Raw genomic sequence first — 1153433 nt, forward strand, 5'->3', positions numbered from 1 at the left:
GTGTTTCCCTATTAGTTATTACCTAGCAGGTAGGCCACATAAATGTGTTTCATACTTACATATCCGATGACTTTTAGCACAATAACCTGTACCATAAGCACATTCATATTGTGTTTACTTATCATTAAGCTGTGCATTAGTTCACAACACAATAACAATAAAAATTAGTTAATTATTTTGCTCATGCATGCAAATTAATATTCCCTAAATGTTCATGTACTGTGCATCTTATGCTATGGTTGATTATTTTTCAACAACACACCATTAGTAAATATTAACGTTATGGAACATTGATTTCACAAGGGGTACACAAAAGTTTGTTTTGCCACCTTGCTCCATCAACATCAGGAGCAAGAGTGTCTACAGTCTCGAATGTAGTGAGAACAGGAAACACCTCACCAGCTTCTCCACACGATGGGCCACAGCAGCTTTCCATTGTATCCAGTTCAGGTCTCCCTTGACCAATATGAAATACGTCTCACTCGCCCTGTTTTGGCAAACTTCACAAAGACACTGATGCGTGAGCCTTTGATTTTCTTATTAAGGAGTAATGGCGACAAATAGCCACTAGATGGCACTGCAGAATTACTCCTTACTCCGAATAAGAACACGACATGTCAAAATTCTTCCAAAACAGGACATCGGAAAACACAGCTGACTGTAAAGAAGGAAGACCATGTGGAACATAGAACAACGAAGATCCAGGTGGTGCTGCAAATGAGGATGAGGATGTGCCAATAAACTTTTAAGCAGACAAGAACACAACGTGGTTGGCACGGCTGGATTCTGCCAGTGTACATGAAGATCTTAATAAACTTAAAATGGCGGCACGCAGCACGACGTAGAACCGAGTGGCTCCAGGCACGTCCATGCTGCACAGCGTGGAATCAGCAGGACACATCACGAGCTGCCAATGACCGGGCTCGTGCTGACATCACCAGGATCGGCGGTTAAGCAGGTAAGCCAACGGTTTCCAACTGAATATTTCAACAGTCGCAGAGGTAAAAAGTGAAGTAAAAGAAATTTGCAATTACCTCAGGAGTGCCAAACGACTTACTTTAAGTCCCTCAGGCAGCTCACATAAATAAATGAAGGAGATAAAATACCCCTCTTCAGTTCCTATTCTCCATACAGGCTGTACTTCCCAAGCAGGTACTTCACTAACAGGCAAAGGAAAATCGTTCTATCCAAAATCACCTTTATCACTGCTACATTTGTATGTTGAACGGGTATTAGCGAGTCAAAATATTTGCCGAGACTGTTAGCATGTGTAAAAATGTCGAAATAATAAAGTTTCAGGAAAGATACCGCATTACGCTGCAGCCTTTTTCTTGTTGCATAATTTAGTTAACACCAGCATAATTTTGTCCTCAATTGCTGCATAATTCCAGCGACTTCAAAGCACGCAGTACATGTTAAACGTGCTTGTGCATGAAGCAAAGAGACTGTTAAGTTTGAAGAAACAATGAAGGGTCGAGGCAAACTACTGCACCTGTTAATAAGGTGGCTTACTAGTCTTCTGATGGTGCTCAGGAAACCAGGGATTACAACCCTATTTACTCCCAATTGGGCAGAGACCCAAACCACAAATGCAAGAATTTTTGGAATCAGCACCCATCAAAAATAACATAACATTCTTTTCACATTGAATCAGTCCAAGAGCAAAATGATATAAGAAGCAGGTCCAGAATCCACTGATGGTCCGAATAAATTCTTTATTAGTTGATCCAAATATTAAAATCCAAGTACATAAGTGAAATTCTTTTGGCTTCCGCCTTCACTGAGGTTCTAGTTGACAGCAATGCCCGTGCCGGTTACCTTCACTTTGGCTTTAAGCTGGACTGGAGCTGACGCTGACTCCCCAGGCTGAATCTGATGTCCGGGCCCCTCTGGCAATGGTTGTAAGGTAGCAAATATCAATTGGTGGACAGAACAAAAGGTCTTTAGACAAGGCACAGAAACAGTCTATCAACAGAGAAGATAGTGTCAGAATACTTCTTACTCTTGGGACGCCCCATATATTAGCAAGGCACGCAAGAACCACTTTCATCTATCTATGAGAGAGTAAAAAAAAAAACAGCCTGGACCTATTGGCAAGTATAAAATGAACTCTTTGGTGAACAAGAGTAATACATCACCCAATCCCAAGCATCCAAGGAAGTGTGTGTTCATTTTCTAAATTGTGAGGAAAAGAGAAAAACAACACAGACATACCCGAAATCCTTACATTGGTGTATTCCTGTGTACTAATCTGAAAACCCTCCAAAAAGGAAATGTTCTACACTTTTGCTCATCAATTTTACATCACTTGTACAGGACTGCAGACACTTCTAAAATGATTCTTCTTAATAAAAGCATCTACATTGTACGCTTAGGACCATGCTCTCATGTTATAGGAGCAGCAGAAAAATCTAAAACTGCTAATTTAACAGGGTTTCTTATCTATAAAACAACATTTCCTTGAAAACATTTTTTGCTAAGGATCACATGGGCATCTTCCCTGCGTTCTACTTTTCATGATCCAGACTATGCAACATCAGCTCTAGTAAGGTCTGTCAATTTATTTACACAGACTAGCTAATAAAAAACTAGCAATGCCCTTGCAAAACTATGTAGCATGGAATAACATACAATAATGGTGTTATCACCTAAATCTTTTAGAACAAAAACTACCGACATCTAGCTCCCCTTAAAGGTCAAATAAGGGAACAACAATCTAGACTACGGATGCTGTCATAATTCATCAAACAGGATGGGCAGTAACATAACATATATTTCTATTCATTTTATTAATGCTAACAAAGTTTAACACAGTATTACTGAATAGCCAATTAAGTGTCTCATTGCTATTTCACAGACAATTTAGACAGGCTAAAAAAAAATTGAGAAAAGGAGAGAGCAACTTACATATTACCTAGCCTTAATTTGTAGAGGAGCAAGCCTACTTCCCCCATTTTGACAGTTAGAAACCTGAAACAGGTTTCACTTCTGTCAACACTATCAACCCCTATGTGTAGCAACTGGGCATAAACAAAGTTATAGGAGGTACATAGCACTTTTGAGAGGGCTAAAAAAACATGAATACCCAAACCCTTTTAGCAAATGTACAAATGTAACATGAGGGCACATGAAGTCAAATACATTTCATTGCCTCAGCTTTTAAGCATTAGTGCTATATATAAATATGGCAAAGCTTATCTGTTAATCAAAGTTCACATATACCATTGTTTTCTATCACATGAGAGCATAAAGTGCTTGTTTTTTGCCAAAAAAAGGTAAAACGTCTCCTTTTTCCCCTGTCCTCCTTCAAAAAGTTTCAGAGGTCAAAATGTCAATGCAGACCTTGCTCTGGTAGCCCTGCCAGGCTTCTAAATATAGAAATGACTTTTAACTCTTCCCAGCTGTCCTATTCTTTCTGCAAATTTTCCATGCAGCTTTCCCTATTCAAAGTCACCCTGAAAACAGAAAGCTGACCCATTCCCCTGTTTGTCAGTTTAATAACTTCTGCTCATTTTTGATACATATTTTCAATTATAAGCAGTGTGCAGTAGACCTGTCTAACAATATAGAAGTCAGCTATTTGTATTATACCTAAATGTATGCATATACTGAAACCTAAGGCACTTTAAAAGCTGCTCTAAATGGCAAAAATGCTGTTTAAATTGTGAATTTTGCCCAATTTCGACTTTGATATTTGGGGCACTTAAAAATAAATATCCTATAATTTTTTTGCATAATATTCATCCTCAAAATGTTCACTACATAGCCCAGGAGTGAGAAATCAAAAATATTCATATATACCCTTATTTAAATGAGTTTTTACGCCTGCGCAGAGCGATATTTCATTTGCAAATATCCTCATTATGCGGTACAACACAACTTAAATTTAATTTTAATGCTAGGAGGTTGCAGTATAAGTATTAAGCTTCATAAATATTAAAATTTAACATTTAAATTTCACAGAATGAACTTACTACTTTTGATATTCACAGATGTTAGGATTTTGTCTTAAGTTTGTCTTAAGACAAACTTAAGATAGACTTAAGAGAGACTTAAGAAAGACTTAAGAGAGACTTAAGAAAGACTTAAGACAGACTTAAGAAAAATCCTAACTTAAGTCTGTCTTAAGTCTGTCTTAAGTCTGTCTTACGTTTATCTTAAGAGAAACTTAAGACAAAATCCGAACTTCTGTGAATACCGAAAGTAGTAAGTTCATTCTGTGAATACCAAAAGTTGTAAGTGCATTCTGTGAATGCCAAAAGTAGTTAGTGCATTCTGTGAATACCAAAATAGTTGTAAGTTTAGGATTAAGTCTTAAGTTCATTATGTGAATCGGGCCCGTTGTGTGCAGCAGGGGATGTGCACTCGCAGCGAGTTGAAGGCAGGGTCTAGCCATTACAGAACACCTGATTTGACAAGTCTCTCACTAAGTAAGCAAAAACAAAATTCATATTCAATTCACAACATTTTCTGACAGTATTTTATATTAACTGTATTATGCCAATGCTTTATATAAATAAAAAAGATAAACGGTGACCGCAAAGAAATATGCATACAACAAAAATAATATTGCTATCATCGCATTGTAACAAAGTCCAAAATTATCAGATTGCATCTGGTACTTAAAATGAGTGTGTTTTATAGAAAAATATATTAACTATAGGGATTTTTCGTAAGAGTATAGCTGAGTGTAGCGTGCAAAGAAAGAGAACGTTGTATCTATTAGCAGGTAAATTAAGGACACGGACATTCGTTTTAAGGCATAGTTTATTAACTAAAATACCGTAGCATCAGGAAAAAAATCAAATAGCACTTAAGCATGCATTACAACGTGAAACCCTCCAGTTGTACTAATGTGAGATCCGAGGGAAGCTGCTGGCATTTCTTCAGAGCTTCCACCATTGGCGTATCCTTAGTGATAAAGTAGGTAAAGTTGTAAAGACAGGGGCTCCAGCCAGGAAGCGCTCACAATCTCCCATCAGCGAGATCATAGTATTCTGAGAAAAAGAGAAAGATACAATGGATGAAAACACGTGAGTGAATCCATCACAAGCACTTTACACATTCCCAGCTTCTCTCTTGACGTGATTTAAATACACCGAATAATCCTCAACAACGCTCTCATTGTTTATTCATTAGAGTACCTATCCCTTTTCTTAAGATCCGTACACAGTTAAACAAGCATTTGCAAATGCAATTTGTTTCGCCTTAGGGGCCTTAAAAGTATTTAGCCATGCAGCATATTATGTGCAGCTGGTCGGCCACCTCTGTTTTCTATATATTTACTTATGTAGCATTTACGGCACTGCACACTTTAATTTCACATGTTTGAAGCAAAAGAGTGGCGTGCCATGAATGGTATAAAAGTAAATAAATATGATAGAATGGCAGGGGCCGCTAAAGGCAATGTTGAAGCTCCAAAGGAGGCAATGTTTGCAGCCTGAACGATGGCTTTTGCACTAATCAGGGCGTGACGCAAAGGGTACAAAAGTAAATAAATAGAAAAGAAAGGCAGGCAGACACCATATTTAAAGCTAACGTTGATGTAGAAGCTCCAAACCCGGCAATGTTTGCAGCTTATATGTTGGTTTTTGCTTTAATCATGTTGGCCCCCTCACCTTTCTTTTATATTTAACTTCTTTTGTAGCATTTTAGGCACGCCGCACCATGCTTTAACCTTTATAGGTACATGGTACAACAGTAAATAAATAGAAAAGAATGGCAGGCGGCTGGCATGTTTTAAGCTAAGGTTGAAGGTACAAACCTCCAAGTCGGCTATAATGTAAAGGCAGCTGCACGCCTTTCTTTTCTATTTATTTACTTTTTTTGCATTTGCGGCACGCCACACTTTAGCTTTAAACATGAGAAGCTAAAGCACAGCATGCTGCGAATGCTACAAAAGTAATAAATAGAAAAGAAAGGCTTGCAGCCTCTGTGTTCGAAAAGCCAACGTACAAGCTGCAAAGAGTGCGCAAACATAAAGCATAAAGCCATCAGAGAAAGGATTCTGAACAAGGCCAGTACACCAGGAGAGGAGTAATACCCAAGAAGGTGGGACGTAGACCCACAAATCTATACAGAAGAAAGCATTTCAGAAGGAAACATATTTTAACCAATGGGCAGCGAGGGCTTGGCCAAAGTCCGTAGAAGTGGATACAGTATGACTCGCAGATCAACGCATGCGCGCTGGCTAGGCTCGACCTAAAAAATGGTAAGGGGTTTTATTTTTCAACATTTTGGCTCCCCTAAAAAACTTTGCTCACTCATAGAACCTGAACGGCTAAATGAATTTACGCCAAATTTTGCATGAAAGTCTAACTTTATCCCAAGAGTGGGCTTTTATTGGCTTGGTGTATTTCTGTTTAGTAGTTTTAGAGGCTCTCATTGATTAAAATAGTTTCAAAGGGGGTTTTAAACAAGTAACACTATTGTGTATCTCTGCCATTTTAACTTCTCTAAATCACATTTTCAGTTTTTTGACAAATCTGATTATCTGGAGACGGAATCTATAAAATAAATTTCGTCCATCTTGACATTGCCATCTTGTAAGTTTTGTGCTGTGAAAAAACATTTTCTACATCCATTGAAGCCATCCTCAGGTGCCTTACCCTACCAGAGTGCTGGGGTCGGGCACCTGACCAGAATTTCCTTTTAAAAATAATTGCTAATCATTATTTATTTTAAAGTCAATCAAAATTTCAATAAATAATACTTCTTATCAAATATTTAAAAAAGTAGGTTAATAGCACTTAGCATTTATGGGGTGACAGTTTCATTTTATTACTTGTGTCTTGAGCTAAGCATTATTACTATGACTCAACTCAATGGTATTGACTCTTCTGACTTCAGAAGGATGAAAAGTAGATTCGAACCTGCTGAGATGACCACTTATTACTTGAAAGATGCACACAAGTAATGCTTTATCACACCAGTCTTTCTTCTCGGAATACTATATGTCGTATCGTATTAGGATCACGCTACCAAAAATGTAATTACACCATATGGTATTAAGCTTTCCAAGTAAAAGCACTGATAAAATACACCAAATCTGTAAAGCTTCATGTGTTTTGCTTACAGGTTTAGGTGAACCCCATTTATTTGGTATACAAGAGTGCAAGGGAGTAGGTTTGGTGGTACTGAAAGCAAATTTGCCTACGTGAAGCACCATTTATTTGCATTATTTTTAATAGCTTGAAAGTATCGAGCATTGGTTTCTTGTCAGCACAATTTTGACAGATTAAACCTAATACAGACTTAAACCAGGTCCGTTACAGAACCTAGAACACAGATTAGACCTATTATTTATTTACTACTTGAATTTATGAATGTAGTTTTCCATAGAATGAGCTTGGACCAGGGAGCTTAGAATGTTTTTACAAGTCACCGAACATTAAGTAAAAAAGCCACGGAACTAAACCAAATAAATATGAAAATTAATCCATATAGTTTCAAGTGCAATCAAAGTGTCATTAGAACAAGAGGAATTAAAAGTTGTGAAACATGGAGTGGAGCATAGAATTGGACATAGGGTATTCAAGATTCCTGTGGCACTGCCAGAAAAAGGTTGTTTCAGACAACTTTCTTGATCGAATTTGTAGACTTGTGAGGAAGTAATTAAACATGTATTTCTTTGCGTTCCGACAGCTAGTAATTTAATTTAAATAGAAAATCAGAAGGATCTAAATTTTAATATGGGTTATATATCTTTGATACAGCACCAAACCTACTCAAAGATACTCTGGTCCTCCTCGAGAAATATTTGGAACCACTAAACCATAAGCAACAGAACGGGTATTGCACAAATGATTCTCAACTGGTTCAGGTCCTATCAGACAATCACAATGTGACAACGGCAGTATATTCTCTCTAAACCTCTCAATAATGCTCAGGGGGCAATACCTGGCCCGTCATATTTAAGTCTTTGGGTTTTATCACAAAAGGTGAGCATTTAAGACAAGTGCTAAATTAAGACGTTGGACGATTAAGAATGGTGGCCTCTGGAGTATGTCCCTCCCCTAAATCTGTAGTTCGGAACTCAGGAATAACAATTGACTGTACCTTGTCCATGAAAAATCATATCGCCAAAGTGACAGGGACTTGCTATGGATTAATGCGCAGTCTTAGGAAGATCTTCAGGTGGCTTCCTATAGAAACCAGGAAACCCTTGGTACAGGGCCTGATCATCAGCCAACTTGATTATGGCAATGCCCTGCACGCTGGACTGAAGAAGGATCTGCTGGCAAAACTGCAGACCCTCCAGAATGCAGCAGCCAGACTAGTCCTGGACCTGCCTCCTAGAACAGCCTCCGCACCCTGTCTGAAAAAGCTCCATTGGCTCCCCATCCGTCAGAGAAGCCACTTCAAGATCTTGAGCATAACGCATAACTCTTTGTACAACAATGGGCCCAAATACCTCCAAAAAAAAATTAATTGGTATGTTCCCAAAAGATCCTTAAGATCCAGTAATAAATCACTCTTGACCCAACTGCATGTCCAGACCTCCAGATACGGTCACCGTTCTTTTTCTTATCTTGCCCCTTTGCTTTGGAACAAACTGCCTCCCCACCTCCTATCCATTGTTGAACCTAAACAATTCCGTAAATCCCTAAAAACCTGGCTTTTTCCCAAGTAAGTCCTGCCACACTGTATCTAGCCTCACTTATGGTCAATCATTTTTTTGCTGCAAGCGCCTTGAGACCTTGCGGTGATAAGCTGCGCTATATAAAAACGTTTGACATGACATGACATGACATGACGTGATTTGTAGTGGGGAGGATGGGCTATTCCATCACAAATGTCACGGGTATACCTTATGTCGTATTACAAGTGATATCCGTCAAGTTTGCGATGAAGTAACCCGTTTGCCGAACTCTAAATCAGGCGCTTTTTCTCTGCCACTCTTTTGGGCTGATTGGTCTCTAAAAGAATGTTCAAGAATGTGATCAGAGGCACTTTAAAACCTTAAATGTTTGTTATTTCAACTTAAAAAAAATCCTGCCTTTGGCTTAAAATCTAGCAGAATTCGCTAAAGTAATCAAAACACAGGAGTATAATAAGGCAAAACAATAAGCATAAAAGTAACAGGGCGCAATATAATAAGAATGTCAAATCAAAACATGACAGGACTACAGTACACTACAACTACAGAATGCCATAATTCTGCACAAAAATGGCAGCACAAGAAACAACGCAACACATCACCATCACAACTAAATACAACATAAGAAATATATATCTAATAATCTTGACACATATTACCATCTGCCCAAAACCACCTTTGTGATATGGTGTCAAAGGTGTGGCTACCAAACACTATTTTTCCACCAAGGACATGTAACAGCTAAACTTACAAATGTTTTGTTATCTGGTCCTTTATGGGAAACCACTAGGTGACGTTTAACTAAGCAGAAATTCCCCTTTCTCCAATATTCTGATGATACTCAGCTGTATATTAGGAATGTGCTATGTTATGAGTCTGGAACAAATACACAATCCTCCAAAGCCGTTGTCAATGTGTATTCAAGTCGGGAACAACAGGACCAAACAACCACTAGCAAGGCACGAGGTCTGGCTGTCCCCATTGGAATATGAAGCTCCACATACTGATGCAACATAGTTCCAAATTCTACCCACACTTTGATAAGGCCCTGGTATAACCAGTGCCTTAAAGATCCTAACCATAACCTTCCACAAACCAATCCGTCACAAATAGGAAAAGAAAAAAGGCAAATGTAATTAAATGGAAACATGGAATGCAGGTTATCTACACAAACTAAACTAACCATAACTAATAACTAGCGCTATGAGAACTCCCAAGAAGTACTCACACAGCTGCATACAAATCATAATCTTTCCACCATGCTGGCCTCACAATCCCTCTTTCTGCTTGACAACGGCTAACTACTGGAGATTACAGTGTCGAACTGGATAAACCTATTACAACGCCCTCATCATACACCTTTGCTTCCACTCTGACCAGATGGCACATAATACACACATCTCCAGATTCCACCAAAACAACATTCTTCCTCACTTGCGATATTTTGAAATGCCCAACAAACCTGAATTTTCCTTTCTTAAAACCTGGTCTACACCAAAACCAAATCACCCGCTCTCCACTCAGCCCTTATAACATAAATCCTCTTGTCATACCATACCTTGTACTTACGCTGTTACCCTCACTTCTAACATGAACGCTATTTTCTTTCAAATTCCCTTCCCCGGGTCCATTCAATCTTTGCACCCCCAACCATTCCGGATTGAGTTCTGAACTTTGGATTTTACCCTTCAACATATGAAAAAGGGACTTTAAGGTGACCAGAATAGGAGTTTTGTGATGCGCCCAACATGTCTCTATCAAGACCTCCTTGAAGGATTTACCCGTGTCCAGCGCCATCAGAACACAAGACTTAACTACCCTGTTTGTTTTTTCAGCAAGACTGTTAGAAACTGTGTTCCTGGTTCAGTGGGGTGTGAGCACTGGTCAAGCAGAAACCACAACCTAGTCAGAGTAATTCACAAGCAAACCCTAAATTCACCTGTGCTCACCCTCTGGTAACCTGGCACATAGCAGTCATGCTTAACTTAGAGGCAATGTGTTAAAGTATTTGTGCAACATGTCAAACAGTAAAACTGTAAAAACACTGATCAAATAGATTGTACACAAGGTTATAAAAATAGATCTGAATTAACTAAATAAAACAAGATCAAAACAATAAAAATCCAGTTAGTAGAATTAGAGATATTGAAGTTCAAAGCCTTTAAGTAAACTTGCACCAAAAGGCATAAACTGCCGACCATGGAAATCTGGTCGCGTCAGGGAGACTGTAAAGGTGTATGAGCCATCTACAGGAACCCAGTTAGGCCCACTGAACAAAAGTACCTTTAATCTTAATTTGCAGAGCATTGTGCGGATCTGGTTCAAGGATTTTTTGTGCAGTGAAACGATGCGCTGGTGCTGAGATGCAGTTTGTCGTTGTCGAGGATCCCGTTGACAGGGCTTGTGTTATGAAGTTCGGTGTTAGGGATGCGATGCGCAGTCGAGACAATGCATCGATTCCAATAAGTAAGGAATGTGTGATACGGATTTTCATCGTTGAGGCTGCTGTTGATGAGAGATGCACCGGAGAAAGCTTGATGCCGCGGTGATTCTGATGGTAATGCATCGGCCCCAAGATGTGGGTTGTGGCAGTGTTACAGGTCTTTTGCAATGGGTCCAATCCACGTAGCGGTGTTGAAGTGTCGGTTCTGGACTACGTGGCAGAGGTGATGTGTCAGTTCCATTGATTCCACAATAGTGCTGAGCACCGTTAAGCCCACTTCCAGGGGTCCAGGACTGGGGTGGAACCACTTGGCAGGGCAGATTTACAGATGGCGGAGTCCAGGTGCAGAAGCAGGGCTGTTGGAATTCGGGTATGTCCCTGAGACTTCATATCAGGAGGCCCGCCAACCAGCCAGTGGAGTCACTCTGGCTTTCATGGTTCAAGAGAGGCAGATCTACTCCTTCTCACCCCGGCTAGAAGACAGAAGGCAGCAGATCAGCACAGAAAAGCAGAAATCCAGCAGAATACAGTTGCAGTCCAGCAGAGTGGTAATCCTTCAGCAGCACATCATTCCTTCTTACGGGCAGAGTATCTGCAAGTCCAGATATGTACTAAAGGGGTAGTGTCTGAGGTCCAGCATGTATACCCCGTGGTGCCTTTGAAGTGGGGTGGACTTCTAGATACATCCCTTTGAAGTACACTTGTGTCATGCCTTCCCTACTCTGGCTACAGACTAACTACAGGGTGTATGTGTCCTTTTGTGTGCAGACTGGACACAGCCTATTTAGGTGTAAGTGAGGCTGGGTCCAGCTCCTCCCTCCCATCCTTCCGATGATGGCCCATCGAGACATCCCTATGCTCCCATTGTGTGTGGCGGTCTAGGTGAAATACACAGAGCCCAACTGCCAGCTACACCTGGTCATGGGACAAACGACTGGCTGCACAGTCATCAAATGGCTAAGGCAAGAAAATGACAACTAAAATTGGATTTTTCAGAATCACAATTTAGAATCCGAATTCACCATAAATTAGGATTTTAAATTAGGATTCCAGAGACACCAAATTTTATAACTTACCATTTGGAAATTACACTTCTAAAATATAATAAGGTATTCACAATGTTATTCTATGAGTAATATAAGCCTTGCAGTAGTGAACATGAATGTAAGAATTTTTTACTACCAGGACATATAAAACTTACAAGTACATGTCCTGCTTTATAAATACATTGCACCCTGCCCTCTCGGGTGTCCAGGGTCTACCCTAAGGGTGAGTAATATGTATTAAAAAGGAAGCTGTGGGCCTGACAAGAGGTTTATTTAACCAGGCAGAAATGGCAGTTTAAACTGCACACTTATGCTCTGCAATGGCAGGCCTGAGACATGTTGAAAGGGCTACTTAAGTGGGTGGCAGAACCAGTACTGTATGCCAACTAGTAGCATTTCACTTAGAGGCCCTGGGGACATGTAGTGCCACTTTACTAGGTACTTATAAATAAATTAAATTGGGATAAGCTGATGTTATCATGTTTGGAGAAGAGAGCAGAGCCCTAATACCAGCAAAAATAATGTCAGAAAAAGTGGAGGAGGAAGGCAAAAAGTCAGGGAGAAGAGCACCCTATGGTTAGTGAGTCTAACAAAGACTGTTCAACTGAGGCGAAAAGAGGTGAGAGAGTGATATAGATTTGACAGATTGCTCAAAAACTCTCTCACCACAGTAAAGGCGAACTGCACCCTATTGTATGCGATGATCATACCAGGGATACGTTCACATGGAAACTCATTCCTGAGAAAATCACCCATGAAATATAAACTAAACCTGCAACAAATATTATATATAAAAAAAAAACTATATAGCTTTCAGAGTTTTTTTGCCCTAAAAAATAATTATGGAGTGGCTGAATGATAACTGGCCACCAAACACTAACAGCCTGATTCATCATTCTCCCGTTTTGCGAACCCCTAATAGCGATTCATAAGGAACCGCTATTAAGGACTTGCAAAACGGGATTCATGTAGGAATTGCAAAAAATATTGCGATTCCTACATGTTCCTTATTTGCGATTAGCAAATTGCTAATCGCAAATAAGGAATAACTCCCCATGCATTCCTATGGGCCTACAGGCCCATAGGAATGCATGGGGAGTTATTCCTTATTTGCGATTAGCAATTAGCTAATCGCAAATAAGGATGCGATTTCAAGGGTGCAGGGGTGTCCAAAGGACACCCTGTAGCACCCCTGAAATGTAATCTACATTGGTGTTGCGCACACACATGTCCAAAGGACATGTGTGTGTGTAACATGCAACTTAGAAAAATGCATTTAAATGCATTTTTCTAAGTTTTTGCTGTTTACCACGAGGTCTGACCTCTCGGTAAATAGCGGCCCAAAATTGCAATTTCGCAATTTTAAAATGATTCATGAATTGCATTTAAGGAATCTCAAATAGAGATTCCTTAAATGCAATTCTTCGCAAATGTGCGAATTCTTTAATAGCGAATTTTGCATTTTCGATGATGAATCCCAAATGCAAAAATTGCACTTGCAAAAGGCAAGATTCTGAAAATCTTGCCCTTTGCAAGTGCAATTTAGCTTGATGAATCAGGCTGTAAATGACACCCAACATCTTTATGTTTAGATACAGTGGAAGAAATGGATTCATTTAAATCATCTGAGGCAGGGGGCATTATTAAGCACCAGCCAAGATGGCTGCAGCTTAGTGTAACCCCTGCTTTCCTTACCGAAGATCCATAATAAGGGCCATTTCAAGGGTACATCTGGCTGTATGAAAACAGCATTGTCTTTGCCTGACTTGGTACCACAGATCATTGATCATGAGATATTGGGTGCATGTGCTACTTATGGCAGGCAGCTCATGACACAATGGCCTCACAATGGCATGTGGGAAGGCCACATTCTGGTTGCATTCTACTCCTTTTGATCCAGCTGCTGACTTAGAGCCTCATTGCAATAGTGCTCTCCCCTTTCTGGTCCGACTGATGTGGTGCTGTGACAGTGCAGGAGATGGTCTTGGGGTGGAGGAACTCACACATCCTGGAGTTGGCAGGCCCAGTTGGGGCTGGTGAGTATGGCTGAGGTCAAGAGCAGGGTTCTTCCATGTGCCTGGGGGGCCATGGGAGGCCCCCCAGCCTGGTTTCAGATGGGGCCCAGACCCACGGATTGAGTCTGGTAGGCCGGCTCTGCGAGTGCTACCAATGTGCTCCATCAGTTGCCCTATCTAGCAAAGAAGATGCCCTGATTCCTGCTGTTGCGAATGGGACGCAGGAGGGCCTGGCTTTAGAGGACACCCTTGCACAGGGGCCCCCATTGCAGGCATCATCAGTCCCCTCTGACAGTCTGTTTGATTCTGATTGAGGTAGACCAGATCTCTCCACTTTTGCGGGCTTTACTACTGCATCCTTTACCTGCAGCGCATGCTGGGACTGTTGTCCTGTTGAACTGTGCCATCCCATGGAACCCCTAAACATTCATCTTGCAATGGGGAAGTGAGACCACAAACAATCAAGGCTGATGTTTGAGTCCCAAAAAACTGGGAGGGAGACAATTTTGGGGGGGTGAGCCTGCATGCAGATCAGACACTGAGGAATTGACTCCAAATGCCTCAGATATTCATTTACTTCTTTTGGCCATGCAGAGTAGTGTACAGACCATGACAAAAAATAGACCTCTCAGCTTCAGGGTGAACCTCATGCAAAACATACTAGGTTAATTCGCAGAACCCATTGATGGAGCAGAGAAAAAAATCTTGGAGATGGATTATTGAGCAACGGTGCACACATAGACACTAGAGAAGATGGAGAAATGACACTGCAATACAAGCAAAATATTAGGATTGAGAGGTGCGCTTGAGGCACAATAATCTGTATATTTAAGTTGTACCAGAATCCTCTATAACTGGAAATATAGCACTATGGGGTCGATTAGGATGGCGGACGGAAACGGGTACTGTCCGCCATGTTCGGGGAAATTTTACTCCCGGCCGCGCCGCGGAGAATCCGCGGTTGCGATTAGGATATTCATGTCGCGAAACTCCGACCGCGGCGGACGGATCATAACAAACACCGTCCGCGGTGGACGGAACACATCTAACTCCGTCCGCGGCGGACGGAGCCTAATGAACAGCCACCGCCGCGGACGGCAATGACCGCAGAAAAAGACACAATTACCGCCATACCTGTGAAAACTCCGTGTCCGCAATTAGGATAAATCCGCCTGTACCACGGTACGCACAACCATCCACGTCCGCGGCGGAAAGAATGCAACGATAAACAGTGCATCACTGCGGAAGGCCAACACGCACAACATCCCTAACATCAAACAAATGTCAGAAAGTGTACCGCAAGTAATTAGCAAACACACGAAAATTCATTTGGATGTGGCCCCAGCACTCAGCTGATGCCAGAACTGTTATAAAAGATTTGCGAGTCTTTATCGGCACATATGCAATTGGCATGCTACATTCTGACCAGGGTCCTGCGTTTAGCTCTAGGGCTTACAAGGAGGCCATGGCCAGCTTGGGCATTGCATTGCGGTACTCTAGTCCATTCCATCCCGAGGGAAATGCGGTAGTGGAGAAAAAAAACGTGACATAAAGCAATATATAACAGCGAGGGTATTGGGTTCGGGTGATGGGTGGGTCAAACATCTAACAAGTGTCCAACTTAGTCTTAATAATCTGCCAAGAAATTCTCGGGGTGGAATCACTCCATATGAACTTTTGTTTCGGACAAGAATGATAATCGAAGACCTCGATAGTAAGACTTCAGTGGTGGAACAAAAAACCTTTGATATCAAAGATCGTTTGGCTGTTTTACAGGACTTAAATGAAACAAGAAGAAGTCTAAGTAACACAAAGCTGAAGTCGAAGGCCACTGAAGAATAACCACCTGTCCCAGCAAGACCTGTCTGGATTCCAAAGATTGGGGATCTGGTCAGAGAAAAGATTGCGGTGAAGAAGGAATTTGGGTCTTCTTACAGGAAAGCAGTACCTATTTTGGCAATCAGCGGAACAAGATCAGTAGTACTACCGCCCCTTGTTGGTAAAAAGGAGAACAGAGTTGTATCAATCGACCTGGTAAAACCACAATCATGTGGCCAATAATAAGTAGTAGGCCCAGTGGACTCCCATGATGTAGCAGAAGACTAAACCTTCCTACAATTCAAGAGGTTCAAACTGAAAGACTAATCACATTTGATAAACCTGCAGTGAATAATGAAGGACTATGCAACAAAGACATGGAACTTGTGCTTCTTGAAACCCAAATTGCAACAGCTCATCGTGAAACACCTATCTACAATGATGTAGCCTCTGACTATACTAAGATTGTGGAAAAGTAAATTTTGCCATGTTCTGTGTCCCTACGTGTTCCCCATGTTATGTTGTATGTGCATGATTAATATGCATATGTATTCCCCATGATCGATTAAAGACGCAATTACAGTTTTGTCCATCTCCAGTATGTCAGTTTCCAGTCCTCGTGAATACAACGAATATTAGGCCTATGTAAACCTACGTTGCCACGTTTTACAGTGTGCACGTTAATTCATTGAATTGTCCCCGTTTCTAGGCCTCAAAAGGGCCCGGACTCAGATTCAGCTCCTGTCTCCTGAACCCTCTCCGAGGAGCGATACAGCCCCCACCTGTGTCCCTGACCCTTCACTTACTTCCTGCCTCACAGTGCTCGGCCAGGCCTGGCTCTGCCTGCCAGTCTGCCAAGAGTATGTTATGATTATAGTTATCAGTCCAGCTCTCCTTCTCTGCATTCCTAAGCTACTGCATCGCATCAATAGTTTCCGTCATGGTCTAGCCTTTACGTCTCCATGCAAGAGAAATACTGTATTAATGGTCATTTAATATTCCTCAGCACGCACTACATATAGGATTATGCATGCACCAGTCTTAGTGTCTGTTAGCCTTTACCCTGATAACTTTTGGATTCTATCAACATGTTCTCTAAACATCAGATACTAGATAGTGTTTAGGTACATGTCGCTCTGACTCTCCAGACTTCAGTCTCTCCTTCTAGCGCAGAAGTCATAGCCCCCAGCTTCTCCCTAGTAACACGTCATTGTCAGTTTGCGCGCACCACTAGGTTAGAGGTCCCGGCTCCTTAGGTAGCCCCCTCCATGTTTCCGCCCCGTTTATGACACATTCTGTTACGTTTACATCACATGTCTATGTATACGCCCTGTTCACGCCTCTTGTTACACCTACTTTCAGCCTTATCTTTCGCGACTGCTACAGGCCCTGCCCACTGCTACGCCCATTGTATTGAACATCATGTATTTTGTTTAACTATATATGCTTGTGCACTGTTATTAAAAGTTGCTAGCCATCCCAGATCTTGCCCGTGCAGGTTGTCCTGTTCCTGTCCTTTATGCTGTATTAAACCTGCAAACTCCTACTACCTCGAATCTTGACTCTTATTTATTGAGCTATCTGTTATTGTATATCCAGTCAAAAATAGAGGTATTATTTATTTATTTACCACATAATGGCACCCGAATAGGGACTTGCCCTTTCCCCACGCGCCGGTGAAGCCACGCAAGCCCCCTGATCCTCTGCAGCCGTGACGGAACCATACCGTGCACGTGCAGATATTTCTGCTTCAAGTATCCCTCAGGCCCACGGAGGAGACGGAGGTTGCGGTCCAGCATCCAGACGAGGCGGTGGAGGAACGCGGCGAGTCCCGACCAGAGCCCAAGCCGAGAGTCCAAGGTCCGAGGTACCCGGAGGCCCACCCGTAACAGAAGTCCGAAGTTCGTCCGTCCGGCGTCGTAGCAGTCCAGTCCAGTCTGAGGCCTTCCGTTCTTGCTGCCCGGTGAGTAGCGTTGCTGGGGTAGTATCTAGACAGGGTCAATTAATTTGTCTCTGGTCCGTGGGTTTGGGTACGCAAATCCAACACGAAGTGTCCACTTAGGTGGATGCGGGTCCTGACGTGTCTCTTTATGAGACCGGTAAGTTTCGTACTGTTTTAGCAGTGCATCTAGTTTCTGTTCTAGTCCGTTCTGTTCTCGAGAAATTCATGTATTCTGTTTTCAGTATTCCAGGTAGTATTTTGTCCGAACTGCTATTTTAAATGTCATTCATGTATTTCAATGTCGTGGTATGAAAGTGGTGTAATTATCGTGTTCATTGTGTATTGTATTATGTCTAGACTCCAGCCCAGTCATGCCTTTGTTTTCCAAGTTACGTCAGTTAAAAACTAGGAAAGGTCTGTTAGAAGAAGCAGTTCCTGTCCCGCCTAGGGACAGTCCAGGTCATTTTATGTATCAAAAACATGGCATAAGTGCCATATTATATCTAGATTTATGGGTGGAGTACACCAAACAGTTAGAAGAAAAGTACAGATGGCCCGTATCGGGTACATGGGATGCCGAGTGCATCATGCGAGTAGAGGAAGTATTATGGAAAAAGAAAGCCAGACAGTCACAGAAAGAGGCCATCGAGTTATGGCGCAAAGAATCTCATAAAAGAACCGAAAAAGAAATCAGAAAGTCAGAATTAAGTAGGAAATCCTTAGAAAGAGCCCAAGAAAGGGAACTAATCGAAATAGGTGAACGAGTTAAAACCGAACAGTCAGACAGACAGAGGAATGCCCTTATTAAGGGTATGTATCCTCTTCTTGCCGAGGGCTTGCCAAAAGCAACCCCGGAGGCATCCAGTAATTTCCTGCCACCTTTAGTTCCGACCAAGCTGCGTCACAAACCGACCGCAGCTGATATTTTTCTCTCGTCCTATTTGGACGACACAGTCCCAGAATATGCAAATCCTGCTCCACCAGCTCCTGTAAATAATGTAATTCATGGTCCTCCAGCCACCGGGGCACCTGTAGCAGGACCTGTTACGGTACCCCCGGTCCAGCCCGTAGTACAAATTCCCGCCACATCAGTCACTCTGCCAGCACGAAGAGTATCAGTCGACGATTCCAGTTCAGGGGCCGCGGGAGGAGGTCCTCCTGGTACCCCGCCGCCAAGTAGACGTTTAGGAGCAGTCGAGTTACATGAACGTGCGTTACAGCGTACGCCCAAATACAAGTCTATTGCAGAAATCAGACGACTTCTTACGGAATGCTGTTATGACCCAGTCCCAGGCGAGGATAGCATGGTTATATATTCCGTACGTATAAGACAGGTGTCCGAGTATTTGGTCACCCTACCGAATATGAAAGAAGATCTAGACAGAATGTATCGTTTCATTCGTACAGGACAAGATCCAGAAAGTATTGCTGAAGTCATGTCTCTCAGAAAAGCTGAGATCCAGTTCATGTTATTAAAGTTTCTGATAAATTGTTTAATACGGGAACAAGATTCCCCGACTAAAGATCCGACCGAAATGAAAGTTCTGACAAGGTGGAGTGATAATATAGCCGAGGGTAAGCACAAGACACTCAATAGTATAGAGAATATGTACAAGAAAATACGTAAAGAAATAATAAGGTTACACGAACAACGCAAAGAAGCACAAGTAAGCGAGAAAGAAAATGACTCTTCTACTGAAGAGGTAGAGGACGAGAATACCGCCAGAATAGCGTATGTAGGTAAATCTAGATTTCCAGACCGACACTTACGCCTAGAACACAAGAAAGTATTTCATCTTCCAGCACCGGAACAAGGCTCTCTAGAACAAGTATTTCAAGCTACCGATCAAATTCTAAAATCACGAATCGGTTATAGTGAATTAAGTACCATGCATGAACAAGAACTAGCCCGATCAGCAGTCCGATGGATTACTGATTCTACCACTTTTCCAGACGAAATAGGGGCACAAATGTTTCTGAAATTGCCCCCAGCCGAGCAGCGACTGGTGGGTATGTATATGATCCAGCACCTCATTACACTGTATGAGGGTCAACATTCTGATCCAGGTCCGTTACATGATATCCTGAACGAGCTACTCCAGTATAGATGGAAAGGTTTAGGTACCGATTTAATTAGTATCATTCTAGAACAGCGCCACAAATATAGAACGTTTCTGAACCCGCATTTTGTTCATGTCTCACCTCCAGAAAGTAAACCGTTTTACATAGATAGACAGCATCCGTTACGAGAAGTACACCCAGTTAGGACAGCGGATGGTGAAATGCAACGAGTATTTGTTTACACCCCAGTTACCAAGATGGAACTCTTAGAGATGAAGAAATTAATTCCCTGTCACGACAAAGATCCAGCAGGGTTCCACCGAGAATTAAAAGACATGCTCCGTATGGGAGAATACACGTATCCAGATATTATTAAAATGTTAAAGGTCCTGTTGCCCGCAGGGGTATATGAAAAACTCAAGGAAAAAGATTGGGAGGTGGGAGAGAAAAAGATAGATTGGGCAGTTTTAGAAGCTGAAGATAAGATACGAGTACCAGGTACCGGTCTTGGAGACAAATGTAAAGAATTACCTGAACTGTTAATACAAGTTTTGCCTAGATTATTAGCCACTAAAAAGGAAGACTGGGATGCAATCTCAGCCTGTAAACAGAAACAAGACGAAGACACTAGTGATTTTTATTCTAGATTTGAGAAATGTTTTATCATAAACAGTGGTTTGAAGACTAGTAGCGAGTCATACCCTCATCTTTTTGTTACTAAATTAGTCGAGAATTCAAGTCCACAAGTTAAAAATCGAGTTTTGAAAGTCGAAAGTACATGGCAAGCTAGTACCCCGTCCCAGATGTTACAGATGCTCCAGTATCACCAGAATAGAATCAGAGAAGAGCAAGAACACGAGAGAAGACGTATGAAAGACACGAAAATGAAAGTACTAGTTGCACAATCTGTTCCTCAAGACAGTCAGAAGAGGGGTCCGAATCAAGCCAGTCATCCTGCAGCTCCCGTTAAAGGGACATGCAATTATTGTAAACAGCCAGGTCATTTTATAAACGAGTGTGCAGTTCTGAAACACAATATAGCCACTGGTAAAACTAAAGAAAGACCACGTCCGCCTAGACAAGAACAAGTTTCACAGACTTCTCAGCCACAGAATGCACAACAGATAGTTCCAGCACCGCAGCCTATTGCTGCAACACAGCATGTTACACAGCAAATGTACCAGTATGCTCAGTCAGAGTATCCAGAGTATCAAGCGTATTCATGAAACAGCCTAGAGAGGGAGGTAGGCTTGCCTCTCATCGAGATTCCTGTAGATCAAGAAGGTCCCTATGTTCATAGTCAAGTATTAGGGAAAGACAGAAAGTTTCTGATTGATACAGGGGCAAGTAGGACGACTATTAGTCACGACGAGGTTCCAGGGGCTCCGCTCTCAGGCTCTAGAAATGTTTCCCTTGGATTTTCAGGAAAGCCTATTGTAAACGAGATTTCAAAACCAGTTTCTCTAGAAGTTGGTCCATTGTCCCGAACTACTGATCTATTACTTACGAAGTCATGTCCAGAAAATTTGTTAGGTATTAAAACATTGAAAGAATTAGGTGCAGTTATTTGCTGTTCCCCAGAGGGAATACGTTTGTTTTTACGTGACTTCAAGGGTCACTATGTATTACGAGATTTTGACCCGAGATTGTCTAATGTTCCGCAGCATCTATGGGCGCAAGGTCCAACTGATGTTGGTTTTATGCAGATCACACCCCATCGTGTGACTCTCAAGCAAGGTATAGTCTTGCCACGAATCAGACAGTACAGATTGCCACCTGAGGCTGTAGCAGCCTTATCCAAAATTATTGACGAGCTCATTGCTCAAGGAGTAGTTGTAGAAACTGACTCCAATGTATGTAATTCTCCTATCGTTCCAGTCATGAAGCGTACTGATCCAAATGCACCCCCAGTATATCGATTAGTGATTGACCTTCGAGAACTTAATAAATGTATCATTCCCCAGTATCCAGTAGTTCCAGATATCTCATCCCTGTTGACAGCTATTGATTCTGAGGCAATATTTTTCACAGTGATAGACCTCAAGAACGCATTTTTCAGTGTCCCGATTCACCCAGATAGCCAGTACCTTTTCGGTTTTTGTTTAAATGGAAGGAGCTATAAATTCACACGAGCTCCTCAAGGTTTCACAGAAAGTCCTAGTATTTACAGTCAAGCACTTAAGAGACAACTAGACAACATTCACATGCCAACTGACACTGCCCTGCTCCAGTATGTCGATGATCTACTGATCACAGCCCGTTCTGAACGTGCTTGCGAGCGAGCATCACTTACAGTCTTGTATTTCCTAGCCGAGATGGGGCACAAGGTGTCTCCTTCAAAGCTTCAATTCTGTGTCCAGCAAGTGATCTACTTAGGCCACTTACTGTCCAAGTGGGGTAGGCAGTTGACACCCGATCGCATCCAGTTAATAGCGAGTCTTCCTCAGCCCAAGACACAGAAGGAGGTACGTGCTTTTATCGGCCTCACTTCTTATTGTAGACAATGGATTCCTCAGTATGCATTTCTAGCCAAGCCACTGATACAGTTAACGACACAGGAGGCAGCCGTATCGACTGTCCTCCCTTGGACATCTGAACATACACTTAGTTTTAATGAATTAAAGAAAGCTTTATGCCAAGCTCCTGTTCTAGCCACACCGAACTACAGTAAGCTTTTCACACTTTTTGTCACAGAACGTGATGGTACTGCATTATCTGTTCTCACCCAAGATCAAGCAGGACAGTACAAGCCCTGTGCAATCCAGGTAAAAGTGTCCCGGTGGAACAAGGTGGATTCCAGCCTCCTGACCACCCTTTTGAAGTCCTCCAGATGGATTATATTCAGATGGAGCGATGTCGAGGTTTCAAGTATGTCCTTGTAGTTGTATGCGCTTTGTCCAGGTGGACAGAAGCATATCCAGTCCCAGATTACACAGCCGCGACCACTGCCAAGCAGTTGGTTCGTGAATATTTCCCCCGCTATGGACTCCCAAGGGTCGTGTATTCTGATAACGGCCAGCCATTCTCATCTGAACTTATGAAGCACGTTTCCCTGTTGTTAGGGTACCAGTGGAAGTTCCATTGTGTACGCCATCCAGAAGCAGCCGGTCTCGTAGAGAGACATAATCAAACCTTGAAAATCCGCATTGCTAAAATCTGTCAAGAAAAAGGTGTAGACTGGTTAGTTGCCCTGCCAGTCGCTCTGTTTTATATGCGCATGGTCGCACATTCCAGATCAGGTCTGTCCCCTTATGAGGTCGTATTCGGCCGCCCCCCAAATATGTGGGGTACACCTAGACCCCGAAGTATTACAGATGTTTCCAGTAATATGCTGACAGATTACCTAGCTTCCTTGATGTCTGCCCTACACTCTTGTCGTTCACAGGTTGCCGCCGCATTTCCAGACAATACCGAGGTGAAACCGCATGAAATCGTTCCAGGAAGCTTGGTTCTCGTCCGGAATTTTGATCGTTCAAGTCCGCTGGAGCCTCGCTGGAAGGAGCCGAAGTTAGTCCTTTTGGCCACCCGTACTGCCGTCAAGTTGGAAGGCAGGAAGGGGTGGGTGCATCTGTCACACGTCAAGAAATTTCACGGACTCCGACTACAAACTGTTTCCAAGAACTTTTCCAAGGATTGTCAAGATTTTAAAGACTGCCAAGATACTATTTTTAAGGACTGTCCCGCAAATGACATTGATTCAAAGCCTCCCCTATTAGAGGAAACTCCGCAGCAGGAGTATAAAAAGAAGTTACGGTCTAGTAAAATAAGTCAGCCAGTTTAATTGTCTAAGTCCTCCCCTAGGTGAAACGGTTAGACAGGTATCTGACATGTATGAAATAGACCCCCATAGTGAGAGAGTTAGTCAAAACTCAATCCGATGTATCGTTTTTCTAAGTTTTATATTATTTCTCAGCTTGATGATTACCTGCACGAGTTATGCATTTCATTTATGTTTTCCAATTTCTCATGTAAATAAGTCTTCTAATGCTACAGTAGAGCACACGTTTAGTGATCTGCCTCCTCATGAACTATCTTATCGTCTTGCTATGCGCAACAATTCATTTATCCGTATGCTACACTATTCACACCAGACCAGCAATGCCACTAATTGTTGGGTGTGTGGTCGACTCCCCCCTTTCCAGACACCGAAGGGAGTTCTGCCACTCTTTCCTTATCCGTTTTCACATAATGGTTCGTGTGGAGCATGGTCCACGTTAACGTCATCCTCAACTGATATGTCCTTTCTGAACAGTACATGTTTTCCAGACAAGCAAGGTCTTCCCCACAGAACAGGGTTAGATCTAGAAAATGAAGTTTATAATTTGGGTAATTATTCTTCGAATTTCATGGTCCTGAATGTTCAGTCTGATCCTACTCCAGACTTACCTGCTATTTCAGTACTACCAGTCAAAGGCGAATTATGTGTCAGAAATAATGGTTCCGCACATGTAGGACATAGTGATTGTACTACTACTGTCGAGTATAGTGACAGTGGGAAATCTATTTTCAAAGTCTCACGTCATTCCTATTTTGTTTGTGGCCAGACCGCATATGTTCGTCTGCCCCTCGATTGGGATGGAACATGTTACATTGCCTTCCTACTGCCACCAGTTTTCCTAGCCCCATCTGATTATCATAGAAACACACATCTAGTACATATTAGACATAGAAGGGAGATTGAGTCCCCAATTGTCGATCAAACTGAAACTACTCTAGAACAATATCAAGATTTTAATAAAGGTTTCTTCTTCTTTATAGGACCTGTCCAGAATAGTAAGCTAATCCGTAGGTTAACCAGAACCCTTGAAGCAGTAGTGAATGAGACTGCCTCTGCCCTAGGTAACTTAACCGAAGAGCAATCTGCTATGAGATTTGTCGTGCTCCAGAATCGTCTCGTTCTTGACGTCATACTGGCCGATAGAGGAGGAGCATGTAGAGTCATCGGATCTAGTTGCTGCATTTTCATTCCTAATAACGCGCCGTCTGTTTATTCAGCTATAACCAGACTTCATAAAATTGCCCATCAGTTACACCAGAATCCAGGCACCTGGACATGGTCCAGTTGGCTCTGGAGTATTATATCTGCTTGGGGATGGAAAGTATTGTCATTTCTAGGTATTGCAGTAGCGATCATATTTAGTTGCTGCCTCTGCATACAATGTGGCCCTGCGATTTGCGGCATTTGCGCTACCTCTTGTATTCCTAGTCCCAAGTCCCGTCCTAAATCCCGTTCCAAGACAATTCGAGACGAGCAAATGATGCTATATGAAATGATAGATGGTATCATGAATATTGATGTTTCCTGATGGAAACGTAGTGACAAGGAGGGAATGTGGAAAAGTAAATTTTGCCATGTTCTGTGTCCCTACGTGTTTCCCATGTTATGTTGTATGTGCATGATTAATATGCATATGTATTCCCCATGATCGATTAAAGACGCAATTACAGTTTTGTCCATCTCCAGTATGTCAGTTTCCAGTCCTCGTGAATACAACGAATATTAGGCCTATGTAAACCTACGTTGCCACGTTTTACAGTGTGCACGTTAATTCATTGAATTGTCCCCGTTTCTAGGCCTCAAAAGGGCCCGGACTCAGATTCAGCTCCTGTCTCCTGAACCCTCTCCGAGGAGCGATACAGCCCCCACCTGTGTCCCTGACCCTTCACTTACTTCCTGCCTCACAGTGCTCGGCCAGGCCTGGCTCTGCCTGCCAGTCTGCCAAGAGTATGTTATGATTCTAGTTATCAGTCCAGCTCTCCTTCTCTGCATTCCTAAGCTACTGCATCGCATCAATAGTTTCCGTCATGGTCTAGCCTTTACGTCTCCATGCAAGAGAAATACTGTATTAATGGTCATTTAATATTCCTCAGCACGCACTACATATAGGATTATGCATGCACCAGTCTTAGTGTCTGTTAGCCTTTACCCTGATAACTTTTGGATTCTATCAACATGTTCTCTAAACATCAGATACTAGATAGTGTTTAGGTACATGTCGCTCTGACTCTCCAGACTTCAGTCTCTCCTTCTAGCGCAGAAGTCATAGCCCCCAGCTTCTCCCTAGTAACACGTCATTGTCAGTTTGCGCGCACCACTAGGTTAGAGGTCCCGGCTCCTTAGGTAGCCCCCTCCATGTTTCCGCCCCGTTTATGACACATTCTGTTACGTTTACATCACATGTCTATGTATACGCCCTGTTCACGCCTCTTGTTACACCTACTTTCAGCCTTATCTTTCGCGACTGCTACAGGCCCTGCCCACTGCTACGCCCATTGTATTGAACATCATGTATTTTGTTTAACTATATATGCTTGTGCACTGTTATTAAAAGTTGCTAGCCATCCCAGATCTTGCCCGTGCAGGTTGTCCTGTTCCTGTCCTTTATGCTGTATTAAACCTGCAAACTCCTACTACCTCGAATCTTGACTCTTATTTATTGAGCTATCTGTTATTGTATATCCAGTCAAAAATAGAGGTATTATTTATTTATTTACCACAAGATGACAAAAGATGAAGCAACTGCAAAGATTAATAAAAATCCAGAAGCAATTCCAACAATTGATAGAACTGCATCTGGCTACTTCATCAATTTCGATGACTTTTCTGAGGATCCAAATGAACATGAAGAAAAGCCAGCAAATAAACCTTTCAAAGACAAGATAACTGAACTCTTTCATCAACTTGGAGAAACATATCTGATTTCACCATGGATTGAATTGTGGATTGTGTTAGGTGTACTTTTCCTCCTACTATGGCTCATTTTGGTTTTAAGCTTAGGAAAAATGATGGATGGAAAATACAGTACAATGGACACAGCAAGTCAGAACATCAACTTGGTTCTAAAACCTCACGGATCTTCTCACATTGAAAAAAGAGAACTATCATCATTAAACCTCACAGCCATCCCTATACTTGGTGGTGTAGCATGGGACGCTACTGAATACGACATCTATGGCCCGGTTGAACTATTGAAATATCCACATCAGTTCATGGTTTCTTTAAGTGACTTTGTATCACCTAGTACTTTCTCTGATGATTGGGACTTTGAAAGTATTAATAATATGATGTCAGACTTAGAAATGTCAGCACAATTTACAGAACATGATTATTTAGAAGGTTCATCAGATTATGAAGAAATGTATTGCTTTAATCATTATGTACATCACTATTTCCATAAATCTGCTAATCCTAGAAATGTTTTTACTTATAATCAATGGGAACATTGTCCAACACCTCCAAAAGGCAGCTCGAAAACATTTTATGAGAAATTCCCATATTTCTCAGGGTTTAATAACACTGATCCAGAAACTTTTAATTTTAAAATTGTAAATAAGACAGGAATGAAAAACATGTTGACAAATACTAAACTGATATATTCCCCAAAATTTTATGAAAAATTGTCTACATTTGATTTTAAATTTTGGAAAAACAACATTGAGATAAAAACTGTCTGGGGTACAAAAGAATGGCAGGCACAAGGAATATAATCATTATTTAGAGCCTGCATGATCCCAAAAGAAATAATCTTTCTGAATGACACCATTCAACAAACAACCTGTCTTGGCTTAACCAGGATAAAGGACTTAAACAAACTGTCTATACCAAAGCCCATACCTGATAGTAATAGCACTACAGATATGGAGATAGACGGATCCCATATTTTACACCAAAACAGAACTAATCCTGATTGAAGAAAATGGTTGATCTGGCCCATAGACACTAATAACTGTCAAGATAGATTCCTGAACACAACACAGGCATTCACACAGAACAGGCCAGACCCAAGATATTCCCAGAGACAACATCCAGGGATAATAACAACATACAGTGTAGGAAAACTATGTCTCGAATGGCTACAGAAATCCACACTACCCGAAATTAAGCAACACTTGGTGCTGACTTGCGAGATTTCTTATTGAGACCTCGCAAACAGCGTCAAAAACGTTTCATATTCGCCGGTATTTATGCTGCTTACAACGAAGCTTGGAAAGAAACGCAAATTAAAACTGCTGTAAAAATACGAGAAATCGATCGTATTTATTTGGAAAAATCACTTTCTGTGGTGGACAATGGGTTAATGACTCTGTCCTCCTGAATGTATTCACTGAATAGCATTGTATCATCTGCTATTGATATAATAGAACAGGACATGCTAATGTTACAACATGGCCAGTCCCAATTACGTTCTATTGTACAGTTAGGCTGGACGTTACAAAATCTCCGTTCAGGCTACGTGCCATGGCGTCTAATCAACACAACGTCATTGTTTTCTGTTTTTATCCTTACAGATAAACAAATCTCTTTGGCACAAAGAGGGGCAGACTATACGGTGCTAAGCATTGAAAAAATCGAGAGATTACCATTAACAATCTCCGAAAGACCTGTCATTGAATGGATAATACATGGCACCATCACAATTCCGATAACGACTTTTCAGTTTCAATATTGCCAAAAGCTCATACCAGCGGGTCTGTATGAACGGTTGGGTAAAGGGTACATCAATTCAACCTGGATTTTACCTTACACACATAGATGTTGGAGTGGGGGGAAAAAAAGAGGTATTTCTTAGTGGTAACAACTGTAAAAATTCACTGAGCGGTACACTTCTGTGTAAAGGTATTAACTTGCATGGAGCCGGCGAAGGTTCGTCAAATAACCTTTCATGCCACCTGCAGGGCACCCCTGCTACACAAATAGAGCCTTTTTTCAGACCACCTTCCAACGGCAGTTACGTTATTTTAAGTGACTGCAGGATGCCAGGAAGGGCCTATCTCGTCAGTGTTACATCCAAGGTTACTTGCTGTATGCAAGTATTGTATCCAAACAGCAAACCAGACAAGGAGGCAACAATATGGCCTTCTCTGAATATCTCTTCTATTCGAATTGATACTTTAAGCAGAATGAAGTCATTCTTTTACAAACAACTGTGCCTTTAACCTCGTCCAGAGAAACGTATGATCTGCAAGTCGCAAGGACAGCAGCAGAGATACATACATTATTATCAATAAATTGCCCCTTGCATTTCGTAGAAATGTTAAGTCAAATCTTAAACATTTCTGATAGCAGTGGCATCGCACATGTATTTAAGACAATTTTTTCGGGACTGTTAGCACCCTTTGAAGCAGTCCTGAGCATCTTCCCGAATTTCATGCACTCTGTGTTCGGCGGCCTGCCTCTCATCTTGGGACTCGTAGCAGGAATCTTATTTTTGTTCCTTCTGCTCCGATATGGCAAGACCAGTCACAGACAAAACTCAGGCTACAATGGAAGAAACTCTCCTGGCAATACGATACCGAGACCGGATTACTAAAGTCCTCGGCTTGGCTCGGCTAAGAGATCTGAATACTACATGGTTTCTTTCGTTCAGACCAATCTGGCAAGATTGCATCCTACCTGTTCTACGACGCCTGCTCTGTGGAGATGAATGCGTGTTAGACGTCTGTCTCACACTCCCATCAGCAGTACCTATGGATGTTGATACTTTGCTTGGTTCGGTAACAGCTCATGCAACGTGTTGTCCCCAGCGGCTACCTATTCTGATGACAGCATTCGTTGAGACCTCACCATTACGACTAGGTGGCGGTGAGGTACGAGATGAAAGCGGCACACAGGTACAATCTTCTGTGACCATTGCTGATCTAGAAACCGATGATGGCAATGCATCTCACATATGCACTATTTCTACTTTTTCGAACATGGTCCAACTTTCCCCTACTGTTGTAGACACATTCTTTGCCAGCCTATCTGAGTTAATGTTCTCTCCTAACAACGAGAATAACTTTTGAAACACGAGCACACAGCGTTCCCTGAACTCTGAATTTGGCCTTCAGTTTTTATAAACAGAACTTCCCAAAAAAAAAACGTTTTGGAACTATTTTTTCCCTAAAAGCGAAATTAATTTTTCCGTGCTCCCAAAACATTGACCTTTTTGGCACATGATACTCTGCTTAAAGTAGAACTATTCTTAGAGAACAAGATTTCTATTTTGAAAAACTCTAGAGACAATATTATGACTTAGCCTCCAGCACATGTACAGTCTTGTATAAATATGTGATGAAATGGTCTCGACCTTCTCTTCTGTATTAAGAGCCATTTCATAAATGTAAATATTCGTGATTCATTCAGTCAACATTCCAATGTACCATATATGCATTATCTGAATGATACCGCTGCTTGAAAAACGTACAGTATAATACTGGAGTGGGTGTTTTAGACGAATCTAGGACTCTAGTTGAATATTCCCGATTTATGGCCTCATGTGGTTATATCAAATAGTATCCTTATATAGGCATAAGAATCATACCTATATCAAGACATAGCCAATGCAGTCCATATACAGCAAGGCTACTCCATTAGACTCCTAGAAAGCACAACGTGAAACCCCCCTGCTTCTGTATTGATTTGTCCTAGAACTCCTGGAGTCTTGAAAGAACTGCGAGTTCTTAGTGACGTCTTATGTCCAACCTTACGTCAAACTCGGCACCTTCCAGGTATAAATTTACCAGCATCTGCCCTAGCAAAACACACAGTGGTTTGGAGCAGATCGACTATCTACCTGCCCGATGGCCTGCTGTAGCAAGTGCCGAAGGAAGCCGACCCTCCCACTGACGCACTGAGAGAGACGCTGTCTTTTCTCCTGCCGAGAAATCCAGCTCCAGTGTTTCCCTGTCACCCTTGAGGGTTGCTGGGATATCGAGTGCTGAGAAAGAGATACAAGACCTCCTTCATTCTATAACCAAGGTACGGAGCTGATTAGACCCTTGGAGAATTCTTGATTAGATTCTTGGCCGAAACTACCTTAACTAAAAACGATATCTCACTTACTCCTTCCCACGTACTAGGCTTAGGTTAGGTACACCGGGGTAGGCGTATCTTAGAAGCACCAGTTGAGTATGTTTAGTACTTATTTTATCATTGTATGTATTGTACCCATTTTAAACACATTATGGCTTAGAACCCATACCATGCTTTTACAGTATTACTTTGTAATACTCTTTTTACTGTACGCACTTTACGTTACGACAAGTATTGCAATTGTAGCAATTCACTTCTCTTGCTTGAGAAAGTAGACTGTTCAATAAATAACCTCTTTCATTGAAAACGCCCGTCTCTCTGTTTCTCTGCTCTTCTGGTGAAACTAAGTATGCACGATTGACTGAGTAAAATAGCTATCTATTGTTTCCGCGACTCTGGAGGTATACTCCTTATTCTGGAGGGAGCAAAGTTGTCATGTTTATGCGGTTATCAGAAACTAATCCCTTCTTGTGTACTCGAGAAAGTTTCTAGTGACCTCTGAGCTAGCTGGCATTTCATAATTAAGTGTAACATATTCAATAGAGACCTAGTCAACCTCAGTCCTACGTCTAAACTATCGTTTATGTTATTCCAATGCACAGAGCCTATTGTGAATATAGGAACTACACTAGAGTGCAGAGCAATTAGGTTTATCCTAAGGGTCAAAGTTAAAATTATTGGCACCACACTGCCCTTACAAAACACTGATTACACTACAAAAAGACTCCACACCATATGTATAAAACACTGGTCTTTGTATAACACATACATGCTTTACAGTTATCTGCAATTGTTGCAACAGATTGACATGAACATATATGAAATAGTCATAGGTAATCACTTAGTCTGTTATGCCCTCAGTTTCAACCCATGAGCATACTTTTCTGAGGTAGTCAAGATCCAAGCTATCCCTCCCACATTAAAATGACAGACCATATATGCAGGCTTGTTAACAGGTATTCCACTTTCCAAGCTTTCATATTAGCATAAAACATATATCCCAATCTGGCATACCCCTCACAGCTTGTAATAGTCAATAAGTCACAGTTCTCCCCTATGCCTTGTGACATAGTCCCACTGTCACTCAAAATACACCAACCAACGATACACTTGTACCCACTAGAGACACTTTGATTAGATTGTCAGGATCACCTAAGCGGAAGGATATGGTTATTTGAGTTTGTCCGTCCGGATTGGGTTAGCAAAGCACTCCACGGCACCTTCACAAGTGTGGGATCACTATACCCCGCCATGGGCAAAAGAATGTGATACCGGAAGCTGTTGCGCTTCCAATCTGGAGAGATGATTACCTCATGCGGAGGTGCACCACAGTTGCTCTAGGCAGCCAGTCATGAATGTGCACACAAGGCACAACAAAACCACTCAGGTCCAGTCTTAATGTTACCAACAACAGAGTACCTTGTGGCATTGGTCTGGGGGGAGGGAGCTGGCAACTTCAGACTGAGATTACTTTGTCAGGCACTGTTGTCCTCCGAATCTAGAGGTTAGAGATAGTCCAGGCTTTTGGCTCGGGTCCCATGGACTCGGCAAACATCACCCCGAACATCCTCCAATACCGTCAGACACCACACGCTACGACGTGCAGACTAGCACAGGTATCCAGTTGCAAGCTCTGGTCTCTCAGCTAACTCAAATCAGCCAATCATGTATACACCAATTACCAGTATGTAAACGACAAGCACAATGCTTTGGCACTGAATAACAGTGTCAAAGCCCTCAAAGTCCTAAGGCTAGCATGTAGATCTGCAGAAAACCAGGAGCAGCAAAAGCAAAAAGACGAGGGAAGCACCCTAAAAAGGGTAATTTCCAACACCTACAAATATAAACTGCCTTCATACTCTATTGAATGTGATATGGTGGGTTTTATTTCATTAACCTTGATCATTGGGCAGATTTTTACATGTCTCGACCACAATCTAATGTGGTGGCATATGCGTTTTAAGCCTTCCTAAATTAGCTTAGGTCACAGACACTTTTTCTCCGTGGTTCCCCTTAAACAATAACCCTATTATTCCTCTCACTATCGAACCAAAAGGTCAGGCCCTTTTGCGCTTGTTGAACCTTAAAACATTGAGATATTTAATTCCTGAAGGTGGTATTCTGTCTTTAAATGCCTTTACACAGTAAGTAGGTACATCATGCTTGGATGTCTTTATTTATTGGTGGGTTAGGAAGGCGCTACAGCACGATAAACCAAGTTCCCCTCAATTCCACTTATGGTGCCAGCCACAATCTCCCGGCTACTTAATCACTAGGCTGTAAAATGCAGTTGTTGAAAGAGTAGGATACCCTACCATGCAGGCGAGAGAACACTGGGAGAGGGAGCAGGAGAAAAGTTTTTCTTTTTTTCTCCTAATCTTTGTTGACTCTCTCAGCATGACCATAGGAATCTGGGCATATTCCCTATGTAATGCAGAGGGAAGGTGCGCGCAGTGTTCTAAAACATGGGTCAGTCTGCCAACTCAGTCCTGCGAGTGGGGTAGTAACTATGCGCAGAGCCTACCAGTACAGGCCTGGGTGCATGCACCGGCCTTTATGCTGTTTTGAATACGTGTCCAACCTGCTGTTCCAGGCTGGAGAATGAGCCCTGGCACCTGTGGATTTTGAATAGGTGCCCATCCTACCACTGTGGGCCGGTGAGTGCATACCTGCATCCCCTATGTTCTAAAATCCGGGTCAGACCAGCCATTGCAGGCCTGTGGCTACGCTCTTGCACCCATGGTGCTAGAGGCAAGGTAACCGGTCCTCCGTCTTTGACCGGGTCTGTGCGTCAAGGGATCAACCTGTGTCCGGCTGACCCGGACATGGGTGTGTGCTCAAGCTCACACCTAAAGTGAGCCCATAGGTCCAGTTTGCCATTGCAGACCAGTGTGTGCACACTGACATCTATAAAAATGATTAAAGTCATGAGCAGCCTGTCATTGCAGTCTGCTGAGTGTGCACAAACACACCCACGGCGCCATTGATCGCGTGTGCAGACTGCCGTCGCAGGCCTTTGCGTGTGCACTGACTCGGGTATTAGTTAAACCAGTACCCAATCTACCTCTGCATACTTAGGTGGGCACACTTGCACCCCAGAGGCTGGGAACTGTGTCCAACCTGCCACTGCAGGCTGGTGTGCGCCCAGGTAGTGAGAAATACCTGCGTGTGTTTTCACCACCTATGAGGCTGCTTCTTCCAATAGGTTAATATGCGGAAGTGGTTGACAGCAGTTCGGGCTGCAAAAGTGGATTGCAGTGGAGCAGCCTCATGAAGTTTCCTATCAATGGTAAAGGTGGTTTTGGCATAACTCACTTAGGAATCCCACTCATAGAATATTGGCATTTCTATGCTCTAAGGACCTCTTCAACAGGAAAATGATGCAGCACAGCAGCTCAAGCCATTCTGCTGAAGCCATGCTGCATCGCTTTCAAAGCACAGGCATGGCGCACAATTTGCTGCCATGTGCCAGCGCAGACACCCTTGCGTCATTTTTCAAGGGTCCATTAGCTGCCCTCAAGAATGGCAATTTCCTTTTTCTATGCATGCTGCAGAATGCAGCATGCATAGAAAGAGGAAAAAACAAGGAGAACTAAAAGTATTACTCCTTTTTGCACCATTCCTATGCCTCCCATGGGGAGGCGTAGGATTCTGGCACATTACCAGTTTTACAAAATGTTGTAAATCTGGGAATGCATCAGGTTCAATGGATGTTGTGTGGGAACACCCACAGCAACACCCATGGATCCCCCCTTTCACACAGAATAATGTGTGAAAGGGGCCCATATTTACAAGGCCATGAAAAGTCACGCAGGGTGACTTTACGTGGCCTTCTAAACATGAGCAAGCCCATTGTACCGCCTGTGCGTCAAAACATTGATGCACTGGTGTCACAATGGGCTTTCAAATAAACCCCTAAGTGTCTTGTGTGCTGTGGTGCCTGGCGCCAGTTGACACCAGAGGTCGTAAGAATACATCTGTGCATTCCTCAGTAATAGCCATAAACCATGGGCATACAAAGGAAATGACAAACCTCTGCTATTTGAGGGTCAGATGGATAAGATAGGAGGTAGAGGTTTTGACACTTGGCCTCTTGGGGCCGGATCATGTCCCCACTAAAGAATAAGATCTACATTCCATGGCCCCATGGCAGTCAGGCCTACAATTTAGGGGAGACATGAGTGGCTCAAAGGAAAATCCCTTAAGATGTTCCTAACTTCAAGGACACACAATAGTATAACTACGGGTGCCATCTTTCAGCAAGGGGTGAGATACACTTGTGGAGGCACAGGACTGGAGAACCCGGACAGGCGTGGTGAACAGCCATAGGACATTTTTGTGCATATGGAGCATTACTGCCATCAAAGGGGACTGTGCGCCCTCCCTGAATAGTGTCTGGCCTGGGATGAAGACCTGCTGAAGTGTGGTGCCCTGAACTGTGGTCTATAAGGGCCTGTCTGCGAGCCTCCTGTTCTCTTGGAAATCTCAGGGACATCAAAGATCTCCCGCAAGGGACCTACATCATCTACATAAGATCTGAAGAGCGGTGCCCTCTCAAATGCCTACTTCGGCTACTGAATCCCAATGGGTAGCACGGTGTGAGCGTGAAACTAAGAGTTGTTCCTAGAGACCAAATTGTCCAGTGCTGAGCCCCAGAAATGTTGTCCGCATCTAAGGTGTCTGGTTACCGTATCACAGGGACCCTGACACTCATAAGCATCTTGTTGGTGGTGAGCAGACTTACCAGTTGCGGTACCTGGTGTGGGCCGCTACGTTGATCAGGCTGCATCTCTATCATATGTAACGCCGACTGCAAGCATGGTGCACTCCCGAAGGTGGGGCTGTACCCGTAGTAGTGCCTCGTTCTACCTCGTGTGGCCGTGCTGAACCTGCGCCTGTGTGTGTGACCAGACTGGTATGGTGCAACCAGTATCATCATGCACTGGACGGGGTACCTTCTATCCAAGGAGGTACAGAATTTACAACTCTTTGTGTTTGTGACCTGAAGTGACTGATGCAACTCAACAATGCACACCAGGCGCTGTGCCTGGATTGCCTGAGCATGACCCTGTTCAACGTGTACTGGTCACAGCGGCTTCTCCTACTGAAAGGCTTCCCTGTGTTACTCCCCATTCATCAGTTTTTCACTTATGACCCTCATTGCAGCAAATCAACTGCCCTCTCCACAACTGGCCCCGCCCCCTAAGTGTGTCTCAGGCCGCATGCGGCCTAGTATCTTGGAGGAGAGGCTGGTTATTTTCCATCGAGGGGTATAGGACCATCATGGTGAACTAGAGGGTGGAGGGAAGCTGGGGCCACAGAATCTACAGGCAGTTATCCATTGACCTGCTGGGTACCAGTGGCACCACATTAGGGTACGGAAAGCATATGTTTGTAACAGCATTCCGTGTGGACTGGGATTATACCTGTTGCATCATGTAGTGGTGCAGAGTGAGTGAGTGTGAGTCAGAGTGAGAGTCTGCGGATCACCTGTGATTCATGATACTGGCAGGCGGTACTGCTTTGTACATTGATTTCATGCCAAAAGCACAATACATTTGACATTAGGTTGTCCCGTGTGTCTCCAGATTGCTGCTAAAAAGTTTTCTAATTGCATGTATGCACATATTTTTTATATCATTGTGACCCGGGATGTACCCTATAACTGTGTGGGACTGTATTGTCAGGATTGCTAGTGTGGGCCTGGAGTGGACAGCATGTCACACCCCATAAGGGTGCTCTCACAGTGAGTGGGACGCGGAGGGTTAGATCAGGAATTGCCCCTAATGTGCATACTGTTGATATAATAATATTGTGATTAGACCTAGTAATGCTAATAACATTTCCCAATGGGATTTATGTCCAAAATTACCTGATGTTCACGTCATAATGATTGAATATGTGTGTTTAATGAATGTATGACATTACAACACGGTCTTTGTACTGCGATACGTTTACAATACAGTCATTACAACGCAAGTCGCTGTGTGCAACAGTAGGGAAGGTGTTGGAATAGTAAATCATACTATTTCTTGTGTCGCTGCGTGGTAAAGGATATCTGCCGTGTTTAATACAAATATTTTTACATACATCCTGTGTGAAGTCTCTATTGCAACGCTCAGTGAATTTATCGTGAGTGACTGCTGTGCCTTTGCTACACATTGCCTCTGAATTATGCATGACTGCTGAATGCCAAGTTACACAAGGGTGAGCACGTGTTATATAGTGAGTGGAATCACCTGCCCTTGATAGGAGTGGTAGGATCAGCCTGGCTAGGGACATCCCTTAAGCCAACCAGAAAGTGTTGATTCCAACAACAGACTAAACTGTTCTCACTCCCTTGAGCCAGCTAGCTGAAAAGCTTTGGAGATGCACCTGTGTGCCAGTGAGTGGTACTGTTACCTGAGAGGAATTTGGTAGCATTTCCATCAACCCCATATGAATTTTCGTTTGCTTTCTACAACTGCTGCTCTCTACTGATGAAGGGCTGAACCAAGAAACACGTGTCTAGAGATATACAGCAATGTCTGCACCAACTTTGGTGAAAAATTACAGCTACAATTCAAGTAAGCAATAATTTGCACTGCATTTACCAGGATGAAAAGGGGCAAACTGTGCTAGGATGTGAGGCAGTGTGCTTCCAACCCCCTTTCTGTTAAAAAGGCTCCATTGAGCCAGTAAGCAGACGAGCTTTGGAGATGCACCTGTGTGCCAGTGGTGGTACTCTTACCTGAGAGGAATTTGGCAGCATATCCCGCAACCTCAGATGACTTTTCTTTTGCTTTCTACAACTGCTGCTCTGTTCTGATGTAGGGCTAAACCCACAAACACGTGTCTAGAGATATACAGTAATGTCTGAACCAACTTTGGTTAAAAAGTACAGCTAAATTTCAAGTGAGCAATAATTTTGTACTGCATTTACCAGGTTGCAAAAGGGCAAACTATACTGAGATGTTAGGCAGTGTGCTATCAACCCCCTTTCTGTTCAACAGGCTCCCTTGAGCCAGCAAGCTGACGAGCTTTGGAGATGCACCTGTGTGCCAGTGAGTGGTATTTTACCTGAGAGGAATTTGGCAGCATTTACAGCAACCCCATATGACTTTTCTTTGACTTTTTACAACTGCTGCTCTCTACTGATGAAGGGCTCAACCTAGAAACACATGTCTATAGATATATAGCAATGTCTGCACCAACTTTGGTTAAAAAGTGCAGCTAAATTTCCAGTGAGCACTAATTTTGTACTGCATTTACCAGGATGCAAAGGGGCAAACTGTGCTGGGATGATATGAGGCAGTGTGCTCCCAACCCCATCTCTGTTCAAAAGGCTCCCTTGATCCAGCAAGCTGACGAGCTTTGGAGATGCACCTGTGTGCCAGTGAGTGGTACTGTTACCTGAAAGGAATTTGGCAGCATTTCCAGCAACCCCAGATGACTTTTCTTTTGCTGTCTACAACTGCTGCTCTCTACTAATGAAGGGCTGAAACTAAAAGCACATGTCTAGAGATATACAACAATGAATAATCCAGACTCCAGAGCAATCCTTGAAGATAATGAAAAATCCTTGAAGATAATGAAAAATCTAAAATCCGTCTCCCCTTCTGACCCATGCCCTGCAAAAACACTTGCCGTCATAGCTAAGACTATCAATCAGGAGGTCAATGCAGTTCTGAACCTTTCACAGAGCAGCGGCCAGGTCCCCTCTATTTGAAAGAGTGCCAAAATTCTTACATTGTTAAAAAAAGCTATCTGCTGACCTTACAATAACATCTAATTACAGACCCATTTCCCTCCTGCCTTTCCTTGCCAAAACCATAGAAAAACACGTGAACCCTGTGACCACTGAGTTCGTAGATACCAACAATCTCCTCCATACGAGTCAATATGGATTCTGTGCACATTTTAGCACTGAGACAGTCTTACTCGAGAACTCAGAATCCATGAAAGAGACCCTCTACGCAGGTGGGATGGCAGCTTTGATCCTATTGGATTTATCTGTAGCCTTCGACATCATGCCCCACGGCCGACTCCTACATAGATTGTGTGAGTGTGGCCTTGGGGGAACGGTTGTAAAGTTGTTCTCCTCCTTTTTGAAGGACAGAAGCCAGGCGGTCTGGTCACCCCCTTTTGCGGCCCGCATTCCCCCCTTGAAATTCGGAGTCCCACAGGGCTCTATCTTGAGCCTCTTGCTGGTTAATTTGTATTTGGCCCCTCTTGCCGCTCTGGTGGAAGCTTGTGGTGCAACAATTATATCCTACACTGATGACACTCAGCTGTTGTTCACTTGTAAGAAGGGTGAAGATCTTGACTGAGAGAAGATCAATAACTGCCTAAGGTAAGTCTTTGCCTGGTTCAGACTCAACCTGCTACAATGCAACCCAGAGAAATCCAAAGTTATTCTTATGGGATCTTTCATCCAAGATACATGGAAACAATGGAGAGCATCCGACATGTCGCCCCCTCAGGCCTCAGCTGGAGTTGTGAAAAATCTACAGCTAAAAATGGATGATTCTCTTACCATGAAAACCCAAGTTCAGACAGTAGCAGGTACGTGCTACAGAATTTTGAAAATGCTCCAGAGATTTCTCCCCCTCCTGCCGCTCCCCTACAGTGGTCCAGGCTCTTATTACTTCAAACCTGGATTATGTAAATGTCTTGTACCTCGGCCTCCCTGAGTGTTTATTAAATAACTCCAGGTTGTCCAAAATGTGGCAGCTAGGGCCATTCTTATGCTGGGCCGCAGAGTATGGATTTCGTCCCACCTGAAGAACCTACATTGGTAACCCATCCTCAGAAAAGTTAATTTCAAGGCTCTTGTATTGGCTTTCAAAGCGCTACATGGTACAGGGGCCCACTACATCAGGAAACGGGTGACCTATTATACCCCTGGCAGAAACTTAAGATCGTCACACCAACATCTGATCACTGTGCCCAAATTCGCTTGTTCCCGTAGAAGGGGCTGCACCTTTCAGGTGCAGGTGGCCGGCATTTGGAATGGGCTACCGATTACACCCAGACAGACTACTGACCTAATGACCTCTAGGAAACAACTTAAAACTTGGCTGTTCCAGCAATAATTTACTGGCTGAGCTGGCCCTGGAATCCATCTCACTCACATACAGCCTTTAGCACTCTGTTGAGTAGCTTTGAACTCTACAAGTATTAAATACCATAACAAAACATAACAATCTCTGCCCCTACTTTCATGAAAAACTACAGATACATTTCAAGTAAGCACTAATTTTGACCTGCATTTACCAGAATGCAAAGGGGCAAAATGTGCTGGGATGTGAGGCAGTGTGCTCCCAACCCCCTTTCTGTTCAAGAGGCTCCCTTGAGCCAGCAAGCTGACAAGCTTTGGAGATGCACCTGTGTGCTGGTGAATGGTACTGTTACCTGAGAGGAATTTGGCAGCATTTCCAGCAACCCCAGATGACCTTAATTGTGCTTTCTACAACTGCTGCTCTCTACTGATGAATGGTTGAACCAAGAAACACGTGTCTATAGACAAACAGCAATGTCTGCACCAACTTTGGTGAGAATCTACAGCTAAATTTCAAGTGAGCACTAATTTTGTACTGCATTTACCAGGATGCAATGGGGCAAACTGTGCTGGGAGGTGAGGCAGTGTGCTCCCTACAACTGCTGCTCTGTACTGATGAAGGGCTGAACCCAGAAACGCGTGTTTAGAGATATACGGCAATGTCGGCACCAACTTTGATAAACAACTACAGCTAAATTTCAAGTAAGCAATAATTTTGTACTGCATTTACCAGGATGCAAAGGGGCAAACTGTGCTGGGATGTGAGGCAGTGTGCTCCCAAACCCCTTTCTGTTCAAGAGGCTCCCTTGAACCAGTAGGCTGATGAGCTTTGGAGATGCGCCTGTGTGCCAGTGAATGGTAATGTTATCTGAGAGGAATTTGGCAGCATTTTCAGAAACCCCAGATGACTTTTCTTTTGTTTTCCACAACTGCTGCTCTTTACTGACGAAGGGATCTACCAAGAAACACATGTCTAGAGAGATACAGCAATGTCTGCACCAAATTTGGTATAAAACTACAGATAATTTCAAGTAAGCACTAATTTGGACTGCATTTACCAGGATGCAAAGGGTCACGCTGGGATGTGAGGCAGTGTGCTCCCATCCCCCTTTCTGTTCAAAAGGCTCCCTTGAGCCAGCAAGCTGAGGAGCTTTGGAAATGCACCTGTGATCCAGTGAGTAGTACTGTGACCTGAGCGGAATTTGGCAGCATTTCCAGAAACCCCGGATGACTTTTCTTTTGATTTCTACAACTGCTGCTCTCTACTGATGAAGGGCTGAACCCAGAATTACGTGTCTAGAGATATAGAGCAATGTCTGCACCAACTTTGGTGAAAAAATACGGCTTAATTTCAAGTAAGCACTAATTTTGTACTGCATTTACCAGGATGCAAAGGGGCAAACTGTGATTGGGTGCGAGGCAGTGTGCTCCCAACCACCTTTCTGTTCAAAAGACTCCCTTGAGCCAGCAAGCTGACGAGCTTTGGAGATGCACCTGTGTGCCAGTGAGTGGTGCTGTTACCTGAGAGGAATTTGGCAGCATTTTCAGTAACCGAAGATGACTTTTCTTTTGTTTTCTATAACTGCTGCTCTCTACTGATGGAGGGCTGAACCCTGAAACACGTGTCTAGAGATATACAGAAATGTCTGCACCAACTTTGGTCAAAAATTACTACTAAATTTCAAGTGAGCACTAATTTTGTACTGCATTTACTAGGATGCAAAGGGGCAAACAGTGCTGGGATGTGAGGCAGTGTGCTTTCAACACTCTTTCTGTTCACGGGCTCGCTTGAGCCAGCAAGCTGACAAGCTTTGGAGATGCACCTTTGTGCCAGTGAGTGGTACTGTTACATTAAGAGGAATTTGGCATAATTTCCAGAAACCCCAGATGACTTTTCTTTTGTTTTCTATAACTGCTGCTCTCTACTGATGGAGGGATGAACCCTGAAACACGTGTCTAGAGATATACAGTAATATCAGAACCAACTTTGTTTAAAAATTACAACTAAATTTCAAGTGAGCACTAATTTTGTACTGCATTTACTAGGATGCAAAGGGGAAAACTGTGCTGGGATGTGAGGCAGTGTGCTTCCAACACACTTTCTGTTCAACGGGCACGCTTGAGCCAGCAAGCTGACGAGCTTTGGAGATGCACCTTTGTGCCAGTGAGTGGTACTGTTACATTGAGAGGAATTTGGCATAATTTCCAGAAACCCCAGATGACTTTTCTTTTGTTTTCTAGAACTGCTGCTATCTATTGATGGAGGGCTGAACCCTGAAACACGTGTCTAGAGATATACAGAAATGTCTGCACCAACTTTGGTTAAAAATTACAACTAAATTTCAAGTGAGCACTAATTTTGTACTGCATTTACTAGGATGCAAAGGGGCAAACTGTGCTTGGATGTGAGGCAGTGTGCTCCCAACCACCTTTCTGTTTAAAAGGCTCCCTTGAGCCAGCAAGCTGACGCGCTTTGGAGGTGCACCTGTGTGCCAGTGAGTGGTGCTGTTACCGAAGAGGAATTTGGCAGCATTTTCAGCAACCAAAGATGACTTTTCTTTTGTTTTCTATAACTGCTGCTCTCTACTGATGGAGGGCTGAACCCTGAAACACGTGTCTAGAGATATACAGTAATATCAGAACCAACTTTGGTTAAAAATTACAACTAAATTTCAAGTGAGCACTAATTTTGTACTGCACTTACTAGGATGCAAAGGGGCACCCTGTGCTTGGGTGTGAGGCAGTGTGCTCCCAACCACCTTTCTGTTCAAAAGGCTCCCTTGAGCCAGCAAGCTGACGAGCTTTGGAGATGCACCTTTGTACCAGTGAATGGTACTGTTACATTAAGAGGAATTTGGCATAATTTCCAGAAACCCCAGATGACTTTTCTTTTGTTTTCTAGAACTGCTGCTCACTACTGATGGAGGACTGAACCCTGAAACACGTGTCTAGAGATATACAGAAATGTCTGCACCAACTTTGTTGACAAACTACTGCTAAATTTCAAATAAGCACTACTTTTGTACTGCATTTACCAGGATGCAAAGGGGCAAACTGTGCTTGGATGTGAGGCAGTGTGCTTTCAACCACATTTCTGTTCAAAAGGCTCCCTTGAGCCAGCAAGCCGATGTACTTTGGAAATGCACCTGAGTGCCAGTGAGTGGTACTGTTACCTGACAGGAATTTGGCAGCATTTCCAGCAACCCCAGATGACTTTTCTTTTGCTTTCTATAAATGCTGCTCTCTACTGATGAAGATCTGAACCCAGAAACACGTGTCTAGAGATATACACCAATGTCTGCCCCAACTTTGGTGAAAAACTACAGCAAAATTTCAAGTAAGCACTAATTTTGTACTTCATTTACCAGGATGCGTAGGGGCAAACTGTGCTGGGATGTGAGGCAGTATGCGCCCAACCCTCTTTCTGTTCAAAAAGCTCCCTTGAGCCAGCAAGGTGACGAGCTTTGGAGATGCACCTGTGTGGCAGTGAGTGGTACTGTTACATGAGAGGAATTTGGCAGCATTTCCAGCAACCCCAGATGACTTTTCTTTTGCTGTCTACAACTGCTGCCCTCTACTGATGTAGGGCTGAACCAAGAAACACGTGTCTAGAGATATACAGCAATGTCTGCACCAACGTTGATGAAAAACGACAGCAACATTTCAATAATGCACTAATTTTGTACTGCATTTACCAGAATGCAAAGGAGCAAACTATGCTAGGATGTGAGACAGTGTGCTCCCAACCACCTTTCTGTTCAAAAGGCTCCCTTGAGCCAGCAAACTCACAAGCTTTGAAGATGGAAATGTGTACCAGTCAGTGGTTCTGTTACATGAGAGGAATGTGGCAGCATTCTGAGCAACTCAAGATGACTTTTCCTCTGCTTTCTACAACTTCTGCTCTCTACTGATGGCGGGCTGAACCCAGAACCACATATCTAGAGATACACAGCAATGTCTGCACCAACTTTGGTGAAACACTACAGCTACAGTTCAGGTAAGCACTAATTAGGACTGCATTTACCAGGATGCAAAGGGGCAATCTAAGCTGGGATGTGAGGCAGTGTGCACCCAACCCCGTTTCTGTTCAAAAGGCTCCCTTGAGCCAGCAAGCCAACAAGCTTTGGAAATGCACATGTGTGCAATTGAGTGGTGCTGTGACCTGAAAGGAATTGGGTAGCATTTCCAGAAACCCCAGAGGACTTATCTTTTGCTGTCTACAACTGCTGCTTCCTACTGATGAAGGGCTGAACCCAGAAACCTGTGTCTAGAGATATACATTTATCTAAAGCAGCTGATGCCTTTATTGATTTCATAGTCAAGTCTAGCATGCTTGTAGCTATATCTGTGGAACAAATTATTGATGTTCTATTGAGATATGCTTGCCCTCAAAGATATTATTACATCAATCCTGGAGGAAACATACATGTCCTCTAAGGTATGACTTATAATATCAAAAGTCTAAAAATGTGAGAGAGGCACTTTCTGTTACTCAAGACGGAAAAAAGTAAGATATATGAGAATTGTCATTCCAGAGAGTTTGAGACAAAAAGTAATTGAACTATCCCACACGGGTCTACGTAGCATTGTTGCCACTAAAACAGTTCTCCCAGACTGTGTGTGGTCACAAGCCTGTCATTTTTGTAACTGCTTATCTCCCAAAACAGCACAGCATCCACAAGTTTTTTCTGATCTTCTGAATCAAGTGTGGGAGAGATTGCAGTTGATTTCTTTGGACCCCTCAAAAATGGACATCATCTCATGGTAGTAATTGATGACTACTCATAATTTCCCCGTGTAAGGCCCGTCATTAACTGGGCCTGGGCAGAAAATTCTGTTCCGCTCGCGGAATTTGTGGAATTTGGGTTATTTCGCTTTCTGCGGAGAACGCGAAATTGCCTAAAATTCTGCGTTCCACGACATCGCAAAATGTTTTGCTTGTTCGCGTCCTCAAAATGCGCGTTCGCGAGATATTTTCCCTGAGCACGCAAACAGCAATTGAGAACAGTAAAAAAGCATTGCGAACAAGCAATTCTGCGTTTTCGCGGAATTTCTGCATGTTCGCTTAGATTTTTTACAGTTTCATGGAGATTTGCATAATGGGATTATGCAAATTCCGCCCACCCCTATCATTAACCACACATGACAATATCTGTGGGACATTAAATGACATCTTTGCAAAAAGTTTGGCTTGCTCCATTCTTAAATCTGACAATGGCCTACCTTTCTTTCTAACATGAATGTTAAACATCAGAAAAGTACACCTCTATGGCCACAGGTAAATGGTGTTGTTGAATGATTCATGGGTACCCTAAAGAGAGTAGTTCAGCATGCTGCACTAGAAGGACCTTAAGTCTGTTCAGTCCTTTGTGCCTACAGGCCAACTTCCCATCCCACGACAGGTGAAACACCACCATCTTGTTGTTTGGGAGAGCCATGGAAACAAAATTGCCACAATGGACTACGAATAAGTTGATCAATGCAGACGAGATCACGTACAACAGATTCTTTTCACAAGTCCAGAATGAAAACCTATGCTGACACACGCCAATGGGCTCGGGACACAGTTTTCAAGAAAGAGACCGGGTCCTGGACAAAGGGAAACGCAAGTCTGATACTCCGTTTGATGCTGACCCACTGATGGCTGTGATAGACGAAGAACATATGGGGACTGCTCAGCATCTCAGAAAGTCCATCATGAGAGACTTGTCACATTTCCTGCCTCAATGTCCGTCAGTTCAAGATGTTAGAAGTGAGACATATCCACCTGCCTCTGCATCACCTGTACCTGAGATGGGCCCCTCGTCTAGACATCATCAAACTCACACAAGGAGATCTGAGAGATTGTTTCATGCACCTCGATTACCCATTAAGGATATTTAATATTTATATGTAATATCTGTACTCATTTTGTTTAACAAAGGGGGAAATGTAGTGTCTTGTAAATATGAATAGCAGAACCCTTCTGTGAGAAGATGGCCTGGCATATGCTGTCCACTATTCTAGTGGGAACCTTGCGTCAGTCCAAACAACCCTTAGTGACGGTAGGTTAAAGAAAACCTAGTGGTAGCTGTGGAGAACAGCCTTCAGGCTAAGTCTTGGAGGAATGTAAAGCAGCTTGTTTTAGCAGTCTATAATCTTGTGATTGACCAAATGAAAGGAGAACCACACCAGGTATATATATAGAATATATATGTATTTATTCTAAAAACATCCCACTAGTCTCTTTTTGAGGCTACAGGCAAAAGAACATTCAGTAAACTTAATATCACACACTAAATTAGCACAATATATGTTGAGCCCTAGGGACATACCAAATCACATATTAAGAAAGTGTTATATGAACCACGACTTGCATAGACACAAGGCCTAGAGCCTTTAGAACTGCTGGGGCACCAGGAACCACCGAAGGTAGTGACACAGGGGACCCACGGGGGACGCGTGCAGTGTGTGAACACAGCCGCGAACCACCATTAACTTCTATGAGGAAAATCCCTGTTGGAATTTTAAAGATAAAGGACATTTAGGAGAGGACTTTAAGCAAACCCCTTTAGACTTAAGGTGTTCTAGGGCCAACACCCATGGGAGCACATGAGTACTCAAGTTACCTCACCCAGGGAAGCCAGGTGCATAGGTGTCTTTAGACGTCGGGTTTCGTGGTCGTTTTCAATGGTGAACTGCTGCAAAGTGGTGCTGCCATCGTAGAGGAAAGTGTCCGGTGTGATCCAAGCCTGGATCAATGATGAGAAGAACCTGAAAGCAGAGGGGTCAGAGTCTGTGTTACTTGCCAGTGACCAGGGGCACAATAGTCGAATGCCCACCGGTGTTGGGTGATTTCAGGTGAAGAAGGTGAAGCTTGACTCTTCAGCCACGAGGACCAGGAGGCGTTTGACGATGACCAGGTTCTGGAATCAAGCTTCCCACAAAGGATGTCGAGTGCTGCTGTGTCGATTTCTGGATTGGACCCAACAAACCTTGGCAACAGCAACCCATGCAGGAATCAAAGAAATGCTTTGGTGTGGACCAGAAAGGTCTGAGAGACTCACCACTTGGTAGGGAGTCAGGGCTTGTCTGGAACAACCAGGGGAGCCCAAGGAAAATCAGAATGGCCTTTGTAGGGACCCACCAGTTGTTGGACCAGGGATCGCAAAGGAGCCTCAAGTGGAAACGCAAGAAGCAGGCTCACTGAACACTCGTGGAGTGTAGGCCAACAATATTAGAGGCAGATAGTGCTCGGGGCTTGGGGTACAAGGAACCCAAAGTACAACTTCAGGAAACCTCGGGAAATCAATGCACTAGCAAATGTGCACTGTGTCCAGGTGTTCTGGTTCCACGTCACTCATGAGAGCTGTGGGTCTCAGCTTTGCTGGAGACTCGGGTCGGCCTAGGAGAAGTCTGGAAATCCTCTTCCTCGGCTGCAATTACTTCAGAGTCCAGCGGGAGCCTCGGGGATGCAGACCAGCAAATGCTTCTTTGGTACCTGCTTGAGCAGGGGAGTCACTCCTTGACCCCAAGGGAGATTCTTCCGTCCTCTAGTCTTTAGTAGATCGTCGAAGTTCCAGGATTCAGTTTCAGAGTTTCGTCCAGGTGTAATCTGAAAAGGGTTTGGACATACTCTGGGGTCCCACCTATGGGATGGTCGGGAAAGAGGGGTGGTTACACCCATTTCCTTTGTCCAGTTTCACATCAGAGCAGGGGCTGGGCTATGCACAGGGACACCAGTGCTGGCTTCAAAGCACTCTCAGAGTGCACCCACCCAGCCCCAATACACAAAAGCTTGTCTGGGAAGTTGTTACACCTCCCTGTGACAGGAAACCTATTGTCCAGGCCTCCCCTGCTGGAGTTTCATCCAGCAGCAGGAGGCCAAATTTGTGTATGTGGCCGCAGCATCCTTTTTGTGATGCCAGGGCTCTTTTAAACTCTTACCTGTTAGACCAGTGTGTATATGTCTCTCCCTCTAGAAGGGTGGGATTCTACCCCCGCTGCCAGGACTGCCGGGGGGGTAGGATTCCAAAGTGTTTGACACCAAACACAACATGTTTCCGTGCAGCCATTCCAAAGTTAGCATCTACGGCAAGGTTATAATGCACTTAAGAGTATATGGGCTGGCTGCATCACAGAACAACCTCAGAGAATAGGCTCCGAACGCTGCAGAGGGGTCCTGCTCATGCATGGGTACCCTCTCACACAAAACCAAGCACTCTGCCTTCAGGATTGATAAGGCCTGCCATAGGAGTGACTGATAGGTTTATATATGTCAGCGATTAAAGGTAGATATAGGTAACCTATATATTAGTAAGGGTGCATGCACCACCTTACCCAGGCTGCAGTAGCAGTCCTGTGGTGTCATTTTGGAAGGCTTCCCAGGGTGGCATAATACATGCTGCAGCCCCTGGTAGGCCTCTGTGGGACCTAAGGTACCTTATACTAGAGATTCACAAGGGTACCCCAGTAACCAAACTGGAGGGTACCCCAAGTACATGCAATCATTTTAGAGAGGAAGCAGCTAGGGTGGGGTCCTGAATAGCAGGGCCCCAGCCAGACTAAAGTCGGAAAACAGTGAAACACCAGCAAAAAGTGGGGGTAACCATAGTAAGCAGATCCTACTATCCTACACCTTCTGGTTGCTAATGGACTCCATAAGAGAATAACGTAAGTCGTTGGGTGTGTCTGGGAATGGATAATAAAGTTCATGATGAAACGTGTGCACTTAACGGTTGCACTCTGAAGAATAAAGACATGCTCTACAAAGCTCAGTGTGGAGCTTGGTCATTTCTATACTACCGGGCTGGGGAGGACGCTACAGCTACTAGCCTGTCCACAGTAAAAATTACAATTTGAGGGGGTTTATTGTTAGGACAAATAAAAATGCATGTCGAACTATTTAATATACAACACCCAACTCAATATGCCTGCTAGAGGGTGACCTATATATATTCAAAAGGAATGTTCTGCATTTGCCATTAGGATAAATGGCAGAGTTGAGTTTGCAGTAGACAACTGCTCTACAAGTGTGCAGTGGCAAGGTGGGAGATATGATTTACTCGGTCACATTCAAGGTGGCACAATAACTGCTGCAGCCATGGGGAAACACTTTAACTTACATGCCCTGGAAACCCCTTGTACCATATACTAGGGACATATCAGTTAGTAAAGGTATACCAATTGGCTATAAGCCAATCAAACATATATTTGTTATGGGTCAGGGCACTGGCCCTGAGTTCTGGTTAGCAGGCCTCAGTGAATAACCAGCAGCATCAGTCTAAAACATTGGGCGTTATCATGCAAATATATGCATTTTCTTACAGACTCATGTCTGCAATAACAGTTGTGAGTGTTTACCTTTTCTAAAGAATGGCATAGCAAGAAGACCATGGGCACGTCACCCATGTACTAAGTGGAACCTTTAATGAAGCTATTGGAACCATCATGGAGTCCCTGTTAGTAGTTGTTACTCATGTTTCCAGCTTTGTCTGGTGTTTGGGAAGCATTGTAAAAGTTCAAGACAGCATCATTCGACAGCATCATTCTTTTTGGGTTTGCCATTGGATATCTCAATGATGCAGTGCATTGCATGAAGTACATTACCTCATGATCACTTGCCAGTTTTAACTCCGTGAAGGCTTTTTTAGCATTTTGCACCACCACTGTGTAGTCAGAATACAGAACTATTAGTTACTGTGATACTGTTGTTGAAGCTAATTTAGAATTAACTTTAATGCTCTTAAGCAACAGATAAATAGGTCTCAAACAGAGCAAATGCATTGTGATTTTCATAATGAGGTTTTTAAGTTGACATTGAAAGGCCTTAAATCCATTTTGCTGTGTTGTATCATGCACAGTGCTAATGTGTTTTTTCAATTCTTTATGTGCAGATAAGTTAAAAAATCTCCTTCAGTGTTTTGTAATATCATACATAATTTAGCAGCTTAACAGTCTTGTGGTAATGATTATTTTAGCTGTAATAATTTATCAGCTCTCTGCCTACTGCCGGAGGAACTTTAATACAATGTGTAAACATTCAAGTTTGATATCTTCCCTAGTAGAACTGTGGCTTATTCACATTTTCAAGCAGCTATTTCTTAGCAATGCAATATTGCTTCCCACTTGCTGTCGACTAAAATTTTTGATTGCATTAAGTTTAGGAGGGTTTTTAGAGTGATCATTTGTTATGTAATTTAAAGTATAAATGATGATCAGTTTCCAAAATGCAACCCAAAATTTTAACAATTAAAATATAATGCAGATTTCTACTTCAACCCTAATAATGTGTTGAAGCTGGAACCTGCATTGCATTGTAATTGTTGAAAATGTTCTACATTCGTGTTTTATGAAAATATTGTGATTTAAACTGTTTTTTGGTTTAGGGGAGTCAAAGAAATCCATGATCTCAAATAAATATTTAAGTTGTCTGCTGAAGGCGTATGGTTATAGTGCTATAAGTCCTTAAAGGTGTAGTTGTGTTTGAGTTAATCAGGGCTGTGCCATTTCTTTCTCACTAGAAATAAACACACTGTCTCAAAGTTAGATTACCGATAGTAGGACATTTATATATGTATTGGTGTTATTGAACACCTTCATTCACAAGGTGAATTGAGTGTTTTTCCCTAATTTGATTTCCTTTCCTAAATTCTGGTTGAGAGAAAATTATTTTGTTTGTGTGGTGCATTTCAAGACTTGTTTTAAAATGTTATTAAGATTGTTTTATTGCTTGTGTTGATGATACATGTAAGCTCAATCTAATTTGATAATAAGGTGATAATATTCTATGAAAAGGCTCACTTACCCATTTTATAATATTAAGCTCAGGGCATCACACTTACTTATGGCTCGTATAAGATTTCTGCTGATGACAAAACATGCAATTTCCATTGACTAGTGATTTTAATGTGAGATAGATTGAGTACTTGAGGAGTGCTATTGTGAAACAAAGCCACAGCCTAGACATGCATAGTTTGAGGGATTTAATGAGTAGGATCATGTGGCAAATGAAAATGATAAATGACCATGCTAGAAATGTAGCAGCAATTGATTGGATTGGAAATGGTGTAGTCAAAAAAAGGAGTGAAGAAAAGACATGGTAGATGGTGTGCATGATTTTCCTGCAATTAATTAAGGAGCAGAGAAAATGAAAATGAGTGTTAAACATGAAATCCAAAGTGTAAAAAAGGAAACTAAAAAAGGAAAATACATTTCTTTCTAGCAGTTCTGATGAAGGGGATGTGCTTTTAGATGTGGGTTGCTTTATATAATGGTGAAACAAGACCACAGGAGCAGGAAAGATGATCTGGAAAGCCAAGTCCTGCTTCTCCAAGACCTAGTTTATCAGTACTAATACTGAAAAAGCTGGTAGCAAAAGACGTTGACATTTACAGACTTAAATTTGAATTTAGAGAAATTGACATTTGTACTGTTGATGCAGATATCATATAATGAGAAGGAAATGAGATTCATGAGTAAGGAAGCAGCAGGGTGTTTGTGGGCGGTGCATACCACAAGCCTGGAGAGTTGATGGGTGAATAGAATATGGATTTCTATAAACTGTGACGATGAAGATATTGAAGAATGACATGAGTGAAGACGAAATCCCGGGAATGAGACGTGAGGTTGAGAACACACATTAGAGATTTAAAATAGGAATATAAAAAAGTGGGATGATTTGAAAAGATTTATAGCTAATTGGTCAAAGGAATGGGAAACACAAAAACAGCAGGAAATCTGAAAAATAAACTAGCATGAGGGATTATGAGAATGCAGTGGTTGCAGTATATCTAATGAGAGAAGTTGATGGAGGAACATATGTGTATGTACCATGTAAGAGATTCAACCTTCTAACGTAATAAAAATTTTCTAAAGCTTAAAGAACGGCCAGAAAAAGTGGTATACAGAGGTTGAAATGTGTGTAACAATTTCAAATGTACTTTGGATAGATTTAAATACAATGTTTGACATTATCACTTCTAAAGATGTGTGTGCTGAATACAGAAGCATTGTAGGATGGCCAGCTACAGAGCCTCCTTGACTAACATACTAGAATATTCAGAAATATAGTTTACTGATTGAACATTTGCCGAATTAGCCATTGGTGCGGTTCAACCGCCATCCGGCATAGTGGTCCATCCGCCACATTAGGATGCTATCAGTCCAACCGCTGTGGTCGGAGGAACGCACCAATGAGTCCGACAGGCTCAAGGAGCTCGTAAGGCTGTCGGTCAGATAATAATCTCTACAATACTGGCAGTACCTGCGCATGCACGGCCATAACCATTACAATGTCCCATTCCGACAGCCTTTCCATGGCAGTCCGAGGCCATGGAAAGACTGTCAGAAAGGGTCTTTGGGGCCCCGTAGCAGGGCCCCCATCTCCTGTGGGCCTCCACTATATGGCCCCAGGGGAGCCAGTGGTGTTCCCCCAAACATCCATGCCCCTTGTTCCACAGTACTTTGGATAGATTTGAATATAAAGTTTGACATTATCACTCTAAAGATGTGTGGGTTGATTACAGAAGCATTGTAGGATGGCCAGCTACAGAGCCTCCTTGAGTAACACACTAGAATATTCAGAAATATAATTTAGTGATTGAACATTTGGAGACTTAGCCAGTCCGATGCCATGGAAAGGCTGTTTGAAAGGGACTTCGGGGGCCCCTATCAGGACCCCCATCTCCCGTGGGCTCCGCTATATGGCCCCGGGGGCATCTGTTGTGTTCCCCCAAACATCCATGTCCGTGTACTAGGCCCCATATGGTGCGTATCACATGATGCATGGATGTCTCAAAACATCCCTTTTTACATTGCAGCTTGTGCTGCGGCCCTTTCACCAGACCACAGCACATGCCGCCATGGAAAAGGGGATGTTTCCGACTGCCTACACATTGATTGCATCTTAATTGGGTGGGTGGAACTGCTGACAACATGTCAGAAGGTTTCCAGCCCGTTGTGATGGTGGTCGGATGCTCTTCTGACCACCGCTGTAATTGGGCCCTAAGATTCGACAGAGAGAAATTAGTTGGTCACCAACTAGGATGGCAACGCAAGAGCCTAAGGAGTCAGTACAGACATGTTATGAGAGACTGATGTAAATTTATAGACAGTACAAAGGAGTTCAAGACACCTCAAAAGAGTATGCTAGAGGATTCCCTCATCTCTTGTTTACTTTGCTTGCAGAAAGTATTTCTCATATTCAGCGGTAGGATACGTTTCTCCTAAATCTGAAATTGAATTGCATGATATTCATAATGCTTATTCTTGGGATGAGAAATTGTATAAACAAGTTTGTCAAATTGCTATCTTGGCTTTATGAGTATTACAAACTGTGCCTGAACATATTTGGCAACTTATGTCTCAGAGGGGGAAATTTCCACTTTCTTAACATGTAGTGTCTTTGTATATACTACTAGCAGACCGTCCCGACGTTGTCCGGGGCTGAAATAGAATGTGTGCAAAGGATTGTAGTAGTGAAGCAAAATTTATTGTAAGATCTCACGGTATACCACAGTTTTAGTTTCAGTTGAATCGGGACGGAGAATAAATTGGTTTTCGATATTGCCAGACCTAGAGAGTGCTACATATGTCTGTGTAGTAAGTTGCTTATAGAATCCCTAAGAGCGTTGTGTCCGACGTTGTGTGGCTGTTGTAAAAGTGTGTACGCTGAGACTGCAGTGCGTCACAGCGTGCCTGCAAGGCCTGCGCGTGTGTGAACAATTATTTTGTGAAAGCTTTGTAATGGTAGCCGGTACGTTGATTGGCCTTAATCCCCACTTGAGGGCCATAGCAATTTGGGCAGTGGTAAATACGAAGGCTGCCTGTTGTAAATCTGTGTACGCTGAGACTGCAGTGTGTGACAGCGTGCTTGCGAGGCCTGCGCGTGCAATAAGCGAAGATTGTGCTCACCGCTGTTAGTGTGAGTGGCTTGAGCCCCGGCCTGAGCACCGGCGCAGTATGCAAAGCTTTGTGATCCCCGCTTTTAGGCTGAGTGGCTTGAGCCCCCGCGTGGGCACCGTAGCAATACCGCGGCCCGTGAAGCCTTGCCCGTTGGTGTTTGGCCACGCCCCTCTTACAACGTCCACGAGGCACGCCCCGTGAATGCGGCGCCCATTCAGGTTTTGCCACCCCCCTCTGACAACGGCCAGGCCCACAACGGAGTAATGTGAAGGTTTTTGTTTACAATGCCGTTTTCGCTTTTACCAGTAATGACGGGGAATGGCGTGCCCCGTGCCCCGTGAATGCTGCGCCTATTGGTGTTTGCTGTTTGTCCACACCCTTCTCACAACACCCACGCCCACAAGGGAGTCTGTGAAGGCTTCTTTGGCGTGCCCATCGCTGACAGCACAACGCCCACGCCCACAAGGGACTACTTTACCCCTAAGGTTTATTTTTACCTTTGTAATGTATATGGTGGCCAATTGTATAGCCTATGTCAATCTGCTGCAACTGTCCTTTCCAATGTTGTATTGGGTGTTGTGATTGGTGCTGTACTTCTTGAGCTTACCAGCCTCAAAGGTTAGGGCTCTCTCTTTATAATAGTAGTATATATTTGAGGTCAAGACGTCTTCAAAATAAATAATCCTCTTTCAAAAATTCCATTAGAGAAACTTTAACAATTTGGGGAGTTAGGTTCTGTTTCAAACTGTGTAAGATTAATTAAGCATTTTAACATAACTAACATTAAAATTGAGAAGGTGTGTGCAGATTGAGTTATTTTGAACCGAACTTTATTAGAGAATTTAATGAGAGAAGAGACCAAATCAGCAGATATATGAATGAAATTCAGAGATGCATCCTAGACTTAGAATTGAACAGTAGTTAAACCTTATGTGTATGAGGTGAAGAAGTCTGACAATCCTGAAATACTTAAAATGACTAGAGAAAGTGAATGTAGTTATACTTTTATGGTGACTGATGAATTTCTGAAAGGGGAAGAGCCTATGCATGGAGAGAGTACCAAGTTCTTATCACCGCCCTTGGAGACGGACTCCATGACAGACTGTTTGACTTTTATCTTGGAATATTTTTCATGATTCTCTCCTGTCTCTAAAACTGCAGAGTCCCTATTTCTATCTGCTTTTTTATTTATTAATTGTTTTTTGCTAGACCATATTTGGTTCTGGCTATTGACTATATACTATATGAGCTTAGATTGCCTTCGCTGATTCCACCTTTATTTGCATTTTGAATATTTTTAATTGAAAAGACGAACCTGGGCCTTTTGCCTTCTGTAATGATTGCTAAATTTTAAATAAACCTTTATGGTTTGCCCTTGAAACATGTGCTGTGTGCATTTTCCAGTGTGCATTTCCTCTGTGGATTGCCCTATGTGGGTTCTCTGGGTTGCCTTGTAGTTTATAGCTAGGGCTCTCATCCTTAGTGACTTACACATAATCCTGAATCATCTTATCTCCCCTTTTAATGGTGTAAAGCACAAATACTGTTGAGGTTTTTTCCCTTGTCATCCTGAGGGCATACTAATGTATCAGCCTAAGGAAGATCTACGTGGAGGGGCCACATGGAGCATCCTGCCATCAATGATTCATGCACTATGGACAAAGCCAAGAAACTGGACCATCCCAAAAAAATGAGGCAGTCATGTCTCAACGGATAGTTTGCACTCCCCCCATAGCCATGGATGCTGTCACATCCACTGTTCTTCTGACATTTCACTGGAGGCAAGCGTCAAGATCTTCGTTTTAGGGCTTGATGAGGTATAGACCTATTTCTGTTTGAGATAATTGTTTGCCAGCAATATCGGCTCATCTTACCATCTCATATACAGCACTCAATCAGATGTGTTGCTTTCATCTGGTCCATCTGTGCGTGTGTTGTAGTTTATTTTGTCATCAATTGAATTAGGACGGCATCACATTGCACTAAAAGTCTTCTAGTTATAACCTGGGAGCCAGCAGAGCTTGTTCCACCGTATAGTACCTGTGAGATGTGTCAACCACTGCTGCCGACAATTTCCTCACTGCATTTCTAGTCAAATATAGTACTCAGAATTGTCCCTGCTATCTCCTCAAGGATTCCGTAGATCTGTAATGACTCCCCGGACTCCTTCATTTGCAATAGCTGCAATATTTTGCCATGGAGGTGATCTGAACATCTCTCACATTTATAACAATGACTAACTCAGGGTTGCTTACATATTAACAAGTCCCTGTTGCCCCTCAATTCCAGGTTTGCTTACATATTAACATGTCCCCGTTGCTTCACATTATCTACTGCCTATGTCACAGTGGCCATGGGGATGCCTGCATCAGCCAGGATTGCCTTAGGTGCTTTGTATGTATCAGGGTTTATCCCGATCACCCTCAAGGTTTTATTTTAAATTCTTGTGCCTCCTATAGCCAATAAACTAATTTGTGCAGAGATCACTTACTTCGATGTGCCAGGTCAGCTGCCATGCATCTTAATAAGCCGGGCACTCTGTTGTTTTTCGCTGGTTGGCTTTTCTCTGATATTTTGCCGTTAGTATCAATGTCGGTGTAAAGCGATAGGCCACCCCAGCCACAGCAAGCCATCACCATGCATCATCTCCCAGGACCTTCAGTATCCACCGGCCCCGGGCCTTTGGTTATTGTTCGCTGCAGGGCCACCAGCTCCAAACATTCACTCACGTTGTTGGTGGACGACTCATGGACCTACTGCTTGCTACCTGATCTTTGTCTGTGTCAGTAGCACATCTCCAAGATTCCTGGCTCTTCCCGCTAATACTAGGTAGGTAGGACTTGCACTGGCTGTTTATAAAGACCGTCATCACCTGATCTTGTACTCTGTGCTACGTTCTGTTTAAGTTCTGTGCCCCCTGCTGGAAGCAGTATGTAGACTCAGCTTTTAGCCAGATTGGTATGATTATTTTATCGAATTTTGGAGTGGCACCACGCAGCACTGTGTCAAATCATCCATTAAAGTCAGCAGGCAGGCCATGAAACCTTGTGCAATTTCAGCAGTAATGTGGAAATAAGGTGCAAGCCACAATTAAATGTAAAACCAGCCTTGTTGCAACATCAACAAGAGTATAGATACATTTAGGTGGGAAAATGCCACCGGTGTAAAGTCAGCAGGACTGTAGTATTACATTTAGGTCAACATCACCATACATAGAAAATGTAGTAGCACAATATAACGTTTGATATTAAAGGAAAGCATTAGTATTTTACCATAACTGGTTAGCAGCACATTCAAGTGCAAACTCACTGTTGGAGTAACATCATGCTTCGGTTTTTATGTCCTAAACAGCAGCAATGAAATTCACTTTCTTGAACATTCACCATTTTCTCTTTTGTTTTAATTACTACATCGTCATTATTTAACGGTGCATTTTTCACTGTTGACCATTTTAGCTCTGCTGTTTACTTTATCTATTTGACATTTGTTAAGTGAAGCATGTATTAAAAATAAAGAACATTAAAAAAATAATAATAACCCAATTTAAAAGGCATATTATAATTGCAAGGGTGATGAAGAGTTATTCAGAATTCCATTAAAAAAGAAAACAGTACATTGCTACTTGAAATACAAATCCTACCGGAAGCAGGTGGGACGTCAGCTCCTACTGTCCCCGTGGCACTCGGAGGGGGAGGTGGAGGCACTGCTCTTCTGTGGAAGCAAATAGAGGTCTGTGAGTGAATCACAGGACCTTATGTACAGAGGTACTTTGTGGGGGCATATATATATATATATATATTAAATGTATCAAAGCCCTTTTATGAACCAGACTTGTTTTCTCACTTGAAAGTAGATTTGTGATCCTTTATGACTCACAGATAGGAAGAGTAAAAACATAAGTATTATTTTCTCCAACTCCAGTTTTAAACAACTGAACAGTTACCAACCCCGCCTTTTGGGTAGTAACTGACTGAGAGTTTGCCATTCTGCTTCTACCTCTACTTCATGAAGAATTGCTTTTTATTGTCTGCAAGTATGGGTAAAGTACATAATAACAGCTATTTTGTTTGGGGCACAAATTTACCTAGGGCTCAAACATTTCATGAATAATCTTTTTTACTGACCTATTTTTAAACGCTGCAACTGCAATTTCCAATTCGAATAACTTATCTGTGGTTCTTAAGAGGGTCAGATGATTCCTGCCTGTGTCAACGCTCACCGCTTACTAATTGCCGCTCTTAGACTTTCCTTAATCTCAATGGATTAGTGAACATCTTGAGAGGTCTTTTAGCCTTGGATCCTTTACACCCTAGACATTGAATACTCATGTGTGGTAAGACCAATTTGAATGACAATATTGAGAGTCCATGGCACACCAAAGTCACTACTTCTAAATTATCTCAGCTTCGGTATGTTTTAGATATTGCTTGCAATACTCGGCAAGAGATCCTAATAAACTTGAAGTTCAGCTCCACATCCAGCGGTGAAATGTGGCACATCTTCTCCAAGACTTTGGCCCAGATGCATCAAGGTTAAATCCGCTCGCAAAGGGGCAGATTCTCAGAATCTGACCCTTTACTTGCATTTAAGGAATCTCAAATTGAGATTCCTTAAATGCAATGCATCAAAGTTAAAAAAATTGCGATTTCGCTAATAGGAGTAGAAAATTACCATGAAGTTCAACTTCATGGTAACTTGCAAAAACTTTGAAAAAAAATGCACTTTTGTGCATTTTTCAAAGTTTCATGTTGCGCACACACATGCCCTAAGGGCATGTGTGTACGCAACATGTGCACAGATCAATTTTAGGGGTGCAACAGGGTGTCCTTTGAACACCCCTGCACCCTTGAAATTGCATTCTCAATTTGCGATTCACTAATTGCAATTCGCAAATTTAGAATACCTCCCCATTCATTCCTATGGGCCTTTAGGCCCATAGGAATGAATGGGGAGGTATTCCTTAATTGCGACTCGCAATTTGCGAGTCGCAATTAAGGAATTTTATGAAATCGCTATTTTTGAGTGAGTTCTTCTTGCATAGCATTTTGCTACTCCTTATTAGCGATTCCTTATTTTTCGCTAATAAGGAATCACAAAATGGATGCTTGATGCATCTGGGGGTTAGAGACGCTTTATACTGCCGTCATGTTTCCTTTCTTTGAGTCTAAACAACATATGCCACCAAATACAAACTTTTCAGTCACTCTTGTTAATCCTAAAATGTATCCATGTGGGTAATGAAATTAAGCATGCTCTTTCAAGGTACTATTCATAACAGGAGCATGGCTATTAGAGGGCTGAGAATTCAAAATCTTATGTTATGTTCCAAAGTAGTTCTCATTCATTCATGAATGGGTGGTATGTGGTGATCATTTTTAATAATCAATTGGAAAATTCATACACAGGATTATTTCTGATTGATAATGCTGAAGCCTTAACCCTATTGATTAAAATTTCTACAAAGTCTAGCTGTTAGACCTGACATCATTGGCGTGAGTCTCCCTTCCATTTTTGACAGATTGCCTCCTCTGTTTTGATATGTTTTTGCTGGTTTTGTGCTTTGGGCACTGTGCCATTGCTATTCAGTGCCACACTGCAAGTGCTCCCTATGTTAAATTGATGTATTGATTAGTGATTCCATGATTGGGTTATTAGATTTACTTGTCAGACCCTAGTACAGTGCACCATGTGGACCCAGGGCTTGTAAATCAAATGCTGCTGGTGGGCTTGCAGCACTGGCTGTGCCACCCACAAAAGCAGCTTGGAAAGTGTGTCTCAGGTCTGCCATTGCAAGGCATGTGTACAGTCTAGTACTGCCATGTCGACTTGGCCAGTGCACCCACTTGCCAGTCCCTAAACCTTTCCTTTGCTTCATATCAGACACCCCTATGGTAGGCCCAAGGGCAGGGTGCATTGTAAGTATAAGGTAGGACATGCCCTGGTGTGTGTAGCATGTCCTAATAGTGAATTACAGCCATTTTCGTTTTTCACTGTTGCAAGGCTAACTGTTCCCCATAGGCCAGAATGGGCAGTTAGATTATTACATTCTTATAATCCTAACTGACTCAGGGAACATGGTAGAAATTCTAATTTAGAATGCCTGAACTCTGCTAGGTTGTGTATCTTGTCTTGGTTTGTGAGTGACAGGGCTGGGGGATTCCAAGAGACAGGCTGGGGCAGCCCAGTAGTGAATAGAGAGATCTGCATCTAGATAGGAGGGAGGAGTTGCACCTGGGGCCTGAATAGGGCTGCGCCTTCCCTCCACAATGCTGGCTCCACCTCCCGGGGTGCAGCTGATGTCTCTGCCCTGCACTGTGAAAGAAGAGAAGGAATCATGTCAACAAAGTGCTCCAGAGATGAGCCTTCCCTCCCCTGTGCAGGCTCCACCTCCTGTGGGGCATCTGATGTCTCTGTCCTGCACAGTGAAAGGAAGGAAAGAATCATGTAAACAGAGGGCCCAGGAACTGGTTTGGACTAGGCAGAGGCCTCTCTGCCTTCAGAGAACAAAGGATTTTGGGGTATTAATATTGGGACTCTGACCCAAGAACTTTAGATCACTTCTGGGAACAAGAAACCTTTTGCCAAGGAGAAGAACCAAAGGAATCTGCAGGAGTTGGACTGCTCCTCTGCCAGTGTGCTGTTTGCTGGTTTGGCCTGCAGTGGATTCTTCATTGCCAAGGAAAGGAGAAGGAACTTTTTAAAGACTTTCATCATCTACAGAATATTCTCCAAGGGCTTGAACTTGTGCTTGCCTCCTGCTGAAGTCTTGGGGGACAAAAGACTTCACCACCAGCTCCCCCTGTGAATTTCCTTGCTGGGAATTCTATCTACAGACATTTGCGTGTCGCTGGGAGCTGGAAGTGCGATGCATCGAGAGGAAGCGTGTCGCCGCCGCAGCTGAAATCGTCGCATCACCGGAGAAGCGTGCCGCCGCCGCATCTCCCTGGAAGTGTGTCTTTTTCAAAGATGCCTGCTGATGCATCCCGAGGAGAAGCGTGACGCCATCGAGAGAGTCACCACCGCATCACTGGAGAAGAGTTTCGCAGGGCCTGTCCTGGCTCCAAAGTACAGAGTCTTCGCAAGGCAGCCAGGGCGTCTATGCATCGTCATCGCATCGTCGCATCAAGGGCGCAATCTTCTCGCATCGCAACCGGATCATCGCATCGCATCACGGCGCCATCTTGCGCACCGCAACGGGCCCGCAGGCCGAGAATCTACGCATCACCTCTGCACCGTTAAGGATCACGACGCATTCCCTACTCTGCGCAAGCATTGAGGCAGGACGCATCCTTTCCCCCGGATCACAGAAGCGATGCATCTCCCCTTTTGCGAGCCTTTTGTTCACTTTGCGTTACGCATCCAGGTACTTTGTCGAGAACTTTGTCGCATTTATCATCAACTTGAACTAAGCAACTTTAATCATCTTTAAGTATAGTATTGTGGATTTTTGTCGTTTGTGGTCTTGTGTTAAGTCTATATAAAGAAAACTTATTTTTATAAAACCTGTTTTGTGTCCATCTGTAGTGTATTCACTGTATTATTGTGTATATTCACAAATGCTTAACACACTGCCTCTGAGATAAGCCTGTCTGCTCGTGCCAAGCTACCAAGGGGGTGAGCAGGGGTTATTTAGGAGTGTAATCCCCTTATCCTGACTTCAAAGTAAGGGTCCCTATTTGGACAAAGGTTAATACCATTACCAACTAGAGAACCCCAGATCTAACATTGGTGGTCAGCGGTGAGGATTTGGACTTTGCATTTGTGTTTCATATACAGTGATTGGTGTACACTACTAATGCGTGCAGACCAAACACTACCACATACTTTTTTTTAGAATTTATTTCCTTGGAACTGTTATTTTTCCTGAAAACTCCCAATTCATACTACCATGAGTAGACCAGCATCTGTTGCACCTATGGATCTTAATTTTGAGGAAGAGAGGTTGGAAACCTACACTTTGAATCAGCTCAAGCATCTATGCAAGAATTTGAAAGTTGCCACAGCTGGCATTTCTAAAAAGGATGACTACCAAAAGGCACTAAGGGCCTGGGTAGAAGCAAGAAATGCCCCTAATGTTGTGGTGGAGCCAGTTGGGGATTCAGATGGGCAAATGGATAGGCCAGTGTTTCCAGCCAGGAGAGGGGTACTATCCCCACCTGGCAGCAGTATCTCTTCCAAAGACCTATCCCTCAGAGAGCTGGAAGACAGAGATAAAAATAGGGCACACAAGCTGGAGATGGCTAAGCTTAAGATGGAGACTCAGAGGGAAACAGAGAATAACAGATTGTCCTTGGAGAGAGAGAATGGTAATGGAACATGAGAGGATGTTGGGGGTGTTAGAGATGAAGGCCAAGGGCTAGAAATCAATCCCTCTGGTGTTAGCGCACCATCTGTGCCTTCAGAAGGCAAGGTACATTTTCCCAAGGATGTCATCAAAGATTTCCACAAAAGTGAAGATATTGGGCAGCGGTTTGCCGCCTATGAGATAGCAATGTTGGCCCACCGGGTCCCTGAAAAGGATTTGGATGCTGGGTTGTGGGACCGCTTTTTGACTGAGGAGAGGGATAATTTGTTAGACCTAGCCAGTGAGAATAGGATGTCTTATGCCCACATGAAAGAAGCACTCATGACAAGATACGGTTTGACTCCAGAACTCTATAGACAGAGGTTCAGGAATTGTAAGAAGTTGCAGGGAACTGCTTGGGAGGCATATGTGTCTTTCTTTTGCAGAGCTATGAATGGTTGGGTGAGGGGTAGCAATGTGGATAATTCCCAAGCGCTCTATGATTTGAATGCCAGGAAGCACTTGTCTGCTAATTCATTCAAATTCAAATTGACTTTATTTCGGATATATTGCAATCCATAAAAGTACACACAATAGACAATTCATAATAAAACATCACAGTGATCACAAAGTCAATCTTAAATTACATACAACTCAAATGTATCATAAAAAGGAGTGCATTGACAGAATCAGAATAAAAAATGCAAGTAAGGTCCATATACAGAATATACGAAATAAAGTGCGATAGTGCCATAAACTGCAGTTAATGCACATTTACTCATCCAAACAATTTCTTAGTCTCATGGTCATTTTTAAAAATTCTAACACCTGGAGGACACTGTCAGGATGCAGCAACTGTAAGTACATAAGGGCGGGTCTAATTTGGTTAAAATTTAATTTCTTTAAAAGAGTAACCAGATACCGCTTTCGGGGATATTCATAAAATGTACATAAAAATATAAAATGCAGCATATCCTGTGGAGACTTCCCGTCGCAGCCACAGGGAGCTGCTGGTTTCTTAAAAATGTCCGACTTGGGTCTAATTAAAAGCTGATGAAAGATGTTAAACCTGAAACGGGTCAGCAAAGATTTTTCATGGGTGGTGAAGGAGCATGTTAGATACAATTCCATTGAATTACAAGTACTCAACATAATATACATTCTAACATTAGGTTTCAAGAGCTCTACTTCATCTCTTACAGCATTACGGTTCAGGAAAAAAGCTCTCTTAATTGCAGCAACATCACCCTTAACTATATCCCCCGGGTTATCAAACAGGTTCAGGCGGCCAAGCTTCAAAAATTGGGACTTCAAATATTTAAGCCAGGGTACACGCATTGCGTGGTCAAGCGATAAGAGATCCTCCACTATCAGGTGGGTCAGAGGGATTGCATCACTTAACCATAGTTTTACCCAGCACAACAACGGTTTCAGTCCAACAATGTCCGATAAATGCAAACAGCCAAGTTCTTCATGAGCAGCTAAATTCGGTGTGCTCCCAGGGACACACAACAGACGCTTTAAAAATTAATTTTCAACTATTTGAAGTTGGTCATCGTTTGTGTAGCCCCATATCTCGCTTCCGTATACTGCAGTGGCTATGGATTTAGCGTTATATAGTTTCATCATAGCCACATTTGGCTTTTTCCCCAATTTAGAGGCAAAATTGAAGATAGAAGCATTTACCCTAGACATTTCCCCCTTCTTCTCGGCCAAATGTGGGGCCCAACACATCTTCGTATCAAATAAAACACCCAGGTAGGAAAACGACTCGGTGATGGGTATCGGAACATCATTCAGTTTAAAATTGAACTTCTTCTTAGGTTGACGGCCAACATGCATTATAAAGGATTTTGAATTATTGACCGTGAGGTCCCTATCAGACATAAATTTATTAAAACCATTCAAAAGTGCCTGAAGACCTAATTCTGTTCGTGAAATTAAGACCGCATCATCGGCATATAAAAGCAGAGGAATACCCCTCGCACCCGCCCTAGGACAATCAGATTTTATCTCCTGTAATTCAGCCTCCAGGTCATTTATATAAAAATTAAAAAGGTAAGGGGCCATAATGCACCCCTGACGTACACCTTTATTAATTGGAAAACAACCCGTGGTTTCCCCAGTCGAAGAATACCTCACGTTGGCTCTTGTTTCATTGTGCAGATCCGCAAGGAACTCCACAATACCCCCATCTACTCTTTTGTCCTTCATGGTCCTCCCCATCCTCCCCCTGTTAACGCAGTCAAAGGCTGAGGAGAGATCCATGAAGGCAAGATGAATTGCTCCCTTCTGAACGACAGTATATTTATTCAGAATAAGGAACAGATTGAGACACTGCGTTATGGTTGAGCGCCCCTCACAGAAGCCATATTGAGAGATTGTCAAAATGTGGTTCTCATTCGACCAACTTATTAGGCGTTGAAGTATAACTCTCCCCATGATCTTAACCATTGAATCAATTAGGGATATGGGTCGATAGCAAAGTGCACTTCCCCTATCTCCCTTCTTGAATACAGGGACTATAGTTGATAGTCCCCAAGATTCTGGACAACCCACAGTGGCCGCAGCATTAAATACGGCGACCAGAATGGGAGCCCAAAAAGCTGGATCAGACTTGTAAAGATCGGGGGGTATTCCATCAGGCCCTGGCGCTTTATTAGCAGTGAGGCCCATTATGGCTGCCAAAACCTCACTTTCGTAAAAGATAATAGGGCTAACCCTGTCACAGGGGGCATCAGTCATAGATCCAGCATTTTCAGAATAATATAAACTTTTAAAGTGGCCTTCCCATTCCTCTTTGGTTATACAGCAAGCAATTCCGTCACCAGGGTCCTCGGTCAAGAAAGGTTTCTTAACCAAGGCCCAGAATTTGGTGCTGCTATTCAAAGTAGAGGGGTCAAGCAATTCCTCCCACGCCTCTTTCTTCAGTAGCTCCTTACGGGAGATAGTAATAGCCTTATATTCCTTTCTGCAAAGTTTTACAACCTCCCGATCCCTCGGGGAAGCTGACAAAGCAAGCCTCAGCTTGCGAGCAGCTACAGTGCAATCATGGCTAAACCATCTCGGTCCTACTTTTGTGTGGGTTTTATTAGGAACAGATAGGAACGCTGACACCTTCTCCGCTATATTTTGATAAGCCTCTAGAACCGATTTAGGTTCACCTCACCCGTTAATACAAACGTCAATGTCCTCTGCACACCCTTCAGAGATGTTTTTATAGAGTGCATCCGCGGAGTCAATTGACCATTTTAACCGCCTCCTCCCATCTGTTGTGCCCAGACTTCCTTGGACAGTATTTTTAGGACGAATTTTCCCCCATGGACAGTTCAGACAGATTGTGACAGGATTATGGTCACTAAATTCACTAGGGAGGATACAAAAAGAATCTAAAAAAGTTTGCATAGTCCTCGAGACAAGTATATGGTCAATGAAGGTACCCCTACCATGTCCCTTAAAAGTAGGGATATCAAAACAGTATGAAGGGTCCTTTAAAGACATAGCCAAAGAGAGGTCAAGGTCATTCATTAAGTCATTACACATTTCCCCCTCTAAGGTGTGCTCCATATGCAGACAATCTGCACGCGCACAGATCATTTCTGGTAAACACTTGTGCAATGGATCGACACATGGATGCAGATTAAAATCCCCCAAAATCATGAGGTTATGGCCCACTTTTTCCATAAAATTAGAGACAAAGGAATTAAGAACATGGATATGTTTCGGACCTGCACTATCAAGAGCAGCATTGTAAAAATTCACCAGTCCCACAAGAACATTACCACCAGATAGAATTAGTCCCATGACCCCTGTGTGCTGAGCTTCCAATCTCCGTACTTCACACGGTATCAGTATGGAGACAAAGACTACAAGACCCCCCTTGGGCCTTCCCCGCACTGAAGGCAAGGCCGGCACAAAGAAGGCCCTATACCCTTCTAAAAACAGATTACAGCCCAGCTCCCAGGTCTCTTGGAGACAAATGATAGAAAACTGCTTGATGTAAGTAACCCAGTTTACATCAGACATTTTGCCCGCAAGACCAGCAATATTCCAGGAGACAACAAGGATTCCTGAAGTTCTACCCACCGGATTCAAAGAATTTGTAGTTTCACCTGAAGCCCTAGTAATCTGAGCCGCAGGTGCCCCCAGTCAGTCACACTGCTCAAGACCCGATAACATTTCGAATCTATTCTGTGTATTTACATTCGACCCATAATGATAATGGCCGTTACTTAGACTCCTGTTATGAGTTCTAATGGGCCCACCTGACCCACAAGGATTAGTAACATTATAGAAAAACTGAGACTCCTGCACAGGAGTATAAGGTTCAAGCCCCCGCCTGGTTAAATTCTGTTGTGATGTAGGTTTACACAGATGCGCATAAAAATAACCCAAGGGACGTACACAAATACTATTCGTGTTATATACCAATGCAGAAGCTCTCAAAAGGATAGTTGCCACATGCTGGGGGTGTTTAAAATTTACGACTATACAGTCCCCTATCCCAGTCTTTTTAGATGGCCCTACCCAATTTACACGTCTTACTGTCATAATTTGTTCCGAGTATGACACAGGGAACCCACAATTTTTGTTAAGCCAAGACACAGTCTTATTTTTCAAAGAGGATTGGGATTCATCAAAAGGAGATGCTGGATGTGTACCGCAGGGGGGCACATTAGTTAATACAGCCACAAACGGAGCACAATCTGGTGGTAAATTAAGATATCGATTGTACCTCGGGGGTCTGGGCGCTCTACTGTTTATTTGCTTTGTAGATGGTATCAAAGGAGCCGCTGCCACAGGGATGTCTGGACGAATAGGGGTTTCAGAACCAGTGGCTACTGCAACAGCAGCATTCCCCCTTGCCTTATTACATATATCGTTGATATCGGCAGGTTCTTTACCTTTCCTCCCAGAGTGTACACTTCCACTAGATGTAACACTATTCTTTGCTGATAGCAGACCACCCAGCCTTGTCACTTCCTTTGCTAGGTTATCTATCTTACTCGTTAATGGTTTAATAAGCTCCTCCAATTTAGTTGTCAAAGAAGCTTCTAGATTTTTTATAAGCGAAGCTAAAAAATCAGGGGTTATGCTTACACCATTATCATTACCATCATTATTAGTGCCCGTAAAAACAAAAGGGGTTGGTATTACAGGGCTAAAAATAGAATTACCATCCCTTTTTTTTTTACTTATCTTGCTTCCCATTTACCTTTTGAGACAGTGTTCTACAAGTTCTTATGGCCCTGGTTTCTGGTTGGGGCTCATGTAACACAATAGTATCAGGACTAGTATCAGGACATGACAGCACCTGAGGGTCAGAATGAGCCTCCACATTAACTAAGATGGACACTGGAGGGTCAATGGAAATGACATCAGTCGAGTTAATTGCACATCCTTGTAACAAACTGATAGGGGAGTTTTCCAATGACATTTCCCCTACCACAGTGCTTTTCCCCAATGATGCACGTCTGTTGTTATTTATCTGGCTTACTTTCCTAACCAGGAAATTATCAAGAGTAGCAGGGCCCACCGGCACCTTGTCATTTTTGGGTTTTGACATTGTAAATATGAATGGAACTAGTACTTGCAGACAGGTACCCTTCAATCTAAGCACTCTATACTAAAACAACCTATAAAACACAAAATTAAAAGTTAATCAGATATCTTACACGCTCCAGGCGCGAGATTGGTCCGAAAGGGAAATATAAGGGTCCAGGCCCAGTCCAGTCTCCTTCAGTCCCCTGAGGGCCACAGAGGGCCCGCCCTTTGCCCGGGCTTAGCCCGGCACACGCCCGCGCGCGTCCCGCGGGACGAGGAGGCGTGTTCTCCTTTATGCGCCTTCCGGCGCTCCCTGGTTGTGAGGGCGGCGGCGTCCTTGCCGCGATGGAGCTGCTGGGGGTTGTAGTTTGTCAAAACCCCCGGCGGAGCCAAGCCCGGCCGGGAGCACCCACCGCAAGGAAAAGAGGAATGGCGGAGCCAAGCCCGGCCAACAGCGCTCAGCGGAGCCAAGCCCGGCCACACGCAGCTGCAGGTAAAAGTTTCTGCGCCCCCCACAAAAAGTCAGAGGCGTGCTCTCCTTTATGCGCCTTCCGGCGCTCCCTGGTTGTGAGGGCGGCGGCGTCCTTGCCGCGATGGAGCTGCTGGGGGTTGTAGTTTGTCAAAACCCCCGGCGGAGCCAAGCCCGGCCGGGAGCACCCACCGCAAGGAAAAGAGGAATGGCGGAGCCAAGCCCGGCCAACAGCGCTCAGCGGAGCCAAGCCCGGCCACACGCAGCTGCAGGTAAAAGTTTCTGCTAATTGTTTTCCAGAGCTACACCAGCACCTTATTGATAGCAAGTTGACTAACCCTAGAAAGCACGCTGAGGAGGCGGACCGCTGAGTCAGTACTAGGGTCCACAAGGGTCTTCTGGGAGACTCCTCTAAAGGTGGGCAGGGTCTTCAGCAGACAGGGGGGACAAGGGTAAACAGAGGGAGTTCCAAAAAGGGCCCCAAAGTAATTCCAAAGGGAACCAAGGTAAGGGTTCCTAGCCTACCCCTGAGTAGAATCAGGATCCCCGACAGGTAAACCTGCTCATAGGGGGCCTGTTACCTGCTTTCAGTGTAAGCAGTTGGGACACCGTTAGTATGATCCCCAGTGTCCCCAAAAGGGTCAGTATGTGCCATCCCATGCACCTCCCTGTCAGATGGCCAGTGTAGCCCTGGGTGGGGAGGAGAAGGGTGCCCAAGGTGGATGGGGTCCCTCAGAAATGACCCTTGTCTCATTAGGAGACTTTGAAAGGGCCCCAAAAACTCAGCTATCTGATAACACTAAAAAGTACAGGCAGTGGGTGACTATTAATGGCCATAGAGTGGAGGCTCTTAGAGACACCGGAGCAAGCATGGCAGCTGTCAAGTGTCACTTGGTGTCTAAAGAGCAGGTGGTCCCCAATGCATTCTTCCCAGTTGTTGCCGCTGATAACACAGAGAGCCATTGCAAAGTGGCTCAAGTTCCCTTTGAGGGGGGGTGGTCTTTGGTACTCTTCAAGTAGCTGTGAGGCCAGCCATGCTTGCTGATTGTCTGTTAGGCAATGATTTGGAAAGCTCCCCTTGGGCTAAGGTAGAGAGGAAGGCTCATTTAGAGATGTTGGGTCTGCCTGAGTGGGCCTGTGTGACCACTCGGTCTATGGCAGCTAAGGGTGTTCAATAGATCCTGGAGCCTGAAAATATGGCCCAGGAACCTGCTTTAAAGAAAAGAGGTAGGGGGTGCGGGAAACCAGCCTCCATTTTTCCTACGGTCCAGGAAGAGGCAGACTTTGAGGGGGATGCCCTGGAACCTACAGCGGAGCAGATTGCTGAACTGTGGGACCTACCTGAGTTGACCCATTGGCAGCAAGAAGGAGGACCCTCCAGGGAGGAATTTTGTGCAAAGCAGAAGAAGTGCCCTTCTCTTGTGGGTTTGAGGCAACAGGCCACAAACCAGGCAGCAGGTGATCAGTCTGGATCACATTAGATCTACTGGGAGAATGACCTCCTGTATAGCGAGCCTAAGGTTGCTGAGCCTGGGTCAGGCCGTGTGCTGGTGGTACCCCAGCGCTTCAGAGCCTTCCTACTGGGTTTGGCTCATGATGTTCCTTTAGCTGGTCATCTGGGGTAGACCAAGACCTTTGAAAGGCTTGTCTCCCACTTTTTTTGGCCCCAGATGCGAAAGAGTTCAGATACTCATTGTAGAACTTGTCAAACTTGCCAGACAAGTGGGAAAAGTGGAAGGAAGCACAAGGCTCCTCTCCAACCTTTCCCTGTAGTCAGTACCCCCTTTGAACGGGTGGGCATTGACATTGTGGGGCCACTGGACCCCAAGACAGCCATGGGCAACAGGTTTATCCTGGTCTTGGTGGACCATGCTATCCGGTACCCGGAAGCTATTCCGCTCAGGACAGTAACGGCCCCCGTGGTGGGACGTGCACTGATGGGGATTTTCTCCCGTGAGGGGTTCCCCAGAGAGGTGGTGTCTGACCGAGATACAAATTTCTTTTCCACGTATAAGAAGTCTCTGTGGAAGGAGTGTGGTGTTACCTACATGTTCACCACTCCTTATCACCCACAAGGCAATGGGCTGGTTGAGAGATTCAACCGGAACCTTAAAGGCATGATCATTGGTCTTGAAGAACCAATGAGGCGTAAGTGGGACGTTCTCTAGCCATGCCTTCTGTTTGCTTACCATGAGGTGCCACAAAAGTCCCTAGGTTACAGCCCCTTTGAACTGTTGGATGGACACCCAGTAAGAGGACCTTTGAGCCTGGTCAATGAAGGCTGGGAGCAATCTCCCAGGAAACCTCCCCAGGATGTATATAGTTACATGCTGGCCTTCAGGAATCAGACTCAACGATTCAGAGATCTCGCTCAGGCAAATCTGGAAGCCAGCCAGGTGGTACGATCAGAATGCCACTCTGATTGAGCTTCAGCCTGGACAGAAAGTTTGGGTCATGGCCCCTGTAGAGCCTTGTGTGCTCCAGGACAGGTGGACTGGTCCATTTATGGTGATGGAGCGCAAGAGTGATGTCACCTACTTGGCGAACTTGCAGTCTCCAAGTAACCCTTTGCGGGTCCTACATGTTAACCGCCTGAAGCCCCACTTAGAAAGGTCCGAAGTGGGCATGCTCCCAGCAACGGATGATTGAATGGAGGAGGAGACTGAGCCTCTTCCTGACCTCCTGTCTGTAACAGAGCAAGATGGGTCAGTGGATGGAGTCAGCCTCTCTGCCACCCTGACCCCTGATCAGCAGCAAGATTGTCGCCAGCTGTTGGGGCAATTTTCTGATCTATTTTCCTTGATTCCTGGTGTCACTGAGTGGTGCGTCCATGATGTGGACATCGGCGACAGTCCTCCTGTGAAGCACAAGGCTTACAGAGTGCCTGACAAGGTCAGGGCTTACATCAAGGAGGAAGCATCCAAGATGTTTGCTTTAGGGGTGATTGAGTCCTACAACAGTCCTTGGGCCAGCCCAGTGGTTTTGGTTCCAAAGGCTGCCGCACCTGGTGCCACACCCGAACTCCGGTTCTGTGTGGACTACTGAGGTCTCAATTCAGTCACCAGGACTGATGCGTACCCCATCCCCAGAGCTGATGAGCTCATTGATCGGTTAGGGGCTGCACGGTACCTCAGCACGTTTGATTTGACGTCTGGGTACTGGCAGATCGCCTTGACTGATGGGGCCAAAGAGACACAGCAGATGGGCACTACCAATTCCTGGCTATGCCCTTTGGGATGAAGAATGCCCCTGCCAGGTCACCAGGTAGGGAGCGGCCAGGTGGCACCGCAGCAACCCAAGATTGCTACCATCCTGGCATGGGAACCCCCAAAGACTCAGGTACAGGTGAGAGCCTTTTTAGGACTCACGGGGTACTACAGGAGGTTTGTCAAGGGGTATGCAACATTGTTGCACCCTGGAAAGGCTGGCGAGGATTTGCTTTGGGGGTCCGTTGCTGGCCCCTGGGGGTTGGGGGTGTACCTGGGGGGTACCCATGGTCGCCCCCTCCATTTCCATGCACAAGATGGCAGGCACCGTGCAGTGCCTGCCACGTTGTGCATGGAAATGCACAAAATGGCAGCACCTGCCGCAATGTTAAACCGTGGAATGCGACTGCCAGGGTGGCGGTCGCATCCTAATTTGCGGTGCAGGACCGCCGCATGCCTGGCGGCCAGTCCCAAAACCGCGGGGATGGCAGGCGGACTCAGGTCCGCCCGCCATCCTAATTGACCCAAAAATGTTTTACGATTGAATGCAAATGTAGTTTGAATCTCATTTTCACTACATCCTTTAGGAATTAGGCAGAGTGCCCTTGCATCCAGGATGTACATAGTTGCATGGGGCAGAGATGGATTAATCATGCAGGCATCATGGCACAGATATGATTTGTGCACGATTCATATCACTTAGCACAGTATAACTTAGATTAAATGATTACTGCCACACTTTTTGTTTGTGCCAAGGTCTTTGGAACCCCGTAAATCCGCCTGGCCCTGATTGCAATTTGGATTGCACTTTGTATTTGCTCCAACATTCACCCCCACCCCCTTATCCTTCCGATTCCCGAATTTAGCACATTCAAGAGACCACTGTGTTTTTTTTGGTTCTGTAGATGACTTGATGGTTAACTGCTTAACAGGTCTAGTTCTTAGGATTCTGACAGATGATGAATTGAGCGAGTGCTACAAGTGGACATGTTGTGGGAAACATGTCATAAGATGGTAAAATTGAAAAGGCCATGTCTTTTAATTGATGTTGGTACTAAGACAGATTTCAAAACAATACACTAAAATGTTTATGACATTTAAGATGGATTATATATTTGTTATTGAGGGATCATACCTGTGAATTATTGTATCTCAAGCCATCTTACCTCCCTAGCAAAACCAGTAACACGTTAAAGTGGCAAGGACCAGAGTCAAGACCGATGACCAAGGAGCCAAATGATCTCTTCCCATGTAAGCAGCTATCACTGAATCACAGAAGCATGGAGGCAAAGTTTGTAGTCTGAAAACGCATTCAATCACTATTGCTTATTCCCCAGCATTTTAAGTACCTGTTGTCAAGAATGAGACAGCATTAAGTAGGCTAAATGCACTACTATCACACAACTGAAAAATTTAGGAAAGCTGAGTAATTGGAGTGCTACCACAGTCCCAAAGATGGCTAAACTGCTGAATCATTGCATACATGTCTCTCTTTATTAAAAATATTATTTAAATATTCAATTTTAATCTCATTGTTCAACATAGATGACTCCGTTTGGAGCCTATTAAGGAGATGAACATTCCTACAACACAGACAACAGAGCAGAACACTGCATTAAGAGAAAGAGGGCATCTATGGAATTCTGATGCTTCAATACTTGCAATCCCTAATCTAAGTTAGCATAACAAACCCAGATTCAAGAAACACAAGAAACCTAAGAATCAAGGATATCAGAGACAGATGGAACACCCACAGCAAAGGTGCACTTTCCATAGCCACTAAAAACCCATGCACAAACAGGTGACATTTGAAAACTCACTGAACCTGGGAGTAAAGATGCTGAAGGAATGCCCATTTGGACATAGACTCCATCTGACTCCACTGCAAGGATGGACTAAAAGACTTTTACTTCAACTGGCATCCACTGAATAGGAGTGTTTCTCAGGAGCCAATGGCGATGGTCCCCTTATACTATTTGGAGGAGAGTAGAGATATGGACCTGTTGGTTGAACCCTGAAGGAAGGAACGTCTATTCACAGGCACTTGGTGGTGCTCATCTTCTTCTGTGGACTGGTTCTATAAGTTTTTGACCTCCATTAGGATGGGACCACTGACTACATTGCTAAGACACAGGTGCCCTTCAAGGCAGTAAAAGGCATGGGAGATGAAGAGTGTGACAGCGAAGGTACTCTGCTGTTGGGCTGTAGAGGGGCTCCATAGGAAGCCTCAGAGAGAAGGTAGGTGCCATAGTCATGACAGTGGGCAAATCCAGTAACCAGTCAAACCCAACTCTAGGAAGAAAACTATATCTTAGAGACCAGGAGGCTTGAAGAAACTATACCTGAAAGGCCTATGAAAATGACTGGAAACTATCAATTGTAATATTTTCATATTTTTTAAATTATATAAAAATTCACAATATATATACATATATGTACATTTTTATATCATTCCAAAGTTATAAAATAATTTAAAATTAATAGTTTATTAATTGATTTAAAGTTAATTATTTTTTTATAAATGCATTAACATGAATAGTTTATTAATTGTTTTAAAGTAAATATATATGAATTATTATGTATGTGTGTATAACTTTTTTATTTGTGTATTTATTATATTTTTAAAAATTGATGTTAAATCTTCTTTGAATTATTTTATTATTTAACATATTTAATATTTTTTTTAATATATCATTTTTGATATTTTGGACAACTATAATTTTTTACTTCAATATTTCTTTCGATATTTTGGTACTTACCTGTTCAAGTATAGGGAGTCGATATGTTTGCATTATATATTTTGTACATCGGTATTTTGTCAGTGAACTGAAAAAGCAAGCTGTTCACACTTTTAAAAATAATCAGGAGTGGTGTGGCTCACTGGTTAGAGGCGGCAGACCTGGAAGCAGAGGACGGCCCAGGACCAGGGTTCTATCCCCGACGCGGCAGGGTCGTGGACCAGGGTCAGCGGACTCGATAATTCACGCCTCGGTGCCTACTCTAACCAGGGATCAAACTCGGCAACTCTGGGCATTAGCTTGCCTCATCTCCACAACGGCCCCCCACATATGCCGGGGATGCCTGGTTTCACCTTGGAGATACCCAGTAGGGACCATCTCACAGGGAAAGCCAGGACGGGTTCCCCAGTGGTCTACAGCGCAGAGATACTCCTTCGGGAGTCGATTCTAGCGCTCTAGAAACCCACAATTAATAGATAGATATTGTGAATACACAGAGAGAAAACACATTTGCCATTTAGTCTGAGTGCCTGCACCCCAACACCCAACCGATCTCACAGAGCAAGTATTGCCTGAAGATCTCAGGTCACTAGCTCTTATAAGAAGTGTCTTTTGTGTGAAATCGATAGAAATAAAAGAACTTCTATACAAATGTGGGTTACTAGTGGTAAAGGATGTTAGTCATCTACAAGTAATTAAAAACAAACAAAATGTTAACAAAAAAATATTTAAAAAACAAAAATATATATAAATATGTTACCATTTGAAATACAAATATATTTAATACGAGCTGTACCCAGCCACGCGTTGCTGTGGCTCAGTCTGGTTAAATGGAAGAGGAAAGTAAAGAGTAAGCGCACATTTCTAATATGTTTAATTTCACAATGCATGTGGGTATGCAATATGTTTTTGTGACTATTGTCTGTATGCGTCCCTTGTATTTGTTGCGCAGCAACCAAATCGATAGGGTCTGTTCGGCCTTTTGATTAAAAACAAGCGTGTATTGGACATGCGTGTATTGGAATCCAACGTTGTGTATATATAAACATGCGTTAATGTTACAAAGTGAACCAACTCCTCCCCCCTCCCTCCAACCACTTCCCGGTCTGCCATCCTGACACCAACTGTCCATCCTAATCTATGTAGACTATTGTCTCGATGCGTCCCTTCTTAATGTTGCAAAGTGAACCAACTCCTCCCCCCTCCCTCCACCCACTTCCTGCTCTGCCATCCTGACACCAACTGTCCATCCTAACATATGCAGACTATTGTCTCTATGCGTCTATTATAGTTGTTACGCAGCAACCCAATCAATAGGGTCTGTTCGTCCTTTAGATTAAAAGCACGCTCGTATTTGACACCCAAGTATTCGAATCCAACGTTTTGTATATATAAACACGTGCTTATTTGAATTCAACGTTGTGTCAAAATTTCAAATCAATCAGTGATGAACTTTCATAGATTTAAGATTTTTATCAAACGCACATTGACATTTGTATGTGTCTTTTTGGGTTTTCGATTAAAAACACACTTAGATTAAAAACACGCGCGCATTTGACACGCGCCAATTCGAATCCAACGTTGTGTATATATAAACACGCGCTTATTCAAATTCAACTTTGTGTCAAAATTGCAAATCAATCGGTGATGAACTTTCGTAGATTTAAGACATTTATCAAACACACATTGTGAATGTAAATGTGTGTATACTTGTAAAGCGCACTGCCGCTCCATCTCGGGGCATCCTGGCGCTGTATACCGCTGTGGAACCCATCCTGGCTTTCCCTGTGAGATGCCCCCTCCAGGGCACCCCCAAGGTGAAGCCAGGCATCCCAGCGCTGTTGGGGACGTTGTGTAGATTAAGCAAGCTATTGCCCAGAGTTGCAGAGTGGGACCCATGATTAGAGTAGGCACAGAGGCGAGAATTATCGAGTCCGTAGACATTGAGCCCAAGACCCTGCCGCGTCGGGAATCGAACCCTGGTCCCGGGCCTGACCTCAATTTCAGGGTATGCCGCTTCTAACCAGTGAGCCACACTTCTCCACTGACATTGACATTTTTATGTGTCTGTTTGGGCTATCGATTAAAACACGCGCGTATTTGACAGGCATGTATTCAAATTCAACGTTGTGTAGATAAAAACATGTGCGTATTCAAATGCAACTTTGTCTCAAAATTTCAAAGCAATCGGTGAAGAACTTTCAGAGATTTGAAATTTTGAACAAATGAGCAGTTACACTTTTATGTATATAGATTCATTTAAAAAAAACATTATCATGTTAAATACATATAACAAATACTTACAAATATTATATTAAATAAAAGAACAAATAATTTCGAAATAAAGAAATAGTTTTAATTAGAAAAATATTTAGAAACAAAAAAAAACTATTACATAAATGTACTTTTTTCCCCAACCTACAACACCACACAATTCACAACCCTCATCTAAATTTAAAAAGAAAATACTTCCTTATTAACATAATTAATTACAAATTAAAAAAATATTATAAATTAAAAAACAAATTAAAACTCATAAAATGATTTAACTTCCCACACTTTACCCCTATAATCCCCACAACCCACAGCTAAAATGTAAACAGTAAAAAAGTTAATTACACAATTACAACTTATTTTCAATTAAAAAGTAAGCAAAATTTATTTACTCCCCACACTGTACCCCAATAACAATAAAACCCATGCACCAAAAATATAAACAAATACCCTAATCACATATAAATTAATTATTTATTATTAGTTACCAACTAATTATTAATTAATTACATATAAATTACTTCCCACACTTACCCCCACAATCCACACCTAAATAAATCACAGAATTACCATAATAAATTATTAATTAATTAGTTAATATAAATTACCAACTAATTAAGAATGAATTAAACATAAATTGCTTCCCATCCTTTACCCCAATAAACCCCACAACCCACACCTAAAATTAATTACACAATTTTCAGAATTCGTTTTCAATCAAATATTCAATATTAATTAAAACCAAATTAATATTTAATTAAAAATAAATACCCCTCATTGACCCCATAAACCCCACAATCCACAATTAAACTACACAATTACCTTAATTCTTTATCAATTAATTAGTTAATATAAATTGACAATTATTTATTAATTAATTAGACATTAATTACTTCCCACCCCTTACCCATATAAACCCTACAACCAGCACATAAAACAAATTACACAATTACCATAATTAAATATTAATTACTTAATAATTGATTAACAGTCAATTAATAATCAATTACAAATAAAATACTTCCCACAATTAACAGTATAAAATCTAAATTAAATGAATAAAGAAATAGTCATTAATTTATTATAATTAAGGGCCATATGTAGGTAGTGTTTATCAAGAATTAATACGAAGTTCCTCTGAATTGAAGGTAGTGAATTCCGTTAGTGGTGTACGGTGTGTTGTAAGGAGGGGAGTTCTCCTTGTGGGAAGTAGGGCTCTCATACACCTAGCAAGCTAGGTGTCATGCTTCATCATTTGAGCCTGCCCCTCGCCAGGTCGGCGCTGCAATACCTGGCGGGCACCCAAAACCGGGGCTCTTTGTCGGGGATCTTTTGTTCCCGCCGGTGGGTGCAGTGAGGGTGAGGGGGCCTATTGTGTGTAGATGCAAGGAGGGCGGTGAGTTAAAATAGCTCAGTTAGTCCTAAACACACTTTAATTCAGAAGGTAAACTGCCTAATTAAAAGGTGGAGAGGGTAAAAAACTAGTATTTAAGGGATCTAGTAGTACGTGCTCTACTCTCAGATGATCAACATGTTTCGTGTCTTAGTAGTCAGTATGATCAGGACACTTCTTCAGGATCAGGGTGAAGCTATCTACATAAAGGTAAGACTACATACCCTTTAATGTCATTGTAGACCTGTCTGTGAAAATAAATATGAAAGTGAGAGAACAGGTAAAAGTGCACACCAATGATTGTTATATACATTGTGCAATTAGTAATTGCAATGATGTCCTAGTTATGCAGTCGTGGCAGAAGTTAAAAAGGTGAATTGTAGGTCAAAAACACAATTTAGGAGACATTGCACAAGGGTTACAGATTAACCAACTACTTATAATGAGAAGCCCCTCTGGGGTGTTGGTATCGGTTAAATCATGAAGTGGGTACTATCAATCTATTGCATGGTGCAAATAAGGAGATAAGTGGTCAACAAGTGAATATTAACGTGAGGCTAATCACTATCAGAATGGCACATAACTCATCTATACTTGTTACAAGGATTACTTGCTACAGTTGCCGGTGGTAATGAGGACACCAATCGGGTCATCGTTTTTGGAAAAGTGGAAAATAGGAGCCGTGGACAAGCTCAAAATTAAAACACAGAGAAAACAATGGTGCAAGTTGCCCTGCGTGTAACTTTCACTTTCATCCCACGTTGAGTTGCCCAGAATGAGTAAGCACCGACCCTATGCTGATTAGAGTGGGGTTAATTAATGCTATGTCGCTGGTGAAGCATGCCGCCGACATTTTCGAAATTTTGGCGGAGAACCAATTTGATCTCTTCTTTATCACTGAGACCTGGTTAAACAATTTGTGTGCCCCGGTGGTGGAGCTAGCTATTCCGCGTGGCTTCAAGATCACGAGGGTGGACCGCTCGCTCGGCAGAGAGGGTGGCGTCGTCGTGATCTACATGGACCAATGGGTCTTCTCCTGTGAGCCCCAAGACGAGCTGGGGGATGTGGAGCTGCTCCATTTTTCTCTTGTGCTTAACCCACACTTTACCTTAGGAGGTACACTGGTGTATCGGCCTCTGGGTAATGTTGAGAATTTTATTGGGGCATTGGAGGAGGTTATAGTGCCGCGTGCCTTAAGATTTTCAAGGTTTCTCCTTTTGGCGGATTTCAACATTCACGTTGATGTTTTGAACTCTACTGAGGCCATTCGCCTAGGTGAAGCCTTAACTATGGCCCACCTCAAACAATGGGTCAATGCTCCAACCCATGTGGGTGGCCACCATTTAGATCTGGTCTGTTCCAATTTTCATATTTTCATGACCTGCCCTGAGAGCGTGATATGGTCGGACCATGAGTTGATCAGGTTCTCCTGGTCCTTGGATAGAGTTATGGGGGTTGGGAGTATTCCCCCACTTGCACATTCACAGAGGATCAACTTAGTCACCCTGACTGAATCTTTGTCCCGAAACCGTCCGACATTGACCTCGGAGATTGATGTGGCGGTTAGTACTTTCAACACATGGGTGGAACAGGGGTCTGCTGCCTCCATTAACAAGGGATGTAGGATGCGGTCTACCCCCTCCAAACCATGGTTTCCCACACCCTACGGGAATTGAAACTTAGATGTAAGAAACTCGAACGGGTGTGGAGACAAGCCTACCTGCCTGAGGCAAAGAGCAATCTGCGCGCGGCTCAAAAGGACTACTATGCTGCTATTAGAACTGCTAAGAGTAGCTATTATGCAGGGAGAATTGAAAAAGCAAACAATAACAGCAAGGAAATGTTTTCAATTGTTCAGAGCTTTTTATCACCAGGTGCTGCGCAACCTTTGCTGCCCTCATCCGATCACTGGTGCGATGAGCTTTCCTCTTTCTTCGTAGACAAAATTGCCAAGATCCAAGAGGACTTGCGAGTCGTCTGCGACGGTTTCAAGTCCTCTCCAGCACTACCCCCTTTCTCTGTGCCTAAGTCAGTTGAGCAGTTTGTTGTCTTCTCTCCTTCCACTGAGTTCGACATCCTAGCAGTACTTGAGGCCTTGAAGTCAGGGTCCCCCTCTGACCCGTGTCCAGCAAGGGTTCTTGGGGGGGTGGCTGATGCAGTATGTAAAGAGGCTACCCAGATTGTTAATCTTTCCTTCTCCTTGCAACTGTCCCGTTATGCTGGAAGCAAGCCAAACTTTTGCTGCTTTTAAAAAAGGCCGGGTTGGATCCGGCTGCTCCTTCCAACTACCGGCCTATTTCATTGTTGCCAGCCTTGGCGAATGTCTGTGGGAAGATCGCTTTTAGACAATTAGACAACTTTAGTGAGTCATCTCAGGCTTTGCACCCAGCTCAATCAGGGTTCCGGGCTGCTTATAGCACTGAAACGGCGCTGGTTGAGATGTCTGAGGCGATTCGGGAGTGCCTTGATCGAGGAGGCAGAGCGGTTCTGATTTTACTAGACCTCTCTGCCACCTTCGATACGGTGCCCCATGCCCTACTTCTTACCAGACTAGCTGCCGTTGGCATCTCCGTATCAGCACTTGACTGGCTGACGTCATTTCTGGATAATAGGACGCAACAGGTCTGGATGCCACCACACGCCTCCTTATCTAAGAAACTCACTACAGGAGATCCACAGGGGTCTACTTTGAGCCCCCTGCTTTTTAATGTTTATCTGACTCCTTTGATTTATTTGGCAGAACAATTGGGGGCTAAAATAATGGCCTACGCCGATGATACCCAACTTTTGTTCACCTGGTCAAAGGACAATTTGGATACGTCGGCTGTCCGACTTTGCCTATCATCTGTCTTTCGCTGGTTAGCACTTGCCCAGCTCAAGTGTAATGAAGATAAGTCCGAGGTTCTTTTCTATGGTTCCTTTCCCGATAATTCCCGAGACCTCCTATGGCCACGAGACCTGCCCTGTCCCAACTCCATGGGTGGCCCAGCCAAGAACCTGGATGTCTGGTTTGGGAATGATCTTAAGTTTGAGGACCATATTAAAAAACTTACGGGAGTGTGTTCTGCCACTCTCAAAGCCTTACGCAGGTTTTTCCCACTCCTTCCGCGAGAGGTCAAAGAGACGGTGTCATGTGCTCTAATACTTTCCAGGCTTGATTACGCGAATGGCCGGTTTAGCGGCTTATCTGCCTATCTGATCCAATGGTTTCAGGTTATCCAAAAGGCGGTCGCGTGACTTTTGCTCAGGTTGCCCAGGAGATCTAGCGTCCGCCCTCACCTACGCAGCCTCCATTGGCTTCCGGTTGCCCACCGGATTATGTTTAAAACACTGGTTCTCTCTTTCCGTGCGATCCATCAGCTCGTACCTGTGTACTTGAGGAAAAGGTTTGCCTTGTATGTTCCGAATCGCTGCCTCCGCTCGGCTAATCAGTGCCAAATGATTGTGCCTAGATTTAAGTACTCCAGACTAGGAGGTCAGTCTATCTCTATCAGGGCCTCCAGGGCCTGGAACGCTCTTCCTTTGCATCTTAGGGCTGCCCCGACCATCACTGCCTTTAAGAAAGGGCTGAAAACTCATCTGTTTAATACGATCCTATAACTGGTAGCTATCTGTGCAACCTCACTTTTCGGGCCAGGATACTTGTTAGTAATAGAGCGCGTTATAAAAGTTTTTATAACATAATATTTATAACCAAAGTAATGGTACCAATCGTGGCCAAGTAAAATCATCAACCCGGCGCCCAAGGCGAGGACCGAATGGCATAACCGCCGCCCCTGGCAACTAGCCGTAGACGGAGCATCCCCAACATGCTGGAGGACGTCCCAGTCGTAACCGGAGCCAGGGACGCGGAGAGCCCGCGAGTACAGGATCGGGGGAGCGTTCGTGAGATCAACGGAGGTCTGTACCTCTGACATGTATAGGGGCGCGTTAGTACTTACCCGCGTTCCAAACGCTCGTGCTGCATTGACCTACCCCTCCGCCGGCATCCGGGATGGTAAAGGTGTATCGGCGGTGGGCGCTCAAGTACAGGTTCGTGTGTAGCACGTGACGCGACCCGTGTCTGTGGAGCTTAGAAATAAAGGAAGTCTGCAAGATCGCGTATTACACGTCAATGTTGTAACGGCCATATTGTAGTGGCTGTAGGAGATCGTATTTAAGGCTAAGCAATGGCTTCAACTATGTTTGATGTAGATGCAAAATCAAACAATGCAATATATTGAGACCATTTGTGTTATGGCTATATTGGATAAGGCGATGGGGATGCTGCTTTGAGTTAGCAATACATGGTATCGCCAATTTGCATATACAAAACTTTACTCATCAAAGCAATTAATTAAATCGCAGAGTGGTAGTGTGGTCGCTAATAACCTCAGACTTAAAAATGTTGTTGGAGGGAACACAATAAGGAAATAAGGACCTGTTTAAGCATAGTATTTGTATACTGCATCTTGTAGGTCATTGTGTATGTATTAGCAGAGGACTTGCAGAATCCGTTGGCTTCAGTTTAGTGATCCACAAGGGATATCGTCATTAAGGCCTCTGACATGTGTTGCCAGTCTATGCACCCATCTCTGTTCAGCTTTGAATAGTGCACTTGTGGTAATTGTTGGGAAAGATTCAAGTATGGTCCAACAGAGGTTGTCTGCAGTGTGCGCCGGTGTCTCTCTGTAGTGTGTGTAGAGTTTTGTTGACACTTTCTGGCAGCGGATTTGACTCCGCTGTTCAGCGATCCTATTTTTTATGGGTCGCATGGTCATACCTATGTATCGCATGCCACAAGGGCATGTTAGCATGTAGATGCATTGTTTGGTATTGCAGTTTGTGTGTCTCTTTTGCGTCCATGTAAAGTTAGCCTGTAGTGACAACTCTTTTGTAGCAAATCCCTTCTGTGCAGGGTATACAGACATATCTTATAATGACAAGAAATGCCCAACACAGATTCGATTTAACACGGTTAAGATTTTACTGCTTTTCGTGACAAGAAAATGGGTTCGTGTAATTTACCAAATTGAACATGTAATGGAAAAAAAAAACAGTCCACACTACACTTTATATTGTTCTGTACTTTGTACAATGAAATTCGGAAGTCAGTTTTAAAACCTCTTTTTTTAACAAATAGGTTGTATAATTATAATAAGGCTTTTAATTTTCTATGTAGTCTGGACAATATGAAGATTATTTGCACTGTTGTTCATTTTATATTAAGGGCAGTAATGCGTAGGAAGGAATTAGCACACTTGCGACCCCTGATATATTTTGATTAATGATCCCCTGGAATCTCTATGAAAAAATAATTGTAAATGAATTGAAATTTTAAAAGTGTATATTTGTACCCATGATCAATTTTACACCTAATAAAGCTGTTTTGACTTGAGTTGAATGTCTCAGGATTCTTAACCCATGTGTTTCTTGGAATTTTCAGTTTGCACTGTTACTTTTTATTTACACAAAGATGATTTAAGATATCAAAGAATTTTGAGAAATAAACTTTCAAACAGTCTCATGGGTATTTTCGTATGGAATAATCTAAAACCATTCTTAAATTACCACATCCTGCATATTTCTTGGCAATGTTGGTGTAATCAGAAACATGATTGGTTATTGCACAACCTGGTCCAATTATCGCTATGATAATAGAGCATAGATATTACCCGGCTTCTATAATTATCACAATTTCGCAAGTTTGAACATAGTGATAAAATCGGTTCAGCTTTACAGCCATTCACACATGAAAATATCACTAGCTAACTTATTATGGAAGTATATTATTCTTTTGAGGAGAGGGGCACTGTCAACCACGAGATCACAGAGACATTTGCTTTATGTTATCACCAGTTCTATAGTACACAAGATAGGGAAGGTTTACATCTCCCCATTGTTCAAAAAGGCTTAGATGTGTTACTGTATCTACTCTTTCTATGAAGCAAGTTAATAGATTAATTGCTTCAGTGAATATTGGAGAACTCTCGGAAACAACCTCTGTAAATACCAGGGCCAACGTTGCTGGTACTGATACTCTGTCAAATGAACTCCATGTGGCATTTAAAGAAGCCTTATTTCCAGGATGTTTCTCTTATACAAGATATCTTGTTGAAAACAGCTGTTTCTCAACCCTGTGAAGTGGCATAAATTGTGTTTTTAAAAATGATAAACTTAACTTAATATTGAGTTCCTGACTCTGGGTGGGTGGCTCGCGTTTCTGCTATTTCCCATCTTATTCGGCAAATTAATCAATTCTCCCCCTCTGGCAATATCTTTGCATGAAGTTGAATCGGCTATACTTGAGAGTGTAGGTGGTAAGGATCCCAGCCCAGTTGGGACCCCAACTGATTTAATAAGAACAACGTTGCTCTATGGGGTTCCTTGATCACTTATGTTTTTAACTGGTTTACGGTTCATTAAATACTCATATCCCACAATCATGAAAATTGGCAACAATTGTACTTATTGTCAAGAAAACTGATCTGTGTCCCCAAGGTGCTACAGGCTTATTTACATATAAGATATCACTGTTAAAATCATTAGTAGGGTTATTTACAACCTCTTTGCTGCATGGGCTCAGTAACAGCACATGCTGTCCCCATTCCAAATTGGGGTTCATGCAGGATTGGGGACAACTGAACAATGTTTAAATTCGGGCCTAATAATTAATAAGTACATCTCAGTCAAACGGTACCCTCTCTATATGGCTTTTATGTACCTTTCAACAACATTTGACTCTGTTACAAGGTCCAAGTTGGCTCTAAGGCTTCTGGATATGGGTGTTGCAGCATCTCTTGTGAAGTTTTTGCATATTTTGCATATTGATCTGGTGGAAAAAGTGTGTTTAAGCCCAGAAGTTGAAATGTCCCCAGTATTCAGCCACAACCACTGTGTGCGCCTAGGATGGATTTTGACCCCGATACTTCTCATTTTATACATTATTAACCTTTGTCCTCACTTGACCTCTGTTCAGGTTGACACCCTTAGAGTCACTGACACCCAGGTGGCTGCAGTCCTGTACGCAGATGATGCGGTCCTACTAGATTGGACAGGAAAAGCACTGCATGAACTAGTGGAAGGCTTTGTCCAGTTGATGGATTCTCTCAATCTGGCCACTAACTATGGCAAACCCCACATCATGGCCTGTGGACCAGGTAGAATTGACTCTCGTAAAATTATGATAAAGCCGCAGCCCTCGCATAGCATAAAAGATTTCTGTTATCAAGGAGTCATATTTAATTCCTCAGATTTATTGCAGTCCCAATTCCCTAGTACATGCCTCAAACTTAGCAAGACAGCTGGAGCCATCCTCAATTTAGATAAATCGGGATGAAAGGGAACTATCACCCCACTTCTTACAATTTACAATGCCCAATGCTGTTACGTATGGGCGAGGATATGGGGATTTCCTAAATGTTCCCTCCTTCAGCTTGAGGAAAATCACATATGCAGAAGTTTTTTACAACTTTCCCTGCCACGCCTAGCTTTATCTTGCACGCAGAGTTAAATTAGGACTACAATGAGAATAGTGTCGAATTGGCCACTTTGTTCCTCTGGGTCAATGTATGGACAAACTTTCTAGCGCAGTTCTGTCGGGACATCATCACAGATTGTCTCAGTCGTAATATGGATGGCGGTGCCTGCTAGGCACCACCACCACGACAATCGTGCCGACTGGTGGTAAAGCGTCAGATGCACTTGGTGTCCACTGCAATACCCCCCGCCATTATAATATGGCGGGGGTAAATCAGGTTACGATGGCGGGAAGATCACCACTGCCGGGCCGGCAGTGGCAATCCTTCCGCCATCGTAATCAGCCCCTTTGTTTCCAATAATTGATGGCATGCTGCAAACGTTTCTCATCACACTTTTTGTTACGCTAATAACATTGCACCTCCCTGAGCAAGCCATCTGAAGACAACCCATAATTTCCTGATTTCAATATCAAACCTGGACCATTTAGTTGAGGTTCTGCAAAGGGATTATGCACATGTCCTATCTAAATAAAGCATACCACAGTGTGCTACAGAAAATGCACACCTTTGGAGGGATGTTTAATTAGAAAGTGAATATCACGAAAATAAAAGCGATGCTGCGGTATTTGGAAATGGTCCTGGTTATCAAAATAGACAGGGATTTATCCCTGTGATACGATTGGCGCTTGCTGTAATAAAAGATTCTGATTCATACATCGACAATATCATTAATATGTAGGGCAGCTGTAAGTAAAAGAGGCATCCTTTCCAAATATATGATTACTTCAATGTACTGACAATGTATGCCATGGAAGGCCATTTCAAAAATATTCAAAGTATGATAAATAGGTTTCTCTGAGTATGAGGATAGCATGTCAGCTTGGGTGAGACCGGGATGATGTTTGTGTTTGATGTCTTTTTGTAGCACTCGATGACTTCGCAATTACAGATGCTACATGAATAAGGGGCAAGCGACGCCAGGACTGTTCTACATATAGGCTGAAGTACATTTTACATTAAAAAACACCTTTAAGAGTATTTAGACAATGCGTCAATGATGAGGCCAAGAGAATATGTTCCTATGAATAACTTTTTCAGAAAACTAGCCTCCTATATCTCAACAGTGGAGCAGGTTTTGCAAGAAATGTTGAGCATCCATCTGAAGTAAACAGATGTATCGGTCCTGGTCAACATCATAAAGTGTTTAAAAGTTATTACTAGTTGTAATTTTCGCACATATCTACACATCTTCTACATCTAGTGTATCTTAAATGAACACGCCCAATGCTGAGATAACCCGAGTTCACTGTTACTACAGCACAGCGTCCATGTCGATGACAGGCTTACCACAATAACGAAAAATAAAACTCACAACCAATTAGAAAGTAAAGGCTAGATATTATAAGGCACTAGGGAGAGTTGTGGGTTTAGCAGACCATTAGGACAGCCAGCATGATGAATATTGCTTGCGCTGTAACTCACAAGAGCTTGAAGATAAATAGCAAGCTTTAAGTGTTGCACTGGTTTTATCTACTACATGTCTGTTGAAGAGTTAATATGTCATCGGCTGGAGCAGCAGTGACCAGATCACAGAATAACCCCTCCTCACCCCAACCCATCTGGAATCCCAGGTTCCTAGCGGTTTGACAAGTGTTGGTATTCCTGAAGGTGGCACACCTGTGAAGCCCTAAAGGCGGGCTTTACTTTCAAGAGTTAAATCTTCTGCTCCCTCCGCTCCTCTGTCTCATCCTCGCATGAAGCACAATGCTGTACCTCCAATGACCTTGCAAGGTCTCCAGTGGGACACATTCTCTGCCAAGTATATGGATTAAATTGTGGATAGGGTCACAACGACGATAAAGTTACTCTTGATGCCAATGCGCGATCACTTAGGGGCTATAGAATAGAGGTTTTCCTCCTACACTGAAGGTACTTACCCTTCAATGGCGCCACATTAAGACTACTCCCCTGGACACTCATTCGCTGCCAGCATTCCGGCAGAAGAGCCAGGTGGTGCAAGAGCCTCTAACCCTTTAGCCACGTCAACAATAATAGTCGTGAGGAATGAGGGTTGCACCCCATTGTCGAATCAAGCCACCCATGAATCATAGAGCGACCATGTGGGGTGAGCAGCAGGACTTGTACTTCTTATTCTGGCATGCCAGTTTCCTCTAGGGCAGAGGTATTACAACTTTTTGATGCCGAGACCCCCTTGTCAAACGCTTTTAGGCGTAAGGACCCCCTTCTGATGAAAATTTCTAGAACTTGGTACTCCTCATCATAGACAACTAATTGACAACCATAAATGTCCTGGATTCCCACAGCAAATAATTTTTATGATGGAGAAATAATATTAAACAGTATTTAGCAAAGCAAAGGACAGTGAAAGTGGGGGTGTAGTCAAAGGTGTTGCTAAAAACAAAGGGCCTCATTTATGAGGAATTGGCAATGGGGACGCGTTGCAGGGCTTCTTGCTGCGCTGCCCTATACCAATGTGAAAGGGCAGGAATGCACAGTATTTATGAAATACGGTGCATTCCTATCCTTTCCCTTTGCGTTGGTGCATAAATTACTGCCTAGCACCAATGTAGACTGGATTGTTTTTGTACAGGAAGGGGCACCTTTCTTAAAAAAATAATAATCCAGAGAGGCGTTTTCCTCTTTCAATGTGAGCTGCAGAATGCAACACACATGGAAAGAAGAAAAAACGAGGAGAAATTAAAACATTTCTCCTCGTTAGGCCTCCGCTGGGTAAGCGTCCATATTCGGAGCTTCCCCAGGTTTACATGATTTTGTAAATATGGGGCAACATCAAAGTACATGGGTGTTGCGTAAGAACCCCACGCAAAGTCATACAAGCAAAAAAACGCGCTGACTTCAAGATGTGAGGGGCGCCTCCAACTAGCACTCAAATAAAGAACAATCAATTAATCCTTTCTTGATGAGTTCTTCAATAGTTTATTCAATTAATTTTATCATTTGAAAACTCGTAGGTTACTCAATTACAACTGACATTTCATTTTCCGTGAATAACGATAGATAGATATGCCTTTTACATCTGCCCAATGCATTTCGGGCAATAGCCCTTCATCAGGGGCTCAATATCTGTAATGTAGATTTAAATTAGTACGAGGTGTGGTTCCATGCAGGAAGGTAAAGTGTGAGAGTCACCGAATATAGATGAGGTGGAAAAAATAGTTGTGAAAGGTGTGGGTGATTTTTCCACATCGTCTATATGATGACGAGGCTCAGAGAATTCCGCCTGCTCAATCAATCCTACCAAGAATGAACAGAGAAGCCCCTTTGGTGGCAAGGTCGACATAGGCCTTGCTCCACAATCCACAAATGTTTTGGAGGATGCAGTTTCATTGTTACAGGCTCAAGATTTGCCTCTAGTTCTCCTATCCTCACAGGTCCAAGTGAATCTCCAGGTTGGCCTGATCCTCCCTTGCCTGTTACCTCCAATCAACATTACAAGTCTTCAGCTTCTTCTTGTCATAATGGCCTCAAAGCAGGCAATATCAGCGCCATGGTCTGTGACAATCACCCTTTTATGGCTAATCATATACAAATTATTTCACGGAATGCGGCTGGTTAAATAATCTACAAGCAAGAAATGTGGCCTATGGAAGAAATTCACATTGAGTGTCTGTTTCAGAGGCCACCACAGCGACACCTTCTATCGCTGATATCTGCTCATTTCTGTTGAAAGTGATTGTCCTCTGCTTATTGTTAATTTTTATAACAACATCTCCGAGTCTACATATTGTATTGTAATCACAAAACTGGAAAAAGGCTTGATTTTATTTATCTTATCTAAGGTATCGCTATACACACTCCTTTGGGTTGGAAATTGTAATATTTCTACGAGGAAATGTTTGCATTAAAGATGTTGTTGGGTTGTGCCAGCTACATTTTCCTCACAATACATATTGGCGTGTCTTGAATAGCTTCTTATTAAAATATAATTTATCTCTTTTAGAAGACAAAGGTAACGCTAAGTCTGGTCTTTATCATGCGTTTATTGGCAGGGGAGCAAATACTATTATAGATCATATTATACTGTCAACAAATGGAATCCCAAATCTGGTTAATCTTGCAATCAAGCCTAATTCTGTTAGTGATCATATCTCGCTGGTCCTCAAAATACAGTTTCGAAGTGGTGAGCAAGTCAAACACAATACGATAAATAGCATTGGAATAGTAAGACCTAATGGGCCTCATCTTAAAGGGACCGGTATAGAAACAAGTCAGCTTATCAAAAGCATTATTTATTCCAATAAGCATAAAGTGTAGCCCTGTTTATGTGAAGTAGTCAACTACAGGGACATACAGTTGGCATTTGAGGGGATAACTTACTCTGTTAATGACTGTCTTACATTGAATGCTCGGAATCCTAAGACAGGCCAGAGGGTTGGTTTGACCATTCTTGCTCACTCAGCTCAAAAATGCTAGAACATGCCCTAACTGCTTCTCCAAGAGATAGTTCCATGGTTTCAATATGTAGGAGGCAATACAAGGAAACATTGTCCACAAGGAAGGAGTTACAAGAGGAGGCCTGGTCAAACCTCGAAGAAGCTGAGACCACAAATAGTTGTCTCTTATTCTGGCAAACAATGAACTCCCCCTCCCTGAAAGAGAACACAGCACCTGATTTAACCTATTATGTATTGATGCAAACATGGGTAGATAACTTTCACTTTTCTAGTATACTCAGTCCATCAGTAATACCTGCCTACTAAGACATGGCCCTAAACCAAATATGTAAAACCCACACTGGGAACCGGTCACTAATGATCTATCTAGATGAATGCACAAGGGCTATAGAGAAAAGTGCCAGTGGGAAAGCAGCAGGACCAGATGGAGTCTGTACACATACCTACTGGACCTATGGGCTCCTATATTGACCCAAGTATTGAACACTGCTGCCAACTACTATATCGAGACAACCTGGGCAGAATCACTGGTAATTTCAATCTTTACAAAGGCTCTAAGTCCTAAATATTTGGTTAGGCGTCTTTCCTAAATATTTGGTTAGGCGTCTACAAATTGCTCAGAATTCTGCGGCCCGAGCTATTTTCGGCCTTCCAAGAAGAGCCAGAGCCACTGCTCTTCTTTCAACCTTACACTGGCTACCTATTGCCAAGAGGATTCTTTTTAAAACTCTGACCACGACTTTTAAGGCCTTACATGGTATTGGCCCTAAATATATCTCAAAACGACTGTCTTGGTATCAGCCCCCTAGATCTCTCAGATCCTCCTCGCTATCTAAAATGAAGGTTCCCATCATCAAGCGCGCCAGAGCAGGAGGACGGTCCTTTCGTTATTTGGCTCCTCGTGCTTGGAATGACCTTCCAATTTCTTTAAGACAGGCTTCCAGCCTATTGTCCTTCCGAAAGGCCCTTAAAACATGGCTTTTCCCTTAAACTGGTGCTGCTTTTGTTCTGTTTTTTACATGTCCCTTCAGTGTTATGTTTCTCCCTTACTTGGTAGGTACCTTCGATAAAGCGCCGGGATACTCCGAGGAGTGGCCGTGCGCTATAGAAGCATAATAAATAACATAACATAACATAACATAAGTTCCTGTGTAGAGTGATCCAAGAAAGATTGGAGCAATGGGCTGAGGATAACAGAGTCACAATATGTGTTTAGGATGGGGCTGGGTATAGTAGAACAGTGTATTTCGATCTTCTCATAGGGAAATACAAACATGCCAAGACCAGCCACTTGCTCTCATGTTTTGACCTAGCCAATGCTTTTGTTTTAGTAAACCACTCAATCCTATGGAAAACCTTGTCCTTGATGAGCGCTCCATCAGAAATGTTGCTGTTGCTATCATAGTTACATAGGAATTTGGCTGCTAGGGTACGCTATGGGCCTAATGGGGAGTGCTCTCCTCCATTTAGTATTCAGAGGGGAGTCAGGTCAGTGGGTGTCCCTGGAGAGGACATGGTCTCGGCTATAAATTCATCTCCAGTTACCCCTGACCCCCCCTGTAGGAAAGGCGGATCTACTTTTATGGTTACCCCCACTCTTTTCCTGATGCTCTGCTTTTTCTGACCAGTCTGACTTCGATCCTGCTAATCTGAAGCATGTATTATGACACCCATGAGAGACCATTCAAACTGTCACTACATGCCTGCCATTGCAGCCTGTGTAAGCCGGGGTTAACATCACTTACGAAAGAGGTTCCCTATATCTAGGGCCACTGCACCTAAAACCTATGTCACCCCAAGAGCAGGCCTTTTTAATCCTGAAGGCAGGGTGCTCAGTTCTAAGTGTGAGGGTGCCTCTGCATGAGCAGGACACCCCTACAGCCTATGGAGTCCATTCTCCCTGGTTGTAAGTGCAACCACTAGATAACATATAAAGGGGCATTGCATCATTACGCGATGACCATCTAGAAACTGGCTGGTATGAACCCTATCATGTTTGGTATCAAACATATTCCAACCATGCACCTACACCATGAACAGTGTGGGAGGTATGATTCCAATTACTGTAAAGGCCCTCTGTTAGGCTTTCAGTGCTCGCGGTACCAGTCTTTTAGACCTAGACAGGACAACGTGGCTGCTGTCAACCAGAGAAATGATTTTGCCCTCCTGCTCCTGAGCCATGCTCGAGCAGAGAAAGGCAGCACAATAGGTTTCCTGTCACAGGGAGGTTTGATCCCCTCCCAGACAGGATTTGGTGTATTGGGGCCAGGTGGGAGTGCTAGCCAGCTCCACTCAGTTTTCTTGAAGGGGTACATTTGGTGCCCTCCTTGCTTAGTCCAGTTCAAACCAGCTCAGGGAGCTCAGGGAGCCGTTGGCTACTGCTCTGGTGCAAAACTGGAAAAAGGACATGGGAGTATCCTCCTCACTGTCTGACCCTCCCTTTCCTAAGGGTATTTTAGGAGGTTACCTGAGGGTGGGTCCCTAGATACGTTGTGGAATTCATTTGAGATCAAGCTCCATGCCTTCTTCAACCATCTGGACATCATGACTGAGTCGGACTTCGCCTTCAAACCGAGACTGCAACAGGGAAGACTTTGTCTTCTCCTGATCTCTCCATTCTGCAAGTCTGCTGCCCCGTCAGTGTCCGTGCCCATAGAGGACCTTTCTAGGTCCTGTGGATATCCAAAAACACCCAGTGTAACCTCCCTTGGAGTGAAGGAGTCACTCCCCTGCATCCACAGGCAGCACAACACACTGACCGATTGCTGATCCTGGTCTTCAACTGGGTCGGTAACACAGGTGACAGTTCTACAGCTTCCTCGAGGCCTGCACTGTCTTCAGACCGAGTCTGCAGCCAGTATCCCTAGTTGACACGACCGGAACCACATCCTTGTGCACCACGTCGGCTGGCTGTTGCTAAGGCTGGGCAACTCTTGTCTCCCGAGATCTTTGGGCCCTGTCAAAGGGTCTTATTCTACTTCAGTGGGCTCCCCTGGTTGCTCCGGGACTACTATGATTCACGTACATGTAGTGAGTGTCCAGGACCTTGCTGGACCCGACACGTACCTTGTCATCTTCTGGAACACATTGCCATCGCAAAGGCTTGTTGGTGCTCCTGCCAGACACCGACCCTCTGGATATTGACATCTGAGGTGGGACAGCTCGTTCATCATTCCAAAAACAAGGGCACCGTCAAATTCCCTGCAACAGCCGACATTGGTGGGCACAATACTACCGTGGCCCTGGTCACTACTTAGTGACCTAGACTCTGTCCCCTCTGCTTGCAGGGTCTACTCTTCTTGAATCCAGGCCTGGACTCCACCGAACACTTTCCACTACTTTGCAAGCGGCATCTTCCTGTATTCCTCCATTGAGTTCGATGGCGGTTTTTGACACCACTTTGCACCTATGCACTCGGCTTCCCTGGTGTAGGTATCCTGGTTCCTAGGGTATCCATGGATGAGGTGACTCTCCAACCTTCTGTCTTTCATGGGGTTCCTTCAGGGTCCACTGGGAAGGGTCCATCTTCTTTATAATTGCAACCTCTACATACCCATTTACTTGAATTGAGCATACAGTCATGTTCTCGCACTGCATATGGCTTCCATAGGGTTCCTGATTACTTTCCTCAGGTGGTTCTTTGGGTCCCCAGCACTTCTTTGTCTTCTGGGTATAGTGTTGACCTGGGTCGTGGTTCTCATACCACTGTTTTAGTATATGGTTTGGTCCCCCCTTGGTGACCACTGTGTGTTCCGTCATTCTTATCTGTTTTCTTTATAAAGCATTGTGTGCATTTTGTATATCTCCAGGTAGAAGATATTTGTGTGTGTTAGTGTCTTGTAATAAATACATATTTTTATGAATACAATGTGTGAATCTTTTTCACTTAATCTGTGCCAATAAGATTACGTTCTGGTAAAACATGCTGCTTTACACTCCTTCTTGACTAAGCCTGAAAGCTGCTCTGCACAGCTACCACTAAGAGATCTTTCTAAGGTTATTTAAGACCACTAAAATCATCATAAGGGTTGTCTGGATTAGTGCAAGGTGTCCAGGTACATAAGTGTACATCATATACTAATCCAGCTTATCACACATCCATCCCTGGTCCCGCTCAACTCCTTTAAAAAGGAGAAGGCACAACAAACAGCTGCCACCAAAGCATCTAGTAAAGAGTAAGCTTCACCATCAGCCAATTATTGTCAATCAAATCAAGGGCCCCAAGGTGAAATACTGGATCAACTGGGCACTCTGGTTACATATTATAATGATGATTTACTCCTAAAACGGAAGGCACTAAAATGCACTTTAAAAGAATATCTGATGGCAAAGTTTGAGCAGGTCTTCACACAAAACAAAAAGGGGGGACAGGGAGCTAAATTTAGAAAAAGCGAGGTCCATTACCCATGCTCCCACAGATTAAATTGACTACACACAGGGGGTAAAAGTTCCTCTTTTACCCCCTGTGTGTAGTCAAAGTATCAGCAGGGGCTGAAAAAAAATGTAGCCTCCTATGTGCAAGCATAGTGCAACTACCTGGGGGAACCACATATGGTGAACAATTCTTCAGGTCCGGCACTCTCCTCATTAAAGGTACTTGGTGCTCCCCGACCCACTCATGCCACAGGGCAGCTCACTGAGATGGTCAATAATCGCTCTGTAACTGGAGCCCCTATTAACAAATATGAAGGGCCACAGCTAAAATTAGCTCCACCTAGAAGTTCAGAGAGTTACCCGCCACCACAGTCACACTTACATCTCTCCCTGATTCAACACCCTGTGTTAATATTCTGGACTGTTTCCAACTTTTTCAAAGGGGGGTGAATGAATCAGAAAGTCTTGCACTGGTTCAGTTCCATAGTTGGAAAAAAGATGGGTCTTTCACATGAGATTTTAACAGTGAGAGCAGTGTCAGGGTTTGGTTATCGCTCAATTTAATCTAAAAGTGATTACGTGGTTGTCATCTTTAGATCTCCAGGAATGGTAAGGAATCTTCTAACTGCATTAAGTCATCTTGCTGACTCACCTTTTTGAGTAATAGCATTATCCCTGGGTTATTTCTCCACTCCCTCAATGGTTATGCATGAAGGAGCACCTGCCAACCATAGACCTCTCTGCCCACTACTCGCCCCTTGGCTTCCACTTAATAATGACTTTTCCGTTTTAACCTTGGAAAAGAATGATTGACTACCATTGGTTCATGTGCAAAAAGGTTCCCCTTTAAATAACATAATATTGAAATCTGACATCGCTTTGGGGGGAGCCCTGGCCCCCAAAAAGATCCCTGAGAACCCAAAGGCTTTAGGATCATGTGGCAGCAGTGCCCCATTGAGGTGCAATCTAGATTTTGCCTTCACCATGTTGCCCTAGAACATGGCAGGAATAAAGGAATGAAACTTGGGAATAAGGATTGGTTGGGCTTTGTTTCAGGGTTCAAGCTGATTTGTCTCCAGGAGACCTGGCCCTTAAAAAACTTTCAAATAAATGAGTGTCACTTTTATTACAACTCTGCAAACTCTGCATCTTCAGGGAGGGCGGTGGGTGGTTTGACCGTCTTAATTTCCCTTAAATTGAGAAAGGGGAAAGTCAAGCCCCTAAGCTCCTCCCTTGGGTATCGATTGCGATTGCTCTATGGAGTGGCCACTGTGGACATTGTGATTGGGAATTTTTACCACACCATATTCGATCATACAAATACAGAAGTCACTGACAAGTTAAATCAGGGAATCACAAAGGCAAATGCCTAAAAGTACCCACTGGGTACACCATGGGAAGGGGATTTTTATTGTTTGGTTTGTGATTATAGTAATACATGAGTATGTGGTGTGGAAAGCACAGCAGGGCAGCCACTAACTCATTTCATACACTCCCATTATGAGGATGTTTTAAATAACATTGTAACTTCAAAAGACTTTCTTGTCCGATTGTGAAAAAGATACTTCCACTCACTACCCTACCTTTTCGGGAGGGGCTAAGAAAAGCACAATTGATTTTATGTTAATAACGAGTATTTATAGCAGTCTGAATATTAATTTCAGGGTATCCCTGATCTGTGCTAATGATCACAACCCCCTAGTAGCCCACTTAAACATCAAATGTGGTTCAGGGGGCTTGCAATTTCCTGTTTTTCCCATCGAGCATAATTCAAACAAAAGTCTCAAGTTAAAATGGTTGTGGGTCAACTCACAGGCCTTCAAAGCGAAAATTATAATGGGAAATATTGATCTTATCAATAGATGTTTGTCAGTTGAGGGTACCCCTGTTGCACTAGTCAAGGACTTTGAGACACTGTGCCTAGCTATATCATCTGGGCTAACAGCCAAATGCCCTACCCCCACTGCTGTTTCCTTCCAATGGTTTGATAGTGCATGGACAAAAAGCCATAAAGAGCTAAAGATACCTCTCCATGCCATCCTGAAAAAATAGGATACAGTTATTGCAGCAAAGGAAAACTATAAAGCTGCATTTTGATTCCAGAAAGGAGCGATTATACCTGGCTTTTTCAGCAGGTTTATCCCTAGACTTTTTGCTTTTTGGCCTTCTGTTTCTGACCTGATTTTGTTAGTTTTAGGACTCTGGGCACTTTACCACTGCTATTCGGTGCTAAAGGTCATATGCTCTCCCTGTAAATTATTGTTATGGATTTGTGATTCCATGATTGGCATATTTGATTTACTACTCAGTCCCTAGTACAGTACACCATAGGTGTCCAGGGCCTTTAAATACAAATGCTGCGCGGGGGCGTGGCCAAGATGGCGGAGTGAACGGACGTGTTCTTCCCGAGCTCCCGCGCCAGCCTAGGCCCTGAGCCCTGAATTCACGCTTTTCTTCCCCCCAAGCGGCCCGGAGGACCGGGTGTGGTCGGGAGAGCATAGGGACGCAGCTGAGTGGAGCTCCGGTTTCCCCGTCGGTCGCAGTGTCGGGTGCGGTGGACCTGGCTGCTGAAACCCCGAGCGGTGGTGGTGGAGCAAAGCCGACTGGAGGCCCGGCTGACGATAGCGCGGACCCTGGGGGCTGCGAGGGGAGATCTGCTGGGCCGCAGCCACTTGTAGATGAACCAGCGGTGCCGACGGTCTAGGACCGGAGTGAGCTGGTCGGACCGTGAATAGTGCGGTGAGCCCCAAGCCCGCCCCCGAGACTAATCGAGGCCGCGGCTGCGGCCGGGCCGGGAGAGGACGCAGGCCGGGACCGCTGACGAGGCCGCACTGGTGCAGTTGCGGGTACTGGCGGAAGGTCCGGAGGGGTGCGGAGGAGCATTAGCGACCCGCCGGCACAGTGAGCCTGGACTGGAAGACCGCTGACCGGTTTCCCGGAGGAGAGGGGGGCTCGGTCCCGGCCCAGGGACTACGCGAGGCCGCGGCTGCGGCCTAGCTGGAAAAGGCTGACGGCTGAGTGCGCCAGAGGGGCAGCGCCAGTGGGGTGGCGAGTTCTGTCGGGAAGATCGCCGACGATCGGCGGCCTGCACCCAGGGGCTGAAGCGGTACTGGTCTGGGATATCGAGGCCGGAGTGTGACGGAACCGGGTCCTGGGCATAATTCCCCCCCACGATCCGGCAGACGCGGTGAGGAGCGCCTCAGGGTGCCGAGGAGAGAGTGGAGCGCCCAGGGGCATTGCGGATTGACCTCGGGAAGAGCCGGAGTTTGTGGAGCGCAACACCAGAGTGGAACTGGCACCGCGGCGGCACCGGGCCTACAAAGCAGGGCCAGATGGGGGACGCTGCCCCAGAGAGCGGAGAAGGGACCGGGAGGGGCTCCCCTTGAGTGGTCAGTCGCACAAGTGAGGATCCTTGGCGCCCTGTGGATCGCACTTGAGGGACGGAGTGGTGCAGGCCGGCACGTCGGAGACGGACGGTTTGGAGCCGAGCCCCGGACAGCGCCTTCCCCCACGACTTCAGCAGAGGAGGTGAGGTGCGGGCTGGGTGAGTGGATTTGGATGCGGAGCCCCCAGAGGGGTTACGATTTGCCCTGAGCGGAGCGATAGCTTGCGACATATTGCACCGGGGTGGATTGGAAAACGCAGCGGCACCTGGTAACTTGAGCGCAACCGGGAAGGAGAAGCACCCTGGGGACAGTGACTGAGTGGCGCAGAGCTCCCCCTGGGTGCGCAAACATTAGAGGTGAGGGGGGATCCCTCGAATGGTGTGGCACATATTGAGACAGTGGAGCGCTGGTCCTGAGCGGCTGAGGCCTTGCGGCGCCTGCGACAGGGGTGACCCGCCTAATCTGGGTAGAGGAAACGCTCGCAGAGCAGGGTGAAGCAGTGGTGGCGGCTGACACGGCGGTGCTCCCACACTGCGATCAGGCCGGGCGGTCTGTGGGCCCGGGCCTGGCTACTACGCGCATCTGAAGCCATCAAAGAACATACAGCTGAGACCGAATCACACCTGACACATGGCCAGTCTGGGCCTTTCGAGGGCTCGGCCTTGTGTCACGGTAGCCGTCTGGGGCAGGGCTACGTACCGGAGGCTCCCGAAGACTCACGCCAGAGGTACGGGCCTGGTCGGGTGACGAATTGGCTGGGGCCTGCTGCAGGTAGCACACGAGCTACGGAGCAGTAAGAAAGATGGCCGGGCAGAAGGGCGGCAAAGGAAGTAACCGCACGCTCACCGAAATGCTCAATAAACCACCTGGTAAAGGAGACAAGACCTCATCACAGTCGGGTGGCGCGAGCGGATCTCAAGGGGGTAGCAGCGGAGAGCCCCCAGTCACCAGATCCTTTTTGGAATCACTTTTCGGGACATTGCGGGAAGACTTTCAAGAGTTAAAAAAGGAAGTGGCCGGTGAAGTACGGGAACTACGCAGAGAGGTGGATAGACTCGGGGAGAGGGTGGATGCAGTTGAGAGCTCCACGCAAAGACAGGACGAAGAGATTACGCACTTACAGCAGGAGGTACTCCGCCTCAGAGACCAACACATAGATCTTCAACAGCATAATGAGGATCTGGAAAACAGATCAAGACGGAACAACATTAGGGTCCGGGGAGTGCCGTCCGCAGAAGAGACCTCCGGCATAGTGGCCTATCTGCAGGAACTGTTCCGCACCGTCATTGGCGAACCTACAGATTTCCCCATTAGGATAGATAGGGCTCACAGAGTAGGCCCGCAACGGCGTACAACAGGGCCCCCACCGGATGTATTGGCTTTCCTTCCCGATTTTCCACTAAAGGAGCGGATTATGTACGAAGCAAGGAAGCAACAGACAATAACATTTAGAGGTCACCAAGTGGCGCTGTATCAAGACCTGGCTGCGACCACGCTCCAAAAGCGCAGAGCATTTAAGATTGCAACAGACTTCCTGAGACAACATGATACGCCCTACTCGTGGGGGCACCCTTTTCGCCTCATATTCCGATGGAATGGAGGGTCGCACCAGCTGCGGTCTCTTCAAGACGTCTGTGAAGTATTACGGATCACAGCAGGGGAGGAGGACTCGTCCACGCCACGGAGGAGGAACTCAACTAATGGAGGTTGGCGGAGGGTCTCGAGACGCAGGACACAGAGTGCCTCACAGAGACCGAGTTCGCCCACGATCAGAGCTGAGATGGCAGAAGCAGTTCGAACAGCGACCGAGACCTCGGTGGTTGGGGAAGGAGTGGCGCTAACCGCATAATGTGGCTCCGGGGGGAGAATGACAATGCATTACTGATGGAGCTGGCTTTGGGGGGGGGGCGGGCGCCGGACGGCGAGGGAGGAGTGCTTGTGGCAAGTCGCCCACGAAGGTAATTCACCACAGACTTGTCCGGTGAGGGCAGGCCTGGGACTATTTGGACTACAGAAGGTTGAGAGGGATGGGTTGGAAGGGTCCGTTTGGGGTTCGAGTTGGGGTAAGGGCGAAGGGAGGGAGGGGGTCGGGGAGTTGGGGGTTGGGGGCCTTGGGATCCGGGAGGGGGGAGTTCGGGGAAGCTCTGTCCGGTGCTTCTGTCATGTTCACTCAGATTAGCCAGAACTCACAGACCAATCCGGGAGTAGGCTTGGCGCTTCCTGCTCTTGATCGACAGATGCTGGTAGGTTACATTATTCTGGTATGGCAGGATTGAAAGTAGTGACTTTGAATGTGAAAGGGCTAAACAATCCCACAAAACGTAGGGCAATTCTTTCCTTGTTGGAGGCCTCACAGGCAGACATCTGTCTGCTACAAGAAACGCACCTGCTGGCTGGTGACTGTCATAGGTTACGGTCCCGCTCCTTCCCTACACAGTTCTTTTCCTCCAATACCACTAAAACGGCGGGAGTAGCGATCTTGGTATCTAAATCCTTTAAAGGTGAAGTGCTACACAAATTGGCAGAGCAAAAAGGGAGGATGCTGGCATACAGATTTAAGTTGGGGCCTCTGCAATTCACGGTAGGGTCGGTTTACTGCCCAAACGAGCGTCAGGACCACTTCCTTCATGCTACACTGATAGATGTCACAGCATCTCCCGACAGGCATCTCATTTTGGGGGGGGACCTGAACCTGGTGTTTGATTCCTCACTAGACAGATCAGCGCAGCGCTTTCCACAGACCGGGGAACTGTCACACACTCTGAAAACACAACTGGCTGAATTCGATATGCACGATCTTTGGAGGGGATTTCACCCCACAGATAGGGACTACTCCTATTTCTCGCACGCACACAAAACATATGCTCGGCTGGACTATCTGCGGGACATGGCCACCGCCTCCGAAGTAGGTGTCATCTCCCTATCAGATCATGCACCAGTCTCGGGGACCTTCCTACCCCCGTCGACCCCAGTTTGGCGTGGAGTCTGGCGTCTTCGAGACACTCTTTTACACAAAAAGGTTGTGGTGCAACGTATCACCGAGGCGGTGACTGACTTTCAACTACATAACTCTAACCCCGACACTACATTGGCGACTCAATGGGGAGCGCTTAAGGCGGTTCTACGGGGAGAATTCATGAAGATATCGGCGACCGAAAATAAAGAGAGGAAAGTTAAACGGGAAGAACTCACGCAAAAGGTCAGGGAATTAGAACAGGTGCATCGGCGAACGGGGGCTCCTAGAATTTGGAAACAACTGAAGGCAGCGAGAAAACTCTTGTCGTCTCTGGACCTAGACAGAGCTGAATATGCGGCTCTCCGTCTGAAACACGCATATTATACGGGAGGGGATCGTTGTGGCCGGTTACTAGCGGCTAAGCTCAGAATAGCACACCAATGCCGTCGAGTCAAAGAACTTACGGTGACAGGAGGGCGCACAGTTACAGAAGACGTCGAAATAGCCGAGGTTTTTCGACAGTTCTACTCTGAGCTCTATGCGGAGGACGGCACAACGACTGGGGACCCTGATGAATACCTTGACTCAGTGACTCTCCCATCCCTAGCTCAAATACAAACCGACTACCTGGACCGAGAGATTAGGATAGAAGAGGTTATTGCAGCGATCGCTAGGCTAAAACTGGGGAAAGCCCCGGGACCGGATGGATACACCACCCTTTTCTATAGGACTTTTTGCACTACTTTAGCTCCTATTTTGACCAAGCTGTTTAACTCTTTCGACTGTCCCGGTGCTATCCCACCGGATCTCCTGCAAGCCACAGTGTCAGTAATACCCAAACCAGGGAAGGACAGGGCCCAGTGTGGCTCGTACAGACCGATTTCCCTCCTGAACGTCGACACGGGGATCCTAGCTGCGAGATTGGCGCAGTATCTCCCCGGACTGATTGAACCGGACCAGTCCGGCTTTGTACCCGGCAGGCAAACGGTGGATAATACCAAGAGGTTGGTACACATACTGGAAAAAGCTTCGCGGATCCCTGGGGAAAGGATGCTCCTTTCGGTCGACGCCGAAAAAGCGTTTGACCGGGTGCACTGGCCGTATCTTGAGCAGGTGATGACTCGAATGGGCATAGGGGAGAAATTCAGATGCATGGTCTTTAATTGTTATAAGTTCCCGTCGGCAACGGTGCGTGTCAATGGCTGTGGATCGAAGCGCTTCTATATTGAACGCGGCACGAGACAGGGATGCCCACTATCCCCTCTCCTTTTCGCCCTCTATATGGAGCCCTTTGCCCAGAGAGTGAGACAAAACCCAGATGCCACTGGGGTGCGGATGGGAGGTTATACCCACACGGTCAGCTTATATGCGGACGATGTTATTTTTACACTAGAGGATCCGCAGCGGGCTTTACCCGCGTGTATGGCAGAGCTTGAGGCTTTCGCGGGAGCGGCTGGGTTTAAGATGAATATGGGGAAATCCACGGCGTTGGATGTCTCCCTGACGCCTGGGACGAGACGAGAGTTGCAGAGGCGGTTCCCGCTAAGGTGTTCGCGGAACCACGTGCCTTATTTAGGTATCCTGCTGGCTCCCACGCTGTCGGCGATGGTGGCGGTTAATTACGAGACGCTAGGCAAGAAAGTGAAAGAGGAACTGGGGAGGTGGAGCAAGGGGACGATATCGTGGCTAGGCAGGATAGCGGCGCTGAAGATGACGGTACTACCACAGATCCTGTATCTCTTCCGGGCACTTCCGCTGCAGCCCCCCAAAGGCTGGATACGGATGATGCAGACTGCACTATCCCAATTCGTCTGGCAGGGCCGTAAACCCCGAATGAAGAGAGCATTGACGACTTTAGCGCCGGAGGCGGGGGGACTGGGAGTCCCTGACCTTCACAAATATTTCCAGGCGTCACAGTTGAGGTACCTGGTGGAATGGAGCAGGTGGGAGTCAGATAAGCATTGGCTCTTCCAGGACCAGGCAGTGGCGGGTCGGCCCTTGCAGGAAATACCATTCCTGCGCAGACAACACAGACCCCCGAATCTCTACGCCTCCTATGTTACAAGGGTGCCGCTGAGGGTATGGGATGCCGCTAGTGACCTCTTCGAGCTCACCTCGTTCCCCTCGCCGTTCACACCTATTGTGGACAACCCAGACTTCACACCTGGGACAGAACCGGGAGCCTTTACGCACTGGCGAGAGAAGGGATGCAGGGCACTTTTTCATGTGTACGGTGAGGATGGGATCCTCTCCTTTGAGGCCCTTAAAGAGAGTTACCAGCTGGTCGAGGCAGATAGGATGAGATACTGGCAAGTCAGACATTGGGCGCTACAACCACAGGTGCGGGAGGCTGCGGACAGGAACTTGCTCCCTTATGAGAGATGGATGGCGACGCGTACATCGGATGCAAAACTCATATCTGATCTGTATAAGATGCTACAGCCGCCGCCCACACACATCTATAATCCTGGTAGGGAGAGATGGAACAGGGAACTGGGGAGAACGCTTAGCCACAAGGAATGGGAGCAAATCTCATACCGAGCGCGACATTCTGCATATTATGTGGGGCTAACTGAAACCTTCACCAAGGTGTCAACGTACTGGTACCACACTCCCGAGCGCTTGCATGAAATGAACAGGCTCATAGACACTGCATGTTGGCGCACTTGTGGGCACACTGGGACACTGACGCACATTTTATGGGACTGCCCACTGATACAGGACTACTGGAAGGAGCTGATCGATGAAATAGATAAATGTTTTGACATAGAGTTACCCCGCTCCCCGGCCTATACCCTGCTGGGCCTCCCCAACGCCTTAATGTACCCGTTGAAATCCCGGAGAGGGAGACACATTGCCATCGCTTTGGGCTCAGCTGTGCAGAACATTCTAATACACTGGCGCACCTCCACCATTCCTTCCATCACGGGTTGGCTACACAGGCTGTGGCACGTACTGGGTATGGAAAAAATTTCGCTTACACTGGCTGGGGAGGTCGATCAATTCACGGAACTGTGGCAACCATTCCATACATTACTAGCTACTGAATTCAGGGAGCTTACGTGCCCCAGATACCTGAGGCTCCTTAGGCTTACACCACCGATACTTGAATAACCAGTAGGAAGAGGGAGGAACCCTATACGCATTAGGGGTAGAGAGAGCAGGATGGGACCTGTGCGTATCTGAGATCTTCCTTGCGCAACACCGGACAGAGGGCGGGGGGGTGGGAAGGGGGGTGGGTATGGGTGGCTGTTGGGGTAGTTTGTTAAGTTAAATGTGAAGTACAGAGGGGTTGTTCTTTGCTCTCTGATCCACAATCGGACTCACTGCTCAAGGAAGCCACCCACGGCGGTTCTCACCTAGCTGGGACTGTTGGACTTTGCAGATGGCGGTGTGCTCTGGAGAAAGCATCAATTTCTCACGCTATACACTGTCTTTTATTGCCTGGTTTCTTTCCGATTTTTCACTGCTGTACCACTGTGCTTCATTGATTAATAAAATACTTTAAACCTAAATACAAATGCTGCTAGTGGGCCAGCAGCAATGATTGAGCCACCCACATAAGCAGCCTGTAAATGTAAATCAAGCCTGCCATTGTAGTGCGTGTGTGCAGTCTAGTACTGCCATGTCGACTGGGCACTTTACCACTGCTATTCGGTGCTAAAGTGCATATGCTCTCCCTGTAAATTATTGTTATCAATTAGTGATTCCATGATTGGCATATTTGATTTACTAGTCAGTCCCTAGTACAGTACACCATAGGTGGCCAGGGCCTTTAAATCAAATGCTGCTAGTGGGCCAGCAGCAATGATTGAGCCACCCACATAAGCTGCCTGTAAATGTAAATCAAGCCTGCCATTGTAGTGCTTGTGTGCAGTCTAGTACTGCCATGTCGACTGGGCAAGTGCACCGACTGGCCAAGCCCTAACCTTCCCTTTTCTTACATGTTAGTCCCACCTAAGGTAGGCCCAAGGTATCCCTGTGGGCTGGGTGCAATATATGTAAAAGGTGGGACATGCCCTGATGTGTTTGGCATGTCCTGGTAGTGACTGCCAATGTCGTATTTCACTATTGCACGGCTACCTATTCCCATAGGACAGAATGGGGAGTTTGCTTATAACATCTTATAAGCATAACTGCCCCTGGGAATCAGAAAAAAAAGGTTTAGTTTGTCTGAACTCAGAATGTTAAAATGCATCTTTTAGTGAGCGTGATTTTCACATTCTGTGTTTGAATATTCCACTTTTAGAAAGTACGTCTTTTCTTGCTTAGCCATCCAGTGTGCCTCTGCTGGGATGTGGATTGACTGTCTAGGTTTGTAGTGTCAAGGGCTAGAGAGGAGCAGTGGCTCCAGAGAGTCGGATGAGTCAGGGCTGGGCTGAATAGACCAGGGCTGCATTTAGAGTAGGGGGAGGAGATTTAATTTTGCCTGAATGGGCCTAGTCTGCCTTCCACAATGCTGTCTCCGCCTCCTAAAAGGAAGCTGCACCACAGGGGACAGAACTGGTTTTGACCGAGCACAGGGCTTCTCTGCCACCAGAGAACAAAGATTTTTTAGTATAAATACTGGGGCCCGGCCCCCAGAACTTTATATCATTTCTGGGAATCAACAGGGACATTTGCCAAGGAGAAGAACCAAAGAAGCTTAGGAGGAATACTGCCCCTGTTGTAGTTGCTGTCTGGGGTTGGCTTACACTGGCTACTTTCTGCCAAGTTATGTAGTACTGAGATTTTTGTTCTCAGGGAATACTTACTAATATAACAAAGAACTTGGCACAGAAACTGTAATATGAAAAAGACATCTTTATTATACTTAACATAGTGAGGCCACGTCACACAGAAGCCGTAGCAACTGAATGAGGTAGTCTGAGGAACACAGAGGACAGAGGCCTTTTATATGTTTTTAGTGTTACATGGCTCAGTACAAAAAGTAAGGGGCAGTCCTAGCTTTTGCAAGCATGCAAAACCCAACATTCCTTCTTACACAAGCTGCACAAACCCATAATAAAAACCCGGCACATCCCCATCGTAAACAGGCCATAAAGAAAGGAGCAGAGACAGGTGTGAGTAAGATAAGACATAGTTGTGTGTAATAAAGGTTTATGATCTCCTGTGCCTTGATGCTTAATCTTGATCAGCTATTGGGAAAGGAACTGGTCGAACAGGTTTGGCTTCGGGCAGTGGAGTCAGCTTGCCCAGGTCACAGAGAAGTCAGCTGAAGGTGTACGTGTCCTTAAGACTCGCTTGGCCTTAATCATCAGCCTATGTGAGGGCAACTCTAAAATGGCTGCCATGTACAAAATGGAAGCCGAACATGATACACATTAAGAAACACAAAAATAAATTTCCATTACTTAACTGTTACCATCTTGTCAGTCACCTTGCAACATGAAGCCCTTTTAACTTTCCAAAAATAACTTAATTGGCAAATCGTTCTTACTTATTCATGTAGGCTTCAAAATGTTAGTAAAAGGCTGCATCTTATTTTTGTCTAAGACGTAATGCAACACTTCGTTTTCTGTCAAATAAAAGTGACTAGCAGACATTATTTTTTAGAGCAGAAATACAAATGTCATGATGTTGGGACTTTTAAAGAAACCTTTTTTATATTTCCTTTTGGAATTAAGTTCTGTAATTGTATTGATGTTCTTATGGAGAAACCAGAAATTCCACCTTTAAGGGGCCTGTTTAGCAAGCTTATTCTGTATTTCACAGAGACAAGGCTCGAATTTAAAAGGTCACAAATGTCAACATGACAGCCTCCTCCATTGTTTACAGGAAAACTAAAGATAGCATCTTAGCGCAATTTGAGCAGCCTGTTCTCCTAGCCCACAGTTTCTGCTCATTCCGAGGCCTAATACATTTACTGTGAATGATTCACACATACCAGTTTTTAGAACAAATGTTTGCTACCACCCTATACAATGATACTCATTTTAACAACCTAACATGGATGAACACCTAAATGGGCCCCGCTAAAGTTAGAACCTTAACCCTGATATTAAACACAAACGTCTGTACCGGGCGCATTGGGTCACTGAGCTATGAAAAACAACCTTAATAACAACTCGCAAGTTTGTATTATACACAAATGTATGCATTTACTGAAGCCAGGGACACTTTCAAGCTATGGTAAATGAAAAGAATGCTGTGTTAAAAATCCATTTAACTCAATTTCGACTTTTATCTTTGGGGCACTTAAAAATAAAAATCCTACAATTATATTACTTATTAATCATCCTCAGAATGTGCTTTACAGATTGCAAAGATTGGACATTAGCATATCACATCTAATTCCTTTGAAAAATGAGTTTTTACGCCTGCACCAAGTGAAAAACCAACATGCAAATTACCTAATTAAACAGTAACACATAACTTAAATCAATTTTTAATACTAGGAGGTCATAGTATGAGTATTAAGCTTTATAAATATCAAAAAACGATTTTAAAAAAAACATTTTTTTCAAATAATTTTTCCGTAATTAATAGTTTTTCGTTTGATGAAACCAATTATCTGTTTTTATGATAATTCCACATATAAAGGTAAGCTGCATCCCTTGCCTATCATTTTTAGATGCATTCATTTATGCGCCTAAGCACAAAAGCCTAATATAAAACGTGACATTTTTCGCGTCATTTTTTAAGGACAATCAGTATTTAGCAACAGAACCAAAAATATACTTTGAAAAAAATGTTTAAAGAGAGGAAAACCGCAATTGGAATATCTTCCAGTGATACAAAGTGATGAACCTTATTTTTGTAACCCTCTAAAACACTATTCTGAAATGAAAAAGGCCAACTGTGATTAACTAACGGCTAAGTCCTGGGCTAAATAAACATTCCGACGCTATTCATGGCCTTAAAAAAACAACATCTGCTGCCTTAACGGCAGGAAAAGCCCTGCACAGTGCTGAAACCTGAGCACGCTTTCAGTCTTACTGAAAACAGACATTTCAATTTTTTTTTTTTTTTAAATGCGCGTGCAGTAACATGCATTTAAATCTAGCAAGAATTCACTTTAGCTGAAGTGTTTGCCTTTTACATGTACTACAATGCATGTAAGTAAAAAATGCTGTAAATTCGTTTTGCTACAAAACACACAATTATTTTTGAGGCCCTTCATAATCTTAGTGAATGTGGATTTTAACTTTATCTATTTTAAGCATTTAACAGTTTGCACATATGCGTTTTTGCTTAGTCTGTAAATTAAATAGCAACATATAGCGATTTTAGCATGTGACATAGTAAATTGCTGGAGTGTTATTTAATTCTTACTTAATATTAATTAATCTGACATTTTACTTAACAGACTGAAAACATCAAGAAACCTACAAACACATATTGAGCTCATTGCAGACATAAAGAGAAAAGATTCAAACACTCAGGACACACAATACAGCGCTGTAGCTATTACTGAAGTTACACTAATGAGAAAAACCACATAGACATTGAAACACACATTGAACCCACAAATCAACACTCAGGACGAAAACAAAGCCATTTGTAAATGCTAGCTTTAAGTCATATTTACAAGAAACACGTCTCAATAGGGTTCCAAAAGATTGCAAAAACACAGCCCAACAGACGTGCACGAAGCCACAATACACTTAATTCACTAGCTTTGGTTGGCAGAACACCAAAAATTGTTCTGCATATCTCCATTCATAAAATTGCACAGAACAAAGGATCCTTGTTTTGTATTATGTCATATTTTAATTCCCTGGGGATACAAAATCACCAAGGAAGAAATATGTTTTTAAATCTAAACCTATTTAGATATTCCCTTTAGGGGAAGCCGGCTAATCCAAACGTATACAAAGTTGGCCAATACAAAGCTCCAAATCTGCTAAGATCAGGCATCTTATAGCTCACTAACCTAGCTTCAAATTTCAAGGGGCTATCTCTATCGATACACTCGTAAATATACAAGACCCTCGGTTTTTGAAAATTGCAATATTCAAATAAAACTAAGGACAAAACCAAACTAAGAACCAAACTAAGGAACCAAAGAACAAAGGACTGGGAGCGACCCACTTATACTTAACTCTTACTTTTACTAATCAAAAGGTTATACAAATTCTAACTGTCAAGTTCTACATGACCTAATGGTCTTTTTAAGAATACTCACGCCAAAAAGGTTCTCAGTCAGGTGTGACATCATGCGGAGGATCAAAATCAGGAAGATCAGAAATATACTGGGCTGCAGATTTAAAGAATCTCCAGAATCCCCGTGCACAGAGTACCTTCTTAGTAGAATCCTGTTCTGTCCTCCTCAGTAGATTTCAGTCTCCTGACACCATCACTCCCACAGAAAGTCATTTCTCTGATGAGGCCCGCGTTGGCTGCGCCATTTGTAGTACTGAGATTTTTGTTCTCAGGGAATACTTACTAATATAACAAAGAACTTGGCACAGAAGCTGTAATATGAAAAAGACATCTTTATTATACTTAACATAGTGAGGCCACGTCCCACAGAAGCTGTAGCAACTGAATGAGGTAGTCTGAGGAACACAGAGGACAGAGGCCTTTTATATGTTTTTAGTGTTACATGGCTCAGTACAAAAAGTAAGGGGCAGTCCTAGCTTTTGCAAGCATGCAAAACCCAACATTCCTTCTTACACAAGCTGCACAAACCCAAAAAAAAACCCGGCACATCCCCATCGTAAACAGGCCATAAAGAAAGGAGCAGAGACAGGTGTGAGTAAGATAAGACATAGTTGTGTGCAATAAAGGTTTATGATCTCCTGTGCCTTGATGCTTAATCTTGATCAGCTACTGGGAAAGGAACTGGTCGAACAGGTTTGGCTTCGGGCAGTGGAGTCAGCTTGCCCAGGTCACAGAGAAGTCAGCTGAAGGTGTACGTGTCCTTAAGACTCGCTTGGCCTTAATCATCAGCCTATGTGAGGGCAACTCTAAAATGGCTGCCATGTACAAAATGGAACCCGAGGGTTCAGGACGGAATCCCTGATTTAATGGTGATCTCGCCACTCAAACGTGACGAAAATACATGCACACCTTACTTTCGTTATTTTCGGTCTGATGTTACCAAAATCGTCATAATTCGACGATTTAAATAACATGGATGCAGAATTTTCAGTACCACAGTTAAGCAGAAAAAGACTTTGCTGTTTGCTGTGTCCCTTGAATGAAGAAGATCTCCAAGGGCTTGAATTGAGCTTGCCGTCTGTTCTGAAGTCTCAGGGGCACAAACACTTCACCACCAGCTCCCTGAACTTCCATGCTGGGAGTTCTGACCTGCTAAGAGGTGCCTGCCTTTGTTTTGGACCACTGGCGGCTGTTTGCCACTGAGAGCTGGGAAAAGTATTGCAACTTCGAGAAGAGAGGAGCATTCACATCTGTTTCCGATGCATCGCTGAAGATATCGTCGCATCACCTGCCCACATCTCGAGGAATCGCCACATGTCGCATCGAGTGCACTGATCTCCGAAGTCCAAGATCACTGCACTGATTTCAATGTAAGGCCTGCTGTGCAGCTGCAAGAATTCCCGCATCATTCCGGATGGTCACATCACATCAAGGTGACAAGTTTGGTCATGTTTTAGTTTAGATAAAGATTACTTATTTTTCTAAACCAGTGTGGTGTCCATTTGTAGTGTTTTCACTGTAGTACTGTATGTGTTCACAAATGCTTTACACTCTGCCTCTGACAAAAGCCTGTCTGCTCATGCCAAGCTACCAATGGGGTGAGCAGGGGTCATTGTAGAAGTGTACCCCACTTACCATGACTAGAATCAAGGGTCCCTATTTGGACAAAGGTTCCTACCCCTGCCAACTAGAGAACCCTATTTCTAACGTCGGTGGTCAGCAGTGAGGATCTGGACATGCATTTGTGTCTTACATATAGTGATTGATGTACACTACTAGTATAGTGCAGACCATTATGCAACCACATACTGTTTTTTTCTGTTTTTTGCTGTCCTCCGGAAGGTATTTTTGATACTGAGACTCTGGTTAGTTGTTGCATCTGTGAAGTCTTGACAAGATGGAACATGTTCATGTGTACGATGAGGGAGCTACATGTGTTCAGCAAGGAAAGGGGGCTGTCTGTGAAGAGAAGGTCCAGGAAGGATCTAGAGACAGCTCTATTTCAGTATGAACTACCACACTCAAGGCTAACATTACCCAATGAGTCTGAGGAGGAGAAATTCTCTGAAAGTGCGGGAGAAAAAGAGAAAGCTGAAGGGCATCTGGCTTGTGGCAGATGCTGAGGAGCTCAAGAGGACGAGACCAAGAGGACTTTAACCCGAAAAAATTAAATGTGTGTAGCTCAGGAAGTAAGCTTTGCTGGGCTGGATGTAGAGTCCAGCTCAGATGGTGGCAGCCAAAATGTGTTATCTAGTGCTGAGGGAGCAATATACACACCCAGAGATGTTGCGCTTGACTTGAAGGAGTGGGTTAACATGCACCAGGGGGTTCAAGGATATGCAGTAGCTCCAGTGGTGCGCAGTGTCCCTGATGTGGATTGGGGATCTGGCACAGGGGTTCATAGTCCTAGTGGTGGGCGCGACACTCTACTGACTCTAGATGAGAGGTGCAGGGAGAGGGGTTCCCTCATGTGAGTGTGGAGACCGCCCAGAAGAGTTTGGGTTGAGTGACGGAGACAGTCAAACACCGTCTTGTCAATCTCAGGAGAGTGGTGTGGGGTACATTTGCAAAGCACTGAATGGTGCGGCAAAGGGTAGCTTGGTTAACAGCTGTATGAGGCTGTATGATTTAATTGGTGGAGAGCATATTTTAAGTACCTGGTTTCCAGAGCTATGCCAACACCTGGTGGAGTGTGAGTTCTCTGACCCCAGGGAGTTCACGCTGGAGGCAGACCTTTTGGTGGATTCCAGAGGGTCTGAAAAAGTATCAGGGGGTGATCTTGAAGGAAGTGGCTCAGGTTTTCCCCAATCGAGTGTGGTAGGGGAAGGTTGTGGTGGCCCAGATAGGTCCCAGAGTAATGGGATGGGTGTAGGGTCCCATGTCCTGCCTCAGAGGAGAAGAAGTGGGAGGGGCCTGTGTCCTGAGGTACCCGAAACCCAGTCTCAAGGCCTGGTTGGTTCCATAAGGGAACACCAGGAGGAGGGCCTGGTCTCTACCAGCAGGCCATTCCCTGAAGGTGATCCAAAGGTGTCAGCTGAGCTGGGGGAGAATAGCTCTGGTGTCTGGCAGCACCTATCCACTTGGTAGAGGGCATGAGCCAGAGAGAGTGGTGAGGGGGGACACATTCACAAGTGGAAGGACCAGTGGGTCTGGAGTTGCAAGCTCTGAGGTCAGAGCACCCCAGGACTGTGGAGTCTTCATGCTCTGTCAGGTGGAAAGGAGGTTGGATACCTTGCACCAGGCAGGCTCTTACACAACTCCAGGGGAGTGTGTTTCCCATGGGAGGGGGTTGGTGTACTCCCCCAGATGTCTTGGGTTGCCAGGTACAGTTCCAGGCTAATGGTACAGAACCTGGCTTGGAGGACCAGGTTCAGGGTGTCCCCCCTACCTGGAGGAAGGGGCGACTGCTAACAGTGCCCCTACCATTTTGTCTTCTGGGTGTACCACTTGAGATGGGAGGGTCCAAGGCCCCAGTAGGGGAGGTGGGGAGAGGGCAGCCTCAACTCTGACCCCTGCCCAGTCTAAGGGTACAGACCCTAGGTTGGGATCCCAGTTGCAGGATAGAACCCCTGAACTGTTGGCAGAATTGTGCACGACACCTGCCACAGGTGCCATGACTATTTGGGAAGGGGCACTGCTCCAGGTGGGAGGGTACAGTTCCCCATGGAGAAGGACTGGGTGTGGGAGAGCCCACCCCAGTACCCTGTCCAGTCTCAGGGTACATGCCTGGAGCTGGAGGGTAAGTGTCAGGATGTCATCCCTGAACTGACAGGAGGGAGAGTAGACAAAGGGTACCAGGTGCCTGTGGCTACTGCCCCCCACTCTCTGACACTACAGAAGTTAGAGAAGCATGAATGGCCTGGCTCTCATCACTGACAGCTGTCAGTGGCCACTGTGACTTGCTGTCCTGGTGGACTGCGTTGCCCCTGGGAGGGGGACAGGGGTCACACCCCGGGTGGACTAAGCCACACCACTGTGATGGCTATGTGGGTACTGTCTGCCTGTTGACACACACCTGTGAGCAAGCAGCTAAGGTTAGGTGCTGCACAGATCGTGTCCACAGTGAAGGAGAGGGGTTCCCCATGGGTTTGCTTAGTGGGCCCGAGAGTATGGACAGAGGGATCCAACTGGGTCCAGAAAGGCATAGAACCAGAACGTGCCCCCACTGTTGTGGGCCAGGTGTAGGTTCTATCACCTCAACCAGGGAAGCCCATCAATGAATTGATTAGTCTACCCTGGATTTGGGCTGGAAGGGGGTTTATTAGAGCTGGCTATTTAAGCGGGTTTATCCTTACACTTTTTGCTTTTTCGCCTTTTGTTTCAGACATGGTTTTTGTTGGTATTAGGACTCTGGGCACTTTGCCACTGCTATTCAGTGTTAAAGTGCATATGCTCTCCCTTTAAATTGCTGTTATGCATTGGTGATTCCATGATTGGCATATTTGATTTAGTAGTCAGTCCCTAGTACAGTGCACCATGGGTGTCCAGGGCCTTTAAATCAAATGCTGATAGTGGACACACACCACTGATTGTGCCACCCACATATGCAGCCTGTAAATGTACTACTGCCTTGTCGACGTGGCAAGTGCACCCACTTGCCAGGCCCTAACCTTCACTTTTCTTACATGTTCTGATGAGTCGGGGCTGGGCTGAACAAACCTCAGATGCATTTTGAGTAGGGGAGGAGATTTAATTTCACCTGAATGGGCCTAGTCTGCCTTCCACAATGCTGTCTCCGCGTCCTATCAGGAAGCTGCACCACAGAGGACAGAACTGGTTTTGACCGAGCACAGGGCTTCTCTGCCACCAGAGAACAAAGGATTTTTTTGTATGAATACTGGAGCCCAGACCCCAGAACTTTAGATCATTTCTGGGAATTAAGAGGAACCTTTGCCAAGGAGAAGAACCAGAGTAGCTGAGGAGGAATATTGTCCCTGTTGTGTCGCCGCTGTCTGGGGTTGGCCTGCAGTGGCTTCTTGCTGCCAGGGAAAGGAGAAAAGGACTTTGCTCTTTGCTGTGTCCCCTGAATGAAGAAGATCTCCAAGGGCTTGAGTTGAGCTTGCCTCCTGTTCTGAAGTCTAAGGGACACAAACACTTCACCACCTGCTCCCCTGAACTTCCTTTCTGGGAGTTCTAACCTGTAAAGAGGTGCCTGCTGTTGTTTTGGACCTCTGGAAGCTGTCTGCTGCTGGAAGCTAGAGAAATCGCTGTTGCGCCTGCCCGTGGCTCGAGGAATCGCCGCCCACTGCCACACATTGCATTGAGTGCACTGATCTATGATGTCCAAGATCACTGATCCGATTTTGACGCAAGGCCTGCTGTGTGGCTGCAAGAATCCACACATCATTCCGGATCGTTACATTGCAGCGAGGCGCCAAGTTTGTTGCATTGTTGGGGGACTCTGTAAGAAACCGACGCATCACCACCACACGCTGTGAGAAACTGATGCATCACCTGCCCTTTGGTAAGGAACCAACGCATCACCTCGTCTGCGCTGCACTATGGAACCAACACATCACCTTCCCTGCGGCCCATTTTGTTTGTTTGCATGACGCATCCAAGGAACTTTGTAAGGAAAGTGTTGCATCTGCAATTTGCTTTGAACTGAACTATTTCTACCACCTGAAAGTCATATTTGTATAACTGTATTGTTTATTTTTGTTGTTTAGTCTTGTTTTGGTTTAGATAGAGATTACTTATTTTTCCAAACAGGTGTGGTATCCACTTGTAATGTTTTCACTGTAGTACTGTATGTGTTCACAAATGCTTTACACACTGGCTCTGAGATAAGTCTGTCTGCTCGTGCCGAGCTACCAAGGGGGTGAGCAAGCATTATTTTGGAAGTGCATCCCCCTTACCCTCCCTATTTGGACAAAGGTGCCTACCTCTGCTAACTAGAGACCCCCATTTCTAACAGAAGCCATTTACTCATTGCCTGTTGTTTGAGAGACACAGGGAAATGTTGGGATATTGTCAATCGCCCATTGTTTCCTGATGGTTCTTCATCTAAAATTGACTTCTTGATGCCAGGGGAGGGACAGTCTGGGCCTCACATTTTTCACACATCTTCAACAAGGTGATTTACTTAGAGAAAAGGGACATCGACTCGATTAAAGACATGGAACAGGCCCCCCAGTTCATTCCTTCCATCTCAGTGAAGGAGGTGGACGTAGCTATTAAGCAGAGCATATGTGGCAAAGCGCCTGGGCCGGACGGAGTCCCTCTTGATCTTTTTAAAATGAATCATGCTGTATGGGCACCAATGCTCACTAACATTTTTCGGCCATTGTTTTCGGCCCATTTCCCACATCCTGGGAAGAGGATACCATGTTCTCAATCTTCAAAAAAACTGACAGAAATTACCTGGTATGCTATAGGGCGATGTCTTTAGTCGATGCAACAGCCAAGGTCCTGAGCTGGGTGCTCCTAGCATGGTTGGAAGGGTGAGCCTGTGAAAACAATGCACTCTTGAATACCCAATACGGCTTCAGTCAAGCAATGCGGACGGTTGAGCAGTGCCTCAATCTCGCGTTAAAGTTTACTAAGTACACCAAGTCCATGAAGTGCTCATAACATCTGCCCTTCATTGAATTGTCGAGTGATTTTGACACTTATAATTGTGACAAATTATGGAACGTGATGGGGATATGGTTTTGGAGGAACTCCTGGTTATTCACCTCTGAAAACTACATTGCAATACCATTGTCAGAATACGTTATGGCCCCGAAGTGGACAGCACACACTCAATAGCTTCAACTGAGAGAGTCTGCCCGGGATACATCTTGGCTCCTTTCCTGCTTCTTGGCTTTACAAATGGACTGGAGGCATACTTGCTGCAAAAAAAATAGATTACCTGAGAATGGGCAACAATTTTATTCCCAAACTTCATGCCGAAAATGCTGTCCTTCGCGCAAGGACTGCCAACAGTCTGCCGAAAGCTCTCAATGCCTTTGCTGAATTTATGTCTTCTTTGGACCTGAAAGTAAACTACAAGAAATTCTATATATTGGTCTGCGGCCTCAAAACAACTAGATCGAAACGCTTGTGTATGCAAGGTAATCTTGCTGAGAAAGTACAAAGCTATTGCTACTTGGTGATCCTTTTTAACACTAAATTAACGTGTGACCCTCTTCTAACATAAAGGGCAGGACAAACAAATAGTGCAGTCAAAGCAGTCAAGTGCAGTCAAAGCACTCTTTGGTTTTTCAGCCAAATTAGGCCAGAAGCCTTTCAGGGAAATGATAACCCTGTAAAAAGTAAATGTCTCTAAATTACTACTTATGGGGCTGAAGGCTGGGGCTACAATTGTTCCAAACCCCAGTTCGTTGCGAACAGTTTTTTTTAGATGGCTCCAGATGGCTCCCAAACGCACCCCAACCTCCTTCTGTCATTCTGAAGTGGGTTTAAAATATATTGAAAATTACCCCCCCCCCCTCCAATATGGACAACATCCAAATTTGAATTTTAGAAATCCATCCCTTTGGACTGGCTGACTCTGTGTAATGCTGAAAAAATCCCCTGGCTCTATGTTAAATGCACTTTTGGTGAGCTGAGCCTCATTTAGTTTTTTGACAACCAGCCAATAACGCGCCTTTAGCTAAAGATCAAAATAATGTAGCATACACAGAAAGGGTGTAAGCACCAGAGCCCACCCACTCAGCAATATTCCGTGGGTACTTTTAATGATACTTCCTTCTAGCCAAGAGACACAATTTTACTTATCTTTTATCCAAAACTCACAGTATAGATTAAATTTGACCAAGTTTTGCTTGGGCACCATACATTTTCCGGTGGCTTGTCCAACTCAAGGGGGATAGATGGAAATCCTTCCATTATGCCATTGTAATACTACTTCGAATCAATCCACGTTGCACTTTTTACTTTTCTGTGCACTTTATAGAACCCTAAGAATAAAGGGGCATATTAGCAACAAATAGCAATAAATATCGCTAGATGTGCTTAGCGCTTTTTTTTTTATCGCCGGATATTATCGCAGAGATAACGTGCTATTTGCAACGTTTATCTCCAAAACGATCAAATATCTGGCGATAGCGGCTCAATGCGTGAATATTGCTGGAAATCCAGCAATATTCAGGCATCATCGCTAATGGGGATTCACTTGCGTTTGCCAGTTGCTGCTGGGAGCCGGATTTTAAACTCTCATACTTTTACCTTCAAACTTTGAAAAACCACGCCTTGCCGGACCCGCTCCGCGGGTCCCGCTGCGCCTTCCTGGACTCTGGGGCAGAGAGGTCAGAGTGACTAACACCGTCTTGAGGCACTGGCAGGGCTGCGAGCAGTACTGCAGGGACTCAATATCCCAGGAGTCCCTGCCTGTCACACCTGTGGCTGCTCTCCCTGCCGGCAACGCCCCCGCCCCTTTATCATCGCGTTGGAGGAATTGTGCCGTGGGATTCACTTGCGTTTGCCAGTTGCTGCTGGGAGCCGGATTTTAAACTCTCATACTTTTACCTTCAAACTTTGAAAACCCACGCCTTGCCGGACCCGCTCCGCGGGTCCCGCTGCGCCTTCCTGGACTCTGGGGCACAGAGGTCAGAGTGACTAACACCGTCTTGAAGCACCGGCAGGGCTGCGAGCAGTACTGCAGGGACTCAATATCCCAGGAGTCCCTGCCTGTCACACCTGTGGCTGCTCTCCCTGCCGGCAACGCCCCCGCCCCTTTATCATCGCGTTGGAGGAATTGTGCCGTGGGATTCACTTGCGTTTGCCAGTTGCTGCTGGGAGCCGGATTTTAAACTCTCATACTTTTACCTTCAAACTTTGAAAACCCACGCCTTGCCGGACACGCTCCGCGGGTCCCGCTGCGCCTTCCTGGACTCTGGGGCAGAGAAGTCAGAGTGACTAACACCGTCTTGAGGCACCGGCAGGGCTGCGAGCAGTACTGCAGGGACTCAATACTCAATATCCCAGGAGTCCCTGCCTGTCACACCTGTGGCTGCTCTCCCTGCCGGCAACGCCCCCGCCCCTAGCTCTATATCAGAGCTGGTGGTTTACGCTGCGCGGTAGCGCGCGGGGCTAAGCCCGGGCAAAGGGCGGGCCCTCTGTGGCCCTCCGAGGCCTGGAGAGTCTGGTCTGGGCCACACCCTTTGGCAGTGCTAATTTCGTCCGGGGGGTGTCATTAGCGGGACAATTATTACCGTAAGCTCCCTTTTTATATTTTGTCGTGGGTAATCTGCATATGGTAACAATTGATTTTAGTATTTATTAACCAGATATGTCTAACCCACCAGCGGAAATATGTACTCGGGAAACTCGCAGCAAGTCAAAACTTACTGGTTCTTTAGATAATTTTATTGTACGCACTAATCAATTAATTGATCAAGGTATCGTCCTTATGGAAAGGAGGGTATCCCAGGACCTCGCTAATGTGAGAAGGTCCTCTCTGGGAATTATCTCATTAGCACGTACCCCCTCCAAAAACTTTTCCAATCAGAATTCTAATTCCATTCTCCCTCCACCCATCTGCCCTCCTACTAACGATAATCAGGCAGTTTTATCTACTCCTCATATTCTGACCCCCTTGATGGGTGTTCCCCCTGCCAAGTCTCCGGAGGTAGGCATTGCCCATCAGGATGTCTCATTATTTCTGAGGGGTGTAAGGGAGGGTGCTGTTCCCAAAAATTCTAATCCTCTTAGTATGAATACAGGGGTTACCCCATTGGGTGCTGATGTTGCAGGAGGTCCTATAGAAATTGTCAATATCATTACTGACACTCAGGATGGATGTGATAGCGTGGCTACTCCAGCCCAGGGTATTGTTAGTCAAGAGGTTCCACCTGGTCCCCACTTTTTTCCATTGGGTATTCCCGATAATTCAGATCCTAACATTAGTCTAGCAAGCCTTTTAGAGTCTAGTTCCTTGGATGAGACCGCAGAAGGCTTAGAAGATACAAAAGGTATATTTATGAGTGCCTTGGAAAAGTTAATCAAATCTCTACTTGCCCCCTTGGAATCTAGACTACAAGGGATCGAATTACATTTAAAGGCCATATATGAAGAAGGGAAAACCATACCCTGTTTACCTGACCACGCAGTCACGAATACTCCGGTACCTTCTAGCATTAAACCAGCAGTACCAAAGCAAATAACAGGGGGGGCTGTAATCTCCAAAACCCTACCAACTTTAACATCAATTGCTAAGAGTAGTAACAGAAACTCGCACACTCTAACGCCCAACGCTCCAAAAAAAACCAGAGCTCTGACAAACCCCTAATCCCTGTATCTAAACCACCGCTTCACAACCCAGCAAAATCCAAGTCTCGCCACAACATCAATTTACCACCTGATGTTTGCCCTTATGTAATAGTGTTAACAGGCGTTCCTGAACTAGCCCCTTCAACACCTGAATCCTTTTGGGCTCTCAAGAACAAAGTCTGTCACTGGTTAGATCAAAATTACCCTCCACCTCTAGATATTAATAGCAAAATACTTATGGTTGAGAGGGCACCGTGGGTAGGCGAGAACAAAAAAAACATATAGGGGGATTGTGTTGTTGTGTCCTTTGAGGACTCGGATGTGGTGGAATTTATCTCTGCAGGACCCCCGCGTACTAGTAACTCTTCAATCTCAGTCAAACCCGTATCCTATTTCTACATGATCTCAGACTATCGTGGTAATAGGTGGAGTTGGCTGAGAGGTCCTAAACACACTAGAAGAGGAACAAAAGGAGATTACCTGCAAGAACATAATCCAATCCAGGGGTACGGGAGAAATCCAACATATCCTACTAGGGAAAGCCATTTCCATGATACCAACCAGCCAACTGGGACCTGGGCTGGAAATCACAAACACAACACCATGAGCCAGTGGGACAATGGTATCAATGAGGGGTGGAGTGTGGTTTCAAGAAGTTCAGGTAGACCTCCGTACATTCCCAAGCCCGCAAATAGAGCTTGGTCAGGCCCCCAATTCAATCCCTGGTCTATACCGTGTTATAACCGCTATAGCGGGCTGGAAAACGTAGATTGACTTTTAGCTACTTCTGTTAGAGAAGAAACAAAGGATAATATAGATGTACCCAGACTGGAAGTCTCTTTGACAGGAGTGACTCAAGTCCACTTAAAATCCCATAATCCTGGGCCTATATCCAAGTTTCCCGTATCTCATAACTCAAATAAAATCGGAGAAATAACAAGGGTGGAAAAGACAGAATATTTGGCGACTAAAGTAGGTAGTGTTGGGCAGGATGAGTTATCTCTTGAAGTAGGTGGTCTTAGTAGCACTGAAACGGAATTAGCTCCTTCTCATTTATTAACGGTCCCGACCATAGACAGCCCCCCTATAAATATCCTGTCCTGGAACATAGCAGGGCTAAAAAAAAAACTTGAAATCCCAGATTGGAACAACTTTATTGATCCATTCGATATATGCATGTTCCAGGAAACGTGGTGTCTGTCTCCTCAGTACAAAAATGGGTACTCCACGTATTATGTCCCGGCTGTCTCCTCAGGGAAAGGTCGCCCATCTGGTGGACTTCATATATGGGTGAAAGTCAATCTCAACTTAGCTGTTAATGTGTATAGTGTTCCCTCAGATGACTTACTGCACATCTCTTTGAAAAGTCCAAAAGGGGGCAAAATACATATTTTCTGCATCTATGCTAGGGGATCGCAGGGCTGCCAAACTTCGCCAACAATTGAGTTGTTGGATTCTAAGTTATTAGAATTAGCCCCGGGATCAAAAATCCTGGTGGGTGGCGACTTTAATTGTACTTTCGAACCTCTGGATGATGAGGATATTATGGGCTGGACAGCGGAGGATTGGAAGTACTCCGTTCCCACCTTAGATCTAGCACCCATCAAGAAATGGTATCCTAGAGTAATACAGCTGAACGCCCTAGCCTTGGCCCACAAACTAAGAGCCCTAAACGGCCGGACCATCTCTGATCGCAATGGGGCAATGACATATAACAGGATAGTCTCCCCATCGCGAATTGATTTTATCTTCTTAGACCTTTATTCCTGGTCCAACCTTGTAGACATGGAGATTAGACAAACTGTGGACAGTGATCACAATCCGCTATGTATGTCAATTAAATGGCCCAACGAACGAAGCGAGTCTCCAGACTCGAAATTAATTACTAAGGAGGCCATTCCAACCAATTGTAATAGGAAATTGAGATGGGAGGTGATCAAGCTTGAAGATGAGGTGCTCCTACATATTAGGGACTTAGTTAAAATGGTATCTTCCACTATGTTAGATTTAAAGATGGATCTGGCTACCTTTAACACTTATGGCCCACTATTTTTAACTCACTATCACAACCTTGTAGTCAAAATAGGCAAGGTCTTTCTAAAAACCACCAAGGGAGATCCACCTGCAGAGAAGCATTTAAAAACAAACCTTTGGTACACCGCTGACTGCAAGGAAAAGAGAAAGGCAATCACACGGGCATTAAAGCTAAATGATTCCAGAGCTGTAAGAATGGCTAGTGGAGACTATAGGAAAACTTTGATACTTTCAAAAAAAAACTGGGAGGAAGATCATTGGCAGAAACTTAAAATAGCAGCATGGGATAAAAATTCTGTCTCCTTTTGGAAACTGATTAATATTTTAGATCGAAGAGGAGCTGACCCAATTTTAAATCACATAAGTTCCCAGCAATGGCACGCTCACTTTTTAAAGCTATATTGCGTAGATGAGACTCAAGCTCATCTAGCTCCAGAAATACTTCCGGCCTTAAGAATAGAATCACCGACAGAGATAGTCCCTTTTGAGGTAACAGAGGTTAAAGATGCTATCTCTAAAATCCGGCCTGGTAAAGCACCCGGCCCAGACGGTCTGCCGGGTGACTTGTTAGCTCATGACCCTTTGGTCTGGGCGACTTTTATAGCTAGCTTAATGAATTTAATTCAACAGGGCTTTCCCGTCCCAGACTCCTGGAAAGGGGCTGAGGTAATCACAATTTACAAAAAAGGCGATAGAGAGGACCCTGCCAACTATAGACCAATTAGTTTAATCGATACCATACAAAAGGTGGTTGGCAGGGTCATTGTAAATAGAATTGAGACCTGGCTTATGGAAGAAGAGGTATTAACCCATTTCCAGGCAGGGTTTAGACAGAATGTGGGCGCAATAGACCAGGTGTTTCGGTTTTGCGCGGTCTATTGGAAGTCAGTATCCATTTACAAAGGCAGCCTGTATCTGGCTTTTATTGATCTTAAAACCGCATTCGATGTCATTCCCCGCCCCAAACTGTGGGAAGTTTTATTGGAAATGGGCTTTCCTAACTATCTTCTGCAATTTATTATCAAGCTCCATGAGGACAATTTTGCGAAGATACGTTGGGGAAGCCAAGGGCAACTGACAGAGAGGGTACCAGTCAATAGAGGAGTGCGGCAGGGATGTGTGATGGCACCAACGCTGTTCTCCCTCTTTATAAATGGGGTGGTAGACCATTTGAGGGAGGACCCCGCGGATGTGCCCATCCTTGCCGGTGGGAAGACCCCCACACTCCTCTTTGCTGACGATACCCTCCTGATGTCCAAGACCCCGTCAGGCCTCCAGAAACTGTTAGACCGCTTTTCGTTTTTTTGTAGTAAGCGGGGCTTAACAATAAACACCACGAAAACAAAGCTAATGGTCTTCTCGTTAAAAAAGAAGTCCAGGAATGTAAATGTTTCACTCTTCGGGTCCCCGCTTGAGGTGGTAAATGAATTTGACTACCTGGGTGTTAGACTGTCTAATAATATGTCCTGGGGTCCGCACATATCCAAAATGATACTTAATCTTAAAAGGGTCTCTGGTGCTATAATTAAAAATCAGCGCCAATCCATTAGTAGACCAATCGCTCCAGCCATTTCAGTCTATGAGGGGAAGGCGGTAGCATCGGCAGTCTATGGCTCGGAAATTTGGGGCGCAGAAAGCACTAGAGCCCTGACAGTCATAGAGAACAAGTTTATCCGAGAACTGGTCTCACTTCCCATGTCAACTCCTTTGCTGCCACTATTTTTTGACATGGGTATGAAATGTATAGCTGACAAAGTCTATCTTAGACCCCTATTATTCTGGGTGTGACTCCGAAGGACGGAAGAATTGAAAGACTATGCCCGAGTCCTGGACGAGCTAATCATTCTTAATGTGAATAATAAAATAAAGTGGCTTAATAACCTCAAGCTTTTGGTACACTCATTAGGTCTGGGGGCATCCTGGGCCTCACAATGCCCTCCCACTAAACAAGAAGTAAAAAAGTTATATTGGGAATGGGTAGACTCCAAGATACATGCTAACCCAAATCTTGGCTCCCTGACCATCAAGTTCCTAGAACACAAAGTAGGGCGCAAAATCGAACCCTTCTTGGATTTCATCCAATCACCTAGAGATAGGACTTTGTTCTTGAAATTTAGACATGGAACTCTACCTGTCAAAGAAATAACGGCAGGATGGAAAAGCATGGTGGGGAAAGATCCAAACTGCCCAGGCTGTAGCTGCCCGAAAGAATCCTTGGGGCATTTTTTATTTGCATGTTCAGCCTATAAGCATGTTAGGAATAAATGGCTAAAACCAATATGTAGATCCATGGGCGTGAATGATCATAAATCTGCCTTGCGTATTATGTTAACCAACACAGCTTCATTGTATATTGTCTGTGGGGTCTCAAAATACCTTGCGGGTGCTTGGTTTATTCGCTCAAAATTGCTAAGTGACACGGTAAACCCGCTCGAATCGAATAGCTAGTTATATCTACTTACTTTTTAAGTTCTAAATTTATCCATCTTGTTGTAACATTTGGGACGGACTGCTTTTATGTATTTTATGTATGTCTATGAGTTTGTATGTCTGTTCTTTTATGACGATTTTTTGTCGAATAAAGTATTACAACAACAAAGCTAATGGGGACTTAACCTGAATATCCACCTCCCATTGGATATACAGGTTAAGAAGTGGTCTGAGCAGGCATTAGGTTTTGATGATAATCGCGCTTAGCGCGAGTTTTTTTATCGCTTCGCCTGACTTGCTAATATGCGATAGCTGTGTTAGTGACTGCTTTCAGTCGCTAACAGGTTGGGTACGCCCACTTTAGATGTCATTAGCGATAAATATCGCTGACATCCAAAGCGGGCCCCAAACCTATAGCTATCGCCTACAAGCAGTGGTCGAAGTGGGGAAAAAAAAGTAGGGAAACTGTGGGCGGAGAATCAGAGGGCGGGAATAACCTGAGCATTGGATCAGTGGGCGGAGTTAGAGGTGTGGCCTGGATGCGCAAAACATCCCAATCTTTAGTATTTGTGTGGCATTTCACTGACCAGTTACAGCTTATTATGTTATGTAATTCAACCAATGGATACACATGATTATTTAACGATTAATATGAGCTATTGACATTAGAAACATATTCCACTTTGTGAATTTATTTTCATCACAGAATGTCGCAAAAATTCTTAAAAGCGGAAGCACGAGCCATTTGTTTCCGAGCCATGGAGTTGCTGTCGTCAGCAATACACACAGAGACAATCAATTTTACGTGTGTAAATGAGTGTATAGGAAATGTTACATAAGACAAAGGACTACAAGGTGTAGGAGTCACATGATGACCATACTGGTAGACAGTATAGTTTAATAGTGATTGGCCTGGAGAAACACAAACTCAGAATTTAAAACTTAATACCATGATTGGGGGTTCTCTTTAAAAATCATTATTGATTTGTATAAAAAATAACACTTTTTGCAACATTAGGATAATCAAAGGCTTAGGGAAAAAACCATAACGCTCTAGTCTATACCTTGCAGTTTGTATGCAGCTCTTAGATGAAAGTTAATAGCTCACTGTTCTTTGTTAGGATTTTAACTTATAAACTGCAAGTAGCAAAAGGATCTCACTGACAAAAGCAGTAACCCACTGACCTATTTACAATATATGCACTTTGTGATGGGCCTGGTACATTTTCTTTGCAGCAGGCACATTAACCCTCTTTTATCTTTCCATGAGTCAAAACTTCTACTAGACAAATCTCCGATCTCGCTCTAGGAAGAAGTTTATTCATCAGAGTTATCATGACATTTTTATTATTTCCGAAAATAGCTGGCGGCCAGGAAGGAGGCAGCAAGTGCTTTTAAAACCATAATATATGACGCCCCCACTCAAAGTCAGCACCTGCTGCGGTCACACCAGGTGCACCGCCCTAGAGCCAGCTCTTCTCAGGGGCCCTGTGACCTCAGTGACAGAGTCACTGTTGCTCTAGGGTCCGCTACTTCGTAGGCCTGCCCGCAAGACTGGAGGTGAACTTCAGTATGGATTGTGGTGGGCAAGCCTTCAAGGTGAACCCAAACTTGCCACTGCTAGGGTCCACCTGCTGGTGCTAACACACCAGGGATTTTCTGGTGCCTTCTAAGGTCTTACATGGGAATGTGCTCCCTCAGGAGAGTGGTCTGGGGGACTGTTCATGAAGGCTGAACCTGGTTCCCCAGTTCTAAATTTAGCAGCTCTGCCCCCAGTGCTACATCTGCTCCCTCACTGAACACCATACTGCCCCACTGAGAGAAACTCATACTGTCTTCAGCTACAATCCAATTTGACCTGCTATAAATAACTGGATGCGACTCAATTCAAATTACACACTAGGCAAGAGCAATATGCTGCCTAAAAAAAAGGTAACAACATCCTGGAAAAAGCAAACACTCATAAGTAATGAAAGATTTAATAAAGCATGTAAAATGTAAGCAGAAACATGGTGAACTTAACGCTTTTACAGTCATTATTCAGAAATCAACAAGTATTTTTGCCTGAAAAGTTAATGGCATAACTACAGGGCCCAGACAGGACCCGTTTCAATGTCCACTGCTTATATGCTTACACAACATAAGCAGTATGGTTCCAAAGGACCACATTTGTGAACACAAATCCGCCATTTCGTTTTCCAATCCACCCATCAACCAGGTATTGCAGTACCTCCAGGCAGGGCCGGTCCTAGGATTTTCGGGGCCCTGGGAAAAAGGGAATGTGGGAGGCCCCTGAAATCTACATAAGTGACAACTTCTGATCTCAGGGAAGCTGCTTTGTGCAGACTCCACTTGGGCTGCAGCTCCTCTTCTCAGCCACCCCAAGCAACTCTTGTACAGTCCATTTTAAACTGAAGGTGTGAGAATTGCTTGGGGGCTGAGTTAAACCTGTGTGGGCTAAAGTGCTGATAATGGGTGCCCTGCTGAGTCTCTGAACTGGCTGCCTGAGAGCTGTACCCTCCCTAGGCCTTCCCACACAATCCCTTAGTGGCCCCAGGAGGGGGGGGCCCTCCCATGAGCCCGTTTGTGAAGCATTTCTTTCACTCTGATCGGCAGACATACATGAGGACTAGTGGGGTGTTAATTGCCATTGTGGGGGGCCCCATCCTGGCAGGCAGAGTGCCAGGCCCTGGGCAGCTGCCCACACTGCCCAAGCCTAGCGCCGGCCCTGTCTCCAGGTAGGAGGTACTGGAGGAAAACAATGCTGTTCAAAGAAACACAAGAAAACAAAAGTAGCGCTTTACTGGCAAACTCTGTAAAGTGGCGCTAATGTGTTGGGGTTTGAAAAAAATTATCTGGCCACTTTAAGAACACTCCATCTTGCTTTATTGAATTATTTTTCATAGTTTGAACATTTTATTTCCGAGGCTGCACTTTGAAATAGAAAAATGTCAAAACGGCATTTCCAGCAAAAGTGGTTTTCTTTTTTGCATCCATTTCACAGGGCTACAAATGGACGACAGGAAGAGACGGTGAGAACCATTTCTTGATTCATGATTTTCTGTAAGTGAGAAGGAGTTAGACAGAACGAGAGAGAATAGAAGTAAGAAAGAGGGGGCAGCTGCCAGCGGCAGAGCAGAAGCGGACACCTTCCTTGTCTTGTCTGGGTAGGAAGTAAGAGACAGAGACCTTTTCCTTCTCTGCTCCCTGCCCGTCCACGAACAGAATATTTCTGACTTCCAGGGACGCATGTTCATAATAAAAAAGTAAGGGAACGGAATCTACAGAATTAAAGAAGTAGGGGCACGCCGTGCCCTGCCGTTCCCGCCCACTTCGACCACTGCCTACAAGCTGTCGCTAACTGCTGTTAGCGACAGCTTGCTAATAGGGCGATAAAAATATCGCCGCTTTTGCGGGGAAAAGTCCAGCTAAAGCGGCGATATCGCCCTTGCTAATATGCCCCAAAGTCTTTCCACCCTCTCTCTTCAGATTACATTGCCCTTGCTCACATCGAGAAGGTTTTAGATTTTTACATTCTCTTAACTCCCCTGAAATCTGTTATGCTGTTGTTAATTTTATAAGACGGGCACTTTCTATAAGTAGGTGTTATGGTTAAGTGTTCTTCATTGAGTATTGAGGAAACTGTTGTTTTATCGATGTAACGTTTTATATCACATATCAAATTATCATGATAACATCTTGTACTAATGCACTTTTACCCAATTTCCCTCTTCCTTTTTTATAAAAATCTTAAACCTTAATTTTATTTTACCCCTGTAGATCTTGATCAATTTGTTGTTCATTCGAAAAAAGCATCAGGTTGTTATATGCATCTGAGCCCCTTTAAATTTGTTACGTTTCTGTGAGCACTAAGATAAGAGGCATTGTCGGCTACGACAAGATAATTTCTAAACTGCAGTTTATGAGATGATGCTGAAATTGCTGATCCATTGATGTAGTTTTTTTCTTATATAATGTACAAAATTGTATATTTTACTTTGTGCTTTCACAAATCAAATAAAGCTTTTGTGACTGACTGACTGATTTAGTAAATCACATGGGGCCAGATGTAGGTAATTCTATTTTACCGACTCATAAATACCGAATTTTACCGATTCGGTATTTATGAATCTGTAAAATAGAAGTACCGAGATGTAGGTAAATCCAGATGTGGATTTACCGAATCTTTAAAAGTCGGTATTTACCGATTCGGTAAATACCGACCGGTAATGCTCCATTCATTCCTATGGGCTTTGAAGCCCATAGGAATGAATGGGGCATTACCGGTCGGTATTTACCGAATCGGTAAATACCGATTTTGACAAGGGTGCAGGGGGTGTCACTTTGACACCCTCTAGCACCCCCAAAAAAGGTACGGGGGCCATGTGGCAGGCATACCTGCCCTAAGGGCAGGTCTGCCTGTCATATGGCACAGGTGTGCATGCACACATGTGCATGCACACCTCAGTCGGTATTTCACCATCAAATTGAATTTGATGGTAAAATACCGATTTCTTAGGCCTTGTGGGACTCATAAGAGTCCCACCTACATATCAATTTGACCGATTCTGTAAAAATACCGGTCGGTAAATTTGCCGACCGGTATATTTACAGAATCGGTAAAATTACCGATTTGCCCAGTTTCTGTCCTCCTACATCTCGGTAGCCAAATACCGGTCGGTAACGGCCGAATTCGGCCGTTACCGACCGGTATTTGGCTACCTACATCTGGCCCTTAATCCTGTGGGAAACTTTGTTCTTGACAGGTGCTCCATCAGAAATTGGCACTACTATCATCCGTTAGGGTGCGTTATGGGCTTTATGGGGGGTGCTCTCCTCGGCTTAGTATTCGGAGGAGAGTCAGGCAAGGGTGCGCACTGGCACCCTTCATGTTCTCTTTTTATGACCGATATGGATGACTTATTCCAGGAAATGATTGCTGATTCTCCACGAGTTGAAGGAAGAGCAGTCCTTGTTCTTCTCTATGCTGATGATGCTGTCCTACAGTCAGGGACCACCAATGACCAGCAAAGGCTGATGGACCGCATTGTAGCCTTCATGGAGGGCAGGGACCTCCAAATTAATTTGAAGAAAACCCACATAATGAGCTGCGGAAAGGGAGCATGTCAATCACATACTCACCAAATCATTGGCACACCAATCAAAACGGTCACTTCCTTCTCTTCCCTGGGCCCCAACTGTATAGCACGGATGGAACTGGGCATGCACCATCTGAAAGATATCTTAGCGATTAGGCCCTTCAGCTGTGGAATTCTATTTGGAGTATCGTAGAGGCTAAGCTCACCGAAGCTATTATAAGGGATTGTCTAAGCGCACAGAGAATTCCATAGCTCGCCAGACCAACTATCATTGAGTGAACCTGATACCATAACATCCTATAGTAGTAGGGAATTAAAACATTAATTACACAAAAAAGTCTGATGCGAAGCGTGCCAATGCTAATATCAAACCATCAGTTGTCAGATACCTTGCTGTGGAACAAACAGATGGCCTCCAGAAGTACCTAACATATACATCTAACACCCAAAATTGATTTGGCTTGACACGACTAAGAACGGGTATAGTTCGTGCTTTTCGTGTGATGGAAGATCCACCCAAATAACAATGCATTTTATCTTTTTTTTTTTTGCAGAGTTTTATATAGCGCGAACTTGACCCGAACTGAATCAGGTACCAGAGGGCTTTACATACCACAAGTTACGTTACATGAGGACACGCATTCATTTTTGTTAGGCAAGGGGAGATTAAGTGCTTTGCTCAGAATCACAGGATGTTTGGCGTCGTTACCAAGACTCGAACCCAGATCCCCAGGTCCGAGGTCGAGCGCTTAGCCGTTAGGAAAACACCTCTCCCCTTTTTTTATACTAGATTCAGAAACTCCCTTTAAACCTTTGTTTTTAAAGATAAGGGTATCAGGAATCATAAATATGTTTTCATACCCATGTTCTCTGGGGGACCTTTTGATTCGTTTTAATGTGCATTCCTTTACATAGGAAGTCATATCCCTTAGAAAACATCTTCATTACCAGCATCAACCCATCTTCTGATATATTTATGGACAAACCTTTATCTACTTCCACAGGTGGTTTAATGCCTCATTGTGGGGCAACAGCTTGGTATATTAGCTATATTGGTCTATTCCCAAGAAGGCACCAACGTGATATAATGGGACTCTAGACTCATAGTGCCGTAGTGATGGCCTGAGAGAGATGTTTAGGGGGTTTGCAAATTTCTTCTATATTACCATAGTGGACCCTAGAGAGAGGCTTTTGTTTTCATAGACCTAGTGGCAAACTAGGGTTCACCTCAATATAACACCTTACTACCTCCTGTCAGGTTTTAATCAGCCCGACCTCAATGCATGAAGCTGTGCAGGCACTTTGTGATCCTCTACAGCCCTGATCCAAACGCACTGAACTGCATTTGCACTCTACAACGAACTGGCTGGCTCCATGTTTTACATATGCTAGTCTGTGCTGTCGTTTTGTTATGGCTGAAGAGCATAGGAATATATTAGGATCTGTATAATATTCAGTTTTTATTTATTTTGACTGTTTGCAGTTTGCTACCCTAGCTTACAGTCTGCCTCTTACAATTTGTATTATAGATTGACATCTTTTGCCCAAGAGTTAAAAAAAATTCTCAATGCACTGTGTCATATTTTACACTCCCTATGTCAGACGTAACACTCACATGACAAGGGCCCTTCTTATGTGGCTTGTGAACTGTTATTTGCACTTATATGATTTGATTTTAATCCGAATAAAGATCTTAAATCGAATCAAGTTAATATGTTTAAATGATGTCACCAGGAAAGATTTAGCTGAAAGATTGAACAAGCACAAATGAAGCGCTGATTAGCAGCTACTCCATTAGTGAACACACTTGCTTGTTATGGTGATTCTGCTAGAATGTGTACACTCCCTTGCACCTAATGACGTAAAAAGTAAATTTTGGTACGGGATGCATAAATATTGACATGGGATGCACAGGCATAGAGAGAGAATGTTTACCAATATGACATCTATGTTAATACTTTGAAAGTCAAGGTAGTAGAATAAGATCGACCAAAAGAGGCTACTCACTGTACTGCATTTCTTGCCGGTGATGGAGGATGAGGATCCATGTTTAGATGGCGCACTGCTGGCACTTGGTGTGGCTGGTGTGGTTGCCACGGTGGCAGAAACTGATAGTGGCCAGGATAAGGCTCGTAGTGATGATGGTACACTACATCCGTCTCCTCTTCTTCGATTTCCAAAGGCACAACATTTATCTACAAAAGGGGATCGGAAGGTGGTGATTGTGAGTAACCTTTTGTATGGTTGGTAAGCACACATTTATATTCATTTTAAATAATTTATAGCTCCTAAAAACAATAAAATGCATTAAAAGGTCTTCATTGGCAATATTGTATAGGACCAGGACACTGGCTGAGAAAAAGCTTTTGCTAGAGTAGGGCCTGATTTATTTACAGGTGGTAAATCATAATGTTAAAAAAGGCAGTGGTGAAGTAATTTTCTTCACATGCACTACAATAGGAGTACATTTCTGATGTTTATGGGGATTTCGAAAATTCTCTGCGCTTTTGGAAATCTATGCCTGTCGGTCACTTCCCGGACGTCTGTCACACTTCTGGATTAAGACACATTGCACACAAAGCAGATGATCTACCTGCTGAAGTATTATGATAATGTGCACTTGCATATTCAATTTGTTTGTAACACAGGGAAAAATATCACTTTCTGTGTGTTATATTCTTGAACATTTTAAATGTCCCTTTCCTATTGCTACTCTGGAAACCCAGCTTTTTCATTTTAGTTTGGGATTACTTTTACATGTGTTTATGGGATCACAGTTCCCTGACAAAACCTTAATGAATAGCCACAAACCTACAGAATTTTGAAAACCGTCATGAATATTTCATTTCTATAAGAGCATATTATCCAGGTGTGTGTGTGTCAGATGTAAAATTTGAATTGTGAAAGTTTTTTTGTATACAAATTTTACTCTCAGATTCTCACAAACGTTGGCTACCAGTTTAATGTTCATTAGGCTAGATGTGGGCTAAATTAAAATTTCAGGAACAAAGTCAAGAAACAGCTCTCTTTGTGACAATATGTAAAGCTTTTCCAGATCACCCACCTTTGTGGAGGCAAAATTAATTTCCCACGAAATTGATACCCTGCAGATATATGTCCTTTCCGTGATGGGTAAGGCTTCAGCCTGAAAGGCAGTAGCTGATGAAGGGAGGTGTTCTCCCCTGTAATACAGATCTGCCATTTACACCTGAGTTTCAGTGAGGGAAAAGCTATAGTCACAGCACAGAAGCCATATGAGTTTCTTTCTGAACAGATGGATTACTCAGACTGGTGCTTCCAACACTCAAAGTGTGTGAACAGTAGTGTCTGGTCTCGTGACAGAGTGGTGGGGTATGGAGTGGTGGTGACATAAGAAACAAAAAAAAATAATAACTTAACTGCTCCTCTCCGATTGTCGCTCTGCCACTCTTCTCCATCCTGCTGTGTAGATGCTGAGGTTCCCGGACTACCCAGGGTCAATCCCAGTGCTTCTCTCTCTCATTCTGGTAACAGCCTGAGAGAAGCGATGGGATTGGCCTGAGCGGGCTTGTTTCCCGCCCCAAAGGGGGCTGGGAGCCTATGCCTGCTGTTCTCTCAACCCGGAAATCAGCTGGAGTTCGTGAGATGTCAATGCACATTACGGTTTGGGCGCTCTGAAACGGCCAACCATATCGTCATCCACACCGACAGCAGTGCTGCCCACCACTCCACTTCCGTGCCTGTCATAAAATGGCCCTGCACTCAAAAACTTGGCTCTGTCCATAGGAAAACTAAAATGATAATAATACTGTTTTCCTTTCCCTCAGCTGGTCAGCAGGAGGGCAATGCTCCTCAGCCATAGCAGAGGAGCAGCCACTGCGTCTGAAGCAAAATGGTGTGGTACTCCATGAGCAGCAGATGGTAAGCGTTTGCCACTTGTAGCAGCGAGAACGTGTTTGCGCTGTCACGCTGAACGCCTTTTCTAGACTATCCTTTTTTCTGTGAGGATGACATAGTTTAAAACAGTTACATGAAGTTGCACAGTGTTTGGCTTCCAAATTTAGCACACTTCTTCAAGTAGAGTCATATCATGTCATCTAGCTAAGCTAGTCTCAAACTCATGAAATTCAGATTGTAATGAATGGTGCCTTCCTGTAAAGAGCAGGCATAAAGAAACTCTTTTGTCTTCTCTACATTCATCCAGACTACCAACATCTACTGGTTTTTCACTATGACTACACATTTTAATTTAGTGTGCATGCCCTCTGGTCTGCAGCCATTTATTCTTGCTTGCTGCAAAAACTTTAGGACTAGGCATTCCAAGAAGCGATAGGCCATTTGGGCTGCTGACTATAACTCATGAGCAATTTAGTTGTTACTCTGTGGTAAGACAGATCAACACTCTCAAAATTCGTATGGGTCTGCTTACATTGTGCTATATTTATTGAGCTAGGGAAAATGATGGAATGACAATACTGAAGTCTTTTCTATGGAGGTCAAACGTGATCTTTCTCAAGAAAGAACAGTGTGTGGCAAGCTTATGGGTTTTCAAAGCGATATGCAACGTGAATCTCAGTAGTTTAGCAATGAGGCATTGAAGGAACTGTTTTATACTGGAGGGGTGACTCTACAAAGGTTGTTTGCTGTGCGCATTCTTGTGCTAAATCCTGTCTGCTCTCATTTGCAATCCGGATAAACTGAGCTTTTAAGAGCACTCAGCTTGAATTCGATTTTTGACATCTAAGTTTGAATGATGGAGAGACAGGGCTTTAGGTGGCCACTGTCACTATAAGGCGAGTCCTTCAAGTAGGGCTCTCGGTCATCTGCATATCAATGGATTAATACATTCTTACTAGCAAAGAGTGACAACATGGTTTCTTGTAGAGGATACATTTGAGGAAGTAGTTTATTAGTTTGGGTGGCTGCGAATCGAACAAATAAAGTCACTAAAGACAATAAAGTCACTAACTAGTAAAGTGGGATACCTTTCTTCAAGCTCAGAAGTTGACATGGTTTTTATAATGTGACAGGTGGCAACGCCACACAAGTTCCTCCCAAGAAGTGATTTCACTTCGGCCCATATGACCAGAAAATGATTTCCATTGAGACATCTGGCCAGGAAGTCCTGCCCCAGCAATGATATCATTAATAGTCCCAGAGCCGGGAATGATATTAATCCTTGCACCATTGTGGCCCATCCCTGTACAGATGTCTTGGCCTGGTCAAACGTTTTATTATGCTGATGTCGTTGGCTTAATTTTCACATAACAATACGTATATGTAATTACAATGAGCCCGATTCACAGAACTCACTTAAGACAAAATCCTAAACTTACTACTTTTGGTATTCACAGAATGCACTTACTACTTTTGGTATTCACAGAATGGATTTATGACTACTAACTTTACGTCCGCACTCGGGCCAGAAATTGCGGGCCGGAGGCGGTGCTTCTAGCTTGGGGGCGGAGCTTGCGGCCTGGAGGCAGAGCTTCTGGCCCAGAGGTGGAGATTTCAGCCGTGGCTAAATCCCCACCTCCGAGCCGGAAGCTCCGCCTCTGTGCTGCAAGCTCCGCCTCCGGCCCTCAAGCTCCTCCCCCAAGCCGGAAGCTCATAATCATGTGGCAAAGAGAACCTTAAAAACACAGCTGCTGGTTGTGAGACAAAATAAGCAGCTAAAGTGATAGAAACAGGCAGCAACAAGGAAGAAGGAGATGCCAGCAGCAGTACGCAAAGCAACCCTGCGAGTCACTACCATAGTGTACATTGTTTACCTGCAGCAACCGCTGCATGGCGCAGGGGACAGGGGGATACAGTTACTGTCACCCGAAAACATGCAGGCAGCTTACAGGCTGTTGGCACTCATAGCTCACTTGTGCCAGTAGTTGCACAACAAAAATAGCCTACTATTAAAGCTATGTTTACTAACTAATCACTGTGCGTTGAAAACCAACAGTAATGTTGGTTTATAAAATGTAAAGCTGACTACAATGTTTGCATTTCACCTCATCCCTTTTCCTTTTGTGGAAGGAGACTGCTTTCTACAATTTGTGAAGGAAGGCCTTTTACCCAAAATAGAAGGTTCATAGTTAGACCTTTTCTCCACACTTGCTGTGCTAGTGCTGCTTAATGAAGTGCTGTAACAGGGTATGTCTGCAACAATAAGGTGATGGCTTGGAATGCTTAAATTGATCGCAGCCACGAGCAATCGCTCGGTCGGCATTACAATTCATCTTGTTTTTTGCCACCTCAGTTTGGATCCAGCAATATGCAAATATCCCTTGACCCTGCTCCAATCAGAACAGTCAAGCCTAAACTGCCAGACCAGGTCCTCCCTGATCCAGAAAACAAGCAACCAAGGACCGGTTTCACCTTAATTTTGGGCTCATCAGCCAGGTATAGCTTGATTCCAATGGCATAGTAAGCAGAGGACCCATGTCTGGGCATACCCATCGAAATTAGGGCGGCAACTGCGACAACAAGATGATAGATGGAATGCTTCAATTAATCTCAGCCATTGGCAATCGCTAACTTGGTAAAATAACATCCATTCCAACCTGGAATTAATAAAACACCTAACACTAGTTTAGCTGTAGTTATAGATCATCAAAGAGGTACAGCTTTGTCCAGACACAAGGGGGCACCAAGTATACGTCAAGGCAATACCCTTTCAGGCATTCATTTCAGGTTGGTTTGGCTAGTAGTTTACCAATCCAAAGCATAATACTGTGCCTGGACTGGTAAAAGGCTTTTGTCTTTTTCAGCTTGCCATGGTTGTCACTGTGCAACCCCTATGTTTAAGGACTTAGCTATAAAAATGGCAAAAAGCTTTGTTCCTTTTTAACTTGTTCTGGATGACACTGCTAATGCTAAGCTTATAACGCTGCCATTATGACAACATTCTCTTTTAAGAAGTCACCAGTGATGTCTTTAATTATGTCCTTTAACATTTCATGAGTGATGTAAAACATAAGATCATCAGCAAATTACATTAAACGTTGTTTTTTAGCCAACGTGTGGGCATACCAATCTCACATAGGGTGGAAACTGCAACACCAACAAGGTTGATGGATGGAATGCTTGAATTAGTCTCAGACACTGGCAATCATTCGGACCCAGTAACATGCAAATCAGCCTTGACTCTGCTCTGATATGATCAGTCCATCCCAAGCTTCCAGTCCAGGTCCTCCCTTAACTGAAAACTAGCAACCCAGGATCGGATTCACCCTCATTTTGAGCTCATCAGCCAGGAATAGCTTGATTCCACAGGCACAGTAAGGGACGCACATCTGGGCATACCCATCACACATAGGAAGGCAACTGCAACATCAACAAGGTGATGAATAAAATGCTTAAATTAATCTTAGTCACTAGCAATCACTCGGGCTGCATCCCAATCCATCATTTTCCTCCCACCATGCAACCTCAGTTTGGACCTAGCCATATGCAAATCATCATTGATCCTGCTCCAATTTGATCAATCCATGCAAACTGACAGGCAAGACCCTTCCTGAACTGGAAAACAAGCAACCCAAGATCCATTTCACCCTCGTTATGAGCTCATCAGCCAGGAACAGCTTGATTTTAGTGGCACAGTGTGTATAGGATCCATGTCTGGGCTTACCCGTCACACTTAAGGAGGCAAATGCAACAAGTAGGTGATGAATGGAATGTTTGAATGTATCTCCGGCACTAGCAATCACTCAAGCTGCATCTCAATCCATCATTTTCTTCCCGCCATGCCACCTAAGTTTGGACCTAGCCATTTGCAAATAAACCTAAACCCTGCTCCAAGGGTCTGCTTACATTGTGCTATATTTATTGAGCTAGGGAAAATGATGGAATGACAATACTGAAGTCTTTTCTATGGAGGTCAAACGTGATCTTTCTCAAGAAAGAACAGTGTGTGGCAAGCTTATGGGTTTTCAAAGCGATATGCAACGTGAATCTCAGTAGTTTAGCAATGAGGCATTGAAGGAACTGTTTTATACTGGAGGGGTGACTCTACAAAGGTTGTTTGCTGTGCGCATTCTTGTGCTAAATCCTGTCTGCTCTCATTTGCAATCCGGATAAACTGAGCTTTTAAGAGCACTCAGCTTGAATTCGATTTTTGACATCTAAGTTTGAATGATGGAGAGACAGGGCTTTAGGTGGCCACTGTCACTATAAGGCGAGTCCTTCAAGTAGGGCTCTCGGTCATCTGCATATCAATGGATTAATACATTCTTACTAGCAAAGAGTGACAACATGGTTTCTTGTAGAGGATACATTTGAGGAAGTAGTTTATTAGTTTGGGTGGCTGCGAATCGAACAAATAAAGTCACTAAAGACAATAAAGTCACTAACTAGTAAAGTGGGATACCTTTCTTCAAGCTCAGAAGTTGACATGGTTTTTATAATGTGACAGGTGGCAACGCCACACAAGTTCCTCCCAAGAAGTGATTTCACTTCGGCCCATATGACCAGAAAATGATTTCCATTGAGACATCTGGCCAGGAAGTCCTGCCCCAGCAATGATATCATTAATAGTCCCAGAGCCGGGAATGATATTAATCCTTGCACCATTGTGGCCCATCCCTGTACAGATGTCTTGGCCTGGTCAAACGTTTTATTATGCTGATGTCGTTGGCTTAATTTTCACATAACAATACGTATATGTAATTACAATGAGCCCGATTCACAGAACTCACTTAAGACAAAATCCTAAACTTACTACTTTTGGTATTCACAGAATGCACTTACTACTTTTGGTATTCACAGAATGGATTTATGACTACTAACTTTACGTCCGCACTCGGGCCAGAAATTGCGGGCCGGAGGCGGTGCTTCTAGCTTGGGGGCGGAGCTTGCGGCCTGGAGGCAGAGCTTCTGGCCCAGAGGTGGAGATTTCAGCCGTGGCTAAATCCCCACCTCCGAGCCGGAAGCTCCGCCTCTGTGCTGCAAGCTCCGCCTCCGGCCCTCAAGCTCCTCCCCCAAGCCGGAAGCTCATAATCATGTGGCAAAGAGAACCTTAAAAACACAGCTGCTGGTTGTGAGACAAAATAAGCAGCTAAAGTGATAGAAACAGGCAGCAACAAGGAAGAAGGAGATGCCAGCAGCAGTACGCAAAGCAACCCTGCGAGTCACTACCATAGTGTACATTGTTTACCTGCAGCAACCGCTGCATGGCGCAGGGGACAGGGGGATACAGTTACTGTCACCCGAAAACATGCAGGCAGCTTACAGGCTGTTGGCACTCATAGCTCACTTGTGCCAGTAGTTGCACAACAAAAATAGCCTACTATTAAAGCTATGTTTACTAACTAATCACTGTGCGTTGAAAACCAACAGTAATGTTGGTTTATAAAATGTAAAGCTGACTACAATGTTTGCATTTCACCTCATCCCTTTTCCTTTTGTGGAAGGAGACTGCTTTCTACAATTTGTGAAGGAAGGCCTTTTACCCAAAATAGAAGGTTCATAGTTAGACCTTTTCTCCACACTTGCTGTGCTAGTGCTGCTTAATGAAGTGCTGTAACAGGGTATGTCTGCAACAATAAGGTGATGGCTTGGAATGCTTAAATTGATCGCAGCCACGAGCAATCGCTCGGTCGGCATTACAATTCATCTTGTTTTTTGCCACCTCAGTTTGGATCCAGCAATATGCAAATATCCCTTGACCCTGCTCCAATCAGAACAGTCAAGCCTAAACTGCCAGACCAGGTCCTCCCTGATCCAGAAAACAAGCAACCAAGGACCGGTTTCACCTTAATTTTGGGCTCATCAGCCAGGTATAGCTTGATTCCAATGGCATAGTAAGCAGAGGACCCATGTCTGGGCATACCCATCGAAATTAGGGCGGCAACTGCGACAACAAGATGATAGATGGAATGCTTCAATTAATCTCAGCCATTGGCAATCGCTAACTTGGTAAAATAACATCCATTCCAACCTGGAATTAATAAAACACCTAACACTAGTTTAGCTGTAGTTATAGATCATCAAAGAGGTACAGCTTTGTCCAGACACAAGGGGGCACCAAGTATACGTCAAGGCAATACCCTTTCAGGCATTCATTTCAGGTTGGTTTGGCTAGTAGTTTACCAATCCAAAGCATAATACTGTGCCTGGACTGGTAAAAGGCTTTTGTCTTTTTCAGCTTGCCATGGTTGTCACTGTGCAACCCCTATGTTTAAGGACTTAGCTATAAAAATGGCAAAAAGCTTTGTTCCTTTTTAACTTGTTCTGGATGACACTGCTAATGCTAAGCTTATAACGCTGCCATTATGACAACATTCTCTTTTAAGAAGTCACCAGTGATGTCTTTAATTATGTCCTTTAACATTTCATGAGTGATGTAAAACATAAGATCATCAGCAAATTACATTAAACGTTGTTTTTTAGCCAACGTGTGGGCATACCAATCTCACATAGGGTGGAAACTGCAACACCAACAAGGTTGATGGATGGAATGCTTGAATTAGTCTCAGACACTGGCAATCATTCGGACCCAGTAACATGCAAATCAGCCTTGACTCTGCTCTGATATGATCAGTCCATCCCAAGCTTCCAGTCCAGGTCCTCCCTTAACTGAAAACTAGCAACCCAGGATCGGATTCACCCTCATTTTGAGCTCATCAGCCAGGAATAGCTTGATTCCACAGGCACAGTAAGGGACGCACATCTGGGCATACCCATCACACATAGGAAGGCAACTGCAACATCAACAAGGTGATGAATAAAATGCTTAAATTAATCTTAGTCACTAGCAATCACTCGGGCTGCATCCCAATCCATCATTTTCCTCCCACCATGCAACCTCAGTTTGGACCTAGCCATATGCAAATCATCATTGATCCTGCTCCAATTTGATCAATCCATGCAAACTGACAGGCAAGACCCTTCCTGAACTGGAAAACAAGCAACCCAAGATCCATTTCACCCTCGTTATGAGCTCATCAGCCAGGAACAGCTTGATTTTAGTGGCACAGTGTGTATAGGATCCATGTCTGGGCTTACCCGTCACACTTAAGGAGGCAAATGCAACAAGTAGGTGATGAATGGAATGTTTGAATGTATCTCCGGCACTAGCAATCACTCAAGCTGCATCTCAATCCATCATTTTCTTCCCGCCATGCCACCTAAGTTTGGACCTAGCCATTTGCAAATAAACCTAAACCCTGCTCCAAGTGGAACAGTCAAGCCCGAACTGCCAGGCCAGGTGTACCCTGAACCGGAAAATATGCAGTCCAGGACTGGTTTCGCCCTTATTCTAGGCTTATCAGCCAGATATAGCTTGATTCCGGATGCATAGTGAGCATGGGACCCACGTCTGGGTATACTTATTGCAATTAGGACGTCAACTGCAACAATAGCAAGGTGATAGATGGAATGCTTGAAATAATCCCAGCCACTGGCTAACACTAAATTGGTAAAATAACATCCAAGCCAACCTGTAATTAATAAAAGCAACACCTGACACGTGTTTCGCCCTAATTAGAGCTCATCAGAGAGGGACAGCTTTATCCAGACACAAGTGAGCAGACAGTATAAGTCAAGACAATACCCTTACAGGTTCCAGGTTGGCTTGAACGGTACTTTACCAATACAAAACTGTAGTACTCTACCTGGACTGGTAAAATACTTTTTTCATTTTTCCTTTGGATTTTTCTTGAATTTCTAGTTTTTTTTTAACATATTCAGCCAACACCTCCACAGTGTAGATCCTACTGCCATTCACAATCAAGAGCTGGCACAGGCGGACTCCTGTGTACCTTTACCCTAGACCGCAAAAGCATTGCTTTGAAATAATATTGTCCGTGGACGATACACAGCTTTTAATCTCCTTTGATAAAGATCAGACTAAAGCAAAAAAAAAACTTTTACCTGGAATGACAGTAATTGCTACTTGGTTGATGGAGAAAGGTCACCAGCTGAACAACAAAGATTATGCTGATTGACAAGGCTCAACAGTTATGAACCCCTGATCGGTTGCCTACCGAAACTCAACACAGGGCCTATGCCGAAACGTAAGGTCAAGAATCTGGGAGTCTGGTTTGGCAAACCCCTTTCTTTGAAACATCAGGTTTTATCCATCACAGGCTCTTGCTTTCAAACGATGTGCTTTTTGAAAAGAACCTTCCTACTTCTTCCATTTACAGCCCGGAAAACAGTAGTTAAGGCCCTTGTTGGTAGCCGATTAGACTTAGGCAACTCCCAATTGGCCTCAGCTAAGGAGACACTGCTTTCAAAACTACAAGCCATGGAGAATACTACAGCTCCTCAAATCTGTAATCTTCCATAAAGAGCTGCCTCTGCCCCCTTTTGCGTTCACTTCACTGTTTACCAGTCTAGAGGAGAATTGTTTTTAAAATATGTTGCCTTACCCATAATGTTAGGACAGGAAAGGGTCCAAGCTATTTAGCCTTAACGCTAATTTACAATCTTCCTTCCAAGATAATATTAGGAGGTATGTGCATTAATGGGATACCGTTAATTCACCAGATCGCACTTTGCGGAAGAAACATATTAGGAAGAAGACTTGTTGGACACACGCTGGGATCTTGACATAGACGTGGTAACTTAAAAGATACAATTCCAGTGCGTCTCTAATTAGCCAGAGACGGGTAATATTTGGCCATAGCATTTGTGTTGAATTGTTGGACTCATAGATAATACAGATTTCATAATCCATTGTCATTGTCCATATATAAAAATATTGGACAGTTCATTAACATACCAAGGGACCAGCACGGAAGACAAACCGATGGTAAAGTAGGCGACTCATTATGTTTTTGGATGAATCAATGTTTGGCTCCTAATACATAATAGATGAGGTGACTTTTTTCAAATTTGGTGATTGCAGGATTGATAGAACAGGTAGTGAGAACCTATACAGGTATGTCTTAACATAAGCAGAGTTACGATATTGGGGTGATACACTGGTGTATAAAATCACACATGACAAATGGAATTTGGTGCCACATCCTATCCGATCAAGTACAGTGAGATTACCGAAATAGTTCATCAGTAATGTTGGTATAATTGTTCAATATGTCAGCATGGAGTCACGCAATTGTGCATGTATACCACAGAAATGTCTAATCTTATAAAAATAGGAAGGTTTAAACAACAATGACTTTATGATCATATATGTATCTCAGCATGGGATTCCACATGCATGCACTATGAAACATGATATAGTAGAACACAATGTTTTACTGGTGCAACCAGGCTGTACTATATAAGCACACTGCAACAGGAATTGGTGGTATTTAGTATGTCTTTTAGCCCTGAAGAAACCGTGGGTTGATACCAACATGACAAAACACATGTTGGCTGGCTAAAAGAAGGCAGAAATAAAGAAAAACAAGAAATACTGATTGTGTTTTATAATTACCCACAATTGCATGGGTTTTGGATTAGAGTGTGTGCTCAGGGACCTGGTTTCAACATAGGGCTACCAATATTCCGCCTGCCTGTTAATGTGGTCTGTTGTACTGCCTCTAGCCCTCCCACGTGACCTACTGGCCAGCTTGCTGCCCCTGCATCAGACCCCCTCCCACATTCCCCTTTGTCCGTGTGCTTACCCCTATCCCCTCCTTCTTGACCACAATGGTGCACTGTACTTCAAGTGCTCCACCTGCTTGCTCTGCAAGATCAGCTTGTTATTCCTCCCCCTTCCTTCTCCCACCGGCACTCTGTTGTCCATGTGCAGGCCTATGTTTCCCTTTTCTTGTTCTCCATGGTCCTTTGCTCTTTTACAGCCATTCCTGCCTGCCCTGCATGGTCTGTTGTGCCGACATTTCCCTTTCTGCCTGCCTTGTGTGGTCAGCTTGCTGCCCTTGTCCCCTTCTACCTGAAAGTCCATGCCCCTAAAGCCTCCCTCCTGACCTCCAAGGTCAGTTGTGTTGTCAATGCTCCCTCCCTTCTGTCCTCCATGGTCTGTTGTGTTACCACCCCCTCTGCTTGCTCTGAATGATCTGTTTATCCTCACACTCTGTGGCCTGAGCTTGTGGTCAGCTTATTTCCCAGCCTGTGCCACTGTACCTGCCCCATCCCTCTTGCCCTCCGCTGTCCAAGTTGGTGCTCCCATCTCCTCAGTCATGCCCTTCATTTTCCGTTGACATACTCCTACTCTCTTGCCTGCCCAGGATGGACAATTTCCTGCCTTTGCTTTCTCCCTCCTGCCCTTTGTTATACATGTGCATGCCCATGCTCCCTCCCTCTTGTCCTTCATGGTCCATTGTGCTGCTACTACCATTCTGGCGGCTGCCCAATGTGGCCTATTGTGCTACCACTACACTTGCTGCCTAGCCTTTTTGTTGCCTCTGCCACCTACCTCCTGCCCTCCACTGGCCGTGCCTCTACCCCATCTCTCTATGGTCGGTAGTGCTGCTACTACCCATACCTCCTTCTCTTATTTTTATTTGTGCTGTCACAGTCTCTCTCGCCTATACTACATGGTTAGTTATCTGCCCTTAGCCCCCTCCCTCTGCCCTGCATGCTTGTCATGCATCCATGGTCTTTTGTGCTATCACTGCCCCTGACACCTGCCCAGAGTAGTCAGTTTGCTGCCTTCACCCCTGCTCCATCTCCCTACATTCCGTTGTCTGAGTCTTTTCCTCTGCCCCTTGCTTTCCGACAGTGTTCTAATAAACAACTAGAGTGTCAATTCAATTCAAAAAGCTTTTATTCGATTTGTGCTTACAAATCATACAAGCAAAAATACATAATTGAAATATTAAAAAACGCCATATAATCATTCCTAAAAGGAAAAAAACGGCTAAAGTGCAAAATGCAAACATTCTTACATTGATTCACTGGGGATCAGTAGGAGTTACTCGCTAGACTTTCCATGTGGAACTGTACATTAAAATTATTAAATAATCATTCAATACTGTGGACCTCTTCATGTTTAGTAATACCTTAATTACAGAAATTGATATGAAATTTAAAAATGAAAGCATATATATACAGACAGGAGTGTTAAACAGTAATATCATCATAAACAAATCCTGGCAGCTGTATAGCATAAGTACAGACAGGTAAGTAGACAACATTATAATACCATACTTTTCCTGGCAGCTGTACATTTTAAAATAAAAGTAGCCAAAAAGAAACAAGTCTCCTCGTTCTCTAATGAAGATAAAAATATCAATGCTGTTTGTGTGGTACAAATGTTATATTTTATAAAAATAGGTTTAAGGTATTTTAACCTAAAAAACTGATAAAATTTACAGAAAAGCAAGAAATGGCAACTACTCTGCCTGGAGGTGCTATCGCATGGACAAGGTATGTTTGAACTAGTTTTTATGTTTGGAAAAGCAACCAAGTGGTGTACAATGCCCAATCTAACCCGTGTTAGGACATACTGGTGAGAAGGGCGAGTCACAAATACAAGATAGGGTTGTAGTCCGGAAGCTAAATTTAAGTCTTTATAAAATTTCATAGTAACAAGATTGCCAACGGCTTTGTCTCGTTCGGCCTTACGAAAATTAAGGAACGCTATCTTAATTTCTTTTTTTGAAATGGAGACAACCTTTTCAGGCTCACGGAACACATCAATGTTAAAAAGAAGTAGATACCAACGATGAATGTATCTTAACCATGATACACGTGAGGAGTGATCCAAGCCTATACAATCAAGGATAATATCCTTGGTGAATCGAGTCTCTGACTTAGCCCAAATCGAACGCCACAATAGGAGTGGCCGAACTGCTGCTAAGTCAGAAATATACTCGATCCCGACTTCTTCGTGGATCAACTGGATGGAGGCAGAAGGGGGAACACATAACAACCTTCTTAAGAATTTGTTTTCCTCCTTCTGTAGGGAGATACCCTCACAGTGACCCCACACCCCTGCCCCAACTAGAGTGTCAAAATTCTCCATTTGTAACAAAAGTGTGGCACACCTGAAGTCCTCTTATCTTAATGGACTCAAAACTGTAAAACCAAAAGCATTTCCTTTAGAAATGAACTTAGGGTATTTTGTTTCTCTTTTTTTCTTTCAAAAAATGCCCACGAGAATGAAGGAAACACAGAAGACATCTACCAAATCCAAATACAAGAAACAGAAAACAAATCATGTAGTATTTCCGCAAAAGGAAATACATTGACGTGATGAATTTCCTCCTCAATGGCCAAAGCAAATCTGTTTCCCAGGTGGTAACTCTCATTGGAATATTACTTTTGAAGATGGTAACAGCAAGAAATAATGAAATAGTTCTGTTTTTTATTCTTTTTAATTTATTTTTTATTAAATACTTGGTGCAGTCAACAATCATTACAGTATATAAATACTTCATTTAGAAACACATTATCCACAAATTGATTATCACAATAAGAATCAGTCAATATGTCAATATGTAAACAATAATCAGGCTTTTGCTACTAGGAGGCTTAAAAATATATACACAGCGTTACTACACAGGTGAGGCTCAGAGTCAGGGAGCAAATAGTTTTAAAAAAACGCAGGGGCAGATTTACAATTACTGGCGCATCCCTGCATATCAGCAGGGATGTGCTAGTAATTGTGCGCCGCAGCTCCGCCACCCATGATGCGACGCATTTACAATGCGGCGCACCATGGGGCAAAAATGGCACATATGCGTGATGCATCTGTGCCGTAAAGGTGACGCATTGCTGGAGTTGCGTCGCAAGCGCGACGCAGCTCCAGCAATGCTCGGGGGTGCCCTATTCTTCCAATGCTGCGTCAAGCCTTACGCCTGCTTCAGGCAGGCGCAGGGTTTTGACGCAGCATTGGCCTAAAAGTGACTAAGTGAAATCTTGTAGATTTCACTCAGCCACTTTTAGGAGGCGTTCCTGCGCCGGAACGCCCCTCCCTGCTCAGGAACGCCTATATGTGGCACAGGGCTTTACAACGTGACGCAGCGGCGGCGCAAATCCGTCAAAACCCTGGGACGATTTATAGACGAGACGATTTATAGACGATTTATAGACGAGACGATTTATAGACAAGATTTATAGACGAGAATCCCTCCAACACTTGAGGGGGGCCCAAATGTTCTGCCCCATCTCCCTCATTCTCCTGCTCCTCTTGGTATAGAGGGAGGATTCGATGATATGAATCCCCAAGAGTCTAGAAAGCCACATCTGAAAGGAGGGGACCGTAGTATCCTTCCAGCCCGCAGCCAACAGTATCGGGAGAACCGCCACACAAATAAAAACAAAAGCTTCCTCATCCTTATTCAGACTCAGGTTACAATTGGTTCCTATTATCATTAGGGTAGGGGATAGGTTGATCTTAACACCTAGCAGCCCCTCCCAAAATGTTTCGATCTGAGCACGAATCTCACATAAATTATTACACTGGTAAAACATATGCACCAAATTAGCAGGCCCCTCGTGACACCTTGGGCATTTAGCATGTTCCCTCTTACCCCAATCAAATAGCTTGGCTGGTGTAAAGTATAAGTTAAACACTGTTTTGTGGTGTTGAGCTCTCAAATTGGTAGAGCGGAACAGTTTCCCAGCCAATTGTAGCGCCTTATCTACGTCCACATCCGAATCCCCTAATTTCAACATCCAAGAGGCCTCAACCTTATCTAAATCATCTTGCATTGTTGAAATTAGTGCTTTATATATCATATTGATTTTAATGCCCCCTCCCAACACATACTCTAGCATATTGATTTTACCTTCTGTGGCAATCCGTGGCCCAATACTCAATAACGTTTGATAGATTTGTAAGAACTTAAAGCCTTGATTGGCTGTGATTTCAAATTTCCGATGAACATCATCAAAACTCATCAAGTTATTCAGTTCAAATAGTTTCCCTAATCTTCTAATTCCTTGATACTCCCACGATCTCCACAACATATTGTTGCTAAGGTGTGGAAATATACTGGAATTCCAGAGGGGAGTATAATAATTAAGTTTTGGGATTGCCAGCGATTTCTGAATGACTTTCCAGACCCTTCAGACGCTGTCCAGTACTTTATACCGCTTTTTATTATAATAGCGTCTGTCAGTCTTGCGCAGTAAGAACCCCATGGCTTCCCTACCTAAAACCAATTCAAAGATGGATGGAGGATTTACATTCCCAAATGGACAGTCAGACAAATTTGTGGCACAATCTAATAGTATTGCCATCTGACTAAAAAGACAAGCCACAAGATAAAATCTAATATTGGGGACAGCTAGCCCTCCCTTATCCTGCGGCAGAGACAGATATTTCGAGAACGTCTAGTTTTCCAATACTGCCAGATACAATTAATAAAAACTGCCTCAACAGAATTTAACACGGCCTCCCCCACCATAAGTGGGATAGAGCGAAAAAGATACAGTAATTTGGGGAGCATGGTCATCTTGAAAACATTGGCTCTCCCTACTATAGACGGGAAACATCCTTTACCATGCAACTTTTACCACGCAGTGCCTTAACAACGCAGGTTTTACAACGAAAACCATTACAACGCATTGCACTGGGGGGCGCTCTAGGATAGGGAATAGTTTTAATTTACTATCCAACACCTTCCCTAATATCCACGGGGACTGGAGTTGGAATAGTAAATTAAACTATTCACTATCCAGCCCCCCCCAAAGCAATGCATTGTAAAGGCTTGCGTTGTAAAACTTGCATTGTAACAGCATGCGTGGTAAAAGCATACGTTGTAACAACGTACATCCATTATAGACAGGTGTATAGAGTCTATTCTTTTTAACTCTGCCGCCATTGAGTTAACAAGTGGGAAAAAATTCTCTTTAATAATTGTATCCATTACGGGACTAATCCTAACCCCAAGATAAACTGCTGAATCCGTGTATCTTCCATCCTGCTTTATAATATTATTCGAACAAATTATCTGGGTCTTACTTTCATTAAGAAGATACCCTGAACACCGACCAAACTCTGCAGCTGTCTCTATAAGGGCAGTCATAGCCATATCTGGTTCTATAGTTGTTATAGCCAAATCATCAGCATAAGCCAGCAGCTTGGTTTCAAACCCATTACAAACCACTGGCTTAATACCCTCACACCCTAATATCCTTCGTACCAGTGGATCGATGTACAGGGCAAATAGGACTGGCGAGCAGGGGCACCCTTCTCGAGTCTCCCAAGAAATATATATTTCATCTGAGCTGCCTCCCATTAATTGAATTCTGGCTATAGGATCAACATACATAGCTTTTATAGCACTCATTATATTAGGGCCAAAGCCCCTCCGTTCCAATATCCCCCAAAAATAGTTCCACGTGACGCGATCAAAGGCCTTTTCCGCGTCCAGAAGGATCATGGCAATCCGTCCCCCCGTGACAGCCTGCACATCAAACAACGTGATGGCCCGCCTGATATGGTCCGTTGTCCCTCGACCCGGGATAAATCCATGCTGCTACGGGGAGACCAGACCGCCAATGACCCCTCCCAGCCTTTTAGCCAAGACCTTAGCACAAATTTTAGTGTCCGTATTTATGAGGGATATTGGACGATACGAGCCTGGATCTTCCTTAGGCTTGCCCTTTTTGTGGAAGACAATAATATTAGTTTCTTTCCAGGAGTCTGGAACTTTCCTGGAGCAGAATATGCCATTGAATAAATCCAGCAACAGGGGAGCTATCACAGCCTGTAAGCATTTGTATAATTCAAGTGGGATGCTGTCTGGGGCCTGTAGCCTTCCCTGCTGATAACTCCTGCAGTGCTTCTACCACTTCACTTAGTGCCAGATCGTTATCCAATGCCACTGTATTCTGCTCGGCCAAATTGTGGCTGAAATCTTCAAACGCCAAACTAGCAAACTCTGCCCTGTCCTCTTCCTTATAAAGTTTTTGATAGAAATTCTTAAAAACCTTACGGATATTCTCTGGTTCGGCATACTCCTCGTTACCTTCATTCATTTTCATTATTATATTTCTACTATAGCCCTGCCTGATCCTTAATACAAGAAGTTTACCCGCCTGCTCTCCCGTCTAGTACATTCTACCCCTGTGTGTCTGGTAGTCATCGGCGTTTTTCTGAGCTATACACTTATGTAATTCCGCCTTGATAGCCAGTATCTTTTGCTGACTACCATTGGCCTTATTTCCACGTGTAATATCCCTCAAATGTTGCTCTTCTGCCTCTGCCAGCTGACCCATCAATTTCTATTGCTCCTCTCGAACCTCTTTCCTCAGCCTAGCAGAGAAGCTGACCGTTTCCCCTCTCAACGCAGCCTTAAAAGAGTCCCACACACTATTACGGGATGCACTATACCTATTTATATAAAAAAAATTGAGCCCAATTGTGGGACTTGGCCCTTTTTGCAGGGTCATCCCTGAGCTTTTTTCCTTCCTCCTATATTTTTTCAAACCTGTTGTTGGCTATTTTATGACTCTGGGCACTTTACCACTGCTGATTAGTGCTAAAGTGCATATGCTCTCCCTATTGTAAAATGAATATGTTGATTGGTGATTTCATGAATGACTATTTGGTTTACTTCGCCAAATCAAAATAGAGAGAGAGGACTAGATAAGCCAGTCCGGATCCCCTAAGTTATATATAGTTTATCAAGAAGGACTAGCTAAGTTGTGTGAAGGGACTCAATGGGTTCGCATGTTGACAAACCATTTGGTTTGGTCATGAAGCCCTCACCCACCAACCTAGTTGGTGGCATGCTTCATCATCGGGCCCACCACAGTGACACCGAATGTGTCCCGGGTGTGCTGCGACTCCAGATTACTGAGGAGCTGGTATACTCGCTGAGTGTGCAGTGTTGGTGGATGTGTAAGTGAAAATTTAAAAGCTATACAGTGGGTCCCAGTACCCAAGGGTATATGGATAGATTTTAATTACTGGGCCCCTGTTAGCAACTAAAAAGGCAATCGGACGTGTTGGAGTAAATTATGACCTCCTACGTCCTGTGTGGTCTACATGTTTCAGCCAGGCCTTTTGAATAAAACTGGCTTTCCTCAGAAGAGTAATTCTGTGTTAAGCACTATTTCTTAATACAAAATGCCCCCTCACATCCAAAATGGGTGCAAAATTAGCATTTTGTGCTCAGAAATAATGCTAAATGCAACATAATGTGGATAGTAAGTGTAAGCAGGCCTTTGCACTCATTAAATGTAGTCTTGGATAGGATTCCCCCTGAGTCCCCCTGATTTAGCGGTATTTTCTTAGAGCAAAATGCACCTTTCATCCAAAATGGACACATTGATACATTTTGCACTATGAAATAGGTCTAAATGCAGCGGAACATGAACAGCAAGCACAAATGGCTGCTAACCGTCCCTAAATGTGCTCTTGCGGTAGGAATGTTTTCCTTAAATTTACGGCGTCAAAGAGTAGCACAGAATTACTGAAATCACTCAGATTACTCAAAGGTAATTAAATTGCCAGGCCTAGTAATAATGCCATTATTCTTGTTAGGACCAGTAAAGCGTTCAGTAATTGAAACCTGACCTCAACTCCTGGAAGCTGTGGCTCGGAAGAGACAGTCTTCACTTAAGAAGATGTGTAAATTATTTAGAAATAAAGCAGTTAAAAGTCTAAAGCACAACACAATAAGAGATCCCACTCCAAGTTGTAAAAATAGTAATTTCAAGAACAAAATGACACCAAAAGAAGAAAAAAACCAAGAGGAGAACATGAGACATTAATTGAAACAGCGCCAATGAGCCTTGAGCGACAACTGCGGCCATCTGGTTGACCTTGTCTGTGAAACTGGTGTGATTTAAGGCCTACTGCAATGGGGCATAAGTCGGATTCAGAAATCAAGTCCATCCTGATCTCAAGTGTTGGAAAGTTGATTATTAGAAAGGTCAAATGTATATCAGCACTGGCAATAGGTCAAATAAGACAGTATAGGGCTCAGAGAAGGTCTTAGAAAATTATTCCTATCCGCAACCCTTGGTAGCTTGGCTGTGATCAGGCATGCTTAACTTCAAAGACAGGTATGTAAAGCATTTAAAAACACTAATTCAGTAAATACCTTAGACACAATGCATAGTAAAAGCCAACACCATTTTATAAAGATAGGACATATTTTTTCTTTTAAATGACACCAAAACAACAAAAATCCAAGAGATATGAATTATCAAAGATTTAGCATTATAAAGAACTTAGAAACTTAAAGCACCTTATTGGAATAGCTGGTCTTGATCGATCTGGTCAAAGTTTCAGGCCAGCGGCGACGGAGCCCTGAGCCAAAACCCCTCGCAGCAGGTCTCAGTCAAGGTTTTTACCTTCTGACTTAGAAACTTTTCTGGAGCTTTTTCTCGCGGGTCCCTTGATGTTCTTCACCAGGCTGGATTCGGTGAGGGTTTGCTGGCCTCAGATTTCACCTACTCCCGGACAAACTCTGGATGTGGGACCTTCGGAGCTTCTCAGCAGGATGAACTTGGAAGCCAGTCCAGCTCACGGTTAAAGACTCGGCTGGCCAGGTTGAGTCGGTCCCCTTGTGAAGCTTTTTTCCAAATTTGCTCAAAAGTTCTCCAAACTCCTGGAACTTCTTCCTGAAGTTTCCCAAAGGGTCACAAAGTGTCTCAAACTCACTCAAACGGTCTAGAAGCTCAAAGAAGGTCCTTGAAAGTTGAGGACTTCAGTCCCCACAATCCACTTGGACAAAACCCTTACAAATCCAATGGTCATGCTGCAGGTTGAGGATTGTTGTTGGTGATGTTCCAGGTGAGCTCTGTTAACCTGCAGCTTGCATGGAGTCCACTCATGGGTCCTTTTACAGCAAGGTAGTCAACAGGGCTGTAGCTCCAGATGGTGCAGAAGGTGCAATCTTGAGAGTGCAGGCCTTAGGAAATGCACATCAAACTTCTGAGCATGGCCTGTCTTGCTTTCTTAAGTTTCAAGCAACAGATCTGAGGGGTTCTGCCCTTCTCAGATACGTTTTCCAATTTCTCTAGGTCAAGCAGGAGGTCACTCCTGTCCAATAGGATGCAGGGTACCACCCAAAGGTCTAACTATTTCCTGCAGAGTGTGGCACTATTTTCTCCCAGAGTGCACCAATTCTTCCAAATAAATTCATAAAGGCTGATTTGTCAGCAGGCAGAGAAGAGCTGGCTAAACACACCCCTAGGATGGCTAATCTCCATAGTCACTCCCCCTTGCATCTGCTCATTCCTTCCTTAAGCCTAGAATCTGCTGGGTTCAAAAGACACTGATGTCTTCCCCTTCCATTGAAGTTCATTGTTACCGACTCCTCCCCCCTGCTCAGGTATTCCTGTGTAACAGAACACTACCCTACCAGCAGAGCTGGTTAACCACAGGGGCTCTTTATCACCTCTTTAAAGAAGCCTGGCTAACACACTTAACTCTAACCAATCAGGACAGTCCACTGGAAGCATACATCTGGGCTTACAAACAAGTTGGCTTCTTGTCTGTACATTTTAGGTGGAATTCCACAATTTCATATTGTTGGATTTATTAATACCATTCTAGGAAGTCTTTGAAAGGGATTTTTAGCATTCCCCTATCAACAGTTAGCAGATAATAACGTCTTGCTATATTAACCTATGTGGCTTGGGATTTGCAATAAGAAAAATTACTTTGGCCATTTTTCCAGCACCAGGGCTTATTAAAACATATTTTATAAGTACTCTACATATATATATATATATATATATATATATATATATATATTACCTACTGGCGGTCGCCAGTAGGTATATATAGTTAGGATTTTTTCTCTATGGGATTTTTGAAAATTCTATGTCTAATAACTTTGGCGTTTGTGGACGGAATTGGCTGAAATTTTCAGGAAAATGGAACATTTTGTTTCTGAGCAGCCCCTGAAAATTGGGGGGGGGTTCGTCCAGGGGGGGTCGAGAAAAAAGGGGGGTCCCAAAACGTGTTTTTAACATTGAGTTTTCCATAGGGCGGTTGGCCTCACTTTTAGCCCGAACGGCTGAATGGATTTGCACGAAACTTGGCAAAATTGTAGGGACTGTTAGCCCGATGTGCCTTTTGTAGGTCTCAATATATGTGCTCCAGTGGATTTTGAGTAATTTAGGTTCAAAAAAAGATATATATCTGGGCGGAGCCTAACCACACATCTGATCTGATTGGCTGTCAGCACTTCATCCAAGAAGTGTTGGCAGCCATCTTGGGACCAATATACATGATAGGACCTCATTAAAAAGCATTGTAGTTAATAGAGGGTTTTAGGACTTTAGTTACATTATAAATCATTTGTTGATGGTACCATACTCGTTTTAGGAATTGTGGTGGGTTCTAAGGTGATTTTACCATGTGAAAAAACCTTCTGCTGTGATATCATGAATATTGTTTGAAAGAAAACTAATATCTCATGATTTTCCCACAGTGGTTTGGAAGGGGATCTATAAGCTAAACTGAAAGCATATTTTCTGTAAATTCACATTATCTTTCTCAGTCATGTGAAAATGAAGTCTGACATTCTCAGTAAAACATGTACATCCAACAAGGACAGAGACTGTCAGTTGATTCCTTTGTGTTCTACTGCAGCCTCCTAGAGTGTTCTAAAGAACAACTAGAGCGCTAACAGTCCTACTTATTACAAAGGTATGGCACACCTGAAGCCATCTTGATTGGAATAAAGTGGTAACTCTTAAAACATTTAATTTAAAAAGAAACAACATGAGGGGGTATATTTTGCCATAGAAAGTATGATTAGTGCTGCAGAATGAAAAATTAGGGCACATTTTGAGTGACTTCTCAAATCCTTTTCTATTTCATTAAAATATTCTGACATGCAGTCTCCCAAAATGGCCACCAGAGACAAAAGAGCCCAAATGTAGCCCAAATATCACCCAGATGTAGCCCAAGTATAGCCCAATGACAGAATGTCCCAGAGTGTTCTAAAGAACAACTAGAGCGCTAACAGTCCTACTTATTACAAAGGTATAGCACACCTGGAGCCATCGTGATGGGAATAAAGTGGTAACTCTTAAAACATTTAATTTAAAAAGGAACAAAATGAGGGGGTATATTATGCAATAGAAGGTATTATTAGTGCTGCAGAAAGAAAAATTAGGGCACATTTTGAGTGACTTTTCAAATCCTCTTCTATTTCATTAAAAAATTCTGACATGCAGTCTCCCAAAATGGCCACCAGAGACAAAAGAGCCCAAATGTAGCCCAAATATCACCCAGATGTAGCCCAAGTATAGCCCAATGACAGAATGTCCCAGAGAGTTCTAAAGAACAACTAGAGCGCTAACAGTCCTACTTATTACAAAGGTATGGCACACCTGAAGCCATCTTGATTGGAATAAAGTGGTAAGTCTTAAAACATTTAATTTAAAAAGGAACAAAATGAGGGGGTATATTTTGCCATATGAATTATGATTAGTGCTGCAGAAAGAAAAATTAGGGCACATTTTGAGTGACTTCTCAAACCCTCTTCAATTTCATTAAAAAAATTCTGACATGCAGACTGAAACATGCACTTTGAATACCAGCAGCAGACGTCCCTGGTGAGCAGTAGCTTTACTACAGTGATCTAATGTGCAACTAGAGTGCTAACATTCAGAATTTATGGCAAATGTGTGACACATCTGAATGCCTTCTTGATGGAACCAAAGTAAACAAGCATTGAAAATGCAATAGATCTCGCCCTTGTTTAAGTTAAAGCCATTCTGTTTGTAATGAGGTGGCTTTTTAGCTTTGCTTTTATTAGTGTTTTTTCAACTTTCATGTAAATAACATGCATCTGTATGCATATAAGTATATGTATGCATGCATTTATGTTTGTATTTATATAGATATACAGATGATATATGTTTATATATGTATGTATATATATATATTCACTGAAAAAACCATAGGTTATAGACCATATATAGTTAGGAATTAGCATTTACAAAACCTTGAAAATTCACTGAAAAAACCATAGGTTATAGACCATATATAGTTAGGAATTAGCATTTACAAAACCTTGAAAATTCACTGAAAAAACCATAGGTTATAGACCATATATAGTTAGGAATTCGCATTTACAAAACCTTATTTTACTCACACAAAACCATTGAAATTCCATATATAGTTAGTTGCACTAACTATATATCGCGCACCCGCAATCCACTGCTGATGATGTCACATATTACATCATTCATGACATGGTCAGTGACATCACTGATGACATCACTGATGACATCTCAAATGACATCACTGATGACATCACTGATGACAACATCCAGTGACTGTATGTTTCTGTAAAGTTAAAATATGTCTTACATATTGAAGAATGAGTGGATGTATAAGTGTCTGGATGAAGGATTTAGTAGGTGCATGACTGACTGTATGAGTGAGTGATTAAATGTGTCTCACTGAGTGCATGAGTTAGTGACTAAACTGTCTTAATTTGTGCATCATTATGTCTGTTGTTCTGTAAACTGTTGCATGTGTTGATAAGTAGCTATATGAGTAACTATATGGGTTATTGATTGGTTGCCCAAGTATTTGTATGGGAGACTGAGTGTGTGTGTGGGTGGCTGGGAGGTGTATGACTCTGTGCATAGATGTGTGAGCAGTTGATTCACTAGATGTATGGTTTCAAAAGTGCATGTGGAAACAGCTGTATGGGCGGTTGACTGTGTGCATGAGTGTATTGGTGAGTGAATGGATATCTCAGTGCTACATGTCAAAGTAAGTACATATGTAAAACACAGTACATGTGAGAGTTGACATATATAAATAACTGTGCATAAGAGCCAGTGAATGTGTGAGTGGCGGTATGGATCATTGTGAACTTGTATCAGGGATTGTATAAGAGAGTAAATATGTGTTAGTATATGTTTGAATAAGTAAAGTTTGTATAACTGTATAGTTGAGGAAATGGAGGTGTGATTGATTCTTTGCATGACTGACTAGGTGTGTGAGTAACTCCATGGATGAGTGACAGTCTGTGAGTGTCTGTTTACACTGATTGTATCTAAGGTTATATTAGAGTCTGAAGAGGTTCATCGTATTATCACATGAATGATATCATCAGTGATGTGATCAGTAATGTCAAATGAGATGTCATCAGTGATGTCATTTGAGATGTCATCAGTGATGTCATTTGAGATGTCATCAGTGATGTCATCAGTGATGTCACTGACCATGTCATGAATGATGTAATATGTGACATCATCAGCAGTGGATTGCGGGTGCGCGATATATAGTTAGTGCAACTAACTATATATGGAATTTCAATGGTTTTGTGTGAGTAAAATAAGGTTTTGTAAATGCGAATTCCTAACTATATATGGTCTATAACCTATGGTTTTTTCAGTGAATATATATATATATATATATATATATATATATATATATATATATTTCCTACTGGCGGTCGCCAGAAGGTATATATAGTTAGGACCTGGTTACCATAGGAAATTGCGAACATTCTATTGGGAATAACTTTGGTGCCGATTGAGGGATCTGCGTGGAATTTTCCTTAAATTTGCCTCGCTCCTTCCCTGAAAGTTTCGGGGGGATTCGCCAAGCGGGGCCGAGAAAAAAGGGGGCTCCCAAAACGTGTTTTCCCCATGTTAATTTCCATAGGGACAATCTGACAAGGCTACAGCTCGAACGGCTGAACGGAATTACACCAGATTTGGCAAAATTGTAGGGACTGGTATGCAGCAGTGCCTTGTGTATGTTTGGTGTAAATCCCTCCAGTAGTTTATGAGAAAATTGAATGTGAAATTGAGTCCAATGCAATGTTCCATAGGACCTTTAGACACAGCTACAGCCTGAACGGCTGAATGGAATTACTGCAAACTTGGCAAAATGGTAGAGCCTGGTATGCAGAAGTGCCTTTTGTATATTTGGTGAAAATCCCTTCAGTAAATGTTGAGAAAATCGACTTTTTTCAAATTATATATCTATAGGCGGGACACGGTGCGCTCACGGGCTTGCACCGTCCTTGCACTGTCATTGCACGTGCGCGGACCTTAGCGTGTGCACGCGGTATTCTGATTGGCTGTTGGACGTCTGTCAACATTCCATTCAGTCGAAATGGAGAAGTGTTGTCCGCCATCTTGTTTTTGTGGCAGATGATAGTGGTTGTAAACAGAAGTGTAATAGTTGACAAGGAGGCAGGGTAGAGATTCCTGAGCCCCCTAGGTTTTGTCATGGTGTCTGTAAAGGACCCCGAAGGTTGAAAAAATAAAAAATAAAAATTAAAAAAATCGCGGGGTCCGCACACCGTGCTCGGACCGCGGCTCAAAAAGACAAAAAAGGAATACATTAAAATAACAAGTTTCAGTGTTTAGATGTTGGTTGAGTGCAACATTGAGTGATGACTCTTTCACCTTTGGGTTTAGGTTGGTGTTTTGTGGAGAGTTAGTATTGGTAATTGGTAGAGAGCATTGGGGGTAGGTTGAAGATTATGTGAGTTTGAATGTGTTGATAATTTGAACCAATTAAAATGTTACTTTGGTTTTGATTTTGTGTGTGATGAAATGTGATTGGCTGGGTATTTGAATATGTATGAAAAATGAGAGGAAAACACAGCCATTTGGAGATTTTAGTGTTTGAGGTATATTTATGAGGTGTGAGATTGAGACAGAATTTACTGTACAACAGTTTTCTAGAAGGTGAGTTGTTAATTCGTAAGGAGAACTCTGTTGTTCACTTTAAGTTAATAGGAAAAATGTTTTCTGTTAGTTATTTAATGTTTTTCTGTTATACTTATGGATTGAGTAGGGCAACATCAGATGCAGTGCTTTATATTTCTAATTCTTGCTTGATACTATACATTGTCCAGGGAAACACGGCCATTTAGTGACTATTGTGTCTGAGGTACTTTTGTGTGGACATTTTGGTGTTCAATTTCTGGTGTGAGATTTACACAGTAGTAACTCTTCTTATAGAATTTAATAGTTTTTCTCTGCCCTATCTCACTCTTACCCTGCAACATTTCACTGTCTTTCTCTTTCTTTTAATAGTACACTTACATCAATAATGGTTGAAAATGAAGAGTCATTTGACATCGTTATAGACATTTTTGTGACTGTTATTGAGGATGTTCCTGTTGATGAGAGTAATCCTGAAGGAGAGCTTTATGATGGAGGAGATGGCATGGACGATTTCTATGATGAATCCTTGGATTCAGATTTAATGGAAGCTTTGGAGTTCATTGAGTTTGAGGATTCTTTTGGGGAGATTTTCAATATTGACATTGCTGATGATGCAATCTTAGATGATCATTTAAATTTTGGAAATTCCCAACAATAAATTTAAATTTAGTAAATAAATATTGTATGAGAATTTATACTTAACTAAATGTAATTTATGAGGTAGTAGCAAACTGATAATTTTTTGTGTTACATAGTAAGTTTACTCATAAATACTTCTGTTCTTCCCCAAAATTTTCTTAAATGTGTTTGACATCTCTTCTTCATGTCCTTTATCCTTTCTCTCACTGTCTGTCTCTGATGCAGAAGATTGCAACATAAGTAAGTTTAAAGAACAGCAAGTGTGTCTCACCAGAGCAGGAAATTATGCAGTAAGCGCTGTTTCTCTTTCTTTTAATAGTACACTAACATAAAATAATGAATGAAAATGAGGAGCCTACCAAAATTTTCTTTGAAATAACAGCAACGTTTATTGAGGCAACTTATTCTGAGGTGTATATTGATCCTATAGATGAAACAAATCATGAAGGACATGAAGGAGATACCATGGCAGATTTTTTTTGATGAAACACTAGATATGGAATTAATGGAATGTGCAGACGTTGTCGAGTTTGACGAATCATTTTCAGACACTTTGATGGATGAAATTTCTGATGAAGAAATGCTACAAGTTCTTTTAGATTTTGAAAATTCTGATAAATAAATTTTAATTTAGTAAAGAAAAATTGTTTTGAAAATTATACCTATTTACATGTAATTTATGAGGTAGTAGCAAAGTGATACAACTTTGTGTTCTTCATGTCCTGTATCCTTTCTGTCACTAACTGTCTCTGATGCACTAGTTTACAACATAAGTAAGTATATAGAACAGCAAGTGTGTTTCACCAGAGTAGGAACTCATGACCCCCTACGCCAATTCTGACCACACATTGAGAAAGGAAGGAATCATGTGAACAAATCTGTCTCTGCTTTCCTGAAAGACTATAGTATGGATTCAATATACCACAATAACTTGCATTACAATATACAAGGTATCTACAGAGGAGACGATGTCCATTTCCATTTAGTTTTATTTATTTTTTTTAAATTCCAATAGGTCCGCCCACCGTGAGTGCTCGGTAAATGCACGGTGCGCGAACCCTATCACCGCCATTTTGTGGTTTCAGAAGAGAGTGAAAAATATAACTTAAAAACGTGGGAAGGGGGTAGGGTAGAGTGTCCCTGACCCCTTATGCCTTCTCAGGGGGTCGTTCAAGGACTCCTAAGGTTAAAAATAATGTGTTTTTTTAAAAAATAACAGAAAACACGATAGGTCCGTGCACGGGGAGTGCTCGGTGAGTGCTCGGTGCGTGGACCTCGGTAAAAATTATTACAAAAAATAAAGTTAAAAATTATAATTGAGTGTTTACATGTTAGTTGGTTCTAAAAAGAGCCGTTGTGTTCATTGTGTTTTTTTTGGTACCTACAAGTAAGTACCAATGCAGAGTCTGATATTACAGAGATAGACTCTGTTCCCTTCATCAGTGAAATGTACACCATCTGTGCTATAGATGCCTTGCATGTTGTAACGCAAGTTGTTGTGGTATATACAACCCATTCCATAGTCTCTCATGTATGCAGAAACAGATTTATTTACATGTTTCCTTGCTTTCTCAATCTGTGGACAAAATTGATTGGACCAATTCCATTTTTTTCTTTGGCATATATTGGAATAGACAAAGGCAGTTTGAGGAAAAAGTGACATCAATTGTCCAAAGATGTCATTCAATAGCATTTCCAGACCAACCCCAGTCAAAGTGCATAAGTCATTTCCACCACAGTGCACAATTATAAGGTCAGGATGTGGGAGATGCATGAAGGATTTCACCAATGGTATCAATTGGTGACATCTCAATCCTCTCTGGCCAATCCATAAAATATCCACATTTGGTAAATCAAGGTTTAAAATTCCTCTGTTTGTTGCATACCTTTTAGACCAGAATACAAAACTGTGTCCTACAAACCATACTGAAGGCATCTTCAAGGCAGGTCTGGTTGTACTCAGATGAGGGCTGTAAATGAAATGGCAGTTGGAAAGCTTGCATTGTAGAAAAAAAGAGGAGGACATTCACTGCACTTGAAGCTTAAGAAATGATTGGTGCTTTCTGAAAATGGAAAAGAGCATATTAGGGTGCATAGTTTTGTTTTTTAAAAGAAGCAATTCTATTGGTTCAGAAAAGGTCATTGAAAGGAACATTGCACATGATTAGCTGTTATTTTGAAAGCTCTAACAACCTTGGTGGATTCATTTGCAACAAAGTATAATGAACTTTTAAACTCTGTTCTTCCTTAGGTGGGAGTTACCATGGTGACAGGTTGAATGAGCACTAGGGGGATGGGTGAATATTATGTGAGTTTGAAATTGTGGGAATGTAGAACCAATTGAAATGTTAGTTTAGTTTTGAAATAGTGTGGGAGGAGATTTCATTGGATAAGACCTGAAATATGTGTGAAGAATGAGTGGGAAAGTGTGCCATTTCTGGTTTCAGTGTCTGAGGTGCATTTCAGAGATTCTGCTTAAGAAAATCTGCTGTGTGTTTGACACTGTTCTATATTTTCAAAAGCGATTTTAAAGGTGAGTAGGCATGGGCGTAAAATCCGTTCCGCTCGCGGATTTCGCGGATTTTCCGAAAATCCGCAATCCGCGAACTCCCGCGAATTTGCCGCAAATCCGCGAATCCGCGAGCGGCGGATTTGGGGGGCAAAAGTTCAAGCCTGGCCTGTTGTAACTATTTTACGATGGCGCCGGCAAGCTGCCAGCGCCATCCTAAAATAGTTACTAAGTTAGCTTCAACAGGAAGCTCTAATAGATAAAATAAAGCAGGTGCTCGGTGCTCGAGCACCTGCTTTATTTTATCTATTAGAGCTTCCTGTTGAAGCTAACTTAGTAACTATTTTAGGATGGCGCTGGCAGCTTGCCGGCGCCATCGTAAAATAGTTACACCATGCCCTTAGATGTGCCTTCTTCCTAAATCAACCGTCGAAAATCAGCTGTGATGCTGGATAGAGGCCTTTGCATCCTTGACTTTCACGAGCGCAATCCTTGTGCTGTTCCTGTGACCAGGAGCTTCTGTCTCTTCATCTACTGCTCTGATCGGTCTCATACCTTTTATACACACAAGAGGCCCTAATGTGCACTCGCATGGAAGCCAGGTCTGGAGACACTTTGTCACATTTCTTCTAATTTCCCTGCTACAATATTGCACCTGTGCACTGTTGCAGCGCTTCCACCGCATCCCCTGTTTTCCACTAGTCACAAATTGCCGCTCACCTGCTTCTATCAGTAGGCTATTACAACACTGCCACCTTGCCTCCTCCTCTCCTTGACATGGAAATGGCAGCTGTTTTCTGGATCACTCTGTGCTCCATTAAACAATCGCTCCGTGCAAACCCTGGCGTGGGCGCCCAGCATTCAGTGACCGGGATCCCGCCTTTCACTGCACTGCTTCTCCAAAGATTCAACAGACGTCATCAACATCTAATGGCCGCTTCCCCAAGATTTACTGAGCTTCCTCTTTTTTTTCGGGAGTCCAAACTCGCCAAGAAGAATTATACCCCACACCAGCGGGATGCTTTAATTGTCTGCTCGCATTCACGCGAGGAAGCTCAGGGTACGCATTCTCAGCGCTCAACTCTCCTGATCGATCTCATACCTTTTATACACACAAGAGGCATGTGCACTCGCATGGAAGCCCCGCCCACACACTCGTGGTGTGCACCGTCTCCCCGCCATTGACCCACTACGATGGACAGCTCACCCTAGGGATCCCTGCGCCCAATAAAATCCGAATAAATCCGCAAATCCGCAAAATCCGCGGATTTTGCGGATCCACGATCCGCAAATTCGCAAAATCCGCGGATCGTGGATCCGCAAAATCCGCCCATCTCTAAAGGTGAGTAATATAGAGAGAGTGCTGTTTGCAGTATTGGGAAGCATAACAAGCATATTGGGCTTCATTCCTGTTGTATTTTGAAAATGAGTCAGGTTTCTGCATTGTAGTGTAGTGTTCATTTAAATGGGTTGTGCTCTGTGTGTAAAATGATTTACCATGCTAAATGTTTTTTGATAACATGTGTGGCTTAAAGATTTTTGACAAGGATCACAGTGAGTGTCTGTGTGAATTAAGGAATTATATTTTTACCTTTTTCCATAATGTTAGCTGTGTGTGCTTACAGTTTGTATTTTTTAGTTTATAAGGTAGACTTCTTTTTAAATTGTTTTTTAGGCTTGGATTCAATGCTGGTATAGAGATAGTGTAATGGTTTCATTGGGCTTGTAAATATGCTCCTTTTTTAGAAGTGCCTTGTGCAACCTTTAACATTGGTGGAAGCAGTGAATGTATGGAGAGGGATAGGAATGGCAGATAGAAAACCATATGAAATGGTGTGCGAGATGCATAAAGGATTTCACTAATGGCATCAATTGAGATGGAATATAAGATAAAGAGCGGCATATTTGCAAGCCCCTTGCGCAATGTTTGACATGGGTGCAAGCAGAAAATGCATGCACAGTAATAAAATTGGCACACAGACAAGAATATGAAATGCCGTCAGAGATGCTTAAAGGGTTTTTCTAATAGCATAAATTGAGATAGAATATACAAAAAAAGAGATAGAGTAATGGTTTCATTGGCATATTTACAAGCCGTTTGCGCAATGTTTGACATTAATGCTGGTACAGAGATAGTGTAATGGTTTCATTGGCATATTTACAAGCCGCTTACGCAATGTTTGACATTAATGCTGGCACAGAGATAGTGTAATGGTTTCATTGGCATATTTACAAGCCGCTTGCGCAATGTTTGACATTAATGCTGGTATAGAGATAGTGTAATGGTTACAAGCCCCTTGTGCAATGTTTGACATTAATGCTGGTACAGAGATAGTGTAATGGTTTCATTGGAATATTTACAAGCCGCTTGCGCAACGTTCGACATTAATGCTGGTACAGAGATAGTGTAATGGTTTCATTGGCATATTTACAAGCCGCTTGCGCAACGTTCGACATTAATGCTGGTACAGGGATAGTGGAATGGTTTCATTGGCATATTTACAAGCCGCTTGCGCAACGTTTGACATTAATGCTGGTACAGAGATAGTGTAATGGTTTCATTGGCATATTTACAAGCTGCTTGCGCAACGTTTGACATTAATGCTGGTATAGAGATAGTGTAATGGTTTCATTGGCATATTTACAAGCCGCTTGTGCAATGTTTGACATTAATGCTGGTATAGAGATAGTGTAATGGTTTCATTGGCATATTTACAAGCCCCTTGCGCAATGTTTGACATTAATGCTGGTATAGAGATAGTGTAATGGTTTCATTGGCATATTTACAAGCCGCTTGCGCAATGTTTGACATTAATGCTGGTACAGAGATAGAGTAATGGTTTCATTGGTATATTTACAAGCCGCTTGCGCAATGTTTGAAATTAATGCTGGTACAGAGATAGCGTAATGGTTTCATTGGCATATTTACAAGACGCTTGCGCAATGTTTGACATTAATGCTGGTACAAGCCCCTTGCACAATGTTTGACATTAATGCTGGTACAGAGATAGTGTAATGGTTTCATTGGCATATTTACAAGCCGCTTGCCCAATGTTTGACATTAATGCTGGTACAGAGATAGAGTAATGGTTTCATTGGCATATTTACATGCCCCTTGCGCAATGTTTGACATTATTGCTGGTACAGAGATAGTGTAATGGTTTCATTGGCATATATACAAGCCCCTTGTGCAATGTTTGACATTAATGCTGGTACAGAGATAGTGTAATGGTTTCATTGGCATATTTACAAGCCCCTTGCGCAATGTTTGACATTAATGCTGGTTTAGAGATAGTGTAATGGTTTCATTGGCATATTTACAAGCCCTTGCGCAATGTTTGACATTAATGCTGGTTTAGAGATAGTGTAATGGTTTCATTGGCATATTTACAAGCCCCTTGCGCAATGTTTGACATTAATGCTGGTACAGAGATAGTGTAATGGTTTCATTGGCATATTTACAAGCCGCTTGTGCAATGTTTGACATTAATGCTGGTACAGAGATAGTGTAATGGTTTCATTGGCATATTTACAAGCCGCTTGTGCAATGTTTGACATTATTGCTGGTATAGAGATAGTGTAATGGTTTCATTGGCATATTTACAAGCCGCTTGTGCAATGTTTGACATTAATGCTGGTACAGAGATAGCGTAATGGTTTCATTTGCATATTTACAAGCCGCTTGCGCAATGTTTGACATTAATGCTGGTACAGAGATAGCGTAATGGTTTCATTGGCATATTTACACGCCCCTTACGCAATGTTTGACATTAATGCTGGTACAGAGATAGCGTAATGGTTTCATTGGCGTATTTAAAAGCCGCTTGAGCAATGTTTGACATTAATGCTGGTACAGAGATAGTGTAATGGTTTCATTGGCATATTTACAAGCCGCTTGCGCAATGTTTGACATTAATGCTGGTACAGAGATAGTGTAATGGTTTCATTGGCATATTTACAAGCCCCTTGCGCAATGTTTGACATTATTGCTGGTACAGAGATAGTGTAATGGTTTCATTGGCATTTTTACAAGCTGCTTGCGCAATGTTTGACATTAATGCTGGTAAAGAGATAGTGTAATGGTTTCATTGGCATATTTACAAGCCCCTTGCGCAATGTTTAACATAAATGCTGGTACAGAGATAGTGTAATGGTTTCATTGGCATATTTACAAGCCCCTTGCGCAATGTTTGACATTAATGCTGGTACAGATATAGTGTAATGGTTTCATTGGCATATTTACAAGCCCCTTGCACAATGTTTAACATTAATGCTGGTACAGAGATAGTGTAATGGTTTCATTGGCATATTTACAAGCCCCTTGCGCAATGTTTGACATTAATGCTGTTATAGAGATAGTGTAATGGTTTCATTGGCATATTTACAAGCCCTTTGCGCAATGTTTGATATGGGTGCCAGCAGAAAATGCATGCAGAGTAATAAAATTGGTACACAGACAAGAATGTGAAATGCTTTGAGAAATCTGTAAAGGATTTTACTAATGGCATAAATTGAGATGGAATATACAAAAAAGAGAGGCATATTTACAAGCCTCTTGCGCAATGTTTGACATGGGTGCAAGCAGAAAATGCATGCAGAGTAATACAATTGGCACACAGACATGAATATGAAATGCCGTGAGAGATGAATAAAGGGTTTTACTAATAGCATAAATTGAGATAGAATATACAAAAAAGAGAGGCATATTTACAAGCCCCGTGTGCAATGTTTGGCATGGGTGCAAGCGAAAAATGCATGCAGAGTAATAAAATTGGCACACAGACAAGAATATGAAATCTCTGAGAGATGTGTAAAGGATTTTACTCATGGCATGAATTGAGATAGAATATACAAAAAAGAGAGGCATATCTACAAGCATATCTTGCGCAATGTTTAACATTATTGCTGGTATAGAGATAGTGTAATGGTTTCATTGGCATATTTACAAGCCCCTTCTGCAATTTCTAACATTAATGCTGGTATAGAGATAGTGTAATGCCAATTTTATTACTCTGTATGCATTTTCTGATTGCATCCATGTTAAACATTGCACAAGGGGCTTCTAATATGCCCCTCTTTTTGTATATTCTATCTCAAATGATGCCATTAGTAAAATCCTTTATGCCTCTCTCACAGCATTTCATATTGTTTTCTATCTGCTATGCCTATCCCTCTCCATATATTCACTGCTTGCACCCATGTTAAAGGTTGCGCAAGGCGCTTGTAAAAAGGAGCATATTTACAAGCCAAATTAAACTATTAGCACTATCTCTGTACCAGCATTGAATTCAAGCATGAGAAACACTTTAAAAAGAAGTCTACCCTGTAAGCTAAAAGATACAAATTGTGAGCACACACAGCTAACATTATGGAAAAAGATGAAAATATAATTCCTTAATTCATACACACTCAGTGTGTTCCTTGTCAAAAAACCTAAAGCCAGACATTTCAACAAAAAACATTTAGTATGGTAAATCATTTTAGACACAGAAAGTGAGATGAGACACACGCACAAACAGACAGATGGTGTAGGCAGAGATTGAGATGACACACACATACAAACAGAGAGATGGTGGAAGGAGAGAGTGGGATGAGGCATGCAAAGAGAGAGATGGTACAGGCAGAGAGTGATATGAGACACACAAAGAGAGATGTGAACTAGTGTTTATATTGTTTAGTTAATGTAATTGCTATGTGCTATGTTGGTAGTGGTCTATAATATGTCATATTTTTCGTTTCAACAGATTGTAAATATCTACAGAGTCATAATAGATCATGCCTACCAAGAACCACAAATAAAGACTCTATAAGCAAGCTTTATCAATCAAGAGTACTCAATTAGAAGATTCATCCAGAAGACAATCTTCAGAGAAAAGAAAAAATGCTCCTGGTAATGCACCTGTGCTTCCTGTTGCTTCAGAAGAAGTGCTGGGAGTAGAGCCCTGCTCCTCTGATGATCTTTTTATTACAGCTTTACTCCAATTGTTTGGGTGTATATTCCAGACATGGCATTCCATGCTATAAGTTCCAAAGCTGTACTGTTTCTGTGGATTCCCTCCTGAAAGTACTGTGTGACAGATTTTACATGTGACAAAAGGCGCATTTACCTTTTTCTCTCTTTCTGTTTTTTCTTAAAAATTTCCATACTATGGACTCTCTCTGTGTTCTAGGGGTTTTAGGAACAAACTCTTCTGAAGGTGAAGTAGAAGAATCCTCAAGTTCCATGTGTTCAGAATGCTCTTGTCCAAAGGCTATTAGTTTCTGGCAACAAATGCATTGCATCATCAAATTGTTAAGTTCAGGTTGGATATTTGCAACCATTGATGCTTGCATTGGTGGTGCTGTTGCTTCAGAAGAAGTGCTGGGAGCAGAGCCCTGCTCCTCTGATCTTTTCATTACAGCTTTACTCCAATTGTTTGGTTGTATATTCGGACATGGTGTTCCATGCTATAAGTTCCAAAGCTGTACTTCTTCTGTGGATCCCCTCTTGAAAGTACTGTGTCACAGATTTTACATGTGACAAAAGGCACATTTACCTTTTTCTATTTTTCTGGGTATTTAAAAAATTTCAGTACTATGGACTCTCTCTCTGTTCTATGGGTTTCTCAGGTTCCTGCTGTTCAGTCATTTCAGAAGATTTTTCAAGAGCAAAGTGCTGATGAAAAAAGGTGTTGCTTCCTCGAAAGCCAAAGAAGAATGATGAAGATGGGAGGGGTCTTTCAAGAATTAGAGTAGGAAGTATTATAAACCAATAAAATCTTTTGTTATAAGGTCACATGGTTGGACGTAAGCTTATGGAGTGTTTACGGAGCATTTACGGAGTGCTCACGTAAGCTTATGTTGCGTTGACATTTTATTTACGGAGCGCTCACATCATCTTATGATGTGCTTACGTGGTACGCACCCTTGTGACATTTATAATTGTTTAAATAAAGTTATATGTGTTGTTTAAAAGTTTAAAATAAACATGTTCTTTATTATCTCAGTTAATATGTTCCTTTATATTGTATAATGAATATGTAGATATAATGATTTAGCACCCTTGTGATATTTATAATTATTTAAATAAAGTTATATATGTTATTTAAAAGTTTAAAATAAACATGTTCTTTATTATCTCAGTTAATATATTCCTTTATATTGTATAATGAATATGTAGATATAATGATTTAGCACCCTCGTGATATTTATAATTGTTTAAATAAAGTTATATATGTTGTTTAAAAGTATAAAATAAACATGTTCTTTATTATCCTAGGTAATGTGTTCCTTTATATTGTTCAATGAACACGTAGATATAACGATTTAAAGTTTATAAAAATTTCGGAGGTAAATAATGAATTCCTGTGTACATGCATATCTGTGCATGTACATTTGTGCCATGTGGCACACATACATGTCGTAAGACCATGTATGTGTGTGACATGGCACACAAGTCAGAATCAGGGGTGCAACAGGCTGTCAAAGTGACAACCTGTCCCCCTTGACAATTCGGTAATTTTACCGAATCGGTATTTACTGATTCAGTAATTGTCATTGATTCCTATTGGCCTCAAGGCCCATAGGAATCAATGGCAATTACCGAATCGGTAAATACCGATTCGGTAAAATGACTGAATTAAACAGATTCAGTAATTTCAAAAGAGAAATTACCTACATCCCATCTACCTACTCTTAAATATTGAAGTGGTATGATTTGGGACGCGATGTAGGTAAGCATTTACTGGTCGGTAACGGCTGAATTTGGCCGTTACCGACTGGTAAATGCCTTTTCCTATGTAGGAGGCATTTATTTACAGATTTGGTATTTTTCCCGATTCTGTATTTACCGAATCGGTAAAATTACCGAATCGGTAAATACAGACTCAGTAAAAATACCAAATCGGTACATTCTAATGTAGGTAGCACTGTTGATCATGCTAGAGGCGTCTAAGAATTCGTTATTTACCACTCAATACAATTGGGTGGTAAATAAGGAATTCCTGTGTACATGCACATCTGTGCATGTACACCTGTGCCATGTGGCACACATACATTCCTTAAGGGCATGTATGTGTGTCACATTGCACACAAGCCAAAAACAGGGGTGCTACAGGCTGTCAAAGTGACACCCTGTTCCCCCTGGCAGGATTCGGTATTTACCGATTCGGTAATTACCGAATCGGTATTTGCCATTGATTCCTATGGGCTTCAAGGCCCATAGGAATCAATGGCAAATACAGATTCGGTAATTATTGAATTGGTAATTACCGAATTTCACCGAATCGGTAATTAATTCGGTAAAAATACCTACATCCCCATTGCCAGTTCTTAAATACCGAATTGGTATGATTCGGTATTTAAGAAGTGGTATTCTGGGATTACCTACATCGGGCCCTTGGTATTTCTGAGTAGGTAAATCGAGATTACGTACATCTGGCCCATTGAGTTGTAACATATTTATATACATATGTTACATTTCAGTGCTTTGGAAGTAGTACAGTATACTATAGGTAAACACCTTATAGGTTTATGCTGTACCACATTCTTATAGTTTTGCACTTTGACATTCACTATGACAAACTTTTACATACAAACATAGAAATGTAGTTCTTTCTTTAACCAGTAGAGGTAGTTCTAAAAAGAACAGTTTTTTTTGTTTTTGTTTTTGTTTTTCTTGAAAAACGATGTAAAGAAATAAACTTTTTAAGGCAGATCATTGTTCAACCGGAACAAACTATGAAAAATAAAGAAAAAAATTATGGGATGCACCTGTGCCTCCTGTTTTTTTGCAGGATAACTTGAATGTACTCTTGTCCAAAGGCTATTAGTTTCTGGCAACGAATGCATTGCATCATCAAATTCTTAAGTTCTGGTTGGATAATTGCAATCGTTGATGCTTGCATTGGTGGTGCTGTTGATTGAGAAGAAGTGCTGGGAGCAGAGCCCTGCTCCTCTGATGATCTTTTCATTACAGCTTTACACCAATTGTTTGGGTGTATATTCTTGACATGGCGTTCCATGCTATAAGTTCCAAAGCTGTAAGCCAACCGCGGCGGAAAAGCTGCGGACGGAAACCAGGACCCACCAGCCATCCTAATGTGGTGGTGGGTCTTTGGTGGGTCCGCTGTGGTTTTTCCGCATCCTCTGGGCCGGCGGTGGCTTCCGCCGGCCTGGAGGATGCGGAAAAACCGCAATCATAATAGGCCCCATAGTTAGGTATTAGCAATTAAAAAACCTTTCAAATTCACTGAAAAAAACATAGGTTTCAGGTCATATATAGTTAGGTATTAGCATTTAAAAAACCTTGCAAATTCACTTAAAAAACCATAGGTTTCAGGTCATATATAGTTAGGAATTAGCATTTAAAAAACCTTGCAAATTCACTGAAAAAACCATAGGTTTCAGGTCAGATATAGTTAGGTATTAGCATTTAAAAAACCGTGCAAATTCACTGAAAAAACCATAGGTTTCAGGTCATATATAGTGAGGAATTAGCATTTAAAAAACCATTGAAATTGCTCCTATATAGTTAGTTGTAATAACTATATTTCGCGCACCCGCAATCCACTGCTGATGATGTCACATATTACATCATTCATGACATGGTCAGTGACATCACTGATGACATCACTGATGACATCTCAAATGACATCGCTGATGACATCACTGATGACATCTCAATTGACATCACTGATGATATCATTCATGTGATAATACGATGCACTTCTTCACACTCTAATATAACCTTTGATACACCCAGTGTTAAACACAGACTACCATTCTTGAAACCATTGACACACCAATACCAGTTACTACATACGCACACACTGATTGCTAGGTCTATACACACATCCAATCATTTACTCATACATACAGTCACTCATCAATACAACACTATCATCTGCACTCAAACACCTATACAGACACTCAAACTCTGCCACTCATCCATGGAGTTACTCACACATCTAGTCAGTCATGCAAAGAATCAATCACACTTTCATTTCCTCAACTATACAGTTATACACACAACACCTTACTTATTCAAACATATACTAACACATACTTACTTTGTTATACAATTACTGATACAAGTACACAATGATCCATACATCCTCTCGCACAATCAGTGGCTCTTATGTATAGTCATTTATATATGCCAGCTACCCACAGACACACTCAGTCTCCCATACAAATACTCGGGCAACCAATCAATAACACATATAGCCACTCATATAGCTACTGATCAACACATGCAGTTGCTTACACAACAACAAACATGCTGATGCACACATTCTGACAGTTTAGTCACTAACCCATGCATTCAGTAAGACACATTTAATCACTCACTCATACATTCAGTCATGTACCTACTAAATCTTTTATCCAGATACTTATACGTCCAGTCATTCTTCAATATGTAAAACATATTTAAACTTTACAGAAACACACAGTCACTGGATGATGTCATCAGTGATGTCATCAGTGATGTCATTTGAGATGTCATCATTGATGTCATCAGTGATGTCACTGACCATGTCATGAATGATGTAATATGTGACATCATCAGCAGTGGATTGCGGGTGTGCGAAATATAGTTAGTACAACTAACTATATAGGAGCAATTTCAATGTTTTTTTAAATGCTAATTCCTAACTATATATGACCTGAAACCGATGGTTTTTTCAGTGAATATATATATATATATATATATATATATATATATATTGCCGCTCCTGGTACACCAGAACAGCGAGTCACTCAACAGACAGGTGCTGCCACGCGTTGGTGTGCCGCGTAATATTCATGCTCCAAAGTTTCTCCCACTTCACAGGAAAAAGAGGCACCACTCACAGGAATATTCAACAAAGCGGTGTTCTTTATTACACTGACAGACGCGTTTCGGTAATTCCCTTCTTCTGCGACACAGAAGAAGGGAGTTACAGAAACGTGTCTGTCAGTGTAATAAAGAACACCGCTTTGTTGAATATTGGGAGAAACTTTGGAGCATTAATATATATATATATATATATATATATATATATATATCGGCTCCAAAAAAGGTCCTACCCCGCAATCAAGCGGGAATCAGGAAGCAGCACTCCAGGGTAATTTCACGGTTCAGTTTTATTAAATCAAAACGCGCTTTCGGCACTCGGCCTTCGTCAGTAATGAAACAAAGTAACGCAAAGTCGCATTGCATTTTAAACCGTCACGTGTGAGTTTCAGCTCGACATAGACATAGGACACACTGATGAAAACGTAGTCGCCATCTTGGAATGGGTCCATCGGGTGCACCCCCGACTAGCAGGCACCAGCCAAGGAGTGCGACAGGCAGGTGCAAGTGGAGCTTGTATATGAATTCCAGTCGCACCGCAACTTCGACGAAAACTTTGGATTTTGCAACGTAGTCTCTCATGGTGCCCATCGCCTACCGGAAGGATTGGTACAGTGTGGCGTTTGTAGGCAATACCGGGTAAGGAGACTTCCTTTGATCACCAAGCCATATATGTCGATTTGCTGCTGGCATCAGGGTACACGAGACGGATTTAATGGTCACGGCTGTGACCAGAAGCAGCAATGTTTTGTGAAACGGAGCGGCGCAAAGCCGAACAAGGCATGTTTAAAAATAGAAACAAAACTGCTGGGGCTAAGCAGGACGAAGCACCGGAAAGCTTGAATAAAAATACAGCGGATTTAATTGCGAAATTAACAACGTTAGAGCGTTTATATGAGAGAGAATGTAGAAAATGGTGGGACGCCACCTCTCTCCAGAATTACATCGACGTGGATCGTGTGCCGAGAGGACTTAGAATATACACTATCCCGGCATATGAAAATCCCGATCCCCTATTACTGGATGCATGGGCGGAACACACTGCCCAATCCTGCAAGGGGAGCCTAGTGATACTGGTACGCTTCGCCTGGAGTGACAGAGATAAAGCTCTGACACAAATTAAAGACATTGAACATGACCTAGCTAAGGAAGAAGATCAACAGAAATTGGAAGAAAAGCGGGAAGCAATGAAAAAACGTCTAAAAAAATACGAAGAAAAAATTAAACAAAGAAAGGAAGAAAAATTTGAAAGAGATGAGAAAGACTATAGCAATGGCACAGTTCTGACCTTTTCGAAAAAATATGACAAACTGAGAAAGGAAATAAAAAAGAAACAACCAACAATAACGGTAAATGTGCCTGAGACCTCAGAATCATCAGTCACGGGTGATGAGGTATCCAGTGAGGATGGACAAGATGGTCTACCTACTCCACCTGAGTCGTCGGATTTTCACAAGGAATATGTTGTGATGCGAAAACAACAACTCCAAGGGGGAAGGGGCAAACCCCCGGAAAGAAGAGGAGCAAGAGGAAGACGAGGAGGGGGGGCTGGAGCCGTAAACACCGTAGGCTCGCCACCCTTAACCAGGAGCAGGAAGAACTTCTACAAGAAGTAGGAGAAGAAGATGCTGACAATTTAACGATTGTGAATTTGACACCCAAGATCCTAACGGATGAAGAACGAAGCATCCTCAAACTTGGACTCACGTTTTGCCCACAGAAAAACCTTGAGTTCACTCAGACACGGATAGATCTCTTTAAGTTCACATTCCACATTATTTGCGACCAGCAGTCACCCAAAGAGCTTAATAAACAGCATACCGTATGGTGAACTATTACGGATAAAGAGGACCAACACTAAAGAACAGGATTTTCGGAAAGCGGCGAGTAGCAGTATACAAAGATTCAAAACTAGAGGGTATAAAGATGGGGTATTGAGGCAGGCTTTGAGTAAGGTTTGCACCCTAGAGAGAACAGGACTGCTCCGAAAAGATAATAACACTGAAAACAAAAAAACTGCTGGGGGTACATTTAGATTGATAACAACCTATTCCAGCAATGCCATTGACCTTAAACGCATCATGCGTAAACATAGGAACATTCTGATGACAGATACTGTCATCAAACAAGATCTACCCTCCTACCCTCTAGTGACTTTTAGAAAGGCCAGAGCACTAAAAGACTATTTAGTCCACAGCCATCATGAAGAAACTACACCTAAATCCAAGTCCGAACCCTTGAAAGGCTTCTTTCCTTGTGGCAGATGCAAGGCGTGTAAGGGGAGTAGACGCACTGCACAATACATGATACCAGGGGTGAAACACCCTAGAAAAATATTAAAGTTTCTCACATGTACCACACCCTACGTTGTGTACTGTCTAACATGTCCTTGTGGCAGAAGGTATGTTGGCAGCACAACGAATCCGGTAAAACTGAGAGTTTTGGAACACCAAAGAGCGATCCAAAATGCAGATGTAAATTATCCGGTGGCTAGACAGTTTGAGAAGGAACATGCACGTAACAGGGACCTGTTAACGTACTTTTGTCTAGATTCTGTCCCTTTTAGTGTGAGAGGGGGGGACAGGTTACACAAACTCAGGCGACTTGAGTCGCGCTACATAATTGATCTGCAGAGTAAGACGCCGATGGGACTAAACATGCATGAAGACTTGGCTGTCCACTTGATATAACATAATGAAATTCAGATATGTATGGTGGATGACTAATCTTTGCTTCCTTTCTTCCATCTCCATGAACTATTGCCTGTATTACTTTACCATCATGTATTCTCTACTGGAATGAATAGTTGCCCTTATAGAACTATATCACAGGTGTGAAGCCATTGATAATCTAGTGCATATTTGATAAGCCCATCCGTGGGCATAATGTAAATACGTATGCATCTTGACATTGTATGATCGAATATGCTCTACAGACATTTATATTTTATATTATATATTATATAGTGTTTGGACTCTATTGTATTTATCGCACTTAACATTTTATTAGTTATGGACCCATTCCAAGATGGCGACTACGTTTTCATCAGTGTGTCCTATGTCTATGTCGAGCTGAAACTCACACGTGATGGTTTAAAATGCAATGCCACTTTGCGTTACTTTGTTTCATTACTGACGAAGGCCGAGTGCTGAAAGCGCGTTTTGATTTAATAAAACTGAACCGTGAAATTACCCTGGAGTGCTGCTTCCTGATTCCCGCTTGATTGCGGGGTAGGACCTTTTTTGGAGCCGATATTGTCGTCGGGTGCACCCCCGACTAGCAGGCACCAGCCAAGGAGTGCGACAGGCAGGTGCAAGTGGAGCTTGTATATATATATATATATATATATATATAGATATATAGATATATATATATTGTATATATATATATATATAGATATATATATATATATATATATATCTATATATATATATATATATTTAACCTTGCTGCTTGCTGCTTAGTATTTTCTTCTTGGCAGTATATCTACTATGTCTATGATTGCACTTTAGAAAAAACACACACAGCTGTAAATGGTGTGTAATTAACCGTTTTAACATATATACCCTCTTCTATGTCTGTGACACATCATGTGATCAAGCCTCTGTGAGAGGTGAAACACGTCATGGCATTTTGCTGGCTGAATCATATGCACGGAATAAAGCACTGAAAATACTGCACGTATCTGTGGTTTCGTTCCGACGTTGTTTGCCCATGAGGTAATGGAGCGTGATGGATGGCGTCTGTTGAGCATCTAACCAGCACCTAGCAGTTTCCGCGGTGCGAACGAAACCCCTCTCTGACTGGGCGAAAGCGGCAGGAAGCTGTGGATCTGTTGACCCGGAACCGATACTTTGACTCCGGTAGGAGGAAGCCGCGATAGCCCCTGCGCGACAGGCACACACCGCTTGAGAGTGAAGGAGCCGGCATCACATCGAGGATTTGTTTATTCTCTTTGGACTGGCGGGCAGCCTGGCTCAGGTAGGAGAAGCCTACGAAAAACGCAGTAGAGAGTGTGCCCGGTAAACGTTATTTCACATTGTGAACTCGCACGATTACCGGATTTTCGGTGCGGTGCACCTTTCATTAGGAAGCCATTATATGCGAATATGTCCAGCGATGTGTTAAGACGAAGGGAGGAAGCATCAGAATTGGTTTTTGTGCCCCCGGCTGGGGGTGGGGAACCGAGCACTCAGCATGCAGACAGTCCCAGTTTAAATCCCACAGCCAGAGAGCTATTTCGCAAACTTGAAAAGTTGTCCAAGAAAGAACAAGCGAAATGGTGGGAGAATAAGTCCCTGACTCGATATTTACAAGTTGGCCGTGTCCCGAGGGGGCTGCGAATAACTCTGGCACCAAGCTATGACAACCCCGACCCAGACCTGCTTGAGCGCTGGGCAACAGCAAATTTGGAACACTTGGCCAGGCTAATGGGATTCCTTGTAGAAGCAGCAGAAAAGGACCGTCTGAACCTACAGACTGAGATTGAAATGATTGAGGTGGAACTCAAAACACTAAATAGTGACGACATTACCAAAAAAATGAGAGAGGATATGCTGAAGCGCCTAGAAAAAGAAGAGGACATTATAAAGAAACGCAAGGCGTTCAAGTTCGAACGAGATAGACTGGACTATCTTAATGGCCGTGTCTTTACGTTTGCCCGCAGGTATGACAACATCAAAGTAAGAGGTGGCAAAGTAATCCAAAGTGTACAATGGACAGCGTCCACGTCAGCCTCATCAATAGATTTGAGCTCAGCAGCTGAGAGTGACGCAGAAGGTCACCCAACAAGAACAGAGCAGTTGGGGTTTACCAAATTATCTCTCGCCCAGGAAGTAAATTGCTTGTGCGAGGATCGGAGGGATACCCTGAGACCCCGAAAGAAACCACATGCCAATGCCACTCAAGGCGCCAAAGAGCCAACCGCAAGTGGCTTGAACGGCGCAAATGCCGCAGGAACAAAAATGGGCAGCTTGAGAAGGAACAAACGCGGCAATTGGAAGAAAACTTAGTGAGCAACTCCGGGTCCAAATCCGTTATAAATCTAACCAACATGGTGTTATCTGAGAAGGAGGTAGCTATTCTTTGATTAGGGCTGTCATACTGTCCTCCCAGGAATTTTGACTATGCGACTACCCGCTTGGATGCCTTTAGGTTTATAAGGAAGCTCAAGCTGAGCAAATACCACCGGCTACAACCGTATAAAAAGACAAAGAACGCGCAACAACAAAGTCCATCTCCTCTCACGGTAGGAGATACATCCTCCTTTAACGAAATATGGTCACTGCAACAAGAGGGAGCAGAGGTCAGTCTTATGGAAACCCCATTGTCGGGGGCAGGAACAGAGATTGGCACTACTCCATTTAAGGTAAAGTCTACTTTTCTTCCAATCATGCCCCATGACAATTTGGATGTCTATCATGACTTTATCATAGAGGACCTTAAAAAATTGTATACCACCACAAACAAAAAGCATGTTGCAATCTATAGACAAAACCAAAACTATGAAAATCTAGTAAGGAAACTGAACAAGGATAAGAACATTGAGGTCAAACAAGCCGATAAAGGCGGCAACATTGTGCTGTGGGAGCGAGACCTCTATGTAAAGAAAGCTGAAAGCCAGCTGGGGGACCAATCGTGCTACAAAAAAAGTAATTTTGGGGCAATTAAAGTGGCCTGGAATGATCAAAACTCTAAACTAATAGCATGGAAGAGTGGTGGTTTGATCTCCAAAGACGAATTCAAGTTTTTGAAAAAAGACTACCCAATTATTCCTACCTTTTATATGCTGCCAAAAGTGCACAAAGACACTTCTGTCCCACCCGGGAGGCCTATCATATCTGCGATTGGTAGTTCCACTGAAAACATCTCTAGATATATCGACTATTTCCTGCAGGAGTGGGTGACACAACTCAAATCGTATGTCAGAGACACAACCGATTTTTTAACTAAATTGGAGAATGTGGTTTGGAGTGAAGAGTACTGCTTGATGACTCTGGATGTGAAGTCCCTTTATACTTCCATCAGGTATAATGATGGGATTAAAGCAGTTGAACATTATTTAAATAAAAGACCCATGAACTATGTACACCACAACAGGATGATCATCAGCATGTTGAGACTTTGTTTAGAACAGAATTTCTTTTTGTTCTATGGCCAAATATACCAACAGATAAGGGGGGTGGCCATGGGGGCCTGCTTTTCCCCCAGTTTCGCGTGTCTACACATGGGACTGTGGGAGGAGCAGGTCCTCATGGGTGACCATGAAGCCATCATGAGAGATAACATAGTCCTATATTGCAGGTACATAGATGACTTATTCTTTATATGGAGGGGAGATGTGAAAGAAGCAACTGACTTTGTGTGCAAACTAAACAGTAACAACTTTAATTTGGAGTTCACATCCGTAATACACAAGGAAAGAATAAACTTCCTAGATGTAGAAGTGTACATCGAGAATAATGCATTGGAGACAAGGGCTTATAGAAAAGAGACCTCAGGTAACACTCTCTTACACGCTACCAGCCAACACCCTGGACACCTCATACGCAGCATTCCCTATGGGGAAATGTTGCGCATGAGACGGCTCTGCAGTACTGAGAAGGAGTGTGATAAAGCACAGAAAGACAGCAGGAGCCGCTTTTTAGAGAGAGGATACAGAGCGGATGTGGTGGACAGTGCTATAGAGCGTACGAAAAATATCCCAAGGGCACAGGCCCTGAAAGGTAAGGGGCTGGTAACTAAAACCAATTCGGAAACCATACAATCAAGGGCAATAGTCACCTATAGTGTCCAACATGCTGAAATTCGCAAGATTTTCAGCAGAAATTGGAATTTGGTTAAGAGAGATCCAATCATCGGCAACCTTGTACCTATCAAGCCACAATTGACGTTTCGAAGGTCTCCGTCTATGGCAAAAGCTTTAGTGAGCAGTACCCTGGACAAGCCCCTCTCGGGAACCTGGATGGACCTCAGCAGAGGTTTCAAAAGGTGTCCTTTTTGTAAAGCTTGCAGGCATGGATTAAGTAAAACCCATTATTCTATCCCATTCCATGATAAGCCTATAGCTATCAAGCATAGACTCACGTGCAAAACTGAATACGTAGTATATGTGCTGCAATGTCCGTGTGGGCTATGCTATGTGGGCAGCACACGACTGCCCGCCCACAAACGGATCTTGCAGCATCTTCGAGCCATTTTAGGTAAAGATCCAGCTTACCCTGTTGCGCGACATTTTGAGCAGATCCATAACAGTAATCCAGATGGATTGGTCTACTTTTTAGTGGACACGATCCCGTCCCTCAAAAGAGGGGGGAATAGGGATGCTCAATTGAGGCTATTAGAGACGAGATACATTCTGGAGTTTAATAGCAAGGCCCCGGGAGGCCTTAACGCCACCGAGGATATGTATACTTGTCTATGATAATACTGGCTCGTATTCTTTGCACATCATTCTACATGAAGGGATTAGGTATACAATTTTCTTTTTTTTGGCTGTACTACGTGGGATTGGATAATATTATGATTGACAACTTGAGTGCTCGAATCCCCGATTATAACCAGACTATTATTATGTAGTTTTTAAACAGTTTTCACATTTATTCACTTTGGGTGATCTTTCCCCAGTACGATTATGTTGGGTATTTATATATGTTACAGCTAAGTAGCTAAACATTTAACTTAGACATTTTAGGCAGTTGGTAGACCATTGGAGTGGGATTGGGGATTGCGAGGTGGGGGATCAATTGATTTTTGAATCTTCTACTCCTCCCCATTTCCTCACTATGTCCTATACCAGTTCAGCAAGACCAATGCTAATATTTGAGGTTACATGAAATGCGTTTTTATATGTGAATATGACTTCCTTTTAATTGGTTTTTCTTAGTAATATGTAAATATGAGTGTAAATAGATGGTCTATTTTTCTACATATTTATTTATTTTGTATATAGTATATATTTTTCTAAACATTTGGAAGATATATTTCTGTATAATGTTGGGCACTTGCCCTTTAACCTTGCTGCTTGCTGCTTAGTATTTTCTTCTTGGCAGTATATCTACTATGTCTATGATTGCACTTTAGAAAAAACACACACAGCTGTAAATGGTGTGTAATTAACAGTTGTAACATATATACCCTCTTCTATGTCTGTGACACATCATGTGATCAAGCCTCTGTGAGAGGTGAAACGCGTCATGGCATTTTGCTGGCTGAATCATATGCACGGAATAAAGCACTGAAAATACTGCACGTATCTGTGGTTTCGTTCCGACGTTGTTTGCCCATGAGGTAATGGAGCGTGATGGATGGCGTCTGTTGAGCATATATATATATATATATATATACAGGACCCCCCACCCCAGGAACACCTAGGGGAAACTTTAGGGGTTCTGAATATGTAAAAATATTGCAGCTCCTAGCATCAACGTCGATTTTGGGCAGCACTTTATCACAATATGTGGAGTTAAATGTGCAATTTCCTTTAACCCAGGGCATATAAAACTCATTTTATTAGGGTTCTCCTTATAGATACCTGATACCCCACCCCTGGAAACACCTTAGGGAGGCTCTCGGGGTACCTAATATGCCCACACATTGTAGGTTATCCATTTTTAAGTGCCTTGTGACACCAAAGTCGAGTTTGGGCACCATTATTTTTGTTAAAGCAGTCCTGCAGCACAGAGCCACTTTTAAACTGACCTCAGGCTTCAGCAGCGCACACATGCAAGTGCAGAGAGGGCTGCTGACCTCTAAACTGCCATGCCCTATAATATACTAGGGAATGATAGGTAGTTTTAATACCCCTGCCCTTTATGTACTAGGGCCTTATATGGTAGGTCATGCCAATTACAGTGGGCCACCAACCCATAGTGTACCCTAATGTATGTAGGTGTTTTCACTGTATTCTAAATGTGTCTCTTTTAGCATAGCACTGGACCTGGGCCTGGTTAGGCAGAGCCCAGGGTCGGTCAGAGTCAGTTATAACCAGTACCAGTCATCAAAAATTTGGGGGGTGCCTAGGGCACAGGATGACTTTCCAACAGTAAGTTTCACATTCTGACTAGACCTAGGTGGACAAATTCACTCCACTCGTGGAGTTGGTGGAATTCAGGAACTCTGTGTTCCATGTGCAAGGTGGAGTTCCCGATAAATTCCGTCTTCTGCCACGTAGCAGAGTTTTTTTCTTTGGAAGCATGCAAGACATGTTTTGGCGCACACCGGTTAGCACGAAGAGACTTGTGCACTGCTAGGAAGGGTGCACATGATTATTGACGACTGCAAGCACATCTTTTGGTGCTTTTTTCATGTAAATTGTAAAGTGATACTTGTATAGCGCACTACTCACCCGCAAGGGTCTCAAGGCGCTTGAATACCGCTGTGGAACCCATCCTGGCTTTCCCTGGGCACCCCCAAGGTGGAGGCCAGGCATCCTTAGCGTTGTGGGGGCTGTTGTGGAGATTAAGCAAGCTATTGCCCAGAGTTGCAGAGTGGGACTCCATGACTGGAATAGGCACCGAGGCGAGAATTATCAGGTCCGTGGAATTTTGAGCCCATGACCCGCCGAGGCGGGGAATTGAACCCTGGTCCCGGGCTAGACCTCTGCATCAGGGTCTGCCGCTCTAACAATTGAGCCACACTTCTCCACGACATTGTTGCGATTGTGTGACCGTGGCTGCACCTCAAGCCGATTTTCTGCTTCGCCAATTTTCAATTTCTGAGGAAATAGTACTTTGCACTGCCGCTTTTTAGTGCAGCCTGTTTTTTTTTAATCTGCTTAAAAATGTAGTATACATTACCCTTGTCCTAATACCCTCTGAAACTATATTGACCTCTAGGACTGGATTGCCACTTGCTTGCATGTGTTCTTTGTTGTGGTACTGCCTCCTTGCTTGCTATTATTGTTTGCCCATGTGGTTAGTGGCCATTTTGTGTAACCAGCCAGTGTGCTCTCGCCATAGGCTTGCATGTGTTCTTTGTTGTTGCCATGCCTCTTTGTTTGCTGTTGTTGTTTTACCATGTGGTTGGCTACCATTTTGTGCAGCCACCCTGTTTTTCAAGTTTTCTAAGGAAGATTGATAGGAGAGGGCTATGCCTTTCTGCATTTGTTCCATTGTTAAACGTTTCCCTGATATCAGTTTAATGTTGTCCTTGAGGATCATTGTAGTATGTGTATATTAACAGTGTTTCATACCATATGCATTTTTTTGCATTTTTCACCTGCACCCACATGCATCCCAATGGGTTTCTCATAGTCCCCTAGTACATCAACAATTAACAAAATCTTTTGTTTACACACTTTTACACAATCCATTCACCACCTGCCTGGCATGGGTGCACAGCCACCCAACAGCATTCCTGTGTTGAGTATTAATATTCCAATTTCCCCCGGACCCCCATCTTGTCATGGGTGCACAACGCACACCAGCATTAATTTTTTAAGGTGTTTCCATTTCCCTCTTGACCCCATTGCCTGCCATAAGCACACATCTGCATTCACATCTGTATAGTAACAGAGTGGAATGTATGGTAGTTATATATGCACTAACTATAGCCATATATTTATCTACCTCATAGCTATTTGTTGTTTGATGGTTAACATCATGTTAGTACTTATCATACTTCTATGTGAAGTGCTCTGATACCCACGGGTCTTGTTTGCGCTATACAAAACTTTCAATAAATAAATAAATAAATAAATAAAATGTTGCTACCTGGTTGGAAATTAAATATAATTTTCTGGTGCTGTGGTCTGACTTTGAAATACACTGATGTTGTTAATTATTTAGGATAATAATGGTAATTTAAGTAACCACACTAAATAATATTGACTGCATTAATTCAAACTGCAACAATGCCATGTTTCACTGAATGTTTTTCTTGCTTGTCTGCTTTTAGGTGTGCAAGAGACATCACCCACAGTACTGCCAGACAGTCATGTGAGTCCTTCAGTCTTTTCCGCTTGTGCAGCTCAGTGTCACTGCCAACTGACAGCTTCAAGATGGACCCAAAAAAAATGCTGTCAAGAAAATGGCCATTAGGGAGGAGACGAAAAAGCAGATTTTCACCACTAGCATATCAGCCCAAACATTTTTCATGGTTTGTGTGCCTTCCGCCGCACTGGCCTCCAATGAGCAAGCTAAGAGCAGCACGCCTACATCAGCTGAGGCACCCGAACCTAAGCCAAGGGCCATATCTCTTAGCGAGGCAGCCACTGCAATCATGTCTTCAACAACAAGCAGTGACATTGAATTGGGTTTGTCTCTTTTGCAAAGTAGTGCCTAATCACTACAGGAAAGTATACAACAGCTGCATCCAGAAATATATCTCCCTGACATAGGAGCAGGAAAGGAGGTTGAGCTGCCTGCTGAGCAAAAACTTCGTCTTTTCCAAACACTTGCTTCCAGATCTCCAGCAAGAAAAAGGAAGGGTATTTCACTACCTTCTCAAAAGCTCCCTTCTGATGATCTGGATGCGGATTGGCATCTGAGTCCGAGGCACACCAGGAGAGGCCTAGGAAAAAGAAGGTTCCTGAATGCCTTACAGTTATGGAAGGGGGTGACGATGACTAGCCACCCATTGTGGAAGCTGGAACATAGGAGACCGACATTACCCCTCCTAATGAAACTGATCCGAGGTATGTGACACTGGTGCCGGTTTCAGGTATGTGATACCACCACCACCTCCAGTGTCGGTTTCCATATTTGTAAGGCCCATACTGAGACCTGCATCCCCTACTAGCTCAGTTGAAGAGCACATTGCAGAGAGTCAATCGTCGACACACTAGCCTACCTCCGGTTCTTTGGACATTTGCAAAGCCACCAGTGGCCTGCATAAAAAGTACAGCTTCCTAGTTTTTGACTTCTTTACAGTTAGCAAGCAGGTTGGCAACATTGCGATATGCTCCATTTGCAATGGTAGTGTTCATCGAAGTAAGCATGGTAAACACTATGGTACTTGAGGCCGAGCAACCCATTTGAAAAAACATCACACGTTCCGCTTGGAGGTGCACATTAATTAACTTTCCCGCAAGTGTTGGTGGTCAAGGTAATGTGGGAGGGTAATCGGCTCTGGAACCTCCCATCACAGTGGTCGGTATAGGTGATGCGGAATAACAAGGTGACATCTTTATGCAAAGCAGCCCTGTCCCCAGTAGTGTGCAAGTATGACCCGCCTCACAACCTCCCAATGACACAAGAATCAGATAAAGACACAACACCAACAACATACATGATTGCCCAAGACTCAAATTGAGCTTCCACCTCTTGGTTTTCTCAAGAAGTTGCCTTGTCAGTGGCACCACAAAAGAACAAAAATCCAGGCTACTATTATGAGCATTTAAAGACATGAGGAGCCCTATGAACGCAATCACCCAATAGCACATTGATACAATGGCAAGCTGGCTAAAATGTTAGTGCTGGACCTCTTCCCTTTTTTGTGTGGAAGAAGTGTTTTTTTAAGTTTGTGGCGGGCATCTGCCTGAAATGTAAGGTTCCCAGCTGGACCTACTTTGCCAGGGGGCTGTTCCAGTGCTCCATCACGATTTGCTGGAATTGGTTGGAAAAGCTATGCAGCAGAGAGCTGTTCAGACTGTCCACCTTACACCAGACCTGTGGACCAGTTGTCAAGCCACTGATTACATGTGTATTACTGTGCACTGGTTCTCTTTTGTGGGGGTTAAGCGGCATGCAACAGTAGACATGTTCACCATGGAGAATTCCCACTCAGCTGCAAATATCTTGGAAGACTTTTATAGCAAAGTGTTTGAATGGCTGTGACCCAGATGTCTCATAATTGGGGTTTTTGCCCCAGACAATGGCAGAAATATAGTTAAGGCCATGGTAGACAGCGCCCATTTCATGGTCCTGTGGTTGGTGCATTGTATCAACATCATTATGTAGGACTTTCTCAAAAAGATGTAGTCAGCATCTTACTGAACATCAATGGAAGAATCTGCACTCTTTTCAGTCATTCTCTTAAGGCCAGGAAGCAGGTGAGGGTCACTGTCAGATACCCCACAAGTTACCTGTGTCTTGCGGAGAGACCTCGCAGAGACTACATGAGCTATCGCCCCCACGCCCATCTTACCCCACTCTAGCTCAGACAACAAACTAGGATGAAGATGGGTGTGGGGAAAGTTGTTAAAAAATGGCAGGATGACGTCAGGAAGGCAGTAGGGGACGTCCCTCTGTTTGGATGAACCGTGGGCTCCAGCTGGACAGGGAAACAAGGGAAATCTGTTACAATCATCTCAAACAAACCTGCTACCAATCGCTAACACCCACTCATGCGGAAGTCAGCGGTTACCTCATCTGGGGACATCATAGGATCTGCTGCCATCATTGCGAAAGGAAAAGAATAGCTGCCACAGTAATTAGTGATCCTGCGCAATGTACAAATGAAAAGAATTGCTGCCACAGTAATTAGCGCTCCTGCGCAATGTACCGCTGCAAAGAATAGCTGTCACAGTAATTAGCACTCCTGCGCAATGTACAAATGAAAAGAATAGCTGCCACAGTATTTAGTGCTCCTGCGCAATGTACAGCAAATCCACTAGCGCTCCTGCGCTATATAACAAGAACCCAATAACAATAAGTGCTCCAGCGTGGTGGCAAGGTCAAGGAAAAACACAACAAAGAGCGCTCCTGCGCAAAGTGGCAAGGTTTAAAAGCAGAGGCAAAACAAGCACCCCAGCACATCAGAGCAAGGAAACCAGAACAGTCGCTCCAGCGTGAAAATGCGGGTGACCATACAAGCGCTCCAGCGCGGACAGGCAGAGTCACGGGCAGGCACACGCAACAAGTGCTCCAGCGGGGAAATGCGGGTGCAATAATGAGCGCTCCAACGCGGGCAGGAAAAGTCTCGGGCAGATACACGCACAAGCACTCCAGGGCACTCCAGGGCGGCAATGCGGTATACAATCTATGCGCTCCAAGGCAGGCAATTACCTGAATTAGCGCCCTGGAACTTGGGCAGGCATCCGGCAAGGACTGGCGTCAATACGAAGCGTGGAATCGGGGGATCACCGCTGCTGATATGCGGATTCCCCCGGAAGTGCCTGTGACGTCAAAGCGGTTCCGGCAAGTAAGGGTGGACCGCTAACTGGCAGATAACCGGAAGTGAGGGATCGCTTTCCGCATGAGGAAATGTTCAAGCGCACACAGGCACCCAGGTGGCAGGTGTTTATGCATGCTCTGGGCAAAAGGTTATGATAACAGTTGTTAGCCTAATCAGCCTGGTAGTACATGCAGCCACTTGTCTGGGAATGGTTAAAATATGATCTCAGTTCTCAGTTAATCAATCACACGTGAGTCATCAAATGAGTGATTGCAGCAGACTATGCCCTTGCTCTGCCTGCGAGTCTTTCTGGTACACTCCTCATGAAGCTTAACTTTTGTCCTTCTCCTTGACTCTACAATGTTGATTCTGTCTTACAATCCATAACACAAAAAGTCAAAATCTCCATAACACGTCTGCTTACCTAACTCGACTGCTTCATTTAGGTACCCAAGATTAACAGGCAATCAGAGAAGAATATAGATGCACCATCCAATTTGGCAATACAGTATCATTTTTCTTTTAAGAATAATTTTTTAGAACTGTGTGGGTTCACTTCAATTCTCCATAATTTGTATTTTTCAAACCGAGATATTTATTTATTTTTATTTATTTAACTTATATAGCGCAACAGCTACCCAACAAAGGGCTTCCCGGCGCAATGATTCAGTAATAGCTGGCAGGACTGGCAGGACTTAGATGTTAAATAGCTAGGTTTTTAAGGCTTTCCTGAATTTCATGTAGTTCACCTCAGAGCACAGCGCTTGTGGCATGGCATTCCACAGAGAAGGTCCAAGGAAAGCAAAAGATTTGCCACCCATGCGTGATAGTTTTATTTTGGGGATAACAAAATTGTTAGCTGTTGCAGATCGTAGGGTTCGAGAAGGATGGTAACGGCAGACTAGATTTGTAGGAACTTAGGGGCTTTTTTGGTAGAAATCTTGTGCATACAGCATAGTGATTTGAATTTGATCCTGTTCTCTATTCTCAACCAATGCAGCTCACGGATAAATTTGGCGGTGGATGAGAAAATGGAAATTTTACCTAATAGTCTCGCCGCCGCGTTCTGCACAGTTTGCAGTCTGCGGATCGTAGCCTTTTTTGCCCCCAGATATAGCACATTGCCGTAGTCAAGCCTGGATGTTATTAAGGCATTGATGACTGTTTTTCTTGTGTGTTCTGGTAGCATCCAGCATATTTTTTTTAGCCATTTGAGAATAGCAAAACAAGTGGCCGATGTTTTCACAGCTTGCTGGTGCATATTCAGCGAGTCGTCCACAATGAAACCTAGATTACGGGCCTGTGTAGATGGAGTCAGGGGAGTACCCATTTCTGATGGCCAATGTTGGGGTCCCCAAAGTTCTTTATTTTTCCGTGGGTGGGTAAATGGGGCAATGTAGGCTATTGCTCATGTAATAGAAGGTCCTGCAGTGATCTGGTGTCGCTTTCACCACATCTACCCCACCAAGAGATGATAGAACACTTTGATATATAATAATTACTTGGGTCTTTGGGGCTGTAGGACTCTTTGCAATGCATTTAACTGAACTGTGTCAAAGTAATTCCTTTATTTCCTTCCACAGCAGATTGATAATGATGTACTGCTCATCACCCAGAAGAGTATTGACGTTGTGTAGGGTTTGTCTTTGTCACACTTTTTTCCAAATCTCCCTTTCCCATCCAATCATCAAAGCCTTAACCCCCCCTCCCCGGATGTGTTATTTTTTGAGGTGTAACTTAATTTACAACATAAATAAATCACACACTTGGTGGGGTAGATGTGGTGAAAGCGACACCAGATCACTGCAGGACCTTCTATTACATGAGCAATAGCCTACATTGCCCCATTTACCCACCCACGGATAAAAGTGATCAATATTTTAGAAATAGAAGAACAACATTCACCAACATCATCATTCAGGCTTTGTGTTGTGTTGAGTTGTGTAAATGTTAACCTTGTCTACGCCTCACTCTGACTCTACTCCTTCTGGCTCAAGGATTTTTTATGTTTATTTTTAATTAAATACTAGCTCCCCATTGCTCAGAAGAAATTACTATTGCTGGTTTTTGTTATCATATTAGGTGGTCTTCTTTGTTGTGTTACGGTGGTATTCTGGTCTCAGTTTATTTATTTATTCAGTACTTCTAAACTTATGATAAAAGTAATATAATGCACTAACTCTGTATTTGTTTTCAATCTATCTGCCTGTGAGGGATAATACATTGATTAATCCTACAGTTGGAGATTACCTAAATGGAAATGGGACCTTGCTTGTAATTAGTTCCCTATTGACGTGGTAGCCTGCTACTACTACCACCACCACCATAATATACTAATTTGGGAAACCCTGCAGAAAGGACTTAGGGGGTGCTGTTGTAGGCAATATAGGCAAAGGCAATCCAGTCCTAGAGGTCAATATAGTTTCAGAGGGTAGTAGGACAAGGGTAATGTATACTACCTTTTTAAGCAGATTTAAAAAAAACAGGCTGCACTAAAAAGCGGCAGTGCAAAGTACTATTTCCTCAGAAAATTATTTGAGGCATAAATAAAGTAAAATACTTATTTATAAGTTTTTTTGAACAGTAAACCTCACCCTTTCCACCCACAACAGGCCCAGCCCCCTCTCCAAACAAAACTTCCCATCTCCAACCAATGTCCAAAAGTCCAACAGAAAGTCAAAAGAAACAGTCTCAACTCCCATGCTGATTCCCACTCTCTCCACTCACAAGTTTGACTTCCTGAACGTGCCAGCCTCTGCAGGACTTGGCTCTAAAAAAGGCAGCTTGAACACAAAGGGAGGGGAAACAGTGGTGGTGTGATGAAGGGCTTCCATAGGTGCTAGTGTTGCTCTTGCCAGGAGGCTGAAGGCACTGCCAGCTGGGGGCTGGCTGGAGCCCTAGGCAGCGGCAGCTGCATCTTCCTCCTCCACCTTCTCCTCCTGCAGGACAACCAGCCACTGAAATTCAGCCTGTATGGCCTCCAGCCTCTGCTGCAGCAGCCGGACAGCTATCTCCTGCCTAGTAGGTGGTCGACCAGCAGGAGTAGCTATATCAAGAAAGAAAAAAGACAAATGGTAAACAATGCTCTGTGCAAAGCACTTGTTTAAAGTTATATAGTGGCACAGTAGCAGTACATTGCTGGTCCCCTGGAGCGATTTTAATTTGATGTGATAAAAGACACAGCCATTTTTTACCCATACATGCCTCACAAAAAAAGCAAATGCACTAACTGGCTCGAAGGAATTTGGAAAGAATAAACAGCAAACTAGTTTAAAAAAAAATCTAAATTACTGGAGGCATGCTAGCTAGCGTGTTGGTAGTCAGTACTTTGCTACTCTCTGAAGTCTGCGGATGTGGTAGCATAAGGGATAATTATCTTGCTTTAATTCCAATGGTCCTGCTTTTTTTTAAAATGCCTTTCAATTTTACGCTGACTCCATCACTGGGAGATTGCTTGGAACTGTATGAGCTACAGAAAGAAAGGGACAGAGAATGCTAATTTACTTATATTACTACTAATACCACTACCTTAATGACAGGACAAAGGAGCCTTCATGACTTCTTAAATAATCAGCGCGAGCGAGCACCAACTGGTACGATTAGTAGCACCAAGCACCTGGCTAGATCACAGAATATTTGTAACATAAACTTAACCCCTTCGATACTCATGACGGAGCGGTTCCGTCATGAGCATGGGTTGGGTTGTGCTGATGACAGAACCGCTCCGTCATGAGCACAACCCCTGGGGGAAGCGCTGGCACTCCCCCCCGGGGCATCGATCGTATCCACACACAGGGGGATGGCAGCGGAAGAGTTACCGCTGCCACCCCTGACCCCCCCACACTTTCCCATGATGTCAGCGTGCACTGCGCGCGCCAACGTCATCAGGAAGTGCTGGGATGCCTGGAAGCCATTTGCTTCCAGACGTACCAAGCAGGAGGAGGTAGGTTTTGGTCTCCGGTGGGGCTGGGGGGGGATTTTTTAAAGTATTGAGGCATTGGGGGAGAGGAAAGAGTATTTCCTCTTCCCTGATGTCTCAATACAGGGCATTCCTGCAGCACGATCGCGCAAAGCATCGCAATTGTGCTGCAGGAATGCCCCCACTCGGCACCAGGGATGCTTTTTTGTTGAAAAGGAAGCGACCCCTTGGACAAGGGTTGCTTCCTAAAGGGGGCAAATAATTTATAGACTTTTCTGACTGCCCCCCCCCCCGGCCAGATCGCCTTGTTTTTTTGGCATTTCTGGCCCCGGGGGGAGGCAGAAAAGCCCACTAGAGCAAGGGATTTTTTATTTTAAAAAACGGAAGCAACACCTTGGGAAAGGGTCGCTTCCAGGCCACACATTTTTTTTATATGAGCAGATCGGCCCTTGTATTTGGCCTTTCTGCCCCCAGGGGGTGCAGAATACCCCACTAGACACCAGGGAGTCCTTTTATTATCTAAAGGAAGCGACCCCTTGGGCAAGGGTCGCTTCCTTAGGGGGCACATTTTTTTTAAAGTCTTTTCTCCCTCCCCTGGGGACTGTTTGCCTTTGTTTTTTGGTGTTTCTGGCCCCAGGGGGTGCAGAAAAGCCCACTAGAGCCAAGGATCTTTTTAAAAAGAAATGGAAGTGACCCCTTGCGGAAGGGTCAATTCCAGGGGCCTCGTTTTTTTAATGTGTATTCTGCCCCACCTGGGGGCAGATCGGCCTGTGTATTTGGCATACCCCACTAGATACCAGGGACTTATTTGAATTTAAATTGGAAGCGACCCCTTGAGCAAGGGTCACTCTCAGGTGGGCATGTATGACTGCCACATGGCACTGTTAAAAAAGCACAAAATTGCTTTTTTAATGGTTTTCGTTATTTACCACCAACTTGGAGTTGGTGGTAAATAACAAATCCTTACAGCTGAAAAGCATTCACTTGAGTGCTTCCTACATTTCAGATTCGGTAATTTACCGAATCGGTATTTAAAAAATCGGTAATTTACCGAATTCTTAAATACCGATTCGGAATCTGAAATGTAGCCACCTACATCCCAAATGCCTAATACCGGTTGGTAATAGTGTGTTATAATGTTAATTCTTTTATTTTTTGTGAATTGCAATTGTAATGCTTTTTTTCTTCCTTTTTGTTCTATTTGAACACTTTTGCTCTTTAAACTTTTTTTGTACAATGTAAATTTTTTTCATTTCTCTGCATGAATGTGTTTTTTGCAAATGATGCAGTATGTTTGGCTTCTGTTTTTTAAGTGTCAAAAACTTTTTGCATTGGTGCTTGATGTGTATTTTGTTGTTTTGTGAGTGATTGGTTTTGTTTTTTTTTCTTTCTAGTTAGATATAATTTTTGCTGTCTCCCTGCAGAGTAGGTGCTGGTGAGTGTAGCAGTCTCTTGCAAGTGAATTGTATAGTTTTTGAGTATATTGATCTTTGTTATAAAGGCACACATTTTTTTACTTACTTATTTTGCACAGTGTTGGTTATTGTTGACTTGTTTGTGCAGTCTCCTTTCTTAGTAAGGATAATGGCTAGCCACAGGATTACTGCTCAGTAGGTTGTTTGTATGCTTTTTGAGTCTTCCTCTGACCATGGTTCAGTGTCTGACTCTGCATCTGAGGCAGAGGAGGCAGGGGAAGATTCAGGCAGTGAGTTTTCTCTCCACATGGCTTCATCAGATGATGAAGCTACTCTCAGTGTGAATGAAGCTACTCATAGTGCGGATGAAGTGCCTGTGTTAGAGGAGGACATTGATGTGCCGATAGTGAGGCATCTGGGCTGCAGCCTGCGGCTGCAAGACTTCCCGCTGGGATAGTGTGGCAAGTGGCATCTGGGCTGCAGCCTGGGGCTGAAAGGCTTCCCATTGTTATAGTGCGGCAGAGGCATCTGAGCTGCAACCTGGGGCTGCAAGGCTTTCCGTTGAAAGTGCTGACCTCTGGGTTGCTCCAGGCATGGTGGAGCCGGCATTGCCAGACTTTACTGGTGTTCCAAGGTGTAGAGTGAATACTGAAAACTTTTTCCCGCTAAATGTTTTTCAGTTGTTTATGGACAATGTGTTTTTGGCAGAGATTGTAGAGCAGATTAATTTGTATGCCAAACAGTTTTTGAGGGACAACAGTGCCAGCCTTAAGCCCTACTCTAGAGCTACCCGGTGGACTCCCACAAATCTGGAAGAGATGAAGAAGTTCTTGGGTTTCACTTTTTTGAGGGGCTTGCTAAGAAAGCCAACAATGTCTTCATATTGGTATACTAGTCCCTTGATGGCAACCACTATAGTTCCGGCAGTCATGAGTCGTGATAGGTATTTGCTTCTGCTTCGGATGATGCATTTTATTAATAATGGTTTAGCGTTGCCACAAGATCACCCTGATTGTGACCGCCTTTTGATGAGATTCGGCCTGTCATTGATCACTTTGTTGATCGATTTTCTGAGATCTATGCTCCAGTGAAAGAAATTGCAGTAGATGAGTCTTTGGTGTTGTTCAAGGGCCGCTTGGTTTTTAGGCAATACATTCCTAGTAAGAGGGCACGCTATGGAATTAAGCCATATATGCTGTGTGACAGTAGGACTGGATGTGTCTTTAATTTCAGGGTGTACACCAGTAAGGAATCCAGTATTAACCGCCCTGGTTGTCCGTCCACCTTTGGAGTGACTGAGAATATTGTGGGAACTTAATAGAGGATTTTTGAACAAAGGCCACCATTATTATGTAGATAACTTCTGCGCTGGTGTGCAGTTGTTCAGGGAATTGGCCAAGGTGGACACTGTTGTTTGTGGCACAATCCGCTCTAACCGTAAAGGTTTCCCAAAATAACTTGTTTGTCAAAAGCTTGTGCGGGAACAGTGCAGTACGTTGCGTTGCAAGGAGCTTCTACCTGTAAAGTTTTCAGGCAGGAGAGATGTCTACATGCTGACTACCATCCATGATGAAAGCACTGCACCTGTGACTGCCTGGTTAGGTTGCTGAAGCTGTGTGCATTTTAGACTATAATAGACACATGGGTGCTGTTGACAGATTAGATCAGGGGTTGGAACCTTACGCTGCTCTTCATAAGGCTTATATTTGGTACAAGAAGTTGGCTATCCCATCTTTTCCACTTGGCAACCTTTAATGCTTTTGGTGTGGCCCAGGATTTTTGTCCTGAGTCAAAGATGACTTTTGCTAAGTTTCAGGAGCCTGTAATAGGCAGCCTTGTTTTAGTGGAACAGGCAAGTGTTCCTGGAGTTGGAGTGCTGGAGGATGTTGCTAGATTGAAAGATCGTGACTTTCCTGATCACAATCCTCCCACACCCTCAAAAGACTTTCCCAGTAGGAGATGTAGAGTCTGTTGGCAAAGAGGTATGTGGATGGAGACTCGTATGTACTGCCCTAAGTGTCCTTCTAAACCTGGGCTGTGTGTGCCTGCTTGTTTTAGAATGTACCACACGCAAACACATTTTTGGAAGCATCCATGAGTGGTAAAGTGGACTGCCTGGCCTCTATTGTTTAATATGTTTTGTTAAGTTTCAAGGTTGGCATTTGAGTAGTGTATTTAGTTTCAGATTTTGTGTTAGTAGATTTGTATCTATTTGCAATTTGTTTGGTTTTCTTATTTATATAAAAAAAATCCTAAATGTGATGGCAGTGTGCGTGGAGTGGCGCTTGTCTGGCGGTGTGCATGGTCTGGTGCTTGGCTGGCGGTGTGTTTGGATTGACGCTTGACTGGCGGTGTGGATGGACTGGCGCTTGGCTGGTGGTGTGTTTGTACTAGCCCTTGACTGGCGAGTGTTTGGACTGGCGCTTGGCTGGCGGTGTGCGTGGACTGGCGCTTGGCTGGCGGTGTGCATGGACTGTCGCTTGGCTGGTGGTGTGTTTTGATTGGCTGGCGGTGTGTTTTGATTGGCGGTGTGTTTGTACTGGCGCTTGGCTGGCAGTGTGTTTGTACTGGTGCTTGGCTGGCGGTGAGTTTGCACCGGCGCTTGGCTGGCGGTGTGCCTGGACTGGCGCTTGGCTGGCGGTGTGCCTGGACTGGCGCTTGGCTGGCAGTGTATGTGGACTGGTGCTTGGCTGGCGGTGTGTGAGTAGTGACTAGCTGCTGGTCACTACACACACTGCTAGCCAAACACCACTCAACGCAATCCGTGAGCTGATGTGGTTGCTGTGTCAGTAATGTGGGCGTGTGAAAGCGATGGGCCCTTGAATGGCGCTGTCTGCTGGTGTGAGTGTTGTAATGTGCTGGGCCCCCGGCTGGTGTTGTGAATGGTTTTGTATGTGTCACATGTATGAAAGGTGTATGAATGGCCTGTAAAGAGGTTGGTGCAGTTTCTCGTCCTTTCAATTAACAGTGCATTTAATTTTTGTGAATCTCTGGTTAATACAACTGTATATACTGAACCATCACTCACCCTCATGCCAAATCCAATCAGTATGTGTGTGTGCTTGAGGAATAGGTGGTTGTGCATGAAAATGTGTCTTTTCTGCTTTTGTCAAGTGAGGTGTACCTTGTCCTTTTTTGTGAATGTTGGCTTTTTTGCCTGGTTGTGTGAACGGTCTTGCGTGTATCATGTATGAAAGGTGTGTGAATGGCCTGCAAAGCGGTTGGTGCCTTGAAGTGGCTTTACAGCTCGTGAGATGCGAGTCACTGGTTCAGTTTTTTGTCCATTCATTCAATTATTGACAGTGCATTTCATTATTGTGAAATCTCTTGTTAATACAATTTTATATACTGAACCATCGCTCATGGCATGGCATTCTGGGTAGGAAAACGTTGGGGGATTCACACAAGCCAAACCTCATTGGACTCCCCCTGGTGTCTAGTTTTCAGAAAGTTTTGGGTTTAGTACTTTCTCAAGATGGCCGCCGAGCCCGGGGCCAAATTCTCAGGTGCCCCCCAAAACCAGGTAGTTTTGCTATAGGTAATTTTGAAGTCTCCACAGTACGATTTGGGCCATTTCCTGTTGCAGCCACTATGCCTACTCACACAAGTGAGGTACCCTTTTTATCAGGAGACCTGGGTGAACGCTATGTGGGATGAAATGTGTGGATCCATTCAGATGCCAGAACTTTCCACACAGAAATTTAATAAAAAAGTGCATTTTTCGGCAAAATTTGAGGTTTGCACGGGATTCTGGGTAGGAGAATGATGGGGGACCCATGCAAGCTATACCTCGCTGGACTGGTCTAGTTTCCAGAAATGTGTGGGTTAGGTAGGTTTCCTAGATGGCTGACGAGCCCCGGGCCAAAAACTCATGGGACCCCCCATGCAAAGTCAAAAAAGAAACCCCTTTGGATAACTGCACACTTCACAACACATTCATACACAAACCCGCCTCTCAACAGTGGTATAGCTATGGCTACGAGGGGTGCAGTAAAGCAAGAAGAAATGATCTAGAAGAGTACAGATTTAGAAAAGTTAACACATTTATTGATAGTTAAAAATTATTAAAAACACTGTGCATATCACAATACATATCAAATTTGTTAGACCTGACATCATTGGCGTGAGTCTCCCTTCCATTTTTCATGGATTGCCTCCTCTGTTTTGATATGTTTTTGGTGGTTATATGTTTAGGGCACTGTGCCACTGCTAATCAGTGCCAAGTGCAAGTGCTCCCTATGTTAAATTGATGTCTTGATTGGTTATTCCATGACTGGGTTATTTGATTTACTGTCAGCCCCTAGTACAGTGCACCATGTGTGCCCAGGGCTTGTAAATAAAATGCTGCTGTTGGGCTTGCAGCACTGGTTGTGCCACCGACAGAAGCAGCTTGTAAAGTGTTTCTCAGCCTGCCATTGCAAGACCTGTGTGAAGTCGAGCACTGCCATGTCGACTTGGCCAAGTGCACATGCTTGCCAGTCGCTAAACCTTCCCTTTACTTCATATTAGACACCCTTATGGTAGGCCCAAGGGCAGGGTGCATTGTAAGTATAAGGTGGGACATGTTCTGATGTGTGTAGTATGTCCTAATAGTGAATTACAGCCATTTTCGTTTTTCACTATTGAAGGCTACCTGTTCTCCATAGACCAGAATGAGCAGCTAGATTATTACATTCTTATAATCCTAACTGACTCAGGGAGCATGGTAGAAATTCGTATTTTGTATGCCTGAACTCAGAATAATAAAATAATTTTTTTAGTAACATTGGTTTTATTATTCTGTGTTTGAAAATACCACTTTTAGAAAGTAGGTATTTTCGTGCCTAACTGTCCAGGCCTGCCTCTGCTAGGTTGTGTATTCCTTGTCTAGGTTTATGAGTGACAGGGCTGGGGGATTCCAGGAGACAGGCTGGGGCAGCCCGGTGGTGAATAGAGAGCTCTGCATCTAGATGGGAGGGAGGAGTTGCACCTGGAAACTGAATAGGGTGGGCCTTCCCTCTACAATGCTGGCTCCATCCCCTGTGGCTTGTCTGAAGTCTCTGCCCTGTTCTGTGAAAGGAGAGAAAGAATCTTGTCAACAAAGTGCTCCAGAGCTGTATCTTCCCGTCCCTGTGCTGGCTCCACCTCCTCTGGGGTGGCTGATGTCTCTGCCCTGCACAGTGAAAGGAAGAAGAGAGTCATGTAAACAAAGTGCTCAGGAACTGGTTTGGACTAGGCAGAGGCCTCTCTGCCTTCAGAGTACAAAGGGTTCTGGGGTATTAATATTGGGACCCTGTACCAAAGGAATTAGATCACTCCTGGAACAAGAAACATTTCTGCCATGGAGAAGAACCAAGGAAGATGCAGGAGTTTGGACTGCCCCTCTGCCAGTGTGCTGGTTGCTGGGTTGGCCTGCAGTGGTTGCTTCATAGCCAAAGGAAAGGAGAAGGAGCTTTGTAAATGACTCCCATCTACAGAATATTCTCCGAGGGCTTGAACTGTGCTTGCCTCCTGCTGAATTCTCAGGGACAAAGGAGTTCACTGCCAGCTCCCCCTGAATTTCCTTGCTGGGAATTCTGACTCCAGACACTTGCGTGCCGCTAGGAGCTGGAAGCGCGACGCATCGAGAAGAAGCGTGTCACCGCCGCAGCTGAAATCGTCGCATCGCCGGAGAAGCGAGCCTTCGCCGCATCTCCCTGGAACTGTGTGTTCATCAAAGCTGCCTGCTGTCGCATCACCGGCGAAGCGTGATGCCATCGAGTGAGTCTCAATCGCATCACCCGAGAAGCACATCGCAGGGCCTGTCGCGGCTCTAACGTACAGAGTTGTCGCTAGGCTGCCAGGGCGCCATCGCATCGCCATCTCATCGCCGCATCAAGGGCGCCATCTTCTCGCATCACAACCGGATCATCACATCGCATCAAGGCGCCATCTTGCGCACCGCAACAGGCCCGCAGGCCGAGAATCCACGCATCACCTCTGGACTGGTAAGGCTCATGATGAGTCCCCTACTCTGCGCAAGCATTGAGGCAGGAGGCAACCGTTCCCCCGGGTCACGCAACTGACACATCTCTCCTTTTGCGAGCTTTTTTGTTCACTTTGCGTTACGCATCCAGGTACTTTGTTGAGAATTTATCATCAACTTGAGCTAGGCAACTTTAATCATCCTTAAGTCAAGTTTTAGTATAGTATTGTGGATTTTTGGTGTTTGTGGTCTTGTGTTAAGTCTATATAGAGGATACTTATTTTTATAAAACTTGTGCTGTGTCCATTTGTAATGTTTCCCCTGTATTACTGTGTATATTCACAAATGCTTAACACACTGCCTCTGAGATAAGCTTGTCTGCTCGTGCCAAGCTACCAAGGGGGTGAGCAGGGATTATTAAGGAGTGTTATCCCCTTATCCTGACTTAGAAGTAAGAATCCCTATTTGGCCAAAGGTGAATACCATTGCCAACTAGAGACCCCCAGATGTAACAAAATTCGTAACACTTCCAGTTATAGGCTGAAAGGAAAATATGTCTTTCTCTTCTCTTGAAACCATGGTGTAAGCCCAATTAAAATCACATGTATATATACACAACACATTAATATACAAAAAACTTAATATACAAAAAGATTTGCAATTGAGAACATACAAGGAAAAACTAATTCCTATTACAGAAGAAAGACAGTAAATCATACAAGGATCAATTGTAACAGCTGTAGTTGATTTATGAAAATAATGTGATTAGAGACAATCGTCACCATAGATTTTACACGGTTTTCTTCCTAAAAGCATCAACGCATTTCGGTGGGCGCTAATTTGTTGGCCAACACCTTTTTCAGGAAAATGTATATAAAAAACTCCAAATCAAAGTAAACATCTGAAAAACATGAATGATACAATAAATATATGCAATCCAGTCATTTAGTAAACAAGACCTTGTTTTAATACAACATCCCTCCGTCCATACCACAACCCACTGATAGAAAAGATGAGCCCAACTCATACACACTCAAAATGCCACACACTTCTGCCTGTAAACAGGCTGGCAGCGATCCAGTTTGCCACTAGTAATTCTCCATCTTTAATACCTATTTTTGGGGGGTTTCCCTATATATTTATTTAATTATAACCCCACCCATAACTAGGTCTCTCCACATATATTTGGCATAATCCTAGTGGTATGTGCAGGATAATTCCTTCACATCTTCTTGATGTCGGACATTTCCCTCGTGTTTTGGCACTTTTATTAATAACATCGATAACAGTAGTAAATCATTGTGATACCTGTTACTTCTGAGAGTTTAACAATCTCCAGAATGCAATGCCAACTGGAACTCAGAAACAGTACTGCCAACAGGCTCTGTGTATCATCAATACCTGTGCAGAAAGATCAGTAGATTACCTACACTGACTCCATAGCATATGCATCACTCCTAACCATTCATCTGGCCACATTTGCCTTTAAGCAAGTTCAAGTCTCAGTGTAATATTCCTTGTTGGGTGATTGTCCACCATCCACAATTCAACAAACTTCTCACATCTTTAAGTAGTTGAATATATTCTAAAGGGGAGATGAAAGATAAAGACCAAGATGGTGTCGATGCACATTCCCATCTTATGGTCTTTAATCGGTCGTTGTAAATATTATCACTATTTACTCCATTTGCCACTATTTTGTTCGTTCAATAGCCTGTGCCCTTTGGTTATTGGCATAATAGAATATAAACAAACTCACTATTGCATAGTATGCTTCCTTCCATGAATTAGGACAGCGTCCCTTCCATTTTTGCGTTTTAGACCCCAGCTACTCTCATAGTGAGCCCGCGATTTTTCTCAACTCCCATCACCTCTTATGCTATTTTCCTGGGCAAGTGTTAACAAGCCTACCCACTCTCTGACCCACATACAGTATCACGTTTTCTCAATACAGTAACGTTACCTGTTATGCTATTGATGTTAGCCACCATACACTCCTTAATAGCTTAACAGGTGAGAGTTAACGACAATCCCTCACATAGTTTCCTGCCTGTACAAGTACTTGCCAGTGCACATCAAGCCTGAAATTACACAAGTGCATCTATGTTAACGCTCACCTCTAGAGCATTGATATCGCATGATTGTTCGACACTGGCGGGATTAAACTAACCCAAGCATAATCATTTTTAACTATCAATAAATGTGTTTATTTTTCTAAATCTGTACTCTTCTAGATAATTTCTTCTTGCTTTACTGCATCCCTCGTAGCCATAGCTATACCACTGTTGAGAGGCGGGTTTGTGTATGAATGTGGTGTGAAGTGTGCATTTATCCAAAGGGGTTTCTTTTTTTACTTTGGTCTTTGTGGTAACCCTCCCTTTGGATGGTGGGTCCCTCTCTCTTATTCTGAGACCCCCCCCATGCAAAACCAGGTTGGTTTGTGATAGGTAATTTTGATGTCGCCTCAAAAGGTTTTGGGCCCTTGCCTGTCGCGGGTCGTTGGCCTACCCACGCAAGTGAGGTACCATTTTTATCGGGAGACCTAGGGGAACCTTGCATGGGAGGATATTTGTGGATCCACGCAGATTCCAGAACTTTCCCACACAGAAATGTGAGAAAAAGGTGAATTTTTCGGGCAACTTTGAAGTTTGCAGGGGATTCTGGGTAGGAGAATGATGGGGGACCCACACAAGCCATACCTCGCTATTTTCTAGAAATGTGTGGGTTAGGTAGGTTTCCCTAGATGGCTGCTGACCCATGGGCCAAAAACTCATGGGACCTCTCATGCAAAACCAGGTTGGTTTGTGATAGGTAATTTTGATTTCGCCGCAATAGGTCTTGGGCCCTTGCCTGTCGCGGGTCCTTGACCCACCCATGCAAGTGAGGTACCATATTTATCAGGAGACCTGGTGGAACGCTGGGTGGGAAGAAATTTGTGGATCCACGCAGATTTCAGAACTTTCCATCACAGAAATGTGGGGAAAATGTGTTTTTTTTTACAATTTTTTAGGTTTCCAAGGGATTCTGGGTAACAGAACCTGGTGGGAGGCAGTCAAGTCATCCATCATAGATTCCCCTGGGTGTCTAGTTTTCACAAATGTATAGGTTTGCTAGGTTTCCCTAGGTGCCAGCAGAGCTATGGTTAAAAAACTACAGCTAAAAAAAGGGTCATTTTTCAGTGTGAAATTGAGGTGTGTCCACGTTGCATTTTGCGCCGTTTCCTGTCACGGGAACTAGGCTGACCCACACAAGTGAGGTACCATTTTTCTTGGAAGACTTTGGGGAACAAGGGTGGGTGGAAATTTGTGGATCCCCGCAGATTCCAGACCTTGCCACCACAGAAATGTGGGGAAAATGTGGGTTTTTGACAGGTTTTTAGGTTTGAAAGGGATTCTGGGTAACAGACCCTGTTGGGAGGCTGTCAAGTCACCCCACCCTGGATTCCCCTGGGTATCTAGTTTGATAAAATGTATAGGTTTGCTAAGTTTCCCTAGGTGCTGGCAGAGCTAGGGTTCAAAAACTACAGCAAGGCACTTTGCAAAAAAAGGGAATTTTTCATTGTGAAAATGTGGTGTGTTCACATTGGGTTTTGAGCCATTTCCTGCCGTGGGCACTATGCCTATCCACACAAGTGAGATACCATTTTTGTTGAGAGACTTAGGGTAATTCATATTTGTTAAGCAACTGTCAATACCTATTGACTTTTGATGCATTTCTGCCTCCCAAATGAAAGACATTGTGTAAAAAAGAAGTCATTTTGAAAAATAACCGATTATTCTCATGCTAGTATGAGCCTTCCCAATTTCGAAAAGGTTCAAATATCTATTGTTAATACACTCTATCATTTGTTCCCATTTCATAAATACATTGGTCTCTTTCATACCGATTTTTCCATGTATACATTTTCCCACAATAATTGCTATATACCCGGTACATAATAAAAAACCATTGCAAATTGCTGCTCAGTTTTTGACTCTGGGTTTGTTGGGTTCTTGGTGGTCCTACAAGTCCTATATATCCCCACAACCAGTAAGATCCAGCAGATGTAACGGTATATTGCTTTCATATAGCTTTCATAATTAGAAGAATTTACAGGTGAAAACATTGACATAAAAGGCTGTTTTTTTCAACTAATTTTCAATTTTTCCTATATTTAACTGTTAGTTTCTATAAAGAAACCTTGATGAATCTTCACAAATGACCCCCTGCTGAGTTCAGTCTATTTTTCTCAAATGTATAGCTTTCCAGGATCCATTATTGCTTTCACACCCATTTCTACCATTAACTGGAAGGAGGTTGAAAGCACCAAAAATAGGCTATGTCCCAGGAAAATGCCAAAACTGTGTACAAAATGATGATTTTCTGACAAAAGTGTATCATTTCCTAAAAGCTGGGAAAATGGTGATTTCAGTCCCACAAACCCTTTTTTGATACCATTTGCAGCGGAAACCCCAGACGCTTTCATTTGCAGCCCTTTTTTCCCCATTTTCCCCCCAAAAAAACAAATTTAGCTGTATTTTGGCTAAATTCTGGGACCCCTCCAGGGGAATCCACAAACGCTTGGTACTTTTAGAATTCCCATGATGTTGGAAGAAAAGGAAGCAAATTTGGCGTGGATACCTTATGTGGTCAAAATGTTACAGGGCCCTAAGCACGAACTACCCCAAATAGCCAAAAAAAAGGCTTAGCACAGGGGGGGGGAAGGCCTAGCTGTGAAGGGGTTAACTTACGTTGGAATGTTGGCAGCCCCTGCTCAAGCTCATGTTTGAATTGAAGTCTAGACAACAAACTACTATGCCGCATGGGCTTTCATCCCTGTACATACAATCGCGATCAAATGTATATGTTATCTGTCGTATGTTGTATATGTTAAAAATACTCAATAAAAATATTATTTAAAAAAATAATAATAATAATTACTCATTGTGCCTCCGAGCCTCCAACAAGTCCTGCTCCCTGTCCAGTATAGCAGCCCAGAGGTGCATCAACTGCTGTTCGGTGCACTGCATCCCAGAGCTCCATTGCAAACACTAGCACACCCGCGAGCACAGCAGCGGATGCTCCTGCAAGCTGAACACGCTGCCAGGCCTGCGGCCCACTGCCAGTATAGGGGGAGGTGGTGCCGCACATACAAAAACAAATGAAGCCACCACCACCCCTGAGAACCACCGATGACTGCAAGGTGTGCAGCTAGCAGCCTCACTGAGGTCGCCACTCACTCTCTCATTTTGCTGTTGTGGCACTGGGTGGTCAAAAAAAAAGAGAAGAAATGGGAATAACTAAATATTTAGAGGGAAAACCAAAAAAGAATGAGAAGTCATGAAGGACACAAACAAATTACAAACTCATACTCTACAGAAACACAGAAAACAAAATGGCCACCCCCATGCGAGCAGCATGGTGCTGTTCGCACGCAGATTTCAGCATGAGCACGCCTGTCACACTACTGAATGTCAAAAAAGCGGAGCATAAAAGCACATTGAGCAGCTCTACCCATCCATGGAATTTCGCAGAATCTCACAGAGTTTTGGGGCATCTCCATGGAATTCCATGTGGTAACACTCCCTAACCTCTGCCCAGGCCTATTTCTGACATAGGACCTGATCTAGTACTCGGCAGACTGGTTACTCTGTCACAACGGTGATGGATATCCTGTCCATCAAAATATAAATACCTTAGGATATAATGGGATTTATAGATAGATAGATAGATAGATAGATAGATAGATAGATAGATAGATAGATAGATAGATAGATAGATAGATAGATAGATAGATAGATAGATATATCAATGAAGGTTTATCTAGATGCTGTCCTCATTGTAAAGGGAGTATAAGTCAAGTACAAACAATCCCAGGTTCCATTGAAACCGCACAGAGCCGCCCATAATCAGTTCGGGAGCCTGAACTAGGTAAAGCCCAGACTATACAGGGCATGGACACAACTGTCAATTGTTTTTATATCAATGCAAGGTCCATACCTAAACATGCTTCAGAAATCTGGGACCTCCTTGATGTCCATAAGCCCGATATATGTTTATTTACCGAAACCTGGCTTCAGTCACACTCTGCGCCCTCCCTGGCAATCGCATTTCCCTCAGAATATGCGGTAGTAAGGTCGGATAGAGCAGAGACGACAGGAGGAGGATTGGCGATAGCCACCCGCTCCACTATGGACTTAAAAGTTCTGGACACTATTTCCTCACCTATTCTGGAGTTGGTGATCTTTTCTTTGTAATTTGCACATTGTCAGAAGGTCACAGGTGCAGCTGTGTACCACCCGCCGGGGGAAAACAAAAAGATTTTCTGTACCACATCATTAGAAACCCTTGCCCCCTATGTACTATATGCTGATTATTTCTTTATTGTGGGGGATTTTAATTTTCCCTTTGATACCATCACGGACCGTAACACAGAAGATCTCTTGGCATCCATGAACATGCTAGATCTTTCACCCAAAATTAGTGAGCCAACCCATATAGCAGGCCATACTTTGGATAATATTTTCACCAATATGTTTACTCTTATAACTGAACATCCTCTGACAGTAAGCTGGTCGGATCATATGGGGTTAAGTTTCTCTTTCCTTGCCTACAGAAGCCAGTCCCAGGCCCAGGGACGTAAGGTCACTCATAGACAATGGAGGAAAATTACCCCCACTACATTTGGGTCAAGATTTTCCCCTCCATCTTTTCAGGAGTGCAATGACATAAAAAAAAGCTATAACTATTCTTGAGACAGAGATGAGCAGGGTCTTTGACACCATTTCTCCCTTAAAAACAACAACTATATATGTAAGATCCTCCCCCGCACCCTGGTACTCTGACAGTTTGAAATCCGAGAAAGCGGCCTGCAGAGTTAAAGAACGCAAATGGAAGAAAACAAAATCAATTGAAGATAGACTGACTTACAATGTATTACACAGGCACTATCTCAGGAATTGTAACCTGGCCAGACGTTCACATTTAGCCACTCGAATAGTAGAAGCCAAGGGCTCCTCTAAAGACCTTTTTAGAATTCTTAAGGAATTCACTACCCCTTTGTGAGCAATCCCGCAAGTCATATGTCACAAGACTTTTGTGAGGAGCTGGCTCTACATTTCACTAGCAAAATAGATAACATCTATAATTCCTTGTCCTCAAATCCGGAGCAAACGTTAGAAACCTGGCTCTCAAAACTGGAGCATTTCGATCCCGTAACGTTAGAGCAAGTCCTGGTGTTATTAAGACATAGTAAATCAGGTTCTCCGGCTGATGTGGCTCCGCCCCACATCATGTCCGCCTTGGGGATGGAGTTGGCAAATCCTATTAAAGAAATTTGTAATCTATTTCTATCAACTGCCTCTTTTCCTTTGAAATGGAAAAAGGCTTTTATAAAACCTTTGCCAAAAAAACCCTCGGCTGACCAGGGGGATCTTCAAAATTATAGGCCCATTTCTCTTTTGCCCCTATGCTCAAAAATCATGGAGTCTATGGTTAACCATCAACTGTCAAACTATCTTGAACAGCATAACCTCCTGGACCCATCACAGTCGGGCTTCCGTGCAGGTTTTAGTACGGAGTCCGCTCTAACTGAAGTGTCAGATACGATCAGGCTGCTGTTGGATGAAGGGACACCTACTGTGCTGGTTCTTCTGGATCTGTCAGCAGCTTTTGACACCATCTCTCACAGGATCCTTTTAGCGAAACTGTGGGGGATTGGTGTCAAGGGGAGGGCGCTGGACTGGGTACAGAGCTTCCTGTCGGAAAAATCTCAATGTGTTCAACTGGACACCTTTGTGTCCAGGGCCACAATGGTGGACAAAGGAGTCCCCCAGGGCTCTGTGCTAAGTCCTACACTGTTCAATATCTACGCGTCGTCTTTGGCTTCCGCTATTAGATCATGCGGATTTCATACCATCTCGTACGCCGACGAAACGCAGATTATTGTCCCGATAGAGAAGGACATAGGTGGAACCAGAGACAGATTCAAGGCTTGCATGTCCAAGATCGCAGCATGGATGAAAAAGAACTACCTGCAATTGAACTCAAATAAAACCGAGATCCTACTGTTCGGCAAAGCCTAGCAGATATGGACCAAGGATTGGTGGCCGGAAGAACATGGAGAAGCTCCCCCTCCCAAAAACTGGTTAAAAAATCTGGGTTTCTAATGGATTCTAAACTATCCATGAAGGAGCATGTTAAGACATTATCGGGTAAATGTTTCGGATTAATCCGCATGCAAAAAAAGATCTTTCCCTGGATTCCTCTCTCTGACCGAAAGGTTCTGCTACAGGCGATCCTGGTGAGCAGGCTAGACTACGGAAATGCCCTGCTGGTAGGGATGAGGGAAGATTTATTTTCCAAACTTCAAGTCGTGCAAAATACGGCGGCCCACCTAGTTCTCAATAAACCTGCACGCACCCCCTCTGCCCCATTATTGAATGAGCTGCACTGGCTACCAGTGAGGAAAAGAGCAGTTTTTAAGCTCCTGTGTCTGGTCTTTAAAGCCTTGGTTGGGCCAGGACCAGAATATTTAAGGAAAAAATTAATATGGTACACTCCATCCCGTCAGTTAAGATCTAGTGGCCAGAAGCTTCTCCAAATACCGAGAATCAAAAAAGCCAGGATGGGTGGTCGTGCCTTCTCTCATGTTGCCCCTAAGTATTGGAACACACTACCAGAAGATCTGCGGATCTGCCCCACATTTATGGCCTTTAAGAAAAAACTAAAAACATGGCTATATTAGGGTATTGATGTCTATATAAGGTAGTCTGCTTCTTGAGGGCCGAGAGATCCCTTTGGGGATGATTTGTGCGCCATACATATAATAAATATAAATATATATATATCCATATAAAGATGTAGGGCCTTATTATGAGTCTGACGTCCGCGGATCGCCAGGCTCATGGTGGCTGTCTCGTGATGGCCCTATTACAACTAGGCCGGTTAGGATGCCCTTGAACCACTGCTAACACCACAACCATCAGGGAACCACCATTCCCTGGTGGTTGAAAGGTGGTCCTGAGGCCACAATATGCTTTTTGGAACCACTGCGGTCCCGCCAAGAATATTACGAGTTTCCTCTCCACCATGGTTTACATTGCCGTGAGCCCACCATGAAAACCGCAGTGGAGGGGAATCAAAGGGGACCCTACAGTGACCCCTGGTGGCTCACACCATGTGGATGCACACAGAGGGGCACAAAATGTGACCCCTTGTGTGCATGCGCCCCACTACCTGCATGGCATGGACTTCAGCAGTCCATGCCATTTAGGTACTGCCTCTGTTGTTCCCATTGTAGTGCCTATTGCATAGGTACCGCCCTGGGAACCCCTCAGAACCACCCAACAGACCAGGAGAAAACTCTTGATCATACAGGCAATTTGTATACATGTTTGGTGCTGTGGGAGCAGGGTGGTCCTGCTTCAACACTGCCAAACTCATACTAAGGCCCATCTAGTTAGCATGATGGGTTTGATATACATACCCATCATGCTCATTTCGCACCATTGATCCTTCATGGGTAAAGCATCCGAATCGAGGAGTACACCAGACAATTTAATAAGCATTTCTATATTATTTTTACAAATGGTGCCCACTCAAGGCAAATCAAAGTTTCTAACTGTTTATTCCGTACTAACAACACATGAGGCTTGTTGGCCAGTTGTTAGCACGGAATAAAGATGTTTGAACTGTAAATGCCATTGTACATCTCGTCTTCTGGGACAGGAAGAACAACATTAAGAAAGACATTTTAGGTGCCATCCAAAATTTGGTTCCCACGTTGATGCCAGTCAGACCTTTGTACACTTTTCTGCAGGTATTTTCTCAATAGCTGGGCTGGAGATGACTCCAGGGTAATGAAAGCTCTGAAATTCCTAGCACGCCTGCAAAAGGTTGTATCAAATTGCACTCTGTTGTGAATCTGGTATTAAGTAAGTCAGCTCTGAGGGAACGCTGACGATCCCTGACATTTTTGAAAACTGAAACCGCATGGGACTTAAGGGTGGTGTGACTTGCTTGGATACCACTATGTTTTCTTAGTCATAGCGCCCTGAAACCTTAAAATCAAGCCATTTGAGCCTGAGTGGCAGCCAAACTTGGACCCAAATACTGCAGCTACCCTCATCTCAATACATTTTGGGGTTTTTAAGACACATTTTTGATGTGTCCATTTGTGGTTTGGGACTTAACGTCTTGCAGGCACTAGGCCGAGCCATGCAAACTTGGTACCATTTTTACCAGAAGTGTGGCAATGCAGGGTGGTTGAAAACTCGTGAATTCCCACAGATGCTGTAACGATCCCACACAAAAATGTGAGGAAATGCATGATTATAGCCAACATTTGAGGTTTTGTAGGGCATTCTAGACCCCTAGGATGTTTAGGTTTCAGAAAATTTCCGGGTTTATAAGATCATCCAGGGAGGCAGCCAATCCAAGGCCAAAATACCATTGATACACAAATTGCCAAAATGGGTCATATTTTATGGTGAAAATGTAATCTCTGTACATGGCATTTGGGGCGTAAAGTATTGCCCTAGGACCAGTCATAAATGGGGCATTGTTTTCATCTGGAGAAATGTAGGAGCACAGAACATACGTCATTTATGCATTTCAATCTGCTCTTTCTTTGGCTTCTGAACACGATGTGCAATATGCCCTTTGAATGACTGAGTCAAAGCTGCACAAAACTAACACTATTCCTACGCTCCGTATATTGGAAACAGAATATAGACCGGAAGCGGGGTAGTTCAGTGTTAAACATGTTATCAACATCTGTGAGGACCTCGGATCAGTAGCGGTTTATTTTAGATCAGTGCCACAATTGATGGGATAGTGTGCCGGTATGATTGCAGTGACGCCAACACCTGTCGTCACTTCCCTTCTTCCACTTGACCAGACAGGAGGGTGTATACTACTAGTAATTGGCAATTTTAAGAAGGGTCTCCCTGTCTGAGGTGCAAAAAGCTTTGGTGCGAGCGATGCCGCAGAATGTCAGACCATTCCTGGTCCAAGAATGGGCACTCGCACTCCAGCTCCCACTGTGTCCTAGCCGGGGAAATCAGAGATTTTGTAGGGTTGTTCAAGAGGGCATAAATATCCCACAGCAGATGCCGATAATCCTGCTTAGATAGGATCCAGCGTTCAAATCGGGTGAACGACCTGCTAGCATGTGGTTGTGTGCGGATGGGTTACCCAATGGCGAATGCCAGCATAATGCCACTGTGTACGTAGTCCCACAGTCCAAAGTCCTGCTGCACCTGCGGAAACTCTAGCATACCACGTACATCAAACAGAACCCCTATGCACTTGCAGTTCACCTCCTGTGACTGAGAATGTGCCGTGCCATTGATTGCAGGAGGGAAATCTGAATTCCCTATGAGGTTGCTCAGAGACACAAAGTGTATCCCAAGCACCAACGATGGCCTGCAGGAGAAATGGATTCTTTCATATATGAATCCCCACCACCGCCTAATCAAAGAATCACCAATGTTTCTCTGTATATGGACATTGCCATTCCACTAAAAACTGCAGTTGAGTTTTGTTAGAAGCGGCTGTCTCTAGTTGGCAGAGGTATATACTTCTGACAAATAGGGACACACCTTTTCTAGTCAGGGCAAGGAGATCACACACTTAGATAACCCCTGCTCACCCCCTTGGTAGCTTGGCAAAGCAGACAGGCTTATCTCAGAGGCAGTGCGTTAAGCATTTATGACCACATACAGTAATAAAGTGAATACACTACAAATGGACACGACACAGTAGTATTATAAAAATAAGTATTTTTATATAAGGTTTAGCACAAGACCAAATAACGACAAAAATATACCACAGTCTCAATAAATACTCTTGGAAGGAAAAATAATAGTTCAAGCACGGTTTCTTCTTAGCACAAAGTCTTTAGTATCAAAAGCAACTCTTCTTCTCTAAAACACAGTTCTTGGCAACAATGTAACCCACACGGGAGTCACACGACGTCGAGGCAAAGTTAATCCAAAGGTTCGGCGTCGACCGCGAGGAGCGCTACGTCGAGCCCGGAGTCGCACAGACCCCAACAACACAGTACCTTGGAAAAGTGAAGCACCCGATGATCAGCGGCGTCGAGATGTCCGGCGTCGCGTCTTCGGCGTCGATCGGGCCTCGGAGTCGGGGCGATCTGCAGCGGCGTCGACCGAAGTCAGGCGGGAGCAGCGCTCACGGGATGAAGCAGGATACGACGTCGTCGATGTCGATGTTGCAAGAGTGAGCAGCGCTCACGGCGTCGAGAGGGCTCGAAGTCGATGCGATCAGCAGCGGTGCAGACACGGGGTCACTTGGAGCTGGAGCCGAACTCACTACTCACTGGCGTTGCTGCTGGCGTCGATCGGGCCCGGCGGCCGGCGTCGAGGAAGCGGGACACTGGAGCCGTTACTCACTACAAATGGACACGACACAGTAGTATTATAAAAATAAGTATTTTTATATAAGGTTTAGCACAAGACCAAATAACGACAAAAATATACCACAGTCTCAATAAATACTCTTGGAAGGAAAAATAATAGTTCAAGCACGGTTTCTTCTTAGCACAAAGTCTTTAGTATCAAAAGCAACTCTTCTTCTCTAAAACACAGTTCTTGGCAACAATGTAACCCACACGGGAGTCACACGACGTCGAGGCAAAGTTAATCCAAAGGTTCGGCGTCGACCGCGAGGAGCGCTACGTCGAGCCCGGAGTCGCACAGACCCCAACAACACAGTACCTTGGAAAAGTGAAGCACCCGATGATCAGCGGCGTCGAGATGTCCGGCGTCGTGTCTTCGGCGTCGATCGGGCCTCGGAGTCGGGGCGATCTGCAGCGGCGTCGACCGAAGTCAGGCGGGAGCAGCGCTCACGGGATGAAGCAGGATACGACGTCGTCGATGTCGATGTTGCAAGAGTGAGCAGCGCTCACGGCGTCGAGAGGGCTCGAAGTCGATGCGATCAGCAGCGGTGCAGACACGGGGTCACTTGGAGCTGGAGCCGAACTCACTACTCACTGGCGTTGCTGCTGGCGTCGATCGGGCCCGGCGGCCGGCGTCGAGGAAGCGGGACACTGGAGCCGTTACTCACGATGTCGAGCTGGATTCGGCGGCGTCCGTCGGCGTCGAGATTGCTGGATTCTTTCAGAGGTGCTGGATTCACAAATCCCAGCAAATAGCACTTTAAGCAGATGAAGTCCTTTAGCCCTGTGACTTCAACAGGAGACTGGCACTCTTCCAGCCCTTGGAGATTTTCTCAGCAAAGAGTGAGAGTACACACAAAGTTCCTCTCTCCTGGTTCCTTGGCAAAAATAAAGAAGCAATGCAGGATTCCCCCAACAAACAGCACTCTGGCAGAAGGGGTAGGCAGTCCTTAGATCAGCAGGCTTCTTGTCCTTGGTACAGGTTTCCGTGTCAGAAGTGATCTGAATTCTTGGTTCAGGGGTCCTTCTCTTATACCCCTTTTTGGCTTTGATCCCTTTGTCCATGCAGGGGAATTTCCCCCCATCCTGGGTTTGTTGTGGGTGTTGCCAGGCCAGAGCACCTGGCCTATTCACTGGGCAGGGCAGAGTCCTCAGCCGCTCAGCAGGAGCGGAGCCAGCATTGTCACTGGCAGGGGCAGGGCCATCAGCTGCCCGGCAGGAGGCGGGCCAGGAAAGTCCCAGGCAAGCACAGAGTCATCAGTCGCCTGGCAGGGGGGCGGAGCCAACATTGTATCAGGCAGGGCAGGCTATCAGGAGCTACTCTCCCCTACTCTCAATGCAAATGCCCCACTCATCCCACACTGACTCATTCAGACTCTCTGGAGCCACCCAGCTCCTGTCACACGCACACCAGAACCAGCAGAGACCGGTAGACAGTTAGACAAGAAAATAGCTACTTTCTAAAAGTGCTATTTTCAAACACAGAGTCCAAAAACCATCCATACAAACGGATGCGTTATTAAACCCTGAGTTCAGGGATACCAAACTCGACATTGCACCATGCTCCCCGAGCCCGCTAGGATTATAGCATTAATAATCCTGGCAGCCCATTCTAACTGATGGAGAGCAGGCTACCTTACAACAGTGAAAAACGACTATGGATGTAATTCACTATTAGGACATGCCAACCTTGTCAGGCCTGTCCTACCTTATGCTTACAATGCACCCTGCCCGTGGGCCTACTATAGGGGTGACTAACAGGAAGTTAAGGGAAGGTTTAGGGACTGGCAAGTAGGTGTACTTGCGCAGTCCTCGTGACAGTCAGACTGCACGTGGTCTGGCAATGGCAGACCTTCAGACATACTTTTACTAGGCCGCTCTTGTGGGTGGCACAACATGTGCTGCAGGCCCACTAGCAGCATCTGTATTTACAAGCCCTGGCACTCCTGGTGCACTCTACTAGGGACTGATAGTAAACCAAATAAGCCAAACATGGAAGTAAATCAATACAGCAATTTCACATAGGGAGCACTTGCACTGTGACACTGATCAGCAGTGGCACAGTGCCCAAAGCATATACCAGCAAAAACATCGTAAACAGAGGAGGCAAACAGAAAAAATGGAGGAGAGACTCATGCCAATGATGCCAGGTCTAACACGTGTCCCCTCCAGCTGAAATGTGGGGAGAACTACCCTTACCCTAGGGAGTCCTCATCACTAAGGCGGAAAAATCTGGACAGACCATCAGCATTGGCGTGATCTGTGCCAGGGCGGTGTTCCACCGTGAAGTCCATCCCCTGTAGGGAAATGGACCACCTCAACAGCTTTGGATTCTCACCCCTCATCTGCATCAACCATCTGAGGGGCCTGTGGTCCGTCTGCACCCGGAAGTGAGTCCCAAACAGGTAGGGTCTCAGCTTTTTCAGTGCCCAGACCACAGCAAATGCTTCTCTTTCTATCGCACTCCACCTCTGTTCCCTGGGAAGTAACCTCCTGCTGATGAAGGCTACAGGTAAGTCTCGGCCCTCTTCATTCACCTGAGCTAGAACAGCCCCCACGCCATGCTCTGAAGCGTCCGTCTGGACAACAAATTCTTTCGAAAAGTCGGGTGCCTGGAGTATGGGTGCTGTGCACATTGCAGTTTTCAGGGTGTCAAAGGCTGTCTGACAGGCGTCAGTCCAGTTCACAAGTCGTGGCTGCTTCCTGGAAGTCAGCGAAGTCAAGGGGTGCACAATGTTACCATAATCCTTGACAAACCTCCTGTAGTAACCCGTGAGACCCAAGAAGGCTCTCACCTGAGTCTGGGTTTTGGGCGGTGCCCATGCCAGGATGGTATCAATCTTGGGTTGCAGGGGGGCCACCTTGCCGCTCCCTACTTGGTGCCCCAAGTACACCACTGAACCCTGCCCAATCTGGCACTTACTGGCTTTGATTGTGAGGCCTGCTCTGCGCAGGGCCAACAACACTTCCTGGAGGTGGCACAAGTGTTCCTCCCAGCTGGCGCTGAACACTGCGATGTCGTCCAGGTAGGCGGCACTGAAATCCTCCAGTCCAGCCAAGACCTGGTTGACCAACCTCTGGAAGGTGGCAGGGGCATTCTTCATCCCAAAGGGCATAACCCGGAACTGGTAGTGCCCATCTGGTGTGGAGAATGCTGACCTCTCTTTTGCCCCATCGGTCAAGGCGATCTGCCAGTACCCAGACGTTAGATCAAACGTACTAAGGTACCGGGCAGCCCCCAACCGATCGATGAGCTCATCAGCTCTGGGGATGGGGTGCGCGTCAGTCTTGGTGACTGAATTGAGTCCTCGGTAATCCACACAGAACCGAAGTTCCGGTGAAGCACCAGGCGCTGCAGCCTTTGGAACCAAGACCACAGGGCTGGCCCAAGGACTGCTAGAGGACTCAACCACCCCTAGGGCAAACATCTTGGAGACCTCCTCCTTGATGTATGCTCTGACCTTGTCAGTCACTCTGTAAGCCTTGTGCTTGACAGGAGTGCTGTCCCCGGTGTCTACATCATGGACACACCACTGAGTAACACCAGGAATCAAGGAAAACAGATCAGGGAATTGTCCCAACAAATGGCGACAATCCTGCTGCTGTTCAGGGGTCAGTGTGTCAGAGAGGACAACACCATCCACTGACCCATCTTGCTCTTTTGCATACAGGAGGTCAGGAAGAGGCTCACTCTCCTCCTCTATTCCAGCATCTGTAGCTAGGAGCATGCCCACTTCGGACCTTTCTAAGTGGGGCTTCAAACGGTTGACATGCAGGACCCGCAAGGGGTTCCTGGGAGACTTTAAATCCACCAGGTAGGTGACATCGCTCTTCTTCTCCACAACCTCAAATGGTCCAGTCCACCTGTCCTTGAGCGCACAAGGTTCCACAGGGGACATGACCCAAACTTTCTGTCCAGGCTGAAGCTCTACCAGAGTGGCCTTCTGGTCGTACCACCGCTTCATCTCCTCCTGGCTGGCCTCCAGATTTGCCTGAGCAAGATCCCTGAAGCGCCTAGTCTGGTTCCTAAAGGCCAGCATGTAACTGTATACATCCTGGGGAGGTTTCCTGGGAGATTGCTCCCAGCCTTCTTTGACCAGACTTAAAGGTCCTCTTACCGGGTGACCATACAAAAGCTCAAAGGGGCTGAACCCTAGAGACTTCTGTGGCACCTCACGGTAAGCAAACAACAGGCATGGCAAGAGGACGTCCCATTTACGCCTCATTGGTTCTTCAAGACCCATGATCATGCCTTTAAGGGTACGGTTGAATCTTTCAACCAACCCATTACCTTGAGGGTGGTAAGGAGTGGTGAACTTATAAGTTACCCCACACTCCTTCCACAGAGACTTCATATAGTTGGAAATGAAGTTGGTGCCCCGGTCTGACACCACCTCTCTGGGGAACCCCATTCGGGAGAAAACACCCATCAGTGCCCGTCCCACCACGGGGGCAGTCACTGTTCTGAGAGGGATGGCTTCCGGGTACCGTGTGGCATGGTCCACCAAGACCAGGATGAACCTGTTGCCCAGGGCTGTCTTGGGGTCCAGGGGCCCAACAATGTCAATCCCCACCCGGTCAAAGGGGGTACTGACCACGGGAAAAGGTTGGAGGGGAGCCTTCTGCTTCCGCCCGCTTTTCCCACTTGCCTGGCAAGTCTGACAGGTCTTGCAATGGACATCTGTGTCCCTTCGCATCTGAGGCCAATAGAAATGGGTGACAAGCCTGTCATAGGTCTTGTCCTGCCCCAGATGTCCAGCTAAAGGAACGTCGTGAGCCAAACCCAGTAGGAAGGCTCTGAAGCGCTGGGGTACCACCAGCACACGGGCTGACCCAGGCTCAGCAGCCCTAGGCTCGCTATACAGGAGGTCGTTCTCCCAGTAAACAAAATGTGACCCTGGCTGATCACCTGAGGTCTGGGCTGAGGCCTGCTGCCTCATACCCACAAGAGAAGGGCACACTTTCTGTTCTGCACAGAATTCCTCCCTGGAGGGACCACCATCCTGCTGCCAATGGGTCAGCTCGGGCAGGTCTCCCAGTTCAGCAACTTGTTCCCCTGTGGGTTCCAGGGCATACCCCTCAAGGTCTGCCTCCTCCTGGACCACGGGAACTACGGGGGACGGTTTCCCGCGCCCCCTGCCTCTTCTCTTCACAGCTGGGTCCTGGGCCATACTTTCAGGCTCCAGAACCCCATCAACACCCTTACTTGCTGTCATGGATCGAGTGGTTGCACACACCCACTCTGGCACACCCAACATTTTCAAATGTGTCTCCCTCTCCACCTTAGCCCAAGGGGAGTCTTCTAAATCATTGCCCAGGAGACAATCAACAGGCATGGCGGGCCTTACAGCAACTTGAAGAGTACCTGAAACTCCCCCCCATTCAAAGGAAACTTGAGCTACCTCACACTCTTTCTGGGAGTTGTCAGCAGCTATCACAGGGTAGAATGCGTGGGGAACAACCTGCTCTCTGGACACCAAGTGACACTTGACAGCTGTCACACTCGCTCCGGTGTCTCTGAGAGCTTCCACTCTATGGCCATTAATGGTCACCCACTGCCTATATTTCTTAGTGTTACTAGGCAGAGGGGGTGGAGGGACCAATTCCATGTCTCCTAGAGAGACCAGGGACATCTCTGCGGGACCCTCCCCACCATGGGCAACCATCTCCTCCCCTCCCAGAGCTACACTAGCCAACTGACGGGGTGGTGCACTGGGTAGTGCACCAGACTTCTTCAAGGGACACTGAGGGTCATAAAAACGGTGTCCTACCTGCTTACAAACGAAGCAGGTCAGTGGGCCCCTATGACCAGGTTTACCTGGCGGGGCCTCTGATTTCTTCACAGGGGGAGGCTGGGAACCTTTCCCTTGGTTCCCTTGGGGATTACTTTGGGGCCCTTTCTGGGACTCCTTCTGTTTACCCTTGTCCCCCCCACTCTTCTGCTGGGGACCCTGCCCACCTTTGGCTGAGTCTCCCACTGGACCCTTGTGGACCCTGGTACTGACCCAGCGGTCCGCCTCTTCAGCAAGTTTTCTAGGGTTAGATATCTTGCTATCAATAAGGTGCTGGCGCAGCTCTGGAAAACAGTTATTAGACAAGTGCTCCCAAGCAAACAAATCATAAAGAGCATCATAACTTTCCACTTTGCTGCCCTTTACCCAACCATCCATGGCTCTGCAAAAATATGACACATACTCCACCCACGTGGTACCAGGCAACTTCTTACATTTTCTAAAGGCCTGTCTGTACTTTTCTGGGGTTAGGCCATACCTTAACATTAAAGCATCTTTCATATGAGCATAAGACGTCCTATTCTCAACAGGCATGTCTAACAGGGTATCTCTTCCCTCATTCACAAAGCGACCCCACAACCCCGCTCCCCAATCCTTCTCAGGGACCCGGTGGGCCAACAATGCTAACTCATATGCTTTAAACCACTGACCAATATCCTCATTCTTCTGAAAATCTTTGATCACATCTTTGGGAAAATAAAACCTACTTTCTGCAGGCACAGATGGGACGCTGCCACCAGAGGGATTCAATTCTAACTTTTTAGCTTGGAGCTCCAACTCCCTCAACTTGGTATCACGCTCAAAAGCTAACTTCTCTCTTTCAAACTCTAATCTTTTGATCTCCAAATCAGCTTCTCTCCTGCCTCTTGCATTCTCTAATTCCAACTGCCCATTTATCTTAAGTTTTGCCATTTCCACGTTGTAGGCTCGCTCCTTCGCCCTTTCTTCTCTTTCTTCAGGGGAAAGACCTTTGGAGGAAACACTGCTGCCAGGAGGGGATACAGGCCCAGTCACGGGCACTTCCTCCTCCCCTTCCTCTGTCGGTACCACCACCGGGGCAGAGGGATTCCTGGCCTCTAACCAGGCTTCCAATGCTTTGCGAAATTCTGGTTTGTTTTTGCAGCCTGTGGTAGGAACTTTAAATTGCTTGCAAAGGGATTTCAGCTCCCTTAAGGAATAATCACTTATCTTACTCCTATCAAATTCCTCCTCAACAACAACAAGGGGAGTGACTCCGGCGTCACTCATGGTCAAAACTGGCAGTGTTCAAAAAAATCAAGCTTCAGGAAAAGCGGAGAACAAAAATAGAATATCCAACCAAAACAGAATGTGGCTGCGCTATGGTCTGCTTTCACTATGTAGCGCACACTAATCACTGCACATGGGTCATAAATGCAAAGTTCAAAATCCCACCGCTGACCCACCAATGTTAGAAGCGGCTGTCTCTAGTTGGCAGAGGTATATACTTCTGACAAATAGGGACACACCTTTTCTAGTCAGGGCAAGGAGATCACACACTTAGATAACCCCTGCTCACCCCCTTGGTAGCTTGGCAAAGCAGACAGGCTTATCTCAGAGGCAGTGCGTTAAGCATTTATGACCACATACAGTAATAAAGTGAATACACTACAAATGGACACGACACAGTAGTATTATAAAAATAAGTATTTTTATATAAGGTTTAGCACAAGACCAAATAACGACAAAAATATACCACAGTCTCAATAAATACTCTTGGAAGGAAAAATAATAGTTCAAGCACGGTTTCTTCTTAGCACAAAGTCTTTAGTATCAAAAGCAACTCTTCTTCTCTAAAACACAGTTCTTGGCAACAATGTAACCCACACGGGAGTCACACGACGTCGAGGCAAAGTTAATCCAAAGGTTCGGCGTCGACCGCGAGGAGCGCTACGTCGAGCCCGGAGTCGCACAGACCCCAACAACACAGTACCTTGGAAAAGTGAAGCACCCGATGATCAGCGGCGTCGAGATGTCCGGCGTCGCGTCTTCGGCGTCGATCGGGCCTCGGAGTCGGGGCGATCTGCAGCGGCGTCGACCGAAGTCAGGCGGGAGCAGCGCTCACGGGATGAAGCAGGATACGACGTCGTCGATGTCGATGTTGCAAGAGTGAGCAGCGCTCACGGCGTCGAGAGGGCTCGAAGTCGATGCGATCAGCAGCGGTGCAGACACGGGGTCACTTGGAGCTGGAGCCGAACTCACTACTCACTGGCGTTGCTGCTGGCGTCGATCGGGCCCGGCGGCCGGCGTCGAGGAAGCGGGACACTGGAGCCGTTACTCACGATGTCGAGCTGGATTCGGCGGCGTCCGTCGGCGTCGAGATTGCTGGATTCTTTCAGAGGTGCTGGATTCACAAATCCCAGCAAATAGCACTTTAAGCAGATGAAGTCCTTTAGCCCTGTGACTTCAACAGGAGACTGGCACTCTTCCAGCCCTTGGAGATTTTCTCAGCAAAGAGTGAGAGTACACACAAAGTTCCTCTCTCCTGGTTCCTTGGCAAAAATAAAGAAGCAATGCAGGATTCCCCCAACAAACAGCACTCTGGCAGAAGGGGTAGGCAGTCCTTAGATCAGCAGGCTTCTTGTCCTTGGTACAGGTTTCCGTGTCAGAAGTGATCTGAATTCTTGGTTCAGGGGTCCTTCTCTTATACCCCTTTTTGGCTTTGATCCCTTTGTCCATGCAGGGGAATTTCCCCCCATCCTGGGTTTGTTGTGGGTGTTGCCAGGCCAGAGCACCTGGCCTATTCACTGGGCAGGGCAGAGTCCTCAGCCGCTCAGCAGGAGCGGAGCCAGCATTGTCACTGGCAGGGGCAGGGCCATCAGCTGCCCGGCAGGAGGCGGGCCAGGAAAGTCCCAGGCAAGCACAGAGTCATCAGTCGCCTGGCAGGGGGGCGGAGCCAACATTGTATCAGGCAGGGCAGGCTATCAGGAGCTACTCTCCCCTACTCTCAATGCAAATGCCCCACTCATCCCACACTGACTCATTCAGACTCTCTGGAGCCACCCAGCTCCTGTCACACGCACACCAGAACCAGCAGAGACCGGTAGACAGTTAGACAAGAAAATAGCTACTTTCTAAAAGTGCTATTTTCAAACACAGAGTCCAAAAACCATCCATACAAACGGATGCGTTATTAAACCCTGAGTTCAGGGATACCAAACTCGACATTGCACCATGCTCCCCGAGCCCGCTAGGATTATAGCATTAATAATCCTGGCAGCCCATTCTAACTGATGGAGAGCAGGCTACCTTACAACAGTGAAAAACGACTATGGATGTAATTCACTATTAGGACATGCCAACCTTGTCAGGCCTGTCCTACCTTATGCTTACAATGCACCCTGCCCGTGGGCCTACTATAGGGGTGACTAACAGGAAGTTAAGGGAAGGTTTAGGGACTGGCAAGTAGGTGTACTTGCGCAGTCCTCGTGACAGTCAGACTGCACGTGGTCTGGCAATGGCAGACCTTCAGACATACTTTTACTAGGCCGCTCTTGTGGGTGGCACAACATGTGCTGCAGGCCCACTAGCAGCATCTGTATTTACAAGCCCTGGCACTCCTGGTGCACTCTACTAGGGACTGATAGTAAACCAAATAAGCCAAACATGGAAGTAAATCAATACAGCAATTTCACATAGGGAGCACTTGCACTGTGACACTGATCAGCAGTGGCACAGTGCCCAAAGCATATACCAGCAAAAACATCGTAAACAGAGGGGGCAAACAGAAAAAATGGAGGAGAGACTCATGCCAATGATGCCAGGTCTAACAAGTTTCTTGATGGTAGCGCAAGAGATGAGGTATTTCTGAGTCCATCATTGGCCAGTGGGAGATATGCGTGGTTTTGGGCCATTCTAGGGCCTAGCCGCCCCAAATGAAGGACTCCAGAGAGTGCTGGAGTTTGTTCAACATGGAGGGAGGCAGTGGTAGTGGCATTGCCTTCATGCAGTACTAGCAGCCCGCCCCAGCGTTGCCTGGGGCAGAAGGGGGCTGGGGGCTGCATGTGGTGGAGCGAGCAGAGGTAGGTGTGATGTACCTCACGACCCCCGTAGCCCCGACCCCCTGCGCTGGCAGATTGCTCCTCCACCCTGCTCCGCTCCGTTCTCGGCCGCCCTCAGCCCTCAGCCGGTCAGCTCTGCTCCGCTCCCCTACGCTCGAAGTGCTGCAGCTGACGGGACTCCTCCTTCTCCTTCTTGCCGTCAGAACACGGACACGTTCACGGACACGGACCACCTCCCGCCCCCGCTCCGGCCCCGACATTTTCCGTGTTTGTAAATGCCTTACCTGATCCGCTGCTCCTCACATCACCGCCGCTCCATGTCCCGTCATCACGCACGTCGCGAGCAGCGCGTCGCGGCCAGCGCTGCGTCGCGGCCGGCGCTTCTTTCAGGGGACTACTTTGTTTTGAAAGTTAATTTTTAAATTTACGTTTTTTTTTAATTTTATGTAGCCTATGTCCATCTACACACCCTGACATTTTCAAGGATGTATCGGGTGTGTAGATTTGCGCTGTGGTTCCCGAGTTTACCTGTCTCAAAGTTGAGAGTTCTCTCTTTATAATAGTAGTATAGATAACATCTTAGGTAAGAGGAACATTATGATAGCTGCTATTCTCTCCAACCAAGAAAGCGGGCCCCGATGCCAGGAATGTATTAGGGAGTAGGCTGTATCCAACAAGACAGAGTCGTTGTGTATCACAGATCTCTCTATGGTTACGAACAATTGAATGCCCAGATAGGAGATTCCCCAATCAGCCCATAAGAATGGGAAGATCGTGGTCAGGGTTGCCCGATCGGCCTGCGGTATGGTGAGGTTAAAAGTCTGAGATTTGGTGCATTCACCTTAAAACCTGATGCCCTCCCAAACGATTTGAGTTCCTCTAGCAGAGGGTGCAACGATTGGCGGGGTTTAGTAATATTCATCAAAACAACAATGACTGGGTCCTCATAGGCAATTATATATAGATTCAAACGTATAACTCGTACCATAATTTACATATAATCAAAATGTGTAATGTGTAATTAAAATGCATAGGTATGCACGTGATTATTTGCATTTTAATTACACATTTTGATTATTTTTTCACGTGTTTTTCACTGCACTCACATTTTGTTTTGTTTTGAATACATTTACTTTTGGCTTGATGACCGCCGATGATGATAACAGGCCTTATCTGGTGAGTACCTATCAGGTATCCCAATGGTGGTTCGCCCGTGAGAGGTTATCTTGCCTTTGCACACTTTTTTCACAGTAGCACACATTACTGTTTGGTGCTTCTATATAGACTGTCGCAATTGGGATGGAGGCGTTTTTTATTTGGCAATAAACTTTGTACTCTCTACCCCTAGTGCAACTAAGAAAAAGGGGAGATAATTGTAAAATTACGGTACAAGTTATACGTTTGAATCTATATATAATTGCCTATGAGGACCCAGTCATTGTTGTTTTGATGACTATATGAGTGGAGGGCGACTTGGGTTCTAATTTTACCCTCTGTGCTCCTTGTTGGATATATGGGGTTTAGTAATAGCCAACAGCATGTCATCTGCGTACAACTCTATCTTGTGAGACTGGTCCCCCATCCGAAACACCTCAGTGAGGGGTGTCCCCAGATGCACTTCGCTAGCGGCTACATATAAAGCACAAACAGGAGTGCCGAGAGGGGACAGCCCTGGTGCGTTCCCCTAGAGAAAGGTAAAGGATGAGACAACAAGCCATTAAGGCATATGAGAGCCACCCGGTCCAAATAGCTGGCCCATATTCACTTATAGAACCGGGATCACAAGCCAACAGCCTCCAGGACCAGTCACAAGAAAGTCCAGTGCACTCAATCAAAAACGTTCTCAGCGTTGATTGAGAGAAGGATTGTAGGAACCTAGGTTTGTGTTGTTTTATCCATTAGGTGAAATATGCGCTTAGTGTTCTCAGCAAGTGAGTCGGGGGATAAAGCCACCCCAATCTTTTAGCTAGAATTCTGGTAAATATCTCCACATCCACATTTGGTAAGAATGTGGGCCGAAAGGAGGCGCAAAGTTGGAGGTCCTTCCCGGGTTTAGGTAAAACCGTGATAATTACTTCATGGTCTCTGTAAGCGCACTCTGTGTGAGTTGTACAGTAGGGCCAGCATGGGAGACAGCTGCACAGGGAATATCTTGTAAAATGCAGCTGTAAACCCATCCTGGCTGGGAGCCTTGTCCAGTTTCAGCTTTCCTATTGCTTTGAGGACCTCCTGCGCTGTGATATCTGATTCTAAGAGTGCTGCTGTAGGTTTAGAGAGTTTTGCTGTTGGAGCCTGTTCCAGGTACACAGAACAGTTTGTATGAAGGAGGGGCTCTGTGCTGTCAAGCTGGGCATAAAACAGACCAAATGTTGCCATAATGTCTGTGTCTTGTGTTAGGGAGTTCTGGGCATAACCTAATATATGAGCGATACACTGAGTGTGAATCTGCGCTCAGAGCAGATGCGCTAGGAGTCTTCCGGCTTTCTTGCCCCCTGCAAAGCAGTTTTGTTTAGTGCAGAGCATGGTGTGTTCCGCTGGATCCATATTTCTGGCCTCAGGCTTTTTTCTAGATATGGTAAGTTGGTGCCGTATCCCATGAGAGTCCAACTGCCTGTGTGAGTCTTCCAACTCCCTCACTGGTGTCTTTAATTCTAAACGTTTGGCTCTCCTCTTCCTATTAAGCTGTGCCGAAACAGATATATATGTCCTCACCACCACCTTAGGGGCATTCCAGAGAGTTGCTATCTCAGTGTGGGGCGTATCACTGATCTCCAAGTATTCCATGATCGTCCTCACCACCTCTTTAATTGAAGGGACGTAGGATAGTTCTTTAGGATTGAGGTTCTACACCCTAGGTCTCGGCCAGTTATTGGGAAGGTGTAGTGCAATCAGAGTAGGGGAGTTGTTCGATATGGAGGGCACCTCTATGTCTGCATGGGTCGACTCCGGCAGGAAGTGAGTGGATGCTTAAAAAATGTTGATTCTTGCATAAGGCTGATGTGCTGCCTAGAAGAAGGAATAGGCCCTTGTGGTGGGTGTCAATGACCTCCATGCATCAGACAGCCCTGGATCTGACAGCCATTGAAGTCCCTGCGGAGAGAATGCTCATCTTTGTCCGGCTCGGTGGAGGGATCGATCTACGTGCTCCATCCCTGCCTTCTTTCCAGGCCCGAAGACCAGTATTGATGGTCAAACCAATTGGAAGGCATACGGCTGCAGTCCTTTTTTAACTGGTGCATCTCTTGTAGAAGACATATATCGCACTGGGCAGTCTTCAGTTGAGACAAAAGTGCTATTCTCTTCGCTGGAGCATTCAATCCCCTGACATTAAGGCTAACTCTCTTCACTGTGGGCCAAGGGGTTAAGTGACGGCCATAGAATCTCGCTGGGAGAGGGGATGCACCTGTGTTGCTGATAAATGTGTTGAGAGGAAACAGTGCCACATATTATTAGAGCACGGAAACATATGTAGAAGAAATAAAACAAGGGGACATAAACAACCAAGACACCAACTGGTGTAAAACAGTTAATCATGTGGTATGGGTCCATGACGTTGATTATCCGAGTCAGGCAGCATAGGGGTGTAGAGGTTGCGGGTTCTCTCTGCAGCACCCTTTCAGACGTACTGCAAAACAGGGCAAATCTGAAGTTCAAGCAGAAGTACCATTGTTGGCAGGGACATCCGGAGGGCCATTGTATGCAGACACTAAGGATCCACCATCATCTGCATCTGAGGAGGTCACTGGGAGGCTCTCAACCCCGACCCGATCACTCCTCTTTTTGCTCCGGAGGCTGATCCCTCCAAACAAGGTGCTGAAAATGGGCCAATCTCTCTCTAAGACTCTCCATTGTGGTCGGCTCGCTCAACCTTTTTCGGGATGGGATATAGATTGCTTCCAGGGATCTCACCACTGGGAGTCGCTCAAGGTAATCTTGCTCCAGGTCCAGTCCTAGAATCACCACCGCCTCCAACGGGGTGCAAACCATATCTTTCTCTCCCTCCCAAACAAAGATGAGATGGAAGGGGTGTCCCCACCTGTAGTGGGCCCCTTTATCTCTAAAGAATGCGGTCACCGGCTTCATGGTTCAACAGCACTGTAACATGATAAAGGAGAGAGCTTGGTAATGGAGCACCTTGATCCCCCCCCAAAGAGGGCATGGGATTGATTGCATACCTTAATACCTTATCCATAATGAGTTCATTCTGGTGGACATTGTTGGGACACGTCAGGATGTCCAGCGGGGTTTCCGGAACCCCAAAGGGGCATCCCTCTCTGTGCGTGCAATCCAGGAGAATTTCCTTTCCTGCCAACTTCGGAACAATATGGTGGAAGAGCCAGAGAACATAATCTTCCAGACTGCCTGAATCTGCCTACGGCAGAACACCCTTAATTCTAATGTTAAATCTGGGAGATCTGTTTTCTAAGTCCACCAGATAATAATTGAGATCAGCGTTGCAGTCTTCAAGCTCAATGATCTCAGTGTGCATACATCCAACTCGTCCTCCCTCGTATCACTGCTCTTTTCCATGGTATCCACTCGCTGCTCCAGATCCCCCATGTTGCGCCAAAAGTCCTTTACTTCCTTAGTCATAATACCAACAAAAAACAACAGAAGAGCTGGTCTCTTGGTAGTATAAAAATTGAGCCAGCTTGTGTGTACAAATATCTGGGAGTCATCTTCGACAAAGAAGGCGCTTTCGAGCACCAGAAGCAGGAAATAAGAAGGAGAGGTTAATTGATTGCCTTGACGATGAAAAATCTGGCAACCCAACTGAGCCCGTTCTTGAAAGTAATCCAGGCGAAGCTGCTTCCATCGATTACCTATGACAGCAAGGCTATGCGGGGGAGAGATTCCAAAGACCTGGATAGCACACAGGTTAAAGCTTACAGAACAATGTTCTCGCTCCCGACTTACACATATACGGCTCAAATAAGACTGGAGTTCGGCCTGCAAAAGCATGATCTAGCCAGGTACGGGGCATACATCATTTGCTGGCATAAGCGCCATTACTTGTACACTAAACTCTCTCTGCTATGGCAGGATATACAAAGCAGGGATGCTTCTGAGGCAAGAATTTACCTTCAAGCAGCATTGAAAGCCACTAAACTCTCAGTGCTCTGGGACACACAACTTGGGCATAGCACTTTCAAAAAACTAGTCTGGAAAAATGTTAAATCACTCTCCTTATTGGAGGATAAGGCTCTATTCTCAAAAAGCTCGCATGCAGGGATGACCCTAAATTCTTATAAATGGCTAGTACAATACAGACTAGGGATTCTGTCAAGTACAGAGCACCTACCACCATGGCTCAGGAAAGACGGGAATGAAGCATGCAGGCTATGTAATTCCAAGAATGGTGACATTCTTCACGTAATCTGCTCATGAGCTGAACTGCAACAAGCACGCCAACTGCTTCTTAAAGACCAACGTAAGCAAAAAAGGATCAGCGCCAGAAGGCAAGCGGTGCTCGCCTGCCTGAATCCGTTAAACACTGAACTAAACTGTAGATTTGTGAAATTTCTGGCAACGGCCGAGCAAAGAATGCCAAGACTGCCAAGATCGGTGGACACATTCACTTCACATGTCCGTCTAGCACCAGAGGGTCATCCTTGTGAAAAGCAAAACTCTTGTGGCAAAAATAGTACATGGCTGAACAAGACGGGATCAATCTAATACGGGGATCAGTATTGCTCACCACTCACACAAAATAACTCAATAAAACTGGTCAAAACACACAAAGTGTGTTTTGACCAGTTTTATTGAGTTATTTTGTGTAAACTGTAACGAATTTCCAATTTTAGGATCTATTTTAATGGTTTCAAATAATGATGTTTTAAGAATTTTGTAATAAGCATTGCAATGGTTTTAATTAACTATGCATAATAAATTAAACTTAAACTTAAACATCTTCAGAGTCACCATGTCATCTCTCAAGGTGCTGAGCAGGGATTCCATGAAGCTTCATGTGACCGAGGCCTCTTCATTTGCATCCGGGCTCTTGCCTGACTTCGGCGGGGAGTGAGTAGGTGAGTCCGGCTCCCTGGTTGACTCCGCCCACTTGGAGAAGTTCTTAGCGAATAAGTCACTAGCAGTGGGGTCCTTCTTGGTTCTGGTGGATGTTATTTTGCTCGCCCCCAATAGCTCTGGTGAAATACGCAAGAGATGGGTGGTGCGCCTCCCTCACTGGCAAGCAGTCATGATACTCCCACTGGTCAAAGCTGCCTCCTATCAGCAAAGTATCCTGCTCCTGACCCGGTTCCACCAGGAAAAAAACCCAGCAAGGCTATACCTCCAGTGGCCCCCACAGGTGGCAAGTCAAAAGCTAATATCCCCTGGGTGGCTTTTACCAGGGAGCAGCCTCGCCATTGCTCTGTGTCACCTGGGCACATGCATGCAGGGAAAGGCCGTCGCAACCACGAGTACAAGTAGGCCGCACTCCCTTCTCCTTCTGGTGATACCCTCGATCAGGGGGCCCAATCCCCACACTAGCATGACATAGTGGGGAGGGGGAGGGGAGAAAGGGGTGCTCACACTCCCTCCGTGAGACCCAGCTAGCATCAAGACAAACGCCTGGGATCTCAGTATAAGGAAGGTGCTCCAGCAACCACTCTACCTCCCCAGGGTTCACTGCATTTAGGATAAGGCCAACACCAGGCCCATGATTCCAATTAAATGTAACCAGGCACCCAGCTTGCAGCATGGACCTCTACTTAACATACTCCATATGAATATCTCGTCTTAGAATGTATAGAAGGACAGCCCTAAATAGTTATAAAAATTCACAACTTCCACCTTCCGGGCATTTAAATACCATTTAAATGTATTCCCTTATATCCCAAATATCACCACCTTGGTTTTCTCTAGATTAATTTAAAGCAACTTTTGCATACTTTATGTTGCTAAGCTATCTCATTTTCTTTGCAAAACAATAGGGGTGTAGTTTAGCAGAACGAAGTCATCTGCATATAGTAAACATGGAATGCGCTGTTTCCCAACATTGTGGGTAGAATGAACGTCATCATTCTATGGCTACTGGAAAGTCCACCAAAAACAAACTAAATAGAAAGGGAGCTAATACCCATCCTTGGTGAAGATGATTCTGAATTGGAATTTTTTGTGATGCTCTGCCAGATTTATTCAGCTCAACCTGTGCCCCATTGTCAGTATGTAGTGCTTGTCATACACCGAGAAGGTAATTTGGGAGCTTCCATGTCACTAGTTTCCCCCATAGAAGTCCCCTGTCTACTATGTCGAAGGTTGTTTGAAAATTGATAAAGGAACAGCACAGCCTTTGTTTTACTTCAGGGCCTTCCGCATAATGGCGCAGAGAGCAAAACAATCCTTGCTCAGTCTATATAATTTTTGCTCGTGAGTCTATGCATCCACCCGCGAGAGTAAGATCTTTGAGAATACCTTCACAGAGATGTCCAAAAGGCTAATTAATCTATAATGTGAAGGGTCCGAACAATTCCCCTTTTTCAGGATGAGTTTCGCTATTGAGCCTTTCCAAAACAGGGGATAATTACCCATTAAAGCTACCCAGCTGAGCAGAAGGGAAAACACCCTTGCCTACTAGGTGCTATTGGACTTAAATAGCACTGCCGGGGTATTATTGGGACCTATGGCTCTTGATCGTTTAATCCACTCAATTACCACCTTTACTTCTTTCATTGAAAAGAGGAGAGTGGCAACTTCGTAGAGGTGGTGCAATTAACACTAGATAAAATTGGAGGGGTACCATATAGACTATCTAAGTATGCTGCCCAGGTATCTTCAGTGATCATACATGTAAGGGTTCCCCCATGGGGGTAATGAAAATGTGTGTGCTTTCGACTAGAACTCCCGTTAGTCCCTCATTTGTATAACCTTAAGCAAATCGTCCCAGTTATTATGATAAAAAGAGCCCTTTTTCTCTGTAACCAGCTCCTTATACAGACTCTTTAACCCATACATCTCTTGATTTAAATCACCTTCTGGAGACTGCCTAACTTGTTTGGATTATTTTCTCACCCGACTTTTCATTTGCTGACGAGCAAGATCAAACAAACCTTTCCTCTTAAAATGACAAGATGTCTGTGCCCCATGTTTATTTATGTTGACACATATACGATCCAGCACATTGGCCAAGATTTCATTGAACCACACAATTCTATTCTCTTGGTTCAAGGAAAACCCCTTACCCTCCCGGCGTGAGCTACTAAAGTATTTTGAGCTTCAAAAAAAGAGATTCAGGGGGAAATTTAGACTCTGACAGATGGATACTCGGTCACAAATATGACAGAAATGCTGTCCACTGTATTAGTTGTGCATTGTATCCTTATGCAATTGTACTAAGGTGGATGGACTATCTGTTACATCTGTGATGGAGTGCATGTAGGCCAAACTCTAAATCAGGTCCTTAATCCAGATGCAGAACTCTTGACCTGATGAAGGCTTAAAAAGGAATCTACAAGGCAAGAGGACTTTGATGGTCTGCTAAATTGGAATTTTCCTGCAGTTCATTTTTCCCACCAAATCCAATGGCTCCAGCTGGGTCTCATCCAATGGCTATCGACTTCAAGAGAAATTCTCTAGATACAGTCTAAACCCTTGCTCTGCTGGAGATTTTCGACTTTCATAATAAAGACTAAACTAGAAGGCAAAAGCTTTTACTGTGATGACCTGCTTCGGGTATCTGACCATCTCTTTATCATGGTCAGCCTACAATGGCTGACACTGCTCCTAAGTGTGGTCAACAGTCAACAGTGGCTTCTGATTAAATTTACTTTTTCTGGTGCTTTTTGCGCAAAATATTTAAGAAAACATATCTCCAGTTCTTTAATTGGGTTTTGTTTATTCTGTCGAATTTTTCTTATTAAACTTTTCTCTATTTTTATTAAATGGGTGGTATTTTGACTGTTTGGCGTTGCTAACATTATCCTTAGGTTAAGTCTGTCTGCTCTGTAACAAAGCTACCAAGGTCTGAGCCCACGCATACTTGTTGAACTTGTAAATTTCACCTGACAAGTATTTCATCTTTCTGCATAAGATTGGACACCGTTTTTTTAAACTGACTTGGATTAATGTAGTCCTTCACAGTCTTGATTTGTTTCGAAGGGTTAGCTCAATGGCTTGTCCCTTTTCACTTTTCTGAGCAAGTAGACAGCCCCTTGGCACCCTCATTACATACCAGAGGTGGCCATTACTATTGTGAGCTTGGCCGTCCATCTCCTCTGCACATTTAGAACTCACATAGCTCTGCTGCATACTACTTCTTTTTGGTCCTTTCCTATGTGCAATATATGCTTTAAGAGGTTCCATTTGAGCATCTAGTGTTGTCGTGATTGACGTTGCTGATGTTGCCAGCTGTGGTGTGTTTCCTAGTTGTTTCGACAGAAGAAATAGGATAACAGTGGGCAAAAATGTAAGCAGATGCCCACCTCAAGACTCTACAATGCAGTGCAGTTTTTCATCTTTTGCTGGGACCCACCGTGCAGTATCATCCGATTTGTATCTACTCGCTTCCTACAAGAGACTCAAACCAGGAGGTACTTCACTCGATAGAGGAGTGCAGCTCTTTGATAGTATTCATCCTCACAGACCTAACATTGTTCAGTGGGACCAACAATCTGCACAGAAAAGGGTTTCCAGTGCAAACGTTCACATGGATGCATAGAGCAGATACAACTACCATATTGTAGTAGCTTCATGAATGAAAGTGTTGTTTGAATGAGATGGTAGCTGGTTGTGGTTTCATAGAGTTAAGAAGGTTAATTTTGGAAAATATAGGGTAAGGATTCTCGCCCACACATCCGTGCCTTTAGGATTCTTCTGACACTGTATCCTCCTTTGAATGGTAACAGGAGGGTTAAGTGGCTAACAAGTGTTTTATCGTGATGAAGCAGTCTCAATTGTTTTGAAGAAACGAATAAAATAGCACCCTCAAAGGTAGAAAGGAGTCTGGTACGTTGACAGTTTTAGAGAGTTTCACTTTGTTTCTGTACCAAAGTTACCGCTCTGTGGAACGACTCAAACCAGCTGGTTAAATACCTTCTTCCGCGAAATGTTGAAAACATACTTAATAACTTTTCGTATATTGAACCTTTTCAATGTGATTTTACAGATGATAGAAAAAAAACTATATTGTATTTTACATAATAAATTATGCATCAGAGAAACACTCCAAGAGAATCTATGGAATATTGTGCCTTGCCATAATCAGCACTTAGTAGCTGTAATGGACTGCCCCTGGTGATTTGTAACTCTGCTTGGTCATGTAATTTGGCGTCCACTATCAACACTTGGGCATGTAGGTGTTTGCTCTGCGTATGGATCTGGCCATATTAGCGTATAACTATCATTGTGATGGTTTAAAAACTTCCATGTGTCTGAAACTGGTGTAAGATCCTAGCAATAGCAGAACCTGTCCATGTGAAGCTGTGTCTTGGCACAAGAGGCTCTCTTCGGTCACCACATGTTTCCTGGAAATTCATGTTATTTGCTTCATTCACTAGCCAATCTCACCCCATGACTTTTCCAACTCTGTATGTTTTCTCAATGTGTTAACTTCCGTTCTTAACTCTTCTCCAAGCATATCAGCCTAAGAGAATTTAATGGACTGTTCCAAAGAGCTCTTCTGTCTAGCGTGGCACAGAGGGTGAAAAGCGATGGGTTGAGATGCTAGCTAGATTACTTGCAACATTTCTCCTATCATCTTCACTTAGTTTAAGTAGCCATGTTTACTCATCCTCTGGGGAGGCTGGTAAAAGGAGATATCACTTATATCTTGACCAATGAACACTAGTGATCATGTTACATAAATTGTAATGCTGTGTGACAATTGTGCGCCAGTACAGTGCAAGTCTGCACTTTTGTTTGAACGTGTTAATCAGTCTAAGAATAACATTTACAATGACCAATCAAAGAAAAATCCCACTGGTTGGTGAGAAATGTGTTGAAATCGATGGTAAAAATGTTTACCTCCACTGGTTCATTCAATCTATCTGAAAATTCTTCAAATGTGTTGCAAGCAAGGGTTAGTTATATTTTTTTTAACCACAGATACGGCATATTTATCAAGACTGGGTGCCCATGCAAAGTGACACAAACCAGTGCAAAGTCATAATAGCTTTTTAAATTCCAGTGCAAAATAGTTTTACGCTGCAAAGTTGCCCTAAAAGTAACACAAACAGCTGTTTGAGCTGCTTTGCATTACTTTGTACTGAAGGGGTATCCTATGACTGCTACGTTGGCATTCCCACGCAAACAATAATGGTTTTTCATGCAAAAGCCATATCTATTAAAATTGTTAGGCGGCACATTTAAATATATATAATAACTCCTCCTTGAGGCAGGCATTAACAAGGATAAATGTTCTAATTGCTCCCAACTTTTCACAAGTTGCACTGTACAGTACACAAGTACACATCCGATGGGTGAAGAGTTTAAAAGTTTCTCTGGCCATAATATTTTGTGCGCTACACTGCCTGTGCCAGTTATCACATAAAACAGATTTGTATTCAGGTGCATATGTCATTTTTCATCCTCTTCACTGGACTTTTATTTATGCTCCATTATCACTCATATCTCCTGCTTTGCTCTCAGAATCCCGTATCTTTCAAGAAAAGCGCCTCAAATCATAACTTTTAGAAGTGCGTGAAGCCTCACTGACCCCCTGCTGGCATCATCAGCTGTATGCTGGGTAGCAGAGCCATTCCATTAGCAATCACTGTCCTTTAAATTTGGATTTGAAAAACAAATCCAGGCATGGATTTTTTAATCTCGAGATAATCAAAATGCTGTCAGCAAGTTCAATACCAGCACGTGTAAAAACCCGAACACCTTTGCAGATTGGATCTTTGAAGTAAACCATCCTTGGCACCTTAAACTACAACAGAAAGTGAGGTATACAGTAAACACACAAATACAATTTGTGACTGCGGGCATTTGTCTTTATTTTAGCAGTGGTATGGTGCACATTCTGCAGTCTCAGTTTTGGGAGCAGTTGACCCAGTAAATATTGCACCTGCGTAAAGATTTATTAAAAGTGTATTCAAAATCGGTCAAGGGGTATGAGCATTGAATGCAGGTATATGGAATACATCAGCTGTTATTGTAAACTGTTTCGCTTTCTGCAGTTTAATTAATATTGTAGCACACACTATTTGTCGGTCTGTGTGAGGTTTTAAAACGTTCACGTGACAGATTCTTGTATTACTTAATCTATTTTAAGCCCCAACTCAATAATCAAAAACCACCATGCCATTATATACATGAGAGGAGTGCAGCTTGATCGTCGTTTGAAGAAAGTATGATTTTACAGCACATGCAATTACCACATGTGCCTTCCCGTGCAGTCTTTATCACACAGATGTTTTAGCATGCGTTAAGTATGTTTAAGGTAAGTATATATAATTTGTATTTTCTCTTTTTTTAGGGGAACCCCCTTTTTTATTTACTACTACCTACCCAACCCTAAAATGTCCGTTACCTCCCCTTTGCACTACCCACCCCTAAACCCTAAAATTACCCTTCCCTCCCTTTACCACTGTCAAAACCTAAACCCTATAATTACAATACCTCCCTTTACCACTACAACCCCTAAACCTTGAAATTACCTTTACAATCCATTTATTTCTACGCGGACCTAAACCCTTTTTTTTTTTTTTTTTTTAAAGATAATTAAAGGTATCATTTTGAGTTTGATGAACAGGTTACGTCATCACAAACGTGACAGCTATCCTGACTTCCAGCCTTCATGCCAAGAATCGATGCAGAGTACTCACTGTACTGTTAGCAAGAATTTTAAGGATGCTATCTGATTTCATGAAGGCTGGTAGTTGATCGGAGAAAGCCAAGTATTATTTCCTTGACACTGCTATAACTGGATATCCTTTGATCGTTGAACCCTATGAAGGTTGATTTCGGCAGAGGCCATCAATGCCATTATTTGTATAGATGTTGCAGTTCACGCCCTGATGAAGTCTTTAGCTATAACCAATAGACGAAACACGTGTTGGCTCAATCTGTGGCTATATGTTGTGTTGATGAAGAACTGAAGCGCAATTCGATGTAGACAAGACCCAGAATAAAGAACATCTGTGAAAACTACTACGTGAATTAATTATTGCTGAAAATTACATGACTGTGGCTCAGGAAATTTACTTTGTATTCAGTTATAAGTGTGTGGACATTTGTTTACACTAATTGACAACGTCGGGTGGTCGTTGTACAGTTTCCTTTGAGCACTGTCTGATAACCTATGGTCTCTAATTACGCTTTCACATAACTGTGCTCAGTCTATACCCCACTACCCTCCTATCACGAATCTAAATTAGGCCCAATGTATTATTTATTTTTATAAATCCACATCTGCATGGCAAAGGAATGCATTAAAGGTGCAACTAATTGCTTGTGTGGTACTGATCTGCCTGGCACTTATCTGCATGACAAAGGCAGCATGGTAAAGGGTATTGCGTGAGAAAGACTGCATTGTAAAGGCGGTTTACCCTCGTTTGAGTTACTTGGAAGGTGGAAGTGGTATTTCAGTCGGTGGCGAGGGGTCGTCAGCAAATTTCATAGAACGGCAGAACAGCACATCCTTATCGCCAAACCCAAGCTTGTACTGCCAGACAAACATTTTTTTGTGAGCCTCTAACGATACACTAATAGATTCTTCCATCTCCGTCGCCTCATTCCAGTTTTCCGATTCCGTATCGACATTTGTCCCCCCGTAACTGGCACTCATTGAAAACTGCTGTTTGGCAAATGCTGCCGTGAGATCTCCCGCACTGTAGGTGTAAGACATTGATACATTCCAGTTTTTCTCCACACTCGTCATCTTCTCACGTGTATACCCCACTTTACGGGTAATTTTCTTATTCCACTGTATTGTTGAGTTGGAATCATTGGATATGGTTTTAATGCACTCCCAGGTGCCGTACGCCGGCCCCTTAGTGATAGCCAGCCCTCCGGGCATGAAGCTGACGACGTCACCATGAAATGAGAATGCCTCACCGTCTTCGTTTGTGTTGAAATTGGTGCACCTGTAGTACTGCACTCCCCATTCGTCATGAGGCTTCACATAGTAATAATATCCCTTTACCCCCCAGTAGTACAGTCCATTTTTGCAGTTTGGGTGTAGGCTATACTCAACGGCGTCTTCATCTGTGTTCATGTTTTTCACTCGCCGGTAAGTGCCTTTACTCTGGAAGATGATGTAGAATTTTCCGAAGGCCGACAGGTAATGGTCGCCCCCTTGGCAGTTTGGGTGCAGACTGTACACCACGGCTCCACTATCTGTGTTCATGTTGGACACTCGTCGATAGTTGCTTCCCTTGATGATGTAAAAGAGGTCATCTTCGTGGGCCAGATAGTGGTCGCCGCCCCTGCATGACTGATGGATGCTGTACACGTTGAGGTCTAGTCCCTCGTTGAAGTTGGTGGACCTCATGTAGCAGTTCATGTCCGAACGGACAATGTAGTAGTATTTGTCTACGCCACAGAAATCCACCCCTGGAGCATCTTTCTTGGGAACTATTGCAACCATGTTGTTCGGCGCTGGAAAATAAAACACCCAGTGAGCATCATTCATAATTTTCAAACTGAATATGCAAATCCTTTTTACATCTGTAGCACATTTACTGTTAAAAAAAGGCAAAACGATTTCCCTTACACAAGGCTTCTATACGATCATGAACTATGGCTCTTTTTTGACTGAGCCTATAATATGGCAAAATATGATGGACAGAGCTGTTGTCTCTTTTGTGTCTAACATTTGAGATTGCTGAGTTGTAACAAGTGCAGCAGCATCAGCGCCCAGGTGTTTTGGGGGGCCCACTGCTCCCCAATAGGGTTGTCTTTTACTAGACTGCTGATAACTCTTTCTTTGCCTGCGTTTGATTCTGTACAATTACAATACCACTGTGTGTCTTCTTTCAACACCAATGAAAGATTATAATATGTCACAGGTTTGCACTCAAAAGCTCAGTGCTTTGGGCTTTCCATGACTACAGCTTTGAAAAAATATGTAGGGCTATTTCAGCTATGACAAAATAGCCCTGCTTATTGCTACACTGTGTAATAGGGATACTTAATATGCAGTAATTGTGCTAAGCGACCTGTCTTTCACCCAGACTGCTGACACTGGAAGCAGGCATTCCGGCGTCAGTACTCAACTGCAGTAACTCATTACAGGTAAGCAGCTCCATTTTGCCTTTATTGCCAGTGTGTAGAGATGGTATTTGGCAGAAATGTTGATTTTTAAATATCATGGCACATAAATATAATTAATAAATATATTCGCTGATGACTCACCACTCATTTCCGGAACCCCAGTGGGACTCCAGAGGCTAATTGACAAATTCTTGGCATTCTGTGAGATTAGGAGCCTGGAATAAAACATGGAGAAAACCAAATACATGTGGTATTTGGTAAGAGCTAGGGCAAAACTAGACCAGTGAAGATAGTGGAAAAACCTCTCGAGAAGGTAGTTTGATTACCTAGGAGTAAGACTAACCGAAACCCTGGGCTGGAAACTCCAACTCGTGAAAAGCTATCTAACATTAAGTCATAAATTCAAACCCATACGGTGATTTAATAACAGGCTTGGTCCCGGACGATTACCCCTGCCTGGACATTTATCGGATGAAAGCCCAAAATGCTGCACTTTATGGTGCAGAGCTATGGAGTCACGTTGATTAGCATAAATTGGTGGTAATTGGAAACATATTTGCCAGATCCCTGGTCGCTGTCCCAGTTAGCACTCAGCTGACTGCTGTTTTTTTATATAGGGCTAAAGAGAATTGGAGGTTTTGCCGCAATAAAACAATTGATTTACTGGCTATGTATAGTGTCCACTCCGAAGTTAGGAGAATATTGTGAATCTTTGAAAGAAGTTTTATTTTTAATTGGTGCTAAACGGATTTCCTGGCTAATCCATGTCAAATTATGGTGCAGATCATTGGGGTTAAGCCATTTGTGGGACTGCCCGGAATCCATTAGTAAAAAAGATATAGCCACTGTGAAAGCGGAGTCTTGGGCCTTTGTGGAAGAAAGGTACGTCACAAGCAGAACTGCAGGGCACCTTACCAATGAGTTTGCAAGTTTTAAACCTTTTCCTAAGTTTGAGCTCCTTTATGATCTGGTTTTACCACCTGTGGCGAAAAGTCTCTATGTGAAATTTAGATCGTTTACCCCTAAGGTCATCCTACACATGGGTTACAAATGCAGATAAAGCCACATGCCCAGCCTGTGGTTATAGACTGAAGACAGTTGAACATATTTTATTTTCTGGTACAGAATATCATCTTCTCCGTAAAAAAATGGATTTGCCCGGTTTGTTGTAATTTGGGAATCAGCCGTTATTGGGTGGCACTGAGTGTATTAAAATCTGGTACGACAACATCTATTGTTTTTGCTGTAAGTAGGTTTTTGATGAGTATCTGGTTCAGGCAACAGAAGTTTTTGTCCCAGGTTAGCCGAGAGGTTCTAGTCCAACCTGAGATTACAATTTTTATTTAAATGTTTTCTAGAACAGAAACTATCTTTTGGTGTGAAAGTTAATATAGATGAAGGATATATTGGCAATTGGAGACATATATCAGGTGACTATAATAATCAGATGTTACAATACATATAGACTTGAGTATAAGATAATGACTTAATCATCGCTCTGAGGTCTTTCAGTACTTTGGAGACACAACACATCCCTTTGGTGGGGGTTTATCGATGGACTTCTCTTTTCCTATCTGAGACTACTTGGTGTTGGTTGCGTTGGAACTATCTCTTTACTTTATCTGCTACAAGGTCTAAACATAGACTATGATGTATTACTCTGACCAAATTTTAACAACTAAAAGGGTATATTGGATTGGCAACTCAAAAAAATCCTGTTGGGGTGATTGTGTCATCGTTAATTTCAAATATCCACAGCATGTCGCAACTGTCTTGCTTAGAGCAGCCTCTCTAACTCCAAATGAGAATGAGGTACTGGTACGGCCATTGGGGTATTTTTATAATCATCTCAGTAAGATACCTACTGTTACTCAAAGAGGTATGCCCCTTACCCCCAATTACTGCCCAGCTTTTGAGGTACCAACGCAGAACAGATACCAAGCTCTGAGTTCCCTGGACCAGAACGATTGACATCTAAAGGATACTGGGCCTTTGTTGTGCAAAACTCATAATGCCCAAGAAAAGAATTCAGGTGGGACAAGCACAAACTCAGAGCAAAGCTGGGATAAATCCACTAAAGTGATTATTGAAAGTGGTCTACTTTCTGCCTCTGTTAAAGAGAGGTGGGTGAATAACCAGCGTTTATTGTGCGTTGAGGACCATAATGCTGGTGCAATTAAGGTTGACCAACTTGTACACGGTGCTAATCATAATGGTGTCCAGGAGAACCTCAAAAACTTTATCACAGGGGGTACCTCTATTGTTAGATGGAACACTGATCCTGAGGTCGAGAAGAACCCACACAATAAGCATACCACTGCAGATAGTGGGCCCTCAGGTGAGCCCATGACATCTTTACCTGCTAGCAATAAAGCAAGAGTAGCTATGACCATAGAACGGTCCAACTTTGAGGGAGCTAATAGCCATGCAGCAAGCACATCAAGTATAAGCTACGATGAGGTGGTTGAGTACCATTTAATTACAATTCTAGACACAACCCCTTATCAAGAAATTGTATCTGTGATGCTATAAATAAGGGGTTGCTACCAGTAGAGGAAACCCTAATCAGCCATCCTAACCTTATAGTGATATCCTGGAACATCGCGGGTCTGGCTAAAAATCTCTCAGATCCCGATTGGTCTAATTATATAGACTCCAGTGATATTTGCCTGCTACAGGAAACTTGGGCCCTTGATGTACCACACAGAGTAGGGTACAAAACCTTTAATATAGAGGCGGTAGCTTCAACCCGAGGGAGACCCTCGGGGGGACTTACAGTGTGGATTAAAGTGTCTCTCAAGGTAAATATTAAGCAATTAGAGACAGATTCAGCTGACATACTGGGGCTGGAAGTTAACGTAAGGGATGGTAGGCGCATTACTGTCTTTAATGTATACAACCGACCGTGTGGGCTGTCAAAAGAGTCAACAATCCTGAAAAAAACTGGACAGCCTCCTTGTTAATAATGTAGACTCGCCAAGCATTCTGATCGGAGGGGATTTTAATTGTAATTTCGAACCAATCAAGGGGTTTGGTGATGTCTTTGGAGATGAGGACAGTGCTAACAATATCCCCTCTCTATCCTACACGGAGGGAGTGCGCTGCACGACCCTAGCTGTGCAAATGACAAAACTAGTTGCAGTACATGGAATGAGGGCTTGTAATGGCCGCTTCTAATCTGATTCCCCAAGGCCCCCACCTTTGTTAAAACTAATTCCCATAGTTGTATAGATTATATGCTGGTATCCCTTGATATTTGGTCTTATCTGATCGACTTTGAAATTGTCCCAAAGTATGAAAGTGACCATCGGCCGTTGCAGTTGTCAATAAACCACCGATTACTCCCTAGTAGTAGCCCAATGTCAGATGTTCTCCCCTTGGAGAAGAAATACCATGATGCCCCAGTAATGAGTAATAATAAGCGTTCCCTTAAATGGTCTAGCATATTGGGAAAAGGGGAGGCATTGTCTAGCATCTATCAACTCTTTGCAGATACAGTTTCCAATCATTCATCCCATCCAGTAGAGGACAATGATTTTATAGATACACATACCAAGTTTTTTACATCTCTTGTACCCCACGTGTCGAAAATGCCAAAAAAAGGTTGATGCACAAAATTAGTGCTGTAGGGTCCAAACCTTGGTACAACAAGGAGTGTCGCTTATCAAAGAGTTCACTTATAGATGCTATTAAGAACAAGACACCAGATGTGATTAGGGCCCTTAGGAGCGAATTTAAGAAGACCCAGCTCAACGCCAGAGCCCTTTGGGACGAGGAATGTTGGGAGAATATGTTATTAGCTGCTAAGGCTAAGGATAGTGTGGGGTTTTGAAAACTTGTTACCAATGAGAAAAACAGAGATAAAACAACCGAGGATGTGTTTATTGACGAGCAAACCTGGGTCAATCATTTCACCCAATTATATGAAGCCCCCGGAAACAAGGAGTCATCTGTTGATAATTGCTCTAGAACTGCATATAGCACAAACCCCCTAGTGTTTAGTCTAGAAGAAACTGAGCAAGCTATTAGCTCAGTTAAAAATGGCAAAGCGCCTGGTCTAGACAAAATACCTGGGGACTTGTATAAGCATGAGATTGGAGTGTGGGCACCCTACATTAAACATGTTTTTAACATATTTGCTACCGGTGGTAATCTACCTGATAGTTGGAGGGGCGCTGAAATCATTTTAATTTTTAAAAAGGGAGATAGAGGTGTCCCTTCTAACTATCGTCCCATTAGTCTTTTAGACATTTTGCAAAAGATTTTTGCGAGGCACCTTTTAATTCGTACAAATCAGTGGATTGATGAGAATGATGTCTTTACCAAATTTCAAGCAGGTTTTAGACGTAACACCATTACAATCAATCAAGTGTTCAGATTTTGCTGCATTTGTTGAAAATATGTTTTTTTATTAAAGGGACATATTTATGTAGCTTTTGTTGACCTTAGGGCAGCTTTTGATTTAGTTTTGCGGGATCGTTTATGGGATTGTTTGTTTGAAATGGGACTACCAGTCTGCTTACTCGAGCAGATTAGAAGACTGCACAATAACAACTTTGCAAGGATACGCTGGGGTCCGAATGGGGAACTATCTAATCCTGTTCCAATTAGGCGGGGAGTCCGCCAAGGGTGCGTGTTGGCCCCTACTCTCTTTTCCTTATTTGTCAATGACATTCCGGCACACTTAGATGAGAGTCAAAATGACTCACCTAAGTTGAATGGAGAGAGGGTTCCCGCACTCTTATTTGCGGACGATACCATTCTGATCTCGCAAACCCCGAGTGGTCTGCAAAACCTTTTAAACTCCTTCAAATTGTACTGTGATAAGAAGGCCTAGAAATCAATACAAATAAGACCAAATGTATGGCCCTTAATACCCACAAATTCTTCAAGGGCCATTTCCTTCTTAACAATCAAAAACTGGAACTTGTATCAGAGTTTTCCTACTTGGGCGTCTCTCTTGACTCCAAAAACTCCTGGAAGACACAACTAGAAAAAAGTAAAACTATTTTTAATCAGAACACTTTACCCATCATAAGACGACATGGGGCCAGCATAAACAAATCTATTACACCAGCCCTGGAAGTGTTTAAATTCAAGGCACAGGCCGGTGCCCTATATGGTGCCGAAGTTTGGGGTATGAATGCGGGGAAACTTTTTAAGAAAAGCGAGAATAACTTTTATAGGAGTATTTTGAGATTGCCCACTCTTACCCCTTTTTTTAGACCTTAACATGAAGCGTACGGACGATCTTGCAGTACTCCGTCCACTCCGAGTACTCCAGATCTTGCAGATTACAAAAGTGGTATTCTAGAAGTGAAGAACCTTGATGCTTATAATACTAACCCTTGGTTAAAGCATGTAAAAACGTGGCTTATTCAAATTGGTCTTACCCACTTCTGGGAAAACCCTGCACTTTTGACACAAAGTTGCAAGAAGCTTGTAAAGGCAAGATTCTGGTTTTATATCTCTTATAACTCCCTAAATGATAATTCCTGTGGTTCCATTACCAGTAGTTTTCTTAACTTCAAAAATGTACCACACTTTGAGGAGTTTTTAGATGAGATACAACCCCAGCTTGCAAAAAGTCCGTACCTAAAATTTAGATACGAAATACTTAAAACGAATGTAGTCCTAGCTAGGTGGGAAAAGCACACCGAGACAACAAAAAGCTTGAACTGTACATGTTGTCAGTCCAACTCAAAAGAGGATGGGAAACACATGTTGTTGTTCTGCACCACATACGATAGAGCAAGGAGACGATGGATAAAGCCCTTGTGTAATGCCCTAGGTATTCGTTCGCATGTGGAAGCATTTAGGATCATCAAAACTGATACTAGTCGTCTTACTGTGTTTTGTGTCAGTAGATTCCTATTGCTTGTAAGTTATTCACGCAAGAAGCGGGGGTTGGAGCTATAGTTGCTTAGCTGGCCGTTCGCTATGCAGAGGTTATGTTGTCCTGATTGTCCGAGGAATATTGTTGAGTCAATCTCTAGGATCATTCTCTATTGTGCCACCTTAAAAAGTTTTTTATCTTGTATTATAACAAAATTTTATACTTTATGTGCCTTTTTAAACTCATGAATCAACACTAAACTTGATGTATTGTATTCCAGCTCCCCAACAGCATATCATGTATGCACTTTTGTACCCACTGTGTAAAATGTACTGTTGTTTTTATGTGTCTTTTATGGCCAGATTGGGCCGAAATAAGGATTAATGAATGAATGAATGACTATGATGTATTATGATTTTATGATTTTTGCTTACATATTGTTAATTTGGGTTTGCAGCCCTGAAGAAGTCTAAGTGCTTGATTAGAGCACGACGAAACACGTGTTGGCTGCTGCTGCTTTCAAATTGTGTTATGCTGGATGAATATTACAAACTTTGGCTTCATGGATTATATGAACTGTACCAATTGAAGATTATTTAGGGATTGGAAGAAGAATAAACATATGGACTAAGCTCACTCTTTGATATTTGAGTGCTCGGGAGAGTGCTTTGTTGAGATCCATTTGAAGGTCTTATGTAGGGGGCAGAGGGTGTGGAAGCAGGAGGATGAGACTGAGTTGATATGGTGGTCCATTTTGAGCTCTGAGTCCAGAATGATTCCCAGGTTGCGTGCGTGGTCGGTGGGGGTTGGCGGGCTTCCGAGGGCGGGGGCCACCAGGTGTCATTCCAGGCATCGGGGTTTGGACCCATGATGAGTACTTCCGTTTTGTTGGTGTTTAGATGTAGGCAGCTGTTTTTCATCCATTTGGCGACGGCTTCCATGTCTTTTCGAAAGTTCTGTCTGGTGGTGTTGGATTCGTTGGATAGGGAGAGGATGAGTTGGGTGTCATCTGCGTATGACACAATGTTGAGTTCGCAGGTTCTGACGATGGGGGCGAGCAGAGCCATGTAGACGTTAAATAGTGTAGGGCTGAGGGAGGATCCCCGGGGGACTCCACAGGTGGTTGGTGTAGGGTAGGAGAGGAAAGGGGGAGTCTGACCCGCTGCGTTCTGCCAGAGAGGAAGGGGCGGATCCAGTCAAGGGCCTTGTCTTGGATCCCTGCGTCATGGAGTCTGCATATTAGGGTAAGGTGAGAGACTGTGTCGAGAGCCGCTGAGAGGTCGAGGAGGATGAGGGCTGCTGTTTCGCCTTTGTCCAGTAGGGTGCGGATGTCGTCTGTTGCGGCGAGGAGGGCAGTTTCCTGACTGTTTTGGGGTCAATGTAAATGACCATTCAGTAATTCCACTGAATCTGGTAGTATGTATTTATGTGGGCCGCTATATACTTATGTACTGTACGCATTTATTGGTATGCATTGGACCTACCCAGCGCCAAAACCCTAGGTATACCAGAACAGTTGCAGCAACCGAGGTTTGTTGGTGGTCCAGTTTCGACTCCAACAGCTCAATACCAAAAGAAACTGTTCGCACCTAGATGCCCCATAGCTGACCAAGGGGACCTGTTGGTGCTGCTTTGGTCCTTGCCCCAAATTTACCTTAAGACCAGAAGAACAGTCCTGTAAGTCATTGCCAAGTGACCATGTGCAGTATATGTTTTACTCCACAGGACAATATTACCACTTTAAAGATACAGATACAGAGCATTTTCGGTGTCTTGAAAAATCACTATCTCGAAAAGTACTTACTTGATTATGATGATCTTGTATCTAAATTCATATAAAAATCTGTATTCTTTTATTAATTGGTGTTGGATGTCTTTATTGAGTGTCTCTCTTACTTTCTCTGTGTGTGTAATAGGTGCTTAACACTATCCTCTGATAAGCCTAAACTTCTCGCCCATACTACCACAAAAGAGAGCATATGGGATTATCATTATAACCCCTCTAAATAAGTAAAGGTCAACTGGACTCTCTGCACAGTGTACCTTATGTTAGTGCACTATATAAAGAGAAGGTTTCTACATTGGTGGTTCAGTGCTGGGATACAAAGCTTGGCATTTATTCTACCGACTTTATTTGCCCCAAAAAACTTTTCGATTTTCCAATTTTTGTTTTGTTCCAAATTTCTAATTTTAACAGTTAGGGCCTTTGATAATCCCCCAGCCATTGTTGTTTTGAAATTTAAAAAGTATCCTAGAGAGTTATTCCTTAAATTGACAGAATTTTGTATTGAATTCCTGAAAAGGCCTCAACTGATTTAATTTTATGTCTGAGACAGGGGGTACTAACCAGCTGTTCAATCAGGGTACCTACAAGAAACTTGTTGGCCCAACCTAAGGGCCTCTGTAAAGCATGGAACCTTCCCACGGGGTCTAACCCCACTAAGGAACTTCTCCAAAAGTTGCTTGTTGAAATTGATAGAGCAAAGGCAATGGAATAAATCCCTAATGGGACAGATGATGGAGATGCCACTGAGGATCATGATGAGTCCTCAGATCTGCCGAATGACAGCAACCCTAATGGAAGTACTTCTCGCAGTAGCCCTGAAGAAACAGAAGAGGAAGATCCTTATCTTCAAAGACCAGCTAGAGGAATAGCCCTTGAGGCTGCAATCTTAGCCATAGAAAAATAAAGAGCTTACATCGCCTTGCCATCTCTGATGGCAGCAAAATCTTAAATAGGGGGAAAGATTAAGCTTTGGACCCTACAATCCTCAAAGGGATTGTCTCTAAATATGTGGAAGATGATGACATAACCAATTGGTTCTCTACTTTGGAGAGAGCTTGAAGAATGAAAAGGTTACACCAGAAACAATGAGTGTTTCTCTCTGAGAGCTGTTCTCAGGCAAGTGCAAGGATAGACTCCTGATACTTAGGGAGACAGATGCGGAGTCCTCTAAACTCATAAAGGAGACCCTGATTGAAGGCTTTGGACTCACCACGGAAGATTAGAGGATTAACTTCAGGCAGATCCACAAAACCTCAAGTCAGACCTGTGTTAATTTTGTTGACTTCTCAGTCAAGATACTAGGTGACTGGTCAAAAGGTAACAAGGTGCTGGATTATGTAGGTCTCTCCAATTTGATTTTGCAGGAGCACATTTTAGCAAACTGTACATCAGAAATGTTACATCAGCATCTAGTAGATACATCACATTCTAGTCCCAGCGAGCTGGCTGAGAAGGCTGATGAATAGGTTAGGACTAGGGTTCCCAAAAAGCATCAAGGGTGAGAGTCTAAGAAAGGGGGGTTAGGCCCATAGAAGGGTAAAGGTGGTAAGTTCTCCAAAAAATTCCTTCAGATACCCAGACCCTCACAAAAGAGGATAGTGCATCCTACCCCAACTCTAGTGGGAAACAGAGTAGTGGGGAACCTAGGCTTTAATAGTTTATAGACAGTAAGCCCTGCTTTGATTGACAGCAGGTTGGGCACTACAGAGGGGACTTAGCTTGTCCCAAGAAAAAAAGTAGGCCCTGAGGTTGTCAGTGTAGACTGTGAGAATTGCTCCTTGGATAAGGACAAGTCTGTAAAGTAGAACCAGAAAGTGAATTGAGGATTCCAGAGGGAAGCAGACACTTCCATCACATCGAGGTGAATGGAATCTCAATCACTGCCCTGAGGGCTACTTGTGCCAGTCACATCATTTTACAAGATAGGTTGATATCTCCAGACTCCTGGCACTCAGTGAGACAGATGCTGAGTTCTATGACCTCATGAAGGAGACCCTGATTGAGGGTTTTGGACTCACCACTGAATAGTACAGGATTACATTCAGGGAGTCTTACAAAACCTCGAGTGAGACCAGGGTTAATTTTGTTGACTACTCAGTCAAGATAATAGGTGGCTGGTTAAAAGGTAACACTGTGCAGGACTATGAAGGGCTCTATAGAAGGGATATCAGTATTTCTAATGTAAGAAACTCAATGAATTACACTTAGGGATTCCTTGTGGGTTGCAAATTAAGTTATCTCATGAATAATATTGAGGTAGGTCACAGTTTGTGACCCATTAGGAATTACAGCCATAATAGGGATGGTTGCCTCCTGAGGTCAGCAGACCACCATTTCTGTGATTGTTTTTAACTAAAGCAATCTTGTTTTTAAAATGCAGTCTGTTTCGTTAAAGAAAACAGGATGTGAAAAATGAAACCTTAAAGCCTAATTTCTTAATAGTAGGCAGTGGTCAATTGAACCACTGCCTTTTTGTAAACAATATCTTTTGGGACCACTTCCCCTGGCCCATTTTGTCCTGGGGACCTTATCCCCTGGGGCCCGGGCCATTTCTAATAGGGGAGGGGAGGGTAGCTGTACGGCATCTCTCCCTAGACTGCTTTTGGCTGCGGGGACCTCACCCCTCGATGGCCTTTAAAAAAAACATTTTACTAGTGGAGGAGATGGGCCATGTGGCCCATGGAACCCAATCCCACAGGGCCTGGCAATGTACAGATAGAGGAGTTGGCTCATGCAGCCGCCATCCACGGGTCGATGTTGGACCAGAGGACCCCATCCCCAGCCTCCAGTCTGGGTGCCCTGGTCCCACTTAGGGCACTCAGTGACTTTTGTTGAGGGCCGCAGGGGGCTCATAAAGGCCGCTGGGGTCCCTGCCGGCTCCCCACCTCCTGCGGGAGCCAACATTTATTTCAGACATAAGGAGCTGGGGCAAGGCATTTCTCTATGTCTAAAAGCAACTCTGCTCCACTTCCAGCAAGGAAGATCATTTGTATTGCTCTTGCTTGCTGGAAGCGGAAAGTATGCTGTGGCTTGGCGGGAGCAGCACCCCGGGGCATAGTAGGAGCCAGCCTGGGGGGACAGCAGTCAAAAGGGTCATCTATGGTACCAGGATGGGGGCCAAGCACCCCCCTCCATTGCACTACAGAGCCCCTAGGAGGTGCCGGTCCCCCACATTTAATTTAAGTAAATGCCCTGGGAGGTGGCATTCTCCAGGGCTTCTGGGTGTCAGATCACCCCCACATTTAATTTCAATATTGCCCCATGAATGTGGCTGTCCCAGGGCTTTGGGCCTGTGCATCCCCCCCGCCCCCCACTTCCTCTATTTGGCCCCGGGAGGTGGCTAATAGAGGCTACCCTGCATTCAATTTAAATAAAGCCCTGGGAAGTGGCAGTCCCCAGGGTCATCTATGTCTCCAGGAGAGGGGCACACCCCCTTCCATTGCACTACACAGCCCCAGGGAGATAGCAGTCCCCCATATTTAATTTAGGTAAAGCCCTAGGGAGGTGGTTGTCCCCAGGGCTGCTGGGGGTCAGCGCGCCCCCGCATTTAATTTCAAGGTGGCAGTTCTGGGGCTTCGGAGACTGCGCAGCCCCCTTCTTTTAGTATTTGGCCCGAGAGGTGGCAGTCCCCAGGGCTGCGGGGGAGTCAGCTCAGCCTCCCTGCATTTCAATAAGGCACCAGGCAGTTGGCGTTGCAGTGCGCACAATGTAAATTGTTTTATTTATTTATGTACTTAGCTACGTAACACTTTATGCTGGAGTTTACTACCCACCACCCTGCCCCTCCCCTGCCTCACCCCACCGCAGCACTCCCTCAGCGAGCCTCCTCTGCTAGTCAGGGTAAGGGGGATACACTTCTAAAATAACCCCTGCTCACCCCCTTGGTAGCTTGAAACAAGCAAACATGCATATCTCAGAGGCATTTTATAAAGCATTTGTGCACACATACAGTAATACAGGGAAAACACTGCAAATGGACACCACACCAGTTTAGAAAAATAAGTAATTTTATCTAAACCAAACATGACCAAAAAAACAGAAATCCACAATGCAGTTATCAATATATGAGTTTTAAAAGGTAAAAACAGTTCGATGCGACACTTTCAACACAAAGTATCTTGGATCCATCAAATTCATAAACAAAAAGAGATGCAGGGAAGGTGATGCATGGTTTCCTTAGGCCTAGGCAAGGTGATGCCTCAGTGCCTTACTCCAGTGGAGGTGATGCGGCAGTTCCTTACTGCCACACAGGGAAGGCGATGCATTGGTTTCTTATTGAAGAGGAGGTGATGCGTTGTTTTCTTACTGGACGGGAAGTGATGCATTACTTTCTTACTGCGGCCTGACAAACTTGGTGCCCCGGTGTGATACGTGGCGATTCAGGGATGTTTTGATTCTCGATACAGTGGCACTGGCGCTGCGTTGATCTCTCCGGCCACGAACCCACATGCGTCGGTTCTTGCAGTCGCACAACAGCCCCTGCGTCCAAATTGGTAGGGTGATCTCGGAATTCAGGGATTGGTGCACAAGATTCAGCGTGCAGTGATTTCTCCAGTTGCTGGAAGGCGCAGCGTTAGTTTTTTCAGCTGTACAATGGCAATCTGTCGGAAACGGGTGCAGATGCATCACACTTCTTAAGTTGATTCTCTTTTCCCAGCTCCCAGCAGCAGTAACAACCTCCTGAGGCCCAACACAGGCACAGGCACCTCTTGGCAGGTCCGAACTCCCAGCAAGAGAGTTCAGGGGAGCTCGTGGTGAAGTATTTGTGTCCCTGAGACTTCAGAACAGGAGACAAGCTCTCTTTCAAGCCCTTGGAGATATTCTTCAAGCAGGATACACAGCACAAAGCAAAATCATTGTCCTCTCCTTGCCTGAAACAGCCAATGCAGGCCAAACGCCTTTAGCTTTCCCAGCTCTTTTCCTTGGCAGAGGTTCCTCTTGAGACTAGAAGTAATCTAAAAGTTCTGAGGTCTGGGCCCTAATATTTATACAGCATTTCTCTTTTTTATCTTGTGGTTGAGAGGCTCTGTGCTCAGTCAAAACCAGGTCTGTCCTCTATGTTCCAGCTTCGCGGCAGGAGGTGGGTACAGCATTGTGTAAGGCAGACCAGGCCAATTCAGGTGAAAGGCAATCTCCTCCCTCTACTCTAAATGCGGCCCAGGTCTTTTCAGCCCCGCCCTGGCTCATCCAGGAATGGCAGGACACACCTCAAACCCCCCCCCCCCAGTGGCTGTCCACAGTGAATGCACATCCCCAGCCCCTGTCACTTCAAAGCCAGACAGTCAATCCACAAACCAGTAGAGGCACACAGGTTGGCTAAGCAATCTGATTGGTATGTTTGCCTTACTAGCAAGATCCTTAATTGATGTGCAGTGTGTGTGCCAGAGCTAGTACTAAAGAAATGCGCAGAGAGGGAACACAGGTCTTCAGTGTAGGGCCTGCGCGCATTATGCTAAATTAGCATGTTATCCTGACCAGTGCTACCACTTGTCAGGCCTTACTTTCCCTTTTGCATACACATGGGGCTCCCCTGTAGGACGTCCTGGGTAACCCCTAGGCAAGGTGCAGTGTCGGTAAAAGGCAGGACCTGTGCCAGTGTGGGTGCTAGGCCCTGGCGGTGGAAAATACTCCATTTCATGTTCCCGGGTGAAAGGCCATCCTGCCCATAGAACAGAATGGGGGAGGCTGGGTGTAGTATTGTTAGCCTAGTTTCCCAAGAATTGGAAATGGAGCAGTGAAGTATGGTATGTCTGAAATCACAGCGTCATAACACCTCTTTTTGGATAGATGGTTTTGTCACTGTGTGTCCAGAAACCGCTGTTTGAAGAAATGGCTGAGTCTGAGCTTTAGACCTTTTTTGTGTGTCTCAGCAGAATATGAATTGCCTGCCTGGATCTGGGAGATGTGAGAAAGGCCGAGGGAGGTCGTGCCCAGGGGAGGGGTGGAGACGGCGCCAGGCCGCCCTGCACCTGGAGTGGGGAGAAGGAGAGGCTTTGCGAGGTGAAGAGGCCTGGTTCAGAGCCATAAAACAATAGACCCATCTCCCTCTGAGTGATTAAAGATCCAGGCCCACATTATCAAAGAGACGATGGTAACACTGGGGGGGAGGGAGATATGCAAGACTGATTTAGGGAGGGGTCAGGGACCCCTGACTACAAGCAAACTTGAAAGACAATGAAGGGTATAACTGGAAGAACTGTAACCCCAAGACTTTGGTTATGTTGATGATGTCGTCGAGAATGGTCTTGGTATCATTCAGAGTAGTGCTGGGAGCGCTTTGAAGACGCCGCAGACTGGTCGAGTCTCTGGCGGCTTTGACCTGTCTGCGATCGGGAAGAAAACCTCTGCCTCAGGAAGAGTTGCTGAATAGGCTGCGGGAGACACTTTACCCTTGCTCCGTGATCTGGGGCTTGTGGGCAGATTGTAGCTCTTGAGCGAGGAGAGACTGAAAGGGCACAGCACTGGGTCCTGACTCCCCTTCTTCCTGAGCAGGACTTTGCTGTGTGCTGCGTCCTGTACCCCAAGGGTCCAGGATGAGCGGGCTCCCTGTTCGGAAACACAGGAACATAAAAGATTCCGGGAAGTCTCAAGTGGTGAGGTGGTGGGACCATGTCGTTGCGGCCTGAGACCTCCGAAGGGGTGCCTAAGGTTATTGTGGGCACCCGGAGCGAATTAAGACTCTGGCTCGCAGGTTGCGTGTCTTGGTGCGGCTGCAAGTGTTGGAGCACCTGTTGATTGTGGGCATCGTGGAAGAGAGCCGAGATTCGGGACGCGCATGTGGTGTGTGTCGCAGTGCTGTCCAGGCACTAGTGAAGAGTGCCGGGACATCGTGGGCACTAAGAAGGAGCGAGTCTCCGACACGTGGGTCGGCATGTGGTGGTGCAGCCAGGGCGCTAGTGGAGAACATCTGGTACCTCCTGTGCACCAGGAGGAGAGTTGAGATTCAGACACGCAGTGTGTGTGTCATGGTGCGGCAGTGGAGAGTGCCCGAAGACCGTGTGCAGCAGTAGACAGAGTGAGTCTCAGACGCGCCAAGTGGGGGGCGTGTGGAAGGTGCCACCAGAGGAGCTGGTGAGGAGTACCGAGGAGCGGTGAGCACCAGGGAGCGAAGAAGTCCTAACAGTGCTGGAGAGGAGGGTCAAGTGATCGGGCCCTCGAAAGCAATGTGAGGTAGCACTAGCGTCGTGTGGAAGGCTTTGTGGAAGGAGTTTGTGCTGAACATTGGAGGCCCGGACCGGAATCCCCGCAGTAGCTGAACAGCCAGGCCGAGCACGCCTTGCACATGGTTACTAGGTTCTGGAGTGAGGCCAAGCCACTGCGGCAGCAGAGGAGAGTGGGGTAGTGCACTCCCAAGTAAAGTGGATTATAGCTTGGAGCGGGTTGCAGGCCCGGAGTGACACTCTCTCGGCCTCTCGCTGTTGGCAGCTGTGTGGGCCTGTTGCTTGAGCCCAGATCTTGGTCCATGCTGGTCCCGGACGGGGCAGTACAGGGGCCAGGGCCCGGAGTGGAAATTGTGTGTCATCGTTGATCCGTGTTCGGGGGCAACCAGTCGCACAACTTCTAAAAACTGTTGTATAACACTTTGCATATTTGCTGCTAACGAACTATCGAACTATTGGACAACATCTGACACTAGAATCATAGTGTAGGATACTGCATTGGTTGTTTACTGCACTGTACTGAATTGCAATGTGACGCATTACCTTATTCCTTCCTTGCACAGGGAATGCTGGTGGGGATATGCATTGCATTGGTTTTCTATTGCACTGTACGTAATTGCAGTGTGACGCATTGCTGTATTCCTTCCTTGAACAGGGCATGCTGGTAGCGAACCGAGTTGCAATACCTTGTGTTGACTCAGTACATGATCTTGACGCTACGCATTGCATTGTTTCACTGTGGCACTGTACAGGAACCCATTGTTAAGTAGTGCAGTATTCCTTGTATTTTGCAACGTGTGTGAATCTAGTGATAAGATGTACCTAACCTGTTGAAAACGGTTAAAAGTCAGCGTAACTGTTGGTTAGAAGTGGTGGTTGGGGATTAGGACCGCCCAACCCACCGGAAACAATATTACCCAGTGTATATATGTGGGAGTCGTATGTGTGGTCAATTCATAAAACTTTTTATATAAAGTATACTTGTTTTGTACAAACTCGTGTGGAGTCCATTTTATACTCATTTTGTACAAACTCGTGTGGAGTTCATTTGTGGTGACATCATTGGGATTGCTGTGGGAGTGGTTGCACATACTGAACACTCGTGCCTTGGAGATAAGCCTGGCTGCTCATGTCAAGCTACCAAGGGGGGTGAGCAAGGCTGTCTCGGACGGGCTCCTTTCTTGGCCTAACGTGGGAGCGGGGCTCCGGGTCGCGCACTTGACAACAACGGTGACCGCGGGAACGCAGGGTTCTAACAGTTATAATAAATACACTTTCCTTCTAATCTATGGGAGAAGTAGCCTTTCAATAGTGAAAAACAAAATATAATGTATTTCACTAACAGGACATGTCACACACATCAGTATATGTCCTACCTTTCACATATACGGCACCCTGCCCACAGGAGTACCTTGACGATTCAGAAAAGGGGGTGGTGATGAACAGAGTGTCTGAATTAAGCAGACCACTCTTACCCAGTCCAAAGATCAGGGCTTGATCCATCACCGTTATTTATCTCACTGCCCCATCCCAGCTCAGAACCTGGCTATATGCAAATTAGTCTGTCCCTGGCCCAGTGCATCATGGGAACAGGGCAGACCAAACTACCAAGCCAATTCTTCACCAGAAAGGAGACAAGATACCGGGGACCGGTTTCTGGCATTTCAGCCTCTTCGGCCCGGCTTGCTTGAATCCTGATGGAGCAGTGAGAAAGGGACTCATGTCTGAGTATACCCTGCCACACCTATAGTGGCCAAAAACGATTCAGAAAAGGGGGTGGTGATGAACAGAGTGTCTGAATTAAGCAGACCACTCTTACCCAGTCCAAAGATCAGGGCTTGATCCATCACCGTTATTTATCTCACTGCCCCATCCCAGCTCAGAACCTGGCTATATGCAAATTAGTCTGTCCCTGGCCCAGTGCATTGGGAACAGGGCAGACCAAACTACCAAGCCAATTCTTCACCAGAAAGGAGACAAGCTACCGGGGACCGGTTTCTGGCATTTCAGCCTCTTAGGCCCGGCTTGCTTGAATCCTGATGGAGCAGTGAGAAAGGGACTCATGTCTGAGTATACCCTGCCACACCTATAGTGGCCAAAAACGATTCAGAAAAGGGGGTGGTGATGAACAGAGTGTCTGAATTAAGCAGACCACTCTTACCCAGTCCAAAGATCAGGGCTTAATCCATCACCGTTATTTATCTCACTGCCCCATCCCAGCTCAGAACCTGGCTATATGCAAATTAGTCTGTCCCTGGCCCAGTGCATCATGGGAACAGGGCAGACCAAACTACCAAGCCAATTCTTCACCAGAAAGGAGACAAGCTACCGGGGACTGGTTTCTGGCATTTCAGACTCTTCGGCCCGGCTTGCTTGAATCCTGATGGAGCAGTGAGAAAGGGACTCATGTCTGAGTATACCCTGCCACACCTATAGTGGCCAAAAACGATTCAGAAAAGGGGGTGGTGATGAACAGAGTGTCTGAATTAAGCAGACCACTCTTACCCAGTCCAAAGATCAGGGCTTGATCCATCACCGTTATTTATCTCACTGCCCCATCCCAGCTCAGAACCTGGCTATATGCAAATTAGTCTGTCCCTGGCCCAGTGCATCATGGGAACAGGGCAGACCAAACTACCAAGCCAATTCTTCACCAGAAAGGAGACAAGCTACCGGGGACCGGTTTCTGGCATTTCAGCCTCTTCGGCCCGGCTTGCTTGAATCCTGATGGAGCAGTGAGAAAGGGACTCATGTCTGAGTATACCCTGCCACACCTATAGTGGCCAAAAACGATTCAGAAAAGGGGGTGGTGATGAACAGAGTGTCTGAATTAAGCAGACCACTCTTACCCAGTCCAAAGATCAGGGCTTGATCCATCACCGTTATTTATCTCACTGCCCCATCCCAGCTCAGAACCTGGCTATATGCAAATTAGTCTGTCCCTGGCCCAGTGCATCATGGGAACAGGGCAGACCAAACTACCAAGCCAATTCTTCACCAGAAAGGAGACAAGCTACCGGGGACCGGTTTCTGGCATTTCAGCCTCTTCGGCCCGGCTTGCTTGAATCCTGATGGAGCAGTGAGAAAGGGACTCATGTCTGAGTATACCCTGCCACACCTATAGTGGCCAAAAACGATTCAGAAAAGGGGGTCCGGGTCGCGCACTTGACAACAACGGTGACCGCGGGAACGCAGGGTTCTAACAGTTATAATAAATACACTTTCCTTCTAATCTATGGGAGAAGTAGCCTTTCAATAGTGAAAAACAAAATATAATGTATTTCACTAACAGGACATGTCACACACATCAGTATATGTCCTACCTTTCACATATACGGCACCCTGCCCACAGGAGTACCTTGGGCCTACCTTAGGGGTGGCTTACATGTGAAAAATGGGAATATTAGGGCCTGGCAAGTGGGTGCACTTGCCAGGTTGACATTGCAACAGATACTGCGCGCAGCCACTTAGTGGCAGGTCTGGGACCCCTTTGAAAGGCTGCTTGTTTGGGTGGCACAATCAGAGATGCAAACCCACTAGCAGCATTTAATTTACAGGCCCTCAGCACATACAGTGTACTGTACTAGGGCCCTGGTAGTAAATCAAATAACCCAATCATGGAAACACCAATCCATAAACAGTTTACACTGAGAGCAAATAGATGTTAGCACTGATTAACAGTGGTAAAGTGCCCAGAGTCCTAAAACCAATAAAAACAGGGTCAAAAAAAGGAGGACCAAAAGAAAAAAGTCTGAGGGTAAACCTGCTGAAAAACATAGGTCTAACAATATAAATACCATGTGTTGTGCTCTGATTGGAGTTGCTGAAATGGGATGCTCACCTGCTATGTGAGGGCAAGTGTGCTGTCTTTTTAAAGGAAGGTGTAATGCTGTGGAAAATGTTCTGTCAATTCTGAGTGCTGCTTCGCCACCTCACAATAGAGACATGCCCACTGCTAACTGTCCCTTTAACTCTGCAGTATCTGGGCCACTTCTCCAATCGGCCTGTGCCTGCGCCTTCAAATCCTCGCTTCAGCACTCCACTCACTTTCCATGCAGCCCTTTTACCCGACCAGAGCTGCACTGAGCGGGGGTGATCCATGTCAAATTTTTGTATAGCCTAACATCCACTATTCGGAGTGTTCTTTGGTGCTGTAGGTGGAAGGCCCAGGAGCAGTATATTCTCATGGGAATAAAGCTGTGTGATACCAAGCAGCAACTCTTGTCCGTTAACCATTTTTGAGTGTGGTGTATTTACGCATGATAATATACCAAAATGCTCTAAGGCCAGGACTCTCATTCCATTTTTAGATCACACCCATGGGCATATTTACAGTGCTGCTGCAGCACTTTTACTCCACAGGAGAGTCACTTTTGTGACATTCTGGAGTCACAGTGTGCCAGTCCATATTTACAAGGGCACGCAAAGCCACCTTGCGTGGCTTTTCATGGCTTTGTAAATATGGAGTAAGCCAATGCCTTGCTCTGCGTGGAAGGGGTGTTCCATGAGTGTTGCTGTTGGTGTTCCTATGCAACAGACATGGCTTTTTGCACTGCCCAAGATTTACAACATAGCATTAATCTGGGGCAGTGCAAAACTAATGTCTTCCCAAAGCAGGCGTTAACAAGAAATTATTTTTACATTTCTCCTTTTTTTTCTTCTTTTTTCACGTGTGCTTCATTCGACAGTACCCATAGAACAAGGAAAATGCCTCCTTCGATTGTTTTTGTGCTGGATGATGTCCCTTCCAAAAAGAACAATTGATGGACAGAATGCAGAACAATGTCGTACAGTTGCACCAGTACAGAGATCTGGGCTAGAATCCATCGTTGTTTTGCTCCCTATACCATTCCAGTTTGAACACAGCTATATGCAAATCAGACTTAACCCTCCGCCCAATGGGAACAGTCCAGCTCGAACTGTCAGACCAGGTCCTCCCTTGACTGGAAACAAGCATCCTAGTGTTGGTTTCAGGGTTTCTCCCCTCATCAGCCAGGATAGCTTGACTCCAGTGGTGGGCATACCTGTCCCACTCGGGTGACACATGCAAAACGAACAATTGATGGACAGAATGCAAAACAATGTCTCACATTAACCCTAGTATAGAGATCTCGGCCTAAATTCATTGTTGTATTGCTCCGCATGCCATTCCAGTTTTAACACAGCCATATGCAAATCAGTCTTGACCCTGCGCCCAATGTGAACAGTCCAGTCCGAACTGCCAGGTCAGGTCCTCCTTGGACAAGTTGTATTCATACCAGGTAAAGCATTCTACCTAAACACCACTGCTGCTGTAAAACATTTTTAGGTCTCCCCTGCGACAGCACATGTGCTCTCGCTTGTGAGAGATATTTTAAACAAAAAGAGACTTGCACCCCACCCATTGCTCAACATATTTTGGATTCATTATCATTCTATTCTGCTGCTTTCTAATTGGCCAGCAAACTGGCTACACTTCCTCTTCTTCGGGTGGAGCATATATATGGTCAGACTTGCAAATCCTCAAGTAGTTAACAGTAGTCACTCTCAAGTCAAATGATAAGGGGCTTATTTGCAAGCACATTACGCCGCTGCAGCAACACTTTTATTGAGGCACTGACAGCGCAATGGGCTTCCCATATTTACAAGGCCATGTAATCTCACCCTGCGTGACTTTTCATGGCCTTGCAATGTTTCCTTTTCACACATAACTCTGAGTGAAAGGGGCGTTCCATGGGTGTGGCTGTGGGTGTTGCCACACAACATCCATGGAACTTGACGCATTTCCAGATTTACAACATTTTGTAAACCGGGGAATGCATCGTAATCCTACGACTCCCCAGGGGAGGCGTAAGAAGGTGCAACAAGGAGAAATACTTTTATTTCTCCTAATTCTTCTTTTTATGTATGCTGCATTCTGCAGCACGCAGCGCACGCAGGCACCCTTGCAAAAATGACGCAAGGGTGTCTGCGCTGGCACATGGCTGCTGTTTGCGCGCCGGTGTAGGGTAGAAGGGCAGGAATGCACCGTATCTTGTAGATTCACCACATTCCTGCCCTTTTATTTTGACACACAGCAGAGCAGCAGGAATGCTTGCTGCGCTGCCATGCATCAAAATATTGTAAATGAGGCCCTACATTTTCAAAATTCTTTCAGAGAGCTGCAGTTTCTTAATGAGTTAGATGCAAACGCATTGAATCCATTTCATGTAGATGCAGTTACCCTAGTTACTGTGGGGAAGATTTACTATTTTTGCAAGCAACACAGGACAGCAAGCAAAGTTCCTGCACGGTGTTGCATGAAAAGGAGACAGCCGAAATGCACTGTGTGCAGCCTAGCACCATCCCAGACACCCTTGCACCATGGGTACAGCCAGGATAGTTTTTGTGCCGAAAGGAACAACTTCCTGCGCAAAATAATCCTTGAATGGTTTATCCCTTTTTCTCTGCATGTTTTTCAATGCGGCACATCTAGAAAGAGAAATTATTAAGAAAAAAGAACGCGATTTCTTCTCATTACACCTATTTGAGGGAGACACAGGTTTTTGAAGCATTCCCAGGTTGACAAGCCTTTGTAAATCTGATAATGTGCCAAAATACATCGGTGGGTGCATTGGAACAACCATGCTACACACATGTAATGCCGTCCTAACCGAAGGCAACACAAGGCATCGATATGCACCGCATTGCATTACTTTGTATTTAGTAAAGCATGCAGAACCATGCAAGGTTACTGCGTGGCTCAGTAAATACCAAAATGGATTTTGCATCAGATTTGCACCATAAACGGGACGCAACCCTACACAGAACATTAGGAAATATTGCCCTATGTATCCCTCCCAAGTCAAATGCAAAAGCTTTGATGTTCTTTCATGAAGGCGCCTTTCCTCAAGTTGTTACTATATGCCCCTCGTAAGTCAAATGCAAACACATTTAAAATATTTTGTGAAGGTGCAGCTTAACAAGTTCCTACTATGTGTCCCTCACAAGTAAAATGCTAAAGTTTTGAAAATTTCACACATAGGTGCAGCTCCACTGGTCACTACTAGGTTTCCCTATCGAGTCAAAGGCGAAAGCATTACAATTCTTACATGAAGCTTCAGTTCCACTAGTGGTTACTAGGTGTCCCTCATAAGTTAAATGTAAAAGAACTGCCATTGTATCACAAAGCTGCGGCTCCACAGGTCATTACTAAGTGTTTCTCAGAAGTCACATGCAAATGAATTGATATTCTTTTATGAAGTTGCTTTTCCACAAGTCAATTATTGGGTGTCTTCACAAGTTAAATGCAAAGCATTACAACTCTTTCAGCAAGCTGCAGTTCCACTAGTAGTTACTTGGTGTATCTCACAAATCAAATGCAAAAGCAGTGATCTATTTTCATGAAGCTGCAGTTCCACTTGCTGCTAATAGAGATTCAACTCAAGTCAGAAGCAACTGCTTCAAATGACTTTTACGAAGCTAGGAGGGTGTGGCTTTAGTATATGCATTACTATACATGCTTTTGCTATTTTAATCATTTGTGCTTCTTTTCTATAGGATTCGTTTTTGCCATAGCTGTTCCATAATAACGAGTTGAAGTTACACCTTTAAATACAGTTCTGTTTTTTGAGTTTGTGATTACATCCCACTATTTATAGGAGCGTTCATGCACTGGTAAGCATAATGAGATGATATACTTTGACGATGTATATTTAGGTAGGTGTAAGTGTTATATTTGATTTGAAAGGGGTGATTACTTTATATTGACAGTGCTTGAACAACACTCCAATCGGGGAGATGCGATTTCACAAGTAGTTACTACAGGACTCTTTCTAGTCATTTGGAAATTGTTGCAATTTAGAGAGTGTGGCTACAACCTCAAATCTCCATATATACCTTAGCTACTCTAATTACTTGTGCTCATTATCAGTAGGATAAATATGTATGCCAAACCTCGTTTATAGTAAGGAATGAACATTGTAGTTTACAATAAATCTTTGAAATGTGTTAAAATAATTGTTGTAACCATACTATACAGAGGGACCATTAGTCATTGGGAAGTGCAAGTGTTTAACAATTTCTATTTTTAGCAAACTAATTTTTAGGTGCTGTGTACATTGGCAAAATGTGGTCACTCAAAGTAAAGGCATCCAATGGCAGAAGAGGGCTGGTATGTTGATCTATATGTTTTGCTGCTGTGGGAGGTAATATAATATGAGTAACATGTCAACAGACCAATGAGGAAAAAAGCTTGATTGTGTGCGCCTATATATGTATATATTTACTTGCATGATATTGTTCGGAAAACATAAGGCTGGCCAGACATAGGACAGACCTTAAAAGGAAAGAGGTGTACACAACACTAATTCACTTTAAAAAAAAAACCTCATAGTGGAGACTTATTGACTTTGCCAATGCGTGTTATCTCTGCTTGATTACTGTACTGCAATGCAAAATGTGCTGGTAAGTGCTGGTCAACTGTGATCTTACTGGTGGTATTCTATTCTGCACATTCCTTCAATTGTACAGTGCATAAAGCAGTTTTTACCAGTTCGATCCCATAAATTGTGTGCGGCAAAGCAATGAGTTATGCAGAAATCAACCCTAGATTTGCACTATTACATGGCGTTTTAAACATCCATCCCAAAGTATTAATTGAAACTGTTCCAAAGGAGCTTCTTACTAACAATGCCTACCATGACTCAGAAATGGTCTGAAATCCGGAGTCATTGTTTTCCTACTAATTCGCCAATCAATACAAAAAAGAAACATTAATAATACCAGTAAAAACCCTTTTAGCGTTTCATAATACAGATTTTAGAGCAATGCCTTGATACTTACAAAGAAAGTTTCAGCACGATGCTTTTGGGTCAGACGCTTTCTTCTGGGAAATTACACCTGCGAACAGTCTTTAAGATTCTGCTGTTGGGATCCGAGTATAAATAGAGACGATTTCTCCAAGCCTTGCCCACTCATTAGGTGACGGGACTCACCCATTGGCAGGCCATCAGAAGCCATTGTGAAAGTTTTGACAGCTTCTGCCTCCTGGCAGTGTCTCGCTGGAGCATACTGTGCTCAGCAGCGGCACGTAACCTGCCTCAGTAATTGCCTTCGCTTCGCAACCGGGCTCTTAGATACATTTTTTGAGTTTTTGTAAAGCAGTGCTATATAAAAGCCTTAACGTTATTCCTCATTCTTTAATAAATGAACGATTGAATGAGCATGCCCATCCTGCCTCTTGGTACATATGGTACCACTGCTGACTATTTTCTTGTTTTATAAGAAAATGTCTCCTTACCAACCCCTTGACATTTCTGAAACAAGCATTTGCAATGCAATCGGTCTCGCATTTGTCTAAGTTAAAGCTATTGGTGATGTAAAGGACAACATATTTTACTTATGTTAATGCAGTGGATGTATGTGATGTGAAGCAGAATTATGTGGGTTGGACTGACACTGTCAGATGTGGAATTGTGCGGCGTGGAAAAGTGTGGTGTGGAGTAGATTCGTGAAGTGGAATTATGTTGCATGGTGCACATTGAATTATAGGGATAGTAATTATGTGGTATTGAGGGTACTGGAAATGTGTTGTCGAATTATGTAGTGTGGAATAGAAATATATGGAGCTGAATTGTGTGGCGTGTAACTGTGTGGGTTTAAGTGATAGTTTATGCTGATGGGAATTATGTGGCATGGTGTGGAGTGTTTTTACATGGATTGTGGCTATGAGGTATAGAGTGGTTTTATGTGGGGTGTATTTATGTGGTATTGAAAAATAGGGTTCAGCAAAAGGGCATGCACTCCAGGGTGATCTTGCAGAAAGGGCAAATTCCAACAGGAAGGTTTATCTTGTACTTGTTTCTGAAACACCTGTAGAAATAACCTGTTTTCCCCACATTCATTACATGTAACAAGGTTGTCTAGGGAGTCTATGGTTTTAGTTTTATACCCAGCATGCTCCATTGAACTCTTTCACATACCTCTGGTTTAAGGTTTAGCATAAGCACTAACTCTTACGTTAAAATATCATGCACACTCAGACTTCCTTTGCCACTGCTCAACTTATTAACAGATTTAGCAAGTGCTTTAACCTTTTTTTGCTACCACAATCACCTCTTTGAATGAAGGCTCATCTTTTACCCTCAATTCTACTCACTTTTACATTTGATTGTAAACCGGCCTCATGTCATCAGTAGATACATTACTCTAACATGTAAAGGCCAACTTTCTCAAACTAGTTATGCATTCGTCCACTGATTCCTCTTTTATCTGAGACCTCAACCCAAAATGATATTGCTCTAAAATTGTGCTTATGCTTGCTAAATAATGCAAATCGTACATTTGTAGACACATCTCTGCGCATTTAAAGTTCTCATTTCCTCTTGCTGGGCACATTATCAACCGCATCATTGTAGGCACAGTCAGTACCGAGAATGTTATTAGTAAAAAACATTGGCTCAGATTTACTAAATCATCACGCATTGCAGAGCAGCAGTTGCAAATGCTGTGCTGCGCTGCGTGAGAAGGATAGAGCAGGAGAGAGCCATATTTACAGAAATTTGGCAAGTTCCTCCCCTCTCCCTAGCGCTGGCCCAAAAATGTGCTACTTTGCACCACGGACACACCTTTGCACCATTGTGCAAGGGTGTCTCCATGAGTCTAGCATAGGTTTTGTACTGGAAGGTAAGCCTTCCAGTACAAAATACTATGCTTAGAGTAACATTAAACTTTTTCCCACTTTGTATGTGTGCTGTAGAGTTTCCACACATACAAAAGCATTTCTTCTTCATTGCACCTTTTTGAAATGGGCGCTATTTTCTGACGTTAAACCCTGTCTACTTTTTCAAGTAAATGGGCTCTGCATCAGAAACACTGGGTGGTTGCATGGGCATGCCCATGCAGCATCCATGGTACGCCGTCTTGGTTCAAAGTAATACAAAACAGCGCTATGTGCTGCTTTGTGTTACTTTAGAGTGATTTTCTAGCGCTAAGCAGGTTTAACCCCAGGAAAGTAAATAGGTAAAAAAAGATTTTGCAGCGATTTGTGTCACTTTTGTAACGCAAACAGAGCAAAAAATCTTAGTAAATATACCTCATTGTATTTTTTAGTAGGTTACATTTTGAAAAAGGCTGGATGACACAGAAGACAATCCAAAGCAATGAGAAAAGTTAATGGAAGGAGAAAAGGGTGACTGAAACCAACATTATGTGAAGTCCCAAGGTTACATGTAGAACATACAAAATCTAGCCCTTGTTTAGCCGTCTGTTCTAAAAATGTTCATTTCATGTATATAGAGTAAGGTCTTGCAACATAACTGCTGCGCGCGTACAATGTGTTCTGGTAAAAGGGAAGCACAGTAAATCACAGAGAAGCAGGAACGTCTGGAGGGCAGTCATGTTCACCAGGTGCAGCCACATTCAAATAGATCAACCCTAACTGAGGTGTTAATTATAGAGGCGCCCTGCCAAGGCCCATTATGTTACAGGCCATTTCAAGCTTACATGTCAGATTAAAGGACGCCGCCGGAGATGAATTGTAGATAAGGCAATGATCTGTACTCCAGATCAAACTAATGGTTTTGGCATCATTGCACAGATTTCAAAGACGCGTGCATATCTTAATGCATATTGCTCAGGCATGTTTGCGTTCCTACCTGCTTACCAACTTATTGAAAAGTATTCACACAAGTTTTGGCCTTAAAAAAAAATAAAGTGTTAGCAATAAGGGGTCGATTTGTAGAAATTCGATTATTCTGTGATTCCATATCGCCCTGAAGTGGACAGGAAATGTTTCTTGCAATGCTTGAATCAATCTCAGCTCCTGGAAATTACTAGGGCCACATTCCCCCTTTAATTTGACAGACATGTTACCTCAGTTTGGACACATCCATATGCTAATTATTGTTAGCCCTGCTCCAATGGGAACAGTCCAAAACGAACTGCCAGGCTAGGTCCTCCACGAACAGGTGCACAAGCAACCCAAGACTAGTTTCGTACTGAGCTAGATTCCATATTGCGAAACTGTTTATACAGCTCAAACCTCCTTATGCACTTCTAGATCGTTGTTCGTTCTTGTGGTTGTCTCCATAGGAAATGCTGTTTGGACGGAGTGGTTGGGGGGGGGGGGGTGAACTCTTCTCAAGCAACAGTGAAAATCAATGTAAGAGTGAACCATGAATGTCACTAAATTAACTTGTGCAGGACCCTCCAGTAGCTCGGCACAAAGGCAGTCAGGCTTAACTTAGAGGCAAGGTGTAAAGTATTAATGGAGCCCACAAAGAGTTATTTATGATGGACATTTGAAACTGTGTACGGTGCCACCCCCAGCATCAGAGGGAAAGCTTCTCTGTGGCCATTCTCACTCGGGCAACCTTTGTGTGATGGATGTTTAGCGGCCTGCCCGGTTGCGAGGACGACCCGCCACAGGCAGATCTGCAGTGCCAAGATGGCTGGGTGCCGGTTCAGGATTGTAAGGCTCGTCCTGCAGGATTTGCTAAAGGCAGCGCACTCCAGACTTCTATGTTGCATAAACCCACTGGGGTTACAGTTTGGACATTACTGGGGCATGCAAATGCATCCACTTGGACCTATATTTATGTAGAGCACTACCAGTACCAGAGTTGATTGGGCCTGAAAAAGGCATGTGATACGCCCACTGGAGAGGGACTGTAAATAAAGGTGAATTGGTGCTCCACTCAGCTGCTGCTATGTTTTTTGTCTTTTAGGCTCGTGAACAAGAATGTCAGTTCGAAACGCGTAGAGCCACCAGATTTAGGATGGACATTTGAAACGGTTTGCGCTGCCATCCCCAGCATCAGAGGGAAACCTTCTCTGTGGCCGTTCTCACTCGGGCACATTTTGTGGGATGGATGTTTTGCGTCCTGCCCGGTCGCGAGGACGGTCCGCTGCCGGAGGCGGATCTGCGGTGCCCAGATGGCTGGGTGCCAGTTCAGGATTGTAAGGCTTGTGCTGCAGGATTTACTAAAGGCAGCGCACTCCAGACTTCTATGTTGCATCAACCCACTGGATTTACAGTTTGGAAGTTATTGGGGCATGCAACAGCATGCATTTGGACTTATATTTATGTAGAGCACTACCAGTATCAGAGTTCATTGCGCCTGAAAAAGGCATGTGATACGCCCACTGGGGCGGGACTGTAAATAAAGGTGAATTGGTGCTCCACTCAGCTGCTGCTATGTTCTTTGGCTTTTAGGCTCGTGAACAAGAAGGTCAGTTTGAAGCGCGTAGAGCCAGCAGATTTGTGATGGACATTTGAAACGGTTTGCGCTGCCATCCCCAGCATCAAAGGGAAATTTTCTCTGTGGCCGTTCTCACTGGGGCAACCTTTGTGCTGTGATGGATATATATATATTATTATTATTACCTACTGGCGGTCGCCAGTAGGTATATATAGTTAGGATTTTTTCTCTATGGGTTTTTTGAAAATTCTATGTCTAATAACTTTGGCGTTTGTGGACGGAATCGGCTGAAATTTTCAGGAAAATGGCACATTTTGTTTCTGAGCAGCCCTTGAAAATTTGGGGGGGGTTCGTCCAGTGGGGGCCGAGAAAAAAGGGGGGTCCCAAAACGTGTTTTTAACATTGAGTTTTCCATAGGGCGGTTGGCCTCACTTTTAGCCCGAACGGCTGAATGGATTTGCACGAAACTTGGCAAAATTGTAGGGACTGGTAGCCCGATGTGCCTTTTGTAGGTCTCAATATATGTGCTCCAGTGGATTTTGAGAAATTAACGTTTAAAAAAAGATATATATCTGTAACAGCGGACCGGTTAGCGCTCTGGTTCGCGGACTTTTCGCGCAACGGAGCTTTGTGAAGCGAAGCTGATTGGTTCTCCGGCGTCTGTCAACATTCCAAACAGTCCGTAGCGGCCGCCATCTTGTCTCTCGGTAGGATCGAGAGACAAGAGGAGGTCAAAACAAAGGGGGAAATAACTATAAGGGGGCATAGTAGATCCTCGCTGACCCCCTAGGTTTGATGTGGAGGTTTTAAAAGGGCCCCGCGGGGCAAAAAAAAAACAAAATAATAATAATCGAACGGCTGAATGGATTTGCACGAAACTTGGCAAAATATTAGGGACTGGTAGCCCGATGTGCCTTTGCTAGGTCTCAATATATGTGCTCCAGTGGATTTTGAGAAATTAACGTTGAAAAAAAGATATATATCTGTAACAGCGCTCCGCTTCGCGTACTTTTCGCGTTACGGAGCTTTGCGAAGCTGATTGGTTCTCCGGCGTCTGTCAACATTCCAAACAGTCCGTAGCGGCCGCCATCTTGTCCCTCGGTAGGATTGAGAGACAAGAGGAGGCCAAAGCGAAGGGGGAAATGACCATAAGGGGGCATAGTAGATCATTCCTGACCTCTTAGGTTTGATGTACCATTTTGCCAAGTTTGGTGTAATTCCGTTCAGCCATTCAGGCTGTAGACGTATGTAAATGTCCTATGGAAAATTGCATGGGGAAAACACATTTGAAAGTGTTGAAATTTAGAACCAATTAAAATGTTACTTTGGTTTTGTATTTGTGTGTGATGAAAGTTAATTGGTTATGTATATATGTCAAATGAGAGGAAACCACAGCCATTTTGTGATACTACTGTCTGAGGTACATTTGTGAGGAATTTTTGGTGGTGAATTTCTGGTGTTTGATTTACACAGTACTAACACTTCTGCTACTTTTAAAAAGGTGAGTTGTTAATTTGTAAGGGGAACTATGTTGTACACTTGAAGATAATTTGAAAAATGTTTTCTGTTATTTATTTGCAGTCCTTCTGTTATACTAAATACTTGATGAAGTTAGTTTTATATTATGTATTACTAAAAACGATAAATGAAAGTGATTATTTTTTTCTGCAATTTACAGCAAGCAATTTCAAAATAAAATGGCTCACAATGAAGAGACCGTGGCAATTTCTTTTGAATTGTCCACTACATTGATTGAAATTGAGAGCACCAATAATGAAATATTGTCACAAGGAGGACATGACTTGTATGATTCCATTAGATTGATTGAAATGGACAGCACCAAGAATGAAATATTGTCACAAGGAGATGACTTGAATGATTCCACTACATTGATTGAAATTGAGAGCACCAATAATGAAATATTGTCACAAGGAGGAGATGGCTTGTATGATTCCATTAGATTGATTGAAATGGACAGCACCAATAATGAAATATTGTCACAAGGAGGAGATGACTTGAATGATTCCACTACATTGATTGAAATTGAGAGCACCAATAATGAAATATTGTCACGAGGAGATGACTTGAATGATTCCACTACATTGATTGAAATGGACAGCACCAATAATGAAATATTGTCAGAAGGAGGAGATGACTTGAATGATTTTTTTGATCAATCTCTTGATGGCGAATTTATCGAGTGTTTGGAGACCATAGAGTTACAAGAATCATCATTGCAGACTTTTAATGAGGAGATTCCAGATGAGATGATTGAAGAGGAAATTACTGATGAGGACATGTTACTAGTTGTTTCAAATTTAGAAAATTCTGAAGAATAAATTTATATTTAGAAATCAAAAATTGTTTGAGACATTATTTATTTTTATTTTTAATTTATGAGGTTGTAGCGAAGTGATTGTAGTATAAAATGAGACTTATAGTATAGAGTGCAACATTTTTATGTTACATGGTAAGTTTACTCATATTTACTTCCCTTCTGCCACTATATTATCTCCAATGTGTATTTGACATGTCTTCTTCATCTCCGGCCTCCTTTCTCTCACTGTGTGTCTCCGATGCATCTTATCGCTGGTATTTTGTGTAATTACAGAAGAGAGTAAAATAAAATAGTTCGGAACGTGAAAAGGGGGCAAAGTAGAGTACTCCTCACCCCCTAGGCCTTTTTAGGCGGTCCCAAAAGGATCAGTTTCTGCTTTCCTGAGAGATTATGGTATGAGTTCCATATACCACAATAACTTGCATTACAACATGCAAGATATCTATCTCCTATTACCAACTTTTGGAGATATTCGCGCTAAGCGCGAATATCTCCAAAAAGTAACACCTGCCCTGAGCAGTTCTTAGCCATGTTATCCAATGGGAGGTGGATAACATGGCTAAGAGTATTAGCTCGGTAATGCATGAATATCGCTGACTTTTTAGCGATATTCATGCATTGCGGCCGTTTATTATCGCATTTGCGATAAACCTTGATAATAGTAAGGTTTATCTTCGATAATTTCTGACGATGCTTAGTGGTAAAAAATTGGTTGGTAAGCATCGTTAGCGATAAATATCGCTTAACTTTGGTAATATGCCCCAACGTCTGTTAACGTTCGATTCGAAGGAAATGAGGAAGTGTTGAAAAACATTGTCTGCGCCATCTTGCCTTTTTTGAAATGCCACACTTTTGTCGTGCACGGCAGCCATTTTAGATGTCTTGACCAGACCCACTCTCTGCACGCTGTCGATTCGTAGCATGGCTCCTCACCCTCGTAAGCATCTCCCCCAGGCACTGGTCACCACCGCTCTCTGTCTTATGCATGGGCAATAAACCTTCCCCCATCTGCGCTGCTCTTCCCTGAGAATCACACTCTGTGCCCGCCCGACACCTCCCTTTCGCCCTATTCACTACCGCACCCTCTGACACTCCTCTTCCTCTGTGTCCGAATGTCCAGGCCGGTCCTAGGCTATCAGCTAGCCCTGCAGATGTAGTTTATGGCCCCAGCTGTAAAGAATCACCCCTCTTCAAAGGAGTTATAGTAGATCAAGGCCCACACCCGATGTGATCCGTCACAGCACACGCGTTCCTACTATCTGAAAACCATCCTGTATTGTGATTGGGGAGGGGACCGAGCCTGAAGCGGAAGATTCCAGGAATGACTCTTTGTACATCAAAGTTTTTACAATTATGTGTCACATTAAAAATATATAGCACTCCAACAAAGTAGTAGGAATATAAAACTTTAATAACATATAAATATATACAACAAAACAAAAACAGTAAAAACATTTAAACAACGAAGAGACCGTGGCAATTTCTTTTTAATTATCCAATAGATTTATTGAAATTGACAGCACCAATAATGAAATATTCTTGTCAGTAGCGGTCTGTTGTGCGAATAGTTCCAAGGCAGCAGAACGCGCTGAAATCTAGATGGCACGAAAGTGATGTCTAGTAAGTTGCCGCCCAGCAAAAAACGGCGTGGGGCGCCGCGGGGGTGAGTGAGTCCAGTAGGCACCACAGCTATTCTTACCGGCATTGCAGAATTACTGCTGGGGACAATGCCTGTGCTGTAGCAGGGTCACAGCAGAAACAAAAAGGATTCTGTTGAAGATGTTGTTGGTTTTCAATTTGAAAACAGTTCTGGTGTCAACTGCTATGCTAATGTAGTGGTTAATGTTTTGTTTTCTCTAGAAAATGTAAAAGAGGGGGAGGCAGTCCAAAGTTCCGTTAAAAGGGCAAAGGAAAGGATCGGTGGTTTGAACTATCAGTCAAAAAGGGGAGGGGGTGCAATAATTTTTCCTACCGGGTCACACTGTGCTTTCACCGGAAGTAAGGTCTGCAGGATTGTAGTAATTCAAAGTGAGGCTGGCGCCAGCATGGGAGCGCCGACGTCCCGCGGATACAGTTTCGTCACTCCACGGGCGATCATGGCAGTCATTCCCCATCGGGGGTCGGAGACTCCCGCGGCTCCTCTAGAATCTTCAAGGTCGTGGAGGACTACGGTGGTGGAGTCAACCAGTGACCGGGCCATTTCTTTATGTTGGGCCCGCTCTTGCCAGGTCGACCGCCATTTTGAGAGTTCGGCAGCTACCGGCGATCGCGGGGTCACATGAGCGGACGGGCTCCACCCTGCCGGGCGAGACGTTGCAGCATGGCCACAGTGGAAGAACCGTTATCTAGGTCGTTCCGAAACTGTGCAGCACTGTAGTTGTTAGGATGCCACCGCCTGGAGCGCTGAGGGTGCAGCTGGGAAGCCTCCACCTGGGGAGGCGGGAGAGGCCTGTTCGCACCGTCTCTCCCTCCCAGTGCACCCCACGGCGTCTCGCTTGAGATTTGTTATGGCCGGACCAGGCGATGAGGACGAGGGGGGGGTCGGAGGCATGTGCAAGACATCCCCCTCCAGTGTTGTCGCAGCCATTATAAAAGAAAGAAGTGTCCCGTCCGTCTTCGGGCCGGGCTTCCGGTGGATGTCGGCCGGACGCCCCTGGCTCTGGCCCCATGAACGGGTTTCTTGGTTTATCGGCTGCAGCCGGATCCCGTCGGCCTCGGCCCCCCGACCGTTGGTGGTCGGACCGGAAGAGCATGTGGCGGGACTACCTGCAACTCTCAAGGGCCACCGCGGCCGGACTGGGAGAGAGAGGGGAGGGTCGAGGAGACATTCCCCCCCCCTGCAACTGTTCAGCGTTGTAAAGGCAATCCCCTGGCCGGGTCCCGCTGGTCTCGGCCTCTCCTCCGGCTACACCCTACGTTAGGATCTCCTGGCCGAGGCGTGGCAGCAGGACCTGCCTTATATGGGCTGCTCCCGGCTGGGCGTAGCCGGAACCCTGCCCCACCTTGGAAGTTTCCAGAGTGGGGGTGGATGTTCTACTGACTTGCATTTTCCCTAGTCTATCGATTTTTTTGGCGTGGCAGGCGGTGGGACAGCGAGGGGTGATTTGGTTTCTCTTACTGTTTTTCTGGTCTCTCACCACTGGCATATTTTAACGTTTTCTTGTTTCTAGGACATTAATAGGTTTTATCATTACGTTATGTTATCGTTTCTTTGTTCGTTGTTTAATAAAAGTTCATGTTCATCAGTGGCCTACTGATTTTCGTTTTCCTATTTTTTTCTTTCCAGGTTGTTTCATGGTAAAGTTTCTGTTAACAGGATACAGTGATCACTTCGTTATTATTGCATATGTCCTTTTCACTAGGGGTGCTCTCTGGTCGGGCCAGATGACGTATCTCTAGTAAATGGTCCGGGTGAAAAAGGTGCATCAATCAGTGGGGAGTAGATAGGCATGACAGATTACAACGGGGGAGAACGGTCCGCATTACGTACCCTTTCACTACTTGCAAAGATTTTCCTACGTTTATTTGCAAACAGGGAATACCTCCAAAAAGAACTAATTCCCAAACAGTCAATGTTCGGACAATCAATCAATCAATGAGGAATGAAATAGGTACGACGTGTTAAAGGCTTGCGTTACCTACCCTTCACTATCTGCAAAGGGAGATAGAATATTCCTATTCTTCCTCGTTTGCAGGTAGAGAAGATCGTTAAGAGAATTAACTTCGAACAATTCAATGCTCGATTGAAACAATCAACAAGGGGTACTGTGAACACAAATGAACGCCGCTTATATACATACGCATTGCTATTTTCAACAGGTTGTTCCTAATGTTTCTATTTTAGCGAGGTCAAAAGAGATCCCATTAGTGGCCTACTGATTTTGCTCGATTCCTTTTGTTTTTTTACACGATTTTTCGCTATCTGCAAAGACTAAACAGAGTATTGCGACTCTGTGCTTGTTTGTAAATAGAGAATGAACCAAAGAGAACAATCAATCAAATGGAGAGAGAAGCAGGCACGACGGATTACAAAGGGGGAAAGGGCTGCGTTAACTACCCTTCACTATCTGCAAAGAGAGAGTACTCCTAATAGAAATGAGGGGTGGGGGGCAGCAATCAAAGCAGATCAGTGTGCATAAACACGAAAAAAAAAATTCTTACCACGTACTTGACATTCGACAGCTTATGATATTTGCTATTAAAAAACCATTGAAATTCACTGAAAAAACCATAGGTTATAGACCATATATAGTTAGGAATTAGCATTTACAAAACCTTGAAAATTCACTGAAAAAACCATAGGTTATAGACCATATATAGTTAGGAATTAGCATTTAAAAAACCTTATTTTACTCACACAAAACCATTGAAATTCCATATATAGTTAGTTGCACTAACTATATATTGCGCACCCGCAATCCACTGCTGATGATGTCACATATTACATCATTCATGACATGGTCAGTGACATCACTGATGACATCACTGATGACATCTCAAATGACATCACTGATGACATCTCACTTGACATCAATGATCACATCACTGATGATATCATTCATGTGACAATACAATGCATCTCCTCACATTTTAATATAACCTCTGTTTCACCCAGTGTTAAAAACAGAGTATAATTTTTGAAACCATTGACACACCAATACTAGTTACTACATACGTACTCACTGATTCCTACGTCTACACACACATTCACTCATTCACCCATACAATCATTCATACATACAATCACTCATGTTTACAACACAATCATATGCACTCATACACCTATACAGACACTCACACTCTGCCACTCATCCATGGAGTTACTCACACACCTAGTCAGTCCTGTAAAGAATCAATCACACTTCCATTTTCTACTCTATACAGTTAAACATAGAGCACCTTACGTTTTCAACCATATACTAACACATACTTACTCTCTTATACAATCATTGATACAAGTACACATTGATCTGTACAGAGTCACACACCTCCCATCCAGCCACACACACACTCAGTCTCCCATGCAAATACTTGGGCAATCAATCAATAACCCATATAGTTACTCATATAGCTACTGATCAACACATGCAGCAGTTTACAGAACAACAGACATAATGATGCACAAATTAAGACAGTTTAGTCACTAACCCATGCACTCAGTGAGACACATTTAATCACTCACTCATACATTCAGTCATGCACCTACTAAATCCTTCGTCCAGACACTTATACATCCACTCATTCTTCAATATGTAAGACATATTTTAACTTTACAGAAACATAGTCACTGGATGTTGTCATCAGTGATGTCATCAGTGATGTCATTTGAGATGTCATCAGTGATGTCATCAGTGATGTCACTGACCATGTCATGAATGATGTAATATGTGACATCATCAGCAGTGGATTGCGGGTGCGCAATATATAGTTAGTGCAACTAACTATATATGGAATTTCAATGGTTTTGTGTGAGTAAAATAAGGTTTTTTAAATGCTAATTCCTAACTATATATGGTCTATAACCTATGGTTTTTTCAGTGAATATATATATATATATATATATATATATATATATATATATATATTCACTGAAAAAACCATAGGTTATAGACCATATATAGTTAGGAATTTGCATTTACAAAACTTTGAAAATTCACTGAAAAAACCATAGGTTAGAGACCATATATAGTTAGCTGGACATTTTATTGACATAAAACCAATGAAATTCCATATATAGTTAGTTGCACTAACTATATATCGCGCACCCGCAATCCACTGCTGATGATGTCACATATTACATCAGTCATGACATGGTCAGTGACATCACTGATGACATCACTGATGACATCTCAAATGACATCACTGATGACATCTCAAATGACATCACTGATGACATCATCTAGTGTCTGTGTGTTTTTGTAAAGTTTAAATATGTTTTACATATTGAAGAATGAGTGGATGTATGGAAGACTGAGTGTGTGTGTGGCTGGCTGGGAGGTGTGTGACTCTGTGCATATCAATGTGTACTTGTATCAGTGATTGTATAAGAGAGTAAGTATGTGTTAGTATATGTGTGAAAAGTATGGTGTTCTGTGTTTAACTGTATAGATGAGGAAATCGAAGTGTGATTGATTCTTCACAGGACTGACTAGGTGTATGAGTGCATATGATAGTGTTGTAATAATGAGTGACTGTATGTATGAGTGATTGTATGGGTGAAGGAGTGAATGTGTGTGTAGACGTAGGAATCAGTGAGTGCGTATGCAGTAACTGGTATTGGTGTGTCATGATGTCATCAGTGATGTCATTTGAGATGTCATCAGTGATGTCATTTGAGATGTCATCAGTGATGTCATCAGTGATGTCACTGAAGTATGGTGTTCTGTGTTTAACTGTATAGATGAGGAAATGGAAGTGTGATTGATTCTTTACAGGACTGACTAGGTGTGTGAGTAATTCCATGGATAAGTGGCAGTGTGTGAGTGTCTGCATAGGTGTATGAGTGCATATGATAGTGTTGTAATAATGAGTGACTGTATGTATGAGTGATTGTATGGGTGAATGAGTGAATGTGTGTGTAGACGTAGGAATCAGTGAGTGCGTATGTAGTAACTGGTATTGGTGTGTCATGATGTCATCAGTGATGTCATTTGAGATGTCATTTGAGATGTCATCAGTGATGTCATCAGTGATGTCACTGACCATGTCATGAATGATGTAATATGTGACATCATCAGCAGTGTATTGCGGGTGCGCGATATATAGTTAGTGCAACTAACTATATATGGAATTTCATTGGTTTTATGTCAATAAAATGTCCAGCTAACTATATATGGTCTCTAACCTATGGTTTTTTCAGTGAATTTTCAAGGTTTTGTAAATGCAAATTCCTAACTATATATGGTCTATAACCTATGGTTTTTTCAGTGAATTTCACTGGTTTTTTAAAAGCTAATATCTACAGCTGTAAAATATATTCTTTATTACGTGACGTATCACGTAGCCACGTGAGACGCCTCATGACGCGTCGCATAACCGTGACGTATCGGCTCTGCAGCGCAAACAAAACCCGTAACGTAAGCGTGCCGGAGCACGCTTACAGATATATATATTTTTTTTAACCTTAATTAGACAAAATCCACACGTGCACATATCTTGAGGCCTTGCAAAGGCACATCAAACAAACAGTCCCTACAATTTTGGCAAGTTTGCTGGAAATCTATTCCCTTAATTTTTTTTTTACTGTTTCTCTTGGTTTTCCCCTTGTTACGCTTACCGGGACGCTACCCGGTACGCGAACCGGACGCTCCAAAAACACAAGATGGCGGACTCCCGTTACGCTGCCGGTTAGCTGCCCGGTTCGCGTACCGGGAAGCGCCTCTACCGCGAAAAATCGCGGGGGACTTTAATATCCCCCTCATCAATCCTAGGGGGTCAGGAGGGGTTACCTTGCCCCCTTTCCTTCATTTCCCCTTCTTTTTTCACCACATCTTGTCTCTCGAACCTACCGAGAGACAAGATGGCGGCCGCTCCGGACTGTTTACAATGTTGACAGCTACGCTGCCTGTTAGCTGCCCGGTTAGCTGCCCGGTGAGCTGCCCGGTTCGCGTACCGGGACGCGCCTCTACGGCGTAAAATCGCAAAAAAAAATTTTTTTTTTTTTTTGCCCCGCGGGGCACTTTAATATCCCCCTCATCAATCCTAGGGGGTCAGGAGTGGTCTACCTTGCCCCCTTTCCTTCATTTCCCCCTTCGTTTTTCACCATATCTCGTCTCTCGATCGTACCGAGAGACAAGATGGCGGCCGCTCCGGACTGTTTAGAATGTTGACAGACACCGGAGAGCCAATCAGCTTCGCTTCGCGAAGTTCCGTTACGCGTCAGGTACGCGAACCGGGGCGCTAACCGGAGCGCTGTCACAGATATATATATTTTTTTAAACGTTAATTTCTCAAAATCCACTGGAGCACATATATTGAGACATAGCAAAGGCACGTCGGGCAAACCATATCTACAATTTTGCCAAGTTTCATGTAAATCTATTCAGCCGTTCGAGCTAAAAGTGAGTCCAACCGCCCTATGGAAAAATGAATGGGAAAAACGCGTTTTGGGACCCCCTTTTTTCTCGGCCCCCCCTTGACGAAACCCCCCCAAATTTTCAGGGGCTGCTCAGAAACAAAATGTGCCATTTTCCTGACAATTTCAGCCAATTCCGTCCACAAACGCCAAAGTTATTAGACATAGAATTTTCAGAAATCCCATAGATAAAAAATCCTAACTATATATACCCACTGGCTATCGCCAGTAGGTAATATACATATATAAACATATATAATCTGCATATCTATATAAATATAAATGCATGCATACATATACATATATGCATACATATGCATGTTATTTACATGAAAGTTTTAAAAACACTAAAAAAAGCAAAGCTAAAAAGCCACCTCATTACAAACAGAATGGCTTTAACTTAAACGAGGGCGAGATCTATTGCATTTTCAATGCTTGTTTACTTTGGTTCTATCAAGAAGGCATTCAGATGTGTCACACATTTGCCATAAATTCTGAATGTTAGCACTCTAGTTGCTCATTAGATCACTGTAGTAAAGCTAGTGCTCACCAGGGAAGTCTGCTGCTAATCATGGTTTGCAGCCATTTTCCCGCATTTTTTATCCCGCAGACTTTCAGTCCGCATACCATTATCCCGCAAGGTCATTGACCTCGCATACCATTATCCCGCATTTTTTCAAAACGCATGTGCATTTATCGCGCATGCCTTTACAAAGAATTACGTTTTAAAGGCATGTATGGTAAATGCATTTGCGTTGTGAAAACCACGATGACAAGAGAGGTAAGTGGGTTTGTGTTAATTTTTTCATGGGTTAGTGATTGTGTAGTGTAGTGTAGTGTTGTGTAGTGTAGTGTTGTGTTAGTGTAGTGTAGAGTTGTGGTGGTTGTTTAGTGTAGGGTCATGCTGGGGGTAGTGTTTTAGGGTTTAGGGTAGTGTTGTAGTGTTTGCGTAGTGTAGGGTCATGCTGGGGGTAGTGTTTTAGGGTTTAGGGTAGTGTTGTAGTGTTTGCGTAGTGTAGGGTCATGCTGGGGGTAGTGTTTTAGGGTTTAGGGTAGTGTTGTAGTGTTTGCGTAGTGTAGGGTCATGCTGGGCGTAGTGTTTTAGGGTTTAGGATAGTGTTGTAGTGTTTGCGTAGTGTAGGGTCATGCTGGGGGTAGTGTTTTAGGGTTTTGGGTAGTGTTGTAGTGTTTGCGTAGTGTAGGGTCATGCTGGGGTGTAGTATTTTAGGGTTTAGGGTAGTGTTGTAGTGTTTGCGTAGTGTAGGGTCATGCTGGGGGTAGTGTTTTAGGGTTTTGGGTAGTGTTGTAGTGTTTGCGTAGTGTAGGGTCATGCTGGGGGTAGTGTTTTAGGGTTTTGGGTAGTGTTGTAGTGTTTGCGTAGTGTAGGGTCATGCTGGGGTGTAGTGTTTTAGGGTTTTGGGTAGTGTTGTAGTGTTTGCGTAGTGTAGGGTCATGCTGGGGGTAGTGTTTTAGGGTTTTGGGTAGTGTTGTAGGGTTTGCGTAGTGTAGGGTCATGCTGGGGGTAGTGTTTTAGGGTTTTGGGTAGTGTTGTAGTGTTTGCGTAGTGTAGGGTCATGCTGGGGGGTAGTGTTTTAGGGTTTTGGGTAGTGTTGTAGTGTTTGCGTAGTGTAGGGTCATGCTGGGGGGTAGGGTTTTAGGGTTTTGGGTAGTGTTGTAGTGTTTGCGTAGTGTAGGGTCATGCTGGGGGTAGTGTTTTAGGGTTTTGGGTAGTGTTGTAGTGTTTGCGTAGTGTAGGGTCATGCTGGGGGTAGTGTTTTAGGGTTTAGGGTAGTGTTGTAGTGTTTGTGTAGTGTAGGGTCATGCTGGGGGTAGTGTTTTAGGGTTTAGGGTAGTGTTGTATTGTTTGCGTAGTGTAGGGTCATGCTGGGGGTAGTGTTTTAGGGTTTAGGGTAGTGTTGTAGTGTTTGCGTAGTGTAGGGTCATGCTGGGGTGTAGTGTTTCAGGGTTTTGAGTAGTGTTGTAGTGTTTGCGTAGTGTAGGGTCATGCTGGGGGTAGTGTTTTAGGGTTTAGGGTAGTGTTGTAGTGTTTGCGTAGTGTAGGGTCATGCTGGGGTGTAGTGTTTTAGGGTTTTGGGTAGTGTTGTAGTGTAGGGTCATGCTGGGGGTAGTGTTTTAGGGTTTAGGGTAGTGTTGTAGTGTTTGCGTAGTGTAGGGTCATGCTGGGGGTAGTGTTTTAGGGTTTAGGGTTGTGTTGTAGTGTTTGCGTAGTGTAGGGTCATGCTGGGGGTAGTGTTTTAGGGTTTAGGGTTGTGTTGTAGTGTTTGTGTAGTGTAGGGTCATGCTGGGGGTAGTGTTTTAGGGTTTAGGGAAGTGTTGTAGTGTTTGCGTAGTGTAGGGTCATGCTGGGGTGTAGTGTTTTAGGGTTTTGGGTAGTGTTGTAGTGTTTGCGTAGTGTAGGGTCATGCTGGGGGTAGTGTTTTAGGGTTTAGGGTAGTGTTGTAGTGTTTGTGTAGTGTAGGGTCATGCTGGGGGTAGTGTTTTAGGGTTTAGGGTAGTGTTGTACTGTTTGTGTAGTGTAGGGTCATGCTGGGGGTAGTGTTTTAGGGTTTAGGGTAGTTTAGTTGTTTAGTGTATGCTAAAGGCATATTCGTTCTAAAAGTTTTCGTTATTTTAATTTGCGGCCTAATAGTACATGCGGGATTTTTTTTGCGGACTGATGGTATGCGGGATTTCGTCATATATTCGCTAATCATACTTTCTATGGCAAAATGAACCCCCTCATTTTGTTCCTTTTTAAATTAAATGTTTTAAGAGTTACCACTTTATTCCAATCAAGATGGCTTCAGGTGTGCCATACCTTTGTAATAAGTAGGACTGTTAGCACTCTAGTTGTTCTTTAGAACACTCTGGGACATTCTGTCATTGGGCTATAGTTGGGCTACATCTGGCTGATATTTGGGCTACATTTGTTTTTTTTGTCTCTGGTGGCCATCTTTGGGCTACATTGGGCTACATTGGGCTACATTTGGGCTCCAACATATATATAGCCCAATGTAGCCCAATATATATTTTTCAAAGTTAATTTTCGTAAAAACCACTGGAGCCTATATCTTGAGACATAGCAAAGGCACATCGGGCTACCAGTCCCTACAATTTTGCCAAGTTTGGTGTAAATCCATTCAGCCGTTCAGGCTAAAAGTGAGGCCAACCGCCCTATGGAAAATTGCATGGGAAAAACACGTTTTGGGACCCCCCTTTTTTCTCGGCCCCCCCTTGACGAAACCCCCCCAAATTTTCAGGGGCTGCTCAGAAACAAAATGTTCCATTTTCCTGAAAATTTCAGCCAATTCTGTCCTCAAACGCCAAAGTTATTCGACATAGAATTTTCAAAAATCCCATAGGAAAAAAATCCTAACTATATATACCTACTGGCTATCGCCAGTAGGTAATATATATATATATATATAGGCGATAGCCAGTAGGTATATATAGTTAGGATTTTTTTCCTATGGGATTTTTGAAAATTCTATGTCGAATAACCTTGGCGTTTGAGGACAGAATTGGCTGACATTTTCAGGAAAATGGAACATTTTGTTTCTAAGCAGCCCCTGAAAATTTGGGGGGGTTTCGTCAAGGGGGGGCCGAGAAAAAAGGGGGGTCCCAAAACGTGTTTTTCCCATGCAATTTTCCATAGGGCGGTTGGCCTCACTTTTAGCCTGAACGGCTCAATGGATTTACACCAAACTTGGCAAAATTGTAGGGACTGGTAGCCCGATGTGCCTTTGCTATGTCTCAAGATATAGGCTCCAGTGGTTTTTACGAAAATTAACTTTGAAAAATATATATTGGGCTACATTGGGCTATATATATGTTGGAGCCCAAATGTAGCCCAATGTAGCCCAATGTAGCCCAATGTAGCCCAAAGATGGCCACCAGAGACAAAAAAAACAAATGTAGCCCAAATATCTGCCAGATGTAGCCCAACTATAGCCCAATGACAGAATGTCCCAGAGTGTTCTAAAGAACAACTAGAGTGCTAACAGTCCTACTTATTACAAAGGTATGGCACACCTGAAGCCATCTTGATTGGAATAAAGTGGTAACTCTTAAAACATTTAATTTAAAAAGGAACAAAATGAGGGGGTTCATTTTGCCATAGAAAGTATGATTAGGGAATATATGACGAAATCCCGCATACCATCAGTCCGCAAAAAAAATCCCGCATGTACTATTAGGCCGCAAATTAAAATAACGAAAACTTTTAGAACGAATATGCCTTTAGCATACACTAAACAACTAAACAACTAAACTACCCTAAACCCTAAAACACTACCCCCAGCATGACCCTACACTACACAAACAGTACAACACTACCCTAAACCCTAAAACACTACCCCCAGCATGACCCTACACTACACAAACACTACAACACTACCCTAAACCCTAAAACACTACCCCCAGCATGACCCTACACTACGCAAACACTACAACACTACCCAAAACCCTAAAACACTACACCCCAGCATGACCCTACACTACGCAAACACTACAACACTACCCTAAACCCTAAAACACTACCCCCAGCATGACCCTACACTACACAAACACTACAACACAACCCTAAACCCTAAAACACTACCCCCAGCATGACCCTACACTACGCAAACACTACAACACAACCCTAAACCCTAAAACACTACCCCCAGCATGACCCTACACTACGCAAACACTACAACACTACCCTAAACCCTAAAACACTACCCCCAGCATGACCCTACACTACGCAAACACTACAACACTACCCAAAACCCTAAAACACTACACCCCAGCATTACCCTACACTACGCAAACACTACAACACTACCCTAAAACACTACCCCCAGCATGACCCTACACTACGCAAACACTACAACACTACTCAAAACCCTAAAACACTACACCCCAGCATGACCCTACACTACGCAAACACTACAACACTACCCTAAACCCTAAAACACTACCCCCAGCATGACCCTACACTACGCAAACACTACAACACTACCCTAAACCCTAAAACACTACCCCCAGCATGACCCTACACTACGCAAACAATACAACACTACCCTAAACCCTAAAACACTACCCCCAGCATGACCCTACACTACGCAAACACTACAACACTACCCTAAACCCTAAAACACTACCCCCAGCATGACCCTACACTACGCAAACACTACAACACTACCCAAAACCCTAAAACACTACCCCCAGCATGACCCTACACTACGCAAACACTACAACACTACCCAAAACCCTAAAACACTACCCCCCAGCATGACCCTACACTACGCAAACACTACAACACTACCCAAAACCCTAAAACACTACCCCCCAGCATGACCCTACACTACGCAAACACTACAACACTACCCAAAACCCTAAAACACTACCCCCAGCATGACCCTACACTACGCAAACCCTACAACACTACCCAAAACCCTAAAACACTACCCCCAGCATGACCCTACACTACGCAAACACTACAACACTACCCAAAACCCTAAAACACTACACCCCAGCATGACCCTACACTACGCAAACACTACAACACTACCCAAAACCCTAAAACACTACACCCCAGCATGACCCTACACTACGCAAACACTACAACACTACCCAAAACCCTAAAACACTACCCCCAGCATGACCCTACACTACGCAAACACTACAACACTACCCAAAACCCTAAAACACTACCCCCAGCATGGCCCTACACTACGCAAACACTACAACACTACCCTAAACCCTAAAATACTACACCCCAGCATGACCCTACACTACGCAAACACTACAACACTACCCAAAACCCTAAAACAATACCCCCAGCATGACCCTACACTACGCAAACACTACAACACTATCCTAAACCCTAAAACACTACGCCCAGCATGACCCTACACTACGCAAACACTACAACACTACCCTAAACCCTAAAACACTACCCCCAGCATGACCCTACACTACGCAAACACTACAACACTACCCTAAACCCTAAAACACTACCCCCAGCATGACCCTACACTACGCAAACACTACAACACTACCCTAAACCCTAAAACACTACCCCCAGCATGACCCTACACTAAACAACCACCACAACTCTACACTACACTAACACAACACTACACTACACAACACTACACTACACTACACAATCACTAACCCATGAAAAAATTAACACAAACCCACTTACCTCTCTCGTCATCGTGGTTTTCACAACGCAAATGCATTTACCATACATGCCTTTAAAACGTAATTCTTTGTAAAGGCATGCGCGATAAATGCACATGCGTTTTGAAAAAATGCGGGATAATGGTATGCGAGGTCAATGACCTTGCGGGATAATGGTATGCGGACTGAAAGTCTGCGGGATAAAAAATGCGGGAAAATGGCTGCAAACCATGATTAGCAGCAGACTTCCCTGGTGAGCACTAGCTTTACTACAGTGATCTAATGAGCAACTAGAGTGCTAACATTCAGAATTTATGGCAAATGTGTGACACATCTGAATGCCTTCTTGATAGAACCAAAGTAAACAAGCATTGAAAATGCAATAGATCTCGCCCTCGTTTAAGTTAAAGCCATTCTGTTTGTAATGAGGTGGCTTTTTAGCTTTGCTTTTATTAGTGTTTTTAAAACTTTCATGTAAATACCATGCATATGTATGCATATATGTATATGTATGCATGCATTTATATTTATATAGATATGCAGATTATATATGTTTATATATGTATATTACCTACTGGCGATAGCCAGTGGGTATATATAGTTAGGATTTTTTCTCTATGGGATTTCTGAAAATTCTATGTCTAATAACTTTGGCGTTTGTGGACGGAATTGGCTGAAATTTTCAGGAAAATGGCACATTTTGGTTCTGAGCAGCCCCTGAAAATTTGGGGGGGTTTCGTCAAGGGGGGGCCGAGAAAAAAGGGGGTCCCAAAACGCGTTTTTCCCATTCATTTTTCCATAGGGCGGTTGGACTCACTTTTAGCTCGAACGGCTGAATAGATTTACATGAAACTTGGCAAAATTGTAGATATGGTTTGCCCGACGTGCCTTTGCTATGTCTCAATATATGTGCTCCAGTGGATTTTGAGAAATTAACGTTTAAAAAAATATATATATCTGTGACAGCGCTCCGGTTAGAGCCCGGTTCGCGTACCTGACGCGTAACGGAACTTCGCGAAGCGAAGCTGATTGGCTCTCCGGTGTCTGTCAACATTCTAAACAGTCCGGAGCGGCCGCCATCTTGTCTCTCGGTACGATCGAGAGACAAGATGTGGTGAAAAACGAAGGGGGAAATGAAGGAAAGGGGGCAAAGTAGACCACTCCTGACCCCCTAGGATTGATGAGGGGGATATTAAAGTCCCCCGCGATTTTTCGCGGTAGAGGCGCTTCCCGGTACGCGAACCGGGCAGCTAACCGGCAGCGTAACGGGAGTCCGCCATCTTGTGTTTTTGGAGCGTCCGGTTCGCGTACCGGGTAGCGTCCCGGTAAGCGTAACAAGGGGAAAACCAAGAGAAACAGTAAAAAAAAAATTAAGGGAATAGATTTCCAGCAAACTTGCCAAAATTGTAGGGACTGTTTGTTTGATGTGCCTTTGCAAGGCCTCAAGATATGTGCACGTGTGGATTTTGTCTAATTAAGGTTAAAAAAAATATATATATCTGTAAGCGTGCTCCGGCACGCTTACGTTACGGGTTTTGTTTGCGCTGCAGAGCCGATACGTCACGGTTATGCGACGCGTCATGAGGCGTCTCACGTGGCTACGTGATACGTCACGTAATAAAGAATATATTTTACAGCTATAGATATTAGCTTTTAAAAAACCAATGAAATTCACTGAAAAAACCATAGGTTATAGACCATATATAGTTAGGAATTTGCATTTACAAAACCTTGAAAATTCACTGAAAAAACCATAGGTTAGAGACCATATATAGTTAGCTGGACATTTTATTGACATAAAACCAATGAAATTCCATATATAGTTAGTTGCACTAACTATATATCGCGCACCCGCAATCCACTGCTGATGATGTCACATATTACATCATTCATGACATGGTCAGTGACATCACTGATGACATCACTGATGACATCTCAAATGACATCTCAAATGACATCACTGATGACATCATGACACACCAATACCAGTTACTACATACGCACTCACTGATTCCTACGTCTACACACACATTCACTCATTCACCCATACAATCACTCATACATACAGTCACTCATTATTACAACACTATCATATGCACTCATACACCTATGCAGACACTCACACACTGCCACTCATCCATGGAGTTACTCACACACCTAGTCAGTCCTGTAAAGAATCAATCACACTTCCATTTCCTCATCTATACAGTTAAACACAGAACACCATACTTCAGTGACATCACTGATGACATCACTGATGACATCTCAAATGACATCACTGATGACATCTCAAATGACATCACTGATGACATCATGACACACCAATACCAGTTACTGCATACGCACTCACTGATTCCTACGTCTACACACACATTCACTCCTTCACCCATACAATCACTCATACATACAGTCACTCATTATTACAACACTATCATATGCACTCATACACCTAGTCAGTCCTGTGAAGAATCAATCACACTTCGATTTCCTCATCTATACAGTTAAACACAGAACACCATGCTTTTCACACATATACTAACACATACTTACTCTCTTATACAATCACTGATACAAGTACACATTGATATGCACAGAGTCACACACCTCCCAGCCAGCCACACACACACTCAGTCTTCCATACATCCACTCATTCTTCAATATGTAAAACATATTTAAACTTTACAAAAACACACAGACACTAGATGATGTCATCAGTGATGTCATTTGAGATGTCATCAGTGATGTCATTTGAGATGTCATCAGTGATGTCATCAGTGATGTCACTGACCATGTCATGAATGATGTAATATGTGACATCATCAGCAGTGGATTGCGGGTGCGCGATATATAGTTAGTGCAACTAACTATATATGGAATTTCATTGGTTTTATGTCAATAAAATGTCCAGCTAACTATATATGGTCTCTAACCTATGGTTTTTTCAGTGAATTTTCAAGGTTTTGTAAATGCAAATTCCTAACTATATATTGTCTATAACCTATGGTTTTTTCAGTGAATATATATATATATATATATATATATATATATATATATATATATATATATATATATATATATATTATGTATATGTGTTTAATTTTTTTTTAATTAAGCTTGTTTATTATATTTGTTAATATGTATACTAAATCTACTTTTTTAAATACATCTTAGTGTTTAATATTTATTATTTTATTGTGTGTGTGTGTATATATATATCCATCAATCTAATACCTCTCACTAAGATTTTTTGCGGTGGAACAAATAAATATCGGGAGGAGAGGGGGCAATCGAGAATTGCATTGAGAAAAATAGAATCTAGATGGATTATGGAACTCGAGACAAGATTTCCGGGGGCCATAATCTTGATGAGGAACTAGCAACCCACCTACATGAGTAAAACGTAGCTTGTTAATAAACTAGGGTTTTATTAAGAGACCTGTTAATGATCAAGATCTGTATATAAGTGACTGTAGCTTGTTCACCTTCTCCATTTTCTGCCATTTTTCTGCCATTTTTTTGCCATTGTTTACCATGTGTATGGTTAAACTACTGCAACTATGTATATACTGTTCTATATATTTTAAGCAAAATGGATTTTTAACATGTGTTTAATTGTTTCTTATAGGGGAAAAGGAAGGGAAACTTCACTTTTTGTTCACTTCACCGTTCCCTACCCTTTTCTTCATTTGGATGGAAGAAGTCACCTCACTATAGTAAGATAAGACATTCACTTTTTTGCACTAGTCTCCGTAAGTTTCTGGCATGTATATGAACATTATGAACTGCTATCATGGAGTATATCGATACTATTGACTTCTTTGCGACATAGTCCCTCAGGTTGTTGTGAGCAATATCTCTAGACGGTGGGAGCAATATCTAAATTGTTTAATTATTCACTTTTTATAATTTACTAACCTGCCCCCCCTCTTCCCCCCTATTTTTACTATTTTTTCTTGTGCCAGGAGTCCAGGTGCAGGACTATGTTATTCCTTGTAAGGGTAAATCAGGCACTAGACCGAGTGGATGTACCACAGATGGTACAATCAAATTGACCACCCTTTTCTTACATCATATACAGGATGTAGGCCCATCATATCCTCTTCATAAGGAATGGCTTTTACTTACAGCATATGCATTTTTCCTATGGTATGTAACATGCATCCTTGGACGAAACGAGCAAAGCATTAGATAAACGTTGTTTTGTTTAGTTTTACTCAAATGTAAACACAAACAGTCTTTACACGTATTGGTATGCCGCATACTAGAACTAAAGGCTCAATATGTTATAAACCACATGCACTTTCTACCTCTTAGGAATGACTGACAATTCCCGTAAGAGGTAGTTGTGGAGACAATGGGTGGCACAAAATAACAGGAAACTGATTCAGGTTCTCTGGTAAATAGGGGGCATTCATATTTCTATGTTTCAATCATGCAGGAATATGCCGCAATACTCGAAGTGTATGTAGAATTTGATTTTACTGCAATCGTTTAACTTGTTTTTTCACCACTTAGTAATGGCGGATTACTGCATGTATGTAATCATGTGACCTGTAAACTATGAAAAACCAAAGGTGGTGATGGACGGAGCGTTGACAATACAAACACTCACCCCCAGTCAACTGATCTGGGTTTAATCCATCACCGTTCTTTAGCTCACTCCGCCACCCCAGTTCAGACATGGCTATATGCAAATCGGTCTGACCCTATGCCTCATGGGAACAGTCCAGCCCGAACTGCCAAGCCATGTCTTCCCTGGACCGGAATCAAGCTTCCCAGGACCTGTAAACTATCCCAGCCTGCATTCAATTGCTTGTTTATTTAATATGCCAGCATTGTCGGATTAGATACCGTGTGATCAAGATACAAGTTAGTGTCGAAACGCGTAGCGTGACCTGGGAATAAAAATTACCAGCATAACCAGCTTCCGAGTGCGCATTTGCTTACGAGCGGTTTTGGAATTGGAATTTAATTTATCGGCATCAGGGTTCGCTGAGAATTGCACCACCTGACAAGGGAGATGATCCCGGAAGGACCCTTCTTGTGATGAAAATATATATAACGTAACGTTACAGTCATGCAGAGTCCGCTCCTGGCTCCAGCGACACAGATTCAACGATCAGCAGCCTATATTCAGATGATGGTAGCTCGGTAGGGGCAAGTTCAGGGGGGCCCCAAATGGTACTAGACCTAGGTGAGGAGGTAGATAGATTTTTTTGTGAATGCACGCCTTCAAACTCTGCGCCCACGAAATCGGCGGCGGCCGCAGCAACAAAAAGGGCCAGAATCAACCGACGACGCAAAGAACGCCGGAAAAACACAAATGTAAACAACAAAAAAAAGAAACAACATTGGCGCAACAGAAAGTAAAAGACAACACTATTGTCAATTTATCTACCACAACATTAACATCAGTGGAAAATCAGCTATTAAGTCTAGGACTGTCATATTGCCCCCTTACTGACTTTAACTATACCTCTACCAGGATCGAAATTTTTCGCTATATACGCAAACTCAAATTGCGGAAATTCTTTAACATCAAAGATGGACTGAACAACACTGATGTGACCAACACAGAACCATCCGTTTCAACACTTGAGGCCCGGGATGTAAGAGCACTACTGACTTTGCAACAAATGGGCAATATAAACACTAGCACAGATCCAATTGTGTACACACAACAAGAACTAGTGGAAGCGGAAATTTAACAAGCAGGCGCGGGTATGAGCCCGTTCAAACCCGCATCTTGCTTTATGCCGACCATGCCCAGAGATGCCATAGACTCCTTTCATGAGGTGGTGACATAGGATTTGAAGAAATTGTATCACCAGGTGAAACATCGCAAAAGAATCAAAATGGACAAAGAAATACAATATTGGGCACTCGTGTCTAAACTTAAAAATGACTATAAGAACATTGTTTGCAGCTCAGACAAGGGAGGCAACATTGTGGTTTGGCCTCAGCAACAATATATCGCCAAAGCCAACAGGCAACTCTCAGATACCACATGTTATCAGAAAACAAACATGTCCCAAACAGTATGATCATGCCAGGGACACTCTAAAAAAATTACTCCACAAATATAGAAGAGAAGGCCTAATATCTATCCAAGAGTTCAAGTTTCTGAATGTTGACCAACCGGTTATGCCCAGGTTCTACCTAATACCTAAGATACATAAGGGAACCTTACCGGTTCCGGGCAGACCAATCATATCTGCCATTGGCACTGTAGCAGAACATTTGGCGCAATATATAGATTATTTTTTGCAAAACCTGGTGACAAATCTACCTACCTTTATAAAAGACACAGGAGATTTTTAAAAAAAAATCAAAGACATTCCATGGACAGAAAATTCCTTGTTTATAACTTTGGACATCGAAGCTCTATATACGAGCATAGAACATCACACGGGTCTGAAGGCATTAGAATACTTTCTGAGCACCAGACCGTTCCAATGTTATAACCATTATAAGATGCTGTTGGATTTTGTGACATGGAGTTTACATCATAATTATTTTGTCTTTGGGAAGGACGTCTATTTACAAAAGAGGGGTGTTGCCATGAGGGCCTGCTTTTCCCCCAGCTATGCGTGCTTGCACGTTGGCTGGTGGGAGAAGTGGGTCCTCATGGGGGAACACCACCAGACATTTTCGGAGCATATAGCACTGTGGGTTCGTTATATTGACGATGTGTTTTTAATCTGGAGGGGGGATGAAGACAGCGCTAGAAATTTCGTTACAAACCTCAACACCAATCTAGAAAATTTGAAGTTTACATGCAACATCAACAAACACACTGTAGACTTTTTGGATGTGAGGGTCTTTTTAAAGGGAGACAAAATAACTACTACCCTATACAGAAAAAATACAGCGGGAAATTCCACCCTCCATGCGAGCAGTGCTCACCCACGCCATGTTATTGACAATATACCCTATGGGGAATTGCTCGGTTTGAAACGGATCTGTAGCAGTGAAGAGGAATTAATCACATGCACCACTGAAGCACTTGCTAGATTTAAAGCTAGAGGTTATAGTGAGAGAATACTCAGCAAGGCAGTCAGCAAGATGAAGGAAAGGACTAGAGAGTCGCTTTTCACATCTAAGGCCCCCACTGGTGAGACGTTAGAAGATCCTGAAAAATCCAATATCAGGTATATCACGTCTTTCAGTTGTCAGGAAAGAAGGATTCGGGCAATTCTGACTAAGAGCTGGCCCATATTAATGGCAGATGGGGTCCTCGCACCCCAACTTCCTAGTAATCCTAACATCACTTTTCGCAGTGGCCCCTCCATGCGTACCCATGTATCTAATTCCTTCCCAGAATTACTTAAAAGTCAGTCCTGGTTTAAACCTGGCTGGGGTTTTTCAAATGCTCTAGTTGTAGGGCGTGTAAGTTTGGCATCAATACCATCAAGTACAACACTCCATTCAGTCCTGTCCCATTGCCCATCAGAGGGAGTTACAATTGCAAGACAGAATATGCTGTTTATGTTCTGGCGTGCACCTGTGGCATGTTGGCAGCACCAGGCTACAGGTGCATGCCAGAATATTGCAGCATCTTCGCGCGATTGTCAACAATGACAGCTCCTACCCTGTCGCGAGACACTTTAAAAGTGTACACAATAATGACTTACAGTGTCTCAGCTACTTTGTACTCACCTCTGTCCCCAAACCTCGCTGAGGAGGAGACAGGGACAAAATGCTTCGGCAATTAGAATCTAAAATGATTCTTGAATTGGACAGTAAAGTTCCAAATGGACTGAACAAGACAGAGGACCTCTATCACTTTTTATAGCGTCCCAGCTGGATGAGCTTTGCCGGCTTACACCATTTAATATCTGATAAAATAACAATCCGTCTAAGGCCGCCTCCACCCCTTTCAGTACTGTTCCGCAATTTACTAATTTGAAATGCTTTTACCTCTGTTGATCTAATTAAAATAAAAATAAAATTTAGTCACGATTTATGACACTTGGGATGCAGACATGGCTTATTAAATTCGGCTGCATTAGGATCATGCACTACACCATGGAGGTTGTTTCCTTTTTTAGCACATTTAGCCAAACATCTCAGAGGTTAGCCTATAGGTTTACAACACAGAGGGGTTGCCATCTATGCTTGATGACCCCGATTCAGGCTATGTTGTTTTACCATATTTCAGCGATAGTTATAACAGTACTTAAATTATTTGCGTATGTTGCACCAATTACCATGTTTACATTGCTAAGATTTGCACATCCCAATGGATAGTTTTTATATGCAAATATTCTGTTTCCAGTATGGTTTTAAGTATATAGATTATTACTTTTAACATGCGAAAATTTGCACAAATCTTAATGTTTACAATTGCGGTATTTTACACATTTGTATTAGCTTACAATACGCATTCTTTCATCAGTACTGTACAAACTATGTTTGGTATTTCTCATATGCATACATGCAGGGACTTGCTTTCATTTATGAATTTATTCAGCATAAGAATTGATTTTCACTTTGATTGTCTGTTTGGCAACACTGTACCCCTTGTGACAGAGCGAAAAAAAGAGATCAAATATCTCTCTATGGACTTTGGCTCACTTTATAGTATGTTGTTTATGTTTATATGACACATGGTGTGCACAACAGCATATAAAAATTAGGCATTTCGAATTGCATTTTTACTGTGATCAAGGGCATCCGCCCGAAACGCGTCAGTCCGCGGCGCTGTTGAACTTGGTGCAATAAAACTTCTTTGCCTTATCTTTGGGATTCGTTTGGTCTCTGTTCGCCAGAGCTGGAGGTTCGGGACTATTTGTTTTAATTTATATATATATATATATATATATATATATATATATATATATATATATATATATATATATATATATATATATATATATATATATATATATATATATATATATATATATATATATATATATATATATATATATATATATATAAATATATATATATATATATATAAACATATATATATATATATATATATATATATATATATATATATATATATATATATATATATATATATATATATATATATATATAGGAAAACAAATACTTGATGGTCTGCTTAGATGTTGAAAGTCTCTATACGAGCAGTAGACACACAGACGGCCTTAAAGCATGTCAACACTTTCTGAGAGCTAGGAACATCGAACTTTTAGAGCACACATGTATGTTCCTACAAATGATTGAAATCTGTCTGACTCAAAATGTCTTCATGTTTAATGGGAGGTGGTACAAGCAACTATAGGGCACTCCATGGGTACCTGCTTCGTCCCCAGCTACGCCAATCTCTTGGTCGGCTGGTGGGAGGAGCAGGTACTCTGGAGCGAGGAGTTAGAGCTATGGTCCAATAACATCGGACTATGGCTCAGAAATATTGATGATGTGTTCTTTGTGTTAGAGGGAAATGAATGCAACCTTCTTGATTTTGTGGCCCACCTGAATTGCAATGCCATACATTTGAAATTTACAATGCAATATAGTCAACACAAAATTGATTTTTTGGACATCAGATTGACCATAGACGAGGGCAAACTGACCACAGATCTCTACAAAAAAAAGACAGCAGGCAATTCTATTCTTCATTCAGCTAGCTGCCACCCACCTAACTTCAGATGGAGTGTCCCTTACAGTGAGTTCCTACGAGCCAAAAGGAACTGTAGCACAGAAGTCGTGTACCAAAAAAACAAACAGTATATGGTGATGTGATTCGAAAATAGGGGCTACCCTGTGAAGATGCTACGTATAGGTACCATGAAAGCTGATTCTATCAGCTATAATGATGCCCTCTATTCGCCTCCCAAATCGCTCAACAAAACTAACAAAACTGAGACACCAGTTAGATTCATTAACACCTATAGCACGTAGGCAGACAAACTCAGAAACATCCTGAAAAAAAGAAGGTACATCCTCACACAAGATCCTTTACTTGAAGTCAAGCTAGGACATTCACCTGCAGTGACATATAGAAAAACCACATCACTTAAGGACATCTTAGAGTAGTCACCTACAAACCACCAATAAGAAAACTTGGTTGGAACAAAGGGGAGGCTTCCATAAATGCAGCAAATGCAAAGCCTGCAGCCATAGTGAAAATGTGAAAGAACTTACCCTGAGGAGGTCTAGTAAGAAATGGAGGAACACTAAGCCAATCACCTGTGGCACTGACTTTGTGGTGTATGCAATCACCTGTCCGTGCAATAAGTGGTATGTAGGGTCAACCACATTTCCAAAAAGATTCTGGAACAGTGGAGGGTGGTGACCAACCGTGACTTCAGTTACAGTACCTCGAGACACTTTACCGATGTACATGAGGGCGACTGGACCAAGGCCAAATACTTTGGTCTAGCGACGGTCCCTAGAAATATGAGAGGAGGCAATTGAGTTCAGGCCTTGCGCCGACTCGAATGAAGACTGATTTTGCTGGCCAGTAGTATGTTCTAGACTGGCATGAATAATGACGAAGAGTTATACGTACATTTATAAACCTTCTAGACCCTTCCCGGTAACCAGTTCATGAATTCCTAGTTTTTATACCCAACAGAGCTCTAATTGTTATTTTAACTCACTTTTCTTACTTTTGTGTTAATCTTATGTACCGTTCAGTTAGAAACATTGTATACTGCAGATTGATGGTATTCACTACTGTTTAGGCAGAGGAAAGTTCTTGCCAGGATATCTCACAGGATTAGATGTTGACAATTTAAAATGATGCATAACGGCCGAGCCTATTGACTTTTGAAGATACATGTTGCAATTCAGTATGTATAGGTGAGGTGTGTAATACAGATTGAGTTTGTATTTACCTGTACTTTTGTATTTTTGACAGATTGATACGCGCACATCGAAAGAAGAATAGCCACTGATTTAAGATTAAGTGCACATGAGAACCAGCATGTTCCTACAAACTGCCGTCTCTACAATACCTTCTTTTTCATTTAATTTTTCTTTAGTATTTTGCCTATTAACATCACGGTCCCTTAACCTGGTCAACACCAGTAGGGATATCACTTCACCTATACCTTGGTTTTAATCAATACCGCAGATCCTGCTAGGGGAAGGAGACTAGGGTACTACACCCTGACTCTCCACCATTTCTTCTTAAGATGATTGGCTCTAAGCAACTCCCATATTTCAGCCCTGTCTGCACTATGACAATAGTGCAAATGTACTATACATTAATTCCTGTGTCTCCATGTAGTATCAATTTCACCTGTTTATACCAGCACAATTGTGCATGATTTAATTTAATCAACTGAACATAAGATGACTAACACTATCTAGTACTTCTTTTATGTCTGTGCACGCTGCGTACACTGTACCTTTAAATATGTGGGGATTTCATGGAAGGTCATGTGACCAAGATCTCGCTAGAGATCGAAACGCATCATTTGTTTGCAGAATAAACCCGCAAATTTTCCAATTGCAACCTGGAGTGGCTTGTTTCTTCTTTGTGTGTGTGTGTTTATATATATATATATAACATCAGTGTGGGAGGAGCTGCGGTCTTTGAACGAGGAGAGGGCAGGACATTTAAACCTTGACTCACGCCCGTATGCATAAGCACTTGCACCTGGCGCTGAAGAGGCAGACCACGCCGAAATGCATCCGCCATAGAAGGTGACAGAAATCAACTCTGTTTTGTGCAGTACATTAAAGCGCTTCTGAAGTTTTCCCCAGTTGTGACCTTTCTCTTTCTTTGAAGGAGTTTCGTTGGATACAATTCAGCGCGTATTCCAGTGTCGCGCTTTAAAGGCCCCCGCTTTATCAAGAGGCCCTGTCTACGCTGGATTCCGCTTTTGTGGTTTTCTTTTCTCCGGGGTACCGGAATCAACAGGGCCCACCACGCAGCAGAGGTAGAAGCATGATGGTTCTGATGTCATTGTACACCACGTCGGGCAGGTAGGACTTCCATGCCTTGCCCCCGCCAGAAAGGATTCCGATGCTGAGGAGGTTGAAGCGGTTGGGGACCGGAGGAAACGCCACTGCTCAAGAGTGCTCTAGGACATTGGGGCAGTTCATAGACTTTGGAGCATAATTCTTCTTTCCCCACCTCACTCCCGCAATACCTACCAGAGTTTGCCACTGCATGCTGGGACTTGTAGGCGCAGACTACCAGGCGAGCTACAGTAGGCATACACGTTGGGACAACATCAGTGTGGGAGGAGCTGCGGTCTTTGAACGAGGAGAGGGCAGGACATTTAAACCTTGACTCACGCCCCTATGCATAAGCACTTGCACCTGGTGCTGAAGAGGCAGACCACGCCGAAATGCATCCGCCATAGAAGGTGACAGAAATCAACTCTGTTTTGTGCAGCACATTAAAGCGCTTCTGAAGTTTTCCCCAGTTGTAGCCTTTCTCTTTCTTTGAAGGACTTTCGTTGGATATATATATATATATATATATATATATATATATATATATATATATATATATATATATATATATTCACTTAAAAAACCATAGATTTCAGGCCTTATATAGTTAGGAATTAGCATTAAAAAAACATTGAAATTGCTCCTATATAGTTAGTTGGACTAACTATATTTCGCGCACCCGCAATCCACTGCTGATGATGTCACATATTACATCATTCATGACATGGTCAGTGACATCACTGATGACATCACTTATGACATCTCAAATGACATCACTGATGACATCACTGATGACATCATCCAGTGACTGTGTGTTTCTGTAAAGTTTAAATATGTTTTACATATTGAAGAATGAGTGGGTGTATAAGTATCTGGATGAAGGATTTAGTAGGTGCGTGACTGACTGTATGAGTGAGTGATTAAATGTGTCTTCCTAAATGCATGGGTTAGTGACTAAACTGTCTGAATGTGTGCATCAGTATGTATGTTGTTGTTTAAGCTGCTGCATGTGTTGATCAGTAGCTATATGAGTGGCTATATGGGTTATTGATTGGTTGCCCAAGTATTTGTATGGGAGACTGAGAGTGTGTGTGGGTGGCTGGGAGGTGTGTGACTCTGTGCATAGATGTCTGAGCAATTGATTCACTAGGTGTATGAGTTCAAGAGTGCATGTGGAAACAGCTGTATGGGCGGTTGACTGTGTGCAGTGCTACATGTCCAAGTAAGTACATATGTAAAACACAGTGCATGTGAGAGTTGGCATATATAAATGACTATACATGAGGGCCAGTGATTGTGCGAATGGCTGTATGGATCATTGTGTACTTGTATCAGTGGTTGTATAAGAGAGTAAGTATGTGTTAGTATATGTTTAAATAAGTACGGTGTTGTGTGTATAACTATAGTTGAGGAAATGGAAGTGTGATTGATTCTTTGCATGACTGACTAGGTGTGTGAGTAACTCCATGGATGAGTGGCAGTGTGTGAGTGTCTGTATAGGTGTATGAGTGCATATGTTAGTGTTGTATTGATGAGTGACTGTATGTATGAGTGATTCAATGGGTGAATGAGTGGATGTGTGTGTAGACCTAGGAATCAGTGAGTGCGTATGTAGTAACTGGTATTGGTGTGTCAATGGTTTCAAGAATGGTAGTCTGCATTTAACACTGGGTGTATCAAAGATTATATTAGAGTGTGAGGAGGTGCATCGTATTATCACATGAATGATATCATCAGTGGGATGTATGACATTACAACGCATGCTTTTACTACGCATGCCTTTACATCGCAGGTTTTACAACGCATGCTGTTAAAACGCATGGCGTTGAGGGGTGCTGGATAGTGAATAGTTTAATTTACTATTCCAACTCCAGTCCCCGTGGATAGTAGGGAAGGTGTTGGATAGTAAATTAAATCCATTCCCTATCCTAAAGCGCCCCCCAGCGCTATGTGTTGTAATGACATGCGTTGTAATAGTTGTGTCGTAAAGGCACTGCGTGGTAAAAGTTGCGTTGTAAAGGATGTTTCCCCATCAGTGATGTGATCAGTGATGTCAATTGAGATGCCATCAGTGATGTCATCAGTGATGTCATTTGAGATGTCATCAGTGATGTCATCAGTGATATCACTGACCATGTCATGAATGATGTAATATGTGACATCATCAGCAGTGGATTGCGGGTGCGCGAAATATAGTTAGTCCAACTAACTAAATAGGAGCAGGTTCAATGCTTTTTTTAATGCTAATTCCTAACTATATAAGGTCTGAAACCTATGGTTTTTTAAGTGAATTTGCAAGGTTTTTAAAATGCTAATTCCTAACTATATAAGGCCTGAAACCTATGGTTTTTTAAGTGAATTTGCAAGGTTTTTTAAATGCTAATTCCTAACTATATAAGGCCTGAAACCTATGGTTTTGTTAGTGAATTTGCAAGGTTTTTTAAATGCTAATTCATAACTATATAAGGCATGAATCCCATAGTTTTTTTCAATACATTTCAAAGGTTTTCTAAATGCTAATTCTATTAGCGGATAACGTTTAAATATGTTATTATCCTTCTGGGACCACCTGAGCAGCCATCTTGTTTCTCAGGAGAAGTGAGGCATAAGAGAGCACAAACCAAGAGTGGAAAACGCGAAAAGGGAGCAGGGTAGAGACCCCCTGACCCCCTAGCCCTTCTCAGGGGGTCCCAGAAGGACCACCAAGTGCAAAAACATTTTTTTATTTTTTTTATTTAAATCGCGTACGGTGCGCGTACCCCACGATTTTTTCGAATTTTTTGGTTATTTATTTGCCCTTGGGGATACTTCTGGGACCCCCTGAGAAGGGCTAGAGGGTTGGGGGTCTGTACCCTGCCCACTTTTTGTGTTTTCCACTCTTGTTTTGGGCTCTCTTGTGCCTCAGTTCTCCTAAAAAACAAGATGGTGGCCAACACTTCCTGGTTTGGACAGCTTGGAATGTTGACAGTCGACTGCCAGCCAATCAGAAACTCGCTCGCGCACGTAAGGGTATAATTTAATTTATATATCTATATGCGCTCACCGTACGCACACCGTACGCGTACGGTACGCGTTCCGTACGCGTACGGTGTGCGTACGGTGAGCGCATATAGATATATAATTTGCTCGAATTCAATTTTCTCAACAACTACTGGAGGGATTTTCACCAAATATAGAAAAGACACTACTGCATACCTGTCCCTACCATTTCGCCAAGTTTGGTGTAATTCCGTTCAGCTGTTCGGGCTGTAGCCGTGTCTAAAGGTCCCATAGAAAATGCCATTTGAAAAATTTCAAATTCAATTTTCTCAAGAACTACTGGAGGGATTTTCACAAAACATAGGAAAGGCACATCTGCATACCAGGCCGTACCATTTTGCCAAGTTTGGTGTAATTCCATTCAGCCGTTCGGGCTGTAGCCGTGTCTAAAGGTCCCTATGGAAATTAACATGGGGAAAACACGTTTTGGGACCCCCCTTTCGGCCCCCGCTTGATGAATCCCCCCAAAACTTTCAGGGAAGGAGCGGAGCGGAGCTGGCCAAAATTCTGGAATATTACACGCAGATTCCTCAATCGGCGCCAAAGTTATTCCCAATAGAATGTTGAGTGCATATAGATATATAATTTGCTCAAATTCAATTTTCTCAAAAACTACTGGAGGGATTTTCACCAAATATAGGAAAGGCACTACTGCATACCTTCCCTACCGTTTTGCCAAGTTTGGTGTAATTCCGTTCAGCCATTCGGGCTGTAGCCGTGTCTAAAGGTCCCATAGAAAATGCCATTTGAAAAATTTCAAATTCAATTTTCTCAAGAACTACTGGAGGGATTTACACCAAACATACAAAAGGCACTGCTGCATACCAGTCCCTACCATATTGCCAAATCTGGTGTAATTCCGTTCAGCCGTTCGAGCTGTAGCCGTGTCAGAATGTCCCTATGGAAATTTACATGGGAAAAACATGTTTTGGGACCCCCTTTTTTCCCGGCCCCCACTTGACGAATCCCCCTGAAACTTTCAGGGAAGGAGCGGAGCGGAGCGAGGCAAACTTAAGGAAAATTACAGGCACTCGGTACATCAATTGACAAGTTTATTGACAAGACCAGAAGTGCTAACAGCAACATCCAAAACCCTTAGTCCAATGAGAGACCTGACAGGCGTTCAACATGGAACGTTGACAGGTGGGTTAATCCAATAAGGGAGGGAAAGGAGGGGTGTAAGTGTGTGGGTTATACCAACTGTAAATGGAGATACAACAGTGACGCTTTTAGAGTTTCCCCCTGACAAGAAGTGCCTGAAACTTCCTGCCTATCTCCCCTGGTCCCTGTCTGTATGCAATCATGATAGGCCAGTATGAAATTATTTGTGTGTGAGCTGAGGCAATTTCTTTGAAGTGGAAGTGTGACAGGTAACAGCTCCGCCCCTCTCATCAAGTCAGGATTGCTCATCCTGACAACATACAAACTCTATATCGTGTGGCTGTCTGGGAGGAATACAGAATGGCTAACTGCCAACTACACCAAGGCGTGTGATCCAGGATACAGACAGCAGGCACCAAGTGGTTGTGACAAGAAAATTACAACTTTCTAAAGAAGACAGTTTTAGAACTGAGATTTAAAATCTAACATTTCCATTAAAGAGGTTTCTAAATTACAATTCTACAGACACCAAACAGAATATTTCTACCTGCTCCAAAACAAAAGTTATCACTCAATAAATGTAATAAAGTAACCAAATGTTATCTTCTGGGAAATGTACCCCTCACAAAAGTGATAAACAAATTTAGGATTTTTCCCAATCAGAACAAACAAAATCAGAAAGATACTTGTCCAACTTTTTAAATAGACTGCACCCTGCCCTATGGGCTTTTTACGGCCTACAATAGGGATGAGATATGTGTATTAAAAATGGAGATTTAGACCTGGCAAAAAGCCTTTTTTTGCCAGGTCAAAATGGCAGTTTATAACTGGACACACGGGCTGCCATGGCAAACCTGAGTCATGTTAGAAAGGGTTATTGAAGTAGGTAACACAATAAGTGCTGCAGGTCCACTAGAAGCATTTAATTTAAAAGCCCTGGGTATACTTAGTACCACTTAACTGGGGGCTTACATGTACATAAAATGTGCTAATTGGTTGTAATTCAATTTTACCATGTTTAAAGGAGTGAGCCGCCGGCAAACGGTCTGGGCCGCTCCGGATTCCGCCGTGATGCCGCCTCTGGGAGTCGGGGTCCCTCAGGGCTCTATTTTGAGCCCGACCCTCTTTAATATCTTTATGACCCCTTTGGCGGCTTTGGCGGAGTCTTTCGGGGCCCGGATCGTATCGTACGCCGACGATACCCAGCTCCTCTTCTCGTGTAAGAGAGGAGTGGACTTTGAGGGGGAAAGTATCCGGGATTGCCTTGAGGCTGTGTTTCAATGGTTCCATCTACACAGCCTCAAGTGCAACCCCGATAAGTCTGAGGTACTTTTCTTCGGGTGTGATGTGGAACCAGAGTGGCAGGCCTGGTGGCCTATCAACATGGCCCCCCCTTCGTGCTCTTCCCAATGGGCTAAGAACCTGGGAGTGAAGATGGACACGGGGCTAACAATGAAGGCCCAGATCCTCGGAGTGTCGGGTATGTGCTTCGGCCTCCTGAAGATGCTACGGAGGTTTCTTCCCCTACTATCGGAGGAGCACAGGAGGCTGACTGTGCAGGCCCTGATAGGGTCCAGGTTGGATTATTCCAACGTTCTATACCTGGGCCTGCCAGAATACCTGCTACAGCGGCTGCAAGTTGTGCAGAACGCTGCGGCGCGGGCAATCTATGGATTGAACAGACGGGCCAGTGCTACGGTTCTGTTACAGACCTTGCACTGGCTGCCAATCCGTAAGCGGATCGCCTTTAAGACCTTGACTCTGACGTACAAAGCGCTCCATGCGACGGGGGCTAAGTACCTCCAGAGGAGACTCACCTTTTACCAACCGGCGCGCTCCCTGAGGTCAGAATCTTTACTTTTGGCGACCGTTCCTCGAGTAAAGCGTGCACGCCTGGGAGGCCGCTCATTTGGTTTACTGGCGCCCCAACTGTGGAACTCTTTGCCCCTGTCTCTTCGGGGAGCATCTAGTTTATTAGCCTTCAGAAAGGACCTTAAAACGTGGCTATTCTCCCAGTAGGTCCTCGGTGTTTTATTTTTTCTGTTGTTGACTGTGTAGCTGTTACTCTCTTTTTAATGTGTTATGTTAGTTTCACTGCAGCCTGTTAATTAAAAGCGCCGGGACACTCTTTTTGAGTAGCCGTGCGCTCTATAAAAGCCACTATAACATAACATAACATAACATAACATAACATAACTTTAGCACTGGTTAGCAGTGATACATTGCATAGAGTCCTAAAAGACAACAACAACGAGTTCAGAGAACAGGAAGAGTGAAGCTAAAAGGTTTGGGTGAAACCCACATCAAGGCTGTAAGGTTTAATATGTTCCCCTGCCCCAGCTGAAAGTGGGGAGCACCACCCACCCTAATGGAAGTCATCATCACCAAGACAGACAAACCTGAAAAGACCATCAGCTTTGGTGTGATCAGTTCTAGGGTGACATTTTGCCTTAAAGCCTATTCCCTGTAGGAAGAGGGACCACCTCAACAATGTATTATTCTCACTCCTCATCTGCATAAACCATTTGAGGGGCCTGTGGTCTATCTGAGCCCAGAAGTGAGTCCCAAACTGGTATGAGCTCAGCTTCATCAGTGCCCAGACCACAGCAAAAGGCCTCTCACTCTACACCACTTCACCTCTGTTCCCGGGGGAATAAGCTTCTGATGGTAAAGACTACAGGTTGGTATATGCCCTCATTTAACTGTACTAGTAGAGTCCTATGCCATGTTCGGAAGCATCTGTCTGCAATATGAACACCTGGGAGAAGTTCAGGGCATTGCGCACAGGTGGCATGCACATGGCATACTTGAAGATGGCAAAGGCTGTCTGGCAGGGCTCTGTCCATATCACCTTCTTGGGATGCTCCTTGAAAGTCAACTCAGTTAAAGGGGTAGCTATGGTAAATTGCCCAGAACAAATCTATAATTTCCATTGAGAGACAGAAAGGACCTACATAAGGTCTGAGGATTTGGGGGGGCTAACAATGACAAATGTTTTTAGGGCAAATGCACAGCTCTGTTTCACTGATTTATCGAGTTGGTTAACTGTATTGTTGGTGCTCCAAAGGTGGCGTCGAGAGTCCCACGACGTCAAGAATACATAAATTGCATGTGATGCTAGTGGATCACTAGCTTCATCCCTTTAGGCACACATTCATGTCTTTTTACTAGAGAAAGACTTCCACTCTTGTTTTTCGAATTTAGTTCATTCTTGTATTTTTATTCATTTATGCTTTTTTTCTTATTTTTCACTCGTTATTGGTTGTTTTTATACACATATTTCACCTCAGGCGATGTCTTATAAACATATCCAATGCATTTCGGGCATTAATGGGTGCCCTTCGTCAGGGAACAGACACTACAAAAATATGCATAAACAGAACATTAGAAATCTATTGCGTTTTTTCATATAAACAAAGTGCCTGAAAAACTGGGATTGTGAAATACGGTGCTGTGGTGTATCGATGTTACTGTGACACCTTATATAACCCATGGACCCGTGGGGTTCGAGGGGAAACATGATTACGTTTAGAGCGTTGTGTCACTTACAAGCCTGTTTTCTTGATGTTGCTACGGTCTCAGAAAAATCAGAAAAACGAACGGAGAAAGCCGTTGTCAGAATATCAGTGCGTTATTCCTCCTGGTTTCTAACACTCGGGTGTTTAAAGTGGCTAGAATTCTGTTAACTGACCTTAACGTGGAATCAAAGCGTTTTCCGATCAGCTGGCTCCCTTGCGAACGCCGGCATAGAACAAGTCTTGCCGCGTTTTAGAAATTTGAACGGAGTTGTGATCACGTGACCGTGGAGCTAGACGACAGACTATAGAGTAGGGTGGAATTGGTGGTCGAGCACCGTTGACGTGGGAGTTTATCGGTGGCGGGTTATAGATGTAGATGCAAAAGCATCCTTCTGCCATAAAATTGAAAATAATAGAAATGAAGGTGATGAACAAAAAAAAAAAAAAAAAGTTGACGGCAACATGCATTATAAGGCTACGAACTCGTGTATACAGTATGACGTATACTCTCACATTTCATCTGAGCTACAGGGCTACTCAGTGTTCATCGAGATATTGATGTGTATGAGCAGGTGGCTTGAACGAGGTCGGCTTAGATGCATGTCAGCATGTGGTGGATGTAAACAGAAAGTGTCATATTGAAGTGGGTCTGTGTGAATAATCACAGTAATTACAATATAGTCCATAGAGCATTCCTATAGATAACATGACAATTCAATCCTATCATTTAGGCCAAAAGGCTTCTGGGGGGGCTCCCATGTCAGGAAAGTCTCTATCTGGGATTCGAAGTGCTGCACCTTGCCCACAAGGTTTCCCTGATACACAACAGTACCCTGCCCAATGTGGCACTTTCTGACCTTGATATTCAGCCTGCCTGCTGCAGAGCGCTGAAACACCTTATGGAGGTGAAACAGCTGTTCTTCCCCAATAGAGCTGAAGAGAGTTGTGCCTTCTATGTAGGCAGCAAAGAATGACTTCTTCCCAGCCAGGACCATGTTGATCAACCTCTGGAAGGTTACAGGGGAATTTTTCAACGCAGAGGGTAGCACCCTCAATTAGAAGTGGCTCTGTGGGATAGGAAATGTAGACCTTTTTCTAGCCCCCTCAGTCAGGGCAATCTGCCAGTACTCTGATGATCGTCAAAGCTACTCAAGAACCTGACCGCTCCAGGCCTGTCAATGAGCTCATCAGCACAGGAGAACTAGGATTTTGTAGCTGAATTGAGCCCCCTGCAGTCAACACAGAGCCTAAGATCTGGACTGATGCCCAGTGGGGCAGCATTGCATTCCAGCGCCACTGGGCTGGACCTGGGACTATTGGAGAGCTGAATCATCCCCAATTTAAGCATTTTGGAAACTTAATCCCTAATGCATGTCTTCACATTGTCATCCAATCTGTAAATGTAGTTCTTTACAGGCATGCTGTCTCATGTATCAATATTGTGGGTACACAAATGTGTAAGCCCAGAGATAAAGGGAGGCAAACTGTCCCACCATTGGAGGCAGTCCCTCTACTGTTCTGGAGTCACACTATCCACTAACAAATTACGCTTCTTGGAAGATAGGAGTTCAGGCAGAGCTTTGCTTTACTCTTCGACCCCATCATCCACCATTACATGCATTATGACTTCAGAACTCTCATAGTGTTGCTTGAGGAGATTGACATGGAGTACCCTTAAAGGGTTCCTGAGGGTCTTGAATTCCACAAAGTATGTTGGCTCCCCTTCCTCTCCTTCACCTAATAAGGCTCTGACCAACAGACTTGGAGGGCCCTGGGCTCACCCGGCTCCATTATCCACACATTTTGTCTAGGCTGAAACTCTACCACAGTCGTCTTCTGGTCATACACGAGTTTCATTCCTTCCTGGCTGGCCTCCAGATTCTCTGTGTTCTTTTTCCAGAAGAATCTGCATTTAGCTGACTACATCATGGTGGGGACTTCCTCGGAAATTGTGCCCACACCTTCTTTAACAAAATGAGAAATCCCCTAACATAGTGGCCATATAGGATCCCAAAGCTGCTAACCCAAACTCCTTTCTGTGGCAGCTCAATGTAGGAAAACATTAGGCATGGCAGTAGGACACCTCACTTCCGCCTTATGGGCTCAGGTAGGCCCACAATCATGTCTATCAGGGACTTGCTGAATATCTCCACAATTCCTTTTCTCTGAAGGTGATAAAGTGTGGAGAACCAGAAGGTTAGCCCACACTTATCCCACATGAACATCATGTACGAAGACATGAGGATGAGGACCATGTCAGACACCTCTACTTGGGCAACACCACTCAGTTAAAAATCCTCATCAAATCCCTAGCCACTGCAGTTGCAGGTATAGATCTCACAGATATGGCCTCTAGGTATATAGTAGCATAGTCTATCAAAACCAGGATAAACCTATTGCCTAAGGCAGTTTTGGGGTCCAGGGGCCCAACAATGTTGAAAAGCAGTGGCAATGAAGGGTAAATGAACCCACTGACCTGGCAGGTGGGATATGACGTACAGAATGTATCTAAGGCTGTCTTCATTCCGGTCATTAGACAGTAGGTGACAAGCCCGGCAAAGGTCTTGGCATGCTCCGGTTGCCCTGTCTGTAGTATATTAGGAGTCACCATCAGTGAGAAGGCTCTGTATAACTGGGGGACCACAACAGGTGGGTTGCTTCTGGCGAAGACACCTTAGGCTCACTGTATAGGAGGTCATTCTAACAATATATGAGGTGATATCCAGAGCTGTAACCAGCTACCTGGGCCTCAGTTTGTCGCCTCGAGCACCCTACATTTAGGCAGCCCTTCTGCACTTTTCATAATTCCCCACTTTGCGCACGCTCTCAATTTGCCATTCAGCAAGCTCAGGCAAGTGTCTCAGGGTGGAAATTTTTTCCCTGATAGGCTCTAGTTCGGCCTCCTCAGGTGCCCCTTCAAACTGGACCATGGAAGTTCAATTTGGTTTTATTGGAGAATACAAAATTATGAAGCGCATCATACATCAGAATTAAACTATAGTTAGTGAAAAAGAATCCCAAAGCAATACTGTAGAATATTTACATTTTCTAAGCTGACAGCCATTAGTATAACTACATAACAGTAATCTAGAAGCAGCATTAGTAACCCATGACCTACAGACACAGTCAATGACCCCTATGAAGCATTATAACCCTACATTTAAGAATCGTATCCAAAAAGCAGCTTATACTACAAGGCTTGACCTGGATCTCCAGATACGAAGAAAGTTTACCCTATGCATATCGTATTGGAGAATCAAATTTCTAGACCACAACGGATGACAAACTCTGACCACCATACCAAAGAATTCAGTGGCTATTTCTGAAGCCAGATAACATGCCAGACCAAATCTGTCCCTAATTAATACCATAATTAGTTTAGAATATTTAAAATCCCAAGCGATGTGTCCCCTCAATAATCTGTTTATCTTCTTAAAGACAACATTCCAATATTTTTTTCATCATTGACCCTGTTGCAAAAATGTGAGTAACATCGGCTCCCTCCATGGTACACAGAAATCAATGAGGATCCTGTCTTCAACCCGATATATATAATTGTACAGCAGTATTAAATAAATCCTTAAAAAATGTCAACTGGTGCACCTTAATGTGCGAAGTATTAAGGTGCACCATTTTAAAATGTGTATATGTCAACATATTACACTTGTATTGTATTGTTAATTGTGACTGGCTTGCCTAAATGCTGACTTTTTTAGAGCTAGAAAATGTATATAAAAATTCTTTATGCCACCCATATTGAACCTGGACTAGCTTTCTTCATAATGAACTCCAAAAATTCATTATGCCACAGATCTATTTCTTTTAAGTGAATAGTTGCTAAAGAAAAACACGAAGTTGAAATGTCGAAAAACTCCTTGCTAAGGTAATACGTACTCATAACACAGTTGTACAATGGGGCTTTGGGGGGGGCGGCCGACCAGCGGGAGGCCTGCCACCCCCGGGGGATTTTGGGGCCGGGGGAGGGGGGGATAGAGCCAGCACCATACGTGGGCTGGTTTTGGGCTATTTAGTAGCATTGGGCTGGGGTTGGGCTAGTTTTGGGCGGCTTTTGGGCTGGCCCCCTTTAAAACCGGACATTTTATGTTACAGGTCACCATTTGGTGGCTGGTGACACAGCAGCCGGGCGGGGGCTGTCGGAGGTATTTATTTTAGTTGAGGACCATTCTGTTAGAATTGTGTATTGTGTAGAAGCGATGCGCGGGCATGACGGTACCGCATTAATAGGGGCATCTCTTGAGGATGGCTGCGTGGGTGTATTTATGCCGCTTCACGGTGTTAATTTTCTTATTGTCCTTCGTGTGTGCAATAATCGAGATTGACGCGCGGGTAGGTCCATGGTGGTGCCTTGTGATGCGGTTTTCATACTTACGGGGGCGCACGAGAGGTTTGGATCTTTCGGCGGTGTTCGGGCGGGGAGATGCGAGGTAGAGGTTTGTGGCCGGGGTGTGCGGCCATTGGGGCCTACGAGGGAGGCTGGGTTTCTGGTGCCCTCCCCCCTTTTCCGTAGATGTCGACGGCGCAGGTCGGCAGCCGCGGACTGGTTCGGCTGGGGGCTCGGCCTCGGTTACCTCTTCCGGGAGTGTCTGGGCTCCGGAGCTTGCTTGGGGGCTCGGCCTCGGTTCCCTCTTCCGGGAGTGTCTGGGCTCTGGTGCTTGCTTCCGCGGCGCGGCCTCACCGCATGTCCTAACCCCATGGCCATTTGGTATGTGTAGCAACCTCCCCATAGGTGGCAATGACAACAGCGGTGTCTTCCCTTTATTGCAACTCTGGTAGCTATTGGGTAAGTTCTAAAAATATTGCATAGACAGCGTAACACTTTTTAGTCAGTGGTGGTTTGTATTTGTTGACCAATCTCATAAGCCTTCTTCATATACTCCCAAACGACTTCTATTTTCTCTTGCAACGTGAGAAACATGAGCAAATATGAAGCTCTTTGTCATTTATAAATAAAAATGTTACTTAAGAAAAGTACTACATTTGTTAAACCAGAACGTTGTGCATTGATGACGAGCATTTCTAAGCATGTCACTTTAAGGTCAAGCTTCTAATGGGGGGGGGAGTGGCGTGGGGGTGGGGGGGGTGGGCATGGTGGGGGCCTCGCAGGTCTCTGTTCCGCCGGCGGGGGGGGTCGGTGGGCTGGGGGAGGGAGCTGTTCTGCGACGAGTGTGCGACGGGGGGAGTGCGGGGAGGGGTGCGGGGCGAGTGGGGGGGGGGCAGGAGGTCCTGTTCGGGGGGAGGTCTTCGAGTGGGGGGGATGTCCTGCGGGGAACGGGGTTTTGGGCAGGTGCGGGGGGGTTTGGAGGCGCGATGTGCGCGGAGGGGGGTTCGGCAGGGGGGGAGTTTTTTCGGGGGCGGGAGGGAAGGGGGGGGTTTCTTTCCCGGTATGCTGGACCACACCTCTTGTTCGGGACAGGGACGCGGAAATAGGCGCTCGGGAGAGCAGCATGCGGCTCCACTCGACCGAGGGGATGGGCCGGCTCTGCCTGGTACGGGCGGTCGTGCTCCCACGTGGGACCATTCTTTGAAAGCGCCAGTGGAAGCGGGGCTGTGCGCCCCCCGCCGCTCCCACCCCGAAGGGTCAGGACGGCCGCCGGGGGTTGGGGAGGAAGGCAAGAGACTGTTGATCTGCTTTATTTTATTAATTAATTATTTATGCATGTTCTAATAAGAATAGACCGGATACAGGGGCATTACCAGTGAGTGAATTGCTTACGCAAGGTTACAGGATATGAGGCATAAGTGACAAGCGTGTGTAAACGGAATACAGGAGGTTGCAATCTGGCGTCACAGGAGGGTGAGTGGTATTTGCGCGGGTTGCAAAAGAGATGGGCTAGTAGGGGTAATACTGTAGTGAATGGAGGACGCTCGACCACAAGAGTGGGAGTTACGTGGGCATGGTGGCCCCCGGGACGGGCCTGGAAACGTTCAACGGTAGGAGTGAAAAACGGAGTGTTACACTGGACCCGTGTCGTGTGCATGTGAACAAGAGTCCCAATCACGGGTGCTGAGTAGTGCTGCTATAATGGCGGTCTCACGGACCACGCGTTCCCACTGGAACGGCACTTCCTTAGTGGAGGGTCAAGGAATTTTATAAACCGGGGCCTGCCTGCAGGCAATAGGGGGCAGGAGTTAACTTTGGGAAGGCTTTGCGGGAGGGGAACTTTGAGGTCAGTTTGGAAAGCCGGGGAGGAGTGGTTGGGAATTGCAGTAGTCCAGTTTTGGTGAAGATCGGCGATGGGGCGGAGGTTGTTGAGGTCATGCTTACCTGGCGTCAAGGCCGGCGTCGCAACTGGATCCCGCCGGAAGGAGCATGCCTCCCACTAAGAGGGCGCAGTTGGTGTAGGGCAGGATTGGCATTTGGAGTACTAGGGTGTGATGGTGTTGTGTGACGATTAGGACCCCTGGGGTTTTGTGCAGCGACGATGATGGGTGTGTCGTTCATAGATTCAGCTGGTCCATCCATGAGTGCACCAGTGGAGGAGATAGTAAGGAGGAGGGGAGGAGGACTTGGATCGGGGGATTGGAGGGGGTTTGTGTCGGCAGGTGGCAGGGTGGGGTAGGATGGAGCCATGAAAGGGGGCTTGGGGGACGATTTTAGTTCTTTATTTATGCGAATTTATATAGGCGGACTTTAGCGAAGGTGCCAGGGCGCTTCACAATGGGACCAGTGACGATACAAGAGGAAAACAATTGCAAGTGAACAAATTACAAAAGCAAACGTGGGGTTCCATGGGTCAAAGGTGACAATAGGGCAACCAAAATACATGAGGTGGCATCCGGTGCATTACAGGAGGAAAAATTGATTTGTGTGCAGGTTACAAAAACGTACAAGTACCAGGGAGGTTTAATACTGCAATACATGGCTGACACTCCGACAAGAACGAGCGTTACGTAGGCGAATGGTGGCACTTGTGCAAGTATCTGAAGCAAACAAAATGTGAGGGGTGGCAAACAGTGTGTTACAAGAGAAAGGTGGAAGGATGGGCCCAGTGCTGGGCAGGAGGCCATGGGCCGTTGGAACTTGTGGGGGGTTCTGAGAAGGAGGGGGAGATGCGGTACGGGGGTGAGGCCATGGGGGCAATTGAACTATGTGGAGGATCCGGAGGGGGAGATGTGAAAGGGGGGGGAGCAATGTAACGGTGTTGGTAGTGTGTTTCAGGTATGCCCACGGCAAGGAGCGCCGAGGTGACGCCCCGCCGCCTCTGCTGGTTAGGCGGCGGGATCCAGTTGCGATGCCGGCCCTGATGCCAGGTAAGGATGGTGGCGGAGTAGGGGAGTGGTTTGAGTAATCCTCGGCTGTCGGTTGGTGCGGATACCGAGGATCCTGTGAGGGCGCCGGGGAATGGCGCCGCATGGAGGGGGTGCCAGGGGGGGAAGGGGAGGGGGGAAGGGGAGCAAGGTTCTGGGCATAGGCTCGCGCCAAGGAGGGTGGAGGAGTTGATCCGGCAATGCGAAAACAGGGCCGGCGCGGGGCAGGGATGGGGCCCCCCCCTCTTTTGGTGTGGAGCCGCGCGGTCGGGTTTGAGTGTTCCCCCTTTCGGGGTTGGGCTCAGGAAAGAGACCGGCCAGTCTCAGCTGTCCCGGCAGCGTGCGGGGTCGGGGAGTCGGTCGGTGAGTTGGGCGGTGTCGTATAATATCAGGGACGTGGCGCAGAGGAGCCCGGAGGCGGTGGGTGACTGTTTCTGGGCAAAGTGCGAGGTTGGGTTGGCGTCCTGGTGTTTTGGAGGCATCCGGGGGATCAACGGTCGGTGGGGACCCGGTTTGAACGGGGGGCACTGGTGGGGGACCATAGCAGGGGAGTTTTCGATTTCACGGGCGCGTTTGGGCGTTTCACTTCCATGTTGCAGTGGGCTTTTTCCTGGCGGACAGGCTCTGAGACAGACGCACGATCTGGAGGACTTCTTGCTGGTGGGACGGCCGGGTTCAGCGGACTGCTGGAGGTTGCTGGTCAGTTATGGGCCTCGTGGTTTGCCTGAGGGCGCCCCTGGCGCAAGAGAAGAGGTACGGTCCCAGCACGGTGCTGTCTTTGTTTGGTATAGAGCTCGACTCCGGGCCATGGAAGCACGCCTGCCAGAGGACGAGGGACGGCGAGGTTGGCATGGGGGGCAACAGCACTGCCCATGGGATGTCAAAGTGGTGTGCAGTGGGTGCGCCATTAGGTGCTCTTGCAGTGGGTTTTTTCCTGGCAGACAGGCTCTAGGCGGTGACGCACTATCTGGTTGACTTCTTGCTGGTGGGACGGCCGGGTTTCGATCGACTGCCAGCGGAGCTGAACGGTTTTCCGGGCCTTGTAGCTTACCTGGGGGTGCCCCGGGCGCTAGAGAAGACGCATGGTCCCAGTTCGGTGCTGTCATTTCTTGGTAGAGAGCTCGACTCCGTGGCCATGGAAGCACGCCTGCCGGTGGACAAAGGGGGGCGGCAACGTTGTGGTTTGGGTCTGACGCTGTCCGTTCAGCCTGGAGTTCGGTTGTCGGGGGGAGTGAAGGGGACTTGCGTGGGACAGGCGTTCGTGAGGCATTTCCATGATGGCATATGAGCGGGCATGGGAGGTTTGCGGCGGTAGGGAAACAGTGGGGCAGGGCGATAGGTGGTTTCCGCAGGGTGGGTGTTGCAGTTCAGGCTGAATTTGATGGACCGGGGCTTTCGGGCGTGACAATTCACCATCGGCGGGGGAAAGGAGGACACAGCTGTGGGAAGGTGGGGCGGGGGGTTCGGTCGAGAAGTAGGTGGCACGATGCATGCGGCACAGGTGTTTGGGGTCCTGCGGCACGCACTTTGGTGTATGGGTGAGGACCCGAAGGCGTTTCTCGGGCTCATGTTTTGTTTCCTTTCTGTTTCTCGTTACGGAGGCATTCCACCTGAGTGGGGGGCAGCGACGGAGGCTGCGCGGCAGTGTTGGGGAGGGCCTCGGGCCCTGGAGGTCGGACTGTTAGGGGCATCTGTCAGGCTGCGGGGGGTGGGAAGTGAACGTATGACAAAAGGACATTTCTCGCCTCTACATGTGTGTCTTTTCAGGTGCAGGGGCGGGGCCAACTGCAGCGGCGATGGAGAATTATGTTGGTGAACGCATTGATAAAGCAGGCAAAAAGGGGGACGGGGTCATGCACTGGAATCAGTGGTTGGAAGCGGACAACAGGTTTTTCATTGGCAGCGGCAAGAAAAAGGGCAGGAGCTAACATGCGATGTTGCAGGCTTTGTGTGCAGTGGTAAAGGGGAGAGTGTGCTTGGCGTGGGCTTGGTACCGTGCAAAGGGTTATCGTGGGTTAAACAAGTGAAGAGGGGTCAGTTAGGGATACGGCGCGGGTAGGCAGGGTGTCAGGTCATTTGGTCGGAATTTTCGGTCCCAGGTGGGTTGAGGGGGGGGCTGAGAGGCCAGCGGCCCTTGATAGGACCCGGAGGAAATTTACCAGAAAATGAGGGTTTGAGGTGCTAGGCGGTTGAAAGGATGGAGCACCCGGAGCTTAGGTACGGGGCAGTGGAATTTCAGGGAGGATGGGGTTTTCACCTGTAGTACAGGATGGAGTTAGGGAGGCTCTGGGGCAGGGCATTGGTGCCCAGAAACACGGAAGTGCAGGATTCCTAGGGGGGGTCGAAAGCCGTTAACACGCCTTTCGAGTGGCGGTTCTGAGGTACCGGGTTTTTAAGAACCGGCACAGAACCGGTAACCCAGCGGTGTCAGGGTACACCCAGAGACCTCGGGTTCTTCCTGATCCAGACCACAGAAACTCAGAGTCTTCTAGGTGAAGTCAAAAATCGTTTTATTGGCTGCAACCAAGGTAACAAGTGTCCTAGAAGTACAACACACGGGAAGTATATTCTCAGGAGACTGCTCGCATTTACAAAGTCAGGCTTCTCTTCTTATACAGAATATTCAGCTTCAGGCACACATTCTTTGAATTTGTAGTATGTCATTTACAGTTATTGGTTACAAAAGGAAAAAAGAGTCATGATGACATGTACATATTTCACGTCGTGCTGCCCACAACAAATCACTCGGCAAGGCCCAACATTTCATCAGATATCGCTGGACCCCCATTAAAAACGGGCACCTCCCCATCATAAAGCAAGTGAAGGAAAAGAGTGGAGACAGATGTGAGCGAGATACGGCAGGTATGCGCGCTGAAATGGTTTTATGGCTTATCGAGCCTTGATGCTATCTTGTTCGGCCACTGGGAGGGGAACTGACCTAACGAGTTTGGCCTGGGGCAATGGTTCCAACTTGCATAGGTCATAGGAAAGTCGATTAAGGTGTACGTGTCCTTGTGGAATCGAATTCAGCTGGATTAAGGCCTATGTAAAGGGCAACACACAAAATGGCTGCCGAATACAAAATGGAAGCCAAAGGTTCGAGGTACAAGTGATGAATTCGAGGTGAAATCATTGCTCGAACGCGACGAAAATGCTTGAACATAATGTACTCGTCATTCTCGGTCTTTTGACACCAAATTCGTCATGATACGACGAAGTTTTATTCTCGAGTCCAGAATGGTTACACGAGTTCGGATTTTCAGTACTACAAACCCTCCTTTTGCCCTTACATAGGCAATTAATCTATCCTCATGTTAGTCTGAGTCCAGATCTATATTCCTAAAGTCATTGAGATGTTGCTGTAACATCATTCTAATACTTAGTTCATCTCTTGACACAGGCTTCCTTACACATGATGTAACACAGAGGCCACATATTGCAGGAGCACACTGTATGCACAGACAGAACAAGAAAAGAATGGCTAAGACCATCCCAATGACCATCAGAATTTTCCATCCCCAGGCAGATATCAGTTCCCAGAACCATCCCATTAACGACCAATCTCCTTTATCCACATGAATAGATTCGGAAATCTTATGTAGTTTGGAGATGGCCTGGTACACGGTTGGAGCGTTATCCGGGATGAAAATGCAGCAACTAGATTGGATCAATCTACATACCCCACCTCGGTCTGCAAGTATGACATCTAAAGCGACCCTGTTCTGAAGGGTCATAAGTCGATCCGACTGGAGCTCAGCAGTCAAGTTACTAAGGGCACCGGCCGTTTCAATCACGGTGGACTCACCTACCCTCGTCAGTTGCCTTATGTTCCTACTGTTAGCCATGGATCCCCAGAACGGCAGAAAACCCTTTGCAAAGTCCCCAAATTCTTGACCTGCAGTGTCTTCTTCACTCAAGACACCTCTAACTATCCTTCTCCTGTGGTAGTCTGCCGCTGCTGTGTAGGTGGGAGGCAACAGAAAGGAAACAAAACATGAGCCCGAGAATTCAGGGGGCAACCATGTAAAGGCTCTATCGTGGCAGATGAAATGTAGTAAATGTAAATGTAGTATACTTGTAAAGCGCACAGCTGCCCCAGCAACGGGGCGTCCCGGCGCTGTATAACTCTGGGGAACCCGTCCTGGCTTTCCCTGTGGGATGGTCCCTTGGTGGGAGTCCCCAAGGTGGAGCCAGGCATCCCCGGAATTGGTGGGGCCGTTGTGGAGATTAGGCAAGCTAATGCCCAGAGTTGCCGAGTGGAACCCCTGATTAGAGTAAGCACTGAAGCGAGAATTATCGAGTCCGCTGACCAAGGTCCACGACCCTGCCGCGTCGGGAATTGAACCCTGGTCCCAGGCTGACTTCTGCTCTCAGGCCTGCCGCCTCTAACCAGTGAGCCACACTACTCCTACTCCAATAAGTACCCTTAGCTGCTAAAAACGCAGGGGAAGTCTGAGATCCAAAAACATATGTTTCAGTACAGACACTCTTCCCTAACTGAGCCCTGGGATTCGTGCCATTGCCTTGCAGACAAAGATGACCCTGATGGGGTACAATCCAAATCGGGGACGATCTCTTAGCTTGCTGTTTCTCACTCAGAGTAGCTCCATATCCAGTCATGTTCCATCCTATGTATAATAGTGTCTCATCTCTAGGGATAGTCTCATAAGAAATACCTTCCTTAATCATGTCTACTATACCCTTGACTAGAGCACTCTTTCTAGGATTGTCTGTTACAGAACGCAGGGGGTAGATTTCGTGTGCATATATGAACATTGTCCTATATGCCCATACAGAACCATTGTGACTAAATGGCAGGACCAAATAAGGGATACCTTTATCCGTTGTGTGAGGCATAAGACCGCACACCCAACAGTTAGTTGTGTTCATTACAAGTTGGTGTTGGTGTAATAATTGAACAAAGGAGTTATTAATGAACTCCAATCTCCTATTTGATTCGTGATCAGGCAAAGGGTGGAAAGAATGAGAGAAAACAGTGGAAGGAGGTATGGGTGATGCAGTGGGTGCAAATGTTACACGAAAAGAGAATAAAACATAACTTATTAAAAATACCATGACACTGAATAGCATGGAAATACACACCATTATAAAGCTTTTCCTTGTTATCACGTTGCACAGTTTGTGCTTTAAGTTCGTTCGTCTGGCAGGTCTCTCCACATCGGGAAACTCCATCCTCTCTAAAGTGCTGCCCGCGATGGGAGGTTGCCTCTGCTAAGGGATGCTTCTGTCAGTCTAGGGCAACTCCCTTGGACCAACCAGAACTACCGACCTAACGTCGTCAGCTGCACCCCAAAGACTTTAATCAACCGCGGCCCTAGCAGCGGAACCCGGATGGCGGTTCGAAAAACAAAAATAAGCAAGTTTCCTAGATGGGAGAGCTGCGCTTTCCAAAAATAGTACTTTGGAGGGGAAAAAATGCATTTATTTGTCCATAGGTTTTGGTCTCAAATTGCAAAAGAAATTGTTTTATTAGTTCGTTTTTCTTGGTCTCAAATGATATCGTTGTTTCCCAGGTATTGTCTGATCCGGAAACAAAAGGTCAGGCTCTGCAGTGTTCAATAGCTTGGATGGTGGCACAGCCTTGTGCGAAATGTTCTCATTTTCTGGTTCAGAGTCAGTTCTTTTTATGTGCAAATCATTAAAAGGGATGGCATGTGACACGGTATCAGGTTCTGGGTCAGTGACACCCTTCCGGACCCACTGGTCATAAGGCAGAGGGAAAGGGATTTTTTTACAATGGGTCCCGTGGACCCAGTTGGCCTTCCCCTCCACCCGAACGGCTGATCTTGTAGAAAGAAGGACGAGATGAGGCCCGGTCCACCTGGGCTGGTTGTTTTTCGTTCTTTGGAAATTCCTGACAAGGATCCAGGAACCTGGGTCAACGGCGTGACCTGGAGTCTCAGAGACCGGAGGCAGGGTGTTGTGGACCTGTTGATGCAAAACACGCAATTTAGCCGTCAATTCATACAGATAATCGAGCAAAACAGGGTGTTCAAGCTCAGTAAATTTGGTGGGTCTAGGCACTCCCCATATGTTGGCTGGCCGGCCAAAAACGATCTCGTAGGGGCTGAGTTTCACTCGTGAATGCACAGTCATTCTGGTGGACAGGAGTGCTAAGGGTAGAGCGTCAGGCCATTTAAGACCTGTGCTCGCTTGGATTTTGGCCAGTTTAAGTTTTAAAGTGCCATTGTAACATTCTACTAATCCAGCTGATTGGGGGTGATTTGCAGCGTGAAACTTCTGCCGGATACCTAGCCCTTCACACACTCTTTTCATCACACGACCCACAAATTCACTTCCATTGTCAGACCAGACCATTCTAGGCATTTCGAACCTGGGGAAGTACTCTTTCACAAGGGCTTTTGCTGTGGACAAGGCAGTATTGTCTTTTAGGGGATAGGCTTCTACCCATCTTGAGAAAGCACAAACAACAACGAGTACGTATTTTAAATTGTTGCACCTCTCCATGTGGATGAAATCTAGCTGCAAAACCTCGAACGGATACGTAGGAGGCGTAAAATGACCAGCTGGAGTTGGGGTTCCCCTACCAGGATTGTGCTTCAGACATACCATGCAATTCTTGACAACATTCTCTGCACACTTGGGAATCTCTGAATTCTTCCATACTGGGGCCAACAATTCGCAAATCCCTTTCACGCTGATATGAGCCATTCCATGAGCCATTGTAACCACTGCAAGCACATATGCATCGGGTAACAACCATCTCTGATGCTCTGATAGTTCAATCCAGCAACCATTTGCATCCATTCTACCCGTACTTTCTCTCCACGTACTCAACTCTTTCTCTGTGGCCTCAGCTTGAATGGACTTCACACTCTCTATCGTGTCTTCACACATTCCAACATCACCAGTCCATCCCGCAGGGCCTGCAACATACATTCGGCTCATTACATTCTTTGCCGTTTCCTTCGCGATCTCATCAGCAAATGCATTTCCACGACCAACATCATCAGTCACCTTCTTGTGAGCACTACATTTCACAATCGCCATTTGCAGGGGCAGGGTAAGCGATTCAAGAAGCTCATTCACCAACTGCCCATGCTGAATTTTAGCTCCATGCGAAGTCAGGAATCCACGTTCTCTCCACAATCGCCCAAAACTGTGAGCCACTCCAAATGCATACTGGCTGTCGGTATAGACAGTCACTTTCATTCCTTTAGACAACACACATGCTCTCGTAAGTGCAATTAATTCTGCTGCTTGAGCTGAATTATGTGGGACACGTGCAGCCTCAACAATTGTATGCAAAGTCGTGACAGCATATGCTGCAGTCGTGTCACCATTCGGGAGTTTGAAGCATGAACCATCCACCCATAATGTACCATCACACTCAGCAAGAGGAGTATCGAATAAATCTATTCTCCCTTTCGTCTCTTCCTCTGTTCTGAGAAAACAATTGTGTTGTTCTGAACCATCTGATTCCTCTGCAATTGGTAACAACGTAGCTAGGTTTAAGGTACTGCATCTTTTTATGTGCACATGATTCGCTAGCAGTGTCAGTTCGTAACTGGACAGACGAGCACTAGTTAAGTGCTGTGTCTTGGTTCTATTTAACAACGTGTCTACTGCATGTGGGACCATCACGACTAGTGTATTATTCATTACTAGACCAGCAGACTGTCGAATAGAAACAGCTGCTGCTGCTGTGGCTCTTAAACAACTTGGCAATGCTTTAGCTACCAGATCCAAAGTCGCCGAAAAATAGGCACATGGACGCTGCCTACCTCCAAACAACTGAGTCAACACTGACAATGCACAGCCCTCTTTCTCGTGGACATATAATGTGAAAGGCTTATTGTAGTCGGGGGTACCTAACACAGGAGCCGAACACAATGCTGCGCGCAATTCGATAAAACTTTTCTGACACTCTTCAGACCAAGGAATGGGATTGGGTGTGCCTTTACATGTTAATGCCACCAAAGGTTTGGCTAATAACGAAAAATTTGGGATCCACTGTCTACAGTACGATGTAATGCCCAAGAAAGCACGCACTTCTCTCTGTGTTCTTGGCACACTCAATTTCGCTATTGCCTGAATTCTTTCTGGGGTCAGTTTCCTTCCCTCCTTCGATAAGAGGTGACCTAAGTAGGTCACTTCTTGTCGGCAATATTGAAGCTTGGAAAGTGACACCTTGTGATGTAAATCACATAGATGGCGCAATAATGACAGCGTTGCCTTTTTACAGATTTTCTCAGTATCTGCAGCAATGAGCAAATCATCAACATACTGTACAAGAGTAGCACCTTTGGGCAGAACAATCGTATCAAGTTGTGCTTTTAGAGCTTGACTGTATATTGATGGATTTTCACAGTAGCCCTGAGGAGCGCGTTTAAAGCGGAAGCTGCGACCTCCTAAACTGAAGGAAAAAATATCCCTGCTCTCCTCAGAAATTGGGATGCTGAAGAAAAGCATTCTTCAGGTCAATCACCGAAAACCAAGAGGCAGAAGCTGGAATCATAGTCAATAATGTGGTAATGTCGGGGACAACTGGGAATTGTGGCACAACTATTTTATTGACCTCTCTAAGATCAATCACGAATCTGTACACGGGTGGCTGAGAAGGGTCAGTTTGTTTTAAAACAGGCAGAACAGGACTATTGCAAACGTTGCCTCATGTTTCTTCAATCACATCCTTTTCAATCAATTCATAAACGATCGCTAGCAACGCTTTTTCACCTTCACTAGAAATTCGGTATTGGGGAATTCGTGGCATTTTCACATTGGCTTTCAATGTTACAACATATGGTGGAATTTCTAAAAGGCCTACATCATTAGGACCAGCGGCCCAAAGAATGTCTGGAAGAGACGACAATTCTGCTGGAAGTTTATCTCTCGACAGGTACATGGGAGAAACCACTTTCTTACCTAAAGTAAGTTGTACTCCTGAAGGAGAACAGTACAAAGTCGCATACAATCTTTTTAACAAATCCAATCCTAGCAAGTTTTCACCACAACCTGTTGTCAGAATGAGGGGTGCTTCGAATTCGCAAGGACCAACAGAAAGGGACAAAGGGTCAGAAATCGGATTTCTAACTGGGGCGCCAGAAAAACCTATGGAAATGTTCGTTTCGCCAGACAAAGGTGCGCCAGGGAGTTTGGAGTGCATAATAGAACTCTTCATAGCACCAGTATCCAAAAGAAAAGGTTCCGACACACCTGATGTAATCACCTCAACGTATGGTCCACTCTGATCTACTGGAACTGAAACAACTCCCTCTCTTTGTCTATGGCTGTCCTAGCAATCATAAGTTTCCCAATTCTCACTTTCTGTATAGTAATCATCAACATAGTATTGAGCTGTTCTGTCAGATGTGTTGTTCTGCTGATCAAACCTATTCATAGAATTTTGTGGTGGAAGTGGACGCGTGTTTTGGGGGACGTTTCCACGTCCTCTACCTCTAGAGGCTTGCTGAACACCTCGACTTCTTGTGTTTGAACCACCATTTGCACGCTGTAACAGAATTGGACAATTATTCTTAAAATGACCTTCTTCCTTGCAATATGAACACTGATTGGGGCCTACAGTGACACGTGGCTGAGTATACTCGACTCTTTGCGAGTTTCTCTGATACTGTTGAGGCTGCTGAAAATTATTCTGATAGTTATTCTGGCCACTATTATTCCGATTACCACCACCACGTGGCGGATATGCTTGTTGTAACAGAACCTTCGTTTTCAACTCCTTAGTTTTCTTTTCTGCTCTGTCTTTTTCGTCCTTGTCTCTATTTTCATAATATTGTGCAGTAGCCAATATCTGTGCTGAAGATGACCCTGCCCACGAACTTTCTGAATCCTTTAATTTTTTACACAATTCTGGAAGTAGATTGTGCATGAATTTATCGACGAATAATCTCTGACCACCTTCGGTGGTCATATCCTGACTACTGTGATCGACAAATGTTTCTTTAAACCTGGTGAAGAAATCTGAGACTGTTTCTTCTTTCTTCTGCTTGCATGCAGACAACTTATCCCAATTTACGCGTATTGCAGGCATTATCGTTTTCATATAATCAACTATTTTACCAGGGAGTTCTGCTATCAAAGGCTCAGGCTTGGCACCACCAATTTGTCGGGCATCTGTAGCAGCAATATTAGCCCATGAGTCACCTAATTCCTGGTCATGATCTACATGATGAATTTTACCCCATATAGGTTGTGAAACCACATTCCCAAATAACATATCGATATCGGCTAGATTCATGATACATGAACCAGCAGTTTGTGACAACTCTTTGTAATACCCTGCAGGATTTTTACGCAGATAAGGTAATGTCTGTTTGAGTGCTAGAACTTCAGCCCGTTTCCATGGGACATGTACCCATACACGCTAAAAGTGTGGCAAAATAGGTGGGTTAGCGGTTGTGTCACCCTCTCTCCACTGTGGGGGAACTTCTCTCATCGGGTATTGTCGTGCCTTTTTCCTACTAGATGCACTAGGCTCACATTGTGACCCAGAACTGCTTCCCTTACTCCGATATGATAACAACATTTCAACTGCTTTCTCCACATCAGGACCTACAATCATGCCCTCTCCGAACTTATACCGCACACGACACAATTCTTGCGGGTTGCATTCTAGATCATTGTCTTCCAAATCCTCACAAAGAAAGACGCACATTTGTTCGAAGACATATCTCTGCGTCGGTGCTTCCCATTGATGGAAGACTTCCATGACAGACTGTACATCACATTTTACCGTGTCCATAACCCATTTCCGTGCTAAACGATTCAGTGAGTCTCTCTCTTGATAGTCAGGCAGTCGACTTCGCAACTGTCTGCGTTCCATGTTAGGGGTCATGGTAGGCGACCCGAAAAGAGGCGAGAAAAGGTTAGTGACAGTGCTGGCCATTTTCTGCCGAATGGAAGGTGAAACTGAAGGAAGGACGGATGGAAGAACTGGGTGAGACAAGGCAGGGTCAGAAACAATAGCAGAGGGATCTTTAGGAGAAACAGAAGGTGCACTAGGCGAAGTGGTAGAAAGCATAGGTAAAACAGAGGTGATTGGTGTGCTTTGAGAAGGCTGCACAAAAGGAGCAGAAGCCAGCTGAAGAGTAGCTGGTGGGTGCTGTGGAGGAATAGGAGGCAATTCAATTATAGGTTGCGCAACTAAAGGTTGCGGCGGTGCCGTAGCATTTTGTGCATAGGGGGTGGCGAACTTAATAAATGCAACATTAATGGATCTTTTTCACGTTCTTTTGCAGCATCTTGCTTAGGAGTCGGCAAAACTGGATAACATTTATCTATTGCCATTTTACATTGCCTGTGCAACTGCTCACTCATCTGTTCTTCTTCATTGTCTTTATACTGCATAGCAGCTTGCATTACTGAAAGTCCTCCTTCTCTCTTATTTTTCTTAGCTAATTTGATTTCCTTTTGTTTGGCTTCTTTACGCCATAGGCGGAAAGAGTCAAACATCGCCGGCCGGGCTTTCTTTTTGAACAGTTTAACTTCAAGGTTATCTAAGATTTCGGTATCAAAACTGCCATATTGGGGCCATTTTAAAACACCATCTTTCCTGGTGTATTTGATCCATACTTCATTGTATGTGATGGGGCCTACCCCATGTTTCACATATAACTCGTAAGTTGGAGTTCCAACCGGAGGAACCGGACATGAGTCCTCCAATCGGGAGTCCCTATTATTACCACCAAGACAAAACAAGTTTCCAAGTCTAAGACCAGGCATTTTCGCTCTCTAGTCTAGTTCCAAACTTCAAAGAATTATCGATTACGATATTTCTCGTGAATACACAAGTCCCTCGGTTTTGGTGCTTGCAAGTACCAAATCAAAACCCAAAGATACCCAAAACTAAGAACCAACTAAGGACTGGGAGACGCTCCACTTATACTTAACTGAAATATCGATGACGTCACCAGAAGACTCGTCTTAGTGTTTCGCTCTACCAAACTTCAAGGGTCCAAATCAGGGCGATAGCCAAGGCAGCAGTCCTTGTAGCCGTCGGGAAGCGGGGAACCTCGCAGCAAAGACCTTCGGACCACGTCGACATGCAGGGGTCGATGAGGTGGTTGGCCGTCCTCCGGAATTTTCACACGAAGCTCCTCACGAACCTCTGGCTGACTGGTACCACTGGAATTGCCCCACGTTGGGCGCCAACTGAGGTACCGGGTTTTTAAGAACCGGCACAGAACCGGTAACCCAGCGGTGTCAGGGTACACCCAGAGACCTCGGGTTCTTCCTGATCCAGACCACAGAAACTCAGAGTTTTCTAGGTGAAGTCAAAGATCGTTTTATTGGCTGCAACCAAGGTAACAAGTGTCCTAGAAGTACAACACACGGGAAGTATATTCTGAGGAGACTGCTCGCATTTACAAAGTCAGGCTTCTCTTCTTATACAGAATATTCAGCTTCAGGCACACATTCTTTGAATTTGTAGTATGTCATTTACAGTTATTGGTTACAAAAGGAAAAAAGAGTCATGATGACATGTACATATTTCACGTCGTGCTGCCCACAACAAATCACTCGGCAAGGCCCAACATTTCATCAGATATCGCTGGACCCCCAATAAAAACGGGCACCTCCCCATCATAAAGCAAGTGAAGGAAAAGAGTGGAGACAGATGTGAGCGAGATACGGCAGGTGTGCGCGCTGAAATGGTTTTATGGCTTATTGAGCCTTGATGCTATCATGTTCGGCCACTGGGAGGGGAACTGACCTAACGAGTTTGGCCTGGGGCAATGGTTCCAACTTGTATAGGTCATAGCAAAGTCGATTAAGGTGTACGTGTCCTTGTGGAATCGAATTCAGCTGGATTAAGGCCTATGTAAAGGGCAACACACAAAATGGCTGCCGAATACAAAATGGAAGCCAAGGGTTCGAGGTACAAGTGATGAATTCGAGGTGAAATCATTGCTCAAACGCGACGAAAATGCTTGAACATAATGTACTCGCCATTCTCGGTCTTTTGACACCAAATTCGTCATGATATGACGAAGTTTTATTCTCGAGTCCAGAATGGTTACACGAGTTCGGATTTTCAGTACTACAGTTCTTCCTAATATATGGGGGAAGTGTAGGAGATCTGTTGTTGGATTATCGGGGGGTAGGTCAAGCATAATAAAGGATTTAGCCAGGTGGAGAGGCAAATTGATGTTTCTGCTAATTGTTTACTGTATTTGGATTGGGGGAACCAGTTAGGGGAGGGGGTGGGGGGTTTGTCAGGAAATTGCATATTTAGTGAGGTATAGGTTTGTACGGCGCAGGCCAAGGGTTTTCATTGTTCTAGATGCACATGCTTCCAATAAAGCGGCCTTTATCACACCTAATTTTGAGTCTCTGGTCGGTGCTGTTTTCCTCCCCCACCCCTCCCCAGTTTGGCACCAAAGGTGCGAGGGGGTGGGAGAGATGTACCTAAACTATTGAATGCCAAAACTTCGTAAAGATTGACAAGCTGCCATTAAAATAATAAACTAGAATGTAGTGATCTTGAGAGATTGGGATTTGAAGCTAATAAGAGTAAACTGATGATATCTTGAATGTCCTTATATTTTCCAATTTTGTATCCAGAATCATTGATAGACGCAAGGAGTTTTGAATCAAGTGCCCTGAAAATATGCAATACTCAGAGGTCATTACATAGATTGCCCCTATAGCCCCTTTAAGCCACTCTAGACCACCCATGATAGTAAATATTCAAAAAGCGAAGGCTGCCAAAAAAATATAGCCATAAGGCGTGATAACTGTAAGGTATGGATACAACATTGGGCTTTTGACATTCCCAGATACATATTTGCCAGTTACCTTACACTTTATGATAGAAAACCTTGGTGAGATATAAGGGTATAGTTCTAATATAATACATATAGCAGGGAAGAATAACAATGTTCATAATGTCTTCAATCACCGTCAGTGAGTTGGAGGATGAAGATGTATGTATGTAATGTTGTCAGCCTAAGGCTAAGCCAAAACACTTACCTCGAATTTCTGAATTCAAAAAAGCTTTGATCAGTTCACTTAAAATCAAAGCCTGTATGAATAGGTCTAAATGTGCGGCAGGTGAAAGAGGGCAACCCTGCCTAGTTCGCCAGAAATGTAAATATTATCGGTCAGTCCCCTGGCACAAACAATCTGCAAAGTGAATGGTCCATACAGAGCCCTCATCCAGTCAAAAAAAGGGGGGGGAGCTACATATACTGCAAAACAAGTCACAAGAATCACCAGCAGACCCTGTTTAATGCCTTCTCAAGGTTGATCAGAATTAAATCGACCAATGCATGTTGTACACACACCACATCTAATGCATGAATAACTGTATTAATGTGCGAGGAGGTGATTCAGCCAGAATTAAAATCATGCTGCATAGGATTGCCAAGTGAAGAGATGATTACTGGTTAGAGAGTATATATCAATAGGTCTTTGAACCAGAGGTTTTTTTTTCATATTAATCAACACATTTTTTTGAAAGTTGCAATATTGACACATCATAAACTAACATTTGCATATTATTATTTTTTTAAACCTACTTTATTGGTTTTTTACATTTTTAAACCATATCATCATTTCACAACTTAATAATATCAGCAGTCATTCCTGTATAATAGTACATATAATCACAATATAATCCTTCTGCAATTTATATGCCTATAATCAGTCTATATAGGAAGTATAATAGTTCGCATATCCTCCTGAACAGCGATTCTCAGTGATGATAATGCACCAACATATTAATACAATAAACAGTCCCCAACTCTCCCCTCCCTTCCCTCTCCAGTCTCACGCGTATGTCTTAATCTTGCGCAATTACAACATCCAATATGTGTATTTGATGGCTCACTGTGTGCTTGCATCCCATCTCCTTAATTTTACGCTGTGTATAAGGTACAGATCTTCCTTCATGTATTCAGTGGCATACTCCTCAAAGGGTCTTAATCGTCAGTCTTTGAACCAGAGGTGATTAGAGAAATCGGAGGTAAGAGCCACATTTGGTCGGACCCTTCTCTTTCTTGAGATATACTGCATTATGCCTTTCCCCCCAGGAGACAGGCACCTGTTCAGAGCCAATAAATTAATCAAATACTTCAGCCATAGAGTTGATGAGGACATTGAAAAAGGTTATATAAAACTCAAGCTGATCGTGGCCTGCGGTTTCCCCCGAGGCCAGCTGAAGCAGTGTTGTTTCTATGTCTTCTGCCATTATTATAGCATCAAGAGTTTCCTAATGTATTGGCGTCACCACGCGTGGGAGAAACTCTCATAAGAAGGCTATAATCTTCTCTAGTGATGAATTACAGCTTTCTGAGTAGAGATTGGAATGATATATCTGAAAGACTTCTCTAATTTCGTCCTCCCCCTACTATTTTTTATTTTAATCCTAAAATTGTAATTTTTCTTTTCTTGATCTGAAGCCCTAATGTGCTTCTGATGTTTACACTATTTTCGAAATGGGCGAGTGATATGCCTGGATCTTCTTATTGACCCTATGTCATAGCCTCTTTTTAAATGAAGCTGCGACAGTAATGATTTGTTCATGAAGCATTAAAGAGCTGAGTGCTGGGTATTGAACAATATGGTTAGCATGCTCAATTTCAAATGTAGACAACTGCTGGGGCATCTCGATCTCTTCCTGTCTTTCCCAATAGTAAAATTCATTGTTTGCCCCCAAATGCCTTAATTGCATCCCACAACACTCAGAGCCCTTTTAATCGAGGGAAGCCTTCTGAAATTCAATCTCCGGGATCCTTAATTCAGATTTTTTAAACAGGTGATAGTTCTATGATCAGTGATAGAACTGCGGGGCCTGATAGCATCCTGGCAGATGTATTTAATCATGACAAGGGCAATTGGACCAAGTATGTATGTGCTATGGCAAACTTCATCACAATTGGTGCTCACATCCCCAAGTCTTGGAAGAGGACAACAGTTATTCCTATTCCTATTCTCCATTTGCAAGAGTTAGAGCTATTGGCATTGCAAATAATAATGTCTTTAACCTATGTGTTTTGGTTTGTAGTAAAGTGGATGTATATGGTGTGGAGTGCAATTATTTGGGATAGACTAATTGTTAATTGTGTAATTGTGTGTGGTGGAATTGTGTGCCGTGGAGTGGATATATGTAGTGGAATTATGTGGCATAGGGGAACAATTGGAGTTAGAGCTGTACATAATGGATCGCCCATATCAGAATGTGTAGACATCAATATATACTGTTCAAGATATGCTGACATCAAGATAAAACCAACATTTAGGTATGCCAATGTCAAGATAGGCTTACGTCAAAATATGCAGATGTCAAGATATTCCGTTGTCAAGATATGCGTGCTGTGAGAAGAATTAAATTCCTGGCCAGTACCTGCCATTGTTCACTTTAGGGCCCTCCTATTTCATTAGAGTGTAAGCGAGAGCAAAGTTGTTCACAAACATAAGCAGCTACAAGTGTAACAGGCCACTCACTCCCACACAAAATAGTTACTATTTAGAGTAGAAAGAGGAGAACCTAAATATAGGCAGCTGTAAATAGTTTAGTACCGAATACCATGATTATAGTGCTTTGAAAAAAAATGTACAAATACCAGCACTAACTATGCAAGAGTACCGGTTTGTCCCTGGGAAGAAACCATAGTTTCTCGCTAACAGTATTGCATCACTGCTAAGAAGTGCAGACACGCTTCCCTTCAAAATAAAGTTAAATGCAGATACTCAGTACCTGCCAATTTAAAGCTCTTCCTAAACCATGTATGGCCTTTCAAATTGGGATAAGTAGATGTAAAGAGTTGCTCAAATTCCTAGTACACAGCCCAGTGTCATATCATGTCAGGATGTAATGGGAACAGGATATCAGGGTTTCACATAAATGCAAAACATATCCTGAGCTTACAAACATTAAAGAGTATATATAAACAAATGACAAATCATGTGTTTCTTCTCTTCTTCTTATATTCTGCAGTGATCTTTCTTAGTACAGTCTAGCCGTCGCCAACACGTGTTTCGTCTCTAGTGGTTGTAAACCACAGACTTCTTCAGAGCTAAGATTAGGCTCTCTGATCCTGTTCATATGACCCAGCTACTAATAATTGGATAGTGCGACCCTTGTAATTCTAGAACTCGTGTTTCCCAGCTTCGTGTTACCGCAATTCAATAATCAACTCCAGATGTAGGGAGAGGCCATATGTTTCACCCAAGACGGAGTAACGTCTTGTTTGGAGAAGGAAAACCGGCAGAATAAAAGAAGAAGAGAAGAAACACATGATTTGTCATTTGTTTATGTATACTCTTTAATGTTTGTTAGCTCAGGATATATTTTGTATTTATGTTTATAAGGTATTGATTTGTTCATACCTGTTTGGTTATAGATGGATGGTCTAAACCTTATCCTTTGAGCTTTTTTCTTATTGTTCACATCACACTTGCTATCACCACAACCCAGCGCAATTATCACCCAGCCATCCAATTCTGTTCTTGCTATCAGGGTTTCACGTTGACAATTACGATGTAACATTTTCAACGTGGATGTTTTATTGGTAATAAGATATTTACTGTCCAGAAATGCTAATACTAATGTGTTCTGGGCACAGTACAAATCCCAAATAGAAACATTTAGCATGAATACGTTATGTTTTTCCGAACCAAATCTATGTATGTGAGGCAAAGCATATAATTACTTTTAGAAGCATAAATAGAAACAGTTGGATTTCCAAATTGAAGGTTGTACTTTCACCTTCATGTCTAGTTGATTCCAAAGACCTTAAAGAGGTGCCCTTGGCAGTAAACCCCGAAATCTCGCCTCCACCTTCCTAGCAGACTTAAAAATCACAAGCATCCAACATCAACCCCAAACTGTCGGGTTTAGCCATGGGAAGGCGAGTTGGAAGGCTGCAGAAAAGCTCTGTAACAAACTAAACAAGTATGCACAGCGCGAGATGAGGGGCTTAGTTATGACTACTGTAACAAGTGCAGTGGCACCAGGGAATCTTATGCCCCATGTGAACTCCAATTACAAATGAATTGTCTTACCCAGTCAGAGTATGAGGATTGGGAGAGGTAGGTGATCAATATCCTTAATTACACTAAACCCTTTGGAAACCTTCCTCATAGCTGCCAAGGTTTCAGATTCTAATGAGTGACATTTTCATAATTTCAGTGTAATTATGAGTGACATTTCAATAGCAATGAGTGACACTTTCTGGCCAGCAAAATCAAGCAACGAAGCTAAGGGAAACGTATAAATATCACACATTGCACCCATTTGTGCAACAAGACTGTCTGAATCATCCTGTGTGTGGACCCCCCGACCATTCATTAAAGGGCCATCTAGTGAATGAAGTCACAATAGGTATCAATATCCAAGCAAACATCACAGTCATCAAAGAAAGAACATTCTGGAATGTTTACTGGTGGTGTCTGTTAGTGGTGCAGAAGAGGCCTGTTCATTTTTCTTCAGATGATGCCCCTTTAAGAGAGAAGAATCTCTGCCAGGCAGCAGCTCTACGAAAGCGATTTATGATATGATAAAATTAATAAATGATAATTTCACTGTGGGAGGAAGGCGGTTCCATCCTCAGCTCATTTATCACTGGTAGTTGGGACAGAGCTGGCATCAAAGTTTGAAAACTAGAATGAAACACTGGCTTCCATCAAGCCTCTCTCCTTTGTCTATTTTATCTTTTTCATCTTCTTCCCCTCTTCTCCCTAATCATTTTTACATCTGGTATTTTAGGGTCACACGTCTGCTTTCTCTCTAATTTCTTTTTCTTGCCTCAGCCTGTTTCCTTTTACCACTTCCTTCTCTTTCCTTTCTCCCTCTTCTCTTCCCTCTCCTACCTCTTGCCTTTTTCTCCTCTTTCCATACCTTTCTTTCTGCTCACAACTCTCCTTACTATGCCAGTGTTTCACTCTTCTTCCATCTCTCTGCAACTTATGTAGCAGAATTATAAATTCAGCTGACACAAAACTCCTGTGTCTGAATCGCTTTTGACTCATTTTTTGTTTTTTTAAATGGAATAAAACATTTTTATCCATGAACATGCCAACCCAGTGCATTCCAGTGGCAAGGTCACCCGGGCTCCCAATTTAATGGCTGAGGATGCTTGTCACGGACATGACCCCTTAAGTACTGGAAATAAGAAACTTGCTGAACCTCAGCTTTAATGTGCCCGTGAAAAAAAAATGCTTTTAATTTGCAGAAATGCAAAGAGGCGTCGTCGCGTCAGCAGGCACATTCCAAAACACTTGAAAGGCAGCTGACTCTATTCCATTTCCAGTGGTCTTAAAGAGCACGAGACCGAAGAGTTACCTGGGGGCCTTAATGGTGATCAATCAGGTCTGATATTGCAGAGAGTAAGCAGTGGCTCTTCGAAAACAGAGTCCTGAGTTTCCCAACCAGTTCCTCTCTCAGCAATTAAATTCGCGGCGGCGGCCGGGGGTCGGATTTACAGTAGTTGTTCAGCTCCTCACATAGAGACAGCTCTGAGCCCCACGGTGACAAAGGAGGCAGCGGCCGGCGGTGAGAGCAGGCAGCGCTGCTGGCCACGATGATTTGCAGTAACCCCTCTGCTTAGTTCCTGCCACAAACTACCCGTCCACAAACTACCCGCCTTCGGTAGCAGGACGTAACCTCACGTCACCCGGTGGCGCCTGGTATGGCTTTATCGGACAGTGGTCCCAGGGCTGTGATGATAGTCGCCTTTGCGCTGCTCCACTACTGTGCAAGAGCTGAGAACTGCGCAGATGCGATACATTGCAGTAGCCAGTGAGCTGCCTAGGAGCAGCCTTAGCTCAACTACTGCACCAAGCAGGCAGGAGCAGCGCCGCACTGCTAGCTGCCACACTCATTATATTACAGTTTTAGACATCGCTTCACTGACGCTCAGACACTATGCAAATGCGTGACACAATGCATTTCAGTGCGGTGATGCAGATCCCCACACTGAAATGCGGTAGAGTCACGCCTTGTCCATGCTACTTGGCAGAACTGGTTCCTGTCTGCGGTAGAGGTACCTCGTCATTTCAAGTGCGGTACAGTACAGAAGCCTGCTTCAAAGTAAAGAGCTTCTCCGAATCGGACTTTGGGGAAGATTTACAAGCCCCAAGCGCACCGGTGGCGCAGCCTGCTAAGGGATATTTACAATCACAGGTAAAGTCACCCTGCGTGACAACCTGTGCCTGTAAATATCGCCCCTGTTCACGCAGCTCTTTGCGTGTTAGGGGCGGGACTTGGGTGTTGCTGTGGGTGTTCCCACGCAACACCCATGAACACTGAGGCATTTCTAGATTTACGAGAAATCGTAAACCTGGAAATGCGTCAGTTTGCTGCGACACCATAGGGGTGGCATAGCCAAGCGGAATGAGGAGAAATGTTTTATTTCTCCTGGTTTTTTCCTATTTCAATGCGTGCTGCATTCTACAGCACGCATTGAAAGAGGAAAATGCCTGCAGTGATTGCTTTTGTGCAGGAAGCGCTCCTTCCTTCACAAAAGCAATCTCCCCATGGCGCAGGCATCCTTGCACCATGGTGCAAGGGTTCCTGTGCCGGCGCATGGCAGCTATTTCTGTACCAGCGCAGGGGAGAGCACAGGAATGCAACATATCATTGTAGATATGTTGCATTCCTGTGCTCTGAAAGTGCCGCAGCGTGGCACAGCCAAAGGGCTTGCGGTGCCGCGCTGCGGCACTTTCTTGTAGATCTGCCTCATAGTGTTTTGTGGAGCTTAAGACAGGAACAGAGCAGCATGTCCGGGAAATGCAGCATTACACTGCACAATATTCTTTGCTTAGGCCTTAACATTACAGAGGATAAATTAGAGATTACCTCATTTTCTCCGAGTGTTATAGACACAAATGCGATGTACGGTCTCCAGCTTTACCCGTGCAAACCAGGCACCTTAGCTTCCCAGAGAGCCTTTGTCATGTACACACCGTCAGTTATGGCCCGCGGTTTTGCAAATGCTGCTTTGCATCTTGGTACTTTCAAACCCCTGATAAAGTCCCAGAGCGCAAGGCTTTTTTTTGCTGAAAAACCAAGGCTGCTGAAGGGGTGGGCATAGCACCCTTGGCAGCTATAGAGTTAATGAATAAGGAGAACATTACCCACTTCCATAGACTAATTTCTCTCCCATTGTGCTGTTCTGGGGTGCAGGGGCGACCAAGGTCTAGTGGCGCCCGATACTGAAAAAATGTGCAGACACACATTGCTTGCTGGTTGGCAGGAAGACCCCGAGCGGTCTTTCTGGGGTATATTTATCTCCTCGGGACGAGCCCGCCCGAGGAGTGCATGCATTGAATACAATGCATTGGAGAGCCCAGGTGGCTCTCTACATCCCTCCTTTTCAAAACACCATTACAAACTCTGAGGTAGTGTGGAACGCACAAAAAGTGTTTGGACCGCTGACTAGGGGTAGGTTTCGGCCGGATACCATACCTCTGGCCCCGGGAGCTGGAACTGGCCCCTGCCTTGTCCAAGTCATGTGTCATCATCTTGCTTGGCAGATGCGGATGGTGATGGTGATGGTAATCCTTTTGGGCTCGCGCAGCCATGCCAGCCTGGGTCTCTTCAGAGTCTCGATCAGGAGTGGAGGGCATTGGTGACATTTCATGCATTTGATTTCCTGCTTCTCAGAGGATGGCAAGGTCCATGGCACTTACTGAACCATGATACATTTCTCGTGACCACTTGCTGTCCTCTTCTTGCGGAGATCATAGTCCTTCAGACATGGGTGACTCTTCACATCTCCAGTTTATAGGGTGTCTGAAACTTCCAGTCAGGATGTCTGTGTGTGACTACCACGTAGTCTTCCATGCGTATGGACGGCGTTTTAGCACCTCTGGTGAGGCTTGCCTTCTTGTTTGTTGTTTCTCTCCAGGCCTGCACTGCCACATCGTCTCCCTCAGCGGGCTTCCAGGCAGGGTCTGTTGGGATACTATCTCGCTGGGATTTCCTGAAGAGAAGGTGAGACAGTGTGCAGTGGGTGGTACTGTGAGGTGTCTGCCGATAGGCATCTAGAAAGTGGTGTAAAGCTCTTTCAGTATCCTCTCACTGTTTCATGGCAATTTGTAGTATCCGATTGAGCGCTGGCATGAAGCGCTCAACCTCCCCATTCGCTTGGGGCCACAAGGGTGTGATGTTCCTGTCCCGAATAGCTTTTCGTTCCAGATATTTTGAAACCCTTGTCCTTGAAAGGGAGGTCTGTTATCTGATCTTATTTCCTCCGGGAGGCCCAAAAGCGCAAATGTCCACTCAAGGGCCATTTGGACTTGAGTGAATGCAGTGGATGCAACACATTCTACCACTGGAAATTTCAAGTAGAAGTCCATATGCACCAGAGTGTTGCATCCGTCCGGAAAGCTGCCAAAGTCAATGCTGACCTTGGACCAGGGTCCTTCATTAGATTCTTCTGTAATTACCAGCACCGGGGCAGGGTCACTTCAAGTGATGGCACGCGAGTGGCAGCCTCTGATCTTCTCTTCCACAGCAGTGTGCATGCCAGAGAACCACACAATGCACTGCAGGCATGCCTTGGTCTCCACCATTCCTTGGTGCCCAACTTGTGCTAGATTGATGACTCGGTCTTGTAGCTTCTTCAGGACCACAATCACATGGCCTCAGAGCCCGACACCATGCTCTCCTTCGCTGAGTTCGCTGTGGATTGTCTATAGCTGCCTTTGTGCTAGCTGGTCATCTGCATTGAGTGCCGGCACACCGTCCAAGAAATGGGCCCAACCTCTGGTAAGTAAGGTTTCCTTGACCCTTGCTAGCGTTTCGTCCATGGTATTGGCTTGCCCAAACTCTTCAAGTGTCACAGCCTTGGGGCACGCTTCCCGAGTGATCATCCAGACCAGAGCTTCTGTGTTCTCTTCATCTTCTAGTTGGTGCTGTGCGACTGTTGCTTCTGGGTGCCTCAGGAGGTATTCCGCTGGGTTGTGTACTCCTGGGCGGAATAGGACCTTGAATCTGTACACCTGCAGCTGTACTGCCCATCTCTCGATCCTGGGGGGAGCCAGTCTCAACATCCCCACAAACAGGGAGATCAGTGGCTTGTGATCAATCAACACCTGAAATTCCTGTCCGTAGAGATATAGGTGAAAATGCTGGCATGCCCACTTTATAGCCAGGGTTTCCTCTCGATCTTGACGTATCTCGTCTCAGTGTCTGATAGCGCACAGCTGGCGTATGCGACTGACACCCATGTTTTTTGATCAGGCTCTTGGAGGAGAACTGCTTCTAGCCCCAAGGGGCTGGCATCTACCACCAATTCAGTGCGTCTTCCTGAAAGTAGGCCATGACCGTTTCATCTATTAGGGCCGTCTTGATGGAGTCGAATACAGTGTTGGCTTCAGCCGGCCATTCCCTCTGGTGGTCGCTGCGTGTTAAGACTCATAGCGGTTTGGATAGTAAGGCCAGATTCAGTATGAACCTGCCACAGTAGGTGGCCATTCCCAGGAAACTGTGAACTTCCATGGGCGAGCTGAGAGGCTGAGCCAACCAGATGGCAGATGCTTTCTTGGGGTCCACCTTTAAACCTTCTCTGGAGAACGTGTAGCCAGAGAAGTCTACGGACTCCTGGTAAAAGGAAGATTTGGCCTTGTGGAGTGTTAAGCCACAGTCCGCCAGGCATTGCAGGGTGGCACGTAGGCGTGTATGGTGGTCTTCCAGTGTGAGTGAAAATACCATGATGTTATCGCACAGATTGATGACACCTTGTAGGCCGGACAAGGTCTCCCGGATGGCGTTTTGGAAGACCTCTGCCACCATGGACACCCCAAAACTCAGCTTCTTGTACCGTCAGAGTCTCACGTGGGTAGAGAATGTGGTGATGAAACGGCTCTTCAGTTCGAGTTCTAGCTGATGGTATCCAGCATTCAAGTTGAGCTTTAAGAAACACATGGACCGTTGAGGTCTGCCACAATGTCATCCATTGATTTATTTATTTCATTTATTTTCAGAGTTTTGTATAGCGCGAACAGGATCCTTAACAGATATCAGAGCACTTTACATACATATTAAAAGAGGACAATAGGAAAAAAAACTTCATAAGGCAATTTGTGCAAACTTAGCGTACAGTGCAAGGTAATAAAATGTGATTGCGTGGTTGATTCAGGCACAGTAATACCAGGGAGAGACAAACAGGCAAACAGAATTTGCAGCATTTATGTTCAAGTGAATTTAGCCAGGAGGATCGATTTGACTTCTTTTTTGAAGGATGAAGTGGATGAGATAAGTCGAGCTTCTGGAGGGAGAGCATTCCAGATCCTGGGAGCCATCCCTGAGAAGGAGCACTTGTTTTTTTCTTGTGGAATTTTTGCGGTTTCAAAAGGAGAGTTTCTGTGGTTCTTGTGGTTCTTGAGCCTCCTGAGATTGTCAATTTCTGCGCAATGTAACTGGGTGAAATGTGGTGTAAGGCCTTGTGAGTAATGCAAGCGATTTTCAGATGTATTCTGGCTTCGAACGGTAGCCAATTCAGAGATTTTAAGTCAGGAGAGATGTGTGAGTGTTTCTTTGATCCAGTTATGAGCCTTGCAGCAGCATTGGTGGAATAGTGTGGCTCACTGGTTAGAGGCGGCAGACCCGAGAGCAGAGGACGGCCTGGGACCAGGGTTCGATTCCCGACGCGGCAGGTTTCTGGACCAGGGTCAGCGGACTCGATAATTCTCTCGCCTCGGTGCCCACTCTGATCAGCGATCACACTCGGCAACTCTGGGCACTAGCTTGCCTCATCTTCACTAACGGCCCCACCAGACCGCCGGGGATGCCTGGTCTCACCCTGGAGATACCCATTAAGGGACCATCTCTCAGGGAAGCCAGGAAGGGTTTCGCAGCGGTCGAAGCGCGGAGGTACCCCTTCGGGAGTGATTCCAGCGCTATATAAGCACATAATTAATTAATTAATTAATTGATAGCTCTTAATGGAGCAGTTGTTGATAGGGGGAGGCCGCAGAGGGCGGCACTTCCATAGTCAATCCGAGGGATAACTAGCGCTTGGACTGCAGTCGTTGGCTGGGAGGAAGGGTTTCAACTTCCTCAAGGTACTAATTTGGAAATTAGCTCCCTTGGTTGCATTGCTGATATGTCGTTGCATATTGAGATTGGAGTAGAGGGTGATACCTAAGGATTTTGCTGAGTCTACGATGATAGGTTGGATGTTGAATGCAGTGAGGTGTTTCAGCCAGTCCTTGGCGATGGGGATTTTGGAGGGGGATGCTATTAGGAGGAATTTTGTTTTTAGAGCATTAAGTTTGAGATGGTTCTCTGCCAGCCATGTCTGTGTGTCCTTAAGTGTTGAATTGAGGAGTTTGAGGTCTTCAGGGGATTGTAGTTTGAGGTAGAGTTGGGTATCATCCGCATACATGTGGAATTGCACATTAGAGGCATGAAGCAATGTGGTGAGTGGCTCCATGACTAGGTTGAACAGGGTTGGTGATAAGGAGGATCCTTGCGGGACACCAAGTGTTACTGGCACGGGTGTGGACATAGTATGGTTAGTTTTGAATTTCTGAGACCGGTTATGAAGGAAGGAGGTGAACCATTTGAGTACTGTCCCAGAGATACCCATTCTGATATTCAACAGATCGAGTAAGTTCTCGTGTTTGACCATGTCGAATGCAGATGAGAGGTAGAGTAGGATGAGGAGGCAGGTACCGTTTTGGTCTAGAATTTGGAGTGCGTCATCGATTATGTGTGTCGTGGCTGATTCTGTGCTGTGGCCTGCACGGAAGCCGGATTGGTTGGTTAAGGAGGTCAAAATGATCGATGTGTTTTGTCAGTTGGAGGTGAACACATTTTTCTAACAGTTTGGCTAAGGTAGGGATATTGGAGATGGGGCGATAGTTATTGAGGTCAGTAGGGTCAGCTGTGGGTTTCTTTAGTATGGGCGATACCTGTCCCACTTTGAGGGAGTCCGGGATAGATCCTTGTTGAAGAGAACTATTATTGATTTTGGTCCAGAGCGGGAGAAGCCATGGGATAAAGTCCTTTACTGCGTTTGCAGGTAGAGGGTCCGAGAGGTGATTGGAGGGCTTCAGGGTACTAAGGATCTTGCCTATAGATTCTTCCGTGTAGGTATCAAACGATGCCCATGTAGCATTGTTTTTTAGTTGGATGGGTGTTTTGCTGAGGGGGTTGGAGTATAGGTTTAGATCAGTGAGGAGATCCTTCTTGATGTTATCTGTTTTTAGATTGAAGAAGGTAGAGAATTCTTCACAGGATAGTAGCGTGCTGGTTGTGTTATGTATTCGCTGTGGTTCATCTTTGGATTGGGTTTTGATTAGTTCAAATAGTTTTTTTGGTTGGTTTTTTGTTTGGTTTAGTTGATGGCTGAAGAAGTCTGCTTTCGATCTTTTTGATTTTTCCTGAAGTAAGCATTTCTTTTTTTCTTTAGAGTATTGAGGTGCATAGCTGATGGGGTGGATCTCCAGTTACATTCTGCTACTCTCATGTCTCGTCTATAATTGTTAAGCAGACCGTTGTACCAAGGTTTTGAGCTTTTGGAGGAGACTCTCTTTAGCTGAAGGGGGGCAACTGCGTGAACTATCGTAGTCATTGAGTTGAGGTAGTGATCGGTGAGAGCCTGGATGTCGTTGTTGCCGATGGGGGGTATGAGTAGGTTGTAGCTGGGAGAGGGTGCAGAGATGGGATTGAGATTCTTCAAGTCTCTTTTCCAAACCTTGGGTTTAGTGGATTGGGCTGGGTAAAGTTTCACATGTTCATTGATGAAGAATGTGATAATGTGGTGGTCGGACTAGTCACAAGGCTGGCTGGATTGATTCTAGTTGGGTGGTGTCAACTTTGGAAATAATGAGGTCCAGGATAGAGCCTTTGTTGTGGGTGGGGTCGTTGCAAATTTGGGTGAGGTCTAAGGTGTTGAGGAAATTTTTGAGACTGTTAACCACCGAGCCGTTGTGATCATTCCAATTAAGGTTGAAATCTCCAAGGAATATTTGTGTGTTTTGTCGACCCGAGTTAGTTGCTCTCTCTTGACTGCTTGGTTAGGGAGGCACAGAGACTGAGAGTGCTGGGATGTTTGGGCTTCGGTGCAATTACTAGCGGTAACACCCACGGAGTTGGTCCTGATACCTTCTCAATGACATTGTGATATTCCATTTTCTAGTTCTACTTCCACCTGTGGACGCAAGTGGAAAGCCACTCTCTGATGCCTCAGAGCGGTCGGTCTGATGGATGGGTCGATGTGCAGCTTAAACTGTTTTCATGTGAGTTTCCCTAGACCTTCGAACAAATCTGGGAATTCGTGCAGTATGGCGTCAGCATGCGAGTCATGCACCTGATTTGAGAAAAAGACCAGGCCATGATCTTCTGCAGTGTGGCAGCTAAGTGAAGTTCCTTTGTTCCCTTCGGTGATGTGGAACGGGGCTTTCACTGTGTGTTTGTCTCAGCTTCAATTACCCCTCTTAGGGGAAGGGGGTAGCTCCTCCATACATGTAAATTCTTGCTTTCGTGGGGGTGAGTGGGGGCCGTGGAGAGAGACGCTCATATTGCTCTTCGGTGTTCAAGGACGCTCCAGTGTCAATCAGCGCTTGGGCGGTTGATCCTGCCTCTTTGACGGTGCACATGGAAGGAGGTCTCTGTGTTTATCCGAACGACTCACAAAGGATATGATGAACACCTCATCATCCTCTTCATACAGGGTGAATTGACGCCCTTCTGAGGCACTCTCCTCCTGGGCATGAGGGTCCTCAATTGACAGTTGACCTATTTGTGGCATGGCCCCATGTTGCTTTGTGAAAACCGTCCGAGACCTGCTGCTCTGGCTTACTTTTGCAAATGGTTTGGCTTACTGCACCGCAAATAGGTCTTTCCTTTGGCGAAGCACTGCCTAGTTGTGGGATGGTCTACTCTTCAGTTGCCCTTTGCATCTTTGTGGCAGTACGAATGTGGTGCGGCGCCGCTAGATTGCCTCAACTCTTTCCTCTTTGATGTGAGATTACTTGGGAGCATGGGATGCTGTGGCACCTCTGTTCAGGGCAACTTCCATTTCTTCTTCTCAGGCGTCCGACAGTTCATGGGACCAGGCGACACCCAGTATCTCGCCCAGTGATATACCTGGTTGCCGAAGAATCAGCTTTCGGAGCAGCACTAAGTGACACCCTTGAATCAACTGAGCCTAGATTTCTTCCCTCTGATCGGCGAATGTGCAGGTACTTGCCAGCTGCCTCAGCTGTGCGTAAAACATGTCTATAGATCCGGTGTTAGACTGTTTTGCCTTCTGCAGCTTGAATCACTCCAAGTCGTGATTGAGATGGGGAATCGAAGTACCGATTAAGTGGCACAACTGCAGCCTCGTAATAGTCGTTGTCTCCTGTGTTTGGGAGCATCTGAAACAGGTCATGTATTTTCCACCTCCATAATATATTAGCAGTGATCTCTTCACTGTCCCATCTGTCTCCCTTGTGCCTATGAAGTAATGGTTAAGGCTTCCGATCCTCGACTTCCACATGGGGCTGCAGTGGCAGGGTCAGCGGTTTCTCTGACCGGGGGTAGTGGGATACATAGGTGTGGTTGTGCACTTGGGGTTGCAGTGGCACTTCAGCTCCAGCTTGGTTGCCAGCTAAGCTGCTCCTGGGAGTTGAATTGCTGTTTTGACCACTGCAGGGTTGAAGCTTTGCATTATTACCTTTTTTTGTGTGTCCAGCTTTCCCTGTCCTCCAGTTCTTTTTTTATCTTGTGCAGCGCTGGAGCCACTTGTTTTGCCACTGTGATATTCTGTCTGTCTTGTTTCCTCCCCAGTTAGTAGGAGTTGTTTTGAAGGGCCCGAGTCCTGTTGGGAGTTCCCTTTTGTCTGGTGACGATTTACACGATGCACACTACGTGGCTGGAGCGTTGTGGCCTCTTTAGTCCATGCAAGGTTCCTCTATGGCTACTAGGGGCGCTTCAGGCCTCAGTCACTCACTCGCAACGCTGCCAGCTCCCCACCGCATCCTGGCGTGCTCACCTGCGGTGCTGGAGGGCGTGTATCCTGCATTGAGGTCTCGACTTGCCTGGGAGTATGTAAGGATGGGGGCGGGGCCTCGTCGACGGCCCTGCTGGTGACTGCGGAGAGAGCACACTTGGGCAGTGGAGCCCAGGATGCCGGGTGCAGTCGGAGTGCCGATGTGTGCATGCAGGATGGCACGAGGAGTCTCCGTTCCGAAGACAGGTACTGTCGAGGCGCGTGTCTACAACTGCCCTCGTTGCCAATGTGCTGTTCTGGGGTGCAGTGGTGCCCCGTACTGAATTAATGTGCAGTCACACACGTTACTTGCTGGTTGCCAAGAAGACCTCAGGCGTTCTTTCTGAGGTTTATTTATGTCCTCGGGACTAGCCAGCCCAAGGAGTCCATGCATTGAATACAATGTATTGAAAAGCCTGGATGGCTCTTTAATCCCAGCATTTCCCCTTCTGGTGCCACCATATTTCATGTCACTTCTGACCAGCTTTAATAGTCTTGAGTCATAGGTCAGACGTCTTGTTCTAGGAGCTGGCTTGGGGTGCAGCTATTATTTTGGACATTCTCTTTTGGACGTATATGCATGTTTAAAACCGAGATTCATTCAAGAAGTGAGTGGAGACCAATAATGGTAACTTAGTAAACAGTTCTAGTGTTTTTCCAGAGCTTCAATTATTAACAAAAAACAGCCAGGGAACTGTCAAGAGTGAATGGCCTTGGAGTGATGCATCTTCAATGTCATAATTTGAATTCCTACAGCACTTCATACCAACTTCCACCAACTCAAGGATCTTTAATGACAAATGTTATTGTTACTAAATATATGGTATTAGAAAGAGAGAAGGGCGAGTCTTCAGCAGTTAATCATTCAACATTTTCTGCACAAACTGAATATCTGGTATTTTGTAGATTACAGGTAAAAGGTGTAAAATAAATCTGGCTGACACTTTTCCAACTTTACCAGCCTTACAAAAGCATTGGCCTGCCTGAAAGTCTTCAAATTTGACAAAAGACTCGGTCGCCCCAAGTGAAGGAGCGGTACTCAAAGACCACGGGATGCATCCTGTGTGACGACATCCATCATTCAGCTTGTGTTCAAGCTGAAGTCCTGCTTTTTGTGGCAACGGAGGTGCAATTTGGTATGCAACTCAGCCCATCAAGCAAGAAGGAAAAAACACAATGGTGAAACCACGGAAAATAATGATTGTTTTGGCAAGAGGATGTGGTATAACATCCAGAGCTGCTGAGTTTAGAACCTGGGATCCGGGTTTGATTATCAGAGTCAGCTCTCCCCGTTCCTACAAAAAAAAGCAAGCAGTGACATGTGTCAAAGCTAAAGACATGAGCAGGAAACAAATAATAAAAAGGGTTTCCCAAAATGAACTCATTAACATTAAAGCATAACAAGACCCGTATTTGAGCTGTGCTCCTGGGAGTAAACAAAGCCAGGACTACGAAGGAGGATTATCTGGTGGTAAGGAAGATATGTAAAACGATATTCAACGCAACCAATTATAGGCGGGCTCTGAGCCCACAGTGTAGATATAGCATGTCCCGCAGCGCATACGCAGCGTGGGCTTGACTTAAAAGAAGAACGAGGTGTACCAGCTAATTATAATCAGATAAATATACTGAAGCACACACAGAAGTCGAAAAAGTAAAAAATGCTATCAAATAGAACACACTTTTCTTTCTAGGATGTAGAAGCCATGTTGCCTATGATTTATTTTCTTCACAGTTATTCATATTCCTTGATCCGGGTGTGTTATTCAGTGCAAACAGGCAGCGGACATGTTTCATCATATAGACTTTTTCAAGGCTGATAACGATATTTGGATCAGCAATATTACTGCTAAGCAAGTGAGTAGAAAACGCATTATTGAAATTACTAGCATGCTGGCCAACACATGATGCAAGCAATGTAAAGTGTATAGGAGCAAGCGGCCTAAATAAGCCTTTTAATAATGTCCATGCAGTATATATAAGCATGTTAAGATTTGAAGTTACAAGCGCAGCGTAGGACCTCGATAAACCTGCAAGCTTGCGAAGTCTCCCAAATAAGTGGCCGGAAATAAAGTTCTTTGCAGAAAGAAACGTGTGAGCTATTTGATTGCATTTTTCTCTGATATATGTATGCCAACCAGACCTTCCTTGGTTTTGGCTATTACACCCTAGGCGGCGGGGTATATATACCTTCAAAGCACCAATTTTCAAACTTTGCTGATTGTATACATTGTTGTCCCTTAACTTGTGTGCAGCCTATGATGTGAGAAGATCTTAGCGTAGCCACCTCCGTTATTTGTACAAGCTAATTATTGACTGATTGAATTACTTAGCCACCTTTTGCTGAACAAAATTCAAGACTGGATCACTGACAATAACATACTGTCACCCTTGCATAAGAAAACCAGCATTAATGATCGGTCTTCAGATTTGTTCTTATTTATTGGAAGAGAGTAGTTATCGGCAGGTGCAATTTATATGTTGCCTTTGTCGAACTTAAATCAGCGCTTGACCTAATCTCCCAGTGTAAGCTTTGGCAGGTTCTCTGTGACATGGGTAATCCTCATAATATCCACATCCTAGTTGTTTATTTGCATTATTTGCATGAAGACAATAACAAAAGAAGTTGATGAGGCAGTCAGGGCCAGTTTGTGATCCGATTCCCAGAAACAAAGGGGGCAGTCAGGGTTTCGTCCTGGATCCCACGTTTTTTTCTCTATACTTTAATGATATTGTCCACACCCTCTCCCAATTTCGTACTGATGCCCCCAAACTGACTTCAATAAATAAAAACATACTGCTTTTTTGCGGACAAAACCTTATTAATTTCCAAAACCTCTAGCGGGCTTCAACATTGCTGTGCTCGTGGTTGGAAATGAATGTGGATAACACCAAATTTCTGTTGTTTAATAAGCATAGAATTTTTAAATGGAACATAGAATTAGGGGGCACAACATTAGAGAGGGTGGACACTTAGCTACTTAGGAAATAACCTATCTGCAGCTATTTCATGGAAGAAACATGTGGATAACAGGACCTTAAAACATTGGCAGATCACCAGTGCAATTGGTAAAGAGCATTGTGCATCTTTCAATAAACCAAAAGCCCCAGCTCTAAAGATATATGAGGCCAAAGCTGTAGGATCTGCCCTTTATGGCTCAGAACTTTGGGGGCCTAACACTTACCAGTAGCAGCCGGCATGGCTCCCAGGAAGGGGGGGAGGGCGGGCGGCCACAGGGTCCATGGGGAAGGTGGGTTAAAAAATAATTTAAACCTACCTTTCCGCTGGCCCAGGTCCCGCATCTTCTCTGCTCCTGGTCTCCTGCCTCCAAAAAGGAACAGGAAACAGGCAGCCTCCCTCCCCTCTCCTAAGCCAATCACAATGCTCCAGTGGATGCCACCCACCCAGGGGCTGTAGGGGATGGCATGTTCTCCATGTAGGCTGCAATGCAGCCTACATGGTGAAAGACAGAGTGTGCATGACTGGTTTGGGTGGCCTGAGAGGGTTGACCAAACAGTCTTTGTGCACTCAGGAGAGGGCAAACCACTCCTGCTGGGCAGCTCCATCCACAGGCCCGCCCACAATGCGCAAAGTAACATAAAATGGTAATAACCAAAAGTTATTACTATTTTATGTTTTGGCTTTCTCGCACTTCAAGAAAGCAGTCGGACGTTGCTCGTCCACCCTAGTGGAGGAGCCGACCCTACCAATAGAGAATATGTTCTTTAAAAAACCTGGCATACCTTCCTCCCAGCAACCCTTTATATCCTTTACTGCTTGATATTGGGATGGGGCTCTAATCAATAAGCCATGATTGTGCGCTTATCTATTCTGGAGGAAGATATGGTCCACTTTGGGACTTAATCATTATGCGATTGCCCTGCTAGAAGTTATTCAGGTAGACAGATTTAACATAATTAGTTGGCTAACACACATTAGGAAGATCCTGTCTTCTGTGTGTTTGAAGGAACTTTGAGAGTCTCCATCTTGCCATACCATGCCATTAAAAGCTGAAAAAAGCAATACTGGGCTTGGGTGTTGCAGATCGATGCTCACGCAGCTGCAAGATCTAGGTTGTCAGGGGAGTTCCTTGAATTCAAATGAACTGATCTTTAGGAACCCCATTTAGACATTATATCTGTCCTAATGGACAGGAAATTATATTTCCACTTATTGTGGATATGCTCCCCAATGAGATCCTTTACCTGCAAATGGGGACCTAGTGATTCTTTTCGGTGCCCAGTCTGTAACAACGCAGATTAAACTATTGCACACATATTTTTGGGGGCTGCCCAGCATATGCAGGTCCATGTCATGCATGGATCAAGTCATTGTGTAAACAACTAGGCATACGTAATCATCATATTGCTCTTAGAATCTTAAGATCTGATGCCCACCCATTGTAGGCATGTTCCGTTGCTAAATTCTTGGGGCAAATTTGGAATATGAGAAAAACAGCCATATTTAGCCAGGAAAAATGTTGACTAAATCACATGCTTTTTGCACTGATATTTATTATATTTTTACGATGGCTAAGAATGGAGTACAGTGTTACATTTTAATTTTTACTGATTTTAATGAATTTCACAGATTATTTTTAAAGAATCATTTTAATGTATTTATTTTGATAAATAATTATATACTTTTATGGCAGTGTTGCCAAAATAAAGTTACTTCAATAACAATAAATGAAGTTTCATATCAAAAGCCAAATAGAGTGGATCGCTAGAAGAGCAGAAAAACTTCCACGTTATATATAGAGATAGCAAATTATGTTCTGTTCCCACCCATGGATTAAGATGAATAGATTAATTTGAGGTTAAAAGTAAAAACTACCAGAATCATTTCAACCCACGAGACTTCTTTATCTGAAGACGCACTCTTATGGGTGGCAGTAACGCCATATATCCGCTAAGTCATATGTTTTCCAAATGTGGAGAAGTGTATGCTTTTGTTTTATACAGTGGATTTCTTTTTGTGACTCTGCCAGAAAAGTATCTACTCCAGGCTGCAAAATTACAATAAAATAGAAGTGTAAGTGGCTCAGGCCATTGATGAAGATCTCCTTGCAGTGAATTGTAGAGAGTGGGTCATCTAAATTAGGGCCATTATCAATACATATAGTGAGCTGCACTTTACTTTTCTAATCTAGGCTATCAATCAGCTGACCCCACAACCAGAGACCAAGAGAGCAATGCCTCGCTGTAAGCCTTCAATTCCTGCCACTATCAGAACTAAATAACACATTTTCTTTGAGGATTTCAAACTTTAACATTCCAGTTTACAAGGTGTATTTCCTGGGTGCCAGCTTTAAGGGAATTATTTGCCATATTCAGCATAGTCTTTAATTCTAATGCGGTTATCCTTCTCACCAAAATATCCCATTCTCTAACTGCCTTCCATGCCTTTTTTTATTTTAATGCTCTTGTTTCCCCACAAATCCAATGCCCAAAAGTTGCTCCTGAAAGATGAGACTGAACCTCATCCTTTATACCCTTCCCTGTACTCCTCCACCCCTGTAACACAGCCAGTCCCACCCACCAGCCAAAATCAAATCCCAAACAATTCCACCTATCCAAATACTGTCCACACGGATGAGAGTATGAAACCAACCACTCATCCACCTTTTAACATCTGCTAACTGCAGAGGAAAACCAAGACAAAGCAAACAATTGAAACTTGAAGAAAAAATAAAGAAGAGAAAAACCAAAAATGAATAATGCTTAAAAATCACACTAGAGACTTGGAGAAATGTGGAAATAGTGCATGCTCATTACATCATGATACCTTGTCAAATTCCCTTTCCCAACTTGGAGTAACAGCCTTCGTCCATTGACTTATCAGTTCCTTAGGATGGACTGAGTCATTGCAAAAATAGTTTTTGCCATTATAACTGATTTTTAAAGTAGCAGTTTCAGCTAGAAACACAGTTGCCCCAACCCTTTGAAGCTCAGGAATTTTCCTTTGTAAAGTCCTTTCACTTTACCAGGGTGTCTTGGCAAAAATTTAGTCTCACCAAAAACTCCATTGCACACGCTCTGTCTGGTGACCTAGAGCGGATGGCCAGCCGGATGACTGAGCTGTCGCAAAATAAAGATGCCTGCTTAAATCAGAATGGCCAGTGGATATTGGCCATAATCTGCAGAGCCCTTGCTTGGTTTATGAAAAGGGGATCTGTGCACCCTTTACAAAGCACTGTCCATATACCAATCATCGAACTGGGGAAAGGTTTCCTTAAATCAGAGGGACAACAAAAGTCCTGATGTCATCACCTTACTTCCCCTCTGGAATACCTAATACTCTTAAGTTATCCCAGCATGCAATTAGTTTTCATGTCCTCCATTCAGGAAAATACCTTCTCTAAATGAATGCCCTTTGCTCCATTTGAGGTTGATTGCTATGGGCAAGTTTCCATTTCTTTTATCCCAATATGTAGGATGCCCATATTTTGCAAATAATTTACGCAACACAACTTGTGTTTTGAGGTGGGCAGTTTTTAATGCTAGATTGCCCTTCCGATTTTCCTCTCTGTGAGTCTCAATGATAGATGATAAAGTTGGTACAGGCTCACCTAAGCACGCTGTCTCATTAACTCAACTCTCACCCCCTACCCCTCCTCCTAACGACCTCACCCCCCCCAGCCACAGCCTCCGACCACCTCCTACGACAATCACCTCCCTGCCAACAGGCAGTCCACAGCCAACGAGCCTCCCCTCAAGTCTCCCCCCAACTCTCAAACCTCCCCTGTCTAATCCTCCTCCTGTCCCTCTCCCTATCTCTCCCATGCCTAAACCTCCCCCTAGCCCTCTCCCAACACCTCCCCCTCCCTCTACCCTGATCCCTATCTCCCAACCCACCCTCTCGAACCATAAGACGCTCGGCCCCACTACAGTTGCCCACTACCCCCCTATTGACTCCATAACAAAGCGGCTCACAGCCCTTGAAAACCAGGTCGACACTATCACCCAAGGCTTAATAGAAATCCTCTTTAACCTCGGTATAGCCTGTAATCCCCACAAAACCCCTCTCCGAACCCCCCTCCTCACCAACACCAACATCATCCAGGGGCCCACAGTAGCCCTCAATGCCCATCCGATCGATCCCTATCCCAAGGGCCTGGTTTCCAGTCCCAAAAAAGCCGAATCCACCAGAGCCCCATGCACAAGGCCCCTGACCGCAATCTCATCTCCCACCCTAGCAGGCTCAAAACACCTGACCTCCAGACCGCTCAGATCAGAAGCTCCTATGTCAGACAGAGAAGCAGCCTTACTAGCCGCTACCTACGACTCTCCCATCTCAGTTTCACCTAAATCTAAAATCCAAGTAATCACGGGCTACCGGAAAGATCTACCCACTCTCAAAAGACAGAGATTACCAGTCCTCACCGCTATACCTAGAGAGGCTAAAGACAAAACCACCAGAAATCAGGAGAAAATGACCAACTGCCTCCTAATCAACTGCAGATCGGCCTCACTACATGCAACGGACTTAGCCGAAGCTATCCTCACACACGACATTGACGTTGCGTTCCTCACTGAGACCTGGCTAAACAAGACATCTCCTCCCTGCCTAGACATGCTGGTACAACCTGGTTTCTCCCTCATCTCCAAAGACAGGATAGAACAACGAGGAGGTGGGGTTGCTATCATCCACAAGGACAGCTGGAGCATCACGGAAACCTCCTCCTTTGAGTACAACTCATTTGAATGTCTATCCGCTGTCATCAAAACCAAAGACAATGACTCTCTAATGTGCCATCTACTCTATCACCTCCGGGCAGAAACAACGAGTTTGGAGATCAACTATCCAACCTGATTGCACAAGACGCTCTCGGCGATTCCAAAAACCTAATTCTTGGTGACCTGAATCTCCGATGGAACGAAACTCATAACCCTCTAATCAGATCGCTATCCAGCCTCCTCGCCGACAACAACCTTACTCAACACTGCACTGAGGAGACACATTACAAAGGAGCCATACTGGACGCCATCATTGCACAAAAGAATTCAATCACGGTCAACCACATACTTCCCGTTGACTGGTCAGATCATCATATGATCCTATTTCACATCAATCACCCCATCATCCCGCTTAAACCTCCCCAAGACCCCCCCAAATGGTCGAGAAACCTCTCCCAAGTACCCCAAGACATTCTAGAAGGTCAGCTAAGTTCACTTCTTCCAGACAACTCTCTGCACCTTTCGACCAATGATCTCATTGACCACTACAACTCCGAGCTAGTCTCCATTCTCGATAACCTAGCTCCTCTAAAGCTCAAAAGTAGCCGTGCCACCCCATCTAGAACCTGGTTCAATGCGGACCTCAACGCAGAAAGAAGAACCTTGAGAGCCAAAGAAAGAAAGTGGAGAAACAACCCATTAGCCATCCTTCGCTTACAACTAAAAACAGCCCGCAGGAAGTATAACAACCATATCAAAAACAAGAAATCCAGCTTCTTCCGAGAGGCACTAGCCGATTCCAAAAACAGACCTAAGGAGCTCTACAACATATTCAGACATCAAACATCCAAGCCTCTGCCCTCACCCCTGCAGGCGTCCAAAGAACTATGCGATAACTTCGCCAGCTTCTTCAACGATAAGGTCTTAAAAATCGAATTATCTCTAGACATCAACAACATACACCTCCCGAAGAGCAACGCGGCCATCCCACAGGCCCTCCCATCCGGCCCCTCTCCCCTCCTTTGGCTAAGCTTTCGCCACATGCAGGAAACTGAGATAATCTCGTTGATCTCGACCTCCAAACCATCAGCTCACATCTCAGACCCCATTCCTCCCTCACTAATCAAAAAAATGAAGCTCACCTTAGCACCTATCTGGGGCAAAATCATAAACAGCTCCCTACAAAGCGGAGTGGTCCCCGACTGTCTACAAATGGACCAAGTCACCCCTTTGCTGAAAAAACCCGGTCTTGACTCTACTGACTTGAACAATTTCAGACCGATATCTAACCTCCCTCTACTCGCTAAAACACTGGAACGCTGCGTACTCCTGCAATTAACTCATCATCTGGACAACATCAATCTCCTGGACCCCCTCCAATCCGGCTTCAGACAAGGCCGCAGCACAGAAACCTCGATGCTGAACATCATAGATGACATTCACGGTTCTCTTGACGCTGACAACTGCTGCCTCCTCATACTCCTTGATCTATCCGCAGCTTTCGACACGGTGGACCATAAGCTCCTCATCAAGACTCTGCAAGTAAGAGCCGGCCTCGAGTGGTTTTCCTCCTTTCTACATAACCGCTCGCAAATAATAAAAATGAAGAACTTCACCTCCGAAACCCAGCAAGTCAACAAGGGTGTCCCCCAAGGATCAGTACTTTCTCCTCAGCTCTTCAACATCTATATGGAACTGCTCGCCAAACTGCTCAGGAATGCCAATATCCACTTCCACCTCTAAGCTGATGACACGCAGATCTACCTGGAAACCTCTTCTCTTAACGACATCCACAGACTAAATGCTGTCTTAAACGATGTTCAGGCTGACAAAGAATCACCTGAAACTGAATCCCAACAAGACCGAAACTCTTCTCATCTCAAACAAAGAAGACAACCCTCAAATCATCGAGTGGCTGAAGTCGATCGATGCTCTTAAAGGTACTCTCACGCTAGCTGATTCCGTAAAATCTCTGGGTTTCACCCTAGACCCAAAACTAAGCTTGACAAACCACATTAAGAACTCGGCAAAAAGTGCATTCTTTAACCTCAGACTTCTGAACAAAATCAAACCTTTCAATCCCAACAAGGACCTTAAACTAGCCACGCAATCTCTAGTTCTATCTAGACTGGAATATGGGAACTCAATCCTAACAGGCATCCCCAAATCGCACCTGGCTCCATTAAAAACAACATTGCATGCGGCAGCAAGAATGATCACAGGATGCAAAAAATCTGACCACATCTCCCCAGCACTCAAAGAACTCGAATGGCTCCTGGTGGAAATGCGTAGCACCTTCAGAACGGCCTGCCTAACCCACAAGGCCCTCCATGCCAAAAAACCAGAATACTTGGCAAACAAGCTCACAAAAGATGGCCAAACTAGAAATTTGAGAAGCTCTAATTCCCTGCTGCTCATCCTACCAAAAACCATAAAGAAGAAAACTGCGGACTGCTCCTTCACAGGAAATGCCCCCAAAATATGGAACTCTATCCCTCCGCATATCAGAACCATACCATCCTATGCGGAATTCAAGAGCCAACTCAAATCCTTGTTCCTCATCCGTTCCGTAGGTCCTGGGTAACTAGGATCAATAACCATCCCCAGAACCATGTGTTATCTCTGTATCCTATTACCAAGAAGTCCTACTGTACAAACTTTTCCTCCTCCCAAATTGTCTTTCGTTGATCGCCTTTATTTGTTACGTGTCCTGTTGTTCACCTTTTCATTCCTTTTACTGTAAAGCGCTCTGCTACTCTCGGGTCTTGTTAGCGCTATAGAAAACTTCTAAATAAAATAAATAATAATAAATAATAATAATAAATAAGTGCCTTATTGCCCATAGTGGCCAACACCAATGCACCATCTGCATAGTCTTTAAAGGGTCTGAGCATTATTTCCAGGGATTGTGATTGTACTTGCTGGTAGAAGTAAGCTCAACACCCTGAGGATCCAATATTAGTTATTTCTCACCAGACTGGGCCCAAAGTCCTGCCTTCAGTACCCACATCACTTTTTCTCCTCTTGTTCCATTGACAGTGAGGTAGATTTATCTTCTCTATCTTCCTTACAGAGTCCTTCCTGCAAAATAGGAATTAGTGATGATACCACCTTAGACAGATCTCTAGTATACATGTCCCCACATCCTCAGTTTCATCCTGCAGTTCAGACTGACTAACTGCCTCAGAGACTAAAAAAAGCACCCAGAGCCTCCTGTGTATAAAAGATACCCAGTGGAGAGTTGCGTATTAACTGCTGCTCATTTTGGTCGGAAAGAGTGCAGGCATGGCACCACTCACTGAAGCCAACAGATACCATGGCATTTCCATCATTCCCTATGCCAAAACACACAGCTCATCCTCTCACTGTCCCACATGTCCTACACCATATCCAACTTCATCAAATGCATGATATGCATAGTAGAATAGATTTTCAGGAACAAGAACTCCCCTTGAACTCTAGCTGGTAGTCATCAGAGCTAGGTCCCACATCTTTTCTCTCTAACCACGCAAGAAACCGAGATTCATCCTTCATTTTAGACAACAAACTTAACATGGCCTCACAGGTAAACACAGTCTGCTCCTCCTACTTCCACATTCTATGCATCCTCAGGGAAATCTTCAATTGGATCCCCATGGACAGCAGGCATATGGTCACTCAAGCCCTAGTCACAAGCAGACTAGATTAATGCAATCCACTCAATGCCGAAATCTCCAGGCACCTCCTCCACTGACTTTAGACCATCCAGAATACCGCAGCTAGACTTGCCCTGGATCTCCCAAATTGCACACACATCACACCACACGTCATAGAACTCAACTCGCTGCTGATACACAAATGCTGCCAATTCAAACTCCTCACACATGTATACAAGGCACTGCACAGCATAGAACCAGTGTGACCTTAACTGCTGCCTTCACTTTCATCAACCCTCCAGACTCCTACGCTCAGCCTCATTGTCCCTTAAAAACACCCCTATATCCACAAAAGCACAATGGGCGGGCTAGCCTTTTCCAGCATGACACCAAAGTCACTCAGCAGGGCCTGCTCCTTCCTTCTTGAATTCCACAAAAGGCAGAACACCTGGCTTTTCACTAATTTCCCACAGACAATCTTCACACCTGCACCAGTGCCTGGATATCCTTCTGGTGATAAGTTGTGCTGCACAAATCCAAATGGCACAGCATAGGAAAGTATAACATAACATAAAACAACACAACATGACATGTCATAACATAACATATCGTAGAATACCATAATATAACATCCCTCCCCTGGGTTGGTCAGATAAAGCATGTGTCATTGTTCAGACAGCTTCCCTCTCTCATATTGCCTCTGGTGACAAAGGGCCAGATGTAGGAAGGCTATCACCGTTTGGTAACTGCCGAAATTAACACATTTTGTCCGTTACCGACCAGTAATAGGCTTTTCTGACGTAGGGGCCAAAAATAAGGATTCGGTAATTTACCGAATCGGTAATTTAAGGAATCAGTAAATTACCAATTTCTTAAATACCGATTCGGTAAATTACAGAATTCCTAATGTAGGGAGCACTTAAATGAGTGATTATCCCATGTTAGGATTCGTTATTTACAACCAACTACAAGTTGGTGGTAAATAACGAAAAAAAGCAAAAAGCAATTTTATGCAAATTGCTTCAGTGCCATGTTTCAGACATACATGCCCTTAGGGCATGTATGTCTGCAATATGTGCACTCATACACAATTGAGGGGTGCAACAGGGTGTCAAAGTGACACCGTACCACCCTTCAATGTTTTCCCCCTTTTACCAAATCGGTATTTACAAATTCGGTAATTGAAATTCATTCCTATGGGCCTCCAGGCCCATAGGAATGAATAGCAATTACCGAATTGGTAAATACCGATTCGGTAAATACTGAATTTTACAGATTCAGTAAAATTTTCCGAAAAATTACCTACATACTATTTACCTATTCTTATATACCGACTCGGTATAATTCGGTATTTAAGAATAGGTAAATAGTATTTACCTACATCTGGCCCAAAGTCCTTAACTTCTGATTTCCCAGGGCAGGGAGTGCACGAAATTGACTGGGTTAGGCTGGCTTGTTATTTTTAGAAGAGATAGATCCACTGCTTTTATACTCCGGCGATGCTCCTTTTTGCTGTCTATGGAATGATCTCCCACCATCTCAAGGTTTCTTGCCAACATCTTCTACTTTGGGAGTCCGCAAACCTCTTGATGCAACACCCACTTAGCAAGGGATGGATCCTCCAGTGAGACACCCTGCCGTCTGGCTGCTGCCTTGGGAGGTCATGGTCTTTGCCAAGCCTGCAACAGCTAGAACTTTGGCTTCCTTTAGCCAACAACACAGCCATCAAGATAGCCCAAACAGCCAAAAACACCTTAAGAGCCGAAACTGCCAGATCTAGACTCCACAGCTGTCCAGCCTCCAAACGTGCTGTAGGAGGTCCCCTAGCCCACTGCTCTTTCCCAGCAAGTAAGTGCATACCTTGACTTCCTAACAGCACCTTACCACCATCACTGACATGCATCTGTGCGGCTATTCTGAATCACATGGGGCACACAATAAATGCTTCTTTACTTTGTTCTGGTACAGCTCTGTTGCGTACGTATACATGAGCAGTGCTCCCTTCACCTTGTCGCTACACTGTCTTTGATACATAGTTAAACTAATTATTTTGTAGTTGCCTTCCATGACTGTATTATGTATTTTTGTGTAACTCTGCATCCTCCTCCACATGCCATACTAATTTCCAGCTATATTGTGAGGGTCCCTTGAAGAGAGCCGGATGCAGCTAGCTTAGTGCCACCATTGTATTCAGTTCCCGCCCAATCCAATTCACTTTGCCATTGTTGATGGACCGTTGGAGTTTCAGGGGCTGGTTTACCATACCCCTTTCCCTTCATCTTCTTCGCAGTGACTAGGGACATTCCCCCCTTGGACAGTCACATACTGGGTAGTCATGCAGACGCACTCAGGCAGACATCTTCAGGGGTGACCTGAGCTCTACTTCTTTCCAGAGCAGATCGTTGACTAACAATCTACAGGCATGGCAGAACTCACCACTGCATTTACAGATTTTGATACCCTCTCCCACTCAAAGGGAATCAGCGCCATCGGCTAGTGACTCTCACGGTTGGCGGCGACTACAGACTGGTGGGTTGTATTGTATTGGGTATAACCTGCTTTGAGGACAGTAAATAACACCTTACAATAGTCCTTCTGGCTTCTCTGTCCCTCAGAGTCTTGGAGTCTCCGCCTTTTGCTAATTGATGGTGACTCACTGCTTTACTTGGCAGCATTAAAAGACGTTACCATTGGGCACCATCTCCTTATTACCCAAGGTAGCAGAGAGGTACCTCGTCCTGTTCCCCTTTCATAGGGCCAGTAGCACTTCCCTCCCTTCACTAGGTATGTGTCTCCAGTGAAAGCCTCCCAATCATCTTCAGAACACTGTGCATCTCTCATAGGCTTCAAACCACATATGCATGCCTTCCGGTACAAAAATATTTGGCAATTTAGTCCTTGGAGATGTGGATCTTCTAGTCTGCAGTGGACCCTGGGGTTTTATAGCCACCATTATTTCTGAACTCTGTTTTCTTAGCTTTGATGTCTAGCTCTCTGTGACTTAGCTCAGGGGCCATTATCATTTCCTCCATGACCAAATTCCTTCCCTCAAGGGCCCTCTGGGTAGCAGCCTCCTCTGTCACCCTCTATTCAGCAGTGTCCTTCTAGGTCACTTTCCTCTTCAGCTTGAGTTTGGCCAGTTGCAGTTTGAACTCCCTCTTGGCCCTCCTGTGCTATAGGTCCTCTGGGAATAGATTGCGGAAAGAGATGCTGCTGCTTGCCCTGGATCTGGCAGGAAATCTTACTCTTGTGTGTCTTCTTTTCTACAACTCACTCTATGGGAAGGATATGTGCTCAGGGGTAATGAATTAAAGATTATATTACCCACTAGGAAGTGGACCACGTGGTTCCACACTCGTTAAAAAAAACAGGAAAGAGAAAAGCGCAAGCAATCACCAAACCCTAAGAAGTTGGCAAGAAATTATAGTGTCAGAGTTTCCTCTAGAGGTGAAAAAAACAATTTGGGAATCTCAAAGGGTTGTAAATACTGCCCTCACCCACTCAATGAGTGGCATGTTTCATTATGAGCGAGGGCCATTGCGACTCCCTCTCACAGACCAATGTCCAGGGAGGAGTGCAAAGAAAAAATAGGATTTAGAAAAGAAATAATTTGATAGATAGGGATCCCTAATGCAGAGAACAATTCTAACACTGTCTAAGTGGGTATCCGAACACTTTATTGTGGTTCCCACTTGGCAGGATTAAAAGAAAATCAGAGGAACTGGTATATGGGTAAATGTTATGTTATGTTATGTTATGTTATGTTATGTTATTTATGTATTTAATATAGCGCAACGGCTACTCAAAAAGAGTGTCCCGGCGCTTTGGGTAAGGGGAACAGATTCAGAATAACATAACGCAATTAAAAAGAACAAAAAAAAGACACCACACATGACATCATTACCCTATCTGCTGTATCAACATGTTTCTGCCCTAGATTGCTGTCCGGTAGAGTTGATGGAATTCATCAGGATACAGATTCCTAAAGAAAGTGCTAGTAATGTTCCCTTCTAGTCTTGTCACTATCTGGTAGGGGACTCACAAATGGCTATACTTGCCTTTTTTTTTGTAGACACACACCGTCTGCACACCCGAGTTTCATCAACGATGATCCTAACTTGGGGATAGAGTGGGGACATTGTCCTATAATCACACTTACTCCAATGTACGCGTGTCTCAAGGTGAGCCACTCTGATCCCTCTGATGGTCCTCTTTTTTAATCTGGAGCCATGATAAGGGGCTGCTAATATTCTCTCTTCATCTCCTACTCCTACTCCTTCTCACCATCCTCCAGCTCCTCCTCAATGTCCAGCTCCTCACCCTTTTTATACTGTAACTGTCAAGCCTCCCACCAGGCCCTGAGGGACTTCTGGAGCTCCAGCTTCTAGCAGCCCTTGCTTGTACACGACTTGTTGTTCCTTGCAGTATACCCTTGAGCTCTGCCACAGTGTAGCTATCCACATTATTGAGCTCAAACTCCATGTTTGCAGATAGGTCACAGAGGCACAAAGACAGAAGAAAATAAGTGGATTTGGAACAAACAAAAGGAGGCCAATCAAGGAGAAGTTGTTTTTTTTGAAGAAAGTTGCATAGGCATAAAATTATTTATAATTAATTTGTTGAGTTACACAAATTACTGTATGTCACTGCACAAACACAAGTAGTGTATCCCACAACTGAGCACCAATGTGAGAAATTGGGTTGTTGGTCGAAGAGGATGTGAGTTCTCTCAAGCACCAACCACAATTCTTGTCAGGGTAAACAAAAAAAGTCACTGAATTAACCTGTGCTAAACATGCTGGTAGGTTGCCATTATATCAAGTGAAAACACAACACAAGAAAAATCCCACATCAATTTAGAAAAATAGAGTAAGGTATTACATTATTTGGCACCAAAATGACAAAACTCCTATCAGTAGAACTGGAGATATGTAATTTGAAAGATTAAAGATAATATAGCCACTAAAATCAGAAAGAGCCATTCATGGTAATCTGGTCTTGTGAGACCGGGTGAAAATCATAAGTTCAGGCTGACTGCAATGGTGCACGGGCTGCTTACGGGGACCAGGCTAGTGCAGCGGAAAAAGTTACCTTCCAAAGTCCAGCAAAAGTGTCCAGTTCATGGTGGAGGAGGCCTTGAGGAGCACAGAGAGTCACAACTGTAAGAGAAGGCCAGACATCGCGGACAATCATCTCTGTAGCACCAAAGATCCTGTTGGGCCTTGAGAACAGGCATTGCTAGAGCTTTGCATTGGCTACTGATATTCTACACTGTTGAGTGTATACTGAATTGTCAGCTTAATAACCACCAGATCAATGCACTAATGTGGTCTCTCTTAATGTCTGCTTACAGCTACTTTCTTGCTAGTGTCTGTCAACTTGCCTTTGTTAAAGTGGCCATTGCCCCAATTTGCCTACTCCCCTTTTTGAGGAAGATAATAAAAAAACTAAAAAAACGATTGAATGAAAACTTACATGAAATTTTAATTCCAGTAGTTAATATATGTATCCAATCTCATGATATGTCATACACTATCCATTCAATCAATCAGTCGATTTTAAGAGCACTACTTTTCACCCCTAAGGGTATCCCAGATGCTGACAAGGTCCAGTTGATTAGCCGAAAAGGAAGTACTTCGGGGACTTTGAAAAGTCTGAAAGAGAGGGGAGGTCTGTGGATGAAAGGGTAGCTTAGTCCATGTCTTTGCCACTAGGTGGGAGACAAGACCTTTGCATCTGCTACATCGGATGCTGGGTGTGAGGGTTAGAGAAAGGGACGCAGAGCTGAGGTGTCTGGTGGGCAAATGAAAGTTCAGGCGGTTGTTCAAGTATGCGGATCCGCAGTTATGTAGGTCCTTGTATACATGGATCAGGAGCTTGAACAAGCATCTTTTCTGTATGAGAAGCCAGTGAAATTCCTTGAGGTAGGGATGTGATATGAGTTTGACTAGGGAGATCCTGAACAAGTGTGGCTGCTGAGTTCTGTATTGTCTTTAGTTGAGGAGGAGAGCTGCAATCCTTGCATAGACAAAGTTGCTGTAGTCCAGTCGACTGGAGAGGTGGGCCATGGGTGATGGTACGTCTTGAATTTGGGATAGCCAAAGATGTATGGGATAGTAACACGAGAACCAACATTTGTTAATTGATGAATGTAATCAGCTAGATGTTGTCTGCTATCATTTTGCTGGATTGAACAAAAGCTTGGTACGACTTGTAAATGCTAAAAAAGTTATATTAAAAAGACCCTCCTAAAAACAAATGAAAAACTATTTGTTTATGCTCAACTTTGACAAACAGTTAAAAGGCATTCATGTTTGTCTCCCAGCTCATTCTAAGATTACATTAATCAAAATAAATTGACCAATAAAATGCTTTAAGACTGAACTAATTCGGGGAGGAGCCAAGCTCGCGTCCGAGATGGCCGCGTTTTAGCTCGGCTCCGTTCGCTTTCCTGTTTGGAACGTCTATCCTGTCTTTTATCCTGCCCCGGGAAGTATTCTTTGATAGACTATGGAACTACGACATTTCACAGGCACTTACCGTTTGATCCGTTTGTTCCTGGGTGCCGCGGATCCTGAGCTTCACCCTTGTCTGCTTCGGGGCCTCCGGAGCGAGCGGGCCTGACACTCCTTGGCGGCGCCCGGGCGGGACGGAGCGCTGTGGCCGGCCCTTGGTGGCGGTGTGGGTTCGGTCGGAGAGGCCGATGTGCAATTAGACCGGTTACGGCTATCCGGGCCTGATCCGGCGGTCCTGCGGCCTGGTGTTGGGGCGCTGCCTTCCATGGACGGGGTTGACCGTGTATGTGGCTCGTCTCCCCTTTGTTCTCCGGTCCGGCCATTTTGAGTCCCTCCGCCCGGACTCGGAGAACGGAGCCGGTAGCGTGTGGGGAGCCGGCGACCCGCCTTCTTCTGGTGGCCCCCCTTCCTGCTCTGGTGGTGCCTCTGTTGGTGGTCGGCTGTATCCTGTTTGCCCCGCTGGTGTCCGGACGGGGGTCGGAGTTTGCCGCGGCCCCGCCGGGCTTCTAAGATGGCGGCCGACCCCATGTCTCTCGGCCTGGCCGAGACTGGCGACGCTGGTCCGCCGCATGGCTCGTTTGCTGAATACCGTAAAGGTGAGCCTACGCTTGGCGACATCCTCGCCGCCTTGCGCTCCTGGAGTGCTCCCATGGCCGCACCTATCATTGACCTGGAGGAGGATCATTTTGCCGGGCCTGCTGGGCCCCCCCCCCGGTGTGTGCGGATTCATCTCTGTTGTGTGCTGCTGGAACTTTCCTGGAGGTCGTGGGCCCGGCGGCTGCCGTTGGTGTGGGTGTACGGATGCCAGCTGCCCTCCTTCATCCTGTGCTCCCCCCTGTGCGGGGGGTCTGCCGGCCGGGTCCCGTCCGGACCGGCCTTGTTGGATCTCCCTTTCCTTTTTTGCCTCGAATGGCCGAACGAAGATCCTGTGATTGCTCCGCCGGATCGGCTTCCCTCATATTGCCGTCGGAACTGTGCCTGCATTGCCTGAGGTGGTTGCCGTCCTTTCCTGCTCATCCGGGTCGCAATCGATATGACTTGTGTGGATTGCCGATTGGACTCCCTGTTATTCACCTCCTGTTCCACATGATCTGGTTCCTTGTGCGTTGGACGACTATAGCTTGTGATAAACAAGGACAGGGTTGAGATGAACTTGCCTCGGTGGACTGTTATCTTGCGGTATGGTCGGATGATCCGTTTGTAACTGTATGACTATGTTCGATACTCCTTCATGTTCCTGGAGTTTATCCTTGTGCTTATTATCTTCCCATGGGCTCTGAGTATTTTCGGACGGGAGGGTGGGAGCTGATGGGGTTTTGATTATATGGCTCCTCTCCCGTTGTTACTTCCCTGTTTTCCCTTCTTCTTTTTGTCTTTTGTTTCTTCCTTACTTTTATCTCTTCTATATTTCGGGTTCTGATTAGGGCGACAGGCACGCTGCCGGGGGGTAGGCCATAGCCTTCTGCAGGGGTGCAGGGTGGGATGTGCGGGGTGGGGGGGGGTCTGTCATATTGTGTTTTCCCCTCATTCTTTTTTGGTTCTATGGCTCTTATGTATCCCCTTTTTTCGAGACGCGGTGTCGGCATGTGGCCCCCTGGGGTGTTTTTGCTAGCATGAGCCTTCTGGTATTCCTGCCGTCACGGTTTACTACGCATTCATTCCTCCTGTTACCACTGGTTCCATGTGCTGGTTTATTCTTGAGTGCTTCGTTAGCCATGGGGCGCGTGCAATGATGCTGCGTTCTTACTTCTCCCCCCCTTTTTTTTTCCTATGTCCTTTCCCCCCTTTTTTTTCCCCTCTCCCCTCTTTTTCTTTCTTCCCCTGGGTTGTTGTGGCAGAGGGCTCTTTGTTTTGCAAGCCTAATTTTAGTCTTGTGTATTATTGTGTGTTTTCGTAGTGGTGGGAAGGCGCGGGGCAGCGGTTGCAATTGCCTAGTACTGTGGGACTCACGTTCTGCCTTTGCCAAAATGTACCTGTTCTTTTTTAATTTTCCTGTGTTCGATACTTCTGCTTGTTCGCGGCCCACCACGGCCCTCTGGACTTAACGGATTGCCCTTATTCTGAGACACCCTTTCTTCTATTATAAAATCAACCTTCTCTCATCCTGTACGTGGTGGTTGCTCGGTGGCTTTTTGCCTTTGCTTCTCGTAAGGATTGCTGTGAGGTCCTGGGGGAGCTTCTGTACTACCTGATATGTTTCTTTTATTGTGGTGGCCGGCCCGATGGGTTGTAGGCCCGTATCTGTGAGCACTTTCTGTACAATAAAGGTTTAAAACAAAACAAAAAAAAGACTGAACTAATTCAACCAAACCCTCAGGTAAATGGTTCTCACTGACACCATTTTACCAAAACACTCAAAGTCAGAGGACAATTATTGCAAATTAATAACATTCAAAACTAATGGCAGTGTGGGCATTACATTTGAAGTAATTTCATAATGAAACAACCATTTGCAATGCTAATAGGTCTGATTATACAGGAAAAAGCTCCTCTCTAGTCGCTGGTGAACTTAGGCACTCAGTAAGTCCTCAAAAGGGAACTTTGTCACTCATCCTTGCAATCATTTATCCCTCATTCACTCATTCTTGAATTCACCTGCTTCCCCATTTACAATAAAACAGAAGCACAAACTTAAGAAGTATATGCAAGATACATTAAAAAATAAAAGCAGACAAAGGACAACTTTCAGCTGCCTAAACATTGCAGGTGAACACTTTGAATGAAAGTTAAACATAGCATGGGATGTTCATCTTTGAATTGTATTGCACATGTCAAAATCATTATTTTAAAGTTATGATATGGCCACCACATTTAAAAGCAACATGTTTGCCATCTTGGATTGTTATAAAATACTATGCGCATGACCCTTACAAGATGGATGCTACATAAACATCATACTGGATAGCCATTTTGCAATGGAATTGTGCTTAGTGTAAGATGGCTGGCAACATGCTTCTGAGTGTGGAGAACATCTTGGGATGGTAAACCGTGATTCACTATGCCATTTCATGTTGCTGCTTAGTTAGAAACATTGGCTGCATTGATTGTGGCACACTGCAGATGAAAAAAACAGCAATCTGCTTTATCATATGCAGTGCATCCCCTTAGTATGTAACCTACTCAATGCACTATGCTGGTAAAAAAGCCGGCGCACTTTGATGTCTCCCTGCTTTTCCTGGGAAATGTGATCAGTGCTCAGGGACCAGGCTCCCAGTCCCCACGGAAAATTAAACTGGCCGGCTCCGCCCAATCCCAGTGCTTAGATAATGCTGGGTGAAGCGCTGGAATTGGGCGGGGTCTTGGAGCCTGTGCTCCTGGGGATTGTAGTGCCAAGGAGCAGCGAGGCGCTGCAGGACGAGGGAGCAGAAGAGTGTGGGCCGGTGAGGGTACAGAAGATGGAGGGATGGCAGAAAAATGTAACTGTTTAAATTGTTTTCTTTTTTCCCTGCCCTGCCCCCACAGACCCCCACCCCCATGCGGATTGGCAGCAGCCGCTGCTGAGCAATATTTATAAATGCACACAATAGTGATAACAAAGCACTAATTACAAATATTTGCCACAGGTGGATAGAAGCATCTATGGTGATACATTCACAGCATTTTACACCTGAAGCCTATAGTCCAAATACTCCCATCTACACTGGGCACAATGTAAGGGGTATTCGTTAGCAAGAAGGCAGGCCTACTGGCGTTGTCAAGGTAGGACTACATGGAAAAAAGTAGCAATATAGAATAATAAGCCAATATAACACCATTGAAATGGTGATATTAACTTTGACCCTGGACACCCCCCCCCCCCGCCCCCCGAAGGAGTCCGGCTCCTCCAGAAAGGTGCCCAAGGCCGTTGCAGGTTCCGTCACAGTCACCAGTACGTCATCTGCGAACAAACTAATGGTGTGGGTATTGTTGCCAAAGCGTATTCCTGGAATCCTTGGGTGCTCACGGACTCTTTGCACAGGGGCTCTATATATAAGGCAAAGAGCAGGGGCGACAGAGGGCACCCGTGCCTAGTGAGACTATGGATATGAAAGGGGGTTGACGCATGTTCGTTCACTCGCACTACAGCCGCAGGGCCACAATCACAATTGAGGATATGGGTCCTCATCTTCTCCCTCAGGTCAAACCGGCTCAGCACCTGCTCCAAGTAGGGCCAGTGCACGCAATCGAATGCCTTTTCAGCATCGATGGCCAAGAGAATATAGTCTCTGGGGATTCAAGAAGCTTTTTTGATAAGGTGGAGCACTCGCTTCGTATTGTTGCTGGTCTGCCTGTGGGGTATAAACCCTGCCTGGTCAGGGTCAATTAACCCAGGCTTATAGGGAGCTAGGCGAGCCACAAGTATACTAGTATAGAGCTTTAGGTCAATGTTTAAAAGAGAGATAGGCCAGTGTGCCTTATCCTTGCTGGTCTTGTGAATGACCACTACATCCGCCTCAAGCATGGAAGGAGGGATCGCCCACAAAGAAGTGAAGGAATTAAAGAGGCGCGTGAGAAGAGGAGTAAGCGTGGGGCAGAACTACTTATAAAAAACTGCAGTGTAGCCGTCTGGGCCACGCGACTTAGCCACTATTAGGCGCAAGATGGCGGAGATTACTTCTTCTGGACAAATCTCTCTCTCTATGTGGTCGGCTTGTGCTTGGGATAGGCTATGGAGAGTAACCTGATTCAGATATGCATCTATGTCTGTTGACTCTAGATGCTGTGCATCATCTAGCTGTGCGTAGAAGTCATGGAAGTCTCAGCTATGTCAGAGTGTTCTATGTGCGTGTGGCCTGCCTGATCTATGATCTCCTGTACCCTGTCGCGCAGTCGGGACTACCGCAGATTGTGTGCTAGTAGCCGGCTTGCCTTGTAACCACCAACATAAAATGAGTGGCGTAGACGTAGTGCCATGTATTCAGCTTTATCGCGATCAATGGCAGCTAACTGCGACCTAGCTTCCCTCAACTGACGCCAGATGCACGGCACCCCAGTCCATTGATGGGTATGTTGCAAATCACACACTCTCTGGGTGAGGTCCTACCTCTTGTGTATACGTTCTGCCATGTTCGCAGAGGAGAGAGTGATAATTGCTCCCCTAAACACCGTTTGCAGGGCTTCCCATCTAGTGGAGATAGGTGTAGTGGCGTTGACTTTGTAACATAGATAGACATTGATCGCACGCTGAATCTGGGAAACAGTGGGAAGCCGGACAGGGGCCAAAGTCAAGGTGATTACTACCGGAGCGTGGTCCGATAAGGCAGCCACAAGGATGACGGAGGAGATGTGATGTCCCTAGTCGTCTTGGGGCCTATAAAGTAGTCCAACCTAGCATAGGTCTTGTGAGCACCTGAGTAGTAAGAGTATTTTCTAGAGTTTGGATAGAGGGCCCTCCACAGGTCTATCAAGCCCAGGTCTCCCAGCCTAGCACTTCCAGCGTGGGAATGGGCACCCACTTTGTCAAAGCATTGCACCGACCTATCTAGCTCATTGTTAAGGACTTAGTTAAGGTCTCCCCCCAAGAGTAACCTGCGCTCAGGAGTGGCCGTAGCCTAGGTCAACGCTTCATGGAGAAACCGTAGGGGCGTAGATGGACCCTCAGATCAGCGTGTGACCCCCAATCAAGAGTTTGTAGGTGAGAAGTCTACATTTGATTTTGGCCTCCTTCTGCACCACTCTCCCCTTAAAAGCCCTAGATATCAGAATTGCCACCCCCACAGATTTAGAGGATCCCGGGGAGAAGAACTGGGTCAGAAAAGCCGTGACCGAAGTCTGTGCCAATCTTTGGCCAGCAAATGTGTTTCTTGTACTAGGCAGACATCAGCCCTGGAGTCCCCCAAGTAAGCCAGAATCGCTCAGCGCTTGATAGGGTTGTTAAGTCCCCTCATGTTGAGTGTGAGGACTTTAAGACTATGGGGAGGCATCTACAGTGGGGGATATTGTGCATTGGAAAGTATGCGCAACCTAGGGCAGGAATGAGTGCGCAGCTGCCACAGCATAGGGAGGTCAGGGGGTGCATGTCCCCAGCTCGGGGAACATTCCCAGCAATACTGGGAGATCAAGAGGAAGCGCAGAAGAAAAGAGAGGAGAAATACCAAGCAGAGAAAAAAAAGAGAAGAAGACCTAATAAGAATAGAAACCATAATGTCCTAAATAGAGACAATGTTCCATCGGTCCCAAGAGGGGGGCCGAGGGATAAACACTCCCAGTGGGAGAAGGGAGGATCACCAACAACCAACATCTGGAACTTAGAAGTCAGTCATCCCGAGATGAATAGAAAGGGTCCGATAAGGGGTCCATAGAGTGGCTTAGGGTACCCCCTTCCCGCTTCCCGTTGCAGTAGAATAAGAAAAAACAGACCCATCTAAAGTCATGAGGAGTGAGTTTTTGCTAGTTCCTCAGGGAGCTACTCCAAGGCAGTCTTCAGATTCATTGCTATTTCAGTGGGGTCCGGCCGCTTGGGGCATCTTTGGCGATACTGTCACTGCCAACCCAATGGCGAAGCATCTGTAGCAGAGCTCAGGCCATGGTTCCCCCCTTCCTCGTTCAGAATAGCAACTCAGAGAACCCTGCTGGCCTCCGTCAGGAAGCGGAACTGGTATTGTTTCCCGTCCTTGAGAAAAATCAGTCGGAATGGGTGCCCCCAGGAGTAAGGAATGTCTCGTGGGCGGAGATGGGACGTAATGGGGCAGAAGAGCTTGCGTTTCTGCAATGTCTTGGAAGAGGGTGGGACGTTGGTCCTGGTAGGAGATTTGATGCATAGACCTAGCCTTGCGGAGAATCTCCTCTTTTCTGCGGAAGTCTTGAATGCAGGCCAGGATGTTGGCCGGGGCAGCCCAGTCAGCTCTGGGCAGCCCCACCCAGAGGGCCCTGTCAATCTTGATGTCAAAGTCAGGTACGTTTCCCAACACATGGTTGAACAGTCCCCTCACATAGGCGAAGATGTCTCCTGCCTCCGCATTCGTTCCAACTCCTTGGATCCTTATTTTGTGCCGCTGGGACCGGGTTTCCAGGTCCTCGAGGAGCATCTGGAGGTCTACCTGCAGGTTCATGGATGTGGATGACGTCCTGCTGGAGAGCAGATAGTTCTGTGTCCCTGTTGTCTCCTCTGTCCTCGAGTGCTGCAACTCGTTCCCCAATGTTATCGACATTCCTGCGGATGTTCTTGATCTCGGAGGTGTGATTGCATTTCACGGTTTGCAGATCCTCCCGGAGCGTCGTGAACAGGGACTTGAGGAAGGCCTGTGTAACGGTTCCTCCTGGGCATCTAATGGTGTGAGGGAGGACTCTGCCTCTTGAGATGAATGAGCCAACCTGAGGGGGCCCCGCTGGGCATGAGAGAAGAGAATCTTCACTGTGAGGTTGTGCTTGGAGTCCTTCTGGGTTTTGTCCCTCTTAGCACGGTTGGAGGTCATATCCCAGACCTGCGCCTCCAGGAGTGAGCAGTGTGGGCCCGTACCCACGCCCCGCCGGAGCAAAGTGGTGTAGATCAAGTAAGTATGCAGGGAACCGGCCCAACAGCGCTTCGAGGCACAGATCAGAGTCTTTGGGTGCGGACACCAAAGGAGGGAGCAGCCGGAATGTCGCAGCAGCCAGCACGCTCCGTCTCCCCAGGGCAGTGCACTCCAGACCTTGAGGACCCTTTGCTTTGTGCTCTCGGAGTCAGGCCTATCCTGGGCCCGGGGCAGCGCACACCAGGGAGACCCAGCTGTAGTGCTGAACTGCAAAGTCCGCTGTCCTCTGTTCCCCCAGGCAGGAGCTACTGCCCCGCAGATCCTGCGCAACTCAGGCCGCTGGCAAGGGCCCACCCCGTCCCCTCATGTCCAGGGGCCGACAGTCGTAGTGGGTCTTCGTGTAGGTCAGGCCGGCGCAGCTGGCTCCAGCCCATCTGTCGGTACTGCCGCACCCCCAGGGGCCAGGCTGAAGGGCTGTGCATGAGGTCAGGGTTCCAGGGCTCTCCACAGTGCCCCCCACTGACTTGCTGGCACCAGGCAGCCCCACCACTCCCTGTCACTGCAGGCACGACCCAGGCTTCGGACCCCCAGTTCTTCCTCCTCACCTCTGCAAGTCCCTCCGGCGCTGCTGCAAGCCACACCGCTGGAACTTTGCAGGAGCGGATGAGTCTCAGCAGCAAGGGCGGGCGGTGGCGGTCGTCCCCCTCAGCCCCTCTGGACGGGGTCCTCTGGCCCACAGGCCCCACGCCAGTACAGGCCAAAGAGCAGGCCCACAGCTCTTCCTCCACGCCCAGGGCAATGGGCACCACAGGCCTCGGTGCAGGGCAGGTCAGATTCGGCCAGGGATCTCGCCGCAGAGTCTCACAGGGGTATCAGGCCTCAAGGGCATAGCCGGGGTAAGCGCCAGGTGCGTGGGCTCACCTCGTGTGGTAGGCACTGTCGTGGGTCGGGCATCGGGCTCTCATCCGCGTCGCCTCCTCCGCCAGGGATTTTCATGTCACTGCGGTGATTTAATCGCAAGTTGCCGGGCCCCAGTCGCCACGGAGCAAACTGCTCCGGGTCAGTGGCGAGTAGCAGAGTTCCGCTGTCAACAAAGCGGGCTCCTACCCACCAATACAGGGTGGCTGGGTGAAAGGCCGTTGGTTCAATGCGGCGCAGCCGCCGTTGGATAGTAGGCCGCACCGCCGCCGACAATGTGCGCTTCCCGGCCACTAGGCTCGCCGGCCCCGGTGCTGGAGACGAGGTGCCGGGCAGCAGGCAATTCACAGCCCCGGTCTGTGGGTCACGCTAGTCAACCCCCGGCCGGCCGCGGGTTCGCTGTGTCTCTAGAGGCCAGACATCAGGGTCTCGCAGGGGACCTCTGGCCTCAAGGGCTCAACCGGTTGCCACACCAGGTACACAGGCTCACCCTGTGTTACAGACTCCGTCTTGGGCCGGGTACTAAGCTCTCCTCTACGTTGCCCCCTCTGCCAGAAATGTTCACTGTGCTGTGGTGAGTTCTGTTTCTGTTGCTGGTCCCCTGTCACCACACCACAAATTACACCAGGCCGATGTCCAGTAACAGGTCTCTGTCGCCACCGGTGCGGGCCACCGCCAGAAAGGAAAGGGTGGTTGGGCTGGAAGGAGAGCCGATGATCTAATGCGGCATGACCGTCATTGGAGAGTAGACCGCACTGCTGCTGAAAATGTGCACTTCACGGCCTCCGGGCTGGCTGGCCCTGACACTGGAGAGTAAGACCGGGTGGCCGGCGATTCACAGCCCCAGTCAGCAGATCGCACTAGGCGGCCCCAGGAGGGCCACGGGGGTCGATGAAGTCAGGTACCAAGGTAGCACAGCCACCACTGTGTTGGGGGCCATGTCGCCATTTACAGGCACCAATTCCGGGTGTCAGATCTCACCAGTGATGGCATGCAGGGTGGTCAGATGTCACCTTACAGTGGGCCTCGATGCTGTGGCGTAGGTGGAGATCGTCACCTCCACCAGCACCGCTCCTGAAGGCTGCGGGTCGGTGCAGAGGCTGCAAATCACGTCTTACTTCGCTGCCATCTTGCCCACACCCCCCTCCTAATATTTTAGTGATACTGTGTCCCTCCTGGGACAACAGTATAGCCAATATTCAAATGGTAGGCGCTTCCCTGGAGGCTTGAGGTGTGCTCATAAGCTTGATGCCATGAATAAGAAATATGCTATGTAAACTAATGATGGATGGTTTAATGTATGACATTGTCCTGTATTCTGTCCATCAATTGTTATTTGTGCATTTGTCACCCCGAGTGGGACGGGTATTCTCAGACGTGGGTTCCATGCTCTCCATGCCACTAGAGGCAAGCTGTCCTGGCTGATGAGGGATGAAATCCCGAAACCAGTCCTAGGACGCTTGTTTCCAGTCCAGGGAGGACATGGCCTGGCAGTTTGGGCTGAACTGTTCCCATTGGGCACAGGGTCAAGACACGTTTTGCATATGGCTGGGTTCAAACTGGAATGGGATGGTGAACAAAAATCCGATGGATTTAGGCATAGATCTCTGTACTGGGGTGAATTTATGACATTGTTCTGCATTCTGTCCATCAATTGTTGTTTTTGCATTTGTCACCTCGTGTGGGACAGGTATGCTATGACGTGGGTCCCGTGCTCTCCATGTCACTGCAGTCAAGCTATCCTGGCTGATGAGGGATGAATTCCTGAAACCAGTCCTAGTATTCTTGTTTCCAGTCCAGGGAGGACCTGGCCTGGCAGTTCGGGCTGGACTGTTCCCATTGGGCACAGGGTCAAGACTGATTAGTATATGGCTGGGTTCAAACTGGAATGGCATGGTGAGCAAAAAAACTATGGATTTAGGCCCAGATCTCTGTAATGGGGTGAATGTATGACATTGTTCTGCATTCTGTCCATCAACTGTTGTTTTTGCATTTGTCACCCCGAGTGGGCCAGGTATGCTCAGACATGGGTCCTGTGCTCTCCATGCCACTGGAGTCAAGCAATCCTGGATTATGAGGGGTAAAACCCCAAAGCCTATCCTAGAATGCTTGTTTCCAGTCCAGGGAGGATCTGGCCTGGCATTTCGGGCTGGACTGTTCCCATTGGGCCCAGGGTCAAGACAGCTTTGCATATGCCTGGGTTCAACCTGGAATGGCATGGTGACAAAGAAACAATAGATTTAGGCCCAGATTTCTGTACTGGGGTGAATTTATGACATTGTTCTGCATTCTGTCCATCAATTGTTGATTACCCGAGTGAGAGGGGTATGCTCAGACGTGGGTCCTCTGCTCTCCATGCCACTGGAGTCAAGCTATCCTATCTGATGAGGGGTGAAACCCTGAAACCAGTCCTAGGATGCTTGTTTCCAGTCCAGGGAGGACCTGGGCTGGCAGTTCCTGCTGGACTGTTACCATTGCGCACAGAGTCAGGACTGATTTGCATATGGCTGGGTTCATACTGGAATGGCATGGTGAGCAAAAAACGATGTATTTAAGCCCAGACCTCTGTACTGGAGTGAATGTATGACATTGTTCTGCATTCTGTCCATCAATTGTTGTTTTTGCATTTGTCACCCTGAGTGTGACTGGCATGCTCAGACGTGGGTCTCGTGCTCTCATTGCCACTGGAGTCAAGCTATCCTGGCTGATGAGGAGTGAAACCCCGAAACCGGTCCTACGCTGCTCGTTTCTAGTCCAGGGAGGACCTGACCTGGCAGTTTGGATTGGACTGTTCCCATTGGGCAAATGGTAAAGACTGATTTGCATATGGCTGGGTTTACCTGGAATGACACGGAGAGTAAAAAAACTATGGATTTAGGCCCAGATCTCTGTACTGAGGTGAATGTATGACATTGTTCTGCATTCTGTCCATCAATTGTTTTTGCATGAATAAGAAATGAGTGGCTCCACATGCAGAAAGGCTTCCCTGTGTTTAAACGAAAGAGCCTTGTGCTGCACTTTCCAGTTTTGAAATAGTCAAGTGCCCTAGTCCGGAAGCCTGGGGTACTAGCCAACTTTGATTGCCAGCACTGGGATCAGTATTGTCCAGTTCGAGGGAGCACTAATAACATTTGGTAAGTTCAGTTTTTCCTCACAATACCCATGCATCCATAGCAAATATCACCGAGCAAATTTCAGAGAGGGTTCAAGGATTTGATTGCGTGAACTCAAAACATTTGGGAAAGGAAAGCCCCTGCTCCTATATATTGAACACATTGTTGATGAATATGTTAACTGTGTTTATTTTGACCAGTTTTCATTTTGAAGTGATGTAAAAGCTGGGTGGAATTTCATAGAACTGTTTCTACTAGGGTGAGCAAAGGCAATAGTGTCCTTTGAAACCCAACAATGCACAATAGGCCTTGATGAGGAGGTTGTTTCTCTATAGGACTAAGTCCGGCAACATGATCTAATCATAGACTGGGAGCAAGGCACAGATCCTGCTTCTTAGGTTGTCGAAGATGATTGAGGGGCTGCTGGACATTTCTGGACATTTCATGGGCAATGCAAATGTCTATATTGAGGAGCCTGTTTCTGCCATTAATGCATTAGCACAGAGAGGCAGAAGAGTACCAGGAAGTTAGTGGTAACACTAAGGGTTACCGCCGGCATTGTGGCTGGTCTTCAACACATTTTACCATGATGAGGGCACAAGAAACATGTGTGGTTCCCAAGATCCCAAAAGGTTATCTGCTGTGCAAGCGAGCTGCCCAACAGTGACCCATTGTGGAGATGACCCACTAAAGGGATGGATATAGTGATAGCACCTGAGGAGCTAAGGATAGGTAGTAAGTGTTCTCGTTTCCCAAGCTGTACTAGTGATTGGCCTAGAGGAGATCTCAAGTTGGAGGTGCAGGAGACGGGTGTGTATGGAAAGCAAAGCCAAGCAGTTGGGATATGCCTACTTCAGAGGGAAGGGAGCCTAAGCATCAGTCTAGGTTGTTGCTAGATTGTTGTTTATGATTGTTGGTAGGAGCTATCGGAAGGCAGGCTGCAGATGACTTTTTCTTGACAGACTACTACCTGGTATACTGAATGTATACTAGCCTCGGGGCAGAGGCCCATTTGAATGAGGTGGTACAGAAGATAGGTGAGACCGTAGTGGCACAAACAGGTGGCCAGGTGGTACTTACTCCAGAGGAAGTGGACCCAAAGCGTCAGACTGTGGTGGTGCAAGGCACTTCTGTTAGGGATTGTTGCTCTGAGCTGTTGGCAGGACAGGCTTCACGGGGTCTACATTAGCAGATTTTTTGCCTGGTACACTTTAGGTGTACCAGCCTCGGGTTGCAACTCTAAGGGTCCTCTGAATTACTGGCTTTGTAGGCATGGGCTTAGCAGGGCTTGGAAGTGAACGGTGACAGCGTGTGCCTACAGGCTGACAGTTAAACTTCACTGGGGGACATGTAGGGCATATGTAGATCCCCACCTTGCAGACCAGGAAGTGGCCCGAGGTGCTCTTCGGTGAGAAGTGGCGTAAACGGTGCCCAGTGGCACTTACAATTGACCCGGTGAGGCTTAAGAGAACACAGACGCAAAGGGATTCCCTCATTTGCATGGTTCCAACCCCCCATGCAAATGAGGGAACGCCCTCTGGTGATAGCGATGGCGCTATATGTGCGCCAGCTCTATCTGTATTGCAGAAGGGGGCCACACAAACGTCTGCGCCCCCTTCTGTAACACCAAAGTGCCCAGGCGCAAAATGCTGGCTCTAACACCTGTTGCGCCCCCGAGCACTTCTGTAATATGACTCCAAATTGCCTAAAACCAAAACATTTATGGCTAAAAAGTGCTCTGGCAACTGACAGGAAACTGGGACCAGTCCACTTGTTTATCCACCCAAGGTGCATCGCCACTCGGGCTGACTTTGTCGCAGCTCTCAGTAAATTTTTCTTAGCAGCAGCAAATCCTATTCAGCAGTCCTTCATAGAAGGGATATCTGAACCAGTGGAGCCCTTATCAACTAAAGCTTTCCAATTCATCCTTCCAAAAGTTTCGACTTTCAAAAAAGAGAGGGAGTCCGAACATGGAAATCTTTTCTCCAAGTTCATCCAGCAGCTCCCCGACGATGACACCTCCTCATTGTACACCACCTGCCCTGCTGAACCTCTGCCTTTTAAGAGATTTTTTTGCTTCTAAGTCCGAAGGAAAGCGCAGACTGGGCCCAATCCACTATTTTTTTCCAACTCATGCTCCATCACAGTCTGCCATGACTTACGATTTTGGCCTAGTCTCTGTGACCAGATGTCTTCAGTTGGCGCATTGATCTTTTAAGTGCTATTTTTCACCTTAAACTTACAAATTTCAGAGCTTAGTTCCACAACTTGGAATTTTGTTGTTTTGGTGTAAACTATTTATTAAAATGTACCCTAATTTTTTAAATAGGGATGGGCTTTTTCTTGGGTTGATTTTTTCACCTTATTAATGTTGTGCGCTTTATAAATACTATACACATTGCCTTCAAGATAAGCCTGACTGATATCATGCCAAGCTACCAATGGGTCAAGCATAGGTTCATTTTGTGACTTTTGTGGTTTACCCTGACAGGGATTGTGACTGTTGCTGGAGCATGGTTAACATCCCACTCAACCAACAACCCAATTTCTCACACATGTGAAACAGAACAGATTGGAAGTGCAAAATACAAAAAATTGTATTGTACTATGCACTCGGAAAGGAACATAGTCGCTATTATTTATAGAAGTTCGAGGGCTGGAAAGTGCTGCTCCAGACTACTTGTTCCCTTTCTTGATGCAGATCAGTTTATTTGCTTTCCAGGAACCAAAGCACATAATGTGTCTTGTGGTTCCAGCTCATACCCGTTCAACTCCCCGTACCTCCCCACCCTCCCTCTAAAAGCAACAGCACAATACTTCGGTCGCGGAGGGTGATAGCAAAGGAACGAAACGCTGTCACTCAAAACAAAGGAAGCCAGGGGCATATTAGCAAGAACCTCGTTAAAATTATAGCTGTTTTAGTGGCAGGAAACTGCCGCTAAAACGGCGATAATGGTTGTGCTATCATGCGTTATAGAATTATAATAGAAGCCCAGGTTAGATGTGCAGGACGTCTAACCTGGGCTTCTTTTGGAAATCTATAACGCATATTAGCAAGCCCATTATCGTCGTTTTAGCGGCAGATTCCTGTTGCTAAAACAGCGATACTTTTAACTAGGTTCTTGCTAATATGCCCCCCAGTGTGTGGCACCACTGCCCAATAATGTATGCTGTGGTAGCAAGAAGCAAAATGTGAGTGACGCAACAACAAACCAATGGGTGAAGAGGGTTTGCAGAAAGCCTATATAGGTATGTATGAATTAATTTTTTTAAATTAAAAAAAAAAAAGGCCTTGGCTAATGCCAGACCCAAAATGGTTTATAAATGTTAGTTCTGTCATGGTCATGGTGCACTGAGGTCATATGATGAATCCAGAAAGCAGGGGCAAATGTAATGCCATTGATCAGCATCCACAAAAAGAAAGGGATCACTCATTGGATGGACATGTTTCTGGGACAATTTAAAAGACGTTATTATAAGCAATAATTGACAAATCGTCGTTAAAGTTTTGACAACAGTTTTGCCAATATCTATTCTCTGGTGGTGCAGATCATATACAATACCTTAGGAGTTGGTGGCGTGGCACTGTACCCAAATGATGACAGTGCTGATATTGTCATATTGTTCATGATAACTTGATGCATTTGAGCGTTCTGAATCATCATCAGTTCAATCAAATCTGTCACAAAGGAAAAGAAAACAAATCTTTAAAAATAGTATCTGGAAATACATTAATCGGGTCGATTCACTTAGCCATTTCTGATTATAAAGAGTACCACAGTATCTCTAGCGTATGATAGATGAGTGGCAAACGAGAAAGGGGCAAAAGAAAACTAAGGCACGGGATACAAGTTTTTCTTATGTAAACAACATCCTCTAGTGTGCAGAATAGCCCACCTATGAAATCCTTCTGCTAAGTATGACGTGTGGGGATTTGCAGAAGGGAGGATAAAACAAGGGAAAATCATGACGCGTCGGGTCATTGATTTAGTCAGTTTTAAGACACATATAATTCTCACCCACATCTACTCAAACAGTACCTTAGCCAAACCAGGATTAATTTTACTCCTGACCAACCTTGAAGTGAATCATACACCACACCAGGTCACTATTTGGATCAGCAATGGGTTCACACAGAGGTCATTAGTTGCAGGGGGCAACAGTACCTGAATGTAAGAACTTCTTTTACATCCAGAGCTAGCACCATTACGATATCCACAGACACAAGAGGGTAACAATACGGTCACTAAAACATATCACATGCATCATGAACCACAAATCAGTACTCCACGCTGGCCATATGAATGCAAAAAAAAGCGATCACACACACCCACAAGCATCATGACCCTCCTAAATGTATACATACTGGATTAAATTTCATCTAAAATACATCTCACGGTTAATACAGATCTGGCAATGCAAGGGAAGCACCCATCACTGGCTGAATATTATCTAACCATCACCAGATTATAACCGTCAAAAGGCAGCCTTAGATTAAACTTCCTTTCCACATTTTCGGTGTCAGTGTATGTTGTAGTGCCTCACATCACGAGGAATAACTATTTGAGGAGGAAAAAGTGGACCTACAGAAAATAAGCCATGGGAGACTGTAGGGATGTCCCACTTCCCTCTGGAAATTGTCCTGAATGTACATGTATTTGCAGCATTACAGCAAGAGCTAACTTCAATAACTGTTAGCTTCTGTGCCATTTTTGCCTGCCAAGGTACTGGTTGCAATCGATTTCCTGGCCATTGGATTGTTCCTGAGGAGCAGCCATCATAGAGACCAGTCCTTGTGTATGCTCCAGGAACGTAGACATTTAATTGTTCAGCAGCAGAACATCACCATCCACAATCGCTGCACAGTATGATAGTGTGAGAAATAATTTCCCCCGTGTACTTTGAGGCAGAAACTGCACACCTACCCTAATAGGGTGCACACGGTTACCACAACCAGCACTGTTAACACTAAATGGATATGCACACTGTATTTCTTGCCAGGCGCCCCAACTTGCACATTTAAGATGTCTACCTTGGTGTGACACGACTGCTAAATCTTCCATTACTCATCAAGGGCACATCATTTTCTTGCCAGGGATTATGGTGACAAGCTGCTTTAAAGCAGATACCCATAGGAATGCATGTGCACTCGAGACATAATATCAAACTGACACGCCTCAGCACCACAAAAGATAAATAGAAACAAAGCAACTGTTATCTTGTCTTCTTGTCAAGTGATGGTAGGCATGACTGCCCTCCAAATCTCCTCGCACCTTTAAAATTGTCAACTGCTGTGCAACATGAGAAGTAATTTTAAGAAAAAACAGAGGCCAAAGGTGTCTGAAAGTGGCATTCTCAAGTCATGCTGCAGATATCTTGAACGTACATGGGGTGCTATTGTAGATTGCTAGGTGAACTTGCCTGTTACATGTTTCATAAATGACCTTGCTAGGCAGCATACCTATGGACCAGCACTATATTCTTATCCAGGTCAAGAAACTCTTGTGGGCAACCAAACTGTGGCTTGACACTTCACTTCGGATGCATGTCCGATTGTTGTAAATCAGTAGTAAGGCAGTGCTGAGACATGGAGAATCTTTTCTCTGGCCACACTTAATATTCCTACCATGTGTAAGAAAATGGATTAATAGTTGGTGAAGATGTGCAGTTTCTAGAAAGTAATATGTCCAAAATCGTGTCAGGTCCAACACACACGTTTAATAAATAAACCTGGGTACAACTCCTGGTATTTAAGGCATAGTGCAGACATTTAACAGAACCAAAACTATTGAAAATTGAAACATAGCCCACTACAAATCTCACAACCAATTCCTGCAAGTAGAGTAACATTTTATAAGAAAGATAAAACAAAAGCAACTAAACTCCATTAAAGTAAACTCACAATATGATTTTTTTAAAGTTCCAAGACAAAAAGTGTCAAGAAAAAACAAAGCAGCAATCAAATGTGACAGTGGTTAAGGTGGACCTAGGGGCAATGTAAGACTGGCTGTGCTGTGGAGGAAGTCAGATACACCGAGCAGGTCATTCTGTTCACCATTTTTAGGTCTCGGGCCTAGCGAAATACTGCGCAGCAGTGTTCGCCCAGCGAGAGTCCTTTTGTCCGGGTTTTCGAAATGGACCCAGGAATTGAACATGCTTGTGCGTGTTATTTTAGTTTTGCGGCCTGCTATTGGCCTTTGCCAGCATGGTTGTTTTAAAGATAACACACAATAGGCCAGAGGCGGGCGCATAGCTCCGCCCCTGGCCTATTGGTGTCTATTACGCACATTTCTGCCATATGCTTTCAATTATCGTGCCCAGACACGGGCGCGATAATTCAAAGCATATGGAGCGCGCGTGCACCACTTCTGGCTTTGTTTTGTAAAAGTGATCGCTTTCGGTTTCGCGATCGCCTTTCTCCTCCCTCCCCACTACCTTTTGGTCTCCTCACCTCCAGCCCCTCCTCGCACCCCTCCAATATCCGGGCGCGCACCCCTGCTGGAAGTGAGAAGGATGCCCGGGGAGATGTTCAGACTAAGTGTGCCCTTTACAGCAGGGCACCATTGGATGGGTGCAGTGAAGATGGCATGGGTCTCAGTGCTATGTAGTGGAGGCTCAAAAGAAGTTCTGCATTGACGCGCCTAGACGCCCAATTTGAGGATTTATATGCAATAGATAAGGGCACTGCATTGGTCGGTTATTGAATAGTGCGCGCTGGTATGCCCACGCTCAGTCTGGCATTCATAATAGATCTTCAGAGCCGATGCCCACACTGAATATTGATCACAGGCCCATGCTGACAGCAAAGGTGGCATTGACAATAGAGCTGCGGAGGGGGAGCGTGCAGTAATGCTGGCATTAATAATAAAGCTCCGGGTTTAATGCCCACACTAAGGCTTGCATTGCTATCGGGACCAACTCTAGCGTGTGTAGCTGGATTCGTGGGATATATGACCACCTTGTTCGCTCACCACTCTGGAGGGCAGCTACATGAGCTAGGAATCCGCAACCAGGCCTTGCCCTGGGGTAATATCCATGTCCCTCAGGCGAGCGCCTGTTCACCAGAGCAGCAGGCGCTAAGATGGGTGACTCAAAACACGCGTGGATGTGTCACACTGACCTCTTCCACACATCCTTGCTGTGGACAGCGCCCCCTGCAGATCTGCACCACTGTGCCAGGCCCAGTGACCGCAGCAAGGGCCTGCGCAGGGTATCTGGGCTCCTCGAACCACCCCTGCAGGTGCCAGATCCACGGAGACAGGTGGCACCTGAGAAACCCCCTAGTGTGCCAGGCGCTGGCCTCCTCTCCTAAGGCTGGCAGATGTCACATTTGGAATAACACAAACAACACGCCCGAAAACAGGTAATCTGAGATCCCCCACCCAGTAGGGCAGTTCCATACCTCAGGCTCAACCCATATGCACTCCCAGTGGGAGCAGCCGGTGGACCTTGTTTCACAGTGCTGGCCTCCATGACTCACGCCTAATTGTGTGGGGGAGGGTGGGCGTGTGCTTTGGGAGCTGCACAGTCTGTACAGGGAATGGGCAGGCTGCACTAGGAATGGACAGGCTGCACAGGGAATGGACAGTACATGTTTCTCTAGGACATAATGGACAGTCTGCACAGGGAATGGACAGGCTGCACTGGGAATGGACAATCCACGCTTCTCTAGGATATAATGGACAGTCTGTACTGGGAATGGACAGTCTGCACAGGGAATGGAAAGTCCATGCTTCTCTGATACATAATGGACAGTCTGCACAGGGAATGGACAGTCCACGCTTCTCTAGGACATAATGGACAGTCTCCACAGGGAATGGACAGGCTGCAATGGGAATGGACATTCTACACAGGGAATAGACAGTCCATGCGTTTCTAGGACATAATGGACAGTCTGAAAAGGGAATGGACAAACTGCACTGGGAATGGACAGGCTGCACTGGAAATGGACAGGCTGCACTAGGAATGGACAGGCCATGCTTCTCTAGGACATAGGGGTCAGTCTGTACTGGGAATGGACAGTCTGCACAGGGAATGGGCAGTCCATGCTTTTCTAGGACATAATGGACAGTCTGTACAGGGAATGGACGGCCCATGCTTCTGTTGGAAATAATGGACAGTCTGCACAGGGTATGGACAGGCTGCACAGAGAATGGACAGTTTGCATGGGAATGGACAGTCCATGCTTCTCTAGGACATAATGGACAGTCTGAACAGGGAATGGACAGGCTGCACTGGGAATGGACATTCTACACATGGAATGGACAGTCTGCACAGCCAATGACAGTCTGCACAGGGAATGGACAGTCCATGCTTCTCTAGGACATAATGGACAGTCTGCACAGGGAATGGACAGGCTGCACTGGGAATGGACAGTCTGCACAGGGAACTGACAGTCTGCACAGCCAATGGACAGTCTGCACAGGGAATGGACAAACCATGCTTCTCTAGGACGTAATGGACAGAGCACAGAGAGTGAACAGGCTGCACTAGGAATGGACATTCTACACAGGGAATGGACAGTCTGCACAGCCAATGGACAGTGTGCACAGGGGATGAACAGCCCATGCTTCTCTAGGACATAATGGACAGTCTGCACAGGGAATGGACAGGCTGCACTGGGAATGGACATTCTGCACAGGGATTGGACAGTCCATGTTTCTCTAGGACATAATGGACAGTCTGCACAGGGAATGGACAGGCTGCACTGGGAATGGACATTCTGCACAGGGATTGGACAGTCCATGCTTCTCTAGGACATAATAGACAGTCTGCACAGGGAATGGACAAACCATGCTTCTCTAGGACGTAATGGACAGAGCACAGAGAGTGAACAGGCTGCACTAGGAATGGACATTCTACACAGGGAATGGACAGTCTGCACAGCCAATGGACAGTCTGCACAGGGGATGAACAGCCCATGCTTCTCTAGGACATAATGGACAGTCTGCACAGGGAATGGACAGGCTGCACTGGGAATGGACATTCTGCACAGGGATTGGACAGTCCATGTTTCTCTAGGACATAATGGACAGTCTGTACAGGGAATGGACAGGCTGCACTGGGAATGGACAGTCTGCACTGGGAATGGACAGTCTGCACAGGGAATGGACAATCAATGTTTCTCAAGGACATAATGGACCGTCTGCACGGGGAATGGACAGGCTGCACTTGTAATGGACATTCTACACAGGGAGTGGACAGCCTGCACTGTAAATGGACATTCTACACAGGAAATGGACAGGCCATGCGTCCCTAGGACATAATGGACAGTCTGTACAGGGAATGGATAGGCTGCACTGGGAATAGACAGTCTACAGAGGGAATGGACAGTCTGCACAGTGAATGGACAGTCCATGCTTCTCTAGGACATAATGGACAGTCTGCACAGGGAATGGAGAGGCTGCAATGAGAATGGACATTCTACACTGGGAATGGACAGGCTGCACTGTAAATGGACATTCTACACAGGGAATGGACAGTCCATGCTTCTATAGGACATAATGGACAGTCTGTACAGGGAATGGACAGGCAGCACTAGGAATGGACATTCTACAAAGGGAATGGACACGCTGCACTGGGAATGGACAGTCTGCACAGGGAATGGACAGTCTACACAGGGAATGAACAGTCCATGCTTCTCTAGACATAATGGACAGTCTGCACAGGGAATGGACAGGCTGCACTGGGAATGGACATTCTACACAGGGAGTGGACAGTCTGCACAGCCAATGGACAGTCCAGGATTCTCTAGGACATGCAGGAGGTTTGTCTCCAAATGCACATGACCCAATAGTCAAACAGAAATATCAGCGTCAGTTCGTGAGAAGTAAGCATGGGCGGATTTTGCGGATCCACGATTCACGGATTTGCGTATTCACGGATCGTGGATCCGCAAAATCCGCGTATTTGCTGATTTGCGTATTTGCGTATTTGGGGCGGGGCTTCCATGCGAGTGCACATGCCTCTTGTGTGTATAAAAGGTCAGATACCGATCAGAGACAGCTGCCCAGCCTTGACAGAACACACACGCAAATCATAAAACATAAAATGATTGCGTGCTTGTTTGCTAAGCTGTGAAAGTAGCTCGAGACCCTGAAAAAGTTTGGATTGTATAATTAAATTTGTTCTTTAACCGAACTCTGGGAGTTTAGTTTCTGTTTAGCAGAGCAAATATTTATCCAATGGCTGTTGTATTTTATTTTATGCTGTGGTAACACATTATGTGCAAAGTTTGGCGTGTGTTGCTATTCCAAAATTCAAGCTTTTAAAGTGATGGAAACTGCTGCCTGCCATCAAATGCACCATGTGAGACAGTTTACAGTGCATTCCTGCAGACTAATGAACAGAGCGTGCTGAGTGAAAGGGCATGGCGCTATGCTCGTGTGCTGATGACTGTGACGTGGAAATCACCAGCAAAGGCAGCTCGAGTTGCGCATTAAAATAAAGTGGGCATGTCATCTGAGATCAAGAGATATTACGATCATATGCAGAGAAAAATAATGTGCAGGTCTGCCAACTCCCATGGTGCTACTTTGTGTCACACCACAAGGGTTATGGCTGTTGCAGTCACCTTGTGAATAGTGATGCACATATGGTTGTAAGCATGTCTCTTTAATACACGCTCGAGGGGTAGGGTAATGTTGTTTTTGATGTTGGAGACGTCAGCCAAGTTGTTGTACAATGCACATAACATAAGCAAGCTAAATAGGTCAGGACACACTACGAAACTCGAAAAACAGGATGGCAAAAGCTAACAGAGCTACTGTTCCGAGAGCTAATGATTCCCTCCAAGCACTGTTGTGGAACGTGAGAGACCTGAAAGACCACCGTAAACTACGTAAAGTGCTGTACTATCCAACTAGACATAATATAGATGTTGCCTTACTTCAAGAGCCTCACCTCCCACTACATAGTCCAATGATGCGCAACAGGGACCTTTTGGGCAATGTCAATGCCTCGGGCTTCACAACTCACGCTAGAGGGGTAATGACCTGGGTCAACCCCGGATCTGACTACGTGATAAAACAGTTGATAGCTGATGATGATGATCTTCAAATACCAAGGTAGGGGATTGGACCTGCTTATGGTGAACGTCTATGGCCCCAACTATGACTGCCCGGAGTTCTTCGCAACATTGGCTAACACGATAAGTTGTTGTACGATGACACAAATACTCTGGGGAGGCGACTTCAATCTGGTTAGAAACCCCGAACTAGACAGATCAGGGGGCCCGACGAGGAGGCCGGAGATGGCGGCCAGAACTATAGAAAGCGTTATGATCAGCAAGGATCTTACTGATGTATGGAGGGAGATGCATCCACACGATGGAGGTTTCACACATTATTCAGCTTACTATAACCTACATGCACGCATAGACTACTGGCTGGCATCGACGTCCCTCATGTCACAGATCCGCACTTGCAGGTTTTGTCGCGGACTTTGTCCGATCACCCACCACTTTTACTGGTCCTGTCCACACCTAAGAAAATAAATACCACCATTTGCATTGCGCTTCCCCCCTTATTCTCTGCTGGACCCTATCTTCAAGGAAGAGATGGCAGAAGCTATAAATGTATTTTTCGCTATTAATACTGGATCTGTGGATAGTTTTCAGACGGTATGGGAAGCTTTCAAAGTGTACATTTGGGGGGTGGCCATGACTAAACACTCGGGGTTCTCCGCTCTATATGACAGAGGTTGTCGGTCTTGGAGCAGAAACTAGGGGATCTGGAGACTCGTCAGTTGGCTGGGGACGGTGAGGATGCTGCAGGAGCAATGACGGACTTATTAGCAGAATACCAGGAAGCGGCGGACAGTGAATTAAAACACCTGGGCAAATATGCCACCGCGCGCGCTCATGGTGAGGGAGATAGGCCTGGATCTGTGCTGGCTCACATGTTGAAAGCCAAATGCAGCAAAACTCAGATTACTGAATACCAATCGGAAGGGGGCGAGCTGCTAACGGAAGAAGAGGACATCGCAAACAGGTTCAAACAATACTATTCGGAACTGTATGCTTCCCACTCGTCGGACAGGGATGATGAATTTCTAGACTATTTGGAGCACATCAAGCTGCCCTTTCTATCTGACATGCACAGAGAGTTCCTCATGCTCCTCATTGAAAAAGACGAGATTGTTGAGGCGCTGGCAGGAATGAGGGCGGCCAGTGCCCCAGGGACGGATGGCCTCACATTAGGCTTCTTCAAGGCCTTTATAGAACTACGGCTCCCTCACATCTCAGTGATTTTTGATAATCTATGCGTAACGAGCAAAATGCCACAAACTATGGGGGAGGCCATTTTAGTGTCTATCCCCAAACCAGGTAAGGCCCCTGAGTAATGCGGCTCTTACTTGCTGCTTTCTTTGCTAAATGTGTACGCCAAGTTTTTCACAAAAATGTTGGCCAATCCCTGGCCCTGTTGACCGCGGAACTTGTTGCCCCGGAACAGGCAGGGTTTGTACCAGATAGAAACCTCACTTACAATTTGTGAACGATATTCGGAACAATGCAGCATGTCCGACGAGACACGAGTGCTATTGCAGTATTCCTGGATATGGAGAAGGCTTTCGACTCGGTAGAGTGGCCTTTCATGCATCATGTGTTGACCAGAAAGGGACTTGGCCCTGTCTTCTTGCAAATGATAGGGGTGTTGTACAATGCCCCTCAGCGCTCATTAGGCTGGGGAATCTAGTTACTGACGCCATTGCTATCTGAGGGGGACCTGGCAGGGATGCCCTTGTCACCGACACTATACGCTTTAATTGCTGAACCCATGGCATGTGCCCTAAGAGAGTATCACGGACACGGAGGCGTCAGATTCCCTACCTATGAAATCGTGGTATCTACATATGAGGATGACACATTGTTATACGTGAGGGACCCAGAAAACAACCTCTCTCCGGTCCTCAGAGAGGTGGTGCACTTTGGAGCGCTATCCGGGTTAAGGGTCAACTGGACAAAATCCATAGCCTTCCCGCTCACCCCGGCTACTACACAATTCGAGATGGAGTACCCTCTGCAATGGTCCACCGATTCAGTTAGGTACCTTGGCATCAGATTGCACACAGACTCAGATATTGTGTTCCATGAGAACTATTGTACAGCTGTAGCTAAACTAGAGGATGACATTGACACCTGGTGTAGCAGGGTTTCCGTTCTCCCACAGAACTGTGCATAGAGATTTGGAACCTAGGTGAATTAGGGTGACCCAAAACACACCTCAGTACCCAAAACCCCTTACCAGGCTAGCTATAGTATCTCATTGGTCATAACAAACTCCCAATGTTTAGACAAACCAGAACATGAATTTACGATACCTCAGGTTACGTGGAACACATGAACACTCTTTCGTTATACAATCATTTCAAACCAGAACGTGGAGTAAATGAGGACACGTGCACATTTGAAATATTTATTTACTAATGCCGTTTTCTCAAACGCAGTATCTTAGATAATACAAGGAAACATATTATCAGAAGCAAAGTTATCAGCATAGTTACTAGTCCATAAAAAGCAAATGGTGACAGCATACTAGTATGCTGTAATGAATAAGGGTTAACACCACCTATTTCTCACCCTCCCTAACTAGCATATTATATTAATATCTAAGAATGTCTCTTTGGGTTTTAGCAGGGCGGGCCCATACCTCAAGATCCTAGAATGAAGAGATCACATCAGCATACACCAGCTCTCTCTGCATGCGAACAGCATCAAGTGTGTATACGTGCTTTAAGCAAAGCAATATAAAACCCGCCTAAATCCAGGATTTGGCAGGAGCTGCACTTATGTTATGTCTATAAAGGTGCGGAGATCAGACTTCACAACAATTGTGTTGAGTTATCTTCTAGGCTTCAGCACTCACTGTACAGACATAGTTTACTAAGCAAAGCTGATATCAGAGCAATAACATATTATTCTCACGTAAATCACAACGCTCTTGTAGGTTGAAAGCTAAATCAACAAGTAAGTGTCATGTGCAGAAGCAGCAAAAGGAAAAATGGCGTTTAAACATTTAATAAGCTCACGCTAACTTAACACAATATATAGATAAGCAGTAACTATATGACACCCCCCCATGATCCGAGCATGGATAAGATAAGATAAGATAAGGGCCTCTTCATGAAAACAGAGTTCAAGAACGATGAGCAATGTTATAATTTAAAAAGCAACGGAAAAAATTCCATGAACCAATTCAAAATGTCAATACTGTGTTCATCAGCACTCAAGTCAATAGATCTGGAAGGTGAAAAAATGCAAAGAAAAAAGGCGTCATGATCAGAAACCAAGAAAGTTTTTATGGTAAGACTGAATATGCAAAATAAGCAGCAACAGCCTCCAACATGAAATCACCGTCTTCATCCGAAAACAGTTCAGCCATCCAATTTAAAAGTGGGAAAGAACATACGTGCTCTTCTAGGACCGGAGCCTCTATCACCATCAGAGGACAACTCGGTGGGTTCTCAATAAAGCTTTGTGCCAAGAAATCCTGCGCTGCTGCAAGTATGTTCCAGGGACCCATTAGTCCATGCATCAATGCCAAGGCCATAATCCTATCGCCGGAACAAACCAACTCGTGAGCCACGACGGGACACATCAGCTGATTAAAATCGACATCAGGAGAAACCGTCCTGCAGAGACACAAATCAATGGCCCAGTCAAAGTCACAGCTCAGGCAATGAAATACAGGCTGGACACAGGTAAAATAGGAAAATCGAAACGATAATCCAAACGCCGTGCTTAAAGTCGCAAGCGGCAGTGTGCCATAATATTCAAGCATTCTGTTGCGAAACAGTGCTAGGAGGGGCTGTGCGGCTTCTTGCACACGAAGGGCATCCATATTTAATGAAACAAAAAATTACCAGGACGCCTGCCGCTAGTGCCAGTAAAACCGGGAATCCACCAAACAGGCTTGAAAAAATGGAATGGAAGAAAGCAGGAATGACTCCAAATATTTTCTCAAATGAAGTCACGAGACGACTGCTAACTATTTTAAAAAAGTGCGCCAGCCCCGTCATCGAGGAAGCGTTAAAGATAGAATGAACCAGTTCGCTGAAATGCAATGGTAACTCAGTATTTAAAAGGGCTGGAACCTCTGTACGGGTGTTAGCTATGTGTAGCACGAAAGTTTCTCGAGCCGAACTCAAGGCCACTTCTTTTTGGGACTATAGAGCTCTTATTCTGCTCATGCCATTGAACTCCGCTTTCAAGGTTGGGATGCGCGGTCAGATGGAAACATCCCCGTTCCCATGCGTGGGTGGGTACAGCACATTTTTGCAGCAAACGACACGCTCAGTTACCGTTACCACATAAGCCACACCTTTAATTAACCCGCAACAATCTTCATTATTTAAAAGTAAATAACTTCCGTTTCCCAGCAAGGTAAAAGTCGGGGTGATTGCAGGAACTGTGGTATATAAATAAATAATACCGGATCTATTTTTGACTGGACATAGTAATAACAGATAGCTCAATAAAATAAGAGTCAAGATTCGAGGTAGTAGGAGTTTGCAGGTTTAATACAGCATAAAGGACAGGAACAGGACAACCTGCACAGGAATAGGATGGCAGCGCTGCCGGGGGCAGGATCGGAATCGGGGATCGGCGTAAGGGATAACATTTAATAACAGTGCACAAGCATATATACTAAAACAGTTGCATTACAATACATATGATAGGCGGAGCAGTGGGTGTGGTCAATAGCAGTCGCGAAAGATAAGGGTGAAAGTAGGTGTAACAGGAGGCGTATACATAGACATGTGATGTAAACGTAACAGAATATGTCATAAATGGGGCGGAAACATGGAGGGGGCTACCTAAGGAGCCGGGACCTCTAACCTAATGGTGCGCGCAAACTAGCAATGACGTGTCACTAGGAGAAGCTGGGGGCTACGACCTCTGCGCTAGGAGCAGAGACTGAAGTCTGGAGAGTCAGGGCGACATGTACCTAAACACTATCTAGTATCTGATGTTTAGAGAACATGTTGATATAAACTAAAAGTCAGGAGGGGAAAGGCTAACAGACTCTAAGACTGGTGCATGCATTATTCTACATGTAGTGCGTGTTGAAGAATATTAAATGACCATTAATACAGTATTTCTCTTACATGGAGACGTAAAGGCTAGACGATGACTGAAACTATTGATGCGATTCAGTAGCTTAGGAATGCAGAGAAGGAGGGCTGGACTGATAACTAGAATCATAACATACTCTTGGCAGACTCGTGGGCAGAGCCAGGCCGAGCCGGGCACTGTGAGGCAGGAAGTAAGTGAAGGGTCAGGAATACAGGTGGGGGCTGTATCGCTCCTCAGCGAGGGTTCAGGAGACAGGAGCTGAATCTGGTGTCCGGGCCCTTTTGAGGCCTAGAAACGGGGACTTTTACTGGAATAACGTGCACACTGTGAAACGTGGCAACGTGACTTTACATAGGCCTAATATTCGTAGTATTCACGAGAACTGGGGACCGGCATACTAGAGATGGACACAACTGTAATTGCGTCTTTAATCGATCATGGGGAATACATATGCATATTGATCATGCACATATGACATAAGATGGGGAACACGTAGGGACACAGAACATGGCAAAATTTACTTTTCCACATTCCCTCCTTGTCACTACGTTTCCATCAGGAAACATCAATATTCATGATACCATCTATCATTTCATACAGTATCATCTGCTCGTCTCGAATGGTCTTGGAACGGGATTTAGAACGGGACTTGGGACTAGGAATACAAGAGGTAGCGCAAATGCCGCAAATCGCAGGGCCACATTGTATACAGAGGCAGCAACTGAATATGATAGCTACTGCAATACCTAGAAATGACAATACTTTCCATCCCCAGGCAGAAATTATATTCCAGAACCAACCGGACCATGTCCAGGTACCTGGATTTTGGTGTAACAGATGGGCAATTTTATGGAGTCTGGTTATAGCTGAATAAACAGACGGCGCGTTATTAGGAATGAAAATGCAGCAACTAGATCCGATGGCTCTACATGCCCCGCCCCTATCGGCCAGTATGACGTCAAGGACGAGACGATTCTGGAGCACGACAATTCTCATAAAGGATTGCTCTTCGGTTAAGTTACCTAGAGCAGAAGTAGTCTCAATCACTACTGCTTCAAGGGTTCTGGTTAATCTACGTATCAGTTTACTATTCACGACAGTACCTAAATAGGGAAAGACACCTTTATTGATATCTATGTATTGTTCTAGAGCAGTTTCAGTATAATCGACAATCGGAAGGTCTCTCTTGTGTCTAGTATGTACTAGGTGGGAGTTCCTATGATAGTCAGGTGGGGCTAGAAAAACTGGTGGCAGTAGGAATGCAATGTAACAGGTACCATCCCAATCAAGGGGCAGACGAACATATGCGGTCTGACCACAAACAAAATAAGAATGACGTGAAGCTTTGAAAATAGATTTCCTACTGTCACTATACTTGATAATAGTAGTACAATCACTATGGCCTACATGTTCGGAACCATTCTTTCGGACACATAATTCACCTTTGACTGGTAATACTGAAATAGCAGGCAAGTCTGGAGTAGTATCAGACTGAACATTCAGGACCATAAAATTCGAAGAATAATTACCAAAATTATAAACTTCATTTTCTAGATCTAACCCGGTTCTATGGGAAAGACCTTGCTTGTCTGGAAAACATGTACTGTTTAGAAAAGACATATCAGTTGAAGATGACGTTAACGTGGACCATGCTCCACACGAACCATTATGTGAAAATGGATAAGGAAAGAGTGGCAGAACTCCCTTCGGTGTCTGGAAAGGGGGGAGTCGACCACACACCCAACAATTAGTGGCATTGCTGGTCTGGTGTGAATAGTGTAACATGCGGATAAAGGAATTATTTCGCATAGCAAGACGATAAGAGAGTTCATGAGGAGGTAGATCACTAAACGTGTGCTCTACTGTAGCATTAGAAGACTTATTTACATGAGAAATTGGAAAGCATAGATACAGCGCATAGCTTGTGCAGGTAATCATAAGGCTGAGATATAGCAGAAAACATAAAATAATAATGCAACTTTTAGAGTCCTCACTAACTCTCTCTCTGTGGGGGTCTATTTTATACATGTCAGAAACCGGTCTAACCGTTTCACCTAGGGGAGGACTTAGACAATCAAACTGGCTGACTTATTTTACTAGACCTTAATTTCTTCTTATACTCCTGCTGCGGAGTTGTCTCTAACAGGAAGGGATTTGTATCAATGTCTTTTGCGGGACAGTCCTTGAGAATAGTACTTTGGCAGTCTTTAAAATCCTCGGAAATGTTCTTGGAAACAGTCTTTAGTCCATAAAATTTCTTTACGTGAGACAGATGGACCCAGCCCTTCCTGCCTTCCAGCTTGACGGCAGTACGGGTGGCCAGGAGGACTTGCTTGGGCTCCTTCCAGCGGGGCTCCAGCGGACTTGAACGATCAAAGTTCCTTACAAGAACCAAACTTCCGGGAACGATTTCATGCGGTGCCACCTCGGTATTGTCTGGAAATGCGGCGGCAACCTGTGAACGACAAGAGTGTAGGGCAGACATCAAGGAAGCTAGGTAATCTGTCAGCATATTACTTGAAACATCTGTAATACTTCGAGGTCTAGGTATACCCCACATATTTGGGGGGCGGCCGAAAACGACCTCGTACGGGGACAGACCTGATCTGGAATGTGCGACCATGCGCATATAGAATAGGGCGACTGGCAGAGCTACTAGCCAATCCACACCTTTCTCTTTACAGACTTTTGCAATTCGGATTTTCAGGGTCTGGTTATGTCTCTCTACTAGACCAGCTGCTTCAGGATGGCGTACACAATGGAACTTCCACTGGTACCCTAACAAAAGGGAAACGTGTTTCATGAGCTCAGATGAGAATGGCTGGCCGTTATCAGAATATACGACCTTAGGGAGTCCGTAACGGGGGAAAAATTCACGAACCAACTGCTTGGCAGTGGTCGTGGCTGTGTAATCTGGAACTGGATATGCTTCTGTCCATCTGGACAAAGCGCATACAACTACGAGGACATACTTGAAACCTCGACATCGCTCCATCTGAATATAATCCATCTGGAGGACTTCAAAAGGGTGGTCAGGGGGCTGGAATCCATCTTGTTCCACCGGGACACTTTTACCTGGATTAAACTGGCAACATATCATACAGGTACGGACTTTCTGTTTGGCTGCAGCTCGTAAATGCTTGTTGAACCAAATGTTCTGGATACTGTCTAACATGGCTTTTTCTCCTAAATGTGCTGGACTATGTGCGGTATTGATAATGACTTGAACCATAGAGTCGGGGAGAAACCATGTGGCTTTTCCCTTCGTCACCCATCCCTGATCTGTCTGGACCCCTCCTTGTTCGGACCATTTCTTGATTTCATCGGGAGTAGCATGCAACTGGATATCTATGACATCTTGAGTGGGGTCCTTAACTGTCATTCATGTAGTCGGATCTGGAGTATGTGCCTGTGTCGGATTAACTGAAATGTCTAGAGTCTGAGCTGTAAGCTTGGCTGTGCGATCTGCTAGATCATTACCTTGGGAAATAGTGTCAGTAACTTTCGTGTGTGCTTTGCATTTCATGATAGCGATAGATGTCGGTAAATGTATAGCATCTAACAGAGCCTGAATAAGGAGACCATGCTGAATCTTGGTTCCATGAGAAGTCATGAAACCTCTCTCCTGCCAGAGCACTCCGAAGTCGTGTACAACTCCGAATGCGTAGCGGGAATCTGTGTATATGTTAACCTTCTGGTTCTTGGCGTGTATGCAGGCTTGTGTCAGAGCAACTAGCTCTGCTGCTTGAGCGGACAGAGTGTCAATACGGTGTGTTTCAATAACTTCAGTGTCAGTAGTTACTGCATACGCGGCTACTAGTTCTCCTGTACTTGTTCTCATACATGAACCGTCCACATAAAGTGTCAGGTCAGGGTCTGGTAATGGAATATCTGTCAGATCTTGTCTTGGCTTAGTCATAGTGTTAACTACTTCCACACAGTCGTGTGTGGCAGGATTCGAATTAACTGACGGTAACAGTGTAGCAGGATTTAGAACGTTGCAGCGTCTGATTTCTATGTGTGGCTGGAACAGTGTCAGTTCATAACCTGTCAAACGTGCAATTGTCAAGTGCTGAGTCTGTGTTCGGTTTAAAAGAACTTCCACGGAGTGTGGAACTTGTACTGTCAAGGAGTGACCTAATACTATGGAATCACTTTGTCTGATAGCTAGTGCTGTGGCTGCAACTGACTTGAGGCACGCAGGCAGAGCCTGGGCTACAGGATCTAGTGTGCTCGAAAAATAAGCACAAGGTTTGTATTGTCCTGCTTGATCTTGTGTGAGAACAGATAATGCTGTACCATCACGTTCTGTGACGAAAAGTGTAAAAGGCTTACTGTAGTTCGGTGTAGCTAGAACTGGAGCTTGACATAAGGCTTTCTTTAATTCATTAAAAGCAAGTGTATGTTCAGATGTCCAAGGGAGGACAGTCGATACGGCTGCCTCCTGTGTCGTTAACTGTATCAGTGGCTTGGCTAGATATGCATACTGAGGAATCCATTGTCTGCAGTAAGAAGTGAGGCCGATAAAAGCACGTACCTCCTTCTGGGTCTTGGGCTGAGGAAGACTCGCTATTAACTGGATACGGTCTGGTGTCAACTGCCTACCCCACTTGGACAGTAAGTGGCCTAAGTAGATCACTTGCTGGACACAGAATTGAAGCTTCGAAGGGGACACCTTGTGCCCCATCTCGGCAAGGAAATACAGAACTGTAAGTGATGCTCGCTCGCAAGCACGTTCAGAACGGGCTGTGATTAGTAGATCATCGACATACTGGAGCAGGGCAGTGTCAGTTGGCATGTGAATGTTGTCTAGTTGTCTCTTAAGTGCTTGACTGTAAATACTAGGACTTTCTGTGAAACCTTGAGGAGCTCGTGTGAACTTATAGCTCCTTCCATTTAAACAAAATCCGAAAAGAAACTGGCTGTCTGGATGAATGGGGACACTGAAAAATGCGTTCTTGAGGTCTATGACTGTGAAAAATGAGGCTTCGGAATCAATGGCTGTCAATAGGGAAGAAATATCTGGGACAACTGGGTACTGGGGAATAATACATTTATTGAGTTCTCGAAGGTCAATCACTAATCGATATACTGGGGGTGCATTTGGATCAGTACGTTTCATGACTGGAATGATCGGAGAATTACATACATTGGAGTCAGTTTCTACAACTACTCCTTGAGCCGTGAGCTCGTCAATAATTTTAGATAAGGCTGCTACAGCCTCAGGTGGCAGTCTGTACTGTTTGATTCGTGGTAACACTACACCTGGCTTGAGAGTCACACGATGGGGTGTGATTTGCATATAACCTACATCAGTTGGACCTTGCGCCCATAGATGCTGCGGAACATTAGACAATCTCGGATCAAAATCTCGTAGTACATAGTGACCCTTAAAGTCACGTAAAAACAAACGTATTCCCTCTGGGGAGCAGCAAATGACTGCACCTAATTCTTTCAGTGTCTTAATGCCTAACAGATTTTCTGGACATGATTTCGTAAGTAATAGATCAGTAGTGCGGGACAATGGACCTACTTCTAAAGTAACTGGCTTAGAAATCTCGTTTACAATAGGCTTTCCTGAAAATCCAAGGGAAACATTTCTAGAGCCTGAGAGCGGAGCCCCTGGAACTTCGGCGTGACTTATGGTCGTCCTACTTGCCCCTGTATCAATCAGAAACTTTCTGTCTTTCCCTAGTACTTGACTATGAACATAGGGACCTTCTTGATCTACAGGAATCTCGATGAGAGGCAAGCCTACCTCCCTCTCTAGGCTGTTTCATGAATACTGTTGATACTCTGGATACTCAGACTGTGCATACTGGTACATCTGCTGTGTAACATGCTGTGTTGCAGCAATAGGCTGCGGTGCTGGAACTGTCTGTTGTGCATTCTGTGGCTGAGAAGTCTGTGAAACTTGTTCTTGTCTAGGCGGACGTGGTCTTTCTTTAGTCTTACCAGTAGCTATATTATGTTTCAGAACTGCACATTCGTTTATATAATGACCTGGCTGTTTACAATAATTACATGTCCCTTTAACGGGAGCTGCAGGATGACTGGCTTGATTCGGACCCCTCTTCTGACTGTCTTGTGGAACAGATTGTGCAACTAGTACTTTCATTTTCGTGTCTTTCATATGTTTTCTCTCGTGTTCTTGCTCTTCTCTGATTCTATTCTGGTGATATTGGAGCATCTGTAACATCTGGGACGGGGTACTAGCTTGCCATGTACTTTCGACTTTCAAAACTCGATTCTTAACTTGTGGACTTGAATTCTCGACTAGTTTAGTAACAAAAAGATGAGGGTATGACTCGCTACTCGTCTTCAATCCACTGTTTATAATGAAACATTTTTCAAATCTCGAATAAAAATCACTAGTGTCTTCATCTTGTTTCTGTTTACAGGCTGAGATTGCATCCCAGTCTTCCTTTTTAGTTGCTAACAATCTAGGCAAAACTTGTATCAATAATTCAGGTAATTCTTTACATTTCTCTCCAAGACCGGTACCTGGTACTCGTATCTTATCTTCAGCTTCTAAAACTGTCCAATCGATCTTTTTCTCTCCCACCTCCCATTCTTTTTCCTTGAGTTTCTCGTATACCCCTGCGGGCAACAGGACCTTTAGCATTTTAATAATATCTGGATACGTATATTCTCCCATACGGAGCATGTCCTTTAATTCTCGGTGGAACCCTGCTGGATCTTTGTCATGGCAGGGAATTAACTTCTTCATCTCTAAGAGTTCCATCTTGGTAACTGGGGTGTAAACAAATACTCGTTGCATTTCACCATCTGCTGTCCTGACTGGGTGTACTTCTCGTAACGGATTCTGTCTGTCTATGTAAAAGGCTTTACTTTCTGGAGGTGGGATATGGACAAAATGCGGGTTCAAGAACATACTATATTTATGACGCTGTTCTAGAATAACACTAATTAAATCGGTACCTAAACCTTTCCATCTATACTGGAGTAACTCGTTCAGGACATCATGTAACGGACCTGGATCAGAATGTTGACCCTCATACAATGTAATGAGGTGCTGGATCATATACATACCCACCAGTCGTTGCTCGGCTGGGGGCAATTTCAGAAACATTTGTGCCACTATTTCGTCTGGAAAAGTGGTAGAATCAGTAGTCCACCGGACTGCTGATCGGGCTAGTTCTTGTTCATGCATAGTACTTAACTCACTATAACCAATTCGTGATTTCAGGATATGATCGGTAGCTTGAAACACTTGTTCTAGAGAACCTTGTTCCGGTGCTGGATGATGAAAGATTTTCTTGTGTTCCAGACGTGAATGTCGGTCTGGAAATCTAGATCTACCTACATACGCTATTCTGGTGGGATTCTCGTCGTCTACCTCTTCAATAGAAGAGTCATTTTCTTTCTCGCTGACTAGTGCTTCTTTGCGTTGTTCGTGTAACCTTATTATTTCCTTACGAATTTTCTTGTACATACTCTCTATACTACTGATGGTTCTGTGCTTACCCTCGGCTATATTATCACTCCACCTTGTCAGGATTCACATTTCGGCCGGATCTTTGGACGGGTAATCTTGTTCCCTTATCAAACAATTAATCAGAAACTTTAATATCATGAGCTGGATCTCAGCTTTCCTTTGAGACATGGCTTCGCCAATACTTTCTGGATCATCCCCTGTACGGATGAAACGATATATTCTGTCTAGATCTTCTTTCATATCCGGTAGGGTGTCCAAATACCCGGTCACCCGTCTTACACGTATGGAATATATAACCGTACTATCATCACCTGGGACTGGATCATAGCGGCATTCAGTAAGGGCTCGTCGGATTTCTGCAACGGACTTATATTTGGGCGTACGCTGTAACGCACGTTCATGTAACTCGACTAACGTTACACGTTGGTGTGGCGGCGGGGTATCAGGAGGACCTCCTCCTGCGGCCCCTATACTGGAATCGTCGACTGATACTCTTCGTGCTGGCGCGGCGGGAAATTGTAATGTGGGCTGGACCGGGGGTACCGTAACAGGTACTCCGGTGACTGGAGGAGCAGGATTTACATTATTTACAGGAGCTGGCGGAACAGGATTTGCATATTCTGGGACTGTGTCGTCCAAATAGGACGAAATAAAAATATCAGCTGCGGTCGGTTTGTGACGTAGCTTGGTCGGAACTAATGGTGGCGGAAAATTACTGGATGCCTCCGGGGTTGCTTTTGGCAAGCCCTCGGCAAGAAGAGGATACAGACCCTTAATGAGGGCATTCCTCTGTCTGTCTGACTGTTCGGTTTTAACTCGTTCACCTATCTCGATTAGTTCCCTTTCTTGGGCTCTTTCTATGGATTCTCTACTTAATTCTGACTTTCTGATTTCTTTTTCGGTTCTTTTATGAGATTCTTTGCGCCATAACTCGATGGCATCTTTCTGTGACTGTCAGGCTTTCTTTTTCCATAATGCTTCTTCTACTCGCATGATGCACTCGGCATCCCACGTACCTGATACGGGCCATCTATACTTTTCTTCTAATTCCTTGGTGTACTCTACCCATAAATCTAGATACAATATGGCACTTATGCCATGCTTTTGATACATAAAGTGACCTGGACTGTCCCTAGGCGGGACAGGAACTGCTGCTTCTAACAGACCTTTTCTGGTTTTTAACTGACGTAATTTGGAAAACAAAGGCATGACTGAACTGTAATCCAGACACAATACAATACACAATGAACACGATAATTACACCACTTTCATACCACGACATTAAAATACATGAAGAACATTTAAAATAACAGTTCGAACAGAATACTACCTGGAATACTGAAAACAGAATACATGAATTTTCTCGAGAACAGAACGGACTAGAACAGAAATTAGATGCACTGCTAAAACAGTACGAACTTACCGGTCTCATAAAGAGACACGTCAGGACCCGCATCCACCGGAGTGGACACTTCGTGTTGGGTCTGTGTACCACCAAAACCCACGGACCAGAGTCAATTTGATTGACCCTGTCTAGATACTACCCCAGCAACGGTACTCACCGGGCAGCAAGAACGGAAGGCCTCGGACTGGACTGGACTGCTACGACGACGGACGGACGAACTTCGGACTTCAGTTACGGGTGGGCCTCCGGATACCTCGGACCTTAGACTCTCGGCTTGGGCTCTGGTCGGGACTCGCCGCGTTCCTCCACCGCCTCGTCTGGATGCTGGACCGCAACCTCCGTCTCCTCCGTGGGCCTGAGGGATACTTGAAGCAGAAATATCTGCCGGTGCGCAGAAGAGTTCCGTCACGGCTGCAGAGGGTCAGGGGGCACACGTGGCTTCACCGGCGCGTGGGGAAAGGGCAAGTCCCTATTCGGGCGCCATTATGTGGTATATAAATAAATAATACCGGATCTATTTTTGACTGGACATAGTAATAACAGATAGCTCAATAAAATAAGAGTCAAGATTCGAGGTAGTAGGAGTTTGCAGGTTTAATACAGCATAAAGGACAGGAACAGGACAACCTGCACAGGAATAGGATGGCAGCGCTGCCGGGGGCAGGATCGGAATCGGGGATCGGCGTAAGGGATAACATTTAATAACAGTGCACAAGCATATATACTAAAACAGTTGCATTACAATACATATGATAGGCGGAGCAGTGGGTGTGGTCAATAGCAGTCGCGAAAGATAAGGGTGAAAGTAGGTGTAACAGGAGGCGTATACATAGACATGTGATGTAAACGTAACAGAATATGTCATAAATGGGGCGGAAACATGGAGGGGGCTACCTAAGGAGCCGGGACCTCTAACCTAATGGTGCGCGCAAACTAGCAATGACGTGTTACTAGGAGAAGCTGGGGGCTACGACCTCTGCGCTAGGAGCAGAGACTGAAGTCTGGAGAGTCAGGGCGACATGTACCTAAACACTATCTAGTATCTGATGTTTAGAGAACATGTTGATATAAACTAAAAGTCAGGAGGGGAAAGGCTAACAGACTCTAAGACTGGTGCATGCATTATTCTACATGTAGTGCGTGTTGAAGAATATTAAATGACCATTAATACAGTATTTCTCTTACATGGAGACGTAAAGGCTAGACGATGACTGAAACTATTGATGCGATTCAGTAGCTTAGGAATGCAGAGAAGGAGGGCTGGACTGATAACTAGAATCATAACATACTCTTGGCAGACTCGTGGGCAGAGCCAGGCCGAGCCGGGCACTGTGAGGCAGGAAGTAAGTGAAGGGTCAGGAATACAGGTGGGGGCTGTATCGCTCCTCAGCGAGGGTTCAGGAGACAGGAGCTGAATCTGGTGTCCGGGCCCTTTTGAGGCCTAGAAACGGGGACTTTTACTGGAATAACGTGTACACTGTGAAACGTGGCAACGTGACTTTACATAGGCCTAATATTCGTAGTATTCACGAGAACTGGGGACCGGCATACTAGAGATGGACACAACTGTAATTGCGTCTTTAATCGATCATGGGGAATACATATGCATATTGATCATGCACATATGACATAAGATGGGGAACACGTAGGGACACAGAACATGGCAAAATTTACTTTTCCACAGAACTGGAGTCCCTTTTAAAACACAGGCTAAGTTTGGGCGGTCCTGGTTACAAGAACCGTGTAACTGTATGTGCCTACACATTAATGAGTGATCTGGTGTTTCTGTACACTCCTCCCCATTCAGATAAACTTCCTGTCCGTCTTTCAAACATCTATAAGTGAAAGGAAGGGACCAGACTTCATGGAGAAACGCACTACCTAAGGGCTCATAGCGACCTATGGCAACATAACGCATACAATTTGTAAATTTATACAAAGCAAAAGGCAATGTTATCAAACCGTGGATAAGCCACGTTGCAGCGGTGGCCTCTGCCACAGAAAAAGGCAAGGACTCTAACCTCTCAATATGTAACATAGAAAAGGAAGCATCTCGCATGGAAAGCAAGCGCTGCTTGTAAGTTAAATTAAAGGGGGCAAAGAGAGAGGAAACATTCATGTAGGTCCATGGCACCTTGCCAGATTTAAGTGTTTGAAGGGTCCATGCAAATTGCATGATAGAACGCAATTGATTTTAACCATGGTACAATACAGACACTTCATCATGCACAATATCCACTACAGAAGACACAATATTATCTAACGTGTAGATGCGGGAAGAAAGCATGTTAATACTATTGTCTACTACTGCAAGCACTTTTTCCAGACTAGCCTGATCTATAGCTCTAAGGCGTGTCGCCGCCTCAATCTGTGATGTTTTCCAGATTTCATTGTAAACAGCATATATCCACCTTTTTGATCTACCACTAGCCGGGCCTTTAATGAAATCATTCAAATCTACATCATCATTCAGCTTGGCAAGATTTAATTTAACTGCAGACAATATAGAATTCTTTAGCCAATTCTGACCTAACTTGCCCACTGAGTAAGTCGTGACAGAATGTTCAGATTCAAAACGTGGATCAGGCCCTATTCCAAATATAAGAAACTTGAAAATAAGCCATAAAATATTCCAGACGTGGATTTCTATAAAATGGAGCATGAAGAATTCAGCAAAAATGGAGAAATTAATAATGGTCGAATATTAAGATTTGGAGTAAATGGTTAAAGTTTTTAATGCCGCAAGGGCGGCGTTATGCTGTGCATTTGGCTGGGGCATGAATGTGTCCCATTTGTAATTGTCTAGGTCGTACCTGGTGGCATTTGGGCATGCCACATACCAATCTGCACGCTATCACAAACCTAATGGCAAGGAAGTTGGAAGAAAAAAAGAAAAATTGTTGAAAATTAGGTGTGCATCCCTTATCCTTGATAAAATGTCGTAACTTAGCCCGCCAAGTGTTTGCACCCACCCATGAGATGAATGGAGAATCAAGAAGAAAACAAGAAGGAATGAACCTACGTGACTGGTGAAACATCAGGGCTCATCACAAGCATTCGAGAAAGATAGCATCCAGGAACAATGTTTCCAGCGGATTCATAAGTGTATTGGTTGAAGGATAATCAGGAACTCGAAAAGTGACACTGGAAAATCGTGACACAGAATAACCGGGACATTGCATTGTGGGGAATGTAGTTTATTTTTTATTTATTTTTGGTGTCAAGAAAGGTGGTGGCGGGAAATGGATAGCTTGGAGCCTATCGAGAGTTAAAAAAAATGGCCAATAGGAAGCAAGGAGGGCGGGTTCGCAGATAGATGAGTATGCAGGTGATGGAGTTTACTAGCTGAGACGTAAACGTTGGTGAAAGGGAGAGGCTTTTTAACCCACACGGCAGGTATGTGAACCCAGAGGACTTTTTGATATAAAAAGCAGTTTAAAATGCGGGTGACTCTGAGTTGAGGTTGCGATCGAGTGCACAGAAATACATAGAATAAAAGTAGTTTGAAAGTTAACAGCTAGACAGGGAAGGAAGGTGCGCTATGAGGCTGGCGTTCATTTGTGTAAACATTTCTGTGGAAAATAAGATCGAAGGCTTAAGGGGCCAGACGCAGATGCAGCAATCTAAATGTCAAGACACCACGTGGGTTTGAGAAGTGAGTGGATGTAGAGGGTTGCGGGTAATGGTGGAGATACTTATGCAGACAGCCCAGTGCTCAGGTCGGAATAACATAGGGAGGGGTGACTTTTGAATTAATTTGATAATGCTCCAAGAGTTTCAGTTAAGTTTACCATGAGCCACAAGTGCAGAAATAACAGATGACTATTAGATTACATTTCTGTAGAAACCAGTGTGTTGATTTCATTTGATGTAAAATGCACTACCGTGAATGGATGACTAATTGGTAAATGTTTCATCATTTTTCAGTGACCCCCGAAGAAGGGCGCTGTGTCGCCCGAAATGCATTGGGTTTTTATGAAATAAACACTGCCTAAGATGAGCCTGGCATTAATCGTATTTATTGAAGAGGTCCGGATGGGCACTGAATAAATATAAGAAACTTGAAAATAAGCCATAAAATATTCCAGACGTGGATTTCTATAAAATGGAGCATGAAGAACTCAGCAAAAATGGAGAAATTAATAATGGTCGAATATTAAGTTTTGGAGTAAATGGTTTTAAAGTTTTGAATGCCGCAAGGGCGGCGTAATGCTGTGCATTTGGCTGGGGCATGAATGTGTCCCATTTGTAATTGTCCTGACCTGTGTAAAGCCATCAGACAGACCCAGAAAATGGTGCTGGCATGAATCAGCACTTCTGTGCCACATCCGCCAACCTTTTGGGTCCATACTGGATATGTTAAAGGATGAATTCAGCAATAGTGTCTGTAAGTCCCTAATCGAAAACTGAGTATAATTACTCCAGCCAGGATATTCCTCTAATTCTGGGATGGTTGGAGAATTTAATTTTTTAGAAGTAGCCAATCCAAAGCACGTTGTCTGTGAAATAGAGGAATTCAAAAACAACATTTGATTCGGGATGAGACAAGCACGGTGCAAAGCCTCAGTGCCTTGTACCTGCCAGCTTTTAGAACCCCAAACAGATTTTAAGTCAATAGTTTCCCTCCATAATTCATAGCCGCCAACAGCCAGCTGATCAAGAAAGGACTTCGAGTACAATAATTTGGTGTCGGTAAGTCTAACCTTGGACATAGGCTTCTGTGTCATTTTTAAATAAAAAGACTCGGGATTAGACTGATTGAAGTCAGTAAAATAAGTGTACTTTTTCAAAAAAGTACTTGAACTGCCTTGTTTAGGTGCTGGGCAATGCTCCCATTGTGTATAATTTACAGTATTTCTTCTGGAAGTCCTTTTATGTAAGAAGTGATTACCAAAATGTTGAAAGCAAAATAAATCACCATAATTAGCAGATTCTAAGTACAAATCCTCCGCATCAAAGGCAGCATAGTATTTCAAATCAGAAAACAAAGACTCTACGGCCTGAACATCCCAATCATCAGAACGTATGTTTTGTTTCACCACGTCCCCCATATTAACTCTAAGTACATTTGGGACATTAACAACCTCAGTAGGGCCATGAATTTGAAATCTAACGGCATCCCACACTATCCCATCAAGGACAGGCCAAGCAGTGATGCTAACAAAAGTCAAGTCTCTTTTCAGTCTGTGTGCAGAATGTGATAAGGGAAAGGGGGGCCAAAGTTCCATTGAGATGTCGAATGCATGTTCTTTCCTCAACATAGTGTCCATTTATAATCCGGAAAAAATAAAACACAAACCCAATTGACATAAAAAGGTAAATTGAAAAAAGCACCAGCCAAATATATGTCCAAGGGGGAATCAAAAAATGTTTTTTAAATAAGCTGGCATAAACTGCAAAACGTGAGGGTCTTTTCAAAGCATTGGAAACAGTGTCAAATGAAAATCTGGATTCGGTGGCCAAACGTGCTTGCAGGTCAGGCATGGATAAATCAGTGGGGTAAGTACAGTCTATTTCATCATGGTCTGTACCGGGCAAAGTACTTAATAAAGGACTGGAAAGTGCAGGTAATTCGATGGCCACTTCAGTTTCAGGATTAGAAGCAGTGGCCACAACTGAATTTCTCACAATGGAAGGACAGGAAACTGCCGGTGTCATGCTAAGAAGAATCGGCCACTCTGTGTATCTTGACATTGTCAATTGAGATAAACCTGTTTTCCTTACGACCAGGAAGTGGTGGTAAAATTACTGTTCTTGTGCCCTTCACGCCAAGCACTGGAACCGGAGCTCGATAGGAAGGACCAAATTCTTTATTGTTATCGATCTTCTCTCGAACCAGTTCTCCAACTTGGGGTAGCCAGCCGACTACCGGGATCTGCAACTCAACATCCGATGTGGAGGGCAAATGTTCCTTTGCAAGACTGTCTCTGGTGTTTTGTAGATCCTGTAAAACATTGCAATGTTCATCTATGTCAAAGGGTGTGGCGCGAGCCACGCAGTCTAGACCGTCAAGGTCAGGGTCGTACATCTTGATGCCAAAGAGCATTTCGTATGGGGTCCGCCCACCCAGAGACCTTCTAGGGAGATTATTAAGAGCACGCTGCACGCCATTGAGGTGGGCCAGCCAGTTTCTGCCAGTGCCTATAACTCGAGCTGTCAAAGATTGCTTTAAATCATGGTTCATTCGCACCACTACGCTATTACCCTCAGGCCTGTATGGAGACGAAAACTTGACTTGGACCCTCATCGAAGTCATGGCATCCTTATACGCCTTAGAGGCGAAAGCCAGACCCTGATCCGAATGGAAGGTACCACAGGCAAAAATCCCTACAAAGACACGCAAATCTCTAATGACAGTCCGTGAATCAGCGCTGCGATGGGGCCAGACCCACACAAAGCGTGTGCATGAATCAACTGCTACTAAGATGTACTTATACGCAGTATCAGAGGAAAAAGGACCGCAGTGATCTAAATAAACACAACCTAGTGGTTTATTAGAAATGTACAACTGTCTGTGGCGGACGCGCAGCAGTAGAAGGCTTAATCTGCTGGCAAATGTCGCATTGAAGGACATAATCTCGCGTCTGTTTGTACAGCCCCCGCCACCAGAAACGTTGTTGTAAGTGAGTTACAGTGGCCGAGACGCCCGCATGCGCAGACGCCACACCTTCATGTGCCGCTGTAATCAAGTCAGCCCTGCGATCCGAGTTGGGAATCAAACGTTCTCCAACATCTGGAATTTTCACAAAAGGAACCTTTTCGGGACTTAAGTGGTATGTGTACTTCGAAGGGAACCCCGTAGGATGTTTACCTCCCTTCTCAGGGGCAGCAACAGCCGCCAAGATGTCACCATCAATCTTACTTTTGGACTGAGTAACTGCTGCAACTAAGTATGTAGACACCGCTGATTTCGCCGCTTCATCAGCAAGCAAGTTACCAACAGCGTGGACTCCTACACGCTGATGGCCCAGAGTATGAATTACAAAAACGAGTGGCAATGTAGCTTTAAGCTCTGCCACTCGAACCCAGATCATCTTGTGTTTTATTGTGCTACCCTTGGAATCACGAAAATCATTCTGAATCCAAAAGAACAAGTTTTCATTGTAAGACTGTACACAGTAGTAAGAATCACCCACAATAAGAGTAGCCACACTAGGATCAGCGTACTCCAACGCTAGTAAGAGAGCACGAAGCTCTGCCAATTGTGCGGTACAGTCCCCAAGAGGCTGCGTGTGTACTGCCTTGGACTGGAACTCATTGTTCACCATGGCACCGACCACAATGGAGCATGCGGAAACGTAGGCGTGTTTAGAACCATGCGCAACCTGCGCCAAACCGTCCGTGTAAATGATGCAATGTAAGTCCTCCAAAGGTCGCATAGCTAGAGGAGCAGGATGAACGAATTCATACTGCAAGTACTCCTGCGATCGTAGCGAGGCGTCAAAAATAAACGTGACATCCGTGGACGTCAAGGACGCAGCCCATTGAATCCACCGAGGGTGCAAAGCTTTAGAATTTGGTACACTGGCTTTCGTGACTGCCTCCAAATGAGGACAGGGTGTAACAACCAACATGCGTTTCCCCTGTGACAGAGCTCGTTCCTTAAGAATCGCCTTCTGCACAGCTGTTAAAACCTTTTCCACAGTGGGAAACCGCATTTCAGCCGAAGTGTACAAGTGTGACTTGTAAGCAATAGGTACTGTGTCTCCTTCATTAAAAGTGAGGTACGTGAAACCCACTGTCCCTGGAATTATTCGTATCACCAGGTTGGTGTGGTTATCACGAGTCAGTAAGACTTTAGAAGCGAGCAGATCAGCCTGCAAGGATTGCAAGATGGCTGAGTGCTCAGGCAGCCAGCATGATTTGGAAAAAGTTGGTTGTATCAAAGCATACAAAGGCTTGATACGCTGGGCGTATTCCGGAATGTATGTCCTCCCGAAATTTAAAAAGCCCAGTAAAGACTGTAATTTTTTCAGGGTTGTAGGAGCGCGCAACTGAGCGCATTTCTCCAAGAAGTGAGGAGCCAAACCTCTACCTTCATTGTTGAGCTCATAGCCCACGAACAACACTGTGTACTCAGCAATGTGCGATTTTGCAAAGTTAAATTTGTAACCCATGTCTGCAAAGTTACAAATAATCAAATTTACACGACACAGATGCTCCCAAATTTCGTCGTCTGTGAGATAGATGTCATCCACATACGGGCAAGCATCCGGGTCGATCCTCTCTAAAAGAGAGACTATGCGGGCGGTAAAGATACCAGGACTATTCTTATAGCCCATTGGGAGACGCCGGAATTGTTCTGGACCCCAGCGCATGTAAAACTGGTCCATTGGGAGCTAAAGCTATCCAATCTGTGGGCATAAAAACCGTTGGAAATGTCAAGCGTTGTTTTAAAACGCTTACGCACTAGACTATCCACTAGGGCAGAGCTGTGAGTATTCTGTACTGCACAGTTACGGCAATGCGAGTTCAAATGCCGGTAATCCAATACCAAACGATACGATCCGTCAGGCTTGGTCACAGTAAAAAGAGGATTATTCATCGGTGACACACATGTTTCAATAACACCCTGATATTCCAATTGTTCAAGGATTTCCGCAGCGGAAGCCTTGGCTTCACGTCGTATGTGATATTGAGGTTGAGGCTGCGGCTGAGACCGCAAAGGAATCTCGTGGCATGGGGACAATTTATCCCATACACATTGGTTGCGGTACAGAGCCGGCGCCAGAGCCCTAGCCCACTCTTCTGCAAAAAGCTGCGCATGCTTTTTCGAGACAGTGTTCGCGAAACTCGGGAGGATTACCTCCTCCCCTCGCGGCGCCGCGAGCACAAAAGGTGGGGGCCAGTCAGCCTCCGAAAGCAAAATATCATAGGTAGACGAAAGATTTTCCCAAAATACCCCTTTGATGGTACGTTGTATGTCACCTTCTATTAACAGGACAATTTCATAAAGTCTATCAGGGGGAGCAAGTCTTGTATCGGCTGTTTCTATTACAACGTAGACATCAGTCGCTGTCACCCTCAGTAGTGGACGCAGGGCCTCTCTCACTATGGTATTCTCCGTCGCGCTGTCCAGCAAGGTCAGTGCCCACGTCAGATTCCGCAGCCGCGTTCTCACTATCTGTGGCATATCGATGCGCTGTTAATGCTGCGACTTTCTTTTTCGCAAACTGCGGTCTCTTTGGCATAGAGTCCTCCTGCTTCCCTGCGCCGTCAGTCTGGCGGGACTGGCCACGTCCTTGTTGGCCACCATGTCCCCTTCCGCCTCCTCCTCCACAGGTCTTCGGGGCCGATGAGTCCTGAAAGGAACGAGGAGAGCGTTGATCAGAAACCTGAAATCGATCAGGTGATTTAATCATCGCACGATCGCGCAAGTCATAAACTCTCTCTGTCGGCGCAGTAACTTGTGGCGCAGGATAAGAATCCTGAGTCTGCTGTTGTTGCTTCCCCTGTTTCTGTTTTTAGGCCAATTTTGTTTTTTGGACTTGGGCTGGACATCTGCCTCAGCGGATTGCCCTTGCGGCTGTTTTTTCTCCTTGACAGCAAAATATTTCAGACCTTTACTTGTGCGACCTATAGTTTTATATGCGGCCACAACTATCTTCGCCAACTGTCGGGGCCTTTCGGCATCGGGTAGAGCCGCTAAAGCATTAGACACCTGAAAGTTCACCGCATCCCCCTTAATATTTGAGAGAATGAGATCGCTAACAATCTCAAAAGAACCACACAGGCGCATACCCAATTCAACCGCCGCCTCCGGTCCGTGATCATCCTGAACCCGTTTAACGATCGTAGGCAGTACAGACATAGACGGGGTGCCGAAACACCTCGCATAAACAGCCGCAAAAGTTTTCCCCCAACTTTCACAGTCAATGAGTTCGGGAGTTAAATCCTTAGGTAAAGTAATTGTCAACATTCTATGTTTGTCAGCAGGAGTTGAATTCGGAAACACAGCTTCCAGTTGGTCAAACTTCTCGGCAAACCAGAAAGGAAACTCATCCTTGTCATCTGGGCGCTTACCAAAAACTGCATTGACCATAACCGGATTGAGCTTTAAGCCGCCATGTTCCGTCTGAACAGCCGGACCCCCCGGGGGACCACCCGGGAGATGACGACCAATGTATTGCACTAATGCACGAATCACGGCAATCAAAACAACATGTAGTCTGTGAATATCCGCTAGGGGACATGCGCCGTGATTCGGGTGCGGGGTAAATCCAGCCAATGCAGGCCAATTTGTGGCTGGAATGGACAAAGGACCTAACCTCGCAGCGGACAAAGAATGGGGTAGGGCGCCACCAAACCAAACGTGATGCTGCCAATTATCAATAGGTATTTCCAGTGCCCTGTACGGTGTATATTCAGCCGGTACAGGCGAGGGGGTGCAGGTGTGGAACACACCAGAATTAGCGTCCACTGCCGGAAACGTCACCCACGAATAAAACAGTTCGTAAGGGTACGCCAGATCTGCACACACCACCAAAATCACCGCCAAGCCATCCACTGGGACTTGAAAAGTCTGTAAATGGCTGCGCACCGCAATGCGACTATGCTGCGGGATGTCCACAGGCTGGGCCATGATTACACCGGATCTTAGAAAAACAAAGCGAACTTTGTAGCACAACTGGGTCATAACTCAAGAAAACCGTTTTAGAAAGATTCAAGCTTGAAAAGACCTATTTCACAAATAGGTAGGTTTTTCCGACACCACCGTTTTCCAGAAACGACAGTGAAGGGGTTAAGGTTTGAATGATATACTACTCGAGTGTCATGATATAAGACCACCAACGGTTGGGCGCCATGTAGCAGGGTTTCCGTTCTCCCACAGAACTGTGCATAGAGATTTGGAACCTCGGTGAATTAGGGTGACCCAAAACACACCTCAGTACCCAAAACCCCTTACCAGGCTAGCTACAGTGTCTCATTGGTCATAACAAACTCCCAATGTTTAGACAAACCAGAACATGAACTTACGATACCTCAGGTTACGTGGAACACATGAACACTCTTTCGTTATACAATCATTTCAAACCAGAACGTGGAGTAAATGAGGACACGTGCACATTTGAAATATTTATTTACTAATGCCGTTTTCTCAAACGCAGTATCTTAGATAATACAAGGAAACATATTATCAGAAGCAAAGTTATCAGCATAGTCACTAGTCCATAAAAAGCCAATGGTGACAGCATACTAATATGCTGTAATGAATAAGGTTGAACACCACCTATTTCTCACCCTCCCTAACTAGCATATTATATTAATATCTAAGAAGGTCTCTTTGGGTTTTAGCAGGGCGGGCCCATACCTCAAGGTCCTAGAATGAAGAGATCACATCAGCATACACCAGCTCGCTCTGCATGCAAACAGCATCAAGTGTGTATGCGTGCTTTAAGCAAAGCAATATAAAACCCGCCTAAATCCAGGATTTGGCAGGAGCTGCACTTATGTTCTGTCTATGAAGGTGCAGAGATCAGACTTCACAACAATTGTGTCGAGTTATCTTCTAGGCTTCGGCACTCACTGTACAGACATAGTTTACTAAGCAAAACTGATATCAGAGCAATAACATATTATTGTCACGTAAATCACAACGCTCTTGTAGGTTGAAAGCTAAATCAACAAGTAAGTGTCGTGTGCAGAAGCAGCAAAAGGAAAAATGGCGTTTAAACATTTAATAAGCTCACGCTAACTTAACACAATATATAGATAAGCAGTAACTATATGACACTGGATCGGACTGCCACTGTCTCTAATTGGAAGGGTCTCCATCATGAGGATGGTGGTGCTACCCATGTTCCTTTTCTTGTTTGTAAATATTCCGATAGTGTTGCCACGCTCCTTCTTTGCCAGAATTAATAAATCGTTAATAAGATGGGATTGAGGGGGCAAGAAGGCATGGCTACAATGGCGAGTGCTCACCCTGCCATATCACCTGGGAGGACCAAGTGCACCCGACCTTGAGTTATATTATAGAGCAGTGCTGGAAGCGCAGGAAGCGCAGGCACATAGTTGGGTCCATGGCACGGATAACAACCCGTACCTTTGGCTTGAAAATATTTTTGCCGATCCTCTTCTCCTCCCAGCCGTTATTCTCGAGCTGATCCCAAAGCGATATACTGGAAGCAAGGAAGGCCTACAGTAGATCCCTTAAAATTGCAAGGATGGAGTGGGAAGAGAAATTTTGGGAGGACCTACTCCTTGCTAGCAAAAGTAAAGATTCAAGGGGCTTTTGGAACCTTGTAGGCTCCCGGAACAGGCCCGAGGAAACTATGAGACCCTGTAATATTCCCCCACAAAGCTGGGTAAAACACTTTGGGGCTTTATACCTCCCGTCGGTTGGGGAACTAAATGTCAGGGTGACCTCCCCACTGGTATCCGAACCCCATACCTATAATCTCTTTACACCTTTAGAGATCGAAAAGGTAATTGGGTGGGTAGCCCCCCACAAGGCAGCAGGTCCAGATGGTCTACCGGGGGACCTCATGCGGGCACATCCAGTGGTGTGGGGAAGGGTTATTGCAGCTCTCCTTAATGACATTATGACGGGAGGGCCAGTGCCCGATTCCTGGAAGGGGGCGGTGGTGGTCCCAATCTATAAAAAAGGATGCAGAGAAACCCCGGGGAACTACCGCCCCATAAGCCTGATAGACTCCACCCAAAAGATAGCAGGAAAAGCTATACTTGGTAGGATTCTCCATTGGGTGGAGGAAAATAAAATATTATCCGACTTCCAGGCAGGCTTTCGAGCAGGAATGGGGACGATAGAGCAGGTGTTTAGGTTGGCACTTCTTGGGTGGAAGGTGGTGGAGCTAGGCAAGGGCAGTCTATATCTGGCCTTTATAGACCTGAGAACTGCCTTTGACCTAGTTCCCCGGGAGGAGTTATGGAGGGTGCTTTATGGGTTGGGACTGCCTCCTTACATTTTGTCCCTCCTTATTAGCCTTCACGCCCACACCTTTGCCCAGGTCCGCTGGGGAAGAAATGGAGAGCTAACAGAGAAAATACCAGTGTCCAGGGGTGTGAGACAGGGATGCGTTCTGGCACCCACCCTTTTTTCATTATATGTAAATGGGGTGGTGGAATATGTCCAGCAAGAACCAGCCGACGCCCCCTGTCTCGGAGGAGTGCGGATCCCCACCCTGCTTTTTGCGGACGACACGCTCTTGATTTCTAAGACCCCGCAAGGCCTCCAGAAACTGCTAACCCATTTCCAGAACTTCTGTGTTGCAAAGGGCCTAGTAATCAATGTGGACAAAACTAAGTTTCTAGTCCTAAATCCTACAAAGAAACTGGGCCGCCCCCCTATTCTCAATTCTGTCGCCTTGGAGAAAGTATCCGAATTTGACTACCTCGGAATTCGGATCACGGACAGCAAGAACTGGTCACACCACATTGCTAAAATGGCCCTGAATCATAAGAGAGTCGGAGGTGCCCTCTTGAGGGAATTCTGGGCATCACCGAGGAGGTCGCTTGACATCTACAAGGCTAAGGTAGTAACATCAGCCTTGTATGGGGCTGAACTGTGGGGGCATTGCTGTCTGGACTCCTTGGCATCAGCAGAGAGCAAACTCCTGAAATCCTTAATTGCCATCCCTCCGAGCACTCCAACAGTTCCTATGCTGCTGGACACAGGTTGTAGGAACATTAAAGACCAAGCCCGGCTTCGCCCACTCCTCTTATGGACACGTATCTGGAGGGGTGAAGAGTTAAAATCATATGCTGAAGGGTTGGCGGAGATAATGAGCTTGGGTGGTTGGGCAAAAATAAGGTGGCTGAGAGATACTAAAAAACTTTTGGAGGAAATTGGAATGGGGGACTCTTGGTTATCAAGATCGGCCCCACCAAAAGAGGTTCTGAAGAGACTATATTGGAACTGGGTTGCGGAACAGCTAGCTACATATTCCGAACATTGTAAATCTACAGCTGCCTTTTTAACAGTAAAAGATGCAGTAGTCTACGAGCCTTATCTGGACCTTATTACTCTTCCGGTTGATCGAGCTCTGTATTTTAAATTTAGAGTGGGCTCCCTTCCAGTTGGGGCTCTGGTGTCAAAGTGGAAATCAGGTGCTCACACGTCCCCTTTTTGTGCATGTTGTCCCACTAGGATAGAGTCCATTACGCATATCCTATTTGAATGTCCGGACTATGCAAAGCCCAGGAGTTTTTGGCTTAAACCCCTCTGCCGCAATATGGGCACACGTAGTTATTTAGTAGCCCTGCGTATTTTAATGACGGACACTTCCCCCCCTATTGTTTGTGGTATTGCCAAATTTTTAAAACAGTTTTGGTTGATTCGATGCAAGAGATTGTCAATAGCAGTTTAATCCCTTTTTAGCTAATTTATTTTGGCATTATATGTCTTTTTATCTTTTTAAATGTGCATTCAATATTGCTTTTTAAATAATGTTTTTTTAGTTTTGTAAATGGCTGTATTCCGTGTACGCTTACAAGATATCTTGCATATCGAATAAAAGCTCAATGAATGAATGTATTCTCGAGCTGGTAGATTGTAGGACAGGGATGCTGGACTCTCTAAACTCAACGCGACACGCATGGCACAGCCTGTTACAGCAGCAAGCGGGGTCATTACTATATTCCCTGGAAATGCCAATAGACTGGATGGTCTGAATAACCCCCTGTAGAGACGGCGGGGTCACACGAGCATTGCAAGCTCTAGATGTACACAAAGCGGGAGACCTGTTCTCAGGCGGTGTTGCAAAAACGTGGGACGAGGCGACGGTTACTACAGAAGCTCCCACTTTACTGCAACACTTTCAGTTCCACAAAGTGCGCAGGGCACCACATCAACAATTGGGGGATGACTCGAATGAACCGGCTGAGGTACAAGAATTGTTGTATCTTCTAAAAATTAAGTCTCCCCACAAACTCGTCTCTAACATATACAAGTTGGCAGTGTCACACAGAGCAGACCAGTATACAAAGGCCAGGCTGACCTGGCAACGTGATCTGGACATGACAATAGACAATGCCATGAGGTCTTATTGCTACAACAATACCAAACGCATACTGTTACACGGCAAACACAGACATACACATTTTAAATACATTAATAGAGTGTATTATACACCAGAGAGATTGCAAAGATACGGTCTGAGAGGACGCAACCTGTGATAGATTTCATGCGTTGAGCGTGGGGTTGCCTGGAGGTTTTCCAATATTGGGAAAAGGTGTTCCGCGAGCTAAGCACCATAGTTGGCTTGGAGATCATTCCCAACCCAGCCTTAGCACTGCTGGGCTAATCTAAAATATTGCCGAAGGTGACCCGCAGACTAGTGGACATGGGCTTGCTGATGGCAAAATGTAGAGTAGCAATGTGCTGGATGAGGGGCCCACTGCCTACAGTGCCACAGTGGTCACACAATGTACTTTATTGTTGCACGCAATCGGAGTACTTCAGCGAACTGCTCCTTCCTCGGAGCAGGCCTAAGAACTTCTGGGGGCTATACACAACATACCTGAATAGTAAAGGAGAGTCTTCTACTGATGGGACAACGACAGAGGCCGAAGTAGGTTCTAACATCCCCGCTTCATAGAGGATAATGCAGTTTCACGAATTCGGACACACATAACCCGCAAATAGTTGAGCCCAGATTCATTGACGACATAGATGGCATGGGTGGGAAATCTGATGGCACTGGAGATAATCAGCTGGAGGGAACAGGTACAGATTGGCAACCGGACATGTGCTCCATGGTTAAACATTGATGCAAGATGTAGGTGTCCTGATTGTGGCAGGTTGTGTTGACATCTCTCTGTTTGTTATACATTTTGTGAACTATTTATGATTGCTGATGCGCAGCAGACACGCTCTACACATTAACAAGTGCCGCAACCCTTAAATGTGATGCTGCCCTACCTCCGGGATGTGGTCTATGAAGCTGTGTATAATGCCTTACATTTACAAGCTGCCGGCCCCAGGGTTGTAGGTGTACAGCTGTGTATTTCAGTGACAACTTTTACAATAAAACTGTTAAAATAAAAATATTAAAACAAGTTTTGAATATGTTCTCCAAATGCCTCTTCAAACATTGCTGGGTAGATGTAATAAATTGGGTTGATGGTTGACTGGAATATGAACCATAGGCAAGCAACAACCACAATCCTAGCCAGGGTAAGAGGCAGACAAACCTTAAATTAATCTCTGCTCACCCTCTGGTAGCTTTGCACAGGACAGTAAGGCTTAATGTTAGAGGGAATGTGTAAAGTATTTGTACAACACTTTAAACAATAACACTGTGAAAATAACATACAAAATATTTACACACCAGGTTAGTAAAATAGATCTTAGTTTCTTAAATAAAACAAGACCAAAATTACAAAAATCTAATTGGTAGAATTTGAGATATTGAATTTTAATTGAAATTCAGTGAAAAATAGCACTAAGAACAAAAAGCAATATCTGGCCATGCTTGACTGGAACAAAGTCAAAAGATCAGGCTGACAGCAATGGAGCACGGACCGGTTATAGGGACCCAGTTAGTCTCGCTGAACCAAAGTATCCCATTCTGGTTTCAGCACCCCTGTGTGGATATATGTCAAGGAAGCGTTTTGCAGCAGAAGCAATGCATCGGTTCCGAGAGGCAACAAGGCTGGGGAGCAAGGTCTTGAAGCATCGGCATTGAGAATCCTGTTGATGGGTTTGCAATGCAAAGGCTGGTGTTGAGGATGTGAGGCGTGGTGGAGATGATGCATCGGTTCCGATGAGTGGTGAAGCTGCTATGCAGTTGAGGCTGCCATCGACAGGATATGTGAGCAGCTGGCACCGGGAAAAGCATCGTGCAGTGGCAGCTCCGAAGGCGATGTGTCACTCCCACGATGCAGGATGCGGTGGGGATCGATTAAAATGGGTCCAATCCATACAACATAGACGATGCTTCAGTTTTGCGCTAAGATGCGCCGCTCAGCCGAGGAGATGCTGTGGTTCTGCTCAGGCATGTATCGCTGAGCAGAGAATGCATTGGTTTTGCTGGAGAAACACCTACTTCCAAGGATTCAGTACTAGATGGCACCACTTGGGATGGTAGACTCACAGAGTTTAGGTTCATAAGCAGGTTAGCTGGAAGTATTTTAAGCCCCTGAGACTTTGGATCAGGAGGCCAGCTGGCTAGCCCTTGAAGTCACTCTGGGTTCCATGTTCTCCCTCCTGCATCAGGCAGGAGGGAGAACATGGCGTCTGCACGCTAAGCAGCCGCTGGCTCCCGGAGCACCCGTTCCCGCCACCTGCTTCTGATAAACCCTTTTCAACCTCCCGAGCCCCTGTTTTACTGTATTTTTCTGGGCCTCTTCCTGAGCTGCCATCGTGGATTCCATCACCGTCACAGCCACCGTCATCAACGTTTAGTCGGGAATGTGTTGGGGAGAGGTGGATAGGGGCTTCGACGTCTTGCCCCATTGGTTGGAGTCTGTCCTGGAGCTCCGCAGGGGCCACAGAGCGGTTTCTCGCAGACACCTCCGGGTGAGCAGCAGCAGTGACAGTATCAGCAGCTTTTTCCTGAAGGGAGACCCGAAAGGGCAGCAGGAGCTCCCCCGCAAAAGTTTGGTGGATTCCGCCTCAACATTTGAGTCAGGGATAGCCGCAGTCTTGGAGAAGGATCTCGACAACCAATAAGTACAGGTGGCGTCCGTCTCTGAGTTCCAAGTCCCACAGGAGGATCAGGTTCCCTTTCAGGTGAGGTCGAAACTTACTATCGCTTCTAAGGGGGGTTCTAAGAGGCATAAAAAGGGCTCAGGGGCTTGTTTGGGACCCGCCATGTCAATATTAAAAAACAGCTCTAACAAGTGCTTTTGGGTGGATCAAAGCAATGATAAAGGCATACCTGAGCCATTTTATACTTCTTTTTCTCCTGCCCCGTCTAGTAGCTCAGCCTTTCAGACGTATCAATTTAATGGTAGATGTATTAAAGCTAGGAGGTCTAATACTTCAGGGTTCAACCGGAGGTCCTGGATATCGTAACTCAGGGCGAAGCACTCAGAAAAAGTTCAGCCACTTTAACAGCACATTTGCCATCATGAGCTGCAGTAGCTGATAAAATCATGGAGCCTCAAACAAATCAGATCTCTCAGCAGGGTAATCCTAATACAACTTCGAAACCTGTTTTGGCCGCAACCAGCTCTATCACTAGCCCCTGGATCAAATCCAGACCCAGATCCAGACACAGACAGGAGTGGCTTCCTGTAGCGATCCTCATAAGGAACAGGGGTTGGTGGGGTCTTCATTCACAGCCTTGGAAGCTCTTTTTGTCACACTGTCTGATGATATAAAGAAGGGTTTGCTGTATCTGCGGTAAATTAGGGAGAGATGATTGAGTCGGAAATATAGGAAACCACATATAGTAGGTGGCAGCAGGTTGGATAATTTCAGTAAAAGGAGGAACTCTAAGAAAAAAAAAAAATTAAAATATATATATATATAATATAAAACATCCAGGTTCACTTACTCCATACACACCGGGACTCCATGACTGCGGTGCAAGCCAGGGATAGAGGTACCCTGTATCACGTATAGTTTTCCCCAAGCACAACATACGCTGTGCCAATGCACTCCAATCCAGTTCTGTAAAATACTGCTTCAAACGCAGGCGTGTACTCAAGAAAAGTATTTATTCAATCATTCCAGCATGATGGTTCGAAATATGGAACAAACCCAACGCGTTTCGGCGACACACTCGCCTTGGTCACCGGTGGTTTTGCGCTCCAACTGGATGTTTAAATAAAGTTACATTCACATAACATAACCATGTGACTTTCATAGTGAAAAACATAAACAAAGGACATGGCACATCCGCATGGCGGCCATTTTGAAGTGGTGTGAAATCTACAGATAAGTAGATAAATACTCATCTTAACGCTAAGAGGAAGGAAAACACATTGCGTCTATCTTATTGTTTCATCCACAGAATGGGGTCTATTCTGACAAATACCTAGTGCATCTCATTAAGAAGTACAAATGTGGATGTTCCATGTCCTTTATTTATGTTTTTCACTATGGAAGTCACATGGTTATGTTATGTGAATGTAACTTTATTTAAACATCCAGTTGGATCGGATTGGAGTGCATTGGCACAGCGTATGTTGTGCTTGGTGAAAACTATACGTGATACAGGGTACCTCTATCCCTGGCTTGCACCGCAGTCATAGAGTCCCGGTGTGTATGGAGGAAGTGAACCTGGAAATCGAATTTTGCATACACCGGTTGACCGCACTGGAGAACAAGAAGTGTGGACGCTTTACATTGCGACTGTTTTTTGAGGATTGTGGCGTGGCATAGCGAGACAGAGACTGCTCACGTGTAGGCGAGCATATTCGGGACGTAAAGGTGTCTGCTGTACCCGACGTCGCCATGCTCTGGGGGTGAGTCTCTATTTAAATTTGCCCCCTATGCCACACGATGCACAAGTGACAGAGTTTAGACTGTAACGTTCGGCGAACGACGTTGTAATCAGCAACTGTGTCCATACAAGTAAAGCAAACCACTGTGAACAAACACTTATTGCTCTATGTTCTGAATATCAGCGTGACTGCCCCGTGCCCGATTATCAGCGTATAATAAGACTGGAAACCTGGGAGTACGGGCGTCCAGCCCAATATCGAAAGACTTACGGCAGCGTGTACCAAGTAACTAGGATATCCACTTATATAAGCATGCACAGAGGCTTCTAAAACCTCTGTTACAGAAATATGGATGAGGATACAGAGTCTCGCAGGAGGCTCAGGGCACAAACCATGTTGTAATATAAAACATCTACAGAAAAATAAGCACACACATGTTATTATATGGATTTTACCTAATTTAGCCCTTTCCCTTTTTCTCCTTAGTGGTTTTGAGGGGTTTTTCGGGTGGGTTGGGTTGCTCCGGGATCCAATCTCTGGACTCCATCTGTCCAGATAATTGGGGCAAGGGTTATCCAGGGGGTGGGGGTATAGGGTTTAGGGTGGGGAACAGTGGGTTAAAAAAAAACGTCCTCATTCGCCTTATGTTATTATTATCAATCTCAATCTCAGGAGTTACAACATTGGAATTTCAATGGATCCGGAGTTGGCTTTTTCAATCTACTCTCTGGGCAACAGGTCGTCGATTTGACCCGCCATGAGGTCTATACAGTTCTTGTCCTAGAACGTCAATAGTCTGCGCATAAGACCAAGAAGAGACAAGATCCTGCCATATCTTGGGGACTCCCCCACGCTGGTCATTGTTCTCCAGGAAACACACCTGCTTATAGAGGAGATCGATAGCCTTTTTAAGAATAAAAGATGGGTTGGTTCCTATGTCAGCACAAATCAGTCAGCAAATATTGGAGGGGTTTTAATCCTATTTAAACAATATGCCAAGGCTCGGATCTTATTACAGTTAGCTGACCCATGTGGCAGATGGGTTATAGTGAAAGTTATTATTTTGGGGTTTCAGTTTACCTTGGTCGGCTAATATGGACCCAACCAAGATGATCCAACTTTCCTAAAAACTATTTTTTCTCATTTTCTGGATTTTCCTGATCCGGTAGTCTTAGCGGGAGATTTTTACATAGTATTAATTCCTTCATTAGATAAGTCACCAAATAATAGAGCCGTTGTCCCTTCCAAGTCTCTGGATTTCTTATTAGAGATGATGAAGCAAGCCACCCTCTCTGATATTTGGAGAGAAAGATCAGGCCAGCAGTTGGGAGTTTCTTACAGAAACTACAAGTACCGGCATAAATCAAGAATAGATTATGTTTTGATTAGCCAATCCCTAAGACGTAGTACTAAAAATATCTCCTATTTGGCATCTCATCTCTCAGACCATTCTGGCATTTTATTAGATTTAGAGTGGCCACAATCTAGCCAAGCCAGGTCATGGTCTTTTTACCAAGCCTTACTTTTGGAGGAAGAGGAGATTTTCTTTTTATCTCAGGAAATCGAATACTTTTTGAGAATTAATTTAGACTCGCCTTCAACAGCAGTCGTATGGGATTCTTTAAAGGCTTTCATGAGGGCTCAAATTACAAGCAGGACGAGTTACAGAAATAAAAAATATAAAGAGGAGATTGCATTAATTGAAGCAAAGCTGAAGGCAGTGGAGGCTGATTTAAATAGTCAGGCTTCACCTGAAATTCAGCAAGAACCTCAGACTAACTTTATTAAATTGAAAGGAGAGTTAGAGAGCATTCTGCACACTAGGCTCATCCGAAGATGGGAGGCAAGCAAGATTGCCCATTTTGAATATGGAGAAGGGACAGGAAAGCTCCTTGTGTGGAAAACCAAATATGACCGGGTAAGAAACCAGATCAAAGAAATCACTAGTGAAGGTGGGGATGTCACTCTCTCTTCGGATGAGAAAATCCGAGATGCTTTCTGGGATTTTTTTTAAGATATCTACAGAGAGGATAAAATGGTAGATAAATCTAATATCAAGGGCTGGCTGGATAAAATCTCACTCCCCTCCCTGAAATTCGAACAGCGGGATCACTTAAATCAGGAATCACCCAAGAAGAGGTTAGGAGGTTAGCTATATCACTCTGTAAGAACGGAAAGGCTGCGGGACCTTATGGGCTTCCAGCCGAGCTCTATAAACTAACGAGTGATATGATCGTTCCTACCTTAACAAAGCTCTTTAACCAGATACTACAGGAAGGCTTAAAGCCTCCAGCTTCATGGAATGACCCACAATCATGTTAATCTTGAAACCTGGGAAAAGTCCATCAAGCTGTGGGTCAGATGGGCCCTTTTCGCTTCTGAATAAGGACTATAACATCTTTGCTTCAATTTTGGAGGCCAGGTTGGGACTTGTGGTGGGTGATATTCTCCATCCCAATCAGAAGGGCTTTGTCAAGGGTAAACAACTATCTGACCTTACGTACAATCTTATAGGGGTGATCGATTTGTCCTCTACTTATTCACTTCCCTTAGCGGCCATGATCTTAGACGCTACCAAGGCCTTCGTCAGGGTTAACTGGATCTACCGGGAAGTAATCTTGGGGAAATTTAATCTAGGGAAAAAGTTTTGTCAAACAGTTCAGTTGATATATCAGGAACCAACAGCCAGACTTTTTGTTAATGGTAATACCACTGATTCCTTTAAGATCTCTAGGGGGACCCTGCAGGGCTGTCCACTCTCCCCTCTCATCTTTGACCTATATATTGAGCCATATGCCCAACTGCTCAGGGAAGATCCTAACATCCAGCCTTTCAAGAATGGGGAGTATGGATAAAGTCCTAGATAGGTATCCAGTGAGACCGCTGACGTCCGGAGTCTCGTGCCTACACAGCTTTGTCGAGGCACTAGGGCTCACTGACGTCGGGAGGCACCGTTATCCCACGACACGGCAGTATACCTTCCACTCAGGAGCACACAACAGTTTATCCAGAATAGATTACTTCCTGACACCAATGGGCAGTCTCCAGAGAATTGATGAGATACTGATAAAGTCTAGGGGAATCTCAGATCACTCTCCAATATTGTTAACCTGCTCATATCGTCATGAGACCCGCACGCGGGTCTATCCTATTTACCCCGGTTACTTGCAGGTACCAAAAGTCCGGAAAGATATTCTCAAAGCGACAAAACACTACTTTGAAGAAAATGCATTATCGGTAGACTGTCCTTCAGTTTCATGGGAGGCTTATAAGACCGTCCTTAGAGGGCAAGCGATAGCCTCCATTATTGGGCATAAGCGAGAGAAACAAAAGGAAATACATGATCTTGAGCTAGAATCGCACCCAACTGAGACACGACACTCTACTGACCCCACACCAACATCGTCCCACACACTTCGTCTTAAGCAACAGGAATACAGAGAACTACTGAGGGAAGAGACGAAATCGAAACTTACAGCCACTAGACATAAACTATATGATATAGGAGACAAAGCTGGAAAGCTTCTGGCATGGTTAGACAAGAGGCAGCAGGGCTCTAAGGGTATAGTACAGATACAAACGGAGGAGGGGCAGTTGACATCAGATCCACGGGTAATGGTCCGGACATTGGCGGGACATTTTCAGAAGGTATGAGCCTCAACATTTGTGATGACAGAGGAGGAGGTGTTGGCCTCCATCAAAGACATAGCAATGCCCAAACTCACCCCAGAGAAAGCTCTCGAGCTTGAGGCGGATATTACGGTTGAAGAAGTGCAAACCGCGATCCGGTCACTACAATCTGGGAAGGTAATGGGGCCGAACGGAGTTCCGATAGAGCTATACAAAAAAACGGCGGGAATTATCAGTCCGCATTTACTGGAAATGTAGACTGATAGGCTGGGGAAGGGAGAATTACCGCTTAACCAACGGCTGGCTACCTTGATAGCTATCCCTAAACCCGGGAAACCCACAATGGACTGTAACTCATTCCGTCCAATATCGCTGACCAACGCAGAAGCTAAAATATTAGCGAAAGTTCTAGCGATTAGGTTGGGACTGCACCTCACGACTCTAATCCATCCAGATCAATCTGGCTTTATGCCGGGCAGAAGTACGGCGCTAAATCTCAGGCACCTACACGGAGTAATGGCGAGGATTTCGTCCCTACAGGAGCCAGCAGTCGTGATCTCCTTAGACGCGTGGATGGCGTTTGATATGGTAGAGTGGAACTTCCTGTTCGCAGTCCTTAGGCACCTGGGTTTTGGCCCCAAGTTTTGTGTGTGGGTTCGCCTTCTGTACACCAAGCCTCTGTTGTACGTCACAGCTGACGGGCACATCTCGGACACTATCTCACTGGCAAAGGGGACGCGCCAGGGCTGTCCCCTATCACCGCTACTTTTCGCACTGGCATTAGAGCCCTTGGCGGCTTGGGTTAGATGGGAACCAATGATACAGGGACTTCAGTGGACGAACGAGTGGGAGGACCGAATCTCCCTCTATGCAGAGGATATTTTGGTATACTTGACTAACCCGAGACGCTCCATAATAGTCCTCCTTAATGTTTGTGAAAACTTTGGAAAGATTTCTGGGTACACCATCAACTGGTCCAAATCGGTTCTGTATATACTACATGGCCGCTCCCCTCACCACCATCGGATCCCTGGCATGTCGGGATCGCCTTGCGTTTTTGATTATTTTGATTTATTGGCACAGATACCTCATTAAGGTGCTGATTTCCCCCCCCCCATTCTCTGCAAGTGTCTTTTATCCAGCCTTGGTCATCCTTAATGCACTAATTCAGATTATCGCTATTTTCTCATCATACATCCTTCTGGTCATTTATACTGTTGAGTTTCTACCTTCAAGCGAATCAGACACTTGTGATAAGGATACCCTGTCATTTCCCCAGGATCTGTTCTAATTTATTATTTGTCAATTTCTTCACCCTTCATCATTTTTCGGAGCATCTATGATTGATGGTCAGTTTTTCATACTTGGTTATCAGACTTGTGTGTCTTATCTTGGTCTGTGTGTTGCAATAGACGGTTACCTGTTGAAGGCCCAGAAGCCGAAACGCGCGTAGTTCTTATCTACCGCTTTGCCTCCATCGTTTTCTTGTCTAAATGCTCTGTCTATGTTCGTTATGTTTTTTATGAGCTTTTATGATGTTGTTCTGTAAATAGTTTATCGCTCCTCTACAGTCAAAGAATAATGTGTATGGATTTCATCAAAGATATTTTCGCACAAAATCAAAATTTGATTAATAAAATTTATAAATATTTTCTACCCATGTGGTAATTAGTTTTTTCTACGTGGGTTTTCTTTATTTCATTTGGTTAGTCACCTAGCTTTATCATTTTTATTACTCTTATTTCCATTGTATATTTTGCTGCTGTTCTACTTTGCTATAGACCTTTTTCAAAATTGTTATACTACATGGCCCCCCACCGCGACTCCCCACCGGTTGCCCGCTTCAAATCGCACATGACTCATTTAAGTACCTGGGCATACACGTCACACCTAACCCGGAGGTTTTTTTTCTAAAAACCTGGCGCCTCCAATGGAACGTTTGAAAAGAGATGTGATCCACTGGGAATCGCTCCCATTGACCTTGTTGGGGAAGGCGGCGCTGTATAAGATGATGGCGCTGCCCAGGTTCCTTTATGCTCTGGAGAACACGCCATTCACTGTACCTCTGAAATACTTTAAACAGATTGCGGCCCAGGTGTCCACACTGCTATGGGGCGCCAAGTCGGCAGGTATAACGCAGGTAAAACTGAACCGAGGATGGTATGATGGCGGAATAGCACTCCCTAACGTCCAGCTGTACTACTGGGCAGCACACCTTAAAGTCATCAATCAGTGGATACACGCCTCACAAGGCGGACAGGTTTCAGCTAGTAACAGGAAATATGCTGTCCGCACTTTATAATAAAAGTCAAACTCCAAAACTGATAGGTCCCACGAAACACACAATAGTGATATGGCCTACAGCGCAGGCACGGTTGGGATGGCAGGGAGTCATCACCCAGCTCACCCCACTCTGGGACACTAAATGATTGGGAAACCTTAGAAACAGCAAGGGCTTTGAACAGTGGGATGCTATCGGTATCTCCACAGTGGGGGATCTATGGGACAAAGGGAAGGTGCTCCCGTTTGAATGGCTTCAACAGCAGTATGAGCTAGCACCGACTGAAATTTTCCGATACACACAGATTCGACACGCGTTGCTTGCAGCTTTGCCAGAAGGCACGGAAGTACCTGAGGCCTCCCCAATGGAGGATAGGCTGCTAACAAACTATATGCAAAAACGAGCCACATCGTTCACATACCGTAAACTCATTAATAATCTGCCAGACCCCACAGTCTCTCTCAAAGACTAGTGGGCGCGCCAGGTGGGGGACCTTGATGAAACGGAGTGGCCGGAGGCGTTGGCCAAGCTGAAGGAGGTGGGAATACCCTCTAGACTCAGACTAGTGCAGCTCAAAGTACTACACCGCATATACCACACCAGGTACACCCTATACAAGATGGGCAAAGCACACCATCACTATTGTCTAAGAGGATGTGGGGAAGAAGGGACATTCTATCATACAGTGTGGCAGTGCCCCAAGATAGCTGACTACTGGAACATCTCAGCCATCAGATTCCGGGGCTGTTTGCATGGAATGCTGTGCCTGAAGAGAGAAATCCAGGTTGGAAGGTGAGACTCCGAGCCCCTTATATTCCAACAAGATGGAGGAGATGTGCATCGAGGAGTAGATGACACCGAAAGTATGGCACCAACATCGTAAGCTCCCTCTGCTATGGTGTTATATCTACAGACGATTGGCGAATCTGTAAGACGCTTTGAGCCATGTCTGTGTGTGTGATGGTGTGTGTGTGTGTGTGCATGTATTTGAACGTCCTTGGGTATTTTTGTTCTGGAGCCTGTGTTTCTATGTGTACGTGTGTTTATGATAGTTGCTGTATGTGTGCTTGTATTTTTGTGCGTGTCTGCGTGTATGAGAGTGAGCGCATTTGTGTGTGCTTGTGCATGTCTGTGCATGTGATGGTGTTTACGTGTGCATGTATCTGGGTGTTTTTGTATTTGAGCATGGGATTTTATGTGTGCTTGTGTTCCTTGATGTATCTGGCTATGTGCGTGTCCGTGTGTGCCAGTGTGCATATGAGAGTGTGTGCTCACATTGGTGTGTGCTTGTGCATGTCTGTGCGTGTGATGGTGTGTGTGTACGCTGGATTTCTTTTTTTTTGGCGGACGCTGTCCTGGATATTGACTTTTACTGCCTGATGCCTGACCTTAGGATGGCCACCAGTGTACCAGTGTACAGCCCAGTCTCCTGCCTGACTCCAAGATGGCTTCCATAGTGGTCCCCTGCACGTTGTTTTACTTCCCTGGGACAACAATTGGACATTGACCAGACAATGAACCGATCCCCTAACCTGCCTACATATCAGGACTTGGATCCCACGGAACTTACCCCAGACTGTGGAGACCTAGCGATTTGGCTGATGCCCGGTGGAGCTACCATATAGCTAAAGAGGAGATGAGTTGTGGACTCCCCCTCCCTGCCGTCACCAACCCAGTCGGACCTTGGGCAGATTTTCCCCTCGTCTCTACGTCCTATCTTCCTCCTACATCTTTACCATATCTTGCTCCATTCACCTTGTCCCCTATGTTCTTTAAATGTTTTTCTTGATACTATGTAACTTTTAACTGATATAAATTGCAACATTATTGTCCCTCATGTAAAGCGCTCTGATTTCATCGGGTCTAGCCAGCGCTATATAATAACTCATTAATTAAATTTGTTCCCATTTAGTACTCTTTCTCTCTTTGTCTACCTCCCTAGCTCCTATCCACTCTCCCCTGAATCTCGCAGCTTGCCTGCTAGTCTGCCTAGCCCGGTGTCCTTTGTGCTCTTTGACTAAACACTCCTTCTCCCCTTGTTGGGAAAAGATCCAATATTTATACTCTGGAGTCTCAGCGTACCCGCAGAGAGCGTCCACTGCGCCAAGGGAGCCACTCACATCTAAGGTATGGTATGGCACCCCTTACCAAAGCACTCCCACATCCCATTTTGGCGAAGGATCCAGTATGTAGGCCTTGGAGTCTCATAGACCCTCTGAGAGGGTCCACTGCGTAAAGGGATTCTCCCTCAACAGAGATAGGGAAGTGATGCCACTTCCCCTGGAATCACAGTTTACTGGACTTTGGACGGTGCTTTGACTCGTCTACCAGTTTGTGTCCCAGTCGCCCTTCCCCTCCTCTTTCCATGCAGTGTCCTTGACCCTCCCCTTCTCTTTCCCGCCTTCATTACATGGCTACTTCCCCAGCTCCTCCCCGCTACCCTGAATCTTTCCCCTTGCCTGCTTTTCCCCTTACGTATTTGTGCTTATTGTTTATCTTGACCTTACAAGTAACTATGCTGCCATGCTCTAATAACTGTGTAACCTTTGTAACAATGTAACCTGTAACTATGATCTGATGCTCATGTAAAGCGCTCTGATACCTCCGGGTCTAGCCAGCGCTATATCCAGCGCTATATAAAACATTTAAAATAAAATAAAATAAAATAAAAATAAACTGGAAAAAAATAATGAGAACGGTGTCACAGACGGAGGGGCTGTCCCTAATCCCAGAACCACGAAGGTGCCTGCTAAATATCTGGGAGCCGAATGACCTCTTGCATCAGGCGCAAGCATGGGTAACGATCAGGCTAATGGTAGCTATGTGGAGTAAAGACATGGACATGGCCATGATGGCGGAGATGACAGTGTTTATTAATCGGGCTGCCCCAGAAATGGAGCAAGGTATGGGGTGCCTGGAATAAATTCCGGTATATGTGAGCCACCGCCAGACCGTGATGAAGAAAGTTCGGAGGGGGAGCAATAAAGTAGGTGTCTGAATGAACCTAGAAGACCTGTGTGGAGAAATGCATAATATCAGAAAGATATGTAACGACGACAGACTTAATTTGTTAATATAGGAATGTATATTGATAGTGCTATGTGAATATGTACAACCTGTAATTCATGCCGCAGTTTGCTTTGAAAACATTAAAACAGATTTAAAAAAAAAAAAAAAGAATGGGGAGTGGGAGAGGAAGATCGCCCTGTACGCAGACAATGTTTTAGTCTTTTCGGCCAACCTGTCAACAGCACTCCCAGCAGTGATCAGCCTGGCACAAGATTTTGGACTTGTCTCAGGTTACGAGATCAATGCTGCGAAGACAGAAATCATGGTTTGGAATCCTTGGGGGACCCAGCATCAGTACCAGACCAGTTCTAATATAAGATACTTGGGGATTGAAATTGTGCAAGATATAGCAAAGATAGTTGAGACAAACCTAACTACAGTGGCTAGGGAGTGTCAGAAGCCGATTACATCCTGGGCTCAACTCCCTCTATCCATTTTTGGGAGGGTCAATCTAGTTAAGATGTCGATACTCCCTAAGGTCACCTTTTTCTTTAATTGCATTCCTCTCCACTTCGAAAGATCAGCTATAGACAAGCTACAGAGGGATATAAATTCCTTTGTCTGGGCGTATAAATCAACAAGAATAGCTTGGAACAAGTTGAGGTGTAGGAGAGAAAAAGGGTGCCTTGCTTTGCCAGATCTCAGGTTTTATGCTTGGGCCTTTCAGCTTATACATTCACGTATGCTTCTTAAAATGCCGGTTAACACTGGGTCAGGGAGGATGTTTCTTGTCATGCTTAGGGGAGTCCCTTTACCTGAGGAGGGATATCTGTTCAAATTTGGAGACCCAACGTTTTTTTTAAAGGTTAAGTTGAAGGTCCTTCAGGGTTTTTCTAAAACTTGGGCTATCCTTAAAGCACTGTTGGGCTTAGTTATTTTCAAGCTTGGCCCCACTCTGGGACTCTCCTGGCATCCCGGAGTGCCTGAGAGACAGACTGGCAGTACCCCTAAGAGAAGCCGGGCTGACAGTCTGGGGGACCTGGCCTTTGATGTCACTCTTATTTCATGGGAACAACTTAAGGATAAAATTGGAGGCGGCCTGTCCAAGTTTAAATACCTTCCATTGAAAAGCTGGGCCCAATCCCAATGAAACCATAAGAACGCTAGAGGGAGTGGCAATTTTTTTAGAAGATCAGCTAGTGGCTAAGCCACCTGGGAGGAAGGAGGCTTCCTTTTGGTATCAAGCCATAGCAAATTTAAACTGGCAGAGAAACTGTGGGGGGAATCATTACCTGACCAACACTGCAACTATCTATGGCAGAACACTTGTAAGATCCTCTACGATGTAGTCAAACCAGCATGGTTGAAAATGAACCACCTGTTTACTATCCACAGGGCTTATTTCTCCTCTCAAAAGCTTTCTAAAATTGTCAAAGGCCCACCAGTTAGCTGTGAGAAATGCGGTCTGGTCCAAGCTTCAAATACACATATGTTCAAAGAATGGCCTACCTTGACTACCTTCTGGGATAGCGTTGGTTTGGCGAACACCTTGGGTCGTCCAATTCAGATAGACCTATCTTTGATTATTTTTAGCTTCACACATCAAGTCACGGGTCCATTCAGATCATTGCTTTTTTACGCTATCCTGTTTGCCAGGAGAAAAATATGCAAATGATGGACAGAATCCGCTCCTCCCTCTTTCTCAGATTGGCTGACTTCAGTGGTGGGTACCTCTAAGCTGGACCTAGCCAGCTCTTGCAGCGGAAAGAAGACAGCATTTTGGGACTTGTTGCAGTCAAGACTGGGTTCAGATTTAATAAACCAGTTTTTTGGGGGTTTTTTATGAGTCCCATGATTATGCTGCCTCAATACTCTTCAGACTATGTCGGTTACTCTCAGTCTTTTTTTGGAAGTACTACGACAAATGTCATCAAGCTCATTAGAGCTTTGCTGAAGAGTTATCTCATCTGGTCTCATTAGCACCCAAGTCCGTCATGATACCTGTAGGTGGGTCTTCCTTGAGGTTTCCACTTCCAATTGCCTACTTTTCTCAGCATGCTGAGTATGGGTATAGACAGTTTAAGTGCGAAGTGAAGTGAGGTTGGTGGCAAATGAGGATTATAAGAAAAAAAAGAGTGCAGCAGGTAACTGGTCAGCACAACAAGGCAGGTGTACAGCAAAATAGCAGTCTAGCAGAGTGGCAGCCCTTTCAGCAGCACAGCAGTACTTCTTCCTGCCAGAGTCTTCACAGGTCCAGAAGTGTACTGAAATGGTGGTGCCAGAGGTCCAGTGTTTATACCCAGTTGGGCCATTGAAGTAGAAGAGACTTTCAAGACATGCCTTGGAAGGACACAGATGTCCTGCCCTTCTTGCTCTGGCTACACATTCACTCTGGGAGGGTATGCAGCCTGTTTTATATGGATATGACAAAGTCTATTCAAGTGTAAGTGAAGCTGGGTACAGCCCTACCTCCCATCCTGCCAGGATGACCTATCAAGTCACCACTAAGTTCCCATTGTGTGTTTGTCTGGGAGGAATACATAAGGCCCAGCTGTGACCCACCCCAGACATGTGATCAGAGACAGGCAGCAGACACCAAATGGCTGGAGTAAGAAAGTGACAACTTTCTATAAAGAATTGTAATGTAAAATCTGGCTTCACCATAAGATGGGATTTTAAATTAGGATTCCAGAGACAACAGACTTGATGGTCTTATCTCTTCTCAATTGGAAATTACACTTCTTAAATGTAATAAGGGAATCCCAATGTAATTGTATGGGAGAGATGGGTCTTGCAATAGTGAAAATGACTTTGGGAGTTTTTCACTACCAGTACATGTAAAACTTAAAAGTACATATCCTGCCTTTTTAAAACATTGCACCCTTCACTCTGGGTTGCCCAAGGTCTATCTTAAGGGTGACATGTGTATATATATATTCACTGAAAAAACCATAGGTTATAGACCATATATAGTTAGGAATTAGCATTTAAAAAACCTTATTTTACTCACACAAAACCATTGAAATTCCATATATAGTTAGTTGCACTAACTATATATCGCGCACCCGCAATCCACTGCTGATCATGTCACATATTACATCATTCATGACATGGTCAGTGACATCACTGATGACATCACTGATGACATCTCAAACGCTCCGTCCATCATCACCTTTGGTTTTTCTTTGTTCGCCCTAAGTTGGCAGGGTATGCTCAGACGTGAGTCCCTTGCTCACTTTGCCACTGGAGTCAAGCAAGCCCGGCTGAAGACGGCTGTGATGCCAGAAACCGGTCCTGGGAAGCTTGATTCCGGTCCAGGGAAGACATGGCTTGGCAGTTCGGGCTGGACTGTTCCCAGAAGGCACAGGGTCAGACTGATTTGCATATAGCCATGTCTGAACTGGGGTGGCGGAGTGAGCTAAAGAACGGTGATGGATTAAACCCAGATCAGTTGACTGGGGGTGAGTGTTTGTATTGTCAACGCTCCGTCCATCATCACCTTTGGTTTTTCTTTGTTCGCCCTAAGTTGGCAGGGTATGCTCAGACGTGAGTCCCTTGCTCACTTTGCCACTGGAGTCAAGCAAGCCCGGCTGAAGACGGCTGTGATGCCAGAAACCGGTCCTGGGAAGCTTGATTCCGGTCCAGGGAAGACATGGCTTGGCAGTTCGGGCTGGACTGTTCCCAGAAGGCACAGGGTCAGACTGATTTGCATATAGCCATGTCTGAACTGGGGTGGCGGAGTGAGCTAAAGAACGGTGATGGATTAAACCCAGATCAGTTGACTGGGGGTGAGTGTTTGTATTGTCAACGCTCCGTCCATCATCACCTTTGGTTTTTCTTTGTTCGCCCTAAGTTGGCAGGGTATGCTCAGACGTGAGTCCCTTGCTCACTTTGCCACTGGAGTCAAGCAAGCCCGGCTGAAGACGGCTGTGATGCCAGAAACCGGTCCTGGGAAGCTTGATTCCGGTCCAGGGAAGACATGGCTTGGCAGTTCGGGCTGGACTGTTCCCAGAAGGCACAGGGTCAGACTGATTTGCATATAGCCATGTCTGAACTGGGGTGGCGGAGTGAGCTAAAGAACGGTGATGGATTAAACCCAGATCAGTTGACTGGGGGTGAGTGTTTGTATTGTCAACGCTCCGTCCATCATCACCTTTGGTTTTTCTTTGTTCGCCCTAAGTTGGCAGGGTATGCTCAGACGTGAGTCCCTTGCTCACTTTGCCACTGGAGTCAAGCAAGCCCGGCTGAAGACGGCTGTGATGCCAGAAACCGGTCCTGGGAAGCTTGATTCCGGTCCAGGGAAGACATGGCTTGGCAGTTCGGGCTGGACTGTTCCCAGAAGGCACAGGGTCAGACTGATTTGCATATAGCCATGTCTGAACTGGGGTGGCGGAGTGAGCTAAAGAACGGTGATGGATTAAACCCAGATCAGTTGACTGGGGGTGAGTGTTTGTATTGTCAACGCTCCGTCCATCATCACCTTTGGTTTTTCTTTGTTCGCCCTAAGTTGGCAGGGTATGCTCAGACGTGAGTCCCTTGCTCACTTTGCCACTGGAGTCAAGCAAGCCCGGCTGAAGACGGCTGTGATGCCAGAAACCGGTCCTGGGAAGCTTGATTCCGGTCCAGGGAAGACATGGCTTGGCAGTTCGGGCTGGACTGTTCCCAGAAGGCACAGGGTCAGACTGATTTGCATATAGCCATGTCTGAACTGGGGTGGCGGAGTGAGCTAAAGAACGGTGATGGATTAAACCCAGATCAGTTGACTGGGGGTGAGTGTTTGTATTGTCAACGCTCCGTCCATCATCACCTTTGGTTTTCCTTTTTTTTTTTTTTTCTTTGTTCGCCCTAAGTTGGCAGGGTATGCTCAGACGTGAGTCCCTTGCTCACTTTGCCACTGGAGTCAAGCAAGCCCGGCTGAAGACGGCTGTGATGCCGTAAACCGGTCCTGGGAAGCTTGATTCCGGTCCAGGGAAGACATGGCTTGGCAGTTTGGGCTGGACTGTTCCCAGAAGGCACAGGGTCAGACTGATTTGCATATAGCCATGTCTGAACTGGGGTGGCGGAGTGAGCTAAAGAACGGTGATGGATTAAACCCAGATCAGTTGACTGGGGGTGAGTGTTTGTATTGTCAACGCTCCGTCCATCATCACCTTTGGTTTTTCTTTGTTCGCCCTAAGTTGGCAGGGTATGCTCAGACGTGAGTCCCTTGCTCACTTTGCCACTGGAGTCAAGCAAGCCCGGCTGAAGACGGCTGTGATGCCAGAAACCGGTCCTGGGAAGCTTGATTCCGGTCCAGGGAAGACATGGCTTGGCAGTTCGGGCTGGACTGTTCCCAGAAGGCACAGGGTCAGACTGATTTGCATATAGCCATGTCTGAACTGGGGTGGCGGAGTGAGCTAAAGAACGGTGATGGATTAAACCCAGATCAGTTGACTGGGGGTGAGTGTTTGTATTGTCAACGCTCCGTCCATCATCACCTTTGGTTTTTCTTTGTTCGCCCTAAGTTGGCAGGGTATGCTCAGACGTGAGTCCCTTGCTCACTTTGCCACTGGAGTCAAGCAAGCCCGGCTGAAGACGGCTGTGATGCCAGAAACCGGTCCTGGGAAGCTTGATTCCGGTCCAGGGAAGACATGGCTTGGCAGTTCGGGCTGGACTGTTCCCAGAAGGCACAGGGTCAGACTGATTTGCATATAGCCATGTCTGAACTGGGGTGGCGGAGTGAGCTAAAGAACGGTGATGGATTAAACCCAGATCAGTTGACTGGGGGTGAGTGTTTGTATTGTCAACGCTCCGTCCATCATCACCTTTGGTTTTTCTTTGTTCGCCCTAAGTTGGCAGGGTATGCTCAGACGTGAGTCCCTTGCTCACTTTGCCACTGGAGTCAAGCAAGCCCGGCTGAAGACGGCTGTGATGCCAGAAACCGGTCCTGGGAAGCTTGATTCCGGTCCAGGGAAGACATGGCTTGGCAGTTCGGGCTGGACTGTTCCCAGAAGGCACAGGGTCAGACTGATTTGCATATAGCCATGTCTGAACTGGGGTGGCGGAGTGAGCTAAAGAACGGTGATGGATTAAACCCAGATCAGTTGACTGGGGGTGAGTGTTTGTATTGTCAACGCTCCGTCCATCATCACCTTTGGTTTTCCTTTTTTTTTTTTTTTCTTTGTTCGCCCTAAGTTGGCAGGGTATGCTCAGACGTGAGTCCCTTGCTCACTTTGCCACTGGAGTCAAGCAAGCCCGGCTGAAGACGGCTGTGATGCCGTAAACCGGTCCTGGGAAGCTTGATTCCGGTCCAGGGAAGACATGGCTTGGCAGTTCGGGCTGGACTGTTCCCAGAAGGCACAGGGTCAGACTGATTTGCATATAGCCATGTCTGAACTGGGGTGGCGGAGTGAGCTAAAGAACGGTGATGGATTAAACCCAGATCAGTTGACTGGGGGTGAGTGTTTGTATTGTCAACGCTCCGTCCATCATCACCTTTGGTTTTTCTTTGTTCGCCCTAAGTTGGCAGGGTATGCTCAGACGTGAGTCCCTTGCTCACTTTGCCACTGGAGTCAAGCAAGCCCGGCTGAAGACGGCTGTGATGCCAGAAACCGGTCCTGGGAAGCTTGATTCCGGTCCAGGGAAGACATGGCTTGGCAGTTCGGGCTGGACTGTTCCCAGAAGGCACAGGGTCAGACTGATTTGCATATAGCCATGTCTGAACTGGGGTGGCGGAGTGAGCTAAAGAACGGTGATGGATTAAACCCAGATCAGTTGACTGGGGGTGAGTGTTTGTATTGTCAACGCTCCGTCCATCATCACCTTTGGTTTTTCTTTGTTCGCCCTAAGTTGGCAGGGTATGCTCAGACGTGAGTCCCTTGCTCACTTTGCCACTGGAGTCAAGCAAGCCCGGCTGAAGACGGCTGTGATGCCAGAAACCGGTCCTGGGAAGCTTGATTCCGGTCCAGGGAAGACATGGCTTGGCAGTTCGGGCTGGACTGTTCCCAGAAGGCATAGGGTCAGACTGATTTGCATATAGCCATGTCTGAACTGGGGTGGCGGAGTGAGCTAAAGAACGGTGATGGATTAAACCCAGATCAGTTGACTGGGGGTGAGTGTTTGTATTGTCAACGCTCCGTCCATCATCACCTTTGGTTTTTCTTTGTTCGCCCTAAGTTGGCAGGGTATGCTCAGACGTGAGTCCCTTGCTCACTTTGCCACTGGAGTCAAGCAAGCCCGGCTGAAGACGGCTGTGATGCCAGAAACCGGTCCTGGGAAGCTTGATTCCGGTCCAGGGAAGACATGGCTTGGCAGTTCGGGCTGGACTGTTCCCAGAAGGCACAGGGTCAGACTGATTTGCATATAGCCATGTCTGAACTGGGGTGGCGGAGTGAGCTAAAGAACGGTGATGGATTAAACCCAGATCAGTTGACTGGGGGTGAGTGTTTGTATTGTCAACGCTCCGTCCATCATCACCTTTGGTTTTTCTTTGTTCGCCCTAAGTTGGCAGGGTATGCTCAGACGTGAGTCCCTTGCTCACTTTGCCACTGGAGTCAAGCAAGCCCGGCTGAAGACGGCTGTGATGCCAGAAACCGGTCCTGGGAAGCTTGATTCCGGTCCAGGGAAGACATGGCTTGGCAGTTCGGGCTGGACTGTTCCCAGAAGGCACAGGGTCAGACTGATTTGCATATAGCCATGTCTGAACTGGGGTGGCGGAGTGAGCTAAAGAACGGTGATGGATTAAACCCAGATCAGTTGACTGGGGGTGAGTGTTTGTATTGTCAACGCTCCGTCCATCATCACCTTTGGTTTTTCTTTGTTCGCCCTAAGTTGGCAGGGTATGCTCAGACGTGAGTCCCTTGCTCACTTTGCCACTGGAGTCAAGCAAGCCCGGCTGAAGACGGCTGTGATGCCAGAAACCGGTCCTGGGAAGCTTGATTCCGGTCCAGGGAAGACATGGCTTGGCAGTTCGGGCTGGACTGTTCCCAGAAGGCACAGGGTCAGACTGATTTGCATATAGCCATGTCTGAACTGGGGTGGCGGAGTGAGCTAAAGAACGGTGATGGATTAAACCCAGATCAGTTGACTGGGGGTGAGTGTTTGTATTGTCAACGCTCCGTCCATCATCACCTTTGGTTTTCCTTTTTTTTTTTTTTTCTTTGTTCGCCCTAAGTTGGCAGGGTATGCTCAGACGTGAGTCCCTTGCTCACTTTGCCACTGGAGTCAAGCAAGCCCGGCTGAAGACGGCTGTGATGCCAGAAACCGGTCCTGGGAAGCTTGATTCCGGTCCAGGGAAGACATGGCTTGGCAGTTCGGGCTGGACTGTTCCCAGAAGGCACAGGGTCAGACTGATTTGCATATAGCCATGTCTGAACTGGGGTGGCGGAGTGAGCTAAAGAACGGTGATGGATTAAACCCAGATCAGTTGACTGGGGGTGAGTGTTTGTATTGTCAACGCTCCGTCCATCATCACCTTTGGTTTTTCTTTGTTCGCCCTAAGTTGGCAGGGTATGCTCAGACGTGAGTCCCTTGCTCACTTTGCCACTGGAGTCAAGCAAGCCCGGCTGAAGACGGCTGTGATGCCAGAAACCGGTCCTGGGAAGCTTGATTCCGGTCCAGGGAAGACATGGCTTGGCAGTTCGGGCTGGACTGTTCCCAGAAGGCACAGGGTCAGACTGATTTGCATATAGCCATGTCTGAACTGGGGTGGCGGAGTGAGCTAAAGAACGGTGATGGATTAAACCCAGATCAGTTGACTGGGGGTGAGTGTTTGTATTGTCAACGCTCCGTCCATCATCACCTTTGGTTTTTCTTTGTTCGCCCTAAGTTGGCAGGGTATGCTCAGACGTGAGTCCCTTGCTCACTTTGCCACTGGAGTCAAGCAAGCCCGGCTGAAGACGGCTGTGATGCCAGACACCGGTCCTGGGAAGCTTGATTCCGGTCCAGGGAAGACATGGCTTGGCAGTTCGGGCTGGACTGTTCCCAGAAGGCACAGGGTCAGACTGATTTGCATATAGCCATGTCTGAACTGGGGTGGCGGAGTGAGCTAAAGAACGGTGATGGATTAAACCCAGATCAGTTGACTGGGGGTGAGTGTTTGTATTGTCAACGCTCCGTCCATCATCACCTTTGGTTTTTCTTTGTTCGCCCTAAGTTGGCAGGGTATGCTCAGACGTGAGTCCCTTGCTCACTTTGCCACTGGAGTCAAGCAAGCCCGGCTGAAGACGGCTGTGATGCCAGAAACCGGTCCTGGGAAGCTTGATTCCGGTCCAGGGAAGACATGGCTTGGCAGTTCGGGCTGGACTGTTCCCAGAAGGCACAGGGTCAGACTGATTTGCATATAGCCATGTCTGAACTGGGGTGGCGGAGTGAGCTAAAGAACGGTGATGGATTAAACCCAGATCAGTTGACTGGGGGTGAGTGTTTGTATTGTCAACGCTCCGTCCATCATCACCTTTGGTTTTTCTTTGTTCGCCCTAAGTTGGCAGGGTATGCTCAGACGTGAGTCCCTTGCTCACTTTGCCACTGGAGTCAAGCAAGCCCGGCTGAAGACGGCTGTGATGCCAGAAACCGGTCCTGGGAAGCTTGATTCCGGTCCAGGGAAGACATGGCTTGGCAGTTCGGGCTGGACTGTTCCCAGAAGGCACAGGGTCAGACTGATTTGCATATAGCCATGTCTGAACTGGGGTGGCGGAGTGAGCTAAAGAACGGTGATGGATTAAACCCAGATCAGTTGACTGGGGGTGAGTGTTTGTATTGTCAACGCTCCGTCCATCATCACCTTTGGTTTTTCTTTGTTCGCCCTAAGTTGGCAGGGTATGCTCAGACGTGAGTCCCTTGCTCACTTTGCCACTGGAGTCAAGCAAGCCCGGCTGAAGACGGCTGTGATGCCAGAAACCGGTCCTGGGAAGCTTGATTCCGGTCCAGGGAAGACATGGCTTGGCAGTTCGGGCTGGACTGTTCCCAGAAGGCACAGGGTCAGACTGATTTGCATATAGCCATGTCTGAACTGGGGTGGCGGAGTGAGCTAAAGAACGGTGATGGATTAAACCCAGATCAGTTGACTGGGGGTGAGTGTTTGTATTGTCAAAGCTCCGTCCATCATCACCTTTGGTTTTTCTATATATGGTCTATAACCTATGGTTTTTTCAGTGAATTTTCAAGGTTTTGTAAATGCTAATTCCTAACTATATATGGTCTATAACCTATGGTTTTTTCAGTGAATTTCAATGGTTTTTTAATAGCAAATATCATAAGCTGTCGAATGTCAAGTACGTGGTAAGTGAAAACATTTTCGTGTTTATGCACACTGATCTGCTTTGAATGGTGCCCCCCCCCCCCTCATTTCTATTAGGAGTACTCTCTCTTTGCAGATAGTGAAAGGTAGTTAACGCAGGCCTTTGCCCCCGTTGTAATCCGTCGTGCCTGCTTCTCTCTCCATTTGATTGATTGTTATCCAAGTATTTACTGTTTTAGAATTAGTTCTCTTTGGTTCATTCTCTATTTACAAACAAACACAGAGTCGCAATACTCTGTTTAGTCTTTGCAGATAACGAAAAATCGTGTAAAAAAAAAGAAAAGGAATCGAGCAAAATCAGTAGGCCACTAATGGGATCTCTTTTTGACCTCGCTAAAATAGAAACATTAGGAACAACCCCTCATGACAAATACAAAACTAGTGAGATGAACTGAACTCCACACAATGATGGCTGCAAAACAGCTCGGCTCCGCCACCCACCCCGCCCAAAATAACGATAAAGAGCGGCTGCCATGATTGGTTGCGGAATGGCCACAACGGAGCTACGAAATGGTGCTGCTCTCATGCTAACCCCAGCTTCGGTCTGAAACATCCAGAAACACTGTAGACTACCAATTCGATCAGTTCCGGTAGCGCCCCAATGTAACCCGGTAGAGAAGAACTAGCCCTCCCCTCTTTGACTGATGGTTCTTGTTGCCTGTCCCTTCTGTTGTCATTTAACAGAACTATTTAGCCTGCTGAAAGGGGTTGTGTTTCGACCGCTGGTTGGTGGAGACATTTTGACTATATTCTGGACCTGCGTTGTCGCGTAATGCGTCATATGACGCGCCGCGTTAGCGCATCCGGAAGTCATCCGGGGCGCGCAGCGCGTAACGTAAGCATAACAAGTCATGTGACTTGTTAATAAAACTTTTCATTGGTTCATTTTACTTTTCTTATTCTAATGATGAAAGCCTTGGTCATATCACCTAAAAATTACGCTTTTAATTACTTCCGAACATTATTTTCTCTTAAATATATGTTATAATGTTCCAGGCTAATGTACTTTCCCGGAAATTTTACAACTGTCCTGCAAGTAAAATATATTCTTTTTTCGAGAAAAAGAGCGTTTCTTCGTCCCATGACGGAGCCGTTGAGCAAAAGAGGGTCGACCTGCTGTCTTAGTCGCCGATACGCCTGAATATGAGATTCTTATCGATCACTTTATGTTGCAGGAATAGAAAACACAACAGCCCTTGACCATTTATCTTTACTGCGTTCCTTCGTATTATACCTTTTACCCTTCATGTAATTGGTCTGCTTTATTTCACTTGCCTTTTAATGATTCTAAAACAGTGACTATTATTAAAAACTTTACCAATGTATACACTACTACCATGTTTTCTTTTAAAAACCTTTATTGTGAAAATTTCATTATACAAATACGAGCCTATAACCACGTGGGCCTGCCACGGAGCAAACTGTAATCGTATATGATGAATAGACATTTACACTGTAGAGGAACGTAACGGGCGGGCCATTAGGTTGCAAAAACTAAGGTGTCTAACAGTTACGGAATCGGTGGACGTACATTTTATAATTAAAATACGACAGGGCCAGTTACAATAAAATTATCTAGATATACATTTGCGGGCAAGTACCATGGGTGACGTTAATTCGAATTTTCAACAGTACAGTAATCAATAACACATCAGAACTTAATATCAATAGAGATGTCGAAATATTCAATCAATTCTCGTCCCCGCCCGCCATGTGCTTCAAAACTGCATACGTATCTCGTGATTTCAAGGTTCTGCAACCAGTACACAACAAGGAGTTACGAGTCCCATTTATTCCGGCGCCATTTTGGGCGAGGACGGGCAGGTCCAGGATATAGTCAAAATGTCTCTACCAACCATCGACTATGATGATGTTCATATGCTGTATTTATTAGAGTAACACTCATCTGCCCACATGAAATTAATTTACCACAATCTAAACATGTCATTTTAATCTTTCCAAAGTTCTTCTAAATATTTGGGACCGTTTCCCTTGCCTCTGAAGCTCTCAGTGCCACTTCTTTGATGAATGTACTAGCAGGTATGGGGTTCTCCTCCAAATCTCTCTTTTATGCAGCACTATAATTAATTGGTGCCACCTCTCCATATGACGATGCATGGTATAGTTACCACAACTATATTTTTTTTCGGTTCCTCTGGAGAGTTCATCGTGGCAGATGAAGCGTGTAACATACCGGGCATTTACCTTTTTTTGCATGTACAGGAAAGGAAAAAAAAATCGAGCGTCCGAGTTCTAAGGTGTCCCAGGGCCATTTTAGTGGACCAGGCCCAAATCCAAAGAACAGGCCGCCATTTTGAGAGTCCTCTTGCAGCCGCCTGTCGCTGTAGCATCAAGAGCAGCCGAAACTCAGCTGAATGGCAACTGAAACGGTAAATGGGCGCCCCACTACATTTCAGCATTGTAGGATGACCACACCAGTACAGCAACTTGCTAGACATCACCTCGGTGCCATCCGGATCTCGGCGCCCCACTGCAGATGAAGTGCCTCTCAACTATGAAACCACCACGGTGACATCCGGATCTTGGCGCGTTGTGCTGCCTTCGGCCTATTCGCACATCGGTCCGCTACTGACGCCATCTCACAGGCTAATGGGGTGACCCACGCCGAGTTTCAGCATTGTAGGATGACCACACCAACTTGCTAGACATCACCTCGGTGCCATCCGAATCTTGGCATCTCAACGCCTAGTGGTATCTTCCATACAGAAAATATTGTTACGCTGCCTTTGGCCCCATTCGCACATCAGTCCGCAACTTAGACATCACCTCGATGCCATCCGGATCTTGGCATCTCAGCGCCTTGTGGTGTCAGTCAGAAAATATTGTTGCGCTGCCTTTGGCCCCATTCGCACATCAGTCCGCTACTGACACCATCTCACAGGCTAATGGGGTGACCCACGCCGAGTTTCAGCATTGTAGGATGACCACACCAACTTGCTAGACATCACCTCGGTGCCATCCGAATCTTGGCATCTCAACGCCTAGTGGTATCTTCCATACAGAAAATATTGTTACGCTGCCTTTGGCCCCATTCGCACATCAGTCCGCAACTTAGACATCACCTCGATGCCATCCGGATCTTGGCATCTCAGCGCCTTGTGGTGTCAGTCAGAAAATATTGTTGCGCTGCCTTTGGCCCCATTCGCACATCGGTCCGCAACTTACACATCACCTCGGTGCCATCCGGATCTTGGCATCTCAGCGCCTTGTGGTGTCTTCTACTCCGAAAATATAGTAGAAAATATTGTTGCGCTGCCTTTGGCCCCATTCACACATCAGTCCGCTACTGACACCATCTCACAGGCCAACAGGGCGCCCCACGCCGACTTTTACCATTGTACGATGGCCACACCAGTGCCACAACTTGCTAGACACCACCTCGGTGCCATCCGGATCTTGGCATCTCAGCGCCTTGTGGTGTCTTCAAATCAGAAAATATTGTTGCGCTGCCTTTGGCCCCATTCGCACATCGGTCCGCTACTGACGCCATCTCACAGGCCAACGGGGCGCCCCACGCCGACTTTCAGCATTGTAGGATGGCCACACCAGTGCGGCAACTTACTAGACACCACCTCGGTGCCATCCGGATCTTGGCGCGTTGTGCTGCCTTCGGCCTATTCGCACATCGGTCCGCTACTGACGCAAACTCACAGGCCAACGGGGCGCCCCACGCCGACTTTCAGCATTGTAGGATGGCCACACCAGTGCGGCAACTTACTAGACACCACCTCGGTGCCATCCGGATCTTGGCGCGTTGTGCTGCCTTCGGCCTATTCGCACATCGGTCCGCTACTGACGCAAACTCACAGGCCAACGGGGCGCCCCACGCCGACTTTCAGCATTGTAGGATGGCCACACCAGTGCGGCAACTTACTAGACACCACCTCGGTGCCATCCGGATCTTGGCGCGTTGTGCTGCCTTCGGCCTATTCGCACATCGGTCCGCTACTGACGCAAACTCACAGGCCAACGGGGCGCCCCACGCCGACTTTCAGCATTGTTGGATAGCCACACCAGTGCGGCAACTTACTAGACACCACCTCGGTGCCATCCGGATCTTGGCGCGTTGTGCTGCCTTCGGCCTATTCGCACATCGGTCCGCTACTGACGCAAACTCACAGGCCAACGGGGCGCCCCACGCCGACTTTCAGCATTGTAGGATGGCCACACCAGTGCTGCAACTTGCTGGACACCACCTCGGTGCCATCCGGATCTTGGCGCGTTGTGTTGCCTTCGGCCTATTCGCACATCGGTCCGCTACTGACGCCGCCTCACGTGCCAACGTATTTTCTCCGCATTTTACACCCTATGCCGCATAACAGGTCATGTGACTTGTTTATAAAACTTTTCATTGGTTCATTTTACTTTTGGTTTCCTAATGATGGAAGGCTTGATCATGTGACCTAAAAACAACACTTTTCATAGGATGAAAACTTTTTTTTTTTCCCAAACGATGAAAGCCCCACCTTGTTTCTGGATGTTTCAGACTGAAGCTGGCGTCAGCATGAAAGCACCACCATCTCGTAGCTCAGTCGTGGTCATTCCGCGAGCAATCATGGCAGCCGCTCCCCACCAGAAGCCTGCAGGAGTCGGAGCCCCCAAAACTTTTGATGAATTCTCAAGGCGGAGGGGACGCTTTCGAGAATGGGGTCCAAGACCTAGCAGACAAGCGTCCGATTTCCAAGGTGTCCCAGGGCCATTTCAGTGGACCAGGCCCAAAAAGGAAACAGCCTGCCGCCATTTTGAGAGTCCTGTGACAGCCGCCTATCGCTGCACCGCAAGAGTGGGCGCAACTCAGCTGAATTGCGGCTTTTGACACAGTGGACCAAAAACGGACGGAATGGCAACTGAAACGGTAAAGGGGCGCCCCACTACAACAGATGACACTCCACCTGGAGAGGCCCGTTCACGCCGCCTCCCCCGGGGCGCTCCATGCCGTTATTCGGAGCAGCATTGTAGGATACCAAAACCAGTGCGGCAACTTACTGGACATCACCTTGGTGCCATCGTTCTGCTGCCTTGGAACTATTCGCGCAACAGTTTGCTACTGATGACCCACCCCCCGCGACACCCCATGCCGTTATTTGCTGGGTGGCAACTTACTAGACATCACTTTCGTGTCATCTAGATTTCGGCGCGTTCTGCTGCCTTGGAACTATTCGCACAACAGTTTGCTACTGATGACCCACCCCCCGCCGGAAATCTGGACGTTGTGCTGCGTTGGGACTATTCGCACAGCCGACCGCTACTTCGTTGTTTTTCCCTAAAAATGTTTATATGTTATTACTATTTTTGTTTTCTTGTATATATTTATAAATTATTAAAGTTTTATAATCTTACTACTTTGTCGGAGTGCTATATATTTTTAATGTGACACATAATTGTAAAAACTTTGATGTACAAACAGTCATCCCTGGAATCTTCCGCTTCAGGCTCGGTCCCCTCCCCAATCACAATACAGGATGGTTTTCAGATAATAGCAACGCTTCTGCTGTGACGGATCTCATCGAGTGTGGGCCTTGATCTACTATAACTCCTTTGAAGAGGGGTGATTCTTTACAGCTGTGGCCATAAACTACATCTGCAGGGCTAGCTGATACCCTAGGACCAGCCTGGACAATCGGACACAGAGGAAAAGGAGTGTCAGAGGGTGCGTTAGTGAATAGGGCGAAAGGGAGGTGTCGGGCGGGCACAGGGTGTGATTCTCAGGGAACAGCAGCGCAGATGGGGGAGGTTTATTACCCATGCATAAGACAGAGAGCGGGGGTGACCACTGCCTGGGGGAGATGCTTGCGAGGGTGGGGAGCCATGCTAAGGATCGACAGCGTGCACAGAGTGGGTCTGGTCAAGGCATCTAAAATGGCTGCCGTGCACGACAAAAGTGTGGCATTTGAAAAAAGACAAGATGGCGCAGACAATGTTTTTCAACACTTCCTGATTTCCTTCGAATCGAACGTTAACAGACGTTGGGGCATATTACCAAAGTTAAGCGATATTTATCCCTAACGATGCTTAGCAACGATTTTTTTACCGTCAGAAATTATCGCAGATAAACCTTGCTATTATCAAGGTTTATCGGAAATACGATAAAAAACGACCGCAATGCATTAATATCGCTGAAAACTCAGCGATATTCATGCATTACCGAGCTAATGCTCTTAGCCATGTTATCCACCTCCCATTGGATAACATGGCTAAGAACTGCTCAGGGCAGGTGGTAGCTTTTGGAGATATTCGCCCTTATCTCGAATATTTCCAAAAGTTGATAATAGGAGATAGCGATGTTAGCGACTGTTTCCAGTCGCTAACATCTTGGCATGCCCACTTTGCATGTCATTAGTGATAAATATCACTCACATGCAAAGTGGGGCCCAAGATGGTCGCTATCTTCTACTAGCCGTCGCTAACTGGTGTTAGCAACAGCTAGGTAATACACATATAATTTTATCTCCGCGAAGCGGAGCGCTGTTACAGATATATATCTTGTTTCTGAACGTTAATTTCTCAAAATGCACTGAAGCACATATATTGAGACCTAACAAAGGCACATCGGGCTACCAGTCCCTACAATTTTGCCAAGTTTCGTGCAAATCCATTCAGCTGTTCGATCCTACCGAGAGACAAGATGGCGGCCGCTACGGACTGTTTGGAATGTTTACAGACACCGGAGAGCCAATCAGCTTCGCTTCGCAAAGCTCCGTAACGCGAAAAGTACGCGAAGCGGTGCGCTGTTACAGATATATACCTTTTTTTGAACGTTAATTTCTCAAAATCCACTGGAGCACATATATTGAGATCTAGCAAAGGCACATCGGGCTACCAGTCCCTACAATTTTGCCAAGTTTCGTGCAAATCCATTCAGCTGTTCGATTATTATTATTATTTTTTTTTTTTGCCCCGCGGGGCCCTTTTAAAACCTCCACATCAAACCTAGGGGGTGAGCGACAATGTACTATGCCCCCTTATGGTCATTTGCCCCTTCGCTTTGGCCTCCTCTTGTCTCTCGATCCTACCGAGAGACAAGATGGCAGCCGCTACGGACTGTTTGGAATGTTGACAGACGCCGGAGAACCAATCAGCTTCGCTTCACAAAGCTCCGTTGCGCGAAAAGTACGCGCAGCGGAGCGCTGCCCAGTCCGCTGTTACAGATATATATCTTTTTTTGAACATTAATTTCTCAAAATCCACTGAAGCACATATATTGAGACCTACAAAAGGCACATCGGGCTACCAGTCCCTACAATTTTGCCAAGTTTCGTGCAAATCCATTCAGCCGTTCGGGCTAAAAGTGAGGCCAACTGCCCTATGGAAATTAACATGGGAAAAACGCGTTTTGGGACCCCCCTTTTTTCTCGGCCCCCCCTTGACGAACCCCCCCAAAATTTTCAGGGGCTGCTCAGAAACAAAATGTGCCATTTTCCTGAAAATTTCAGCCACTTCCGTCCACAAACGCCAAAGTTATTAGACATAGAATTTTCAAAAAACCCATAGAGAAAAAATCCTAACTATCTATACCTACTGGCGACCGCCAGTAGGTAATATATATCCACCCGAAATTTCCGAAGAAGCTGGGATGGCCACTGACAGCGGCGGGCCGGGACGGGATCGCCACTCCCCTGTATTCCACAAACAGTTGTTCTCCTCACTCTCACAAGAACGATGTCCAGGCCACAGCTCGGTTCAGAAATTGTGTTTATTCACAATGCACTCGACACGTTTCGGGAACTGGGTCCCCTTGTTCACGAGTGTTGGTGCTTGTTTACAATGCAGTTTAAATGCACATCATGTGACTTTCCTTTTTTTTTTTGTACGAAACCAGAAGATTTTGGGCAGGAGAAAATGGCCATGTGTGAAAGATTTAAAACTAGAGGGTACAGTAAGAAATGTATTTCAGCAGCTGTCAAGAAAGTGTATGCAAAAGAGCTAACTCCGGAAGATACTGAGAAAAATGGGGAAAACCAGGAAACAGTCAGGTTTATCACAGACTATAATTCACAATCTAAAGAGGTTAGAGAGACTATTCACACATTCTGGAATGCCCTGCAAACTGCCTAAGATATAAAAGCAAGCATCCGAGAATTCCCACAAATAACCTACAGAAGACCCATGTCACTAAAAGACAAAGTATGTCAGAAGTTGGTTGCTAACAAAAAGAAAAATAACCCTGTTCAGGGATTTTTTGTCTGTGGCCGTTGCAAAGCTTGCAAGTATAGTCATAACACCAAAGAAATTAAGCTGTCTGAGCACTGTGCCCCGTTTAAAATCATGAAACATGTTTCCTGCCACACTGATTTAGCTGTTTATGCACTTAGGTGCCCATGCAATAAATTCTATGTGGGCAGTACCATCAAACCGGCTAAGGAGAGGGTACTACAGCATCTCAGGGCTTTAAAAAACCTGGACAAGGAATACCCAGTTGCCAGGCATTTTGCAACCCACCACCAGAGCAATAACAGTCTGTTATCCTATACAGTACTGGATCAGATTCCGGTAAGAGAGAGAGGGGGTAACAGACTACAAGAACTGAGACACCTTGAATCAAGGTTCATTATCAAATACCAGACCATGCAACCCCTTGGCCATAATGGTGATGAGTCACTGGGGGTACACCTGGGATGACAATGTGAATGAAATGTAATATATTTTGTTTGTCTAGCTTATCAAACATGCCTCAGTAACCTGAAACTTTTTAGATGTATGAATGTGCACAAATCACGGTTGAATGTGAGATATATTCACGCTTCTATTTTATTTTATTTTGTCACTGCAGGAACCTGTTGAAGTAATTTGGGAGAATGTGAGACACAGCACGTGAAAGACAGAGAGGCTGGAGCAAAGCTTTTATGATATCACGTATAATATTTGAATATTTGAAGTGATTTACCTGATGGTACTGCTTGAAGGAAGGCAGTCAAACCGGCATGTATAGACAAAGTATGTTATGCAAAGGCAAGGCGCCACAAAGAAAATAAGATTATGTGTGATACGATGCACAATGGTTAATACACAAGCCCACTGGGGCTAAATTGTAATGTTGTGCTAAGACCAAACAGCCCACTGGGGCTGAATTTAAGACTAAGTTTAAAGTGGCGCGCCATGTTACTGCACGAGGCTGAAGGATGACGGTTGTTTTGAGGTTGCAAGTTCGAATCATGGTTTTTGTGACAGAAAAGTAAAATTACGGTTATTAATTTATCAAATATTCTGTGGCAACAAGAGTATTACCGGATGAAATGTATATTGATGTATGTATTATTTGAAATGTTTTAGCCTGCTGACTTAGACTGTGAGTCTGTCTTCATAGCTCCAGACATTTCCTAATACGGGTAGTCTGCTTTCTATATTCATGAAAAAGAAAGTCACATGATGTGCATTTAAACTGCATTGTAAACAAGCACCAACACTCGTGAACAAGGGGACCCAGTTCCCGAAACGCGTCAAGTGCATTGTGAATAAACACAATTCCTGAACCGAGCTGTGGCCTGGACATCGTTCTTGTGAGAGTGAGGAGAACGACTGTTTGTGGAATATATATATATATATATATATATATATATATATATATATATATATATTACCTACTGGCGGTCGCCAGTAGGTAGTTATAGTGAGGATTGATTTCCATAGGGAAATCGTAACATTCTATTGGGAATAACTTTGGCGCCGGTGGACGAATCTGCCTGAAATCTTCCTCAACTTTGCCTCGCGGCGCTCCGCTCCTTCCCTGAAAGTTTGGGGGGCATTTGTCAAGCAGGGGCCGAGATAAAAGGGGGTCCCAAAACGTGTTTTCCCCATGTTAATTTCCATAGGGCGGTCGAACTCACTTTCAGCTCGAACGGCTGAATGGATTTTCACCAAACTTGGCAAAATTGTAGGTACTGGTAGCCCGATGTGCCTTTGCTATGTCTCAAGATATGTGCTCCAGTGGATTTTGAGTAATTTAGGTTAAAAAATATATATATATCTATAAGCGCGCCCCGGAACGCGTACCGGGGAGCGCACCGGGCACGCTATGCGCGCTATGCGCGCTATGCGAGCTCGCGCGCAGAAAGCTGATTGGCTCTCGGGTGTCTGTCAACATTCCAAACAGTCCTGAGCGGCCGCCATCTTGTGTCTCGGTAGGATCGAGACACTAGAGGTGGCAAAAACAAAGGGGGAAATATCCAAAAGGGGGCAGGGTAGACCCCCCCTGACCTCCTAGGTTTGATGTGGGGTTCATATAAGGGCCCCGCCGCATACATTTTTTTTTTTTTTAAATACGATTTTTCACGAGGGGAACGCCAGGTATGCGCCCCGGTGCGCGTACCGGGTAGCGTACCCTGGAGAAAAAACAATGACAGACTTCTTTACAAATGTAGCATTTTTTAATACATTGGAGGGAGTTCTTTTTCATTTTTTAAGAACACAGCTCTTTGATGAGAATTGGAGGTAGCTCTGAAAAGAACTTTTGTTTTTCTACTTTTTTTTTAACAAAAACAAAAACAGGGAACTGGAAACAGCTCAACAGGAGCCAAAAAAAAATAAAAAATTAGGCCTGGGGATGGCAGCGGTGGTTCTCGAGAGCTCGAACCATGAGTGTGACACTTTGCTCCCCATAGCAAAGAAGATGGTCACATTTTCGGCATTTTAATATAGCCTGATTAAAAGCAGGCTGAATATTTGGTATCATCTCCTGCTCACGCCGACGCACAGAAGGTGTTGCTCCACCGGTAGAAGTAGAGCCACCATCCCTGGGAGCCTCTCGTGCCAGAGCCCTGACACTGCATAGTTCTGGGGATGTTTCCTTGACACGTGGCGTGTCATCGTCCAGTTCCCAAAGCTGTATTTTCTTCTGGGATTTCCTCTCGATAAGATGGTGTGGCATATTTTACACTCCACCTTTGGGGCATTTACCTTCTTCTCCCCCTCTGGAATTTTGAAAAATTTCCAAATGAAATGTTCCTTCACAGTTCGTTCAGGAACCTCCTCATCAATGAAATCCTCAGTCTCATCACTGCTGCTGGATGCTCTTGCAGCCATGATAATAGAAGTAAATATGACGCAGGTGCCAAAAGCAGGTCTTGCACTCACAAAAGTGAAACAAGAAGTGAAGGAAATGGGTGGGGATTTCAGTCTTTGTAAAAAAAAAGTTAGGAACCAATGAAAAGTGTTATTTTCAAGTCACATGATCTGGGCTTTCATCATTTGGAAACCAAAACTGATCTGCACCAATGAAAAGTGTTATTTTCAGATCACATGACCCGATGCGCTTACGCTACGCGCCCCGGGGCGTGCCCATAGTCGCGCCCCGGGGCGCGCCCATAGTCGTGCCTCTGGGCGCGCAGCGTAAAGAGCGTCAGGACGTTGCGTGATCGTATGCGCTCGCGTGCTTCCAGGTGCGCTTACGCAGTGTGTCATATGACGCATCACGCAGCTACGCGAAACGTCACTATGTTGTTTTCGTTCACGGGAATAGCGCTAATGGGACGCTCCCCGGTACGCGCCCCGGGGCACGCCGTAACATTGCGCTTACCCGTGCGTTCACCGGTACGCGCACCGGGAGCGCCACAGGGCAAAAATATTTTTTTTTACATAATTATACAATATAAAATTTGTTATAAAAAATATTACTTTTCATACCTATAGAGATTTGCTATTAAAAAACCATTGAAATTCACTGAAAAAAACATAGGTTTCACACCAGTTATAGTTAGGAATTAGCATTTAAAAAACCTATTAAATTCACTGAAAAAACCATAGGTTACACACCAGTTATAGTTAGCTGGAAATTTTACTGGCATAAAACCAATGAAATTCCCACGTTATAGTTAGTTGGACCCACTATAACTTGCGCGTGCAATGCACTGCTGATGACGTCACATATTACATCATTCATGACATGGTCCGTGACATCACTCATGACATCACTGATGACACCATCCAGTGAATGTGTGCCTTTCTGAAAAATAAATATTAGTGAGTAATGTTTAAATATTTAAATATATGTATTAGTGTTTCACTTTGTGTATAAGTGGCTGCATGGGTTGGTGAGTAGGTACATGTGTATGTATATTGGTTATTACTTAGCACATAGATGCATGAATGACTGACTCTCGGGGGCATCACTTACCTGTGCTGGGGGGACGAGGGGAGTCCTCTTCCGCTGCCGCCACCGCCAGGAGTCACTTCAGTCTTGAGACAGCGCCGCCGCCCCGGGACTGCAACTCCCGGCTGCCTTAGCGGCGGCGCCGATTGGCCACGCACCGCAAGCGCCAGGAGGCGCCTACAAACAGCGCTCTGCTTGGCGGAGCAGGGGGGGCATCACTTACCTGTGCTGGGGGGACGAGGGGAGTCCTCTTCCGCTGCCGCCACCGCCAGGAGTCACTTCAGTCTTGAGACAGCGCCGCCGCCCCGGGACTGCAACTCCCGGCTGCCTTAGCGGTGGCGCTGATTGGCCACGCACCGCAAGCGCCAGGAGGCGCCTACAAACAGTGCTCTGCTTGGCGGAGCAGGGGGGGCATCACTTACCTGTGCTTGGGGGACGAGGGGAGTCCTCTTCCGCTGCCGCCACCGCCAGGAGTCACTTCAGTCTTGAGACAGCGCCGCCGCCCTGGGACTGCAACTCCCGGCTGCCTTAGCGGCGGCGCTGATTGGCCACGCACCGCAAGCGCCAGGAGGCGCCTACAAACAGCGCTCTGCTTCGCTTCGCGGGACGCGAGCGGGATGCCGAGCGAAGACCGGGCAAAGGGCGGGCCCTCTGTGGCCCTCAGAGGACCCGAGGAGGACGGGACGGGCCACCCCACATGGCCCCTTCAAAGCATGAGGTATAGAGACACATTACCCTTTTTTCTTTTCGCGTTGTTATTTGTCTAGTGACGTTTGGGGGGCCTTTCTGTAACCCAACTACTATGTCTGTCTGGGAAGAACTGAATGCCTTGTGTGGCACAAACTATGAACCTGATATTTCTACTTCCCCTACAGTGGACAGAGATACGGATCTTATAAATTGGACTCCCCAGGCCTGTGAAATAATTCTGCCTAAATCTGATACACTGTTTCGGGAACCACCCAGCAAAAGGAACAATGAGGTTACCCCACCAAATGCCGACCGAATGTGCTGTAGCCCCTCTTCTTCCTCGCTTTCCTCTGTCAACTCAAGCGTATCAATGCCACTTAAGACGGTGATTACATCAAATGACCCTGTTTCCCCCTTCCAATTGACCCTACTGGCCCATATAGAGCAATTGTTGAATGCGGATTTATCACCTCTGCTCTCAAAAATTAAGGATCTGGGAAATAGGTTGTCTGAGGTTGAAAAAATGGTACAAAGGAGTTTACCATCACTTGTAAATACTGTCATTCCCTCTTTTCCTACGCTCTCTACTAAGCTTGTGAACCCCAAGTCAATCGAACACAGGAAAGAAGAAACAACTGATCCCTCTCTCAGCACACCTATCCTAAGCGGTAGTAAAGTTACCTCTAAGCCCACTCGCCTCCCTCTCAAAGCCCCTAGGCTTCCTCAAGAAAAAAGACACCGAATGAACTTACCCCCTGAAGCCGCCCCCTATGTGGCTGTACTCTCCGGGGTCCCTGAACTTAGTCAGGACAAATATGAAACAAGCCAGGATTTGCTGAATAAAGCCATATTTTGGCTCAATACCAACAGACCGCTGCCACCTGACCTAGATGGCGGAATCCTGAGCGTCAGGAGGGTGGGATGGCTAGGGAGGTTACCTAAAGACATTCCGGGAGACCTGATACTAATCAAATTTAAGCACAGGAACATTGTTCCATTCTTAAGATTTTCCCAGCCCAAAATTGGAGATGGCCCTATTTCTATTTGGGACTTGTTTGATTTTTATCCTGGCCCCAGAGCATTGAACAATAACACTTGGTGAAAGGGGACTCTGTCTACCATGTGTTCTTATTTTTGCACTAGATTGGTTTTAGTTTCCTTTGAAACTGTTGATTTTTATATATATGTCTGTATTTCTTTTTTGCTGCTTTTATGGTTTTAATTTCAAAAACCGAAATAAAGCTTATATTTGATTTGATTTGATTTGACTGACTCTCTCTTTGTATGTGTTTTGAAGACAGCATATGTGCGGGACTGTATGGGTGGATGACTGTGTATATGTGTGTGTTACTGAGTGAATGAGTGTCTCACTAGTTTCTTTATCAGTAACTACATATGTGAATATTGATGTATATAAGTGAGTATATCTGAGAGTAAGAGATTGTAAGAGTTCCTATTTAAATTAGTATGTGTTTCTATAAGTGATTGTTTAAAAGAGTAAGTATGTGTAAGTTTCCTTAGAAGTACAGTGGTAGTGTGTGTATAGCTGTATATGCATATAAATGGATGTTCAATAGTTTATTTGAATGTGTGAGTATGTGTGTGAGTAATTTTTGGATGACTGTCGGTGTGTAACAGGATGTATAGGTGTATCACTACATATGATGAGTGAGTATATGTATGAGTGACTATATAGAACTGTTGGTGAATGAGTGGATGTGTTTATAGATGGTAGAATTATTGAATGGGTTGTTGTAACTGGTATGGGTTTCTCCATTTTTTTGAAAATTTTAGTTTCTATTTTTGAATATGTGTTTCAAGGGTTACATTACAGTGAAAGGAGGTCTGTCACTCTGTCACAAGGATGGTGTCATCAGTGATGTCATGCGTGATGTCACTGACCATGTCATGAGTGATGTAATATGTGACGTCATCAGCAGTGCATTGCACGCGCAAGTTATAGTGAGTCCAACTAACTATAATGTGGGAATTTCATTGGTTTTATGCCAGTAAAATTTCCAGCTAACTATAACTGTTGTGAAACCTATGGTTTTTTCAGTGAATATATATATATATATATATATATATATATATATATATATATATATATATATATATATATATGTATATGTATATATATATATATTTAATTGCATCAGTCATGGTGGCCCAGTGGTTTTGGGAAGGCATCATGGCAGTATTTCAAGTCATCTCGCCGCTTGGTCACTTTTGAGGGTTTGGAGGTCATGATAGTCTGGGCATCAAATGTACTCAGTTTTCAATATTCTTTTACAGATTTTGGATTAATCAGATACAACATTGCAGGTGCTGTCTTTTATGGCTCAGTGTTATTATTAGAGTCAGTTTATAACAATTTTGCACAGGCATTTGCCCTTTGTTTATGCAACAACCACATTGTAGTTTCCATCGCAGGTATTACACATTTCAGGAATTTTAACATGGGTTTCACACTCATATGAGTTTTTATTTCAGGTCACATGCATTTATATTGATATTTGTGGTCATTGTTCAAAATATGCAATATTTTACAATTCCATTCATGAGGTTGAAGCCTCAGATTTTTGTTACAATTGTAGTGTGGTGATGTTTTTTATGCAGTGGGCACATGTTATTTTGAGATCATTTTTATTGAATACATGATCATTGAGGTAGTGACCTCTCTATACCAACCCTGCAAAAGTCTTCTGGGATACTGGGGGCATGTGGTGCAAATCTCAGCATTGTTTGTCAACACAAAGCTTTTTCCATAAAGCGTATTGGTCACCATTCAAGCGCTGTAACTCATGTGCTCTCATTTTGTGATTCCTCAATACACTGCTCAAATCTGACCTTTTGCTACTCTCAATTTTCATTTATAGTTACTCCTGATAAAGGGTTTCTTGCCCGAAATGCATTGGGTTATGTCGTCAATCACAGTATAAGAAGATTGTTTCTATGGCTCACTTCATCTTTGTACTACGAGCGTTGAGCAACATTTGTATTGGCATCATGTCAACTGAAAATTGAGAATGTCATTTATTTGGTAAACTGACTACTACAGTTAAAATGTGTTGCCTTGTTTTGAAGAAGGATTCATCCAGGGACATCTTGAGGATTTTGAGGGCCTGGGCTCAACATATTTTGGAAGCCCCTATTTGGAAAAGCTTTGAATTTATGATCCAATGTCAGCTCTTTCGTGCCATCTTTGGCGAGGTCACTGTCAGTACACCAGCACACTGGCCCAATTTCTAAATGTGTTTACATCTACTATTCAGGAATAGTGAAGTTTGTTTTCAATATTGTATAACAGCAGCAGCTCAATATTATTACTGCAACTAATCTCCCTTTTCACACATGTGAGGTACTGTTTTGATCTGAAAGAAACATTTTTTATGTTGCATGAAACATAAACACCATTTTTTTCAGAAAAACGTCTGTAACAGACCCTCACACATCACCTGCATTAAAAATAAATTAAAGGAAAATTATACGTAAAACTATCTGTTTTATAAGTATTCATGGTCATCAGGGCAAGACTCTGCAGAACGGAGCTGGCTCTATCAGGAGGCCCCTGAAAGGTGAAAGGCTGAGGTCTTGGGGCAGAGCCCAGTGTGCCTATGTCTCAACCCCTTCCGCGCTAATGACAAAGCCAGCTCGTCATGGGCGTTACCTGCGCTACGCGGATGACGAGCTGGCTTTGTCATAAACAAGCCATTTTTGAAATTCCCGCACACAGCGGGAAAACGCGGTAGCGCGGAAGCGGTTAAAACGTCTCTGGATTCATCTCATCAAAGAAAACTACATGAAGCCAGATTTCCACTTCACCTTAGCAAAGTAGTCCGTAATGTGTCTATATCTCCTTATGTTATGGATGACCATTGCCCTCATCAGCATAAAATTTTTCCCGTGAGCAAAAACCATAGGCCTGCAGTGAAACGACTGTCCGGAAGAGATTCAGACAAAAGTCTATTTTTTCACCAACTTGCCTCAAGTCCCTGTTCCTTCATGTTCCAAAGTGGGGGGTGATTGCGCATGGGAGACAAATAGCTCTTGTTTATCCCAATAAAATCAGATATGACGTTTCTCTCTATTAACTTCTTTTTTTCTTCCAACTTCTCCTGCATGCATTTCAAGTATCCTTATCAACTCTGCAATTTAGTTCTCAAGCTCACTTCTCATGTTACTAGTTCTTGCCACTCTGAAGACAATACTTTAATTTCTTTCATTTTCAGGAAGTGAAGCTGTTTGTACACTATCTTGCTGTTTCACACATTTAATGATTGTTCCTCTCTTTGTGCTGAGCTACCAAAGTGTGCTGTTCTTAAAAATTGCATTCTGAATATCTTCACTATAAATTTCCTCAATGCAGACTCGATCTTCCCTCTTTCTGTGGTCAGTGAATAGGGTAAAAGGAATATCCGCAATACATATTTATTTATTTATTTATTTATTTATTTTATATTCTTATAAAGCGCCAGACTAGACTCCCGAAGGGGTATCTCCGCGCTATTGCTGTATCACGAGAGTGTGCTAATTCCGAGAGTGTGTCTAATGTAGGGTGCAGAAGCAGGAAAGCAATTATTTGTTAGGATACAAATACGTTTTTAAAGTCTTCCGGAAACTCAGATGACTGGGAATTGATCTGAGTTCTGGAGGCAAAGAATTCCAGAGTGCTGGTCCGGCATAAGCTAATGCACGGCCACCTAGTCTGGCCTTTTTTACTCTTGGTATCTGCAAGAGCTGCTGATGACTGGAGCGCAGAAGTCGCCCAGGGATGTAGGACTGAAAGATCTTAGTCATGTATTTCGGGCCCTCCCCTATCATGCTCTTGTGAATAGTGCATAAAGTTTTGAATTGGACTTGCTTCCTCACTGGAAGCCAATGGAGTCTCATCAGCAGGGGACTGGAAGGAGTCCTTGCTGGAACATTCAGGACAATCCTTGCTGCTGTATTTTGGATTACTTGCAATTTACTGAGCTGCTCCTCGTTAGCTCCGAGGAGCAGCCCATTGCAGTAATCCACCCTACTGATGACCAAAGCCTGCACGAGCGTTTTTCTGTGATGGTCTGGTATAGCGCTTAGAAACGGCTGGTGTAGTATTTGGCACTATGTAAAACATGTAAAGTGCAATAGGTCTTCTTGCCCTTCACGCTGTACAATAACCCCTGCATTCGTTGCTATGTTTTGCAGAAGTGAGTATGGTTTCAGACTGTACACAACGACTCTTCATGACTGGAGTTTGTTTGCTGTTCAACTGAAATCAGCTGCTACCCTTACTTTCAGTTCAACATTTTCCAGGCATGTTGATGTATTTACACGTTGTTAATTGATATATCAGGGTGCATTTTCTTTGTGTCTACAAGAATCCAGCAGCAGAAAAACACAACTCTGTTGTTATGCACTGCACTGAGTCATTCTATCTGTAATGAACCTAGCAGAACTACCTACTTAAAAAGAGTACTTTAAAATATAAAATGAAAAGCTGTACAATATAATTCTTCACACCAGAAAAGTAATGAAAGTGGGTACTAATCACAGAAAATGCAGCACTAAAGGAGCACAGGTGCTACACTGATATATTTTCTAATAACTTGGATTGTGTTTCCTAGTTTTCAATATTGCTCCCTTTAACTAGCAGCTATTATTGTGAAATAAAAGCAAATTGATGGCTGCGCAGACGTTTTATGTCGGCTATTATTCTTCATGAAATCAGCTCACTTCATCTCCAAGGGTGTTCACGGCATTAAATAAAGCAATGAACATGTCAATGAAAGAAGCAGGCCCCGACATGAAATTCGTTTCAGCAATGCGACCAATTTGCTTAAGCCAATGCACTTCAGCAAATATCAGATAAATGTGTTAATTTCCATTTGTTATTTCGAATCCAAATCAGTGGAATCTGGAACATTCTCTGGTATTCATCGCCATTTTGATTTCTCCTGCACCGGGCAAGTTGGTGCATATACAGATATATTTCAGACACACATTTCTAATACTGATATGCAAGCGTCCTGCCGCAATAAGCAAGTAGCTACCTTTAGCGAATATAGGAAATTTCGTGCTTGATGTACGAAGTCGTTTTGCATTCTCAAATGGTCCAAATCGCAAATATTTGCGCGTTCAAAAAGGCATTTTCATATGTGTTAATGCAAGTTGCGATTCCGTATCAAGTTACTGGATTGCAATTTAGGTTTGTGAATACACACCGATGTGGTATTTGGAAGGGGTGTGCTTGAGGCATCTCTTCCGAATACCGAATCGGAAGGGATGTATTAATGTTTTATGGCTGAAATCTGTTTGCAAAACATCAATACTTTACCGACTACAAACATACAGCAGAACCCCATTTGCCACGGGGAAGGGGTCTCCAAGAGACCTCTTCCCCCTTGAAGTGTTAGTTTAAGAGGAGACCGCATTCCACTTTACCACTGCCTCCACTTAAATAAACAAACAAAACAAAGAAGAAACCTTTCTTTTTAAAACCTATTCCATTTCTTTTAATGGAAACATGCTGCATTAAAAAAAATCAGTCTGCTTTATTAACAAGCATTGGTAAACGCAATATGTTTTGCCTATGAGATTATTAATAAGCTGTTTCTTTTATAAGTTGTAGCTTGGTGAGCAGTTGTGCAATATAAGTTACTAGAGCCCCTTTTAAGATTTATATTAAATAAACAGATTTCACAAGCACAGGCAAACCACTGTGCAAGTGAAATCTAAAAATAGGGTACTGTGATTAAAGTAATATCATGTCTTTTGGGTGTAGAACCTGTTTAAGTGTCCTCCTGTGAAATCTGGGCAAAAAGACAATAGCAAGTACAGAGAGAGAGAGTGGATTCTGGGGAAGCCACGTTCAATGACTTTCACATGTTTTCTATAGTTAGTGATTGCTTTAATTGGCAAGTGCCTAACAAAAAAACAAGCATTGGCATAGCCAATAGGTATCGCCTTTGGGACCTTATAAGTGTTTAGCCAGAGCTATTGGCTTTGCCAATGTTTTTAGGCTATGTTGTAGAGCATTGTGGACGCCGTGCAGCAAGTTGAAAAGTTATGATTAAAAAGTGTTATAAGCCTTTTTGTTACCATATATTTATATAACTGAGAAGCCATTATGTACAACTGAACGACCCGATTAAAAAATAATTAACATAAAAATGTCTTGTAGTTTTTTGGCCTTGCAGTGCTGGCAAATTCTTCCTGCCTGTTCTAATGCGTGTTTATTTATTGTTGATTTATTTATTATGGTTTTCTTTGTTTTGTTATGCGAGGGGGACATAAACAACGGAATGGTGGACGTTGGGAAACAGTACCTGCATTACAACACAAGCAGCGGACAGACTTTGGCAGAGAATCTACAGATGCCAGATTTCGAGGGTAGACTGAGGTTGTGCTGGGTGGTACTGAGTTGTGGTTTGCTGATGCGGAGGTGATGCTCAGCTGATGCTGAATGATACTCAGGTGGTGCTGAATTATGGTGAGGTGGTGCTGAAGTGGTGGTGTGCTGGTGCAGAGATGATGCTCAGGTGATGCTGAGTGATACTGAGGTGATGCTGAGTGATAATGAGGTGTTGCTGAGTGATGCTGTGGTGCTGAGTTATGTGGAGATGGTGGTGCTGAGTAAAACTGAGTAAATACTGTGTTGATGCTGAAGTAGTACTGCGTTAGTGCTGAGTTGCTGCTGAGGTGCGGCTGAGCTTGTGGTGGTGCTGTGCTAATGCAGAGGTGGTGCTGTGCTGATGCTAAGATGGTGCTGTGCTGATGTTGAGGTGGTGCTGCGTAGGTAGTGAGGTGGTTCTGCATTGGTGGTGTACTGATGCTGAGTTGGTGCTGAGTTGCAGGTGAGAGTCTTGTGTATTTCGTTTTTTTAGGGGTGAAGAGTTGGGAAAGACTGCTTGGGTTCTGAATGTGTTCTGATCGACTTATATGATATTGTGCATGCAGGAGTATGCCTCGGCTGCTGGACATCTGTGTTTTTAAGGCAATCACGATATATCCGAGGAGAGATTCTATATTTGTTTCAGCAGCTGAAGTGTGTACTGCTTAGGGAGGAAGACAAACAGTTAAATAAGCAGGGACAGATGGGAGGTGGTGTGGGGTGGGGAGGGCACAGTAGATAAAGTGAAATTCAGGCCTGCTCGATATTTATTTCTGCAGCTGCAAACAGCAGCTGAAGTGTGGGAAACTTATTTAAAGCTGGTAATGTAATCTTTCATTTGATTCTGATCCCCTCACTATAGACTCCTGCTTCAACACTTGGCTTGCTACTGCCCATGTAATATTTGTCAACAGAGGAAGGGGTGTGCGCACTGCAATGGGCCACCATATGTGATGCCACTAATTTTGAAATGTAGGCTCCGAGGATTTTTAAAACTTACATCCTACAACTATGGTGGCCACTCTTGTTAGTTTAATTAGGTCCATTGGCACTAAGACTACATTACCCAGAATGCATTACGTTGTAACACACAAACCCAGTCCTGGAAAGTGATAGCAAGGAGACGGAGTGAGGTTTTGATCTTGCATGTGAACTAAGTCCCAAAGCATAAAGTAGCCTGCGACCTAAACTGGAACAACTTGGTGATCCCTGAAGATCCTAGATTGGGTGTGAGTACTTACTGTAATCATTTTTCTTCCTGTGAGTTCTGGTACTTGCGATGCTCACAGTGCTAAGCGCTGATGATCCTTGGTTCCAAAAATAAAACAAGAATTAAACTTTATGCTCTGCACCACTTATCTTTTTTAGCTGCTTGTGACTGAGTGTCCCTTAAGGTGTCACACATGAGACATGCAAATGTCACATGCATGCACACTGAAAACTTGAAAGCTATATTTTGTGATGTGTGTGATATTTGAGTGACGGCCGGAGAGAGGGGGCAGCCTTTATTCCAATTTAAGAAGGGAGTGCAGGAAAAAAATGGTCCTCTCCCACTAACGGAAGCAGTTCCCAAGCGATAGGCTGCTAATAAAAAACTTACCAATAAATAAATAACCAAAGTGGCAAGGCAACATAGGATGCATGAATGATTGAAAGGCCATTCAAAAGGCGATGGGGTTAGAGGGTACCGAAAAGACTAGCCCAACATTTAATGGAGGCTGAGACCAGAGAGGGTACAGGTAGGACTGGCTACCATCCCAGAGGGCTGGGTTTAGGGGAGGCAGTAAGGACTGGGCCCTAACATATGGTGGCGGGGGTCTGACGCTGGAAGAGAGACTGGCCACAATTATAATGGAGCTGAGGTCAGGGGGCGCAGGTGGCATTAAAAAACAACACTCCCACAGAAAGCATGCGGGACGTTCTGCCTACCATATGACAAAATGTACTTCTTGTTGTTCAAAAGCAGTATCGGGCCATCCAGGGTTGCACCTATGACTTGCAGCATACAGACAAACTCTATCTGCATCTCCTTTACACTCTCCGTAGTCAGCGCATTAACCTGGTGTGTGTCGATTTAGATACCGTATGACATTTCCCAATTTATGCCCTTATACAGGTACAATTCACATTGCCCTTATTTAGACACAGAAATCCAGCCCTTATTTAGGCATTGCTCATGCTAACCAAATACAGGCATGGCCACCTACATCCTTTCATCTATGTCACAACGAGTTCTTGGAAAACCAGACTCTTAATCCTTTTGGACTTCCCCTTGCTTGGATTTTGATTTCTCCAAGAACCCATTTATTATGCATGAAGATCTATTTCTTAGGGATTCATTCATGATGTTCTTATGCCCTATTTTTACGTCAATACTGGCATTCCTAAACACCTTCAAGGTATAAATATGCCTCTACTTGCCATGGCAAAACACGGTTCGGTCCACGGTTTGACTGCTACTTGCACGACGTTGTTCGCAAGTTTGGAAGGAAGTCCAGTCCCCAATTGACGCACTGACCAGACGCTGCCATCTTCCTTGCCAAGTATCCAGCTCCAGTGTTTCTGACTCCTCTTGCAGGGTGTTGGAGATCGAGACCCGGGAAAGAGATTCCAACCTCTCTCATTCTAAGGTATAGAGCAGACTAGAACCTAGAGGGACTCTTGGCAACTATAGTTAAACTAAACTGCACCTACCTCTTCCCTCGTACTACACTTAGGTAAGGTACACTGGGGTAGGATTATTTTAGAAGCACCATATGAGTATTTTAGCCTGTGTTATTTATGTATGTATTTTTATGAATATATGTCATAGCTACAGACCATGCTATTGTAGTATTATTTAATCCTACTGCTAACGCTGTACGTATTATACTTTGCATTCTGTCTTACGATTGTAGCAGTTCATATCTCTTGCATGAGAAATAAGACTGTTCAATAAACCCTTTTCATTGAAACGCCCGTCTATCTTTTTCTGCGCAACTCTGTAGAAACGGAGCATGCACGAATGACTGAGTGAAATGGTTATCTATTGTTTCCACGATTCCAAGATTGTTCAGACTCTAAGGGAAACAAAGTTTTCATGTTTATGCGGTTGTCAGAAACGAATCCCTTCTTGTTCATTCAAGAAGTTTCTAGTGACCTCTGAGTTAGCTGGCATAAAAGTAACTAACTTTAGTGTACTCAATAGAAACATACTGACCTCATTCCTTTATCAAAACTATAGTGTATAGTATTTCAATGCGCAGAGCCTATCAGGGATATAAGAACTACACTACACTACACTCATTTAACACTACATACTGAAGTAACTCAGTCTTGCTTTGTTATGTTACGTTATGTTAATTTGCATTTGTAAAGCGCCTATCACCCAGAGGTCTCTAAGCGTTGTACGAATACCGCTGAGGAACCCGTCCGGTCTTGTTCCTGTGAGGTGCCCACTCCTGTGCGCCCCAAGGTGAAGCCAGGCATCCTAGCGTTGTTTGGGCCGGTGTGGAGATTAAGCAAGCTATTGCCCAGAGTTGCAGAGTGAGACCCATGATTAGAGTAGGCACCGAGGCGAGAATTATCGGGTCCGAGGAAATTGAACCCAAAACCCTGCCGCGACAGGAATTGAACCCTGGTCTCAGGCCAGACCTCTGCATCAGGGTCTGCCGCTCTAACCAGTGAGCCACACTTCTCCACATTCTCATTCATGTTTAGGAAGCTGCACTTATGGTTATTTGGGCAGTTCAGAGGTTTAGAGCACTCTGGTTGTGAGCACATCTGTTTATGTTTGAGCTGTTTATAGAATATGTGAAACGCATTTGAGCTGGTGAAACCAATTCATGAGAAATAATGTGTAAATAATGTATATAGAATCATAATTAACCAATGTAAATGTTGACAAATGTCTACAGCAATTTACAAAAATTTGTTTTGTAATGTGTTTTTGGAAAACATCAGTTATATATGTGATTATAACTCTTGCAGTGTTCCCCTGATGAAGGTGGACGCACTGAAATGCATTGGGAAGAGTTGGACGCATTACTGAAATATTGACATTTGTGGAAGTTCAAAACTGTAAAATTGTAAACTTAAAAACTCTACTCGTATGAAATTTGAATACAGAACACAAACTTTTATTTTATTTTGTAATTGTTTTCTTGTGTTCTCTCTACTTGTCCTTTAATGTAATTTGTTTTCAAGCTGATAAACCCATACATTTTGTTAAAAATGAGCATAACTAGTGATACTTCACAATGTTTTTCCTTTCCTTGATGAGTGAATGTCATGTAAATGATCAAATTTATGAAGAATTTGTATCACTATAAACAGAAATGAGTTTGCAATAGATTAAATTACTGCATGTAGCAGCATATATTTATGTTAAAGAAAGATAGCACCTAATTGGGCAATTTCTTGAACAGTGCACCCTGGTATTTAAACACATTTGTGTTTGAAATTCAGAATCATATTACGCACCTGGCAGGGGCTAGTCAGGGATCTCCGGGGTCGCACCTATGTCATAAACATTGGTGTACATTGAATCAGTAAATTAAAACACTTGCAGCAACCTTTTTTGAAAATTAGCAAAATTGAAGGTGTACAGGTTATTATTGATAAGCAGTAGGGATAATATCCGCCATAGCTGAGTAGGACGAAAATCTCATGTATTAGCTGTTTGATTTGTTCAACGTTGAAGGATACATTGTTCTAAAATATTGTGCACCTTATCTTTGTTTTCCTGAAACTTGCTCTGCATTTTTGATTTAGTATTAAATCATTTTTATTAAATGATTGTCATACAGATAATCACACGATACTGATACAGCCAACACCTACATAGGCGCAATAAGAGCAAGGGATCAGAAAGCCGATGAGACCATCAGTACCGGTGTAAATTTAAACTAACGAAATTTAAACTAAGGCTAATATGCTCAATCCTACAATTGGGAGGAAACGGAGAATAACATATAACCAGAGAAGAAACCCCCCCTACCACCACCCTAGCCCTGTCCACCCACCACCCATGTTCAATGTCCACCGCCTATTCTCAACCAAATCTACACTGTCCCGTCTGTGCTTCAGCTACTCTGAGTCCGAGAGGAGCAATAATAGGAGATATCTAGGGCAGGTAACCTCATGAAATTCCGAGTCCAAAAAGGACAAGAAGGGTTGCCATAGCTCTGAGTATTTGGTTCCCTCCCCGGCCATCGTCAGCGAGTGTTTTTCCATACCAAGCACTAGCCAGAGGCGTTGGCGCCACCCATGAAATGTGGGAATGTGTGCGGATCGCCAGTGTGCGAGTATATTCTGCATCACTGAGCCCACTGATAAAAAAAAGATGGATAGAGAGAGAACAGGAGAAAGAAGAATGGGTGATAAGAAAGTAGTAAAGGTAGGATGGAAAAACAAAAGAGAAGAAGGGTGAAAGAACATGAATAGAAGGATCAAAGCATGAATGAAAGACTGAAAGGATCAACAGGTGAGAGAATTAATAGGTGGAATTATGGAATAAAAGACAGATGGATGGAAGAGTGAATCGATAGATACATGGCTATAACATAACATGATGTGTATTTGAAAAGCGCACATTTAAACCAGAAGGGCAGTTTGGCACGGGATAACAAATGTTTATTGTTACCCAACTCAATGGTGCTCATTTTATTGACCTCAGTACGATGAAAGGCGGAGTGAACATGGGATGTGAACCTGTGACCATGAAGTCAAACAGAGGCCCCTACAATGGACGCATTAGTCCACTAAACCTCCAGACCAGGCTTATAGATGGATGGATGGATAGATGGGTAATTGAAAGGTGAAGACATGAAAAGATGGGTGTAGGAATAGATGGAAGGGTGGCATTAGAGATAGATGGAAGGAGAATAAAAGGTTGATGGGAACTATTCTAAGCAAAGCCTTAATTGCTTGCTTTTTGTGTTCAGAGGTATGATTCAAATGGGGGCTGGTATTTTGATGTTCTGGCTACTCTCTTGCCCAGGGCAATATGAATGGCCCTGATAAGGTGAAATCTAGAGCCTCCGCTGGGATGGATACGGACACAGAGTCATGATTAGCTATTTTAGTTTGGCTGAAGCACCTTAGGTTTAACAAAGTCCTCAGGTGGGAATGCTATCGACCAGGAGAGTGGTGATGTGGACTCTGAAGATAAAGGGGGTTTTGTACTGACTAGACATTAATGGACTTCTGAAACACCTAGCTTGAACAAACCTGTTAACTAAAACTTTTGAAATAAATCTATTCCTGCTCATGATCAAAAAATAGGTTATGTGGGCGCTCGTTCTTTTACTCACTGTGTTAATAAAATTCGGACAGCTCCACAAAAAGAAGCCCTCAAAGCAGCTGCAAGAATAATCATTGACAGTATGAACGTTGATCACATTGCCTGTGTACTAAGTAAATTTGAATGGATTCTGCCACCTCTCTGTGTACCTGAAATACTTCCCGTAGTCTATTCCTATCATAATCAACCACATTCTTAATTTGTAAATAAATGTGAATTTGTATTATACTCCTCAAGCAAACTATGTGATTTTAACTTTTAGCACATGTCTCTGTAAAGCGCTTAAACAACGCTTGTTAAGTTAACCATGCTATAAAAATTGAGCATATAAAATAAATAAAAGTAAACGTTATTCGTTGTAAGAATGTCACGATCAACAATGTATAAATATTATCTCACAAGCAGATACAATGAACACCTGACCACGGTAAACAGTGTCCCAGTGTGTACAGCAATGTACCAATCAGCACTATATACCCTTATGCGTAGTCAATAACTACAAAAATAATCAGGTGTGTGTACACTGTACAAACAAGCATTGCGGCACCAGCGCTCTACTTTTAAAATTCAAAGAAAAGAGCGGGTGCCGCGATTATAGTAAAAGTAAAGAAATAGATGTTTCTTTCTACTTCTTTACTTTTGCGAAAGTGAAAGTGATCGCGATCATGAGGGTCAAAAGCAGACATGGCAGAAGCCACAAGACGTGTGGCCGAGTGGTGCTAATGACCCATGAAAGATAGATGGCGGCTGCGCGCATGCACGCTCGCGTGACCGCAAGCGTAGGTCAGCCAGTAGCACTTTGAAAACTCCCCTACTAAATGTCTCGCAGAGCAGCGCTTGCATTGACTCAGCGAGACCTAAAAAAAAGTGATTGCGATCGCGAGGGTCAAAAGCAGACGTGGCAGGAGTCACAAGACGTGCGGCCAAGTGGAGCTAATGACCCGTGAAAGACAGATGGCGGCTGCGCGTGTGTACGCTTGCGTGAACGCAAGCGCTAGGCCAGCCAGTAGCACTTTGAAAACTCACCTACTAAATGTCTCGCAGATCAGCGCATACGCTGGCTCAGCAAGACCTAAAAAATAAAGGGAAACATTATATCCTGAAAAAAGGCCAGAAACAATATAAAACATGGAAAGACAATACATCTATTCGAATCTACCTAACTTGTGGGAAACTGGGGCCAAAGCAGAAAGGGTCCATTAGAGGATATTATCAAAAACAGAATGGCAGATGGAAAGCTACTCACATGTACTGCAAATAACCCCAAAAACAATCGAATTGTGGAAGATATATTCTGGGGCAAGAGAACAGTGGTGGTAGAATGCTCTGTCTTGGGTAGAAACGATCCTGAGAAGAGGAACCGGAAGAGCGCAGGCATGTTTTGAGTGATTTCAAGCATTTCGTGTACTGTGCCCTCAGATCTTAAGCGACCCCTTTATCAGCTAAAGAGAGCAGTTGACGAGGATGAAGGATACAGTTCACCATAAAATTCAGACACACAAATGCAGAAAAGATCCATCAGCGGCTGCAAAATCCAATGTTTTGGTGAAGGTGGCACAATAGAACTCTTGGTAATCTGAGCAGACTGTTCCCGTGAGAACACACTGCATGCAGGAGGGAAAGAAGAGTGGTCAAACCTGAGTGCTTGGACCTAGCCCTGAGCTCCAAAATCTTCCAGCTGAGATCTGCCATGTCCTGCTACCTCCTAATGCTGTCCTGACACTAAAGGCCACAGTTAACATCGACAGTGATCAAGGACTACATACACTGTAAATGTCCGCAGTGTATCAGCATGATGGTCATCATGCAATGGGCTGCAAGAGGGCTATTTTCGAAGGTTGTGCGCTTACCATGGTGGATAGCGTTGGGCAGTGCTCCAGCCACCGTGAGCCTTGGAGACCCTGCTTTACCACTGCCTTTGCCCAGCTAGATCAATGAAAAAGGATAGGAGATGTGCTGCAATGGGCAGATACTAAAATGTTTATCCTATCTTTAGATAGCCAGTGCGACCCACAGACTTTAATGTCCAGCAAAGTGGCAAATTGAAGTGACTATATGCAGATCTAATGATAGAAACTGTGTGTGCAGTTACTTGTGGCTGTGGCGAAGTGTGGTAGGGAACATGAGCCCTCCTAGTGGATACACACTATAGGGCTTGTGCTTTTGATAAATGTGTTACACATATGATTTTAATATGTTAAAATTTGATCTGCCTGTAATTTAGAACAGTAACTAATTCCATCTAAACAAATATGCCCTAAATTTGTTTCTGCAATTAGCTATTTGATAAGGTGTGAAATACAGAGAGATCAAAAGGCTTGGCCTGCATGCAGAAAAACAGGGAAGAATGAATTGCAGGCCAATCACCAAGTGACATCACAAAGACTAAGATGTTACCTGGCCATCAGGCATGCTGATAGTAAACAGGGTCCTAGAATAAGGACGTTCTTTGATGGTTATATGTTTCCATCCAACTTGGCTCTGCTTCGACCTCAAGCCAGGGTTGATTTCCTAAAGAAGTTCTCTCCTTTCTACTTGGTGTGAATTCAAAACGTAATGTACTGACACTGAGAGTCGATCACTTTGAAAGACCCCCAAAAGCAAAATTTCCTGGGATTGTTTACAGTGAAATATAATATATTAAAGAATTCTGGTTTAGCTGTGAGAACCTTCTTAGGAATATATTAGCAAAGATCCACCTTAAGAACACAAATGCTCTTGGATGAAACAAAAGACACACCTTCCTCTGTGTCTGCATGTAGAAGAGGTCCACCTTGAATTGCCAAGCTAGCCTACATTTGAATAAGAACCAAGGCAACCTGTTGCCAAGGGAAGTCTGTCACGGAATCCAGGGTACAGCTCATTGGCAAGGCTAAACCTTCCAAAATTAGTCCTTTATAGAGGGGTTCTCACTTGGCAGCTTGTGGTGGACTGTTCACATGAGGAGCATAAGGTGGGCTTCTGTCTAGAGTAGAACAAAGCGCAACATATGATGAGTTAGAATTCTAACTAGGGTTATAGACTACTTGCAGGCATTCTTCCCACACCTTATGTGTTTTTGATGTAAGTGCCCATGTAGTCAATCAATGACTTTATACAATCAGACCAGCTGTACTCCTGTAGCGTCAGGATCTAAGAGGTTAAATAATGTTATCTTAGACTGCCGGGACTTGTGCCAGATGACAGTGAATTGGAACCCTAAAAGTCTCCCCTAGCTGTCTGAGAGCTTTCTGAGTCCTTTAGGAATGATTAAGAGGAAGCTATTCAGCATCTGAAAAACAGACTCTTATAGGTTACAGGAAGTGGAGGTAGAGAGAGCAACCTTCCTTTATGATCTGTGGCTAAAGTCCCCCCCACCCAAAAGAGAGATGAAAAGATTGGAATAATTAAGAAATTCCTGTAACTAATGTAACTAATCCTGTCCCTGCCCTTCCATCCTTTGAGGGGTAGATGAGTTTGGTGGTAACTGCTAGGGCATGAATCACTTCCAGTGGCTGATTTTAGTATTGCATCTGGACTAACATTGACTTTCACTCACTAAATGTCACTTACGGGGTTTCTAAATATTGTATTAAAAATGCTTAACCAATCTCTTCTACCAGCTTATGTTCTTATAGTCCTGTTTTGTTCGATAGATTTTCCTTCTTATGCTAAAAATTGTTTAGGCATTTTATTGATTGGTTTATTAAATATAAAGTTTTTTTGGTGCTGCTTACATTTGTAACACACATTTCCAGAGAAAGCAGTACTGATTTGTGCCATCGCTTCTAGATATTTAACTCAAGTGTTCTCTTTGAAACTGTGCATTACCAAGCAACTTACTGCATGACTTCTTTTGTAGGAGTACATCTGTGTTCTTCCCTCAGTTAGCGATCAGGAATACCACAAGTAGTATGCCTTTAGACCAACAATGTATTACATATTTCACCATGTTCAGCTGTGGGTGTTCAAAGTTATGAAGCATAATGTCTTAGAACACTGGCAAGGACTCAAAGTCTGTGGTTTAAAAAAAGTGTTGCATCAATGACACTTTGAAGCAGTGGGGAATTGTTCTCTGTGCCATGAGGGATTGATCAGAACGGGAGGGAGGGGGCAGACACTCCTTGTCAGTAGCTTCTGTATAGTCAGTTAAAACAACGTGTTACCATTTCGGCCTAACTGGCCTGCACCCTGTCTGTGCAGGCACTTAATGCCCACCTGTGCCATTTATAGGCCACCTACACCGCACTGTCCCAGCTACTACCAATCCCCAGGTAACTGTTGGTGGTTGTGCTAGGGTGCAGTCTTCATGCCTGCCCACTTCCCAAATAATTTAAAAGTGTGAGGACGGGGCAGGCCTTTGTGGGGTTGGGGCATTGCAGGGGGCAGGGTCTGGTGCCAAGAGATAACTACGAGGCACTCTGCCCCTCACCAAGCCCTCCCACACCCTTGCAAAAAAACAAGAAACAAAGGGTCATCAAGGCCATCACTGATGTCCTGGGGTGTTTTCACATCTTTTATGGACATCAGCTGCGTACAGACTCCAAAATCTAGCTGGAAATCCGGTGTTTACAAATAATTATGTAAAACGAGCCATAATCATGTGATATACAGTGGCACCATGTGAGTTGGCGGGTCTGACCCTTCTTGTCCAACATTTCCTGCTCAAATTGGTAATGGTGTAGGCCAGTCAACATTTGTTTACTCTTTGTGACATAGTCATGAAACATCAAGAAACTTTCTCTACTACCTGCCTGGCAGAATTTCCCAGTTTTTAAAAGAATAATTCAAAATGCAAGCACCCCTGTTTTCAGCAAGCCATATGAGGTGGTTCATTTCTATTAACATACTTAAAAGCCGAAGATGATGAATATTCCTTACTTTTCTCCAGCCACGTCAGGTAACCACAATTTTCATTGAAATAATGGTACACAGAACATTTATCAACTTTCTTACAGTCCTTGTTTTTACTATCATGATCAGGAGTACCGTGGAGGTTTCTGTTTCATTATAAAAATGGGTCTTACGGTACCTGCTTGCTTGGCAGCTCAGAGGTATAGTATGTGTTTCTACTTATAATCATTAATATATACAATGGTTTCATGGTGTCTCTCAGCAGTGTAAACACTTTCAGTAGTAAGACACGATAATCACTAAAAACCATATAAACACACTATGTTGTGGTTGCACATTGAAACTCTGGGTATGAGACTATGGGGCGGTTGCTCACTGAGGACATGGGAATTGGAACACATCTTACAAGTTGCAAAATTCTGATTAGTGCAGAAAACATGGAGACGTGCTACAGGATACCATAGGTCTAGCTTTCCTTTTTAAGGGATCACTGAAATAATATCGACTGCCAAAATATCGACTACCCAAAATATCGAGGAAAAAATATCTACAACCAAAATATCGAGTTTGTATGTACAAACAGGTAAGTACAAAAATATCGAGTACAAAATATCGTTTACAAAAATATAGTTGTAAAAAATATCGACTTTAATAAAAACAATGTTTAATTACATTAATATAAAAAATGTATTACTAAAATATAATTAACAATACTTAAAATAACTTTTAATAATTAAATAATTAATGAAAGTAAAAAAAATAATTTTTTTAAATCATATTTCTTAAAACATATATATATATAGTAACAAAATGTAATTAAATAATAGCCAATATTATTAACGTACAAATACAAAAGAGTAAAAATTACTATTCCCACTGCAAAGAGTGCAACAGTGGATATATGACGTTACAACGCAACTTTTACAACGCACTACCATTAAAACGTAAGTATTGGTAAGTATATAATAATTTTTTTAATTTAAATTATTTAAAATTATTTAAATATAATTTAATTTCATTTCATTTCATTAAATTAAATTAATGTAAATTTCATTTTACTTTATTTTTACACTGTACCCCTGTACCCCAAAAACCCAAAACTGACCCTGAACCCTAAAAAAAACCTTTACCCAAAAACCCAAACCTGACCCTGAACCCTAAAAATACCCCTTTACCCAAAAACTAAAAACTGACTCTGAACCCTAAAAATCCCCCTTTACCCAAAAACTAAAAACTGACCCTGAACCCGAAAAATACCCCTTTACCCAAAAACCAAAAACTGACCCTGAACCCTAAAAATACCCCTTTACCCAAAAACCCAAAACTGACCCTGAACCCTAAAAATACCCCTTTACCCAAAAACTAAAAACTGACCCTGAACCCTAAAAATACCCCTTTACCCAAAAACTAAAAACTGACCCTGAATCTTAAAAATACCCCTTTACCCAAAAACTAAAAACTGACCCTGAACCCTAAAAATTCCCCTTTACCCAAAAACTAAAAACTGACCCTGAACCCTAAAAATACCCCTTTACCCAAAAACTAAAAACTGACCCTGAACCCTAAAAATACTCCTTTACCCAAAAACTAAAAACTGACCCTGAACCCTAAAAATACCCCTCTACCCAAAAACTAAAAACTGACCCTGAACCCTAAAAATACCCCTTTAATTTAACATAATTAGCAATGAATCAATTAAATTAAATTAATTACCAATTACATTTTAAATATTTAACAAATATTATTTAATTACCAATTAATTAAATATTACTACCAATTAATACATTTACATATTTAATAAATAATAATTAAATTAATTCCCACCCAATTCCCCTATAAACCCACAACCCGCTACAGGAAATACATTATTTTAATTTACATAATTAGCAATTAATAAATTAAATTAATTACCAATTAAATTTTAAATAATTACCAAATATTATTTAATTACCAATTAATAAATATTACTACCAATTAATACATTTACATATTTTATAAATAATAATTAAATTACTTCCCACCCTATTCCCCTATAAACCCACAACCCGCTACAGGAAATACATTATTTTAATTTACATAATTAGCAATTAATAAATTAAATTAATTACCAATAAAATTTGAAATAATTAACATATATTATTAAATTACCAATTAATTAATTATTACTACCAATTAATAAATTTACATATTTAATTAATTATAATTAAATTACTTCCCACCCTATTCCCCTATAAACCCACAACCCGCTACAGAAGAAAATTACACAATAATTTAAAAAAAATCATTAATTAAAAATAATTATAACATAAAATGACACTTTTCACACATATTATAACATAAAAACACTATAAATAATTACATATTATTTAAAAAACGATATTTTTTACTATCTAGATTATATACTTGGATATTTTCACTTTCGATATTATTTACAGTCGATATTACTTCACTTACCTTAAAAACTATATTTTGGCTGTCGATATTCTGTCCTGTCGATATTTTCTCCAAACGATATTTAAAACTCGATATTCTGTCCAAACGATATTTTGGAGTCGATATTATGTCTGTGCACCTGTTCTTCTATATCTTCCCCTCATTTTGCTAGAAATGTTTATTAAATTAATTGCTTGATAACTCTTGGAGATGTGCCTTAAAAACTGAAACTTGCCACCAACATCGCTCTTATCAATAAAAGGAGCGTAACCTGAAGTTGCAGTCCTAATTTTTAGTCGTCATTTTATCTGTCACCAAAAATGATCTATATACTTTGAGGAAAGTGCCTTATTTGGTTAATCTGTCTCTCAAGCTCAATTTGGCACGGAAATCAGCAAGCTAAACAGAGAAATACTCCTAAACACAGGAAACATTGGTCATGCCTGTGTTTTAATACGAGTGAACGTGTTGACATCTTTGATTGAGTGACTAGTTAAAAATATACTTCAAAGATGTAACTTTCCAAGTAAAACTGAGCACATTCTCTTACATTACCAGCATCTCTTGTGAAATCCAGCCAGGATCTGCCACCTCACGGAGCCCCTCCAATATTTATATGGTCCACCATCCCTTATACTTGGTGCATGGAATATTGGATACCAGGGGCTATATCATGAATAGCTGCTCTAACTCTGTGCTGAGCAGAACATTTTTTTTTGCATTTGAGGTGTCTAAAGTTCAAACATATAACAAAGTATCAACTCATGAATCACCGAAATTTCACTAAAAAAGCTTTAACCAAAATATTGCCACCCTATATAAAAACAATAAAAAGCAAAAATATTGCTGTTAAAAATATTTAATATACCATAATAGCAAACACAAAATATAAAGACTAAAAGGATTGTTAACACATAAATATACATAAAACAACAAAAGTATTGATTACAAGAGCTATCAAGAATATGGTTCAACACTCTATATATAGTATATTAATAAAATCCAAGTTTAATGTGAAACCAGCATAAGAACATATAGGCACTTTTAGAAGTCCTTTATCAATCATACAATGATCCAATGTGTAATATAAAAAAGTGGGGCCCGATTCACAGAACTAACTTAAAACAATATCCTAAACTTACTACCATTTTGGTATTCGCAGAAGGCACTTACTCATTTTGGTATTCACAGAAGGCACTTACTCATTTGGGTATTCACAGAAGTTAGCTTACTTTAGGACTCCTAAATGCCTTCTGTGAATACCGAAATTCTTAAAGTTAGGATTTTTCTCAGTTTAGGAGTAGTAAAGGTAGGACTCCTAACTTTAGACTCCTAAACTGAGAAAAATCCTAACTTTAAGACTTTTGGTATTCACAGAAGGCATTTAGGAGTCCTAAAGTTAGGAGTCCTAACTTTACTACTCCTAAACTGAGAAAAATCCTAACTTCTGTGAATACCGAAACGAGTAAGTGCCTTCTGTGAATACCAAAATGAGTAAGTGCCTTCTGTGAATACCAAAATGGTAGTAAGTTTAGGATTTTGTCGTAAGTTAGTTCTGTGGATCGGGCCTGTAGTCTTTATTTAATTAACTTCTTCGCATTCATTAAAACATGATTTAATTTTTTACTGTAGCCAACATGTTCCGTTCATAAGAACTTCTTCAGGGTCATGTATATAATTCAGTATTAGCCGGAAACATGTATCACCACCAATCGTTCAATTCTGGGTGAACAGTCATGTAAACTCCTATGATAATGAGTGCAGTCCACGCATATCGTGAGAACATATGTATACAAGCATTTAAAACTGTTAACTTTAAATTTACAAACATTTTAATTGTTAAGTTATATATATATATATATATATATTGTGCAAAAAGCCTCAGACCAACAGTCGATTCCCCTAGACCATGTCGGAATCCATCCACCAGACTCAGTAGGAAGCATTTCCGGCTGGCCGATTACGATGCTCGCAGTCAGAAGGCAGACCGTTCGGTTATTCCGAACCGGTTCCGCCCGACTGATTACGATTTTGGATTCTGACAACCTTTCCGACCTTGTCTATCCAACATAAAAAGGCTGTCAGAAACAGACTTTGGGGGCCTCTTGCAGGTCCCTTTCATCCTGAGGCCTCCGGTTTGCAGCCGAGGGAGTATCCAAGGGACACCCCTTTAAAATGGGAAACAACAGTAACAACGACCGCAATATAACCACGCTGTGCCATTACAGCGCAAGTCTTTACATTGACTTGCGCTAGATGGTGTGCTAACAATAAAAATAGTGTTGTTCACTATTCCCCACACCTTCCCTACTGATAAGTGGAATGGAGTTGGAATAGTAAATTACACTTTTCTAATGTTAGCACGCCATCTAGTGCAAGTCGAAGTAAAGACTTGCGTTGTCATGGCATAGCAAGGTAACTACGCAATCGTAACGACCGCAATGTAACAGCACGCGTAGTACTAACACTCATTGTAACATCATACATTCCTTTAAAACCATGCAGTGTCTGGCATGCACCATAGGGTGCCTGCAACAGAGTGCAAGGTTTTCCACAGACACCCATTTGCCCATAGGAGTCTGTGCTTTAAATGATAACCAAATTAGTTTTCTTTAAAGAAAAACACACCACCCAAACAGGAGGAAAGATTTCCACTCTGCCCAAAAAAAGTGTAAAAAAACAACTTACAACCCTGCATATAACATGCTACAGACACATGACAAACAATACAAAACTCATGTATACTCAAAACAACTACACTACACATACTACACTATGAACCAATACAGTATTCTGTAGTAACTACCCCTACCAATATTATCCCCACCCCAAAATGCCAAATAATGCCTTAGAGGTACTCTTACTTTATCAGTAGACCAGTAACAGTTAATTGCAGCCAACAGTAACTGAAATTGCCCAACAATGATTTACAATAGGCCAAAAAATATAGCTAACAATAAATAAAAAATATATACAATGTATGTGTTAACAAATTATTGTATACATGTATACAAAAATAAGAAACATAATAAATATACATAAAATATATTAAACAGGAGTATAATATGATTATAATCAATAAATATTATTAGTTATTATATATGCTAAAAATTCGAAAAAATATATAGTTGTTGTACAGGTAGGGCGGGTAAGGCAAGTTAGACTCGATTAAGCATCAGATGCTGAGGTCAATTGGGCCTCAGCTCGATGTTCACAATTCACAGCAGATTTCATATAGGGGTTTTAGCAGCCGCGGTCTGTGCAGGTAGCATCGGTGGGGCAGTGGATTTCAAGGGACGATGCAAGGGAAAATTAATTATTTATTTAATTTTCCCTTGACATCCTCCCTCAAAATCCCCCTGACCCGGCCCCACCGCCCCACCGCGGATGTATGACGTTACAACTCATACTTTTACAACGCATACCATTACAACAAAATTTTTACAACGCAAAAACTATTACAACGCATGTATTTACAACGCAGGTACCTTTACAACGCATACCATTACAACGTAAGTATTGGTAAGTTTATATTAATTTTTTTAATTTAAAATAATTAAAAATAATCTAATATAATTTAATGTAATGTAATGTTATTGAATTTAATTTAATTTCATTTAATTGATTTAATTTAAATGTAATTTTATTTTATTTTTACCCTGTACCCCAAAAACCTAAAACTGACCCTGAACCCTAAAAATACCCCTGTACCCCAAAAACCCAAAACTGACCCTGAACCCTAAAAATACCCCTTTACCCAAAAACCCAAAACTGACCCTGAACCATAAAAATACCCCTTTACCCAAAAACCCAAAACTGACCCTGAACCCTAAAAATACCCCTTAATCCAAAAACCCAAAACTTACCCTGAACCCTAAAAATATCCTTTTACCCAAAAAACCCAAAACTGACCCTGAACCCTAAAAATACCCATTTACCCAAAAACACAAAACTGACCCTGAACCCTAAAAATACCCCTTTTCCCAAAAACTGAAAACTGACCCTGAACCCTAAAAATACCAAAAACCCAAAACTGACCCTGAACCCTAAAAATACCCCTTTACCCAAAAACTGAAAACTGACCCTGAACCCTAAAAATACCCTTTTACCCACAAACTGAAAACTGACCCTGAACCCTAAAAATACCCCTTTACCCAAAAAACTGAAAACTGACCCTGAACCCTAAAAATACCCCTTTACCCAAAAACTGAAAACTGACCCTGAACCCTAAAAATACCCTTTTACCCAAAAACTGAAAACTGACCCTGAACCCTAAAAATACACCTTTACCCAAAAACTGAAAACTGACCCTGAACCCTAAAAATACCCCTTTACCCAAAAACTGAAAACTGACCCTGAACCCTAAAAATACCCTTTTACCCAAAAACTGAAAACTGACCCTGAACCCTAAAAATACCCCTTAAAAACCCAAACATATAAAATTTAAAATATAATTAAATACTTACCAATACTTACGTTGTAATGGTATGCGTTGTAAAGGTACCTGCGTTGTAAAAAAATGTGTTGTAAATACATGCGTTGTAATGTTTTTTGCGTTGTAAGAATTTTGTTTTAATGGTAGTGCGTTGTAAAAGTTGCGTTGTAAAGGTTGTTATAACCGCAGGGACCGCGGCTGGGTTTTAGTGTTTCATGTGGCCAAAAGACTTTATATGGCATTGTACCGCTAAACTGTTGGCCAGAGACTAGACTCTAGGAGATCTTTTCATTTGTCACAGATGGCATTTAAGTCAATGATTGCAGGATCATGTAAGGTCTTCTCCACAATGTTTTGGATTCTTAGCTGCTGAACCCAACATAGAGTGGGGTGAAGAAGTAGGAACAGAGCTACCTTCAGCGGTCCAAAGAGGATTGCAAGAGGCAAGGTATGACTCTTGGGCGAGCTGTAAGCATGGGCGTAAAATCCGCTCCGATCGCGGATTTTTCGGATTTTCGGCAAATTCGCAATCCGCGAACTCTCGCGAATTTGTCGAAAATCCGTGAATCCGCTCGCGGCGGATTTTTTGCTTGGTTGCGGCGCGCGGCGTGGTGCACGGCGTTCACTTTCCGTCATTAAGCGTTTGCCGAGTTGTTTTTCTCGATCATATTTAGCGAGTGCCGCGCCATTTTGGATCTTGCTGCGTGATCCCACGGGAGTTTGGCGCCCGCGAATACGTAATCGCGGCTTGCCACCTTGCACAGCATACCTCGCGAGAGTTCGCAATTGCGAACACGTAGTTGCGGCGGAAAGGAACAATCACGCACTCGCGAAATAGAGATTTTGCAATTCTGCACAAGAAAATCACTAGCAAACAGGATAAACCTTCAGAAAATTATGATTTTTATCAGAATCACTCCTCAGGTTGACATTTGCATGGCCTTTTTTTTTGCAAGGAGTCCATTTTGGGGGGGGGGAGGAAGGAAGTGCCCCACAGTCTCTAACTTCCTGTTCCTGTCCAGCAGGCTCCTCCCAGTGCTTTGTCCATCTCCTGGTCACTTTCATTTGGATCTGGAGCTGGAAGGATTACTTTTTGTGGGTGCTGCTGGATATTTGGATTTGAGGCCTTTTTGACTGTCTTTGGATCACTTTTGGATTAGAAATCAACTTTCACAAGTAAGTTTGTTTGGGGCATTACAGTTGCTGCAAGTACAATTTTGGAACTTTTTCAGAACATTAAATAAATTATATTGTTGGTAGCCACAGTATCCAGTAGGACCAGGGTTGGTTAGGGGTGCATGATACAACTGTTTTGTTGAATTTAAACACCATTGAGGCCATGGATGGGCTGGGATTGTGCTGATTTTATTGTTTTTTGTCGTTTTTTTGGGGCTGCTGGTGGGGCCTTTTGCCAAGGGGTAGTGGTGCATGGACTGAGTGTGCCTGTAGTGTGGTCTCACTCTCTTTAATGTAAACATCATGGATGGCATTGGATTGTGGTGATTTCTGGCTTGTTTTCTGTTTTTTGGGGGTGTACTGTTGATGTGGACTGTGGCCATGTGGGTGGTGGTGGTGGCCATCTTGAGTCCTGGCTGGTACAGGCAACATGTGCTTGGGGTGTAAGGGGCCATTTTGAAGGAAGGCAGTGTCTGAGGCCTGCACTTATTTTGCCTACTTTTCATCCATTATGCCCAGGGGTAGTGAGTGTTGCATGGGCCTAGTGTTTCTGAGGGGTGTCCTCTTGAATTTAAACACCATTGAGGCCATGGATGGGCTGGGATTGTGCTGATTTTATTGTTTGTTGTCGTTTGTTTGGGGCTGCTGGTGGGGCCTTTTGCCAAGGGGTAGTGGTGCATGGACTGAGTGTGCCTGTAGTGTGGTCTCACTCTCTTTAATGTAAACATCATGGATGGCATTGGATTGTGGTGATTTCTGGCTTGTTTTCTGTTTTTTGGGGGTGTACTGTTGATGTGGACTGTGGCCATGCGGGTGGTGGTGGTGGCCATCTTGAGTCCTGGCTGGTACAGGCAACATGTGCTTGGGGTGTAAGGGGCCATTTTGAAGAGAGGCAGTGTCTGAGGCCTGCACTTATTTTGCCTACTTTTCATCCATTATGCCCAGAGGTAGTGAGTGTTGCATGGGCCTAGTGTTTCTGAGGGGTGTCTTCTTGAATTTAAACACCATTGAGGCCATGGATGGGCTGGGATTGTGCTGATTTTATTGTTTTTTGTCGTTTTTTTGGGGCTGCTGGTGGGGCCTTTTGCCAAGGGGTAGTGGTGCATGGACTGAGTGTGCCTGTAGTGTGGTCTCACTCTCTTTAATGTAAACATCATGGATGGCATTGGATTGTGGTGATTTCTGGCTTGTTTTCTGTTTTTTGGGGGTGTACTGTTGATGTGGACTGTGGCCATGTGGGTGGTGGTGGTGGCCATCTTGAGTCCTGGCTGGTACAGGCAACATGTGCTTGGGGTGTAAGGGGCCATTTTGAAGAGAGGCAGTGTCTGAGGCCTGCACTTATTTTGCCTACTTTTCATCCATTATGCCCAGGGGTAGTGAGTGTTGCATGGGCCTAGTGTTTCTGAGGGGTGTCTTCTTGAATTTAAACACCATTGAGGCCATGGATGGGCTGGGATTGTGCTGATTTTATTGTTTTTGTCGGTTTTTTGGGGCTGCTGGTGGGGCCTTTTGCCAAGGGGTAGTGGTGCATGGACTGAGTGTGCCTGTAGTGTGGTCTCACTCTCTTTAATGTAAACATCATGGATGGCATTGGATTGTGGTGATTTCTGGCTGGTTTTCTGTTTTTTGGGGGTGTACTGTTGATGTGGACTGTGGCCATGTGGGTGGTGGTGGTGGCCATCTTGAGTCCTGGCTGGTACAGGCAACATGTGCTTGGGGTGTAAGGGGCCATTTTGAAGAGAGGCAGTGTCTGAGGCCTGCACTTATTTTGCCTACTTTTCATCCATTATGCCCAGGGGTAGTGAGTGTTGATTGGGCCTAGTGTTTCTGAGAGGTGTCTTCTTGAATTTAAACACCATTGAGGCCATGGATGGGCTGGGATTGTGCTGATTTTATTGTTTTTTGTCGTTTTTTTGGGGCTGCTGGTGGGGCCTTTTGCCAAGGGGTAGTGGTGCATGGACTGAGTGTGCCTGTAGTGTGGTCTCACTCTCTTTAATGTAAACATCATGGATGGCATTGGATTGTGGTGATTTCTGGCTTGTTTTCTGTTTTTTGGGGGTGTACTGTTGATGTGGACTGTGGCCATGTGGGTGGTGGTGGTGGCCATCTTGAGTCCTGGCGGTACAGGCAACATGTGCTTGGGGTGTAAGGGGCTATTTTAAAGAGAGGCAGTGTCTGAGGCCTGCACTTATTTTGCCTACTTTTCATCCATTATGCCCAGGGGTAGTGAGTGTTGCATGGGCCTAGTGTTTCTGAGGGGTGTCTTCTTGAATTTAAACACCATTGAGGCCATGGATGGGCTGGGATTGTGCTGATTTTATTGTTTGTTGTCGTTTTTTTGGGGCTGCTGGTGGGGCCTTTTGCCAAGGGGTAGTGGTGCATGGACTGAGTGTGCCTGTAGTGTGGTCTCACTCTCTTTAATGTAAACATCATGGATGGCATTGGATTGTGGTGATTTCTGGCTGGTTTTCTGTTTTTTGGGGGTGTACTGTTGATGTGGACTGTGGCCATGTGGGTGGTGGTGGTGGCCATCTTGAGTCCTGGCTGGTACAGGCAACATGTGCTTGGGGTGTAAGGGGCCATTTTGAAGAGAGGCAGTGTCTGAGGCCTGCACTTATTTTGCCTACTTTTCATCCATTATGCCCAGGGGTAGTGAGTGTTGCATACTTGCATGGCCCTAGTCTTTCTGTGGGGTGTCCTCAATATAAACATCATGGATGGCATGGGATTGTGCTAATTTTTCTGTGTTTTGTCGATTTTTTGGGGTGCATAACTGAACTGATGTTCCTCTGTCTTCCATTGCTTTTAGGTGCACAAGACTCAAGAGAACCACCAGTGCCAGGAAGACGTCCTGCAGCGGTGTGTGTGTGCAGCATAACGTCACGCGACGTCACGTCTGGACACAGACAACTCTGCAACTCGTGCATCTGCTGCCTGCTGTTCTGACCTGCTCTGAAGAAGATGGCCCCAAAAAAAGTAACCCGTAGCTCCTCTAGCAAGAAAGGTGCCAGTAAGGAGCAGAAGAAGCAAGTTACCAAGGAGACTGGTGTGCCACCCGCCCCTTTTTTTGGGAGTAAAAAAAAAAAAGTATGCCGGCAGCAGCAGCGGGATCTGCTGGGGACCAAGCTGGCAGCAGCACCCCCGCTCCATTGGGCTCAGTGCCACAACCACCACCACGCCAACTTAAGTCCAAGCCCTTGAGTGCTGCAGAGGCAGCCAGTATAGTTCTTCAATCACCATCGACCAGTGATGTTGGCTCATCGCAAGAAAGCAGCAGCAATGTCCCTCAATCAACACAGGTTGTTGTAGCTCATCTGACGAGTGTTGAACAACCACAGCCGCAACAACAATCACATGTGCAAGTACAAGCCCAAGTACATGTGGAAGGAGAGCCAGCGCAAGGAGATGCACAAGCAGAGGTGCATGGAGGGTCACAAGTGCCCACAATAGTTGTTCCTCCCGAAGTAGGGGCACATCAGGAAATCAACAATCAAGGCGAGGTATCATTTGAGGAAGCCACTCCTCCTGATGATCCTTCATTGTCTTCCACACCCCTAGCAAGGAAGAGATCAAGGGTGGTGTCTACATCTTCTTCAAGCACACCTCCTTCTGATGATACGGATCAAACTTGGGAACCAGCACCACTGCCGTCTGAGAGTGAGGCACACCATGATCCGACAAAGGTAGTTAAGCGTAAAAGGAAGCTCGTCCAAAGTCTCAGAGTTATGGAGTGTGATGAGGCTCAACAAGAAGTGGCGGATACTGCTGCTGATGAAGACTCTGCCAACGACGACCCAGTCATCATAAAGGTCACTGCAGCCCCAGCGGGCATGCAGCAAACAGACATTTTGACCCTAGCCCGAAGAGCTGCTGAGCGTGATGATGATGATGTTGTCGATGAGGAGGCAGTGGAAACACCACAATCATTGGAGTTAAGTAGTACACCAACTCGTCCCGCTTCCATATTTCTTTCTGGCAAGAAGAGACCTCCATCCACCTCGACGCTTAATTAGTGGCGGTGAAAGTGCACAACGTACAAAATCCAAATCCTCCACTTCATCTGGCATTAGCTTCATGACCACCACGACCAGTATCGCCGCCTCCTCCAGGTCCCACAGACACTTCAAGTCCCCAGTTTGGGACTTCTTTACTGTTTGTCCAAAAAATCCAAAGTTTGCCATTTGTACCCTTTGTAAGCTTGCAGTTAGTCGTGGTAAGCCAGGTACCAACTATGGTACCGGAGGCCAGAGAGGTCATCTTAGGAGACAGCACACTGTCCAATGGTTTGCGCACCTAGATGCGATCAAGAAAGGCCGAATTCAAGGAAACGTTGATGTTGCATCTGATGATGACGAGGAGGAAGAAGACGTGTCAAACACTTCCCTTACACCCAGTACCCCTGTCAGCAGCACACCCAATGTGAGGCACACTAAGAGTGTTGGAGCGAGTGAGACACCAACGCACAAAAGTTCACCAGCGAGCAAAATTGGGTCAACGAAGTCATTATCAGCCCGTAAATGCTTGGTCCAGGGCAACATTAGAACAATGCTTACTTCAGACGTGCCATATGAACGCAACCACCCACTGACGCATCTGTATAACACTAAGCTGGCTAAAATGCTAGCTGTGGACCTTCTCCCTTTTTCTTTTGTAGAAGCGGTAGGTTTTCTAGAATTAGTGGCAACGCTCTGCCCTAAATGGAAGGTTCCTAGCCGGTTCTATTTTGCCAGAGTTGCGGTTCCAGCACTACATGAAGATGTGCTGGAGGCGATTGGGGCAGCTTTGCAGAAGAGTGCTGTTCACACAATACATCTGACAACAGACATGTGGACCAGTGGCGCAGGCGCTGATTACATGTGCATCACTGCACACTGGATCTCTTTTTCAGGTGTTAAAGCAAAGCTAAACGCAGGTGTTGACCCGGACAAAGTTTTCAAAGCTGCTCGGAAACATGCAACACTAGCCATGTTTGGCTTGGAGAAAAGTCACACATCCCAAAACATTTTGGACGAGTTTGACAAAAAGGTTTTGAAAATGCTATCCCCAAAAAAACGCCAGATTGGTTATGTTTCCACGGATAATGGCGCCAATGTAGTTAAGGCCATGTCGCTGGGTCGCTATTTTAGAGTGCCGTGTTTGGCGCACTGTATCAACCTGGTAGTTCAAAAATTCTTGAGTGATAGAGACAGTGCAGCGTTCGCGGTAATGGCCACCTGCCGCAAAATGTGCAACCATTTCAGTCATTCTTTTAAGGCCCGGGAGCATCTGAGGAGGCTGCTACTTCAAAGTCGAATACCAGTGAAAGCACTCATCCAGGAGGTGGCAACACGTTGGAACTCAACCTTCTACATGCTTGAGCGTCTGTATGAGCAGTATACGGTACTCGATCACTATTTCTTCACAGAGGGTACATCTCAGAAGGAGGACATGCGGATGGGTGCGGCGCAATGGGACATAGTTAAAAGCCTGACAGACATGCTTCGTCCTTTTGAGTTCTTCACGCGTGCAGTCAGCCAGGAGGACTGTAATTTGGGAAAAGCTATCCCATTGTTGTGCATGCTGGAGCACCAACTGATGGCGGTGTCTTCTGAGTTTGAAAAAGATGAAAAAAAAAATACCATTTTATTTTGTCTGAGAAATTATTAGAGCGCCTACGTGGTGATGAACGTCTTCAAAAGATCAAGTCAGAACAGCATTACATTTGTGCTACTATTCTGGATCCACGCTACAAAAAGGCGCTGGCAGGCGAAGCATTCTTTCCTTTTTTCTGATGCAGATGTTCAAAAGTACAAACATTGGTTAGCCTGGTCAGCCAAGAGGTTTGAAAAAGAACGGCAGGTTATTGAAGGAGAAGACAGTACATCAGCATCAGCATCAGCAGGCCATCCCCAGTCACAAGAATCCACTTCTGCACCTGTGGCTGGGGCACAAGTGACCTCTCAGCCGTTAAAGACACCGGCAAGTGGATCATCTGCACCACACACAATGACAACACTAACAGTGGCTGCGGAGGAGGATTGGCTAAGTTTGATGGGGTATGGTTCTCGAAAAAATGTCACAGGCACAGCAAAAAGTAAGCAAAGTGGAGGAACCGTTGATGACCTTGAGTCGATGGTGCAGGACTATCTGAATGACTCAACAGAGGTCTTTCTTAATGATGAGCCATTGCAGTATTGGCATGGGAAAAAACAATTGTGGCCAGAGCTCTCCAACCTGGCTATAAACTATTTGTCTTGCCCACTCGCAAGTGTGTCTTCTGAACGTGTTTTCAGTGCTGCTGGTGGCATTGTAACTCCCAAACGGAGCCGCCTCTCGCCCAAAAATGTGGAGCGGCTGACAATGATCAAGATGAATCAGCACCTCATACCACCAGATTACAAAGTACGAGAAAGCACGCCGCATGAAGACGAGGAGGACGGCAACGTAGATGAGGGGATTTGTTCTCTGTTCGGTGGCACTGACCTCATCCTGCCTGAATTCGCAGAGTATGATGACAAAATCTTCTTCTTATTCCCTGACACTGAGCCCTGAAAATTAGACAATGAATCAATAACTTTCTTTTTCATCCTTATTCACTTTTATTCCTGTGTGTCTCTCTTTCTTTGTTTTGCACAGTTAATTTAATTCAAACTTTAATCACCTAATCCCAAAAACAAGACCATCAGCAGAACTGTCTTCACTTGTTTGGTTATTGATTTGAAGGTGCCGCAGTCTACATTCCTCAGGTTCACAAGTTCTGAAGAACATGCTCCTCTATCCTCCTCCTCCAGACTGCGATTTCCCTCAAAGCAGAGTGCTGGATTACGCCCAATGAAGAAAGACTCAGCACTTGTGGGGGTGTTCTACTTCTTTGCGGGTGAGTTGACGGATTTGGGCCCATTGCTGTGAAGCTCTAATAATGGATAAAAGTGTTTTGGACCAAATATGAGGTGGAAATTTCTTGCAGTTTTTGCTGACTTGCTTGCCTTTGAGGTGCTCTTTGGCGGGGTTCCGGGTGTTTGTGGGTGAGTTTTGGGGTCTGGGAGCACTGCTGCGACAGTCTAATCTTGATTGCATTTGCTTTTCAGGAAATCCGTGGTGGAAAACAGGAGTTATGATGATTGATGATGACCTAGCTGCACAGCGCGTTTGGACCGAAGGCCGAGAGATATTGTAAGTATGAGATTTAGCTTTTTCGCTGTTTGGGGGTGTTGTCGCGTGGTTTTTTGCGGGTGGGTTGGCGGGTCTTGGCTGGGGCATTCCTGGGGCATTCCTGGGAAGGTCTAATGCCGGATAGAAGTGTTTTGGACAAAATCTTTAAGGAAAAGCCTTTCTTTTGCTATTTCTTCTGACATCTTGCTCAATGTAGCGTTTTGGGGGGCTTCCTGCTGTTTGTGGGTGGATTGCGGCCGGGGTCTCTGTCGAAGCACTGCTGCGACAGTCTAATCTTGATTGCTTTTGCTTTTCAGGAAATCCGTGGTGGAAAACAGGAGTTATGATGATTGATGATGACCTAGCTGCACAGCGCGTTTGGACCGAAGGCCGAGAGATATTGTAAGTATGAGATTTAGCTTTTTCGCTGTTTGGGGGTGTTGTCGCGTGGTTTTTTGCGGGTGGGTTGGCGGGTCTTGCCTGGGGCATTCCTGGGAAGGTCTAATACCGGATAGAAGTGTTTTGGACAAAATCCATAAGGAAACACCAGTTTTGGCACTTTTTGTAAGTTAGGGTTCGTTAGGGTTAGCCCTAGCAGCAGGATTGCATGTCTTTCGGGGTGTTCTATTGCAACGCAGTTCTGGGGTTTTAGAGCACTGTTGGACCGATGCTGGCTATGGATACTTTTGCTTGCTTGCAAGTGGTTTGAATACAATCCACGGTCTGTATTTGGGCCTACTATTACTTTCAAAGTACGTTTTGTCTCCATTTTTCTGCTAGGCATCGTTTTTGGAGATCTGATTGGGGTCTTCTACATTTTTGCGACTGGCTTTAGTAAGGGTCTTGGTGGGAGCATTGCTGGGAAGGTCAAATTTTGTTCTAAAACACAGTTTACAGTACACCTACCTTGAGGGGAAAGATCCGCTATAATATTTTGGCCATACTTATTTATCCTTAAAAAGGTGACTCAGACAGAGCACGCAATTTCAAAAATATTCTACTGTCTATTAGGGAAATCAAAGTGTGACTTTTTGCACCACACAGCGTGCATACCTTTTATTTATTTATCAGTGGTATTGTAATAGCACTTCCTGTTTTCCGTTCAATAATTACAGGCCGGGTTTCAGTCAACATCCGCCAGGCAGGCAGTGGACAGGGTGTCTTCTGTCAGTGGTCACCAACATTGATGGATGAAGCGTCAGCTGGAATGGAGGAGTGCCGCTAATAAGAGGAATTGTTTGCTGCATGCAACTTACTTACCAAATTCAACAGGACAACTCCAACAACATACAGAATACAGATACAGTATCCATTGTTTTCTTCTATGAGTGTGACTGCATGTGCTTAGCTTTAGTTTGTACCCAAAGATTTCTTTATCTTCAATTATTGTTTGTCCAGGCTGTGCTTTTTTTTCTTCTCTCAACAAAACCTACCCAAAAAGAAACCCCCATTCCCATCCATTTTCCAAACTCTAACCCTCTTCCCCCGGGCTGTGTTGTTTTGCTTGATGTCTGACTAAAATGACATCAATAATTCTACACACTTGCTGGGGAGGATAAGGTCATAGCAACAGGCTGGTGAAGGAATACGAGGATATCTTCTAGACTTACTCAGCTTCAGTACTATATCTTCTAGTAGTAGGAGCCAATGTCAAATAAATTCAACGCAAGTACTAGTTAATTTATACTTGGAAGCAAATACTTTACAATTTGTTAGGCTACATTATGGCACTGTTCTAGTGTACTGTCACCTGCTATATTCTCGATCGTACCGTACCCGTTGTAATGCTACAGTAAGGACAAACCAGGTTTCGTTTTCTTTTTTTCCATAGGCATGCAACTGCCACTGTGTCACACCACTAGTACCACCGCAATGAGGAAATTTCACCCGCCCAGGATTGCCAACGTTAATCCCCATTTCACGTGGAGCCAGCCCTGGGCCTAGCCCTAATTTCGAACACAAATTACAGGTAAGATAAGCGTTTGGTGGGAGGTAGTATAATGGAGTATTATTTAGGACTAGACGAGAGATTGACGGTAGTACTACTAAAGTCCTACGACTGTTCAGGAAAACAAACTTACTGTTACACCCCCGTCCCCCACCCACCAGACTGAAAAGCAGTAAAAAACAGGTATGGTCAGATAAAGTTTAAAAATGTATATTTATGTAGCCCTAACAAAATAATCTCTCTCAAGACCCACCCTAACCCCAACGATTGTCTTTGAAAAGTCCCAAAAAGAACCCAACTCCCAAATCCCACCCCCCAAAAGTCTCAAAAAAAAGGGCAAGGGACACTCCACTACTGGAGGGTGCTGGTGCATTTTGCGGCATGGGCATCATACTCCTTGCGGAGGGTGGCAAGCTCGAAGCCGAGGCCCTCCACCAAGTTCTTATAGTTCTGGACCTCCTGCTCCAGGTACGACATTCGGACTCCTAGGCGGCGTTGGCGTGCCTTGCAGCTCCTGTGGGGGGCAGCTGGTCTTTCTGTTGCTTGGCGGTGGCGGTTGGCTTTGTTAGCCCGGCTCGGTCCCGCTGGAGCACTGCGCATGCTGGCGTCCCGTGGGGTCACGGAGGAGGATGCAGCTGTCCCAGTCGAGGATGTTGTTGTTGCACCGGTCGACTGCGTGTCCTCCTCCTCCTCCAGGGCCACCAGCCGCCGATATTCGGCGACAGTGGCATCCAGCCTCCGTTGCCGGGCCATTCGAGCCTGCTCCCTCCGTGATGTTGATTTGGAAGGAGCAACTATATGAAGAAAGAAAGACATAGTCTGTAACCAATGCTCCTTAGCATTAATAACACAAAGTGATTGAGCCGAAAGTTGGGTCACACAGTACAAGTAGCAAATTGAAAGCACAGTACATAACTATTGAGGACAGTATCTATGTAACCTCCCACTTCTGCATCCTTGCTCTAACATTAGTGGTAGTTTAATGAACAAATTCTACGACCACTATGGACTTCCATTACAGTCGACTATGACAGTACACCAGTCTTATTCTTCTTCTTCTCTCTTGTTTAGGAAAATTGGTACGTTATCTTATGCAAGCCGGCAGAATGGCAGCACAGTGAACTTGCACCTGAGAAAAACAGTTGCACACCATGATGAGTGAGACAGACTTGCGTTACTGTACCGGTCCAGTACATGCAGGTGGTGAAGCTATTACTTTTCTATTACGGGTGGCACTGAGAATACTCTGTTACAAGGGCTACTGCTTAATTAATTTACCTTTCACCCTACAGTGCAAATGAGTACTAGAAAAGGAAAATGAAGAAGCTAAATAATTTGATTATCTATCACTTCACATGGGACGTATTTGATGACATATGGGATGACTTTAGGTGCTTTGCTTAATATTGAGTGAACAGTGATACACCCACACATGAATGACGTACTACAACTAAACTAAAGTTATTAAGAGAGGTACGGAGTGTCCACCGTAATAACCAGATATATGCTGTGCTTGCAGTTGCAATGCAAAGTACTGCTACTATTCATGGTAGTATTGGACACATTTACAATTTCTTTTCCTTGCCTTCCCTACACTGGAACGGACGTGCGGGTGCGGTGGTACATGCTCTTCAAGGTAACACTTAGTTCATCCAGCGACCATCTACTCTCTCTAGATACACATGTGCTATCTAAGAGTCAGAGAATACCATGCTCCAGGCATCCATTCATTCAAAGTATACGCACACATACAGTTTCTGTTTCACCCACCCAGGCTGCTGTCCTTCCATCCATCCTTGCTTCATCATTGACCCAGCCATGCACCATACCATATTCTTTCCTTCCCAGCCACCTCGGGGGCCAAGCAAACACATATCGTTCTTCTTTGCCAGCCATCATACAATTTCGCGTCCCACTTACTTACACCCTTCTTTCGCTTTTCGTTCATCCCATCCATCACGTTCATCTAAGAACTTATTGGGATTCTTCTCACCAAAAACTTCACAGCTAAGTCGAAGTACATTTCGAGGAGGCTACTACCTGGTTGATTTGTAATACACCCGTGCAGAAAGCACACTATGCAGTCTTCAATCTCAATAAGTAAGGAATATATAGCTTACCTGTTCCCGCCACCACCGTGCGAACCCCCACAGGACCGTCCGCCGGCTCTTGCACCGCCTCCTCCCCAGAGTCCTCCGAGTCCTCGCCCAACACCGCCACCTCCGCGCTGGCCCCGTCACCAGATGTTCCACCTACAAAGTACATTTAAGAATGTTAGAATACACCACTCACTACTATATAATATTTGGTCTAGGAGTAATAAAGAAATGTTAAAAAAACAGAATACAATGTAATAATTTGTGACTGTCTACTCTAAAGTAAAAATGTCCCTTTTTCCAGGGAAGGCTGTTGTCTTGCTGCACTTTTATGCACAACTGATGAATGCTTGCTTTTTATTTTTAACACGCACCACTTTTTCTCCTAACAGACAGAAGCTTGACTCCTAAGAACACGACCAGGATCAAGTTCAAACCAGGTGAGAGCTCGGCTCGACCACAAGAAATGTGTCCAATTAATCGTCAGCACTAAGCACTTTTCCGTTTTCAGTTAAATAGTTTTATGACAAAGTAGATTTTAATAAATGTGTTTACTTTTAATAAAGCTTTTAAACTTAAATAGACTCTGTGGTTTTTGGTCCTCCAGACTAGAGTGGATGAGCTAAAGGTTTTGGAATTTTTGCAAGCATGAGTGCCTCTGACACTTCTTGACTGTGACTCCGCACTCTTGTCCTGCGTACGATAATCTAGAGATCATTGGGGATCAATCATCGGTGACTTCGGGAGCTAAATGACTCTGCCACACTATCTAGTCAGTAAGGAGACAGTGCATAGAGCTATTGCTGAATAGAATGGGAGTCCAATGGAATTGCCAAATGTCCAATCTTAGTTAGCTACACAGACAGACTAATAAGAATAATCTAGTAATACCACAGGGAGTCATATTCGAGGCAGGATAAGAATTTATATCCAGTCTACAAGAAGATCAAAGACGATTTAGAAAAAATCGAATAAGGAACGCTAGGAAAAAATAGGTACTCTTTATTACAATTAAAACTTACTGGGGCCAGCAAAGGAGCCCTCGCCTGCCCGATCCTGGCCTGCATCCTCCTGAACAGCACCCTCCTCCTCCTGTGTCCTCTTGCCCTTGGGGGGAGCTGATGTACAACATGAAAGAAAGAAAGACCAGAAAACATGGATGAGATTTGTCAACCAAATCAACCATTTCAAAAGAACAATAACAAAATATTTTGGAGAAATGGCAAATAGATAGACAACTATTCCACGGGATCTATCTCATGTGGTATACTACGTTATTCGTATTGCCTGATTTGCGGACCGTTGACTTAGAAAGTTCCTATGTAACTCAATAAACAGACTACTAAAGAGGTTTGCCTAGGCCTGGCAGGCAGCAGTCCGCAGCACGCGAAGTGACAGACAAAGTCCATCCTGCTTGCAGATCAGTGAATACTCAAACTATCAATCCACCCACCACCACCACTATTTCTTCTTATAGCCATGTGTCTAAAGGAAGGACTGGACTTCAGTCTGTTGGGGCTGATTTAGAAGTCCCTTGCGGCTCATTTTCCTCCATTGTTGCGTGACTTTTGTGACGCAGCAGCAGAACAAAAGACTCGCCATGGTGTTGGTGCGGCGTATATATTAAAAAAAAAAAATTATGGGCGATACATCACGTTGTAAAGCCCTGCGCCATCAGGGGGCGTTCCAGCGCAAGGGAGGGCGTACCTGCGCAGGAACGAATCCTAAAAGTGGCTGAGGGAAATCTACAAGATGTCAATCAGTCACTTTTAAGACAATGATGCATGACTCAAACCCTGCGCGCTTGAAGCCGACGTACGGCTTGATGCAGCATTGGGGAGATAGGGTACCCCAGAGCATTGCTGGAGCTGTGCCATCGTTGGCACGCAACTCCAGCAATGCGCCGCCTTTACGGCACAGATGCGTAAGGCTTCTGTGACGTTTTGGGCCAATGGGTGGTGGTGGCATGGCACACAATTACTGCCGCATCCCTGCTACTTTGCAGGGATGCGCCGGTAATTGAAAATATGACCCTTAGTGTCTAGCATTACGCAGTTCTTATCTTTACACTACACTCATACATAATTTCTCAGGCCAATGAAATGAACACAATTTACAAAACAAATAAGCATAGTAGCAAGTAAGGCTACTGAGAAGGAGAGCAGTGCACCTGAAATGCATAGAAGATTTTGAAATATAATGTACCTACAATGTAATCGGCAGCATTATTGCTCTTGGTAAAGAACAAAGATTTGCAAATAACAGAGCCGGATAAAACAGAGTAGTGATGAATAGCTACTACTACTCACCAAGCCCGGGGACCTCTACGCCGAGCGCGTCCAGCAAGTCCCGTTGCCGGTCCATGACATCTGTCCAGCGGTGGGTGGCCTGGTTATATGTGCGCCGGACCCAAGAGAGCTTATACATGGCCCGGCACACCTTCTCCCACCGCTTCCGGCGCTCCCGGATGCCATAGCCGGTTGCGATCTTGCCGCCTCCCAGGATCGTCTTGGGGAGGTGGCGCTGGACATGGAAGATGAGTGCGGCCATCTCCTCCGCGCTAAAGATCTCCCGTGGCACCACTTGCTCCCCCCTCAAACGCCCGCACGGGAGCCGGGCACGGGGTGCGGGACCCTTCCCCTTCTCAGGGTGCTTCCCGGCTCCCTTTACCATGGTCTGGGCAGAAATAAAGTTAAATGATAAAGAAGAAATAGAATAGTGAAGAAGAAAAGAAAAGAGTTTAAGAAAGTAGTTTAAAAGTAACAGAAAACACAAAAATATACAGCTAGAAAAATAGAGGGATAGATAATAAGTAAAATAGATTAAATAAACTTCAAACAAGCAAAGGATGGCAGAGATTCAGAGAGGATACAGAAAGCATGCCCAGAACCATAGCAATGAATGAGAAACAAGATGGCCGCCCCCGTTCACGACCGCGTGGGTAAGTTCGCGCGAGATTTTCCTCGCGAGCACGCGCGAAATTGTACTAGCGAGCAGCACACTTTGCGAGATTACACGTAGCGGCCGGAAACGGAATTACGTCACGCAAACAAGATGGCCGCGCCCGTGTACGACCGCTAGGGTAACTTGCCAAACGTATAGCTACAAGCGCCTCGCGAACACGCACAAAATCACGCGAACATACACGTCGCAAAAAAAAAATAGTGTATTCGCAAGCATTCGCGGCTTCCGAAATCGATCTCGCACGGATTCGCGCCCCAAAAAACGCGCGAAATTGCAGAAAAAACGATTTTTGCTAAACTGAAAGCAATGAGCAGGTGCAAAAGTTCAAACTTAACATTTGTAACATTCACTGTAGTGCTTCCTGAGGGGCCCCTCCAGAGTTTGCAACTATTCTATGACCCTGCTATGACCCAAACAGCAGGCTCATAGAATAGCTACAAGTAGACCATAAAGGTCCTGTGAAAAAAAATGTCACTGCAACAGAAAGCAAATTACAGATAAGGAAGGAAGCAGGTGCCAGCCAGACTGGAACTTTCTAAATAACTGACACATTAATCAACCCCAAATTAATTCATGGCAGTTGAAGTAGGGGAGGTGTGCTTGCCTTTTTCACCCCCCATAAACTACAGTGATAATCAAACCTAATGGGTGGCAGTGAGGATGTACCAGAGGGTGGCATGGGTGTCCCAGAGGGTGGCAGTGGTGAAACAGAGGGTGCTGTGAACCTGTGATGATAAACCAGACGTAGAAACAACATAGTCGCGGCCGTTGCGAGCCGAAAAGTAAGTTCGCAATTGCGAAATTGTCCCAAAATCGGCGCGAACGCTCGGCAACACAAAAAATGGGAAAATCCGCGAAAGTTCGCGTATCTTCGCGGATTGCGAATCCGTAAATCCGCAAATTCGCGTACGTGAGATCCGCTAGATCCGCCCATGCTTAGCGAGCGGTGTACCTGGGCATTTGTGAGCTTCACCCATGGCAATACCTCTATTTAGGTATTAATAGATAATCACCGCTCAGCCAGTACAAGTGTAGTGTTTTTCTGGGAGCTAATAGGCCTTTCTTCTGCTTTTCTCTTACATATGGTGTATGTTCCTAGATATAAGAGGGATGGCCCAGCCCTGCCTCCTCTGGCCACTGACAGATGCCGATGGAACTGCTCTTGGCCCGCTTTTTGTCTGGCAGTACCCGGGTACATCCTTCGCTGAAGAAAGTGAGAACACTCTATGTAGCACTGAGGCCCCTTCTTCTTCTTCTTCATCAGGGCAGAAGGGCTTGTGGGCCTCATAGACCAATCAATCAATGAATCAATCAGAATTTTTAAAGTATGGCTAATCACCCGAGGTGCCAACAGGTTTCGAAGGCTTAGTCGAACGGTCAGGTCGTGAGGGCCATTATGAACTCCAGAAGTGAGGTGATGGTCTAGAGATGCGTGGGGAGGATGTTCCAGGTCTTTGCTGCAATGTGGGAGAAGTAGCATCCTCCACTGCTGCTTCAGGAGATGCGGGTTTTATGGGAAAATAAAAGGAGTCAGAGCGTTAGTCTTCTCGATGGTTGGTGGAAGTTAATTTAAGCAGGTCCTTGGTTGTGCAGAGCTTTGTGTGGGCAGCTTGAATAAGAATCTCTTCTGTACAGTTAGCCAGTGGAGTTTCCTGAGGTAGGGTGTGATCTAGGTTCATCGGAGAAGACCAACAATAAGTCTGGCTGGGGCGTTCTGTATGGTCTGAAGTCTTTGTAGGAGGTGTGTGATGACTCCTATGTAAAGAGCATTGCATTAGGTGATGAGGGTATGTCTCATGGTGCATCTCGTGTGTAGGGGTAGCCACTTGAAGATCTTACATAGCATGCGCAGATTGAGGAGGCAGGCGGAGGAGACAGTGTTGATCTGTGGTTTCATGGTGAGCTTGTTGTCAATGATGATTCTGAGGTTTCTGGCATGACTGCGCCAGTGGGTGTGGGTCCTAAGAGGATGAGTTGCTTGTCTTCTGTGTAGTAAATTATGTTGAGACCATGGGATCTGACTATGTTGGCTAGCAGGGTCATATGGGCGTTGATGAGTGTGTGGCTGAGGGATGAGCCCTTGGGGACACCACAGGTGATCTTCTTGGGTTTAGAGGAGAAAGGTGGGAGGTGGATCCTCTGGGTTCTTCTGGTGAGGAAGGAGGTGATCCATCTGAGCCCGTCCCCTTGGATGCCGATGCAGTGAAGTTTTTCGATTAGTGTGTATTGTGGGATATGGTGTTGAAGGCTGTCGAGAGGTCGAGGAGGATCCCAGCTGCTGTTTCTCCTGGGTCAAGGAGGGTTCAGATGTTGTCAGACCACTGCCGCCCAAAAGCCAAAGGCAGCGTTCCCAGTCATACATAGTTAGGCTGACCCTTCCTCCTTCAGCATGGCAGCAGGGCTTGTGGGCCTCCTAACGTAATATAAAAATGTAATTTAAACTCTATTCTGTTAACATATTTAGTGATACATACAATTATAGATAAATAAAAAACAATAAATATTCTTTACTACAGTGTCGAGAAGCCCTTCAATTCTGCGCCATTACTGGGTGCCATCACAATCATGCCCACAGCCACAGCGCTATTTTAAGTCTTGTGGCCCCCGCTTCGTGGGACGCGCGCCGGCAAGGGCGGGCCTGTTTGAGCCCGTTCGAGAACAGACGAGGACGGGACAGGTCCCCCCTCTAACATCTACAGCTAAAGGTCAGTGCGTGCATGTGTAACCGTCTTACAAGTTGATATTGAATCGTAATCACTTGTCATACCAAAGAGGAGGTGGTTCCATCTTTTCCAACATTATGACCACCATCAAGGGCGGGAACGCCAGGAAATCCACCACTGGAGGGTCAATAGTAGGAACTTTGGACCAATTTCTCACAAGAGCATCTTCTGTTTTAGCTCACAAAATCGAGCTGACAGAAAAGAGATTATCGCTGGATATTGCATTTGACAAACGATCATCTATTGGAAGCCTGGCCAAGGTTCGGTCACCAACCACTCAGCATGTTACTGTCATCAATATACCAGGCAGAATTGGGGAGGGCGAGGGGAACCAGGCACTGCAAACTGCTGGTCGCTTGCCATGTCTCCCTGTACGTGAAGATGCTTCACTGGGCACTAGGAATGCCACCAACTCTAATAATATGCATTCCAGATCGCCGACATCTAGTGTCAAGACTCGATCTGCCTATAGTTCCAAATCGGGAGTATCTCAATCAATGGTAGGCACAACGTCAAAAAGGAAGCGTGGTGGTGTCCACACCAAAGGAATAAAAGCGAAAATCCTGAAAGCTAATATAGCCGATGAGAGTGTGACCCCAATAACTTCCCATAGTCCTGCTACATGTCAACTTACTAGCAAAGTGATCACTTTGTCACCGAGCCCTGGTGATGCTGGCGATGTGTCACCTGTTGAGTTGGGAGCGGACTTCTGGACTAAGCTGGAACTCATCTTTAAAAAGACATGTCTCCCCATTTATAATAGACTGGACATTATTGAAAATAGACTTGTGTGTCTAGAATTATCGCTCGTATCGGCCCAGGCGCGGGGTGGAAACCAGGCCAATGGGGCCATTGATAAACAAATGAGCTTGTCTGGGCATAATAATGTAGCTGTTGACCCCACAGTCCCACAGAATGCGAATAAAATAGTCAATGCCACTATTCGTGCTGAGACACCGCATCCCTCCCCCTTACTTGCTCTCAGTAATATAGCAGTGTCTAATCAAACCTTGCAGAGTGGTAGGGCAGAGATAGTGGAAGCCAGCAGGTCTGTAACCCAACAACCACAAGTGAACAATATCCCTCGTGTTCCACCCTTTAAAAGTCTACCTTGTTTTAGATCTTCCCCCTGAATCTATCCCGTATGTGGTGGTCCTTGCGGGGGGTTCCTTCTTTGAGCCAGGATAAAAGGGAGGCGTATATGGAACTTAAGAATAAATGTATCCATTGGCGTAATTTTAACCGGCCACTCCCCACCCTGGTTTCTGCAGAAATTTTGTTCGCTAGACGAGTAGATTGGGTGGGGCCACGGAAAAAGTCTATCGAGGGAGACTATGTAATTATAAACTTTAGAGATAGAAGGGCCGCTGAACACACTTGTAAATGGGCCCAGGTAGGCTCAGCGACGCTAATCCAGTCGTTACCTTTGACCTCTTTCTACCCATCAACACATACTGTCCCCAGGAAAATGGTATTAGAAGGGTGGTTACAGAATTGGAGTAACATAGGGGGAATAAGGTTGTCCAATAGATATGACATGTTGTCTGGGTTGGAAGACTGCGATTGACGATTACCCGTACGCAGATTGAGGGCTAATGCAGTGGCCCCTAAGGACGACAAATTAGCTAAGAGATTAAATGCATTTGTTGACAAAGATAGTCCCCAGGTTGGGGTATTGGGTATTAAGCCTAATGGAACCCAATCAAACGTAGAGTGTTTAGTTTCGAATTGTTTGGGTTGTGAGGTAACACTTAATCAACCACAGGGAGAGATAAATCTACTCTTATCTCCAGGGCCTAGCACAGAAAATCGGCGCCATCTTTTAACTGGCTGGGTCGATAACGTTGGTGGCTCTCCTAGCAAAAACTGTCCTATGACAATGGTATCATGGAACATAGCGGGCTTGGGATCGAAATTAGCCTCGCCCGATTGGTCTGATTTCATCGAAAAATTAGATCCAAGAGACATGGTCAGTGGACCCTGTTTTTCGGCAGGGTTATCTTAATTACCATGTCCCCGCAGTAAAGAAGGCTAAATTTCGCCCAACAGGAGGACTAGTGATCTGGGCTAGAGAGGTTTTAAGCTGCAATATTCAACGACTACCTGTATTGAATAATGACATCCTTGCAGTGAGACTCAGCTTTCCCTCTGGTAAAAACATCGACATTTTTAATATTTATGCAAGAGGCCTTCCGGGAGGGAAAAGGTCAGAGATAATATCAGCCTTAGATGACCTGATTGAGGCCATGCCTAGCAATTCCCTGCCACTTGTAACCGGGGACTTTAATATGACTTTTGAGCCGCTAGGGCATGAAGATCAGAGCTTAACGGAGGAGGAAGACTCCAGATGGAGTTTCCCCCAACTTAAGCTGGCACCCATAAGAAAATGGACTGAGGCGGCAATCCAATTGAAGGGTCTATGTATGGGGAAACAATTGAGGGCTGCCAGCGGCCGAACGCCATCTGATAGGCAGGGCGCTAGAACATACGATAATGGCCATAGGTCTAGCTAGATAGACTACTTGCTTGTCCACTTAAAATTGTGGCATTGCCTTATGGACATGGCTGTAATGTGTCGTATTGAGAGCGATCACAACCCCCTTACTTCTTCAGTCAAGATGTATATAGATGGAGCTGTAGCAGTAACCCAGGATAGAATAGTCCCAGACCTTGCTTTAGCCAATGATATGCGCCACCTTAAGTGGAGCAAAGTTATTGAACAACCTGATACCCTTATCACTATAAAAAACGATGTAACTAAGGTATTAGTGGAACTGGGGTCTCGTACCACCAATAGGGACTTCCATTCTTTTATGATTGATGCCCATATTAACCTCTTTGCTCGACTAAAAACTCAATTCTGTAAGCCGGGCTCAGGCAAAAGCAAATTAACTATGAAACCAGAGGGCTGGTATAATGAGGCTTGTCGACAAGCACGGACCAAGTTGGCGTTAGCCCTACAAATGAGGGATCCAAGTAAGGTTAGAGCGGCACGGGGGTGTTATAGGAAAACACAGATGGAGGCAAAAAAGATATGGGATGAGTGTAAGTGGCAGGAACTCAAAGACGCTTGTGCGGCTAAGAACCCAAAATTATTTTGGGACACATATAAATGGGATAGGGGAGGGTGTCCGGATCGCCCCCACAATAATGTTGCCCAGCATCTGTGGGTGGATTTCAAGCCACAGTATGCCTGTAGCGGTGGCGATGAGAACTATGGAACATTCTCATGTACATTTTATGAAGGGGTGGTCTTTACTCCAGAAGATGTTGATAAGGCGTTAGACACAGTAATTGAGGGGAGAGCACCGGGTATGGATTGTATCCCTGCCTATGTTTTTTTAAAGGATAAAAAACTTGGCGATTATATATTGCCTATTTGGCAAATGTGATTGCCCAAGGAGCTGCTGTCCCTCATTCTTGGGTGGGGGCAGAAATTATCCCGGTGTATAAAAAAGGAGACAAGTCTGTCGCAGGCAATTACAGGCCTATTAGCCTAATCGACTCGATGCAGAAGATTATGGGTAGATTAGTTTTGTGTAAGGCGCAGCTTAGGATGGACGAAAATAATATTCTGAGTCCACTGCAGGCTGGTTTTCACCCCCTAACAAGCACAATTGATCAAGTTTTTCGCTTCATCACCCTCTATTGGCGGACAGTGGTGTTGGGAAAAGGGGCTTTGTACGCTGTGTTCGTTGATTTGAGGGCAGCTTTTGATCTAGTACCGCGCAGTAAACTGTGGTGAGTCTTGGAGGAGTTTGGGATGGCCCCAGAGTTGCTGACGTTGGTCGTGCGCTTGCATGAGGATAATTTTTCCCAGGTTCGGTGGGGGTTGCAGGGTGAGGTAACGGAAACCTTCCGTGTTGAGCGAGGAGTGCGACAGGGATGTGTCATGGCACCTACCCAGTTCTCACTCTTCTTCAATGGGGTGGCGGACTACCTTTCCTTGGCTCCCACGGATGCCCCGGTGCTGGCAGGTATCCGTATCCCAATCCTCATGTTTGCGGATGATACCTTGATTATCTCGAAAACCCCGAGCGGCCTCTAGAGGGCCCTCCAGCGGTTCGAAGACTTTTGCCTTCTGCGCGGTCTAGAAATAAATACTGCCAAGACTAAATTCATGTCTTTCAACGAACATAAATCCTTTAGAGGTAGCGTGTATATGAATAAACTTCCACTGGAGCAGGTTAACGCTTTTACCTATTTGGGTGTTACCCTGCAGAAGGATATGCGTTGGAATAGCCAACTTGATTTGGCTGTTTTAAAGCATAAACAGCAATCAGGGATTCTCCTAAATGAATGTAAAACATCAGTAACTAAACCGATTAGTCCAGTACTTGATATTTATGGGATGAAGGTAATGAGTTTGGCCCTATATGGAGCCGAACTGTGGGGGCTTCGAAAACCTAAAGCGCCTGACCTTGGTGGAGAATGAGTTTTTACGCAAAGTCACTAGTGTCCCACAAAGTACTCCACTGACACCACTCTTATTGGACCTAGCTAGGAAAGCAGTTGTAGATCTGGCCAAACTTCGCCCTTTATTGTACTGGTGTAGAGTATGGAGTACTGAGGAACTTGCACATTATGCCCAGGGCCTTATGGATATCATTAAAATCGACTCCTTCCACAAAATTAGCTGGCTGAATGAGATCAGATCCTTGCTAGGGAGTTTGGGCATGACCGAACTTTGGGATGATCCATTAAATGCAGTCTTTCCGTCAAAAAAAATCTTGAAGGGAAGATATTGGGTAATGGTCTTCACAGCAATATGTTCCAAAGGATTTTCTACCCACCTCACTGGTCGATTTCTCGAATGTAAGTCCTGGCCAGTGTTAGAGAAGTACTGGGATTTTATTGAAAAGCCCTATGATCGCAAACTGTATTTCCAATTCAGGGTGGGTACCCTCCCAACAAGGTTAATTACCGGTAAATGGGTGGGATCAACTAATGACAGATGTTTTAGGTGCTTGGACCAGCAAGAATCTGTAAGCCACATCTTGTTCTTCTGTCCGTTATATACTGTCCCACGTTGTAAATGGATAAAACCAATATGTAGATTAATGGGTATCCGAGGATATGCTGAGGCCTTGAGAATCTTAAATTCAGACCCTATACCACCTATAGCTATAGCTGTGGCGAAGTTCTTGAATTGGGCTTGGGCAATTCGATCGAAAATGTTGCTTCTGGCTAGCCAGTAGTTGGCCCATTTTGCTACCTTCTAGCTCCAAGTTTCATATCTTTGATAGTAATCCCTTGTATAGTAAGGGCGTATGTGTTCCCCATGCAAGTGTTAGATTCTGTGTTTTATTGAATCACTCCCTATCTTATATAAGGAATTTCTGGGATATGATAATAATGTTTTTTTCTCTTTAAATTCGAAAATAATTTTAATTGCATCTTAATTATTTATATAAAATGTTTTATCATGGTTGTTTTTAGAATGTACTGAAGGTTGATGAATGTCTTTTAATGTTGTGCTTTTATGACTTAACTGTCGAATAAAGTTTATGAATGATACAAACTATAGACACAAAAAAAATCAATCCCCCCCAAAAAATTAAAAACGAAAAATAAAATTATAATTTAAACCTTTTTGTAAAATATATACAATATGAACTTAAATATAAAAGGGTTTTGTGAAATTAAATTTAATACAAAAAACAAAATGAATATATATGTCGGCAAAAATATCCCCGCCCTTTTCCCCTGTACACCCTATACACCATTACTAAAAAATTTCATTTTTAAATGAGTTAATTAAAATATTTTAATAAAAATATAAATTACATAAAAGGAAATTACAATGCATTACAAATATAAGTAGATGAAAACAAACACTACCATTACAAAAAGATTGAAGAGACTAACATTAATTACAAAAATATTTTTAACAATATTAATAACGACACTAAAAAACGATATTCTTACCAGCTGTAGTCTTGTTAACAATATTTTCCACATCACAACATTCTTGAAACAACTTTCTGGTATTACAATAGTAAAAACTTGGTATAAAAATACCAATGCAGATATTTCTTATATTGCATGCACAGCTTGTTATATCTCTCTTTTTTGCTGTCATCAAAATTCATAGTAACTTTACAATTTGTCAGTCATTCAAATCACATAATTATTTTGTTATTTCCTATCCTCCAGGGCCAGTTCCAGCAAGGTAATTAATGCGATCATTAAGATATTTTATATAGTGTCTTCGCTTGAGGAACCACATCCATGTTGTGATCACTGGCATGAAGGGCTTGTTAGTGGGTGAAAGTTGTGCTTACAGTTATCTGTCCTTTAACCATCAACGGAATACTGTCACTAAGGATATTTTTCGTTACCATTGCCTTCTTCATGGAACTCTGACTCCGGCACTTGTCTCTCAAAAGTACCGAAATGGTAGGTGTAGTCTTAACCTAAGCCACTGGAATTATATGATTCTGTGACTTTTTTCGGATAATTATGGATTTCTCACAATTGCCACATAATTCTGCATATTTTAACAAAAAAGGCCCTTTAAAAATATAAATTGCCCAGCTTTCAGTTGCTTATTTATGTACTTGGTTGATAAGCTGGTACTAGTGAGATCAAATCTTTGCCTGGAAGTTATTACCATGTGTAAAAATCACAAAATTATTACGCAATACTATAAAAAATATGATGCAGAATTTGCCTTTTGTTGATGCATTATGTAGCCAACTTTGCTGCATAAATTGGTGCTCCCTCCTGCATAATTTAAGTGCCTCTGGTCTTAGCCTACCAGTATTAGTGCAACATCCTTTCTTTGATTAGCTTTATTCGATTTCAATATAAAACCATAAAAGCAACAGCAACACATATATATACATCAACACATCAAAAACTTTTCATTTCACAGGAAATTAACGAACGTTTAAAAAAAAAAAAAAATGATTAAATCAATAGAGGAATTCAGCTAATCACTGGACAACAGAAAAAAATGGACAAATCAAATAAAAATAAGGAGAAAGGGGGCCATTCAGTACAGGACCACATCTAGCCATCCAGAAGTTACTCTGAGTTACTTAGCGGTGCGACGGGACATATAAAGATCTAGGGTAAAAATCGCTTAGACTCCAAGTCGAAATTGGACCATCGCCTATTTGCGGCTGCCAAGATTTGAGGTATGGGACGACATATTTATTGCTGAATTTTACGAGGACCAAATCGCCCACAGTATTTTTTACAAGAGGTCCTAGCCAGCCCACCCTTCTGACGCTTAGTATAGTGCCATCTATATTGGGGGGCAATGGCCTAATTTTTAGTTAGCCAGAACACTACCTTGTTCCTTAGATCCTGCTGTTTTTCATGTTTCCCCTTTGGGAGTTCTGGTATACCTGCGAGGACGGACACAATAGGAGCTGCTTCTGGAGGCAAATGAAGGTGATTTGTTTTGCGTGGGATGGTGTCGTGACTAGCCACTAATCTATTTTGAGATGGCATTTCTTTATTGTGCCCAACCCTGAGGTAAGAGCGCTGTGGTATCGTGGCTGCTTTAGAATTTTTTAAAGTGTTCATAAGTGGGGCAGCTATTTGTTTACTGGTGTTTGTGTTTTGTATAGTAGAATCAGGTGATTCTATAGGGGGTGGGCGCTGTAGTTGTACTGGTTCTCCCAAGGGTTTTGTAGGTAGCGAATTAGCCTTTATTGCTTCTTCAAGTCCCGTGAGCCTATCCCCTAGGCTAGTTATTTTATCAAGCAATGGGGATAAAATAGATTTCATAATATTTTCAAGCGCGGGCAATAGGGAATCCTGTACAGGTACTTTCGGAGAATCAGTGCTTGGGGTATTGTGTACTGGTCGGCGTAGGTTTAATTTTTGTTTCTTGACCTGACTGCCCGTTTGGTTAACTTTATCTCTCTTCCTTTTGACCGAGGACGCATGGGTAGAGACGGTGGGTAGGGAATATGATATTGGGTGAATTGTTTCCTGTAAGGTCTGAGTTGGTTGGGAAGAACGACTGGGACCAGGACTAGTCATAGCTATGGGGGAGGTTGAAACAGGAGTTAGCACATTTTCTATATTCACAGGGGCATACGAGGCTTTACACATTAGATTGAGTTCTTCCAATAGTGATATCGCTGGGGCTAAATCAGCAGACTGTGAGGGAGAACCCTTAATAAGTGAACTGTCCAAGACTGGAGATCGTTCTAGTCTCTCCAATTCACTAGCAATGGGCAATACAGCACTCTTAAGATAATAGTCCATTCTTCCCCTGAGCAAGTCACCCTCAAAGGAGTGTTTTCTAGAGACCCCCTTGCAAGACATAGTGTGACAGCTTGTAACAATCAGAACACAAACAATATCGGGAGTCGAGCAACAGTGACCCTTGGCGAGACCCCGTGGAATAAACCAAATATAGTCAGTTGGTAAAGTACCTTGAGTCAGTGTTCCTCATAGCACGTAATCTGACCAAAAGCAAGGGGGATGACCCGGCCCGGCCTCCTCTGGCCTATGATGGCCTTAGATGGACCCGCCCTTGTCCCGGGCTTCTCCCGGCGCTACCCGCGACGCGGAGGGCAGTCCTTCCTTTAAAGCGCCTTCAGGCGCACCCTGGTTGCTGGAGGCGGCGTCCAGCCGCTGAGGTTCCTGGGAGGTGTAGTTCCCTGTCCCGGCTGCCGCGCTGCGGTGTCCTGGCAGCGGCGGCGATGGCGGGGACAGAGAAGCGCTAGGGTATGGGGCGCAAGTCAGAAGGTGGCCCCACGGAGCACATACAAGAGCCTCCCCTTCGGAGGCATAGAATTCCTTTTTAAACGCTTTAGAAACGCCTTAGAAGCTTAATTACTTTTATCTCGGTGTGTCTTAGAAAGTTTTAATAATAAGTCTAAATGTGAAGTTCAAATGTTAATTCAGCAACAACACGAGCAAATATAGTTCAGCCTCAAATGCCTCCAAAAAGAGCCAGGGCGCCTCAAAGCCAAATTCACCACTGCTTCGAATTGGGAGATCCAAAGCAGACCCAGGGCAGTAAAGTTTCACTCCCCAGTTTGCCTGAAGCAGAGCCTGCCTCCCCGTTACCACGCAACTCCACTGCTAAGAAAGAAAAAAGAGAAAAGTTTGTTTTTCCCACCTGGGGAGCTTGCCGCTAGGACACAATCCGTTCCGCTATCGCCCTCGCATTATCGCTCCTTTGACAGAAAAAAAAAACACCACCAAAACGGTAGCAGAAACGGTAATTCCTACCACGTTCAAGTTTGCATGCTCTGCAGGATTATCTGACACTCCTCAATCGGCTCAGCAAACTCCTGTACTCCTGCTCCAGTGAGCCGTAACCCCCAGCTGCTCACACTCAAACGAGCACAACGAAGGGGGTGGAATGACTTTTCTCTCATGGAGCTCCAAGCTCCGTGCTCCGTGTTCTTCTATGCAGGATGTTTTTCACCCTCAAGGGAGACCCAGCACTAAAACCATCTGCAGGAGGGCTCCAAATGCTCCAACCGCCTTAACCTCGAGGGAAATCCACAACAGCAACACGCCCACTGCACATAGAGTAGCTCCCAGACACCGCGGCAGGTAAAGACCGAAGGTGAAGGAGGCAGCTGCGTTCGACCAACATCCTTTTTTTTTACTGGCCTCCCCAAGAAGTGTTTCACTAATCAACGAATCCCCATTGGTTTCGGAGGACAAATTATCTGGGTTATCTTCGAATAAATTGCCTGAGGAAAATAGTTTGCAATCACTAAATACCATGCATAAATTGGTGCAGCTGTGGCATGTCTGTGATTTTCCTAATTCATTTCTTTAAAATGGACTTCCTAAGATTCTGAAAAATCATGAATGTCATCTATTCACTCTCCCTATGGCCTGTTGGACTACACTGGGAATTAAACGTTCCATGTTGCCTCATGTCGACCTTTAGAGATTGGACAATGGACTATTTTCATTCATTACCTATGGACATAAAAGACATTTTAATGTTTGCTTTCATGACCTTGTTTCGTTCAAGCCCCTTTCCGATGCTGTGAGGTGGTATCTAGACAGTATGGAGCACCATAGAAAAAAGCCTAACTAAATAAACAAATGTCTTCGCACGGATATTGTGTGTCATTTCCTCATAGACCATTGTATGCACAGTAACATCCGAATACTGATTGCATCTGCCCTGCATTACAATCATGTTTTGAGGTTTTGAACCCAACCATTCCAAAAAATCTGGGGGTTTTGACTGATGTAAACCAGTCCATTTAAGAACAATTTCTGAAACATGTTTTGGCCTAATTTGTAAGCTAAGAAAAGTATTTCAGCGGCTACCTTTGCAGAACAGGAACCAGGCACGTATTGTGGGCCACCTGGACTATGGAAATTCTCTAATGGTTGCAATGAATGAGGGTCTCTTCTTCAAGCTCCAGGTGATACAGAACACCGCAGGTTTGCAACCTACCCTCTCATTCTCCTTCTGAACCCACATAGAGGTCTCTGCACTGGTTGCCTTTAAGAAAGAGTGCCCCTTTTAAGCTTTCATGTCGAGTGCATAGGTCTCTTCATGGAAATGGCCTGGTTACCTACAAAATAGGTTGCAACCTTACATTCCTAATCGCAACCTTAGATCCAGTGATCAACTGCTATTACACCCCCGGTACATCCGTACGGTCAGGTAAGAGGGACGCACTTTTTCCTTCTTGGCCCCCAACCAAGGGAATCAGCTGCCACTAAACCTACGCTCCTGCGTTAATCTAGCTGTATTTTTTTTTTTAAACTCCTGAAAACACGGCTATTCAATCTGTAAATTTCAACTAAACTGGATCTGTGTGGTCTGCTGGAGCACCAAGAGACCCTTTGGGAGGGCGTTTTGACCACTTTAGAAATATGTATAATAATAATGTTTGTTGCCTCATCCAGAGTACTCTCTTATTGTTATGCAAGATATTCAGAGTGCTGCTGTAAGCGATCTAGAACCCAACTCTATGAATCAGGAATTGGGCCCTCATTTACTAAAGCTTTGCATGGGCACTCATGTAGCACTACCGACAGAAACCATTATAAAGGTGTTAGATGCTATGCATCCTCAAGCAACTGGACACACTTTAATAAAGGAGTTCCTAAGTGTTTTAAAGATTTGCCAGTTATCATGTATTGGATGTAGTGTTTTCTTACGTGGGCGCATAAAGTCATCTGCATACCCAAGACTGGTAATAAACTACTGTACTATACCTCAAACTAATTCTGAACCGTGAATGTGAAGACCGCTTTTCTTAAGCCTTAATATTGACTGGATGCACAGTGTAGATATTGAATGTGCAAATTAGAGAGCCCATCTTTAAACCGAAACTATTCGAGCACTCTCAATGGCCTTGAGAAACCGATCAGGAAATAGTGAAACTTGATGGATGAAAGCCAGATTTATTATTTTAGGAAATTTGAAAGGAATGTTAACTGTAGAACCATTTTAACATAATAAGCGTACCTGTTTTATAAGTGATAACTATCATACATCCGTGATATGTGCCAGGGAGCAGTGGTTGCATAGGTTAATGCACCCTTAAGCTACAGGGCAGTTTGCCTATTACTCCAGTTCTCTACTGCAATCCATATCTATTCTATGAGTGGGATAACAATTGGAAGAGCAATCAGATTTGGAACATGGACATAAGCATCTGCAATATGCAACCTTGAAAGAAGGGCAGCGGAGGATTGTTTGGTTTACCCAAAGTTAATATAATCACAGAACACTGAATACTTCAGATGGAATCATTCACAATGCCCAATGCCAGTGTGCCCTCGTTGCTCACGAGTGTGCCCTCGTTGCTACCACCATCAACGTGAATTTCCTCTGTCTACAAGCGCTACAGATAAGGGGTTCGAGTCTCACCAAGCATCCAATCCATCTGCTGGTATTAAACTGCTATATCAACCCTGCACAGACCCTAATGAAAGACCAGATGGAGGCACTGGCATCAAACCTGGAGCACTTGTTAAATGAATACAAAACACACCAGGTGATTTTAGCAGGGGACTTCAATCTAAAAGACTTAGACAAACCGGAAACCCTCCCCCGGGGATCGGGAAGGGCGGCTCCCCTGCACGACCCTTTCTTCAGCTATAAACTGACATCAACCCATGCACTGAAAACATCTCGCTCGAGCGCCTGGCAGGCACAACCCACTTTCCGGAACGTGTCCAGAATTGACTATATCTTGATAAGTGGAGTACTGGCGGATAGAGTGACTGATTTTGAAGTTGTGAACCTTCAGGATAGCGACCATAGGCCACTAAGAGCAATATTCCAGCTGGTCATACCAGCCGCCACCCTCTACCAATCCATCGGGGAGTCAAATGGGGAGGAGACACACAGTGTCCTGCGGAGAATCAAGTGGACAGACAAGACAGAGGGGAGACTTCAATCATGGCTGGGCCAGACACAGGAAGGGAGTCTGCTTGCAGTGGAACCTCCCATAATAGGATGGGAGCAAATCATCGTGGATTTACAAAACAAACTCGGAAATTTCAAACAACAAAACTCAATGATAAAAGTGCATCTCAAGACTCGGAACACCTGCCCTCAGGTTGTACGTGAACTTAAAAAACTCCTGCGCAAGGCTCTTGTAGCAAAGAAAAGAGGGGGAAGCCAAACAGTAGGGCCATCGATATCAGCACTGAGGGCTTCCCTAAGGAAGAAGCTATGGGAACTTAAAAAAACAGACATGGAAAGCAAATGGCTAAAAGTTTTCTTCCTCCTCAAACAAAAGAACCTTGCACGACTCTGGAGATTCATCAGCTACCTAAGCAACCGAGGACCGATGAGAGAAAACGGGGTGGCTGAAAAAGATTGGATTCAACACGTAAAACAGCTATATGAAACAGTTTCCAGTAACGAACTCCCGTCATTGGACAAGACGGAGCTAACCGAGGATGTCCAACAGACCTGCATCCAGCCAGAAGTCGCAATCTCAAGCCCAGGCAACAACTCAAGGGGTAGTAGCTCCCCGGCTGACGCTGATGATACCACACTGACCTGGACAAACTCCGGACAGGTCATTAATATCATCAAGCGGATGAGGAATGACGGTGCGCTGGGGCTCAACGGAATTCCAGCGCAGGTCTTTAAACAGGCAATAGAGTTCTGGGTGACACTCCTAACTCCGCTCTTCAACTACACCTATCTGACCGCCACAACCCCTGACTCTTGGAGGGGCTCCATATTGTTTCCAATCTTTAAACAAGCATTGGAAATGCAATAGGTCTCGCAGTAGTAAAGTTTGAGCTATAGGTGTTATTTTTTTTTTTGTTTTTTATTTATGTGTTGTTTTTTCTAAATAGCTAAATTAATAGCTTTCTTCTTTACAAAGCCAATAGTTATAATTTTTGTAAATGTGACACCTCTAGCATTTGTAAAGCAACATGTTTTGTATTAACGGGACTTATATGTGACTTATATGTATTGATATAAAAAAAATCAATGGCTTAAAAAAACAATTAATAATTAATACGTAAATAAAATGGATTTTATTTTATATTGCCAATAGCTTAAAGTTTATTAAATATATTTAGTGAAGATGCTGTGGTTGCGCTGAGTGAGGGTGAGTGAGGGTGAGGGTGAGTGAGGGTGAGGGAGGGGTTGAGGGTGAGTGAGGGTGAGGGGTTGAGGGTGAGTGAGGGTGGGTGAGTGAGGGTGAGTGAGGGTGAGTGAGGGTGAGTGAGGGTGAGTGAGGGTGAGTGAGGGTGAGTGAGGGTGAGTGAGGGTGAGGGGTTGAGGGTGAGTGAGGGTGAGGGTTGGTGAGGGTGAGGCTTTAATTGATGGAGCCCTTTGAAACCTTGTGATGACATAGATCTATGCTACTTGAGAGGCACTGTAAGGGTGTCAGCTGCTGAGCTGTGGAGTGCGTGATTGTAATGGAAACGTATAAAAATGTTTGCACGAGTTACAGTCTGATGGTGTATTACAAAAAATCTATAATTTGAAAGCGCTTTTTTCTTAAACCTATTTTTTTTTTACACATTTTGTGACAGCCTACCGTATTCTGGTATAATGTGAGTTTAAAACAACTTCATTTTCACAATGCTTTCTGTCACATTCTGGGCCCTCAAAACACTAAAAATACACAAGTCATTCTTCCCCACAATTGCCTAAGAGGTACGTCCAAAGGAATGAGTGGTGTCAACAGAGATGCATTTATTTGTAACGAGCTGTAGTGTAAGTTCACATGCAGCTTGCAAAATGCATTATTTTTAAGGCATGGCGATCAGACTTTGAAAACCAAACACCGAGACATTGCTGAAACACAGAAGCAAGACCACAAGTTTGCATCAATTGAGGGCCACAGAACACCAATGTAGAAAACAAACATAAGGAGTAAATAAATGCAAACTTTTACACATCAGATCTTCTCAGTTAATTATTTTCCGTAGAGGGCTTCTAACTCATTCTGCACTGGAGCGCATGACAAATCACCTTTGTTCACTCGTTTGTCTACTTGCTAAATGTACTGGCTAGAATGATGTTGAAACCCGGGACAGTCCCTACACATTCGGGTCACCCGGATACCCTGTGGTGTGGATCCTAATTAAGGAAATGCACTGCAGTACATGCTAAACAGGTAGATTTCTGTATTATTTGCGCTTGCTTGCCAAGAAATAAAGTTGGGACGGTGTCATGATGTGTGTACATTCTGTCAAGAGGTGGGGCTGATAGAAGTATATCTCATTTCAACAGCGCGACTACCATAAATCAAAGATAAGAGCTTTATTTCACGATTTTTGCCGTGGGAAATTGTTTATTCAACTCGTCGGTGACACACCACAGCGCCCACTCGTTTGTTTACTTCTTTGCAGCCCTCGCACGCATCTGCGCTCTAGAACCACATGACCGGGCTTGGTAAGAGGCCAGAAAGGCAGACAAAATACACAATTCGCTCACTGATCCAGCGGCCACGTTAAAGTCAGGCAGGAAATTACATGTCCCATCCTTCAACAAAGGAAACAAGCATTTGCACCGGAGGCCAGTACTTACCAGCATAGTCCTAGGTCTGTACCGCATTGATGCTGGCTGCGGGTCGGCGGCTCTTTTGCCGAGGATGATCTTCAGAGCTGGGAAGAGAGCAGTGGGCTAACTCGGGAGGGGGCGGAGCGGGTAAAATAAACAAACGAGACGGAGGGAAGAGAGGGGAGGGGGGAGGAGAAATGCGACACGGCGGGAAGGGGAGGGGGCGGAGCGGGTTAAATTAAACAAACGAGACTGAGGGAAGAGAGGGGAGGGGGGAGGAGAAATGCGACACGGCGGGAAGGGGAGGGGGCGGAGCGGGTTAAATTAAACAAACAAGACGGACGGAGGAGAGGGGAGGGGGGAGGAGAAATGGTACACAGCGGGAAGGGGAGGGGGCGGAGCGGGTAAAACAAGACGGACGTGCACGCGCTTTTAAGCTCAATGCGCATGCGCATTGAGCTTAAAAGTCACGGGCACTGCAAGGAATCGCCACGATTCCTTGCAGTGGATCAAGAGTGGATAAGCCCCCATAGTCTCGCTTGCTCGATGCGCATGCGCATCGACAGGCGAGACCTAAAAAGGTGACCGCTTAGAGCCATCGAACTACAGGCTCATAGCCCTGCTCGACTTGGAGACTAAGGCATACGCACACCTATTACTCAATGACCTAGAAAAATGGTCTGAAGAGGAAAACATAATACCCACGTACCAGACTGGTTTCAGGTCCAAGGCATCTACAATGGATAACGTCCTGGCGCTAGCACATCTTTCAGCCAAGGCAACCTCGAAGAACCACCCCCCACTATTCTGCTGCTTTGTGGACTACAGTACAGCATTTGACAAAGTGGACAGAAAACGCCTATGGTGGAAATTAGAAAAGTGGGGGATAACACCGAAACTTCGGAAGGCAATAATGTCACTATATGAGGCCACCTGGGTGCGGGTTAAAAAAAGCACTCGAACAGTCTCTCCCAAAATAGCCACAGTAAACGGACTGAAGCAAGGGTGCGTGCTGGCCCCCAACCTATTAAATTATACACCGCGGATATGGGGGAGGGCCTAAAAGGTGCCAGTCTAGTAGCCCCCAGATTAGGAAGAATGAGGCTACCAGTTTTACAGTACGCTGATGATACGGCTATAATGGATCACGCGAAGATAGGCTTACAAAGAGCTCTAACGGCCCTAAACAGCTTTAACATCGCCAATAGCCTGACAGTCAACAAAGGGAAAACTAAGGTCATCATCTTCGGATCCTACCATCAGAAAAGGCTCGTACAATGGCAGTTGGTAAACGCTCAAATACCCTCTGTGGCCTCATACAACTACCTGGGGGTCTGGTTCTCGGAACGGGCCAAAGCAAATGTCCACCTAAATCAGCTGGCTTTGAAAGCCAACAAGGTAACACATCTGTTAAGACAATTAAGTCAGAACCTGATCAGCCCTTCCGCTAGCCCAATTTTGAGAGCCCTAAGAGCAAAGCTTCTTCCAGCAATCTCCTATGGTCATCTGGCCTTCTCTGGGAAGCTGGACGCCCTTCTCAACTCTGCCCAAGTCACAGCTTACAAGTCAGTGTTACATATACCAAGGTCAGCAAGAAGAACCAGGTTGAGACTGGAGCTTGGCCTAGCAAGGCCAGATGTGATCGGCCAGGGGGAGCTTATTAAGTTGTACCTAAGGATATTAAAGATCCCCAGCTAACTCCCCCACTTGGGATCCATCTATGAAGACCCAGCATCGACATGGCATACTAGGCTGGGAAATGCAATCAAAGCTCTTAAGATAGAGTAAGAAAAGCTCGCGCGGCAGGATATCCCACTGAATGCTTGGAAGAAAGCCATTAATAAACAAGTGCACGAAATCTCCTTTGAACTTGATTATAAAACCCTTCGCCGAAGTTCCAATTTGGAACCACTAAACAACTCATACACGGTGGGCATAGCACAACCATATCTAAGCGAGGCCATCACAACACAGGCCCGAAGCAAAATTTTATCCATGAGGCTGATTATGCTCGGGATAGCAGACTTTAACCCCGCTTGGGTCCAAAGAGGGGATTCCATATCCTGCAGGCTATGCACGTATAAAAGGGAATCCTGGCTGCACCTTCTCTGCTGCTGTCCCCATTTCAAGAATGAACGCCGGCGATTGTTGCGCCCGATCTGCCTCAATCGGAGTATAACAACATGCTCGGAAGCCTCAGCCTTGTGTTTGTCTACCACCAACACAATGACCCTAGCGAGATCGGCGAAATTCGTTCACCAAATTGGGCTAGCAATAAAAACCCATAACAAGAGTATTTCAACACTCAGGAAGCCCACCGCAAAAGCAACGGATCAAAATTGAAGTGAACTCGTCACGTAATATCATTGACAGTGCCACTTGTACGCCCCCCTATGATAGAAAGTAAAGACTTATTTTTACGCATATAAGGCTGGGAAAGGCCAATCAAATGGGACTAAGACAAGGGGCACTGTATCCTTTTACATCGTTCTGTTTTATTTAATACTGTTCTTTTAATTAGTACAGGCGTACACATTTTTTATTTTTACAATTACTGCTCTCTGTACCTTCTCCTTTTTACTGTAAAGATTTTAATTAATTGTACAGTTAATAAACAACCTCAAACCTCAAACCTCATTCACAATGCACGAATGCTGTGAACTGAATTAAATAATGGATAATCACTGAAAGCCTTTAGAACAGCAATCAAAATTGGTTACACGAGGAGAAGCCATGAAAACTTTTAAAGCCTATTGTCATATAAATGAGATAAAAGCTGGCAGAACAATCATAGTTGGCAATCTCATCAGAAACTACACATTTGACAAACCCTCTTTTTATCTATTTTCTTCAGGCTGAAATAGTAGGGGTTTATGTCCTTCAGTAGACTCTCGAATGTGGACGGTATTGTAAGGCTCAACCCTTGCACCCTATACATTAGAGAGTGAGACCCGAAGCTCTAAGCAAGTTTGCATCCTGTATGATCCAGCCTTAGCTTCCTTTCCTCACCCATCTATGGAAGCCTAACTCTTTCTATTACATCACAGAGACCCTTGTTTATAGTTTACATAAGGTGGCATGATCCTGCCCTTTAAAGGTTTCCTCACAAGATGGTGGTAGCATGAATCATGACTTCTGATGTGGCCACCGCTGCACTGCCACTTACCATCCTGAATCAATGTTCCCAATCTAAATGGGTAGGTGGGAGTTACAGGAGAAGGTGGAGGGGTTGTTACAGGTTTAAGCACCACCCATGCTGAGAGGAGATGTGAGGGCTTGAGCAGGGCGAACACTGCTCCAAGATTCCTGTACTGGCTTGCTGAAGCCTGCAGGCAGTCGCTCCCCTGGACTCAATCAAGCGACATCCGGGTACGCCGGTGCCTAGGGTGCAGATATGGAAGGCAGGAAACATTGCTAGTCAAAGAGCAGCACATAGACTTCCACATCAAAAGTCAGGGCATACCATGAAAAATAGATGGAGGGTTCAACCAATAAGCGCAAACTTAACCCGAATCGGGTATCAGAGCACTTTACATACCACCAGTTACGTCACATGAGGACACCCATTCATTTTTGTTAGGAACAGGGAGATTAAGTGATTTGCCCAGAATCACAAGATGTTTTTAGTAAATGACTTTTCCACTGTCCTCCATTAGATAGACTTTACCATGACATCTGTGACATCATAGAATGCTAGGTGCCTCTCTGGCTCACAGTTCCTCTTTCTACCTCACTGTGGCAGTTGGTCAACTCAGGCTGAGCTGCTAACAGCTGGCTCCTGGTGGCGTCATATTTGTACTACATATCTTGTCTTATCCATCTAACCTAGAAGGGATCTACAATAAAGGATTTACCTACTTACAGAGTTGGACTCTGCATCTACCTTTACCTCAATTTGGCGATGATATTAACTGGATGAACCCACGTGTGAACTATGGACAAAGGCCAACTAAGGGATTAAGCAACTATAAGAAAAGATACCTAAGACATCAACAACTTACAACACGTCAAGTGAAAATAGAAGGTAATGCCCAGCTGACCCCACCAGTGTCTTGTTCCACCTGGACAGCCTGCAACCTGGGCGTGTATTTTTACTTTGATGTCTGCTTGTGTATGGACAACATGCAAACTGGGCGCTTCGTTTTCTAAGAGACTTTGCAGCAGCCTCTGTCTACTTTGCCTGTCTCTGCCCTGTGTATAGAAACTGGAGTTTTCTTGAGAAGCGCCCCGTGTGGACTCAAGGTATTGTCTGTACCTTTGTTAAGGATGTGTCTTGTGAGAGGCGTACCATATTTACAGCGACATGGATTTCATTGGGGAACGGTCTCTCTGGTGAGTTTTTGCACTTTCAAAGTGATTTGCAGCGGCGGAACTCGCTACTTTTTGCGCATAAGTCCTGTGCGTCGCCGTCTGGTGTTGTGTTACATGGCAGACCCAGTGTGAGGGATCGTCGGAAAGTCGGAGGTTCCTGGCAGCATGTGGATGCAGGGTGGCCGTGTTTTGCTAAGATCGTTTACTCACCGTCCTGGATGCCGATGACGGTTGGTCGACGGTTGGTCAGCAGTGATCTTCTCTCTTTCCCTGCTACCGTCCAACTGATGACGAGTTTAGAATACTTCTGGGAGCTAGCAAAGGTCTTCTCCCGTAGCGAAGTTCTACTCACATTCTAATTCTTTGCTCCTGTGACGTCAAGCATAGTCTCACGCTGCCACTGTCAGGTCGACCTTGTTCAGCACGCCTTTGCCGTGAACCATCCGGCAGAGGCGTAACAGCGTGCCTCCATCTTGGTCTGATTCAGTGCGCTGTTCCAGGTTATGACTGTAAGCGTGTCTGGTGCTCCGAATTGCGACATCGAGCTCGAAGCATCATTGTGGAGTTTCTGCTCTGGCGTAACGATGGTGACAATCTTATGTATACGCTTCTGTGCCGCCGAGCCGATCAATTGTGGGACACGAGCTAAGTCACTACTAGACCAGCACCATGAACAATTTAGTGAAATCTATGCCTGCAATCACCGTCTCAGTGTTATTTGCGGGACGGCATTTGGGACAAGGATAACCTACCCACAACTGAACGGGTCTCTGAATCATGATCCTATTGCGCTAAAGACCTCGGGTTAGAGATCGCTCACCGGAGCTGATGTCTTTCATTATTTGCAGTAGTAGTTGACATTTCGCTGCATGTTTCGTACTGGTTAACACATCTCTGCATGTTATACCCTATCTTGGGAAGTTAACCCTTTGTGTAGCCTTCTTTGGGGAGGTTGTAGGGTGTATTGTTGTACCTTATTGGATACTCTACTTAGGAGATGTTGTGGTCTTGGTTTTCCAAGGTGTTGGTGGGAGTCAGTGGTAGTGGTGTTTGCGGGTAGTCAGTGCCCCATTTTGGTTCCCAGGCTTATTGTCCTGTGGTGTACCCTACATAGGTGAGGTTGTATGTTTGTGGGTAATATTGTTGTGTGATAGTGGTGTTTGCAGGTAGTCCATGCCCTATTTTGGTTCCCAGGCTTATCGTCCTGCGGTGTACCCTACATAGGGGAGGTTGTACCTTCTGGGTAGTCAATTCCCTATTTCTAATATTTTTGTGAGATAGCGGTGTGTGCGGGTAGTCCATGCCCCATTTTGGTTCCCAGGCTTATCGTCCTGCGGTGTACCCTAGAAAGGGGAGGTTGTACCTTCTGGGTAGGCAATTCCCTATTTCTTGTATCTTTGTGAGATACAGGTGTTTGCGAGTAGTCCATGCCCCATTTTGGTTCCCAGGCTTATCGTCCTGTGGTGTACCCTACTCAGGGGAGGTTGTGTGTTTGTGGGTAGTCAATGCCTTATTTTAGTTCCCAGAATTGTTGTCTTGTGGTGTACCCTACTTAGGGGAGGTTGTTGTATTTTACAAAGTTAGTTCCCTCTGTTGTTTCGTGTGGAGATTGTTTGGGCACTATGTTCTGCTCAAAGTCTACCTTCTTGGAACTCGTGGTCAAGGGTTTCATGTTGGTAGGACTTTGAGTTAGGAGCTTTACATTCAGTGTCAGCATACCTTCATCAGGGGAACTCTTAGTTTTTTTTTGGTTTCCAGGGCGTTCACCCTGTGGTGTACCCATGTATGGGGAGGTTGTGAGTGTGACCATCTTTCTTTGCTGTTTTGGTCTTGTTTCATTTTAACCATGCTGTTTTACTAAGGGAGGGGGATGTGGCATGTTATTGTATTTTTGCTCTTCTAATGTTTAGCATTTTATTGTAATTCTGCTCATGATAATGTTACCTCACATCGTACATTATTAGTTTGGTTATCTCATTTTGTACTTTCCTTCCAATGTTATATTTGAGGTATTTTGGCTATCTTTTCCTATTTTCTGTTGCAATTCCCTAAGGAGAGAGGATGTGTAGTAAATGACTTTTCCACTGTCCTCCATTAGATAGACTGTACCATGACATCTGTGACATCATAGAATGCCTGGGTGCCTCACTGGCTCACAGTTCCTCTTTCTACCTCACTGTGGCAGTTGGTCAACTCAGGCTGAGCTGCTAACAGCTGGCTCCTGGTGGGGTCATATTTGTACTACTTATCTTGTCTTATCCATCTAACCTAGAAGGGATCTACAATAAAGGATTTACCTACTTACAGAGTTGGACTCTGCATCTTCCTTTACCACAATGTTCAGCATAATTGCCGAGACTCGAAGCCAGTTCCCCAGATTCAAGGTTGACCACCCTAGCCGTTAGGCCAATTCCTCTCCCCAGTAGGTAACTGATCTATTCAGGTTTCTACTAAAGAACCCCGGAGAACAGGAAATCCACATCAACTGTGCTCACAGACTCAACCAATAGAAAAGTCCCATTTGATGTTGTGGTTAAGATCCACTACTGTATATAAACTACAATATCCACGGGTCTTGCTCAAACACACCACTAAATTGATGTGTGTTGGAGCCTAAAAAGGACCTAAAGAAACCGCAACCTATTCATCTCTTGACGGGCTATAGAGAAATAACTTTAAAAAAGATGGATTCCCATCACTCACCATTTGTGACATGTTTCATCATCTGGGTCTCCTCCTAGTGACACGCTAATGTCACTAAGCGCTACAACATTTTCAAAAGGAAAGGGGAGCTCACAGATGTTTTTATGTTGTTCAGCTATGTATGATCCTACAGATGTGAGCAAACAGTTCGTGTAGGAGTGATAAGTGCAGGTGAGAAGCCACAATGGACTTTGCACAAGCAGAGGCAGGGAGGGCATGTGTATGGGAGCATTCATTGCACAGACACAGGGAGGGAGCATTCATTACACAAGAAGAGACAGGGAGCGTGCACAGTTGGTTGTCAGAGTGGCTGTAATGAAGATTGGGCTATATGCTACAGCATCTTATAGTTACCTGCCGATTAACTCTTCATCTATACAGGAGAATCACGCAATAGGCCTGGGATCACACAATGTATCAAGTGGCTGAGCTGGGACTTTAGTTCATGACCTCAAACTTAATTTTGCTTTTGGTAGAGGTCATGGAAGCTGCCAACTGTATGCTTTTTTTCCTCTCGACGAAAACCAGCTTGCATTGTTGAAATAAAGCATCTGCAGGCAGAGTATTATCGCCAAGGGAAATGCGAAACAAAACAGCTGCAGGCAGAGTTAGTATCTTCACGAGAGGATGTATTGTACTGTTATTGAATTTACCTAGTACATATTACTCCTGATGAGGTGTTAAAGAGACTTATGTTGAGTAGTATGCCACTCCATAACATAAGGTTAGTGGTTTTTCAGTGGTAATTGCTCATACATTTTGACTAGAGTTAAATCCGACTGACCAGTTGCACAAAAAAACACTTTAATAGATACTTCTCAAATCAGTACTATAATGTGCCTATTTAGTGTCAAAGCTTTGTTAAAGAAATACACTTTTGAAGATACTATCATATTTTCACTAAATAGCATAGTAGCCTATCCTTGGGTGTGTTTGGCCATTTGCCAATTGCACATGAAGTAACAGTTAATGTTGTAGCGCCAAGGGTAATGTGCTGCATGGCTAAACGCTTATAAGGTCCCAAAGGCAAGACTTATTGGCTATGCTGATGCTTGTTTATATTTCTTTTCTCCCTCTTTTTCTCCTCAGCTACCATTTTCTTTCTAGCTTTTGGCCAAAATTCAGTGAGTAAAACAAAATTCTGGTTCCTAAAATAAGAGTACTTGGGGGCCTCACATGCAACCACCGGGTCAAATTAATAATTAGCCTCAAATCAGAAGAAAACAGAAGGTGTGGGGATACTGATAGGACTAAAGCACACCTTTAGGGAAGTGTAAGTGTAAAAAAAAGAGTGGAGATGGCTGATGAGAAATCGGGTTTGGAATGATTGCTTAAAATCATTTGCTCACAGAAAGTAAGAGAGGGATCCTCCTTGACCAAAGGGACAGGACACCAACACAACAATAAGTCAAAGCAACAATTTCCCTTTGGAGTGCTTTGAAGCACACTATGCATAACTCATACTACATATATGCCAAACACACTTCTAACACCAGAGAGTGTTACAAAAGCTCCAAAGCTAATATATAAATGTTTTATTCAAATACATTCTATTAAAAAACCCATTAAAATACATTGAAACAGGTCAAATATTGCACCATAAACAGGAACAACTTTCATGACGAGATGAATGCTGTCACCACCTGAGAAGAACGAAGTCCACATCATGGGCTCTACCCTCTCCGCCTGGAACGACTACTGGTGGCCAGCAGCACTTGGAACCTCTCTCACACCCATAGACCACACACAGACTCCTCACTCACTATGAGCCACGAGATCAACGCCATATCATCATCCTGCTTCCAAATTCCACGCCTGCTCCAAAACAGAGCATCCAGAATGCGTCCGCCAGACTCATCCTCCACATTCCCCACCACAGCACCTCACCAGCCACCTAAAAGACTTTCACTGACTCCAAGTCAATAAAAGAATCACCTTCAAGCTCCTCACAGATACCTTCAAACAGGCCGGCCTTTGTACCTCAACCACTGCCTTGCATTCCACATACCCACAAGAGATCTCTGCTCTGCCCATCTGGCCTTGGCTACCACACCACATATCCAGAAGACCACAGCCGGAGGAAGATCCTTCTCCTACCTCGCAGCAAAGACCTGTAACACCCTCCCTCTCCACCTCAGGCAATCACGTCACTATCTCAATTCAGGAAGGACCTCATGACCTGGCTCTTCGACTGAACCACAGCACCTTGACAGAGCTGCAGTTCTAGCCACCCTCAGCACCTTGAGTCCCTTACGGGTGTGTAGACGTGCTTTACAAGCTTTTGATTGATTGATTGATTGACTGATTGCACAGAGAATAAGGACCATTCAAAGTGGAAGGAAAACAATAGAGTTAATGGTTAACAGTAATAAGCAGTAAAGTTCAAATGGAGCTTGAACCAAAGCAAAAAACAAAATCAGCTTGTGTGAGACAAGCAAGACTACAGCAGTGAGAGGGAGCTGGCACGAGGACCTGAAAAAGTATTGGGCTCTTGATGACCACTAAAAGACCTAATATATTTAATCTATGCCCTCCGGCAGTAAATCCAGAGGTGACTGCAGTCTAGAAGAAATTGAGCTGAAATTATGAGTTGTGTCTCTTGTTCTTTAGTGGTGAAGTGTTCTCGGATAGTTCAGGTGTTGGATGCCTTGGATGCCTGAACTATGGATTAAATGAGAGTAGACTCAGCAATGGGAAGCCTGAACATATCATTCACGTCTAACAAGAGGCATGTCTATCTCTTCCACCAAAATCAAACAGCTCAATAATCTACATTTTAAGAAATGATGAATTTGCTTTATGTATGCTTTGTGTGTCTTATTTGTCTGGGATGGTGTCCATGCAGAGGCAGCACACTTGCACTCCCCATGTGTAGGCATTGCATTGCTATTTCTTACCGGTTCAAACCAGTGATATTTGGCAGCAGAATGCTTGGGAAAACTTAGTCCACTGTCAACTAAAGCCTGGGCCTCTCAACAGTAGCGTTACCCTGATATTGGGTGTAATAGGTTAGAAATGCAAAAGCTTTGTGCAATAAAAACAAACACTCCTGTGTGCACTACTGGATCCAGTGTTAAAATAACAAACCTATAACCATGTAGCATGATTGGTGTCTCTCTTGTGTCTGATTCAAATGCGTCTGTCTATGCCCGGGCCAGGCTGATTGCCATAATTAGTGTAGACATTTAGGTACAACTGTTACAGAGAATATGGTCATTCATCTCAAAAGAATTTAAAATAAATGTGTAACACAAGCTACTTTTTAGAATTCTCATTGGCCCTGGAGAATGTAAAAATAAAATGTATAATTTAGTGGATTAGCACTTTATGTAGAAGGGCTTCTGATAAGGATTAAAAGCAGGGAGGTTTTTAATCATGATCTTTGCTATTCCGATGCGTTATTTCATAACCTCAGTCACACATTCAATGTAATCTGGAGTCTGCACCAATACTTGCATACTAGAACACAATTTGTTTCAAAGTAATTTCAAGGCAATTGTATTTTTTGGCAATTACTTGCCTGGTTGTTTCATGCATGGTTGTACCTTAGTCGTTTCACATTAGAACGGTTCAATGTAGGGTGCTAATAACAAATATTTTATTATGATTTATAAAAGCACAGATTCCCGACAGAGTAATTAACAGGCAGTGAAACTGCCACTTGTTCAATCTCAGGAGGAGCAGCTATGCATTGAGATGTAAACTGAGACTTGGCAGCCACACATCCAAAAATCAGTTGTGTCAACCTAGTAATCTTAATATTCTCAGAGAAGTGTAGTTCTGTAGCTTTAAACAAGCATATGTTACGATGAGCAGACTGCAAATAATACTTCTGGTGAACCGCCAGACAGAAGTGGCTTTCTGAAAATTAAATTAAAATATTTTAAGAGATCTTTGTCATTTCATAGAAATAATTTTTGGAGAATAGCCATAAAGGGTAGTAGTCTTGACCTGACTCTTAAGTGTTTTTAATCGAATTCCGGAGAAGCTGCATCTTAATTATCAAATCACTCATTACTCTTTTAATGGACTGGCTTGATAGTGAAGCTCTCACCACTCAATTATTTGAGAATCAAAAGGAAAGGGGCTTTGGTTCCACCCACATGTTGGGTACCAGGCGTACATGTTGTGATTGGGTAGTGTGTGCTTCCACAAACAAAATTCTTGCCCTTCCAACAGCTGTAATCATTTTGTTTATTTATCCAGCTGCTTAAAGGTAAATGTTCAGGGACACACACATGACATTGAAATGCTATGAAAGTGTCTGGGATAACTAGATAATTTATGGTGTTTTCACTAGCAGCAGCACCGAGGGGAGGAGGGCAGTCATTACCCTGAAGCAAGTTGTGAGGGGTGGGATAAGGTCTAGCTGCAATTGCAGCCAAATCTTAAATTGTGTTTAACATACATATACTCCACCCAGTAAATTTGGATCTGGTTTGGTGCACCCAAGAAAACTGATGTAGAAACGCCATACCATTCATGATCAAGCAAGCAGAACTCCACGCATCAATTCCACTCCACCCCATTTGCAATCAGTGCCTATATCTCGATTTCGGCCTCTAAAGTAGCTGGGAGACGGGGGGCGCTAGAGGGCGCACTGCGGAATGGTTGTCTGAACAGACAGCTCCGCCGGACGGACTGAACAACGTGCTATTCCAGTCATACAATGCTCCTGAAAATGTAATTGCTACACATCCAGGGGTAGCTAAACTGGTGAAGAACGCTCGTGGCGACTTTGAAGTCCCAAGCTGCAGGTCATCTCATCGAAATATGTGAAAGTTTACAGCTCCGGTGGTCGGCGGGAGCGGTGCAAGATGGCGGTTGATGTGCCCCGGACCTGACAGACCCTGCAACGGATGCGTGCACTTTCATGGAGGCTCCATGTGACACCGGAGCGTTATGACTGCAGACTAACACACGCTAGCGGTAAGGCGCATGGACCCTATAATTGCTCGCACAACTGGAGGGCTCTAAATCTGCACTAAGCGTGGGTGAGCTGCCTAAGAACTGTGAGGCTGGGACACCCGCTGCCTTATGGCGCACAACAGAGGCTGGGCTTCATATCCTACATAATCAGCTTTCATGCACCCGCGTAGGCGGCGCACAAATCACATAACCCCCTAACGGCGTTAACAGCTTTCAATATCGGCAAAGCGGCAACTCAGGCTTTGGCGCGAAGACGGTCCGCAAGATGGCGGCGCCCATTGCCAGAAGCAGTGTCATGTTCGAGCACCGCACCGCATCGGAGGACATCGGGCTAGCTATGCTGCTGCGGTGTTAACCGCACACGGGGGTCACATCACAGCGCCACAGTGTGGACCTCAGCCTCAGCGAAATCTCGTGACCTGCCAACCTGCATGCGTCCTGATTACTTTGCGTTCCTCAACGGCTTTCCTTACCCTCCCTATCACAAACAGCCGCCTGGAGCACGGTGGCCAACAGCGTGGATGCAATCAGTGCAGAGCGGGGTTTATGTCGCTGGACGAGGGGTCTACAAGCGGGGTGGCGCGAAGCGCCGCATCAACACGACGGTGGTCATGGGCCACAGGATCTCCTCAACCTGTTATCAGTAAAGCTTGGAGGCTAGGGGTGACTCGCGCCCGCGGCGCCTATGGTCACAACAAAGAGCGTCACGTAAACACAGATACTGCGGCACTGCCAGTTTAATGCGCGAAACGAGGGTGAGGTGCTGGGATGCGACGACCAACGCTATCTCCATGGTGTGAGCCCTGTTAACGATCTGTGGCTTATGTAGCACAATCGGAGCACGTGGTAGCTGCACAATGCCTGAACTGTTAACGCAAGGGGACGGACTGTTGGCAAACTGAAGCGGCGCTCAGCCCTGGGAGTGCGTAACCGCGCAAGGAACGCTTTGCAGCGCGAGCTATGTATTAGAGGCCACGCAGGGATATACAGCCGTCAGCTCGGGCGTGTGGGGCTTGAGGTTAGGTCTGGGTGGCTGTGGTACACCGGACAAGATCTGCAAATTGCGTGTACAAGAGGGAGACCCTACCACACCGACGCGTGCTTGGAGGCCACTATGGACCAGGAGCAGTGGTTGGGTGCTTGCCCCGGAGCACCCGCAGGCTATCTGCGACACTGGGAGCGACAGATCCAGTTACGAGCGTTGACCCACAGGACATCGCGATCACCTGCCGCGATACCTCCAGTTCGCTGTGATTGACGATCTCGAATTACTATTGTTAGCCCGCTGTACTGTCCCGCGCTCTACTGCGACACTGCAAAGCTAGAAGCAAGATGGGCAAGCCAGACAAACAGCAGCCAAAAATTAGCTTTGAAACCCGCAGGACCGCCAGGACATCCTCATCACAATCAGATACCGAGGCGGAAACACCGGGAACGACAGCAAGCAACATGGAAGCTATCCTGAAGTCTATCCAATCCACACTACATGACATAAATGGCAAATTGGATCATGTTACGTCCAGGGTAGACAACATGGCAGCAAAAATGGACAAGCACGGCGAGCGATTGGACGAGCCGGAAACACGAATCTCTGCTGTGGAGGATGAAGCACGAACAAGCACGTCCAAATGCACGGGATTCGAGAAGATATTGGATATCATAAAAATCCAAGTCAGAAGAGTTGGAAGCGAGATTGAGACGCAACAATATTCGCATAGCGGGGGTACCGGAATCCACAAACACCGGGAAGATGGAACTGTATGTGGAGGAGCTATGTACGACGCTTTTCGGAAAAGACGCACTGTCCCAGGTGTTCATCGTGGAACGGGCCCACTGCACATTGGCACCACGTCCGCCACCAGGTACACCACCCAGGCCGATTGTCGCACGAATATTGAACTACCGAGACAGAGACGTGATTCTGCGACTGGCTCGTGATCATAAGGACCTCACGTTTCAAAACAACAAGTTAGAATTCTACCCAGACTTTACCATAGCGGTCCAACAGGCCCGTAAAGAATTTAACACGGCGAAAGCTAAGCTGCGCGACCTGAAGGTAGAATACGCTATGCTGTACCCTGCACGGCTGAAAGTGTCTTGGAGGGAACATCAACATTGCTCAACTCACCCAAAGCAGCCAACGACTTTATCAAGAAGATCATTTCCTCGTGTAAAAATGAAAGGAGCGACGACCAGGAGGAAGATATTGAGTGAAATGTCACACCTAGCGATTGCCACAAAAGTTCTCATAATGAAACGGAGAACCAGCTGTGCCCAGTAAGCTACGCCGACTTCACCCCGCGGGAACTCACGGGGCGACTGCAACTCACTGCCAGCGACAAGCCCAACACTGCGAACTTTTGCCTATGCTGCTCTTCTGATGTATGCAGTGGGGTGACTAATACTTAGGTAGTGATCGACACGAGACTATACATTACAGACAGGTACGGCGAACCACTGGCCACAGCACACTGCAGGCAATTTCATGCACGTGGTAATGTCCACTAGTCAGCTGCGGAATATGCACACAGGTTACTGCGGGGGGGTTTATTCCTCACACTCAGGTTCAGCTTCCGCCCGCCCTCAGAACTGGACGTCGTCGAGCTCCATGATCCGTGGTGGCAACGGCCGGGTATGGTTGGAACTAGACTACAATGTAGGTGCAGTGTTATAACACCCTAACCTAACGAACCTAGACAATGTGCATACACCCGTGATCAATTTCGAATGTGCCACCTACTGCACATTACCTATTCCTCCAGCGCAGAGAGGGTGGCGGGTTAAGTCGCACTTATTTGTGTCCATGCTGCTTTGCTGATGCGGCTCTGCTCCCCATCTCACGTGCTGATCCTATATGCGGGACATCGGTCCTTGGTCACTTGATATTAAATTGCCCTTCTTTGTGACGCAGTTTTGCATGCTGGATTACCCCCCCCCCAACGTGCTTATCTGGTACGTAGCTCGTAAAGGACACTTGCAACTAGGGGTGCTGACACAATGTTGATTGTACTGCAACTACATGCTAGGTAATCACCTACTGTTCATTCACAGATACAAGAAGAGAGATATTACTGTAGTCCGTCCACGTCCGTCAAATCGGATGAAGACGTGTTGCTCAGGCGGACCCCCACATGGGAGTTCCCCAACACAGTTCTATGCAATGGGTTTGTTTATGCGGGGTATGGCCTCAGCAGGATTGGGCTGCTGTTGTGGGTGGGGGGTGGTTGGGGGATCTGAAGTTCTTAGTTATGGATCAAACTGCTTGAGATGCACTGCCTACTTCCGATTATGTTGTATACATTGTTTTTATCGTGATGCTAACGCCCAGTTGTTCCATTGTACTTTGCAAGCATACAGCTGGGTCACACACGGCTACAACCATGGAACGCACTACAACCTCACATGGCGGTGACAGACACAGGTGCCAAACCCCTTAATCTTTTTACATGGAACATTAGAGGATACACCAATCCCAAGAAAATTCGCCAAATCTTTGCTTCACTTGACAGATGGCATATAGACATAGTTATGTTTCAGGAGACACACGATGCCCCACACACACACACCCAGGTCGGGAGGAGATGGGCGGAATCGATACACTCCTCCAAATATTCTTCCTATGCTAGAGGGGTTTCCATCCTGGTGCGAAAAGGCACACATTTTACTGTAGACACGGTCAAGGTGGACACGAATGGTCGCTATGTCATACTAAAAGGCAGGGTGAGAGGCAGACAGATGACGTTAGTCAACACATATGGTCCCAACACGGACGACCCGGAGTTCTTTAATGAGATCTGGCAACAACTCTGTCCCGAAGACACGCATACTCTGTTGTGGGGAGGGGATTTTAACATAGCACTTAAGGACACCATGGACAGGTCGGGTGCCACGATCGAACATCATACAAGGGCCCGCGACAAGCTCCACGACATAATAGCTGAATTAAACATCAAAGACTTATGGAGAGCGCTACACCCATTAGCGAAAGAGGCCACACACACATCAATAGCGCATGGCAGTTGGTCGCGAATAGACTATTGGTTGGGGTCTGTAGATACGCTATTGTGGACCAGCGCGATAACACACTTGCCTAAAACGCTATCAGATCACAACCCGGTTAAACTGTCCCTGAGCATCCCCAATTACACACCCCCTCCATACAGCTGGAAATGTAATGCCGCAGCGCTCACAGATTTAATCTATGCAGACACAATCGAGAAAGCAATCCGGGAATACTTTCTTCTCAATGAGGGATCAACAGACGACGCAGGCCTCTTGTGGGAAGCTTTCAAGGCCACTATTCGTGGTGTGTGCATCGGTGCGACTGCAGGGATACTGCGTGATATAAGAACGCAAATAGCCAGATGTGAAACTAAACTACTAGCACTGGAGAATCAGTATGAGGCCTCGCACCAACAATCAACTCTTAGTGAAATAAGAGACACCCTAACAGAACACGGCCAATTTGCGGCGGATGAAATCAAATACCTCAGTAAAAAGCACATTGCAAGATCATACGGGGAGGGAGGACGCCCGGGGAAGGTATTGGCGGCTAAAATTTGCACAGGGCGTAAGTCATCCATCATCACGCAGGTAAAGGGGAATGATGGTGTATCCTATACAGATCCACAGGGCATACTGCAATGGTTTGTTCAAAACTACGGTGATCTGTACAAGTCATGCCCGGTGGCCACAAAACAGGAAACTCTGGACTACCTGGATGATGTCGCTATCGCATGGCTATCGGACGCACAAAGACAGTACCTGGCCCTCCCTGTCACGGTGGAGGACGTTACTGAGGCGATCCGATCCCTGCCGAGTGGCAAGGCGCCGGGGCCGGACGGATTCACTAGTGAATTCTACAAGAAATACGCAGATCTCCTGGCCCCCCGCCTGGTCGCCTTGTTTGGGGATGCACATGAAGCGCAGATACTGCCGGCAACATTGCGGGAAGCTATGCTCATTGCATTACTCAAACCGGGAAAAGACTAAACGGATTGCGCCTCATATAGGCCTTTATCATTACTGAATGTGGATTCAAAAATCCTTGCCAAAATTCTTGCCACCAGATTGCAACCACTTATGCCTAATCTTGTCCTCCCGGACCAATCTGGATTCATCCCCTCGAGGAATACGGCGCATAATACTAGATTGTTGTTCGCAGTTTCTCACTACCTCACACCATCGACCAAGGCGGTGGCAGTGATCTTGGACGCTGCAAAGGCCTTTGACTCCATTGAGTGGTCGTATTTGTTAACAATCTTTCAGAGGATGGGTTTTTCCCCCGTGTTCACACAATGGATTCAATTACTGTACACTCGGCCTGTTGCTAGAGTCAAAATTAATGGTTACGTCTCAAATGCCTTTACTATCGAACGTGGGACGAGACAGGGGTGTCCACTCTCTCCCCTCCTCTTTGCCATCGCGCTAGAACCCCTAGCATGCTTGGTTAGGCAAAAGAGCCACCACCTGGCGCTCCAGTTCCCCAGCAGACCACTGCATATCTCGCTATACGCCGATGATATGCTGCTATATGTACGGGACCCGGCCAGGAATCTGGATCCGCTGCTTAGGCTGTATATCAAATTCGGAGGGTTCTCTGGATTGCAAATAAACTGGGACAAGTTCCTGATATTCCCGCTAACAGACACGACAACGCCGCACACAAGCGAATATCCGCTCGAATGGCGCACAGACCCGGTGCGCTATCTAGGAATTTGGTTCCATCGGGACCCGGAACTAGTGATTAGAACGAATTACGGCAGGGCCATAGACAAGCTGGAAGACAGGGTCCAGAGGTGGATCCAGCTTCCACTGTCATTGGCCGATCGCACTGCAATTGTTAAGATGGTGGTTCTCCCTAAACTCCTGTACTTATTCAACAATATACCGATACCGCCACCAAAAGAAGTATTTAATCGGGTCACCACACTAGTGCTACAACTGATCTGGGCGGGTAAACAAGCGCGCGTGAAACTATCGGTGCTGACACTACCCCATGCACATGGAGGGTGGGGAGTCCCGGATTTACAGTTATACTACCTCTGTGCACAGGCCCATTACGTAAATTACTGGTATCATCCAACGCCTTACCTAACCCATGTAGCGGTGGAGGAGGGGGATGCCAGCCCAGTCCCACTCGACGCCATCATCACTCACATCAGGCCTCCATTGCATAGCGCAGACATTAACACTATTGATGCTACAAATACGGCCTGGAGACAACTGGGCAGATTAGCAGACAAACTTCCTCTATACGCGCCAGCATTACCGTTACATCACCACCCCAATCTCACAGTTACGGCAGAATCAGTTGGCATGAATTTGCTAAAACGTGTAGGAATAGTAAATATGGGGGATCTATACAAGGACGGTGTATTCCTGTCTGAACAAGATTTAGAATTCGTACAGAACCCCACTTTACTTTTCAAATTCACGATGCACAGACTAAAAGGCGCGATCAGGCAACACTATACCACGTTTCCGGCAGAACCGCCCCCATTGGAAGCACTACAGCTTGTTCTGACATCACCCAACACTAAACATCTCGTGTCGCGACTATATGCCCACATGCAGTCGGAAATCGGTCACGAGGCTACACGTGCACGAGAAAGATGGGACCTGGTTCTAGAGACACCACTTACTGATAAAGACTGGGAGGGCACATGCACACTAACGAGATTACTCACGCCTAATGGCAACCTACGAATTATTCACTTCAAATATATCCATCAAGTGTACTATACCCCGACCAGGCTACATAGCTACGGCCTGCGTGACGATGCAAAATGTAAAAGATGTGGATATGATTCAGCCGACTTTATACACTTAGCTTGGCAATGTCCAAAGATACAACAATACTGGGCTGAGTTGGTATCTATGTTGTCTGAAATGGTGGGGGTCGCTGTAGAATGTACAGCACGCTGCTGTTTATTGGGACTACTGGGTGCAGTAAAGGCGACGAAGCGCAGATTCTGTGCAGTGGCACTGTTACTGGCTAAAAGACAGGTATCTATGCACTGGGAGAGCAAACATTCACCATCAACTAAACAATGGCTGAGAGATTTGGTTTATTGTCAAGACACTCTATGAACATACGAAGAAATGTTGCCACCTAGATCTCGGCCTAAAGACTATTGGGCATACCTAACAACGTACTTGAATGCGCACAGTGCGGATTAAGTGTGTTCCAGGTGATTTCAGACTTCTATTATCACTGTACTCACGCTAATTTAGCATCACATTTGTAATACCACAACAATAGACACTGGTTGAGGAGAGCGGAAGTGGAATGATCCAGTTAAGTTGACTTACTGTTCAATGTTTGCACTGTATAAAGTAAAATACCGAGACGACATAGCATAATATACGCGGCCGGCCCTCAGTGGTTGTAGGCGACTTGCTGTGTAATAACGTAACACTACTATACCGGGGCGATACAGCCCAATGCTCGCATGAAACAGTACGCTGCCGGCCTTATACATTAAGGATGTGGGCTTTAAGCTGTGTTATTTTATCACGTATCTGTGTAATAAAAGTCTTGGAACAAAAAAAAAAAAAAAAAAAAAAGTAGCTGGGAGACAGTTGCTAACCTTAAGGGAAGGGTGTAATATGCTAAGAATTATGTAGCAAGCCTACTCTATTTAGAAAACATCCCCTGACACGATGAAGGTCTTACTAGAAGGATTGACAAGGAAACATTTTTGAAGGTCTCCCATTTTAGGCAAACCATCATTTAGAGCAAAAATGACCCTTATTCTATTGACGGAGATTCGATGCACTCCGTAACCTAAGAAGCTTTTCCATTGTTTTGGATACTCGGGACTCTTGCTTAACTTCTCTTCCACTTGATTGTCACGGAAAAGATGAAATACTGAATTTCTCCTTGGACTTACTTATGCGTAACTCCTGACCAGTGCCCCTCCTCTTGTGAATCTGCCACAGCTGTGCTACTGTAAAGGTATTGCGTTAATCTAATATGTAATCTTTGTTAACAATGTGGGACTCAGCATTGTGCTAAATTGCTATACTCTTAAGTTCAGATGCCAGATTTCACTATATGATGAAAATGTACATATGGTTAAGAAACAGCTCAAAGAGATGGCAGAATGTTTACCAATACTGTACTGCAGAAGGGAAGTTCACAGAGTATGGGATATAAAAGGCACAAAGAAAAGGCATAATGTAAACTGTTGACTGTATCCAAGCTAGTGAATGAACGTTCAATAAATTGAATAGAGAACCATTTGGATGCTGATAATATAACAGCTAGCAAGATGCTAATAATGGATATTTAGCAGGGTGTGAAATGGTCGTGAATAAATATGGAGATTTATTCTGGCAGCAGGAGAACATACTTCTCTTGGAGCAGAACCAGCTCGTGAGTGTACTGAAAGAAACTATCAAGCGTTGTCATCTGGGAGTGAAGCATGGACTAAATTTAAAAGCGTTAGCGAAAAATTACTTAAAAGTGTTTGGGAACCCTGTGGGGGTGAGCACTTTAAGGATCATTCTAATCTGAATTTAGGCGAGTGAGTTTAAAATTGCCATATGCCTTTCTTACTTTTACTATATTTCCAGTGGCTCTAGTTAAGAATTAAACATTTCCTGCAAGATGGCATTGCCAGTGCTCTGGTTTCTACACCTATGAGGCTGTGAAAGAATGCCTTGTATGAAAGCATTGTGTTCAGCTGTATGTTGCAACATGGTGTTTTGAGTAACAGATTCCCCACCAACTCCATAGAAATATTGGGGAAAGAAACAATATAGGGGCATATTATCAAGGGTGTTTATCTCCGCTTCTTCGGCTTTAAAAGCCAAGAAAGTGGAGATAAAATTATCTCCCTATTACCTAGCTGTCGCTAACACCAGTTAGCGACAGCTAGTAGGAGATAGCGACCATCTTGGGCCCCACTTTGCATGTCAGTGATATTTATCACTAATGATATGCAAAGTGGGCGTGCCAAGATGTTAGCGACTGGAAACAGTCGCTAACATCGCTATCTCCTATTACCAACTTTTGGAGATATTCGCGCTAAGCGCGAATATCTCCAAAAGCTAACACCTGCCCTGAGCAGTTCTTAGCCATGTTATCCAATGGGAGGTGGATAACATGGCTAAGAGCATTAGCTCGGAAATGCATGAATATCGCTGACTTTTCAGCGATATTCATGCATTGCGGCCGTTTTTTATCGCATTTGCGATAAACCTTGGTAATACCAAGGTTTATCTGCGATAAAAATCGCCGCATCTTAGCGGTAAAATTTTGTCTCTAACCAAGCAATAGCGATAATTATCGCTATTGCTTGGTAATATGCCCCATAATCTCTTCAAAATTAGGGAGGGTAGAGATGAATCCAGACCCATGGGACCTACTGCTTGTCAAGGTAATTAACTGAGGACCCTATGGTTCACAGCAGGTATGAGGAGCATTGGATGACAGCAATAAACAGAATATTAGTATAATAACACAAGGTAAATAGGCAATAGGTTTGTGCGAAGGCTAATGTTCTTGGGGTGTATATTTTTCTCAGTATGATATCATGCGTGATTGTTGAGCTATCAATCATTATGAAGATAATCCTGATTTATATGCACTACATTAGAGTAACAGTTAATAAATATTCTTTATTATATAATACCAAAGTATGTGTAAGTTCTGATTGTAGGGTGTAGCAATATTCTTCATTTTGCATGATCGTCCCCATGTTTTGGACAGATGTTGCTGGTTCTTCGACTCTGAGCACTGGCATTCTGCTAACCAAGTCTCAGTGAATGTGCTCTCACTTTCTCAAACATGTAGAAATTGAGAATACATCTAATTGGCATATTTAACATATCTAGAAGTCCCTGCTATATGGTACAAAGTGTGCTGTTAAATCTCACTGGTGGACTGCAGCACATATTGTGCCACCACTAAAATGATAATGCAAAACATGACAGCAGATTTGCCACGAGTAACTTGGATGCACGGGTTTAAACTGCAATACGGACCCGTCAAAATAACCTAATTTGACAGGCCTAACTTCTCATTTTAAATTGTACTGTTTCCTCTATCTCCTCAACTGAGTCGGGAAACGATTAAGCTCGACAAGGGGGGAGGTTACTTGTTCGAGAAAACATCTTAATCAAACCTCTAATTCTGCAGCCTTCATGGTACCGCACATACCTAGACATTTCATAATTCAGATCTTTTTAATTGTTACTACTCAAGTTAGACATTCTCTCCCTGTCCTACTGGACTCAGGAGCAACAGGAAATTGTGTGGATAATAAGTTAGCTAACACATTAGGTCTTCCTATTTGCCTAAAGCCTTGTCCAGACTAAAAGTTAATCTGGGACTTTTGAAAACATTTTATGACAATTCCAATTCATTGATAAAGTCAGGTTTGATACAAATATTGCTAAAAAGTTTATTTTAAAAAGGTACAATTATTCCATCAAAAAACCTCTAGAAGGCCATTTGCCTGAACTTCACGATATCACCCAGGAGCTGAATGGCTCCTTGATAATGTGTGAATTGACTCCCACATTAGCTCCCAGTGAAAAACAGATTTGGTTTGGGGTCTGACAGGATGATCATCTTAGCAGTGCCCAGGATTTTAATTATCTTCAAATGGGCCTGCCTTGTCACAGGCAGATGAAGTTCACACCTGGGCCTTACTTCCCTATTGTACATCTAGTCAGCCAGGCACCAATCCGAGTGGGAGAAAAGCTGCTCCCAGTACTGCTTATTTCACTGGCTACACCTATATGGTGGGCACAGGAAATCGGAAAAAGAAGGTTCTGCCATCTTTATTTTAGGTAAGGAGGGACACTTTGGGATTGTTTGTAGTAGGACACGCAGGAACTGCAGCAAAAGTGGGTAAGTTTAATGTTGGAATGTTTTCCCCTATTGGTCAGGGAGGGGCCACAGGTCTCACTAATCCACAGGCTACTCCAAGTCAAAATATTGGCACCACTGAGCACCCTCTTCAGAACATTGTGGGCCTTGTGGAAAACAGGCAAAGGCTCCACCTGGTGTTTAAACCTGTGAGGAGAATCATAAGGGCTGGACAAGTGGACATGCCACCAGTTGCAAACTAAACGAGCATTGGCATAGCCAATACGTCTTGCTTTTGGGACCTTTTACGTATTTAGTAATGCAGCACAATATCCTTGGTGCAACAACATCAACTGCTGCATGGCAAAAAACACTTACAAGGTCCCAAAGGCGAGACCAATTGGTTATGCCAATGCTTGTTTGAATAATCACTGCCATGAATCTAGTTAAGACACTCGTCCTTTTATACGTTCGCTTTTAAGGTCTAAGCTCCAGGGAACTGGAAATTGGTATAGGTTATTAAGTAACCATGGAATGCAGCAGAAGAAACCTGGCTGACTACACAATGACGTCTTTCTGAGAATGATGAGCGGCAACTATTAAGAGGATGTCTTTTTTATCTAGATGGATGGCATATTATACTCCTGCAGCCCTTCATAGAATGGACTCCTCGGTTAAGGATCATTGTTTTCATTGCCAATAGCGGGGGGCTGGGGCCTAGCTCTATATTCGTGATACTTGTCACAAGCTGGGGCAGTTTTGAAAAAAGCTATACTCTGCTATCAGTCTTGGTCTTCAGGCTAAGCTAGATCAAGAAGCTTGTGTGGTACTTTTCGAGATTTTCTATCAGAGTCAGAACTCTAGCATTAGCAAATGGGGACAGGGGTTTGTATTATTTTCATTCTCAATTGCTCGCTCCTTGATTCTCCAAAAGTGGAGAACATGTCCTGCTCCAACATACCAAGAGTGGCTTAAAAAATGCTCAGAACAAAGAAGTTTGAGGAGGCATATGCAAGACGGGTTGGGCGTTTAAAGAGATGTAATGCCTCTTGGCAGTATCATGACTAAATTGAAAAAGTGGACCCGACCTCCGATTAGTGCAACCTGAGATATGCTGGCAGCTGTTTACATTTCAGGAGTATTACAATGGTGCAGTTGGCCTCATTGAAGCTGCACATTAATTGCATGTATTTAAACATGTTAAGTAGCTATGGCGTGACTGCACCATAGTATGCCGCTTTAGTGGGGCACTGTAACTGCACTACCTATTTTCTGAGTTCTAGGGTGCAGAGGGATGATTTACCTTCTGATACTGGGATTTTCAGTAGCTTGTTCTTGAAGGTTTTAGGTGCATTGCTGCTATCCCAATATTATTGTACATAATTGGGATCACTGATATGAGATTGCAATTTTAAATGTAGGGATTCTATGAGAAGCAATAGCACTTTACTCTGTATCTGTAGAAAACTGGCTTGTTACTAGTTTTTTTGTGTATTGTTATCCTACTTTTGGTGTATATAATTGGGATAACTGATATAATGTTGTGATTTTACAAGTAGGGACTGCACGAGGCACGATGGCACTTTAATCATTTTATCTGAATTGTACAAAACTGGATTTTCCATCTGATGTTCGTTATCTTTAACGTATTGAATGTATTTATGATAATTCCATGATTATGTTTGCACATTCTCATTAATTGCTTGTGTTATTTATATTTATTATTGATTTTTAGGTCTGATGTGATGCACTATACCACTGTATTTTATATTGTATTATTTATAGCTCCAGTACTGTATATTCACATGTGTACTGCGGTTCAATACTATAATAAAATAAATAATATGTTAGGCCCACCTTAACACAGCCCTTTACTTCACTCATCAACGGAACTAAACATTCTCCAATGGAAGCTGAAGAATCAACTGAGAAGTAGCGAGTCATTAACAACTCGGGTGCACTCATTATGACTACAGAAAAATAAGAAAGGCATACATATCAAAGACATGGGAACTGAGCAAACTGAATGAAGAAAAGCAGTGAGTAGAACTTTATGAGACCAAGAAATTCACATAAATTCTGGAGGCTGCTGCAGCAGAGGTCAAAAAGAAACATTTTGGAAAGTACAGCTTTCCATATCAGCAGCAAACTGGGTGAATTATGTTATGAGTGTATCAAACACAGAGAGCCCTCTGAGGAGACCTAGACCCTGGATACAGTGTCCCCTGCGGACACAGTGGCAGAATGGGAGGGTAATACAAGCATTTGCAATGCAATAGGTCTCGCATTTACGCAAGTTTAAGCTATTGGCATTGTAAATGACAATGCCTTTTATTTGTTTTAAAAGCAAAAAATAAAAAGCATTGTTATTTGAAATGTCAATAGCTCAAACTTGCTTAAATGCGAGACCTATTGCATTGCAAATGCTTGTTAAGTAAGAGTTCGAAATCACTAACGCAGTGGGCTTTGCAGCAATGTATTGAGAAGTAGATGTACCATCTCACAAAAATATAATAAATAAACTATATTAAAAAGAGCGAAAACATTTGATGTTTAAAAGCGATTGAAATGTAATAGAGTTTCCTTTTTAATTGTTTTTTTAACTACTATTTAATTAAAAAGAAAAAGAAATCACACCTTTTTTTTGGTCTTCTTCCAGATGGCATGCTGCTACCGTGTGTAACAACCCATAATGCCCAAATTGATGTTGTGAGCTCTAAAATGTCTCTGCCCGTGCCCAACCTGTTAGAGATTTTACAGCTATGAATGGCTGTGCCTCTACTCGGCAGGCGGGTTGTCGTATAACTAGAGTTGTTGCTTCATTGTCTCTTTAATAGTTTGAAGCCAGACTGCATTAATGCTCTGTGGAAAAGCTGAGATTTACAAATGCGCGTGCCAGCCAGGACAAAAACTTTATAGTAAAATAAGATTTTGGTTTTCAATGTAATATTATGGATATTTCTGGAGATGGGCCCTGATTGGAGCATTTGAATTGTCCTTTATTTACTAAGTGTGCATGTTGATTTATGTAACTCCTGCCTAACTTCAAAGCAATGTAGGGCTGTACTTTTTGTTTTTTACAATTTAAATAGCACAGTCTTGGCCCACGGGCATTGCATCGCTTTGCACAAGCATCAATTACATTACACTTGGTGGGATTCATTTTTTAAAAGTGGAATCACAGGATGTTTGAGGGGGGTCGTTTACATATAGAGAAGTGAGTGAGGGTGGGATGTGAACGGGAGACTGCAGACAGGTGGAAAGAAGGACTGGTCCACCGTAGAGTGGGCATCGTACTTCTCATGCTTGGAAGGTGCCCTGGGTGCACATGTAGTATTGGGAATGTATTGGAATGTTTGTTCGGTGTTGTGATTCAGTTGTGAACCTGCGCATGGAGTGAACGCTGGTAGAAAGGTTTGAATGGCAGTTGAGGTTCGACCTTCAGACCAGAGAGACGTTCCATGTCGTGGGTGAAGCCTATTAAGAAGAAAACTCATTTGAAGCAGATGATGGTGTGAGCCTACTACACTTTCTGCATTTGGCGACGATTAGGGAATTTGCTTCACCCACCAGCGGATCTCCCACTGATCAAAACAGCGTGACGATTGGAGTTCCTGGTGAGCTGCGGTTGGTCACAGGAGGTCAAGTGCTGCCCCGCACGTCAAGAATCAATGGGATACAGGAGAAATACCTCCCACTCCTGCTTTTGGTGAGGGACACAGCTTCCGTAGTTCCCGCATTTACGACGGCCTGAATGCATTCCTCGTGTGTCAGTTCGATCCCGGCTGAGGTCTGACGTATCTGTGGCTCGGACGCTGCAGTTGCCGAACATCAGTTTGCCGGCAGGGAGGAGACTTTTAACAAGTCAGAGAGAGCAATAAAATATCTCATTAGTCACTTCCAGGAAGGTCGTAAGTTGTGTCTGATGGGTCAGTTACCTATGGGAGCAACACAGAAGGAAGTGTGAGTGCTTCAGTGGTGTGGTAGAATCGGCACACTTAAGTGAGGCTTCTGGTTTAATCTTCACGTGGCGCTGTTCAGGATTTTAAGTAAAACAAGTAAGCTGAAACGAGAAAGCTACAGAAAATACGGGCGTGAAAGTGAAAGTAATATCGCGCGCTGTAAGGGTGCCTGAAAATTAAGCTGGCAAAGAGGGAGGGGGAGATGGTAGGGGGTAGTGAGAGCAGAGAGACAGAGGGGGTGGAGGAGTATTGTGAGGCTTAATGAGCCATTACAAAAGACAGATGGCCTGTGCACGTTCATGTGCGCGTGCCCGCAAGCTTGAGGCCAGCAAAAGCCTCTCTGTTAGCACTTTGAAAATCCGCTTACTAAATTTCTCGCAGAGCAACGCATGCGCTGGCTCAGCGAGACCTAAAGAGGAAGTGGACTCCAAGGGTTTTTTGTTAAGCTACAGGGGCTCTAAAACTGCAAGAAGCCCACTTTCCTGAAGGAACTTGGATGATCAGTTCCAACTGGACCTGCCCTAGACCCTGCTGGTGGCTTCTCTTGAAGTGAGTCCTGACCCTCAAGTGCTGTTCATGAGGTCCAGGAACCCATGGCGGGTGTCAGAGTGTATTCTTCTTACCTAACCCTAAAACCTGAGACTTAGAAACTTTTTCTAAGCTGTTTCCATGGAGAACTGTTGTGGGATCAGGAACAACCTGCCAGCCTATCCACAAAGGGTGCATTGCAGGTGGGCTTGACTTTGCTGCAGCTCTTGCTATGTTCTTCTCCACAGCAGTAAATCCAATTGAGCATTCCCGATGCAGACCAGCATCCGACAACTTTAAGCACTCTTCAGCTACTGCCTGCTGCCTTGTCTTTCTCAGGAAATCTGACTTTCAGTGAAGAGTTCATGTCCAAAGTTAGATATCTTCACCGGGCATGATGCTGAAAGCTTTCTGGGAGTGCACTCCTGAATGTTCCCACTAGGGGCTTTCCTGGCCTTCCTCAATGGCTTCACCAAGACCTTGTCCTTTGTCAATCCATCATCAATGAGCCTGTGTTCGGATCCAACTTGCAGACTTGCCCCACTGAGGGCTCTCCTTTTTCTGAAATATTCTAAATGCATAAGTAACAAAAGTAACTCTTTGACCAGGACCAACCTGGTCATTGTTTCTGACCCGCGCTCCATGGTGGTTGGTTTCAAACTTTGCCTATGTCCCAGTCTAGCATGAACAGTTGTCTAGAGTTGGCATGTTGCTTGTCTTGGCATTATTTTTCTTTTAAGATTCAGCAATCAATATATCTGATTCCCCTTATTGGATTGTTGCTAATGTGGTGCCATTTGCTTCATTACATTTTCTCTACTTTTTAAATTGGAGAGTGATTTTATTGTAATGTGCTTTTGACTTTTTAACTGTGTTGGTTCTTCCAAATGCTTTACAAATTTTCTTAAGTTAACCCTGTGTGCTCTGTGCCAATGCTCAAAGGATTGAGCTTAGGTTTAAATAACGGAAACCTTTTCTGGACCTAACATGAATTGTGAAATTATTACTTGTGGTGTACTACGATCCACCCAACTAATACTCCACTCTCTCACAAGTATGTGGTCCCTTATCAATAAACTGAAGGAGTAAGAGATTCGCTTGCAGGTCTCATGAAAGCATAATATAGAGGAAGGGGTAAGGAATGCCTGCCTTCCTTGATTTTCTCTCAAGGATTAAGAGCCACTTTTGGGGGATAAGGAAAGTTACTATAGTATGACACCTAGACATGGTCGTTTTCACCAGCCCCAGGTCAAATTTGTATTATTTTGCATTGTATGCAAAGTTACCAACATAACACCATTAGGCATATTCCTATCATTTCAAGTCTATAACGTGAACAAACAGAACACGAGTGGCTCTTATTCATGGTACTTGTGTTTTTTTTGCTTTTTTGTGTGAAATGCAAAACGGAATAAGGATGAATTTTACACGAAATGATATTGCTAAATGGCAGTTTTGCATTTAGCCTAATTTTGCGTAAATATTCTGATAGTTAGCATAGTTACACAAAATAAAACTATACAAGTTTTGCATACTCTTAGTTTTCACAACAGATAATACCTATGCAGCAATTGTGCAAGGGTCAATGTATGAAATACAAAAAATGTATTTATTGCTCCATGGATGGAAGAAAGAATGCATGAATGAACGAGTGCATGAATGATGAGGGAGTGAGCGCTTTGGGGATGGATGAATTTTCACATACACAACCACATGCATTCATTCCTTATTCTTGTATTCAGACATTCATCCATCCACAGTAACACCTGCAGACAAAATTATTAATCAACAAAGAAGTACTTTGAGTTAAAAGTGTGATCTGGTGACCTGATTCCAAAGGGCCTTCGTACCCGTGGTGGAGACCCCAGGCATGGGGTAGTCGAATCCCCACAATGAGAATTCTCATTGTGTAGATTCTGCCCGAGTGCGGAGACTTCCCCACGACTCTGGGGCCTCCGCCGTGAGTTTAGAGGCCCTTTCTGAATCTGGCGCTTAACGTTTTTCCAGTTCTGTTCTTTTTATATTGCATCATTGAGTTGTGTACTCTGCCCATGCAAAATGTGTAAAAAAAATCTTGCGGACAGTATCTCATAAATGAATCGTCCTTGAAGTGGAGTCCGATAACACTGAATAGTTTCTTCAGGGTCCCTCAGTTAAACGTGCTACTTAACGTTTGTATTGGAAGCCAAGCACTTTCAGGCAGCCTAAATCTATCAGGTATCGAATAGATAAAGAATAATTCTGCATATTCATTTTAAGGTGCTTGGCCCGTAAGCAGAAGCTGTAGCACAATATCAGTAAAGGAGCACATGTTTCCTGAGTGTGGCATTCACTTTATTTTCAAATATTCTCAAGTATTTTAAAAGTGTGACTTCATAAATTTAATTCGTTTATAAATCATCTTTGCAAGAAGTGAGGGAAGGAGCTGGTGCGCCATCTCTGCCTGATCTCCACTTGGACTAGTTGTGCCTTTTCAGCCTGCCAAAAACATATAATCTGACTTGCAAAAACATTGGGAGAAAGAAGGCCGACTGCTGATGTTTCCTCTGTATTATGGCAAGCTTTATTTACATGAATTTACTCTAGGCTTTTCCATACCATAATGCTAAATTGGGCACCTCACTATTGGACATAATGTAACCTATGTTCTTTAAAATCATGACGATTTACATCAATAGTTGGCCAACATTGTGATGTGTTTTTCAGCATTTCACAAAAACTATGCAAAATGACATGGGATTTCGTGAAATATCTTAATACTATAAAAAATAATTGTGAGGATACACCTGACATTCAGAAGAAAGGTTAGATACTATCGGGAAACTGGATCAATGTCTCCCAGGTTGGTGTTATTGTTACTACAAGGAATTTTCTGTAGCAGTTTTCCGAGCAGTATTTTATCACTGAAAAGCATGCAAAATATTGCACTCTGAAAATCGTATACAATTTTGTGAAATAACATAACATCAGAATTCATGGATTTCAGGATATTTGCTTGGGTATATTTAAAATTCGATTTGGAGTAACACTTCCGTTCTGCAAATATTTCTCTTGTAAGAAGGAAGGTTTAAACATGCAATTTAAGGGGAAATTTTGGTCTCCCTGTTGCAATCTTGTACTTTTATAGGATGGTCTTGAGAGTGATCTATTTGAATTTGATTAGTAATATGTAAGAAACAACCTTGAACTTGGCTATCGATTCCTGGTCCATATTGTGTAGCAAAATGGGTTGCACTGTTAATGTAAAGGTTCACTGCTAACTCTCTTTACTCTCAGAGCAACAAAGAAAAGATTAATCAGAGGGCCAGGAGGAAGGTGTGGGCCCAGAAAACACTGGTTCAGGGGCATGGCCAATGTGTGGCTATGCAGACACGCTGGAGGAAAGCTCCTGGCTGGGCCCCAAATAAACCATGAAAATGCTCTGCCGAAGCCGCCCTGACCGCTTTCTTGGGATTAGGAGGAAATGTGATGGATGAGGGGCTGGAGACACCGACCTCAGATTGGATGGATGGCACATTTCTTGGAGAGGGGCTGAGTCTCTTTGCCTCTGCCTCATCAGATAATAGCCATCTTTGATCCATGTGAAACCGCAGAAGTACAAGGCAAGTCGGTGACTAAAGGAACTAAGAATGATGTTTTAAACATGTAATTTAAGATGAACTTTTTAAAAATCGCATTTGTCATTGTAAATCGAAGTACTGGCATGAAACCATCTGGAGGACTTTTTTTTTTAGAAATCAGCAAGCAATATCCCGACTGGAAGAGTTGTAAAACCTATTTGAGAATGTTGGGGTCATGGCCAGTGCCTGGCTGTGCGGACACACTAGAGGACAGCTCCTGGCTGGGTCCCAAAAAAACCATGAAAATGCTCCCTCTAAGCACCACCAGACCGCTTTCCTGGGATTAGGAGGTCATGTAATGATTGCAGGGCTGCAAACACTGCACTCGGGTAGGATGAACGGCAAGTTTCTCGAAGAGGAGCTGAGTCGCTCTGCCTCGGCGGATGTCAGACATCTTTGATCCAGGCAACACCTGCAGGAGCACAAAGCAAGTTGGTGACCCGAAGAACCAAGGGGTTGCTCTTCCCCACAGAAATAGAATGGGAGCAGGTGGCAGTGCACAGATGGTGGCATCTCGTTAAATATATGGAAACAGAGCATTGACACTGAAAACTCTCCAAAACACTGCCAACGATTAGCTCACTATGAACGACCAGTCACTGAGGGTCTTCAGCCAGGGGCGGCCTTAGACATGTGCAAGCTGTGCACCTACACAGGGCCACCAAACCCCAGGGGCCACATCGCCACTATATATCCTTAATATAATAATCCTCTGAGGATGGATATATATTTGCGTGCCGGCCCCTGGCAGGAATTTGGCGGCCTCCGGCTCTGTTCCACTTCCAAACACCCTGACCCCCCCCCCTCTTCACTGGCCTCCGCACTCCGCCCCACCCAGACCCCCTCTTCCGGGGCCTTCTACCTATGCTCCCTGCCCAGGGCCGCCATGAGCCTAGAGCCGCCCCAGCTTCAGCCTTTGTTCATTGAGGTCCTTAGCCACTGCTACCACCTGCTGGTGCAAGCTCACCACCTCAGAGGGCACAAGTGACTACTGCAACAAGAAGATACCGCTGTCACAAGTAAGAAGGTGAGCAGAGTGCTGACACGTGGGTGGCAGGTGAAGACCCCACTCTCAATAAAAAGAGCACAATAAGTAAAATATCAACAAAAGCTCCAAGAACAACTACGATTGTATTGAGATTACACAAAATACTAAGGAGGGGTATGCTACGACACTGAGCCTAGGAAGAGGATCCCAAGTTAAACATTTCAAGCTGATATGGTGACGATGGGAGGCCCCTTCTCACAGGGGAATCCCTGGATAGGGAAGATTGCCGGCAACAAGCAAGTAGAGAAGGGGAATGTTTTTTTAGATTAGCCCCCTCATTAGCGTAACAGGACCGAAACCACAGAGCAGGCATACAATACCCATATGGGCAATCACGAAGAGACCCCAACGGAGGTTGAGACCGCGAGCCAATATGCTCAAGGCATTTCTGAGACAATATGGATTAGGAATTGTGGACTACGACCTCCAGAAATCATCAATAACCATAGCTAGAATCAAACATGATAGGACTTTTCCTCCATAGACACTTGAAGATGTCTGGGGTGATCAACAGCTAGGAGACCTCAGGTTGTGCTGGTTGAGCGACTACCACAAGCAGCCCGGATTAAGGAATCAACTCCTAGATCAGCAGCAGGTCTTTGATACAGTGGCTGCACAGAAGAATCTGGATCTGCAAAGCTTCACCAAACAGAACCTCCAAGCATGCTTAGCTTAACTTCAGCATCAACTCACCAAGACCCTGTCAGATCTTCAGACTGCCAGGTTGGAAATTCACAATATCTGATCTGACAAAAGACATCCAGGCAATTGGCGCAAAAGTGAGCACAAATGAGGATTGCGTCTCATCTCTCAAGACTTGTTTTAACAAAAACAAAGCAGCAATTAATATGAGGTTTCGCAATGAATAGGAGCACATGGAGGGATCAGACACCATGGAGTTTAATACCAGATTGTTTTCCATGTTTGGAGCCCCAGGCCCCTGCTACCACTGGGATTGTCGGGGCAGATTGGGTGAGGCAAATACATCTGGTTTTGGGCCAATGTTCAGCTTATCATCGCCAAGCAAGTGATATTGAAAGTTAAGGACTTAATCCTGTGTGCTGCCCAGTGACAAGAGTCTATAGAATTTAAAAAATGTTTGATCCAGCTGTTTCAGAACATATCATAGGCCATATTATAGAGAAAGAGGGCCTTTCTGAAATTGCAATTGAACTAAATATAAATGGGCCTAACCCTTCACATATATATGAAAAATGGATGGGTTACTTGGTGATTGGGGGAATCCACCACATCAAAGGATCAGCGTATATGGTCCATCAGATGGGAGGATGAAACAAGAAAATCCAACAAGAGTGGTAGAAGAAACAGGCGACCAACAATATGAGTGGGCACTGGTGCCAGTTAATATATTGTCAGAAATCTAAGTTCTAAGCCAGCATGAGGAAAGTCAATGTAAGAAGGTTGATACTGCGGATGAGGGGGCCCAGAATGCCACCGGTGTGACTTTACGGCACACCAAAGACATGATACCTATTTGTCAATAGTTATTTGCTTTATGTTTCATTTGTATATTCAAGTTTTTATCTAAGTGAAAAATTGCAAGTTTGTGGGAGGGAAGGGGAACAAACACTACTCACAAGTCCTTTCTATCATGTTTTGATTTGATTTAAAATGTTGTGATTTAAGGAGACCGCTAGAGACCCTGATGGGCCAGGGGTGCCCAAGTTACACTAGAAAAGGAGATGGTTTGACTCATAACATAGAATATTTGGGGTCTAAATACCCCAGTCAAAAGCAACAGGATATGGAGGGCCGCCTGCAATGAGTCACCTAATATAGTTTGCCCTCTGGATGCTCATTTGTTGACCAAAGACATTAGTCTAATGAGAGACAGACTGTACCCCATTCAAGTTCTTTTCATCGCAAATAACTGCAAAATTCAATAGGGGTGATATAAGTCATTCAAAGTCATCTACCATTAAAGATAGAGAAAGGTTAGATTGACTCCACAGAAGGGCATTATATCATGATCAATGACCTGCTTAGAGGACAGGATATCACAGTGGGAGGTTCCTAAAGCCCCAATATTAATCAGTGTGGTAGGACCTGCAAAAGGCAATAGGACTCCGATTTACGCAAGACCTATTGCATTGAAAACGGGAGTGCAGGTGGGCGGGGGTGGGAGGAGCGAGGAGGTACAAACAACAGGAGTGCTAGGGGCGAGAAGGCACAGACTTCGGGGGGGAGGAGAATGCACGGAAAGAAAATAGTGCTCACAATCTAAATAACACATACCATGCAACACTCGAAGTAAAGGGGCCAGTAGCCATGGAAGGATACAAATGACGACATGGTCGTCATAAGGAGGGGCTAACAAGCCTATAAACCAATCGGAAGGCAGAATTTAGAAAGGACAAAGACACAAGCCAATGAAAAAGATAGGCGGGAGTGGGTGGAGCTTCCACTCCATACTCCATTACTGCATCCCTTGTAGAACGAACAGCGCATGCGTGCTGCCGCTATAGGTTCAACCTAAAAACTAGATAATATTATGGAGACACAGGGGGGAGAATTACTGTGGGCTGGTGACCCACAACCCACTCTTGACCAGGGACTTCGTCAATTCCCGATGTAGAAGCTACAGCAAGGTGGGATTCTTGATGGGCCTCTTCTGTCTGTAGCTTGGAAGACAAAGGCTCATAATTAACATGTAAAGGAGGGAAGGAGGGAGGCAGGAAGGAAGAGTAAGGATGAATTAGTGAAAGGGAAGGAGGATGGATGAGGTGAAGGGATGGATGGATGAGTGAAAGGTTGAGTGGATAGATGAGTGGATGAGTGGAAGGGTGGATGGATGGATGATGAGAGAAAGGATGGACGAATATTGAAAGAGCAAATGAATGGATGGATGATGAAGTAAAAGGCTGGCGGGATTGACGGAGTGAAAGCGGGGATAAATGCATGAGAAAAAGGATGATGGATGAGTGAAAGGATGGATGTAAAGATAGATGAGTAAAATAATGGATGGATGACTGAAAGGGAGGGTGGATAGATTGCTGAATGAAAGTGTGGATAGAAGAATGAGTGAAAGGGATGGATAAGTGAAAAGGTGAATGATGAATAGATGACTAAAACATGGATGGGTGAGTGAGTGAAAGGATGGATGAATGGTAGATGGATGGATGGATGGGTCTAAGTGTGGATGGGTTAGTAAAAGGGAGGATGGATGAGTGAAAGGGAGGATGACTGAATTAAAGGGTGGATGAATAAGTCAAAGGGGGATGGATGATGACTTCTAAGGATGGATTATGGAGTGTGTGTGTGGATTTATGGGGTGAAAGGGTAAATGGATGAGTGAAAGTAGGCATGGATGAATGATTGAATGGATGAGTGGATGGATGAAATGGAGAAGGATAAGTGAAAGAATGGATGGATGAATATGTTTGCAGATGGGTAGATCGGTTTGGATATAGATGGGCAGACGGACATTTGGAATAGTTTGGAATATGTAACCAAGATGACCAACTGTTAAGGAGATTCCCATGGACGCTCCCGGGACAAAGGATTACCTTCAGCATGCATTCCTCCGGGGCAGCGGCGGCTCCTTCACTAAGGCGGCGTAGTGTCACCTCACTGTATTTTGAACAGTGGATAAAGGAAAAATAAAATGACAATAACACTATGTTATTATCATTTTAGTTTTCTGGTTTACAGGGCAGGGTAGGGCACGACTTGGCTGTGTCACCGCCAGCAAGGGGGGCATAGGTGGCCACTTACTGCTTTTCCGGCTTTCTTGGGCCTGCCAAACAGTCATACGCACTTGTTCCTCACAAGGCTGAAATGCACAGCCTGGTGGGGAGCATGCACAAGCTCCCACTGCCTGTCTGAGCACTGAACCACAGTGTGCGGACCAATCACAATGCTGCACTGCAGCATAGTAATTGGTTCGGGGGGCCTGTTTGTTCTTGCTGGTTAAAGCAGGAACAGAAGTGGACGACGCAAGTTGAGGCTGTCCGGCGGCAAGGTAGGTAATTTTTTTCATTTCACCCATGCCTATTCGGTGGCCACTGCTCCTCAGGCCCTCCATTGACCCCACCACTAAAATTGATTTAGGAAGATGTAAAGGCCTGTACTGCAGGTTCCTCGCTGTGGGTGGCAAGGGAATCCGGCATTCCTCTGGACAGCTGCTGAGATCCTACTACATCATCTCCAAGCTGATATCCTGGCATTGTCTGCAGCAACATCTTTGCAGGCTCCCGGAGCCAATTACTCGACATGAAGACACTCTGCCTGCTGCTGCACATGGAAGCACTGTAGGCGAGAAGCTGTGGTGGAGGAGACTGCAATCGGTGGGCACTGAGGTGAGCCCTTTCTTGTCCCCGAGGAGCTCATGCATTGCGGTGCTACTACAACTAACTTTTGATGCGGCAAGCCCTCTATCTCCTTGAGCACTCCTCTGCAGCCTCCGCCTTGTGGTGGCCCTCTAACCTCACTTAAGGCAAGCTTCTACACAGGAGGAATCTACAATGGCTATCATGGAGATGGGCCCCCTTTTCAGTTGAACATGATTGTTGCGGTGCTGCCATGGGCAGTAATGATGCGATAAGGCCGGTCTGTCGCAGCCTGAACACTCGGAGGGAGACAATGGCCTGAGCTACCAATAATCTTCGTTAGGGCATCTCATATGCTTTTGACGCTTAATGACTGTGGCACAGCCTGTAGACAGCGGCAGACTGTGTTTCTACAGGGAAGGAGGGACTAAAATGAGGGAAACCTACTTCTGGGTCATTGAATGCAGATCCTCTGGAGTCAGCTCTCCATGGCAACATGGCTCTTGAACAGCTGGCCCTTTAAATCTACAAATGTCTGATACAACTTAAGGAGCGCGCCTCAGGAAATTGAGGCACAGTTGTGGTTGTGTTAGTGATGCCCTTCACCCTCTGCATTACTACCCAAAATATGTTTTTTTTGCCTAATCTAAGGTTTTTGTCTGATTTCATCTTCTCGTTTTATGGGCACTTCCTTAGTAGGAATGTTGGGCTACTTCCTCAGTGGGCAGTTGTTTGGGCTACTTCCTCAGTGGGAGCTTGACTGGGCTACTTCTTCAGTAGAAATGTGTTTAGGCTGCTTACTCAGTAGGATTTCTACAAACCACTCTAAACTGATTCTTTTAGTGCCTCTGTGACAAAACTGTTCCTATACTGAGTGTGAATACATGCACCTTTTGAAACATGAGGTCATGATCTGAATAACATCATGAAAGTGAAGAGGTTCTTTGAGAAGAGCAGAGGCTTCTGATTGGGCTATATTTCAACTCTACCCCCCATAGATCCTTGTTCAAAAGTCTTTCTCCATTTTCTGCTGACATGTTTCCACCATGCTTTGCTGGAGATCTTACAGCCACTCTTCAGCCTAATGAAGCTGTTCCTTTGCAAATCTGAGCCTTATGTGAGGAACAAGCCTGCCTCTGAAACTGGGATTCTCTCTATTGTGTGCTAGGTGCCTCTGATCTGGGAGTTCTTTGAGCTTGATAAACACCCTTGCCTCTGAGTGGGGGATAACCTGGACTGTGCCTCTGCTGTGGCTTCTGAACTGGAGAAGCCTTTTCACATGATGATCTCTACTGCCTCTGAACTGGGGACTGCCTGCATTGTGTCAGTTTTGTGTCTGATCTGTGATGTCCTTGCAGTGTCAACCCCCTCAGGCAATTCATAAATACTGCCTAAAATAACACGATTGCCTACTAACCCCATGTGGAAGCATGAACATGTCTATATCAGAACTTGGTACTGTACGCCCATATTGTCATTTTGCGTGTATATTGTGTCTCTTTGTCTACAGTGTTAGTCTACACTGTTACTCTATGCCTATATTGTGATTGTTTTCTGCCCATTTTACATCAGTACTGATATTTTATGAATGTACTGTTATTTTAAGTCAATGTTGCTATCATATGCTACCTATCCTACCTCCCACGTGCAGTAGCAACCCTGCTTTTCAATGTTTACTAGTCCATGCTAACTTTGCTATCCTGCAGAATTCCCCCATCCTTCACCACTATGCAAACTAGCCCCTTCACTCATCATCACCTCAAACCTAGACGCACCACAACTGGAATGTCACAGAAGAAAGCTGAAATGCTAAGCTACACATATAACAAAGCTCCTATCCAAACCAGCCATTGCAAGAGTCGAGTAATCCTTTGCACAAGAAGGACCCTGAAAACCATTCGCCCTCCCAGGCCACCTGCCCAACTAACTACCATCTGGCCCGAGATCATCCCCTATGCTCTTCTGCATGCTACTAAACTGTCGAAAAGTAGTTAAGCATGCCACTGACATAGCTGAAACTAGCCTATGACCCACAAGTGACAGCTGCTTTCTAACCGAAACATGGCTGAAAGACCACTGATCCCCTTTCATCGATCTCCTCACCGCACCGGGCTTCTCAATCATTTGATGCACCAGCAAGGATCACATTGGGGATGGATTAGCCATTATACACAAATAAGATCTGTGCTTAACTCCCTTCCACAACACTAAATACCCTTCCTTTAAATAATTAGGAGTTCAGCTCCACTCTAAAGGCCTCAACCCCTACAAATGTCATATCATCTTCCACCCTCCATGTGAAAAACAACAATTACTTAAAGTCTTAACAGTCCTAATAATGCAAAACTCCCTAAATGGCAGTACAGACATTATTTTGGATGACCTAAACCTGCACCTGAATAAGGCCGAAGACCCTACACTACAAGCCCTATCCACCCTCCTGGAAACAAACGATCGCACCCAACACTGCAATAAAGAAAGTCACGATAAGGGCTCTACCCTTAACACAATCCTCTCTAAGCACAACACCTTATCCCTCTACTCTATCCTGCCCACTGACTGGACCGATCGCCACCTAATTCTTTTCCAGCTAAATGCCATCAAACCAAAGGCTCTTCCTCAAACTATCCGTCCCAAGCACTGGGCGAGGAACATACATGGAATCCCCCAGTGAGAGTTAGAACGATTAGTCAGTTCCAAACGTCCACCTCCACCCAACTTCACCTCTGCTGATGACCTTGTAGTGTAGTTCCTATATTCCCAATAGGCTCTGCGCATTGGAATAATATATTCAGCAGTGTAGACGTAGGACTGTGGTTATCTAGGTCTCTACTGACTATATTAGACTTAAGGTTTGCCAGCTAGCTCAGAGGTCACTAGAAACTTTCTTGAATAAACGAGGAGGAGTTTAACCTCCCTGAATAGACAAGAAGAGATTAGCTTCTGACAACCATAAAACATGACAACTTTGCTCTCCCTGAATAAGAGTGTATCTCTAGAGTCGTGTGAAAACAACAGACAGCTATTTCACTCAGTCAAGTGTGCGTACTTAGTTTCACCAGAATGCAGAGAAAAGACAGACGGGCGTTTTCAATAAAAGGTGTTATTTATTGAGCAGTCTTCTTCCTCATACAAGAAAAATGAATTGCCACGATTGTAATGTTCATGGTAAAGTAAAGTGCGTACAGTAAAAGGAGGATTATAAAATAATACTGTAAAAGCATTGATATGGTTTCTTAGCCATATGATACTTTAAAATAGATAAATATATACATACATATATACATTGACTAATCGTACTCAACTGGTGCTTCTAAATACGCCTACCCCGGTGTACCTGACCTAAGCCTAATACGTGGGAAGGAGTAAGTAAGTAGCAGTTTAAGTTAAGTTTGTTTTGCCAAGAATCTGACTCAAAAATTCTCTGTAAGGGCTTAGTCAGCTCCGTACCTGGGTAATATAAAGCAGGAGGTCTGGTATCTCTCTCTCAGGACTCGATATCCCAGCAACCCGCAAGGGTAGGCTGGAAACGCCGGAGCTGGATTTCTCGGCAGGAGAAAAGACAGCGTCTTTCTCAGCGCGTCAAAGAGGAGGGGCAGCTTCCGTGGGCTCTCGCATCAGCTGGGCTTTCGGGCAAGTAGATAGCTGCTCTGCTCCAGAATCACCACCGTGTGTTTGCTTAAGGCAACGTTGGTATATTTATACCTGAAAGGTGCCTGGGTTTGACGTAAGTGCTTTACAGGAGTTCTAGGACAAAATCAAAACAATAGCAAGGGGGATTTCCCAGGTTGCTGGAGGCTTGGTTTTGTTTAGAGAACTCGGTGTGCTTACTAGGGGGCTGGGGAAGTAGCCTTGCTTAATGTGACAGCATGTGCTACGACTGAATTATGGATATGATTATTATGCCGTTGTATGGATATTATTGATTATAGCCGGACAAGGGCATAAAATAGGAATATTGATTCAGGTTTCCTAGATAAAACACTACACCCACTTCACGAATTAATGTCCATCATTACTAAAAACTAAGCAATAGTAAACATAAAAGGTGCATGTGTATACCAACCCACCCCAAAATAAATTTTTGCATTTGAAATGGTGTATGAAATACATGAAATTGATTATAGGTACTGTACGCTTTTTAAGCAGTGTAATCATTCACTAAAAAGGATGCATATATATATCGGCATGAATGATTTGCAAAATTTACACATGAAATGGCTCTTAATACAGAAAAAAGGGTTGAGACCATTCCATCACATATAAATACAATTGCTGTAATTGTGCTAGAGGCTGACGTGATATATTGTCTTTAGAGTTCCTAAAATAGAAGCTCTGTTCTCTAAGAATAGTTCTACTTCAAGCAGAGTACATGTGCCAAATAAAAAGTAAATATTTTGGAGTCGGGGAAAAAAATAATTTCGCTTTTAGGGGAGAGAGAAAAAATATTGTTCCATAATATATTCAGTAGCTTTTGTTTATCAAAGCCGAATGCCGAATTCAGAGTTCAGGGAACGCTGTGTACTAATTTGCTTAAAAGTTATTCTTTTTGTTCGGGGGAAAACATCATTTCAGACAGACTCGCAAAAAAGGTGTCTACGGCTTCAGGTGAAAGTTCAACCAAGTTGGAAAATGCCGCAACTGTGCAGTCATGAGCAAGATTGCTATCATCGATGACAGGATCAGCAGTGCTCACAGAAGGTCGTACCTGGGTGATGTTGCTCTCATCTCGTACTTCACTACCCTTTAATCGCAGTGGTGAAGTCTCAACGAATGCCGTCATCAGGATTGGTAACCGCTGGGGACAACACGATGCATGAGCCGTTACAGGACTTAGCAAAGTATCTGTATCCTATGGTACTGCTGATTGTAGTGTAAGACAGACGTCCAACACGCATTCTTCTCCGCATAGCATACATCGAAGTACAGGTAAGATACAATTCTGCCAGATGGGTCTGAATGAAAGAACCCAGGTCATATTCAGATCTCTTAGCCGGGCTAATCCAAGGACTTTAGTTATGCGGTCCCGATAGCGTATAGCTAGGATCGTTTCTTCCATCATTGCAGGAGTCTTGTCTGCATTTTGGCTTGCTATAACGAAGCAGAAGTATCAAAAATAAAATGCCTGCTACGAGTCCCAACAGAAGTGGTAGGCCGCCAAAGACAGAATGGACAAAATTAGGAAAAATGCCCAGAACTGTTGTGAAGGGTGTTAACAGTCCCGAAAAAATTGTCTTAAATACATGTGGGATACCGCTGGTATCTGACATGTTCAGGATTTGGCTTAACATTTCTGCGAAATGTAGGGGGCAATTTGCTGATAAAAGGCTATGTATCTCTGCCGTTGTCCTTGCGACTTGCAGATCATACGTTTCTTTTGATGACGTCAAGGGCACAGTAGTCTGCAAAAGGACATACTTCATTCTGCTTAAAGTATCAATTCGAATAGAAGAGATATTAAAAAATGGCCAAATTTTTGCCTCCCTGTCTGGAGTGTTGTTTGGAAACAATACTTGCATACAGCAAGTGACCATGGAACTAACGCTAACTAGATAAGCTTTTCCTGGCACCATGCCACAACATCTGTGGTCCACTATTAGAATATAGCTCCGATCAAAAAGCCGTCTAAAGAATGGCTCTATTCGAGTTGCAGGTGTGCCATGCTGGTGACATGAAAGGTTATTTGAAGTCCCCTCACAGGCCCCATGCAGGTTAATACCTTGACACAGAAGTATACCACTTAGTGATCTTTTACAATTATTACCACTAAGAAATACATTCTGTTCCTTTTCACTATAACATGTGTGTGTGTAAGGTAATTTCCATGATGACTTAATTGTTGGTATATATTCTTGACAGAATTTAATTTGGAAAGTTGTTATAGGAATTATTATTATTCCGTGTATTATCCATTCAATGACAGGTCGTTCTGACATTGTCAATAGTAATCTCTCAAGTTTTTTAATGCTCAGAATTGTATATTCTGCTCCTTTCTGTGCCAAGCTGATTTGTGTATCAGTAAGGTTAAAGATAGAGAATAATGACGTTGTGTTGATTAAACGCCAAGGCACGTAGCCTGAACGCAGATTTTGTAACGTCCAGCCAAGCTGTACAATAGAACGTAATTGTGACTGACCATGTTGTAACATTAGCAAGTCCTGCTCTATTATATCTATAGCAGATGATACAATACTGTTCAGTGAATATATTCTGGAAGACAGAGTCATTAACCCATTGTCCACAACAGAAAGTGATTTTCCCAAATGAATACAGTCAATTTCCCGTATTTTTTCTGCCGTTTCAATTTGCGTTTCTTTCCAAGCTTCGTTGTAAGCTGCATATATACTGGCCGCTATGAAACGTTTTTTGACGCTGTTTGCGTGGTCCCATTATGAAATCACGCAAGTCAGCACCATCTTTAAGTAAAGTCAAGTGTTGCTTAATTTCTCTGGGAGTATCTAGGGTCTGGCCTGGTCAATTTGAACCCCTGTATTTTGTTCAGGAATCTATCTTGACAGCTATTTGTGTCTGTGGGCCAGATCAACCATTTCTTCCAATCAGGATGTGTTCTGTTGTGGTTAAAAATATGGGATACGTCTATCTCAACATCTGTAGTGCTATTACTGTCAGGTGTTAGCTTTGGAATAGACAGTTTGTTCAAGTCTTTAATTTTGGCTAGGCCAAGACAGGTTGTCTGTTGAACGGTATCATTCAAGAATATAATTTGTTCTGGGATCATGCAGGCTCTAAATAATGATTCTATACCTTGGACCTGCCAATCTTTGGTACCCCAGATGGTTTTTGTTTCAATATTGTTTTTCCAAAAATCAAAACCAAATGTAGTCATTTTTTCATAAAATGCTTCCGAATAGATTAATTTAGTGTTTGTCAGCATTATTTTCATTCCTGTCTTATTTAACATTTAGAAATATAACACTTCTGCTTCACTTGTGTTAAACCCTGAGAAGTATGGGAATTTCCCATAAAACTTTTTTGAACTGCCGTTTGGTGGAGTTGCACAATGTTCCCACTGATCATAATTTAAAACATTTCTAGGTTGAGCAGAATTATGCAAATAATGATGTGCAAAATGGTTGCAGCAGTACAATTCTTCATAATTAGAGGCACCCTTCAAGTAATCATGTTCTGGAAATTTTGCTGACATTACTAAATCTGACATCATATCATTAATACTTTCAAAGTCCCAATCATCAGAGAATGTGCTCGGTTTTACAAAGTCACTCAATGAAATCTTTAACTGGTGTGGATACTTCAAGAGCTCGACCGGGCCATAAATATCGTAATCTGTTTTGTCCCATGCTACCCCACCGGGTATTGGATTGGCTGTGACATTCACGGATGATAGTTCTCTTTTCTCGATATGAGATGACTTGTGTGGCTTTAGGACCAAGTTGATGTTCTGACTTGCTGTGTCCATTGTAATATATTTTCCCTCAATGAATTTTCCCAAACAAAGAACCATGATGAGCCAAAGCAAGAGGAAAAGTACACCTAACACAATCCGAAATTCAATCCATGGAGAAATCAGATAGGTTTCTTTGAGTTCATGAAAGAGTTCTGTTACTTTGTCTTTAACCTCTTCAGCGTGACCGCGATTCCCCCTCCGGTGCTGGGCCCTAATAAAAACGGGCGTGGTCATGACGGAACGGTTCCGTCATGAGCACAGCTCAACCGTAGCTCATGACGGAACCGTTCCATCATGAGCATCGAAGGGGTTAAAAGATTTAGTTGTTGGCTGTTCTTCTGGTTCGCTCGGATCCTCAGGAAAGTCATCGAAATTGATGACGTAGCCAGATGCAGTTCTGTCAATTGTTGGAATTGCTTCCGGATTTTTATTTGCTTTTGGAATTTTCTTTGTTTCATTAGCATAGTCTGTGGCTACATCATTGTAGACAGGTGTTTCTTGATGAACTGTTTCAATTTGGGCTTCAAGAGGCACAAGTTCCATGGCATTATTGCATAGTCCCTTTTTAATCACTGCAGGATTTTCAAATGTGATTAGTCTCTCAGTTTGAACCTCTTGGATTGTAGCAAGATTTGGTCTTCTGCTACGTCTTGGGAGTCCACTGGGCCTACTACTTATTATCGGCCACATGGTTGTGGTTTTACCAGGTCGATGGATACAACTCGGTTCTCCTTTTTATCAGCAAGGGGCGGTAGTACAACTGATCTTGTTCCGTTGACAGCTAAGACAGGTACTGCTTTTCTGTAAGAAGTCCCAAATTCCTTCTTTACCGCGATCTTCTCTCTGACCAGATCCCCAATCTTTGAGATCCAGACAGGCCTTGCAGGGACAGGTGATTTCTCATCAGTGGCTGTTGGCTGCTGTTTTAGCTTTACGTTGCTCAGGTCTTTTCTTGTTTCATTTAGGTCCTGTAAAATAGCCAAACGATCTTTGATATCAAAGCATTTTTCTTCTACCACTGAAGTCTGACTATCAAGGTCATGAATGTGCATTCTAGTCCGAACAATAGTTCATACGGACTGAAATCTTTTAGAGAATTTCTTGGCAGATTGTTAAGACTACGTTGGACACTTGTTAAATGTTGGACCCACCCAGTACCCGTACCTAATACCCTCGCCGTTATAGATTGCTTTATGTCTCGGTTTTTTCTTTCCACAATCCCGTTTCCCTCAGGATGGAAGGGACAAGAGTACCACAATGCAATGCCCATGCTGGTCATGGCCTCCTTATAAGCTCGAGAGCTAAAAGCAGGACCCTGGTCAGAATGTAGCATGCCAATTGCGTATGTGCTGATATAGACTCGCAAATCTTTTATAACAGTTCTGGCGTCAGCCGAGCGCTGGGGTCTACATTTTAAGTGAATCTGGTCTCAAATAATATACATAGGGACGCATGTTTCCTGTTTAATCATGCGTATAGATCGCCTTATGCTTTCTACTAGGTGTTCTGGCACTACTTCGGCCGGTTCGCCACTGCGATCTCTGTTGCAGTATTCACAATTTTTTGCACATTTGTGATTATCCACACTCATTCCCGGCCACCAGTATTCTGATTGTAGTTCTGTCAGAGATTCCTTGATCATCTGATGCCTTAGGCCTTCACCCATGTGTGCGTCTGCTATTAGCAAGACTCTCCTGTTCGTGTTTGGAATCACTCTATCCACCACTCCAGGGATTCGAGCAAAAAGAACGGAGTTTGCATCAATTATGTATGTATAATTGAGTGGTAACGGGTAATGCTGCACGGTCGCTATTTAAAGATGTTTTTACTGCCAGCATGGTTTCCCCGTCTATGTATTTTTCTGAACGCTTTTTTGTGGCTACGGAAGCCGGATTAGTTGCTTCCGCTGTGGCTGTCTCAGCCAATGAATTCCCTGCAGTGTGAACGCCATCACGCTGATGACTCAGTGTATGTATCACGTGAGTCTTTTGTAGTTTTTTCTTCATAAGAACTACTTGTTCCCAAAGCAATTTTTGCTTAATTGTGGCACCTGTGTCATCTTTGTAACCGTTTTCAACCCATTTCTGCAAGTTTTCAATGTATGATTTGACGTAGGAATGCGAATCGCACACTATTAGTGTCAGGAATTTGCGATCGGCAATGTCGAGAGCCATATTTAAAGCTATTAATTCAGTTTGTTGACCTGAATTGTCTTTTACAGATTGTGACATTGTTACCAGTGGTCTCAATTTACCTCCGCGCCACCGGCATTTGACAACCTCGCAGGTAGCTTTATAAGCTTGTTTTCCCCAAACTGAGGGTTCTGCATAACTGTTTGTGTATATTACGCAGGCGTAAAGTTGTATGGGCAGAATGTCGTTAGGCAGAGGATATTCTCTTTCATATGTTAGATCTTTCAATTTTTTCTTTAAATAGTATTTCACTTTTTCTGTAGCAAGAGAATTTTCCCATTGTATCCATTTTGGATCTAATGCCATGGTAGTTAAATGACATGTGCTTGTTATTTCCTCAAAGGCCGATTCTGCTGTTAAAACAGTAATCCGTCTGACTTGGGCCTGGACTCTTTCTTTTGCTACAGCTGTTTGAACCGCATTTACAACATTTCTCGCAAGACTGAATGTTTTTTCAGCTTGTGAGTACAAGTGTGATTTGTATGCTATTGGTACCTTTTCTCCCTCATTAGAGGTCAGGTACGTGAATCCGCATCTTCCTGGGATGACTTGGATTATAAGGTTGCGTGTATTATCGCGAGTTTGCCATTTTGTTTTTGCTAACATGTCTGTTTGCAATGATCTCAAAATCTCTGTGTGTTTTTGAGTCCAATTGAATGGTTTAAAATCAGGTTTTATTAATTCATAGAGAGGTTTAACCCTCGCTGCACAATTTAGAATGTAAGTTCTTCCGAAATTCAGGAAACCTAGTATTGATTGTAAGTTTCTCAGCGTTTTTGGTGCTTGGAGTACAGCACATTTTTCTAAGAAGTTGTCTGCTAGGCTTTTGCCTTCACTTGATAATTCATATCCTAAAAACAGGACAGTTAGGTGGGCAATTCGTGACTTTTTAAAGTTGAATTTATAACCCTCTGCTGCGAACCCAAGTATTATGGTGTTCACTCTTTTCAAGTGAGTATCCAAGTCATCATCTGTTAGATAGATGTCATCGACATAAGATAATGCCTCATCATCATACATTTGTAGTACCTCTGTTACTCTTGCTGAGAATACTCCTGGGCTATTCTTGAACCCCTGTGGGAGTCGACAGAATTTTTTTTGCGAGCCCATTATTGAGAAAGCGGTCAAATACCTGCTTTCAGGTGCAATGTTTTGACAAAAGAATCCATTGGAGATTTCTAATGTTGTTTTGTATTTTTTGCGCACGATGTTATTCATTAGTGCTGCACTGTGTGAGTTTTGTACTGCAAATGTCTTGCAACATGAGTTAAGGTGTCTGTAGTCCAAAACTAGACAATATGAATCGTCTGGCTTGGAGACAGGAAACAGAGGATTGTTCATTTGTGAGGTGCATGTTTCAACCACCCCCTGGTATTCAAGTTGATCTAAGATCTCCCTGACCTGTTTTTTTGCTTCTTGCTTAATTGAGTACTACCTTTGTGCAGTTGGTTGACATTTTAATTGGATTTTGTGAGGAGGAGAGTCCTCATCCCATCCTACATGATTTTTATATAATGCAGGAGCTTGGGCTACTGCCCACTTTCTTGCAAGTGTATATTTTTTATGAATTGGAATGTGATTTGAGAAGGCAGGCATAATCATTTCTTCGCCACGAGGGCACTCCCTGACAAACTCTGGTGGCCAGTCTTTTTCAGCTAAAAGAATGTCATAGCCTTTGGAAAGGTTATCCCAAAATAGACCACTTACTTTCCTAGTCTTATCTCCCTCTATACGTAATGTTATCTCGTATATTTTATGAGGTTTGCTAACTCTGCTGTCTGCAGTTTCCACTTGAATGTATTCATTCGTGTCCACTGTCTCCAGATGATTCATCAGGATCTTGCGAGCTATGGTCACTTCTGCTGCGCTGTCTAGCACTGTCTGGGCCCACTCTCCGTTTTTCAGCTGTGTCCTCAGTATCCTCGGCATGTTTTATTATTTTAATGCTGGCTACCTTCTTTTTTGGAAATTGTAATTTTTTACTTTGGTGAGCAGGTTCCTTGTCTTTGGACTTGACATGCTCTTCCCTTTGTTCTGACCGTCCTCTTCTTTCCGATTTCTGCGTGGAAGTCTGAAAAGATCGAGAGGGACGTGTTTCAATATCTTGATATCTATCAGGTTTCTTTAGATGATCCCTATTTCTAAGGTTGTATCTTTTCTCAGAGGGCTCCCTCTGAGGAGATTTGTGTCCTTGGTCCGGAGATCTTTCTCTCCGCCGAGGAGACCTTCCTCTGGACTGGAATCTTTTTTCTTTGGGAGTGGATTGTTTATTACCATCCCAGCTCTTTTTTGGAGTGTTTAGATTATTTTTAATAAATATTTTTTCAGGATTTTCAGTTAGTTGGGGTTTTACGGGTTTCCCACCCAAACTATCTCTTCCTAGTTCTTCATAGGATTTTTCTATGATTCTGGCTAGTTCAAATGGCTGTTCTGCTATATCTGTTTCTTTCAGTTCCTGGCGGATCGCCACAGATGCTGCTCCCTCTTTTATGTTGGCTAATAATATAGCCGAGACCTGCTTGAAGTCTTTTAGTAATTTCATACCCAGAGTTAAAGCAGGTTCTGGACCGAATTCATTTTGAATCTGTCTTAGTACATCGGGTATTACTGCCATGGACGGAACACCATGTGTTTTTGTGTAAATGGAAGCAAAGACTGTGCCCCAAGTGTCACAGTCCTCCACATGTGTTGCGATCCCCATTGGAAGGCAGATAGTCAGAATTCTGTGTTTCTCAGTAGGGGTAGTATCCGGAAATACCGCCTCTATTTGAGTGATTTTTTGTGCTAACCAGAATGGAATTTGTTCCCCTTTTATTGGTACTTTACCCAGACATGATTGTATGTTCTGTGGTGTAATTTTGTTTGTATTCCCCTGATGAGGGGTCAGCTGTGGAATGTTAATAGCTGGTTGGACTGTTGAAGTCCGCATTACATATTGGACTAATTGTCTATGAATTTTAATCAGTTGTTTTAGCTGTGCTAAAAGTTCTGGTATTGACATTTTTTCAATGTCTGGATGTGGTGTGTAGCTGGCTAGAACCGGCCACGTTGCTCCTGGTCTACCTAGTGGACCGAGTCTGGTGATGTGATTATTATGTTTTAGGGCGCCTTTAAACCAGAGCAGGTGCTCTTGGTATTTTAATGGGATTTCCACCTCCTCGAAAGGAGTGTATTCATCCAGAGGTTCCTCTATTTTGTAATAGTGGAATTCGTGTGTGACAGCGTTTGCTGCTGGAAAGTTTATCCATGAATAGAATACCTCTGTCTGCCGATATTCATGTGCCTCAATTACGAATACGACTATACCACCTCTCGATGTTAGTCCATTTTCTATAAGTTTAAGAGTTATAGTTTTTCTTATGTTGACCGGAATGAGTATTGCATTCGGGTCATTCTGCAGGAGACTTGTGTCATCCTCTAGGAGTTGAGCTGCTATTCTAGCTGTCTCCCGTTCTTCTTCATTTTCTGACATTTTTACTGACAGAAAGGTTTTTGTTGCAGATCAAGTTTCAAGGAAACAAAGATTAGGTGCACAATATTTTTGGAACACTGTATCCTTCAACGTTGACTATACCAAAAACTATATATAGGAATCTCTTCCTACTAAGTTCCGGCGGATTTTTAACCTTTTACCCACTCCAGACGTCTTTTGGAGTATTTACGGGAAAAAGGGTCTGTGTGAAAAAGCACGACTGAGTTACTCTAACGTCTTGCGTTAGATTTATCGCCTTACCAAACGTTGGGCGCCATGTAGTGTAGTTCCTATATTCCCAATAGGCTCTGTGCATTGGAATAATATATTCAGCAGTGTAGACGTAGGACTGTGGTTGTCTAGGTCTCTACTGACTATATTAGACTTAAGGTTTGCCAGCTACCTCAGAGGTCACTAGAAACTTTCTCGAATAAACGAGGAGGAGTTTAACCTCCCTGGATAGACAAGAAGGGATTAGCTTCTGACAACCATAAAACATGACAACTTTGCTCTCCCTGAATAAGAGTGTATCTCTAGAGTCGTGTGAAAACAATAGACAGCTATTTCACTCAGTCAAGTGTGCGTACTTAGTTTCACCAGAATGCAGAGAAAAGAGAGACGGGCGTTTTAAATAAAAGGTGTTATTTATTGAGCAGTCTTCTTCCTCATACAAGAGAAATGAATTGCCACGATTGTAATGCTCATGGTAAAGTAAAGTGTGTACAGTAAAAGGAGGATTATAAAATAATACTGTAAAAGCATTGATATGGTTTCTTAGCCATATGATACTTTAAAATAGATAAAATATAGACTTACATATATACATTGACTAATCGTACTCAACTGGTGCTTCTAAATACGCCTACCCTGGTGTACCTGACCTAAGCCTAATACGTGGGAAGGAGTAAGTAAGTAGCAGTTTAAGTTAAGTTTGTTTTGCCAAGAATCTGACTCAAGAATTCTCTGTAAGGGTTTAGTCAGCTCCGTACCTGGGTAATAGAAACCAGGAGGTCTGGTATCTCTCTCTCAGGACTCGATATCCCAGCAACCCGCAAGGGTAGGCTGGAAACGCCGGAGCTGGATTTCTCGGCAGGAGAAAAGACAGCGTCTTTCTCAGTGCGTTAAAGAGGAGGGGCAGCTTCGGTGTGCTCTCGCATCAGCTGGGCTTTCAGGCAAGTAGATAGCTGCTCTGCTCCAGAATCACCACCGTGTGTTTGCTTAAGGCAACGTTGGTATATTTATACCTGAAAGGTGCCTGGGTTTGACGTAAGGTTGGACATAAGACATCAATAAAGATGTCACTAAGAACTGGCCGTTCTTACAGTGCTTTACAGGAGTTCTAGGACGAAATCAAAACAATAGCAAGGGGGATTTCCCAGGTTGCTGGAGGCTTGGTTTTGTTTAGAGAACTCGGTGTGCTTACTAGGGGGCCGGGGAAGTAGCCTTGCTTAATGTGACAGCATGTGCTACGACTGAATTATGGATATGATTATTATGCCGTTGTATGGATATTATTGATTATATCCGGACAAGGGCATAAAATAGGAATATCGATTCAGGTTTCCTAGATAAAACACTACAACCTCACCGCTCAGTACAAAACAAATATGGCAGAACCCCTTGACACAGTCACCCCTATGAACCTCAGCAAATCAAGGAATATCCATTCTAGACCCTGGTCTAATAAATAACTTAACAATGAGAGGTGACAACTCCAATAGGCTGAAAGAAACTGGAGACAACAACCCTTGCTACGAAATCTCTCGATCCCCTGAGCTGAACGCTTAAAATACAAAAGACCAATTTTCAGATAAAAATCCTCCTTCTTCAAAGCCCAAATTGACTGGTCTAGGACCAGGCCTGAAGACATATTCAGCATCATCAAACAGCAAACCTCCTGTCTCCCTCAACACCCAATTAATGACTCTACTAAGCACTGCGAAGAATGCGCAACATTCTTTGCTGAAAAATATCTAACAGAACTCTCTCTTCTGCCACCAACCTCCCCACCCAACACCAAGGATGCCCCACAAGTGACAAGGGTCCACCCAAGGCCTTCGCTCTAACTACTGGTTGTCTCCCCAATATCCCCCTCTGAGCGATCCAGAACATCAATCTCAACACCTTGAAATTGAAAAATGATGCAACTTGGACTGAATTTGACTATATCCCTGAAGAAGTCCTTAAATTACTTGCCTGCATGAAGCTAACATTGCATATATGCGACCCCTTCCCTGCTTCACTTGTCAAAAATCTCCGTCACTTCATCTTTCCAATATGGACCAAAATCATTAACTCCTCCTTATTGAAATTTGGAAAAATCACCCCCCTTCATCAAAAAATTAGATGGTGACCAGAACAACCTTAACAATTATGAGACCTATAATTAACCTCCCTCTGCCTGCCAAAGCCATTGAAAAATGTGTGCTTGCACAACTCAACAACCACTATGAAAAATAAAAACTGCAGGACACCTTGCAATCTGCATTCAGCAGCTATACTGCGGTCTCTCGATGGTTCAATCCTGTCTAATCAGCAAGCATCTTAAGCTCAACCCCAACAAAACAGATATCTGGCTGGACAACTTCACTGCATTAAACTGCAAACTATCCATCTCCAAATCTGTCAAATCTCTGGGAATTATACTTGACAAAAACCTGAACATGAAAGAGCATATGAATGCCTCAGCTACAAGTGCTTTCTACTTGCTGAAACACCTTTAGAAAATCAAACCCATCACCCACATCGAAGACATAAAGACTGTGGTACAAGCCATTGTCTTCTCCAAGCTGAACTATGGTACCACAATGATCACAGGTGCCTAAAACACACTTAGCCCCTTTGAAAGATTCATTCCAAGCAGCAGCCAGACTACTGCCAGGGTGAGTTGCTTTGACCACATTATTCTCACTCTCAAGAAACTCCACTGGCTACCAATCAAGGCAAGATATATACTCAAAAATGCCTGCATCACCCACAATGTTTTTTACATGGAAAAACTAGTCTACCTTGCAAACAAACTATCAAAGCTGTCCATAAGAGACCTCTTTGAAGCTCAAACAGTCTATTCCTGATTCTGCCAAAAATCAAGAAAAGAAAATCTCACACCCGCTCTTTCTGCGGGAACACTCCCAGAATCTGGAACTTGTTGCCTCAGGATTTACGTGTCAATTTATTTTATTTATTTTTATTTATTTGAACTTATATTGCGCGCAGCTACCCTCAATGGGTTTCCCGGCCCCAGGGATAGATAAAAGAGAGAAAACAAGCAAAAAGGCCCAAAACCAGAACAAAAGTGCAAAAGGATAAATTAAACAGACGGGTCTTCAGTTTTTTACGAAAAAAGAGGAGATCAGTCTCGGCCTTCAAGGCCGGCGGAAGAGCATTCCACATCTTTGGGCCAAGATAAGAAAACAAGCGGCCGCCCATTTTGGCCAATTTAATTCTGGGAATAAAGAAATCGCCACTAGTGGAAGATCTTAAAGTACGACCAGGCTTATAGACTTGAACCAGGTTCTGCAGATATTTAGGGGCAGAACCCTGCCTGATTTTAAATAGAAGGCATAAGGTTTTACATTTTACACAGTTCGGGACCTTAAGCCAATGAAGGTCACGCAGAGCCTGAACTGCGGAAGATCTCCGGGGTACATTGCACAATAAGCGAGCTGACGAGTTTTGCACCACCTGAAGCTTATTTATAGTGGCCTTATCGGCCCCAAGATAAAGCACATTCCCATAGTCAATGCGGGAGATCACAAGAGCCTGGTCGACAGTTCTCCGAGTAAAACAAGGTAGCATCCATAGGATCTTCTGCAACCATCTTAAGGTGGAAAAACAGATTGCAGCGACCCTTGTTACCTGTGTCTCATAGAGAGCCTGTCGTCAATGAGGAAACCGAGGTTGCGGGCTACGGGGGCTGGATTCGGCAGAGGACCCATGTCACAGGGCCAATGCCGAGGGCCCCACAGATCTTTATTCTTGCCCAGAATGACTACCTCGGTCTTGTCACCATTGAGCTTGAGCAGATGGTCGTGCATCCAAGCAGCAACGCGTGACAAGCCAGATTTCAAGGCAGAGACCTCATCATGGCCCTCACTGCTGGAGAGAGAGAACACGATCTGCGTGTCGTCGGCATACGAATAGATTGTCAAACCGGCGTCTTCCACGATGGTAGCAAGGGGTCTGATATAGATGTTAAACAGCAGGGGGCTGAGAATCGACCCCTGGGGGATGCCATATGCCGATAAATAGACCGCAGATTCAGCTTCTGTCGAAAACACCTGGAAGGTACGCTCACCTAAAAAGGAGGCAATCCAGGCCAGCGCAGATCCAGCAACACCAAGGGATTGGAGAGAATCAAGAAGAATGGAATGAGACACGGTATCGAACGCTGCACTCAAATCCAAAAGGATGAGTGCAAAGGTCTCCCCGCGATCGATACCGTGTCGAAGCCTCTCCGTCACCCCGAGGAGTGCGGATTCAGTGGAGTAATGTGCGCGGAACCCGGATTGGGACGGGTGAAGATATCCCACGTTCTCGACAAACGAATTAGGCTGAGTGTTCACATGTCGTTCAAAGATTTTAGAACATGCAGGCAGCAGGGATATGGGCCGGAAATTGGCTAAGTTAGTGATGTCCGTGACGGTCTTTTTCAGCAAGGGAACGACCATGGCATGCTTCCACTCCTGTGCCACCAAAGACTCTGTAAGAGATGTATTCAGAAGTCTCATTAGGACTCTCCGTGGCTCGAGGTCCAACAGTTTTAGAATTTTCATAGGAACAGGGTCCCGTGGGGAGCCTGACCTAATACTCTTCAAGCACAATGAGAAAGTGATGTCATCAAACAATTGCCAGTCGTAGATGTACATTGAGGGGAGGGGAAGAGGACTGCTAAAAGTAGCCACCGGTAGGGAATCAGCCGATGGCGGAGGAGTAATCAAGGATTCATGAATACGCTCCACCTTAGAGATAAAAAAATCTGCGATAGCATCACACTGTAGTTTGTCCAATGCCGGAGGAGAAGGTACCGTGTCTGCTCCCGTTAGCTTCTTCACTACTGCAAAAAGAGTCCGCGGACAGTTCTGTGCCTGAGTAATCGTAAATGCCGTAAAGGTGGCCTTGGCCAATTTACAGTTAACATGGTAGCTCTTTAATGCTTCTTTATAAACCACCTTACTAAGGGTTGAATAGGAAAGCCTCCATTTCCTTTCCAAAGCCTTGCACTTGGCTTGTTGTAATTTTAAATCTTCAGAGAACCAAGGTGCAGGAGGATGAAGGGATCTGTGTTTATTAAGTATAGGAGGAAGGAATGCATCCATTAACCACTGGGAAACTACAGCATTAGATTCTGATCGAGAGCTTTCCAGAATCGGAGTAGTTTCAGTAAGATGTTGATTGAATGCCACCATATTGAGCTTATTTACAACAAGGGGTGGTGATGGACAGAGTCTCTGAATTAAGCAGAATACTCTCACCCAGTCAAGAGATCAGGGCTAAATCCAACACCGTTTTTTAGCTCATTGCACCATCGCAGTTTCAGAACCTGGCTGTATGCAAATTAGTCTGTCCCTGGCCCAGTGCATCATGGGAACAGGGCAGACCAGACTACAAAAGCCAATTCTTACACTGGGAAGGAAACAAGCTTCCGGGGACCGGTTTCTGGCATGCCAGCCGTCTTCGGCCCGGCTTGCTTGAATCCTGATGGTGCAATGAGCAAGGGACTCACTTCTGAGTATACCCTTCCACGCTTAGGATGGACAAAAATATTTACAACAAGGGGTGGTGATGGACAGAGTCTCTGAATTAGGCAGAATACTCTCACCCAGTCAAGAGATCAGGGCTAAATCCAACACCGTTTTTTAGCTCATTGCACCATCCCAGTTTCAGAACCTGGCTGTATGCAAATTAGTCTGTGCCTGGCCCAGTGCATCATGGGAACAGGGCAGACCAGACTGCAAAAGCCAATTCTTACACTGGGAAGGAAACAAGCTTCCGGGGACCGGTTTCTGGCATTTCAGCCGTCTTCGGCCCGGCTTGCTTGAATCCTGATGGTGCAATGAGCAAGGGACTCACATCTGAGTATACCCTTCCACGCTTAGGGTGGACAAAAATATTTACACCAAGGGGTGGTGATGGACAGAGTCTCTGAATTAAGCAGAATACTCTCACCCAGTCAAGAGATCAGGGCTAAATCCAACACCGTTTTTTAGCTCATTGCACCATCCCAGTTTCAGAACCTGGCTGTATGCAAATTAGTCTGTCCCTGGCCCAGTGCATCATGGGAACAGGGCAGACCAGACTACAAAAGCCAATTCTTACACTGGGAAGGAAACAAGCTTCCGGGGACCGGTTTCTGGAATTTCAGCCGTCTTCGGCCCGGCTTGCTTGAATCCTGATGGTGCAATGAGCAAGGGACTCACATCTGAGTATACCCTTCCACGCTTAGGGTGGACAAAAATATTTACAACAAGGGGTGGTGATGGACAGAGTCTCTGAATTAAGCAGAATACTCTCACCCAGTCAAGAGATCAGGGCTAAATCCAACACCGTTTTTTAGCTCATTGCACCATCCCAGTTTCAGAACCTGGCTGTATGCAAATTAGTCTGTCCCTGGCCCAGTGCATCATGGGAACAGGGCAGACCAGACTACAAAAGCCAATTCTTACACTGGGAAGGAAACAAGCTTCCGGGGACCGGTTTCTGGCATTTCAGCCGTCTTCGGCCCGGCTTGCTTGAATCCTGATGGTGCAATGAGCAAGGGACTCACATCTGAGTATACCCTTCCACGCTTAGGGTGGACAAAAATATTTACAACAAGGTTTGGTGATGGACAGAGTCTCTGAATTAAGCAGAATACTCTCACCCAGTCAAGAGATCAGGGCTAAATCCAACACCGTTTTTTAGCTCATTGCACCATCCCAGTTTCAGAACCTGGCTGTATGCAAATTAGTCTGTCCCTGGCCCAGTGCATCATGGGAACAGGGCAGACCAGACTATAAAAGCCAATTCTTACACTGGGAAGGAAACAAGCTTCCGGGGACCGGTTTCTGGCATTTCAGCCGTCTTCGGCCTGGCTTGCTTGAATCCTGATGGTGCAATGAGCAAGGGACTCACATCTGAGTATAGCCTTCAACGCTTAGGGTGGACAAAAATATTTACAACAAGGGGTGGTGATGGACAGAGTCTCTGAATTAAGCAGAATACTCTCACCCAGTCAAGAGATCAGGGCTAAATCCAACACCGTTTTTTAGCTCATTGCACCATCCCAGTTTCAGAACCTGGCTGTATGCAAATTAGTCTGTGCCTGGCCCAGTGCATCATGGGAACAGGGCAGACCAGACTACAAAAGCCAATTCTTACACTGGGAAGGAAACAAGCTTCCGGGGACCGGTTTCTGGCATTTCAGCCGTCTTCGGCCCGGCTTGCTTGAATCTTGATGGTGCAATGAGCAAGGGACTCACATCTGAGTATACCCTTCCACGCTTAGGGTGGACAAAAATATTTACAACAAGGGGTGGTGATGGACAGAGTCTCTGAATTAAGCAGAATACTCTCACCCAGTCAAGAGATCAGGGCTAAATCCAACACCGTTTTTTAGCTCATTGCACCATCCCAGTTTCAGAACATGGCTGTATGCAAATTAGTCTGTCCCTGGCGCAGTGCATCATGGGAACAGGGCAGACCAGACTACAAAAGCCAATTCTTACACTGGGAAGGAAACAAGCTTCCGGGGACCGGTTTCTGGCATTTCAGCCGTCTTCGGCCCGGCTTGCTTGAATCCTGATGGTGCAATGAGCAAGGGACTCACATCTGAGTATACCCTTCCACGCTTAGGGTGGACAAAAATATTTACAACAAGGGGTGGTGATGGACAGAGTCTCTGAATTAAGCAGAATACTCTCACCCAGTCAAGAGATCAGGGCTAAATCCAACACCGTTTTTTAGCTCATTGCACCATCCCAGTTTCAGAACCTGGCTGTATGCAAATTAGTCTGTTCCTGGCCCAGTGCATCATGGGAACAGGGCAGACCAGACTACAAAAGCCAATTCTTACACTGGGAAGGAAACAAGCTTCCGGGGACCGGTTTCTGGCATTTCAGCCGTCTTCGGCCCGGCTTGCTTGAATCCTGATGGTGCAATGAGCAAGGGACTCACATCTGAGTATACCCTTCCACGCTTAGGGTGGACAAAAATATTTACAACAAGGGGTGGTAATGGACAGAGTCTCTGAATTAAGCAGAATACTCTCACCCAGTCAAGAGATCAGGGCTAAATCCAACACCGTTTTTTAGCTCATTGCACCATCCCAGTTTCAGAACCTGGCTGTATGCAAATTAGTCTGTCCCTGGCCCAGTGCATCATGGGAACAGGGCAGACCAGACTACAAAAGCCAATTCTTACACTGGGAAGGAAACAAGCTTCTGGGGACCGGTTTCTGGCATTTCAGCCGTCTTCGGCCCGGCTTGCTTGAATCCTGATGGTGCAATGAGCAAGGGACTCACATCTGAGTATACCCTTCCACGCTTAGGGTGGACAAAAATATTTACAACAAGGGGTGATGATGGACAGAGTCTCTGAATTAAGCAGAATACTCTCATCCAGTCAAGAGATCAGGGCTAAATCCAACACCGTTTTTTAGCTCATTGCACCATCCCAGTTTCAGAACCTGGCTGTATGCAAATTAGTCTGTCCCTGGCCCAGTGCATCATGGGAACAGGGCAGACCAGACTATAAAAGCCAATTCTTACACTGGGAAGGAAACAAGCTTCCGGGGACCGGTTTCTGGCATTTCAGCCGTCTTCGGCCCGGCTTGCTTGAATCCTGATGGTGCAATGAGCAAGGGACTCACATCTGAGTATAGCCTTCAACGCTTAGGGTGGACAAAAATATTTACAACAAGGGGTGGTGATGGACAGAGTCTCTGAATTAAGCAGAATACTCTCACCCAGTCAAGAGATCAGGGCTAAATCCAACACCGTTTTTTAGCTCATTGCACCATCCCAGTTTCAGAACCTGGCTGTATGCAAATTAGTCTGTGCCTGGCCCAGTGCATCATGGGAACAGGGCAGACCAGACTACAAAACCAATTCTTACACTGGGAAGGAAACAAGCTTCCGGGGACCGGTTTCTGGCATTTCAGCCGTCTTCGGCCCGGCTTGCTTGAATCCTGATGGTGCAATGAGCAAGGGACTCACATCTGAGTATACCCTTCCACGCTTAGGGTGGACAAAAATATTTACAACAAGGGGTGGTGATGGACAGAGTCTCTGAATTAAGCAGAATACTCTCACCCAGTCAAGAGATCAGGGCTAAATCCAACACCGTTTTTTAGCTCATTGCACCATCCCAGTTTCAGAACATGGCTGTATGCAAATTAGTCTGTCCCTGGCCCAGTGCATCATGGGAACAGGGCAGACCAGACTACAAAAGCCAATTCTTACACTGGGAAGGAAACAAGCTTCAGGGGACCGGTTTCTGGCATTTCAGCCGTCTTCGGCCCGGCTTGCTTGAATCCTGATGGTGCAATGAGCAAGGGACTCACATCTGAGTATACCCTTCCACGCTTAGGGTGGACAAAAATATTTACAACAAGGGGTGGTGATGGACAGAGTCTCTGAATTAAGCAGAATACTCTCACCCAGTCAAGAGATAGGGGCTAAATCCAACACTGTTTTTTAGCTCATTGCACCATCCCAGTTTCAGAACCTGGCTGTATGCAAATTAGTCTGTCCCTGGCCCAGTGCATCATGGGAACAGGGCAGACCAGACTACAAAAGCCAATTCTTACACTGGGAAGGAAACAAGCTTCCGGGGACCGGTTTCTGCCATTTCAGCCGTCTTCGGCCCGGCTTGCTTGAATCCTGATGGTGCAATGAGCAAGGGACTCACATCTGAGTATACCCTTCCACGCTTAGGGTGGACAAAATTATTTACAACAAGGGGTGGTGATGGACAGAGTCTCTGAATTAAGCAGAATACTCTCACCCAGTCAAGAGATCAGGGCTAAATCCAACACGTTTTTTAGCTCATTGCACCATCCCAGTTTCAGAACCTGGCTGTATGCAAATTAGTCTGTCCCTGGCCCAGTGCATCATGGGAACAGGGCAGACCAGACTACAAAAGCCAATTCTTACACTGGGAAGGAAACCAGCTTCCGGGGACCGGTTTCTGACATTTCAGCCGTCTTCGGCCCGGCTTGCTTGAATCCTGATGGTGCACTGAGCAAGGGACTCACATCTGAGTATACCCTTCCACGCTTAGGGTGGACAAAAATATTTACAACAAGGGGTGGTGATGGACAGAGTCTCTGAATTAAGCAGAATACTCTCACCCAGTCAAGAGATCAGGGCTAAATCCAACACTGTTTTTTAGCTCATTGCACCATCCCAGTTTCAGAACCTGGCTGTATGCAAATGAGTCTGTCCCTGGCCCAGTGCATCATGGGAACAGGGCAGACCAGACTACAAAAGCCAATTCTTACACTCGGAAGGAAGCAAGCTTCCGGGGACCGGTTTCTGGCATTTCAGCCGTCTTCGGCCCGGCTTGCTTGAATCCTGATGGTGCAATGAGCAAGGGACTCACATCTGAGTATACCCTTCCACGCTTAGGGTGGACAAAAATATTTACAACAAGGGGTGGTGATGGACATATTGAGCTTGTCCCACCGATAGGAAGGCTTGCTCTTACCAACACAAGGCTTAGTATTGGGTAAAGAGAGAGGTAACATGAAGTGTACCGCAAAATGGTCTGACCATTCTAGTGGGCGGGCCCTTTGGGAGCAGTCGTAAGGTAGATTAGAGATATTTGGATCTAACAAGTGACCGGCCGAGTGAGTAGCCCCCGAGTTGCGAAGTAAAAGATTAAAAACTTCGAGGTCAGACAATAACGACTGACTAAGAGTGCCTTCAACATCTTCAAGATGGATGTTTAAGTCACCAAGAATGGTGAAATTAGCCGTTTTAAGTAGTACGGGGGATATAATATCAGCCAGTGATGAGATCCAAGGGCCAGCATTGCCCGGAGGGCGATATATCAAAAGACCGGAAAGGGTTAATTGAGGGCCAGTCGTTAGTTTAAATAATGCGGCTTCACATCCAGGAAGGGGAAACAACTCCAACTTGCATTGGTAGATAGTTTTAAAGATAACAGCAATCCCCCCACCCTTCCCGGAAGCCCTGTCCTGACGTACCATCACGTAGTTGTTGGGAACGGCTATGGCAATGTCAGGTCCAGAGCTTTCGTGAAGCCAGGTCTCAGTCAGAAACAATGCGTCAGGCGACTCATCATTTATGAAATCAAATAAATTGAATTTATTTTTGGGGAGCGATCTACAATTAATACTCCAAAATTGGAGAGGGAGGGAAGTCAGAAGTTTCTTAGTGGGCTTCCTTCTACCCCGATGATGAGCCTTGGTAGTTTGAGTCTTAGAGAGCAACATTTTGCCGGTAGAAAAGCCACAACCAGTACAGGTAAAGTAATAGGAAGGCAAAGTACAAGAAATACAGGAGACGGGTATGCAGGGTCGCAAAGATCTTAAAGTAAAAGCAGAATACGTTAAAAGATTGGCAGAGAGATCGTGAGTTGACCAACCTGAGCTGGAATGCGAGATGTCAATGTGCAGCCCGTCCTCAGTGCGGACGGGCGCAGACGGGCTAAACTCAGGCGTAACTCCGGCGGAGATCCGGCGATCCCGCTGCACGTTACCGCTGCGCGTCGACATGGCTTTGTTTTATGCTGGTCTAGCCTCCTAGCGACAACTAGACCGCTGGGAGCATGAAGCGCCGCCGGTCAATCAATCCTACAATAACTTCCGGAAGAAACGTAAAACTTCTCCTTCTCAATAAATACCCCCCCCCCAGCTATCCTGGTGCTCCTACCCCCACACCCCCTGAATAAATCTGTGCATCACTACCTACTACCTTAGGAGAAAAACAGGACCTCTACTCGCCCCACCTCCACAACACCCTACTGTATTTACTTTGGAGTCATCTACATATCCTATGGGCCACCATATTCTTCTTGTGAATACTATTACTATATATGTGTATTTCCTCCTTGTATGTGTATTTACTCCATATGTAACTCGTATAGTTACTCCGTATGCTACTCGTGTAACAGCTGCACTTCGCAACACACTACCTTATTACCGCTGAACTATATCATCCACATATCCTGCTGTCTATTGTACACTTCTTGTATATACAGTTACTATGTATTTGTAGTTACTTCATGCATTTGTATTTACTCCAAATGCAACTTGTGTAACTACTGCTTTGCATACTCTGTATAGCTCTCTGATACCTTCGGGTCAGGATTGCACTATACAAAACTTGATAAATAAAATGGTAAATGAATAATGGATGAAAGATTGGTGGGCATCAGTAGGTTAATGGAACAATGAAAGGCTGAATGGATAGACATTTGGATGGGGAGGTTCGCGATGACTATCTTTCCTTGCTTGGTTCCATTACAGTTTTGGTTCAAAGTGTGTAATACTTAAGTTTCCGCCAACTCCCTTGCTCTGGACAAATACTCAAGTGGTTTCATGTCTCAGACCCTTCTGGACCACCTCAGCATCTCGGGGTTGTATGATTTATGGAAAGAGAAAGACACCCCATGTAAGGAGAATACACATTTTTCTCCAAAAGTGACAGACAATATTCGGTGAACAACCCTGATGGTAGCTCTAGACTTATAACCAAATCGGTTCATGTCACTGTAATATGGGACTTTGAATTGGGAGCTCACAAAGTAATATTTGGTGCTTTGACCCTGATATTCTGAAAGTATGCGAAAGTGCTTGAAGACCAAATCGTTGAATACTTTTCCGCCCATCTGGTTGTGGAGGTACTAGGTTTGTAGTCTGGGATAACTTCAAAGGGGTTATTAGGGGGAAGTCCATAGCAAAATGGACTCAATAAAGGCTGACATGGCCATTGACGAAAGACAAATTAGAATTAGACCTTAGAGAAAAGGAATGGCACTACAAGTAATAGTAAACTATTAAGCTCCTGAGGAAAATAAATAAACTAAAAGAGTAGTTGAATTTATTGCTCACGAAAAACCAGAACAATCCCTATTTAAATGAAACAAAGGTTTTACGAAAGAATGTATAAGACTGATATGCTCATGGTAGCCACACTGTGAAAGGCAAGGTGCCAGAATGGGTCTTTGATGGAGACAGAGCAAGAAAAGGCGGATGCTTTCCTAGGCTTCTACTGGCATCTTTACCATTCGAAGACCCATCAACAATGATGATTTCAGATTTCCTCCTGCGTATCCAATTGCCTGTCTCTCTAGACATAACAGGCTAGAGTTAAAAAGGAAATTACAATGAAGGAGGTGAAGTGAGTGATCAAACATTTAACGTCTAACAAGGCCCCAGGCTTGGATGGTCTAACAAATGCCTTTTAAAAAAACATTTGCATTTGATTAATGCCTCACTGAACTAACAAGAAACAGGAAACAAGAAACAGGAAACAGGAAAAGTGACCGACTCCATGAAAGAGGCAGTCATTACTCGTATTCATAATCCAATTAGAGCCATGAAGGGATGTACTGTTTTTAGACCAATTTCACTCCTTAACTCAGACTGTAAAATATCTACAAAAATCCTGGCAAATACATTAGATGTGTATCTACCAGGTCTCAATAACCCAGCTTAATCTGCCTTTATTAAACACTGTCAAACCTACGATAATATTCTTAGGGGCACAATGGCCAATCTTGTCCAATGTAATTTTTAAAAAATGGGAATAGGTCCTCACATGCAGAAATTCATCTGGGCAAGACATAAATCTCCAGAGGCAAATATCCAAATCAATGGGGTGATGACCACAATGGTTTCCAATATCCCCATTTCTTTTTGCCCTGTCGACCAAATAAAAGGATAGTCTGAACGCATTGCTTACAAAACAGTGACCCAAAATTGGAATTAAACCAAAAAATGTACGATTTTTTTAAGACTGATATGCTCATGATGGCTATACTGGAAAGGCAGTGATGCGACCTGTACCAATGGTAATTACAGATTTTCTCCTGCCTATCCAGTTTAGCGTCTCCCTATAGATAACAGACTAGAGTTTATAGAGGAGATTACGATGCAGGAGGCAAATATCCAAACGAATGGGGTGATGACCACAAGAGTTTCCATTACACCATTTCTTTTTGCCCTGTTGGCCATTTCTCAGCACATAAGATAGTTAGATTTGGTACACGGCATACCCTTCGATGAATCCAAAATAAAATGTGCCCCTTTCCTGCTGACATACCGTCCACGCTGATGGATCCATCTAACGCTATACAAGGTTTGTTGCCTCAACTACAACACCATGAGCAAGTCTCAGGCTTCAAAAGTAACCTTCCTAAATCAGAGGTCCTTGGTATGAAACTGGGTTAAGCTACTCAGGGTAAAATTACAGTGCTCTCTCCCCTAAAATGGGCGAATAAGTTGATCGCGTATCTAGGAATCCACCTAACTTCTTACTTGGGGGACCTCTACAGTGCAAATTACACACATTTGGGAAATGAAGGCCGATATGCTGTGTTGGGGCCCAATTTTCCCATTTTGGTTGGGCAAGATGTCCACATTGAAGATGAACGTACTCCTACGCCACCTTACCTACCTAGCACTGCCTGTGACCATTCTCTTAATGTTCAGGGGTTTCTTAGCTTAAGTTGAGTTGTTCTAAATTCACATGGTACAACAGCAAACCCAGAATAAATAGGAAGGTTCTCCAAAGTATGAAAAATCCCTGCCCTGAAGGCTTGCTATGCAGCTCCCAGATGCGGATAATGTTTTATTGGTTGCTAAATAAAAGTGAAAAGCGTGGACCTGCTATAGAGAGAAGTCTTTTGAGGGAGGGGGAATTTCTATGGAACATTATATGGCTCCCACGTCGAAGTAGATTTAAAGTCTCAGACAAAATAATATACCCCTTCATGGACATGTGGGATTCCGTCACTTGAACCACACGACTGACTTTGTTTCAATCCCTCTTTACACCACTATTTAATCATCCCAATTTCACATCTGCCCTGGATAAATCATGATTTACGGCTTGGTAAGTGGGAGATTGCACCATGCTTCGGGATTTATTTATTTAAAAAAAGACAATTAAAACCTTTGTACAATGCTAGGCCGATTATAACCTAACTAAGGGTGATTGACTCATTTAATTCCAGCGTAATCATTGAGTGATGTATTTGATTAATAGGGTGGCGACTACATGGGGACTAGTCCCGTTCAAAAAACTGTTCCTTAATTGCCACTCAACTAGGGGGTTTATGTTGTGTTGATAGTTGTGATGTAAGAAGGTGGGGTCATGTAGAATGTCATGTGAAGGCTCTGGGAGGATTTATAGGGAGGTGTTGTGGAATGTTGCGGGTATTTGAACTGGAGGAACAGCAGTTGTATACAGTGATCACCTGGAGATATACATGCTGGAATTTACCAATAAATCCTGAAACTAAACCCGCCTGGCATCACCAATACTAAAAACTGCACACACACATAATATCGACTCCAAAATATCGTTTGGACATAATATCGACTCCAAAATATCGTTTGGAGAAAATATCGACAGGACAGAATATCGACAGCCAAAATATCGTTTTTAAGGTAAGTGAAGTAATATCGTTTTTAAGGTAAGTGAAGTAATATCGTTTTTATTTTTAGGGTTCAGGGTCAGTTTTGGGTTTTTGGGTGAAGGGGTATTTTTAGGGTTCAGGGTCAGTTTTGGGTTTTTGGGTAAAGGGGTATTTTTAGGGTTCAGGGTCAGTTTTGGGTTTTTGGGTATGTGGAAAAATAAATTTTGCCATGTTCTGTGTCCCTACGCCTCATCCATCATATGTTATGTGTGCATGACCAATATGCATATGTTATTCCCCATGTCCGATTAAAGACGCAATTCCAGTTGTGTCCACCTCTGGTATGTCATTTTCCAGTCCTCGTGAATACTACGAATATCAGGCCTATGTAAAGTAATGTTGCCACGTTTCCCAGTGTGCACGTTATTCCATTATAAAGTCCCCGTTTCCAGGCCTCAAAAGGGCCCGGACCACAGATTCAGCTCCTGTCTCCTGAAAGCCTCGCTGAGGAGCGATACAGCCCCCACCTGTATCCTCGACCCTTCACTTACTTCCTGCCTCGCAGTGCCCGGTGCAGCTTGGCTCTGCCTCTGAGTCTGCCAAAAGTATGTTATAGTTCCAGCTATCAGTTCAGTCCTCCTCCTCTGCATTCCTAAGCTACTGAACTGCATCAATAGTTTCCGTCATTGTCTAGCCTACTCGGCTCCATGTTAGAGAAATACTGTATTTAATGGTCATTTAATATTCTTCATCACGCATTTCATGTAGAATAATGCATGGTCCAGTCTTAGAGTCAAGTTAGCTTTTCCCCTCATGACTTCTAGTTTATATCAACATGTTCCCTAAACATCAGATACCAGATAGGGTTTAGGTACATGTCGCTCCGACCCTCCAGACTCTAGTCTCTGCTCCTAGCACAGAGTTCGTAGTCCCCAGCTTCTCCTAGTAATACGTCATTGCCAGTTTTCGCGCACCATTAGGTTAGAGGTCCCGGCTCCTTAGGTAGCCCCCTCCTATGTTTCCGCCCATTCATGACATATTCTGTTACGTTTTTCATCACATGTCTATGTATACTCCCAGTTACACCTCTTTTTACTGTTATCTTTCGCGACTGCTACGCGTCATGCCTTTCTGCTCCACCCACTGCTACGCCTACTGCAATGTAATGCTATGTGTTCGCGCTATGTATATATGCCTGTGTTTTGTTATTGAATGTTAGCGCGCTCATCCCAGACCTAGCCCCAGCAGCTGCTGGGCCTCTTGTCCCCTGTTGGGCCCCAGTTGTCCTGCTGGGCCCTGTCATTCTGTTCCTATGCAGGTTGTCCTGATCCTGTCCTTATGCTGTAATAAACCTGCAGAAACTCCTACTACCTCGAATCTTGACTCTTATTTATTGAGCTATCTGTTATGCTATAAGTCTAGTCAAAAATAGGGTATTATTTATTTATTTACCACATAATGGCGCCCGAACAGGGACTTGCCCTTTCCCCACGCGTCGGTGAAGCCACGCCGACCCCCTGACCCTCTGCAGTCGTGACGGAACCATACCGTGCACTGGCAGATATTTCTGCTCCAAGTATCCCTCAGGCCCACGGAGGAGACGGAGGAGGCGGTCCAGCATCCAAACGAGACGGTGGAGGAACGCGGCGAGTCCCGACCAGAGCCCAAGCCGAGAGTCCAAGGTCCGAGGTATCCGGAGGCCCACCTGTAACTGAAGTCCGAAGTCCGAAGTTCGTCGTCCAGTCGTCCAGTCCAGTCCGAGGCCTTCCGTTCCGTGCTGCCCGGTGAGTACCATTGCTGGGGTAGTATCTAGACAGGACCAATCTAAATTGACTCCTGGTCCGTGGGTTGGTGGTGCCCAGACTCACAAACGAAGTGTTCACCTAGGTGGATACGGGTCTTGATGTGTCCCTTTATGGGACCGGTATGTTCCGTACTGTTACAGCAGTGCATCCAGTAACTCTAGTCTGTTCCGTTCTCGAGAAAATCTGTTCTATTTCTGTTCTCAGTATTCCAGGTAATATTCTGTCCGAACTGTTATTTATAATGTTCTTTATGTATTTTACTGTTGTGGTATGAGTGCGATGTGATTTCGTGTTTTTATTGTGTATTGTATTGTGTCCAGATTATAGTTCAGTCATGCCTATATTTTCCAAGTTACGTCAGTTGAAAACTAGAAAGGGTCTGTTAGAGGAAGCGGTTCCTGTTCCGCCTAGGGACAGTCCAGGTCACTTTATGTATCAGAAACATGGCATAAGCGCCATATTGTATCTAGATTTATGGGTAGAGTATACCAAACAGTTAGAAGAAAAGTATAGATGGCCCGTATCGGGTACATGGGATGCCGAATGTATCATGCGAGTAGAAGAAGCATTATGGAAAAAGAAAGCCAGACAGTCACAGAAAGATGCCATCGAGTTATGGCGTAAAGAAGCGCATAGAAGAACGGAAAAGGAAGTCAGAAAGTCAGAGTTAAGTAGAGAATCCCAGGAACGAGCCCAAGAAAGAGAATTAATCGAGATAGGTGAACAAGTCAAAGCCGAACAGTCAGACAGACAGAGGCATGCCCTCATTAAGGGTATGTATCCTCTTTTTGCCGAAGGTGTGCCAAAAGCGACCCCAGAGGCATCCAGTAATTTCCCGCCACCATTAGTTCCGACCAAGCTACGTCACAAACCGACCGCAGCTGATATTTTTATTTCATCCTATTTGGACGACACAGTCCCCGAATATGCCAATCCTGTTCGCGCTCCGCCAGTCCCTGTAAACCAGGTAATTCATGTTCCTCCAGACACCGGAGTACCTGTTACGGTACCCCCGGTCCAGCCTATAGTTCCACTTCCCACTCTGCCAGGACGTAGAGCCTCAGTAGACGACTCCAGTCTAGGGGCCGCAGGAGGAGCTACTCCTCAAACCCCGCCGCCACACAAGCGTTTATCAGCACTCGAATTACATGCTCAAGCATCACAGCGTACTCCTAAAAGTAATAAGTCTGTCACAGAAATCAGGCAAGCCCTTAACGAATGTGTCTATGATCCAGTTCCAGGCGAATATACTATGGTTTTATATTCCTTACGTGTAAGGAGAGTGACCGAGTATCTAGTCACCTTGCCGAATATGAAAGAAGATCTAGACAGAATATATCGTTTCATCCGTACAGGGGGTGATCCAGAAAGTATTGGCGAGATTATGTCTCAAAGGAAAGCCGAGATCCAGCTCATGATATTAAAGTTCCTGATCAATTGTCTAATAAGAGAACAAGATTACCCGTCTAAAGATCCCGCCGAAATGAGAATCCTGACAAGGTGGAGTGATAATATAGCCGAGGGTAAGCACAAGACCGTCAGTGCCATGGAGAGTATGTACAAGAAAATTCGTAAAGAAATAGTAAGGTTACACGAACAGCGTAAAGCAGCACAAGTAAGCGAGAAAGAAAGTATCTCTGATCCTGAAGAGGAAGAGAACGAGAATCCCGCCAGAATAGCGTATGTAGGAAAATCCAGATTTCCAGATCGCCATTTACGCCTAGAACCCAAGTCTGTTTTTCATCATCCAGCACCAGAACAAGGTTCTCTAGAACAAGTATTTCAAGCTACCGATCACATTCTGAAATCACGAGTCGGTTATAGTGAGTTAAGTACCATGCATGAACAAGAACTAGCCCGATCAGCAGTCCGATGGATTACTGATTCTACCACTTTTCCAGACGAAATAGTGGCACAAATGTTTCTGAAACTGCCCCCAGCCGAGCAACGACTGGTGGGTATGTATATGATCCAGTACCTCATCACTCTGTATGAGGGTCAACACTCTGATCCAGGTCCGTTACATGATATCCTGAACGAGTTACTCCAGTATAGATGGAGAGGTCTAGGTACCGATTTAATTAGTGTCATTCTAGAACAGCGCCACAAATATAGAACGTTCCTGAACCCGCATTTTGTTCATGTCTCACCCCCAGAAAGTAAGCCATTCTACATAGACAGACAGAATCCGTTACGAGAAGTCCACCCAGTCCAAGGGGCGGGTGGCGAAATGCAACGAGTGTTTGTATACACTCCGATTTCAAAGATGGAACTTCTTGAAATGAAGAAATTAATTCCCTGTCATGACAAAGATCCAGCAGGGTTCCATAGAGAATTAAAAGACATGCTCCGTATGGGAGAATACACTTACCCAGATATCATTAAAATGTTAAAGGTCCTGTTACCCGCAGGGGTGTATGAAAAGTTAAAAGAAAAAGAATGGGAGGTGGGAGAGAAAAAGATCGATTGGACAGCTCTAGAAGCTGAAGACAAGGCACGAGTACCAGGTACCGGTCTTGGAGATAAATGTAAAGAATTACCAGAATTATTGATTCAAGTTTTACCCAGATTATTGACAACTAGGAAAGAAGACTGGGATGCAATCTCAGCCTGTAAACAGAAACAAGATGAAGATATTAGTGATTTTTATTCTAGATTCGAAAAATGTTTCAGTATTAACAGTGGTCTCAAGACAAGTAGTGAGTCATACCCTCATCTTTTCGTTACCAAATTAGTCGAGAATTCAAGTCCACAAATTAAAAACCGAGTTTTGAAAGTCGAAAGCACCTGGCAAGCAAATACTCCGTCCCAGATGCTCCAGATGCTCCAGTATCACCAGAATAGAATCAGAGAAGAGCAAGAACACGAGAGAAAACGTATGAAAGACACGAAAATGAAAGTGCTAGTTGCACAATCTGTTCCTCAAGACAGTCAGAAGAGGGGTCCGAATTAAGCCAGTCATCCTGCAGCTCCCGTTAAAGGGAACTGCAATTATTGTAAACAGCCAGGTCATTTTATAAACGAGTGTGCAGTTCTGAAACATAACATAGCTACTGGTAAGACTAAAGAAAGACCACGTCCGCCTAGACAAGAACAAGTTTCACAGACTCCTCAGTCACAGAATGCACAACAGACAGTTCCCGCACCGCAGCCTATTGCTGCAACACAGCACGTTACATCGCAGATGTACCAGTATGCACAGTCCGAGTATCCCGAGTACCAGTCATATTCATGAAACAGCCTAGAGAGGGAGGTAGGCTTGCCTCTCATCGAGATACCTGTAGATCAAGAAGGTCCTTATGTTCACAGTCAAGTATTAGGGAAAGACAGAAAGTTCTTGATCGATACAGGGGCAAGTAGGACCACAATTAGTCATGCCGAAGTTCCAGGGGCTCCGCTCTCAGGCTCAAGAAATGTTTCCCTTGGATTTTCAGGAAAACCCATCGTTAACGAGATATCAAAGCCAGTCACTCTAGAAGTAGGTCCATTGTCCCGTACTACTGATCTGTTACTTACTAAGTCATGTCCAGAAAATCTGTTAGGCATTAAGACACTGAAAGAGTTAGGTGCAGTTATTTGCTGTTCCCCAGAGGGAATACGTCTGTTCCTACGTGACTTTAAGGGTCACTATGTATTACGAGATTTTGATTCAAGATTGTCTAATGTTCCGCAGCATTTATGGGCGCAAGGTCCAACTGATGTAGGTTACATGCAAATCACACCCCATCGTGTGACTCTCAAACCAGGTGTAGTGTTACCCCGAATCAGACAGTACAGATTGCCACCCGAGGCTGTAACAGCCTTATCCAAAATTATTGACGAGCTCATGGCTCAAGGAGTAGTTGTAGAAACTGACTCCAATGTATGTAATTCTCCGATCATTCCAGTCATGAAACGTACTGATCCAAATGCACCCCCAGTATATCGATTAGTGATTGATTTACGAGAGCTTAATAAATGTATTATTCCTCAGTACCCAGTTGTCCCAGATATTTCTTCCCTGTTAACAGCCATTGATTCCGAAGCCATGTTTTTCACTGTCATTGACCTTAAGAATGCATTTTTCAGTGTTCCAATTCATCCAGACAGTCAGTTTCTTTTCGGATTCTGTTTAAATGGAAGGAGCTATATGTTTACACGCGCTCCTCAAGGTTTCACAGAAAGCCCTAGTATTTACAGTCAAGCACTCAAGAGACAGCTAGACAACATTCACATGCCAACTGACACTGCCCTGCTCCAGTATGTCGATGATCTACTGATCACTGCCCGTTCTGAACGTGCTTGCGAGCGAGCATCCCTTACAGTTCTGTATTTTCTAGCCGAGATGGGGCACAAGGTGTCACCTTCGAAGCTCCAATTCTGTGTTCAGCAAGTGGTATACTTAGGACACTTGCTGTCCAAGAGGGGTAGGCAGTTGACACCAGACCGTATCCAGTTAATAGCGAGTCTTCCCCAGCCCAGAACCCAGAAGGAGGTACGTGCTTTTATCGGCCTTACTTCTTATTGTAGGCAATGGATTCCCCAGTATGCATTTCTAGCCAAGCCATTGATACAGTTAACGACACAGGAGGCAGCCGTATCGACTGTCCTCCATTGGACATCTGACCATACACTTAGTTTCAACGAGTTAAAGAAAGCCCTATGTCAAGCTCCAGTTCTAGCTACACCGAACTACAGTAAGCCTTTTACACTTTTTGTTACTGAACGCGAAGGTACAGCATTATCTGTTCTCACACAAGATCAAGCAGGTCAATACAAGCCCTGTGCTTATTTTTCGAGCACACTAGATCCAGTCGCCCAGGCGTTGCCTGCGTGCCTCAAGTCAGTTGCAGCCACAGCACTAGCTATCAGACAAAGTGATTCCATAGTTTTAGGACATTCCCTGACAGTACAAGTCCCGCATTCAGTAGAAGTTCTTTTGAACCGAACACAAACTCAGCACTTGACAATTGCACGTTTAACAGGTTATGAATTAACACTGTTCCAGCCACACATAGAAATTAGACGCTGCAACGTCCTGAATCCTGCTACACTGTTACCATCAGTTAATTCAAATCCAGACCCACATGATTGTGTGGAAGTAGTTAACATTACGACAAAGCCAAGACAAGACCTGACAGATATTCCGTTACCAGATCCCGACCTGACACTTTATGTGGATGGTTCATGTATGAGAACTAGTACAGGAGAACTAGTCGCCGCGTATGCAGTGACTACTGACACTGAAGTTATTGAAACACACCGTATTGACACCCTGTCCGCTCAAGCAGCAGAGCTAGTCGCTCTGACACAAGCCTGTATACATGCCAAGAACCTGAAAGTTAATGTTTACACAGATTCACGTTACGCATTCGGAGTTGTACACGACTTCGGAGTGCTCTGGCAGGAGAGAGGTTTCATGACTTCTCATGGAACCAAGATTCAGCATGGTCTCCTTATTCAAGCCCTGTTAGATGCCATACATTTACCGACATCTATTGCTATCATGAAATGCAAAGCACATACGAAAGTCACTGACATTATTTCCCAGGGTAATGGTCTAGCAGACCGCACAGCCAAGCTTACAGCACAGACTCCAGACATTCCAGTTAATCAGACACGTACTCCAGATCCGATTACATGCATGACAGTTAAGGACCCTACACAAGATGTCATAGATATACAGTTACATGCTACTCCCGATGAAATCAAGAAATGGTCTGAACAAGGAGGGGTCCAGACAGATCAAGGATGGTTAACGAAGGGTAAAGCCACATGGTTTCTCCCCGATTCTATGGTTCAAGTCATTATCAATACCGCACATAGTCCAGCACATTTAGGAGAAAAAGCTATGTTAGACAGTATCCAGAACATTTGGTTCAACAAGCATTTACGAGCTGCAGCCAAGCAGAAAGTCCGCACCTGTATGATATGTTGTCAGTTTAACCCAGGTAAAAGTGTCCCGGTGGAACAAGGTGGTTTCCAGCCCCCTGACCACCCTTTTGAGGTCCTCCAGATGGATTATATTCAAATGGAGCGATGTCGAGGTTTCAAGTATGTCCTTGTAGTTGTATGCGCTTTGTCCAGGTGGACAGAGGCATATCCAGTCCCAGATTACACAGCCGCGACCACTGCCAAGCAGTTGGTTCGTGAATTTTTCCCTAGATACGGACTCCCTAGAGTCGTATATTCTGATAACGGTCAGCCATTCTCCTCAGAGTTAATGAAGCACGTTTCCCTTTTGTTAGGGTACCAGTGGAAGTTCCATTGTGTACGCCATCCTGAAGCAGCCGGTCTCGTAGAGAGACATAATCAGACTCTGAAAATCCGCATTGCAAAAGTCTGTAAGGACAAAGGTGTAGACTGGCTAGTAGCTCTGCCAGTCGCTTTGTTTTATATGCGCATGGTCGCACATTCCAGATCAGGTCTGTCCCCGTATGAGGTCGTATTCGGCCGCCCCCCTAACATGTGGGGTACTCCTAGACCCCGAAGTATTACCGATGTTTCATGTAATATGCTGACAGATTACCTAGCTTCCTTGATGTCTGCCCTCAACTCATGTCGTTCACAGGTTGCTGCCGCCTTTCCAGACAATACCGAGGTGGCACCGCACGAGATCGTTCCAGGCTCCCTTGTGATGGTCAGGAATTTCGACAGATCAAGTCCGCTGGAACCACGTTGGAAGGAGCCACGTCAGGTCCTCTTGACCACCCGAACTGCCGTCAAGTTGGAAGGCAGGAAGGGGTGGGTCCACCTTTCTCATGTAAAACTTTTCAATGGATTGAAATCAGTCTCCAAAAACATTTCCAAGGATTTCCAGGATTCGAAAGATTGCCAGAACATTGTTTTAAAGGACTGTCCCGCACAAGACATTATTACAACCCCTCCCTTGTTAGAGAAAACTCCGCAACAGGAGTATAAGCTCAAATTAAGGTCTAGTAAAATAAGTCAGTCAGTTTGATTGTATAAGTCCTCCCCTAGGTGAAACGGTTAGACTGTTTCTGACATGTATAAAATAGACCCCCATAGTGAGAGAGTCAGTCAAAGTTCAATCAAATGTATCGTTTTTCTGAGTTTCATATTATTTCTCAGCATTTTGATTTCCTGCACCAGCTATGCGTTCTATCTGTATTGTCTAGTTCCTCATGTAAATATGTCTGCTAATGCTACAGTAGAACACACGTTTAGTGATCTGCCTCCTCACGAATATTCTTACCGCCTCGCTATGCGCAACAACACATTTATCCGTATGTTACATTATTCACACCAGACCAGCAATGCCACTAATTGTTGGGTGTGTGGTCGACTCCCCCCTTTTCAGACACCGAAGGGAGTTCTGCCACTTTTTCCTTATCCATTCTCACACAATGGTTCGTGTGGAGCATGGTCCACGTTAACGTCATCCTCAACAGATATGTCTTTTCTTAACGGTACATGTTTTCCAGACAAGCAAGGTCTCCCCCACCGAACAGGTTTAGATCTAGAAAACGAAGTATATAATTTAGGTAATTATTCGTCGGATTTTATGGTCCTGAATGTTCAGTCTGATACTACTCCAGACTTACCTGCTATTTCAGTACTACCAGTCAAAGGCGAATTATGTGTCCGTAGTTATGGTTCTGTACATATAGGTCATAGTGAATGTACTACTGTTATCCAGTATAGTGACAGTGGGAAATCTGTTTTCAAAGCTTCACGTCATTCTTATTTTATTTGTGGTCAAACTGCATATGTCCGTCTGCCCCTCAATTGGGAGGGAACCTGTTACATTGCTTTCCTACTGCCACCTGTTTTCCTAGCCCCATCTGATTATCACAGAAACACACATCTAGTACACATTAGACATAGAAGGGAGTCCCCAATTGTCGATTATACTGAAACTACTCTAGAACAGTATACAGATTTCAATAAAGGTTTCTTCTTCTTTGTAGGACCTGTCCAGAATAGTAAACTGATCCGTAGGTTAACAAGAACCCTTGAAGCTGTAGTAAACGAGACTGCCTCTGCTCTAGGTAACCTAACCGAAGAACAATCTGCTATGAGATTTGTCGTTTTGCAAAATCGTCTCGTCCTTGACGTCATACTGGCCGATAGGGGCGGGGCCTGTAGAGTCATCGGATCTAGTTGCTGCATTTTCATTCCAAATAACGCACCGTCTGTTTATTCAGCTATAACCAGACTCCATAAAATTGCCCATCTGTTACACCAAGATCCAGGCACCTGGACATGGTCCGGTTGGTTCTGGAATATAATTTCCGCCTGGGGATGGAAAGTCCTGTCCTTTTTAGGTATTGCAGTAGCGATCATATTTAGCTGCTGCCTCTGTATACAATGTGGCCCTGCGATTTGCAGCATGTGTGCTACCTCTTGTATTCCTAGTCCCAAGCCCCGTTCTAAATCCCGTTCCCAGACAATTCGAGACGAGCAAATGGTACTGTATGAAATGATAGATGGTATCATGAAAATTGATGTTTCCTGATGGAAACGTAGTGACAAGGAGGGAATGTGGAAAAATAAATTTTGCCATGTTCTGTGTCCCTACGCCTCATCCATCATATGTTATGTGTGCATGACCAATATGCATATGTTATTCCCCATGTCCGATTAAAGACGCAATTCCAGTTGTGTCCACCTCTGGTATGTCATTTTCCAGTCCTCGTGAATACTACGAATATCAGGCCTATGTAAAGTAATGTTGCCACGTTTCCCAGTGTGCACGTTATTCCATTATAAAGTCCCCGTTTCCAGGCCTCAAAAGGGCCCGGACCACAGATTCAGCTCCTGTCTCCTGAAAGCCTCGCTGAGGAGCGATACAGCCCCCACCTGTATCCTCGACCCTTCACTTACTTCCTGCCTCGCAGTGCCCGGTGCAGCTTGGCTCTGCCTCTGAGTCTGCCAAAAGTATGTTATAGTTCCAGCTATCAGTTCAGTCCTCCTCCTCTGCATTCCTAAGCTACTGAACTGCATCAATAGTTTCCGTCATTGTCTAGCCTACTCGGCTCCATGTTAGAGAAATACTGTATTTAATGGTCATTTAATATTCTTCATCACGCATTTCATGTAGAATAATGCATGGTCCAGTCTTAGAGTCAAGTTAGCTTTTCCCCTCATGACTTCTAGTTTATATCAACATGTTCCCTAAACATCAGATACCAGATAGGGTTTAGGTACATGTCGCTCCTACCCTCCAGACTCTAGTCTCTGCTCCTAGCACAGAGTTCGTAGTCCCCAGCTTCTCCTAGTAATACGTCATTGCCAGTTTTCGCGCACCATTAGGTTAGAGGTCCCGGCTCCTTAGGTAGCCCCCTCCTATGTTTCCGCCCATTCATGACATATTCTGTTACGTTTTTCATCACATGTCTATGTATACTCCCAGTTACACCTCTTTTTACTGTTATCTTTCGCGACTGCTACGCGTCATGCCTTTCTGCTCCACCCACTGCTACGCCTACTGCAATGTAATGCTATGTGTTCGCGCTATGTATATATGCCTGTGTTTTGTTATTGAATGTTAGCGCGCTCATCCCAGACCTAGCCCCAGCAGCTGCTGGGCCTCTTGTCCCCTGTTGGGCCCCAGTTGTCCTGCTGGGCCCTGTCATTCTGTTCCTATGCAGGTTGTCCTGATCCTGTCCTTATGCTGTAATAAACCTGCAGAAACTCCTACTACCTCGAATCTTGACTCTTATTTATTGAGCTATCTGTTATGCTATAAGTCTAGTCAAAAATAGGGTATTATTTATTTATTTACCACAGGTAAAGGGGTATTTTTAGGGTTCAGGGTCAGTTTTCAGTTTTTGGGCAAAGGGGTATTCTTAGGGTTCAGGGTCAGTTTTCAGTTTTTGGGTAAAGGGGTATTTTTAGGGTTCAGGGTCAGTTTTCAGTTTTTGGGTAAAGGGGTATTTTTAGGGTTCAGGGTCAGTTTTCAGTTTTTGGGTAAAGGGGTATTTTTAGGGTTCAGGGTCAGTTTTCAGTTTTATTCAGTATTATTTTATTATATTTTATTACTATATATATATGTTTAATAAATATGAAATAAAAAAATATTTATTTAACTTTCATTAATTATTTAATTATTATAAGTTAATTTAAGTAATTTTAAGTATATTTTAGTAATTAATTATTAATATTAATTTAATTTAACACTGTTTTTAGTAAATACGATATTTTTAACAACTATATTTTTGTAAACGATATTTTTAACTCGATATTTTTGTACTTACCTGTTTGTAGATAGAAACTCGATATTTTGACTGTCGATATTTTCTCAACGATATTTTTGATGGTCGATATTCTGTCCGTCGATATTCTTTCAGTGATCCGAACGTTATGGACCTTACAAGGGGTATTTACTTCAGTTTACTTGCTATAATTTATCCTAACTATACAGACTTCTTGTGTGTGCTTCGGTACCTGTTCTTTAGGCAGTTTCCGCCAAGAGCATTGCCTTGTGACAAGTGGCTATTGCTTGGCAGCGTTGATCTCAGGTGCATGTCTTTCAGTGGCAGAGCTCTTAAAAGCTTGCTAGCCTATCGCTTTGGAAGCCTTCTGACCAATTACCTTTGCAGCGTGCTGACTGCGGTATGGAAAGAAGATGACTTGTGGCCTTAGAAATGTTTTAGCCTGCACCCTTAGAAGCATGTTGGCCAATGTCTGTGTTTATGGAAGCATTCTCAATTTAAATAAATAGCATAAAAAACAAATCAATTTTTACTACAAAGTCATCCAGAAATGTGTTTTGAATTTTGGCCTCTCTGTACTGCTCACCTGTAGCAGAATGTAGTTGTCACATATTTTAATCGAGTTTATGAGTTTTGGATGACAGATTTCAAAGTATATAGGGATCCAACCACCAAAATTCTTAACCAGACTATGGGGCATTTTTTTCTTAGAAATGTAGAAAAAATTAAATATATCCTAGGACCGACCAACACCCAATGTTCAGTCACATTCCTATATTTCACTATGGGAGTAAACATTATCGTTGTAAACCTGCCGTAATGCATGCTCCCATAGTGAAAGGAGAGATGCACTTCATCCCTGTACCTGAGGTGCCTGCCATAAGGGGCCTGCCACGAGGTGCAGGGATCAACAGGGCGGCACCATGGGTGTTCCCTCAGCCTGCAACTGGAGGCCATGCACCAAAGGGGGCCCTGCTGGGACCCCCCCCCAAACATGGTTTCCGACAGTTTCGACAGGCCAGCATGGAAACCATGTCGAAAACATGCATTGTAATCTCATTAGCTGAAAGGCCTGCCCTTGAGATTAATAGATGGCTTCTGATTGGTGGACGGGCTTTCTGAGCCCATCAGAAGCCAGCCGGAATGAATGGCTGGTTTCTGGTTTCCTTTCTGACCGCCTCAATCATAATGAGGCCGTCGGAAAGGAAACTGAGCTGCCCAATATGATGCGCCCCATTGGAGCCTTTACAGGCTGCATCGTAATCGCCCCAAAAATGTTTGCTTAATATTTCAAGCAAATAAAGAGGGAAGCTTTTCAAAATCCGAAAACTATAAGCTGTGGTTTTTTCCTTCAATTAACCCAGAATAATACAACATTTAAAAAATATTTTAAGCCGTACTTGAGTGATATACGATGATTGTCACGTTTTACTTTCTCACGTGAACCTATTTCAAGTTTTCAAATATTGCATGGTTATTAGGTTTTAACTTGTAAACACACCCATTACCTAGTATATTGGTTAAATGCTTTTGTTTTCACAGACAGCTTTGAAGGGGCTGAGAAACTGCCGCATATCAAGGGCGCATGGTCCTTGATGCAGGCAAGTAAAATACAATACTTAATTTGAGCCGGTGGGGGCCACCCCAGCACTTATTTTACCTCATGGGACATTTCTCGCATGCAAGAGAGCGAAAACCGACAAACGGGAAAAAGGAGGATGAGAAGGACGGAAACTCCGCTATGAAGCGAGAAAAGCTTGCAAGAGTGGTATAACTGTCTGATAGTGGATTTCATTAAAGAGGCTTGCGATGTGTGGATTCAGGACTACGGAATCTTGGTCCTCGGCGCGCTGACATTTATTAATACCTACGCACCAGTGCTTTAAATGGGCCGGTACTCACCGGTACTCAGTACCGGCACCTCCCATTTTTACCGAGCTGAGTACCGGCACTTCTCCACAGCCAAGGAGAGTACCGGTACTCAAGGTCGAATTGATAAGGTAGGCACCAGCGGATGCCGAGGGCCAGCTGTGTCTGTGGAAAATTAGTACGGTTTGGTAAACATTATCTGCGCCATCTTGCCTTTTCCCCTGATGCCACACTTTTTGTCGTGCGCGCCTGCCATTTTAGGTGCCTCGATCAGGACCATCCCTTTTGCATGCCACTGGCCCCCCCCAGCATAGCCCTTCGCCCTCACCAAGCCTGCACGCTGACCAACCCCCTCGCTCGCACATGCTTTGGGTCATAAACCCCTCTTCAGCGCAGCCCTGACTCAGAACCCCATCCTGTTCCCAGCGCGACACCTCCCTTCATTCCTTTCATGGTCCCAGATCCTTTGATGCAAAACCCCTTTTCCTGTGCCCGTTTGTCTTCCTCGTTCCCAGGCCGACACCTAGCTCTGCCGATACTGTTTATTGCCCCTCCCCGTACAGTAGAAAGCTTCCGTCATCAAAGGACCCCCGAGCTGATCAAAGCCCCCACCCTATGAGATCCGATCAAACCCCCACATTCCGTGAATCGGCGGAATGTCCAGCTGCGCGATAATCATCACCTGTTGTGACCGGGGTGGGGACTTCAACTGTAAATGTGTGTGGGAACGGGCCTGAAGGGGAAATTCAGAGGATGTCCTTTCATACTTCAAAGCGTTTCAAGAATGTGTTACCTGCAATAAAGATCATGAAAATGTGTATAAGAGGCCAGGCCTCAGAGATGCGGTTAGAGCACCTCATGACGATACCTGCTGTCTGATTTGTTGTGTTCTCCTCCGGACAGAATAAACCTTGTTTCCTGCCTTCCAGTCTCCAGCGCCTGCCTCTTCATTGATTAATAATTCGTGGGTTAAAGAGGCGATACAGCCGGGCAAATATCGATTGTCCCCGACCTTAGTTTCTACAATTGGCGTCCCAAGCGTGGGGCCCATCAGCGACTCGTGGATCCAGTGGGAGAGGTCCTGACGACAGAGTGAACGACTGCAACGATCGGGAGAGCTCTTGCCCAATAGACCCTCGTCTGGCAGCCGATCATCCGAACTTCACTAAGTTCCGAACAGACCTCTCTCGAGTGATCTACGGTCCTGACTGGGAACCATTAGGAGTGCTGCGAGAAATACGAGAAAAAGAGGACGATCGGACGCTGGATTCGGAAGACAAGAAACTGTCCATACGGTCCGGGTAAGGTCGTGTAAACACGACAAACTGTAAAATAATTGTATTGGTTGTTCAGAAAATACTAGTATTACTCTTTATTAACTTATTTGGAGATTCACTGTCTGCACACGGAGAAACAGTAGGCTCTTTCCCTTTTGCAAACAGTGAAGGATAGGTAACGCAGCCGTCGTGCCTATTTTTCTCCCCCACTGATTCTATTATTTATTAACGGTTTTCGGGAGATTCCCTCTCCCACACTGATTAACTGGGTTCTTTGACCCCGAACTACTGTTCACGGATTGTTTTCTGGAGATTCGCTGTCTGCAAACAGGAAATAACAGATTCCTCTTTACGGATAATGAAAGGGTAGAGGACGCAGACTTTTGCGCCCCTACTTATTCTCCCCACTGATTTTATTTTATTTTATTTTATTTTTATTGGTTGTTCTTTGTTATTGGTTCATGAGGTATTCACTGCCTGCAAACAACGTAGAATAGAAATATTCTGTCTAGTCTTTGCGCACAGTGATAAGATAGGCAGTGCTGACTTTTTGTCCCTCGTTGCGAGCCGTCATGTCTGTCTTCTCCCCACTGATTGATAGCTGGTTCAGCCCGGACCGTTTATTAGAGGTGGATCATCTAGCTCCGCTGGAAGGCACCCCTAATAAAGACATGTTCATAAACTATGGATTAGTTACCATAGCCTATAATAAATTGTGGCACAGGTATACCAAAGAAAGTCAAGACAAACAGTGGCCACTGGTAGGATCCTTCGATCTTGATAAAATAGAAACGTTAGAAATAGCCCTTCGTAATAATAAGACAACTCCTATTATGCTCGACAGTCTCGGTATGTGGCGCAAAGAGGCAATGCAACGAAAGAAAAGAGACGAGGACAGAGCAGGTAGAGGAATATATCAACAGGACAACCCCTGGACACCACGACCCGAAAGTCATCCCCCGACACTACGCGCAGGACGGCCAGACTTAGGGCCAGACCAATGTGCTTTTTGTAAATCTATCGGACACTGGAAAGCACAATGCCCGACTTTACTGAGCGAGGGTAGGAACAGAGGACCGACAGGAATAGCAGTCTGGAAGAAAGGAAAAAAGCGCCAGACAAAGAAGAATCAGACTGACATGGTCAGGCCAGATAGAACCACCACGTTTGATTATGCCCGATGGCACAGATTTCGCCAGACCGATTTCAGCGACATGTTCGAGTTTTCATAGATCGGACAATGTTAAGACGGGAACCCAGTCTAGCTCTAAATTAACAGACGGAAAACGATAATTATAACTGTTTTATATTTGTCTTGGGTCTTTGTATGTCGTACTTGTACTGTCTCCCGTCTGAGTTTGTGTGTACGTGAGGCATGAATCTACGTCATCCCTCTGCATGTGCTTCCGTGTTACTTAACCTCTGTTAACAGAAACTTTAGCATGAAACAACCTGGAAAGAAAGAAATGGGAAAACAAAATCCGTAGGCCACTGATGAACTTGAACTTTTATTTAACATAACGAACAAGAAATAAATAGCAATACGTAATAATAAACACCTATTAAAACCCTAACAACAGAAAACGTTTGAAACAAGAACGGTAAAACTAGAAAATGAAAGTCAACAGAACATTCGCCCCCCCACACTCTGGAACCTTCCAAAGTAGGGCAGGGTTACGGCTACGCCCAACCGGCAGCAACCCATATAAGGCGGGCCCTGCTGCCAACAATCGGTCAGGAAATCATAACATAGGGTGGAGCCGGAGGAGGGACCGGGGCCAACTGGATCCGGCTGCAGCCGATAACCTAAGGAACCCGTCCATGGGGCCAGAAGTTCAAGGGGCGTTCGGCCAACATCCACCGGAAGCCCGGCCCAGAGAAGGACGAGACACTTCTTCCTTTTCTCCCCCGTGATGGCCGCAGCAACACGCCAGGCGCCACTTCTGTCCTGAACAATGGCCGCGACAACTCTGGGCGGCGGGATGTCTTGCACATACTTCCACGGAAGTTAGTCCTGGTTGGGCTGGGAGGGAGAGACGACGCGGACGGGCCTCTCCCACCTCCACAGATAGGAGGCTTCCCAGCCCCAGTCCGGCCATCACAAATACCTCCGCAGAAATTTGTCCAGGTTGGGCTGGGAGGGAGAGGCGACGCGGACGGGCCTCTCCCACCTCCATGGATAGGAGGTCTCCCAGCCCCCGGCCCAGCACCAAACTCCTCCAGCCAGGCGGCGGTGCCCATATTTTCGCAGCACCGAATATGCAATGGCTGCACCGATACTTGTGCAGCACCGAATGTGCGGCCTGGGTCCGCTGGAAGGCGGGTCTCGGCCGCTAGAGTAACTTTAAGCAGCAATGTAACTCGGACGCTTGCCCACCGGGGCACGAGCCCCCACCTCCGACAGCACCCCCACAGCCTTGAAGATTCTACAAAAGTCCCCGGAGGAGCCCTCGGCCCTCGCAGGCTTCCGGTAAAGGACAACTGCCTTGATCGCTAACGAAATAAGCATGACACAGCCACTCCTTCTGTTAGCATGAATTCTCGAACTGCCGAAAAGGACTCTGGTCCAACTGCCGGTTGTTGGAAACATTTTTTCTGATGCTACTTCCGGACTAACCCGGCCCCGCCCAAAATGGCGCCGGTATCAATAGGAACTTACGAACACCTCGTGGTGTTCCTTTTTTCTAATACAAAACTTGATGTTCTGAGATATATATATGATCCTTTGTACACTTGACAAGAAAGAAGGAGAGCTCACTCGACGAACATGTAAAAGGATCCCGTTAAAAATGTTGATTACAAATGTACGATGTATTATATTTTTTATAGCTGATGTATAACCTCGCTTATGACGCACGCACACGGTATGCATATAGGAAATCTGATTGCAACTATTCTGACTATGCTTCTAAATTATGAAATAAATGCCCCCGATCCCCCAACCAATTGATAGACGTTTTAGTTTCCTACGAATGAGTGAATAAACCTTTCTAACGTTTTTATTGCTGCAAAATAACACCCCCCACTGTACGCACTTTAGCCATTGCCATGTCCGGCCAAATACGACTGCACCCTCATAATCTACGTACTGAAATGACTTTGCAAAAATAAAGGTTTTCGAAACTATGAACGGGTATTGCATGCTTTATTTCAAAATATGGGGTCGGCGGGAGAGTTCTTTTCTGTGCACCCTACTCTGCTCTCTCTTTAAGGTTAAAAGAAGATGGTTGCCCAGCCCCGGATGGAGGATCGAATCTGAGACACGACACTCTGCCGTCAAAAATGCGACTGACTCAGGGACTCGCGCATGGAGAAGGACCTCGACTTCTGGGGATGGGTAAAAGCAAAATGGTGTAATATAAAGGATGGGTAAAAGTGAAACGATGTAAATGATAGAATATTATAAAGATACGACACTCAAAGGTACTAGGGAACAGAGTTGACCGAAGAGCTGATAAACCTTAAACATCACAGCGTCGGAAGAGATTTAAGAACCTCGATAGTTAAATACACCTACCAACTAGAAACCTCGCGCTAAGTGCTTCTGATTCTCTAACGTTTTCCTACCCACAGCCCATAAGGACACACTGCCCCCCCCCCTTGGCTCCAGAAACCACGACCTCAGGGATTCTATCCCGAGGAGATAAGACGAGTAGGAGGTAAGTAAAAGACTTTCGTACCCGTGCTTTTGATATGCTCGAATGTTGTCCCCCTCCCCTCCTTTCCCCCCCTGCAGGTTACATCAGAAATCACGACCGAGGTATGGTGAAGATCTGAAGCCTTGCCATGTCTGATACGCGAAGCGGACTAGCGCCGCAAGGTGGCACCTAAGCACACCCACAAACTACTCATGTAACAAACGAGCCAATAAATAGTATGACGTGATGAAAAATGATCACCCTTAATCCATGTTGCGTGAATGGACACATGTCGCGTGTGTATGAAACTATGAGAGAATGTTTGTGTGTGACTGAAGCGCTGACTCAACTGGTCAAAGGACCGAGAATGCAAGGAGTGCGACACAATGGTGTCCTTTTCCTTTTTCTCAATGCATGTCCCCCGTACCCGACCTAATGTTTGCCCGTCCTGAACCGCATGCTTTCAAAATACTAACACAGACCCGCGATGTCTTGTATCGAGTAATGCGCTGAATAATCTATCTTAAATACACGGCCGCCCCCTATGTTGCACGTGTACTATTTAGCCTATTGTTGCACACCTCTCTCTCTCTCTCTCTCTCTCTCTCTCTCTCTCTCTCTCTCTCTCTCTCTCTCTCTCTCTCCTCCACACTCTCACTCTTCCGAACGGCTAGCACCGAAATTGGCAAACCGCCACCCCCTAGCATACCACCCAATTGGCTCCAAATACCGCCGGTATTTGCACAAAACTTGTCTTTAATAAACTCACCCTGACGCTGTGTCACTACCTCTCCTTTCCGCTAAAAAAAATTGATGAAACCGAGAATTGGCCATAAGGGAAAGGACAGGTAAGACGACTGAGGTTCCCTAATCTGACCCGTAATGAGGGAACTACATGTCAGCGGCTCCTATGATGAAATAAAATGCCTCAGATGGCGCGACCTTCCCCGTCCCGAATTGTCGCAATACCCAAACCGTAAAGGTAATCGAAACCTCCCCATCTTCCCAGGACGCACCCAGTATTGTATCAGCTGCCCCAGATGAGAGTTTTTAACTATCCTTCACCCCCGATTGTGAGAGATGGGTCGATTTGCGACTAACGCAGACCAGCCGTGGTTCCTGGAAATGATTTTTTGATAGGCAAACTACAGAGTTTGGAATTCGAGAAATGTCACTGAACGCTTACCAACTGAACTGTGGCCTGCTGCTAACTAATGCCCTTATAACTCAAAGCAAGACGATATTCCCTCACCACAGTTTTCTATGTCCCTAGATGTTTTCCCATGAGACCCCTGTCTTTTCTAATTTTGTAATCAGGCCGTAAGAGGCTACATAGGAACCAGAATGATGTTTTAGATTAGACCGAAGCGAAGAAAATCATTGCAATGAACCCTGTTGAAAGCGAAAGTGTTTAGTTAAAAGGCAGGATGCATTGATAAAATGAAAAATGTTTAGCCTATGTTCGTCCCTCAGCGAGATACTTATTAGTACCATGTTGATAGCTCACAGCACCCTTTGTAAATATAAATCCCTAGAGAACGGTATAGCTTTGTCAGGCTTGTATTACGAAGGTGGGTCTCCATCAGATGAACTGTCGTGACTGTAATAAATAGTTGTGAAGGAAAGTCATAGTAAATCCAGCAGGCCCACCATCGATCATTTATATGTTAGTTCTGAACCCTAATATAACGGACGTTTCCATTCTTTTGCCTGGAGGTGGGAGAGAAATAGACTATGTGATTACCTTCCTCTGCCAATTCTCTAAAGACTGTCTTTTCAAACTCATTTAAGGGTACGACTGTCGGAGGAAAGAAGGACCGGATGTGGGAGCACGTGGCCTGACTACGGACTATGGAACATCTGCGACATTGGCCAAGGCGAGACCGCGACAGAAAGGAGTTGCAGGACGAGGCACTATTTCCGACAAAATGAGAGGAAAGGGCTAACCTGATGCCCCTGCTCAATGTTCAAATGTGTGCCGAAAGGTCCCCGCTCTCTAAACTCGGTCATGAGCCCGCCTACCTGAAATTTTCCGCCCCCCTAGTCTGTTCCCGATCTGGCCCTGCTCCATCCCCCTTTTTCTCCGACCTACCCTATGGACTACTTACACACTCTTCTTCCACCTGAACTTTTTGACTATCGACTCCAAAGGACACAGGGCGAAAAAGACCTTTTTGACCAGCAACGCGAGGAAAAGGTCATGCCCTGCAACACGGAACTTAGAATAGAGCTGGACCCGTAGCTCCACCGCCGGTGCTCCACAGTGCCAACAGAAGACGAAAAATGCTGAGAACTCACTAAACTTCGAACATTCCTTAATTACCGTTTCTACTATGTCTCATTTCTCTCCCAGCCACCATTGTATTGATTATGCTCCAACCAAATATGTATGGAGCCTGTATATATAATAACCTGTCAGTTCACATTATGAAATGTACTCACTGCTCTCGCTACAGAATCGTTTTTGTATTACATTACTATGACTTTCCTGCTAACAAGTTCATCAATAGGCCCGCCTCCTAAAACAAGAGATCTTAAATGTAATGTTTACGACTCCTTCACCTGGGTTCCTACTGCTTTTTCTTATGCCCACCATAATAGACCTGAATAGGAAATAGACCAGCAAGATGTCTTGAATATGTTAAAGGGAGGACTGTGGAAAATTAGTACGGTTTGGTAAACATTATCTGCGCCATCTTGCCTTTTCCCCTGATGCCACACTTTTTGTCGTGCGCGCTCGCCATTTTAGGTGCCTCGATCAGGACCATCCCTTTTGCATGCCACTGGCCCCCCCCAGCATCGCCCTTCGCCCTCACCAAGCCTGCACGCTGACCAACCCCCTCGCTCGCACATGCTTTGGGTCATAAACCCCTCTTCAGCGCAGCCCTGACTCAGAACCCCATCCTGTTCCCAGCGCGACACCTCCCTTCATTCCTTTCATGGTCCCAGATCCTTTGATGCAAAACCCCCTTTCCTGTGCCCGTTTGTCTTCCTCGTTCCCAGGCCGACACCTAGCTCTGCCGATACTGTTTATTGCCCCTCCCCGTACAGTAGAAAGCTTCCCTCATCAAAGGACCCCCGAGCTGATCAAAGCCCCCACCCTATGAGATCCGATCAAACCCCCACATTCCGTGAATCGGCGGAATGTCCAGCTGCGCGATAATCATCACCTGTTGTGACCGGGGTGGGGACTTCAACTGTAAATGTGTGTGGGAACGGGCCTGAAGGGGAAATTCAGAGGATGTCCTTTCATACTTCAAAGCGTTTCAAGAATGTGTTACCTGCAATAAAGATCATGAAAATGTGTATAAGAGGCCAGGCCTCAGAGATGCGGTTAGAGCACCTCATGACGATACCTGCTGTCTGATTTGTTGTGTTCTCCTCCGGAGAGAATAAACCTTGTTTCCTGCCTTCCAGTCTCCAGCGCCTGCCTCTTCATTGATTAATAATTCGTGGGTTAAAGAGGCGATACAGCCGGGCAAATATCGATTGTCCCCGACCTTAGTTTCTACATGTCCCGGTTTGTTTTAGCAGTATGTTTGCCGTTTGTCTGTGTCATTCAGCTCAGACAGCGGCACGATGGGGCCTGAGCGGCCTGCTGCTGCGGCAAGAAAGCCTCTGCTCCCTCCCTCCCCACCCAGATGGAAGCTGTCATTGTCCTCAACAGCCCCCTGCAGAGCCTCCATGCTGGGACGTCTTGTTAGATGGTGTATGGTACATTTTCTACCTGGGGCGCAGCACAGTGATGTGTGCAGACTGAATGAGTGTGTGTGTGTGTGCGGGGGTGGGGAGAGCCTGCTCAGGTGAGGCCTCCTAGGAACCCAGGTAACAAGGGTCATTTTCACCCGTTGGCCTCGCACTGGGATCTGGCTGTCTTTCCCCTGACTCGCTTGCCCCTGGGAATCCAACCCACCCCGCCCGCCTGCTGTGACATTGAGTGTTTAATGGGCGGGGAGGGGTCGGATAATGGGGTGAGAGAAGGTGAAGAGTGAAGGGACAGATATAGAAGAAGCAGAGAAGAGTTTAAAGGGGAAAAAGATAGACAGAAGGGGTAAGCGCAGATAGAGATGGGGAAGTGAATGAGAAAGCTATGGTAAAAGTAAGAGAGGCACGGAGAAATAGAATGATGGTAGAGAGTGATAGGATACAATTAGGGTAAAGAGAGTGGGACGGAGTTAGATACAAATGGTAGAGAAGTGAGGGGAAGGGATGGAGAGGTTAGGGATGTGAAGACTGGTAGAGAGTGTTTGGCTGCTTCTTTGTGTGTGAGAGAGAAATTAAATCAGAGTGGAAGAGAATCGGGACACTCAGGAGGTATTTGAAAAGAAATGCGTGGAATACTTTTTGTCTGTATGTGTGTGCACTCTTGAATACAAAAGGATTGCGCCAAATGCAAGTAAGAACAGTATGACATTAAAAAGCTGCAACTATTATGAAACAAGGAAATATTAACGTGGTGCTTGACATTCATTTTGTGTAATGAGTTAGCACATTTTGGGTTTTTTCAGACCTTTCTCATGTTTTGGTAAATTATGCAACTGGTGTAAATGCCCTTCACTGCACATATGAAAAGTTTGAGATCACTATCAAGGGCAAAATTAATACTCAACAGAAGTGCTTTTGTATCAACATGTCTCACCCCGCCTCTAACCCCGCCCATTACCACGCCCCTAGGTCAATTTAATGAGTATCTGCACTTATTTTTTTCCATTTAAAGCACTGCTTACGCCCATGCTGAGGAAGTTTGAAACCTCAGTGACCCTGCACCTCCCCATTTGGGATAGGAGGGGAGGCTTATCCAGCACTCTGCGCCTGCCCGAGGCCACCCGGTGGCCATCAGGAGGGCGGGCCCTTAGTCACGTAGGGCTGCCCCCGCCCCCCCCTCACCCCTGCGGGTTTGGTGGCCACCCCTCCTCAGGGCAGGCTTGCCCGGTGGAGGTGGGCGGTCCTGTGACGCACGTCCGGGGCACTGGCTGGGAGAGGATATATCTCACCCACTGGCCATTTTGCGGCCTCTTTGTCGCTCCGGACGTTGCGGCAGACACGTCGGGACACTCTTTTGTCTCGCCTCTGGTCGCGTCCAGAGGTCCGGTCTTGCGTCGAGGCGATGTGTTTTACGGCGCTCGACGGTTTGCGTTGCCTGCGGTGAGTGGGGGGAATTTGGGTGGGCCGCGTTCCCACGGTGAAGCTTCGGAGGCGGTTTCCTTGGTCCGGGGGCGTGCAGGGTCACTGATGCGGCCCCGGTGGATAGCCCCCCCCCGCCGCCTTGTCAGTCCCCCTCCTCATTGGGTTATCCCAGTTGCGCACTTGTTTTGGTGTATGGGATTTATAAGCAGCCCTTGCCTGGGTAATGTCGAGCTGGTGAGTCGTCTCATTTGGTGAGTCGGTGTCTCATCTGGAGCAGTTGATTGTTTTCCGGTGCCTTCGTTGCGCTCCCTCCAGGGGTACTATTGCCCCCAGCGTCTCGCCTTTCTGTGGGTGCATTTCAGGCGCTTGCCTTTCTTCCTACCACTGTACACGGTGTGCAATGATGAGGAACGGATGTATAGTATCTCATTTCCAGGCTTCGAGTCCGGTTATAGCTGCTACGCACAGTGACGTTGGGGAAGAAGCAGGGGGAGCAGAGGTCAGACGCGCGCAGGAGTTGGCGGCATTGTTCATTAGGTAGGTTCTTACACCCGGGCTGGTTCCTTGTGCAGGGAATCGGGTAGCTCTGGCAGTGCTGCGGGTAAAATGTTTTAATGCCTGATTAAGCTTAAAGTGCCCCCCTTTTTGACCTGCCCGCCTTTGTAAGTGTTGGTATACTTCCTCAAATCACTGCATATAGCTGGTTTTCTGAGAAATGAGTGTGCTGTCTTCATATACACCAGTCCTGCTGAGCGAACCGGCGGTCGTGGCGCCCATCTCAGGCATCTGTGGGCTAAGAGGTGTTTGCGCGTTTGTGCGCTAGGTTTCTTTGCACTTTCTTAGTGTCTCAGGGCCCAGATGTCTATGGTTGCTGGCGATAATTATGGGCTCGATTGTTAAGTTTTAACTTACACATGTACCGACTACAAGTTGTCTTCATTTCCATTGTAGCGCGTGATTAGCTGTTGACTTGGAAAGGGTGCAAAGGGTTACAGCATGTTTGTGGTGCACGGGCTTTCTGGCTTGCGCAAAGACACTTTTCGCATCGATGTTTTGCTGTATATGGGGGGGGATGTACATTCGAGGCGCTTATTCATCCTTCTCCGCGTCCTTGCCTCAGATGCTCCGGGCTCCGGCAGGTTACTTTCTTCTCTTCGTCTGTCACCCTCCTTGTCCCTCGCTGTCTGCGTTGGCGTCTCCCTCCATGGCCCTGTTGCACCCAGCATCTCATATGTTGTGAGCACAGTCGAGGCTCTCGTTGGTTCTTTCCGACTGCGTCCTCGCATCGGTAGATGCTTGTGGAAAGGCGGGGCTTCGAGTCTGATTTATTACTCTGTAATGCACGGTGCTTTGGGGAGGTGGCAGGGAGAACAGGGGACATACGCGCGCGCATGGGCCGTCGGATATAGGATGCATCCGGCAGGATCTTTACGGCCAGCCTTAGTTACCGGTATGACCCTAAATAGCATGGAAACTTGTTGGTTCAGGAGGCTGTGGCGTTACCTTGATTGAACCAGCAATCATGGCGCTTACCCCACGCATCTGTGAGCTGGGATGTGTTTGTATCTATCATGGCGCCCATCCCAAGCCTCTGTGAGCTATGAGATGTTTGCTTTTTCCAGGGTGCCCATCCCAGGCCTCTGTGAGCTAAGTTGTCGCGAGTGCTAGGGCCCCCCCCCCCTACCGAGAGTGTGCGAGCGCGTGGGATGTTGTTCTGCTCATAGTAACTGAGACTGCCGGTGTGTCTCTGGAGGCATGGCTTGGCCCCTGGGGTCTGACGTGTGCATTCCTCCCCTCCGCATACCCCGGTCAGGCTGGGTCTTGCAGGTTGTGTCGCTTGAGGCTGGGGCTCCGGGGTGATATCAGGCGGGCAATCGGGAGGTCGATGCCCTCTCTCTGACTACAGCTGAGGCTTGCTTTTTTGACCCGCTTGTTTAAGTGTGTATTTTTTCAACCGTAGAACGGCTGTGCCATGCTAGCCCGTCGTCAGGGCGCGTTGGCCCTGAAGGACGAGAAGAGGATTTAGCCGGGGGGGTCACTCTAGATTCGGCATCACATCACAGCAGATTCTGTGTGGTAGAAATGTTCTTGGAAAACATTTGCTTTCGCCGTTCAGCACTCTTTGTTCGGGCCTATTTTCGTTTGCATTACTTCATTCCGGCGCCAGTGCAAAGGCAGGGGACCCTATCATCGAAAGGTGCCTGTGCCATATGTGACAGGGAAGGCGCTAGCATGCGCTCATGGACACTTAGTCCTTCTCTGGCATGGCAGGTTTTCTCATGCACGTGTACACGCGGTGGCGCGGTTGTGTGAGTTGATATGGGATTTATAGAGTGAGCGCGAGGTTATTGTTTTCAAGGCATTTGGGGAAATGACAAGCAATTTTAAAGAAAGGCACAATACGATTTTGAGTGAGGGACGACAGAGTGCTACTGATGCTTATTGGGAGGGTCTGCTGTGACAGTGTTAACCTTAATCCTGTCACTCCTTAGATATGTCACCCCATATCGGTTGTGCCTCCCTTTCTAGTCTCCAGGAACAGGCGTGGGTGCACGAGCCTTAAAACGTTATCGATGTAGCAGAACGGGTACACTGTCTGCGATGGAGTGTGCGAGTTGGTCATTTTAGACTTATACATTGTAAGCCATCCTTTCCTTTGATCCCTGCTTCTAGTTCGAATAATTAATACTTTCAGTCTCTATGACTTATCCTGTACCCTGAATATTTGGCATACCCTCAAGCTTTTCAGAGTATTAGTTTGATCCCATTATTCGAGCCATCGTGTTAAGGAGCGCACTAGCACGTCTCACTTGCATACCATTGATATACTCTTCCAAGGTTGTACCACATATTGTTTGTCGATGGCATCATAATTTTCGGCAAGTATTGCGCATCTGTAGCATAGTGTCAATTTAGAAATGGGTAATATAATCCTGGTTGGTATCATCATCTGTTTAGATGTACCCCAGTAATTCATATTTTAAGGTGGGTTTGAGGTCGCTGAGGTATGTTAGGCCCAGCTCTCCTGCATGAAAAAAAAAATAATAATACTTTGGTGACCATCAGTAAACGGGGCGGATTACAGCCCCTGCAAGAGAATTACACCTGAGTTCTCTTGACGGCTGTGAATCACTTCTGAGCAATTTTGTATTGTCAGTCGTTTAGGGATCTACTTCGTCAGGTATTTTATTGGCAGTCCAGGCTCAGGCTGAGGTTGCAACAGTTCCTCCACTTGTATGTGAAATAAGTTAACTTTGCAGGCTGTAGACCCTACATTCTACTAGTGACAGCACGTGCTCCTAGACAGATTGCACAGCAGTTGGTCTGCCTTCCAGATTCCAGAGCTTGGACAACAGACAGACAACAGAAGTATTATGGAAGAGCGAATTGACTATTGTCATGTGACCTTTTCTTCTATACGTTAAGTTAACAATAGTGCAGGTCCCGGGCTTGTTCATAGAACAAGATTTTACTGCACCTCTTGGTTAAGGCCCCAGGAGATTGAAATGCGCTTGGGGTTATTTTGGATCCTATTGGCAAAGGGCAAGATCTATATTTGCTCAATTATCCTAATTTTAGCACGGCCTAGATAAAGCTCCATACAGTTAATCCTTCGCCATTGACAGCACGGTCAACCTAATAACCAATATAACATAGTACTACAGAATAGCTACCTTAGCTAACTGGGCTAGGCTGCACCAGGGAGTAGCGCAGTAGTGGCGGGATATAGCTTAGCGCGCATGCCCCCGTTTACTTGTCTAAGAGGAGTCTTTTGCATATGAGTTGCTAATTTTCCCAAGCACATTTCCTGGGAGGCTCCACTTGTGCATCCATCAAGCAGTGCTTGGGCTTTCTCCTGAGTCTGCGCCTTGGAGCATTAAACATTTGATAAGTATTCAACACATCTTATGGTTGAGCCCAGTGAGAACAGCCTTTTGGCTGGTTTACACGTGTTGTTGGCCGGGAATGTGGGCCACCTCTCCGAGAGGTTCCGGGGCCACAGGTGGTCCCAACCCTACCTGCTGGTAGACAGGCCTACCCAGAAGCGAATGGTTACGCAGGCGTTAGTGTCACTGGTGCTGGTCTGGTAACCAATCGTTGCTTGGTAGCACTTAGCGGTTTCAAGAGGTTAGTAAGAAGTGTATGTCACTTTGAGTTATTACACTGGTAGAAGATCTCTTGACAAGTTGTCAGACTCTCTCACAACAAGATCTCACTCACACCCGAGGCAAGTAGAATTACTAAGAAATGTAAGTAAGGGGAGATCTTGTTGGTTAGTATTAGGCCTACGCCTTCACTTACTTAGGCAGCAGGCGCTGTAGGCACGCAAGCACTTGCCACATAATTGAAAAAGTGGGCACATAGAAAACTCTGTATTGTATTGTGCAAGAAGTGAAGTGGCATCTGCTTGGTAACTCAGAATGTCTATCTGGTATTCCAACCCCCCCTTTCTTCGTTTTCACGATTTTGGGGGTGGCTGGGTACGATGGGCTTCATCAGGATTTGGACACACAGCTTGTGTTCAGGGTTAGTGTGGTTGGGCTCCCCTGGTTTGCATTGGATCAGCTTCGTGTTGAACCTGTGTATCCTTTAGTTTCCTCGTGCACCTCCCAAGGTGAGAAGTTGACCCGAGGCTTCACATCGCCATCTTTGGGAGCTCCTTGTTCCAGCTTATCCCATATGCGCGAGGGGTTAGGCAACTTTATAGAGAAGCTATTCTTGAAGTAACACGGTCTAAACGGCCCTTGGTCTTTAGGGGGCATGTTCTACCAGCTGTTTTCCTCTATAATCCTGTATATAAAATGGAAGTGCACCACGCAAGTTACTAAATTTAGCTTCGCAGACTGTAATAGCCATCTGTACTTTGCTTGAATTAGTAGCTCTAGCGTACACTAAGCACAGTAGTCTGTTGAAGTTTGAGTACTGCACCTCTGCAGAAGTTGTACATTTCTGGGTGCAGTTTGCTGATGCCTTGCGTAAAGATGAGTGTTGGGTCTCAGTGGCATGCACTCACGGCTTCTCGTTCAGGGTTAGCGTGGTTGGGCTCCCCCGGCTTGCGTAGAACAGCCTCGTGTTGATCCTGAGTAACCTCTAATTTCCGTTGTGCTCCTCCCAAGGTGAGTAGTTGGCCTGAGGCTTGAGGTAGTATGGTTGAGCAGCCTCCAGGCTCTAGGGGGCATGTGATACCAGCTGTTTGCCTTTGCAATCCTGTGTACAAAATGTAAGTCCACCCGCAAGTGATATTAAATTGTGCTTTGCGCACTGAGATATCCCTCTGTTCTTTGCTGAGTATAGTTGCACAAGCGTACACAAAGCACAGTTACAGTCGAATTTAGAGAACTGCGTTTCTGCAGAAGTTACATTACTGGGTGTAGTCTGCTGATGCTTTGTGTGGAGGTGTGTGGTGGGGTTTCAGTGGCATCCGCTGGTTCTCCTATTGTATAGATTAGGGAGCGATATCAGCAGGGGAGGCCCCCTCGCTGGGGCTCTTCCAGGGGTATGACCTCACGAACCTGGGATAGTCCACACTATTGCTGTAGAGCGTTTGTTCACGGGGGTATATGCTCATTAGTGTCAATGGGGCTTTTGGTTTCAGCAGGCGTGTCATGATACAGGTCGGGATCGTAAGGAGGCACTTTGTTTCAGTCCCTGCAATCCCTTTGTGGTGGTCGTAAGTCACCTTACAGACAAGCTATCATAGAGGTAGCATGGCCTAAGCTGCTTCCAGACTAAAAGCCGAGAGGGTGGGTGATGCCTGCTGTTCATACCTTTCCAATCCGGTATTGGCACATGCAAGGACATCGTCCTTGTTTTTAGTATGTTATGTTTTTATCCCTTCTATGCCTCTGTGCTCTTGCGAGGATAGCAGCACAAGCGTTTTCGCAAGCACACTGTCGCTATGTTATGCGGAGAGTGGCGTTACAGCAGTAGTTGTAACTTAGCTGTGTGTAGCCTGCCGTCGCTTGTCGTGAAGGGTGTTTGAGTGTCAGTGCTGGTGCTGGTACGCCTATTATTTGATACAAAATGCCTTCAGCAGTAGGGGCCCCTCTTCACTTTGTCATTTCCTGGTAGTATGACTTCACGAACCGGGGATGGTTACACTAATGTTGCAAAGGAATAAGACCCCGGGGGTATCTGCAGATTAGTGGCAGAAGGGCCTGGGTTTCCTCAGGCATGTATTGTCAAGTCAGGATCAGGTCACCGGTGGGGCGCTAAGTTGTGCCAAGCAATTGTAAGGTCAAGGAAGAAAAGCACAGCGCCATGAAAAAATCTACCCATCAGAGGGGTCTGGGTTTCTTCAAACATGAAACAATTCAGGACAAAGTCAAAGGCTACTTTGAGACGGATGGGGTTCATCTCACGCCTGTGGGCTTTGACCTATTCCTCCTCGATTTAAAAGAGGCTCTTCTGAGCAAAGGTTGCAGGTAAAAGTAGTAGCGTTGGTGGGGGGCCCGTGCGGCGGCGGGGACCATCGCACGGGCTGTGGCGGAGTTACAGGGCAATCCGGAAACAGAGAAGTGCAACACAGTACTTCAGCGGGCACATAGGGGTGCCAGAGCCTAACCTAGAACCTCATGGGAGGTCTAGGAATCCGAGTCGGCGCCCCAGTAGTCCTTCGGGCGGTTGTGGGCCTGTGCAACCGGGGGTTTGCCTAGATACACCCCGCAAGGGGCGTGAGTAGTGTATTACCATAATGGTCAGCAGCTGGGTGGTTCACCACTGTGCTGATTGGCTCATCAGGCGGGCAGGTGGCGAGAATGCGGCCTGCCCTTGGATTGCCCGTAAGATAACCCAACGTGATTACATAATGTTGTATATAACAATAAACCTGCAGCAATTTTTCCCAATCTTAACACTTGTGTCTGTGTGTTATTTGCGGGATGTTGGTTATGTGGGGGCGGGGGGTTCCTGTGGCCCTGAAGTGACTATGCGCCTGCCCGAGGCCACCCGGTGACCATCAGGAGGGCGGGCCCTTAGTCACGTAGGGCTGCCCCCGCCCCCCCCCCTGCGGGTATGGTGGCCACCCCTCCTCAGGGCAGGCTTGCCCGGTGGAGGTGGGTGGTCCTGTGACGCACGTCCGGGGCACTGGCTGGGAGAGGATATATCTCACCCACTGGCCATTTTGCGGCCTCTTTGTCGCTCCGGACGTTGCGGCGGACACGTCGGGACACTCTTTCCCTCCCTACCTCTAACCCTGAGTGTCAGTTGGGGGGGCTCCTGAGGGAGTTTTAATGTGTTCCTTTTTTCGTTGCAGGCGGAGTTACAGGGCAATCCGGAAACAGAGAAGTGCAACACAGTACGTCAGCGGGCACATAGGGGTGCCAGAGCCTAACCTAGAACCTCATGGGAGGTCTAGGAATCCGAGTCGGCGCCCCAGTAGTCCTTCGGGCGGTTGTGGGCCTGTGCAACCGGGGGTTTGCCTAGATACACCCCGCAAGGGGCGTGACTAGTGTATTACCATAATGGTCAGCAGCTGGGTGGTTCGCCACTGTGCTGATTGGCTCATCAGGCGGGCAGGTGGCGAGAATGCGGCCTGCCCTTGGATTGCCCGTAAGATAACCCAACGTGATTACATAATGTTGTATGTAACAATAAACCTGCAGCAATTTTTCCCAATCTTAACACTTGTGTCTGTGTGTTATTTGCGGGATGTTGGTTATGTGGGGGCGGGGGGTTCCTGTGGCCCTGAAGTGACTATGGGGTGGCTACAGTGATGTGTAGTGCCACATGAAACTTTGAATAAATATATCTAGTACTTTCCTCGCTTCACGGCACTATATGGTCACGGGCTTGTTTCTGGGATGGAGTGTTACTTAAGAGCAGGGTAACATTGGGAGCAGGCCAGGACATGTATTCTTCGCACTTACCTTTTTGGGTTGTCCTTTGCAACATTTCCCATGACGCTGAATGCGGGCTGGTTCCAGAGCAGCCACTAGCACATGTTTGGCAACTACAGCGCCCTGGGGCGTTGCATGACCTGTGTCCTGCAATCGCAGCCTTAGTGTTTCCAGTTGCACGGTGTACCATATAATTAGCGAAATAATTACCGGATCAACACAGCAGTTGGCGCCCTTGTAAGCTCTCCTAATCAATCAATCGTTATGGCTCAAAAGCGCTTTTTTAAACTGCTAGCTTGTCCGCCATCCATCTTGTGATGAATTGCTGGTGTCTGTCACTTGCCAATTAGCCAGCCATTCTTTGTTTGAAGGAGGCGTGTATGTCTGTCAGGACGTCATCTCGAACCGGACGGCCGAGTCTGTCGCTTCAGGTGTGTAAACCAAACGGACATTTCGGGACAAAGACAGCATGTCAAAACAAGGCTGGGGGTGGAAGGGGGGGGGGGGGGCGGTGTTGAGGGGGGGCGGTGTTGTAGAGGAGCCCCTGTAGGCCCACGGGTCAGCCCGTCCTCTTCCCGTGCAACTTGGGCTCGAAAGCAGATTCCGACGTCGAATGGAAAATAGTACACAGGTAGAGCGGTGTCAAGAAGGAACCAGAGGGCGAGTGGAGAAACTGGGTAGGGGACAGCAAGTAGTTACTGTTGTGCACTCTGTGCTGGAGCACCCCAATGCTCTTGGTTCCACCCCAGCCTTTGGTGATCAAAGGCATTGTTCTCCGCCGCAGCTTGACCCCCGGCGCTAGGAAGCCTTCAGACAACCACCCATGCGCTTTATAAACCTCTAACTAAAGGGCCGGACTGTGTTCTATATCTGCTCAAAGGAACAGAGACGCTGCCTACGTTGAGGAAATTGTTAAATGGCAGTCCGTGGTAATTCGAAGGGATACAAAGCTTTGGTACTCTGGGTTGGGGTTAGAAACCAAATGCCCACTCTATGGATCCAGAGAGAGCACTGGGGCTGGAAAGCAGCTTTCCTTTATCAGAAAATGGGGACATGTGATACTGTGTGTGGGGGTGGGTTTACAGGGAGGGATATGTTCGGGGCAGCAGGAAGGGCTGTCTGGGACTGAGGGCAGAGTGAAGAGATGACCAGGGGTAAAGGGAGGAGCCGCCTGAGAGCAGCAACTGCAGGCGGTGAAGTGGGTTTATTATTTTCACCTCCCACTGAGCCCACGTAAAAGGATCAAGGGAGAGGCGGCTTGGGGCAAAGTAAAGGGCTGAAGTCAAAGTGCCGGGCTAGGGCAGCACTGTGGCCAGACTGAAAGACTGGGGAGCGGTGAATGATGGGACAGAGACAATAAGTAGGAGCACAGAGCAGGGCTAGCACAGAGGCTAGGGCTAGTGATGGAGTCTAGGCCTAGGAGAGGGCTAGGGTGAGGGTTAAGACAATGAGGGCAGTGTGGGGAAGTGGGGTAGAACCAAGTAGGAGGGAGTGCACGATGGCATTCCGGGCAGCAAAGAGTGGGGTAGGGTGCAGATCCTGGCGAGGAGGCTGTGATGGCTGGGCTGCGACAGTGAATGTCTGATAGATACTAGGACAGAGAAGTACTGGACTCGGGCTATATGAAGGGCATATGGCATATCACAGGACTGGAGCTGGTGAAGGATGGGACAGAGCGCGTGGATGGGGAAGGAATATTTGCAAGCCGCAGGGTTGGGGTGCAGGGGCAGTGTGCAGGCTGTGTCAGCAGCAGACCCCATCTCCTAGGCAGAGGCACGTCACCAGTAGGGGGCAGAGTGTGGGTAGGTTCGGGATAAAGTGGGCAGCAGGGACAGGTTGCAGAATAGGAGCGGAGTCATGGCTGTGGGTAGTTTCTTTGCAGAGTGAAGGTCCTAGGGCGGTTTATGGCACAGTGCACGTCCCCAGTGGCGTCACTGGGGTTGGTGTCACCCGGTGCGGGTAACTCATGGTGTCACCCCCTCACGACTTACCGCATGGACCACCCCTGTCGGAAATGTACGGCGCTAGGTACTGTCTTACTCCCTCTAGCTCCCTTGCTCTGTCTAGCTCCCTCTAGCGCCCTCTCTCTGTCTTACTCCCTCTAGCTCCCTCTGGTTCCCTCTCTCTCTGTCTTACTCCCTCTAGCTCCCTCTCTCTCTGTCTTACTCCCTCTAGCTCCCTCTCCCTCTGTCTTACTCCCTCTAGCTCCCTCTCTTACTCCTTATTGCTCCCTTTCTCTCTCTCTTACTCCCTCTAGCTCCCTCTCTCTCTGTCTTACTCCCTCTAGCTCCCTCTCTCTGTCTTGCTCCCTCTAGCTCCCTCTCTCTGTTTTACTCCCTCTAGCTCCCTCTCTCTCTCTGTCTTGCTCCCTCTAGCTCCCTCTCTCTGTCTTACTCCCTCTAGCTTCCTCTCTCTCTGTCTTACTCCCTCTAGTCCCCTCTCTCTTACTCCCTCTAGCTTCCTCTCTCTCTCTTACTCCCTCTAGCTCCCTCTCTCTGTCTGGCTCCCTCTAGCTCCCTCTCTCTGTTTTACTCCCTCTAGCTCCCTCTCTCTCTCTGTCTTGCTCCCTCTAGCTCCCTCTCTCTGTCTTACTCCCTCTAGCTACCTCTCTCTCTGTCTTACTCCCTCTAGCCCCCTCTCTCTTACTCCCTCTAGCTCCCTCTCTCTCTGTCTTGCTCCCTCTAGCTCCCTCTCTCTGTTTTACTCCCTCTGCTCCCTCTCTCTCTCTGTCTTGCTCCCTCTAGCTGCCTCTCTCTGTCTTACTCCCTCTAGCTTCCTCTCTCTCTCCCTTACTCCCTCTAGCCCCTTCTTTCTCTGTCTTACTTCCTCTAGCTCCCTCTATCTCTGTCTTGCTCCCTCTAGCTCCCTCTCTCTGTCTTACTCCCTCTAGCTTCCTCTCTCTCTGTCTTACTCCCTCTAGCCCCCTCTCTCATACTCCCTCTAGCTCCATCTCTCTCTTACTCCCTCTAGCCCCCTCTCTCTCTGTCTTGCTCCCTCTAGTTCTCTCTCTCTGTCTTACTCTCTCTAGACCCCTCTCACTCTGTCTTGCTTCCTCTAGCTCCCTCTCTCTCTTACTCCCTCTAGCTCCTTCTCTCTGTCTAGCGCCCTCTAGCTCACTCTCTCTCTGTCTTACTCCATCTAGCTCCCTCTCTCTGTCTAGCTCCCTCCCTCTCTGTCTTGCTCCCTCTAGCTCCCTCTGTCTCCCTCTCTCTGTCTTACTCCCTCTAGCTCCCTCTCTCTCTGCCTTACTCCCTCTAGCTCCCTCTCTCTCTGTCTTACTATCTATAGCTCCCTCTCTCTCTCTTACTCCCTCTAGCTCCCTCTCTCTCTGTCTTCCTCCCTCTAGCCCCCTCTCTCTGTTGTACTCCCTCTAGCTCCCTCTCTCTCTCTGTCTTGCTCCCTCTCTCTGTCTTACTCCCTCTAGCTTCCTCTCTCTCTGTCTTACTCCCTCTAGCCCCCTCTCTCTTACTCCCTCTAGCTCCCTCTCTCTCTCTTACTCCCTCTAGCCCCCTCTCTCTCTGTCTTACTCCCTCTAGCTCACTCTCTCTCGGTCTTGCTCCCTCTAGCTCCCTCTCTCTGTCTTACTCCCTCTAGCTTCCTCTCTCTCTGTCTTACTCCCTCTAGCCCCCTCTCTCTTACTCCCTCTAGCTCCCTCTCTCTCTCTTACTCCCTCTAGCCTCCTCTCACTCTGTCTTGCTCCCTCTAGCTCCCTCTCTCTCTCTTACTCCCTCTAGCTCCCTCTAGCTCACTCTCACTCTGTCTTACTCCCTCTACCTCCCTCTCTCTGTCTAGCTCCCTCTCTCTCTGTCTTGCTCCCTCTAGCTCCCTCTGCCTCCCTCTCTCTGTCTTACCCGCTCTAGCTCCCTCTCTCTCTGCCTTACTCCCTCTAGCTCCCTCTCTCTCTGTCTTACTCCCTCTAGCTCCCTCTCTCTCTTACTCCCTCTAGCTCCCTCTCTCTGTCGTCCTCCCTCTAGCTCCCTCTCTCTGGTTTACTCCCTCTAGCTCCCTCTCACTCTCTGTCTTGCTCCCTCCAGCTCCCTCTCTCTGTCTTACTCCCTCTAGCTTCCTCTCTCTCTGTGTCTTACTCCCTCTAGCTCCCTCTCACTCTGTCTTGCTCCCTCTAGCTCCCTCTCTCTCTCTTCTTCTAGCTCCCTCTCTCTGTCTAGTGCCCTCTAGCTCACTCTCTCTCTGGCTTACTCCCTCTAGCTCCCTCACTCTGTCTAGCTCCCTCTCTCTCTGTCTTGCTCCCTCTAGCTCCCTCTGTCTCACTCTCTCTGTCTTGCTCCCTCTAGCTCCCTCTCTCTCTGTCTTACTCCCTCTAGCTCCCTCTCTCTCTGTCTTACTCCCTCTAGCTCCCTCTCTCTGTCTAGCTCCCTCTAGCTCCCTCTCTCTCTCTCTCTCTTACTCCTTTAGGTCCCTCTCCCTCTGTCTTGCTCCCTCTAGCTCCCTCTCTCTCTATCTTAATCCCTCTAGATCCCCCTCTCTGTCTTACTCCCTCTAGCTCCCTCTCTCTGTCTAGCTCCCTCTAGCTCCCTCTCTCTCTCTCTCTCTTACTCCTTTAGGTCCCTCTCCCTCTGTCTTGCTCCCTCTGTCTCCCTCTCTGTCTTACTCCCTCTAGCCCCCTCTCTCTCTGCCTTTCTCACTCTAGCTCCCTCTCTCTGTCTTACTCCCTCTAGCTCCCTCTCTCCCTGTCTTACTCCCTCTAGCTCTCTCTCTCTGTCTTACTCCCTTTAGCTCCCTCTAGGTCCCGCTCTCTTACTCCGTCTAGCTCCCTCTCTGTCTTGCTCCCTCTAGCTCCTTCTCTCTGTCTAGCGCGCTCTAGCTCACTCTCTCTCTATCTTACTCCCTCTAGGTCCCTCTCTCTGTCTTGCTCCCTCCCTCTCTGTCTTGCTCCGTCTAGCTCCCTCTCTCTCTGTCTTACTCCCTCTAGCTGCCTCTCTCTCCGTCTTAGTCCCTCTAGCTCCCTCTCTCTTACTCCCACTAGCTTCCCCTCTCTCTCTTACTCCCTATAGCTCCCTCTCTCTGTCTTGCTTCCTCTAGCTCCCTCTCTCTCTCTGTCTTGCTCCCTCTAGCTCCCTCTCTCTGTCTCACTCCCTCTAGCTTCCTCTCTCTCTGTCTTACTCCCTCTAGCCCCCTCTCTCTTACTCCCTCTAGCTCCCTCTCTCTCTGTCTTGCTCCCTCTAGCTCCCTCTCTCTGTTTTACTCCCTCTGCTCCCGCTCTCTCTGTCTTGCTCCCTCTAGCTCCCTCTCTCTGTCTTACTCCCTCTAGCTTCCTTTCTCTCTGTCTCCCTTACTCCCTCTAGCCCCCTCTCTCTCTGTCTTACTCCCTCTATCTCCCTCTATCTCTGTCTTGCTCCCTCTAGCTCCCTCTCTCTATCTTACTCCCTCTAGCTTCCTCTCTCTTTGTCTTACTCCCTCTAGCCCCCTCTCTCTTAATCCCTCTAGCTCCATCTCTCTCTTACTCCCTCTAGCTCCCTCTCACTCTGTCTTGCTCCCTCTAGCTCCCTCTCTCTCTCTTACTCCCTCTAGCTCCTTCTCTCTGTCTAGCGCCCTCTAGCTCACTCTCTCTCTATCTTACTCCCTCTAGCTCCCTCTCTCTGTCTAGCTCCCCCCCTCTCTGTCTTGCTCCCTCTAGCTCCCTCTGTCTCCCTCTCTCTGTCTGTATTACTCCTTCTAGCTCCCTCTCTCTCTGCCTTACTACCTCTAGCTCCCTCTCCCTATGTCTTACTCTCTCTAGCTCCCTCTCTCTCTGTCTTCCTCCCTCTAGCTCCCTCTCTCTGTTTTACTCCCTCTAGCTCCCTCTCTCTCTCTGTCTTGCTCCCTCTCTCTGTCTTACTCCCTCTAGCTTCCTCTCTCTCTGTCTTATTCCCTCTTGCCCCCTCTCTCTTACTCCCTCTAGCTCCCTCTCTCTCTCTTACTCCCTCTAGCTCCCTCTCTCTCTGTCTTGCTCCCTCTAGCTCCCTCTCTCTGTCTTACTCCCTCTATCTTCCTCTCTCTCTGTCTTACTCCCTCTAGCCCCCTCTCTCTTACTCCCTCTAGCTCCCTCTCTCTCTTACTCCCTCTAGCCTCCTCACTCTGTCTTGCTCTCTCTAGCTCCCTCTCTCTCTCTTACTCCCTCTAGCTCCCTCTAGCTCACTCTCTCTCTGTCTTACTCCCTCTAGCTCCCTCTCTCTGTCTAGCTCCCTCTCTCTCTGTCTTGCTCCCTCTAGCTCCCTCTGTCTCCCTCTCTCTGTCTTACCCCCTCTAGCTCCCTCTCTCTCTGTCTTACTCCCTCTAGCTCCCCCTCTCTCTGTCTTACTCCCTCTAGCTCCCTCTCTCTCTGTCTTACTCCCTCTAGCTCCCTCTCTCTCTTACTCCCTCTAGCTCCCTCTCTCTGTCTTCCTCCCTCTAGCTCCCTCTCTCTGTTTTACTCCCTCAAGCTCTCTCTCTCTCTCTGTCTTGCTCCCTCTAGCTCCCTCTCTCTGTCTTACTTCCTCTAGCTTCCTCTCTCTCTGTCTTAGTCCCTCTAGCCCCTCTCTCTTACTCCCTCTAGCCCCCTCTCTCTCTGTCTTACTCCCTCTAGCTCCCTCTCTCTCTGTCTTGCTCCTTCTAGCTCCCTCTCTCTGTCTTACTCCTTCTAGCTTCCTCTCTCTCCTTCTTACTCCCTCTCACCCCCTCTCTCTTACTCCCTCTAGCCCCCTCTCTCTTTTACTCCCTCTAGCCCCCTCTCTCTCTGTCTTGCTCCCTCTAGCTCTCTCTCTCTCTGTGTGTCTTACTCCCCCTAGCTCCCTCTCACTCTGGCTTGCTCCCTCTAGCTCCCTCTCTCTCTCTTACTCCCTCTAGCTCCCTCTCTCTGTCTAGTGCCCTCTAGCCCACTCTCTCTCTGTCTTACTCCCTCTAGCTCCCTCTCTCTGTCTACCTCCCTCTCTCTCTGTCTTGCTCCTTCTAGCTCCCTCTGTCTCCCTCTCTCTGTCTTACTCCCTCTAGCTCCCTCTCTCTCTGTCTTACTCCCTCTAGCTCCCTCTCTCTCTGTCTTACTCCCTCTAGCTCCCTCTCTCTGTCTAGCTCCCTCTAGCTCCCCCTCTCTCTCTCTTACCCCCTCTAGCTCCCTCTCCCGCTGTCTTGCTCCCTCTAGCCCCCTCTCTCTCTATCTTTATCCCTCTAGCTCCCCCTCTCTGTCTAGCTCCCTCTCTCCCTGTCTTACTCCCTCTAGCTCCCTCTGTCTCCCTCTCTGTCTTACTCCCTCTAGCCCCCTCTCTCCCTGTCTTTCTCACTCTAGCTCCCTCTCTCTGTCTTACTCCCTCCAGCTCCCTCTCTCTCTGTCTTACTCCCTCTAGCTCTCTCTCTCTGTCTTACTCCCTTTAGCTCCCTCTAGCTCCCGCTCTCTTACTCCGTCTAGCCCCCTCTCTGTCTTGCTCCCTCTAGCTCCCTCTCTCTCTCTGTCTTGCTCCGTCTAGCTCCCTCTCTCTCTGTCTTACTCCCTCTAGCTCCCTCTCTCTCCGTCTTAGTCCCTCTAGCTCCCTCTCTTTGTCTTGCTCCCTCTAGCTCCCTCTCTCTCTCTCTTACTCCCTCTAGCTCCCTCTCTCTCTGTCTTGCTCGCTCTAGCTCCCTCTCTCTCTATCTTACTCCCTCTAGCTTCCTCTCTCTGTCTAGCTCCCTCTCTCGCTGTCTTACTCCCTCAGTCTCCCTCTCTCTCTTACTCTCTCTAGCTCCCTCTCTCTCTGTCTTACTCCCTCTAGCTCCCTCTCTGTCTAGCTCCCTCTAGCTCCCTCTCTCTTGCTCCCTCTATCTCCCTCTCTCTCTGTCTTACTCCCTTTAGCTCCCTCTCTCTCTGTCTTACTCCCTCTAGCTCCATCTCTCTCTGTCGTACTCCCTCTAGCTCCCTCTCTCTCTGTCTTCCTCCCTCTAGCTCCCTCTCTCTCTCTTACTCCCTCTAGCTCCCTCTCGCTTTGTCTTCCTTCCTCTAGCTCCCTCTCTCTCTATCTTACTCCCTCTAGCTCCCTCTCTCTATCTATCTCCCTCTCTCTCTGTCTTGCTCCCTCTAGCTCCCTCTGTCTCCCTCTCTCTCTGTCTTACTCCCTCTAGCTCCCTCTCTCTGTCTAGCTCCCTCTAGCTCCCTCTCTCTCTGCTTTACTCCCTCTAGCTCCCTCTCTCTCTGTCTAGCTCCCTCTCTCTCTCTGTCTTACTCCCTCTAGCTCCCTCTGTCTCCCTCTCTCTCTGTCTTACTCCCTCTAGCTCCCTCTCTCTGTCTAGCTCCCTCTCTCTCTGTCTTGCTCCCTCTAGCTCCCTCTGTCTCCCTCTCTCTGTCTTACCACCTCTAGCTCCCTTTCTCGCTGTCTTACTCCCTCTAGCTCCCCCTCTCTCTGTCTTACTCCCTCTAGCTCCCTCTCTCTCTGTCTTACTCCCTCTAGCTCCCTCTCTCTCTTACTCCCTCTAGCTCCCTCTCTCTGTCTTCCTCCCTCTAGCTCCCTCTCTCTGTTTTACTCCCTCAAGCTCTCTCTCTCTCTCTGTCTTGCTCCCTCTAGCTCCCTCTCTCTGTCTTACTCCCTCTAGCTTCCTCTCTCTCTGTCTTACTCCCTCTAGCCCCTCTCTCTTACTCCCTCTAGCTCCCTCTCTCTCTCTTACTCCCTCTAGCCCCCTCTCTCTCTGTCTTACTCCCTCTAGCTCCCTCTCTCTCTGTCTTGCTCCTTCTAGCTCCCTCTCTCTGTCTTACTCCTTCTAGCTTCCTCTCTCTCCGTCTTACTCCCTCTCACCCCCTCTCTCTTACTCCCTTTAGCCCCCTCTCTCTTTTACTCACTCTAGCCCCCTCTCTCTCTGTCTTGCTCCCTCTAGCTCTCTCTCTCTCTCTCTGTCTTACTCCCCCTAGCTCCCTCTCACTCTGTCTTGCTCCCTCTAGCTCCCTCTCTCTCTCTTACTCCCTCTAGCTCCCTCTCTCTGTCTAGTGCCCTCTAGCTCACTCTCTCTCTGTCTTACTCCCTCTAGCTCCCTCTCTCTGTCTACCTCCCTCTCTCTCTGTCTTGCTCCTTCTAGCTCCCCCTGTCTCCCTCTCTCTGTCTTACTCCCTCTAGCTCCCTCTCTCTCTGCCTTACTCCCTCTAGCTCCCTCTCTCTGTCTAGCTCCCTCTAGCTCCCCCTCTCTCTCTCTTACCCCCTCTAGCTCCCTCTCCCGCTGTCTTGCTCCCTCTAGCCCCCTCTCTCTCTATCTTTATCCCTCTAGCTCCCCCTCTCTGTCTAGCTCCCTCTCTCCCTGTCTTACTCCCACTAGCTCCCTCTGTCTCCCTCTCTGTCTTACTCCCTCTAGCCCCCTCTCTCCCTGTCTTTCTCACTCTAGCTCCCTCTCTCTGTCTTACTCCCTCTAGCTCCCTCTCTCTCTGTCTTACTCCCTCTAGCTCTCTCTCTCTGTCTTACTCCCTTTAGCTCCCTCTAGCTCCCGCTCTCTTACCCAGTCTAGCCCCCTCTCTGTCTTGCTCCCTCTAGCTCCCTCTCTCTCTGTCTTGCTCCGTCTAGCTCCCTCTCTCTCTGTCTTACTCCCTCTAGCTCCCTCTCTCTCCGTCTTAGTCCCTCTAGCTCCCTCTCTTTGTCTTGCTCCCTCTAGCTCCCTCTCTCTCTCTCTCTTACTCCCTCTAGCTCCCTCTCTCTCTGTCTTGCTCTCTCTAGCTCCCTCTCTCTCTATCTTACTCCCTCTAGCTTCCTCTCTCTGTCTAGCTCCCTCTCCTGCTGTCTTACTCCCTCAGTCTCCCTCTCTCTCTTACTCTCTCTAGCTCCCTCTCTCTCTGTCTTACTCCCTCGAGCTCCCTCTCTGTCTAGCTCCCTCTAGCTCCCTCTCTCTTGCTCCCTCTATCTCCCTCTCTCTCTGTCTTACTCCCTTTAGCTCCCTCTCTCTCTGTCTTACTCCCTCTAGCTCCATCTCTCTCTGTCGTACTCCCTCTAGCTCCCTCTCTCTCTGTCTTCCTCCCTCTAGCTCCCTCTCTCTCTCTTACTCCCTCTAGCTCCCTCTCGCTTTGTCTTCCTTCCTCTAGCTCCCTCTCTCTCTATCTTACTCCCTCTAGCTCCCTCTCTCTATCTAGCTCCCTCTCTCTCTGTCTTGCTCCCTCTAGCTCCCTCTGTCTCCCTCTCTCTCTGTCTTACTCCCTCTAGCTCCCTCTCTCTGTCTAGCTCCCTCTAGCTCCCTCTCTCTCTGTTTTACTCCCTCTAGCTCCCTCTCTCTCTGTCTAGCTCCCTCTCTCTCTCTGTCTTACTCCCTCTAGATCCCTCTGTCTCCCTCTCTCTCTGTCTTACTCCCTCTAGCTCCCTCTCTCTCTGGCTTACTCCCTCTAGCTCCCTCTCTCTCTGTTTTGCTCCCTCTAGCTCCCTCTCTCTTATTCCCTCTAGCTCCCTCTCTGTCTTGCTCCCTCTAGCTCCCTCTCTCTCTATCTTACTTCCTCTAGCTCCCTCTCTCTGTCTAGCTCCCTCTCTCTCTGTCTTACTTCCTCTAGCTACCTCTGTCTCCCTCTCGCTGTCTTACTCCCTCTAGCTCCCTCTCTCTCTGTCTTTCTCACTCTAGCTCCCTCTCTCTCTGTCTTTCTCACACTAGCTCTCTCTCTCTCTGTCTTACTCCCTCTAGCTCCCTCTCTCTCTCTCTGTCTTACTCCCTTTATCTCCCTCTCTCTCTGTCTTACTCTCGCTAGCTCCCTCTCTCTGTCTTACTCCCTCTAGCTCCGTCTCTCTCTGTCTTGCTCTCTCTAGCTCCCTCTCTCTGTCTTACTCCCTCTAGCTCCTCTCTCTCTGTCTTGCTCCCTCTAGCTCCCTCTCTCTTATTCCCTCTAGCTCCCTCTCTCTGTCTTGCAAACCATGCACCCTCAGAGGAGCTAGGCTGCTATAGAGTTGCCTTGTGAGCAAAGAAAATTGCAGTCAGGCATTGCAGATCTCCTGCGAGACGCTGACGAGTGTGAACAGCATGAGGAACAAGCTTGCACAGGGAGCGACAGTAAAGGTGAGAGCAGAGGCGAGGCTGCAGTGCAGATTGGTGTCACCCTATGTGTTGGTGTCACCCGGTGCAGTCCGCACCCCCCGCACCCCCCTAGTGACTCCACTGCACGTCCCATGCAGGAGTGCTGGAGCAACGTTTTGACCAAGGAGAAGACGGTTGGTTCTGGACAGAACGAGATCAGAACCTACTGCCAGCTCTCCTCTCCTCTGTCACCCTGGGGAAGAGCTGCCTCTTCCAAGCTCTCCCCCCCTCCTTCCACTTGACAGAAAGTATGATTATAAGGTAGATGTTCACTGTAACACCGGGAGATTAGGTGGCACTTCTTTGGGTGCCAGAGAATGGAGGGGGGGCCCGCTCAGTGGTTGAGCTGAAAGCAGACCCAGGATGTTGGAGCCACCACGAGAGGTATCCGTGTGAAGGGACATGCGCGATGTGTGAGGAAGTGGAGCAGGAGACAGGTTAGTGCACGAATAGACAGGTTTAGCGTGTGAAGGAGAGGGTGAGAGGCCAGCGTGTGGAAAATAGTTCCCACACTGTCATCCGCTCCCCCCCCTGCATTTTATACACTTGCCCATATAAAGATTACACTGGACACATTGTTATGCAAAGAGCTACTGCAGGTTTATTTTCATACAACAGGAAGTATGACGTTTTAGTGGGTCATCTTACGGACGATCCAGGGCAGGCAGCCCCTTGCTGCCCTACCCGCCTTAAGAGCCAGCCGGCACGGTGGGTCGATGCCCGGACAGTGCAGCCTTCGCTGATCCCCTTACGGATCATGTGATCATGACTTACACTCCCGCCCCCCCTTTTAGGGCGGAGCGTTGTCTGGCACACCCCCGGTTGGTAAGGCCCCCCCAACCGCCCGAAGGACTAACGGGGCGCCGTCGTAGTTTTCGTGGAACCTCCCTGCGGCTCCAGGTCTTTGGCTCAGGCACCCTTACTGTGCCAATGTATCAAGGGAACTAGTTTAACAATTAAAACAAAATTACTCGATGAACAAATATTTGAATCCACACGGTTTAATTCACAGTGGGATAGAGTATAATATACAACTTATAGAATGCAATAAACTGTATTAAGTGTCATACAGTGCCCCAAGGAAGGAGAAGGAATGTGATAGTGAGGAAATCGTGAAGTGGAGGGATTATGTGACAGTAAAATCAGTTGTTTAGGCATTTATTCATGCCACCAATGGGGTAGCAACAACTTGCATATCACATAGTAAATTATTCAAAAACGGCATACAACACCAAGTACAGCATATATACAAATGTTGGTGTGAGGTTGCCACAATAAAAACAAACAGTCGACGTTTCGACCCTCTTGTTGCAGGATCGTTTAACCTTGCTGTGGGGTCTTCATCAGGACCATGGTAGGGGAGTGGGGGCAAAGGACCTAATGGGGGTATAATAAATTCCAGATTAGAGGGTAAAAATCGACCTCTAAATTAACACAAAGGTAGAGACAGCCAATTTCGGTATGAATCGTACAGATAAGGTAATGTCATTGGTAGAAAAGTATTTAATACCCAAGCAATTGAAAGTGGCTTAATTAGTAAACCTGGGGAAAAAGGCCAGTGCGCGCCGCTACACATGCAATTACAGACAGCGGTACCCAAATGGGAATGGGAGGGAGGGTTGGTATTCAACACTCAGACATGGCATAAGGACGTATAAGTAAAGCCATCCAAAGTGAACACACGGAGTGACTAATCAGGGCGGTAGCGTGTACCACTACTAACGTTGGGAGTGAGACTCAGGAAATTTAGCCTGTGGCCAAGGGTGTAATGGCGTTCGCTGGCAATAGAAGCCCGTCTGCAACACACATAGTGTGTGACGGTAGCCACGAACATTGAAGCTGCCGGGTTGCGTGAGATAAAGCAATTGCTAAAAATTACAAAATTAAATTCTATTTAAATGGCCAGTATTAACAAATATGGACCGTCTGTGATGAGCTTACCACAAGTCCGCGTGCTGCTGGTATCTCAGGTGGAGAATCAGATGGTTAAAATCAAGTGGGAAAATGCCGCATCTGGAAAAGGAGCGAGCAATATTGTAATGTCGAAAGCACAATTATACATGGCGTAATGGAGTTAGCTGGCAATATAAGCCCGTCTGCAACACACAGAGTGTGTGACGGTAGCCACGAACATTAAAGCTGCCGGGTTCCGTGAGATAAAGCAATTGCTAAAAATTAAATTCTATTTGAATGGCCAAAGGGAGATAGACTAGTATTAGCAAATCTGGACAGTCTGTGATGAGCTTACCACAAGTCTGCGTGCTGCTGGTATCTCAGGTGGAGAATCAGATGGTTAAAATCAAGTGGGAAAAAGCCGCATCTGGAAAAGGAGCGAGCAATATTGTAATGTCGAAAGCACAATTATACATGGCCAAGATCGGCGTTCAGAAAGGAACGGCAGGACAGCTTACCGATTTCTGGCGGCATGTGAATTGTCCGAGATCGGTAATTTCAAAAGTCGTTATTTTCAGACTTCATGTTAATACGAGATGAGTCTGAGGGATGTAAAAATGGGGGATAGTGAATTATAGTGATCTCGATTGAGAGCGGGAAGTAGCTCTCGGGAGCACAATTACTTACTCGGTAGATTGCTTTCAAAGGCTCCGTGCGCGAGTTGCGGTGCGAATGCCGCGCTTCCTCGTTTGCTATGGGAGTCATGGTGACAGGTCACGTGGTGGCCACAGGAGAGAATGGAACTAGTAAAAAGACTAACTAGTCAGGCAAGATCATTGTGACAGGGGGGAGATTCATTGAGTGCTACAAAGGAAAATGATCACCAAATAATCAAAATACATTGTAATCACGTGAAGATGGAATACAATATGACAACACATTGTAGAATGGAAAAGAACAATAATATTCATGTAATTAAAGAGTGTACATAAACAACATGCGGATGAAGGCTCAACAGCGGGTGCTATGTAGAGAGGCCTGCATACGAATATTTTCACCGTCTTGCGTGACTTAACCTGATTACAATTACTATGGTTGTTGGAGCGTACCTCTCAAACATGAGGGTAAAGGCTCTGCATATAGTTAAATAACAAATTTTGCATGTAATCAGTAATGCATGTCAATGGTATGGCTACAATATGAGCAAAGTGGACAGTAGAGCAATAAAGACAAATTGATTAAGGTAATATGGCCAATTGGGAGAATGAACTATCAGATTCATTGAGGCCGGTTTCAATGGAATTGAAAAAGTACATCCATTTTAGTTCTCGTATGTTGAGAATGTCAGAAATGTTGCCTCCACGTGGTCCCAGTGTTACTCTTTCAATGACCAACCATCGTAAGCTTTCTGGTGAGTGGTTGTTCAATTTGAAATGTTCCGCAAGTGGTGCACCTTCAACCTCACAGCGAATGCGGCTCATGTGTTGCAGTATGCGTGCTTTGATTTTTTGCTGGGTCTGCCCAATGTAGATCTTCTGGCATGGGCACAGGATAGCATAGATGACGTTGCTAGAGTTGCAGTTACTGAAGCATTTCAGTTTAACAGTTAGATGGAGATATGCAAAATCTTTGGTCTGTATCGTCGAGTCACAGGCCTTGCAATGGCTACATTTGGAGTGACCAATTACCGGTGGTAGGTTCCATAGGGTGTTGATCGTGGGCTGGCATTCAGGAGATAGAAAAGAATTAACGACATGATCCCTAATGCACTTAGCTTTCTTGAATGCATGAAGCGGTGTCAAAGGTTGTTTAATGTCATCAGAGACCAAATGCCAGTGTTTGTTGATGATTTTTTTGATGCTGTTGCTTTTGGTGTTGAACGTCGTGACACAAACAATGCGACTCTCCTGCTGATCCGTTCTGTTTTTGGGCACTAGTAGTTCCTCTCTGGGATAGAACCAAGCCCGTTTGCGGGCCTTTTTGATCAGACGTCTGGGGTAGCCACGGCTTAGCAATCGATTGGATAGGTCCTGAGATTCAAAGAAGTAATCATCTTTGGTGGAACAATTGCGACGTATCCTCAGGAATTGCCCGAAGGGCAGATTATCATGAAGAGCACGTGGATGATGGCTGTTATAAGCCAATAGGGAATTCCTCTCAGCTGGTTTGCGAAATAGTTTGGTGAGGAGTCTTCCAGATTCATGGTAGATCGTGACATCCAAAAAGTCAATAGAGTTACTATCTGATGAGAGTGTGAATTTGACGTGTTGGGATTGTTCGTTGAGCCAAGTGAAGAAATTGTTCAGTTGGTCTTGGCTCCCATTCCAGATCAAGAGGATGTCATCGATATACCTCATCCAGAGGCCAACTTGGTCTCTGAATGGGTTAAGTTGACTGAGAACCGTATCCTCTTCGAATGCTGCCATATATAGAATGGCTACGTCAGGAGCAAAAGGAGCGCCCATCGCCACTCCGGAGGTTTGTAGGTAGAAGTTGGTATCAAACAGAAAAAAATTGCGAGTCATTGCGATTTTGAGTAAGGCTACAATAAACTCAGATGGTACTTGAACAGGTGCTGGACGTGTCTGGAGACAACGGGCAATTACCGTCAGGGCTTCCTGTTGGGGGATGCAGGTATAGAGGGAGACAACGTCACAAGTAGCTAGTATTTGCTGGGATGGATCATATGGTATGCTTTCAGTTATATTGATGGTGTGCATAGTATCTCGGAGGTAAGAAGGAGTGGCCTCTGCTAGTGGTTTAATGAAAAAGTCAATGTACTTTCCCAACGGTTCCAGAATGGATCCACAGCCAGAAACAATGGGCCGGCCAGGTGGATTTGACATGCTTTTGTGAAGTTTAGGTAAGGTGTAAATAGTTGCCAGACGTGGGTGTTTATTGTTGAGGAAATGGAATTCATTCTCAGACAGGAAGCCTAAATCCAATCCGCAGACTTGTGGTAAGCTCATCACAGACTGTCCAGATTTGCTAATACTAGTCTATCTCCCTTTGGCCATTCAAATAGAATTTAATTTTTAGCAATTGCTTTATCTCACGGAACCCGGCAGCTTTAATGTTCGTGGCTACCGTCACACACTCTGTGTGTTGCAGACGGGCTTATATTGCCAGCTAACTCCATTACGCCATGTATAATTGTGCTTTCGACATTACAATATTGCTCGCTCCTTTTCCAGATGCGGCATTTTCCCACTTGATTTTAACCATCTGATTCTCCACCTGAGATACCAGCAGCACGCGGACTTGTGGTAAGCTCATCACAGACGGTCCATATTTGTTAATACTGGCCATTTAAATAGAATTTAATTTTGTAATTTTTAGCAATTGCTTTATCTCACGCAACCCGGCAGCTTCAATGTTCGTGGCTACCGTCACACACTATGTGTGTTGCAGACGGGCTTCTATTGCCAGCGAACGCCATTACACCCTTGGCCACAGGCTAAATTTCCTGAGTCTCACTCCCAACGTTAGTAGTGGTACACGCTACCGCCCTGATTAGTCACTCCGTGTGTTCACTTTGGATGGCTTTACTTATACGTCCTTATGCCATGTCTGAGTGTTGAATACCAACCCTCCCTCCCATTCCCATTTGGGTACCGCTGTCTGTAATTGCATGTGTAGCGGCGCGCACTGGCCTTTTTCCCCAGGTTTACTAATTAAGCCACTTTCAATTGCTTGGGTATTAAATACTTTTCTACCAATGACATTACCTTATCTGTACGATTCATACCGAAATTGGCTGTCTCTACCTTTGTGTTAATTTAGAGGTCGATTTTTACCCTCTAATCTGGAATTTATTATACCCCCATTAGGTCCTTTGCCCCCACTCCCCTACCATGGTCCTGATGAAGACCCCACAGCAAGGTTAAACGATCCTGCAACAAGAGGGTCGAAACGTCGACTGTTTGTTTTTATTGTGGCAACCTCACACCAACATTTGTATATATGCTGTACTTGGTGTTGTATGCCGTTTTTGAATAATTTACTATGTGATATGCAAGTTGTTGCTACCCTATTGGTGGCATGAATAAATGCCTAAACAACTGATTTTACTGTCACATAATCCCTCCACTTCACGATTTCCTCACTATCACATTCCTTCTCCTTCCTTGGGGCACTGTATGACGCTTAATACAGTTTATTGCATTCTATAAGTTGTATATTATACTCTATCCCACTGTGAATTAAACCGTGTGGATTCAAATATTTGTTCATCGAGTAATTTTGTTTTAATTGTTAAACTAGTTCCCTTGATACACTGGGACCCCTTCCTTTCAGCATCTATTCAACCCAGGTCCCAGTGACTTCACATGGGTACACCCCCTTGTTTATGAACCCCTTACTGTGCCAGGCAGAGGTACCCTTACTGTACCCGTCTGCCGCAGAGGTACCCTTACTGTACCAGTCTGCCTCCAGATCGTCCTGTAACTCCGCCTGCAACACAAACGAAAACATTAGAACATCCAATTCAGTATGCCACCTGCCAAGCTGCTGGGTACGAGGATAGGGTGGGTGCAGCGATGCAGGCAAGATGACCGATAAAACGGCCGGACAGGTGCAGCCGGGAGGGCAATCGACCGGCAAAGAGGACGCATGCTGGGCTGCAGGGGCCTAAGTACCTGGCCAGCCCCTAGAGCGCCTTCCCCCGGATGCGCGTCTCTGGCGCACCCGGCCGGGGGAGGGGCAGGGGAACTGCCAGAGCCTCCCCCTCCACGAGGACTGCTGGAAGGGAGGGGGCTCCGACTAGTGGAACTAGGGAGCTGCCCTGCTGATGTCCCCCTGTGGGGGACGCAGGCAGCGGCATAGTTCCCACACCGTCATCCGCTCCCCCCTCCTGTATTTTATACACTTGCCCATATAAAGATTACACTGGACACATTGTTATGGCAAAGAGCTGCTGCAGGTTTATTTTCATACAACAGGAAGTATGACGTTTTAGTGGGTTATCTTACGGACGATCCAGGGCAGGCAGCCCCTTGCTGCCCTGCCCGCCTTAAGAGCCAGCCGGCACGGTGGGTCGATGCTTGGACAGTGCAGCCTCCGCTGATCCCCTTATGGATCATGTGATCATGACTTAAACTCCCGCCCCCCCTTTCAGGGCGGAGCGTTGTCTGGCACACCCCCGGTTGGTAAGGCCCCCCAACCGCCCGAAGGACTAACAGGGCGCCGTCGTGGTTTTCGTGGAACCTCCCTGCGGCTCCAGGTCTTTGGCTCAGGCACCCTTACTGTGCCAGGCAGAGGTACCCTTACTGTACCCGTCTGCCGCAGAGGTTCCCTTACTGTACCAGTCTGCCTCCAGATCGTCCTGTAACTCCACCACAGCTCTGGCGGAGGCTACCGTCGATGACAGAGCCCCCCACACAGAGTTCCCCACTTACATCTCGCAGCTTCTAGTTCCTCCGGCACATCAAGGAAAAACCTGACTTCGCCACCTTGACCAGGCACTTTCCTAGTTATGTTCGCGCTATCCTTGGTGTCCGTCGCAATGGGGTCACACCGGAATGGGGAATAATGCAAAGTGTCCCGCCTAAGGTGTTTGCACGTTTCGTGGGGTGCCAACCCACAGATGGCCAGGCCCCATTACCTGGATACCTATACCAGTACTGGTGTCGACTACCCGATAGTAGTTCACATGACTAGCTATAGCCCTTCCATGGTGGGTTCACTGGGGCCCATCATGTCCCTTCCAAGGCGATTCACTCACTTCTGCCCTATCAACCCTGGCTCGCCCCATAAAGGCATCTAACTGAGTGTACTCCTGCTTGCAAACCACCCTGTCTATGTAACATCCTGATCGCCAGCCATGCTGTCTCCCTATATATATGTGTGGTTGCTCTTTTGGGGTCTATTAAGCCAACTATATGCTTACTGCATGCTTCCTGGTTGCATCAAATCAATACGCCACCCAGTAGTGCACACTCCCCCTGATCAGAGTGCTTTACTATCGCCCCAGTCGCATCCAGAGGCATGCATTCCTTCTTGCTTATGGGGCTTACAACAACTTGAACCTGGGTCCTCAGTCTCAGGATAGGCCGCCCTCGCCGTTAGCTACCCTCGAAGAGTGGATAGCTTCAATGCATAGCCAGCTGGGCACTAGCCGCCCCCATACATGTCCGCCCACGTCTCAACTGCCCTGTGGCGTTCCCATCCATTTGGTGCCTTATGGGTGACATTTCAGGCTAAGAATGGACTTCTTTACTGGCATTAAGACAATGGGGCAGCAGGGGACCCCTTGCATAATCACTCCCGTTTGACCAGCCAGAGCTCCAGGAGGCCGTGGTTCGAAGCAGCCTTGTGAAGTAACCCACTCCTGGAGTTTGCCTCCCTGCAACTCTTCACCCCGCGCCCTGTGTCCCCCCCATCCTGGAGGGATTCTTTAGATCAAGGCAAAACTCCTATATGCTAGTTGGTAGGGTCACTTACTAATTTCAGTGCTGTAAACTCTTGCCAGCGTGGGCATGAGAGAGCTGGCCTGGTCACCAAAGCCGCTCCACTAAGTTTTTTCCAAGGGCAACTGATGGTCACATTGACTGTGCTGCGATGCACGAGAATGCCTCAATCCCTAAAATTCTAAAACATCCTGAAAGTGACAGTGCGCTATGTTGTCTACTGTTTTGCAGGGATTTTAAAAGTGTTCGTAACGTGCAATCGTTTTCTAGCCAGGAATTCCCTGTGCTTGATTCCGCTTTCTAAAAGCTCCATTGGCTACTTTCATTAGGTGGTTCGATAGAAGGTGATTCTTAAACGGCTTCCTGACATTAACATTTAAGCTGGCATTCATAGTGCTAGGTAATTTACTTACCAGCATGAATCTCTTAGACTAGTCCAGCTGCAACGGGGCATCTGCCGGGAGTACCTCCTATATTTTGGGAACAGCTATCAAAAGGCTCAGCTTCTAAGTCAGGCCTTGAGGTAACATCAGCTGGTGAAGATGTGCTAACGCAGTTGATTTAAAGTCGACCTTTGTGTAATTGCATGTGTGGTGGTTTCCAAGATGCAAGCGCTCAGGACATACACACATTTAAACACCGTAGCAACCACATCATTGAAAATTAACATGTAAAGTATACGAGACAGTTAATGAACCAAGACTGACACCTGGACCTGGAGACACACTCGAACAGTTTTAATGTTCGAAAGCGTCAACGTGGACGCCCTTTAGTTATACTTTATGCTGCATCATCAGATGCTGCTGAGCAGAACTACCGGTGGAAGAAAAAGACATCACTATTTTGTTTTACTTTAGCAAAGTATATGTATTAACTGCCAGTGACTTTTTCCCCCTTGCTGTTTACGAGCATATTTAAATAGAGAAAATGTTAACATTTAGCAGTTTACATATGATAACTCAAAATCTGGGGAAGAAGGGTTGGAAAGATAGGTTCTCATGGTACTTCTGACTTTTCCCCCTTGATGTTTCCTTGCATATTTAAATAGAGAAAATGTTAAAATGTCGCAGTTTACATCTGATAACTGAAAATAGATCTGGGGAAGAAGGGTTGGAAAGATAGGTTCTCATGGCACTTCTGTTGGGACTTAAATAAACACGCATTCGCACTGGAATCGGGATCGCCCTTGGGGCCTCATAAGTATTTAACGACGCAGACCACAGCGCTAAAATGTCAAAGTGGAGTGTTCAAGAGTAGGCAGAGTAGCTGGTCCACCTTGGCCCTGGTTGATCGCCCTTGGGGCCTCATAAGTATTTAAAGATGCAGACCACAGCGCCTAAAACTGTCAAAGTGGAGGGTTCAAAAGTAGGCAGAGTAGCTGGTCCACCTTGGCCCTGGTTTTTCCCATCTCCTAGATCTAAGGTTGCACGGGTAAGGGACTCTAGCCGAGCCAGGCTGATACAGTGGTGGTATGATGTACCCGGACTGCTCCAGACTTGGCGTTAGGCTGCTCATTCGAGAGGTAGTATCACTCTTATGATCTCTTATGATGAAACAAGGGAGAGGTAGTATCACTCTTATGATATCTTAGGATGAAACAAGGATTAACTGCCAATGCCGCTGGTGGAGCGTAAAGTCAACTCTGCAATGTTTTCACTGTACAACAAGAATAACCTTCTTAGGCCTATTGGGGTTCTTTCTCATTTCCCTCGTCAATTGTAGCTATTTTATGGATATTTTTGCGACATAGAGTTAATGTGCATCCTTAGTAACACTCTGACTTGTCCGCATTTGATGCGCGTCTTAGACCCACTTTGAGGATACTAACTATACATTAAGTTAAATTTAGACACGCAAAATTCCGCATTGTAACCTCTATTAAAGTGAAAAGGCAAGGGAGAAATTCGACCTAGCACAACCAAAATTAATTGAGAAAACCCTCGGGTATAGCATGTGTTAATATTCCCAAGGCCAAGTCGGTCCATGGGCAACCCATGGGCCGGTTCCCCCCTTGCCCCGCCAATTATTTCAGATGATGTTCGACGAGATGCAATACTCAATCGCTTTGTGCTTATCGTTCACGTCTGCCACCTATGCAGTTACTTTGTGCTGGGCTGATCTGCGAGTCATGAAGAACAAAACATTCTATTCTGCGAATCATTGTATTAAATTGCGGAACGAGGGATCTCACTACTAGTGGCTTTATATGTGAAACTCCACGAGTATTCTATTTCATATCAACGCGGTTCCCCCACCTTTCTTCTCCAGCCAGTGGTATCAACTCACTTCGGCCACAATACATTTTTGTGTACATTAACAATATAGCTATTTAATGGTGAAGGTTTCAAGGTTTCTCAATTAATAGTTACATCAATGCATCCACACAGACCTGCAGGTAGAGTGTGGGAGCCTGTAACTCATGGCAACACCTTCTGTAGCGAGCTCGAATCAGGATTCGGCAAATATGAAGTCGCAATTCGTAAAACGACCTTGGGCGTACAGAGAAGAAGCATAACAGCTTTTGTACGTCTGACCGCAATTCCACTGCATGCATTCCGCTCGACTGTTGAATCACTTAACAATGCAGCGGTAGGCATGACTGATGCGAAGAATCCCACTTCCCAATTACCTGCATTCATCTCCTAGTCTATGACTGCAAGCCTGTGCCATGCCCCCCCTTACCTGTGATGCTTTCAAGCCTATTATAATTTATGAACCTTAACAAATAGCTTCATTTCCTCGAAATTGGAAACAATTATAAGAACATCGGAACCATTTTTATCATCAAATTGAATTTGAGTTGTAAAGCATGAACAGAACAGCGGTGCTGAGCAGGTCTAGTCTAACACTTGCAAGCATTACAGGCTTTGATGGCTTCCGCTGGACTGCTTGAGTGCCCAGTGACAGGCCCGTACAGTAACTTTTCCTGATTCCACAGATCTCTCCTTTAGATGCCAACGCAAATTAGCTATGAGGGATTACAGGGGCTTTATCGGAAATTAGTCATTATACTACATGCACAGGAATACAGGGGCATATTACCAACAACTAGCGATAATTTTTGTCTCTAACTTGTTTAGAGACAAAAATTATCGCCGCACATCGGCGATTTTTATCGCAGATAAACTTTGCTATTAGCAAGGTTTATCGCAAATGCGATAAAAAACGGCCGCAATGCATGAATGTCGCTGAAAAGTCAGCGATATTCATGCATTATCGAGCAAATGCTCTTAGCCATGTTATCCACCTCCCATTGGATAACATGGTGAAGAACTGCTCAGGGCAGGTGTTAGCTTTTGGAGATATTCGCGCTTAGCGCGAATATCTCCAAAAGTTGGTAATAGGAGATAGCGATGTTAGCGACTGTTTCCAGTCGCTAACATCTTGGCACTCCCACTTTGCATGTCATTAGTGATAAATATCACTGACATGCAAAGCGGGGCCCAAGATGGTCGCTATCTCCTATTAGCTGTCACTAACTGGTGTTAGCGACAGCTTGGTAAAGGGAGATAATTTTATCTCCGCTTTCTTGGCTTTTAAAGCCAAAAAAGCGGCGATAAACCCCCTTGATAATATGCCCCACAGTTCGTAATAGTCAAATTACCGCTTGTGAGGCACCACATGAATCCATCAGTGATGCTCTTATATTTTTCAGGGGCTTCTAAGCGTTGACCCATAACATTGCAGGTAAATGTTGCGTTTAAACAAGTTACTGACCTCGAGAATGAGGGCATTGGCTTTTTTCCTCATTGAAAATGCTTAATGTAGCACGAAAGGTTTTAACATTAAAGCGGATTTCGGCTCTCGACATGGCAAATACATGAGTGATGCTGAGGAAACCCGCATGGAAGTACATGGAAGTGTTTTTTATGCAGCACTACGGTGACATTTGAATTCAACATCAACGTGACAAAGTTCAACCTAAGTAACCACTAGATGATTCTCTAACATGTTGGCAAGACATTCCTTATTTATTTTACTAGAATTCCTCCAGACTACTGCTGCCTCCTCGCCCACTGCAGAGCCCCTAAACGATCCTGCAGATATGTCCATATAACTCTCGACAGTGGAAGCTCTTTTCCCTGCCCTACGGTGTCCCCCACGTCGCACTGTTGCAGAATGCAAAGCATGTGGAACATCTCCTGCTTTACGACTTTTTCGCACTTTATTACAATTTGAATGAGCCCGCAGCGCCCCCACCTCCTGCTCGCTGTATGAAAGAACACTAAGGCGTATATTATCAACAACTAGCGATAATTTTTGTCTCTAACTTGTTTAGAGACAAAAATTATCGCCGCACATCGGCGATTTTTGTCACGCTTGGAGCATTTAGGGGTATATTATCAAGGGGTTTTATCTCCGCTTTTTTGGCTTTAAAAGCCAAGAAAGCGGAGATAAAATTATCTCCCTATTACCAAGCTGTCGCTAACACCAGTTAGCGACAGCTAATAGGAGATAGCGACCATCATGGGCCCCACTTTGCATGTCAGTGATATTTATCACTAATGATATGCAAAGTGGGCGTGCCAAGATGTTAGCGACTGGAAACAGTCGCTAACATCGCTATCTCCTATTACCAACTTTTGGAGATATTTGCGCTAAGGGCGAATATCTCCAAAAGCTAACACCTGCCCTGAGCAGTTCTTAGCCATGTTATCCAATGGGAGGTGGATAACATGGCTAAGAGCATTTGCTCGATAATGCATGAATATCGCTGACTTTTCAGCGATATTCATGCATTGCGGGCGTTTTTTATCGCATTTGCTAATAGCAAGGTTTATCTGCGATAAAAATCGCCGATGTGCGGCGATAATTTTTGTCTCTAAACAAGTTAGAGACAAAAATTATCGCTAGTTGTTGATAATATACCCCTCACTTCTCTCCAAAGGAGTGCAAAAACTCAAAAGATTGGGTGGGCAGGGACCACGCAGCCCCACTTTCCGGGTGGTTATTTACCCTCGGACCGAACATACCACAAAGGAAAAATGGTGATTCAGATCTGAAAAGGGGGGTGTAGCAATTTGGGAACCGAACTTTTCCATCATTACATAAATTGCTTATAATAATTCACAGATGTGTCAGTGCGGCAAACCACTCGTGAGGGTCTAAAATAAATGCGTCAGCGCAGCAAACCACTCGTGAGGGTCTTTAGACACTCACTATGCTGAACTGTGGGCAATGGGAGATCACGAGACATGCCCCCATCACATACTTAAACCTCGTGCTCATTGGCTCTGAAGTCAGCCGCTCAAGTCATTAGGCTACACCCTCTTCCACTCTCGCGCATGTTCTCATGTTCCTGGTTGCTCAAATAAATAGGCATATTCTAACACCCCTTCAATATCACTCATATCTTCATCGGTGATATTACATGGGCATGCTCTGTACCGCAGTGGAGGTTATGCAATAGCAGCACAAGGGGGGTTGTCGGTGCCTTGGTTAACATTAGTGGTTACTGCACGGGCACTCAACATCCTAAGTCTTTAGGCAAATAACCATACCCGAGTGCCTGACACACCTAAATGCGCGTCCCTTTGTAAGAGCAGCCGCCTCCATAAATGCAGGAGGCCCTGCGGCACCATGGCCCATGTAAGAGGCCACTTCCCCGCCTGCCCAATACTGCGAGGCAGGAGGAGCGCCCCAGTCCCGAACACGGGAGACCAATTTGCCGAACAAAGGCGGGAGCCCACCCAACTCGACGTCCCGATCGCAGACCTCGGCTGTGGGTTCGATCATGCAAACAACCAGGCCATGCCACTCGCAACGCGCGCCCGGGCAAGCCATGCAGGAACACCCGTGTCTTGCAACCACCGGTTGCCACGTGGCACCAGGGTCGGGCCCTATGTTAATCCACTTCAATTATCTTTTGTTCAACTATCGACGGGTACGGGCAAAAACCGTGGTCTGGAAAGGGATATAACTCCACACAATCCCAGGTGAGCCACTCGACTGCATCCGCCAGAGTTTAGGCTACGGCAGCCATAGCATCGCGCTCCCCGCTACTCCTGCATCCGCCGGAGTTTAGCTTCAGTGGCAAGGCATCGCGCTACACACTACTCTAGGTGATGTGCTGGGCTGCGAACTGATAGCCGAGAAGGCGGGGGGGGCGCCGCCGCTCCAAACACGGCGAGAGCAAACCCCCCCAAGATCCCTCGCACCCGCTCATGTTGCCCCGCCTGCCCGCGACTAGGACCCCGAAGAATATGCCACCTCTTCCCTCCCCCTCCATGGCATCCAGCCACAGGGCCCCTGTGCAACCTGGCTTAAACCAGGGACGGGGCTGGGAGGGGGGCGAGAGCGTAGGCACTTACCCAGAAGACGGCAGCGAGGCAGGCAGGATGACCAATAAAACGGCCGGACAGGTGCAGCCGGGAGGGCAATCGACCAGCAAAGAGGACGCATGCTGGGCTGCAGGGGCCTAAGTACCTGGCCAGCCCCCAGAGCGCCTTCCCCCGGATGCGCGTCACTGGCGCACCCGGCCGGGGGAGGGGCCGGGGAACTGCCAGAGCCTCCCCCTCCACGAGGACTGCTGGAAGGGAGGGGGCTCCGACTAGTGGAACTTGGGAGCTGCCCTGCTGATGTCCCCCTGTGGGGGACGTGGGCAGCGGCAAACTGCACAGTTTGTTTGGGAGCATAGTATGACAGATTTGTGTGTGAATAGCAGGCTCAGTGTCTAGCGGGACCATGAGAAAGGAGAGGCAAGCTGCGGATGGGGTCGATAGACGGACTCTATGCATGAAGAGACAGGCACATCGAACGTGCTGTGATTCTCAAAGCGCATGTGCTTCGGTTCACTAATCTTGTCCAAGCATATGCAAAAACGTCAAGCCATCTGCTCTGTGCAGGCGTACATAACCTCGTGGGATGTACGTTGTTACAACGCATGCTTTTACCAAGCATGCTGTAACAACGCAAGTTTTACAACGTAAGCCTTTACAACGCATTGCTTTGGGGAGTGCTGGATAGTGAATAGTTTAATTTACTATTCCAACTCCAGTCCCCGTGGATAGTAGGGAAGGTGTTGGATAGTAAATTAAAACTATTCCCTATCCTAGAGCGCCCCCCAGTGCAATGCATTGTAATGGTTTTCGTTGTAAAACCTGCATTGTGAAAGCACTGCGTGGTAAATGTTTTCTATTGACCTCTACACTGCAAGTCTGCTCTTGCGAGTAATAGCCTGCATGTGATGAGGAACCGCGGGGCAGATTTACAATTACTGGCACATCCCTGCATATCAGTAGGGATGCACCCGTTATTTTGCGTCACAGCAGACACCTCTTGCGTCACCATGGATGTGCCGCATTTACAATGCGGTGCACCATGGGGCAAGAATAGACAGATGAATGACGCATTGTTGGAGTTGCGTCGCAGCTCCAGTAAGGCTCGGGGTGCCCTTATGCCGAACATGCTGCGTCAATCCTTACGCCTGCTTCAAGCAGGCGCGGGGTTTTGACGCAGCATGGCCGTAAAAGTGACTGAGTGATTTTTGTAGATTTCACTCAGCCACTTTTAGGAGGCGTTCCTGCGCCGGAATGTCCCCCTGTGTCGGATCGCCCACATGTGGTGTAGGGCTTTACAACATGACACATCTCCCTAGATGCGTCAAGTTCTAAACACCCCGCAGCATGGCGCTGGCTTTGCGCCACCGCTGCGTCACAAAAGTGACGCAACGGCTGCGCAAATGTGGCGTACGGGGCTTGTAAATCTGCTCCTGCATGTCCCAGCAGGCAGTGAGAACTGCACTTAACAGGGCCTCAAGGTGTTGTGGAAAATTAGTACGGTTTGGTGAACATTATCTGCGCCATCTTGCCTCTTCCCCTGATGCCACACTTTTGTCGTGCGCTCCCGCCATTTTAAGATGCCCTGATCAGAACAAACCCTTTTGCATGCCACTGGCCCCCGACATAGCCCTTCGCCCTCACCAAGCCTGCACGCTGACCAACCCCCTGCTTACACCTGCCTTGAATCGCAAACCCCTCTTCAGCGCTGCTCTGCCTCAGACCCTCATCCTGTTCCCAGCACAACACCTCCCTTCTTCCCTTTCATGATCCCCGGCCCTTTGATGCAAACCCCCTTTTCCCCGTGTGCCCGTTTGTCTTCCTCGTTCCCAGGCCGACACCCAGCTCTGCCGATACTATCCCTTGCCCCTCCCCGTACAATAGAAAGCTCCCCTCATCAAAGGGCCCCCGGGTTGATCAAAGCCCCCCACCCCATGAGATCCGATCGAACCCCCGCATTCCATGAATTGGCGGAATATCCAGCTGCGCGATACTCATCACCTGTTGCGACCAGGGTGGGGACTTCTACTGTAAATGTGTGTGGGAACGGGCCCGGAGGGGGGGGATTCCGGGAATGTCTTTCCGTACATCAAAGCTTTACCATGAGTATGTAAACTGTAATAAAACCGCAGAACCCTGTATATAAGGGGCCAGGCCTCAGACATAAGTTAGAGCACCCCAGAACGATACCTGCTGTCTGTTTTGCTGTGTTCTCCTCCGGAGAGAATAAAACCTTGTTTCCTGCTTTCCAGTCTCCAGCGCCTGCCTCTTCATTGATTAAATAATTCGTGGGTCACAGAGGCAATACCGCCGGGCAAATATCGATTGTCCCCGACCCGACCCAGGTTTTACAATTGGCGTCCCAAGCGTGGGGCCCATCAGCGACTCGTGGATCCAGTGGGAGAGGTCCCGACGACAGAGTGAACGACTGCAACGATCGGGAGAGCTCTTGCCCAATAGACCCTCGTCTGGCAGCCGATCATCCGAACTTCACTAGTTCCGAACAGACCTCTCTCGAGTGATCTACGGTCCTGACTGGGGACCATTAGGAGTGCCGTGAGAAATACGAGAAAAAGAGGACGAACGGTCGCTGGATTCGGAAGACAAGAAACTGTCCATACGGTCCGGGTAAGGTCGTGTAAACACGACGGATTGCGAAATAATTGATTGCTTGATTGTTTAAAAAATACTCTTATTACTCTTGTTAACTTATTTGGAGATTCACTGTCTGCACGCGGAGAAACGGTAGGCTCTTTCCCTTCTGCAAACAGTGAAGGATAGGTAACGCAACCGTCGCGCCTATTTTTCTCCCCCACTGACTCTATTATTTCTTAACGGTTTTTGGGAGACTCCCTCTCCCTCACTGATTAACTGGGTTCTTTGACCCCGAACTACTGTTCGCAGATTGTCTTCTGGAGATTCTCTGTCTGCAAACCAGAAATAACAGATTCCTCTTTGCGGATAGTGAAAGGGTAGAGGACGCAGACTTTTGCGCCCTACTTACTCTCCCCATTGATCCTACTCTATCTTATTTATTATTGATTGTTCCTCGTTATTAGTTACTTTTTTATTTTTGTTCATGAGGTATTCACTGCCTGCAAACAACGTAGAATAGGAATATTCTGTCTAGTCTTTGCGCCCAGTGATAAGATAGGCAGTGCTGACTTTTGTCCCTCGTTACGAGCCGTCATGTCTGTCTTCTCCCCACTGATTGATAATTGGTTCAGCCCGGACCGTGTATTAGAGGTGGACCATATAGCTCCACTAGAAGGCACCCCTAATAAGGACATGTTCATGAACTATGGATTAGTTACCATAGCCTATAATAAATTGTGGCACAGGTATACCAAAGAAAGTCAAGACAAACAGTGGCCACTGGCAGGATCCTTTGACCTTGATAAAATAGAAACGTTGGAAATAGCTCTTCGCAATAATAAGACAACGCCTATTATGCTCGACAGTCTCGGTATGTGGCGCAGAGAGGCTATGCAACGACAGAGAAAAGACAAGGACAAACCAGGTAGAGAAATATACCGACAGGACAACCCCGGGGCACCACGACCCAAAAGTTATCCCCCGACACTACGCAAAAGACGGCCAGACTTAGGGCAAGACCAATGCGCTTTTTGTAGATATGTCGGACACTGGAAAGCCCAATGCCCGACTCTACTGAGCGTGAGTAAGGGCAGAGGGCCGACAGGAATGACAGGCCGACAGAATGAGAAAAAGCGCGAGACAAAGAAAAATCCGACTCGCACGGACAGACCAGATAGAACTACCACGTTTGATTATGCCCGATGGCACAGGTTTCGCCAGAACGATTTCAGCGGCATGTTCGAGTTTTCCTAGGTCGGACAATATAAAAACGGGAACCCAGCCTAGCTCTAAATTAACAGACGGAAAAAGATAATTTTGGCCAAATAATCACTGTTTTATGTTTGTCTTTGGATCTTGTGTGTCATACTTTTCTACTACCCCCCGTCTGAGTTTGTGTGTACGTAATATATGAATCTGCGTCATCCCCCTGCACGTGCTTCCATGTTACATAAACTATGTTAATAGAAATTTTAGCATGAAACAACCTGGAAAGAAAGAAATGGGAAACGAAATCAGTAAGCCACTGATAAACACGAACTTTTATTTTAACATAACAGGAAAAGGAAAACACAATAACACTAGAAAAACAAGAACGGTAAACTGTAGAACTTGAAAATCAACAGAACATTCGCCCCCCCCACCTTCTGGAACCTTCCAAAGTAGGGCAGGGTTACGGCTACGCCCAACCGGCGGCAACCCATATAAGGCGGGCCCTGCCGCCAACACCTGGTCAGGAAATCTTAACGTATGGGGGAGCCGGAGGAGAGGCAGGGGCCAGCGGCCTGGGCAGTTACAGGTAGTCCCGCCACATGTCTCCTCAGCCCAACCGCAACGGGCCTGGATAGTCTTAAGTAGTCCCGCCACATGTCCAGAGAAGAACGAGACACCTCTTCCTTTTCCCTTCCGTAACAGCCGCAGCAGCTCTGGACGGCGGGATGTCCTGCACGTACCTCCGCAACAATTTGTCCAAGTTGGGCTGGGAGGGAGAGGCGACGCGGACGAGCCTCTCCCACCTCCACGGATAGGAGGTCTCCCAGCCCCCGGCCCAACGCCGAACACCCCCAGCCAGGCGATGGTGCCCCCTATTTGCGCAGCACAGAACGTGCAACGGTGCCCATATTTTCGGAACACCGAACCTGCAATGACTGCACTGATACTTGTGCAGCACCGAATGTGCGCCACAGGTGGCCATACTCCCACAGCACTGAGCACCGGATGGGGAGAGACCTTCGTGCGGGCCGATGAAAAAGAGCAGCATGGGGTGCACCAGAAGAAGGAGACGGCGCGAACGAGTCTCCCTCGCCCCCCTAGGTGGGGGCATCACAGCCGCACCCCAGCCGAATATCCCGCTTCCACAACACGAAGTTCCACTCTCTATTGTTGTCCCCAAAAAGGTCTCTTCCACTCTTGCAGACTCGATGAGAGGGGACTGCTGCAGGGCCTCAAAATGGCGTCTGGGTCCGCTGAAAGGCGGGCCTCGGCCGCTAGAGTAACTTTGAACAGCAATGTAACTCGGTCGCTCGCCCACCGGAGCACGAGCCCCCCACCTCCAACCACATCTCCACAGCCTTGAAGATTCTACAAAGGTCCTCGGAGGAACCCTCGGCCACTGCAGGCCTCCGGTAAGGGACAACTGTCTTGATCGCCAACGAAATAAACATGACATTGCCACTCCTTCTGTTAGCATGAATTCTAGAACTGCCGAAAAGGACTCTGGTCCAACTGCCGGTTGTAGGAAACATTTTTCCCTGATGCTACTTCCGGACTAACCCGGCCCCGCCCAAAATGGCGCCGGTATCAATAGGAACTTACGAACACCTCGTGGTGTCCCTTTTTACTATACAAACTTAATGTTCTGAGACATATATGACCCTTTTGTACACTTGACAAGAAGAAAGGAGAGCTCACTCGAAGAACATGTAAAAGAATCCCGTTAAAAATGATGATTATAAATGTACAATGTATTATATTTTTATATATAGCTGATGTATAACCTCGCTTATGACGCACGCACGCGGTATGCATATAGGAAATCTAATTGCAACTAGTATGACTATGCTTCTAAATTATGAAATAAACGCCCCCGAGCCCCCGGCCAACTGATAGACGTTCTGGTTTGCTACAAATGAATTGCTAAAACTTTCTAACGTTTTTATCGCTGCAAAACGACACCCCCACTGTGCGCACTTTAGCCATTGCCGTGTCCGGCCAAATGCGATTGTACCCTCATAAATCCACGTGCCATGATTTTGCAAAAATAAAGGTCTTCGAAATAATGAACGGGTGTTGCATGCTTATTTTGAAAATATGGGACGGGCGGGAACGTTCTTTTCTGTGCACCCTACTATGCTCTCTCTTTAAGGTTATTAAGAAGATGGCTGCCCAGCCCTGGAGGACGGATCGGATCTACGACACGACACTCTGCCTTCAAGGTACGCGACTGACTCATGAACTCCCGCATGGAGGAAGACCTCGACTTCCAAGGATGGGTAAAACGAACGCTATAAATGAGGGAATGAAAAAAAATAACACGATGTAAATGTTATAAAGTACGATGTTCAAAGGTATTGGGGAACAGAGCTGACCCGAGAACCGAAGAACCCTAGAACGTCACTGCGTTGAAGGAGATTTAAGGACCCCGATAGTGAGATACATCTGCTAACTAGATACCTCGCACTAGGCACCTCTGGTTCCCTTTTCACGTTTCCCCGCATACGACCTATAAGGACACACTGCCCCCCCCCCCGACTCCGGAAACTATATCCCCGGGGACTCTACCCCGAGGAGGAAAGACGAGTATGAGGTAAGTAGAGGACTTTCGAATCCATGTATTTGATATGCGCGACTGTTGTCCCCCTCCCTTCCCCTCTTTTTCCTCCCTCTACAGGTTACATCAGGGGCCGCAACCGAGGTATGGCGAAGATCTGAAGCCTTGCCATGTCTAATACACGAAACAGACTAGAGCTGCAAGGTGGCACCTAAGCACGCCTGAAAACTACTCACGTAGCAAACGAACCCGCAAAACTAGTATGATCTGATGGAAAGTGATCACCCTTAACCCAGGCTGCGCGTATGAACCTATGTCACGGATGAATCGAAACTATGAGAGAATGTGCGTGTGTGACTGAAGCGTTGACTCAACTGGTCGAAGGACCGAGAATGCAAGAAAGTGCGACACAATGGTACCTCCCTTTTCTTTTTCCTTTTTCTCGAAGCATGTCCCCTCTACCCTGTCTAATGCTCGTCCGCCTCAAACTGCATAATTTCAAGATTCTAACGCAGACCCGTGAATGTCCTTTGCTGTGTAATGCACTAAATAGCCTTTCTTAAATACACTGCCACTCTCTCTGTCGCACGTGTACTATTTAGCCTGCCGTTGCACTCTCTCTCTCTCTCTCTCTCTCTCTCTCTCTCTCTCTCTCTCTCTCTCTCTCTCTCTCTCTCTCTCTCTCTCTCTCTCTCTTTTCACACTCCCACTCTTCCGAGCGATTAGCCCCGAAATTGGCAGACTGCCACCCCTAGCACACCACCCAATTGGCTTCAAATACCGCCGGTATTTGCTCAAAACTTGTCTTTAATAAAATCACCCTAATGCTGTGTCACCACCTCCCCTTTCCGGAAATTTTGATGAAACCGAGAATTGGCCATAAGGGAAAGGACAGGTAAGCTGACTGAGGTTCCCTAAATCTGACCCGAAATGAGGGAACTACATGTCAGCGGCTCCTATTATGAGATAAAAATGCCTCAGATGACACGCCCTTCCCCGTCCCAAATTGTCACGATACCCAAACCATAAAGGTAACCGAAACCCCCATCTTCTCAGGACGCACCCAGTATTGCGTTCAGTTGCCCCCCCCCGATAACTATCCTTCATCCCCCGATTGTAAGGGGTGGGTCGACTCGCGACTCACACAGGCCAGCTGTGGCTCCTAGAAATGATTTTTTATATATAGGCAAATTTCAGAGTTTGAAAATTCGAGAAATGCCACTGAATGCTCACCAACTGAACTGTGGCCTTCTGCCGACAGTACCCCTATAACCCAAAATGAGATGATGCCCCCCCCCCATCACAGTTTTCTATGTCCCTAGTTGTCTTCCGATGAGACCCCTGTCTTATCTAATTTAGTAATCAGGCCGCGAGAGGCTGCATAGGGACCAGAATGATGTTTTACAAAGTTAAAGATTAGACCGGAGCAAAGAAAACCATTACACTGAACCTTGTCGAAAGTGAAAATGTTTAGTTAAAGGGCAGGATGCATTGAATGATATGAAAAATGTTTAGCCTATGTTCGTCCCTCAGCGAGAAGCCTATTAGTACCATGCGGATAGCTCACACCACTTTTTGTTAGCATTGCCAGGCTTACATTACAGAGGTGGGTCCCCCATCAGATGAACTGTCGTGACTATATTAAACAGTTGTGAAGGAAAGTCATGGTAAATCCAGCAGGTCCACCGTCGATCATTTATATGTCAGTTGTGAACCCTAATATAACAAACGTTTCTATCCTCATTTACCTGGAGCTGGGAGAGAAATAGACTTATGTGGTTACCTTCCTCTGTCAATTCTCTAAAAACTGTCTTTTCAAACTCCTTCAAGGGTACGGCTGTCGGAGGAAAGAAGGACCGGATGTGGGAGCACGTGGCCTGACTACGGACTATGGAACGTCTACGACACGGGCCAAGGCGAGACCGCGACAGAACAGAGCTACAGGACGAGGCACTATCTCCTACAAAATGAGAAGAAAGGGCTAACCTGATGCCCCTGCTCCATGTTCGAATGTGTGCCGAAAGGTCCCCGCTCTCTAAACTCGGTCATGAGCCCGCCTATCTGTAATCTCTTGTTCCCCTAGTTTGTTCCTGATTTGGCCTTGCTCCATCCCCCTTTTTCTCCGACCTACCCTATGGACTATTTTGTACACTCTTCTTCCACCTGAACTTTTGACTATTGATCCCAAAGGACACCGGGCGAGAAAGACCTTTTTGACCTGATACGCGAGGAAAAGGTCGTGCCCTGCAACACGGAACTTAGAATAGAGCTGGACTCGTAGCTCCACCGCCGGTGCTCCACAGTGCCAACGGAAGACGAAGAATTGCTGAAAACTTACTAAACCTCGAACATTCCTGATCATTTCTGCCACGTCTCGTTTCTCTCCCAGCCAACATTGTATTGATTATGTAACCATCCATCAGTTCACATTATGAAATGTACTCACTGCTCTCACTTCGAATCACTTTTTGCATTGCATTACTATGACTTTCCTGCTAAACAAGTTTATCAAAGTTTATCAATAGGTCCGCCTCCTAAAACTAGAGATCTTAAAATGTAATGTTTACAACTCTTTCATCTAGGGTTCCTACTGCTTTTTTTCCTTATGCCCACCATGATAGAACTGAGTAGAAAATGAACCAGCAAGATGTCTTGAATATGTTAAAGGGAGGACTGTGGAAAATTAGTACGGTTTGGTGAACATTATCTGCGCCATCTTGCCTCTTCCCCTGATGCCACACTTTTGTCGTGCGCTCCCGCCATTTTAAGATGCCCTGATCAGAACAAACCCTTTTGCATGCCACTGGCCCCCGACATAGCCCTTCGCCCTCACCAAGCCTGCACGCTGACCAACCCCCTGCTTACACCTGCCTTGAATCGCAAACCCCTCTTCAGCGCTGCTCTGCCTCAGACCCTCATCCTGTTCCCAGCACAACACCTCCCTTCTTCCCTTTCATGATCCCCGGCCCTTTGATGCAAACCCCCTTTTCCCCGTGTGCCCGTTTGTCTTCCTCGTTCCCAGGCCGACACCCAGCTCTGCCGATACTATCCCTTGCCCCTCCCCGTACAATAGAAAGCTCCCCTCATCAAAGGGCCCCCGGGTTGATCAAAGCCCCCCACCCCATGAGATCCGATCGAACCCCCGCATTCCATGAATTGGCGGAATATCCAGCTGCGCGATACTCATCACCTGTTGCGACCAGGGTGGGGACTTCTACTGTAAATGTGTGTGGGAACGGGCCCGGAGGGGGGGGATTCCGGGAATGTCTTTCCGTACATCAAAGCTTTACCATGAGTATGTAAACTGTAATAAAACCGCAGAACCCTGTATATAATGGGCCAGGCCTCAGACATAAGTTAGAGCACCCCAGAATGATACCTGCTGTCTGTTTTGCTGTGTTCTCCTCCGGAGAGAATAAAACCTTGTTTCCTGCTTTCCAGTCTCCAGCGCCTGCCTCTTCATTGATTAAATAATTCGTGGGTCACAGAGGCAATACCGCCGGGTAAATATCGATTGTCCCCGACCCGACCCAGGTTTTACAGTGTTTGAGACCCGCAACAGCGTGGGGGATTGGGGGTGGAAACATGTGCCCTCAGACAACAGCTTCTAACATTTGTTCACAGTCAATGAATGCACAGCAAACGTAGAAAGATAAGAACATGATTTATAGCTCTGACAGCCCTATTTACAAAAATGGACATTGGGAGCACTGAAAACATCAAGCTCCCGGGGCAAATGTTCTTAGTGAAAGAGATAAGTAATCCCTAAACAGATGTTACAGTGGAACAAGCGGAAGCCTACAAATCCTGGGGCAATACTCCAGGGGAGTGAACAACTTGGAACAAGCATTTGCAATGCAATAGGTCTCGTATTTGCGAGATTTTGAGAGCTACTGGCATTCTAAATGACAATGCCTTTAATTTATGTGTTTTGACAACCTGCAAGCGGTGCATAAAACACGCCCTTTCTACTTGTAGTCCTTGGTGGGAGGATAAGGCCACAGACATAGGAATGGGGAACCGGTGAAGGTTCAAAGCAGTGAATACCAGGGAGGATAAAAAAAAAAAAAGTGAATACCACAAGCAGAGAAACTAAAGGCAGCAAACCTATTAGTACGGAGGGTAAAGGAAGCGTTGATAACCTTCAGTGGTAATTGGTGGAAAGGTTAGGGAAGTATTTGAAAAATGAATAACAGGCACCCAAAAGCACGACTGCCAAGATCACTCACTTATACATTAGTTAAATAAACTAGTTAATGGCAGTATAGATTAAGAACACACGCCTTGCGTTTAAATAAAACAGGGCAAGACAGAGGCACAGTCACCTTGTTCCTATGACGTACTCCAGTCAGTGCAAGGAGCGCAAGCCATTATGGCAAAAACGATGGAGCAAGGCAGATTAATAATCTGATCATTTTCAAAGCCAAAAATGGCCAAACTTTTGGTTCTTTTAGAAGCGCATAGCCACTTTGGAAACATACTTTAAATATCAAGTACATGAAAACATCTTACGCCAGGTTGTTAGCACATAACTCAAACGACAGTGATTAGTGGGGTAACAATTTGAACGCATGCCAGGCTTGCAATTAGATAAACGTCGACTGGCCATCAATTTGAGTTTATTTGTTTTTCTAGGGGAAGGAGGTGCTCTTTTTAGAACGGGTCCTCCTTCTTTGAAGGCTATAACTGTGAAACAAGAAGAGAGAGGGGGGGCAGGTGACTAGAGGCTTAGGGGCCACATCAAGCCGGAGAGGGAAGAGTGGAATGAAGCCTAGATAGGGGATACAATAATTTACCAGGAATATCAGGCTGTGGTGATGTCATGGAGGCGCAAAAAAACATAGTTTAGCTAAAGCACATGCAAGCAAGCATTTTTGACCAGCCTGCCAAGCGAGCTGCCAGTAACGAAATGTACTTCGGTTAACAATTAAGGACACGCACAACTAAAACCATATAAATGCATACCAGTTCACTTACCAGGGATTCTGAGAGAACGATGTGATCGCTGTGTTAAAATCCAAGCTCCAGCGAGATGTTGGAAGGGAGCATGCCGTCTGCGTAGATGGATCTAGAAAATCAATCATAACAAGGCGCAAAATGCCCTGTGACCGCGAGATGTTTTAAGTGCGAGGAGGGAAGCCGGATGGGGGTAGGATAGCCTGGGGCGTGAATGCGAGCGAGGAGAGTGCGAGGAGGGAAGCCGGATGGGGGTAGGAGAGCCTGGGGCGTGAATGCGAGCGAGGAGAGTGCGAGGAGGGAAGCCGGATGGGGGTAGGAGAGCCTGGGGCGTGAATGCGAGCGAGGAGGGAAGCCGGATGGGGGTGGGAGAGCCTGGGGCGTTAATGCGAGCGAGGAGGGAAGCCTGATGGGGGTGGGAGAGCCTGGGGGTGAATGCGAGCGAGGGGAGGCAGGCAGATTAGGGAGATGCGCGTGCTTGTGTGGTCACGTGACCCGCTTTGTGGCCACGTGACCTCACATGCACTGTAAAGAAACGCCAGTGGTTTCACTAGTCGATCGAGCACTTGAATTCTCGATCCCTCAATGCGCTTGCGCGCATTGTAGGTCACGAGACCTAAAAAGGAGGGACCAGGAAGACAAATTACTCACTAGTAAGCAATGATTTTTATTAGATAAGCAAATAGACAAATCCAAAGTGATGGAAGGAGTCAAACCCCACAACGTATATACAACTGATCACCTGACAGCGCAAACGCTGTCTAGGCTTGACCTAAAAAGGCAGTGGGATTGCCGATCCCCACAGACCCCTGGTATTTATCCTAGGGCTGCAATAACATACATGACAATACACATGCTATTTTGAGCAAAGCAGTAAATTGCTGTGCAATGGAAGGTAAAGCACCCTCTGGATTGGACGACCTGCGCTCAGAGACCATGAAATATAGGGGCTTTCATAGGTAGAGCATGGCAGTCAATCCAGTTATGAAAGCCACCTGGAGCCTTCATCATAAACAGAAAATGCGAGGGCGGCTGAATAGTCACTGTAGCCCTCGTTGTTGTCACCAACACACAGCTTTTTGTTCAAGGGACCGCATTTCTAAAATAGGTTTCACATTCTCTGCATTGTTGCCCACTGATAGTAGCTTTAGACTGCTGCCTGGGAAGCTGCTGACTAGCTACTGAGAAAGGGCCTAATACAGCACAACACTGAAGGAGCTAGATTGTGGTGGTACAACGGATGCCAGTCTCTACTCCTAGGAAGAGAAGAGTTGAAGCAGGAGATCAGAGTGGGCGCCCATTGGACGACATACCGTATGCCCTCCTCCTACTCTACATATTCATGTGAGGTGCTACTATTAATTAAACTAGGGACTCCCTTTGCACCCATAACCTGCCATAAAGATGATCAGGGCATTTGTTGCTGGTACGTGAGAAACTGGCAGGCAAAAATATTACATTGGTAAACACATATGCGCCAAATGCTGATGGCCCGGAAGTTTTTGAAGGGGTGTGGAGAAATATACATAGTATTGCGCAAAGGCTTGTTGTTTGGGGTGGCAATATAAATACCTATTTAGATCCTGAGGTGGACTGATCAACTTACACTACCTCGCAGGGCAAAGAAGCAGCTAGGGTTATGCAGGCTGGAGTGGACGACTTTGGCCTGGTGGATGCCTGGAGATTGAGGAACCCTGTGAAACGAGAGGGCACCTTTGTTTCATCTGTCTACGGTGCTTCGTCCAGATTGAACTATTGACTGGTCTCTAGAGAAGTGTGCCTGTGGTTATCTGATGTACTTCATCTCCCCAAGACACTGTCTGATCATGCTCCGGTCCTGTTAAGGATGAAGGTTCCAGAGGAAGCCCCCAGGCCATTAACCTCGTGATTCCGACTAGTGGCTCTGCTAGATGAAGTTCTTAAGGAGGAACTGCGTGGGCGATAGAGGAATACTTCTCAGTTAATAAGGCATCAGTGGATAGTAGTAGTTCCCTGAGGAAGGCCTTAACGGCAACACTTAGGGGCAAATGTATAGGCCCCCAAACAGGAGTATTAAAAAGTATAAGGACCCAGCTAACTAACACGGAGAATACCGTAAAATCCAAGGAGAGGGAATATTACCAGCAAATTGGCAGAAATTGGCAGAAATTAGGGAACACATGTTGAACTTTGAGATGCTGGCGGACCAAGAACTGAGGTTTCTCTCTAAACAGCACATGGCCCGAGCGTATCGGGAAGGGGGAAGACTGGGCATAGCCTTGTTCAAAAACTGAAACTGCAGGCAACTGCGGATTCCATAACTCAGCTGCTAGATGAAGAAGGAAAAGGGCACTACTCGAACTCGGAAATACTTCAGTTATTTAAGGACTTCTATGCCAAATTAAGTGGACCCAGAAACACTGCCACAGTGACAGAATTGGGCTGTTATCTGGATGATGTGGCTCTGGCATGGTTGTCACTGTGACAGAGAGAGTATCTGGTACAACCTATAACAGTAGAAGATGTAAAGTCTGCAATACATGCTCTGCCAAATGTTAAGGCGCCCGGGGTGTGTGGTTTTACTGGGGAGTTTTACAAAGAATACTCTGACCTAATGGCTACACACCTACATGCTTTTTATGAGGATACATATAATAGTGGCATATTGTCGCCGTCACTGAGGGAGGCACTTATTATCACACTGTTAAAACCAGATAAGCCACCAAAAAAGTGTGAGCAGTTTATACTACTCTCCCTATACATATAGATGGCAAAATTATAGCTAAGGTGATGGCAATAAGATTACAGCCGCTGCTGCCGCAGCTGGCATTGCCGGATCAATCAGGATGTATACCTGCTCGCTCCACCACACAACTTGCACACTCTATTTGCATTGCTTCATCAGCTTCAACCCACTATGCAAGCAGCAGCGGTGTTATTGAATGCTACCAAAGCATTTGATTGGATTGCATGGCTATGCATGTTCAGAGTGCTCAAATGCATGGGATTGCCTGAAAAGTTTCTTAAATGGATAAGATTACGAGGTCCCAGAGGCAAGGGTACGTGTCAATTGTCACACTTCGGGCTCTTTTAACGTTTATAGAATGACAAGACAGATCTGCCCTCTGTCTCAACTGGTGTTTACACTCACAATGGAGCTTGTAAAATTAGAGAAAAAAACGTTGCAGCATCGTTATGCTTCCACCTTCACCTAATGATTATCGCTTTATATGTTGATGACCTGACAATATATGTTAAAGATCCAAATACCCCTATAATTCGTGAATACATAAAATTTGACTACTATTCTGGTATGCTTCCTCTTCGATTAGATACCATTTTATTGAGAAAAATGCAAACTGTCATTTAGCCTTGGGTGTCCATGCATGTCTCCTTGCATTCATGTTTCGAGTCTCATGCTTGTTTCTGGGCCTACCCAGGGAGTGCTCATTAGAGAGAGAGAGAGAGAGAGACGTATGGAGAGAGGAATTGATTTGTAATTTAATGAGAATGAACTGATGGCAGAAGGAGATCACAGCATTCCAGGTTCATAACAGGCTGGGTCTAGCTTGCCACATTGACAGTTGCTGTAGTGTGCAATGAGTACGTACACCAAGCCCGTCTAATAGGCAGCCAAGGCTATTGTTTGGTTTTTTTGTCCTCATTAGCCGCATTATCGTTCCAAGAAATATCCAACCACCATTAATGTCCTTGAAAGGCTGGAGACCAGAAAGTGGTCTCATTTTTTCCCAGGGCAAGCGTATCAAATTGGCGGGAGGTATCTTCCGGAAGATCTTACTCCGTCAAGGCTTATTTCAAGCTGTCGGCCCAGTTTCGTCGTGGCACGGGGGGCCTCCCTCTGGACCTGGAGTACAGGGCCTAATCATTGGACCGGGGGGGAAGAAAAACCTAAAAAAAACAAACCCCGGCTACCCAGATGGTTTTTCATCTCCACTTAAGTAGAACATTCCAGAAGGCGAGGCTTCTGGAACTGCAAGATCTTGCCATGTCCACTTTAGATATTTCATAAAGCGATGTCAGCCACTCTGCATGAGTCGGAGGGTTGGTATTGACCCAGTTTTTACATATTTGCCGTCTTGCTGAAAGGATAGCATAGAACAGAAATATTATTTCTGCCCCCACTATGTTGTCGCTCAGTTCGAATATAACTAACGACAGACAAAGAGGGATCGGAGTTTTAAGGATTGGCTCTAAAGAAGTCTTGACTTCCTCCCAAAATGTACTAATGTTAGGGCATTCCCAGAACATATGGACATCAGAAGCTGCCGGAAGAAGGCATTTATTGCAGCACTTCCCTGGTTGGAACTTAGAGAGTCTTTGGGGAGAGAGATATGCTCGATGCAGAGTAAATAGATGGTTACGCCTCAACCAGGCAGGCTTGATGACTTTGTACAGGAGGCTGAAAGATCTGATCCATAAGTCCTCCATCTGAGCTTCACTATCACCTCCCCACAGTTCACTCGGGGGATCGAAATCTCCGTCAGTTTCCTCCATGATGCACCAATGCCAAAAAGCCACCTCTTTGGGGCCCCTTGATCTATCTACCAGATGTTTTTCCATAGAGCTATACCCCCCAAGTTTTACATTTTTCTTTACCTGTTCTGGGAACCAACTGGCCAATTGCATGTATTTAAACTCGGATAAAGCTGAACCGACCCTCTCAGATAAAACTTCCCATTCTACCAAGATCCCTCCCGCCACCAACTCTCCCCATCTTAGTACCCCTGTATACAATAAAGGAGGTGTAAGGCTATCAGCAAGACAAGGGGGGAGCCCCGGGGAATCCCAGATTGGAGCAAGATTAGAGAAATATGCCAACCCAACCCTAGCTTTTATTTGGGTCCATTCTTTTACGAACAGGTATAAAATCTTTAACCTCACCCTCTTAAAATATCTCTGATGTCCAAATTTCAACAAAAAACCATCCAGTGGTAGATTAGAACCAGATAGCTTTGCCTTAAACATACACCCGTTTGAGTTGTCTTCGGGGGTCTTCAGCAGCATTCTGGAGTGAGACAGGTGGAATGCCCAGGCGTAATATTCCAGGTCTGGCAGTGCAAGGCTTCCCTTCTCCCTCCTTCTCCTTAGTTTTTTCCAGGCCAGCCTGGCGGACCTAAATCCCCAGATGAAGGAGTTGAAATATTGTTGGAATTTGTGGAGTTGTTTAGAGTCAAATGCCAGTGGGATAGCGTTAAAGATAAATGTATATTTGGAGAGGATGGTCATTTTCACTAAGCTTGTTCTCCCATAAACCGTGAGAGGGAGGAAGGACCATGCTTTCAACAGTGCCTTGGACTCGCGGGAAACCCGATCTAGATTCGTCTGGACCAAAATACCGATGTCATGGGTAATTCTGACTCCCAGGTAACGGATTGAAGGTGTTACTGGAAGTTGTAGGTTATCGATATTCTAGGCCATAAGATCGGTTTTCCCAGCATTAATTTCATAACCCGAGAACCTCCCAAACTCCTCTGCCCTCCTTACGACCGTGGGGAAGGGCTGACCGGGGTCCGTTGTATAGATAAGAATGTCGTCAGCATAGAGCCCGACCTTTCTCTCCCAACCATGGAAGGAGAAAGGAGAAAGGCGGAATGCTGCAGTCATCCCTAAGAGTCTGAACAAAGGGTTCGACATCTAAATAAACAGGAGGGGGGAAAGCGGACACCCATGTCTTGTCCCCCTCATAATTTGGAAAGGCTCTGTACGGGCGCCGTTGACCAAGAGGCTGGCCCTAGGATCACTATATAACAGGTTTATTGCTCGACAAAATTTAGGACCAAGTTGGAATTTCCTCATTACGGCATCTAGATAGGGCCAGTTGACCCTATCGAATGCTTTTGTGGCGTTGAGCGTCATGATCGCGAGAGGGAGAGCAAAAGTTGAGGCGATATCAATTGCCCCAACCAGGTCAGGTCAGCCAGTTGGCGTCCCCGAATAAAACCCTTTTGGTCATGCTGGATAATCGTACCGATCTCGCTCCCAAGACGTGCTGCAAAAATTGCTGCAAAGATCTTATAGTCGTTATTTAGGAGCGAGATCGGGCGATAAGATCCACAATCGACCGGATCCTTTCCCGTTTTTAGAACTAGGGCAATATTTGCCTCACCCCATGACTTGGGTGGCGCCGCTCCGTTCATTAAGATGTTATTAAACAGATCAGTTAGTTGGAACAATAGTCGTGTCTAAAACCAGATATAGTTCGCCGGGTATGCCATCAGGCCCTGCGGCCTTCCCCCGTTTCAACTGTTGGATTGCTCTGGTGACTTCCGCTTCTGTTACCTCCTTATCAAGACGATCGCTCTGTTCCTTGGTCAGCGTAGGGAGGCCCACCTTCCCTAGCCACGCATCCCTCTCCTTTGCGTTAATTGTGATTCCATCAGTATATATGTTCTGGAAAAACTCCCGAAAGGCTTCCCCTATTTCTGAGTTGGAGATCCTAGTGGTGGCTTCCCCCTCTACTCTCACTTCTTTAATGTAATTTCTGGCTTGGTCTGCTTTGATTTTCCAGGCAAGCAGTTTGCCTGCAGCCTCACCATATTCAAAGTGTGAGAGCTTACTGGCCTCCCACCTCTACGCCACTCTCTCCTGCAGTATAGAATCTAGTTTGCCTTTTAGGTCGTTACGTCTTTTTAGATTTACTGGAGACACGGGGTCATTTGAGTCTATGAGTGCCAAATCCCGCTCTATGTTTAATACCTCTTCTCTGTATTTCCTCTTTCTATAAGAGGCACGGTTGGTGATACATCCTCTTAAATACGCCTTCCACGTCTCCCACACAGACACTAAGGGGGCAGAATTTAGATTATGTTCTAAGAATGCGGCGGACTCATTTATAAGAAATTCCCTCTCGTCTTCTTCTAGTAGGATGGTACGATCGAAGGACCATGAGGTGTGTGTGACATTCTGGCATAATATTAACGTGAAGAGTATAGCCGAATGATCGGACAGATGAGAGGGAAGGTAAGTCAAGTTTTTCAGAGTGTCCTTGAGAATAAAACTGAACAGGGCATAGTCAATGCGGGATTTATGCTTCTATTTATGATTATGGAAAGAAACCCCCAAGGTGTTACCGGCTCTCTCCCGCCAAAAATCCACTAACCCCAAGTTCGACATACATGTAAGAAGGGTTGACCTTGCCTTACTATGTGGTTGTGCTCTAGAACTAGTTGATTTATCCAATTTTTGATTTAAGACAAGGTTGAAATCGCCCATCCATATCACCGGGTTCTGACAGGTGATCAGGTGGTTCTGGATCGTATTGAGGTGGGAAGGGTCGTCCTGATTGGGACCATAATACCCAGCCAGGGTGAATGCCCTCCCATCAAACTGGACATTGGCCATCTACCACTCAGATCGGCCCTGTAATCTATGATCTGAGCTTTGGCTTGTTTTTTTAAAATGATGACAATCCCACGGATATTGGCATTATGGTCCGTACGGAGAAATTTATCCACCCATTTCAGTTTTTTCATGATCTCGATGACCTCTTGTTTTAGCAAGTGCGTCTCCTGGATTACTATGACCTGCGCGGGGGAATCCCTAATATATTGCAAGATTTTATGCCTCCTTCCCTTCACATGCAGGCCATTAACGTACCAGGATAAGAACTGGAGCTCCCTCATTTATCTTGCCGACCACCCGCCCGTCGCCAATCCTGCCTACCCCTAGGAACCCTGCACTCCTCCCAGCAAACTTCCTGCCTGACCTGGATATTGTTTCCGTAATGATGGTTAAGGTAATTCTTGGAAAATACATAGTATAGAAGAGAGAAAAACAGCTTCTGAGGACTTTTTAGTACTTTCTCCCCCACCCCCCCCCTGGAAACCCCTCCAACTTACTCTGGCTAGATGTCTTGCCAGATTCTATCTCCGACATGACCCTTACCCTTGCCCTATCCAACATGCATAAACGATGTTGACCGGCCGGTGTATAGGTGTCAGGATCTATATGTGAGATGGAGAGAGAAAAAAAAATGAGATGGAGAGAGAAATGAAAGAACCCCCCAATAGTTAATAAAGTAATGGGGAAGGTTTAACCCTGTTTATTGAAGGTGATATTTGATTGCATTATCAATTAATATGTATGTGCATGTTGTTTATCTGTTTTTCCCTTTATTACCTTCTCTCTCTTTTCCCCGTTTTTTTCCCTTTTTTTTTCCTCCCTTCTTCCATTTTTTTTCTCTTTCCTTTCCTTCCCCCTCCCCCTTTCTTTCCCCTTTTTTCTTTTTTCTTTTTTGCCCTTCCCTTTCTTTTTTTTCCCCCTTATTTTTCTGAGATTTCTTCCACCCCCCCATTTTTTTTTATAGCATTGTTGTTGAACTTTATTCAGTTCCATATTCAAGGACTGTGCTCCTGCCCATTTAACCTTGCTATCTCATGTGTAGGCTTATGGAGAGGAGCAATATCACTACGATAAGGAGGTGGGATGGTGTCAGGGTAGGTGCAGCTACAAGGCTAATATTAGGAAATGAAAGACTCTAAGGACCCCTCTGTGCATACTCGCTGATGGAAACTAGCAGTTCGTCTGCGTCTAGAGGTGTTCAAATGTTGTGCATTTTATTATTGAACATTACCCTCAGGAAAGCGGGGCACCTCATCTGCACTGTGGCCCCCAGGGCCCTGAACTTCTCCATTCTCTGCCCAAGCTCCCACTGTCTGTCTAGGGTGGTTTTCGACAGATCCGATCGGACATCAAAGGAGAAGTCCGGGGCCTTTAGTGACTTGGCTTTAAGAGCGAGATTCAAAATCTTCTCTTTAATTGAGTAGGTTAGGAAGTTCACAAGGATTTTCCTGGGCTTTGTCCGCCCGGGGTGCAGGCGGAAGGGGTCCCGATGTATCCTCTGTATATCAGCTTCCAGCTCCGCTGCCGACTCATCCAAGTTAAGGGCATTTCCGAGAAGGGAGACAACATAGTTCTTGATTTCGCTCCCTTCCTTTCCTTCCGGGATCTTTAAAAGTCTGAGGTTGTTCCTCCTAGAATAATTTTCCAGGGACTCAACCCTGTCTTTCACTGCTTCCCCTTCCCTCCGTAGTGACTGGATTTTGACTTCAGCATGTTCCAGCTTAGCCTTAAGCTCCCCCACTGCACTTTCCAGGCTCTCTGTCCTCTCGAAGAGACCGTCCACTTTCGTCTTGAGATTCTCACACACAGCCCTGATCTCAGATTGATTCTGTCTGGATTCCGCGAAACCGCTTTTAATTTCGCTCCTCATTGCTACTAACATAACCTGGAGGGAACCCTCACTGTTACTCCCTGAAGTGCTCCCCGAAGTGCTGGTGATGTTAGCCTCACTCCTGGGATCTACCACCTCCCCAGAGACTAAGACAGGTTCCATTGCCGCCACCGGAATGCCTGTTTGCCCTGATGCTCCAGTGACCATTGTATCTAACTGCCCCAGTAGCTCTGGTCCCCCGAGGCTATGTGCATCTATATTGGTGCTGCTACGGGCGTTAATGGCTAAGGTAGGGGCGCTTGACATCTTGAAACGCACTGTATTTCCAGCCTCTGGGCCTTGTGGGTTTTGTGCTATATTCAAAACTTGTGGTAAGACTTTGAAATAGGACCTTAGGGACGGAGTTATTTGGGCTGCTGTTTTTGCTATTCTCTTTGCTTTAGCTCTCTTTGGCAGCTGCTTATTTGGGGGGGTGTTATAGACAACGCCCACAGCCCTTAAGGTGGCAGCCTGTGATGCAAGTTGTGCCGCCTCCTCTGAGGTCCCAGTCCCTGGGTCAAACACCGGCTCAGACCCTGACTCAGGCTGGGGCTCGGGCTCACTGATTGAATCTCTATCCACAGACCGGTGACCCTTCCCCTGCCTCCTACCCTTCTCACCTCGCTTCCCCAAAGTTCTACTGGGCCCGTCTCTTTTCCTCAGGTGCTCTCACCCCTTGACTGAAGCCTTTACATTCCCCTGAGCCAACACGTTGGTTTTTAAGAGATTGATCATGCTCCTAATTTCAGTCACCCTGGACGCAGAATCAGGGTAGAAGCTTGTATGAACTGGTTTGTCCGGGGCAGATGTTGGAATACCTTCAGGGTTCTTAGTGATATCGGGCTCAACCCCGAACCTCAATGACAGTCCCCCCCCGTGCACCCCCCCACTGTACCGCTTTGATGTTCCGCCGCCGAACAGACCGCGAGCCGCCACCCTGCGGCTCCTCCGTAGCTCCACGGCTGCCTCTGACCAGCGGAATGACGCAGGGGGCGGAACGAGACTGAAACACATTGGCTGCCTCTATCCGTGGCAAACCGCAGACGAACTCCACAGCGCGTCGGTGCAAAACGTACTGCCACCAGAAATGTTACCCCACCTCACGTATCTGTCTCACCGGTCGATCCAGGTAGGAGTTTGCTGTTTTACATAGTTGGAAGCGCAGGGCAAGGAGTATCCGTCGAGACGTGCGTGCCGCCCTAACCAGCGGCCGCCATGTTTACCTCCTGGACAGCTTCGGGGCAGCCAAGGCTATTCTTGCCGCATGCTTGGGATGCTCCCTCTGTGAAGTGTCAAAAAGATACTAGTGCCTTTGCTGGACAGTTTTCACATTCCATCAGAGCCTCATAAAGTTGAGTCATCAACCTAAAGCAGCATGTCTGTCTTCTGAAGAACATAGCATACAGATTAAAAAGAAGGTACACAGAGCTCAGGCTTGTAGTTACAATTAGGGGTGGTTGAAGAATTCTGCTCCGCGGGAGGATTTCGAGGAGCTCTGCATGGAATGCAGAGTTCTGAAAAACTCTGCGAAGTGACGCACAGTGGAGATTTTTCACTCAAGCGGATCGCCAATGGTTAGTTGTCGAGCACTTGAGAGGAAAAATAACGTGCTAGACCTCCTAGTGAGATTTCTCATTGTGGGCAGTGGCGGCAGGTCGAAACCACTCACTTTGAGAAGTCTACCACTCGCGTCGAGGAAGCTGCTGCTCGAGTAGAATGTCTACTCTAGCGGCAGAAAACAGCAGCCCTCTCTGGTGCGACGCATAGTGCCGCTCGCGCTGATTTTAGAGTGCGGAACAAACTCCTGGTGCTAGAAATCAGTGCGAGCAACGCAACTTAATAGACTCCACCACTGGCAGAACTCGAGTCTTTCTGCCACTACGCGGAGTTCCGCAGAGTGAAACTCCGCGAACTACACCCAGGCTTAGTTCTAATATATTTCGCAATATGTTCTCTCAAACCCTCAGCATTAGAGGGTCAGTGCAGCTCTGTGAGAATCAATGAGGATCAGACTTTCAAACAAGCTCCTATTATTTCAGATGCCCACACTGAAGGTTAGCACCAGTCTAGCTGCTTTTTCTGGTCAAGCTTCCACGATGTAGCAGTTATGTTCATGGCACAGCATCAAGCCTAGCCTTTAACTGTTCATAATCCTTTAACTGACCTTTCCAGTATCAAAATGAGATGCAGAACGACAAAATGACATCACTCAAATTAACTGACGACCCAAACATCAAAATGATTTCCTGTAGGCCGACAGAAAATGTAATTAACACTTGCAAAGAAATGGCTCATGAGGACAGACCCATTGACTCCTCTATGTATGCTCACCTTTGTGTTGATCCACAATATGAATGACATGAAATGAGTATAAAGTATGTTGAATTCTTTCCAAAAGTACTGATAGACACGGAACACTATCCTGCCAGACCTAAAAAATTGCCCAGCTCACAAAACATGAGGATAAAGGACCAGATTGAGCTTGCTTTCATAATCAAGTGTAATTCCTGCTGAATGATTCCGATTACCTAAGACAAATGTGGAATTCTAATGATGCTATATTTTAATTCACTGATGAAACAATTAAATAACTATTTGAAGGTATAAGGGCATGAATCTGTCACAGGGTAGAGCCAATTGGAATGCAAAAGGGATATTTATGATTTGATAGACGAGTAACCTACTTAAGAAGGGCAGCCATATGGAAGATAGAGGCACAATTTGGTATTCGTATAAATCGAAAGCTGGCAAAGGAATTCTACCAGGTGCATGGCAAGATGAGCATTATGACAGAAACTGCCAACTGAAGACACCATCGCTGAATGCTAATAATGCAAAGAGTATTGGTGTAATGGGTGGAGGTTTGCACAGGGAATAAGGAATGGTTGAGCTTGGAATGAGGATCATTCCTTTTTAACCGACCACAAGAATTGTAAAGTCCTGGACTGTTGAAAAATGAGAAGAGGTATCAACAGGAAATTGCTCGTAATGAAGCACCACAGCAAATGTTTGGAAACAGAGAGAACATATTAAAAAAATGATTATTTTTTATTGTTCTGGAACATATTACTATGCAAAGATGTAGATGTGATGGAAAAATGAGAAGTTAACCAGAGTTCACTTTTAACCAAATACACTAAAGTGAAAAAAGAGCACAAGGAGTTGCTAAAACAGTGGACTGTTAATGCACAGTTAAATTGTTTCCAAAAGCCTTTAGTGTAGGAAGTGAATATTTTATTGTACTTACTCTGCCTTTGCAGTTAAAACAAACAAGCATTTGCAATGCAATAGGTCTCACATTTTAGAAACTTTCACCTATTGGTATTGTAACTGACAATGACTTTTATTATTGCAGGTTTTTAAACGCATAAATAACAGGCATTGTCATTTACAATGCTAGTAGCTTAAAATCTTGGAATTGCAAGACTGATTGCATTGCAAATACGTGTTATAAACAGTTGACAATTTGAAGATTTTTTTAGGTAATAACCATTCCTCCAAATGTGGCTTTATTACGCAAAGTGTGGAAGTTGGAAATAAGTTGTGAGTGTGAAGAATTTATAACTGAAAAACAAATTCAAATGTGTTGTTCTTAAATGGTTTTATGTTTTATGAAGATATGGCTTGAACACTGAACAGTCTAAAAGGTAAAGAGTACAATTATCAATGACAGAGTTTTAAATGTTTAATATTTGGCTTTGGAGTTTTTGTTTTTTATTATTTTGTTCCCAGCGGTAGTGCACATTTGCAAGTGAGCACCTATGGATGTAGTTTGAAAGCTATTGATTTTGTTGAATGTTTGTATTTTTTGTATTTATTTTTATATGCGCCTTCATTGGTTTAGGATAGTGTTGTATTCTCTGCACTTATGTTTTACTGTATCTCTTTAAGTCTAACATTCCATTTCCATGATGTCATCTCCCACTGTATTCTCTCTAGTCAGTTAGCTCTCTGCTTTCTGATGGGACCACCAGTTATTCTCTGTAGTGCATAATAAATGCAATATATCTCATTATTGAATCCATCTCTTCATTCACAACACATGGCGACGATGAGCAGAGTGAGCTGAGGAACTACAGAGGGAGAAGACCTCCACTGGTGAGAAAAAGACGACACGAATTTAAAGTTTCAAGAAACAAAGATTTGAAATTGAAAGCTGTAACAGAGAAAAGTTGTGACCAAGAGAAGAAAATATTCCCTATCAAGACCATAAACTAAAACTACAAAGGAAAGAGTGCCAGTTTCTTACCCAAGCAACTGGTGAGTTGCACAAAATATTAGACTCTGCCTGCTTGAAATGACTATTATTGCTGTCTATTACTCGTGGGAAATTATGACAACAAACTGTTACCAGCGTGTATTTTGACGACAGTTTGTATCCAAACACAGCAAAAGTCTAACTATAACAGAAGAAACGGAAATCGCGTACCAAAACGGAGATTGTAGACTAAAGCGTCTTGTGCTATTAAAAGAAAGCGTAACCGTGAGTAAAAATCCCTTTTAGAATTTGCCCGTAGCTCGACAGACATGATACACATGTATTAATCAACAGCGTCTTTTAAAATTTAACTCAAGCAAGGAAACGCTTGAAATCAGCCGTGGCTCGAGCAGAGGGAACGCATCTTTTGAAATGTGACTCGCGCAAAGAGACACGAGCCTACTCACAGTTAGAATTCCCCAGACGACATCTTCAGAATCGAGCCATCGGAAGAAGAAGCGAACAAGCGTCACGGCAGGAAGCGGCAGTGACACAACGACGCTACGTAATGACGCTACGTGGCGGCCATCTTGAGACAACATTTCGTTACTAAGCAACCCGTTTTGCCGGAACAACGCGACTTGCAGAGACCCTACATCCCAGTAAAAGAACACGACTATTTTATTCAAAACTCGGTGAGTTTAACAACTAGAAGCGCTACTGTTTATATTGAATATCCCATAGTAAAACGGTATCCTATAAGGAGTATACACAGCATTGTATAAACTGCGAGTACACAAAACATTGTATAAATTGCAAGACTGATTTCTCTGTGAGACAACACCTGGCACAATTAACAGCGAACTCTTAACTCATTTATTCATTGTATCTTGAGACAATAAAACACACGATCTGCTGGAGGTGAAAAGCTAGAATATTGTCAGTACACTAGCAACTCAGCTACCATCCAGAAATATTTTTACTCATAAAGATACTGACCACTAGTACACACGAAGAGTGACGCCTACACTATAATAAGTGACAGAGAAAGGAATTAATTAGTGAGATGGAAAATCTGAATGTAATTGTACCTCCTATGTTTCTGCAAACGACTGGCGATCCACCCATTGAGTGGGATGAATGGATAGACATTTTCGAGAACTATATAGAAGCACTCGATGGGAAAGATTTCAGCGCAACAAGAAAAAAAGCCCTTTTGTTAAGCGCTCTAGGCAAAGAAGGTCAGCGTTCTTTTAAATATCTTCCATTAGGAGTAAGCCAAGATGGAAGGGCAATAACCAATGTGTATACGGAAGCAAAAGCTCGCATGAAGAAGCAATATGCAAAGGAAGTAAATATCGTCATGGCAAGACACAAATTTTACACTCAACCTCAAAGGAATGAGGAGTCTGTAGACCAATTTGTAGCTAGGTTACGCGAGTTGCCCATCAAATGTAATTTCGGAGAGATAAGAGACGAAATGATACGTGATCAATTGATAGTACAATGCCGGAATAAAAAGATGCAGGAAAAACTGTGGGCGGCGAAAAATCCTACCTTGCAAATGGCTATAGACATAGCGAAAGTAGTTGAAGAATCGAATGCATGTATGAGAGAGATGGAGAGGAAAGACAATGCAAGAGAAAATGTTCAAGGGAATGGAGTTTCTTGTGTTGAGCCTGTTGAGGTTGCTGCAGTGCAAAAGAAAAGTATGGACCTAGGTGACAGAGGTCCAAGGAGATATAATAATGGGTTTTCAAACAATGACAGGAGTAGGTTCCAAGGGAGGATGTGTAGTAGGTGCGGGAGTACTTTCCATAACTCAGATTTCAGGAAGTGCTTTGCCATCGACCAAATGTGTAGGAAGTGTGGAAAGAAAGGACATTTCGCCAAGATGTGCAAGAGTGCAAATGCTGACAAAGTGGCTGTTGTTGAAAACAAGGAAGTTGTGAAAGATATTATTAGTGTTGAAGGTGCCAACAAAATATTGTGTTTGGGTGAAGAAGGTATGAGTGAAAGTGAGCCTGGTAGAAAAAACAGACCCAAAGCACAATTCCTAATAAATAAAATAGAGGTCCGCTTGATGGTTGATCCAGGGTCATTGTGGACTATCATCCCCAAAGATATGTACTTAGAACATTGGAAGGACGTACAATTATTAGCTAGTGATATTAGTCCCTGTGGGTATCAGGGTGAGAGTATAGATGTAATCGGATTCATGGTATGTACATTATCATTTAAAGACCGTTCCGCAAGAGGGAAGGTATATGTAGCGAGTTCAGGTCCTGCAATTTTGGGGTGGGAGCAACAGTATGACCTCGGTATAATCATCAATCCTAGAGCAGCACAACAGGTAATGGTTGTAGATAGTATAACCACAGATTCGATTGTTGATGGGATGAATGGTTTGTTTGATGAGCACATAGGAGAACTGAGAGGTTATGTACATAAAATTGTACTGCGTGATAATGCCATACCTATGCAACACAAAGTGAGAAAGGTCCCATTTATTGCACGTGAAGAAGTGAAAAAGATGTTGAAGGAGATGCTAGACCAAGGGGTGATAGAACAGGTCGAAACGTCACCCTGGATTTCTCCCGTAGTTATCACGACCAAGTCTGGCGGAAAATTTCGTTTTTGTGTGGACCTTCGCACCTTAAACCAGAACATAGTTGTAGATAACTTTCCATTACCAAACATCAACGAGTTGGTTTTGTCACTAAAAGGAGGAAAGTACTTTTCTAAGCTGGATCTTCGCAGCGCGTATCACCAAATAAAGCTACATCAAGACTCCAAAGCGTTGACAGCTTTTATAACAACTGAAGGGGTATATCAGTTCACACGTATGCCTTTCGGACTGGCTTCTGCAGCCGGAGTATTTCAAAGAATGATGGGAGCTGTACTGAAGGGTGTGAACAACGTAGTATATTTTCAAGACGATGTCTTGATATTTGGGAAGTCTGTTGAAGAACACAATTTAATTTTAAAAACTGTTCTGGAAAGAATGGAACAAGCTGGTTTAACACTAAAGAAAGAGAAATGTAAATTTGCGGTAGAGGAAGTCGAATACCTTGGATATACTTTGTCTGTTGATGGGGTCAAACCCAAGAGAGACTTATTAGACTCTATCAGGAAAGCACCAGCTCCATGTGACAAAGATCAGTTGAGGTCTTTTCTCGGCCTCATCGAGTATTATGCTAAATTCGTAAGAGATTTTGCAGAGAAAACCGAAAAAATTAAAATGTTGTTGAGGAAAGGATGCAAGTTTGTATGGGGTATGGAACAGGAGGAATGTTTTAAAATGATCAAGACTGAAATTTGTGAAGCAGGCATTTTAACACCGTTCGACACTAACCGTAGGTCAGTCTTGACAGTAGATGCAAGTGCTGTGGGGGTTGGTGCGGTTTTAGCTCAGGTACATAGTTCAGGACTCAAGACTGTAGCTTTTGCTTCAAGGACACTTACAACGGCAGAGAGAAATTATTCGATAATTGAGCGAGAAGCTTTAGCTGCAGCGTGGGGTTGTGAGTATTACAGAATGTACTTATGGGGGTTCAAATTTACATTGTTAACTGATCACAAACCCTTGGTTAAAATCCTTTCGCCTGGTGGTGCTGGCAAAGGCTCTGCAAGGTTAGCCAGACTTGCTGCTAGAATTCAAGAGTATCTCTATACAGTTGAGTATATTCCAGGTTGGAAGAACTGCCAGGCTGATGGGCTTTCTAGACTTCCACTACCTTGGGAGACGGTAGACAAGTTAGGAGTGGAATCACTCAATTCAGAAGGGTCAGTAGCTGCTGTGGACGAGGTAGTGGATATGTGTGCTGGAGCGATTAGTAAGGGTAAGTGGAATACCTCCATGACCAAAGATGTGGTGTTGAGCGAAGTAAAAGACCTGATTGTGAAGGGTGCAAGGAGAGAGAGTTGCTTATCCCCTGCACTTCACCCTTATTTGAAAGTCTTAGAACAATTGTCTGTCTTAGACAAAGATGGTTTCTTGATTTTGAAAGAAGATAAATTTATTCCCCCACAGGAGGTAAGATTTACTTTATTTAAGTTAGCCCACGAGGGTCACCTAGGACAATCCCTCACTAAGAGGAGAGTTAGGGAGAATTTTTGGTGGCCCGGAATGGACTTAGAAATCTCTCAGTGGGTAGAGAAATGTACAGACTGCTTGGAGAGCGAGAAGAGACTTAAAGTTGGCAGTCATGTTGGTTGTGGCTCAATAATAGACCCAGGAAGTCCTTGGCACACCATATGTATGGATTTCATTGGCCCGTTTTATCAATTGAGTCAAGACATGAGGTTTGGATTAGTAGTAGTAGATGTTTCTTCAAAGTGGTTGGTAGTCAAATTCATGAAAGAGATTACTACGAGCAATACGATTTCCGTGTTGAGTGACATTTTTAGAGAGGAAGGTTTTCCATCTAGAATTATCACTGATAATGGGACGCAATTGACTTCCCAAGAGATGACTAATTTCTTGGGGAAGTGTGGCATTACACATTCCAGGACCTCACTTTACAATCCCCAGGGGAATGGAATAGTTGAGAGGGCAAACAGGATGGTTAAGGGTGCGATTCAAATGGCGATCTCTTCTAGGACAGATGTGAGAGGATTGATTAATGACCTAGTTTGGGCCTACAGAACTACTGAAAATGGTGTGACTGGTATAGTTCCTTTTAGCGTCATGAGAGGGCGTTCAGCTGGTACTAAATTAGTCGCTGCATGGATGAAAGAGTATCTAAATGCTGTTCCAGTCGACCCTGACAATTCTGACAATGTGAGTGAATCAGAAGGTGGGTGTAAATTAGCAGCGAATGATTGGGTGAAAGTCAAACCTGGCCGAGTTAGTGCTAGGTTGACGAAATTCAGGGGGCCATTTAAAGTTAGATCTGTCCACAAAAGGTTTGTGACTTTGTTTAATGGTGAAAGTTGGAATTTGAGACGTGTAGCACTCTACAAGAAAGCTGAAAGAGGGGGTAATGCGCCTCCCAGTGAGGTTGGAACGAACAGAGCTCAAAGAGTAAGAAGACCACCGGATTACTTACAAGATTTTGTTCGCAAGTAAAGTTTCTTTCTGTAATGATGGGCATATGCTTGTATTTTATGTTTTATTTTCATACGAAGGGAAGAGGATATGTTGTATTCTCTGCACTTATGTTTTACTGTATCTCTTTAAGTCTAACATTCCATTTCCATGATGTCATCTCCCACTGTATTCTCTCTAGTCAGTTAGCTCTCTGCTTTCTGATGGGACCACCAGTTATTCTCTGTAGTGCATAATAAATGCAATATATCTCATTATTGAATCCATCTCTTCATTCACAACAGATAGCTGTACCAAGATTGGTGAAATAAGCCATACCACCTTTGGGAGACTTTAATAAAATGCTAAAATCTTGATAACTCTCTGCTTCCTGCCTATCTCAGTAGTTTCAACAGTTATTTATTCGGTTATAAAGCAGATTCTTCGTTCTGCAGTGCAGTGTAGGCACTGTGATGTGGAAAAAGGCCCCTTGTAAATATCAATAGATGAAGAAAGGATGTAAGTTTCCTGTTCGTGGAGCTTTCTGTGGTGTACAAAGTGAATGTATACATTAGTGATCACGTTGAATAAACTACATATGGGACAAGATCTTGTTTATACATTGTCTATAGTAAATCTGCACATAAAGAAGCCAGTTAGCAGCATGAAGGCTGATTAGAGAAGGCTTGCGACTGCAATGATATGGAGATTGAATCCTTTCTGACCCTGCAGAAGGGCCTGGACCAGGGCAATGTCGGGGTCATCGTAAGTCCACGGTCGGGGATTGGAAGGGCAGGTGAAGCGATTCATCTTCCAGCTGCCGGGCTCAGGTGCCTTGAAAACTTACACGCTCCGAGACTAGGTCCACTATTCATATCTCTTGTCATATGCTGATGATATTGTGTTGCTGAGCCACACGGAGGTGGGACTTCAAAGATTAATGCAAACTGCGGTGTTCACAAAAGTAAACAAATTAGAAATTAATATCACAAAGACAAAAACCATGTCAATAGAAAATAACTCCAATGTTCCATTGAAAATCAAACTAGGGAACACAACCATACAAGTAGTCAACACCGACAAAAATCTAAGCTTTTACTTCGACAAGAAATTTAACTTTCAGACACACCAGCATTATATGGTTAGAAAAAACAGCTCCTTAATACATGTCTTTAGCGCACTAGTGAAAAACTGGAAGGCCCTCCTTTCAACCATTGCTCGCGGTCATCCATGCAAAATTGCTTCCCTCGTTAACTTAATGGAGTATGGTGATGCATGGTAAAGACTCCAAAATATTGGACAGATTCCAAATAAACATTTACAAATGTGTTTTTGGTCTTCCGAGTAATACTTCACCTGCACAAATCCGCCTGGAATTTGGATTGATGCAACAAGAGATAGCAAGAAGATACCACACAATCAAATCCTGGCATAGATACAAAATAACCAGTCCAGCCCACTTGTCACCACTTTATGGCAGTCACGGAGTAACGATACAATTTCGAGCAACAACAAATATTTGTTATCCTCATTAGAAATAACCAATATAGTCGGCTTATGGGACCTAAATCTGTCGCATTCCACTTTATGCCATGTGATCAATAAAGCAGGAAAAAACTCACTCATTAGTGGAGGATAAAAAACCATTTTTGAGAAGATCACATGCCGGGATGACAATTCAAACATACGTCACCTTGCAACCAGCAGCATATCTTCTTTTAATTTGTCCTGTGCATTTTAAGTAAATGTTTTTGGCTATACACATTGCCATTCTTAGCAGACAAACCCTAATGGAGCTACAAAGGCCCAAAAAAGTGCAAGTTATTTGGCGCCCACAAAGAGGAGTTTTTGCATTTGGTTTGCATATGTCCCCATTAAGGAAAACATGCTTCATATTCATAAGACAGCTATTCAACAAAAGGGGGCTCCAAACCTACAGAACGACAATCATGAGGAACATTGACTCTCGGACTTTCAGCTAAATTGCAAACTTTTGAAATTTTTACAATCACTTGACAAATCATTCAAAGAGAGCTCCAACGGTGTAGCTCCAGTAGGATAAATCGGGTCCAATTAATGTCTAGATAAACAGATGTTTGTGAGTAAAAGACAACAATATGGCATCTATAAAACTATGGAACTCTAGTACCTCGTACACTTTAAAATTAGAACGTACTTTCTTATTTTTATGCAGACGCCACTTTATAACAACTTAGCTGAAACCTATTGGCCATAATCAAAAGAAAATGAAATAACAACATTTTGAGATGCCAAATGTATCCTTGAAATATCAACATGCACATTTAGGAAACTGATTATTTAGAAAAGCAAAGTATTTTATTGCAAACATGTTTTATTATCTTGTATTAATTGTAAAATATTGTGATGGTTTTTACTAACTGATAACAATAAACATAAAATAAAAAGTGAGGCAGAGAGCGTCTCCCTCTGAGTCCGCCCTAGTAGTCATCACACGTTACCTGGGGGTGCAAACTCACTCTCCTCTCCTCGTCCAGCGGCTGCGCCTCCAATGCACCTTTGTGAAATGGCAACGGTGGCTCGCGCCACCAACTCAGTTCCTCCGGGACTGCCGGTCTGGGCCGATTCAGTTACGAAGATCTCAGGATGCCACAAATCACACGCGCACAGCGTCGCTGAGTATTCCTTACGCTTCAGTTGCATGATCACTGAGCACTCCACACGCAGGTGTCAGGCACGAAGATCACATGGAAAGCGTCACTGAGACCCACTTTACTCCGGTGCACACTATAACAAGGCAAACCCCCACGAGGGTCTCACAGTGCAAAACGCACACACACACATCGGCCATGAGACTCACTTGGATTCCGGTGCACACGATAACAAGGCAAATCCTCACGAAGGTCTCACAGTTTACAATGCACCCGCACACAGCTTCAATGAGACACACTTGGATTCTGGTGCACACGATCACTGGACAATCCTCTCAAAGGGGTTCAGGCTGCACAAAGCACAAGCACACCGCGTTGCTGATCCTTGCTTGGACTCCAGGTGCCCACGATCACAGGGCACGCCTTACAAGGGTTTCATGGCACTGCAGCCGCTGCGGAGTCTGATGAACAGCCTGATTAAGACAGCTCCTTTCCCCGCCCTTTTAACGTATGGATTAATCGAGCTTTTGAAAAATCTACCCCGTATTTAACTTTTTTGAATCTCGCGCTCCACGCCACTGCCGCGATGGAGTTTGCCGGAGCTTCCGCATAGACAGCGTGAACAGCCTCCAACCCTTCCGTTTTGCTATTAATGAATGTGAGAATTTCAGGGTTTCCAAGCGACACGCTACTGGATTCACCCCCCCTTTTTAGGAGCAAGTTTCCATAACAAAACGAATCGGTCTACATTTTCTTCTTCACGTCAGGGAACTCCAGCAGTAATTTCTGCACCTTCTTTAATTACTCACCTACCTGTTGACGTTCCTTCTGACCTCAGAGCGTAATTCTTCGCCACTGACGACAGACCACGACTCCTTAGCGTGGCGTCCTATCCATGTACTGAGCCAGTATCGGCCGTACCCCATGTGAAATATTCTTCTTCACAGAACTGGCCCCCCTCCCTCCCAGTGTGACGTCCTGATGAAGACCCCGTGAAAGGACTTTATTCAGCCTGTTGATAGGGGTCGAAACGTCGACTTTTCTCTGTTTGTATTCCGGCACATCCCCGATCAAATCTAGTAATCAGAAGTGCTTTGCGAATATGATTTATTGTAATGGTGTAATTTTGGTCTGATTGTTTGGCCATGATATTTTGAATTATTCTTACACTGTCAAGAAAATTGGAATATTTTGTTATTCTTGTATATTATGTTATTCTTCTAATTCCTATCACTCCTTTTGAGCACTCTTTCCTTCCCTTCCCCCCTCCGGGGCTTTTTCGCAAAATATTAATTGATGCAACTGCTATGAATTTTGAAAATTACGTTTTGGTTGGTAATAAATCATTATTACCATTCCATTAACTTTGTGGAATTCTTTTGTTTATTTGTTCTTAGTAATTTGTGTATGCTTCTGACAATACACCTTTCTTACGGGGACCCTTCCTCATATGTACTTACAAGGGTTTCAGGCTGCAACAAGCACACACACACACAGTGCCGCTGAGACTCTCATGGAAACTTTTGTGTACCTGTGTTTCCGAACAGGGAGCCAGCTCACCTTGGGCCCTTGGGGATAAGTTACTTCAAGACACAGCAAACAGCAAAATCCTTTAAGCATGGGGACACAGCACAAAGCAAAGTCCCTTTAGCCTTTCCTTGGTTGAAACAGCAAACGGCAGGTCAGCCTCAGAACACACAGCAAGGGTCAGTCCGATTCTTCAGTCTATTTAGTTGTTTCTTCCTTGGCAAAGGTCCTCTTGACCACGAAGTAGCTCCAGTCTTTCACACTTGATCAAGCCATTCTCCAAAATTCAGGGGCTTCAGCTCTCCTAGTTATACCCCTCAATGGCTTAGAAGTTTGTGTGTTTCACAGGGTAGTGACCCCTGTTCAAACCAGTTTTGGGTGCCTCCCTGCCAATTGCACCTCTCTTCCTTTGATTAGTGGGGGTCTGGATTCTCCACACTCAGCAGGAGATGGGACAATTGTTTTATAGCAGGAACCCAGGCCTCTTCACCTCTAGAGGCTTCTCCTCCCCCTACACTCCAGATGCAGATCAGCCTGTCTCACCTCCCCCCTGGGTCAAGACATTCCCCAGATGCTATCGCTTTCAAATCCAGACAGTCAATCCACAGCCAGGCAGAGACACACAGAAATGACAGAGCACAAAAACTCTTTTGGAAGTGGCTCTGAACAGACAATGCAAAAACCACCTACATAAAAAGATGTGTTATTACATTGTGAGTTCAGGCATACTAAACTTCACCCTTCCATCTTAAACCTTTGGGGAGATAGGCCGGAAAACATATTACACAGCCTTCCCATTCTGTCCTGTGGACAAGATGGCCTTTCAACAGTGAAAAACGGAATGGAGATTATTTCACTGTCAGAACATGACACACACCTTAGTGCATGTCCTACCTTTCACAATAGCAGGCCCGAGTTCCCTTTTTAAAGCTACTTGTGTGGGTGGCACAATTCATGCTGCAGGCCAACTAGAAGCATTTGCATTACTTGCCCTGGCACACATAGTGCACTTTACTAGGGACTTTACTATTAAGGCAAACATACCAATCATGGACAACCAATTACCATTGTTCCCATCCGTGGCTGAGGGCTTTCACGCTGGAGAACCTCCACCACGAGGAATCGGTAAAGCAACACAGGACGTGCACTCTTGCTGTGCACATACCCACTCGAATTACAGGAGTGTTCAGTGGGCTAATGCACACACAGCACACCTCTCCCGCATCCCACAGCTCGCAGTCTGCACGCGCTGTTAGCAAGCTTTTTGCCTCCTTTGCTTGCCTGTCCTCATTGCAGCTCAACTTGCCTCGGTGGGACAGGGGTCCCGAGTTCTTCACAACAAGCGCTCTTTCATCCCAGCGCCACCGGGTTGTTGCTGCGCTCAGGGGGACTTCAAGTCCCAGAAGCCCCTGCACCTGTTGCCCAGCTGCTGCTGCTTGAGAGAGGGAGGCACCACCATCGCGCTATTTAGCGCTGCCTCTCCCCCCACAGCGTGGGACACGCGCGGGCAGCACCGGGTTAAGCCCGGGCCAAGGGCGGGCCTGTTTGAGCCTGTTCGAGGCCGGAGTAGGCTGGGCTGGGCATACCCTCCAATGCCTGGTTCAGGACATTTGTGTTCATCATATTGCGGTAAGATCCAAAGCCTTGGCTTAAGTCTCGCAAACTGGGGGGGTTTAAACTGTGCAAACTGTTTAAATATCTGCAATGGCAAGTGGTGTCAACAAGGAAAAAGATGGGCTCGAAGGGGGAGTAAGATGGGAACATTGGACTATTTTATTACGAGAGCTTCGAATGTGCTCGCACAAGAGATAGCAGTATTGGAACAACGGCTATCACTTGATCCGCTTCCAACTAAGTGCCCGTCTGTGTGTGGGCTCTTGTCGGATCACTCTCCTGCACCCCTAAAGCATACGCAAGGAGCTAACAAACAGAAGCAGGAGGGGGGCCATTTGAAGAAAATTTGTCCCAGTAAATCAAAGCTAACAAGGATGGGTGAGGATGGACGGAAAACTTGGGGACATTACGAGGAGAAGGAGCAAGAGACATCCCTGGTGGCCCCGACTGTTCCCAACACACCAGAGGTCTCTGTGCCCACTCTGAAGAATGCTTTTTGGGACAAAGTGGGGGCTATAATTGCTGATTGTCTATTACCTCTTACTAACAGATTGGCTGCTATTGAAGCAAATTTATTATCTCTTATCAATGTTTCTGATCAGAATTCTGGGGTTCTAGCCAGACTAAGCAATGCTAGTAACAAACACACATCTTTAACCCCACTGAATCTAAACATCACAGGTGTAGTGAGGTCTGTGGCAGACGATTAAAGTATACAGGGGGCTGGGAGTTTAGAATTGGTGAAAACAGGGCCAGCAGCGAATGCTGTTAACTGTGGTCTGGAACAGCAACCCCAAAATAAATCTACATTTAGATATGACCATAGTGCATCCTCACATTATCAGCGCAACAGCAAAAGATCGCCGATAAGTATAGATTTACCCCCCGAATCCAGCCCTTATGTAGTGGTTCTAGCAGGGGCACCAGAGCTGAAGAACAACAGCGAGGAATCACACATGTCACTAAAGAACAAAGTTACAGATTGGCTTAATAAAAATAGACCACTCCCGCCACATGAAAACAGTGAAATGTTGCTTGTCCGCAGGGTGTCATGGGTGGGTCACAGAGTAAAGGACACAATGGGAGACTGTGTCTTGATAAATTTTAGAGACACATGGACGGTGTCTCACATCTGTGAGTGGAGTCAGTCCAGACCCGCGTCAGTTATCCAGTCGCTTCCCTTGTCACACTTTTACCCCTCTGGTCCATTGTGTACTAGGCCTGGCATTGAACAAGTTTGGAAAACGGTAGGGTGCCCAACTGCGGGTGGTTCCAGTCAGGGAAGGCTTATAGAACCTTTAGTTCCAGTGGCCGTCCGCCTACAAAATAGATATAGCTGCCTGGATATGGTGGATTGACTGAATCCTTCTAAGCTGTGGCCTACTCCTGGGGGTATAAATGGGACAGTCCCTGAGACAGAGCGGGCAGAGTTGGATGATGGCGGAAGAGACATTTCTAGCACCATAGGGGCCAGGAGTGTTGAAAGATGTATGGTGGATATACTGATTCCAGCCACCCTAAGTAGCAGCCCACTCCCCACTGATAGAATTAAGGAGCCTGTAGCTGACTCAGTTGTGGAAGGCAACCTATTGCACCCCTTGGTAGGTAAAGTGGGCTTAACTGAGGAGGGAAATGTGGAGTCATCTGAGAATATGGTTATGGGCTCAAGGACAGAGTCACTTAAAATGTTATCCTGGAATCTGGCAGGTCTGTCTAATAAATTGACCTGTCCAGAATTGGGTTATTTCGTGGATGAAAGTGATGTATGCCTTTTCCAAGAGACCTGCGCTCGAACGGAGCAATATCGGGCAGGTTTTGCATCATTCTATTTCCCGGTAGTACGGGGAGGGAGAGGCCACCCGTCAGGGGGACTTGCTATCTGGGTTGGATCCCATTTGGGTTGTACTGTCAAGTCACTAAATACCTACTACAAAGATATTTAATGTGTAGTCCTCGCTTGGCCCAATGCTTTTAAGCTAGCACTGATTAATGTCTATTCACGCCCTGTCAGTATAGCCCATGAGTCCAGTACTATTGAGGACCTGTCCCTCTTTATTCCAACAATTCCGAGTGACATCTACCTTCTGGTAGGGGGCGATTTGAATTGCCACTTTGAGCCTCTTGAGGGTATAAATGAAGATCTCCTATCGGCAGAGGATGAATATTGGTCAATCCCTTGGATCCAGGCTCCATCTCCTAGGGCATGGTCCCCGTTAGCCATACAGATTATGGCACTAACTTTAACTCATTCCCTATGGGCATGCAATGGCCGCACCCCCTCTGACACTCCAGCCAAATGTACTTTTAACAAACCTGGACAAATGTCCCATCTTGACTACATTTTGGCAGAAACAAGGCTATGGCCAAAGGTAATAGACTTTAATGTTGTCACAAGAGTGGACAGCGATCACAACGCCCTAATTTTAGATCTGGGCTTGCCTAATATCAGTAGTAGCGGTGCCTCAGCTTCCGGGGATACCGGCGGCGATCTTACCCTGTCTAATGACAGGCGCAGAGTAAGATGGCATAAACTGACGGAACACTCGGAACAAATAGAAAAATTATATAGCTTGACAATTCCCTCTTCTATAGAGGTTGCAGCATTAGTTAATCAACCACCGCCCTCTGACTATCTAATTAAGCTGGAGGCTCTTCATGTGGGCTTAGTATCCAATCTGGCAGAGGTACTCAACCCTCGGGTTTCTAAGAAGGGAAATAGGGCTCCCCACTGCTCGTGGTATAAGTCAGCGTGTAGGAAGGCCAAAACAGAACTATTGCAGGCCATAAAAGATAATAATAGAACTGCAATTAAAGACAGGAGGGCACACTACAAATGGTTAACTAAGTGTGCGAAGGAAGAGTGGGATTATGACAAGTGGTCTAGTTTATCCCGTGCGCTAGCTACCAAAGATTCTCCGAAATTTTGGTCCATAATTAATACTGGCTGCAGTGAGCCGAAAGCAGCCATTGAATCTAATATAGCGGTGGATGTCTGGGAAGGCCATTACCGGGCATTGTACTCTACTGAGGACCTCTCTGACGACACTGAACATATATCAATTCATTCTGCATCTATCACGCAGTCAGAGGTGATTGAGTTTACGGTGGCAGAAGTTTGCAACGCAATCACCAAACTGGCCACAAGCAAAGCACCAGGCCTGGACAAACTCAAGGGCAACCTTTTTAAGCATGATTGTAAATCTGGGGTCCGTATTTCCATATCCTTTTTAATACGGTCCTGAGAGGCATGGTTGTTCCCTGTACTTGACTGGGCGCAGAGATTGTCCCCAATTTTAAAAAAGGCTCCCCTCTGGTCCCATTCAACTACAGACCCATAAGCCTCATTGATGTCCCCCAGAAGATCTTTGCGAGACTCATTTTGGACCGGTTACAGGACTGGATAGAGGAGTTTACAATTCTTAGCCCCTATCAGGCAGGGTTTAGGAAGGACACCCCCACCGTGGACAACATTTTTCGTTTACTACTCCTGCACTGGAAAACGGTGAGAATAGAGGGTGGCAGCCTCTATATGGTATTCGTCGACCTTCGCTCTGCCTTTAATCTTGTTCCCCGGGGGAAACTCTGGAGTGTTCTTCTCGAGCTGGGCATTCCTATCCATCTCCCGTCTGTCCTGATGAGGCTACATGAGGCTAACTTTTCTCAAGTTAGATGCGGGAAAAACGGCGCATTGTCATCTTGATTCCCTGTTGGCAGGGGGGTAAGGCAGGGCTGTGTGCTCGCACCGACCCTGTTTTGCCTCTATGTCAATAGGATAATTGCGCATCTTAATGGAGTACAGAACAACGATGCTCCCAAGTTAGCTGGCAACAGGGTCCCTGCCATTATGATCGCCGACGACACCCTCTTTCTCTCCAAATCTCAAATGGGTATACAGCGAACATTGGATGGTTTTGAAGAATTCTGTACCGCTCGGGGACTGGAGATTAATTCTCTTAAAACTAAATTCATGATCTTCAACCCCCCCCCCAGAACAACCCGACCAAACCCAAGTCTAGGGACAACGAGACTTGAAAGGGTAAGCACCTTTGATTATCTGGGGGTTACCATCAATGAGAATCTGACGTGGGGCACCCAGTAAATTAAGTCACAATTAAAACTGGCCCAACTTTCGGGCGGAATTCTCAAACTATCCAATAAGTCCACTATTAAATCTGTTGGTCCCCCGCTGGAGGTTTATAAATCACAAGCAAGGGGTGCCATCATGTATGGGGGCGAACTATGGGGACACTGTAACAGGACCGAAATTACTAGGACCGAAAATACATTTTTAAGACAGCTGCTAGCACTTCCATCCAGCACCCCGCTCCTTCCTTTAAGGCTTGACCTGGGGATTAGATCAATTGATGAAGAGCTAGCTCTAAAACCTCTCAGGTTCTGGCGCAGGCTCTAGGTAACACCAGAGCTGACAAATTACAGACAGGAACTCAAAGAAATACTGATTTTTCCGAGTGCATGGAAAATTCCTTGGCTCACTTTTATAAAGAATGAATTTACAAGGTTAGGAGTTCCTGCTCTATGGGCTGACCCAGAGAAGGGTTGTAAAACGATCTCACTTGCTTTGCTTACGAAAGTATTCCGTGCTGATAAACTCGATGTGGCACTATGTAATCCCCAAATCGGTTCTGTAACTGCTTCCCTTCTTTTGGTTAAAGATTTTTATTTCTTTGATCGATTTTTAGATTACATATATCCCTTATTGGCAAAAAAATTGTCTGTATAATTGAGGCATGGAGTTTTACCCCTTCGAGCCTTTACCAGCAAGTGGTCATCTCCTGCCCCGAAAAATTGTCTTGCATGCAACTGCGATATTGAAACTGAGCTTCATGTCTTCTTTTTCTGTCCGGCATACAACAAATCTAGGAAGTACTGGCTCGTTCCCGGTGTAAAAATGTGGGCTTTCGGCATTGCATGCAGGCACTCAGAGTGCTAAAGTCAGACACAACTGGACTTATTGTATTTGCCGTCTCGCAATTTCTGGCAGCTATGTGGCATAGTCGTAGAATTTCAATCACCTGAGTTTAAGCCTGGAATGGCAGCCAACGGATATACATTGCTTTTTATACATTTTTTGTGCCTTTTAGAAACTTATTTATTCTTTCCATTTTAAGGTGTTTGTATATGTATGAATTTGTCCAAATGTGTCCATCTGAAAAATGCTCTGGAAATTATTTTTGCTATAATTGATGTATATTGCCATCTATATGCACTGTTTTTATATGTTTTTTAGTTTACTTTTATGGTACATTACCGAAATAACGATTTTTGACTGACATTTACCATTACACTTTATACAGGGAGCTCTTGCACTTTGACACTGATCAGCAGTGGCAAGGTGTCCAAAGCATCTAAGTCAGTCAAAAATAGCTGCAGTAGATGGAAAAAGTCAGGGGTAATCACTCCAAGAAGTGGAAGCTCTAACATAAATCATTTATTTTGATTTATAATATTGAATTTGTACTCCCCTCCCCTAACTACTTAACCATATGTTGGTTAGACTGGGCCTCAAATAGTAAATATAAAACCCACTCCAATATGTGTACTTTCCTCAAAGTTTGTTAGAATGGAGATAGACCAACAGGGTTTACTACACTCCCAACAGATTGTTTCGCTACGGGCTATGAGAAACTGTGAGATGTGATCAGTGCGTGGAGCAAGATGCTGGGTTTTTCTATGCGAAATGGCAGTGTCCCGACATCTTGGCATTTTGGGAGAAAGTCTTTTCTGTACTGAGTTAAGTCATGGGACAGTACTTGGAGCCCAGTCCACTGGTTGCGCTGTTGGGTTACGATAGGGAGATAGAAGCCAGCTGTAGGAAATTGGTGGCGATGGGCTTGTCACTTGCCAAAAGTAGAGTGCCTATTTATTGGGTTAAGGGACCAATACCTCTTATCACGGAATGGAATGATGATATGCTTCATTGTAACACCCAGTCAGATACAAACAATGAGCTACTCCCACAACAGTGTTGTCCCAAGGGCTTTTGGGGATTACACCAGCAATATCTGATTGGGAAAGAGACAGGGGAACCGGAGAGAGGGAACACTTGAACTGGACAATTAATGGAAACCCCTGAAATGCCAAGTCCTTCACTTGTTTGTTATGCAGCAAAGGTTCTCTACTAAGGCCTAATGCTCCGGTCTCTGGAGGCAATACTTGTTTACCTTCAGATGTGTTTGCCCTCAGCCCAATATAATGCGCACTGTAATCAACATACATGGCATAATTCATTCACGATCAGTAAATGTAGTAACATGTCCAGATAATGAAGATGGGTTTGTCTCGTCCTGTTAGCTTTTATATGTTTTTTGTATTTCATTTATAACTGAACACTTATTGTGGCATTGCAGGATATGTCTTGTAAAATGAAACAAATAAATAATATTTTTTAAAAGTGGTTCCTCACATGTGTCCCTAAGAGTCCCTTCTGTGGCCTGACTTCCACATGTTGCTGATTTTGCAATGAAATTGTTCTTGGAAGAGCATACTCTCTTTTCTGAGAGGGAAGTCAAATGTATGCTTTCTAGTGAAAGTAGTTATAAGATGCGTTCATGTTCTGATTTTTGAATTTGACTAAAGTTAGTCATGTCCTTGATAGCACGGCAAAACTCACGGGCAGAGTGCTATTAAATAGATTGGAGGCATGGGCACTGGCAAATAATATCCGGACTACAGCACAATATGATTTTGAAAAAGGTAGAGGCACTCAAGACCAGTGTCTGAATCTGAGTCTGCTTATAGCGAATTACACCCATGCTAAGCAAGGTAAATTATATCTGGGTCGTAGTGCATCCTTTGACTATATATTCCATTCCCATCTGTGGAGGATCATGAGGGAAATAATTACCTTAATAAGACAACTGTATTCGAAAGCTGAAGCATGTGTAAGGTATGGCCAACAGGGAGGATGCACCAGATGTTCCTAGAATAAATAAGATGCGCATCCCAATTTTATTATATGCAGATGATGCAGTTTTAATTGCCCACATGACAAGGTCACTCCAGAAATTGCTAAATACTTATGAAGAATTTATGAAAAGTCTGGATCTTCACACAAACGAATCTAAGTTGTTTGTTTTAATTGCAGGCCAAAAACTGAAAAACCCTGTGCTTTTTTCATCGCTAATCGTAAAGTGGCACAGACAGAGTTATTTTCTTGTCTAGGGGTGACTCTTGACCATGGAACATCCTGGATGAATATGGTGGCAAATCGTGGGGTCATGCTTGAAAAGAGAACAAAGGCCATTTTTATTTTCAAGAAAGATGGGAACAAGAACACCAGATATTTTGAGAAAAGTTTATGGGGCCAAGCCTCGTGCCGTAGCCTTGTATGGTGCTGGAGTGTGGGGCCATGGTAACGTAAAGGATATACAAACAATAGAGGATTGCTTTTGGAAATCAATGATGAACCTCCCTATTAGTTGTCCTAACTTCATATTACATCGAGAGTTAAATATCTCCTATATAACTGATTTGATAAAGGTAGCACCTATTCTCCTATGACATTCTATATGGTGCAGAGATACTGTGTCCCTTATCCAACAAATAATAATGAATTGTTTATCCCTAGAACATGCTGAGAATATCCAGTGGTTAAAATATTTGAAAAATACTCTACATACCCTAGATTTAGGACGTTTTTTTGAATTACCAGGAAAATGTGTATCTGTCTCGAAGAAAGTTTCTTTTGAAAACCCGTTTTTTAACCACTGCCGATGATGGAAGAATAAATGCACACCGTAATAAACCAACTATCAAGGAATACATTGAGGGCCCACTACAGGTTGAGGGAATATCTTCCTACTTGGACTTTGTAACAATTCCTCAGCACAGATTTATTCTGTTAAGATTTAGCCTTAATTCCACTCCCTGTATATTGGGCCATCCTACTGGTGTCTACTCTACCAATGATCTCCCTAGTTGCCCATGTGATGATTTCTCGCGTCAAACTGATTTGCGCATCTTTTTTTGTAAATTGAATTGTAATCATCGGGAAAGGTTTTTAATTCTACTTTTACGTAAGCATCATTTTAGACAAAATCGTCTGGCCTTATCCTTTTTACGAATGTTGCTTGACCTTCCAACCCATTATAGTGTTGCCTCCTTTTTATGCCAGTCTTTGAGAACTAGGAAATTACATATTTGCTGATATGAATTGACTATTTTTTAGAGTTTTTATCTGTGATGTACAGCTGAAACTTTATGATTAATTTTGTATTAATTGAATAAATAAATTTTGATTTGATTTGAGTCACAAAGTCAGGGATGAGGTGGCTTCACTAAGGGAAGCCCTTCAATATTTACATTGACTCTGGTGTCATGCATAAGATGCGAAGGATAGGACCTCTGCTCAACTGTGCTGGGTTTGACACTCAGGATGTTTCCTTTGAACTTCCTTAAGGTGACACCAACACCTGGGATCCTCTCCTTGAGAACTCATCATGACCATTCCTCCTTTCACTTTTGTAAGGACCCAAACGTTTCCATTGTTTATCATACTGGACCTAGGTCAGTTTCATGAACACTGGGGGGAGGAGGGGGCCAGGGTGTGTGTGTGTGGGGTGTTAGTTTATTATGTCCTATCCCAGTGAAGTTAATTGTAAGATGAAAACTCAGTACCCAGGATTACCCACTCAGCCTTGCACTTTCAATGCTTTGTATCACATACTGCAGGGGTTTCATGGTTCATGGTTTGCTTATGTTGCACTTCTGATTGTGAGGGATCTTTTGAAACTTCTGCCATTTATGTGAGTTAAAGTTGACAGTCCCGCCTTTACAAATTGTTGCATTTTGTAGCCTAAGCGTGTGCGCTTTCGGGCATTCTTGGTTCATATTTCTTTGTAGCAACGTCGGACCCAGCCTGGATAATACCGTGTATAAATGACATGTTGTTCTATGTCTTACAAAAAGCTAATAAAAAGTATTTAATCAAAAGTTTTAAAAAAAGAATCTAGATAGAATAGTAAACCTGGCTAGCCCAATAACTTTGTTAATTGTTTATTTTTTTGATGATTTTCTATTGGAGTTAGGTTGTTACATTTAACTTTAATATTGTTAAGCTGTTTTATGCACATTAAATTGAAGTATATGTTTTAAAATTGGATGTATTTGTAATATTTGTGTTCTATGTTGTTTTTTAAAATTATAATCTATTTTCTTTAGCATTTTATACTGTTCTTTTTTTGTTTTAACAATTAATATGAATTAATAATATATTATTTCTTTGAGAAATATTTCTATTTCCATGGTATATGTATAACAAGATGCATTTTTATTAATTGGTTTAATTATATAAAATATCTAGATAATGAAGAATATATTTATTATTTAGAGTTAAGAAATGTTTATATGTTCCTTTTATGTAAAAAATATTTTCATATTTCATTTTTTAAAGCAATTTAATTTTGAATGACAGTAACGCTAACTACATTCAAATATAAAGGCTTATCTCTGATACTAAGAGGCTGGATCACATCTCTCCCATCCTCAAAGATCTCCAATGGCTTCCCCTTGATGCCAGATCCATCTACAAGAACGCCTGCATTACTCATAAAGCCTTGAACCCTCAAACCCCACTGTATCTCTCCCAAAAACTTCACAAAGCCGGCTGCACCAGAGAATTGAGAAGCTCCAATGCCCTCATGCTGGTCCATCCGTTGGTAAAATAGAAATCAACTCAAGCATGTTCTTTCTCCTGTAACTCGCCCAACATTTTGAACTCTCTCCCCAAAGATCTACGTTGCAACCCCTCATACTTCAGCTTCAAAAAAGATCTCAAATGGCACCTTCTCCTCAAATATTGGGATCCTTAATCCTGTTTACCTCCCAGGTGTTTCCTTACCTGGCCCTTATGTCACCATGTTCCCTCTCCGCTTCTTACCTGACCTGCCATCCCTGCTTAGCTCCCCATATCTTCCTCTTTCCTCCTCCCTCCGGTTCTCTTGTACTCACCTCATTCCCCTTCATGTTCTCTTCTCTCCTTTCTCCCTCCCTAATCCCCACCTCACCCTTATTTCCCTCTCCCATCTACTTTGACCTTTTCCACTTACTCAGTCATCCAATACCCAGTCTGGTTCTTATTGTTACTACCTATATCTTTGATTTTTATCTATTGTCCTTTGCTTTTAGTTCTCATATCATTATATTATGTGATCTTATCCTTCTCCTGTAAAGCGCTCTGATACGCTCGGGTCTTGCCAGCGCTATATAAAACTGTTTAAATAAATAAATACATAAATAAACAAATAAATATAATGCGAATATTTTAGTTCAAAATATGTGTCAGTCCATATTTTAACACTTTACATTATATCTATGCACATTTTACCCCATCACCATCTTCCTTTCCTCTGTGACTGAGTCTTCATCCTCCAACCTCAAGAATTTAGCCAATACACTTCCACTGTCTGAGGTAGCTATACTCATCCTCTATATAACCCTGCCTTAACTAGTAATACAAAACAAAATGCCAATACTGCCAAATAATTAAACACACTTATTTCATTCCGTGCATCTGAGTGAAACTATATGCAAGAGAGAGTCTTATCATTGGGTTAATCCATCTGAATTTGCATTTTATTCGCAAGTTTTCTTCTTTTCTATGTTTTTCTCAGAGTATTTTATGTTACAAAAAGACTTTTTTTTAAGCATATTACAAATAAACAATACGCAAACAATAATCATGAAAATACTTGCTTTTATACTTCATTCATACTGGGGGACATTTCAATCGTACTCCACAAACACTCAAACAACTACCAGTCTAAAAGATCATACACTTTTTTACAATTTATATACAATTCATAATATGAAACCATAGATTCTTATTAATGATATAACTCTCTGAATTCAAAAAGATGTGTTCAATTTTCTTATGGTTTCCACGTAAAAGACGTGATCTGGGAAGGTCTACGCGTTTCAAACTCCTTGGTTCTGGAGTTCTCGTCAGGACCATAGACTGTAAATGAGAAATGGGGGGAACCTATGTTAGTGCGGGATCTAAGTACGTGTAAACTGCTTTTGGTTCAACACCCACTTCTCTGCCTCTTACCTCTCCAAATGTGAGCTAGATGTGCCTCGTCAATTCATCACTTTCCGCGGAGCGGGACCACCTATACAACAAGTGTACATTCCTTATTTAATCGGATTGTGGTGACAACTTTCAGTATCAAACATACTTAAAACCATACTCACTGGTGGGAATGTGTCTTTCTCCTATGTTTCTGCAATAAATGAGGAACAAATTATAAGCGATCTCCACTAAATTGGTGTTGGACTAGCTATCAATGATGTTGGACGGCGATTCTTACCGGTTATGTTGTTTGTGCACGCCGTGAATTTGTATTCCGTTTGGGTTCGGCGAGCGGTTCACAATGCGCCTGGGGGAATCAAAAGGAGAGGACATCTCAGTGTTTGTGAGCGGATTTATTCTCAATCAAAGGCTCTTTCAAGTGTCCGCTGGATCATACCTTTGGTTCACAGTGTGTTCCGTGTGGGCCCCGTCTCACGGTCTGAAAACCGGCTTCGAAGGTGTATTTACTTCCTGGTTTTCAGGTCACATGACTATCACATGTTTTGCGGTTTCCATCTTTGCCTAGTCAATTGTAGCTAGTTGAATGTGTGAGTAGCGTTTCCAAATCATTCTTAAAGTATTTATGTCATGTATGGGTGAACGGTTGTCTTGGGGCTTGTTGTACCTTTTTCGTATATGGTGACATGATTTTGTTGGTTTTTCAGATAGGGGGCCATGTTGGATATGGGACCTTTATTGTTGCAGAAGTCATGTAGATGGTATTTATAGCTTAAACATTTCAGAAAGTTCGTTTAATCCATTGATGGCTGTATTAAACCTGACGATCATTGATGCCTCTTTTTTAGATAATTTTGCATCTATGTCTCCTCCTCTCGGATCTTGTTCCACTTTTGTTATTATGGTCCATCGCAGGTCTTTATCCTCATGGTTATTCAATTGCCAATGATTGACTAAAGGGGCATTAGGTACCTTACGCTTTATCCTGGATTTGTGTTGTTGGATTCTTGCGCGGACCTCTTGATTTGTTTTCCCAATGTATAGGAGGTTGCATGGGCACCTGATCCCATAGATAACACATTTCGTTTTACAATTTGTAAATAATTCGTGTTTCCATGTTATTCCATTGTGCTTGAAGATTGATCCTTCCTCAGTGGATTTGCAGCAATTGCATCCTCCACATTTATGGTGTCCCATAACTGGGGGTAAGCCCATCATACTTCTCAGATTGGTTGGTGGTTTCATCGGGAGTGCGTCTCTCACCAATTTATTAGCCAAATTTGATTCTTTTTTGAAGGCGAATAATGGGGATTTGTCCAGTTCTTCGCACAGATTTCTCACTAAGTGCCAATTATTCTTTACTGCTTTTTTTAGCAGATTTGAATTTGGGCAGAAAGTTGTTACCAGGACTATTCGGTCCAATTTCTTTTTTGCTTTTTTGGCCAATAAATGTTCTCGTGGAGTCCACCACGCTCGTTTCTTGGAACGGCGCAACAATTTTTTGGAGTACCCACGTTCAATGAGGCTGTTAGTTAGTTTAACAGCGTGTTTCTCATATTCTTGTCTATCTTGACAATTTCTCCGGATCCTAAGGTATTGCCCATATGGCAAATTTTCTTTGAGACTGCGGGGGTGGTTGCTTGTGAAATGCAATAGTCTATTCCGATCGGTTTCTTTTTTGTGTAGGGTAGTTTTTAATTCTCCTTCATCCGAAGGGTATACCTCCACATCCAGAAATGGAATTTTGTTTTTTGAGTATACGAGGCTGAACTTGATCTCTTGTGTTCTGTTGTTAAGCCACTGGTTGAACGTTTTTAATTCTTCTTCAGAGCCAGACCACACAAAAAACACATCGTCAATGAAACGACTCCAATAATGTATTGCATGTTTGAAAGGATTATCTTGGTAAATGAATTTGTCCTCATAGATAGACATAAAGAGGACGGCTAGCTCCGGGGCGAATGGACAGCCCATCGCCACTCCACCTGTCTGAAAATAAAAATCACCATCAAAGAAAAAGTAGTTGTTTTTTAATGCAAATTTTGCCAACTGTAAAATAAAGTCTGTTGGTACTTGTTCTGGTTTATCTCGTGTTTCCAGGAAGTGTTTTAGAACCTGTAATCCTTCGTCTTGTGGTATTTGGGTGTACAAGGATGTTATATCCATTGTAACCAGCCAATCACTTCTGTTGTCGAATTTCACATCCCGCAGTTTGTTAATTAAATCGGTTGTGTCTCTAATGTAAGATTTTACATCAGGGATGAAAGGCTTCAAGAAGAAGTCTACGAATTTAGAAATGGGTTCCATCAAGGACTCGCAGCCGGACACTATCGGTCGTCCGGGAGGAGAGTTGGCGTTTTTGTGTACTTTTGGTAGTACGTAAAAGATCGGAGTTCTCGGAAGTTTTATTTTCAGATATTCAAATTCTTTTTTTCCATGGAATCCTTTTTGAAAGGCTTCATCGATGATAGAATGCAATTGATGTTTTAATTCCATTGTTGGATCTTTGTTCAGTTTGCGGTAACAATTGGTATCTGAAAAACCAACGAAATCATATACGAAAAAGGTACAACAAGCCCCAAGACAACCGTTCACCCATACATTACATAAATACTTTAAGAATGATTTTGGAAACGCTACTCACACATTCAACTAGCTACAATTGACTAGGCAAAGATGGAAACCGCAAAACATGTGATAGTCATGTGACCTGAAAACCAGGAAGTAAATACACCTTCGAAGCCGGTTTTCAGACCGTGAGACGGGACCCACACGGAACACACTGTGAACCAAAGGTATGATCCAGCGGACACTTGAAAGAGCCTTTGATTGAGAATAAATCCGCTCACAAACACTGAGATGTCCTCTCCTTTTGATTCCCCCAGGCGCATTGTGAACCGCTCGCCGAACCCAAACGGAATACAAATTCACGGCGTGCACAAACAACATAACCGGTAAGAATCGCCGTCCAACATCATTGATAGCTAGTCCAACACCAATTTAGTGGAGATCGCTTATAATTTGTTCCTCATTTATTGCAGAAACATAGGAGAAAGACACATTCCCACCAGTGAGTATGGTTTTAAGTATGTTTGATACTGAAAGTTGTCACCACAATCCGATTAAATAAGGAATGTACACTTGTTGTATAGGTGGTCCCGCTCCGCGGAAAGTGATGAATTGACGAGGCACATCTAGCTCACATTTGGAGAGGTAAGAGGCAGAGAAGTGGGTGTTGAACCAAAAGCAGTTTACACGTACTTAGATCCCGCACTAACATAGGTTCCCCCCATTTCTCATTTACAGTCTATGGTCCTGACGAGAACTCCAGAACCAAGGAGTTTGAAATGCGTAGACCTTCCCAGATCACGTCTTTTACGTGGAAACCATAAGAAAATTGAACACATCTTTTTGAATTCAGAGAGTTATATCATTAATAAGAATCTATGGTTTCATATTATGAATTGTATATAAATTGTAAAAAAGTGTATGATCTTTTAGACTGGTAGTTGTTTGAGTGTTTGTGGAGTACGATTGAAATGTCCCCCAGTATGAATGAAGTATAAAAGCAAGTATTTTCATGATTATTGTTTGCGTATTGTTTATTTGTAATGTGCTTCAAAAAAAAGTCTTTTTTTAACATAAAATACTCTGAGAAAAACATAGAAAAGAAGAAAACTTGCAAATAAAATGCAAATTCAGATGGATTAACCCAATGATAAGACTCTCTCTCGCATATAGTTTCACTCAGATGCACGGAATGAAATAAGTGTGTTTAATTATTTGGCAGTATTGGCAGGCCCACTAGTAGCATTTGCATTACTAGCCCTGGCACATATAGTGCACTTTACTAGGGACTTTACTATTAAGGCAAACATACCAATCATGGACAACCAATTACCATTGTTCCCATCCGTGGCTGAGGGCTTTCACGCTGGAGAACCTCCACCACGAGGAATCGGTAAAGCAACACAGGACGTGCACTCTTGCTGTGCACATACCCACTCGAATTTCAGGAGTGTTCAGTGGGCTAATGCACACACAGCACACCTCTGCCGCATCCCACAGCTCGCAGTCTGCACGCGCTGTTAGCAAGCTTTTTGCATCCTTTGCTTGCCTGTCCTCATTGCAGCTCAACTTGCCTCGGTGGGACAGGGGTCCCGAGTTCTTCACAACAAGCGCTCTTTCATCCCAGCGCCACCGGGTTGTTGCTGCGCTCAGGGGGACTACAAGCCCCAGAAGCCCCTGCACCTGTTGCCCAGCTGCTGCTGCTTGAGAGAGGGAGGCACCACCATCGCGCTATTTAGCGCTGCCTCTCCCCCCGCAGCGTGGGACACGCGCGGGCAGCACCGGGTTAAGCACGGGCCAAGGGCGGACCTGTTTGAGCCCGTTCGAGGCCGGAGTAGGCTGGGCTGGGCATACCCTCCAATGCCTGGTTCAGGACATTTGTGTTCATCATATTGCGGTAAGATCCAAGGCCTTAGCTGAAGTCTCGCAAACTGGGGGGGTTTAAACTGTGCAAACTGTTTAAATATCTGCGATGGCAAGTGGTGTCAATAAGAGAAAAAGATGGGCTCGAAGGGGGGAGTAAGATGGGAACATTGGACTATTTTATTACGAGAGCTTCGAATGTGCTCGCACAAGAGATAGCAGTATTGGAACGACGGCTATCACTTGATCCGCTTCCAACTGTGTGTGGGCTCTTGTCAGATCACTCTCCTGCCCAGGGTCCAATTACCAGCGATGCCCACCCCCTATGGTGGACACTATAACGGCAACTGTGTCGGTAGATTCAGTGCCAGAGAACAGGGCCCAGGACCAGTAATCATGTGCCATAACCATGTCAAACTGTAGAACAAAAAAGGTTTTGGATCCTACATCTACCCAGCCCGGATCTCCACAACAAAGTAAACAGAACAGAATGGCTGGATAGGAAAAGTTAGTATCGTGAGTATCAGTCACGCAGTCAATATGTACTACGTAACCCAGGTCTTCTGTACCAAAACAAATTTATTTAATTTTTTATCTGTTTTTTCAGATTTTTCAAAACGCATGGGCAAACCAAAGACTGTCACGACAGTGAATACATGAATACAGTATTTACATTTATACACACATACCAATGTACATTATTTACAAGGTGAAAGAAACACAATTAAATAAAGACAGTTGTAAATGACACACCAAAAAAGCAATAACGTTATTCAATATTCAAACATTAATTGCATTTATATACAATGAGAAAATTCATGCAAAGAGCAAGGGTACAACCAGTCCATGGGGATGTGAAACCAAGGGACAGGCGGGGACAGATGGAGTAGTACGCCTGCCTGCCTGACAACACTGTGGTTCAATATTTGTATTGGGTTGCACCACTAGGGTCCCAGGTGGTATATACTTTCTCTTCCTAGGTGCACCCTTTTGAATGACCACAGGGTGAGAATGTCGACGCGTTTCGAACCGGATTATTGACGGTTCTCTTCAGGACGGGGACTGGGAACAATGAGTCTGTAAAAATATACAGAGTGGGTGTCAGGGTTAAATACCGTAGTTGTGTGAAAAAACCTTTTGCAATGACTCCACACCATGAGATAGACTTTTACCTGCACGTGGCAAAGAATGTGCCTTGGTGTCGGTAAATCGCCGGGGAAGGGGTCGATTCTGTGAAAACATACAAAATTCGGAGCTTAGCACCATAGTCCATCGTGGAACTATCGAGATCTTATGCTGATACAAATCACCCAGTTCCATCAACGATAAGAGCTCATACCTGTGGTTAGCCGGTTCGGATTCTTTAAGATTCGGTTGTCCGCCGCGCGGTACGAACACATGAGTGAAACTGCTTACATATTGACTATGTTTCGTTGTGCAAGCTGAAACGAACACACAGAATTCGGTGCGCGAAATTAGACCACTACTTCAGTGTGACAAAAAATATGTAGATTATAAAGCCGAGTAACAATTCCTACCTGAATAGGTAGCTTGTGAGACGTGTAGCGTTTGATGTAAAAAATCACTTCAGGGCTGGTATGTAAATGAGCCGCGACCTGCGTTACAAAAAAGCAGTGGTAATTAAACCAAGCTTTCCCGTGGGACGGGTGGTCATAGCGGTAAGGAGCTTAGCGCGTTTTTCAGCGAACCTGCAGTACACTTACTTTGTCAGTAGGATTCAATCACTCGGAGTGTCTCAAACTGGAACACGCACAGTCTGTCAGTGTGTCTCAGCGTTATCTTGATTATTTGAAAACTCCCGGGCCGGTTGGCTTGTGGGAGTGGCTGGGAGGCGGAGTGAGTGAAGGATCATGGTCCATGTAGTTCGGGCCATTTTTTAATAAATATTAACAGGCTTTTATTGGGCGCTATGTCCACAAGACATCGTGAGTTCACTTTTAGCACTATATCAACAAAACATAATGAGTTTGGAAAACTCAGAACCTGCCAAATGATGGACGGGGTGCCAAGACAGTGCAACAGCACTCATAAAAGTACAACAAGTGCAGAATATTGTGTAGAAAGTGAACAATGAATTAAAAACAGCAGCAGCACAACCAAGCTCAGCCGAGAAACTAAAACATGGATTACAGACTGGAAATTTCAGACATTTCGTTCAGGCCAGTGTTGGACGTGTCAAACTTTAGAATGAGGTACGCTTCTTTCTGAGACAAACGCAGATCAGGGTCTCCACTGCCCCCCCTGATAACTGCCAGGACTGTCCATCTGATATCTTGACTGGAATGATTTTTTTGCAAAAAGTGTGATACAAGTGGAGCTGTCAGGATTTTATTGTTGATTCTTGAGCGGTGCTGGATGATACGCTGGCGCACCTCCTGAGTGGTTTTGCCGATGTACAGCATATTGCATGGGCATTGGATGGCGTACACAGCGTACTTGGTTTTACAGTTCGTGTGTTCCTTGTGGCGCCAGAACTTCTTCCCATCTGTGAATAGTGACCCTTCCATGGTGAGTTCGCAGACGGAACAGGTCCCACATTTGCGATGCCCCGTGACTGGATTTGCTCCAAAGATGGTGTTCTGGTGATCCCTTTTAGGTTGCGGTCTAGTAGATGTTATCATTTGCCCAATGCTCCTGTTCTTTTTCAGAGCAAAAAGGGGAGCGCCTATGTCCGGGAGGCTTTCCTTTACCAAGTGCCAACTGCGTCTGATGATTTTTTGCAGCTGGTTGGTATGGGGGCCGAAAGTGGAAACGCACACCATCCGGTCCGTCGCGGGTTTGGATCTTTTCTCAAGGAGGTGTTCCCTGGGTGTCCATCTCGCTCTCTTCATAGAGTGTTTAAGGAGCTTCTGGGGATAGCCACGTTCCTGTAATTTGGAGGTCAGGGCTTGTCCATGTAGTTCGAATTGCTCAATAGTAGTGCAGTTACGTCGCACGCGGAGATATTGGCCATAAGGGAGATTATCCCTTAGGCTGCGCGGGTGGTAACTCTTGTAGTGAAGAGCATTGTTCTTATCCGTCTTCTTCTGGTATAAAGAGCATGACAATGCATTTTCTTTCACTGAGACTTCCACATCCAGAAACGGGAGGGTTTTTTTATGATAGCTCAAGCTGAATTTAATATCCGGGCTCCTGTTGTTCAACCACACATAAAATTCTTCCAATTGTATAGATGTGCCATTCCACACGCACCAAACATCATCTATAAATCGGAGCCATTGTCCGATGGAATCTCTGTAGGGGTTGTTGTTCAGGACGAATTTTTCTTCAAACTGGCCCATAAACAGGATGGCCATTTCAGGGGCGAAAGGACAGCCCATCGCCGAGCCTTTAATTTGTAAGAACATTTCGTCCTCAAAGGTGAAGAAGTTTTTCTTGAGAGCCACCGTGGCCAGAGACATTATTAGTTCTGTAGGCACCCTGTGTGGGCGAGGTCGACCCTCCAGATACAGTTCCATAACATCCAAGCCGTCTTGCTGAGGTATTTGGGTGTATAGCGAAGACACATCCATGGTTGCTAATAACTGACAAGAAGGATCAAATGGTACGCCTTCGACCTTGTTGATAAAGTCCATTGTGTCCCTCAGGTAGGATGGCACTTGCACAACCAACGGTTTCAAGAATACATCCACGAATTTGGAAATGGGCTCGAGGACAGAGTCGCACCCAGAAACTATTGGGCGCCCCGGTGGTACCCAGGTCAAAGACAGCCCCTTCCATGAGAAGAAAGGAACCCATAAAGGATACGCAAGGAGCTAACAAAAAGAAGCTGGAGGGGGGCCATTTGAAGAAAATTTGTCCCAGTAAATCAAAGCTAACAAGGACGGGTGAGGATGGACGAAAAACTTTGGGACATTACGAGGAGACGGAGCAAGAGACATCCCTGGTGGCCCCGACTGTTCCCAACACACCAGAGGTCTCTGTGCCCACTCTGAACAATGCTTTTTGGGACAAAGTGGGGGCTATAATTGCTGATTGTCTATTACCTCTTACTAACAGATTGGCTGCTATTGAAGCACATTTATTATCTCTTATCAATGTTTCTGATCAGAATTCTGGGGTTCTAGCCAGACTAAGCAATGCTAGTAACAAACACACATCTTTAACCCCACTGAATCTAAACAAAACAGGTGTAGTGAGGTCTGTGGCAGACGATTAAAGTATACAGGGGGCTGGGAATTTAGAATTGGTGAAAACAGGGCCAGCAGCGAATGCTGTTAACTGTGGTCTGGAACAGCAACCCCAAAATAAATCTACATTTAGATATGACCATAGTGCATCCTCACATTATCAGCGCAACAGCAAAAGATCGCCGATAAGTATAGATTTACCCCCCGTATCCAGCCCTTATGTAGTGGTTCTAGCAGGGGCACCTGAGCTGAAGAACAACAGCGAGGAATCACACATGTCACTAAAGAACAAAGTTACAGATTGGCTTAATAAAAATAGACCACTCCCGCCACATGTAACCAGTGAAATGTTGCTTGTCCGCAGGGTGTCATGGGTGGGTCACAGAGTAAAGGACACAATGGGAGACTGTGTCTTGATAAATTTTAGAAAAAAACAACAAGTGATGGACTGAATGTGGATCAATGTCACACACTCCCCCAGTCAAAAGATCTGGGCCGAAATCCATCGTTTTTTTGCACTCCACACCACCCTGGGTCAGATAATGGCTTTATGCAAATCAGCTCTGACCCTGTTGCCCCATGGGAACAGTCCAGTCCGAACTACAACAGCCATATCTTTCCCAGACCGGAATCAAGCATCCGAGACACATGGACGGTGTCTCACATCTGTGAGTGGAGTCAGTCCAGAGCCGCGTCAGTTATCCAGTCGCTTCCCTTGTCACACTTTTACCCCTCTGTTCCATTGTGTACTAGGCCTGGCATTGAACAAGTTTGGAAAACGGTAGGGTTCCCAACTGCGGGTGGTTCCAGTCAGGGAAGGCTTATAGAACCTTTAGTTCCAGTGGCCGTCCGCCTACAAAATAGATATAGCTGCCTGGATATGGTGGATTGACTGAATCCTTCTAAGCTGTGGCCTACTCCTGGGGGTATAAATGGGACAGTCCCTGAGACAGAGCGGGCAGAGTTGGATGATGGCGGAAGAGAAATTTCTAGCACCATGGGGGCCGGGAGTGTTGAAAGATGTATGGTGGATATACTGATTCCAGCCACCCTAAGTAGCAGCCCACTCCCCACTGATAGAATTAAGGAGCCTGTAGCTGACTCAGTTGTGGAAGGCAACCTAGTGCACCCCTTGGTAGGTAAAGTGGGCTTAACTAAGGAGGGAAATGTGGAGTCATCCGAGAATATGGTTATGGGCTCAAGGACAGAGTCACTTAAAATGATATCCTGGAATCTGGCAGGTCTGTCTAATAAATTGACCTGTCCAGAATGGGGTTCTTTCGTGGATGAAAGTGATGTATGCCTTTTCCAAGAAATCTGCGCTAGAACGGAGCAATATCGGGAAGGTTTTGCATCATTCTATTTCCCGGCAGTACGGGGAGGCAGAGGCCCCCCGTCAGGGGGACTTGCTATCTGGGTTGGATCCCATTTGGGTTGTACTGTCAAGTCACTAAATACCTACTCCAAAGATATTTAATGTGTAGTCCTCGCTTGGCCCAATGCTTTTAAGCTAGCACTGATTAATGTCTATTCACGCCCTGTCAGTATAGCCCATGAGTCCAGTACTATTGAGGACCTGTCCCTCTTTATTCCAACAATTCCGAGTGACATCTACCTTCTGGTAGGGGGCGATTTGAATTGCCACTTCGAGCCTCTTGACGGTATAAATGAAGATCTCTTATCGGCAGGATGAATATTGGTCAATCCCTTGGATCCAGGCTCCATCCCCTAGGGCATGGTCCCCGTTAGCCATACAGATTATGGCACTAACTTTAACTCATTCCCTATGAGCATGCAATGGCCGCACCCCCTCTGACACTCCAGCCAAATGTACTTTTAACAAACCTGGACAAATGTCCCATCTTGACTACATTTTGGCTGAAACAAGGCTATGGCCAAAGGTAATAGACTTTAATGTTGTCACAAGAGTGGACAGCGATCACAACGCCCTAATTTTAGATCTTGCCTAATATCAGTAGTAGTGGTGCCTCAGCTTCCGGGGATACCGGCGGCGATCTTACCCTGTCTAATGACAGGCGCAGAGTAAGATGGCATAAACTAATGGAACACTCGGAACAAATAGAAAAATTATATAGCTTGACAATTCCCTCTTCTATAGAGGTTGCAGCGTTAGTTAATCAACCACCGCCCTCTGACTATCTAATTAAGCTGGAGGCTCTTCATGTGGGCTTAGTATCCAATCTGGCAGAGGTACTCAACCCTCGGGTTTCTAAGAAGGGAAATAGGGCTCCCCACTGCTCGTGGTATAACTCAGCGTGTAGGAAGGCCAAAACAGAACTATTGCAGGCCATAAAAGATAATAATAGAACTGCAATTAAAGACAGGAGGGCACACTACAAATGGTTAACTAAGTGTGCGAAGGAAGAGTGGGATTATGACAAGTGGTCTAGTTTATCCCGTGCGCTAGCTACCAAAGATTCTCCGAAATTTTGGTCCATAATTAATACTGGCTGCAGTGAGCCGAAAGCAGCCATTGAATCTAATATAGCGGTGGATGTCTGGGAAGGCCATTACCGGGCATTGTACTCTACTGAGGACCTCTCTGACGACACTGAACATATATCAATTCATTCTGCATCTATCACGCAGTCAGAGGTGATTGAGTTTACGGTGGCAGAAGTTTGCAACGCAATCACCAAACTGGCCACAAGCAAAGCACCAGACCTGGACAAACTCAAGGGCGACCTTTTTAAGCATGAGCTGAAAATCTGGGGCCCGTATTTCCATATCCTTTTTAATGCGGTCCTGAGAGGCATGGTGGTTCCCTCTACTTGGCTGGGCGCAGAGATTGTCCCCATTTTTAAAAAAGGCTCTCCTCTGGTCCCATTCAACTACAGACCCATAAGCCTCATTGATGTCCCCCAGAAGATCTTTGCAAGACTCATTTTGGACCGGTTACAGGACTGGATAGAGGAGTTTACAATTCTTAGCCCCTATCAGGCAGGGTTTAGGAAGGACACCCCCACCGTGGACAACATTTTTCGTTTACTACTCCTGTACTGGAAAATGGTGAGAATAGAGGGTGGCAGCCTCTATATGGTATTCGTCGACATTCGCTCTGCCTTTAATCTTGTTCCCCGGGGGAAACTCTGGAGTGTTCTTCTCGAGCTGGGCATTCCTATCCATCTCCTGTCTGTCCTGATGAGGCTACATGAAGCTAACTTTTCTCAAGTTAGATGCGGGAAAAACGGCGCATTGTCATCTTGATTCCCTGTTGGCAGGGGGGTAAGGCAGGGCTGTGTGCTCGCACCGACCCTGTTTTGCCTCTATGTCAATGGGATAATTGCGCATCTTAATGGAGTACAGAACAACGATGCTCCCAAGTTAGCTGGCAACAGGGTCCCTGCCATTATGATCGCCGACGACACCCTCTTTCTCTCCAAATCTCCAATGGGTATACAGCGAACATTGGATGGTTTTGAAGAATTCTGTACCGCTCGGGGACTGGAGATCAATTCTCTTAAAACTAAATTCATGATCTTCAACCCCCCCCCAGAACAACCCGACCAAACCCAAGTCTAGGGACAACGAGACTTGAAAGGGTAAGCACCTTTGATTATCTGGGGGTTACCATCAATGAGAATCTGACGTGGGGCACCCAGTAAATTAAGTCACAATTAAAACTGGCCCAACTTTCGGGCGGAATTCTCAAACTATCCAATAAGGCCACTATTACATCTGTTGTTCCCCCGCTGGAGGTTTATAAATCACAAGCAAGGGTTGCCATCATGTATGGGGGAGTATTATGGGGACACTGTAACAGGACCGAAATTACTAGGACCGAAAATACATTTTTAAGACAGCTGCTAGCACTTCCATCCAGCACTCAGCTCTTTCCTTTAAGGCTTGACCTGGGGATTAGATTAATTGATGAAGAGCTAGCTCTAAAACCTCTCAGGTTCTGGCGCAGGCTCTGGGTAACACCAGAGCTGACAAATTACAGACAGGAACTCAAAGAAATACTGACTTTTCCGAGTGCATGGAAAATTCCTTGGCTCACTTTTATAAAGAATGAATTTACAAGGTTAGGAGTTCCTGCTCTATGGGCTGACCCAGAGAAGGGTTGTAAAACGGTCTCACGTGCTTTGCTTACGAAAGTATTCCGTGCTGATAAACTCGATGTGGCACTATGTAATCCCCAAATCGGTTCTGTAACTGCTTCCCTTCTTTTGGTTAAAGATTTTTATTTCTTTGATCGATTTTTAGATTACATATATCCCTTATTGGCAAAAAAATTGTATGTATAATTGAGGCATGAGGTTTTACCCCTTCGAGCCTTTACCAGCAAGTGGTCATCTCCTGCCCCGAAAAATTGTCTTGCATGCAACTGCGATATTAAAACTGAGCTTCATGTCTTCTTTTTCTGTCCGGCATACAACAAATCTAGGAAGTACTGGCTCGTTCCAGGTGTAAAAATGTGGGCTTTCGGCATTGCATGCAGGCACTCAGAGTGCTAAAGTCAGACACAACTGGACTTATTGTATTTGCCGTCTCGCAATTTCTGGCAGCTATGTGGCATAGTCGCAGAATTTCAATCACCTGAGTTTAAGCCTGGAATGGCAGCCAACGGATATACATTGCTTTTTATACATTTTTTGTGCCTTTTAGAAACGTATTTATTCTTTCCATTTTAAGGTGTTTGTATATGTATGAATTTGTCCAAATGTGTCCATCTGAAAAATGCTCTGGAAATTATTTTTGCTATAATTGATGTATATTGCCATCTATATGCACTGTTTTTATATGTTTTTTAGTTTACTTTTATGGTACATTACTGAAATAACGATTTTTGACTGACATTTACCATTACACTTCATACAGGGAGCTCTTGCACTTTGACACTGATCAGCAGTGGCAAGGTGTCCAAAGCATCTAAGTCAGTCAAAAATAGCGGCAGTAGATGGAAAAAGTCAGAGGTAATCACGTCAAGAAGTGGAAGCTCTAACATAAATCATTTATTTTGATTTATAATATTGAATTTGTACCCCCCTCCCCTAACTACTTAACCTTATGTTGGTTAGACTGGGCCTCAAATAGTAAATATAAAACCCACTCCAATATGTGTACTTTCCTCAAAGTTTGTTAGAATGGAGATAGACCAACAGGGTTTACTACACTCCCAACAGATTGTTTCGCTACGGGCTATGAGAAACAGTGAGATGTGATCAGTGCGTGGAGCAAGATTCTGGGTTTTTCTATGCGACATGGCAGTGTCCCGACATCTTGGCATTTTGGGAGAAAGTCTTTTCTGTATTGAGTTAAGTCATGGGACAGCACTTGGAGCCCAGTCCACTGGTTGCGCTGTTGGGTTATGATAGGGAGATAGAAGCCAGCTGTAGGAAATTGGTGGCGATGGGCTTGTCACTTGCCAAAAGTAGAGTGCCTATTTATTGGGTTAAGGGACCAATACCTCTTATCACGGAATGGAATGATGATATGCTTCATTGTAACACCCAGTCAGATACAAACAATGAGCTACTCCCACAACAGTGTTGTCCCAAGGGCTTTTGGGGATTACACCAGCAATATCTGATTGGGAAAGAGACAGGGGAACCGGAGAGAGGGAACACTTGAACTGGACAATTAATGGAAACCCCTGAAATGCCAAATCCTTCATTTGTTTGTTATGCAGCAAAGGTTCTCTACTAAGGCCTAATGCTCCGGTCTCGTGAAGCAATACTTGTTTACCTTCAGATGTGTTTGCCCTCAGCCCAATATAATGCGCACTGTAATCAACATACATGACATAATTCATTCACGATCAGTAAATGTAGTAACATGTCCAGATAATGAAGATGGGTTTGTCTCGTCCTGTTAGCTTTTGTATGTTTTTTGTATTTCATTTATAACTGAACACTTATTGTGGCATTGCAGGATATGTCTTGTAAAATGAAACAAATAAATAATATTTTTTAAAATGGTTGTTCCAGTTTAAATGCACTTCATGTCAGTGTTGTTCAACTTTACAATGGTCCAAAAGTGGTACCTCACATGTGTCCCTAAGAGTCCCTTCTGTGGCCTGACTTCCACATGTTGCTGATTTTGCAATGAAATTGTTCCTGGAAGAGCATACTCTCTTTTCTGAGAGGGAAGTCAAATGTATGCTTTCTAGTGAAAGTAGTTATAAGATGCGTTCATGTTCTGATTCTTGAATTTGACTAAAGTTAGTCATGTCCTTGATAGCACGGCAAAACTCACGGGCAGAGTGCTTATTAAATAGATTGGAGGCATGGGCACTGGCAAATAATATCCTGACCACAGCACAATATGGTTTTGAAAAAGGTAGAGGCACTCTAGACCAGTGTCTGAATCTGAGTCTGCTTATAGCGAAGTACACCCATGCTAAGCAAGGTAAATTATATCTGGATCGTAGTGCATCCTTTGACTATATATTCCATTCCCATCTGTGGAGGATCATGAGGGAAATAATTACCTTAATAAGACAACTGTATTCGAAAGCTGAAGCATGTGTAAGGTATGGCCAACATGGGAGGATGCACCAGATGTTCCTAGAATAAATAAGATGCACGTCCCAATTTTATTATATGCAGATGATGCAGTTTTAATTGCCCACATGAGAAGGTCACTCCAGAAATTGCTAAATACTTATGAAGAATTTATGAAAAGTCTGGATCTTCACACAAACTAATCTAAGTTGTTTGTTTTAATTGCAGGCCAAAAACTGAAAAACCCTGTCCTTTTTTTCATCACTAATCGTAAAGTGGCACAGACAGAGTTATTTTCTTATCTAGGGGTGACTCTTGACCATGGAATATCCTGGATGAATATGGTGTCAAATCGTGGGGTCATGCTTGAAAAGAGAACAAAGGCCATTTTTATTTTCAAGAAAGATGGGAACAAGAACACCAGATATTTTGAGAAAAGTTTATGGGGCTAAGCCTCATGCCGTAGCCTTGTATGGTGCTGGAGTGTGGGGCCGTGGTAACGTAAAGGATATACAAACAATAGAGGATTGCTTTTGGAAATCAATGATGAACCTCCCTATTAGTTGTCCTAACTTCATATTACATCGAGAGTTAAATATCTCCTATATAACTGATTTGATAAAGGTAGCACCTATTCTCCTATGACATTCTGTATGGTGCAGAGATACTGTGTCCCTTATCCAACAAATAATAATGAATTGTTTATCCCTAGAACATGCTGAGAATATCCAGTGGTTAAAATATTTGAAAAATACTCTACATACCCTAGATTTAGGACGTTTTTTTGAATTACCAGGAAAATGTGTATCTGTCTCGAACAAAGTTTCTTTTGAAAACCCGTTTTTTAACCACTGCCGATGATGGAAGAATAAATGCACACCGTAATAAACCAACTATCAAGGAATACATTGAGGGCCCACTACAGGTTGAGGGAATATCTTCCTACTTGGACTTTGTAACAATTCCTCAGCACAGATTTATTCTGTTAAGATTTAGCCTTAATTCCACTCCCTGTATATTGGGCCATCCTACTGGTGTCTACTCTACCAATGATCTCCCTAGTTGCCCATGTGATGATTTCTCGCGTCAAACTGATTTGCGCATCTTCTTCTTTTGTAAATTGAATTGTAATCACCGGGAAAGGTTTTTAATTCTACTTTTACGTAAGCATCATTTTAGAAAAAATCGTCTGGCCTTATCCTTTTTACGAATGTTGCTTGACCTTCCAACCCGTTATAGTGTTGCCTCCTTTTTATGCCAGTCTTTGAGAACTAGGAAATTACATATTTGCTGATATGAAATGACTATTTTTTAGAGTTTTTATCTGTGGTGTACAGCTGAAACTTTATTATTTAATTTTGTATTAATCGAATAAATAATTTTTGATTTGATTTGAGTCACAAAGTCAGGGATGAGGTGGCTTCACTAAGGGAAGCCCTTCAATATTTACATTGACTCTGGTGTCATGCATAAGATGTGAAGGATAGGACCTCTGCTCAACTGTGCTGGGTTTGACACTCAGGATGTTTCCTTTGAACTTCCTTAAGGTAACACCAACACCTGGGATCCTCTTCTTGAGAACTCATCATGACCATTCCTCCTTTGACTTTTGTAAGGACCCAAACGTTTCCATTGTTTATCATGCTGGACCTAGGTCAGTTTCACGGACACTGGGGGGAGGAGGGGGCCAGGGTGTGTGTGTGGGGTGTTAGTTTATTATGTCCTATCCCAGTGAAGTTAATTGTAAGATGAAAACTCAGTACCCAGGATTACCCACTCAACCTTGCACTTTCAATGCTTTGTATCACATACTGCAGGGGTTTCATGGTTCATGGTTTGCTTATGTTGCACTTCTGATTGTGAGGGATCTTTTGAAACTTCTGCCATTTATGTGAGTTAAAGTTGACAGTCCCGCCTTTACAAATTGTTGCATTTTGTATCCTAAGCGTGTGCAAAGAATCTAGATTGAATAGTAAACCTGGCTAGCCCAATAATTTTGTTAATTGTTTATTTTTTTGATGATTTTCTATTGGAGTTAGGTTGTTACATGTAACTTTAATATTGTTAAGCTCTTTTATGCACATTAAATTGAAGTATATGTTTTAAAATTGGATGTATTTGTAATATTTGTGTTCTATGTTGTTTTTTAAAATTATAATCTATTTTCTTTAGCATTTTATACTGTTCTTTTTTTGTTTTAACAATTAATATGAATTAATAATATATTATTTCTTTGAGAAATATTTCTATTTCCATGGTATATGTATAACAAGATGCATTTTTATTAATTGGTTTAATTATATAAAATATCTAGATAATGAAAAATATATTTATTATTTAGAGTTAAGAAATGTTTATATGTTCCTTTTATGTTAAAAATGTTTTCATATTTCATTTTTTAAAGCAATTTAATTTTGAATGACAGTAACGCTAACTACATTCAAATATAAAGGCTTATTTCTGATACTAAGAGGCGGGATCACATCTCTCCCATCCTCAAAGATCTCCAATGGCTTCCCCTTGATGCCAGATCCATCTACAAGAATGCCTGCATTACTCATAAAGCCTTGAACCCTCAAACCCCACTGTATCTCTCCCAAAAACTTCACAAAGCCGGCTGCACCAGAGAATTGAGAAGCTCCAATGCCCTCATGCTGGTCCCTCCCTTGGTTAAAAAGAAATCAACTCAAGCATGTTCTTTCTCCTGTAACTCGCCCAACATTTTTAACTCTCTCCCCAAAGATCTACGTTGCAACCCCTCATACTTCAGCTTCAAAAAGATCTCAAATGGCACCTTCTCCTCAAATATTGGGGTCCTTAATCCTGTTTACCTCCCAGGTGTTTCCTTACCTGGCCCTTATGTCACCATGTTTCCTCTCGGCTTCTTACCTGACCTGCCACCCCTGCTTAGCTCCCCACATCTTCCTCTTTCCTCCTCCCTCCGGTTCTCTCGTACTCACCTCATTCCCCTTCATGTTCTCTTCTCTCCTTTCTCCCTCCCTAATCCCCACCTCACCCTTATTTCCCTCTCCCATCTACTCTGACCTTTTCCACTTACTCAGTCATCCAATACCCAGTCTGGTTCTTATTGTTACTACCTATATCTTTGATTTTTATCTATTGTCCTTTGCTTTTAGTTCTCATATCATTATATTATGTGATCTTATCCTTCTCCTGTAAAGCGCGCTGATACGCTCGGGTCTTGCCAGCGCTATATAAAACTGTTTAAATAAATAAATACATAAATAAATAAATAAATAAATATAATGTGAATATTTTAGTTCATAATATCTGTCAGTCCATATTTTAACACTTTACATTATATCTATGCACATTTTACCCCATCACCATCTTCCTTTCCTCTGTGACTGAGTCTTCATCCTCCAACCTCAAGAATTTAGCCAATACACTTCCACTGTCTGAGGTAGCTATACTCATCCTCTATAATGTGCAATGTTAAATGAGGGGAATTCAAATGGGATCCCACAGGCATCAATACTCAAACAACACAGGCTACTACTTCTATACAGGTGTGGTACATGAACTGCAAACATGCAGTCATCATGCACACACGAGGTCAGCACACATAACAGCAGAACTTTTCACCAGAGGGGTTACCTGACTGTTCTCACTAACACAGAGAAAAAGTTATGGTCACACTTTAAATGAACCAAGCATGGTATGCTGCCATCACCGCTATACGTAATGTAAAAAAGGTAGAGGCAGTAGTCCACTGCCTGGTAGGGAGGCATGCTTTGAGTGATCCAGCTGGGTCAGGGAACTAATTCTAGTACTAAAATGTCAGGGGCATATGTGAGCTTCTGCACCGATGCTAGGTGAGCATGAAAGGGCTAAAATAAGTTGGGATACCAGTTTCACAATCAGATAGGTACTTAGGGTAGGGGTTCCTGCCCATGTACCATCCCAAAACACACTCATATTCTATATCAAATAATACGAAATATCTCACCTTCTTTTGCACTGCCTCTTCCTAATGGTTGAGGAATAGGTGAAAATGACCCTGGTATCTGTTGGAATATTGTTGTTGGCTGTTGTGGAGTCTATAGAAAATAAGGAAATACGTATAAAGGTAATTTGTCAAAACATAAGCGTGTCACCAACAATTTGACAGGGATAGTGGGAAAATAAGGATTATATCTGCAAATGCCATACAGGCTCATTAAAACATATGGAGAGCAGGCAACCTCCTGCTGGTTCAATGGAGGCCCTTGAACTGGCCTCTTGCCCCAGCAGAGAACAACCTGCATTATTTAGTGATTCTCACCTTTCTGGAGGTGATATTTTTGCTGAAAGAGGAATATTTCTACGACAGTAAGCTAAATCTCATTTAAAAAATTGCACTGCAGATTCTCACATTGTAGTTATTTATGTAATTTCCTATAGCTTAAATTTCTCAAAAGAGCATAAAAAGGTTTTACAAATAAGCAAAAATAACGAAGGCTTGATTTAGAGTTTGACTGATGGGTACTCCATCACAAACTGGAGGGATATCCTGTCTGCCTTATTACAAGCATCATAGCACATAATACAATTGTAATAGGATGGACAGGATATCTGTCACATGTGCCAACTCTAAATCAGGCCCCATATAAGAAATGCTGATAAATAAAAACAATTTCAATCTTAGATAAAAGAGGAGTTAATGCGGTGCTCAGTCTCAAAGTGTCTAAGAATGAAATGATCTTAAAAGGATGTAGGTGAAGGAGTGGATCAGAAGGTAACAAAAACTACAGTAACAAAATGCCAGAAAATAATTGATTCATATATCACTCGTGTTTAAAAGTGGGAGGCTCAAGTAGGAGAGATTCAGCATTTCAGAAACACGTATCCAGCCCAGATTTTTAATTTGTCAGCCAAATAGGAATGGGTAGCCCTGATTTGTACTCTAGCTTCAAAGTGAAGCCATTGAAGTGAATTAAAGGCAGGTGCGATGTGGTCAAATATCTTACATCCAGAGAGAAACACTCAGATACATGTTAAGCTGCTCTACGGGGACTGCAGATAATCTATAGGCAGGTCAACCAGGAGTGTAATGTCATCATTCAGTCTAGAATTTACAAACGACTACAATACGGTCTATAAGTCTTGTTCCAAAATAAACTGTTCGCTACTCCAAGTATACTAAGTTGACCATAGCAGAGGTTTCACCTTTTAAGTTAAATCTATCTTTAAGGAGGAAAACAACAAACTTGACGTCATAAACAATAATCACTTTACAGTCGAAGGGTGCGAGGATTAAATCTATGACTGAAAAGGGAAGTTGTGCTTTAGGGGCAGTTCAAGAAAAACTTTATTGAGATGTTGATGTTTAATTGATGCTTGGCCATTCATCTTTGGGCATTATCCTGGATGTTGGAGAACAATAAAATGCAATTTGGAGATGAAATCTTGATATAGATCTCGGTGTAATCTTCTTATGGGTGATACAGTATCCTGAAATGCCAGAGAATACTACAAACAGATTTAATGAAATCACTCGAACTGATCAGGCTATCTGGCCACCTTCCTTGAAACTCCCAACAGAAGCCTTCCTGTTTGCATACATCACAGTCTCTCAGTACTGAGGCAAAAACATTGTATTTCTGTTTCTGAGATTGTCAGTGTTGGACCCTTAGAGTTTCTTTCACTTGAAGGGACATGTCTACACTTTGAGCGCAAACACTAAAGGGCTTTTTGGTGCTTCTTAATTTTAATTTCAAAAGCCTCAGGGCCACATACCATAATTTGAGGTCAGTGGGTTCAATATTTCAGTGAGTTGTGTGTATGTGCTGTAAAAATATTTGGTGTTGAGTGTAGTAGTTTTATCTTTCACCATTGAAATATAGGTATCCATGATGGGCTGTAAAAGTGCTGCCAGCACTTCATTGATGGCAACTCTACACGCTGCTGGGGCGGCTTCTCAATTTGGTCTGAGGGGGATGTGCCCTCCCCTAATTTTCCTGCTTTATGTGCCATCCAAAGTGTGTATTGTAATTTTTTTTTTAAACTTGCCTGTCGGCTGCCTCGATGCTCTTCTATGGCTCTCCTCCCAGCATGCACTGGGACACAGGCTCTCCACCCAGTCCTGGCGTTGCTCTCATGCTATACCTAGCAAGATAGAAGCGCCAGGATTTGTCTGAGCGGTGCGGTCTGGTGCTCAAACAGTGTCTTGGAGCCAGGATGATTCTTCAACTGTGTAACATAGCTACATTGGAGGAACTTAAGTGTGCATGTCTGTAAACAAACATACGCACTTACAACCACTCCTCCTTGCAATGCTTTGCCCTACCCCTCCCTACATTGCTGGCATAGTGTGGAAAAGTAAATTTTGCCATGTTCTGTGTCCCTACGTGTCCCCCATCCTATGCTGTATGTGCATGATTAATATGCATATGTATTCCCCATGATCGATTAAAGACGCAATTACAGTTGTGTCCATCTCTAGTATGCCAGTTTCCAGTTCTCGTGAAAGCTACGAGTATTAGGCCTATGTAAAAGCTACATTGCCACGTTTCTCAGTGTGCACGTTATTTCATTGAAAGTCCCCGTTTCTAGGCCTCAAAAGGGCCCGGACTCAGATTCAGCTCCTGTCTCCTGAACCCTCGCTGAGGAGCGATACAGCCCCCACCTGTATCCCTGACCCTTCACTTACTTCCTGCCTCACAGTGCCCGGCTCGGCCTGGCTCTGCCTGCCAGTCTGCCAAGAGTATGTTGTGATCCTAGTTATCAGTCCAGCCCTCCTTCTCTGCATTCCTAAGCTACTGAATCGCATCAATAGTTTCCGTCATGGTCTAGCCTTTACGTCTCCATGTAAGAGAAATACTGTATTAATGGTCATTCAATATTCCTCAACACGCACTACATGTAGAATAATGCATGCACCAGTCTTAGAGTCTGTTAGCCTTTACCCTGATAACTTTTGGATTCTATCAACATGTTCTCTAAACACCAGATACTAGATAGTGTTTAGGTACATGTCGCTCTGACTCTCCAGACTTCAGTCTCTTCTTCTAGCGCAGAAGTCATAGCCCCCAGCTTCTCCCTAGTAACACGTCATTGTCAGTTTGCGCGCACCACTAGGTTAGAGGTCCCGGCTCCTTAGGTAGCCCCCTCCATGTTTCCGCCCCATTTATGACATATTCTGTTACGTTTACATGACATGTCTATGTATACGCCCTGTTCACGCCTCTTGTTACACCTACTTTCTGCCTTATCTTTCGCGACTGCTACAGGCCCTGCCCACTGCTACGCCTATTGTATTGAACATCATGTATTTTGTTTAAGTATATATATGCTTGTACACTGTTATTAAAAACGCCACTTCTTCCCCCTTACCCCGTTGTGCAGCGCTGCCATCCTATTCCTGTGCAGGTTGTCCCGTTCCTGTCCTTTATGCTGTATTAAACCTGCAAACTCCAACTACCTCGAATCTTGACTCTTATTTATTGAGCTATCTGTTATTATATATCTAGTCAAAAATAGAGGTATTATTTATTTATTTACCACATAATGGCGCCCGAATAGGGACTTGCCCTTTCCCCACGCGCCGGTGAAGCCACGCAAGCCCCCTGATCCTCTGCAGCCGTGACGGAACCATACCGTGTACGTGCATATATTTCTGCTTCAAGTATCCCTCAGGCCCACGGAGGAGACGGAGGTTGCGGTCCAGCATCCAGACGAGGCGGTGGAGGAACGCGGCGAGTCCCGACCAGAGCCCAAGCCGAGAGTCGAAGGTCCGAGGTATCCGGAGGCCCACCCGTAACAGAAGTCCGAAGTTCGTCCGTCCGGCGTCGTAGCTGTCCAGTCCAGTCCGAGGCCTTCCGTTCTTGCTGCCCGGTGAGTACCGTTGCTGGGGTAGTATCTAGACAGGGTCAATTGCATTGTCTCTGGTCCGTGGGTTTGGGGTACACAGATCCAACACGAAGTGTCCACTTAGGTGGATGCGGGTCCTGACGTGTCTCTTTATGAGACCGGTAAGTTTCGTACTGTTTTAGCAGTGCATCTAGTTTCTGTTCTAGTCTGTTCTGTTCTCGAGAAATTCATGTATTCTGTTTTCAGTATTCCAGGTAGTATTCTGTCAAAATTGTTATTTTAAATGTCATTCATGTATTTCAATGTCGTGGTATGAAAGTGGTGTATCTTCAGTAATTATCGTGTTCATTGTGTATTGTATTGTGTCTAGACTACAGTTCAGTCATGCCGCTGTTCTCAAAATTACGTCAGTTAAAAACTAGAAAAGGTCTGTTAGAAGAAGCAGTTCCTGTCCCGCCTAGGGACAGTCCAGGTCATTTTATGTATCAAAAGCATGGCATAAGTGCCATATTATATCTAGATTTATGGGTGGAGTACACCAAACAGTTAGAAGAAAAGTACAGATGGCCCGTATCGGGTACATGGGATGCCGAGTGCATCATGCGAGTAGAAGAAGTATTATGGAAAAAGAAAGCCAGACAGTCACAGAAAGATGCCATCGAGTTATGGCGCAAAGAATCTCATAAAAGAACCGAAAAAGAAATCAGAAAGTCAGAATTAAGTAGAGAATCCTTAGAAAGAGCCCAAGAAAGGGAATTAATCGAAATAGGTGAACGAGTTAAAACTGAACAGTCAGACAGACAGAGGAATGCCCTCATTAAGGGTATGTATCCTCTTCTTGCCGAGGGCTTGCCAAAAGCAACCCCGGAGGCATCCAGTAATTTTCCGCCACCCTTAGTTCCGACCAAGCTACGTCACAAACCGACCGCAGCTGATATTTTTCTCTCGTCCTATTTGGACGACACAGTCCCAGAATATGCAAATCCTGTTCCACCAGCTCCTGTAAATAATGTAATTCATGGTCCTCCAGCCACCGGGGCACCTGTTGCAGTACCTGTTACGGTACCCCCGGTCCAGCCCGTAGTACAAATTCCCGCCACATCGGTCACTCTGCCAGCACGAAGAGTATCAGTCGACGATTCCAGTATAGGGGCCGCGGGAGGAGGTCCTCCTGGTACCCCGCCGCCAAATAGACGTTTAGGAGCAGTCGAGTTACATGAACGTGCGTTACAGCGTACGCCCAAATATCAGTCCATTGCAGAAATCAGACGAGTTCTTACTGAATGCTGTTATGATCCAGTCCCAGGCGAGGATAGTATGGTTCTATATTCCGTACGTATAAGACAGGTGTCCGAGTATTTGGTCACCCTACCGAATATGAAAGAAGATCTAGAAAGAATGTATCGTTTCATTCGTACAGGACAAGATCCAGAAAGTATTGCTGAAGTCATGTCTCTCAGGAAATCCGAGATCCAGTTTATGCTATTAAAGTTTCTGATCAATTGTTTAATACGGGAACAAGATTCCCCGACTAAAGATCCGATCGAAATGAAAGTTCTGACAAGGTGGAGTGATAATATAGCCGAGGGTAAGCACAAGACACTCAATAGTATAGAGAGTATGTACAAGAAAATTCGTAAAGAAATAATAAGGTTACACGAACAACGCAAAGAAGCTCTAGGAAGCGAGAAAGAAAATGACTCTTCTACTGAAGAGGTAGAGGACGAGAATACCGCCAGAATAGCATATGTAGGTAAATCTAGATTTCCAGACCGACAGTCACGCCTAGAACACAAGAAAGTCTTTCATTTTCCAGCACCGGAACAAGGCTCTCTAGAACAAGTATTTCAAGCTACCGATCAAATTCTGAAATCACGAATCGGTTATAGTGAGTTAAGTACTATGCATGAACAAGAACTAGCCCGATCAGCAGTCCGATGGATTACTGATTCTACCACTTTTCCAGACGAAATAGTGGCACAAATGTTTCTGAAACTGCCCCCAGCCGAGCAGCGACTGGTGGGTATGTATATGATCCAACACCTCATTACACTGTATGAGGGTCAACATTCTGATCCCGGTCCGTTACATGATATCCTGAACGAGTTACTCCAGTATAGATGGAAAGGTTTAGGTACCGATTTAATTAGTGTCATTCTAGAACAGCGCCACAAATATAGAACGTTTTTGAACCCGCATTTTGTTCATGTCTCACCTCCAGAAAGTAAACCGTTTTACATAGATAGACAGCATCCGTTACGAGAAGTACACCCAGTTAGGACACCAGATGGTGAAATGCAACGAGTATTTGTTTACACCCCAGTGACCAAGATGGAACTCTTAGAGATGAAGAAATTAATTCCCTGTCACGACAAAGATCCAGCAGGGTTCCACCGAGAATTAAAAGACATGCTCCGTATGGGAGAATACACGTATCCAGATATTATTAAAATGCTAAAAGTCCTGTTGCCTGCGGGCATATATGAAAAACTCAAGGAAAAGGACTGGGAGGTGGGAGAGAAAAAGATTGATTGGACAGCTCTAGAAGCTGAAGATAAGATACGAGTACCAGGTACCGGTCTTGGAGAGAAATGTAAAGAATTACCTGAACTGTTAATACAAGTTTTGCCTAGATTATTAGCCACTAAAAAGGAAGACTGGGATGCAATCTCAGCCTGTAAACAGAAACAAGACGAAGACACTAGTGATTTTTATTCCAGATTTGAGAAATGTTTTATAATAAACAGTGGTTTGAAGACGAGTAGCGAGTCATACCCTCTTTTTTTTGTTACTAAATTAGTCGAGAATTCAAGTCCACAAGTTAAGAATAGAGTTTTGAAAGTCGAAAGTACATGGCAAGCTAGTACTCCGTCCCAGATGTTACAGATGCTCCAGTATCACCAGAATAGAATCAGAGAAGAGCAAGAACACGAGAGAAGACGTATGAAAGACACAAAAATGAAAGTACTAGTTGCACAATCTGTTCCTCAAGACAGTCAGAAGAGGGGTCCGAATCAAGCCAGTCATCCTGCAGCTCCCGTTAAAGGGACATGCAATTATTGTAAACAGCCAGGTCATTTTATAAACGAGTGTGCAGTTCTGAAACACAATATAGCCACTGGTAAAACTAAAGAAAGACCACGTCCGCCTAGACAAGAACAAGTTTCACAGACTTCTCAGCCACAGAATGCACAACAGACAGTTACAGTACCGCAGCCTATCGCTGCAACACAGCATGTTACACAGCAGATGTACCAGTATGCACAGACAGAGTATCCAGAGTATCAAGCGTATTCATGAAACAGCCTAGAGAGGGAGGTAGGCTTGCCTCTCATCGAGATTCCTGTAGATCAAGAAGGTCCCTATGTCCATAGTCAAGTATTAGGGAAAGACAGAAAGTTTTTGATTGATACAGGGGCAAGTAGGACTACTATAAGTCACGACGAGGTTCCAGGGGCTCCGCTCTCAGGCTCTAGAAATGTTTCCCTTGGATTTTCAGGAAAGCCTATTGTAAATGAGATATCAAAGCCAGTTACTCTAGAAGTAGGTCCCTTGTCCCGAACTACTGATCTATTGCTTACGAAGTCATGTCCAGAAAATTTGTTAGGTATTAAGACACTGAAAGAATTAGGTGCAGTTATTTGCTGTTCCCCGGAAGGAATACGTTTGTTTTTACGTGACTTCAAGGGTCACTATGTATTACGAGATTTTGATCCGAGATTGTCTAATGTCCCGCAGCATCTATGGGCGCAAGGTCCAACTGATGTTGGTTTCATGCAAATCACACCTCATCGTGTGACTCTCAAGCAAGGTATAGTCTTGCCACGAATCAGACAGTACAGATTGCCACCTGAGGCTGTAGCAGCCTTATCCAAAATTATTGACGAGCTTATGGCTCAAGGAGTAGTTGTAGAAACTGCCTCCAATGTATGTAATTCTCCTATCATTCCAGTCATGAAACGTACTGATCCAAATGCACCCCCAGTATATCGATTAGTGATTGATCTTCGAGAACTCAATAAATGTATTATCCCCCAGTATCCAGTTGTTCCAGATATCTCATCTCTATTGACAGCCATTGATTCTGAGGCAATATTTTTTACAGTAATCGACCTCAGCCAGTACCTTTTCGGTTTTTGTTTAAATGGAAGGAGCTATAAATTCACACGAGCTCCTCAAGGTTTCACAGAAAGTCCTAGCATTTACAGTCAAGCACTTAAGAGACAACTAGACAACATTCACATGCCAACTGACACTGCCCTGCTCCAGTATGTCGATGATCTACTGATCACAGCCCGTTCTGAACGTGCTTGCGAGCGAGCGTCACTTACAGTTCTGTATTTCCTAGCCGAGATGGGGCACAAGGTGTCCCCTTCGAAGCTTCAATTCTGTGTCCAGCAAGTGATCTACTTAGGCCACTTACTGTCCAAGTGGGGTAGGCAGTTGACACCCGATCGTATCCAGTTAATAGCGAGTCTTCCTCAGCCCAAGACACAGAAGGAGGTACGAGCTTTTATCGGCCTTACTTCTTATTGCAGACAATGGATTCCTCAGTATGCATTTCTAGCCAAGCCACTGATACAGTTAACGACACAGGAGGCAGCCGTATCGACTGTCCTCCCTTGGACATCTGAACATACACTTAGTTTCAATGAGTTAAAGAAAGCTTTATGCCAAGCTCCCGTTCTAGCTACACCGAACTACAGTAAGCCTTTCACACTTTTTGTCACAGAACGTGATGGTACAGCATTATCTGTTCTCACACAAGATCAAGCCGGACAATACAAGCCCTGTGCTTATTTTTCAAGCACACTAGATCCAGTAGCCCAGGCTCTGCCTGCGTGCCTCAAGTCAGTTGCAGCCACAGCACTAGCTATCAGACAAAGTGATTCCATAGTATTAGGACATTCCTTGACAGTACAAGTTCCACACTCCGTGGAAGTTCTTTTAAACCAAACACAGACTCAGCATTTGACAATTGCACGTTTGACAGGTTATGAACTGACACTGTTCCAGCCACACATAGAAATCAGACGCTGCAACGTTCTAAATCCTGCTACACTGTTACCGTCAGTTACTTTAAATCCTGCCACACATGACTGTGTGGAAGTAGTTAACACTATGACTAAGCCAAGACAAGACCTGACAGATATTCCATTACCAGATCCCGACCTGACACTTTATGTGGATGGTTCATGTATGAGAACGAGTACAGGAGAACTAGTAGCCGCGTATGCAGTGACTACTGACACTGAAGTTATTGAAACACACCGTATTGACACCCTGTCCGCTCAAGCAGCAGAGCTAGTTGCTCTGACACAAGCCTGCATACACGCCAAGAACCTGAAAGTTAACATTTACACAGATTCACGCTACGCATTCGGAGTTGTACACGACTTCGGAGTGCTCTGGCAGGAGAGAGGTTTCATGACTTCTCATGGAACCAAGATTCAGCATGGTTTCCTTATTCAAGCTCTGTTAGATGCAATACATTTACCGACATCTATCGCTATCATGAAGTGCAAAGCACATACTAAAGTTACTGACATTATTTCCCAAGGTAATGATCTAGCAGATCGAACAGCCAAGCTTACAGCACAGACACCAGACATACCAGTTAACAAGACACCGACATCCACTCCAGATCAGACTACGTGTATGACAGTTAAGGACCCTACTCAAGATGTCATAGATATCCAGTTACATGCTACTCCCGAAGAAATCAAGAAATGGTCCGAACAAGGAGGGGTCCAGACAGATCAGGGATGGTTGACGAAGGGAAAAGCCACATGGTTTCTCCCCGACTCAATGGTTCAAGTCATTATCAATACCGCACATAGTCCAGCACACTTAGGAGAAAAAGCCATGTTAGACAGTATCCAGAACATTTGGTTTAACAAGCATTTACGAGCTGCAGCCAAGCAGAAAGTCCGTACCTGTATGATATGTTGCCAGTTCAATCCAGGTAAAAGTGTCCCGGTGGAACAAGGTGGATTCCAGCCCCCTGACCACCCTTTTGAAGACCTCCAGATGGATTATATTCAGATGGAGCGATGTCGAGGTTTCAAGTATGTCCTTGTAGTTGTATGCGCTTTGTCCAGGTGGACAGAAGCATATCCAGTCCCAGATTACACAGCCGCGACCACTGCCAAGCAGTTGGTTCGTGAATATTTCCCCCGCTATGGACTCCCTAGGGTCGTGTATTCTGATAACGGCCAGCCCTTCTCATCTGAACTAATGAAGCACGTTTCCCTTTTGTTAGGGTACCAGTGGAAGTTCCATTGTGTACGCCATCCAGAAGCAGCCGGTCTCGTAGAGAGACATAATCAAACCTTGAAAATACGTATTGCCAAAACCTGTCAAGAAAAAGGTGTAGACTGGTTAGTTGCCTTGCCAGTCGCCCTATTCTATATGCGCATGGTCGCACATTCCAGATCAGGTCTGTCCCCTTATGAGGTCGTATTCGGCCGCCCCCCGAACGTGTGGGGTACACCTAGACCCCGAAGTATTACAGATGTTTCCAGTAATATGCTGACAGATTACCTAGCTTCCTTGATGTCTGCCCTACACTCTTGTCGTTCACAGGTTGCCGCTGCATTTCCCGACAATACTGAAGTCAAGCCACACGAGATCCTTCCCGGCACCCTGGTCCTAATCCGAAATTTTGATCGTTCAAGTCCGCTGGAGCCTCACTGGAAGGAACCGAAGTTAGTCCTTCTGACCACCCGCACAGCCGTGAAGTTGGAAGGCAGAAAAGGCTGGGTGCATCTGTCGCATGTTAAGAAATTTCACGGACTAAGACCTAAACAGCTCAACGACTTTTCTATAGACACTTCCAAGCCTGAACATTTGCCTATTATCAAGGACTGTCCCGCAATTGACTTTGCCTCAAATCCTCCCCTGTTAGAGAAAACTCCGCAGCAGGAGTATAAACAGAAGCTTCGGTCTAGTAAAATAAGTCAGCCAGTTTAATTGTCTAAGTCCCCCTGGGTGAAACGGTTAGACAGGTATCTGACATGTATGAAATAGACCCCCATAGTGAGAGAGTTAGTCAAAACTCAATCCGATGTATCATTTTTCTAAGTTTTATATTGTTTTTAAGCTTGATGGTTACCTGCACGAGTTATGCATTTCATTTATGTTTTCCAATTTCTCATGTAAATAAGTTTTCTAATGCTACAGTAGAGCACACGTTTAGTGATCTGCCTCCTCATGAACTATCCTATCGTCTTGCTATGCGCAACAATACATTTATCCGTATGTTACATTATTCACACCAGACCAGCAATGCCACTAATTGTTGGGTGTGTGGTCGACTCCCCCCTTTCCAGACACCGAAGGGAGTTCTGCCACTCTTTCCTTATCCGTTTTCACATAATGGTTCATGTGGAGCCTGGTCCATGTTAACGTCATCTTCAAATGATATGTCCCTTCTGAACAGTACATGTTTTTCAGACAAGCAAGGTCTTCCCCACAGAACAGGATTAGATCTAGAAAATGAAGTTTATAATTTGGGTAATTATTCTTCGAATTTTATGGTCCTGAATGTCCAGTCTGATCCTACTCCAGACTTACCTGCTATTTCAGTACTACCAGTCAAAGGCGAATTATGTGTCAGAAATAATGGTTCCGTACATGTAGGACACAGTGATTGTACTACTATTGTCAAGTATAGTGACAGTGGGGAATCTATTTTCAAAGCTTCACGTCATTCTTATTTTGTTTGTGGTCAGACCGCATATGTTCGTCTGCCCCTCGATTGGGAGGGAACCTGTTACATTGCCTTCCTACTGCCACCAGTTTTTCTAGCCCCATCTGATTATCATAGAAACACACATCTAGTACATATTAGACATAGAAGGGAGATCGAGTCCCCAATTGTCGATCAAACTGAAACTGCTCTAGAACAGTATACAGATTTCAATAAAGGTTTCTTTTTCTTTATAGGACCTATCCAGAATAGTAAGTTAATACGTAGATTGACTAGAACCCTTGAAGCAGTAGTGAATGAGACTGCCTCTGCTCTAGGTAACTTAACCGAAGAGCAATCTGCTATGAGATTTGTCGTGCTCCAGAATCGTCTCGTTCTTGACGTCATACTGGCCGATAGAGGAGGAGCATGTAGAGTCATCGGATCTAGTTGCTGCATTTTCATTCCTAATAACGCGCCGTCTGTTTATTCAGCTATAACCAGACTTCATAAAATTGCCCATCAGTTACACCAGAATCCAGGCACCTGGACATGGTCCGGTTGGTTTTGGAGTATAGTTTCTGCCTGGGGATGGAAAGTGTTGTCCTTTCTAGGTATTACAGTAGCGATCATATTCAGTTGCTGCCTCTGTATACAATGCGGCCCTGCGATTTGCGGCATTTGTGCTACCTCTTGTATTCCTAGTCCCAAGTCCCGTCCTAAATCCCGTTCCAAGAAAATTCGAGACGAGCAAATGATACTGTATGAAATGATAGATGGTATCATGAATATTGATGTTTCCTGATGGAAACGTAGTGACAAGGAGGGAATGTGGAAAAGTAAATTTTGCCATGTTCTGTGTCCCTACGTGTCCCCCATCCTATGCTGTATGTGCATGATTAATATGCATATGTATTCCCCATGATCGATTAAAGACGCAATTACAGTTGTGTCCATCTCTAGTATGCCAGTTTCCAATTCTCGTGAAAGCTACGAGTATTAGGCCTATGTAAAAGCTACATTGCCACGTTTCTCAGTGTGCACGTTATTTCATTGAAAGTCCCCGTTTCTAGGCCTCAAAAGGGCCCGGACTCAGATTCAGCTCCTGTCTCCTGAACCCTCGCTGAGGAGCGATACAGCCCCCACCTGTATCCCTGACCCTTCACTTACTTCCTGCCTCACAGTGCCCGGCTCGGCCTGGCTCTGCCTGCCAGTCTGCCAAGAGTATGTTGTGATCCTAGTTATCAGTCCAGCCCTCCTTCTCTGCATTCCTAAGCTACTGAATCGCATCAATAGTTTCCGTCATGGTCTAGCCTTTACGTCTCCATGTAAGAGAAATACTGTATTAATGGTCATCCAATATTCCTCAACACGCACTACATGTAGAATAATGCATGCACCAGTCTTAGAGTCTGTTAGCCTTTACCCTGATAACTTTTGGATTCTATCAACATGTTCTCTAAACACCAGATACTAGATAGTGTTTAGGTACATGTCGCTCTGACTCTCCAGACTTCAGTCTCTTCTTCTAGCGCAGAAGTCATAGCCCCCAGCTTCTCCCTAGTAACACGTCATTGTCAGTTTGCGCGCACCACTAGGTTAGAGGTCCCGGCTCCTTAGGTAGCCCCCTCCATGTTTCCGCCCCATTTATGACATATTCTGTTACGTTTACATGACATGTCTATGTATACGCCCTGTTCACGCCTCTTGTTACACCTACTTTCTGCCTTATCTTTCGCGACTGCTACAGGCCCTGCCCACTGCTACGCCTATTGTATTGAACATCATGTATTTTGTTTAAGTATATATATGCTTGTACACTGTTATTAAAAACGCCACTTCTTCCCCCTTACCCCGTTGTGCAGCGCTGCCATCCTATTCCTGTGCAGGTTGTCCCGTTCCTGTCCTTTATGCTGTATTAAACCTGCAAACTCCAACTACCTCGAATCTTGACTCTTATTTATTGAGCTATCTGTTATTATATATCTAGTCAAAAATAGAGGTATTATTTATTTATTTACCACAATAGGCTCAGTCAGTCAGCAGTTATTTTATTATTCACTTGACCGCTGGCTGACTGACCAGTGGGGCGACGCTCCTCTGCTATTAAGGAGGAACCGCTCATACTATGTTGCATTTGCTCATTGTGCGTTAAGACAAATTGTGTACTATTTCCCCAGAGGCATTAGCTCTTTATATGGGGCAAAAGCTTGCACACTTCTGTGCGAACCCAACTGTGGGTATGTTTGAGAAGATTGCATAGGAGCTGTTTGGATTGCAGCCTGTTATGATGGAAGCATGGACCTATGCTTGCAGTACTGCATTGCGTATGTGATTATTAGGGTACATTGCACAGCTGTTTGAACACAACCTTTCTTTTTGCTAGACTAGTTAAGAGTACTCTGCTTTTGCCTTTGTGAAAAGTTTTGTATTAGTGAGTGGAGCTTGCAATAGAATGTAAGGGAAGCTTGCAATGATGCTGCTTGTGTGGACTTTGTTCTGTTTTTTAAGTGAAGCTTTAACTGTTTCTGCCTTTGCCGAAACAGTGGGTATGTGAAGGATACTGGATTTGTTGCTGCATGTGCTGTACCTGTGTGTTAAGTAAAGCTTGCATCACTGCTGTCCGAAAATGAGCAATTTGTATAGCTTTTTATCTTATTCCATCCATTGCTTTCATTTGTTTTGGTGGGTGTGGGAAGATACCACAAGCACTCCTGGGAATAAAATAGGTTGTACTGGAATAATATACGGAGGTCATTTCAAATTGCTTATACAACCTAGATCTGTTAGGTCAATACATTTACAAAAGTGCCACACACTGCCCTGCAGGTCCAAGTGTTTCCCACTAAAAAATGTCACAGAGTTGCAGAAACCCTATGGGCCAGACACTGCACTCTCTGCACTGCATTGCTTACTGCATTTGTGTGAAAAATATGGTATGTGATTTATGCTCCACCGGTTTAAAAAATGACTAGCCACCACAGACGCTGACCCTTCTGAAGGGCAGTGCAGTTTATTAAAGATCCTTCCCTCATGACAGCATGCTATCTATTTTAATGAGAGCAACAATGTCTCTCTGAGATCTGAATGCCTAATACTCCCTAGGCATAGCACTAGCAAATATCTAATGTCAAAGTCCCACAGATTTCTGAAGCAATGTAAAATGCTGAAATCAGAGCTAAGTGGCAGATGTGTGTTTTTCTCCTCCCTATGTAGTTTCGGACAGCAATTGGGTATTTCTCAACATTTTTTAAAGAAGAACCTCAAGTTTTAAACATGTGTTCACTTTAGCCCTTTCTAGTGGTTTCATTTTTGTGCCTTTACTTATATTCTTTAATTGCACTAAAGATCTCTGAAATTGATGGAGTTGATAATTTGAATAAGGAATAGACAGAAACCTTCTTTAGTCACAAGCCATGGTAGCCCAGAATGAAGGAGAGAGACCTCTTTTGGTGATAAGTTGCGCTATACAAAAGCATTTGACATTTGACATTTGACTCAAGTAGCATGCCATTGCCCTAACTACAGAAGTGAATTGTTTTTGAAAGCCAAGACAGGAGTTCATCCAGCTCAGCCAGCGTTGTTAGCCAAATTGTCCATTGTATTGTACATATTTTTTGCTTGGTAAACTCTTATTTCCCCTGTTCCGTGAAATTTTTTGAAGCCCTCGCACCACCTGCTCCTTCCTGCCATTTTGCCGCTCTCACAAACCAGCGCACTGCCCCGTTCCAAGATCCAATTAATGGAGGCCACAGCACGGCGGTGCAGCGAATGCTCACAGCGGGTGCACCACCAGCCCGTCTGCACTCATTTGTGCCTGGACTGGGCCCAATGCCAGGAACCTGTCTCTCTCACCTCATGCAGCTGCACCACAACAGTCCTCAGAGCCCTGTACACCGTACTCACCGACAAAAAAACAGCTGCCGCACATCCCTACGCACCACCAGAGGTCCATTCGTCTGCCGGCACTGGCATTTTACCTGCTACACGGAGGCTACCAAAAACGCTAAAAAACTGGCTTGCACGACTGCTTTTACCACGCCAACTGAGACCACCACGACACAACACAACTCAAGTGCATTCTACACAACACACTATCACTCAGCAAACACACCACGGAGATCTGGGACATGATCTCATCCCTCACTCTGGATGTCATCTTCCTCACAGAGAGCTTTCTGAACCCCACCCTGCTCCAGACATCGCTATTGCCATCCCCAATAGTTACAAGATAACCCACCAAGACTGAACTAACAAACATGGAGGTGGGATTGCCATCATCTACAAAAAACACCATTGGCTGCACAACCTCCTCCAATGACACAACCACGATAATAGCGCATATCAACTTCCAACTTCACACAAATGCAAAAAGCAAACATCAGAGGCACCTCGCATACAGAGCACCAGGACCACGGACTGTGCTTCTGCAATGCCATTCTTGACTGCATCACCCCGGTCGCCCTTCAAGCAATACAGCTTTCCAGGTGATCTTAACTTCCACCTCAACAACCCCAATGACACAAACACAGCCAACCTCCTGAAAAGCATGAGCAACATGGGCCAACCGACCCCACCCACACGGCATGGCACACGCTCAACCCCATTTTCACTTCCAGCTACAGAAACATCAGAAGACCAATGCACTCAATACCCATCTCTCAAACACAACATCCAACCCCGAACAGGCTGCAAAAAACTGCTTGTGGTGAATCACAGAATGTGCCAACACAATCACCCCCAGCCAAGCCAGCCAAACTCAACGGACTGGCCAGAAGAGCTATCGGGTTCACAGAGGAGCTGAAGGTGACCAAACACAACTGCTGGCAACTAGAAAGGTAGTTGCGCACCAGGAAAGAGCCGGGCAACAACACCATCTTCAAGAGAGCACTCAACCAGTAACACAACCTTCTCTAAGAAACAAAAAGGAATGCCCAACCAAACCACATTAAAGCCAGCATAAACCACAGCAAGGAGCTCTTCGCCATTGTGAAGGAATTTTCAAACCTCGCAGCCACCGAGAATGGCATCACCCCCTCCCAAGAACTGTGTGTCACCCTGAAGGACTTCTTCAACTCCAAATATTTCAGCCATCAATGAAAACTTCAAACTCCAACCCCCTGGCGCCTACAACATCAGGCTGCTCACTACTATGAACACAGACCCAAAACATCTGCTCTCCTCTCACAACAAAACCACAATCTCCATCATGAACTCCATACACTCAGGAGCACCCTTGGACCCCTGTCCCCACCACATCTTCGACCTCAGGAGCAAGATGATTGGCGCAAGCTCAGGAAAGTCCGGGATGCCCCCTCCTGGAGGACTGGAAACACACAGAAGTAAGACCTTTGCTGAAGAAACCACCCTCTGACCCAACAGAACCGAAGAACTACCGACCCGTCTTCCTGCTCCTCTTTCCAGCAAAGGTTCTCGAAAAGACAATCAACCAGCAAGTCACCTAACACCTGGAACAAAACATCCTCCTGGACCACTCTCAATTCGGTTTCTGAACCAAGACAGCCGTACCCAAGGATAACATCAGGCAAAACAGCAGGCCTCATCCCACTGGCACTGTCAGCTGCCTTCAACACCATCATCAATCACATCCTGATCAGCAGACTCCAGCACATCCAAATCCAGGGAGACACCCTCAAGTGTATCACCGCATACCTCACTGGAAGGACCCAGAGGGTCCGTCTCCCAAAGTTCACTTCAGAACACAAGAAAATCATCAGCAGTGTCCCCCAAGGATTGTCCCTCAGCTCCACCCTCTTCAACACATACATGAACACCCTGGCTGACACTCTCAGATCGCACAGACTCAACATCATCTCCTACGTCAACACCACACAGCTCATTCTCTCATTATCAGATGACCCCTCCACCATCAGAGCCAACTTCCACAGATGTATGATCAAAGTCACAGAATGGATTAAGGACAACTGTCTCAAGATCAACATGGACTAGACAGTGGTTATCATATTTGGCAACAACACCTCGCCATGGAACAAAGTAGGGTGCCCTACTGAACTCAGCCCACTCCCCACCCTGACAGACAACACCTTGGAAATATCCTGAACAGTACGCTGTCTATGAACAGTCAGATAAACACAGTGTCTTCCGCCTGCTTTTACAACCTTCACATGCTCCTCAAGATCTTCAGCTTAGCACCAGAAGAACCATCACCCAGGCGGGGGGGCGGAACTAGCTCGCGACCAAGATGGCCGCTTGAGCTGAGTGTTTCCCCGCTTCACGCTACAAACCGTAATTTATCCTGTGGGCTGGGTGCTTGAAACCGGCCCTGTGCCCATCGGAGGTCTGCGCAGCCACTGCGGAAGGAGACGCCGAGGGAACGAGCGTCCTACCTGCTCCCTGCCCACTTCCCGAGCTCCGACGACTGCGGGCTCCGGGGCCGGCGGTGACGAGAGGCCGGAATCTGCTTGGAGAGCCCTCGGACCCTCCCCCGGCTGCCAGTTGGAGGTGCGCCAGATCTGCGGGGGGAGGGTGCGACCCCCCCCTCGTCGGAAGCCGCTGGGTGTCCCCCCCCGGTCTGGTGTGGATTGTGACAGGCAGAGGGACGGGAGCGATGGAAACGAGAGGCCCTACCCCCACTAGGAGAAGCAGAGCAGTCTACCCCTGAGGCGCAGCCCGGGAATTCTATTATCCTATTGGCAGCAGCGCTTGGAGGGCGCCGGGACGACCACTGCTGTTGCGGCTTGGCTACGGACCTGGCCGCGTTTGGCCTGCGCGAGGTGGCCCACCGTCCTCCCGCAATGGCCGGCAATCATCCGGGAAGCACTATGCCACAGTGATGCACTGAGAGGTGATCTGGCCAGGGGAGGGGTGCCCTTACGGCCAGCCCTCTGTGCACACTGACTCTGGGGCAGCGGTGGGATCTGAGGCCTTGAGAAGGTACTGGTAGAGGATTAGCCGCCATTTTGGAGTCCCGGGGTATTGCTGCCCTACAGAGATGCCTGCGGAGAGCGGACCCTGATGCACTGGGGTGTGCAGGAGTTGTGTTTCCCCCCCTTTGGCGCGTTGTGTACCTACTGAGCTTGTCTGCCCTAACCTGTGCTATCTGCACTTTGGAGAACCTGTGAAGAGGGGAGTCGATCGGCTGCCACTACGCTTGGAACTTCGGGTGGGTGGCCTGAGACGCGAGATCGGGGTCCCAAAATACAACCGCAGATGTGCCCAAAACCGGTGACCCACCCGGGACTGGAGGTGCTGGGTTGAAGGGCCTTCCTGGCGGTACTTTGGCCGGATCCCTGCGGAGGATACCATACGGTGTGCTACACCTGCGGAATAGCCACCTCGAATACCGGAGATGGAGCTTTGAGGGGAGGAGGGTGCCCCGCAGCAGGGGTGCAGAGAAACCCCTGACAGGCACGGCCTTTGGTGGCTCTCTACCCAGTACCCGGTGATCTCACGTTGAGGCGCCTGTATACCCTGACGTTTCCTGGTCCGTACGGTCCACCCCTGGGAGGGAGACAACCTGTGTGCTGCAATGGGGCGAGTAGAGAGAACTCAAACAAAATTATCGTTTGACCCGAAGAAGTCTAATGTCAATGAGAGTGCCCTGGAGGAGGGGGTTGGTAACCTGGATCTAACCAGAGGGGATCATCAGCAAGACATTTGAGGCCTGCTAATAGCTATGGAAAAAACCTACAGGGCGGGATTACCTCCCTGGGTACCAAGATGGATGCGCTCACTTATTGAGTGGACCGCATGGCCGAGAGGCTGGAGAAATACGCCGAGCGCCTCGATATGTCTGAGCGGAGACTGACGGAGGTGGAGGAGGTTCACACTACTCTTGACATAGAGCACAAACAGTAGGGGAGGGTCCTCCAGGTCATTCAGGAAAATACGGAGGAGGTGGAGGCCCATTCTCGCCGCTGTAACCTTCACATTACCGGACTGCCAGAAACCACTCACACAGGGACTATGGAGCTGGTCATCGGAAAATTGTTGAAGACACTGTTAGAGGAGACTGACTTCTCCGCAATGTTTGTGGTTGAGAGGGCTCATCGCTCTTTGGGTCCGAGACCGAAACCGGGTGCTCCTCCCCGACCTATAATTGCGCAAATATTAAACTACAGGGATCAGGACACTGCCCTCAGACTTGCCAGAGAGAAACAGCCATTACAATTCGAGGGGTCTATGATCCCAGATTACATGGCCAAGGTACAGGAGCGAGGCAACAGTTTGTTCCAATGAAACAGCAACTCCGAGAAATGGGGGCTGACTACGCTATGCTGTATCCTGCGAAGCTGCGGGTCAATCGTCAGGGGCGTTCCTTGATTTTCACAGACCCTAAAACTTTACAGAAAGCCCTTAAGGAATGGCAGAAAGAGCAGCGGCCCTCTCCTGAGAAGGCTCTTCTGGATGATGCGGCTGGAGCAGCGTTTGATGAACAGGACTAACCACGAAATAAGAACACTACTGGCTGAGTATTTTGCATGTATGCTGGGTGATCAGGAGGAATGTGTTAATGATACTTGTTAACGAGATGGTCCCTACGGTCCCTATGGGGCCTATCCCCTTTAGATACCTCTAAGTGTTTGGACCCACTTTTTGGGTGGGTGGTCGGAGAGGGGGGTCGGAATAGAATGTTGAGAAGCACATACCAGATATGTTGGTTCTACTATTGCTTTGATTTGCATCCTTTATGGAGAGGTGGGCAGGGGCCTTAGGCCGTTCCCATTTGAGCCTTAGAGCTGCGGGATTGATGCGGGCAGGGAGAGGGGGGTTTGCTATATTCGGATACCTTACTGGTGGGTTGCGCTATGGACACAGATTGAGGAATGTTCTGGCGCTACTGCGCGGCTCACATTACCCAGTCCTAGTAGGTGGGGGTTCGTCGTTGTAGAACACAAAAGCATTTTGGTATTAGTGAGCTAGATCCACCCCAGCGTGAATACCACATTTGGAATGTTTTTTGGTTGCTGTGGGATGCGGGGAGTGGTGGGTGGCCATGGTCTGGGTGGGAGGGTTGAAATCAGCAGCCAAGTTGGGGTTGGGCAGGCGTGGGAGGGAATTGGGGGAGATGGGGGGGTCCTTTGGCAGATTGGGTTTTGAATGTTGGTGGTTGTTACATAATGTTGCGAGACACGGTACGCTCAGACCACATGACTCCCAACTGATCTAATATGCCACTCCTCATCACAACTGCCATTTCTATGACTGATTCTGACGGCACCCCTGACTCCTTAGTTTTGCTCACCTGGAACGTACGGGGTCTCAATGACCATCGTAAGATCCGCAAAATCCTTAGTTATCTATACCGACACAGGGTGGATGTCGCTCTGTTACAAGAGATGCACCTACATCCAGACAGCCCCATGTTGCGCTCAAAGGGTCTGGTGGGCAACATTCATGCTGCGGACTTTACCTCACACGCTAGAGGAGTTCTGACTTGGGTGAATACGAGGTCACTAGTGACCATGACGCCCTTAGCGACAGACGGGGAAGGCAGGTATACACTCTCCAGATGTCACGGGAAGGGGTTAGACCTAATTATACTAAATATTTATGGTCCTAATTATGATAATCCAGATTTTTACAGTCATCTTGCAGGGATTGTACAGCCATATGCTCAAGACAGTCTACTATGGGACGGAGACTTCAATTTCACCAGACAACCCATTATTGACAGGTCGGACAGCCCGGACAGACGACCCTCGGCCTCAGCCAGGGCGGTTGAGTCCACACTCTTGAGATATGATTTGGAGGATATCTGGCGACACGAACATCCACACCACGGGGCTTCACGTTCTACTCCGCGCAATACAATATAAATGGTTTGTTTCCCGGCACCTTCTGCGGCAGCTCCGCGCCTGCGCAATTTTGTCACGTACCTACTCCGACCATTCCCCATTGTTGATCCCTCTAGCTTCCCGCAAAATGAGACTTCCCCCATTCTCCTGGTGCTTGCCGCCATATTCGCTTCTCAACAGTGAATTTAAGGAAGAATTTGTCCAGTGCATAGAAACGTTCTTTGATGCTAATGTGGGATCAGTTGACTCCTTCCAAACTGTCTGGGAGGCCTTTAAGCATATATCAGGGGGGTGACTATTTCTATGCACTTGAGTGTGCTCAAGTTGATATGTGTTTGACTGACGGCACTGGAACAAAATCTAAAAGAACTAGAATCCGCCCGTGGAATGGATCAGAATCTTGACAATGAGTTAACTCAGACGCTACGTGACTACCACAAGGAGGCGGACTCAGAATTAAAGCATCTCAGGAAATATGCCACTGTCAGAACATACGGTGAGGGGGAGAGACTCGGTAGGGTCCTTGCTCAAATTATCAAACAACGTAGGGAAAGAACGGCTATCCCAACTATGTATTCGGAATCAAGTGGTGGAGAAATTCAGGGAATACTACGCGGATCTCTATTCCTCGCTGGGTTCGGCCTCAGAGGAGCGTATAGTAGACTATCTGTCTCATATAGAGTTGCCATGGCTGACTAATTCACATTGTGAGTTTCTAATGCGCCCGATCGAGCAAGATGAAATTATTCTTGCTCTCTCAGAGATGAAGGCGGGGAGTGCCCCTAGCAGTGATGCCTTAGGGTTGCCTTCTATAAAGCATTCCAGGACCTTTTACTGCCGCACCTCCTCACAATCTTCGAAGATATATGTACCACTGGAACAATGCTGCAGACTATGCGGGAAGTAATTCTGGTAGCTATGCTCATGCCGGGGAAGCCTGCATATGACTGTGCGTCTTACAGACCTTTATCCCTTATGAACGTTGATGCGAAGATCTTTGCGAAGATACTAGCTAATCGCCTGAGCCCTTTGGTTACCACCCTAGTGGCCCCAGAACAGGCAGGCTTTGTGCCTACTCGTACCCTTACCTATAACTTAAGAACGGTATTTGCAGCCATGCGCATACGCGCCCGGAAGTCTCTGCCATCGTGGTCTTTTTAGATATGGAAAAGGCCTTCGCCTCTGTCAAGTGGCCTTTTTTGAGGCATATCCTGAGTCGCATGGGTGTCAGGTCGGTTTTCCTCCAATTATTGGCAACGTTATATCACAAGCCTACAGTCCGCATTCGGATTCGCTCCCTGGTTACCGATCTTATATGTATACACAGGGCCACACGACAAGGATGTCTCCTATCCCCAATCCTTTATGCACTAACGGCGGAGCCATTGGCTTGTGCCCTGCAGGAATATCATGGTCACAGGGGCATCAGATTTCCTAATAACCGACTTATCGTGTCCACGTATGCTGACAACACCCTTCTATATGTTAGAGACCCAGAAGCCAACCTCCCACCTGTACTGCGCGAGGTAGTCCTGTTCGGTGCACCTTCAGGCGTCAAGTTTAATTGGGATAAGTCTATCATGTTCCCCCTGACGCCGGCCACGGTACGCTTTGAGCCAGAGTATCCGTTACAATGGACCACGGATCCAGTACGGTATTTGGGCATCCGTCTTCATACTGATTCAGAAATAGTACTGAGAGAAAATTATGGAGTTGCCGTCTCCAAACTGGAGGATGACATCGATGGTTGGATCCGTCTCCCACCGTCGTTGATGGGTAGAGTGTCTCTGATGAAGATGGTTGTGCTGCCTCGTTTTCTCTTCCTCTTCACTAACATCACTATGGTCCTATCCCAATTTTTTTTTCAACATTTGCAGTCGCTAATGGTCCATTTGGCATGGGCGGCCAAGCAGCCTAGGGTGGCCTGGAGGATACTAACCCTGCCATATCCGATGGATGGTTTGAACGCTCCAGACCTCAAACTATACTATAGTGTCGCACAGGCCTACCATGCTTATCACTGGATACACGGCCCCACTGATACTCCACATATTCGGATAGAAACCATTGTGGCGTATCCCAAACTGCTTCCATCTCTTCTATTTTCACCACAGGACAGGCGCACAGGTATATTGGACTCGCTAATATCAGTTTCCCACACCTGGCACAGTATACTCAATGCGCTCACTGGTAACTTACTGTATTCCCCTTTAGCTTGTCTGGATTGGTGCTACTGGTTGATCCCAAGCAGAGACAAAGGTGTCATTGCGGCACTTTGCTCACTGGATGTGCATACCATAGGTGATCTTTTCGCAGATGGTGTCGCCCAATCCGTGGGGGACATCGTGACGGAGGTGGAATCACCCTCGGCTTTGGCGCAATTCCAGCTGCACAGAAAGAGACATGCCCTTAGGGCACTGCTCAGGGACGATATGGCGGAGCCTCCGGAGGTGGCGGCCGTGACAGTAGTCCTCAAGGCGCAATCCCCAGCCAAACTAGTATCCAGACTCTCTATCATACAACCGTGGCCGCTAGAGAGGGTGCATACACTAAACCACGTCTAGCATGGCAACAGTACCTACAGACAGAACTGTTGGACGATAAATGGCGATACTGCTGTCTGAGCACTAAAATAGTATCTCTTAACGGCCGTCATAGGCTGGTTCTCTTTAAATTTTGAAATAGTGTGTACTACACACCCTAGCGTCTACACCGCTACGGCCTTCGCGAGAACTTGCAGTGCGATCGCTGTGGCACCCTGATTGCCGATTTCCTCCACATCGCGTGGTCCTCTCCCGGAATCGTTCGATTCTGGGATTACGTTTTTCGCGAGGTAAAACGCGTATCAGAGCTGGAACTTACCCCGAACCCACTGCTGGCCATATTGTGTTACTCTAAACCTCTTCCTAAGTGGCGTAGGCGTCTGGTAGATATGGCCTTCCTCCTGGCTAATCGATGTGTTGCCTTTGGCTGGATGCGTGGCCGAACCCCCACACTGGCACAGTGGTCTAGAGACATGCTGTTCTGCTGCACACAAACAGAAAATTACAGTGAGTTGCTCCCCCGCACAATAGACCTAAAAACTTCTGGTCCTTGTATGTTACCAATAGGCACACTCTAGACACCTCTGATAGTTGTGACTCCGATTCCCAAACAGATACTGCACCCACTAATGGAGGCCCTGACACGTAGTGGACCCCTTCTCTTCCTCCGGGCTGCTGTCACTCCCTCACCCCTTCAGGTCTTGAGACTCCATGGAACAGACACACCAACAGAAGAAGTGTTTAAAGGGCTTGAGTTCAGGTGTTGCTGGTTATTCTAACATTCTCACCGAGACATGATTTCATTGCAATGTACTAATGTGGAGTTACTGTATGGGGACATTATGTGTATGCCCATGTCGAGATCTGTGTAATGTGGTGCCTTATGTATGTTTTATACTACAAAATTTTCAATAAACATATTTACATTTTTTTTTTTAAAAAGAACCATCACCTAGGCCCTCATCACCAGCAGGCTGGACAATAGGACCACATTCTACATAGGAATCAATGCACAGCTCCTGAAGAGCCTACAGACGATTCAAACTCAGCAGCAAGACCCATCCATGACTTCCACAGCGGACTCACCTCACACTGCACCTCAAGAACCTACCCTGGCTCCCTAGCCAGAAGAGATGCCAGTTCAATTTGTTGACTGACACATACAAAGCCCTACACAACGAAGGGCAGGCATACATCAACAAAATATTGACCTTCCACCAACTGGCCTCCCTCTTCCTCCCGGACACCCCCCTGGATCCGCCGAAGCAACAGCGGAGAATGCTCCGGAACCCCCCCCCCCCTGGATCCAGTAAAGCAACAGCGGAGGAAGCTCCTTCTCTCACCTGGGGGCCAAGGCCTTCACTCCTGGAATTGAGGAACGCACTCAAGACCTGGCTGTTTGAATGAACATAGCACCACGAAGCAGAGAGCAACTAAAGTGCCTCGAGACCCTAATTGATTGATTGAATAGAAATGATATTGAGTGACAATATATTTCTACAGCTGGGCCTACAGATGAGAGCAGGAGTCATGACAAGCTGTAGTGAACACCTAACAAAAATACACAGTGGAGTAGGGGTGACCTGCAACATGTTGATCCGAAGATTTATAATGCATCTGATTCCCAATACTTCCTCCTCTCCCCATTTTGTAACATTAAAATTATAGTAACGAATAATAAAAAAATTACACCATGCGTGAGAATGCAGGTGCACACACTGTGGCCATCAAAATACATTTGAAAAACAATAGCTCTGCGTTTGCATTAGATAGAAGAGCCCTGTTGGCTCTTCCAATGCTTGTTGTAGTGGGTATTCTTTGTTTATGTGGTTATGGTCTCAATGTTGTTGTACTTAGGAACACAGGAAATTAGCCTATACATTTATAATGCAAGCGCAATATTCTGAATTAAGCACATTTTTGTTTGTATGTATGTCTTAAAAATGATCTACACATCTTGGTAAAGAAATACAAACAATATTACATTAACAATATATAAAAGTTGGATAATTGGCTGTCCCAATAAAACGCATGAATGTTAACCTCTGAAAGCAATAAACCAATACATTTCTTTTCTTTGTTAAGCCATAAGGAGAGCTATTTATTTTCTTTTTCTGATAATGTGGTATAGCTAAATCTTAAAATACAAAAGGGACTCCTCTCAGTTTCTTTTTCTGTACTCATAATTCTTCATGAAAAAATATTTACATTTTAGATGGTTACCAAAGCAAGATATTATTGTTTTGAAATCTCCCAAATCTTTCAACCATCCTTCAGAAATAAAAAGGTGCCCAGCATGCGAAAGTTGATATCGCTTAGGTGTCAGCAAAATTCCTAACCACTGCCTCATTAAATTACTTGACAGCATAAATTAGGTGGTAGGTGTTAGCCCTGTCATCCTTAGGGTGGTCTTTCACCCACTTTATCACAGCTGGCAAATGCTAAAAAGCCTGTGCTTCCCCCTGAACATGATGACATTGGTGTATACCTGATTGGCATATTTGTTGTACTGGTAAGTCCCTTGTAAAGTGGTATACCATATATCCAGAGCCTGTACTTCAAAAGCTACATGTGGGCTGCAGTAGTGATTGTGCCACCCACAGAAGTAGCCTTCAAACCTGTCTTGGGCCTTCCAATGCAGTGCCTGTGTGTGCAGTTCACTGCCACTTTGATCCGGCATTAAAACCTACTTGTCACACCTTGAACTCTCCTTTAATTACATATAAGTCACCCATAAGGTAGGCCCTACGCAATGCTAAGGGCAGGGTGCTATATAAATAAAACATTGAAGTACATGTACCTTTATCTTTTACATGTTCTGGAAGTGACAAACAACCTATTTCATATGTCACTACTGTGAGGCCTATCTCTCTAATTGTACTGCATTGAGAATTCCTTAACGTAATTTGAAGCTGTAATTCCTGATCTAGAGGAGTGGCATGTTCATGTTTGATATGTTTGGAATGGTAATGATACATCCTCCTTACTGGTGATCTTGGATTAAACATTACTGATTTAAAAATGCCACTTTTTAGAATGTGGACATTGCTCTGTACTTCCTGCTCTTTGTGCAGTACAGCCTATCTCCAATACACGTCTGGGATGGGTGACAGCTTCACTTTGTGCATTACCTCTAGACAGCACAAACAGAGGAAGGTGAGGCGTATCTGCATTTAGAGCATTCATCTGCATTCTGATGGGTCTTACTGGGCAGGGAGGAGGAGAGATGGCTTATACTTACATCTGAATAGACAATATCGTGTCTTCACAAAAGCACTGAAATACCCCCTGGACTGGGCTGAAAGTGATCCTTGTGCACTTCAGTGAGTTGTTTTGAAGTCACCTCTATATTTAAGACACTTTTACGTTTAAGTACTGGGTCTCTGACCCCCACATATTAGACACCAGCCGCGGTCAGCAGTAGGAGTTCCTGCAGGGCGGTGACGTGGGGAGGGGGAGGGGCAGGGTGGGAGGTAGTAATGTATGGAGTACGGAGTTTAACAGGTAAGTAAACATATAAATAAATATTATGAATTTCGTTGCGTGCACTGCATCACCAAATGCGATGCAGTGCGCGCAACGAAATTTGTTTTATTTATTTATATGTTTACTTACCTGTTAAACTCCGTAATCCATACATTACTACCCCCCACCCTGCCCCTCCCCCTCCCCGCGTCACCGCCCTGCAGGAACTCCTACTGCCGACCACTGCTGTTAGACACATCTGGATCTTGAACTGAACCTCTGTAAGAAGAACTGCTGTGCTGCCTAAAGGACTGAACTGGGCTGGTTTTCTGGGAGGACTGCTTTACTACTTATTCCCATGCTCCCTGGTGCTCCCTGACTGTGCTGGAAGGAGAGTTGGACTCTGCCTTTCCCTCATTTGATCTCAAAGCGCTTACTGGCTTGGCACCTGTTTGTAGTATTCTCTGTGTTGTGCCTCTTAGGCACCTGTAGGTAGAACTTTGTTTCATTGTAAGTTCCATGCTCTATACTGGAATGTTAGATGTTTGGCAGTTCATTGCTGCTTCTGCCTCTTGTCGCTGTGTTTCTCCTGAGTAGAATAAACTCTAACTGAAGTAACAAGCCTTGCATCCATTGAGTTTTACTACAAAATTGTTGGCGACGATGCTCAGGAGAAAGTAAAAGAATCTGCCTTACCTCGACTTTCCTCCAGTTCCAGTGTCTAAATGAAAGCTTCGTGGGAATGCGAACAACGGTCGTTTTCAGGACTGCAATCATCTGGCAGACGTTGAAAACAAAGAGATAAGTCTTCCGCTTTGTTCTTTGCGCGTTTGTGACATTTTCTTCGATAAAAAAAAGACTTAGCATTTATTGTGGAAAATAACGTCATCAGCGCGTGTGTCATCAGCGCGTGTCTGCCGATGGAAAAGTAACTGCGTGCAGAAGATCTCGACGTAACTGACGCATGCGTGTGCCATTTTGTTTACGTTACCTTGGCAACACAGCAAGCGCGTGTTTGCGGTTGGCAAATAACTCTCTTCTTAAGACCCTGACGCGTGGTTGGCAACGCGCTGCACGTTACTGACGCGGTTGACTGCCATTTGTTTGTGTTACCTTAGTAACACAGCAAATCTTTCCGCATACCATCAATCCTGTCTAGATATACGGAGCATCCTGCCTACGTTTTGAAAGCACAGCGTTTACATTGTGGAACAAATAAAGCGTAGTCCACGCCATTTACCGTGAACACTCTTCAGTTTTCACTTATTTATAATTAAAACAAACTTCACTGTTGTTTCTCGATTTTCCACGCTGGTGATATATAAAAAAAAAAAAAAATAGACACTGTAAATTCAGTAAAAGAGGTGTTTTAAACAAATTCTCAAATCTCTTGTAGTCAGCGACAAGGCAAGTCAATGAAGTTTTCTAACTAACTGTTTTTTTTTTTTTCTTAAATAGACTTTTTGCCCAGCATGCAGTCAGTTTCACCTCCTCCTCCATTTCTTGAGGCCCCAGGGAATCCACCCATAGTCTGGAAAAAATGGTTCGATGCATTCGAGACATATTTAGGTGCAATAGGCGCTTCAAGATATCGCGCAGAGAGAAAAAAATGTTTACTATTGCACTCCTTAGGTTTCGAAGGGAGGGAGATCTACAAACATTTACCCCCTTTGACTAGAAACAACGCTGAAGAAGATGTTGACGAATACACCGAAACCAGAATGAGACTGGAATTGAGATTTGATGTTAAGCCTAGTCTTATTGTAATTAGACACAAATTTTTCAAAAGAGAACAACTACCTGGGAAGGATGTTGAGACGTATGTCTCTAGTTTAAGGCAACTGAGTGCAGAGTGCGAATTTGAAGGTTTTAGAGAACAATTGATTAGAGATCAATATGTTTGTAAGTGTTCTGACAAGTCTATTCAACAAAAATTACTCACTTTGGGCAACCCAACGCTTGAAGAGACTATCCGCATGGCCAAGAGTATAGAGTTGTCTAAAAAGGAGGTGAAGGAACTTGAGAAGAAGTGTGATGAAGCAATTTCCATAATTAGAACTAAGGAGAACAAAGATAATAAAGTGACTTTTAGTCAACAACGTTTTGAGAGAAACAATTTTTCAAATTCACAACGTTTTGAGAAAAAATGCTTTCTCTAGGTCTGACATTTGTTATAGGTGTGGTAATCCTTCACATAACAAGAACAACAAGTTTTGTCCTGCAAGAAACTCTACATGTCGGAACTGTGGAAAGTTTGGTCATTTTGCAAAAATTTGTCAAGTAACGAAACAAGGAAACTCAACTTCTACCTATAAATCTCAAGGACAAAACAATGTCAATGTAGTTGGAAATGACACCGAATTTTGTGAGAGCACCGGAAGGGACTCTGGTTCTATCAACAGTATCCAAGACGATCTTAGGGACATGGTTGTGGTCGTAAGAGATGATGGTGTCATCACTGGGGACCCTTCAGAATGTGTTGACCCTTATGAAGACTTCGGCGTTGGTGACAAAGTTGTTTCTTTATTAGTAGACTCTGGTGCTAAAGTAACAATGATCACCCAAGAACTGTTTGATATAACTTGGCCTGAAAGGAAACTCCAGTCACCGGATAGGGCTCCTGTTTCTTATGAGGGACAAAGGATAGCTCTCCTTGGTTTTTTTGAGGATATCATTCAATTCAGGGGAAGGAACATTTTTGGAAAAATATATGTTTCCATAAAAGGGTTGAACATTTTGGGGTGGTTTCACCAGGGGTTGTTTAAGATGATCCTTAGACCCGGTACTAAAGAACAGATTAGTATTGATGAATCTTGTGATTATAATGAAAAGTTAGCAGTTGTAGAGTCTAATGAATACGTTGAGAAGCTTATTCTCAAGTCTCCCACTGTTTTTGGGAACAGTCTTGGAATGATTAAAGGTTTTAACCACGAGATAAGAGTGAAAGATGGGGCCATCCCTGTTAAACATAAGGTCAGAAGTGTTCCTTTCAGCGTAAGGGATGGTTTGGATAAAGAGTTGAATGGGTTGTGCATGAAAGGGATCATAGAACCTATAGAGTCGTCCTTGTGGTTGTCTCCTCTTGTTGTCGGCAGGAAAAGGAATGGTGATTTGCGCGTCTGTGTGGACTTGCGCAGTCTCAATAAAAACATCTTGATTGACTCACACCCATTGCCAAAGATTACGGATTTGTTGTCTCGTACTAGAGGTGCAAGGTGGTTCACTAAGTTGGATTTAGCGTCTGCTTACCACCAGGTGGTTTTGAGTCAATCCTCTAGACATTTGACTGCATTTGTATCTCCTTTTGGGAGTTTTCAATACTGCAGGATACCGTTCGGCCTCGCGTCCGCGGCAGCAGTTTTCCAAAGGCTAATGAGTCAAATGTTTAAGGATACTCCTGGGGTAATTGTCTTCCAGGATGATGTTTTGATTTTTGGCGAAAACAAAGAAGATCATGATTTTTCTTTGAATCAAGTTTTAGAAATCATGCAGGATAAAGGTGTTGTACTCAAGAGTGAGAAATGTGTTTTCCTAAAGGAAAAAATGGAATTCCTAGGACATGTGGTCTCACATGATGGGGTGGAACCACGACCTGGTTTGGTGAAAGCCATTGTGGATGCTTCTCCTTCTGTCGATAAATCTGGTTTGAAGTCTTTCATTGGGCTCAGTGAATTTTACTCCAGATTTATCAAAGATTATGCATCTAAAGTTCATCCTCTCACCAACATGCTTAAGAAGAATGTACCTTTTAATTGGGATAAGAACTGTCAGGAAGTTTTCCAATGGATTAAATTACAGTTGGTAGGTGATAGTGTGCTCAAACCTTTTGATCCTAATAAAGAATGTGTTGTGACTGTGGACGCGAGTGGGTTTGGCCTTGGGGCTGTGCTCACTCAGAAGAATGGCCAAACTGACAATACCATTGCTTATGCTTCAAGAGTGTTGCGTGGTGCTGAGGTGAATTTCTCTGTTATTGAGAAGGAGCTTTTGGCTTGCTGGTGGGCGGTCAGGAAGTTCAATCCTTTTCTTTGGGGTAGTCATTTTGTGATCCGTACGGACCATAATCCCTTAGTCTCAATTTTGTCTGAGGAGAAGATTAAAGAGCATACTCCTAGGATTGCCAGGTTGTCTACAAAGTTACTACAGTATGACTTTGACATCGTTTATCTGCCTGGTTTGAAAAATGTCAGGGCAGATTATTTCTCACGTTTTCCTATAACAGGGAATGATTGTGATTTTGAAAAGGAAGATGACCTTGAGGATTGTTTTGTTGCTGCTTTGGATCTTGAAGGTATGTGTGCTATTAATGACGTTGAGTGGAAAGAGGAGTTGTCAAAGGATGAAGTCCTTGTTCAAGTTGTTCATTACGTGAAATCTGGTTGGCCTAAAGAAAAGAATGTCTCTGGACATTTCCAAACTTTTGTTAAGGTTGCTGAAGAGCTCACTGTGGAGGATGGAGTTCTTTTGCGTTGTGGAAGGCTCATTCCTCCGGTGAGTTTGAGGAATCGTCTTGTTGATGGTGCACATGAAGGGCACTTAGGGAAAACTTTCACGAAACGAAGGTTGAGGGATGTGTTTTGGTGGCCGCAAATGGTTGTTTGTGTTGATACCTTGATTGATAATTGTGTTATTTGCAAGTCTTCTGACAAAAGTCACAAGGTAAGGACCCCTCCCTTGGAACCTATTGAATTTCCGGAGAGGGCGTGGGAGAGGATTGGTGTTGATTTAGTTGGTCCTTTCTATCTTCTTCCTCCCTCTTCTCGTTTTGCTATTGTTGCCATTGATTATTACTCCAAATGGCCGGAGGTTCGATTTATCAGCGAGCCTTCATCTTCAAACATCATTTTATTTTTGAAAGATATTTTCTTGAGAGAGGGTTTTCCTTTGGTTGTCATGACTGACAATGGTGTGCAGTTCGTCAGTTCAGAGTTTGAATGTTTTCTTAAACAGGGTGGTGTTACTCATAAGAAGAGTTCTTTCTATCACCCACAGGCCAATGGCCTTGTTGAAAGGATGAATCGTGTGCTCAATAACTGTGTGCAGTGGGCCATTGCCAGCAAGTGTGTTGTTGAGAATGCTGTGCGTTCCATGTTATGGTTTTACCGTACTACTGCGCATTCTACTACTGGGGTCTCTCCTTTTGCACTTTTAAGGGGAAGGAAACCTTCCACGAAAATCTGTCCAGGTTGGATGTCTAAATGGGTGAAGATGGATGTGATGGATGGCATAGATGGTTTGGTGAGGGACAATGTTACTGCAGCTCAGAAAAGACAAAAAAATTATTTTGATGAGAGGAAAAAATCTGTTCCTCATGATATTTGTGTTGGTGATGTTATTCGCATCAAAAATCCTGTTCATGTCACCAAGGGAAGGAGAAAATTTTCGGAACCTTTAGTGGTTGATAAGGTTTGCGGAAATGCAGTGCGTGTAAATAACAAGAATTGGTGGAATGTTTGTAAAGTTGTTAAGGTCTGTAGAGATAATATTTTCTCCAATAACTCTTTGTCTAGTTCGGATTCTGATTCTAATGGCGGTAGTTCTAGTTCTGTTTCCAATAACGGCAATGGTAGTAATAATGATGTAACTTTTGTGCCAGAGCTTCGCAGGAGTCTTAGAGTCTGTAGGATTCCTGCCAGGTTCAGGTAACTCTTTTGTTTTCTGCAAACTCTATACCGCACACTTTTCCTTTCCCTGGTTCTTTCTTTTTTCACTCGTCCTGCTTTTGTTCTTTCCTTCCTTACCTATGTTTCTTTTCTTTTCTCTTTTTCCATGTTCGTTCTATCTTTTGTTTTATAGAAAAGAGGATAATGTAGTATCCTCTGTGTTGTGCCTCTTAGGCACCTGTAGGTAGAACTTTGTTTCATTTTAAGTTCCATGCTCTATACTGGAATGTTAGATGTTTGGCAGTTCATTGCTGCTTCTGCCTCTTGTCGCTGTGTTTCTCCTGAGTAGAATAAACTCTAACTGAAGTAACAAGCCTTGCATCCATTGAGTTTTACTACACTGTTTTTCTGAAGTCTCAGGGACACATAAGACTTTCTACAATTCTGCTGGTACTGCTGGACTCTGCTGTCTGTGAGTGCTGCCCTTGCCTCAATTTTTCCCTCCAAGTTCAGGGTCTCAGCGGTGGGTTCTGCAGCTGCTTTCATCATCCACAGTTCCTAGGCCCCTGAAATCAAAATTTTTGGGCTCTTCGTGACAGCGAATGGGCCAGTTTGTACTGGGATTACGCTGCTCACTCGGAGAATCAGGGTGAGCTGGCACAGCATCGTGTCCTCACAGATTAAGCATCACCAATTACGATGCCCTGTGTGCCCTCCATGATGCCCGACTAACTTTTAGCACCCACAGGATCATTGCTGTGGATGCTCTACCTGCTCCCATAGGCCGTCATCTCCCTTGTGAATGGAGCATCTGCTTAGCTTGAGAAAGTAAAACTTCAGCTGAACCTGTTTGGAACTGTGTCTGACCCACGCTCCATTGTGGTTGGCCTGAACTTTGGGTTACCCGTGGCTGGGTGGGCCTGTTATCACATATCCAGTAGGTGTCAATAAGCCTGCCAGTCTCACAGTTCTGCCATCCGGTTTGCTGCTGTACCTTTCCTTTCCCTTTCCAACTGGCCTGATAAAGAGTTTAGGTGTGTCAACTGGCCTGTGCCTGGCCTGTGCCTGTACCTGTACCTTACCTGTGTTCAGGGAGTAGAGACCCCCATTACAAATAAAAATCTGCTCTCTGGGTCCACCTTTTGCCACTATGGTTGAAATGACACCCTAGCGATACCCATATTAGGACCCCTTTGGAATATGCAGAATAGGTGGAGTAAAAGGTTGATCCCTCCTTGTGGTTCACAAGCATTTAACTTCCGGTCCCATCAGTTGCGTTTCTGCGTTTCCTGCTGTATGGAAAAGTATGTAAATGTAAATGTGTAAATGTAGTTGAGCTTATATAGCGCACAGCTACCCGCAGTGGGTTTCCCGGCGCTTGCTTAGGGAACCCTTCCTGGTATTCCCCTGTGAGATAGCAGGGTATCCACAAGGTGAAAGTCAGGCATCCCGCCGCGAGGGGCAGTTGTGGAGATTAAGCAAGCTATTGAGTCGCAGAGTGTGAACCCGTGAGTCGAGGAGGCACCGGGGCGAGAATTATCGAGTCTGTGGAATTTTTAGCCCAAGACCCGCCGAGGCGGGGAATTGAACCCTGGTCCAGGACCGATCTCAGCTTCCGGGTCTGCTGCCTCTAACCCCTGAGCCACACTTCTCCACAAGTATATTGAGCGTCTCACTAAATACAAGTTGACACGGTGCCTCTTGGCTGGTGTAGGTAATCCCCTAATGATCCATGTGAGAAAGTTGAATGCTGCAGGGTGTGTCATGTGGGCAGGAAGTGTTAGTTGTTTACTGCATGTAGTAAGGCTCCACACCTGCTCCCCAATTTCCCAGCTCCCTCTACCCTTGCGCGCCCCCTGCCTGCCTGGCGGCCTCATGCAAAGCAAACAATTGATGGACAGAATGCTGCACAATGTCAAACATTCACCCCAGTACAGAGTTCTGGGCTTACATCCATCGGTTTTTTTGCTCCCATGCCATTCCCGTTCAGAATCAGTCATATGCAAATCATTCTTGACCCTGTTCCCCATGGGAACAGTCCAGCCCGAACTGCCAGGCCAAGTCTTCCCCGGACTGGAAATAAGCATCCTGCGACCGATTATGGGACATCACCCCTCATCAGCAAGTCTAGCTTGAATCCAGCAGCATGGAGAGCATGAGACCCACGTCTGGGCTTACCCAGTCCCATTCGGGGTGCCAAAAGCAAAAAGAACAATTGATGGACGAAATGTTGCATAATGTCAAACATTCACCCCGATTCAGAGATATGGGCCTACAGCAATCGGATTTTTTGCTCCCCATGCCATTCATGTTCAGACCAAGCCATATGCATATCTGTCTTGACCCTGTTCCCCATGGGAACAGTCCAGACCAAACTGCCAGGCCAAGTCCTTCCTGGACTGGAAACAAGCATCCTCGGACTGGTTTTGGGGCATCACCCCTCATCAGCCAGTTTAGCTTGACTCCAGTGGCACGGAGAGCATGGGACCCACATCTGGGCATACCCGTCCCACTCAGGGTGACAAATGCCAAAAGAACAATTGATGGATAGAAGGATGCACAATGTCAAACATCCCCCATGCATGATACAGTAAAAGCAGAGTGAAAGAATGTATGTTGCAACCTCTTGTCTACATCATTAAATACAAAGAAAACAATCAACCAAATCCCCAACTTTAACTCCTCTCCCCGGGCTGAGACAAAAACATAATCAAACTACCCCAGTTTATAGAAAAGCACCCTTCAACTGCAAAGATTACATCATCTTGCATCACCAACACCTCCTGATCAAGATGTGCTTGTTGACATAGTTTATGGAAGATAGAAAGGCCAATATGCAATCTTTCTCAGCAATTGGTGTACTATTCAGTTTTATTCATATTTTACAAGAGAGATAACTCCAGTAAAAGGCAAGAAGCAGCACAGCACACAAGCACATCACAATACTGTTTCTAACATTTACCCTGTTTTACGAGTAAGAGACAATGTTTACTTATATAGTACAACAAGAGTCTTCCAGCTAAAATTAGATATTAATAAACAGAAACCAAGACATATATGTAGGGACATATGTTCCCACTTTTCTCATTGGTCTTAACGGAAACCAACACTTTTTTGTCCATATGGGAAATCGCTTTGGGTGTTGCTCATCCTCCTGTATCTTCTCCCTTGCCCACCTCTTCGAAGTTTCCTGTTTCATTTTGTAGGGTTTCATCAATAAGGATTAGTGTTAGGTCCATTTATGATGCTAGGACTCCTGGGGTAAAACACTGCCACTGACTGGTTCACTTCACATAAAGAGGGAGAAACACCAGGGAAGGGTGCTATGAAACATGCCTTTATCCATGCCCTTGTGGTTGATCTCCAGTCTCTAGACTCCCTTACCTCACCAGTTGCTGCTCCACTACCTGACTCTCCCCTTGGGGAATGACTGAGTAGGCACGGCACTAGCTATAGCTCGGGATGAAAGACAAGAGTTTTCAGCTACGAGAACCTTGCGAATGACACAGCTCAGTTTGTCCTGGATCCCACAATTCTCTAACACAGAGGTTTATACATTTCACAAAACTTTACTTGTAGTGTCAGAAGAAGATAGTCGCTCTCAAGTTATTCATTTATATGCACACAAAACGGTGATGGCAGCATATAAGAAAGTGGGCTATGGACTTCAAATGTGAAGATACACTTATGTGGATACACAGAACCATTGGGTATAAGTAGTGTGTATGTAGCACATGTGCAATAGTAGTACTTTGTGAGTGTATGAGTGCGAGTACTCAATCCAATTGGATCACATAAGATGGAGAACGAGGACAGCTTCCCAGACAGTGTAAGTGCATTCCTATGGAGATGTAGTTTCTGTTGCTTAAGGTGAGGAAATTCCTTGGTTAGATCTGCCTTTTTCGTCTATCCCTTATTAGTCATCAGAGAAGCAGATAACAGCCTGATGCAGAAACCTGAAACTCCATTGTGCCATGCTCCAGGTGCTCCAGTTTGAAAGACAGGCCAAGTGCTGGTCTAGAAAATGTGTTTATAACTAGGACCAACTACCCCTCTTTGTTTCAATACCAAAGGTGCAAGACATTCAAGCCTCGTTATTTATCTCTGTGTCTAATACTGGTGTACAGTGATGTCACAACCAAGTGACATCATCAACATGCCTTCCTCCCATGTGACATCAACGATTATTTTGAAAGACTCTGGGGTGTCTCTAATGTATGAACGGAGATTCTGTACAATGGTTGTAAAAGGTGATCAATATATACTAAAGTATTGTCAGAGATTGTCAATAGCTGCAACTATAGATCTCCCTCGTGGTCTAGTTCTGTTTATGTGACTCTTAGGAATTAGGTAAAACAAATATATTTTGGGGTCAATATTCTTTACAACGCTCCATTTGTCCCAATTGAATAGTTCAGCATCTCTCCACGCATCAAGTTGTCTATACTTCTCTCCTCTCACTCTTTCATATTCCCTATCCACAGGACAACATTTACTCCCTTGTCTGAACCTCACACTACACAGTTTTCATTCAGACTCCATTTTCTCACCACCTGTCTGAATAACTCATTTGTTTTAGATTTAAAAAAAAAATATGTTTCACTCTGGGATTGCATTTCCTTTAATTGAACTGCCATTGATTCAGAATACACCTATGCCATCATGCATAGTAGGAAAAATTAATTTTCTTTTAGCTCTAAATTGTGTATTGCCCCCTTCGCTTCACCTTATTTCTGCCAGATCTAGTAACTGGGTGTAACTCATTGTGGGATCAGTTTCATTTCCTTCAAGAATGAGCAAATCTCTTTGGTAATGTACATCAGATACTTGTAAAATTTCTTGGTTCACAGTCAATTTTGTCCTTTTGAGTCTCGGATTAGGTTTCGTAATGAAGAACTTGGCAAATCTTAATTTCCGGACAAATGTAAATAAATCCACCCTTGCTTGGGGGTAATCGAAAACTGAGACTGGACAAAAGGAGAGACCTTTTGTCTGTGATAACTGAATGCTTGTAAGGTTAATTACTGTGTTTTTCTGTAGCATTAATTCTTGGTGCTGTGTGTTGCTCATCCTCCTGTATCTTTTACCTTGCCCACCTCTTCGAAGTTTCCTGTTTCATTTTGTAGGGATTGTTATTTCCGTAGCTTGTGGTTTGTTCTTCGATCCCTGCATAAACAAACAAAACTCTTCTTGTAGAGATGTGCTTGTCTTGTCTCCTACTCCGTGTCCTGTTCTTTCCCCTTCTCATTCTGATCCGGTGTCTGAACTGAAACCACTGAGGGAGACCTCCTTCCTGAGTTGATTTATCTTGTAAAACATTATCTGCGCATGTTTTCAAAGCACCTCACTAAGGTAAATATTTGGTCCCTTTGGTAGTCCAATTTATCCCCCACAAATGTATGTCCTTTTCTTCGTTGAACTCCTTCTTCCTGTTTATTCATTCTGTTTTTCATTTCAACTTTGAACTGTCCCACACGTTCTTTATTCTCTTCTTCATTGGTGGTTTCACTGTTTTCTTTTGTTTGATCCAACAGAGTGTTCCTTTCAAGTTCTGCATACTTGATTAGTATTCTCATCATGTTCTGTAAACTCTGAATATTTACCCATTCCCTGATCAAGTCTGTGTGTGGGGTTTCATAACTCGGGGTTATCATACTTTTTAGCCCTCTGAGAATTCTCCCTAATTCAATATTTTTTTAAGATACCACGTCCCACTATTTTGATATTTCCTATTGTGTGAGTTTCTCCAATTCTATGTCAGGACTGGAGGTGAGGATTTTACATTCCTATCTTCACTCTTTATTAACATCATGTTCAGAGATAAAGAAAAAAAACACATCACTGAACTACAGCTCCCATGAACACTAGGAGTAACCATGGTCACCAATAGTCCAATCACGTAACAGTCCGATAGTCTATATAATACTGATCATGCCATAGCCCTTCCTTATTAGGTCGAGCCTTCGAGACCTCTTGTATATACTTTAGTCTATACTTATATGTATGTACTTTGTGGGCTCTGGAGATCAGCCCTAGGACTTGTCTACTTCCACTAAGGGACTTTTTTTTCTGTTCAACTGCCTCTATTTAACTGTCTTAATAGAAAACGAACAGCAGAGGTCAGAAAAATACCAGAATTGCTTTGTGCTTAGGGACTTTTATTTTTACTCTTCTGGCAACTGCTTCTATTTAACTTTCTTGATAGAAAACCACCAGCAGAGTTCAGTAAAATGCCAGAATCACTTTAGCATTCTCTAGTTTCCAGTCCATAGAAATTGTCTTCCATGAGCACCCATAGACAATTTTTTTTTAAATCTTGTATTTTCAGTGATATGACCACCGAAGGCCCTGATTTTATATTAAAAAGAGAGCCTTGTACTCTACCATTTGTTGCTGAAAGGCAATATTTCTCTTAATGTGTTCCCATACCTAGAGTATCACACAGTTTGGTGCGTATTTGCCCTACATGTTAAAGAACAGTAGATGTTTCAGCCCCCAGGCTAATGTGCTGCATAGCTAAATACATATAAGGTCCCAAAGGCGAGACCGATTGCATTGCAAATGCTTCTTCTTCACTGCTGCCTCGTCAGTTAGGTCGCTTCATTCCGTCTTCTTGACTTGGGTTGATAGGTTTAGGGCCTGTTCTGATGATTTATTGTGCTTGATGTTAATATTTTGATAAACTCTGCGAGCGCTCCTGCTGCAGCATCTCTTGTCTGCCTTATATTCCAGCGCTGTAGGCTCTTTGGCTTGAGCGCGTCTTTTTGATCTGGTGCGGTAGGTGGTGCACTATCGTACTTTCAAGCGCATAGCTCCACACCACAAAGCAGCTCGTCAAAGCTCCTGTGGTTGCCTCGTGCTTGGGGTATTGGAGCGGCCTCTTGCTCAGTGCCTGCTTCTCCTCCAACCCACGCCTGAAACCCCACTGTGGTATGACATGAAGGGCTTAGCCCAACAATACATTTTATTACATTACAAATGGGGGTGGGGTCGCACACTACTCACACACCAGCGGGATCGCCACTAAGGACTGTGGTAAGTGTAGTTCGTGTTCCGCGATGCATCTTCTTCAGCCACGCCACCGGACTCCACTGGACGGACCACAGCTGCGTCCACTTCGGCTTCAGAAGAACCACGATCCAGCACCACCAGCAACAGGTTGCACGCATAAGCTGGAACAAGATCACAGCCGACCAGCTCACCGCATCCCTGAGCCAGGACCCACCCACCAGCTCAGCGAACCCCAGCCAGGCCGCCAACAACCTCACAAAGTGGATCAGCAACTGCGCAAACGACCTTGCCCCACTGAGGACCCCACCCAGCAGACCCGGCAGCAAGAGAGCACCCTGGTTCACCGACGAACTCAAGAGCTCCAAGAAGAACTGCAGAGCCCTCGAGAAAACATGGCGCAGAGACCCGACACCAGACAACATGACCGCCCTCAAACTCGCCACCCGAAAACACCACCAACTGATCCACGCCACCAAGAGAACTGCTTTCAAGATTCGACTGGACAACAACGCACACAACAGCAAGGAACTCTTCACCATCGTCAAAGTGCTCTCCAACCCCAGCGCCGGAAACAACAACATCACCCCATCACAAGACCTCTGCAACTCCCTCGCCTCCTACTTCCACAACAACATCGCAGACATACACAACAGCTTCAGCACAGAACCGACGCACCCCACGACCGCACCGACGCCCCCCACCACCACCATCCGTGCCTGGACCCCAATCACCACCGAAGACACCATCCGGACGAGGAACTCCATCCACTCCGTATCCCCAACCGACCCCTGTCCTCACCACGTCTTCAACAAAGCCAACGCTATCATCGCACCCCATCTGCGAGACATCATCAACACCTCCTTTGACACAGCCACCTTCCCGGAGAGCTGGAAGCACGCCGAACTCAGCGCTCTACTGAAGAAACCATCAGCGGACCCCACCGAACTCAAAAACTACCGCCCCATCTCGCTCCTCCCGTTTCCGGCCAAAGTCATCGAGAAGACCGTCAACAAGCAGATGGCCGCCTTCCTCGAGACGAACGGATCCCTCGACCTCTCGCAGTCTGGCTTCCGGGCCAACCACAGCACCGAGACCGCCCTCATCACAGCCACTGACGACATCCGAGCCCTGCTCGACAACGGAGAAACAGCGGCCCTCATCCTCCTGGACCTCTCCGTGGCGTTCGACACTGTCTGCCACCGCACCCTAGTGCAGCGCCTCAGCAACGTCGGAATCCAGCAGAAGGCACTAGAATGGATCATCTCCTTCCTTGCCGGAAGAACACAGAGAGTCCGCCTACCACCATTCAGATCAGAAGCCACCAAAGTCATCTGCGGCGTTCCACAGGGCTCCTCGCTCAGCCCCACCCTCTTCAACATCTACATGAGCCCCCTCGCGGCCATCGCACGCCAACACAACCTCAACATCATCTCCTACGCCGACGACACCCAGCTGATCCTCTCCCTCACCAACGACCCCGCCACCGCCAGAACCAACCTACACGAAGGGATGAAGGACGTAGCCGAGTGGATTATGAACAGCCGCCTGAAACTGAACTCAGATAAGACGGAAGTCCTCATCCTGGGATCCTCGCCCTCCGCCTGGGACGACTCCTGGTGGCCCCCTGCCCTGGGCAGCGCACCCAAACCAACGGACCACGCACGCAACCTGGGTTTCATCTTGGACTCCTCCCTCTCCATGGCCAGACAAGTCAACGCCGTCTCCTCATCATGCTTCAACATCTTGCGCATGCTACGTAAGATCTTCCGCTGGATCCCCACCGAGACCAGGAAAACGGTCACCCAGGCCCTCGTCACCAGCCGACTGGACTACGGCAACGCCCTCTATGCCGGAACCACCGCCAAGCTCCAGAAGAGACTCCAGCGGATCCAGAACGCCTCAGCAAGACTCATCCTCGACGTCCCCCGACACGGCCACATCTCCGGACACCTGAGAGACCTGCACTGGCTCCCGGTCAACAAGAGAATCACCTTCAGCCTCCTCACCCACGCACACAAAGCCCTACACAACCAGGGCCCAAGATACCTCAACAGCCGCCTCAACTTCTACACTCCCACTCGTCAGCTCCGATCAACCAGCAACGCCCTCGCAGCCGTCCCTCGCATCCGAAGGGCCACCACAGGAGGAAGGTCCTTCTCCTACCTGGCCACCAAGAATTGGAACACCCTCCCGACCCACCTCCGCCGGACCCAAGACCACCTCGCCTTCAGGAAGCAGCTCAAGACCTGGCTGTTCGAGCAGTAGCGGACCCCCCCCTCCAAGCGCCTTGAGACCCTCCGGGTGAGTAGTGCGCTATATAAATGTGCTGATTGATTGATTGATTCTCTGCTATCTTTGCTATTTTCGCCATCCCTGGACACGTGTTTCGGGGTATTTACCCCTCATCAGCAGGGTTTAAGACGTGTTCTGGGGTTGCCGGTGGTTGCCAAATATTGCCAGGTTTAGTACCACTCAGGCGCGCAGGTGCAGGGTCCCAGGCTCGCCAGCCAACTGCTCGAGGTGATACCCCGAAACACGTGTCCAGGGATGGCGAAGATAGCGAAGATAGCAGATAATCAAAAGAAAATGCATCGCAGAACACGTAACTATATTGACCACAGTCCTTAGGGGCGATACCGCTGGTGTGTGAGTAGTGTGCGAACCCACCCCCAATTGTAATGTTAAAGCTCCCTCGAGCAGTTGGCTGACGAGCCTGGGACCCCGCATCTGCACGCCTGAGTGGTACTAAACCTGGCAGATATTTGGCAGCCACCGGCAACCCCATAACACGGCCTATCCCTGCTGAAGAGGGGTGATACCCCGAAACACGTGTCCAGGGATGGCAAAGATAGCGAAGATAGCAGATAATCGAAAGAAGATGCATCGCAGAACACGTAACTACATTGACCACAGTCCTTAGGGGCGATACCGCTGGTGTGTGAGTAGTGTGTGACCCCACCCCCAATTGTAATGTTAAAGCTCCCTCGAGCAGTTGGCTGACGAGCCTGGGACCCCGCACCTGCGCGCCTGAGTGGTACTAAACCTGGCAGATATTTGGCAGCCACCAGCAAACCCATAATACGGCCTATCCCTGCTGACGAGGGGTGATACCCCAAAACATGTGTCCAGGGATGGCGAAGATAGCGAAGATAGCAGATAATCGAAAGAAGATGCATCGCAGAACACGTAACTACATTGACCACAGTCCTTAGGGGCGATACCGCTGGAGTGTGAGTAGTGTGCGACCCCACCCCCAATTGTAACATTTTATTACATAAATACCTGAATACTGTTGTATGAGCCTGGTCATTGCGAGGTCTATATTTTAAAGGTATTTAAGAGCACCGACAAGGAGGTTGCCCGCATAAAGTCTACAGGGCATATTTGTGTCATGATCCTCCAACAATGCAGGCTCAGTTGGACCATGATTATGCACCCTCACTTGTCTCTGAGAAGGTAACGCCCCGCCCCATCAGCATCTTCTTGAAGGGGTAGACAAGCTCCTCTCCAATTCCATTTCCCAGGTGCTTGCTCCCCTGCAGGAGAGCGTCGATAAATTGACTGCTCAGGTCTTCAAGGACACAGGGATCCTGGGGGACAGTGAGGCTGGGCCTAGTGGGGTGACCCTGGTCCCCCCCACGTAAGGCTGGCAAGTGTGACGTGGGGCACCTGGAGAGCTTTAGCCAACTGGCTGAAGTCTTCCATAAGACTGCACGCACGCCGTAGGAAGCACCCTACTAGGAGAAGGATATACCCGGGCAATGGGCATTGACGTTGCAAAAGACTTTGACCCCGAGGAGGGGTTCCCCGACATGGGGGAAGGTGACACAGACGATGAAGAGGGTTCCTCTGATGAGACCCAGGACTCAGGTAGGTTTTGGCACCTTCACTCATCCAACTCAGACTCTCATGAAAGGGACTCTGCCCCTTCAGATATGTTCAACCCAGAGGGTATTTATAGAAAGCGTTCAGCGGAATGGGTCCCTGAGAAGAAGTTGGCGGACAATGTAGTTAGTAAGATCAGACAGCCCCTAAGTAAGGCGGAATGTCCCATCCCTTCATTAGGTGACAAGGCCATGGCAACGCCGGAGATCGACCCCAAGCTGTGCACCTTTTTCGACAAATATACGAGGGATCCCAAATAGGGGATCGACCGATCCTGGAGAGCTTGCCAGGACAAGTTTCTGGACATGGGGGACCCTTAACGAAGATTATTGAGCTTACAGAACGGGCAAAGCATTCAGGGTAACCTTTACCCATGGATGTAGTGGGATGGGCGCAGAGGGCAGTCTGTCTCCTCGGCAATGCCAACTGCGCCCTCACCACAGAACGTCGTCGTTCACTGCTGTTGAAGATAGATCCCAAATTGGGGGAGCTTTTGTTCTCTGAGGCAGGACCCATAACCTAAGGCACTCTCTTTGGTGACCCTTTTGACAAAGAGTTAGGGAAGTTTGTGTCAACGTTCTCAGCCCTTGACAAGGCCCAGGCGTCTATGAAGAAGATCTTCCCTGGAAAGGATTTTGGAGGGGCCTAAAGAAGCAAGAGTCGCTCTTCCGGCTGCCAATCCTAATAAATCGGTACAAAAGGGGGTGGTGATGGACGGAGCATCTGAACCAATCAAACACTCACACTCAGTCAAGAGATCTGGGTTTAATCCATCATTGTTCTGTAGCCCACTCTGCCACCCCAGTTCAGACATGGCCATATGCAAATCAGTCTGACCCTGTGCCTCATGGGAACAGTCCAGCCCGAACTGCCAAACCATGCCTTCCCTGGACCGGAAACAAGCTTCAGAGGACCGGTTTCTGGCATTTTAGCCGTCTTCAGCCCGGCTTGCTTGAATCCAGTGCCAAAGTGAGCAAGGGACTCACGTCTGAGCATACCCTGCCAACTCATGCCGAACTTATGGCGAACAAAGCGGTACAAAAGGGGGTGGTGATGGACGGAGCATCTGAACCAATCAAACACTCACACCCAGTCAAGAGAATCCTATCAAGGCATTAACAGAGCCTAAGCCAGATGGAACAATGGCTGGCAGGATGGCCAGCAAGAAACCTTCTACCCCTTAAGCAGTGAAAGAGGAAGAAACAACCATGTCAGCGGAGGGGCCCACAACAGCAACAATGGGTACAATGATAAGCCCCATTCTGTTATCAGCTCTTTGTTTGGGAGGGAGACTGTGAATATTTTCTCTCAAATGAGTAGAGAGCACAACAGACGCTTGGGTTCTGGAGACTGTACAAGGGTACCACATAGAATTCTACGGAACCCCAGTCCAAGCAGTAAAACTCCTTCCCCTGGTTTTTCCCATGCAGGATGCTCTCCTTATTAATCTGGCAGTTCAGGACCTTCTGGCCAAAGGGGCAATATGTCATTCCGATATGCACCCTAGGGGTTTTCTAAGCAACCTGTTTCTAGTAGAAAAGAAGGACATGGGCATCCGCCTTGTCATCAACCTCAGGTCCTTCTACGAGTGGCTAATTTACCGCCACTTCAAGATGGAGGGGACTCACCTCTTAAGAGATCTACTTTTCCAGGACAAATGGTTAGCATGTCTCAACCTCAAAGATGCCTACCTGTAGGTCCCCATGTATCCTTCCCATTGCAGGATTCTCCGATTCGAGTGGATGGGGCAGGCCTTCAAATTCCAGACTCTCCTATTCGACCTGTCATCAGCACCCTGGTGCTTTACCAAACTTCTCAAATCAGTTGTGGAACATCTCCGGACACTGGGCATCAGGTTCATTATTCACTTGAATGACACTAATGGATTTGTCCCGAGACCAATTGATGGCTCATCTGTATACCACCATATCTCTTTTCCAGAGTTTAGGGTTCATCATCAACCAACAGAAGTCAGACCTGGTTCCGCAACATAGCTTGATATTCTTTGGTTTCCATATAGATTCCAAGGCAGTGATCCTGAATCTACCAGAGCAAAAGATTTCCAAGATCAAGAAGGAACTGAGGAAGGTTCTCAGATGGGACAGAATCTCTTTTAGTCAGCTGGCCAGGATTGTTGGTTTGTTATCATAATCAATACAGGCCATCATCCCGGGACCGCGACACGATAGATCCCAGCAGAGGGTGAAGGCATCCCATCTTCGGAGGGGACTTATGTGCTCCGAACTAGTGACCCTGACACAGGAGGACAGCGGAGAAATCTGATGGTGGATCAACCACAGAGAGGCATGGAACAGTCAGACAATCTTTGGCTCACGACCGGAGCTGGTGATAGAATCGCATGCCAGTTGCCTCGGTTGGGGCGCCAGATTCGGATCGACCTCCATGGGAGGCAGATGGACGGAGGAGGAACTAGCTCTCCACATCAATGGTCTAGAGCTTCTAGCCGGCTCATTTGCCATTCGATCCCTTACAACAGAATATCATGCTTTGTGCTTCTACCTATAGACAACATGACAGTGGTGCAGTATATCAACTGACTGGGTGGCACCCGATCCGGAGCCCTGGTGGAACTTGCCAAAGACCTCTGGTATTATTGCCTCCAATGTCAGATTTCATTAACAGCGGAGTATCTTCTGGGGGTGCAGAACTCTGTAGTGGACTGGAACTCCAGGTACCTCAGAGATGCCAGCGACTGGAGACTCAATCCGAAAGTATTTCAGGCACTGATGGCATTTTAGGGGCCATGACAGGTGCATCTTTTCACCTCGGGATGGTACACTCAACTGTCCGCTTCTTCAGCTGGAGACCGGATCTGGGGGTGGAGGCATTAGATGCCTTTCTTCGGGACTGGTCGACGGAAGAGGACTATGCCTTCCCTCCTATTCTCTTCATCGAGCGGGTAGCAATGCAGGTCCGGTGCCGGTGAGCCTTGCAAATCTTGGTCACTCCGATATGGCGATCTCAAGTATGGTCCCCCTCTCTTATGGAGCTGGAGTGGGCAGCCCTGGTACAATTTCTAACATAGGAGGATATCCCGTTGGACCAACTGGGCCTGCCACACCCACTGGTTCCCCAAGACATTCTTCATCCTATGGTATGGAGGATTTCAGGCAACACTGGCAAGACATCAGACTTTCGCAGGTGGCTGAATTCCTTATCCAACAGGCATGGGCCCCTGGGACCACCAAGAGAAATAGATAGGCTTGCAGGAGACACTTGGATCCAGTGGACACCGGTGTGACGACATAGTGAACTTCTTGGCGGGACTTTTTCAGGAAGGATTGGCTTTTTGTACCATCAACTCCTTCAGATCGGCTATTTCAGCGGGCCATACACCGGTGAATAATGTCCCGGTGGGGGAACACCCATGGGAAAGTAAACTCCATAAGTGCATCAGGTTTTTGCGTCCCCCCGCGCCTCGCTACGTAGGTCTTTGGTACGTCAATTTGGTCCTACGCTTGTTGTCATCCTGGCAGGACAATCAAAATCTGTCCAGGAAGGAAATATCAGCAAATTTGGCAATGCTGATCTGCCTCATCTCGTGCACGAGATCTTCTGATGTGAGGTCATTAGATCTATCTGCTAGAATGTTTACCCCGGAGGAGGCTACATTCAACATCTCCAGGAGAACAAACACGAGTTCCAGGTCAGTATAATATCCAGCTTTTGCTGAAGATTCCTATGTTGTGTGGTCAGATGCCTGAAGGCCTACAAAGACATGACATTGGAGGTTCGGCCTCTAGGGAACAGCAACTGTTGATAACCATTAAAAAACCTTCAAGGCTGTCATCTCTGACCACTGCCAGGTGGATGAGATGGGTCATGACAGAGGCCGACTTCGATACCAGCGAGTTTGAGACTCACTCCACTAGAGATACTATGGCTTCCAAGGCTGTTCAAGTAGGGGGTAGATTGGAAGATATCATGAATGCAGTGGATTGGCTCTCCTATTCCACTTTCAAAAAGTTTTACTTTAAACCAATCTATGTCCCAGCCGCACTGGAGGTAAATAAGCTTTAAACATGCATAATCCTCACCTCCGGTCCTGACATAGAATGAAAAATGTCCTAGTTAACGTGAACAACATTTTCACTTTTAATAAGGATGCGGATGTAAGGATTGGCATGATATCTCAATGCCACCTTCCCTGGGGGGACTTATGCAATGATCTACAGGGATTCTACAGGGTACAGAAAGCGATCCAGAGATTATCATTGAAGAACTGGAATTTGTACTCAATATTTATGTATTGTTATGCTTGTGGCTCAATATGAACACTGTATCCACCCGACAAACAGACAAGTTATGTATGTCAGTTTATAGTGTAGGTAATGGAACACCTAGAATACAGTATGATAGTGATTGTCAAGTCCATTAATATTCTCATGGTATTCGATAATTTTTCCTGAAAGTTGGATGCAATGGTAGAAAATCAAGTATGAGAGAGATTTATAACTTTTTCTCCATTCCATATCTTTTTAGGTTCGGATTCTAAAAGCGGGTTTAACTTCCTTCAGTGAAGAAGAGGAAGGACTATGGCATGATCAGTAAATATGGACTATCAGACTGTTAGGTGATTGGACTATTGGTGGGCATGGTTACTCCTGGTGTTCATGTGAGTTATAGTCTAGTGATGTGTTTCTTTACTTTATCTTTGAACGGGCTTTCTTCATGTTAACTAGGACATTTTTCATTCTAACAACAATACATGTAGATCTCCTTCCTTTTGTTAATTTTCAGTGTTAGGGCCCAATCAGTCTTTTGCCTGTTCACTTCCACCAAACGCGTTTCTACTGCTCTTGTCCTTGCGGCCAGTTCCTCTCTTCCTCTGCCCATCTTTTCTAGTTTGGAAGAAAACCCTCAGGGGATAGATTCTAGAAACATACAAATGTTACTCTTCATAATTATTTGTATTTTGTTCCTTTTCTTTGTTTGTGGAATTGGTAGTTAGAAATGCAATAGGTAATCGACACATACAAAGATTTTTGTAATGAGGAAAATAATAAGCCCTCTTGGGGCGAGAATGGTAACTTGAAGGAAAACCCACTTTGGATAAATTCCAATAATAATTGAATGATTCATTTTACAGTTATTTCCAATATTATTCCTTTTTCATTTGTGAAATTTGAATTTGAAATACAAAATGTACTAATCACATATGATGGTCTTTGAATCTATAATGTGGCTCACTTTTAGATTTAAATAATATCCATTCAAAGATGGCGATGCCAAAATTGTGACTAGAGCTAGCTCTACTTTGATGTTAATGTTCAAGCATGACATGATTAGTTTAAATGGTGAAGCCAAGAGTACGGTCGGTGTCATGATCAAGGTACGTTGCACTGAAATGCGTTGATGTCTCTTCTGGTTGGAGAAAAAAATTATTTAAATTTACCCAGCATTAGAGTGCTGTGATTATCTTATAATTTTACAAGAGACCAAACTTTGGATGTGAATCGCAGAGTGCTGCAGTGCGCTGATTAGGAGCACCATAGGCGTTCAGGACGCCCAGAGGTAACATGCCAAACCCAGGAATGGAGATACATTTTTCATTATAACAACAATAAATGTAGATCTCCTTCCTGTTGTTGTTTTTCAGTGTTAGTGCCCATTTGGTCTTTTGTCTGTTCACGTCCTGCAAAGATGTTCCTGCTGCCCTTGTCTTTGCAAAAACAACACGTGATGGACAGAATGTGGATCAATGTCACACACTCCCCCAGTCAAAAGATCTGGGCCCAAATCCATCGTTTTTTGCACTCCACACCACCCTGGGTTAAACAATGGCGATATGCAAATCAGCTCTGACCCTGTTGCCCCATGGGAACAGTCCAGTCCGAACTACAAAAGCCATGTCCTTCCCAGAACGGAATCAAGCATCCGAGGACCGGACCGGTTTCGAGGTAACACCTCTCTTCAGCCCGGCTAGCTTGACTCCAAGTGGTGTGGAGTGCCTGGGACCCACGTCTGGGCATCCCCAGCGCACTTAGGGCGGCAATTGCAAAAACAACAAGTGATGGACTGAATGTGGATCAATGTCACACACTCCCCCAGTCAAAAGATCTGGGCCCAAATCCATCGTTTTTTTGCACTCCACACCACCCTGGGTTAAACAATGGCGATATGCAAATCAGCTCTGACCCTGTTGCCCCATGGGAACAGTCCAGTCCGAACTACAAAAGCCATGTCCTTCCTAGAACGGAATCAAGCATCCGAGGACCGGACCGGTTTCAAGGTAACACCTCTCTTCAGCCCGGCTAGCTGGACTCCAAGTGGTGTGGAGTGCCTGGGACCCACGTCTGGGCATCCCCAGCGCACTTAGGGCGGCAATTGCAAAAACAACAAGTGATAGACTGAATGTGGATCAATGTCACACACTCCCCCAGTCAAAAGATCTGGGCCCAAATCCATCGTTTTTTTGCACTCCACACCACCCTGGGTTAAACAATGGCGATATGCAAATCAGCTCTGACCCTGTTGCCCCATGGGAACAGTCCAGTCCGAACTACAAAAGCCATGTCCTTCCCAGAACGGAATCAAGCATCCGAGGACCGGACCGGTTTCGAGGTAACACCTCTCTTCAGCCCGGCTAGCTTGACTCCAAGTGGTGTGGAGTGCCTGGGACCCACGTCTGGGCATCCCCAGCGCACTTAGGGCGGCAATTGCAAAAACAACAAGTGATGGACTGAATGTGGATCAATGTCACACACTCCCCCAGTCAAAAGATCTGGGCCCAAATCCATCGTTTTTTTGCACTCCACACCACACTGGGTTAAACAATGGCGATATGCAAATCAGCTCTGACCCTGTTGCCCCATGGGAACAGTCCAGTCCGAACTACAAAAGCCATGTCCTTCCCAGAACGGAATCAAGCTATCCAGGCTGATGAAGGCTGATAGCCAGAAACCGGTCCTTGGATGCTTGATTCCGGTCTGGGAAAGACATGGCTTGGTAGTTCGGACTGGACTGTTCCCATGAGGCACAGGGTCAGAGCTGATTTACATATAGCCAGTGTCTAACCCAGGGTGGTGTGGAGTGCAAAAAAACGATGGATTTAGGCCCAGATCCTTGTACTGGGGTGAATGTATGACATTGTTCTACATTCTGTCCATCAACTGTGTTTTTTGCAATTTTCGCCCTTGTCTTTGCAGCCAGTTGCTCTTCTTCCGGTATCTTTTGCGGTTTGGAGGAAAACCTACAGGGGATAGATTCTACAAACATACAAATGTTACTCTTCATAATTATTTGCATTTCATTTATTTTCTTTGTTTGCGTAATGGGTTTTAGAAATACAATACGTAACAACGCATTCAAAGGATTTTTGAACTGAGGAAAATAATATGCCCTCTTGGGGCAAGAATTGTAACTTGAAGTAAAATCCACTTGGGATAAGTTCCACTAATACTTGAATGATACTTTTTACAGTTATTCACATTATCGTTCCCTTTTTTGGTCTTGCCAAGCGTTGCAGCGCGCATGCGCTGCACACTCTGCGAGGGCTAATGTGGTCAAGGAGATTTCAGAAGGGGACTTGAAGCCCCGCCCATCATTTTCATTGGATCGCATCACCGTTTATGCTAAACGCAGGCTTCCCATTGAAAAGCATGCTTCTTAGTTACCGCCCTGTGCCCCTTTGGATTGCCCATCCGGACTGGGTCGTTAGCTCCATGGCTGTCGTGAAGCTGTTTCTTATCTTTAGGAGGCGTGTACTGAGTTTAATGAGTTTTTCACACTGCGGGTACGTACAAGGTGCGCTTTCCCTTTCCAAGCAGACCGTCACATGTTAACAGAGAATTTATTTGGTCGCTTTTATCAGAGGGAATACCTTAAATCCTCCAGGGTGAGGAGTTCATGAATGGAAGCAGGAACTTGAAACTCTGTGTCCAGAGGCGTTTCTGGTTTCAGGTAGCAGAGGGAAGCCAGCCGAGGGTGTTAGCTTCACGGCTGTCGTGAAGCTCTTTCTTATCTTTAGGAAGCGTATACTGACTTTTTCACACTGCAGGCACACACAACGCGCATGGCGCGCTTTCACTTTCATGGCAGACCATCACTTGTTAAGAGAGCATTTATTTGGTTGCATTTGTCAGAGGGAATCAATTGAATGCTCTTAGGCGCGGAGTTCATGAATGGAAGCAGGAACGTGAAAATCTGTCTCATGGGTCATTTCTGGTTGCAGGTAGCAGAGGGAAGCCAGCCAAGAGTGGGGAGATGGGAGCCAGAGAGCTGAATCAGTGTTCCAGGGTCCTGTCGCCTTCTTGGTCATAGCGTGCAGTGAGCCTCCCCAACCGCTCATGTGAGCTTTACTCTATACAGAGCCCGTTCTGTGCTCTATGCGACGTCTTTGGGCCAATCCTGCCTCTTGTGACAAACTCTTGAAGGGCTTGTGCTCCTGTCTGCACATTACTGGTGTGTGTGCACTGAACCTCCTGGGTACGAAGGAGAACAGCTGGGTTCACTGGCGCCCCGCTGTGTAGGTTGTGAACTTGGCTGAGTGGGCTCGCTGTCGGAATGCTGAACGGCATCTGCAACCTGCACCTATGAATGAAGGTAATGTGTCGGTAGAAGTGTGTGCGATCTGCCTTCGTCCAAGAGGACAGTGGAGGTGGTACATTAGTTTTGCCTTTCTGGTCTTAGCATGGCAGATTGGAGTCTCCCTGAACTCGGAGCCAAAGATGGCCTTGGTAAGCCAAACAACAGTACAGTCACTCCATTAAAGGGAATGCTCACCATTATCTGAAGGCTTAAACCACATTCAGAGTCATTACCGATTTGCTTGGGACACCTCATGTTGGGGATAAAAACATGTCCTTATGCGCTTGCGCTGCTAGCTTAAATTCCCCCATTCCACACATGCTTTTTGTTTGCCTTACTTTGAATCTGAGATGTCCCAACAGTTCTGCATTCTGCACTCTCGCAGCTAGGGAGATATGCTTACTGGACAGTTCTGGAAATTATGTGTAGGCTAAGAGTGTATCACTTGTAGTAGGTGCACAGGGGGCTCCTGTGGCCTGCATTGCATGACAGTAACACATCTGTCCCTGCCAGGCTGACAAGAATTACGGTAACTCAACTAACAGGAGTGCAAGGGTTCGGTGTTTATTGTTTGTTACTGGTGTGCAGGGTGGATGGATGGGAGCCAGAGGGCTGGATGGGCCAGCTGATCAGGATGTGGCGGATGGAGCATGCACAAGAAAGAGGGGGAGGCGGGTGACTGAGGTTGCGAATGGAGCCACAGGGAGGGGGCGCACACACGTGTGTGAAGCCAAGGAGTCCAAAGGGGTGGGAGCTTGAATATCTGCTTGTCTCATATTCTGAGGAGGAGTCTGCGAGTGTCTCTAAGGCGACAGAGAAGGGTAGGAGGAAATCTTCTCAGCATTAGCATTGTTCCGAAATGGAGTTAACTGTATTTATCTTGTAAATGCTTCTTTCACCTGCCTCATCTTCAGAGCACTAAGTGCGAGCAGTGACCTGTCACACCTGCCCCATAGGTGTGTGGTATACACACTGACAGCAGCGTCTTCGTACCATATTCTAGGAATTTGCAGGGGTATGTGGATGGATGTGCAAAATTACAGAAACTCACATGTTCGATTCTTCATAAAAACTTCACAGTTTCATGAATTTTTCAAACATTATCAGCAGTGAGGGTAAAAACGAAAATAGCTTTGTAAAACTGTCACAGGCATAATAGTTTAAAACAAATGCTGATGATGTATTTTGTATAAGAGCTGTAGTTTCCCACAATCCTAGATTTTGATATTCCTTTTAATGATGGGCACCTGCAGATGAACTTGGTGGGGGCCAGCAGGGGGAAAAGACATTGTCATTTACAATGCCATTGACAAACGCTCTAAATTAAGCAAATGACCTATTGCCTTTCCAATGCTTGTTATTTCTTAAATTAGAATTTGAAATCCAAAATGTACTAATCACACATGAATGGTCTTTGAATTTATAATGTGGTTTACTAGAAGATTTAAATAATATCCATTCAAGGTTGGTGATACCAAAAATGTGACTAGAGCTAGCTGTACTTTGATGTTAATGTTCCAGAATTATATGATTAGTTTAAATGGTGAAACCAAGAGTACGATCGGTGTCATGATCAAGGTACGTTGCACTGAAATGCGTTGATGTCTCTTCTGATTGGAGAAAAAAATGAATTGAAATGTATCCAGCAACGGAGTGTCATGGTTATCTTATAATTTTACTAGAGACCATACGTGGATGTGAATCACAGCGTGCGGCGGAGTGATGCTTAGGAGTTTAGTGGGGGTGGGGCCACTCGCGCACGTGGCAGTGGCGCTGCGGCAGCAAGAATTACTCCAGACACCTTCATGTGGTCTCTGCGTAGCCCCGACCAACTTTGTCGGACCACGCCTCCTTTATTTATAGCTTGCGTGTGTCGTCACGCGCCAGAGTCAGCGTAACCTTTCGGGCGCGGGTAGACTGCACCGCTACCCCGCGCCGGAGGACACTACATTCCTTCTAATCTTTATTAAACAAACAATGATCGTTTTGATATGTTACCAGTCACTAGAATTCTAGTCCCAGGATCGTCACACCATGAAGTCGGCCAGCCTGGAGCAAGGAGCCGGGTTTCTTCTCAGTCCATACCTGGAGTGTTCTCCCCGTGATAATGGCAATGATGGGGTCACTCCTTGCGAGGTGTCACTGTCCGTGGGTCCCACAGGGGAACTTGGCAGACTCACCATGGGCGTTACTGGCAGTGGCAGTGTGTCCTGGTCTGATAGATTCTCATCCTCAGTGGGGGTCATTCCTGGCCCCTCTGGGCCTTCTTCTACCACCGGTTGACGAGGCCTGGTGTCCAGGTAGTCTGATGCCTGCAGGTCCGGAGTTCCGGCGTGCACTTTTTTGAAGAAGGAGATATTGCGAGTGACTACTTCTGTTTCTCTCCCAGCTGTTACCATGGTGCCGGTTATACGGATGCCTGTCCAAGGCTTATGCTCAAATGGAAGCCGGAATTTGCTCCCAGGGTATCTGTCCTTGATATATATATCTTTTTCTCTCACTTGAATGACAGACCTCTGGGCCTCTCGTTTAGCACTGGCTTGGTCATTGGAGTTGGTCCGGTTGGCTAGGGTGTTTCCAGCGTCAATCTGGATGGGGTCCAGCTTGGGTGATGCGGGATGGTGTCCCTCACTACTCAGCGCATGCTCGCCGGTCCCAGGGCTGCCTCGGTTGTGAGATGGGGCGTCAAACTATATTCTCGCAGAACACTGTATATGGCCATCTCTAGCGGTGATCCATCGGCATGCGCAATGCGTATTGTTTTGTTGAGAGTACACATAAACCTCTCTATTTCCCCATTTGCTTGGGGCCAGCGCGGGGTCACCTTCCGGTGCTGAATTTCCCAGGTCTTGAGATAGTCCGCGAACTCTTGTCCATGGAAGGGTGGACCGTTGTCTGTCTTCACCACTTCAAATATACCATGGGTGGCAATGGTCTTCTTAAACTTGGTAATGACCTCCGTGGCTGTCTGACTCCCCACAATTTCAACCTCAGGGTACTTTGTGAAATCATCATTGATTACCAGTGCAAAGCGTCCATCTGGGAGGTGTCCGAAGTCCACACTCATGCACTCCCATGGTCATTGAGAGTGTTCTTCCATGATGACGGGGTGAGGGCGATCCGGTTGCCCCGCTGCTTGGCACCATGTGCATGTTCTGACTGTCTGTTCAACCAATGTGTCCATTTATGGGAACCACACCTTGGCTCTCAGCCGGCTCTCAGTCTTTACCATGCCTTGATGACCCCAGTGGGCGAGGTCTACTGCTTGCTGAGTCCGGCTAGATGTCATCACCAGTCGTGGCACACGGAGCAGACAGCCACGCTGTCAACCGAAAGTTTATCCTTGACTCGCACCATTTATTCCAAGGCGGTCTTTGCTTGCGGCGTCCGTCTGGTCATAGTGGAATGAATGGGACGCCAGCCATTCGATTGGACTGTGTTTACGGTCAGTTGTAGGCATACATCATTCCAGGAGGCTTCGACAATAGTCTCCAGACTCATAGGCAGCGATCGGGATCTTTCCAATATAAGCCGGACATATTCTTCAGTGTCTTCTGCATCCTCTTCCTCTGCTTTGGTGGTCACTCGGGGATGCCTCGAGAGGTAGTCCACTGGTTTGGACAAGTCTGGCTTGTACTCCACTCAATAGTCATATCCCAGCAGTTGAAGGATCCACTTTTCCATCCTCGGTGGAGTTTTGGACGCTGACTCTTGAAACAGGGATATGAGGGGTTTGTGGTCTGTGGACACTGTGAAGGGATGGCCGTATACATAGACGTGAAAGTGCCGACAGGCCCAGTGGATGGCAATCGCTTTTCACTCTATTTGCGAGTATCTCTGTTCCAAGTCCGTCAGTGAACGGCTCGTACATGCTATCGGGGCCCACTCTCCATTCCCTTGCAACTGTGTGAGCACGGCTCCAAGCCCATAGGGGCTGGCGTCCACTGCGACGTTGGTGAATCTAGTCGGGTTCAAGTATGACATTGTTGTGTCTGCCGATAGGGCCGATTTAGTATCCTTGAAATCCTGTTCCTGTTCGGGGCCTATTGCCAAGTGGTGCAAGATTTCGTCAGTTCCCTGAGGGGCTTCGTGAGATTGGACAGGTCGGGGGGCGAAACGTCCTCAAAAGTTCACCATCTCCAGGAAACTTCTCATCTCGGAGATATTGGATGGTGCAGGGGCCTCTTGTACATCTCGCACCTTGTCGGGGTCTGGGGCCACTCCTTGATCCGAGAATGTGCAGCCAAAGAAGCTGATCTTGTTCTTCAAGAATTGGCACTTCTCTCTGTGGAGGGTCAGTCCGGATTATTTGATCCTCTGGAGAACCCCAGAAGTATCCTATGGTGATCTTCTATGGATGACACGTAGATGAGTAGGTCGTCACTTACATTTAGAACCCCTGGGAGTCCGCTGAGGACTTCACGGATGGTGTTTTGAAACACCTCCGCGGCACTCGAGATTCCAAAATTGAGGCGTCGGTATCTCCTGAGACCGACGTGAGTAGAGAAGGTGGTGATGTATCGGGAGTCCGGGTGTAGTGGGAGTTGGTGATAACCGAACCGGAGATCCATCTTCGAGAACCACCTCGTGCCATTCAGTTCTCCCAGTATGTCACCGATAGTCGGGGTTAGGTGACGTTCCCTCTTCACCGCGGCGTTTGGGAGGCGCATGTCCACACAGATGTGGACGTGCCCCGGTTGTTTCGGTTTGCGTGCCATTACGATCGGGGACACCCACGGGGTGGGCCCGCTGACCTTTTCGATAATCCCTTGCTTCTCCTGTGCCTCCAGTTCTTCCTCGACCTTTCGTAGGTGAAACGCAATGCGCCTGTGACCTAGCGACACCAGTTGGACAGACGGGTCGATATGGAGAGAGACTTCCTTCCCTTTCAATACCTTTGAAGACGTCTTCGATCTCTTCCATGATGGCCTCTAGTTCTTCTTCCTGTACTGCCATGGTGAATGATATTAGCCTCAGTTCTTCAGCTGATTGCCCACTTATTAGCATACCGCTGCCTTATTTCGTCACATACACTGTCGTGGGGATCTTGAGGTGTTGGTGTTGTAGTTCTATCTTGAAGCATCCCAGGAGCGGGATGGGTGTCTACTGACCGTACGCAAATACTCTGATCCTTGCTTCGCCTAGGGGAGGGCGTGTACTTAGTTAGTTGTACACATTGGTAGCCATCAGTTCAATCGAGGCCCCAGTGTCAATAGTGGCTCTCACTTCCTGGTGGTGGACTCTGATTCTGCACTTTGGAAGTCGTTGTCTCTTCCGTCGTGGCTGATCAACTGCAAACACATAGTGTAGTCTCCCGCGTCCTCATCCATATCTTCACTGTCTCGCTCTTCAGCTACAGTCTGTGCTGCTTCTTTCTTTGATTTCGCCGACCGGCATACCGGCGTGAAGTGGTTCATCCACCCGCACGCACTGCACTTCTTCCCTCTTGCTGGGCAGTCTTGCATTCGATGGGGTGTGCCTCCGCAGTAACCGAATTCCCCCTTATTTGTTTTGCTCTCTGCTCCCTGCGTTTTGACGCACCTTCAGCCTCACCACATTCACCTTCTCCGCCATATTGACTTGTTTCGTCTTGATGGGTCGGTTGAGGGCCCCTTCCAGGTGAGATGCTCTGGCTTGTGACAGTTCCTTTGATTGGCCCAGGGTGAGGATATCTGCTAGAGGCTTGCAATCTTCGTGAAGATAGTTTGGATGAGTAGCACCCTTGAAATATCTGACCTCGAATTTCTTCCTGTTCGTCGCGGAATCCGCACGTGCTGGCCAGCACCTTTAACCATCCGTGGAACGCGTCTAATGATTCCTCCGCTTCTTGCTTGGCCTGGCGAAAAATTAACCTTTTTTAGTCTCTGTTCGCCATCGGCTCGAAGTGCACGTTTAGGGGGTTGAGAAGCATGAAATATGTTTTGGGTGTGGCTTCTACTAGGGTCTTGTAGATGCGGTGGATGTCTTTACCGCCGAGGTGGAGGAGTAGGGCTCTGCGACTTTCTCAGGCTTTGCCCGCCCCTTCAAAGTAGATCTGGAGGCGATCGGTCCAGTCTCTCCATCGCGGAGCAAGGGATGAAGGTGCTCCATTCACCACGAAAGGCTCAATGGCGGGGATCGACGCCATATTGGCGCAGACGCAGTCACACCTCACGGTACGTGCACTGCTTACATCCGGGGCGCACTAGCAGCCGCCTGGCCGAGGGTGATGATGACTTCGTCAGGGTCTTCACCAAGGGCCTGTCTGTCTTCGGTCTCACCTTGGTGTCTCTCCTCTCTCCGTTACCCTTTTCCTTCTTTTTTTTTTGGTTAGCAGGGTGCAGGGGCACACTCTGGTGGGGGCTCCTCCAGGTGGGCAGGAAGGGCCTTCCTCTCATACAAGGCACATTCAGGGGCATCAGGGGCTGCTTTGGACACAGCAGTCTCGCCTAGGGCACCCAACAGGTCAGCAAAAGGCCAGGACACACTCCGTGGGCCTAGAGCCTTGATCAAAGGAACACTGATGGCCTTAATCACCGATCAATTATGGTGATTGTTCAGCACTACATGGGGTCGTTTCTGCCCCTCGTCGCCACTGTAGTGGGGGTGGGGCCGCTTGTGCATGTGGCAGTAGTGCGGCGGCAGCAATAATTACTCCAGACACCTTCATGTGGTCTCTGCGTAGCACCGACTAACTTTGCCGGGCCACGCCTCCTTTATTTATAGCTGGCGCATGTCGTCACGCACCAGCGTCAGCGTAACCTTTCCGGCGTGGGTGGACTGCAACGCTACCCCGCACCGGAGGACACTACAAGGAGCACCATAGGCGTTCACGATGCCCAGAGGTAACATGCCCAACCCAGGAATGGAGATTAGGGTGATCAACTGTCTGTAAATTCCTACGCATGCTACGGAAGATCTTCTGGTGGATCCCCACCGAGACCAGGAAGACCGTCACCCAGGCCCTCGTCACTAGCCGACTGGACTACGGCAACGCCCTCTACGCCGGTACCACCGCCAAGCTCCAGAAGAGACTCCAGCGGATCCAGAACGCCTCAGCCAGACTCGTCCTCGACATCCCACGACACAGCCACATCTCCGGACATCTGAGAGACCTTCACTGGCTCCCCGTCAACAAAAGAATCACCTTCCGCCTCCTCACCCACGCACACAAAGCCCTACACGACCAAGGCCCGAGCTACCTCAACAGCCGGATCAACTTCTACGCTCCCAAACGCCACCTCCGTTCAGCCAACCACGCCCTCGCCGCCGTCCCCCGCATCCAAAGAGCAACTACAGGAGGAAGGTCCTTCTCCTACCTGGCCGCCAAGACCTGGAACTCCCTCCCGACCGACCTGCGCCTGACCCAAGACCACCTCTCCTTCAGGAAGAAGCTGAAGACCTGGCTGTTCGAGCAGTAGCGGCACCCCCCCTCCCCCAAGCGCCTTGAGACCCTACGGGTATGTAGCGCGCTCTATAAGTGTCATTGATTGATTGATTGATTAAATTCCACAGGCAGTTCGTAATTTTCACCTCCTGTCCGTTGTACATGATAATATCTTTAACGGATGTTATTTGTCCGTACTTTTGATCATTTTAGGTAAGAGCCATAGAAGTTGTGCCGTCAAACAATTAATGTTGTGTCCTTCACTCTCCGAAGCTACCTAGGATTGTCTATAAGCCAATTCTAGTGCTCGCTGCTCCACTGCAGGACAATAAAAACAGCTTCTGGGTGCCCAGGACCTGCAGAACATGCTTTTGATCATTGACTCCTGCATTTTTGGTAGAGCAACGTCATGTGCCAGGCCAGCAGACTCTCAGTGCTTTAAGAACCGGAGCACAGAGGTAGCCACGGTCTACATTACACCCTACAAAAAACTTCTAGAACGTTCGATAAGTTGAAAAAATTAGCTTTTCATGTATTTGTCTGTTTTTGTATATTTCGGTCTGTCTCTGTTCACTTGTGAGTGCCTATCTGTCTGTCTGCCTTCAACCAAATGGTTTTCTTCTCTGTTTGTCTTCACCTGTTTGTCTGTCTTCTAATTCTGTGTCCACCATTATGGACGGTTGGTCACCGTAGGCTGCTGGCTGGTGGGTAATGAGTTTACCGTAATGTACATCGTCTCAAAACCCTCTGTGTACAGGGGCCAAACCCCCGCCCTCTGTCTGTGTGGCAGGAAGAAGCGCCTTCACTGCTTCAGAAGGCGCTCCTTTATTGTTATGTTAACAGTTCTATTCACATTCTTTCCCTGCATAACTGCTCGGACAGCAGCACAGAAGGTCACTCACTACATGGACACATCTGTCTCACTGTATGCTGGCCACTGGGTCACTACTTTAATGGCAACCCATGCAAAGGAACAGGGCAACCAAATAGACCAATTAGCACCTGTTTAGATAATTAAAACAGACAACAACGGTCTGATGTGCACTAATTTCATTAAACATTTTACTATTTCTAGCGATTAGCTACATAAAGTAATAACAAAGCTGTTTTGCAATGTTAAATACTATGTAGGTTTAACCAAAGCTGGTAAGGTTCCATTAGCCCTTTTAAAAAACTTCTCAAGCCCCACCATTTAGCCTTTCTGTTTCCCTACCTTGCTGTCTACCAATCTTTCTTTACAGAGCGGATTAACCAGTATTAGCTATGAGATCTCGAAAGTAAATACCAAGGAGCATGAAACTGCCATAATATTGCTATCTATATCATCCCTCGTTAAACTGTCTGGATTACATTGGGCTGTACATCACAGTGTTGATACATGCACTTACTGCATCTCGCTGGTAATATGTTTTATAGATGCTGCTTACATGATTCAATTCCTGTTGCAGCATTAAAACTTACATAATCAGTAAAGCACAAGCCGTGTCTGCTCCCAGAACATACTGCCTATTTGTTGGGGTTGTTCTCTAACAGGAAAACACAGTGATGAACGGCCACTCGCCTCCTTTGTAAGGGTTTCTAGGAATCTGTAAATATTAAATGGTCTAGTTGCTCACTTGGAATAAAGACTGCTTCATGGTGCTTTCACGCGAAGCTTATTAAATTGAAATGGCTCGCACGTATGTATAAAATAGTCCCAGCAGTGGTCAGAGGAACCTGTTTCCTAGCATGTTAGTGAAATACTCAAAAGTTTCTACAAATATTTGTGTACTGTTATCTGGCACAGGTTTCAATTTCCACAAACGTTAGGTTTGGGAAAGTGAGAGGAGTCTTGCAGGGAGAAATCCATACCATCCTTTCTTACAGTGGTATCCAACATAGAACTTGTTTCCATGAACCCACATGGGACATATGTTTCTTTACTTTAAGAATATTCCACTGCTTTATGTTGGTGGTGATGATGCCAAGTCAGGTAGATTGTGGCACTGCCCTCACGGATTGTCTACCGGCCTTTCCTACTGTTTCGCTAGTACTTGATATCTCTCCATCTACTGGGTCTGCAGCCCATGGCAGTACCTATACCAGTGCATGCTTACATAGTTTTTGTATTACGCAATGAATGTAAAATTAACGTTTTTTAACAAGGTTTAACATGAAGGAGGCTATTAATCTACCTATCCTGAACTGCACAATAATGTTCTCTCCATTATATCCACTGTGTGTCAATGTTGCATTTTCATGGCTTTCCATGCCACCAGTTTTATGTTGCCTCATATGGTTGGTGGGGTTAATATGCTAATGTCCAAAGGTTTACTCTGTCTAGCATGCTGTCTCATTGTCTCTGTGGGGCTTATTTATGGGGAATTGGCATAGGGCGGTGCTGCCCTACAAAAATGTGAAAGGGCAGGAATACGTTGCATTCCTGTCCTTTCACCCTGTGCTGGTGCACAATGGGCTGCCTAAGGCCAAAGCAGGCACCCTTGCACCATGGTGCAAGGGTGCCTCCATTGCATGCAGGATAGTTTTTGACCAGGAAGGGGGTGCTTTCCTGCTTAAAAGCAATCCAGAGAGGCGTTTTCGCGTTCTATGTGTTCAGGAAACATGGAAAAAGGAAAAAAGGGGAAATACAAATATTTATCCTCGTTAAGCTTGCTCTAGGGAGGCGTAAGGTGTTGGCTCTTTTCTAGGTTAGTGTCATGAAGTAAGTCTGGGTAAGCATCAAAACCCATAGCATTGGAAAACCCACCGCAAAGCCCCTGGAACTCTTCCGTTAAGCAGAGTAAGGCAATGCAACGACTTGCACTGCTTTGTCATACTCCATATCTATGAGGCAGACCATCATACATAAATCACGGCCTTATGACTTTCAGTTGAGAAGGTGAATGGGCAATATAGATGCCTTTACATTTTGTTTTCAGCTTGTCACAAGTGCTATGTGGTCAAATCTCACGCAATGTCTCCTGACAAATTTCTGCTTATTCCTTTAACATGTTGATTAGTGTTTACAAAATTCTCTCACTTTGCAGCCAAAGACGTCTTAAAACAAGCATTGGCAATGCAATAGGTCTCGCATTTGCAAGAGTTTGGCCATTGGCATTGTAATTGACAAACCTTTTATCTATGTGTAGCTTTTGAAAACTGATAAATAAAAGGCATGGTCATTTACAATGCCAATAGGTTAAACTCTCACAAATGCAATACCTATTGCATTCCAAATCCTTGTTTGTTATCCAAGGGCAGATGAAGTGAAAAGAATCACAGAATGTTGAGCGTCCCTGGAGAGACTCGAACCTGGTTCCCCAACTTCGAGGTCGACCCCACTAGCCATTACGCCACATAAGAAAATGCAAACGAAATGTACAACAAGTTCTGTTTGCCTCTAAAGCAGCACAGACAAGCCAGATGTATTTCAGCGGCCACGGAGACTGACAGCGAACGCAGCGAGACCAGAACGGCACGAACCTACAAAGCAAATCCTAAAGCCATTCAGTTAGACGAGACCTATGCCCAATGAGGGAAGTGAAGTCCCGGACATTTTATTAAGCAGCCAATGAGAGACCACAGGCTGTGAACAAATCCGAGCCCGCGATGACCCTCCCCTCCCTCAACGCGAAACTTCAGCCCAGCACACAGTGTAAATAGGTGGCTTGGTTCACCAGAGTAAGGCATCGCTGCATGCTAACGAATGGTGGTAGAGACTTGTCAGTTAGTCTTTATGCCCAATACAGAGTCAGGATCGTGGATGATCATAGGTACGTTTTAGTGTTTCTGCCTTCCGTGTAAGAGTTTGTGCGTTTTTTTCTATTTATGGGTGCTCGTGCACGCATGACTGACTACTTATTTACTATTTTGTGCAGCTCACGGTTCGAACCAAAAGACTACTGGTGCTTTTTCAAAACGTATTGATGCTATGCAATTGGTTTGGATATTCACTTAACTGACGACAAAAAGAACAAGAGAGAGTGCAAGTCCTGCCTGGAGGCGGACCTAAAACTGGCCAATGGCTAGCAACCGGTGTGAGCGGCAGACTTGAAGTTAGTTGGTAGGTGTGAGAAGAGCGTCCAGACCCGCTGCTCCTACAGAGTGTTTGTTAACTGACTCAGTGATTTATACCGTAATACGACAGACACTCAAGTCTGTTGACCCACGGGACCCAGTCCGGACCGCCATCGGAGTGGTGGTGCCTCACAGGCAGCTCTGAACTCAGCAGTGGGGCATCAGAATGCGAGCTGCAGCGAGGAGCAGTCGCTGACATGACTCCTGGAGTTCCGCGACGTCAGACCGGCACTGCAGCTAGGCTCACTAACAGTAAGTGTCACTCCCGGTCCTTCAATTCTCAAATAACGTGGCGGCCCGCTTCTGATGAGGCCTGGAGTTGGAGTGAGCAGGTGTTGCTCACTTCCACCTGATGGCGGCAAAGCACTATAATTCAAACCTAAAGTCAAGACGTGTGCACTGTGGCAGCAAAGATCCACAGAACCCCTTTTTCCTGTAAATGATTACCTCAGAATTTTTAATTTTCTTTTTGAAGCAAAGGGAGCATGATCCTGGAGAAAAGTAAACAATGTTTATTCTAGTTGTTGCTCTCACGGTGCCCAAATGGCTCCAAATTTTCTCGGGTGTGCACTGCCTGGTTTATTGACCTATTTGACTTGAGTATATTTAGACTGGATTCTAAATTCTAAATATTGTGATGAAAAATGAGTCTTTGTTTATTTTTGAGTGTTTATTAGGTTCTGTTTGTTTTCAGTATGCTCTCATTTCAACTGAACGGGCACAGTGTGTGTTTATTGTCTTCATTTACAGGCGCATTAAACTTGGTGATAGGGGTACCCAATATTAACACAGTGCCTTGCAAATGTGGGTTTTTGAAGGATTATGCCAGAGGGACTTGGCCTGATTAAATCCTACTGTTTTTTCTCATTAGTAAACATCAGAGCAGAAGTAGAAACACAACTTGACGATACTGTTGAGTACCAATTGACCTGGCGACACGCAAGGGGATTCAAACGTCAGTGAGTAAGCACTCACCAATGTAGGAGCGGCCCTCCAAGGGGGAGGCAGAGTAGCCGGCTCTCCTCCCCATAGCGCGGTACCAGGTTTGCGCCATACCCGGAACGCAGGGTACAGCAGGGGTGCGATGTAGAAGCATTCGGCCGTCGACAAGCGCCGGAAAATATGAATAGTAGACGCAAAGCACATGCACGATACCAAGAACCATCTTCAGAAGGCGGTGCGAAATGTACAGCAACAACAACACAAACATGCGCAGTGCGTTCCATGCATGGGCATTATCAATCACATTCAAAGCACTGCGTCTGCGCCTCATCTCCCGGGAAACAGAGGCACAAACATGCGGTAGTACATCAGTTACGCACTCTATGACGTACTTTATATGGAGAGGCTGTATGGGAAACTTTCTAAACTGATAAAACTACTAAATATAAAACAAGCGACCGCGCCGAACGAGGGAGAGGAGTGGTGCAACACCCCCAACCAGATGGCTGCACGCAATTAAGTGCGAGCGGGGAGGTGGGCCACGCCCCCAACCAGGTGGCTGCACGCAATTAAGTGCGAGCAGAGTTAAACGGTAGTTAGGCGCCGCTGCCTCGGGACTTCACGGAAGTTACCATAGGGCCAACAGCCAACAGGAATCATGTAAACAAAAGCAATGCCACAGTTAAACGAATCACAAGCTGTATAATAAATTACACAGAGTTTCACCCAACATATAGCTTACTTTAGGTCTCACTGAGACAGCGCAAACAGCGCATGCGCTGCCAAACACGAGACCTAATAATGGACTAGTTGACAATCTTGTTGTGATGGTAAAGGACAAAGGATGTAAACTGTCAATTTTTTTGTAACACACAACATTTAAATGCCTGTAAATTAACTTTTTAACCTAATATAAAATTTATGTTTGTCTATTTTCTTATACACTTTTGTACGACCTCCTTTGCAGTGTCTGTCAAACGTACCCTTTATCCTGGATTTTTGTACTGAATTTTGATCTTCCGTCCTGAATTTTTGTTCTGAATTTTGACCCTGAGTCCTGAATTTTCACAGTCATCGAACTGAATTTTCACCCATGCAAGTTGGTCACCCTAATGGTATATAACTATGTATGAACATACACCCTCCATAAATGGTCTCAGCATAGCTAACTTCAAATGAACAATACACTGAGGAACTTTGTCTCTGTGGAATCAATTGATTGACTTTGTAAGGAGGTACAACTTACGAGCCCTAGGGATAACTCTGGAACATGTCTGAGACCTTCCCCGTGGGGAACGGCATATAGAAGGTTCCTGGTTCGAGACAGAGCAGACATGCTCGATGAAAGCTATAAATGTTTAGAAGTGAATAACTGTATCCTGTGTTTACAGTTTCTCTTTCCTTCTGATTGCTGTGCAGCGACTCGGCAAGCCGTGGAAAGAATGCAAATGTTATTTTAATAGGTGTAGCTGTAAGCGCTGTTGGAAAATAGGATATTTTTTTATTTTAAATATGCTATACTCCTCCTACATTTGTGTGCAATTTTGACACCGTGCAATTTCATGCTGGGTCGGTCCTGTTCCTTTATCCCTGGAGCAGAAACCCTCCAACACAGAAACTCAGGCACCCATACACATACTCAGACAACCAATAAATAACCCTGATAGACCCTCATGTAGCTGCTCACCAACCCATGCAACCGCTTACACACCAACTGACAAACTAAACTGTGGGAATGTCTGTATCAGTCACTAACCCATGCATTCAGTAAGACACATTAAACCACTCACTTATACAGTCAGTCACGCACCTACTAAATCATCCATTCAGACACTTATACACCCATTCATTCTTCAATACACCTTGGCCTATATATATATAAAACATATTTAAACTTTACAGAAACACACAGTCACTGGATGAAGTCATCAGTGATGTCATTTGAGATGTCATCATTGATGTCACCGACCACTTCCTGAATGATGTAATATGTGACGTCATCAGCAGTGCATTATGGGGGCATGAGTTATAGGTAGCTGAACTATCTATAACGGCCGAATTTTCTGGTTTTGTATGAGTGAAATTGTAGAGTTCTGCAAGTTGGAATGTACTCTTATTTCTATGGTATTGGAATGTTATGATTGGAAACAGTAGTGCAGCTGTGAAGCAGATGGTGGATGAAGCTGGAAGTACTGGATGTTAGCTCTTAATAAAGAAGATTTACTCACAACCCTGTGTGGAGCTCATCTTTACATTGGCGACGAGGAAAACTGGATTTAAAGCCTTTTCTGTGCAAGGGGCAGATACTGTACCTTCACCCTTGGATTATAAAGAAATCAAAGAAATCATCCTCTGCATTGTAAGTACATGGATTAAATTTGGATATAACTTGGAAAACATCTTGAAACTATCTTAACTCATCTTAACTAAAGATACTTTCTATTACGCTTTAAAATGCCATCTACAAATTGAAAAACGATTGAAAGGAATGAAAGATCAATGTGAACCTGCAATGTGATTATATCGGCCAGATTGTTTTGGATCTACAAGTGATCTTGTGCAAGGCTGCATAGTGCAAATTTAAAGTTATGGAGTGAATCGCTATGAAGTCTGGAGTTTCCTTGTGATTATTCAAACCTCGAAGACATTGTGTGTGAGGCTTGAATCTCGTTATAATTGACATTCGTGCTGATGGAGCAAGGATTCGCACGTGAAGCGACTTGCTTGTATTCATGAACCTCGAATAACATTAATGAATTAATCAACATGTTTGTTTTTACTAATGGTACATTTTACATAAACATTTGGGTGTCCGAGTGAAGCTTGCTTATGTGTTTTACTAACTGTAATACTCTCGCATCTAAGATGGCTGCTGCTACGTGAGGGTTTCTACTGCGCATGTGTCTGTCATACTCACCTGACATGACATATTCTTTGCTTTGGAGGGAATCTGTCGCATCTGCGCACTAGTATTATTATGGCTGCTCTATGTTTTCACATGCGAGAAGCTTGCATTGCTGCTTTTGCTAAGCTGTTCGTTCTGCTTAATCCTAATGCTATAGATAAATATAAAATAATGGGTATAGAGTAGAGATGCATGGTATATACTGTGTTCAATTATTCTGTGTTCTAAAATTGTTTCTCTTCTACTTTTCATGTATCATAATCTTTGGGCCTGGGAGGTGCTATTACTCCATCTTGAAAATCAATCTGTCCATGATCCCAGAGGTCATGAGAACCTATATTGATGGGCAGAAACAAAAAATTGGATTTGAGACGCTAAAAGTTTCATTTTGGTGTGGTGTGATGACCTCTCCTCACTTTGTGACCAATCAAAATTGGGGATCCTTACACTTGCAACATTGGGGGGTGGTACACTGACCTGAAAAATAGTATAACTAGGGTAGTTAATTTGTCTGACTTGTCCGAATAGCTGACCTGTCACTGACCCAACTCACTCAATAGGTGACTAAGAGCAGAGGGCTGCGGAGCACTCTGTCAGAACATTCGCTGACCCAATCGGGGTCCAGGAAGCTGAGGTACTGGCAAAGCACTTTGTCAGTGAAATTGATAACCCAATCTGGGTTCTGGCTGTTAGCTGCAGAGAGGGAGTAGCGCAGGCGTTGCGACTGAACTGCGGGTGTTGGGCTTAACCTTTGGCGGTCCTGTCCTGATCCAAATCTGGTTTTCCTGTCCTGATTCTGATCTGCACCTGCTGGCCTACTGGCAACTATAACTTTTGGGGTTCTCCTGTCTTTCAACTGACCCGTGGCCAGGGTTGGTCTTCACACCATTTTAGGTAAATATAAATCTGTGTGGGTTTGTCATCGTATATCTTGTTCCTTCTCTTTACCTTCCCTAACGTAAAGCTTTAATTGCATTTAAATATATATGTTACATTTTCTTACCCACCCTATGGTTAGAATCTTTTGCAAAACTATTTTAGCATGTTCCCTTTCTTACCCTCCCTTTGAATAAATGCTCTAAATTGTTTCTTGATTAGCAGGTTCCTTTTCTCACCTTCCCTTTAAATTGTTGAATTGTTTTGATTTACTTAGCATGTTCCTTTTTCTTACCCTTCCCAAAGTATAAATGCTCAAACATTTGGTTATATTGTCAGGATCTAGACCATATTGCGCCTACCTGAACTACAACTCCCATGGTCGGTGAGTCATGAACTACTGTAACCATGATCCTTTGCGAAACTGGATATAGCCGGACGTGACCAGAGATCAAGTGCTCGTGATTTTGTTTGGTCTGTTAAAACCTTTCAGTATTCCTGTGTATTTTTCCAGTGCTCGCCCGATAGGACTCTGAAGTTAACACACTGCTGCTGAACGGGAGAAGTCGGGTAAAGTGCACGCGCACTCGCGTATTTTTTGTCTACTATGGCATTTGTTTGGGAGCAATCTGCTCGCGTCTATACTGAGCCTCGCGGCTGCGAGGTACTGGCTCAAAGAAGTGAATGAGCTTTCATGGATATTGTAATTCCTATATCGACGCGACCTCCGGCTGGGGGTTGCATGTTATGAGCAAGTGGCGGATTGCAGGGGGGTGTCCTTCGCAATGCCGGCACGAATAAGACAGTGTGTCATAAAGTGGATTTTCCCATTCTTGGATTACAAGTACTAAAGCGGATGTTGGTAGTGACTTTAACTACAGCATACCGTGTTTAGGTTTGTTTTGGAACTAGAGACATTATCTGGAATCAGGTTTTGCACTCCCTAGCAGAAATAGAGTCTGCAACTTTCTTTTGAGTTCTATTGGCGATTTTACGAAGGGCTCATCGGAGGCCTTGTGGTGTCATTCTGACAATGTTCCCATTAGGAGTTAGCTGTTATGCTTGTGGGGTATGTATCTAAGTGACAGCAAGTATTTAGGAAGCTCATTGTTCACTTGCCCTATACATAATGTGCTTCTTGTGTTGTGTGCAGGAGCAGGAGGAATAGAAGACGTTATTGCTGAATGAAGGAGTTGTCATTGTACATATCAGGTGAATCACGTTGCACTGCGCTTAGCGAGAATGTAATGAGAGTAGTCTTTAAATCATTACTAATCCTTGTGTATTTCTGTTGCAGCTTCTTTTCCACTGCTGACTCTCCCTTCTATTCTTTACTTTTGGGTTTTTTCCCCTTTTGGGGTTTTTCCCTCACCGTATCACCTGAACAACCTGTGATATTTATATTCAGGGTGTTTGGGAGGTCCGGAGGTGGAACATTTCTTCTGCTCGCGGATTCTGCGGAGTGCGGACGTGACAGAATCACGAGCCCAAGAAATTCACTCTGCCTGATCCGTGTGTGTGTGGGAGAAATGGCGTCCATGGAGGATGTATTGCATGCTCTAGTGTTAGTGCAGCAGGAGTTGGCCGCCTCTAAGGCAGAGACGGCGGCTCTACGGGAGAAGGTGGATAGGTAGGGGAGTAATCCTTTTAATGCTTCTGCTCCGGCCTCCACGGTACAGGTTACAGTACCTCCTCCTATACCTTTGGCCAATCCCGAAAGGTTCTCAGGTGACCCACGAAAGGTGCAGGTATTCCTGACCCAGGTCCTTATGCATTTTTTATGTAAGCCCTCTTCTTTTCCTACGAACCATTCTAGGGTGGCATTCACGAAATCATATTTAGTGGGGGATGCTGCTAATTGGGCAGTGCCATTAGTGAAACGTGATGATGCTATCCTGTCAGATTGGTCAGCATTTAGAACGGAGTTTAAGAGGGTTTTTGATCGAAGGGCTACGTCTTGTAGTGCTGATCGTGAACTGCTAGAATTACGCCAGGGTAAAGGAGAATTGGTTCCTTATTTCACTGCATTCAATAGGTTGGTGGCCGAAGCAGAGTGGCCTGAGGAGAAGAGAATGACTCTTTTTTATCTAGGTCTAAAAGAGGAGTTGAAAGACGTAGTGGCTCAGGTGGATCCTCAGCCCACCACATACGTGGACATGGTGAATTTGGCTTTGAGACTGGATAGTAGGTTAACAGAAAGAGGGGGTAGCAGAAAACGATGGGACAAAGGAACGTATAGTTATGAAAGGACCCCTCGACGCAGTCCAAGCGGGCAAGAATCCGCTCCTGAGCCCATGGAGATAGGGGCCCTTAGGGCTCCTTTGTCAAGAGAAGAAAGGGAGAGTAGGAGAGTAGGAGAGTACTAGGCCTATGCATGTACTGTGGGAAGAAGGGGCACTACGTTCGAGAGTGCCCCTCCAAACCCAAGTCATCAGGTGGCTTTAACAGATTCAAGAAGGTGGCAGTATCTTCCAATGTGTCAGATACCTCAGTAGGGGAAGTGAAAATGCCTAGGGTGGAGGGGGAACAGGAATGGAAATTCACCTCATTGTCATCAGCCGGGTCAGAGGAAACAGAAGCACATCTTGTGATAGTCATGACTCTTGAAAGCGATCAGGTGAAACATCAAGTTATGGTGATGCTGGATTCTGGAGCCACAGGCAACTTTATTGATGACGGCTTAGTAACACGATTAGCGTTGCCTCGAGTCCATAGAGAAAACCCCGAAGATGTTTTGGCTGTTGATGGGCAGCCTTTAACGTCAGGTCAAATAACAGAAAGAACTAGTGAATTAGGGCTGTCTTTGGTGTCGCATGGTTTTAAGCATACAGAGAAACTGACGTTAAACATCATAGCTGCTCCCCAATACGAGGTCATCCTAGGCATGCCTTGGTTGCACAGACACAACCCGGTGGTGGATTGGAAGACAAAGACCTTCCGCTTTGTACATGAAAATTGTCAGGACCATTTAGTTCCATGTGTTCCAGCTCATGTGGCAGTGTTAACAACCCCATTTTTGGCTGCTACAGCGGCAGAAAAAGATGTGCAATTACCCATTGAATATAGGGCTTACAGCGATGTATTCAGTGAGAGTAAAGCAGAAACATTACCCCCTCATAGGGAATATGACTGCCGCATAGATCTGGTGGAGGGAGCCACACTTCCTACGTGTAGAGTGTACGCTTTGTCTGTGCCTGAAACCACCCACTTGAGAGAATATCTAGACCACTACGTACGTCTGGGATTCATTAGGCCCTCCCGCTCTCCAGCAGCGTCTCCACTGTTTTTCATCGCAAAGGCTAACGGGGACCTGAGAGCGTGTGTAGACTACCGCAATTTAAATAAGTACACTGTACGCAATCGTTACCCTCTTCCCCTTATTGCTGTGTTGCTCGACCAGGTAAGGGAGGCCAAAATCTACACCCGTTTGGACTTACGTGGGGCTTATCACCTGGTTAGGGTAAGAGAAGGGGACGAGTGGAAAACGGCGTTCAAGACAAGATTCGGTCTTTCTGAATATTTGGTGATGCCTTTCGGGCTGTGCAATGCGCCCGCGGCTTTCCAATTCTTTATAAACGACGTGTTGAAAGAATATGTGGATCGTTTTGTAGTAATGTACATCGATGACATACTGATATATTCTCATGATGTTTCAAGTCATACAGCTCAAGTATGCCAGGTTTTGGACAAACTAAGAGAACATAGTTTGTACGTTAAGCTGAGCAAATGCGAATTTGGGGTGCGGGAAGTGGAGTTCTTGGGGGTGAATCTTAGTCCTCAGGGCTTACAGATGTCTGAAAGAAAGGTACAGGCTGTTCAGGATTGGCCAGCCCCTAGGAATGTGAAAGAAGTGCAGAGTTTTTTGGGATTCGCGAACTACTATCGCCGATTCATTCTGCATTTCTCTCAGACTGCTGTCCCCATCACAAGGCTGTTGAGAAAGGGTACATCGTTTGTGTGGACCTCTGAGGCTGACAATGCTTTTCAGGCCTTAAAAAAGGCTTTTACCACCGCCCCCGTGTTGGCGCATCCTGTACTGGACAAACCCTTCATAGTAGAAGCGGATGCTTCTGACGCAGCGGTAGGGGCGATCCTCTCGCAGAGAGATCCAGTTACCGGTCAGTTACACCCTGTTGCCTTTTTGTCAAGGAAACTGAGCCCGTCGGAGGTCAATTACACTATAGCTGAGAAAGAGTTGCTGGCAATCAAACGAGCATTCCAGGAATGGCGACCGTACCTCTGGGGGTCTAGTCAAGCAGTGACTGTCTACACAGACCATCGAAATCTTCAATATATGTCCTCTGCTCGGCACCTGACACAAAGACAGATGAGGTGGATGCTGTTCTTCTCTGAATATAATTTTGCCGTAACATTTAGGCCTGGTGTAGAGAACAGAAAAGCGGATGCGCTGTCCCGGCAGGAGATGGATTCAGAGCAGAATGGGGAAGTTCAGCAATCCATAATCTCGCCTACCAAGGTAGTGTGTGCGGTTCGAGCTGAGAGGTTCTTGGGAGACATTCGGAGTTCAAGGTCCTTGGGGTCATGGGAACGATGGGCGGCTCAGAAACCAGGCCGAAAGGTGAGACAGGTTTTGCCTTTTCAGGGGGAGTGTTTGTTCCTACCTACTGAGGAGTTGCGGACTAAGGCTTTCAGTTGGTGCCATGTGGTTCCATCAGCAGGACATCCAGGGGTTACCAAAACTGTGCGACTGCTTAGAAGGTTTTTCTGGTGCGAGTCGTTGGTTTTGGATGTAGCCAAGTGGATAGGAAAGTGTGAGACCTGTGCTAGAGCCAAGGGAGAGAACACAAAACGGAAAGGACTATTGATGCCTATGCCAACCCCCCTTCGCCCTTGGCAGAATATAAGTCTGGATTTTATAACAGGCTTACCCTTGGATCAGGGCAATTCTGCTGTGTTGGTAGTGGTGGATAATCTGACTAAGATGGGACATTTCATACCCTGTGTAAATCTCCCTACGGCAGGTCAGACAGCTCAAATTTTGGCTTCACAGGTCATAAGGTTACATGGCATTCCCCGGGTTATAGTGTCAGACAGGGGGCCACAGTTCATCGCTCGCTTTTGGCAGATGTGGTGCAAGGCTTTGGGTGTAGAGTCTGCGCTCTCTACCAGCTTCCATCCTCAAACGGATGGTCAAACCGAACGCCTGAACCAGACATTGAAGAAGTACTTGCGATGTTACTCTGAGGCAGCCCACGACTCCTGGGTAGATTTACTGTGGATGGCTGAGTTGTCCTATAACAATACATGGCACAGTTCAACTGGTATGTCACCTTTCAAGGCTAACTATGGGTATGATGCCAACACCTTGCCGATTGACATCCCCGCGGAAGTGGCCAATCAGCCCACTGTGAGAGACCGTATTCTGGCTTTAAGGAAGGTACATAGGGGGGTTCAAAAACATTTATTGAAAGCTAAGGAGGTGTACAAGAAATGGGAGGACAAACACCGTGCTCCGAGTCCTCTGTTCCAGGTAGGAGACAGGGTGTGGCTCTCAACCCTATACATCAGGTTCAAACTTAGGAGTGTCTTTCATCCTCGGTTCATTGGTCCTTACCCCACAGTGCGTCAAATAAATCCTGTGGCGTACAAGTTGAAGTTGCCCTCCTCATTGCGAATACATCCAGTGTTTCATGTACAGTTGTTGAAAAGAGCCCTCTCAGTGCGTAGAAAGGCGCCCCCTCCGGTCATCTCCGATGGTGGTTTGGAATACGAGGCGAAGGCTATTCGCGACTCGGAACTCCGGAGGGGGGTGCTTTGGTATTTGGTCTCCTGGAAAGGGTACACTGCTGAAGATGACTCTTGGGAGCCTTGGCATCATGTGCACGCCCCCGGTGCGGTCAGGTCTTTTCATGCTCGGTTTCCCACCAAGCCGGGTCCTAGGAGGCGCTTGGGAGGAGGACATACTGTCAGGATCTAGACCATGTTGCGCCTACCTGAACTACAACTCCCATGGTCGGTGAGTCATGAACTACTGTGACCATGATCCTTTGCGAAACTGGATATAGCCGAACGTGACCAGAGATCAAGTGTTGTTGATTTTGTTTGGTCTGTTAGAGCCTTTCAGTCTTCCTGTGTATTTTTCCAGTGCTCGCCCGATAGGACTCTGAAGTTAACACACTGCTGCTGAACGGGAGAAGTCGGGTAAAGTGCACGCGCGCTCGCGTATTTTTTGTCTACTCTGGCATTTGTTTGGGAGCAATCTGCTCGCGTCTATACTGAGCCTCGCGGCTGCGAGGTACTGGCTCAAAGAAGTGAATGAGCTTTCATGGATATTGTAATTCCTATATCGACGCGTCCTCCGGCTGGGGGTTGCATGTTATGAGCAAGTGGCGGATTGCAGGGGGGTGTCCTTCGCAATGCCGGCACGAATAAGACAGTGTGTCATAAAGTGGATTTTCCCATTCTTGGATTACAAGTACTAAAGCGGATGTTGGTAGTGACTTTAACTACAGCATACCGTGTTTAGGTTTGTTTTGGAACTAGAGACATTATCTGGAATCAGGTTTTGCATTCCCTAGCAGAAATAGAGTCTGCAACTTTCTTTTGAGTTCTATTGGCGATTTTACGAAGGGCTCATCGGAGGCCTTGTGGTGTCATTCTGACAATGTTCCCATTAGGAGTTAGCTGTTATGCTTGTGGGGTATGTATCTAAGTGACAGCAAGTATTTAGGAAGCTCATTGTTCACTTGCCCTATACATAATGTGCTTCTTGTGTTGTGTGCAGGAGCAGGAGGAATAGAAGACGTTATTGCTGAATGAAGGGGCTGTCATTGTACATATCAGGTGAATCACGTTGCACTGCGCTTAGCGAGAATGTAATGAGAGTAGTCTTTAAATCATTACTAATCCTTGTGTATTTCTGTTGCAGCTTCTTTTCCACTGCTGACCCTTCCTTCTATTCTTTACTTTTGGGGTTTTCCCCTCACCGTATCACCTGAACACCCTGGGATATTTATATTCAGGGTGTTTGGGAGGTCCGGAGGTGGAGCATTTCTTCTGCACGCGGATTCTGCGGAGTGCGGACGTGACATATATAGCATGTTCCTTTTCTTACCCTCCTTTATTGCTAACTGATCGAAATTAGTTTAATACATGTTTTGCATAGTTATATTCTGGTTCTGATTTTCATTATTGAGAGTCTTGTAGAGTTTAATCTTTGGATCATGAACATTTAAGAAACTTAGATAGAGAGTTTTAAAACTTCCTGAGTCTGTGGTTATTATATGAGTGCAAATGCTATTGATCATCGAACTATCTTTATAACTAACTCCCTGATCCAACAGGTTACAGGTACCAACGACAAAGATTTGTAAGTCATTGGTATAGGACCTAGTAGGAAAATATCGGGTAGTAGAGCGAAGGTCACCTGATTAAAATAAATGAGTTATTGTTTATGGGCCCAGGTGAGTATTGGTAAAATTATGGTTGGGTGACCTGCGCACTCTATCAGTATATTCCATTGGTAGCAGACTTAAGGTTAGGGTTTAGTTACAAGATATGTAGTTAGTTAGTTGGTTATGAATACATTTATTGATCGATCAAATGTGATATTATTTAAATATTATTGAAATTTTATTGATTTTGTTGATGCTGTATTGATTTTATGTATTAACCAAAATTGTTCGTACCTGTTATATGTTTTGTCTGGAATCCCCGGGGGCAGAATAGCGGGTGGTAAATGGAAGCCACACTGCAGTGAGGTCACTTACCTAGAGGAAATTAGTGCATGGTTAAGTAAAACCGGAAGCACTATTTAGGGTTTTGTGAATGAATGTGTGAATAAATGATAGCAAAGAGTTCACTAGCAAAACTTTTGTTGTGATATCACCTAGAAAGGGTCACACGGAAGGAGTAGCAGGTTCGTCTGAGCTTGATTGATAGCAAAGGGGTTCGCTGGTGAAACTTTGGTCTTAGTATATATCCCGGAGTGGATAAGTCTGAAGGAGTAACAGGTTCTCTAATGCTTGCATGAAGGATAGGCGGAAGAGATCTACTCGTAGTATACTAAGAGTATACGGAAGGGATTTACTCGTAGTAAGTAAAATTTATCTTTCTTTTGAATTAGTCACTCAGGTACAGTGGCGAATGTTTTTACGTTGCTGAATAATAAATCTGCACTTTAAAGAGAAAAGAAAAAGGTTTTCGTATTACCTTGCAAAGGAGGGGGTTGGTCGCGGTGCTGCGCTGACGTCACTCAGAGCTTGGGAACTCGTCTCACGAGAAAGGCCGCGCACTTATTGGTTAGTGATTTTTTTTAAAACTTCAGTGTTGATTGGTTGAAGAAAAATAGGAAACGCACAGGTATTGGAAGCACTTTAAGTAAACAAACAGGCATAATTGAAAACCAAGAAACCTGGTGAAAATATATGTAGCAGATAGGTCCTTTTGACGGAAACAAACCTGATAGGAGGTACTTAGGTTTTGCTAAAGAACAGATGATAAGAGGCAGACCTTATACTATGTACAGAGGTGAAAGAAAAATGTCATTCGCAAGTAAAGTTAAGAATTTCTTTAAAAAGGATAAACCGGTTAAAACTAGAGAAGGAATTATTTATTCCACCACCAAATACTCCTGCATCATATATGATGTTTGACAGAGGATACCACACTTGTGTATGGTTAGAAAATTGGGTGGACTACACTTAAGATTACAGAGTTTTGGCATTTCCCCAAAATGGTACTTTTAATGGCAGAGTTCTGTTCAATTTAAGGACGTGTATGAATGATTTAAATCCCAGACCTAGATTAACGCAGTATGAGGCACTAGAAGAATGGGAGATTGAGGCTTTTGAGCGAGACAGACCCAGAAGTGACAAAGGGTTGAGTAAATTATCCACGAGAGATAATGCAGTAAGTATCCACGAGAAACTAGAGATAAACAAATGAAACAATGGCGACAGAAGATGATAGTGGAAGGACTATATCCAGTATTAACTTTAGAAGAACCTACTGGAAGTAAAAGGACTGAGAAAACAAAACATTTGGGGCCAGATGTAGGAGCCCTAATACCGGTCGGTAACGTCCGAATTCAGCCGTTACCGACCGGTATTTGGGTTTTCTGATGTAGGGGGCCTATATTTTACCGATTCTGTAAATTTACTGAATCGGTAAATTTACAGAATCGGTAAACTACCGAATCAGTATATTTACCGATTCGGTAAATCCATATGTAGATGACACTCCTGAGAGTGCCACAGGCCCTTAAGAGTCGGTATTTTACCAACCCAATCCTATTGGGTGATAAAATACAGAATTCAGGTGTGCATGCACATCTATGCATGCACACTGTGCAATGTGACACACAGGCATTCCCTTAGGGCATGTATGTGTGCCACATGTCACACATGCCTGTACTTGGGGTGCTAGAGGGTGTCAAAGTGACACCCCTTGCACCCTTGCAGGATTCGGTATTTACCGATTCGGTAAATACCGAATCGGTATTGGCCATTGATTCCTATGGGCTTCAAGGCACATAGGAATCAATGGCAATACCGAATCGGTATTTACCGAATCGGTAAATACCGAATGTTACCGATTCGGTAATTACAAATTAAAATTTACCTACATCTCCCACCTTCTAATTAACCGATTCATAAATACCGAATCGGTAAAATTCGGTATTTATGAATCGGTAAATTAGAATTACCTACATTGAGCCCTTGATGACTAGTGGTGAGTCAGAAGTTGATTAATTGGAGGATTTATTAATGAAAAATCCACCACCCTATAATGAGGAACCAAGCACAGTAAATCCAAATGCACCATTTCTGAAACCACCTCTGATTCCGCAAGTGGTACATGAGACTTCAATAGAAAAGGTATTACAAGATAGAGAAAGAGAAGCGTTAAATAAGCAGAGAAGTGAATTAATTCAGAAAATTACTCAATGAAATAAAAGTCCCGAGGCCCTGACAATACCTGTAACTATTGGTCCAGTTCTTCCTTTGTACGGAGATAAACAAGCTAGTCCTACAACTACTGTTTTGACTACACCGGTAGTGCAGCCAAGAAAAGAATCTATGATAATAGATGAGCAGGCAAGTGAATGTGAGTCCGTAATCTCCTTAATGGATTTACCAATAAGATAACCAGAGAGTAGTTCAATTAGGAAAACCACACCTCAAAATGAGATGGAAACATCCTCAGGTACATGAAGTGCCACAGTAGTAACCCCAGAGGAAATTGAGAGATGGACACGAGAAATAGAGAAACCAAAATCACACCCAAAGTCATTAGATATATACAAATTAAGAGTTGAATTGGAGGAAATGATGGCTGGAAATGTAGGATTGGAACGGTTAAATACATTTAGTGAGGATGAATTACTATTTATATGTAAAAGCATTACCAGAAATACAAAAGTGTTTCATGAAAAATGAATGGATACAGCAGCTAGTATAGGAATTGATATTGGCAAATCTAAAGTATTACAAAAACCATATTGAGTTGAATTTTCCGACAAAGATTTAGAAAATAGGAATGTGTCAGGGAAAAAGGCACAAATCAGAGAGCTGACGACATTATTGCAAAAATGGGGAGAACTAGAAAAATGAAAAACTAGATGGGCAAAGAAAAAGGAAGAGGTTCGAGCAAGACAAATTGCTTCTGAATACATATTAAAAGAGACAGAAAAGGTGGAAAAATTATGTCTTATGAGAGAGGTACCAGGTGGAGGTTATGTGCATGTCCCATGGCCCGACAGGATATTTTGTCATTTACAAATGATTTCCCAAAACTTTGTGAGAAACCTGTAGAATGGTACAGACAAGTCAAAAGATGTGCAAAAGTTTCAAAATGTCTTTTAAAAGATTTAGATGGGCTATTTGACATAGTTGTACCTGTAGATCTGTGGACAGAATGTAAAATTGCTGTTGATTGGCCTAGTGATGAATACCCTAGTGACCCAAAGACAGGGGCTCCTTCCGAGGAAGCAATGAAGAAATACAACCAGGTAATACTCTACCTCAAAGGGAAGTTGCCCGCAAAGGAGACAGATTGGACTAGGCCAGAACTACCCAGAACAAAGATGAATCTGTGCATATATATTATGAACGCTTATTACAAGTATTCAAACAGTACAGTGGATTGGATATCATAGATATGAAGGATATGACATATTTCATTTATCGATTTGTGTCAGGATTAAGGCCAGAAATTTCACAATGGATTAAAGATAATAATATTTGTTGGCAAGCTAAGCCAATTGACGAAATCCTTAAATATGCTAAATACTATGAAGATGAGCTTGACAATAAACAAAAAGAATTAAAAGAAAAAGTAATGTGGGCCCAAGTAAAATAAGCAGAACGACAAGAGCTTCAGTTAAATCAATTAAATAGTAATCAGAATCAGGGTGATGGTAATGGAGGAAAGCCAAGGGGAAAGTACAATAGAGAGGAGGCAAGGAAGAAGTTTCCTTGCCATGGGTGTGGCAAATTGGGGCACTGGAACAACGAGTGTAAGGCGGTACAAAGTGGTAATGTGCAAAATAATTATTTGGATCCACAGACGCAGAATGAGGTGCCACGGAAGACACAGCAGCAGGTAATACAAAACCAGTTACCCCCCGCACCGATGCCAAATTACAGGAGCAAAGCACAACAGAGTGTAGATACCACAAATTGGGAGGGAAGTGAAAGAAGAGATACAGCAACCTCACAATTTCTTTTGAATGATACATTTTTCAGTGAAGATCCTTTCTGACGGTGCCTGAGAGGGGAGGACGAGGAGTGCGTGCTTGGCGCCTCCTTGCCGGTAGACCAGTAAGGTCCATACATTGAAGGAAAGGTTGAAGGAAATTATGTCACCTTTCTATTGGACACTGGTGCTACCCGTTCTACTGTGAGAACAGCAGACGTTCCAAACCTACCCCTCTCGGGAGAAGCGATCCAAGTAGTGGGCGTTTCTAATAAACAAATTAGTACCCCAGTTACAGAACCAATGGAAGTTAGAATAGGTAATTTAAAGAAATGCATAGATTTGTTGTATGTGATTCAAGTCCAGTAAACTTGTTAAGTCGAGACTTGTTGTGCAAAATGAATTGCACTATTTTCTGTACCCCACGTGGTGTTGAAATTCAAACCCCAGACGAAGACGGAGTTTATAAACTGATGTTAGCAAAACAAGAGACAGAGACTAAAAGGCTGACAATAGAAGATTTACCAGAAGAACAGACTGTAAAACCTAATGTATGGGATTTTACTGGAAAAGATGTAAGATTAATTGCAAATGTAGATCCAATAAAAGTAACAGTAAAAGAAGGTGCAGTTTATCCAAATACTCGGCAGTACAAAATGAGCCCAGAAATTAAAGCAGGTGTTGCAGCCAAAGTAAAACGTTTGGTTGAAGCAGGCATTTTACAAGAAATAATGAGCAGTCCTTGTATTTCACCCATAATTGGTATAAAGAAACCGAGCGGCAAGTACAGGGTCGTACAAGACCTCCGCAAAATTAATAAGATTGTTATCCATGCTGTCCAGTCATGCCAAATCCTGCAGTAATTCTGTATCAGATACCATGGGAGGCTGGATGGTTTACTGTCATTGACCTGTGTCACGCATTTTTCTCGATTCCATTGCACCCAGATAGCAACTTTCTTTTCTCATTTGAATTCAACAGTCATGTTTATGTCTGGAATTGTGTCCCTCAGGGGTACACAGAAAACCCCTCGATTTTTAATCAGATTTTGAAAAAGTGCCTTGAGTCTTTGGTACTGCCTGGACAGTCAGTCCTGCTCCAGTATATAGACGACCTATTGGTAGCGTCTAAAACACGAAATGACTGTGTTGTTGATACCATTGCTTTACTCAATCATTTAGGTGAAGGAGGACATAAAGTGTCACCAGAGAAATTACAATTCTGCACCACGTCAGTGAAATATCTGGGGCATCAGATAGAAAGCGGCGTCAGAAGGGTTACCTCAGAAAGAATCAGAATAATTAGAAACATGAATTTGCCTCAAACTCAGAAAGAGATCAGAATGTTTCTTGGAGTTGTTGGATACTGCAGACAATGGATTGTGGGATTTGCAGTTCTAGCAAAGCCATTGATACAAATGACAAAGAAAAGAGCAAAAGACCCAGTAGAGTGGGATGACGAAAACATGACTGCTTTTGTAAAATTACGAGAATGTCTGTGTACAGCACCAGCATTAGGGATGCCTGACTATTCAAAAGATTTTGCACTATTCTGTAACACACAAGATAATTGAGCACTTTCGGTTTTAACTCAAATTCATGGTTTGATGAGACGTCCTGTGGCATATTTTTCTTCCACATTAGATCCAGTGGCATCTGCCTTGCCCGGATGTCTGAAAGCAGTGGCTGCAACTTGCATGAGCCTGGAACAGAGTGAGTCCATTATTATGGGACATCCTGTAGCCGTGTATGTTTCACATGCAGTTGTAATATTGTTAACCCGGACTAAGACCCAGTATCTCACACCTAGTCGGCTGACTAAGTATGAGAGAAACCTTGTAGGTGCAGGAAATGTAACCATTGCTAGGTGTAATATTCTGAACCCTGCAACACTGATACCTAACTCACATTTTGCAGAAGTAAAGGGAGAAATTGGGCATGACTGTATCGACTTGACTGAATATAGTACAAAACCAGGTCCAGACATAGGAGAAGAGCCAATAATTGATTCCGAATATGAGCTATTTGTTGATGGCTCATGTATGAAACATGAGGAAGGAGGTCTAAGTGCTGCTTATGCCATGTGCACACTCGGAGGTCCAATTGAAGCATCCTATTTACCTGGAGTCAAGTCTGCACAAATAGCCGAATTGGTTGCATTAGCAAAAGCCTGCAAATTTGGGAACAATTGGAAGGTAACCATACATACTGACAGCCAGTATGGTTACGGGGTTGTGCACTAACTATGGCCAACTATGGATGCAAAGAGAGTTTCTGACTTCTTCAGGTACTCTAATTAAAAATGGTCATTATGTAAAAGAATTATTGAAGCAATCTAGTTACCAAAAGAAGTGGCTGTGGTTAAGTGTGCTGCTCACAAATCTGGAAATGACAAAGTGACAGCTGGTAATCGATATGCTGACCAGTTAGCCCAACATTGTGCAAAATATAAAATGGCTGTTAATAAGAAAGTTGAGGTGGGCGGAAACAGCTGCCAACTTATGTTGCTAGAAAGTGTGAAAACGTGGGAGGAAGTGAGAGATTTGCAGAATGGAACAGAACCAAAGGAAAAAGAAGAATGGAGGAAGATAGGTTACCGGAGAAGGGCTGAAGATGGTGTCATTGTATATCTTGATGGGAAGCCAGTGTTACCAGACTGTATGCTCGCTCCTATGCTTAGGATGATTCATGGTGATTCACATTTGGGTAGAGATGCTATGATACGTCTGTTCAGACAGTCATGGTTCAATTCAAAATTCAGGAACATAGCAGAGGCGCTTTGCCAGAGATGCCTGATTTGTCAGCAAATGAATCCAGGAAAGAAAACAAAAGTGCTACCAGGAAAGATTGGAAAGGCAGAAGGTCCCATTATACGGTTACAGATTGATTTCATTCAGTTACCCCCTTGTTGAGAACTAAAATACATCCTTGTCATTGTCTGCCTGTTTTCAAAATGGGTGGAAGCTTACCCCACACGTAGAAATGATAGCATCACTGTAGCTAAACTTCTACTTAGAGAGCTTATACCACGTTTCGGTTTTCCAGTAATTATTGAATCAGACCGAGGCTGCCATTTTAATAATGAAATAATTAGTCTAATTTGTGAAGCTTTCAAAATTAAGCAAAAACTGCACTGTGCAGATCGCCCAGAGGCTGCTGGAGTGGTAGAACAATTGAATGGCACAATCAAGTCAAGACTGGGAAAGATGTATGAGTCTACCCGATTGGAGTGGCCAGATGCTTTGCCACTTGTTCTGATGGGACTCAGAAGTATTCCAGACAGGCACACAGGGTTGAGTCCCCATGAAATACTGATGGGAAGAGCAATGAGGCAAGCATGGGTGTCAGGACACAAACTGATAAGTATATCTGATGATTTAGTACTAGAGTACTGCAAAGAACTGGCTGACCAAGTGCGTTCTATCTCTCACCAGGTTGGGGAAGACGCTGTCGCCAGACAATTAACTCCAGCACATGACCTCAACCCAGGTGATTGGGTAGTGCTAAAGAAACATACTCGAAAGTCTTGCCTTGCACCAAGGTGGGGAAAACCACGTCAAGTCATTTTAGTAACTACTACAGCTGTAAAGTGTGCAGGAGTTCCACACTGGATTCATGCCAGTCATACAAACAGAGTGACTGAACCCAATGAAACTGAAGCTGAAGGTTGTGCAGCTGAGGGGTCTCAAAATATCGATCCTGAAGTAGCTGAAGAAGAACAACCGAGCAACAGGCAAGATGATTGGATTCCAATAATCGATATACCTGCAGAACATGTAAGAACCAGAAGTAAAACCTACCAAGATAGACAGAGTGACAGTGAGGATGAGACAGGTTTAGAAGAAGGTACTCAGATCATAGAAATACAAGTCAAAAGTGATTCTGAGGAGGAGGAGATAGGGAAAGATCAGATAATCGACACTCCACCAAGAACTCCAGAGTTTGAAAAGGGACAGATAGTAATTAGGGCGGAGGCTCAAGCAGAAGAAAATCAAGGGTTCGAAGAGCTTGAGCAGGACCAGACAGGGGTAGAAAATTGTGTTCAGGAAGAAGAAGGTGAAGCAAACAAAAATCTAACTCAGCCCATACCTGAACAAGGCCAGATTAGTAACCAGGCAGAAGAAACATAAATAAGACCTGGACCTAGTCAGATAGAGAGGGATACAGAAGACAGCATTGAAATAGATGTGCCACAACTGAATGAAAATAAAAGAGCATTGGAAGAAGTCCAAAGCACAGTGCCAGCTAAAAGACTCAGGAAAGGAGACAAGTGGCCTAGGTTTGTCAAAAGACTGAGACTAAGTTTTAAAACAATTGATGAAGCCCCTGAACAAGTGAATGAAATAACAAGTCATGCTGATCCACCTGTGATACAAACAAGAAGGAGAAGCCCACGACTAAAAAGACTGAATAATAAATACAAAGGCCCTGAAGGGACCTATTTTGTGCTGGAGGATTTTAAAAACTTGGAAATAAGTGACAACAGTGATGAAGAATTGATTGCTGATCAAACTGACGAAGAAGTGAGACCAACCTGAAATTTTCACAGGATAAAAGGCTGTGTAAAAGTTACAAAGAGGGGTTGAATCTCCTAATCTAGAAATGGCTGATCGTACTGTTAATGGAAGACCGAAAAGAAATTGTTTAAGAACTTGCTGTAGAGTATGTGTATGTATATAGCAATAGTATTCATAGTTTGGATAGGACTGACAATAGCTATCCCTTACATAATGAGTAGAAATATGAAGAATGATACTAATAAGCAAACACTAATAGATACAGAGGAGTTACAAACAACAGATACACCTGCAAGAATAGATACACAGGAGAAAGCACTTAGAATTAGACAACAGAAGGTAGATTTAGAAGCATCAGATGAGGAAGAACTACATTATACTAGAATTAAAAACCGAACTCATTTAAATGTATTTGCAAACCTATTAGTACATTATGTAGAAGCGATGGAAATAGAAGATTGATATGTATGTATGAAGTTATGTTATGTTATGTTATGTTATCCCGGGGTTTTATATAGCGTACGGCTACTCAGAAGAGTGTCCCGACGCTTTGAATTGCACACAATCTCATAACACAACAAGAAAAGAAAATAAAAGTTACCTACTTCAGTAGCTGAAGCAATCAATCAATCAATCAATCAGAGCATTTGTATAGCGCACTACTCACCCGGAGGGTCTCAAGGCGCTGGGGGGTGGGGGGGTCCGCTACTGCTCGAACAGCCAGGTCTTGAGCTGCTTCCTGAGGGCGAGGTGGTCCTGGGTCAGGCGGAGGTGGGTCGGAAGGGAGTTCCAAGTCTTGGCGGCCAGGTAGGAGAAGGACCTTCCTCCTGTGGTGGCTCTTCGGATGCGGGGGACGGCAGCGAGGGCGTGGCTGGTCGATCGAAGCTGGCGCGTTGGAGCGTAGAAGTTGAGGCGGCTGTTGAGGTATCCTGGTCCTTGGTTGTGTAGGGCTTTGTGTGCGTGGGTGAGGAGCCGGAAGGTGATTCTCCTGTTGACCGGGAGCCAGTGCAGGTCTCTCAGGTGTCCGGAGATGTGGCTGCGGCAGGGGATGTCCAGGATGAGTCGTGCTGAGGTGTTCTGGATCCGCTGGAGTCTCTTCTGGAGTTCGGCGGTGGTTCCGGCGTAGAGGGAGTTGCCGTAGTCCAGACGGCTGGTGACGAGGGCCTGGGTGACCGTCTTCCTGGTCTCGTTGGGGATCCATCGGAAGATCTTGCGTAGCATTCGCAGGATGTGGAAGCACGACGAGGAGACGGCGTTGACTTGTCTGGTCATGGAGAGGGAGGAGTCCAGGATGAAGCCCAGGTTGCGTGCGTGGTCAGTTGGTTTGGGTGCGCTGCCCAGGGCGGGAGGGCACCAGGAGTCGTCCCATGCGGAGGGTGAGGATCCCAGGATGAGGACTTCCGTCTTGTCTGAGTTCAGTTTCAGGCGGCTGTTCGACATCCATTTGGCTACTTCTGTCATCCCTTCGTGCAGGTTGGCTCTGGCGGTCGCGGGGTCGTTAGTGAGGGAGAGGATCAGCTGGGTGTCGTCGGCGTAGGAGATGATGTTCAGGTTGTGCTGGCGTGCGATGGCTGCGAGGGGGCTCATGTAGACGTTGAAGAGAGTTGGGCTGAGCGAGGAGCCTTGAGGAACGCCGCAGATTACTTCGGTGGCCTCGGATCTGAACGGGGGGAGGCGGACTCTCTGTGTCCTTCCGGTGAGGAAGGAGGTGATCCACTCCAGTGCCTTCTCCTGGATTCCGACGTTGTTGAGGCGCTGTACTAGGGTGCGGTGGCAGACAGTGTCGAAGGCCGCGGAGAGGTCCAGGAGGATGAGGGCCGCTGTTTCTCCGTTGTCGAGCAGGGCTCGGATGTCATCTGTGGCTGCGATCAGGGCGGTCTCGGTGCTGTGGTTGGCCCGGAAGCCAGACTGCGAGAGGTCGAGGGAGCCGTTCGTCTCGAGGAAGGCGGCCAGTTGCTTGTTGACGGTCTTCTCGATGACTTTGGCCGGAAACGGGAGCAGCGAGATGGGGCGGTAATTCTTGAGGTCGGTAGGGTCTGCTGATGGTTTCTTGAGTAGAGCGCTGAGTTCGGCGTGCTTCCAGCTCTCCGGGAAGGTGGCGATGTCGAAGGAGGTGTTGATGATGTCCCGCAGGTGGGGTGCGATGACAGCGGCGGCCTTGTTGAAGACGTGGTGAGGGCAGGGGTCTGTCGGAGATCCGGAGTGGATGGAGTTCATCGTGCGGATGGTGTCTTCGGTGCTGATCGGGGTCCAGGCGCGGAGGGTGGTGGTGGGGGGTGGTGGTTCGGTCGTGGCGTGCGTTGGTTGAGTGCTGAAGCTGTTGTGTATGTCCGCGATCTTGTTGTGGAAGTAGGAGGCGAGGGAGTTGCAGAGGTCTTGCGAAGGGGTGATGTCATTGTTTCCGGCGTTGGGGTTGGAGAGCTCTTTCACGATGTTGAAGAGTTCCTTGCTGTTGTGTGCGTTGTTGTCCAGTCGTTCCTTGAATGCGGTTTTCTTGGTGGCGCGAATCAGCTGGTGGTGTTTTCGGGTGGCGAGCTTGAGGGCAGTCATGTTGTCCGGTGTTGGGTCTGTGCGCCAGGTTTTCTCGAGTGCTCTGCAGTTCTTCTTGGAGCTCTTGAGTTTGTCGTTAAACCATGGGGCTTTCTTGCTGCCGGGTCTGCTCGGCGGGGTCTTCAGCGGGGCGAGTTCGTCTGCGCAGTCGCTGATCCATTTCGTGAGGTTGGTGGCTGCTTGACTGGGGTTCGTTGTGCTGGTGGGAGGGTTCTTGCTCAAGGACGTAGTGAGCTGGTCTGCAGTGATCTTGTTCCAGCTTCTGCGGGGAGCCTGTTGCTGGTGATGGTGGAGCGTGGTCCTTCTGAAGCTGAAGTGGACGCAGCTGTGGTCCGTCCATTGGAGTCCCGTGGCGTGGCTGAAGGCATTGTCCTTGCTGGAAGAGAAGATCAGGTCGAGTGTGTGTCCGGCGTAGTGGGTGGGGGTGGTCACCAGCTGCTTGAGTCCCAGGTTTGCGAGGTTGTCCAGCAGGGTGGTGGTGTTGCGGTCGTTGTTGTTCTCCAGGTGGAAGTTGAGGTCCCCGAGGAGGATGTAGTCGGCTGAGGGGAGGGCGAGCGGGCTGATGAAGTCGGCGATGTCCTCGCTGAATTGTGTGCGTGGTCCCGGGGGTCTGTAGATGAGGGTGCCTCTGAGGGTGGTCTTGGGGTTGATGTGGATCTGGAAGTGCAGGTGTTCGGCAGGTGCGATGGAGTCGTCGGTGTTGGTCGTGATGCGGATGGTGTTCCTGTGGATGATGGCGATGCCTCCTCCTGTCTGGTTGACGCGGTCCCTCCGGATGATCTTGTAGCCGTCCGGGATGGCGATGGCGATGTCGGGCGCTGAGGAGGCGTTCATCCAGGTTTCTGTGAGGAAGGCGACGTCTGGGGCTGTGGTGTCGAGCAGGTTCCAGAGCTCGACGGCGTGTCTGTGGACGGAGCGGGTGTTGAGCAGGATGCACTTCAGGTGGGTGCTGCTGGTGCTCGGCTTGGTTGGTGCTGGTGCAGTGCAGGTCCGGATGCAGGAGAACTTGCAGGACTGGCAGATGAAGGGTCCGTGGGTGCGTCTCGGGGTGGCTCGATAGCATCCCGGGATTCGGCCGGCGTTGAGTGCGTAGAGTTCGGTGGCGTCGTAGGTCCGGCGGGTGGGCTGGGGTCTGCGGGAGCCAGGGGTCCTGGCAATGGGCGCGGTCCAGGCGCGGACGGGCGCAGACGGGCTTACCTTTGGCGCACCTTCGGCGCTCAATCGGTGCTCCCGCTGCGCGTGTCCGCTGCGCGGTCGCTCTGGGGGCGTCATAAGAAGGGGGACGTGAGGGCGGGTCAGCTGGGCGGCGGGAGCGGCTCGTCCAATGGGCCGGTGGTGGGCGGGGCCTGGGTGAGCAGCGGCGGGAACGGGCGAGCGGCCGGCTGAAGGTGTGACTTACCACCATTTACCACTAACATATGGAATTTCATGTTGTGTTTTAGCTAGTTTATTCTATAAGAAAGGACCTTTAAAGTATTACTATTCTAATTCAGAGGTAATATTTTCAGAACTCCCTATACGTAGTAACCTGAATCCTGTACATACTAAAAGTGATGTAACACGTTATATGGGTGAATATTTTCTAACAATAGGTACAATAGATATAGCTGAAGCACCCAAGAATAATTTAACATGCTTATTACAAGAAAAAGAGAAAATATTTTTGAATATGGTTGAGAAAAGGAGAGAGAAATTCCAAAGAAATGCTAATGATAAGAATCATAAAATTTGTAAATGGGCTGAAAGTGTAGGGTTCACCCCAAATGGTAAAACCCAGCTGCTATGTTGCTGGATTTCGAAAAGAAGGGGAACTCTGTCTCCACAGAGAAAGAACTAGTTATTATAACAATATATTCATAGGTTCCAGTGAATGTGAGCACAATTATAAGGTAATTGGGGGTTGGGGTTTCAAAGATGGAACTGAACCTGTCTTTCCTGGAATTTATTTTATATGTGGAAACAAGGCTTATTACAAATTACCAGATCACTGGTATGGGAGTTGTTATTTTGGAATAGTCTTTCCAAAAATATATCATGTGGACAAAATCACTGGACACAATGAAGAAACTAATGGGTTAATACGTAGTAAAAGAGGTAGTTTTGGTGAAATAGTAGGTGATATATTTAGTGCATTGATACCTACAGTGGGAGTGGCTCTGAATACACATAGAATCTGCAAATTGTCTGCAGTAGTGGATCGGTTATCAACTGACACTGCTGGAGGGTTCTTAATGGTCAATACCGAATTGGTTGCGATCAGATCAATGGTTTTACAAAATCGACTTGCTCTGGATATGTTATTGGCAAAAGAGGGCGGAGTCTGTAGAATGTTGAAAGCGTAACATTGTTGCACTTACATACCTGACAAAAGTGTTGAAATTAAGAAGTATGTGAGAAATATTACTAATTTGGAAAAAGAGCTTAAACCACTGGAGGTTGATAGTGCATGGAAAAGACTTACTGATGGTCTCTCCTCTATAGGTAGTTGGCTTTCCAATGTAGGAAAAAGTTTTGTAGGTAGAATACTGATGCCAATGGTGGGAATAGGCTTATTAGTTTTAGGAATAATGATCTGTTGCAAATGTCGAAAGCATAAAAAGACATACTCCGTAAATGGGCGAGGAGTAAAGAGAAATATTGATGAGCTTGAATTAGAAGAAATAAATGGGAAAATATATAAGAAAGTGAAATATTTTCACAACAATAATGAGAAGAAACAAACTAGAAAGTTTGAAGAGATTGAGTTGGGTGAATTGTGAAAAGTTGGCATCTGTTTAATTAATTTAGTGATGATATAAAATATCATCAAAGAGGGGATTGATGGAGCAAGGATTTGCACGTGAAGCGACTTGCTTGTATTCATGAACCTCGAATACCTTTAATGAATTAATCAACATATTTGTTTTTACTAATATTACATTTTACATAAACATTTGGGTGTCTGAGTGAAGCTTGCTTATGTGTTTTACTAACTGTAATACGTTCGCATCTAAGATGGCTGCTGCTACACGAGGGTTTCTACTGCGCATGCGTCTGTCATACTCACGTGACATGACGTATTCAGTGCTTTGGAGGGAATCTGTCGCATCTGCGCACTAGTATTAATATGGCTGCTCTATGTTTTCACATGCTAGAAGCTTGCATTGCTCCTTTTGCTAAGCTGTTCGTTCTGCCTAATCCTAATGCTATAGATAAATATAAAGTAATGGGTATAGAGTAGAGATGCATGGTATACAGTCTATTCATTTATTCTGTGTTCTAAAATTGTTTCTCTTCTACTTTTCATGTATCGTAATCTTTGGACCTGGGAGGTGCTATTACTCCATCTGAAAAATCAATCTGCGCATGTCCATGATCCCAGAGAGAACTGAAGTCATTTGTCATTGAATTTGAGCCAAGGGCAGTCTCAGCCAAGATGCGCCTGGGAAGATCAACTAATGACCCCACGAGAGGAGGACCAACTGTACCCATGATAAATACATTGTATGCGATATTAAATTCTCCATTGTTAGGTGGAATAGAAATGTCATGAGAACCTAAATTGATGAGTGGAAACACACATTTAAATATGAGACGCTTAAGGTTTCATTTTGGTGTGGTGTGATGACCTCTCCTCACTTTTTGACCAATCAAAATTGGGGATCCTTACACTTGCAACATTGGGGAGTGGTACACTGACCTGAAAAATAGTATAACTAGGGTAGGCTTAGATAGTTAATTTGTCCGACTTGTCCGAATAGCTGACCTGTCCCTGACCCAACGCACTCAATATGTGGTTAAGAGCAGAGGGCTGCAGAGCACTCTGTCAGAACATTCGCTGACCCAATCGGGGTCCGGGAAGCTGAGGTACTGGCGAAGCACTTTGTCGGTGAAATTGATAACCTAATCGGGGTTTTGGCTGTTAGCTTCAGAGAGGGAGTAGCGCAGGTGTTGCAACTGAACTGCGGGTGCCGGTCTTAACCTTTGGCGGTACTGTCCTGATCCAAATCTGATTTTCCTGTCCTGATTCAGATCTGCACCTGCTGGCCTACTGGCAACTATAACTTTTGGGGTTCTCCTGTCTTTCAACTGACCCGTGGCCAGGGTTGGTCTTCACACCATTTTTGGTAAATATAAATCTGTGTGGGTTTGTCATCGTATATCTTGTTCCTTCTCTTTACCTTCCCTAACGTAAAGCTTTAATTGCGTATAAATATATATGTTCCCTTTTCTTACCCACCCTATGGTTAGAATCTTTCGCAAACCTATTTTAGCATGTTCCCTTTCTTACCCTCCCTTTGAATAAATGTTCTAAATCGTTTCTTGATTAGCATGTTCCTTTTCTCACCTTCCCTTTAAATTGTTGAATTGTTTTAATTTACTTAGCATGTTCCTTTTTCTTACCCTTCCCAAAGTATAAATGCTCAAACATTTGGTTATATACCATGTTCCTTTTCTTACCCTCCCTTATTGCTAAATGGTCGAAATTAGTTTAATACATCTTTTGCATAGTGATATTCTGTTTCTGATTTTCATTATTGAGAGTCTTGAAGTGTTTAATCTTTGGATCATTGCCATTTAAGAAACTTAGATAAAGAGTTTTAAAACTTCCTGAGTCTGTGGTTATTATATGAGTGCAAATGCTATTGATTATCGACCTATCTTTATAACTAACTCCCTGATCCAATAGGTTACAGGTACCAACGACAAAGATTGGTAAGTCAATGGTATAGGACCTAGTAGGAAAATATCTGGTAGTAGAGCGAAGGTTACCTGATTAAAAAAAATAAGTTATTGTTTATGGGCCCAGGTGAGTATTGGTAAAATTATGGTTGGGTGACCTGCGCGCTCTATCATTGCCATGGAGCTTGTTACTAGTAAGGATTTTCCAAGTTGGCCTATGTCCGTAATGCGGAGAAGTTTAGAGCTATAATAGGACATCAAGAATTGGGAGTTTAACCACTTCTGTGCAAGGCTTACCGCAGTTTTTGAAAGCCGCAACTTTGAAAGTCGCATCAAGCGAGTGTGGAGTGCAACGTCAAGCGCGAGTGCTTGAATTACAGTACACGCGAATATCAAGCTGTACGCGTATGCTCCAATCGAACTCAGCATTTCTAACTTCAATCGGCTGTAGAATATTTACGCGGAGCGATGCAACGTGACGAAGCAGCATGATTATGGCGGCCATTTTATAACTTTGGGAAAACCCTCATTGAATCGCATTGCATATACACGAATTTGAGAACACTGTCCTCGGTTTCTATTTTCATCGGTTTTGAACAACGAAGGAAGAATATAAACGAAGCTGAAGGGAACTCTACAGGTTGTTTTTTTTTTGTTTTTTTTTATTAACATTTGTTTCTCTCACAGGGCAAATGATTTATTTGGAGGTGTCATTATACTATTACTTTTTTGGTGAAATTACAATGGGTGACCAAGGGTGGTCTGCACCCCCATCTTTCCTTCCAACACCTGGAGAGACTGCCATTCTGTGGAAGGAGTGGAAAAAAATATTTTTTATATATATTTTAGCTACAGGTGCGGACAAATATGGTCCAGTATGTAAGCAAGCCATTTTATTAGACAATTTAGGAGTGGAAGGACGTAGTCTTTATGAAAATCTTCCTGAAGTTTTGCTTGGGGTTGGTGATGGGAAATCTAGTAATGTTTATGACATGAGCTTGCAAATGCTAGAAACAAGGTTCACTACCAAGATAAATGTCGTTTTAGAAAGACATAAATTCTTTTGTAGAGTTAAAAAATGTGATGAAGACATTGCAAGCTATGTTGCTGCTTTAAGTGGATTATCCTTAACCTGTCAGTTCAAAAAGTTAACGGATTTACTTATACGTGATCAGATAGTTAGATGTACAAACAATAAAAGAGTGAGAGAGAAATTACTTATAAAGGATCCTAGTCTAGAAGAGGCTATACAAATAGCTAAAGGTCTTGAGCATAGTGACATGTGGATTAAAGAGATGGATAGGTGTACAAATTCTAAAGTCTAAAGTTGTAGCATCCAAGAGCTCAAAGATTCATGTGTGTGTTGAGGAGACAAAAGAAGCGAAAACAGTTGTGACATTGCAGCAAAAACATCTTGGCAAGAGTCTTGAGAAAACTAGCAATTCTTTTCAAACTAATAAGTTCCCTACTTCTGGAGCACGTCTTATTAAATGTTATCAGTGTGGTGCACCGGGGCACATAGCCTCCAGTACAAAATGTATGGATAGAAATGCCATTTGCAGAATATGTGGTAAAAGAGGCCATTTTGCTAAACTATGTAGAACGAAAATGCATTCAGTACAAGAAATTGATAACTTCTGCGAGGGCATTCATGAGATTATACCTTGCATTGATGACGTGGTAATTTCTGATGTTGACTCTTGCAACACTGTTGCTAATAATAGTGCGGATAATAACATCATGGCCGAAAGCACAGACAAGCTAGAAAAAACGCATTATAACATCAGTTTAGACTCAAAGGGTGTGAGAATCTTAATTGACTCTGGTAGTCTATATACCTTGTTGTCCAAGGATACTTATTTTGAATATTGGAATGTATTAAATCATAAAGAAGATTAGAGTACTCTGGATATCATAGCTGTAGGGTATGGTAGGAAGACTATAGATATCTTAGGTCATAAGTGGATGGTGATTGGATTTAAAACTAAGAAAGTGTGGGGTCAGGTTTATTTGACCAAACAGGGGTCTAACTTGTTAGGGTGGCGACACCAAAAAGATTTAGGGATCATTTTGAATCCTAATGCTGTTGAACCTGTAACTTCCATTGTAGTACACGATGTTGAAGACTATGACACTCAGATAAGGGAAAAGTACCCTAATGTCTTTTCTGAAGAACTGGGAAAATTAAAAGATTTCTCTCACAGTATTATATTGAAAAGCAATGCTACACCTGTTGTCCACAAAGTTAGATCAGTACCCCATCTCATGAGAGGTCCACTACAAGAAGAACTTGATAAACTAATGAGAATGAAGGTAATTGAGGCTTCAGAATGGTTGGCCCCCATTGTTGTCGCACCTAAGGAGGGTGGAAAATAAATTTGTCTGTGCATTGACTTGCACGATTTGAACAAAAACATATGGGTAGATCGCCAGCCATTGCCAAATATTTCAGAAATGCTGACTGCCATGGGTGGGGGTAGTGTATTTAGCGTAATCGACATGTCTGCAGCCTACCACCAAATTGATCTCAATGAGGATTCCAGACATCTCACGTCATTTGTAACACCGTTGGGTGCATTCTGCTACTGCAGAATGCCATTTAGGCTAGCGTCTGCCTCTGCAGTGTTTCAAAGAGTAATGCATAAGGTTCTTGTGGGGATAAAAAGACGTTCTTTGTTTCCAAGATGATGTGTTAATTGTGGGGAAAGATCATGATCATCATGTCAAGGTGATTGATGCAGTTCTGATTCGCATGCGTCAGAATGGACTGACTATAAAGAGGGAAAAATGTCAATTAAAGAAGGAGAAAGTGAATTATTTAGGGCATGAGATATCCAAGGAAGAGATCAGACAAAAGAAAAGCATTGTGGATGCTATTAAAAATGCTCCCACTCCCATTAATAAGGATCAACTCAAGAGTTTTTTAGGTCTAGCGGAGTATTGCACCAAATTTGTCAGAAAATTTACTGAAAGGGTTGAACCATTACGAGCATTGATGAAATCTGGTGTGAATTTCATTTGGAGTGACGAGTATGAACCAGCATTTAAGAGTGTTAAGGAAGGTATTCTATGTGCACCTAGTCTAGGGCATTTTGATGTCAAGGGTAAGACCTTTATTACGACAGATGCCTGTGCATTTGGTATTAGCGCAGTTCTCACACAAGTGATTGATGATGAGAAATGAATAATTGGGTTTGCGTCCAGGAGGTTACAAGGTGCAGAAATGTCATATTCTGTAATAGAGAAAGAGGCGTTAGCGTGCTGCTGGGGAATTAAACATTTCAGATACTTTGTTTGGGGCTTGCCATTTAGGCTTCGAACTGATCATAAACCACTTGTACACTTGTTTAAAGGGGGTAAGGGATTGGAAGGAGGTGTGAGCCCGAGAATTTCGAGGTGGATTCTATCTATACTCGAGTATAATTTTGAAGTGGAATATGTAAAAGGATTGAATAATGTATTGGCAGATTGTTTATCCAAGATGCCCATTGCTATGAATGAAGAGGAATGTGAAGTGGATATGATAAGATATAATAAGGAACAGACTTTTGATAAAGAAGAATGGAATGATGCCATGAGAAATGATGAGGTATTACAGAAAGTCATGCATGGAGTTTCTACAGGATCGGGTGGTGACTTCATCCAAGATATTCGTTTCAAGGCTTTCAATAATGTTGTGTCAGAGTTGAATATCAGAGAAGAGAAGTTATGGAGGAGAGACAAATTGGTACCACGGAGAGTCATAGAGTTAAGATTGTCAATATTGCCCATGAAGGACATTTGGGCAGAAACATGACCAAGAGGTGTGTTCGTAAGTCATTCTGGTGGCCTGGGTTAGATAAAGATAATGAAGGTGTAGTTAGAGATTTTCATGCTTGTTCCACAAGTGATAAAACTAAGGTTGTATGACAACCTCCTCTTGCCTGTGTGAAATTTCCTGTTCGCCCCTGGGAGAAGGTGGCCATAGATTTTATTGGACCAATTGCCAAGTTAGGCTCAAGTTGTACATTTCTAATGGTTATAATCGATTACCATTCTAAATAGTTTGTCATTGAAACTGCAGACAACATAGATACGGAAAGATTCATTATGTTTCTAGATAAAGTCTTTATGAATGAGGGAATTCCTAAAGTATTAGTGTCTGATAATGGACCTCAGTTAGTTTCAAGGAAAATGGAAGAATGTCTTGCAAAGTTGGGAGTGAAGCATGAAAGAGTGGCTATGTTCAGGCCTCAGAACAAACAGGTTGATCATGGAAAAGATCCATCTTTCATTTTCCTATCGATTATCGTGGTCAGATGAGCTCAAGAAGTTAATGTGGTCTTATAGAGTGACTCCACATTCCGTAACGGGGGTGTCACCTTTTGTTTCTCTGAAGGGGCGTGAACCAGGACTGAAAGAGTTGCCAGGATGGTTGAAGGACAGGGATTGTGTGTGGGTAGATCGTGGAAAAAAATTAGGAAAGATGTAACTGAGCGGCAAGCCGTTGCTACCAGTAATTATAATTCTATGAGAGGTGTCAAATGTCCGAGTGTTATGATTGGTGACTGGTTGGTTGTCAGACGTGGTGGTGTTGTTGCTAAAGGTGACCGTAAGTTTTCCTAGCCTCACCAAGTAAAAAATGTAAAGAAGTCAGTTGTTGATTTAGATGATGGGTCACCTTGGAACTTTGGGAATATTGCAAAATGTTATACTCCACAACCGTTAATTGAAGATTAATGTTATATCAGATATTATAAAATGTGTTTGCTAGCACAATTTTTGTCGTAATGTGTATGAATTTATTTGCATGTTCTTAGTATAAAGATTGTACAATTGTGTATCGGGAGCTTCATTTACGTTGTTTTTTCTATTTTTCTGTATTTTAATTTATATATCAATTAATTAACAAAATGTATATAAGGGGAAGATGTGTAGAGTTCTGCAAGTTGGAATGTACTCTTGTTTCTATGGTATTGGAATGTTATGATTGGAAACAGGAGTGCAGCTGTGAAGCAGATGGTGGATGAAGCTGGAGGTACTGGATGTTAGCTCTTAATAAAGAAGTTTTACTCACAACCCTGTGTGGAGCTCATCTTTACAGAAATGTCCAACTAACTATAATGTCCCTGAAACCTGTGGTTTTTTCAGTTAATTTCTAAGGTTTTTTAAATGCTAATTTCTAACTATAATGTCCCTGAAACCTATGGTTTTTTCAGTGAATTTCAAAGGTTTTTTAAATGGTATTTTCTAACTATGTCTACAAAGGTAGGACATGTGCAGAAAGAGGAAGTAAGGTCCAGAAAGAAGCAAGAGAAATGCAGAAAGAGGCAACAGAAGTCCAGAATGACATAGAAAGCTCCAGAAAGACACAAGAGATGTGCACAAAGAACCAACAAAGGAGCAGAAAGAGGCCTTGTTGCAAAGTCACCCTGTGCCCCCAACGTTTGCTGACGGATACTGGTGGTAACTGACTCTGACTAACCAGGTCCGGATATATCAATACACAAAGGGGGGACTGGGGTTGGACAATATTTTATGGGGTCCAGTGTACTCGTCCAAAGGCTAGTGGCACAAAAATGGGTGTACAAAGTTCCCCGGGAAGAGTGACGGAGGAGGGTGTGTGTGCTAGTGAGTGGGGGGAATCCCCTAGTTGGAACTAGAACCCTCACACACCCAGCAAGCTAGGTGTCATGCTTCATCATATGGGCTCTGCTCCTCGTCAGACTGGCGCTGCAATGTCTGACGGGCTCCCGAAACCGGGGCTCTTTATCGGAGATCTTTTGTTCCCGCCATATGGTGAATGTGTGTGAGAGGGCCTGGGGAGTGTGGTCGTGACGTGAGTGCTAGATTAAAAAAGGTGAGTCAGTCCGCAAACTCATTTTATTCCTTTGGTAGCCTCCCTTGGTTAAAAACAAAGGGTGGTGGTATATGAGGGGAGAAAATTTACCCTAAAACTATCGGAGTAAAGTAAACTACTACCCTCAATTATTGGTCAACATGTTTCATGCCTGGTGGCAATTCTTCAGGACCTAGTTGGATTGCACCACACAGTGAAAAAATATATTAAAGTGAAGGGTCAGAACTTGCAGAGAGGTATACGACCTTGTTTAGTCAATAGTACCAGGTGCAGGCCAATCGGTCCTGCTGCAGTAAAGTAACCCTAAAAGGTTCCCTGACGGACCTCGCAGTCAGCTCCCGTGGGACCGGCTGGGGAGGTATGATACCTTCGGCGGCAGCAGTCCAAGCCGATGCACCTACCCCACGAGCGGCGTCAGGTTGAAGACGCAGAGCAACCAGGTCCGGAGCCAGTGCTATGCTGAGACACTTAGAATACAATGAAAACACCTACATATACTACGGTACACTACTGGTTGGGGTACCCCTGTGATTGGCATGACCTCCCCTGTATGGCCCTAGTACATAATAGGGCAGGGGCATTAAAACTACCTCTATCTAAGGGGTGCAAAAGAAGGCAAGAGAAGTGCAGAAAAAAGCAACACAGGTGACAAAAGAGAGGTGCAGAAAAAAGCAAGTGAAGTGCAAAAAGAGGCCAGTGAGGTACAGAAATAAGCAAGAGAAGTGCAGAAAGAACCAACAGAGATGTAAAAAGAGGCAAAAGGGATGCAGAAAGGGGTAGGAGAGGTACACAAAGAGGCAAGAGTGGTACACAAAGAGGCAGTAGGGTGCAGAAAGAAGAAAGAGAGGTGCAGAAAGAAGGAAGAGAAGTGCAGAAAGAGGCAAGAGAATTGCTGAAAGAAGTAACAGAGGTGTAGAAAGAAGCAAGAGAAGTGCAGAAAGAGGCAAGTAAGGTGCAAATAGAAGCAACAGTAGTGCAGAAAGAACCAACGGAGGTGCAGAAAGAGGGAAGAAGGGTTGGGAGAGCAGCAAGAGGGGTGCAGAAAAAGGTAGGATGGGTGCACAAAGAGGCAATGGAGGTACATAAAAAGGCAGGAGGGGTGCAGAAAAAGTCAAGAAAAGTGCAGAAAGAGGCAAAAGAGGTACATAAAGAGGCAACAGGGGTTCCGAAAGAAGCATGACAGGTGCAGACAGAACCCTGGAAAGTGCAGAATGAAGCAGCAGGGGTGCAGAAAGAGGCAAGAGAAATGTAGAAACAGGCAAGACAAGTGCACAAAGAGGCAAGAGAATTGTTGAAAGAAGCAACAGCGGTGTAGAAAAGAGCAAGACAAGTGCTGAAAGAGGCAAGTGAGATGCAAAAACAGGCAGTAAAGGTACAGAAAGAGGGAAGATGAGTGCAGAAAGAGACAACAAGTGTGCAGAAAGAAGCAAATGAGGTGCAGAAAGAGGTAATAGACGTGCAAAAAGAGGGAAGAGTGGTGCAGAAAACTCAAGAAAAATGCAGAAAGAGGAAAATGAGGTACATAAAGAAACAACAGGGCTACAGAAAGAAGCAAGGTAGGTGTAGAAAGAAGCATGGAAAGTGCAGATGTAGTGAATGGAAAGCAAGATGGTGATGGCAGTAGCAGCAGCAGCAGCTCTCCTTCAGCGCTGATGTACCCCTAGCAAGAGGAATATTACCCATTTTTTCAGCTCACCTTTTTGCCACGGACCACGGCTCGGGCGCGGCGGTTGCTGGCGCATGGTGGATGGGTCATTTCTCTCGCATGATTGCGGAGCTCCAGCCGAGCGGCAGACGCCAGAGAGTATACCGGATGGAACATCCAGGCAAGGGTTGAAGGAGGCGGGGCCGGGCCGTTAGCCGGCTGTCACTGCAAGGAAGCAGTGTAACCCTTTGATTTCCAGTTCCCTGTTGGTCCACTTTTCCTGGCTTGAATTTATTTATTTATTTATGAGATTTGTAGAGCGTGCAAATACCCTTGGGTGTCTCGGCGCTAAGGACAGCAGACGCATACTCTGGAGCAGAGAACTTACTGATTAAACAGCCAGGTTTTTGTCCTTCTTCTAAAAACTAGGAGCGATGGGCTGAATCTGATCTCAGCTGGAAGGATGTCCCAGAGTTTTGCTGTAGCCACGCTGAAACGCTTATCACCCCCAAGAAGCAGTCTTAGTTTGTGGGACCGTAAGCAGATTAGCTGTAGAGGAGCACAGGTACCGAGTGGGAATGTAAGCTGCAAGAGCCTTGTTCCGGAATTGAGGTCCAGAATTGCAGAATGCTTTATAAGCAATACATACAGCCTTAAACTTTATGCGGTTTTTCACAGGGAGCCAGTGATATTGTCGAATGATGTGGGAAATAGACTTGTGTTTGGGAGTTCCAGATAACATTCTAGCTGCAGCATTTTGAACAAGTTGGAGTTTTTGAATGTCTTTGTTTTGGGCATTCATAAGAAGTCCATTACATTAATCAATAGTGGACATGACAAGGGTACTGACTAATGTTTTCCCCGCATTCAGAGGTAGGTATGGCAAGAGTTTTTCTATAATGCGCAGCTTCTGAAAAGAGGTTGATACCACCGAGTTGGCATGGGGAACAAAGGATAGTCGGTTGTCGAATATGACGGCCAGATTCCTAACCTTGGTCACTGAAACAGGTGGAGGACCCTGCGAGGGCGGCCGCCAGCTGGGGGACCAAATTGGCGATAGCTTACTCAGTATCATCACCTCTGTCTTCTCAGAGTTCAATTTGAGGCAGTTGGTGGTCATCCAACTACTAATGGCAAGCATGCCGTTCTGAAAGTTAGCTGCTACTATATCGCCATCATTATGTACTGAGGGCACCAATTGGGTATCATCTGCGTATGATGTAAGGCCCATCCCATGTGATTTAATGATTTTAGCTAGGTCCGACACATAGATGTTAAAAAGTGTCGGGCTTAAAGAGGATCCTTGTGGAACACCACACGGGAGGGCCAGTTGAGATGAGTTAAAGGGACCGAGATTTACCGATTGGGAACGGTCAGTAAGAAGACAATAAGGCTCTTGCCGTCTGTTGGATGCCTATGTATGTGACACGGTCGATCAGAATGGCATGGTCGACTGTGTCAAAGACCGCCGAAAGATCCAGCAATATGAGGACAGCCGTCCCTCCCTGATCAAGAATAATTCTAATGTCCTCTGATGCTTTGATGAGCGCCGTTTCTATTCCGTGACCTTTACGGAAGCCAAATTGAGTGTCATCCAAGAGTTGGCGATCTTCAATATACTTGGCAGCGGACATTGACTGCGGTTGCTGAGCGTGAGCGTGAGCCGACGGCGAGAGCGTGTGACGGGGTAGCGGCGAGGGGAGGGGCTGAGGGGGGGGTCTGAGCTGAGTGAGTGAGCGGGCGGCGGCGCAAGCAGCCCAGAAAGCGGACAGAACGGATTAGCTCCGCGCGAGCGGGCTAGAACTCCCCCGAACTTCCCCCAGTGCTAGTCCCCCCCCCCCGGGGGGTGCGGAGGTCGGGCCGAGGCGTGGTGTGTGCTGGGTGCCGAGGGCGCCGCTGTAATCGCTGTGGCTGCAACTACGGTTGTTGCTACTGCTATCTGCACCGCTACCGGCTGGGGGAGCTGACAGAGGATCGGCAACGACAAGCAGGGACACCCGGAGGCGGAGGCGGAGACCTAAGAGGTCGATAAGGTAGGGGGCTTCTGAGACTTGGGAAGTGGGAAGTGAGAAGTGAGTGGTGGTGGCATCAGCCTGTCGGCCCTCATGAAGTGTGCACTCTGACTAGAGTAAGCCCCAAGCAAGCTCTCTTCCCCTTGGTCGCCCTGCCATCTAAATCGCCTGCAATACCGCCCAGTGGGTACCTAGCTGTCTTGGGTCCTCTCACCTTTCCCCGGCCGGTGTAATCGCGGGACTCAGGGTTGCGCTATACTCGGCCCCACTTAGCGACCGTGCCTTGGTGACCGACCAACCTAAGCCAGGTTGTTCGGGGTCACCATTTTTTTCGTTTTGTGGCTGCTCTGTCCTGCTCCTGCTCCTCCTCCCCTCCGTCCCCATCGCCTGCACCACTTGCCGCTACTTGCCTAGGCTTTCTGCTTACAAAAGCACTCCCAGTTCCTGCCCTGCTCCCCCGCCCCCCCCTCAACCTTAGCCTGCTTAGCCGCTGTTGGTACTATACCTAGTCGCAGTCGGGTCGCGACGGCCCTTTCGCCCCCTTGTGCAGCCTTTCTGGTAGGGGGGCTGCACTGGAGTGGGGAGAGGTGACCGCCATGGTCCGGGGCGCGGGGTCAATAGGGACCTTCAGATAGGTGCTAGCAGGCAGGGGACGGGGACTGGGATCAAGCGTGCGGGGGGGTGCCACATGCTTAAACCCTGGCCACGCAACCAGTAGGCCGGTTGAGTGCATATCAACACAGCCCCAAGATAACTTGGAGTGACAACTCCGGGCTTTGCAATCTAGCAAAACACCAAGCAAAACAAAACTACAACCAAGACACCACATCCAAGCAAACCAGGTTAAACACTGCCAGCAACATCGAGAGAGTCTGCAAGACATCCCCTCCCGTTCAAGCCTACATCTTCACTGGCTCGAACAGCCCTACGAACAATACTACAAACGCAAAGAGGATGAGATCAGGGAAAACAAGAAAACCACCGCCAATAATAAAACGGAAGAAACTTAAGCATTTAGACACAGCTGCGGAGCACCCCCCTGCGAGTCCACTGTCTCTCAAGGCCTCACTGAAACCCTCCCAATCCTCACATAACGAAGGACAACACTCAAACAACTTGGGTTTGGCTCCTATCCGCGCTTCATCCTCGAACGGCGCAAATTCCCTCACCCTTCTGGACTTTTTTTTAAAAGCACCGGGTGGTACTAAGTTGACCTCTCCTCTCCAACATCTAGAGTCAAATAAGCCTTGTGGGACAGAGCGAGCTGCAGATCTAAATATGTTTCTGCCCCAACAGCAGTCACCAACAATCAACAAACCCACCCTGGTCAAGGACATGTATATCTTTGGCTCCTCACCCTCCACCCGGAACACCCAGAACACCTCCCTGGAGGACCCGTCTTGGAGAACTTCCCAAAACTTACCATCAACTCTCCACCCAGCTCCGAGTCAGTTCTCCTCCCAACAAGACCTCTACAAGCAAGAGGTTTGCTTTAGACAACCACCACCTCTGACATACATGGGGAGAGTCCCTCAAAATGTATTACCATGTCGCCAACCCTCCCCAAGACTACCCTTGCCCCAATTTGATCTCCCGGAGCAAAGGTCTCCCCCAGTCAACCGCCTCCTCTTACGAACCCACGAGTCTCCTGAGGCGGAAAGCCGGGAGTGAACCGATACTTTTTAATTATTGAGTGATTGTGATACTCTGTAACCTTTTTAAAATACTTACTCTTTCTTTTCTTGAACAGCGTGTGCTTGCGCTGCAACGTCCCCCTGACATCGCCATTCCCGAGGCTCAGGCGCGTCATCGGACACGCCCACCTCAGCTGGCCACGCCCCCTTATTGACCTTAAAAGGGCGCGTAGTGCAAAGCGCGACACTTACGAACCCACGAGTCTCCTGAGGCGGAAAGCCGGGAGTGAACCGATACTTTTTAATTATTGAGTGATTGTGATACTCTGTAACCTTTTTAAAATACTTACTCTTTCTTTTCTTGAACAGCGTGTGCTTGCGCTGCAACGTCCCCCTGACATCGCCATTCCCGAGGCTCAGGCGTGTCATCGGACACGCCCACCTCAGCTGGCCACGCCCCCTTATTGACCTTAAAAGGGCGCGTAGTGCAAAGCGCGACACTTACGAACCCACGAGTCTCCTGAGGCGGAAAGCCGGGAGTGAACCGATACTTTTTAATTATTGAGTGATTGTAATACTCTGTAACCTTTTTAAAATACTTACTCTTTCTTTTCTTGAACAGCGTGTGCTTGCGCTGCAACGTCCCCCTGACATCGCCATTCCCGAGGCTCAGGCGCGTCATCGGACACGCCCACCTCAGCTGGCCACGCCCCCTTATTGACCTTAAAAGGGCGCGTAGTGCAAAGCGCGACACTTACGAACCCACGAGTCTCCTGAGGCGGAAAGCCGGGAGTGAACCGATACTTTTTAATTATTGAGTGATTGTGATACTCTGTAACCTTTTTAAAATACTTACTCTTTCTTTTCTTGAACAGCGTGTGCTTGCGCTGCAACGTCCCCCTGACATCGCCATTCCCGAGGCTCAGGCGCGTCATCGGACACGCCCACCTCAGCTGGCCACGCCCCCTTATTGACCTTAAAAGGGCGCGTAGTGCAAAGCGCGACACTTACGAACCCACGAGTCTCCTGAGGCGGAAAGCCGGGAGTGAACCGATACTTTTTAATTATTGAGTGATTGTGATACTCTGTAACCTTTTTAAAATACTTACTCTTTCTTTTCTTGAACAGCGTGTGCTTGCGCTGCAACGTCCCCCTGACATCGCCATTCCCGAGGCTCAGGCGCGTCATCGGACACGCCCACCTCAGCTGGCCACGCCCCCTTATTGACCTTAAAAGGGCGCGTAGTGCAAAGCGCGACACTTACGAACCCACGAGTCTCCTGAGGCGGAAAGCCGGGAGTGAACCGATACTTTTTAATTATTGAGTGATTGTGATACTCTGTAACCTTTTTAAAATACTTACTCTTTCTTTTCTTGAACAGCGTGTGCTTGCGCTGCAACGTCCCCCTGACATCGCCATTCCCGAGGCTCAGGCGCGTCATCGGACACGCCCACCTCAGCTGGCCACGCCCCCTTATTGACCTTAAAAGGGCGCGTAGTGCAAAGCGCGACACTTACGAACCCACGAGTCTCCTGAGGCGGAAAGCCGGGAGTGAACCGATACTTTTTAATTATTGAGTGATTGTGATACTCTGTAACCTTTTTAAAATACTTACTCTTTCTTTTCTTGAACAGCGTGTGCTTGCGCTGCAACGTCCCCCTGACATCGCCATTCCCGAGGCTCAGGCGCGTCATCGGACACGCCCACCTCAGCTGGCCACGCCCCCTTATTGACCTTAAAAGGGCGCGTAGTGCAAAGCGCGACACTTACGAACCCACGAGTCTCCTGAGGCGGAAAGCCGGGAGTGAACCGATACTTTTTAATTATTGAGTGATTGTGATACTCTGTAACCTTTTTAAAATACTTACTCTTTCTTTTCTTGAACAGCGTGTGCTTGCGCTGCAACGTCCCCCTGACATCGCCATTCCCGAGGCTCAGGCGCGTCATCGGACACGCCCACCTCAGCTGGCCACGCCCCCTTATTGACCTTAAAAGGGCGCGTAGTGCAAAGCGCGACACTTACGAACCCACGAGTCTCCTGAGGCGGAAAGCCGGGAGTGAACCGATACTTTTTAATTATTGAGTGATTGTGATACTCTGTAACCTTTTTAAAATACTTACTCTTTCTTTTCTTGAACAGCGTGTGCTTGCGCTGCAACGTCCCCCTGACATCGCCATTCCCGAGGCTCAGGCGCGTCATCGGACACGCCCACCTCAGCTGGCCACGCCCCCTTATTGACCTTAAAAGGGCGCGTAGTGCAAAGCGCGACACTTACGAACCCACGAGTCTCCTGAGGCGGAAAGCCGGGAGTGAACCGATACTTTTTAATTATTGAGTGATTGTGATACTCTGTAACCTTTTTAAAATACTTACTCTTTCTTTTCTTGAACAGCGTGTGCTTGCGCTGCAACGTCCCCCTGACATCGCCATTCCCGAGGCTCAGGCGCGTCATCGGACACGCCCACCTCAGCTGGCCACGCCCCCTTATTGACCTTAAAAGGGCGCGTAGTGCAAAGCGCGACACTTACGAACCCACGAGTCTCCTGAGGCGGAAAGCCGGGAGTGAACCGATACTTTTTAATTATTGAGTGATTGTAATACTCTGTAACCTTTTTAAAATACTTACTCTTTCTTTTCTTGAACAGCGTGTGCTTGCGCTGCAACGTCCCCCTGACATCGCCATTCCCGAGGCTCAGGCGCGTCATCGGACACGCCCACCTCAGCTGGCCACGCCCCCTTATTGACCTTAAAAGGGCGCGTAGTGCAAAGCGCGACACTTACGAACCCACGAGTCTCCTGATGCGGAAAGCCGGGAGTGAACCGATACTTTTTAATTATTGAGTGATTGTGATACTCTGTAACCTTTTTAAAATACTTACTCTTTCTTTTCTTGAACAGCGTGTGCTTGCGCTGCAACGTCCCCCTGACATCGCCATTCCCGAGGCTCAGGCGCGTCATCGGACACGCCCACCTCAGCTGGCCACGCCCCCTTATTGACCTTAAAAGGGCGCGTAGTGCAAAGCGCGACACTTACGAACCCACGAGTCTCCTGAGGCGGAAAGCCGGGAGTGAACCGATACTTTTTAATTATTGAGTGATTGTGATACTCTGTAACCTTTTTAAAATACTTACTCTTTCTTTTCTTGAACAGCGTGTGCTTGCGCTGCAACGTCCCCCTGACATCGCCATTCCCGAGGCTCAGGCGCGTCATCGGACACGCCCACCTCAGCTGGCCACGCCCCCTTATTGACCTTAAAAGGGCGCGTAGTGCAAAGCGCGACACTTACGAACCCACGAGTCTCCTGAGGCGGAAAGCCGGGAGTGAACCGATACTTTTTAATTATTGAGTGATTGTGATACTCTGTAACCTTTTTAAAATACTTACTCTTTCTTTTCTTGAACAGCGTGTGCTTGCGCTGCAACGTCCCCCTGACATCGCCATTCCCGAGGCTCAGGCGCGTCATCGGACACGCCCACCTCAGCTGGCCACGCCCCCTTATTGACCTTAAAAGGGCGCGTAGTGCAAAGCGCGACACTTACGAACCCACGAGTCTCCTGAGGCGGAAAGCCGGGAGTGAACCGATACTTTTTAATTATTGAGTGATTGTGATACTCTGTAACCTTTTTAAAATACTTACTCTTTCTTTTCTTGAACAGCGTGTGCTTGCGCTGCAACGTCCCCCTGACATCGCCATTCCCGAGGCTCAGGCGCGTCATCGGACACGCCCACCTCAGCTGGCCACGCCCCCTTATTGACCTTAAAAGGGCGCGTAGTGCAAAGCGCGACACTTACGAACCCACGAGTCTCCTGAGGCGGAAAGCCGGGAGTGAACCGATACTTTTTAATTATTGAGTGATTGTGATACTCTGTAACCTTTTTAAAATACTTACTCTTTCTTTTCTTGAACAGCGTGTGCTTGCGCTGCAACGTCCCCCTGACATCGCCATTCCCGAGGCTCAGGCGCGTCATCTGACACGCCCACCTCAGCTGGCCACGCCCCCTTATTGACCTTAAAAGGGCGCGTAGTGCAAAGCGCGACACTTACGAACCCACGAGTCTCCTGAGGCGGAAAGCCGGGAGTGAACCGATACTTTTTAATTATTGAGTGATTGTGATACTCTGTAACCTTTTTAAAATACTTACTCTTTCTTTTCTTGAACAGCGTGTGCTTGCGCTGCAACGTCCCCCTGACATCGCCATTCCCGAGGCTCAGGCGCGTCATCGGACACGCCCACCTCAGCTGGCCACGCCCCCTTATTGACCTTAAAAGGGCGCGTAGTGCAAAGCGCGACACTTACGAACCCACGAGTCTCCTGAGGCGGAAAGCCGGGAGTGAACCGATACTTTTTAATTATTGAGTGATTGTGATACTCTGTAACCTTTTTAAAATACTTACTCTTTCTTTTCTTGAACAGCGTGTGCTTGCGCTGCAACGTCCCCCTGACATCGCCATTCCCGAGGCTCAGGCGCGTCATCGGACACGCCCACCTCAGCTGGCCACGCCCCCTTATTGACCTTAAAAGGGCGCGTAGTGCAAAGCGCGACACTTACGAACCCACGAGTCTCCTGAGGCGGAAAGCCGGGAGTGAACCGATACTTTTTAATTATTGAGTGATTGTGATACTCTGTAACCTTTTTAAAATACTTACTCTTTCTTTTCTTGAACAGCGTGTGCTTGCGCTGCAACGTCCCCCTGACATCGCCATTCCCGAGGCTCAGGCGCGCCATCGGACACGCCCACCTCAGCTGGCCACGCCCCCTTATTGACCTTAAAAGGGCGCGTAGTGCAAAGCGCGACACTTACGAACCCACGAGTCTCCTGAGGCGGAAAGCCGGGAGTGAACCGATACTTTTTAATTATTGAGTGATTGTGATACTCTGTAACCTTTTTAAAATACTTACTCTTTCTTTTCTTGAACAGCGTGTGCTTGCGCTGCAACGTCCCCCTGACATCGCCATTCCCGAGGCTCAGGCGCGTCATCGGACACGCCCACCTCAGCTGGCCACGCCCCCTTATTGACCTTAAAAGGGCGCGTAGTGCAAAGTGCGACACTTACGAACCCACGAGTCTCCTGAGGCGGAAAGCCGGGAGTGAACCGATACTTTTTAATTATTGAGTGATTGTGATACTCTGTAACCTTTTTAAAATACTTACTCTTTCTTTTCTTGAACAGCGTGTGCTTGCGCTGCAACGTCCCCCTGACATCGCCATTCCCGAGGCTCAGGCGCGTCATCTGACACGCCCACCTCAGCTGGCCACGCCCCCTTATTGACCTTAAAAGGGCGCGTAGTGCAAAGCGCGACACTTACGAACCCACGAGTCTCCTGAGGCGGAAAGCCGGGAGTGAACCGATACTTTTTAATTATTGAGTGATTGTGATACTCTGTAACCTTTTTAAAATACTTACTCTTTCTTTTCTTGAACAGCGTGTGCTTGCGCTGCAACGTCCCCCTGACATCGCCATTCCCGAGGCTCAGGCGCGTCATCGGACACGCCCACCTCAGCTGGCCACGCCCCCTTATTGACCTTAAAAGGGCGCGTAGTGCAAAGCGCGACACTTACGAACCCACGAGTCTCCTGAGGCGGAAAGCCGGGAGTGAACCGATACTTTTTAATTATTGAGTGATTGTGATACTCTGTAACCTTTTTAAAATACTTACTCTTTCTTTTCTTGAACAGCGTGTGCTTGCGCTGCAACGTCCCCCTGACATCGCCATTCCCGAGGCTCAGGCGCGTCATCGGACACGCCCACCTCAGCTGGCCACGCCCCCTTATTGACCTTAAAAGGGCGCGTAGTGCAAAGCGCGACACTTACGAACCCACGAGTCTCCTGAGGCGGAAAGCCGGGAGTGAACCGATACTTTTTAATTATTGAGTGATTGTGATACTCTGTAACCTTTTTAAAATACTTACTCTTTCTTTTCTTGAACAGCGTGTGCTTGCGCTGCAACGTCCCCCTGACATCGCCATTCCCGAGGCTCAGGCGCGTCATCTGACACGCCCACCTCAGCTGGCCACGCCCCCTTATTGACCTTAAAAGGGCGCGTAGTGCAAAGCGCGACACTTACGAACCCACGAGTCTCCTGAGGCGGAAAGCCGGGAGTGAACCGATACTTTTTAATTATTGAGTGATTGTGATACTCTGTAACCTTTTTAAAATACTTACTCTTTCTTTTCTTGAACAGCGTGTGCTTGCGCTGCAACGTCCCCCTGACATCGCCATTCCCGAGGCTCAGGCGCGTCATCGGACACGCCCACCTCAGCTGGCCACGCCCCCTTATTGACCTTAAAAGGGCACGTAGTGCAAAGCGCGACACTTACGAACCCACGAGTCTCCTGAGGCGGAAAGCCGGGAGTGAACCAATACTTTTTAATTATTGAGTGATTGTGATACTCTGTAACCTTTTTAAAATACTTACTCTTTCTTTTCTTGAACAGCGTGTGCTTGCGCTGCAATGTCCCCCTGACATCGCCATTCCCGAGGCTCAGGCGCGTCATCTGACACGCCCACCTCAGCTGGCCACGCCCCCTTATTGACCTTAAAAGGGCGCGTAGTGCAAAGCGCGACACTTACGAACCCACGAGTCTCCTGAGGCGGAAAGCCGGGAGTGAACCGATACTTTTTAATTATTGAGTGATTGTGATACTCTGTAACCTTTTTAAAATACTTACTCTTTCTTTTCTTGAACAGCGTGTGCTTGCGCTGCAACGTCCCCCTGACATCGCCATTCCCGAGGCTCAGGCGCGTCATCGGACACGCCCACCTCAGCTGGCCACGCCCCCTTATTGACCTTAAAAGGGCGCGTAGTGCAAAGCGCGACACTTACGAACCCACGAGTCTCCTGAGGCGGAAAGCCGGGAGTGAACCGATACTTTTTAATTATTGAGTGATTGTGATACTCTGTAACCTTTTTAAAATACTTACTCTTTCTTTTCTTGAACAGCGTGTGCTTGCGCTGCAACGTCCCCCTGACATCGCCATTCCCGAGGCTCAGGCGCGTCATCGGACACGCCCACCTCAGCTGGCCACGCCCCCTTATTGACCTTAAAAGGGCGCATAGTGCAAAGCGCGACACTTACGAACCCACGAGTCTCCTGAGGCGGAAAGCCGGGAGTGAACCGATACTTTTTAATTATTGAGTGATTGTGATACTCTGTAACCTTTTTAAAATACTTACTCTTTCTTTTCTTGAACAGCGTGTGCTTGCGCTGCAACGTCCCCCTGACATCGCCATTCCCGAGGCTCAGGCGCGTCATCGGACACGCCCACCTCAGCTGGCCACGCCCCCTTATTGACCTTAAAAGGGCGCATAGTGCAAAGCGCGACACTTACGAACCCACGAGTCTCCTGAGGCGGAAAGCCGGGAGTGAACCGATACTTTTTAATTATTGAGTGATTGTGATACTCTGTAACCTTTTTAAAATACTTACTCTTTCTTTTCTTGAACAGCGTGTGCTTGCGCTGCAACGTCCCCCTGACATCGCCATTCCCGAGGCTCAGGCGCGTCATCGGACACGCCCACCTCAGCTGGCCACGCCCCCTTATTGACCTTAAAAGGGCGCGTAGTGCAAAGCGCGACACTTACGAACCCACGAGTCTCCTGAGGCGGAAAGCCGGGAGTGAACCGATACTTTTTAATTATTGAGTGATTGTGATACTCTGTAACCTTTTTAAAATACTTACTCTTTCTTTTCTTGAACAGCGTGTGCTTGCGCTGCAACGTCCCCCTGACATCGCCATTCCCGAGGCTCAGGCGCGTCATCTGACACGCCCACCTCAGCTGGCCACGCCCCCTTATTGACCTTAAAAGGGCGCGTAGTGCAAAGCGCGACACTTACGAACCCACGAGTCTCCTGAGGCGGAAAGCCGGGAGTGAACCGATACTTTTTAATTATTGAGTGATTGTGATACTCTGTAACCTTTTTAAAATACTTACTCTTTCTTTTCTTGAACAGCGTGTGCTTGCGCTGCAACGTCCCCCTGACATCGCCATTCCCGAGGCTCAGGCGCGTCATCGGACACGCCCACCTCAGCTGGCCACGCCCCCTTATTGACCTTAAAAGGGCGCGTAGTGCAAAGCGCGACACTTACGAACCCACGAGTCTCCTGAGGCGGAAAGCCGGGAGTGAACCGATACTTTTTAATTATTGAGTGATTGTGATACTCTGTAACCTTTTTAAAATACTTACTCTTTCTTTTCTTGAACAGCGTGTGCTTGCGCTGCAACGTCCCCCTGACATCGCCATTCCCGAGGCTCAGGCGCGTCATCGGACACGCCCACCTCAGCTGGCCACGCCCCCCTATTGACCTTAAAAGGGCGCGTAGTGCAAAGCGCGACACTTACGAACCCACGAGTCTCCTGAGGCGGAAAGCCGGGAGTGAACCGATACTTTTTAATTATTGAGTGATTGTGATACTCTGTAACCTTTTTAAAATACTTACTCTTTCTTTTCTTGAACAGCGTGTGCTTGCGCTGCAACGTCCCCCTGACATCGCCATTCCCGAGGCTCAGGCGCGTCATCGGACACGCCCACCTCAGCTGGCCACGCCCCCTTATTGACCTTAAAAGGGCGCGTAGTGCAAAGCGCGACACTTACGAACCCACGAGTCTCCTGAGGCGGAAAGCCGGGAGTGAACCGATACTTTTTAATTATTGAGTGATTGTGATACTCTGTAACCTTTTTAAAATACTTACTCTTTCTTTTCTTGAACAGCGTGTGCTTGCGCTGCAACATCCCCCTGACATCGCCATTCCCGAGGCTCAGGCGCGTCATCGGACACGCCCACCTCAGCTGGCCACGCCCCCTTATTGACCTTAAAAGGGCGCGTAGTGCAAAGCGCGACACTTACGAACCCACGAGTCTCCTGAGGCGGAAAGCCGGGAGTGAACCGATACTTTTTAATTATTGAGTGATTGTGATACTCTGTAACCTTTTTAAAATACTTACTCTTTCTTTTCTTGAACAGCGTGTGCTTGCGCTGCAACGTCCCCCTGACATCGCCATTCCCGAGGCTCAGGCGCGTCATCTGACACGCCCACCTCAGCTGGCCACGCCCCCTTATTGACCTTAAAAGGGCGCGTAGTGCAAAGCGCGACACTTACGAACCCACGAGTCTCCTGAGGCGGAAAGCCGGGAGTGAACCGATACTTTTTAATTATTGAGTGATTGTGATACTCTGTAACCTTTTTAAAATACTTACTCTTTCTTTTCTTGAACAGCGTGTGCTTGCGCTGCAACGTCCCCCTGACATCGCCATTCCCGAGGCTCAGGCGCGTCATCGGACACGCCCACCTCAGCTGGCCACGCCCCCTTAGTGACCTTAAAAGGGCGCGTAGTGCAAAGCGCGACACTTACGAACCCACGAGTCTCCTGAGGCGGAAAGCCGGGAGTGAACCGATACTTTTTAATTATTGAGTGATTGTGATACTCTGTAACCTTTTTAAAATACTTACTCTTTCTTTTCTTGAACAGCGTGTGCTTGCGCTGCAACGTCCCCCTGACATCGCCATTCCCGAGGCTCAGGCGCGTCATCGGACACGCCCACCTCAGCTGGCCACGCCCCCTTATTGACCTTAAAAGGGCGCGTAGTGCAAAGCGCGACACTTACGAACCCACGAGTCTCCTGAGGCGGAAAGCCGGGAGTGAACCGATACTTTTTAATTATTGAGTGATTGTGATACTCTGTAACCTTTTTAAAATACTTACTCTTTCTTTTCTTGAACAGCGTGTGCTTGCGCTGCAACGTCCCCCTGACATCGCCATTCCCGAGGCTCAGGCGCGTCATCGGACACGCCCACCTCAGCTGGCCACGCCCCCTTATTGACCTTAAAAGGGCGCGTAGTGCAAAGCGCGACACTTACAAACCCACGAGTCTCCTGAGGCGGAAAGCCGGGAGTGAACCGATACTTTTTAATTATTGAGTGATTGTGATACTCTGTAACCTTTTTAAAATACTTACTCTTTCTTTTCTTGAACAGCGTGTGCTTGCGCTGCAACGTCCCCCTGACATCGCCATTCCCGAGGCTCAGGCGCGTCATCGGACACGCCCACCTCAGCTGGCCACGCCCCCTTATTGACCTTAAAAGGGCGCGTAGTGCAAAGCGCGACACTTACGAACCCACGAGTCTCCTGAGGCGGAAAGCCGGGAGTGAACCGATACTTTTTAATTATTGAGTGATTGTGATACTCTGTAACCTTTTTAAAATACTTACTCTTTCTTTTCTTGAACAGCGTGTGCTTGCGCTGCAACGTCCCCCTGACATCGCCATTCCCGAGGCTCAGGCGCGTCATCTGACACGCCCACCTCAGCTGGCCACGCCCCCTTATTGACCTTAAAAGGGCGCGTAGTGCAAAGCGCGACACTTACGAACCCACGAGTCTCCTGAGGCGGAAAGCCGGGAGTGAACCGATATTTTTTAATTATTGAGTGATTGTGATACTCTGTAACCTTTTTAAAATACTTACTCTTTCTTTTCTTGAACAGCGTGTGCTTGCGCTGCAACGTCCCCCTGACATCGCCATTCCCGAGGCTCAGGCGCGTCATCGGACACGCCCACCTCAGCTGGCCACGCCCCCTTATTGACCTTAAAAGGGCGCGTAGTGCAAAGCGCGACACTTACGAACCCACGAGTCTCCTGAGGCGGAAAGCCGGGAGTGAACCGATACTTTTTAATTATTGAGTGATTGTGATACTCTGTAACCTTTTTAAAATACTTACTCTTTCTTTTCTTGAACAGCGTGTGCTTGCGCTGCAACGTCCCCCTGACATCGCCATTCCCGAGGCTCAGGCGCGTCATCGGACACGCCCACCTCAGCTGGCCACGCCCCCTTATTGACCTTAAAAGGGCGCGTAGTGCAAAGCGCGACACTTACGAACCCACGAGTCTCCTGAGGCGGAAAGCCGGGAGTGAACCGATACTTTTTAATTATTGAGTGATTGTGATACTCTGTAACCTTTTTAAAATACTTACTCTTTCTTTTCTTGAACAGCGTGTGCTTGCGCTGCAACGTCCCCCTGACATCGCCATTCCCGAGGCTCAGGCGCGTCATCGGACACCCCCACCTCAGCTGGCCACGCCCCCTTATTGACCTTAAAAGGGCGCGTAGTGCAAAGCGCGACACTTACGAACCCACGAGTCTCCTGAGGCGGAAAGCCGGGAGTGAACCGATACTTTTTAATTATTGAGTGATTGTGATACTCTGTAACCTTTTTAAAATACTTACTCTTTCTTTTCTTGAACAGCGTGTGCTTGCGCTGCAACGTCCCCCTGACATCGCCATTCCCGAGGCTCAGGCGCGTCATCGGACACGCCCACCTCAGCTGGCCACGCCCCCTTATTGACCTTAAAAGGGCGCGTAGTGCAAAGCGCGACACTTACGAACCCACGAGTCTCCTGAGGCGGAAAGCCGGGAGTGAACCGATACTTTTTAATTATTGAGTGATTGTGATACTCTGTAACCTTTTTAAAATACTTACTCTTTCTTTTCTTGAACAGCGTGTGCTTGCGCTGCAACGTCCCCCTGACATCGCCATTCCCGAGGCTCAGGCGCGTCATCGGACACGCCCACCTCAGCTGGCCACGCCCCCTTATTGACCTTAAAAGGGCGCGTAGTGCAAAGCGCGACACTTACGAACCCACGAGTCTCCTGAGGCGGAAAGCCGGGAGTGAACCGATACTTTTTAATTATTGAGTGATTGTGATACTCTGTAACCTTTTTAAAATACTTACTCTTTCTTTTCTTGAACAGCGTGTGCTTGCGCTGCAACGTCCCCCTGACATCGCCATTCCCGAGGCTCAGGCGCGTCATCGGACACGCCCACCTCAGCTGCCCACGCCCCCGTGACGCCCTTCCCCACAGACATAAATTATGTGTCTTGCGAGGAAGCGCAGCGGACGGGCGCAGCGGGCGCGCCGTCAGCGCGCCGAAGGCGCGCCTAAGGCAAGCCCGTCTGGGCCCGTCCGGGCCTGGACCGGGCCCAGGGCCAGTCCCCTTGTCCGTGCCGCTGTTTCCACTCTCACGTGCTGGACCAGTGCCCAACTTCATTCCCTTAATCCCTCCCACTGCGCGGCCACAACCCCTTGCAACCCTAATCATTTAGAATCCGCTCTATTTCATTGCCCTCAATGCAACTTTACTCTCCCGCCCTACCTTTTTAACCTGCCTTCACATCCCACACCGCCCCTCCCTGCCTCCAACCACCGGATGCTGAAAGCAGGCTTGGTCAACTGCCGGTCTCTCCCCCGTCATGCCTATGACATCTGGATGTCGATTTCCTCCGACGAGTGGGATATTTTATTTCTCACTGAGTCCTGGATAACTGACTCCTCCTCTCCGGACATCTATCTGGCCATTCCATCAGGCTATGACATAAAATGTATTAACCGGACAGGAGGTAAATCGGGAGGAGGACTAGCAGTCATATTCAAATCCAATCTTCAGCTGACCACTACCAAACTCACCAACATTGGTATAATTAAAGCCCTCTACTTTTCTGTATCTGACTCTGCGGCAGTTATACTGGCTGGTTCTCTAGTCTATAACCCCCCCACTGCTGCTTCACTTTCTCTTACCGCTCTCACCCACCAGCTGGCTGATCTATCCCTTAAACATCAATGCTTTCTAGTTTTAGGTGATTTTAACCTTCACATCGATAACCCTCTCTGCGCGAAAGCGAATAATCTGCTAGAAATCATGAATAGTCTTAATCTCATTCAACTAGTCACCGGCCCTACCCATGTAGCTGGTCACACCTTGGATCTTATTTTTGCCAATTTCTCCACTATTACTGTTTCCCCTCCCCTTCCCCTTACGTGGTCCGACCACTTTCTCATCCCTTTTTCTTTAGCCTTAGACCGGAAATCTGCCCCTCCTGCACCTAGGAAGGAGCTGGGAAGGAAATGGCACAAAGTAACTTGCGCCACCCTGGATCCGATATTCCACTTCCAGACGGATCACCTATCCCCTGATATTGATGGAAATGTCGCCAGACTTAATACCGCTCTCATCAAGGCTATCGACCACATTGCTCCCCAGAAAATCATTGCCTCCACTAGATCTCGCCCCTCTGCTCCATGGTTCTCCACCTATCTCCGCGAGGAAAAAAGCAGATGCAAAGCACTCGAACGGAAGTGGAGATTAAATTACGATCCTGAAGCTAAGCTTGCCTACAAAGCTGCCCTGAAAAATTTTCTCAAACATAAAAAAATCACCATGAAAGATCATTTTTCGCTTCAAATAGCCAAGGCCAAAAATTCCTCAAAAACCCTTTTCTCCATCGTCAAAGATTTCATCAATCCCCCGGCCAGGGCCACTCAGAACTCAGCTAGCCAGACCCTGTGTGAAGGACTCTCGGATTTTTTCCTTGAAAAAATCAACAAGCTATGCATCTCCTTCCCTAAAGTGCCAGTTTCTTTGCCTCCGTCCACTGCTCCCCCTGCTTCATCGACCTTTCACGCCTTTACTCAGCTCACCCAGGAGGATGCCATCAGGCTACTCATTCATTGCAAGTCTGGTGCACCCTCTGACCCTGTCCCGGCCAAACTCATGGGTGAGCTGGCCCCCTCGTTAGCCGACTCCTTCCTCACTATCTGGAACGCCTCCCTGCACCATGGCTTTTTTCCTACTACTTGGAAGGAAGCCTTGGTGATCCCCATTCTAAAAAAGGCAGATGCTGACCCCACTGTTTTCTCCAATTACCGACCTATTTCCCTCCTCCCCAAACCCGCAAAGGTCTTGGAAAAAGCCGTGCAGTTGCAACTCACGGAGTACCTGGAAAGCAACTCACTACTGCACGACTCACAATCTGGATTTCGGGCGGGACACAGCACAGAGACGGCGCTGCTGGAAGTATCGGAGACAATCCGGGAGTGCGTGGACAGGGGCGAGGAGGCCATGCTGGTCCTCCTCGACCTGTCCGCTGCATTCGATACGGTCTCTCACCCCATCCTCCTCGACCGACTAAAACAGATTGGTATTAGCGGCACTGCCTTCAGCTGGATTAAGTCCTTCCTCTCAGGTAGAAGTCAGAGGGTACTGTTGCGGCCTTTTAAATCGGAGGAAAAGCCCCTGTTTTGCGGTGTGCCACAGGGCTCTGCCCTCAGCCCTCTGTTTTTTAACATTTATCTTGCCCCACTGGCCGGCGTGGTGGAGTCCTGCGGAGTCAGGGTGGTCTCCTATGCTGATGATACTCAGCTAGTGTTTTCATTCAGAGACCACTCTGACTCCGCGCTCTCCAACTTCCGCCTGTGCCTCAACAACATCAGTGGTTGGATGTCTGAAAACCATCTGAGACTCAATGCAGACAAAACAGAGGTGCTGTTTTTTAACCAGAAAAATTCCATCCCTTCCTCTTGGTGGTGGCCCGCGGCACTTGAGCCCGCTCCCTCTCCCGTCCATTCGGCCCGCAACCTGGGTTTCCAGTTTGATGATTCCCTCTCATGCAAGACTCAGATTAATAAAGTGACCTCTGCCTGCTTTCTGAAGTTGCGCATGATCAGAAAAATACTCCCATATCTCCCTATGGACTCCCGCCGCACAGTTACCCATGCCCTCATCACGTCCCACCTGGACTATGCTAATAGCCTCTATGCTGGTGCCCCCCAATACTTGGTTGACCGACTGCAGATTGTTCAGAATGCGGCAGCCAGACTGATTGGCAATATTCCCTACCGTCAATCAGTATCCGCATATCGTAAGGAACTGCACTGGCTACCTGTGGCCAGCCGTATTCAGTTCAAGATCCTCACCCTGACCTACCGTGCCATCAACGATCGCGGACCAAACTATTTGAAAAAACGCGTTTCAATTTCCCACTCTGTCAGATCTCTGAGATCCAATGACCTTCGCCTTCTGATTTCCCCCCGTTTCAGACTATCCAGAATGGGCGGCAGAGGGTTCAGTGTCATTGCGGCAAAACTGTGGAACGCGTTGCCAGTCGACCTCAGATTCTGTCCCTCCGAATCCATTTTCCGGGCCAGACTCAAAACTTGGCTCTTTTCTGGACCCTGATTTTCTCCTCTATTTCCCCTTTGTGCTCCCCTCCTCTCCTCTGGAGGCTCAGGTTCTAGCGCCGGGACACCCCTTCGGGGGTAGCTGTGCGCTCTACAAACTACATAAAATAAATAAAAAAATAAATAATTTTCAACCGAAGCCCTGAAGCATGGCATCCTCAGCAATCAACAAAGCCTTTAGTCCCTTTACCACAAACTCATGAAGTATCCAGGGAGGGCCCCCCAGCATCACATTCCCATTTAATTTTCGCACAAACACATGCGCAAAAACCCCCGCATCAGATTTTGAATTGTTCAGTTTCCCCATTCCTCACGATCTAAGTCCTCCTGAGGGAAGCGCACACTCGCCAATTCCCCAGCAACAACAACACTCTTGTGCATCGCCAGTAGAAATAACTGCCCCCTCAAACCCACCTCAAAAAACCGACACCAATGATCAACTGTTAGCGGACCTGTCCATCTTTTTCAAAAACACCCAGAATTCGTCTAACTTTACACCAAAAAAAGACCCACTGTCAGATGCCCCCACACAATTGAATATTTGGCCCCAACTACTTCTCACTTTTCAATCAACAGTTACTGCTTTGAATTACCACTCGGACAAACTGGACATCCAGGTTGACCTGCTGAACACTTTAGCACTGTTCACAGCAGGGATCGATAACAAATTGGACAAATTAAACAATCTAATTATAGCAGCACAATCATCCTCCAAATTAGTCCAATCGGTCTGTTGCTGCTCCCCTATTATCGACTCGCTATCCTCGCTTCCGTCCTTCTTATCCACCGTTATAAGCGAGGTTAAGCAGTTGAAGGGAGGTAACCAATCTGAAATTCTCCTTAAGTCAAACCAAAACTCCTCAGCTATGACCTCCGAACCGCTCAACCCTCCGCACAGCTTAACGGCAGTCCAACAGTCGAGCGGGGTGGCAGAATCTGCGGCAACTGCCCATCGAGAGGCCCCTCAAAGCTCCACGGGCTTACCCCCCATGGCAGCACTGCCCGCGACCTTGGCCACAAGCGCTGACCCTCCAAATGGGGGCCTGGAACCCACTAGCGCCAATATTATTATTTTTATTATTATAATTACATTTATTGAGCGCACAGCTACCAGGAGGTTTCCCGGCACTAAAGAAAAACAGAGAATGAGTGAGTTAAGAGGGAATCAGGATACAAAATTAAGTATTAAAAAGCCAGGTCTTTATTCCCTTGCGGAATGTCAAGTAACATATTTCCGATCGCAGGGACAGGGGCATGGAATTCCATAGAGAGGGTGCCAATAGAGCAAACGAGCGGCTGCCCATTTTAGCTCTGTTGACCCGCGGGGTCAGAAACTTGTTTTGTGCAGAGGATCTCAGTGTACGGGACGGAACATACTGCTGGACTAAGGAAGATAGATATTTAGGAGCTTTACCCATTTTAATATGGTGCATTATGCAGAGAGCTTTAAATTTTACTCGGCTCTCAATGCGCAACCAATGCAGCTTGCGCAGATGGATAGAAGCCGATGACCTGGCAGGCAAGTTACAAAGAAGGCGGACTGCCATATTCTGGACCACCTGAAATTTCTTTGTTACCTCTTTACAGGCACCCAGAAGCAGAATGTTCCCGTAGTCCAAGCGTGAGGTGACAAAGGCCTGGACCACTATCCTCAGGGTATCAGCTGGAAGCATCCACCTGATTTTTCTCAGCCACCTTAAGATGGTAGTACAGGTGGCAGAGACTTTTACCACATGTTGCTTAAAAGACAGCTGGTTGTCAAAAGTGACCCCGAGGTTGCGAACTGAGGCTGAAGGGGTAGGATGATGAGGCCAATGTTGAGGGCCCCAAAGCGAAGTAAGAGGGCCGAATAGAAGTAACTCAGTTTTGTCGCCATTCAATTTTAATTTATGGCTGTGCATCCAGTTGGCAATTTGCTCCAGCCCGGACTGTAAGGAGGACGTAGGGAGATGTTTGTTGGTGGATAGCGAATAGACGATTTGTGTGTCGTCTGCGTAAGAATAGATTGTGAGGCCTGCTTGCTCTGCCAGAAAAGCAAGAGGTCTCACGTAAAGATTGAAAAAAAGAGGGCTGAGAATAGACCCCTGGGGCACACCGTGAGGGGAGGAAAAGATGGAGGAGGCAGACGAGGAAGAAAAGACTTGAAAAGTACGATTAGAAAGAAAACTAGCAATCCAGGCCAGGGCGGCACCATCAATACCCACAGATTTCAGGGTGGACAGCAGGATGGAATGGGAGACGGTGTTAAACGCGGCACTCAAATCTAACAGAATGAGTGCCACAGTCTCCCCGCAGTCCACCTGTCTTCTGATGGTCTCAGACACACCAAGTAAAGTGGTCTCGGTAGAGAAGCCAGCCCTGAACCCAGATTGAGAGAAGGTTAAAAGATTGGAAGATTCAACATAGGAGGTGAGAAGAGAATTAACGTGTTTCTCAAGAATCTTAGAGTAACAGGGAAGAAGAGAAATGGGACGAAAGTTGGCAGGGTTATTAGGGTCCGCGTTGGCCTTTTTTATCAATGGGACCACCATCGCATGCTTCCATTCGTTGGGGACCGTAGCTTCAATCAAAGAAGCATTTAAAAGGTTCAGAATGATTTGGAGTATGGTTGGAGCCACAGTACGCAGTATTTGTGGAGGCATAGGATCCAGGGGAGAGCCAGACTTTATTTCTTTAAGGTAGTTTTGTAAAAGTGAGAGCGAAATCGGCTCCCAAGAATGAAGAAAAGGGGCCGTGGGAGTTGGATCAAGTGTATCACTAGGACCAAGATTGGGTAAATAGGACACGGAAGTGGAAGAAACGGTAGGAGTAGCATCGAAAATAGCATAAATGTTATCTATTTTCTCCAGGAAAAATTTTGCCAGGGCATTGCATTGGATTAAGTCCAGACAGGGATCTTTAGGTGCAGAAGACATGCCTGAAAGATCTTTTACCACCTTAAACAAGGCCTTTGGTCGATTTTGGCCATTGAGTATGGTCAATTGGCATGATTAGCTCTGGCGGTATCACAAGCGGAATGGTAAGCCCGCAAGGCGTCCTTATATCTTGTTTTATTGGTCGTACAATAGTTGGAGCGCCAAATGCGTTCCAATTTTTTGCAACAAGATTTTTCAGAGCGAAGTGAGTCATTAAACCAAGGGGCCGGAGGGTGATGAATCTGAGATTTATTTCTCTGAATAGGAAGGCAGGAATCTAGGGCTGATGTCAACCAAGAGCTGACGATGGACACTTCCTTCGTGGTGATGATGGAACACGTAGGTTTGGAAATGTCAAGGCAGATGTTCAACTTATCCTTGTCTAGACGTTTCCAATTCCTACTAGCCTTGTGAGGGTCTGAACTCGTGGAAGAGTTGTACGTGGATATCCTAATTGAAAAATCAATAATAAAATGATCAGACCAGATAACAGGAGAAGAGGAGTGGTAAGTAATACACTTAAGATTTGAAATAAGGGGATCTAATAAATTACCTGCTTTATGGGTAGGGCCTGTATTAAGTAAGTGAAGGTCCAAGGCGGCTAAATCCAATAATAGGCGTGTACTTATGGGGCAAGAAGCTTGATTAAAATGGATATTTAAATCTCCCACTATAAGGAGATTAGTGGATTGTACAATCAGAGGGGCAATAAGCTCAGGAAGAGCAGAGGCCCATGCAGAGGCTGACCCAGGGGGACGGTAAATAAGGATTCCTGTCAGAGTGAAAGAAGGAGAGAGAAGAAGTTTAAAAATACCTGCTTCGCAACCCGGAAAATCAAGGTCTTCCCATGAGCAGGAAAAATCTCTTTTAAAAATAACAGCAATCCCTCCGCCCTCCTTGAGAACACGGTTTCTCCCCACAAAGGTGTAATTGTTGGGGAGGGCCATGGCGATGTCAGGGCCGGAGCTCTCGTTAAGCCATGTTTCTGTAACAAACATGGCTGCCGGGCTGGATGACTCAAGGAGGTCAAAGATATCTCTCCTGTGTTTAGGGAGAGATCGGCAATTGATGCTAAGAAAGTTCAACTCAGGGCATTTCGACTTAGAAAAGGAAGCCTGATGTATAATAGGCGGAGTGTCCCAAAAAGTGGATGAGGGAGAATCTGTGACCGAGGTAACAGAGTCTAGTATAAGAGCACATTTGGGACATTTTAACGGTGCATCTTGACAGTTCATGCTAGGGGCAAAAGTGCAGGGGGGTGGCTGTAGACTCAATAGGGCTGAGCGCGAGTAACTAATGTGTTCGGAAGCAGAACGAGTAGCCCCGGGTCCCGGCCTGGCGCGGACGGGCGCAGACGGGCAGGACTTTGGCGCGACTTCGGCGCGAAGTCGGCGCTCCCGCTGCGCTCGTCCGCTGCGCTTCCGGTACACAAAAGAACCATTTAAGCTTGTGGGGCGGGAGGGGCAGAGCACTAGACCGCTCGCCGCCTCCTCGCCTCACACAAGATGGCGCCCAAGTAGTTCAACCCAACCAGACCTTGATCGTCTGTGGTGGGGGCTACAGCGCTTCAGGGGGAGTCAGGTGATACCCAAAATGTAAGCGCCGAGTGCGCAAAGACAGTAAAAATTGTTCTTAAAATTGTGAACGAAAGTAAAGCATAAACATTAATGCAATTTATAGCAATTTTTAAAATTATGAGCATCAGAGCGCAAGAGCGCGAGCAACAGAGATCCCACAAGCAGAGTCCCGGCTTTCCGCCTCAGGACTTACTCACTCAGCTGTCAATCGCCGAGTGAGCAGAACGCCAGTGGTTTTAAGCTTGTGGGGCGGGAGGGGCAGAGCACTAGACCGCTCGCCGCCTCCTCGCCTCACACAAGATGGCGCCCAAGTAGTTCAACCCAACCAGACCTTGATCGTCTGTGGTGGGGGCTACAGCGCTTCAGGGGGAGTCAGGTGATACCCAAAATGTAAGCGCCGAGTGCGCAAAGACAGTAAAAATTGTTCTTAAAATTGTGAACGAATGTAAAGCATAAACATTAAATGCAATTTATAGCAATTCTAAAATTATGAGCATCAGAGAGCAAGAGCGCGAGCAACAGAGATCCCACAAGCAGAGTCCCGTCTTTCCGCCTCAGGACTTACTCACTCAGCTGTCAATCGCCGAGTGAGCAGAACGCCAGTGGTTTTAAGCTTGTGGGGCGCGAGGGGCAGAGCACTAGACCGCTCGCCGCCTCCTCGCCTCACACAAGATGGCGCCCAAGTAGTTCAACCCAACCAGACCTTGATCGTCTGTGGTGGGGGCTACAGCGCTTCAGGGGGAGTCAGGTGATACCCAAAATGTAAGCGCCGAGTGCGCAAAGACAGTAAAAATTGTTCTTCAAATTGTGAACGAAAGTAAAGCATAAACATTAAATGCAATTTATAGCAATTTTAAAATTATGAGCATCAGAGTGCAAGAGCGCGAGCAACAGAGATCCCACAAGCAGAGTCCCGGCTTTCCGCCTCAGGACTTACTCACTCAGCTGTCAATCGCCGAGTGAGCAGAACGCCAGTGGTTTTAAGCTTGTGGGGCGGGAGGGGCAGAGCACTAGACCGCTCACCGCCTCCTCGCCTCACACAAGATGGCGCCCAAGTAGTTCAACCCAACCAGACCTTCATCGTCTGTGGTGGGGCTACAGCGCTTCAGGGGGAGTCAGGTGATACCCAAAATGTAAGCGCCGAGTGCGCAAAGACAGTAAAAATTGTTCTTAAAATTGTGAACGAAAGTAAAGCATAAACATTAAATGCAATTTATAGCAATTTTAAAATTATGAGCATCAGAGCGCAAGAGCGCGAGCAACAGAGATCCCACAAGCAGAGTCCCGGCTTTCCACCTCAGGACTTACTCACTCAGCTGTCAATCGCCGAGTGAGCAGAACGCCAGTGGTTTTAAGCTTGTGGGGCGGGAGGGGCAGAGCACTAGACCGCTCGCCGCCTCCTCGCCTCACACAAGATGGCGCCCAAGTAGTTCAACCCAACCAGACCTTGATCGTCTGTGGTGGGGGCTACAGCGCTTCAGGGGGAGTCAGGTGATACCCAAAATGTAAGCACCGAGTGCGCAAAGACAGTAAAAATTGTTCTTAAAATTGTGAACGAAAGTAAAGCAATAGGGTAACGCCGTTTACTAGCCCTGCCACTATTTCCACACAAGACACACTTACTGCCCCACCCCCCCATATTAGTAAGAGGGAGCGCAAACGCCAGCGCAAACAGAGAAACAAACTAAGATCAAATCAAACAAATGATCTCCCAAAATTATTTCCGTTATTTATAAACGCTAGTAATAAAAAAGCCCAAAGCGTCCCTCAACTAACTCCCAGGGCATCAATTTCTACTAATAGCATACTTAAGGACGACTTAAACCCGAGTGTCTGCCAACAAACTTTGGGCAGTAGACAGGATTGTACCACCACATCTGTAATCGTAGCAGTAACTGAATCCCACCCCCCCACCGACCCACTAATAGCCAACATCAGTGACCTAACTCATTCAATGACTAAAGTTAGGACAACACAACCTCAATCTGCCCCTACTTCTAGTCTATCTCAGCAGGTTACCTTAACTACTAGTCCCAGTCTCGTAAAAGTAATCCATAACACTAAATTAATCGAGGCAAACCCACTCATTGGGCCCAGCACTGCAACAGAAGCCCATAACAACAAATCCACACAGGGCGCTAAAATACTCTTCGCCCCAGAATACATCTCAAAGGGTCGACATGACACCCTTAATAGGTCAAATATAATAAAACTAGCGAACGGAGTACCGGGCTTTGAGGTGTTTACAACAGAAGACATTGACTCCATTGAATTTTTGCCACCACGAGGTAATCAACCCTCTGAGGGAACTTTGGTGTCACTTAAATCAGCAACCTGGGAACGAGCATTCACCGAAAAAAGTGCAATCTTTCGGGAATGGGGCATTAAAATCTACCCCCATAACCCCCCAGGTTACCCCTCGCAGCTGCTTAACCATCAGGACACCCTGAAAAAAGCCGAAATAATAGAACCAGGAGCCAAATCAAGGCCTTACTCTATTCTAAGAAACGCTCTGGGGACAACGGAGGGGATCACAAATCCCTGGAACAACATCTCCAACCTGGGCAAAACGAAAGACTGGGGGTGGCTCCCAGCAGCCCTGTCTTGTAACAAAATGGCTTGACCCCGAGAATCTACCGTTTTAAACTCAAACTGTGAGACCTTGGTCCTCCGGACATCCCGAGCTGTGTTACTCGAAAAAAAAACAACTTCGGGCCGGGATTCCCTATTCACTTTGTGCTCATGGAACATCAGCGGTCTCCACAATAAAAACACCAACTCGGACACACACTCCTTTATATTTGGGCACACAGTAATAGCACTCCAAGAAACATGGGCCACCCAAAACTCCCCAGTTACAGGCTTTATTGAATTTTGGAAACCAGCAATTAGAGACTGCCTTTTCGGCCATCCCAAAGGGGGCCTGTCGATCTATGTCTCTGAAAACCTAAAAGGCCCGATTGTATCTTTAAATTTTGACGAACATTGGTTACTGGGTGTCAAAATCTATTCATGGAGTAAACAACGTCCACTCCTGTTGCTTAACATCTACATCAACCCCAGTACCCGCACAAAAAAGAGCCATCTAACTCGTCTAATGAAAATTGTACGGGCCCTGGCAGCGGATCAACCTCACGCAGACTGTATAATCACAGGGGACTTCAACACCAACCTATTTCAAGGCAATACAGAAGACTGCGAAGGGCTAACTCCATTTTCATTTGCAGAGGTTAAAGAACAATTTAAACCACCAAACCAAGGCTATTGCGGTCTGGGAGAACTCTGCGTGCTGCAACTCCACAGCGCGGGATTTCTGGTAATAAATGGAAGATCTAAAAATGACACTCCTCCAAATTGGTCTTGGACGAACGGCCGCAAGCATTCGTATTTAGATTATACCATCTGCAACTCGGCTCTGCTGAAACACCTGGGCAACTTTAGTATCCACCCGCGAACAGAAAGCGATCACCGACCTCATTCCGTAACTTTTAAAATAAATCCAGAGTTCAACAAAACTGCCCCAAACTCATTCACAGGAACGCACTGTGATAACTTGAAGCGCCTAAGATGGAGTGACGACATAATACCCCTCGTCAAGGAGGCAAGCCAGGCTTTTATCTCAGACTGTTCCGACCCGGGGTTTTCTCCAGCCGCGGCATGGTCGACGCTTTGCGCACAACTGATATCCCTTTTTCCAATTAAACACCACCATCACACGGACTCGGCCAGTCGCCAGCATTCAATCTCTCGAGAAACAAGGGCGCTAAAGATAGACAGGAATTGCGCACTGCGGTCTTTAATGAAATCTCCGGGAGACGCCGAGCTCCATAAGGCATATAAATCTGCACAAAAAATGTTCAGGCAGGCGGTAAAGAAAGAAAAGCAACTTCAAGAAAATGAATTCTGGTGCAAATTACTTTGGGAAAGCAAAAACTGCAACGCAAGAAAATTTTGGGCCTTAATTAATCGTCAAAACTCCAGCAACCACAGCTTTGGGTCAGCTAACATTCAAGAAGCCAGTTGGTTTACTTTTCTGGCAGAGCACTTTAAGTCCCCAGAAGGAACAGCGCTTACAGACACACGTGCTCTCAGGCCGAAGCAAACATGTTCTAGCAACAGCTGGAGCAGGTCCACCGGTTGCTGGGACTCATGCACCGATGTCCTTCAGATCTCCCAAGAAAGAGTCACTACAGCATTGTTGAAAGCAAGATCGGACGGAGCCCCGGGCCCCAATGGCCTTCCACAGACTCTATTTAAATCAAATGTACCATTTTGGTCGGGTCATCTAACGAACCTTTTTAACTACTCTCTCAGAACCTCAATTATACCAGACTCCTGGTTAGGGGCAATAATCCACCCAATATATAAATCAGGCTCCCACTCGTCCCCAAATAACTACAGACTAATTGCTCTCTTGGACATTGAGGCCAAGCATTACGCCGGCATTCTCCTGAGTGAATTGAGAGCATGGGTGGACGTGAATAACCTGATTCCAATGACTCAAACAGGCTTCACTGCTAAATCCGGGACCATGACCAACTTATTAACATTGGCCATAATCGTCTACAAAGTTTGCGCTACATCCAGGGCGGTTTTTTGTTGTTTCGTTGATTTTAAAGCCGCCTTCGACCGAGTGCCCAGGGCAGCACTATGGGAAAAGTTAAAGAAATGGGGAATCCCACAAAGCCTTCTGGAGGCAATTATCCAGTTACACTCCGACACATGGGTTCAGGTGAAGCTGGGGTCCGGCACACATCTCTCCCGGAAAATCATGACAACCAGGGGCGTCAAGCAGGGTTGTGTGCTGGCCCCGCTTCTCTTTAATCTGTTTATAGCTGATTTGCCAACAGCCTTGGAAGAAACCAACAGTCACCCACCAAAGATGGGTGGAGCTCCCGTAAGCAACCTGCTCTACGCTGACGATCTAGTGCTTTTTAGTCTCACACGAGTGGGGTTACAAAGGCTTTTAGCTAAATTATACAATTACACTACTGCAAATCAACTAGAGGTTAACCTAAAGAAAACACAAGTGGTTAACTTCGGTAAAAAAAGAAAAGCAGGGGGAGGATGGATGTACAACAACATGAGTATTGCAGTAGGAAGCACCTATAAATACTTAGGGGTTAACCTCGACTCAAGGGGCAACCTTGCTAAACAACGTAAGTAGATATCAGTTAAAGCTGTGACCCTACAGGTGACCCTCTCAAAGCTCTCAAAAAAACTGGCCGGCCCAAGCCTAACACCTTTACTTGAGGTAATGAGAGCTAGAATTGGCCCGACACTGGCATACGGTATTGAAACCGTTAAGGGTAAACTAAATAAGATTTTAAACCAACATGTCATTAAAATCTACAAAAAGGTCCTCCGTTTGCCCAAAAGTGCCTCTGCCGCTCATATTAGGCTAGAACTTGGCTTATTAAACTATGAAGTCTCTAGCACTGGCACGTTTTTAAATTTTTGCCATAAATTGAGACAAGCAGATGCAGGCTCACTGGAGTCACTAGTTTGGCTAGACATCATCGAGAAAAACCCAGGGGGCTCGTATGGTCGCCTTTTTAAAGATTCCATTTTAGAACTCTCTGCGGGCGACCTATGGGACCTCAACCCCAGTGTGTCAGTATTTAAAAGCACTGTCAGGAAAATTGTTAGAATGAGTTCTCTCATTACTGATAAAAATCTCCTTGCCAAACGTAGACACGCCTGGGCTATTATGAACTCGTACGGGCGTATAGCCCCCGCATTCTATCTGTCATGCACGTATTCTCTGCACCTAAAACTTAGTTTTTTGGCCATCAGACTCGGTGACTGGCAATTTTTAAAAGATCTGCCAGGCTGGCGCCGTACGTCCGACGCACTATGGTGCAGAGGGTGCGGAAGAACAGTCGAAACAATGGAGCATGTGATCTGTCTCTGCCCAGCATTTACGTCACTGCGCAGACTCAAACTGAAAGCGGAGTGGAACAGGCTGGGAATTCGGTCTTGCAGGCAAGCAATTATCACGGCCCTAAGTCCAGAAAACACAGCCTTAAACATAGGCCTCACAACCTACATTCGCCATGTATACCGCCTCTTGTCGATAACCTAAATCAAATTGCAAGATTTTTAAACTGTTAAAAAACTCTTTTTACCATTGCATTTTCCTACAACCTGTTGCTATTGAACTGTTGCTGCTATTTTTATCTGTATTAATTTTTTAATATTTGTAATTATTTGTTAGCAGTTGTTGGTTCACGAGCTCATTACTGCCAATTACTGGTACAACAACTTTTTTCCCTACTAAAGTTAGTTTAACACCATTTGGATAGCTTACAAAGGGGAGATGTATAACGTTTCGGACCAGTACCTACCTGTCGCTGCTTATGTGCTGCTAGTTTTTTTAAGTTTCTCTTTTACATTGTGCATCGGTGTTGGTGTCTCTTTTAAGGATGTTATTTTTATATCCAAATAAAGATTGTATTACAATATACTTGGAGAGCTGGGTGTTTATGACTTTTTCAAAGATTTTGGCTGGAAACAGCAAACTGGCTATAGGTCTAAAGTTCTTTGCTTCATTCGGGTCCAGATTTAGGGGTTTAATAATGGTTTTTTTCCAAATTATGGGGTAGATGCCTGATGAGAACATTGCATTACAGATGTTAGAAAGTGATGGTGCAACTAGGTCAGCTAGTGGTTTGAGTACTGAAGGAGGGCAGGGGTCAGTGGCCGAACCGGACTTAATGGTAGCAATTAGGTGTGAAATCTGATCGGGAGTGGTTCTCAAAAAATGCAAGGGAGGGAGAGTGTTTAGTGTGGTCAGGATTAAACGGCTGATCATTCGTTTGGGCGTATGAAGAGAAGTTGGTGTAAATATCATTTACCTTTTCAAAAAAATAATTAGCCAGGGAGTCGCAAAGTGCTTGTGTTGGGGCTGGATTACAATTTGAGATTTGTCCTGATAGTTTAGCGACTACCTGGTAAAGTTGTTTATTGGAGTCTTGGGCAGATTCAATCTGTGGAAAGTAATATGTGATTTTCTCCTGAGTGATCAGCAGTTTGTACTAGTTAAGTGCTTCTTTGTAAATGGTTTTTTCGTGGCTGTTGTAGTTTTTACGCCATTGTCTTTCGAGGTTCCTGCACAGCTTCTTCTGTGCTCTAAGAGGTTCAGAGAACCAGTGGGCAGATGGAGAGCAACGATTTTTTTAGACTCTTTTTTGGCAACAACAGATTAAAAGCAGTATGCAGCCAATTAGAATAGTTTAACGATGCTAAAGTGGGGTCTGGGAAAGCTTCTGGATGAGTTACAGATAGATGTGCTCTAAGGAGCTCAGGATTTGTGCTTTTCCAAGCTTTAATAGAGATGGGGGGCATGAGAGGGCACTGGGTGTCAATTTTTTATTAATATGGATATTAAAAATGACCGCATGATGGTCTGTCCAGGGCAAGGGAAGAATGTTCTTTAAGGTAATGTTTGAAGAGTTGGAGAAGAGGCCATCCAAGGTGTGGACAGCTATGTGCCTAGAGTTGGATACCCGCTGTGAAAGACCCAGCGCCTCTAATTCTGAGAGTAACGTGTTCGTATCATTGTCAGCATGATTTTCAAGATGAAAGTTGAAATCACCTAGAATGGAGAGGGATGGTTCAGCGGCCAAGGGTTCCAGCATGGTACTCAGAGTGGAGAGAAACGGAGTCCGAGAACCCGGGGCAGGTATAGTAAAATACCCTTAAAAGTTTGGGAGAGGGTTAGCAGGATGGAGAAGCTCATGCTTCACAGGTCTGTAATGGTATATTATCTATTTTAGCTGAGAATTTGCTACGGTAGATTATTGCTAGCCCGCCACCCTTCTTATTGGGTCTGTCCTGACAAAAGGTTACATAACCCTCAGGGGTAGCCGCAGTGTGATCGGGTCCTGAGGAAGGGTCTGTCCATGCTTCGGTTATGAAAAGAAGATCAAGGTCATGTTCTGTGACAAGAACTAATATCTCGTACTTATGCTTAACTAAAGAGCGTGCGTTTACAAGGGCCATAGTAATGAATTCATCAAAAGAATGGGCAGAGTAGGCCAGGGAGGTGACCAAACTGGGCTGGGAGTATTAACTGACTCTCTGATTAACTGTACGCATTGAAACCTACTATAGGTGTTTAATTGAAGCTCGATGCGACTACACATCCCAGGATGCTGTAGGAAGTAATTAAGTACGTAGTGGAACCCACAAGGGGTTTTTAACTAATCAGCAAGCAGTATAAAGTGCGCTCCAATGGGGGTACAGGAGAAATGCCTCTGATGAAGTGGTACATTGGCCACAGAAATGCGTCAGGCAATACAACAAACTTGGATGGCTGGGGCAGGCCGAACCGTGATGCCAAATGGCGGACGCACTGTCGAGTGCATCTTGCGAAGCATCTGCCTTTATTGGACAATATGTATATATATATATATATATATATATACAAATACATATATTCACTGAAAAAAACAAAGGTTTCAGGGGCATTATAGTTAGTTTGACATTTCACTCGTACAAAACCATAGAAATTCCCCCGTTATAGTTAGTTCAGCTAACTATAACTCGCGCCCTTGCAATGCCCTGCTGACAACGTCACATATTACATCACTCATGACATGGTCAGTGACATCACTCATGACATCACTGATGACATCTCAAATTACATCACTGATCAATGTGTGTTTTTGTGAAATTTAAATGTTTTATATATGTATATGTTGACATCGATGGAAGAATATATTAGTGTGTAAATGGATGATTTTGTTTGTGTGAAACTGATTGTATAACTGACTGATTAAGTGTATCTTAGAGAATACATGGGTTAGTGAGTAATCTTTATCTGGCACATGCATCAACAATGCCATTTGCGATTCCTTATTTTTTTTTTTTTTTTTTTTTTTTTTTATTCATTGGCAAATTCAGACAAATAAAACAAATACACGAAAATAAACAATGCAGATAGGTACGATGTGCATGTAGTACAGCATAGAAACATGTCATATGTTGAAGTAAGTAGCCAATATAATACCAAGAAAATATAAAGCATCTTTAAATTAAAGATATCTTAATGGATTAGAAATCAGTAAAACGGGAAGCGAAGAGGAGCATAATATCAAAATACATCAAACATCCAACACTTGATTTCCACTTTCGTAATTATACCACCTAATAATAGGTTCCCATATCTGTTTCCCTATTGCCCTCATTTTCCTACCTCTTGTGGCATAGATTGCAATTTCTTGTTTATAAATAGCTATAAATCGACTGAGCCACATATGAAAGGTAGGGGGCTCTGCATCTTTCCATCTAGCTGCCAAAATTATACGAAGCACGGCGTATCCCAGAAAAAGCACCGCCTGTTCTTCACTGTTGTGCTCCAAAGAATCATCATGGCCTAATAGGAGCAATGTTATAGAGTCTTTTATTTGATGCCCAAAAATTTGGGCCCAATATTCCAGCATCATAGCTTTGACTGTAGTTAATGCGGGGCATTCAGAAAACATATGCAGGAGATTTGCAAGTGGCTGATTACATCTAGGACAATTATCATCAGTCCTGAGCCCCCAAGCAAGCAATTTAGCTGGCGTATAGTATAGGTTATAAATGGTTCTGTAATATTGAGCCTTTAAATTAGAGGCGATAAAATATTTTGCTGCGAGAGCTAAGGAGAGATCTATATCTACATTGGGATTAGCTAATTTCAAGGCCCAAGATTGTTCCGTGCGCTCAAGGTCATCAGGGGCGTTGACCATAAATAACTGATATAGGACCCCAATTCTTGTGGAGTTTTTCCCTATAATATCCAGTAGTGGTATATTATCTAGTATAATTTTTGGTGTAGTATTACAGATAATAGATGAGATTTGATAGAATTTTAGAAAATCAGAAGCGGGAATGTTGTATCTTTCCTGAAAAGACTCAAAGGATAGGGGAGTACTGTTACCAAAAAAATCGCCTATTGATTTTATGCCTAGGAGCTCCCAACTCTGAAATCTATTGTCGTTAAGAATGGAGGAAAAAATTTTGCATTGCCATAATGGTGTATATTTCGTAAATGTAGGAATACCCAGATGTTTGCAAATAGCTTTCCATACTACTCGAGCGTCTAGAACTGTCTTTAATTTAATTTTTTTGTAATATGATAGTTCTGGCTGCCTTAAGAACAGAGCCTTGTGTTTTTCACCTAAACTAAGCTCATATATTGATGGAATATATGAAGCTATAGGGGTTACGACTCCGGGTTTAGTAGTCAGAAGAGGGTCCATATGTTGTACTAGTGTTGCCCAAAAATATAATCTCAAATTTGGTAGAGCTAAGCCACCTCTATCTTGAGGGAGCGCTAACAGGGGAAGGGCACGTCTTATTTTACCATAGCTCCACATGAACTTTGCAATAAGGGAATCTATAGTCTTAATAACGTGTTCTCCAGGTAATAGAGGGATTGCTGTAAAAAAATATAAAACCCGTGGGAATATGTTCATTTTAATATAATTGGCCCTTCCTATTATCGAAAGGTGCAAGCTATCAATCCTTCTAAGATCAATTTTGATTTTATCAATAAGGGGAGAATAATTTATTTCACCAATCTTGCTTATCTCCGCAGAGAGGCCTACTCCTAGATATGTAGCCTGTTTAACCCTGAGTGTACTTTCATACTGGGTGTTATTAGTGGCTAATACCACCGTTTTATCTCTATTCAAAGAGTACCCTGAATATATCCCAAATGCCTGAGTAATTATCTCGATTTCAGAGATTGCTTCAGACGGATTGGTGGTTATTACAGCGACATCATCAGCATATGCCATGACTTTAGTGGAAAAGGATCCAGTAATAACTGGTTGAATTGCGGGTGAGGTCAATAATTTCTGAATAAGAGGATCGATATATAGGGCAAATAAGACCGGGGAGCATGGGCAGCCCTGTCTTGTGCCTCTTTGAACCTTAATGAACTCCGACTCGACACCAGCTATAGAAATTTTGGCTGTGGGGTTGATGTAAATGGCTTTAATGGCTTTAATAAAGTTGTTTCCAAAATTTTTTCTTTCCAAGATATTCCAAAGAAACTGCCATGATACTCGATCGAATGCCTTTTCGGCATCGAGGAGGATCATCGACATCTCACCCCCCGTGGCGCCCATGATGTCAAACAGGGTTATGGCTCTCCGAGTATGGTCAGTAGTGCCCTTGCCGGGGATAAAGCCATGTTGCCACGGGGACACAAGATGTTCGATGACCCTGCTCAGTCGATTTGCAAGTATTTTAGCATATAGTTTTGAGTCGGAGTTAATCAGGGATATGGGCCTATATGAAGAAGGGAGGTGAGGTGGTTTACCCTTTTTATGAAAAATTATTATATTTGTTTGCTTCCATGACTCTGGAGGAATTGTGTGGTATTGCACTCCAAGAAACAAATCAAGCAGGAAAGGGGTTATTTGGTTACCAAGAATTTTATATAGATCCAATGGGATTTTATCCGGGCCTGCCGCCTTGCCTTTGGCCATCTCGGCTAGAGCAATTTCCACTTCAGTAATCGTAATTTCTCTATCCAGATTGGCCTTAGTCTCATCATCAATAAATTTATGTAAAGTCCGATCTGGAAGCCAGTTATTTAAGAATGTTGTTATTTCATTATTAGGATGTGAAATATCGCTACCGTAGAGTTTTTGATAATATTTTTGAAATACTTTAACAATCTCTTTAGGAGTTGTATGCTCATTACCCTCAAATTCGATCTTCTTAATACTACCTAGTGATTGTTTTTGTCGAGTACGTAATGCTAACTGCTTCCCCACATTTTCTCCTGATTCATACAGTCTAGCCTTATGAACCTGGTAAGTTTCGGCAGCTTTTTGGATAAGCATGCTATTGATCTCATTTTTAATAATCATTATTTTGTTTAAAGTTTTCCCAGGATCTGAGGTAGAATCAACTTGCCCTCTTTGAGACTGATTTATTTGGGAGGCATGAAGGGTCTCGAGATTAGAAAGCTCTTGCATCAGTTGTATATTAATCTGCTTTTCCTTCTTTCGTTTGTTAGCTACAAATGAAATGGTTTCACCCCTCAATGCTGCTTTAAAAGAGTCCCAAACTATTCAACGGGATGCACTGAACTGGTTACAATCAAAAAAGGACTGGGCCCATGATTTAATATACGTTATGTATTCCTGATTAACCAGTAACCTCCTGTCAAAAGTCCACTGGGTCATTGGTCTAACCAAATTGGCCGTATCGAAGATGAAGGTCAGCGCATTGTGGTCGGATATTGTTTTCGGGGATTTAGTTATTTCTATAATGTCCCTCTCCTCTATAGTTGACATAATATAGTCGATTCGGACGTATTTATTGTGGGGGAAAGAGAAGTAAGTAAAACCATCTGCATTAGGCCCCTGGAGTAAACCCCAGACGTCCACTAAATTATAACTTTTCATCATCTGACCTAGAGCGCTGTATACCTTCGGTTTCCGCCCTTTATAATTTAAAGATAAGTGATTCCCTGTGGGCAACCCTATATCAATATTAAAATCCCCGCAAAGGACCAGAGAGCCAGACCAAGAGGCCAGTTCGATTTCGAGCTCCCGAAAAGTATCAGGATCGTCTAAGTTTGAGCCATAAATTGCACAGATAGTAATACCCACCTGTAGCTGAATTATTACCCATCTACCATGTTTGTCGGCCAATTTACGAATTGGGGAGCCTATTATAGGTTTAGCCAAAATGGCTACCCCTCTAGTTTTGGATGTTTGGGATGTGGCTGCCATTAAATTATAACCAGGTAATTTGAGTAAATCTTTGTCAGTATATGCAATATGTGTCTCTTGAAGACATATTATGTCAACTGGATTTTGACGTGTTAATTGAAATAGCTGGGCCCTTTTATTTTTATGATTGAGGCCTGCCACATTCCACGTGCATAAACTTATTCTCCCCATTTATTAGTAAAAGAATCTAACCCAGGTTTAATATTTTGGAACCAAAAACCTCCATTTATCTTGAAATGCATAATACAGTTTTGCTTTTTACAATTTTTACAATTTCGTTTTTTGTTTAAACTATATTGGTTCACATCATACCATAATCTTCTTGTGCATCGTAACACATGACTGAGCTTACCAAAACTTTTTTTTTTTGCATTTCCCCCCCCCTTCTCAAGTCCCTCCCCGAACCCCAACCCCCTCCCCCCACACACCACCCTTTGAGGCATAAAGACTCTTACTAGAGTCTATAGTGATGGAGAAACACCCCTGCGCCGCGCCATATTATTACTTCCATTTTCATCTAATAACACATGTGCGGACTAATAGAGAGGTATAAAGCGTGAGACAGATAAATCTAGAATAGAATAATCAATCTAGGACCCTGTGGTACCCACTGAGCCGAAAAGAGAACCCGTAAGTGCTAGCCAATCATACATCGGAGCAGTAATACAAACAACAAATTCTTATTCATATTCTAGGTGACTATCAGAAAAAAAATAGGAGTTAATATCAAGCTTAGAACTTCATAATTCTATTAATTATACTTATTCCTCCTATGTCATTAAGCATAACCCACCGTCCGGGGGTTATGTATTGTTCATAATAGCCACTGTATTTAGAGTTCCTGGAAGAAAAAAAAAAAAAGAAGAAGAAGAAAGAAAAGTGCTATTATTTCGTATCTATGTCAGGCTATCTAGAAAGGCCCTCGCTTTGATTTCAGAGGAAAAAAATTTTACCTGACCATTATACAGAACTTTGAGTGTGGCTGGATTGTTCAAATAAACCTTGGCCTTTTTGTCCAAAAAGGGTTTGATTAGCTGTCGGAGTCGCCATCTCCGCTCCACAGTTGTGTGGCAAAAATCCGGCCTGACAAAGTATGAAATGTCGCCTCGAGACCGATGGGCATCAGGCCTCGCTTTCTCTGCAATAGCTTGACGTAGTAGAAAGTTGCCGAAATAGACCAATATCGCCCTAGGATATTTGCTTTGCGAGTTGGTAGCTCGTAATGTAGCCGGGGTTCTGTGGACACGCTGAACTTCTAGTTCCCAATTCCATGAGGATAACTCGGGGAAAGTATCTTTAAAGAGTTGAATCACAAAAACGCGTATGTTGTCCCCTTCGCTTTTCTCCGGAACCCCCAGTATTCGGAGGTTGTTTCGGCGCATGCGATTTTCCATCTCCTCGAGCTTCCACCTTACATCAGTCAATTCAGCGTCATGGGCGTCGACCTGATCTTTCACCACAGTTGCTTCAGCCTCGTTAACCACTATTCGTTCTTCCATATCGGCCATTCTTGCATTTGAGGCCGCCACAGTTTTGGAGAGCTTGCGCACCACTCCTTGTACCTTTTGTAGGGCTTGCTGAGCTTTCCGGCCATCTTTAGAGGTTTGTTCCCTGTGGGATGCGATCGCCTGCAGCACCGTGTCCATTACTGCCGTTAAGGTAGTATCTTGCTCCTTCAAGAGAGAAGCCCCCTGAGATCTGGAGGCTGTTACAGACGCACAATCCCGGTGGGGACCTGCTGCATGATGGCTTCTTTTTTTTTTGATCACTGTATGCCTTCCCAGTGTAGCTTCGCCCAGTAGATCATCCGCATCACTATCCTGTGTGCTGGTGCTAGAACCTGTGTGCAGATCGGATAGGGGATCTAAATCAGAGTCTAAATCATGGTGCCATCCTAAGTCCTCGCGGCCTTCAGAAATAGTGTAGAATTCTAGCGGCTCCAAGTCCGTGTCAGAAGCGATTCCGGCTCCACCAATGTAGACTGGCAAAGGCAATGTTGACTCTTCTTCATTTTCCTTCTCCACTAATGTGGTTGATGCAGGAGTGCCTTGAATCTGAGCCAGTGTTTGCGCTTGAGGGGGCGTTGTTAAGCTGCCCCCCACGTTAACCAGGTTAAGTGGTGTAGAATGCGTTTCAAGCCGTGGCTGGTCGGGCATATTTGTTATGTTACTCGTGCCAATTGTGCCAATTGTAAGGGCAGTAAGGGCAGTTGTAGGGGCGAGTGTAGCTTCAGCCTGTGACTGTAGGTGTGGGTGTAGCTTCGGTTGTATAGCTCTTGCTAGTAGAGGCTCACATATGGTAGGTGTAAGTGCCGTAGCCTCAGCTACTATTGAGCCTGGTTCTTGAATCGGTACATTTGCCCCTTCTACTGTTGTTAAAGCTTGTATTTGCGCTGGTATTGCAAAAGTATTTTCCCCCGACGCTGTCTCTATAGTGTAGCTCCGTAGCCCTTCTGTTGTGGCTGTTAGGCATTGCGGCGGTATGGACAAACCAGCTGTAGCTGTAGCAGGGAAACTTACTGTGAGGCTTGCTCCTTCGAAAGGCACAGAGCGGGCTGCTGCTGACACCAACGAATCCGTGTTGGGAGGTGCCGCCGGGATTGCGAGTGGCGCTGCAATCAGCGGTCCGCTTGTTGGATGTTGAAGGGAGGGGGAGAGAGCAGCTCCGGCCGGTGTTTTTCGGAGCAGATCCACAACGGAGGGACCCGGGCCCGGACCCGGGGGGTTGATGTTTCTTGCTGCCCTTTGTTGTTTCTGTTGAGGTTGAGCCTGTCCCCCATCGGATCCGACAGCTTCATCCGTCAGAGAGCCGGCGCGTCTTGCTGCTAGCTTTTGGTCACGGAGCGCTTGCTTGGCCGCCCGGGTCTTTGAGGCGGCTGCCACCGCTGAAGCATTTTTTGGGGCCATCTGTATACTCTGTAGTATGAGATCGTTGACAGGGGCGCTTCTGGGCTTAGCTTGATCGCCAGAATGTTCAGTACTGGCACGAAGCTGGATAAAGAGCCTTAACACTGTAAGGCCGAGGGCTGACGCAATCCAGTGAAGTAGTGGTCGTGACTGCACCGGTGAAAATGACAGGTCATCTGAAGCTGCAGGGTAAGCGCCACTCATCGTTCATTTTTTTAAAACCTTGCCACAGCAGTCTCAGCTCGATTGCTTTTCCGATGTCGTTCCCCGCTGTATCTGTTTCTATTGCTTTCACCGTGCCCCGTGAGTGCCACAAGGTCTTAACCCCTCTCCTAGCCCATTAGTTAGGCACGGCGCGGAGAGTGTCTCACAGCGGTCTAGTGAGCCGCCGCCATCTTGCCATCTCCTTGCGATTCCTTATTAGTGAAAAATTAGGATGCGCTAATTAGGAATAGCAAATGTCCATGCATGTAGAAATCGCTTAAAAAATTGCGATTTCTAAACATTACTAAATTGAGACTCGCAAATTGCGATTTGCAATTAAGGAATACCTCCCCATTCATTTCTATGGGCCTAGAGGTCCACAGGGATAAATGGGAAGACATTCTCAATTTGCGATTCTCAATTAGAGAATCGCAAATTGAGAATGCAATTTCAAGGGTGCCAGGGTGTCAAAAGGACACCCTGTTGCACCCCTGAAATCTGCATATGAGTAAATTTTGCACACACACATGCCCCAAGAGCATGTGTGTGTGTAAAATGGAACTTTGAAAAATGCACTTTAGTGCATTTTTCAAAGTTTTTGCAAATTACCATGAAGTTCAACTTCATGGTAATTTGCTCCCCCTATTAGCGAAATCGCTAGTTTTTGTACTTTAATGCACTGCATGTAAGGAATCTCAATTTGCGATTCCTTAAATGCAATGGCAATTTAAGTAATCGCATTTTAGAGATTACTTAAATTGCGATTTTTGCATTTGGGATGATGCATCCCAAATGCAAGAATACCAGTAGCAAAGGGGCAGATTCTGAGAATCTGGCCGTTTGCAACTGTTTTTTGCTTTGATGCATGTGGGCCTAAATGTGTAAATATCTGTATCAGTCTCTCCTTTTGTATATATGTGGCAGCATGGGATGGTGGGAATCTACATGAGTATCTATATGGGTTATTAGTTGGTTTTTTGAGTATCAGTATGAGTGTCTGTGTGGTTCGTTGGGGGTATTACTTTGTGCATAGATGCATGAATGAGTGAGTCACTGTTTGTATGTGTTGAAGACAACATGTGTGCAGGACTGTATGGGTGGAAGAGTGTGTGTATGGGTGGAAGAGTGTGTGTATGGGTGTGTTGGTGAGTGAATGACTGCCTCAGTAGTGTCTTTATGAGTAACTACATATGTTTTAAACTAGTATATGTGAGTATTGGTATATGTAAGAGAGTATATGTGAGAGTGAGAGATTGGAAGAGTACCTGTATAAATGAGTATGGGTTTCTATAAGTGATTTGTTTAGGAGAGTAAGTATGTGTTCGTTTCTGTAGAAGTAAGTGTGGTGGTGTGTGTGTGTGTATAACTGTATACTCAAGTAAATGGATTTATACTTTCTTTGCATGTGTGACTATGTGTGTGAGTAACTCTATGGATGAGTGGCGGTGTAAGTGTATGTATAGGTGTCTGAGTACATATGATGAGTGAGTGCATGTGTGAGTGACTTTATAGGACTTTTGGTGAATGAGTGGATGTGTGTGTGTAGATCTTGGAATTAGTGAATGGGTATGTTGTAACTGGTATTGGTGTGTCCATTGTTTTGAAAATTGTATTTTGTATCTTAGAGTGTGTGTATCAAATGTTATATTAGGGTGGTAGGACGTCTGCCACTCTATCACAAGGATGATGTCATCAGTGATGTCATTTAAGATCATCAGTGATGTCATGAGTGATGTCACTGACCATGTCAGGAGTAATGTAATATGCAACGTCATTAGCAGTGCATTGCGGGGCGCGAGTTATAGTTAGCTGAACTAACTATAACGGGGGAATTTCCATGGTTTTGTTTGAGTGAAATTTCCAACTAACTATAACGCCCCCGAAACCTATGTTTTTTTCAGTGAATTTCTAAGGTTTTTTAAATGCTATTTTCTAACTATAAAGTGCCTGAAACCTATGGTTTTTTCAGCGAATTTCAAAGGTTTGTGAAATGCTAATTTCTAACTATAATGTGCCTGAAACCTATGGTTGTTTAAGTGAATTTCAAGGTTTTTTAAATGCTAGTTTCTAACTATGCCTACAGAGGTAGGACATGTGAAGAAAGAAGAAAAAACTCACAGTAAAAAGCAAAGGAAATGCAAAAAGAAGCAACAGAAGTCCACAAAGACTAAGAAAAGTGCAAGAAGAATCAAAACATGTGCAAAAAGAACCAACAGAGGAGCAGAAAGAGGCCTTGTTGCAAAATCATCGTGTGCCCACAACTTTTTCTGACAGGTACTAGTGGTAACTGACTCTGACTAACCAGGCCTAGAGCCAGTGTTATGCTAAAAGACACTTAGAATACAGTGAAAACACATACATACAGTAGGGAACACTATGGGTTGGGGTACCCCTGTGATTAGCATGACCTCCTCTGTAAGCCCCTAGTACATAATAGGGCAGGGGGATTAAAATTACCTCTAAGTCAGAGGAGCAGAAATATGCTACTTTAACTAGTAGTCGCATTTTCAGAGTGGTGGAGAAAGGGTGCAGGTTGTCCAACCAATGCTCTGGAATTCCACTGCGTAGGACTCACACGAGGTAACAGGAGGGATTCTTGGCCCCCAAACTCCCTCAGGACTAAATTGGACTTCATTCCCCATCCAGTAGTCTGCCACAAGGAACATTTGCAGATTGGGAGAGAAAGGGGGCCATGGCCTCCGAAGACATCTTAGCAAACCCACTGTGTGGGACTTACGGTAGGTAACAAGAGGGGTAGTTGGTCACCAAGGACATCCTTGAGGGGCAACTTCCCAAACTATTACCTCCAGTCAGTCCCACAATGCAGCATTGTTAAGAACTCGTACCAAGCCATGCCCACTTTGTCTACCACTCTACAAACGCACTCCCTGGCATGCTTTTGGGTGGGGATTGAAGTCCCCATCACGGCTGGGGGTCCTTTAGGGGCCAACTAGCCTACCTTTTACCTCCAGTAAGTTCCACGCAGTGGGATTGGTGCGAGATAGACAAAGGCCATGCCCCCTTTCTCCACCACTCTGCAAACACACCCCCTGGTGCATTGTAAGTTGGGGAATTAAGTCCCCTTGAATCCGGAGGGTCCCTGGGTTCCAACTAGCCCTCGAGGTACCTCCAGTAAGCGCCACAGAGCTGCATTGCAGAGAGGTGCAAAAAGGGGCATGGGCTGGGCCCCCTCTCTGCAACGCAGACCTGTGATAACCTGCAGTTACCGAGGCACAAAATGGCTGCCAACACTTCCTGGTTTGGTGTGTTGACAGACAATTAGCATAAAGCTTGTGGTCGGGGGGGGCTGCGCTGTACGTCCGTGCCTCTAAATATCGAAACATTTATTTTTGATTTTCTCAGCAACTACTGAACGGATTTACACCATTTAAAAAAAAGGATGTTTTCTGTAGCAAGCAATACCTTTTTGCCAAAAATGGTGTAATTCCGTTCAGCAGTTCCGACTGTAGCCGTGTCTAAAGTTTCCTATGGGAAATGCATTTTTCGACCACTTTTAAAAAAAATTCTCAGGAACTACTGAACGGATTTACACCATTTAACAAAAAGAGTTCTTTCTGAAACAAGGGCTACCTTTTTGAAAGATTTGGTGCAATTCCGTTCAGCAGTTCGGGCTGTAGCCGTGCCTAAAGGCTCCTATGGGAATTAACATGGAGAAAACATGTCTTGGCACCCCCCTTTTTTCTCAGCCCCCGCTTGCCGAATCACTCCAAAACTTTCGATATAGGAGCTGACCGGAGCGCCCCCACTAGTTCTGAAAATTTTGCGATTCATCAACTGGCGAAAGTTATTGGGAAAAGAAAAAATGCTATTTGAATAGAAACAAGGTCCTAATTATAAGTACCTACTGGCGACCGCCTGTAGGATATATAATATATATAGATATATATTATATAAATAGATTGACCCAGTGACTCACAACAGTCTTTAGCTCTACAAAGAGACATTGTATATAATGATGGTTTACATTGCTACATTTTGCACATTTTTGACAATGGAAAGAACGGTTTTTAGAAATTTTGATATTTCAATGTGGTTTTTAGTATTTATTATATTTCTTTTAGCACATACCGTTCTATTTTGCACTTTGCACAATTGTTTACAGAATGCAATGTTTTGCACATTACATCTATGCTGCTTACATTCAATGTTCTCTGACTAACTGATAGAGCATTTTCTGAGTCAATCGTATTCAATAGTTATATTGCATTTATGCAGATATGAATTGCTATTTTGAAATGTATTTCTTCATTTGATAAAGAATTAATGTGGAATCCAGTTATTTCAATTTCGAAGTAGAAATGACTTCTTTTTCAACATTTATGTGGGAAATTTCATTGAGCCTGTAGTACGTTGTCTACTTCCACTAATCACATGGTGTATTTCCCAACGTATAAGAATTAGGCTTAAAAAATTGCATTTCATTGTGATCAAGGGCATCCGCCCGAAACGCGTCAGTCCGCTGCGTGCTTTGAAGATTGGTGCATTTAAATAAAACATCTTGCCTAAACTTTGGGATTCACTGGTCTCTGTTCGCCACTGGCTGGAGGTTCGGGATCGTCTCTGGGATAATATATATATATATATATATATATATATATAGCGCCGAAAACTCCTACTGCTGCTGCTTTTCCCTCGCAGGATGCACACAGAGAGCACGGACCACAGAGCTGATTTTTAAATGCCTTTTAGTTTATTTGCATAGGCTGTCACAAACAAACGCTGGCAGCCATGACGCATTTCGTCGCTACCAGGGATATATATATATCAAAAGAACAGCCTCCGAGCAAAGGAGGCCCCGACCCTGCAGGGCGGCCTCACAAAAATGGGCAAGGAGCAGCCCATCAATTTCTTCTCCAACAAGAACCACATTGAGGCCCATTACCGGAGTGCAAGCATTTTATTTTCAGGCACAACAGCGCAGTAAGTTCTCCTTCTCCTTACGCGTTTCGACAGCATCTGTCTTGATCACAGGTGGAGATAAAGTGCTTAGTGCATTTGTGCGCGCCTTTTTGTTTAAAAAATCACATGACAAGCTTAAAGACTTCAATTCCCTTGATGCATTTCACTGGTAATTACGATGTGATGCATGGAATCATGTTACATCCAATGCCTTTCCAGTAAAAAGTTCGTTTTTTTCTTCCTGCATGCATCAAAAGTCATAGTGGGTTTATTTACTCACGCTGTCTTGTGAATATTTGTTGTTTCACATACCACTTGTTTTCTTGGCCTTGCAACAATGCCTGTCCTCCGGCACGATCAGAGTGAGGAATCATCCCCTCTCTGAATCCCTTCCTGCACCGTCACAACTTTGCTGGTTTAGCATTTCCTTTCTTAGGCTTGTTACGGTGAGTGAGTCATGCTCCAGATTAACATTAAAAAAACAGCCTCTGAGCAAAGGATCCCTCGACCCTGCAGGGCGGCCTCACAAAAATGGGCACGGAGCAGCCCATCAATTTCCTCTCCAACAAGAACCACATTGAGGCCCATTACCGGAGTGCAAGCATTTTATTTTCAGGCACAACAGCGCAGTAAGTTCTCCTTCTCCTTATGCGTTTCGACAGCATCTGTCTTGATCACAGGTGGAGATAAAGTGCTAAGTGCATTTGTGCACGCCTTTTTGTTTAAAAAGTCACATGACAAGCTTAAAGACTTAAATTCCCTTGATGCATTTCACTGGTAATTGCGATGTGATGCATGGAATCATGTTACATCCATATGCCTTTTCAGTAAAAAGTTCGTTTTTTTCTTCCTGCATGCATCAAAAGTCATAGAGCATTCAAGGCTACACGGACGACCATAGATTTTTCCATGGTGACGTTTAAATGATGTTGGAATCGCACCATACCCCCTGAGCAGCATTTTAGGCGACTTGGACCCCCAGCTGCTGCAATTTGGATTCTTCCTGTGTAGCCACTCTGGCAACAGGATTAGGTTGCTCCCCCTCCCTTGTCCTGAAGAAGACTCACCGCTGAGGTCGCAATCAACCCTCACAGCACAAGTCGAGTCGAAACGTCGACATCTTTCCACCTTTTAGACCTGTACCGCCCTCCCCAGATTGATCCATGAAAAGGCATTTTATGCAGGATATATGACTTTACAGAATTACATGTAAATTTATAGAACGTATATTGGACAGGCCTTGTTTCACTGGATTGCTGTTCCAGTCTGTTGAAATATCCAATTGTTAATTTTGTATCCTTCCATGATTTATACTCTCTTTTTCACCACCTTTCTTTCTTTTCGCTTTCCTGCAACCTAGTACATGCTTTTTAACTGTGTAAATAAACTACGCGTAAGAAATTAAGTAATTGTCTTGGCGCTTTTTCTATTGTGGTCATGTCAAATACATGTACTCTTTAATTAAATCATTTATGAATGGGGTACAATTTCTTTAAATACCTGTTTTTGATATAAATTATCAGTATTGTAGTTCTCACACACTACCAACTGTTTCCAATTTTGTAGTTGAGTTATTATTCAAAACATCGGTTACGGACTCTACCGGTATTTGAATATGTGTCTGCAGATTGCACAGGAATATTTGCAGCAGTTGTTTCACCCACTTGCTGTCTTCCACTTCAGAGAGCAATAAAAGCAGCCAAATAAATAACAGGACCTACACAAACGGAGTTTAGGTCATGATCTTCCATGAAATTTATTTTTTATTTTTAATTTAGCTTACAAAAATACATTTCATTGGGCGGTAAAATATTTATCAGCAAGGGCATTTATCACGCCTGAGACCGGTTCTCAGTTCATCAGTTTTATTTAAAATGAACTCGCACCAGAGTATTTCGTAGCAAAACACTCGAATAAATTAAAGGCATTGTATATGGCAATGCCTTTAATTTATGAGCATTGTGTACTTCTAGTTGCTGCTTGCAGGTTTTCAAACATAAATAAAAGGCATTCTCATTTACAATGCCAATAGCTAAAAATGTTGCAAATTCGAGAGCTATTGCATTGCCTGTTTGCGATGAAAGGCTGGTTAGCTTTCTATAATAAACACTCTTTACTAGGAACTCATGGCGCTTTATCAGTAACGCTCGGTTTCCCAAACATAATTTGAGGCAGAAATAACTAATAACCCCTTCCTTGCTCGTGACGGAACCACTCTGTCACGAGCCACAGACGCGCTGTGCTAATGACGGAGTGGTTCCGTCACGGCGCGGCTGCCCCGCCTACAAAGTATCAATTTCGCGCCTGCCCGGCGGTTCAATTGAGCAGGCGGGGCCGTGACGAAACCAATCCGTCATTAGCACAGCGCGCTCGTGGCAGAGTGGTTCCGTCACGAGCATGGTGGCGCCGCGCGGTCCCCCTCCCCCCTAGCGCCGTGACGAAATTACGGTTGTGGCCAAGGAGTTAATTACAAACTTGCTTCTCTTCTCATGCTGTCACATTGCAGGATAACATTATCCAAATCAGCCTCACATATACTCCAAATGCAAACATTTGCTCATCTTACACAGAATGCAGTGATCCTTGTCCACACTGCTCTGCCATGCTTGTTTGGGGGATTGGTGGGGGTGCTTGCAGTGTAAGCCTGATGACCCAAGATAAGGTACAGCTGCCTGCCCAGGCTTCCATGCGTGCCCCACATCGGAAACACGTCAGAAGTTACCGAAATACATAGGAAGCTGAGATTAACATGCTTGCAGTTTCTTTATTAAAGACACCACTAGTCTCAGGGGATTCACGTGGCCCGATAGGCATGGCCTCAGCTTACATTTTTTTTAGGAACAGGACATCTGCCCTCGCGACCGCACCAGGGGTGCTTGCTCACTATGTTAGCAAGTTTATTGTGACCATAGCAAAGCAAATTAGTCCAAGGCACGGCGGGCCAAGCACTTTGGCTTTGTTCTGTTCAGTGTTAGGTTGGCGTGAGAAAGCCAAAATACTCATGGACTATCAAAACACGATGGTGTGGGACCCCTCCACAATGGACTACTGCTGTGTGCCACTGACTAGGAACCGAAAGGGCGGATTGTTTCCCTCCTCCCAGTCAAACCTTAGAAACCCTCTGGTGAAGAATGAAAGGTGCAGCAGAGCCAATGAATGGCCACGACTGCGAAAAGATGTTGAAAGGACACAAACATAGCCCAGTTCAATGCGTATATGAGTCACAAAAATTAGAAAGGTTAAAATAACCAAAACATCCAGTGAAGCGTTTAATTAAACTCCGTATTATCTCTGTGTTTCCTCTGGAAAGTTCCAGTGTCTTGTCTGCTTGCCTTTCTTTCTTTTTTTTTTTTTTGCAAGAAAAAAATATACTTCATTGCATACAAAAATAGGATGTGCGATTATTTTCACTTTTAATTAAGGTGCGGTCTAGGTGGGACACTAGTCGACCACTCACAATTCAGCTGAAAATGTGCCCATATCTTTGAGGTTCATTGTTACTAAGTAGTTGTATCTGCAGTGCTTTAAAAGGTATGTGTCCCTCGCCACATATAACAGATATGGCTGTGCCCTCAAAAACTACAACCTTTCATCCCACTGCTAATCCATGGATTATATCGGTGATAAGTGGATGTCTGAAACAAAAAAAAGGGAGCCGGGAGACTCCGTATATTTAATTTATGACATGGTGTACCTAAAAAACAAAAACCTCTCAAGTAAAGAATTTGCAACAAAAAAAAGGATTGATTGATTGGAGGTACATGCATGAAGGCTGTTGTAGCAAAGACCATCTGGTAATGCTGTCAATGTTCCAAATTTTATTCTAAAGAAACTACATATCAAAGGAATGTCATAAAGCATGAACCACACTGCACATCATATTATGAAAATCAATTTATAAAGTAAGTTGTTTTATCCATAACAATATTTTCTATATGCTATTGAACAAATAGGTTTTGTCATGAGTTTTAAGTTATAGAGTGAAAAGCATCGGGGGTTGATTGTAAAAGGCACTTGGATTCTGTGCCTTTGTTTCTCTGATTTCACCTTGAAGATTTGATTATTTGAGGTAAGCGATTGAATTTGAAATATGCTAATTTATATTTTACTTGCAATTTAACACTTAATTAACTTTATTGCATGATTAAACAAACCTTTGCAAGTTACAGAATTTTAAGAAAAATATATCAAGAAATGCATGTAAAAGAGAATATAAGATCATATGCGTTATGAAGATTATTAAAATATATAAAAATATACTTATAAAAAAAGAGCTAAAGTTCATGTCCGTTATACAGTAAGGTGGCAGTTGGAACTAGCCTAGTAGTTATGCTGGTGAAAATTCGCATTCTTGGGTCCCCTTACAAAGTTTTTTTTCTGCTTCTTCCAAAAACCTTACAAGGGCACAGTTTAATTTGGTGTTCTGATGCTCAAAGCAAGCCAAAACTGCTGCTCTGCACGATCTAATCATGTTTGTGTTCCAGAGTTTCCTCAGGAAGGACCGTCTTTCGCTCAGCAGGTTTGAACAGAGACAAAGAATGTGTATTATGTCTTCTTTATGATTCCCGCAAAGTCTGCAGTGTTCCTGACCATGGGCTCTTTTCCATTTTGGCAAGTGGACCAACAGGTTGATGACTCCCATTCTCAACTTTAAGAAACGTAATTTTGTTCGTGCAGTGAATGGTAGAGTTAGGTACTCCTGTGGGGTCAACTGGACGTAGGATTGCGAGGACATCCATCCGTGACTTCTTTTTGCTAGCCGAGCCTTGTCTTCCACTGAAGAAAGCTTTTTTGTGCTTATTTTCGCTAGGCGTTTGAATTCATTATGGCTTACTTGCATGCCCCAAAGGTCTTTCAGGCCTAGAGTTCTTAAGCCTCTTTCCCAATATTCATGCCCTGCTCGCCATAGATTTGTTTGAAGGCAAGACCATAGGTGTTGCGTTAGGCTGCCTTCCTTCGATGACCTCAATTTGTGACAGCACATTAGAAAACTCATGGCTCTGGCAAGTGGTTGGTAGCAGATTCCCAGTTCCAACCTGATTTGGGCCGGTGATGTTTGAGCTGGTAGCTTGAACACTGTTCTATACATTTTTGTAATAATTTTGTCCAGTTGGCCGCTGTCCAAGCCTTTCAGAACCTCGCTTCCATAGGTTAATGTAGGGATAATTTTTGCTTGCGCTACCTGGATTGTAGGAGCAAATGTTGGGCCTTGTAATTTCTTATGTATGGAACTAATTGCGAAAGCAAGCGCAGAACGCTTCTTTTTTTGATCTTTTAAATGAGTTTTGTATCTACCGTTGTTATTAAAAGAGACACCAATGTACTTATGGCATTTGGATTCAGCAATCCTTTCTTGATTCAAAACCCAAACCAGCTTCTTGACCTTTCCTGGACGTACCGCCAAAATTTTTGTCTTCATGCTGTTTATCTGGAGCTCATTCTTGTTTGAATAGTCAGAGGTGGCGTCCATGAGTCTTTGCAGGCCAATCTTTGTTTTGCTAAGAAGGACGACATCATCGGCGTATAAAAGATTTGACAACAAGAGACCAGCTACTTTGGGAGTATAAGAATTTACCTTATTTAAGGTTTCAGGAAGGTCGGATAGGAACAAATTAAAAAGTATAGGGGCAAGGACACATCCTTGTTTAAGCACTTTTGTTGTCGGTATTGGGAGTGATAGTCTAGAACCGTCCCCAATCTTTATCCTGACCCATGTGTCCTGATGGAGAAGCTGTATGGCTCTTAAGAGGTCATTTGGGATGTTTAGTCTGTGCAGCTTCTGCCAGAGCTTAGCTCTGTTCACCTTATCACCTTGTAAACAATAAATCCCATATAGAGTGGGCAAGTGCTAACCTCCGCCTGGTCAATCATACAAGAGAGGGTCATAAGGTTGACCGAGGTGCCAGTGTTACTTGTAAAGCCAGTTTGGTTCGGAGGAATTACAGAATGATCATCAGCCCATGCCCTGGTAATGCAGTCATTTTCTTTTCACAGTGACCCCTTTTAACAAACTTGATGAATTAGTTGTAGAGGACGGAAAGTAAATCACTGACTAAAAGAAAAAACTTGACGGAGATGCTGTGTAAATTGCTAAGTCAAATTGCTTGCCTTTCCTGCCAGCCATTTAATGTCCTGACGACCCCTCAGCATAGAAGACGTCTGCAGGGGCTGTGTGCACTGCTCGTTTGTTAAGTTACTGGGCACCCCTGCACACTTCCAGAACTGTGTTTGCACACAGATGCTCACCTGCATGCAGAAGTGGTGAACACACGTCTCGCTCCTGTAAGCAGGCAGGTGCTTGCCTTTACTTCGCATGTGTTGTAGCACAAATAACCACAGTCATTTATAAATGAATGCCTAGAGCCTCTGTCAATCCAACACGGTGGGATTTATCTGCGTTACATCTGGGCACTTCAAGTTGTACAGGGCATGCCAGTTTAGGCACAGTGAACAACCGTTACAACGAAACTTTTACAACGCACTACCATTACAACGCGGTCATTACAACGCAAACCATTACAACGCATTGTGCTGGGGGGCGCTATAGGATAGGGAATAAGTTTAATTTACTATCCAACACCTTCCCTAGTGTCCACGGGGACTGGTGTTTGAATAGTAAATTAAACTTTTCACTATCCAACACCCCAAAGCGCTTTGCGTTGTAATGGATTGCGATGTAAAAACCGCGTTGTAAAGGCAGGCGTTGTAATAGCCTGCGATGTAACATCATACATCCTTTAGGCACACCTAGGCTTCCCATCTTTAGGCTGTTCAGTTTTAGGCAATTCATCATACAGACACTGTGTATTAGCAGCATATACTTTGTAAATGCCGGCGCACCGCATGCCTGCTCTCCTTAATGCATTCCTTGTGTCTGTCTGTAACGCAACTAGTGCTCATGTAAAGCGCCCTGATACCTTCGGGTCAAGTTTGTGCTATATAAAAATGCAAAAACAAGCTACCACTAGCCCGTCCATTTGCACCTGCCACCCCATTTTACACAACTGCTCTGCTGTACTTAGTGCCTGCCCATCAAGCAAGCCGGTTGGCTAACTGCCAATGCAGGGTCCCAGCTCTTCATTTGCGCTTCTGTATCATCTTTTATAAGCTTGCATTACTCTGCGATGCCACAGGCCTTCGGGCCTCTGTACTGCAGAACTGCACCTGGCACTGGGTGAGCTCCATGAAAGATATAATCTGTTGCGTGTCAGACACGCTGGTCCTTTGAACTCATGGGCATGTAGCCGCTGTCGGGCAGCTGCACCGCGGGGTAACAATGCAGGGGCAGAAAGGGGGGCAGGATGGCAGGCAGTCAGCAGGGCTGTGCCATGGCAGTGTAGTCTCGGTGCAGGCACGGGGGTCGTTGTTGGCTGGAGGGAGGCGGTGCAGAGGTGCCAGTCGAGTGTGCCAGCTTCCTCAAACACAGATCTTGGGCTGGCGCTGGCCGGCGAAGCGATGGGACCCCGTGCCCATATAGATGTAGGACAACCTGTCGGTGGGCAAAATGTGGCCGGGTGAGGCCAGAGGCACGCTGCAAAAGGGGCTGGATCCATACTCGGTCGAGATGATGCTTATCTCACTTCATGTCATGGGCACACTATTACACCATATAGACTTTCATGCAACAACCTAAAGCATTGTGGGTTATGGCGTACTTCCATTAAGCCGTATAGGCTAATTTAATTATAGCAACTATTTTTCTTTTTCTGCTGTTTTTATTTAGCGCAAACTTTACCTGAATGTAGTGGAGCCTTGTAGGAGCACCAGATACATTTCGCAAGAGGATGCATATGTTTTCGGTAGGCACGAGATTAAGTGATTTGCCCAGAGTCATAGGATGTCAAGCATACGCCGAGACTCGAACCCATTTCCCGCAGCTCTGGCCGTAACCAGACTCCCTCTCAAAAAAGATGTCCTCGAGTAATGGCTGTCTGACATGGTAATATCGCGCTGCATTGTATGCAGGGACTGAGTCTGCACAGACAGTCCACTGAATCACGCTTTTCTTTGATATCAGAGCAGGACACAGTAATGGCTCTGGAGAGGGGGAGTAGTTTAACCCGAGAGCAGGCAGGGTCTCCAGTGCACCCTACACTAATCCCTGCAGGATGGCCGTAACTGGGACCATTTGGACGCCGGGATGGAGCTATGGTAACAAGCAGCGGCAGAGGAGCCATTCAAAGTGTATTTGAAATAAAAAAGAGAAACAAGTCTCACCATGAGGTAGCAACTGGGGACTGCCGGCCTCTGGGCACTGCGAGTCTGGCACCAGGTAGAGCTGACAGGGCCTGTCCGATCAAATTACGTGGAACATAGGAAAGCAACGCTTATTACACAGTTGCTCTGCGCATAGAGGAGACACACAGAGAGCTTGGATGGGGTATATGCAGTTGTCTGAGGCGAGGAAAGGGAAGCCGCCCAGAGGTGCGGCGTGGAGGGAGATAGCCCCTGGGGGCACTCCCTTCACCCCAAGGATGAATTGGCAGTCCTTGCCTGACAGCTGTTGGATCATGCCGCCTGCCTCCTGTGCAGGCACCGGGGTCGTGAGGGACCAGGGCTGGCACGGAGGTCCAGAGGGCGTGGCCTCTGCCTGCGGGCCTGGATTGGGGGCAAAGAGCAGAGAGGGGATAACATTATCGTTTAAAAAAGGGCGTGAGAATCCCCACCCCTGTTTGCCCTCAAGTAGTGAAGAGAGAGCGTACTCACAGTGGGCGCTAACTTAGACAAGCACAAAGGCAGTGGGGGGCTGCGGGGGGCTGAGCCCCCCAGTTTTTTTTGAGCGGCCTCGAAAGGGGGCTCTAGGGGGCTCTATTTTTGGGCCTTAAACGTCAAAGGTGGGGTGAGCAGACGTCTCGGTTTTTGTTTGGTGTTACTAGTGTGGGTAATACGTCTTGATAGTGAAATACTGCCAATTTCGTTTTTCACTATTGAAAGGCCATCTTGCCCATAGGATAACATGAGGAATCTTGTGTGACATGTTCACCTACATTTGCTGTGATTGTGGAGGGAGGGACTGTCTGCTGTGTGCTGTGTCCCCCTAACTTGAAGAGGAGCTGTGCTGTGTGCTTTGCCCCTCTGAAGCCTGCCTGACTCCAAGGGCCCAAGAAGAGCTGGGAACTCAGGGATACAAAAGTTCTCAAGCACCCACCCTTCCAGCTGCTGTGTGGGTCTCTGCGCTATGCCTTCGTGAAGCTGCGCTCCTGTGAAATCTGTCTCGGTGTGGTCAATGGCACACAGCTGGGGCGTAAGGTCATGAGGCCTGCTCTGCCTCAAACGTGATCTGCCCCAGAATCGAGTCCCTTGCGCTCTATGTGTGCGGATTAACGCACCGCTGAGGAACTTTGTAGCGCCTGCTTTGCCCCCGAGCGCTATGTGTGCATTGACTCCACCGCCGCCCCTCGAGCTGTGTTGTGTGCCCGAGGCTGGGTTCGCCGCTCTGAGAAGGAGCCTTGAAAACACCCTGCCAGTATTCACCACCACCGGCCCGGGATCGTCATTTCCAAGCCATGCTCAGATTGGTCACAGCAATGAGGATTTCCCCCAGCAATGCGGAGGTTCGTCAGGCGGAGTTACGTTGCGTCTGGAGAGGCGCGAGGTGTCCCCAGCAACCGGGGTTCCCTCTCGCTCGTCATCGAGGAAAGGAGCTGCCTGAACCTGAGGCCGAGGCGCGTTCCATCTGCGAAAGCGGCTGCACCAGAGATCAGCGCGGACCGCAGAGCCCCTTTCACATCCTAAGGTAACCGGTAACCGGAGTTTGCACAGGGGGGGAGATTATGATCACACGCGCTACCGGCGGGCCTGCCTTCTCTTTACAGGTCCCCCTGTTGCTACTTACATGTGAGTGGTGTAGCAAAACGTGAGGGGGCCCCCTTGCAAAGTACCTGGAGGGGGCCCCCTCTGACCACACTCAGGAGCTTGGGGAGCCCCGCATCATGGGGGCTGCGGGGGGCCTTTGTTACACCACTGGGGGGAGATTCATATTCAAGACTCCTGGACTTTAGCCCAATAGCTGCCTTTGCTTTCCAGTTTATAATTCAGTTCACATCTGGTTGGCAGCCCTCGCAGTTGCTCATTGTCGCCCTCTCTATTTCTTGGGTCACCGTTAGCACCTCTCCTGCCATGCCCCTTTGTAGTGCTGCTTCTTGCCTACTTTGTTTGGTGGGTCGTACAAGTGTGTTTGCAGCAGTGCGCCGGGTACTTCAGTCAGATTTGTGGCACGCCCCGGGGTCACTGTTGTACCACTCACTGCTGAAACCGCCATGGCTTGTTTCATAAGGAATCTATTCCTTGTTATATGCCCAGTATTATCTGTACAGCACATGCCCTCAGTCCTACAGTCAGTCAGCTTTCCTCCCCTTGTAACACCAAGACAGGGGATGCTGTCTCTTGAAACAGAGCTGTGCAAAGGAGGTGAGCTCTGGTTCGCCATTGCTCTTCTGCTCCCATTTCCTGGTTCTCTAAAGACGGAGGGATTCTCTTTATCACCTGATTTCTGGGCCTGTTGGCACTTTCCATCCTGTGCAATAGTGCAGAGATTGAGGGATGGCACAGGCTTTCAGTGGAAAGCGATACAAAAGGAGATGATGGACGGAGCGTTTGAACAAATCAAACACTCACCCCCAGTCAACTGATCTGGGTTTAATCCATCACCATTCTTTAGTTCACTCAGCCACCCCAGTTCAGACATGGCTATATGCAAATCAGTCTGACCCTGTGCCTCATGGGAACAGGCTTTCAGTGGATTCATGAGTTCGAAACTTGACAGCAATTCATGTTAGAATTATTCCAATCAACTTGTTGGTTGTTGCGGCTACCTCAGTAAATGCAGCGGCCACGCCCAGTTGTGGGTACCACGCTCAATTGTCATAGGAACCAAGCTATATCTCTCTGATGAGACCTAAGTACGTTCTGCTGACCCCGTCTCAAGTTGCACATTAGTTGCCCCAACTAATCCATTGTAATGTAACAAGAAGGTGTTTTACAGTTGTGATATATGGGAAAATGCTACTTTGGGTGATTCTGTGACTGGATGCGACTTCGTGATTTTCTTAATCACATATGGCTAGTTATCTTGATTTAGACCACGCCCCTACTCGAATAGGCCACACCCCTTTAAGAAATGTGCCACGCCCCTTTTAGAGCACCCCCAGTTTTTTTCCCCAATTAAAGCCCTGCACAACGGTGACAGGCCCGCTGCAGTGTTTCATTGCACACCCTTCCAGTGAACATGTGCTGCATTTCAGTGAGATGGGCTGAGCTTGAGATCACCGCGAGCTGCTCAACCACTATCCAGTGTCCCGCTGCGGCAGCCTCCATGTATTTTTTACATATTACATGCGGCATGAAAGTGAAAGTGCGCTATCAAAAGTGCGTAAAAGGAAGTTCCCCACAACACAAAAGCGGACAAAGACAGTAGTTAGGGAAGTGCTGCATCGGATCGCAAGCCAAGCATAAGCCTGCTAACAAAATGAATGCCAGACTTAAGGAATGGCAAGCTGCAGGAGAAACTACCGGCAAGAGGCGGAGTTTTACCTAACAGATACAGATTACTTAATGCCTTGTAGAGGTATCGCATGCGCTGCCTGATGCGAGACCTATATAGGAGAAAAGAAAGCATGGTGCACGGTTTCAACACACATACCCCATTTCAGCCTGGCGCCCATCATATTTTGATGCGGTTTGTATGCAGGTTTGCACAATGACGGCCTCATTAAGATGAAGGCTGTTGTGAGAAAACGGAGGAGCATAAAGCGCCGTCAGCCACTCCCCGGCCCTCAGCCAGAGTAGGATGCTAATAGGTGTTGAAGGTAACTCTTCTTTCTCCCTGTGCTGCTCCCAAGCAATGGAGACACAGTCACCTTGGAAACAAACTACACCCAGTGTTTGCAAAACAAACAATGCTACCTTTTCAGCCAGTGCGAGGCAGGCAGACAGGCTGGCCAAGCTGAGGAAAATTGAATTTTGCCCTGCTATGTGTCCCCTACGTGTTCCCCATCATGTGGTATATGTGCATGATCTCTATGCATTTTCCCTCCATGACCGAGAATAAAGACGCATTTACAGTTGCGTCCAACGTTAGTATGTCAGTTATCCAGTCCTCCGTGAAAGCAACGTGGATTAGGCTTTTAGGCCTATGTTGCCAACGTCTTTACATGGTGCACGTTAAATCATCGAGATGCACCCGTTTCTAAGGCCCTACAGGGCCCGGACACAAGATTCAGGCCTCAAGTCTCCTGAAACGCTCCGAGAGAAGCAGCCCCGCCCGCATCCCTGACCCTTCCCTTACTTCCTGCCCAGCAACGCGGTGCCCGGCTCGGCCTGGCCTGCCTGCCAAGAATATGTTATGCCTACAGTTATCTGTTCAGCTCCCCGGATTCACATTCCTAGCTAACAAACAGGATAAACATATCCATCTACAGTCTAGTCTATCTGTCTCCATGCAAGTGATTTACTGAATTAGTATCCATAGAAGATCCATAGCTCACGTAATATATAAAGAAATATATGCATACACTAGCTTTTAGTGACGAGTAGCTTTTGCCCTGATGACTTTTAGAATCAAGCAACATGTACTCCAAACATAAGATATCAGATATGCTATAGGTACAGGTCGTTCTGACATCCCAGACTTTAGTCTCCTCTACTAGTGCTAGAAGTCAGCGCCCCCCAGCCCTCCTCAGTTACACGTCATGACTCGTTTTGCGCGCCCCAGTAGGTTAAAGGTTCCAGCTGCTCATGAAGCCCCCTCCATGTGTCCACCCACTTATGACACTTCTGTGACGTCTACATCACACACCTCCGTGCACGCCCTGTGCACGCCTTCTTTTACGCCCATATGTTCTTATCTTTCTTTTTTCACTTGTTACGCCTACTGTATTCAATGCAACTGTACAGTTCTACTATATATATTGTATGATGTTAATGAAATGTTGAATGTCCCTTCCTGAACCTTAGTAGGTGATGGAACACGATGTCCATTGGCTCGAGCCACTTATTTAAAGCCCGTATGACTCAGATACCACGGACTCTGCCTCTCATTTATTGAGCTATCCTTTTCATTTAATGCATAGAAAAATAGTCCCGGTAATTATTATTTACCACATAATGGCGCCCGAACAGGCCTTTCCCCTTCCCCACGCGCCGGCGATGTAACGCAGGCCCCCTGACCCCTTCTACAGCCGTGACGGACCCCTTCTGCGCACCCGCAGGTTTTCCTGCTTAACTCCCTCAGGCCCACGGAGGAGACGGAGGCTGCGGTCCAGCATCCAGACGAGGCGGTGAGGAATGCGGAGAGTCCCGACCAGAGCCCAAGCCGAGAGAGCAAGGTCCGAGGTATCCGGAGGCCCACCTGTTTCCGAAGCCCGAAGCGCATGCGTAGTGCGTAGCAGTAACCAGACGCCGTAGCAGTCCAGTCCAGTCCAGTTTCCGAGGCCTTCAGTTTTGCTTCCCGGTGAGTACCATTGCTGGGAACGCATCTAGACGGGTTCATTAATTTGTGCCCGGTCCAGACGGGTCTGGGTACACAGATCCGGTCCGACGAGTTCACCTAGGTGGATACGGTATGACGTGTCTCTTTATGAGGCCGGTATGTTCTGTACTGTCTTAGCAGTGCATCCAGTAATTCTGTTTTCTAGAATAGTCTCTCGAGATTTTCAGTATTATGTTATGTTTACAATGTACTAGGTAGTATCTGTTCGAACTGTTTTTAATGTGTTTTGATGTCGTGGTATGAATGATTTGTTTGCTATTCATTACTGTGTATTGTGTTCAAGTTCAAGTACGTTCAAATATGCCTCTGTTTTCAAAGTTACGTCAGATAGGAACCAGAAAAGGGATACTCGAAGAATCAGTTCCCGTCCCACCTAGGGACAGTCCTGGACATTTCATGTATCATAAACATGGCTCAGATGCCATACTGTACTTAGACTTATGGGTAGACTATACCAAAAATCTGGAAGAGAAATATAGATGGCCTGTTTCAGGAACCTCGGATGCTGAGTGCATCATGAGAGTAGAGGAAGCATTATGGAAAGAGAAAGCCAGACAATCCCAGAAAGATGCCATAGAATTGTGGCGTAAAGAATCGCATAAAAGAACAGAAAAAGAATTCAGGAAAGCAGAACTAAGTAGGGAATCATCAGAAAAGGCCCAAGAAAGGGAACTACTAGAAGAAGGTGAACGAGTTAGAGCAGAACAGTCAGACCGACAAAGAAATGCCCTTATTAAAGGCATGTATCCCCTTCTCGCCGAGGGCCTGCCTAAAGCGACCCCGGAAGTACCCTGTAATTTACCGCCACCATTGGTCCCGACTACGATACGTCATAAACCGACCGCAGCTGAAATTTTCCTTTCTTCCTATTTAGACGACACTGTCCCAGAATATACTAATACGAATCCTCCTCCGCCTGCTCAACCTCACAACCCTGTTATTAACGCAATTACTGTTCCACCAGCCACTGGTCCCGGAAATCCTTTTAATCCGCCAGTAACACAGGACCAACATACATTACGTATGCCTACTTTACCAGTAACACTACCAGCGACGGCACACCCAGTATTAGTTGATGATTCTATTTCAGGAGGAGCAGGGGGAGGTATCCCTATCACCCCGCCTCAAGTAAAACGAATGACGCTGAGAGACGCAGCATTACAACGCACGCCAAAAGTGGCTACATACGCAGCCCTCAAACAATACCTTACTGATTGTAGATATGACCCAGTGCCAGGAGAAGATCAGATGATATTATATTCCATACGTCTACGACTAGTTACAAACTATTTGACTTTCTTACCAGAAATGAGGGAACATTTAGACAACATATATCATTTCATCAGAACGGGGGAAAGACCAGAAAGTATTCACGAGGCTATGGCACACAGGAAAGTCGAGACCCAAAATATGATCTTGCAGTTTTTGATAAATTGTTTAATAAGAGAACAAGATCAGCCTGGTAAAAACAAAGACGAGATGAAGGTCCTGATAAAATGGAGTGACAACATAGCAGACGGAAAACACAGTAAACAAGGTTGTATAGAATCCATGTATAGAAAGATTCGTAAAGAAATTCTAGGCATACACGAAAGGGAGAAAGCAACGAGAGAAACCGAGAAAGAGAATGACACCTCAGACGAAGATGTAGACACAGAGAACCCAGATAGAATAGCGTACGTAGGAAGGGCGAGACCTTTTGACAGACACACACGCGTAGAATGTAAGAAAACTTTTCTTCCTCCCGTACCAGAACAGTGTTCTCTTGAGCATTTATTCCAAGCTACCGATAAAGTTTTGAAACAACGAATAGGTTACAGTAAGCTTAGTACCATGCATGAACAGGAACTAGCCCGATCAGTAGTTCAATGGACTAGTGATTCTAGCACATTTAAAGACGAAGTAGTGGCCCAGACGTTTCTGAAACTTTCCCCAGACGAACAGAGACTGGTGGGTATGTATATGATCCAACACCTCATTACACTGTACGAAAGTCAGCATTCTGATCCAGGTCCCCTATATAATGTATTGGACGAGTTACTCCTAAACAGATGGAAAGGCCTAGGTACCGATTTGATTAATGTCATTTTAGAACAACGTCACAAATACAGAACGTTCCTGACTCCACATTTCGTACCTGTTCCACCCCCGGTAAGGAAGACATTTTACATAGACAGACAGAATCCCTTGCGAGAAGTCCATCCTGTTCGGACAGGGGGAGGTGCGCTCGAACGAGTATTTGTTTACACCCCTTTAACGAAAATAGAACTACTGGAAATGAAAAAGTTAGTGCCCTGTCACGATAAAGATCCAGCAGGGTTCCACCGTGAATTAAAAGACATGCTCCGCATGGGAGAATACACGTATCCTGATATCATTAAAATGTTAAAGGTTCTGTTGCCTGCGGGCATATAAAAAAACTTAAAGAAAAAAGAATGGGAGGTGGGAGAGAAAAAGATTGACTGGGCAGAATTAGAGAACAAAGATAAAACACGAGTTCCTGGTACTGGTCTCGGGGAAAAAGCTAAAGCATTGCCTGAGTTGTTAATACAAGTCTTGCCAAGATTACTAACCACGAAAAAGGAAGACTGGGATGCCATCTCAGCCTGTAAACAGAAACAAGACGAAGACACTAGTGATTTTTATTCCAGATTTGAAAAATGTTTCATTATTAATAGCGGCTTGAAAACAAGTAGTGAGTCGTATCCACATCTTTTTGTTACCAAACTAGTAGAGAATTCTTTATCACAAGTTAAAAATCGAGTACTGAAAGTTGAGAGTACCTGGCAAGCTATTACTCCGTCCCAAATGTTACAAATGTTACAGTACCACCAGAACCGAATCAGAGAAGAGCAAGAACACGAAAAGAGACGTATGAAAGACACGAAAATGAAAGTACTAGTTGCACAGTCTGTTCCGGTGGATAGTCAGAAGAGGGGTACGACTCAGACCAGTCATTCTGCGGTTCCCGTAAAAGGGACATGCAATTACTGTAAACAGCCAGGTCACTATATAAACGAATGTGCAGTTCTGAAACACAACATAGCTACTGGTAAAACGAAAGAAAGACCGCGTCCTCCTAGACAGGAACATGTTCCACAAAACACGCAACCACCGCAGAACGCACAACAGACAGTAACAGTACCGCAGCCTATAGCTGCCACACAACAAGTTACACAGCAGATGTACCAGTACGCACAGTCAGATTATCCAGATTATCAGCAGTATTCATGAAACAGCCTAGAGAGGGAGGTTGGCTTGCCTCTTATCGAGGTTCCTGTAGATCAAGAGGGTCCCTATGTACACAGCCAGGTATTAGGGAAAGACAGAAAATTTCTGATTGGTCCAGGGGCAAGTAGAACTACCATCAGTCATGACGAGGTTCCAGGGGCCCCTCTCTCAGGCTCAAGAAATGTTTCCCTGGGATTTTCAGGAAAGCCTATTGTTAATGAGATATCGAAACCAGTTTCCCTAGAAGTTGGTCCATTGTCCCGAACTACAGACTTGTTACTCACGAAATCATGTCCAGAAAACTTACTTGGTTTTAAAACATTGAAAGAACCAGGAGCAGTGATTTGTTGTTCTCCGGAAGGAGTGAGATTTGTTTTTACGTGATTTTAAAGGACATTATGTGTTAAGAGATTTTGATCCAAGATTACTGAATGTACCACAGCATTTATGGGCGCAAGGTCCTACTGATGTAGGTTGTATGCACATTACACCATACCGTGTCACTCTGAAACAAGGAATTGTACTACCGCGAATCCGACAATACAAGTTGCCACCTGAGGCTGTAGCAGCCTTATCGAAAATCATTGACGAGCTCATTGCTCAAGGAGTGGTTGTAGAAACTGACTCCAATGTATGTAATTCCCCTATCATTCCGATCCTTAAACGTACTGACCCAAATGCACCTCCAGTCTATCGACTAGTGATTGACCTTCGAGAACTTAATAAATGTATCATACCCCAGTACCCAGTGGTTCCAGATATCTCTTCCCTATTGACTGCCATTGATTCCGAAGCTGCGTTCTTTACTGTCATCGATCTCAAGAACGCTTTCTTTAGTGTCCCCATCCATCCGGACGGCCAGTTCCTTTTCGGTTTCTGTTTAAATGGACGAAGCTATAAATTTACACGTGCACCTCAAGGATTCACAGAAAGTCCTAGTATTTACAGTCAAGCACTGAAACGACAACTAGATAGTATTCACATGCCAACTGACACTGCCCTGCTCCAGTACGTTGATGACCTATTGATTACAGCCCGTACAGAACGTGACTGCGAACGTGCGTCACTGACAGTCTTGTATTTTCTGGCAGAAATGGGGCACAAGGTGTCCCCTTCGAAACTGCAATTCTGTGTCCAGCAAGTGATGTACCTTGGTCACTTGCTGTCCAAGAGGGGTAGACAGCTGACACCTGACCGTATCCAGTTAATTGCACATCTTCCACAGCCGAAGACACAGAAGGAGGTACCAGCTTTTATCGGCCTCACTTCTTACTGCAGACAATGGATCCCTCAGTACGCATATCTAGCCAAGCCACTGATACAGTTGACAACACAGGAGGCAGCGACATCGACTGTCCTCCCTTGGACCCAGGAACATACACTTGTTTTCAATGAATTAAAGAAAGCTTTATGTCAAGCACCTGTTTTAGCGACGCCATGCTACAGCAAACCTTTTACACTTTTTGTCACTGAACGCGATGGTACAGCATTATCTGTTCTCACACAAGATCAAGCAGGACAACACAAGCCTTGTGCTTATTTTTCTAGCACATTGGATCCAGTAGCCCAGGCTTTGCCTGCGTGCCTCAAATCAGTTGCCGCCACAGCTTTAGCTATCAGACAAAGTGATTCCATAGTGTTAGGACACCCCCTGACAGTACAGGTTCCACACTCCGTGGAGGTTCTTTTAAACCGAACACAGACTCAGCACTTGACCATAGCACGATTGACAGGATATGAACTGACACTGTTTCAGCCACACATAGAAATCAGACGCTGCAACATATTAAACCCTGCTACACTGTTACCCTCGATTACCTCAAACCCTGCAACACATGACTGTGTGGAAGTTATTAACACCATGACGAAGCCAAGACAAGACTTGACGGACATTGCATTACCTGACCCAGACCTGACACTTTATGTGGATGGTTCATGTATGAGAACAAGTACAGGAGAGTTAGTGGCAGCATATGCAGTGACTACTGAAACTGAAGTTATAGAAACACATCGTATTGACACCCTGTCTGCCCAAGCAGCAGAGCTCATCGCGCTGACCCAAGCCTGCCTACGAGCCAAGAACCTGAAAGTAAACATATATACAGATTCACGTTATGCATTCGGAGTCGTTCACGACTTTGGAGTCCTCTGGCAAGAAAGAGGTTTTATGACCTCTCATGGAGCCAAGATTCAGCATGGCCCCCTCATTCAAGCTCTGTTAGAAGCAATACATTTACCTACAGCTATAGCCATCATGAAGTGCAAAGCACATACGAGAGTCACTGACACCATTTCCCAGGATAACGACCTGGCAGATCGAACAGCCAAGCTTACAGCTCAGACTCCAGACATTCCAGCTGACACGACAAAGACAGACGTTTCAGTCCTGACGACTTGCATGACAGTCAAGGATCCTACACAAGATGTACTAGACATACAGACACATGCTACTCCAGACGAAATCAGGAAATGGACTGAACAAGGAGGGGTCCTGACAGATCAGGGATGGTTGACGAAGGGAAAAGCCACATGGTTTCTCCCCGACTCTATGGTTCAAGTCATCATTAATACAGCACATAGTCCAGCACACTTAGGAGAAAAAGCCATGTTAGACAGCATCCAGAATCTCTGGTTTAACAAGCATTTACGAGCAGCAGCGAAGCAGAAAGTGCGTACCTGCATGATCTGTTGTCAGTTCAATCCAGGTAAAGGTGTTCCCGTGGAACAAGGTGGATTTCATCCTCCTGACCATCCTTTTGAAGTCCTCCAGATGAATTATATACAGATGGACCGATGTCGAGGCTTCAAGTATGTCCTCGTAGTTGTATGCGCTCTGTCCAGATGGACAGAAGCATATCCAGTCTCAGATTATACTGCCGTGACCACTGCCAAGCAGCTGGTTCGTGAGTTTTTCCCTCGATATGGTTTGCCCCGTGTCGTGTATTCAGATAATGGACAGCCATTCTCGTCCGAACTTATGAAACAGGTATCACTTCTGTTAGGGTACCAGTGGAAATTCCACTGTGTACGACACCCCGAGGCAGCTGGCCTCGTCGAGCGACACAATCAAACTCTGAAAATACGATTAGCGAAGGTCTGTGCAGAAAAAGGTGTAGATTGGATGGTAGCCCTGCCGGTTGCCCTCTTCTATATGTGAATGGTCGCCCATTCTAGATCTGGTTTGTCACCATATGAAATTGTTTTTGGTCGTCCCCCGAACATGTGGGGTACACCTATGCCTCGTAAAATCACCGATGTTGACAGTAACATGCTGACAGATTACCTAGCTTCCTTGATGTCTGCACTACTCTCTTGTCGTTCACAGGTCGCGGCTGCCTTCCCGGACAACACCCAGGTGAAACCGCACGAGGTCGTTCCCGGAGATCTAGTCCTGGTTCGAAATTTTGATCGCTCAAGCCCTCTGGAGCCCCGCTGGAAGGAGCCAAAACTCGTTCTGATGACAACAAGGACCGCTGTAAAGCTAGAAGGAAGAAAAGGCTGGCTCCATTCCAGTCATATCAAGCGCTTCCATGGACCGTGTCCAAAGACTTTTTTCAAGGACTGCCCCGATACTGACTCTAAACTTCCCCTGTTAGAGAAAACTCCGCAGCAGGAGTATAAAATCAAACTGAGGTCTAGTAAGTCAGACAGCGTTTAATTGTTTAAGTCCCCCTCGGGTGAAGCGGTTAGACAGGTTTCTGACATGTATGAGATAGACCCACATAGTGAGAGAGATAGACGGAATTTCATGAAAGCGAAATATTGTAAAAATCTCCGAAGCAGATGCATCGTTACATTATTGTTTATGTTTATTCTGAGTCTTACGATCACATGTATAAGTTGTATGTTACATGTATTTTTTCCTCCTCTCGGTTCACATTTACACCTTTCCTCTAATGATACTGTAGAGCACACATTTAGTGAACTACCCCCTCACGAGTTATCCTATCGACTTGCAATGCGCAACAATACTTTTATTCGCATGTTACACTATTCGCATCAGACCAGTAATGCCACTAATTGCTGGGTATGTGGTCGACTCCCCCCTTACCAGACAGTGAAGGGAGCTCTGCCACTCTTTCCCTATCCGTTTTCACACAATGGTTCGTGTGGAGCATGGTTTACATTGACGTCATCTTTAAACGATAAGTCCACAGTTTCCCTTCTGAATACAGTTATGAATGAAACCTGTTTCCCAGACAAGGACGGTTTTTCCCATAGGACAGGGATAGATCTAGAAAATGAAGTATATGATCTAGGTAATTTTTCCTCTAACCTCATGGTTTTGAATGTTCAGTCCGAGATTAATGCGGACTTGCCTTCTATAACAGTCCTACCAGTGAAAGGTGAATTATGTGTTAGAAAGAATGGTTCAGTACACCTAGGACACAGTGATTGTACTACTGTGGTCGAATACAGTGCCAATGGGAAGTCTACTTTCAAAGCTTCACGTCATTCCTATTTTATATGTGGTCAGACCGCTTATGTACGTTTACCCCTAGATTGGGATGGAACATGTTACATTGCATTCCTACTGCCACCAGTTTTTCTAGCCCCATCCGATTATCACCGAAATACCCATCTAGTACACGTCAGACATAGGAGGGAGATTGAGTCCCCAATTGTCGATCAGACTGAAACTGCATTGGAACAGTATACGGATTTCAATAAAGGTTTCTTTTTCTTCATTGGTCCTGTCCAGAATAGTAAATTAATACGCAGGTTAACCAGAACCCTTGAAGCAGTAGTGAATGAGACTACTTCCGCCCTAGGTAACTTAACAGAAGAGCAGTCTGCTATGAGATTTGTTGTTCTTCAGAACCGCCTTGTCCTTGACGTCATCCTGGCCGATAGGGGCGGAGCTTGTAGAGTCATCGGATCTAGTTGTTGCGTTTTCATTCCTAATAACGCACCGTCTGTGTATTCAGCAATAACTAGACTTCATAAAATAGCTCATCAGCTACACCAGAATCCAAACACCTGGACTTGGTCCGGTTGGCTCTGGAGTATAATATCTGTATGGGGATGGAGAGTACTGTCATTCCTGGGAGTAGTAGTAATGATCATATTCAGTTGTTGTCTCTGTTTACAATGTGGCCCAGCGATTTGCGGATTGTGCGCTACAGCCTGTATTCCACGTCCACAATCCCATGCCCTAATGAAAAAAGACAAGCAAATGATGCTGTATGAACAGATAGATGGACTCATGAATATTGATGTTTCCTGAAGGGAACGTAGGGAACAAGGAGGGAATGAGGAAAATTGAATTTTGCCCTGCTATGTGTCCCCTACGTGTTCCCCATCATGTGGTATATGTGCATGATCTCTATGCATTTTCCCTCCATGACCGAGAATAAAGACGCATTTACAGTTGCGTCCAACGTTAGTATGTCAGTTATCCAGTCCTCCGTGAAAGCAACGTGGATTAGGCTTTTAGGCCTATGTTGCCAACGTCTTTACATGGTGCACGTTAAATCATCGAGATGCACCCGTTTCTAAGGCCCTACAGGGCCCGGACACAAGATTCAGGCCTCAAGTCTCCTGAAACGCTCCGAGAGAAGCAGCCCCGCCCGCATCCCTGACCCTTCCCTTACTTCCTGCCCAGCAACGCGGTGCCCGGCTCGGCCTGGCCTGCCTGCCAAGAATATGTTATGCCTACAGTTATCTGTTCAGCTCCCCGGATTCACATTCCTAGCTAACGAACAGGATAAACATATCCATCTACAGTCTAGTCTATCTGTCTCCATGCAAGTGATTTACTGAATTAGTATCCATAGAAGATCCATAGCTCACGTAATATATAAAGAAATATATGCATACACTAGCTTTTAGTGACGAGTAGCTTTTGCCCTGATGACTTTTAGAATCAAGCAACATGTACTCCAAACATAAGATATCAGATATGCTATAGGTACAGGTCGTTCTGACATCCCAGACTTTAGTCTCCTCTACTAGTGCTAGAAGTCAGCGCCCCCCAGCCCTCCTCAGTTACACGTCATGACTCGTTTTGCGCGCACCAGTAGGTTAAAGGTTCCAGCTGCTCATGAAGCCCCCTCCATGTGTCCACCCACTTATGACACTTCTGTGACGTCTACATCACACACCTCCGTGCACGCCCTGTGCACGCCTTCTTTTACGCCCATATGTTCTTATCTTTCTTTTTTCACTTGTTACGCCTACTGTATTCAATGCAACTGTACAGTTCTACTATATATATTGTATGATGTTAATGAAATGTTGAATGTCCCTTCCTGAACCTTAGTAGGTGATGGAACACGATGTCCATTGGCTCGAGCCACTTAATTAAAGCCCGTATGACTCAGATACCACGGACTCTGCCTCTCATTTATTGAGCTATCCTTTTCATTTAATGCATAGAAAAATAGTCCCGGTAATTATTATTTACCACAAAGCGGCAGCCAAGTCACCCTGGGTCTTAGGAGAGTGTCGGCGTGGCAAATGGATGGATGCTTCAGCACGAGGCTGTTGTGGCGATGGAGGCCGGAGTCGCCCAAAGGTGAGAAAGCCGAAGTTCCCCAGCGGTTTCACGGAGTGCTTGGCCCCCGAGGCTGCTTCAGCTTGTCTGAACTAGAGACACATGAAGCTAAAGAGAGTCCATAGGCTCCTCTTGAAGGGAGCTTCTTAGCGAGGTACCAAAACCTGAGATACCTAACCTGCCCTCTCCAAACCCTGATGAAGAACAACCTCTATCTAGCCAGGCTCTGCTTCTCTTCAAAGCGAAAGTGGACCAAGCCAGGGCTCCCTCCAGTGAGAGGCCTATAGACACTCAGATTGAGATTAGCCCTGTCAGAAGGGCTTTCTTTACAGTGCGGGATGCTGGGGTCCTTTACAATGAGGAAAACGTGGGCCGAAGCTCTTAGCAACGTGAGAACCATTGGGAAGCCTAGGCAGGGAGGGTGCCGCCTCAGGCATACTAATTAGTCTTTACTGTGAATCATCACAGCGTTCACAGTAGTTAATGCTTTTCACTCTCGTGTTGTTCACCTCACAAGCACGAGTTTGCTTCTGCACCCTGAAGAGCGCATTTACCGTAAAAGGTTGCATTGTCCCAGTCTATCAAGTCTGTGCACAACGCTCCCAGTTAAATGTGTAATGCAGCCCATGGACTTGCCTAATGCAACAGAAATCATGGACGTTTTGCCGTAAACTTGAAGTACCAAAAGTAGGCAAACTTGCAAAAACATGCACGCTGACAAAATGAATCAGTGTTAGAGGGTGTAGGTACACAGTCCTGCCAAGTATCACGCATCAGGCGTGACGCTAACGCATTTCAGTGCGGTGTTCCAGCATCACCGCACTGAAATGCATTGTCACGCATTTTTGCCTGTGACCTGTCAGTGCTGAAACTGGCTGCATTAGCCTATGCCAAATGCTAGCGTGCGCGCCTGCTCCCCTGACACCCGTGTGCTATTCCCCCGGCCCGGGCGCAGCAGACTTGGCAGCAGGTTCACTATAAACAGTTAAAGATCCGACGTCCCGTGCACTGCTCTCAGTGCTACAATTTTACATTTGATCCGGCCCGGGCCCTGCCTGCCGCCTGGCTGCCGCAGTTAAATTATGAATGGCATTGGCCCTGGCGCCGTGTGGGGACGCAACGTCACGTCCTGCTTCGAGGGTGCGTGCCGGGAGTTACATTTTGTAAAGAAATTCAGGTGGTCGGCTGCTCAATGTTTAGCTGGCGGCGCTGGAATTATGGCGCTCGGCTGCCCAGCAAGCTGATCGCACCTGCTGCACGGCCGGGCCGACCGAGCTGCGGGGCAGATTAATACTTCACGATGGATTAAAACCTATGGGTGTAATTCCCGTACTTTCATGGTAGCTGAGACTGCATGAGATCCGATCGGTGGGTGCAACTGAACATCATTGTCGCTCTACTCGCCTCACAAAGTAAGCACGCTATGGCGCAAGTGGGGAGCGGCGGCTGCAGTTTAGATAAACTAGTGGCTCCAGGAGTGGCCTGCAATGGCAACGGTGCGCTGCTGACACCATGACCGTCCGAGTTATTTCAGTCGAAACACGCGGGTCCCGACAGCTGGATCAGCAGCCTCAGGAGTTATTCCCCATCAGTACACCAGCCCCTCCTGTGCAGATGCTGCTGAGCTACACAATTTAATCATGCCCGGGCCAGTGCTTGCTAAGGTAGGAGTTGTTGCAGCGAGGTGGGGACTGCACGATTGACGTTACTCAAGTCCGCTCAAAGTAAGTTGTGCCTCAGCGAGGTATCTCTTTTCAGTGTACTTGACATTTTATTAATAGCGCTAGTGCGCCAACAGTGCTGCCGCTCCAATTACTTTACTTGGTCAGTGCCTGCCATTGTTTGTCGGTGTAATTGCTCTGACAGCCCATAATTCGAAACAAATATGTGTAGGAGCCCCTCTGTTCATCTGGGCAGTGTGCGGGCTCAGCATTCACATTACATTATGAAAGATAGTCGTGTTGCAGAGGGCGGCCTGGTTTGAAATTGCTTAGCAGTGACACTAGCACATTTTAGTTGAGTCGAACCCCTCTCGTTATGCACATGCTCTGACTGCATCTAATCTCCATGTCGGCGTTTTTGTATAAATGTTTACATTATATTTTCAACATTACTATAACTGACTTTGCTGTAATTTACAGAAACGTCCTTTTGTATGTAGTGGTGCGGCGCATACTGTCAATGAGTGGTGCAGATCTGAGTCCTCGTTGTGGTTATAGTAGGATCAGCTTACAAGGGGCACTAGATTCTTTAGTTTCTGGTACTTTCTAGCAGTTTTTACATCTTCTTCAAGTGACTTGTTTCTCACATGGGTGTAATTGCAGATATTTATATGTTTTCCTAGTCTTCCTTGCTTGATTTTGCTTGCAAAAAAGTGTCACTCATATTTGTTGGAATGTCACTCATAATTCAAGTGAAATTATTAATATATTTGTGGAGTGGTGTGGCTCACTGGTTAGAGGCGGCAGACCCGGAAGCAGAGAACGGCCCGGGACCAGGGTTCAATTCCCGACGCGGCAGGGTCGTGGACCAGGGTCAGCGGACTAGATAATTCTCACCTCGGTGCCTACTCTAACCAGGGATCACACTCGGCAACTCTGGGCATTAGCTTGCCTCATCTCTACAACGGCCCCCCACATTCGCCGGGGATGCCTGGTTTCACCTTGGAGATACCCAGTAGGGACCATCTCACAGGGATAGCCAGGACGGGTTCCCCAGCGGTCTACAGCGCCACGACGCCTCAGGGCAGCAGTGCGCTTTACAAGACACATACATTTACATATATTTACATTTACATTAAAATGTCACACTTGGCAATCTCAAACCTTGGCAGCTATGGGTACAAAGGTCTCTGAACACAAAAGGCAAGTGTTTGGCTGTTAGCAATCCAGACTTAGAGACTGTGATTAATTTAAGCTGCTGCTTTCCGGTTCTTAGCACTGTCTGTTATTTTACTGGGACGGGTCTATTCGATTGTTCTACCCTGGGTAGTGGGCCCTGTAAATATTCAAATAAAGCACCTTTCCTGTTCGTGAATGTTTGCCTTGGTATGTCTCCAGAGAATACCCCACCCAGGTCCAGGCCATAGTTGCCAAGGTTTGAGATTGCCAAGTGTGACATTTTAATAATTTCACTTGAATTATGAGTGACATTCCAACAAATATGAATGACACTTTTTTGCAAGCAAAATCAAGCAATGAAGACTAGGAAAACATATAAATATCTATAATTACACCCATGTGAGAAACAATTCACTTGAAGAAGATGTAAAAACTGCTGGAAAGTACCAGAAACTAAAGCATCTAGTGCCCCTTTTAAGCTGATCCTACTATAACCACAGCGAGGACTCAGATCTGCACCACTCATTGACAGTATGCGCCGCACCACTACATACAAAAGGACGTTTCTGTAAATTACAGCAAAGTCAGTTATAGTAATGTTGAAAATAAAATGTAAACGTTTATACAAAAACGCCGTCATGGAGATTAGATGCAGTCAGAGCATGTGCATAACGAGAGGGGTTCGACTCAACTAAAATGTGCTAGTGTCACTGCTAAGCAATTTCAAACCAGGCCGCCCTCTGCAACATGACTAACTTTCATAATGTAATGTGAATGCTGAGCCCACACACTGCCCAGATGAACAGAGGGGCTCCTACACATATTTGTTTCGAATTATGGGCTGTCAGAGCAATTACACCGACAAACAATGGCAGGCACTGACCAAGGAAAGTAATTGGAGCGGCAGCACTGTTGGCGCACTAGCGCTATTATTAAAATGTCAAGTACACTGAAAAGAGATACCTCGCTGAGGCACAACTTACTTTGAGCGGACTTGAGTAACGTCAATTGTGCAGGCCGCACCTCGCTGCAACGACTCCCACCTTAGCAAGCACTGGCCCGGGCATGATTAAATTGTGTAGCTCAGCAGCAGCTGCACAGGAGGGGCTGGTGTACTGATGGGGAATAACTCCTGAGGCTGCTGATCCAGCGGTCGGGACCCGCGTGTTTCGACTGAAATAACTCGGACGGTCATGGTGTCAGCAGCGCACCGTTGCCATTGCAGGCCACTCCTGTAGCCACTAGTTTATCTAAACTGCAGCCGCCGCTCCCCACTTGCGCCATAGCGTGCTTACTTTGTGAGGCTAGTAGAGCGACAATGATGTTCAGTTGCACCCACCGATCGGATCTCATGCAGTCTCAGCTACCATGAAAGTACGGGAATTACACCCATAGGTTTTAATCCATCGTGAAGTATTAATCTGCCCCGCAGCTCGGTCGGCCCGGCCGTGCAGCAGGTGCGATCAGCTTGCTGGGCAGCCGAGCGTTATAATTCCAGCGCCGCCAGCTAAACATTGAGCAGCCGACCACCTGAATTTCTTTAGAAAATGTAACTCCCGGCGCGCACCCTCGAAGCAGGACATGACGTTGCGTCCCCTCACGGCGCCAGGGCCAATGCCATTCATAATTTTGACTGCGGCAGCCAGGTGGCAGGCAGGGCCCGGGCTGGATCAAATGTAAAATTGTAGCACTGAGAGCAGTGCACGGGATGTCGGATCTTTAACTGTTTATAGTGAACCTGCTGCCAAGTCTGCTGCGCCCGGGCCCGGGGAATAGCACACGGGTGTCAGGGGAGCAGGCGCGCACGCTAGCATTTGGCATAGGCTAATGTAGCCAGTTTCAGCACTGACAGGTCACAGGCAAAAATGCGTGACAATGCATTTCAGTGCGGTGAGGCGGGAACACCGCACTGAAATGCGTTAGCGTCACGCCTGATGCGTGATACTTGGCAGGACTGCCAGGCATGATGACTGCATCACATTAGTGATGTCAGCAGTGCACGCCTGCCCTTGACAAAGGAGTTTCAATATTCCAATTGGATTATATATGTGATTGAAGGCGGGCTGATGGGTGAGCTGGGGCGAAGGAGGCTGGGAAATTCTGTTCACATTGGAGAACAATAAAGTGCGTAGCATACTTTAATAGCTCACGCGCACCGACCTGAAAGTGAAACCAGATGAAGCAGGCCAGACTGTAGATTATTCTGCCTTTTACACGTCGTGGCCTGGGCCCACCACCACCTGCAGGCCCTGTCTGACAACGGCATGCAGTGCACATGCTGCTCTGCCCCGGCAGCACTGTATAAAATCTGCCAGCACGCAGCACCGGCACCCTCATTGCTGTTCTGCGTGAGCCTGGCAGTGGCCGCGTTACAAAGAGCAACTGGGCAGCAGGTTCAGCAGGCCAAGCTGAATTTTGGATGCCCGCCTGGCCACACCATGTAAGATTAAAGGCAGAGCATGAATCTGACGAGCGTGACAGTGGCCTGTCTGCTGTTACCAGCCATCAGCACATCACCCCTTCCTCACTGAGCAGGTAAGGTACTTACCATGTGGCACTGGGCAAGGCCGCACAGCCTGGATGAAACATTCATTTACACAGCGCGCATCATGACTTTTTCTGCTGAGGTTTTAAATAGGAAGAAGATTGTGAAACTGGTCTCAACTGCTTTTGGCCGTACCCCATCCCCACCCCTGCCTGATCCCGACCCCTGCACATTAATCTTTCTCACCAACAATTACAGTGGAATGTTGTTGTCCCTGGGTGTTGACACACAGGAGATCACTTGGCTTGCTAGAGGCTTGCCGTGAACTCTGGTTCAGACTTGCTGATGCAGTGATAAGATTGGTGGTAGACAGGAAGCAACAGCAATTGCCTTCTTCACAGTGATAGTTACCTATAAGGGTAAGCCCAAATAACGTCACTGGGACCTGGGTATAGAGCAGTACATTAGAAGAATGGTCCCAGTATACGGATTAGTGTGTATGAAATAACCACACAGTTATATTTAGTTAAACAAAAAATAAACAAAAACATAGTATTCTTGATGTACAGTGTTGTTTAATCACATTGAACAGCCAGTAATTCACTTGATTTGCTGACACATTTGTAAGGCTGTGCCCCAGGAAGGAAGGGTGAGGGTATGGTGAATGAAGTGAGAATAAATAAGTGAGTTAAACAGTGTACAATTCACATACTCAGTTATTTTACAAAATAAAAAGGGGCTCATGCAAGAGCAAAGTTAGTCACATAAGGTACAAATGTTAGATAGCCATAGTTCCAAACAAAGTCACAGTGATGAATCGCTGTTGGTCAAACTGGCTCGTGTGGTAGATGTTGACTTTTCGACCCCTTGGTAGTGGTAGGTAAGTGTGATCCCTTACTTCGGGGTCTTTCTCAGGACAGGAGTGTAGGAGAGGGAGAGTGGGGCCGGGTTACCATCAGTGGCCCATACGTTGGGCATGAGGAGTAGGAGGGCACGTGGGCTCCAAACTGTTGTGAGAGAGAGCAGTCACTTGTGAAGGTACTAATCCATGCATGAATTAAAGAAGAGCCAATTAGGGTTAATCTGCTGGGCCTGGAAGGTAATCAGTTCGTATGTAGTCACCACGTCGGGCAAAGTGCTCCATACTCAAACGTCTTGTAACTCAAGTAAACGTCTCGGTCCGTGAAGGGGCCAGCAGATTAACACTGATTGACCCTTCTTTAACTATGGCTATCTAGCATTTGTACGTTATTTGAATAACTTGGCTCCTGTATGAGCTCCTTTTTGTTTTGTAAAATAACTGAGTATGTTATGTTATGTTATGTCAGGAATCTTGTATAGCGCATGGCTACCCCAGCAACGGGGCGTCCCAGCGCTTGCAGACATGCCTACCACTAATGCGACAGAGGGTGTATTAGATGGATGCAAACAACCAAGTTTTTATAAGTTTGCGGAATAACAGATGATTTGAGGTGGCTCGAGCTTTTAAGGGGATGGAATTCCAAAGTTTAGGGGCCAAATACCTAAAGGAGCGGCCACCAGCTCTGCTCCTCCGTATCTTAATGGTACGTGCTAAGTGAAGGTTCGCTGAGCGGAGTGCGCGCGTAGGGGTGTAAAAGGAACATAGTCCTTGAAGAGTTAGGGGGCCAGCGCTATACAAGATTTTGTGGGTAAGACAGAGGGTTTTGAATTGAATGCGTTGCTTTATAGGCAACCAATGTAATCGCCGCAGAAAGGGGGAAGTGTGACAGGTTTTGGGCAGAGCAAACAGAACACGAGCAGCAGCATTTTGCGCTCTTTGCACCCTATTTATTGTAATCGTGTTGGAGCCTAGCATGAGGGAATTGCAATAGTCCAGGTGAGAAAGAACTGACGCCTGGACTATGAGTTGACGAGTTGGAGGCTCGAAGAACCCCAAGATGGGTCTGAGAGAGCGCAGGCGCCCGTAGCAGATACCCGCCACTTTTTTGGCATGGGAATCCAAATTGAGTGAGTTGTCAAGCATTACTCCTAGATTTTTTACTAGCTCCTTAGGTATGGGAGCTGGTCCCAGCGCAGAAGGCCACCAATGCTCATCCCATGTCTGTGTGCCATTGCCAATCAGTAGTACCTCTGTTTTGGAGGAGTTTAATTGAAGACAGTTGTTGGATAGCCATTTAGAAATGGCCAAAATGTCTTCTTGAAACTTCATTTGGTCTATCACATTGTTGTTGGAGAAGTTAAAGATAAGTTGTGTATCGTCCGCATATGATATTAATTGAATCTTACGTTCCCGGGCCATCATGGCCAGGGGGCGGACGTACACATTAAACAATGTGGGACTGAGCGCAGACCCCTGAGGCACCCCACATTCAAGGGGGAGCCTGCTGGATGAGTACGGGGGGCGTGCACCTGGAAGGAACGGTCGGATAGAAATGACACAAACCAATCCAGGGCCGTTTCCCTGACTCCGATATGTGAATTGTACACTGCTTCACTCACTTCCTTATTCCCACTTCATTCACCATACCCTCACCCTTCCTTCCAGGGGCACTGCCTTACAAATGTGTCAGCAAATAAAGTGAATTACTGGTTGTTCAATGTGAATAAACAACACTGTACATCAAGAATACTATGTTTTTGTTTATTTTTTGTTCCTCACAGTGATAGCATGCAGGTGCTCAGCTGTTTCTCATGGTGCCAACTAACACTGGCATCTCTGACTCTGGAGATGTGAGCCAACGCACATCAGCTGAAAACGCAAGTGGCTTCCAAACAATTGAATAACAAAGCCCCCGACTTCTAATAGAAGCCATAGAGCACAATGTCTACTGGATCTGGAAGGTGGGGTAGGCAGGGTACAGTGAGTGCAGTGGCACCGTAGGCAAAGTGTTTAGTGTTTCAAAGCACTCAAATTCTATCTACATTTAACAATCCAACGAGTGTACCAGGGGCCCATCGTCTTTGTTTGCTTGATCAGGGCCCTTGGAATCCAGGCTCCGCTTCTGGATGATAACAGGGAAGTATAATCACTGCTTAATTTGAGACGGTGGTTGCAGGAGGGGCCACCAGCACTTATTTTTTGGCACTAGCGCCTATTTTTCCTCATCACACTTTGACCCTGAGCAAAAGAGAGAAAAACACAAAAGGGGCAAAGGAGGACGGAGACAAAGATGGAACTACAGTGACAAAGGGAGCAAGCAGAGGCAACAAAAAAGTGCAGTTGTGAGATAGGGGGCTGGGAGTGTCAGGTGATGGGTTAAAATGCATAAAGGGTGAACAAGACTACCCAGCCTTTGTTTTCAGCCTCACAATCTTCGGCAGGGCTAACGCGGCTCTTGAGAAACACTTTGAGCCCCAGCGCATTATTTTACAAATTATGTACTGGTTAGAGATACAAATTAACATTTCCTTTAAATTAAGCAACATAATTATTAGCTAAGGAGGCCGTTAGTGGAATCAATTTAACTGTAATTGAATATGTTCTATTATATAGTTAGACTTTGGAAAGGAATTTTGGAGGCTGACTTTGGATTAGTGGAAATTACGATAAAAATGTGAATAAGGAGTCTACAAACTATGCATTCTCTGATATGTTACGAATGTGAAAAACAAGGAAGAAACAGACAGGACCCAGTCATGCAACACAAGAATCCGAAATTGTGAATGTTCCCATATCCTGCAGTCAATGCGAGTGAATGAGGGTCCTGTGTTGTTATTGCTTAGCCTCCACATCCCCCTGCTGGGGACGTTGAGAGTGAGACATGCAAGAATGCTGAATGCACTGTTCTTTTTAGCTCTGTTAAATGAGTTCAGCAAGTGTGAATACTCGCTCCTTTCTTTTTGTTCTCCGCATCTTGTTTTCACACTGGAGGTTAATTAGCTGGGAGTTATCCACCTTGTATTCAAATGTCCCAAAACTGGTAACAGGTGTTGCCCACCCTTACTGCATGCTGATACTGTTATCCTAACTTCTCAGACTGCAAATGCATTTAAATGACAGGTAATCAATTATTTACAATTTATGACAACTTTACTCTGAAAACCACCAAATGTGATGTCATGGCCCGTGGTCATTTCAATTAAAAAAATACAGCTGTCCAAATTGAGTGTTCTAGTGGTGAATTAACCATGTATTTCTTTTGTAATCCGCATAATAAAGGGGTGCATTGTGGATGAGGTAGGGCTTGCGGAAAGATGTATTGGTGCTAGGCGGTGGTGATTCTCTGCATCAGTGGCTTCATCCTTTATATTCTTTTTTGGTGTTTTTTCGAATGCTAGTTTAGTACTGTCTTCCTGCACATTTGTATCTTGTGATTCTATTCATGCATGTGTTTTATGTATTTTCGTTAGGCTCAAGTATAATGTTTGCTATGGTTGCATGTAGTGAGGCTGCTGGATTCACTGCTGACATTGCTAAATTAGCAGAGGTTAGCAGAAGCTTGGCTGCCATGTTGCTGTTGTTGCACACGTTATTACATGACTTTGTTTACTCAAAACTTCTGCTTGTGCGTGTTCACATGAGAACTGTTTGCTTTTCACGTTCCTTGCTGTACTCTGTGGTTTTCGTCTGCACATAATGTTCAAGGTCAAAAAACAATGTCCCTTGTTACTCTGCTTTGGTCAGTCCCCCGCACTTAGACATAACACGAAAGCACAGCTGCACTGCTGAAAATCGAGTGCTTTTAATATTGCAGGCATGCAGGTTAGAGACCTTTCCAGAGAGAAGAGCTATGCTTGTCGGGGTTGTAAACCTTTGCATCTAGACTTGGAGGTATGGGGTCCCCCTGACAAAGGCCAGAGGTCTTCCAACTTTATAATAAAATAGTTCCTAGCACGGGAGGGTGGCAAGGCACAGTAGGCTGTTTTCCACTAGCTCAAAACAATGATATTCCCGTTTATTTTCTATGGAATTGTAACAATGCTGACTATATTGTGCTTATGCATTATGCTGACAGTACTGGCACATGTACTGCATTTTAGAGCACGTTAGTTAAAATAAATTTTTTAAACTATACTGTGTCTCTGATTACTCATGTTGTGGACAAGTATGAGTGAGTGAGTGAAAGAGTGATCTTGCTCCCGTGATTCCTGAGAGAGTCAGAGTTACATGTTCTGGGTTGTCTAAACAATGGTAGCTTCGCTGTAGTACAGAGAACGAATGAGACACTATGGCTAGTCGGATTTGGATTTTGAGCACTAAGGTGGGTAGTTGGCACACCACTATACACCGAGGTCCTGGTTTCCTGTGCATAGTTCTGTATATGAGCAGAATCCCTGCAACATGCAAAATTGCTGAAAACTTCTTGTTTTCAATCATATCTCCTTAGTTTTTACTTCAAAAACAAGCATTTGCAATGCAATCGGTCTCGCCTTTGGGACCTTATATGTATTTAGCTATGCAGCTCATGAGCCTGGGTGTTGAAACCTCTACTGTTCTTTAACATGGAGGGAAAGTAAGCACCAAACTGTGAGACACGTATGGGAACACATGGAGAGAAATATTGCCTTTCAGCGGGTAATGGTAGAGTCCAAAGTTCTGTTTTTATTATAAAATCAGGGCCTTCGGTGGTCATATAACTGAAAATACAAGCTTTGAAGAAATATTATTGTCTATAGGTGCTTGTGGAAGACAATTTCATTAGACTGGAATCTGGACAATGCTAAAGTGATTCTGGTATTTTACTGACCTATGCTAGTCGCTTTCTATCAAGACAGTTAACTAGAGGCAGTTGAACAAGCAGAAAGCAATTCTGGTATTTTACTGACCTCTACTGGTCGTGTTCTATCAAGACAGTTAACCCCTTCCGTGCGGCCGCGATTCCCCCGTGTGCGGCAGTCGCACGAACAGGGCGGGGCCGTGACGAACCCCATCCGTCATCAGCACACGAGCAGCGTGGAGCGTGACGGCTGGGGTTCGTCACCAGCATGGAAGGGGTTAAATAGAGGCAGTTGAACAGAAAAAAAGTCACTAAGCGGAAGCAGACAAGAAGTAGGGCTGATCTCCAGAGCCCACAAAGTACAAACACATATAAGTATATACTAAGTATATACAAGAGGCCTCGAATGCTCCACCTAAAAAGTGGCCAATGTTTACACTAATTTTCCAGAGGATGAGGTCACAACTGACCTTGATGCCAGTGCCACTCTGTCAGGGTAACAACACGATACCCAGTCTTACAACTTTCAAATTAATGAGCACAGAGATTTCCAAACTCCAGATTTCCATTGACTCAGGTATTCTAGAAGATCCAGAAGTGCCTACAGTACAGAGAGAATCTTTTGACCAACAGATTAAAGACTGTGATAGTTTGCTGCTTTGTTCTGCTCAGGAAACTCAAAGCCAATCTATGGCGTTTTCTTCCTTCATCCAGCGGACCATGATCCAGCCCTCACAATATCACGCCTAGATTATTGCAGCATCATCTACCTAGGCAATGCAAAGGCCCGAGGAGGAGGCTACAACTCATTCAAAATGTGGCAACCATACTTCTGGGGCATTTACTAAACTGTGATGTAATTTCGTTGCATGCACTGCATCACCAAATGCGATGCAGTGCGCGCAACGAAATTCATTTTATTTATTTATATGTTTACTTACTTGTTATGGTCCGTAATCCATACATTACTACCCCCCACCCTGCCCCTCCCCATGTCACCGCCCGGCAGGTACTCCCACTACCAGCCACGGCTGTTTATTACATTCAGCTGCAAAGACAGGCATGGGCATTATTGCACAAAGAGCAAGCATCCCGGTGACGATCACCTCTCCTCTGGTTTAATAACATCAGCCTTTATATGGCTTCGTAATGATGTCAGTGGTGACCTGTGATAAGAAAGTGACATGCCTTGAAAAAATGCTTGGTTGCATCAGTTTTTTCCTGTGATCATAACACATTATAACAATCTGTAGGCATGCTCGCATCTGCCTATAACAATATATAAACTGATGATGCCTGGTACTCAGTTGGATCAGCAGTGTCAGGTCCTATAATAGCTAATTTCATTTCCATATCTGCAAATGGGTGATTAAATAAAACCTGAGGCCATCACCACTGTTCATCCCCTGCCCACCACTGGGCAACAGGGTGAAATGGCGCGTCACACACAGAAGTAATTCTGTAATCGCGCTTGAGTAATGTGTTTGCCTAGTTTCCATGAAAGGGTGCGAGGCCGCGGAAGGGGGTTGTTAATGCCACTCACATTACCAGGCACAGGAAGCTCAGCCCCCGGCTGGAGGGCACCAGAGAAGTTCTGCTGGGACAAATAGCGTTCTAGCTGCTCAGCTCATAGGCACACTTCTTACTCAGCAAGAGCAAGATACGGTCACATTGGGAATCAGAACTAACAAACATTTACAATGCAAGAGGACTCGCATTTAGCCAAGACCGATTGCATTGCATCACCGGACAATGGGAGGGAGGGGGCATGGGCAAGGACAACGAGAGTGCCGGCAGGGGGAGAAGGTGGCACAAAGGAGTGCTTACAGTCCACATATGGTGTAACACTTGAAATAAAGGGGCCAGTAGCCATGAGAGGTGACACATGATGACATAGCTGCCATAAGGAGGGACTAACACGCCTCAAAATAATCAGAAGACAGCATTTACAGAGGACAAAGACACAAGCCAATGAAAAAGATGGGCGGAGCTTCCACTCCATACTGAATACTGCATGTCTCGCAAAGCGTGCAGCGCATGCGCGCTGCCGCTATAGGCTCGACCTAAAAAAGAAAAGGGCACTCACTTGGGGTGCTTAGGGCAGGAACCTCAAGAAGAGATTTGCAACTCGGAAAGCAGATGCTTGTGTATTAGCGAACTGGCGCAAGAGCCAAGGTAGAGGTCTTACCAGTGTCCGGCCAGCATCAGGATGTACGTGTTCACTACGCAACTGTAGTGGAAAGGAATCTCCGTACCGGATTTTGAAAGCGTGCTGCACGTGGTCCGCCTCACTGCTCCGTCCGTGTCAACTTGTGTGTTGGTTCTCTCTCCTTGGGATTCCCGCCCTGGCAGCCTCAAGTGAGTACTCTTTCCCTCTTTTTAGCACTATTAGTGGTGTGCATAGCGGTTACATATCTGTAGGATACCATCAGGTGTCCCTTTGTTCTGCTGGTCCTGATGAGACCCCATGCTCAAAGGGGGTTGTAAGGTCGTGGACGCATGCAAACAAACCGATTACTCGAGTCCATTGATTGAAACAAGCCCTCGGCTTCGTTTGATAATCTATGTGGTCGTGGGTTGTCTTTTTTGAAACACTCGAAATTATCTTGTTCGGTTGGCTGTATATATGTATTGTACTTTATTGTTTCTTTATTTATTTCGTTTTTCACGTGGGACATTTTGCACATAACGCACCTTTATATGAGAAAATGCAATCATTTTGAACACGAAGTCTTTTACCACTTCTTACCCAGTACGTCCTTGAACAGAATAATTATTGTATACAGCCAAATTTCGTACATATCTCTAATTACAATCGTTGTTCAATAACATTACAAAACGTCCCAACAGTCACTCACCTTCACATCCCTTTCCCGCATTTGCACTCTTGTATGCACTTATATCATGAAAAAATGCAAAATTATTCAGTGACATTAAATGTATTGCCGCGCTTTCACAGTTTTGCTTGATGATTCCCTTGGAATGTTTGTTAATGTGCTCATAATAAAAATTGTGAACATCTCCTCAGTCCGTTTAACGCCCCTTGGCCACTCTGCCCTAGCTAGCACCGTGTCAATGTTGATCCATCCAGACGCCGACCTTGGTTATCAAATAATTCTAATGCCCCATGTCATCCCAAGCATATCACCTAGATAAACCCACTGATAAAAGATAATGTTTATTAATAATAAAGCACTTTAACGTGACCGCAGGGCGAGTGATGGCCTGAAAAAAAAAATCACGTGGCAGGCATGCAAGCAGACTCTCCACAGACTAATCAGAGACTTTTATATTCCAGTCATCTCTTAGGGTCAGAGGCAATTTTCGACGGATCACCCACATTTCCTTCTTAGCTATCATTCGTTGACTAGCCTTGCGCCTGAAATTCTCATTTGCACCTTGTTTGTCAGTCTGCAGAGGGAAGGTCTGGGAGGTCAGATGCATATTAATAGCATATTTGCAAGCATGGCTCCGCCGGAAAAAATACTGCTTTGTACTCAGAGTGTGAAGTGCTCGAAAGACAGCTAACATCCGAGCCCATCCTGTGTGTGTGCACCCTTTCATGGGAATTATTGCATCCCCTGCTATCTTCCGACAGGAGAAATCCAATACAGGAGCAAACCTGAAAGTGCTAACAAGAATGCTCTCTTCCACCTAAAACAAATAGGCAAAGACATAATTCTGCCTTTTCACAGGAAGTACGTGTGAAGGCCGAGGCAGACACAGGTATGATTCAGAGTTCTTACTTTTAAATGGATACAGACAAAACTATTCTGCAAGCTGCAAACATTGAAAACCTAGTCCTAAAGCAATTTTTCTAGTGGGAAAGATCTTTAGAGTTGAAAGCGACTGGATTTCTGGTTGTTGGACATTCACTAAAGGCGATCTATCCTTTCTAAGGCATCGCAATTTTACAAAGTAGGCAATGGGTTCACCTCAAAAGTTGGTGAACTTTAACAAACATGCAGTGTGAGAAATCAGTACCTGTGTGCAGGCCCGAACTGGCCGTTGCAGGCACCGGGCAATCCCCCGGGTGGCTGCGAGGGTGGGGGCCGGTTTTGGGCCCCAGGGGGCCGGTTTTGTTACAGGGTCGTTTTTTGCAGCATAGCTGCAAAAACGGCACTGTAACAAAATCGGCCGAAAACCGGCCCTAGCAAAGAGCGCGGTCGCACCCCCCAACCCCCTGGGGGGAGGGAGGGGGGGGGGGGGCGGCCGAGCACTTTGCCAGGGCCGGTTTCGGTTCCCAGTCCGGCCCTGCCTGTGTGCAGTGTCCCCCACTTGTTGCTCTCATTTTGACCTCAGGATGCTGCTTTTCTGACTCTGACCCTGCCTTGGGCTATGCTAACCAGACCCACGGCCTGTGCTCTGTGTTAAAAGTGCATGGTAATTTGGTATAGTCACAATTTCGAATGAATGACTCCCTGAGTCCCTAGTAGGTAATAAGGCAAAAGGATTCAAACTACCTATAAGTACGTAGTATATAATAGGGCGAAGAGGTTTAGAGGCCCAGTAGATTTCCTGCACTGGAGCGTGCACTACTGTGGTGCCTGCTGTCATTTTAAAGGCGGCACTGCCTTGCAGGCTGCATTTATATGAAATCTATATGCCAATTTGACCTGGGATTTAAAGGTACTTCCAAAGTTTCAAACGACCTTATTTTTAAATAGAAGTCACCCCTAGGAGCCCCAGGGGTAGAGTGCCTTTTAACTGTAAGCAGAGACATTGTAAAATATGTTTTATAAGCCCTAGTGAGGGAAAAACTGGCAAGTTTGTGTTTGCTCATTGTAGTGAATGGCTCCATAGACTAACATTGTAATATTTAATTTGACTATAAATATTAATAGGAGCCATGTAAAAAATATACTTCAAGGTATCAAATAATTAGTTCAGATAAATCAGACAATTTACCACTGTTAGATTTATAATTACTATTACAGAAAATAAGTTATTAAACATTATTTTCTGTGAGCTAAAATCCAGTTTTCCAGCTGCTCGCTCCAGATTAGCTAGCCAGGCTGTTCAAATGTAGTTTGAAAAGCCCTTCCAGAGAGACATTGGGTTTCCTTTGGGCAGAGAAGTACAATCTGCAGATCAGATGGCAAGAAGAGGGTAAGGGGTAGTCAAACAGTTATTCAAAGCTAAAATTACACTTTAGGACAGCACAGGCTGACCCCATATCCTGCCTCCCCCAGTCACATAGGAGCCCCTGTAATTAGATTAGGGAGAGGGTTGGAAGGGTAGTGTGTTAGAAAAATGAGCCAAACCAGTAGGTTGGGTTAGCCTCATCCAGCTTATCTGGAGAGAAATTCCCCATATTGGATTTTGAGAGAATGGTGCTTTTTGGGACAAGAATATCCAACAGTTTGAAGCTAGTGGTCATACACCTGGGTGGCACCCTACATGGCATTGGTCAGGGGTACCCCACTGGTTGATTTCCAGAAACTGAATAAGTATTGGAGAGCTGCATAGCTTCTGGATCCACTACCCAAAGAGACAAAAAGAAGAAGAACTGCCCTGCTGACTCCCTGGGCTGCACCAAGAGGACTGCACTCACCAAGACTGCACATGCTGTAAATGGTGGTACTCAACAACAGAAGGACTCTTCCAGACTCTGAAAGTCTAAGGAGGGGACTCCCTGCAAGCTACAGGTTAAAAGTAACACTGGCCAGGAACTCTATTCCGCTGGCTGAGCTGGCAGACTTTTGAATACTCCGCATTCCGCAGAGAACGCGAAGTTCATGCAAAACATCGGACTCCACAGTGGAGTGGAGTACAGTCCCAGACCCTCGCACCCCCACCACCCTTAGTCTGTAGCCACCACGGCAAAACGCAAATTGCCTAGCTGCCTCCCCCTCACCACTATCTCCTCTGGCTCCCCCTCCCCCCCTCTCCCCGGAAAGTGCAAGGCATCTCGGTGAAATGGAAAGTTGACCTCCTCAATCCACTCCCTTCTCGCACTGGAGTTTTCTCTTGTACCGTGTTGCGTGGGAGGAGCTACGAGACGAGCTGCAAATGCTGTAAGAACACGCTGGAAGGGCTGTAAGGGCGTGCTGGAAAGCCAAGCCAAGCCAAGCCGAGCCGAGCTGCGCTGATCTGAGCATGAGCATGCCGGCTAGCGGACAATAAGGTTATCGGTCCTTCATCGGTCCCTCGGACTCCCCGGACCACTCGGGCCCTCCCCCCTCAGATCACTCATTGCTGGAACCGCTGCTACTACCTGGCGCGCTGACGGCTGCCTTTCTGATGGCTGCTGCTCGGCTGACCGCCCACCCCCCCACCACATCACCGCATCGTTGTTTCACCTGGTTGCGGTTGGTGGCCGGTGGGTTTGGCGGAGCCACTGCTCTCCCCATGCTCTTGGGGGTCGAGCAGAGCTGAGCTCAGCAGACAGGCCGGGAGGCAGGATGCCGGCCGCGATGGTGGCAGCGAGTGGTGACGGCGCAGAGGAAGTGGAGGTGAGGAGGTGAGGAGATGGGGGAGCATGTTATCTGGAAAGGGGAAAAGGGGCGAAAAGAAGAAAGAAGCAAAAAGGGCAAAGGAGCAAAGGAGCACCAGCAATAGGAGCTGCAGCAGGTGGGCGGGATGAAGTGAGGTGAGGTGCGGGAATATTTCTCAGCTCTGCATGTGACTTTGCTTTGCTTTGCTATTCGTGGAGCTACCAGGAGCTACCAGGAGCGAACAGGTCATCAAGTGGCCTTGTGAATTTTTGTGGGACTTTCGGACTTTGTGTGGGGCTAATTGGAGCTATAGAGCCACCAAGTCATTAAGCTATTGCCGGGCCTCACTACACTGGTCATTTACACACAGGAGTCTGGTGGGTCCAGTGGGGCGGGTGGAGCAATTTTAAAAGCAACCAAAAATAACGGTGAAAAATAACTAAAACATCTAAAACAAGCCACAGGAAGGCGAAAACAGTGGATTGGGGGTCGTGGGGAGTCGCGATTGGCGAATCTGAGAGGATATCGGATATTGATCCTGTTTTAAAATTTTAAGCAAAATTAACACAGCAAGTTGGGTGGGATGAAAAATAAAAACACGAGTCAATACAGCTAAAAACAAGCAGAGGGCAGTATGAGGTCAGGTCGCATCCGGGGCAATACAACACTCAAAAGAGAGACAAAAACGGAAACGAAAGACCATGATGCTGGAAGAGGAAAGGAACGATCCATCATCAGAAATCGGTCTGACAACCCAGAACAACTGTTCTCTCATTGAAATATCAGCAGTTGGAAACATCTCCGGGACAGAAAAGAATGGGCAAACACCTATATTGGAGACATGTAATAAAATAACAAAAAAGCAGTTTTTAAAAAAATGCAGGGGATGCTCTACTCTCAAACACAAGGGATGTCCCAGGTCTTCAATCACCTCTTCAGCCCTTACAATTAAATCAATCATCACAACTAAATCAATCATCACAAGCTTTTGAAGACCTGAAACCAATTTACGAAAGGAAAAGTCCAGACACAAACAGAAATGCAAGCATAGTAGCTACTAGCCCTTTACAAATAACATCAACACCTCAAAACAGGAAAATACGGATGAGCGGCGAAACTACAGGTAGAAAACTAACAGGTAATACAGAGTCAGTCCAAGTACACAGGCAAAATGAGGAAAACAAGATTTCCACCTGAAACTAGCTACGATATGAATGGCGACAGTAGACCAAAATATAGCAAAAACAGAATTGGCAACTGTGCCATAATTAATACACCAATGATCGACAGCCAACTAAGTCCGAAAAAAAAAAACGCCGCTCATGAGAACTGACCCTAGCCAAATAAGGAAGGGTGAGGCACAGGAAGACACGGGATTCAAACTGACATGGCCTACCCCATTATCAAATAAAGAAACACCAAATCATCAATCAGAGTTAAACAGGGGGGGGGAGAAAATCAATGACCCGATCAAAGTAAAGAACTCAGTCGAAGATATAGAAGACATAGAGATCTTCTCAAACCTTAGGACATAAGAATGGAAAGGCCTCATGGCCGCTTACTGCCAAGATATAAGCAGGAAATGGGCTAAATACCAAAACTCACGGTAAACTAAATGAATATACACAGGAATTACTTGAGGGAGAGAAAATAAACGAAGCTCGAAATGACACGCCAATTCCGGTCTGTGTGGATGACTCTCCAAAAAATGCTAGCCAGGGAACGGCGTGGCCCAGCTTACTAAAAACAATGCAACTATTGGTAGAAGCACTCCACTATCAGTCAGATAAGATGGATGTCCAGCTGACCATTTTAGATACTCTGGCTGTTTTTGTGGCCGCCATCGATGGGAAGCCGGGCACACTAAATATACTGCTACAAAATAACCAGGACCAAGCCCAAAATAAGAATGTGGGATGTGGATGCGGTCCTATTATTGACAAACTGGCCACACTACCATCAATGTTGAGTGACCTATGCACACAAATAAAAAAGCCCTTGCAAAGAAAAGACAGTTGTTTGTGTAACAGACAAGCAGACGCTGAAGTGGACAAGCATTCCCTTGATAGTTGTACTGCGAATTCAACTGATAAAACAAAAAGCACAGGAACGTTAACTATTATGAAAAACGGGGGCAAAGGACGCACAGACCTTCAAAAACCAAAATGAAAAAGCTAAAGATATAACAGCAACAGAAGATCGACGGCCTGCAACTTCAACTGAAGACAAGGCTGAGAAGCAACTGAACGCAAAACAAAGGCGGGCGAAAAAACGCAAAGGTAGAAATCAAAAAATCAACCTAGCTCAAGAGGGTTTCATGCATCTCTTCGGGTCATTTGGACGAATGTGAACCCAACTGCGAAGACGACACTAGTAAAAATGAAGAAGGGGATGCCAAAAAGGAAACAAATAAAATTGTAAAAGTAGATGTTCTGCATCAAAGAGAGACCAACAGAGCGTCTCCGCTAACAGTGAATGAAAATAAAAATCAAAGAGTCAACCCAAAACCAGCCAGTAAAGCAGAGCTCTACGAATCGATTGATCATTGTCACTGCAATGAACTCTACTGAAACAAATGGAACAAGGCATAGGAGAAAAAGTGCACAGCACATACAACCGAAAACAACAAAGGGAGAACCTAAAGAATCAGACAAAAATGGACTGGTATCTAGCAGACGGAAATCAAAATCTATTGACCCAAGAGCAAACCAAAGAAATGACACATGGGGGCAGATGTATCAAGATACCATTTTGCGATTCTCAAATAGCGATTTTTAAGGAATCGCTATTTGAGAAGTGCAAAATGGTATGTATGTAGAAAATCGCTATTTTTTAGCGATTCCTTAAAATTCCTTAATTGCGATTAGCAAATTGCTAATCGCAATTAAGAAATAATTTCCCATTCATTTCTATGGGCCAGGAGGCCCATAGGAATGAATGTGAAAATATTCTCAATTTGCGATTAGCAATTTGCTAATCGCAATTTGAGAATAATTTCAAGGGTGCAAGGGTGTCTTAAGGACACCCTGCTGCACCCCTGAATTTGACATGTGTGCGCATATGGCGCACATACATGCCCTAAGGGCATGTATGAGCGTCATATGGCACCTTTAGAATTAAAAAAAAGTGCATTTTGAAAAGAATTCGCCAATTACCACCAACTACAAGTTGGTGGTAATTTGCGAATTCCTAGTCAAAAATCACAACACTGAAATGCTTAATACATTTCAAATAAGAAATCGCAATTTGCCATTTCTTAAAAGCCTCGCAATATTAAGGAATCGCAAAATTTGCAATTCCTTAATATTGCGAGGCTTTTTGCATGATACATTCCAAATCCCGATTTTTTGTCGCAAACGCTGCTATTTTGCGAATCGCAGCGTGTGCGACAAAAAACGGATGATTCATCTGCCCCTAAGACACATGCAAGGGGTGCAGGAATTGAATCAACATTCCACGACCTGGGAGGTGAGAATCCAAAGTCAACCTTAGAAGGCCAGGAAGGGTGTGATGATATAACACCCCTTTCAGACCAAGCATTATTGAGAACACCGCAAGGACATGAATTTGTACAAGGACGAAATGATTACAACAAAAACAACAGCAGTATGGGAATAATATACGGTGCAACAAATAGTGTATGGTTTAACCCGGATTACATCTCAAAAGGAAAGCACGATATATTGAATAGAGGCAACATCTTACGGCTGCTAGCTCACATTCCATCCCTGGCAGGTGTGACAACTCAGGACTTGGCTTCTATTGAATTTATACCAGAAATTGGAATGAAGGTTGAGAAAACAAAAACAACATGGATCACACCTTTAGTTGCACAAAACATACTGGCAGAAACTACAACCTTTAAAAATTGGGGAATAACAATTGCCCCCTACGTAAAACCAAAATACCCCAATCTACTAATTCCAACAGCAACAGATGGAGAACAGAACTCCTCCAATAGGTCCGGATTAACAGTACTCAGAGGAGCCAAAGGGATGGACGGAGTAAGAAGCGTGGAAGATCTCAAAGTTAGGGGCCGCACTTTAGATGGTGCACCATTAGGATCATTCGATCTAAGATGGATCGCAAGAACAATAAATAATCAGTCAAATTGACCAACGAAAAACCTCCCGAAAACAAGCAGGCAAAACCAATTTAGAATATGCTCATGGAACATCGACGGTCTCGCCTCTAAAATTTCGGATCCAGAATTTGATAACTATCTACGTCCCTGCAAGAAACATGGCAACTAGAGCCCTCGCACCTGCATGGATTTCTACGCTCCTTCAACAGTGTGCTGAAAACAGCAAAATATGGCCATCTACAAGGGGGCCTAGTAACTTATTTCTCAACTGCAAGTGTTTATGAGATCAAGGAACTAGGATCAATATATCCAGATATAAAGATAATAAATGTATCTACCTCGAAACTAGGCAGGAAAGGCACAAATTTTACACCGATCAACATCTACATACATCCAAAAAGGAAAGGAAAGGTTGTAAAAGAACTATGCAAATATCTGGAGGAAATTATAAACGTTACTCTGACAAAGGACGTTATGATCACTGGGGACTTCAATCTTAATCTGATGGGAACCTCAACAAATGCAGAGAATCACTATCAAAACGTAGCCTGGAACATACCGTATCAAGAGCCTCCACAAACATCCAAATATTCAAAGCTAGGAGAGGAGGTGTTAGAGAATCTTGAGTGCTATAACCTCAGAGCATTAAACGGGAGATTCATCGGAGACACTCTGCCAGCGTTTACATTTCATACAAACAGATATAGTAAAATATTGGATTACACTCTTATGTCCCTATCCTTATTTCATCATATTGCCTCATTCCAAATAGGGGAAATAGTTGACAGTGATCACTGTCCTCAGGAAATCACACTTAACATTAGCAAACCTAAATTTGAGCAATCGCTGGTACCGAATGATCTAATTCATACTATCAACTACAAAAGGATCAAGTACTCTGTAGCCAAATATAGAGACCTACAAGAAATGGCAAAGCTACACTTTGATGGGAGAATAGGAGCGAGCGAGGTTGAGAAATGGGAGAATTTTACAACCACCATGGCAGGTTACACTACAACTCCAAAACTCCAATATGTACATAAGGACAGCAATAAGACTTCTTTCACAAAAGACCACAAAATAAAGATAAAACGTATAAAAAAAAAATTCTTTCAAACAATGCGCCAACTTAGGCATCTCCCGAGAAATACAGCGAGATACAACCATCTGCGAGAATTAAAGGCATCCTTGATCAAAACAAAATGCGAAGCAAATAGAGCAATGGAGAACAATTTGTGGGCAAAATTATATGCAGACACCAAGCAGAATGACGGGGCAAAATTTTGGAAAACAATCAATTCCTTTATAAACCCTAGGCATGATGAAGTCTCATCAAATATCTCCGAACAAACATGGGTAAACCATCTTAAAGATAATTTCATACAACACACAACCTACAACTTTGCGACAGAAAATGATGACAACGAATCAACATCACCGTGTGACACTCAACACCAACAAACAGGCTGAATTATGTGCACAAGTGTGACAAAACTACAAAAGATAAGCGGGCGCTAAATCAAAAAATGTAGGAGAGAGGGGGCGCCAGGCCCGAATTGAATCCCTCCCATTCTCTACCAACTGAACGAAAAGGAATGGGCTGAAGCCCTCCAGCCACTGTTTTTGGAAATTAAACATCTTAATGTACTACCTGTCTCCTGGAAGGGCTCTATTATTTCCCCAATTTTCAAGGCAGGGGACAAATCTCTACCATGTAACTACAGATTGGTTGCCCTCATGTATAACGAGGCAAAGTATTTTGCTGGGATCCTTTTGAAGGAATTGCAGGCCTGGGCCAAACTCTTGCCTACACTTACCTATGGTAGCGAAGCACAAAGAGGAAGAGACGCAGCAATTCTGGATAAAACTGTGACAGCAGCGTACAGGATCATCTTCGGATTGCCAAAATATACCTCCCCGGCTCAACTTAGGCTAGAGTTTGGTGGCCAGAAGTATACTCTTGCAAGACAGGGGGCGTACATAACCACGTGGGTCAAAGTCAGGAAGGCGAAAAAGGGAACCTTAAATAGCTTTTTATGGTCGGAACTACAGCGAAACCCGGCCTCGCCAGCTGCCAAGTACTTGGAAAAAAGCCTGGCGAACCTAGGCATACATGAGCTGTGGAACACCTCCACTAATCATACCACGGTCAAAAGACTGGTAAAGAAAACAACAAAATACCTCTCATGGATTGAAGATAAGGCGACTGTTGCCAAGCGGTCACATGGATAGTTTATTTTAAACTCCTACTGTAAAAAAGGTCAACAGAGTTACCATGACCTGGGATATTCAAGAACTACAAAATTGAAGTTTTTAAAATTCAGACTGGGCCTCTTACCTTGCATAACCCACCTCCCACACTGGCTGAGGGATAAAGGGGGCATCCTCTGTCGTCTATGTGGCAAGGCAATCGAGGATATGCCACATTTGTTGTGTTCCTGCGACAAACTGCTAGAGGAAAGGAAACGCATGTTGAAACTCCAGTTCAAGCAACGAGGAATACGCACTCGAAGGCATGCAGTTCTTGCCTACTTCACTCCCGACGACCCGCAGTTGAATTGCAGCTTGGTGAAGTTTATGAAGGAGGTGGAGAAAAAGATGCAGAAACTTGATACTTAACTTAGTTTGTAGTTACTTGAACAAGCTGACCTATACTTAAAATGATGGTTAATATTACTAAATCTACGATGGTGGCGGAAAGAGGCTGCTGGAACTCGACCTTCTCTTTTAAAGCTTACCAAGAAGTCAATTTGTATTTTCATGATTTAAAAAAAAGGAATTATACAATTTTATATGTAATATTAAGACTACGGTGATAATGTACAGTATGTATATGTTTTTTTAAATGGAGAAATTGCAATGGTTTTTATTAACTATGCAAATAAAATTTACTTACTTACTTACCCACCACCCTCAGTCAGTCAGACTGACTGACTCCTGACTGACTGACTGACCACCACCCTCAATAACTATCTTATAAAATAAAAATGAAAATTAAGGTTAATGAAATACACTTACCTTTATCCCAGTGTTTCCAGGCTGCCCTCCTCCTCCTCCTCCTCCTCCTCACCTGTTCCTGCAGAATCCCCTCCGTCAGACGTATGTCATGTAGGACTGCGCGAGCATGCACAGTCCTACCATGACGTATGTCTGACGCAGGTGATTTTGCAGGAACACGGCGAGGAGGAGGGCAGCCAGGAGACGCCACAATAAAGGTAAGTGTATTTCATTAAACTTAATTTTCATTTTTATTTGCCCAACTCCATGGAGTTCCGCGTAGAGCAACTCTGCCTGCTCTGCCAGTGGTAAGCTAACCCCTTCGTTGCTAGGCCTTCCCCCACTGTGCTAAGCCTTTTTTTGGCTATTTGGGGTAGTTTGCGCTTATGCCCGTTAACTTTTTGACCACTTTAGGTATCCACGCTAAATTTGCTTCATTTTCTTCCAACATCATGGAAATTCTAAAGGTACCCTGGAGGGTACCCAGAGATTTGCCAATATACAGCAATTTTCTTTTTTTTGTGTGAAAATTGGGAAAAAAGGGCTACAGATTAAAGCGTCTGTTTTTTTCCCTGCAAATGGTATCAATGGTGTCACTTTTTTCTCAAATTTCTGTGTGGGAAAGTTCTTGAATCTATGTGGATACACAAATTTCCTACCAGCCAGCATTCTCCCTGGTCTCTCAATAAAAATGGTATCTCACTTTCGTGGGTGGGTCAAGTACCCGCGACAGTCGAGGGCCCAAAACATATTGAGGAGACATCAAAATTACCTATCTCAAAACAACCTGGATTTGCAAGGGAGTCATCTGGGATTTTGGCCCGAGCTCGGTGGCCATCTTGAGAAACCTACCAAACCCACACATTTCTGAAAACTAGACACCCGAGGGAGTCCAGCGAGGTATGGCTTGTGTGGGTCCCCCAAAGTTTTCCTACCCAGAATCCCCTGCAAACCTCAAATGTAGCTGAAAAAAACACTTTTCTCTCACATTTCTGTGTGGAAAAGTACTGGAATCTACATTGATCCACAAATTTCCTACCCGGTGTTCCCCCAGGTCTCCCAATTAAAATTATACCTCACTTGTGTGGGTGGGTCAAGTACCAGCCACAGGTAAGGGCCCAAACTGTATTGAGGAGACATCCAAATGACCTAACACAAAACAACCTGGTTTTGCAAGGGGGGGTCACCTGGGTTTTTGGCCCTGGGCTCTGCGGCCATCTAGGAAAACTACCAAACCCATACATTTCTGAAAACTCGACACTCCGGGGAGTCCAGAGAGGTATGGCTTGTGTGGATCCCCTCAACGTTTTCCTACCCAGAATGTCCAGCAAACCTCAAATTTAGCTGAAAAAATCAAATCTCCTTTTTCTCAAATTTCTGTGTGGGAAGGTTCTGAAATCTATGCGTACCCACAAATTTCCTACCACCCAGCATTTCCCCAGGTCTCCCGATAAAAATGATACCTCACTTGCGTGGGTGGATCAAGTGCCCATGACAAGGAAGGGCCCAAAACGTATTGAGGAGACATCAAGATTACCTATCACAAAACAACCTGGTTTTGCAAGGGGGCTCCCCAGGGTTTTTGACCCCGGGCACGGCGGCCGTCTTGGGAAACTACCAAACCCACACATTTCTGAAAACTAGGCACCTGGGGGAGTCCAGGGAGACAGTAGGGGTCGGCAGTAGGAGTTGCTGCAGGGCAGTGATGTGGGCAGGGGGAGGGGCAGGGTGGGGGATAGTAATGTATGTATTACGGAGTTTTACAGGTAAGTAAGCCTTTAAATAAATAAAACGAATTTTATTGCGCGCACTGCATCACCAAATGTGATGCAGTGCGAGCAACAAAATTCATTTTATTTATTTAAATGTTTACTTACCTGTAAAACTCCGTAATCCATACATTACTACCCTGCCCCTCCCCCTGCCCACGTCACTGCCCTGCAGTAACTCCTACTGCCGAGCGCTAGTGCAGGGGGGTATGGCTTGCGTAGATCCCATATCGTTTTCCTACACCAAATGCTCTGCAAACCTCAAATTTATCTGAAAAAAAACACATTTTCCATATTTTATCACCGAGCGGGCATAAATGTCCTACCCCACACCGTTCCGCTTAGTCTCCTGAGTGAAATGATACCTCACTTGTTTGGGTGGGGCAAGGGCCTGTGACTGGGAAGAGCCCAAAACATAGGGATTAAGGGTATAGCACTGAGGATTTTAAGTGCTACATATTTTTTTTAATATGTTTTTAGCCAATTCTGCATTGGACAAGCACACAAGTTGAAGTTGGCAGAGGTAAGCACCTTTGTCCAAATAGGGAGCCTTGCTTCTAGTCAGGGTAAGGGGGATACACTTTTAAAATAACCCCTGCTCACCCCCTTGGTACCTTGGCACAAGTAGACAGGCTTATTTCAGAGGCAGTGTGTAAAGCATTTGTGAACACATACAGTTATACAGTGAAAACACTACAAATGGACACTACACTAGTTTAGAAAAATAAGTAATATTTATCTAAACTAAAAAAAGACCAACAAACACAAATCCACAATACAGAATTAAAAATTAGGCTTTCAAATGGTAGAAATAGTTCAGTTCAATGCAAGTTGTAAATGCAACCCTTTCTCACAAAGTACCTTAGATGCATCCTGCAAACCAAACAAACAAAATGGCCGCAGGGAAGGTGATGCGTCAGTTCCTTACACTCAGGGAAGATGATGCATTCATTTGTTGCTCCCGAGGGAGGTGATGCGTCGGTTCCTTTTGGCAGCGCTGGGGAGTTTATGCGTCAGTTCCTTACCGGAGAGGAGTTGATGCGTTGTTTTCTTACTGTGTGGGGAGTTGATGTGTCTGTTTCTTACTGCGGCCCCCAACGATGCAACAGTCTTTGTGCCTCGATGCGATGATGCAGTACAATGTGTGCTTTCGTGCAGCCGCACAGCAGTCCTGTGTCGGGATTGGTGCGATGATGTCGGACTTCAGAGATTGTTGCTCTCGATGCGTCGTGCATCGATGTCTCAAGCCATGGCAGGCACTGCAACGGTTTCTTCAGCGATGCGTCTGAAACAGGTGCAGATGCGATACGCTTCTTCGATGCTACAACTATTTTCCAGCTTCCAGTGACAAACAGTCTCTAGAGGTCCTAAACAGCAGCAGGCACCACTATTCAGGTTGGAATTCCCAGCAAAGGAATCCAGGGGAGCTGGTGGTGACGTCTTTGTGTCCCTGAGACTTCAGAACAGGAGGCAAGCTCAGTTTCAGGCCCTTGGAGATCTTTTCTTCAAGCTGGTGACAAAACAAACAGCAAAGTCCTTTTTCTCCTTTCCTTGGCATCAAGCAGCCACTGCAGGCAAACAGCACAAGGGGCAGTATTCCTCCTCAGCTTATCCGTCTCTTCTCCTTGGCAAAGGTCCCTCTTGATTTCCCAGAAGTGATCTGGAAGTTTGGGGTCTGGGCCCCTCTTTTTATACAACAACAATATTCTTTGTTTTCTGAAGGCAGAGAGTGTCTGTACTCAGCCATAACCAGTTCTTGGAGCATTTTTCAAGTGCACAACAACCTCCATATTCAGTGTGAGCCCTGACTGCAGACACACCACAGGGGGGCGGAGCCGTCATTGTGGAAGGCAGGCACAGCCCTATTCCTTCGAAGGTGTTACTCCTCCCACCACTCCAAATGCAGACCAGGCCTATACAGCCCAACCCTGACTCATCAGACTTCTGGAGCCCCTGCCCCTCTCCAGCCCCTGTCATCCAAACACCAGACATGCAAAACACAAACCAAGCAGAGGCACAATGGATAGTTAGGCAAGAAAACACCTACTTTCTAAAAGTGGTATTTTCAAACACAGAATGTAAAAATCACCCTCACTAAAAGATGTACTTTTTGTTCCCAGTGTCAGTTATGTTTTTAAGATGTTATAAACAAACTCCCCATTCTGTCCTATGGGAACAGATAGCCTTGCAATAGTGAAAAATGAAATCGGCAATATTTCACCATCAGGACATGCCATACACACCAGGGTATGTTCTACCTTTCACATACAATGCATCCTGCCTACAGGGGTACCTTGGGCCTACCTCCTTAGGGATGACTAATATGTAGACAAAAGAAGGTTTAGGGACTGGCAAGTGTGTGCACTTGCCAAGTCGACATGGCCGTCCCAGACTGCAATGGCAGGCCTGAGTCACATTTTACAAGCTTCTTCTGTGGGTGGCACAATCAGTGCTGCAAACCCACCAGCACCATTTGACTTACAGGCCCTTGGCACACATAGTAGGTCTGACAGGTAAATCAAATAAGCCAATCATGGAACCACTAATCCATAGCAATAATTTACGAAGAGAGCAATTGCCCTTTGGCACTGAACAGTAGTGGCAAAGTGGCCAAAGCATCTAGACTAGCAAAAATGGAGTCCAACACACAGCAAAACACAGGAGGTAAAGGCAAAAAATGGAAGGGAGACCCGCGCCAATGGTGTCAGGTCTAACACATGTCCCCTCCAGCTAGAATGTGGGGAGAACTACCCACCCTCTTGAGAGTTCTCTTCACTAAGTGGTAAAATCTGGACAGACCATCACCATCTGTGTGTTCTGCACCAGGGTGGGTTCCACCGTAAAGCCCATCCCCTGTAGGGAAATGGACCAACTCAAAAGCTTTGGATTCTCAACCTCATTTGCATTAACCATCTTAGGGGCCTGGGGTCTATCTGAACCCAGAAGTGAGTCCCAAACAAGTATGGTCTCAGCTTCTTCAGCGCCCAGACCACAGCAAATGCCTCACACTCAATCAAACTCTACCTCTGTTCCAGTGGAAGTAACCTCCTACCAATGAAGGCTGCAGGTTGGTCCAGGCCCTCCTCATTTAGCTGTGAGAGCACAGCCCCACACCATGCTCTGAAGCATCTGTCTGCAGAATGAACTCTTCTGAGAAGTTGGATGCCTTAAGCACCGGCGCTGTGCACATGGGAGATTTCAGGGCACCAAAAGCCTTCTGGCAGGTGTCAGTCCAGTTCACTTTCCTATGCTTCTTCCTGGAAGTCAGCTCTGTCAAGGGGGCAATAACGGTGCCATACCCCTTGACACATCTCCTGTAATACCCTTTGAGTCCTAAAACGGCTCTCACCTCGGTCTGAGTCTTGGAGGGTTCCCAAGCCAGAATGGTATCAATATTGAGCTGTAGATGCGCCACCTGGCCGATCCCCACCTGGTGTCCCAAGTACACCACCGAACCCTGCCCGATCTGGCACTTACTCTCCTTGATCGTGCGGCGTGCCCTCCACAGCACCTTCCCAGAGGTGGTGCAGATGTTCCGCCCAAGTGACACTGAACACTGCAATGTCGTCCAGGTAGGCGGCACTGAAATCTTCCAGAACAACCAATACCTGATCGACCACCCTCTGAAAGGTGGCAGGGGCATTTTTTATCCCAAACCGCATCATCCGGAATTGGTAATGCCCATCTGGTATGTAGAATGCTGACCTCTCACTTGCCCTATCATTTAAGGTGATCTGCCAGTACCCAGACGTTAGGTCAAACATACTGAGGTATCCGGGCAACCCCCATCTGATCAATGAGCTCATAAGCTCTGGGGATGGGCTGTGCTTCTGTCCTGTTGTCTGAATTGAGCCCTCAGTAGTCCACAAAGCACCAGAGTTCTCATGTGGTACCTGGTGTGGCAGCCTTCAGGACCAAGACCACTAGAGGTTTACACCGTCCACTGACCCATCTTGCTCCTTTGCAGACAGGAGGTCAGGAAGAGGCTCAGTCCCCTCTTCCATCCCAGCATCTGTTGCTAGGAGCATGCCCACTTCAGACCTCTCCAAGTGGGGCTTCAGGCAGTTCACGTGCAGGACCCACAAAGGGTTCCTGAGAGACTGCAAGTCCACCAAGTAGGTGATGTCACTCTTGTGCTCCACTTCATCAAATGGTCTGGTCCACTTATCTTGGCATGTACAAGGCTCCACTGGGGCCATGACCCAAACCTTCTGTCCAGGCTGAAACTTGATCAGAGTGGCAGTCTGATCACCCAGCGTTTTACTTCCTCCTGGCTGGCTTCTGAGTTCACCTGAGCGAGTTGCCTGAATCGCTTAGTCTGGTATCTAAAGGTCAGCAAGTAGCTAAATACATTCCAGGGAGATTTACTGGGAGCTTTCTCCCAGGCTTCTTTCACCAGACTCAGTGGTCCTCTTACAAGATGGCCGTACAGCAGCTCAAACGTTCTGAACCCTAAGGACTTCTGGGGCACCTCTCTGTAAGCAAACAGCCGGCATGGTAAGAGGACATCCCACTTACACTGCATGGGTTCACCAAGACCCATAATCATGCCTTTTAGGCTCTGGTTGAATCTTTCAACAAGCCCATTACCATGGGGGTGGTAAGGAATGGTGAACTTATAGGTTACACCGCATTCTTGCCACAGGGACTTCATATAATTTGATATGAAATTGGTACCCCAGTCGGACAACACCTCTCTGGAGAACCCCACATGAGAGTGAATCCCCAACAATGCACGACCCACCCTAGGGGCTGTCACAGTCCGGAGAGGGATGACTTTCGGGCACCGGTTGGCATGGTCCACCAAGACCAGGATGAACCTGTTGCCCATTGCTGTCTTGGGATCCAGAGGCCCCACAATATCAATACCCACCCTCTCAAAGGGGGTGCCGACCACAGGGAAAGGTTGGAGAGGAGCCTTACACTTCCTCCTACTTTTACCAATTGCCTGGCAAGTCTGGCAAGACCTACAGTGAGCATCAGAATGCTTGCACATTTGGGGCCAGTAAAAGTGGGTTACAAGCCCTCAAAGGTCTTGTCTTGCCCCAAATGCCCTGCCAAAGGAACATCATGAGCCAGACCCAGTAGGAAGTCTCTGAAGCGCTGGGGTACCACCAGCACAGGGGCTAACCCATGCTCAGCAACCTTAGGATCCATGTACAGGAGACCATTCTCCCCGTATATACAATGTGATATGGATTGAACACCTGCCGCCTGGTTAGCAGCCTGCTGCTGCAAACCAATGAGAGAAGGACACTTCTGCTGCTCCTGACAGAACTCCTTTCTGGTGGGCCTACCTTCTTGCTGCCAATGTCTCAGCTCAGGCAGGTCCCCCAGTTCAGCTACTTGTTACCCTGTAGGCTCCAGGGCATCCCCCTCCTGAACTGTGGGAACTTTGGGGGCCGTTTTCCTGTGCCCCCTGCCTCTTCTCTTCCCGGCAGGCACCTGGCCCACTTTTTCAGGCTCCAGGCCCTCTTGAATGCCCTTACCGGCTGCCATTGACCAAGTGGTCACACACACCCGCTCAGCCAGACCCAATATCTCCAAATGAGGCCTCCGTTTCACCTTCGCCCAAGGGGAGCGCTCCAAACCATTGCCTAGCAGACAGTGAATAGGCATGCTGGCCTCACAGCTACTTTCAAGGTACCTGAGACCCCCCCCCCACACTCAAAGGGAGCCCTAGTGCCACTTTGCAGAAGCACTCTGAATTGTCAGTGGCAACTACTGGGTAGAATGTGTTGAGGGCCACCGGCTCTTCAAACACCAACCGACAACTGACAGTTGTCACACTGGCTCCGGTGTCTCTCAGAGCTTTCACACAATGGCCATTAATGGTCACCCACTACCCGTTATTTTTAGTGTTATCAGGGACACCTCTGCAGGACCCCACCCACATTGGGTACCCGACTCCTCCCCCAAGGCTACACTAGCCAGTTCACAGGGCGGTGCACCAGTGGGTGCAGTGGTAAACTTAGGATCCCCCCCAGAAGTGGCCCACCTGACCACAACTAAAACATGTCTTGTGACCCCTCTGAACAGGCGTACCTGTTGGACGCATGGTTTCTTTTCAGTGGGAGTCTGGGAACCCTTAACTTGGTTCTCTTGGGGATTACTTAGGGGCCCTTTTTAGAACTCATTTTGTTTACCTTATCCCCCCACTCCTCTGCTGGGGACCCTGCCCACCTTTGGCAGAGTCCCCCACATGACCTTTGTGGACCCTGGCACTGACCCAGCGATCCGCCTCCACAGAGAGCTTCCTGGGGTCAGTCAGCTTACTATTAATCAGGTGCTGGCATAGCTCTGGAAGACAACTACTAGACAAGTGCTCCCATGCAACCAAATCATAGACCCCCTGCAAATCAGTTACCTTGCTAACCTTCACCCATCCATCCAGCGGTTTGTAAAAATAAGATACATATTCAACCCAAGTACTAGACTCCAGCTTCTTACATTTTCTAAATTTCTGCTTATAAAGCTCCTGGGTCAACCCATACCTATCTTTCAAGGCTTCCTTCATGGGGGCATAGGACATCTGATCCTCAGAAGGCAAAACTAGCAATGTCTCCCTTCCTTCACTGACAAAGCGGCCCCACAACCCCGCTCCCCAATCCCTCTCAGGGACTCTGTGGGACCTCATTGCTACCGCATAGGACTTGAACCACTGACCAATGTCCTCCTGCTTTGTGAAATCCTTAATAAAGCTCCTGGTGATGGAGACTTCCCCTTCTACAAGTCCGGATGGTGTGCTGCCACCAGAAGGAGTGATCTCTAGACGCTTTCCTTTCTGCTCCAACTCACTCAACACTCTTTCATGCTATAAAAGCATCCTTTTCTCTTCCTTGGCTAACCTCTTATTCTCCAACTCCAATTTCTGATTTTCTATGTCAGACTGGCTCCCCAGCTTGAGCCTAGCAAGCTCCAACGCATGCACTCTGCTTTGCTCCCTGTGCTCCAACTCTCCTGGAGACAGCCCCCTTGAATCTCACTCCTGGCTTCCCTGTGAGACATACCCATCCAGTTAGGCCCACTAGCCCATCCTGATGCCCTTCTAAATTCTCCTTGGTCTGCCCACTGGCATTCCTTGCTTCCAACCAGGCCCTCAGTGCCTTTTGGAATTCCTCCTTTCTGGTGAGGCCTTTCATGGAGATTTACATTGTTTTGCAGATGGATCAAAGTTGTGGCAGAGTGTAGGGATCAAACCTTTCCTCTTCAAATTAGATATCCACAGATGCAAGTGATGCTTGTTGACTCATGGTGACAATTGGCAGTTCTCAAGATGCAAAAAGATTCCAAGGAGAAGAAAAAACAAAATTCTACCAAAATGTATGTGGTGGTGTAATGGTCTGCACTCACTAGTAGTGTACAGCAATCACTGTATGTAAATCACAAATGCAAGTCCAGGATCCTCACCGCTGACCATCAATGTGAGAAATGGGGATCTCTAGTTCGCAGAGGTAGGTACCTTTGTCCAAATAGGGACCCTTGCTTATAGTCAGGGTAAGGAGGATACACTTCTAAAATAACCCCTGCTTACCACCTTGATAGCTGGGCATGAGCAGACATGCTTATCTCAGAGGCAGTGTGTAAAGCATTTGTGAACACATACAGTAATACAGTGAAAACACTACAAATGGACACCACACCAGTTTAGAAAAATAAGTCATCTTCATCTAACCAAAACAAGACCAAAAAACAAAAATCCACAATACAGTATTAAAAATAAGGCTTTCAAATGGTAGAAATAGTTCAGTTCAATGCAAGTTGTAAATGCAACACTTTTCTCTCAAAGTACCTTAAATGTGTCCCACAAAACAAACAAAATGGCCGCTGAGAAGGTGATGCGTCTGTTACTTACACTTAGGGAAGGTGATGCATCGATTCCTTGCTTCGGGGAGGTGATGCGTCAGTTACTTACTGCAGCGCAGGGGATTTGATGCGTCGGTTCCTTACCGGAGAGGAGGTGATGCGTTGTTTTCTTACTATGTGGGGAGTTGATGCGTCTGTTCCTTACTGTGGCCCCCAATGATGCGACAGTCCTGGCACCACCATGCGTTGATCTGGTACGTTCAGGCTTGCGTCAGGATCAGTGGGGAGATCTCTGACTTTGGAGATTGTTGCACCAGATGTGTCGTATGGCGATTTCTCGAGCAACGGCAGGCGTTGCGACAATTTCTTCGACAATCCATCGGAAAAAGGTGTGGATGCGACACGCTTCTACAATGTTGCATCAATTTTTCAGCTCCCATCGACAAACAGTCTCTAGAGCAACAGCAGCAGGCACCTAAACAGCAGCAGTCACCTCTATTTCGGTTGGAATTCCCAGCAAGGAAATTCAGGAGACCTGATGGTAAATTCTTTATGTCAGGCCAACCCCAGACAGCAAACAGCACAGGGGCAGTATTCTGCCTCAGCTTATCCATCTCTTCTTCTTGGCAAAGGTTCCTCTTGATTTCCCAGAAGTGATCTGAAAGTCTGGGGTCTGGGCTCCTCTTTTTATACACCAAAATCCTTTGTTCTCTGAAGGCAGAGAGTGTATGTACCCAGCCAAAACCAGATCTGTAGGGCACTTTGCAAGTGTACAACAACTTCCATTGTCAGTTTGAGCCCTGGCTCCAGACACACCACAGGGGGGAGGAGCCGTCATTGTGGAAGGCAGGTACAGCTCTATTCAGGTGACGGTGCTACTCCTCCTACCACTCCAAATGCAGACCAGGCCTATTCTGCAAAGCCCTGACTCATCAGACTTCTGGAGCTGCTGACCATCTCCAGTCCCTATCATCCAGAAGCCAGACATGCAATACACAAACCTAGCAGAGGCACACAGGATGGTTAGGCAAGAAAATAAAAGGTCTATTTTTTAAAAGTGGTATTTTCAAACACTGAATGTAAAAATCACCCTAACTAAAAGATGCACTTTAACATTCTGAGTTCAGCCTTACTAAACTTTACTTTACCATCTTGTTCTAAGGGTCAGTTATGTTTATAAGATGTTATAAACAAACTCCATAATCTGACTTATGGAAACAGATAGCCTTGCATTAGTGAAAAACGAAATTGGCAGTATTTTACTATCAGGACATGCCACACACATCAGGGCATGTCCTACTTTTCACCTACAATGCACCCTACCTACAGAGGTACCTTGGGCCTACCTTAGGGGTGACTAATATGTAGAAAAGGGAAGGTTTAGGGACTGGGAAGTGTGGGCACTTGCCAAGTCGACATGGCAGTCCCAGACTGCACAAAGCTCTGCAATGGCAGGCCTGAGTCACATTTTACAAGCTGCTTCTGTGCATGGCACAATCAGTGCTGCAAGCCCACCAGCAACATTTGATTTACAGGCCTTGGGCACACACAGTGCACTGTACTAGGGTCTGACTAGTAAATCAAATAAGCCAATCATGGAATCACTAATCCATAACAATAATTTACAAAGGGAGCACTTGCAATTTGGCACTGAACAGCAGTGGCAATGTGCCCAAAGCATCTAGACCAGCACAAATGGAGTCCAACACACAGCAAAACACAGGAGGTAAATGCAAAAAATGAAAGGAGACCCACGCCAATGGAGCCAGGTCTAACATCCACCAAGAGTCTCAATCCTGGAGTGTGTGCAGTGGACTTTTAAGGATTTGGCCAAGTACATTGTGGGAATTGTAGTCCAGACAATCCAGAGACCATCTAAGAGATTCCATACATTTGTATTGGTGTTTTAGACACTTTGAACCCTCAAGGAGACCTTCCAGAATGACTTCTAGATCTTTAGTGAACTTTGGGGACTTTTTGTCAAAAAGTTGATATGGTTGGTGATTGACTAGTCAACAAGAGCCAAGCCACCGACATCAAACCACAACCGGGCCTGGATTCAGGTTCGTCATACTAAAGCCATGGTCATCAACTCAAACCCAGCCTGCTGGAGGGGACTGTGAGAAGTTGGCCTGGCATATGCTGTCCACTATTGTAGTGGGCACCTTGTACCAGTCCAAACGACTCTTATTGATGGCAGGTTAAAGACAACGTTTATAGAAAGCTATACTAATGGTAGCTGTGGAGAGCAGCCTTCAGGCTAATTCTTGGAGGAATGTAAAGCAGCTTGTTTTACCAGTCTATAATCTCATGAACGACCAAATGAAACGAGCACCAAACCAGGTATATATATAAAATATATGTATTTATTCTAAACACATCACTCTAGTCCCTTTATAAAGCTAGAGGCAAAAGTACATTCAGTAAACTTAATAACACACAGTAAATTAGCACAATATAGGTTAAGCCCTAGGGGCGTACCAAACCATATATTAACAAAAGTGGTATAAGAACCACAACTTGCATGGACACAAGGCCTAGAGCCTGTAGAACCGCTGGGGCCACCAGGAACCACTCAAGGTAGTGACACAGGGGACCCACGTGGGACGCGTGCAGAGTGTGAACACAGCCGCGAATCACCATTAACTTCTATGGGGAAAGTTGCGGTTGGAAATTTAAAGATAAAGGACACTTAGGAGAGGACTTTGAGTAAACCCCTTTAGACTTAAGGGGTTCTACGGCCAACATCCATGGGAGCACTGGAGTACTTGAGTTACCTCACCCAGGGAAGCCGGGTGCATAGGTGTCTTTTGGTGTCGGGTTTCATCGACGTTTTCAATGGCGATTTGCTGCAAAGTGCTGCTGCAGAAGAAGTGGAAAGTGTCCGGTGTGATCTAAGCCTGGATCAAAGATAAGAAGAACCTGAAAGCAGAGGGGACAGAGTCTGGGTCACTAGCAAGTGACCAGGGGTATGATAGTTGAATGCCCACCGAGTTCGGGGGATTTCAGGTGAAGAAGCTGAAGCTTGACTCTTCAGCCACGAGGACCAGGAGGTGTCGAAGATGACCAGGAGCTGGAATCGAGCTGTCCCATAAAGGATGTTGAGTGCTGCGGTGTTGGTGCCCAGATTGGACCCAACAAGCCTTGACAACAGCAATCCATGCAGGAATCAAAGAAATGCTTAGGTGTGGACCAGCAAGGTCCGAAGGACTCACCATTTGGTAGAGAGTCGGGACACATCTAAAGGAACCAGGCAAACCCACAGAAAATCAAAGTTACCTTTGTGGGGACCCACCAGTCAACGGACCAGGGATCACAAAGGAGCATTGAGCTGAAAATCAAGAAGCAGGCTCACAGAACACTCGTGGAGTTTAGGCCCACAATATTCAATGCAAATGGTGCTTGGGGCTTGGGCTACAAGTAACCCAAAGCACAACTTTAGGAGATGTCAAGAAGTCAATGCACTAGCAAATGTGCATGGTGTCCAGGAGTTCCGGTTCAACGTCCCTCACGAGGGCTGGGGGTCTCAGCTTTGCTGGGTACTCGGGTTGACCTCTGAGTAGTCTGGAAATCTGCTTCCTTGGTTGCAAATACTTCGGAGTCCAGCCGGAGCTTCGGAAATGCTGACTGGCAAGATGCTTCTTTGGTGCCTGCTTGAGCAGGGGAGTCACTTCTCGACCCCAAGGGAGATTATTCCGTCCTCTAGTCTTTAGTAGATCATTGAAGTTCCAGGATTCAGTTTCAGAGTTTTGTCCAGGTGTAATCTAAAGTCCTGTTGCCAGGGGTCCCTTAGTTATACTAAGAAAAGGGGTTGGACATACTCTGGGGACCCACTCATGGGAGAGTCTGGAAAGAGGGCTGGTTACACCCATTTCCTTTGTCCAGTTTTGCACCAAAGCAGGGACTGGCAGCCCCTGCAATCGGTTTGAACTGGTCTATGCACAGGGACACCAAATGTTCCCCCAGTGCAAACTTCAAAGCCCTCTCAGAGTGCACCCACCCAGCCCCAATACACTAAAGCCTGTCTGGGAGGTGGTTACATCTCCCTGTGACAGAAAACCTATTGTCCAGGCCTCCCCTGCCGGAGATTCGGTCAGCAGCAGGAGGCCAGACTTGTGGCTGCAGCATCCATTTTGTGATGCCAGGGCTCTTTCAAACTATTACTGGTTAGACCACTGTGTACATGTCTCTTCCTCTAGAAGGGTGGAATTCTACCCCGCTGCCAGGACTGGCGGGGGCGGAGGGTAGGATGCCAAAGTGTTTGACACCAAACACGACATGTTTTCATGCAACCATTCCAAAGTTAGCATTTACTGCCAAAGACTCACTCCAGTCACCGGTAAGACTACATTAAATATTGAATTCACAGAATGAGTTGAATTTCGGATTTAGAAGCTGGTGATTGAACAGGAACCCTGATCCATGAAATTAGTAAGTCAAACCTCCTTGATGTTTTAATCTGAGGTTGTTTTAACTGGATTCGACCAACTAGGCAGCTTAAATCACTAACTCTGCCTTTAAAAAAACACAAAAAGTTGTGTATTTCGCTGCTCAAGATTTAACAAACTTATCCAAGATCAGAGTGATTCCACACAAATACTACAAAGTGGGTTATCTGTGCATCTAAATGTGAGAAATTGTATGCACTGTATTTACGATCAATATTAATCTTCTAACAAGTTAGGGTTCAATAAGTGCCTTCTTTATATTGAATGAAAGAGTGATAGGGTCTAGGTCATGTGTTACTTGGAATAGTGGCATGAATGAAATCCTAAACTTGACTCAATTTGGTAAACTCTTAAGGTCCTCAGTCTACTGAACATTTATGAATAATCAGGATCTGTGGTGCATCAAGCACTTAACATGGGAACAGACTAAAGGGATTATGCAGAGTTGGGCGGAAGCTATGTATCTATCTAAAGTTGAGCCCTATCTGCCATCTGGATGGAGGACACTCCAGCACGTCAAACATTGCCCTTTACATCTCAACCCACCAGACAGCACATCTATGTTGTGGCAAAGACTTTGGAGATATGCTGGAAAAGGACCTATGAATGCATTTGCCCATTGCTTAACTTTGGCTTTTTGTTTTGCCACTCACAGTTGGTTTCTCTATATGTGCAGACTCTTGTTTTTGCCTATATATCATTACTTTGTCCCTCCCACGGGGCATGGCCTGTTTACCACCAGTCTGATTGGCTTCTGAGTTGCTTGCATCACTGCCTGCTTTTCAGGAACTCTTTTTTCTTCTTTTCCTGAAGGACTCTAAGACAGTGGATGTTTTATACTGCTGACTCCTTTGTGTGCTTGTCTCAACCTCCATATTGCTCTGGAGCACAGTTTGCTTGTGTGCAAGCCCAATGTTAGACTGCAAGTGTTCCTCTGCATGAAAAGTGACAGGCACCCCTGCACTGAGTGCCCATCTATACTATTGTCCTTATCCCTAATGCTTTTTTTTGTCATTTGCGACCATGGATCATGTGCATGCACCATGACTTAGACCTCTCTCACAGATTGCAGTCTTGTTGTTCCAGGAAGGGCACCACAAGCTCTACCCTCATAGAGGTAGAAGGCTACTGCCTTCAAGAGGAGTTAAGAAGCACAAGCACAGTGTTGGCAGCATACCATGTAGTGATCAGTAGTAGGGAATATGATCTTTTTGCCCTGTGTCATTGGAGTGAGGCCTACTGGCGCACTCACTTTTTTAAAAGTTCTACTGCTGTGTGCTTAACTCACCTTTTGCCTAGATCAGGTAGATGTGGAGTGCTGCATATTACAGGAGTGGTGACTCTTGTCTGAGAGGAATACAGTACATGAGAGATGTAGTGCTGTGAGGACGTGTGCATGGACCGCGTGTGCTGGGTGTATATGTGCTTGCATGAACACCAATATGTTAAGGGTAAAGAAGTGAGTGTGTGTGCTGGCATTGTGTGTGTTTTTTAAAATAAACATACCCTGGTTAAATATAGGAAAACTTCAGCACTAAGCATTGCACACAGATTGAATATACACTTTTTGCATAGGTAGGGTAAATCTACATGGTATAGAGATAGTAGTGCTGGGCAGTAAGTGTACTGAAAGTAAATATGTCTATATGGTATATGGTATGGAGAACCCTGGGCTCCATTTTAGAAAGCCCAGGCTTGCCAGGTGAAGAAATAAGCACGAGAGGAATCCCCCAGACAGATTTGCTACATTCCTGTGAGTTGGGTGGGGACACACCGGAAGAAAAAGGACAAAACTCCCTTTACATTTCATAAGATCGCTCTTTGATTCAGTGATAGATCACAAAAAGAGGCCTGGACACATCTCAGGAAGGGAGATAGGACTGATAAGAAAATCTCAAGAGTAGGCCTGAGGTTATGGGATAAATAAACCTTTCAATGCACATATCTCCATGGCTAACATTCAGGTTTGAACTCTGGTCACCACCATGAATTGTGTTATGAACATTCAGCTTCGGAGTCATGCCATCATGTAGGAAGATAAAAAAGGAGAAGTACCCACTTCAAAAGAAGCATAGCCCCAACTTCAGAGACCCAGGCCCTAAATCACATTTGCTTCTGGAAATAGAGTATAGAAAGGGAAGGTTTGGTCCCCCAAAATATTTGTCTTCTGCCAAGAAGCCTTATGGGCTATGTTAGGATGGGAAGCTCTGCAAGACGTCTGCCTGGAACCAGGACTCGGGCCAAGGCCGGCTAGTGTTCCTGCCGGAAGAGGGGACATCACCTAAAGAAACAAGGACCACCTGCCTAAGGACCTGCAGCTCCATTGCCTATATGCTTGACAAGGCCAGGCTGTTGTAAATAAAACAGCGGTATTATTAAGCATTAGCTGAAGCCATAATGCATTAGTCCAAATATCTAGTATACGAAATCCATTTTGTATTTCGAGTCCGCCATTTTTCAAACCCTACATTGCCATGTGCTCAATGTTTTGATTGTCCTACCTCTCTGCCAGTTACACTGTGAATTCTACCTAGCAACAGTTAATATTAGTTCTTCTTGAGAGTGTAGTGCATGCTCAGCAGAAGTAACAGCAGTTCCTTATTAGCATAGCCCTCCCATGTTCTAGAAATACTGTTAGCTCCACCCACTGATATGTTTAGAAATGTCCTTACGTGGTTGTAAACTCTGTCTAAACTGTAAACTGAACCCCTTCCACTGTGTATAAAAGGGGCCATGTGCTTGTATTCAGTGTGCTACTCTGTACAAAGCTGTAGAAGTGTTGTGGAGGTTGTATCACCACCTTTAAAGGTTTATTAAACTATGCTTTTGTATTTCCAGTTTCCTTGCCAACTTCATTTGTAAGTCTAAGGACTTTGTACACAGAAGGGCGAACCCTTTCGGTACTTTTGGGCCTTGCTGAGGTCTGAATTCATCAATTGGCGCCCGTCACGTGGGGCTCAACGGCGACTCGGAGGCTCGAAGGACTGGTCGTGACGAAGGAATGGAACTCTGCCGGGGAAGTGATCACTGCCAGTGGCGTCTTTAGTCCTGGCATCCCGAGGTATTTCTTCCTTCCTTCCGATCTGACCATCTGGGTGGCGCCGGTCCTCGACTGAGACCTCTTCTGTCGGTTTGCCGTGGAAAAGCTGTTTGAGCAAATTGTGGAACTTGGCAGGTGAAATCTGGACGCTCGTGCTTGGTGAGAACCATTGTATGGTAATTACTGTGAGTGTTTATGGTAGCCAGTGATTAGCAAGGCAGTTTTAGGATACGCTTACTGTGGCTTAAGGATATGGATATGGAGATGTTTGGATGATTGATCATATTATGATTATTTTTTTTTTTGGTTTGTATAAGCTTTATTCGAGACAATTCTCATAAAAGCACATAAAATCAAAACAATTACACAAAAATACATAGTCACATGGTAAAAAATTAATTAAACACAATGCAGCTCATACTTCATTACACATAAAACGAATTATACCAATTACATAAAAATTTATTAAAAAAGGGAATCCCTGATTACCTGCTACCCCCCAAAGACCGTCGTCTTATCGCCCAAGCCCAACCCAAGTATTTGGCTACCCCCATGACTATTGATTCCTGGTTTGTTGTGCATAAAATTCTTAAGGCCACTGTACTATCTCGTGTCCCCAGGTTTTTACATACCGGCGAGAGCCATTTTCTCCTCGGATTTACATAGGCTTGACATGCGAAGAGAAAATGGCCTATGCTCTCCTCGGCATTTTCACAAGCAGGACATAGATTATTAGTGGGTCTGTGCCAGCCAGATGTCAATTTCTTAAGGGGAATAGATCCTGACCTTAACAGAAAGACAAGTTTCCTGTCCATGGGTACCGTGATATTGGCCCAATAATTTTCTAGGACAGGTTTAGTCTCCAGGAAACGACCAGACATAGAATCTGCCCTGATGTCGTTCAGCATCTTGCCTCCCACCCAATCCCAATATTGCTCTTTGAGGGCATCTTTACTTGGGAAGATTTCTCCCTCGGGGTTGTTCCAAAGATTCGAATACCCTAGATTTACCAGCATGGTCTTAAGGTGTTTTAACCATTTTATCTTATGGAAGATATCTTCCTTAATTATCCACAGAAAGCCCTCTGCGTACTGTCTTATTTCTGGAGTCGTCCAGAGGCGTCTCCAGTAAAGTACTGGTCGTAATCGAGCTCTGTCGACAATCGTACGTCTACCTAGCTCCAAGAACAATGGGATTAGGGGGGTGCTCTGTGGAAGTCCAGTAATCCCTCGCATGAATTTGTTCTCAGAAGTCTGAAGAGCCACCAGACTGTTCCAAGCCCATAGTTCCGCGCCATATAAAGTGGCACCCAAAACCTTCGCATCGTACACAGTCAATGCGGGTTTTATAGGTTTTGTTTTTGATTTGCGGTGTTCCCCCCTTAGGGCACCTGAAAGCTGCTGGTGCTTTAGGACTACTTTATTCACATGCTGCGTCCAGCCAGTCCCCCCCGCGATCTGCACTCCCAAATACGTGAATTCATTAACTATATCAAGCCTGCTGTTATTTAGGGTTATCTTGGGATAACTCCTGCGTCCTACAGAGAAGGCCATTAGTTTGGTTTTTCCTACATTTACCTCTAGCCCATGTTCCAGGCAAAAAGCATCAAAAATGCTTAATGCACGTTGCAGCCCCATGGGGGTCTTAGACAAAATAAGAGTATCATCGGCGAACATCAGGATCGGAACCCTGGTGTCCGCTAATGAAGGGGCATCTACACTAGCCTTCAACATTCTCTCCACTATCCCGTTAATGAATAGCGAGAAAAGTAGAGGGGCCATGGAACAGCCTTGCCTAACACCCCTTTCCACTGCGAAGTCCGATGTTATCTCCCTGCTTCCTCCCCACTGGACTCTAGCAAAGTTGGATTCATGCAGTCGCATGATTAATGTTAGCAGATCTGCTGGAATCCCCAGCTTTTGGAGAACCGACCATAGCTTGTACCGGGGGACTAGATCGAACGCAGCCCGCAGGTCGACAAACGCGACGTACAGACTGCCCCTTCCCAGATCAACGGTCTTCCACCGCAATATGGTGAAGCGGAAGACCTGATCAATGGTACTAGTTGCTCGCCTAAATCCCGCTTGGTATGGGGAGAGTGCGCTATTATCTTCTACCCAGTCCATTAGCTGGTTTGTTACCATTCTCCCAACAATTTTCTGTATGGTGGCTATTAAACTTATAGGCCTGTAATTAGCAGGCAGTGAGCGATCGCCCTTCTTGTAAATGGGGATAATGATTGCACCCTTCCAAATGTCAGGGACCACTGCCCCCTTTGCTAGGGCATTTGCTACTAGGAGGGTGTATCTCGCCCATCTAGCCACATCGTGTTTGAAAATATCAGGGGGGATACCATCTGGACCTGGTGCCCTCCCACATTTCGCGGAGTAGATGGCAATTTCTACTTCTCTAAGGGAGAATAGATCTTCGGTTGCATAAACCGGTATTATATTGTCAGCAGCCACGGGTTTATTACTTTCCGCGTACTGTGGCCCAAAGTAATCGACCCAGGCTTCCACCGGTACATTGTTGTCGGGTTTTACTGGGCCCGCACCACTACCCCACTTGATAATTTTCCAGAACAACATTGAGTCTTTATTATCAGAGGCTTCTTTTAATTGGGCCCAATGGTCTTCGTCCCATTTCTTTTTGGCACGATAGATGGCTAATTTGTACAGTTTCCTATTCTTTGTCACTGCAGCACGGTCCCTGTTCCTAATGGCATGCCCCAGTTCAAGACGTGCTGTTCTACAGTGGTTATCAAACCACCTGCCCACTTCCTTAGTTTTCTTCCCTTTTGTTTTCTTATTAAAAAAACATGGTCTTAGAAGGGAGAATAGCTTATTGTGGATTTCAGTGATACCGTTGTCCCCTGGGTCCACCGGCACTGCTGCTTCAATCGCGGAAATTGCACGATCAACCTCATTGGTAATGTATGTCATAGTGGCCTCATTTGCTAGTACCTTGGGCCATTTTAACCTTCGCTCATCGTTACTTAAAAGAGGGGTTTCATCGTGTGTTTCAATAGGGTTTCCTGAACCGGTGTTCCACCACCTGTGGGACACACATAGGGGGTTGTGGTCACTTTCAACCCGGGGCATAACAGCCATGTCGACAACCCCATTCCACAGCTGGAGACTACACAATATATAATCAATTCGGCTCCTATTAATACCATTGTCAAAAGTGTAGCTGCCCTCCTTGTCACCTGGTGTTCTGCCGTTAAGAGCTCTTAGGCCATGTTCGAAACAAATTCCATTTAACAATAAAATCTCTTTTGTCCATCGCTTCACAGGTTTTAGGTTTAGAGATGGTACTCCCCAGAGATTATCCTCTTCACTCTCCATGAGGTCATTTGTACAGTCCAAGGGTTCAAAAGTCCTGTTTAGATCCCCAACAATTATCTTTACATTGTCCTGGGAATTGGCCTCCATGGCATCAGACAACAACTCGATAGTGGATAGATTTGTTACTTTGTCTCCTCTCACATAAATATTGTACAAGTCTATTGGTTGGCCCTTAGCAACAGAGATTCTTAGTGCTTGTAGATCAATGTTCCCTACGTCTAGGGTTTTTATCTTAGTGTGCAAATCCTGTCTAACCCAAACAGTTAGGCCACCCTTGGGCCGCCCTCTTCCCCCTTTTGAGGCTGTTATACAATAATTCAAGTAACCTAGGCAAAAGAGTGGATCACAAGCCCAGGTTTCTTGGAAACAACAAATGTCAAAACCACTTATAAAATCCACCCAAAGTTGGGAATCCAGCTTGCTAGCCAACCCGGCGACATTCCAAGATAAGAGGGTACCAGTATCTACATTTGTCCCGTCCCTAGCTTTGACAAGTGGAAATACATGGGCTGACATTGGGCTCTCCATTAGACTAGTCAGCCTTTCTGTATCATCTGTTGGGTCCACAGTTAAAACATCTATTGCAGGGTGTATGACATTTGTGTTTAGTGTTCCCAGTCTTAGTCCACCTTCTTCAGCCCCAGACCCAGCCTCAATGTTGTTCACCAATAAATTTATAGCAATGGTATTACCACAAACATCACGTAACCCTTCTACTTCTTTTATAGTTCCACCTATGCTATCAGTACCAGTATGTCAATGCCCCCAGCCCGAATCCTTCCATCCTACATAGGGATTGTAATATGTATGTGAGGTATGATTGTAACCAACAGGGGAGGTAGTAAAGAAATGACTGACCATGGTACAGTAGGGGGGATTAAGGGCTCGTTGAGTAGACTTGTAGTTACACTTGAGGGTCGGGGGTAAAAAAAGGTAAGGTCCACAATACCGATACCACCCTTATTTGTTCCCCATCCCTGTCTAGTTATCCAACCCACCACCCTAGGATCTTGGAAATTAACCACTATACAGTCCCCCCCCAGGGTTTTTGGTGTGTGACCCATCCAATCAATTCTCCTTGCCCCTATTATCAGCCCGTCTATACCACTCGGCAGAGGACGGTTTTCCTTTAACCAGTGCATGGACTTGTTTTTAAGCATCTGGAAATTTTCTCTCTGTCCTGGGGGTAAAGGTGGTACATTAATAATAACTGTCACATAGGGGAAGGAGTCAGGAGTAAGATTAATTGGGGGTTTTCTATGAGGTGGCTTTGGCAAGGGCGGTGGGATAGATTTGGGAACTTGGGGAACAAGTTGAACGGCAGGCTTCTGCACCTGTAGATTATTATTTGCTTGGGACGATGCTAAAGATTTAACAGCCAGGTGGCATACGTTAGCCCCATTACCTCCCCCCGGGATGTTTGGAGGTGTGCATGTATTATTGGTTACGTTTACAGATGTTAGTACTTTACCCACTTGTTGGCACAAAGTAACCTCAACATTTGCAACGGCCGGTAAATTTTGTGTCTGGGCTAGTATGGGCTGTGTAGGATGTGTTGAAGTCAACTGCGATGGTTCAGAACCAGCAGTCACTCTCTCAGCCCTCTCTGAAGTTTTTGCAGTGGCTTTAGCAGGAGGTTTGTTTTGTTTGGGAGGTAAAGGAGAGCCATTTCGGAGATTTCTACCCTTGTCCTGCACATAAGGATTATTTACGACCTGGGGGTTTGTGTTTGCTTCCGCCCTATTTGCTTTAATCAAGGATTTTGTAGAATAGAAATTGTCTAATGTTGTCTGCTCGAAGTGGTTTAACCTATCTGCGAGCTTAGCAATTCTATCCTCAATAGGGGTAAGTAGCAGACTAAACATTTTTTCCAATTCAGGAAGCACATTTGCAAATAATACAACGTTTTCTTTACTTGGTACATTGGAAACAGTACAAGAATTGTTCGCTATGTCTTGGCTATCCTGGGATACAAGAATAGTTGGTATTACACTTCCTGTACTTTGAGCTTGTTCATTAGCTGCCTTACCAATGTTCACAAGTTTATGTAACTTCCTGGGTTTTTGAGGGAGTCTGACCACCTTTTTGCATTTTTTTACGGAAGCTGGTCGTTTCCTTTTGAGCCCGATTTTGGGGTTGGCCGATGTAACCTGAGGACCTAAATCGGGGTGCGGTGATGAATAGGATTTACTACCACAAGGATTATTTGAGTCAGCCACGGCACTCTTGTTTGTTTTATCGCCCTGAGCCTCAAAGTGTTCGTATGTGACTGGGAGGTTCACTGATGATAAGGGGGTTACCAAAGTGGGGTAGGCTATGTTTGAAAGCTTGTCCGTGGAGTTCTTAAGTATTTCGATGGATAGCCTGCGCTCTGCACGCTTCTCAGCCAAAGTTAATTCTTTATCTATTGTCAATGAGCGATTAAAAAAGAACTTGTCTAAGGGACCAATGGCCAGTGGACCAGGCTCCGTTGGAAGAGTCGTCAAGTGGCTGATTGCAGGGCTTGTGTTTGTAGTCATTGCCATGTTGGTTATAAAATAATGCAGGAGAGTCTATGTCACTTACTGAGATAGATGGTGTATAGCGCTGGCAAGAGGGGTGGCCAGGCCTTCGGCCCCGGACGGCCACAGACGGTCCAGCCCTTGTCCCGGGCTTCTCCCGGTACCCTCCCGCGCGCTCCCGCGCAGCGGGATCGTAGTAGACTAATAAGGGTGAAAGGGTGGGGCAGGGGGCGTGGCGATCAGGGAGAGCGACCCAGGTGTTGAGGGTTGACCGCACGCAGGGTCTCCTGGTAGATGGAGTCCCTGCCGGTCCGCTCGCAGCCCTGTGCCTGCCTGTTCTCACCTGCCCAATCCAATATCCAGTTCCTGTGGCGCAGCGCCCCTTTGACACACAGCGCCTCGCACCACGCGGCGAAGGGTCCGGCGAGGAGCTGATTCAGCAGGAAAGAGTCCAGGTACAAAGAGAGAGACCACGGCAACGGTCAGTGCAACAGAGAGTCCCACGACGATCTAGGCGAAGGCTATTTTCACCGCTGCTGGGGCAGGGGGCGTGGCGATCAGGGAGAGCGACCCAGGTGTTGAGGGTTGACCGCACGCAGGGGCTCCTGGTAGATGGAGTCCCTGCCGGTCCGCTCGCAGCCCTGTGCCTGCCTGTTCTCACCTGCCCAATCCAATATCCAGTTCCTGTGGCGCAGCGCCCCTTTGACACACAGCGCCTCGCACCACGCGGCGAAGCGGGACCCGCGGAGCGGGTCCAGCGAGGAGCTGATTCAGCAGGAAAGAGTCCAGGTACAAAGAGAGAGACCACGGCAACGGTCAGTGCAACATATATGAATATGGGTATATATGCGTTGCAACACATATAGGCAGGCAATGTGGAGATTTTTCTCCAAAATATGGTTGTGAGCGGCGCAACGATTAAGTGCCATTTTTCTGTATAATATTGCGTATTTCGCACTATTTCTAGCATGCCTGCTTTTAGCGCACTACGTAAGTGGTGCTGCTTTGGAAACCGGTTAAGTCTTGAAGAATCGCAGCCGGCTCCCCCAGAAGGGACGCCGAATAGGGACATGTACATTAAGTTTGGTCTTTCCCCTATAATGTACAGCACATTGTGGAGGAAGTATACCAAGAAGGATCCTGAGTTGAGATGGCCTTTGTATGGTTCGCTTGATTTGCGCAAAATTGAGTATGTGGAACAGTGCCTGTGTAAGCGCCGAGCGAGACAAGACATGTTTGAGAGTGTGCGAATATGGGTGAAAGAAGTACGTGAGCGTGAGAAACGTGAACATGCGCTGATTGAGAAAGAGCAGAGGAAGAATGTGCGTGAGAAGGCGCAAGAAATGAGACAACGTAAACAAAAAGAAGCGGAAGAAAAACGGGAAAAAGAACGTAGATTGCAGATATCTGGCCAATATCCTATTTGACGGCCTCTTTATCCTGTCCTTAATAATTCTGATGATGATTTTTCATTACTAGATCGTTCTCCGCCTCCGTATGCTGGCCCGTCTGCTCCGAAAGGGGAAGATGAGGATTCTGGACCATTTAAAGATAAGGTAGACACGCGGTCTAAATTAACATCTGATCGTATGGCGGAGCTCCGACAAATTTCTTATCGTATTCTTAAGGGTACAATTCCTCTTGCTGAAATATTGTTGTCTCTTGAAAAATGGCTGGACAGGGAAAAAATGTATTTTCTTGAAACCTTTTCTGATGAAGTAGTCGGGGCTTTTCGAAAATATTCTCCTGTTTCTGAACCTGATGACATAATACAAGATAAGAAAGAATTGCGTAAAGGTCTCTTTTCTCCTTCCCAGGCAGCTGATGCAGTTTGACGGTTATTCGTATTGCGGGATGAGGCGTCTCGGTTACGAGAAGAAAAACAACAAAAGACGGCGGACGACAAAGAGACGGGTTTGAGTGGCGACGGGAAACAATCACCTATCTTTTCTTCAGATAAGGTCGATATTGAGCATGTTAAACCTATGCGAGAGGCAGCGCCTTTGTATGTTCCTCCTAAAGGAGCGGGTACTAGTTCAGATAAAGATTCAGCTGATGCCCGAGGGTATTTTATCTATAATTGGGTATATACTCCTTGGAATAGAGCGGATGTTATGGCCTTAAAGAAAGCGTTACCTGACCCACGGAAAAATCCTGCTGCCTTTTATGAGGAAGTTGAGGGGGCTTTGAATTCTTGTACTATGACATTAGCCGATATTGATTTATTCTTTGGTCTTATATTACCCCCTGACATGTGGAGATCAGTACGGAAAATTGACGATTTAGTGACGTTTAAAGCTAAATGGGAAGACATTGAGGAGGAGGACAGAGCTAGGAAACCTGCGCAGAAACCACCCCAGCTCATTCTAGACCTCCCTGCTGCCATTTTGACTAAATTGAAGACGATTATCCCCCCTAAAAAGATTGACTGGACTATGTTAGCATCTTGCAAGCAAAAGACAGACGAATCAGTTTCTGACTTCTTTACGCGATTTGAAGAAACTTTTCACGATTTCAGTGGTCAGTCTCTGACGGATGTGTGGTAAATAAATAAATAATACCCTATTTTTGAATGCTTAAATGAATAACAGATAGCTCAATAAATAAGAGTCAAGATTCGAGGTAGTAGGAGTTTTTGCAGGTTTATTACAGCATAAGGACAGGATCAGGACAACCTGCATAGGAAGAGCAGAATGACAGGGCCCAGCAGGACAACTGGGACCCAGTAGGGGAAAAGGATGCCCAGCAGCTGCTGGGGCTAGGTCTGGGATGAGCTTGGAATGAGCGCGCTAGCATTCAATAACAAGATACAGGCATATATACATAGCGCAAACACATAGCAGTACATTGCAGTAGGCGTAACAGTGGGTGGAGTAGAAGGCGTGACGTGTAGCAGTCGCGAAAGATAACAGTAAAAGTGGGTGTAACTGGGAGTTTACATAGACATGTGATGCAAACGTAACAGAATATGTCATGAATGGGCGGAAACATAGGAGGGGGCTACCTTAGGAGCCGGGACCTCTAACCTAATGGTGCGCGAAAACTAGCGATGACGTATTACTAGGAGAAGCTGGGGCTACGAACTCTGTGCTAGGAGCAGAGACTAGAGTCTGGAGGGTCGGAGCGACATGTACCTAATCCTATCTGGTATCTAATGTTTAGGGAACATGTTGATATAAACTAGAAGTCATGAGGGGAAAAGCTAACTTGACTCTAAGACTGGACCATGCATTATTCTACATGTAGTGCGTGAAGAATATTAAATGACCATTAAATACAGTGTTTCTCTAACGTGGAGACGAGAAGGCTAGACAATGACGGAAACTATTGATGCAGTTCAGTAGCTTAGGAATGCAGAAGAGGAGGACTGAACTGATAGCAGGAACTATAACATACTTTTGGCAGACTCAGAGGCAGAGCCGGGCTGCACCGGGCACTGCTAGGCAGGAAGTAAGTGAAAGGTCGAGGATACAGGTGGGGGCTGTATCGCTCCTCAGCGAGGCTTTCAGGAGACAGGGGCTGAATCTGTGGTCCGGGCCCTGTTGAGGCCTAGAAACGGGGACTTTATAATGGAATAACGTGCACACTGAGAAACGTGGCAACATAACTTTACATAGGCCTGATATTCGTATTATTCACGAGGACTGGAAAATGACATATCAGAGATGGACACAACTATAATTGCGTCAGTAATCAGACATGGGGAATAACATATGCATATTGGTCATGCACACATAACATATGATGGATGAGGCGTAGGGACACAGAACATGGCGAAATTTACTTTTCCACATTCCCTCCTTGTCACTACGTTTTCATCAGGAAACATCAATATTCATGATACCGTCTATCATTTCATACAGTACCATTTGCTCGTCTCGAATTGTCTTAGAACGGGATTTAGAACGGGGCTTGGGACTAGGAATACAAGAGGTAGCACACATGCTGCAAATCGCAGGGCCACATTGTATACAGAGGCAGCAGCTAAATATAATCGCTACTGCAATACCTAGAAAGGACAGGACTTTCCATCCCCATGCGGAAATTACATTCCAGAACCAACCGGACCATGTCCAGGTGCCTGGATCTTGATGTAACAGGTGGGCAATTTTATGGAGTCTGGTTATAGCTGAATAAACAGACGGCGCGTTATTTGGAATGAAAATGCAACAACTGGATCCGAGAATTCTACAGGCCCCGCCCCTATCGGCCAGTATGACGTCAAGGACGAGACGATTCTGTAAAACGACAAATCTCATAGCAGATTGTTCTTCGGTGAGGTTACCTAGAGCAGAGGCAGTCTCATTTACTACAGCTTCAAGGGTTCTTGTTAGCCTACGGATCAGTTTACTATTCTGGACAGGTCCTATGAAAAAGAAGAAACCCTTATTGAAATCTGTATACTGTTCTAGAGTAGTTTCAGTTTGATCGACAATTGGGGACTCTCTTCGATGTCTAGTGTGTACTAAGAAAGAATTCCTATGATAATCAGGTGGGGCTAGAAAAACAGGTGGCAGTAGGAAGGCAATGTAACAGGTTCCCTCCCAATCGAGGGGCAGACGGACATATGCAGTTTGACCACAAACAAAATAAGAATGACGTGAAGCTTTAAAAATAGATTTCCCACTGTCACTATACTGGATAACAGTAGTACATTCACTATGTCCTATATGTACAGAACCATAACTACGGACACATAATTCGCCTTTAACTGGTAGTACTGAAATAGCAGGTAAGTCTGGAGTAGTATCAGACTGAACATTCAGGACCATGAAATTCGACGAATAATTTCCTAAATTATATACCTCATTTTCTAAATCTAAACCTGTTCTGTGGGGGAAACCTTGCTTGTCTGGAAAACATGTACTGTTAAGAAAAGACATATCTGTTGAGGATGACGTTAACGTGGACCATGCTCCACACGAACCATTGTGTGAGAATGGATAAGGAAAGAGTGGCAGAACTCCCTTCGATGTCTGGAAAGGGGGGAGTCGACCACACACCCAACAATTAGTGGCATTGCTGGTCTGGTGTGAATAATGTAACATACGGATGAATGTGTTATTACGCATGGCAAGGCGGTATGAATATTCGTGAGGAGGCAGATCACTAAACGTGTGCTCTACTGTAGCATTAGCAGACATATTTACATGAGGAACAGGTAAATACAGGAAAAATGCGTAGCTGGTGCAGGAAATCATTATGCTGAGAAATAATATGAAACTCAGAAAAACGATACATTGTAGTGAACTGCGACTAACTCTCTCACTATGGGGGTCTATTTTATACATGTCAGAAACAGTCTAACCGTTTCACCTAGGGGAGGACTTATACAATCAAACTGGCTGACTTATTAGACCTGAGCTTTAACTTATACTCCTGTTGCGGAGTTTTCTCTAACAAGGGAGGGGTTGTAACAAAGTCTGGTGCGGGACAGTCCTTTAAAACAATGTTCTGGCAATCCTTCGAATCCTGGGAAATGTTCTTGGCAATGTCTTTGACGACTGGCTTTGATCCTTTAAAAAGTTTTACATGGGAGAGGTGCACCCACCCCTTCCTGCCTTCTAGCTTGACGGCAGTTCGGGTGGTCAAAAGGACTTGACGTGGCTCTTTCCAACGTGGTTCCAGCGGACTTGATCGGTCAAAGTTGCGGACAAGAACCATCGATCCTGGAACGATCTCGTGCGGTGCCACCTCGGTATTGTCTGGAAATGCGGCGGCAACCTGTGAACGACATGAGTTGAGGGCAGACATCAAGGAAGCTAGGTAATCTGTCAGCATATTACATGAAACATCGGTAATACTTCGGGGTCTAGGAGTACCCCACATGTTAGGGGGACGGCCGAAAACGACCTCATACGGGGACAGACCTGATCTGGAATGTGCGACCATGCGCATGTAGAACAGAGCGACTGGCAAAGCTACTAACCAGTCTACACCTTTGTCTTTACAGACTTTTGCTATACGGATTTTCAGAGTCTGATTATGTCTCTCGACTAGACCAGCTGCTTCTGGATGGCGTACACAATGAAACTTCCACTGGTACCCTAACAACAGGGAAACGTGCTTCATGAGTTCTGATGAGAATGGCTGACCGTTATCAGAATATACGACTCTAGGGAGTCCGTATCTAGGGAAAAATTCACGAACCAACTGCTTGGCAGTGGTCGCAGCTGTGTAATCTGGGACTGGATATGCCTCTGTCCATCTGGACAAAGCGCATACTACTACAAGGACATACTTGAAACCTCGACATCGCTCCATTTGAATATAATCCATCTGGAGGACCTCAAAAGGGTGGTCAGGGGGCTGGAAACCACCTTGTTCCACCGGGACACTTTTACCTGGATTAAACTGACAACATATCATACAGGTACGGACTTTCTGCTTGGCTGCAGCTCGTAAATGCTTGTTGAACCAAATGTTCTGGATACTGTCTAACATAGCTTTTTCTCCTAAATGTGCTGGACTATGTGCGGTATTGATAATGACTTGAACCATAGAATCGGGGAGAAACCATGTGGCTCTACCCTTCGTTAACCATCCTTGATCTGTCTGGACCCCTCCTTGTACAGACCATTTCTTGATTTCATCGGGAGTAGCATGTGACTGGATATCTATGACATCTTGTGTAGGGTCCTTAACTGTCATGCATGTAATCAGATCTGGAGTATGTGTCTGATTAACTGGAATGTCTGGTGTCTGTGCTGTAAGCTTGGCTGTGCGGTCTGCTAAATCATTACCTTGGGAAATAATGTCTGTAACTTTCGTGTGTGCTTTGCACTTCATGATAGCAATAGATGTCGGTAAATGTATGGCATCTAACAGAGCTTGAATAAGGAGACCATGCTGAATCTTGGTTCCATGAGACGTCATAAAACCTCTTTCTTGCCAGAGCACTCCGAAGTCGTGTACAACTCCGAATGCGTAACGTGAATCTGTGTAAACATTAACTTTCAGGTTCTTAGCGTGTATACAGGCTTGTGTTAGAGCGACTAGCTCTGCTGCTTGAGCGGACAGAGTATCAATACGTTGTGTTTCAATAACTTCAGTGTCAGTAGTCACTGCATACGCGGCGACTAGTTCTCCTGTACTAGTTCTCATACATGAACCATCCACATAAAGTGTCAGGTCAGGATCTAGTAACGGAATGTCTGTCAGATCTTGTCTTGGCTTTGTCGTAATGTTAACTACTTCCACACAATCATGTGTGTCTGGATTTGAACTAACTGATGGTAACAGTGTAGCAGGATTCAGGACGTTGCAGCGTCTAATTTCTATGTGTGGCTGGAACAATGTCAATTCATAACCTGTCAAACGTGCAATCGTCAAGTGCTGAGTCTGTGTTCGGTTTAAAAGAACTTCTACTGAATGTGGTACTTGTACTGTCAGGGAATGTCCTAAAACTATGGAATCACTTTGTCTGATAGCTAGTGCTGTGGCTGCAACTGACTTCAGGCACGCAGGTAACGCCTGGGCGACTGGATCTAATGTGCTCGAAAAATAAGCACAGGGCTTGTATTGACCTGCTTGATCTTGTGTGAGAACAGATAATGCTGTACCTTCGCGTTCTGTAACGAAAAGTGTAAAAGGCTTACTGTAGTTCGGTGTAGCTAGAACTGGAGCTTGACATAGGGCTTTCTTTAACTCGTTGAAACTAAGTGTATGATCAGGTGTCCAAGGGAGGACAGTCGATACGGCTGCCTCCTGTGTCGTTAACTGTATCAGTGGCTTGGCTAGAAATGCATACTGGGGAATCCATTGTCTACAATAAGAAGTAAGGCCGATAAAAGCACGTACCTCCTTCTGGGTTCTGGGCTGGGGAAGACTCGCTATTAACTGGATACGGTCGGGTGTCAACTGCCTACCCCTCTTGGACAGCAAGTGTCCTAAGTATACCACTTGCTGGACACAGAATTGAAGCTTCGAAGGTGACACCTTGTGCCCCATCTCGGCTAGAAAATACAGAACTGTAAGTGATGCTCGCTCGCAAGCACGTTCAGAACGGGCTGTGATCAGTAGATCATCGACATACTGGAGCAGGGCAGTGTCAGTTGGCATGTGAATGTTGTCTAGTTGTCTCTTAAGTGCTTGACTGTAAATACTAGGGCTTTCTGTGAAACCTTGAGGAGCGCGTGTAAACATATAGCTCCTTCCATTTAAACAAAATCCGAAAAGAAACTGGCTGTCTGGATGAATTGGAACACTGAAAAATGCATTCTTGAGATCAATAACAGTGAAAAACATGGCTTCGGAATCAATGGCAGTCAACAGGGAAGAAATGTCTGGAACAACTGGATACTGAGGAATAATACATTTATTAAGCTCTCGTAAATCAATCACTAATCGATATACTGGGGGTGCATTCGGATCAGTACGTTTCATAACAGGAATGATCGGAGAATTACATACATTGGAGTCAGTTTCTACAACTACTCCTTGAGCCATGAGCTCGTCAATAATTTTGGATAAGGCTGCTACAGCCTCAGGTGGCAATCTGTACTGTCTGATTCGGGGTAACACTACACCTGGTTTGAGAGTCACACGATAGGGTGTGATTTGCATGTAACCTACATCAGTTGGACCTTGCGCCCATAAATGTTGCGGAACATTAGACAATCTTGAATCAAAATCTCGTAATACATAGTGACCCTTAAAGTCACGTAGGAACAGACGTATTCCCTCTGGGGAACAACAAATAACTGCACCTAATTCTTTCAGTGTCTTAATACCTAACAGATTCTCTGGACATGACTTAGTGAGTAACAGATCAGTAGTACGGGACAATGGACCTACTTCTAGAGTAACTGGCTGAGATATTTCATTAACTATGGGTTTTCCTGAAAATCCAAGGGAAACATTTCTTGAGCCTGAGAGCGGAGCCCCTGGAACTTCGGCATGACTAATTGTGGTCCTACTTGCCCCTGTATCGATCAGAAATTTTCTGTCTTTCCCTAATACTTGACTATGAACATAGGGACCTTCTTGGTCTACAGGTATCTCGATGAGAGGCAAGCCTACCTCCCTCTCTAGGCTGTTTCATGAATATGACTGGTATTCTGGATACTCAGACTGTGCATACTGGTACATCTGCGATGTAACGTGCTGTGTTGCAGCAATAGGCTGCGGTACTGTAACTGTCTGTTGTGCATTCTGTGACTGAGGAATCTGTGAAACTTGTTCTTGTCTTGGCGGACGTGGTCTTTCTTTAGTCTTACCAGTAGCTATGTTGTGCTTCAGAACTGCACACTCGTTTATAAAATGACCTGGCTGTTTACAATAATTACAGTTCCCTTTAACGGGAGCTGCAGGATGACTGGCTTGATTCGGACCCCTCTTCTGACTGTCTTGGGGAATAGATTGTGCAACTAGCACTTTCATTTTCGTGTCTTTCATACGTTTTCTCTCGTGTTCTTGCTCTTCTCTGATTCTATTCTGGTGATACTGAAGCATCTGGAGCATCTGGGACGGAGTATTTGCTTGCCAGGTGCTTTCGACTTTCAAAACTCGGTTTTTAATTTGTGGACTTGAATTCTCGACTAATTTCGTAACGAAAAGGTGAGGGTATGACTCACTACTTGTCTTGAGACCACTATTAATACTGAAACATTTCTCGAATCTAGAATAAAAATCACTAATATCTTCTTCTTGTTTCTGTTTACAGGCTGAGATTGCATCCCAGTCTTCTTTTCTAGTTGTCAATAATCTGGGTAAAACTTGAATCAATAATTCTGGTAATTCTTTACATTTATCTCCAAGACCGGTACCTGGTACTCGTGCCTTGTCTTCAGCTTCTAGAGCTGTCCAATCGATCTTTTTCTCTCCCACCTCCCATTCTTTTTCCTTTAACTTTTCATACACCCCTGCGGGTAGCAGAACCTTTAACATTTTAATGATATCTGGGTACGTGTATTCTCCCATACGGAGCATGTCTTTTAATTCTCTATGGAACCCTGCTGGATCTTTGTCATGACAGGGAATTAATTTCTTCATCTCGAGGAGTTCCATCTTTGATATCGGAGTGTATACAAACACTCGTTGCATGTCGCCACCCGCCCCCTGGACTGGGTGGACTTCTCGTAACGGATTCTGTCTGTCTATATAGAATGGTTTACTTTCTGGGGGTGAGACATGAACAAAATGCGGGTTCAGGAACGTTCTATACTTGTGACGCTGTTCTAGAATGACACTAATTAAATCGGTACCTAGACCTCTCCATCTGTACTGGAGTAACTCGTTCAGGATATCATGTAACGGGCCTGGATCAGAATGTTGACCCTCATACAGAATAATGAGGTGCTGGATCATATACGTACCCACCAGTCGTTGCTCGGCTGGGGGCAGTTTCAGAAACATTTGTGCCACTATTTCGTCTGGAAAAGTGGTAGAATCAGTAATCCATCGGACTGCTGATCGGGCTAGTTCTTGTTCGTGCATAGTACTTAATTCGCTATAACCGACTCGTGATTTCAGAATGTGATCGATAGCTTGAAATACTTGTTCTAGAGAACGAGGCTCTCGTTCTGATACTGGATGATGAAAAATGGACTTGGGTTCTGGACGTAAATGGCGATCTGGAAATCTGGATTTTCCTACATACGCTATTCTGACGGGAGTCTCGTCTTCCTCTTCAGGATCAGAGGCACTTTCTTTCTCGCTTACTTGTGCTGCTTTACGCTGTTCGTGTAACCTTATTATTTCTTTACGAATTTTCTTGTACATACTTTCCATGGCACTAATTGTCTTGTGCTTACCCTCGGCTATATTATCACTCCACCTTGTCAGGGTTCTCATTTCGGCGGGATCTTTAGACTGGTAATCTTGTTCTCTTATTAGACAATTGATCAGGAACTTTAATATCATAAGCTGAATCTCGGCTTTCCTTTGGGACATAATCTCGCCAATACTTTCTGGATCATCCCCTGTACGGATGAAACGATATATTCTGTCTAGATCTTCTTTCATATTCGGCAAGGTGACTAGATACTCGGTCACCCTTCTTACACGTAAGGAATATAAAACCATAGTATTTTCGCCTGGAACTGGATCATAAACACATTCGTTAAGGGCTTGCCTGATTTCTGCGACAGATTTATTACTCTTGGGAGTACGCTGTGATGCTTGAGCATGTAACTCGAGTGCTGATAAACGCTTGTGTGGCGGCGGGGTTTGAGGAGGACCTCCTCCTGCGGCCCCTAAACTAGAATCGTCGACTGACATTCTTCGTGCTTGCAGGGTCGGTAATTGTAACGTGGGCTGAACTTGTATGGCGGGCTGACCCGGGGGTACCGTAACAGGTACTCCGGTGCCTGGAAGAGCGGGAAGTGCCTGATTTACAGGGACTGGTGGAGCGCGAACTGGATTTGCATATTCTGGGACTGTGTCGTCCAAATAGGACGAAATGAAAATATCAGCTGCGGTCGGTTTATGACGTAGCTTGGTCGGAACTAATGGTGGCGGGAAATTACTGGGTGCCTCTGGGGTCGCTTTTGGCAAACCCTCGGCAAGGAGAGGATACATACCCTTAATAAGGGCATGCCTCTGTCTGTCTGACTGTTCGGTTTTGACTCGTTCACCTATCTCGATCAATTCTCTTTCTTGGGCTCGTTCTTGGGATTCTCTACATAACTCTGACTTTCTGACTTCCTTTTCCGTTCTTCTATGCGCTTCCTTACGCCATAACTCGATGGCATCTTTCTGTGACTGTCTGGCTTTCTTTTTCCATAATACTTCTTCTACTCGCATGATACATTCGGCATCCCATGTACCCGACACGGGCCATCTATACTTTTCTTCTAACTGTTTGGTATACTCTACCCATAAATCTAGATACAGGATGGCGCTTATGCCATGTTTCTGATACATAAAGTGACCTGGACTGTCCCTAGGCGGAACAGGAACGGCTGCTTCCAGCAGACCCTTTCTAGTTTTTAACTGACGTAATTTTGAAAAGAGCGGCATTCTAAACTCGGAATCGGAACACAATACAATACACGAAAAACAATAACAATTGGGAAAACAATTCAGGCATACCACGACATTAGGAATACATTAAACAATATCATAACATAACAATTCGAACAGAATACTACCTGAAAATACTGAAAACAGAAACAGAACAGAATTCTCGAGAACGGAACAGACTAGAGTTACTGGATGCACTGCTGTAACAGTACGGAACATACCGGTCCCATAAAGGAACGCATCAAGACCCGTATCCACCTAGGTGAACACTTCGTTTGCGGGCTTGGGTACCACCAACCCACAGACCAGAGTCAATTTAGACTGACCCTGTCGAGACACTACCCCAGCAATGGTACTCACCGGGCAGCACGGAACGGAAGGCCTCGGACGGGACTGGACTATGACGACGAACTTCGGACTTCGGACTTCAGTTACGGGTGGACCTCCGGATACCTCGGACCTTGGACTCTCGGCTTGGGCTCTGGTCGGGACTCGCCGCGTTCCTCCACCGTCTCGTTCGGATGCTAGACCGCCTCCTCCGTCTCCTCCGTGGGCCTGAGGGATACTTGAGCAGAAATATCTGCACTTGGCCAGAAGAGTTCCGTCACGACTGCAGAGGGTCAGGGGGTCGGCGTGGCTTCACCGACGCGTGGGGAAAGGGCAAGTCCCTGTTCGGGCGCCATTATGTGGTAAATAAATAAATAATACCCTATTTTTGAATGCTTAAATGAATAACAGATAGCTCAATAAATAAGAGTCAAGATTCGAGGTAGTAGGAGTTTTTGCAGGTTTATTACAGCATAAGGACAGGATCAGGACAACCTGCATAGGAAGAGCAGAATGACAGGGCCCAGCAGGACAACTGGGACCCAGTAGGGGAAAAGGATGCCCAGCAGCTGCTGGGGCTAGGTCTGGGATGAGCTTGGAATGAGCGCGCTAGCATTCAATAACAAGATACAGGCATATATACATAGCGCAAACACATAGCAGTACATTGCAGTAGGCGTAACAGTGGGTGGAGTAGAAGGCGTGACGTGTAGCAGTCGCGAAAGATAACAGTAAAAGTGGGTGTAACTGGGAGTTTACATAGACATGTGATGCAAACGTAACAGAATATGTCATGAATGGGCGGAAACATAGGAGGGGGCTACCTTAGGAGCCGGGACCTCTAACCTAATGGTGCGCGAAAACTAGCGATGACGTATTACTAGGAGAAGCTGGGGCTACGAACTCTGTGCTAGGAGCAGAGACTAGAGTCTGGAGGGTCGGAGCGACATGTACCTAATCCTATCTGGTATCTAATGTTTAGGGAACATGTTGATATAAACTAGAAGTCATGAGGGGAAAAGCTAACTTGACTCTAAGACTGGACCATGCATTATTCTACATGTAGTGCGTGAAGAATATTAAATGACCATTAAATACAGTGTTTCTCTAACGTGGAGACGAGAAGGCTAGACAATGACGGAAACTATTGATGCAGTTCAGTAGCTTAGGAATGCAGAAGAGGAGGACTGAACTGATAGCAGGAACTATAACATACTTTTGGCAGACTCAGAGGCAGAGCCGGGCTGCACCGGGCACTGCTAGGCAGGAAGTAAGTGAAAGGTCGAGGATACAGGTGGGGGCTGTATCGCTCCTCAGCGAGGCTTTCAGGAGACAGGGGCTGAATCTGTGGTCCGGGCCCTGTTGAGGCCTAGAAACGGGGACTTTATAATGGAATAACGTGCACACTGAGAAACGTGGCAACATAACTTTACATAGGCCTGATATTCGTATTATTCACGAGGACTGGAAAATGACATATCAGAGATGGACACAACTATAATTGCGTCAGTAATCAGACATGGGGAATAACATATGCATATTGGTCATGCACACATAACATATGATGGATGAGGCGTAGGGACACAGAACATGGCGAAATTTACTTTTCCACAGATGACACGGGTCGACATCTGTTTGTAGACAAATATGTCTCGGATTTATTACCGGGAGTAGCAGCTCGGTTGAAAGCGAGTGAAAGCTCCTGGACGACTTCGACTCCGGCATCCCTCCTGACAATGGCTCAGTATTACGAGCGTCAGGAATTAGAAGCAAAAAGTAATGAAGATAAGAAATCTAAGGATTTGAAAACAAAAGTTATGTTAGCACAAGTGTATGGACCACCCCAGAGAGGAAATAATAGAGGTGGTCGGGGTTTTTATGATTCTACACATACTCGCACAGACTTGGCTAAAGATCAATGTGCATATTGAAAGCAACGAGGCCACTGGGCCAATGAGTGTCCTTTAGCGCGAGAGCACAGGGCTATGGGACGGGGTAGAGGTTTTGGGAGAAATCATGGGGGTTTCTCTGGACCACGAGGTAATCTAAATGAGAGGGCTAGATTTGAATCCAAGGAGCAACAACAAGGAGGGTTTAATACCTTTGATAGACGAAATCAGTATCAGATGTCTGACTATGTGCACCCCGAAAGTTATGATTCCCGATATGCATAGGATTGCGTAGGATGGGGGGAGGAATGAGTTGAAGTGCCAGTAGATCAGAGGGGTCCTTATGTTACAGCACATGTTTTGGGTTCTACTGATCAGTTTCTGGTTGATACAGGGGCTACTCGTAGCACTTTGTCTAAACAATTGGTTCCGAGGGCTCCCCTGTCTGGCTTAACGATCACATCTGTAGGGTTCGATGGAACACCTTCTCTTAGCCCATTATCCCAACCCCTTGCATTTCATGTCGACAAATTTACAGCACCATGTCCATTCTTGCTTTCCTCAAACACGCCTGACAACATTGTGGGTCTAGACATGCTGAAACATTTTAGAGCCACAATCCGCTGCTCCCCTGAAGGAGTACGCGTGATTTTAAATGACAATTACCCTGTAAAAGAGAGAGTGTGTATGGTCGCTGAAAGTGCTGCATTAGCCTCTTTACCTCACACGTTGTGGGCTACTTCAGACACTGATGTGGGACAGATGGTCATTCCTCCGGTTCACATTAGTGTGAAGGAGGGAGCTGTGTTGCCACGCCTGCCTCAATATAGGATTTCACAGGAGGGTGAGGAGGCGCTCATTCAGATTGTGCAGGATCTCATCCGAGTGGGGGTGGTGGAAGAAGTCCCATACAATGTTTGTAACAGTCCTATTCTACCAATTTTGAAGAAAGACACTGATACTAGGGTATATCGATTCATTATTGATTTGAGGGAGGTAAACAAGATAGTGGTGCCCCAATATCCTGTTGTTTCTGACATTACGACACTCCTTACTTTGGTCCCACCAACAGCGACGACGTTCTCGGTTGTCGACCTGAAGAACGCCTTCTTTTCGATCCCTATTCACCCTGATAGCCGTTACCTTTTCGGCTTTACTTTGAATAATCGATCGTATAGATTTTGTAGAATTCCACAGGGCTTTACTGAGAGCCCTAGTATCTACAGTCAGGCATTGAAAAGACAGTTGGATTCCTTTGTCTTGCTTGAGGGGGTAGTGCTTATTCAATATGTCGATGACATTTTGTTGGCTGCTGACACCCCTGAGCAATGTGAGACTTGTACGTTGTCCTTGCTTTCCTTTCTGGCTTCCCACAATCATAAGGTATCCAAGAAGAAATTGCAATTTTGTAGACCTAAGGTGACCTACCTAGGCCACCTTTTGTCTAAGGAGGGGCGTGCACTTACATCAGATCGTATCCAAGCCACCCTGGACACACCAACACCTTCTACACAAAAAGATGTTCGAGCATTTTTGGGTCTTACGTCCTTTTGTAGGCAGTGGATACTGGGTTTTTCACACATAGTCAAACCACTGTTAGCACTGTTGACAAAAGACACTCCAATTCCCCTTCCTTGGACAGATGAATGTGAAAATGCTTTTCAACAGTTACGTCAGGCCCTTTGTTCAGCACCAGTGTTAGGCACTCCTGATTACACGAACCTTTTCACATTATATGTACACGAGAGAGATGGATGTGCGTCATCTGTGTTAGTACAGATGCACGGGGACAGGCAGCGTCCGTGTGCATACTTCTCGGCATTGCTCGATCCTGTTGCTCGGGCATTGCCGGGTGTTTTCGTTCGGTCGCAGCAACAGCTGTGTCAATACGTCAGAGTGAGGGAATAGTGTTATCTCACAAGCTGTTAGTGTTGGTTCCCCATGCTGTTGACGCCCTTTTGAATCAAACAAAGACGCAGCATTTAACAAGTGCCCGTCTGACCGGATATGAGCTAACGTTGCTGGCTCCCCATATCACATTGAGGAGATGTGCTACGTTAAATCCAGCAACATTGTTACCATTCCCGACGACTCAGCCTGAGGCACAAGAAGCACATGATTGTATTTTTGTGACTGAGGAACAGACAAAGGGTCGTATCGATCTCCAGGATACCCCTTTTTCAGATGTAGATGGAGAATTATGGGGGGATGGCTCCTGCCTGAAGCTACCGGATGGTACGACTTCGGCAGCATATGCCATCACTACTTTGTATACTATCGTGGAAACAGCACGCATACCGCAGAAATCAGCCCAGGCAGCGGAGCTGATAGCATTGACACGAGCATGTGAACTTAGTACAGAGTTGTGTGTGAATATTTATACAGATAGCCGCTATGCTTTCGGAGTAGCGCACAACTTTGGCCTGCTCTGGAAGGAAAGAGGTTTTCTGACATCACACGGAGCACAAATTATGTATGGAGAATTGGTGCACAATCTTTTGACTGCCTTGACATTTCCTAAAAAGATAGCTATAGTGAAATGCAGTACACATAAGAAAGTTACTGACAAAGTAGGGCAAGGAAATGCTTTCGCTGACCAAGTAGCACGAGAAACTGCAATGAGACCTGACTCCACTTCAATGTATGTTGTGAAGTCACAAGCAGAACGATGGCATGATGCTAGGAAAGAAGTGATGGAAATACAGAGAGTTGCTTCTGATAAAGAACGAGAGCAATGGTCTGAAAATGGAGAACTGGATGATGAAGGTTGTTGGCGCAACAAACAAATGGATAGGTGGAAGTTGCCCACAGCTTTTGTCCAACCTATGGTTCAAATGGCACATGGGCTAGCACATGTTGGAGCTTCAGCGATTGTGAAATTGCTTGAGCAAGTTTGGGAGCATCCAGAGATTGCTAGCACGTCCAAGAGAGTGGTACAGACCTGTATGATCTGTCTTAAATACAACCCAGGGAAAGGAACACGGACTCCAGCAGGAGGATTTGAAATACCTACTGCACCTTTTGAAGTCCTGCAAATGGACTATATTCAACTCGAACGGTGTAACAATCTAAAGTACGTCTTGGTGGTGGTGTGTGCTTTCAGTAAATGGATTGAAGCCTACCCTACTAAGGACAATACTGCAATGACTACAGCGAAGGTGCTACTGAAGGAGTTCTTCCCTAGGTATGGTGTTTGTAGACTGCTATGGAGTGATAACTGGCCTCATTTTATAGCAGACGTTATCAAGTATGTTCTGAAAGGTCTGGGGATAAAACAAAAGTTCCATTCAGTGTTCCATCCACAGTCGGCTGGCTTGGTGGAACGGTACAATGGAACACTGAAGCTTAAACTAGCAAAGACCCAGGCTTCCACTTCTCTGACTTGGCCAGATGCTTTGCCTTTGGCATTGTTGTCGATAAGATCAGTACCACACTCCCGAACCGGCCTTACACCGTATGAAGTGGTGTTTGGTCGTCCCATGAATATTTGGGGAGTGCCCAAACCAAGTTTCGTATATGATGTACCTTGTGTATTGATGAATGACTATCTTGCACAATTAACTGATAACTTGGTTTCTATTCATCAACAGGTTCGAGAAGCACTCCCTGACCGGTCCAGAGGCGAGGGTCATAGTCTCCGACCCGGTGACTTTGTCCTCATCAAGGCGTTCGAGAGGACGAGTGGCCTGGAGCCCCGATGGTGCGGTCCCGAGCAGGTTCTGCTCGCAACAAGAACGGCTGTCAGAGTGACCAACCGGAAAAACTGGATCCACTCCCTTCACTGTCGCAGAGTGCAACCTGGATTGGTGGAGCCTGCCGTGTTGACTGACCATCGAGAAATCCTGACTACAGAGAAAGGCCCTGCTGTGGTACCTGATGAGCAAGAGGAGTTCTTCCCGGACCCGACGACTTCTGGAGTAAGAAAATACAACCTTCGACCCAGGAAGAAGTTTGCTGCTGTTTAGACTGTTGTCAGAACGGCCTCTTGGTTGGTGCAACGGAGAGCCGATGAGGCAAGGGGGGGATAAGCCTTGCATTAGAGTAGTGACACCCATCTTGGCCCACTGGTGAAGAAAACAACGGCCGCCTTGGGGGAAGAGTTCTGACAAACGTTTTAGTTTCAGGAAGATTTGCGAGACATTTGGTGCGAGTCATTTGTTCAACATGGAGAGAAAGAAAGTGATCTGCGCTTTTGGGTTCATTGCTATTGTGGCAGTTGTTGCCATTATCACGTGGTTTGTTGAGGATGTAATTCCTGCCCGTGATCTATATGTGGTTTCTACACCGGTGCCAGAGGAGCATTTCTTTTATACGCTCCCCTATCAGGAATCAAAACACCGCTTGTCCTTTGTAAATAACACCTTCATTCAGATGCTACATCATACCCACACTGCTACAAATGAAACAAATTGCTGGATATGCGGTATGATGCCAGCGCACCAGAAGAAGGGGGGAACACCGTTCATACCTCTTCCTTTCTCTCATAATGATTCTTGTCGTGCCTGGTACACTCTTCTATTTGCCACGAGAAAGCCTGCTGTTGGAAGGTTACTTTTTAGACTAAACAAAGATTGTCACCAGAATAAAGAAGGCTATCCACAAGCCAATGGAACTATATGGGAGTGGGAAGAATATCGACCGGACAATGAGTCTACTCCCTACATTTTTACGAACACTAGAGACACAGTCGAAAGTGAAAAATTCGTGATCTCAGTTGCACAAGCACAAGCGGACTTATGCGTGCAAAGTGTTGGGTACATCCCTGTAGGTGTTAGTGATTGTATTAAAGTCTTAAATATAGATGGTCTGAATAATAGCACATTTTTAGCATCCCATAATACATATTTTGTATGCGGTAATAGAGGGTATTATCGATTACCAGCTGGCTGGTCAGGAGTATGCTATGTATCGTTTTTATTACCACCAGTGTTTTTAGCACCTGCTACATATCATAAAGACTTGAAACTGTTGAATAATGCCACTGTGAATAGATACAAACGTACTTTATCTGTCGATGATGTGGACCAGACCGACACTAGTTTGCAGCAATATGTGGATTTTAACCTAGGTTTATTTTTTTTTGTTGGAGCTGCCCTAAACAGTAGAAAGATAAGAAGATTAACTAGAGTTGTAGAGGCAGTGCCCAACCAAACTGCTGCAGCACTAGGAAACGTAACTGAAGAGTTGCAAATTACTAGAATTGTTGCCCTGCAGAACAGAATGGTGTTAGATGTCATATTAGCAGAAAAAGGAGGAGCTTGTAGAATTATTGGAAGCAGCTGTTGTGTCTTCATCCCAGACCACTCGCCTTCTGTTTATAATGCCATAAATAAACTGCATAAAATGGCTGCCGACATACATGTAGATAATGGTACATGGACCATCTCTAGATGGTTTTGGACCTTATTTACTACATGGGGTTGGAAGATCCTCACTGGCCTTTGTATAATAGTAGCAATTCTCTTCACTTGCTGTATGTGTATTCAATGTGGTCCTATGATATGTTCTCTTTGCATTACCTCTTGTATACCCAATAAGAAATCTGTTTCCGAAGCTGCTTATCAAAAGAGTCTAATTAAAGAGATTTCTAACATTATGATCATTGACATTCAAGATGAGTATGATGACTACCCTATGAAATGGAATGGCTTCAGCTAACGCTGAAAGGGTCGTCTGTTGTAAATAAAACAGCGGTATTATTAAGCATTAGCTGAAGCCATAATGCATTAGTCCAAATATCTAGTATACGGAATCCATTTTGTATTTCGAGTCCGCCATTTTTCAAGCCCTACATTGCCATGTGCTCAATGTTTTGATTGTCCTACCTCTCTGCCAGTTACACTGTGAATTCTACCTAGCAACAGTTATTATTAGTTCTTCTTGAGAGTGTAGTGCATGCTCAGCAGAATTAACAGATGTTCCTTATTAGCATAGCCCTCCCATGTTCTAGAAATACTGTTAGCTCCACCCACTGATATGTTTAGAAATGTCCTTACGTGGTTGTAAACTCTGTCTAAACTGTAAACTGAATCCCTTCCACTGTGTATAAAAGGGGCCATGTGCTTGTATTCAGTGTGCTACTCTGTACAATGCTGTAGAAGTGTTGTGGAGGTTGTATCACCACCTTTAAAGGTTTATTAAACTATGCTTTTGTATTTCCAGTTTCCTTGCCAACTTCATTTGTAAGTCTAAGGACTTTGTACACAGAAGGGCGAACCCTTTCGGTACTTTTGGGCCTTGCTGAGGTCTGAATTCATCAAGGCTGCCCTTTGAGGAAGAGGAAAGAGTTGGAGGGAGCAAGGTTCATTGAGGAGCCCTATCATCAGAACCCCCTGTGCGAGGTTTGGGAATGTAGTTGTGCACCGATTAGTCACAGGTCTGTGTACAAGACTGTTTTCAGTATTTCCCCGTATGCCAGGAGATGGCCATAAAAGACAGTGCCAAGAATAGAGCAATGTGTGGAAGGCACCATGCCCACATGGCTCTTGTGGCGGTGACCCTGTATGCCAGAGAAGTTCACAGGTGAAAGGAATTGGGCCGAAGTGGGAATCTTTTGGCTGTTGTGTTTTAGGGCAATAACAGTGAAGAGTCTGCAACTGATAGTGAGCAATGCAGCAGCCCTGTATGCCAGAAGGGGGTTATAGTATCGCTGTGGCCAACTGCCTGGGTCGTGGCCCAGTCAAAAGAACTACGGCTGTGACCCACGGATCTAGCTCGCCAAGTAGACCTGATAGTTTACCCGAGGATCACAGGACATAGCTGAAGACATCACACCTTTGTAGGAGCTCCAGTCAGGAGCCAGAGAACTCCCCTGCCTTTGTTAAGGGAGCAGCTCCAATCCCTGGAAACTAAATGGCAGCACTGCTCGACAGGAAGAGCCTGTGCTGCCAGGTGCTGCTGAGTCCATCGAGATTGGCCCGACTTTGCTGTAGGAATCCATATTTGGGAGTGCCCGAAGAAAAGACACTCACTGCACTGCTGAACACTGCCACACTCCCAGAGTGGGTGAGACTGAAACTGAGTCTTTGGGGCCCCAGGGAATATAGGCCTGAAGGCCTGTGGCACCACAAACACTTTTGACAGAACGTTTGAAGCACTGGACGGAAACCCTTGAATACAGACTAATACCCGCATTACACAATACTGTTTCATCAGTGTGTTTCTGTGCCCTGCTCCTATTGCTTTCCCAATGTTCTTCCAACTTGTTTAGCTTTTAGGTCCACTCTACATTAGTCTACTCTACATCACTGTGCTCTATGCCACTGTACTCTACTCTATGCACCCCACTCCACTCTCTGCCACTTTAAGTATGCCACTCTGCTCTAAAGCACTTCACTATACACCATTCAACTCTACTCAATGCCCGTCTACTCTACTCTATTACTCTAACCTGCTCAACTCCACTCTCTGCCACTTTATTCTACACCACTCCACGCAAATACCACTCTACAGCACTATTCTCCCCTCTAATCTATGCCATTCTAGTCTCTGCTACTGTAGTCTATGCCACGCCACTCTATGCCACTCTTACTCTACTCAATGCCATTCATTTTCAACCCATTTTACATCACTCTACTTTATGCAACCCCATTCCACTCTAATAAACTGTACTTCAGTCTACTCCACTCTATGTCAAACTATTCTACCTCACTCTATACCACTCCACTCACTCAATGCCACTCCAGTATGCCCCAGTCCACTCCACAGCATTCTACACAACACCATTCTACTCCACCCTACTTTATGAAACCCTAAACTATGCCACCCCACACTATAGCATTCTATTCTATGTCACTCTATTCTGTGCCACTCTACTCTATGCCACTCTACTCTTTACCACTCAAAGCCAATCTTCTCTACTCCACTCCACATCACTCTACTCTATCCCATTTTACTCTATGCCACTCCACTCCACACAGTGTCACTCTGCTCTGCCACTCTGCTCTACGCCACTCTACTCTATGTCACTGCACTTGACACCACTTCACCCGATGCAACTCCACCCAATACCAATCAAATCTTTGCCACTCGACTCTACGTCACTTTATGCCGCTGCACTCTAAAGCACTCCGCTCTATGCAAACCTAATCTACTCCAGTCTGTTCGATGCCACTCTACTCCACTCTATGCCACTCTTATCTATGCCACTCAATGCCACTCGACTCTATGCCACTTCACCTTACACACTCTACTTTCCAGTATGTCACTTCTCTCTATGCTATTCTACTGTACACCACTCCACTCAATGTCACACCACTCTAAGCCATTTTACCCTACACCACTCTATGCCTCTACACTCTATGCAACTGTACTCTATGCAACTATATGCCATGCCGCTCTACTCTCTGACACTAAACTCTATGCCAAATCACTAACTTTTAGCAATGCAACCACACTACTGTCAAACATGGCTAAAATACATTGGCAAAGCCAATAACTCTCATATAGGGGAGATCTATTGGCTTTGTCAATGCTTACTTCCTAATGCGCTTTAGATGAGCACCACTTACAGTACACAAGATCACACTCATTTTTTAGGCACAGGGAGATTGAGTGATTTTCCCAGAATCACAGCATCTTGAGATGGTGCAAAGACCTGAACCTAATTTACCAGTTCCAAAGGGTGCAACCCCGGCCATAATTCTATATTCCCTCCACTGTATTCCTCATCTTGTCCATGTGATTTTACCCACTCTCTGTGCCGCTTAAATCTCTCACCCCAACCTTTTTGCAGTTAGTTTTTAATACCTGTTTTGTTGTGAGAGCTTCTTCTAATGTGAGAAACATCATCTTTAGATTGAAGTTGCCCATTAATGTTATGACTGGATCAGAAAAGGAAGATTGCACTAATGGCAAATGATCGTTTTTGCTACGATTAAATTGTGTTTTTGGCAAAAAAAAACTAAGGGATGCCTCTTCCATCCTTGTGATTTTCCACTGACAAATGAGTCGGTGTTGAGCATGGCTGGCAAGTTTTCAACCAGCTTATTTGTAAAGATTTTAGTTTTTGTGTGAGTATGAGTGACATTCTAATGCCAAATGAGTGACACTTTGAGCTAGATAGCACTATCAACTAAATGAGTAATTAGGTCCTTCTACTGGGGATCCTCCACTGCTCAAAAACAGCGTCTTCGAACTTGTTTGCACAGCTACTCAAGTATTGACATAGTGCTCTTAATTTTTGTACATGCCGAGCCAGCATTATGCCTGCTCTAAAGCTAAACTGCTGTCTTTTGGTGTGAGTGTTCATTCTAGCATTACAGCACCTCAAGGCTTAGGCTTTGTAACAGTGGGGCTTCTGATCGTTAGTTGGGATCCCTGTTTGCATTTAGCCGGCTGGTGAGCTCTGTAGGGAGATAGCCTGTACGCAACAGGTACATGGTGAACTATATATCGCATGACGCACCAGCACGCTTCACAGGTGGGAAGTCTAATCCGAGACAAAACACTAACTTTACAACTTTTGGTATTCACAAATGGCATTTTGTAGTACTAACGTTAGGATTCCTAACTTTACTACTACTACTAATGAACTGAGACAAATCCTAACTTTATGACTTTTGGTATTCCCAAAATGCATTTAGTAGTAGTAGAGTTAGGATTCCTAACTTTACCGCTACTAAATGCCTTTTGTGAATACCGAAAGTTGTAAAGTTAGGATTTTGTCTCAGTTTAGTAGTAGTAAAGTTAGGAATTCTAACTTTACTACTACTAAATCCCTTTTGTGAATTCCGAAAGTTGTAAAGTTAGGATTTTGTCTCAGATTACTTTTGTTAATCTGGCCCTTACAGTATCTTGGTGCTGTCCAAGGCTGCTTGTGCTGTGTTCACCATTGCCCACAACACTCGGCTGACCACATGCATGTGGTGCATGTCACCAGCAAACCACACTCAGGGGTTGCGTGCGCTGGGCCACAATTCCTGGGTAGAGGCTGCCGTAGCACAGACAGCAATCTGTTCACATAACCTACAGCCTTCCTGGACCTCTGAAGATGCAACAGGCCGACAGGAAAAAATTTGGGGCATCTTCAAAGGACATTTCTATTTTACAATTTCATTTTGCTCTGTATAATGAATTGGATCTCTTGTGATTAGTCCAGCAATTGGTAAAAAATATGCATACCCCTTTTTATATATTTAAATGGCATTTCTAGTCTGAATTCTACTTTAAATGGTAATAATCAGGGTTAAGCAAAGAATAATTGAAGGACTCCAAGAACATCTAACATTACGGAATTATACAAAAACGGTATGATTTTGTGTTGATGATTCACCATGATCATAGATGGCAATAATGTTTGTTTGCACATTGGCCCCGCCTGATGGATGATCAGCAGCCACATAAGTGTAGAGGCCGGGTGGGGTGCCTGAGAGCATAATTTCTTTTTGCTTCTGCACAGAAGGAATTGAAACAATGTATCACACTGTCTGTGTACATCAGGGATCACCATTGCAATGAGCTCTCATGTCAGCCGCCAGGCCAAGGCAAAGCGGCATTGCTATATTGTGCGCCACATTGAGGCTACTTTTGGAGAACCTAATGATCATCCCCACAGTATCAGGGAGCTCCATATGCATGACTAATGTGTTTTAGTGCGGTGATGTGACACTAGATCTAAAATGTGTTAGTCTAACCCCTGATGTGTTGTACTTAGCAGGGCTGATTAGGATGCTGCTGCCACCCGTCCTCTTTCTCTTGAGCAATTGTTCTAACCATGGAATTCCAAAGCTTTCATAAACTGTCTGTTCAAGTGTATCTAAGCTCCAAGGTTATTGAATGCATACCATATCAAACATAGATGAATGCAAAATAATGATTTAAGAGGATATCCTCCTTATGGTTTCTGTCGTTAGGGTCAGAAACTGGTCATCTGGCATTATTGCTATAATGAGCGGTAGACTAGTAAAGCTCCTTTGTTTTCATTAGCTGTGATTTTACTTTGCAATATTATGTCCCTCCCAGAGATTTAATTATTATTAAACCATCCCCTTCTGCTTCAATATTATTTGCAGCGCCAACTACCATTTAAAATTTTTGCTTTTATCTTGTGATCAAAACATGAATGCGGGAGATTGTGCGATCCAAGATGGCAGATTCACTTTAAGCTCCACCATAGCCTGCAATTTACGCCGAATTAAAACGATGAATTATGGGTTTAAACCTCACTGGCTGCATATATATTAGGATTTTATAGCTCTTGGTGCATACTTGATATTTTTTTTCACTGTTTTTCTTGCCTTGGTACCCTCTCTTATGCCCTTTTGGTGTTCCAGTCAGAAACCTGCTTCTCTAGAGACTGCCTGAGGGTGTCTTCCTGAAAGAGGGCGGTCTTATTCAGCCTGCTGCTGCTTCTTAAAGGTACCATTTTTGCCTTTTGCTTCACATCTTAAAGGCAAGGTCAGCTTTTATGAAACTTGGCAACAGTTAAACTTTGCTTTCTGGGCACTATCATTTTAGAGTTTTATTGCCTATTTTTTCAGTATTTCTTCTGCCAAGAGGAGGATTTTGTTTTCCTTTTTCATATTTCCTGAACTTTACCAACCTTTTTGAGAACTGTCTTTTATAATTTTATAAAAAAGATATTAAAAATGCACAAAGGGGGGCGTGGCCAGCCATCATGGCCGATCTGAACCATCCTACCTTCCACATATGCCAATAATCGGGTCCCCAACACTGCTGGGCCGAAGGGGACCCCCCCAGAGGTGCTGAAACCTCCCTGGAGACTGGCTGCAGGTGGCAGCGCTCCTGACTAGAGCGACAGGTTGATGCCAAAATGACAAGCTTGATGTGGACATGACTCAGCGGCAGCGACTCCTGCTGACTAGGGTTTCCGCTGGTCGGTGGGTCCACCAGAGAAAGGCGGCGAGGGTGCCCGTTCCCCGAGATCTTTGCGGACGGGGCCTGACTGGGGTACCGATCCAGAGGCTGTTTGGGAGCTCTCGTAGCCGCGGCCAGGCCAGATGCTGTGAGATCCCATGGGTCCCCTGAGAAGAGGAGCGGGGGCCTATGGGGTGCTGGAGAATTGCCTAAGCGAAGCGCGGACCACCTCAGCTCATAGGGGATCAAACAGTGGACCTCTGCCTTCCACTCCCTGCGGATGATCATTGGACCTGGGTTGCCTGGCCCTAAGATGGCAGAGGCAGAGAGGCAGTCTTGTGATGGGGCCACGGGCTGGATTCCTTGTTTGACTCTGCTGGCTCTGTCCTGGGGGGCCTCTCTGTGCCCCAGGCCTGGGCCCTGTGGTGCAAAGCTGCCTCGGGCCATAAGGGCCCCCCTTGCTGTGTCTCGTGCGACGCTGTCTCGGCCCGGCTTGACAATTCTAGGCAACAACTTGACCCCTGAGACTTGAAAGTGAGTCCAACAATTTCGGGCGGATGGTCCCAGAAAGAGCAGCAGTTAAAGCATCCTACTCAGTGCAGCGGAGGGGCCCCCTGCTCCAACAGCATAACTGGAAGAGCCCTAGAGTGGCGCTGCCTGGGCTTGGTTTGTGGGAGGCCTATGGACATCAGTATCACACCTACAAGCTCATGGACGAGACCTGGAGCAGATCTCCTGCAGCTCAGTGCCAGTCCTCACCTGGGGGTAGCATCCGGGCCCACAAGAGGCGTCCAACCAGAACTGGATGGAGTGAAGAATCTAGGAATGCCCAGAATGCTGTAAAAAGGGGTCCCTGGGCACAGGACCAACCCGAAGGGGGCTTCCGCGTCTTCCCACTGTGCACCCGCAATGTTCTCGCACCACCTCACTGCAAGAGGGCCTCTGGCTGATACCGTGTCCTGGGCCACATGCCACCAAAGAAAGTGCGAAACTCCAAGATCTCTAGTTACTTCACCCCGGCCACCGTACACGCAATCAAGCCCTACTGCAACATGGCGCTGACTAAAGAGGATCTCATGGCGTCACTGAGGGAGTTTAAGAAGGAACTTCGGGAGGGCATTTAAGTGGATATGGGGGCCTCCCTTGAAGCATTTAAGGCTTAGATTGGAGGAAAAGTGTTGGCCCTTCAGGCAGATGTGGACTCGATTGTGGCTGCACCCTAGATCTAGAAGCAAAATTGCAGGAACTGGCGGCTCATGTTCAGCCTCTTGCAGAAGGATCTACTGACCTACACAATCCACTTAAGGCCACGATACTTAAATGTGAAGACCTTGAGAATCGCTCTAGACGCAACAACATCTGTGTGAGGGGCCTAGAGGAAGGCTGCGAGGGCCCTGATTTAGAAGCATTCATGGTGGGGATGTTTGCGACAGTGCTGGGAGAAGATGGTCCAAAGGTGCAGCCCACGAGGTTCCGCAGGGTGGGGCCGTGGCTCCCGGGGGACTCCAGGAAACCCAGGGATGTTTTGGCGATATTCAGCTCCTTTAAGATTAAAGAACAGATTCTTAAAAAGGCACATACTATGGATAAAAACATATTTCAAAACGCTTCCTGCTGGTTTTTCCAGGACTTGGCCCAAGCAACACTTGCTCATCACCAGCAGTTCAGGCCGATCACAGATGGCCTGTGTGAGCGCAATCTCAAGTATCGATGGACATATTCTTTTGGCCTGGCCTTCTCTCTGGACAACTGAAGCGTTCACTGCACAGAGCTTGATGAAGCAGCCTCCATCCTGGGCATTCAAAGCCCCGCTCAGAAAAAATCTAGAGAATCTGGTGCCTCTGGAACAGAGTCACAAAGGGAAAGACGCAACGGAGGCCCTCAGTGGCAACAATGAAGAGGCAGCAAGAAAACAATAAATTGAGACACTAAGAATGCTTCTGTTCTGATAACACTTTCAAATGTCAGATGCAGGCTGGTGAAGTCTGAAAGCTCTCAAAACACAAGGGGATCTGATCCCACTTGAAGGTGACATGGTGTCCCTCAGAAACCATGGATGCTTGAGGAGTTGTGCATGTGAAATGGTCCAGAGACATGGCCCTCAGTCTATAAACTGTCAAAGATCAATGGCTAGTTCTAACTTCTATGTTATATTCAGCAAAGAAGAAGGCCTTGGCGGCGAAATTGGGACTGCCTCCAATGGTGCTGCACATGTTGAGGTGCTCTTCTGAGATTGAGCACCCCGGAGCTCAATGTTCTAGTTTTTACCTGTTGTTGTTGAGTTTGTTATTAATATCAAAGATCTTTTTGCTCAATCTACATGGTCAGGTTCAGGGTAGGGGGTGAGGGGTAGGAGGAGGTTTGGATTCTCAAAAGCTATCTCTGAGGGACAGAAGAGATTATTTTTACATTGATAATGTCGGTTAACTGTTTCTCCTGGAATGTGAGGGGTCTTAACTCCTCCAATAAAAGACATAGCATATGGAAGTTTCTACTAGACCATAACACACAAATAGTGGCCCTGCAAGAAACCCACCTACCAAAAAAAGATCAGCAGGTGCTGCGACATAGAGCCTACCCGCAGATTTTCCTGTCTTCCGCCCACACGAAACATAATGGGGTGGCTAACCTCTTCCACTCCTCCCTTCTGTTTCTCCTTCAAGATTCTAAAGCCGATAAAGCAGGGAGATTCATGATGGTCAGTGGTGAATTAAGGAGTAGACCATGTACTGTCAAAATTGTCCTTGCGCCCAATGTGGGACAACAAGACTTTCTCAATGCATTCCTGGTAGCTCTGAGAGGTTCGGTTCAGGGGACATCGTATTGCTGGGAGAATTTAACTCCATCGGGGACCCGTCACTAGACACTACTCACCCACACAGGGCAATAGACGTTTAAATTGGCAATCCAGGGTTTGGGTCTTGTATAAGCATGGAGGATCTTCACCCATCAACAAAGGATTTTTCCTTTTTTTCCCATGCTCACAAGTCCTACTCCAGGATAGGCCATGTCTGTCAATCCCTACGTCACACGCTTTCAGGTTGCCAGTTCCATCGGATTTACCTCTCATATCACGCTCCTTTAGAGCTTGTACTAGACTGGCCACCCCCAGGAGCTAAACACGCAATTTGGTATATCTCTGATATCCTTAGCAGAGATCGTCTCCTTACAGATGGATTAAGAAAAGCAATTACAGAATTATTTGTCTTTAATGACCCTGCAGTAAGTTCTATTGCCAACAATTGGGATATCTTCAAGGCAGTCATTAGGGGTAAGTGCATTGAACTGGCAACTACTTTAAACAAGCATTTGCAATGCAATAGGTCTCGCATTATGAAAGTTTGAGCTATTGGTCTTGTAAATGACAATTTTTTTATTTATGTGTTGATTTTGAAAATAGCTAAATTAATAGCTTTGTCATTTTCAATGCCAATAGTTATAACTTTCGCACATGTGACGACTATAGCATTTGTAATGCAACATGTTTTGTATTTACGTGACTTAGATGTATTGATATTACAAATAGCAACGGCTTTTAATTTTTTAAAATAATTAATACTTAAATAAAAGTGATTGTAATTTATATTGGCAATAGCTTAAACTTTTGTAAATAACGTTTGTGAAGATTATGTTCAGTGTATTTTATTGTGATGAAAATCCAAGAACAGAAGTGAAATAACATCTTTTTGTGACATTTGTAATAAAGCTTGAAACATTGAGAGAACATAATTGAACCAGTTGTTGTTGAATGGTTGCACAGATTGATGCTGGGATTGTGCTGAGTGATGCCGGGATTGCGCTGAGTGATGCTGGGATTGCGCTGAGTGATGCTGGGATTGTGCTGAGTGATGCTGGGATTGCGCTGAGTGATGCTGGGATTGCGCTGAGTGATGCTGGGATTGCGCTGAGTGATGCTGGGATTGCGCTGAGTGATGCTGGGATTGCGCTGAGTGATGCTGGGATTGCGCTGAGTGATGCTGGAATTGCGCTGAGTGATGCTGGGATTGCGCTGAGGGATGCTGGGATTGAGATGAGTGATGCTGGGATTGCGCTGAGTGGTGCTGGGATTGCGCTGAGTGGTGCTGGGATTGCGCTGAGTGGTGCTGGGATTGCGCTGAGTGGTGCTGGGATTGCGCTGAGTGGTGCTGTGGTGGTGCTGAGTGGTGCTGTGGTGGTGCTGAGTGGTGCTGTGGTGGTGCTGAGTGATGCTGTGGTGGTGCTGCTGAGTTCTCTCTGCAACTGCACTCTGCAACTGCACTCTGCACTCTGCACTCTGCATCTGCACTCTGCACTCTGCACCCTGCACTCTGCACTCTGCACTCTGCACTCTGAATCTGCACTCTGAATCTGCACTCTGAATCTGCACTCTGCACTCTGAATCTGCACTCTGCACTCTGCACTCTGCACTCTGCACTCTGAATCTGCACTCTGAATCTGCACTCTGAATCTGCACTCTGAATCTGCACTCTGCACTCTGCACTCTGAATCTGCATTCTGAATCTGCACTCTGCACTCTGCACTCTGAATCTGCACTCTGAATCTGCACTCTGCACTCTGCACTCTGAATCTGCACTCTGAATCTGCACTCTGAATCTGCACTCTGAATCTGCACTCGGAATCTGCACTCTGCACTCTGAATCTGCACTCTGAATCTGCACTCTGAATCTGCACTCTGCACTCTGAATCTGCACTCTGAATCTGCACTCTGAATCTGCACTCTGCACTCTGAATCTGCACTCTGAATCTGCACTCTGAATCTGCACTCTGAATCTGCACTCTGAATCTGCACTCTGCACTCTGAATCTGCACTCTGAATCTGCACTCTGAATCTGCACTCTGAATCTGCACTCTGCACTCTGAAACTGCACTCTGAATCTGCACTCTGCACTCTGCACTCTGCACTCTGGACTCTGAATCTGCACTCTGCACTCTGCACTCTGAACTCTGAATCTGAACTCTGCACTCTGCACTCTGAATCTGCACTCTGCACTCTGAACTCTGAATCTGCACTCTGAATCTGCACTCTGAATCTGCACTCTGAATCTGCACTCTGAATCTGCACTCTGCACTCTGAATCTGCACTCTGCACTCTGAATCTGCACTCTGAATCTGCACTCTGAATCTGCACTCTGCACTCTGCACTCTGCACTCTGAATCTGCACTCTGCACTCTGAATCTGCACTCTGAATCTGCACTCTGAATCTGCACTCTGAATCTGCACTCTGCACTCTGAAACTGCACTCTGAATCTGCACTCTGCACCCTGAATCTGCACTCTGCACTCTGAATCTGCACTCTGAATCTGCACTCTGAATCTGCACTCTGAATCTGCACTCTGCACTCTGAAACTGCCCTCTGAATCTGCACTCTGCACTCTGAATCTGCACTCTGAATCTGCACTCTGAATCTGCACTCTGAATCTGCACTCTGCACTCTGAAACTGCACTCTGAATCTGCACTCTGCACTCTGAATCTGCACTCTGAATCTGCACTCTGAATCTGCACTCTGAATCTGCACTCTGAAACTGCACTCTGAATCTGCACTCTGCACTCTGCACTCTGCACTCTGAACTCTGAATCTGCACTCTGCACTCTGCACTCTGAACTCTGAATCTGAACTCTGCACTCTGCACTCTGAATCTGCACTCTGCACTCTGAACTCTGAATCTGCACTCTGAATCTGCACTCTGAATCTGCACTCTGAATCTGCACTCTGAATCTGCACTCTGCACTCTGAATCTGCACTCTGCACTCTGAATCTGCACTCTGCACTCTGAATCTGCACCCTGAATCTGCACTCTGCACTCTGAATCTGCACTCTGCACTCTGAATCTGTACTCTGAATCTGCACTCTGAATCTGCACTCTGAATCTGCACTTTGCACTCTGAATCTGCACTCTGAATCTGCACTCTGCACTCTGAATCTGCACTCTGAATCTGCACTCTGAATCTGCACTCTGAATCTGCACTCTGCACTCTGCACTCTGCACTCTGCACTCTGAATCTGCACTCTGCACTCTGAATCTGCACTCTGCACTCTGAATCTGCACTCTGAATCTGCACTCTGAATCTGCACTCTGCACTCTGAATCTGCACTATGAATCTGCACTCTGCACTCTGAATCTGCACTCTGAATCTGCACTCTGAATCTGCACTCTGAATCTGCACTCTGCACTCTGAATCCGCACTCTGAATCTGCACTCTGAATCTACACTCTGAATCTGCACTCTGAATCTGCACTCTGAATCTGCACTCTGCACTCTGAATCTGCACTCTGAATCTGCACTCTGAATCTGCACTCTGAATCTGCACTCTGAATCTGCACTCTGCACTCTGAATCTGCACTCTGAATCTGCACTCTGCACTCTGAATCTGCACTCTGCACTCTGAATCTGCACTCTGAATCTGCACTCTGAATCTGCACTCTGAATCTGCACTCTGAATCTGCACTCTGAATCTGCACTCTGCACTCTGAAACTGCACTCTGAATCTGCACTCTGCACTCTGAATCTGCACTCTGCACTCTGAAACTGCACTCTGAATCTGCACTCTGCACTCTGCACTCTGCACTCTGAATCTGCACTCTGCACTCTGCACTCTGAACTCTGAATCTGAACTCTGCACTCTGCACTCTGAATATGCACTCTGCACTCTGAACTCTGAATCTGCACTCTGAATCTGCACTCTGAATCTGCACTCTGAATCTGCACTCTGAATCTGCACTCTGCACTCTGAATCTGCACTCTGCACTCTGAATCTGCACTCTGCACTCTGAATCTGCACCCTGAATCTGCACTCTGCACTCTGAATCTGCACTCTGCACTCTGAATCTGTACTCTGAATCTGCACTCTGAATCTGCACTCTGAATCTGCACTTTGCACTCTGAATCTGCACTCTGCACTCTGAATCTGCACTCTGCACTCTGAATCTGCACTCTGCACTCTGAATCTGCACTCTGAATCTGCACTCTGAATCTGCACTCTGCACTCTGAATCTGCACTCTGCACTCTGAATCTGCACCCTGAATCTGCACTCTGCACTCTGAATCTGCACTCTGCACTCTGAATCTGCACTCTGAATCTGCACTCTGAATCTGCACTCTGAATCTGCACTCTGCACTCTGCACTCTGCACTCTGCACTCTGAATCTGCACTCTGCACTCTGAATCTGCACTCTGCACTCTGAATCTGCACTCTGAATCTGCACTCTGAATCTGCACTCTGCACTCTGAATCTGCACTATGAATCTGCACTCTGCACTCTGAATCTGCACTCTGAATCTGCACTCTGAATCTGCACTCTGAATCTGCACTCTGCACTCTGAATCCGCACTCTGAATCTGCACTCTGAATCTACACTCTGAATCTGCACTCTGAATCTGCACTCTGAATCTGCACTCTGCACTCTGAATCTGCACTCTGAATCTGCACTCTGAATCTGCACTCTGCACTCTGAATCTGCACTCTGAATCTGCACTCTGCACTCTGAATCTGCACTCTGCACTCTGAATCTGCACTCTGAATCTGCACTCTGAATCTGCACTCTGCACTCTGAATCTGCACTCTGAATCTGCACTCTGAATCTGCACTCTGATTCTGCACTCTGAATCTGCACTCTGAATCTGCACTTTGAATCTGCACTCTGCACTCTGAATCTGCACTCTGCACTCTGAATCTGCACTCTGAATCTGCACTCTGCACTCTGAATCTGCACTCTGAATCTGCACTCTGAATCTGCACTCTGAATCTGCACTTTGAATCTGCACTCTGCACTCTGAATCTGCACTCTGCACTCTGAATCTGCACTCACAATCTGCACTCACAATCTGCACACTGCACTCTGCACACTGCACTCTGAATCTGCACTCTGCACTCTACATATGGTATGTTATGTTTACATACGTTCCATATATTATCCATGTATATGCCACATTTAGTTAAGAATATATGTTCTGTTTAGTTACATTACTTTGTTTGTATACCCTTTTATGCTGCTCTAAAGTTATTTCAATGGGTGAAATGCGGAGCCTGGCCGAGAGTAACAAGGCAGTGCTGGGAGGGGGGCTGCGCACCAACTGAAGTGCTCTGGTTGCACGGCCTGCGGCCGTGTGAAGTGGTTGCACGGCCTACGGCCGTGTGAAGTGATAAGCCTTTGAAGTATGTAAAGGCTGTGTTTGCGGGGAGAGAGAGGGGAGGTGCTGGTGTGGGAGGAGTGCTGCTACGGCCTGGGGGAAGCTGGCTGGGGAGGGGGAGGAGAAATGAATGGGAACAGAGTTTATGGCCCAAAAGCGCGTGCCTGTGGCCACGTGAACTTCAAGAAAAGGCCAAGGAACGAAGCCCTTGGTTTGAAGAGGATTTCGAGCACTTGAATTCTCGCTCCTCAATGCGCTTGCGCGCATTTAAGGTCACGAGACCTAAAAACCACCTTAAGGGGGATAGGAAACTTCTAGAAAGGAACTCCAACTCGCAGAAGGGGCCCACAAGGTTAATCCCAAGGTGCAGAACTTGAGAAAAGTCACTCAACGAAACGGGAAATTACAGGCTGTCTACACCAATGGGGCAAAGAAAACCATCCTGCGGCTACAAGCCCGAAACTATGAAGGGGAAATAAGGTGGGTTACCTCCTGGCTAGACAACTAAGAGCGAGACAGGAAAAGGAATATAAAGTGCAAATTGTGGACAAAAATGGCTCTGTTCAGAACAGTGAAAAGGGAAAAGCTAGTGCTTTTGGGGATGTCTATAGGTCCCTATATACTGCAGATCCCTTGGCGGTTGAGGACCAAGCGAGATACTTAGAAGCGCTCGCTCTTCAGCAGATCTCAGTCTTCACGATCGAGGACTTTACCAGACCTATCTCCGGCGAGGAAGTACAGAGGGCAATAGACGCACTTGGCCCTGATGGCCTAAATGACCACTTGTATCCTACCGTTGCCCCCGAGCTGGTGCCTCATCTTGTGTCCTTATTTAACGATATTGCAACCACACAGCAAGTGACCCCATCTTTGAGGGAAGAGCTAATATCAGTCACCCCCAAACCTGGTAAGGACCGCACACTTTGGGCTTTTGAACCTTGATGCCAAATTATACTCTAAAATTCTGGCGACGCGCTTAGAGAATGTCACGCCATATCTCTTTAAGCCCGATCAAGCAGGGTTCATTAATGTAAATGTAAATGTATTTGAGCTTGTAAAGCGCACTGCTACCCGTCTGTAGGTTTCCTGGCGCTGTATAACTCTGGGGAACCCGTCCTGGCTTTCCCTGTGGGATGGTTCCAGCTGGGAGCCCCCAAGGTGGAGCCAGGCGTCCCTGGAATTGATGGGGCCGTTGTGGAGATTAGGCAAGCTAATGCCCATAGTTGCCGAGTGGAACCCCTGATTAGAGTAAGCACCGAAGTGAGAATTATCGAGTCCGCTGACCCAAGTCCACGACCCTGCCGCGTCGGGAATTAAACCCTGGTCCCGGGCCGACTTCTGCTCCCGGGTCTGCCGCCTCTAACCAGTGAGCCACACTACTCCACAAGAGTTTGGAGAAGGAACGGTCTCCTGCCCTGACCCTCTTGGTCCATTTGATTTTCGCCAACGCCTGATACATGATCTCAGGTTCCGCAAGGGAGTATAGAACTCTACTTTATTTTGCAAGATGTGAGAACCACATTTATGTAGCACTCTATGTGCGTAGAAAAGAAGTTTAAACTTAGCTCTATGGCGTATAGGCAACCAATGCAGTTCTCTCCGACTTTCAGATTCCGAGCTGTATGTATTTTTTTAATGCCAACCAGTCTAGCAGCAGCGTTTTGGACCACCTGAAGTCAGGAAACGAGCTACTCAGCGCATTCCCTTAGTCAGGTCTACTAAAAAATAGGGCCTCTGTGATGGACTTTCTGCAGTTTAGAGGGTTCCAAGTGAACAGTCTTCGTAATAGTTTCAGTGTGGCGAAACTCTTCCGGCATAGTGCTCTGACTTCCAGACTGGCCATCCAGAGCGAGCTCGCCTCCTTCGAAAAGCCTTTGGGGTTTAAAGTTAATCTATCAAAGCCCTATCTCCTTACCTGACTCTGTCCAGAGATAAAGTGAGAGCTTTGGAGGGCCTATCCCCTTTCCAAAATATGCATAAAGAAATGATCTACCTAGGAGTCAAACTCAGCCCTAAGATATCGTACCTCTATGAAGCCAAATATCTTCCTTTGCTTCGGCAACCTAAGGCTGACCTGACCAGGTGGAGAACCTCCTATACTGCCTGGATAGGACCTATTAATGCAGTTAAAATGAATGTGCACCTTAGGTTGCTTTACCTCTTCCAGGGCCTTCTGATACAGGTGGAGAGGACCCTGTTTGGTGACTTGAAGAAGATAGTCCCAAAATGTATTTGGCAAGGGCACAGGGCTTGCTTATCCTTCCGGTTGTTTACCAAGCTGAGAATGGATGGGGGTTGGCACTCCCAGACTTCGTAGGCTACTATAGAACGGCACAGCTTCGGGTGATTACAGACTGGTCACTTCGCAAATCAGAAAAACTCTGGCTTCACATACACCGGCAAATTGTGGGCAGAACAATTTGGGACCTACTTTGAAAGTCAAAATACAATCGACCACTAAATGCATACATTAGCACCCCCACGGCCACTACCCTGCGGGTATGGGATGACCTTAACAGATCCATTCCCCTGACCCCTTTCCCTTCCCCCTATGCCCCTATTCACTTTTATCTGGACTTCCCACCGGCTCACCAAGATGGTTAGTTCGAGGCTTGGCGGGAGAGGGTTTGTCTGATGATCTTGGATCTCTTTAAGGGGGAGAAGTTGTTGACCTTTGATGAGCGTGCCAAAACGTTTAAGCTCCAGTACTCCGAAAAATTCCACTACATCCAACATAAACATTGGGTACAACAACCTCGGTTCAGGCTGGCAGCAACCAGAGATCTACTCCTGATTAAAAAATGTGCGTGGTTGGGAGCTTCTTCTAGGGGAGCCATATCTTTTCTTTACTCTGGGCCCTCACTCCACCCCTAGACATCAAGGGTTCTGGGATTCTCTTCTCTCTACTCCACTGTGGGATAAACAATGGGGCTCCTTGTATAAGGACATATACAAATACAAAGGCTCCATCTATAAAAGTACGTATGAATGGAACTTTCAACCCCAGAAGTTGAGCAACATATTCCCTAACACCTCTGCTAGATGTTGGAGAAGTTGTGGTCTCCTGGGTGATTTTAAACACATATGGTGAGACTGCCCCTCCATCCAGCGTTTCTGTAAGGAAATCCTATCCTAAATTAAGACAATACTGGGCTATCCAATTCCTGCTGCAATAGAGCACACTCTCTCAAGGATCAGGGACTGCTTTTTGATATGGTTGTGCTTAAGGGCCACCAAAATGGCAATTGCTGCAGCATGGAAGAAAATGGAGGCCCCCTACCTAACGCAATGGCATGCTTGGCTATGGCGAGCTTTGGCGATGGAAAGGATGTCAGATATAGTGGAGGACAAGATCACAGAATTCGACTATACTTGAGCCCCTCTAGTGGAGTATTTATCTGTAAATCTGCCCCTCTTCCCTTGCGGCCCCAGGTTAAGGGCTCTCGGTCTCTTTCATATCTAACTCTAGGGTCGACCATGACTCTTAAGCAGAGAAACGGGGAGGAGCTGTCTCTGGCCCCGCCCACGTTGTCCCATTCGTACCACTGACCAACTTTGACTTTGTGATATCATGATACTATTGTTTGATTTGTCTTGTTTTTAAGTTGTAAGAGCAGAAAGGCTCTGGGTGGGAGGCACAAGAATCAAGTAGACAATGCGTTCCACGCAGGGAATTCCAAGACAAGATCTTTGTGGGTCAATTTCTCCTACATCCAGATACGGAACGTAATGTTTGTAGGTATCTTAGGCCGAGACCTAGTACAGAAGATGAACATGACAGTTAAGCTTTGTTGCTCTCTTGATCTGGAAGATATGCTGATACCTCCCACCAATGTTTGTTTTGTATGTGCTTTGCAAAACTGGAACAAATAAAAACATTTTGAAATAAAAGTGCAAAAAATCCTCATCATAAACTAAAACAAGCATTGTCTCCACCTCCTGCCCCCAAAAAACAAATTGGAGGATTCACATGTGGAATCCATGGTAAAAAGTCTGGAAGAAATACAAGCCGTACATAATAACACAGATGCAATCTGCTCTGACATTAAACATTTGGAGAGAGATATGGCAGCTCTCACAATACAGATCTCTTATAATGCCATTAAAATAAGAGATAGCCTGTGATTGAACAAATGTCTCATCAAGTCAGTCTTATCAGTCTTATGAACCTATGAAGAAACAGCTTCAGGGCCTAGAAAACAGAAACCACCAATGTAATTTGCATATTTTTGATATGCCTGAGAATACTGAGGGACAAAATTGTAGCTCTTTCTTGGAGAATCTCATACCTTCCCCACTGAAAATAAAAATCTCTGAAAAGTTTGAAATTGGCAAGGCTCATCAAGTTCCTTCGTATCGTAAACCAACTCAATCCAAACCAAGACAAATTATTTTTGAAGCACATCAACATCATTACCTCGTAGCTCTTCGAAAAGTTATCAGAGAAATTTCATTTTTTATGTTGAAAGAAAATAAGTGTATATCCACCAAGACTTTGCAAAAGAGACTGTAGTCACGCACAAGCACTTCTCCAACATAAACCCTAGCTTGAGATAAGCTAAATATAAATATGGTTTGTTTGACCCTGCAGTGATGTGAAGCTGGGAAAATAACATCACCATGTCCTTCACCGCTACTTCAGAAAAAATTGCATAACATTCTTGATTGTTTATACAATTGTAAAGCTGACATCTGTTTTATACAAATCCCATATTGATGATAACATCCTGGCATCTTTGTCTGAATTGTGGGTGGAAGTTATAATGTCCTCACCAGCTTTTGGTCACAAAAATGGAGTTGATATCCTTTTCTCATGCAAATGACAATTTACTATTTTGAATCGTAAAGCTGATTTAGATGGCCCTTTCATTTATGTCCATATCCAGATTGATAAGTATTCTCTCCATTTAGTTAATATTTATGCTCCCACTTAAGATGACACCAGTTTTGGCAAACAAATACATCTGACATACTTACAAGAGGCCATGTACCTATTAATATGGGTGGTGACTTTAATATAATTTTTGACCCACCCTTTGATAAAATTTCCACAATCAACTTTCATCCTACAAAAATATATGCATTGTTTAAAACCTTTATTTCAACTACTAAATTTTTAGATAATTGACGGCTGATGCACCCATCTGAAAAATACTTTACATTCTTTTCCAGTGCTCATTGTAGGTATTCACGTATTGACTATATATCATCCTCCAGACATTTAACTCAAATGATTTCCAATTCTAAAATAGAACACATCACTATTTCAGATCATGCATTGATTTCTTTTTTTTGTTAACCTAAAATGATGTCCCCCAAAAATCATATAGGTGGAGAATGAATACTGATACTTTGTGTTCTGACTAAAATGAACTCAAATTGACCGCTGCTAACACAGATTATTTCCAAAACAACAAACTTGAAGATACCTCTAAGATTACTCATTGGGACAATTTTAAAGGATACATACAAGGCATTTCTATCTCCATAATGGCATGTGAGAACAAGCTGTATAGTTCTAAATTATCATTAGTAGGGAAACACATTTATACAGCAGAACAACTGTTTATATCTTCTACAGGTATACAATTTAAGCTAAAACTGCATTGATATGAATAAAGTACACTGCTTAGTGAAAAAGTGAATCTTCATATTTGTAGCTAGAAAGTTAATATCCAGTTTAATGCAATAAAAGCAGGTCGTTTTTCACCCATTTTCAACGTATTAGGAGAGATGAGATATAGATTCCTGCCAATCATTCCTCAAACGGCTGCGTACATTTGTCCACCAGAGTAATAGCTCAAGAATTCCAAGGATTTCATTTAAACCTATACAGTAACCCCCATGATGCTCCTGATGGTACAATTGCCCAATTCCTTTATCATTGTTACTTACCAATGTTACCCTTTACAGACAGAAATATAGAAGAAGTTTACTCTGAAATTAAATCCTTAAAGTCCAAAAGTGTGCCTGGTCCTGATGAAATTCTAGCAGAATTCTACAAAGCTTTCTCTACATGAATAGCTCCAGTCCTCCTATTCTTGTTTCAGGATTTTACTTTAATTGTTTCTGTTGAGGGTATATTTAAAGATACTACAATTATTGTGCTGTGGAAACCAGACAAAGGCCATACGCTAATCTCAAACTTTCGCCCCATCTCACTGTAATCAAGAACGTAAAATATTTGCAAAAATCATCACTTGTAGTAAATTATCTTATTCACCTAGACCAAACAAAACTTTTTATGAAAGGACACTTATCAGCATACAGTACCAGCTGCGTGTTTCATACCATTGCTTCCACATCTAAATTAAAGCATCCTTTAGGGCCTTTAGCTGTTGATAAAGTTAATGAGAAATGTTTGTTTAAAACTATGAAGGCATTCCGTTTTAGAGAAACATTTCTTTCAGTGGCTCAATCTTTGTATTTTTCACTTCAAACTACTATATATGTTAAAGGTACTACTTCTCCATCATTTCCTTTATATAGAGGAATGAGACAAGGATGCCTTCTCTTGCACCTATTATTATTACTGGCCATTAAACCTTTATTGTATCTTCTATGTAATTTGTTGGTGGGCTGAAAAAATTGTCAGAGCTGCTTCGGGTTCCCAGACCGGCCCGCATTAACGGCCCGGTCCGCACCGCCTGCTACGGTGGTCTATATGACTTGTTTGGCTCCTTAAATCGTCATGTGCTTGTTTACGATTAGACCATCATAAACTCGGGTGTCATTTTAGGGCAGTTATTTTATTACTGTTTTCTTCTAATGTGATTTGTGGTTAAGATGTACCATTGATGGAACGTTATGGCTATGTCTGTGCAATGCATTAAGCTACATAATTGGTACAATATGGGAAAAGTGGGCTCTTTACTATTTAAATAAAGCTTTGTTTATTCTCGATTTGAGTCCTCACTGCAGACCTTCTTGGTGGCTGAGATGGCGAATCACGCTGTAACTGGCTCATTTACCCCAAAATACAGGAACTAATGTTAATAACGTTACTCTATAAACCTCTGCGTATACTGATTATGTCCTACTCAATATTAGTGACCCTATTGCCACTACACCCAGTATACCCTGCATTGTACAAGATTGTGCTATACGCTCAGGAGGAACATTGAATATTAATAAAAAGTGACTTTTTCCGCTGAATGTGTACTGTACAACCGATATGCTTAGTGTTATCAATATTATTTGGAATTCATCTATTCTAAAGTACTTAGGAATGTATTTGAAAAATTCAATTAAGGACACTGTCATCATAAATTGTAAAAAAGTAATTTTTCATATTAAAGAGAAAGTAGACTAATGGTCTTCCTTGAAATTATCAAGGTGGGGAATATTGGAAGCAGTTACGATGGTAATTATGCCACAAATATTATACATACTATCTATGCTGCCTCTGTGGTTTCCTACATGTGTTTATAAGACCGTCAATACAATTCTATGTCAAGACCAGAGGCTCTGATTATGCTTATCTTTCTTCACTTTAATTAACATTTTTTCTCCACAGCAGCGAAAAAAATTAAACAACAATATTTCCTTTCCATGGAATATTCAGAAAACACAGTTCAAACAGGTTCCAAATGTCTTGAACGGACTACAAATCCCATGAGTCCACCAGAAACATCAGATCACAGTCATTTCTCCATGTCTGTACGCACTAGAAAGGTCCATCACATAAGCTGTCCCTCCTCTTTCTTCGCTGCTCTGCAGCAAAAGATAAGTCTCTTTCCTTGTTCTGGGTTTTTCGATCTCTTGTTATTTTAATGCCCATTATGTTTTAGCTGTGGTTGTGGTGGGTCTCTGCCTTGCCTTTTTGGGGAGTATGGTAATTTGTAGGGAGTTTTCTCCTTTTTTTCCTTTCAGATTCCCCTGCCGCGGGAGCTCCGCTCCTTTCGGGGCTGTCCAGGAAATGCGTCTCTTTTCAGGGTCGCTAGGGGGAGCTCGCGGCTCTCGCTGGTCTCCGCGGCGCGTCTCCTCAGAACGAGCGAGATGCGTCGTGAGAGACACACCGAGGAGCCTTGTCCCCTGCTGCCGCCAAACCTGAATGCCCCTGACGGGGTCTGTATTGCCCGCATTGTGTTTGTACACCCCGGAAGAAGTCCGTATCACGGTTACACCGTGCCTTAAATCGCCTTCGGCATCTCAGTCCCACATATTCTATAGCGCGCCGGGTGGCGGCTGGCGCCCTGTCAGGCTCGGACTGAGGACACGTGCACTTGGTGTCCAGACAGCCCAAACGCTGGGGTTTCACCTCGCCCCTCACGTTTTGCAGTCTGTCAGTCTGCCCACATTCTTAAGGGTTTAACCCATGGTGCCCTGTTTTTTCAGTGTTGTTTAGAGCGTGAAGCCTGGTGTGTAGTCAGGGGCCTGGCCTTGGTATTAGGGGTGAGGAAGGAGGTGTTGCCTCGCTTTTGGAGCTGTAGGGTGGCCTGCTACTGGGATTAACAGGCAGCATTAGTGCCGATGATTATTATGAGGAAGAACAGCAGTACATTCCTCTAGATGATCACTTATTTCAGGCTGTGGACGAGTCCATTTTTAAGTGTGTGAATGATGTGGTCACGCCCATGGAAGAGCGTTTGACGAACCACATCATTGCTGAGTGCACCAAGTTGGCCCAGGGCTGCTTGGACTCCCCTAATCCTGCCCCAACCTTACCGCAGGGGGACGGTTCCCCGGTACCTAAGAAGGGACGTGTGGAGGAGGGCCCGGGGTGGTCCCAAGGGGGTAGATCTGGACACTTTCGTCAACCTCAGGGATGCTTTTGCCGCTAAGCCACCCAGTCTGCCCCCGGGGCCTTCCCCGACCCCGACTCTCGTGGAGTCCATTGGGCCTGCCTCGCCATCTTTTGATGGCAGTTCCCCGGCGGACTCGGACGACGAGGATGGGTCTTCGCGGTCTTGGCGGCCGTCCACTTCGGCGGCCGACTTGCCTCAGGATGACTCGGGCATGCTTAACCCGGATGACATAGTTCATCCAAGGTCGGCTGCTTGAGCACCTGGGGAGAAGGTGGCCAAGTTTGTGGCGGGTCGCCTCCTCAAGCCCTTGGAGAAGGAGGCAAGGGGTTGCCCTAGACCCACTTTGGAAGGAAAGGTGGCCTGTACGCCGGAGCTTGACTCCAAGATGGCCACCTTCCTGGCTAAATGCCTGAAGGATCCCCGCAAGGGTATAGATCGGTCCTGGCGCTCCTGCCAGGACACGCTCCTTGACGCAGTGGGGCCCATGACAAAAATCTTGGACATGGCGGAGGAAGCGAAGGTGTCGTGCTCTGCCATATCCCCAGACGTCCTCTCGATTTGGGCACAGCGGGCGATTATCTTTCTAGGTAACGCCAACTGTGCCCTCTTGACCGAACGGCGGAGCTCTCTTCTCATCAAGCTGGACCCCAAGTTGGGCGACCTGGCTTCGTCGGAGGCGGGGGTGGGTGCACAAGGGGGTCTCTTCGGAGACCCCTTTGTCAAGGAGGTAAGCAAATTCGTGGCCACCTTCACAAGCTCCCAGTCCAACAAAAAGAGGGTCTTCCAAAACCGTTTTTCTAACGGGGCCGGTCGTGGCAGGGGCCGTGCGACCGGCCGTGGCCAGCAGTCCAATCCCGGTAGGGGACAAGGCTCCGGGCGGGGGCAGTACAATACTTCCTCCGATTTCACCAACTTCTACCCGACGAGGGGACAGAAGTTCCGTGGCCGTGCAGGATACCGGACCAACGCAGGTGGACCTGCAACCGGCGGTAAGTCTGATACCTCATTCTCAAGTCTCTATTTGGGGTCGGCTAGAGTAGTTTCAGGGAGCTTGGTGGGCAATCACATCCGATGTCTGGGTTTTGCAAACAATCAGGGGGTTTCACATCGAGTTTTACGATACCACGTACCAACGATGGCTTCCTCGGCCTATCTCGTTCTCAGAGGCAGACGCCAGTCTGGTAGGCGAGGAGGTCGCCATGCTTCTGCGCAAAGGGGCCATCTGTCGGTCAGTTCTGCACCCCCAGGGGTTTTTGAGCAATATCTTGCTCGTGGAGGAGACCTACGGGGGGGGCGGCGCCCGGTGATCAACTTGAAAGAGTTCAACGGATGGTTGGTGTACTGGCATTTCAAAATGAAGGGGATTCATCTTCTACGGGATGTGCTCCTGCCGGGTGACTGGATGGCGAGATTAGATTTCAAGGACGTGTATCTGGTGATTCCTATCCATCCGCTTCATCGCCGCTTTCTGCAATTCCGAAGGCGGCTGCATATTTACGAGTTCACCGCCCTTCTATTCGGGCTGTCTTCAGCACCCTGGGTGCTTCACAAAGGTCCTCCATCCGGCACTGGAGTTCCTGCGGGGCCAGGGAATTCGGATGCTCGTTTATTTAGACGACATCCTTCTGATGGCTCAGTCCCCTCAGACTTTGCTCGCTCAGGTGCAGCAGACGGTATTGCTTCTACAGGATCTGGGGTTTGTCATCAACGGGGACAAATCAATTCTCTCCTCGACGCAGTCCATTGTTTTCCTAGGCTTTGTGGTGGACTCGGTCAACGAATCCTTGAGCCTTCCCCCGCGCAAGATGACCAGGATCCATCATCTCCTGCGTCAAACGGTGGCAAGGACTCACATTTCCCTCCGGCAGATTGCCTGAGTGGTAGGACTGTTGTTGTCATCCATTCAGGCAATCTTCCCGGGACCCCTGCACTATCGTGCACTACAGCGTTTGAAGGCGCACCATCTCCGAAAGGGATTGTCTTATGACTAGTTGGTCCCCTTGTCTGCCGAGGTCAAGGAAGAAATGTCGTAGTGGCTCACCCACATGGACACCTGGAATGGCAGGTCCATCTTTGGGGCAGCCCCCGACATCGTCATAGAATCGGACGCCAGCAGGTCAGGCTGGGGGGCCCGCTGCGGCTATTTCTCTACTGGAGGCACTTGGTCATTGGACAAGCAGGAGCTGCACATTAATTGCCTAGAGTTGTTAGCAGGCTCTTTTGCGGTAGCGTCCTGTTGAGGATGGACAACGTGTCCGCGGTGCTTTATATCAACCACCTGGGGGCTCTCGGTCCAAAGCTCTGGCGAACTTGGCGAAGGAATTCTGGGGGTTCTGTTTGGCCCACCACGTGTCGGTGACGGCGGAATACTTGCCGGGTCAAGCCATTCAGGTTGGAGAATGGCATTCCCGGTACCTGAAGGATTCCAGTCAGTGGAAGCTGGATGTCCGGGTTTTTCGGTGGCTGTCCAGCCTCTGGGGTCCTTTTTCGGTGGACCTATTCGCGTCGCACTTGGACCACCAACTCCTACGGTTTTACAGTTGGAGGCCGAATCCGCTGGCACAAGCGACGGATGCTTTTCTAAAGGACTGGGGTCAGGAGAAAGGTTACGCGTTTCCACCGTTATCGATGATTGTCCGCCTGGCGGCTCAGGTCAGTCGCCAGAAGGCGGAGGTGGTGTTGGTTACACCACTTTGGAGTTACCTAGTGTGGTTTCCAGTTCTTCTGGAACTTTCTTGGGATTCTCCAATCCTACCCCCCCTATTTCCTCTTCTTCTTCAGAACCCGGAGGGAGACCCGCATCACCTGTTGGTTCAGGGCTCTCTGCTTCTCATGGCATGGCGCCTTTCCGGCGACGTTGGTCGCTCCCAGGTCTTTCGGGACCAGCTGAATCTCTTTTATCTAAAGCATGGGCAGCCAGCACCTCAAAACTTTATCGGTCCGCCTGGATGAAATGGCTACGTTGGTGTCTTCATCAGGACTTGGAGCCCGTGGTCGCGGGAATTGTTCCCATCTTGAATTTCTTGGCTGAATTGGCGACGAACGGTTGAGCGTACCGCACTATCAACGCTGTGCGTTCCACTATTTTGGCAGGTCATGAACTGGTTGATGGCACTCCGGATGGAGAACATCCCTTTGTGTGCTGGCTTTTGAGGGGTATACGTTTGTCCTTGCCCCCGGAACCGAGGTACTCAGTCCTGTGGTATGTCAATGTTGTCCTCAATTTATTCTTGTCCTGGAAGTCTAACAGATATCTCTCCTTGAATGAGTTGTCGGCTAAACTGGCCATGCTGTTGTGTCTGGTTTCTTGTTGTAGGGTGTCGGATGTGCGGGCTCTTGATGTGTCGGCACGTGTTTTTTCCCCGGAGGGGGTGACCTTTACCATTGGTCGACGGACGAAGTCTGCTTCTAGGATGGTCTCCTATCCGACCTTTACGGAAATGCCCAAACTCTGTGTGGTGCAGTGTCTCAAGGCTTATGAGGACTTAACACCAGGATCTCCGCCCTCTGGGCGAACACCAGCTCTTGATTGCTTTAAAGAAACTGCACAAGGCTGTCTCTTCCCCTACCATTGCAAGGTGAGTGCGTTGGGTCATGCAGGAGGCGGTATTGACACAAAAAAGTTTGGAGCTCATTCTGCCAGGGTTGTCATGGCATCGAAGGCTTTTTCTCTGGGTGCTCGCCTAGAAGATCTTATGCTAGCGGCAGATTAGTCCTCAGAGTCCACTTTTAAGCGGTTCTACTTCAAACCAGTGGTGGATGTTGCTCATTTGGTGGTGAGTAAGCTTTAAACTAGCATAATCAGAGCCTCCAGTCCTGACATAGAATAGAAATTTGCCTAGCTATGTAACGGTAAGTCTCAATTCTATTAAGGACATGGAGGCAAGGATTATCCCTCCCGCGGCACTGTGTACGAACACGCCCGTATGGCGGTAAATAAACAATTTTCTGTTAAACTGTTATGTGGATGCCATTGTTTGCCTACTTGTTGCATTGATGGATGGATTGGATCTCTCAGGAGCTTTACACCGATATCTTGTGTTTTAGGTCATGAAGGTGCCAAACAAGATCAGTGACTTTAAGGCGTTCGCACGAAGAAATAGTCGAGACAGCTTATGTGATGGACCTTTCTAGTGTATACAGACATGAAGAAAGGACTGTGATCTGATGTTTCTGGTGAACTCGTGGGATTTGTAGTCTGCTGTCTATACTAGTAGAACACACTACTCTGAGTGTCCCAGTAATGTCCCCTATAGTAGTAAACCATAGGATGTGAACTGCTCTCCCTGCTGGTCCACTCACTAGTTAGAGCAGAGCTTTCCAAACTGTGTGTCCCGATACAGTTCTGTGTCGCCTGCAAAAGGTCGGTGTGTTGCGGGCATTTAGCACATAACTGCTACTAATTAAGAGGCATTCCTAGACACTGTGCTCTATGGGGGTGATTCACAACAAAGCCTCATTAACAAGTAAATGGTCTTTTACAGACCTGTGAAGCGCTCGGGTGGTAGTTTGTGTGCCCGGGAAGCTGGGGTGAGGTGACAGAGGGAGGGAGACAGAGGGAGGGAGCCAGAGGGAGGGAGACAGACAGGAGGGAGACAGACAGGAGGGAGACAGAGGGTGACAGAGTGAGGGAGACGGAGAGTGAGAGAGACAGAGAGTGAAAGAGACAGAGGGAGACAGAGGGAGGGAGAGAGAGGGAGACAGCGAGAGATAGAGAGAGGGAGACGGAGATAGATAGAGAGAGGGACCCAGCGAAAAGGATATCATAAGCGCGAGAGAGCGGAAAGGCTCATAAACGACTGTCAGCAAGCGGCGGGTCTTACATTCACCAACTATCGAGACAAGAGTAAACAAATAAACAAAACAAATAAAAAGCCTTTTCAAACGATCAGATTCCGACGTAGGGTAAAGAGGAGCGCAAGGCCCCGTCTGGGGAAATGAGATCGGGGAAGATGCGCCATCCCACGGAAAGTAAAAAAAAAGAAAAAAAAATCAAGGAAGCTTATTACAGAAGTCAAATCATCAACGGAAACAGGGACCGAATCAAACCCCAGGGAGAGGCTGGTATCAGCACCAACCCCCGACCTAACATCAGACCCCAGACGGAAAACCGGTCTCTTAAAATTCTTCTATTTAAAGGACCCAATGGCAGCAATCTACGCACCAACAGCTGAGGCTGGCAAGCTGCCAAGCCCAATTGCGCCATTGAATGTACCCTCCCCACTGGCAAATGGCTTGCAGAACACAACGAGCATCGAACCAGAGTGTCTACCCTTTCCATATTGTTCAGGTTCCCCTCTCCAAGGCAAACTGGAGTTAGTAACCGCCCAGGTGCACAGTTCCAACACTCCAGTAGCCACAAACGAAACCAAGGGAGGTAGAGCCATAAAGGACACCATAGATAATCGCCTTGTAAAGGACACCCGGCCAAGTCAGAGTACAAGTGCGACAATCATGGAGCTCGTCGAAGCCAGCGTCCACACTAAGGAACCTAAGAGCGCCAAGGAGGATAGTTTAGGTCACAAAAACCTATCTACTTCATCTGGACAAGAAGGGGACCCATGGTTAAAGCCACTTTTCCTATCAAACGATTCTCAACTCGAGGAACTCTCTGAAAGAATCATGAAGTACATCGACTCACAAGGGAGAGGACCACGAACAGAATATGGTTTTGCTGATCAACATCTGAGTCCGGGTATGCTGGTCTCAACCCCTCGCTGCCCAGAACTAAAAAGAGACCAACAAAAAGTATCCATAAACGATAGTATCATTATGCAGAGGAATCAGTCTCATTTCAACCATCCCGTACCAATTACAATTTCATCGGGGAGCACGCTGGACTGAGAGCCCAAGGACCCAAGCATAATCCAAAAAGTTGAACCCTCCACGTCATGGACTCAATCCCTGTTAAGCACTTTAGAGCAAGCAATAAGGGTATTGAACTACCAATCCAACAAAATGGAAGTCCAGATTGACTTCATCACGTTAGTGGCTGGGCACATCTCGGGCATAAATGCTAAACTGGACTCCTAACATCCCTATTAACAACCCAGGGGAAACTGGAGGCCAACACCAGCTCGAGGAAACAACAGTGCAACTGTGGATGCGGAAGCATAATCGAAAAGCTAGCAAGCCTCCCGGCCATCTTGATGGACATTTTAGGGGAGGTAAAACAATCGCGCAGTCACAGTCAGGTGATAGAAGCTAAACCAACCCCGGAGAAACCTCATGTAGTAAAGAGGAAGCATATTAACGGTCCCATAAGATGTAAACGAACAATGGATCAAGACCAAACATCAAATGAAACTGGTCAAGGAAAATTAGTCTCGGAAACTGACGAAACACAATTTATCCAACAATCCTTTACTTAAGATAAACCAACAAAGAGGCAAAAGAAAAGGGCAAGGAAGGCTAGGCTCAAGTATAAAAAACAACTAAGCGCAGATCCGGATAAAATTTTTCCAATTTTCAAAACCAGCATCCCTCAGGAAAACAAACCTAAATTATTGAATGAGGCACCAGCGGGTGAGGAGTTTCTTGCAGAGCCATCTGAGAAGGCAAACTCATCGAGTACTTCAAGGGTCGAAGGCCCTAGAACAGGAGCCGACTCGTGTCCATCCCCATTGATAGGTGCAAACAGTCAAATGGATATAAGATTGGTCCAGCGACTAAAAGCGCAAGAGCCTGGATGAGAAAAAATGAGGTTCACGCAAGCGGTTGAAAATGGAGGATGTGAGCGAAACGAATTGAAATCAGCCCTGGAAAAAAACAGTATGGGCACCAAAGGTATTTTCAGAGAGGGTTCAAACCACGGTACAAAAATTATTACTGAGAAACAATTGCCCTCAACGTTTGAAAAAAGCATAAATGAAATTCATGGTCAAGCAGTAGCACCAAAAACAAAACCTGTGCCAACCCCCGTGCCAATCACAGTTTTTTGAAAAGGATTGAAAATGTTCGCTAATGCCAGGGGTTTCAAGTACGGCACTAACTAAGTTAACCAACACAGCTTCATTGCAGAAAAAAACATATACAATTGAGGGAGTACAGAAAGATGAAGCACTACAAGAGACACACCCCCCTTGCGGAAGTATTCAACTCCACAACTCGTCACCACGCAAAGCAGGCTTAATACACAAGGTACTAAGTCAACATCCGGAGACATTTGACTTAAAATTAACTTTTATTCCCGAATACTCAACCAGGGGGACACAAGACATTTTAAACTGAGGTAATCTGTTAAGATTATTTAAGGAAATACCAGCTTTACAAGAAATTACTTCTCATGATCTTTACTCCATTGAATTTCAACAAAACTTAAACAACGCGGCCATTGAGGAAACAGTTACAAATTGGGCCTCAAAGGACCTCGTAGAAAAGATATACTCTGCAAGACCTCAGTTTGAATCATGGGGTATCTCCATTATGCGACACAAGTGCCCAAGATATCCCTATCCTTTACAAATTAAGACAGGTGACCTGAACAAGGGTCAAGAGATAAGAGGTCAACATACCACCTGTCTACGTGGCGCCCGATCCGCCTCGCTAGTGTCATCAAGTGCAAGTCTCAAACCACAAACAACCGGTCTCCACCACGCAGATAGAATGGATTGGTCCTGGATACCCAATGTCTTGAGTAATAAAGCTACCTAACCCAGACCCAAACCTCTCTGGGAACACGTGGAACAAGAAGCTCTCCGAGAGTACAACAAAGAAATCAAATGTTTCACTTTGCTCGTGGAACGTGCATGGCTTTCGAGAAATGGCTCACCATCACGAAACGCTATCCTTTTTCTTACGACAAGATATAATCTTGATCCAGGAGTCATGGAAATTACAACCGACTTCAATCCCAGGTTTTACAGAACACCATATATCTGCAGAACGCAACTCAACGCATGGGCACCCCTGCGGTGGATTATCAATATATGTAACCCATAAATATGATTGGGCATCAGAAGAGTTGGACGTGGGTCTGAACTGGGCCCAAGTGATTAGAATTACTGAAGCCCCGCCATCGGGGTTTGATCCATGGAAAATTTTTATATTTAATGTCTATATCCATCCCGACAGAAAGACACAAAAAGAAAAACACGCGACCTTGCTGTCACTGATCAAGGCAATGCAAAGAACCCACTCACAATGCCCACTGGTTATTTCCGGGGACTTCAATAACGCCCTCATTGTCCAAAACAAAATGAAGGCGAAGTCGACCGCAAACATTGGCGGAAAAAAGCTAGTATCAAGCCTAAAAGAATACGGACTGTCAATCCTGAACGGCAACACAAAGGGGGATAGGCCGGCAGCCGTCACCTACCTGAGTGGTAAGGTCCATTCAACAATTGACTATTCCATAGTAAGTGACGAGTTAATTCCCAGCGTCGAATCATTTAGCATTGAACACCGAGTAGAAAGTGATCATTTCCCCCAAATAATAAGACTGAATATCATACTAAGTAAGGCTCCAACCATGACCTCCCTTCTCCACCATGCATCAAAGTTCAACTTAAGAAAACTGAAATGGCGTGGTGACGGGTTGGGCAAAATCACGAACACAGCTAAAGACCAAACGGCCAACCTTGGGACCCAAAAAGTGGAGGAGCTAGTCTCTAACTGGGAGCATACGATTCAGGTCCTCCAGCAAAAGTTCCCAGCAAGGTCAGGGAACCAGGGTTTTCACAAAATCAAGAAGGAGCCTTGGTTCAACATGGACCTAAGAACAAAAAAAAGAAAAGTCGCCAAGGAAGTCCGAGCACTCGCAAGGCAAAAAGTGTTGGGGGCCGTGACAAACAAATTTAATTTGAATGGAGCCAGGAGCACCTACAGGAAGACACTGAGGGCCGCAAAGTACTCGCATAAAGAAACCATCTGGAACAAACTGCTAACTGTGGGCAAACAATCAAATAGCCGGGACATCTGGGGTATCATAAACGATTTAAATCAAGGGTCAAAACTCCAACAGGAAGTAGGGGTTGGAGCAGAAACTTGGACCAGACACGTGCAAATTCTATACTGTAACACAGATTCTGGCCCCGTTAATGGTTCCGGGGCATCACAGGAAAATGCGGAGGAATCAAAAGGAGCCGAGTACATAGAAAAAAGAGCTTTCGAGCTGGAAAAAGTTCAGAAGGGGCCAACAGAGCTTGACGACTTAACCACCAAAGATGAACTATGGATGATAATATCAAGATTAAAGTCAGAAGGAGCCGCAGGGCCAAATGGGCTGCCAAATGCGATCTTTAAGCATGACCCGGACCTGTGGTCTGAGATTCTAACGCCTCTGTTCAACCAAATATATAAACAAGCAGAGTTACCCGCATCCTGGAAAGGCAGTATCATCCATCCCATATTTAAGCATGGCGACCATCGTAACCCCAGAAATTTCAGACTGATATCGTTAATAGATGTAGAGGCTAAGCTCTATGCTTCCTGCATTCTACGAGAACTACAAGCTTGGATAGCAGAAACAAAGATAATGCCCAAATTTAAACAGGTTTCAGGCACGGAATGGGAACAATAACAAATTTAACTTGCCTGTCCATCCTAATGGACCAAGCGGTTGCAAAGGGATGCCGCTTGTACGCCTGTTTTATAGACATCAAGTCGGCTTTTGATCAGGTGAATAGAGAGCGCTTGTGGATGAAATTAAAAAGCTGGGGGTTGCCACATCAACTCTTAATAGCCATCAAAGCCCTACATCACCATACTTGGGCAAGAGTGAAACTGGGAAATGGGGGTAACACAACCAGGAGCATCCCGACACATCAAGGCCTAAAACAGGGCTGTGTACTAGCCCCCACCCTCTTTAACCTTCTTTTCTCCGACCTCTCAAGCGCACTGGAATCGGCAGATAGCCATCCACCATCTCTAGCTAACAACCCAATATACTACCTACAATATGCTGATGATATTGTATTACTGAGCAAAACACCAATCGGCTTACAAAGAGCTATAAATAAATTAACATCGTACTTAGAACGGGAAAGCCTAGAATTAAATAAAGAAAAAACTAAAGTGGTCCGTCTAGTAGACGCGCACAAGCTACGGTACAAATGGATGACTCAAGGGGCAACGGTGAAAGAAGAAAGGATTTACAAGTATCTGGGAATAATAATATCAAAAGGTGTTAACCACAAGGACCATAAAACAGCCCTACAAGCAAAAGCACAATCTTTAATCTTTGCGTATCGTTCTTTAAAAGTAAAAATGGATTGCCCTAACTATAACCATCTACTAAAAGTAATGGCAGCTCAGATCATGCCTACCCTATCTTATGGCCTAGCGACGTGGTGTGGCAAGGAGGCCGATCTTTTAAATGAATTACAGACGAAAATTTATAAAATGGTCTTCAATATGCCAAAATCCACCTCAGCTTCACAAGTCAGGCTTGAATTTGGACTGCAAAACCAGAAGTTCCGGAGCATGAGCGGCTTCGTGAAACTCTGTTATAAACTTCGATCTGCAGACCCAGACACATTGGACTGGCTGAGCTGGGAGGAAATCAAAAAATGGGCGAATACCGCACACCCGAACCCTTGGGGAAAGTACCTGAAACTATGTGTGGAAAAGCTGGAGTTGGAATCAGTCTGGAAATTAGGGACAGATAAAGCAAGCCTAAGCAAATTAGCCAATGCGGCAGTAAAAAGGAAATCCTTTTTGGAGGATAAAGAGACATTGGCAAAACGTCGGCATGGCTGTACTATCATGAACTCTTATACACACTCAAAACCACTCGATTACCTATTATCTCACTTTAGTGGCTATTTAAAAAAGGCTTTCATCGATTATCGGATGGGGATGCACGTTTCAAAAGACTTATTGCCATCCTGGAAACCCACCGACCAGAAGGAGCAATGTCGCCTCTGTGGGTATAAAACTGAAACCCTTGCGCCCTTTCTTTGTGTTTGTCCTGCGCTGATAGGACAGAGACGACTGTTATTGAAACCAATGTTTAACGCGCTAAACATACGCTCTTGTAGACATGCCGTTACAAGCTGGCTTGGAGGTTCCTCCATAATCCTGGCATGCCGCGGAGTTAAATTTCTGGCAGAAGTAAGAAATCGCCTTGGACAAATTGAAAGGGGGGATCACCAGGTTGGTGGGCTATCAGGAACTTTTTAACACGATGATCTTTCACGTTTTGACCCTAATTTTAACAGACGCAGAGAGTTTATAACTAGTATTTTTAATCAATTTTGTATTGCTATTTTATTATGCGAATTTTGTAATAATTTTAACCAAATATTCAAATAAATTTTGACTATCTCGGAGAGAGGGAGACGGAGAGAGAGAGATAGAGAGACGGAGAGAGGGAGGGAGACCGAGGGAGAGAGGGAGGGACACGGAGAGAGAGAGAGGGAGACGGAGAGAGAGAGGGAGGGAGACAGAGAGAGAGAGGCAGGGAGACAGAGGGAGAGAGGGAGGGAGACAGAGAGAGAGAGAGAGACAGAGAGAGAGGGAGACAGAGGGAGGGAAGGAGACAGAGACAGGCAGAGATAGAGACAGATAGCAAGAGGGACAGACAGACAGATAGAGGCAGAGACAGGGGCAGACAGATAGAGGCAGAGACAGGCCGAGACAGGGAGAGGGAGACAGAGGTAGACAGACAGAGGCAGACAGATAGAGGCAGAAACTGAGACAGACCGAGGCACAGAGACAGAGAGAGAGGGAGACATAGGGAGACAGAGAGAGGGAGACAGAGGAAGGGAGTCAGGGGGAGACAGAGGGAAGGAGAGGGAGACAGACCGAGGGAGACAGACCGAGGGAGACAGACTGAGGGAGACAGACAGAAAGAGGGAGGGAGACAGACAGACAGAGGGAGGGAGACAGACAGAGGGAGGGGGACAGACAGACAGAGGAAGGGAGACAGACAAAGGGAGACAGACAGAGGGAGGGAGACACACAGAGGGAGGGAAACAGACAGTGGGAGGGAGACAGATAGAGGGAGGGAGACAGACAGGGGGAGGGAGACAGACAAGAGGGAGACAGACAAGAGGGAGACAGACGAGATAGAGAGAGATAGGGACAGGTACAGACATAGATAGAGATGGGGACAGACAGAGATAGAGATAGAGACAGAGAGATAGAGACAGGACAGACAGAGACAGATAGAGGCAGAGACAGACAGAGACAGAGATACGGAGAGGGAGGCAGTGGTAGGGAGACAGGGACATATGGGGACAGACAAGGACAAACAGACAGATAGAGGCAGGGACAGACAGAGGCAGAGAGGGAGAGGGCGACGGAGGGAGAGAGAGGGAGACAGAGGGAAGGAGACAGAGGGAGGAAGACAGAGTGAGGGAGATGGAGGGAGGGAGACAGAGGGAGGGTGAGAGATGGAGGGAGGGAGATGGAGGGAGAGAGAGGGAGAGAGAGGAAGGGAGACAGAGAGAGAGGAGACAGACAGAGGGAGACAGGGAGAGAGAGAGAGAGAGGGAGGGAGAGAGAGAGAGAGAGTGGGAGGGAGACAGAGAGAGGGCGGGAGAGATAGAGAGAGAGAGGGAAGGAGACAGGGAGAGAGAGAAAGATGTGTTTAAGCCGGGTCAGATTCACAATTGCTTTAGTAACCTTCCTGCTTTCTCAATTTAGCTTGTATCTCCAAAAAGAGTGTCACCAACATGAAAAGTTTGGAAATCTGTGAGTTAGAGTAAAGGCTGGATCACCTATCTCTGTGAACGCCACAGCAGAGTCTGGCTACCTGGGGAACAATCTACTTCTAATAATTCTGCAGCTAGTTTAGGCTTCATGATGGAAAACCTCCTAGCTCCAATTGTCCGCCGGATTGCTAAAACTCATTTTTGAATACTGTGCTTCATAGCCCCGGGAGTGGAATTATGATAGGGCCTGATGTCGGATCATCTGTCTCCAATAACCCTACCTACCCCCAGTCGTACTGACTGCTTGAAAGACTGGCAGCGAAACCCACCCGAGTCAGACTTCCCTTCGGAACAGTGATCCTTGCCTCCTGAATCCCTTCCTTTGAACTCTCAGCTCCATGCTTGTCACTTGTCAGACATGTAAACTCTGATCAGCTGCAAACTCATCGGAGGAGTCTAAATTAGAGATAGCAGGCATCCCCTTCCTCCCCTAGGCCTCTGAACCAGAGGCGGAGCAAGGGTGGCCTGGTACCTAATGCAACAAGGAAACTGACCACCCCAAGCTGCTTGTTCGGTGTTAATAGCTCCGTACCGGGCGCAACTGCTGCACCTGCTGCACGATCGATAGCTCTCACCCGTCTCCCAGCACGTGAAATAAATTCACCTAAAGCCGTTGGCTGTGAGTCTTTCATGCAGGCTAGTGGGAAAAAACCTAACTTGACCACTTTCAGTAACTTGCACATGCCAACATCAGTCCAGCGTCTTGCACCTAACGAGTGTGCCAGATTTAGCTACTTTATGCTGTCTTTAATATGCCTCATAAATCACAACAGATACCGGACTCGTACACATCGCTGCGCCTCTTTTAGGGACAGTAACAGATCACACCCAGGACAGGCTGTCACTCACCGGCTGCTGGATTATCTGCACGGGCGGCGACGGGCTGTGAGCCCCCAGTTGGTGATGATAGAAACTGCTCCCCTCCCCCGGCCACGCAAACGACATGATTCAGTTCCAAAAGTTTATTTCGTTACCGGATAAAAATAAGCATTAAATCCAAGGACTCCCAAAGAAACAGGAAGCAGGAACTGTGACACAAACATCAAGTACGTAGCCGTACTTGTTGCTATGGCTGCAGCTTGTACACAGGACTGCAGGGGAACGTATTCTCTTATCGTCACAAACGCTGCACAAAAACAAAAGGCCTCGGTGTGCGTCTGAGAGTCAGGAGGAAGCCCCGAGTCCGACCGATAGCTGCTCTGATTATACTTTTTTTATTTGATGAATTGCTAATGTATATGTAATTCCACATACATTTAGTAAATGTTTATGATTCTGCTGGCACCCCTGGCTATCAATGCACGCGTACAGAAGCCATTGGATCACCGTTCGGATACAATTTTGTGATTTCGAAATTTGATTTACGCAGAACTAATCTGAAAACCACAACATTTCATGCATACCTTATGGTGAGCTCTTAACTGAAGACTCAGTTCAATGAGATTCGACTGGAGGAGACATGAAGAGCGGGTATCAAAAGGCACCTGCAGACGAGGCTGCTACATCAAATTTTTGCCGCTCTCAAAAGACGTTTACTTTTATTATAAAACATGCTAAACTGAAAAACCTCTAGTAGGTAACCGTACATAAATGTTGAAGGTCTGCACATGAGTAAAGACCTGAATTGAGTTAGTCTGTTAATGCCATATTAAATGAAAAATAATGCATTACACTGAAAGGCTTGTTTTTCACATTGAATAATTGTTTGTGTAAGATGTTTTTCTTCTCTTTGCTGTTGATGTTGCAACTTCAGAAGCCTACTGTTAGCTAATAAATAGACACGTGTTTTGTATTAGACAACTGATAGTGAGGATCTCAGAAAGAGGAGACAAAATTGACAAGAACAATGATTCCTGAGAAGTCGCCTATGTACCACAAGAAAACAACTGCGTAACTCTTTCAGGTTCAATGTTTGAAAGCTTATTGTTTAGCCTGAGAAAAGGGGGAGTTTGCTTATTCCTAGGAGTTGTTGAGATTCTATTGGAGGATGAAGAGGCTGAAAGATTATGGGGCATATTACCAAGGAATAGCTGCCTATCGCTGGATATGTTAGCGGAGAAAACATGCTATTAGCAACGTTTTTCTCCATTGTGCTAAAATATCCAGCGATAGCGGCGAAATGCACGAATATCGCTGAAAATACGGCGATATTCACGCATTAGTGACGAAATGCTCTTAGCCATGTTATCCACCTCCCATTGGATTACATGGCTAAGAACTGGTCTGGGCAGGTGTTAGTATTTGGAGATGTTTGCGCTTAGCGCAAATATTTCCATCGCTACGCCTGCCTTGCTAATAGGCGATAATCAATCAATCAATCAAGGCATTTATAGAGCGCACTACTCACCCAGAGGGTCTCAAGGCGCTTGGGGGGGGGGGGTGCCGCTACTGCTCGAACAGCCAGGTCTTGAGCTTCTTCCTGAAGGAGAGGTGGTCTTGGGTCAGGCGGAGGTCGGTAGGGAGGGTGTTCCAGGTCTTGGCGGCCAGGTAGGAGAAGGACCTTCCTCCTGTTGTCGCTCTTCGGATGCGGGGGACGGCGGCGAGGGCGTGGTTGGTCGATCGGAGGTGGCGTTTGGGAGCGTAGAAGTTGAGGCGGTTGTTGAGGTAGCTCGGGCCTTGGTCGTGTATGGCTTTGTGTGCGTGGGTGAGGAGACGGAAGGTGATTCTCTTGTTGACGGGGAGCCAGTGCAGGTCTCTCAGGTGTCCGGAGATGTGGCTGCGTCGGGGGATGTCGAGGATGAGTCTGGCTGAGGCGTTCTGGATCCGCTGGAGTCTCTTCTGGAGCTTGGCGGTGGTTCCGGCGTAGAGGGCGTTGCCGTAGTCTAGTCGGCTGGTGACGAGGGCCTGGGTGACCGTCTTCCTGGTCTCGGTGGGGATCCACCTGAAGATCTTCCGTAGCATGCGCAGGATGTTGAAACAGGACGCGGAGACGGCGTTGTCTTGTCTGGTCATGGAGAGGGAGGAGTCCAGGATGAAGCCCAGGTTGCGTGCGTGGTCTGTCGGTTTGGGTGCGGTGCCCAGGGCGGGGGGCCACCAGGAGTCGTCCCAGGCGGAGGGCGAGGAGCCCAGGATGAGGACTTCCGTCTTGTCTGAGATCAGTTTCAGGCGGCTGGTCGTCATCCACTCGGCTACGTCTTTCATCCCTTCGTAGAGGTTGGTTCTGGCGGCGGCGGGGTCGTTGGTCAGGGAGAGGATCAGCTGGGTGTCGTCGGCGTAGGAGATGATGTTGAGGTTGTGCTGGCGTGCGATGGCCACCAGGGGGCTCATGTAGATGTTGAAGAGGGTGGGGCTGAGCAAGGAGCCCTGAGGAATGCCGCAGATGACTTCCGTGGCTGCAGATCTGAACGGTGGTAGGCGGACTCTCTGTGTCCTTCCAGCGAGGAAGGAGATGATCCATTCCAGTGCCTTCTCCTGGATTCCGATGTTGCTGAGGCGCTGCACTAGGGTGTGGTGGCAAACAGTGTCGAACGCCGCGGAGAGGTCTAGGAGGATGAGGGCCGCTGTTTCACCGTTGTCCAGCAGGGCTCGGATGTCATCGGTGGCAGCGATGAGGGCGGTCTCGGTGCTGTGGTTGGCTCGGAAGCCAGACTGTGAGGGGTCGAGGGATCCATTCGTCTCGAGGAATGCGGCCAGCTGCTTGTTGACGGTCTTCTCGATGACTTTGGCTGGGAACGGGAGGAGCGAGATGGGGCGGTAATTCTTGAGTTCGGTGGGGTCCGCTGTTGGTTTCTTTAGTAGAGCGCTGAGTTCGGCGTGCTTCCAGCTCTCAGGGAAGGTGGCTGTGTCGAAGGAGGTGTTGATGATGTCCCGCAGGTGGGGTGCGATGACAGCGTCGGCCTTGTTGAAGACGTGGTGGGGGCAGGGGTCGGTCGGAGATCCAGAGTGGATAGAGTTCATCGTGCAGATGGTGTCTTCTGTGTTGATCTGGGTCCAGGCGCTGAGGGTGGTGGTGGGGGGCGTTGGTGCGGTCGTAGGGAGCATTGTTTGTGGTCTGAAGCTGTTGTGTATGTCAGCGATCTTGTTGTGGAAGTAGGAGGCGAGGGAGTTGCAGAGGTCTTGCGAAGGGGTGATGTCGTTCTTTCCGGCGTTGGGGTTGGAGAGCTCTTTCACGATGTTGAAGAGTTCCTTGCAGTTGTGTGCGTTGTTGTCCAGCCGGTCCTTGAATGCTGTATTCTTGGTTGCGTGGATCAGTTGATGGTGCTTCCGGGTGGCGAGCTTGAGGGTGGTCATGTTGTCCGGTGTTGGCTCCCTTCTCCAGGCTTTCTCGAGGGCTCGGCAGTTCTTCTTGGAGCTCTTGAGTTCGTCGGTGAACCATGGGGCCTTCTTGCTGCCGGGTCTGCTAGGCGGGGTCCTCAGTGGAGCGAGGTCGTCTGCGCAGTTGCTGATCCACTTCGTGAGGTTGTCGGCGGCCTGGCTGGGGTTCGCGGAGCTGGCGGGAGGGTGCTGGCTCAGGGAAGCGGCGAGCTGGTCTGCCGAGATCTTGTTCCAGTTTCTTCGAGCGACCTGTTGCTGGTGGTGGTGGATCGTGGTCCTTCTGAAGCTGAAGTGGACGCAGCTGTGGTCCGTCCAGTGGAGTCCGGTGGCGTGGCTGAAGGTGATGTCCTTGCTGGATGAGAAGACAGCGTCGAGTGTGTGTCCGGCGAGGTGGGTGGGGGTGGTCACCAGCTGCTTGAGTCCGAGGTTGGCGAGGTTGTCAAGCAGGGTGGTGGTGTTGCGGTCGTTGTTGTTCTCCAGGTGGAAGTTGATGTCCCCCAGGAGGATGTAGTCAGCGGAGGGGAGGGCATGCGGACAGATGAAGTCGGCGATGTCTTCGCTGAATTGTGTGCGTGGTCCCGGGGGTCGGTAGATGAGGGTGCCTCTGAGGGTGGTTTTTGGGTCCGTGTGGATCTAAAAGTGCAGGTGTTCGGCGGTTTTCAGGGTGTCGTCGGTGTCGGTCGTGATGCGGATGGTGTCCCTGTAGATGATGGCGATGCCTCCTCCAGTCTGGTTGCCGCGGTCTCTTCGGGTGATCTTGTAGCCCTCTGGGATGGCGATGGCGATGTCGGGCGCTGAGGAGTTGTTCATCCAGGTTTCCGTGAGGAAGGCGACGTCAGGAGCCGTGGTGTCGAGGAGGTTCCAGAGTTCGATGGTGTGTTTGTGGACGGAGCGGGTGTTGAGTAGGATGCACTTGAGGTGGTTGCTGCAGGTGTTCGGCTTGGAGGGTGCTGGAGCGGGGCAGGTTCGGTTGCAGGAGAACTTGCAGGCGTGACAGCTGAAGGGTCCGTGGGTTCGTCTCGGGTTGGCTCGGTAGCATCCCGGGAGTCGGCCGGTGTTGAGTGCGTTGAGGGTGGCGGCGTCGTACGTCCGGCGGGTGGGCTAGGGTCTGCGGGAGCCAGGGGTCCTGGCGCTGGGCGCGGTCCGGTCGCGGACGGGCGCAGACGGGCTTACCTTTGGCGCGCCTACGGCACGCCCGCTGCGCGTTACCGCTGCGCGTGCGCACGGTCGCCATTTATGGCGAAGTGCAGGGAGGGAGGGGCAGCTGGGAGGCGGGAGCGGGGAGGAAGGGGGCGTGGCTACACTCCCCGGCGGCGGGAAGTCGGCAGCGGGTGCAGGGGACGGCAGCACAATGGGGGGGAAACCAGGGGCAGCCCGGGGACAGAAGCAAAAGAATCAGGGCACAGTAAAAAATATGCAGAGAAATAAGCAGCAAAATAATACAGTAGGCAGGCAAGGATCACAACGCGGAGGGAGCAGCTGGCGGGGGGCGTGGCCAGAGGGCGGACCCGAGGGCGGGAAGGCACTGCGAGGCAGGCAGAGTCGGCAGGCGGGGGCACACGCAGCAGCTGGTGGCCGTGCGGTGCGGGGGTGTCCTACAGGTAGTGATAGTGACGTTAGCGACTGCTTTCAGTCGCTAACTGGTTGGATATGCCCACTTTGCATGTCATTAGCGATAAACATCGCTGACATGCAAAGCCGGCCCCAAACCACTCGCTATCGCCTAAAAGCTGTCGCTAACATCAGTTAGCGACAGCTTGCTAATAGGGCGATAGAATTATCGCCGCTTAGCGGCCGAAAACGGCCGCTAAAGTGATGATAATTGCCTATCACCCTGCTTGATAATATGCCCCTATGTGTTTATATTAAGGCCTGTTCCCAGAGTACAAGGTTAGCTCAGACTTCAGGTCAGACCTCAATTACTTCAGGTCAGACCTCAATTTAGCTCATAATTTGGACCTGATAGGCAGATCCTGGATTCCTTCCCTGTCTTTCTGGGCGGAGACTCATTTCTGATGCCTTCTTTTCAGATGAGGCTGCCTTATTTAGATTTCTGAATTATCTGCTGAGAAATTTGAGCTGAGAACATTTTCTAGCTTATATGGAAAAGGCTTTGTGCTTGCACGCTGATTCTCTCATCAGTACTCATGAGTATCTGAACGGACTCCTTTTTCTCTCATTATCCCAATTTATTTAGAATAGAGAGTTTACTTTATGGAACATGCTTGCTGTCTTATTACTATATTGACTGTGATTCTAATATATTATTCTATTTTATAAGCAAATGTTGATTGATGTATTATATTAACTTTTATTGCTGAATTATAAAGATTAATGCCTAATGAATAAAAGATGAAAGACTAACATGATTTAGAAAATAAAACTCTTGAACTCACACTAATTCTCTTTATTCACTAAAACTGAAAGTCTTTTACGATTTATTTCTATGTAGATGTTTGCTCCTCATTTCTCTTTGTCGACCATCAAAGGTACATAGGACCATTGGCGGGGGTTAAATAATGGTTATATCCAAAGATTGAGATATAGAAAACCCTACTCCATCAGACAGCAAGGAAAGTGACATGAAGAGTTAATAAAGAGGCACCTACCACAGATGAGAACGTATGCAAAGTGACATGCCAGGATGCTAATCCGAGACACCTCACTCAGATGTGTCTACACACAAGTGACATTGAGATTTACTTCTACGAATGAGACTGAAGGGCAGTGAAATGCTGAACTGCTAATCTGACACAATCACAAGGAGTACTCTTGAGAATTGAGGAGTAAATCTGTTAACCTGAGACACATACTAGTGAGACTGTATGGAAGTGACATGCGGAGCCTGTAACTTCAGACGCTTGCTTCAAATGAGACTGCAAGGATGGGAGACACTAATATGGGATGCTTGCAGTGGAGATACTATGGAAGAAAGAAGTAGAGATACTACCCAAGATCTGTACAGAGGACTTGAATGGAAAGTGACATGATGATCTTCTAATCGAGACTCCAACAGATGAGACAGCATGGGAAGTAGGAGCCTGAAATGGTAACCTGAGATGCTACCTAAGGAGACGATGCCCCGACGTAGCCTGATTTGCCAACCTGAGGTACCTCATGTAGATGACAATAGAGTTTAGTGATATACAAAGCTGCTAATCTGACACACTTCCTCTGAGACTCCAGGGATGTCAAGTGCACATCTATAACCCCTTCTCAGATGAGGTCGCAGGGTAGCCAAATGCAAAGGGGTAATTGAGATACCTGCTCAGATGAGGCTGCAGGGATGCCACATACAGAGCTCATAACTGAGACACCTCCAAGAGGTAAGACTGCATGAAATGTACATACAGGGCACCTCACAAATGTGCAATTGTGAATGGAGGGAAATTAGATGCAGGGATGTTTCCATAAAACACCATCTACCAATGAGTGTGCGGAAAAGGTCCACAAAGAGCTTCTAACCTAAGACACCACCTACAGCTAGAGCTGAGGGGGTTGACATGCAGCACTACTTGCATAAGAAGTCATCTATTGATCCACCTTCAGGCGAGTGTCCTGCAGCACCGGTAAATCAGAGGCAGCTCCTGTATATAAGACTATAGAGGCTTCACATGCACAGATTGTTATCTGAGAAAATGCCATCAGACAGCTAAAAAGGTGTCTCCAACAACTAGAGTGATCGGAAAGGACACACAGTACTGCAAATAAAATATACCTACACCAAATTAGACTCAAATAAATGAAACTGCTAGAAACTGGTGTGCTGAACTAATAACTACTGAAGCCTTTAGCAAATGAGAACACAGGTAAGTGGAGTGCAGAGATCATTCCTGACAACCTACAAATAGACAAATCAAGAAGAATGCAAGGCTGCTAACCATAAACATCTTCAACAAGTAATACTGCAGGTAACATATATCCAGAAACAGCAACTCAAGGCATCCAAAGTAAACAAGACTTCACATAAGTGACATGTTGAGGCACTAAACTTTGGCATCTTCTGCAGAGAAAGCAGGCTGCGTCCGGAGGTGCAAATGATGGGCGCCTTTCATGAATACCATTGCAAGTCAGCGACATGCTAACTTGTGGCATTACCAATAAATGAACCTCCGAGGAAGTGAGGTGAAGAATTGCTAACCTTTGATTTACTTCATGGGAATGCATCTCAGCACACTTGGTTTTTTTGCAGTGACAACTTACGGCCTCATTACGATGTTGGTTGGACGTAACGTTGAGGACAGGAATAGCCCGACCATAGGTCGGCGGTTCTGACTGCAGAATTTGGATGCAACCTCCCTGTGGCCGGTAAGAAACATCCTTTATTCACTGGTAGCTTGTGCAGCAGGTGGAAAAGGCCTGCAGCATAGGCTGCCACTGAAAAATGGATGTTTGTGAACATCCCTACACCATGTGGCAGTTACCATGCGATGCCTGCCACACAGCGCAGGGATGTTTAGAGGTGTACCATAGGTGCCCCCAGGCCTCATAGCGGAGGGCCAGAGTGATCCGGGCTCTGATAGGGGCCTCCAAATTAGGTTTCTGACAGTCTTTCCAAGTCAGAAAAGCTGACATGGAAAGACTGTGGGAAAGTGACATCATAATCCCGATGGCAGAGCTGAGGCTGGCTCTGCCATCATTATTTAATTATGAGTCTTTCTGACATTCCAATGTGCTCCTTGAGTACATGAGAAATGCAGCGGAATCCCCATACAGGTTTCCCTCCAACGAGTGTCATTGTAATACTGCGATCAGAGGGAAATCATCCATGTCGGGTGGAAAGCCTCCAAAAAGCTGTCGGATGCACAGTGCCTAGAAAATGGAGCAATGTTATATGATATGTTTTTAGAAAAATAGGTTAATAATCTAGCCTGAAAAAATGTATCTGGCAGTATTCTGGGGGCAATTTAAAACAGCTTTAGTGATCACAGAGCAAAAAGATGCAGAGCAAATGTTTGATAAATGCAATCCAGTTCAGTTAAGAATAAGAATGCACAAGTTTTTGGCCTGTTTCACCGTACAATTGTGAGTTCATTCACAGCTGAACCTCCACCACTGCTAATTTCTCAAAAGAACAAATGAGCACTTGCAACTCATGAGCCTTCAGAAGGGATGAATGGCTTACTTCACATACGCTTAGGGAGGCTGTCTGTCTGTGGGGAGCCTTCCTTCTTCAATTTATGGTGAATGCTCCGATTACTCACCAGTAATTGCATTACTTTGAGCCTAACTCTTGCTTTGATTAATTACTAATTGAGATGACTGTGCCTCTTAGACAGAAAAATACCAAGCCAGCCGGAGAACAAAAACTCCTCACAACTTCAGCACATCCTGATCATCAATCACCTATACTGTATCTCAGAAAGAGAAAGTGTTGGAAAGTGGATTATTAATAGGGGAAAATGTATATCTGTCACTGGCAATAAGGACACTAACACAGTATAGGGCTCGGAATAGGTCTTAGAAAATTATTGCTATGCTCAACCCTTGGTAGCTGGGCTGCGAGCAGGCAGGCTTAACTTCAAAGACAGGTATGTAAAGCATTTAAAAACAACATTTCAGTAAATAATTAAGACACAACTCATAATAAAAATCCAACACCAATTTATAAACATAGGAAAAAATTTAAAATCACACCAAAATGACAAAAATCCAATGTAGGGGTCCGGAGATATGCATTTTTAAAGATGTAGCACTATATAGCACATAGAAACCTGTAGCCCCTTATTGGGACATCCTGTCGCGATAGACCGGGTCAAAGTCAAAGTTTCAGGCCAACTACGATCGAGCCCTGGGCGGCTCCCCCTCATGGTAGTTTTTGATCAAAGTTTTTGACTTCTGACTTATAACCTTTTCTGGAGCTTTTCTTCCCGGGGTCTCTCGAAGCGCTCAGCCAGTTTGGATTCGGTGAGGGTTCTCCGGCCTCGGATTTCTTCTGCTCCCGGTCAAACTCTGGAAGTAGGACCTACAGAGCTTTTCAGCAGGGCAAACCTGGATGGCAGGCCGGTTCGCGGATGAAGGCAGACAACTTGGCTGGCCAGGTTGAGTCGGTCCCCTTATGGAGCTTTTTTCCATAGTTGTTCCAAAGTTCTCCAAAAATCTGGAACTTCTTCCTGAAGTTCCCCAAAGGGTCCCAAAGTGTCTCAAACTCACTAAAAGGGTCTGTTAGCTCCAGGATTGTCCTTGAAAGTTGTGGACTTAGTTCCCACAATCCACTAGGACAAAACCCTTACAAATCCACTGGCAGTTCTCTAGGTTGAGGATTCTTGGTGGTTGTGGGACTTGGCTCTTTTTGGCTAAAGTTCCCTAAACATTTTGCTTTTCCCCTAGGCCTTTTTTCTGACATTTGTTGCCAACTTAGATGCTTTGGACACTTTGCCACTGCTAAACATTGTCAAAGTGCAAGTGCTCCCTGTGTAGAGTGTTATGGAGATTGACTGTCCATTATTGGTATGTGTGCATTACTAGTAAAGTCCCTGGTAAAGTGCCCTATTTGTGCCAGGTTTAGTAATGCAAATGCTACGGGTGGGCCTCCAGCACTTATTGTGCCACCCACACAAGTAGCCTTGAGAAGGGAACTCAGGCCTGCCATTGCAGAGGCTGCGCACAGTTCCCTAAACTGTCATGTTGCTCTGGTAAGTGCACGCACTTACCTACCCTGTCCTTCCCTTTCCATAAATATCAGGCACCCCTATGGTAGGTCTAGGGTACCCCCTGGCCAGGGTGTAGTGCATGTGAAAGGTGGGACATGTACCATGGTGTGTACCATGTCCTGCCAGTAAAATAATCTCCATTTTGTTTTCACTGCAGAAAGGCCAACTTGCCGATTAAAATAGAATGGAAAGGCTGTGTAATGTCTGTGCCAACCTATCTTCCTAAAGGCTTAAGATGAAAATGTGAAGTTTAGTATGTCTGAACTCACCCTGCAATAACACATCTTTTTATAAAGTTGGTTTTGCCATTATGTGTTTGTAAGCCACTCTTTCAGAAGTGGCTGGGTTTTTGTGCTTTAAACATTTCTGTGTGTCTCTGCCTGGTTGTGGATTGGCTGGCTGGATTTGAAAGCGATAGGATCTGGGGAATGTCTTGAGCCAGACGAGGAAGTGAGACAACACAGGCTGACCTGCATCTGGAGTATGCAGGGGGAGGAGTAGGCCTAGAGGTGAAGAGGCCTGGGCTGGTGCTATAAAACAATTGTCTCATCTCCTGCTGAGTGATTGAGAATCCAATCCCCAACTATCCCCAACTAATCAAAGGAAGAAGGTGTCACTGGTAGGGAGGCACCCAGAAGTGGGTTGAGCAGGGGGTCAGTGCCCCCTGTGACACTAAGACTTCAAAGCCATTCAAGGGTATAACTATGCAAGCTGAAGCCTCTGAATTTTGTATAATGGCTTGATAAAGTGTGAACAAGACTGGAGCTACTTCGTGGATCAAGAGGAACCTTTGCCAAGGAAGAAGCAGCTGAAGAGACTGTTGGATAGGACTGCTTTTGCTGTGTGATCGGGGGCTGGCCAGCCTGCAGTTTGCTGTTTCAACTAAGGAAATGCTGTAAGGACTTTGCTGTGTCCCCTTGCTTGAAGGATTTTGCTGTGTGCTGTGTCCTGAAGTAACTATCCCAAGTCCCCGAGGTGAGCTGGCTCCCTGTTTGGAAACACAGGAACACAAAAAGGTTCCAGAGAAGACTCTCAGATATGCTGAGGGTGCGTGTGCTCTGTCTAGCCTGAGACCTTTGCAAGTTGTGCCCTGTGTTCTTTGGCACCTGGAGTTCCAAACAAGACTCAGAGAGGTGGTGTGAGTGTGCTCTGTCTTGCCTGAGTCCTTCAAGAGGATCGTCCTGTGAACGTGTGTACCGGGGAGCCAAGTAAGTCTCAGTGACACAGTGTGCGTGTGCTTGGGGGCAGACTGAAACTTTCGTGTGGATTGGCCCATGATCGAGCAAGTGTTACTCAGCTACATTGTGTGCGTGTGCTGTTTGCAGCCTGAGACCCTTGCTGGAGGTGCTCTGTGATTAGGGGCACCGGTAGATTAAGTGTGTCTCAGCGACGCTGTGTGTATGTACCTTCTACTGCCTGAGACCTGTGCAAGAGGAGCCCTGTGATCGGTGGCACCAGATGATAAAGTGTGTTTCAGCGATGCTGTGTGCGTGTACCTTCAACCGGCTGAAACCTGCGCAAGTTGTGCCCTGGGATCGTGGGCACCAGAATATCAAGTGTGTCTCTACGACACTGTGTGCGTGTGCGTTGCGCAGCCTGAGATCCTCATGAGGAGTTGTCTGGATATCGTGCACCCGGAGTTCCCATGAGTCTCAATGACTCTGAGTGCGGGTGTAGTGTGCAGCCTGGGATCTTCCCATTGCCCAGAAATTCAGAGAAATTGCATCGGATACCCAAATCACTGGACGAGGAGGGTTAACGTGTATCCATTCCTAAGGCGGTGCACAGGCTCAAAGGGTGACGCTCTTGGCCTCTCTCTTTGTCCTGCAGTGTGAGCCTCTGCTTTCGCTCGTATTGAGACCCGTGTGTCAAGGGAGTGGCAGCCCCGGGGCCTGAGTGCGAAGCTGCATTTACTGTGTTCTAACTTACGCATGTGGGGGGCAACTGTGGTCAGAGACTAACTGCAAGACATCACAAGTGGCGGAGAGACCGCCGGAGGTACCGTGAATGGTGCCGGAGTAACTTACATATTGCATTACTTCTGCATACTGGAGTATCTGATGATTGTATAACACATTGTTTTATTCCTGCACAACGGGCTGCCTGTTTTGTCGTATTGCCATTGCATTCGTTTGCCTAATGAACTGCCTGATAGATATGTTACGCATTGCACTAGGTTTGCATAACAAACTGCCTGATAGATGTGTTATGCCTTGTCTTAGTCCTGTATCACGATCTGCCGGATTGTCGTATTACACATTGCATTAGTGTTGCATACCGCACTGCGGATATATGTGTTCCGCATTGCATTAGTTTTGCATAACGAACTGCCTGATAACTGTATTGCACGTTGCATTGCTTTTTCCCAACAGAGTACCTGAAAGGGGACCAAAAGCATTGCATTATAGGAAAATAGCAGTTTACCACGTTGTTGCGTTATGAATTGCATTACAGTGACAGTACAAATCGCCAGATAGCCCTATTACGATCTGCATTATTCTTATGTTGTGAAGTACCTGATCCTTGCATAAAGAACTGCATATTACAACATTAGGATTACATAGAATTGTTTACTTCAGCACAATAATAAGAGGTCAGGGGGAGTATTACCCCGACGCATATGTTTGTTTAGTATTGTGTGGTTGCACAAGTATATCTTTTTATAAACTTATACTTAAACTTATACTTGTTTTTCTATGAAACTCGTGTGGAGTCTATTTGTGGTGTCATCATTGGATTGCTGTGGGGGGCGTGGCTAAGCACGCAATGGCGACGGCCATCTTTGGGTAGAGCTCCGATCCGAGCTCCACTTGCGCTGGCCATATCTCTGCCACACGTATCCTAATCCGGCCTAAACTACTGGGGGAGCGGCATTGGGGTTCCAGCAGCTGCCCTGGGAAGTTTGGTGCCGATCGGCCATCGCTTGCCGCACCGGGGCGCCGCGAGTGTTGCTGCCGAACAGGTGGTGCCCAGCCCGGCATGGCAGTCTACGAGGAGCCGGGGATTTGCTCCACCCACAAGGCCCCGATACCGCGGCACATGGTAGCGAGGGCATGAAGACACCGTCGCAGGAGCCCGGCGCTGAAGGGGGATGGCGAATTGGAGCCAAATGTATCCCCTGTGAGGACACCCAGCGAGAGTGCCCCTCCACGGACCGGGATAACGCCTTCGCTGAGGGTTGTGCCGGAGAGCACGCTGCGGCCACCAATGGGCGGATGTCCCAGCCTACCATTCCGGAGAGGCAGTGATGACCTAGTGCCCTGTGTAATCTGGAGGTGCTTGGATGTTGCCGGCCGCACTGCAATTGGCGTGCAGGTTGCCGACGCCCTCGTGATACCTGGATCGGCCTGCAAATCTACGTGGTGCTGAGGATTAGCTCCACCCACAAGACCCTGATACTGCGACCTCCACGGCTGAGCGGAGGCGGGAGCTCGCGGCGGCTGTCGCCGGCAGGGGACGCCTGGCGCTGTGGTGGAGGTGGCACATTGAGGCTGGGACACGAGAAGAGCGGACACCTAGCAGGTATGCCTCCCCTGGTCTGAGAGGCCGCCTTGTTGATAGGGACACTTGGGCATTGCGAAACACTGCCACCACCACGCGGCCTTGACATCGCCAAAAGGCTTACGCACCCCAGAGACTTGCCTGCGCAGACAGCGGGGGGGGCCTATACAACAGCACTCGCTAGTGCGACACCTGTGCGAGGCTGCTGGCCTCTGCCTCCTGGAGATACCTGCCAGGTCCTGGACGAAGACTCATGCTGAGTGCTGATCGGCACCCTTGCTGCGCTTGAGGGCAGCGATTGCTAACTCTTCACCCCCGCCGCTGATATAACATCTCCTTGAAGACTATTCAACTGCGGCCTCCTTGTGCTTGTGGCCCCGCTTTGTAGCAGTGAAGCCCCGCGCCTCCTCCCTTCCTGGCGCCTATTGCTGCCGCTCATCTCTGAGACAGTCCGGATCGGTGTAGGCCATTGGCATTTTACATGCGCGCCGCCTGCACGCAACTTGTCTCGCTGCTCATGTCTGGGGGCACCAGAACTAGACCTGGTGCTGGTGGCACGCAGACAAAGGGGAAGATGGACAAGTTAATGAAATCGGCGGATTTGCACCAGACGGCGTCCAAATTGGACACGATGCTGGCAGCTATGGAGCACCTAGAAGAGTCGGTACAACTCACCCGTGCCTCCCTGGAAACCAAAATCGATGGCGTTGCCATTGACCTCACGCATCTGCGGGCTGATCATAAGAAGGTGGCAGAACGCACCACCACCCTGGAGAATGCTATGGTTGATCTTACCCCCCGAGTCACGCAGGCGGATAAGCAAGAACAGCACCTCCTCACCAGAGTAGAATTTATAGAAGACCGCGCTGAGGATGCAAAGGGAGGGCGCGGAGAAACAACATACGACTCGAAGGAGTACCGGAGCGCTGGAAGGGTGGCACACATGGAAGCTTGGTTGCAAAACCTCCTACCACCTGGCACATTGTCACCACACTTTGTCGTGGGGCGTGCGCACAGGCTCAAAGGGTGACGCTCTTGGCCTCTCTCTTTGTCCTGCAGTGTGAGCCTCTGCTTTCGCTCGTATTGAGACCCGTGTGTCAAGGGAGTGGCAGCCCCGGGGCCTGAGTGCGAAGCTGCATTTACTGTGTTCTAACTTACGCATGTGGGGGGCAACTGTGGTCAGAGACTAACTGCAAGACATCACGAGTGGCGGAGAGACCGCCGGAGGTACCGTGAATGGTGCCGGAGTAACTTACATATTGCATTACTTCTGCATACTGGAGTATCTGATGATTGTATAACACATTGTTTTATTCCTGCACAACGGGCTGCCTGTTTTGTCGTATTGCCATTGCATTCTTTTGCCTAATGAACTGCCTGATAGATATGTTACGCATTGCACTAGGTTTGCATAACAAACTGCCTGATAGATGTGTTATGCCTTGTCTTAGTCCTGTATCACGATCTGCCGGATTGTCGTATTACACATTGCATTAGTGTTGCATACCGCACTGCGGATATATGTGTTCCGCATTGCATTAGTTTTGCATAACGAACTGCCTGATAACTGTATTGCACGTTGCATTGCTTTTTCCCAACAGAGTACCTGAAAGGGGACCAAAAGCATTGCATTATAGGAAAATAGCAGTTTACCACGTTGTTGCGTTATGAATTGCATTACAGTGACAGTACAAATCGCCAGATAGCCCTATTACGATCTGCATTATTCTTATGTTGTGAAGTACCTGATCCTTGCATAAAGAACTGCATATTACAACATTAGGATTACATAGAATTGTTTACTTCAGCACAATAATAAGAGGTCAGGGGGAGTATTACCCCGACGCATATGTTTGTTTAGTATTGTGTGGTTGCACAAGTATATCTTTTTATAAACTTATACTTAAACTTATACTTGTTTTTCTATGAAACTCGTGTGGAGTCTATTTGTGGTGTCATCATTGGATTGCTGTGGGGGGCGTGGCTAAGCACGCAATGGCGACGGCCATCTTTGGGTAGAGCTCCGATCCGAGCTCCACTTGAGCTGGCCATATCTCTGCCACACGTATCCTAATCCGGCCTAAACTACTGGGGGAGCGGCATTGGGGTTCCAGCAGCTGCCCTGGGAAGTTTGGTGCCGATCGGCCATCGCTTGCCGCACCGGGGCGCCGCGAGTGTTGCTGCCGAACAGGTGGTGCCCAGCCCGGCATGGCAGTCTACGAGGAGCCGGGGATTTGCTCCGCCCACAAGGCCCCGATACCGCGGCACATGGTAGCGAGGGCATGAAGACACCGTCGCAGGAGCCCGGCGCTGAAGGGGGGATGGCGAATTGGAGCCAAATGTATCCCCTGTGAGGACACCCAGCGAGAGTGCCCCTCCACGGACCGGGATAACGCCTTCGCTGAGGGTTGTGCCGGAGAGCACGCTGCGGCCACCAATGGGCGGATGTCCCAGCCTACCATTCCGGAGAGGCAGTGATGACCTAGTGCCCTGTGTAATCTGGAGGTGCTTGGATGTTGCCGGCCGCACTGCAATTGGCGTGCAGGTTGCCGACGCCCTCGTGATACCTGGATCGGCCTGCAAATCTACGTGGTGCTGAGGATTAGCTCCACCCACAAGACCCTGATACTGCGACCTCCACGGCTGAGCGGAGGCGGGAGCTCGCGGCGGCTGTCGCCGGCAGGGGACGCCTGGCGCTGTGGTGGAGGTGGCACATTGAGGCTGGGACACGAGAAGAGCGGACACCTAGCAGGTATGCCTCCCCTGGTCTGAGAGGCCGCCTTGTTGATAGGGACACTTGGGCATTGCGAAACACTGCCACCACCACGCGGCCTTGACATCGCCAAAAGGCTTACGCACCCCAGAGACTTGCCTGCGCAGACAGCGGGGGGGGCCTATACAACAGCACTCGCTAGTGCGACACCTGTGCGAGGCTGCTGGCCTCTGCCTCCTGGAGATACCTGCCAGGTCCTGGACGAAGGCTCATGCTGAGTGCTGATCGGCACCCTTGCTGCGCTTGAGGGCAGCGATTGCTAACTCTTCACCCCCGCCGCTGATATAACATCTCCTTGAAGACTATTCAACTGCGGCCTCCTTGTGCTTGTGGCCCCGCTTTGTAGCAGTGAAGCCCCGCGCCTCCTCCCTTCCTGGCGCCTATTGCTGACTCATCTCTGAGACAGTCCGGATCGGTGTAGGCCATTGGCATTTTACATGCGCGCCGCCTGCACGCAACTTGTCTCGCTGCTCATGTCTGGGGGCACCAGAACTAGACCTGGTGCTGGTGGCACGCAGACAAAGGGTAAGATGGACAAGTTAATGAAATCGGCGGATTTGCACCAGACGGCGTCCAAATTGGACACGATGCTGGCAGCTATGGAGCACCTAGAAGAGTCGGTACAACTCACCCGTGCCTCCCTGGAAACCAAAATCGATGGCGTTGCCATTGACCTCACGCATCTGCGGGCTGATCATAAGAAGGTGGCAGAACGCACCACCACCCTGGAGAATGCTATGGTTGATCTTACCCCCCGAGTCACGCAGGCGGATAAGCAAGAACAGCACCTCCTCACCAGAGTAGAATTTATAGAAGACCGCGCTGAGGATGCAAAGGGAGGGCGCGGAGAAACAACATACGACTCGAAGGAGTACCGGAGCGCTGGAAGGGTGGCACACATGGAAGCTTGGTTGCAAAACCTCCTACCACCTGGCACATTGTCACCACACTTTGTCGTGGGGCGTGCGCACAGGCTCAAAGGGTGACGCTCTTGGCCTCTCTCTTTGTCCTGCAGTGTGAGCCTCTGCTTTCGCTCGTATTGAGACCCGTGTGTCAAGGGAGTGGCAGCCCCGGGGCCTGAGTGCGAAGCTGCATTTACTGTGTTCTAACTTACGCATGTGGGGGGCAACTGTGGTCAGAGACTAACTGCAAGACATCACGAGTGGCGGAGAGACCGCCGGAGGTACCGTGAATGGTGCCGGAGTAACTTACATATTGCATTACTTCTGCATACTGGAGTATCTGATGATTGTATAACACATTGTTTTATTCCTGCACAACGGGCTGCCTGTTTTGTCGTATTGCCATTGCATTCGTTTGCCTAATGAACTGCCTGATAGATATGTTACGCATTGCACTAGGTTTGCATAACAAACTGCCTGATAGATGTGTTATGCCTTGTCTTAGTCCTGTATCACGATCTGCCGGATTGTCGTATTACACATTGCATTAGTGTTGCATACCGCACTGCGGATATATGTGTTCTGCATTGCATTAGTTTTGCATAACGAACTGCCTGATAACTGTATTGCACGTTGCATTGCTTTTTCCCAACAGAGTACCTGAAAGGGGACCAAAAGCATTGCATTATAGGAAAATAGCAGTTTACCACGTTGTTGCGTTATGAATTGCATTACAGTGACAGTACAAATCGCCAGATAGCCCTATTACGATCTGCATTATTCTTATGTTGTGAAGTACCTGATCCTTGCATAAAGAACTGCATATTACAACATTAGGATTACATAGAATTGTTTACTTCAGCACAATAATAAGAGGTCAGGGGGAGTATTACCCCGACGCATATGTTTGTTTAGTATTGTGTGGTTGCACAAGTATATCTTTTTATAAACTTATACTTAAACTTATACTTGTTTTTCTATGAAACTCGTGTGGAGTCTATTTGTGGTGTCATCATTGGATTGCTGTGGGGGGCGTGGCTAAGCACGCAATGGCGACGGCCATCTTTGGGTAGAGCTCCGATCCGAGCTCCACTTGAGCTGGCCATATCTCTGCCACACGTATCCTAATCCGGCCTAAACTACTGGGGGAGCGGCATTGGGGTTCCAGCAGCTGCCCTGGGAAGTTTGGTGCCGATCGGCCATCGCTTGCCGCACCGGGGCGCCGCGAGTGTTGCTGCCGAACAGGTGGTGCCCAGCCCGGCATGGCAGTCTACGAGGAGCCGGGGATTTGCTCCGCCCACAAGGCCCCGATACCGCGGCACATGGTAGCGAGGGCATGAAGACACCGTCGCAGGAGCCCGGCGCTGAAGGGGGGATGGCGAATTGGAGCCAAATGTATCCCCTGTGAGGACACCCAGCGAGAGTGCCCCTCCACGGACCGGGATAACGCCTTCGCTGAGGGTTGTGCCGGAGAGCACGCTGCGGCCACCAATGGGCGGATGTCCCAGCCTACCATTCCGGAGAGGCAGTGATGACCTAGTGCCCTGTGTAATCTGGAGGTGCTTGGATGTTGCCGGCCGCACTGCAATTGGCGTGCAGGTTGCCGACGCCCTCGTGATACCTGGATCGGCCTGCAAATCTACGTGGTGCTGAGGATTAGCTCCACCCACAAGACCCTGATACTGCGACCTCCACGGCTGAGCGGAGGCGGGAGCTCGCGGCGGCTGTCGCCGGCAGGGGACGCCTGGCGCTGTGGTGGAGGTGGCACATTGAGGCTGGGACACGAGAAGAGCGGACACCTAGCAGGTATGCCTCCCCTGGTCTGAGAGGCCGCCTTGTTGATAGGGACACTTGGGCATTGCGAAACACTGCCACCACCACGCGGCCTTGACATCGCCAAAAGGCTTACGCACCCCAGAGACTTGCCTGCGCAGACAGCGGGGGGGGCCTATACAACAGCACTCGCTAGTGCGACACCTGTGCGAGGCTGCTGGCCTCTGCCTCCTGGAGATACCTGCCAGGTCCTGGACGAAGGCTCATGCTGAGTGCTGATCGGCACCCTTGCTGCGCTTGAGGGCAGCGATTGCTAACTCTTCACCCCCGCCGCTGATATAACATCTCCTTGAAGACTATTCAACTGCGGCCTCCTTGTGCTTGTGGCCCCGCTTTGTAGCAGTGAAGCCCCGCGCCTCCTCCCTTCCTGGCGCCTATTGCTGACTCATCTCTGAGACAGTCCGGATCGGTGTAGGCCATTGGCATTTTACATGCGCGCCGCCTGCACGCAACTTGTCTCGCTGCTCATGTCTGGGGGCACCAGAACTAGACCTGGTGCTGGTGGCACGCAGACAAAGGGTAAGATGGACAAGTTAATGAAATCGGCGGATTTGCACCAGACGGCGTCCAAATTGGACACGATGCTGGCAGCTATGGAGCACCTAGAAGAGTCGGTACAACTCACCCGTGCCTCCCTGGAAACCAAAATCGATGGCGTTGCCATTGACCTCACGCATCTGCGGGCTGATCATAAGAAGGTGGCAGAACGCACCACCACCCTGGAGAATGCTATGGTTGATCTTACCCCCCGAGTCACGCAGGCGGATAAGCAAGAACAGCACCTCCTCACCAGAGTAGAATTTATAGAAGACCGCGCTGAGGATGCAAAGGGAGGGCGCGGAGAAACAACATACGACTCGAAGGAGTACCGGAGCGCTGGAAGGGTGGCACACATGGAAGCTTGGTTGCAAAACCTCCTACCACCTGGCACATTGTCACCACACTTTGTCGTGGGGCGTGCGCACCGAGTGCCGACCAGGCCACCTCCGGCGGGCTCTAACCCCCGCCCAATGCTCCTCAGAATCCTGAACTATAGGGACCGTGACTCCATTTTACGGGCAGTACGGAAGCAACTGGAGATCGGAATTGAAAATACTAAAATCATGTTCTTCCCCGATTATACGATTCAAGTACAACGCCAAAGACACTCCTTCCTCGCTGTTAAACAACGGCTCCGTCAACTGGGCTTGAAACATTCCCTTCTCTTCCCCGCACGTTTGAGAGTGGTGGCACAGGACAGAACCCACTTCTTTGCCACTCCGGAAGAAGTCGAGACCTGGCTAGACTCTGGGATGGCCGCGGACTCCCGAACGACGCAGTCATCGTCCCCTCTACCGAGAATCAGAGGGCCCCGGCGACGCCGCAGAAACAGGCTGTCACCAGAGCGACGGGTGCGCACAGCGGCAGAGATTAGCCCCCCAGCAGAGCTGATCCATAGTGAACAACAAGATGCCCTCCGGATGGTGGCGGAACTCAGTGGCTCCCCGGACACAGATGCCTCGCTGGAAGCGAGCGCTTCCTAGCGATGACGAGAACATTTATGGACTTCCGGACTCGCAAATGTCCACGGAGCCCCAGACGTCACTCCACAAACGGCTGATCTGATTCACTGATTGTGTAGCGGACTGTTATCAAGTGGCTTCTGGTTGCGGAGAGTTTATTGGCGCCACTGCTGACCCAGGCGGCTGAGGGACTCTCCTCAATGGCGACACTCGGAGACCAGCTGTGGACTACGCTTTGCGATGACGTTGTGTTGGGCAGTAAGTACTGATATGGTCATTGGGGGATTGCAGAGCAGTAGACTTGTCCTATAGCTGGGCGACAATGACAGGCCCAGTCCCTCCCTTGATGTGAGAGGTGAAATGGGAGGAGCCTCGCCTTCCAGCGAGACCCGGACATTGAGACTTGTGCATTATGAAACATGGGTTCCTCGACTGGCCGCAATGTGTACATTTCCCCTTGGCTGCCTAGAACTGCCTGAGCGGGGAGATGCTCCGTCGGCTTGAGTGACGGACGCACAGGAGACGGTCGCGCCAAGTGCACAGCAACCCCCCTGGACCTAAATGTTCATTGCCTCATTAGAGAGTTTGGACGATGGCATGTTACTGTGTCGCCCTTTTGGTATTATGTATTCGTTTTCCTTTTTGCCTTATGCGTTGGGTGAACTGTGCTTCAATTCTCTTTCTTTTGTGCAACCCTTGAGAGTGCTTGCTAAACTATTTCCTATGACATTGAAAGTGTGGCCTGTGGGGGAGCTGGGATGGCTGCTTGTCGCGGGTGGAAGGGAGGGTAGAGGTAGGATGATCCATTGGAAGCATAATGTCAGCGATTAAAATTTGTACATGGAATCTACGCGGTATGCACACACCAGCGCGTAGGTATCAGATCTACTCTTATCTCAGACGACATCACATTTAAATAGCTTTATTACAGGAAACGCATTTGGCGGGCGCGGAACTGCAGAGGCTGCACCGTAGGTGGCGGGGGCAACTGTTTGCTACTGGATATTCGGCATATGCCCGCGGGGCACTAATATGGGTGCGCCCGGGAAGCCCACTTGCGGTCACGCACTCCCAGGTGGACCCCGACGGCAGATATGTTGTAGCACATGGTAAGCTAGATGGCCAGCTGATTGTTCTTGCATCACTGTATTCCCCAAATACTGACCAGGGGAACTTCTTCACACGTCTGTCTATAAATTCTAGCGCCCTGGCACGGTGTCCCTTTAGTACTGGGTGGCGATTATAACTGCCTCCTAGACACTGATCTAGATCGCTCCTTTCCACCCCTTGCTGGGGCACCGGTACATGTGGCCATGAAAGCACTAAAGGCATGGGTCGCACAATGGGACCTACTTGATGCCTGGCGGAGTTGTAATCCGCAAACTAAAGTATACTCTTATTACCCAGGTGCGCATACACTGCATGTTCGGTTGGACAGATACATGTTGACGAGTGACCTGCTCCCTCACGTTGCGGACACTTACTACATGGGCCGAACACATGAACAACTTGGCATCTCCCTTCTCTTAGGTCTTCATTTCTTTTGCCAAACCTTATTTCTCATATTCTGGACTTAGCTTGGGAGCGCCCACACCTGCCTATACCCACCTGGAGGCTCCAACCTGCTTTATTGTGGATGCCCCGTTCCATGACTCGCTGTCGTCCAGCATTGTACACTATCTAGAGGAAAACACCCACACAACGTCTACCCCCCAAATTGAATGGGATGCTTTTAAAGTTATCACTAGGGGTCACTGATTGGGCACGTAGGCGAGCATGCAGAAGCAGTTGGATAGGGCACAAGCGCACATTGAAGCCGACTTACTAGGGAAGGAACAAGAAGCGGAGGGGGGCAACGATGAGTCACTGTTGGAAGCCCGCGCGGAACATGAGCGTCTATTAGACAGGCTGAAACATTTAAACTATGCTGCCCACTCAGCACGCACTCATCATCTAGGAGACAAACCAGGCAAACTACTGATGTGGTTGATCAAGCAGGACGCTATGGCATCACCGGTGACGTCAATAAATACCATGCAGGGTGCCGTAGTGTACACGCAGTAGTGTACACGTAGCGAGACATTCATGGGGCCTTTGTGGAGCATTATGAGGCTCTGTACCGCTCTAATTTACAGGTTCCTGCTGCTAGCATAATTGAGTACCTCTCTAATATTACCCTGCCCACATTGACAGATGTGCAGCGTGATGAATTAGGGACCCCACTTGCACCGGATGAATAGCGCACAGTCATACCCTCCCTCTCTAATGGTAAGTCCCCGGGCCCGGATGGACTGCCTGCAGAGTTCTATAAGGCCTATTCTGTATCCTGATTCCGGAACTCCTCAGGGTGTATGCAGAAGCTATTGCTGATTCTTCCCTTCCGTCTACGCTTAATGAAGCCACCCTAATATCCCTCCCGAAGCCTGGTAGAGACAGCACGCACCTGGGCTCATATCGCCCACTGGCCCTCCTAAACACGGATTAAAAAATCCTAGCCTCTGCACTGGCCCAGCGATTGGCCCTTCTGGTACCTAACCTTGTCCATGGCGACCAGAATGGCTTTGTTCCAACTCGTAGCACTTCCCTTATTATCCGGCGCTTGTTTAGGGTGCAGAGTTTTGCCACAAAACAATGGCTTCACTTGGGATGCTTGGTGCTCGATCTTGAGAAAGCTTTCGACTCTGTAGAGTGGCCCTACCTTGTAGCAGTGCTGCAGAAGTATGATCTTGGGGACAACTATATCCAAATGGTCGAGCTACTGTATCGGAGGCCCACAGTGCGGGTTCGCACCGGTAGGCTGCTGTCGGATACCATTCGTGTTCGGAGGGGGACCAGGCAGGGGTGTCCTTTATCCCCCTGCTCTTTTCCTTGGTGATGGAGCCGCTAGCGGCCATCCTACGTGAACGTGGTATGGATTGGGGGATCGCCCAAGCAGACGGTCTGCATACGGTGTCCTTGTATGCCGATGACCTACTACAGTATGTCAGGGACCTGACCCATTTCCCAATAGTCATGTCTGATGTATTCCGCACCTTAAAGTAAACTGGGCCAAATCTGGAGTGTATTCCTTCAACGCAGATACACCCGAATGTGCCATATCTGTTAATGGCAGGCGCCTGACCTGGCACCCTACCATGTTCCGTTATCTGGGAATATATATCTATAGAACCCTCACGGATGTATTGGAGGGCAATCTAATGTGGGCGATCTCCTCCTTGCAAGCACAAATGGCCTTTTGGAGGACCCTTCCCCTGATTGTGCCCAGTAGGATCACGCTAGCGAAAATGATGGTGTTACCAAGACTATTAAATTATTATGCCAATCTCCCAGTCTACCTCCCAACACGCATTTTCCGCGAGCTGGAAACTTCCATTAGGAGCCTTATCGGGAATAAAGGACGACCCCGAGTAGCGCTGACGACGCTATACGCATCAACGGATGCAGGGGACCTAGCAGTTCCCAATCAGGAACTCTACTACTTGGCGGCACAGCTGCAGTGGGTGGCCGGCTGGCTAAGCGGGAAAAATTTGGGAGATACTGCTACAGACACCACGGTCTTGACACTAACACAGGTGCACACCCTGTTTCACCCGCTGACTAAGACTCCTTGTCCTATGCAGCTACATTTAGCAATTGCGCGTCGCTGCTATGTGCGAAGCCTGAGACTCACCAAAGAAGTGCTGCCATATGCCCCGGTATTCCCGTTGCTAGGTACGCCCAAAGAGCGGGAAATAGTCACAGAGGTGGTGCTAGAACAGTGGGCACGGGCAGGGGTAGACACTTTAGGAGATTTGTATGCGGAAGGATCGCTAGTTCCCTTTGCAACACTAGTCGCTGACACGGGCCTTCCAGCGGGGCAATTTCTTCTACATGCAGCGCTCGTGCGCACGCTAACAGGGGCTTGGGGTGACCTCTCCGGGGAATTGCATACACACCTACTAGTGCAATATTTACATGTTATGGAAATGGCTCTCATGTGGTACACTGGCTCGCACAGGCGCTCCTCACTCATACACAGTTTTCTTCCCAGAAACTGTGGGACAAATGGGCGGAGGACAGGGGGAGAGCGTGGACGGATAAGGAATGGGCAGTGGTGTTGGCCGGCGCCACAAATGTTCCGTGCAACTCCCGCTTCAAGCTTATACAGTTCTATATCATTCATCGCGCGTATTTGTCACCCGATAAGATTAATCGTTATTTCCAACTTACAACATCTGCATGCCCACGATGTACGCTTGTAGCTGCAGACCTCTTACACATGCTATGGTCATGCCCCTTGCTGCAAACATACTGGCGCAAAGTAACAGCTTCTCTGGTGGTGAGTGTCAGGGAGGTATTGCAGCACACCTGGGAGGTATGCATATTGGGTGTATACAGAAGGACGAAACAGATGAAAGTCTCTGCCAGGTTTTGGGATCTTGGGCTCATTACGGCGAAAAGATTAATCACCAAGCGCTGGAAAAATAGTGAATCCCCCCGAGTGGGACAGTGGCGCAGCTCCTTTGACCACTGGGTGAGAGCGGAGAGCACAACACTGCACAGGGAAGAAACAGCGGGATTAAGGAAATACCCCATAGCACAGTCCTGGGATGACACTCTGAAGGCCTTTCACCATGCATGTCATAGGCTCAGCATTCCATAAACACACCATAACCGATCCTACCTGAGAGAGTGGCAGTGCTGGGGACGGTGGCCCCCGAGTGACCCCTGCATGTCCCGCATCCATCTGCGAGCCGCCTTTATTAGGTCATGCTGGAGAGCCGCTATTCCGAGTACCGGACGCTCTGCTCCCGATATGCCGCAGGCGAGACATAGTCGTTGCATGAGCTATTGTCCCTTCCACCTCCCATGCTAGTCCTGCCTGTGCGATGTCTACACACCTCCTAGCCCCCACACGGTACATACCACACAAGCGATGTCTTGCACTAACGATGGCACATGATTGAATTTTCAATTATGGACCCACTTTTTATTTTATGTTTTGATTTTCTTTCTTGTTTAGTGTTCCACTGTTGTTTCATTGGGAAATTGGTTTCAATGTTCTGAATATCGAGATGTGCATATCTTATCTCTTGCCTTTCCTTGACTGTTGCTGCTGCATATTATCATTATTCCGAATTAAAACTGTATAATGATGTAGTTTGCTGAAGACACGTAAGCAGGATAATTCCTTTGATGTCGTACCACCCAACCCCTGTGGGGATAGAAGGATTAGGCACATTAACATATAGCCACTACAGTTTATATTGCTTCATGTAGCTCCTTGTTGGCACTGCATCTTGGACTTTCCTATACTGCATTGATCCTGGACAGGTCTTTCACACTTTTACTTTTTATTTGCTATTTTCCTTTTCTTCCCCTTCCCCGGAGGGGCAGGTCACTTTTATGATGAGTGACTTCTCAGAGGCTGCGCCCTCGGATAAGCATCTGCTGGATACAATAGAAAGCATGTAGATATGCGCTGTGGCTAACTGTCGTCCATATGAATGTTCTAATATGGTTATGTGATGTAATGATACAATGTCAATTCGGATGTTATGTATTGTGAGCAACATACCAGAAAAAGCAATAAAAGATAGTCAAACAAAAAATCATTGGATTGCTGTGAGCGTAATTGCAAATACTTTACACATTGGCCTTGAAGATAAGCTGGCTGCTCGTGCCAAGCTACCAAGGGGGTGGAGCGGGGGCTATCTCTAGAGGCGACCTGTCTTTTCCCTAACGTTGGGGCTCGCGGGTCCCTGTTTTGCCTACGGTACCTACCTCAGCCAACCAGGGATCCTGAGAATTCTAACCTGTAACTTGCAGGGAGTCGTTTACAGCAAAGTAAACCACATGCTGTGGTTTCAGGTGGTACAGAAGGTGCAGTTTTCAGAGTGCAGGCCTTTGGAAATGTACATCAAATTTCCAGCATGGCAGTCTTGCTTTCTTAGTTTTCAAGCAGCAGATCTGAGGGTCTCTGCCCTTCTCAGATACTTATTCCAACTTCTCTGGGTCAAGCAGGAGGTCACTCCTGTCCAATTGGTTACAAGGTTCCACCCAAAGGTCTGCCCAATTCCTGCACAGTGTGGCACTAGGCACTATTTTGTCCCAGAGTGCACCAATTCTTCCAAATTCATTATGGCTGATTTTCCAGCAGGGAGAGAAGTGCTGGCTAAGCACACCATTTGAATGCCTAATCTCCATAGTCTCTCCCGCTTGCATCAGCTCATTCCTTCCTTAATTCCAGTATCTGGCTGGGGTCTACTGGGTAAGGTTGTGAATGGCACTGGGGTCCTCCCCTTCCCTTGAAGTCCATTGTTTACAACTCTTCCCCCTGCTCTGGCATTCCTGTTCAACAGGACATTGCCCTCCAAGCAGAGCTGTTCAACCCCAGGGTCTCTTTATCACCTCTTCAAAGAAGCCTGGCTAATCCGCTTAACTCAGTCCAATCCGGTCAGACCACTGGAAGGCTGAATGTGGACTTCCAAACAAGGAAGTCTTATAACTTCTTGTATGTACATTTTAGGAGACATTCAACAATATCATATTGTTAGATTGTGGAAAGTAGCTGCAATGACTGTTAGCATCAGCTGAAGTTGGTTCTGTGGCAGCCATTTTAGTTAGCCATCGGCTCGCCATCTCCTTTCTCCGTCTTCACTACTGCTTTCTCTTGTATTCTGCTTGTATCATCTATTTTAGTTAACTCTTTCTGCACTGAGCCAGAGCCCTGCACATGCTCAGAAAGACCTGTACCTGCCAATACCCCTCTCCTAGTATGTAACTGTCAGGCTATTCTTACTGATGTAAGCAATTTAGGGCCAGATGTAGGTAGCCCTTTACCGGTCGGTAACGGCCAAAAATCGGTATTTTCGGCCGTTACCGACCGGTATTGAGCAATCGGGATGTAGGAGACCCAAAATCGTCCGAATCAGTAAATTTACCGAATCGGTAAAGTTACCGAATCGGTAAAATACCGATTCGGAATATATATCGAATCGGTAAATTTACCGAATCGCAACGGTTTGCGATCCGGTAAATTTACCGAAACGGTAAATTACCGAATCGGTAAATGAGAAGTGGTAAAATTGAAGATTGAGATGTAGGTAAGCTCTGAAATACCGAATTAGCTTGAAATTCGGTATTTAAGAGTCGGTATTTACCATGGATTGAAATCAGGTGGTAACCAGATGCAGCCTACAAAAATGGACCCAAAATGCAATTCTGTTTGCACAATGGCGGCATTTTATGTCATTGCAAGACGGCTACGGCTACAGGAGGAAGGAGAGGGGGAATGGCAGAGAGAGGAGCAGGTCTACAGGCAGAAGGTCACCTTGTTCATGCTCACAGAGGCAGAGATACTGCAGAGGTACAGGTTGGCCCCAGACACCATGTTGGAGCTCATCAGGGACCTCCAACCACTGTTGCAGCACACTACCCCAAGGGCACATGCTATTCCACCCCATGTGCAGATGCTGTGCAGCCTCCACCTGCTTGCGTCTGGGAGCTACCAGAGCGTGGTTGCTGCGGTAGGTGGGGTGACCGAGAGCAGCCTGTCAAGGTTTTTCCACAAATTCCTTGACGCCATGTTACAGAGGATGGAGCATTACATATCTTTTCCTCCTACATAAATAATTAATTACCGGTACTATTTTTGAATACATTAAAGAAAACAGATAGCTCAATAAATAAGAGGCAGGATCCGAGGAATCTGAGGTTATCAGGCTTTAATCAGGCATAAGGGAAGGGACAGGATCGGGATAGCCTGAAATAAAATGACATCGAAGGCACAGGATGGCAGCTGCACCTGTTCTCATCACAGTTCAACATATATATAGTAAGACATTTCAATTACATTACATACAGTAGGCGTAACTAGTGACAAGCGTAAGATAAGAAGACATGGGCGTGAAAAGTAGGCGTGCACGAAGACATGTGATGTAGACGTCACAAAAGTGTCATGAAATGGGTGGATACATGGAGGGGGCTACTTGAGCAGCTGGAACCCTTAACCTAGTGGTGCGCGCAAACTGACTATGACGTGTATCTGGGGAGAACTGGGGGCTATGACTTCTGCACTAGAAGAGGAGACTAAAGTCTGCGGGGTCAGGACGACATGTACCTATAGCATATCTAGTATCTGGTGTTTGGAGTACATGTTGATAGAATCTAAAAGTTATCAGGGCAATGGCTACTTGACACTAAGGCTGGTGCATGCATATATTCTACATGTATTGCGTGTGCCATGAATCTTCTATGAATATTAATACAGTAATTCTCTTGCATGGAGACAGAAAGACTAGACTATAGCTGAAGCTGTTTATGCGGTTCGTTAGCTTAGGAATGTGAAGACGAGGAGCTGAACTGATAACTAGAGGCATAACATATTCTTGGCAGACAGGCAGGCAGAGCCAGGACCGGGCCCCGCGCTGCGCGGCAGGAAGTAAGTGAAGGGTCAGGGATGCAGGTGGGGGCTGCATCGCTCCTCGGAGCAGGTTCAGGAGACAGGAGCTTGAATCTGGTGTCCGGGCCCTCATGAGGCCTAGAAACGGGGACATTTCGCTGAATTAACGTGCATAATGGAAAACGTTTGTCAACATAGGCCTGGAAGCCTAATTCACGTTGCTTTCACGGGGACTGGATAACTGGCATACTAACATTGGACACAACTATAATTGCGTCTTTATTCGATCATAGGGGAATACATGCATATCGATCATGCACATATAATATAGGATGGGGAACACGTAGGCACACATGACAAGGCAAAATTCAATTTTCCTCATTCCCTCCTTGTGCCTTACGTTTCCATCAGGAAACATCAATATTCATGATACCATCTATCACTTCATATAGCATCATTTGCTCGTCTCGAATTTTCTGGGAACGGGACTTTGGACTAGGAATACAGGATGTAGCACACAAGCCGCAAATCGCAGGGCCACATTGTAAACAGAGACAGCAACTGAATATGATCATTGCTGCTATACCCAGGAATGACAATACTTTCCATCCCCAGGCAGATATTATACTCCAGAGCCAACCGGACCATGTCCAGGTGCCTGGATTCTGGTGTAACTGATGGGCAATTTTATGAAGTCTGGTTATAGCTGAATAAACAGACGGTGCGTTATTAGGAATGAAAATGCAGCAACTAGATCCGATGACTCTACAAGCCCCTCCCCTATCGGCCAGTATGACGTCAAGGACGAGACGATTTTGGAGCACGACAAATCTCATAGCAGATTGCTCTTCAGTTAAGTTACCTAGAGCGGAAGTAGTCTCATTCACTACTGCTTCAAGGGTTCTGGTTAGCCTACGTATTAGCTTACTATTCTGGACAGGACCTATGAAGAAAAAGAAACCTTTATTGAAGTCTTGGTACTGTTCTAAGGCAGTTTCAGTTTGATCGACAATTGGGGACTCGATCTCCCTTCTATGTCTAATGTGTACTAGATGTGTATTTCTGTGATAATCAGATGGGGCTAGGAAAAGTGGTGGCAGTAGGAAGGCAATATAACATGTTCCATCCCAATCAAGGGGCAGACGTACATATGCGGTCTGACCGCATACAAAATATGAATGACGTGAGGCTTTGAAAATAGATTTCCCACTGTCACTATACTTGACTACAGTAGTACAATCACTATGACCTACATGTGTGGAACCATTCTTTCTGACACATAATTCGCCTTTAACGGGTAGGACTGAAATAGCAGGCAAGTCTGGAGTAGTCTCTGACTGAACATTCAAAACCATGAAATTCGAGGAATAATTACCTAGATCATAATCTTCATTTTCTAGATCTAACCCTGTTCTATGGGAAAAACCCTCCTTGTCCGGGAAACATGTTCTATTCAGAAGGGACATATCAGTTGAGGATGACGTTAACGTGGACCATGCTCCACACGAACCATTGTGTGAAAACGGATAAGGAAAGAGTGGCAGAACTCCCTTCGGTGTCTGGAAAGGGGGGAGTCGACCACACACCCAACAATTAGTGGCATTGCTGGTCTGGTGTGAATAGTGTAGCATTCGGATAAAAGTATTATTACGCATAGCAAGACGATAGGATAACTCGTGAGGAGGCAGGTCACTAAAGGTGTGCTCTACTGTAACATTAGAAAACATATGTACATGTGAAATAGGAAAACATAAATATAAGGCATAACTTATGCAGGTAACCATAAGACTCAGAAATACTAGAAAAAACAGAGTAATGATACATCTCTTAGAGTTTGGACTAACTCTCTCACTGTGTGGGTCTATCTCATACATGTCAGGAACCTGTCTAACCGTTTCACCCGAGAGGGACTTAGACAATTAAACTGTCTGACTTGCTAGACCGAAGCTTATCTTTATACTCCTGCTGCGGAGTTTTCTCTAACAGGGGAGGTTTAGATTCAGTGTCTGGGCAGTCCTTGAGAACGGGGCAGTCTTTGAAAAATGTCTTTGGCTTAAGTCCATGGAATCTCTTTACATGGCTGCAGTGCAACCACCCTTTGCGGCCCTCGATCTTCACGGCCGTCCTCGTGGTGAGTAGTACAAGGTGGGGCTCCTTTCAGCGGGGCTCCAGCGGACTTGAACGATCGAAATTTCGGATCAAAACAAGATCCCCAGGAACGACCTCGTGTGGTTTCACCTGGGTGTTGTCTGGAAAAGCGGCGGCAACCTGTGAACGACAAGATTGTAGTGCAGACATCAAGGAGGCCAAGTAATCTGTCAGCATATTACTGTCAACATCTGTAATTGTACGTGGTCTAGGTGTACCCCACATGTTTGGGGGACGACCGAAAACTACCTCAAAAGGTGACAGACCTGAACGGGAGTGAGCGACCATTCTCATATAGAAAAGGGCGACTGGCAGTGCTACTAACCAATCTACGCCTTTCTCTGCACATACTTTGGCAAGGCGGATTTTCAGAGTCTGATTATGTCTCTCGACGAGACCTGCTGCTTCGGGATGTCGTACACAATGGAACTTCCACTGGTACCCTAATAGAAGAGATACTTGTTTCATGAGTTCGGATGAGAATGGCTGGCCGTTATCTGAATACACGACCCTAGGCAATCCATAGCGGGGAAAATACTCACGAACCAACTGCCTGGCAGTGGTCGCGGCAGTGTAATCTGGGACTGGATATGCTTCTGTCCATCTGGACAAAGCACATACAACTACGAGGACATACTTGAAACCTCGACATCTCTCCATCTGAATATAATCCATCTGGAGGACTTCAAAAGGGTGGTCAGGAGGATGGAATCCACCTTGTTCCACCGGGACACCTTTACCTGGATTGAACTGACAACAGATCATGCAGGTACGCACTTTCTGCTTGGCTGCTGCTCGTAAATGCTTGTTAAACCAGAGGTTCTGGATACTGTCTAACATGGCTTTTTCTCCTAAATGTGCAGGACTATGTGCGGTGTTAATAATGACTTGAACCATAGAATCGGGGAGAAACCATGTGGCTTTTCCCTTCGTCAACCATCCTTGATCTGTCTGGACCCCTCCTTGTTCAGACCATTTCTTGATTTCATCGGGAGTAGCATGTGACTGTATATCTAGTACATCTTGTGTAGGGTCCTTAACTGTCATACAAGTTGTCTGAACTGGAATGTCTGTCTGTGTCGTGTTAACTGGAATGTCTGGAGTCTGAGCTGTAAGCTTGGCTGTTCGATCTGCTAGATCGTTACCCTGGGAAATGATGTCAGTAACTTTAGTATGTGCCTTGCACTTCATGATAGCGATAGCTGTCGGTAAATGTATTGCATCTAACAGAGCTTGAATGAGGGGGCCATGCTGAATCTTGGTTCCATGAGAAGTCATGAAACCTCTCTCTTGCCAGAGCACTCCAAAGTCGTGTACGACTCCGAATGCATAACGTGAATCTGTGTATATGTTTACTTTCAGGTTCTTGGCTCGTATGCAGGCTTGGGTCAGAGCGACGAGTTCTGCTGCTTGAGCAGACAGGGTGTCAATACGATGTGTTTCTATAACTTTGGTCTCAGTAGTCACTGCATACGCGGCTACTAGTTCTCCTGTACTTGTTCTCATACATGAACCATCCACAAAGAGTGTCAGGTCAGGATCAGGTAATGCAATGTCTGTCAAGTCTTGTCTTGGCTTCGTCATGGTGTTAACAACTTCCACACAGTCATGTGTGGCAGGATTTGGAACAGTCGAGGGTAACAGTGTAGCGGGATTTAAAATGTTGCAGCGTCTGATTTCTATGTGTGGCTGGAACAGGGTCAGTTCATAACCTGTTAAACGTGCAGAGGCATAACATATTCTTGGCAGACAGGCAGGCAGAGCCAGGACCGGGCCCCGCGCTGCGCGGCAGGAAGTAAGTGAAGGGTCAGGATGCAGGTGGGGGCTGCATCGCTCCTCGGAGCAGGTTCAGGAGACAGGAGCTTGAATCTGGTGTCCGGGCCCTCATGAGGCCTAGAAACTGGGACATTTCGCTGAATTAACGTGCATAATGGAAAACTTTTGTCAACATAGGCCTGGAAGCCTAATTCACGTTGCTTTCACGGGGACTGGATAACTGGCATACTAACGTTGGACACAACTATAATTGCGTCTTGATTCGATCATAGGGGAATACATGCATATCGATCATGCACATATAATATAGGATGGGGAACACGTAGGCACACATGACAAGGCAAAATTCAATTTTCCTCACCATGCTGAACTGGTTCAAACAAAATCTGACTTTTACCAGATTGCTCGATTTCCCAATATAATTGGCTGCATAGATGGCACGCACATTCGTCCCCGTGCTGCCACAGAATATATCTACAGGAATAGGAAGTCCACCCACACCATCAATGTGCAGGTGATTTGCAATGCAAAGTTCGCCATCACTGACATTGTGGCAAAATTCCCTGAGAGTACCCACGACTCCTATATTTTTCAAAACAGCGGCATCTATGCACGGCTGACTGCAGGGGAATTTGGTGAACGATACCTCCTAGGTAAGACACAGTGTGCGACCTCATTAACACCTATTGCAGTAAGAAGTACATGTATGCATGTGAGTAATGTCTTCCCTTTTCTTCTTAGGAGACAGTGCATATGCCCTCCGCTCATTTCTACTCACCCCCTACCTCAACCCCTCAACACCCAGCCAAAGGAGATATAACCGGGCCCACAAAATCACACGGAATGTCGTCGAACGGACCTTTGGTATCTGGAAAAGCAGATTCAGATGCTTGCACAAGAGTGGAGGTGCAAGGCAGTATACCCCCATCACCTGCTGCAAGATCATTGCTGCGTGTGCTATGTTACACAACCTTGCTGTGAAGAAGGGTACTGAGGTGGAGTTGTCAGACTATGAGGATCATGACGATGACATTGCTGTGCCAGAAACACAACCTGCTGGAGTGTCAACACCAAGTGATGGCAGATACAGACGTGAGGAGATTACACACAACTATTTCTGAGCAAGTAATGAGACACAGACAGGTTGTGAATGAGAAGAACGTAATTTAATGTTGCCACAACGTTCATGCACTGAAGTGCAACAACATAAACATCATAAACGTGGGGACTGTATGTCCCGGGTTAATTCACCCACACCGGCAATGTCACTTGCGCCCGCGCTTCCCTGAGCCACTAGGATTTTGGTCGCTGCTTTCCGCATGGCCTGCAGCCTCAGCTGGGTGCCTGCTACTCCTACGTGGCTCAACTACAGTGCTTGCCAAGCTGCTGCGGCTACTGCTGTCATCTGCCTCTGCCACATCCAGGGCAGGATTCTGTGCAGTGTGTGAAATGATCATTGCCTCCAGGGCACTAGTGATCCTGGCCATGCCCCTGGTGACCTCGGCCGTGTTCTGTGTCAGGCTCTCCTGCATATTGGTGCCTCTACGGCATAGCTGGGATGTGGCAGTGACCAGACGATTAATGGCTGTATTGTGGACACGGGCATCCCTGCGCCTTGTGTGTTCCAGGCTGTCCAGTTTTGAGCAGAGCTGGGTAATGGAGTTGCTCATTTGCTGCATTCCTGCAGCAATGTCTGCATTTGTTTTTGCTACATCCCTGTTAGATTCGACAATGTCTCTGTTGCCCTTCCCCATGTCTCCTATCTGTTCATTTAGGACTCAAAATTGACGATGGCAGGCCTGAATGGATTTCCCCTGCATCCGTTGTATGCACACCATGCTCCCCTCAATCCCACAGAACACAGTGCCATCTCCAGGTCCACCTGCACTGCTGGGTCTGCGTTGCCTTCTGTGCGAGGCTCATTGGTGGACTGCAGTGCAGCAGGACTCACATGTACAGTGGCTTGAGCCTCACCCTCTGCTGCCTCCATTACTGGCAGTGGGGCCACGACTCGCCTCCTGGCTGGTGAAGTTGCAGGTGCAGACAGGAACAGTGATGGGGAGGTTTCTGGTGAGAAAAGCAATGTAGGGGACTGTGAAAGGTGTGGGGAGTGCGGATACTCGGCGGTCTGTACTGTCTCATCTTCATGGAAGATGGCAGTCGTGTCTTCTTCCTCCTGCGAGGCTTGTACTTGTACTTGGCTTGGCCCTGCCTCCTCATTTACCGATTCTTGAATACCGATTCGGTAAAAATCGGTATTTAAGAATCGGTAAATGACATTTACCTACATCTGGCCCCAGGTCTCTCCTCCCACTCTGTTGACTAAGTTATTCCTATGTATCCTTATATGTATTTGTGTGCACACTTGTACTGCCTTTTTTTGAGTCTGCATGCTAACTCAGCAATACACTGGCCATAAAAGGCCCCTGTTTTCTGTACTCCTTAGACTGTCTCATACAGCGACCTGAGGGTACTGTATGACGCAGTCTCCCTCATGTGAGGTTAATAAATACTTCTTTTGATATTACAGCTTGTGTGCCAATCTCTTCTTTGTTGGTTTAGGACCAGGTGCATCAGTGAACCCCTTGAAAAAGTTTATTATTTCTACAAGATTTATTATTACCATTCTGGGTAGTCTTTTATTAGTTCTTTTAGCCTTCTCCCATCAAGAATTATTACTTAATAACTTTCTCCCATGTTAACCTATGTGTCAGGAGGTTTGCAATGGGAAAAATGACTTGGGTCATTTTTCCAGCACAAGGGCTTATAAAACATATTTTAAACGTACCCTGCCTTTATCTACAGGACCCCCACCTCTGGTATACCTAGGGGAGACCTTAGGGGTTCTGAATATGCAGAAATATTGCAGATCCTCTCTCCACAGTGCTCCTTCCACCAAATCGATTTTGGGCAGCACTTTATCACAATGTGGGGAGTGAAATATGCAATTTCACTTTACCCAGGGCATATACAACTCATTGTATAAGGGCCCACCTTATAGATACCTGCCCCCCCACCCCTGGCACACCTCAGGGAGAACCTTGAGGTATGAAACATTATAGGTTAACCATTTCTAAGTGCTCCAAACACAAGAGTCAAGTTTGGGCACAATTTACTTTTTTAAAAGCAGTCCTGCAGCACAGTGCTACTTTCAAAATTGACCTAAGGCTCAGCAGTGCACACATGCAAGTGCAGAAAAGGCTGTTGGTCTCCAAACTACCATGCCCTATTACATACTAGGGACGGGTTAGGTCATGCCAATCACAGGGGTACCCCAACCCTAGAGTACCCTAGTGTATGTAGGTGTTTTCACTGTATTCTGTGTTTTCAGCACAGCACTGGCCATGGGCCAGGTTAGGCGGCAGAGCCCAGAGTCAGTCAGAGTCAGTTACCAACAGTACCAGTCAGCACAAATATGGGGTACGCCCAGGTTACAGGATGACTTTGCAACACAGCTGCCCCCCACAAACAAAAGGTAAAGGGTTACTAACCTACACCCTGGTAGTTCTCATCAGCTAATGGGAATGTTATGCTAAGTCACAAAGTAATTCCAACAGCTTATGTATATTTGTAACTTGGTGCATCGCATTGAATAGTGTGTGTGTATAACAAATATAGTCTTCCTTTTTATAAAACAAATATCGACTGGACAATCAATTATTGAGTGTTATTTCTGTTTACTGGTAAACAGCAATTACTAGCCCACACCACATTCCTTGATTAAGCCTTAGACTGCTATGCAACACTACCCTTTGAGAGTTGGGCGCTACATTGGGTTGTTTGGTTCCCAGTGAAGGACAAATGTAGACATGTTATTTGTGCAGGCCTCACAGATTCTGCCTCATTTTCCAACATTAGTGTCTAGCGGTGGGAATCATAGTATCTCATTCTGGGACACACTTATAGAATTTGATAAGTCCAGTTTTACCACACATTAGCTATGCAGTAATGACCAAATGATAGAGCACAGGGCTCTGAGAAGGGTCAAGGTTTGGCTAGGTGAACTAAAAGTATGGGAGAGGAAAGCCCCACGCACATCTATGTGATGTGAAGATATTATGGTTTAAATGTTAAACTGTATTTATATGACTGAGTTATGTTGATTATAATGTGATGGTGGGATGGTCTTTTACAGGAAATGAGTGTATAAAGTGTTCCTGGGCGTTATTGAACCCCTTTGAACCCTAACACTACACCACTACACCTACATGAGGAGGGTGACTTCTCAAGAGGTATAGGGACAACAACTGATTCCCACATCACATATTCAGGTGTAGGGGTGGATCGGACTTTCAGGGGATAGGGGAAGCAGGGAATCCCCGGAAATTCCTACTCTGTTTAAGGGCAGGGTACGTTTCAACAGAAGGGGCCGCAGCTAGCCTTTCCCAGATGAAATTGTTCTTGCCATTGGCGAAGGCCAAATCCACTGGAAGGGTGGGGCTAGAGGTTCCTTAACACTCCAGCGGTTCCCATGGTTGGGGACCCCAAGAAACTTTACCCTCAGTGGGAGGAAGGTGCAGTGAAGTTGTGTGTCCGGCAGGCCCCCCAGGTTAACTGGTGGGGAGAGACAGCAACCCAGTGGTGGCCCATGGTAGTGGGTGGCCCCGAAGGAGGGTAGTTCAAGAACTAGGGTATGTGGTGGTAGCCTCTAGGTACTCTAGGTGGGCTAGGTAACTTACCCAGTGGGGACCTGAAAGTGGGTGATGTGCTTCCTAGATTACAGGAGAAGGGTTAGTTGCGGACCATGAGGTGTCAGGGTCGGGTAGGTGGTTACCCAAGGAAGCAACAGAATGTCCTCTGGAGTTTGTGTTGTGAACGTGAAGTGATGGCTGGGGTGATGCCTGGCTGGTGACTAGTCAGGTAGGTCCTGGGCGGTTTGACCCAAGGACCAGAAGCATGTGGGTGTTCCCCTAGCTCGATGCAGGAGGTGGACTTCTGCCTGGTAGTACCACCATGAAGACAGGTGGGGCCCTTCTTAAGTGAAGGGACCCTGTGTTTCAGCGGAGCATGGTGCAGGCCAAGCCAGGATCTGGAGGGTCCTTGGCAGATTGTGGCCTTAACACCCTGAAGACAAGTGGGGCACATCTTAAGTGAAGGGACCCTGTGCTTAAGAGAAGGGTGGTGCAAGCCAGCCAGGATCTTGAGGTTCCCTGGCTGATTGTGGTAGTACCACCCTGAAGGTAGGTGGGGCCTATCATAAGTAAAGGGACCCTGCGTTTCAGAAGGGGTAGTGCAGGCCACCCAGGGATCATGAGGATCCCTGAAAAGTCTCCTAAGGTGCTGCAGAGAGACCAAGGATGGCTCTGAGAGGTGGGCCCGAGTGAAGCAGACTCAGGGCTCGGGGGTTCTCAATGGGTACACCAGAAGAAAACATGTCTCTCGGAGGGAAGGGTGCATAGGCCCTGTTTTCGCAGTGGAGATCAAGGAAGGCGTTTAAGTTCCCGGGGTAGTTTCTGTGGGGAGCTACCAACAGGGGGAATGAGCTGTAGGATGTCAGACAGGTACCCTCAATGTTCCTCCCTGGAACTGCCAATGTGGTGGTGAGGCCAGTCAGAGGTCCTATCAGGGAGCCAGGCCAGTGGATGAAGGTGCTTTTCTGTGAAGGGGAAGCATGAGTGGCTGTACTTTCATTAGGGAAGACAGTCATCCCCAGAGGATGGTGGCAGCTGAATGACCCCGGCGACAGGCTGAGGGTGAGGGTCTGGCGAGGTTGCATCTTTAGGGTGCAAAGACCAAGAGAGAGAGGGTACTGGTTGGGATAATCTCCATAAGGGGGATCAGCTAGTGACCCAGAGTACGGGGTGTCGACCTATCCCTGGTGACCAAATCGGTGTTGAGGCACTGTACTCCTGTCTAGAGAGGTGGTAGACATAGTGTTGCGTGACCAAGGGCAATGGTAGGCCTAGTCAGGCTTAGTCCATGTAGACTGCGAGGGACCTAGATGCATCTAACCTAGAGCCAGGAGGGTTCTTAGAGGAGTTGGGGATCCCTGTAATAGGTGGGGGCTTCATGGATGGAAGGAGTAGGTGGTCTGAGTGAAAAACTGGTGAGATGGGGGGGTCTAGTCAGAAACTCTTATAACTGGTTATTGCTGACTAGGGGTAGAATACCCATGCATAGTGGCTATTTCTTCCCTGTAGAAATCAGCTGGGCTAGGCGTGTGTTAGAAGGTGGTTCTGCCCATCTGAGCCGCCCAAATTGTTTGCTTTTTGAACACCAATGGGGCAGATTTATGTTGCCTGACGCATCTCTGCAAATCGGCAGAGGTGCGCCAGGAAAGATACGGCACTCAAGTATATCCCTGCGCCACCCATGATGCGCCGCATTTACAATGCGGCGCACCATGACCCAGGAATGAACAGATGCGTGTCGCATCTAGGACGTGAAGTTGGCGCAGTGCTGAAGTTGTGTTGCGTGCGGCACGTAACTCTAGCACTATTCCAACTTGCCCTATCTCTAACGTGGTGCGTCAAGCCTTACGCCTGCTTCAAGCAGGCGCAGGGTTTTGATGCATCAGCGTTGGGAAAGTGACTCAGTGAAATCTTGTAGATTTCACTGAGTCACTTTTCAGGGGCGTTCCTACGACGCGTGGAAACGCCCACATGAAACCTGACGCAGGTTTCATGTGGCGCAGGGCCTTACACCGTGACGCATCTCCATAGATGCGTCACGATGTAAGTATGTCGCAATTTGGCGCAGGGTTTACGCCGCCGCTGCGTCACAGAAGTGACACAACGGCAGCGCAAAAGTGCCGCAAGTCCGACATAAATCTGCCCCCTAATTTTTGGGCTCTTACTGTGGGAGAGCCTCATAACCTGGGACCCATGGTGAACTCATGATGAAAGAGACTGCAAGTGGATTGCATCAGTTTCTCCCTTGTGAGAGAATGCCGCTGCGCTGCAGCATGAGTAAAGGTCACCGGACTGGTTACATGTAGACAGCTGAGCACATGTGTAAGGGCTGCGCGGGGGAGATTCCTGTTGTGAGCAGGTACAGATAGAATTGTGTGACCGGAATTATGCAGAGTTGGGTGGTGACATGGAATAGGCTTCATAATGTGGGGAGAAACATGGAAGGGAAAGTAGTTTAACTTTACCCTACAAACTCCAGACACGCACCAAAGTACACTGTAAGTTGTGTAGAAAGAAGTATTCTGCTGAGTCCAAAGCCATATCTGTACTACTTATGGGTTATCCAGAAATTTCATTTTCCTTTGACTCAGCTCATAACCAGAGCTTGATTGGGTGTGCCCCTGCACAGGCTGGATTTATTACCTTCCTCCCTAAGCTGTAGCATCAGAGGTCTAGCCATTCACTGCAAGCATTCCAAGGGTGAAGGTCTCCTCTCCAGCAGGGAAAGATAGGGGTGAAACTGCAGGTTCTCCATCAGCAACTGTCAGCTGGTGCCAGGCACCAGGCCTGCTCCGGGCACGGGCCATGAAGGCAGGAAGGGGGATTTTCAGAGACCATGTGGCATGAGACCCCTGGACGACGCCATTTAGAACTATCCCAGAGGCACTTGCAGGAAGGAGAATGTAGGGGCAGAGAGGTGATGTGTCTCTGCAGGATAGGGCAGAAGTGCCTTCCTGCCAGCCCTCTCAAAATTCTTTTAAACGGTCTTGTACAGGAAGTGGAGTTCTCTTGTCGTGTATTTCTATAGGTTCTGAATCGATCCCCCTATTCCTGACCCTATTCTGGTTAAACTAACTATCAAGTTAACTAACAGTCAGCCCATGAGGCAAGAAATCCCCCATGATGCAGATACCGTTATCTGACGCAGTCACACTACGGCACAGGAACGTGTTATCTGATTAGGTCATAACGCTTGAGATCTAATTAGACAAGCGACATTCCTCCAGCCCCTGATAAGGCATACGACGTTCTCATAACAAATCAAACCTATGACAACCTGGATAATCCGTGCGGCCATTGTTTTGATTTCACAGAGAACTTTTGCAAAAGAATGTGCTAACGAGCAAGTCGTATGACATCTTTATTGACGTACCTATGTCCATCCTTACGTCAATCTCGGCACCTTTAAGGTATAAATATTGCCGACCTTGCCCTATGCAAACACACGCGTGGTGACAAGACGGAGCAGCCATACTTGCCGAAGCCGAGAGCAGAAGCAGACCCCGCTGGCAGCAGCCCCGCCTTCCTGACGCGCTGAGAGACGCGCTGCTATCTCAAGCCGAGAGACCCAGCACCGGCGCTTCCGGGTAGCCCTCGCAGGCAGCCTGGAATATCGAGAGCAGAGAAAGAGATACCATTTCTCATTCATCCTAAATGACAGGTACAGAACTGAATAACCCCTCACAGAGAATTCTTTAGTTATTCACTTGGCAAAAACAAACTTAACTTAAACTGTAACTTTCTATTCCCGCCCACGCATTAGACTTAGGTCAGGTACACGGGGTAGGCGTATTTAGAAACACCAGTTGAGTACGTTTAGTCAAATGTATATGTGTATGTAAATATATTTTAATCATTTTAAACATCATATGGCTCAGAAACCATATCAATGTTTTTACAGTATTATTTTATACTATTGCTTTTAATGTATGCACTTTACTTAACTATAAGTATTGCAATAATATCGATCCATTTCTCTTGTACGAGAAAAGAGACTGATCAATAAACAACATCTTTTATTGAACACGCCCGTCTCTTCCTTTTCTCTACATTCTGATGAGACTAAGAATGCACGTACTGACTGAGTAAAATAATTGCCTTGTGCTCACACGACTCTCGAGATTGACTCTTGATTAGGGGAGAGCAAAGTTGTCATGTTCTATGGTTGTCAGAAACTAAATCCCTTCTTGTCTAATCAGGGGAGTTAATCCTTCCTTGAACATTCGAGAAAGTTTCTAGCGAACTCTGAGCTTAGCTGGCAAACCCAAAAATTAAGTCTAGTATCGACAGTAGTAGACCTAGTTAACGTCTGGTCTAGGCCTTTACTGCTGTAGGTACTATTCCAATGCGCAGAGCCTATTGGGAAAATAGGAGCTACACTACATGGCGCCCAACGCGTTTGGAAAGGGCGATAAAACTAACGTAAGACATTTAGAGTAACTCAGTCGTGCTTTCTCACTCAGACCCCTTTTCCCAAATACTCCAAAGACGTCTGGAGTGGGTGAAAGGTTATATCCTCCAAAACCTCGCAGGAGGGAACTCCTATGTATGGTTCTTGGTCAAGTCAACGTTGAAGGATAAAAACAGTTCCATAATATTGTGCATCTAATCTCTGTTTCCATAAAGAAACCTGATCTGCAAACAAACATAATATCATCCTGTCTGTAAAATGGGAGACAGTGATGAAGAAAGAGAGGCAGTTAGATTAGCAGCTGAAATAGCAGCAGCAGATACTGCACTAAAGGATGCAGACGCGGATATAATACTCATTCCGGTCAGCAAAAGAAGATCTATAACCTTAAAACTTATAGAAAATGGACTGACACCTAGAGGTGGCACAGTTATATTCGTAATTGAGGCACACGAATATCGGCAGACAGAGGTATACTATACATGGATACATTTTCCAGCAGCAAATGCTGTAACAAAGTACTTCCACTATTACAAAATAGAGGTACCACCTGACATTTACACTCCTTTCGAGGAGGTGGAAGTACCACTCAAATTCCAAGAGCATTTGCTCTTATTTGATGGCGCCCTAATACATAACAATCACATTACAAGGCTCGGTCCTTTAGGTAGACCAGGAGCAACGTGGCCGGTCTTAGCCGGATACACACCACATCCAGACATCGAAAGAATGCCTGCAGCAGAGCTATTAATACAGCTAAAACAACTACTAAAAATTCATAGACAATTAGTTCAGTATGTAATGCGGACTTCAACAATTCAGCCAGCGATTAAACTTCCACAGCTGACCCCTCACCAGGGGAACACAAATAAAATTACACCGCAGAACATCCAATCCTGCATAGGTAAGGTTCCAGCTAAACGGGAACAGATACCATTCTGGTTGGCACAGAAAATCACCCAAATAGAGGCGGTGTTTCCTGACACCACCCCATTAGAAAAACACAGGATTCTGACTATATGTCTTCCAATGGGAATCGCACCACATATTGAGGACTGTGACACTTGGGGTACAGTCTTTGCTTCCATCTACACAAAAACGCACGGTGTCCCATCCATTTCGGTGATACCAGATGTGCTAAAACAAATTCAAGATAAATACGGTCCAGAACCTGCTTTAACTCTTGGTATGAAATTACTGAAAGACTTCAAGCAGGTCTCGGCTATATTACTAGCCAACATAAAAGGTGAAGCAGCAAACGTGGCGATCCGCCAGAGGTTAAAAGAGACAGATATAGCAGACCAACCAGCTGAAATAGCCAGAATCATAGAAAAATCCTATGAGGAACTAGGCAGAGATAGTCTAGGTGGAATACCAGTAAAACCAAACCGCAACTGACTACAAGTCCAGAAAAAATATTTTTTAATAATAATAATTCACCAAAAAAGAACTGGGATGGAAACAAACAATCCAATCCTAAAGAAAAGAAATTCCAGTCCAGAGGAAGGTCTCCGAGGCGAAGAGAGAAATCTCCAAACCTAAGACAGAGGTCACCACAGAGTGACCCCTCTGGGAATAGATATAACCTTAGAAATAGGGATAATATTAAAAAACCTGATAGATATCAAGACATTGATACACGTCCCTCTCAATCTTTTCAGAATTCCTCGCAGAAATCGGAAAGAAGAGGACGATCAGAAGAGCACGCCAAGTCCAAAGACAAGGAACCTGCTCAACTGAAAAAGAAATTACAATTTCCAAAAAAGAAGGTAGCCAGTATCAAGGTAGTTAACAATGCAGAGAATACTGAGGACACAACTGAAAAACAGAGAGTGGGCTCAGACAATGCTAGACAGCGCAGCAGAGGTGAGCATAGCTCGCAAAGTCCTTATGAATCATCTGGAGACAGTGGACACGAATGAATACCTTCAAGTGGAAACTGCAGACACCAGAGTTAGCAAGCCCCACAAGATATACGAGATAACATTACGTATAGAGGGAGATAAGACTAGGAAAATTAGGGGACTATTTTGGGATAACCTGTCCAAAGGCTATGACATCCTTCTAGCTGAAAGAGACTGGCCACCAGAGTTTGTCAGGGAGTGCCCTCATGGCGAAGAAGTAATTATGCCTGCCTTCTCGAATCAAATACCGATTCATAAAAAATATACACTTGCTAGAAAGTGGGCAGTGGCCTTAGCACCTGCTTTATATAAAAATCATGTAGGATGGGATGAGGATTCTCCTCCTCACAAAATCCAGTTAAAATCACAACCAACTGCACAAAGGCAGTACCCAATTAAGCAAGAAGCTAAAAAACAAGTAAATGAAATACTAGATCAGCTAGAATACCAGGGGGTGATTGAAACTTGCACCTCACAAATGAACAATCCTTTGTTTCCGGTCTCCAAACCAGACAATTCATATCGTCTAGTTTTGGATTACCGACACCTTAACACATGTTGCAAAACTTTTGCAGTGCAAAACTCACACAGTGCTGCACTAATGAATAACATAGTGCGCAAAAAATACAAAACAACCTTGGACATCTCCAATGGATTCTTTTGTCAAAACATAGCACCAGAGAGCAGATATTTAACTGCATTCTCAGTAAATGGCACTCAAAAACAATTCTGTCGGTTAGCCCAGGGGTACAAGAACAGCCCGGGGGTATTCTCAGCGACAGTAACAGAATTACTACAACTATATGATGATGAAGCATTATCTTATGTTGATGACATTTACTTAACAGATGATGACTTGGAGACTCACTTGAAAAGGGTGAACACCATAATACTTGGTTTCGCTGCAGAGGGTTACAAATTCAACTTCAAAAAATCCAGAATTGCCCATCTGAAAATCCAGTACGGAGGATATGAATTATCAAGTATAGCCTGGTTGACAGTCTTCTAAGAACTAGAAGAATTAAAAAATCTAAAATATGAAAAAACGTATCCTCTGCCAATCGACATTCTGCCTCTACGACATTACGCCTGTGTAATCTATACAGACGGACATGCTCAACCCTCCGTTTGGGGAGAACATGCATACAACCCCACATGTGAGATTACAAAAGAAGTGTGGCGCGGAGGTAAATTAAAACCTCTTTTAACAAAATCACACTCAGTAGAAACTAATTCAGAACTACAAACTGAAATAATAGCTTTGAAAATGGCGCTAGATAATGCGGATCGCGAATTCCCGACACTTATAGTGTCAGATTCATATTACTGCGTCAAGTCATATAACAGCGATTTGCAGACATGGATTCAGAACGGTTACAAAGATGACACAGATGCACCAATAAAGCAGAGACTGCTCTGGGAACAAGTAGCTCTTTTGAAAAAAGAACTACCAAAGACTCACGTGACTCACTCACTGAGTCATCAACGTGATGGCGTTCACGTTGTAGGGAATTCATTGGCTGAAACAGCCGCAGCGGCAGCCACTAAATCGGCTCCCGTAGATCGAAAAAAGCGTACATTAAAATACATTGACGGTGAAACATGGCTGGCGGTGAAAACGTCATCAAAAGGCGACTGCTCAGCGTTACCGATCAACTATCCACTCAATTATACATACATAATCGATGCAAACTCCGTCCCTTTTGCTCGAATCCCTGGAGTGGGGGATAGAGTGATTCCAAACATGGACAGGAGAAGCTTGTTAATCGCAGACGCACATATGGGTGAGGGTCTTGGACACCTCAAACTAAAAGATTCTCTGGAAGATTTACAATCACGGTACTGGTGGCCAGGCATGAGCCTCCATCATACCATGTTTGTAAAAAACTGCCCAAACTGCAACAGAAATCGTAGTGGGGAGAGAAAAAATAAAATACGGTGGAATCTGACTGCAGATAACATCACCACTAAAAAGAATGGCTTGCGATTAACATATACAGGCTAGTTTCCACTTATAATGTAGATCCACAGCACTCAGCTGACGTCCGGACTGTTATACAAGATTTGCGAGTCTAAATGGCATATACGCTAAGAGCATACTACGTTCGACCATTTCTTTCACTCAGGCAAACCAGCCTGGGGGGGAAACATGGCCAAATGAGCACAGCCCAGCGGGAATCTTCTCACTTCCTTCCTGAGGGTATGGGATGGTGTAAAGAAAAAACCAAGGCAGAAAGCAATCTATAATAGAAAGGATATTAGGTTCGGGAGCTGGGTGGGTCAAACATCTAATAAGTGTCCAACGTAGTCTAAATAACTTGCCAAGAAATTCTCTGAAGGGATTCAGTCCATACAAATTATTATTCGGAACTAGGATGTTGATCTCTGACCTTGATAGTCAGACTTCAGTGGTAATAGAAAAAACCTTTGATGTCAAAGACCGTTTGGCTATTTTGCAGGACTTAAACAAAACAAGAAAAGACCTGAGCAACATACAGTTGAAACAACAGCCAACGACCACTGAAGAATCACCACCTGTCCCAGCAAGACCTGTCTGGATTCCAAAAGTCGGGGATCTAGTCAGGGAGAAGATCGCGGTAAAGAAGGAATTTGGGCCTTCTTACAGAAAAGCAGTTCCTGTCTTGTCTGTCAACGGGACAAGATCAGTTGTACTACCGCCACTTGCTGGAAAAAAGGAGAACCGAGTTGTATCCATCGACCTGGTAAAACCACAACATGTGGCCGATAACAAACGGTAGGCCAAGTGGACTCCCAATAAGTAGCAGAACACCAAGGTTTGCTACCAGTACAGAGGTCCTATCAAAGAGGCTCATCACATTCGAAACGCCTACAGAAGAACAACAAGGACTATGCAACAATGCAATAGAACTAAGACCTCTGAAAACCCAAATAAAAACATTTAGCAGAGACACACCAATCTATACTGAAGTACCAAGTGACAATGCAAAAAACAAAAATCCTGAACCAATTGGAACAATTGACAGAACTGCATCTGGTTACTTCATCAACTTCGATGATTCCTCTGAAGGCTTCAGTGAACCAAAGACACAGCCATCATCAAAATCCTTTAAAGACAAAGCTAAGGAACTTTTGAAACAACTGAAAGAAACATATCTGGTTTCTCCATGGATTGAATTTTGGGTGGGTTTTGGTGCATTTATCCTCATACTTTGGCTCATCATGGTATTTACTTTGGGACGCTTCATTGAGGGAAAATATGCTAAAATGGACACAGCAAGTCAGAACATCAACTTGGCCATTGGAACATCAGAGAACACTACGATCGGCATCAGCCCACCTGTTAAAAGTCCCTCGAACAAAAAAAACCAACTGGGGAGACAGATGCTTTACCATCGCAACTGCCAAACTATGGAACACTCTGCCACTCCACATTAAAACTGCCCCCACGCTGCTAAAATTCAGAAAAAGTCTCAAAACCTGGCTGTTTACCTCCTAAATCTTTTCCCCTACTGAAGTGACGATCTGTAACATTAGCGCCGAGACACCCGTAGGGGTATTTGATGCGCTTTAAAAATTGCGATAAATAAAAAAAATAAAATAAATAAACTTGGTCCTCAAACCACACACATCTTCGCACGTCGAGAAAAGAGAACTTTCTTCAGAACTTTCTTCAGCCAACTTCACAGCAATTCCAATACCTGGTGGGGTAGCCTGGGACAACACTGACTATGAAATTTATGGTCCGGTCGAGATCCTGAAATATCCACACCAAATCAAGATCTCTTTGAGTGACTTTGCAAAACCAAACTCATTTGCTGATGATTGGGACTTCGAAAGTATCAACAATATGATGTCTGACTTAGTAATGTCTGCTAAATTTACAAAACATGATTATTTGCAAGGTTCTACAAATTATGATAGTATGTATTGCTATAACCATTATGGTAACCATTTTTTGCATAAATCTGCACAACCTAGAAATGTTTTAAATTATAATCAATGGGAACATTGTGCTACACCTCCAAAAGGGAGCTCTAGAACCGTGTATGACAAATATTCATATTTTTCAGGTTTTAACATAACTAATGCTGAAACATTTTATTACAAATTGTCAAACAAGACAGGGATGAAAACCATGATAACCAACACAAAATTGATATATTCAGATTCATTCTTTGAAAAAATGAATACTTTTGGATTTGATTATTGGGACAAAAATGTTGATTTGAAAAGTGTTTGGGGTACAAAAGAATGGCAAGTACAGGGTTTAGAAGCTTTGTTTAGAGCCTGCATGATCCCAGAACAAATGATATTTTTAAATGACACTGTTCAACAAACCACCTGTCTTGGCTTAGCCAAAATCAAAGATTTAAATAACCCGTCTATTCCAAAGCCAACAATGTTTAGCAATAACTCTGATACAGATGAAGAAATAGACGTAAACCATATACTTAACCAAAACAGAACACATCCTGATTGGAAACAATGGTTGATCTGGCCCACAGATACAAATAACTGTCAAGATAGATTCCTGAATAAAACACAGGGTTTCAAAATGACCAGGCCAGACCCTAGATATCCTCAAAGACATCACCCAGGGATAATAACAACCTACAGTGTGGGCAAATTATGCCTTCAATGGCTACAGACTTCCACACTGCCTGAAATTAAGCAACACCTAACTTTACTTACTGATGGTGCTGACTTGCGTGATTTCATACTGGGACCACGCAAACAGCGTCAAAAGCGTTTCATAGCAGCCTCTGTATATGCAGCATACAATGAGGCCTGGAAGGTTACTCAAATTGAGACAGCAGAAAGAATACGGGAAATTGACCGTATTAATTTGGAAAAATCACTTTCTGTAGTGGACAATGGGTTAATGACTCTGTCCTCCAGAATTTTTTCATTGGACAGCATTGTGTCTTCAGCAATCGATATATTATCGCAAGACTTACTGTTATTACAACATGGTCAGTCACAATTGCGTTCCATTGTACAGCTTGGCTGGACGTTACAAAATCTGCGTTCAGGCTATGTGCCTTGGCGTTTAATCAACACAACGTCACTATTCCAAATCTTTAACCTTACTGATAGACAAATCGGTATGGCGCAGAAGGGTGCTGATTATACAATCTTGAGCATTGAAATACTAGAAAGATTACCAATGACAATGTCAGAACGACCTGTCAGTGAATGGATAATCCACGGAATCATAAATATTCCAATCTCAACCTTCAGGTTTCAATACTGCCAAAAATATATACAGGCTGGCATGTACGAGAAATTGGGAAAGGGGTACCTTAAAACAACTTGGAACCTGCCCTATTCACATGCATGTGTCAGTAATAAAGGACAGAAAGTGTTTCTTAGTGGCAACAATTGTGCTATGTCACTAAGCGGCACGCTTCTGTGTAACGGAATTAGTTTGCACGGAGCCTGTGAAGGGAATTCATACAACCTTTCATGTCACCAGCAAGGCGCACCTGCAACTGAAATAGAACCATTCTTTCAAAGACTCTATAATGGGAGTTACATTCTTATTGTAGACCGCAGATGTTGCAGTCTTATGCCCGGGACTCCTTATCTAGTAACTACAACGGCGAAGGTCAAGTGCTGTGGACGTTCTTTGTTCCCCAGCTCCTTTCCAGACAGGGAGGCGAGGGCATGGCCCAGTTTGAAAATTACTTCTATTCGAATAGATACTTTAAGCAGAATGAAAACAGTGCTTCTTCAGACGCCTACAAGGCTCACGTCATCAAAAGACACGTATGATCTACAAGTCGCAAGGACGACTGCAGAGATACATACATTATTATCAACCAATTCCCCCGTACATTTCGCGGAAATCCTAAGCGAAATCTTAAATATTTCTGATACCACTGGGGTCTCAAAGGTATTTAAGACAGTATTTTCGATGGCATTAACACCATTCAAAGCCATACTGGGTATTTTTCCAGATTTCGTCCATTCGATTTTTGGCGGACTTCCCCTGATCCTAGGACTAATTGCAGGAATCCTATTCCTAGTCCTTATTTTTCGTTATGGCAACCCATGTCACAGATCAAACTCTCGCGACAATGGAAGATACGATCCTAGCCATTGGATACCGGGACCGGATATCAAAAATCCTGGGACTCTCCCGGCTTAGAGACCTGAACATGACTTGGTTTCTATCATTTCGACCAATGTGGCAAAGGTGTGTTTTACCTGTACTAAGGTGTCTGCTATGCGGAGAAGAATGCGTGTTAGACACCTGTCTGACGCTACAATCGGATGCGCCGGTGGATGCAGATACACTGTTGGTTCCTACCAAGGTTCACGCTTTGTGCTGCCCTCAAAGGCTGCCAATCCTGATGACGGCATTCCTGGAATCTTCACCACTACGATTGAAGAGTAGTGAAGTTCAAGATGAAAGCAACATCGAACAGGTACGACCTTCTGTCAGCAATGCAAATCAGAATGTCAATGGAGACAATCATGCGCATGAATGCATGGTTACCCCTATTTCCGACTTAGTGGAACTTTCCCATGAAGCTGTTGACAGTTTTTTCGAAAGCCTGAATGATATGATGTTCTCTCCGGAACAGAAATAGAGACTTTTGAGTAAACTCGCACACGGCGTTCCCTGAATTCGGCCTTCAACTTTAAAAATAAAGTCACATGAACAATTACCATCCAGTTCACGGACAGCAATTTTTTCAGCATGCCCCTTAAAATATTTTTCTACATATTTTTTCCCGGGACACTGATCTTCTGCTTAAAGTAAGAAACTATTCCTAGAGAACTAAGATTTCTATTTTTAGATACTTTTTATAAACTTTAGCTGCCCGCTGGTAGGTTCACAAATATTTTATTATGTGATGAAATGGTCTCGAACTTCCTTTCTGTATAGCCATATTAAGAGCCATTTCATGTGTATTTCTCATATACCAAAAAGCAATAATGCATAACAATGCGTGGTTACTTTTGCATTTAATTCATAGCTTAAGTGCATACAATATATATGACTGCAATTTTTCAGTATATTTGAAAATTTCAAAATGCATTTATGTATTTTGGGGTGGTAAGGTATACACTATACTCTATAGTATGTTGTACTATGTTATACTATGCATAGATTAGTAGATATGACCATAGTTAGCGTGGAGTGGGTGTCGTGTATTTCTATAGGTTCTGAATCGATCCCCCTATTCCTGACCCTATTCTGGTTAAACTAACTATCAAGTTAACTAACAGTCAGCCCATGAGGCAAGAAATCCCCCATGATGCAGATACCGTTATCTGACGCAGTCACACTACGACACAGGAACGTGTTATCTGATTAGGTCATAACGCTTGAGATCTAATTAGACAAGCGACATTCCTCCAGCCCCTGATAAGGCATACGACGTTCTCATAACAAATCAAACCTATGACAACCTGGATAATCCGTGCGGCCATTGTTTTGATTTCACAGAGAACTTTTGCAAAAGAATGTGCTAACGAGCAAGTCGTATGACATCTTTATTGACGTACCTATGTCCATCCTTACGTCAATCTCGGCACCTTTAAGGTATAAATATTGCCGACCTTGCCCTATGCAAACACACGCGTGGTGACAAGATGGAGCAGCCATACTTGCCGAAGCCGAGAGCAGAAGCAGACCCCGCTGGCAGCAGCCCCGCCTTCCTGACGCGCTGAGAGACGCGCTGCTATCTCAAGCCGAGAGACCCAGCACCGGCGCTTCCGGGTAGCCCTCGCAGGCAGCCTGGAATATCGAGAGCAGAGAAAGAGATACCAATCCTCATTCATCCTAAATTCCAGGTACAGAACTGAATAACCCCTCACAGAGAATTCTTTAGTAATTCACTTGGCAAAAACAAACTTAACTTAAACTGTAACTTTCTATTCCCGCCCACGCATTAGACTTAGGTCAGGTACACGGGGTAGGCGTATTTAGAAACACCAGTTGAGTACGTTTAGTCAAATGTATATGTGTATGTAAATATATTTTAATCATTTTAAACATCATATGGCTCAGAAACCATATCAATGTTTTTACAGTATTATTTTATACTATTGCTTTTAATGTATGCACTTTACTTAACTATAAGTATTGCAATAATATCGATCCATTTCTCTTGTACGAGAAAAGAGACTGATCAATAAACAACATCTTTTATTGAACACGCCCGTCTCTTCCTTTTCTCTACATTCTGATGAGACTAAGAATGCACGTACTGACTGAGTAAAATAATTGCCTTGTGCTCACACGACTCTCGAGATTGACTCTTGATTAGGGGAGAGCAAAGTTGTCATGTTCTATGGTTGTCAGAAACTAAATCCCTTCTTGTCTAATCAGGGGAGTTAATCCTTCCTTGAACATTCGAGAAAGTTTCTAGCGAACTCTGAGCTTAGCTGGCAAACCCAAAAATTAAGTCTAGTATCGACAGTAGTAGACCTAGTTAACGTCTGGTCTAGGCCTTTACTGCTGTAGGTACTATTCCAATGCGCAGAGCCTATTGGGAAAATAGGAGCTACACTACACTCTCTGGGGTGTGGACGGCTGCGGAAGACAGGTGCTGGAGCCTGCCGCGATGGGCAGTTGGAAGGAGGAACCCCCTGACTGTCCCAGGACCCTGGACTGTGCCTTGAAGGGAATCCAGGGCCAGTAATGGGAAGCCTAGGCCTCTGCGCAAGGAGAAGACAGGCAGAGAAGGAGAGCCAGGTGAAAGGCTGGTGCCGGGAGCCAGAGAAGACAGCTGCTTGCCATGCCATCCCTCCTGGAAGCCAAGAGGGTGGCAAAAAGGGTCCCAGGTGGCTAGAGCTGGCCACCAGGAGAAAGAAGAGGACAAAATGATGCAAATTGGTCCCCGGGGGGCTGAGATATGCCCACTAGAAGGCAGGCGACCTTTAACCTTCACCCTGACTGATGATGAAGCGCGTGGGGCTCTGCCGCCTGTCTTCGATAGGCACCCAGGGTGGTTCAAGGCCCGGGACCTGCCACAGAAGGAAGTAAAGTCGGGGAGCGTGAGAAAATTCTCCCAACGTGGGTGCCAGGAGCCCACCCTTGCCCCGACGATACCAGAAGCCTGGGAGCAATGCTGTGCTCCCTGTGAAGATTTCCTTTGGGTAGAGGACCTCAACGCCGGGCCCCTGTGACAGCAGTTGGTCAGGAGGGGTCAGTCCCATCGCACTTCCCACCTGGCAGGAGAAGACAAGCCGGGGAGTGCCGTTGCGCTCCCTGCGAAGATTTCCCTGGGGCTCAGGACCCCAACTCTGGGCACCTGTGTTAGGAGGTAACATAGAAGAGTGGTGTCTCACCCCCGCAGCATGGGAGGCCAAAGCCGGGGAGTGCCGTTGCGCTCCCTGTGAAGATTTCCCTAGGGCTCTGGATCCCTACTCTGGGCACCGGTGTTAGGAGGCAACAGAGGAGAGTGTTGTTGCACCACCCCCCTCAGCATGGGAGGCCGAAGTCGTGGAGTGCCATCGCGTTCCCTTGAAGATCTTCTTGGGGCCCAGGACCCCCAACTCCAGGCCCCGGTGTGGTCCTCGAGGAAGGGGGAATGCAGTTGCACTACCCCGCGGCAGGAGGAGGGCAGGGAAGTGCCCTCGAACTCCCCAGAGGTCCTATTGGACCAGCGGCAGCCTCCCTGTCTGCCCACTGGAGTGGGCAGACCACAATGGAAGAGGCAGCTCCCGCTGCACCACACGAGGGTGCTGGCCAGTCGGGGAGCTGCCAGGGGTGGGCTCCCAGAGTGGCTCTCCAACGATCCTGGAATGCGGGGTGCCCGGGTGGGACCGGGCCCCCAGAAGCAGCAGTAGCGGCCAGGGGTGGGTTCCCCAAGCCGCACAGAACTCACCTTTGCAAAAGGGGTCTGGTCCAAGCCAACTATGATACTAGACCTCCTTTTAATTGTTCCCTCAATGTCATGGTGGGCGATTGGGTGAGGATCAGGAAACCTGGGTTTCTTCGCAAGGGGGAGTCCCGGTTCTCATCTCCTAAGAGGGTGTCTGCTGTGAAAGACCATGTGGTGGTATTGGTGGATGGGAGAGTTTGGAACAAAAATATCATTTCTATTGTACCCAAGTCCATGCTTGACTCTGTCAACAAGAAGTTAGGTATTCGTTCTTCCCCGGTTGTTGTGCCCACCTGTGTTCAAGAAAAGGGGGTTGTTCTTAATGATCACGTTCCTCTGAGAAGTGCCTCTTCTAGATTGAAGTTTGTTCCTGCCAGATTTCAAGATTATAAAATGCTGTAACCTGCTAATTTTTCAATTCATGTTATCCTTCTCTTCATTTTTTGTTATGCTGTTTTACTGCTTTGTTACTGTTGTTTTCTTTGTTAAGGAAGGGGGTGTGTTGGGACCTGGCTGGGTGTTGTATTGTTGCCATGTGGTGGGGTTCTAGTTTGTGAATGGGGCTTCTGGGCCGGCAGTTGCTGCCTGGACCTGGAGGATGTCGGATGAAATAAACTCACCTCATACCTCTAGCGTTGTGTCTTCCTTTCAGATGACTGCGCCTTTTAGACAGAAAAATTCCAAGTCAGCAGGAGAACAAAAACTCCTCCCAACCTCACCACACCCTAATCATTTATGAACTACACTGTATCTCAGCTAGAGAAAGTGTTGGAAAGTGGATTATTAGTAGGGGAAAATGTATATGCAATAAGGTCACTAACACAGTATAGGGCTCAGAATAGGTCTTAGAAAATTATTGCTATGCTCAACACTTGGTAGCTTGGCTGCGAGCAGGCAGGCTTAACATAACCATTTCAGTAAATCATAAAGACACAGCTCTTAATAACTCATAATAAAAATACAACGCCAACTTATAAACATAGGACATAATTTTATCTTTAAAATAACACCAAAACGACAAAAATCCAATGTAGGGGACTGGAGATATGCATTTATAAAGATGTAACACAATATAGCACATAGAAACCTGTAGCCCATTATCGATATATCTGTTCACGATAGACCGGGTCAAAGTCAAAGTTTCAGGCCAACTGCGATCGAGCACTGGGCGGCTTCCCCTCATGGTAGTTCTCAGTCAAAGTTTTTAACTTCTGACTTAGAAACTTCTCTGGAGCTTTTCTTTCCGGGGTCTCTCAAAGCTCCCAGCCAGTCTGGATTCGGTGAGGGTTCATCAGCCTCGGATTTCTTCTGCTCCCCGTCAAACTCTGGAAGTAGAACCTACTGAGCTTTTCCGCGGGACAAACCTGGATGGCAGGCCGGCTCGCATTTGAAGGCAGACAGCTTGGCTGGCCAGGTTGAGTCAGTCCCCTTATGGGGCTTTTTTCCATAGTTGCTCCAAAGTTCTCCAAATATCTGGAACTTCTTCCTGAAGTTCCCCAAAGGATACCAGAGTGCCTCAAACTCACTAAAAGGGTCTGGAAGCTCCAAGAAGGTCCATGAAAGTTGTGGACTTAGTTCCCAAAATCCACTAGGACAAAACCCTTACAAATCCACTGGTAGTTCTCCAGGTTGAGGATTCTTGGTTGTTCTGGGACTTGGCTCTTTTTGGCTAAAGTTCCCTAAACTTTTTGCTTTACCCCTAGGCCTTTTTTTTGACATGTGTTGCCTACTTAGATGCCTTGGACACTTTGCCACTGCTAAACATTGTCAAAGTGCAAGTGCTCCCTGTTTAGAGTATAATGGAGATTGACTGTCCATTATTGGTATGTTTGCTTTACTAGTAAAGTCCCTGGTAAAGTGCAAGAATAGTGCCAGGGTTAGTAATGCAAATGCTACTGGTGGGCCTGCAGCACTTATTGTGCCACCCACTCAAGTAGCCTTGAGAAGGGGACTCAGGCCTGCCATTGCAGGGCCTGCGCGCAGTTTCCTAAACTGCCATATTGCTCTGGCAAGTGCACGCACTTACCAGACCCTGTCCTTACCTTTCCATAAACATCAGGCACCCCTATGGTAGGTCTAGGGTACCCCTTGGACAGGGTGCAGTGTGTACCATGTACCATGTACCATGTCCTGGCAGTGAAATATTCTCCATTTCGTTTTCACTGCTGAACGGCCATCTTGCCCATTAGAATAGAATGGAAAGGCTGTGTAATGTGTTTGCCAGCCTATCCTCCCAAGGACTTAAAATGGAAAGGTGAAGTTTAGGATGCCTGTTCTCACCCTGCACATCTTTTTATAAAGAAGTTTTTTGCATTATCTGTTTTTAAGCCACTCTTTTAGAAGTGGCTGGGTTATTGTGCTTTAAACATGTCTGTGTGTCTCTGTCTGGTTGTGGATTGACTGGCTGGATTTGAAAGCGATAGGATCTGGGGAATGTCTTGACCCAGGGGAGGAGGTGAGACAGCACAGGCTGGCCTGCATCTGGAGTGTGTAGGGGGAGTAGTAGGCCTAGAGGTGAAGAGGCCTGAGCTGGTGCTATAAAACAATTGTCCCATCTACTGCTGAGTGATTGAGAATCTAGACCCCCACTGTTGGACTTGGCCCTCTTGGCAGGGTCATCCCTGAAATTTTTGCCTTCCTCCAATATTCCCTGTGACCTATTTTTGTTGGTTTAATGACTCTGGGCACTTTACCACTGCTGACCAGCGCTAAAGTGCATATGCTCGCCCTGTGAAAAATGTATATATGATTGATCTCCATGATTGGCTCATTGGATTTACTGTCAGTCCCCAGTAAAGTGCACCAGGAGTGCCAGGGCTTGTGAATGCCAATAGTGCTAGTGGGCCTGCAGGGCTGGTTGCGCCACCCACAGAAGCAGCCTTTTAAAAAGTGTCTAGGTCTGCCATTGCAGGACCTGTGTCGAGTCTGGTACTGTCATGCTGGCTGGGCAAGTGCACACACTTGCCAGCCTCAAAACCTTCCCTTTGCTTCATATTAGTCACCCCTATGGTAGGCCCAAGGGCAGGGTGCATTGTAAGTGTAAGGTGGGACAAGCCCTGATGTGTGTGGCATGTCCTAATAGTGAATTACAGCCATTTGCATTTTTCACTATTGTAAGGCTACCTGTTCTCATAGGCCATAATGGGCTGCTGGAATTATTACACTCTATAATCCCAGCAGGCTAAGGGAACATGGTAGAAAATAAAGTTTAGTATGCCTGAACTCAGAATAATAAAATACTTCTTTTAGTAAAGTTTATTTTAATATCCTGGGTTTGCAAATACTACTTTTAGAAAGCTAGCATTTGCATGCCTAACCATTTCAGCCGCCTCTGCTAGGATGTGTATCTGACTGTCTGGGTTGTGTCAGTGACAGGGCAGGGGGATGACAGGTGGTGAATGCAAGGATTACACCTTGGTGGGTGATGGGAGTGCCCCTGGACTCTGAATAGGGCTGTGCTCTGCCACCACAATGCTGGCTCCGCCCCCTGGGGAGCGACTGATGACTCTGCCCTGCACCTGGCCCAGGAAGAGGGAGGACTGTCATCAGGGTGCTCCTGACTGTACTTGACAGCTGAATGCTGGCTCCACCTCCTGCGGAGCGTCTAATGGTCTTGCCCCTCACACTGAAAGGAAAAGCCAGGAACAGCACAACAGAGTGCTTCAAAACTTTAATGGATTATGCAAAGGCCCCCCTGGCCAGAAAAGACAAAAGAAACTGAGTATAAATATAGGAGCCCTGCTCCTAACAAACTAGATCTGCTTGAACCAAGAAGAATCTCTGCCTGAGGAGGAGGCACCGGGAAAGATGCAAGAGGAAGACTGTCCCTCTCCTGGGGACTGGCCTGCAGTGGTGACCTTGCTGCCAAAGGAGAGAAAAGGAACTTTTAAAAAAGTCTTGTTGCATTTTTTATCCTAAGAAAACTTGTGCTTGTTCAACTATCTCCAAGGGCTTGGAAGAAGAGCTTGCCCGCTGACCTGAGCCACAGGATCATCTGGCTCAACCTGCTCTTTGCTCGTCTGCTGATCGCCGTGAGGATTTCTCCCCCGCCGGAGCCGTGACCCTGGTGCTCGCCCCAGCCCCTCCTTGGGCCGTGACTACTGCTGCTTGGCCGCTCCCGCCGGGAAAGAGCCCCGCTCCACTGAGCCGCTCTTCCCCCACTGTGCCAGGCCGCCCCTGTCACCTCGCCGCTGGAGGCTCGCTGAGTACCCCCACGCTTCCCGCCTGAAGTCCCCACCTCGGCATCAGATCCAAGGAGCAGACCCGACGAAGACCGGACGCCTCGGACACCAGCCTCGCCCTGTGTCAAGAGCCGCTGTGCGCCCCTCCTCCGCCTTCACCACTAAACGTTAAAGGTACTGTGCACACTGCCATCAGATCTGGGTGCCCCATCCTGTGTGTGGCATTTTGCCGGTACGGGGCGCGTCGAGGACACTGTGCGATGCAAAAGGCTAGTCTGTACGTTGCTTTGCATCGCCGCACCCTGTGCGCTCCGTGTGGCTTCTGGTGAACTGTACGCTCATCTAAAAAAGTAGACTGTACGTTGCTTTACATCGCCGTACCCTGTGCGCTTCGTTTGGATTTTGGTGAACTGTACGCTCATCTCGAAAGGGTAACTGTGCGTCGCGTACGCTTGCTCACGCTAGATGTGTGAGTCTTGGTAGGACCTGCCGATTTCTCCCGTTTTAAGCACACAGAAGCGCTGCGAAGCGCCCAGGTGGCCCAAGACTGGCCTAGAGTACCTAAAAACTGAAGAAGTATTTTTAAAGGATCAACACCCTTGCCCAGTGAACTAAACCTGTGTTGAGAAGTGTTCTAGAGGAATCTTTATTTTGAAAGTATTTTGGCCCACTTGAACAACGTAATAAGTCTGCTTGAGAATATATATAATAATCCTATTTTTATATACAACCTGTTTGGTGTCCCTTTGTGGTGCAGTTGATGTGTTTACTGTGTGTATCTACAAATGCTTAACCTATAACGCCGGAAGTTTAGCCTTGTCTGCTTGCGCCATGCACCTAGAGAGTGAGCAGGGGTAATTCTAAAGGGGTCATCCTTCGCCCTGACTTAGAGGAGAGGGTCCCTGCTTGTCACAAGTGAATACTTGCGCCAACCAGAGACCCCCAATTCTAACACCCACTAATCAAAGGAAGAAGGTGTCACTGGGAGGGAGGCACCGAGAGCTGGTTTGAGCAGGGGTCAGTGCCACCTGTAACACAAAGACTTCAAAGCCAATCAGGTGTACAACTATGTGAGATTAAGCCTCTGAACTTTGGAGAATGGTTCGATCAAGTGTGAACAAGACTGGATCTACTTCATGGATCAAGAGGAACATTTGCCAAGGAAGAAGCAACTAAAGAGACAGTTGGATAGGAATGCTCTTGCTGTGTGATCTGGGGCTGGCATGCAGTTTGCTGTTTCAACTAAAGAAAGAATGTAGGGACTTTGCTGTGTGCTGTGTTCTCCTGCTTGAAGGACTTTGCTGTGTGCTGTGTCCTGAAGTAACTATCCCCAAGTGCCCAAGGTGAGCTGGCTCCCTGTTTGGAAACACAGGAACACAAAAGTTTCCAGAGAAGACTCTCAGATGCACTGTGGGTGGGTGTACTCTGTCTAGCCTGACACCTTCGCAAGTTGTGCCCTGTGCTTCTTCGGAGTTCCAAACTAGACTCAGAGATGCGGTGTGCGTGTGCTAGCCTGAGTCCTTCAAGAGGATCGTCCTGTGAACATGTGAACCGGGGAGCCAAGTAAGTCTCAGCGACGCAGTGTGCCTCTGCTGTTTGCAGCCTGAGACCTTTGCTGGAGGTGCCCTGTGATTGGGGCACCAGAAGATAAAGTGTGAGTCAGTGATGCTGTGTGCATGTACCTTCTACTGCCTGAGACCTGTGCAAGAGGTGCCCTGTGATCAGGGGCACCAGATGATAAAGTGTGTTTCAACGACGCTGTGTGCGCGTACCTTATACCGGCTGAGACTTGCGCAAGTTGTGCCCTGTGATCGTGGGCACCAGAAGATCAAGTGTGTCTCAGCGACACTGCGTGCGTGTGCTGTGCGCAGCCTGAGATCCACGTGATGAGTTGTCTGGTTACCGTGCACCCGGAGTTCCTGTGTGTCTCAATGACTCTGAGTGCGGGTGTAGAATGCAGCCCGGGATCTTCCCATTACTCGGAAGTTCAGAGAAATTTCATCGGATCCCCAAATCGCTGGACAAGAGTAGGTAAAATGTGTCCACTCCTGGGGCGGGGCACAGGCTTAGAGGGAGACTCTCTCAGCCTCTCTCTCTGTCCTGAAGCGTGAGCCTCTGCTTCGGCTTGGATTGTGGCCAATGTGCCAGCGAGTGGCAGCACCGGGGCCTGAGTGCGAAGCTGCATTTACTGTGTGGCCGGAGACTAACCGCAAGACAGCACGAGTGATGGAGAAACCGCCCGAGGCACCGTGAACGGTGCCGGAGTAACTTACATATTGCATTACTTCTGCATACAGGAGTATCTGATGATTGTATAACACATTGCTTTATTCCTGCACAACGGACTACCTTTTTTGTTGTATTGCCCTTGCATTAGTTTGCCTAACAAACTGCCTGATAGGTGTGTTACGCAATGCACTAGGTTTGCAAAACCAACTGCCTGATAGATGTGTTATGCCTTGTCTTAGTCCTGCATCACGATCTGCTGGATTGTCGTATTACACATTGCATTAGTGTTGCATACCGAACTGCCGGATATATGTGTTCCGCATTGCATTAGTTTTGCATAACGAACTGACTGATAAATGTATTACACGTTGCATTGCTTTTTCCTAACAGAGTACCTGAAAGGGAACCGTAACCATTGCAATATGGGGGAATAGCAGTTTACCATGTTGTTGCTTTATGAATTGCATTACAGTGACAGTACAAATCGCCAGAGAGCCGTATTACGATCTGCAATATTCTTATGTTGTGAAGTACCTGATCCTTGCATAACGAACTGCATATTACAACATTAGAATTACGTAGAATTGATTCCTTTAGCACAATAATAAGGGGCCAGGGGGAGTATTACCCCGATGCATATGTTGGTTTAGTATTGTGTGGTCGCATCGTATATCTTTTTATAAACTTATACTTGTTTTTCTATGAAACTTGTGTGGAGTCTATTTGTGGTGTCATCATTGGATTGCTGTCAGCGTAATGGCAAATACTTTACATATTGGCCTTGAAGATAAGCCTGGCTGCTCGTGCCAACCTACCATGGGGGTTGGAGCGGGGGCTATCTCTAGAGGTGATCTGTCTTTCCCCTAACAGTGAGGCTTGCGGGTCCCTGTTTAGCCTATGGTACCTACCTCAGCCAACCAGGGATCCTGGGAATTCTAACCTGTGACTTGCAGGGAGTCCGTTTACTGCAAAATAAACCACAGTCTGTAGTTTCAGACGGTGAGAAGGGGCAGTTTTCAGAGTGCAGGCCTTTGGAAATGTACATCAAACTTCCAGCATGGCAGTCTTGCTTTCTTAGGTTCCAAGCAGCAGATCTGAGGGTCTCTGCCCTTCTCAGATACTTATTCCAACTTCTCTGGGTCAAGCAGGAGGTCACTCCTTTCCAATGGGTTGCAAGTTCCACCCAAAGGTCTGACCAATTCCTTCGCAGTGTGGCACAAGGCACTATGTTGTCCCAGGGTGCACCAATTCTTCCAAATTCATAACGGCTGATTTTCCAGCATCTGACTGGGGGTCAACAGGTTAAGGTTGTAAATGACACTGGGGTCCTCCCCTTTCCTTGAAGTCCCTTGTTTACAACTCCTCCCCCTGCTCTGGCATTCCTATTCAACAGGACAATGCCCTCCTAGCAGAGGTGTTGAGCCCCAGTGGCTCTTTATCACCTCTTCAAAGAAGCCTGGCTAATCCACTTAACTCTGTCCAATCAGGTCAGACCACTGGAAGGCTGAATGTGGACTTATAAACAAAAACGTCTTATAACTTCTTGTATGTACATTTTAGGAGAAATTCAACAATAGCATATTGTTAGATTTATTAATACCATTCTGGGTAGTCTTTGAATAGTTCCTATTGCCTACTCCCATCAAGAGTTATTATTTAATAACGTTCTCCCATGTTAACCCATGTGGCAGGAGGTTTCCAATGGGAAAAATGACTTTGCCCATTTTTCCAGCACCAGGATTTATAAAACATATTTTATAAGTACATTGCCTTTATCTACATGACGCCCACTTCTGGTATACCTAGGGGAGACCTTAGGGGTTCTGAATATGCAGAAATATTGCAGATCCTCTCCCCACAGTGCTCCTTCCACCAAACCGATTTTGGGCAGCGCTTTATCACAATGTGGGGAATGAAATGTACAATTTCACTTAACCCAGGGCATTATAAGGGTCTACCTTATAGATACATGGCCCCCACACCTCAGACACCTTGGGTAGACCCTTGGGATATGGAACATTCTAGGTTAAACTTTTTTAATTGCTCCAAACACAAGAGTCGAGTTTGGGCACAATTTACTTTTCTAAAAGCAGTCCTGCAGCACAGGGCTAGTTTTAAACTGACCTCAGGCTCAGCAGTGCACACATGCACGTGCAGAAAAGGCTGTTGTTCTCAAAACTACCATGCCCTTTTATATACTAGGGACTGAGAGGTAGTTTTGATCCCCCTGCCCTATTATGTACTAAGGCTCTATGGGGTAGGTCATGCCAATCACCGGGGTACCCAAACCCTTAGTGTACCCTAGTGTATGTAGGTGTTTTCAACCCCTTGCAGATTACTGAGTCAGTCTTGCAAAAAATCAAGGTAATAGCCATGCAAGTCTGGAATGACACTGTGAGTATATGCCCATTCCTTCAATCATCCTGACAGAAGCAGGTCCTTATCTAACTCTCTGCTGAAAAATAAGCGCTTACAAACGTATCCTACTGTCAACTACTAGCACTCTAGGTACTCAGTCACTGTCTATGCACTTGCAGAATGACGCAGGCATTAAGACAATCAGTGGTACAGTCAAATGTGCACAATGTATGCAGTCACTTAACCCCTTGCAGACCACTGAGTCACTCTTGCAAAAATCCAGGTAATAGTCATGCAAGTCTGGAATCACACTGTGAGTCTGTGTCCTCTTCTACAATCATCCTGACAGAAGCATGTTCTTATCTAACCACTCTGCTGAAACGTAAGTACTTATAAACTTATCCTGCTGACAACTACTAGCACTCTAGGTACTCAGTCACTGTCTATGCACTTGCAGAATGACTCAGGCTTTGAGACACGCAGTGGTACAGTCAAATGTGCACTATGTATGTGGTCCCTTAACCTCCTGCAGACTACTGAGTCACTCTGGTAAAAATCCAGGTAATAGTCATGCTTATCTTGAATCACACTTTGAGTCTGTGTCCACTCCTACAATCATCCTGACAGAAGCATTTCCTTATCTAATCTCTCTGCTGAAACATAAGCGCTTTTGAAGTTATCCTGCTGTCAACCACTAGGACTCTAGGAACCCAGTCACTGTCTATGCACTTGCAGAATGACTCAGGCTTTGAGACAAGCAGTGTTACACTCAAATGTGCACAATGTATACGGTCCCTTAACCCCTTGCATACTACTGAGTCAGTATTGCAAAAATCCAGTTAATAGTCAAGTAAGTCTGGAATCACACTGTGAGTCTTTGTCCTCTCCTACAATCATCCTGACAGAAGCATGTCCTTATGTAATCACTCTGATGAAACATACGCACCTATAAACTTATCCTGCTGTCAAATACTAGCACTCTAGGAACCCAGTCACTGTCTATGCACTTGCAGAATGACTCAGGCATTGGGACAAGCAGTGGTAAAGTAAAATGTGCATAATGTATGTGGTCCTTTAACCCCTTGCAGACTACTGAGTCAGTCCTGCAAATCTCCAGTTAATAGTCATGCTTGTCTCGAACAACACTGGGAGTCTGTGTCCACTCCTACAATCATCCTGACAGAAGCATGTCCTTATTTAATCTCTCTGCTGAAACATATGGGCTTACAAACATATCCTGCTGTCAACTACTAGCACTCTAGATACCGAATCACTGTCTATGCACTTGCAGAATGACTCATGCTTTGAGACAAGCAGTGGTACACTCAAATGTGCACAATGTATGCGGTCCTTTAACCCCTTGCACACTACTGAGTCAGTCCTGCAATAGTCCAGGTAATAGTCATGCTTGTCTGGAATCACACTGTGAGTCTGTGGCCTCTCCTACAATCATCCTGACTGAAGCATGTCCTTATCTAATCTCTCTGCAGAAACATAAGCGCTTATAAACTGATAATGCTGTCATCTACAAGCACTCTAGGAACCCAATCACCGTCTATGCACTTGTAGAATGACTCAGGCATTGAGAAAAGCAGTGGTACAGTCAGATGTGCACAATGTATGCAGTCCCTTAACCCCCTGCAGACTACTGAGTCAGTCCTGAAAAAGTCCAGGTAATAGTCATGCTTGTCTGGAATCACACTGTGAGTCTGTGTCCACTCCTACAATCATCCTGACAGAAGCATGTCCTTATCTAATCACTATTCTGAAAAATAAGCGCTCAATAACTTACCATGCTGTCAACTACTAGCACTCTAGGAACCCAGTCACTGTCTATGCACTTTCAGAATGACGCAGGCATTGAGACAAGCAGTAGTACAGTCAAATGTGCACAATGTATGCAGTCCCTTAACCCCTTTGCAGGCTACTGAGTCAGTCCTGCATAAGTGCAGGTAATAGTTATGCTAGTCTGATATCACACTGTGAGTCTGTGTCCACTCCTACAATCATCCTGGCAGAAGCATGTCCTTTTCTAATCACTCTGCAGAAACATAAGCGCTTATAAACTGATACTGCTGTCATCTACTAGCACTCTAGGAACCCAGTCACTGTCTATGCACTTGCAGAATGACTCAGGCATTGAGACAAGCAGTGGTATAGTCAAATGTGCACAATGTATGCAGTCACTTAACCCCTTGAAGACTACTTAGTCACTCATGCAAAAATCCAGTTAATAGTCATGCAAGTCTGGAATCACACTGTGAGTATGTGTCCTCTCCTACAATCATCCTGACTGAATCATGTCCTTATCTAATCACTTTGCTGAAACATAGGTGCTTATAAACGTATCCTGCTGTCAACTACTAGCACTCTGGGAAACCAGTCACTGTCCATCCACTTGCTGATTGACTCAGGCATTTAGACAAGTAGTGGTACAGTCAAATGTGCACAATGTGTGTGGTCCCTTAACCCCTTCCATACTACTGTTTCAGTGCTGCAAAAATCCAGGTAATAGTCCAGCAAAAGCCTGGAATCATACTGTGAGTCTGTGTCCACTTCTACAATCATCCTGACAGAAACACGTCCTTATCCAATCTCTCTGCTGAAACATAATTGTTTAAAGATGTACTCTGCTGTCAACTACTATCACTTTAGGAACCCAGTCACTGTCTATGCACTTGCAGAATGACTCAGGCATTGAGACAAGCAGTGGCACAGTGAAATATGCACAATGTTTGCGGTCCTTTAACCCCTTGCAGACTAATGATTCAGTCCAGCAAAAGTCCAGGTAATAGGCATGCCTGTCTGGAATCACACTGTATGACTGAGTCCACTCCTACAATCATCCTGACAGAAGCATGTCCTTATCTAATCTCTCTGCTGAAACATACGCTTACAAACTTATCCTGCTGTCAACTACTAGCACTCTAGGAACCCAGTCACTTTCTATGCACATGCAGAATGACTCAGGTATTGGGACAAGCAGTGGTACACTCAAATGTGCACAATGTATGTGGTCCCTTAACCACTTGCAGACTACTGAGTCAGTCCTGCAAAAGTGCAGGTATAGTCATGCTTGTCTGGAATCACACTGTGAGTCTGTGTCCACTCCTACAATTATCCGGACTGAAGCATGTCCTTATGTAATATCTCTGCTGAAACATACGCGCTTACAAACTTATCCTGCTGTCAACCACTAGCACTTTAGGAACCCATTCACCGTCTATGCACTTGCAGAATGACTCAGGCATTTAGAAAAGCAGTGGTACAGCCAGATGTGCACAATGTATGCAGTCCCTTAACCCCCTGCAGACTACTGAGTCAGTCTTGCAAAAATCCAGGTAATAGTCATGCTTGTCTGGAACCACACTTTGAGTCTGTGTCCACTCCTACTGACAGAAGCACATCCTTACCTAATAGCTCTGCTGAAACATAAGCACTTATAAAATTATCCTACTGTCAACTACTAGCACTCTAGAAACCCAGTCACTGTCTCTACACTTGCAGAATAACTCAGGCATTGGAACAAGCAGTGGTACAGTCAAATGTGCACAATGTATGTGATCCTTTAACCCCTTGCAGACTACTGAGTCAGTCCTGCAAAACTCCAGGTAATAGTTATGCTTGTCTGGAATCACACTGTGAGTCTGTGTCCACTCCTACAATCATCCTGACAGAAGCTTGTCCTTATCTAATCTCTCTGCAGAAACATAAGCGCTTATAAACTGATAATGCTGTCATCTACAAGCACTCTAGGAACCCAGTCACTGTCTATGCACTTGCAGAATGACTCAGGCATTGAGACAAGCAGTGGTACAGTCAAATGTGCAGAATGTATGTGGTCCTTTAACCCCTTGCAGACTACTGAGTCAGTCCTGAAAAAGTCCAGGTAATAGTCATGCTTGTCTGGAATCACACTGTGAGTCTGTGGCCTCTCCTACTGTAGAAAAGTCAGCCCATATCGCACCCGATGCCCAGGCTGCTGGTGCAGGGTGACTCTTCGTTTCCATCTTGAATAATTACCAAACAAAGAGACGGGCACTGGAAGCAGGAAGACAAAGAAAAAGGTTTATTTCTCATGAGGAGAGCCTGTCATTTGGGACACTCGCATAGTGTCTCGGGAGGTGCTCTAACAAGTTTCTCTGAGGCTTCGCCTTTTATACACAGGTTCGTGACACACAGGCATCCTATATTACAATCAATACATTGTATAGTATGAAGGTATTTCAACACGTGGCTACAGTACGGGCCCTTATCCTCCATGCAAGAGGAGGGGCTGTCACGCAGCTGAGTGTTCTGCTGATTCCATTGGAATGTGTGTGCCTGATCGAGTCTCGGGGGGTGGGGTGGACATGATCAATAGTAGCTTCTTCCAAGAGAGACGAGTGCATAAAGTAGTGGGCAATAAACTGTATCCTCAGGCTAAGGGATGACCAGTGGTCCGTGCAAACGTTCCGGCTCAGAGGAAGAGGTCATCAAAGGAGAGATATTCATGAAAGGATGGGTCAGTGTGGACAATCGAGTGTTGTGGAAGGGTTGATCATAAGAGGGGTATTCATGGACGGGAAGGAGGTGTTGGTCAGGCGCGGGGTGCGATTCTTTAGGGACAGAGTCATGCGGGAGGGGTGGGCTCATGACCCGCGCATGTGGGAGAGGGGTAGCCAGGGTGCATGGGGGAGGCTTGCAGGGTCAGGGAAGGGGCGCTGATGAGCGATCGTGAACAGGGAGACCATGGTACCTAAAATGGCTGTCGTGTGCGTGTGTGCTATGCTAGTGGGACAACACAGTCAGAGTCTTAGCGATATCCGTTCTGTTTACACCAAGGGGTATTGTGAACACAAATGAACGCCGCTTATGTACATACACACTGCTATTTTTAACAGTCGCCACTTTTTACATAAGCACGTTCAATGTCTACACAGTCGATGTGATAGGCAGAATACGATGCATGTCAATTTACATCTGTTGGGCTCTTTATACAAATCGGCATAATATTTAGTCGGTGTAATATCAAGAAAAATGTTCCGACACAAAAAAATCAGTTTTACCTTCTCTCTCTAGTGACATCAACATACAGGAAGAACGCTCAGATACCTTCCGGGTCTTGTTAGTACTACAGGGAACTTTTGAAAAAACTAACCACATGAGTGACCGATGAAGTATTTCTAAAAGGCAATACAAACATTATTGTCGAGGGAGGATTTTAGTTCAATTACAAGCAATTAGTCCAAGGGCGGGTAAAAAGTTCAGGAAAAGGGGGAGTTTGAATGAGAATGTTCTTTCAACGACAAGCCATCACTGGTAGACTCTGGCAGTCCGTTTTTCTTTTCGTTGGCGCTTTTGAGCACCGGCGGTGGAGCTATAGGTCCAGCTCGGATCCATCCTTACGCGTTGCAGGGTGCGATCAGTCCTCTGCTGTTAGATCACAGTCCTGTTTCCTAACTGATCTTCTTAGGGGTGCCTTATGCTGGGCACCTGCGGGTCTTTTTTTTTTCTTCTTCCGTGGCAAAACTTAGTCTATAGTCAAAAACTTATGTGGAAAAGGGTGAGTTCGTTGGATAATCGAGGGAAGAGAGGGCGGAGTGGGGCCAGATCTTTGAACACATCAGGGGACCAAGGGAGCAATGGACAATGAGCAGGCAAGCCCAACAGTCGGACTCAAAAGGGGGACGGGGGACTTCAGGCACAAGAGGGTCAGCGAGTCGAGGGCTTCAAGGCAGCCCTTCATTCCTCCATTCTGCTGAGTTTGAAAGTTATGCCTCGTCCCACGTCACGTTGCTCTGCGGCTCCACCTTTGGTCGTCACACGTGCTCCATGATCTGTAGCCAGGCTGTGCGCTACGTCCAGCTCCTCTCCTCCGGTGATTATATCTTAGAATGGGTAGAAAACAAGTTTTAGAAAAACTGGTCGAGAGAACAGATATACATCTCAGTCCATCCCCATTCCTGAGTAGGTGGGGGATAGGTTCATCGGTCACAGTCAGAGGTCGTCACTTATGGAGTCTGGAGAAGGGCATGGCATATTGAATTTATAGGCTGGCTTGGCATTCATTCGCGACATATGATAAGAGAAATTCGGCTTTTGTACACAATGTATTACGTTACAAAAATCGAGTCCTTATGTAGTGACTTGTTCTTCCCTTTAACCCACGTATCGACAATACTACATCTCCCTTCGGGGTCGGCTAATTCTTGCAAGCAGGGGCATTATCATCATGACGAAGGGGGAAGGGGTAGATATAAAACGTGGCTTTCCTGGGGGATGACCGTTAATCAAGGTCATCATTTTCGTTTCGTGGGTAGCTGACATGAGGCCAGGGCTGATCGGGGCGCGTGAGTGCTTTTGGACAGGGAGCTGGGGTCGATCGGGAGAAGTGGGGTACTCTGGACATCCGCACTTAGGTGCAAGGGGGTGGGGCAATCGGGACATTTGGGGATCGCATTTTTAACGAACTGAGAAACAGAAGACCATTGACGATATAGTTCCCTTATAAAAGGCCAGATTAGGGGACATCCGTCGTCTTACCTGTCCTTTCCTTCATTACCAACTCGGGTTCTATCGTTTGCAGAAAGGAGAGGTAGTAACATGGCAAGTCACAATCGTTTTGGTTTTGGTCAATTTTGCTGAACACCTTTGCGTTCGAGGAAATCCAATTATGTTTGTGTCGGAGGGACACAACGTTCTTGCACAAAGGAGGAGGGAGCAGGGGGACCTTCAGAGAGAGAGAGAGAGAGAGAGAGAGAGAGAGAGAGAGAGAGAGAGAAAGGGAGAGAGAGAGAGAGAGGGAGAGAGAGAGAGAGAGAGAGAGAGATAGAGAGAGTGAGAGAGAGAGAGAGAGAGAGAGAGAGAGAGAGAGAGTCGCTCGCACTCTAAACGAACCATTCGGTACACGTATACCGTGGGGAGAGAGAGACGTGTACAATAATGGTCCATTCAGCGCGCACACAACCTAGAACGGCAGGGGTTAAGTAACACGGAAACACAGGCAGAGGGATGACGTAGATTCATGCATCACGTACACACAAACTCAGACGGGGAGACAGTACAAGTATTACATACAAAGATCCAAGACAAACATAAAACAGTTATTGGCCACAATTATCTTTTTCTGTATGCTGCTCATACTTATTGTTCTGAGCTCTTTTTATCTGTTTCTTATCTTTTATTCGTTGGCTGCCTTTTACTGGTGGCTTTGATTGTACACACTTACGCTTTTGGCAACTGGTCATGAACTAACCTGGTCGGGCTAATGCTCACGGAGGTTTATTCGAGTCATTTTAGCAAGTGCGTTTCCAGGCTGAGACAACCGTTGGTGTCAATTGGAGGGCAATGGGGCAGCTTTTAGTTATATGTCTATGAGGATGCGAAAAAGGAGGTAGTAGGTTTTCAAATATTGGCAATATCCCTAGTCCTCTTGGCGGAGGATACTGGTGTAACCCTTACCTTGAAATACCCTAAACTTTTCCCTACTTAGTTAAACGTAAGAATGCTTAATCATATGTGTACATTATTCCTTTTTGCTTTATTTGGGGTTTGTCGCGGTTAGGTACTATAATCAGACCCTTTTTCCTGTCTCGTCGTCCGCTGGATCACCATCTTCGTACATTAGTCGGCATTCCGAGGTGACCTGCAGAGAGAGAGAAAAGAAGGGAGGGGAGAGCAGGAGGCTACATTGATACGCACTCGCGCGTACAAACCCAGAAAGACTTTTTACTTACTGCGTACTCGGTCTATTTTCCACAGGATGCAGTCACTGCCAACTGGGGCGTTTTAAGCCCAGGTGGACCGCTAGCGTGACTTTTCTTATGCAGGTAGCATATAAAGTATAGGCTAAATACCAGAATCTTTAGCTGTTGCTTTTGGCTGTATAAAAAGGAAAAATACACAACTAAAAATTGGACCCTTCATATTTGCAATATTTCTACGTACTATACTTTTTCAACCCTTTATCTAATCGAGCTTAGTCATTCCACCTACATTTCAGTTATATCGAAAAATAGGGATCATTCATTCAAGACTTTATCAATTTACACGGACAACCATAGTTGCTTTCTCAAAAGTTCTTGAATAAGAATATCGGTGCACAAATACAGGCCTACAATCCTGTGGACCAGCCATGGAGCAGGCTGAAACTGTAGATGCGAGGATACTTTATTAGTAGAAAACTTTAATGGAGTCGGTGGTCGTTTATTTCATACATAAAGTGCGAAAAGCGCAATGAAATCATATTGAATCTTTTAGCGTGAGCGAATATCATAAAACATCGAAATTTCGAACTTTCAATAATCATGATGCGCCAATCTCAACAACAATTCATTGTCCGAATGTTCAATCGGTATCCATCTTACGCCAATTCATTGTCCTTCATTGTCCGAACACCTAATCAGTACTCATCTCATATCAATTCATTGTTCGAGCTGACAGTACACATCCTATATCAATCCATTGTTCGAACTCACAATCAGTACACATCCTATATCAATCTAAATGTTTAAAAACTTCATACATATCCTAAGACACCAAGGCTGAGCAATCGGAGTACAATAAAGAGTTGAGGGTTTCATTTGCTTCGGCGCCATTTTGGGTGCAGTCAGGCAGAACCAGGCATAGTCTAAATGTCTACTAACTCGTGGTTGGGCCCAGAGCTTCCTTTGGTAGTCCAAAGTTCCGTTAAAGGGCAAAAGAAAGGATCGGAGGTTTGAACCATCAGTCAAAAAAAAGGGGGGGGGGGGTGCAACAATGTTCCTACCGGGTCATACTGTGCTTTCACCGGAACTGATCCGAACTGTGGTCGGCAAGATTCTAGTCATTCAAACTGAGGCTGGCGCCAGTATGGGAGCGCCGACGTCCTGCGGCTACATTTCCATCGTTCCGTGGGCAATCATGGCAGTCACTCCCCATCGGGGTTATTTGCGGGAGTCGGGGACTCCCGCGGCTCCTCTAGAATCTTCAAGGTTGTGGAGAACTATGACGGTGGAGTCAACAAGTGACCGAGCCATACCTTCATGCTGGGCCCGCTCTTGTCAGGTCGATCGCCATTTTGAGAGTTCGGCAGCTACCGGCGATTGCGGGGTCAAATGAGCGGACGGGCTCCCACCTGCCGGGCGAGGTGTTGCAGCATCGCCACAGTGGAAGAACCCTTTTCCCGGGCGCCTGGAGCGTTGGGGGTGCAGCTGGGAAGCCTCCACCTGGGGAGGCGGGAGAGGCCTGTTCGCACCGTCTCTCCCTCCCAGTGCACCCCTCGGCGCCAGCTTGACATTTGTTATGGCCGGTGGCGATGAGGACGAGGGGGGGGGGTCGGAGGCATGTGCAAGACACCCCCCCAGAGTTGTCGCAGCAATTATAAAAGAAAGAAGTGGTGCCTGGCGTGTTGTCGCTGCTATTACGAAGCAGAAAAGAAAAAAATGTCCCGTCCGTCTTTGGGCCGGGCTTCCGGTGGATGTCGGCCGGGCGCCCTTAGCTTCTGGCCCCAGGAACGGGTTCCTTGGCTTATCGGCTGCAGCCGGATCCCGTCGGCCCCAGCCCCCGGCCGTTGGTGGCCGGACCGGGAGAGCATGTGGCAGGACTACCTGCAACTCTCAAGGCCCACCGCGGCCGGACTAGGAGAGAGAGGGGAGGGTCGAGGACATAGACATTCCCCCCCCTGCAACTCTCCAGTGTTGTCAAGGCAATCCCCTGGCCGGGTCCCGCTGGCCTCGGCCTCTCCTCCGGCTACACCCTACGTTAGGATCTCCTGGCCGACTGTTGGCAGCAGGACCCGCCTTATATGGGTTGCTTCCGGCTGGGCGTAGCCGCAACCCTGCTCCTCTCTGGAAGTTTCCAGAGTGGGGGCGGATGTTCTGCAGACTTGCATTTACCCCAGTTCATTGTTCTTATTTATTTTCAGGTTTCTTATTACGGGTTACTAAATAGGTTTTGCCATTAAGTATTGTTATTGTTTTCCTTGCTCGTTATTTAATAAAAAGTTCATGTTCATCAGTGGCCTACTGATTTCGTTTTCCTATTCCTTTCTTTCCAGGTTGTTTCATGCTAAAGTTTCCGTTAACAGGTTACAGTGATCACTTCGTTATTATTGTATATGTCCTTTTCACTAGGGGTGTTCTCTGGTCGGGCCAGATGACCTATCCCCAGTAAATGGTCCGGGTGAAACTGGCGTATCAACCAGTGGGGAGTAGATAGGCATGACAGATTACCACGGGGGACAAAGGTCCGCATTACCTACCCTTCACTACTTGCAAAGACTAGAGTATGGCGATTTCTGTGCTTGTATGCAAAATAGAGAATACCTCCAAAAAGAACCAATTCCCAAACAGTCAATGTTCGGGCAAACAATCAATCAATGAGGAACGAAATAGGTACGACGTGTTAAAGGTTTGCGTTACCTACCCTTCACTCTCTGCAAAGGGAGAGAGAATATTCCTATTCTTCCCCGTTTGCAGGCAGAGAAGATCCCTAAGAGAACCAACTTCGAACAATTCAATGCTCGATTCAATCAATCAATCAATGGGGAGGAAAAGAATAGGCACGACGTGTTAAAGTTTTGCGTTGCCTACCCTTCACTATCTGCAAAGACTAAACAGAGTATGGCGATTCTGTGTTTGTTTGCAAATAGAGAATCTCCCAGAAGCAATCAATAGGTAATACTAGTATTATCAAACAATCAATCAATCAATCAATTTCGCAATTTGTCGTGTGTCACGACCTTACCCGGACCGGACCATATGGATAGTTCTTCGCCTTTCTTTTTCCAGCGCCCACTCGTTCTCTTTCTCCATGTTCTTACTTCGGCATTCCTGTGGGTTTCCAGTCAGGACAACAGGTCACTTGAGAGAGAGGTCCGTTCGGAATCGGTGAAGTTCATTCAATCGGCAGCCGGACGAGGGCCCTCTCAAGGCAGGTATACTCCAATCATTTAGATGTTCACCCCATCGTCTGGACCTCTCTTACCGGACCTTATGTCGCTGATGGGCCCCGCGTTTGGGGCGCCAATTGTAGAAAAGTCAGCCCATATCGCACCCGATGCCAAGGCTGCTGGTGCAGGGTGACTCTTCGTTTCCATCTTGAATAATTACCAAACAAAGAGACGGGCACTGGAAGCAGGAAGACAAAGAAAAAGGTTTATTTCTCATGAGGAGAGCCTGTCATTTGGGACACTCGCATAGTGTCTTCGGGAGGTGCTCTAACAAGTTTCTCTGAGGCTTCGCCTTTTATACACAGGTTCGTGACACACAGGCATCCTATATTACAATCAATACATTGTATAGTATGAAGGTATTTCAACACGTGGCTACAGTACGGGCCCTTATCCTCCATGCAAGAGGAGGGGCTGTCATGCAGCTGAGTGTTCTGCTGATTCCATTGGAATGTGTGTGCCTGATCGAGTCTCGGGGGGTGGGGTGGACATGATCAATAGTAGCTTCTTCCAAGAGAGACGAGTGCATAAAGTCGTGGGCAATAAACTGTATCCTCAGGCTAAGGGATGACCAGTGGTCCGTGCAAACGTTCCGGCTCAGAGGAAGAGGTCATCAAAGGAGAGATATTCATGAAAGGAAGGGTCAGTGTGGACAATCGAGTGTTGTGGAAGGGTTGATCATAAGAGGGGTATTCATGGACGGGAAGGAGGTGTTGGTCAGGCGCGGGGTGCGATTCTTTAGGGACAGAGTCATGCGGGAGGGGTGGGCTCATGACCCGCGCATGTGGGAGAGGGGTAGCCAGGGTGCATGGGGGAGGCTTGCAGGGTCAGGGAAGGGGCGCTGAGGAGCGATCGTGAACAGGGAGACCATGGTACCTAAAATGGCTGTCGTGTGTGCTATGCTAGTGGGACAACACAGTCAGAGTCTTAGCGATATCCGTTCTGTTTACACCAAGGGGTATTGTGAACACAAATGAACGCCGCTTATGTACATACACACTGCTATTTTTAACACTACAATCATCCTGACAGAAGCATGTCCTTATCTAATCTCTCTGCTGAAACATAAGCGCTTATAAACTTATCCTGGTGTCAACTACTAGCACTTTAGGAACCCAGCTACTCTCTATGCACTTGCAAATGACTCAGGCATGGAGACAAGTAGTGGTGAAGTCAAATGTGCACAATGTATGCGGTCCTTTAACCCCTTGCAGACTACTGAGTCAGGCCTGCAAAAGTCCGGAAAATATTCATACTTGTCTTGAATCACACTTTGAGTCTATGTCCTCTCCTACAATCATCCTGACAGAAGCATGTCCTTATCTAAAGACTCCGCTGAAACAAAAGTGCTCATAAACGTATCCTGCTGTCAACTACTAGCACTCTAGGAACCCAGCCACTGTCTATGCACTTGCAGAATGACTCAAGCATTGAGACAAGCAGTGGTACAGTGAAATGTGCACAATGTATGCGGTTCCATAAACCCTTGCAGACTTCTGAGTCAGTCCTGCAAAAGTGAAGGTAATAGTCATGCTTGTCTGGAATCACACTTTGAGTCTGTGTCCACTCCTACAATTATCCAGACAGAAGCATGTCCTTATGTAATCTCTCTGCTGAAACATACGCGCTAACAAACTTATCCTGCTGTCAACTACTAGCACTCTAGGAACCCAATCACCGTCTATGCACTTGCAGAATGACTCAGACATTGAGAAAAGCAGTGGTACAGTCAGATGTGCACAATGTATGCAGTCCCTTAACCCCCTGCAGACTACTGCGTCAGTCTTGCAAAACTCCAGGTAATAGTCATGCTTGTCTGGAATCACACTGTGAGTCTGTGTCCACTCCTACAATCATCCTGACAGAAGCATGTCCTTATCTAATCACTATTCTGAAAAATAAGCGCTCAATAACTTACTATGCTGTCAACTACTAGCACTCTAGGAACTCAGTCACTGTCTATGCACTTTCAGAATGACGCAGGCATTGAGACAAGCAGTAGTACAGTCAAATGTGCACGATGTATGCAGTCCCTTAACCCCTTGCAGGCTACTGAGTCAGTCCTGCAAAAGTGCAGGTAATAGTTATGTGTGTCTGGAGTCACACTGTGAGTCTGTGTCCACTCCTACAATCATCCTGACAGAAGCATGTCCTTATCTAATCTCTCTGTTGAAAAATAAGCGCTTATAAAGTTATCATGCTGTCAACCACTAGGACTCTAGTAAACCAGTCACAGTCTATGCGCTTGCAGAAAGACTCAGGCATTGAGACAAGCAGTGGTACAGTCAAATGTGCACAATGTATGTGGTCCCTTAACCCCTTGCAGACTACTGAGTCAGTCCTGCAAAAATCCAAGTAATAGTCATGCTTGTCTGGAATCACACTGTGAGTCTTTGTCCACTCCTACAATCATCCTGACAGAAGCATGTCTTTATCTAATCTCTCTGCAGAAACATAAGCGCTTATAAACTAATACTGCTGTCAACTACTAGCACTCTAGAAACCCAGTCACTGTCTATGCACTTGCAGAATGACTCATGTATTGAGACAAGCAGTGGTACACTCAAATCTGCACAATGTATGCAGTCCATTAACCCCTTGCAGACTAGTTAGTCACTCTTGCAAAAATCCAGTTAATAGTCATGCATGTCTGGAATAACACTGTGAGTCTGTGTCCTCCCCTACTATCATCCAGACAGAAGCATGTCATTGTCTATTCACTCTGCTGAAACGTAAGTGTTTATAAACTTATCCTGCTGTCAACTACTAGCACTCTAGGAACTCAGTCACTGTCTATGCACTTGCAGAATGACTCAGGCGTTAAGCCAAGCAGTGGCACAGTCAAATGTGCACTATGCATGCGGTCCCTTAACCCCCTGCAGACTACTGAGTCAGTCTAGCAAAAGTCCAGGTAATAGTCATGCTTATCTGGAATCACACGTTGAGTCTGTGTCCACTCCTACAATCATCCTGACTGAAGCATGTCCTTAGCTAATATCTGTGCTGAAACATAAGCGCCTATAACCTTATCCTGCTGTCAACTACTAGCACTCTAGGAACCCAGTCACTGTCTATGGCTTTACAGAATGACGCAGGCATTGAGACAAGCAGTAGTAGAGTAAAATGGCCACAATGTATGCAGTCCCTTAACCCCTTGCAGACTACTGAGTAAGTCCTGTAAAAGTGCAGGTACTAATGATGCTTGTCTGGAGTCACACTGTGAGTCTTTGTCCACTCCTGCAATCACCCTGACGGAAGCATGTCCTTATCTAATAACTCTGCTGAAACATAAGCGCTTATAAACTTATCCTGCTATCAAATACTAGCACTCTAGGAACCCAGTCACCATCTATGCACTTGCAGAATGACTCAGGCATTGGGACAAGCAGTGGTACAGTCAAATGTGCACAATGTATGTGTTCCTTTAACCCCTTGCAGACTACTGAGTCAGTCCTGCAAAACTCCAGGTAATAGTCATGCGTGTCTGGAATCACACTGTGAGTCTGTGTCCACTCCTACAATCATCCTGACAGAAGCATGTCCTTATCAAATCTCTCTGCTGAAACATACGCTTACAAACGTATCCTCCTGTGAACTACTAGCACTCTAGGAACCCATTCACTTTCTATGCACTTGCAGAATGACTCTGGCATTGAGACAAGCAGTGGTACAGTCAAATGTGCAGAATGTATGCGGTCCTTTAACCCCCTGCAGACTACTGAGTCAGTCCTGAAAAAGTCCAGGTAATAGTCATGCATGTCTGGAATCACACTGTGAGTCTGTGGCCTCTCCTACAATCATCCTGACAGAAGCGTGTCCTTATCTAATCTCTCTGCTGAAACATAAGCTCTTATAAACTTATCCTGGTGTCAACTACTACCACTCTAGGAACCCAGCTACTCTCTATGCACTTGCAAAATGACTCAGGCATTGAGACAAGTAGTGGTGAAGTCAAATGTGCACAATGTATGCGGTCCCATAACCCCTTGCAGACTACTGAGCCACTCTTGCAGAAATCCAGTTAATAGTCATGCAAGTCTGGAATCACATTGTCAGTCTGTGTCCTCTCCTACAATCATCCTGACAGAAGCATGTCATTATCTATTCACTCTGCTGAAACGTAAGCGCCTATAAACTTATCCTGCTGTCAACTACTAGCATTCCAGGAACTCAGTCACTGTCTATGCACTTGCAGAATGACTCAGGCTTTGAGAAAAGCAGTGGCACAGTCAAATGTGCACTATGTATGCGGTCCCTTAACCCCCTGCAGACTACTGAGTCAGTCTAGCAAAAGTCCAGGTAATAGTCATGCTTGTCTGGAATCACACTTTGAGTCTGGGTCCACTCCTACAATCATCCTGACAGAAGGATTTCCTTACCTAATCTCTCTGCTGAAACATAAGTGCTTATAAACGTATCCTGCTGTCAACTACTAGCACTCTAGGAACCCAGTCACTGTCTATGGCTTTACAGAATGACGCAGGCATTGAGACAAGCAGTAGTAGAGTAAAATGGCCACAATGTCTGCAGTCCCTTAACCCCTTGCAGACTACTGAGTAAGTCCTGTAAAAGTGCAGGTACTAGTGATGCTTGTCTGGAGTCACACTGTGAGTCTTTGTCCACTCCTGCAATCACCCTGACGGAAGCATGTCCTTATCTAATCACTCTGCTGAAACATAAGCACTTATAAACTTATCCTGCTATCAAATACTAGCACTCTAGGAACCCAGTCACTGTCTATGCACTTGCAGAATGACTCAGCCATTGAGACAAGCAGTGGTACAGTCCAATGTGCACAATGTGTGCGGTCCTTTAACCCCTTGCAGACTACTGAGTCAGTCCTGCAAAAGTGAAGGTAATAGTCATGCTTGTCTGGAATCACACTTTGAGTCTGTGTCCACTCCTGCAATCACTCTGACAGAAGCATGTCCTTATCTATTCACTCTGCTGAAACATAAGAGCTTATAAACTTATCCTGCTGTCAACTACTAGTACTCGAGGAACCCAGTCACTGTCTATGCACTTGCAGAATGACTCAGCCATTGACACAAGCAGTGGTACTGTCAAATGTGCAAAATGTATGCGGTCCTATAACCGGTTGCATACTACTGGGTCAGTCTTGCTAAAATTCAGGTAATAGTCATGCAAGTCTGGAACCACACTGTGAGTCTGCGACTACACCTACACTCATCCTGAAAGAAGCATGTCCTTATCTAATCACTCTGATGAAACATACACGCTTATAAACTTATCCTGCTGTCAAATACTAGCCCTCTAGGAACCCAGTCACTGTCTATGCCCTTGCAGAATGACTCAGGCTTTGAGACAAGCAGTGTTACACTCAAACATGCACAATGTATGCGGTCCCTTAACCCCTTGCAGACTACTGAGTCAGTCCTGCAAAAACCCAGGTAATAGTAATACAAGTCTGGAATCACACTGTGAGTATGTGTCCAGTCCTACAATCATCCTGACAGAAGCATGTCCTTATCTAATCTCTCAGCTGAATCGTAAGAGCTTATAAACTTATCCTGCTGTCAACTACTAGCACTCTAGGAACCTAATCACCATCTATGCACTTGCAGAAGGACTCAGGCATTGGGACAAGCAGTGGTACAGTCAGATGTGCACAATGTATGCAGTCCCTTAACCTCCTGCAGACTACTCAGTCAGTCTTGCAAAAATCCAGGTAATAGTCATGCTTGTCTGGAACCACACTTTGAGTCTGTGTCCACTCCTACAATCATCCTGACAGAAGCATATCCTTACCTAATATCTCTGCTGAAAAATGAGCACTTATAAAATTATCCTACTGTCAACTACTAGCACTCTAGAAACCCAGTCACTGTCTCTGCACTTGCAGAATGACTCAGGCATTGGGACAAGCAGTGGTACAGTCAAATGTGCACAATGTATGTGTTCCTTTAACCCCTTGCAGACTACTGAGTCAGTCCTGCAAAACTCCAGGTAATAGTCATGCGTGTCTGGAATCACACTGTGAGTCTGTGTCCACTCCTACAGTCATCCTGACAGAAGCATGTCCTTATCAAATCTCTCTGCTGAAACATACGCTTACAAACTTATCCTCCTGTGAACTACTAGCACTCTAGGAACCCATCCACTTTCTATGCACTTGCAGAATGACTCTGGCATTGAGACAAGCAGTGGTACAGTCAAATGTGCAGAATGTATGCGGTCCTTTAACCCCCTGCAGACTACTGAGTCAGTCCTGAAAAAGTCCAGGTAATAGTCATGCATGTCTGGAATCACACTGTGAGTCTGTGGCCTCTCCTACAATCATCCTGACAGAAGCGTGTCCTTATCTAATCTCTCTGCTGAAACATAAGCTCTTATAAACTTATCCTGGTGTCAACTACTACCACTCTAGGAACCCAGCTACTCTCTATGCACTTGCAAAATGACTCAGGCATTGAGACAAGTAGTGGTGAAGTCAAATGTGCACAATGTATGCGGTCCCATAACCCCTTGCAGACTACTGAGCCACTCTTGCAGAAATCCAGTTAATAGTCATGCAAGTCTGGAATCACATTGTCAGTCTGTGTCCTCTCCTACAATCATCCTGACAGAAGCATGTCATTATCTATTCACTCTGCTGAAACGTAAGCGCCTATAAACTTATCCTGCTGTCAACTACTAGCATTCCAGGAACTCAGTCACTGTCTATGCACTTGCAGAATGACTCAGGCTTTGAGAAAAGCAGTGGCACAGTCAAATGTGCACTATGTATGCGGTCCCTTAACCCCCTGCAGACTACTGAGTCAGTCTAGCAAAAGTCCAGGTAATAGTCATGCTTGTCTGGAATCACACTTTGAGTCTGGGTCCACTCCTACAATCATCCTGACAGAAGGATTTCTTTACCTAATCTCTCTGCTGAAACATAAGTGCTTATAAACTTATCCTCCTGTCAACTACTAGCACTCTAGGAACCCAGGCACTATCTATGGCTCTTACAGAATGACGCAGGCATTGAGACAAGCAGTAGTACAGTAAAATATGCACAATGTATGCAGTCCCTTAGCCCCTTGCAGGCTACTGAGTCAGTACTGCAAAAGTGCAGGTAATAGTCATGCTTGTCTGTAATCACACTGTGAGTCTGTGTCCAATCCTGCAATCACCCTGACAGAAACATGTCCTTATCTAATCACTATGCTGAAACATAAGCGCTTATAAACTTATCCTGCTGTGAACTACCCTTTCACTGTCTATGCACTTGGAGAATGACTCAGCCATTGAGAAAAGCAGTGGTACAGTCAAATGTGCACAATGTATGTGGTCCCTCAACCCCTTGCATACTACTGAGTCAGTCCTGCAAAAGTTCAGGTAATAGTCTTGCTTGTCTGGAATCACACTGTGAGTCTGTGCCCACTCATACAATCATCCCGACAGAAGCATGTACTTATCTAAACACTCTGCTGGTACATACGTGCGTATAAACTTATCCTGCTGTCAACTACCAGCAGTCTAGGAACCCAGTCACTGTCTATGCACTTGCAGAATCACTCAGGCATTGAGCAAAACAGTGGCACAGTCAAATGTGCACAATGTATGCGGTTTCTTAACACCTTGCAGACTACTGAGTCAGTCCTGCATAAGTGCAGGTAGTAGTCATGCTTGTCTGGAGTCACCCTGTGAGTATGTGCCCACTCCTACAATCATCCTGACAGAAGCATGTCCTTATCTAATCTCTCTGCAGAAACATAAGCGCTTATAAACTAATACTGCTGTCAACTACTAGCACTCTAGGAACACAGTCACTGTCTATGCACTTGCAAGAATGACTCAGGCATTGAGACAAGCAGTGGTACAGTGAAATGTGCACAATGTTTGAATTCCATTAAACCCTTGCAGACTACTGAGTCAGTCTAGCAAAGTCCAGGTAATAGTCATGCTTGTCTGGAATCACACTTTGAGTCTGTGTCCACTACTACAATCATCCTGACAGAAGCATGTCCTTACATAATCTCTCTGCTGAAACATAAGCGCTTATAAACTTATCCTGCTGTCAACTACTAGCACTCTAGGAACCCAGTCACTGTCTATGGCTCTTACAGAATGAAGCAGGCATTGAGAAAAGCAGTGGTACAGTAAAATGTGCACAATGTATGCAGTCCCTTAACCCCTTGCAGGCTACTGAGTCAGTCCTGCAAATGTGCAGGTAATAGTCATGCTTGTTTGGAGTCACACTGTGAGTCTGTGTCCACTTCTGCAATCACCCTGAGAGAAGCATCTCCTTATCTAATCTCTCTGCTGAAAAATAAGCGCTTATAAAGTTATCCTGCTATCAACCACTAAGGTTCTAGGAACCCAGTCACTGTCTATGCACTTGCATAATGACTCAGGCATTGAGACAAGCAGTGGTACAGTCAAATGTGCACAATTTATGCGGTCCCTTAAACCCTTGCACACTACTGAGTCAGTTTTGCTAAAATTCAGGTAATAGTCATGCAAATCTGGAATCACACTGTGAGTCTGTGTCCACTCCTACAATCATCCTGACAGAACCATGTCCTTATCTAATCTCTCTGCAGAAAAATGAGCGCTTATAAACTGATACTGCTGTCAACTACTAGCATCTAGGAACCCAGTCACTGTCTATGCACTTGCAGAATGACTCAGGCATTGAGACAAGCAGTGGTACAGTCAAATGTGCACATTGTATGCAGTCCCTTAACTCCTTGCAGACTACTGAGTCACTTTTGCAAAAATCCAGTTAATAGTCATGCAAGTCTGGAATTACATTGTGAGTCTGTGTCGTCTCCTACAATCATCCTGACAGAAACATGTCCTTATCTAATCATTCTGCTGAAATGTAAGTGCTTAAAAACGTATCCTGCTGTCAACTACTAGCACTCTAGGAACTCAGTCACTGTCTATGCACTTGCAGAATGACTCAGGCTTTGAGACAAGCAGTGGTACATTCAAATGGGATGCATGACGTTATAACGCATACTGTTACAAAGCATGCTTTTACAACGCAACTTTTACAACGCAGGATCCATTACAATGAATACCATTACAATGCATTTTTTTACAACGCATATACCTTTACAACGCATACCATTACAACGTAAGTATAGGTAAGTATATATTTTTTAAAAAAAATGTAAGTTACTAAATTTAATATAATTTAATTTTATTTATTTTAATTTAATTAATTTTTTTTAATTTAATTTAATTTTTAAAAAGTACCCCTTTACCCAAAACCCCAAACCTAGCCCTGAACCCTAAAAATACCCCTTTACCCAAAAACCCAAACCTAGCCCTGAACCCTAAAAATACCCCTTTACCCAAAAACCCAAACCTAGCCCTGAACCCTAAAAATACCCCTTTACCCAAAAACCCAAACCTAGCCCTGAACCCTAAAAATACCCCTTTACCCAAAAACCCAAACCTAGCCCTGAACCCTAAAAATACCCCTTTACCCAAAAACCCATACCTAGCCCTGAACCCTAAAAATACCCCTTTACCCAAAAACCCATACCTAGCCCTGAACCCTAAAAATACCCCTTTACCCAAAAACCCAAACCTAGCCCTGAACCCTAAAAATACCCCTGTTGGACAGGCCACATGAAGGGCTCGCTCCCTCCCCGCAGGACAGGGCCCGGGCCACCGTCAGCACCATTGCCCGGCCCAGCCGCCATCTTGGACACGGCACCACGCGGCCGCGCGGCCTCAGCCCGACCCCAACCCTGGGCCTGGCCAGGCCCCGACATCCCGGCACCACCCTCCACCCAGGAGGTGAACGGACCACTTGGCAGGTCAATGGGAGTAAGAAGTGTCGATGGCTCTCCCCCGCCAGGTGCCGAGCACCCCCAGCCTCCTCGGGCGCTGGCTCCACCCCCCTGCTGGGTGTCTGGACTCCCTCATCCCAGACCTCCCGACCTCCAAGAGCGAGGGTCCGGACATCAAAGGGCGCCAGACCTATAACTGAGGCCGCCCCAGGACAGGAAGGGAGTTGTATCCTGGAGTCGAGAGACACCGCGACGAACTCATCCTTGACGGACTGCGGGCGCTGCCACAGCCCTGCCTTGTGAACTATTGTCCTGCCTGCTGGCGCTGCCGCGGCCCTCTGCAACCTTCATCCTCGTGGGACCTGCTGGCGCTGCCGCGGCCCTCTGCAACCTTCATCCTCGTGGGACCTGCTGGCGCTGCCGCGGCCCTCTGCAACCTTCATCCTCGTTGGGACCTGCTGGCGCTGCCGCGGCCCGTAGTAACCTTCCTCCTCCTGGGACCTGCTGGCGCTGCCGCGGCCCGTTGCAACCTGCATTCTCGTGGGACCTGCTGGCGCTGCCGCGGCCCGTTGTAACCTTCATCCTCGTTGGGACCTGCTGGCGCTGCCGCGGCCCGTACCACCTACGACCTCTTCGGGACCTGCCGGCGCTGCCGCGGTCTGACCCATCCGAACACCGAGCTCGAGGATTGTGAGCTATCACCGTTACACCTCCGTACCCGTGGGTACCAAGACTGTCCCGCTACCCCCTTCCCTTACTAGAGACTAGAATTGAGAGGATCATCGTGTCCTGATCGCCTTGTATCATACCACTACTACCAGAGGTGCCTATAAAAGGTGTTACCCTGATCTTTTGTGTGGTGTCCATCTGTGGGGGGGAAGTTACCTGTCTGTGCGATCACTGTGCTCGGCCGACCCTCCAGGTCCCCGTCTAACATTGGTGGCAGCGGTGGGATCCGAACCAACGCGTACCGTACAGACAGTAACTCACCCTACGACTAAAACCACAATGACGACCAAAGAGAGCGGATCGGCGGAGAAGTTCCAGATGGAAAAGCTGGAAGAATACAACCACCGAGAGCTCAAACAATTTTGCATGGACTTAGGCATTGCTACCACCGGGCTAAGCACAAAAGAAGACTTCAAAAACGCCCTAGAGGCCTGGACAGAGACAAATACCGCAACCCCCCGGGACCCCGCAGCCCCGGAAGTCAACACCACCCGGACGGAAGAACGGAGAACAGGCCCTTCCCGTGAAGAGATCCAAGAGCGGGAAAAGAATAGATTACACGAGTTAGACTTGGCACGACTCAGATTAGGCCGCCCTCCTCAGTCGATATGGGCTTACACCCGAAATGTACCGCCAGAGGTTCCGCAACTGCACCCGGATCCCAGGTACGACGTGGTTGGAATACGTGAACTATTTCAGCCGAGCCTTCGAGGGGTGGATCAAGGGTAACAACGTAACCACTTACGAACAACTCTTCAATCTCATTGTGTGGGAGCACCTCTCCAACAACTGCTTCGTCGAGCTCAGGCAGCACCTCCTCGACAGTAAATTAACTGAACCGAGCTCGCCACCGAGGCTGACCGGTGGGAGAGCACCCGAGTGGCCCGGAGTGGGCCGAATGAGCAGAACAGAACCAACCAAGGTCATCATCGTCCCCGAGGAGGAGGAGGAGGCCCGGGCCGGGGCCGAGACGCCGTCCCGGCCGCGCCCACTAACGCCACCCCGGCCCCAGCCGGCCGAGTCGGCCACTATGCCAGTGACCCGACCTGCCCGAAGAACCAGGTCCCCGGGCTCCGCCAGATGGCGGCCGCCGCCCTGGGAGAAGAACAAGTCTCCGAAGACACGGAGACCTATGAGTCGGAGCAGTTCGAGTGGGAACCCGCCGCCATGACCCTGGCATGCCTGGGAGGAAGAGACATGGTCCCGCGGACTCCCCTGCCCGCCAACACTCGGAAGTACAGCCAATGGGTGAGCATCAATGGGCGCAAGGCCGAGGCCCTGCGTGACACCGGGGCCAGTGTGACGGCCGTCCGTTGTCACCTGGTGACCCCAGAACAAATCCTACCAAACGTACTTTGCCCCGTCCGATCGGCAGATAACTCGGAGAGCCTGTGTCGGATGGCCTGCGTCCCCTTCGAATGGGGAGGAGTGTCCGGCATGCTGAAAGTAACTGTCCGCGACGATGCCCCCGTGGACTGCCTCCTGGGGAACGATCTCGAGAGCTCCCCGTGGGCCGCTGTGGAAAGAAGAGAGCATCTGGGGATGTTGGGTCTCCCGGACTGGGCGTGCGTAACCACCCGGTCCATGGCCACCCGCACCATCCCTAGACCAGAAGAACCAGAATGGGCAGCACCTCCGCCCTCGATCACTCCAGAAGAAGACTTCCTCCAGACCGACCACCCGGACCCCACCACAGAGGGGTCCACACAGCCCCCCGAGCTTCCCGACCTGGCTCAGTGGCGTCAAGAAGGGGGGCCCACCCAGGAACAATTCCGGCAGGAGCAAAAGACCTGCCCCTCCCTCGAGGGATTGCGACAGCAAGCGCTCGCCCAGAGCCAAGGAGACACCACCGGGGCCCACTGGGTTTATTGGGACAATGATCTCTTGTACAGCGAGCAGAAAATCGCAGAACTGGGGGCCGGACGAGTGCTGGTGGTGCCCCTTCACTTCAGAGACTTCCTGTTGAACCTAGCCCATGATGTCCCCCTGGCCGGGCACCTGGGCCAAGACAAGACCTACCACCGCCTGGTGACTCACTTTTTTTGGCCCAAAATGAGAAATGACGTCTCCAACCATTGCCGGTCCTGCCCGACCTGCCAGGCCAGCGGGAAGAGCGGCCGCAAACTCAAGGCACCTCTACAACCATTCCCCGTGGTGACCACCCCGTTCGAAAGGGTGGGAATAGACATTGTGGGGCCCCTGGACCCCCGGACAGCACAGGGGCATCGCTTCATCCTGGTCCTGGTGGACCACGCCACCCGCTATCCTGAGGCGGTCCCCCTTCGTACTATAACAGCCCCAGCAGTGGGTCGAGCCTTGATGGGGATCTTCTCTCGAGTGGGCTTCCCCCGGGAAGTCGTCAGCGACAGGGGTACGAACTTTATTTCAAAGTATATGAAATCCCTCTGGCAGCAGTGCGGAGTCACTTACCGCTTCACCACCCCCTATCACCCCCAGGGGAACGGACTGGTCGAGCGGTTCAACCGCACCCTCAAGGGGATGATCATGGGGCTGGAAGAACCCCTACGCCGCCAGTGGGACGTGCTACTACCGTGCCTCCTCTTCGCCTACCGAGAAGTCCCCCAGAAGTCCCTCGGCTTCAGCCCCTTTGAACTCCTGTACGGACACCCCGTTCGCGGGCCTCTCAGCCTAGTGAAGGAGGAATGGGAAATGGCCCCCCTAAAGACCCCTCCGGACGTCTACAAATACCTCCTGACCCTCCGAAATCAGACCCGGAAATTCAGGGAGATCGCTAAAGACAATCTGGAGGCCAGTCAAGAGGACATGAAGAAGTGGTACGACCAACATGCCTCCTCCATCGAGTTTGAACCGGGTCAGCAGGTATGGGTGATGTCCCCCATCGAACCGTGTGCCTTGCAAGACAAATGGACGGGGCCCTTCAAGGTGATCGAGCGCAGGAGTCCCGTCACCTATCTCATCGACCTGGAGTCCCCCCGGAACCCCCTTCGGGTCCTCCACGCCAACAGGCTCAAACCCCACTTCATGCGCTCAGAGCTCAGCCTGCTGATGGCGACCGACAGTGGCACAGAAGGAGACTCCGAGCCCCTCCCTGACCTACTGAGGACTCGGGAAAGAGATGGCTCGGTGGACGGGGTCCGACTCTCCGAGGCCCTGACCCCAGAGCAGCGTCAAGATTGCCGGGCCCTCCTGCTGCCGTTCGCAAACCTGTTCTCCCTCGCACCCGGAGTCACCTCCTGGTGCCTGCACGACGTGGACACGGGGGACAGTCCTCCTGTCCGACACCGGGCGTACCGAGTACCGGATCGGGTACGTACATGCATCCAAGAAGAAGTCTCCAAGATGCTCGCCCTCGGGGTCATCGAGCCTTCGGACAGTCCCTGGGCCTGCCCGGTCGTCCTGGTCCCCAAGGCCGCGGCACCGGGCACCACGCCGGAGCTCCGCTTCTGCATCGACTATCGGGGGCTGAACGCGGTCACCCGAACCGACGCTCACCCTATCCCCCGAGCAGATGAACTAGTCGACCGCATGGGGGCAGCCCGCTACCTAAGCGTCTTTGACCTGACAGCTGGCTACTGGCAGATCGGCCTCACCCCCAGGGCCCAAGAACGTTCCGCTTTCTCCACCCCGGACGGGCACTACCATTTCAGAGTGATGCCCTTCGGCATGAAGAACGCTCCAGCCACCTTTCAAAGACTGGTGAACCAGGTATTGGCGGGCCTCGAAGAATTCAGCGCCGCCTACCTGGACGACATCGCGGTATACAGCCGCCACTGGGCAGACCACCTCCACCACCTCCGAGCGGTCCTGCAGGCCCTCCAACAGGCCGGCCTCACCATAAAGGCCAGCAAGTGCCAAATCGGCCAGGGGTCCGTGACCTACCTCGGACACCAAGTGGGGAGCGGTCTGGTGGCCCCCCTCCAACTCAAGGTAGCTGCCATCCAGTCTTGGCAACCCCCCGAAACACAAACAGAGGTCCGAGCCTTCCTGGGGCTCACCGGATACTACCGGCGGTTTGTGAGGGACTATGGCAGCATTGTGGGGCCCCTCACGGAACTCACGTCTAAGAACAACCCAAAACGAGTCAACTGGACTCCCGACTGTCACACGGCCTTCGAGACGCTGAAGGCCGCCATGTGCACCGCTCCGGTGCTCCAGGCCCCCGACTACAGCCGCGAGTTCATCGTGCAGACCGATGCCTCCGACCATGGTATTGGGGCCGTCCTCTCCCAACTGAATCCCGAAGGAGTGGACCAACCCGTGGCCTTCATCAGCAGACGCCTACTGCCCCGAGAACAGCGCTGGAGCACCATTGAGCGAGAGGCCTTCGCAGTGGTATGGGCCCTCAAGAAGCTCCGGCCGTACCTCTTCGGAACCCATTTCCGGGTACAGACAGATCATCGGCCCCTGCAATGGCTCATGCAGATGCGGGGGGAGAACCCCAAACTATTGCGATGGTCCATCTCCCTGCAGGGGATGGACTTCACTGTGGAGCATCGCCCTGGCCAAGACCACGCCAACGCGGATGGCCTGTCCCGCTTTTTCCGCCTCGACGAGGAAAGTCCCCAAGAAGATGGGTGACTCTCCCCGCCTTCAGCTGGGGGGGACGCATGTTGGACAGGCCACATGAAGGGCTCGCTCCCTCCCCGAAGGACAGGGCCCGGGCCACCGTCAGCACCATTGCCCGGCCCAGCCGCCATCTTGGACACGGCACCACGCGGCCGCGCGGCCTCAGCCCGACCCCAACCCTGGGCCTGGCCAGGCCCCGACATCCCGGCACCACCCTCCACCCAGGAGGTGAACGGACCACTTGGCAGGTCAATGGGAGTAAGAAGTGTCGATGGCTCTCCCCCGCCAGGTGCCGAGCACCCCCAGCCTCCTCGGGCGCTGGCTCCACCCCCCTGCTGGGTGTCTGGACTCCCTCATCCCAGACCTCCCGACCTCCAAGAGCGAGGGTCCGGACATCAAAGGGCGCCAGACCTATAACTGAGGCCGCCCCAGGACAGGAAGGGAGTTGTATCCTGGAGTCGAGAGACACCGCGACGAACTCATCCTTGACGGACTGCGGGCGCTGCCACAGCCCTGCCTTGTGAACTATTGTCCTGCCTGCTGGCGCTGCCGCGGCCCTCTGCAACCTTCATCCTCGTGGGACCTGCTGGCGCTGCCGCGGCCCTCTGCAACCTTCATCCTCGTGGGACCTGCTGGCGCTGCCGTGGCCCTCTGCAACCTTCATCCTCGTTGGGACCTGCTGGCGCTGCCGCGGCCCGTAGTAACCTTCCTCCTCGTGGGACCTGCTGGCGCTGCCGCGGCCCGTTGCAACCTGCATTCTCGTGGGACCTGCTGGCGCTGCCGCGGCCCGTTGTAACCTTCATCCTCGTTGGGACCTGCTGGCGCTGCCGCGGCCCGTTACCACCTACGACCTCTTCGGGACCTGCCGGCGCTGCCGCGGTCTGACCCATCCGAACACCGAGCTCGAGGATTGTGAGCTATCACCGTTACACCTCCGTACCCGTGGGTACCAAGACTGTCCCGCTACCCCCTTCCCTTACTAGAGACTAGAATTGAGAGGATCATCGTGTCCTGATCGCCTTGTATCATACCACTACTACCAGAGGTGCCTATAAAAGGTGTTACCCTGATCTTTTGTGTGGTGTCCATCTGTGGGGGGGAAGTTACCTGTCTGTGCGATCACTGTGCTCGGCCGACCCTCCAGGTCCCCGTCTAACAACCCCTTTACCCAAAAACCCATACCTAGCCCTGATCCCTAAAAATACCCCTTTACCCAAAAACCCAAACCTAGCCCTGAACCCTAAAAATACCCCTTTACCCAAAAACCCAAACCTAGCCCTGAACCCTAAAAATACCCCTTTACCCAAAAACCCATACCTAGCCCTGAACCCTAAAAATACCCCTTTACCCAAAAACCCAAACCTAGCCCTGAACCCTAAAAATACCCCTTTACCCAAAAACCCAAACCTAGCCCTGAACCCTAAAAATACCCCTATACCCCAAAACCCATACCTAGCCCTGAACCCTAAAAATACCCCTTTACCCAAAAACCCAAACTTAGCCCTGAACCCTAAAAATACCCCTTTACCCAAAAACCATACTTACCTATACTTACGTTGTAATGGTATGCGTTGTAAATGTATATGCGTAGTAAAAAAATGCGTTGTAATGTTATTCGTTGTAATGGATCATGCGTTGTGAAAATTTCGTTGTAAAAGTCATGCGTTGTAAAAGTTGCGTTGTAATGGGTGTATACCATTCAAATGTGCACTATGTATGCGGTCCCTGAACCCCCTGCAGACTACTGAGTCAGTCTGGCAAAAATCCAGGTAATAGTCATGCTTGTCTGGAATCACACTTTGAGTCAGTGTCCACTCCTACAATAATCCTGACAGAAGTAAGCATGGGCGTAAAATCCGTTACGCTCGTGGATTTTTCGTATTTTCGGAGAATCCGCAATCCGCGAACTCTCGCGGATGTGGCGTGAATACGCAAATCCGCGCGAAGCGGATTTTTTGTTTGTGTTCGCGCTGCTCGCGGTCAATCTCGCAACAATCTCGCACTCGCGAAAGTACAAAAATTACAAGGGGAGGGGTAAAGGAAGTGGCCCAGTCTCCAACTTCCTGTTCCTGTCCAGCAAGCTCCCCCCATAGGGGTGGGGTGAAGGAAGTGCCCCAGTCTCCAACTTCCTGTTCCTGTCCAGCAAGCTCCTCCATTTCCTGGCCACTTTGATTTCGATCTTGACTGGGAAGGATTACTTTTTGTGGTTGCTGCTGGATATTTGCATTTGAGGCCTTTTGGATTACTTTTGGATTCGAAATTTGATTTCACAAACAAGTAAGTTGATGTTGTTTGTTTGTGGTGATTTTTGTGTGTGTTGCTTTTTTTTCGACTTTTTGGGGGGGAAAATCTGCAAGTTCGCGAGCTGAGGATGTTTTTGCTTGTGTTCGCACTGCTCGTGTCCCGCGCAGCAACAATCTCGCACTCGCGAAATTGTAAAAATTACAATTCTGCACATGAATTGAAAACCACCAGGCTTAGTTATGGGTGCATGCATGATACAACTGTTTTCTTGAATTTTTTTTTTTTAACATGATTCTGGCCAGGCCATGGATGGCATTGGATTGTGGTGATCTTTGTGTGTTTTACGACTTTTTGGGGTGGTGTTGGGGGCTTGCTATGTGGGTGGGGGCCATTTTATTGCCTGGTCCCGTGTGGGTGGGGGTCTAGGGGCCATTTTTAAGCCAGTTTGTGTGCTTTGTGCCATAGGCCTGCACCCAGTGTGCTCTGATGTCATCCATTATGCCCAGGGGGCCCAGAATCGGTCTGTTCGCGGATTTTGCTGTTTTTTCGCCACGTTCGCGCCGTGAAGCAACAATCTCGCACTCGCGAAATTGTAAAAATTGCAATTTTGCACCGGAAAACCACCAGCAGGCAGCATAAGCCTTCTGAAACTTGATGGATGGCATTGGATTGTGGTGATTTGATTAGTGTTGTGTTTTTTCACTTTTTGGAGTAGGGGTTGGGGGCTGGCTATGTTCGTGGTGGCCATTTTGAGGCATGGTCCTGGCCATGTGGATGGGGGGGGTCAAGCGGCCATTTTGAAGGCAGGCAGTGAGCTTTGAGACATAGGCCTGCACCCATTGTGCCTTGCTTTCACCCATTGTGCCCAGGCGGAGTCAGGGGTACATGAAAGTACAACCCTCTCTGTGTGTGCTCTCTTGGATCAATGTTAAATTCCTGTTTCGCAAAAATTTAGCAAATCCTAATTTTGAAATTTCCATATTGTGTGGTGTGCACGTGTGTATTCATAAATGCCTACATGCAAACTGTTTATTGAAGCGCTACATATGCAACATATATTTACTGATGTTCCTCTGTCTTCGTTTGCTTTTAGGTGCACAAAACTCCGCATCATCGTTGAGCATCAGTGCCAGGAAGAAGTCCTGCTGCGGCTTGTTGTTCCGACATCTGAAGAAGATGGCTCCAAAAAGAGGTGCCCGTAGGTCCTCTTGCAAGAAAGATGTCTCTACTAAGGAGAAGAAGCAAGTGGCACCACTAACCAAGGAGACTGGTGGCTCAAGCATTACATTTTTTGAAAAAAAAAAAAAAAAAAAACAAAGGCCCACCATGAGTGCTGCACAGGTAGCCTGTTTAGTTGTTGAATCACCAACGACCAGTGATGTTGGTTCATCGCAAGAAAGTAGCAGCACACCATCAACACAGGTTGTAACTCATCTCACAAGTACTATTCAACAACCAAAGCCGCAACAACAACTGCATGGGCTACTAGTACAAGCCGTAGTACATGCGCAAGGAGCTGTCCGAGAAGGAGCTGTCCGAGAAGGAGCTGTCCGAGAAGGAGCTGGCTGTGAAGGAGCTGGCTGTGAAGGAGCTGGCTGTGAAGGAGCTGGCTGTGAAGGAGCTGGCTGTGAAGGAGCTGGCCGAGAAGGAGCTGGCCGAGAAGGAGAAGGCCGAGAAGGAGAAGGCCGAGAAGGAGAAGGACAAGGCCGGGAAGGAGAAGGACGAGAAGGAGATGGCCGAGAAGGAGAAGGCCGAGAAGGAGAAGACCGAGAAGGAGAGGTCCATGGAGACTTGCAAGTAGAGGTCAGTGAAGATGCCCATGTAGCGGCGCATGGAGCGGTGCAAGTGCCCACAATGGTTGTTCTTCCAGAAGTAGGGGCACAGGAGGAAATTGACTTTGGAGCCGGGGTATCATGTCAGGAAGACGAAGCCACTCCTCCTGATGATTCATTTTCTCCCAGCTCCCCAGCAAGGAAAAGATCAAGGAGGGTGTGTAGAAGTTCCTCTTCAAGCCCCGCTCCATCAGATGATGATCTGGATCTAGATTGGCAACCATCTCTGACGTCTGAGAGGGAGGCACACCATGAGCTGCGAAAGGTATCAAATGTTAAAAGGAAGGGCCCCGGAAAGCTCATACTTATGGATCCGAACGTCGGACTTGATGAAGTGGTGCATTCTGATGTTGTTGAACAGGATGACAGCAATGACCTAGTCATCACACATGTCAGTCCAGCCACACCGGCCATGCAGCAGACAGACATTTATACCCTATCCCGACGTCATGCTGAGCGTGACCCTGGCGACGTGCCACTGGTAGCACCACCAACGCAGTCAAGTAGTACAACAAGTTCAACAAAACCTACAGCTCCCATATTTTCTTCCCAGAGGGGGACTCTATCCAGCTCGACTCCCTCAAGTAAGGTTGCTGCAATATTTGCACAACCCAGTAGATGTCTGCAAGGCTCATCCACCACTGCTTCATCTGGCATTGGCAGCAGTATCACCTCGTGCGGCAAAACCAGAAGTTTCCAGTCCCCAGTTTGGAACTTTTTTAGTGTCCATGAAAAGTATGATAACATAGCCGTTTGTTGCATTTGTAAGACTAGAGTTAGCCGTGGTAAGACTGGTACCAGCTATGGAACCGGTGGCCAGATAGGTCATCTTGAAAGAAAGCACGCTGTCGAATGGTTTCCGCACCTAGCAAACGTCAAGGGAAAGCGATCCCAAAGGGCAAGTGGCCAAAATATACCCATACTAGGTGTTTCATCTGAAGATGACGGGGAGGTAGAAGAAGCGTCAGACATGTGTCCGGTTGCACCCAGTACCCCTGGCAGCACCACACCCTCCGGAACACATAGAAGGCACACTGAGAGTCTGGGAGACACACCAATGCGGAAAATGTCAACACTGATCAGAAGTGGGTCGAAGAAGGCATCAGCATCATCCTGTAAATTTGTCCAGCGCACCATTTCAGCCATGTTCTCCTCAGATGTGCAATTTCAACGCAACCACCCAACTGTACGCCTGTATAACACTAAGCTGGCTAAAATGCTAGCGGTGGACCTTCTCCCTTTTTCGTTTGTCGAAGGTGTGGGTTTCCTTGAACTCGTGGCAACACTGGCCCCTAAATGGAAGGTTCCTAGCCGGTTCTATTTTGCCAGGGTTGCTGTTCCAGCACTACATAAAGAGGTGCTTGAGTTGGTGGGGAAAGCTTTGCATAAGAGTGCTGTTCACACTATACACCTGACAACAGACATGTGGACCAGTTGCCAAGCCCTTGATTACATGTGCATCACTGAACACTGGGTCTCTTTTTCAGGGGTTATAAAACAGATAAATGCAGGTGGTGACTTGGTCGAGATTTTTAAGGGTGCTCGTAAACATGCAACATTAGCCATGTTTGGCATGGAGAAAAGTCATACTGCAGTCAACATTTTGGCTAACTTTAACAAAAAGGTCTCGCAATGGCTGCTCCCAAGAAATTGCAAGGTTGGTTATGTTTCCACAGATAATGGCAGCAATGTAGTTAGGGCCATGGAGGACGGTTTCTATTTCAGAGTGCCGTGTTTGGCGCACTGTATCAACCTTGTTGTGCAAAATTTTTTGAAAAAAGAACTTGCAGTCGACAAAACACTGACCATCTGCAGAAGAATATGCACACATTTCAACCATTCTTTTAAGGCCCGGAAGGAGCTGAGGCGCAAGCAAAATGAACGTAGAATGCCAGTGAAAGCACTTATCCAGGAGGTGGCAACACGTTGGAACTCAACCTTCTACATGCTTGAGCGTCTGCATGAGCTGTTTCCAGTAGTCAATGAGTATTTCTACAACCTGGGTGGTGATACGACAGAAATGATGCTAGCGGTGGAGCAATGGCAGCTAGTTAAAAGCCTGACAGACATGCTTCGTCCTTTTGAGGTCTTCACGCGTGACGTCAGCAGGGAGGACTGTTCTTTGAGCAAAGCTATCCCATTGTTGCTGAAGCTCGAGCACCAAGTCAAGGTGGTGTCTTCACAATTAAAGGACGTTGGAAAGAACGAAGCACATGAGTTGGCGCAGAGATTATTACAACGCCTAGTTAGCAATAAACGGCTTGTAAATATCAAGAAACAACAGCACTACATTTGTGCTACTATTCTGGATCCACGTTACAAAAAGCCATTGTTTGGCAAAGTAATAATTCCTTTTGAAACATCGGATGTTACAGAGTACAAAGGTTGGCTAGCTCAGTCAGCCATTCGTTTTGAAAGAGAGCGGAAGAAAACTGTAGGAGAAGACAGTACTACTAGTGAATCAGCAGGCCATCAGGCGTCCCAAAAAAGCACTTCTGCCTCTGTGCCTGTGGCAGAAGTGAGTGTCTTTTCCTCTGAGCCGTTAACCACACCAGCAACCGTATCATCTGCACCAGGCCCAGGCGATATGTCTGAAGCGGGTTGGCTAACTCAGCTAGGGTTTCCTTGTCCTAGAAAGGACACAGAAGTGCAAAGTACAGGAATCCGGGAGGACATTCTTTCAATGGTGCAGGCCTATCTGGATGACTCAACAGAGGTCAATATTACTGAGGACCCATTGGCGTATTGGCATGGGAAAAGAAAAATATGGCGAGAGCTCACCAACCTGGCTATCAATTACTTGTCTTGCCCACTCGCAAGCGTGTCCTCAGAACGTGTTTTTAGTTCTGCTGGTGGCATTGTGACTTCCAAAAGGTCCCGCCTCTTGCCCGCAAATGTGGAGCGGCTCACCTTGATAAAGATGAACCAGCACTTCATACCACCAGATTACAGAGTACGAGAATCCACGCAGGAAGAAGAGGACACCGACCTACCTGAGGAAAGTTCTCCTCAGTTACTAGAAGTAACCCCGACTGATGATTTAGCAGAGTATGAGGACGAGTTCTGCTTCCCTGACAGCGAGTTCTGAAAATGAGTCAATCATTCATTAATTGTAAATTTAGTCCTCCTTATTCACTTTTATTCCTGTGTGTCTGTCTTTCTTTAGCAAGTGCTTCATCACATTCCCAACAAAACTGTAATCAACCAATAAAACAACAAGCCCATCAACAGAACTGTCTTGATTTTGATGCCGCAGCATTCCTCAGGTTCACAACAGTTAGTTGACAAGAACTCAGTCCTGGTCGTCTATCCTGAGTCCTCCTCCTCCAGACTCACACTATCCATTACCCATAATGCTGATGCCTGGATTCTGCACAATGAAGAAACTTACGTTGACGAGTCCCCTAACGCCTTAGGACACTGTGAGTTCCAGGTGGAGCCAGCCCTCAAACACAAATTACAGGTAAGATAAGCGTTTGGATGGGAGGTAGTATAATGGAGTGTTCGGAGAGGCGAGAGAGTGACAGTGGTACTAGCAGTAAAGTCCTAGGGCTCTTGAATTAACAAACTCTGTGACAGGCATTTACTTTGGAAAACATTTGGCCTATTACACGTGAACGTTTAGGCGTTATTATTGCTCGCTTGCCTGTCTCAGGGGTGCTGTCTGTGGGGCTTCTAGGTTTTTGAGTTGTGTGAGCACCGCTGCCACATTTCTAATGTTGATTGCTTTTGTTTTGCAGAAAATCCACGCCGGGAAACTCCAGTTGGGGCCCTGCTGCAGAACGCCTTAGGACACTGTGAATTCCAGGTGGAGCCAGCCCTCAAACACAAATTACAGGTAAGATAAGCGTTTGGATGGGAGGTAGTATAATGGAGTGTTCGGAGAGGCGAGAGAGTGACAGTGGTACTAGCAGTAAAGTCCTAGGGCTCTTGAATTAACAAACTCTGTGACAGGCATTTACTTTGGAAAACATTTGGCCTATTACACGTGAACGTTTAGGCGTTATTATTGCTCGCTTGCCTGTCTCAGGGGTGCTGTCTGTGGGGCTTCTAGGTTTTTGAGTTGTGTGAGCACCGCTGCCACATTTCTAATGTTGATTGCTTTTGTTTTGCAGAAAACCCACGCTGGGAAACTCCAGTTGGGGCCCTGCTGCAGAACGCCTTAGGACACTGTGAATTCCAGGTGGAGCCAGCCCTCAAACACAAATTACAGGTAAGATAAGCGTTTGGATGGGAGGTAGTATAATGGAGTGTTCGGAGAGGCGAGAGAGTGACAGTGGTACTAGCAGTAAAGTCCTAGGGCTCTTGAATTAACAAACTCTGTGACAGGCATTTACTTTGGAAAACATTTGGCCTATTACACGTGAACCAACACGATGACAGTGTTCAGTAAAACGAACTTACTGCAAAACCACCACCCACCAGGCTCAAAAGTAGTAAAAAACAGGTATGCTCAGATAAAGTTTGAAAAAGTATATTTATATCCCTAACAAAATAATCTCCCGCAAGACCCTCCCTAACCCCAAATAAATAGTCCATCAAAAGTCCCCAAAAAAACCAACTCCCAATTCCCACCCCCCAAAAGTCTCTAAAAAAGGGGCAAGGGACACTCTACGGATGCAGGTTGTTCACTTTGGCCTCCAGGGCATCATGCCTTAGGGCCAGGGCATCGTACTCCTCCTGGAGCATGGCGTGATCTAAGCGGAGGCCCTCCATCACCTTTTTGTACTCCTCCCATTTCTTGACCTCCGCCTCCAGGTTGGACACTCTGCGGAGTGCACGGCGCAAGCGTGCCTTTACAGTACTGTGAGGAGGTGCAGCCTTTGCTGCTCGGCAGTGGCGTCTTCCAGCACGGCTCTGGTTGGCTGGAGCACTGCGCTTACCGGCAGAACGTGGGGTCACGGAGGATGATGCAGTAGATGTAACATTTGATGCACTTGAGTGCGTGTCGTCCCCCTCCATTTCCACCAGCCGGCGATATTGCGCAACAGTGGCATCCAGCCTCCGTTGCCGGGCCAGTACAGCCAGCATACTCCTGCTCAGTTTTGCAGTTTTAGTATTACCAACTATAGAAGAAAGAAAGACATAATCTGTAACGAATGCTCTTTAAAAATATGATTAACACAAATTGATTCAGCAGGAAGTTGTGTCACAGTACAACTAGCAACTAGCCAGCGCAGTACAAATCTATTCAGGCCAGTATCATGGGCGTCTGCATGGAGGGGCAAGGTGGGGCGCTTATGGTGTGGTGCTCTTTCATATGAAAGAGATCTGGCAGAAGTGAGTGACTTTTCCTCTGAGCTGTTAACCACACCAGCAACCGTATCATCTGCACCAGGCCCAGGCGATATGTCTGGTTCCCTCCCCCTCTCTCTCTCTCTCTCTGTCTCCCTCTTTCTGTCTCCCTGTGTCTCCCTCTACCTCGCTGTCTCTCTCTCTCTGTCTCCCTCCCTCACCCTCCCTCTGGCTCCCTCCCTCTCTCTCTCTCTCCTTCTGTCTTCTTCTCTCTCTGCCTCTATCTGTCTGTCGGTCCCAGCCTGCTGTAATTACCATATTGTAATTTGTCACTTGGCCAGCACTGGATACACATCATATGCTATCTAAGAGTCAGATAGTACCATGATCCAGCTTACCTGTACTCGCCACCACCACTGCCTGCTTCCTCACAGTCTGATTGTCCTCTGGCGCCGCATCCTCCACAGAGTAGTCCTCAGACTCGGAGTCGATCACGATCACGTCCGAGCTGGCCCCGCCACCAGATGTTCCACCTAAAAAATATATTTAAGACTGTTAGATTACACCACTCACTAGTATTTGGTTTAGGAAGGAAGACATTTGAAAACAACAGAAAAATTAAATGACTGTCTACTCTAGTCTAAAGTAAAAATGTCCCTCCTTCCAGGGAAGGCTGTTGTCTTGCTGCTTTTCTTTGTCACAATTGATGAATGCTTGCTTAATTTTAACACACACCATTTTTCTCTGAACAGACAGACGCTGGACTTCTACGGACAAGAGCAACATCAACTAAACCAGGTGAAAGCTCGGCTCGACCACAAGAGATGTGTTCCAACTTCCATTACTCATCAACTCAGCAGCAAGCACTTTTCCTTTTCCAGCTAACTTTATTTTAATATATGTGTTTACTTTTACTTTTAATGAAGCTTTTAAACTTGAATAGACTCTGTGGTTTTTTGGTCCTCCAGACTAGAGTGACTGAGCGAAAGGTTTTGTAATTTTTGCAAGGAGGAGTCCGTGCCGCTGACACTACCAGGTTTATACAGTGTGCCAAACACACCACTCTGAAATATTATGACTCTGGTCTTTCGTGTCCATAGTTTGGTTTGTGGAGATTTGTCCCTGCAACAGTAGTATTATTGATTTTGCTCCTATCTAAAAAACACTGTTTCGAAAAAATTAAATTAGGAACGCTTGGACAACAATAGGTCCTCTATATTTAAATGAAAACTTACTGGGGCCAGCAAAGGAGCACTCGCCGCCCTGGCCTGCATCCTCCTCCTTTGGAACCACTGCATCCACTGTTTCTGTCCGCTTGCCCCTGGGCGGACCTGACGTACAACATGAAAGAAAGAACAGAAAAAATTGATGATTGCTGCATGTCGATGTCCTTGTCAACCAAATCAAACATTTAGAAAGAACAAGAACCAACTATTTCAGCCAAAAAGAGGGCTACAAAGGAAGGACTGCACCTGAGCCTCTACTTTAGGGGCAGATTTACAAGCCCCTTGCAGCTCTTTTGCTCCGTTCTTGCGTCACTTTTGTGACGCAGCGCCACAACAAGAGAGGCGCCATGGTGTGGCATATATTAACAACGTGACGCATATGGGAGATGCATCCCATTCTAAAGCCCTGCGCCATAAGGGAGCGTTCCAGCACAAGGGAGGGCGTTCCTGCGCAGGAACGCATGCTAAAAGTGGCTATGGGGAATAGATAAAATTTCAATCAGTCATTTAGGACAATGATCCGTCACTGAAACCCTGCGCCTGCATGACGCAGACTTACGGCTTGACGCAGCATTGCTGGAGCTGCGCCATCGTTGCAACGCAACTCCATCAATGAGCCGCCTTTACGGCACCAATGCGTAATGCTTCGGTGACGTTTTGGCACCATGGCATGCCGCATTGAAAATACGGCGCACCATGGGTGGTGCTGGCGTGCCTCACACTTTGCAGGGATGCGCAGGTAATTGCTAATCTGACACTTAGGGGCATACTTACGAGTTCTGAGCTGGACACCTCCAGATGTGCACCAGAACAAATGCGTAACGCAAAACTAACCTTGCGTCACGGCAGATGCGCCGCAATTACAATGCTGCAAACCCTGGCGCAAGGGTAGGCAGATGCGTGACGCATCTCGTGACGAAAGAGGGGTGCATCTCTAGAGTCGCGTCGCAGGCGCGATGCAACTCTAGCAATGCTCAGGGCTGCCCAATACTCAACATACCACATCAGTCCTTACGTCTGCTTCAAGCACGCAGGCATAAAGAATTGACGTAGTAGCGTCGCGGAAGTGCCTGCGTTAAATCTTGTAGATTTCACGCAGGCACTTTTGCGAGGCACACATCTGCCTGACCGCCACCCGCCCCCCTCCCGCCGCGATGGTCCTGGGGAGACGGCGCTGCACATAATAAACAAGTGAGCCCACCTCCTCAGGACTGAAGATCTCCCGGGGCACCACCATTTCCGCCCTCAAGCGGCCACACGGGAGCAGGGCACGGGCTGCGGCGGCCGTCTTGGGCAGCTTGGCTGCTGTCTTCACCATTTTCTGGGCAGGTAAGGAGATAAAATGAAAAAGAATAAGAGTAGAAAAGAAGGAAATAAAAGTTTAAAAAAGTAGTTGAAAAGTAAACAAAAGTAGACTAAAACACACAAATATAGACCTAGAAAACAAGAGGGATAGAAAAAAAGTTTAATAGATCAAAAAAAAAATAAAACAAGCAAAGGATGGCAGAGATATACAGAGGATAGAAACACCATGCCCAGACACATAGGAATGAATGAAAAACAAGATGGCCGCCCGAACACGTGCGTGTAAGTAAGTTCGCATGCGATTTCTCTCGCGAACTCGTGCGAACTTGTATTCGCAAGGCGCTCATCGCGCGAGATTACACATAGCGGGCGGAAACGGAAATACGTCACGCAAACAAAATGGCGGCGCCCATACTCAACCTTGGGGTAACTCGCACGAGTTTGCGGCTTCCACGGTCGATTTCGCACGACGCCGCGCCTCGCGAATAGGGCGAAATTACCGAAAAACGAGTTTTGCAAAAGCAAAACCAACGAGCAGGTGCAAAAGTTCGAGCTCATCATTTGTAACCATTTCCCTGTAGTGCTTCCTGAAGGGGCCCTCCAGAATCCGGTTGCCTACTTGCAACTATTGTGTGACCCTGCTCTGACAGTCACAGAATAGTTACAAGTATGCCATTGCATCCTGTTATTGCAACAAAAAGGAAAGGGAGCAGACAAGCAGGTGCCAGCCTTCATTAATGTCAGTTGGGGCAGGGCAGGTGTTGTTGTTTGCAAAACTTAAAGCACTTAGCAGGTGTGCTTTGCTTTGCCTCAATAATGTACACTCACTGGTCAATCAGAGGGTGCTGTGATGACACCGAGGGTGGCATGGGTGTGCCAGCCAGAGGGTGGCATGGGTGAACCAGAGTGCCAGTGTTGACAGGATGGCAGTGCTTTGCTTTGCCCCAATAATGTACACTGGTGAACCAGAGGGTGCTGTGATGACACAGAGGGTAACATGGGTGAGCCAGAGGGTGGCATGGGTGACCAAAGAGAGTGCCAGTGGTAACAGAGGGTGGCAGTGATGAAGAAAGCCTTGCAAACAGGCTGGGCACGTAGAAACAACAAGTTCGCAAAACTGGCGACCCGACAAGTAAGTTCGCAATTTGCGAAATTGTACAAAACCCTCGCGAACTTGCAGAAACCCGTGCGAACACCCCCCCCCCCAAAAAATACGCAAATCCGCGAGAATTCGCGGAATATGCGGATTTTCGCAATCCGCAAATCCGCAAATCCGCAAATTCGCGGATTGCGAATCCGCAAAATACGCCCATGCTTAGACAGAAGCATTTCCTTACATAATCTCTCTGCTGAAACATAAGCGCTTATAAACTTATCCTGCTGTCAGCTACTAGCACTCTAGGAACCCAGTCACTGTCTATGCACTTACAGAATGACGCAGGCATTGAGACCAGCAGTAGAAGAGTCAAATGTGCGCAATGTATGCAGTCCCTTAACCCCTTGCAGGCTACTGAGTCATTCTTGCAAAAGTGCAGGTAATAGTCATGCTTGTCTGGAGTCACACTGTGAGTCTGTGCCCACTCCGACAATCATCCTGACAGAAGCATTTCCTTACCTAATCTCTCAGCTGAAACATAAGCGCTTATAAACTTATCCTACTGTCAACCACTAGGACTCTAGGAACCCAGTCACCGTCTATGCACTTGCAGAATGACTCAGGCATTGAGACAAGCAGTGGTACAGTCAAATGTGCACAATGTATGTGGTCCTTTAACCACTTGCAGATTACTGAGTCAGTCTTGCAAAAATCCAGTTAATAGTGATGCAAGTCTGGAATCACACTGTGAGTCTGTGTCCTATCCTACAATCATCCTGACAGAAGCATGTCCTTATCTAATCACTCTGCTAAAACGTATGCGCTTATAAACTTATCCTTCTTTCAAATACTAGCACTCTAGGAACCCAGTCACTGTCTATGCAATTGCAGAATGACTCAGGCTTTGAGACAGGAATTGGCAGAGATAAGTGTGCACTATGTATGCGGTCCCTGAACCCCCTGCAGACTACTGAGTCAGTCTGGCAAAAATCCAGGTTATAGTCATGCTTGTCTGGAATCACACTTTGAGTCAGTGTCCACTCCTACAATCATCCTGGCAGAAGCATTTCCTTACCTAATCTCTCTGCTGAAACATAAGCGCTTATAAACGTATCCTACTGTCAACCACTAGGACTCTAGGAACCCAGTCACCATCTATGCACTTGCAGAATGACTCAGGCATTGAGACAAGCAGTGGTACAGTCAAATGTGCACAATGTATGTGGTCCTTTAACCACTTGCAGACTACTGAGTCAGTCTTGCAAAAATCCAGTTAATAGTGATGCAAGTCTGGAATCACACTGTGAGTCTGTGTCCTATCCTACAATCATCCTGACAGAAGCATGTCCTTATCTAATCACTCTGCTAAAACGTATGCGCTTATAAACTTATCCTGCTTTCAAATACTAGCACTCTAGGAACCCAGTCACTGTCTATGCACTTGCAAAATGACTCAGGCTTTGAGACAGGAATTGGCAGAGATAAGTGTGCACTATGTATGCGGTCCCTTAACCCCTTGCAGACTACTGAATTAGTCTTGCTAAAATTTAGGTAATAGTCATGCAAGTCTGGAATCACACCGTGAGTCTGTGTACACTTCTACAATCATCCTGACAGAAGCATGTCCTTAGCTAATCACTCTGCTGAAACATAATTGCTTATAAACTTATCCTGCTGTCAACTACTAGCACTCTATGGACCCAGTCACTGTCTATGCACTTGCAGAATGACTCAGGCATTGAGACAAGTAGTGGTACAGTCAAATGTGAACAATGTATGCGGTCCCTTAACCTCATCAATGCTACAGCAATTCCCCTTGAGTTCTGTTACTCATTATTTCCCATTGTTCATGACGAGCTCAGCTCGTCATGAGCACACGAGCAGTGTACTGCATGACGAGCTGAGCTCGTCATGAGCATGGAAGGGGTTAAACCCTTGCAGAATACTGAGCCAGTCCAGCAAAAGTCCAGGTAATTGTCATGCTTGTCTGGAATCACACTTTGAGTCTGTGTCCACTCCTGCAATCACCCTCACCGAAGCATGTCCTTATCTAATCACTCTGCTGAAACATAAGCGCTTATAAACGTATCCTGCTGTCAACTACTAGCACTCTAGGATCCCAGTCACTGCCTATCCACTTGCAGAATGACTCAGCCATTGAGACAAGCAGTGGTACATTCAAATGTGCACAATGTATGCGGTCCCTTAACCCCTGTCAGACTTTCTGAGTCAGTCCTGCAAAAGTCCAGGTAATAGTCATGCTTGTCTGGAATCACACTGTGAGTGTGTGTCCACTCCTACCATCATCCTGACAGAAGCATGTCCTTATCTAATCACTCTGCTGAAACATAAGTACTTATAAAGTCACCTTACTGTGAACTACTAGCACTTTAGGTACTCATTCACTGTCTATGCATTTGTATAACACTTATTCATTCCAATAATTATTCAATTACTACCTGTGTACTTCAGTAAAGTAATTGTGATTTCAAAAATAATTGTTTAAATGGTTTTTATGTGGAATGTGTTTGTTTAGTAATAGAATAGTATATTTTATAGATTTATTAAAATAATATTATATATTTATTTTTTACAAATATTGTTCATCATCATTAAAATAAACTTATCATGGGTAGAAAAACAGAAGCGAGGAAACAACGGAAAAAGGACTAATATTTGACGAAAACTCAAAAGCAAGAATTAGATGCACAACAACATGTGGGGAAATAGAAAGTCTTGTGGTAAGACAACAAAAGAATTTATTAAAAAACTTTCAAAAGCTAGAAACAGTGTGCACATTGAAGAAAGTACAAAGAATGCCTCAAAAACAATAACAAATAGGAAGAAAAGAAACAATGAGAAATCATATTAAAAAGACACAATGTATGGTAAAAGGAGCAAAAGTCAATATGAAGATATTAGAAAGAAGATGTTTTACAATAGTTGTCTTTAATTTGTTGAAAGATGTGAAGAAATACAAAAGAAGACCAGCATTTTATAAAAAAAACTAAATAAATAGAAACTATTGTTGAGAAGGCTTTTGAATTAAAAAAGAAAATATTCATTTTAGTTTTAAACAGATTTCGATCACTAGATAAGTCAATACATTTTATGAAGGCCCAAAGTAAGAAGAAAATAGTAATTAATAGAACTAACTTTTGTGATTTTTTTTGGGTGAATGGAAACACAGTTCAAGTTCAGAGCCTTTTTTTGATGAAGAGAGGTATTTTCAAACCAATACATTATTGCTTGCAGTTGATACTAGTGGTCGAGTTTATGAAGTTAGAAATGGTTGTCCAATTGATAAAGAGAAGATGGTTCCTAGAAATGTAGAAGAACTAATAGCTGATGAAGTTCTAGGGAGACGTCCAAAAGCCCCAGTGTATTCATGGGATTGTTGTAGTAGTTGTACTATATGAAAGGAATCCATTGATATTTTATGCAATGTTTTTGCGATAGTATAGTACAAAAAGTGTTAAACAAAAAATTGAGATGTTAGAAGGACTAGATCCTTGCAGAGTGAAAATAAATACTGGTTTGCAAGGTCATTCTCTTGCTTGTCTTTCTAGGAAAGTATGTCAAAGTGTTTTTCATCATTTTAGAATGTTAGCAGTACATCATTCTCAAAGGCAGAAGTTAGTCAGAAGATTGCTTTATGCAAAACATCCAGCAATATTTAAATGAGTTAAACTGTGCTCTTTTGCATGGCTCAGTCTCAGATGTAAAAAAGGTTTGTGATGAAATAGAGTTTCGTTACTTTGGTCCTGAAAAACAGAGTGGAGAAAGTGAGCCATTAATAGAACTAGATGTTGAAGGAAATGTGGAAATATTATTACAGAAAAGTTTGAAGAACAAATTACAATGTTTAAGGTGATTTCATGTGAAAGGCCAAATTATTCTTGTATTTGCTGCCGACGAACTCACTATAGAAATCCGACTAGAAATGTTGATTTATATTTCAAAAGTGAAAGTGAAAATAATGATAAGTGGATAGAATTTGCAACTTATTTGTTGATAGAGGATTGCTTTGATTTGGGTACTGATCAGCGTATTTGTCAATATTGTTATAACAAATTAGATGATAATAAAATGCCTTCTAGAGCTGTCCATAATAATCTTGAGTTAGTTCCTATGCCTGCAGAATTAATAGATTTAAACATATATGAGTCTATGCTGATTCACTGTGTGCACCCATTTCTGTGTATTGTTCGTATGGAGCCTAAAACTGGTAAATTGCCTCCTACAGATTAACCGAGAGGATTAAAAGGAAGAGTTGTATATTTACGATCATTTAGAATCTCAACTGATTCATTTGATGGCATGTCAGCGTGGTACTAATGAGTACTGGTATCGTCGTCATGGAAAACTTAAATGCATGCTAAGTAACTTAGGAACTCCTATGTGGTAGAATACGCTTGGGATGATTTACCTGAATTTCTTCAAGAAATATTTAATACAAGACTCCTGGAGAATTGTTTTCTTTGGATCCTGTAAATGTATGCAGATATTTCAGTCATAGGTTTGAAGCTATGATGTATTTTATCTGCAATAAAAAGAATCCTCCTCTTCGAGAAGTTATTGATTTATTTTGGAGAAAGGAGTTTCAAGCTAGAGGTGCTCCTCATATGCATATGCTGTTACGGATCAAGGATGCACCCATCTTTTATTGAAGACTATGTTACATGTGCTATACCAAAAAGAACCGAAGAAAACACCTTAAGCAACAAGTGTTACGATGTCAAAGTCATCGATGTAGCTAATACTGTCGATGAAAGTACAAGTCCAAGGAAATGTTTTATACCAGATGTCGGTTTTGATTTCCACAGCCAGTAATATCCAAAGGAAGAGTAAACAGTTTCCTCTGAGGAAGAGCTAGGGGAAGCTCAAAACATGTCGACCATAGACTGATTCCCTTCTCATTATAGATTGGTACACAGTGTCTACCCCATTCCTAACCATACCCACCTAGGAGCAGGGATAAAAATTATTTTAGGCCCACTAGAACGGTATTTTTAAAATCACTAACACCCACTCCACATCACATTGCACTACACATAGTCTTCCAAAAAAGTGCTCCTACGTAATCCGCAAGTCGTAGCATGCCCCAGTTCGTAGAGAACTGGGATGGCCCCAATGATGAAGCATGTCACCATGGGGAAACCCTGGTGAGTGAGGGGACTCAAGAAATACATTTTTCTTTCTTCAAGGCTTGTTTCTGACCACAGTGGCCAGTAGCCTAAAACCACTAACTAGGTCTTTGAACCCAACACTCTGGGTTTTGTTTGGTTATACGTCTTTGGAGGGCAACCTAGTCCTTTACCTCCTTCTCTCCCATTTTATGTACTAAGGATACATACTATCCACATAGAAGTTATCATCTTGAAAACATATGTCTCTATGAAGTGCTGCAATATTACAGTTTTAAGAGAAATACTACAGAAAACATAAATGAAGGAAAATATGCAGTGATTGGTTCAAAAGGATGTTTGGTGAAACACAGCAAAGGAAATCCGATTAATCACAGAAAATGGACTTGTGATTCTCCTGATCGAAGAGAATTTTACTATTTAGCACTTTTGGAACTCCTTCAGCCTTGGTGTACCCAATTGGAATTACTTGGAGATTTTCAGTGCTATGAAGATTATTTTAATGCATGAAAAGATAGCATTGAATGCACAGTTTTTGGAAATTATCTAAAAATGTTGAATGAATAAATTGATCAAGAAGCTACTGTTGCAGCTGAGATTGCTAGAAACAGTTCTCAAGATAGTCAAAGTTCTGCTCCACTGAGTCGAAATCCACAAGGAAAACCAATTCTTGAAAATTAAGCGGCAATCGCCATGAATGAAGTGGAAACAGCAATGCACCAAGATGATATTATGGACTTAGGAAACTTGGAAGAACAACTAAATGTTGAACAAAAAGAAATATATCTGCAAGTGTACCAGAAGATTGACCATGGTTTTCTTCATGAAAAGAAAGAATGCACATGCACATCATTTCAAAATATTCGAATGTATGTCAGTGGTCAAACTGGTGCAGGAAAACGTTTCTTACCTAAAGTTTTGACCAGTTAACTACAAAAAACAACAGACTCACATTTGTCTTGTGTTGTAACTACTCCAACTGGATTTTCAGCACACAATATTAAAGGAATTACACTACATTGTTAATGCTACCTGTAGAGCATGAACATAAATTGGAATATCACAAGCTATCTGGAGAGGCTTGTTATGAAGTTTTAAGAGTGCTAAAGAAAATTAAACTTCTGATTATTGATGAGGTGAGCATGGTCTCAAACTTAATGCTTGCCTTTGTGCATTTAAGAATGCAGCAAATTCTAAAAACAGAATACGATGCTTTATTTGGAGGAACACATGTGATAGTTTTCGGAGATCTACTGCAACTCACTCCCGTAAAAGGACAACCAGTATTTAAAACGCTTGTTCATGAAGACACCAAAAAGTCTTAGGGAAGTGTTGGAAACATTAATATTTGGTAATATTTTGAATACAAAGAACTCATTAAAAATATGCGACAGGCAAATGATGTTGATTATGGAACTACTTTTCAAGATGTAAGAATTTGAGTACTGACAGAACATGGCAAACAAGCTTTGCAAAGTTGACTACTTACAAACTTGTTTCCAAATGAAAATATAGTCTCTGAAAAAAAATACAAAAAAATTTCAGAAAATAAATCTATAATTTGCCTAATGCCAACACTGTGCGAGTGTTCTACATTCAATGAAGAATTTTTAAAGCTGGAAAATGAACAAATAATAAAAATGGAAGCCATTGTTAAAATATTAAAATATAGCATGAAGGAATCATTATTATTTTGACAGGAAAATCAAAAACAAATTTGGATTCTTGAGAAAAATCTATATCTAAAACTGCTGGTGTAGAAGAGAATTTATAACTATGTGTAAACTGTTGAGTAATTTTACGGCATAATTTGGATGTGGAAAAAGGTTTAGTAAATGGAGCAATGGGTAAAGTTGTTGATTTTGTTAATTATCAAAGTAGAGATGGAATTGAATTTTTGAAAATCAAATTTGATCAAATTGAAGCAGTAAAACAAATTGGTCATTGTTCGGTTTGTTTTTTGCTTGTTAAAGATTTGTATGTTCGTAGGAAACAGTTTCCTCTTTCTCTGGCATATGCGGTGACTATTCATAAATCTCAAAGTTTAAGTGTAGACAGTGCTGTAGTAAACATTTGAAGTACCGTATTTAAAGAGGGAATGACATATGTTGCTCTGTCCAGATTCAGAACTTTATCCCGATTAAATTTGATTGATTTTGATGAGAGAAAGATTAGTGCAGATGCAAATTGTGTAAGAAAGTATAATCGGTTAGGAAGATTGTATGTTTTAGTTTTTAAAACATAAATAAAATGTATTGTCATTTACAATGCCAATAGCTTAAACTTGCGTAAATGTGAGATCTATTGCATTGCAAATGCTTGTTAATGTTGTGATGAGCAGCCATGATCACCCCAACTAGCGGCAAGAGGGCAAGGTCAACAACCTTGAGTGGAGGAGGTCCTGAACACATTAGGAGGCAATGTTCCTGGTAGCATAAGCCAGAGCGTACTTTGCGCCCCGTACAGCAGCACCCCATTGGGGTTTACCACAAACAAAGGAGAATCCCAGCTCTCAGAATTTATGAGGAAAACTTGCCAAAACTCGAGGGGCCAAAGAGGCGTGGGGAATGGCGTCGCTCAGTGAGGCTTATATATGAGTCCTTCCGGTGTGCAAATCCTGCACGGCCATCAAGCGACTGATAAGCCAGCCCTCTAGTAAGGGAGGGTTTAACATCCAGCAACACTCTGTTACCGCAAGCAGTTGAGAGGTTAGTCTCTGATGCCAATTTATGGCAATGTAAGTGCCAGAGGGAGGAGTAGGGCGTATATGGCAGTCTGATGGAGGGTCAGGGCCAGTGCCACATAGAGGGCAGTAGGCTTTAAGCAGCAGTCCCTCCCAGCTTCAGGACTCTGGGAAGTGAACAAGAATATCACCAGCTCCTGCTAGTCTTTGGGCCATCCAGCCTATCGCAATCACGCTAGTCCCCAAATACTTTGGGAGCTGGATGGGCACAGGTCACATCAGTGTGGATTGGATCGTAGCCTGGCGCCGCTGCAGAACACTATGCGGCAGGGAGCATCCAGACACAGTGGTGCCTAATGCCCTTGGACGGCCCACTCGCTCCTTGCCTTCCTTTTCCGTGCCAATTCATTGATCTGGGACAGAGTCCTGGGAGAGTCAGGCTGCATAGGTATGCTAGTCTGTACCGTTGTGGATTACAGGGCCACGCCACATGATCGGCCACACCACCTGTTACATATGGGCATGCGGCACAGTCTGTAGCAGTCCAGGGCGGATCTCACCTCCGATGGCACAGCCGCCACCTTCTGGGAATGCAGGCGGGCCCCAGAGCAGTCACACACCTCCACCGCCAGTGATGTGCCGGAGGGCTCACATTGTCACCCCCCACTGTCCTGGAGCTCCCCAGTGATATTGAGAAGAGGAGGCTCGGGGTACCCTGCTTCCGCTGCTAATAGCGAAGTAGGTGAAAGCTCTGTATGGTCGCTACCGCATGGGTGTCATCTTGGACCCGTTCCCCCAATGTGCCTATTTTAGGTGGTTTTAACATTCGGACTAGCCAAAATTACTCAAGCATAGCTAAGGGTTTCATCAATTCTTTAACAATACCAGGGTTGACTCAGTAAATTGAGTACCTTACACCAGGTCCTGGGTACTCTTTAGATCACATTTCTGTACACTTTGATTCCTTCAAAATTGTTAATGCGGTCCCAAGGGTCTGGAATCACCACTACTTAATTCTAGCTGAGTTATGTCTAAAGGTGCCTATAGTTAGGCCCAAACATCACCATAAAATTATGCCATTTCAAGCATTATCAAAAGGGACAAAAGAAACCATTCATCATAAATTAGCTGTAGGAGCAGTACCCATTATTACTGATGATGTAGATTGGGCAGGAAAAAAAAGCTAATCGGTGTACTGAGAAGCCCATCAATTTAAAAGTACAAAGGTCTTTTAGAAAATATCCATCCGCAACATGGTACAGTGACTTGCTAAAATCAAGAATGCCGGAGTATGTGCCCCTGAAAAAGCAAAGTAAGCTGAATCATTGACTAAATATAAAAATCTAGTTAAGGAAACAAGGGCATCCAACCAGAACAATATAGGCAGATATTAAGCCTTGAAGTTTTGAAAATAATTGTAAATCAACTGTGTAATATCAACTGTTGTTCCATCTCAATAGCTCCGACATCAGAATTATGTGATTCCTTGGTAACAGATTTCTATGATAAAACTATGACCATTTATAGTTTCTTTCAGAGAGTAGTATCAAACTAATGCAAATTCAAGTAAATCCTCCCTTACAAAATATTTCAATGGTGGACCTAGTACTGCTATAAATGTAAAACTCAAATCTCACTTAGACCCGTATATGGTCAAAATGTAAGACCTTGCTATGGAAACTATAGCTCCCAGATAGGCAGATATTATTAATCTTTCATTACACACTGCAAATGTTCTTGTGGAGTGGAAAAAATACATGAGACACATACTAAAAAAGTGTTTCGCAGAGCTATTTGCTTTGTTAATGTGTTTGAGCTATGTTGTATAGCACTTGTAATTGCATGTTTAGTAGTACAATATTGCAATAACTGGCGGTTAGAGGGGCTCCTGGAGCTTTGGGCCCCCCTGTCACTACACCTGCTGCACCATCTAAGTAAACCCTTTTTTAACAGCAAGGTAACTCCAATTTGACTGCCCGGCAGTAGGACGAGGTGCTGGGGCTGCAGGAGGAGGTGGCCCGCCTGGAGAAGCTGGTGGAGCAGTCAGATGGCCGCGGAGATACAGGAGGGGCTGAACCACTGGTGGATAGAGCGGAGGAAGGGGGAGTTCCGAGCCAGGGAGGCCGAGGGCAGCTCCGCGGACAGCGAGGGGCGCTTTCCCAAGCAGGGAGAGGGAGTGCGTGAGCACGGAGCTAAGCACCAGCCTTTTTACCGGGCTGCGGCTCAACATGGACCTTGAAGCCCTCCGGGTGACCTCGGGCGCAGCCAGCAGGTGTGGGAGGACAAAGAGCAGGAGCAGCGCAGGCTGCTGGCCGACGTGGCCGCCCTGTGGGTTGGAGGCAGCGAGGAGTGCCCCAGGATTGAGGTACCAGAGGGAAGCATCGACCTGGAGGACACACAGACACCCGAGGACAGTCTGGAGGTTTGGGCTGAGGAGGGACAGGAGCTGTGCATAAGCAGCCCGGAGGAACATGATGAGGACTCGGACACGGGGCTGAGCTCCATGCACAGCCAAGACTCGGACTCCCTGCCGGCCGTGTGCGAGTCCCTGGTATAGGGGACGAGGCCCACAGAGCTATCAGGGACCTTGTGCGTGCACTAGTACTGCTTCATCCGATCCACTGGTCTATAGGGGGAGTGAGGAGCAGCTTGGAACAACCAACAGGTTTGGGATGAGGTTGCCTGGCCTGTGACAGACTGTCTCCTCAGCCACACAACACCTTTGAGAGGCACTCGCTCGTCACTAACATGCATACTTTAAATAGTATCACCTTGATGGTCATTTTCTTATGTTGAAAAAGAAAGATAAGCTTTTGATTTAAGGTCATGCCTCAGCTGTCGACTTTGTCCCAGGCACACAGGCTTTTCTTAGGCCGCATTTTAAATCCCTACAGTTCAGTATTTCCTACATTTATGCTAATTGTTAGTCAACAAACTCAGTAAAATGGAATTTGGAGCAAGGAATCTGCTAATTTTCTAACCTCACATGCATTAACCCGCACAGCAACCCTCCATACATTTTTATATGTGTTACCCAATTCTATTTATGTTATCAACCTCACAACGATGAAATGTGGAGCCAGGCCACATCTAACTATCCAACTCTGCCAAGAGCACGCCACACTTTCAGAATAAGAGATATTCTCAGAGATGTCACCACCCCCACTATCACATCCACCTCTGTCTTAGTTTACAAAGTTGTGCACACTTTAAAACAATGACGGAGGCACGTGGTGGGTAGAAATGTGGAATATAACCAAAAGACCTACCAGGAAGCTCCGATAGCATCGAGATCAAATTGCGTATTTGCACGCATCTACACAACTTGTTTTTTTTCTTAAAAAAATGTTAAGCAGTACTATTCAGTACATTTGCTCCCACCTTGATGATTACAGAAGCTAATCCAAAAGCAAAAGCTCGTACATCGTACTGGGAAGTTACGTTTGTTTTTTACAATATATCCTTTAATATAAAAAGCGAAAATGCAGTTATAATAAAGAACAAACATTAACAACGCAATAGGTCTCACAGTTATGTGAGTTTAAGCTATTGACATTGCAAATAACAATGCCTTTTATGCTTGTTTTCTTTTTAAAAACTTAAATAAAAGGCATTGTTATTTACAATGCCAATAGCTTAAATGAGCGTAACTGCGAGACCTATTTCATTGCAAATGCTTGTTTTATATGGTGTTGTGCCAAACATTTGCAGGGCTTGGCTCGTGTTTGGGCTCTTAGAGCGCATCCAGACCCTCTGCTTGGTTCTGGCTCGGCTCTCCCTTTTAATTTATTTGCTTGCCCATCTCAAGCTTTGTCACCTGTACCTCTGTGTTAATTATATTGAATGTGGCTCCTGGTGCATACACGTCATGATACACACACCCGCCTGAGCGCGCGCTCTGCAGCTCAGGATGGGGCACGCTAAGCTATTTTCTTGCCAGTCTTGGGCAGCTGACTTGAGCCAGGCTCGATCGTTCAGCCCCCTCCCCCTCTAGTTTGTGCTCGACTGAGTGTGTATACACATGTCTGGATATGGGAATATAATAATATGATTTCCTCCCAAGCTACTGAGGCACTAGGACCCACTCTCCTTCATTGATACTCAAGGGTCTGGCTAAACTGGGCTGTTTATGGCATTACAGTGTCTCAGCACAAAAATAGTTTCTATTGATAACAAACCCACACAAACAGAAAGAGCGCTGCACACATATTTGCAGACTTGTAAAATATGCTGCTGGATTCGTGTGCAAAGTATAAGACACATGAATCGTCCAAGATTCTTAAAACTCCCTCTGGCAGGGCGGAGTAAACAATGCTGGCCTCTCAGTTTCCGGACAACCGCAGCCCCCAGGTTGCCCACCGGGCCCTCTCGAGGATAGTTTGCCAATGTTTTGTCCAATAAGAACACTCCTTGTGAATACTCATGCCCTCATGACCTGCCCTCAGACTCCCTGCTTCTTCTCACCCCCCTGATTGGTCACCCCAGGGCACAGTGGCACACGCCGCCTTTGTTCCTTTTGTTTTCATTCTGGTGAGAAGCCAATCAGACACTGAGAAAGAGTGGACAAGGAGCCCACAGAAATGCCTGTAGTTGGCATCAATAGAGGGAGAGAGGCCAAAGATGCATTTCATCTGAACGTTCTTTCTCTACGCATTTCAGTCAGCAAGTTCCAAACATACAAAAACATTCTTGGGCCGATTCCAGGATATTTCCTGCAGTTTCACTGCAGTCCATGGCCATCCATCTGCTTAAACAGAGGAAGGCTTAGTGGCTGTTTCCGCCCATTAAATGTGCCTTTCCTTCAAAACAAGTAAAGAGACCTTTTAAGTACAAGCTGTCTCCGTGGAGCTGACTGGTGGGATGAGTGGAGGGAAAATAATATTGCGCGATGAGCGCGCTGTGTAACCCTAGCCCTACACGGGGAGATTTACACGCGTACGGAGAGTCCTGACGCCGTGCGCGTGCACTTCGCCTGTCCAGGTGCACACATGATTTGTCTCCCTTCGCAAACCAAAGCGAGGACAATAGCCTCGCCATGGCGTAGCAGCGCATGCGCTGCATTTGCTAGGCGAAACCGAAAAAATGAATCAAACTCAAATGTACTACATGGGCATTTACAAAATGCTTTGAATTACAGCCCACTCAAACAATGGCAAACCACGAAAAGCACATGAAAGTTAATGGTTTATGGGGAGGTGAGGGGAGAGGAGCTGTCCCCAAGCCCACTCTCTCTCTGTACTTTATCACAAAGCACTTTTTTGATGAACACAATTCCTTCATGCAGCTACAGCTCCTTGCAGTCAGACTTAAAAATATTTTATATATAAATGCGGTGAAGACATCAGAGAAGTTTTAAAGTATGGCCAAAGTGGGCTCTGGCGCAGGGCCCCAGCCTTTCAGGAGGCCCCTGATAGTCTTGTCCTGAAGACCTTGAATAATTACTAAATAGATTTTTTGAATACCGTTTTCCTTTTGACGTACGTTGCCCTGCCCCCAGCAATGGCGCGCTCTCTTCGAGCACTGGCGTGTGGAAGGCTGGTGTCCTCCGAGCCTTGCTGAGGAGGTCCGAGGAAAACCTGGCTAAATTCGGAGCAGTGCGGTTGCGGGCGTTCGACTAAGAGACGGCAAATGGTGCTTATGCGGCCGCTTCTTTGACGTTTTTGAAAAGTGTTGCTGAGCCGCGATCTGCCCAGGGGGGGGTTTAGTACCTCGCGTCTGTCTGTCGAAGTGCAGCAAAGTGTGATAGAGACCGGCATCTCCTGGATTCAAGACGATACCTGCACAGCGGGGGCTTCATGCTGCAGCGGAGGTTATGGCTTTGTTCGACAAAAGTTGCGGAGCCATGGAAATCTAGAGGAGAGGCAGCGTGAGGGAACTGGGCCTTGAGAGGGACTGTGGTGGGGGACCTGTATTAAAGTAATTACTGGATAACTGCAACAGTACATTGAATAGTGTATAAAAGGGCTTGTGGAATAATCGGAACAATTGCCCCCTGCCTCTGCCTTGATTTTTACTGCACTGCGCTGCCTGCATGCAAGTCTCTGAGGGGGCAGCATTCGGTACTGAAGGGAGGAAGAAATCTTTTGAATTATAGAACTTTATTCTGCATTGAGAACTGGTGTAATATTTAACAGAGCCTCTGGGTACTTCAACGGCCAAGAAAAGAAAAACACTGTTTATCCTGTTGAAGAGAATTTCACCTTATAAAACCACAGATTTCCAGACAAAGAAAACTCCCCTTCTACAATTTTCAGGTGACTGCATAGCGAAATAACAAAAAAGGGGCGCCTTGTGACTAACTTCGGGGACTTGCTGCCATTGAACTTACCTCATCTGTTGCTTGGGCGATCAGACGCTGTGTTACCTGGTCCCCCCTCCCGCCGCCGTAGTTCCATCCTTCACGGCCGCCGAGTGGAGGTGGGGGACTACAAATTCCAGACTCCTCAGCCCCGGAAGCCGCAAACACCATTTCCGCGCCAGGAGGCGCATTTAAGCGGAAGGCAGCCCCCGCAACGCGGGTTCGTGCGCGGGTTGCACCGGGCTAAACCCGGGCAAAGGGCGGGCCGTCTGTGGCCAGAGAAGGCCGGGCTGGGCCTCCCCACCAACATCTGCTCTAAAAGTAAGAGTACTGTATTCACCTCGCCGAAATATCATGGGGAAAAGGAGAACTGATGTGAGCAAACCAGTAAGTGGGGGTGGAGCGACTTTGGATTCATATCTGGTTAAAGTTTCCAGTCTGATAAACGAGGAAATCGAAAGAACTGAAAGAAGGCTGTCGCTGGATCCTGTCCGCTCCACCACTGCCATGATATATGATATCCCATCGACACAGTCCACATCCCCAGGTCTCCCTCAAGACTTGTTAGATATCGATGACCCGACCTCTATGACAAAGAGTAGTCATGCCCAGTCCCAAATTGCCACCCCCCCAGGTCACACGGAAGATGACTCACATTGTACTTCCCCCTCACCTGCACCTATAGCGAGACGCTGCACAAGGGCTGGTGGGTTGCTACCACCTAGAAAGGCAAAGCAGAAGGGGGCTAGGCAGCCAAAAGTAAAGTCAAAATTATCTAAACACCCTCCCCCGGCTAGCCAACCATCATTAGAGGAGTTGTCCAATACTATCTGGATGATACTTAAAGTGAACATTAGATCTTGCTCTGGCCCCAATTATGACTAGATTATTCTTGGTGGAAGACAGGATGAATGCTCTTGAACGAAACAGTGGGTCATCATCCAAACCAAACTATCCCATAACAGGACTAGTATCATATCAGGTGCAAAATGGTCAGTCTACTTCTATGCAGGGGCAGGTATACCAATCCCCCTCAAACCAGGGCTTACCTATTGCAGTGGAGCTAAACCCTAGAGATCTAGCACTTGTGAACATTGCCACTATACACACCAGTGGACCAACAAATCAGGAGAAAGGGCCTACTATTGAAGCTATTAACCCAATCAACCCTTTAGCAACACATTTAGAATTACTACAAGACAGAGAGCCATTCCAATTTATAGCGGAGGCTTCACCGTTAGTCCTAGTCCTGGCAAATGTCTCCCCCTTGGGCCCTGGTCAGGTGGAAACAACAACCTCTTTGATTGATAAAGTCCTGCACTGGTTGACCAATAATATGAGGATATCCACATGGGGCAAGCAGCAACTAGCAGGGGAAATCATCATGGCTAGAAGGGTAACATGGCTCGGGGACCACAAGAAATTATTTAAGGGAAACTGCATAGCTATGAATTTCTCAAGTCCCCAGGTGCTGTCTAATGTTCTAGCAAATTTATTCCATCCACAACGAAAGGACTCCGCCATAATCCCAATAACGCTTCATTTTTTCTATAATCAGAGATGGGGTGCAATGAGCTCTAGTAGATCATGGCCAAAATGATTTCTTGCATCAAGAACATTTGGGAGGGTTGCCCCAAACAGGGAGGGTGGTATCAGCCTGAGGAACCGGTTTGGGGTTCTGACTGACATGGATGAATGTGATTGACTACAGGGTGTTGTTAGTAATGTGTTTGTAGAAGCTCCAGAGAACAGTAGAATGTGCGATCCAAAAGACCAGGGCAAGGCATTAATTAGCAATGACCCTGTGCCACAGACAAATCCATTGGAAACATTCCATGCCAAGGGGTTGTTTTCACAAACCAGGGACTCTCTGCTAGTAACTTGTCTAAACTCTGTCAGGGAGTGTGGTCGTTTTCAAACAAGTGGGTCCCTACTAGAGACCAATCCCCCAATGACTACTAACACAGAATACCCACCAGTGACAGTGGGCGACACCTTAGGAGTTGAGATCTCACAGGATATACCTTTAACCCCACAACACAAAGCAGGGCTTTCCATCCTCTCATGGAACCTCGCTGGAATTGGTAATAAAAAATTATCTCCAGAATGGTGTAGGTTCATTGACCAGCACAATATTAACCTTTTCCAGGAATCTTGGTCGATGGTTCCAGTCTTCCGTCTGGGGATCCTTAACTTTCACCTCCCCGCCACTAAGCAATCTAAAGGTCGACCAATAGGGGATCTGATAATTTGGGTCCGCCAATCCCTACGATGTAAGGTGCAGCAAATCAGTTCTCCAACGAAAGATATCCTGATAGTCAAAATGACATGGCCAAGAGGCCATGGCGTGGCTATTTTTAATATCTATGCTAGGGGGACAGTAGGGGGACAAACATCTGAGGTAATTACTGCTCTTGATTCCCAACTTGAGGCCCTCCCAGTACAATTGTCTATCATTGTAGGTGGTGATTTCAATACAACTTTTGAACCACTTGGCCAAGAGGACCAGATCCTTGCCGCAGAAGAGGATAGTAAATGGGGAATCCCTCAACCTAAATTGCCTGCTGTAACGAGATGGTCAGCTGTAGCCATACAACTTAAGGCTTTGTGCCTAGAAAGAGGGCTTAGAGCAGCAAATGCGAGAACCCCGTCTGACCGGCAGGGAGAGAACACCTTCGATAATGGTAGGCATAGCAGCCGTATAGATTATCTTTTGGTGGATATAAGAGCATGGCATTGTCTGGTAGACATGATTGTTAAACCTAGGGCGGAAAGTGATCACAATCCACTTTGTTCGACATTCCAAGTTTATGAGGGGATCAGAGAACCGACCCCAAGGGGAGGGATAGACACATTAGATATTGTTGTCTCTAATAAAATGTGTCACATTAAATGGGGTAAATTCATTGAGAACCCTGAAAAACTGGAGGTCCTCAAAAATGTGGTTGTTAGCGAACTGGCTAATCTTAACTTACACACCAGCAGCCCGGGTTTCCCTCAAATAATGCTTGAGGCACATACCCACTTTTTTTCTAAACTTCAATTCCTCTTTAGGAAGACCATTAATCCGGTCAAGGGAAATGAAAAGCCGCCCACGGATAGGTGGTACAACAATGCTTGTAAACTAGCCCGCCAAAACCTGAGTGCAGAATTAAGATCTAGGAATCCCCTCAGAGTGAGAGAGGCAAGGGAGACATACAGGCATGCACAGAAAGCTGGAAAAAAGCAGTGGGATGAGGATCGGTGGCGTGATCTGAAATCGGCCAGTGAAGCAAAGGATCCCAAACAATTTTGGAACATCGTTAAATGGGATAGAGGAGGTGTAGCTGAACCCCCTCAAAATAATGTTGCAAAATCACAATGGTTAGATTTTTTCAGACCACAATATGCTTGTAACCAAGTTGAGGAAGAGTGTCCGCCACCCCCCACTATTTTTTACCAAAGTCAGCTTTTTACATTCAAAGATGTTAGTACAGCGTTAGATTGCGTGACTGGGGGCAGAGCTCCAGGTATCCCGGCTGACGTGTTTTTAAGTGATAGATCGTCCTGGTGTCAGTACTTTGTATTGCTAGCAAACTCGGTTGCCAGGGGTGCTACAATTCCACATTCGTGGAAAGGTGCTGAAATAATCCCGGTTTTTAAAAAGGGCGACAAATCCCTACCAAGTAACTATAGACCTATTAGTCTTATAGACTCAGCCCAAAAACTTATAGGTCGACTAGTGCAAAACAAATTGCAAACATTAATAGAAGAACATAATATTTTGTCCACATTTCAAGCCGGCTTCCGCCCACGCACCAGCTCAATTGATCAGGTATTTTATATCATAGCACTTTATTGGAGGAATGTTGTTTTAACTAATAGGTCACTTTATGAAGTCTTTGTAGACCTGAAATCGGCTTTTGATTTAGTTCCCCGTTCCAAACTCTGGAGGGTTCTCGCTGAAGCAGGGATGTCCCCAGAGCTATTGACCCTTCTCGTCTGCCTCCATGAGAACAACTTCGCTAGAATTAGATGGGGGGCACAGGGTGAGGTGACCGATTCATTCCCCGTCGAGCGTGGTGTTCGGCAGGGGTGCGTTTTGGCCCCCACGCTGTTTTCATTATATATCAATGGTATTGTGGAACATCTTAGCCGTTCCCCCACTGATGCCCTCGTTTTAGCTGGGGCCCGGGTACCTGTCCTCATGTTCGCGGACGATACACTGATTGTCTCCCGGACTCCAAATGGGCTTCAGCAGGATGTGAATGCTTTTGGGGAATTTTGCTATCTGCGTGGACTTGAGATAAATACCTCAAAGTCCAAGTTCATGTCCCTGAATCAGAGGAAAAACCTTTAAAGGTAAAATCTATTTTAATGGAACGCCACTAGAGCAGGTGGAGGCATTCACGTACCTAGGAATTTCTCTCCAGAGTAATATGGGTTGGAAAGGTCACATAGACATGGCTGTTTTAAAATTTCCATTTACAAAAAAAGGGGTGACCCGGTGTCCCTCAGAACCTGGGTATATGATAGTTCAACAAAAATATTTGGTTCTGTTGGGTGAGACAGGTTATTTGAACAATGCTCATAGATGCATAAAAAACAAATAAATCAACTCTCTGATACAAGGAATAGTGTTTCAATGAGAAATCAATTACTCAAAACACGAAAAAACCAAGGTTATATATTCCAAAGTATTGTATTGTACATATTAACACATGTTTACTCCTTTATAAAACTGAATTACTTCATTCATAGATAAATTTATACAAACATAGCAAGACCATGAAAAACAATTTTGTGACTTATTGTGAAATGAGTGCTTAGTGAACAGGGAAATATATACAGTGCAAGGAATGAATCTATACAAATATATACAAGTACACTTGGAGTTTGGTCAGATGGTGGTTTGATCTCAACCAAGGATTCCTTCGATTACTGTGGGAATCCTGGTGATTCTGAACCTTTAGATTCGTCGACGTTTCGACCCTGGTGTGCCCCAATGGGTAGTCACGACGGGTCTTTCTCAAGACAGAAGGGGAAAGGGGTGGTTTAAAGATCAAGGCAGGGGTATCCTTCAGGTGATCTAGTGTGGCTCGGTGGCCTCTCGCATCTGTCGCTTGTATGACGGGGAAGAATAATGATTTCTGTTCCCGGAAAAGTGCCGATTCCTTGCACTGTATATATTTCCCTGTTCACTAAGCACTCATTTCACAATAAGTCACAAAATTGTTTTTCATGGTCTTGCTATGTTTGTATAAATTTATCTATGAAAGAAGTAATTCAGTTTTATAAAGGAGTAAACATGTGTTAATATGTACAATACAATACTTTGGAATATATAACCTTGGTTTTTTCGTGTTTTGAGTAATTGATTTCATCAGCTTGCAGGTGCCCTATCCTCCAAACATTCAGCATCCTTTACCAAGCCAATTACAACTGCCTTGGAGATCTACAATATGAAGGCTATAAGTGCCACTTTGTATGGTTCAGAACTTTGGGGATTTACTAATTTGAACCAACTAGCAAAGGAGGAGAAAATATTTCTACGCTGTTTAGTTGGTGTTCCCCAAAGTACTCCTACCGTACCGCTTTTACATGATCTTGGTAGGAAAAACATCAAGGGTTAGCGCGGTTACGGCCATTACTGTATTGGAGACGAATCTAGACCACTCCTGAATTAGTTCACTATGCCCATGCACTAAAGTACGTACTTAAGGCAGATCGCTTCCACACTATTCATGGCTTAAAGAGATAAGGGCACTGCTAAAAAAGTTGGAACTCGGCCAGTTATGGGAAGATCCTGACTCATGAAGGTTCCCACCAAATAAATACCTGAAAGAAAAGTATTGGAAAATGGTCTGGATAACTTCCCACAGAAATGCGCTAATACCAATCTAACTGGCCGTTTCCTTGAATATAAATCGCGTCCACTTTGTGAGTCTTACTGGGACACCATAGAGAGTCTGCTAGACCGCAAATTGTATTTTCAATTTAGGATCGGGACCCTCTCAGTAAAAGCCTTCACTTGTAAATGGGCATCAACAAGGAATGACAAATGCCACAATTGTACAGATTTAGTTGAGACCATAGCTCATATATTGTTTGTATGACCCCTTTATGTCGTCCCTCGTCGCAAGTGGCTAAAACCAACATGTACTAACTTGGGCACCCGGAGGTATATTGAGGCCTTAAGGATATTATAGACAGATTGCTCACCCTCTATAGCGGTTGCTGTAGCTAAATTCTTAAGGTGGGCCTGGATCATACGCACTCACACTTTACAGTCACTAGATGTTAGCGAATGAACTCTAAGATGTTTCTTACGAAAAAAATGGCCACCATTTTATGTAGACATTTTTAACTGATCTAAAATGATTTTAAAAAAAGGTTTTATCCTGTAAACAACAGTAATGTAGGAATTTAATAACTTCTTAATAATTGTACTTGATATGTATTATTTATAATGTTTTGTGATGTGATGTATGTCTCTTGCTTTTATGACATTCTGTTGAATAAAGTTTTGAAATTGGTTTTCCTTTAATTCATTTTTACAGTAGGTAAGGTGTGAGAGTCTATTATAGACATTTTGCAGAGAAATGTGTTTATTTTTCATACAACATCCATAAAAAGGTTTCTTTTAGATCGCAATAGGACCAAATAGATGAGAAATTGGAATGTGTCACAGATAATATTTACAGTAATATTAGTGAACTGCTGATGTGTCACAATATTGATAACACACATCAATATCCCTGAACATTAGATGTAAACACATTTAGAATTTGGGCAATTGGGCCTGTATACTGTCAGTGAGCTGACCTTAGAGGGCATGAAACAACTGAAATTGAATCATACATTCAAACCTGTTCTGAACAGGGCTCCCAAATTAGGTTTTGACCAGGGTGCCCGAAATCCTTAAGATGTCCCTGGAGGACGTGGTGGAAGCACACGGGTAACATCCGACGGTGTCAATAAAAATGACCACTATGCTGACATATTGTATTTTTAATATCAAGCACTGAATCATTTCGTAAATTCTATTTCCTGTTCCGATTTTATTTTACACTGTTAATGGTGGGACAGGCTGTTGCAGAGAAAGGGAGAGATTATTCGACACCATCAAAAATATAATGCACCGCAAAAGAAAAGCATAATAAATCAAAGTGATTATAAATTATTTTCTATTGCATGCCTTCATAAAAGCTAACACAATTACCCAAAGGCGGGGTGTCCTCCATCTACTCAGTCTCCAGGGAGAGACATATGTGCTTCACAAACGCACACGTACGTACACACACACAAATTAAATATTCAAATTCTATACCTTATGACCAGAAAGGACTACACCCGCTTTCGTGAGAAGATTACGGTGAAACGGCCTCCGGGGTGGCACTCAGATAGCTCGCTCAATCTTATTGACGAAGGACCAAGCACCTAGCTCGACTTCATATAGCGCCTGGGCTCTGGGTGACAGTTGAGACCCGCACGCGCTCTTGGTGTAATGCGTAAGTAGACAGGCGTAACTGCTGTAAACGCAACTAATTTGTGCATTGGTTGTTTATAGGCCTGTCGTCGGCAGTATTGGATATTCAAGTCTCGTTACCTGTCTGCAGGGGCAGCAGATAAGACTCCTGAAATCTGCACGTACTATCCAAATGCTGAGCCAAAGACTTAAGATTGCATATGAGGTACCACAAGACAAAAAACGGATATGCGTTGGCAATGTCAGTTATTTCTGCTTTCCTACATTAAAAAATGTTTTCTAGCTTGTGTAAGACAATGGGGGTGGGGGAGTACCTGGTGAACGGTAGCGGAGAAGGTCGCACACATGGGGGTCGGGCAATGTTTCGCACACATGACACCATTAAACGTACTAATGTCAAGGGGCTAACTGCAATCTAAGAATGGCTTCTGCCACAAAAAATGTTTGCTAAATATATCCTGTTCTTGCCCTTGCATAAGGTAAGGAACGTCTTCCAAGCATATTGTCGAGGAGTAGGGGCTAGGGGGGAGGGCCGGGTGGGGGGGGGGGGGCAATTGTGTAGCAGGCACAGTGGCACCAAGGCCCCAACAGAGTTAACGGTCCAATGATGTACTTTGCAGCTCAACCAGTGGACGGGCTCATTGCCTGCACCAGGACAATCGACTTAACACCCTATACACCTCTCCCAGAGACTATTAGTGCAGCAGGCGCAGTAGCATCAGGGGCCCAGAGCCGTGAAGGGCCGACTGAACACTGACAATGCTGTATTTCATTAGATTAACAGCATTCAATGGGGGCATTCACCCTGCCTGCACCAGGACTCACGGGCACCCTTGCTACGCTATTGTACATTGCATGGTGTTCTATTTGGTGCACACAAAAGTGAGACCTGCCAGTCAGGTTTTTTGACAAAAAGACACAGTTTGCCTTTTAGCTCCTCCCACAGGACCAGAAAACCGAGCGGACCCTTGCACGCTGACCTGATGTTACTATGCACTGAGAGTGATTAAATATTTAAAAATCTCAGCGCAGACTGAAACCCTCCCTCCACAGCAAAAATACAAAGTTAACAGACAACTGCAGTTTTATGAAACGCATATTTTTCCACGCCGACTCAAACATCATTCTTGGCTTAACAACAAAAACAGGGATCAAGGCTAAGATGCCTACACCGGTACTAAAGTCCCAAGAGTAAATATCTAGTGTGGTGAAGGTGCAAGTGGCCTGGAACACAATCCCCTATGTCCCGTAAGTGAGAAAAGGGAGACAAGTCCCCTACTTCCTCAACAGTAACATACACAAAAATGGCCCTGCACCCTTCAAGTATTTAACATAGTGTTTAATGAAGTTCGTACCAATATTCGTATCACAGGTAATTCATAGATGATCAGTTGTTTTTCCGAGAAAGTCAAATGAAGGCTCTTTAGTTTAAAATGGGTTCTTTATTCAGATTTCTTTATAAAACAGATAGCCACCGCGTTTCGTCCATTACCGGACTTATTTAAGGCTTTGATAAACTGAAGAGCCTTCCTTTGACTTTCTTGGGAAAACAACTGATCAGGTATGAATACCTATGATACGAATATTGCTACAAACTTCATTAAACACTGTGTTAAATACTTGAAGGGTGCAGGGCCATTTTTGTGTATATCAGTCTAGGTTTGCAGCTTTGCCTTTGATTCACTAATTGTTCAAAATGGAAACAACTATGGAGGACAGACGCCAATAAAAAGATAAGATTTCAAACTGGCTGACTGTCAATCAATCTCTGAAAAGTTTAATAGTATAGAGATGGAGAGAGTGACAAGCATTTAATCATGTTGAAATTAAGAACGAGAAAAACGATGCGTGTTCAAGCGCCAGCCCGAACGCAGTGGCCCAGCGTGGTTTTATATGCAGAGAGATCCGTGGGAAAGAAGCTGCAGCTATTGAACTGTCTGGAAATTTCGTGGTTTAGTTCCACTGGCGTGAACATGCCATCTAAATAGCAGGCTACATTATGATTTGTCAAAAATTGGTTGTTTCTATCATGAAATGTAAACACGAAAAGGAGCATTTCCAAGAAAGAACAAACGCGCGCCTCAGCAGCAGAGGAGGATGCCGGCACGAGTCCCTTGTGGGAGTGTGTGACCATATGGCACCACCATATGGCGCTCCCGCAAGGAAATCACCAGAGTTTTTGCTCCCAAAGCTGTGCCGATGGCATTAGGTCTCTCTCCTATGCAGCGCTGCCTAGGCGAGACCTAAAAAGGATACTATTGAAGAGATTGTCGGATATCAGTTAGAAAATAGTTCAGGTATCACCTGCTAAGCTAATGTAGTTGTAAATGTTTTTTTTTTCTAAAAAGTCTGCAACAGCAAATTATGGAGAATCAAGAAAAAAGATTTTGTTCCTTGTCGCTGTTATGTGACGAGTAACATTGAAATCACTATTTATAGGGAATTTCAATATATTCTGAAAACAGCCAAAAAGGAAAACTAAATATTTTTTATTATGCTTAAATATGATGTGTTTATAACATTATAATATTATACATTATAACTGTATTTTTTCTTCTCTTTTACAGATCATAATACGAAAGTTCAACATTTTTAAAAATGTAAATGATAAAAACAACTTCAAAAAAATGTTAGAATATTTTGATATCCACTACTGTAAAGGTAAGATTAAGTAATCCAAACACTATCCATGTACAACTACATTCAGCTGTACATTATCTATATAAACTTTTAACCAGCTACTTACTAAGTTACTTCCCATGAAGCCTAGTAATCCTCCTGTCTGCCCATGTACTTTTCTAATCACCCATCCAGCACTATCTACTTATCCTATTAAACTATCAAAACCCAAGCACTTATAAAATCAACTTGCAGTCTGTTTGCAGTACTGTAATCTTTCCAATTACTAGATATATACTTATGGAATGTCCTAGGTATTAGGAGAAGTATACATACAACATTCTACACACTATGCATGCAGACTTTTAACCATATATATATACTATTGGTACAGTCTAGTAAATACTAAGGTACTACCCATTCTGCCTAGGAATTCTCTTCTCAGTTACATATACGTCTCTATTCACCCAACCAGCACTATGTAGTAATATAATCACTTTAACTATCCACTTATAAATTCACCAGACACCCTGTTTGTAGCACTGTAACTATTCCACTTATTAGTCATTTAGTTATGGAATGGCGTAGCCACTAAGACAAATATACCTACAGTATTCTGTACAGAATGTATGTAGACCTCTAACTACAAATATACTATTGCTATACTGCACTAAATACCCAAGTAGTACCTATGTACCCTAGAAATCTTCCTGTCAATCTCATGCACTTCTCCAATCACCTATCCAGGACTAGCTACTTATCTTATCATTCCACCGATACCTAACCTCTTATAAAATTGAGTACAAACTCTGTTTTCAGCACTGTAATCATTCCAGTTACTAGTCATGTACTTAAGGAATGGCCTTGCTAGTAACACTAGTACAGCTACAATATTCTGTGCAATATGCATGCAGACTTCTAACCAGCTACATAATATTCATACATTGTAAAAACCCACTTAGTACATATGCAGTGTAGAAATCTTCCTTTCAGTCTCATGCACTTTTTAAATCAGTCATCCAGCACGATCTACTTTTCCTATCACTCTGCCAATACCTAAGCAGTTATAAATTTACTATACACACTTTGCAGTACTGTAATTATTCTAGTTACTAGTCATGAACTTATCGAATGGCCTAGCTAGTACCACAACTACAGCTACAATATTTTGTGCACTATCCATGCAGACCTCTAACTAGTTACATGTTATTGATACACTCTTCTAAATACCCAGTTAGTACCCATGCAGTCTACGACTCGTCCAGTCTCTCCCATGCATTTGTTTAATCAGTTATCTACCACTATCTACTTATCCTATTACTCCGCCAATATCTAATCACTTATAAATTAACTGTGCACTCTGTTTGCAGCACTGTCATCATTCCAATTACTAGTGGTGTACTTATGGAGTGGCCTAGCCACCAACACAAGTAAACATGCAATATTCTGTGCACAATCCCTACAAACCTCTAAGCACATACATACTATTGGTACACTCCACTAAATATTGAAGGAGAACCAATGCAGCCTAGGATACCACCTGTCAGTGTCATGCACTTCATCAATCACCCATCTAGCACTATTTTCTTATTGTATCTCTCTGCCAACACCTAAGCACTTATGGGGCAGATTAACAAGCCCCCTGCACCACCAATACGTCACTTTCTGTGACATAGTAATGGCACTGGGGACTCTTCCATATTTACGAGGAGAGGAAAAGCCACCCTGCGTGGCTTTTCCTCTCCTTGAAAATACGGCCCATTCAAACGCAGCACTTTGCGTTGAAGAGGGGTTCCATGGGTGTTGCTGTGTATGTTCCCACACAACACCCATGGAACAAGACACATCTCAAGATTTACGAGAAATCGTAAATCTGGAGATACCTGTGAATGCTGCGCCACCCTATAGGTGGTATAGCGAGGCGCAATGAAAATAAATGTTTTCATTTCTCCTCGTTTTTTCCTCTTTCAATGCATGCTGCATTCCACAGCACACATTGAAGGAGGAAAATGCCTTTAGTGCAAGGGTGCCTGTGTCAGTGCATGCCGCAGTTTGTGGGCCAGTGCAGAGGGAAGCACAGAGTTGCGACATATTCATGAAAATATGTCATATCCCTATGCTTCAGAAGTGCCGCAGCGCGGTGCAGCTAAAGGGCTTGCAGTGTCACGCTTCAGTACTTCCTCATAGATCTGCCCCTATAAATTCACCCTACACTACTAAATCATTCTTTCAGTCAATCATGCTCTACACATATTTAATCAACCAAACTTTCACACATTACCATGCAATTATAGCTCTTTTTTTAACCAGATAAGGTAGTTCTGATAAGAACTTTTTTTCTTCTTTTTTCTTTTGTATTTTTTGAACAATTTTGTATTTTTTTTCTTCCAAAACTGACCAAATAAGGAACAAATTAAACAGCCATTGTTGTGTTGGGCAGCACAAACTGCATCCACCGACTGCTCACCGTAGCATATAATTTTTTTAAACTTTACACAGTGTTGTTCCAGAAAAGTAAATTCCAGTCTTATGTCCATAGCAGGTGTTCCTGATGATGGTGATGGGTTTTGAGCAGCTCACCTCATATACTCCCGAGCAAGATTGCGAGGATGGAGAGTCCAGAGATGCTTGTACATGCTGGCAGTGCCGCATTAATACTTTTTCTCACTGCCTCTTGAGAGGACTCTCTCGCAAATTTTGCAGGTCACCTTCCTGGCATTTACTTTTTTTTCTCCTGTTGGAAACGTGAAGAACTTCCACTCAACAGATGCTGGCCTCTGTTTAGGTGGTGCCTCCTTCAAGACTTCTTCATCCGAAGATACTTGCACCTGCTGCTGCTGCTGTCCTGATGACATTTTTTTAATAGTTTTTGAAAAACACCAAAAAAAGCCAAAAAGGTTCTTGCAGGAAAATAAATGTTCCTCTGGAGATGCTCCAACAAGAATGATTAAAATGAGTGGGGTCCTTCAATAGTTACAGTGGGAAATGTTATGAACCAATCAAATCTTCTTTTTGAGGTCACATGGGATCCGCGCATAGTGCGCTCACGAAGCGCGCAACCGACGCGTCTTAGCGAAAATATATTTAAAAATAATATAAGTTTATTACAAGTAGAAATATATTATTTTATGAATACCTTAGTTAATCTCTTGCCCTAATATGTACATTAAAGACACATACATATAATTTTAGAACATAAAAGATTTTGCGAGAGTCATGCACCCAGCGCACCCCACCAAGTGTATGACGTCTCATGGGGCTCGCCACCGCACAAGTGGCGCATACCGTAATGCGCATGTGTCACTAAAACGCTGGAGCAGGAGTCGTGGACCGATCGCATACTGGTCGCGCACACCATGTAACATTGTACATATATGACGTAACTGAAAAAAACATGCTCTCGTCGCTCACCATACGCGGATCCCTCACTTTTCCAAAATGGCAGCTAGAATACGCAGACCCGCTGCGGTAGGTATGCATTGGGTGCGCGACTCCCAAAAAATTTTGGAATTTAAAAAAAAAAAGGAAAATAAAACTACATATTAAAAAAAATCAGTTTTAAATCTATTTGTTTTTCTTAGCAATTTTCAGAAAAATATTTAATGTTGATTAATAAATAAAATATATATAAATAAACAGTTAAACAACTGTAGAAATTCAGTACAAAAAAATAGGTGTACCTACTATTACACTTAAAAATTAGCATTTAAAAAACCTTTCCAATTCACTGAAAAAACCATATGTTTCAGAGACGTTATAGTTAGAAATTAGCATTTAAAAAACCTTTGAAATTCACTGAAAAAAACATAAGTTTCAGAGACGTTATAGTTAGGAATTCGCATTTAAAAAAGGTAGAAATTGATTGAAAAAACCATAGGTTTCATGAGTGTTATAGTTAGCTGGACATTTCATTCGTACAAACCATAGAAATTCCTCTGTTATCCACACAACTGTTCATTCACCCACAGAATCACTTATACATGGAGTCACTGATCAATAGAACACTATCAAATCTACTCATACACCTATATAGACATTGACACATCAGCAGTCATCCTAGTCGGTTATGCAGTGATGTTACTCACTCATGAAAAGAATCTATCACACTTACATTTACTCACCGACACAGTTATACACAAAACCTCATTTATATATACACATAGTAACTCATACTTACTATGTTAAAAAATCACTGTTACAATTATACTCTCATTCATACAGTTACAATCGCTGACTGTTAAGTATACTTATTTATCTACACCAATTCTCATATTCAATCCCTTTTATTTTTCTACTTAATTGGAGAAAGTTAATGGTTTATGGGGAGGTGAGGGGAGAGGAGCTGACCCCAAGCCCACTCTCTCTCTGTACGTTTTTCACAAAGCACTTTTTTGATGAACACAATTCCTTCATGCAGCTACAGCTGCTTGTAGTCAGACTTAAAAATATTTTATATATAAATGCGGTGAAGACATCAGAGAAGTTTTAAGGTATGGCCAAAGTGGGCTCTGGCCCAGGGCCCCAGCCTTTCAGGAGGCCCCTGATAGTCTTGTCCTGAAGACCTTGAATAATTACTAAAAAGATTTTTTGAATACCGTTTTCCTTTTAACGTTCGTTGCCCCACCCCCCGCAATGGCGATCTCTCTTCGAGCACTGGCGTGTGGAAGGCTGGTGTCCTCCAAGCCTTGCTGAGGAGGTCCGAGGAAACCTGGCTGAATTCGGAGAAGTGCGGTGGTGGGCGTTCGACTAAGAGACGGCAAATGGTGCTTATGCGGCCGCTTCTTTGAAGTTTTTGAAAAGTGTTGCTGAGCCGCGATTTGCCCGGGGGGGGGGGGGGTTTAATACCTGACATCTGTCTGTCGAAGTGCAGCAAAGTGCAAAAGAGACCGGCATCTCCTGGATTCAAGACGATGCCTGCACAGCGGGGGCTTCATGCTGCAGCGGAGGTTTCAGCTTTGATTGACAACAGTTGCGGAGCCATGGAAATCTAGAGGAGAGGCAGCATGAGGGAGCTGGGCCTTGAGAAAAAGGTACAGGGCCTGTATTAAAGTGATTACTGGAACACTGCGACAGTACATTAAATAGTATATAAAATGTGCTTGTGGAATAATTAGAACAATTGCCCCCTGCCTCTGCCTTGATTTTTACTGCACTCCGCTGCATGCATGCAAGTCTCTGAGGGGGCAGCATTCGGTACTGAAGGGAGGAAGAAAATCTTTTGAATAACAGAACTTTATTCTGCATTGAGAACTGGTGTAATATTTAACAGTGCCTCTGGGTGCTTCAACGGCCGAGAAAAGAAAAACGCTGTTTATCCTGTTGAAGAGAATTTCACCTTATAAAACCGCAGATTTCCAGACAAAGAAAACTCCCCATCTACAATTTTCAGGTGAAATAACAAAAAAGGGGAGCCTTGTGACTAACTTCGGGGACTTGCTGCCATTGAACTTACCTCCTCTCTTGCTTGGGCGATCGGATGCTGTGTTACCTGGTCCCCCCTCCCGCCACAGTAGTTCCATCCTTCACGGCCGCTGAGTGGAGGTGGGGGACTACAAATCCCAGACTCCTCATCCCCGGAAGCCGCAAACGCCATTTCCGCGCCCGGAGGCGCATTTAAGCGGAGGGCAGCAACGCAGGTTCGCACGTGGGTTGCGCCGGGCTAAGCCCGGGCAAAGAGCGGGCCGTCTGTGGCCAGAGGAGGCCGGGCTGGGCCTCCCCACCAACATCTGCTCTAAAAGTAAGGGTACTGTATTCACCTCACCGAACTATCATAGGGAAAAGGAGAACTGATGTGAGCAAACCAGTAGGTTGTGTGGAGCGACTTTGGATTCATAGCTGGTTAAAGTTTCCAGTCTGATAAACGAGGAAATTGAAAGAACTGAAAGAAGGCTGTCGCTGGATCCTGTCCACACCACCACTGCCATGATACATGATATCCCATCGACACAGTTCCAATCCCCAGGTCTCCCTCGAGACTTGTTAGATCTCGATGACCCGACCTCTATGACAAAGAGTAGTCATGCCCAGTCCCAAATTGCCACCGCCCCAGGTCACACAAAAGATGACTCATATTGTACTTCCCCCTCACCTACACCTATAGCGAAACGCTGCACAAGGGCTGGTGGGTTGCTACCACCTGGAAAGGCAAAGCAGAAGGGGGCTAGGCAGCCAAAAGGTAAGTCAAAATTATCTAAACACCCTCCCCCGGCTAGCCAACCATCATTAGAGGAGTTGTCCAATACTATCTGGATGATACTTAAAGGAAAATTAGATCTTGCTCTGGCCCCAATTATGACTAGATTATCCTTGGTGGAAGACAGGATGAATGCTCTTGAACGAAACAGTGGGTCATCATCCAAACCAAACTCTCCCATAACAGGACTAGTATCATATCAGGTGCCAAATGGTCAGTCTACTGCTATGCAGGGGCAGGTATACCAATCCCCTTCAGCCCAGGGCTTACCTATTGCAGTGGAGCTAAACCCTAGAGATCTAGCACTTGTGAACAATGCCACTATACACACCAGTGGACCAACAAATCAGGAAAAAGGGCCTACTATTGAAGCTATTAACCCAATCAACCCTTTAGCAACACCTTTGGAATTACTACAAGAGAGAGAGCCATTCCAATTTATAGCGGAGGCTTCACCGTTAGTCCTAGTCCTGGAAAATGTCTTCCCCTTGGGCCTTGGTCAGGTGGAAACAACAACCTCTTTGATTGATAAAGCCCTGCACTGGTTGACCAATAAAATGAGGATATCCGCATGGGGCAAACAGCAATTAGAAGGGGAAATCATCATGGCTAGAAGGGTAACATGGCCCGGGGACCACAAGAAAAAATTTAAGGGAGACTGCATAGCTATGAATTTCTCAAGTCCCCAGGTGCTGTCTAATGTTCTAGCAAATGTATTTCCTCCACAACTAAGGGACTCCGCCATAATTCCACTAACGCTTCAATTTTTCTATAATCAGAGATGGAGTGCAATGAGCTCTAGTAGATCGTGGCCAAAACAATTTCTTGCATCCAGAACATTTGGGAGGGTTGCCCCAAACAGGGAGGGCGGTATCAGCCTGACGAATCGGTTTGGGGTTCTGACTGACATGGATGAATGTGATTGACTACAGGGTGTTGGTAGTTTGTTTGTAGAAGCTCCAGAAAACAGTAGAATGTACGATCCAAAGGACCAGGGCAAAGCATTAATTAGCAATGACCCTGTACCACAGACAAATCCATTGGAAACATTCCATGCCAAGGGGTTGTTTTCACAAACCAGGGACTCTCTGCTAGTAACTTGTCTAAACTCTATCAGGGAGTGTGGTCGCTTTGAAACAAGAGGGTCCCTACTAGAGACCAATCCCTCAATGACTACTAGCACAGAATACCCACCAGTGACAGTGGGCGACACCTTAGGAGTTGAGATCTCACAGGATATACCTTTTACCCCACAACACAAAGCAGGGCTGTCTCTCCTCTCATGGAACCTCGCTGGAATTGGTAATAAAATATTATCTCCAGAATGGTGTAGGTTCATTGACCAGCATGATATTAACCTTTTCCAGGAATCTGGTCGATGGTTCCAGTCTTTCGCCTGGGGTTCCTCAACTTTCACGTCCCCGCCACTAAAAAAATCTAAAGGTCGACCAATAGGGGGTCTGATAATTTGGGTTCGCCAATCCCTACGATGTAAGGTGCAGCAAATCAGTTCTCCAGCGAATGATATCCTGATAGTCAAAATTACATGGCCAAGTGGCCATGGGGGCCTATTTTTAATATCTATGCTAGGGGGACAAACATCTGAGGTAATTACTGCTCTTGATTCCCAACTTGAGGCCCTCCCAGTACAGTTGTCTATCATTGTAGGAGGTGATTTCAATACAACTTTTGAACCACTTGGCCAAGAGGACCAGATCCTTGCCGCAGAAGAGGATAGTAAATGGGGAATCCCTCAACCTGAATTGCCTGCTGTAAAGAGATGGTCAGCTGTAGCCATACAACTTAAGGTTTGTGCCTAGAAAGAGGGCTTAGAGCAGCAAATGGGAGAACCCCGTCTGACCGGCAGGGAGAGAACACCTTCGATAATGGTAGGCATAGCAGCCGTATAGATTATCTTTTGGTGGATATAAGAGCATGGCATTGTCTGGTAGACATGATTGTTAAACCTAGGGTGGAAAGTGATCACAATCCACTTTGTTCGACATTCCAAGTTTATAAGGGGATCAGAGAACCGACCCCAAGGGGAGGGATAGACACATTCGATATTGTTGCCTCTAATAACATCCGTCACATTAAATGGGGTAAATTCATCGAGAACCCTGAGAAACTGGAGGTCCTCAAAAATGTGGTTGTTAGCGAACTGGCTAATCTTAACTTACACACCAGCAGCCCGGATTTCCTTCAAATAATTTTTGAGGCACATACCCACTTTTTTTCTAAACTTCAATCCCTCTTTAGGAAGACCATAAATCCGGTCAAGGGTAATAAAAAGCCGCCCACGGATAGGTGGTACAACAATGCTTGTAAACTAGCCCGCCAAAACCTGAGTGCAGAATTAGATCTAGGAATCCCCTCAGAGTGAAAGAGGCAAGGGAGCCATACAGGCATGCACAGAAAGCTGCAAAAAAGCAGTGGGATGAGGATCGGTGGCGTGATCTGAAATCGGCCAGTGAAGCAAAGGATCCCAAACAATTTTGGAACATCATTAAATGGGATAGAGGAGGTGTAGCTGAACCCCCCCCAAAATAATGTTGCAAAATCACAATGGTTAGATTTTTTCAGACCACAATATTCTTATAACCAAGTTGAGGAAGAGTGTCCGCCACCCCCCACTATTTTTTACCAAAGTCTGCTTTTTACAGTCAAAGATGTTAGTACAGCGTTAGATTGCGTGACTGGGGGCAGAGTCCCAGGTATGGACGGTGTCCCGGCTGACGTATTTTTAAGTGATAGTTCGTCCTGGTGTCAGTACTTTGTATTGCTAGCAAACTCGGTGGCCAGGGGTGCTATAATTCCACATTCGTGGAAAGGTGCGGAAATAATCCAGGTTTTTAAAAAGGGCGACAAATCCCTACCAAGTAACTATGGACCTATTAGTCTTATAGACTCAGCCCAAAAACGTATAGGTCGACTAGTATAAAACAAATTGCAAACATGGATAGAAGAACATAATATTTTGTCCCCATTTCAAGCTGGCTTCCGCTTATGCACCAGCTCAATTGATCAGGTCTTTTATTTCATAGCACTTTATTGGAGGAATGTTGTTTTAACTATTGGGTCACTTTATGCAGTCTTTGTAGACCTGAAATCGGCTTTCGATTTAGTCCCCCGTTCCAAACTCTGGAGGGTTCTCGCTGAAGCAGGGATGTCCCCAGAGCTTTTGACCCTTCTCGTCCGCCTACATGAGAACAACTTCGCTAGAATTAGATGGGGGGCACAGGGTGAGGTGACCGATTCATTCCCCGTTGAGCGTGGTGTTCGGCAGGGGTGTGCGTTTTGGCCCCCACGCTGTTTTCATTATATATCAATGGTATTGTGACCCATCTTAGCCGTTCCCCCACTGAAGCCCCCGTTTTAGCTAGGGCCCGCGTACCTGTCCTCATGTTCGCGGACAATACACTGATTGTCTCCCGGACTCCGAGTGGGCTTCAGAAGGCTGTGAATGCTTTTGGGGAATTTTGCCATCTGCGTGGACTTGACATAAACACCTCAAAGACCAAGTTCATGTCCCTGAATCAGCGGAAAACCTTTAAAGGTAAAATCTATTTAAATGGAAGCCACTAGAGCAGGTAGAGGCATTCACGTACCTAGGAATTTCTCTCCAGAGTAATATGGGTTGGAAAGGTCACATAGACATGGCTGTTTTAAAATTCCATCAGCTTGCAGGTGCCCTATCCTCCAAACATACAGCATATTTTACCAAGCCAATTACACCTGCCTTGGAGATCTACAATATGAAGGTTATAAGTGCCACTTTGTATGGTTCAGAACTTTGGGGATTTACTAATTTGAACCAACTAGCAAAGGCCATTACTGTATTGGAGACGAATCTGGATCACGCCTGAATTAGTTCACTATGCCCATGCACTAAAGGACGTAATTAAGGCAGATCGCTTCCACACTACTCCATGGCTTAAAGAGATAAGGGCACTGCTAAAAAAGTTGGAACTCGGCCAGTTATGGGAAGATCCTGACTCATCAAGGTTCCCACCAAAAAAACACCTGAAAGAAAAGTATTGGGAAATGGTCTGGATAACTTCCCACAGAAATAGTGCTAATACCAATCTAACTGGCCATTTCCTTGAACATAAATCGCGTCCACTATGTGAGGCTTACTGGGACACCATAGAGAGTCCGCTAGACCGCAATTTGTATTTTAATTTAGGATCGGGACCCTCTCAGTAAAAGCCTTCACTTGTAAATGTGCATCAACAAGGAATGATAAATGCCACAATTGTACAGATTTAGTTGAGACCATAGCTCATATATTGTATGTATGTCCCCTTTATAACGTCCCTCGTCGCAAGTGGCTAAAATCAACATGTTCTAACTTGGGCACCCGGAGGTATATTGAGGCCTTAAGGATATTAGAGTCAGATTGCTCAACCTGTATAGCGGTTGCTGTAGCTAAATTCTTAAGGTGGGCCTGGATCATACGCACTCGCACTTTACAGTCACTAGATGTTAGCTAATGAACTCGAAGATGTTTCTTACAAAAAGAATGGCCACCATTTTATGTAGAAATTTTTATCTGATCTAAAATGATTTTTAAAAAAAATTTTTATCCTGTAAACGACAGTAATGTAGGAATTTAATAACTTCTTAATAATTGTACTTGATATATATTAATTAATTAATTGTGGGTTTCTAACGCGCTAGAATCGACTCCCGAAGGAGTATCTCTGCGCTATAGACCGCTGGGGAACCCGTCCTGGTTTTTCCTTGTGAGATGGTCCCTACTGGGTATCTCCAAGGTGAAACCAGGCATCCCCGGCGTATGTGTGGGGCCGTTGTGGAGATGAGGCAAGCTAATGCCCAGAGTTGCCGAGTGTGATCCCTAGTTAGAGTAGGCACCGAGGCGAGAATTATCGGGTCCGCTGACCCTGGTCCAAGACCCTGCCGCATCGGGAATTGAACCCTGGCCCCGGGCCATCCTCTGCTCCCGGGTCTGCCGCCTCTAACCAATGAGCCACACCACTATATAATACCATAATAACTGAACCACTAAATAATATATTATTCATAATGTTTTGTGATGTGATGTATGTCTCTTGCTTTTATGACATTCTGTCGAATACATTTTTGAAATTGGTTTTCCTTTAATTCATTTTTACAGTAGGTGTGAGAGTCTATTATAGACATTTTGCAGAGAAATGTGTTTATTTTTCATACAACATCCATAAAAAGGTTTCTTTTAGATCGCAATAGGACCAAACATATGAGAAATGGGAATGTGTTACAGATATTATTTACAGTAATATTAGTGAACTGCTGATGTGTTACAATATTGATAACACACATCAATATCCCTGAACATTAGATGTAAACATATTTAGAATTTGGGCAATTGGGCCTGTATACTGTCAGTGAGCTGACCTAAGAGGGCATGAAACAACTGAAATTGAATCATACATTCAAACCTGTTCTGAACAGGGCTCCCAAATTAGGTTTTGACCAGGGCGCCCGAAATCCTTAAGATGTCACTGGAGGACGTGGTGGAAGCACACGGGGAACAACAGACGGTGTCAATAAAAATGACCACTATGCTGACATATTATATTTTTAATATCAAGCACTGAATCATTTCGTAAATTCTATTTCCTGTTCCGATTTTATTTTACACTGTTAATGATGGGACAGGCTGTTGCAGAGAAAGGTAGAGATTATTCGACACCATCAAAAATATAATGCACCGCAAAAGAAAAGCATAATAAATCAAAGTGATTATAAATTATTTTCTATTGTATGCCTTCATAAAAGCCAACACAGTTACCCAAAGGCGGGGTGTCCTCCATCTACTCAGTCTCCAGGGAGAGACATATGTGCTTCACAAACGCACACGTACGTACACACACACAAATTAAATATTCAAATTCTATACCTTATGACCAGAAAGGACTACACCCGCTTTCGTGAGAAGATTATGGTGAAACGGCCTTCGGGGTGGCACTCAGATAGCTCGCTCAATCTTACCGACGAAGGACCAAGCACCTTGCTCGACTTCTGATAGCGCCTGGGCTCTGGGTGACAGCTGAGACCCGCACGCACTCCTGGTGTAATGCGTAGGTAGACAGGCGTAACCGCGTTAAACGCAACTAATTTGTGCCTTGGTTGTCTATAGGCCTGTCATCGGCAGTACTGGATATTCAAGTCTCGTTACCTGTCTGCAGGGGCAGCAGATAAGACTCCTGAAATCTGCACGTACTATCCAAATGCTGAGCCAAAGACTTAAGATTGCATATGAAGTACCACAAGACAAAAAACGGATATGCGTTGGCAATGTCAGTTATTTCTGCTTTCCTACATTAAAAAATGTTTTCTAGCTTGTGAAAGACAATGGGGGTGGGGGAGCACCTGGTGAACGGTAGCGGAGAAGGTCGCACACATGGGGGTCGGGCAGTGTTTCGCACACATTACACCAATAAACGTACTAATGTCAAGGGGCTAACTGCAATCTAAGAATGGCTTCTGCCACAAAAAATGTTTGCTAAATATATCCTGTTCTTGCCATTGCATAAGGTAAGGAACGTCTGCCAAGCATATCGTCGTGGAGTGGGGGCTAGGGGGGAGGGCCGGGTGGGAGGGGCAATTGTGCAGCAGGCACAATGGCACCAAGGCTCCAACAGAGTTAAAGGTCCAATGATGTACTTTGCAGCTCAACCAGTGGACGGGCTCATTGCCTGCACCAGGACAATTGACTTAACACCCTATACACCTCTCCCAGAGACTATTAATGCAGCAGGTGCAGTAGCATCAGGGGCCCAGAGCCGTGAAGGGCCGACTGAACATTGACAATGCTGTATTTCATTAGATTAACAGCATTCAATGCGGCCATTCACCCTGCCTGCACCAGGACTCACGGGCACCCTTGCTACGCTATTGTAAATTGCATGGTGTTCTATTTGGTGCACACAAACGTGAGACCCGCCAGTCAGGTTTTTTGACAAAAAGACACAGTTTGCCTTTCAGCTCCTCCCACAGGGCCAGAAAACCGAGCGGACCCTTGCACGCTGACCAGATGTTACTATGCACTGAGAGTGATTAAGTATTTAAAAATCTCAGCACAGACTGAAACCCTCCCTCCACAGCAAAAATACAAAGTTAACAGACAACTGCAGTTTTATGAAACGCATATTTTTCCACGCCGACTCAAACATCAGTCTGGGCTTAACAACAAAAAATAGGGTTCAAGGCTAAGATGCCTACACCGGTACTAAAGTCCCAAGAGTAAATATCTAGTGTGGTGAATGTGCAAGTGGCCTGGAACCCAATCCCCTATGTCCCGTAAGTGAGAAAAGGGAGACAAGTCCCCTACTTCCTCAACAGTAACAAACACAAAAATGGCCCTGCACCCTTCAAGTATTTAACATAGTGTTTAATGAAGTTCGTAGCAATATTCGTATCACAGGTAATTCATAGATGATCAGTTGTTTTTCCGAGAAAGTCAAATGAAGGCTCTTCAGTTTAAAATGGGTTCTTTATTCGGATTTCTTTATGAAATAGATAGCCACCGCGTTTCGTCCATTACCGGACTTATTTAAGGATTTGATTTTCTTATAGTAGTCATAATTCAAATCTTTACATACTGAAAAAAGCCAGTCAATTTCAAAGAAAGTGGTCTATGTACTCCAGTAGCGATCTAGGTTCAAGAGCAATTTCACAAAAGAAGTGTAAATCCGCAAATGTAAGCGCTCTGTCCTGCATGAGGTCATCTGGTTTCAGAAAAGGGGCTTTTTTCAGTATGTAAAGATTTGAATTACGACTACTATAAGGAAATCAAAGCCCTGAAGAAGTCCGGTAATGGACGAAACACGTTGGCTATCCGTTTTATAAACTAAAGAGCCTTCCTTTGACTTTCTTGGGAAAACAACTGATCATGTATGAATTACCTATGATACGAATATTGCTACAAACTTCATTAAACACTGTGTTAAATACTTGAAGGGTGCAGGGCCATTTTTGTGTATATCAGTCTAGGTTTGCAGCTTTGCCTTTGATTCACCAATTGTTCAAAATGAAAACAACTATGGAGGACAGACGCCAATAAAAAGATACGATTACAAACTGGCTGACGGTCCATCAATCTTTGAAAAGTTTAATACTATAGAGATGGAGAGAGTAACAAGCATTTAATCATGTTGAAATTAACAACGAGAAAAACGATGCGTGTTCAAGCGCCAGCCCGACCGCAGTGGCCCAACGTGGTTTTATATGCAGAGAGATCCATGTGAAAGAACTGCAGCTATTGAACTGTCTGGACATTTCGTGGTTTAGTTCCACTGGCGTGAACATGCCATCTAAATAGCAGGCTACATTATAATTTGTCAAAAATTGGTTGTTTCTATCATAAATTGTAAACACGAAAAGGAGCATTTCCAAGAAAGAACACGCGCGCGCCTCAGCAGCAGAGGAGGGGGCCGGCACGAGTCCCTTGCGGGAGTGTGTGAATATATGGCACCACCATATGGCGCTCCCGCAAGGAAATCACCAAACGTGCACGCATTGCCATTGCAAGCAATGCAACGCATGCACGTTTTTGCTCCCAAAGCTGTGCCGATGGCATTAGGTCTCTCTCCTATGCAGCGCTGCCTAGGTGAGACCTAAAAAGGATACCATTGAAGAGATTGTCGGGTATCAGTTAGAAAACAGTTCAGGTATCACCTGCTATGCTAATGTAGTTGTAAATGTTTTTTTTTCTAAAGAGTCCGCAACAGCAAATTATGGAGAATCAAGAAAAAAGATTTTGTTCCTTGTCGCTGTTATGTGATGAGTAACATTGAAATCACTATTTATAGTGAATTTCAATATATTCTGAAAGCAGCAAAAAAGGCAAACTAAATATTTTATATTATGCTTAAATATGATGTGTTTATAACATTATAATATTATACATTATAACTGTATTTTTTCTTCTCTTTTACAGATCATAATTCGAAAGTTCAACATTTTTAAAAATGTAAATGATAAAAACAACTTCAAAAAAATGTTAGAATATTTTGATATCCACTACTGTACAGGTAAGATTAAGTAATCCAAACACTATCCATGTACAACTACATTCAGCTGTACATTATCTATATAAACTTTTAACCAGCTACTTACTAAGTTACTTCCCATGAAGCCTAGTAATCCTCCTGTCTGCCCATGTACTTTTCTAATAACCCATCCAGCACTATCTACTTATCCTATTAATCCACCAATACCCAAGCACTTATAAAATCACCTTGCAGTCTGTTTGCAGCACTGTAATCTTTCCAATTACTAGAGATATACTTATGAAATGTCCTAGGTATTAGGAGAAGTATACATACAACATTCTACACACTATGCATGCAGACTTTTAACCATTTATTTATTTTATTTATTATTTATTTATTTGAACTTATAATGCGCAACAGCTACCCGCAGTGGGTTTCCCGGCGCCAGGGATAGACAAAAGAAGAAAAAGAAAAACACAACATAGTGCAATGAGCCGGCTAGTGCGAGGTCAGATACACTAGAAGAGTAGGGTCTTAAGTTTTTTCCGAAAGCAGAATAGATCAGTCTCTGATTTCAGGGCTGTAGGTAGTGCGTTCCAGGATTTGGGGCCTAGATGGGAGAAGGACCGACCCCCCCATCTTTACAAGTTTATATCTTGGAACAACAAAATCGCCATTTGAAGAAGACCTCAAAGTGCGACTGGGTTTGTAGGTTTGGACAAGACTCTGTAAATATTTTGGGGCCGAGCCCTGCTTAATTTTAAAAAGATAACACAGGGCTTTGAATTTGATGCGGCTCGGGACCCTAAGCCAATGTAGGTCACGAAGAGCCTGCGAGGCAGAAGATCTCCTCGGTACATTACAAAGAAGGCGGGCCGACGAATTTTGCACCACCTGAAGTTTGTTAATGGTTAGAGTGTCGGCACCAAGATCGAGGACATTTCCATAGTCCAGGCGGGAAATTACTAGCGCCTGGACAACGGTTCTCTGGGTGGAACGGGGCAGCATCCATAGAATTTTCTGAAGCCATCTCAAGGTGGCAAAACAGACGGAGGCCACCTTAGTGGCCTGCTGCCTCATAGAGAGCTTGTCATCTATAAGAAATCCGAGGTTACGAACCACAGAGACCGGTTGGGGAAGGGGTCCCATGTCACTAGGCCAGTGCTGAGGGCCCCAAAGATCTTTGTTCTTCCCCAAGATAACGATCTCGGTCTTGTCACCGTTTAACTTAAGGAAGTGCCTCTGCATCCACTCCGCGACACGCAACAGTCCGACCTTCAGGACCGATATGCTGTTGCACTCACTGCTGGAAAGGGAGAAAACAATCTGAGTATCATCGGCGTATGAAAATATTGTCAGCCCAGCGTCCTCTGCGATGGTAGCCAGGGGTCTAACATAGATGTTAAATAGTAGGGGGCTGAGTATAGACCCCTGGGGAACGCCATACGCCGATGAACAGATGGCAGATACAGCTTTTGTTGAAAAGACCTGGAAAGTGCGCTCACTTAAAAAGGAGGCAATCCAGGCTAGCGCAGGACCATCTACTCCTAGGGACCGGAGAGAGTTCAAGAGGATAGGATGGGACACGGTATCGAACGCAGCGCTCAAATCCAGAAGGATGAGTGCAGATGTCTCCCCGCGGTCGATACCGTGCCACAAACTCTCCATCACCCCAAGGAGCGCGGTCTCGGTGGAGTGGTGCGCTCGAAAGCCGGACTGTGAAGGATGCAAAAATCCCGAGCTTTCCACAAGGTGATTTAACTGGGTGTTAACATGCCTTTCTAACACTTTAGAGAAAACAGGCAACAAGGATATGGGTCTAAAGTTGGCAAGATTGGACACGTCCGCTCCTGCCTTCTTTAGGAGAGGGACAACCATCGCGTGTTTCCATTCCTGTAACACATCAGACTTAGGTAAAGATGCATTAAGAAGTCTCATAAGAACCCGCCGGGGTTCAAGGTCCAGTAACTTTAGGACTTTCGCAGGTACTGGATCACGAGGTGATCCAGATCTAACACTGTTCAAACAGGAAAGGAACGAGGTATCATCGAACAGTTGCCAGTTTGTGACTTTCACCATTGAGAGCGGTCGTTCTGTCACTGCAGTCTGTCCTAATCGAGGTTCAATTACTGTCAAGGGAGTTCTCATAGAATCGTATATGCGTTCAACCTTGGCAATAAAGAACTCAGCAATAGAGTTGCATTGAGCTTCCTCCAAAGCTGGAGGGATCGGGACAGTATCCGCTCCTGTTAACTTCTTAACAACAGAAAAAAGAGTGCGCAGACAATTCTGTGCTTGCGTCACTGTACTCACAGTGTATGCAGCTTTCGCAATTTTACATTGTGAGTGATACCCCTTCAAAGCTTCTTTGTAAGCAGCTTTCCGAGAAACAGAGTAAGAATGCCTCCATTTCCTTTCGAGGGCCTTGCAGTTGGTTCGTAAGATCTTCAAATCATCCGAGAACCAATGTGCAGGGGGATGGTGAGACCTAGAATGTTTCGGCGATAAAGGGAGAAGAGTAGTTACAGCATTAGTCAGCCAGTGTGATACTGCAGTGTTCAGTTCCAAAATAGGAACATCACTGTCAGGGCGAGTGTTCAAAAGGTGCTGGTTTAACTTCGTAATATCAAGTTTACCCCATCGATGGATTAATTCGCCCTTACCGCAACCGCCCTTCACCAGGCTCTTAGCATAAGATAAAGAAAAGTGGACTGCGAAGTGGTCAGACCACTCCAGCGGGAGGGCACTCTGAGAACAATCAAAATGTAGGTTGGAAAGAATAGGATCCAATTAATGTCCAGCAGAATGAGTAGACCCAAAGTTACGCAACGATAGATTAAGAACTTCAAGATCAGATAAAAAATGCTTGCTGGTAATGCATAAAGGATCTTCAAGATGAAAATTGAGATCACCTAAAATGGTGAAATTTGCCGTCCTGAGAAGTAGAGGAGCTATGGTCTCAGCGAATGAGGACATCCAGGTATTGGCATTACCGGGAGGGCGATAAACTAAAAGGCCCGACAAAGTAAATTGGGGATCAATTGCTAGCTTAAAAAAGGCAGCTTCGCATCCGAACAAGGGAAAGGCTTCAAGCTTACGGATGTAAGTAAATTTAAAAATGATAGCAATGCCCCCCCCCTTTTCCGGAGTCTCTGTCCTGCCTTACTATAACGTAATTATTGGGGACTGCAGTGGCAATGTCAGGGCCGGAGCTTTCGTGGAGCCAAGTTTCGGTAAGAAATATGGCGTCAGGCTCCTCATCAGCAATGAAGTCAAAGATGTATTGTTTATGTTTCGGGAGGGACCTGCAATTAATGCTCCAAAACTGGAGAGGAGGGCGAGTAAAAGGAGTTTTTACGACCCTCCGTTTACCTCGTGTTCGAGTATGATTCATTGCTTTACATCTAGACATTTTACCAGTGAAGAAATTACAGCCTGGACATTTAAAATTATGAATAGGTAGGGTGCAGGAAGTGCAGTCAACGTGTATGGGAGGCCGTAGAAATTCTAAGGCCTCACCGGTATAAGTATAAGTCCCCAAAGACACGCTGCAGGCTGCCGAACCTGATGTAGGAGTCATGGCCCCTGGGCCCATCCCGGCGCGGACAGGCGCAGATGGGCTGGACTCAGGCGTGACTCCTGCGGGAATCCGGCGAGCCCGCTGCGCGTGTCCGCTGCGCGTTAACATATCCGTATTAAATACAGGTCTAGCGGCCTTATGACGACTAGACCGTCAGCAAAGATGGCGCCGCCAGGCGTCCTTCTCTCCACACAAGATGTCCGCCGAGGAGGGGATGTTTGACACGGGACCCGCCGAAATAGCGGTGCCTTTACAATTATGGTGCAAGCAAGTGGGCCAGATATTTAAGAACAGGGGAGAAGGCAACGTAAAACAAATTAAATATCAAATAACAGGATACCATATATATACTATTGGTACAGTCTGGTAAATACTAAGGTACTACCCATTCTGCCTAGGAATTATCTTCTCAGTCACATATACGTCTCTCATCACCCAACCAGCACTATGTACTTATATAATCACTTTAACTATCCACTTAAAATTCACCAGACACCCTGTTGGTAGCACTGTAACTATTCCACTTATTAGTCATTTAGTTATGGAATGGCGTAGCCACTAAAACAAATATACCTACAGTATTCTGTACAGAATGTATGTAGACCTCTAACTACAAATATACTATTGCTATACTGCACTAAATACCCAAGTAGTACCTATGTACCCTAGAAATCTTCCTGTCAATCTCATGCACTTCTCCAATCACCTATCCAGGACTAGCTACTTATCTTATCATCCCACCGATACCTAACCTCTTATAAATTGAGTACAAACTCTGTTTTCAGCACTGTAATCATTCCAGTTACTAGTCATGTACTTAAGGAATGGCCTAGCTAGTAACACTAGTACAGCTACAATATTCTGTGCACTATGCATGCAGACTTCTAACCAGCTGCACATTATTCATACATTGTAAAAACCCACTTAGTACATATGCAGTGTAGAAATCTTCCTTTCAGGCTCGTGCACTTTTTAAATCAGTCATCCAGCACGATCTACTTATCCTATCACTCTGCCAATACCTAAGCAGTTATGAATTTACTATACACACTTTGCAGTACTGTAATTATTCTAGTTACTAGTCATGAACTTATCGAATGGCCTAGCTAGTACCACAACTTCAGCTACAATATTTTGTGCACTTTCCATGCAGACCGCTAACTAGTTACATGTTATTGATACACTCTTCTAAATACCCAGTTAGTACCCATGCAGTCTAGGACTCGTCCAGTCTGTCCCATGCATTTCTTTAATCAGTTATCTACCACTATCTACTTATCATATTACTCCACCAATATCTAATCACTTAATTAACTGTGCACTCTGTTTGCAGCACTGTCATCATTCCAATTACTAGTGGTGTACTTATGGAGTGGCCTAGCCACCAACACAAGTACACATACAATATTCTGTGCACAATCCCTACAGACCTCTAAGCACATACATACTATTGGTACACTCCACTTAATACTGAAGGAGAACACATGCAGCCTAGGATACCTCCTGTCAGTGTCATGCACTTCATCAATCACCCATCTAGCTTTATGTTCTTATTGTATCACTCCGCCAACACCTAAGCATGTATAGGGCAGATTTACAAGCCCCCTGCACCACCAATACGTCACTTTCTGTGGCATAGTAATGTCACTGGGGACTCTTCCATATTTACAAGGAGAGGAAAAGCCACCCTGCGTGGCTTTTCCTCTCCTTGAAAATTCGGCCCATTCAAGCGCAGCACTTTGCTTTAAAGGGGGGTTCCATGGGTGTTGCTGTGTATGTTCCCACACAACACCCATGGAACAAGACACATCTCAAGATTTACGAGAAATTGTAAATCTGGAGATACCTGTAAATGCCATGCCACCCTATAGGTGGTATAGCGAGGCGCAATGAGAAGAAATGTTTTCATTTCTCCTCGTTTTTTCCTCTTTCAATGCATGCTGCATTCCACAGCACACATTGAAGGAGGAAAATGCCTTTAGTGATTGTTTTTGTGCAGGACGGTATACCTTCCTGCACAAAAACAATCTCAACACGACACAGACATCCTTGCACCATAGTGCAAGCGTGCCTGCGTCAGTGCATGCTGCAGTTTGGGCCAGTGCAGAGGGAAGCACAGAGTTGTGACATATTCATGAAAATATGTCATATCCCTATGCTTCAGAAGTGCCGCAGCGCGGTGCAGCTAAAGGGCTTGCAGTGTCACGCTGCAGTACTTCCTCATAGATCTGCCCCTATAAATTCACCCTACACTACTAAAGCATTCTATCAGTCAATCATGCTCTACACATATATATTCAACCAAACTTTCACACATTACCATGCAATTATATCTCTTTTTTTTAACCAGATAAGGTAGAAGAACTTTTTTCTTTTGTATTTTTTGAACAATTTTGTATTTTTTCTTTCTTCTAAAACTGACCAAATAAGGAACAAATTAAACAGCCATGGTTGTGTTGGGCAGCACAAACTGCATCCACCGACTGCTCACCGTAGCATATCATTTTTTTACACTTTACACAGTGTTGTTCCAGAAAAGTAAATTCCGGTCTTATGTCCATAGCAGGTGTTCCTGATGATGGTGATGGCTTTTGAGCAGCTCACCTCATATACTCCCGAGCAAGATTGCAAGGATGGAGAGTCCAGAGATGCTTGTACATGCTGGCAGTGCCGCATGAATACTTTTTCTCACTTCCTCTTGAGAGGACTCTCTCGCAAATTTTGCAGGTCACCTCCTGGCATTTACGTTTTTTTTCTCCTGTTGGAAAAGTGAAGAACTTCCACTCAACAGATTCTGGCCTCTGGTTAGGTGGTGCCTCCTTCCAGACTTCTTCATCTGAAGATACTTGCACCTGCTGCTGCTGCTGTCCTGATGCCATTTTTTTTAGTAGTTTTTGAAAAACACCAAAAAAAGCCAAAAAGGTTTGTGCAGGAAAATAAATGTTCCTCTGAAGATGCTCCAACAAGAATGATTAAAATGAGTGGGGTCCTTCAATAGTTACAGTGGGAAATGTTATGAACCAATCAAATTTTTTTTTTAGGTCACATGGGATCCGCGCATCGTGCGCTCACAAAGCGTGCAACCGACGCGTCTTCGCGAAAATATATTTTAAAATAATAAAAGTTTATTACAAGTAGAAATATAATATTTTATGAATACCTTAGATAATCTCTTGCCCTATTATGTACATTAAAGACACATACATATAATTTTAGAACATAAAAGATTTTGCGGGAGTCATGCACCCAGCGCACCCCAGCACGTATATGACGTCACATGGGGCCCGCCACCGCGCAAGTGGCGCATTCCGTAATGCGCATGTGTCACTAATACGCTGGAGCAGGTGTCGTGGACCGGTCGCATACTTGTCGCGCACACCATGTAACATTGTACATATATGACGTAACTGAAAAAAGACACGCCCTCGTCGCTCACCATATGCGGATCCTTCACTTTTCCAAAATGGCGGCTAGAATACACAGACCTGCTGCGGTAGGTATGCTTTGGGTGCGCGACTCCCAAAAAATGTTGGAATTTAAAAAAAAAAAAGGAAAATAAAACTAAATAATTAAAAAAAAATCAGTTTTGAATCTATTTGTTTTTCTTTGCAATTTTCAGAAAAATATATAATGTTGTTTAATAAATTAAATATATATAAATAAACAGTTAAAAAACTGTAGAAATTCAGTACAAAAAAATAGGTGTACCTACTATTACACTTAAAAATTGGCATTTAAAAAACCTTTCCAATTCACTGAAAAAAACAGGTTTCAAAGACGTTATAGTTAGAAATTAGCATTTGAAAAACCTTTGAAATTCACTGAAAAAAACATAAGTTTCAGAGACGTTATAGTTAGGAATTAGCATTTAAAAAAACGTTGAAATTCACTGAAAAAAACATAGGTTTCATGAGTGTTATATTTAGCTGGACATTTCATTTGTACAAAACCATAGAAATTACTCCGTTATACACACAACTGTTCATTCACCCACAGAATCACTTATACATGGAGTCACTGATCAATAGAACACTATCAAACCTACTCATACACCTATATAGACATTGACACATCAGCAGTCATCCTAGTCGGTTATGCAGTGATGCTACTCACTCATGAAAAGAATCTATCACACTTACATTTACTCACCGACACAGTTATACACAAAACCTCATTTATACATACACATAGTAACTCATACTTACTATGTTAAAAAATCACTGTTACAATTATACTCTCATTCATACAGTTACTCTCACAATCGCTGACTGTTAAGCATACTTATTTATCTACACCAATTCTCATATTCAATCCCTTTTATTTTTCTACTTTATTGGAGATGTACCACGGACACATATATTTGCTTACCAACACACAAATAAACACACTCAGACACCCAAACAACTGTTTCCATAAACACTCTTAAACCCATACACCTAGACAATCAACCAATCAACCACTCACACATCTATGCACAGAGTTACAACCCCCCACCCAACCACAGATGCACTCAGTCTCTCATACAAATACTTAGACAACTAATCAATAACTAATATAGACACTCATGTTGTTAGTGACTAATTGATGCAGTAGGTTATACAACAACAGAGACAGTAATGCACACATTCACATACTTTGGTTACCAACTCATGTATTTAGTGAGACACATGTAATTACTCACTTAAACAGACAGTCAGACAGCTACTAAATCCTCCATCCAGACAAATATATATCCACTCAATCTTCAATACAGATTGGTATATATATCAATCAATCAATCAATCATATCATTTGTAAAGCGCACTACTCACCCGTGAGGGTCTCAAGGCGCTGGGGTGGGGAATGCTGCTACTGCTCGAAAAGCCAGGTCTTGAGGAGTTTTCTGAAGGTCAGCAGGTCTTGGGTCTGCCGTAGGTGGATAGGGAGGGTGTTCCAGGTCTTGGCGGCGAGGTGGGAGAACGATCTGCTGCCTGAGATCGCTCTTCGGAAGCGGGGGATTGTAGCGAGGGCGAGGTCGGCGGAGTGGAGCTGGCAGATGGAGGTGCAGAAGTTGAGTCGTCTGTTGAGGTACGTTGGTCCGGTGTTGTGGAGTGCCTTGTGTGCATGGGTGAGGAGCTTGAAGGTTATCCTCTTGATGACCGAGAGCCAGTGCAGGTCTCTCAGGTGGGGTGTGATGTGGCTGTGGCGAGGGATGTCGAGGATCAGGCGTGCAGAGGTGTTCTGGATGCATTGGAGCCGACTCAGGAGTTTGGCCGAGGCTGCTGCGTAGAAGGCGTTTCCATAGTCCAACCTGCTGCTGACAAGGGCCTGGGTGACTGTTCTTCTCGTTTCAGTGGGGATCCACTTGTAGATTCTATGGAGCATGCGGAGGGTATTGAAGTAGGAGGAGGAGACGGCGTTGACCTGTTTAGTCATGGAGAGGGTGGAGTCGAGGATGACCCCTAGGTTGTGTGCGTGGTCGGTGGGTGTTGGAGCGGTTCCTAGTGCGGTCAGCCACCAGGAGGCGCCCCAGGCCGAAGGGTTGGATCCGAGGATGAGGACCTCCATCTTGTCCGAGTTCAGCTTCAGTCGGCTGTTCCTCATCCATTCAGCAACGCCCTTCATTCCTTCGTGAAGGTTGGTTTTGGCGGTGTGGGGGTCCTTGGTGAGGGAGAGTATCAGCTGGGTGTCATCGGCCTAGGAGAGGATGTTGAGGTTGTGCTGATGGGCGACGTGGGCGAACGGTGCCATGTAGATGTTAAACAGAGTTGGGCTGAGGGATGAGCCCTGGGGTACGCCGCAGATGATCTCGGTGGCTTCGGAGCGGAAGGGGGGAAGACGGACGATCTGTGTTCTGCCGGAGAGGAAGGAGGTGGTTCAGTCCAGGGCCTTCTCTTGGATCCCAGCATTGTGGAGGCGTGTTCGTAGTGTGTGGTGACAGACCGTGTCGAAGGCGGCTGACAGGTCCAGGAGGATGAGGGCCGCCATTTCTCCGTTGTCCAGCAGGGACTTGATGTCATCGGTGGTGGCGATAAGGGCAGTCTCGGTGCTGTGGTTGCTGCAGAACCCGGACTGGGAAGGGTCCAGGATGTTGTTCTCCTCGAGGTAGCGGGTCAGTTGTTCGTTGACGACCTTCTCTATGACCTTTGCTAAGAATGGGAGCAGGGAGATGGGCCGGAAGTTCTTGAGGTCCTTGGGGTCCGCCTTGGGTTTCTTGAGTAAGGCGTTGATCTCGGCGTGCTTCCAGCTCTCCGGTAAGGTTGATGTCTCGAAGAAGGTGTTCATGACTTTCCGGAGATGGGGTGCGATGGATGTGCTGGCTTTGATGAAGATGTGGTGTGGGCATGGATCTGACAGAGATCCGGAGTAGATGGTGTTCATGATCTTGATGGTGTCATCGTCTTTGATGTTGGTCCAGTAGAGCAGGCGGTTGGTGCGGATGGTGGTCGTGGGGGCGGAGGTCTCAGTGGTTGTCGTGGTGGTCATGGCGTTGAAACTGTTGTGGATGTCGTGATCTTGCGGTGGAAGAAGATGGCCAGCGAGTCGCACAGGTCTTGCGAGGGTGGGACGTCGTTGGTGTTGGAGCTGGGGTTGGAGAGTTCCTTCACGATGTTGAAGAGCTCTTTGCTGTTGTGCCCGTTGTTGTCTAGGCGGTCTTTGAAGGAGGCCCTTTTGGCGGATCTTATGAGGTGATGGTGTCTGCGGGTGGCATTCTTGTGGGCGGCGTGGCTGTTCGGTGTTCGTTCACGGAGCCAGATCTTCTCTAGCTTTCGGCAGGTTTGCTTGGAGGCCCGGAGGTCTTCAGTGAACCAGCTGGCTTTCTTGTTGGTATGATTGTTGGAGGGTTTCTTGATCGGGGCAAGGGTGGTGGCGCAGTCGTTGATCTACTGTCTGAGGTTGCCGGCGGCGGTGTCGGTATGGTCGGCGGGTGGGCTCTGGGCGAGGGTGGTGGTTAGCTGGTCTTCGTTGACTTTGCTCCATCAGCGTGGGTACGAAGATCTTAGAGAAAAAGACATGAGTCATTTTGTATACCGATTTGTCTTCGGGTTGATACCAGAGATAAGTGACATGATAAAACACCACATGATATGTTGGCAGGCCAGCTCTGTGGATGAGGTTTGGAGGTATGCAAAATATTGTAGTGATGAGCTTGATGCCAAACAGAGAAAGCTTAAAGAAAAAGCTATGTGGGCACAAGTGAAAGTGGCCGAACAACAAGTAGCTCAGTTAGGGAAACAAAGTAATGACGGAGGTCAGACCAAAATGAAAGGTAATTCAAATAATGGAAAGGGACAATTAAAGTTAGAAGAGGCAAAGAAGAAGAGGCCATGTCACAACTGCGGCAATTTAGTGCATTGGAATAACGAGTGTAAGTTACCTCCAAAGGTTAATCCTGAAAATACATCATTGAATCCACAGGTGCAGAATGAGGTAAATCAACAGTCTTCGCCACAGCAACAGGTAGTTAACCAGCAGACTCAGGTGCCACAACCATCACTCCCACACAGAGTAAATCTGCAGAAATACAGTGCAGAGACAGGGTTCTCTGGAGGAAATCAGGTAACAAGCAATTCCACGGTATTGGTTGATGCCGGATGGAAATGAGTCAGATGAGAGTTGTTAACGGGGCCTAAGATAGGAGGAGGAGTGTGTGATTGGCGCAACTCTAGAGGTAGATCAATCTGGTCCTTTTGTGAATGGAAAGGTGAATGGTGTAAATATTACCTTCCTAGTGGATACGGGTGCTACCCGTTCTACCGTTAGATCAGTAGAAGTTCAATACCTTCCTCTCTCAGGTGAGTAGTATGGTAGTATGGTTAATATTAGCAATTGTGATTCCTTTTAGACCTGAATTTGAGAATACGAATGAGAGTCCAAAAGAAAAGGCTTATGAGTCGAAAGGTGACGTGAAACATGTGTATAATCCTGATTTGCATAGAGATAATTCTATAGGTGATTTTTCGAAAAACACTTTTTCTAAACTACTGTCTGAATATGTGAAAATGATGGACGCAAGCGGCTGTTACGTTTGTATGAAGTTGCCTGCATCTGTATCGGAGGGCGTGACTTACCATTACCTCCCTTTGATGTATGGGGTTACTTGTAGTGTGTTATCTAGTTTGGTTTACAAAACAGGTAAATCAGAGTATTATTATTTAGATTCTGACAACACTTTTGCAACTTTGAAAGTTGTACCAGAACTGAACAAAATTAAACCAGGTAAAGTTTTTGGTGAATATTTTTTAGAAACACAAGAACTGACTTTTGAATATGCTTTCAACATAATTTGCCATGTAAAATGCGTAATGCAGAGAAAGCCTTTTTGGATATGGAAAAAAAGGAGAATCCAATACAAAAGGAAATCAACTGCAAATAAAGCAAAATTAACAATGTGGACTTCTGAGGATGAAAATATTGAGGGAAACAATGTGAATGTGGCAATTAGTATAGATACACCACAAATGGGTAAATTATGTATTCAGAGAGATAACACTTTGTATGACAATTATTTTGTGAGTGCAAGTCAATGTGAAGATATCTATATCATAAAAAGGGGATGGGGATTTAAAGGTGGAAATGATCCTGTTTTACCTGGAATTTACTTTTTATGTGGTAATAAGGCTTTTTATAGATTACCGGGCCATTGGTACGGAACATGTTATGTAGGTTTGGACTTTCCTAAAATATTTCAGGTATATAGAGGAACTAATGGAATTCATGAAATTGGTAAACCATTAACCCATAGAAGGAAGGGAAAGTGTATTAGAAATAATTGGTGATGTTTTTGGAGCATTGATACCATCAGTGGGCATATCTTTTAATGCAAACAAAATTTGAAAGTTGAATGAATGAATGAAATGGTGCTTGTATAGCGCGTTTCTACCCTGAGGCCTCGTAGCGCTTGTGGACCGCAAGGAGAGGGCAAATCACTTTAGGGCATATTGCAAAAAAGATGAGTTTTAAGAAGTGTGCGGAAGGCCAGTATGTTTGGCTCAACGCGCAGGGTGGGGGGCAGAGAGTTCCAAAGGTTTGCCACATTCAAGGAGAAAGAGCGCCCGCCCCACTTGGCGCGACAAACCTTCCTAGTGGTGGCAAGGAAGGCTGTGCTTGAATGCAGATTTCTTGAGGGCTGGTAGGGGGTGAGGAGGGAATGTGAAATAGCCGGGCCAGATTTCCACATGGCTCTATGAGCCAGGCACATCGATTTAAACTGAACTCTGGCCCGGATCGGGAGCCAGTGCAGTGTCCTCAGAGCAGGTTTTACCGATTGTCTCCTGGGAATTTGGAGTAGTAGGCGGGCTGCACAGTTCTGGATTACCTGAAGTTTTTGCAAGGTTGCCTGCGGGGCACCTAGGTACAATGCGTTCCCATAGTCCAGGCGGGAGAGTATTAAGGCCTGTACCATGAACCGTCTCGCCTTGAAGGGAAGGAGAGGAAGAATTTTCCTTAACATCCTCAGCAGGCCAAAGCAAGTGGCGGCTAGCGTGGTGGCCTGGTGGCCAAAGCACAAAGAACTGTTGAGCCACATGCCGAGGCTCTTTATCTGCTACTTAGGAGCAGGCATTGGGGCAAGATAGGTTAGCCATAGCTGAGCCGATAGGGGAGATGGCAATTTTCCCAAGAACATCAGCTCAGTCTTGTCGCCGTTCAATTTGAGGTGGGACATTTCCATCCACTCGGCCACTGCCTCCAGGCAGCTGCCAAGAGAACTGGAAGAGCCATCTGGATGGTTCAGTGACACCACCAGCTGGGTGTTGTCTGCGTATGTTATAATCTGTATGCCGAATGGACTAACTACCTCAGCTAACGGCGCCATATAGGTGTTAAAAAGTGTGGGGCTCAAGGAGGAGCCCTGAGGGACCCCACAGCTAAGCGGCCAGCGGTTCGAGGAAGTGTTGCCCTCGAAGACCTGGAAGACCCGGTCTTTGAGGAAGGACCGTAGCCAAGTGAAAGCCGAGTGGGTCACTCCCAGACTTTTAGTCGGCTCAGCAGGACGTTATGATCTACAGTATCAAAAGCGGCACTGAGATCTAAAAGAATAGTGGCTGCAGAGCCGCCCTGGTCCAGAAGTCGCCCGCTTCGTCGGTTACAACCAGAAGGGCCGTTTCTGTCCTCAAACAGGGGCGAAAGCCAGTTTGTGAGACGTGAAGCAGATTGTTGGACTCTAGATACTGTAGAGTTTATATGTCTATCAGTCAGCTTACTTAGCCTGGGGAGAAGGGAAATGGGCCGGTAGTTGGATAGATTAGAAGGGTCCAGGCTAGGTTTCTTCAAGAGGGCCCTCACCTGGACGCATTTCCAGGCAAGGGGAACCGTGCCAGCTGAAATGGAGGCTTTTAAGGTAGCCAAGTTGACTGGGCATATGACATCCAGGACTAAAGAAAGGTGTTGTGGGGGGCGGGGTCTAATAGAGAGCCCGAAGTCACTCTAGGGACTAGTAGGGGGAACTCTGTTAGGGAGCATGCAGGGTTGGGGAGAGAGCTCCTGGTGTTGGACTCCAGGGAGTTGAACGGGGAGGGGGGGAAAGAGTGGACGATCCGTTCAATTTTTGGGTGAAAGAATTCTGCTAGATTGTTGCAATGGGCGGGTGTATCCTCTGGATTGTTTTTTTTTTGGGGGTATAGTGACCAGGGATTTGGCGATGCGAAAAACCTCCTTTGGGGAGTTGGAGGCTGCACTGATTTTCTCCTCGTAAAAGGAGGTTTGAGCAGTTTTCATTTCTGACTTGTAGTTCCTAATTGCCTTTCTGTAGACAGTTTTCCTCATTTCTGTTGGGTTCCGTCCCAACTTCTCTCTAATTTCCTACAGATTTGTTTGAGTTCCCTTAGTTCAGCAGAGAACCAGGGTGCTGTTTTTGGGTTAGATTGTTTTTGGAGAGATCTTTTGGGAGCTAGTGTGTCTAATGAGCTTTGGATCCGGAGGTTAAAGTTGTTCAACGATAGTAGATTGTCAACGATAGTAGATTGTTTATCAACAGACACGGCAGGAGGATTTTTAAGGGTAAATACTGAAATGGTTGCTATGAGAGCTATGGTGATGCAAAATCAACTTGCTCTTGACATAATATTGGCAAAAGAAAGAGGAGTCTGTGGAATTTTGAAGGTACAGCACTGTTGTACTTATATCCCAGACAAAAGTCAAAATATTCAACTCTGCGTAGACACAAAAACTCTGCAGCGCTAGGCAAAGTTCCGCAAGTGATGGAGTGCGATTGGTAATGACTGTTCGCATTGATTTTCAGTGATGCGTGTTTGTCCTGCGCTGAAAAAATAATGTGAATGACATCATCGGCAGCGTAAGAGGGCACTGCTTCTTTTCATCCACTTAAGTAGATTTCTAATAGAGAAGCAACTTTCTCAAAGCGCACAGAAGGTTACTCAATGTGAGTGGTTGCGACCACCTGTGAACACCTTTCATTGAGAAATACGACCACCGGCGTTGAGAAATCTTGCTGGGAGGTGGATTTTTCTCACTTGCGATCGCCAACTTGGTGTTGGGGAGCACAAGCAAGCAAAAATCTTGCCAGGTGGTGGATTTTCCTCTCTTACCAAGTGGATGTTGGGGAGTGTGAGCGAGGGAAATAACCAAGCGGAGCGGAGCTATTTGGAACTCCGCATGCTCCACGGAGTGCAGAAAACACCGCAAACTGCGCAAGCGGAGCGGAGTTCACCACCCGTGCTTAGTTTTAGAGAATCAAAAATTGTGTGAAAATATGATAATTACATTTTGTTTCCATTTCTCTTTTTCTGCTGTATTTTTATTGCTCAGACTTGGAGTGTGTCCTTATCATATGTTTTAAAGACAGTGGATTATGTGTTTTTCCTATGCACTTTTATAAGTATAAAGTTTATTACTATTACTATTAATAACATGACCTTCAAAAGTGATAGGGCCAAATGTTCTCACTGCCGAAATAATGGTGGACTCAGGTTAAAACATCAAGTAGGATGTTATCTCTGCATCTCGGGTTTCAGTTGAAGACGTTCGTTCCAGATTATATCTCTCTGAACCAGGTCATATTGCACATGGTGAAAGAGTTTCTTGACATAAGTCTTGACCTTGTCACCCTCTGTATTTGGTGATACTTCTTTGATTCTAGTTTTACTCTTTTATGCCAATGAGTTCATGGCCAGGGCTTGCAACTTGTTTTCCATGGTATCTGGTGTTTCTTACAAAGATTCTACTCTGTGGCCCAAAGTGGGCATGTCTTTCTAAGTTCCTAGTAAAACTTTAGAGTCACCATCTCAAAGATGTGCAATGTCATCCCAGATGCTCCGGCACAGTTCCTCATGAGGCCTGTGTTACCGATGCATGTTCCAAGCTGTCGCTAATTGTCTCTGAGTCACCTCCAGAGGTTCAGGGGCCAGTCCTTACTTCAAAGTCAGATTTTTGGGCTCTTACCCTCGTAAGCATTTCCTTCAATGAGGATTACTTCTTGTTTTTAGATGAGGCCATAGTTGTAGTCCCACACAATTGCACACACTTTGTTATCTAACAACCACTGGTTTAGTCTGGAGCCAAACTGGTATCATTGAGGCTCATGTAGATTCTACAATCAGAACTAAATAGAAACAAAGTTAGGTTGCCACACAAAATGGAGATACTATCTAGTAATTATTGTTTCATCCCTCTCCCATCATGGCTCAATATTCCCTGTGTTCTTAAATGGGATACACAAACTTTTTGGCATGTACCTGTGAAGGGCTTTCACTTCATGAGATCTTACCCGTAATGGAGGTGGGTAGTGAGAAGAGTCATCTATGTTCTAGTGAAACCATAGAACTCATGTACTCTTCCCACCTGCTTAGTTGTGCATGATATAAGATATATTTAGTAATACTATCACACAGCTGCACAATGTATTGGTACTTAGTTTACTGATGTAGGGCTGAAGAACATATACATTTCCATTGGTAGGATTGTTGTAATTTGATAGCGATCAGGGTTGTTATAATTGGGGGTCTCTGGTTGGCACAGGTATGCACTTGTGACAAACAGGGACCCTCTCCTCTAGTCAGGTCAAGGGAACTACTCCTTAAGAATAACCCCTGCTCACCCTTTAGATTGCGTGGCGCGAGCAAACAAGGTTAATCCTCAGGGCATTAAGTCAGTTAAGCATTTATGACCTTACACAGTAACATGAATGACCTACCACAAATGGACACCAGGCGTAATTTATGTAGAAAAATACATAGGCTTTATGTAAAAATATACTTCACATGCAGGCTTACTTACAAAACCAATATAACGTTGTTAAATGAGGCCACAATATTTAATAATGCAAAAGTTCTTCATGTTTTGGCAACAAGGTGAACTGTGGGTCTTTGCGCGCTTCGTGCTGGTGAGGCGACCCGTTTATACGTGTAGGACGGCAGGGAAAACAAACGTTGCGGGCCCTGGATCCAATGCAAACTCGCGCTCGAGTTCGCGTGTCACAGTACCTTGTTGTCGAGCTTGTCCGCGGAGTTCAGATGTGGCCAGTTGAGGGCGGGCCCGGGATGGGGCCGGCGGTTCTCCGCGTAGGCGTCCGGTTCGGTGTTGCCTCGAGGAGCGAAGCAAATGAGCGGGATAGTGAGGAGAGATGTGGGCGGTCCGGGGCGGTGTGCGGCTCACGGGGTGAGGCGTTCGTCAGGCCAACGAGGCGTACTTCCTCTGTACGCTGGTGGAGGGTGGCGTACCCTCGGGTCGACCGGGCGGACTTGTGCAAGGCGGTGCAAGCGCGGCACAGGGTTCAGTACTCAGTGTACCGAGATGCCTTGAGCGTGCGGCGCGGCCCAGCGGAGGTCAAGGCTACGGAGCGGGGCAGCGGCGTACGTCTTCAAAGTACGTGCCGTCCGGCTCGAGGTAGCTCTCGCAGGAAATTCCTGCGGGAGGGGTGCAATGCATCCAGCGCGCTCCAAGCGAGCGAGGCAGACGAGATGCGGGCAGCCCTGGAAAGCGTGAGGAGATCGGCTCCAGCAGAGCGGGGCTCTCGGCAGGCAGGGGCGGCCAGGCACGAGTCGCTTGCGGCCCAAGGAGGGGGTGAGGCACAATTACAGGGCACAGCTCCGGCAGAGGGGGAAATCCCAGCGAGTCAGCAGTCGAGGAGCGAAAGTAGCATGAGCCCAATGGTCCTGGGGCTCAGTTCAGGGAGTTAGCACGATATCAAGCCCTTGGAGATTGTTTTAGGCACAAGTCTTCAAAGTCCTTTCTGGTCTTCTCCTCTCCTTTCTTCAGCAAGGCACCAACTGCAGGCCAGTCCCCCAGGTCAGGGACAGTCTTCCTCCTTCAGCTTCTCCTGGTCCTTCTAATCGGGCAGAGGTTCTTCGTGGTCAAAACAGGATCTGATGTTTAGGAGCAGGGCTCCTACTTTTATACACAGTTTCTTTTGTTTTTGCAGGCCAGGGGGCTGAGCCTGGTTCAGCCCAGTTTTGGAGCACTTTGTTTTGGAGACTCTTGCTGTTTCTTTCAGGGTGCAGGGCAGAGACATTAGACGCCCTGCATGAGGTGGAGCCAGCATTTTGGTGGCAGATCACAGCCCTATTCAGAGTCAAGGGGCACTCCTCCCACCTATCCTGGGGTAATCCCTCTATTCACCACCTGGCATCCCAGACTGTCTCCTGGAATCCCCCAGCCCTGTCACTCACAGAAACCAGACAGCAGATACACATCCTAGCAGAGGCGGGCTGAAATTGTCAGGCAAGCACATTCTAACTTTCTAAAAGTGCAAAAACAACAAATGATGGACCGAATGCAGAACAATGTCATACATTCACCCCAGTACAGAGATCTGAGCCTAAATCCGTCGTTTTTTTGCACTCCACACCACCCCAGGTCAGACATGGCCATATGCAAATCAGCCTTGACCCTGTGCCTCATGGGAACAGTCCAGCCCGAACTGCCAAGCCATGTCTTTCCTGGACCGGAATCAAGCATCCAAGGACCGGTTTCTGGCTATTAGCCGTCATCAGTCTGGATAGCTTAACTCCAGTGGCGTGGAGAGCATGGGAATCACGTCTGAGCAGACCCATCCCACTCGGGGTGACAAATGCAAAAACAACAATTGATGGACAGAATGCAGAACAATGTCATACATTCACCCCAGTACAGAGATCTGGGCCTAAATCCATAGTTTTTTGCACTCCACACCACCCCAGGTCAGACATGGCCATATCCTGGCTGAAGACGGCTGATAGCCAGAAACCGGTCCTAGGATGCTTGATTCCGGTCCAGGGAAGACATGGCTTGGCAGTTCGAGCTGGACTGTTCCCATGAGGCACAGGGCCAAGACTAATTTGCATATGGCCATGTCTGAAATGGGGTGGCTTGGTGAGCAAAATTACGATGGATTAAACCCAGATCTATGACTGGGGGTGAATGTTTTGCCATTGTGCAACATTCCGTCCATCATCATGTGTGTTTTGCTGTTCACCCTATGTGGGAAGGGTATGCCCAGACGTGGGCCCGTGCTCACTACGCCACTGGAGTCAAGCTATCCTTGCTGAAGATGGCTGATACTCCAAAACAATTGAGGAAGTGCAGAGGTATTGACAGAATCACCCTCCAAACTGATTTTCATAAACAAAGAGATTCTATCAATGTGTAGTGATATATTTGTATTATTTGTTTTTTGGTGATGAAATAAATAGTGAAAATACTCTCTCTTAGGGTGGTAAAGATGAGAGCGCAATGTGCTTTTTAAAATACCCCTCACACACTAAAAAAATCCAGTAGTGTCATGCTTCATTATTGGGGTCTTCCCGTCCCTCTACGGGGCGGGGCGTGCTACGACCTGACCGACTACGCGGGAGCACTAGTATGGTGACAGGACTATGTGATGGTGCAGGGTGGGTGGTGTCAGTGAAGTGTAGGGACCTAACGATGTGTGGGAATAAAAAAGTTAAAAATCCTCTGGCTAGTGGAAAAAAACAATTTATTCACTTCTAAGCATGGGCATAAAATCCGCTCCGCTCGCGGATTTTTCGGATTTTCGGCAAATTCGCAATCCGCGAACGCTCGCGAATTTGTCGAAAATCCGTGAATCCGCTCGCGGCGGATTTTTTGCTTGGTTGCGGCGCGCGGCGTGGTGCACGGCGTTCACTTTCCGTCATTTTAGCGTTTGCCGAGTTGTTTTTCTTTGCGAGTGACGCGCCATTTTAGATCTTGCTGCGTGTTCCCGCGGGAGTTTGTCGCCCGCGAATACGTACTCGCGGCTTGCCACCTTGCACAGCACACCTCGCGAGAGTTCGCAATTGCGAACACGTAGTTGCGGCGGAAAGGAACAATCTCGCACTTGCGAAATAGAGATTTTGCAATTTCGCACAAGAAAATCACCAGCAAACAGGATAAACCTTCAGAAAATTATGATTTTTATCAGAATCACTCCTCAGGTTGACATTTGCATGGCCTTTTTTTTTGCAAGGAGTCCATTTTGGGGGGGGGGAGGAAGGAAGTGCCCCACAGTCTCCAACTTCCTGTTCCTGTCCAGCAGGCTCCTCCCAGTGCTTTGTCCATCTCCTGGTCACTTTCATTTGGATCTGGAGCTGGAAGGATTACTTTTTGTGGGTGCTGCTGGATATTTGGATTTGAGGCCTTTTTGACTGTCTTTGGATCACTTTTGGATTAGAAATCAACTTTCACAAGTAAGTTTGTTTGGGGCATTACAGTTGCTGCAAGTACAATTTTGGAACTTTTTCAGAAAATTAAATAAATTATATTGTGGGTAGCCACAGTATCCAGTAGGACCAGGGTTGGTTATGGGTGCATGATACAACTGTTTTGTTGAATTTAAACACCATTGAGGCCATGGATGGGCTGGGATTGTGCAGATTTTATTGTTTTTTGTCGTTTTTTTGGGCCTGCTGGTGTGGCCCTTTGCCCAGGGGTGGTGAGTGTTGCATGGGCTTAGTCTTTCTGTGGGGTGTCTTCTTGAATTTAAACATAATTGAGGCCATGGATGAGCTGGGATTGTGCTTATTTTATTGTTTTTTGTCGTTTTTGGGGGGCTGCTGGTGTGGCCTTTTGCTTGCCCAGGGGTGGTGGTGGTGCATGGACTGAGTGTGCCTGTGGTGTGGTCTCACTCTCTTTGATGTAAACATCATGGATGGCATTGGATTGTGGTGATTTCTGGCTGTTTTTCTGTTTTTTGGGGGTGTACTGTTGATGTGGACTGGCCATGTGGGTGGTGGTGGTGGCCATCTTGAGTGCTGGCTGGTACAGGCAACATGTGCTTGGGGTGTAAGGGGGCCATTTTGAGGTGAGGCAGTGTCTGAGGCCTGCACTTATTTTGCCTACTTTTCATCCCTTATGCCCAGGGGTAGTGAGTGTTGCATGGGCCTAGTGTTTCTGAGGGGTGTCTTCTTGAATTTAAACACCATTGAGGCCATGGATGGGCTGGGATTGTGCAGATTTTATTGTTTTTTGTCGTTTTTTTGGGCCTGCTGGTGTGGCCCTTTGCCCAGGGGTGGTGAGTGTTGCATGGGCCTAGTCTTTCTGTGGGGTGTCTTCTTGAATTTAAACATAATTGAGGCCATGGATGGGCTGGGATTGTGCTTATTTTATTGTTTTTTGTCGTTTTTGGGGGGCTGCTGGTGTGGCCTTTTGCTTGCCCAGGGGTGGTGGTGGTGCATGGACTGAGTGTGCCTGTGGTGTGGTCTCACTCTCTTTGATGTAAACATCATGGATGGCATTGGATTGTGGTGATTTCTGGCTGTTTTTCTGTTTTTTGGGGGTGTACTGTTGATGTGGACTGGCCATGTGGGTGGTGGTGGTGGCCATCTTGAGTGCTGGCTGGTACAGGCAACATGTGCTTGGGGTGTAAGGGGGCCATTTTGAGGTGAGGCAGTGTCTGAGGCCTGCACTTATTTTGCCTACTTTTCATCCCTTATGCCCAGGGGTAGTGAGTGTTGCATGGGCCTAGTGTTTCTGAGAGGTGTCTTCTTGAATTTAAACACCATTGAGGCCATTGATGGGCTGGGATTGTGCAGATTTTATTGTTTTTTGTCGTTTTTTTGGGCCTGCTGGTGTGGCCCTTTGCCCAGGGGTGGTGAGTGTTGCATGGGCCTAGTCTTTCTGTGGGGTGTCTTCTTGAATTTAAACATAATTGAGGCCATGGATGGGCTGGGATTGTGCTTATTTTATTGTTTTTTGTCGTTTTTGGGGGGCTGCTGGTGTGGCCTTTTGCTTGCCCAGGGGTGGTGGTGGTGCATGGACTGAGTGTGCCTGTGGTGTGGTCTCACTCTCTTTGATGTAAACATCATGGATGGCATTGGATTGTGGTGATTTCTGGCTGTTTTTCTGTTTTTTGGGGGTGTACTGTTGATGTGGACTGGCCATGTGGGTGGTGGTGGTGGCCATCTTGAGTGCTGGCTGGTACAGGCAACATGTGCTTGGGGTGTAAGGGGGCCATTTTGAGGAGAGGCAGTGTCTGAGGCCTGCACTTATTTTGCCTACTTTTCATCCCTTATGCCCAGGGGTAGTGAGTGTTGCATGGGCCTAGTGTTTCTGAGGGGTGTCTTCTTGAATTTAAACACCATTGAGGCCATGGATGGGCTGGGATTGTGCAGATTTTATTGTTTTTTGTCGTTTTTTGGGCCTGCTGGTGTGGCCCTTTGCCCAGGGGTGGTGAGTGTTGCATGGGCCTAGTCTTTCTGTGGGGTGTCTTCTTGAATTTAAACATAATTGAGGCCATGGATGGGCTGGGATTGTGCTTATTTTATTGTTTTTTGTCATTTTTGGGCGGCTGCTGGTGTGGCCTTTTGCTTGCCCAGGGGTGGTGGTGGTGCATGGACTGAGTGTGCCTGTGGTGTGGTCTCACTCTCTTTGATGTAAACATCATGGATGGCATTGGATTGTGGTGATTTCTGGCTGTTTTTCTGTTTTTTGGGGGTGTACTGTTGATGTGGACTGGCCATGTGGGTGGTGGTGGTGGCCATCTTGAGTGCTGGCTGGTACAGGCAACATGTGCTTGGGGTGTAAGGGGGCCATTTTGAGGAGAGGCAGTGTCTGAGGCCTGCACTTATTTTGCCTACTTTTCATCCCTTATGCCCAGGGGTAGTGAGTGTTGCATGGGCCTAGTGTTTCTGAGGGGTGTCTTCTTGAATTTAAACACCATTGAGCCCATGGATGGGCTGGGATTGTGCAGATTTTATTGTTTTTTGTCGTTTTTTTGGGCCTGCTGGTGTGGCCCTTTGCCCAGGGGTGGTGAGTGTTGCATGGGCCTAGTCTTTCTGTGGGGTGTCTTCAATGTAAACATCATGGATGGCATGGGATTGTGCTCATTTTTCTGTGTTTTGTCGATTTTTTGGGGTGTATAACTGAACTGATGTTCCTCTGTCTTCCATTGCTTTTAGGTGCACAAGAAGACTCAATAGAACCACCAGTGCCAGGAAGAAGTCCTGCAGCGGTGTGTGCAGCATAACGTCACGCGACGTCACGTCTGGACACAGAACCCTCTGCAACTCGTGCAACTGCTGCCTGCTGACCTGCTCTGAAGAAGATGGCCCCAAAAAAAGTAACCCGTAGCTCCTCTAGCAAGAAAGGTGCCAGTAAGGAGCAGAAGAAGCAAGTTACCAAGGACACTGGTGTGCCGCCCGCCCCTTTTTTTGGGAGTAAAAAAAAAAGTATGCCTGCAGCAGCTGCAGCGGGATCTGCTGGGGACCAAGCTGGCAGCAGCACCCCCGCTCCATTGGGCTCAGTGCCACCACCACCACCACGCCAACTTAAGTCCAAGCCCTTGAGTGCTGCAGAGGCAGCCAGTATACTTCTTCAATCACCATCGACCAGTGATGTTGGCTCATCGCAAGAAAGCATCAGCAATGTCCCTCAATCAACACAGGTTGTTGTAGCTCATCTGACGAGTGTTGAACAACCACAGCCGCAACAACAATCACATGTGCAAGTACAAGCCCAAGTACATGTGGAAGGAGAGGCAGCGCAAGGAGATGCGCAAGCAGAGGTGCATGGAGGGTCACAACAAGTGCCCACAATAGTTGTTCCTCCCGAAGTAGGGGCACATCAGGAAATCGACAATCAAGGCGAGGTATCATTTGAGGAAGCCACTCCTCCTGATGATCCTTCATTGTCTTCCACACCCCTAGCAAGGAAGAGATCAAGGGTGGTGTCTACATCCTCTTCAAGCACACCTCCTTCTGATGATACGGATCAAACTTGGGAACAAACAAAGGTAGTTAAGCGTAAAAGGAAGCTCGTCCAAAGTCTCAGAGTTATGGAGTGTGATGAGTCTCAACAAGAAGTGGCGGATACTGCTGCTGATGAAGACTCTGCCAACGACGACCCAGTCATCATAAAGGTCACTGCAGCCCCAGCGGGCATGCAGCAAACAGACATTTTGACCCTAGCCCGAAGAGCTGCTGAGCGTGATGATGATGTTGTCGATGAGGAGGCAGTGGAAACACCACAATCATTGGAGTTAAGTAGTACACCAACTCGTCCCGCTTCCATATTTCTTTCTGGCAAGAAGAGACCTCCGTCAACCTCGACCTTAATTAGTGGCGGTGAAAGTGCAAAACGTACAAAAGTTGGGCAATCCACATCCTCCACTTCATCTGGCATTAGCTTCATGACCACCACCACCAGTATCGCCGCCTCCTCCATGTCCCACAGACACTTCAAGTCCCCAGTTTGGGACTTCTTTACTGTTTGTCCAAAAAAATCCAAAGTTTGCCATTTGTACCATTTGTAAGCAAGCAGTTAGTCGTGGTAAGCCAGGTACCAACTATGGTACCGGAGGCCAGAGAGGTCATCTTAGGAGACAGCACACTGTCAAATGGTTTGCGCACCTAGATGCGATCAAGAAAGGCCAAATTCAAGGAAACGTTGATGTTTCATCTGATGATGACGAGCAGGAAGAAGACGTGTCAAACACTTCCCTTACACCCAGTACCCCTGTCAGCAGCACACCCAATGTGAGGCACACTAAGAGTGTTGGAGCGAGTGAGACACCAACGCACAAAAGTTCACCAGCGAGCAAAATTGGGTCAACGAAGTCATTATCAGCCCGTAAATGCTTGGTCCAGGGCAACATTAGAACAATGCTTACTTCAGACGTGCCATATGAACGCAACCACCCACTGACGCGTCTGTATAACACTAAGCTGGCTAAAATGCTAGCTGTGGACCTTCTACCTTTTTCTTTTGTAGAAGCGGTAGGTTTTCTTGAATTAGTGGCAACGCTCTGCCCTAAATGGAAGGTTCCGAGCCGGTTCTATTTTGCCAGAGTTGCGGTTCCAGCACTACATGAAGATGTGCTGCAGGCGATTGGGGCAGCTTTGCAGAAGAGTGCTGTTCACACAATACATCTGACAACAGACATGTGGACCAGTGGCCCAGGCGATGATTACATGTGCATCACTGCACACTGGGTCTCTTTTTCAGGTGTTAAAGCAAAGCTAAACGCAGGTGTTGACCCGGACCAAGTTTTCAAAGCTGCTCGGAAACATGCAACACTAGCCATGTTTGGCTTGGAGAAAAGTCACACAGCAGAAAACCTTTTGGAAGAGTTTAACAAAAAGGTCTTGACAATGCTATCCCCCCTAAAACGCAAGATTGGTTATGTTTCCACGGATAATGGCGCCAATGTAGTTAAGGCCATGTTCATTGGTGACCATGTTAGAGTGCCGTGTTTGGCGCACTGTATCAACCTGGTAGTTCAAAAATTCTTGAGTGATAAACAGAGTCCAGCGTTCGAGGTAATGGACACCTGCCGCAAAATGTGCAACCATTTCAGCCATTCTTTTAAGGCCCGGAAGCATCTGCGGAGACTGCTACTTCCACGTAGAATGCCAGTGAAAGCACTCATCCAGGAGGTGGCAACACGTTGGAACTCAACCTTCTACATGCTTGAGCGTCTGTATGAGCAGTATACGGTACTCGATCACTATTTCTTCACAGAGGCTACATCTCAGAAGGAGGACCTGCGGATGAGTGCGGCGCAATGGGACATAGTTAAAAGCCTGACAGACATGCTTCGTCCTTTTGAGTTCTTCACGCGTGCAGTCAGCCAGGAGGACTGTAATTTGGGAAAAGCTATCCCATTGTTGTGCATGCTGGAGCACCAACTGATGGGGGTGTCTTCTGAGTTTGAAAAAGATGAAAAAAAAAAAACCATTTCATTTTGTCTGAGAAATTATTACATCGCCTACGTGGTGATGAACGTCTTCAAAACATCAACTCAGATCAGCATTACATATGTGCTACTATTCTGGATCCACGCTACAAAAAGGCGCTGGCAGACGAAGCATTCTTTCCTTTTGCTGATGCAGATGTTCAAAAGTACAAACATTGGTTAGCCTGGTCAGCCAAGAGGTTTGAAAAAGAACGGCAGGTTATTGAAGGAGAAGCCAGTACATCAGCATCAGCATCAGCAGGCCATCCGCAGTCACAAGAATCCACTTCTGCACCTGTGGCTGGGGCACAAGTGACCTCTCAGCCGTTAAAGACACCGGCAACTGGATCATCTGCACCACACACAATGACAACACTAACAGTGGCTGCGGAGGAGGATTGGCTAAGTTTGATGGGGTATGGTTCTCGAAAAAATGTCACAGGCACAGCAAAAAGTAAGCAAAGTGGAGGAACAGTTGATGACCTTGAGTCGATGGTGCAGGACTATCTGAATGACTCAACAGAGGTCTTCCTTAATGATGAGCCATTGCAGTATTGGCATGGCAAAAAACAATTGTGGCCACAGCTCTTCAACCTGGCTATAAACTATTTGTCTTGCCCACTCGCAAGTGTGTCTTCTGAACGTGTTTTCAGTGCTGCTGGTGGCATTGTAACTCCCAAACGGAGCCGCCTCTCGCCCAAAAATGTGGAGCGGCTGACAATGATCAAGATGAATCAGCACCTCATACCACCAGATTACAAAGTACGAGAAAGCACGCCGCATGAAGACGAGGAGGACAGCAGCGTAGATGAGGGGATTTTTTCTCTGTTCGGTGCCACTGACCTCATCCAGCCTGAATTCGCAGAGTATGATGACGAAATCTTGTTCTTATTCCCTGACACCGAGCCCTGAAAATGAGACAATCAATCAAGAACTTTCTTTTTCGTCCTTATTCACTTTTATTCCTGTGTGCTTTGTGTCTCTCTTTCTTTGTTTTGCACAGTTAATTTAATTCAAACTTTAATCACCTAATCCCAAAAACAAGACCATCATCAGAACTGTCTTCACTTGTTTGCTTCTTGATTTGAAGGTGCCGCAGTCTACATTCCTCAGGTTCACAAGTTCTGAAGAACATGCTCCTCTATCCTCCTCCTCCAGACTGCGATTTCCCTCCAAGCAGAGTGCTGGATTACGCCCAATGAAGAAAGACTCAGCACTTGTGGGGGTGTTGTACTTCTTTGCGGGTGAGTTGACGGATTTGGGCCCATTGCTGTGAAGCTCTAATAATGGACAAAAGTGTTTTGGACCAAATATGAGGTGGAAATTTCTTGCCGTTTTTGCTGACTTGCTTGCCTTTGAGGTGCTCTTTGGCGGGGTTCCGGGGGTTTGTGGGTAATTTTTGGTGTCTGTCGAAGCACTGCTGCGACAGTCTAATCTTGATTGCATTTGCTTTTCAGGAAATCCGTGGTGGAAAACCGGAGTTATGATGATTGATGATGATGATGACCTAGCTGAACAGCGCCGCATTTGGACCGAAGGCCGAGAGATATTGTAAGTATGAGATTTAGCTTTTTCGCTGTTTGGGGGTGTTGTCGGTTGTTTTTTTGCGGGTGGGTTGGCGGGTCTTGCCTGGGGCATTCCTGGGAAGGTCTAATACCGGATAGAAGTGTTTTGGACAAAATCCATAAGGAACAGCCTTTTTTTTGCTATTTCTTCTGACATCTTGCTCAATGTAGCGTTTTGGGGGGCTTCCTGCTGTTCGTGGGTGGGTTGCGGCCGGGGTCTCTGTCGAAGCACTGCTGCGACAGTCTAATCTTGATTGCATTTGCTTTTCAGGAAATCCGTGGTGGAAAACCGGAGTTATGATGATTGATGATGATGATGACCTAGCTGAACAGCGCCGCATTTGGACCGAAGGCCGAGAGATATTGTAAGTATGAGATTTAGCTTTTTCGCTGTTTGGGGGTGTTGTCGGGTGGTTTTTTGCGGGTGGGTTGGCGGGTCTTGCCTGGGGCATTCCTGGGAAGGTCTAATACCGGATAGAAGTGTTTTGGACAAAATCCATAAGGAACAGCCTTTTTTTTGCTATTTCTTCTGACATCTTGCTCAATGTAGCGTTTTGGGGGGCTTCCTGCTGTTCGTGGGTGGGTTGCGGCCGGGGTCTCTGTCGAAGCACTGCTGCGACAGTCTAATCTTGATTGCATTTGCTTTTCAGGAAATCCGTGGTGGAAAACCGGAGTTATGATGATTGATGATGATGATGACCTAGCTGAACAGCGCCGCATTTGGACCGAAGGCCGAGAGATATTGTAAGTATGAGATTTAGCTTTTTCGCTGTTTGGGGGTGTTGTCGGGTGGTTTTTTGCGGGTGGGTTGGCGCCGGCGGGTCTTGCCTGGGGCATTCCTGGGAAGGTCTAATACCGGATAGAAGTGTTTTGGACAAAATCCATAAGGAACAGCCTTTTTTTCAAGGTCAAATTTTGTTCTAAAACACAGTAGTACACCTACCTTGAGGGGAAAGATCCGCTATAATATTTTGGCCATACTTATTGATCCTTAAAAAGGTGACTCAGACAGAGCACGCAATTTCTAAAATATTGTACTGTCTATTAGGGAAATCAAAGTGTGACTTTTTGCACCACACAGCGTACATACCTTTTATTTATTTATCAGTGGTATTGTAATAGCACTTCCTGTTTTCCGTTCAATAATTACAGGCCGGGTTTCAGTCAACATCCGCCAGGCAGGCAGTGGACAGGGTGTCTTCTGTCAGTGGTCACCACATTGATGGACGAAGCGTCAGCTGGAATGGAGGAGTGCCGCCAATAAGAGGAATTGTTTGCTGCATGCTTATTACTTACCAAATTCAACAGGACAACTCCAACAACATACGCAATACAGATACAGTATCCATTGTTGTCTTTTATTCTATGAGTGTGACTGCATGTGCTTACCTTTAGTTTGTAACCAAAGATTGTCTGTATCTTCAATTATTGTTTGTCCATGCTCTGCTTTTTTATTCTTCTCTCAACAAAACCTACCCAAAAAGAAACCCCCATTCCCATCCATTTTACAAACCCTAACCCTCTTCCCCCGGGCTGTGTTGTTTTGCTTGATGTCTGACTAAAATGACATCAATAATTCCACACACTTGCTGGGGAGGATAAGGTCATAGCAGCAAGCAACAGGCTGGTGAAGGAATACGAGGATATCTTCTAGACTTACTCAGCTTCAGTACTATATCTTCTAGTAGTAGTAGCCAATGTCAAATAAATTCAACGCAAGTACTAGTTATACTTGCAAGCAAATACTTTACCATTTGTTAGGCTACATTATGGCACTGTTCTAGTGTACTGTCACCTGCTATTTTCTCGATCGTACCGTAACCGTTGTAATGCTACAGTAAGGAGGACAAACAAGGTTTCGTTTTCTTTTTTTCCATAGGCATGCAACTGCCACTGTGTCACACCACTAGTACCACCGCAATGAGGAAATGTCACCCGCCCAGGATTGACAACGTTAATCCCCATTTCACCTGGAGCCAGCCCTGGGCCTAGCCCTAATTTCTAACACAAATTACAGGTAAGATAAGCGTTTGGTGGGAGGTAGTATAATGGAGTATTATTTCGGAGTAGACAAGAGATTGACGGTTGTACTACTAAAGTCCTACGACTGTTCAGGAAAACAAAGTTACTGTTACACCCCCGCCCCCCACCCACCAGACTGAAAAGCAGTAAAAAACAGGTATGGTCAGATAAAGTTGAAAAATATATTTATTTAGCCCTAACAAAATAATCTCCCTCACCCACCCTAACCCCAACGATTGTCTCTGAAATGTCCCAAAACGATCCCAACTCCCAAATCCCACCCCCCAAAAGTCTATAAAAAAAGGGCAAGGGACACTCCACTACTGGAGGGTGCTGGTGCTGGTGCATGATGCGGCATGGGCATCATACTCCTTGCGGAGGGTGGCAAGCTCGGAGCGGAGGCCCTTAACCAAGTTCTTATACCTCAGGACCTCCTGCTCCAGGTTGGACATGCGGACTCGTAGGCGGCGTTGGCGTTCCTTGCAGCTCCTGTGGGGGGCAGCTGGTATTTCGGTTGCTTGGCGGTGGCGGTCGTCTTTCTTAGCCCGGCTCGGTCCCGCTGGCTTAGTCACGGAGGAGGATGCAGTGGTCACAGTCGAGGATGTCGTTGTTGCCCCGCTCGACTGCGTGTCCTCCTCCTCCTCCAGGGCCACCAGCCGCCGATATTCGGCGACTGTGGCCTCCAGCCTCCGTTGCCGGGCCAATCTAGCCTGCTCCCTCCTTGTTGTAGATTTGGAAGGAGCAACTATATGAAGAAAGAAAGACATAGTCTGTAACCAATGCTCCTTATTAATAACACAAAGTGATTGAGCCGAAAGTTGGGTCACAGAGTACAAGTAGCAAATTGAAAGCACAGTACATAACTATTGAGGACAGTATCTATGTAACCTCCCACTTCTGCATCCTTGCTCTAACAGTAGTGGTAGTTTAATGAACTAATTCTACGACCACTATGGACTTCCATTACAGTCGACTATGACAGTACACCAGTCTTATTCTTCTTCTTCTCTCTTGTTTAGGGAAATGGGTACGTTATCTTATGCAAGCCGGCAGAATGACATGGACAGCACAGTGAACTTGCACCCGAGAAAAAAAGTTGCACACCATGATGAGTGAGACAGACTTGCGTTACTGTACCGGTCCAGTACATGCAGGTGGTGAAGCTATTACTTTTCTATTACGGGTGGCACTGAGAATACTCTGTTACAAGGGCTACTGCTTAATTAATTTACCTTTCACCCTACAGTGCAAATGAGTACTAGAAAAGGAAAATGAAGAAGCTAACTAATTTGATTATCTATCACTTCACATGGGACGTATTTAATGACAGATGAGATGACTTTAGGTGCTTTTCTTAATATTGAGTGAACAGTGATACACCCACACATGAATGACGTACTACAAGTAAACTAAAGTTATTTAGAGAGGTACGGAGTGTCCACCGTAATAACCAGATATATGCTGTGAATGCAAACGCAATACAAAGTACTGCTACTATTCATGGTAGTATTGGACACATTTACAATTTCTTTTCCTTGCCTTCCCTGCACTGGAACGGACGTGCGGGTGCGGTGGTACATGCTCTTCAAGGTAACACTTACTTCACCTGGCGACCATCTACTCTCTCTAGATACACATGTGCTATCTAAGAGTCAGAGAATACCATGCTCCAGGCATCCATTCAGTCAAAGTATACGCACACATACAGTTTCTGTTTCACCCACCCAGGCTGCTGTCCTTCCACCCATCCTTGCTTCATCATTGACCCAGCCATGCACCATACCATATTCTTTCCTTCCCAGCCACCTCGGGGGCCAAGCAAACACATATCGTTCTTCTTTGCCAGCCATCATACAAGTTCGCGTCCCACTTACTTACACCCTTCTTTCGCTTTTCGTTCATCCCATCCATCACGTTCGTCTAAGAACTTATTGGCATTCTTCTCACCAAAAACTTCACAGCTAAGTCGAAGTACATTTCGAGGAGGCTACTACCTGGTTGATTTGTAATTGTAATACACCCGTGCAGAAAGCACACTATGCAGTCTTCAATCTCAATAAGTAAGGAATATATAGCTTACCTGTTTCCGCCACCACCGTTTGATCCCCCACAGGAACGTCCGCCGGCTCTTGTACCGCCGCCTCCTCCCCAGAGGCCTCCGAGTCCTGGTCCAACACAGCCACCTCCGCGCTGGCCCCGTCACCAGATGTTACACCTACAAAGTACATTTAAGAATGTTAGAATACACCACTCACTACTATATAATATTTGGTCTAGGAGAAATGTTAAAAAAACAGAATACAATGTAATAATTTGTGACTGTCTACTCCATAGTAAAAATGGCCCATTTTCCAGGGAAGGCTGTTGTCTTGCTGCACTTTTATGCACAACTGATGAATGCTTGCTTTTGATTTTTAACACGCACCACTTTTTCTCCTAACAGACAGAAGCTTGACTCCTGAGTCCTAAGAACACGACCAGGATCAAGTTCAAACCAGGTGAGAGTTCGGCTCGACCACAAGAAATGTGTCCAATTAATCGTCAGCACTAACCACTTTTCCGTTTACAGTTAAATAGTTTTATGACAAAGTAGATTTTAATAAATGTGTTTACTTTTAATAAAGCTTTTAAACTTAAATAGACTCTGTGGTTTTTGTTCCTCTAGACTAGAGTGGAATTTTTGCAAGCATGAGTGCCTCTGACACTTCTTGACTGTGCTGTGACTCCGTACTACTCTCTTGTCCTGCGTACGATAATCTAGAGATCATTGGGGATCTATAATCGGTGACTTCGGGAGCTGAATGACTCTGCCACACTATCTAGTCAGTAAGGAGACAGTGCATAGAGGTATTGCTGAATATAATGGGAGTCCAATGGAATTGCCAAATGTCCAATCTTAGTTAGCTACACAGACAGACTAATAAGAATAGTCTAGTAATACCACAGGGAGTCATATTCGAGGCAGGATAAGAATTTATATCCAGTCTACAAGAAGATCAAAGACGATTTAGAAAAAATCGAATGAGGAACGCTAGGAAAAAATAGGTACTGTTTATTAAAATGTAAACTTACTGGGGCCAGCAAAGGAGCCCTCGCCTGCCCGATCCTGGCCTGCATCCTCAGCACCCTCCTCCTGTGTCCTCTTGCCCTTGGGGGGAGCTGATGTACAACATGAAAGAAAGAAAAACCAGAAAACATGGATGAGATTTTTCAACCAAATCAAACATTTCAAAAGAACAATAACAACATATTTTGGAAAAATAGCAAATAGATAGACAACTATTCCACGGGATCTATCTCATGTGGTATACTACGTTATTCGTATTGCCTGATTTGCGGAACGTTGACTTAGAAAGTTCCTATGTAACTCAATAAACAGACTACTAAAGAGGTTTGCCTAGGCCTGGCACTGCAGGCAGCAGTGCGCAACACGTGACAGACAAAGTCCATCCTGCTTGCAGATCAGTGAATACTCAAACTATCAATCCACCCGCCACCACCGCCACTATTTCTTCTTATAGCCATGTGTCTAAAGGAAGGACTGGACTTCAGTCTGTTGGGGCTGATTTAGAAGTCCCTTGCGGAAGTTGCGGCTCATTTTCCTCCATTGTTGCGTGCCTTTTCTGACGCAGCGGCAGAACAAAAGACTCGCCATGGTGTTGGTGCGGCGTATATATTAAAAAAAAAACACATATGGGCATATGGGCGATGCATCACGTTGTAAAGCCCTGCGCCATCAGGGGGCGTTCCGGCGCAAGGGAGGGCGTACCTGCGCAGGAACGAATCCTAAAAGTGGCTGAGGGAAATCTACAAGATGTCAATCAGTCACTTTTAGGACAATGATGCATGACTCAAACCCTGCGCGCTTGAAGCCGACGTACGGCTTGATGCAGCATTGGGGAGATAGGGTACCCCAGAGCATTGCTGGAGCTGCGCCATCGTTGGCACGCAACTCCAGCAATGCGCTGCCTTTACTGCACAGATGCGTAAGGCTTCTGTGACGTTTTGGGCCAATGGGTGGTGGTGGCATGGCACACAATTACTGCCGCATCCCTGCTACTCTGCAGGGATGCGCCGGTAATTGAAAATATGACCCTTACTGTCTAGCATTACGCAGTTCTTTTCTTTACAGTACACTCATACATAATTTCTCAGGCCAATGAAATGCTTCTGAACACAACATACAAAACAAAGAAGCATAGTAGCAAGCAAGGCTACTGAGAAGGAGAGCAGTGCACCTGAAATGCATAGAAGATTTTGAAATATAATTTACCTCAATGTAATCGGCAGCATTATTGCTCTTGGTAAAGAACAAAGATTTGCAAATAACAGAGCAGGATAAAACAGAGTAGTAAATGTACTACTACTACTACTCACCAAGCCCGGGGACCTCTACGCCGAGCGCGTCCAGCAAGTCCCGCTCCCGGTCCATGACATCGGTCCAGCGGTGGGTGGCCTGGTTATATGTGCGCCGGACCCCAGAGATCTTGTACATGGCCCGGCACACCTTCTCCCACCGCTTGCGACGCTCCCGGATGCCATAGCCGGTCGCGATCTTGCCGCCTCCCAGGATCGTCTTGGGGAGGCGGCGCTGGACGTGGAAGATCAGTGCCGCCACTTCCTCCGCGCTGAAGATCTCCCTCGGGACCACTTGCTCCCCCCTTAAACGCCCGCACGGGAGCCGGGCACGGGGTGCGGGACCCTTCCCCTTCTCAGGGTGCTTCCCGGCTCCCTTTACCATGGTCTGGGCAGAAATAAACTTAAATGATAAAGAAGAAATAGAATAGTGAAGAAGAAAAGAAAAGAGTTTAAAAAAGTAGTTTAAAAGTAACTAAAAGCTGCAGAAAACACAAAAATATAGAGGTAGAAAAATAGAGGGATAGATAATAAGTAAAATTAGATCAAAAAAACTTCAAACAAGCAAAGGATGGCAGAGATTGAGAGAGGATAGAGAAAGCATGCCCAGAACCATAGCAATGAATGAGAAACAAGATGGCCGCGCCCGTTCACGACCGCGTGGGTAAGTTCGCGCGAGATTTTCCTTGCGAGTACGCGCGAAATTGTACTAGCGAGCAGCACACTTTGCGAGATTACACATAGCGGGCGGAAACGGAATTACGTCACGCCAACAAGATGGCCGCGCCCGTGTACGACCGATAGGGTAACTTGGCAAACGTATAGCTAGAAGCGCCTCGCGAACACGCGCAAGATCACGCGAACATACACGTCGCAAAAAAAACAATTTTGTATTCGCACGTATTCGCGGCTTCCGAAATCGATCTCGCACGGATTCGCACCCCAAAAAACGCGCGAAATTGCAGAAAAAAACGATTTTAGCTAAACTGAAAGCAATGAGCAGGTGCAAAAGTTCAAACTTAACATTAGTAACATTCAAGGTAGTGCTTCCTGATGGGCCCCTCCAGAGTTTGCAACTATTCTATGACCCTGCTATGACCCAAACAGCAGGCTCATAGAATAGCTACAAGTAGACCATAAAGGTCCTGTGAAAAAAAAATTTCACTGCAACTAAAAGCAAATTACAGATAAGGAAGGAAGCAGGTGCCAGCCAGACTGGAACTTTCAAAATTACTGACACATTAATGAAACACAAATTAATTGATGGCAGTTGAAGAAGGGCAGGTGTGCTTGCTTTTTTCAACCACCATAATCTACAGTGATAAATAAACCTAATAGGTGCCAGTGAGGATGTACCAGAGGGTGGCATGGGTGTCCCAGAGGGTGGCAGTGGTGAAACAGAGGGTGCTGTGAACCTGTGATGATAAACCAGACGTAGAAACAACATAGTCGCGGCCGTTGCGAGCCGAAAAGTAAGTTCGCAATTGCGAACTTGTCCCAAAATCGGAGCGAACACGCGCCAACACAAAAAACGGGAAAATCCGCAAATCCGCTAGAGTTCGCGGATCTTCGCGGATTGCGAATCCGTAAATCCGCAAGTTCGCGTACGCGAGATCCGCTAGATCCGCCCATGCTTATTCACTTCCCTAGCTGGGGACGTTAAGAAGGGGGTTTTGGGGTTGAGCAGATCGCTACAACCTGGTCTACATGTTTCGTAGGCAGTCCCCTACTGCCTACTCATCAGGACCTTCTAATGGTCCCTACTCAAACAAAGCTCAGTTGCTAAGTGTTGTCAGCCTGTCTTCCTAAAAACTAGCAGCAAAAATCCGCTGTTAGTTTATGCTTCAGGGCAGGAGCTGGCCCCAGGGAAGCAAAAATATCAAAAATGATGACCTGAATGCGGTCTTGCTGTGGCAATCGTGATAAGCCCCATGAGCTGACAATCGGTAGGAAATCACCGCAGCGCTATTGTCCGCATAGTCCAAAAATCTTACTTCTACCCGTGTTGCCGCTCTGTAGAGAAGATGGCTGATACCCAGAAACCGGTCCTAGGATGCTTGATTCCGGTCCAGGGAAGACATAGCTTGGCAGTTCGGGCTGGACTGTTCCCATGAGGCACAGGGCCAAGACTGATTTGTGCAACATTCCGTCCATCATCATGTGTGTTTAACTTTCTAAAAGTGGCATTTGCAAACACAGGATATTAAAATAAACTTTACTAAAATAAGTATTTTATTATTCTGAGTTCAGGCATACTAAACTTGACTTTCTACCATGTTCCCTGAGCCTGCTGGGGTTATAGAGTGTAATTGTTCCAGCAGCCCATTCTGCTGGAATTATGAGAACAGGTAGCCTTATAATAGTGAAAAATGAAAATGGGTGTAATTAACTATTAGGAAATGCCACACACATCAGGGCTTGTCCTACCTTATGCTTACAATGCACCCTGCCCCTGGGCCTACCGTAGGGGTGACTCACATGAAGTAAAGGGAAGGTTTAGGGGCTGGCAAGTGGGTGCACTTGCCCAACCAGCATGACAGTACCAGACTGCACGCAGGTTCTGCAATGTCAGACCTTAGGCACATTTTACTAGGCTGCTTCTGTGGGTGGCACAACCAGTGCTGCAGGCCCACTAGCAGCATTTGTATTTACAAGCCCTGGCACTCCTCGTGCACTTTACTGGGGACTGACAGTAAACCAAATAAGTCAATCATGGAAACCAATCAATGTATACACGTTTCATAGGGAGCACTTGCGCTGTGGCACTGATTGGCAGTGGCACAGTGCCCTGAGCAGCTAACACCAGCAAAACACATGAGACACATCAGCAAAAAGTGGAAGGGAGACTCACGCCAAGGTGCTAGGTCTAACATGGGTTAGCATCTAGCTGAAGCCATCTTGGATTTGGCAGCCATTTTGAATGCCATGTGCTACCATGTGCTCACTATGTGCTCTGTCCTACCTTTCTGTCGTCTGCTCTTGTACTCAGCCTAGTGACAACTTATATTTAGCCTCTTCTACTTTGCACATGCTCAGTTGAGCTTGCAGCTGTCTATGCAGCTATCATTAGTCTGTAACTGTCAGGATGTGTTTTACTAGAATTAGCAGCTGCTAGCTCCTCCCACTTGTTGATTGTGCATTTTCTGTATGAACTTATATGTACCTAAACCTTCTTTCTGTTCTTAAACCGCCTTCTTTTGAGCCCCTGTGTGGGTATAAAAGGTCCATGTTCCTACTGTTCGGTGTGCTACTTCATACACTACCGAATGGTGTTGTGTGAATGTAGTTCCACCTCTTGAGGTTAATAAAGCGCATTGTTTTGTATTGCACTTTCCATGCCAACTTCTTCCTATTGGTCTAAGGACTTTGTGCAGAGAAGGGCGAACCCCTAGCACTGGAAGGCCTAGCTGAGGCTCACCACGACGGGATTGCCACTTTTGAGTTGAAGATCACAAAGACAAGCAGCAGTGCACTATTGTATCTTGCATGCCAAATCCATAGCAGCTGGTGTATGGACAAAGTGGCTGGGTGGAGGAAGAGTGGGACCAGGGATGGACAAATCCCCCGAAAGAAATATTAACACTCCGATGCTCCGTTTGACCGTCCTCTATGGCTCCGTCACCGTGCACCCCAGTCACAGGCTCCCAGAGTCCCCTGGGCCAATCCTGATGCTGCATCAAAGCAGCGTCAGGATTGGCATGAGCGCTGTGGATTTGTGCTCCCAGGTAGACTGGGAGCCTGTGCCTGCCCTCTCCTAACCAGCAACACAGCTGTAGTTGGAGCGAGCTTCAGTGCGCATGACAGTTTGGCTGGCCTAAGACAGCCTTCCAAACCTTAATGAATTAATATTTTTGCCACCAGGTACACCACTGCAGGGGCACTTTCCTTCCGCACACCCGTACAAGGGGTATCCACCCCATAAGTGCATTTAAAGTGCACCCACCAAATGTCTGCCAGGCACATCTTCTCCTGGATCTCAGCTAAGCCCCCTGCTGATATCACTGCCAGGGTTTTGCTCACCAACGGTTAAAGACATCCCCCTCCTGAGTTGTCTCCAGTTGTCTGGCCTTCCTCCTTTTTTCGGTGGGCTCGGGCAGGCCAATCCTTGGTACAGTGTGACAGCTAATTGATTCCTCATCAGGAACTGGGTGAAATACTTCTAGTTGCTCCTTTTGTGTGGGGGTACCTTTGTTCCTGCTGCTTTAGTAAAATGTAATTAACTGGACCCACAAGGTGACAAAAGGCCTGGGGTCTGATTTTGAGCTGAGCCAGGAAATTATGACGAATCTGGATGACTCATGAAGTGTACAGATATCATTTTGGAAATTCAAGAATTGATTTTCCCGCACATGTCGCACCCCAGTTAGATATATCAATGGTCTCTGCAGGCAAAAGGGAAGCAAATCTGCACTTTAAGGCAGTTTTCTTTCTATGTGTACAATAAAGTGTCAATACAGATACATAATTAAATCACACTGACTTTCCCTATTAGTTAACACTTATATTTTAAGGCCTACCCCAGGTCAACAGCTAATCCTGCAGAGTCCCCATTGCACCAGTCTACCTGTGCGCAGTTACCGTGCAGTGCACCACAGTAGTCACCCACATTCAGCCCGCACATGTGTACACATGCTTTTGTACCCGTGTTCAAGTGTAACCATCCAAGTGCCCTTTTCCCTTGATGCATCGCAGTTGCCTTGTCTTAAAATGCCGACCCTGGTAGTAAACATGCACAGTCTGTTTGTCATGTGGTTGCCATGGGTGAGACACATGTAGTGAGACACACCCACAGTAAAAAGTCCAAAACCAGGAGATCAAAAAAGTAAATAATCCAGGTGTACTGAATGAGGTGAACCCAATGGCAACACAGACTAATAGTATTACATTACACCAGCAAACCATGTACACAAAAATATGATGAATTACAGAAGGAAAAACATAATACAGTAAAATAGCAATACTAAATTAAATCACAATATCAAAACACTAGTATATTTACACTGAAACAATGCAAGAAATGTAAGCAAATATTGCACAAGGACACAAAGAAAAAGCGCACAGTCCTAACACAACACAATATGCACAATTGCACAGAGGATCACTTGTTATTGAGATCTTGCACAAAGGTATTGCACTTGAAGGCTAGGGGATGTTTATTATTCATGTAATGTGTCATTCATGGAAAACTAAATAAGGAAATCTAACAAAAAAACTAAATACACAACTGCATTCTTGTTCTATTGGGTTATGTTGAAATATTTTGTTGGGTTGTTTTATTTATATGTTGCTGCTACTTTCTGTTGTTTGTGTCTTATTTGGGCATACTCTTGCTAGGATTTTCAGTTGTGTTGTTATGTTTTATTCTGTTATCATATCTTTAATAGTGTGTTAGCATATCGGCCTGGATTGTGCTGTGTTTTTGCTGTATTTTTGTGTTTTATATTTTGCTGTGATTTTTTTGTGCTGTAAGTTTCCTACTCTATAGTTCCGTTATAGTTCTTTATTGGGTAGTAATGTTGTTATTAAGGTGGTGTGCTATTGCAATGTGTTTTTTTATTTTGTTGTTACAGAACCTCAACTGCAATGTTTCTGCCTAAATATGAACACACACTCTTACTATTAATTGCATTGGTTGTAAACAGGTACAGCAAGTAAACTATTATCTAAATACCATTTGTGAAATAGGAATTACTGAAACTTGCTCACAGCTCCTGATAAAATATAAAATATGTGCCCATTTTAGCCTTACTGCACAGGTCTAATCGACTCCTAGGAAGAGATGAAAGAGTGCATCAACATGGAAGAGCCTCTGCACAAGCACTCGAGGGATGAAGCATATGCCCAACAATATGCATAAATATGTTTAAATAAAAACACGTTCGAGAACTTCAATAAGAGACTAGTGCATAAATTAGCCTTTCCCTATCAGTTTCTTGAAAGTTGCAGAGCCCACCCATTTTCCGGAGCATATTTCATTTTCAGGTTTTTAGAAATAGTTTAAGACTGTGCACAGGCAAGTATCAATGTTAATCCTGTTGTAGCGTGCCTCAGTGGTATCACATCGTCGTCCTAGAGGTGTTACGAGAATACAAAACACAAATGCGCCCCTTCCAATTAAAGGGCGACCCTCTGGGCACAGCTTGAAAACAAAATCGCTGAATGGGATATTAAATGTTTGCAACACTGTGGTATCTATGGTTTGGAGTTTTAGGCTATCTATATTCTCCACTTGTCTCTATTGCTTAGAATGCATTTTGGGTTCTATGCTTCATGTTCTATCTGTTGTCAGTTACTGCCTGACTCCTGTTCCTAGCTGACGTGTTTCGTGTATGCTGTGAAGGATCTACATTAAAGAACCTTTATTCTTTACCAGTCTTCTCTCCGCTTTTCATTGAAGACAGGATTTAACATTTGGCGACGTTTGGGATTTTTCCTTCACATCACCAGCATTCGCTGAAGCACTGGGAGACCTTCTCAACTATCCGAGTACGCTTGAACTTTTCCTTGAAGAAGCGCTCATTCTCTATACAAGGTCGTATGAAAATTTTATTTTTATGACAGTTTTTACCTGTCCAGCGCCACTAAATCTTCGTTGCGCATTTCAATTTCTAGAGCGAGCTTCTGCTCGAGCGCTATAAAGACTCCACGTTCCTGCCGCTCGAGCGATTTATGGCTTGAGCATTCCATCGAACGTACTCCTCTGAGTCTTCTCTCCCTGCCATCTTCGTCTCCTCCTCCCAGTCAGCTTCTGTCGTCACAATCCTCCACCCAGTCCATGACGGAGTGACGCTCTTCACGTTTGTTTCACCCTACGTACCTCCATCTTGGTGCAGTTCACGCAAGTTTCACCAACCTAATTGAAATGCGCAGTCAGTTTCATGCGCTCGTTTTTTCAAGATCATCATTTATCATCGCATGAAGGCTAATTACGTTTAACAACGTTTTCTTCATCATTTTCACAACGTTTTTTTCATATTTACCTTATTTTTTACTGCGCTGTTCTGGACTTCAAGCAATTTAATCGTCTTCAGGTTTGGTTTCTGTTTTATTTATCGATTTGGTTCTGCATCTTCCACGGCACATCTCTTTGAATACTACTCGATGATGTGCACATCTTACAAAGTACTTTAATATTCTTCAGGAAGGTTAATTGAGAGAGACAATTATTTTTGTGTTTTTTCTTACATTTGATTTTTCTTTCTGTTCATTATTCACACATTGTACTAATATGTCACAAAATATTGTCACTCCTCCATATTTTCTTCCTGAACCAGGTGTACCTAAAACTAAATGGAAACAATGGTTCAAGGGTTTTGGTAGTTATATTATTGCCTTAGATGGTCAAAAATTTGATCCTGACAGGAAGTTAGCCTTACTGTATAACAGTCTTGGAGCTGAAGGCCAACGCATTTTTGATCATTTACCTGTTTCTCCTCAACCTCATGAAACTGATTGGGATGCTTTTCAAGAAGCTGTTTCCAGACTAGCTAACTATTTTATTGATGAAACCAGTGTAGTTGTTGAACGTCACAAATTTTATACCAGACATCAGTTTGAGTTTGAGTCAATAGACACTTTCTTAACTGAACTTAGAGTTCTCGTGCTGACTTCCTTTCTAGATGTCCCCTTAAGGATTCTGAAAGTTCTTCTTCTCTATGTGAGGACTCTGAGTGTGTTGTGGGTATGGTTGATGGTTTGTTGTTTTCTGAGAATATCATCAGTAAGGATGAGTGGTTGGATTGTGTTAAATTGGACAAGGTCCAAGACATAGTCAAGAGTCATATAATCAAGGGCTGGCCCGATGATAGGAATCTTGATCCTGGGTTACGGTTGTTTTCTAAAGTCAAAGATGAACTTACTGTAGAGGATGATTTTTTGATGAGGGGCTCCTTATTAATTCCTCCTAGTAAACTCAAAGTGAAATTGTTGAATTTGGCTCACCTTGGTCATTTGGGGATCACCGGTACCAAGAAAAGGTTAAGACTTTACTACTGGTGGCCAAATTTAGATGTTGATGTAGAAAATTTTGTTGGTAGGTGTTCTTGTTGTTTTGAAGCTGACAAATCCCTCAAGCTGCGGAATACCCCTCTTATTCCTGTTCCATATCCTCAGGGCCCCTGGGAGAAACTGGGCATTGACTTTATCGGTCCCATGTATAACTTAAAGCCTCATTTAAGATTTGCCTTAGTCCTTGTGGATTATTTTTCTAAGTGGGTTGAGTGCAGGTTCATGTCTGATCCCTCCACTGTCGGTGTTATTGATTTTTTGGATGACCTTTTTCATAGAGAAGGGATTCCCAAATATCTAGTTTCTGATAATGGTGTCCAGTTTAAGTCCCATGTCACTCAAAAGTTTATATCTAATCTTGACATCAAACACTTGACTGTTGCCCTGTACAGCCCACAAGGAAATGGCATGGTCGAAAGGGTTAACAAGATGTTAAAAGACACTATTCAGTTAGCCTGCATGCAAAATTTGGATGTTTCTAAAGCTGTCAAAGAAAGGTTGTGGAGTTATCATAATACGCCCCATTCCACAACTGGTATTACCCCTTTTGTCTTGTTAAAGAAACGTTTTGGTTCTTCCAAACTTAGTCCTCTCTGGGTCCTTGACAAGACAAAAGTTGATGAAAAATTACCCAATGTTGATCATGTTCGTGACAGAGTTGTTTCTATGCAAAACAAAATGAAAGTTGCTTATGATGACAAGTTTAAAACCAAAATTGTTCCTTTCAATGTGGGTGACTCCGTCAAAGTCAAGAGACCTTTGAAAAACGGTAGTCAGACATCTAAATTCTATCCTGCTTCAAAAGTTATCGGAGTTTCTAAGAATGCTGTGTTACTTTCAAATGGGAAATGGTGGAGCAAAAGAAATGTTGTGGTTGTCAATCCCCCTGTTTTCAGAGACTGCAAAGGCCTGAAGGACAGCAACTTCTCAGTCTGTTTATCTCCGGATTTGCAGCTCTCCACGTCTTCCTCTCAAGAAGATCCTTCCTTTATTTCTGGAGCTGATGATTTGGAACGTCCTGGTCCTTCTTCCTTGCTGTCGGACCAATGTTCACCTCCTGACGTCACTGATGATGTTTGTGCCTTTAACGTTTTACCTGATTGTTCTGACTCTGCTTCAAATGTCATTGCTGATTGTTCTACCTATGCTCCAAATGTCATTTCTGCTCAAGTTGATCTTCCACCTGTTCTTAGGCGGAGTACTCGCAACACCTGTACTCCTGCTTATCACAAGGATTTTGTATCTGTAATTTTGTTTTTTTGATTTGGGGAAGGGAGATGTGTGGTATCTATGGTTTGGAGTTTTAGGCTATCTATATTCTCCACTTGTCTCTATTGCTTAGAATGCATTTTGGGTTCTATGCTTCATGTTCTATCTGTTGTCAGTTACTGCCTGACTCCTGTTCCTAGCTGACGTGTTTCGTGTATGCTGTGAAGGATCTACATTAAAGAACCTTTATTCTTTACCAGTCTTCTCTCCGCTTTTCATTGAAGACAGGATTTAACAAACACTAATCCAAATTTATTTGAAAATGTAGTTTCCACAAATCATGTTGTTGTTCTATAACTTGTTTTTATTTATATCCTTCATAGTGAATTGTAATGTTGTCTTTCACATACAATTTTTTTCTTTCTTTAATCAAAGGTCAACAGCTCCCGCTGGGGGTCGCGTAACTAGTTAGCATGGAGGAGCGGGAGCTGTTGACCTTTGATTAAAGAAAGAAAAAAATTGAATGTGAAAGACAACATTACAATTCACTATGAAGGATATAAATAAAAACAAGTTATAGAACAACAACATGATTTGTGGAAACTACATTTTCAAATAAATTTGGATTAGTGTTGCAAACATTTAATATCGCATTCAGCGATTTTGTTTTCAAGCTGTGCCCAGAGGGTCGCCCTTTAATTGGAAGGGGCGCATTTGTGTTTTTTATTTTCAGGTTTTTCACAGGTGCATTTTTTGTTTGTTGCAGCCTTACATAGCTTGGACTTGACCCAAGGGCATTGGAGCACTTGACTTGAGCACCAGGTTCATTACTCCAGGTCAGATTTGTGTTTTGTAGGTACAGGGAGAAGAAGGACCAGATTTACTAAGCACTTGTCATCCTTGCATCACGTAAGCCGAGCATGGCAACGCAAGTGCCTAAGTGACATTTACAAAGCTATACAAATTGATATTTGATTGGCCTTGCATCACTTTTAATTCTCAAAGTAGCACAATGCGTTGCTCTGCCTTGCATTACCTTGTGTCGGGGAGGCAATAAATGGGTAGAGTATAGGTATTTCCGTGCATCCACCCATGCATTTTGATGCAAGGCCACATTAAGTTTAAAGTCAGTAAACTTGGGTTTGTGACAAAATGTTGTGCCTACTACACCCTGACATAATAAGGAGAAATAGCTAGCAAGGGCCAGATCTACAAACTGTGTACCCACCTTTCATGTGCTCGGTCTTGGGAATGGCCCTAAAATACAAGACTCCAATGATCAGGGGAGGGAGCGCCCAAGAGTTGAGTCCAGGGCGGCAATTACCTCATCCCCGAAAGGATGCAACTGGGGTCAAAACTAAACCATGTGAAGAGAATCAGCATACAGGCAACTTGTACGACACTCACCCCCATAGACTACCTGGATTTTGTGTGGTGATGGAGAGGGGGCAGAATTCAGTGAACTGGGCTCTCTGTGTCTTAGTGTTAGGGAGAGGAATAACCACTGTATTTTGGTGTCATTGGGAAGTGTTCCGAGCCACTAGGAGTCTGCGTATGGCTTTTCCAGCTGTGGGGCACAGGTCCCAGCATGGTTGCATGATGGAACAACGACCACTTGAACAACTACAGTCTAAACAACTACTCCTTAACGACTACTTAGGGGCCTATTCCGATGTCGGACGGACTCAGGTCCGTCTGGCATCAGTCAGGAGCCGTAACCGACTGACATGCTGTCATTGGTTAAGGCCCTGCAGGTACAATGCAACCGAACCCTGTTCGGTCACATTCGTATGCTTCACAATGGAAGCATGCATTCCAAGTGGAATGCAAGCCTGCATTGTGTAAAGCAGGGGTGTAGTTCATCCCTGCACCCTGTGGCCGGCACCCCAAGGTGCCTGCCACCGGGTGCTTGGATCAACAGAGAGGCACCCTTGGTGCCCCCAGGCCGCCAAACAGCAGCCTCGCACCCATGGAGACCCTGTTCGGGGCCCCCCATGGACAGTTTCCGACCGCCTTTTCGTGCCAGAAACACCGGGATGAAAAGGCATTGAAAAACTGCCTTCGCACTCCCTCGGTCGTAAAGAGGCGACCGGGGGAGTACTGAAGGCTTTCCAGATGGCAGACGGGCTCTCGGAGCCCGTCGTAAGCCATCCGGAAATCCGAGTCGGATTCCATACTGACCGAGCCCATCAGAATGGCTTGGTCAGAAAGGAATCCGGCCGGCACATACCGATGTGGTCGGAAGGGCTCCGAACATGGTTTGGAGCCCTTCCGACCGGTACGGAGCCATTCTAATCGGAATCGGAATCGCCCCCCCCTAGTCTAACTCACTAAAGTTTTAACAACAACTATTTGTTATAACTACTATGCCTTTACCATGGTTGCCTTTACCCCATTAATGTATCTATTTTACAGGTAAGTATAAACCTATATATATATATATAATATATGCGTGTGTGCGTGTAATGGGTTTGTATGTACATGTAAAACACTTTCATTTCATGGTAAAGGCATGCATGCTAAAGACATATGCATTGTAAAATTAATATTGGTAAGTATTAACATATATACACACAGACACACACACCTATACTCTCCATAAACCCTATGAAATCCCTTTCCACCCAAAACCCCACACCCACCCAAAACCCTAAAATTACCCTTACCATCCTAAAACCCCATACCTACACTCTAAAATTACCTTTGCCACCCAAAAACCCATACCCACTGTTAACCCTAAAATACACATGCTACTTAAAAAACCTATATCCGTCCTAAAATTACCCTTGCCACCCAAAAACCCATACCCATCCAAAACCCTAAAATTACTCTTGCCACCCAAAAACCCCACTCTCCCTAAACTATAAAAAATCACGTACCTCCCAAAAACTCACACCTACCCTAAATCATAAAAGTCCAAAAAAAACAGACCCACCATGAATCTTAAAATTACCCTTGCCACCCAAAAATCCATGCCCAATGAAACTTAAAAAGTACCCTTGCCACCCAAAAATCCCATACCCACACTAAACTCTAAAATTACCCTTGCCACCCAAAAGCCCATACCCTCAAAAAACCCTAAAAATACTCTTGCCACCCAAAATCCCATAACCACCCAAAAAACAAAAATTACCCTTACTACCCAAAAACCCACACCCACCTTAAACCCTAAAAATACCCTTGCCATCCACAAAACCCATACTCATCCTAAACCCTTAAAAATGCACTTGTAACCCTAAATATATACATATATATATATTACCTACTGGCGGTCGTCAGTAGGTAGTTATAGTTAGGACCTTGTTTCTAATCAAAAAGCATTTTTTCTTTTCCGAATAACTTTGGCACGGGTTGACGAATCATCGCAAATTTTTCAAAACTAGTGGGGCGCTCCGATCAGCTCCTATCTTTAAAGTTTCGGGGTGATTCACAAGTGGGGGCCGAGAAAAAAGGGGGTCCCAAAATGTGTTTTCTTCATGTTAATTCCCATTGGAAACCTTAGACACGGCTACAGCTCGAGATGCTGAATGTAATTACACCAAACGTGGCACAAAGGTAGTGCTTGCTTCAGAAAGCATCCTTTTTTTTTAATGGTGTAAATCCGTTCAGCATTTGCTGAGAAAATCAAAAATAAACGTTTTGATATTTAGAGGCACTGAGGATCAGCGCAACCTCCTGATCATGAGCTTTATTCTAATTGGCTGTCAACACTCCAAACCAGGAAGTGTTGGCAGCCATTTTGTGACTCGGTAGAACCGAGTCACAAGAACAGAGAAAAACTAACACAAAAAACAAGAAAAGGGGGCAGGGTAGATATACCCTGACCACCTAGGCCTGATCAGGGGGTCCCACAAGGAAAAGAAAATATGTTTTCCATTTAAATCTGCAAAATCCACGGATCCTGCCGCAAAAATTAAAAAAACAAAGCTCGGACTCCCGAGCTTCGTTAATATTTAGCCCCCGGGTGGGCCAGGTCCCGGGGCAGTGAAAAAAACAAGTGTGGGTGTGCCCCCAATCCCCACTATGCTGCCCCGGGTACCACCACCTCCCCGGGGCAAGATAATTGAGTTGCGGGGGGCATGAAGCCCTCCGCAGCCCCAGGGACCACCACACCCAGGCCTTCTTTTTCAATCTATGAGGACCACTACCCCACAGGATTTTTTTAAATATTTGCGGGGGCACATAGCCCCCCCCCGCAGCCCCATGGACCGCCACCCCAACCTAACACCCAAAACAACCTGTGTGGGGTGGCTTGAGCCCCCCACACGCCCGGGGACCGCCACCCCCCAGGGCACTAATTATTCAAATGCGGGGATCTGTTACGGACCCCCGAGCCCTGGGGACCACCACCGTCCTGGAGCTTCACGCGCATTGGGAGGGGGGCCGCGCAGCCCCCCTCTAGGAGCCAGTGATGGCCCTGGGGACCGCCAGCCCCAGGGCCGGCCCCTGCAGTGTCCTGGGTGCCCATCCCCGGGACACTGCAGGTTGCTACGACAGGGCAGGAGCCGTGCAGCTCCCGACCTGTCATAGCAAACTTGGTTTGAATTGTGGAAGAGAGAACAGGAAACCTGCTCTCTCTTCTAAAATTCAAACCAGATTGCGTTTCTACACGGGGAGCTGCATGTCAGCAGCTCCCCATGTGGAAAGGCAATGCTGACTCCCGCAGGACGCGGGGAGCTGGCAGGGACCGTGTGGGCATTGGGGCTCCCCCCACGGTCCCAAACGAAGAGGGCCAGCCCCGGGGGATGGGGTCCCCGGGGCTAGAAGTGCCTGGGAGGGGGCCCACTTGGCCCCCCTCGTCCCCCAAAAATAAATAAATAAAGGCCGGCCTTGGGGGATGGGCTTCCCGGGGCCAATAGAGGGCCTCAGGAGGGGGGCCACACAGCACCCCGCCATAAGAAAAAAATTATTTATGTGGCCATGCCCCAGGGGATGGGGTCCCCAGGGCTGGAAATGGCCATGGGAAGGGGGCCCACGCGGCCCTCTTCCCGTTCTAAATAGTTTAAAAAAAAAATATGGGTTAGGCCCTGGGGGATGGGGTCCCCAGGGCTAAAAAAAAAGTAAAAAGAAGGGGGGCCACACAGCCCCCCTTCTAAAAAAATTAATAAAACAAAAACCTGAGATTGTGCCGGAGTCCCCGCCCCCTCACAGCAAAACTGTGCAAACGCGCCTTGTGGCGCGTTTTACAATGGGGAATTAATTCCCCTTCAATACTGGGGGTACGTGGGGTCCAACTAGCCCACCAGGTACCTCCAGTAAGCACCACAGGGCTGCACTGCAGAGAGGTGGTCCAGGCCAAGCCCCTTTTTACTCCTCTATGCAACGCAGCTTTTTGGCCCTTACTGGAGGTACCTGGTGTGCTAGTTGGACCCCAGGGACCCTCAGGATTAAAGGGGACTTAATCCCCCAACCTAAAACACGCCATGGGGCGTGTTTGCACAGTGGTGAAGAGAGGAGGTGGGGCCTGAGGTGACATGTGTGCAAACACGCCATGTAGCACATTTTAAGTTGGGGAATTAATTCCCCTTTAATCCTGAGGGGCCCCAGGGACTAACTAGCCCATCAGGTACCTGCAAAAAGCGCCAGAGGCCTGTATTGCAGAAAGGTGGTCCAGGCCATGCCCCCTTTTACACCTCTCTGCAATGTAGCTCTGTGGCGCTTACTGGAGGTACCTGGTGGACTAGTTGGATCCAGGGACCCTCAGGATTCAAGGGGACTTAATCCCCAACTTAAAATGCACCACTGGGCTCGTTTGCACAGTGGTGAAGGGAGGGAGCGGGGCCTGAGGGGACATGTGTTGAATTACACCCTGTGGCACATTTTAAGTTGGGGAATTAATTCCCATTCAATCCTGAGGGCCGTTGGGGCAAACTAGCATACAGGTACCTCCAGTAAGTGCCACAGGCCTGCGTTGCAGAGAGGTGGTCCAGGCCCTGCCCCTTTTTACACCTCTCTGCAACGCAGGGGGCGCGTTTGCAGAGTTAGAAACTAGCATTTAAAAAGAACTTAGAAATTCACTTAAAAAAACATAGGTTTCAGGCACGTTATAGTTCAAAATTAGCATTTAAAAAACCTTTGAAATTCACTGAAAAAACAAAGGTTTCAGGCACGTTATAGTTAGAAATTAGCATTTAAAAAAACGTAGTAATTCACTGAAAAAAACATAGGTTTTAGGGGCATTATATAAATTACCCCGTTATAGTTAGTTCAGCTAACTATAACTTGTGCGCCCACAATGCACTGCTGATGACGTCACATATTACATCATTCATGACATGGTCAGTGACATCACTAATGACATCTCAAATGACATCACTGATGACATCACTGATAACATCATCCTTGTGATAGAGTGGCAGACCTCCTCTCACCCTAATATAACCTTTGATACACGCACTCAAAAATATAAACTAACATTTTCAAAACAATGGACATACCAATACCAGTTACAACACACCTATTCAGTAATTCCAAGATCTACACACACATCCACTCATTCACCAACAGTCCTATACAGTCACTCATACATGTATTCACTCATCATATGTACTCCTACACCTATACATCCTGTTACACACCGCCACTCATCCATAGAGTTACTCACACACATAGTCACACTTGCAAACAAAGTATTAAACATCCATTAAATTGCATATACAGTTATACACACACCACCACACTTACTTCTACAGAAACTTACATATACTTACTCCCTTAAACAATCACTTATAGAAACACATAGTTATTTATACAGGAACTATTCCAATTTCTCACTCTCACATACACTCACTTAAATACACCAATACTCACATATACTAGTTTAAAACATATGTAGTTACTCATAAAGACACTATTGAGCCAGTCATTTACTCGCTAACACAACCATACACACACTCATCCACCCATACAGTCCTGCACACATGCTGTCTTCAGAACATACAGTGAGTTACTCATTCATGCTCTTTGCACTAAGTAATACCCCCACCGAACCATACAGACACTCAGACACTCATACTGATACTCAAAAAAACAAGTCATAACCCATATAGACACTCATGTAGCTACTCACCAACCCATGCAGCCACTTATACACAAAGTGAGAGAGTGATACAGATATTTGAATATTTAAACATTACTCACTAACCCATGTATTCACTAAGATACACTTAATCAGTCAGTGATCCATTTAGACACTTATATACCCATTTACTGTTCCATCGACCTTGAAATATACATATATTAAACATATTTAATTTTCAGAAAAACACACATTCACTGGATGATGTCATCAGTGATGTAATTTGAGATGTCATCTGTGATGTCATGAGTAATGTCACTGACCATGCAATGAGTGATGTAATATGTGACGTCATCAGCAGTACATTGAGGACGCGCAAGTTCTATGATTTTGTACAAGTGAAATGTCCAACTAACTCTAACGCCCCTGAAACCTACGTTTTTTTTAGTGAATATATATATTCAGTTAAAAAAACATAGGTTTCAGACATGTTATAGTTAGGAAATAGCATTTAAAAAAACATAGAAATTCACTGAAAAAACCATAGTGATGTCATCAGTGATTTCACTGACCATGTCATGAATGATGTAATATATGACATCATCAGCAGTGGATTGTGGGTGCGTGAGTTATAGAGAGTACAACTAACTATAACAGAGGAATTTCAATGGTGTTGTACGAATGAAATGTCCAGCTAACTATAACACCTGTAAAACCTATGGTTTTTTCAGTGAATTTCTAAGGTGTTTTAAATGCTAATTCCTAACTATAACATGTCTGAAACCTATGGTTTTTTCAGTGAATTTCAAAGTTTTTTCAATGATAATTTTTAAATGTATTTATTGTTATGTTTTTTTCATATTGTTTTACTACATTTTTGTATCTATTTTTTTACATATCTTATTTTTTAAATTACATTACACATATTTATTAAAAATATATATTTATAAAAATTAAAAATATATATATTTTATTATTATTTTATGTTCTTTTAAATATATTTATATCATTTTCTTTATTTTAATTGTTTTTCAATTTTTTTTAGAAGTCGCGCACCCAAAGCTAGCCTTTCTCGATCACTGCACGGAACCTAGCCGACATTTTAGGATTGTTGTGTAGGATCCGCGTAGGGTGTGCGTCGGGTACGAATATTCGTAGCAATTGCTATGCGACTGGTGCGTGACTTGTGGCGCATATGCGACATGTACGTATTACGCTACGTGCTGGTCGCACGGTTCCCCCGTGACATCATATGCGTGTTGGACGGTGTGGGTGCGTGACTCCCGCAAAATTGTTTAATATCCAAAAACATATATATATATATATATATATATATATATATATATATATATATATATATATAATATAAATATTAAGGCAATATATTATCTGAGCTAATGATAAAAATATTATTCTTTTACTTTTAATAAAGTTATATTACTTTGCAAGTTCGTAAAGTCGCGCTGGTGCGAGCTGCGTGCGCGCACCCTACGCGGACCCCATGTGACGAGAAAAAAAGAGATTTGATTGGGTCATAACACTTCCTATTCTAACTATTGAAGGACCCCACCCATTTCAATCATTCTTAGACCTTCTTTGGAGCAACAACTCTACTAGAAAGAACCTAATTTTTTGCTGTTTACAGACCTGATTTTCATTCTCATTAAAGAACAATGGCTACTGGACAGCAAGAATCATCGTATTCTGAACAATCCACCAATGAAGAGTTTGTACCAGAGCCTGCACATTGTGAAAGATACAGTTACACCGTATGGAATTTTTTTACATTTCCTGCTGGACTAAAAAAAGTCATACTCTCACGTGGAGATCCTAATAAAAAGTATTTGTGCCAGACCACAAGCATGCTTAAACATTAAAAAAGTTTACATTCCGTCAATCTATCACACAAGGAGTGCCGAAGACTCCGAGAAAATCCACCACCAGCCCCAGCAGTAGCCAGCACTTCGGGGACTTCTCCATCAACTCAACAACTGGACATACGTCCACAATTGGACAATGCAAAAATACACTGCATTAAGTATAATAGGCTGTTGTGCTATGGAGAGCAGTCTGTGGACATGGTTTGCCGGGCTTTAGAAAATCATCGATGCTAGATTTTTGTTTTGTTTTATCCCCAGAAGTTCATTGTTTTGTTGCTCCAGTTCTCTTTTGTTTCTTAAAAAAAATACAAAAAAATCAAATAATCATTAGAAAAACACAAAACAAAATATAAAAAAATAAAAAAGTTATTTTCAAGACTAACTTCTCTTCTTAAAAAAGAGCTATATTTGTATGATATTGTGTGAAAGTTTGGTTGAATGTATGCATACTGGATAATTGACTGGAAGAATGCATTTGTGGTGTATGGTGAATGTATAAGTACAGAACTATAAGGAATTTGTGCAGCATGACACTGTAAGCTCTTTAGCTCTACTATGCGGTGGTACTTCTGAAGCACAGGCATGCAACATATGTACATAAATATGTTGCAAGTCCCGTGCTTCCCTCTGCACTGCTACTTAAACTGCAGCCATGTGGTGACAAAGGGCACCCTTGCACCATGGTGCAAGGATATCTGTGTCGTGTGGAGTTTGTTTTTGTGCAGGAAGACACAACGTCCTGCACAAAAACAATTACTGAAAACATTTTTCTCCTTTGATGTATGCCATGCATTGTAGCATATATTGAAAGAGAAACAATGAGGAGAAATTAAAACAATTATCCTTGTTGTGCCTTGCTACACCAAATGGAGGTTGGTGCAGCATTCACACACATGTCCAGATTTATGATTTTGAAGCACTCTGTGCCCTAAAGCCTGCCTCACTGCATGAGTATATGCATACTGACTGAATGATAACAATACTATAAGGAAAGACACTGGGTGAATTCATTATTAGATGAGTTTTACTTTAGAGAATGTATTACTAGATGGTACTGAAAGAGTCACTATGGGATTGCAACAGCAGTCACAGTGTGTTTGCTGGAGTGTATGGATACTGACTGGGAATTGTAGGCCTGAAACACAAGTGTGAAGGTGGTTAGAAAACGACATGCATAGTGCATAGGTGTTTGAAGCACTCTGTGCTCTAAATCCTGCCTCACTGCATGAGTACATGCATACTGACTGAATGATTACAATACTATAATGAGAGACACCGGAATGCACACACCAGATGTTCTTATACAGAATCTCTGTATTATACTGCATTCTGGAAAACTAAAGAATGACAAACTTTCCCTCTCATTCTGCACACATATACATGTAAATATCAAATCACATTGCTTCCTAAATTAATTCAAAAGCAAACACACATTTCTATTGGTTACACATTTCAACCCTTTTCAATTCACATAAGTTTGAACCCTACCCCCAATCTGCAACAGTTCATGGAACACTCAACTCTGTACACAGGCCACAAGTTCAGCAAGCAGTGTTGCTAATCAAAACAGAAAGTGTGCTTGACTTTTCAATATATCAGCTTATCCTATTTAATGTTCCTTTCAAACTGTTTTTGTTAACCAATAAGAAACATGCTTTTAAAAAACAGAAACATGCACCCTAATTTTCAGTCGAGAATGTCCTCAAACAACCAATACTTTTTCTTCTTTTTTCAAAACTGCATCTTATCCACCATTTTAGAAACATCTTAGTTTTCAAAGTGCCATTTCATTTACAGAGACCATATGAGTGCATCCAGACCTCCTTACAAGATGCTTAGAGTGTGGATTGTGGGACACAGCTATATTTTCTGGAGCCAAAGATATGCAGAAAATAGAGGCATGGACAAAGACCTAGCTTTGCCAAATGTAGACATTAAATGGATTGGACAGAGAGGGTTAAAGTGGCACCAATTGATGCCATTGGTTAAATCCTTTTTACATCTCCAACACCCTGACCTCATAATAGTGCCCTGTGGTGAAAATGACCTAGGCACTTTGACCGGGGTAAGTCTTTAAATGCTTATAAAGGATACCTTTACAGAAATGGAACTGGTCCAATCAATTTTGTCTACAGATTGAGAAAGCTAGGAAACATGTCAATAAATCTGTTTCTGCTTTTCTCCGAGATTATAAGGTGGGGTCCATTTACCACAACAATCTGTGTTTCAACATGGATGGCATCTATAGGAGAGATGGTATACATTTTACAGATGAGAGTAACAAAGTCTTCCTCTTGAACTTTAGACTAAACACATAAGCATGATTTTAATTAAAAATAACATAGCCTTTCATGATTTTGTGTCGGCTAGAAAGCCTACATGGGTTTTTGTAACCGAAACCTGGGCCTCGGAGACTTCAGGCCACGACCTCTTAATGGCAATCCCAGAGGGCTATGCTCTGCAGAGATTCGACAGAGCTAAGCGAAGAGGTGGAGGATTAGCAATTATTTATCAGTCGCATCTGTCCTGCCGTGTTAATGCCCTGACGTCACCATCTGAGCCTCTCCAGGCCCTGCATTTTGTTATTTCCTCATCTCCCTCAACATCCTTTGTGGGCCTTCTTGTTTACAGGCCCCCAGGACCTAGATCCAAATTCTGCAGTGACCTGTTTAAAATTTTGGAGCCATATGTTGGCAAGCCCCATTTCACTATCCTAGGAGATTTAAACTTTCATTTAGACGATGACATCTCTAAAGACACATATTCCCTGGTCGATCCCCTTAAGGAGTGTGGCTTTCTTCAATTGGTTAAAGGACCTACACATCGAGCAGGCCACACTCTTGATGGAGTCTTTTCCAATGATCCTAGAGTTAATACTGGAACCCCGGAACCTCTGGTTTGGACAGACCATTTGGCAGTACCGTTAGTCCTGACCTTCCCCCACTTAGCCCCCCCTAGTAAGGAACTAATGCTGGGAAAGGGTAAAAGGAATTATAAAAATATCACAAATGATTCTCTGGCCCCCATCATTGGCTCTGTCCATTTGCCATCAGACCCTGAGAAGGCAGCACAAAATCTCGCCAATTCCATCTCTGCTGCATTAGATTCACTAGCCCCTGTCATACGACGCTATTCAGCGAGATATAGGCCTTCAGCTCCCTGGTTCACGGAACCTCTTAGGTTACTGAGACAAGGTTGCAGGAGACAGGAGAGAAAATGGAGGAAATCATGGGACTCTACTGATAGAGAGGCTCATAAGCAATTGTTGGGTGAATATAAAGCCGCAGTCATTAAAACCAAGCAAGAATACTTCTCGGAACTTACTACCTCTCTTACCTCATCGAAGGAGTTGTTCAAGATAGTGGACTCCCTTTGTACACTACAAGTTCCAGACCCCGTGAAGGGTTCTCAGGAGCTTTGTAATAAGATCTCAACTTTTTTCTACAACAAAATCGATGAGATTGCTATTAACTTAGAAGTGCAGAAAAAATCCCTTGAGATCAATACTATCCAGGCATTAACAACTCTAGAGGCCTGGCATAAAGACCCTTCCAAGACCCTCTCCAATTTCCCATTACTCACACTCGATAATCTCAATTCATTGCTGAATAGGACCAAATCCTGCTCTCCTTTGGATCCATGTCCTCTTAATGTGTTGAAGGATTGTAGGAACACTCTACTTCCTCCTTTACTGGAAGTAATGAATAGTGCCCTGTCACATGGGATCTTCCCGTCAGTCTGGAAGAAAGCCATTGTTAGGCCATTACTTAAAAAATCTTCACTTGATCCCACAATCCTGAAAAACTTCAGGCCCATTTCGTTACTTCCTGCCCCCGCCAAATTGCTTGAGTCTCACCTGAATCTGCATCTGTCTTCGTTCCTGGACTCTTCTGGGTTTTTAGATCATACCCAGCATGGGTTCAGGAAACTCCATAGTACAGAATCCGCACTCACTATGGTTACTGATAACATCAGAACGAAGGTAGATCAAGGTCAGACAACATTGCTGGTCTTACTCGACCTGACCGCAGCATTTGACACCCTATCTCCCTCTATTCTAACATCTCGTCTGAGGGAGATGGGAGTAGAGGGGTCAGCCCTGGATCTTCTGTCCTCTTTTTTAGATCTTAGAGAACAGAGGACTAAATTAGGAGAATACCTCTCCCCTGCTACATCTCTGCAATGTGGGGTACCACAAGGGTCGGCCTTAAGTCCGACCCTATTTAACATTTATGTGGCCCCCTTAGCGAGATTGGTAAGAGCCCAGGGAATGGAAGTAACGTCATACGCAGATGACACTCAGATCATGGTGTCACTAGCCCAACCGGTCAGTACCTCTGCCTCCAGCTTCAGGAGTTGCATGCAAACAGTCTCTGACTGGATGATAGTCAACTCCCTGAAGCTGAACGGCGATAAAACCGAGGTGCTGATCTTTGGAAAGGACCAGGATGTGTGGTCAAGTGATTGGTGGCCGCAATCCCTGGGAACCTGCCCGGTCCCCTCCCACTCAGCTAGGAACCTAGGGGTTATATTTGACACCTCGCTGGCAATGACCCTTCAGGTTAATAGAACAGTGGCTAGTTGCTGGGGAATTCTTAAAATTCTCCGCCGAATAGTACACTATCTCTCCCCGCAAGCTAGGAAACAGACAGTGGTTGCACTTGTTGGTTCAAGATTGGACTACTGCAACTCACTGTATGCAGGGATTAATAAGGGACTAATACAGCGACTGCAAATTGTACAAAATGCGGCTGCAAGATTTGTCCTGGACATTCCCCGATCCTCCTCGGTAACACTAGCCAGAAAGAATTTACACTGGCTTCCTATAGAGCATCGTATTTCCTTCAAAATCATCTGTTTGGTGCACAGCGCTCTCAAATCTGAAACATCAGTTGGGCTGGGTGCACTTTTATCCAGCTATGTCCCCAGCAGATGTTTGCGCTCACAGCAACAAAATCTTCTGGTTATCCCTAGGACCAAGAAGACCAGATGGGGAGGTAGAGCCTTTTCTACGGTCGCCCCCCGTCTCTGGAATGCACTCCCTCTGGAACTCAAGTCTCTATCTTCACTTCCCCTCTTCAAAAAGGCCCTGAAAACATGGTGTTTTAAGAAAGCCTACCAGTAATCAGCTCCTGGGACGGATAATCAATCAATATTGAGCTAGGCGCCTTGATGCCCTTTGGGGCTTAGTTTGCGCGTTATAAATTTTCTTTCATTTCATTTCATTTCATTTCATTTCATTTCATTCATGTATATCTGAAGAAAAATTTTTTTTTTTTTGCTTGAAGTCACACACCCAACGCGTAGAAGTTGTGAACCAAACACGTTGGAGTCGCTCACCCTACAGGTTAGGAGTTGTGCATCCAACGCATGCACACCAGGGGGCCACGCTGAGCGCAGCGCTGGGTGCGCGACTCCAAATTTTACTGTAAAACAAAAATTGCCCCAATCACTAATTTCTATTACACCCGGGGACCCTATCCCCCGGGGCTTATATAAAACGTTGGGGACCGTGGAGGGAGTCCCAATGCCCCATGGTCCCAGCCGGCTCCCCGCGTCCTTCGGGAGCCGACATTGCTTTTCCACATGGGGAGCTGCTAACATGCAGCTCCCCGTGTGGAAA

The 1153433-nt window shown here is 45.3% G+C and overlaps 2 protein-coding genes across 2 annotated transcripts; both read right to left on the reverse strand.

The window, feature by feature from the left end:
- Positions 1 to 4831: 4831 nt before the first annotated feature.
- Positions 4832 to 955567, reverse strand: PRR29 (proline rich 29). Its single transcript, XM_078644991.1, has 6 exons — positions 955390 to 955567; positions 685091 to 685181; positions 366290 to 366405; positions 130055 to 130242; positions 57284 to 57354; positions 4832 to 4997 (listed from the first exon to the last, which is right to left on the reverse strand). Exons 1-6 carry the CDS (start codon positions 955483 to 955485, stop codon positions 4966 to 4968), a joined length of 594 nt encoding a protein of 197 aa, XP_078501117.1. The 5' UTR covers positions 955486 to 955567; the 3' UTR covers positions 4832 to 4965.
- Positions 231379 to 256797, reverse strand: LOC144755769 (uncharacterized). Its single transcript, XM_078644990.1, has 2 exons — positions 256745 to 256797; positions 231379 to 232545 (listed from the first exon to the last, which is right to left on the reverse strand). The coding sequence occupies exon 2, from the start codon at positions 232532 to 232534 to the stop codon at positions 231506 to 231508; it is 1029 nt and encodes a 342-aa protein (XP_078501116.1). The 5' UTR covers positions 232535 to 232545; positions 256745 to 256797; the 3' UTR covers positions 231379 to 231505.
- Positions 955568 to 1153433: the final 197866 nt, after the last annotated feature.

This window comes from Lissotriton helveticus, chromosome 5_1 (assembly GCF_964261635.1).
Source record: "Lissotriton helveticus chromosome 5_1, aLisHel1.1, whole genome shotgun sequence".
NCBI lineage: Eukaryota > Metazoa > Chordata > Amphibia > Caudata > Salamandridae > Lissotriton > Lissotriton helveticus.

What these genes read in the sequence shown, in the direction of transcription:
- LOC144755769 (XM_078644990.1), bottom strand. Translation starts at nt 232,534, where the DNA reads ATGGTTGCAATAGTTCCCAAGAAAGATGCTCCAGGGGTGGATTTCTGT.
- PRR29 (XM_078644991.1), bottom strand. Translation starts at nt 955,485, where the DNA reads ATGTCGTTTGCGTGGCCGGGGGAGGGGAGCAGTTTCTATCATCACCAA. An exon ending in TGCAGATAATCCAGCAGCCG is followed by an intron (nt 685,182 to 955,389) that starts GTGAGTGACAGC and finishes TATTTTCTATAG; the next exon opens with ACTCCACAACAGCCAACAAC. An exon ending in AAGAGGCAGTGCAAAAGAAG is followed by an intron (nt 366,406 to 685,090) that starts GTGAGATATTTC and finishes CCTTTGTGACAG; the next exon opens with ATTTGATTGAACTGATGATG.